We start from the raw sequence: 1120655 nt of genomic DNA, 5'->3' as shown, positions 1-1120655 counted from the left end.
TGTGTGTGTGTGTGTGTGTGTGTGTGTGTGTGTGTGTGTGTGTGTGTGTGTGTGTGTGTAGACCGCTACAGATGCTCAAGAATGAATCAAGTGCAAGTAAGAGTAATAATTATTTTTGCTGTCCGATAAACTGGAAGATATATACAGTAATGTATCAATAGCTTTTATACACAGTGATACATTACTGTATATATCTTCCAATTTATCGGACAGCAAAAATAATTATTTTGGAAATTGTCCGGGTATAATTGGAACAGATTTTTATAGAGCATGCAAAGTGTCCGCAGCTGCATGTGAGCTAGCTAAGTTTAATAGAACAGTGTGCGATTGAATAGTTGCACTAGCCATCTAAAACTAGCTACTCAAAGCTATCTAACTGCAGCACTCTAAGTCTTACTTGCCGTCTATGATTGTAACTCAACTTTTCAAGGTATTGTCCGGATATTTAGAACAAATGTAATATTAAAGTACCGTATTACTAGAATGTTTTGCGAGCATCAAAACATTTGCGAACTTTGCGATGGTTGATCAATTCGCAACAATTTAACCGCAAAACCTAATTATTACTAATAAATACACACGATCCTTGCCAAAACGCAATAGTTAGATCGCAAAGGGTCAAATTTTCTGCTGATTTGGCTCATTCACAAAGGTTTTTCACCAGCAAAAATATTCTAGTAATACCGTATTTACGGTATTAAAGCACTGGAGTGTCCGTTGTATTAGAACAACGAAAATTGCCCAAAAGAGTGTCCGGGGTAATTAGAAGTGTTCGATAAATTTGTAGATATATGGTATATCATGATGAACATTTTTAGCAGACTTGTCTCTCTAGGACATGTCTGTTCGCGAGACTATACATTTTGCTCCATGCAGGAAGAATCCAGAATCACAGAGAAACTCAAAGAGTGGGTAATGATCGACCATGATTGTTGTTAAAAACGAGTGTAAAATTAATGGCTGCATTAGCAGAGCCTTGCAGCTCTCTTCTCACTCTTGCAGCTACCAATAGCTAGTGCAGAGCTAACTACTAAGTAGAGTAGCAACACTCCGTGGACAAGTTTTTCTACGCACTCTTCTGAAAAGGCTGTAATGGCATTCCAAGTACTAGGCATAACTCGAAAACAAAGCATTATTTTGCAAATCCACGAATTAAAATCCAAGAAAACATGGCTAGAAGCCTATCGAAATTGCACTTCATTGATCCTTGTAGCAGTCTATACACACACACACACACACACACACACACACACACACACACTACAGTATACCTCGCTTGCGCATGCGCACCGAGGCATAAAAAGCACTTCTACATATAGATAGAGCTGAAAAGATTCAACCACCTCTTTGTAGAAATCCCTGGCACACTTTTCAACCACATAATAAACGAAGCTATAAAATTGACCAAATAACTTCAGTGACAAACTGAATGCATATAGATTTTACCATGTTTGTCGAAAATCACCTCTAGTGTTTCCTCAGATAGATTCAAAGCAAGCCCCAACTCAAACCATTTTGCACGAGCACCCCACAAGGCAGCTTCCATGCGTGCCCTTTGAAGCATAGAAGACCCTGGAAATGCAATGAAGACATAGACTCTTGAGGCCACAACTGGCTAGCTACACTACGCTCAGGCAAGACACACACACTCTTGAGAAATCATGGTTATTAGAGTATATAAAGACTAAGCACTGCACAGCAGGAATACTTTTCAAGAGCTTAATGTGCTATATCATAATTATACTAACTTGCTGTATTCTCCTTTTCCTGCACTGAGGAGACATCACTCTTGATGTACTTGTCCTCAATCCTAATAGCAACGATAGGACGGTGAACGGTTGGTGACCTCAGGGCTTTAACCAGATCAGACCAGGTGGAGTTGGATGAGATCATCAGCCATTCTCTAAGCATTGCAGTGAAACGATCTATTATGGTACGGTGGTCCATCTCAATCACCTGTTGAGTGAATATTGATTAACGTATGTTAACGCATGATGTTTTTGTGGCCAACTTTGAGTTTTAATTGGTTGTGCCCACACTGGTCGGTGGTTAATTATTACACCACTTCTAAACAAAACAAGCACCAGACCTATTATGTTTACTACAAAAAGAGGCAAGTTCGTGTGTTGAATTGAGGATTAAAAATAGCCATGCACCACTTTGAAAAGTCTGGGCACATCATTAATCTGAGAGTATTGGGAAACTGCATGCCCTTCAATCACCTGTATTGTGCTGTGTGGTATACCCAACGCAAGCCCCAGGTCGATCCATTCATAACGAGCACCCCACAAGGCAGCTCTCACCTCTCCTAGTGTGAGGGACCCTGGAAACACATGACAAGTCAACAAACTATTGGCACAATACAATGTGTACATTATGTCTGTTCTAAAGTCTAGCAAAAAAGTAACAGTGAAATATTTCATGTTATACCACACATACGTCACCACTAATTGATCTCATTGGTCAAGCTGTATTATATAGTATTATATATACAGCCCCAGGCATGCACCAGATCAGAGGAGGTAAGCCAAGGTCAACAATAGGGTCACTTTTAATGAAAACATTAATCATCTTGTCCTGGGTTTTAGACCTTTGCTTAGATACAACAGCTAGCGTTTCTGTTGCCCTTGATCGTTTATTTGCTATACCTATATCTATCCAGTGCAGCAAACCAGTACACCAAAATTTATGCCCTAGCTACAGAAGCTAATTTTCCATATCTAAGAACGCTATCAAAGGTCAAAGGATGCAATTAAATCTGGGATATCTTCTCTCAAGCTGGTTTGTCTGTGGCGCAATAGCTCAACTGATTTCTGTTGTGATTATAAAGAGGATGAAGCTAGTGGTGGTGTATAAACTCAGGGGCGCGAGGGTAAACTTAGTTTTACATGTAAAACATAAGCCCACGTAGTGTTTTAATTAGTGACCTTTTGACATTGGCGTACTTCCTCTGGGCATGCACAGTTTTCAAGTTGTTTTTGTTTGTTTTTTTTGTTCAAGTAAGAGCCATGCATGCTTGACGGTACTAAGACTCAAAGCGACGGCAGAAACACGAAAGCTGCTCTCCAACAAGATGGCTAAGTTTCCATGGGTCCATGGGTGTGGTTTAGATACAAAAAGAGCTTGCAACTCCAGTAAGAGACGTCGAATGGTCAACACTTGGACTCTTGAGCATCTGTAGGAGTCGACATGTTGCTCAACTAGCTCTTTAACGGCTGCAAAATCCGGCATAGTCTTGTGTTCTTTTTTGCAGTCGCACCGTGAATTGAATTGTTGCTAGGGGGAGGTCCTTTTATAGTACTGCGGTCACGTGGTATAAGTCAGATATGCCACACCTAAGAGGAGGATATGCACCCATATATCCTCCGCTACCGTGGTTACTCCCAAGGCGTACATAATAGTGCATGCAGACAACTCCAAACAACAAATCTTGTAATTATGGCCATGCTCTAAGTAATGCTATATAGTACCATCATGTATCTCCTTGGCAGGACTGCTAGGATCATCGTACTCCACTGTCACACTGACTGTAGACTGGAGGGGGGTAATACATGAGTGTTTGAGATCATGTAACTATATACATGATATACAATGCACTATACATGCGTATCAGGAGCGTATAAGAGCATAAAAATGTACTAAATTGTATATACCACCACCAGTGACCATAAATAATTAATCTGTGAGACAAAATGAATGAATCACCTCCTCCAGTGACTCGTTCTTTAAAGAGAGTGGTGGGGATTGGTATCTGTTATTTATGAGAAGACCAAGAGATATATCCAATGTACCGATAAACCTGTAGACACATAAAATCAAACATAATGTGGACACATATAAAATTGTAGTCATTACTACGACTCATAAGGAATATTAAACATTCGTATTTCAATCTCACATGTCTATTGCTCTAATGTCACGTTGGTACACGTCAAGCTTGAGTGATTGGGTACCGCTGGTCTGCAAGGATTCCTTCAGTGGAAACACTAACTCCTGTATTTAAAGTGAGATTATCGAAATACAGTAAGTATAGAGCAAAGAACAGAACATATATAGTGTCATGAATCGTTGACAGACAACAGACTAAACATGTGCACATGTAGGTAATCAAGCATAATTAACCCAAGGCGCGTAGGTTGCCTCTGTTACAGAAGCCTGTTAGTTTGTCTGTGTGTCCGTCGCTCAGTTTGGCTTACCTGATGATTTAGGCATCACAATTTGTACGTAGGGAAACTTGTAGCATTAAAACTAAGGCTTAAAATTTGGCAGATTTTGCAAAGAAGTCTTTGTTTCGCTGAAAAGGCGGTAAAAACCTAAGCTTTTTGAAACATAAACCAGCCCAGCTAGATGCGGCTATTATTCGAAACATAAGCCAATAATTACTGATTGTTTATGCAATAGAAAGCTAGAATTGTGTCTGGTTTGTCTCTGTTAGGTGACTCTGGGATCCTACTCCAGGAGCCATACTTCTCTGCAGGCTTCTTTGCTGTGATCCTAGTCCACAGTGCATGTAAAACCCGGTTCTCAAATGTTTCAGCATGCCTCCAGTCTGGTTTAGCTCCTGAGTTGCTGTGCTAATAAGTCATACATGACATTCATGTACTCCTGATGATATTCATCACTACATGCACTGCATTATATAACTCTTCTAGTTTCTTTATAATCATGTCACGTTACCATAGTTGGGCGGAGCCCGACCGTCCCGTGAGTTTCAAGCCTATCTGGGATTTGTCTTTGCTGCAACTATAGTTGCAGCCCAATCAGATTGCAGCATTTCTACTGTGGTCGATGTCACATCCGGTTGCACAACCTCAAGCAAGGTAAAATTGGTTACCACCCACTTCAGAATAATAATATTCATAGAATAAAATGATTATTCATAGCTGCTTATCAGCGTGTTATATAATTCAGCAAGACAAATCCTGACATAGGCTTGAAACCTGACCTCCCATCAGGGACGGTCGGGCTCCGCCTAACTAACGTCACCAGCCGAGGGTTTGCACTTTAGTGCTCTAGTTATATATAGGTATGCAGTCATGCACTGTATAGATGGCAATAATTATTATTGATGCTATTCATCTAGACTGGAAACCACTCCCTTTCTTTTGGGAAAAGAACTGGTCAGTTATCCCAGTGCGTGAAGAATCTCACGCTCTCACGCTCCCACACAAATGCAAATGTCACAAATACGCATGTGCTACCGTATTAGCAAGAAATTTTCGTGAGGTGCAACATTTCGCGTTTTTCGAGGGCAGAGCAGTTACGCGAAAATTAAAACTGGCCTTCTCACCTACACCAGCACCACCTTTACTCACTATATTGATGTATTGAAATGGCTGCATGCTTAGGAAACCACCACTCTCTTCAGGATAAACTCCAACGCGCAAGTATTTCACATGCAAAGCTATTGGTGGGTGTGGTTTCCTGGCATTGAAACGCGAATTAGAACTCGCGAACATTTCTGCTGAGGGCCCTAACCTGGGCCAAATAGCAAAATGTTCCTGCTATACGGTACTGCACTATAAGGCTCGAGTATATAAACACATTCACTGATAATGAGGCTAAAAGTAGTATATCACCCATGCATATCATACGTACGGTTTGCATTCCCGGGACAACTCCGTGGTTTCCCAGAGGAGGTACGACATCCGTGAGTTAAAGCATAGATAGAGTAGAGAGGGATTGGAAACGGAAGTGATTCACGTGATGTTTACAATGAAGTCTACGTAGTGGCTCTGGGACCATCCGTGTATCTCCTCATAACTCCCGCAAAAGCCCGGGAAACTTATTGTGTCCAATGCATAATACATCTCAGAGCTACCCCCATTACTGAATCACATGCCCCCTGATAGTGGGTATCAATTGGAAACGAAGAAAATATAATCTCGATTGTCGTGAAGTAGCTAGAGGTACACAGAGCGTTTTTCATGCTTGTGTTGCTTGTGTTCCTATAGAACCTATGATATTATAGCTAAGGCTGTGTCACTAAATAGAGTCCTGTGTTCCAAATGGCCTCGAGTATGAGATGAAAGTTGACGTTTAGCAGCAGAACTGCTCGTGGACTTCTTAAAAGAGCAAAACAATTCTCATGAATTATTCATGTTTAGCCCTCGTGTTAAAGTAAGCCTCGATTAAACCGCGGAGATACACGGATGGTACTTCGAGGGTACTTCCGTTTCCAATCCCTCTCTACTCTATCTATGGTCAAAAGAAGTGTTTCAGACTAACATTCCTTAGGTCAAAGTTCAATTGCGTGTTACCTGCCAACACAAGCACTGGGCTATTTTTAGTTGCCAAGAGTCTGATTCGTACTGTTTGATCTAGGTTATAGTTAGATCATGTTTGCCATAAATACTGCAATTTGATTGGCTAAAGGAAGTGTTCTATCCAACTTAGAAAATCATGTACTTATTTAGAAAATCATGTGCTTCACTTAGAAAATCATGTAGCAAAGATTAGATAAGAACATTCAAATCTGATTGGCTAAATACTCATGGTTGCTATGATCTAAAATGCTTAGACACTGTTTAGGAAGTTTCCACATGATTTAGAAGTCCTCAGGGCTAGTAGAACCCTCACTGCGTTCGGGATACTACAACTAGCCCTTTAGGCTTCTAAATCATGTAGAAACTTCCTAAACAGTGTCTAACTATTATTTAATCAACCATCGTTTCAGCTTCAGAATCTTCAGGAGGGATGCCTGGAGTTGCTATGAGTATTTTGTTTGATATGTGCTATTGAACTTTGACCAGGATATAATAAGGAATGTGGGTCTTAGATGTAGTACCTCCTCTGGTGGTTTCCAGTCGTTATTGTGAACAATTCCCTGAATTACTATTCACCCACACAACTGCTCACCTCATCGCAGTAATGCATCGGAGTTGACACTCTAGACCTGTTCATGGCTATCTGCCTCTCATCCCCTGTACGGGTTACACCAACACAAATCAATGTCAGCATTAGCCTCGTTCCCAGGCCATTATTGTACACATGTTTGCCCATCAGATAAAGGCTTTATAATTACTCAACAATCTAAGCATTACAATTTAATATTATTATGACGTCCGAGTATACGTATGAAAATTATAAAATATTATATCTAGCTACCTTCAAATAAAATTTTCACAAAGAATCTCTCTGAGGGGTCCTCAACACGGTGAACTGCTCCATTGTAGACTTGGACATCATGTATTAATACGTCCTTTACTGTCAGCGCCATCTCTGCATATGCGCACGAGGCAGCAGCTACATCCACTTAGTTTTTCAGGATGTAGCGCCCTTGATGTAGCACATGATCATGGCAGATAATACAAACCACACGCCCAGAGGAAGTGGTGCTGTTTTTAAAGCATCCATCATTGATACTACGTGATCTAGAAAAATGTGCATGTGCAGGAAGTATAGAGCATGTGCAGGAAGTATAGAGCATGTGCCTGATGTATGAATCAAGCTATAAGCTATCGCAGCTATAGCTCGTGTTGTACTTGCTTGTACAAGTACATGTTTTGAACAACAAATCCTGTACAAATTAGCTAGCTTATAGATGGGCGTGGCCCTTCCCCCCCATTACATTATTTTATGGAATGACAACACTAAATTTCTGAAATTTCTCCTCTTTTATCCACATGGTTTATACTATCGACACTACTCATACCATACACGCTGCATAGTTACAATGTACAGTTGCTTTTTGCTTAACACAATCAAGCTGGCACTGTGCTAATGCCTCTCGCCATGATTTGCTTTCGCTCAAAAGTATAGAAGAGGAAGTATAGAAGAGGAAAAAGTGTATAAAATAATCTGTCTAAAACTGACTTTGCATCTATTGTATAATTATGGTAACAAGCAGTCTAAAATCAATTACAGAAGAAAGCAGTCTAAAAAGAGTTATCAGAAAAGGTTGGTTTGTGGCTTACCTGGACCTCAACAAAGAGAAGAAAATTGATTCTGATTCTGCCAGGATCTGGGGTTCAAAATGGATTCTCTTACACGTGGTATTGAGCGTGCATGCGCATTAGATCTACATCCAGGAATAGGGGTGTGTCTGCAAGTTCATAATGGCTACTAAAATACCGTAGTACAGGGATTTGAGGAGTTCTTGCAACTGTAATGTCGAGAGCGGAAGTACCTGTCACGTGAACCTTGGTAACAAGATTGAATTTTGGCTCATTCCAAACCAATTTTTCTCCAATAGAGCCTATTCATTTTTGCTAAACTCGGAAAACATCGACTTACATCAGAAAGCTAAGAGCCTTTGGTAAAGGCTTTGCACCACAGCAGATTGTCAGCTGAAGCTATCCTTGAGATTCTAATCGTTTTGTGAGCTACTGCTTGCCCCAGCCTGCCTGTAAGCTGTTGAAACTCAAAGTGTATCACTAGTCTCAGTAAAATCTCTCTTAGGCTAGCTCCAGCTGGATACACAGTTTGTGTGACATGACTAATAGTAGTAGCTCACGATTGGGCTCAAGGATAGCTTTAGCTGTGGTGCAAAGGCTTGCATATGCAGAGCTAGTTGGGCGTGGCCCCACCCTGGACGCGAACGTAGGGTTGGGCACCACTGCAATGTCAGGTTTGTGTCTGCTGCAAAAAATTTGCAGCCCAATCAGATTGCAGAGTTCAAGTGTGAAGGCATGGCTCATTAATGAACGAGTCAGTAACTAGTAATTCTCTTTAGTCAAATCAAAATGCAACAATAGTAGACAAGCCAGCTTGATCCAGGAACACGCCAGGTCAGTTAGAGCTAGTGGTATGCAAAAATGACTCCTGCAGTACCATTCTAACTGAGCTTTGCGGTTACCGCCCACTTGGAATTAATCGTATTCATGCTTAGCCACACCCTAAAGCTAAGTGCCGGTGGAACAAACCTGACATTGCAGTGGTGCCCAACCCTACGTTCGCGTCCAGGGTGGGGCCACGCCCAACTAATGCAGAGCAAAGCCTCCTATAGGTCGATTTTTTCCCAAAAAAAAAAGGGCTAAAGGCTTTATTGGAGAAAAATTGGTTTGTAATGAGCCATAATTACGTAACTGTTCACGTGACAGTTACTTCCGCTCTCGCAAGAACTCCTCAAATCCCTGTATAGCGCGAAATTTTCGAGGGGCTTAATTTTCGCGGATTTTGTGGTTAGAATCCTCACGAAAATTATGTCCACGATAATTGAGCTAAAGGCGTGGTGGCTTCCGGTAAGCAGTCTAGGCGCGTTACGCCTAGGCTGCTAGCTAAGAACACTTATTATGCCTCGAGGCGTAGCCGCACGAGGGATACGACTGTGTTGTGTGTCTGTCTGTCTGTCTGTGTGTGTGTGTATTCCAGCTATAACTGCTCAACGGTTGCAATGTAACGAAAACTAACAGCTTCTATAGGCTTCTAGCCACGTTCTCTTGGATTTTGATTCGTGGATTAGCAAACTAAAGCTTCTTTCTCGAGTTATGGCTAGTTTGACTCACATTGAAGGCTGTTGCAGTCTCTTCAGAATCTTTCATAGCATCATCTGTCCGCACAAACTTTCTATTCAACATATGAGTTAGCCTTGCACTAAAGCGCTAGCTTTTTGTTAGCTACAATACTCAGAAAATATCTGTTAAAACAGCTAGCTAGCAGTAGCCATTTTGTGAAATTGATCTCTTTGGACACACCCTTGGATGTAATGCGCATGCGCGCTCATTCCCTGTGTGAGAAAATAATATCCCAAGATCCTCCTGGCAGAATCATCTTTGTCTTGAGGGCCTGGTATATAAGCCACAAAACACTACCATATAACAATATAGATAACAATATGCATGTACACAGGTCTTTTCTTCTTAGATATTATATACACTGAACTACAGATCCTGGAAGAATCAATTTTCTTCTTTCTTGAGATCCTGGTAAGCCACATAATACAACAATAGATGCATGTAAATAAGTCTTTTCTTCTCAGTGACTTTATATAGATAAGCTAACTTTAATACTAATATAACACTCTAATACTTTTAAGCGAAAGCAAAAACATGGCGAGAGGCATTAGCACAGCGCCAGCTTGAACACTAGTTTTCGTCTGTAATCACAAAAACAAGATCTCTGAGAGTACAAGAGATACGTGTAGCAATCCCTGGGGAAAGGCTCTATTATGAGTTAACTTGAGTCTATTTTAATTGTACATAGATTACTCCTACTCGGGAATCATTGTTATGTGGATGCAGATGACCTTCAACCAGACGGAAGAGACCTCACAAGTGTAGAATGGTATCCATAGCGGCAAGACGGACCTGTACAAGACTGCGATGAGAGATGCCACAAAGTTTGTAGTGGAAGACGTGACTCGCTTTATTCACGGTGAGTGTTACTATTGCTCATTTGGTCCCCCCAAAGACACCACCTTACAATGCTCATGCAGACAATGTACAGTATTAACCGGAGCCCTACAGACTACAGATGTGGCTCCCCTGCCAACTGGAGTCAGGTGCTCTGAGAACCCTGGGAGACCAAACCTCTTCCCCTACTCTGGCTTGCTTTCTATAAGGTGATTTTGGACTGGAGAATGCTCGCTCTCTCCCCTGGCTCATTGACAATGTTGCTAAGGAACGGTTTGATGCTATATACTGCATGCAGGAGACAACTTCAATGTGAGGATTTCTGAATACATGTATCATTTCTGAGGAGTTTAAAATGGTTGAATGTTTGCTAAATTACTGGACTCAGGTGGGTGTTGCTAATAGCATTATTAACACGGATTTTATAAGAATTTATGACATGCACGAGATGATTGTAAAATAGTGTGGTGTTTGTTGCGTAGACAGTGGGAGTGCTAAGTAAACTGTTGAATGTGCTTGTTTTGATATGAAAGAGTACTTTCATGTAACACTGTGATAGTGCATGATTGAAGTGACTGCACTGCTTATAATACAGTATTCACATTCAGTGCACCCTTCATGCTGATCAATAGTTGTGTTCTCACTTGTTGTATTTGATTGTCTATACAGGTGAGAGTTGGTGAGCCAACAGTGCACAAGTTTGGACTGGTTCTACAAATAAGTATGGTGTGTTCCGAGCGTGAACCTTGTGTGCTGCGTTCTGATTTAGTGAATCGTGAATGACTGTATCTCTTCTCTCTCTGCAGGAGTGGCCATTGAATTGTGGGGTCATGAGCACATCTACAAGCACTGGCCTCTCTACGACTTCACGGTGAGCTCCCTCTGACCTGCCAGTGCTAGTAGCTTCATCGTAACATGTCCACTTGAGCACCAAAACAGTAAACTATTTAAATACACACATCATGTAAATACGTAGCCAGTCAGAAGTCCTCGCATGTCATGTATACACAAATGACATGCATGCAGAGCACAGAATGGTGAAAAGACGGGAAATGATCGGCTATAATTATGATTGTTGCCATGTTGCTAAAGAGGATGTCAAAGTCCATAATTATTAATGGCTGCAATGAATAGTACCAAGAGTTCATTTGATAGTACGTGTTTGTAGCTCTTTTTCCTCACCTTAACTTTTCCTTTCTCATTTCTATATACAGGATGGCACATGTTATTGACAAGTACACCATCACCAATACCCCATAGCTACAATCTTAATGTACTCCTGCTACAATTAACTGTCTTAACACAACATTATATACATTATGATAACCATGACATGAACAGTAAACCATACAAAAAATGAAAACAAAACGGTTCATTAAAATACAGATAAAAATAATAAAATAATAATTATTGATTCGATTGAAGTTTGTGATTGAGTTGGACTGGACATTCATTCATCACTGAGTAACAGTCTGTACGGAAAAAGATAATTATAATGACTCGGATTGTATGCAGATTTATCAAGATGGTCCAAAAGAGATCTGCCCACTAGTCGGTACCATAGACACAAATAAAATTAAACGCATAATCAAAATCCCCATGCATGCACCGCTTGAATTGTAGATTGTCTACACTATACATAAAGCTGAGGGGCATGTATGGATGGTGTTAATGTTCTCAACTCACCACACTGGTCAGAGTGAAGTCGTAGCAGTTGGAGCTAGGGGGTGTGGTCAATGTGCCGGGGGAGTTGAATGGTTCAAGACACACTGTGCCATCGTAACTCTCCTTGATATTGAAGTCTGCTTCCAACCAGACCGGAACACCCTGGGGGGAAGTACATACATAATTATAGACATGTATGTTGAAATGCTATTCTGGGCAGACCAACAGTGCATGGCTTTAATAAAGAGGTGGCCTGCTAACACAGGTCCAAACACATGCTATGGAGACTTTGGGGCCCATTAACCTGGCTGTATTATAGAGGGTGGCCTGCTAACACAGGTCCAAACACATGCTATGGAGACTTTGGGGCCATTAACATGGCTGTATTATTATAGAGGGGTGGCCTACTTATAGGGTGACCACAATAATTATTAATAGACAGTTCAATATTCCACTCCAAACAAGTACGCACGTATCTAACCCCATCATAAAAAAAATCACTCATGGTACATTGCACATATTTACTGTAGTGAGAATGGGAGAGAACACCATAGCAGCAAAGCATCATACATAATATTTATACCCAGTACTTGCATGATCCTTGCCAGATTGCAACAAATTGCTAAGTACCATTGGCTTATTCGTGACGGTTTGTCCCTTGCAAAACATTATAGTGCGTAGTAATACGATAATCATGTGATACTGAGTGCACTCGTAACAATACCCTCAGGGCTTACATGACGCTAGGGTCATCACACCCACTCACTCTCACCTTTCCCATGAGCTCTCCATTGACCACCCTCAGCCAGTATCCAGGATGCTTCCAACTACGCAGTGAGACCACACCCATACCTCGGTCAAACACCATAAATAGAGCTGCACAAAAGTAAACAAAATCACCCACCCCTCTGAGAACAACCACATCAAAGCAACGACACAATCTATTAGTTCTATTATCAGTTATTATTGCAATGCCATACACAGCTGGCCACATTAATGTTACATGGTTACCGTGGGTATCAGTATTGTCCTGTAGCTCAGTGACTCTCCCCTTCTTGTCGATAGCCAGATACATCTTAGACACTTTGTTACACAACTGGACAGTACATTTGTCGGCAATTTGGTTCTGCAGAGAAACATTTTTGGTAATTAGTACGTATAGATTACAATAATTATATTGAGCACAGATAATTAACGAGGGTTTAAACACAACGATGCTAAACCATGCACATCATGCAGCTTTATCGCACCTCTTGTGGTTACGCCCTGAGACATACATTTGGACACATACATTTGGAATGTGGTACACAGACAGAGGTGAAGTGGCTTACCAATACTGATATCCTTCCATACGCTTTCAGTGGCATGTTCGCAGTGTACATATTTAGAATCCCCTGCACAAAGAAGGGCACATTCAAATAGCCTTCACACACAAACACGTACATGTACTGTAACAGTAGAACCTCGATTATTCGGCATATTCACTTATCCGGCCTGCTTCTGGAATCAAGGTGTCCGGATAAGTGAGGTTCTACTGTATACTTATACTAATCAAACATACCATGCTTAGTACATGTACATGTACGAGAAGCAACTGTCTCTTTTGTAACAAAAGTGTCTCTTATAATCAATGAAACGATACAGTAACATTTATCACCAACGAAAATTATCCGCTATATGGTACCTAACTATAACAAACTAGCCAGATACCAATAAACGTACGTGTGCTCTGACTCTGAACTGAGCTTCTTTGGAGGAGGGCACTAGAGTATTAGAGTTAATGGTGGACCCATTGGGCAGCATCCCCACAAACTTCCCGGGCTGAGCAACTGACTCCAGACACACCACCCTCGACTCTATGCTCCCCACAGGGCGAACGTGGAGCTCACACTTCTCATTGAATCCCTGAGGCAAGTACGTTTATTATTATTATTATAGACACAAAATCAAAATTGCATCATGATCGAGTGTAACATTTAGTTGGTCAATACAAGCACTTTGCATGTCTACAGTCAGGGAAATGTTACCATGGATACATGTATACAGTGAAGCCCCTCTTAATAGCAACTCCAGAAGAAAAGGCAACTGCAATTAACATAAAGGCCAGTCCCAAATAAACGATTAAACAATCCTTCAACAAAAGCCACTTCAGTGTATTAAGGCCAAAGCTTTAATTGTTTCCCAAATATGTCCATCACACAAAAAGGTTCCACAGCACAGGCACACAGAAACATAAAACATTACGATATATACCAACAAATAATATATGAGAGGTGCTTTCACTCACGTTTCTGGCCTTGACATCACCCTTAGCGCTCATGGCAATGTATCGACTACTGTTAGCCACATTCCTTAGAGAAATGACACCATCGTTGGGATTAGCCCTCGGCTCTTCCACCACAAACAGGGTGTCTTGGTTACTAAATGAGCCACCACCCACAACCTACAAGGGAGGATCGGTCAATTACAAATTGTGATGGGTGATTGGGCTTTGCAAGTACTGAGGCAAAAAGTACGTGCATAAGTGATCAAAATTATAAAGTCCTCACATGTATAATCAATCATAATTTATACTGACCTTTCCCCAGTCTGTTCTGATAGGTGATCTGTTGGAGCTGGTCTCTGGGATTAAGTGGAGAAGATTGCCCTTGTGAAACAGATCCTGTGTGGTGTGTGTGTGTGTGTGTGTGTGTGTGTGTGTGTGTGAGGGGTATGCATTGTGGAGTAAATAAAGAAGGGAAGAGTTATAACTGGTATGAAATTATTATGAGTGTTTAAGAAGCTGTTTGTTAATCTACAGACTTAGAGAGGTATGATCCAAGAATGGACTTTTGAGGATGGTAGATGAACACCCACCTAACAGTATTGGCTGCTTTGGTACTTCGACTACACCTGCTACCCTTCGTTATAAAAGACATAATCATACGGGAAGACCACTTACCATAATGTTGTAGCCATTCGGCCTGCAAGGAGAAACATAGCGTACAGAGGGAGCAGGTGCTTGACTCCTGTAAGCTGGATACCCTTGACCCCCATACACTGGCTGTGGTGGCACACCGTACGTAGACTGGGGTTGACCCCCGTGATACGCTTGCTGCTGGGGGTAACCCAGCGGCTGAGGGGTCGCAACCCCCCACGTCGATCCAGGGGGCATTTGCCTCGGTAGACTCATGTATGCTATTGATGTGTCCAGACAACTTGACCTTTGACCCCAAGGCCCAGTTTGTGGCCGAGGGAGTGTTGTGTACTGTTGTGTGGGTGAGTAAGGGGGTGGTTGCGAGTACAATTGCGACCTCCTGGGATCTGGGGGTTGGCCATAGCCGACGTTTGGTAGAGATACTTGTTGTTGTAGTGCTGCTCGCTTATCCATCGAGGGGTTGTAGGGTGGGGGTACCTCTATGGGGGGTGCAGGTTGGGGGGGCATGGAAGAAGGGGGCGGGGCTGAGGGGACAGGCTGTAGAGAGTGAGGTATTGTAATGATAGCGACTGGCATGCTCTATATGCACCGTCATGTAGCTACTGTGAATATGGTGATATTGTAATAGGATACCTTAATTATAAGGCTTTCATTTCCAAACAAATTGTTCGCTAATAACATCTATTCAGAACATAACACAAGAGATGATTATTTAGACTCCCTTGCATGACAGTATGCTCACAACATGTGCAGTGAAACCTGCCTATAGTGGTCACTCTTGGTAAGTCAACAGTGACTGTAATAAAGGTGGCCTGCTAACACAGGTCCACATGTATGGAGACTAAATTGGGCCTATTAGCCTGGCTGTATTATAGAGGGATGGCCTGCTTTATATGGGGTGACCACAATAGGCAGGCTGCACCTGAAAACACACACACGATTGTGCTATTGTGAGCATGTGTTTACTTTATTATGGAGCAGCTAGTGTCGGAAATATCGAACACACTTAGTCATGGAGTACCTACCTGATCTTGTATGTTCATTCCAGCCACTCCAGCCATCAATCCCTAATAGCGGAGTTACTATAGTGATCATGATGTGAGATATATCAGTAATGACATAGTACAGTAGATACGGTGCCGGTGACCTCACTCTCTCACTCGTCCAACACGAGCTACAACAACAATCTAGATACACACGAATCCTACCCACCTACAAGTAGTAATAGTTCAAAACTCACATTGCAGTCATCTTGGTAGGCCATACTAGTCCAGCCGTGCTGCTGTTGCTGTGCTAGCTTCGCTGCTGGCTGGTTGTTGTGTGTTCAATGCATTCTCTCTAGCTCTCTAAAAGGATCTTGGAATGCAAGAACAGAATGCAAGTGAACCAGCGTCGATCTTTACCAAACACACATGGCAGCTCCAACAGCTATATAAAGATACAAGAACCAGAAATCCATTCTACTAAAGGTTCCTGAACAGTTGAGGTCATGAAGAGAGGCAAGGTGAGATGATTGTTGCAGTGACAGACTTTCTCATCTTAATTTTGTACCTGCAGGCATCTAGATTATTTACTTACGATTCAATTTAAAATATAATTTTTCTTCTGTAGAGTATTTCACACTGGATGACCAGTGCTCTAACAAAGGGGGCTAGTAGTGCACCTGTCAGTAGCGTAACCAAGGAAACCAAGAGCAAAGCATCCACTGGCTCTCGTAAGAGGAAGGCTCCGAACAGACCACCAGTCAAGAAGGAGGTTCATAATGAAGTGGATACTTCAGGTATGCATACGTGTGTCAGGAACCATTGAGATCATGTCAGTTATAATAATCATGGGGAATATGACATTAGTAAAATTACTAGTGTATGTATAATTATGTATGTACGATAGTCAATATTAATTATACTGTTGTATTATTTTATTGGACGAATTAAATTAATGCTCTGCATAGACTGTGCTGGAGGGGATGAATTGCCCTGGGCAGCTAAGCACCAGCCCAAAACTGCTGTGAGTTGCTCAAATTCCACTGTACATTCTCTTGTAGTTTGCTTTCAATTGAATGCTGCAAAACGTTAGTACCGTTGATCCAATGTACTGTCAGACATTTTTTTTTAATGCTAAATCTTTCTGTGTTTAAAAGTCCACAGAGGCCGTAATTAATTTTGTCATTTTTCCCCTCGCCACCCCCTGAATGCAGCCCTGTGTAACCGTCTGCAGTTGTCAATATCATTCCCCCCCTCCCTTCAGGTCGACCTAGCCGTCCACAAGAAGAAGATAGAAGAGGTCCAACAATGGCTGGAGTTTGCCCTCTCACCTGTGAGTGTGTTTGTTACCATGGCGTCCCTTGATTCTTGATTTGTCACAGCTATATAAGTACGTAATTTTAACTCTACTCACAAATTGTAAATGCATGCTCTCTCTACTCAACAATTAATTACAGTAATACTGTTGACACAGTTAATTTGTATATTGCTCATTGTGCATGATTATGACTCTATGCATTACTTATGGAAATTCTCTGAGTCTCAATTTTCTCTCTAAAAGTGACTTCCCATTCCCAAATTAAGTTACCCACTTCTATCATAATCAATACGTCGATCTGTTACTGCATCGCCCTCTCTTCACCCCCCACAGACTGCCCACCACCCCATAGTGCTACTCACTGGCCCTCCAGGGTGTGGGAAGACGGCTACCCTCCAAGCCCTGTCATATGACCTCTCATTCTCTGTCGTTGAGTGGGTCAATCAAGTCAATAGTACAAAGATAGAAGGTCAGTGAGAAAATCTAACTTAATTATCAGGTTTTACACAAATACAGCAGCAAGTTAAAATAAGCAGTACTGAAAAACTAATAATTACGTAGAATATGCGTTCTTCCAGTTTTTCAACTTTTTCGTTTGTCCTGCTTGTTTTCCTCTCGTAACTTTGAATCTTGTCATAGCCGGTGTATTGGTTTTGTATGTCCCTATTGTATTGGTTTTGTATGTCCCTGTTGTATTGGTTTTGTATGTCCCTGTTGCACTGGTTCCTAACCTCCTGTAGTTGTATTTTGAACGAGTTTTTAATTTCATCAAGCAAGTTGTCCAACTCAGTTCTCGTGTACACCGTCCCCTTCAGTTCCACTGGGTGATGCTCCACTGGGTGGGATTGTGTTTCTAGCAAACTAAGCCTCTCGCTGTGTGTAGCAATGGTTTCCTTAATTGATAACAGCTGGTCAGTGTATATAGAGATATCCACTGGCTGGGAAGGTGTGGTAATGTCATATTTCATCTGCTCCTCGATTTCGTTTATTCTCTTGTTTATCAGTTTAAACTTATCACGGTGGGAACCTGTTTCTAGCGAACTAAGTCTCTTACTGATTGCAGTGATGTGTTTCATCAACTCATCAGTGGTCCTAGAGTAATCCACTGGCAGAGAAGGTGTGGTAATGTCATGCTTCAGCTGTTTCATTTCCTCTTTGATTTCGTTGAATCTCTTGTTTATCTGTTCAAACTCAACTTGGTGATCCTTAGGACTAAGTAGCCAGGTTAAAGATGATGTCAAAAGGACAACAATTAGGAAGTACCTAAATTCAATTTTGTCTTTGAACATAGTTGCTATAAAAGTCTATTTATTTGCTTTGAGAATGGCCCCTGGTCAATTATAGGTTACAACCAGTTACATGCTTGTGGGTAAAGATACTCCCACACACGTAGTAGTATCAACCATATCGTGTGATGTCACTGTCATAGGAATGTGCAGTATGGCTACTGCCTTTAAACACATAATTATTTCCCTTGAGGTTCAAACCTGTACAAACTACGACTCTACATCAAATTCTCACTTTTAGCTTATATATAGGAGATATCACTTCCACTATTACTGTATAGCGCGAACTTTTCGCTGATTTCGTGGGTTAGCAATCCTACATGAAAATTAAGTCCACAAAACTTATTCTTTAATTAGAATTATCTAGCTCCTATAACGTGCAAAGATTTAAAGGCATGGTTTCCGGTAAGCAGTTATCCCACGAACATTGTGCACCGAAATGCTTTTAGAGGCCATTCCACGAAATATAAGTGCCTCCAAAATTTCGCGCTATACGGTATGTAAGATTTAAAATTCAAATGTGAATGACACTGTACAAGCCTGATTGCGTTTCTAACTATACTTGCGAATTGCGTGCAAAGCATAGGAAAATTCATGTCAATGCATGCTCACTCTTTGCGTGTCTTTTGATTCGAAAACCTGCAATTTGCGCCCGAATACGGTAAATTAATTATGAAAATTATGAAAAAGTAATTATACTTTCACATAAATCACTAGCTAGGAATAAGTTGTTAAGTTTGGTAGACACAGCAGAGAATAAAATCTTATCTGTGGTGGAGTGGGTTATAGTACAAATCATGCAGCGAGAAAACCTAATTAGGCTGAATTTGCGTATACACAACAATGGCAACAGCTAAATATATGCAGCACTGAAAAGATTAGAATAACTATATACATGTAGTATATGATATTCTCCACTTTATTCTCGTTTGTGCTGCTTGTAATCGAGTTGTAGGTTCTCTTAAGTTCGTTAATCTTGTGTTCATAGTCGTTGTAGTGGTTTTGAATATTGTTCATACACTGGTCCCTAACGTCCTGTATTTGTTTGTTTAGTGAGTTCTTAATTTTGTTAAGCAAGTTGTCCAACTCAGTTCTCGTGTACACTGTCCCCTTCTGTTCCACTGGGTGATGCTCCACTGAGTGGGATTGTGTTTCTAGCAAACTAAGCCTCTCACTGTGTGTAGCAATACTTTCCTTAATTGACAGCAGCTGCTCGGTGTATGTAGAGATATCCACTGGCTGAGAGAGTGCTGTGATGTCATGCTCTAGCTGTTTCATATGTTCCTTGATTTCGTTGAATCTCTGGTTTATCTCAACTTGGTGATCCTCAGGACTAAATAGCCAGGTTAAACACAATGTCAAAATAAGAACAAGTAGGAAGTACACAAACTCTATTATTTTGTCTCTGAACAGCATGGTTGCTAATTATAAGCTTTGATACGTAGTTTAGATTGTATTTGCTCTTGCTAATAGATACGTGTACTGTTGCTATGAGAGTTATCTGTGAATATTATTGACATAATTATGAATAACAGTAAGAGAATATTTTTCACCTTCACAAAAATAATCACTAGCTATAAATAAAGGAATAAATTGGGTAGAAACAGCCATATTAGTATTCCCCCAAATACAACAGAGAATATCATATTCTCGTTAGTGAGCGTTGTGGAGTCTTGGTGGGTGTACACATACCACCACGTGCACACCAAGATTACGAGTGTGATAACAATCAACAACCCTCTAACCGAAAATGCACTAAAAGTTGCAAAATCAACAGCAGTTTTCAATTCCTTTAGTTGTTTTTCTGACTTCTTTTCTAACTTTTCAATCTTTTCCAAGTTCCCTTTTCGCAGTGTGTCTACTTCACCCCTGAGAGCTTGTATAGCTCCGTTAGCAACCCTCACATCGTTAGCCAGTTGCTGGGAGTGTTCGCTCAAATATCTAGCGTGATCCAATGCTCTGTTTTGTAGATGTGCCTCCATTAAGTTCTGACGAACCTTGGTCTTACAGCCAGCGTACTCGTAAATGCAGGGAACGTCCCTTTGTTGGCAAACATTTTTAATGTGACTTTGAAGACCTTTTCTCTGCACTTGCTGTTGGCATCTTGGGCATGGCACATCTTGAAACTGGCAAGAAGTAACCGAGTAAATATTCTGGTTGATCTTTTCGTCGAGATGTGTTCCGAGTTTCTTTAACTCTCCTTTCCACTTACACCCTCTTTGCTCGTTTGAACAAAATACCTTTCTGTCTTCAAGCTGTCTCTTTAGTTGCTTGTCCGCCATTGTTGTGAATTGGCGTGCTTGGCAATGAGGGCAGGGTCGATTTTGCACGACTATTGCATTGATACAAACTTGACAAAACTTAATTCCACAGCAGTTGACAATTTGTGGCTCCCGCAGTATACACAGACAGATGATGCACTCAGCTTGTAGCTCTTTAGGCTGCTCTACAAACCTGCAGTGGTAGCCACCATCTTGATTGGCAGCCATGGTTGAAGTTTGTGTTCTAGGATAGCAGTAGCTCTGGTATAGGTATGATGATGACATTTGTCTTGTCTTTGAGCACACTGCCTGTTAGCTAGCTCATGTGATACAATTAGCACATTATTATGGTCATATGTCATGAATATCAGTGTGTGAGAGCAGATAAGGTGTGTAGGGGAACTCCCTGGGAAATTCCAACTATTGTTAGTGTAACAGATATCTAGATAAAAGTAGAGTACTGATCGAAGTGCTAACCCTCGGCGGGCGTGCTAATTCGGTTTAGTGAAGTCTATACAGCCTCGAGTCAAAGCCGCGTGTACATCTAAGGCCAACGTGCAGGTTCAAGCTTTTTAGCTTTTGCTCGCTTTTACGAAGCTTTAACATCAAAATTTGCCAAATTTAAAACTAGTGTTGAGGCTATCCATAGTACAAACATAATTTCAGCTACGTAGGTGAGTAGACTCGATCAGAATACACATAGTGATTGCTTCCCTTCTGCATGGGTACAGCTTGTTGATTACATCATTGAATAGTTGCTGACATCAATGTGGGCCTAAATAAATACGTGGGTGGTTGACCAAAAACATGTTTCCACATAATTATTATGACATTCATGCATACACTATTAATATCCTTTTCCCACACACCCACACCCACACACTCACACACCACCCACACACCCCCATGCATGCAGTGAGTGACGATATGACACTGTTCCCAGAGTCTCAGTCCCGACAGTTTCTGATGTTCCTCACCCGAGCCAATCGCTACCCCACCCTCCACTTAGGGGGTGGGGATTCACCGTACACCACCAGGAAGGTCGTCCTAGTTGAGGTGAGTGAAGTATATATACATAAAAATTCTTTTGGTAAAAGGAACCATCCATCCAACACGTAACCTCAATAGAAACGTTGATCTGCTATATCCTGATCATATACTACAGTCTAGCTTTTTAACAGCTTTATCAACAAAGGTTGGTACCGTAGTGCTAGAATGATGCGTCATACTAACTAATGCTATTACATGTATGTGAGCCAGCGACTACCACGTTGCATATTAAAGATTGCAAAACGTTTTTCGAGTCTTAAAATTGGCCAAAACGCATACCGTACTCTACCGAGATTACGCCCACGTCCGAAATTACGCCCACCCCCACTTTTGAGTGAAAGTTCCTGCATAGGCTAATTTGCCTCGAAAATACGCCTACCAGGAAGTGATGCATTTGTCAGTGAGCAAGTTGTCAAGAAAAGGTTTAGCAGTTTATTGTGTGCCCTGGTTAGCTCTGAATAAATTATAGCTAGATCCTATTAGCAAGTATAAGAGACAAGGACAATCTTCTCTGAATCTCTGTTAAAGACTCTGACAGTGACAAGGAACAACCTTCTGATGCAGAATCTTAACTCTTTATACCTTAGCTACTTTACCCACGCATTTACCGTTGTTGTATGTTGATGTATTCATTGTATTTCAAGAGCTGGCAGGCCTCAGACGCAGACAGAGAACAATAGTTTCTTAATGAGTGGGCTTAATTTCGAGGCAAACACCTGGGTGGGCTTAATTTCGAGACAAAACTACTGTTTTCGAAATTAAGCCCATCCCACCTGTAGCTGCTTTGTAGCATGCAATTAGGGTGGGCGTAATCTCGGTAGAGTACGGTAATATAATTGTCCCTATACAAAATGTGAGAGGTATTTAAATTGAAACTGATTTTGTAGATGTAATAATACTATAATAGTATATTCATTTATGCTATATATTGAGAGATGCTTAAGTACATGTAAACACTGTATGTAAACACAGTGCCAGATCCAGGTGGTTTCAAGTGAAACCCCCTTTTTGGGTCATGTGAGAGATCTGATCAGCAACTTACATGTATAGTCAACTACATAAACAGTTTAGCTGCTACGTATTAAAACGCTAAGTTAGCCAAAAATATTATTTCAATATTATTTTATACACATGCAGTCAACAATTTCCTTAGCCAAGATTCTTGTCACTGTGCGTGGGCGTAACATTGACCTGAATCTGTCACTTTAAACAACAGGAAATGACATTATAGTTGCTCTATATAGCATGTTGGAATCTGCATAGTGCAGCACCCAGTTAGTTTGCATTCCAAACAAAACTAGCTGAGAGTTTTTTTGTGCAATGGCTGAAGAAGAAAACATTATGAGGCCTGAGGAGCAAAATGGTCATCAGCAGTTGATTGAGAAGAACGTTGAGAAAAAACTGCATGAATTTCAATTACAACAAGAAGAAAAACAACAGGTGGGCCTCTTAGCTACGTAATTATAGCTCACTGCATGCTGTAGTTACGTTTAGCAATATTAAATAGGTATTATAATAGTATATTGATACTAGCTAGTCTTAGGTAGATTTATTTTTTAGCAATACATCTCCTTTGCTGCAGTATTATTGGTTCTGGTTTGTGGGCCTTTTTGTAGTCATAATGGTTGCAGTTGGTGTTGGAATGGCTTACAATCGCGGCTATTTGAATATTTCGTCGCCTACTGAAGTACTACTGCAGAAAGCATTGAACGAAACAAAGGTAAAACTTGCCCAGTTTGAGAAGGAACGAGATCAAGATATTAAGGATTACAAGCAAAAGATTTCGAATTTGGATGAAATGTTGAGCAGTAAGACAGATATCAATGCAATGAATGTAGTTTGTAAAAAATTGAATGAAGAAAAGACTGTTTTCTTCCAAGAACAGCTCGATCGATGCGAGAATAAAGCAGGCAAGCTGGAAGCAAGAAATGAAGAGTTGCTGAATGATGTTGTTCAGTGTAAGGCGTTGATGAATCAAGTGAATTCTCAGCTTGCTTCACAGGATTCAAGCTGGGCTAGCGGACTTATCGATAACATTGCTAGCACTCTCAAGAGTTTCACCGCTTAGAGATCGGTGTACATGAACTATATGTAAATAACCCTTTTTTGTAAAATTATGTCCCTATATAGTCTCTATACTTTATACCAACTCTGTTATGATCATGTACATCGCATGTGTATGTAATATGAAGTGATTTACTAAAGAAGCTGCCTGGTGGTAATTATGTGTAGTATTTTGCAATCTATAAAGTACTGTACATAATTATGTGAGTTGAATTGCTCCTTCAGACTATAGTTCAGTTGTTTGCTTCCTGTTGCACAATAGGGGGTCGTAATTGCGTATATGAAATGGAAAGTTATCGATCATTCATGGCCATTAAATACCTCATTTTATACAGGAGTTTCCTAATGCCTTTCTCAGAGATCCCTGTGAATTTCATCGACTTATAAAGTGAGTCCTAATAATAACAAGATGCTCATAGACATTCACCCCGTGCGCTTCATTGCACAGCGGCAAAGCGAATACAATAACTTCTTACCGTCGATTAGAAAAAATGACTTTTGTCGCCTTCGAAGATCGCCTACAACTTTTAACTATATCTAGCCTATTATTTTTCAACTACTGCCTCGTTAGCAGTTAAAGCAGTCCATGAAAGTGTCTAGTTAGCTCAAGCAAACAGTTCATTTTTGTGTCCACACACACACATACACACACACACACACACACACATACACACACACACACACACACACACACACACACGCACGCACGCACACACACACACACACACACACACACACACACACGCACCAATTGCTCTACCCCTGCTGCACACTGCACGGGTAATTATGTTTGCAATTTGCTATATATTGCTTGCTTTCTTGAATTGTAGTACTCAAGAACTTCTATTATGTGGGTAAACAAAAGTATACAAATTATACCTGTAATCACATGCACACTTCACCCTCCCCCGTGAAGGTCCATATCACGCAGTCTCATCTACCCTCTGGTGCTTATCTCATCAGAGACTCACCATGGCAACTCCTCTAACAAACTATTCCCCACATCTCTCCTCGCTGAACTGAACATACACACCATCTCCTTCAACCCTGTGGCCCACACCAGCCTCGTCAAAACATTACAGAAAATCTCCACTTTAGAGTGTGCCGCTACTGGTCGAGGGGTCAGGGGGGCCGAGGGGGGTAAGTTTCACATGCCCCCCAGAGAGGTGATTGAGCGTCTGGCAGACAGCTCGGCTGGAGATGTGAGGAGTGCTGTCAATGCATTGCAGTTCACTTGCCTCAGAGGTAAGGGCCCCGGGATTGTGGTTATGGTTGGCCTTGCATAATTATGTTGAGAATTATAATTATGGTGTAGTGGTTTATAAAATCAGTGTTGGAAAAATTGTTGCCAAGCTATTATTATGTTTGACTTAGAACTTCATGTACTCTATCTGGCAAACTGTGAAGGGGTGGGATTTGTGACTTAGGGGTGGAATTGTTATGTAACAAGAATGTCAACCACTCCTGCATGTACCTGTATAATTATCAACAACAGCAGCTCATTAATGTTATTCACAGTGAATCATAATCTTCACTATTGTGCTTCCCTGTGAAGGTATTTACAAGTTAATTCACAGTGTGTGTACAGTGGATTCCATCCTAATGCTGGGTGTAGGAGTGGTTGTATCATGCAACCTTGAGGTTGATAATTGCATTATGGTTTGTATAATGAGACATCTGTGTGGGCTGTGAGAGTAACCCAGCATGCATCATATGCCATTATTATCTTCAACTTGTTTACAGCAGCATCCCATTAGATAATTATAGCTGTAATTATTGCCCAAGGTGCGTGGGCGGCCACGGGTGTAGTAGTCGTTTGGTTTCTCTGTCTGTCTGTTTGCGATTTCTGAGCCTGCTCACCTGGATGCCACAGCGGTACGTTTACAAGCATGGATAGCCTTCACACATAAAATTATTAGTTTAATAGTGGCAGATTTTTATGCCTCGGTTCTGCTGTGATCCAAATAACGGTCCAGGACTCCATGCAGGAGTGCATGTCAGGTACCTTTTTTTTGTATAACATTTTAGGTTTCTTTCTTCTGCTGTGATCCTATAGTCCTAGTGTATATATCTGACCATGCACCACTACCGTTTTCAAAGCCTTGTCATGATTATAGTGTTCAAATATTTCCTCTGTATAGTTTAGGTAGTTGCTGCTAGGCTCTTCCATGTTCATGTATGTCCCGTATCATTACCTGTATGGTTGTGAGACGTAAAACAGCCGAGGGTTAGCACTTTAGTGCTCTAGTATGGCATGTTGTAAAAAGGAGGCATGCCATATATATCGCGCTATAGTCAATTCGTGGATAACATTTTCGTGGTTGCTGGTTGCACTGTAGGTAAAGAGGCAAGGTCGCTTCATTCGTGGGTAAAATATTCGTGATCTGAGCTCCAACCACGAAATCCACAAATATTTGTCTCTCTGAAATAGTCCGCTAATAGTCTGCTAATACTGTAGCTTCATTGCTGTAAAGCTTTTGCTCCTCCACCAATTTAAGGCATCAGCACCTGCAGTGCTTTCATTTAGAACAGCATTTCCCATATGTATAGTGCATATATACTGTCAAGAGTAGATAAGAGTGCTTTTATCTACTCTTGATACTGTTCAATTGATAATTATAATGATACTAAATTTAGTTCTCTCTATCGTGCAGACTCCACTGATCTCTTGTCTGGAGGGCCACACCCACCCAGGACTGACAAGAGGTCTGTTAAACTCTTACGACAAAGGAGCAGCTCTTCAGGGAGACTAAAGCGACATGGCAGCACTGACTTCTCTAAACCGTTCTCTATTGGAGGGAGGGACTGCTCACTCTTCTTGTTCAGAGCACTGGGGAAGATACTCTACTGCAAGAGTGAGTGGAAGTACATGTGTATCATCAGCCTTGATTATTGTGCATTTCTTAGGCTAGTGTGATTGAATGATGTTATGTAAATATTTTTTGCATAGTGTGCTTAATTGGTAAAGGGTCATTACTTTTACTATTGAATATTCGTACACTGTATGCACTTAATCTAGTACCACATGCTTACACACAGGAGACACAGAGGCTGAGACCACACCCACTCTACCAGCCCGGCTGCAGCTATGTGAAAGGTTACCCTTGCTGGTGAACCCAGAGGTGCGTAGGGAGATGGTTGTGTACCCTATGTTTCTGCCCCCCCCCCCCTTGTTGTATCGTACCTTATTATTTCTATATAATTATCTGCCCCCTCCTTCCTTGTAGGAGGTACTGGAACATTGTCAGCTGAGCAGTGAGATGTTTGCACTCTACCTACAACAGAACTACCTCGCTTTCTTTGACTCTATGGACGACGCGGTGAGTGTGTGTGTGTGTGTGTGTGTGTGTGTGCATGCGTGTGTATGTGTGTGTGTGTGTGTGTGCGTGCGTGTGTGTGTGTGTGAGTGTGTGTGTGTGCATGCGTGTGTATGTGTGTGTGTGTGTGTGTGCGTGCGTGTGTGTGTGTGTTAGTGTGTGTGAGTGCGTGCGTGTGTGTGTGTGTGTGTGTATACAGTCGTGTATGTACGTGCATGTGTACGTGTAGTCTAATGATGGTGTGTTCTTTTTAACCCAATTTTATACACATTCAGACAGAAGGCATTGCGTACCTCAGTGATGCCGACCTACTCAGTAGATTCTGGTCAGACTCCAAGGTAAGAGCTAGCTACATGGACGTCCAACATTCCCTCCTGTGTTTAATAGCACATGTGGGTACATAACAGTGGTTGGGAAATGGGTACTGTGATATTACAAGTAGTCAAATAAAATCTTTATTCCGTGATAACTGATTACTGTAATACTTTGGCTAGTTAGTATCTATCGTCGAAAAGTAATATTATATCGCATGTACTTATACTTTCCATTTATACAACTTTCCGTACCAATAAGATAATAAAAGGTAATGATCACTTCTCAGGAGACTCGTGCAGTGCTGCAGAGCTATGCTGGTAGTGTGAGCTGCAGGGGGCTTATGTTCAGTAACAGGTCCACAGCCGGGGGCAAGTGGAGGCCATTGCACAAGCCTCAATGGAACAGTGTCAAGAAACAGGTGAGCTAGGTCTAAGAGTGTTCACTGGAAATGCAGGGAGGACAATTGTACGTGCATTAAAAATTAAACTATGCATGCATGTATGGCTACAAAGTACAAAGTACAATGTATCACTTTGTTTTTACGTGGCCTTAGTACTTACATCTCACAATTAAGGCATACATTTTGTTATATAAGATCTCAGGCTTACAGAGGCACATGTATAATAGAGCTCAAATTGTTTATTTTTCTTTTCAGTATTTTGAGAACTGCTCAACGGCCCGAGGCCTATTTCTACATTTGGGGGCTTCCCCTTTTGGTAAGCTTACTTAACACGTACTAATGAAATACCTGCTCTCCATTCCATTGAATGATACTATATTTAGACTATTTTGTCTCTATTCTTAGCTCATCTGTGGACCCCTATTGAGCTGCAGACGGAGATTCTTCCGTTCCTGTCTCTCGTCAACCCCCCGCTAAGAAACTCAGGTACGTCACACCGTGTGGGGGTGGGGGAGTGTGTGCTTGTCTCCAAATCTAGCGCTGACGGCTTGTTTATTTGTTATAATTATGTTAATTGTTTCGAACCATTGTGCTCAAAAGTCCATAGAGTCAATGATGATGAATTTTACAGTACCTTAATTAAAAGCATCCCTGCCACACTCATTAATGAGAATACCAAATTCCCAAAATGGGCTTGACTATACAATTGCGTCATGTCACGTCCATGTCAGTATATTGTAACATTCTTTTGGGTGAAAGATTGTCTGATTAGAGCAGGAATACACTGTGTACATTAGTGTATGTGTCGTTATATGGTCATGTGGTTTTGTACGTGTCGTTATATGGTCATGTGGTTTTGTACATAAAGGAATTGTTTACTATTATTGGTCTATAAACGATTGACAATGTGTGTGTGTTCTGAATTTGGGACTGTATAATTGTATGACCATGTGCATAAACTGTTGTACTAAGGTTTTGGCTACCAGAAAGGTGAACTACTCTCTTTGGTCATAGAACATTTTTAGAATTATGATAGCAATAATAATAATAGGCAGGTACATGCATCCCTATTTTTAGAATTCTGAGTAGCTCATTAAGAGACCATTAAGAGACACCCTGGTGTGTGTGAGGTCACCCACTGCCCACCTGATCATTGCCTTTCTTGAACGGTGTAGAGTTACATTGTTATTTTTATCATATAATTATGCTAACTATTGCCTTGGGCGGATACCTATAGCGGCTATAGGGCACCTAACCGTCTAGACTAACTTAAGCAACCAAGCATTAATATTTGCATATGCATGGTTACCATAATACCATAAATGCCAACATGTATATAAAGCAGACCACTCCATACAGCCAAGTTACTATAATACAGTATTGATAGACCACAATAAAGGCTTCACCACTTTTATTACAGTCACTGTTGACAGGTTTCACTGTGAGGTGCTAATAGCATCACTTGTCTATATTATATACCAACATTATTATGTGCAGCACACAGAATAAAACTACCTCGATCCTAATATTCATTCTGTCCTTTTTCGCTAAGCTACAAAAGGTGTAGGTGTGTGTTACTGGCATCACTACAGCCCACAACTAATTGTTCCTGCTGCATGGTTTGGCAGCTGCTCGTACCCACCCTGTGTGATTAGGGCCAGTACTGTAACTACATGTAGGTGTAGGATAGCTGACTGGCTATACACTGTGTATTTGACCTGTGTACTTTCCTTGTTTGAAATGTTTTCACATTTTACAGTTATAGGTGTACATACACTTCAAAGCTGATCACTAGGATTAAGATATCATACTCTCAGCCTCCACTTTGTGCACCACTTCCATTTAGAGCTTATTTCATACGTTTCTTTGGGTTTGCACGATCCCCTTCCTTTAAATGTTGCTTTTCTTGTACCAGATTTACTGTGCGTGTGTTGTGACGTCATGTACCTCGTACAGGGCAAGCGTCGTTCCTACAGACTCTCTCCCACTTCAAGTCAGCCTATCAAAGGTACTTTGACCTCTACAGTGATACACTTAGCCAGCTGCAGTTGCTGGTTTCAATATGTATAGTCAGCAGAAGTGACTTTTTGTCAGTGTTGTATAGGAAGTTTGCTGTGTTATGGAAACCTTTAAACAAAGCCTGTATAATACAGTCATCCGTGATTCTCTAGGGTATCCTAGGGCTTGTTGTAGGTAGCATATAATTATATTTAACACTGAAACAGACACACATACGATGATAGTGCATCAATAACATACATCTCACAGTTGAGATACATGTAGTAATGACGTTGGGCCTTATATAGTCACATGATGACTACATGTACGTACACAGTGTAGTTATACACAGCTCCAGTATAGAAGTCATGCAGGCAGGTATTGTATTGTACCTAACTTGTTGTTCCTTTCAATTAAGACGATACATATACACATGGCTGCTATGATTTGTCTCATCTCATTGTTTGCCTGTGATCTCGTGGGAGTTGGTAGTGCTGGACATGAGAGCACTGGCATTCCACTACCGGGTAGCCTAGCAACCTGACAGTACGTGCATGACCTCTGTAGAGCAGGAACAGTAGTTATAGACCCTAGTGCTAGTTGTTTGGGAAAGGGAGTTTGAGGGTTTGTGAAGGGATGGGGGGATACATAAATCTTAGATGACCAATTTTGTGAGTTTTCTTAATTGTGCTAGTGATGTATTAGCTCTCTATTATTGCGTTCCTATTATTGTGTTCCTATTCAATAAATACGTGCAAATTGAATGATGCCATTGTTGCTGTATTGAAGCAGTTTTTAGCTCAGTGTGTGTGTGTGGGAGGGGACCACTAATTTGGACCACAGCACCATAAAACTAATCAACCCTGCCAGATTGTCTAACCTCTTATAGTGTAATGATACACCCTAGCATGCTTGGAATAGTTCTGGCATTAGCCTCGACTGTGTACTCTGTGTGTGTGTGTACATGTGTGTGTGCATGTGTGTGTGTGTGTGTGTGTGTGTGTGTGTGTGTGTGTGTGTGTGTGTGTGTGTGTGTGTGTGTGTACATGTGTGTGTGTGTGTGTGTGTGTGTGTGTACATGTGTGTGTGTGTGTGTGTGTGTGTGTGTGTGTGTACATGTGTGTACATGTGTGTGTGTGTGTGTGTGTGTGTGTGTGTGTGTGTGTGTGTGTGTGTGTGTGTGTGTGTGTGTGTGTGTGTGTGTGTGTGTGTGTGTGTGTGTGTGTGTGTGTGTGTGTGTGTGTGTGTGTGTGTGCGTGCGTGCGTGCGTGTGTGTGTACTCTGTGTGTGTGTGTGTGTGTGTGTGTGTGTGTGTGTGTGTGTGTGTGTGTGTGTGTGTGTGTGTGTGTGTGTGTGTGTGTGTGTGTGTGTGTGTGTGTGTACATGTGTGTGTGTGTGTGTGTGTGTGTGTGTGTGTGTGTGTGTGTGTGTGTGTGTGTGTGTACAATTAATAGAATTTCTTGTCGATATCTGTTTGTTTGTAAACTTCAATTTGAGACAGTAGTATATCTTTCACACACACCACCTGAAGTATTTGTTAATAATGCTATTGAAGTTAGCTTGAATTCCATGCTTCTTTTTAACCCTTAGACACCACGCCGAGACACTGGGAGAGAGGGACACTGAAGGAGTTAACGATGAAACTCCCTCGAGCTTAGACTACAAGAGCAATGGCCGACAGAGCCGCACATCAGGTAAACACAGAACATTTTGGAAATTGTAATGTCATAGCAACTATTACACTGTCTAATAATTATGTCTGACCTAATCACTCTTTGTCTGGAGTGATTTTGCATTCCAAAAAACTGTTTATAGTACTAATTATTTATCACGTACTAATAACTTTATCCAGTGCCCTTTGCACCCACACTATAATAGGGGATGCTCTCTCATCTCAAGGCTCCTCCCACACACCCTCACAAGACCGGAGAGAGGACTCCGATATCGAGATCGGGGATTTTGATGACGATCTAGTTTGGTAGAGTGGTTTACTCTAGCTAATTGAGACTGCTTTCTCCGTGGTTTTCTGACTCTCCTGCCCACTCATTTCTGCATTATTGTTAGGTTCCTAAATTGTAATTATCATCTGCCTCTTTTCTGCGTACACAGTGACACTATCTGCACAGTTATCTTATTTAATCATCTGAACAATCATTGCTTATCATGTTACGAATTGTGAATATGAAAGAACCAATTTGTTGAGCAACCAAACGACTTTTTGAGTCGTGTTTTGTGTGGGAAAACGAGTAATAATGGCTTGTAACTTCCATGTTCCATGTTAGCAACAAGTACAGTGATCCATGGACTATATGGACTGTCTACACATGTATGACATTGTATGCAGCTATACACACAACATCCAGCAATTCCAGCCACACCCAAGTTGTGGAATGCAGCTAACTTACCCACAACTGATCATTGTGGTTTTAGCTCAATCTCAGATTTGTGTGCTCACAGTTTATAGCTATAGAAAGACTTAGAGTTAAAATTCTCTGGTAACTTAAAACTTGTGCAGTATCTATAATTATATATTTATATGCTAGCTATATTATTATAGAGCATCGAGTTCAGTAGTGAAATCTAATAAGAGAGAATGGGCAATATTTGTGTATCTGACAGCAGTGCTGCTGAAGAGCCCAAGCAGAAGGAGGAAGCAGCTCAATCTGCAGAAGGGGTGGAGGTGCAAATAAACGTTGTGGTCGATGCTCAAACTGAAGAAACAACTACAGAAGGGAAAACAGAAGACAAAAAAGAAGATGGTACTGAGAACAAAACTGATGAACAACCAGCAGCAGAATCTGATAAACCTCAATCTGAAGAGACTCCTGCCAAGGAAGATGAAAAAGCACCATCTGAATCAAGAGAGCAGAAATCTGAAGATACCGCAACACCAGAGACACAAAACAACACTGAAGAAGAAACCACCAAAGACTCCACTACAGAAGAATCAACACCTGTGGAAACTGTACAACCACCATCTGAACCCGTCGAAGAACCAGTGAAGGACCCGGAACCTGAAGTACAACCTGTCGCAGAACCGGAGCCTGAACCACAACCTATTGCCGGGCCGGAAGCACCTGTTTCTCAACCAGCAGAACCAGAGCCTGTCACAGAAACTGAATCCGAACCTGAAGCTATTACAAAAGAGCCCGAGCCAATCGTAGAACCAGAAGCCGAGCCACAACCTGCAGAAGAAGAAAAATCTGATCCTGTGGCCGAGCCAGAAACTGAGCAACAACCCACAGAGCCGGAACCAGAATCAGAGCCACAAACTGTCCCAGAAGAAAAATCAGACTCACAACCCACAGAACCAGAAGCAGAGCCTGAACCTCAACCCGAAGCAGAGCCTGAGTCTGAACCTCAACCAGAAGCAGAGCCTGAGCCTGAACCTCAACCAGAATCAGAGCCGGAGCCTGAGCCTCAACCAGAAGCAGAGCCTGAACCTCAACCAGAAGCAGAACCTGAGCCTGAACCTCAACCCGAAGCAGAGCCTGAGCCTGAACCTCAACCCGAAGCAGAGCCTGAGCCAGAACCCTCAACATCAGAACCAACAACAGAAGATGCTCCTGCTGAAACAAATGAGCTCACGGAAGAGGAGGCAGCCATTGTAGCAGCAGCCGTGAAGGTGGTGGAGCAAGAGGATAAGCCCACAGATGAACAGACTACACAAGACGGGGAAGACTAATTTGTGAGCTTTATTTATTTTAGATGTACAATTAAGTAGTTTTTCTTCCAATTGTCATGATTGTTGCTATGCAAATGTCATTACATTTTTTTGTGCAAGGCACTAAGCAACAGTATTGTGTAAATTAGATGATCATTGTCAAATTAATTATCAATTTTCACACTGAATAGTATAGTAGGTGTTGGGCTGTTTTAATTATTCAATATTCAATAGACAATCTTCCAATATAAAACTATGTTTGTTGAACTTGTTATCAATTTTATTCAACAATGAATGTAAAATTAACGAGTACCATGAGATGCAATTGCTACAAGTCTTTTAACTCTATCAACTCCAGTAGTCTTTAAGCTAAACTCTGAACTTCCATGACTGGTTCCCATACACACTTGCTCATTCCGATACACCATTCTCGATTCAACAGACACACGGGCAGAACAATGAAATTCGTTAACTCCAGTTTCAGTCAAAATTTGTTCCAAATTATCCTCAGTGATTCCACCACCTGGCATGATAGATATCTGACCGTTAGCCTGCTTAACGAGTGATTTAATTAGAGGGGCTCCCTTGAAAGCATTTTGCTCACATCCACTGGTAAGTAATCGATCCACACCTAGTTGTATCAATGTCTCCAGACAGTCACTTGGTTCTTTGATCATATCGAATGCTCGATGGAAAGTTACTGGTAATGGTCGAGATAATGAGATAAGTTCTTCAACTCTCTTTGCATCGATGCAACCTTCAGGTGTTAGAATCCCAAACACAAATCCATCAGAACCACCTTCTTTAAGAATTCGAATATCTTCTTTCATAATTCGAAATTCGTTATTCGAATAGAGGAAGTCTCCACCTCTTGGTCTAATCATTACGAATACGGGTAGCTTGGTGGACTTTTTGACAATACGGAGCATCCCTAAAGTGGGTGTGGTCCCACCCTCCCCCAGACATGCACACAGTTCCAGTCTGTTGGCTCCACCCATTTCAGCATTGACGGCTGATTCCACAGAGTCAATGCACACCTCCATTGTCGTACCTGTGTACAATAAAACACTACTTTGACTATACTAGACCACTAAATTATTATAAATTATATCACTTACTTGACATTGTAGCTATGTGTGTTAACGATCTTTACCCACTGAATACATAACTAGAACTAAAGTGCAAACCGTCGGCTGGTGACATGATAATAAAGAAACCAGAAGACTAGTCATATCAGAGTGATAATGCAATGCATGTAGCATGTATGACTAGCATGCGCTAGCACAGCAACTCAAGAGCAATAAAACTAAACTAACAACGTACATGCATGAGACATGCACTATGGACTGGGATCACAGCAAAGAAGCCTGGAGTCTTAGACTAAGAGAAGTATGGCTCCTTCTAGGCTGGAGTATAGGATCCAGAGGCAGTCAACAACCAGTGCAGTCACAATTCTACTTTCTTGACCCTATTCAATTGTTCTTGGTACGGGATAACTTCAGCTGAAAATACGTAACCAAGCCTTGACTACGTATTTTCAGCTGAAGTGATCCCGTACCTTGACTAGGCCTAGATAGTAGAGGAATATTCCATATTCCTCTACTATCTATGACAACACACACCTGTAGACAAGGGCCGGCAGTGTTGGTCCTACCTACTAGTTTGTAGTCCATCACAAAGGGCAGTGAGTGAATCGGCCTGGGACCGAGGCTAGAGACTAGACAACTTGCACTTTTATCTTCTACTAGCCTCGATTCAAGGCCGATTAAAATAAGTATTTTAATCGGCCTGGAATCGAGGCTAGGCGTGTACAATAATACATAATAATAAAAAAACGCGTAAAAAAATAGTGAAAAATTCCCCTGGGGATCCCCCCGGCCTAAAGCTTAATTTATATTATTGGCGCATGATCACTTGAGATAGAATCCTTACACTCTTCTTTGGGCTTCTAAATCACGTAGAAACTAGATACAGAATACTAGACACTAGCGATGACTTGACTAGGTCTTGACTAGGTCTTGTTAGATAATTATTATTATTTAAGAATGCCGGTGAATGATCATTTAGTTTCTGGAGACTTCAAGAATCCAGCTCTCTTCACTAAGTACCGCTGCCCTCAATGCACCCATATCCTGAAGAATACTGTTCAGCTTATTAACTGTGGCCATTGGCTATGCAAAAGTTGCGCTGAATTTCTTGATTCAGACAGGTAAAGAGCTGCGTGTCATATGCAAATTCATGTATATATATATTTGAATTGCCTCACTTTGACAGGCGATCATTAGTGATCATTGCATTCATTTTTAATTTTGCAGCTCAACAAAGTGTCCAACGTTGGGCTGCCATGCCCATGGAGATTTAAGGGTGTGTTTGAGTCTCTCACAACATTTGCAGAGCAATTAATGTATTATATTTGCCAACAGTACTCTCCAGATTGGTGTGCGAGAAAGGATATTGAGAAGCTAGAGGTCACTTGCCCTCGTCGTGAAAAGGGATGCACATGGGAAGGCAAATTATCAAATCTGGGATCTCATCAGAAGGATGTCTGCAAGCTTCAAAACCCATCCATTTGTGGGGAAACCATTATTCATGACGAAATAGACACACCACTTGCTGACTGTACAAAAATGGTACGGCAACAAAGCTATATAAAATTATTATGACTTATAACTTATTTTATGCCTTTCTATAGATGGAAATGAAAAATCAAAAAGAAAGTTCATTGTCCCGCCAACATGACTGTCATGGGGAATACATAAAATTTAATGCACTATTTAATGAGGTAGATTATACATTTGTCTAAAAAAGTAATGTGTATATCAGAAAGAGCCTTACTTGAAATGCAAAATTTATATTAAAATGTGTCAATCACTATACATGTATATATGCATGCATGTACATGCATGCAGTGTACGCAGTTGCATGGGATCACTATAATATAGACTCTGTATACAATTTTGCGTACTATATAATTATATACACATGCAGTCACGCATGCATGCACTAAGCTAATGAGGTCTGCTTTTTTGCTTTTAAATGTCTGATTGTGGTGAAATTCTTTTACAAAAATGGAAGATGAATTTAAGATCTCCCATTTTCGTTAGAGTAAAATTTCAAGCCAGCTTTTTTCACCAAGTCATTGTATATATTATATAGAGTGCAGAAACGCGAAGTGCTATTCATTTTGATGAAGATCTCCCAAACCCTCAACCTGCATCCACAAATCATTCCTTCAGGTATGGTGTTTCTTTATTATTATATGTATAATATCTTTATTATTATATGTATATATAATAATTATTACATATATATAGACATACAAAAACAGCTTTGTCAGTTGTTTTCGAAAGTGACATCCACATGGCGAGGGTTACTCAAAGTATCTCAACATCTAAACTTGAACAAATCTGCATTAAGAGAGACATGTTAAGGGACCAAGTGGTGAGCTTGCAGGAGTCACAGAGTGAGACGGTCAAACAAAATTATCAACGGTTGAGAAGCGAGAGTGGTAACTATGACGGGACCATATTATGGAAGATTAAGAACTTTAAAGTGAAACTGGCAGACGCACAATCAGGCAAATACACATCCATCTTCAGCCTTCCATTCTACTCTGGACAATATGGCTACAAAATGTGTCTTAAGTTGTACTTCATGGGAGACGGTATTGGAAAGAACACGCACATGTCGCTGTTCTTTGTTATCATGAAGGGAGAGTTTGACAGCATTCTCAAATGGCCTTTCACATCCAAGGTGACCTTCAAGCTGATCAACCAGACAGGGAATAGGGACATCATCGACACTTTCCAACCAGACCCCATGAGCAGCTCTTTCCAAAAACCAAAGTCCGATATGAACATTGTTTCGGGCTGTCCACAATTTGTTACCCATTCAGAATTAAATCTTGGTGGATTTATTGTCACCGATACCGTGTTTATCAAGTGTATTGTTGACAAATGTGCATGAAGACATATTTTAATTAATTATAGCTATATAAGTATAATTTATTATATATATGTATATACGATCTTCTTATAATGTTTTTTTTTATGCCTTGGATTTATGTCTGTGCAGTGCTAGCTTTGTAGCAATTAAGTTTGAGGCAAATGGTAATCACTATACGTGTAACAGTTTACAGCGGGTAATTATTTCGAGGGCCGGTATAAATGTTCGAAAATGTATATACCCACGAATTTAGTATCGCATGCATGAAAGGCTGCTATTCCGCGAAAATTAAATCTGCGAAAACCTTTCTAACGGTCAGTCCGCGAAGGTTTATACCCTCAAAATATACCCGCTATAACGGTATACAGTCCTATAGCTGCCATCTCAGCAGTTTTTTCCTAATTGAACCCATGCACAAGTGAGCTGCGAAGCTCAATACTCCGTCACGTGTCTGTGTGGTAAGAAGAGGAATATAGAACCCAATCGAATGATTTGTACTATACAGCAGAGTATAACTGGCATGCCACTATATAGACTTGACTACATTGTATTAATCCTTTCACCTCACGTGAACTAACATAAAGCGGAAATTAATACATTGTAGTTGTTTGTTTAGTACAAGGCAATGAGAAAATGAAGTACACTAAGATCCATGGCCAGTATATTACAATCCTTTTCACTTCACTTGAACCAAAGTGTGTAGACTATATATATATGTAGTCAGTGTGCATGTGTGCATTGTGTAATTATATACATGCATGTAGTTACAACTTGCTTATATAATGGACTCTGAGCTAATAATTAATCTGAGACCTGTAACAAACACAAAACTAATTAGCACTTAAACTACAACTGTGTTAAAGCAGAAAGTTAAACTGTGCCACAGCGTAATGTGTTCAATCGTCGAATTTTATATAGGGAGTTCCATTCTCTAAAGAGACCAAGGTATTTGTGGTGATTTTGTCTAATTTTGGTTGTTATTATCGTGGAGTGGAATAGCTGATTGCGAAACATTTTGAAAAACGACATAATTAAGATGCATGCAGCTAGCATTAGAGAGTTTAAGAGTCAATCCATAATGTATTTTCGGCATTGTGTACAATTTAATTAAGGAAAGTTTGTTTACAGACAAAGGACAGTAAGGTATTTTCCATGGGACTCTCCCTGGTACTCTCACAAAAATTCCCTGGGACTTTTGTCTGCATCACTTGTTATGGTTGCTCTAATTAGTCACCTGCATGTGCATGTGCATGACTAGCAATCTTGGTCTTTCCCCGGGACTGCCCCCTAATCCTGTTAGGACTTTCCCTGGGATGGCCCCTTACTGAAGTGAGTTGTAAGTTTGGAGTACATTGCTTGTGGGGGAGTTTATGTAAACAGGCTTTTGGAGCTGCACATAATACCGTATTATGCGTGGGAGTCCCCATTCATCCCTATAAAAGGAAACAACCTCGCAGTTACAGTGCAGTATAGATTCTGTGCAACAAGTTTAAATAGGGAACAGGCTGCAAGATTTGTCCAGGGACAAAGATGACGGAGGACAAGGTCTCCAAGACTGGTCAGAGTATTTCTGACCTCTGCAACTGCAAAACTCATGATCAAAGCATAGAGTGCAAGTGTTCAAATCGATTTTTTAAATGTTCTATCGCCAGTTATGGATGTCCCCAAGTACAATTGGTATGTTAATGCTTTCCTGAGCAATTAACAGTATACCAGTATGTATGTTTTATTCATGGCATAGATGACGCGGGACGAACACAATAAACACATGGCAAGCAATTATATGCAGCATTTGAGCATTCTCTTTACAGCTTGCCTGCATGAATACACGAGAACAAATTTAGCACGTGAGGGAACATCGATACGCACCATCCCTCGTGAAAAAGGCGCAACACTCAGGCGAAGCAACCATGATCGGAATGAAAGAGAATGTAAAAAGCTAACCAAATTGCCCCCCAGTACAGGTGAATTGTTTAAGATGGTAGTGATTACTCGAGAATTGGACAACAAGGCTAAAAGAGAACAAATGAAAGTTGCAGCTCTTAGTGAGAGACTTAGTAATTTACAAGAGCAAATAGGAGATTTGGATGCAATGGAACCAGAAGATGGCTCTGGATCAATCAAATTGACTATAGAACAGTTTAGTGGCCACCTACACACTAAAATGAAACTATTGTGCAGCCAACCGTTCTATCTTGAGAGGATTCCGTACAAGGTTCGCATTGAGGTACACTTTGATAATCCTGAGAATGGAATGATTTCCCATTTGTCTCTACTACTAGTGATCGTGAAAGGAGACTATGACAGTGTAATTCAGTGGCCGTTCTCACAGAAGGTCACCTTCAAGCTGACTAGCTTCAAGGGCAGTGATATTGCTCTAATAGGTACACCTGACTCAAGAAGTTATCATAAACCAAACTTAGACAGTAACATTAAATTTCGTTGTACGCCTTTATCCCTTACAGAACTGAAGACAGCGGGTGTTATCAAAGAAGACAATGTTATTGTTGAATGTCAGATTCATTGGTAAATACGCCATTATACTATATAAGTTATTATTATTATGCACTCAAACACTCGGTGTCTAATCAGAATTGAGAGTTGATTTTGTGACACACAAGCTCTGATAATGCTGATACCATATGATCACTGCTGCATGTGAGTGAGAGGGGGGTGGATTATAGTGGGTGTGGGTGTCTTGGGAGTATCTTATCTACTCTTCTTCAGTTTATTGACTTGACTTGAAGCAACCTGTTCCATGTGCACACCTCTGTACACAAAGCCCCCAGGCATGCAACTGACAGTGACATTCTCAGGAGAGCACCTCTGGTCTGAACACACCAGCGTTGCGTACCCCACCCTGCATGAAGAAGGTTGGAAATAGAATGGCCAGGAATATAGATGTGCACTGCCATTGTGTACATGTATATATAATTATACCCGTATGCACAGCAAGGGTATATATAGACAGTCAAGTGATTGGTGTGTCTGTTGTCATTACAAAATATTCTGAAAGGTCTATTTCTAGAAATAACAATGGTACTAAAGAAAGTTAGTTCAGTTGCATGCAGTCCCATGTTAGAGCTTGGCAAATTATGCTAGCATAATTTTTGAGAGACTTCTATAGCAGCATTGAACTATATATAGCATAATTGAGAATCAGTATTAAATATAGGCACTAATTTGACCCTCAGAGTCTGATAGACCTAATTTCATGCCTTATAATGTAGCTATAGATAGACATCTATTACTGTAAGCACTATAGCCACTACAGGCAGGCATGCATAGGTAAACCGATCCTATATCTATATCGACTTCATTGAGAGGACCGTAGCCATTGTCAGTTGAGACTTCTACAAGTTACAGATTTAAACTACCTATTATAACACTAAAAGAATTCTTACAGTATTTTAAAATCACTTGTTATTGGAAGTTTATAGTCCTAGCTGCATTGATACATCAAATACCGCAATATTTGACCTTTAAGGGTCATTAATTTCCACATGCTTAACTTCCACCCACTTGACACAATGTGTATGAATATGCACATATCGAGGTTAAGACAACAATCTTATTCACAGTTGAGGGTAGTGGTACTGGGCACAACATACAAATGTACGATAAAGCTTGAACAACTAAAAACTAAAGTGAAAAAGTAGAGATCAATGGAATAATTATAATACGTACTCATTTTAAGGATACAATAAAATTGTAGAAAGAGGTGCAATAACACCACACTGCCCTTGGGAGTCATGACTTATCGTTCTCAGTGTAAAGAGATGCCAGAAAACATTATAAAACACACAACGGTTAAAATTTCTTCTGCAGTATGGCGTCAAAACTAGACACATCATCTTGTTTCTAGTGACTAACTCTATTTCAATGAGCTGGTGGGTGTTGGACCAGTTATGAGAGAATTCAGTGGAGTGCTTCATAGTGCAAGCATCAAACTGATGAATGGGCGTGATAGGAATGTCACTGGGTTCACTCGAATCGATTGGTTTGGGGGATAGTGCATGCATGGTGGTGTCAATGTAGAATGATTTGAGGGCATAATACCAAGAGAGTTCATTGGAAAGTGCAACTCTAGCTAATAGATACACAGGAGAAATTTGGCCAGACCTATGTCACAAATGAGCATTTGTGACCACAATCACTTCAGGTACAATGTGCTAACAATTTAACAACACCAAAAAAAGGCAAGGAGGGATATCATCACTCATGCAAATTTATTACTATTAATAGCGTCATCATAATTGGTGGGAAAGTCCCGAGATGACGGGGGGGGGGGTCTGCAGCAGTGGGAGGTGGGGTGAGAGGTTAATTAATTATAGCCAATCGTTGTATGTAATCTATACTCCACTCATAATTATAGGCAAAACAATTATAGTTACCTTAAGGTGACATCTTTTCACAGGTAGAGCGTTTTTACAGTTTTGTACTGCCTGGTATAATTTGTTTGTGAAATGTCGATCTGAAGAGGGCGGCCAATTATTTGCGAGTACTAATTTTTGCGATTTTACTCTCATTCGCAGAAATAGCAGAAATTAATACACGCAAAAGTATGTCACCTTAAGGTACAGTTCACAAGTTTCATCATAATTTCTGATCATTAAAACATTGTATATTCAGGTGATGTAATTAATAACCACTTCCAAAATCTATTATACACATGCATTTTGTATTGGGTCAGATCTATTCTCATAGAGGGAGGGGAAGAGGAGAAAAGGTCTGGAGACTCTCTCTCGCAGCACTTCGGTGTGCTCCAGACCTAATCCTAGCTCTACTTGATTTTTCCCCCGAGCTATTATATAGGTATAGCCCCCAGACTACAGTACCAAAACATGACATAATATGAACATGATTGCTTCGTACATTTCAATGCAGTAAGCACAAACACAACTATAAAATGTCTACACATGATCACAAACTATTTTAATTTTAGTAAGAGTATATCTACACTCGTCAGTCTGAGAGTCTTTGATCTCACAAAATTGAACCCATGTCGTGTAGCTGCTTCATGAAGGGCGACATCGATGCCATGGTAATTAACAAACTGCACAATTTTCAGAGAGTTCTTTGACAGAATGGCATCAAAGTCTTCAGATCCATCCATCCTTGCTCCAGTTAAATTCAATGATTCAAGTTTAACACGAGGGTGACTGGCAAATTGTAAAGTATTTTGTTTGTTACCTTCATAAAAATCTTCGTTCGTGGACATTTGTTTCACTTTCAAAGAAGGAAGATTCAACAAACTATTCATAAAGGATGGTCTGAAAGAGCACTGAAAAAATTCCAGTGACTTGAGTTGCAGTATTGAGTCTTCAAAGACTTGTCTTTCGAGGGTGATGTCAGCTAGACTGTTGACTTGAGCGCTGTAATGAAAAGAAAAACCAGTATATCATAATTTGAATGAGAAGAGACCAGCAAAATAATTTGCAAATACTATATTCTTTACCTTGTACTCCCAATAACCATAGCACTGAAAGTAAGAGTCTGTTCTTGTGAGCGAGGAGTGGAGAGAAACATGGCCAGGATGTCCATCATAACATGGGTAGGCATTGGCGATAGAGAGAGCTTGAAATGATGCAAAGATGGCTTGATAAAGCATACTTTAAGCCAAGGCTTCATTAATTGCATTGACATGTTTAATTCAGCACAAGAAGGATAACGAAACTCGATCGAAACAGTGTGCAGTGAGCAATGGTGCTCAACTATCATAACCAGGCTATCGAGATTTGGGAACTGACTAGATTCAACCTTGATGCTGAGTTCCTTCAGTCCACTGTATGAAGAGGTAAGAACAGGAGCGACAGAGTTGAGGACATCTTCAAACTTGAGTGAGTGAGATTTCGAACAATTAACCGTTACTGAAGTAAGTTTAGGCTCCTCCTGCTGAACTATCAGTTGTGCAATCTTCGATGGAATTGTTACATATGCATTGCTACAATCACAACTAGTTATGATTTCGAGAGTTTCAACATCTTTCACAAGTTTTTCAAACCAAACAATGTCCTCTCCTTCTTTTAGAAAAGTTGGAACTACTAAAAACAAAGTAAGTAAGTCTATACATAATTGTTTTGGTCGAAAGTGACATTTTTCGGCAATCAGCTTCAGTGCAGTAGAATCTGGTAAGTAGGAGCTTCCTTCAGAGAAGTGCTTTGCATATCGAGGTGGGACAAGCTGTCTAGCCCGGCAAGCTTCATGGTAGGCCTTATCACTAGGCCGTAGACAGGGCAACAGACCGTCGTCTAATTGTCTGAGACGCCTAGATGCGTTTTTTAATTTAAAATTTTCTTTGCTGGATGAGGGCAGAAGATATTCGGCACCAGATGGTTTTCTAGCAGTTGAAACCTCGCACTTGATTGCCACCAAGTAGTTGATATAATCCACTGGATGAAATCCCATAACCTGATAGTTAAAGTATCCATAAGGACGTTTACCTCGTACAATGAAGTCAATAAAGGCACTAAAGAAATAACGTTTCCAAGAGCCTTTTATGGATGAATGGACTACACCACCGACGGTTACCTTATTGACATCATTAACATTAATGATATGTTGTCTTTGGACAAATTTCGAATCTACGACAATTTGCTTCCAAACCGACTCCGTATTGATCCCTGTGACAAATTCAGTATCTTCCAGTCGACAAATGTCAATAATTGGTATCTTGTGGAGTAGCTGTACTCTGAAACCTTTAGGCAGTAGTGACAGAGAGTCAGTCGAGTATTGCTCCAGTGTCATTGCTACGTGAGTGAGACAGAGCTCCTCCAGGGACTTCATTGAGAGGACGGTAGCCATTCTTGAAACTTCTACATAGTGTATATAAAGTGAGTACTTTACATACTATAACTAGAACTCCGTCTCAAAAATACACCAGGCAACAGATGTCTAGAACACACCACCTACATGCATATAAATTATGTGTGTTCTCTATATAATTATAAGCACTTACACAGGCAACAGTTATATATATTATGAAACTCATACATACAAGACGTTCATGCTATGACAACGTACATACCTAGTAAAATTTACTCCACTTTAATTGTTTGGTTCTAGATAGCTGACACAGCAAATACCAAATATGATTGTCCACACACTTCCACCCACACAATGAATATGCACTCCAAATATCATGTGACCTCAAATTAGAGGCACTAAACGAATAGAAAAAGATAAATTTGTATGGGTTTTTTTGGTCATGAAATAATTATGACTAAAATTAAATTATGCACTTCCCCTTATCCCTTTCCAGGTCAATCGCACACACAATCTGGAACAGTTTGCTGATCCCAACCCACCAAATTAGCTTGATGTTATCGCCGCCTCCAATGAAGTGGCTATGGCTTGTAGAGATGGGCGTGGGTCATCAATGGCTGTGCACAAACTAACCCCATCGATTTTATGCCTTGCTGCTGCCTCGATGGAAGTATGTGTGGCCTTTAAAAGCTGCACTCTGGTCAACTAAGCTGCTTAGCAAGCATGTAGACTATTGTAGTGCTTGTGTCCACTTGTGAAGTGCCTGTGTACACAAATGGCTTGCTGCTTCCTCTTCGAAAATATTCTATGGCTACCAAGATAGTCCAGAGGGTCTACCAATGGATACTACTCAGTTCTACATGCTGTATAGCTTGTTTTAAACCTTTTTTTAAGTGTCCTAATTGAACAACTCAGCAGAACTTCAAAGGATAATCGCATTCATGATACTATCCAATCTGCCACAGAATCCAATATCATGCAACATTCACAAGTTGATATCACGCTCCCTCCCAGATTGTTGTTGTAAAATTTACAACAATTTGACCACAGTAAAGGGTTATTGAGGAAGTTAGGGGTGTGTTTTTCAATTAAATTTCTATGAATATCATTATCATTCAATCCGCTTTGATGTTCAGATCATTAGAAACTTTAACTGTAACTGTATTATTACTTCATAAATTGAAAAGGGAGGGGATTGGAAACGACAAGACCTCCCTGTGTAAATGGTTGAAACACTCCGCGTATGACTTCGCGCTCGTTCGTTTTGACCGTACTCTGGTTGTATTTCAGCTCTCCTATCCACTAGCGATCACTCAGGGGCTGGGAGGTTACTTTAGAGAAGTAAGTTTACATCACTGACAATCTCTAAGTCCGTAAGTAATACACCGAGGTTTTGTGATTAAGATAACAGTCAAGACTCCCAAGGGCAGTGTGGTGTTCACTCTCACTCGCTCTTATAGAAATTGATTTATATTTCTAGGTAAATTGTTGCATTCTTATAATCCTTTGATCCACTCACACTCTTGTCTTTATGTTTAGTGCTTTTGATTGTTCCTGCAGGTATTCAGTATTCTGTATTTCTGTATTTTCTGCTCACTTTCAAAATCTACTCATGCATTCTATAGGGGCCATACCTTTTCTCAGAGGAGGAAGAGGAGAAAAAGTCTGGAAACTCTTGCAGTACTTTGGTGTGCTCTTGGAATCTAGTTAGACTTGTGATATTGGAGGTTATAAGGAAGGAGTAGATGTAGCAATTACTCTCGCTGTAATCCAAATTCCACATCATGCATCTTCATAATTATTACGTCATGTTTTGGTAATGTAGTCTGGGGGCCAGACCTAATAGCTTGGGGGCAAAATCAAGTAGAGCTAGGATTAGGTCTGTAGACTCTTGCAGAATTTCCATGAGCTCTAGCGGAATGTGGCCAGAGTCAATGAAATGCATGTCCCAATGAAATGCGAATATTATTGCTTTGTATATTTCAATGCAGTAAGCACAAACACAACTATAAAATGTCTACACATGATCACACACTATTTTCAATTTTAGTAAGAGTATATCTACACTCGTCAGAGTCTTTGATCTCACAACTTTGAACCCATGTCGTGTAGCTGATTCACGAAGGGCAACGATATCGATGCCATGGTAATTAACAAACTGCACAATTTTCAGAGAGTTCTTTGACAGAATGGCATCAAAGTCTTCAGATCCATCCATCCTTGCTCCAGTTAAATTCAATGATTCAAGTTTAACACGAGGGTGACTGGCAAATTGTAAAGTATTTTGTTTGTTACCTGCATAAAAATGTTCTTTCGTGGACATTTGTTTCACTTTCAAAGAAGGAAGATTCAACAAACTATTCATAAAGGATGGTCCGAAAGAGCACTGACAAAATTCCAGTGACTTGAGTTGCAGTATCGAGTCTTCAAAGACTTGTCTTTCGAGGGTGATGTCAGATAGGCTGGTGACTTGAGCGCTGTAATGAAAAGAAGTAACAGTATATCATAATTTGAATGTGCAGAGACCAATGCAAATACTATTCTTTAATACCTTGTACTCCCAATATCCATAGCACTGAAAGTAAGAGTCTGTTCTTGTGAGCGAGGGGTGGAGAGAAACATGGCCAGGATATCCATCATAATGTTGGTAGGCATTGGCGACAGAGAGAGCTTGAAATGACACAAAGATGGCTTGATAAAGCATACTTTAAGCCAAGGCTTCATTAATTGCATTGACATGTTTAATTCAGCACGAGAAGGATGACGACACTTGACAGAAACAGTGTGCAGTGAGCAATGGTGCTCAACTATCGCAACCAGACTATCGAGATTTGGGAACTGTCTAGCATCCACGTCGATATTGAGTTCCGTCAATCCACTGTATGAAGAGGTAAGAACAGGAGTGAGAGAGTTGAGGACATCTTCAAAATTTAGTGAACGAGAGTCCGAAAAATTCACCGTTACTGAAGTAAGTTTAGGCTCCTCCTGCTGAACTATTAGTTGTACAATCTTCGATGGAATTGTTACATATGTATTGCTACAATCACGACCAGTTATGATTTTCAGAGTTTCAACATCTTTCACAAGTTTTTTAAACCAAACAATGTCCTCTCCTTCCTCTAGAAAAGTTGGAACTACTAAAAACAAAGTAAGTAAGTCTATACACATTTCTTTTGGTCGAAAGTGACATTTCTCAGTGATCAGCTTCAGTGCAGTAGAATCTGGTAAGTAGCAGCTTCCTTCAGAGAAGAACTTTGTGTATCGAGGTGGGACAAGCTGTTTAGCCCGGCAAGCTTCATGGTAGGCCTTACCAGGAAGCTGTAGACAGGGCAACGAACCGTCGTCATGTCTGAGACGATGCCTAGCTAGATGTAATTGAAACTCTTCTTTGCTGGATGAGGGCAGAAGATATTCTGCACCAGATGGTTTTCTAGCAGTTGAATCTTCCCACTTAATTGCCACCAAGTAGTTGATATGATCCACTGGATGAAATCCCACAACCTGATCATCTTGACCAAATGAATAGTTAAAGTATCCATAAGGACGTTTACCTCGTACAATGAAGTCAATAAAGGCACTAAAGAAATAATGTTTCCAAGAGCCTTCTATGGATGAAGGGGCCACATCACCGATGGCTACCTTATTGACATCATCAACATCAATGATATGTTGTCTCCGGACATATTCCAAATCAACGACAATTTGCTTCCAAACAGACTCCATATCGATCTCTATGACAAATTTAGTATCTTCTAGTCGACAAATGTCAATAATTGGTATCTTGTGGAGTAGCTGTACTCTGAAACCTTTAGGCAGCAGTGACAGAGAGTCAGTCGAGTATTGCTCCAGTGTCATTGCTACGTGAGTGAGACAGAGCTCCTCCAGGGACTTTATTGAGATGGCCATAGCCATTGTTGAGACTTCTACATACACATCAATTATGTGTTGTGTGTTCTCTATATAATTATAAGCACTTACACAGGCAACAGTTATGCAAACTCATACATACAAGACATGCTAACATACCTAGTATAACTACCTACTTTAATTGTTTGTTTGGTCTCAGATAGCTGACACTGCAAATACGAATATGTTTGTTGACATACTTTCACCCACGCAATGAATATGCACATAGTCTACAAGGACAACCAATTTAATTCACGTTTGAGTGTATCGACATCATAGCAGAAAATATAGAAATACAGAATACTGAATACATGCATGCAGGAACAATCAAAAGCACTAAACATAAAGACAAGAGTGTGAGTGGATCAAAGGATTATAAGAGTGCAACAATTTACCTAGAAATAATAAAATCAATTTCTATAGAGAGAGTGAGAGTGAACACCACACAGTCACTACCCTTGGGAGTCTTGACTGTTATCTTAATCACAAAACCTCGGCGTATACAATTTCAATGTACTACACAATTTTAGTAAAAATATATGTGACTTCCTTTGTAGAAGTATTGAAGTTTGTTTTCATCTCAAAACCTCGACACAAAGCAACATCAGAGAGCACTGGAAAACTATCGTAAGAATAATACTTTATAGATGCAGATTTCAAACATTTTTTACGAAGCAAAGAGTCAAGGTCAGTCGTGCTTTGATGGTCACGCAACACAGAGGTAACTTCTAATAACTCCATTTCAATGAGTGGCTCCTGGGCAAGCTGGGAGAAGAATTCAGTGGCAATTAACGAGACTCCATTAAGACTTATATGCTTGAGCATCAAAGGGGCCAGTGTCAAGAAAGCTTTAGTGAAGGAAGCGTGGACCGAACAAAAATCAAAGGTCAGGCATTTGTATTTCAGATTGCAAGCATTGTCGAACTGATGAACACGTGAGGTGGGAACGTCACTAGGTATACTCAGGAGTGTTGTATTTTTTAAGGGTTTGTGAAGTGGTGCAGGAGGTTTAGGGGATGGTTCGATAGCTTTTGACGCATATTCTCCGAGGATTTGCAAGGTGAGAGTTTGCTGGTGTGAGCATGGTGTTGACAGAAAAACAATGACGGCTTGGAGAGGTAACTCTGGAGATGATGTGTTGAGCTTTAGTTTTAAGTCTTGCAACGATGGGTTTCTGAAACATGCTTGAAGCCAAGAAATGAAATGTGTCTTGGAACCCTTTCTGGGGGTATAAATAGAAACTGGATCAAAAAATAAACAGGTGACCGACAATGACACAGAGTGAAGTAAAGGTTGGTGTTCGGTCATCTCAGCAAGTTTCTGAAAATCAGGAGAAACATTAGTGTTGAGAGTTAGTTCCTTTAGGCCACCATTAGCAGTCAGAGCTGGTGTAATGATATCTATTATATTGTCGTCATTTATTGTAAGGCTCGTCAGCTTGGGGTTGGCTGCTAAAAGTTTCAGGTCAGGAGCACAGCTAATAACTTCCTCACTTTCAATTCTCGCACTTTCCCTTTGCCTAATAATGGTTAGAGACTCAACATCTTTGAAACAATCCCTCAAACAATCGACACTGCTTAATTCTTGCTTCAAATTGAGAACAAATGTATTGAACCTTTGTAAGACAAAAACGAGCTTTTTCGGTCGATAGTGACATTTCTCAGTAATCAGCTCCAGTGCAGTAGAGTCTGGTAAGTAGCAGCTTCCTTCAGAGAAAAACTTTGTGTATCGAGGTGGTACAAACTGTTTAGCCCGACAAGCTTAATGGTAAGCCTTACCAGGAGGTACTGGGCCTTTTACTAAAGTCACTTCGTGGCGGGTATTGTAGAATCAACTTTTCTATACAGACTTTGTGTAGTTACAACTGGAACTTCGCGTTTTACTGCCACCAAAAAGTTAACAACGTCCACTTTATACTCGCTAACAGGACAATCTTCGTTCATGTTGCTACCAATCCACGGAGTTTGCCTTGCCCTCCGACTTTGCACCTGACAATATCCGTATGGCCGCTCCCCTCTAATAATAACAATGAAAAGTTGCCTAAAAAATGATTCTCTCGAGTCTAAACGTGGATTGTAACGATTTATACCTATGTACTGTTGGTAAATCTCCACCCAAACAGACATCATATCAATCCCCGTGGTGAATTTGGTATCTTCCAGTCGACAAACGTCAATAATTGATATCTTGTGGAGTAGCTGTAATCTGAAACCTTTAGGCAGTAGTGACAGAGAGTCAGTCGAGTATTGCTCCATTGTCATTGCTACGTGAGTGAGACACAGCTCCTCCAGGGACTTCATTGAGAGGATGGTAGCCATTGTTGAGACTCCTACATAAATACATACACTACAATATATGTACACAAATGCGATACATAACTAGAACACCTCCATCCCCACTAAAAACCTGGCACTAGCTGCCTAGAACACATCTCACCATAAAGCTGTAATAATATAAGCACTTACACAAATAAAACGTAGCTATAATTATTCCAGCACACTAATACATAATTATTCAATGCCCTAACAAGTTACAACTGTATGCTAACTCCAATTTACAGCTATAGTAAATCACTTGCTAATGTTGGAAGTTAGTCCTAGAGATAGCAGACACAGCAAATACCGAATATGGTCGTCAATTCCCACATGATGCTTCCACCCACACAATATATGAATATGCACATACGAGGTTAAGATAACAATCTTAGTCATGGAGTCTGGTATGTACAAACTTTATCAAATTCCTTACAAACTTTATCAAATTCCTATACCTCTTTCCTTGGCAATCTGTTGTAGAAATTACAACAATGGGTAAGGAATCGTTATGATGAATTAGATGAAGTTGTATGTGAGCTCCTCCCTGACAAACAAACTGTAGTCTAGGTAACCGCCTTATCAGTCAAGTAGGCTAAAAATCTGTGTCCTTTGATGTAAGCTTTGATGTCTCTTTGTGCATATGTAGTTATAAAAAAAAAAAAAAAAAAAAGAAACCTTTGACTAGCTAGGAAGAGTAGCAGCAGTAGTAGTAGGAAGAGTAGCAGTAGCAGTAGTAGCAGTGCAAGCAGGACTAGACTAGATTAAAAAGTTGGTGGAAAGAATAACTGACCGTTTGGACGTCACCTGGCTGCCAGACTTTCATCTGGACTCTTCCCCCTGAGTAGCTGGCCTTTCTCTAAGCCACAAAACTGAGCAAGAAGCTGAAGAAGCAGCTAGACAGAGACATGTACCTAGCCTTGAGAATTGTGAGGCGTGGCTCAACTAGTTAGCCCAGCCCAGAGGAATTGTTACCGTGGGTACTGAACAACCGTAGAAGTAGGGCTACCCCTGGCTTTACTGAATTAACTAGCTGTGTCTGCTGTCTAGTTGGACCAGATTTAGCTAGATAATGGGGTAGAGAATAGTTGAGCGGTGCTGTGTGTAGCTTGAACTGTACTGGCTGGCAAGAATCTAGTAAGCACCCTATGCACTGATAACTCGTCAGAATGGAGGGTATGTTCTTTTTTTTTTTTTTTTTTTTATTTAAGAAATTTTTATGCAAAACCAAGGTATGCATAAGGGTAGGTCAGGTAGCTCAGATGGCTAGTGTGAAGACTTCCCCTGGACAACACAAAAACAGAGAAATAAAACAGGAGCTACGGCTAATTATAATAATTATTACACAAAAAGCTACTGAGGTTCGATTTAAATGATGAATCAGAGGAGCTGTTGATAACTTCTGGTGGTAAAGAATTCCATTTTGGTATTACATCCAGAAAAAAGGAATGTTTGTGGGATGAGGTGCCCACATGTGGTATAAAGAGTATTTGGCTGTGCGGATGACGGGGGGAAGGGGATGGGTGGGGTGAGAAGACAGAGGGAGGAATACAGGATTTGTTGTTGATGATTTTGAAGCATACTTTAAGTTTTTGGATATTCCTGCGGTCTTTAAGAGATTTGAGTTGGAGTTTGTTAAGTAGAGAAGTATAGTCAGATTTCCATTCTTTGGTTATGATTTTGCAGGCAAATGATTGGGTGTTCTCCAGTTTCTTGGTGAGTGTTGATTGATGGGGGTCCCATACTGCGGCGCAGTATTCAAGTTTGGGTAGTACAGTGCTCCTGTAAATTGTATGCTTTGATTGCTGTGATGCATCTTTTAACTTCCTGTGGAGCAATCCCAGTTGTTGTTTGGATGTCCTCACAGTGTTAGTAATGTGCTGAGACCAGGACAGATTCTTAGAGATGGTGACGCCGAGGTACTTGAAACATTCCACAATGGGGATTTGCTGGTTTGAAATAGAGAGGGTGAGTGGGATCGCATTCATAGATCTTGTGATGGGTAGAACATTGGTTTTTTTGTTGTTTAGAAGGAGACCATGTTGTATAGTCCAGTTGTGAACTGCATTAATATCCTGCTGGAGCTGAGTGAGATCGTTATCTGAAATTACTGGCCTGTAAAGGAGGATGTCATCAGCATATAGGATTAGCTTGGTTCCGGGGCAGAGCTTTATTTCATTCAGCGAGTCCATGAATATAATGAACAGTAGGGGTCCCAGAATAGAGCCTTGAGGGACTCCAGACGTTACACGGCACGGTGTTGAGGATGCACCTTCCAGGACGACTCTCTGACTTCTGTTTGATAGGTAGTCTGAGAGCCAAGTTAGCAGTGGACCCGAGATACCATGTTTTGAGAGTGACTTAATGATCTGATTGTGGGGGACAGAGTCGAATGCTTTACGAATATCAAAGAAAACTGCTCCTACTTGTCTGTTTTTTGATAGTAATTGGTGCCAGTCGTTTGTGACAGTCAGTAGTGCATCCTGAGTTGAAAATCCTGACCTGAAACCAAATTGGTTGTTGGAGAGAAGTTTGTTTGATGTTAAATGAAGTGATATTTGATTGTGAACAATTCTCTCGAGAACCTTCGATATTAAGGACAGTAATGAAATTGGTCTATAGTTAGAGACATCAGATTTATCACCAGCTTTGTGAATTGGGGTTACATTTGAGACTTTCCAGGCCGAGGGGACTTTTCCTTGACTGAGGGATAGGTTGAAGAGTGTAGACAGTTGGGGTGCTATGGAGCTGGCAGTGTTCCTTAACATAATGCTAGAGATTCCATCTGGTCCAGAAGCAGTCTTTTGTTTGTAGTGTAGTAGTTGTTGTTCTACCTCTAAAACAGAGCAGTGTATGGATAGAAGGGACACTGCTTGAGTGGTTGGTGATGGGATAGGCAGCGGCTGTGATGGTTTAGAGAAACAAGATGCAAAAAAATTGTTAAAAAGATTCGCCTTTTCAATAGGTTTTTCTGCTGAGTGGTGTTTGAGAGTTATCTGGGGTGGAATCCTCTGATGGTTTGGTGACAGTTTGTGATATGCAGACCAAAAGTCCTTTGGAGAGTGGATGTTTTTGGCGAGATTTGAGAAAAAGTCTTTTTTGGCCGATCGAAGGGCACTGGTCAAGTTGTAGGGATCTGGACAGCTGTACATCCAAAGGAGCCAGGGAGTGCCAATCATCTTCTCCCAGTCTCTGACACGCTAAACAAAAGGAGCTAGAACTGGGAGTCCCAGCTAGAATTGCTAGCCGGATCTAGACTAATAGAATGACATGGAGGCGTGGTGAGGCCGGATCCACACTAATTGATGGACCTAAAGACGCTCCTGTTCCAGATTTCACGAATGGCAAGGAAAGGGATACATGCAGATACAACACAGGTAGATATACAATAATCATAAACACCAGAAAGGTGAAACTAAAAAACTATAAAGTTACTTCTTATAAAGGGTGTGAATAGATCAATGGAACGAAAATCAATTTCTAGAAAGAGTGAACATGACTCTGTTTTTAGGAGTCTCAACTATCGTCTTAATCTTAAAACTTTGGCGTAAAGCAATGTCAGAAAACATGGTAAAACAGCGATCAGAACATGTAACAGTTACAAATTTCAACGACTTCTTTTGCAGTATGGAGTCAAAAGTAGACAACTCATTCTTGTCAAGCTCCAATTCTAGTGACTCCATTTCAATGAGCGGATGTTGGGCAAGCTGTGAGAGAAATTCAGAGGAGTATTGATTTTTTAGGCTTCCTTTAAGAATCGACATATTATTTTTAAGCTTCAAAGGGGCAAGTTCCATGAAAGCTTTAGCAAACAAATGGCCAATCCTACAATAATCAAAGGTCAAACATTTGTACTTCATAGTGCAAGCATCGTCAAACTGATGAATGGGCGTGGTGGGAACGTCACTGGATTCACTTGAATGGATTGGTTTAGGGGATAGTGGTGGTGTCCGCAATGTAGGATGATTTGGAGGGAGAGGCGGTCCTGATTTAAAAACACAAGGAGGTCTGGGGGGCAAAATTGGGGGCAACTCTTCGAGATCACATCGGATAGTGAGAGTTTGTTCGTGTGAGCATGGTGTCGAAAGAAAATCAGTAAGCACCCGGATAAGAAACTTCAAATATGCTGGTTCAAGTGAGAGCTTTAGGTCTTGCAACAATGGTTTCTTGAAACATGTTTGAAGCCAAGAAATGAAATGCTTTTCAGATAACGTTGGGGCACAAGAAACGATATTACTCTGAGGTCGCCTTACCATTCCTATACCAACCAATATTGACACAGTGTGAAGTGAAGGTTGGTGTTCAGTTATCGAACTTAGCTTTTGAAAATCCGGAGAAACATTACCGTAAGCTTGAAGAGTGAGTTCCGTTAAGCCACCATAAGCAGTCAGAGGTGGCGTTATTGTATCTATTACATTCTCAGTGGGACTGAGCCCAATTGTGAGACTGGTAAATTTTGGATTGGGTATCAAGTGAAGAGTACAGCGAGCAACGTCCTTACACTCTCCATACCTAGCTCCATGAATAATCGCGGTTGGTCTTTGGCTTTGTTCAATGTATCCTTGAATAGTTAAAGACTCGACCTTTTTGAAACAATTCCTCAAACAATTAACTTTTTGGGGCATCAAATTGAAAGCAAATGTACTGCTTACTACATCAACAGTGAACTCTTTTGGTCGATAGTGACAATTAATTCTCAGTGATCAGCTTCAGTGCAGTAGAGTCTGGTAAGTAGCGGCTTCCTTCAGAGAAGAACTTTGCGTGTCGAGGTGGGACAAACTGTTTAGCCCGACAAAGAACACTGTATGCCTTACCACGATATACTGGGCCATTGATCAAATTTACAACATCTTCCCCAGAAAATGTCACTGGAATTTCGCGCTTTACTACCACTAAAAAATTTACAAAGTCCACTTTAATATACTCGCCAACAATTTCCTCCAATCGACGGCCAAACGCTATAGTATGATTTTCCTTTCGATCTACATAAAAATGTCCGTATGGACGCTCCCCTCTAACAATGGCAGAGAAGAGTCTTCTAAAAAATGATTCTCTCCAGTCCAAACTTGAGTCGTAAACACTTGCACGTAAGTACTCTCTGTGAAGCTCCATCCAGATTGCTTGCATATCGATCCCCGAGATGAACTTGGTATCTTCCAGTCGACAAATATCAATAATTGGTATCTTGTGGAGTAGCTGTAATCTGAAACCTTTATGCAGTAGTGACAGAGAGTCAGTCGAGTATTGCTCCAGTGTCATTGCTACGTGAGTGAGACAGAGCTCCTCCAGGGACTTCATTGAGAGGACGGTAGCCATTGTTGAGATGCTGGTATATACCTACAGGGGTTAGGAGTGTATAGTGAGTTCTAGTCCAAGAGCACACAATCACGTGAACAAACAATGGAGTAACAAAGCCTCGTACACCAACGAATTAAATCGACATGGCATATTAAAATACGTAACACAGATACTTAAATACAGCCTGAAGATACCTACGCTAAGTACACTTATTTATATAACTGCATTGCAGGTACTTTTAGACTCACCTCCAGCTCAATTTACAGCTTGTGACAAGAGCGCTGAGAGACTGTGCATGGCAATGCTTTATAGACGAAACACACACACAGCATGCATGCCCAATAATAGCAAATATTAACAACACAGGCAGTGCAAGTGCATACATGTAGTAGCCCACATCCACCAACATCTGCTATATGCATCCTCTTATACAAAACAATCTATATAGAGATGTCCTTGAAGTGAGGATGTAGCCATTGTCCATCAAAGTGGTGTGGTGGGAATATTTACTACATGGTTTCGACCATATACACCAGTACACTGACCAGTGCATGCATGTGCATGCATGTGGGCATATCTACAACTGCTAATGAAAGCACCGCAGGTGCTGATGACTCGGTGGATGTGCCAAACCTACATGACATAAAGCTACAAGCTATTGCTATTAAATACACACAATTATATTATGATGAACATGTTTACTGGGAAATATACTATTACACACTGTATTCTTTTCCAGTGTACCTATAGCTCATCTCCAAGAAGATCTTCCTGATCTCAGTGCGGACCTTGAGCAGGGGTAGAGGTGACCAGTGGAGGGGGACACACCCAGGCCATCAAATTTGTACTCCTTGAAACTCTTGTCCTTCCACCTACCACTGCATAATCAGGCCAATTAGTAACTATTGGCACAATACACGTACTGGAGATAAATGCAGAGTGTTGTGATTACCTTTGGATCATTTCCTGTGTGAGGTTGACATCTTGTTTGGCTATTTGAGTGGCTTCCTTTCATCACTATGAGGCACATTATCACACCTAAATGTGTGTGTGTGTGTGTGGTGGTGAAGGGGGGTGAATAGGTGGTATAGTATGCACAACCTTTTGAAGGTGGCTAGCCCTTCATCCATATCAATTGCTCTCAACAAGCGGCCATTACGACTACCCCAGGGCCCTCACTCATTGTTTATGAGCTTCCTCTTCTTAAACTCCTTCAACTGATCACTCGCTACCTCTTCCTTCCCTATCTTCATTAACAGAGCTTGTACTGTGTCGTCTATTGTCTCTATACCTGACCTGAGGAGATTCACCAGGACAATGATGTCTTCATAGGCTATACACACTACACAACAAACAAGGCCGGCTCTCCACAAATTTATCCGATAACTATCTTATAGCCACACAAATCTTACTAGAATGCTTTGAAAACCGCTGTAGTACAAATTTAATAATTAAGTACCTCAGAAACAGCTACTAATTCGAAGCTTTGCCCACCCACCTCTCTAGAGAGAACCCCCAGGCAATGATGGTGATATCCTCGGGGGAGTCCCATGGGGAGGAGCATCTCTGGTCTGAACACACCGGAGTTACCCACTTCTTGAGCCCTGCATGCAGGAGGAAGGATGAGGGAAGGATGAGGGAATGACATGTTGTTTCATGCAGGAATACCTATGATATTTAATGCCAGCACAATGAAAGCACCGCGGGTGCTGATGCCTCAATGGAGGTGTCAAAGCTACATAACATAAAGCTACTAGCTATTAGCAATAGCTTTTACTAATACATTTTTGCATTTTTGCTGCATGCAGGCAGAATCTGGAATCACAGACAAACTTAAAGAGTGGGTAATGATCGGCCATGATTGTTGTCAAAAAGGATCGATGCTAAAAGTCCAAGTCTAAAATTAATGGCTACATCAGCTCTCTTCTCACTCTTGCAGCTACCATAGCTAGCGTTCTAGTGCAGAGCTAACTATTAAGTAGAGTAGCAATACTCCATGGACAAGTTTTTCTACACACTCTTCTGAAAAGGTTGCAATGGCATTCCAAGTATAATTATAAGCAAAACTAGGAATAAAACTCGAGAACAAAGCTTGCAAATCCACGAATTATATAGAAATTCTTACTTGCACTTCATTGATCCTTGATCAAATGCAACTTAATGCATGCACTCAGAAGAATTACCTCTATGTAGACAAACCACATAGATTGCATGAGCATATCTACGGGCATGCAGGCACCAATCCAACTCACATGCATCCATGGCCATTTTAACAAAAAGAATACCTTGCGTTAATCCATTAGTTGACCTTGTGCAGACTGAACAGCTTGACTTGAAAAATTACTGGCGGTTCTCACCAGTTTGTGTCTTGTCTAACCGTGCGCGGTTAATTGTGGCAACGAGCGATAGCATGCGATAGTCAGTATCAGGTGACCCTTCTCGGCCGGCCACCGTAGGTAAAAGCTGACAAGTCACAAACCCACAAGAGATGCGCTGTACAGAAATATTATAAACATACTGGAACTTCATAGAGAATCCAATCTTTCCACATGTTAGTCTGTACCTAACTACTGCAAGCCTCGATCCCAGGCCGCACACCTGCAAAGGAGGCTAGTAAATTATTTGGAAAGTATCGTTAAAGGGAACAAGTGCGAATGTTTAGCACTTGTTGGAGTTAATGATATTTACCTATTAATTTTACCTATTTACCCTAGCTAGCTAGCTCCTGCCGCGCCGGGCAGATACTCGCCACAGCATGTGCATATATTATATGCAGAGTCTCTGGATCTGGGTGCCAACCGCTGACATTAAGGAACCGGCACTGTTAACAGTCGGTGCCAGCTATAGAGCTATAGAGCCTACAGATTGTGAGTTTCACCATTGACTATAATTCATACTGTGACTATTTTATGTATCTATCCGTACAAAGCTCTGTATAAATTGTAACGCAGGTATAGATCCCAATGTATACAGGATCCCTTTTACCGTCTGCCGATAGTTGATACATAGCTATACTTAGTCGCTTTTATCATTGGGTGCGCATGTGTTAACGTCATAACAACAGTAGTCTGGGTGCTGGTGCCAGACCAAATCCCTTAGGGGGGGGGGGGGATCAAGGAGAGCTGAGAATAGGTCTGGATGCTCTTGCGTGCGATAACCCAATAAAACTGGAAACACGAGATTGCATATAATACGTCTACTCGTTCTTTAAGCCTCCAACGTCACAAGTCTCTAACTAATTAACATTCTAAGAGCAAACAGAAATGTTGTAAAAGCTCCAGACCTTCCCCCCCCCCCCCCCCCCAAGAAAATGTCTGGTTCCCTGAATATCTTTAGTAGTAACTGCTTTAATAAGGAGATGTACTTTGGATCAAGCTTTTGGCATCAGGTTACTTTAGGTGTCGATATCATTATTACTTAGAGTGCAATTAATCCTCCTACACCATTCCTTGCAGTCGAACACATGCATTGGCTAACATGTGAATGACCTGATTATTGGTGTCACTATCTAATACTCCCAGTTATGTTCATCACCATAGAGACCACAAATTTAATCACATGTTGTGTGCTATAGCCCCAGGGTCAGGGCCGTTACGTATAATACACATTTGATGTGCACTTGTAAATCAATCATAGTGATACTGATACTTAATTGTTAGCTGCTAATTACTTGAAAGTACTGTTATACCTGAAGCGGATATATAAAAGAGCTTAACAGAATCAAAAAGAAATACGGATTGCGTGTTAGTGTGCACTTATGGTTTGCAGTAAAGCTTACTGTAGGTTACTGTGTTTGTTTTAGAGTTCACGCTTAGGGACAAACTGATATGAGCATGGAATCCTAAACTTGTCAGTGTAATAGATAAACAACATTACTCTAGTACTAATTGACCCTAATTGTGTGTTAAAATTTAGCTGAATGAAAGCCAATGGCAATAGTTTTAATTTGTAGCCTGTAGCCGTAACTCCATATGATCATAATTATACATGTCCTCACAGAATATGGAACATGCTTTGTATAAGCATCGATGCTCGTATATCAGGTTCCTATGAATACACCTAGAAGCGGGTACGTGTTTTCCTCCGAGGCAATACTCACATGTTCACTTATACTGCATCTGTTTAATCAATACCTCCCACTGCTCTATTGTTGGCACTCATTATACGAGCCATGCACACAATGCTTGCATTCCTGACTACACACAAGTGTAATCGTTTATTGGCTTCGTAGTGTAGGTCATACCACAACCACATCACATGCATGACAGTGTATTGCTTGATATGTTTGATTGACTTTGTAGGTGTATGTTGCGGCATAAAAATATGCATTGCTATAATTATTATTCATGTAGACATCACCTAGTATAAAAATTGCTCTCTCGATCCTTATCTCTCTTGGTACCATAATACTTGCTAAATCAGATCCAGTACTATATGACACTATCATAATGGTATATCATATACTGCACACTCACTGGTTGCCTGTATATAGACTACAGGAACTAAACTTTTGTGTTAGCTTCCTACTCACTATACAAGCTATGTGCCTCGCCTAAGTGAAGTATTAAGTGTTGCTGTCAAACAAATTTATAGCTTGGAGAGATTAAGGGATACATAGAGACTTCCCTACTATACCCATGCTCCTTGTACCTGAAACCAACTGATGTCAGTGGATATTGTTTGCCTTAAGTCACAGTAGACATGTGGCACCTTAGCCATATTTGGGATGAGCTGCACATGTTTTATTTGTTAACCAAAGAGGGCCATGGAGGTATAACTATTATGTTGAAAAGTAATATTTTACTTCGTGTCCTTTGTTGACTGGTCACCTTTCTGTCCTCCCTTGGTTAACATAGTTTTAGCTGAATTAGCAATGTTTATATTAACTGTTTCTTTCACTGGGATTCCGCTTGTTCTTGTACGTGTTGTACTAAAACAACTCTAATTAATTGTGATAAGCTGGTAAGTAATACGATTTGCACAGCTTAGAGAGTAATCTAACACCCTTGGTATATATATGGGGTAAGTTCAGTTGCAATGTGCTACTAAAGTTAGTAACTATCTCACTTAATTATCTGTGCATTCTACCCGTACAGGATATGGAAGAGGATGAGAGTGTTCCTGAGATCAGGAAGGACCATTTTGAGGAGGCCATGAAGTTTGCCAGGAGGTCTGTCACTGACAACGACATCAGGAAGTACAAGATGTTTATTCAGAAGCTGCAGACCAGCCGAGGCTTTGGCAGAAACTTTAGGTATTCTAGAATGCTGTCTTGTACTGGACTACTTTATTTGCCACACGTGTATGTTAATTACTCCCTCAATTCAATTGCAACCCATTATTATAGTAGCTGATTCATAATCATTGTGGTGTATATATAGTTATTCATAGTTATTGTTTGCTCTACCGATAATTATGTGTAGTACAGTTTTACTGTATAGGGGACTGTCCCAGGGAATGCCCCTGTATAATTATACGCCTACCACATAATTTGAGCTAGCTACGTACTTGTTGGCCAGCGAGTACGCGAGTATCTTGCAAAATGTCAAATTGTGATGACAAATTGAATCAAGTGGACCATCCTAAATATCATCTCAGTCCTTGTCCGATTGCTGAATATGGCTGTACTCAGGAAATGGTAGAGATCATGTTCAATATAAACTTCAAGTTGTAGGGCCATATCTATATCTATGGTAGATCTATAACCTGTAGCTGGTAGGGCCTATGATCATTCAGAATGGTAGATACATGGAGTTAGCTATAATTAATTATACGCGTTAATTATATCCAGTGCAAATTTAATAATTCATCTGACAGTGACAAAAATCACACATGCAGTGGCCTCTACTGGGTAAGACTAATTTTGCTTTGTGTTGTGTAAACCTTTTCAAAGGAACCTTTCCCATTTGGGCAAACAATTAATTGGTGGTCCTGTTATTAATCTAGTCAATATCTTTATGGATAACAGATATACACGACTATTAATTTTGAATATACGTATCTACTTACTTTTTGCTGCAGATGACAACATCTGAGCTCAACGAACATATGAAATCAAAGTTGAATAACCATTTTGGTATACTGGCATCACCTTTACAATGTCCGAAGAAATTGGAAGGAGCATCACCTTTTCGAAAAGCATTTTCATCACAATGTGAGAAACAGCAACAGCTTTGTCTGTCCGTCAATAAAACACAACTCATGAAATTGGCCAAAGATCGAAACGAATTGGAAGAGAAAATACGAATAGAACGAGCAGTAAATGTTGCACTTTGTAAACAAAATCGAAGTTTGAAAAGTCAACTGGCTGGAGACTTTCATGCAAAAAAAGCAGACAATGGAAATATCCTGATTGAGATCTCACAAGTTAATCAGAAAATAGTTGAGTCTTTGACTGAAAAGGGCAAAACATTTTCCAGCCAGCCATTCTTTTTGGAGAGATGCCGCTACAAAGTACGTCTTAACGTGCGTTTTGATCTCATCAACAATGAACCTAGCATGTCACTCAACTTCATGATCATAAAAGGAGAATTCGATAGTAAGCTTCAATGGCCTTTCCCCAACCAGATAATGTTCAAAGTGATCAACAAGACTGGAGGCGGAGACATCATCAGATCTCTTGGATCACAAGACAGCCCCACATGTGCAAAACCCGATACAGATAAAAATATTGTGTATGGCTGCCCAAACATCGCATCTCAAGCGGAACTAATGAGTGGATATATCACACAAGATGATTCTGTATTCATTGAATGTGAAATAAACGTACACAATGTTTAAATAGCCAAGGAGTTTACAAAATGTCAAACAGCCAAGGATTAGAACTACATGCAGTAGTGGCGTATATATTTATACTAATTATAAGCGTTTTTCAGGATCAAAATTTGAGTATTGTTATACGTATGCATGGTCATGATCATGAGTCGATGTAATTGTAATAAGCTGATCAAATTGTGATAACAACCTTACAGTCTTTATAATATATTTTTATGGAAGCTGCATCAGTTGAATATCTAGTGATTATTAAGATCTAACACACAGTTATAACTATAAGCTCTAATTATAAGCGTAAAATTAAATTGGCACAGGGTTGTTGTGGACCATCTCCAGCTCCGAGGTTAATTGACCTTGCTGATAACATATTTGATCATCGTGGGCCTTTGCTGCTTCCAGGGGCGGATCTAGCAGGTATACCTGGCTGCAGCGCAGGGAAGAGGATGAAGCTGTGTAGTGTGTAGCACAATCAAAACAAGTACCACAACTATAATGGTTAAAAGTAAGCAAACAAATGCAAATCACAGAATGACTAAGGAAAAGGCAACACCTATATATATACACACTGAGATGCCATGCACTCTATATAATTATGAATACAACAGATGGTAAATACGCCCACCTCTCTAGAGAGAGACCCTGATAAATTATGCTCGGAATAATTTTAGCATAATACACGTGCATGTCTAAAACCGGAATCAATGTCCATTTTTGGTAAAGATCATTAGGCCTATATTAAGTTTGCATAACGACGTTTCATGGCAAATTAATTATGTTGTGCATGTTGCTGTGTTTATGTCTACGTCTTATTTAATGTTGTCTACATATCAGGCACATTTTTCAAGTAGAATGAAAGCAGAATTTATCAGGGCCTTAGGCCTATACCCCAGGAAAAATCATGTAATTCAGTGCATGCCAATTAACAGATCTAGTTTCAAAATGCAATCGTTGAAAAGTGATTGGCTCACGATTTAGACTTCCCCTTGGCAATACAATGATGTATATCAATTCACTGACCTTGGTGATAACTAAATACCTCCATGCTCGGTTCAGTGTAAGGGTTGTAGGCAGGCTTGAACCGGAGCTGAGTGATGCCTGTAACATGATTGTTAAAGAGAAGGATGCACCAACATTTTCAATGTAGATGTTTAAAAAGATTGTTGCGAGCTTTAACAATTATCTTCATACTCAGCTATGGATAGTAAAAATAGAGCACAATGAACATTAATTATGGAGGACATTAGACCTAGACAGACGTTCAAGACCACCATTAATGTATCCTCCTAATAGTAACACCAGTGCAATGATAGTGACCAGGTGTGTCGCAGGTAGGAATAGCTGCTCGAGCACAGTATAAAGTGAGTGGAACACTGACAGTACCATCGTTTAGTCTATGTGCACTGGGGTATAGCAGTAGTTAGGGGACATGCGTAATGGAGGAGGTAATGTGCATGCACTTTGATCCTCACAATACTGTAACAGAGCCATAATTATATATATAGCAACTTATCATTAGAGTTTTCTGAAAGGCAGCCTGGATTCAATGAACCACAACATTGTAGCCTATCGTCAAACCTGAAACCATGCCAATAACGCACCCGCACAATTAAATACTATCATATAAGGCTATTAACGTCAACTGATTTGAGCAATCACACCCCCCCTATACCTATACTAATACATGCACTTGTAAAGACACTCACACCCATAACATACATAATCGATCAGGTCTCACTGATTTTGCGGAAGAAAGCATTAAGCACTCCTATGAGGTCACCCAGTGTTAGGTTATAGTCGGCCACCACTCCCTCAATCTGATGAAACTCTGCCAGGTGAGTAGCATCCAGTGTCTCGTTGCGAAACACATGATCGATAGAGAAGTATTTGACGGGAGTAAACTTCTCCTGCTGTCCTATCTTGTAGAGCATGCGAGTACTAACGGCTGTGGTGTGTGTGCGGAGGATGTTCTTCTGTGCTTCCTCCCCCCAGCTTTCAATCACTGGTATCTATAGAGAGGAGGGTGCATGGGGGAGATATGAGGATGTGGACATTTCGTTACCGTATTATAGCTGGTATAATTTCCAGAGGGGGCAAAATATTCATTGTTTTCGATCATGGTTGAACACTGCATGGACCACGAATATTTACCCACGAATGAAACGACCTAAATATGCAGCTGATCGATGCAGTGCAAGCAGCAATCGCGAAAATAAGATCCACGAACTGGCGAAATACTATATTGCTCAACCACGAATACTTGGCCCCCCGAAACTACCCGCTAGATACGGTAGAACTATTAATGAATTCAAGTGGAATGGCAAATGCATAATTGCTGTATAAAAGGGTGTAGCTATGCCACAGATTTTGGTTGCTGAGTAGCTAGATACCATGATATCGCATGTTACCGCAAGTAACAACATCATGAAGGTCAACCTTAACACAAATTGACTTATAGTTTTCGTCGCATTGTAACAGTGAGCAATTACAGCTGGAATAGACAGACATTTATCGTATCCCTCGTGCGGCTACGCCTCGAGGCATATAATTAAGACATTTCTGGTAGTATACGGTTTCTTTCTTCAATAGAAATCCATCACTGCTAAGATACCAGAATCCAACAACGCCCACACACGCACAATTAACCAATAATGAAAATCCACATAAGAATGCATGCACACACAAAATTACCATCACTGCAGTTACCAGGAGCAGATTACAGAATGAGTGGAAATCGTATATATCGTGTAAGTTTGCGAATGACTTTTAATAGAAAAGCTTGAGCAGGTATACGGCACTGCCGCACAATAGAGCACCCAGTATGAGACCTCACTGTAATTGATAAGCACATAATGCAATGGGGGTGGGGTTAGAGGTTAATCTATTGCTCGCTCAGAGCATTATTGCATATACATTAGCTAATAATTATATATACATCATAATTCATGTATAAGACAGACATGCATGTACACTCACAACCCCTGCTATGGTGATCAGAACAAGCAGAATACTTAAACAAAATTGACTGCTTTGGTGATGTAACTATTACCATAATTATAGCACGAATTTTTCGAGAGGCTTAATTTGGTTAGCAATCCTATACACAAAAATTAAGTCCACGAAAATATTATTATCTGCTATAATTAAAAACAGGCCGAATTCCTACAATTTGGTTTCACCATGGCTTTTCTTAGCCTCGACTAGTTATTCGCCTAACCGTTATAAAAGCGAAAACTCGGCCTGGGATCGAGGCTAGGCTTTTCTCAGAGAATAGAACTTTCTTTATCTCTATACTGATTTAAACATACCATTAGATAGACATTACAAAGGGCTACATTATATTTGCACTGGTACTCTATCGAAACTCAAGTTATGACGACTCAAATTTGGTAATAAAACAGGACGATTTGGTTTCGCCATGGCTTTTCTCAGAGAATATAACTTTCTCTATCTCTACTGATTTAAATACACCATTAGATAGACATTACAGAGGGCTACAAACTACATTTATAATTGTGCTGGTACTCTATTGAAACTGAAGTTATGACGACTCAAAGTTAAGTAATAATTTATAATAACATTCAAACAAAACCATGGCTTCCAGTAAGCAATCAACCCCCATGAACAAAATGCTTTTAGAGGCCATTCCACGAAATATAAGTGACTCAAAAATATCGCGCTATACAGTAACCAAAATACATTTTGTATGTCACCTGATAAACATGATTGCCTGGTACATTTATTTAATGCAGTGAGCACAAAAAAAAATTATAATGACCAAACACATGATCACAGACTACATTCTACTAACGGTATATATCTACACATTCTAGATTCTTTGATCTCTTCAACATTGAACCCATGTCGGAAAGCTGCTTCACGAAGGGTAGTACAATCAATGCCATGGCAATTCATAAACTGTACAGTTTTCAGAGAGTTCTTTGACAGAATAATATCGACGTCTTCAGATCCATCCATTCTTACGTCAGTTATATCTAACGCTTCTAGTTTAACACGAGGGTGGCTGGCAAATTGTAGGGTATTAATTTTAATTGTTTGTTTCCCTCGATCATTGAGATTTTCTTCACATTAAAAGGAGGGAAGCTCAACAAACTATTCATAAAAGACGGTCCGAAAGAGCACTGACAGAATTCCAGTGACTTGAGTTGCAGTATCGAGTCTTCAAAAAGTTGTCTTTCATTAAATAGAGTGCCTTGGTTGCTATAAAAAATGTACCATACATTAAACAGACTGGCATACAATTCAAAGCGTATATGTGACATGTGCATGTATATAGAAACTATTATACCTTGAACTCTTAATATCCATAGCACTGAAGGTAAGAGTCTGTTCTTGTGGGGTAGAGAGAAACATGGCCAGGATGTCCATCATAACATGGGTAGGCATTGGCGATAGAGAGAGTTTGAAATGGCGCAGAGAAGGCTTGGTAAAGCATACTTGAAGCCAAGGCTTTATTAATCACATCGACATGTCTAATTTACCACAAATAGGATCACGACACCCGAGCGAAACAGTGTGCAGTGAGCAATGGTGTTCAAATATTACCATCAGGCTATCAGGATTTGGGAGCTGACTAGATTCAACCTTGATATGGAGTTCCTTCAGTCCACTGTATGAAGAGGTAAGAACAGGAGGGAGAGAGTTGAGAACATCTTCAAAATTTTATGAACGAGAGTACGAAAAATCTATCGTTACTGAAGTAAGTTTTGGCTTATCCTGCTGCACTATTAATTGTAAAATCTTCGATGGAATTGCTTCACACACATTGCTACAATTACGACCTGTTATGATACGAAGAGACTCGACATTCTTCATGAGTTTTCCCAACCATATAATGTCATTTCTTTCAGGCTTTAGAAAAAATGGAACCATCAAAACCAAATAAGAAACAACCACACACATCTCTTTTGGTTGAAAGTTACACTTTTCAGCAATCAGTTCCAGTGCAGTAGAGTCTGGCAAGTAGGAACTTCCTTCAGAGAAGAACTTTGTGTATCGAGGTGGGACAAACTGTTCAGCTCGGCAAGCTTCATGGTAAGCCTTTCCAGGAGGTGGTAGACAGTATTGTAGACAGGGCAAGGGGTCTGTACCAGGTCTGCGTCGAGGTGCTTTAAAATGCCTAGCTTGAAACTTATTTTTGTTACTATGCCAAGATTCACATTCCTCTTGGTAGGATAATATAGGCAGAAGATAATTGGCACCAGCTGTAACCAGTTTTTCTCTAGCAGTGGAATTCTTGCACTTCATTGCTACCAAGTAGTTGATATAATTCACTGAATGAAATTTCTTTGTTCCAGAGAGGCTTCATCATACGTATTAAAGTGACCGTAATGACGTTTACCATGTATAATAAAGTCAAGAAAAACACTAAAAAAATGATGTTTCCATTAGCCTTGGATAGATGAAGGGATCACATCACCGACAGTTACCTCATTGACAGCATCATCAGAAGTTATACATCGTCTCCTGACACATTCGAAATCAACAAAAATTTGCTTCCAAATAGGCTCCATATCGATCCCTGTGACAAATGCAGTATCTTCTAGTCGACAAATGTCAATAATTGGTATCTTGTGGAGTAGCTGTAATCTGAAACCTTTAGGTAGTAGTGACAGAGAGTCAGTCGAGTATTGCTCCAGTGTCATTGCTACGTGAGTGAGACAGAGCTCCTCCAGGGACTTGATTGAGAGGACGGCAGCCATTGTTAAGATGTTTTGGTGTGCCTAGAATTACAGAGGGTTAGGAGCATAAGAATAATTATAAGACCACAAATTTACACAACCAAAAACGGAGTAACTAAATACCAAAGAGAACATGTATACAACAGACTCCGAAACTGATTCATTCGTGATCATTACAGACTAAAAATGCGCAACACGCGAGTAAGCTCTGACAGTATACATTTACTATAAATGCCGGTTTCAGCTCACCTTCAACTATTACAGTTTATATCAGTAATGCAAAGCTGGTGGCTATAGAAGCTAAAGTACTTACAACAACACACGCGTAACATGCCCAAATATGGAAGCAAAAGTCATAACAAAGAATATACATTTCATTTTCATTATAAACACTTCTATACACAGTTATAAGCTCTAAGCGTCCAATCTGCATAGAGGGTTGTTGTGCCAGATTGACTTTCTGACCCACGAGCTCTGTGATGTTGCTGATCAATACTATATACGCACTTGATCATTGAAGGCCTGGAGAGGAGGAGCTAAGGGGGCTTGTATAGTGTCAGAGGAGGTGGGACATGTGTTATTGGTCACATGGCAATAGAATGTGTCGCACACAATATTTATATTAGACTTTCTTCGATGTTAGTGGTATAGTGTAGTATGGTGCCTGTGATAGATCTACTGCTGTGCTTTCTAGCATCACTTAACCCTTTCTCCGTTTTAATTAAAACAAGAAAATACAGAATAAATAACAATTTTCTTTAAAAATTTGTATGTCATGAACCATACATTGAAATGACTTGTAACTATTTCCTACAGGTAGCGCAGACCCCAGAGGTATCTTAACACCATCTTCGTTACCTAGCAACTGACCACCCCCACTAATTAGCAATTGTTTACAAACATTCACAACTATGTACACAAATAATATTGTATGAAGGCACAGAGTGGCTAAAGACACTAAATAAGTGTTCTCAATGTTCTCACAGTGACATGGTTCAATCAGGATCTGCAGAAAGTTCTCTGCGAGGTCGTATCAGCAGACGCCCTTTTCCCGGGAAATGTTTTCTTCACCTACACACAGGTTTACAAGTTCAATGGTGGCTCATGATGTCCACTGCTGTACTAACTAGCCTAAATACAGTTATACTGAAGCTATCAAGACTACAGATGCTACTCTAGACTTACCAGATCCAAGAAGTTGTTCCATCGCAAGAGCTTCTTCCTCAGGCCTTCAGGCTCTATATTTTCTAGCTTGAGGTAGCTTTTTATCTAGCTATGATCCCAGTCACAGTCCTCTCACTCAACAAGGCCATAAGCATCGATATTCTCACTGTCTAGCTACTTTAGAACCTCACTGAGATTGTACTACAAAGATCTTGAAACATTATCAAACGGTCACTTTTCTTTCGACATTACTGTACAAAGTGTACCTCGAGGCAGCATATTAAAGATACCATGTGAAAGAGCAGCTCAACACCACACATGTGCTGCTACCTACAGCGTGTGCATAGCTCCAACACAGTGGGCACAACGAATTTTTGAAAATGACCACTAGAGTGGCCGTCATATGACGGCTTCAACGGGGAAAGGGTTAAACTGGAGTAAGACGACTTAGTACCTCCCTAGACTGTTTAGCCTATGTATATATACAGTGAAAACCACTACATCATGTATACAGTTCGATATGAATTGCAACATTTCATAAGTGAATTCGTGAGATCACTGCCTTGCAGATCAATTTCTGGGAATCGAATGCAGGCCACCGATTACCTGGAATCACTGACTGGTTGCTGGGTCCATTCATCGGTGATGATGAATCAGTGCAGGCGACAACATTTGAGAACAGAAACTTATACCAACAATTATACGTTTAATTCTAAATAACTACGTAATGAGAATAACAAACATTACGAAACATATTTAGGCACTCAATGTAGACTATGAATAGTAAACATCATTGATTAGTTCTGATTAGTTCTTGTAAACTTCTATTCGTAGCCTATACTATTTTACCATAAAAGGCAATTTCATGAAACTTATAACCAAATTATGTGTTTAAAACATTACAAAACAGGTTAATCACATATTTAGGCCAAACAGTGTACTAGGCTATGAATAGTAAACATCATTGATTAGCTCTGATTAGTAAACTTCATATCAATGCATTTTTCACCATAGGTGCTTGTCAGTCAGTAATTTTAGCTTTAAATTTGACCTATCACAAAATAAGCGTTATACCTGGTAGTACCTTATGGTGACGGGTAGCAATTTTAGCTGTTGGCCAACCGCGATTATCATTGTGCTAGGTATGGGGAGTGTATATATAAGGACGTTGCATTTTCAGATTTTTCTCTGTTTAGGGTTTAGGATATATAGCTAGATGAAAAAAAGGGCTACCAAAAAAGTACATTTTCATTAATTTAGTGTTAATTACTAAAATTCACTACCCGTTAATTCATAATGTCAAGTATACTGATAACTAGAGCACTGAAGTGCACACTGAGTATGCGAAAAAACACAAGAATCTACCCCGGGGTAGATTCATCACCCTACGTAAACTTATCCTTCACCCCGGGGTATATATGCTTACCCCGGCGTAAGGGTGATCGTCACCCCGGGGTAACGGTTTGATAATTTTGTTACACTTGGCTTGCCATATGAGCGCGCATGTTTCATCCTACCTCATTATTTCCATTGTTGACCTTTGTACCCTTTTTATTCCCTTAATATGACATCACATCAAGCCACAAGGCCAGTACATTTCAATGGTATTTATAATGATATTGGATAATGGAGCTCGCCCTCGTCAAAATTCTGAGAATTCAGGACGGGAAACTAAGTTCTTTGTTGGAGTGGCCATATCTGCCAGTACTTAAACTAGTATAACTAGTTGTGTGAAGGCTATATCAACTATACTATATCCGTGGCCGCCCATGCGCCTCCAGTTACTTTGGAAACGATAGAATTGGTGGACAATAATAATTACTCTTTGACATTGCATGGCAGGCTACCGTTTTAACAGTCATGTGCTCGTGGTATACATAGGTGAGAATAATCTACCAAGGCCTATAAGCACAACTCGACTTGCCACTGACCGGACCATTTACAGCAGTTGGTATACACTACAAATTCCGGCTAATCACCGAAAGAGAGCCCATCATACTGCAATCAATAACGTCAAATGCTAATTTTCTACACAGTGCCACTGTTAATAAAATCATGTTTCTGGGTGCTGCTAAGTGACCGCACTTCCTGTAAAATTTATTTCCTGCATTAATTATATATAGTCACTTGTTGCTCTAGTTTCCATGCACCCGGCAAGCGCAGATCTAAAGCTTTTATTAGTTCGGATAGGTAGATATTTTTACACAATTAAAATAGATGTACGTATATTTTTAGAACAGAAGCAAATAAATTAAGTATAAAAATTATAGGTTTACTGCTATTGTTTGTCATTATCATACATATTCTAATTTGCAGTCATTTCTTTTGCTGTATCTTATAAGTTCCATCCCATCCTGAATTTGTACATCATTTTTTGCTTTCAAGATTTCGTACTTGTTAGAATCTTGAATATATTCAACAAAGCCACTGGACCATTTGTGGCAATTGCTACAGCAAAGATTCCAATTGCCAAAAGATGACCCAAAATTAATCAAGGCTGTTATCAGTAATGTCAGGTTCCAAGTGTCTGTGGTTCGAAAAAGAGGGAGATCTTCTGGACGCCACTGACAAGGAACTATATTTACTGCCCAGGAAGACTGTTTATCAATCAGGTTAAGATCCAATCTGGCAATATTATCGGTGTTGTCAAGTTGTCGGATGCAAAGACCCTTATGGCAGCCATGAGTTGCTTTGTAGATGTAGCCTTCGAGTTTCCCATTGTATGCTTTCCAATTATCCCAGCAATTCAGATCAAGAGATATCTTGTTTGCACATGGTACACTATACTTGGTTTTGATTCCGAATCCAGTAGCTATATTATATACATGGAATTAGGATCAACATGTGCAGAGACACATGCAGCCATGCATGCATACAGTTATGTATACACAACTTACAAATGTAGCTATATACATGTAAGCCACGAACTATGCTTATTATATAAGCAACTATAGAAAGAACGTACCCATTAATTGTTGAAATAGTTTAATTCAGCTTCGGTGCTTTTCAGATTTCAGATTACAGGCCTGGAGAAGTTATAAAGATAACACAAACATGCTAACATTTATAGTGATCACATGTGCCTGCATTAGTGTCGGTTTCCACGCACAGAGCCTATAAATAAGCTTAATTTCCCTCAGCAACTTATTGCACAACTTTGCAGGTTTCACCTTTATATTCATGAATACATAATATACAGCTTATATGTAGAGAGTATAATTACCACAAATTTGTGAGTAGCTGTACTTAAATGTAAATATCTTTCGATTGGAACAATTCTAAGAAATGGTGTTGATACCAATGTGGAGGTGAATGACCAAGCTACAACATACTCAAAATGTTTCCAAGGAAACATAAGGTGGTGGGTTTGTGGTGATTAATAGAACAACAGCAAATTGTTATATATAGTGGGTAATCGGTTAGAGTAATAAAACAGTAATCTTGTACAGCTAAAGTCCTAGACTGCATCACATAATTGTTCAATGGTTTAGGTATCCTGACCATCCCTTTATGGGTCTTACATATGTTCACAGTGTCTATAATAATTCATGATTTACTGGTTTTTAGGTACACTTTTGGTTAGAGTAATAACTTCTGAAAAATTAATAGCTTAGCTTTCAAATTTCTATAGTAAGTTAACAGATAAATGGACTACATGTTGATACCAAGAAAATCCTATATGCTTATTCCATTGCTGAGATGAGATAACACTGAAAAGCTACATAATTTACTGTTTTGATGACATCAGCAGCTGCAAACCACAAACCAATGCCGCTTTAATCAACCACAAGCTTAATTAAGAGTGGGCGTACAGTTATTGTACGCCCACTTTTACGTGGTTAATTAGAGTGTCATGAGCCCCGTTTACACGAGGCCTTTAATCCGGGTTGGAATCTGGATTAAACTTAACCACATTCGTGTAAACAGCCCTTATCCGGGTTCTAATCCGGATTAGCCAACCCACCTTTGGAGGTGGTTCAGATTGTGTCAGAAGCGGTTTAGCTGTAAGCGCAAAGGGCTAATTCTGAGGTGTTGTACATGTTCGTGGGTGTTTCTAGAGTAAGCCTGTAGCTTCCTATCAGTCCAATGTTTGCGCAAATGAAATTAGTGGTCATTTTACTATGCCCACTACTCAGAAAAATCTGACCCGGATTCAATCCAGATTCGACCCGGATTAGGTGTCGTGTAAACGGGGCTATGGTTAGCAGCTTGTGATGTCTCAAAACGGTAGTAGAATATGTACTGCCCTTTGAAGCTCACTTGGAAGTTTGGAGCAAATAGTAAATTGCAAAAAACCACTTGAGATAAGTGTAACAGTTTACACAAGTTAACCACAATACTATAGAACAAGGGACAAAGTATAAATTTTGGAACAGAAGATTCAGATCTTTATGTGGATTATAGTATATACCTTAGTACAGTTTTCAGCATAAACTACTATAGTTGGGTAATCATGAAAAACTAATCCTTATCAAGAGCAGTTAAGTGACGTACTATGTCATTGTGGCAGAGAATTGGAGACTGGTTCAGCAGCAGGCTGTTTCTCAGTCAACAAAAAATAGCTAGACAAACAGGCAGTTATGTCGTAATCAAGCTACTCCTACAGCCCAAACTTAGTACTTATAGATAGAGATTTGGCCAAGTTGTGGTTTAGCTGTAAACTGTTACACAGGGGTTTTTTGCATTTTACAGTAATACTATTTGCCAAAACTTCACGTAAGCTTACGTGAGCTACAACAAAATAATAGCGTGAAAAACTACAACAACAAAACATAAAGATCTGGTCTATTCCAAAATTTAAACTTGGTCCCCTCTTTCCTTGGCAATCTGTTGTAGAAATTACAACAACGGTAACGAATCGTTATGATGAATTAGATGAAGTTGTATGTGAGCTCCTCCCTGACAAACAAACTGTAGTCTAGGTAACGGCCTTATCAGTCAAGTAGGCTAAAAATCTGTGTCCTTTGATGTAAGCTTTGATGTCTCTTTGTGCATATGTAGTTATAAAATAAAAAAAATAAAAAAGAAACCTTTGACTAGCTAGGAAGAGTAGCAGTAGTATAGTAGTAGTAGGAAGAGTAGCAGTAGTAGTAGCAGTGCAAGCAGGACTAGACTAGATTAAAAAGTTGGTGGAAAGAATAACTGACCGTTTGGACGTCACCTGGCTGCCAGACTTTCATCTCGACTCTTCCCCCTGAGTAGCTGGCCTTTCTCTAAGCCACAAAACTGAGCAAGAAGCTGAAGAAGCAGCTAGACAGAGACATTAGTAAAACCAGTAGGTTTTACATAGGATTGGCAGTGGGTTTGCCCGTGTTTAGCAATATTTCAATTATTTTGACTCATGTTCAAACTGTTCTATCTCTGCAGGGAAAGGCCACATCAAGAAACTGGCTGAACAGATAGTTTATTTAGCCTTTTCTCTCTTTGTATCTCTCATTTCATAATCCATAAACATTTTAATGAATGAATATTTTCATTTTAAAAATTGCACTATTTCGACGTTTCACCGCTCTTTGTCTGACTGACTAAGTAAGTAAGTAAGTAAGTGAGTAAGTAAGTAAGTTTCTTGCCCAGCATTTACTCCAAGTACAGCCATCTCCAGGACATTCTGCACAGGGTTTCCAAACGACTACAACCTGGATTACAAAGCGCTTCTTCAGATTTGCGATTGCTTCCACGAGGCAAATGACCTCTCAGTCTCTATTTCTCTTACCTAGACAATTCCGCCATCTTTAATGACTCAGCAATTGCGTTGTGGCCAATAATAATAGATAGGCGTGGCTAATAAACCGTGCGCCTAAAATCAGTGCAGCAGTGCTTTTCCAGAGCCTGAGGTGTTCCTTTTCTTCACACTGTTCAGCTCTAGCTCCCTTTCTCTGACAGGCATGCTATATGCACTGGCTAGATATCATGCTCTTAAAATGGCTGTCATTTAATACTGATTCGCAAATTCAACATAATTATCAAGCAATAAATTATTACTCATTATACTATAATTATTAGTCCAGAGATATTCCAGAAGATATCTGATTAGTCCTGTCTTCTCTTCTTGTACTGCCTCTTGACGTTCCACTTTATGCATGTCATGATACGTAAACTGTACTGAAAAAGAAAGGGAATCCGACTAGAAAAACATTTGCAATGTGAAAAATTGCTAGGATTGGCCAGGGGAACCACAAAAAAGCGTGGGAACAAGAAATCAGACGAGAGCATAACTCCAATCCGTTACAACGTCATGAACATGTACAATACATAGTATATTAAATAATAGACTGTGTTCCAGATCCACCTATCAGCTTCCATCCACCACATCATTCCATGCAGTCACCAGTACGGTCCGTGCATGTTACTACGCATGGATGGACTGTGTGTACCTGTGCTCAACACTGCATGTATTAGGAACATCAATTCATCACAAATCATCATGATTATGTGCCCCACATTCTAAAATGGATGTATAATAAATATATATAGGGATTGGTCATCACTCCACCAGTAAAAATTGCGTGGCATATTGGCTGGGAAAACATGGGAAAACTACCAGTATACATGTGATTGACGTTGTAACGGATTGGAGTTATGCTCTCGTCTGATTTCTTGTTCCCACGCTTTTTTGTGGTTCCCCTGGCCAATCCTAGCAATTTTTCACATTGCAAATGTTTTTCTAGTCGGATGTACCTAGCCTTGAGAATTGGGAGGCGTGGCTCAACTAGTTAGCCCAGCCCAGATCGAGGAATTGTTACCGTGGGTACTGAACAACCGTAGAAGTAGGGCTACCCCTGGCTTTACTGAATTAACTAGCTGTGTCTGCTGTCTACATGTAGTTGGACCAGATTTAGCTAGATAATGGGGTAGAGAATAGTTGAGCGGTGCTGTGTGTAGCTTGAACTGTACTGGCTGGCAAGAATCTAGTAAGCACCCTATGCACTGATAACTCGTCAGAATGGAGGGTATGTTCTAGGGATCTGGACAGCTGTACATCCAAAGGAGCCAAGGAGTGCCAATCATCTTCTCCCAGTCTCTGACACGCTAAACAAAACGAGCTAGAACTGGGAGTCCCAGCTAGAATTGCTAGCCGGATCTAGACTAATAGAATGACATGGAGGCGTGGTGAGGCCGGATCCACACTAATTGATCGACCTAAAGACGCTCCTGTTCCAGATTTCACGAATGGCAAGGAAAGGGTTAGAGGGCTCTATAGTATTGTGGTTTACTTATGTAAACTGTTACACTTATCTCAAGTGGTTTTTTGCAATTTACTATTTTCCCTAAACTTCCTAGTGAGCTGCAAAGGGCAGTAGTCAATTCGGTATCTTCCAGTCGACAAACGTCAATAATTGGTATCTTGTGGAGTAGCTGTACTCTGAAACCTTTAGGCAGTAGTGACAGAGAGTCAGTCGAGTATTGATTGCTCCAGTGTCATTGCTACGTGAGTGAAACAGAGCTCCTCCAGGGACTTCATTGAGAGGACGGTAGCCATTGTTAAGATGTTTTGGTGTGCCTAGAATTACAGAGGGTTAGGAGCATAAGAATATAAGACCACAAATTTACACAACCAAAAACAGAGTAACCAAATACCCAAAGAGAACATGTATACAACAGACTCCGAAACTGATTCATGTGATCATTACAGACTAAAAATGCACAACACGCGAGTAAGCTCTGACAGTATACATTTACTATAAATGCATTGCAATCAGTTTTAGCTCACCTTCAACTATTACAGCTTTGATTCAGTAATGCAAAGCTGGTGGCTATAGAAGCTAAACTACTTACAACAACACAGGCGTAACATGCCCAAATATGGAAGCAAAAAGTCATAACAAAGGATATACAAAGCATTTCAGTTTCATTATAAACACTTTTATACACACACGTGAGACTAAAACTATGGTCCAAGGAATTTTTGATCTTTTGACTAGTCTATAGTGCAACTATAATTATTTGAAAATAATTATAGTTGAGGATGGTAGCCATTGTTGAGACTTCTATAATTATTACGTACTTTACCTGCATTCTACACTGTAATTATATACACAAACCCCTAAAATGCCTCCAACCCCACCCCACACAAAATTATACACCGCACCAGCTGTCTAGAACACACCCCCTAGCTCGATAGTGTGTGTCCTATAAACACTAATGCACGCAAAACTGACTTACTTAATTACCACGAAAATTAACAGTTGCATAACAACATGCCTATTGTGATATCTTGAGTATATTGATTCAACACGAATATAGAACTCTGAACACAAATCATAAGCACAGACTATATTTTATAAACAGAACAATTTTATTTATACAATGATTAAGACAACACCAAATAAGGGCATAAGCACCAAGCCAGGATGTAATCATACACAGCACAAGATAGTACATCATTGACCACTAATGAGGCTAAAGGTTGTTACACTTCCTACATATAATGATGCTCCATTATCAAATATTGTCAGTTACTGAAATCGTCACACCAGACTGTGACCTATGATATAACAGACTCCACTTGTTGAAGTTGACCCTAGAGAGCTGACACAGGAAATACCAAATAATGATGGTAATATTTTTTTCACGTGCTTCCCACCCACATAATAATGCACATACGAGGTTACAATTATGAGCACAAAGTACAGATAAGCAGGACTGATAAAAGAAAATATGTAACTATATAAAGCTGTGTGATTATTTGAGTAAGAGTGCATGTGAATAGATCAAATGAAAACTGAGTCTAAAGTTACAATAATATTCGACTAAAATCAATTTCTAGAAAGAGTGAACATGACTTTGTACCTGGGAGTCTCGACTATCGTTTTAATCTTGAAACCTCGGCATAAAGAGATGCCAGAGAGCTTGGTAAAACAACTGACAGAACACGTAACGATCACATATTTCAACTCTTTCTTTTGCAGTAAGGAGTCAAAATTAGATGCATCAATCTTTTCCAGCTCCCTTCTAGTGACTCCATTTCAATGAGCGGGTGTTGGGAAAGCTGTGAAAGCAATTCAGTGGAGTGTTTACAAAATATGTCTTTAAGAATTGACATATTTTTGAGCTTCAAAGGGGCCAGTTCCACGAAGGCTTTCACAAACAAAGGGTCAATTTTACAAGAATCAAAGGTCAAACATTTATACTTTATAGTGCAAGCATCGTCAAACTGATGAATGGGCATGGTGGAAATGTCTCTGGGTTTACTCGAATGGATCGGTTTGGGTGGTAGCGGTGGTGGCGTCAATTTAGGACATTTGGGCGGAAAAAGGCAGCTCTGATTTGACAACACGAGGAGGTTTGGGAGGCAACTTGCAATTGATAGCTGGTGGGTTAGGAGTTCTTCGAGATCACATCGGATGGTGAGAGTTTGTTCGTGTGAGCATGGTGTTGAGAGAAAATCAGTAACGACTTGGAAGATAAACTTCGAAGATAACGACTCAAAATTTAATGTGAGCTTTAGGTTTTGCAACAACGGTTTCTTGAAACATGTTTGAAGCCAAGAAATGAAATACACCTCAGATAACTTTAGATAATGAGTAACCCTATGAAACGTGTTGTAGGTATGAGTTTGTTTAGCGGTCAATATCGACACAGTGTGAAGTAAAGGTTGGTGTTCAGTTATCGAAATTAAATTCTGAAAATCTAGAGAAACATCACCATAAGCTTGAAGAGTGAGTTCCTTTAAGCCACCATAAGCATTCAGAGCTGGTGTAATCGAATGTATCACATTATCAGTGGTACTAAGCTTAATCGTGAGGCTTGTCAGTTTGGGATTGGGTGTCAACAGTATCAAGCCAAGAGCACAGCAAGCAATGTCACTACGTTTTTCACATTTAGCTTCCCGAATAATGGTTGCCATCTGGCATTGTTCCGTCTCACCTTGAATGGTTAGAGACTCAACATCTTTGAAGCAATCTCCCAAACAATCGACACTGCCTAATTCTTGCTCCATGTTGAGAACGAATGTACTGAAAGTTGGTACATGTACAATCACATCTTTTGGCTGAAAGTGACATTTTTCAGCAATCAGCTTCAGTGCAGTAGAGTCTGGTAAGTAGGAGCTTCCTTCAGAGAAGAACTTTGTGTATCGAGGTGGGACAAGCTGTTTAGCCCAACAGGCTTCATGGTAAGCCTTACCAGGAGGTACTGATCCCTTGACCAAAGTCACTTCGTGGCGGGTCATTGTAGCATCAACTGGTCCATACTGACGTCTAGCTCTATGATAATCATCCTTTTTGTCCTCGATCTAATCTGTTTTCACCTCAGCAGTTTCCACTGGAATTTGGCGTTTTACTGCTACCAAATAATTAACAAAGTCCACTTCATGCTCGCTAACAGGACGATCTTCATTTATATTGCTACCAATCCATGGTGTACGCGTATTCTTTCGACTCAGAACCTGATAATATCCATATGGCCGCTCCCCTTTAATAATGGCAACAGAAAGTCTCATTAAAATTGATTCTCTCCTGTCCAAACATGAACCGTAACAATCTGTATCTATGTATTCTTTGTCAAGAGCTGTCCAAACAGACTTAATATCAATGCCCGAGGTGAATGCAGTATCTTCCAGTCGACAAATGTCAATAATTGGTATCATGTGGAGTAGCTGTAATCTGAAACCTTTAGGCAGTAGTGACAGAGAGTCAGCCGAGTATTGCTCCAGTGTCATTGCTACGTAAGTGAGACAGAGCTCCTCCAGCGGCTTCATTGAGAGGACGGTAGCCATTGTTAAGATGTTTTGGTATGCCTAGAATTACAGAGGGTTAGGAGCATAAGAATATAAGGCCACAAATTTACACAACCAAAAACGGAGTAACCAAATACCCAGACAGAACATGTATACAACAGACTCCAAAACTGATTCATTCGTGATCATTACAGAATAAAAATGCACAACATGTGAGTAAGCTCTGACAGTATACATTTACTCGCATTGCAACTGCATGTTTTAGCTCACCTTACACCTTTGATCAGAGTACTGCGAAGCTGGTGGCAATAGAAGCTAAACTACTGACAACACACACGTAACACACACATAAAACACATGTAACATGCCCTAATATGGAAGAAAAAGTCATAACAAAGGCATTCATTTTCATTATAAACACACTTCTATACGCACACGTGAGACAATAGTCTAGTGCAACTAATGTAATCATCTGTAATGTAATTATTATTTGAAAATAGTTGACATGACGAATACTGAATTAGTGCATGATCCCTTTCAGACACACACAAACTTGCAAGCCGGCTTAGCATGCATGAACATTTACAAACAGAACTTTCTTTAAAAGGTAGCCCCTAGCTTGATAACATGCAATGCTCATACTTATACTTGATACTAACAGACACAACATCTTTTATATCAAGAATTCTTTGGCCTTCTTGCTTATACAAAAGCAGGAAAACACAATAATTTGAGAGTATTGCATGTTCTACTGTGTAAATGAGCAGGCATTATGTCTCTTGTCTCTTGTCTCTTGTCTTTTTCTCCACAATAATACAGATGTAAATAACATGCAGGAACAATAAAAGGAGAAAATAAAGACAAGAATTAACAGCTCTTGTTTCCCAGTGAAGTGAAAACAATCCAGTGGTCTGTATATGACATGTTGTATCACTACCATAGCAACCATATATTGCACCAGGATTATGTTATAGTTATAACACGGGCACAAGGGATGTATGGAATATATTGCACTGAAGCACGAGGGCGCCAGCCCCGAGGGCTGAGTGCAATATATGCCATGCAGCCCGAGTGCACGTGTTATAACTAGTTTATATCCCTAGGGCATAGCAACATAACACTGTCCTAGTAACACAATATAAACTGCACAAAAAAAGACAGAGACAACTCTAGACACAGCTCCATCTCTTCTCTCTTCTAGACGCCAGTATCTGCAGCGTGTAAGATTGGCATGACCGACGAATGGCTTGACACAAAATTGTTGGAGTTTTAACTGAAATCTGCAAAACAGCCCCACCCCACTTCTGGTGCTGCAAAATAGCCCCGCCCCACTTACTGCTGCAAAGAAACAGCCCCACCCCACCACTCAGTGAATACTAGCTGCTGGTCTACGCTCGGCCTCGTAACCAAGCCAAGAAAGCTCGCTTCTACACTGCTGCAAAACAGCTCATGCCCCCAGCAAAAAGAGCCACTTCTAGTGCTACGGTGAAGCAGAATTGACATGCATCACGATGTCGAGGACTAGGTCGATCTAGGAACACAGAATCTTCCACAAAATAAATCTTGGACAATTTTAAAACCTGCACGGTTGCAAGAAGAAACTCCAGCAGTGCTGAACATTCATTCCTGCATGGCTGGACATACTTTGATACTTGTTATTTCTCATGCGTATTAATTTAATTTTAATTTAATTGTCTGTCTAATTGCCAGAGGGGCGTTTTGCGGTCAGTGCAATATGAGTTTGCGGTCAGTGCAATATGGACTTTCAGCAGTGCAATATGCTTCATATTGCACTTGGCAACAACGTAGCAACGGGGTATAAATAATAGTTAGATACTGTTTAGGAGGTATCTATGGGAATTATAACAATATAAGCCCAAAGGCCTGCTGTAGTATCCCGAGCGAAGCGAGGGTACTACGAGTGCCTGCGGGCTTATAATTCCCATAGATACCGACTAAACAGTATCTAACGAGTTTAGTTGCTAGGTTCATTTCAAAAACTAACCGAAAGAATGGACGCTGACGAAGACCTAGGCCTAGACAAGCTCTTTTCTGAAGAAGTACTTGGCATAATAATGACCGAGCCCATAGACCCCGCCCTCTAAATGTGGAGGCGGAGCTGGCTACTCGAACAAAGAAAGGAGGAGGAGCTGGACAAGCCAACAGAACCTGCACAATCTTCTCTACCTAACTCAAAGCGAATGAAGCAAAGTGTCTGCAGGCCTCTTATCACGGCAGGTGCAGTGTACAGTTTGGATAGTGATATCTGCATAAGGTGAATAATTAGAATGGAAATCCCGGGATTGACCTGTTCAAGGATGCTTGTTTTGCTGACTTTCGAGTGTGCCTAGACTCCGAAATGAAGCGCTTGCAGAGAGCTGGACTAGGGTCACAAAAGAAGGCTGAACCTTTAATACATACTCCGTGCAACTGCTGCTACTAGACTCTACAACGCTGGAGTGGACGAACAAATAATAATGGAAACAACTGGACACCGAAGCTTGGAAGGAGTTCGCAGCTACAAGAGAACTTCTGAGTGTCAAAAGAAGTCAGTTTCAGACATCCTCAACGTAAAGCCAATTAACATACTGGCACACACTGATCACTCACAGATGGCAGTGCAACAAAACTCACAAACCAACTGCTGTCAATTTATGCCTCCAAACTTTAACTTTAGTGCCTGCAACGTATACCATCAATCTCTCTATATGCCTACATCCAACAACCAACGTATTAACAGCGACTGAACATTATAATTTTTTGTCATTACCAAAACAAAACAGTTACTTCTCATTGTTTTTTATAATACAATATACAAAAAACATGTTTGAAAAACACAAAAATTAATAATGAATGGTTGTTGTGAACATGAAAATTACAGGTTTATATGAGAATTTACAGGTTAATATGGGAAATATAAACCCTGTACTGACCAATCAGATTGCTGGATTCTGGGCTACTAGTAACTAAATGCACTTATTTACTGATTCAGTCCGTATCCTAGGTGATGTCCAGTAATTATATTATATAATTACTTCCCCCAGGCACTATTCTTATAATCTACTTCCTCAGCAGATTTGAATTGATATGATGCATCTTGACAAAATTTGGTACATTGCACACAATAAAATTCAAAAATGTTGTGTAAGCTTGACAGTATTGAACTGAACTAGCTGAAGCCTGTGGTCAAATTCTTGCTCTGTGCTTTCTCAGTAGTCAAGGCTGTGGCTCAGAAGTAGAGGATTACAAGTAGACTGTGGTGTTGTTGACAATAACAGACTAGTTCAGAGCTACAGTACAGTACAGGTAGCTAGCTACATGTACAAACCTCGCAGCTGCATTTAGTGGTGGGCGGGTCTGGTCAAAGTTTATGCATGGCTTCCAGCTAGCTGAACCTAGCTAGCTCATGTAGCTCCACAGTAGTACTGCTAGTTCTATGCCTGTAACTGTTCTAACTGCATAATTCTGAGGCTGTGAGAGCAAGTTTGACTGTCTCCACTGATGTTCAAATGACTGTTTTGCTGTTTTTGCAGTAAATAAATCAGTTGTTGACTGGTTGCCTAGTAATTATGGTTTATAAACAACCTCAGCCTCGGGCTGCGCCCTCGGCATTGGTTGTTTATAAGCCATAATTACTAGTCAACCAGTCAATAACTATAACTTGCACTGTAGTGTAAATGCAGTAGATTTTGAGAGATGCCCCACCAGCCCAGCCAATAACTCATTAATTGGTCCCTTAGGCTACGTCTACCTTTCCATTAGTTGTGGGAACAACAACCTAAGAATTTACTATATGAAACTCAACAAACTATTGAATTCACTAAAATTCCACTCAAAACACATGTCTTTTATTTATAGGGAAAAAAATTGACCAATCAGAAACATTTAACGTTATTGGGCAGTTATTGCAGGCGCCCTCGTGCAACATGCCATATATTGTACTAGATGATATAATTCCCTCGGGGCCTGTGGCCCTCGGGCATTATAATTATTGCTCCAGTGCAATAATATTATTATATGGCATGCTGCACTCGTGCTGGGCAATAATTAAGTGAATGGATCAACACAATATCTATATAACTAAGGGTATACACAATAACTTTCCTACATACAAATCAATTTCTAGAGAGAGTGAACACCACACTGTCCATGGGAGTCTTGACTATTGTCTTAATCTCAAAACCTCGGCGTAAAGAGATGTCAGAAAACTTGTTGAAATAACTGTCAGAACACGTAACGGTTACAAATTTCAACAATTTCTTTTGTAGTATGGAGTCAAAATTAGGCATGTCCTTCGTGTAAAGCTCCACTTCTAGTGATTCCATTTCAATGAGCGGGTGTTGGGCCAATTGAGAGAGAAATTCAGTGGAGAACATGTTAACGTTGTTTTTAAGAATTGACATATTTTTGAGCTTCAAAGGGGCAAGTTCCATGAAAGCTTTCACAAACAAAGGGTTACAGGAATCAAAGGTCAAACATTTATACTTCATAGTGCAAGCATTGTCAAACTGATGAATGGGCGTGGTGGGAACGTCACTGTGTTCACTCGAATGAATTGGTTTGGGTGGCGGTGGTGGTGTCCGCAATGTAGGACCTTTGGGCTGGAGAGGCGGCCCTGATTTTATAACACGAGGAGGTTTGGGGGGCGGTTTGGGAGGCAACTTGACTGCTTTGGTTGGGAGTTCTTTGAGATCACATCGGATGGTGAGAGTTTGTTCGTGTGAGCATGGTGTCGAGAGAAAATCAGTAATGACTTGGATAAGAAACTTTAAAGATACCGAGTCAAGCGTGAGCTTTAGGTTTTGCAACAACGGCTTCTTGAAACATGTTTGAAGCCAAGAAATGAAATGTACCTCAGATAACTTTGGAGTATGAGTAACCCTATGAAACGAGTTGTAGATATGAATGTCTTTAGCGGTCAATATCGACACAGTGTGAAGTAAAGGTTGGTGTTCAGTTATTGAAATTAGATTCTGAAAATCCGGAGAAACATCACCATAAGCTTGAAGAGTGAGTTCCTTTAAGCCACCATAAGCATTCAGAGCTGGTGTAATCGAATGTATCACATTATCAGTGGTACTAAGTTTAATTGTGAGGCTCATCAGTTTGGGATTGGGTGTCAAAAGCATCAAGCCAAGAGCACAGCGAGCAATGTTCTTACGTTTTCCACATGTAGCTTCACTAATAATGGTTGCCATTTGGCATGGTTCCGTCTCACCTTGAATGGTAAGAGACTCAACACCTTTGAAGCAATCTCCCAAACAATCGACACTGCCTAATTCTTGCTCCATGTTGAGAACAAATGTACTGAAAGTTGGTACATGTACAATCACATCTTTTGGCTGAAAGTGACATTTTTCAGCAATCAGCTTCAGTGCAGTAGAATCTGGTAAGTAGGAACTTCCTTCAGAGAAGAACTTTGTGTATCGAGGTGGGACAAGTTGTTTAGCCCGACAAGCTTCATGGTAAGCCTTACCAGGAGGTACTGGGCCTTTGACCAAAGTCACTTCGTGGCGGGTCATTGTGGAATCAACTGGTCCATACAGACTTCTATGACGTTCAGCCTCTTCGTCGGCTCTCCACAGGTAAAAATCGTTGAGAGACAGCAGGGGTGGATGCACACAGCACTTCATATCAATATACTGGCCAAAACGTTCTTCCCCAAATGTGTCCGTTATAGAGGGGTTCCACTGTATCTCAGCAGGAATTTCATGTTTTGCTGCCACCAAAAAATTAACAAAGTCTATTTTATGCTCGTTAACAGGACGATTTTCATTCATTTTGCTACCAATCCACGGTGTACGCCTATCTTCTCGACTCAGAACCTGATAATATCCATATGGCCGCTCCCCTTTAATAATGGCAACGGAAAGTCTCATTAAAATTGATTCTCTCCTGTCCAAACATGAACCGTAACAATATTTATCTATGTACTCGTTGTCAAGAGCTGTCCAAACAGACTTAATATCAATGCCCGAGGTGAATGCAGTATCTTCCAGTCGACAAACGTCAATAATTGGTATCATGTGGAGTAGCTGTAATCTGAAACCTTTAGGCAGTAGTGACAGAGAGTCAGTCGAGTATTGCTCCAGTGTCATGACTACGTGAGTGAAACAGAGCTCCTCCAGGGACTTTGCTGAGAAGGGACAGGTAGCCATTATTATCCAAGATGTTTTGGTATGCCTAGAATTACAGAGGGTTAGGAGCATAAGAATATTATTATTGACCACCAATCAAAGACCACACATTTACACAAACAAAGACAAAGTAACCAAGCCACGTATAGACAGAACGACAAACTGATTCATTTGTGATTATTACAGACTAAAAATGCACAACACGTGAGTAAGCTCTGACAGAACATTTACTATAAATGCATTGCAACCGGTTTTAGCTCACCTTCAACTATTACAGCTTTGATTCAGTAATGCAAAGCTGGTGGCTATAGAAGCTAAACTACTTACAACAACACAGGCGTAACATGCCCAAATATGGAAGCAAAAGTCATAACAAAGGATACAAAGCATTTCAGTTTCATTATAAACACACTTCTATACACACACGTGAGACTATAGTCTAATGTAATTATCTGTAATGTAATTATTATCTGACATGACATAATTATACTGAATTAGTGATCAGGATCGCCCCTTGACAACATGCAATGCTCATGCTTATTGATCAGACACAACATCTTTTATATCAAGAATTCTTTGGCCTCCTTGCTTACAAAAGCAGGAAAACACAATAATTTGCTAGTATCGTTCTACTGTGTAAATGAGGACAACGATACAGATGTAAGTAACATGCAGGAACAATAAAAAGGAGAAAATAATTATGAACAGCTCTCGAGTCATTAACTCTTTGATATGAATGGAAAATACTATATCTATAATTATACCTAAGGATACACAATAACTTTCCAATGCATATATAAATAAATTTCTAGAAAGAAAGAACACCACACTGCCCTATAAGAGTCTTGACTATCGTCTTAATCCAAAGCTTCGCGGTTACTTAGTAGTAAGAGTGTTACTTAGTAAAGTCTATCTTTATACCTACAAGGGTACAATAATATTTGACCACTAAAATCAATCTCTAGAAAGAGTGAACATGACTTTGTTTCTGGGAATCTCGACTATCGTCTTAATATCGAAACCTCGACGTAAAGAGATGCCAGAGAGCTCGGTAAAACAACTGACAGAACACGTAACGGTCACATATATCAACAATTTATTTTGTAGTATGGAGTCAAAATTAAACACGTCCTCCTTGCCAAGCTCCACTTCTAGTGACTCCATTTCAATGAGCGGCTGTTGGGCAAGCTGGGAGAGAAATTCAGTGGAGTATTGACTTAATATGCTTCCTTTAAGAATTGACATATTTTTAAGCTTCAAAGGGGCAAGTTTTACGAAAGCTTTCACAAACGAAGAGTCAATTCTACAAGAATCAAAGGTCAAACATTTGTACTTCACAGTGCAAGCATCGTCAAACTGATGAATGGGCGTGGTGGGAATGTCACTGGGTTCACTCGAATGGATTAGTTTAGGTGGTGATGGTGATGTCAATGTAGGACCTTTAGGCACAACACGAGAAGGTTTGGGGGGAAACTTAACTGCTTCGGCTAAGAGTTCTTCAAGATCACATAGGATAGTGAGAGTTTGTTCATGTGAGCATGGTGTCGAGAGAAAATCAGTAACGATTTGGAAGAGAAACTGCAAAGATACCAAATCAAGTGAGAGCTTTAGGTCTCGCAACAACGGCTTCTTGAAACATGTTTGAAGCCAAGAAATAAGTTGCACTTCAGATAACTCTGGACTAAAATGAAATGGGTCGTATCTTAGACTTCTTTTAGAAATCAATATTGACACAGTGTGAACTAAAGGTTGGTGTTCAGTTATCGAAGTTAGATTCTGCAAATCTGGAGAAATACCGTAAGCTTGAAGAATTAGTTCCGTTAAACCACCATAAGCAGTCAGAGCTGGCGCAATCCAATTTATCACATTGTCAGTGATACTAAGTCTAATTGTGAGGCTCGTCAGTTTGGGCTTGGGTGTCAACAGCATCAAGCCAAGAGCACAGCGAGCAATGTCCCTACGATTCCCATATCTAGCTCCACGAATAATGGTTTTCATTTGGAATTGTTCTATCTTTCCTTCAATGGTAAGAGACTCAACATCTTTGAAGTAATCTCTCAAACAATTGACACTGCCTAATTCTTGCTCCGTGTTGAGAACAAATGTACTGAAAGTTGGCACATGTACAAACACATCTTTTGGCTGAAAGTGACATTTTTCAGCAATCAGCTTCAGTGCAGTAGAATCTGATAAGTAGCAGCTTCCTTCAGAGAAGAACTTTGTGTATCGAGGTGGGACAAACTGTTTAGCCCGGCAAGCTTCATGGTAAGCCTTACCAGGAGGTACTGGGCCCTTGACCAAGGTCACTTCATGGTGGTTCATTGTAGCATTAACTGGTCCATATCGACGTTTAGCTCTGTAATACTCATCCTTTTTGTCCTCGATCGAATTTTTTTTCAACTCAGCAGTTTCCACTGGAATTTTGCGCTTTACTGCCACCAAATAATTAATAAAGTCCACTTTATGTTCGCTAACAGGACGATCTTCATTCATATCGCTACCAATCCACGGAGTACGCTTATCCCCTCGATTCATAACCTGATAATATCCGTATGGCCACTCCCCTTTAATAATGTTAGCGAAAAATGTCTTAAAAATGGATTCTCTCCAGTTCAAACCGTAACAATAATGTACTTATGTACTCTCTGTATGTACCTATGTACTCTTTGTGAAGTTCCATCCAAACAGACTTAATATCAATCCCCGAGGTGAACTTGGTATTTTCCAGTCGACAAATGTCAATAATTGGTATCTTGTGGAGTAGCTGTAATCTGAAACCTTTAGGCAGTAGTGACAGAGAGTCAGTCGAGTATTGCTCCAGTGTCATGACTACGTGAGTGAGACAGAGCTCCTACAGGGACTTTGCTGAGAAGGGACAGGTAGCCATTGTTATCCAAGATGTTTTGATGTGCCTAGAATTACAGAGGGTTAGGAGCATAAGAATATTATATTTACCACCAATCAGAGACCACACATTTACAAAGACAGGGTAACCAAGCCACGTATATATATACCCAGACAGAACATGTATACAACAGACTCCAAAACTGATTCATTCGTGATCATTACAGAATAAAAATGCACAACACGTGAGTAAGCTCTGACAATATACACATTTACTCACATTGCAACCGGTTTTAGCTCACCTTACACCTTTGATCAAAGTACTGCGAAGCTGGTGGCAATAGAAGCTAAACTACTGACAACACACACGTAACATGCCCTAATATGGAAGCAAAAAGTCATAACAAAGGCATTCATTTTCATTATATACACACACGTGAGACTATAGTCTAGTGCAACTAATGTAATCGTCTGTAATGTAATTAATAGTTGACTAGCCTCGATCCCAGGCCGATCCGTCTCTAATTGAACGCTAGGGCGACCTAGCGTTCAATTAGAGACGGATCGGCCTGGGATCGAGGCTAATAGTTGACATGACGAATACTGAATTAGTGCATGATCCCTTTCAGACACACACAAACTTGCAAGCCGGCTTAGCATGCATGAACATTTACAAACAGAACTTTCTTTAAAAGGTAGCCCCTAGCTTGATAACATGCAATGCTCATACTTATACTTGATAACAGACACAACATCTATTATATCAAGAATTCTTTGGCCTTCTTGCTTATACAAAAGCAGGAAAACACAATAATTTGAGAGTATTGTTCTACTGTGTAAATGAGCAGGCATTATGTCTCTTGTCTCTTGTCTTTTTCTCCACAATAATACAGATGTAAATAACATGCAGGAACAATAAAAGGAGAAAATAAAGACAAGAATTAACAGCTCTTGTTTCCCAGTGAAGTGAAAACAATCCAGTGGTCTGTATATGACATGTTGTATCACTACCATAGCAACCAAATATTGGTATAATGCACCAGGATTATATGCACTTGCACTGTGTGTAAATGCAGTAGATTTTGAGAAAGAAATCCTTATGCCCCACCAGCCCAGCCAATAACTCATTTGGTCCCTCAGGCTACGTCTACCTTTCCATTATTTGTGGGAACAACAACCTAAGAATTTACTATATGAAACTCAACAAACTATTGAATTCACTAAAATTCCACTCAAAACACTTATTTATAGGGAAAAAATTGACCAATCAGAAACATTTGACGTCATTGAGTTATTGCAGGCGCCCTCGTGCAACATGCCATATATTTAGCCTCGATCCCAGGCCGAGTTTTCGCTTTTACAACGGTTAGGCGAACAACTAGGCCTGGTACTAGTTGTCTGCGCATGTGTCAAATTTTCATTGTATTTGTGGTCGGCAAAAATATTTAATAAATCAATAATAGAAATTTGTACACAGAAAATGCACAGAGTGAGTACACAAAAGATGCACATAGGGAGCTGCTTCACAAGGGCCTGGGGAGTTGCCAGTTGTGCTGCAGCACGATTACAATGACCCAGGGAAACTTCAAGATGATTGAATGCCTTCAAATTACGTTTCAACGATTTAGCAGGCTGCTGGACTTCTCTGATTCTTGGCCCCAACTCGTAACTCAGTTAAACTTTACTTGAGAAAAAGTAGATTCTCTTGATGCCTCTGAGGTACCCAGCAACGCTCGAACGAGCAGGTTATACTCCAGTTCTGTAAGTATAGGACAATATTAAAGAAACCAAACACGGTTAAACCCTTACCTCAAACTGTCCAGTCTCGTCCGTTAGTATAGCCAAGAGGAACAATGTTGGGATAGCTGGATAGTAGCCATTGCTCCTGTACAGAGAAGTAGACATTCAAAATACGTGTAGATCTATACATATTAAATTTCTCGTATTAAACAGGTTATAGTGTCATTGTCGACGAGCTGATGATGGCAGCACCAAGTTCTCTAGCTCACACTCTTCACTTGATCCACCATATTAATGATGATACTATAGTCTACCTAGATCTTTAATACCAAACATGAACAAGACTTGATAGCATAGGGCCCACACAAAAATATCTGACCTTAACAAGCTTGACAAAATGTTTTCTAAGCTTCAGAGAAGAGAGAAGCTTCAGCTAAGAGCCATTCCAATAATGATAAAACGGGAACTGACTTCTAGTACACGATAGTACACGAATATAAATGTCACGAAAGTGAACGAGAATATCCATTCGTCAGAATCTGACGAACGACTGACGCATGCGCAGACAACTAGTACCAGGCCTAGTTGTTCGCCTAACCGTTATAAAAGCGAAAACTCGGCCTGGGATCGAGGCTATAGCCATATATTGTACTAATTCCCTTGGGGCCTGTGGCCCTCGGGCATTATATTGCTTCAGTGCAATATATATGGCATGCTGCACTCATGCTGGGCAATAATTAAGTGAATGGATCAACACAATATCTATATAGCTAAGGGTATACACAATAACTTTCCTACATACAAATCAATTTCTAGAGAGAGTGAACACCACACTGCCTTTGGGAGTCTTGACTATTGTCTTAATCTCAAAACCTCGGCGTAAAGAGATGTCAGAAAACTTATTGAAACAACTGTCAGAACACGTAACGGTTACAAATTTCAACAGTTTCTTTTGTAGTATGGAGTCAAAATTAGACATGTCCTTCGTGTCAAGCTCCAATTCTAGTGTCTCCATTTCAATGAGCGGGTGTTGGGCCAGTTGTGAGAGAAATTCAGTGGAGTAAAAATGTACTGCACTTCTTTTAAGAATCGACATACTTTTGAGTTTCAAAGGAGCCAGTTCCAAGAAAGCTTTAGCGAACAAAGGGCCAATCTTACAAGAATCAAAGGTCAAACATTTGTACTTCATAGTGCAAGCATCATCAAACTGATGAATGGGCGTATTGAGAACATCAATGGGTTCACTTGAAAATATTACTTCAGGGGATAGTGGTGGTGATGTAGGATCATTTGGGGGGCTAGGGTTAGGGTTTGAGGGGAGAGGCGGTTCTGATTTGACAATACGAGGAGGTCTGGGGGGCAACTTTGGGGAAAAGTCTTTGAGATCACATCGGATAGTGAGAGTTTGTTCGTGTGAGCATGGTGTCGAAAGAAAATCAGTAAGCACTTGGATAAGAAACATTAAATATGCTGGTTCAAGTGAGAGCTTTAAGTCTCGCAACAATGGTTTCTTGAAACATGTTTGAAGCCAAGAAATGAAATGCTTTTCAGATAACTTTGGGGCACAAGAAACGATATTACTCTGAGGTCGCCTTACCATTCCTATACCAACCAATACCGACACAGTGTGAAGTAAAGGTTGGTGTTCAGTTATCAAACTTAGCTTCTGAAAATCTGGAGAAACATCACCGTAAGCTTGAAGAGTGAGTTCCTTTAAGCCACCATAAGCAGCCAGAGCTGGCGTTATTGTATCTATTACATTCTCAGTGGGACTGAACCTAATTGTGAGACTGGTGAATTTGGGATTAGGTGCCGACAGTATTGAGTCTAGAGCACAGCGAGCAACGTCCTTACACTCCCCGTATTTAGCTCCACAAATAACTGTGGCCCTTTGGCTTTGCGCAATGTATCCTTGAATGTTTAAAGACTCGATATTTTTGAAACAATTCCTCAAACAATTAACACTGGTTTTTTTGGGTGTCAAATTGAAGGCGAGTGTACTGCTTACTATATCAACAGTGAACTCTTTCGGTCGATAGTGACATTTCTCAGTGATCAGATTCAGTGCAGTAGAGTCTGGTAAGTAGTAGCTTCCTTCAGAGAAGAACTTTGTGTATCGAGGTGGTACAAACTGTTTAGCCCGGCAAAGCCCATTGTACGCTTTACCACGAGATACTGGGCCTTTGAACAAAGTTACAATATTCATTTTCGAAAATTTAACAGTTACTGGAATTTCACGTTTTACTGCAACCAAAAAATTGACAAAATCTACTTCATGCTCGCTAACAGGACGACCTTCATTCCTTTGACGCCCAAACGTTGGAGTAGTCTGATTTTTTAATCGGCCTACATAATAATGTCCGTACGGACGCTCCCCTCTAACAATGGCAAAGAAGAATCTTCTAAAAAACGATTCTCTCCAGTCCAAACTTGAGTCGTAAAGACTTGCACGTAAGTACTCTCTGTGAAGCTCCATCCAGATGGCTTGCATATCGATCCCCGAGATGAACTTGGTATTTTCCAGTCGGCAAATGTCAATAATTGGTATCATGTGAAGTAGCTGTAATCTGAAACCTTTAGGCAGTAGTGACAGAGAGTCAGTCGAGTATTGCTCCAGTTTCATTGTTATGTGAGTGAGACAGAGCTCCTCCAAGGACTTCATTGAGAGGATGGTAGCCATTGTTGAGATGCTGGTACAACTGCAGGGGTTAAGAGTGTATAGTGAGCTGCAGTTAAAGAATCAACACAGTCTCTTACAGTCTCTTACAGCTCTATCAAGTATTCTTATGATGCAGTTTATATAACTGTATTGCAGGTACTTACAGACTCACCTCCAATTCTACAGCTGTGATTGAATTAAGCACTGAGAAACTGTCTGGAAGCTACTCTTACACAGACAAACAAACACACACGCCTATTATATGCGTGGGAAGTGAGTATCAACAGCACACGAATAACATGTTGTCGCATAGTAGCACACATCCTCCTACACAATGTATGATCAAATGCATGTGTAACCATACAATATCCACCAACATCCATGATAAGCTATAGTGTGCATGAGAAAGTAGCTGCCACAATGAATAACGAGTATGGCCGCCTATATATACAGACATGCATGCAGAGATAATTATCGTCATTATAATACATCACGTTTTTTGAACAGTGCAATAACTTCAACTGGGTAATCTTCATAACTATGTAATACGTAGAGATTTGCTTGAAGTGAGGATGTAGCCATTGTCTAAAGTGTCTCCTAAAGCTATAGCACAAAAGAATGAGGCGTACACATGTACAAACACTCATGGGAAACTCTCAAAGTTGATACAAACATGACATTAACATGGTTTCTAGAAGCCAACTATAAAGTATAATACTGTCTATACTAAGCCGGTATATGTTGGCCATATACTGGTGTCACGGGGAATTCACCAACTTCCTCTTGCACAACCGGTCACACAAAGAAACAATTGTTGCCCAGTGAGTGGGCAGATCAAAGCAATCCAGTGCTCAGTATATGGCATGTTGCATCACTGCCATGGCTACCATATATTGCACTGCATTATATGGCATAATGCACTCACTTGCACTGCGTGTAAATGCAGTAGATTTCTTTAAGAGATATCCATTTGGGACTTATGATTCACCCTCCCACCCAATACTTCATTTGGTGCCTTTTATAGGCTACTACGGTTCCAAATATCTGTGGGGACTATGGAATTCAGCAAAGAATACTGGGAGTTTTAGCCAACAATAATTTCATCATTGATGGTACAGTTTGTGCAATTTTTGAACATTTGAGGGCTGTGTGTTGAGGTGCTTGTAACAGGCTCAGTCTTCAAGGATGAATCGACAACTTCTGCATACTTCTGGACGGTCTGGGTACACATGGATACGGCCTTTTCTTGAGCCATTGACATTCTCTCATACTTTCGAAGCGCAGTTGTAGTACGATGACCGGTTCTTTCTTGAATCAACTTCTCAGGAACATTTGCCTCAAAAAGTCGTGTAGCACCAGTAGCTCTGAGACTGTGGTTAGTCTTACCAAGTATACCAACTTTATCAAACATTTTCTTTACCATTCCGCTTAGTTGATTTTGTTCAATTGGAGCTAAGTAAACCATGGGGCATCGACACGATCTTGAAAAGGCTTGTCTTGAAAGCGTGTCTTTGGCCTTCCAATAGAACACTGAGTCACTGTCTGCTTGAATTTTATGTGGAAGCTTTTGTATGTACAGCTTTAGAATTGAGACATAGCACCTATCGTTTAGCGATTGATCAGCATATTGCTTGATAATTTTATTGTCGTCAGCAGAATCCTTGTAACTTCCAGATCTATTCCTTGACCCGTTCTCCGTATACGTGACGTGTTCGACACCATAATCAAAGCCAAAGGAAAATTGATTGATCTTAAGGAGCTTGTGTTCTGTCCCACCACGCAAACAAAGAACCTTTCCATTCATGTAAAAAACATATTCAACAAGGCAGTTGGGTTGTCAACTCCTATAGAACACCTTCTGTCCACAAACTCTCTTCTTCGTCTTGAGTGATGACGGCAGTGTGCTTAACGGAAGCACCTACACCTTCTGTTCTGAGACCACGTGCAACTGTGTCTCTAGTTCCTCTGAGGCCAATAAACTGACTGTCCTCTTCATCTAGGAAATTAGGGACATCTGGGTTAAGGTCTTTCATATATCTTTTAATACCACACAAGAGAAGAGTGAGAGATGAATTAGGAAATCGAGAACCATCTTTTTTGCGCACTTCAATGATAAAAAGAGACAACCACTTGTTGATAGCAACAGAATCAGACAATGTAAAGAAGTCCTTAGGCACTGGATCATTATCATCTTTTCGCCACTCTGCCCAGTATAGAAATGATTTCACTGCCCAGTCAGTATTTGACCTAGTGTTAGAGGGAACGAATCCCTTGGAAACTTGCTGGAGAGATATGGAGCAAGTAACAGCAACTTTTGAATACTGCTCTGTCTTCTTATGGCGCTTACTTGCAGGGGGCATGTTCTCTTTTGCCATTTCTTGTAAGTAATCGTTTTGGAAGATTTGTTCAGCTTCAGGGGTTATCCAGTCCAAAATATCGTCACTTATAATTCGCTGGTCGTCAGGAATGGTCCACCAGTCGATCTCTAGCTCCTCCGTAGCTGCTGTAAATCTTTATTGACTGTTGTTATGGAAGCATAGTTTGACGTCATCCGTTGTTATGGAAGCACCAGTTTGACGTCATCTGTTGTTATGGAAGCACCAATCAGAAGAGTTGACGTCATAGCGTTTGGGCAACAAGTTAGTTATTGCCGGCACCCTCGTGCAACATGCCATATATTGCACTGGAGCTACGTAATGCCCGAGGGCCGCTCGTGCTGGGCAATAACTAATACAAGCATGCATAATACCAAAAGAGGAACAACTATAAAGAAAGACTGTTAATAGATTGCTATTAACAGTGCATCATCACAATTATACCCTATAGTATATAATTTCCGCAATTATTAATGAACACTAATTATTTGAAGAATCGAATAACGTGGAGTGTGCAAGCGCATCGCAGTCTCTTTATAATTATAGTAACCCACATCCTCCCATGTGACAGCAATCAAAGTGAACAGTAACCATGTACAATATGCATGCACATGCCCATCATACCATGCAGACATACATGTTTCCCATGCATGTACGTACTGTTTGTGCGAAAATGCAAAATGATATAGATATGATGCTCTGCCAATCCTCATCACAACCTACTGGTTGTAATAATATTACCATGCAGGGATATAATATGCCCAGTGGTGACTATCTTCAATGCTCAATCAACATATTTACACGCACCCTTAATGAAGAACATGTCGTGAGCGTCCCTGGCCGGGTGCTGTTGAGGTTGGAAGAGTGCATCAAAGTTCCAGAAAGAGCTCTCAATGAAGTTGTTGCATGGTTGGCATCTCGATCAGTAAATCTTCAGAGGCAGCTGCAATGAGGCATAGCATAAAGTGAATACAATGAGAGGGAATAGTATATATGTCACAGTCACAATTCAGATACATACTGGCATGGACATACAATGCATTAATTATATGAAGTTGTATACCAAACACCTACGAAACATCGACTATATAGTTAATTTACATGTATTCCATGAATGGCTGAATGTGCTTAAACTAAACAGTTAAACACGTATAATTATGGTAATATGGAATAAACTGAGGCACAGCACTATGCCTATATACCCCATCTCCAAGAAAATCTTCCTGATCTCAGTGTGGACCTTGAGCAGGATGAGGTAACCAGTGGAGGGGGCACACCCATTCATGCAGGGCATTAAAGTTTTAGAAACTCTTGTCCTTCCACCTGCCACTGCATAATCAGGCCAATTAGTAACTATTGGCACAAGACTGGTAGACTACTGCATGCAGGAGATAAATGCAGAGTGTTGCGATTACCTTTGTAATTTCTGGTGTTATAGGTTGACATTTTCAGTGTTTGGCTATTTATGTGGTGAAGTCTCTTCCTTTCTCCTCACTATGAGGCACTTGATAACACTCGCGTGTGTGGCAACAAATTATGAAATAGCTAGTATTTTACAGCAGTCAGATGCCTCAAGATACTAATTCAGTACTCTCAACAAGCGGCCATTACGACTACCCTGCACTCACTCATTATTGATGAGCTTCCTCTTCTTAAAACTCCTTCAACTGATCACTCGCTACCTCTTCCTTCCCTATCTTCATTAACAGAGCCGACCGTATCATCTTATAAGCTACACACAACGAAACTATCCTGTTAGCCACACATGCAGGCATGTATCCTTGATTTTAGCATTGTAACAAATTGAAATTATGATTATGCTAAAACAACATGATAACACTCAATAAACGTAGTACTCTGTGGTATAGAATTCAGGGAGTCATATAGAGACGTGGCACTTACCATACGATACAAGGTATGCTAATAACCTGTCTCTTGCTCCAGTTTTATGCAGAATCTCGGTCTACAAAACTGAACTCTTTTTTCCCAAAAACCATAGACTGAGACTTATGGAACAAGATTGTGGCAAAATGTAAATTTAGTGCTTGTACTTCCTTAGAATTATATTAGCCTATACTTAATAATCCTTCAGTACACTTATTATTTAGGGTACTACTTTATTAGCTCTTTGCTATTCTTGTATCCTGACAATGCCGAATTGTAAAAAAAAGGCTGATCGACTAATAGTAGATACAGCACATGCATGGGCTTGTGAGCTCATTGCGGCACAGTAATAGGACCCAGTATGAGGCCTCACTGCAATTAAGCATGTAATTTATCTAGCACACTGTGTCATTGGAAAAATGAGCACAACACATGCATCAGTCCTGCATGCATGCAGGGATCTTGAACAGCATTGTACAAAGCTTTAATTATTGTACAGAAACAAGTTTGGGTTTGTATGTACATGTTTGTTTATACATGATCTTGTACAATATTACAACTTTGGGACTGTACATTTAGCAATGACACTCTACTACATGTACGTGCATCACAATAATGTAATTACCAAAAGGTAAATTTGGACGACCCAACATGACGTTACGTCGTAGACTGTTAATGGTCCTTATTGAACTCTTGGGACAGGTCATAATTATGAGTCAACTGTTTCCTGCCTTTCAGAAGCTTTACGATCTCCTCTGCTGAGAGCTGTGTCTTTGCCAACAAGTGGTATATGGTCATTGGTGCAGTCTTCCCTATCTGTGCAGCCATGTGGCTTTGGCCATGGCATGGACTATCGCACATGGCAATTTAAACAGGAAGTAAAAAATTACTAATTGAAATGTAATACACAACTGTACTTCATTGTAGAAATCCAATGTAATTTTTATACAATAATTATGAGAGCTTGAGTTGTACAGACTAAAAAATAATGTCTAGTGACTAAAAATGTCTAGTGATTATTTTACACACATAGTTATAAGCTCTAAGCGTCCAATCGACAGAGAGGGTTGTTGTGCACCATCTCCAGGTTGACCTTGTGACCTACGAGCTCTCTGATGTTGCTGATACCATACTTGATCATCGTGGGCCTGCATGAGGAGGGGAAGGGATGAAACATGACTGTATAGTGTGTAGCATCATATAGCACAATCAAAACATGCACAGCTATTGAACTCTATACAAATAAGAAAACGGAATGAACAAAATCACTACATGAACAAAATCACTACACAAAGAAAAGGAAAAGGTAATTTTGAGACAGCAGCATTAATGTATCCTCCTAATAGTAACACCAGTGCAATGATGGTGACCAGGTGTGTCGCAGGTAGGAACAGCTGCTCTAGCACAGTATAAAGTGAGTGGAACACTGACAGTACCATCGCTTAGTCTATGTGCACTGGGGTATAGCAGTAGTTAGGGAACATTGCGTAATGGAAGGTATGGCATGCACTGTGTGTTAGGTAATGATCAAAATATGCACAGCTATGAACTCTATACAACGTAATGTAAGTAAGAAAACAGAATGAATAAAATCACTACACTATAAGGAAAAGGAAAAGGCAATTTTGAGATAGCAGACATGCAGGAATTATTTATGGCAATCCTATACACAGAGATGCCGTGCATGTGTAATAATGAATGCAGCACATCACAACATTTCATATGCCCACCTTTCTAGAGAGAGCCCCCAGGCAATGACTGTGACATCCTCGGGGAGTCCCATGGGGAGGAGCATCTCTGGTCTGAACACACCAGAGTTACCCACCTCCACCCACTTCTTGAGCCCTGCAGAAGGTTATGTAGTCAGTGACAATACTAGTAGACCGAGTACATTATACGTATCATTATGAATCGAGAGAGATTGGATACCTTATAAGAATTCCCTTACCTTTGTGATAGCTTGGCTCAGTGTAAGGGTTGTAGGCAGGCTTGAACCGGAGCTGAGTGATGCCTGTAATAGGTAGAGGATAGAATAAATACTAAAAAGAAGGATCGATGCACTACACTGTAACAGTTTTCAATGAAAATAATAGAGTTTAACAAATGCATGAATAGGGATAGTGGAAAAACAAAACATGACACATACATACATAAAAACCAGGTCTCTTGGAGGACATTAGACCTAGACAGACATTCAAGACCACCATTAATGTATCCTCCTAATAGTAACACCAGTGCAATGATAGTGACCAGGTGTGTCGCAGGTAGGAACAGCTGCTCTAGCACAGTATAAAGCGAGTGGAACACTGACAGTACCATCGCTTAGTCGATGTGCACTGGGGTATAGCGGGAACATTGCGTAATGGAAGGCATGGCATGCACTGTGTTAGGTGATGATCCACACTATACAACCAAGGGCGTATAAAAGAGAGGGCATGCAACTCCACTATCAGTACACGTAGCTAGCAGAGTTCAAACGTGGGCGGAGGAATGTGTGCATTTGCATGAAGTGCTAATAATAGATTTCATTTCATGCACAGTCATGCACATTCAACCGCCCACGTTTGAACTCTGCTCATATAGGAGTTGCATGCCCTCTCTTCTTTTATACGCCCTTGATACAACTTAGTAATAATTTATTATGGGAAATGGTTGAGTAGATACGGACACTCAAGCCATAACACACACACACACTAGGTCTCACCCATTTTGCGAAAGAAAGCATTAAGCACTCCTATGAGGTCACCCAGTGTCAGGTTATAGTCGGCCACCACTCCCTCAATCTGATGAAACTCTGCCAGGTGAGTAGCATCCAGTGTTTCGTTGCGAAACACACGATCGATAGAGAAGTATTTGACAGGGGTGAACTTCTCCTGCTGTCCTATCTTGTAGAGCATGCGAGCACTAACGGCCGTGGTGTGTGTGCGGAGGATGTTCTTCTGTGCTTCCTCCAGCTTCCAATCATACTGGTACCTATATAGAAGGGGCAGGGGAGATATGAAGATTAGACACCATGATGCATCGAATCGAATTGCCTCTCTTTATAATGCATCAACATTTTAACTGGGTAATGGTAGCTTTCGTGACATGTATACATGTGCGTTCACTCCGACACAGTGTGGCCAAATATCAAGGTATCCACAGGTTCGAAAACATTCCTGGTGCGAGCTGGAATCTCCAACACTCTCCCGGTACCCATCATACTTGGCCGAGATATCTCTGAAGTATTGTCTCTCATTATAATGATGAATCCGGCACTACACCCCAAAATACAGAGGACACCTTCCTCGTCACTACTTGTGCTCAGAAGAAGCAGCAGCAAGAGGCTGCTGTACGAATCATTTGTTGACCTTGACGATTCAAGTCAGAATCGACAGAAGAAACTGACTCATCCTCTCGAAGTTGCTGTAGCCGACTTACAGAGTGCCGACCCTACCCTTGAGACTGCTCGGAAGGTATCAAGTGGTGAGCCTGTCTTAGCAGGAAACAAATGTTCTGGAATATTGAACAGCCCTCCTGGAAACAAAGGAAAATTCGATACATGGGAACAATTGGTTTTGCCGACTCAATGTCGTCAAGAGGACATGCTCAAGAAAGGGGAAACGCCGAACTGTCGCAAGCTCACGACACAAACACGACAACTTTGTCGCCGGAGAAAGAAGGAGGAGTGTGAGGACATGGCCTCACAGGGCATTACTTGATATAGGAACTACTGTGGTAAACCACAACAGTACTGTACTATAGTAAACATCACTTCTAGACTATTCTATAGATGGGTTGCAGTAGTAGATCCAAGTGTTTTGCTAGTAGAACATCCTAGAAACAGGTGTTTAGTATTAAGTGTTGAGTTTTGTATTTGTTGAGTGCCATCCAATTGACTGTGAAAACTGAATCAATGTTATCTCAAATAGAGTCTACTCTAAATCCTTGATCCCTCACATGTAGCCACACCCTCGTAGCCCATGCATGCACTAGCAGCAACTGGAAGGACTTCAGCATAATTTTTAACCTCAACATTGGGCTTTGTATAGAGGCTTTAGCCTTAAAACAGTTGCATGTGCAGACATGATCGTTGGATGTGCAGACATTATCACTGCACACGCAGACTCAAATGGTTGGATGTGCAGACATTATCATTGGATGTGCAGAGACTAATGGTTGCATGTGCAGACATGATCGTTGGATGTATATACAGACATTATCACTGCATGTGCAGACATGATCTCTACATAAGGCGATCATTGCACGTGCATGCTATCTCGATATATATTCACACCAGGACCAGGGGCGTAGCCAGGGGGGGTGCTAGGGGTGCTCGAGCACCCCCAACCAGCCTGAGTCAAGTATACAAATCACAGAGAAATGTATCTGATTATCCAGCTGAGCACCCCTTCTCTTCCAGATCTTGCTGCAGTTAGGCTGTTAGCTAGCTAGTATATAGGCAAGGAAAACGATTCAGTCTCTAAACTGTGAGCTATTCTGGCTTAAATCTATAAACTAGTTCTCTTCTGTGATCGTGGCCAGCTTCTCTATCTCTTTCCTTGGCAATCTGTTGTAGAAATTACAACAACGGTAACGAATTATGATGAATTAGTATGTGAGCTCCTCCCTGACAAACAAACTGTAGTCTAGGTAACGGCCTTATCAGGCTAAAAATCTGTGTCCTTTGATGTAATCTTTGATGTCTCTTTGTGCATATGTAGTTAAAAAAAAAAAAAGAAACCTTTGACTAGCTAGGAAGAGTAGCAGTAGTAGTAGGAAGAGTAGCAGTAGTAGTAGCAGTGCAAGCAGGACTAGACTAGATTAAAAAGTTGGTGGAAAGAATAACTGACCGTTTGGACGTCACCTGGCTGCCAGACTTTCATCTCGACTCTTCCCCCTGAGTAGCTGGCCTTTCTCTAAGCCACAAAACTGAGCAAGAAGCTGAAGAAGCAGCTAGACAGAGACATGTACCTAGCCTTGAGAATTGGGAGGCGTGGCTCAACTAGTTAGCCCAGCCCAGAGGAATTGTTACCGTGGGTACTGAACAACCGTAGAAGTAGGGCTACCCAGGGGCGTACACAGGGTGGTGCTTAGGGTGCTCCAGCACCCCCATCCAGTCTCTGGTGCTCCAGCACCCTATCCAGACTCAGAGAAGCTCAAGTAGATAGTTCAACCATCACTGGCTGGCTAGAAGGAAGCTACACTTACTGCAGCTATCTACAGCTTAATAGTGATAGTTACAATAACTTTATACCAGTTAGATCTAGCTAGCTAGCTAAGCTGGCCTAAAAAACTTACTTTTCTTCGATCGTTACTGGGATATCCATTAAAGAGTGGGGGAGGGGCTCAATAATAAGGCTAGGCAGCAGGAAGTGGTTTGCTGTATCAAACACTTGAGCTTGCCTCACAACATGCAGCACAACAAGGTTCTTGTATCCAGGTACATGAGGTACATGAATGTATAGTATAATTATATAATTAAGCCTACATATATGTACAATAAATTAATAATAATCAATGTTTGCAATGTAAACTACAAAGTCTCTTTTCCTCAACATCAAGGTACACTAGGTACGTACTGGTGGTCATACTTTGTACGCTGCCTGTCACCTCCTGGTAAGCTGATCAATCTTTTAGTGGCCTGAAAAGAAAAGAATCAAGACTGTCGTCAGATCAAGCAAAGGAACAAACGTTTATCATCACTTACACTTCTACATTTACACAGAGACTAGACTAGACATGATTGCATTGACATTTGACATACCTTAAGAAGAGTTGGCTAGAGTTTGCCATCCCAGGCGAATTGAGCTTCTGGTCATAAACATTCTTGACTTGCTGATCGATGGCATGGCATGCACTGTACTGTTGTATATACTGTCAGTACTGTGCACCATCTAGAAAACAGTGGGCGTTGCCGAAAAAGGAGCGTGACACCGGAAGTGGGCGTGGTCTAAATTTTGCGCCGCGCTTTGCGCGCAATGAGCACCCCCATTGACTGAATCCTAGGATCGCCCCTGCTACCCCTGGCTTTACTGAATTAACTAGCTGTGTCTGCTGTCTAGTTGGACCAGATTTAGCTAGATAATGGGGTAGAGAATAGTTGAGCGGTGCTGTGTGTAGCTTGAACTGTACTGGCTGGCAAGAATCTAGTAAGCACCCTATGCACTGATAACTCCGTCAGAATGGAGGGTATGTTCTAGGGATCTGGACAGCTGTACATCCAAAGGAGCCAGGGAGTGCCAATCATCTTCTCCCAGTCTCTGACACGCTAAACAAAACGAGCTAGAACTGGGAGTCCCAGCTAGAATTGCTAGCCGGATCTAGACTAATAGAATGACATGGAGGCGTGGTGAGGCCGGATCCACACTAATTGATCAACCTAAAGACGCTCCTGTTCCAGATTTTCACAAATGGCAAGGAAAGGTTCAACCACGCCCAACTTGGCAGATAAGTTCATTATGACGTCATTAATAAGAGGCTTCAGGTCAACCAAATTTAGGTGCTGCGCGGCTAAAAATCGGACGTATGGCAAGCGGTTTGTAACATAAAGAAATGATGGCGTTATGACGTTTGAATGTTATAACATGACGTACGTGACCTTATAACGTGGCATACAGCATGACGTACGTGACCTTATAACGTGGCGTACATAACCTTATAGCATGACGTACGTGACCTTATAACCTTTTCATATGCGCATGCGCATAAGCAACCTTGCATGCCTTAGCTTTCATAACAAGCTAGCTAGCTAGAATGGCTGAGCAGGATGAATTGTTTGGAGCATGGAGTCAATACTTTATTGATGTCAGTAGATTCCTAGAGAACACAGAACATCAACATGAATAGCGAATCGAGAATTTTGTGACTATGTTTTGTCAAGACTAGAAGTTTGTCTGAGTACTTGCATGCAACTATCTGATCAAATGCTGCAAGGGGGTTCTGAAGTTGGAGAAGAAGATGAGCTAGTAATCAATCGAATTTGGCTCATCTACTAGAGTGCCTGAGAAGTGTACACAGACAGTGGGTGCAATATGAAGAGATGTTGGATGTAGAAACCAGCAAATTCCAGTATCAAGCTGCTAGAAGAATCTTGGGAAGAGGAAGACCTAAGTTTGAAATTGAAAAGGAACAACTAGTGTACCTATCATCACTAAATTTTAACTAGACTGAAATTGCGGCCCTGCTGGGTGTGTCTTGTATGATCATATATAATTAAGTTTTTGACTGATAAACATAAGTAATACATGTTTTACTAGTGTATACAGAAGACGAGTTGAGTTTGAATTGCTGGATGACTCTGCAACAACTTTATCAAATGATGAGCTCAATAGAATTGTCAAGGAAATTCATTCAGAATCCCCGACGTTAAGAGTCATTATGATGGTATGTGGAAGGCTGAGAAGAATGGGATTAATGTCAAGGGATAGAGTCCGATGTTCTCTAAGGTCATCTGACCCATTAAGTGCAGCTTCAAGATTGATGGGTGGTCTTAGTCGACGACAGCCTTACTCAGTTGCTGGTCCAAACTCCCTCTGGCATATTGGTGGGTATAATTATTATTTGTACAAGTTTTTGTAAATGCATATTGAAAACTGGAACCATATACATGTAGATATAATTATAGGAAAAATAGGAAAGAGGGATTAATCTTGTCCCCCGCAATAACTTTAAGGCCTTACAGGCCTTCTTTAAGTCTCCCAAAAGCTTGATGTTGATTGTTGGAAAATAGCTAAAGGTATCCATGTAAAGCAGCCCTCCAAATATGGGACATGCACGGCCCTCCATAATATGCAATTTTGTAACCTCTAAAAGTACTGTATAGCAGGTTATTTCGGGTTATTTAGTCAGCAGGGTGTCATTTACAGGACTTTGAAGTAGCGAGTGGAAATAAGGGGGGTCTAAAAGTCACCATAATTATTTTAACACCCTGTTTAATAATTAATAACAGAGACATGACTGGTGTTCATTCGAAGGTCGATCTAGGATAAATTCTAGTGGGTTTTGAGATTGCCTTTCCATATATTCCTGAATGCAGATGTTTAGGGGGGGAGCGGGAGGAAGTCCATTCGTGGATCTTATTTTCTGCTTGCACTGCAGGTAAAGGTAGTCAAGGTCGCTGGGTAAAATATTCGTGGTCCGGCTATACTGTAGCGACTGCTGTGTTGACAATATTTTTGTATGTCACATTCTAAATAGAGGTCAAACTATATAGCCTCTATAGAGAAACAACGATCAAATATGCAACACCAAGACTTCAACATAATTTTTCAACCTCCAAAATTAGGCTTTAAAAGTGTCACCTTAGATCGAATAAATATACGGTATCATCCTTTTGATATTCGTCAAAATCTGCCCTTGTATAAAGCCCACACTCAAATAGTAGTAGCCTCTAAAATTAATCCCCATCTTCAGTGCGATAAAAGCCGCTCTCAAATAGTAGCCTCAATAAACTTTAACCGTAATCACCTCTGAGTCATATTGATACTGGTATCTACAGTAGCTGCTAGCTAAGTAGCAGCTTTTTAGTGTAGACTTTCACATGGTAGACTTTGAGTTTGTGCAGGTGAAAAGAACTTACCTGCTAAACCACTTCCTGTTGAACTGGTATGCTACTTATCAAAGAGTTGTCCCAGCGTAGAACTAACCACAAATTACATAATGCGTGGATGGATGCCAAACATTTAGCCGCGACAAGCAGCCATAGATGTGTTTGTAATTGAGTCTGCATGGTAACATTAATAAATAAGCGCGAGTATTAATTTGTGACTTGTGTATTCTTATCAAAGAAGAGTTATTCCGTGCGTGAGATTCTTTACGCACGGTTAAAAGTAGCCCTTTCCAAAGGCAAAAAAGGAAGCGGTCTCATTTTACTGGAGCGTTAGTAGACGTAATGAACACCTTTCTGGTCTCTCGAATTCTAATTGCTAGCAAAATATCGTATATAGCTGCAGCCTCTGATCAAGTAGTACGAGTAACAAGCAATGGCAAGGCTTCTAATTGGCCCTTGCCTGTGTTTGTTATGAGTGTTCTTAATCCCTTATACGAGTAACCTAATCGTTTATGATGCCGTTCTCAGGAATTTTAATAATATTTTTAGCCGCAGCTGTTGTTTGAACCCTGTGCAATTACTGATCCGTATGTGATACGCTTTTAATTACCCTGGGCAGCCCCGTAAACCCAAACCAGTTAGACCATTATTATGCCTCGGTGCGCATGCGCAAGCGAGGTATACGTTTGTGTGTCTATGTGTGTGTAGACTGCAATCAAGTGCAAGTAAGAGTTTCTATAGGCTTCTATAGTCATGTTTACTTGGATTTTAATTCGTGGATTTGCAAAATAATGCTTCGTTCTCGAGTTACGCCTAGTTTTGCTTACTTGGAATGCCATTGCAGTCTTTTCAGAAGCCGGGCACGTAGCCAAACTTATTTACCGAGTGTTGCTACTCTACTTAGTAGTTAGCTCTGCACTAGAATGCTAGCTATTGGTAGCTGCATTACAAGAGTGAGAAGAGAGCTGCAAGGCTCTGCTGATGCAGCCATTAATTTTAGACTTGAACTTTTGGCATCGATTGTTTTATTGTTTAAATAATCATGGTCAATCATTACCCACTCTAAGTTTGCATGCAGCAAAATCAAAAATGTTTATCATGTGTATAAAAGCTATTAGTAGCTTTATGTTATGTAGCTTTGGCATCTCCATCGAGGCGTCAGCACCTGCGGTGCTTTCATTATAGTATTGACTAATTTTCATCACATTAAAATTAATTATGGTTGAATTATCTTGTTTCAGATTCACATCATAAGCTTATTAGATGGAGAATCGTCACTCGTGGCTGCATTGACGGCTGCAGTAGGCTGGTGACTTTCTTGAAGTGTTGTGGCAATAATAAATCGTCAACCGTGTACGAATTATTTTTGTGTGCAGTTCAAAAGCATCAGCTGCCATCTCGTATAATTATAAGAATGGACCAAGGTGGGGAAAATGTATTGGTCGCACGTCACATGTTAGGACATGATATGAGGAGTGTGATTGTAGGAGCCTCGGTCCATAATCAACGCATAGAGCGACTATATGGAGGGACATGCACCGCTGTGACTATTCTCTTTTACAAGCTGTTTTACTTTATGGAACAAGTGGATCTATTAGACTGTTTGAATGAGACGCATCTGTATTCCCTTCATTATAATGTGTTCATTCCACGTATTAATCAGGCACTTACACTGTTCATTGGTGGATGGAACCATCACTCAATCCGAACTGCACACCATAAGTCTCCACACCAGTTGTTTACAACAGGGGCACTACTTTTGCAGCACGACTCGCAGCTTTGGATTTTTTTGAGAATGTGGAGGAAGAATATGGAATTGATATGGAAGGCCCCATCCCGTCTCAGGGACGTTCTATAGTTGTGCCTGAGGTGCCAATAAGGCTAAGTTCAGAGAATTTTGCTCTCCTACAGCAAGCTGTTAATCCGTTAGCACCTTCTGATGAGTTTGGCATTGATTTGTATGAACAAGTTTTGCAGTTTATGTTAACGATTACGGTATAAAACATGACCATGATGACTCAATTTTGATGTTATTCTTACATAATTATTATTTTGATGCATGCCATTGTGATGCTAAGTAAACAAAGCTCATAATTATCAACATGAAAAATGATTAATGAGAGTATGCATGCAGTACATAGCACAAGCCAAAACAATACTACCTATATAATTAAAGGGAGTTATTGTTAGAATTGACGATAATCATATAATTATTATGAACATCCATGAAGGTGATTGATTGAAATGAAGGATGACACTGAGAGTAAGCTAGCTATAGCACAGCAAAAACACATATGTTATATGGGATGCATCATCGTATTTTAGTGTTAAAATGACAGAAATTTATGTCTTTCAATGAAGTAAAACATGTAGTAATAATTATCATGCATGTTACAACAATAATAACAATTAACACACCACCAGAGATAGGTGTACAAGTGTATAAATTATTACAAGTATATAGTGTAAAGATAAAAATTAATAGTTTAGTATTCGTGAGGAATAGTAAGTCCAACTTATAGTCAATGGCAGCAGATAGAGTTAATGATCATTGATGTTTCTTCCTGCGTGTTAAAGGAGATGCGGCCAATACAATTGTGTAGCTATAGATTAGACTCATGCATAAAAAAACTATTTTTGCATGCAATGTATGCGTGTGCATGTTCAAGACATGGCAAGGTACATTCCAAATTTAATCTACATCTGAATTGTCGTAGCTTTATATTATAGCTAGCCTCGATCCCAGGCCGAGTTTTCGCTTTTATAACGTTTAGGTGAACAACTATAGGCCTGCACTAGTTGTCTGCGCATGCATGCGCCAGTCATTCAAGTAGATTAAAAATTAGACTAATGGATATTTTTGTTCACATTTATATTCGTGTACTATCGTACTAGCAGTCAGTATCCCGTTTATCATTAATCGATTGGAATGGCTCTTAATTATTTAGAAAACATTATTCTGAAGACAGAAGAACAAGTGAGGAGGCTACAAATCTTGACAATTAAAGCTCGTCAAGGTCAGATTTGTTGTGTGGTTCTATCATATCAAGTCATTTTTGTTTGGAAAGATCTAGATCCATCATTGGTATAATTATCTTATGGTGGATGAAGTGAAGAGTGCATGTGAGCTAGAGGACTTGGTGGTGCCATCATCAGAGGGATTGACAATGACCTGTTTAATACGACACATTTAATTTACATCGCATGTACACATATATTATTATAGAATGTCTATACTTCTCTGCACAAGAGCAATGATAATATCCAGCTATCCCAACAGTGCTCCTCTTTTCTACTAAGGGAGGAGACTGGATAGTGTGAGGTAAGGTTGAAACCCTCTTTTTGTCTTTGGTAATCTTTCCTATACTCACAGGACTGGAGTGTATATGTATACCTGTTCATTCGAGTGTTGTTTCTGGCAGCTCAGAGCCATGAAGAGAATCTACCTTTCTCAAACATAAATTATGAGTTACAAATAGAGGTCTAGAATATCAGAGAGGTCCAGCAGCCTGCTAAACCTTCATAATTTGAGGCATTCAATCATCATCCATGAAGTTACATGCCCTAGCTGGGTCACTATAATCATGCTGCAGCACAACTGCATGGCAACTCTCCTTGTGAAGCAGCTCTCTATAATGTGTATACTATATGTACCATACGGGTGGAAAATTTTCAATATTTAGAACATTTCGCGGGTAGTAGGGTGTTGTGGCACCTATCTTGCATGCGCATATGAAGCCTTCCACGGGTTCTAATTTTCGTGTTCTGCATGCAGCCACCCACAAAAAACGCGAAATTAAAAAACACCTCGAAATTTTCCACCGGCATACGGTATCTGTGAATTTTCTATAATACAATGTATTATTGGTTAATTAGCCGACACAAATACAATGAAAATTTTAAGCATGCGCTGACAACTATATAGGACCATAGTTAGTTCTGAGACACCAGTGACAAATTAAATCTTATTTCAGAAAACACATGCATGGCATTAGCCTCGATCTCAGGCCGAGTTTTCGCTTTTATAACAGTTAGGCGAACAACGAGGCTAGCATGGCATAAACACAAAAATCACGTGAGGATAAAATATACATAATAATAATTTATAAGATTTATAAGTAAATAGGTTCAACGAGTTTAGAGTTCAGTTACTATATACAGTTTATTATTCCAGAGTGAACATTAATTTTATGAGCTAAAAATATATAACATTGCAGTCTTACCATGGCATTAGCCTCGATCCCAGGCCGAGTTTTCGCTTTTATAACAGTTAGGCAAACAACGAGGCTAGCATGGCATAAACACAAAAATCACGTGAGGATAAAATATACATAATAATAATTTATAAGATTTATAAGTAAATAGGTTCAACGAGTTTAGAGTTCAGTTACTATATACAGTTTATTATTCCAGAGTGAACATTAATTTTATGAGCTAAAAATATAGCATAACATTGCAGTCTTACCAGGATTTCTATATATAGCGGCTTTAGTAGTTGCCGATTATTATTATCCTTGTGTATATATATAATTGCATTAAACGACAGATTATCGTTTCTTGTTGGTAGTGTCCTATACACCAATTTCAACAGTATCATAATATCTGACAAACCACTTTAAAGAAACTCAGGTACTCAGATTTGCTTTGCTTTCTTTCTCTATCTTTATTACCTGGAATTCTTAAGAACCGTTAGTTCTAACACTTCCATTCATATTGGATACTTGTTGCATATTGGATAAGGAGTGAAGGCTATTGAGGGTGCATATGCATGGTATTGTAGCAGCTATAAGGTGAATCAACAAATCTTAGACCTGGTATACATAATTGCTGATGGATCAGTGGACCAAAGTGGCCAACTTCAATTTAGAATCTGGTGCGTATATGAAATTAGGTTCTGCTGCCATGGCTATGAGCTTTTACACAGTGCATGCGCAGTGGACCAAAATGGCCAAGTTAAATTTAGGACTGCCATCACAGAATCTGGTGCTATCAGCTCGTGTATGCATAGCTATCACTGGACCATGCAAAGTGAAGTGAGCTCTGACAGTCTGTGCATGAGGTTCCATTCAGCAAGCTTTTTTTAGGTGATCAATGCAGTTATACCAGGAACAGCTAATATAATTCTAGCTTCCTGTAAAAGGTATAAATAAATTATAGCAGATTAAATATAATTATTGTATCTATAGACCAATCGTTACTGCATGAGCTGGACTTGATCGAAGCATAATTATAATTATATATAAGCGTACAGATCTTAACACAACAATTTACCTATAGTGACCATGTCCACTCTATCAGGCAAGCTGCTATTTCAGAAAATAGCCAAGGCTTAAAAACTCACGCTGGATACAGCATTATTATTATAAATGGCCGCACATGCACTACCATGCATCTCAACAGCTTAATTCAATCATAGATTGAAGAGTTATAGGGATAGGAAACGGTTGGTATCTCGAGTAACATCTGCGCTATATACGCTGCAGTTTAATCGAGGCCACCACAACAATATCTATTTCTACACCCATGCAGTGCATAATAAACTACAAGTAACTGTGCTTAGTCCGTGCAACTCACTTATATTTCAAGGTCTATACCTATTGTAGTAGTCATAACCAGCACGCTTACACGTTACATGTTCCAATAGCTCTAAAACAGCCTTGGGAACATATATAACTTTATTGGAAAGTCTCTTTTTACTGGGTGTGGTCAGTCATTAGCAAGTACTACATGTGGCTCATGGACTAGGCGTGTTATAAGTTGCTGAAAGAGATGATTTCTCGAGGAAACACAGCTTTGGGAGTTACCCGGCAAAAATGTGCTTAATAGCCTCATTCATAGGGAGTAACGCGGATAATTTTCGAGGCTCCACTGCAGATTCAATGTAAAATCATCACGTGCACCACTCCGCTTCCTATCCCTCTAACTCTTCAATCTATGATTCAATCAACTCAAAAACCTGAATGGAAAACACAACGATAAAACACACTTTATTAATTTGCACACACACATGCATGCAATACCATGCACATACATTGTTAATCCAGCCACACTTAGACAGTGGAGCTTGGCAAGAATAGCGAGGTAGCCACATTTCAGAAAATAGCCGCGGCTAAAACGACCCTACCTCGAATCTAATGACTGCATGATTTTGCGGTGCAAAGATAATGCTCTTGTCTGCCAAACTACACCCAAAACGTCACATCCGGCCGTAATAAAAATAAAAACGTATATATCACATATAGTTAGGGGCAGCCAGAACTGGCAGGTATACATTTCAAGGCAAGTGTGTAGTATAAACAACTATAGCTAGCAATCCGTGCCAAACCAAATGGCGGGTATATTGAGGTGGCCGTACTTCAGAGAGCCAGAATAGCGAGAGTCGATGATACTGTACACACATAATATACTTTATACCCACCTCATGATAGTGTTCTCCTCTGTGGATCATTCAGATCACCACAGTCTTGTGTAGTCAGAGAGGGAGCCGATTTTAGAGGCTCTGCCTTCAGTTGAGAAAGCTACTGTAAAAGGTTTCTTCACAGGGCACTTGCATTTCCTCCACAAGGAGATTAATAACCAGCCAAATAGCACATTCACCAATGCTAGTATATACATCAGTGTTGTGATGATTGAGGGGAAAAATAAACTGCACTGCACTTGTGAAGAGTTGAGAGTAAGGCTTCCACTGTCTGTTTGTACATCAACCGTTATGATTTAAAGTTGAGCCGCTTACACCTTTTGCATCATCACAACACCATGACATCAGGAAAGAGAGTTAACAGTCTCTGATATAGAGGGACATCCAGCCACCATGTATAACTGCAGTAGCACTCGTGCTCCAAGGAGGTCCACATACCTTTTCCACTTTGCGCATGCGCGGTTCCTTGCACATCCTACATTACGTGACGTGCTTTACAGCATGACGTGAGGGCCGTAAGGCCCTCACGTCATGCTGTAAAGCATGTCAACGTCATAATAATACTTATGTTACAAACCGCTTGCCATACGGACGCTTCGCGCCCTCTTTCATCTATGATAGCACCCCTTTCTCTAAAATCCTGGCTACGCCCCTGAGGACACACCTATGTACATGTAGACATTGTTTTTGAAACACACGGCGCGCCATATGGCCACACAGAGACCTATACTGCTAAAAAAATGAACACTCTCTCGTTCTAGCTACCCCACACGCAGAGACTAATGGTTGCATGTGCATGCAGAGAGTCGGCCTAATGGCATACATAATCGTTGGATGTGCAGACATTATCACTGCATGTGCAGACATGATCTCTACATAAGGCGATCATTGCATGCACGTGCATGCTATCTCGGTATATTCACACCAGGACACACCTATGCACATGCAGACGTTGTTGTTGAAACACACGGCGCGCCATATGAGTGCGCATGCTTTTCAGCCTATCTCATTATTATTGACCTTTGTACCCTTTTACTCCATTATTTGGTAATTAATATGACATCATCCAAGCCATGCACAAGGCCATGTGGCTGCAAGATTTGTCGGGCAAAATAGATATTTCACATAATGATATTCATAATGATAATGGGTAATGGTAATGAAGAGCTCGCCCTCGTCAAAATTCTGATAATTCGGGGTGGGAAACTAACTTCTTTGTTGGAGTGGCCTAAAGTAATGTAAATAAGAAAACGGAATGCAAGTATAAATCACTACAGTAAGGAAAAGGAAAAATCTATTTTGATATACATGTAGCAGACAGCAATGTATATATGTGGCAATCCCTTGAGCCCTGCAGAAGGTTATGTATATAGCCAGTGTTAGTTTTGACTGACAATACTATAGTAGACCGAGGACGTATAATTATTATGAATCGAGAGAGAGATTGGATACTCAAATGAGTTAGACTTTATAAGAATTCCCTTACCTTTGAGTTATTAGTTGTAGGCAGGCTTGAACCGGAGCTGAGTGATGCAGGTGTAGAGGATACATTAATGGTGGTCTTGAATGTCTGTCTAGGTCTAATGTCCTCCAAGAGACCTGGTTCTTCATTTGGGACCTGGGTGTTACTGATAGTAACCGCACCAGTGCAACGATAGTGCAATGACCCGCATGTGTGTCGCAGGTAGGAACAGCCGCAGTAGGAACACTGACAGTATACCATCGCTTAGTCTGCTAAATGCCAATATTGGATCATGAATAACAGGATTACATCGCATTAATAAAATCACAGACACACCACAAAAATCAATTTAACTCAGAGGTAAATACTACAATTTAAGGAATTTTCATGAGGTACAGTAGCTAGCGCAGTGAGCATGACGGAGCTGGACGGGAAACTAACTCATAAGTTGGAGTGGCGTAATAGATCTACAGTAACCATTGCTCTTTTTTTACGATCTGATAAATTCAAGCTGAATAGTTACTCGTATATACAATTATGTAATGCACAAATATAGGCTCCAATAATAGATCCAATAAACTGTCAACTGTTCCTCAATTGGCTATATACAAAGATTTGGAAGAGCATCATGTCATCAGCAATAAAACCATCTAGTTCAGCGTGAGACACAAACCTTGGACAACCACTTGCAATGTTCATATCAGACTTTGGCTTTTGGAAAGAGCTGCTCATGGGGTCTGGTTGGAAAGTGTCGATGATGTCCCTATTCCCTGTCTGGTTGATCAGCTTGAAGGTCACCTTGGATGTGAAAGGCCATTGTAGAATGTTGTCAAACTCTCCCTTCATAATTATGAAGAACAGCGACATGTGAGTGTTCTTTCCAATACCGTCTCCCAGAATGTAGAGCCTCAGGCACATTTTGTAGCCGTATCGTCCTGTGAAGAATGGAAGGCTGAAGATCGAGGTGTATCTGCCACTCTGTGCATCTGCCATTCTCTGATTGAACTGTGGGATCTTCCAGATCATACTGCCATCATGGTTGCTGTTTTCAATCAGCGACAATCGGAAATCTCTATCCTCAAACTCTGCATGTTTAGATCGCATTGCTTTCTCAAGCTTTGTCACGTTGTTCCTCAGGGTACTGATCTCTTCGTCCTTTCGTTTCAATTCAGCATTAAATTTTGCCTCAAGAACGCTCGTAAATTGTTCTACACTCGACAATTGTATGGCCCTCGTTTCCAGTGCTACGATATCTTTTTTTTTATCGCAAGTATCTTCATTTGTTTGTCTTATCTCATACTCTAGGCGAGCTTTCTCAGCCTGTGTCTCAAAAATGTCTCGTTGAAGCATACCTTGTAATCTGTAAACATCAACAACATCAACATATTAATTCCCAAATAATAGGAAAGTGATGCTCACCTTGTGTCTGGCAGCACACAAGGTGTGGCACCTTTGGGAGATTGAAGCTCCAGCGAAAAACTTCCCATTTCAGGACTCTATAAAGAAGAGTGTATACTAATTATGTAATAATTATAACCTAGCCGATTACCTGTGATTTGAATTTCCACGACTGTGTTAGTGGATCCGGAGATATTTGTACGCCATCTGCTTTTGATTTCACCCTCTCTCCAGCATAATCTCTCTTTAGCCCATCAGTAGCTCGAAATTCCTTTGATTTCACTTTCCGTACCGCACAATCTCTCTCAATCCCATCAGACATTCGACCGAAATCTTTACCAGTTGCATTGCTGTCATCGTCAGCTTGTGGGATAATCGGTTTGATATGATGCTTGGTTTGCTTTTTAAGAAGCTGTACGGCATCAACCATCATTTCGGGATGTTCCAACGAATGAGTAGCAATATGGTTCCTCAGCCCCTCTCTGGTTATCTGTATGAAGAGAACTCATGTTAAGTACTATTGAATTGTAGTTAGTTAGTTTACCTGTTGAGTATGTTGGCATCCAAACTCTGCAAGTGGGCATTTTATTAACGCCTTTGGACAGGCCAGTCTGTGAGATTCCATTTGGTTTATTGGCAGGACTTTTCCGCAACACAGGCAATCAAGGATGGCAAATGAGCAGATATTTCGGTGATCATCAAGTTTCACCAGCCTGTCCTCCCACTGGCACCCCTCTGGTCGGTTGCTGCAGCTTACTATCAGCCCCTCGATCTCGCGCCGAACAAACCGATCCGGAAAGTACTGTATGTGAACGCTTCCTTAAATTAAAGATCTTTATGAAAAGAAAACATACCTCTGCTCCCTCATCTGCGTCTGCTCCCTCATCTGCGTCTGCTCTAAGATCTTCCTGACAGTCTGCCCGTGGACACTTTGGTGAACTAGCGTGTGTGGGGAAAATGTTATGCTTTCAATTGTAATACTTCGATTTAAGGATACCCAACAAATACGTGACACCCTCGAGCTTACCGTAAAAGGTCTAATAAAGGGGCCACGTACAAAATCAAATGATTGACTTTACATGGCACCTACATTAAAACTTCAGGACATTCCAATTTATAGTTACTTTTTACGGAAGGCAATTTACTGCTTCTAAAGAGTTACTGCTTCTACATTGTAAAGAGTAGCGACATGCAGCTAGCTACATTATTTAATTATGCTAGTAGAGTATAATTATAATTATACTATAGTAACTATACCGTTAGCAGCTTATTTTCGAAGCTCGTAGATTGAGGATTTAAGATAGAGGTTCAAATGACCGCGCTCGCGACACTATAAGGCCACTCCAAGTGATACTCTGGTTTCTGGTCCACCGCCCGCATCAGATTTTATTCTTGGATTTCTATCTCATTATTTCTACTACGCATGCGCAGAATGGTCCATATGGTACAAAATAATGTGATAATGATATTCATTTGCAAAAATATTAATAATGAGATTCATAAGGTGAAATTGATAATGACATAATGAGAAAAGCCGCCCGCCCGCATGCAATTAGAAAAACTTCAGGACCAGAAACCAGAGTGTCACTTGGAGTGGCCTAATAGTAATACCCTCGTCCCTACACCCACTTCCTCTACTCAGGAGGAGGCCTGTGAAAAAGGCTACTATAGTACTAGTAAATAGCGGTACAAGGCTGAAAACAGTAGGCTAGGTGCTCGGCATACTATTGACAAAACTTACACAGACTCAAGCAGTTCGTCAGCACAGCTTTCACATAGCCAGTGACCACAGAGGGTTTGGATGGCATCCTTCAGGAGGAGTTTACAGTGAGGGCACTGGTATTTGTCTCTACTGTCTACCTTATGTCCTGACATCGTGGATGAGAGCTAGTTAGGTAGATCAGTCTGTGTACGTGTATGAAGAAGTACAAGACAAAGACACAGTACGTACGTACACGTAGTACTGGCTCAATAATAGTCCTTGGGGTTTCCCAGGGACATTCCCCAGGACTATCCCTTACTGATGTAGACTAGAAAATGGGACCGTCCCGGGGAATGCCCCTCAAAGCAGCAAGCCAATCACTAGGTACTAGGTAAGTACAAGTAGGTACAACATACAAGTGTCTCCTGGGAAAACTTCCTTGATTCACTATATATACTAATTGATAGTTAAATTTGTCTAGTACCGAACTTAGCTACATGACATGCAGTCATTGTCATATAGATCTAGTATCTACAAAGCTTCACTCAAGAATACCGCTATTAAAAGAATGGACCAAAGAGATTTTCCAGTTACTGAATATGAGGGACAACAAATTCAAACAAGGGTAGTATTTGTGTGAATGATTGTTATGGTTGTACGGTGCTTCAAAACTAATTACCGTATACGCGGGTAACTTTTGTGGGGTAAAAAATTCGTTCTGTATAATTTTTTCGTTAGCTCTGTGGGAAAGCTGACCTCCACAAACGAACGCGTTAGCCTACCGGAACGCATGCAATGAAGTCAAACGAAATTTCTATTCACCGTTTTTGACTTCATGAACCCTAATAGACTTAATAGAGTTTTCCTCTGATTTCGATGTAACCCACTTTAATTAACGCAACTCGCAAAACACAACTCATTATTCCTCGAGGCGTAGCCGCACGAGGGATACGACTGTGTGTCTGTGTGTGTATTCTAGGTGTAACTGATCAACGGTTGCAATGCGACGAAAACTAACAGCTTCTATAGGCTTCTAGCTCTTGGATTTTGATTCGTGGATTAGCAAACTAAAGCTTTTTTCTTGATAGTTTGACTCACATTGAAGGCCTCTACACTAATTACTTTTACACTTGTCTTTAATTATAAATATATATATAATCATAATTTCTTTTTCTCTGCAGATGAAACCATATGAACACAGGATAAGTGAACAAGAAACTGAAGATATGAAAGCTGAAAATGTAGAAGGTTTTTCGCCATTTCAAGTGCTGATGAAATTAGTCCTAGACAAAAGAGAATTGGAAAAAGAACTTCAAAGAGCCCGAGCAGAAAATGCTGCTGTACATCATCGAAGACAAATTTTGAGAAGTCAACTGGCAGGAAATTTTCGTGCAGTAGAAGCAGATAGTGGCAACATCCTGACAGTGTTCTCACAAATCCATCAGAAAATAGTTGAATCGTTGGCAGAGGACAAAACATTTTCCAGTCAGCCATTCTTTTTGGAGAGATGCCGCTACAAAGTACGTCTTAGCATGCATTTTGATCTCATCAACAATGAACCTAGCATGTCACTCAACTTCATGATCATAAAGGGGGAATTTGACAGTGAGCTTGAATGGCCTTTCCCCCACCAAATCACATTTAAAGTGATCAACAAGACTGGCGGCAGAGACATTATCAGATCTCTTGGATCACAAGACAGTTCCACATGTGCAAAACCCGATACAGATAAAAATATTATCTATGGCTGCCCAAACATCGCATCTCAAACGGAACTAATGAGAGGATATATACAGGATGACTCTGTATTCCTTGAATGTGAAATACACTATGTTTAAACAGCGAAGGATTAGAACTACAGTCAGTGGTATAGATGTTTAAAGACTTCTATCACATAATAATTATATCTGTTCTTCAGAAGTTATGCCTCCGTGCGCATGCGCAAGCGAGGTATGCGGTAGTAGATCTACAGTGTGCGTGCATAGAATAAGTTAGCCACACCCTAAAGCTAAGTAGGATGCCCAACCCCACGCATTTGGTTGGACTCCGCCCAACTAGGCTCAGCAATCAATTTTAGACTTGAACTTTGGCATCAATCGTTTTTAACAACAATCATGGTCGATCATTACCCGCTCTTTTAGTTTGGAGTTATGCTTACCGTTAGTCTCGAATACCCTCCTCAACCTAAAAGGTTGAGGCGAGGTTGAGGCGGGTATTCTAGACTAGCCTACCGTTGCAGGAGAGTGCCTATAGAAAAACTTGTCCATGGAGCTAGTGTTGCTATACTCAGTGTGCCTGCAGCAAATTGTGTTCATCATGTAGGTGTATAAAAGTATCTTTATGTTATGTAGCTTTGGCACATCCACCGAGGCATCAGCACCTGCGGTGCTTTCATTATAATCAGTATCATTATATACTATATATATATAAGTATGATAATGACATTAAACCTTATAGTCATTATAAAAAATACAGGAGCTTCCTTTGCTGTGCCAGTATCTAGATATAGTGGCACAGTTCACCATCTGACCTGTGCCATATGGCAGATATTGGCACAGTGTTTCCTTTGATCTGCCCACTCAAAATGCAACAAATAATTATATACAGACTAAAAATGTCTAGTGATTATTTTACACACATAGTTATAAGCTCTAAGCGTCCAATCGACAGAGAGGGTTGTTGTGCACCATCTCCAGGTTGACCTTGTGACCCACGAGCTCTCTGATGTTGCTGATACCATACTTGATCATCGTGGGCCTGCAGGAGGAGGGAAGGGATGAAACACAGCTGTAGTGTGTGTAGCATCATTATAGCACTATCAAAACGTGCACAGCTATAAAACTCAATAAGAAATTACTGCAATCCTATACACACTGAGATGCCATGCATGCACTCTACAGTGCATCGAGAGTAGATTACCCACACATTTGTGAGTAGCTGTACTTAAGGTTACGGTAAACAGTTTGCTCATGAATATTCATGATTTTTCTTATGATTTTTGTGAAACTATAAATGCCATGAGAGAAATTTGAAGCACATACATAATAAATATATCGGTGTATCAATCTGTATGACAAGTATCAATCTTCAAAACATCTTCCAGTGGAAGCTCTGAGCGATCATCAAGTTACTAGAAACAACACAAAACTAGTAGTCCTTTTAAACTTCCAAAAACACTTCTAGCTCTGTGTTCTTGGTCTTATATGATGCTTCTTACCATTCTGGAGGGCGGGTCGAAGCGTTTTTTTCTTTCCAGGCCAACAAACTCTCCCAAAATAATAATATGTAGACTAACTCCACTGCCAAGGAAAACAGCCTCTTGTGAGCTTTCAGTAGCCTTTTTTCAAAATATCTCTTCGACCCGCCCTGCATATAGTGATCCTACAGTAGACTGTACCTAAGCTTTATAATAAAAATGTCTATTCGAGCCATGAAATGACTACTGCGTTTCAGCTGGACTTCCAGCTCATTCTAGCTGGAAAAGATCACTAGATCTAGCTCATGAATAATTAATGAGCAAACGGTTGACCACAACCTTAAATGTAAGTATCTTTCGATCGGAACATTTTTGAGAAATGGTGTTGATATCAATTTGTTGCTTGTTTGAGCAAAAGATCAAAGAAACCACAGTGCATATATATGGCATATTGCACAGTGAAGCCAGGCACATCAAAGCTAACAAGTCAGTGCAATATGCCATATATTTGCACCACTAATTACTACGTAGCCACCACTGCCCATCAGCAGCTGCAAACCACAAACCAATGCTGCTTTAATCAACCACACACTTAATTAAGAGTGGGCGTACAGTTATTGTACGCCCACTTACGTGGTTAATTAGAGTGTCATTGATTTGTGGTTAGCAGCTTGTGATGTCGTCAAAACGGTAGAAAATAGAGAATATTTTGTTTTTCAGTGATATCTCAACAATAGAATAAGCATAGAGGATGTTTCTTGGTATCAAAATGTAGCCCATTTATTTGTAAACTTACCAGAGAACTTTTAAAGCTAAGCTATAATTAGCCTCGATTCCAGGCCGCTCTTCCTCGAAGAGAGGGTCTGGTATCGACTGTTTGCGTATGCGCTAACCATTAGCCAGATACCGGCTAACGCAGGATTACAACGTGTATGCTCAGTAAAACAACGACGTCACAACGAACGGAAGTGGATTGAAGGAAGTAGATAGAAAGTGTTCGATTGAAGGTTTCTAAGAAAGAGCTGATAGCTACCCGTAGCCGGCTATGCTAACAAAAGACCCACAGCCTGCAACAGTGTGGATGACAATCGTCTAAAGGGAGTGAAAGCTGACAAAAGCCTAGTAGACAGGCCACGCCCATCTAATACCTGCTATACTACTGCTGCTGACTCTATCAGAAAGAAAATAGCTGTACATATATAGCTGCACAACAAAACTACAGCTCTGTCTGTAGCTAGCTAAATAGCTCTGTATATGACGTTCAATACTTTGTCAGGATATTTTCGTGATAAATTCAGTATTATAGGACATTCTACGGGAACAAATATCCAATAATGCTGCGCATGCGCAAGCAGTCAGTAGCAGGCCTATACTCTTCAGGGAGGCTATAAGCTATAACATTTTCAGAAGATATTACTCTAACCAAAAGTGTACCTAAAAACCAGTAAATCATGAATTATAGACACTGTGAACATTATGAACATATGTACAGTAGCCCTCATATAAAAGTTCCCGTTCCGTACCGTTCAATTTGCGTACAACGGTTTGCGTAGAAACGGAAGCCAGCTCATTAAAATTTAATACGGTACGGAAATACCCGTTTTAATTCTGAAATAACGTTCGCACGTGTAGCTGCATGATTCGCTCCGTAGCTAGCTGGCTAATGTTCCAAGAAATCAAGCTGGTGAACTGTTCTACTAAACAATGAATCCTCATCCTTCACAGACAGCTACGGAGCAAGTACAGAATCGAATCCCTAAGAAGCAAGGTCAAGGCGAGCTAGATCTAGTTAGAATAATTACTGACATTCAGTTTGAACATTTATATTTATACCACACTTACGTCACCACAAATTGATCTCATTGGTCAACAGCTGTAGGATATATAGAATATTAGCATACAGCCCCAGGCATGCACAGTTTTTCAAGTTGTTTTTTAGTTTTTTCATTTGTTCAAGAAAGTAAGCAAAGAGAAAAGAGCCATGCTTGACGGTACTAAGACTCAAAGCGACGGCAGAAACACGGAAGGTGCTCTCCAACAAGATGGCTAAGCTTCCATGGGTCCATGGGCGCGGTTTAGATACATTTTATCCAAGAAGAGCTTGCAACTCCAGTAAGGGACGTCGAATGGTCAACGCTTGGACCAAGGAAGCTCTTGAGCATCTGTAGGAGTCAACATGTTGCTCAGCTAGCTCTTTGACGGCTGCAAAATTCGGCATAGTCTCGTTCTTTTTTGCAGTCTGCATCGTGATTGAATTGTTGCTAGGGGGAGGTCCTTTTATAGTGCTGCGGTCACGTGGTATAAGTCAGATATGCACCCTATATATCCTCCGCTACATACCCCTCGGCTCTGCCTCGGAGTAACCACGGTAGTGGAGGATATATGGGTGCATATCCTCCTCTTAGGTGTGGTATATCCTATACTTATATTGCTTAGTACGTACAGAATAAATAAAAATTATTATTGCTAACTCAGCAAATTTCACCCGTTTTTTCTCCTATAACGGTGTACGTAATTACGGTACGGTGCGTTTATGAATAGTGCTCCACTGCACCTCAAAATTATGCTAGCATAATTGGGCAAGGCCTAGCCAGGATACCTAAACCATTGAACAATTATGTGATGAAGTCTAGGACGTTAGCTATACAAGTTTATTACTCTAACCGATTACACACTATAACAAGTATCTGTTGTTCTATTAATCACCACAACCCCATCACCTTATGTTTCCATGGAAACATTTTTAGGTATGTTGTAGCTTGGTCATTCCACCTACACACTGGTGTCAACACCATTTCTTAGAAATGTTCCATATTAAGTACAGCTACTCACAAATTTGTGGTAATCTACTCTCTAAGCTGGATGCACTGTATGTAATAATGAATGCAGCACAGGATATTTCATACGCCCACCTCTCTAGAGAGAGCCCCCAGGCAATGACGGTGACATCCTCGGGGAGTCCCATGGGGAGGAGCATCTCTGGTCTAAACACACCAGAGTTACCCACCTCCACCCACTTCTTGAGCCCTGCAGAAGGTTATGTAGTCAGTGTTAGTTTTGACCAAGGGCGTATACAGAGAAGAGGGCATGCAACTCACTATGTACCGTACATACTCATGCGACTTCGTATCAGAGACCGGATATGCTAAAAATAGAATCCAGTATACGGACGGACGCGAACAAGTGGGCAGTGTTATTTACGGAGTTATAATTATGGGCGTGTACATCAGAGCTGCCTTTGCTAGCTAGCTAACAGTGCAGTATTATTTTAGAGAAGTGTCATGACCAGTCCTAATCCAGCCAGGTCCAAGACGACCCCTTCGAGTGGGAAGTTAAGTGCTGGGCGCATTGTTAAGAAGTACCAGAGACTCAGGAAGACAGGTTTATTGTACCTAGGTTTCATCTTCTTGGAGTTGCAGCTGTTCAGTTGGATGGTTTGCCTTTGCCTTTAACACTGCTAGTACGAGCCATACTGCTGTTGAGAACTAGTTTTACTATGCTGCAATCGAGCTAGCTAGCTACCTAGTACCTGAAGATAATTATATACAAAAAAATACTTTGATGATTTACCTTGTGTGGTCAAAGGTTACGCGTGGGCGTTTTTGTGGGCAGTTCTAAAAATACCTCAATACGAAGTCAGATTATTCTGAGAATAGGGTGAGTTGCATACCCTCTTCTCTGTATATACCCTTGTTTTGACTGACAATACTAGTAGACCGAGTACATTATACGTATCATTATGAATCGAGAGAGATTGGATACCTTATAAGAATTCCCTTACCTTCGTGATAACTGAAGACCTCCATGCTTGGCTCAGTGTAAGGGTTGTAGGCAGGCTTGAACCGGAGCTGAGTGATGCCTGTAATAGGTAGAGGATAGAATAGATACGGGATCGATGCACTACACTGTAACAGTTTTCAATGAAAATAATAGAGTTTAACAAATGCGGGATAGTGGAAAAACAAAACATGACACATACATACATAAAAACCAGGTCTTATGGAGGACATTAGACCTAGACAGAGATTCAAGACCACCATTAATGTATCCTCCTAATAGTAACACCAGTGCAATGATAGTGACCAGGTGTGTCGCAGGTAGGAACAGCTGCTCTAGCACAGTATAAAGTGAGTGGAACACTGACAGTACCATCGCTTAGTCTATGTGCACTGGGGTATAGCAGTAGTTAGGGGACATTGCGTAATGGAAGGCACTGTGTTAGGTGATGATCCACACCATACAACTTAGTAATAATTTATTATGGGAAATGGTCGAGTAGATACGGACACTCAAGCCATAAGACACACACACACTAGGTCTCACCCATTTTGCGAAAGAAAGCATTAAGCACTCCTATGAGGTCACCCAGTGTCAGGTTATAGTCGGCCACTACTCCCTCAATCTGATGAAACTCTGCCAGGTGAGTAGCATCCAGTGTCTCGTTGCGAAACACACGATCGATAGAGAAGTATTTGACAGGGGTGAACTTCTCCTGCTGTCCTATCTTGTAGAGCATGCGAGCACTAACGGCCGTGGTGTGTGTGCGGAGGATGTTCTTCTGTGCTTCCTCCAGCTTCCAATCATATTGGTACCTATATAGAGGGGGCAGGGGAGATATGAAGATTAGACACCATGATGCATCGAATCGAATTGCCTCTCTTTATAACGCATTAAAATTTTAACTGGGTAATGGTAGCTTTCGTGACATGTACATGTGCGTTCACTCCGACACAGTGTGGCCACATAGAGAAGACCCACTGCTAAAAAATGAACACTCCCTCGATCTAGCTACTCCACACACACAGCACAGGACAGAGAGAGGTCCAGTGCTGCTCATACAGAGTGGAGAGCACTATACCAACTGTATACTATTATGACATATGTGACACCACCTGCATAGAACATGCATAGCTACACAAAACGGTCGAATCTATGCAATGGTTTAATAAAGCTGGCACAGAGTAGACTAAACAAGACCAACCAAAAACACATCCTGCATGCTATGATACAAACGCCAGTGAGAGGTTCTCTGTTTACTGAAAATACTTCTTCTGATTCTATGCAACAAAATAACACCCAACAGTCCCATGCTTGAATGCAACTAACACATGTGGACTCTAAGCCCCTCACCCGATGGAGCCGTATCCTCCACTCTCGTGAGTTTTCTTTACTCTCTCCAAATAGTCGGTGGGAAAGTCCCGGGATGATGGGGGATCTGCAGTGGGGGGTGGGGTGGAGTGAGAGGTTAATCTATTGGTCACAGCATTATTGCACCATAATTATTATGGGTGCGCTCAGTTAATGCAGGGCTCGAAATAACAGTCTGACACCTGACAAAATCCGGTCATTATGTGCACGTGACAGATCATTGCACGTGTTAGTCAGACATTTTGTTGGAGCGGGGCTCTAGTAGCTCAGAACAAGAAGTGTGGATAAATGGATCAGTGAAAATGACCAAGAATTACAAATTGCCTCATGGCTGTATATTGAATGTAGTTACATGTAGCTAGCAGAGAGCAAGCGAACTATCTGAAGTTCTTAGTTTGTTCTCTCACTTTGGTTGGTGGGTCTCTCTCTACAAAGTTTCATGATAAGCTATCAGGCCTAAGAAATTTGAACGAGTTTATGGATGGCTCAAGGAATACTCGAGCGTCCAACTTAATTTATCATTTTCGGGAAAAGACCATGGGCTATATATAGCCCAATATATTTTGTCAAAAACAAGCCCAAAATAGACTTCGAAGATCATGCTGCCAGCCTCATGCATAAGAACCAATTAATGACTGCAGGTGTGCCTGATTTTGAAATTATAAATTGTATGGCCAACTTTATGTTGATTGCATGTCAGAGCAAAATTACATTTTGTCGGATCAAAACATTAATTGGACTGACATTTCGACGGTCATACTAATATTTTTAGCGCGAGCCCTGTAATGGTGTACGGCAGAGCTAAAAACGGATCCGGGCAAAACTCCTTTAAGTAAACAAACAGACATGTATACTCACAAACCCCTGGCATTTCAAGTGCATTGAGCACCTACTAAATGTGGGACCTACTAGAGATGACCTATAAACACACACACCTTTAATGAAGAATGTGTCGTGAGCGTCCCTGGCCGGGTGCTGTTGAGGTTGGAAGAGTGCATCAAAGTTCCAGAAAGAGCTCTCAATGAAGTTATTGGTTGGCATTTCAGTGAATCTGCAGAGGGAGCAGAGATTAAAGTGCAGGGAATTGAGGCTAGTACACGTGTCACAGTTTATGTAGATACAGGACAAATAATACACTGTACATATATATCGTATAGTGCGAAATTTTCGAGACACTTAAATTTCGTGAATGGCCTCTAATAAAAGCATTTCGTTCAATAAATGTTGTGGATTGACTGCTTACTGGAAACGCTATTGCACACTATAGCAAATAATTCTAATTAAAGAACAATTTTCGAGGAATTAATTTTTGTTTACGATTGCTAACCAACGAAAGCAGCGCCATGTGTTTCACTCCTCTTAGACTTAGTTCTCTGTCTTGTATTGCTAGTTCTATAGTAATAAGAGCTCTAACACACTGTACCTACCCCATCTCTAAGAAGATCTTCCTGATCTCAGTGCGGACCTTGAGCAGGGGATGGAGGTGACCAGTGGAGGGGGGCACACCCAGGGCATCAAAGTTGTACTCCTTGAAACTCTTGTCTTTCCACGAGCCACTGCATAAGAAAGTGAGGCCTATAGTAACTATTGGCAAAAGACAGTTACTGGGGATAAATGCAGAGAATCTTGTGGATGATGTTTGGTTACCTTTGGATCATTTCCGGTGTGAGGTTGACATCTTGTTTGGCTATTTGAGTGGTAAAGTCTCTTCCTTTCCTCACTATGAGGCACTTGATAACACTGGTGTGTGTGTGTGTGTGTGTGGGAGGGGTGGTGGTGGTGATGGTTTAACACATGCATAACCTTTCTTTTTATTGGCTAGTATTCTTTCTATACAGCAAGATAATAAATTCAGTACTCTCAACAAGCGGCCATTATGACTACCCCACTCACTCATTGTTGATGAGCTTCCTCTTCTTAAACTCCTTCAACTGATCACTCGCTACCTCTTCCTTCCCTATCTTCATTAACAGAGCTTGTACTGTGTCTTCTATTGTTTTCACCTGAGGAAGACCATATCATCTTCATAGGCTACACACAACAAACAATGGCTATCTTCACAAATCTAACCCCACAGACATTATCTTGTAGCCATTCAAGTCATCCTTCATTTTAGCATTCTAAACTAAATTTATGACCCTCAAAACAACACTTTTACCATAGCAACCCACCTTCCTGTGTAGTCGTGGTCCGCCCTCGGCCTTCTTGTCAATACTCAGCCACCCACCGGACATGGCCTTGCTGAACCCAATCTTGGCATTAGGTACACTTTTCTGTAAGGTGAGAAACAAACAGGAAATGAATCTCTTTCTGAGAAACCACTACACTACTTTGTGGTATAGCATTTAGGACGCCCATAGATAGTCAACATACATGTATATATTTCTAGGAGATCTATACAGAACAAGACTGACAAGAGACTACAGTAGATACAGAACAAGACTGACAAGAGACTACAGTAGATACAGAACAAGACTGACAAGAGACTACAGTAGATACAGAACAAGACTGACAAGAGACTACAGTAGATACAGAACAAGACTGACAAGAGACTACAGTAGATACAGAACAAGACTGACAAGAGACTACAGTAGATACAAAACAAGACTGACAAGACTACAGTAGATACAAAACATGGGTTAATAGCAATTACAGCACATGGGCTTGTGAGCTCATTGCGGCACAGTAGGACCCAGTATGAGGCCTCACTGCAATTGATAAGCACGTAATTTTCTCTAGCTCCTCCACTCAAACAGCACAGAACGAGTACACTGTGCCATTAAAAAAATGGAGAGCAATAATAGAGAGCAATAATACATGCATCAGTCACTGCAGGGGACCTTGTACAGCATTGTACAGAAACATGTTTGTTTATACATTATCTTGTACTAGAACAAGTTTGGGCTTGTACACCTTGTACAGCTGTTTATACGACAATCAGTAGAGGCTACAAGCTACCTCATGCATGTACACACATCGTATGTACATGAAAGAGCGTTAATTGCTAGACAACCACAACCTCATACCATACTCACCATGATGTCGGCCTGCAGGCTGCCATGCTGAGGGTCCACCGCATGATACACTCTGGCCTCGTGACTACCACCCCTCACGACCTCTGACCCCTCGTCTGTCAGCACCCACTGCTCAAACTGCCTCTGCTCAGTCACTATAACCTACACACAATAGTGTAGGCAATGCATCACATTCCACAAATATATAATAATAATATAAAAATCCTCGGGTTTTTAGAGTGAATTTACGAAAAAAAAAAATTATTGTATATATCAATGTACATATTAAAAAGTAGCGATGTATTTTTCATTGTAGTATTTTTCATTGTAGAATGATGTTGTCTTATCAATCATGATATGACAGATACATTTCAATATTGATATCAGCTCACATCTCCAAGTGATGACAAGCTTTTGATGGCCCCTATGATCTGCTGGTGGTCCTTATTGAACTCTTGGGACAGGTCATAAGAGTCAACTGTTTCCCTGCCCTCCAGAAGCTTTACGATCTCCTCTGCTGAGAGTTCTGTCTTTGCCATCTTGGGTGTGGTGACAGCTTTATTGCTGCCACGAGGCTGCTTTGGACCACGTGGTTTCACACGCATGCGTGAAAAAACTCTCAAACAGGACGTGAGAAAATTAATTGGTTACAATGGTGATGTAATGATTATTTTCAGGTCACTAAATTAGAGCAATTTTTTTGTAATATTGAAATGTAGAAAATCATCGATTGCTTTATAGAGAACAACCACAGAATTTACTTTTCTTTACTTCTGCAAGGTGTTTCAAGAGATACTAACGGTTGGAGGTCACCCTGTTTTGTGTGCCGTGCTAACTTCAAAATTGTGTTGTGTGAGTCAGGGACAGGCTTGAGAGAGGATGTCAAATATGTTCAGTAACTATTTTGGTGGAGGTTCTGGTTCTGAAACTAGTCGATTTGTGGGGCAGGTGGTTGACCTGGGTGACGGCCACAAACTCAAGATCAAGAAAGTCATTGCCGAAGGTGATATGATAAACTGTTGCACAGAAACAATGTACACGTACACACAGTCAGTACGGGATGGACGGTATAATTTACACCAATAACATTAGCAATGAGCTAGTACTGTTTACCATCTGGTATACACATGTGACATGCGTACAAGTTCTGCACACTACCATTATTATTACAGGGTGTTGTAATTATTATTATTGCTGTGCTGTGCTAATTATTAAGCTCTGTATCGATGTATCATACAGGTGGCTATGGATACGTGTTCATTGCACAGGACATCAAAACGGGCGAGGACTTTGCCCTCAAGGTATGTTCTAATCACCCAGTATCACCACCCAGTATCAGGTTCACTGCACCCATTGTTGTCAGTTTTGGTTCAATCTCCATTGAAAAGGCAGTGCACATACATGTAGTTCAATTACGCAATCATGGTCTCTTTGAACCATCAACAACACAGCCTGCACGTTACAGATAGTGAATGTTGTATATACAGACTCCATTGTGTGTTTTGTAGAGAGATGGTTTGTGCTTGTCAGTCATTCCAGACTCTCGTTACTAATCGTACACTCCATGTTCTCTAGTGCTGTGGGGAAACACACAATTGGGGTTACATATGTATATCGATATTGACCCCACATTTGCACCCCCACCCCCCCTATTGCAGAGGCAAGTCGTGTCTAGAGAGAACGTGAAGGTCATAAAGAAGGAAATAGCTTTCCTGGTAAGCTACTCCCAAGAACCAACTAGTCCTTAATAATCATTCCCTAACATGAGACACCAGACACTTGAGCTGGATATCATTTCATGCACTGTCATTCACTTTCAATTGCCTAATGTGTGCCAGTATTAATTCTGTGTAGTGCATAATCATAGTGCACGTATGTACATGTATATAGCATGAATATTTGAAATAGGTAGTGTACTGTTACAGTGTTAGTTACAACATTGCCAAGTATGTGGTGCACTCTCTGGTGATCCATTTGTACACTGGCAAGAATATCTCTCTCTGCATACACACACATACACACCAACAGAAACAGCTGGGCCAACACCCTCACATCATCCAGTACGTAGCTTCAGCCGGGTGTCCGCCCACCCAGACCTCCCATGGCAACGCAGAGTTCCTCATTCAGACTGAGCTGTGTACAGGTGAGAGGGGGAGTAGCCAGTAGCTGCATGTATACATGTGCACGCTCTGTATATAATTATCGCACATTGTTAGTAGCTGTAGCTACGTACAGTAGTGTAGACTTTTGTGTATGTATTGATGACCTCTGAGTTAGATTGTACATTAATTGTTGATGGTCACAGCTTCGATGTTGAATGTGATATCGATTGTATATATATACGATGTTTGCTATGTTTATTGTGAAGCTGTTACATAATCGAACAGGATACACGGTCAGGCTAGTCATTTGTTCTGACATAACTTTGTGGGACATTGTGGCATTTACATAATACACCACACACATCTCCACAGGGGGTCCCCTCGAGGCCGTGTTGAAGTGCACAGTGCTGACCCCCCAGCAAGTACTGAGGGTGTTCTATGCCACCTGCTCTGCTGTGGCCGCCATGCACTCCCAGAGCCCACCCATCATTCACAGAGATGTCAAGGTGAGGGAGGAGACTCATACTAACCCTCTAAGATGTGCATGTGTACACAGCCCTAAAGTGCATTTAGACTACATGCATGTGTTTATAGAAATCGACCAAAGTATCTATAGATCCCGAATCTTATTGTTTAAGTACACACGTTTGTCTACATGTACTGTAGTTAATGGATTGCTCCTATAGTATGTACATATAATATTATTGTGCCACAGATTGAGAACCTCCTGCTGAGCGGAGAAGGTGTGATCAAGCTGTGTGACTTTGGGTCGGCCACCACCCAACAGGTGAACCCTGACCCCTCCTGGTCCGCCACTCAGAGGGGCCTAGCAGAGGATGAGGTGAGAGACATTGTGTGTATAGAGTATAGGAGGTACAGTGCTTACATTTACTGTGGAGATAACAATGCATATTATAGCCACGGATATGCCCACACTGGTCGGTGGTGTAGTCGGTCCTAACCACCTCTAGACACCTCTTAGGCCTGGTTTACTACATAATAGGCTATAAAAAATATGTGTGTGTTGAACTGAGATTGAGGATTGAAAATAGCTCTGTACTCTCTCTCTCTCATCCTCCGCCCACCTCCAGATCAACCGTAACACCACGCCCATGTACCGCTCCCCTGAGATGATAGACCTGTACAGCAACCACCCCATCAACCAGAAGGCGGACATCTGGGCACTGGGCTGTCTACTGTACATGCTCTGCTTTAGAACACACCCCTTTGAGGACTCGGCCAAACTGAGGATCATTAACGCCAACTACAAGATTCCCCCTGAGGACACAGTCTACATCATGTTCCATCACATCATCAGTGAGTTATATAGCGCATAGTTGCCAACTTGGACTGAGTTATGGATATTTACAATGTGCATAAAATCAAATAATCATAGCAACATGTACATCCTTCGTATGTAAATTGCCTTTGATGGTTGAAATGGCATAAGACCTACATGTACAATATCCATGTACAGTAGCTGTGCATATTCTACATGTAGTAGATAAGCTCAGTACACATTCATGTGGCAGTCATGTAACCCTATCCCCCTCCCCCTCCCCCTCCCCCCACAGAGTCGTGTCTGTCAGTGGACCCGTCTCGCCGTCCCTCTGTGGATGAGATCACGGCACAACTGTTCACAGTGTCGGACACTCTGAGGGAGGACCTGGAGAGACCTTGCTCTGACCTCCTGGAACGTGTGCAGCCGACACCAGGTGAGGCAAAGCAATTTACCCGGGTACTGCGTACTAGCTACCAATAGCCGTCCTGTGTGTTGGGTATGGGTAAAGCAATAACGACCCCTACTACATGTAACTACACGTTCTGTCTGCTACCAATAGCAGTTACATATGGCTTGACCATGTTGAGTGCATGGGCAAAGCAATAATTGAAGCGTCACATGTACTTAATTATAACCTCCCCCAACTACCTGTACATGTCCTGGCCATTACTTGACTCACTGTATTGAGTGACATAACAAACAATAATTATTTTGACTTACAAACTCTCAATTTTTGTCTTAATTTGATCCTAATGGAGACGTTGATTCTCTCTCTCTACTGATCTATTTGTGCTTGTGTACACTGCTACGTACTGTATGACCTCACACCCACACACCCACACACTCATCACCCACCCCCTCCCTCACACACACACACACACACACAGCTCCCATTGATGCTGCCGCCACGGCTGATGGGAAGCCCACATGGGCAACGTCAACAAGTCACCAGGCACACAAACTGTTTGGGTTCATGAAAGAGGGGGCAGGGTCTCTGTTCAAGAACATCAAAGACTCGTCCTCTAAGATTATGGAGAGCATGTCCAAGTGAGTGATGTCTACTCTTAGGCTATAAGAATAATGATCTAACTTAGCTATGGAGTAGCTGAGATTCTAGAAGATGTAGGTAGAACTCACATTTCAATCACTTAAAAAGTACGTACATGTATATAGCTAGCTAGATGTGACAAAGCTACAGCACGACCAGCACATTGACCATTACTGTGTGTACCCTCTGCAGTGCCTCCAAGCGACCTCTGGATGTCTCTTATATCACCTCAAGAATATTAGGTGGGTATACTGTAATTAAATATTAATTTTGTAATTTGTTTTCAAGTATTAGTGACGCATGGGCCTACAGCCATTACCAGTAATTAACGTGCCAATAAGCTGCTTAGGCACTTATAGCCATGTGATAACTACTTTGTTGCCTGGAAACCAGACATGTATAGTTTCCTTTGAACTTGGACCACACTTACGTACTCATGCAGCCAATGCCGTACATGTACATTGTACAGTGTATATCGAATACGTGGCATTCTAAAACTTTAATCTTAGGCAGCAAAGCAGCTACACCACTTGCCCACACATCATTTATTTTACTTTTAATAGAACCTGGATTACCAAAGTTTACTAAAAACTAAAACATACTCATCCTAGAAAGCTGTAGTAGGCCGCTAGAAGTCCCCTTTCAATTCTAGTTCATTGTATATTTGCAGTGTACATGTAGCTGCAATATCCAGTTCAATAGTAGTACTCCTGTGTTGCCCATTCTGGGTAGTCTCCAGTACCCGCATAGCTGACCTGCTTCCCAGCCTTGTACTCCTTCAGTAGCACGTGTCCTTGTCCATCACTTGCCCTCTCTTGGTAAACTAGCATCAGCCCGTTGTCTTTTGGAGATGAATGGCTAGTCCAGTTATTTCCAAACCAAGTTCGTAGCTCTTTAGCACGAATCGGGCGACCGCTTTTGCACACACAAAATCCATTTCTGATTCTTAAGTCTGCTCCTTCCCCTCCATTAATGGCTGAGTAGCCACCCAAGATGAGAGCATTCGATAGATAGTGGGCACAGTTGTTGCTGTAGTTCTCACCACATGCACAAGACTTGCTGAAGCTGTCCTTTGCTTTCTGAAGAGTCATACTGTTGTTGGCTTTTGTTATCTCAGTCGCTGTATGAGTGGTTTCTTAGATTGTGATTGAAAGCTAGTGTATTACAGTTATCTTATAATATGCTATCTAAAGCAGGAAGTACTATTTACTCTGCACACTTCCTCTCCTTAATCTAATCACTTCATAATTATAGTAAAGAGTTGTAACCAATGCAATCCTGTTGTCCCACATAGTGATGTCACGTCCCCATAACGACCAGCTGGATGAGGTGAAGGTGTGGCTTGATGAGAGACACCCGTCAGGTTACCTTGTGTTCAACCTGTCAGGGGACAGCTACGATCCTAACAAACTCGGAAATCAGGTTAGAGTTACTGAAATGAAATGCTGTGTCTTTCACACACTATCAATGTATGTACATGCATGTACTCGAGGAGGCCGATATTAGTACAAACTACATGCACTTCAACATGTACATAAATGATTGCAAACTGATTGTGCTGAATTGACCCTTTGTTTGAGTAGTGTCCTCTGCGACAAGCTACTAGTAACAGTATCGAGTACTGACGCAATGTGCGCATGTACATCATACGTTTAAGGTGTATATTTATGCATAACTTTGTACCACTAACTGTCAATACCACCACCACAGGTGTACGACTTTGCGTGGCCTCCCCGAGGTACCCCAGAGCTGGAGAAGCTGGTGGACCTGTGTCGCAGTATGGATGCATGGTTGAGGGCAGACAGGCAGAATGTCATTGTCATCCACTGTCATGTAAGACAATTTTTTCACTACACAAATTTCTGTATACATGTATGTACAAACTAATACAGTACTTAGAAGTATCGTGTGTCATAGTCATATAGCCCATCGCCCTGGAAATAACCAATCACTTTCAGTATACATCGTTACATCAGAGCGTTCATTATAGCAATTGTACGTACATGTACAGTCTGTACGTATATTCTAGATTTTAGTGGGCTAACCGGTTATTACAGTCATGTTAATCACTGTAGGATGGTATGATGGTAACCTCCATCATGGTCTCCTGCTACCTCCTGTTCCTGGGGCTGGTCAACAACCCGGCAGTGGCACTCAAACTGTTCTGGAAGAGAAGGAACCCAACCGCACCAAGTCTGGGCTCCCCCTCGCAGATGAGGTGTGTGTGTGTGTGTGTGTGTGTGTGTGTGTGTGTGTGTTGTCGTCATTCTACAGTTTTGGTCATTCTATAATAAAACCAGTTTAATAGACCCCAGAAATGTTCATATTAGCATATACAACCTGGGTTTCCCCTCACAGGTGAGGTGTGTGTCTATTGTCTGTTGTCTATTGTGGTCATCTACAGTTTCAGTATTTAATAGAGATCCCAGAATCTCGATTTATAATAAGCATTGCATGTATTTCAACCTGTGTTAGCAGAATACCTCTTTAATACAGCAACTGTTGTATTGGACAAGCTCCACTTTTGCCAATGCCTATTGCCTAGTTACCAAACGAGTAATTGATTGATATCCTGCAGGTATCTCCATCACATAGTGCAGTTGGTGGACAGGGACTTCCCCTACAAGCCACACCCCCACAAGCTCCAGCTCAGCGTGCTCAGACTGAGCTCTGTACCACTCTTCAATGCCATCAGGTGAGTGGGTGAGGGGAGGAGTCATAGTGCTCCTTGGAACTTCAGTGCTTGCATGGGCCAATTTACCATCAGTACATGTTCATAGGCCTAAAAAAAGCTAGCCCTATACACTGTGTACACATATCTTGGTTGATTGTGCATTATAAGATCTATCCAGCTTGCTATTGTAATCCAACTCTAACTAGTCTTCCTCCATCCTTTACAGAACTGGATGCAAACCATTCGTGGAGGTGTACCAAGATGGGGAGAGGGTTTACACGTCAGCCACTCATGATTCACTCGACAAGATACGCAGTTTCCATAACGATGACAGAGAGGTTGAGATCCCGCTAGGGGTCGGAGTTCGTGGTAACGTGGTGCTCGTAGTGCACCATGTACGTGCCATTCCAGTAGCCAGGAAAGCAGGACTGGTGAGTCGTTGGTTTGTGTATCCCATGGATACATTCATGTACAGTGAAGTTCTAAAAGCAAACACTTTGACACCTACTAGAAATATTGTCCTGCTTATTTCAAGAGTACACACTTAGGGGTTACTGTAAAGTCTTTCTATGTAGAATTAAATCTTGGAGAAAATGCCTTGGTGATTTTTCCGAAATGAGCTTGTGCTGAGTTTGAGTGTTCAAAACTTGAGGTAGGATTATGCATTTTCACCATTAAAAGATGCGTTTTTTTACCCCTTTAATCACTAGAGGTATGCAATAATAGTAACATATACGGTACATATACTGTAGTTTGTACTGTGCTTGACTGACACTTCCCCTCAGGGCATGACAGCGGTGCGTATGTTCCAGCTGCAGTTGCACACTGGGTTCCTGGACCCCTACACCAAGTCTTTCGTCATGGAGAGGTGGGCTGCTATACTGTGTGGGTGTGTGGGGGTGTGTGTGTGTGTGAGTGTACGTGTGGTTTGGTGTACGCTTTTCTCAGTGAGCTGCAATGGTCTCCAAGGGCGTGTACATGCCATTTACCAATACTGTCTTGACTATTATGTTAACCCTGTAAGCAGGTCACCCTCTATAATAAAGCCCAGCCCCATAGTATAATTTGTTTCGCAGGCCCCTCTTTATACAGTGCCAGTGGTCTGCTCAAGGGTGACCCCTATAAACAGGTTTAACTGTAGCTCGCAGTGATATGTGGCTAATACTTTATTATTCGTATAAATGTGTACATGAGAGTTGATTTGGTATTAATGTACTTGCCTCTCTCTGCAGACATGACATCGATGGTTCCAGTGTCAAGAAGGTAGACAAGTTTCCATCCCCATTCCGGGTCACACTGGAGGTGGAATGGGAACGTGAATCAGACACTGGTCACAGAGCAGCCTCGTGGCAAAACCTGCCCTACCCAAAGGCCACACCCCTCACCTGTTTCTCATCACGAAATGAAGAGCAAGAAGTGCTCAAACTGCTCGGTGAGCCATTTCTTCATTTATCGTGAAAGCTCTCTACATAATTAATGTCTGTGACCGTAGCTATCTTTGCTTTTCCATAGCACCGATCTAATATTTTTATTCTGGAGCTTTTAGAGAGTGCCAAAGATCAGAACAATCATTTCAAAGTGTGGCCTAAATTTGATATGTAATGTACGATACTGTATGTACTGTTTAGGACAGTGATAATACTTCCCTTTCTTTCTACAGTTGATACTGACAATGAAAAGACGTCATCTCCACGCCACACACAGCTCCACCCCTCCACACGCTCACAACAACCCACACACAAACCCGATGAAGAGAGTACGAGTGCAGGTGGCGGGAACCTCGTAAAGTTACAAAGTGATCGCGTCCCTTCGTCCGAAACCCCGGCAGCTGCTCACCAACAATTGCATCAAAAGGACGAATTTTTCTCACAGATACATTGGCAGAAACAAGAAGCAGAAATGGCTGGCTACACCGCATTCCGAGACCCGAACGAGGAATCGGATTCTGACTCGAGTTCCTCTGGGTCTGATTCCAGTTCTGATGACGACATTAATGCAATTAGACCACCTCCTTCAAACGTGCAAGGTAACGAAGGATTGATTGCGAACTTTGGAGCTTTTGATGACAGGCAGAACCCTCCCCAAAATACACCAACCGAAGGAAAATTACTTGATTTCTCTTTCTCAGATGACAATGTTCCAAGTGCTTCCAAAACTACCAACCCACCCCCTTCACAGGCGACCAATCAGTTTGATCCGTGGTCAGCCCAGTTTACTAGTAAACCAGACATAGAAGTGAGCAATCTCTTGGGACTAGATGATTTGAATGATAGCTCTAGAGTTTCAGACGTTCAATCAAAAGTGACTGCAGCTGGAGCGGAACAGTTTTCTAATCAGATTGAGAAAATGGGCAAAGAAAAGACTACCTCTGATTCAAATCAGTTTGACCCCTTTGGTATGATGTCATCAGAGAGTTCGTCAACTCAAAAAACGGCATTTGAATTGCTTATGGCGGACTTAGGACCATCACTCCCCACACCACCCTCACAACCTACGCCCACTACACCCTCACAAACGTTCGACCCTTTTGATCCCCTAGGCACATTCAACCAAACGCAAGATGCAACCAAAGTTGCTCGTAACACTTCCACTCCTGGCACCAGCTCAAACTTTCTACCCGTTAACCCACCAACTACCCAATTTTCCTCGAATGCATTCAGTCACTCCCAACCAAACCTTTCAGGGGGCAATGGGCAACAAACGACGACTAGTGGTTTTGGCAATCGAGGGTCTGCGTCCCATAACACCTCTCCGTTGAATACCTCGCCTCGTACCAGTCCGATTCCATTCGGCTCAACTGGAAATGTATCTCAAGATCCGTTTGGTCAGTTCAACCTCCAGCAGATGACAGGAAGTAGACCACCACCCTCCAGACAACCTGCACCTACACAGTCAGCAATGGCACAAAAACCACCTCATCCAACGTACACACCGTTTTATATGCAGAAAAACAACACATCCAATTCCCAATCTCAGAACCAAAATGGACAGAATCGAAGTTCGAATCCATCTCGGTCCAATTCCAAGTCCCCTAATGCCCAGCAGCCTGCTCCTGCTCAGCAGCGATCCACCTCTCCCAGGCAGCCAAATTACAATCCCACCTTCTCTGCACCCGCGTCAAAGACAGGTACAGTACATGTGTATCGTATTCATGTACATGTAGTTAGCTGTATAAGTATTGTGTGATGTTCTGATATGACAGTAGCTACACAACTGTAGGCCTCCTTTAAATAATTGCTGACACAGTACTTCTATGTACCATGCATGTGTAAATATATACATGTAGCTACAGTGTATTATTTTGTTGAAAGCATACTGTACAACCTGTTACTACGTATGCTCTATTAATTTGATTGCGGCTCACACATTATAATTGTACACAATGTATAGGGATGCCTCAGAAGCCTAAGAACAATGCTTTTGGAGACCTACTGGGGCCGGGGTTCAACCCTGGGAGCAGCAACGAACCCAGGACCCTCAAGGCCATGAAGAACACTGACAATGTGATACTGGACCCTGACAGGGCTAAGGTAAAAGTGATACCTAGACAATAGCTTCTTAAACCGGTAGAGGCTAGTTTTGTGGTACCTAGCTGTACTATTGTACATACTGTACGTATAGAATGTAAATAATAAACGTGTACAATCCAAATTTTTAAGGTTCGTTTGTAGACACTTTTAACTTAGTCCTATAGATCTAGATCCACTCTAAGATGTTTTTGTAGACTTGATGCTCATTACCCACTACCCAGGTGTCAGCGTGGGCAGATCGTAAAGAGAGGAACATACGAGCCCTCATCAGCTCACTACACGAGATCCTGTGGGAGGGGGAGACGAGATGGGCTCCAGTGGGCATGCACAAACTTGTTCAACCAGATCAGGTACATGTATAAGCACACACCGGCCATGCAACTCTTATTCATGCATATACAGTGTATTGTATCACACATAGACTACCATGCAGCATATTTTATTTCCTACACATATCCTATACTACCCAGAACACCTCTATACCCAGCAACAAGAAACCTCACAATTGTACAGTGTACGGTGTATGTATGCATATTGCATAAATCTAGGAGTGGCCTGTTACCGCTGGCTAAGTTGAGCTTATTATCCAGGCTAGTGAAGGGTCGCCTGGTGACTTACTTGTTTCCCTTTTACATGTCGTACTAACTTGTATGTCACTGAATGTTACACGGCTTTTATTATGGTCGAACTGTTGTCTGCTCAGGTGAAAAAGTTCTACAGGAAGGCCTGCCTCTCTGTTCATCCAGACAAGGTACGTGCATGTACAACACACACCTGTTTATGTAATTAGTATGGACCACTGATTGGTTGCGTAGTATAATAAGTGCGGAATATGATAGTTCGACTTTCATATACATGTGTAACGTACACTGTACATCTACTGTACTGTATCTCGTTGACAATTGAAAGCATGTCCATTTATAATTTTTGATAACCTAAAACATATGCAGTGGCTTTAATAAGGAAAGGGTGGAGACTTTGGGGCCACTATTATAGAGGGTGGCCTGTTTGTAGGATCTCTGGTGTCTACAATAGACTATTTAAGTTTCACTGTATGTATACATGTAAGTATACTCTATTCATTTCCCAACTCTCATTATAGTAATGTTTCCATTCAGGCTCAGGACACTGATCATGAGAACCTAGCTAGAGCCATATTTGATGAACTCAATGATGCTTACTCAAGATTCGAGGAGTCTGGATCGCAAGCCTTGTTCTAATTAAAGGTGCACGAACACACAGACTTATAATATTGAACAACACTTATTTATTAATTTTGCATTGCTGAATTTTCTAGACAGAAGGCTTCTATATTTTCATTCTCTCGTAGCTATGCACGTAGATCACATGATTGGTTGTATCACCCAGTGCATGCTTGTACAAATTGGTAATTAATAGAGTTCTGGTTTTGTATGTCATTTGTTGAAAGTTTGTCGTTATGTGGCTTTTGTTTGAATATCTACTCTAAATGTTTAACTTGTTGCCTAGCAAACAATGTGCATGGTATGTGGTTTCACTGCATTGGAATGTGCACAGATTCGATGGTTACTACGTTCAGTACATACGCAGGTGTTGAGGCAGACATTTAGATAAATTGATATAGTAATGGTACATTGTAACGGTTCAGTTCCATACGAAATAATTGTATCTATAATTATACACAAAATAAAGAATAAACAGTGCTAGCCAATGTACTGAAACAATAATTATATAGAGCATAAAAAAGCTTAATCAAAATGCTTGCAACCTTGAAAAATAACGCAGCAACAAACCAGAATAAATGTAGTTATGACAAGGAAAACGACCACTCCTATAACTGCTAAAATAAGAGAAGTTTGAGGTCCTAGCACGCCCCCTCCCGCACCTCCTGTACCACCATTGTCTCCGCCATTGTCTCCACCAGAGCTAGTCGGGGCAGTGTTATCAGGATTAGAACTGACTTGACCTGTAAGAGCACACTTTTGTTGTGTCGTTGATTCTCCACTGAATTGGGAGCATGATGAAAGGCGTTGACTGGTAAAAACGGTTCTTGTGAACAGATTCAGCCTTTGACTTTCATCTGTTCTAGACCCATTCGTAAATACTGCTTGACAGGAATAAGATCCCACGTCTACATCTGTCAGGGTGTTTATTTGTAGGGTACTTCTCGTTTGACCCGTCAAGACACTACCAGGGGTGACCCTATACTTGCTTGTGGTCTGTGAGATTCTCAACGGAGTTTGAGTGTTTGAGTTCGGATAGTGGATCCAGTTTAGAGTGACAGGCAGCTCGCTCCTGCTGTAGGTCACAGCGCAGCTCAATATTAACACATTAGCGGGATAGGGATTACATTGCAAGTCGAGTGGAGGCTGCTCCGTGTATAGGTAGCGACAGGGCCCTGTGACTGTGTGTATATGTGATCGTGAGAAATAGTGCTTACATTTTAGTGATATAACTCAGTAAGGCAAACTTCCACTAATTAATAGCATACCGGTATACTTTATAATTATGTTACAAAATTGTTATCGGCTAGTTAGCACAGTAAAAAAAAAAGAAGTCCTGCCTGCATGACTCTATTATGCATAATCACCAAGAAGTGAACCATACCTTGAGCTTGAGTTGATGGCCATAGCGAAGTTATCGAGTATACGAACCACAGTATAGCATATACAAGAGCCATTGGCAAATGAACTCTTTTGGCTCTGTGTGATTCACTGACTTCAATTTATCTGTTGTGCACTAGCTATATATGTTGAACATCCACCCATGCCTAAGCCTAACTACCTAGAGAGTATATGGTATGTGTACAATAATTATGAGCTGTTTACGTCAACATGTAATTAAAAACCTACTTTATGACATAACAAATAAGTGTTTGTTCAATTGTATAGGGTCCATGCACGGTATATAGTGTTTGGTGATGTTAACTTGTCAATAACAGTTGCCGTTCTGTAGAAACGAGAAAGGAAAATTAAGTGTGTGGGCAATACGCATCATTACTTGGTCTAGAATACTGCATTTTACGGTGGCTCTGAGTACGGTGGCCCTGAGTGCTACTCCTATATATATAGTTGATAGTTCATAATTGATAGTTCAAATGCGTAGTTGGTAGTTCGCAGTTGCTACTTGATAGTTCAAACGCATAGTTGGTAGTTGGGAGTTACTATTACTGTATAGTATGTTGCGATAATAATGCGTTCTCCTGTTCTCCGCGTTCTCATAGTTCTCCTGTTCTCAGGGTTCTCATGGTTCTCCGTGTTCTCATGGTTCTCCTGTTCTCTGCGTTCTCATGGTTCTCATGGTTCTCCGCATTTTCATGGTTCTCCACGTTCTCATAGTTCTCCGCGTTCTCCTGTTCTCATGGTTCTCCACGTTCTCATAATTCTCCGCGTGCTCATGGTTCTCCTGTTCTCTGCGTTCTCATGGTTCTCATGGTTCTCCACGTTCTCATAGTTCTCCGCGTTCTCCTGTTCTCAGGATTCTCATGGTTCTCCACATTCTCCGCGTTCTCATGGTTCTCAGGGTTCTCCGTGTTCTCATGGTTCTCCTGTTCCCCGTGTTCTCATGGTTATTCTGTTCCCTGGTTCTCCTGTTCTCAGGGTTCTCCACGTTCTCAAGGTTCTCCTCGTCTCATGGTTCTTCTGTTCTCAGTGTTCTCATGGTTCTCCACGTTCTCATGGTTGTTCTGTTGTCATATGGTTCTCCTGTTCTCTGCGTTCTCCTGTTCTTTTTTTTTTTCTTTAAACAATAATTATTTGATGCATTGCATACAGGGAAGGACAGAAAATAGCTTGTTATAGCTAATGGTAATGTCAACCTAAAAACAGAAAAACAAGACATAACAGCACAACGAGAAAAAGAAAAAAAAAACATAGAATACAACACAACAAAAACAAAACAAGCAAACAAAACAAGGACAACAATATTAAAATTAGTGTAGTTAGTGCTACGTACTAAAAGACAATGTAATTTCTTTTTAAAACTAAAAAAGATGTACTATCTACAATAAACCTAGGTAAAGTATTCCAGTGAGTAATAACTTCTATAAAAAAGGAAGACTTGTGTGCAATAGTGCTTACATATGGCTTAAAAAGTGGTTTGGAGTGCGGGAAACGGGGTGAGGGGTGAGGGTGAGGCGTGAAGAGGTTGGAGGGTATGCATGAATTATTATTAAGAATATTATAGCATACTTTTAGTTTTTGTATTTTTCTTCTGATGGTAAGCGGCAACCAGTTTAGTTCTTCTAGTAGGATATTGTACGGTTCCTTCCATTTGCCCGTGATCACCCTGCCAGCGAACTTCTGAACATTCTCTAGGGCCAAGTTATCAACTGAGCTCCTAGGGTCCCAGATCGCACAGCAGTACTCTAGTTTGGGGAGGGTAGTGGTCTTATAGATTTGGTGTCTTAATTTTGCCGGGGCATGTCGGAGGTGCCTATGCATCATGCCAAGTTGTCTTTTGGCCGATTTGCACACGGACCTGATGTGGTCAGACCAAGTAAGATTGCTGGAGATTGACACACCAAGGTACTTCACAGACTTGCTGGGGGAAATTGGGTGGCCATTAACAGTTACGTTGATGGCAGGTTGTCTTCTACATCTTGTGATTGGAAGGAGCTGGGTTTTGGAGTGATTGGGGCTGAGACCTTGCTCACTGATCCAGGTCACGATTCTATTGATATCCTGTTGGAGGTCTTTTACATCAGTTTGGTTACAATAGGTTTGAACAGGAGTATATCATCAGCGTACAGGGCGAGCTCTGTGTCTTGTGTTCTCATGGTTCTCGACGTTCTCATGGTTCTCCTGTTCTCAGGGTATTCCGTGTTCTCATGGTTCTTCTGTTCCTACGGTTCTCCTGTTCTCAGGGTTCTCCGTGTTCTCATGGTTCTCCTGTTCTCCGCATTCTCATGGTTTTTCGCGTTCTCATGGTTCTCCTGTTCTTAGGATTCTCCGCTTTCTCCTGGTTCTCCACGTTCTCTGCGTTCTCTTGTTCTCCTGTTCTCACATTATCATGGCTATCTGAGAACGAGGAGAACCCAGAGAACAAGAAAACCGTGAAATTGCGGAGAACGAGAGAACGTGGAGAACCCGAAAAACAGGAGAATGAGGAGAATGAGGAGGACCATGAGAACGCGGAGAACCATGAGAACGCGAAGAACAGGAGAACCATGAGAACACAGAGAACGTGGAGAACAAAAGAACTATGAGAACAAGAGAACACTGAGAACAAGAGAACGCGGGAAACAGGAGAACCATGAGAACATGGAGAACTGTGAGAACAGGAGAACCACGGGAACTCGGAGAACAAGACAACCATGAGAACGCAGAGAACCCTGAGAACACAGAGAACGTGGAGAGAATAAAAGAACTATGAGAACGCTGAGAACAAGAGAACCCTGAGAACAAGAGAACGCGGAGAACCATGAGAACGCGGAGAACGCTGAGAACAGGAGAACCATGAGAACAGGAGAACCATGAGAACAGGAGAATCATGAGAACACAGAGAACAGAAGAACCATGAGAACGTGGAGAACCATGAGAACGCTGAGAACAGAAGAACCATGAGAACGTGGAGAACTATGAGAACCCTGAGAACAGGAGAACGCTGAGAACGAGGAGAACCATGAGAACGTGGAGAACGCAGAGAACAGGAGAACCATGAGAACACGGAGAACTATGAGAACGTGGAGAACGCTGAGAACAAGAGAACCATGAGAACGCTGAGAACAGGAGAACCATGAGAACCATGAGAACGCTGAGAACAGGAGAACCACGAGAACCATGAGAACGCGGAGAACAGGAGAACGCATTATTATCGCAATATAGTATAATACATTAATATTATATGCATAGTCAGCATATTTCGTGACATTTACGCAAAGCCATAATTACATTAACCCATAATTATGTATAATATATATAGCTGATTAGAGTAGAAGGAAGGACATTAGTTGATAGATTCTAGAGTAGTTTGATGCATAATTATATCCAATAGCAGGTTAAGTCTGCATGATTGACATTTCTGCTGCATTCAGTACATGTTAGCTCCACCCACCCACCCACTCACCTGATCGGCACTGATCTGCTCCGCTGTGATCGACATGAGTTGCCTTCCTGTGGAAAACGGTGGAAACACTCGGCGTTATATTTTGCACTCACGAATATTTCCTCCGCAAAGTAATGCATGCGCAGACGTCTATATTATTATATATAGACGGTTTGAGTCTATAGTATAGCCCTGTTTACACGACATCTAATCGACCCAGATTGAATCCGGGTCAGATTTTTCTGAGCTGAGTAGTGGGCATCCACTAATTGCATTTGCGCAAACATTGTCTGACAGGCTTTCTTATAGAAATACTGATAGAATGAATGATATTCATGATACTATTGCGTAACAGGCCAGAACAATAGGCTTGATTCCCGACCGCTTGACTAGGTAGTACTTACTATATCCATGCAACTAGAAAAACATTTGCAATGTGAAAAATTGCTAGGATTGGCCAGGGGAACCACAAAAAAGCGTGGAAACAAGAAATCCAACGAGAGCATAACTCCAATCCGTTACAACGTCAATCACATGTACTGCTAGTTTTCCATGTTTTCCCAGCCAATATAATATAAATACGCAATTTTTACTGGTGGGTGATGACCAATCCTTTTATTACATCCATTTTGGAATGTGCGGGCATATAATCATGATGATTTGTGATGAATTAATTGATGTTCCTAATACATGCAGTGTTGAGCACAGGTACACACAGTCCATATCCATGCGTAGTAACATGCACGGACCGTACTGGTGACCTGCATGCATGAAATGATGTGGTGGATGGAAGCTGGTAGATGGATCTGGAACACAGTCTATATACTATGTATTGTACATGTTCATGACGTTGTAACGGATTGGAGTTATGCTCTCGTTGGATTTCTTGTTTCCACGCTTTTTTGTGGTTCCCCTGGCCAATCCTAGCAATTTTTCACATTGCAAATGTTTTTCTAGTTGGATTCCCTTTCTTTTTCAGTACAAGTGGAACGTCAAGAGATAGTACAGCAGTTCAAGAAGAGAAGAGAGGACTAATCAGATATCTTCTAGAATATCTCTGGACTAGTAATGAATAATATTGCTTGAAATGTTGAATTTGTGAATCAGTATTCAGTAATTAAATGACAGCCATTTTAAGAGCATGATATCTAGCCAGTGCATATAGCATGCTTGCCAGAGAAAGGGAGCTAGAGCTGAACAGTGTGAAGAAAAGCAACACCTCAGGCTCTGGAAAAGCCTGCACTCGAACTCATCACCCAGTGATTTTATTTAGGCGCACGGTTTCTTAACCACGCCTATCTATTATTAATTTTGGCCACAACACAATTGCTGAGTCATTAAAGATGGCGGAATTGTCTAGGTAAGAGAAATAGAGACTGAGAGGTCATCTGCCTCGTGGAAGCAATCGCAAATCTGAAGAAGCGCTTTGTAATCCAGGTTGTAGTCGTTTGGAAACCCTGTGCAGAATGTCCTGGAGAGGGCTGTACTTGGAGTAAATGCTGGGCAAGAAACTTACTTACTCACTCACTTACTTAGTCAGTCAGACAACGAGCAGTGAAACGTCGAAATAGTGCAATTTTTAAAATGACAGTATTCATACATTTAAAACGTTCATGGATTATGAAATGAGAGATACAAAGAGAGAAAAGGCTAAATAAACTATCTGTCTATTCAGTTTCTTGATGTGGCCTTTCCCTGCAGAGATAGAACAGTTTGAACACAAGTCAAAATAAGTGAAATATTGCTAAACACGGGCAAACCCACTGCCAATCCTATGTAAAACCTACTGGTTTTACTAATGCATGTAGATCTACTGACACCTATCCCTGTCTGTGTGTTAAAACGAAGCTACAGGCAACACCCACAAACATGCATAACACCTCAAATTTAGCCCTTTGTGTTTACTCACAGCTAACCGCAATCTGAACCACCCAGGTGGGTGGCTAATGGAACGTAATACATAGAGTCTAGTACAGTCTATGTACGTAGATACGTGCATGTGCGTGCATCCCAGGAGCCAGAGAATCAGATGGCTCTGAGAGTAAAGGAGATAAGTGCAGCAAAACTTCCCGGGAATGGACGTTTATTTGTGGTTATTTCCTTTGAAGGTACTCTATAGCTAGCTAGAAGTAGATATGTAATATACCTATGGTTGAAGCTGCCACGTACAAGCATAGATTGAAGAGTTAGAGGGATAGGAAACGGTTGGTATTCTCGAATACATCCGCGCTACGCTGCAGTTTAATCGAGGCCATCACAACAATACCTATTTCTACTACACCAGTGCATAATAAACTACAAGTAACTGTGCTTAGTCCGTGCAACTCACTTATATTTCAAGGTCTATACCTATTGTAGTAGTCATAACCAGCACGCTTACACGTTATACATGTTCCATTAGCTCTAAAACAGCCTTGGGAACATATAACTTTATTGGAAAGTCTCTTTTTACTGGATATGGTCAGTCATTAGCAAGTACTACACAAGGCTCATGGACTAGGCATGTTATAAATTGCTGAAAGAGATGATGTCTCGAGGAAACATATATAGCTTTGGGAGTTACCCGGCAAAAATGTGCTTAATAGCCTCGTTCATAGGGCGTAACGTGAATAGTTTTCGAGGCTCCACTGCAGATTCAATGTAAAATTATCACGTGCACCACTTCGTTTCCTATCCCTCTAACTCTTCAATCTATGGTACAAGTGATCCTGCATGTCATGCCATAAATGGTTCCCCGTATAAAATGAGTCCCCGACTGTGTATAGCAGAATGCCCTGACCGTCAAGTTGCCAATAGACTATCTATCCCCCAGGGCCGGGTTAGGGTATAGGTATCATATATAATTGGTCCAGGGGGGGATAATTTATAGCAGGGACCATTACGGTGTGACAATTATCCAATCTAAAATCTGTAGGAATTGCCTTTTCCCAGGCCGACATTTTGTGTTGAACAATATTGTCCACTAATTTGCATTGACTTGATGTTTGCACTCATAGGGAAGGAGAGACGGACTACCACAAGGAGACCGCTAATGAGCCTGCCGACTTCTACTGTCAACTGGCTTGAGGTGATAAATTATGTATGAATTCAGGACATTGTCATTGTCTAGCTTATAACCTCAAAACGGATGTATAATAGCATATAGAGCCATGCATGTTTTGCATATGTATATACATACATACGTAAACGTAAACGGATTACGTTACTGAATTTTGATATTTGCACTCTTTTGTTTAAAATGTAGGAGTTTGTGTTTCCACTGAAGGAACCCTTGCAGACCAGCAGTACCCAATCACTCAAGTTTGACTTATACCAAGAATTCAATGTTCGAAAATCCGCTACTATAAACAGTCACAAGTGAGATTGAATTAGTATAATATAGTACATATAATGCGCCTATCAATGTCAGTTCCTATGCACTACCCCCCTTCCCCTCCCATATACCCCCATGCACTTAATAACCCTGGAATTTAACTGATGACATGCACTAATTGAGTACACATATGCACGTGCTATATATATTTTTCCGGATATTATGAGAATTCAAAGTCGAATTCCTCACCCCAACCCACACTTTGGGATTACTTGAAACTCCACTACGCTCCACAGGGGGGGGGGGGTAATGGGGTCTGGTATTGATAGGCGCGTAAGTACTGCATAAGTCAAAATAACATCCATGACTACTGTACATGCAGGTTTATCGGTACATTGGATATCCCCCCTCTTGGTCTTCTCAGAAATGGCAGATACCAATCCCCTCCACTCTCTTTAAAGAATGATGAGGGAAAGTCACTGATGGTAATTATTATTAATTTTAGTATACAAAATGCCGATTGTAGTATGCTCCTGAGCTGTTCCCTCATCATCACCCGTTTTAACATCAAATATCCTGATATACGCATATATACATATATGATAATGCATGCAGTCCTCTTGTAGTTACATGATCTACATGCATTACCCCATCCATGCAGTCTACAGTCAGTGTGACAGTGGAGTACGATCCCCCTAGCAGTCCTGCCAAAGAGATAAATGATGGTAAATGATGGTACATGATGCATAGACTGCATGCATGCAAGTAAACAAAATATAAGCGCTATATATGTACAGTGATGGAAGCTTCATATACGACTACCTCCGAAGAGCAACCAAACGGTATAAAACTAAGTCTCACGGAAGCCAGACCCAAAATAGGGTCTGGCTAATTTTACTGCATATATAGAGTTGTGTTGACCGCGAATATATGGCGCTCTAAGTAGCTGATAAGTATTTGTAGGAGGCTGCACCGGCTAGCTTAAAATAGATTTGGCAAATTTAATTATGTGGTTTCACACATTGTTTTCTAACCACTATATATCCGCTTATCAATGCAAACACTGCACGTACATAGTGTTTCCAAATAGGCCCAGTATAGATAGTCGAAAGGTTTTTGCGGAATAGCAGCCTGGTATAAATGTTTGCGGTACATGCTTAATCAGCGAAAACCACGAACATAATTATATACCCTCGAAATATACACGCTATACGGTATTTCAAAAACCACGCCTTTTACATTGTCCTCTGTTTACATGTGTTTCCAGGGTCCCTTACACTAGGAGAGGCGAGTGCTGCCTTGTGTGATGTTCGTGCTAGATGGTTCGACCTGGGGCTTGAGTTGCATCTACCATTCAGAACACTAGAGGTGATTGAAGGGCATGTACAGTTTCCTAGCACTTTCTATGGTTTCATGTACTGTATTAAATGTGCAATAAAGTGCTCTGAAGATTCTAAGATTAGCTACCATGCAGTGTTGTAAAACTCTCTGCATGTGCCGTGTATATTAAACCAAAAATAATATTGGGCGAGGCTATATAAATTATGTACACGAATTTGCTACCAGTAAAATGTCCAAACGTCGCATCAATGAAGGCCGGGTTCCTATACCTGAAAAATTGTACTTTATAATTATAATTATAGACATGTTAATGTTAAGGAATTTCGCTCTACAGGATATTGTTGAGACCCACCATACCTCAGAAGATCGCCTCACTGCAATGCTTAGAAAACGTCTCCAGTCCTCACCCAACCCCACCTGGTCTGTTGTTGTTAAAGCCCTAAGGTCACGAGTTATTAACCGTCCTGACATTGCTGATGAAATTGAGGTCAAGTACATCAAGAGTGATGACTTCTCAATGCAGGAAACCATAGACACAGCAGGTGAGTACCGTGATACTAAAGTCTATTTGTGTTGAGCTCGCCCCGGAAGTTATGTGGTCAATTATGGCTTCAGTTATGGTTTATGTGGTAGACAAGTATGCCAGGGGACTTCTACATAGAAAATGCTAACTTTTAGCTGGTTGAAAAAACGAAGCTTATCAGCTCTACATCATATAGATAGAAGCGCTTAATTTTTAACAAGGAATCCGATGGTATATGGAACTTTGAATTTCAGTAAAGTATGACAAAGTTATGACAACATTATGAAGGTCAACCTCAACACAAATAGACTTTATGTATACACTGTTTAATGCGGTAGTAAAACAACTGGTAGACTCAGAGTGTTGTGACTTGTCGAGGTTCGGCTGCCTTACAAAGTATCGTATAGCGGGTTATTTTCATATGGTGGAAATGTTCGTATTTTTCGTATTGAAGAGCATCTTACGAATATTCTACCGCAGATAGGTTCAATGTTACTATCTATAGCCTCGGTTCAAGGCCAATTTTTCTTTAATAGAACGAAGTTGAAAAATACGGCCTGGTAGTGATTGTATCTGGGCGTGGCAGGGGCATAACTATAAATTTTACGGGAAGGAGGCAACGCCCCCGCAAAATGGCTGCCCAGAAACCACACCCACTAATTAAATGGCAGTATAACTGTTATTTACCTGCTCTTTTCTTCATCAACAAGACAGTGATAGAGCTCATTTTCTGCTTATTCTATATACCTAGTTGGCTAGTTATCCAGAAGTTACCTAGCCAGAACTAGTGACACATGACACTTGAATTAGGAGGCAAGGGCCTCCTTTGACTCATTGCTAGTTACGCCCCTGCGTGGTTAGGAACCGGAAACAAAAGCAGAGATTCTTCACATTTTGTTTCCTGTCATATTACCGTAATTTAGCTTCGTGTATGTGCTCTCTAGTATAAAATCTAACCATAGATTATCTAGCTAGTTAGCTATGGCAAGTTTCAGTTGTTCAAATCAACGTATACATTGTCTTACTGAAGCAAGAAGGCCGAGGCCCATGCAGGCTCCTGTCGGACACTGCCGACCCTTGTCGACAGGTATGTTGTTCTTGCAAATCTCTCTGCTTTTGTTTTTTGGTTCCTAACTACGCCCAGATACAATCAATACCAGGCTTAGTTGGCGACCTAGCGTTATTTTAGAGACAACTCGGCTGGGAACGAGGCTACGTTACTATCCTGAGCTGTACAAATATTTAAAATACAAAATATTGTTCATACGAACCAACGAAAATTACCCGCTGTACAGTATGCAAAATACTTGAAATTTATGGAGATCGAGGCTTCTGAAATGTGTACATAATCACTCCATCGTACAGATCCTATGGCAGATAACCATGTACAGTGTAGCCTAATGTATATATTATACCGTCAGGAGTGTATAAAGAGGAGTATCCAACTGTAGCAGTTGTAGTGTAAACCAGGTTCCGGTATGAGTATGTCATACTACATCACTATCAGACCGCATCTTTAAGTGGTGCGTAGGTGTAGTGGTTAATTTTTCACTTATGCATGTCATGATACGTAAACTGTACTGAAAAAGAAAGGGAATCCGACTAGAAAAACATTTGCAATGTGAAAAATTGCTAGGATTGGCCAGGGGAACCACAAAAAAGCGTGGGAACAAGAAATCAGACGAGAGCATAACTCCAATCCGTTACCATAAAGATTTTAATTAAGGTTTTACGTTGTACAAGTATTTGACAGACTACAATACACGACTAATTGATTTGATGCATGAATGGTTGTCACTTTATTGATCAACTTTAACCTTTAACTTTCCTTCATTTTCAGCCTCTATTAAAGAGCAGTTGAAGTACGTACACAAGCTGAATGAATTGCTGAGAGATAAAAAGAACACCATCAACCTCCGCTACCTCAAACTGTACCTAATCGGCCTATCAGGGCTCGGCAAAACTACCTTCCGAAAACGTCTGCTTGGTCACCTGTTTAACCTGGCATCTATCTCACCGCAAGACAGAAAACGCTGCAGTACTCTTCTTGCCGAGTGTACTCAAGTCCTGGCTGTGTCAAGTGACTCCAAATTGATTCTCAAAGCCTCTACAGATATATTGACAAGGAAGCACAACTGATTTTTGCTTACTTGATTGGCCTGCAAAAAGTTGTAAATACTGCCATTTCCAGAGTAGTCAAATCTGAAGAAGTCATTCCTAATCCAACAGATGATCTCATTGATGATTCAAAGCCAAAAAAAGATTTTGAAACAAAGGAAGTTTCACAGAATGTAGCAAAGGCTCCAGAAACCAAGGTCGACAAAATCATTGAAAACCTTCGAGATATTGTCAAGCGAGGCAATTACATGGAACAGTTGGTGGGCAAAGTTTTGCTCAACATCATTGACATAGGTGGACAGCCCGGCTTCATGGAGATGCTTCCATTTTTGAGCAAAGGCCCAGGGATGTTTCTCGCCTTCTTCCCTCTCGATAAAGATGTTGACGAGCTTTATGAAGTTTCTTACGAACGTGACCAAGACAAAATCACACCCTACCAAGCAAAGTATACAATTCGAGAGACCCTCTCCCAAATTCTTTCAGCCATCAGCCATCACATCACAATTGATTCCTATCTTGATTCTAAGATTGCTGATAAAGTTGAACATTTTCGAGACCTCCAGGCTGTCGTGAGTCTAGTGGGCACTTACCAAGACAAGTTGGAAATTCAAGCTAAGGCAGAAGTCGTTCAGGCAAAGCTCAAGGGGGACTACCCCGGTCTTGACAAAAATACCCTGAGAGCTGCAATACAACTGATTCTGGAGGTGCAGCAAGAAATCGAATCGGAGCAGAAGGTGGAGGAGATCTTTTCCGAATTAGAGGCAGAGGTTGGCAAGCAGCTTGAATTGGAAACCTTTTTAAAAGACCTGGTGGAACATGTAGAGCAAAAAGCAAAAGCAAAAGCTTCCACTAAAAAGCAGCAGACATCACAAGAGAATTCCAAATTGCAAAGCAAAGTGGAAATTCTCGAGGAAACGATACCTCCTGAAATTCAAAAAAATTTTAAACGGAACACAACCAAAGCTATTCAACTTTCCCTCCAGATGAAGCAATGTAACGAAACCCTCTCCGAGCTAGCAAGTGCAGTTGTTCAACAGTTGAGCACAGATTCTACCATTCAAGACGAAACTGAAAAGCGTTTGCAGGCAAAACTCCAAGAAAAGCACGAAGCCATATCCACCATTGCCTCCAATTTTGATGATGTCATCAGCCACCCAGATGATAAACAATTCTTCTCTGTGGACAACTTTAATGGCATAGATGCTGACATTGATCCGATTCGTGAACACCTTCAAACAGTGTTTGACTCATTTTTCCGAAAAGCCAATCTCCCGATTCGCCCAGCACAGCTCCTTTTTGGCGTCATTCTGAGAAAAGAGTTTGAAATTGCGACGATGGAAGAGTGTATTCAGATTGGCAAAGCATTGCAGATGGATGAAGAGGAGGTGAAGTTTACCATTTGGTATTTGCATCAGTGTGTGGGGGCCCTTCTCTACTACCCTGACATAGAGGACAAGGAGTCTTACTTCAAAAACCGTATCATCTGCAGCCCCAATGTTGTCTTCAACAGCATCAGTCTCCTGATCGTCGAATCTCTTCTATCTCTACACTCATCCAATAAGAAGTCTCGTTTCGCCACCGCTGAGATCAAGAAGTGGCAAGAACTGGGGCAATTCTCAATTTCTACGATTGAACGATGCCATTCTGAGTCAAACGAAACAAAAGTGAAGGAAGGTGAATTGATCCCGGTCGACAAGCTTGTAAAGTTGCTTGAGCATGTCAGTCTCCTTGCACCCATAGTTGGTAAAGGTCCCCAACCAGTCTACTTCATGCCAGCTGTCCTCGAGTGTGCCTCAAAGGAAGAGCTTTCAAATGCTCCAGCCATCAACTCCAACACACCCTCTCCTATCAAGATCACCTTCGAGTCTGGCTATGTGCCCATTGGTGTCTTCTGTGCCATGATCAGCAAGTTGGTTTCTGAGGGACAAAAAATGATTTTGGGGCTGAAATGGAATCTGCGAGAATCTCGTGTCATGAGAAATCTGGTCTCTTTTGAAGTTGATAGTGCCAAACACCACTTCACGCTGGTAGCCCATGCCGACTGTTACGAAATTCAAATCACCAGAAAATATGGTTGTGACATGCATGATCTCTGCTCCTATGTGCTGACTACTGTCCTGTATGTGATGAGCGGAATTATTAAGAAGATCGAGCCGATTATTGCGTTTGATTGTCAGTGCCCAAAGCATCAAAAATCTGAAAAAACGAGTTTATGCAAATTAATGGAGGGTCACAGTCCTTTCTTTCAGTGTGAGGGCGATCGTGTTTTTCTGCCGCCACATCAGGAATGCTGGTTTGCAAAGGTATAATTCAATGTTACATTACATAGGTCGTAAAAGTACACATAGAAACATGCATATGTATTTGTACTTCTCGTGTGTTATAGCAAATGCCTTTTACATTTTACATTGTACTGTTACTTGGTTAATGTGTTTAAGTTGTGAATCATCATTTTCCAGGAAGTTGAGTTGAATGAGGAAGCTGTTCTTGATGCCCTCCCCTTTGCTAACCCTGGTGTCACAAGTCTCTCCTTCGAGTGGACCAAGAATAGCAAGATGGTTGGAGATAAATCAGTGCTCACTGTGGACAAAGTGACGAGGGATCATTGCGATGGGTTCTACACTTGTGAAGTATTCAAGAACAAGCAGCTCTGCTTCAAAGTACACCACTGCTTGAGATGTATCAGTAAGTTATTAATGCTAAAGTATTTGCCAAATTGTGTGTTCATTATACCTACAGTTGCTTATAGTCCAAGGAGGCTACAAGATATATGTATGTAATTATACCCACATTTGTTTTGACAACAGTTGCACTTTAAGTATTATAATTAAGTTCTTGCTGTCGCAATATTTTGGCATCTTAACCCTTTTTTCTATAGGTGAGGCCACAGCTACAGGTGGTGACATAACTCTCAAGACTGTCAAAGATGCTACTTGGGATGCTCGTGCAAAGTGGTACCACCTGGCCATTAACTTGGATGTGGACTTTGGAACTATTGATGTAAGTATTGTCCAATTGACTATGTAGATTATATAGCTACTGCATGCTGGAACGCAAAGTCGCCCATTTGCAGGTGAAAGGACAGAAAGTTTACTTAAAAGTGTGTAGCTATGTGGCATGTATACCATATAGCGGGTAAGTTTCGTGGGGTAAAAATTCGTTCAATTCGAGAAACGTGAGCAAAAATTTCGTTTAGTCTCGTTGCCTGCACTGCATTCCTACGTTCCGGTAAGCCACGCCTACGTTAACATTTCGTGTAGGTCAGCTTGCCCACGAAAATAACGAATATTTTACCCCACGAAAATTACCCGCTATACGGTATACAACAGAGAGGCTTCACGCATACTCGATCTGTATATTGTAGCATTCTCTCATTTATTTACGTTTTAATCTTCAGAGTATACAAGTGTCTCACAACGATCGTGTGGACGAGTGTTTTGTTGCAATGCTGGAGGCGTGGTTCAAGAAAGGATCTCCGAGCTGGTCGGACATGGTGGAGGCTTTGAGAGGCCGTGGGGTGGAGGGAGGGGCCCTAGCCAACAATATCGAGAGGAACTTTATGAACACTTACTAGCTAGAGTTAGTGAACAAACTTCATGCAGCAATTGTTCAATAATTGGTGGCCGTTATTAGATATAATTTATAATCAGCTGGATCAATAAATTAATTATGACAGCATGCCGAATACAATGTATACATAAGATCTAGCTTCAGTTACGTATTATAGCTAGCCAATATCTGACCATTGTATATATGTCTTATAATTATTACCTGCATGTACTTTAATTTTTCACATGACAATTCAAGTTATTAAAATAATTATGAATTGTTAATGATGATGATTGAGTGCAGATTGAAGTAATGATGATGATGTTATGATTTAAAAATAAATATATACCAGCCAAGCCAAATAAAAAGTATATAAAAGCTCACTACCACAGAGCACTCAATGACAATGCAGCAACTAACGCTAATAATAAAATGGTATTCAGTTTTGTGCTAACCAATATAGAATTGGAACCTGACACAGACTGTTCCTGGTATTGGAATAAGTCCATAACTTCTTGAGACCACATGTCCCCATGTGTATTACTGGAATCGGGTGTTCCCTGTTCCTGTGTTGCGTCTGTGAGGAGAGGGGATTGTCTGGCTGTCCGGTGATCGCCTTGTTGTTCTGAGGGAGGTGCTACAGGGGGTCTGCACAGGGGAGGGAGTGGAGTTGTAAATGTTTGTGCATTCTAGTGTATTACATTCATGACCCTTTACCAGGATGCAAAGTCAGTATAATAGTGAGATATTAAGTTAATGATCATAACCCAGTCTACTACATCAACTGGTCTAAATCGTATTTTAGGGTACTAGTATTTTAGTGGATTCCTTTTTTATAATTAACGTAATTATAGATTTCACTTACTTAGATTTAATGTAGTTCCAGATGCGATCATTTGCCTCAGGTGAGAGAGTGGGGTAGTCTCTGCGGGGAGTCTCCTCTCCCTGGGTGGCATCCAGGTCTATGACTCGCTTGTTGGGGTCACCCAGTTGGACAGTGTTTGAGGGGAGAGTGGGACTGTAGGAAGTGGAGGCGGGTTAATAATTGATACATTGGTAATGTGCAGAGAACCTGGTATATAGTATTCATACGACAGTGAAAACCTAGCTGTTGTCTATTGTGATCTTCCTATAAGACCAGGTCAAGTTCTATAAGCACATTAATGGGTCCTCAAGTCTCCATAGCATGCTGTGTTAGCAGGACACCTCTTTATTAATGTCACCAAAAGGGTGATCCTATATACTGACATGAGAAATATCTACTGACAATAAACTGATTCTCTCTCTTACCCGTCAATTTCTTTTTGCACGGGAATGTGTTCCACCGTGTGTCCTTTCCTTCTCAGTCTCTGGATGACGTTGCTGTTACTGAGATAATGGCCTGTGTATGAGTGTGTGTGTGGGGTGGGGTATGTGTAAGGTGATGGTATAGTACTGAATCGTGTGCCTGTGTGTGGTCAAGCATTGATTGCCCATCCATCTGCAGGTGGGGTTACTAAAAAATTCCCCCAAAACACACACCTGTCTAATCGCACATACGCTTGATGCTTCCCATTCTCAACATAGTTCGATGTGTGAAAACTTAATGCATCCACCAGTGCATATCACATTCACATATCATTCCATTACCAAGCAACCAGGCATCTACATGTATAACCAATCACATTACGCCCATCAATTACCTAATTATTTAAATTATGCACTGAAGCACAATAACGGTTCACAATGGAGGCTTCATAAACAATTTCAAATTAGAGAAGCATTTTTGACATTCTGATCAAAAAAATGCACGTCTTTTAATTTCTCTTTATTTACAGGGATGCTTTCCCATGACAAGCCTTGTATACACAGACATACCGAAGATCTGTGCAATCCACAGTTGCTACAACAAATAGATTCCTTACATACACAAATATTGACCCAAAATTTTTAAGTTTAAAATCGACCGACTTACCGGCTCCCAAGGCGACAAAGTACGTTTTGTTTCTTGTGTTTGAAAGAAGGCTATGAATTGAGTTAGCCATTCTTCGATTTCTCCTCAATACCATCTGGTTCCAGAGGTAGTCCTCAACGGAGTGAAGTACAGCTGTCTCGTTAGGAGTCAGGGTCGGGGAGGTCACGGTGATGTTGTCCAAAGGGGGGAGGGGCAGGAAGGAGGTGCTCAATACCAGCTTCTTGAAATCACCACACCTAGAGGGAGAAACATAATAATTATGCTGAGGCTTCAATCTCATACGCACATGAAAGGAGCCCATGCTACGTAGGAAAAATATGTACTTTGAGCTCAGTTGTTTGATTTGATTTTTATATAAGCAAGCCATATTTGACATGAAAAATAATGATAGGAAAAACAGCCATTTTTTGCATAATACAATGTGTAGCGTGTCCGTACCTGTATGTGTAGATATTGCTCTCCTGGTCTTTGTCCGGGGAGATTGCCAGCTGTCCCTCCAAATAGTCCAGCTGTACTCTGAGAGCCAGCTCCACCTGAAGTGAGGAGCATGCCGCGTGAACATTGAGATGTACTAACATGGTAAGGAATGCAGTTAATGTCTTCAGCAAGTGTGAGAGTTTTAATTAATTATCGATTTGATATAAGAGCCAATTATCAAATAATAGCTATTTTGTTGTTAGTATTATCAGATTTACGACAAGTACCGCTGTCAAAACAAAGGGCATTGTTGATGCTCAACAACTCAATTAAGAGCCTATAATTCGACAATCACTATACAGTGTTGCGATTATCAAATCAGAGTGCTAATTTTTGAGAGCAAACAGACTGCATGAGTAGATATAGTGGCAAACGTCGATAGCTACAGGGTTGAATGTGACTGATACAGTTTTAAAAATGTGGATTGAAATTCTTTGAAGCTCCTCGCTTGCAAGTGCAACAGCCAACACACTTGTGATGTCAATTGAACCCAATTAAAGACTAAAAAACAACAATTTTCACAGCATATTAATCAGTAGCTCTTTGCAATTAAAAATAAGTGTTAACCATGTACCGAAAGCTTTGTTCTCAATGGGAAAAGGAAGACACAAAGGCTGTGTTTTCAAACTACATGTTAACCTCTAAATACTATGAATCTTGGAACTAATTAGTATTTACACACACTTGAACTTTTGAGTGTTCCAATAATTGAACATAAAATTAATTAAAGGTACCCACTTCTCAAGTGTTAATTCAATTCAGCCCCTACATGTTTTTTAGGGAGGTTAATTACATGTTTAAGTCGTCATAACGATGCTCTCATTGTACTACCCCATCCCCTCCTCACCTTCTCATCGCTGATCTTGTTGAGTGGCCGACACTGGTCTCGAGGGCTCTCCATTGCTTGCACCTCCTTCCCCAACTTCTCGGCGACATTATCCATGAAGAGATCCAATAGAGGAATATTTCTATTGATAATGTTCTCCTCGGTGAGGGAGCTGATGAGCATTAGGATCCACACGGGACGTTTATTCTTCCAGCCATTCGTCATTGTCTTGAACATAGTGTCACTATATGAGAGGGTAGGAGGAGTACACTTGATAAAAGTAATATTTAGTTACAATCGTTTGCTAGTGTATTTGCCATTAATACAGCAAAAAGACAAAAACATTAGCCCTAGGATAAATAGATGATGAACTGTAATTATGTTTGTAAGAAATGAATGTGGGATTCTTTTCTGTTACACGCACTAATCAGATTGACGGAAAGTGGTATTTGTATCACATCACATTCAAGATGCAAATGTACCTGTCTACTCCACCTAGTAGTGGAGATCCAGACTGAGGAAGCCATTTTGAGAATAGCTTTCTAATGGACTCAAGATATTGCTCGATCCTTTGCACCATATCTTTAGAGAGCACCTCCTCCACACTCTCCACACCACCTGACAACAGCTGGCAGTTGTATAATTCTTGTCTTGTTTCGTCGTCAGAGAGGCGCAGTTCTAGGCACACTTCATCGCATGAGCTGAAAGCAGTCTTCACATTTTCAGGTATAAAGTCCCACAGTTTGGTGTAGGGCACGTGCATGGTCCCAAAGAGGTACAGTGGAGGTTGTGTGTCTACTTTCCACAGGTACGAGTTCTGCAAGGATGATTGGTTATAATATAGTCCATACTAGCAGTTATATCAGTGCCATATTTTGCTCTTGAGACACTAAAGACATTCCTATTATTATTATAAACCATTTCTGGCACTCAACCAAGCACTGTAAAAGATGCAAGCATAACACTGCAATAACTAAAGCAAATTACTCCTGAGGCAATTCTTTCACGTGGGAAACAATAAAACACAACAATACATGCAAATTACACGTTTGAATGGAAACCTTTGTACCTGTTCAGAACAGTCATCAGAGGAGGAGATGAGTGTGAGGAGGGATAACAGGAACGGAATAATGTAGAGCACTTGATGGACAGACATTTTGTTAATAGATCTGCATGTGTAGATATGTAGAGAAAATATCGTAAATAGGATGAAAAACAAACTAAAAAGTATACGCAGTGCAGTGTATATAGTCTGCAGAATCGTACACATTTTCGTAACTAGACCTGAGATCTGCAGTGCATGAGATGCATGTAAAACCAAATAAGCATTGCAACATCCATGCATGCCCATGGTGCATGCTGCACTCACTGTAAAATTGATTTCCACGCCTTTTTATTGCAGAGTTGACACCTTGTTACAGTCTTCTGATTTAGCACTCCAAGTGATTTTCAGCTGTGAGTACAGAAGAGTTGATCTTCAATTTGCTGGTCAGCTTTGGAATTTCTTGACAGAGACTAAACCTTCAGGCATATTTATAGTAACAAACTAGCTTGATTATGCACAACAAGGTAACCGCAAGCGACATACCAACACGTGTACATACATGCGCATTATACGCGTGGGCGTTAGCGAGCAGCTCCCCTGCACAGCCTGGGGCATGCAGTTGACCTTGGTCAGTTTTGTAACACAACTCTAGTGTGGTGGCGACGGTTGCTGGTGTTGTATGTGAAATGCCAATGCTTCACTAATAAGCTGTCTTGACCACTAACTAGGATGGCCATTGTTGAGCTAATTCTGTAATAGGTTGGTATGCATATAATGCTTCTTGTGTTGGCAGCTTTCTCGCGGCCATCTGCAGCTGTTTGCAATATTAGTGAACCCTCAGGCGGTGCTCACATGGATGGTGTGAGAACGCTATAATAATTAGCTCTCACTGGCATGACAAGAGTTAAAATTCAGCCTCGAAAAGCATAAACTATAATTATAGCTAAATAGAGGACTGTGTAAACACTACAAAATCATGAAATTACAGATAACAAATAATGATTATTACATCATCATTACAGAACTGCAGAATAAGGAATTGCTATGTATAATGTACAGAGAAGAGAACAAAGATAATTATGTGTCCTAGCTAATCATGTGAATGTCATGTGATCTCGTTTTCATTGCCTCTTCCTCCCTGGACCTCCGCGACCTCTACCGCCACCTCCTAAATAGAGAGAACCAAATATTCAATATTCTACCAATGAAACACATATCATTATGATGATAACACTCGTATTTCAAAAACAAGAATCATGGCTGCATATCATAAAATCACCATGTGTACGTATCTTTTAAGGGATAAGAATGTACCAGGGATCATGAGCTAACAATTAAGTAAACATTTTTTAAGTCAGATTGTCTTACTTTAACAGTGGGAAGGAATACATCGATCAGGTTGCTTAATACCTTGGTCTGAATGACTCCAGTCGAGACGAAGCCAATTAATGTACACAGAGAATTAGCTCAAGGGCAAACACAAGCACGTGGAATGCTATATACATGTGCAATCATGTAAGTATGCCCCTCAGGCAATACCACCTCAAAAGGCACTGTTCTAATCAACAATAATTAGACGGGACTCACTTATCCTATTACAGAGTCAAGCACGCACATTTCAGCATGGCACAACGACAACATATAATAGCACCACTAGTCTAACACCACCACTCCCTAAACGAGTAAGCATTGCTCAATTGATGCTGTATATAAACTCCCACATTATTTAGCTATTGTTACTATCGAAAAGTGTTTATTGGAAACCTGTTGTTTACCTATTCATTATTGTCCATAGGCAGAGTTTATTTATAATAACAGACATACTTGACAAACATCAACAAAGAAATTGAGTGAGTCATTATTTCCAAGTGCCAAGTAACACACTTCTCATATTACAAGCTCATTAATAAATTGCTCAACGAGTGGCTATATCATATGACTTGTACATGCATGCAGTGATACCTATCTGTAATATGATCGTCATTAAGAACCGACATTGGCTGTCAACTTAGCTACAACCTTTTGTCTCAAGCTCAACTCTCTTAGCAATAAAGAAGTGGCCAGAAACACATGCTATGGAGGCCATTAATCTAGCTAGAAGGGTGACCTGCGTACAGAATGACCACAAGAGACAGGGTTTCACTGTCACAAGGATATAGTTGGAATGAAAACAACCTTTCAAGTGGTCCCTTAAAATAGACGAACAATTGACTGTTTTCATATTGGTTATAGTTCCTTAAACACATTCAAATGAGGTAATAGAATATCTTCGTGTCATAAACACCCCAACACACTTATTCAAATGCACTGTTGAGTCTTGAGTTTTCTAAATAACTGGCAGCCCCCAACCAGTGGGGTATTACAATGCAAACATCCTGCAAATACTATTCGCAATTATTCCTAGTAAGTACATGGAGAGACTGAGTATAGTAAATATTGCATCCCACATAATAACAGACGATTCATTACAAGAGTAATTACAAAGCAGTTAACTTCCAATAGAAACAAACTAAACAGCGACACTCGCTCAGTAAGTGGGTGGACAGACACTAGCTGATCAACAAACACATTCCAATTTTATAGACTTTCGTAACAAGCTTGTAAACTTTCACAGAGCATCAAAGCTACTCACGCAAGATGAGCCTTAAGTTATGGCTCCTAGCATAATTGAATTTTGATATCCAATGTTGTGTATCGACCAAAGTTTGCATTTCAAATATAGAGTAGAGGACAGTGAGAAATGGTAACAACCAACTACATGCTATTAATAACAAACTCTAATCAATAGAGTACGAACCTATAAATATTATAATTGTTAAAATGCATGCATGGGTAATCTAATTAAAATAAATGGGAATTTATTGTGGCTACAGATGTATAGAATTTGTTGACAGTAGCAAGTGCAGAGTGTGAGTACAGAGTACACAGGAACAGTACCCACGTATATACATGTGTATTACATCATACACTCACCTCCTCTTCCTCCTCGTCCCCTATGGCCTCCTAGTGTGTGTGTGTGCGTGTGGTAGTGATGTGTGTGAGGTGTGAGGAGTGTGTGTGCATGTGGCAGTGATGTGTGCGAGGTGTGAGGAGTGCGTGTGTATGTGGCAGTGATGTGTGTGATGAGGTGTGTGCAGAGTGTGTGTGGCAGTGATAATTAGTGTGAGGTGTGTGTGGCAATTTGTTTTTGCTATGAGAAAAAACTCGTTATGAGAAAAAACCCAGAAAAGTTTAGAAACATGAGCCATCAAAAGCATACCTAATGTTCAGGATTAACTCTCCCCACTGTTCCCGGCATGCAGTCATAATTAATGTGCATGCAAACAACGATTAGGTATACAGAGCTTCTATACAGATCAAATCATCAAAACATATTAGCGTAAATATGCAGGCAATAAAATTTCATTATAAGGCTAACTGATAATAATTACAGTGACCACAGTATAGGCACATACACATAGCATTAAATTATCTATTAATTTTTAGCAAATTGCACTTGAGCTCTGGACACTTCAAAAGGGACCACAGTTGATATTAGACCCAAACAGCAGTTAGAGGGGTTGGTTGGAGTATTAATATTGAATGTGTGCAGTGCAGATGGAGACACTTTTATGAGGTGTGAATGCTATGTCTGACCTATAACACAGCAAAGTTTAACTTGAGGTCGAATCAGAAATAGCTAGTAATACCAATGCAATTTTAAAACCTGTGACTTAATTTCCAGTGCACTTTTATAGGTAATGAGTAGCTGTAGAGTGGCCACATTGTCACAGCTGCAGCTACTGGTTGCTGGATACCAAGCATATGTGCAGGTTGAGAAGCTGTACAAGAAGTGCTTAAACAAACATGCCATGGGAAAATTCCAAGCTATAAAATAAACATCTTGGTATACTGAAGACTAGATAATTATAAACTAAAGAGTACACTTCCTTTTTCCGCACTCTCAGGAAAGGGGCAGCTACCGTGGTGAGAGCTAGTGTTACCATCTACGCCATTTACCTTACTGTACTGTTAGAGCTCTAGAGTAGGAACTGGGGGAGGCTCAACCATACCGCCCACGCATTACAGTGATGTGTTTTAATTGCATTCCAACGGGGCAGCTCTCAACACGTAGATGGTTCCTGGGGCAGAGTGGCAACTTGGTGCCTAGATCAACAGGTTAGCTCATTTTACACACACCACCTTAAGAAGAACCACTGCATGAATGGTCCTAAATTAGGTAGAGGAAAATGAGGTCTCCTGGAAAATTCCTTGTCTTAAATAAACAGCTGTAAATTATTATTGACGGCTAACCGGCTTACACCTATCTAGATCTATGGGCTAGCTATTTACTATTGTACGTTACATCGACTGTAGCTAGGAAGAAAATCGGCAGGGACTTTTTGGGTAGAGAAGCGTATCATAACTATGTTCATCGACATGCTGACTAGTTAACATGATCTCCTAGAATCTCATCAAGAATGCTAACATGAAACGTGAATTGTCAAATCGTCAGCTTGCTTTTCAAAAACAGGAAAATAGGTGTACACAGAGAATTGCGTGACCACATGCCAAACCAGTACCATGCACTGAGCTCATATTGTGCTAGGTACCACGTATGCGCAGTATGCAAAGCTTGCGGATAGGCTTTCATACTTGATTGATCAGCTTAGTTGCATAGTAACGCGAGTCACGTACATCCAGGGTGCAGTGTAAATGTTGACAATAATTAGAAGACTAATTATTGTGACCTACATTTTTATAGGCTTCATTCCATTCATTCTGCTCATTGTGTTACGTAATGACAAGCTTGCATGCACATGTCGACACTTAGCTGTTAGGGCCTGATACCGAATACAATCAACAATCTTTTGTTCTGCCACCCCCACCCCCCCTGGCCATATCTTTGTTCTGGGTCATGTGACTTACCAGCCCCACCCCTTCCAGACTTCCTTGGCATGAAGGTTTCTTCTTTCACCATATCGATCACCTGTGTGTGTGTGTGTGTGTGTGTGTGTGTGTGTGTGTGTGTGTGTGTGTGTGTGTGTGTGTGTGTGTGTGTGTATGGGAGGGGGGTTACTGCAGAGTCGGAGCAGTGTCCATGCAAGTCTCCAGGTATGCATACAAATACACGTGTATTTTAATTAGAAGTAGGTTTATACATGTATTGTTAGAGCTATTTGTCCTACACTTCCAGATGACATGCCGAACATTTGATTACACAAAACAAACAACATTGTGTAGCTACGTCATGTGTTCAAAACAGCGGATGGATATTAACTTACAAACGGTAAATCAGTAAACGGTGAAATTGCTTGCAAATGAGAGGCAGCAAATGAGAGGCAGCATGGTATTATGGGAATTTAACATTGCACCATCGATCCATGACGGACACACAACATTATTACTTGTAGAGAAACATCTCACGAAAACAGGTACTTTATTTATCCAAAGGGTAATCACTAACTCAATCTACGAGACATGTGAGAAGAGGGTGGTCCCTCAGCTGTTGACTCATGTGTGAACTAGAGGGCCACTTACAAGAATTCTGCTTAACTATAATTACCGTGTTGCTATGGATACAAACGTTGTTAACCAAACACACCCTAGCTAGAGGAATTTCACAAACAGTGCAAAACAGTACACACATAATAGAGATCATGTTTGTTTTGGTGTAAAAACGTAAAACAAACAGAGTTCCACTTAAGTCGATAACAAGCTATATATGGTTACATAATTATTATGTCTGAAAAACGGAGCTCCATCGACCTGCTTTCATCCAAGTGTTTTGTGTTGGCTGAAATGTTGAAATAGATATTGGCTGGTGAAGACCCTCAGTAATTACCCAACAATAGAGTGTAGGCCAACAGGCAATAACGGAGGACATACCTTCACACAGGGATGGTTCTGATGATGTAATGCATTACATCATCAGTATATGTAGCTAGCCAGGAAGTGAGGTAATGGAGTATCCTTAGCTACCAGGCCAATCAAGCTTCTCCTCATAAGGTGGATTTCATATAACACATCACATTATTACATAGCAACCTTTATCCGCTACAAAAAAATAGCTGTAGTCTAGAGTACATAGTGTTTTCTGAAATAAATTAAAACAAGTATGGTGGAATTAAACCTAGCTAGCTATCACACATGTGATGAATGGGGGGCTCCTAAAAGGCTACATAAAGTAATGTTAACAATGCCATCCAAACTATTAAGTATCGACCAAAGATATAGACACATGACATCATGTGATACGCTATGTACAAGACGTTGCTGTAACTACACGTATTAATAACCAAAATACTTGACCATGTTACAAGGATTTCTTCTCTAATGCTCAGATACTTTTATAGCCTAGGTTTAATGATACACATTTCGTATATGACTGTAGACTGTTCGTTACATAGTAAAGATGCAACAACAAAACTCTGTACACGGGATTTTCCCTACCATGCAGTACTAAACTATACAGCTTGGGACTCAGTCCCTCAAAGTTCAAAGTTCAAAGTTCATTCACATAATTTGTGAAAATGAAGTGTACTTTCTACATGTACTACATTATATTTATAGGCAACATAATAACGATGTATAGAACCAACTAGATCTATACATGTACAATGTTTCAGCCCAAATGCTACCCTTTATCAAGACCCCATGGTTCCTTCCTAACTAAATGGCTCGTGCAGTTCTAAAAACTTCTACACTGTACATGTACTAACCTCATCGGGTATTCTGAGGTACTTGATCGTGCTGCCTCTGATAAAGCATTCAGGCATCTTCCAAAACCTGTCGCCATCCTAGAGTGTGTGGGCGGGTGTGTGTGTGGTACGTAGTGTATAATAAAATGAAGAGCCTAACTAGACATAATGATGGTGTACATGGCCTGATATTTCTGTACACCTTAATTGCTAACTGTTAATGGGGGAGGGTGGGTGGGTGGGTGTGGGGGAGGGTGTGAGTGTGCAGGGCTGCATCCAGGATTTTGGATCAGGGGGGGGCAAATTGGGCGAATTGGGCAAATGAAAAATGTAGGGGGGGGCGAAGTCATCAGAATTATAGCAGTACAAATGCCAGTATAGCAGTACAATCTGCCAGATCCTAGGGGGGGGGCGAATTACCCCCCTCAATGCAGCCCTGGTGTGTGTGTGTGTGTGTGTGTGGGAGGGGGTGTGAACTCACTCGGGAGGTGCAGATGACTTCTCTTAGTTGAATGTTCATCCAGTTGTCACAGTTGACAAGATGGCCGTTGTATGTCTCTCCATTCTTCAGCTCCACAAGCTGCAGTGATAGTAATTATATGTACTTGTGAATGCTTCCAAAATTGTGTAGGCATCATTCTTGCAAATTTGTATCGTATTCTACTAAGCACGTAAATTTGTTTTAAAATTGACTTATTTGTGCAGCCGCCTTTACCAAGCTAACAGAAATGTCCCATATAGACATTCCACTTTAAATGACCGTTTCACATATGTCACGATACCTCTACCTGAATTGCACCACACATTTTAAAATTGGAAAACCCCATTTGTCTTTAATACAATCATATAAGCTAGTTACTAGGACCTATACCAGCCTGAAAAGTGCTTGATAGATGTGATATAAATGTAACGCACCATGGGATGGCCTTGAGCAGCCTTCAACAGCGACAAAGGTAACTAAATGTACGTACAGAGAAAGCAAATCAAATCAGTACAGTGTTGATCATCACCAACTTTAGAAATACAATAGATTAACATTACAAGAGCAATTAGATCTGGTTTAGAGTCTAGGAGGGAAGCAGTTTTACTTACCATTATTAGTCTGCGGTGCTATATGAACATTCAGTGCTAGCCTGTACTCTGGCTGTATTACCTGTACCCAGAGAAACACTGATGTGACCACTCCTCCTGCAAAGGCACCCACGTGGCAGAAAAAAGAGGGGGCGTATGTAGCTAAACGAGCGGTCATGCAGCACTTCAGTATCCTATTTACATGACATTGGATTGTACTGTTATTATTGCACTGACTGTGTAAGCGATCATGATCATGTACATAAAATTATAAGTGAGAGAATGGTATAAAAAAAAGAGGTTATTGCTATGCCTGGATAATAAGTTTGCAATCTATAACTACGTATAAATAAACAAGCTACGTTAGATACCTGTGATTTATATTTCTAGCTATAGATCTTAACTCTACATATATACAGCTTTGATTATTGGTTAGATTATTCCATCACACTGTTGACTCCGAATTATTTGTCAGCTTGACAGCTTGGACAATGTAGATTAACCATCTTCCTATTGCAGAACCCACACCTGATGCCCTGAGGCTCAATCTCCCTATCCACCCATATGTCGGGTGTGGACTTGATATCAGCTGCCACAGGGAACCCTTTCAAGTAGCACTCGATTTTCTTCAGTTCGTTTCGGAGGCCGAGAGAGAGGAGAACCGGGATAAAGTGTTCAAGGTCCTCAGTGCAGTCGATGGAAACTCCTTCGTATGAGTTAAGCTGCAGAGTGAGTGATTGTAATTGTGTGCATTCTGAGACAATGCTTGCTACCAATATGGTATAAGATATCTAAATTTAGATTTGATAAATCATTAACGGTCTATTTGCATGATGGCCGGCCATGCATGGTTTAGCTTCTGCATAATTGTAGCCTCTTATAATTATTAGCCTGATTACAGCCTGTAAGTGTGTGCATTTTCCTACCCATTCACAGGAGTCCTTTAGTATGGCATGCAGTAGCAATTTGTACAGCTCCAGCTCTGTGCTGTTTAGTCCGCTGTTTTGAAGAGTTGTGATCATGGTGACATATTGTTGCAGTGTTGCTAAGCTGGACATTACTTCTTGTGCTGGACGAGTCAGATTGTCCACATCGTAAACTATTTGTGGTATCTTCTGGACAATGGTACTTCCCTAGTAAAGAAATAATATATACACACAGTTTGAAATGCACTCCAGAGTTATTGGCGAAGTAATTTGTATTAAAATTGCAGCGAATATAATAAAGAATTACAGTAGTTACGTTTGCACTTACCACAAGTCTATTTGTAGCTTCAATCCCGCTAATCACATCAATGATGGCTACTGATGCATTGGTCGGGTTGACTGACATCACTGTCGCTCTTCTTGTGTGACACGGACAACTCTCTGCCAGCTGGGAGCCGAGCGTTAGCAAGAGTAGAGAGGAGATTGTTACTGATAGTGTAAACATGTTTCTCAGTAGATAGAGTTAAATTATTTCTCTGTTTGATGGTCGCTGTATTCTTCTTTTCTCTATATTATGAGTATGCATGGCTATCAATTTAATCTATGGCTTTTAAAGTAAATGAAATGCTATTTTTAGGTGAATCTTCCAGTATAGTACATTCCATGGAGTCCCCTCTAAAATGTCATTTTTACTTTCCCCCTATAATGTACGTTATTACATGAGAAGTGTCGCCAAACATCTATTATAGGCACTTCTGTAATACAATAATTGATTACGTTTCTATGGTTGTTTTTGTGAGCTAATGTAAACTCACTGTATATCAAATTTAAATGTCTATAACTTAGTTAATGTGCTTGTGGTAAACATGAGCGTGTGAAGTATTAAAATAGGAAGTGGGTGTTATTATCTCACAACCAAATGTTACCCTTTCAACATGTCTCCTCATGCAGAAGTGATCACTTTAATTGTATAGACTGTTATCAATGTAGATGTGTGTACAGATCGCTCGTATAGCTAGGCAGCACTAGCTTCATGCATTTTCTCACTTAGCCATTACAACTGTGCTCAATTGAGGTCAGGTAAGGTCTGTAAGTGTGCATGTCAGATAATTAAATATCTGTGCACTGTGTGCAATTTAAGTTATTGAAAGCTGCTTAGCCCCTGAGAATAACAGCTGAGATTTCCTCCTGCTACTGTACTTCGTATAATTTTATGTATTCAAAACAAGTGTATATTCCCTGCCCAATGTGAAAATGCTTTTGGTTGGGTGGTGGAAGTAGACAATGGTGCTCAAATAACAACCTATAGCTTGCGTAATACAAGTTTGCTAATGCTTGGGTATTTCTCTAGGCTAGCAGGAAATGGGAGATTTTTGCAGGTACAAATTTTCGCTATTTGGCTCCAAAACCATCAGCTCGTGGGTTTTAATATTTGAGTTTTAATACCAGGAAATCACACCCACCAATAGTTTTGCATGTGAAATACCGGTGCGTGTGAGTTTATCCAGTTTAATTTTCGTGTATTCTGTCTGCCTTCAAAAAAAGCAAAATTTTGCACCTACTTCACGAAAATTTCCCGCTGTATGCGGTTTTCATATGGTGGAAGTTTTCATTTTTTTCGTTTAAAACTACGTCTAGGTTCTACGTCACTATCCTGAGCGTATAATTTAATATTTTTTATACGAAAATTTGTACCAAAGAAAATTACCCGCTCTATATACAATCAGTATCATGTAGGAGTGAGTTTGGAAGCTATGAATTTAACATACCCTGCATTGTTAGACACGTGTGTACATGTAGTTGTTCATAGCTACTACTAGTGAGGAGCAAGATTCTTGATTGTATATAAATGTCAACTATGTCGTGTAAGCATTACTTAGAAATTACATACCGTTACGGTAGCCTCGAGACCAGCCGTTTGTTTTCTGAAAGAACGCCTGGTCAAGTTCCAATGTATACAACTTGTCTAATTGGTCCAGGAATTTCATGGACCGATAATTGCCTGCAGAAGGTGTATTACCCATGAATATCATTATGATGCTGTAAAACGCTGACTCAGCTCGACAAGTTGTACATTGGAACTTGACTAGGCGTTCTTTCAGATAATGAACGGCTGGTCTCGAGGCTACCGCCATGGTCACCTGTATTTTCTATGCGTTTGATTGTTTCTTTGCATGGTAACTGGCTTCACATAGTGTTTACTGAAAAGCTAATTCCATAGCAGTTTAGAAGTAGAAGCATGACACGATATGATAACTGTCACTCCTATAACATAACATCCTGTGTATATACTGTTTTTCATGATTATCCAATAACAAATTGTACCTGTTGTTTGAGAGACTATGACTGGTCAAGCTATTGCTGTCTTTGTGCTACTAGCTGCAAGTTTCCCAATATTCACTAGTGCAACCACTCAGTACAACAACGATGCACCACCTGAGGCTATTGCCTTTGGGCCGGCTGATACCAGTGGCGCTGGGACTAGAATCAGAGGCATGAGAGAGACTAGAAATGCTGATTTTATCCTCGGTGGGCTATTTCCTGTGCATTCCAGGGGGTACTGTGAACACTTCAATCGTATAAACATTGTAGAGGCCATGCTCTTTGCACTGGATACCATCAACTCTGACCCAAATCTTCTATTGAATGTTACGCTTGGTTATGATATTCGAGACACCTGTTTTATTGAGCAGATTGGTTTGGATGAAACTGCCGATTTGATTATCACACCTATGCAAGGCACGTGCTCAGCAACTGCTGGTGAATCAATAAATCAAACGGTCGCGAACACAACTACTCTAACCACCTTTGGTCTTGTGGGAGCAGCATCTAGCTCTGTATCAATTCCCGTAGCTGGCCTTACCCGTTTATTTACAGACCCTCAAGTCAGTTTTGCTTCTACCTCAGATATTCTTGGAGATAGGGAGCGATACCCATATTTTTTCGGACCGTACCTTCAGATTCATTGGAGGTACAAGCTATTATTGACGTGATTCAGCATTTCGGTTGGACTTACATTTCAACAATATTTTCTCGAAACACTTATGGCCGCTTTGGGATTGATAGTCTAGTAAGGATAGCTGGTGAAATAGGCATATGTATAGATCTAAACGAAGGCATTGATGAGACAGCTACTGTATCTGATTATCAAAAAATAGCAGATAAACTTTCAAGATCAACAGCAAATGTTGTGGTGTTTTACTCTACCCGACAGCATGTACAAGAACTATTCAAACACCTTGAAAATGTCACAACACGGCACTTCACCTGGATAGGTAGCAGTGGCTGGACGCAACTGGCCAACGAATTTCCTCCGAATATAGTGTCCGGTTTCTTTGGAGTTTTGCCCGTTTCAATCATGCTAATTCGTTCCATACCTACTATTCAAGTATCGTACAGGGGAAAAATTTACGAGATCCGTGGTTTCCCGAGTTCCACACATTTTTCAATTGCTCCGGTGAAGATTGTCCACTAGACGTAGTGACAGCTGGCAGTGATGATTTGTTTGTATCATTGGTGATCGATGCGGTGTACACATATGCTCATGCCCTCCAGAACTATTTGAATGACATCTGCGGGTCCCCTGTTGTCTGGAATAGAGAGACGAGTTCATGTAATGGCCAGAATGGAACGTTTGATCGATCGAATTTATTACAGTATGTAGCAAATGTGAATTTTACTAGTTTGACAGGCAATCGTGTATTTTTCAACGAAGAGGGAAGCGTAAAGTCTTTTACGTTTAGAGTAACGAATTATCAAGCCAATACCGAGCAAAGTGAAATTAGCTACAGCCTTGAGAACATTGGAATGTGGAGTGAGCTCAATGCTTTAGATATATATAAGTCAGGACACATCAGTACAATTTTTTGATTCTTCTAGAGAAATGATCCCTGAGGCTGTTAGCTCAGTGTGTAGTTCTTGTGCTCCCGGCCAGTACATTCGCAGAATCGATGGTGCGTGCTGTGGTTTTTGTGATAGTTGCCTGGGTGAGCTGTTTTCAAATAGTTCGCTAGCTTTAAATTGCAGTAATTGCTCTGTGTATGGTGAAATGTGGGGTAACACTCCAACTGTTGGAAGTAATAGTTGTGTCGAGATACCCAAAGTATTTTTGTCATTCAGTCAGCCTTTTGCTATTGTGGTTTCAGCTGGATCTGTCCTCGGTATAATCCTGTTGATCGTAGCCGTTGTATTGCTGGCAGTGTTTTGGAACTCACCTGTTATTAGGGCTTCCAGTCGAGAATCTGTTATACTAGTTCTAATTGGTGCAGCTAGCAGCTTCGTAAGTAGCTTTGTCTACTTATCTCCGCCATCTCTAACAATTTGTGTTCTGCAGCGAATCTTGTTGTGGTTTTGTTTCTCACTAATGAACGGATCTTTGCTAATCAAGGTGATTAGAATCACTCGAATCTTTGTCTTTGAGACATCACTAACAAAAAAGCGGAAATGTGTTCAGTGGTATCACCAAGTTCTCTCTTCTCTTTTGATTATGTGCAGTCAAATGGTTATTGTGTTACTTTCAGTCACTATTGTAAATCCCAATGTCTTGCGTGAAGTACAACTTAACACAATGAATCTCAACTCTCAACCAGAAATTATCATTACTTGTGAGGCTGAACCAATTCTGGGTTTCATTGTTTCAGTTTTGTTCGAGGCTGTCCTTATTCTAATCACTGTGGTGCTATAGGCACCATGACGTTTAAGAGTCCTGCCAACTTTAACGAGTCAAAAACTATCTGCGTCTCGGCGTATATCCTACTAATGATTTGTACCATGTTTTTCGTTTCTTATTTCTTCACTGGATCCGCTCAAAGCCTTCAAAATGCGTTCATCGCCCTGACAACCACTCTCGGAGCTTATACGATATTAGTCAGTGTTATTGGACCACGGCTGTTTACGGTAATCTTCAGAAAAGCTAAGGACTCTAAAAATAAACAAACGTATGACGTACCCCCTACAGTAACGATGAATAGTAACGCTGTAACAATTGATAGCAAATAGCCTAAATCGTATTTGTCTATAATTTAAACACGGTCTGTTCTTTTGTGTAGTTGACTAGCACACAATGTTGTTGCGTTGTACCTTTTTAATTAATTAATGTGTCTGTATATAGCGGTTGAAAAATAAGCGAGCATAAATTTCTGTTTGACTCACCTCGAAATTTATAGTACATGATATAGGAACACAATAATTATTGATAGGGTTTGGAAACCACAGTGCATATGTACGTAAGTGATTGTGTACGTAGAGTAAAGAATCTGTTTCTATAGGTATAGTTAACAGTATGCTATATAATTATAGTACTTGTTAATTCTTAATGGCCGGGAATCTTGTCAACTTATTTTTCTGTTGCTGTGTTCTGACTAATAGCTGGGGACAAGATGGTACATATACTGCTAATTTGTATTGCCCATGCCTATACTTCTGTCTAGTGACATACAGTGGTGTGCTTTACCTTGCTTGTATACTTATATAATTTTATGCTCTTCAATGGCACCAAAGCACATCATATATACAGTGGTGGTTCTGTCGACAATATACCATGCAGTAAGCAGGATAGCCACCACTCACTCGGGTAAGATTATAGATATACAGCCAGAAATACAGTGAAGGCAGGGGATGGCTTGGCAAATTGTGACTGACAGACAGGCGTCACTAATATAATGCCCCTGAGTACTTAATGGGGACAAATACATAACAGAGACAGACTGTTAACACTAGCTAGCTACACCACATGTTCACTCCTTTGCCAGACATGTTAATTCTCATTGTTCCACCTGCCGACACTATATAGCCGCCGTATATAACAGCTTTGAGTATAGTAACAGTTCCTTCAAGTCGATCTGCATGCATGGACTATATACAGTCAAGACTGTAACTGTGATTCCGCTACATGTATATACTGAGTACAGAGAGAGGTCTGAACAGATAGCTGTTTGAGTATTAACTTAATGCTAGACATTCAGTTTCAATAATCTCTATAATACCTTAATTGACAAGTTTTACATGACCCATGCATGCCAGTGCATGTCACTCCAGTCCCACAATTCCTTCCTTTGAGAGTTCATGTATCCAGCATCACAACAGCGAATGGCCACAGCGCACTAGTTTGCCATTATGAATGATAACTATAATGCACGTATATTAAAGGTTTCTCAGTGTATACAATGAGCAGATCCACTCCATGTTCCATTACTTTCACAAGCTTCTATCATCACCTCACACTGTGACTGTAAAGCTTGAATAATAATAATTGAGCTTGAATTGTTCGATTTCTAAAATAAAGGCTCCTTTCTGTATCGCTTCCACGGACCACATTCATACTCTCAGTGTGTGGGTAACTAAGTGTCGGCTATTCTGTTTGTTCAGTATATCCCCCCCCGCTAATTATAGACAACTCTTTTGTTCTTCTGTTCTTCTATAGAAAAATTGGCCTTGGACGATGTCTCTGATATACAATTGTGCATATTTATTATAATTACGATGTTGATTTATGCAATAATTATGTATGCTGTCACTACGATAATATTTCTACTTATAAATTCGATATACTATACAGCAGTCAATGGTGTAAGCTTGAGCCTGCATGTGAAAACAAGAATATATAATCAGCTCACACGCTCAAATGTTGGGATAAACTCACATTGTTGGTTGTTAGGGCTCACTGGGATCAATGATGGCGGAAGTGTCCACTCTGAACATCCACACTCCAGGCCTCCCCACATTGCTAGTGGTCATTATGTTCATGATACTTAGTGATAAGGAGCCAGGTACAGTCACAGAGCGGACACCATCACCACCATTGATTCCAGCCAGTGCACGACCACCGTTTGTCCCTTGTATGTCATCGTAGAGGAAAAGGACAAATGAACGTTGACCATCTGATGCCATGACGACTTGGAAAGTATTTACCTGAATAAAGATCCATGATTATTGCAGATAAGTATTATATCGACTCACCTCAGGATCATCAAAGGGAGGGACTTGAAGCCAAGTAGCAATGAACAGAGACATAGGAGTGAAGGTAGGCTGGCCAGGAAAGGCAGTGCTCACTTCATTAGCAGCTCGTGTGAGGAGCATGGAGTCTTGAGTCTCTGCATAAAGTACTAACCCACCAGCACTTGGATCTGAATCTGACCAAAATGGGGCTAATACCGGGGGGTTGGACGATACAAGTGGGAGCACTCTTGGGGAAAAAATTGTAAACGCAGCACTAAGAGACACATATCCATTGCTGCTGACCTAGTAAGTGTACTGTGAATTAGTGAAAACACAAACTGGGTAGACTTACAAAGATAGAAGTGTAATTTTGTTCCAGAAACCTGAAGGGACCATTCTGTAAATTAACTCCTACAAATCCATCGTCAGATGAGGCACCTCGTACAAATGAAGTGCAGTAGAGCACTGGCTCACCTGTAAGGAAGCAACAAAGTAACAGCTGATACATACACTCAACTACTCACTGTCATTAGTGAACAGGGCTACAGTGGCAGAGTTCATATTGAATTGAAATGAGCCCAGAGGTGTCACTGTTGCCATGGCCAAAAGAATCCGATTGGTGCCGTTGAGGGTAGTGATTAAATTGAGTGTTGTGTTACTGTTGGGGACAGACCCAGAAGGAAATGTCAGTGTGTTGAGCACATTATCCATTTCAATGGTGATGTCAATAGGGATAGCAAGTGTCGAAGACACAAGCTCAATGCCAAATACCATGGCAACACCCTCACTCTCACAAGCTGTAACCACACCTTGTGTAAACCTGAATACTGGCTCTGTAAATGAGGGAGGGTACCAAATTGCATACAACTATAATTCACCTACCATCACTATTAACGATAATAACGGTGATATTATTGATGACGTTGACATTAGGATCGAGGGATTGTGCTGTCACCAGGAACACTTCATCAAACTCTACCAAATCATCATCAGATACAATATCAATGTCTATGCACATCTCAGATCCTGGTCCGGTTCCACTAACAAACGTGACGGTGGCATTGACAGCAGTGTAGTCACCCGGCTCTATATGATGGAATGAGCAACATAACATCACTGACTAGCTGTATATCGTATAGCGTGCATATTTCGAGGGTATAAAATTAATGTTTCCCGTTTTCGCATGTATCGCGAACATTTATACCCAAGAATTAAATATTGCGTGCATGGCAGAAAGGCTGCTATTCCGTGTACATTAAATCCACAAAAAAAAAGCTTTTTCTAACGGTCATTCTGCAAAAATTTATACCCTCGAAATATTCTCGCTATACGGTAGTTACCAGTGGCATTTCCATCTTGTGTGAACACTCTTATTTCCACATTTATGGGCAGGAAGATATCAGTAACTATCTCCACACAAACGCGAACTGTTCCATTTTCTTCTGCTCCAGAGATCACCTCCTGACTGAACTGAACGTCAAGTGCTGTATGGATAGAGAACATTGTATTGTGCATACAAGTTGTACGAGTAGCAATAAACAACATCTACTACACGTATTTGTTGAGCTTGTGCATGTGCACACACGACACAGTTCACAAAATGGTACCTGTATATAATAGTTATAGGCTGAGTCCAAGGTCTCTATGGGGTTTTGTGACCCGAATCTCGAGCGTAGCGAGGGTGCTACTAAGGGCCTAAGGGTCTCAAAACTCCATAGTAACCGTTGGACGAGGCCTATAACTGATTTAGAATAGTGTTAAGCAAGCTAAGCTATTAAGAAGACTCTGTTTCTACAAACCTCAAGCAACATTAAAGCTTTGCTCTGGCTAGTCTACATAAAAAAACTCACATTGAAGGTTCCATCTCTTGCATAGCAAAAACAGTTAAGAAAGTTGCTATAGTCTACTTAGTAGTTAGCTCTGCACTAGAGCACTAGCTATTGGTAGCTGCAAGAGTGAGATAAAAGCTACAAAGCGGTACTGCAGAACACAAAGACTTTTAAAAATTAGTTTTTAATGATGCACTGCATCATCGTTACTACGACTTCAACATAAACTGTGTGTACTTGTGCATGTATTAAATAGATGTTGCTAAGCATTCGATGTATGCATGATTGTATGTATCATGTAAAAAATGTTAAATGCATGTAGGGTACCAAATTGCATACAATAAATATTATAATTCACCTACCATCACTATCTATAATAATAACAGTGGTATTATTGATGACGTTGACATTAGGATTGAGGGATTGTGCTGTCACCAGGAACACTTCATCAAACTCTACCAAATTATCCTCAGATACAATATCAATGTCTATGCACATCTCAGATCCTAATCCGGTTCCACTAAAAAACGTGACGGTGGCATTGACAGCAGTGTAGTCACCCGGCTCTATATATGAGGGAATGAGCAACATAACATCACTGACTAGCTGTATATCGTATAGCGTGCATATTTCGAGGGTATAAAATTAATGTTTCCCGTTTTCGCATGTATCGCGAACATTTATACCCAAGAATTAAATATTGCGTGCATTGCAGAAAGGCTGCTATTCCGTGTACATTAAATCCACAAAAAACTTTTTCTAGCGGTCATTCCGTGAAACTTTATACCCTCGAAATATTCTCGCTATATGGTAGTTACCAGTGGCATTTCCATCTTGTGTGAACACTCTTATTTCCACATTTCTGGGCAGGAAGATATCAGTAACTATCTCCACACAAACGCGAACTGTTCCATTTTCTTCTGCTCCAGAGATCACCTCCTGACTGAACTGAACGTCAAGTGCTGTATGGATAGAGAACATTGTATTGTGCATATACAAGTTGTACGAGTAGCAATAAACAACATCTATACTACACATATTTGTTTTGAGCTTGTGTGCACACACGACACAGTTCACAAAATGGTACCTGTATAATTATAATAGTTATAAAAATAGGCTGAGTCCAAGGTCTCTATGGGGTTTTGAGACCCGAGCCCGAGGCTGTAGCATCTCGAGCATAGCGAGGGTGCTACTAAGGGCCTAAGGGTCTCAAAACTCCATAGTGACCGTTGGACGAGGCCTATATAACTGATTTAGAATAGTGCTAAGCAAGCTAAGCTATTATTAACACAAAGAAGACTCTGTTTCTCAAACCTCAAGCAACATTAAAGCTTTGCTCTGGCTAGTCTAGATCTACATAAAAAAACTCACATTGAAGTCAGTTTCGTTCTCTTGCATAGCAAAAACAGTTAAGAAAGTTGCTATTCTACTTAGTAGTTAGCTCTGCACGTACTAGAGCACTAGCTATTGGTAGCTGCAAGAGTGAGATAAAAGCTACAAAGCGGCACTGCAGAACACAAAGACTTTTAAAAATTAGTTTTTAATGATGCACTGCATCATCGTTACTACGACTTCAACATAAACTGTGTGTACTTGTGCATGTATAAAATAGATGTTGCTAAGCATTCGATGTATATGATTGTATGTAAAAAATGTTAAATGCATGTAGGGTACCAAATTGCATACAATAAATATTATAATTCACCTACCATCACTATCTACAATAATAACGGTGGTATTATTGATGACGTTGACATTAGGATCGAGGGATTGTGCTGTCACCAGGAACACTTCATCAAAAAACTCTACCAAATTATCATCAGATACAATATCAATGTCTATGCACATCTCAGATCCTGGTCCGTCACAAACGGTTCCACTAATAAACGTGACGGTGGCATTGACAGCAGTGTAGTCACCCGGCTCTATATAAGGGAATGAGCAACATAACATCACTGACTAGCTGTATATCGTATAGCGTGCATATTTCGAGGGTATAAAATTAATGTTTCCCGTTTTCGCATGCATCGCGAACATTTATACCCAAGAATTAAATATTGCATGCATGGCAGAAAGGCTGCTATTCCGTGTACATTAAATCCACAAAAGCTTTTTCTAGCGGTCATTCCAAGAAACTTTATACCCTCGAAATATTCTCGCTATACGGTAGTTACCAGTGGCATTTCCATCTTGTGTGAACACTCTTATTTCCACATTTCTGGGCAGGAAGATATCAGTAACTATCTCCACACAAACGCAAACTGTTCCATTTTCTTCTGCTCCAGAGATCACCTCCTGACTGAACTGAAAGTCAAGTGCTGTATGGATAGAGAACATTGTATTGTGCATACAAGTTGTACGAGTAACAATAAACAACATCTACTACACGTATTTGTTGAACTTGTGTGCACACACGACACAGTTCACAAAATGGTACCGGTATATAGTGTTAGAAATAATATGCAAGCATAAAATATTGCGTTTTGGCCCATAATTATATAAGGCAAAGAAAAAAGTTATTTCCTCGATAAAGGGTGCGATTTCATGTACAGGCCTCGAATAAAAGCCAATAAAATTAATGTGCGATAAAAATGCATGTTAGTTTTAATTTCCATAGCACTACAGTATATATAGTAGGAAATACAATTGTAATTATTTGCAGCTTACGTATGCTTGCAGCAATTTGTTCAATTTTTCCTGGTTGTTCTCTGGATCATGTGAGTGCATGGTAATCCATAATAATTATGAACAAAGAATTATGAATCAACTCTAGTGTAAATAATTATGATTGAGTGCTACATATAAGTCTAAACTATTATGATCGAGTGTAACATCACAGGTCCATAGAAATAAGGGGTATAACTTGACTCTGTTACATAATGTACCTGTTAGTACAATTGAGTACCACATCGATCACTGTTTCCAGCACTGGGTTGACAATATGCCGGTTAAGAAGTGCAAGGAGAATCTTATTGTCAGTGTAATCTGCAAAAAATGTATTTAACCACATTTTCAATCGATATAACACTTTAACGTACTACACTCAATTTGACCGTTCGATGCCTGACTCACATGACCTGCCAGGAGACTAGCGGTGACATCAGCATCCTGACCACTGGGAATAACCAGCTGTAGAGAGTGGACGATAACATGGTTACACTATCAGGTATGGCTATACCTGTGGTGAAATGTTGCCTAGTTCGGGAATGGTCGTGACACTGGTGAAGAAGACAAACACTCCAGCTCGAGTCAAAGGGCCTGTGTGTACATGCGGACAGGCTCAGTGTGTATGCACGCATGTTAGAGCAAACTCAAACTCACCTGGGCCAGGAAAAATCATGACAGTACTATTGGTTAGGGGGGCCTCTCGATAAAACTCTTGTTGAGAGCCACTGTTATCCAATATTGTCAGTTTGTTAATTGGAGCTGGCAGCCTATGAAGTAATAATAATTATGAACACAGAATCCCACATGTGTATGCACGTAAGCATATACCTCCTAATCACATTCATTGTTGCCATGTCCACGATGCTGACGACTTTGTTGTTATACGTGATCCCAGCATCAAAGGGAATGTTGACATCATCCACACTGCATGCCAGACTCCTAGCCTGCTCTTCTGTGCTGCGTCTCACTCGATGCACATACTCCACTTGTCTCCTCACTCTGGAATTCTGTACGTATAGCATGCAGAAGAATATCACATCTATAGTTTATATAATAATGACATCGCCTTACAAATTGATCAAGTTTAGCAGACACCCCACTGCCGTCAATTCGTGGCAATGACGTCCCACCATCATCAAGTCCTTGCAAGAGGGCAGTGCTCACACACACAACAGCTGCGGAGAATCCAGGGAAGCGTCCGTCTTCACTTGTCCTCAGTATCACCTCAACCGTACCTGTAGTTTTAAGAGTCAGAGAGAGGGTAAAGTAAATCCAAAACTTGTTGAAATTTGCTTCTCCTTTATAGTAGAACTAGTGTTCAAGCTGGCGCTGTGCTAATGCCTCTCGCCATGTTTTTGCTTTCGCTCAAAAGTATTAGAGTGTTATCTATAATGAATTTTATATTAAAGTTAGCTTATCTATATAAAGTCACTGAGAAGAATAGACTTTTTTACATGCATCTATTGTTGTTATTTATTGTATTATGTGGCTTACCAGGACCTCAAGAAAGAAGAAAATTGATTCTTCCAGGATCTGTAGTTCAGTGTATATAATATCTAAGAAGAAAAGACCTGTGTACATGCATATTGTTATCTATATATTGTTATATGGTAGTGTTTTGTGGCTTACCAGGCCCTCAAGACAAAGATGATTCTGCCAGGAGAATCTGGATCTGGATCTTGGATATCACACGTCGGCTCCTCTACTCACTCCCACACATATATCAGCGAGGCTCATAACAGCGAGTCAACCATTGACCATATCCTATGCCACTCCCGCTTCTTAGATGCTTTCACCTCCGCTAAAGTTTTGGATGAGTGCCCCTTGAATACCTCTGACCACCTTCCAATCTCGGCTACCATCCAAATCACCCTTGCTGCAGCTCCCTCTCTCATGACCACTTCCTCCTCAACTCCCCGTGTGAATTGGTCGAAGCTCTCTAGTTCTGAAATAGAGGAGAGATACACTTCACCCCTTGAGACAGCAGTCAATAGTTGGTCATTCCCTCTTGCTCCGGGCTGCTCCTCTCACATTGACTCTTCGATCTCTAACCTGATTCACTTAATGAATAACACGGCATTAAAGGGCCTCCCCCTGAAGAAATACAAAAAACACATTATTCCAGGTTGGTCTATGTACCTCAAATCTGCCCACTCTGAGTCGAAATCAGCATTTCGTCACTGGAAATCTGCTGGTAAACCAATGGCCCCGGCAAATCCCCTCAAAGAAATCTATAAGTCAAAGAAATGCCACTTCAGGAAATTGCTCCGCCAGCATCGTCACTCGCTCAAAGAGCAATATTTACTAAACTTAGACCTGGCCAATAAAGATTCTAAGAAGCTTTTCAGAGAAATCAAAAGATTCTACGCTCCCTCCACCTCAACTTCCCCTGGCACCATTGTATATAATGATGTTTCGTATTCTGGTGACACCCTCTTAGAAGGCTGGGCCAATTACTTTGAAACACTTGGTACCCCCTGTCATAGCCCACTATTTGACTCCGACAACCTGCAAAGTGTAAACAATAGGTTTCGTGACCTCCTTGATTCCACCCAGGGTGGAGATATCTTACTCACCCAATCTGACATTGCCAACGCTATAGATACTCTCAAACGTGAGAAAGCACCTGGTCCTGATGGCATTGAAACAGAACACTTGTGCTTCTCTGGTCCGGCAGTTCAGCTTCAGTTGTGCAGAATCTTTAACGCTATGCTTGCTTCCTGCTACATCCCTGATCTGCTTACCCTTGGTCTAGTCATCGCTATTCCAAAAGGTGCTGACAAGGACCTCAAGAACCCCTCAAATTATAGAGGAATCTCTTTCCTATCTAATGTTGGGAAACTTTTTGAGAAACTTCTTTTAGAGAAGATACTGCACCAAGGAGTATCTCTCAGCCCTCTTCAGGGAGGTTTCAGACCTGGTTACAGCTCAATTCACACGTCCTTCATATTTCAAGAAACGGTTCAATCTCTCAGGGAGTGTGGCAAGAAAGCCTTTGTCGCATTTCTTGATGTGAAGAAGGCCTTTGACACGGTATGGCATAAAGGCCTTTTTGTGAAACTTCAAGAAAAGGGTATACACCCTAGAATTTGGCACATTCTGGTCCACTGGTACTCTCGTCTGTCGTCCTGCTTTCTTCTCAAAGGGTCTCGCTCAAGAATCTTCCCTATCTCCCAAGGAGTTCGTCAGGGTGCTATCCTGTCTCCGCTTCTCTACTCAGTTTTTGTTGATGATCTGCTTGCCCAACTACATGACTGTGGCCTAGGTGCAATGGTTGGCTCGGTCCACTGTCCCTCCCCAATGTATGCAGACGATCTTGCTCTCATTGCGGACTCACCAGAAGGGTTACAGAAGCTTCTTAATATCGTCTCTCATTATACGAGTACATGGCGCTATGAAATTAACTCCTCCAAGTCGGCAGTCATGGTATTTGGTGAATCAACAAGATCACGTACCTCTGGACGCCAGTCCCGTTCCTTCTCTGTTTGTTCGGAAATTATCCAGGAGGTAGATAGTTACAAACACCTTGGTGTCCTTCGCTTAGTGTCTTCTTCTGGCTCCCTCAGAATCTCGGGACGCTGCTCTGCGGGTAGGAGTGCCTTCTTTGCCCTGAATTCTGTGGGCGCGAGGTTCGGCTGCCTCCACCCAATCACCTCTCACAAGCTTTATTCCTCACTCTGCCTTCCAATTATGCTCTATGGATCAGAACTCTGGTCCCTAACAAAGAGCGATCTCAACATGTTGGAGAGAACTCACAGGAAACTACTTCGCACAATTCAAGGCCTGCCTACAAGATGTCCGTCACTCGCCCTCACCAGCCTTATTGGCTCGTTGGAGATCTCGGCATTGGTGGACTGCAGACAGCTCTGTTTTATTAACTCTATCGGATGCATGTCTTCAGAAGATCTCCCGAAAAAGATTATGGTAGAAAGACTTCTCGCCGACTCTCCATCAGGTCTCTTAAAAACATGGTCCACACTAGTCTTATCTCGTTGCTACCCTTCACTCTCGTCTATGATCTCAAACGGGAAAAACAAAGGGTCTTTTAAGACTGCTGCAAAGAAATCTGCATTAGTCACACAATACGTCAAGATGACGGACACATGCACAAATCTCCCTATCTCATCCCTCCCCGCCCTTCTAGGTCGCCCTTCGATGCTATGGTCATGCTGTCAGCTGGATCGTTCTATGCATGGCCCCTCAAATTTCAGAATCAGGCTCCTAGTGGGCTGTGACGGGCTCGAGCTGGATGCGTCCAGGTTTAGATATCGCAACAGAGGAAATATCTCTCCCGGTGATGGATCGTGCAAACTATGCAACACTGAAGAAGAATCACCTTCACACTTTTTAGTAAGTTGCCCTGCTCTCTCAATGCGCAGACTTGCTCTCCTGCAGGATGCCCCATCCTGCATCAGTGTTCACCTCCCCCACGACCCAAGGGCACTACATGACACCCTCTACAATCTCCTGCAAGGCCTTGTCTGGCTGAAAGCTGCCCATGCGCAAGAGTGGCTCTTGCTCTTCATCAAAGATCTAAGGCAAACCCGCGCTGATCTCCTTCTCACAAGCACATTGGTTTAAAGCTCCACCCTCTTACTGCGTGTTATAATAATACCCATTTTCAATATTCTTTTTCGTCTGCCCAATGGGCTACTCTTCATTATTTGGAGGCTACAAAGAAGAAGAAGAAGAAGAAGGGGAATGAGCGCGCATGCGCATTACATCCACAGGAATAATTAAAGGGTGTGTCCAATTTCACAAACTGCTAGCTAGCTGTTTTAACAACAAAAAGCTAGCGCTTTAGTGCAAGGCTAACTCATATGTTGAATAGAAAGTTTGTGAGGACAGATGATGCTATGAAAGATTCTGAAGAGACTGCAACAGCCTTCAATGTGAGTCAAACTAGCCATAACTCGAGAAAGAAGCTTTAGTTTGCTAATCCACGAATCAAAATCCAAGAGAACGTGGCTAGAAGCCTATAGAAGCTGTTAGTTTTCGTCGCATTGCAACCGTTGAGCAGTTATAGCTGGAATACACACACACACAGACAGACAGACATGTTGCTATGTGTGTGACTATCTCTCACCGCTGTCCAGCTGTGACCGGAGGGAGACAGGGGTGACGTTACCACACACTTCAAGGAACCCAAAGTCACCTCCTCCTCTGCTCACTTGAAGGTAGTCCACACACCTTGTAAAGAATTACGGCTCAGGATAATACAACGTCTATTATAATTATAATGATAGATTTCTCACTTTGTTTCTCCAGTGTTTGTGTTGTTGCAAGAAGGTGGTTCCAGGTCCAAAGACATGAGATTGAAGAAAGAAAAATGGTCGCGAGGACATTGCACTCTGTACCGTATTAGCTGCTGGTTATCGTAGCTGTATGCAAAAAAATTACAGTAGTTGAATGTGAAACATTGTGATTACTCTTGTTTTCCATATCCTGGAGAGAAAAGATAATAAATTCTGGGATCTCCATCGACAGTAGGGAGAGATTGTGGGCTGGTACCACGGCAACGAATCTCACACCTCAGGGGCCGTTCACGAATCCTTGTACTGTATACCGCATACTCACTGCATGCAACGTGGATATAAAAAAAGAGTGCAACTGATCTTATACTAGATAATTATAAGGGCACGCGCGCAAGAGCTATATATTGAACATACTTGTCTTGTGGAAGAAGAGTTGTGTGTGTATTGACAACTCTGCAGGGGAGGACATCCAAACGGTTGAGTAGACACAATGGTGGCGAGCCAAACTCCTGGCAACAGCTCCTGTATCATCAAAAGAGAGTATCTGGGAACCATTCAGCATAAGAGGAGGCTTACCTTTGCATAACTGCACTCAGAAATGCTGCAGTAATGATCAGCAGCTGCATGGTGTAGCAATTGTCTGCAGGTACTATATAATTATATGAGGACTGCAGGCAAAGCTGTACCAAAACTGCGAGGTCTTTTTCTTTTTTATAGTATACAATGCTGATGTTGTAACATGATGATGGTGGAATGTAACATCATTTGTGTCTATATATAGAAGATGGCACAAAATTATGTTCTCAATTTTCATGGTTACTTTGGAATGAGTTCTCTAATTCGTAGCCTCAATATCACATTCGTGTCTATATTGAATGGCACAAAGAATTAAAAATTATGTTCTCAATTTTCATGGTTACTTTGGAATGAGTTCTCTAATTCGTAGCCTCAATATCACATTCGTGTCTATATTGAATGGCACAAAGAATTAAAAATTATGTTCTCAATTTTCATGGTTACTTTGGAATGTAGCCTCAATATCATTCGTGTCTATATTGAATGGCACAAAAAATTAATAATTATGTTCTCAATTTTCATGGTTACTTCGGAATGAGCCTTTCATGAGTATAGCCTCAACAACAACCCCATCTATGAGCCCGTTTTGAACTGCCATCTTCAAATCATATGGTCGTTGGCACTGGCAGCTTCGGAAAACCTTTCATTTCCTCCCCTCCTCTGCCAAATGACGCCGGTCACAGCTGTATGCGGAGATTAGTTGAGGATAAGACTTAAACTTGCTACGTCTGTCTGTAGTGTGTGTCTGTGACCTCTCATGACCCTTCAGGCTCACTCCAAATCGGCCACATTGCCGTTAGTGGGAAGGGAATTATAGTAGACTGCATGTACACCTCATCACAAATCTTGCATAAATATAAATCTGGTAGTGGAAGATAATTATATATAAGTTTCCTATGAAGAGGAGAGGGTGGTGGGTAATACAAGAATCCTGTGTTGCATGTCCCGGGTATTAGATAATCCACCCTCATGTAAGCAAGCCTGTTGATGTGTTGTGTGGGTGGTTAAACAAGTTAGCTTAAATTAGGAACACATACTCTACGGATTCCATGTTGCCACGCTATATATGCAATTGTATTATCACCGTGACTGCTATAGTGAGGATGAAAGCACCGCAGGTGCTGATGCCTCGGTGGAGGTGCCAAACGGCAGCTATACTAATAGCACACATAATATAAATTATGATAAACGCATTGGCTTGCATTATAGATAAACAAAAAACAAAAGAAAGGGATAGGCAATGCCCAGCACGTCTGTTGGATGAGGTGAGTTGCTAAAAAGGGGTGTGTAATGAGCAAAAAGGGGTGTGTGCACTCAAAATGTCAGTAAAGATTTTATAGTGTTTGTAGTATTATAGCAAGCTGTGCTCTTGAGGAGACACCAAATACACTTAGACATAGGCTATTAATCTTTTAGAGCTGCTTATGCAAAGTGATGAGGAAGTGAGCTCCAAAGGGGGTGTCAGTACTCTCTACAAACCATAACAGGTCTGTTCCCAACTCCTTCAAATGCCATCTCTTCGATCACACAATACAGATAAAGATACTTGTGTTCCACTTTCTAATACCTAAACTGTGTCTTAGAGCACTTCAAACTAGATTACCATGTACAGTACGTAAGAGCAGGAGAGGTATGCAACTTTCTGGACTTCGGACAAACGTTTCATGGTGCTGCCACTACTTCACTGCATTGAGAGCTGGAAAATATGCTTTGAATTCCATAGTAAATTTTTAGGTTTTCTTTTCACTAAAAGTAGTAGCCTATAAAAGGGACCAAGTGAGTTATTGTTCCATGCAGTTATAAACATACTTGAATGTGAAACGTACATGTTATAAAATTATTTCATATTGGAGATAGAGGTACACAAACTGACAATTTGGTGTTTTTTTCACACAAATCAAGCTGAATAAAAGAAAACTTGGCACTAACATAGCAGCTGTAGCTATCAGTAGTGCTGGGTGTATGTTAGCCTCGATTCCAGGCCGCAAAGAGAAAGGCGGCCTGGTATACTTTGTATGCGCATGCGCGTACATTACCACAAAAAGGGGGTAATCCGTGTATTTGTGGATACTGTCAGTAAAATAAACCGTATACTATTTGTATTCTAAAGTTACAGTCCGTTACATAGAAGTATTGTGCAAAGATGACTGAGTTCTTACGCCCTTTATTGTATCAAGCCAAGTCTCTACTTAATGACACCCTACACTGTAAGGCTACAGATGTTGTAGGAGAGGCATGATGTGTTCCTGTGGGTCCCCTGATGAGGCTGTGGTAATATGGACCAGGCAAGTCTTCTGCTACTAAATCTTGCCTTTGTGTTCGACAGGAAGCCATTGCTGAAGATAAAGACGCTAATGATTACTCCTGAAAGCTTTTAATAAGCTTTAACTCGATACTCAGGAAGTTTAATATTCACTCAAGATCTACTGATGTATTAAAGAGTCAACCACTCTTCCTAGCTGGCGCTCTACTGTCTGGGAGGCCTTCTTGAACTGTCTCTTTAATATTGATAAACAGAGCTAGAAGAAGCAGCACTGCTGCAGCATAATTATTCTACTTTGATTAATAGTGTCTCTGAAAGCTACCATTGTGGTAACATTGTCATACGTATTCTTCCTTTTTGTAACTTTGTCCGTTTTTTACAATTTGTATGATGGAATTGTTGTCAATTATTTCGCGCATGCGCATACAAAGTATACCAGGCCGCCTTTCTCTTCGCGGCCTGAAATCGAGGCTAGGTGTATGTGTGCATGATGCCTTTGAATTTCTCTTTTAGGCCCCCTACGAGAAAATAAGCAGATATAGGGATCATTGTGTACTTTCTTGAGCGCAACTCGCCTCCAACCAGAGGGTGTGATGTCACACACTGTATTACCTAGCATCACGTGGGGCATTGCCTATCCGTTGATCTATGCTTGCATGAGAATCTACATGTAGTTGTGCGGAGTTCAGGCAGAATCCAGAATTACAAAAACTGGGTAATGATCGACCATGATTGTTGTTAAAAACGATCGATGCCAAAAGTTCAAGCCTGAGATTAGTAGTACACTTACAGAGACAAGCTCTTCTGAAAAGGCTGCAATAACATTCCAAGTAGGCATAACTCGGAAGCATTATTTTGCAAATCAACAAATTGAAGTCCAAGACAACATGACTAGACTAGCTATATATCCGGAAACTCTTACTTCGACTTCATTGATCCGCCTTGCCAAGCAGCTGTGCAGTGCAGTCTACACACACAGACACCCACAAACATGCACATGCACTACCGTATATTCTGCTTGCGCATGCGCATCGATGCTACACATTGTTGTGTTAATCCACTCCAGGTTCCATTACTGAGATAAAATCTGGTGCTGCACCAGAGGAAGTACGACACTTTTTCTATTGTGCATGATGACGTTTGCTGAGCTGGCAGTTTACCGCGACATTGCCACGACAAACTCTAGGCTTGTACATGTAGAAACTGACTGTCTAGCTAGCTCTGTGTGTTTCTCACTGGGGTTCAGCAACGGAAACAGTTTGATCTAGGTCTAATCTATACCATTAACTTCAGTCACAGAATGACAAAGTTATTATGAGGAATACACTACATTGAAAACCAATGTCAAAAAGATTGGAATGCAATTAAAAGAGCGACCACGAGATGTGTGTCGTACCTCCGCACCATATGGCTGCACCCCATCAAGAGTGTAGACAGTGTAACAGCTGTATATAGGATTTAAGGCTGCATGCAATTTTCGGGCCTTAAGCTCGCAGTTGTGAAATATTATGCGCAAAAACAAACAATCTATGACAAATCTAAAACTCGAAGCCTTGCAATACTTGCTGTCCCAGGTGTACATTGCCGCGGTATTGAAAGGTCTCTGACCCATTGCCATGGAAATGACTCCATTTGTAGCTCAAGGCAAGATATTACTGCAGGGATAATAAATCAGTAATGAATACAAACAGAGAACTGTTTAATGCACATAATAAAGGTTTCTCAGCGGAAAATACAAATTGGAGCATCTATATACTCACAAGCCCTCACTGTATCTCCATGCAGCCAGGCTGTATCCAATCTTACACAAGTCAAGTGCATGTATGAATGACTATAATTAAACTGCTTAATAGTCTATTGTGACAGAGTCACCATTGTATGATTATGGTGCCATTGTATGGAGTACATGCAAGGTCAGGGCACACCACTATAGATCTCAAAACACCTATTTTACATTAAGGTGGTATGCACATTCTCACCCTTCACCAACACAGCAAAACATTATTTTATAGGGACACCACCTCTCAATTATTGTGGTGCCTGAGGAGTAGGAGTACTCATTGCCATGTATTAACTATTACTTCCTTCCTAAACGGATTTTTGTACACATCGTTTACTACGTACACATTCACATATGGTTTACAAATGCTATCAATAAGAGTTTATGTTCCTATTATAATGTATTGTCAAGGCAAATCCATGCAACGTTCATGCTTTCTTATTCAACCACTTTTACTACAACAACAACAAATAAAACAATGGCTTAAAAGGCCTAGGTAAAACAGAACACGTTACTATAATAGTCAGCCACTCAAACTATACAATCTGTGTTTTAATGTGCAGCAGTAGATATAAGCAAATAGGACTTAGCTATATAAGTTGCTGCCAATTGTCACAGCATTACTAGTCATAGTGTTCATCGTTACAGCAGGGGATACATCATAAGTTTGTTTACTTTTAGAGTCCTCATCTTTCCTGATGATTACAGTAAACAACCGTGGTCCAACAACACTGACTAATATCGTATAAGCTCCGAGAGTGGTTGTCAGGGCGATAAACGCATTTTGAAGGCTCTGAGCAGATCCAGTGAAGAAATAAGAAACGAAAAACATGGTCCAAATCGTTAGTAGGATATACGCTGAAACACAGATGGTTTTTGACTCGTTAAAATTGGCAGGACTCTTAAACGTCATGGTGCCTAGCACCGCAGTGATTAAAATAAGACCAGCCTCGTACAAAACTGAAACAATGAAACCCAGAATTGGCTCAGCCTCACAGGTAACGATAATTTCTGGTTGAGAGTTGAGATTCATTGTGTTAAGTCGTACTTCACGCAAGACATTGGGATTTACAATAGTGACTGAGAGCAACACAATAACCATTTGACCGCACACAATCAAAAGAGAGAAGAGAACTTGGTGATACCACTGAACACATTTCAGCTGCTTTGTCCGCGATCTCTCAAAGACAAAGATTCGAGTGATTCTAATCACCTTGATCAGCAAAGATCCGTTCATTAGCGAGAAACAAAACCACAACAAAATTCGCTGCAGAACACAAATTGCTAGAGGGCGGAGATAAGTAGATGAAGCTACTTACGAAGCTGCTAGCTGCACCAATTAGAACTAGTATAACAGATTCTCGACTGGAAGCCCTAATGACAGGTGAGTTCCAAAACACTGCCAGCAATACAACGGCCACAATCAACAGGATTATACCGAGGACAGATCCAGCTGAAACCACAATAGCAAAAGGATGACTGAATGACAAAAATACTTTGGGTATCTCGACACAACCATTACTTCCAACAGTTGGAGTGTTACCCCACATTTCACCGTACACAGAGCAATTACTGCAATTGGAAGCTAGCGAACTATTTGAAAACAGCACACCCAGGCAACTATCACAAAGACCACAGCACGCACCGTCGATTCTGCGAATGTACTGGCCAGGAGCACAAGAACTACACGCTGAGCTAACAGCCTCAGGGATCATTGCTCCTGAAAAATCGAAAAATTGTACTGATGTGTCCTGACTTACATCTAAAGCGTTGAGCTCACTCCACATTCCAATGTTCTCAAGGCTGTAGCTAACTTCATTTTGCTCTGTCTTGGCTTGATAATTCGTTACTCTAAACGTAAATGACTTTACGCTTCCATTTTCGTTGAAAACTACACGATTGCCTGTCAAACTAGTAAAATTCACATTTGCTACATACTGTAATAAATTCGATCGATCAAACGTTCCATTTTGGCCATTACATGAGCTCGTCTCTCTATTCCAGACAACAGGGGACCCGCAAATGTCATTCAAATAGTTCTGGAGGGCATGGGCATGTGTGTACACAGCATCGATCACCAATGGTACAAAAAAATCATCACTGCCAGCTGTCACTCCGGCTAGCGGACAATCTTCACCAGAGCAATTGAAAAAATTGTGGAAGAACTCGGGAAACCACGGATCTCGTAAATTGTTCCCCAGTGTGAGATTTGAATAGTAGCTATGGAACAAATTAGCATGATTTGAAATAGGCAAAACTCCAAAGAAACCGGACACTATATTTGGAGGAAATTCGTTGGCCAGTTGCGTCCAGCCACTACTACCTATCCAGGTAAAGTGCCGTGTTGTGACATTTTCAAGGTGTTTGAATAGTTCTTGTACATGCTGTCGGGTAGAGTAAAACACCACAACATTTGCTGTTGATCTTGAAAGTTTATCTGCTATTTTTTGATAATCAGATACAGTAGCTGTCTCATCAATGCCTTTGTTTAGATCTATACATATGCCTATTTCACCAGCTATCCTTACTAGACTATCAATCCCAAAGCGGCCATAAGTGTTCAAGAGAATATTGTTGAAATGTAAGTACAACCGAAATGCTGAATCACGTCAATAATAGCTTGTACCTCAAATGAATCTGAAGGTACGGTCCGAAAAAAATACGGGTATCGCTCCCTATCTCCAAGAATATCTGAGGTAAAAGCAAAACTGACTTGAGGGACTGTAAATAAACGGGTAAGGCCAGCTACGGGAATTGATACAGAGCTAGATGCTGCTCCCACAAGACCAAAGGTGGTTAGAGTAGTTGTGTTCGCGACCGTTTGATTTATTGATTCACCAGCAGTTGCTGAGCACGTGCCTTGCATAGGTGTGATAATCAAATCGGCAGTTTCATCCAAACCAATCTGCTCAATAAAACAGGTGTCTCGAATATCATAACCAAGCGTAACATTCGGTAAAAGATTTGGGTCAGAGTTGATGGTATCCAGTGCAAAGAGCATGGCCTCTACAATGTTTATACGATTGAAGTGTTCACAGTACCCCCTGGAATGCACAGGGAATAGTCCACCGAGGATAAAATCAGCATTTCTAGTCTCTCTCATTCCTCTGATTCTACTAGTCCCAGCACCACCTATTATTCCAAACGTTATGCTAGCATAATTTGCCATGCCCTAACCGTTATGCCACCATATACAATTTTTCTCGAATATGCATGTAGGAGGAAATCTCAGCTGTTAATCTCAGGTCCAACTGGCAACATAACTTGCACGCATGCAGTATATGGTAATGCATTAGTAGAGGCTTAATATTATACACTTATATAGACCTTACCTCAATGAGCACCGTTGCATGTATATATTTACTGCATGGCTATAAGTGAGAAAATGTACGAAGCTGTCCTAGCAGTATATATATACGAGCGATCTGTAACACACATCTACGTTGATAGCTATAATTATAATTATACAAATAAAGTAAGGCCATGCAGAGACATGTTGAAAGAGTAACATTTGCTTGTGAGATTAAGATGCACTCACCTCATATTTTAATACTTCACACACTCATGTTTACCGCAAGCATATTATCTACATCGGACTTGCATATAGTGATCGAGCTCATACATGCATGCATGTGTTCACAATAAAACAACCTTTATCAATTTATAGGTTCTACAAAATTCTCGGACTAGCAAACACAACTTCATCTTCTCTTCGCAGTTTTAGCCGGTGCAAATGTATTTACACAAAACTGCATTCAAACTTCGTGCGCTCTTTAGTGAAGCACAATTAAATACAATGTGAACAATTTGACATGTCAAGCGCAAGAAGTAATGTCCAGCTTGGCAACACTGCAGCACCATGCACGACCACAAATCTTCAAAACAGCGTACTAACATGATGCAGGTTGTACACGGGTATATACTTACAGTAAGACTGGAACCTCTGATAACAACCACCTCCAAATAAAGGCCAGCTGCTATAATTATAACCGCCAGGCATCCAGGTCCCAAATACCTTAATGTTATTATAGACGGGTAGTAATTTTAGCGTTTTCAGATTTTTCTCTGTTTTTAAGGTACTTATTTTGGTGGATTTGTAGCAAATTCATTACATCAGTCAAAATATGTACAAGTATGAGTTTTTGAATCGAAAGTTTGTAGTCAGAAAAAAGGGCTAGCTTGCTTAGCATACTCTCAAAAGTACATTACATTATACCAAGAGTTCATTGATTTATACAAAAGTATACTTTAAAAAAAAAGTTATTTTTATTTTGAGATTCATAATTTTTAATTGCGTTTTATTATTAGCACATACTTAATTTAGTGTACAAATTCGCTAAAATTAGTACTCGTTTATAATAGTAACAATAAGGTAAACAGTTTGTGTACAAAACAACCCCTAACAAAGGCACCTCTGTAAAAGCCAAAACAATGTTCTCCAAAGGTGTCCACTGTACATGCATGCATGCACTGCATACAAGATGGGCTATGCGAACCATTACACCCATTGTCCGTCATGCAATAATTAGGTTCATATCTAGATTTATATCAGTCTCAGAATGCACACACTTCTCACTCTGCAGCTAAACTCATACGAAGGAGTTTCCATTTCTACTGCACTGAGGACCTTGAACACGTCATCCCGGTTCTCCTCTCCAAAGCAACTCGAGTGCTATACTTGAGAAGTTTTTCCCTGGTACAGCTGGTAACGGATCCTCACTCCGGCGACACATGGGATGGGTGGATAGGGAGATTGAGCTTCGTGGGGCTGGGCATCAAGTATGGGTTCTGCAGTATGAGTTTTAAATCTGAAATGTCCCAGCTGCATGCATGTCAACACTTAGAGTCTGTTGCCCATAATCAAGGCTGTGCAAATAATAATTATGGCCGGAGAGTTAGCTATAAAATCACAGGTATATATAGATCTAATATCACCTATATGTATGACACAGGAGTGCATGTCTATTGAATATTCATGACTCCTGATATGATCATTTTCACTTTTACACAGTCAGTGCCAGTAATTTTTATCTATGTGGATAAGGTAGGCCACGCCTTTTTCTGCGCCATGACATTAGAAATAGACTGAGGTGTAGCTAATTAAGTATACTATTGGTTAGTTAGTTTGCAATTGTATACACTACAGTGTATATACTAATTTGACCAATCATGCATAATTCCTCACTAGCACGATAATAATACATTTGCATATATAGCGTGGCAACATGAAACTCCGTGAGAATGTGTTCCTAATATAAGCTAACTTGTTTAGCCACCCACTAGCCTCGAATCCACGCCGATTAAAATTTTAATCGGCGTGGATTCGAGGCTAGCCACCCACCCACAACACATCAACAGGCTATGCTTACATGAGGGTGGATTTTCTAATACCCGAGACATGCAACACAGCATTCTTCTTACACTGAATTGTATTAGCCTGGCACCACCCTCACCCTGCACGGCTTCCCACCAAAGGCAATGTGCATGCATGGCCGAGTTGGAGCGAGCCTGAAGGGTCATGAGAGGTCACAGACACACACTACAGCCAGCTACTGAGGGTACAGCTGTGACCGGTGTCATTTGGTGAGAAGGGAAGATATACCAGTGAACGACCATGATTTGAAGATGGCAGGATTCAAGACGGACTCAGAGATGGGGTCGTTGTTGAGGCTGCTCAAAGTGCAATGGAAGGAGAACTATTTCACACTATTATATATATAGGCAAGGAAGAAACTGCTCAATGACATAACAACCAATATAAACCCTGAATCCTCTATAGCTAAAGACTTCATGCTTTTTTGTGCCAGTGTTTGTGTGCATGGTGTCAGATATCTTGTTGTGTACATCTACCTCTGCATGTGCTTTTTATGAATATAATGACCAATTAACTCTGCATGGCAATGAGTGCTGTGTACATGAATGTACGATGTACTATGCACATGGAGTGCACAGTATATATAGGGGGATCAAGGTTAGTTTTACCTCATGACTAGACACTAAAATCTAGAATAATTATATAATGGCAGATAAGAGATTATAGAGTTAACGTTGTAATTTACAGAATTATAAACTATATACATTCAAGTCGCATGGCTATATCTAAAATTGCTAAAAATCTACAAATCGGTTGCCAATCCCTATACTTATACAACTGGTTTTACAATGAGATGGACTCCTATTGCAAGTGACAGGTATGCAAATGATCTCACAATATTAACCAGTATACGTATGCTAAACCCTTTGCTACATACATATATAGTTATTCATTATAGATCAAAACATGTATCTACGCCTAATTTTTCTACAATGTTATATTTTTATGACACTCCTGATCAAAGTTGTTGAGTCATAAGTATATGCATATATAGTTATAAGTATAGCTAACCTCATAATTATTGTTATAAAGTATGCAGTATTATTAAGAAATTACAATCATTCAATGACAGACAAGTCATGATCATCATAGATACTATAGTATCTATGGATACATGCATGCATGCAGGTATACCCTTGCTATAATTTTATGATTCAGAACCTTCATGCTATAATTATAATTATAATAACCTATAAGTGCAGCTAATTAACCACACAATAATATTGTGAAGTGAGAATTCACACCTAATTCATCAAGTGATTCAGGTTCCTTCTCTTACAGACACGAATTAATGTCATTGTGTGCTGCATTCCACCCTCATCATGCTACGAGACTAGCGCTATACTATTTAAACTGGATCACAAAATAGGCTCGCAATCTCGCCACAGCTTTGCCTGCCTGAGAGTCCTCATATTATAGTACCTGCAGACAATTGCTACAACATGCAGCTATTACGGCTGTGGTTTGTTACCTAGTAACCTAGAAGTTTGGTGGGCAGGTAACGTACTTCACATATCTCCCCTACTCATGCAATGTAACATACAAGGTTAATTAACTTGAATGCATATTTAAATGAATATGGATTAATTTGGCTATCATTACGAATGCATGGGTGCATGTACTTTTGTTACTCTACACAGGATTCTATTCTATTATTAGCAAAATTAGATTTTTATGCATGAACAATTAACGGTGTACCATAATTATTATGGCCATACAGTCATGTGATGTGATGTTATAAAGATATATTATATACTGTAGTATAGCTCACTTCATTAGCAGCTCGTGTGAGGAGCATGGAGTCTTGAGTCTCTGCATAAAAACTCAAGTTATGAGCCCCCCAACTTTGGACTAATTAATTACATGACTTGCATGTGTATGTTGTTGTTCAGATACGGTAAGCTATTGTTAGGTTTCAATATGCTGATGACAGTGAGTAGTTCAGTGTATAAGAATATACTATTATTACTTTGTTGCCCCTTTACAGGTGAGCCAGTGCTCTACTGCACTTCATTTGTACGAGGCTCCTCATCTCTTGATGGAACCACATGCACAACTTGATTTACAGAATGGTCCCTTTAGGTTTTTGGAACAAAATTACACTTCTATCTTTGTAAGTCTACCCAGTTTGTGTTTTCATGAATTCACAGTACACATGCATTTTATTAGGTCAACACCAATGGTGATGTATCTCTTAATGCAAATTTTGCTCCGGAAGTGCTCCCACTTGACTCGATCTGAAGATCCCTGATATTAGCCCCCTTCTGGTCAGATACCGATTCAAGTGCTGGTGGGTTAGTACTTTATGCAGAGACACTAATATGATGCCCCTGAGTACTTAATGGGGACAAATACATAACAGAGACAGACTGTTAAGTCAGTTAACACTAGCTAGCTACACCACATGTTCACTCCTTTGCCAGACATGTTAATTCTCATTGTTCTGCACCTGCAGACACTATATAGCCGCCGTATATAACTGCTTTGAGTATAGTAACAGTTCTTTCAAGTCGATCTGCATGCATGGACTATATACAGTCAAGACTGTAACTGTGATTCCGCTATACATGTATACTAAGTACAGAGAGGTCTGAACAGATGGCTGTTTGAGTATTAACTTAATGCTAGACATTCAGTTTCAATAATCTCTATACCTTAATTGACAAGTTTTACATGACCCATGCATGCCAGTGCATGTCACTCCAGTCCCACAATTCCTTCCTTTGAGAGTTCATGTATCCAGCATCACAACAGTGAATGGTCACAGCGCACTAGTTTGCCATTGTGAATGAAATTTATAGATAACTATAATACGTATAATAAAGGTTTCTCAGCGTATACAATGAGCAGATCCACTCCATGTTCCATTACTTTCACAAGCTTCTATCATCACCTCACACTGTGACTGTAAAGCTTGAATAATAATAATTGAGCTTGAATTGTTCGATTTCTAAAATAAAGGCTCCTTTCTGTATCGCTTCCACGACCAAATTCATACTCTCAGTGTGTGGGTAACTAAGTGTCGGCTATTCTGTTTGTTCAGTATACCCTCCCCCCACTAATTATAGAAAACTCTTTTGTTCTTCTGTTCTTCTATAGAAAAATTGGCCTTGGACGATGTCTCTGATATACAATTGTGCATATTTATTTATAATTACGATGTTGATTTATGCAATAATTATGTATACTGTCACTACGATAATATTTCTACTTATAAATTCGATATACTATACAGCAGTCAATGGTGTAAGCTTGAACCTGCATGTAAAAACAAGAATATATAATCAGCTCACACGCTCAAATGTTGGGATAAACTCACATTGTTGGTTGTTAGGGCTCACTGGGATTAATAATGTCGGGAGTGTCCACTCTGTACATCCACACTCCAGGCCTCCCCACATTGCTAGTGGTCATTATGTTCATGATACTTAGTGATAAGGAGCCAGGTACAGTCACAGAGCGGACACCATCACCACCGTTGATTCCAGCCAGTGCACTACCACCGTTTATCCATTGTATGTCATCGTAGACGAAAATAACAAATGAACGCTGACCATCTGATGCCATGACGACTTGGAAAGTATTTACCTGAATAAAGATCCAGAATCATTGCAGATAAGTACGTGTTGTATCGACTCACCCCAGGGCCATTAAAGGGAGGGACTTGAAGCCAAGTAGCAATGAACAGAGACATAGGAGTAAAAGTAGGCTGGTTAGGAAAGGCAGTCATCACTTCATTGGCAGCTTGTGTGAGGAGCATGGAGTCTTGAGTCTCTGCATAAAGTACTAACCCACCATCACCTGCATCTGAATCTGACCAGAAGGGGGCTAATATCGGGGGGTTGAACGATGCAAGTGGGAGCACTCTTGGAGAAAAACTTGTAAACGCAGCACTAAGAGACACATCTCCATTGCTGTTGACCTAGTAAGTGTACTGTGAATTAGTGAAACACAAACTGGGTAGACTTACAAAGATAGAAGTGTAATTTTGTTCCAGAAACCTGAAGGGACCATTCTGTAAATTAACTTGTACAAATCCATCGGTTGATGAGGAACCTCGTACAAATGAAGTGCAGTAGAGCACAGGCTCACCTGTAAAGGGGCAACACTGAAACTATAACAGCTGATACATGCACTCAACTACTCACTGTCATTAGTGAACAGGGCTACGATGGCAGAGTTTATATAGCCCACAGGTGTCACTGTTGCCAATGCAACAAGTCTTCGGTTGTTGCTGATGAGGGTGGGCCTGAAACTCAGTGTAGTGTTGGGGACAGACCCAGAGGGAAAGGTCAGTGTGTTGAGCACATTGTCTATTTCAATGGTGATCTCAGTAGGGAAAGCCAGTGTCCCAGACACCAGTTCAATAATCACCTCATCACAAATTGTAACCACGCCTTGTTCATGTGTAAGCCTAAATACTGGTTCTGTATGTGTGGGGGATACCAAATTGCACACAACAATAATTCACCTACCATCAGTGTCCACTCTGTACATCCACACTCCAGGCCTCCCCACATTGCTAGTGGTCGTGATGTTCATAATAGCTTCTGACAAGGAGCCAGGTACAGTCACAGAGCGGACACCATCACCACCATTGATTCCAGCCAGTGCACGACCACCGTTTGTCCCTTGTATGTCATCGTAGAGGAAAAGGACAAATGAACGTTGACCATCTGATGCCATGACGACTTGGAAAGTATTTACCTGAATAAAGATCCATGATTATTGCAGATAAGTATTACATCGACTCACCTCAGGATCACCAAAGGGAGGGACTTGAAGCCAAGTAGCGATGAACAGAGACATAGGAGTGAAGGTAGGCTGGCCAGGAAAGGCAGTGCTCACTTCATTAGCAGCTCGTGTGAGGAGCATGGAGTCTTGAGTCTCGGCATAAAGTACTAACCCACCAGCATTTGGATTTAAATCTGATCAAAATGGGGCTAATACCGGGGGGTTGGACGATACAAGTGGGAGCACTCCTGGAGAAATACTTGTAAACGCAGCACTAAGAGACACATCTCCATTGCTGTTGACCTAGTAAGTGTACTGTGAATTTGTGAAAACACAAACTGGGTAGACTTACAAAGATAGAAGTGTAATTTTGTTCCAGAAACCTGAAGGGACCATTCTGTAAATCAACTTCTGTGGTTCCATCATCAGATGAGGAGCCTCGTACAAATGAAGTGCAGTAGAGCATTGGCTCACCTGTAAAGGGGCAACAAACTAACAGCTGATACATGCACTGACTCAACTACTCACTGTCATCAGTGAACAGGGCTACAGTGGTAGAGTTCATATTGAATTGAAATGAGCCCAGAGGTGTCACTGTTGCCATGGCCAAAAGAATCCGATTGGTGCCGTTGAGGGTAGTGATTAAATTGAGTGTTGTGTTACTGTTGGGGACAGACCCAGAAGGAAATGTCAGTGTGTTGGACACATTATCTATTTCAATGGTAATGTCAATAGGGATAGCAAGTGTCCCAGATACAAGCTCAATGCCGAATACCATGGCAACACCCTCACTCTCACAAGCTGTCACCACGTCTTGTGTAAACCTGAATACTGGCTCTGCATGTAAATGAGGGAGGGGGGTACCAAATTGCATACAATATAATTCACCTACCATCACTATTTACAATAATAACGGTGGTATTATTGATGACGTTGACATTAGGATTGAGGGATTGTGCTGTCACCAGGAACACTTCATCAAACTCTACCAAATTATCATCAGATACAATATCAATGTCTATGCACATCTCAGATCCTGGTCCGGTTCCACTAACAAACGTGACGGTGGCATTGACAGCAGTGTAGTCACCCGGCTCTATATGATGGAATGAGCAACATAACATCACTGACTAGCTGTATATCGTATAGCGTGCATATTTCGAGGGTATAAAATTAATGTTTCCGTTTTCGCATGTATCGCGAACATTTATACCCAAGAATTAAATATTGCGTGCATGGCAGAAAGGCTGCTATTCCGTGTACATTAAATCCACAAAAAAAAACTTTTTCTAGCGGTCATTCTGCAAAAATTTATACCCTCGAAATATTCTCGCTATACGGTAGTTACCAGTGGCATTTCCATCTTGTGTGAACACTCTTATTTCCACATTTCTGGGCAGGAAGATATCAGTAACTATCTCCACACAAACGCGAACTGTTCCATTTTCTTCTGCTCCAGAGATCACCTCCTGACTGAACTGAAAGTCAAGTGCTGTATGGATAGAGAACATTGTATTGTGCATACAAGTTGTACGAGTAACAATAAACAACATCTACTACACGTATTTGTTGAGCTTGTGTGCAAACACGACACAGTTCACAAAATGGTACCTGTATATAGTGCTAGAAATAATATGCGAGCATAAAGTATTGCGTTTTGGCCCATAATTATATAAGGCTACGAAAAAAAGTTATTTCCTTGATAAAGGGTGTGATTTCATGTACAGGCCTCGAATAAAAGCCAATAAAATTAATGTGCGATAAAAATGTTTGTTAGTTTTAATTTCCATAGCACTACAGTATATATAGTAGGAAATACAATTGTAATTATTTTCAGCTTACGTATGGTTGCAGCAATTTGTTCAATTCTTCCTGGTTGTTCCCTGGATCATGTGAGTGCATGGTAATCCATAATAATTATGAACAAAGAATTATGAATCAACTTTAGTGTAAATAATCATGATTGAGTGCTACATATATAAGTCTAAACTATTATGATCGAGTGTAACATCACAGGTCCATAGAAATAAGGGGTATAACTTGACTCTGTTACATGATGTACCTGTTAGTACAATTGAGTACCACATCGATCACCGTTTCCAGCACTGGGTTGACAATATGCCGGTTAAGAAGTGCAAGGAGAATCTCATTGTCAGTGTAATCTGCAAAAAATGTATTTAACCACATTTTCAAACGATATAACACTTTAACTTACTACACTCAATTTGACCATCCGATGCCTGACTCACATGACCTGCCAGGAGACTAGCGGTGACATCAGCATCCTGACCACTGGGAATAACCAGCTGTAGAGAGTGGACGATAACATGGTTGCACTATCAGGTATGGCTATACCTGTGGTGAAATGTTGCCTAGTTCAGGAATGGTCGTAAAGCTGGTGAAGAAGACAAACACTCCAGCTCGAGTCAAAGGGCCTGTGTGTACATGCGGACAGGCTCAGTGTGTATGCACGCATGTTAGAGCAAACTCAAACTCACCTGGGCCAGGAAAAATCGTGACAGTACTATTGGTTAGGGGGGCCTCTCGATAAAACTCTTGTTGAGAGCCACTGTTATCCAATATTGTCAGTTTGTTAATTGGAGCTGGCAGCCTATGAAGTAATAATAATTATGAACACAGAATCCCACATGTGTATGCACGTAAGCATATACCTCCTAATCACATTCATGGTTGCCATGTCCACAATGCTGACGACTTTGTTGTTGTACGTGATCCCAGCATCAAAGGGAATGTTGACATCATCCACACTGCATGCCAGACTCCTAGCCTGCTCTTCTGTGCTGCGTCTCACTCGATGCACATACTCCACTTGTCTCCTCACTCTGGAATTCTGTTACATAGCATGCAGAAGAATGTCATGTCTAGTTTATATAATAATTACATCGCCTTACAAATTGATCAAGTTTAGCAGACACCCCACTGCCGTCAATTCGTGGCAATGACGTCCCACCATCATCAAGCCCCTGCAAGAGGGCAGTGTTCACACACACAACAGCTGCGGAGAATTCAGGGAAGTGTTCATCTTCACTTGTCCTCAGTATCACCTCAACGGTACCTGTAGTTTTAGAGAGAGGATAAATGTTAAAACTTAGTGAAATTTTCTTCTCCTGTGTAGTATATAAAATGCTGTTGCTATGTGCATGTGTGATTAATCTCTCTCACCGCTGTCCAGTTGTGACCGGAGGGAGATGGGGGTGACGTTACCACACACTTCAAGGAACCCAAAGTCACCTCCTCCCCTGCTCACTTGAAGGTAGTCCACACACCTTGCAAATAATTACAGCTCAGGATAATACAATGTCTATTATAATTATAATGATAGATTTCTCACTTTGTTTCTCCAGTGTCTGTGTTGTTGCAAGAAGGTGGTTCCAGGTCCAAAGACATGAGGTCGAAGAAAGAAAAATGGTCACGAGGACATTGCACTCTGTACCGTATTAGCTGCCGGTTATCATAGCTGCAAAAATAAAATATTACAGTAGTTGAATGTTAAACATTGCAATTACTCTTGTCTTCCAAATCCTGGGGAGAAAAGATAATAAATTCTGGGATCTCCATCGACAGTAGGGAGAGATTGTGGGCTGGTACCACGGCAACGAATCTCACACCTCAGAGGACGTTCACGAATCCTTGTACTGTATACTGCATACTCACTGCATGCAACGTGTATATACAAAAAAGAGTGCAACTGATCTTATACTAGATAATCATAAGGGCACATGCGCAAAAGCTATTGAACATACTTGTCTTGTGGAAGAGGAGTTGTGTGTGTATTGACAACTCTGCAGGGGAGGACATCCAAACGATTGAGTAGACACAATGGTGGCGAGCCAAACTCCTGGCACCAGCTCCTGCACCGTCAAAAGAGAGTATCTGGGAACCATTCAGCATAAGAGGAGGCTTACCTTTGCATAAGTGCACTCAGCAATGCTGCAGTAATGATCAGCAGCTGCATGTTGTAGCAATTGTCTGCAGGTACTATAATACGAGGACTCTCAGGCAGGCAAAGCTGTGGCGAGATTGCAAGCCTGTTTTGTGATCCAGTTTAAATAGTATAGTGCTGGCCTCGTAGCATGATGATGGTGGAATGCAGCACACAATGCGTGTCTGTAAGAGAAAGGAACCTGAATCACTTGATGAATTAGGTGTGAATTTTTACTTCATAATTTTATTGTGAGGTTAGCTGCACTTATTATACTTCATGCATTAATTAGTCTATTCAACAAGATCGATCAGGAGTATAATAAAAACATATTGTGTAGAATGCATTCATGGGTTAGCTGCATGTATTGTGAGATCATTTGCATGCCAGTCAATTGCATCAGGAGTCCACCACATTCACTTCATTCAATTATAGTGTGAAATAGCTCTCCTTTCATTGCACTTTGATCAGCCTCAACAACGACCCCATCTCTGAATCTGTCTTGAATCCTGCCATCTTCACCATTCACTGGCAGCTTTGCATGTATCCTTCCATTTCTCCACCTTTTCCGACGCTGGTCACAGCTGTACCCTAGCTGGCTGTAGTGTGTGTCTGTGACCTCTCATGGTCCTTCAGGGTCGCTCCAACTCGGCCATGCATGCACATTGCCGTTGGTGGGAAGCCCTGCAGGATGAGGGTGTGGCTAATACAGTTCAGTGTAAGAAGAATGTTGTGTTGCATGTCTCGGGTATCAGATAATCCACCCTCATGTAAGCATAGCCTGTTGATGTGTTGTGGGTGGGTGGCTAAACAAATTAGCTTATATTAGGAACACATTCTCACAGAGTTTCATGTTGCCATGCACGCTATGCAATTGTATTATTATCGTGCTAGTGCATGAGAAATTATGATTGGTGAATTTAGTATACACTGTATAGTGTACAATTGCAAACTAACTAACCAATAGTATACTTAATTATAGCTACACCTCAGTGTATTCTAATGTCATGGCAGAAAAAGAGGGGGCGTGGCCTACCTTATCCACATAGATAAAAATGACTGGCACTGACTGTGTAAAAGTGAAAATGATCATATCAGGAGTCATGAATATTCAATAGACATGCACTCCTGTGTCATACATATAGGTGATATTAGATCTATATATACCTGTGATTTTATAGCTAACTCTCCGGCCATAATTATTAATTATTTGCACAGCCTTGATTATGGGCAACAGACTCTAAGTGTTGACATGCATGCAGCTGGGACATTTCAGATTTAAAACTTATACTGCAGAACCCATACTTGATGCCCAGCCCCACGAAGCTCAATCTCCCTATCCACCCATCCCATGTGTCGCCAGAGTGAGGATCCGTTACCAGCTGTGCCAGGGAAAAACTTCTCAAGTATAGCACTCGATTTGTTTTGGAGAGGAGAACCGGGATGACGTGTTCAAGGTCCTCAGTGCAGTAGAAATGGAAACTCCTTAGTATGAGTTTAGCTGCAGAGTGAGAAGTGTGTGCATTCTGAGATTGATATAAATCTAGATATGAACCTAATTATTGCATGACGGACAATGGGTGTAATGGTTCGCATAGCCCATCTTGTATGCAGTGCATGCATGTACAGTGGAACCCCTCTATAATGGACACCTTTGGAGAACATTGTTTTGGCCTTTACAGAGGTAGCCTTTGTTAGGGATTGTTTTGTACACAAACTGTTTACCTTATTGTTACTATTATAAACGAGTACTAATTTTAGCAAATTTTAGCAAATTTGTACGCTAAATTAAGTACGCGCTAATAATAAAACGCAATTAAAAAATTATGAATCTCAAAATAAAAATAACTTTTTTTAAAAGTATACTTTTATAAATCAAGAACTCTTGGTATAATGTAATGTACTTTTGAGAGTATGCTAAGCAAGCTAGCCCTTTTTCTGACTACAAACTTCGATTCAAAAACTCATATTTGTACATCTTTTGACTATTGTAATGAATTTCTACAAATCCGCCAAAATAAGTACCCTAAAAACAGAGGAAAATTTGAAAACGCTAAAATTACTACCCGTCTATAATAACATTAAGGTATTTGGGATCTGGATGCCTGGCGGTTATAATTATAGCAGCTGGCCTTTATTCGGAGGTGGTTGTTATCAGAGCTTCCACTGTAATTAAGTCTCTTACTGTAAGTATATACCCGTGTATACAACCTGCATTATGTTAGTACGCTGTTTTGAAGATTTGTGGTCGTGCATGGTGCTGCAGTGTTGCCAAGCTGGACATTACTTCTTGCGCTTGACATGTCAAATTGTCCACATCGTATTCAATTGTGCTTCACTAAAGAGCGCACGAAGTTTGAATGCAGTTTTGTATAAATACATTTGCACTGGCTAAAATAACTGCAAAGAGAAGATGAAGTTGTGTTTGCTAGTCCAAGAATTTTGTAGAATTTATAAATTGATAAAGGTTGTTTTATTGTGAACTCATGCATGCATGTTGAACTCGATCACTATATGCAAGTCCGATATAGATAATATGCTTGCGGTAAACATGAGTGTGTGAAGTATTAAAATATGAGGTGAGTGCATCTTAATCTCACAAGCAAATGTTACTCTTTCAACATGTCTCTGGCCTCATTTTATTTGTATAATTATAATTATAGCTATCAACATAGATGTGTGTACAGATCGCTTGTATATATATACTGCTAGGACAGCTTCGTACATTTTCTCACTTAGCCATGCAATATATATATATATATATATATACATGCAACGGTGCTCATTGAGGTAAGGTCTATAAGTGTATAATATTAAGCCTCTACTAATGCATTACCATATATACCGCATGCGTGCAAGTTATGTTGCCAGTTGGACCTGAGATTAACAGCTGAGATTTCCTCCTACATGCATATTCAAGAAAATTGTATATGGTGGCATAACGGTTAGGGCTTGGCAAATTATGCTAGCATAATGTTTGGAATAATAGGGAGACTTCTAGCAACGAGAATAATAGGGCACTAAATTAGCATAATTTGACCCTCAGAGTCTGGTAGACCTATAATTTCACATCTTATAATGTAGCTATAGATATAGACATCTGTTACTGTACTGTAAGCACTTATAGCCACTAGGCAGGCATGGAGGAGTATTTTCTCTTTCGACACTAGAGGTGCATGATTATATATTTCATGCACTTTCTGTATAAATGTTACCTCAAGTATAGCCGATCCCGGGGGCAAATATTTTCAAGTTGAGCTATAGAGACAACGAGGCTGGGAACGAGGCTACCTCAGGTAGTGCTATCAATACAACTACAAATAAATTAACTGGAATAATGGGTATACACTAAACTGGAATAATAGCCAAACTGGCTGACTTTTTAAGAATAGTCAAAAAGAATAATAGGCAAAAATTTGCCAAGCCCGGTATATTTAATATTATCTGCTTAATGTGAATGGTTGAGTGGTGGTGGCAGACCATTTTGGTAATGCTTGGGTATTCCTACTTTGTAGCAGAAAAGTTGAGAAAAATCCCGTATATAATTATAATACTGCAACCTGAAGAAAGCTAGCTGTTGTGTGATGAATATCTTCTCTCCAATGAAGTGAGTGAGTCCTATTCAATGACGTGCCTTTATATGATTTGCAGCTATAATTATTATCATGGGAACATAACAATTATTATCATTTTGCATATAATTATTGAAAAACGTGTCTTATAGGTGTGTAAAACTTGTTTCTGTTTAACACCTCTGAGAAGAAAAATGTCGCCTCCGATGGGGCAGAAAGGGGTACATCCTCTCCCGGACACACTCCCTGGCCGTCGCAAGCGCCGCCTTGCCCAGAAGCATCACCCATTTTTATTTTTTTCCCCCCACCATAAAAACATCTGTTATGGCCTGATGTGGTAATAAATTATATAATTACTGTGTCCTGTTGAGGGTTGCCTGGAAATTCCGTGGCAATTCTGTGGCTTATAGAGATTGAGTTTTGAAGCTATGAATATTGTAGCTATTTCATGACAGCATCACGATAATCATATGTTATTGTGGACTGCATGACACACCCAAACTCATTGCATTGTTATAGACATAGCTAATATGTACGTGTTGTATAACTATAGTTCAGTTCATAGCTACTATTAGGGAAGAGCAAGGTTGCTGACTGTACGTTATACTACATGTAGACCTGTCTATACACCTCTTATAGCAATCACTTATATACCAGTGTATTGTATATGTGCATGGGTAGATCTAACCGTTATAATTATGGTCACCTGTATTTTAGATTTTTATTTGTGTCTGACTTCAGGTAGTGTTTACACAAAAGCAAATTCCATTGCCCAGAAAGTAGTATACTATGCATGACATGTTATGATACTTTCACTTCTGTATTACATAACATCCTGTGTAGATCTATATCTACTGTTTTCATGTCACAGCATATACATTCAATAACAAAAGTTAAACTGAGAGACTATGACTGGTCAAGCTATTGCTGTCTTTGTGCTACTAGCTGCAAGTTTCCCAATATTCACTAGTGCAACCACTCAGTACAACAACGATGCACCACCTGAGGCTATTGTCTTTGGGCCGGCTGATACCAGTGGTGCTGGGACTAGTAGAATCAGAGGAATGAGAGAGACTAGAAATGCTGATTTTATCCTCGGTGGACTATTCCCTGTGCATTCCAGGGGGTACTGTGAACACTTCAATCGTATAAACATTGTAGAGGCCATGCTCTTTGCACTGGATACCATCAACTCTGACCCAAATCTTTTACCGAATGTTACGCTTGGTTATGATATTCGAGACACGTGTTTTATTGAGCAGATTGGTTTGGACGAAACTGCCGATTTGATTATCACACCTATGCAAGGCACGTGCTCAGCAACTGCTGGTGAATCAATAAATCAAACAGTCGCGAACACAACTACTCTAACCACCTTTGGTCTTGTGGGAGCAGCATCTAGCTCTGTATCAATTCCCGTAGCTGGCCTTACCCGTTTATTTACAGTCCCTCAAGTCAGTTTTGCTTCTACCTCAGATATTCTTGGAGATAGGGAGCGATACCCATATTTTTTTAGGACCGTACCTTCAGATTCATTGGAGGTACAAGCTATTATTGACGTGATTCAGCATTTCGGTTGGACTTACATTTCAACAATATTTTCTCGAAACACTTATGGCCGCTTTGGGATTGATAGTCTAGTAAGGATAGCTGGTGAAATAGGCATATGTATAGATCTAAACGAAGGCATTGATGAGACAGCTACTGTATCTGATTATCAAAAAATAGCAGATAAACTTTCAAGATCAACAGCAAATGTTGTGGTGTTTTACTCTACCCGACAGCATGTACAAGAACTATTCAAACACCTTGAAAATGTCACAACACGGCACTTCACCTGGATAGGTAGTAGTGGCTGGACGCAACTGGCCAACGAATTTCCTCCAAATATAGTGTCCGGTTTCTTTGGAGTTTTGCCTGTTTCAAATCATGCTAATTTGTTCCATAGCTACTATTCAAATCTCACACTGGGGAACAATTTACGAGATCCGTGGTTTCCCGAGTTCTTCCACAATTTTTTCAATTGCTCTGGTGAAGATTGTCCGCTAGCCGGAGTGACAGCTGGCAGTGATGATTTTTTTGTACCATTGGTGATCGATGCTGTGTACACACATGCCCATGCCCTCCAGAACTATTTGAATGACATTTGCGGGTCCCCTGTTGTCTGGAATAGAGAGACGAGCTCATGTAATGGCCAAAATGGAACGTTTGATCGATCGAATTTATTACAGTATGTAGCAAATGTGAATTTTACTAGTTTGACAGGCAATCGTGTAGTTTTTAACGAAAATGGAAGCGTAAAGTCATTTACGTTTAGAGTAACGAATTATCAAGCCAAGACAGAGCAAAATGAAGTTAGCTACAGCCTTGAGAACATTGGAATGTGGAGTGAGCTCAACGCTTTAGATGTAAGTCAGGACACATCAGTACAATTTTTCGATTTTTCAGGAGCAATGATCCCTGAGGCTGTTAGCTCAGCGTGTAGTTCTTGTGCTCCTGGCCAGTACATTCGCAGAATCGACGGTGCGTGCTGTGGTCTTTGTGATAGTTGCCTGGGTGTGCTGTTTTCAAATAGTTCGCTAGCTTCCAATTGCAGTAATTGCTCTGTGTACGGTGAAATGTGGGGTAACACTCCAACTGTTGGAAGTAATGGTTGTGTCAAGATACCCAAAGTATTTTTGTCATTCAGTCATCCTTTTGCTATTGTGGTTTCAGCTGGATCTGTCCTCGGTATAATCCTGTTGATTGTGGCCGTTGTATTGCTGGCAGTGTTTTGGAACTCACCTGTCATTAGGGCTTCCAGTCGAGAATCTGTTATACTAGTTCTAATTGGTGCAGCTAGCAGCTTCGTAAGTAGCTTCATCTACTTATCTCCGCCATCTCTAGCAATTTGTGTTCTGCAGCGAATCTTGTTGTGGTTTTGTTTCTCGCTAATGAACGGATCTTTGCTGATCAAGGTGATTAGAATCACTCGAATCTTTGTCTTTGAGAGATCGCGGACAAAGCAGCTAAAATGTGTTCAGTGGTATCACCAAGTTCTCTTCTCTCTTTTGATTGTGTGTGGTCAAATGGTTATTGTGTTGCTCTCAGTCACTATTGTAAATCCCAATGTCTTGCGTGAAGTACGACTTAACACAATGAATCTCAACTCTCAACCAGAAATTATCATTACCTGTGAGGCTGAGCCAATTCTGGGTTTCATTGTTTCAGTTTTGTACGAGGCTGGTCTTATTCTAATCACTGCGGTGCTAGGCACCATGACGTTTAAGAGTCCTGCCAATTTTAACGAGTCAAAAACCATCTGTGTTTCAGCGTATATCCTACTAACGATTTGGACCATGTTTTTCGTTTCTTATTTCTTCACTGGATCTGCTCAGAACCTTCAAAATGCGTTTATCGCCCTGACAACCACTCTCGGAGCTTATACGATATTAGTCAGTGTTGTTGGACCACGGTTGTTTACTGTAATCATCAGGAAAGATGAGGACTCTAAAAGTAAACAAACGTATGACGTATCCCCTGCTGTAACGATGAACACTATGACTAGTAATGCTGTGACAATTGGCAGCAACATTTAATGGCTTATATAGCTAAGTCCTATTTGCTTATATCTACTGCTGCACATTAAAACACAGATTGTATAGTTACACATTAAAACACAGATTGTATAGTTTGAGTGGCTGACTATTATAGTAACGTGTTCTGTTTTACCTAGCCATTTTAAGCCATTGTTTTATTTGTTGTTGTTGTAGTAAAAGTGGTTGAATAAGAAAGCATGAACGTTGCATGGATTCGCCTTGACAATACATTATAATAGGAACATAAACTCTTATTGATAGCATTTGTAAACCATATGTGAATGTGTACGTAGTAAACAATGTGTACAAAAATCCGTTTAGGAAGGAAGTAATAGTTAATACATGGCAATGAGTACTCCTACTCCTCCAGGCACCACAATAATTGAGAGGTGGTGTCCCTATAAAATAATGTTTTGCTGTGTTGGTGAAGGGTGAGACTGTGCATACCACCTTAATGTAAAATAGGTGTTTTGAGATCTATAGTGGTGTGCCCTGAGTCTACACTAAGACTACAAATTTGGCTTCAAATGATGTAATCGTGGTTTTGCATCATAGTGAGTAAATTTCCTGTTTGTGGCTTGTAAATACTACAGTAATTCTCCGTAAATTTAATTATGGCTTCTGTATGTCATTGTTTACTATCAGAATTGGATAAAGAAACAACTTTTTCAGTTTTTCCAGCATCAATACCCAGGTCCTGAAGTGCAAGCCAGGTTCCAGAGTCACAGTACTAGTAGATATAGTATTCATGAACTGGCCACAGGAAAATTAGGATCCAGAACTGGGGAGTACTAATTTGCCCAGAAATCAAAGTCAGTCCAAACAGGATATATCCAATAAACTGGCCAATGTTAGAACACAAGACCTGCTATAAAAAAATATTGGCAAAGCGGATGCTGTTTATTTCTTTGCAAAGACTAACTTCTAGCATTATATTAGCTATCTAGGCAGTTTCAAGAAACTCTGGACACTCAAGTGGAAAGTAGGCAAGAGCTAAACTTACTCATTTTTGTCAATGTTTACTTTGTTGTATCTTGGTCAAACCTGGGTCATTAGTGTTCTTATTTGGTCTACTTGTAGTTACCAGTGTTGTCTATAGTCTAGCCCATCTGTATCTCTCCAGCACCCCTATTACTAATTTGCCCGGAAATCAAAGTCACAGAAAATATAAATATCACCAGTTTTCTTTCATACAATGCAGCAATTCAGTACTTTTTTACCACTTAATTTTTATATCATTCAGTAGCTTATTTATTCAGCATTATTTGTATATCATTTAATAGTGGTAGGCACCTACTGGTGAAAAGTTATCCTTGACAAAAGGAGTGTTACTGTTTTTGATACTACCGCAAACTATGAATATCATTATCTCCCATAAGGGCCCATATAAATTGACAAATGAACTGTATAATACACACTTCCGGAGTCTTAGTGTAGACTGTGACCTTGCATGTACTCCATACAATGGCACCATAATTATACAATGGTGACTCTGTCACAATAGACTATTAAGCAGTTTAATTATAGTCATACATGCACTTGACTTGTGTAAGATTGGATACAGCCTGGCTGGCTGCATGGAGATACAGTGAGGGCTTGTGAGTATATAGATGCTCCAATTTGTATTTTCCGCTGAGAAACCTTTATTATACAGTTCTCTGTTCGTATTCATTATTTATTATCCCTGCAGTAATATCTTGCCTTGAGCTACAAATGGAGTCATTTCCATGGCAATGGGTCAGAGACCTTTCAATACCGCGGCAATGCACTGGGACAGCAAGTATTGCAAGGCTTCGAGTTTTAGATTTGTCATAGATTGTTTGTTTTTGCGCATAATATTTCACAACTGCGAGCTTAAGGCCCGAAAATTGCATGCAGCCTTAAATCCTATATACAGCTGTTACACTGTCTACACTCTTGATGGGGTGCAGCCATATGGTGCGGAGGTACGACACACATCTCGTGGTCGCTCTTTTAATTGCATTCCAATCTTTTTGACATTGGTTTTCAATGTAGTGTATTCCTCATAATAACTTTGTCATTCTGTGACTGAAGTTAATGGTATAGATTAGACCTAGATCAAACTGTTTCCGTTGCTGAACCCCAGTGAGAAACACACAGAGCTAGCTAGACAGTCAGTTTCTACATGTACAAGCCTAGAGTTTGTCGTGGCAATGTCGCGGTAAACTGCCAGCTCAGCAAACGTCATCATGCACAATAGAAAGAGTGTCGTACTTCCTCTGGTGCAGCACCAGATTTTATCTCAGTAATGAACCTGGAGTGGATTAACACAACAATGTGTAGCATCGATGCGCATGCGCAAGCAGAATATACGGTAGTGCATGTGCATGTTTGTGGGTGTCTGTGTGTGTAGACTGCACTGCACAGCTGCTCGGCAAGGCGGATCAATGAAGTCGAAGTAAGAGTTTCCGGATATATAGCTAGTCTAGTCATGTTGTCTTGGACTTCAATTTGTTGATTTGCAAAATAATGCTTCCGAGTTATGCCTACTTGGAATGTTATTGCAGCCTTTTCAGAAGAGCTTGTCTCTGTAAGTACGTGTACTAATCTTAGGCTTGAACTTTTGGCATCGATCGTTTTTAACAACAAACATGGTCAATCATTACCCAGTCTTTGTAATTCTGGATTCTGCCTGAACTCCGCACAACTACATGTAGATTCTCATGCAAGCATAGATAAACGGATAGGCAACGTCCCACGTGATGCTAGGTAATACAGTGTGTGACATCACACCCTCTGGTTGGAGGCGAGTTGCGCTCAAGAAAGTACACAATGATCCCTATATCTGCTTATTTTCTCGTAGGGGGCCTAAAAGAGAAATTCAAAGGCATCATGCACACATACACCTAGCCTCGATTTCAGGCCGCGAAGAGAAAGGCGGCCTGGTATACTTTGTATGCGCATGCACGAAATAATTGACAACAATTCCATCATACAAATTGTAAAAAACGGACAAAGTTACAAAAAGGAAGAATACGTATGACAATGTTACCACAATGGTAGCTTTCAGAGACACTATTAATCACAGTAGAATAATTATGCTGCAGCAGTGCTGCTTCTTCTAGCTCTGTTTATCAATATTAAAGAGACAGTTCAAGAAGGCCTCCCAGACAGTAGAGCGCCAGCTAGGAAGAGTGGTTGACTCTTTAATACATCAGTAGATCTTGAGTGAATATTAAACTTCCTGAGTATCGAGTTAAAGCTTATTAAAAGCTTTCAGGAGTAATCATTAGCGTCTTTATCTTCAGCAATGGCTTCCTGTCGAACACAAAGGCAAGATTTAGTAGCAGAAGACTTGCCTGGTCCATATTACCACAGCCTCATCAGGGGATCATGCCTCTCCTACAACATCTGTAGCCTTACAGTGTAGGGTGTCATTAAGTAGAGACTTGGCTTGATGCAATAAAGGGCGTAAGAACTCAGTCATCTTTGCACAATACTTCTATGTAACGGACTGTAACTTTAGAATACAAATAGTATACGGTTTATTTTACTGACAGTATCCATAAAATACACGGATTACCCCCTTTTTGTGGTAATGTACGCGCATGCGCATACAAAGTATACCAGGCCGCCTTTCTCTTTGCGGCCTGGAATCAAGGCTAACATACACCCAGCACTACTGATAGCTACAGCTGCTATGTTAGTGCCAAGTTTTCTTTTATTCAGCTTGATTTGTGTGAAAAAACACCAAATTGTCAGTTTGTGTACCTCTATCTCCAATATGAAATAATTTTATAACATGTACGTTTCACATTCAAGTGTGTTTATAACTGCATGGAACAATAACTCACTTGGTCCCTTTTATAGGCTACTACTTTTAGTGAGAAGAAAACCTAAAAATTTACTATGGAATTCAAAGCATATTTTCCAGCTCTCAATGCAGTGAAGTAGTGGCAGCACCATGAAACGTTTGTCCGAAGTCCAGAAAGTTTGCGTACCTCTCCTGCTCTTACGTACTGTACATGGTAATCTAGTTTGAAGTGCTCTAAGACACAGTTTAGGTATTAGAAAGTGGAACACAAGTATCTTTATCTGTATTGTGTGATCGAAGAGATGGCATTTGAAGGAGTTGGGAACAGACCTGTTATGGTTTGTAGAGAGTACTGACACCCCCCTTTGGAGCTCACTTCCTCATCACTTTGCATAAGCAGCTCTAAAAGATTAATAGCCTATGTCTAAGTGTATTTGGTGTCTCCTCAAGAGCACAGCTTGCTATAATACTACAAACACTATAAAATCTTTACTGACATTTTGAGTGCACACACCCCTTTTTAGCAACTCACCTCATCCAACAGACGTGCTGGGCGTTGCCTATCCCTTTCTTTTGTTTATCTATGATGCAAGCCAATGCGTTTATCATAATTTATATTATGTGTGCTATTAGTATAGCTGCCGTTTGGCACCTCCACCGAGGCATCAGCACCCGCGATGCTTTCATCCTCACTATAGCAGTCACGGTGATAATACAATTGCATATATAGCGTGGCAACATGGAATCCGTAGAGAATGTGTTCCTAATTTAAGCTAACTTGTTTAGCCACCCACACAACACATCAACAGGCTTGCTTACATGAGGGTGGATTATCTAATACCCGGGACATGCAACACAGCATTCTTGTATTACCCACCACCCTCTCCTCTTCATAGGAAACTTATATATCCACTACCAGATTTATATTTATGCAAGATTTGTGATGAGGTGTACATGCAGTTTACTATAATTCCCTTCCCACTAACGGCAATGTGGCCGATTTGGAGTGAGCCTGAAGGGTCATGAGAGGTCACAGACACACACTACAGACAGACGTAGCAAGTTTAAGTCTTATCCTCAACTAATCTCCGCGTACAGCTGCGACCGGCGTCATTTGGCAGAGGAGGGGAGGAAATGAAAGGTTTTCCGAAGCTGCCAGTGCCAACGACCATATGATTTGAAGATGGCAGTTCAAAACGGGCTCATAGATGGGGTTGTTGTTGAGGCTATACTCATGAAAGGCTCATTCCGAAGTAACCATGAAAATTGAGAACATAATTATTAATTTTTTGTGCCATTCAATATAGACACGAATGATATTGAGGCTACATTCCAAAGTAACCATGAAAATTGAGAACATAATTTTTAATTCTTTGTGCCATTCAATACTCATGAAAGGCTCATTCCAAAGTAACCATGAAAATTGAGAACATAATTATTAATTTTTTGTGCCATTCAATATAGACACGAATGATATTGAGGCTACATTCCAAAGTAACCATGAAAATTGAGAACATAATTTTTAATTCTTTGTGCCATTCAATATAGACACGAATGTGATATTGAGGCTACGAATTAGAGAACTCATTCCAAAGTAATCATGAAAATTGAGAACATAATTTTGTGCCATCTTCTATATATAGACACAAATGATGTTACATTCCACCATCATCATGTTACAACATCAGCATTGTATACTATAAAAAAGAAAAAGACCTCGCAGTTTCGGTACAGCTTTGCCTGCAGTCCTCATATAATTATATAGTACCTGCAGACAATTGCTACACCATGCAGCGCAGTGGGGTGCCTGCTAAACTTGATCAATTTGTAAGGCGATGTCATTATTATATAAACTATAGACGTAATATTCTTCTGCATGCTATATGTACAGAATTCCAGAGTGAGGAGACAAGTGGAGTATGTGCATCGAGTGAGACGCAGCACAGAAGAGCAGGCTAGGAGTCTGGCATGCAGTGTGGATGATGTCAACATTCCCTTTGATGCTGGGATCACGTATAAGAACAAAGTCGTCAGCATCGTGGACATGGCAACAATGAATGTGATTAGGAGGTATATGCTTACGTGCATACACATGTGGGATTCTGTGTTCATAATTATTATAATTCATAGGCTGCCAGCTCCAATTAACAAACTGACAATATTGGATAACAGTGGCTCTCAACAAGAGTTTTATCGAGAGGCCCCCCTAACCAATGGTTCTGTCACAGTCTTTCCTGGCCCAGGTGAGTTTGAGCTTGCTCTAACATGCACACTGAGTGTTATCCTCGTGTTCACATGTTACACACAGGCCCTTTAACTCGAGCTGAAGTGTTCGTCTTCTTCACCAGCGTCACGACCATCCCTAATCTGGGCAACATTTCACCACAGGTATATATAGCCATACCTGATAGTGTAACCATGTACCCACTCCCTACAGCTGGTTATCCCCAGTGGTCAGGATGCTGAGGTCACCGCTAATCTCCTGGCAGGTCTGTCATGTGGGTCAGGCATTGGACGGAAAAATTGAGTGTAGTATGTTGAAATGTTATATCGTTTGAAAATGTGGTTAATATTATTTGTAGATTACACTGACAATGAGATTCTCCTTGCACTTGTTAGCCGGCATATTGTCAACCCAGTGCTGGAAAAACGGTGATCGATGTGGTACTCAATTGTACTAACAGGTATATCTAATCATGCATGTAACATCTATATATAAGAGCTTTACTATAGTTTCATGTTTACATGCTCTAAAGAGCCACTCATTATTTCTATGGACCTGTATGCTAGACTTGTATTATGAGCCTTACCCTACATGTTCTCTTTGTTCATAACACGGATTACCCATGCACTCACATGATCCGTACAGGGAACAACCAGAAAGATTTGAACAATTGCAAATTGTTGCAACCACACGTAAGATGCCTACTACTCTAGTGCTATACATATTTGATAAAAACTGGCATTTATGCGAGCTAGTGCCTTTAACTGGTTATCGTATCGCATACATTGATTTTGTATCACATTGCACATTTATTCGAGGCTTGTACAATCCTCATTGAAATTGCGCCTCTTATATATCCTTTAAATATCGAGGAAATAAGATAAATCGCATGAATAATGTTTTCGTAGCCTTATAAACGGAATATTTTAGCTCGCATATCTTTCTAGCACTATACAGTACTATATTTTTATGAATTAGACACTGTGTGCCACACAATCTCAACAATTCATTTTTTGTTGCTACTTGAGTTGTACAAATTGTATGCACAATAAATTATAGGTTTTCTATCCGTACAGCACTTGACTTTCAGTTTAGTCAGGAGGTGATCTCTAGAGCAGAAGAGGATAGAACAATTCGCATCTGTGTGGAGATAGTTACTGACATCTTTCCGCCCAGAAATGTGGAAATAAGAGTGTTCACACAAGATGGAAGTGCCACTGGTAACTACCGTATAGCGGGTATATTTTGAGGGTATAAAGTTTTGCGCGGAATGACCATTAGAAAGGTTTTCGCTTTAATTTTCGCTGAATAGCAGCCTTTCTGCAGCATGCATGCACGCGATATTAAATTGTGATACACCCTTAATCAGCGAAAGCCGCAAACATTTATACCCTTGAAATGTATACACGCTATAATAATTATTATACGGTATATAGTCAGTGCATGACGTCATGTTGCTCATTCCCTCATATAGAGCCAGGTGACTACACTGCTGTCAATGCCAAAGTCACGTTTGTTAGTGGAACCGTTCGTGACGGACCAGGATCTGAGATGTGCATAGACATTAATATTGTATCTGATGATTTGGTAGAGTTTGCTGAAGTGTTCCTGGTGACAGCACAATCCCTCAATCCTAATGTCAACGTCATCAATAATGTCACCGTTATTATTGTAAATAGTGGTGGTAAGTGAATTATATTGTATGCAATTTGGTACCCTCCTCCCTCATTTACATGCAGAGCCAGTATTCAGGTTTACACAAGACGTGGTGACAGCTTGTGAGAGTGAGGGTGTTGCCATGGTATTTGGCATTGAGCTTGTGTCTGGGACACTTGCTATCCCTATTGACATCACCATTGAAATGGACAATGTATCCAACACATTGACCTTTCCTTCTGAGTCTGTCCCCAACAGTAACTCTTCACTCAATTTAACCAACACCTTCAATGGCACTAATCGGGTTCTTTTCGCCACGGCAACGGTGACACCTCTGGGCTCATTTCAATTCAATATGAACTCCGCCACTGTAGCCCTGTTCACTAATGACAGTGAGTAGTTGAGTGTATGTATCAGCTGTTACTTTGTTGCCTCCTTACAGGTGAGCCAGTGCTCTACTGCACTTCATTTGTACAAGGCGCCTCATCTATTGATGGAACCACACAAGTTGATTTACAGAATGGTCCCTTCAGGTTTCTGGAACAAAATTATACTTCTATCTTTGTAAGTCTTCCCTGTTGTGTTTTCAGTATACACATGCATTTTATTAGGTCAACAACACCAATGGTGATGTATTGCTTCGTTTACAAATTTTTCTCCGGAAGTGCTCCCACTTGAATCTGAAGATCCCCCGTTATTAGCCCCTTTCTGGTCAGATACCAATTCACGTGCTGGTGGGTTAGTACTTTATGCAGAGACTCAAGGCTCCATGCTCCTCACACAAGCTGCCAATGAAGTGAGCACTGCCTTTCCTAACCAGCCTACCTTCACTCCTACGTCCCTGTTCATTGCTACTTGGCTTCAAATCCCTCTCTTTAGTGCTGGTGCTGAGATGAGTCGATATAACACTTGAATATACAATACTGGTTCATGCATGTAACCACTTTCCATATCGTCATGGCAACAGATGGTCAACGTTCATTTGTCATTTTCCTCTACGATGACATACAAGGGACAAACGGTGGTGATGCACTGGCTGGAATCAACGGTGGTGATGGTGTCCGCTCTGTGACTGTACCTGGCTCCTTATCAGAAGCTATCATGAACATCACGACCACTAGCAATGTGGGGAGGCCTGGAGTGTGGATGTACAGAGTGGACACTGATGGTAGGTGAATTATTGTTGTGTGCAATTTGGTATCCCCCACACATACAGAACCAGTATTCAGGTTTACACAAGACGTGGTTGGTTACAATTTGTGATGAGGTGGTTATTGAACTTGTGTCTGGGACATTGGCTTTCCCTACTGAGATCACAATTGAAATAGACAATGTGCTCAACACACTGACCTTTCCCTCTGGGTCTGTCCCCAACACTAAACTGAGTTTCAGGCCCACCCTCATCGGCAACAACCGAAGACTTGTTGCATTGGCAACAGTGACACCTGTGGGCTATATAAACTCTGCCATCGTAGCCCTGTTCACTAATGACAGTGAGTAGTTGAGTGCATGTATCAGCTGTTAGTTTGTTGCCCCTTTACAGGTGAGCCTGTGCTCTACTGCACTTCATTTGTACGAGGCGCCTCATCTCTTGATGGAACCACAAAAGTTGATTTACAGAATGGTCCTTTCAGGTTTCTGGGACAAGATCACACTTCCATCTTTGTAAGTCTGCCCTGTTGTGTTTTTGTGAATTCACAGTACACATAATTTTATCAGGTCAACACAAATGGAGATGTGTCTCTCAGTGCTTCGTTTACAAATTCTTTTACAGAAGATTTCCCACTTGTATCGTCCAACCCCCCGGTATTAGCCCCATTCTGGTCAAATACCGATTCACGTTCTAGTGGGTTAGTACTTATGCAGAGACTCAAGACTCCATGCTCCTCACACGAGCTGCTAATGAAGTGAGCACTGCCTTTCCTAACCAGCCTACCTTCACTCCTACGTCCCTGTTCATTGCTACTTGGCTTCAACTCCATCAGGCCTTTAGTTTTAGTCCTGAGGTGAGTCGATATAACACTTGAATATATACAATACTGGATTATTATTGTGTTGGATTCAGGTAAATACTTTCCAAATCGTCATGGCAACAGATGGTCAACGTTCATTTGTCATCTTCCTCTACGATGACATACAATGGACAAACAGTGGTTATGCACTGGCTGGAATCAACGGTGGTGATGGTGTCCGCTCTGTGACTGTTACTGACTCCTTATCAGAAGCTATCATGAACATCGTGACCACTAACAATGTTGGGAGGCCTGGGGTGTGGATGTACAGAGTGGACACTTCCGCCATCATTGATCCCAGTGACCCCTAACAACCATATAGTTCATCCCATACAACATTTGAGTGTTAGGTGATTAGTTTATCAATATGTAGGCTCAAGCTATGGACAACACGCATTGACTGCTGATGATGTATTATTTTATTGTTAACTTATTGTATAGTGACAGACACTGTCATACATACATTGTATATTATATTTAACATGATAATTATGCCTTGATGCGTGAGCGTATGGGGTGCCGTTTGTGTCAAAATCCAAATGTTATGAAACGGAGTCAACGTTTTAAAAGAGTCGATTCGATCAGTTACACCTGCATGGGAATGAATATTTTTGACTGCATGTGTGGCTATATAAGTATAAATGATTTTCATTAGACCCTTGCAACATGCTATATTATAGCATGCAGTATACAACTTGTTACTGCAACATTTTGTTAAAACTTGGTGACAGGTGGATCACAAAATAAACAATCAATTGAGTATGTATATATACATAAACTAATAAACTAGTCACTATGAAGGTTCGTCAGTCTACAGCAAGTTTCTTGCTGGTATCGATCAGCTCGAGCGCCCAAGGTAGTAAAAACTCAGTGACAGCTAGGTGGATCACAAAATAAACAATCAATCGAGTATGTATACAAGGTAACTAATAAACTAATAAACTAGTCACTATGAAGGTTTGTCAGTCTACAGCAACTTTCTTGCTGGTATTGATCAGCTCGAGCGCCCAGGTAGTAAAACTGCCTAGTAAAAGAGCTGCTTCGGCTTCAGGAAGAAGTAGCACTTGGATAACTTGAGTAAAGATTTCAGTGTAGATTATCACACCCTCTTCAAGTTGTAAGAATTTGAATACCTTCCACAACAGTCCCTCCTTCCAGACAATATTCAAGAAGCAAATTGCTGAGCAAACAGCTTTCGTCACACTTGTTGTGGGTCGTAGTTCTTTCCTGAGTGTATGAAGAGCTTTCACGGAATTTTCATTGCCCTGGATTAGATGGAGTAGTCCAACGCTAGGTGAGGCTGTGCGTAAGAATGACTTGAAGCCTAGTACCAGAAAAAATCCCCTAGTCACTTCGCAAATAAATGAGAGCCGCAGTTTTTTGTGGCTGGAAAGGTTTCTCCATTCGGTGCTTGAAGGTTGTTGGCTATTGCCAGCACAATCCACTGCCAACTGAAAAGATGTGCTTGCAATAAGGTGCTCAGTAGTATCAGCTTTCAAAAAATTGTCATCAGTAAGTCGAACAAATTTGTTGTCAGTTGTAGCAAGCCGAACTTTGCCAGTTGTTGAGAGCATTAGCTTGAACAACGTTTTTCCCTCTTCGCTTTTCAAAGTGAGGTAGCCATCTATATTCACTGAACAAAATTTCCTCGACTGCTTTTCTTGGAGGTAATACATTCCAGGAGAATCTGGCTCGATTGTGAATTCGCAGCCAGAGTTTTTAGTGGTAGCTCCAAGCTTGTCATCGTTGGGTATGTATGCCACATAATTGTTGTTTACAGCACTGAGCAAAATCACATCTGCATCGTCCACCAAATTTGTTGAGTCGAGAAACCCTACATAAGTTGGTGGTAGCATCTTCGTGATTTCAACATTTTCCCTCCTGGGTGATGGACACAACTGGCGGGCTGCGTCCATACTGATAGATTACTACCAACGTCTTGTCATGAAATTTCAAACCATCGCATTTCATCGTCAAGTTGTTCACCATAGTAGACAATTCGATGTGTTGTAACGCCTTGACAATATCTTGTATGTTTTCTGTCACATTTATTAATCCATATGCTGCTCCAAGAATCAAAAGGTGGTCTAGGTCGACTTCTTTGTTGACTTCTTCTTGTTCGTGACGCTCATATAAGATGCTAACTTTCGTAGAGCTGTCGGAAATAAGCAACTGAGGTTTTTCAATACCATATTGGTAGACCATCACAAAGCTCTTGTAGTAGTGCCCCGGCCAGGTATTATCTGGGAGAATCAACTTTGGTGTCAAATGAAGTTGACGATTTTTGATGAGCTCTCGCACTTGCTGCGTCACTGGTTCAAGCCCGTATGCTGCACCAAGGATGAAAGAGGAGGTGATACTTCAAAATGCATTGTTTCCGTCTCCCTAGCAATACTCATCATTGAAATATCAGAGTACTGATAGATAACAACAAGGGTCTTCACCGCACCCGGCCAACCATCGATTCCTTTCCACACTTCTTTCGTTGCAGGCTTCATGAACTTGGTTCCACCTCCCATAACAAACTGTTGAGCAAGCTCCGTAACATCCTTGACTCCCCACACAGCTCCCAGAATGGTGATGGTTCCTTTAGGAGCAGGCTGGTGAGAAGATGTTGTGGAACTTTCCGAAGATATTGATGTTTCATTCTCCTGAGATTTGGCCTTTGAAAGACGGATTGAATCATGCTCTTTTACAGCAGTAATGAGAGGTTTTTGATCTGCATATTGGTAACACACAACAAGAAACTTATTATGCCCACGCATAGGGTCAAAACCAAAGGTTGAGTTCTCTGCTTCAACAACGAGACAATCTTTTTTCACCATGCTCCATACTTCAGCAGTGACATCAGCGGTTCCCCAGGCTGCTCCTAAGATTTTTAAATTGCAAGCCATCTGCTCAGCGAGATCGTACAAATCGACTCTCTAGAATCGAAAAACAAAGAAGGGTGTGTCACCTCTGCAGTCTGCGCTCATGCGCATGTCGATTATGTTGTTGTTTGTTGCCTCCAAACCACGTGGACACACCTTCTGGCTTAGCAAGATCAAGAAGATGAAAAGAGCTTCCACTTTTCAAAGTTCTGACCGTTCAGCACCACCAGCAAAGAAGCAGCTGCTAGAGCAGACCCACCCAAAAGTAGTATACTCTATAAATTCAGATTACAGAAGTGCAAACTTCCAGGAAAAGCTATCGTCAACTTGGAGGTAAATCACTATTAAAGCTTTATAGCTACTTGCTTGCTGCATATAGCTACAAGAGTAATAACAATTATTATTTCTATTAATTCAGAGAAAATGGATACTTCAATGATTGTAAGTTGCATTTGAATTTTAGCATAAATTATCACCAAATGCGTTTCTGCAGTGGCCACTGGTGCACAGTTACTATGTCGACCGTTTCAATGTTGCGTACTTCCCAAGTTCATTAAGACCCCTGTAGCCATGGAGACGAGTCGTGAGGGGCTCCTTGAGGGACTCACGAGGGAACTGCTTAGACTAAAGTTTTACGAGAAAAACAACGACCTTTATCAGTTTCATCAGGTGAGTATTGGATATCGTAAAGAGATCAATTCTGCGACCATGTTTAAAAATAGATATTTTACTTGTATGCATAAGTTTGACCTTCATAAAGTTGTCATAACTTTGTCATACTTCACTAAAATTCAAAGTTTCATATACCATTGGATTCCTTGTTAAAAAGCGCTTCTATCTATATGCTGTAGAGCTGGTAAGCTCCAACCAGCTACCAGGCAAACTTGTCCACCACATAAAGCATAAATGAAGCCATAGTTGACCACATAACTTCCGGGGTCAAACTCAATGCAAATAGACTTTAGGTAGTAGCTGAGCAGAAGTATATAGTTTATTATGTGTGACGTTACTCTCCCTGCAACTATAATTATGGGATTTATTCATTCAATACTTCTTGCTATATTTGTCACTGCACAGTCGAATGATCTGAAGAAGTTCACTGACTACCGATGTATATCAGCCCTAAGGTCAGTGTTTGTATACGGCTATACCCTCCTATAAAGTGATGCAGCGTGGACACTAACCACTCACTAGGTGTCTTCTGAGAGAGCAGTGTCTTCCTTGGTTGAGACAAGTGACGGGTCTGCAGCTAACTGACACCATTGACATCACATGCTCGAAGTATGAGTATACAGGTATACACAAAAATATTAATTTCGTGCCTGTCTTTAACAAAAATTTAGGATAGTACATGTATACTGTTCTCTTTCTGTGCAATCCATTGAAATCAAGAGCCTTAATTGATGTGATGCTTTTTCATAATGTGTTGACTTTTGTAGAATTTAGTATGATCTATGATCCTAATAAGAGGTAAAGAATGATTGTTACCCTGTTTCTATCACTTCAGATGTCCTGCTTTGCCATGACGATGAGTTGGAGGGACGGAGGATTGCGTTCATCCTCTACCTGGTCCCAGAGTGGAGCAAGGAGGACGGTGGTGAGTGCAGGGAGGAACAGGGCCGGTGGGTGTTCTTAGCTGAGCTTATGAACTTAAAAGTAACCTTTTCAGGTGATATTTTCCTTCTGCAGGTTCTTTAGACCTCTTTACTGTTGACGGTGAGTCCTGCAGTCTTGGGTAGTGAATCATGTCCTGGTTACATTCCAGTCTGCATGTGTTGGTTGTGGATAACGTCCTGGTCCCATTCCAGGCAAGGGCCAGCCCAGTTCCATTTGTCAGAGTCTGATTCCAGACTCTAACAACTTTATCTTCTTTGATGTTAACGCCGTCTCCTTTCATCAGGTATATTTAGACCTGTAAAGTATTTGATTATGTACACTTGATTTTGTAATTCATGAGAGTCGTTACGTTTTCATGTGTCCAGGTATCGGAGGTACTGAGCACAAAGACTCGACTCTCGGTCAGTGGTTGGTTTCACGGCCCACCCCCTGTCAGAGCACCTCCATATAAGGACATCGCGAGACCCCTTCATCCTCCACTACCTATGGGCGTGAGTGTTGGTGGTACTGTAACTACATGGCTATTATTATGGGGTAGCTAGCAAGCTTATAATTCTTGAGTGTAATGTCAGGAGTGAACTATTTCGGATGGAAAAATAGCATAATTATGATACATAATTTCAACTCTGCATGTTTGAATAATGTGTTGATAGTAGTATAGCGAGGCGATTTGCTATCGTGGCCTGGGTATAATTTATATCATCGTACATTAGAATATAGCGAGTACATGTAGCGAGTATCATCGTACATTAGGCTGCCATAACTGTGTTTTGTGTAGCTGGAAGTGCTGAGTGACTGGATCAACCCAGTGTACCTGGACATTGGAGTGTATGAGCAGATACAGGGACAGTTCGAAGAGGAGTCACAAGTAGAGCTACCAGACTTCTTACTGGTAAGAATAAAACATGTAAGTACTGTATCCTCCCGCTGTGTGTGGTTGTACACGAGCCTCGTTATACGTTTGACATTCAGTGCTTAGGCTTGTTAATTGGCATGGTTACTGAGGGTGATCTTGTCAGTGCTCTTAATATTTTGCAGCCACTCTCACAGTTTGTCAATCATGTGATGTTTACTGTGCGTATAATTATACAGGACAACAAGTATCAGCAGATCTGTGAAGATATGAAAGAATGTAAGGTGACTGTGGTTGGCCCTGCAAATAAAAGGTACCTCTCATCGAAAAGCCTTTAAATATAGAAGTGGAGTGCCACATGTAGGTGGAGCTTGAATGCTAGTGTTGCACAGGACTGAATTTATTGCTACTTTAATTGAAGTCTCTATTGTGCAGCATTAATTTTATACCCATTATATCTATATGTTCAATAATTAGCTATTAATGTTAGATACACGTACATGCCATCAACCGAGATGTTGTGCATGTGTCTATATACATGTACTCAATTGTTCCCCTGTAGACGTGTTCATCGGTTGAGCCCTGAGGACGCACTGGGCCAGCTGCTCCGAGTGCTCACCTCCCAGCCGTTCTGTCTCCTCCTCTCACACCTCACCGGGCTGGATCTGGCGGAGAATGTCATTAGAGACTCTGCTGACTCAGCTGTTGTTGATGGTACATTACGTTCCGAGGGATTATAATATCATAGACCATTGTTCAGAGTAATTGTGACCACCTGCAGTACTTCCACACCTAACTACGTAGACGTAGACACAGCAGAGTTTTGTGTCTCACACATCGAACGATAAAGCCCAAATAGTGCCTACATTAACTCATTGTAAAAATATTTGTAGTAGGATGCACACAGCACTGCATTAATTGTTTCACTGTGTGTCTGTCTCCGCAGATGAAGGATTATCAGCTTCACCCACCTCTCGGGACGGCTCAGTTGGTCCCTCCATGTTAGAGGTTAATAAAATAAATGGAGAACAAAGCTTTGAAAATGATGAAGATGGCGGGGTTAAAGACGTTGGTGAACCGAGTGTTAAGTGCACAACAACAAACTCTGTACAAAGTGAAAACTTAGTGCAAAATGCGGTTGCCCTGTGTCATTGTGATGTGTACCGCTGGTGTCATGGTGACTACACTCTGGCAGGGGATGAGGGGACCGGGAGATTTGTACTGGACGCACAACTACATTGTTGCTCAGACGGTGAGGCTACAAAATGACTGAGCCAGGTGCTCTAAGACTTGTGGGTAAAATGTTTGTTGAGGTCAGCTTGCCCACGAAAATAATGGATTTTTACCCCATGAAAATTACCCACTATACAGTATTTATGTAGTACTTATTGTTGAAATTTGGTGTACCTATATTTACCTTGTACAGATTGGTCACCTGACTATGGAGGTGTGGTCTCTTATATTGCTAAGGATGCTGACGAGGAGGTAATTAACAATGTCAAATTATAAAAGTTGTCCCATTAAAGCCATACAAGTAGATTGCATGGTTCTTAGACCCGCCCACTTCCTTTATTTACCATCGCTTGCTCCTTTTTATTGCTGTATAAAGATCGTCAAAACTACTGAACTACTGGTCTAAAATGAGGTTTTAGGCGTACATTTTTTTAACTTAGTGTGACATTTTTAGTGGCCTATAAAACAAAAAGAGAATAAAAAAAATTGCTTCCCCGCATCAGATTTTGGTAAAACGGAAGCTTAATTCTCTGGCTAGCATGCAATAATTCTCCTTTTTGCAGACAATGATTTATAGCTGAAATGATTTTAGGTTGATACTTCATATAATGATTTTGTGCCTTCCAATTGCAATGTATCATTTGTCATAGTACATACACGCAGTTTTGTTAACACGTCTGTCTGTTGAAATGTGTCCTAGAGCTCACTCTCGATTGCTACTCAGTAATGTTTAATTACAGTGTTCCTACCCCTCGCCCCCTCTCTGCAGCTGCTGTCAATAGTCCCTCGTCCCAATGCCCTCTCCCTGGTCTACAAAGAGCCAGACACTCTCTCATTCACAAAGTATGTCAACCACCGGGCCTCGGAGGGGGTGTGGCTTAACACCATACAAGCAACCTATGTAGAGAATACTGACTCTAACTCTTAAAGTGTTTCATAAATTAATTGAATATTTTGTTACTATACGAGAAAGTATTATGTGATCCAATTGTTAAGATTCTAGCCTCGTACCAAAGCCAAGTTGTCCTATAAATAACGCTAGGTCACTTGCCCTATAAAGTGAAAACCCGGGAGGCTATATAGCACATGTACAATGTGACGTGACTTGACTGCATGTATTGCATCTATAATTTAATAAAGCTAATTAATTATGGGTTATGGGCTTGCTGTGAGATTTGACACATGATCATGAGTTGATCGCCGCAAGCTCTCCTGCATGGGCTGTCAGCTGGTTTTAATCTTCGTCTCAGACTCTCAACTCTATATAGATAGCAGCATGCATGCTGGTGGATCAAATTATGTATACATGTAATAATTTTTATGACAAATTAAAATATCATGTAGAATCAGGTATAGTTACAACTTATAATTATTTAGTCGCATTTCAACAGTTTAATAGTTCTTATGATTTTTGCTTCCAGACCATGGCTGTCTTGTTGCCCACGGCAGCCGTCAGCTTCAAATCAAAACTGTGCACGAATGAAATGAATGGTTAACATAAAGGCAGCTGCATGAGTAACTATTATGCAAGCATAACTACCACCACACCAGGGCCGTAATTATCAGGGGGGCTGAGGGGCAACTGCCCCCCACTCTGAAAACCAAGGGGGCAGAGCCCCCTTGGTTCAGACAGTGAAATGGGGTGGGCTCCTCTGCAGAGTCCAGCAGATCATAGTCCTGATATTATATTTAGTGCCTTTTAATCTAACCACATTGGTTAAATGCACGTGGTTTGTTGCAACAACACTGTATATACTGTAACTAAAGCAAGTTGATCCACATTGCAGCTGAAATTTATATAGCTAGAGCTCACTATGGCACAATATTGAAATAAGACCTTCTTACGAATTAAGCTCGATGAATCCCCAGGGTCTATTCTTACTTTATATACATAAGTTGCTAACTGACTTTGAAGCAGTTGCTCGTGACTTTGCTTCCACTAACACACGTCGAATAAACTATTTAAAAAATAAACTCTCACATGCAGATTATTTCATTTATGTATCTTTCTCCTCTTTATCTCTGAGAACATACAAAATGAAAAGTTTGCCTCCGGCGGGGCAGGAGGAGGAATTTCCCCCTCCCGGACCCACCCCCTGCATCGCAAGGAGAGGCCAGGTCCATTCCTTTTTTTGCCCCCCCCCCACCTAAAAATCTTCTTACGGCCCTGCACACTATGGAAGGCCTCAGACACTGGCACTATTGACCTAGCCACCCAAGAAGGCGGGTGCTAGGCCATGCAAAGTCAATTTGTAGTTTCTCAAGCTATTATTTCCAAAATAGGAAGCGGATTGAGGCATTTGTTAACGATAATGATATTCATAGAATTTTAATTGAAAACACACCCCTAACTTCCTCAATAAGCGGAAGTGCATTAATTAATTTTAGTCATAATTATATACGTATACATGACCAAAAAACTATAAACAATATTATTTTTATCCTAGTGCCTTTAATTTGAGGTCACGTGATATTTAACTTTTTTGTAAAGCAGCCAATTTCCTAGCCTCGTTCCCAGGCCTTGCTGTTGTCACTGTTCATCCATATCATAAGAAAGACATAGTGAGGCAGCAAAGAAAGAAATGGGCGTACAGTTAAGAAAAGTAAGGCCCAGAGGAGGTACGACATCCGTGTGTCATCCGCGTGTCTTTAACACACACATTCCAAACTTTGGCATAAGGAATGTGTGTCTAAAACGTTTCCTTTGACACGCAGATGTGTAGGCCTGGTTTGGGAAATACTAGAGTTTGATTCCGATTGTTGATGGCAATTATCGATTTCCTTTCAAGTGATCAATCGTTGGAATCGATTTCCACCATATCGACTGTCATAGAGGAATCGATTGCAGGAATCAATTGCCACCATCGATTGTCATAGAGGAATCGATTGCAGGAATCGATTGCCACCATCGATTGTCATAGAGGAACTGGAATCGATTGCCACAACCGATTACGGGAATCGATTGTAGAGTAGTCGATTCCGATTGTCTATTGCCTTTCCAGCAATTGATGTTTGGAATCGATTGCTAGCCTCCTTCGCAGCCTCTCCTTTTTCTGTTCTTTGTCATAGTTCAATAAGATAAAATACGGGACTAATTGGAGGAACAAAGAAAGAAAGAAGGAAGAGACTAAGAAAAAGGAAAGCCTGCCTTGCTAAGTCGCGTGACGGTAGACGAGTGGTAGACGAGTGAAAATGAACGTGGGCAATCACTAGCTGGGCAGAGCCTGACAGAGCAAAAAGCTACAGCATGCTTACGCATTGCAAAGTCTAAATAAAAGCTGTTAGCATCGTAGATAGTAAGCCAGAATCAAGCGTGGAGACATCGTAGACGAGGGCTTACCTAGTAAAGACTAAAGAGACTAAATATCTAAATTTAGCTCAGTTTTTTTCCTGAGTTCAGAACAGACCCACTTGATTAGTAGATATAATTATTACAGCAGTATAGTCTACTCTACTCTACTCTAGTCTTTCATACTTACTGACTAAAGGTCTCACGAAGGCTGACTCTACTGCACTGCACTGTACATGTACTGTTCATAACAGATTATGTTCCTGGTAAATGTGCTCCAAGTACTGTGTGGGAGGACAGTTATTGAGGTTTTCTCTCGCCCACGCTCGTTAAAATTTGTCTACGTCAGTAGGGGATCACGCGACTTAGCAAGGCAGGCTCTCCTTTTTCTTAGTTGCTTCCTTCTTTCTTTCTTTGTTCCTCCAATTTTCTCTTCTGACAAAGAACAGAAAAAGGAGAGGCTGCGAAGGAGGCTAATCGATTGCCACCATCAATTGTAGAGGGATCGATCGTAGGATGCAGATCTATGTACGTATATACCTTCGGTTGATATGTATGGAACGCCACCTGGGTCAAAAATAGAGTATCAGCATCAAGGACCAGACTGTCAGCAATCAGTGATTCCAGGAAATCGATGTACTAGCAATCAGTGATTCTAGGAAATCGATGTACTAGCAATCAGTGATTCTAGGAAATCGATGTACTAGCAATCAGTGATTCTAGGAAATCGATACTAGCAATCAGTGATTCCAGGAAATCGATGTACTAGCAATCAGTGATTCCAGGAAATCGATCCAGCAATCAGTGATTCTAGGAAATCGATGTACTAGCAATCAGTGATTCTAGGAAATCGATGTACTAGCAATCAGTGATTCTAGGAAATCGATGTACTAGCAATCAGTGATTCTAGGAAATCGATGTACTAGCAATCAGTGATTCTAGGAAATCGATGTACTAGCAATCAGTGATTCCAGGAAATCGATGTACTAGCAATCAGTGATTCCAGGAAATCGATCCAGCAATCAGTGATTCTAGGAAATCGATGTACTAGCAATCAGTGATTCCAGGAAATCCATCCAGCAATCAGTCATTCTAGGAAATCCATGTACTAGCAATCAGTGATTCCAGGAAATCGATGTACTAGCAATCAGTGATTCCAGGAAATCGATGTACTAGCAATCAGTGATTCCAGGAAATCGATCCAGCAATCAGTGATTCTAGGAAATCGATGTACTAGCAATCAGTGATTCCAGGAAATCCATCCAGCAATCAGTCATTCTAGGAAATGGATGGGCCTGCAATTGATTACCAGTAAATCGATCCAGCAATCAGTCATTCTAGGAAATGGATGGGCCTGAAATTGATTACGAGTACAGTACTGTGATCCTGTAATCGATGCACACCTGCACCGGCAGTGGCTAGTGATGTCGCAATGCTTGCAGCTTTGCAGTCTTCTTCTTCTTCTTCTTTGTAGCCTCCAAATAATGAAGAGTAGCCCATTGGGCAGACAAAAAAGAATATTGAAAATGGGTATTATTATAACACGCAGTAAGAGGGTGGAGCTTTAAACCAATGTGCTTGTGAGAAGGAGATCAGCGCGGGTTTGCCTTAGATCTTTGATGAAGAGCAAGAGCCACTCTTGCGCATGGGCAGCTTTCAGCCAGACAAGGCCTTGCAGGAGATTGTAGAGGGTGTCATGTAGTGCCCTTGGGTCGTGGGGGAGGTGAACACTGATGCAGGATGGGGCATCCTGCAGGAGAGCAAGTCTGCGCATTGAGAGAGCAGGGCAACTTACTAAAAAGTGTGAAGGTGATTCTTCTTCAGTGTTGCATAGTTTGCACGATGCATCACCGGGAGAGATATTTCCTCTGTTGCGATATCTAAACCTGGACGCATCCAGCTCGAGCCTGTCACAGCCCACTAGGAGCCTGATTCTGAAATTTGAGGGGCCATGCATAGAACGATCCAGCTGACAGCATGACCATAGCATCGAAGGGCGACCTAGAAGGGCGGGGAGGGATGAGATAGGGAGATTTGTGCATGTGTCTGTCATCTTGACGTATTGTGTGACTAGTGCAGATTTCTTTGCAGCAGTCTTAAAAGACCCTTTGTTTTTCCCGTTTGAGATCATAGACGAGAGTGAAGGGTAGCAACGAGATAAGACTAGTGTGGACCATGTTTTTAAGAGACCTGATGGAGAGTCGGCGAGAAGTCTTTCTACCATAATCTTTTTCGGGAGATCTTCTGAAGACATGCATGCGATAGAGTTAATAAAACAGAGCAGTCACGTGACCCATTGCCAAAGTCAGAGGTCAGGTGTTGACAAGATACTTGTAGGATCTAGCAGTCTCTACTGGTCTTCTGTGAAGGACATTGTTGTTGACATTGTTGTTGAACCGAGCAACTGCCACGTGGCCTTGGCTTGTCTTGCAATAACTTTGTCATGTGACTAGACTAATCTGCCATGAGGCCCATGACTCGACTGGAGGAGCACCGATTACCTGAAATCACTGGTTTGCTGGGTGCATGCATCAGTTACCTGGAATCAGTTGCTGGCGCATCGATTCACTAGGTCTAGATGTTGCAGGCCCCACCCATTTCCTAGCATCACTGATTGCTAGTACATCGATTTCCTGGAATCACTGATTGCTAGTACATCGATTTCCTGGAATCACTGATTGCTGATAGTCTGGTCCTTGATGCTGATACTCTATTTTTGACCCAGGTGGCGTTCCATAGATATGACACTATTATTGTTGGTTAAATGATTACAAAGATAATATATATCAATGTAAATTGTACAGGTGAACAACTTTTGTAATCATAATTTTTTTAATGAGCCAAGAGGGGCAATCAACTCCAACAATCCATTCCTATGATCGATTACCACATCGATTCCTCTATATGACAATCTATTGTGGGAATCGATTCCTCTGACAATCGATGGTAGCAATCAATCCCTGTAATCAATTGTGGGAGGAATCGTTTCATTGATGACAATCGATGGTGACAATCGATTGAAGGAATCGATTCCTCTATGACAGCTGGGAAGGCAACCGACAATCGGAATCGAACTCTATTCCAACAATCGATGGTGGCAATCCATTCCTGCAATCAATTCCTCTATGGCAATCGATGGTGTGAATCGATTCCAATGATCGATCACTTGAAAGGAAATCAATAATCGCCATCAACAATCGGAATCAAACTTTAGTATTGTCCACTATGGCATTCCATAGTACCCTCACACGACTTCCCGATACAGGCTGCTCTCCTTTTTCCTAGCTCTACGTCTATTTCTTCTTTAATTAATACCGTATTTTATCTCATTGAACGATTAATATAGTATTTCATCTTATTTAACGATTGTGATAAAGAAGAGAAAAAGGAGAGCCTGTGTAGAGGCTACCAATTTCCAAGGCCTGTGCTACCAGATAGAAATTTTTCTGGTGCTAGATACAGGCTAGCCTCGATTCCAGGCCGCTTGAACAAGGCGGCCTGGTATACCTTGTATGCGCATGCGCGAAATAATTGACAACAATTTCATCATACAAATTGTGAAAAACCAGACAAAGTTACAAAAGGGAATAATACGTATGACAATGTGACCACAATGGCAGCTTTCAGAGACACTAATCAAAGTAGAATAATTATGCTGCAGCAGTGTTGCTTCTTCTAGCTCTGTTTATCAAAGAGACAGTTTAAGAAAGCCTCCCAGACAGCTAGAGCTGCCAGCTAGGAAGAGTGGTGGACTCTTTAATACATCAGTAGATCTTGAGTGAATAACTTCCTGAGTGTCGAGTTAAAGCTTATTAAAAGCTTTCAGGAGTAATCATTAGCTTCTTTATCTTCAGCAATGACTTCTTGTCGAACATAAAGGCAAGATTTAGTAGCAGAACACTTGCCTGGTCTATATTACCACAGCCTCATCATAGACTCGCAAGCCGTCACTGTTGCAGGCGAACAGTACTGTTCGCCTGCAACAGTGACGGCTTGTGAGTCTAGCCTCATCAGGGGACCCACAGGAACACATCATGCCTTTCCTATAACATCTGTAGCCTTACAGTGTAGGGTGTCGTTAAGTAGAGACTTGGCTTGATACAATAAAGGGCGTAAGAACTCAGTCATCTTTGCACAATACTTCTATGTAACGGACTGTAAAATCAGAATACAAATAGTATACGGTTTATTTTACTGACAGTATCCACAAATACACGGATTACCCCCTTTTTGGGGTAATGTACACGCATGCGCATACAAGGTATACCAGGCCGCCTTGTTCAAGCGGCCTGGAATCGAGGCTAGATACAGGCTCTCCTTTTCCTAACTCTACGTCTATTTCTTCTTTATTCCTCCAATTAATACCGTATTTTATCTTATTGAACGATTAATACAGTATTTTATCTTATTTAACGATGTGATAAAGAAGAGAAAAAGGAGAGCCTGTGTAGGGCTACCAATTTCCAAGGCCTGTGCTACCATAGATAGAAAATTTTCTGGTGCTACTGACTGTTGTGCATTGTTTGCGCATGCGCAAAATTATTGGATAATTTCCCCGTAATGTTTCCCATTAAACTTTTTTTAAAAGTAAATCTGTGTATACGAGTAAAACAAGTAGTAAAAATAATAATTGTAACGCTACTGTAACATTGTTGTACATGTACAATTAGAACTGAGTTGGGTTAATACCTGACTCAGCTCTCACTATTAATACAAGCAACTCAGGCAATTTCAGAGCGTGTCCGCATCTTGACCGCGTACCTCTGATGCATCTGATAGCTGATCTTAATAAAGAGAAGCAAAGTCTGCAACAAATCCATCCCATTAAACTGAATTTCACCCAAAAAATATCCTGAATAACATATACACACAAAGAATACTACATACACAGAGCTATATAGTAGTCTCGCACAGCCAGCCCCGGATGTTTTCTATTTGAACGCTAAGTCGATAACGGGGCTGGTGCGAGACTAGCCTTTCACCAATTAGGTTAGTGTCAGATGGGCGTTGCCTGTCCATGGCCATATAGGCTATTGTCAGCCTTCCCTCCGTTCAGACGATTGTTATCCACACTGTTGCAGGCTGTGAGTTCTTTGTTAACATAGCAGGCTAGAGGTAGCTATTAAAATGCTATCACAGGAGCTATAAACGTAACCTTCACAATCGCACTTCTATCCACTTTCTTCAATCCACTTCCGTTTGTTGTGACGTCATTGTTTTACTGAGCATTATAAGATAATATCCGGAGTCCCAGTCTGGGGATTATGTGGCGCATGCGCAAACAGTCGATACCAGGCCCTCTCTTTGAGGAAGAGCAATTTCTAAGCGCTCAGGGCCACCGTTAGACTCGCCAGCCAGCCAGCCCTTCCTCGGGGTAAGGGACTGGTGGATTGCCTATCTGAGAGTTGTGCCGCAGAGGAGGCTGGAACCACTTGACCTTAGCTAATTTTAAGGTCACTAATTGCAAACTTCTCTTGCAGATTATGTACTTCAAGCCTAGTTTTTAGTGTCTATCAGTTTAAAACGTTATTTTTCAGGGGAGGGGTTAAATTTTATTGTCGCCAATTTTGCTCAGAAGCAGAGATACAAGTCTCAAAGCCAGCTATGCAGTGACCTCGAAAACAAGCCGCTCATGATATCGAGGCTAGTATATACAAGAGCAAGACTTTTGATTGTATCTCTGCTTTTGAGTAAAATTGGCGAAAAAAAAATTTGACCCCCCCTGAAAAATAACGTTTTAAACTGATAGACACTAAAAACTAGGCTTGAAGTAGTCTGCAAGCAGAGGAGGTACGACATCCGCGTGTCAAAGGAAACGTTTTAGACACACATTCCTTAGGTCAAAGTTCGGAATGTGTGTGTTAAAGACATGCAGATGACACGCGGATGTCGTATCTCCTCTGGTCTGCAAGAGAAGTTTGATAAATCCAATTAGTGACCTTAATTAGCTAAGGTCAAGTGGTTCCAGCCTCCTTTGGTTGTGCCGTTACCTGAATCTGGTAATGACCAATCAGAGAGTGCAGTATCAATGTCATGTGACATTCTTACGCCCACGGTATTGCTTAGTTAGTTTTTTTGTGGTAGAATGCATGATACAGTAGAACCTCGATTATCCGGCCCTCCATTATCCGGAACCTCGATTATCCGGCTTGGCAGTTTTCTTGTTATCAGATCAGAAAATGGGCGTGTCCCTCAAACGCACATGCGCGTTGCAGATGTTACCATGGAGACATGCCTGCTTCTCTTCTGCGCATGCGCAGATAACCATGTGGCACTGCTGTTTATCAATAAAGTGGGTGGATCAAGGCGTGGTTTATCTATTCGATTGTCCGGCATGTTCACTTATCTGGCCTGCTTCTGGAACCAAGGTACAACCTTTTCACCTCACTACATTTTAAAAACAAAAAAGAAATGTACCACTAATTGACCTCAGGTATGTGTACATATAGTAATGGTCAGAGCTGGGCATGCTCACAGTAAATGAATGATTGCAAGTAATAATGGGGGAACCTGGCTGTACAAAATCCTATAATCATTTGTATCTGAGGTGGAGAATGGCATGGCAAAAGCTTGTCAATTGCTGTACCATCAGGAAGCAGCAGATAGATTGGTTGTTGCTGAAGCTACTACATGTTTGGCCCGAGGGTTATTGATAGCTTTCAATTCACTGGAGATGTGTCGCTGCTTATAAAGCCAGCCCAAGGGAGCACTGTCTAGATGATCTCACGATGAATTGAAATTATTTGTGAAAAGCCGACTACCTAAAATTCAGACCCAATTGCTTCAGAAGTTCAGATTACTGGTAGATCTAAAGTGCTGCCACATTATGCTGTCTACTTAAACGCCTAGGATTCACTCGAAAGAAGGCTAAACACATCAATACAACGCTCTAAAAATAGATGTAGGTCTTGCACAACCAATCATTCATTTACAATTTGAAACTGAGCATCCAGCTCTGACCATTGCTATATGTACACATACCTGAGGTCAATTAGTGGTATGTTTCTTTTTTTGTTTTTAAACTGATATTTCAAGTGAGGTGAAAAGGTTGTATCCGGATAATCGAGGTTCTACTGTAATAACAAAATAATGGATGGGCAAGACTTAGCCTCGATCCCAGGCCGAGTTTTCGCTTTTATAACGGTTAGGCGAACAACTGGGCCTGGTACTAGTTGTCTGCGCATGCGTCAAATTTTCATTGTATATTTGTGGTCGGCAAAAATATTTAATAAATCAATAATTGAAATTTGTACACAGAAAATGCACAGAGTGAGTACACAAAAGATGCACATAGGGAGCTGCTTCACAAAGGCCTGGGGAGTTGCCAGTTGTGCTGCAGCACAATTACAGTGACCCAGGGCAACTTCAGGATGATTGAATGCCTTCCAATTATGTTTCAAAAAGATTTAGCAGGCTGCTGGACTTCTGTGATTCTAGGCCCCAACTCGTAACTCAGTTAAATTTTTTGCTTGAGAAAACATAGATTCTCTTGATGTCTCTGAGCTACCCAGCAACGCTCGAATGAGCAGGTCATACTCCAGTCCTGTGAGTATAGGACAATATTAAAAGAAACCAAAGACGGTTAAACCCTTACCTCAAACTGTCCAGTCTCGTCTGTTAGTATAGCCAAGAGGAGCACTGTTGGGATAGCTGGATATTAGCCATTGCTCCTGTACAGAGAAGTAGACATTTTAAATACGTGTAGATCTATACATATTAAATTTCTCGGTTATAGTGTCATTGTGTCGACGAGCTGATGATGGCAGCACCAAGTTCTCCTAGCTCACACTCTTCACTTGATCCACCATATTAATGATGAAACTATAGTCTACCTACGTACCGGTAGATCTTGCCAAACATGAACAATACTTGATAGCATAGCCATAGGGCCCACACAAAAATATCTGACCTTTAATTAACAAGCTTGACAAAGCTTTATACCTCTTCCCTTGTTGTTCAGTCTTCAGAATAAGCTTCAGAGAAGAGAGAAGCTTCAGCTAAGAGCCATTCCAATCGATTCCAATAATGATAAAACGGGAACTGACTTCTAGTACACGATAGTACACGAATATAAATGTCACGAAAGTGAACGAGAATATCCATTCGTCAGAATCTGACGAACGACTGACGCATGCGCAGACAACTAGTACCAGGCCCAGTTGTTCGCCTAACCGTTATAAAAGCGAAAACTCGGCCTGGGATCGAGGCTAGGCAATGTGCTAGTGCAAGATTAAGCGACCAAGCAGAGCTTATCAATCAAGCTGCAATTGAGACAAATCCTCCAGTGACTTTAGTATGTAGATGATTCGCACCACTTGTCTTACATTGGAGAAAATCTTTCCAGTCTGAAAGTATGTGGGGATGGAAAGGGCTTGACAGTAGCCTTCTACCACCAGTTCCAGTGGGGTGTACAATGGGGGCTTTGGGGGCTTGAGCGCCCCCCTGTCCTCCCAGACAACCATGAAACTAATCCTATCACTCAGTAGCTAGCTAGCTAACTGTGCAGCTCCAGAGATACATGCAGCTCTATCTCACGGTTACAAGTAATGACCACGCCCAATTGAGCATGCGCAATCAGCATTGCCATTGCCATTCCAATGTTGTTATGTAATGCATAATAGCTGATCAAGATCCTCTGCACTCTCCCAGTCACCTCTTGCTCCACTGAGAGATACTGCGAAGCAATGACTAACACTAGAATGACTGGACATCCCCATTGCAGTGATTGACCAGTTTGCTAGGATGTACCCCTGGAGAATAGTGCATGGAGATCCTACAAGATAACTGACTCATAATTATGTCTTATTATCACACTATGCATGTATTAGATCCCATTTGAATGTATTTAGCAGGGAACTATGAGCTATAGTACCGGTACTATAGATTCTGGGCTACAAACCACAACATTATACATTTTGATACACATAAATTATTGTAGCTAGATGCTTTGTGTAGTAACATAGTAACAGAACTAGAATGGAAGAGAGAAGCTCTAGAGTATTTTTGGCTTTGTTCAAGAGTAGTAGGAGCCGCTCGTTTCTTGGGCAGTGTGCTGTACAGTTCATTTAGTCTAGAGAGTAGATTACCACAAATGTGTGAGTAGTTGTACTTAAATGTAAATATATTTTGATTGGAGCATTTCTAAGAAATGGTGTTGATACCCGTGTATAGATGATTGACTGAACTACAACATATCCAAAAATGTTTCCATGAAAACATAAGGTGGTGGGTTTGTGGTGATTAATAGAACAACAGCAAATTGTTATAGTGGGTAATCGGTTAGAGTAATAAAACACTAACCTTAAACAGCTAAGGTCTTAGACTTTTCTCACACAATAGTTCAATGGTTTAGGTATCCTGACCATCCCTTTATGGGTCTTACATATGCTCACAGTGTCTATAATTCATGATTTACCGGTTTTTAGGTACACTTTTGGTTAGAGTAATATCTTCTGAAAATGTTATAGCTTAGCTTTAAACGTTCTCTGGTAAGTTTACAAATAAATGGGCTACATTTTGATACCAAGAACATCCTCTATGCTTATTCCATTGTTGAGATATCACTGAAAAACTGCATATTCTACTATTTTCTACCGTTTTGATGACATCACAAGCTGCTAACCACAAATCGATCACGCTATAATTAACCACATAAGTGGGCGTACAATAACTGTACGCCCACTCTTAATTACGTTTGTGGTTGATTAAAGCATCATTGGTTTGTGGTTTGCAGCTGTTGATGTCATCAAAACAGTAGTAAATAGTAAATTATGTAGCTTTTCAGTGTTATCTCAGCAATGGAATAAGCATATAGGACTTTCTTGGTATTAAAATGTAGCCCATTTATCTGTAAACTTACTACAGAAATTTGAAAGCTAAGCTATTAATTTTTCAAAAGTTATTACTCTAACTAAAAGTGTACCTGAAAACCAGTAAATTATTAATTATAAACACTGTGAACATCTGTAACACCCATAAAGGGATGGCCAGGATACCTAAACCATTGAACAATTATGTGATGAAGTCTAGGACCTTAGCTGTACAAGATTACTGTTTTATTACTCTAACGGATTACACACTATAACAATTTACTGTTGTTCTATTAATCACCACAAACCCACCACCTTATGTTTTCATGGAAACATTTTTGGATATGTTGTAGTTCAGTCAATCATCTACACACGGATATCAACACCATTTCTTAGAAATGCTCCAATCAAAAGATATTTACATTTAAGTACAACTACTCACACATTTGTGGTAATCTACTCTCTAGACTAAATGAACTGTACTTTTTTGCTGCAAGGCTGCATGGGGGAGGAGCTGAATGTATGAAAGACGCGCTGCAATAAATGCGGGGGCATAAAATCGCGCGTGCTATGCACGCAGCCCCATTTTTTTCTGTGCTCTTGAGCACCCTCCTGCTTCAATCTCTAGAAACGCCCCTGAGTTCTCATGGTTTCTTGGTTTTTCTGCCACAAACTAAGCAAGGGGAGCTTATTTATAATTCATTTGCAACCCACGCATATCAGACATTACAAACCACATGATGATGTCATACATGATGTCATGCAACTCATTAAAATTCCACTCTCAGTTAGACTCGCAAGCCACTCCCTTTTCTCTGATTGGACGGGGGCGGGAGAAAAGGGACTGGTGACTCTGGGCTACAGCTTCAGAATTTGGGTAGAGGTTATTCATGGATTTTTCCACGTGATCCAAAAATTGCGTGAGGTTAAGTAGAATTGCGTAGCCTGCAAAAGTGATCGCGGGCTTCTTAGCTACAGTTTGAGAATGGATGCTAGTGTTAGAAAAGAGAAGATTGATGGAGTAATAACGACATCAGGCATTCAGCTAGGATATAGTCATCTAAGACACCAGCAGAGATTAGCTGTGTTTCAGTTTTACGTGATGAGAACTGGCAGCCGAAAGTCAGTGTGTTATTAGTTGCCTAAAGCTTTTAATAACCTGTACAATACAAGACAGATAATGGCAGAGGGCAGCAGTTGAATTGAGAGTAGTCAGACTTGTTCAAGCTGTCTTAAATCGCTGCCACTCCTCGGTTTAAAAGAAGAACTGCCGAGATTTCTACATTCATCAGCTTTTCCATGCTAATCCACAAGTTGTGACACAACAGACACTGTGGTACAAGGATCTATAGTATCAAAACGCTGGCTAGATAGATCTGTGTACTTGTCTTTAGCTTAGACCATAGATAGTGTAGTAAGAGGGATTGGAAACGGACCGCGATTGTCGGCCAGTCCAGGCTGCGCAGGAAGTTAATTCACTGCACCGGAAGCTAATAATAGTTTCTTCACATCACCTTGGGATGGCAGCACAGATTACAGAGCAGACAGACAGCACATGAGACCTTGATAAGAGCTAGAGCTAAAGCTAAGAGCAGTGATGAGCATCGAAGGTATAAGTCCAAAATACCAGTCTACATTTGTATAGCTAGCTTGCTTGTCCATTTTAATATTTGTCCCTTTTAATACAGAGAAACACTCTACTGAGATCGAGAGAAGCCACTAAGCCTCTGTTTGTGAAGACGAAGGATTCAAGATATTTAGCAGTGCCAGCATCATGTAACTGCACTGACTTTGAGCAACAAAGTTGTAGCTATGAATGGATGATTTACAAGGGAAATACAATTTAATAGCTATCACTTTAGCGTATTGTGTATTCACACTCTTATACTCTTAGTGTATATAGTTCATTCGATTCATAATTATAATTATGGTTGTTTGATCACACGTAAAAAAAATAATTATGTGCATCAAATAGAAATGTAGTTAAACACTTCGAGAGGGTTCTAGCCGATTTGCTCACTCAGAAAGGCACTTGCATCAGGGAGGATGAACAGGTCTCCTACCATGTCAATGAATGATTTGACTGCAAAGGGGCGAGGGGAGTTTTAGGTTTACAATACACATTGTATATATACGTACCTGACTGTGAACTTCAGTCCTTGTGGCATCACTACAGCATCTTGTTGCAGCCAGTGCACTTAGCTCCTTACGGCTAGAAACCGATTTTTCCCAGTGTCCCAGTCGTCCAGGTATTCATTCTCCAACCCTATAGTATATATCACCCATGGGCAAGTAAACAAGACGGTAGTAACATAATAACGTATGACCAGTATATACATGTACATACGTCAATTTGTAATTATACATGTAGACTAAACATCACAGCTACTGCCAAAATAAGGCTTTGTTCAGTCAAATGAAGGTGTCTATTGCACAATATACAGCACTCACTATAATATAAAGGCATTTAGAAATACTCACGACAAATTATATGCCAAAGAGAGGTACGGAAAAGTGGACATAAATTTAGGTCAATTTGTCATTTTATCACCATGTTGTGAACTTTTCTTAGTACTTAGCAGGGCCAACTCAACACCATTTCATTCCTTACCTAATTCTCTATCAACAACATCATCAATCTTTAATATTGCTTGTATAACAAAAAAGATATAGGTACAGAAAGTCATTCCAGTGTGAAAATGCCGCCAATTTCTGATATAGGACTGGTAAATAAGGTCCCAATAAATAATAAGTATCTACATGGTAAGAGAGGCTCTAATAAATACTGCTACTAGTTTTAGTGCTTTACCTTTGTCCTAGAACAGGAGAAAACCTTGTCTTTGTATCTCTGGACGGGCGTGATTTAGCGCTTATAGCTGCGTTACGCGCAGCCTGGATTGTCCACAAGGCCCCAAGTTCATTACATTGCATTGATAAGCCCACGTGATCCCGTTTCCAATCCCTCTTACTACACTATCTATGCTGCTTTGACACATCACAGAGGAGGTTGGTAACGCGTCATAACTCGTCACAAGTCATGTGTTAGTGCCTGCTGTTATAAATATTGGCGAGTTTGCGTCTAGCTGAGATCCAGCCAGCTAGGATACCGCACTGCAAGCATTGATTAATAGACCTCCCAGATGGACAAAGTAGTTGGCTGTAAGTGTAATGAATGTGGTGAAGAAATTGAGAGCAACCATATGCTGTTATATGTTGTTTCAGTCGGCAAAACAATTGATTACACAGTGCCCAGCTTTCCTGTATTTAAGACAAAACTAACTCCTATACAGTACACCATTGAAAATGATGAGAAACTGAATGGAATCGTGCTTGATGGGTTTATCCATGCAGATGATGCACAAACAGCAAGCGCCAATTCTACTTTGCGGTTGTGTGCTGGACATGAAAATGCTTTTTTCATACCCTTACAAGAGTTCAATAGATCTATAGACATTACTGGAGCTGAACTTAGTACGTTTTATAATGAGTTGTTTGTGTTGTGGAATTGGTTTGTAATGCCAGAGGTTGTATTTGTTCCCGAATCCCTACCTGTAGACGATTCTGAAATTCAGTATGTTAGTGATTCTGATTTAGAAGACAATGACGAGGATACTGAGGAAGATACTGATTCAGGTACCAGTAGCAATGATGTGTTACACTCCGTTGTTTTTAAATGTATTGGGTCAACCAAGGAACCCAAGTACCAAGAATTACTTGCTGAGATGGCATTGAAGAAGAGAAGGGGAGAAGTAGCTGACGTAAGAATTAACCCTGAACCCTTTAATCAATATGATTCCAGTGCCATTGCCATTGAGGGATTTGTTGATCATTCTTGGGAACGGGTTGGGTATCTTGTTCGCGAAGTATTGGAGAATGTACACACAGCACAGCAGGACAACAAAATAGTATCGGTGGAGCTATATACAGTGGGTAAAATTTATTACACACTGGACTAGATCACAGCCTGGGTGGTATTGTGGCATTAAAATAACACAAAAAGGTTCATGGGACAAAATAGTTATGCAATGTGCAAGCACTGTATGATTTCTTGGTTAAACTGTTCTCGACATCAATTAATAATATCCAATGACAACGTATAATTGTAGTATACGTTAATTTTGCTATAATCATATAATTATAGGTATAATGCATGGACTTAGCATGCATGTATATAATTATGATATAATTATATATAAATTATACAGCTAAGCAGTTTACTCATGAGCATATGAATGTTCAGCTGAAACTAGAGAAGATACACTCGCATTCGGTAGAGGAGGAAGATTCACGGGTCGATTATGAAATGTTGCCCGGATGGACAGGCTGCCTCTCACTGGAAGAGTTGCTCTACGAGACACCCCTGGAACTAGAAGCTCTCGTTGGGGAATCCGAACTGATTTAATCTTTTCTGCTGGTTGATCAAACCCTGGCAAATCTCCTTCATAAAATCTTTGGTGGGCAGTGGTGTAGTAGTAGAATGGTAGAGAAGGATCCATTCTTTTCTTGAATTCAAGAGTGATTTTTCTCCACCCATAATATACCTGAAAAGTGCATGTGTACATTTAGGTGCAAAAGCAAAGTAAACTCACTCTGACTGTCTAAATCATAATACTTGATGCATGTATCACCTGCTTTAGAGTAAAGTCTTTGCCAACACAATCCCTCAGCACGCTAAAGAAACATTCCACATCATCTGTTGTAGATGCTCTTGGATGTTCTGGAGGAATGCCATTTGCTTTATTGAAAGTGTGTCGCCACATTCTGGTCTCAATGTCAGCGGTGACACCAATTAAGGTTTCTCTGGTGAATCCTCTCACCTTGTCTAGTGGTCTGGGAAAAACAGTATGCTTATATCGCTGAATTTACACGATGGACAGAGTAAGTTACACACCTGTTAACTTCCAGCAGGCTGAAATCCTTGCTATGAGTATACCAAGGCATGAGGTCCGCACAAATGAAATCTTTGAATTCCTGGAGGAATTGCTGCCTAGTACTTTCACCCAAGCCTCTCTCATCTACAGCTCTTCGCCAATTACGCACAACTCTTAGATAGATGGCTTCAGGCATATATTGCTTTGCTTCCATAAATTTGATCACTCCTTCACCAAATAAGCGCTCAACATCTTGTACGGGCTGCTTACGCACTCCAGTCAAAGCAGGATATGTGAGACCAGTGCTTGGATCTTTGACAGCTTCTACAAAATATTCCATTCTGTTGTCGTCTACCCGTCCCTCACGAAGAGTGTTTCCCATCCTCTGTTCCATGTGCATATAAATTATAATACATGCATAATTGATTGATCAGAAGTGCTATAAGCAAAATGTATAATGCACATTGAATGTTAAATACAATGCCCTATACTTTTATACCTTAAATAGGTGTCCTTCATCTTCTCTATGGCAGAGGACTTCACCTGTGATTGTGTTAACCTCTGGAATGTGCAAATGCTTGTCAAAACTGATTCCTTGTTCACAATACTGGAGCACCCGAAAGGCGTACTCATACTGAGCCAGTATAGAACGCAACATGTGTTCTTTTTTTTCCTTCTTTCCTGATAATGAGATGGTCAATAGATATTATTATGTCACTAACATAACTGATCTATATGACATCATTATATATACTGACTGTATTATACACTGTACACTAGATTACCAGAAATCCATATGATAGTCATATCCCGAAGGAACGGTCCTCTGTCGTAGGCGCACTATCACATCTTCCATTGAGCATTCTTCTTCACTAAGACAAGTGTAAACTTTCTTCAATATGTCTTGACTAACAGCAGGGTTTGGATGCAAAGCTTGTATTAAGCCTCCTGATAACTCTGCGATGGAATCATAATACCATGACATAGTTTTATGACCATGCATGTATACCAGGTCCTACCTTTGGGCGTTAACATATCTGTCATAGTTTTGACAGAGAGTCTAGTATACTTTCGACGAACTTGAGCACGGATCTCAAAAATACTGAGTGGGCATTCTCTCCCCTTTGATCTTAATGAATTCCACTCCCCATCAGTAACAAATCCTGCATTATAGAGTAACAGTGTATACATGTACCGTACGCATGCAGTATACTTACCAGCTACTTTCATTCCTCTTGAAGTCATTTCTTTGATCATTGAGTTGACAAGAGACCGGACAGCTTCATCTTTTAAAGAATGATATGCCACACACTGAACCGGCAGAGCATAAGGTTTCTTATTCCGCTCTTCTGGGCTAATCATTACCACAAGCACATGAGTAGCCGGGGTACGTTTAAATTTCATTGATTTCTTTAAAAACTGGACAGCTTGTTCCCTGAATGAACTCAATTTCCTGGGAAAGTTTTCAGAAACTTTATCGTAAGCAGGATCACGCAGCTTGTCCGTCATAGCTCTACTTTCCACTACAAGCTGTCTTCCACTCTCATTGATGCGGCCCAGCTCTTCAACATCCCATGCCAATCCAAACATCTGCTTCTCGGAGGTTTTTCCTGCTGCTTGCTTCTCTTCATAATGCTTTGCTTTTACTGTAATACCTGGAATTGAAACATGTAACCACCATTTGATATAATTATGCAGAAAGTCTATACATATGCAGTGTTATCGAATGCAGCAGAGACCTTACAAGCTGAGATGTGTTTTAAATCTTCCACGACAAGCTGTTCCAACATCATGAGGTCCTTCAGAATGATGGAAGAATCTGACCTTGTTTCAACTCCTATCCTCTTGACAAACATTAACCTGGTTTGATGAGCATCGTACGCTTTTTTCAGTGAACCGTCAGCGAGATCTACATCTCCACTCCAAACACCTCTCACTGACTCTCCTAATCCACTCACCAAGTCAACACCATCAGCTTTAATCCACCACCAAGTGTCTGGATGAACACGGGCTGCTTCATCTAACACAGATATCTGTGAGGTGATAAAACGGGTACACACACTGCAAAAAATTTTTTTTGAAACTACATTGCATAGTCGTTTTAACACTATTCTTAAACAGTTGAATCAACTTAATATTTAGTAAAATAAAAAGACAACGTTAAAATAATCAGTATATGTGGTTTTAACTTAAAATATTGTAGAATCACACAATGTCTTTTACTTCTACAATAATTTATATAGAATCTATTATTGATATCTTAAATCAAACTAACAAACTCATTTTGATTAAATTATATTTGAAACTCTATCATGCAGCATGTTAGAATACAATATATAAATTTAGATTTAACAATAATAATATTTGTTCTAACACAGGCACACATATAATTATATACAATCAATATTTTTAACAATCCATTTATAATAGCATGAGTGATGTGAAATTATATACAGTCATGAACATTGTAAGGAAATGTACAAGTTTGCATAGAACCATAGATATTAGAGGACCTAGAAACTAAAATGAAATTGTGGGCGTGGCTATGCTAAGTCTAAGATTGCGCATGCTCAGTAGATCTAGAGCTGTGAAACCATGTGCTCCAAGAAAAGAGAAGACGATTACCCTTTCTATATGCTGGACATTTGCTGCTATAAATCTGACTGTGATGATACTTCTGTGAGAGGTGAGGGACAGACATGAAGTGTTCTCAACAGTATAATTATAAGACTTTAATAGGTATGACTGTGACTACACCAAGTGGATGATGATACTTCTGTGAGAGGTGAGGGACAAACATAAAGTGTCTAGTTTTCTGGTGAACACTGTCACTGTCAATATACCTCTAAGCATATACTTTTTCCTACAGAAATTCCTTAAACTGGCAAGCTTGACATGCGAGAACAAACGAAACAAACAGACGAATGGATAGAAGTGGCGTCATTGTTGGATATCCTCTCGGTGATTGATAATACACGGTAATAATTAATATCAATAACAATGATGTATTTACTATTATAGGTGGACTCTGCGTGGTCAAGAGTGATCGGTCTGCTATACTTGTGAGTCCAGTATGTTACACCAAGAAGAACTATTCCTTGGGCTAATTAATATAAAACTGTCCTTCTAATTTAACATTGTATACCATTGTCTCACTCAGTTGTCACGAACGTTTCCTATCACTATTTTTGTATTAACATGTTATTTATTGAATTGAATAATAATTGTTATACCGATTCATTTGTAAATCGTTGTTTTAGGAATTTATTTAGCTATAATGAGTCTTATTTATTATAATAAGTATTGTCTTAATGGTTGTTTTAATGTATGCATGGCTTAAGTAGATTTGACAATAAAACACAATAGTTTTAACCTAGCAATAATAACGTTAAAACTATATTTTATACATTAATACTTATAAGTATTTTTAAATAGTTGTTATAATTATTACATAAAAGTTGAATTGACGCTTTTTGTACTTCGTTAAAGCTACATTAATAAATGTCACCTCAGTTTCAATTGTTTTGACCATTAAAAAAATTGTTAAATTGATTAATTTTTTTTGTAGTGCATTGCCCAAATTCTATAGTGTACACATGCATGATACCTGAATACTGGCATCCAAAGAAATTCCACTATCAGCAATGTCACGACGGAGAGTACTCTCACTTACTGAAGGAATATTGGCTAACGCCTGAGAAACACTACTTACACATGAACTATAATTATATAAAGACACACTAATATACAGGCCCGGAGTTAATACAATCATGCAGCCACAACCCGTCTCCTCCTGCATGAGTATATATACCTGGACTGTGTTCTTTCTTTCTGGTGAGAGGTCCCATGCAATTCAGATACACTCCACATTGGCCCATGATGGAGTTTAGCCCACTTCTGACCAAACTGGCAGTACATAGTCTCCAACCACGATCGATAATCATGTGGACATGGTGGAACCTGGAATATAAAATGAGAGTTACATGCAGTAGCTGTAATTATAGATAAGATATTTCCCTACCGAGTTAATGTCTGTAGCTGAAAAGAAATTGGTGACATATTCTACAAGTCCTATTGGCATCCTACGAACAGGGAAACAGGAATCACTTTGGTCTGGTCGTTCGGTACCCACACCTTTGGCCAGATTATACATAACATTTGATCGACCGTGGTTCTGTAGGTGAGTCATTGCTGCTGCTGACAATTCCAGGAAATCTGCTGGTACACATAAATGCAAAGTTTCCTTACAATAGTCACAAAACATTTCAGACAAAGCCAGCAAATCAGGTGATACGACTGGGTGAGCACTTGTGATTGCAGGTTCATCTGTTTGCACCTCAACACTTACTGCCACAGGTACTGTTTCTTCCGTCTGAGTCTGAACACTAGCTGTTGTTAACATGCGTGCGGTCTGTACGCTGACATTGGCTGTATTGGACCTGGTCTGCACCTTAACACTAGCTTCTTCAGTTTGTATAGCAACAGAAGAATGTAAAGCAAAGTAGAAGTCCTCTGCATTTTGGGGCTGAGCAAATTTTTTCTTTAACCAACCAACAACTTTATACCGGCATGATGCACCTACACAAAAAACCAAGGGACATGTGACATTTATTACAATAATTATCTCAAGCCGTTATTTCAGTACAACTGAACTTCGACAGCATGTAATTATATACATGATGTATATTATAATACAGTCGACTCATGCTGTTGCATTTAGCAGCACCCCTAGAATATTGAGTACTGAAGGCTTTAGCGCCAGCAGAGACATCTACTTCTTACTTTACCTGATCGCTGAACTGTTGTTTTGGCTTGTGTTCTAACAAATGAAGCAGCTGCTTTCCAATATTTGTTGTTGTGATGAGTGGGCCAGTTGCTCTTATCGCAGTGAAAGTGAACAAACTCTACCAAAGCCTTGATCTCAGCCTCACTCCAAGCATCAGCATATTGTCTACAGTATACTTGTCGTTGAGGAGCTGTAACACTTGCATTAGCAGAATGAATAATATGGTGAGGAGAACCAAGCTCCAGCTGCCTAGGTTTACAGACTGGGAATCTACTATGGGGAGAGTTTTCTAACAGTCTTAGCCTTAGGGGTGCTCGTTTTCCTGGCCTGGTCGGTGTCAAGTAAGTTGGACTGCTCCTAGGTCGTTTTAGAAGAGAAGACATCAGTGCTAACACATTCGCAATACTTTGCACTACTGCGTTACGATCTAACGCTAGGTTGGAAAAGGTTGGAGAATAATGAGATTCATTGGAAATGGCAACAACAAAAAAAGAAAAGATTTTGCAGTCACATGAGCAAATTATGACGCGTGACCAACCTCCTCTGGACACATCAGAATCAGAGGAGGTACGACACGGTCACATGACCAGCCAAAAGGATTATGAATCTCATTAACTTGTGCATGATCAAGACTGTGTACTTTGATAGTGGATTTGGTTTGGCATGTATCTTTCAAGAAATACACTTGGATCAGGATGGTTCATTGCTGGGCTTATACTAATATGAAATAGCTTTTCAACCAGTTTTAATCACCACTTAGATTTTGAGATATTATTGTTTTTAGTATAATTCTGTTTTAGAGTGTTTAATAAGTATTCTGTGCCTGTATTCAGGATAGGATCACTGCCAACATCTGAGCCTTGGTTGTTACAACAAATCTAATCTCTACTTGTAAAACTCTAGCTACTATACTAGCCAGCAACAAATTCACTGAGTTTTATGCTCTAAACTTGTCTCTTTATGGCGCTTACTTCAAGTTACTTGCCACCAGTTGAATTGTGTCATTGGAATGCATTTTAACGACTTCTTTGTCTTTCTTGCCTTCAATCAAGAAATAGCAGCCACGTGAGCTTAACCGCGTGTAGGTTCCACCCCGTTTGTGCTATTCCCAGAGGAGGCAGGGTAGCCTCGACTCCAGCCCCTTGAATAGTGGGCCTGGTATTTACTGTTGGCGCGTGGGTGGACAATTAATTTATTATTTACCGTATTTTATCTCATTGAACGTTAAAACAGTATTTTATCTTATTGATAAAGAACAGAAAAAAGAAAAAGGAGAGGCTACCTCTCTGTATATACTGTAGACAGAGACAGCTAAGTAAAACATCAGCTCTGTAGATTTATTCATTAACTTGAGGCTCGGATCGGATACACACTCAGGCGACAAGTTAATCTCATAAGAAATTAGTTAAACCTGTGGGTAAAAAATAAATGTGGATAAGTACAGTGGCTGTGACGTAACATAATGTGAGGACTACTTATTGATTTACACAATAGATTTACCATTGAGCGCACTATCCATTAATACACACTCAAGCAACAAGTCCGGATACACACTCAAGCAACAAGTCCCTCGGATCAGATACACACAAGTCCCTCGGATTGTAAACACATTCAGGCCACACAGTTCTCGGATCAGATACCACGTACTTACTCTGTGACCAATTTTCGGCAAATGTCACAACAATACTTCCTTCCAGAGAGAATGGTACTGAACGTCGAACAGACACACTAACACTTTAAAGATGGCTTCACTCAGAGAAACAAGAGAAACAAGAGGAGAAATCACCATCACAACACTTCTTTCAGAGAGAGGTGCACTGGTCCTGTCAAGCTTCACATCAATCAAGAAAGGGAGTGTCTGGAAAGCAGATGGACTTGCTCTCTGGGACTTGCCATAGCCGGTCGGTAGGGTACCCACATAAACACCAGCGTACAGACACTTCAACGCCTCCAGCTGCTTGTCTTTCAAGACTAGACCTGGTTTTCCAACACAGGATAACGCGTACGCGAGAGCAGAAGAGAAGGTAGCAGCCATTACACAACTTGGACTAGATTTCTTTTTTCAATGACATCATTATAAATGAAACGGATATCAATGTTTTACAAACTAATGCGGAATAAGAATACTGATAAATATACTACAATTTACGATTACCCAGATTCTGGGTAATTCTGGCGCATGCGTAAACAGTGTATACCAGGCCGTCTTTCTCAGCGGCTTGGAATCGAGGCTAGAGGCAGGGGTGCGACATAGCAGGTTACTCCCGCATTGCATTCCTGCAGTATTCCAACTTTTGTATCGCGTTTGTTAGGACACTAAAAGACTAAAAGAGAAATACCGGAAGTGAAATTAAATAATGGGTGTGGCCTAGCGGGGTCCAATTTGCTGGCGGGTACCACATTAACACTAGTGTACCAGCATATAGATAGGCTAGCTTACATACATATACATGCATGCACGCCATGCATGCAGTCTCAAGAAGATCCTAGACAATCAGATGCTACTCTGTCCTGCCGGTTAAATTGTAGCTAATCCTTTCCAGTGCCCAAAGTTTTCTCTGGCATTGTCAGTAAAGTATGGATCAATCATGAGCTAGATCACTAGATGTAGATGTAGCTCAGCTAGGCTGCAAAAAAATGGGAGTGCATGGTGTCACTGGTTTTTCCATGAGCTTTATTATAATTATATATACTTAATATAGGAATTGTTTATGACATGTATGGGTCTATACATCACTACACTGTTTGAAAGTATACAGAGCTAACGTGCAAAACACCCTCAAGTGTAAATTTCTCTTTTAGTGTGAGGTCTGCAGGTTCACACTAAAAGAGAAATGTATCTGTATACAGATTGTTACTGATGCTGTTGGTCTCTGACCGTCTGTGGTATTTGAAAATGGTGTGGTAATTATGTAGATATGTGTAACACAGTGCCTGAACATGCAAAACACCTCTGGTGTAAACTTTCTCTTTTAGTGTGAGGTCCGCAAGTTCACACTAAAAGAGAAATGTAGCTGTACAAATTATTACTGGTGCTGTTGGTCTCTGACCGTCTGTGGTGCTTAAAAATGGTGTGGTAATGATGTAGATATAATTATGTGTAACACAGTGCCTGAACATGCAAAACACCTCTGGTGTAAAATTTCTCTTTTAGTGTGAGGTCCGCAAGTTCACACTAAAAGAGAATTGTAGCTGTACAAATTGTTACTGGTGCTGTTGGTCTCTGACTGTCTGTGGTACTTAAAAATGGTGCATGGTAATGATGTAGATATGTGTAACACAGTGCCTGAACATGCAAAACACCTCTGGTGTAAAATTTCTCTTTTAGTGTGAGGTCCGCAAGTTCACACTAAAAGAGAAATGTATCTGTACAGATTGTTACTGATGCTGTTGGTCTCTGACAGTCTGTGGTACTTGAAAATAGTGTGGTACAATGTGTGTAACACAGTGCCTGAACATGCAAAACACCTCTGGTGTAAAATAATCTTTTAGTGTGAGGTCCGCAAGTTCACACTAAAAGAGAAATGTAGCTGTACAAATTGTTACTGGTGCTGTTGGTCTCTGACTGTCTGTGGTACTTAAAATGGTGTGGTAATGATGTAGATATGTGTAACACAGTGCCTGAACATGCAAAACACCTCTGGTGTAAAATTTCTCTTTTAGTGTGAGGTCCGCAAGTTCACACTAAAAGAGAATTGTAGCTGTACAAATTGTTACTGGTGCTGTTGGTCTCTGACTGTCTGTGGTACTTAAAATGGTGTGGTAATGATGTAGATATGTGTAACACAGTGCCTGAACATGCAAAACACCTCTGGTGTAAAATTTCTCTTTTAGTGTGAGGTCCGCAAGTTTACACTAAAAGAGAAATGTATCTGTACAGATTGTTACTGATGCTGTTGGTCTCTGACAGTCTGTGGTACTTGAAAATAGTGTGGTATAATGTGTGTAACACAGTGCCTGAACATGCAAAACACCTCTGGTGTAAAATAATCTTTTAGTGTTAGGTCCAGCGGGTTCACACTAAAAGAGAAATTTAGCTTTACAGGTTTTTTACTGCCTTCGTGGTAAAATTAAACTATAATTATAGTTAGACACTAGTTGATAAGATCTACATGAGAAGTACATGGGAAAAGTGCCTCAGAGCAGGTATACTATGGGACTTAGTATACCTGCAAATTTACTTAGTATACCTAGTATTCCGTTGTCAAGTAATTGTATTGTAGTCAAGCGGTTTGCGCATGTGCACTAGTATCTAAATGACTGTTTTGTCGGTGTTCATGTGACTTAGAAGCCCTCAGCCACTTTAGTACCCTCGCTACGCTCGGGATACTAAATCAGTGCCTTTGGGCTTCTAAATCACAGAGACACCTCCAAAACAGTGTCTAACTATTATTTAATGTACAATTATAGACCCATGCATGCATGCATGTATATGCATGTCATACTGCTCTGCCAGGTAAAGTTCAACAGACAGTGCTTACTTCCAGTGTACAAATGTGTTTTGCTAGTATTATAATTATGTAAAGGAGATCAGTATATATACTTGTTGTGAGACTGCATGCATGTATATTATTGCATGTTAGTCTTAATAGTGACGCATGGAAGTGAAACAAAAGCCTATGATCCTGTGTATATAATTATAGGCTATAGCCATGCAGAATTTTGTTTGAATTTTATTGAACAATGTTATCCAAAAGGAATTGCACTTATAGGTAGTCACGTAGCTATAATCCTATAAATGTACATGTACTTCCCAATAATTATAGTAAAAGTATAAGAGTATTAAGCTAAAACGTGAGGTTGTGAGCTAGCTGTGTTTCACAATAATTATAATTATATATATGCATGGGAATTAAAACAGCACGTTTAAAAATGTAAATTTAAAGTTGTATACGATGCACTATATAGAGCATATACTGAGAGAAGCAGATTGTGTTCCACATGAAATTTAGGTGTTCTAATAAAAAAGAGTGCCTATATATAATTATATGAATGAGTTTATTCTAGAATTCTTGCACGGTGTTGCTATGGTTATTGTATCTACCATGCAGTCAGATTGTTTTGTGTTCTTTTTGCTTTTAGGTAAGCCCTGCAGGGTGCTTGCCCTTGTGTCTGATCATCATCATCACTCGTACCGTTTCTTGGGCTAACCCGGTATAGAGCGTTTCTTGTTTGTGAGAGTGAGCTTATAGGGATGCATTATATAGTCTGCTGACATCAGCAGCAGGTATTTGAACTTCATCCAGGCATCGCTCAGAAATGAACCATATATTTCATGAAATATAATCCTCAGCATTCCTTGGAATTTGACAAAGTCCCCTCTCGAAGTAAAACACATAGGAATGTTGGGTCTTGTGGATTTTAAGACAAGATACAGCTTCGTGATCACTCCCATGGATTCTTTCAGTTACCATAACTTGAAATGTTGCCGTTGAGCACTAAGTCGAGTATGTTTTTTTGTCTTGTCGGAGCTGTTACAATCAATTTGGTGGAGGGAGTAGAAATATGCACTGACCGGAGTTGTCATTCACTATACAGTGCATCCAATCTAAAGAGTTAGAATATACCACAAATTAATGTGTGAGTATATAGTGGTACTTAAGTATAAATATGGAATATTTCTGAGAAAGTCAACTGATCCCATTGTGTAGGTAAATGAATAAGCTGTGGTGATTAATAAAACAGTGTTATATATATAGTGGCCATGCATGGGTAATCGGTTAGGGGGAGAAAAGGCCTATAAGGTTTCCGGTTATAAGGCCGGTTTGGAACTTTGTCACAACATCTATAGATAGTTTGGCTATCTTGTGAAAGTGTTGCTTAAATATATCTACACATCCTCCGCAGTGCTCAAAATTGCTACTTTTTAGTGCCGTTTCGGTTAAGGAGAGATTTGAAGAAGATCTCACAGCTAAGGTCCAAAAATTACACCGAGTAAGCTTGAATAAAATTAATGTCTAACTTTTGATAAGAAAAGTTTGTCTAGAAATACTTTAATTCCGGAGATAATTGATGTTACACACCATCACCCCCATTTTTCACCTAAAATGATTTCCCACTATAACAACTTTTGGGGAAGTATTTTTGAATATACCGTATATATCTTCTAATTTATCGGACAGCAAAAAATAATTATTTTGGAAATTGTCCGGGTATATAATTGGAACAGATTTTTACAGAGTATGCGAAGTGTCCGGAATAATTAGAACAAGCAAGCAGCTGCATGCGAAGCTAGCTAAGTTTAATAGAACAGTGAGCAACTGAATAGTTGGACTATAGCTAATAATTATAGTATGTTATAGTTATAACACGGGCATGCACAAGGGATGTATGGAATATATTGCACTGAAGCACGAGGGCGTAAGCCCCGAGGGCTGCATGTTCCGAGAATGCATGCATGCATGGGTGTTCCGATTATGCTCCTATAATTATATGTATATAATTAATAGTATGGCTATAAGAGTGCAATAATTATGGGATTAATAGCATGAGTAACAAGCAATGGCAAGGATACTAATTGCACGAGGCGTAGCCCGCCGAGTGCTATTAACCTTGCCAGTGCTTGTTATGAGTGCTATTAATCCCTTATTGCACGAGTAGCCATACTATTGATTGTTAATCGTTTGTGATGCAGTTTTAAGGACATTTTTAGCTGCAGTTTCAGTAAAAAAATTAGCCGTGGCCGTAACTCAACTTTTCAAGGTATTGTCGGGAATATTAAAGCACTGCATGGAGTGTCCGTTGTATTAGAACAACGAAAATTGCCCAAAAGAGTGTCCGGGATAATTAGAAGTGTCCGATAAATTAGTAATTATTATGGTATAGCTTATTCATTCACCTATATACAATGCATGGTATGTTATAGTTATTGACTGGTTGACTAGTAATTATGGCTTATAACTAACCAATGCCGAGGGCGTAGCCCGAGGCTGAGGTTGGTTATAGACCATAATTACTAGGCAACCAGTCAACAACTGATTTATTTACTGCAAAAACAGCAAAACAGTCATTTGAACATCAATGGAGACAGTCAAGCTTGCATGCTCTCACAGTAACTTGTGCCTCAGAATATGCAGTTAGAACAGTTACAGCTGTCAAGTATGAGAGCTTGCCTAGCTAGAACCAAGCAGCTACATGTAGGTTCTACTGGAAGCCATAAACTTTGACCAGACCCGCCCACCAATATCAGCAGCTGCCGTTTTCAATTTGCAAAGTCTACCAACACTGCATGCACTGTACTCCTCTACCTCTGAGCCACAGCCTTGACTAGAAACACAGAGCAAGGATTGAACTGCAGTGTTTCAAGCCTCATGAACATGTAATAAGTAGCTTAGACTGCTAGCTAGCTCAGGTCAATATGACAATAGCACAAAACATAGTCTACAAAAACTTGTTGCGTGCTGTATTGCTATTTTACTGTGTACAAATTGTCAAGATGATTCAAAAGTTGAATAGTGCTTGTAGGAAGTAAAAATATGAGCCATATTCCATACTTCCCTGGGGGAAGTAAAATATGGCTCATATTCACTGGAAATCACCTAGGATACGGACTGAATCAGTAAATAAATATATATAATTATATCAGCACAATTTCTTAGAAGTGTTCCAATGTTGATCAGATATATTTAAGTACAACTATAATTATACTCACCTATTTTGGTATTCTATATACTCTTTATAGACTGGATGCACTGTATGTCACATAGATTTGATGCAAGTATATAGTCTCCAATTGATAGACGGGATGTTAAAGTCTTTGCCAATGATCACTGGGCATGATTCTGAATATGAAAAAATCGTTGATAGAGAGTTCCTGAGGAATGTTAGGTGGATGTTGGACGAGCTTGGAGGTCGATAGAAGACTCACTAGCATTTTTAGCTGATGGTGTAGGGTAACTTATTTCCACCCATATAGGAGTTCACTCTGACAGTCGGTTTCGAGGTCGTGGAGCCTTGTTGCAGGGATGTTGTTACGAACCAGAAACATATTATAATCCCTCCCCCTTACCAATTTCTGTCTCTCCTGAAGACAGAATGATTGGGGACCATTAGTTTTGTATCTGTGTGTTTCTGTGACAGCGATAATATCAATGTTTTCTCCTGCGTGAAGATCTCGTAGTTTGTTTGCAACACTCCTAGCATTAAACAATAATTATGCCTGACTTCGTGGAATGGAGTGAATAGTTGACGCTGTTTGAGGAGGAGTTGAGAGTTGTGGAGAGATGGTGGGTAGGTGATGTTGCATCCATTGATGTGCTCGGAGATAATGTGGTGGTAGTATCCCTATATAAGGTAGTGCATCCGAGTAGCATTCAGTTCAGTGATTACAGCACCATGCAGGCTCGGTCAGACTTTGAAAGACTGTCATATTTTTTGTCATCCATGTCTAGACACTTGGTGTGATATCAGCAGCAGCAGTGTTCACACTGAGGTTGGTTTACTTGCATAGACAAAGTACACAGTGACACACACTGCAGTGCTGTGGCTCTGGCTGTTGGTAGTCTCGTGGACCAGCCGATATATTATCGTCTGGCAAATTACACATGAGCTACTTGTGCAGCGGTCTAAGTGGCTGTTTACATTGATAATTGGTTAGTGGGTGGAGGACGGATGTGTGAAACCACATAATTAGATTTGCCAAATCTACTTTAGCTAGCGGTGCAGCTGTGCGGTTTCACAACTTACTACAAACACTTATCAGCCACTTAGAGCGCCACGATATTTGTGGCGCGGTCAACACAACTCTGTACGGTGAAATTGGCCAGACCCTTATTCAGGGTCTGGGTCCGCGAGACTAGGCTGTTGGCTGCATTTATTGGCCGGTACAGAACCCGCTAGCAAATTGGACCCCGCTGCTCCACTCCTATTACCACGCCCATTATTTAATTTCACTTCCGGTATTTCTCTTTTAGTGTGTTTCTCTTTTAGTGGCCTAACACGTGTTCGGTTGAGCAGATGGCTTGCAGTAGTTTGAAAATCTTAGGAGCATCCTGGGGAACCGCTGATGTCACTGCTAAAATATGGAGCATGGTGAAAAAAAATAGTCTCTTTGTGAAAGCAGAAAAGGCAACTTTTGGCCCTGACCCTATGCCTGGCCATCATAAGTCTCTTGTTGTGTGCTACTTAGATGGATCTCAAGAACCATGCCTTGCTATTGCAAAAGAGAATGAATCGATTAATGTTTCATTAAAGGCCAGATATCATAAAGATCAGCTCTCTTCCGATTGGCAAACGGAGGTTTCGGCAGCGTCTTCTCGCAATCCTGGTAAGAAAGAAACTATCACCATTCTGGGAGCTGTGTGGGGAGTCAAGGATGTTACGAAGCATGCTCGATTGCTTGTTCAAGGCAGTAAAAAGGAGTTTAAGCAGCTTGCAACGAATAAAGCATGGGAGGATGGTTGGCCTCGTGTGGTGAAGACCCTTGTCGTTTTCTATCAGTACTCTGAAATTCCGATGATGAGTGTTGTTAGGGAGACGGAAACAATGCATTTTGTAATTTCACCACCTCTCTTCATCCTTGGTGCAGCATACGGGCTGGAACCGGTGACGCAGCAAGTTCGAGATCTCGTCAAAAATCGTCAGCTTGACTTGATACCTAATATGATTCTCCCAGACAACTGGTTCAGGAACTACAAGAGCTTTGTGATGGTCTACCAATTTGGTGATGAAAAACCTCAGCTGTTTATTTCCGATGAATTCAAGAAGATCAGCATCCGCTATGAGCAAAAGGAGCAAGAAGAAGTGAAAATCAATCCCGACCAACTTTTGATTCTCGGAGCTGCTTATGGATTGAATGATGTGACGACCAAGGTAAAATCTTCTGTCTATGAAAACGAATTGGTCACTCTTGTCAATAATACGTTATTTGGCGATGCCAGTTGGAAATTGTCTTCAAAGACACTGGTTGTTGTCTATCAATACGGAAGCAGCCCACCAGTTGTCTCCATCACTCAGGAGCTCAAAAAAGTCGAAATAACGAAGATACTACCACCAACCTATGGAGGGCTTGTTGACGCAAGAAGCTTGGTGGATAACAATGATATCATTTTTCTCCTTGCTGTAAACAGCAAGTACGTGACATGCATGCCCAACAGTGACAAGCTTGGAGCTGTTGCCGAAAGTTCTAGCTGCATTGAATTCATAATCGTGCAGCCTGATTCTCTTGGACCGTTCTTCCTCAAAACCAAATCTTCGCAGGTCTGTGCAGTGGATAAAGATGGCTACCTTATCTTGAAGGACGAACAGGAAGCAGCACCTTTGAGTTTAATGCTAATGCTCTCAACAACCGGCAAAGTTCAACTTGCTACAACTGACAACAAATTCGTTCGACTTGCTGAAAACGATTTTTTGAAAGCAGATACTACTGAGCATTTTAGTGCCCTGACATCTTTTCAGCTGGCAATCGACTGTTGTGCAAATCTTCAGCGACTTCCAAGCAATGATCAGGAAAGTCCAGATCTGTGGCTCTCATTTGTGTGGCAAGTGACCGAGGGATTTTTTCTGGCACTTGGCCTCGAACCGTTCCTACATACTTCCTCACCTAGCATTGGACTGCTCCATCTGATCCAAGGCAATCAAAATGCCAACAAAGCCAGGCTGACCCTCAGGGAAGAGCTACGACTCACAACAAGTGTGACGAAAGCTGTTAGCTCAGCTATTCACTTTTTGAAGGTTCTCTGGAAGGAGGGAATCTTGTGGAAGGTGTTTAAATTCGTACGACTTCAAGAAGGTGTGATAATCTACACTGAAATCTTCGCTCGCGTAATCCAAGTCATACTTCTTCCTGAAGCTGAAGCAACTCTTTTACTTGCTGGCTTTACTACTTGGGCGTTACAGCTGATCGATACCAGCAAGAAACTTTAAGATCTGTAGACTGACGAAACTTATACCAATCATAGTGATTACTTTATGAACTTTTATACATACATACACGGTTTTATAAGGATTGATATAGCTATACAGTTACAGTTTTAGTTTTGTAATTAGTGATTAGTTTATACATACACGATTGATATGATGTGTATATATATAGCTAGAGTTTTAGCTTTTTTAGTTTTATGATCCAGAGTTTACAACAAAATGTTGGTTGTATACAAGAAGTAAAAAGCTGTAGTTTATAATATAGCTATTTAGCTACAAGCAAAAAGACAGTGATAACGATAATATTACATACATGCCATGCATGCTTACCCTGAAAATCATTACCCCCACACACGTTAATTGACATTCCACAGTCCATGCACATGATATTGAGGTATAAGATTTTTTTTTTTTTTTTAATAATGAAACATGTGATGATAAAGTAGTGAGTGAGGGCAAAGTGGGGGTAGAATAAATTAAAAATTAGATAAAAATAAATTAAGATAAAATAAATAAAAATAAATAAAAAATGACTAAGTGAGTCCATCTAGAGCAGGAGGCAGAGTGGGGGCTCTGTGAATCAGCATAGACGCACATGCGCATATGCTGCCCCGCCACAAAGCCAAGCTGACTCTGCCAAAAAGGTGTTTAGTTGTGTCCGTATCTCGGTCGGCACCTGATCGGAGACGAATCGATCGGCCGATGACTTGAATTGTCGAGATGAAATCCTTGGCCAGACCTCCAAGAGTTTCAGCAACAAGAGGGACACATGTCAGACCTGCATTGCGGCAGCTCTGAAGGTTAGAAGCCAGCTTGTGCTGGACTCCCACTTGGAGAGCGTGCCCCTGGGTATGCGCAGCTACTGACAGTGTGAGGGGCTGGAGAGGAGAGATGACGTGGATGTCGAGAGCGGCTGGATACGGTATACATTTTTCCAACGATTATCTCCAGAGAAATTATAATTAAACTTAGGTGACTCATTATACCAACATTTTTACCTTATCACTTATTTTTAGTTTTCCTAAGTCCTGCGAAGCTCTGTTTGTGCACTGAGAAAGGCTCTAAACCTCCAGCGCATGCTGACTGTCTCTAAAGAGTGCTGACCTTTTTTTAGGTACAATGCAGAGTCTGTCCCGCTTGAGTCCTGCCTTGCCACTAGAACCCCCCCTGACAAGAATACTAGATCCGCCACTGTTCCTATACAGCTGTTCGCATAGACCTTGCAAAATACTAACCGCATAGCCATTACCACAAAACCGCAAAACCACCATACAATGTACGTTGCTATGCAAACAACATGTAGCCTGATCAATGATAGCTTCTAGAACTGGGTACTTTTTGAGGGCTAATATTTTCACAAAAATGGCTAATCTGCGAGACCCCCTCGAAAATTTGCTACAAAGTGGTATCAATAATATGCTCTTTATCTACTCTTGGTGGTATGAAACTTACATACAAATTATGCGGGTGAGGATTTGAAGGCTAGGACTTGCATACCAACAAGATAAAGCTACTAATCTGACACATGATCATGAGTCGATTGTCACAAGCTCCTGCATGGGCTGTCAGCTAGTTTTAATCTTTGTCTCAGACTCTCAGCTCTGTATAGATAAGCAGCGTGCGTGCATGCTGGTGGGAGTGGTGCATCAAACTATATAGCCTCGAGACCAGGCCGATTAAACGGCCTGGTCTCTATTGCATGGGTGATAGTGCACATGCGCAAACTGAGTTCCCCAGAATCTGGGGAATTCGTTCACGTTAGTAAACCTTTGTAAAATTATACCGTAAACTAGTTTGTTTACTAGTTTCTTTCCGTATTATTTTTAACAAATACTTGTCTCCTGTGGCTTTACGCCCTCTATTGTGTTGTCAAGAAGGCTTACACACTTGTCTAAAGCCAAAAGAGGCTCTCTACGATGGTCCTATGGTTGCAGTTGGAAGCACAAAGTCAAAGACTTGCCATAGTCTGTCAGAAACCCTTTTAAGTCTTTAAACTCTGTCTCCTGTGAAGCTGTGGCTTATGTTCTCTATTGCGTTGTCGAGAAGATTTACACACTATTCTGAAACCAGAAAAGAGGCTCACATCTACCTCTACGATGACCCTATGGTTGCAGTTAGAAGCACAAAGTCAAAGACTTGCCATAGTCTGTCAGAAACCCAGTTCAAAACATGATGACCATACAACCATCATAGAGGTAGATGAGAGCCTCTTCTGGCTTTGTGTGCAAGCCTTCTCAACACAACACCATAGAGAAGGCCACAGCTAGTTAGCTAGCTAGGCTATAAAAAGCTTCATATAGTACATGGGCGTGGACGGCCACGCCTATAATTAATTACCCATGCAATAGGTACCAGGCCGTATTTTAATCGGCCTGGATTCGAGGCTACAAACTATATAACTATGTATAATAATTATTATACGTTTATGACAAATTAAAATATCATGTAGATCTAGATCAAACACAGTTACTAACGATTGATGACACTAAAAGAATTGAGTCTTATATAAAATTAAATTTAGTTGCATTTCAACAGTTTAATAGTTCTTATGATTTTCGCTTCCAGACCATGGCTGTCTTGTTGCCCACGGCAGCCGTCAGCTTCAAATCAAAACTGTACACGAATGAAATGAATGGTTAACACACACACACACACACACACACACACACACACACCACACACACACACACACATGCCCACTCCCCACACACTTGAGGTATCCCAAAGGCAGCTGCAGAACTACACTGGAACCCCTGTTAACACCAGTTGCTATATAACAGCCAGGCACCCAGGTCCCAATTTGTGTACAAAACAACCCCTTAACAAAGGCCACCTCTGTATAAAGACCAGAATATTTTTCCCCAAAGGTGTCCGTTATAGACAGAGGCGTAGGAAGCAATTTTGCATTGGTCAGGCATTATTGCGCAAACAGATAGTTATTACTATGAACTTTGAACTCAATCATAGATTGTGATGTCATCAGATTCTAAATAGTGCCAGTTTTTGTAGCCGGTAGCTAAGCAGAATTTAGCTAGACGACAAGAGACTACCGGTATACCGGTACCGTAGACTACATCTATAAAGACAAGCTATAAAGCTAGAAATATTGGTCAGGCATTTGCCTGGGCTGCCCCCCTGCTCCTACGCCACTGATAGAGGGGTTCCACTGTATTACGCAGGCATATTCAACTAGACACTTTTAAGTGCTAACTTTAATGCATGTCTGTAGCTAGTGTGTGCAATGTGCACATGCATTGAACGACAACATTTCGAGGCCGAGATCACATAATTATTTCTTGCCAGATCCTATGTACACATCCTTATACACATGTACACATACATCACACAGGTGGCTTATATAAGAGTATCCACTAAAACACACCTCTTCCCGATGACATCTCCAACCTTGGTTTCGTCCCACTTGCTATCTGGGTTTGTGAGGAATATGACCACACCCCCTGACACCACAGCCTCCCACAGTTTGAGTAGCCACCCCCTCGGCTCACTCAGACGATCAATGAACTCAAACACAGCCACATCGTAGCCCTCAATCTCATTGGGGATCCACGTCAGCTACAGGGGGAGGACGGAGTTGTTCATTAGTGTCTAAATTGTGATACCGTATACAGTAAGACTCTCGTTAATCCGGTCACCCGTTGGATTTTGTTAGCATAGCTAAGGGTAGCTATCAGTATGCTATCAGACAGGGCTAACCTTCAAACGAACTGTACGTACAACTGAGTTACTACAACTATACATTCCTTGTTCTATCTATTTAGCAGTCGATACCAGGCCCTCTTCTTTTTACAAGCCTGATTGTGTTGCGAACTCTCACATTTGCGAAAGAGTCTCGCATTGAGGTAACCAAACGACAATATGCAGTAACTCAACAAGAATGTGTAGTTACAATACACGTTTAAAGTGAACAATCACTAAACAAAAAACCGCAAATTAGAGTCCATTAACACAGAGATTGCTCGTGCATTACATTAATTTACTTCGCCATTATCACCAGACAACACTCACTTGAATGAAGGTCACATTCTCTGGCTTGGTTCCAGCTGGCACTGTAGCTGTCCTTCCCTCTCTGTACTGGACCAACCCTCCAGACTGTACCCTGAGGGCAGCATCGATAAACCTCCCACAATAGTCCACAGCCTTGAGCGTGTCAAAGACCTTGGTGAGGAGGAAGGAATTGAGACCAGTACCACAACCAAACTGAATAGCATTGGCCGTCCCACAGCCTTGCTCCTTCACTGTCTTGTCAATGAACTCTACTAGACTGGCCGAGTTGTCCTAGGAGGAATGTGTGCGGGAGGTGGGGAGAAGTTAGTATAGCAAAGAGTGATGTTAATATTCAAACCTACGTATACAAACAGATAGTATCAAGGTGGTCGCTGTACGAACACCTAGAACAGGCAACTCAAGCCAATAGACCACTTAAAAATGACCACAACCCAAAATTGAAAGGAATACTTTGAAAGTAGTGAAACATCAACACAAACACACCTGTCCTCCATACTCAAGTGCGAGTTGTTCCTGTAGTTTGTCCTCAGTCTCAAAGTGGTACTGTTTGTTAGTACTCTCCACTGAAGCCGTCTCCAGATCCACTCCGGGAGTGGTCACTGGGTTGTCTGCAATCATGAGGGTAGAACAGTGTCTACACGTGAACACCAACAATCGTGTCTGAGTATACAGAACAAGTAACAGCTGACGTGGAACTTCCAATGGGTTATAGGTTTAGGTTTAGCCCAACTACATGCAAATCCATGTTTTGTGGGGACAACTTCAGTTCTGCTTCCACAATCCCTCTATGGTATAAGATCTTCTTACCTGACACTCCAGCCCCGAGCACGAACACCTCCACATTGCACACCCTCACCGGAGTGGGCTCAGCCGAACGAACCAATCGGAATCCAGCGTGCTGAAAGAAATGACGACGGAAAGCAAACCTGGCGAATCGCGAGGCCTCGTGTCCAGTAGAGATCCAGGAGCCACCCTTGAGAGTTGAGGGATAATGGGGAAGGGGGGGGAGGGGGAGGTACCGGGATTGGGAGGGAATGAACATAAAAGCATGGAAATAGATGGATTTTAAGCTATGGAGAGATTCGGTTAACATGGCACATAATGAAAGGGTTTTCCCAGTTAAGGAATCTGTGTTTTAGATATACGCTCAAGGCTACGTAGCTAGGTTTGCCACGGTCGTCAGAACTTTGAAGCTGTTTTTGTGTGGGAGAACCCTTTCATTAATTCAACGAACCCTTCATATGACATACACCAAGTACAGTACTAAGTGTAATTCGATATGCTTACCCTCACCGCCAAAAGTAGACACGCCTCAACGGACATAAATTATACCACTAATAAGCAAATTCTAAGAGCTAGGAGTTGAGGGAAGAATGAGAGTTGCTCGAGTAGTTAATATCTACAAGTCAGTGTTTAGGGGTGGAAATGGGTGGATGTGCGAACGTCACAGTGTGAAATTGATGTATATATACACACAGCACACTATAAAATATAAGAGAATGCACTCAAGGCTACTAGCTAGGTTGCCATCGTTTACAGAATTTTGATTTACACGAAGCTGTTCTCGTGGGGGAGAACCCTTTCCATTAACTCACTACGAGGCCTTTAATTATGACATACACTGAATGCACTACAAACGTATTTTACATAGTGTACCAGTATTTTATATGCTTTCCCTCACCGTCAAAGGTAGACACCTCAACGAAAATCAAATATACCACTAATAAGCAAATTCTAAGAGCTAGGAGTTGAGGGAAGAATGAGAGTTGCTCGAGTAGTTAATATCTACAAGTCAGTGTTTAGGGGTGGAAATGGGTGGATGTGCAAATGTCACAGTGTGGAATTGATGTATATAGATGTAGTATACACACAGTACACTGTTACACTAAATACAAGAAAATGCACTCAAGGCTATGTGCTAGGTAGCCACCGTTAACAGAATTTTGATTTACATGAAGCTGTTTTCGTGGGGGCCGGAGAACCCTTTCTAACGAGGCCTTTAATTACGACATACACGGAATGCACTACAAAAATATTTTACATAGTGTACCAGTATTTTATATGCTTTCCCTCACCGTCAAAGGTAGACACCTCAACGAAAATCAAATATACCACTAATAAGCAAATTCTAAGAGCTAGGAGTTGAGGGAAGAATGAGAGTTGCTCGAGTAGTTAATATCTACAAGTCAGTGTTTAGGGTGGAAATGGGTGGATGTGCGAACGTCACAGTATGAAATGGTATATATGTAATAGTACACACAGCACATTGCTATGTAGGTATCGCATAGGTACAAAAACATCAATAATATAAAAGTAGGCTTAATTCTTCTACGAGGACTATACTGCACTGGGACTATAATGCACTGGGAATATAGTGCACTGCATGCAAAAGCCACTCTTGCAGGCATTTAAATTGAAAGCGCGGTTGATTGACTTTTTCAGCGTTACTTCATTTCCCAGAAAAATACCAGCAATTAATTGTCTCACCAAGATCATATTGTGTCTACCGTCGAAACAAGGGGAGGAAAAATCGTCATAAAGATAAGTGGTTTTGAATCCTGGAAGGCCGTTGAAATGGTCTTCTGTCCAGTGCCAGACGTTACCAAACACATCGTAAAATCCCATGGAATTAGCAGGGTACATGTTGACAGGCTGTGGGGGGTGGGTAGTGTGTGTGGGGGGATACAGGTAATATAAGTGACATGGCATGGAGTAAACGTGTGCTCAGTAAATCCAAATCTATTGTCAATGTATAGTGTATAGTGTATAGATGAACAGTGTCATGACAACACAACTCACAGTGGATGATCCGTACTTGAGATTGGAGTTGGAATGGTGTTCGCTGTTGAAGGCACTAGGGTCACATGACACATCACATGATGGATTCTACATGAACGGAAACAGAGGTCAAGCACACAAGCACACATAGAATATAGCCTATAATTTTGGACACCAAGATTTTTATTGACTGCATGGCTTAATTGAATGAATGACAACAGGAACTCCTGATAATACGTATAGATGGACTATATAAGTGCATTTGAAGGCAGTCTGGGTATGGTATAGGGGTAGACAGGAATCATGCTTATGTACCTCATATCCTCTCATTCGGTGGTGTTCCGCCTCAGTGGGTAGTCTGTACTCTGACCCCTTCCAGGTGCAGTAGGCCCTGGCCTCGTGATAGTTAACGTCCACTGGCCAGTACAAAGGCATCTCTAACACATCAAACATCGCACGGTACCTGTCGAGGCAACAAAGGGAAAGATAGAAGAGTAATACAACAAGATCTCACACAATGATAATATTCACTACGATACAAGTACATGCATGTTTGAGAGACGCGGCCTACTAACACCTCAGCAAATTCAACCATGTCTATATAGTGTTGCATTAAAAGTACTTGCAAAAACTGGAAATCTGTCATGAGAAAGTCTTTCTAAAGCACTATAACTACCGTATAGCGCGAAATTTTCGAGGGGCTTAATTTTCGCGGATTTCGTGGGTTAGAATTCTACACGAAAATTAAGTCCACAAAAAGTGTTCTTTAATTAGAATTACCTGCTATCATGCAAAGATTTAAAGGCGTGGCTTCCGGTAAGCAGCTATTCCGCGAACATTGTGCAACGAAATGGTTTTTAGAGGCCAATCCACGAAATATAAGTGCCTCGAAAATTTCGCGCTATACGGTATATAAGAGCGGCCTCTGATTCGCTAAAAATACTGTATAGTGCTTTATGAGAAATTTCCTGACACGATAGTAGTAATTATACACCTGTATGTACCGTGAAACTGCCACTTACATGTACTTGCACTTGGTTGGTTTCCCATTAGAAGTCCCGTTGCTTCCTTCCTGGTGTAGAGTGCTGTCTCCATTGACAACAGTACCGTTAGAAGTCCCGTTGCTTCCTTCTTTGTGTGGAGTGCTGTCTCCATTGACAACAGTGCCATTAGAAGTCCCGTTGCTTCCTTCCTTGTGTGGAGTGCTGTCTCCATTGGCAATAGTGCAGTGAGAGTACGAGGCTAGCTCCGCCCCACAGCCGGACTTGCACCCCTCCCCACACACCCAGAAGGCCGGGTGGTTAGCACCACGAAACTCTAGCCACTTCCAACCTTTCGAAGCAGAGGAAACAAGTAATAGAAGAAACTATACAATGTTATTACATGCACTACTATCAATTAGCGTGGGTGGCTTAATTTACATTCCAATAATTAATCGGTAAGGGCTGAAAAGGACTATGAAGACAATACTCCTTTCCATTTAAGAAGCAGCGCGACGTTGTACGTCATCAGCTCCAGAGTGTGAAATGAAGTATTTACATTGCGGTAAAAATGTAAAACATGCGTGATCATTGCATTACCTGCATGCCTACTGTATCCTGTTATCTATTTAGAGGCCTTATCTGTTGCTAGGATACTTTAGTGGTAACTTTGGAATTGTAGTTGCTTGCAAAACTTGCACATTGGAAAACAAGCTTTGTATACTTTAAAAGTTGATAACAGGATACAGGTAGGCGGTTATGCAATGCTCAAGATCACAGGATCATTGCAATGCAAAACACTCAGTTCACACTCTCAAATGTACTCTATAGCTGATGATCTCACGTTTAAGTATACAGGTAATTGGCTTCATAGAAAGGAGTATTGCAGATTGGTTGTTGTCCTGTTCAAGGTTACAGTGTTGAATTACACTATTATACTATCTGTGGTCAACTTTGATGAGCACATTGCAATAGCTATACAAACCCTGTAATTAACTACATGTATACTGGAGGCCTATATAACGCTTGTAACTATAGTGTAATTCAACACTCTACTGCATGGAATATAGGCAACCCGCCTACATAACAATATGGACTTAACAACTTGAAGCTAAGTACACACCAAGCACCTACCCTCCTCTGTCCACAACTCTGGTTTGCTGTAGCCTCCATCATTGACAAACTCCAGAAACTCCTCATTGCTCACCAGATACTGGGAACTCTCAAACTCTGGTACTCTGCAAGGGGATGTGCATGCATATCTCGCATTAGTTTTTGGCTCTGAATATCGCACAGTGGCACTAGATAATTATATGGTTTTAAGGCTCTGAGTTAATCATTGAAATGGTCTTTGAGTTGCTAAGTAAGTCTTACATTGATAGCACATACATACACACAGGTCCTAGAACCAAACGGTTCTGTGTACACTGCATGTATATACATCACACACTAGAACTATTGGGACATGTACATATAAGACTTACTCAGCCTGGTGTCGCCCGTACTCGTTGTCCCAGCCGAATGAGGGAAAGTCCTGGGGTTTTCCCACAACCACCCTCCCAGCCGGCACCTTGACGAACTTGTTGGGGCCAGGGGGAGTGCCTGGATATGTACATTCATGACAATAATTATACGGTAGAATTGACATAATGTGTGATGTGTACACACACACAGTGTCTCTAGCGTGCACAGTTATGCTATGGATAGTTATGTAACAACTTTAATTAACTGTGCATGCTGTATTAGGAAACTGCTAATGGTAATCATGGCAACATCCCACCATAGGATATGAGTACATGCATGCCGACTTGTGCAAGGGCTCTTAGCAACTACAATCATACCACACACACACTCACCAGCAGTGGGAGGGGCATAGGTCCAGTTATCTGGCTTCTTGAGGACGTCCACTGGCAGCTGGCGAATGAGCACCGAGGAGGTCTCAATATGAACCCTGCAAAAGGACATTAATATAATTATACAGTTCTGAAGTTCAGAATCTTTGGTCAGAGAAACTGTGTCTTAATTGTACATGCCATAAAGTGATGCAAATTCCTACAAAATTAAAAATGAAATTCATGTTGGTGGCTATCATTATTGACAAAACACAATGCAACAAGGCCACAAACACACAATGAATGCATGATGCCGGCCACTAAAATTCGATGCGGGCAGATCGCCCAAAACATGAATTTCATTAACTAGTACGAGACTGGCTATATAATTATATACAGTGTACTGAGTGATGAGTTTTATAAGTACTAGCAGCTCTAGCTCTCACCTCTCATGCTCCATCCCCATGAACACTGCCCACTGTAAGAGAGGGAGAGAGAGGAGGAGACCATTGTGAACAATAAACACTGAATCTGATTGAGGGTGATAAATTGCTAAGGTCCTGAGAAACATCCCATTGTTGAGGTCACTACACTATTAAGATACAACACCACAAATATATTTAATGTAGGAAATCACCATGGATATAGAGTATGTTACAAAGAGCACAACTGTTGATACACCTCTCAAGCCAACCAATGTACACTCTCAACAAGGCTACAGCCCTAGTAATAATCATGACTACAAAGATACACTAGATGTATACCGTATAGCGCGAAATTTTCGAGGGGCTTAATTTTCGCGGATTTCGTGGGTTAGAATTCTACACGAAAATTAAGTCCACAAAAAGTGTTCTTTAATTAGAATTACCTGCTATCATGCAAAGATTTAAAGGCGTGGCTTCCGGTAAGCTGTCATTCCGCGAACATTGTGCAACGAAATGGTTTTTAGAGGCCAATCCACGAAATATAAGTGCCTCGAAAATTTCGCGCTATACGGTATATAACTGCATGTATGTTTGGTGATCACTGACAAACTGCTCAAACAATCACACCCACTCCACCCACTCACCCAGGGGCTGTCATGAGTGACTGGTAGCTGGAGGGATGTGCTGTCAATGACATCATCAATCACGCCTCGTACTTTATCACGGTAACTCAATACATCGTGAACATTGGGCCATTGGAACGACCCACCCATGCGATAGTTCTCCTGTGTGAGAGAATACTTAGATACACCATGGAAGTCAACATCCTGTCTATACATACTGAGAATTGTAACAGGTGATCAAAATACAAATTATGAGCACATTAAAGGACCCCCAAGGGTATTTTGTTAGTACAGCAGCGGGTGATTATTGTAACACTGTCTGTGGTCTCATAGCAACCTCTCACCGTGTCATCCCATGACATTTCATCCACTCCGGTTTCAAACAGCTTCTCAAATTCAAAATCAACACGTTCCTGTAATGTATGAGTGAGGTGAATAAAGTGGCTTCACACTCACCACTCTTTAATAGAACACAGATGGCTTAAACATGTTGTTACACAATTAACACAGTTTGCAAGTGGTATTTATAGGTTAAGTGCTGTGTTACCGTATATTGGGTAAAAAATAGGTGGTCTCTTACAGTGACTAGTCCTGCCAACATGAGCTTGTTGATGTACACGCTCGACGGATGGGAGAGGTAGAAAACGAGGGGAAGACGAAGCCGATCAGGACATCTGTACAAGTACTTCTCATCTGTGCAAGAAAGTCATTATATTATGTAAAAAGAATAGCTAAAGGAATGCTATAAATCATATTGTGTACATGTAAATTATACACGTAAGAGTGGCAATTTTATACTAACACCTCAATGAATTTTGTTGCAAGAATCTGCATAAAGGATGGGTGTGGTGGTACTTGAGATGTTGGTATTGTCATATCTAGATTGTACAAACCAACGAACCTTGAATAGAAGAGAATAGTAACTCGTCCAAGTCATAGGTGTTCTTGAAATACTCTTTGATCTCTCTGTAGAAAGAGCTCAACAATAATAATTATATATATGGATGCTAGGTCACCTTTTGGTGCAATTGGAGAGGTCACATTGTTTGAGAGTCTTGAACTGGTAGTCAGCCCACTTCCCAGCTAGGGACAGCTGCTTAGCCTTTACAGGGTCGCTAGAGGGAGCTGGTTTCTCTACTTTCGGAACAGGCATCTTCAGATAAGCACTTAATATTCGCACAGAACAGAGAATAATAATTATGCAACTTTCTATTGCATTGTGCAGTTGTCTTTGTAATTAACACAAACACAGGAAGTGAATTTGTGATGAGAAGCGCATGCGCAGTGTATAACTATTAACATAACACGGGGTTAAAAAGAAACTCTATCATGCTATATATCAGTGTACATCGATATACATCAATACCTACCTATAGTTATAATAATTATAGCTTAGCCACTAGGTATATATAAAAGTACAATATGATCATAGTATATATACATGTACATGCAGACATAGTACACGAGTCGCACGCTATAGTTCTTCTATATGGGCTAAGCTGACTGGTTTAATTAACCATTATAAATATTAATTTGTCTCAACAGTATGGAGCATAGATCAACAAAAGCATTCATGCATGCAGTGGAGGATCAAACTATAATGGCTATGGGATTTATTTATCAGTTGACAAAAATAATTGTTCTTTTGGACTATTTAACGATGACAAATGCGCAAAAAGATCTGAGCATTTGAAAATAACTATTATCTATGCAGGATTCAGTTTATGGTTTTCGCTTCCAGACCATGGCCGTCTTGTTGCCCACGGCAGCCGTCAGCTTCAAATCAAACCTATGCACGAATGAAATTGAATGGTTTAACATAAAGCCAGCTGAGTTATATCAAGGGTGTTTATAGAGAAGTATACTGAGTATTTCTCTGTATACGCCCTTGGTTATATACAACTGTAACTATGAAAGTCATTCCTCTGGTAGTGGGGTCTTATAAAGAGAAGAGAGCATGCAACGTACTCATGTAAATGGAAAGTGGAATCCAGTATACACAGCAGTCAACGTTTGCGTGGGGCATAACATCTAAAATAACATTAATTTGTGCGTGGGCATGCAGGGTGTACAAAAAATAGCAACAGTAAAAATCTGAGCATAGTCTGAGTTACATGCCCTCCCTTGGGGTCGATTCACCCTTGCTATGGTATAGGTATATATAACTATCATCCTGCTATCAGGAACAAATTCTGAGCTGTCTGAGACACTGATGCAGTCTTTTATATGCTTGTGTGAAATAATAATTATGTATGGTAAAACACACACCTTTTCCTGATGACATCTCCAACCTTGGTCTTGTCCCACTTGCTATCTGTATTTGTGAGGAATATGACCACACCCCCTGACACTACGGCCTCCCACAGTTTGAGTAGCCACCCCCTCGGCTCACTCAGACGATCAATGAATTCAAACACGGCCACATCGTAGCCCTCAATCTCATTGGGGATCCACGTCAGCTGTAGGGGGAGGAAGGTGTTGTTATAGTTCATTATAAAAAATATTAGACTCTTTACATGCAGGTTTCGAATGTAAGTTGCAAATGACACTGTATAAACTTGCGAAATGCATGCAAAAGCATTCTGATTGCATGCTCTCATTTGTGAGTTTTTCCTTGCAAGTTGCCATCGAAATTGAAGAGTCTCGCATTCGAAACGCGGACATGACTGCTAGCAATTAAAGAACGACATAATTATGATACCAACAAGAATGTGCAGCTATACTACAGTACAAATGATAAGATAAAACAAAACTGCGATAGAGATTGCTCGTGCATTATATTGCCATTATCACCAGACAACACTCACTTGAATGAAGGTCACATTCTCTGGCTTGGTTCCAGCTGGCACTGTAGCTGTCTTTCCCTCCCTGTACTGGACCAACCCTCCAGACTGTATCCTGAGGGCAGCATCGATAAACCTCCCACAATAGTCCACAGCCTTGAGCATGTCAAAGACCTTGGTGAGGAGGAAGGAATTGATACCAGTACCACAACCAAACTGGATAGCATTGGCCGTCCCACAGCCTTGCTCTTTCACTGTCTTGTCAATGAACTCCACTAGACTGGTCGAGTTGTCCTAGGAGGAGTGTGTGCGGAAGATGGGGGGATTAGGGGAGAAGTTAGTAAAGTTATTAGCAAAAAGCAATGTTAATCAAGGTTAATCAAACTTATAAAAAGGTGTGTAAGAGAATCGATCACTTAATGATCTACTACAATCTAAAATTAAAAAGAATGATCGAAAAGCAGAACCGCATGACAAAAACACACCTGTGCTCCATACTCCAGTGCAAGTTGTTCCTGAAGTTTGTCCTCTGTCTCAAAGTGGTACTGTTTGTTGGTACTCTCCACTGAAGCCGTCTCCAGGTCCACTCCGGGAGTGGTCACTGGGTTGTCTGCAATCATGGGGGTAGAACAGTGTCTACACGTGCACACCAACAATCGTGTCTGAGTATACAGAACAAGTAACAGCTGACGTGGAACTTCCTATGGGTTATAGGGTTAGGGTTAGCCCAACTACATGCAAATCCATGTTTTGTGGGGACAACAACTTTAGTTCTGCCTCCACAGGATTGTGGTATAAGATTTTACCTGACACTCCAGCCCCGAGCACAAACACCTCCACATTGCACACCCTCACCGGAGTGGGCTCAGCCGAACGAACCAATCGAAATCCACTGTGTTGTAAGAAATGACGACGGAATGAGTACCTAACAAATCGTGAGGCCGCATGTCCGGTAGAGATCCAGGACCCACCCTTGAGAGTCAAGGGATTAAGGGGAGGGAGAGGGAATGAAAGTAAAACATGGAAATGGATAGATTTTGATAACAATAAAAGGGTTTTCCCTGTTTAAGAAGGTGTGTTAGAAACAGGCAAAGGTTAAGTTGCACACAGTTGAGGGAATTTTGATTTTACATGAGAAGCTGTTTTAGTGCATGCATATGCATGGGAGAACCCTTTCATCAATTCAATAACAAACCCTTCATATGACACACACCGAGCGCTACTACATGTAGTATTTGATATGCTTTCCCTCACCATCAAGGTGGAGACCTCAATGAAAGCAAATTCTAAAAAGCTAAGAGTTGAGGGAAGAGTGAGAGTTGCTCGAGCATACAGCACACTACAAAATACTTTTTTTTGCTGTGCACCTGCACAGAAAATAGGTAACTACATATAATTATATGTATGAGAGGCCAATATGCACTGTAAGACAATCTTATGGCAATTCAACTGAGAGCAAGCAATTGCAAACCTTTTGTGAGAGTGGATTTACATTTATCTCACCATCATTATGTTGTGTCTACCATCGAAAGACGGAGAAGAATAATCGTCATAGAGATACATAGATTTGAATCCTGGCAGGCCGTTAAAATGGTCTTCTGTCCAGTTCCAGACGTTACCAAACACATCATAAAACCCCATGGAGGTCGGAGGGTACATGTTGACAGGCTGTGTGTGTGTGTGCGTGCGTGCGTGCGTGTGTGTGGAGGGTAGAGAGACAGCCTGGTATACACTCTTTGCGCATGCATGCACCAGAATTACCAAGAATCTTGGTAATCGTAAATTGTTATCAGCATTCTTATTCTGCATTTGTTTTGATACCAGTTTCAATATAATGATGTCATTGCAAAAACAATAGTGTAATTTAGATCTAGCTACCGTGTTGTGAAGTTATTTGTTGTGCGCTGCCCTCTCTTCTGCTTTATGAAGAAACTAGCTAGACCATCAGCAAAGATTGCATATACGTATATATTATACTTCTTGAGCCAATTACCCTACAGTATACAGAGCTGGAGGAAGCAAATATGAAGTGGTCAGGCCAGACCCATAAAGGGGGATCCGGGGGTCCTCCCCCCGGAAATTTTTTTTGAATGGTGCTTGCTGGTGCATTCTGGTGCATTTTGAGTAATATTTAATGAATTTGACATTTTAATTGAGACAATCACAAAAATTAATATTGGTACAGGAGGTATAGAGATTGCACCTAAAACTTTCCTGAGACGGTGAATGATACCTTAGGGAAGGAGATGTTCTTCTGCTGGTTTGGAGAGGCACCAATATGAAGACATGCACTGAAAGGAACTCGATTGCAGTTTGGAGAGAGACATTTTCTTCTGGCTTGCAGCTAGATCTGACACTAAATAGTCTGATCCTGCAGTACTACTAGTCTATTACAGTATCTAGCTATTACCAGCACCGTTGTCAGTAACGATTATTACCAAACTGATTAATTTTTCATTTTTAATGTTAACGACCGTTACCAAATAAATAAGTGAACGCGAGAAAAGTGGTCAGGTTTTGGCCTGACCAACCTGAGCGGTTCCGCCGGCCCTGGTATACAGTCTGCAGAATAACACTTACAAATTAGTATTTGTCCACTTTTTATTGCACAGAGAACATATAATTTACCTATCTAGACATGCATCAAAGCCTCTCTCTGTGTCTCTCTGTCTATTCATAAGTAACATGTGGACTTTTGGTACACTCAAGCTTAATTTATGTTTACAGAGGGCTTTACCATTAAATTCACCCACGTGAATACCAGGCCTACTTTTCCAAGGGCCTGGACTCGAGGCTATAGTGTAGGGGATACATCATTGTTGACAGGCTGTGGGGAGTAGTATTATTATTATGGAAGTTACCGATAGTGTACGTGGCATGAATAAATCAGTGTAGCAGTAACTATTATACTCAGTAAATTATGCAATGTCAGTGTAATGTATAGATAGACGTACAGTGTCATGACAACACAACTCACAGTGGATGATCCGTACTTGAGATTGGAGTTGGAAGGGTGTTTGCTGTTGAAGGCACTAGGGTCACATGACACATCACATGATGGATCCTACATGAACGAAAACAGAGGTCAAGCACACACAAAACATGCATGTACTTCAAGTCTATGGCCATTAAAATGTTTTGTTAACTGGTTTGAATGAGTCAATATAAGTAAATGGATACATGACCAAAATTGAAATAAGGTACCGTCTCTATATCATATAGGCACACGGTTAATCTAATTAGCTATGTTACTTAGGTGTACCCAGTGCATGGGCAGCCTGGACGACAGGCCTCTCAGTCTGGGCACGGTATGTAGGGATGATGTACATGTACCTTGTCTCCCCTCATTCGGTGGTGTTCCGCCTCAGTGGGTAGTCTGTACTCTGACCCTTTCCAGGTGCAGTAGGCCCTGGCCTCGTGATAGTTGACGTCCACTGGCCAGTACAAAGGCATCTCTAACACATTAAACATCGCACGGTACCTGTCGAAGCAACAGAGGAAAGATAAACTGTGGTAACATGAAACAAAATAGTTTACCACAATATTGATCTTATACTTGCAATTCTTTTTTCAAGTCTTGTTGAAGTATAGTGCTCATGACAAACTTCCATCTGTACCATAAAACTTACATGTACTTGCACTTGGTGGGTTTCCAATTAGAAGTAGTCCCATTGCTTCTTTCCTTGTGTGGAGTGCTGTCTCCATTGGCAATGGTGCAGTGAGAGTACGAGGCTAGCTCCGCCCCACAGCCAGACTTGCACCCCTCCCCACACACCCAGAAGGCCGGGTGGTTAGCACCGCGAAATGTTCGCCACTTCCAACCTACAGGGAAACAAGTAATGGAAGAGACAACCATTCATGAACACGTACTATATACACCAATTAATGTGGGTGGCTCACATTACAAGGATTATAATTGTTAAGGACTAAAGGGCTACAACGCATGCACATACTAACTTAAATATTATAATATTATGCATATATACACAAGACATCAAAGCTTACTATACACCAGTCTAGATACATGCAGTGTATACAATTAATCCACCACCATGCACCTACCCTCCTCCGTCCACAGCTCTGGTTTGCTGTAGCCTCCATCACTGACAAACTCCAGAAACTCCTCATTGCTCACCAGATACTGGGAACCCTCAAACTCAGGTACTCTACATGCAGAGAGGATTAAAACTATGTGAGTGCATCTACATTGTATATATTACTTTATTACCCTATGCATTGCACATGTGAGCTGTATGGTTCCAAGGGCGTATACAGAGAAGAGGGCATGCAACTCGCACTATTCTCAGAATCATCCGACTTCGTATTGAGCTATTTTTAGAACTGCCCACAAAAACGCCCACGCATAACATTTAACCGCACAAGGTAAATCAAGATAATCTTTATATCTGCGGGTAGCTAGCTCGATTGCAGCATAGATAGAACTAGTTCTCAGTAGCAGTATGGCTCGTAGTAGCAGTGTCAAAGGCAATTAAGGCAAACCATCCCACAGTTGCAGTGCTAAGAAAATAAACCTATCTTCTTGAGTCTCTGGTACTTTTTAACAATACGCCCAGCGCTTAACTTCCCCTCGAAGGGGTTGTCTTGGACCTGGCTGAACTAGGACTGGTCCTGACACTTCTCTAAAATAATACTGCACTGTTAGCTAGCTAGCTAGCTAGCAAAGGCAGCTCTGATGTACACGCCCATAATCATAACTCCATAAATAACACCGCCCACTTGTTCACGAATTCTATTTTTAGTATATCCGGCCTCTGATACGAAGTTGGATGAGTACGTAGAGTACACATTGTGAGTTGCATGCCCTCTTCTCTGTATACGCCCTTGATGGTTCTAAGGCTATATTATATGCATGCATCATGAAATGTTTGAGGCTGATTAATGCAGTTCTTAAATGATACATGCATGTGCATACGTATACATACACTGACATTATTAAGGGTAGAGAACCAGAGGGTTCTACATTACATACATGATCATGACACTAAATGAATGACAATGACACAAGTTAGTCACAATTGTGTAAGACTCACTCAGCCTGGTGTCGTCCGTACTCGTTGTCCCAGCCGAATGAGGGAAAGTCCTGTGGTTTTCCCACAACCACCCTCCCAGCCGGCACCTTGATGAACTTGTTGGGGCCAGGGGGAGTGCCTGGATATGGAGCACATAACTGATTCTTAGTTGAATTGACACGATATATCTAGCGTGCACAGCTGTATACAGTCATAGTAGATAGTTATATAATAATGCTACAAGCTGTTAGCTCATGTTTTGAAATAATCCTGAGCACATCACAGCACATGCATACATGCATGCTGACTTGTGCCTATGAATAGGCTCTTTCCTATAACGATTGCCACATATTATATACACACACTCACCTGCAGTGGGAGGGGCATAGGTCCAGTTATCCGGCTTTCTGAGGGCTTCCACTGGCAGCTGGCGAATGAGCACCGAGGAGGTCTCAATATGAGCCCTGCAAAAGAAAACAAGACTGCCTGGTATTATTTAAAATTATTCAGAGAAAATGTGTACCGGTACATGCATGGTACACGTCATGACAATTTTTTGCAAGCTTTCAGAAAATCACAATATCACAGAAATTGGATCAACGGACTCAACTTTATACATCATAAAGTGATGTGTAAATTCCTCCACACAATTTATTGACATAAGTATATAATTATAATGTTTAGTACCAGCCCATGAGACTGGCTAATAGAGTAACTATACTTGTAGAGCTAGTTATAGTATACACTAGCTCTACTAGTATATCTAGCTCTCACCTCTCGTGTTCTATTCCCATGAACACTGCCCACTGCAAAGAGAGAGGGAGGGGATGACATCATCAAAGAGTACGTACTATACTGAGGTAGCTAAGTGACCACCAACAAATTAATACTGCACATCAACTTAATTTAATCGCTACACTATGGATATACATGCAAAAAACACAACTGCTATACACCTCAAGCCAACCAATGTACACACTCTAGCTAGTAACACGACTATAGATACACTAAGAAATCACACACTCCACCCACTCACCCAGGGGCTGTCATGAGTGACTGGTAGCTGGAGGAGTGTGTTGTCAATGACATCATCAATCACGCCTCGTACTTTATCACGGTAACTCAATACATCGTGAACACTGGGCCATTGGAACGCCCCACCCATGCGATAGTTCTCCTGTGCATGTGAGAGAATACTTAGGTACCACTACACTCTCTCCCCCTCTCTTCCCCATTACTATATCCCCCCCTCTTCCTCCATGCACTCACTATCCCACACTTTGTTCTCCTTTCTCCCCCCACTTTCACCCCTCAGGCTCTACCACTCCCCCGCCCCCGCCTTCTTCTTCCTTCTTCCCCACTATGAATTCAAGGCTATTCTTATACGAATTGCACAGTAGTATAGTTTGGTGATTATTTTTACACATACAAAATTATGAGCACATGCACGTACGACCTTTACATGTAGAATTTGCCTAAGGGTAATTTATTTGTCCAAGCAGTGGGTAATTATCTCAACACCATTTGTGGTACGTCTCATAGCAACCTCTCACCGTATCATCCCATGACATTTCATCCACTCCGGTTTCAAAGAGCTTCTCAAACTCAGAATTAACACGTTCCTGTAAGGGATATTTAATATTAGGTGGAACATAAGAAGTCTACAAGTGGCTACATATGAATTTCTCACTACTTTTTTTAATCATGCCACTAAACATGAATTGCTATCAGAGGAGGCTGGACGCCCGTCATCCATTGTCTGGTTTTATCACGTGCCACTCATAAGAATCCAATTAACCAAAAAGCACCAATATAGGCACCTCAATGCTCCATTGTTCTGCAAGCGACACAACAAGTTGCCAGAATCTGCCTAAGAGTACTCCCATCTTCCTTACCCTGCTAAAATGATTACAAAATAAATGCTAGACAGAGTATTAGGACTCTTCGACACTTTCAGGATTATGATCTATACGAGACAAGGCCGGAGGATGGACCACCATTAATCTGTTTCTCTTCTCTTCTCTTGCATGCCTACACTGATTCAGCTTACCAGAATTATAATGTCTATAATTGTCGCATGACGTACTGAACGCGTCATGATGACGCGCGTTCAACCTCCTTGAATCGCTACTGATACGGTATATGGTATCTAGATGTCATGTACTGTTTTCTCTCTTACAGTGAGGAGTCCTGCCAACATGAGCTTGTTGATGTACATACTCGACGGGTGGGGGAGGTAGAAAATGAGGGGAAGACGAAGCCGATCAGGACATCTGTACAAGTACTTCTCATCTGTGTAGGATGTCATGATGCAAGAGTACTGTAGCATACTTAGTTGATCGCTATGGCAATATAGCAATATGGCAATTATTATAGCAAAAATATACAATATAGCAGGAAATGTTCATGCAGTTCAAATTTTGGCATTTTTTGAGGGCAGAGCAGTTACAGCAAAACTGGAAATTTTCGCAGATATAAAAATACTCGCGCTATTTGGCTCGAGAGCCTTCAGAAGGGAATGTATAATATTTGCAATTCAAAGGCCAGGAAACCACACCCACCATCAAGTTTGCATGTGAAATACAGATGTGTTGGGATTTTCTCTCAGTTTTATAACTGCTCTGCCCACGAATATTTTGTACTGCACGAACATTTCCTGCTATACAGTCAAATGCATATTAAAGGATGTATGCTACTATTGAAACTAGTGTTCAAGCTGGCGCTATGCTAATGCCTCTCGCCATGTTTTGCTTTCGCTAAAAAGTATTAGAGTGTTATTAGTTTCTATAATGAATTTTATATTAAAGTTAACTTATCTATATAAAGTCACTGAGAAGAAAAGACTTATTTACATGCATCTATTGTTGTATTATGTGGCTTACTAGGACCTCAAGAAAGAAGAAAATTGATTCTTCCAGGATCTGTAGTTCAGTGTATATAATATGTATTAAAGAAGAAAAGACCTGTGTACATGCATATTGTTATCTATATTGTTATATGGTAGTGTTTTGTTGCTTACCAGGCCTTCAAGACAAAGATGATTCTGCCAGGAGAATCTGGATCTGGATCTTGGATATTATTTCTCACACATGGGGAATGAGCACGCATGCGCATTACATCCATAGGAATAATTAAAGGGTGTGTCCAAAGAGATCAATTTCACAAATGGCTACTGCTAGCTAGCTGTTTTAACAGATATTTTTTGAGTATTGTAGCTAACAAAAATCTAGCGCTTTAGTGCAAGGCTAACTTATATGTTGAATAGAAAGTTTGTGCGAACAGATGATGCTATGAAAGATTCTGAAGAGACTGCAACAGCCTTCAGTGTGAGTCAAACTAGCCATAACTCGAGAAAGAAGCTTTAGTTTGCTAATCCACGAATCAAAATCCAAGAGAACGTGGCTAGAAGCCTATAGAAGCTGTTAGCTTTCGTCGCATTTCAACCGTTGAGCAGTTACAGCTGGAACAGACACACAGACAGACACACACACACACACACACACACACACACACACACACACACACACACACACACACACACACACACACACACACACACAGTCAGCTTTACCGTATCCCTCGTGCAGCTACGCCTCGAGGCATAATGAGTGTTCAAGCTGGCGCTGTGCTAATGCCTCTCGCCATGTTATGCTTTCGCTCAAAAAGTATTAGTGTTATAGTAGTTTCTATAATGAATTTTATTAAAGTTAGCTTATCTATATAAAGTCACTGAGAAGAAAAGACTTATTTACATGCATCTATTGTTGTTATTTATTGTATTATGTGGCTTACCAGGATCTCAAGAAAGAAGAAAATTGATTCTTCCAGAATCTGCATGGAGTTCAGTGTATATAATATCTATCATAACTGAGAAGAAAAGACTTGTTTACATGCATATGGTTATCTATAATTATTAATATTGTTATATGGTAGTGTTTTGTGGCTTACCAGGCCCTGATCATCTTGGATATTATTTTCTCACACGTGGGGAATGAGTGCGCATGCGCATTACATCCACAGGAATAATTAAAGGGTGTGTCCGAGAAACGGCTACTAGCTAGCTAGCTAGCTTCTTTAGCAGCTCTTTCTGACTCTTGTAGCTAATAAAAAGCTAGCACTTTAGTGTAAGGCTAACTCATAAGTTGAATGGAAAGTTTGTGCGAACAAATGATGCTATGAAAGATTCTGAAGAGACTGCAACAGCTTTCAATGTAAGTCAAACTAGCCATAACTCAAGAAAGAAGCTTTAGTTTGCTAATCCATGAATCAAATCCAAGAGAACGTGGCTAGAAGCTTATAGAAACTGTTAGTTTTTGTCGCATTGCAACCGTTGAGCAGTTACAGCTGGAACACACACACACACACACAGTCAGCTTTACCGTATCCCTTGTGCAGCTACGCATCGAGGCATAAATATGGTGGGGAGGCTCAGGTGAGCAGGCAGTAGAGTGAGAGTAGATCTATCTTTGACCCTTGCATGCAAGATAACAATGAAAAATTAATAGCTGGCTCAGTGTGGCTCAAAAAGTGCAGTAGCTATAGCCGGCTGGTGCTATCGCTACGTTTCCTACACCTCTGTATTGTACAAATGAACGAACCTTGAATAGCCGAAAATAGGAATTCTTCCAAGTCATAGGTGTTCTTGAAATACTCTTTGATCTCTCTGTAGAAAGAGGTCACAACAATAGACATGAATAGATAATTAACATAGATCTATTTAATAGGATACCTTTTGGTGCAGTTGGAGAGGTCACATTGTTTGAGAGTCTTGAACTGGTAGTCAGCCCACTTCCCAGCTAGAGAAAGTGACTTAGCATTTGCAGCAGGGTCACTAGAGGGAGCTGGTTTCTTTATTATTTTTGGAACAGGCATCTCTTCAGCTCAGAGCATAATTAATATGCAAATTCCATTATAGGAAAAAAGACCTTCATTAGAAAGATGATCTTTACCTATGGCTATGCTATATTATAGGTAAAGATCATCTCACAGTACAATAATAACTCCTTATTGTGCTCTGACTCTAGTTGGGCGGAGGTCGGGTTTCAAGCCTATAATTATGTCTAGCCTCGATCCCAGGCCGATCCGTCTCTAATTGAACGCTAGGTCGTATGAAAAAAACACAATACACATAATAAACGCTTGCTAAGACAACACTAAGATCATCCTTTTTCCTACATTAGGTCCAACGAAGCTAGCCCATTCCTTGACTTTAGCATCGAATCTTCCTCCCACTATGGATGTCAGAACTTCATACGGGAACAGAGCCTTTTGGAATAGAACAATAATCGAGTTAAACCATTCGTTTGGTGTCTCTTCGGCAGTATCTTCATCACACAGTCGAGAGTACTTGCTTGCTTCAATCTTAGGGAGGCATGTTTCGATAGGTACAAATCTGTACGACTTGGGACAGAGTAAAAACGATGGTGTGTATTCGCCCTTGTACCGCATTTTTGGGCAACTATGGACATAATAGCCCATGTAGTAGTACTTGAATCGATCAGGGTCTTTCACATACAGTGAGCGAGTCATGGTAATCTCTTGCAGAGCTGAATACACTCCCAGCGATAGGAAATTGTACTCCACATCATAGTACACATACACAGACGACAGACAATTTGGTAGAATATCGATTACCCCCACAGCAACCAGTTTACCATCAATTAGATAGTGCTGATGGTATGATCCATATCCACAAGGCCAACCGGAAGGGCCAGCTCCAGGTGTAAGTGGCGAGTCGCATAAAAATCTCCGAAATCCCTTTTCATCACAATCCTCTTCTTTCTCTTGGTGGACGGCCATCTGGTACTTTTTGAAAAGTTGATAGCTGGTTGAAAATGTTGCTTTAAACTCAGAGGAAGGTGGGGATGACTGAATCAACTTTATCTCGAGCTTGTGGCTATGTGGCGTGGAGCCTTCAGGTATGTCCAGAAACATTTCTATAGGCTTTCTACCATCGGGACCAATCTTGAAAATGTCTGCTGTCTTGGAAGATCCAGTACAATCGGTAGAACTTGGCTTATCGTTTGTTGATGTGTCTCCAATCGAAGCTTGTTTAGCGGCTGCCTTTGCTTGTCTTTTCTCTTGACGGATCATTTTCGCCTTTCGACAGGGGGCTTTGGCTGGATCTGCCCCAGAACCAGGTTGCACAGCTTTTTTCTCCGATTTGGCAGGGCTGCTATCACTAGAAGGTTTAATTTGTTCGTCCGCTCCTTTACTTTTGACAAGATAGTTGCTCATTTTCTTCAAGACGGACTTGTGCGAGTGGGAGAGTTTAAAATCGGCGGCTTCGCATCGAATACAGTAGAGTGGGCAGCACGTCCTGTCCATGATTGGCTTGTAGCAGTACTTGCCCGACCTCCTCCAGCCTCTATCAATCATATCTTGGTAGTCCTCACAGGTCAGTTTGTGAGCCCACATTCCCTGAGATACACTCCCTTCTGGTGCCTTACAGTAACCGCATTTGTGGCCCTTGGATTCATCGGGGCTGTAGAAGTATTCACACAAGCTTTTATCCATGTCGTCTATACATGTACATGTAGATGGGTACAGGAGGTACGATACTAAGTTAAGTCAAGACTCGATCCACTGTCTTCTTCGATCAGTCAAGTGAGTCAAGTCACCACGCCCAATCTTTTACATGTCTGAATTAAACGCCGCACACCCAACGAAAACCTTTACAACAACACAAAAAATGAAAACATCTCAACAAAACTGCATGAACATAGAACTAAAATACACAAAGATGAAAAGCTAGTCATGTGCAAATAATGTTTCTGTTATTTTTCCAAAACCATTTTCAACTAATGCAAGTTTCAGTGCACTTCGAGTGGCCTCACTGCCTCTCGTCTGTTGCCAGAGGCCGAACATCTCCATGGCAGCACTAGTAGGGTCGGGGTGCCTACGATACAAGTCCTCCACTGCAGAGTAGGGAACACCCAGTCTTATTCCCAACATCTTCCAGTGAGTGGAAACAGTCTGAGCTATGATTAGGAGGTCACCTTCAGAGATGTACCTGCACGAAATTGTGTGACAATATTTATACTGACTCCTCACACTTACACACACATTTCTGACTAGAAGAATTATAGAGCATATGCTTTAAAAGTGTACAGATAAGTGGGTGAGCTCCAACAAACTATCTGATACATAAAGAAGCCTAGAGATGTAACCTGTGTACAAAGAGGATTGTTTATCATGGACGATTTAAATAAAAGTACAGATTGGGAGGAGGGGAAAAAGCTCAAAGCACACTTAGGTATCTGTATGTGCACTACAAAGAGCCATCCAGTAGTGTGTTAAGGTGCACGTCCCTTTAATCGAGGAAGATTTCACCGTACCTACCTTTCACGCGATACAGAAGGCTGATTTGGAGCACCTGCAGAGAATAAAAAGTGTGTTTCATAAAGCAACAATAACAAAGAAGCATCAGTTGGTAAATATAAACTCAAAAGCTTGTCTTATTAATACAAAGATTTAAGTATTATACCGTATAGCGGGTAATTTTCGGGGGACAAAATATTTGTGGTTTAGCAATATTGAGACATTTCGTGGGTAATATTTTCGTGGTTGCTGCTTGCACTGCAGGTAAAGGTAGGCAAGTCGCTTCATTCGTGGGTAAAATATTCGTGGTCAGACCTCCAACCACGAAAACCACGAATATTTTGCCCCACAAAAATTACACGCTATACGGTAATACAATGCATGTACCTGCAGTGTTTATTTGTTGTGAAGGAGGGGGCGGGGGAACCTCGTGGCTGGCTCCTCGGAGGTGTCGTACCAACCTATCCCACTCTTGAAACTGCTGCATCTGAAGAGCATCTAAAACCTCTTGATAGTACTCTGGGCTACCTGACTCTGAACGCAACAAGTCGGCAAATTTGTCAATGTCCAAAGTATATTTGGCCGCCGCTAGAAGAGCGTTAGGGACCCATCGGGTACGATCATCCACGCAATTGGACAAAAACACAGGGACGAATTTCTCAGGATGCACTTGAATCAAGTTGACAATACTATTGGTAAAGAATGAACCTCTCCCAGTATCGAGTTGTGCGTGTCTTTCAGGATATCTCAACGCAGTGCAGAGTCTAGGAGAGCACAAGAGGACAACGTATCGACTTTCCTTGATCTTTGTCTCCGTCCACGTACCCCAATTAGCGACGTCCTCCTGGTGAAATAAATCACATGATAGTTTAAATCCCCCCACACTGTTCAGAATACGAGCCACGTCGAGAACACAATCGACAAAGTCATCAGCCGAGATGTTGTGTGACTGTTGTAAGTCGGAATCCTTGTGATAGAGAATGAACACTTTGGGTGGGCCAGTAGGAGGAACAACTATGAAACAAAGAACATGTCAGTACAACCATTGGTAAATGTATGCCTACAACTGAAATGCTAGGTAGCTGTTCTAATGCACAGTGAGTCTGATACTACTTGCTTTACAGATAAAAGACAATCGTCATTGAAGATACGTGCATATTATAGCATGCAGGGAGGTGCCCACTGGTCAGAGCCCACTAGACAAAAAAGAATCACCTCTTAGGCCTAGCTAGTTAACTGTAGAATTGAGATCGAGGTTGAAAATAAAAATTTATAGACCCCACTTCGAAATTCTGGGTACATTACTGTATACGTACGCCCTTTTCTGCAAATCTATGCACGTACTGGTCTGTCTTGGTGGGTGTGGTTGTAGTTGTAGGGGGTGTGGCTGTGAGGGGTATGACCGTGGGGGGTTGGGTTGAGGTGGGAGTTGTGACCCCTGTACAGGCACTCGTGGGTGACTTGCCTGTCCAATAACACCCTAAGGGAAAAACGAGCATGAGCAAGAGCAATATTGCACATTTATAAATGGGCCTATTCAAAGTTAGTAGTAACTGTTGAGTAATAAATACTTTAATTGCATTATACCTGCTGTCTTCTGAGGTGGTCCATATATTCACGATCATTATGCACCACAAGAGGTGTGGTAACTTGAGGGTGGTGGGCGATAACTTGAGGGTGATGGGAGGCATAGGGAGCTGAGATCCCGGGAGGGAGACTTCCGCCTGAGAGGAGTATTCTTTACTACAGAGAGCTAGGATAATTATAGGCGAATAAAGAGGTAACTTAGTGGTACACGTTCTCAAATTGCCCATTTTAGTATTGGTATCAGGAAAACTCCTGTTGGCATATATACATGTACATGTAATTAACAGACCTGGAGTCATCAAACTAGAAATAGCGTGGAATTGGTCTTGAGGGACCACACCAGAGGAATGTCCTGCAAGTGTACCATTCAACATAAACAATTTATTTATCACAAATTATTATGAGTATATAAGGTACGTACATCACGGTGTGTGTGTGTGTGCGTATAGAGTGCTGTATTAAGGGTCACCTTTAATTGGGAGGTGGCCTGCTATTAACATACATGTAGCATGTCATAGAGACTTTGACTTTGGGGCCCATTAAAAATGTAACCTGACTGTATCATAATTATTATGTGGGGTGGCTAAATTGAACCAAAATAGATTTTCACAGTATATGTACATACTCACGTGGGTGGGGACAGCTGCGAACGGCACTCACGTCCACCCCAATATGCTTAGCCAGCCCAATCTGTCCCGACCATACAAGACAATTGCCAAAGTTCTCGAAGAAGTCGGAACCTTTCCGTGGCATCATGATGAGTAGCCTCTCCCTCCGTTGCTTGATAGGGATGAAACTGTTGCTAAGTGTTTCGTACTCCTCCGTAGTGACCATTCTCTCTGCTCTGAGGTAGGGCAGAATGTTCCCCACATTCAGCTCATTACAGAGCACCACAAAGTGTGTTTGAATGGGGTTGGTCGTCATTGGAGACTTCTCTTCAACTTGATTAGGCGAGCCTGGCTTTAGAGTGAGAGTTTGAGCAGAGGCTTGATCAAATACAAAGTAGATCAGAACTTAGCTAGCTAGCGAGCGAGGCGAGGGAGGAATTTAGGTCGTCAAGGTCATTAATTTTTACTCTTTAAACTGACATCACAAATTTGAGAAGGGGAAATTGATTCCCCCTAGAATGTTATGCTGACTGTGCTATAAATTTACCAGCGCAGCAAAGGAGACGCTGTGTCTATCATATCAGTCTCTGTGTATGTGTGTCTATGGCCATGGTGCAGTGAAGCTGACTGGGAAACAGGAAACGAGCTAGCTATAGAGGTAGCCGAGTGTTGAAGAAGAGTATACAGAATGGCTAGTAATGGCTCTACAGAAGTGGACCAGAATAGCTCGACAGAGGATCACTCCTTTGACTTGCACAGAGCAGCTTTCCATGGTGATGTAGACGAAGTGAGAGAGGTGTTGGAGACTGTCAAACTTGATGATCTAAAATCACAAGACAAACATGGCACGTTCATTTATAGTACCGTATTCACCCGAATTTAATACTGGGACACAAAAAAATAATTACGGCTTGCAGTGTCCCTTGGAATAGAGCAAGAAAAAGTCGAAGTGTCCCTTGTATTAGGGTGTCCCGTAGTAATTAGAACGAATATTTCCCCATTTAAGGTACGTACACGGCCTCGATTCCAGGCCGAGGCTAGCTCTGCAGCTTTCGTGCAGTTTAGAAGCTGTGTTCGCGGGTTCCATGTCTACAAAGGTGTCTTCAACCGTCAGTGACATATTACGGTGCCAGAGAGTAGAATCCAGAGAGTTTCTAAGAGTTTTGAGTCTTTATCGAGCTAACATGCTCTTTTTCGTTCTAATTAGATCGGGATGTCTAAAAATATTTACATTTCCTGTTGTTCCTTAATATAGAATGAAAAAAATTACGTAAGTCCGAAGTGTCCCTTAGAATAGAGTGTCCCGGTAATTCAGGTGAATACGGTAACATTTTTAGCAACAGTCATTCGACTCATACTCGTCTCGTCTAGTCTAGATCTGGTCATTATAACGTCACACCTTAACTTGTAACCATGTCTTTTTTCATGCTTTCAGGGAATACAGCTCTTCACATAGCTGTTATGCTCGGCTATAAGGGTAGGTTGTGTGTGTGTGTAAGCGTGTATGCATGTACTCAGTTACAGACTGCATGTCGTTTGTTTAGGACAAGAATGAAATAACTAAAACCTGAGCTAACAAATTGTTCTTGAGCTATGACTATGTGGCGTGCAGGTATGCACAGTTGGTATCTTTGATGGCGCAATACAGCATGCACATTCAACTTGTTGTGTGGGCACTTGAGTTTGTTGACATATAAATTATGTTTACTAAGCACAAAACTTGTCCTTGGCTATACACACAGTTTGTTTACTATTGATAAGGATACGATATTTCTTATGTATTGACAAGCTATTATTGTGTTGGCTGGCAGCTGTCTGTCACTGAGCAGCACTGTGTTAATTGTGTTGAAGCCACTGCTTGATGTGTATATACTTGATGTTAAGATTGCAGTAGGTAGCTGTTTAGTAGGAGCTGGTTGCTATGTGGTGTCACCCCCCCCCCCCTCCAGCTGTCATAGAGGAGCTGGTAAAACATGGCTCCCCTGTGAAGGAGAAGAACAACCTTGGCTGGACCCCTCTGGACGAGGCCATTAGCTATGGGGACAGGGACACAAGTGAGTCTTGTAGCTTAGGTTGGCATGGTAATGATTATAGCTTGAATGAAAAACTACTGAGTGGAGGATTCTTAAAAGCACAGAAGAATTGATACATGTATAGTATGTATATACAATGTAGCTTCGGTAGGTATCTCCCCAAATGACCACACATGAATGTACATGTTACCACTGACAGTGTCAGGGTTTCAGCACTGTTTGTTTACCTTGTGACAAGGCAATTTTGATCAGGGTGTACTTCAAGGTTAAGGGAGATGATGTTATTAATACGTTGCATTTATTGTCAAATCCATCCCTCAATAACAACTAGTATACCCTCACTAATTCCACTACCTCACACACACACACACACACGCCCACACACACATCACACGCCCACACACACAGTCACACTGCCCCCCCCCACACACACACACACAGTCATACTCTTAATTAAAACTCTGAGAGGTCAGATTGCCGCCGGCATTGTTGAGAGGAGACAAGAATTGATACGATCACTAGTAGCAGTAAGTCTCCAACATGACTTCACCCATGTAATGTTCTTGTAGCCTCGTGCTTAACTCTAAGTCCCTGCCAAGAATGATCTTTTGATGTTGGCTTGTAGAATTTGGAACGGTCGAATTTCACGTAAATCCAGTCAATTTATCATAGTGCTAGATTGATTATTCCCTTTGCTTCATACATTACTAGTAACGGATTCTGAATATGATAGTTGACTTATATACACACTGTGGAAGTTGAATATGTACATGTGGAAGTTGAATATGCAAGGTATCACTATGCAGTATACAGTGCCTGTGTGTACCGACCACCATGCTTGGCATACATGTATCTCAATTTTCCTTACAGCTGGAGGACTTCCACATCAACCTGAGGTGGGAGTTCCACACTTGGGGTGAGCTAGCAACTAGTAGCCTCCCTTAGGCATGGATCTGCTGCCCATTTTAGTCACCTCTAGAATGCATTAAATTCGATACCTAGCTATTATGTACACTGTACACTGCATGTAGCCATGTACCTTGTAATTGATAATAACGCTACCTGTAAGTTGATACTATTGTCATGGCTTTTTGTTATGTGTTCAGTTCCGTTCCTCTCTCGGATGCTCCCCTCTGACGTGTGCAGGATCTACAAGAAAGGGGCGTCTATCAGGTACGTAAGGACACATCAGATAAGGCAACTACACAATAATTTTATATGGTAATTATAATCAGACTACACGAGAAGCTCTTAATTCCTGCCCGTTTGAGAACGAAGAATGGAGAATAATGTCGGGATACTAAGCAAGGAAGTCTGCTTCTCTAGATATATATATAGCCTTTCAAAGAAATGTTTGTGTTTGTGATTTGCAAAAGTAGAGGACGGGCTGTTACATAACTATGAACTATGTACAGTCAATATTATAATTATGTAACTGTCACTATCCAATTTTTATTCGTTTTTTAGTCCATTTATATTGTGTGCAACTGTATTCACGATACTTACATGTGCAATGTAAGGCATTAATGTTAGACACCTCCAAACAGTTGGGATCTAACTATGACCTGATCCCTCTCTCTTTTTCAGAGTGGACTCGAGCATTGGCAATTTTCAGGAGATGAAGTGGAGTCGTGGAGACAAGTCGTTCATCTTCAACGGGGAGGACACCAATAGTTCCCTCACCATGGTCATCCTTGACAACGAGAAGAAGGAGTTCGAGCGAAAGAAGCTGCTTAGAAGTGTGAGTGGTTGTGTGTATACTGACTGCTAACCTTGGGTGTCTAGGGCACAGTAGTGTACTGCCTGTATTTACTGTGTGCACTGTACACATTCCACCCATCTGCATGTATAGTGTATAGTATATACATGATTGGCCTAACCCTAGTGCTCACCAAAACGTGTACCTTTAAGATTGCACCTCTGAACATAATGTGTTAAGTGGATGAGGTAGAGCAACTATGCATGCACTAACCCGCAAAGAAGGAAGAAAAGCGCTTACAACAGGGACTGGAATTCTAGGATGTACATACACACACGTAGGCTAGCTGCTTTGTAATGATATGACTGTCTCCCCCCACAGGACGACAATCATGGAGCCCTCCACGAGCGTGTCACTGACCTCATGTCCCATCCCATTGTCTATGCCAACATGTCCACCAAGCCCATCACTGTCTCCAGAGCATTGGCTGGGTGGTGGTTCTTCAAGGGACCCAGATCCGTGAGTGTTTGACAATGTGCGGGGGGCTGTATGTGTATGCGGGGAGAGGGGGGCGTACCAGTACTGTGCATTGGTTCCTATGTCTGGGTGTTGTGATCATACATGTACGTAGAGTTGAGAATATAATATTTGCATTGTCATGTTACGTGTTAAATGTCATCTGTTTGCGTACAAATATTACATGATTACCTAATAGAGCTTCAGCACTAGCTAGCACTACTATTTCCCTATAAATGTACATGTACTTCACAAAAATTCCATGTTACTGTTGCCAAGGGTTGTATTTCCTGGTCTCTCTGCCTCCCTGCCCATACTGCCCACCCCTCACCTCTCACTGCCAGTCATTAACTAGTCGACAATCTGTCTCACTGCAGGAACAAGTTGGAGAGTATAATACTGACGTTTATGACATCACTGATCTTATCCTGATATCAAGAAAGAGGTGATTGCAATGCAGCAAACTATTGTGGTCATTCTATCTTCAGGTCACCCTCCTCTATAATACAGACAGGTTGTAATGGACCACAAAGCCTCCATTGTGTGTTTCAACCTGTGTTAGCAGGCCACTTTTTCATTACTGGTCTGCCCAAGGGTGACCGTTATAAACAAACTTCATTGTAAAGCATACGAAATTGAGAGTGGATCTAGTTATAGATTTTACTACAATAGTAGTGTCATTCTGTACGCCTGTATGTGAAACGAGACTCATTTTTTGTTTGTTTGTCTCCTCAGACGTGATCACCTGACCCCAGAGCAGATCAAAGAGTTTGAACACTTACAGAAGAAGCTGGAGTCGGGACGTATAGAGGAGAAGGACTTTGTGAGTTGAGCACACACACACACACACACACACACACACACGTAAGGAGCTTTAGTGTACCACCCACTCACTCACTATTCATTCACTGCTCAGGAGGACGATAAAGAGGATCGTGACCTCATCCCCTCAATGCCCCCTCCTGAGAAGCCCACCATCACCTGGGACCAGTACTGCCACGCCCCCACTGACCAGTGAGAGAAACACTGCATGCCTGTAGACATACACACAGACAAGTGTACATGTACACAGTAGCCATTGCTGTGCTCTTCAATACTAATCCGTGATCATTTTCGTATACATGTACAGTGTTGTATTTTTAATAATTATGTTACATGTACAATAACAATAGTTACTTTTTGCATATTGCCGTGCAGTCCGGTTGCTAATAGTTCTCTTGCTCCCCCCCCCACCCCACCCTCCCAGAGACCCCCCTCACCTGGGCCGGCCAATGGACCTCAAGGTGGATAAGAAACACTTCAAAGCATCTGTTTGGATGGTGAGGATAAGTGGGTGTGTCTAGAGCCACACCCACAATCAGGGATTGATTCACTGGATGTGATGGCTGTGTATAATTATAGTCTGAGCTTAATTTCGTCAGTGGCCTGGCCAATTTTCTTTTAGAAAGTAATGTTAGGTAAAAAATACATTACGTTAAAGAAAATCTGCCTGGTAACGAGGCTACTCCATCAATTGACCCTATGGCGATGTGTAGCCATGAAGATGTAGCCATGACAATGTAGCCATGAAATGACTCATTCCCAACTATTCAACAAACTTCAGAGCCACAGTTTTTAGTTACTCAGTTTGTTCCTCTGATACATAAACACGAGATTATCCTTGACATGTAGTTTGTCTCCTCTACAGGCTGAAGAGTGTCCGATAAAGTTACAAAAGTACGTTTGTATTTGTTTATTGTGGCGCTGTGTGAATTGCATTCAATATAATGTTATTGTACACACACGACCGATGCACCTGTTCAACTATAAAATTATGGTGATTTGTATGATTCTGAGTTTGTACCCCCCCCCCCTCACATACCCTGTTTGTACCCCTCACAGACGGGTACAAGACTGTTTTTGTACCCCCATAGACGTCCCACCCCACCCCACCTTTCACATATTGTTTTTTTGTACCCCCCACAGACTACTGGACATTCTTGAGGTTATAGTTCCGTATAAGCACTTCCACAAGTTACGTCAGTTTGTCAAAAACAAGATACCAGAAGGCTTCCCTGTCAAGCTAGGTCAGTATGGTCAGACTGTGTGCTCTTACTATTCATGGATAGAAGATAACAGAGAACTTATGCTGGCTTCACCAGATCGGCTGTATCTAGAGGCATAAAATTGTTACCTCCATATTAGGCAAAGCTACACCTACACCTAACACATTCAGGGAATAATTTCACTCAAGAATGCAATCCATGTGTGATGCACTTTCATGTTGTTGTCATTTTTAACCTACCACATAATTACAGACCCTCATCATTAATAACAAACGCATACATTGGAATAAAATGTTGGCCTTTTTTTGATAGTATTTGTCTTGTACACACCAACTGTTTATATCTGGGACCAGGGTGCCTGGCTTGTATATCACTGTTGGCCTTTACTCAGGGTCAGGGGTGGTCGTCAAGAGGGACTCTACTGTACAGTGTGGTAGTAAAATCACAACTCGTATAACCTCACACAATAATCGTTGTATATCCGCACACACGCATCCCACAGAGATCCCAGTGTTCCCCACGGTGACGGCCATAGTGACCATGGAGGAGTACAAAACATGTGACACTCAGGACTCAAAGTTCCTCATACCAAGAGACTACACAAAGGTAAGATTGCCACCACGAAACAACTCAAAACAAGAAGTAATTCAAGAAGCAATTTTTAACAAAATGTAGCAATTAATAATAAATCTTATTACTGTATAGTTTCACAGTGTGACTCATTTTGTGTGAGCTTGCAAATTTGAATGCATGCATGTACATGCATAATTATTATAATGCCTCTACAGTTTGAGCCCAAAGAAAATGAAGACAATTGCAAGGCATCATCATAGCCATACGTGTAGTGTTCATCTTATATAATACTTATAAATATAGATCAAAACAGACTTGAGTTTGTTGTTTCAGTTATTATATAAAAGTTTATTTTTTGCAAGCACATGATTTATTATTAATGTGGTCATAATAATTATTATGGACGGGGCTTTAAAAAAAGTAATTGTTTAAAGGGGTGTGGTCAACTTGTTCTCGAGTCCGATCCCATCGCAGTGAATCAGGTGCACCTCTCTCTTCTCTCCTGACACACGCTCTGTCCAGAACTTGGCCTAAGGGGGGGGTAAGAGTACAATTATACATAGCTTTGGTAAGAAAATTAATATTCAACAATTAACTATAGGGATGAAAATTCGCGATATCACTTTCACGTTCTGGCAAAGATCATAGCTGATATACAAGGAGGGTTTTACGAAACGCTTATGTCAAAACATTTTAATAATACCGTACACATCACCTTGGTGAGTAGCTGTGCAATGTGTATGGCCGTCTGAGTGTGTAGAGTGAGAGGTCCTGTTCTTATGGTGGACCGCCCCCTGGCCAGAGCCATGAGGATGATCAGCTGCAGTGGAGGGAGGACGTTAGTCTCTGTACAGTCTTCTAAGCTTATAGGACAGTAAAACAGTACTCGCGACTAGTACAGTATCTCACAGATGTGTACAACACTAAGCACCCACACACACTGGCTGACACTGCACAAGGAACCAGGGTATTAGTAGTTATAGCTGAAATAATTACCTCTACATCTCCAGACTAATTAATTTTGATATAATTATATTTATAAGCACTGACCTGGTCCTGTAGATGTTCGTCTACACACCCTCCACTCCTCACACCTCTCACCAACTCGTCAGCAGCTGCCCTACCAGTCTTGTCCGCCGGGTCACCTGACAGGGGGTGGGTGAGTGAACACTATATACTTAGACGAAGGTGACTCACTTTTTCGTCCATTGGCAGACCCAGCTAGTAGACATCCAGTAGAGGTCTCAGCAACTATTCTGCATGGGAAATGTTACAATCAACATTCCTACATCATTTATATGATACAGTAGAGTCTCTTTGTTTTAACAGATAGCTTTAGGGAACAAAGTTTTGGCCGTTACACAGAGGGGGCATTATTTTGTTGAGGGGTTGTTTTGTACTCAAACTGAGCACTCATTGAGACTTGGGTGCCTGGCCTTTAATATAATTATGGCCTTTTTTCATGGTTGACCCGTAAGAGAATTCGTTCCCAGGCCGATTTTGTTCTAAAGAAAGGAAGGGAGAAAATAGAGGAGGAAAAACAGCCTGGGAACGAGAGGCTAGAGGGTTCCCTGCATTCGTGCATACATATGAGTACAGACTTGTCCCACGAGTAAACTAAATAATTAGCGGCTCACATGATCCCTGAGCTGTTCCCGAATGCTGAGTCCCTGGTCTCCTGTACCTCCTTCACCTCTAGCCCCACCCCTGGTAGCTGTCTCTCCAACGCCTTACGAGCACCCATCACCATCTTGTGACAAGCCTGAGGGGAGAGGGTACATAAATTATTATGGATCAAAACTGGCTCCCCTACATTTATGGGCACAGCTCCTGCCACGAATGCGTGTATAGTGATCCCCACTAGTGTGCCGGGGTCAGTCATTGTCACCGCTGTGAGGTGGGGCACTGGACCAGTGGGTGTGGCTATCTCCACCTCACCACACCCCTTTGGGTAGAACCCTCTGAGAGGAAGATCAACAGTTTCAGATGGTTTACCTACCAGGTCAACACAAATAAAGTGATAATAATAGTACGCATGCAGTGGTTATGGATGCTTCAAAGGAAGGTTCACCAACCTCCTGACTATCAGTGCAAGCACACATGTACCTATGTATCTGTGAATAAGCCTACCGTCTAACAACTCTGCAGTCAAACTGCACTCCAAACCTCGCTGCGATCGGCTGAAATACCTACAAGGAATAAGTTGAAACTCAGCTTGGCAGAAGAGCTTAAAAAGTACCTTTATAGCGTAATCAATTGGAGGGGCCATGTCAGCATTAGTACCGCCCTTTAGAGTGACCTTTGAACTCTTGGGAGCGAACAAAAGACAGGGTAGAGCAGCTTGTAACAGGAGACACACACTCCTAAAGGAGGCAACGGGAACAACATTTATAACGAGACACAAATGGCCTTTTCTTCCTTCTCAAGGATATTGAGCTGTCAAAGAAGAAGATAGAGAACTACTAATAATTATTATAAGAGAACTATAAACTAAGAAACCACACTGTAATGCAGTTGCATGCATAATATTATAGTTACAGGAAATCAAAACTACTAGAGCCCAGTGTGGGTTTTAGCACACTCACCCAGCTGTCCGGGTGTCCGCTGTGAAGTGGCCTCCCCGAATGGCCTGAGGACAGAGGGTGACCTCACTGGATCCAATCCCCTCCCCCTTCAGCCTCCCACCACACATCTGCGCTAGGAGCTCAATACCTGTAGGGGCATAATTAAAAGACATCATACAACTGCCAGAGCTACAGTTATGCATAGTGCAAGTGTTCCCACAATCAAGCTGAAGGAAACATTTATTTGTTACATCATTCAATCCTAATTTAGTTCTCCAGTCTGTACAATAGCCTCGTACCCAGGCTGAGTTGTCTCTAAATAAAAGAAAATCGGCCTGGGATAACGAGGCTATCTAGGCTATCTGTACAATAGCTAGGGTAACTGAGACGAGTGAAAACTCATTATTCTAGTTATCTCAACCTGTGAGGTGTTGTGGGCGGAGCCCTGGTTTGTCACGCCCTGCTCTGATGTTGGTGACGGTGATGGAACGGTTGAGGAGGCAATTCAGAGCCATGGAAATACGGAGGATTTGACCACCCTGTGTGTGTGTGTGTGTGTGTGTGGAGGGGGCTATGTAAATTCACGTCATGCATTATTATTACATCAGCTGATCGATACATTTACAATAATGATATCCTTACCCCCTCCATAACTGATCCGTCAATGATAAGAGGTGCCTCAGCTCCGCCCACAGTCACTGATGAGCCACCGTTCAAGCCCTCCTCCACACTAGACCGGTCCATTGACACACTGCCTATACTAGTAGGCTCAGGAGAAGACTGCTCAATGGTGCACACTGGCTCTGGTTTTAGCTCTGGCTTGATGATGCACACTGGCTCTGAGCTGCTCATAGGCTCTTTCAGAGTAGTCCTATTGATTCTCTTGGGTTTGAGGTGGTCTGACTCGGTAGATGCGGTCTCAATAGAGCTGCTAGAGTCTGGGTGGATGATTCCTGGTCCAATCTCCTCTCTTGGCTTTCTCCAGGCTCTCTTCCGACGCTGGCTGCCTTCACTGAAGGCCATTGCAGTTTCTTGCAATGGTGCAATGTCTAGTAGGTAAAGATCGTTAACTGTCTGTTCATGAAGGGGCTTCCTCTCTTCCCTTTGCACCCTAGGGGGTGGGGCTGCTGGTAACTGCAGCCTTTAAAAATAGAAAATGACAATAAAATTAATGTATGTTAGTGTTGCAATAATCCAATGTGTCAGTCAGAACTAAAGGCCAGGCACTCACAGACAGAGGAAACATCAGAATCCGTAGTGTACGTCCTGTTGTTCACCAGTATCTGTACTGTCATGTTTTGTTTTTTTGCGCAGAAATTAATACCTGCAAAAATATGTCATCGTAAGGTAAGCATAATTATAATTTTATCTTGAGCTTTGATCTTTCGATGGTTCAGTCAGTATATATAATAAAGTGAGTGTACAGTGTACATGCATGTTGTAGCGAATTTATTTATGACCATGCATGTTTCTATATAATTATGTGAACTCCATTGTGTATAGGCTAATACAGCAGTAATTGCATTCCTACACATAATATACAGACTGCATGTATATAGACTACATGTAGTGTACATGTATATGCTGTCATTTCCCCACCCACCTACACACAGTATTCGAAATTATTTGCACTTTTACGGATTTTGCCAACACAGCAGCCGAAGATGACTACGCCCTTGTCACATAACTATGAGGTGAGTAATTAGCCTCGTCCCCACGCCCACTTCACAGAGCTATATGCTTGTGTATAGGAGGCTAGTGAGTGATGTGCTTCTCTCACCCTCTCAGCAAACTAGTGCCCTTCCCCTAACCCTAACTAAGCCCTGGCACATAATGCACACAACATCTCCAAAATTGTTTGCTTAGAATCTTTCCTATCTAACCAGATATTTTTGGGAGAACACACGAGTCACATGACATGTATACATGATCACAACTATGGTATAGCATACATAATTATCCATTTGTGGGAATCGAATATAAGTACAAATAATATATATAAGCACAACTATTTTATCTCTACAAAAAAGCTCTCTCTAAACAAATGCCAACAACAATAACTGTTGGAACTAATCACAATGCCATTACCTCAGCTAATTAAGACAGTTCACACTTTATTGCATATGGGGCCGATTTCTGTGTATGTAACAGCAGGACGACGGTTGACTCTTGTAGAGGGAAGGGCTGGTCTTCTGTAGTCCTCTTTGGTGAGGGGGGTTAGTTCATCCAGGGCAGGCTCTCTTAGCTGGTCGGACCTCGTGGCTGGTCTGATGATAGGAGGAAGGATGTAACGATCAGGGTCAGTTTCTCTCACTGCTCCATTAATTAGTGTAAGGTAGTGGGTCTACAATGTGTATTTGCTCAGCTATAAGTCGTTCATTGTCATTGTCATCGTCATCAATTTCATTGGCTGCAAGCTGCATTGCCATGGCGTTGTTAGGTTGTCGGTTATTTTTATATGCAGCACCAGTTGTCAAGTTATTTGCGACTTCCTTTATCTTGGGCCATATTTGGGTCTTTTTTAGTATGAAGTGGTGGAAATGGTAGCAGATGATTGTCACAAAGAGGATGAAAGCTATAGACATTGGAATAATAGTCAGTGTTTCTTGTTGTTGGTGTGTTTCAACAACATAAGAGGTGCCAATAGATAGAATGCTGACATTAAGTAGAAACTAAATATTCATTAAGTTGCTTTTTGTACACTCAGTTGTTCAATGATATCAGTCTGACTGCAATGCACCCAGATGATAGTGCAGGGAGAGAAGTGTCTGGAGCCATGGGAGCTACTATATTATGAGCAATCAGAGCAAAGAGGAGCAGTCCCGCCCAGTAGCGATGCTTGGGAGTGAATGGAGCATGGTATGTATCCATAAAACCAATGTAATATGTGTTTTTGGTTCATATCATAACCTTAGAACACCGTGAAAACCATTGTCCAAAGAACAGTACTACAGTGAACAATCCACCAGCAATGAGGGTCATGACAGCAGCAACAAACTGAGGGATGTGTTTGGGAGTGAAGTATAGCACGTTGCCGTCAAACAACCAAACAGTCTTGGTTGAACCGTCGTAATATTCTAAGATCCTGTTTTGTAGTGCAGCAACGATAAGCTGTAAGAGTTTGGAATAAGAGAGTAGGACAAGTGTGCCTAGGGCAGCAACCGGGTTCCTGTTAGAGAGGAGCTTTGCAAATGAATCAAAGTACTTGCTCAAAATTATTATTAAGAACATTAAAAGAAACAAGTAAGCGGGAAAGACAAGTTGAAGAAGTACTTTTGCTTGAGAGTTCATTCCATCGTAAAAGCATATCTCGATTCCAAGTCAAGATTCACCCATGATACAAAAACTGTTAAAAAGTTATTTGCAATAGGAAAGAAAATTGCTTTATTAGCAGCTACTATGTTGGCGTAAAATATGAGGCCATGAATATTTCCAGTTGCTATGGTGATGTTGAGCACGAGAATTAAAGCAACTAGCAATATACCTGCCAACGCAAACGGTATTAGTAGAAGTACAAGTATTATTCAAGTACAAGTTAATAAAAGCCATTGAAGTTTTTAGTAGATTCTATACTGTGGTGATTCTTTGGATCTTTTTGAGGATGCCATTCAGCAACGTATCACATGCATGTACACATTAATTTTAAACAGTCATGTATACTGAACTATATAGGCTATCACTTGAGGAGAGTTTATACGCTTTAGTTCTGATTTTGAATGCAAATTCGTTCCAGTGTGCTATAGCCTCAGCATGATTTCGACAACCATAAAAATGAATTCTTCATTGTAAATGGAGATGATCTGAATCCATACAAAATTTAATGGTCGTAAGTAACATCGATTCGAAGTACCGTATTACTAGAATGTTTTGCGAGCATCAAACATTTGCGAACTTTGCGATGGTTGATCAATTCGCAACAATAAAATCTGCAAAACCTAAATTATTACTAGTAAAATACACACGATCCTTGCCAGAACGCAATAGTTAGATCGCAAAGGGTGAAAATTTCTGCTGATTTGGCTCATTTGCAAAAGTTTTTCACCCGCAAAATATTCTAGTAATACGGTATAAACACAGCATATTAAAATAGAACACTTGCATGGTTCTATGAATCTTGTTTTTTGCAGTCATGCAGTTACTTCCCCACCCACAGCCGACTCACACTCAGGAATTAAGTTATTTGCACTTTTTGACTAACTTTGCCAACACAACAGCAGAAGATGACTATACCCTTGTCATGTATGAGGTGAGTAATCAGCTTCTGCCACCCCCTCAGTGACTAGTGCCCCTCCCCCTACAGGCTGCTTATAACTTTATGATGTACTATAATTAATTATTATCACTGCAGGCATGTGTTTTGCTTATTTTTGTGTTTGAGTTTGTATAATTATTTGTGTGCGCTATCAATTTTATGAGTAAGAATAACCATAAAGGTGTGTAACTACAATGTTTATGTCTACATCTTAGTTTTGAATATGTCGCATTTTTTGACTTTTTACTTGACTTGTTATTATAGAATACATTTATTTTTCAAGAATTAAAGAATAGAATAATGGGTGAAAAAAAGCATAATCTAATACTGAGCTATGGTTAGTATAAGCTTGTACATAATTGTCTTAATTGTTAGCCAATGCATGGGAATCAAATATTCTTAATATACTTTTTTTGCCTCTACAAAACAGTTTCTTTATAAACTATAAACATAACACAAAAATTGCCTAACAACAGTTATGAATTATGCTATCAGTATGCCTATACATAATGTATAAGGCTAAATAAGTCAGCTCACACTTCATCGCGTATGGGGCCGATTTCTGTGTGTGTAACAACAGGACGATGATTGACTGTTGGAGAAGGGGTGGCTCGTCTTCTGTAGTCCTCTGTAGTGAGGGGAGCTAAATCATCCATGTAGGATAGTCTCAGCTTGTCCGGCCTCATGGCTGGTCTGATGATGGTAGGAGTGATGTACCGATCAGGGTCAGTTTCTTCCACGGTTTCATCAGTGTAAGGTTGGTCCATGGCGGCTCCATCAGTGTAAAGTTGGTCCACTGGGTCTCTTTGTTCATAGTCGTCTACTGCTTCAAGAAAATTATTGTCTTCTTCTTCATTGGCTACCTGCAGATATAAATCCCTGCCATTAGCTCGTCGTAGTCTCATGTCTGCAGCACCAGCTCTTAAGTTCCTTATGGTGTCCTCTATTCTCAGCCATGTATTGCTCTTCTTGAGTATGAATTGGTAAAAATGGTAGCAGAGGGTTGTCACAAATAAAGTGAATGATATAGCCATTGAAGTATTGGCTAGTGCTGACTGATCTTTTTTAATATCTTTGGCATAGAAGGTGCCAAATGCTAGAGTAGCAATATTGAGTAGATACAGAGTTTCGAGGGAACCACAGAATGTATTTTTATACAAACGATTATTCAACAGTTTCCATCCAATCAGTCCAAGAGATAGAATCCCAGAGGATAGCACAGGAAGAAATATGTCTGGAGCCATAGCAGTTACTAGATTGTGGATAATCAGAGCAAAGAGGAGCAGTCCCACCCAGTAGCGATGCTTGGGAGTGAATGGAGCATGGTATGCATCCATGAAACCAATGTACTTTGTGTTTTTAGTCCATTTCATAACCATTGAACAGTGCGAAAACCATTGTCCAAAAAAGAGTAGTATAGTAAACAATCCACCGGCAATGAGGATAATGGCAGCAACAACAAATTGAGGGATGTGATCGGGAGTGAAGTATTGTACGTTGCCATCGTACAGCCAAACTATATCATTCGTATCATCAGGATAATTTAAAACCCTGTATTGCAGTGCAGCAACGATAAACCGTAAGAGCTTGGAATAAGAGAGTATGGCTAATGTGCCTAGGGCAGCAAATAGGTTCCTGTTGGAGAGGAGCTTTGAAAATGAGTCATAGTACTTGTTCAAAATGATAATAAGAAACATTAGAAGAAACAAGTAAGCGAGAAAAACAAGTTGAAGGAGTACTTTTGCTTGTGAGTTCATTCCATCGTAAAAACATGTCTCAATTCCCAGGTCAAGATTAACCCATGATACGAAAACGGTTAAAAAGTTATCTAAATTAGGAAAGAAAATTGTTCTATTAGCAGCTACCATGTTGGCGTAAAATATGAGGCCATGAATATTTCCAGTTGCTATAGTGATGTTGAGCACGAGAACTAAAGCAACTAGCAATATACCTGCCAACGCAAACGGTATTAGTAGAAGAAGGTAAAGATTAGAGCATTCTCTACATTTTGATGTAGCCAACACAAGACTGAGTCCTGGTTCACATTCTCCACACAAGACACCACTTCGATTGTTGCCACACTGTTCGTCAGGGTTGCTTAAACTGATATTGACTGGTTTTTCTACACAATAGTCAAATGTACAGTTGCTAACAACATAACCTGTTCTATTGGTGGTATTTGCGACTCTTATCCATATGTTACTTTCCAGTTTTATGGTCCCATTTTTCTCAGAACAATTTGTTATCTGATATTGTTGCAGGACTGGATCACAGTCACACTTGCACTCAATATCAGACTTAATTGGTTTGAGTCCAAGAGGGCATGTGCAGGGTTGAAAAGAAATATTTATAGCGTCTTTTAAGATCAAGGAAGGCTGAAAACCGTAAATCACTCCATGGTCAACACTGTTGTCGTCAAGCGTACTACTGTTAAAGATGGACATTTTGCCTGAGTCAACATAAAATTTAATCACTCCTCTATGTCTAGCTCTGTTGTTTGTCAGCTCATTGTCGAAGATGAACACACTACCTGAGTAAACACTAATCGCTCCACCATAGTTAGAAGCTTCGTTATTTGTGAAATTACACCAAGTGATTACTACAGTACCAGATACCACTTGTACTGCTGCTCCTCCGCTCCAAGCACTATTGTAGCTGAACTCGGTGTTGTTGATCAGTGCATTGTTTGATTGAATGTCAATTGCACCTCCATCATTTCTAGTGAACACACTATTTGTTATGTACACATCATCAGCTTCAACGTGCAGTGCCCGACCAGTGTTGTTCATAAAGAGAGTGCTCTCAATTGTTGCAGTTTGAGTATTAGCAATCTTAACTATGTGAGTTTCCGCCTGATTGAGTAATTCAAAGTTTATAAAGTAGCAGTCTTTGATATAGACATCGTGGGCACTGTCAATGATAATAAAACTTTGATCAAAGTTTTGAGGTCCAACATTCGCTCTAACAAAACTCAAGTGTTCGATATTTAATTCAGTAATTCTACTAACGAAACGTATCGTACCATTGCTATGGAATCCAACTACAGTTGTATTTGTATTCTCGCTGGTGATTTGCACGTATGAGAAGTTACTAATCAATAACTGCTCAGTTAGCACATGATCTCCAGGTAGAAAGCTCAAGGTGAGATCTTCTCCACCAGATAACAGGTCCGTTTGAACAAGCTGCTCGAGAGTGAAACAAGTTCCATTTTTATATCCATTACACAAATCAGTTGAATCCACCGGCACAATGTGATAGTGCTCACTCCTGGTAACAGTAGCTAGGATCAGTAGCAGTACTAACCAGCTGAGAATACTTCTAGGCAGCATATCTGAGGTGAATGAGATTGATGATGATTATGAGATCTAGTGGATTTAACTCACTTGCTGTGACAGTACAGTATGGATGTTGACTCTTTTCTGATTCACTTTTATTGTAGATATAATTATAATTATACCTATATAACAATAATAATTAGTCTATGATCGATTGTAACCAGGATATTAATTAAAAACATTGCAGAGTAAACATTGTGTCCTACTAGACTAGTTGGGCGGAGTCCAACCAATGTGTGCTTGGACTCCGCCCAACTACATTGTGGTCAACCAAAAAGCAAAGCTATAAAAACTTTATATACAGGAGCATGATGATTAACACACGAGTCATACAAACATAATGTTCATGAAATAAGTAAATCAGCATAAAAAAAGCTAGCATGTGGTTCACTTGAAGTTGAATGTTCTAAAAAAACAGTTTGATTGACTAGCTACTCTGTCCTCGGTAGCGGGGGTTCTGGTATTTCGCATTGGGGTCCACAAACAACGGATTATCTCCAGTCTGTAAGAAAACACATTCATTCTATAGTAATTTATTGGACAGAATTTAATCTATAGCTCTGACAGCCACAACAATGTATAGCTGGTCAACTCACTATAGGATACAAGCGTCACTATTATTACATAGACAAATTCCCTCACCCTTGCAGATTGATCTTCGACACTCTTCATCCACTGTCGATATTCCAAATACTCTCCCAAATACGTGCAGCATCGCCATAGCACCACGGCCAGTATCCCCACCACCACTATACCGAGGATGATGCCCACGAATATCGGCCAGATGAGGGGAGCGGGGTTACAGTCAGCTGACCCACCAAGGAGCACACTCAAAGCTGATTGGCCCATGTCCAGCACAACGAAGATGTCACTCTCGTCACCTTCAATGGCTTCACTGATACGATAGCGTACCTCACAGCTGCCCTCCCGTACAGAGCATACCTTGAGATCTGTACAGGGCAGTTAATTATCAAATTGTTACACGCTTAGCTATTGGGAGCATACTAAAATCTACCAAGATCTCCAGGGACTGTGTATTGTATGGAGGGGGGGGGGGGCAGAGACTTTATACTCACTGAAGAGTACTGATAAACCGTGAAAATTTGTATTTTTGATTGCATGCACATTATTTTAACTACCATGCACTGAATGTGATGACAGTGTAATGATTGAAGGTAGTAGATGATGTGCATGCAGTTGTAACATCGTCAACAAGACTGTCTGCTCACCACTAGCCATGAGGGTGGTGTCGTTGATTAAGGTGACCCTCCCCTCACACTCATCAGAGCACTCCACCCCCGGTAGCAGCGAGCACCGCACACACGGCGACACTCGGGAACAAGACGTACGACAACGCTACAACAGAAAGAAAATGTTGACACATTTATCGTTAGTTAGCTGTTAAATTTTGTTATGCTCTATAGCTACTGTTGATAGTGACTGTTCACATGAGCTGTCTTTGTAGTCACATGACCTCCACTCACCACACACTCTTCACAATACCGTCCGAATGTGAGCGAGTAGTCATTACAGATACACAGACCACACTGACACTCCCCCTCCCCAGAGCAAAGGTCGTCGCCAGGGATACCGGCCGGGTCCATGCAGGTGCTGTTGTCCAGGGTACACTCACACGCCCCTCCAGTGAACTGCTCGTTGCATTGACACACTGAGTTTATGCATTCACCGTGACCTGGGTGTTGGGACATAATCATTGTAAGTGCATGGTACAGTGCATGCACTAGGTGAGTAGGGTTGGCACAATGCTGTTCGTAACTTAATGGAACTCTAAGTTCCAGATACAGTTAGGAATATTATATATGCCTTCGCAATTATAGCAGCTCAACTAGGCTATGTAACTAGCTATGTAAGTACAGACTTGGTATTTTCCTCACCAGCGCAAGGTTTAAACTGTCCGCTGTCGTCCCTGGCGATGGGGCAGTTGAGTGGGTTGTACTGACAGTATGATCCTTGGAAGACAAGCTCTGATTCTTGACTGATCTGGTCACACACACACTCCCCACACTCACACTGACCCACTCCATTGCACACACTGCCAGTCATATCCAGGGGGTCACTACATGGGGGGGAATGAGTGCATATCGAGGGGGTTACTATATACACAGGGAAGGTATGGGGAATGGGTCCATATATATACCTACTACGTACACTCATCATCATGATAATTATGAAAGTGTTGCAACTGGAGCTCTGTGTAACTATAGTTATATACATGACTGTACTAATACTAACACTACCAATTCAATCTTCTATGGAGCTCCTCTACTGGGCCTGATAAACTTAGGGAGCCGAGGCCTATTATTAGTCTGATAAGAGAGGTGAGCATGCATAATAGGCAGACTTGTACAGACATGCAAGAGAGTAAGCTGTTACATTGCATGATCACATGACACTCACATGCATCCCAGCTCAGCTCCTCCCACTGGACACGTACACTGCACTCCACCACTGTAAGCAAGAACAAGTAGTGAACAAACGTACCTCACATGTACAATACAGCCACGTACACACACACATATCAAGTGTACGCACATGTTATCATCACAGATGCATGTTGAGCACTCAAATGTCCCCTCTCCATTACACATGGCACTGTCGGGCTCCTGCAATAGAACAATACAATCAAAAAACCTCAGGGCATCTGCTAAAATACAGCAGTACGTAAAATGCAATTAGCTACTTCATTATTATTTAGCAGCTGTTAAATAGAACATACCGGATCACCACAGCCACAGTCACAGGCTAGCGAGATATCAATGTCAACATTCCCAAATCCAATGAACTGAATCTGGGCTGAGATTGACTGGTTGCCAAAGATACGACAGGCCTCGGGAGCAGCTGATACTGTCACGCGATAGTCAACAGTGTTAGGGAAGACAATGCTCTCACACACGTCAGCTGTGTCCACACGCAATGCACCTAGGCCACTGTGTGTGTATGCATACATTGGTCAGTTCATACGTCCCTCAAGTTGATACACAATCATACTGTAAAGCGGGTAATCGTGAACATTTACACAAAAATAACCAATTAGACCCATTGAAAATTATGGCAACATCTGACAAAATGCATGCCTCTGTAATAGTGTGATGAAAAAATCCCCTCACTGCTAAAAAATCAGAATAAGCATGTAATCTTCATGAGCATATATTTAACTCACCAGTCATTGAGGGGTAGAACAGTAACGCTGAGCATGTCTGGGGGTAGCTCTGGGGTGGTCGAGAGGAGGGGGACCACCGTGCTCGCCAGGATCTGGGGGGAGGGGGGGTGAATGTATAGTTAGGTGTGTGTGAGAACGTTGAAGGCTTATGGCATTTAAGAGAATCACAAATCAGCAAAGGCAGGATATAATTATACGTAATGTGAATAGCTACATGTACGTCTGCACTAAGATATGAGTGATGTACCCTGTACTGGTCCTCCACTAGAGTAATAATATCCGAGGCATCAGCTGCAAGAGTTCCGACAGACGCTGACCTGATGGCAGCTGCTAGACCATCGTACACGGACCGAACCTGCATTGAAGTGTTTTTTAGTACTGAATGCCTCCCTAGCTGTCATGACATCCAGTGCATGTGGTTTATACGTACCTGTAACAAATACGTATACATGTAGCTAGTAGCCATATATACAACACGTGTCGGCCGGCCTATACACTCAAAATTGCACTGCCACACTAACAATGTATGTAAGATTACATGTACTATACGCAAACAAATGTAACATGTCCAAATGTATGTAATATCAAACATTACTATAATTGGGTTTCGAATGCAACGTTCTTTCGATTGCAAATTGCAAATTTTCGATAATCAAAAGAAATTAACACAAGGGATGAGCATGCGCATGCAATATTCCATAAATGCAATCAGGCTTGTACAGTGTGTCATTCGCAATCGATTAACCTCACATTAGAAACCTGATATACGGTATACTGTTAACACAGTACAAGGTACCTGGGAAGGTACTGCAAAGATTGGAGTGATCCTGTTATCATTGAGGACATCAGAGATGAACGCTGATGAAGGGTAGTCATAGAGACGAGCATCTTCATACTCTCCAGTAGAGGAGAGTCGACACTGAGCATCCGGTTGAGCGACCAAGCCTCCTAACTGTATATGGGAGAGAGGGTGGTCTCATTCATATGCTCAGGAAATAGAAAAGTGGTTGTGCAAGTAAATTTGTAATTAATAGCTACTGGAGAAAGAACTATCGTTGTATGTTTTACCTTTCCATCCAAGGCGTAATGATAGTCTCCATCGGTTATCGCCAGTACAATACGTCTGGACTGACCCTTGACCCTCCATCCAACTTCACTCTGAAATTCAATTAATGTATTAAATTCGCTGTAGTGGTACATACAGCGTACAACTATATAATTATACAGCAATGTTTTGCAGAAGAGCATAGAGCAAATAAGCTATGAAATTTGCATCAAAAGATTTAATGCTCTGTCCTATCAAGGGCATACGCCCTTGGTCCTATGTATTAGCCTATATCCCTTCTTACCTCGCAGACGGCTACTTGTAGTAGAGCATCCAGGAGAGACTCCGGGTGATCGGGGCTGGCAGAGAGGAGGGCGTTGTCTAGCTGCTCCTGAAGGAGTGTGGCATTGTCGGTGAGGTCTAGACGATGTCTGAAGGCATAGACCGGGTCACACTGTTCTGCAGTGATGCGGCGAACCTCTGCATCCTCAGCACAGGGGAATTCAGTGCTGTGTGTGTGTGCGTGTGTGTGTGTGTGTGTGTGTGTGGTGTGTGTGGGGGGTGTGGGGTGTGTGTGTGTGTGTGTGTGTGTGTGTGTGGGTGTGTGTGTGTGTGTGTGTGTGTGTGTGTGTGTGTGTGTGCGTGTAGGGTGTGTGGGTGTGTGCAAAGTTGTTCACCCTGTACCGCATTCATAGGAAAGGGAAAGGAACGTATGAAATGCAACAAAACGAATGAGGCTATTATATCTATGTTGTAACTATGCATTGGGGAGTGTACTATCTTGATCAGTGCATTGTTAGTCTCACTTGATAGTATCTGCAAATGGAGCAACAGTTTTGTCAATGAACGATCCAAAACCAATCCTGAAGTCACTGCTCAGCACCTTCATCCTCGCAACTGAATAATAGAGAAAGAGTGTACTTCTTGATAAAAATGTCTCAGCATCAATCATCAATCATGCAATTCCACTCCTAGCTAATTCTACTCTTGATTCTACTGCTAGTTTCTACTCCTATGCATGATTACTGTATCAATATCAGCAAGAGTTCATTAGGACTCTTGATATATCAGCTCTATAATATTATAAGGACCAAAATAATGTCCCCCCCAAAAATGATGCGCACTTAAAAAATGGATTTTAATTATCACAGCAACAGAAGATCAAATCCCTTCAATCTCTCACTTACCCAGGTCGCCTGCAAATTGTCGTATGGACCTGAGGTCCTCCTGCATGGTGAGAGTGAGGTCCATGAGCAGGTACATGTCCACTGCCGAGGACTCAGCAGGACTTATCTCAATATCAAACTCACTCGGTTGGCCTATAATTAGAGAGAGAAATTGAACAAAGTACCCGTAGTTGCACTGCATGTATAATTATATAGAACAACACTAAGCCATACACTGAGAGAATGCAAGAAAATGGACTAAATGTGCTTATAATCATGCAAATGTAACTTCATCTATGCAGGCTGAACTCGATCAAGAATATTGTTTTTCCCTCCGCCCAGACCATTAAGGTACTGTACCTGGTCTGACTTACCTGGTCTGACTTCCACTTGTGCAGACAATACTGACAGGGTAGAAACAATCTCACCAGGTACCTGCAGAGTGGAGAGTCACAGACTTATAATTATACATCACACACATTCCACTTGACATAGCAAAAAATTATACTGGTAGTAATAGATCCCTTGACTTACATCCCATTATGTTTCTACTATAATTTTACATTCCACTTGACAAGCAATAAGTTATACCAGTAAAACTAACAATGAGGTAATTAAATGAACCGTAGGTATAGGTGACATCAAAAACTGGCAGTGTGCATACAATAATAATGTATATACAGCTGTGGCCATCAATACACTACTCACACTAGTGACAGAGTTGCTCTGAGGGTTGATGATAGTCTGACAGCCGAGAGCGACCAGCTCCTCCTCAGTCTGACAGAGAGGGGCCGGTGACAAACTGGTCGAGGTGTTGGCAAAACTGAGGAACACATTCTGTGTGTGTGTGTGTGTGCGGTAGAGATGTCAGTAATAGTGACAGTAGATCCCTATATAAAATAATAATATTCATATAGTACATTTGATGCCTGTTGTGGGTGGAAACACTATACCGTAACCTTAAGCCTATAGATGTTGCTAAAAAAATTGCACTCCCTGAGATCTCTTAGTAATGTATGCTCATACATGCAGTATAATTCTTACGGACTCACTGGGTCATTGCACCAAGCACAGCCTGGATTGAGAGTGATGCAGTCTCTACAGCGAGTGTACGTTAAACAATCTGAGCATGTGCGGAATGAAACACCAATGTCATGCCAATATACACACTGTGCATAACTTAACATTAGCCACAGACACCCACTGAAATTGTTGCTTGACTACAGTGCTGCATGAAAGGCATCTTAACCATATTAATGCCAGCTAGAAATATTGGCCAAAGATCAATCTAGTTCTTACAATAATTGGCCCCTTTTGAAGACGGCCCTCGTACTAATTTTATACATGCACAATATGCCACAACAAATTATATGTACTTGCAAACGTATAATTATATCTTACACAAGTGTTTTGGCATGCTCAACAATTAATAGTGCAAAATTGCTCAATTAGAATGTAATACGAGATGAAAACAATTATTTGGTTATGTGGATTCTTGGCTGCCAGTGGTGAGGCTGAGTCACCAGGCCGACCAGGGATGACCACTAGACTTAACAGTTGTGTGGTAGCACTGAGGTGTCGGTATTGGGAGGCCAAAACAAAGTCAGGAAATTGTACGAGCTCTTATATGGTTAACCACAATTGGAACAAGAAATTCGATACGGGTCACTTAATTGAGCTGATGTGTTCAATGCCACTGCATAGTATGTGTGCAGAATCACTATAAAATTAATGCAAAAAAAATTGGAAGAAGCAAGTATAGAACCGAGGCTATATGCTTTGCAGAGGAGGATTAATAAAGGAGGGGAATAGCATACCTCTCCTTGTTAAAACTAGGCTATGACTATGCCAAAGTAAATAGTCAGAACCCAATTATGAAGATCAAGTGGATCTAGAGGAGACCCCTCCTCGCTCTTAACTAAGTCCACCCTGCATTTGTTGCAACTCACCTTGTGCACTTGCATAGTGTGTCCCGGTCAACAGCAGTAGCCCTATCAACAGAAGGTGGAGACGTGTTGCCATAGTTCTGGTAGAATTCCTGCATAAAATAGAGCTCAAGTTAATGCCTAGGCTGCTATATATTGCAAATGTCACACATGCACAATAGAGGTATTATTTCTATTGCAGAATGCAAGGCAACAGTATGCGTTACAATGTGCGTGTGTTTCAAAGCACCTTGTACCATTGCTTGGTAACATGCACATTCCAATTGTCTTCCTTGGTCTCTCTACAGCAAGCTAGCTAGCTAGGGTGTGCCATGCATGCATAATTACAATGGCTGGTATACAGTGAACATGTAACAGTTAACACATGCAGAATTTGGTTGGCTGGGAGATTACAATAATGGAGCTATTATTTTGAGTAGACGTAGAATTTATCCAGAAAACACCTATTTTTGCTTGCTGGATACGTAGGAGAATGGACACTGTACATCATTCAAATCTAGCGCAATGCTGGATTGCAGCTAGCTAAACTGCAGTGCTTTTGTGCTTTTGTACATTGTTGCAGATGTATTGACAATGATAATTATAGATCTAGACAATGAACAAGTATTACTTACCAAGTCTTGGTTGAGTCCTAGGAGCTTCTAATAAAGTGTTCTTGAGTTTCTTTACAGGACACTCTTTTGACCATGTGTGCTCTGTAAATTGCTTGCAACAAGTTTACCACAAACCACAGTTGATGATATTCATGCTAATCCCAGATAAGGGATTTCCCCTGTTTTCAAGTGGGTGTGTGACATCATCATTCAAAAACTTTTCAAAAAGAAGCACATCGTAGGCGTGCAAGTGAAATTCCCATGGACAACTGTCTGACTCCACTGTGCAGATTCAAAGCTCTACAGGCTTTCAAATAAGAGGTGAGAGAAGTCAGATCTCTAGCTTTTATGTACCGCAGCTAGCAAGATATAGGCCATCATATGAACTGTGGAGTCATATGAAACTGATGCTGCTACCAAGCATTTGAGCATAGCCTTTTCGAATTGAGTATTCAAATTTCTTATTTCAAAACTTGCATTCCAAGCTTACACTACTTGTGTATTTGCACTAGGATCTGTGGTTAGACTGACTAAGAAGAGTCGTCATGTGTACCAATCCGTTCTCGAGTCAGGAGAGGCAACACTTCCCTGAGTTCAGCCCCATGTTCAATAAGACACCGTCAAGCTGTGAGGTGAGTGTACTCAGTGCATAAATAGAAGGACAGTAATGTGTAGTGTAGCACTATTCAGTCTGGAAGTAGAAACAAGGGGTATCATACATGTAGGTGATTTTTCTCGGAATGAACTTAATTGATAGCTAACTTTGATTGCCCATATTTTTTGTTTCTGTAGAAGAACAACACTTTCCGCTGGTCCATTGACAACATTGCTCGACTGGTGAGTAGCACAACACATTAACTACAGAGCACACATGATGATGATGTGTTTTTACAATCCTCATAGAAACCTACTGAGATTGCCACTGACCCAGCTACTCTGGTCAAGACAAATGGACACAGGTAACCAAGTGCAGTACGTGGTTACCTTATCACATACATACATACCACTGATGACGGATAGTCTATCCCTACTGATCTACTCTACCCCACACACACACACACACTCCCCCTCCCACCACACACACACACACACTCCCTCTCCCACCCCACACACACACACTTCCCCTCCCACCACACACACACACACTCCCCCTCCCACCATACGATACTATACATGTACATTGACAACCCCCCTACCCATTACACAGCCCCCGTGATGACTATGATGCTCAGAGAGCCGTGGACACGTTTTTCTCTCAGAAGATCATCCTCCCCTCTCCCTGGCCAGTGTCTCGCCACCAAGCCAAGCAGACCTACCCTCCAGGGGACTCCTCTTCACCTGGCCTGACCAGACCCTCCAGTCAGAAGAAGGTCACCTTCTCACCTCACCCTCCAGCCACTGCATGTGAGTGATGAGATCTGGTTCCACATTTACACAATCATGTATGCAGCTGTAATAGTAGACTCTCACTTTTGTCTGTAACAGTCCTGGTACAATGTTGCATATATTTTCCATAAATACATGTAGTTTACTTATCCACTAAGCTGTGCTCCATTTTGACAGCCTTAGTACGAAGAGTGGCCGATCACATGTACTGTTGTGTGTGTGTGTGTGTGTGTGTGTGCAGTATACTGTACATGTACACAGCATATATTGAACCTCCCCGACTGGCTCACTAAGCATGCTCCACCCCACCCCCTCTAGTTATCAGAGTGGAGAGTTTGGTTGAGTCTGACATGAGGGACTCTGGAACTGTAGACGGTGAGTCAACTGTACTTTTAAAATTGCCGCTTTCAATTAGTTCTCTTCTGAATATTGAGTGCACTGTTTGTTAACTTGAGTGCCCATTCTGCACATGCACATGTAACGTAAGCATGACCTATGCCGTGACTCTTAAGGCCACCATACACCTTTCAAGCAATTTGTTGCCTACAATGGTTGTAGGTAACAAATTGCCTGAAAGTTGCCTGGTGTTTGGTGGCCTTAAGGGATCTCTGTCATACCGCATGTACTGTATTACGATGTTACTGCCCCTCCACACAGCTGGTACGCAGACAATGCTGACTTTCCCGATTACATTTGACCTTGAGAAGCTAGTGATGGCAGCGTACCATGGTAAAGCCACACCCACTGAGTGTCTGGAGGAGGGGGAAGGAAGGGACGTGGGAAACTGCTCATTGAGGAGGAAGCTCTTTGGACAGCCAGAGAGACAGGTGTGTGTGTGTGTTTGAGAATGGTGTGTGCCTGTGTGTGTGTGTTTTTGAGAATGGTGTGTGTGTGTGTGTGCGTGTGTGCATGTGTGCGTGTGTGCATGTGTGCGTGTGTGCATGTGTGCATGTGTGCATGTGTGCGTGTGTGCATGTGTGCGTGCGTGCGTGCGTGTGCATGTGTGTGTGTGTGTGTGTGTGTGTGTGTGTGTGTGTGTGTGTGCGTGCGTGCGTGCGTGTGCATGTGCGTGCGTGGAGGGGGGGGGGGGGGGGGCAGATGATACATGTACATGTACAATCAGTGTAACAGTTTGACCTGTATTTATGACATGACTGCATGCATGTGTATGTAGGTCAGCTACATGTAAGAGTCGAATCTTTGTGTACAGTACATGTATATGCATGGTAGTCTAGGACCGAACATGTGATACCAATATGTAACATGCTCACATGAGTTATTTTTGGAGCAGGACTCGACCAGCCCTACACCAGAGCAGGAGAACATGCAGCTATCAGAGATATCACTGTGGACACCTAACATTTCAGAAAGGTAAGTAATTTTAGGCACATGTAAATATGTAATAATATTTTTCTATTTAGTTCCAATGACTCCCCGTTCATTTACATTACGGAGGCAACTGATGGAGGCGGCAACAAAGATGAACACAACCCAGCCTTCTCGTCACTCGTGTTGAAATCGCCTAGCGGAGATTTGCCAGACTTTTCCCCGATCTGTGACCAGACCTCGTCTTGTGGAGCTGTGAGACAGCTGCCTGTGTTCTCTCCCATTGGCACTGTGCCCGTCACTCCAAACAACAAGGCAAGTGCAGTATTGTATACATCTACACCGTTTCCACAACGATTCATACTATACATGTATGCATAAAAGTTCTCTTAGGATTAGACATGTAAATGAATGCACGCTACGTGTAGAAGATATTGCTTTGTGGTATCGATCCAAAAACGACCTTTACCTACTGTATAAATGAGTATAGAGTCCTGTAAATTATAATTTTTAGCTGTTACTTTGATGATGTTTACCTACTCCTTGCTCTGTGTGTATTGCAGGGTGCATTGCTGACACACGATCACAGTCCTCTCACTACAACTGTGTCCCCAATTGGAGTGCTCCCCAATTGTCCTTTGACCTGTAGGACTACGCCCACAGCGAGGGTGAAGGAGAGTGACCGAGGCTCCGCCTGTACATCCACCCCCAACACTGCAGGTGCCCCTCCCTCCCTAGTGTGTTTAGGGTAGTGCTTCTTATATTAATTATTTTATGCCAGCTAGCATAATGTATACATGTACATGCGTGTGCGATTGCAAAGTTTTTTTGAGGATCACACACGTTTGATTTAACTATTAGCCAGAAATTGCCTGAGCAGGCAATAATTATTGTTACGATTGTTTAGCCTCAGGCATTGTGCACATGGATGCACTACATGTACATTTCCTGCACATCTGTTCACTTATAATCATAATTATGCTAAACTGTATTTTCTCCTCCCTTGCAGTAACAAAGCGCCAGCTGATAGCCTCTCCCTTTGCCAGCCCTGTACTGAAACATCCGTGTACCTCTCGCTCCGATATTGACCCCGAGCCCCTGTCACATGACAACTATCACGCTGTAATCACTGGCGAACCAATCAGAACTGAGGAGCCTTCATCCGATCATGATTCATCACAAGAACTAGCAGAACCATTATCTCTCGATGATCTTCGAACTGAAACATTTGATTTGACAAACATTACGTCGACTTCATGTACCGGCTTCTTCACCAATCTTGGTCTCGATGATAACAGCCAAGCTGCTATGGAAACCCAAAGCCACACCCACACTCATAGGAGTAATTCGCCGATGCAACCCTGGGCCCCACACCACCCCAAGGCACACTCCACTATGGTCAATTCCCAAATCAAATTCAACGATCCAACTACTTCCAATGCCAGTGAACAGCCACAAGGAATCTCTCTAATACCCACCGTGTCTCGTTCCAATACCATAGGTGTTGATTCCGGTGTGACTGCTCCTATGTCTCATTCCAGTACTATGGGTGTTGATTCCGGTGTTGCTGGCTCTGTGGAATACAATCCAAGCATGAACTTATCGAACAGCAAGCTGTTGGGTCACAGTGAATTAGTTTCATTTTCAGATGGTAGCAGGAAAACAGAATCTATTGTCATGGCAAGTGTTGATAAAAATGGCGGATTAGACACCTTCAAAACTCCTACGCACGAACTAGGTACAATACGAGAACCTAACATCAATTCAAACATCAGAACAGCCTCTGATATCGTGGACAGTGGGCTGGTGTTTTCACCCGGTACACCACTTGGTGTGGATAGTTGGTCAAGAGGGGGAATGGTTCCCACTCCTCGTTCATACCACACCCCCTTCGCTGCATTGAGAGGGGCGCAAAACCACCTCACATCGCAATCTGTACTTCCTTCACGTCTACAAGTGCCGTCAGCCTCTTCTTCATCTTTGTTGCCTCTCATGAATCACTCACCCGGATGCTACACTCTACAGTCACCTGGTACCAGGTATAACAAAACGCCGAGGGGGCCCTCTCCGATTGGTCAGTTACTGCACAAGACTCCACCCAGTAGGTACACCAAGTTTGGGGGCATGGCTCCGTCTCATGTGACCTCTTCAAGTGTTCTACCTGACGAAGTATTGAGGAAGAAAAAAGCTCTGAAAGCTCGTCTCCAGTTTAGCTGTAAGTACATGTATACAATCAAGGGCGTATGAGAGAAGAGGGCATGCAACTCACTATTAGTCCAACGTGCGAGCAAAAACTTTATTCGATCACTATCTGCTACATGTACTTTACACAAAATCAGACATGCCTACAATCTATTACCGTACTTAATTCCACCTCCCACTTACAGTTTTTGCTCGCAAGCTGTTGCATGCCCTCTTCTCTCATACGCCCTTGATACAATATACAATGTATACTTCACGTCGTTACAGTGTATACATGCGTGTACAATGTGTGTGCATGTCACAGTTTGTGCTGATTCAGAGTGTTTGGCACACGCATGCATCTATGACAATGGAGGAGTTCAGTGCAAAAGCTTATTCATGGCACACCTACATACACAGTACATGTAATTATAATCAAATTTGTCTCATTAAAAACAATGTTTGGAAATCCCTGCATATATAGTAGCTTTGTTTAATGTTGGACTGTTTCCAAACCTCATACACTTCAATCAGTTGTTATTCTACTCTTACAGCTGGCTCCATCTGTCAGAAAGACCCACTCAAGGACATTACCTCTATGCAAACAAGGTAAAGCTAACACACACACACACACACACACACACACACACACACTACCGTGAATAATTGCCTTAATTATATACTGTACAATGTAATTCCATTTTCAGTTTGTGGGTGCATGTGTACATGTAGCTATATGTATTCTTATAGTGCTGTGCTTGCTTGTCTAAGTCATTGTACTGCACTGAACACTACAGGAATTTTTATGTACACATAATTTTATTGGTCCATAGATTTGTTTATCATTGCTAGGTGACTGTACTTGGTGGATGTTATGTAGGTCATAATGCACTGTGCACTACAGGACACTATGTACTAAGATAATTGTACGTGGTCCATAGATATTTGTTTATCTATGCCATAGTGGTACACTTTAGTATATTATTATAGTAACAGCTAACTGGATCATACTAATTACTACAAGAGGTTTTGGCATTTGCTGTCAACACTCTAAACAATGCATATACAATCTGGTTCACCACTCATTCCCCTTCCTCCTACAGGGTCCCTAACAGACCAGGGGGCGTGCCTCGGACCAGAACCCCCCCGACCAATAAGAACTACTCTCCATTCTCACACACTCTCATCTCTCCCATACGATCCTCGTTCCTAAGCAACATGACGTCGACCACTCCCAAATCACCGCTGCATCGATACAGTCCACTTCACAAGGAGAATATTGAAATCCCTTGGAGAACGCGTACTTAATCAGACATGTACACATAATTATAATAATATTAATATCTGCTATGTAGCAACTGCATGCCTCAGGCTCTTTGTGTACACATTCTTCTGTTGTTTTTATCATGTATTGCCAGGTGTACGTATTAATTTTCTCACGACCACTTTATGCTTGTTTAAATTTTTAAAACTGACTCTTTATTTGTTGTAAACTGTTGTGGTTTTGATCAATAGTCAACACTTCATGATCAATAAGTGCCATCAACAATAATCATTACAAATGATTTGGTTTATATGTACAAGCAGCGTTGAAATTGTCTTCGATGAGTAAAAAAATCACATGATCATACGATACATAAGGTGTGCAGTGTACATAGTCAGAAACTTGTGGTATAAAAGAATACAATGAAAACCATACACAGAAACTTAATAAGGGAGTATAAATATGTACAATCATTGCTAGAGAATGACTGTGTTGGTTGTGATGTTATAATTATAATACATCAACTCGGAGAATCACTTCCCACTTTTGATTTAAGTAGTTCTACCCAATTTTGACAGTCCTCGGCATTGTTGGCATAAAGGAAGTAAGTTCTCCTTGAAAATGTGATACTAAAACAAAAATCCTTTTGTTTCGAGTCATCATACTCCACCATTGATGCTTTAAAGAGATCTAAAGAGTCGATGGGTCTAGAGGATTGCTTTGTCTTGTAGTAGCTCAAGATATTGTTTCGTAACACAAACCATCTCACTCGCCATGTTCTAGGAAACTTCCCTTGCTTTGTGAGGTAACCCTCTTTCGCTGATATTGCTCTTCCTTTCATAACGTCTTGGTATTTACGGCTAGTGGCTACACTCTCGTTCAATGACTCGCTGTCCGAGTCGGAGCTGGAATCCATCATGTTAGTCACTGCATGATGAACAACATCGGTGTACATATGAGACTCGTCCACAAATCTCATGTACGGGAACTTCAAAACAACAGTGACTCCCGAATCTCCTCCAATCACCGGTTTTTCTAACTCGATGTGTTTTCGAAGTCCATTGACATCTTTAAAAGTACTGTTGCCGAACCGGTATCCATGACCACCAGGAATTATCATTACCTTGATGTGCTGTACTGAACAAGATAGCTTCACACATAGGACATAAGAGTTGTCTGAATCGTGGTTGCTTGAGGGCCGTAGAAGGTAGGAGCCCTCAGGGGCATTGTCAATGAGCATACAGTCTGCTGTGTGTCGACTGAGATTAGGGTGGTACCACTTCAAGGTCATCATGGGATCTCGAGAAAACTGATCTTCAGGAGAATGGGCCTCTTTGCTTGGTGTAGGGCTGGGTATAAAACTAGCCATTGTGAGCTCCAGCTAGCTACCGGTAGCTAACTATCTCTAGCTAGCTAGCTCTAGCTAGCTCACAAGTACTGTGCAAGTGTTGCAGCTACAAGCCCCACCCTGCTTTCCTATTGTGGTAAGTACAGTAGCCCCACCCCCTTAGCCGTCACATTGATGATGACTCATTACTCATCAGTTTAAGTCTAAGATGGCTGCCAGTTTTTCTGGTTGCTGTCTCTGACGATAGCACTTCACTGAGCCAATTTCTTGGCTATGATGTGACTTTTTATTTTTATAGAACTAGGAATGTAGATAATAGTAAATTTAAGGCAATTTTTAGCTTTATAATTTTAGGGGCTGAATGATTTGTCCATTTTCCTGATCTGATCATGCCTGTTTGGTGTGCCGAGATGACAAGGAAGAACTTGAAAGCTCATATTTATGTTCTAGTTTATTTTATGTTCTTTTTTATAATTATTTAGTTTTAAATTTAATAATAATTTGTTTGCCCATGATGACAACATTGCGCAACTGAATGTGCTTGTGATTGGTATCGCAGCACAGCTGTTGACCAAGTTTTCAGTCTGAGGCACGTAGCTAGCTAGGTTTATCTTTACTGTGTGTATGTGCTTATCTTTTTTTACTTTCTTATTATTTTTAACGCCTATGATGACATACACTGCGCAAATCTGAATGAGTTCACTTTCAATAGTGTTACTTGTAAACTGTGGAGCATATGGTTAATAGTCTGAGGCATCAATAATTCGTTCATATGAGGTTATTATTTTGTAATGGTCCATTATGAAAAATGACATGTGTTGACAGAACTTCAAATGTTTGTTTGCTGCTCCATACCATTTGTTTCATAATGTGTCAGCCAATGTCGTAAATGAGTCTCAATTTCATTCATTTTGAAAATGTCTTCGACATCAGATTCGCTTAGTTTTGATGTGGGTGGTAAAATTGGTTCGGACAATGTGGGGGGTGGAAACGTAGGTAGTGGAGGGGGTGGTGAGGATGGTGGAGTGGGTGGCTGTGAGGGTGGGAGAGATGTGGGGGGCGTTGGAGGGGGTGGTGAAGGTGGGAATGATTTTGAAAGAGTGAGAGAGTGTGAGGAGTGAGGCTGTGAAGGTGGGAACAGTATAGGAGAGTAAGAGATGGGTACAGTGGGAGAGTCTACTGATGAGGTACAATCAGACGATGAAACAGATGCTGGAGGTGTTAGAGGGTAAGGGAACAATGTGGGGGGTATACTGGAGAGAGATGATGTCATGAGAGATGGAGTTTGTTTGCCGAGCAAGACATCTGATTCATTGTCGGATGTTAAAATATCAAATGTAGATGGAAAGTCTAGAAGATCTTTCAGTGAATCAGTCAATTCATCAGAACATGATGAAGAGTCTTCACTGGTTGGTGAAGAATACTTGTCGGCCGGTTTGAATGATGGTAAGTTCACTAAAGTAGGAGAAGGTGGTGGTGAATCCAGCAGCTCTGGTACTGGAGACGTGGGAGGTGAGGGAGGAGGAGAGGACTCTGGGGAATCGGAAGATGTCATACTTGCTTCTTCAGGCATTGAGGAAATAATTGGCTCCGTTATTATTGCGGCATCGTCAGCTAATTTAGGAGTGCTTCTACTAGTTCTTGTGAGCTCTTTATCATCATCGTTAGTACTGTCTTGTGCTCGATTGAGTTCAGCTCGATCAATTTCTGGAGTGGATTTAATTTGTACTGAAATGTCATCATTGAGAATAGTGACTGTAGGAGGGATCTCTTGTGACACTGGGAGTCGATGTTTTGCAGAAAATGTTTGTAAGATTGCTTCAGAAGTAGGAAGTTTCACTGTAAGGCGTAGAATGTTTCTTTTCTTCTGAATGAGTGATACCACATCATTCAAAGGCATCTTTGTGATATTTACTCCATTCACTTTCACGATCTCCTCTCCAACGTGTAGCAAATCATTGACGTCCACCACGCTACCAAGATTCACTCTGGACACAAAGACTCCACCCTCTCGTTTCCAGCCATCACCTTGCCTTATATAGAAACCTATGCTTTCTCCGTGATTCCTCTTTATCTCAACTGTGCGGAGCTTGTAGACACCAGACGGATCGATCATCTCTTGAATTCCAACTCTTCTGTGAAACGATTCTCGTATAATGCTAGTAGGAACAGCTATAGCCCCTAGTCCTGGATGCCCTCTTTCAATTGTCACAACCTACAGCAACAAAACGTAATAATAGAAAATGCTGGAGAAAAAATTAGCTACCTTTCCAGGAAAGATAGGATCTTCAAATGCTGTCTCTTTTAGAGGTTTCTGCAAATGAGTGTGTTTATCTTGAGGCAAGTAAACTGACTGCCTTTTCTCATCATTGTTTGCAGGCTTTCTTCTCCTAGCACTTTGATACACGGACATCCTCAGTTCTGTACAGATGCAAGCAAGTTAGCTAGCTAGCTGAGCTAAGTTGCTGCAAGCTTGGTGCAGTGCAGCCCCACCCCCTACCTCTCACGTGTTGCTAATTATAAGCTGTGACAAGTAAATTGATACACTAATTTAATTCTGAAAGTCTATTAAAAAAGCTGTTTGTCGTTGTAAAGAGTACTACTACTTAACTAAGGTTTCTGCCGACCAGTCAATCATATCTAGTGTGATTTAAAGTGAAGGTTAGCTGTGTAGCAATCTATTACATACAAGAAACAAGAGGACTGCGCCGGTCACAACGGGGTCGCAAGTCTGAGCACTCTCCAAGGAGATGTCTACTTAGGTACAAGGGCAACCAACGTCTACGAACGACTAACAGACTACTCTACACGTACCTACCAATCACTTCGAAGCGCTACTACCTAGACCATAGACATTTCAATCTGCATCAACCTACAATCTGCATAGAAAGATGGCCACCGATTCTGTCTGTGAAGTTCTTGAAGGTACGTAAGTGTGTGTGAAACATGCACACTACATGTACCTACATGTGTGTGTGTGTGTGTGTGCTCTGGAAGTTTGATATCATATCCAAGGGGCATGTTTGAATACAAAATATTGGGCTTCTGTCTTCTGTGACAAGATTAGGATTAGGACTAGGGTGCTGGTGGGAACAAAGCCATAAAAGACGTTGTGTAAAATGCCTGTGTTAGCTGATGTAATTAAGGGAGAGTATTTTGGCTAACAGTAGAATATGTGTAGAATACATGTACTAGCTCTGTAATTATTCCTTGAGGCAAACTTTAGCTCGTTTAGTGCTTGTTTAGTGCTTGTAAATTTGATGTTTTTAGTGACAAAAAATAACAAGAGCGTGTACGTACGTGTAAAGAAAATTGATTATCCTCTCTTAATTTGCAGACCGACTGTACTTTGCCACCCTACGATCTAAACCCAAAAGCACCTCCAGTTGCTACTACTTCAGCATTGAAAACGATCCTGAGTTCTCCTACGAAAAGTAAGTTGTAGTCAACCATTAGATCCCGCTAACACTAGACCAAGTGTGAAAACTTATTAATTTTTAGGCTTCGTAAATTTATACTTCACTAATTTATGCGAATATCTTTGACAGCTTCTACAATGACTTCGGACCACTCAACCTTGCCATGCTCTATCGATTCTGTCAGAAAGTCAACAGAAAACTTAAGGTGAGGCATTTCCTCGTATAGCTTACAATAATAGTTGTAAGTACTTCGGTCTGTATTGAGCCTCCTATTAATATTGCTGTGTCTGTATTTGAATGGTCTTATAATAATTATGTTTAAATGTACACGGTTATAATGGTCTTATGTAATATACCAAGTGTGCTGCATGTCAACCGAGTGTTAGGCCAGCCGGCCGGCCGTGTAAATTGACACGCTTATAATTGTATATGTACACCTTTATACTTATGTAATACAACAAGCAGCCTGCATGTCAACGAGTGGTGCTGGGCCGTGTTTTGGACTGTGTGCATGGTTAATTTTCTTTGGCAGACAACGCTGATCATTTTTATCTTTCTGTAATTGACCCTCTGCAGTGCTGGCTTGTATCCAAACTGTGTAGGTGGTTAGAGACAGTAGTCTGACCAATAGCGTGCACTCACTCACTCTAATTATACAATTACACGCCTGCATGTCATCCTATGACTATTGTCTGTAGGGATATAATTAAGCAATTATGGTTATAATTTATACTGTAGTCCTATGGTACATGTAGCTAGTGTGTATGGGTGTGAGTGACCCACTGAACTGCTATCAGTATTATAATTATAATTATAATTATAGGCCAGGGAGTGATTGAAACATTTACCCATTGGTCCCCACAACAATATTATTGTTGTTGTGAATGATGTGCAGTATCTGTGGGAATTTTTGATATTATCATATAATTAGTGGCTTGGTTAAGTCTGGACTTTTAGTTTTTAGACCATAGATAATGGGGTACTCATAGTAAGTGCAGTAATTACAAAAAGTGCTTGATTTTTGGTCACTTGTTTACTCCACATATGCTGTGCTGGGTTCTCTGAGTAGTTGTTGCCATTAGTGCGTTATGTAAGGTTCATTCATAAGCCAGTAATTGCCTGACCACCTGCCAGCAATTAGTGCTGCGGAGTATGCAATCCATTAAGGCTGTGTTACGTTTCCAGTAAATTATGTTCAGGCCCCTGTAGTACAAATTACTGTTACATAACAAATTCTGTACTTTAACAAATGAGACTATATAATTATATATATATATGCACTTGACCCTGGCTGTGATACCATTTGAAGACCGGGAAGTTATAGATCACCTTCTTTAGTTTTTGGACGGTGGTATCTAGTGTACACCTTTGGCAAGCCTTAGTATCCTGATTGAACTCCTATGTAACGCTATTCAGTGTGCTGGCTCATGTTAAAATTAAGCCCTAGTAGGCAAAATTCATTTCCACCGTAATTATTGTGTACGTTAAAAAGCTTATAAGATAATTATGCACAATGTAGTAAATTAAGGTCCCCTGGTGTGTTGATCAAATTCACGGTTGTAGGAACAAATCGTGCGATGTGGTAAAGCCTGAAATGTTGATTGAATTCACGAAGTGTTAACTTTGAAAAACAAGCATGCCCCTTCATGTTCATTTTACTAACATTCGTAAGTCTTTGATGTCATGTAGACATTCCTTGCCGTGTTATGAGTAGTCATGCTTTTAATTGTTTGGCTTGTTAAGATGATGTGTGCCACTGCAAACTGCAATACGACAACAAACAATTTGTAGTGTCCTGCATATAGCCATGGGGCGATTGTACATGTATAACATGATGTCACCGTTATAGTAGCTAGGGCATTCTTTCAAGAAGATAATTTAAATTAGATCAGCTCCTGAAGTCTGAGTATCCCATTATAATTATAGTATACCGTGACACAATAGATAAGTGGCACATAATTAAGCATATGAAATGTGGTGGTTGGAGTTGTGGAGGTTCTTTCCTTAACCAGTTCCTGGTTTTTGTTGAGCTGTGGCTGTCTCTAAGAGGATTGAGCTTCTCTTGCTAGCACATGCTGTCACCTTGTCGTTAATGGCGGGCACACGCACTCACTTAGTTCTAACATAGTCACTCACACTTTGACACCTTGCACACAATGGTATTGGAATGGAGACAATGGAATGGAAATATGCACCTTGTTCTGAGGTTAGAGTGGTAGAAACTGACCCTTTATAGGACTGCAACCACTTTGATAACTATGGCATCTCATAGTGGTCTGTACAGCTGGCCGATGTGGTACAGAATGTAGGTAGGCAGCACTGGGCCAGTGTGGTGCAGAATGTAGGTAGGCAGCACTGGGCTAATCTGCCAAATTCTTGACTGCATTTCTCTCCACCCCAATGCCAAGCAACATAACATACTGTCTACACTGATGTATCTAATTTCTCTACTTAGCTATTGAGGACAAATCCCTATCCTGTTTACTTGTTCTATTACATGTACTTAGTACTTTGCATTTTGTGCTCTTCTTAGAAGACTTCTCCTAGTCAGTGACATGCACGAAACTCTCTGTGTGTGCACAATAATGTTAATTTGTCAGTTTCAGTCTATGTTGCTATGATAGTTGATACATGTGTATAATTAACATTCTCCCCCCTCTCTTCATACACTCAATATAGACCTCCAAGAAGCGCATCGTCTACTACACCAGCATTGACCCACACAAGCGTGCCAATGCGGCCTACCTCATTGGATGTTATGTGGTGAGCACTGACTTCCCCGACACTACCACTGCAGCCCAGTGTGTATGCACCTGCTGTATAGCAGTGTGACTTTAACCTTGTATATATGTTACTGTGACCTTGGTAGACCTCTTTCTGGTTTGTAGATTCTTACAATGTGGTTATAATTAGTCATTAGTTAATTATATTGTAGTCTTGTAAAGTTTTCAGGGAAATATGTGCCCCTAATTACTGGAGAATGCTGTTTACCCCATGCTGTTACTACTGTTACTGCTGCTACACTTACCAAACTACTGCATGGTGGTAGAAGATCAGATGTTTTATGTGTGGTCTGTGGTAACACTACTCTAGCATTTGCAACATGAGACAATGTGGAAACTCTCAGAAATCCACCCCTTCCTTTCTCCCCCCTCATTAGATCATCTACCACAAGTTCCAGCCTGATGTTGTGTGCAGACTCCTGCTCACCCCCAAGACTCCCTCTTACCTGCCCTTCAGGGATGCCTCCATGACTACCTGCACCTACAACCTCACCTTGGAGCATTGTTTCAGTGCTATACACAAGGTGCAGTATATGTGAATTTCATTTTGATTACATGAAAGGCTCATTTGTATACTTCAAAAGGCCTGTGAAGTGTGTGCTATCATCTTGATAAAGCAGCCCTGAAACCACAGCCTTTGACTGCATAGCAACAGTCAAGTGTGCTAGCATGTGGTGTGTGTGTGCCACAGCTTAGAAACCATACAAGTGGAGCCAATTTGATTATGAAAATGTGTTTCCTTTCTCATTTCTCAGGCTGTGCAGTTTCGGTTCTTTAATTTTGAAGAGTTCAGTGTTGAGGAGTATGAGCACTATGAGGTGAGGTCCTAGTAGACAGGTTGTCCCGGTGTGGGGGCGTTGCTATTGTTACCCGCATAATGAGTCCATAATCCGTGTACCTTCGCATGAATTGGGCCAATTTCTGCCAGACATAGACCGTATTTAATTAGATGGCACTGTTATGTAGACATTGCTCAAATATTTGCGTTGGGATTTAAATGGAAATGAACGAGTCTGAAATGTTCACATTAATTAAATTGTGGTGTTTTTTGTTTGCAGAAAGTGGAAAATGGAGACTTGAACTGGATACTCCCTGGTGAGTGTACCAGCTAGGCCATGCCCTGGGGGCGTATGTGAGTGGGTCAGGTTACACATGTCCACTAGCTGTAATGGCAATGGAATTTACGTGTGCAGTAAATCTAGACATAGCTGTTTTGCATGGCTTGAGTGTTGGTGCTGGTTTCTGGGATCTCGCTCAGCAACCATTGATAGGATATGCCCTTTGAAACCCCATAGGGCTATATCCAGATGTATGAATTATATGAAGTGCGAATGCTTAAATTTCCTGCACAGGAGAAGTGGTATACATTCCGTGTGTAACTTATAGGGATACAGTGCTTGTACCGTAATTCAAGAAATTTTAGTGACGTATACGAACTGTTTAGTTTATGGTATCTGTTTTATAACATTATTTTAATAAACTACATGTACCTGCTTGCAATGATTGCAGTTTGTCATAACTGTGTGTGTATGTCCATTTTAGGTAGAGAAATACGAAGTCAATAATAGCAAAAAGCTCTACCAATGCTACCTAAACTTAGATCATGCCCTGTCTCTCCTTTGGCCCTTGACCTGAGCTGTATGAATATCCTGTACATTATATTCGCTTGTATCACTAGTATAGCCTTTTCAGTGCATAAGACCTGCAGAACAACAGTGGTGCACTGTACTCCGGTGCAAAAGTATTAAGCTGTTGTGATGAGGATGTACCTAATCAGTATGATCTTACAGTACATGTCCAGTAACATTGTGTGTACATTATATCCCCTGCAGGCAAGTTCCTTGCATTTGCTGGCCCCCACAACAAGAGCATGATTCAGAATGGCTACCCCCTGCACGCACCCGAGTACTACTTCCCCTACTTCAGACAGTACGGTGTTAGCACGGTCGTGAGGTTCAACAAGAGGATGTACGATGGTTGGAGATTCACTGATGTCGGGTTTGACCACAAGGACCTATTCTTCATCGATGGCTCCACTCCTACCGATGGCATCATGAAGAGGTTTCTCGCCATCTCTGAGAGTGCTCCTGGGGCCATTGCTGTGCACTGCAAAGGTGGGTACTCACTGTGATACCTATATTTATAGCTACCAAATACGTGTTCCTACGTGGTATAATTATGTACTATGAAATCAGGGGCGTAGTGTGAAAAGTGCTTCTATAGTTGTAGGCCCTTCTACATATAGTGTCGGCTCTATATAATATATAGCTCGATCGCCCAAAGGTACTTAACCCTGTGAACCTTATTTGTGTCATAGCTTGTAAGATCCTATATACCACTGTATCATGCACTGACTGCCTTGTATGGGCTTGAGGGCATACAGTGCCTAATTCTAATCGGGAGACCTGACCTCACAGTTCTGGTAGCTGGGGTTACTATGAGTTACACAAGTAGGAAGCTATTCATGTTCCATACTTACCCACAGTAAAGACCTATGAATGCTATCATGTTGAAAACCAATTCACATGTGCTTGAACTATTATAGGTGTCACTAAAATTCCTTTTAGAGGACTGTATAGCTGATCTTATTGTTTGATTGGAAACACATTTTCCCAAGCAGTCAACCTTGAAATAGTTGAGGATGTCCAAGTAGCTGTGGCTTGCTTGGAGGTAATACAATGCTGACTAAAAGTAATTGACCCTTGTTAATTACTACAAGAAATACATATTTTACGAGGGTGTTGGCACTCTGTGAATGGACTTGCTGATGTGTTATGCAAACAGATGATTTAGGCTAATTTCTGACACGTTTATGGTTTTCTGTTGTAGTGAACGTGCATGTACGCTGTGTGTGTCGGGTGGGCAACTCGATGACAAATTTAGCCTTTGATTTTGTGCGTGTGTGTACATGGTACCCATGGTAATTTTAACTACTGATATAATTCTAGTGTACCGCTTGAAACTAGTCATGCAAGTCTACCTTACAGTATTACCCGCCATTACAATGTGGTTGGTAGCCCTTGGCTTTGAAGCCTTTGTGTGTATCCCAGTTTACGCTGTAGTGTGTGTGTGTGGGTGTAAGCATGTGCTGCCGATTGATTGCATAACATCACATGTCCGCTAAGTGTGGCAGCTGTCTGGATGCCACAAGTATTCAATTACAACTAATTTTCGAAAGTGGCTTTTAAGCATGTGTTCTTATCATAACCTGAGGCAGGCTTCATTACATTACCTATTGTTGCGTAATACTCCCCCCTGTCTGTGCATGCAGCTGGTCTGGGGCGTACAGGCACTCTGATTGGCTGCTACATCATGAAGCACTACAAGTTCACTGCGGCGGAGACCATTGCCTGGATACGGATCTGTCGACCTGGGTCAGTGATCGGACCTCAACAAAACTGGCTGGAGGAGTAAGTTGATTAAATAATTCAAAAGTGAAATTGGCTATAGTCTGGGTCAAAATTTATCCGATACTTTCGCCTGCACCTGTTCCTGCTTTGATCTGTGACGAGCGTGGGTGCTGTAGAAATTTGTCCATCTAAAACAGCCTTGGCAATCTTTTAGGAGATTAAATGTTGCCACATAATACAGGCTAATTTGTAGGAATTAATTTAATTGTCTGTTAATTACTAGGCCATTAGTATAGTTTGTTTGATACTGATACTATTAATGACACTCTTTGGTTGCTATTTTAGGAAGCAGTCCCTACTCTGGGCGCTAGGCGATGCGGAGAGAGCCAAGGCACTACCCAAACACCACCGCTCTGACAAACTCAGCAAACAGGACAAAATTGACAAACTGGAGAAGTTGGAAATGATGGAACGCTCTGAGAGGGTGGACCACCTGGACGCTCTCATGCTCAAGAAGATCAGTGGAATGGATCTGGACGAGGAGGTGAGACTACATAATTCTATAGTCACTTACAAATACCCTTGAAACTTTTTCGACTGGCCACTTTTAAAACTAGGGGTGGCTTCTATATATATCTCATGTATTATGTACATTGCCATTGTATCTCTCGAATTTATGGCAGCTCTTCAAAGATTATACATTCCTGTGATGATACAATAGACCAAAGATTACAGATAACACAATTGTAGGTAGTTAGTGGTGCTTTTGGCATGTGTTTTTGATCTTTGATCTTAGATTTTTGGTAGGCCCTATCAACTGAAAGGCTTGTTTTCTAAAAAGGGGTGATTATGTGTCATCAAAAGCTTTACATGTACTTGTGCTTTATCCTTATATGCATTTCCCTGGCAGGTTGGCCCCCCTGTGGATACTGGCCTGCCCCCCTACTCCCCACAACTAACCCAGGGCGTGGTCACCCAGGGAGACAGGCTCAACCAACTCAAGAGGGACAGGACTCAATACAAGACTGCCACTGCTGGAACTGCAAGGTCAGTAGGTCATTCATGGGTGCACCATTTACATTGAAAGTACATTGAAAGTAACTAGTTGTGTGGGATGGTTTTGACCTTTAATGTGTACCAGACTGCAGGCACAGAAATACAATTTCAATGAGTCATTGTAAGGGTTTAGTGTGGTAATGCAGTGGTATTGCATAACATTGGTTTTCTGTTTAGTGTAACCTCTCACTTGTGTTAATGAGACCAATAGCAAGATGTCTGGCTGTTAAATAATGCGATGCATTCAAACGATTCGGAGGGGTGTTTGAGTTTTCAAAAACAGTTGCCTTTCCTGTTTTGGCTAGTACAGATAATTTGTCATGTCTCTTGTATATAATTTGTCTCGTGTGGGAGGGTTGTCAATTTAGTGATTCCTATTTTACACTTTTAACAAATTCAATGCTGTTGGGGTGGTGATTTCATTTCATACTGTACATTCTTAAAATGTATAGTTCACCACCTCACCACCTCATCACCCCGGTTTGTTAATAAGATTATTTGAGCCCATCTAAAGGAATAGTTGTCTACTTCCAGTTATATTGCATCAAACTCTCTGAATGCAGAGAGTTAGGTCTGGCTTCTTATTCAGAGAATTTGGCGGTATGAGAGTACACACGCAAAACCTAAAAGTGGTCCTTGCATGGTCAAAAATTACCTCACTTTTGGTTGTAGTACTTGGGCCTGGGCCTGTTCTGCTATTTCCGGTCTCATTGCTCTCATTAATTGCCCACCCTTGTTCCCTCAGAGTGACGGATGCTCGTCTGCTGGGACGTACCCGCTCTCAGACTCACATGATGCGTCAGGGTCTTCACGTTCCCGTCACACCGGCACCAAAGGTGGTGGAAGCGTATCGAATGCCACCCCTCACATCGTCACCACCCTCACAACATCACATGCTACACAAGTCCACCATGCTGGAGGGAGTGCCTGCTCCTACACACACCAGGCCCGGGCCCGCCCATACGGCCAACAGGTGAGCTGATGTACATGTAGCTATACATAATTCTGAAATTATACATTTCGTAACTTAGTACTTTACGCTTTTGCACGGTATCTGCATTGGGTGTAATAGTAGAGTGGGCATGTCATGTTTTCTTAATTCTTACTTGCGCAACAATATTTGATGTAGTGCTTATGTTTGAACATACTAAATACTAAACTGTGTGCTTTTGATGCATGTCCTGATTGTACAGTTGGCCCATGCATCATCACTTATTCTAACATAACCCCGCCCCCTTATAGGCGCAATGCTCGGACTTCTGCTCGGACCACTGTCACTCCAATGTCCAAGTAATTTTCTTTTCTCAAATGTCAATCTCCTTATTTTTCTATCAATTCACAATCTTCCCCAAATTTTGTACTATAACATTCTTGAATAGACGCATGTCAGACGTGTACAATTAGAACTCTTAGTTGTTTATATAGCAGACCTTCAAGAACAGCACAAACGTGAGAAAATAACCCCCCAAAAAAGAAGAAAAACGAACGATCTTGTGCACACAAGCCGTTTGCTGGTTTCATTTATTCTTTAGATGTATCTTTTTCTATGTCAAGTGCTTATAGTGTGTATTTATTCAATCAGAACTTCATCAATTTCCCCTTTTTTCTACAAATGTCGACGTTTTCCCCCCACCCTATATTTTTGACAAGTTTTACAGTACACCTGTCACATTCTGAATTATGTGTAAACTCCTACTAGACTTACGTACACGGACTTGCTAGCTAGAGATAACTGACAATCATCATCCAATTCTAATAGCTACGTACCTACTGTGTGTATATGTTATATAACGATGGACGTTTTGTACCGATACTTGTACGTATGACTGTGTATTTTGAATGGCTATTTTTCTGTGATAATTATTGTCTTAATTGGATTTGGTGGGGTGGCATGTCTAATTCCTAAAGATGTTTGTTATAATTATAAAGGTTTCACATCACGTAATGAGTGAAGTATATACATGTACTTTCAATATGAACCAAGTATTACTTAATGCAGACTTAACAACGTTTGACATAAAAAACAAAACATAAAGCTGTTTAGGTGACATGATGGTAATAGTTGAATGCTTGTGCTCATGCAGTATAGCTACCAATAGTTATGAAGTTAAGAAACTAGTCCGAGGACCTTGAGTGAGGCGTGGGGGAGGGTGCCAGTACGGGGGCGTGTCTGCAAGTCCAGAGGGTCCACTTTCTTTAGGGCGTGAAACTTCCACGCTCCAGATATCAACGTCACCTGCAGTGGGCGAGTATATAAATTACCCATGAGATCACAAAATTAAATTGTTTGTACACAACATAATCATAGTTGGCTTGCAATAGCACCCTCCTCCTTACTACTGATATAGCCATTCCTAAAGCTTCCATAACATGATGTGTTTGGAGCTGTGTTTAGCAGGCAACCTCTTTATTACAGCCAATGTTAGTCTGCCTAAGGGTGACCGCTATAAGACGTATTCACTGGCAGCTATAAGACAGGCTCACTGTTGTACGGCTAAGTTTGAAGGGCACAAGGTACTCACAGGTATGTGGTTGCTTTTCTTGTTTTCCTTTTCTACCTCACTGAGCTTGTCTGGGTGGAGGAGTGGGAAGCGTACATGAGTGATGACCGTCTGAGCCACCTCTCCAAGATTGCTACCAGTCACAACCTGCAGTGAAAGAACACTCCGACTCTCAGTTTAAGGTAGATGTGGGATCACATGAGCCCCACCCCCAATTTTCGTATCAATCATGCACAGATTCAAACCACCTTCTTTTAAGCTGGAAATGACAATTGTCACTATTGTTTATTATGCTTACAGAGTTGACAGTTGCCCACTCGAGTACTTTCTCCAGTATTTCAGCCTCGCCCAGTCTCAGTTTGTCAGATCTCAGCACAAACGTGAGAGCATCGTCTGACATTTCATTGAACCCCCGACTCTTGAACACCACCTGCAAAATGTTGGGAGTGCAAGCACTATAATTTTATAGGCGGCACAGACATACATGCTAAACTACCACTAAGGCAGTACCACATACTAAGAATGCCTAGACCATCCCCATGCTTAATGGACACCCCCTGAAGGAGGTCAACTACAGCATAGCTACCAGAGACACTCAGATACCAAATGAACAGTAGAAACATCCCCATCAAACAGCCCAATATTTTTTGTCATAAATGTGTTTCACTGTGTTCTGAACCATGACGAATACTTAGTCTTACCTCCGTTTTCTCTTCGATAAATGATAGACATTCTTCTTGTAAAGTGATCTGCTGGTACGTCAGTGCAGCCTATGAAAGGAGGCGTCTTTAGTACATACAAGAACATATTTATGTAAGTGAAGCATTACCTGGATGAATTCACAGGCTGTGTCCACAGCAATGCACTCCCTCATGAAACGAACACACAACTGCAATAAGAACATTAGTGATTAAATTTTAACGAGCCAATACTCTAATACCTTTGACAAGCCCTCTAGTCCGTACTCAACCGAAGCAGCCAGAACATCAATAACCATATCCGTAGATAAACTAGAACAGTTTGTGTAAATGAATTCCAGCACTGCCAGAAATACTTGTGGTCTGATATCTGAGAGAACCAAAGGGGCTGAACTTTCTCCATCCTTGACTGCAAACATGGCCTTGAATACTTCACACCTAGCGGCCAGTAAACACTTGTGGGCGTAGATGGCTTGCCGCTCCTCTCCAACAATAAAACGAATGTCACTGAAGAATAATTAGCATACACTATTTAAAATTGCAGCTAGTGATACCTAGATACAGCTGCTCAGTACTGCATGTACATGTACGTACAGTAGACTCAGCTAGTCTGTACACAAACAAACAAACAAACAAACAAGCAAACCTGAATTCTTTATCATTGATCAATTTAATCATTTCTGATGCAAAAGCGTCTGGATCTCCAATGCACAGTGCAGCTCTAGGTGTTGTCTGGGTTTGTGGACTGTAGTTGGCCATTCTTGAGCTAGAAATCCTCCTTCTTGTTTGCTGCAGCCCCTCCTCTCAAATTTTGTATCCTGGCGATCAAACAAAGCTGCACCCACATAACAATCTGTTTCCAGGGTAACATCAAACAAAATGGCGTCTTAGCCTGCAGTACCTGAAAGACGAAAGACAAAGCTACTACTGTAGTACAGTGTCCAAAGGCAAAGCTAGCAGCATGCAGAAAACTCAACTTGCTCCTGTGGCACATGCTGGCTTTCCTGTCAGGAGTCTGACCAGAAAACTAAAGGGAGAAGGTAGTCTATCTGAACTACCTGCAGTAGAGCTAGCCATCGAAACGTGCATGCAGGCTAGAGATATAGATGCTAGTACACTGAGCAATGAAAGGTATACTGATGGTGTGATGTATGACTATTGTCTAGGTGGAGAATGGATCACAGCTTATCGTGTGGAGCAAAAGAAGCGATTCACAACGACCCTCTCCCATACTCGGCCGGACGGCTCTCTGTCTAGATTGATTCATCCTCCCACTAACACGAGAGAGGTCAGTGGGTCCCTCTCTTCCAGGGGACACGTACTGAACAAGGAGTTCCTGCTCCATCGCTGCTATGTCAGTAAACCGAGTGATCTCTCAGTGGTCAGCATCAGAGGATCAAATCTGGAGAGGGTGAGAGTGAACACTTAGACGAGAAAATCCCTAGCTCAAATTTGTAGTTTTACGAGCGCTTGACAGTTGTACAAGTACATGTATGACCCTGTAGCTCATGAGCTCTGGTACACTGTACTAGGAAATTCCTCAGGTCAGGCTTGCTGGTGGGGCTTACACATATCACAATCCTGGTTAATGTACTATTGACCGCCCATTACTATGTGTGTGACTATGTGTGTGTATCCCTTACTGCAGTGTGTGCCTGAAGAGCTTGCTGAGTTCCAGAATGTGATCCATGTGGACGCTGCTGACAACAAACTGGCATTGGGTAAGGATCATCATTGAAGTTAGCAGTTTTAGAGGACTCAGTACCTACACTAAGGATCTTTACCAAAAGAGCATTTGCCTGTGATGTGAATGGAAATGTGTAGGTGATCTCATGCATTGTGCTGTAGATACATGTATACTAATTATAGCCATGTCTACAAGGGGGATAAAGGCATGGTAAAAAGGATCGTTCGTTGACACAAGGTCCCAGTGTATCACTACAATCGCCAAGTACACTGTACATGTAGAAAGGCTATGTATTATGATAGGCCCGGTCCTTACTTAAGACTGCCGTTGGCTAATCATTCTCATTGCCCTTCAGAGTCGTTTTCTCACTTCCCGTGTCTGGAGGGTCTGGAGTTGCCCCTCAATGGAGTGGTGGATGCTCAACTAAGTCCAGGGGATTTCCCCCACCTAACCAACCTGGACCTCTCCTACAACACCCTCAGTGGACTGATCGTCATCGACCTGGGACTGCTGCCCGCACTGAGGGAGCTGCATCTCACAGGTAGCTACTTGGTTGTTGTGTGTGTACCATGGTAGTCGTTTTCTTGAGCTTATTATTCTGCACACACACACACACACACACACACACACACACACACACACACACACACACACACACACACACACACACAGAACATTCTGTACGAGTGATCTTTTTGTTAGGTTCAAAAATTGAAATTGTTGAAAATGTGTTGTTGTCTCACAGGTAATAATTTGGTGGCTCTCCCAGTGGAAATGACAAGACCATACAGTCACAGGTACTCATCAAATGCTGTGTACCTGCACTCTATTAACATTCAAACATAATCTCCCCGCATGCAGTGATAATGGGTACAGTATAAGGTTCCCTGCTCTGGAGAAGCTCTGGCTGGATGATAACAAACTGTCTGACCAGAGCTCATTTGCCACTCTCGCTGGACTGAGAAAGTAAGTTTTCCTACTTTGTGCATTTAGCTATCAATAGTATGACTAAGCCTTCTATACACAGTACTCATACAGCCTGCTGTTACTGTACACATTCTTCCCACTAGATTGAAGTATCTGAATCTGGACAACAATGAGTTCTACTCCATCCCTCAACTGAAACTGTTGGGGTCCAGCCAAATGAAACAACCACAGCCAGTCTACACACCACCTGAGACACCACCACCTGAAACACAACAGGACAGCTACGTCACTCCCACCATTTCAACCAGCAATCAACGCATGACTATGGATGCCAATAATGATAATACAAACCAGGAAATATCACCCGGGGTCTCGGACGAAGGGACTGATAAAGATAAGCCTAGTACTGATACTGAGACGGTGACTGGGGAACAAAAGTTACAGCCTGAGCTTATTTTGACGGACGGTCAGAGAACTGAAGATTTGAATAGCTCTGAAATTGTAATTGCTACCAACTCTCAAAATTTACAAAATGACACACATTCACCTATACCTATTATTGATGAATCGACTCAACAATCAAAACAAGAATTCACTAGTTCAAAGGACGATTCTTTATTACAAACTAATGATACAGTTTTGAACAATACTCCACAAGATGTAGGCCCACATCACCATCTAACTTTAAATCAAGTATCACCAGGCAGAGAGCACAGTCAACCTGACGCTATGTCCGTGGCCCCCTTCCCTGAGCTGGACACACTCAGCCTTGTCAACAATCTGGTAATTAAGCTAATCGAATAATTTCCATATCTACATTGCGTTGTTTTTATGCAGTTTGTGTGTGTGTGTGTGTGTGTGTGTGTGTGTGTGTGTGTGTGTGTGCGTGCGTGCGCGCGCGCGCACGTGCGTGTGTGTGCACTATTTGTACTCACACTGTATTGTTCTACAAGGCTGCACTACTGTTAATTACACCGTTCAGATATTGTCGGCTGAGGGAGTGCTGGCTTGTGAGTCGTGGCCCATGTTTAAGAAACTGCTAATCTATGAAAACCCCTTCACAGCAGCACACAAAGGTGAGGGTGATCTGTATACTACATGTGTACTGTTTATCTAATGTTGATGAATGTACCTCCTATACAGGCTTGCACCCACTGTTGCAGGGGAGGTTAGTAAATCAGTGTGGAATTAAAGTGGTGAGGTAAGACACGTCTCAAATGGAGTTGTTGCATTTTCTATTCATGACATTACACAGCGATACATTTTTTGCAGGAAAAAACCGTCATCGACACACAAGCATCACATTGGGAGCAAAGCCATGGAATTCAAGAAGGTACAATATTTTGTGTTACATACAAGTGCAAACATAACACACAAAAGCATCCCACATTATCTGCACAGTACACGGTGTACGCACACTAATGACCCCCTACCCACTGCAGGTGTCCTCCCTGCCCCCTCCACCCATCCCCAGGTGTCCCCTGCCTGCTATTGAACCACCTCCTCTAGACCTCAAGGCCATTGGCTACACCCCTTCAGTCAGCCAGACCCACTCCTCTATTCGTTCTTATTCGCCTGAATCCAGCAACTCACTGGGCTCATTGCTGGACAGCGAGGAGAGTGAACAACAAGGAGTCTTTATGACTCAGGTAATTGGTAATTCTACCAAAGCCTTGCTCAAACCAAAGCTGTTTTGAGAACTAACACTTAAGCTTCGATTGTATAATTTCATGCAAAAAGGAAACAGTTGATGCAAGTACTGTGTACTTAACTATAACTGTGTGTTGTGCTTACATCTATTTTACAAACTAACACATTTTCAGTCGCTTTCTAAAGTTCTACACGTGTCATTTCCTGCCCAGGTGGTTGGTGAAGAACCAGACCCCTCCTCCTCCCGACCCAATGAAGGCCTGGCAGCTCCCACTAACTCAGTGAAGGATGACTTCGAGGCCAGACTGAGGGAAGTTAAGGAGAAGTACAAAGACGTCCCTGATCGGTACAAGGGCTACGAGATCCTGTTGGATGTTTATGATGATCCTCACACCAAGATACCCAGTGGTGAGTATCAAGTGTCTGAGTTAACGTTGTGTACACTTAGTGTATGTGTACTATAATTACAGTACCGACAGTCAATTATTGCAACCTGAGCATATCCCATACTACAGTGGAACCTCCATTAACCACCACCTCCGAAGAGCAACCACACGCTATATAACGGCCAAGAGCTCAGGTCCGGATTGAAACTACAATGACTTCAATGTAAAGCAACCTCTTAGGAGCGACCACCTCTCTACTCCGTACAACGAGCAGCTTTCTAGTCCACCAGCTTTAGCAATGGAAAATAACCTCCCAGAACGAACAGCCACACCCAGAATTAGCAGAAAATTATTGCTGAGATAGCTACACAATCATGAAAACCTAGTAGTAGCTGTCTCTACAGCCTTTTCAAAGCTTGTATGAGCTAAAGAAGCAGTTAGCAAAGCTCCAAGATTCATTTGCAGCAAGAAATGACTCATAGAGCATACATAGCTGGCAATCGGAACCTCCCAAGGAAGACCACCTCTCTATAACGGCCAAAAGGCTGTTCCCCAATGGTGTCCGTTTTATGGAGGTTCCACTGTACTATACGTACAGTATCTTGCCTTAAATATTCATTACTCTCTCCCCTCCTCTAGACATCAATGGTTGTGTGCGTGCCCTGAGCTATGCCCTGAAGCACCCCCGAACTCTGAATAGCAAGCCACCAGCCCCCAGTAGTCTATCCTCCTCATCAACTGTCTCTCAGCTCACGGGGAACTACCTCAAGAAAAAGGTGTGTACGGACTATACCAATGGCGAAGCCATTTTTATATCATGTAGCATTTTTTCTTTTTAATACAGTCTGTCACATGCTTTATGTACAAATAATTATATGTCCTTGGGTTAGCAATAGCTAGCTCGTCGTATAGCGGGTAATTTTCGGAGGACAAACATTCGTGGTTGAGCAATATTTAGTCACTTCGCAGATAATATTTTCGTGCATGGTTGGAGCTTGCACTGCAGCTAAAGGTAGGCAAAGTCGCTTCATTCGTGGGTACAGTATTTGTGGTCTGAGCTCCAACCACAAAAACCACGAATATTCCCCCCTGGAAATTACCAGCTATACGGTACTTCTGTTAGCCGCTCGTTCCGTGCATGATTTTTAATGCTTCATTGGGCTAATCATAATTTGCTACTACCTACCCTCCCCCTCCCCCTACAGACACTCCCATTGGAGCCCCTCCCCCAATCCAAGACCCACGGCAAAGTGAGGGAGATCCGTGGGGTATTGGAGGATATTCGCAGTCAGGCCACCACAATAGAGACGAACCTCTCAGTGGCCCTCAAACCTTCTCCAAAGAAGAGGAGCATCTCTCAATTGCAGAGGGAGAGCAAGAAGTTACTGGCAGAGGTGAGGAGAGTAGTATATAGCTGGTCAAGGACGGTGAGGAGTGGTTGTGTGTGTGTTAGGGTGTAGAGATGTGCCTATAATTACAGCAGTACTGCTGGTGAAATTCATGAGCGTATTTTACGATCCCTTTCCTCCCCCAGTTGCAGACATGCTATGATCGAGTGAGGGCCTCCTCCCTGCGTACCACGGTCACAGTGGACCAAGAGGGGAGGGGACAGGGGCAGAGGTTGGGTACCCCCAGGAGGGTGCAGTTCAGTAGAGATGTACAAACACTCACTACTAGCTCTCCTAGAAACACTGCTAGAACCAGCTCTAGATCTATTGTGTAATTTTGAGATGTGGTTGTGTTGTTTATTTGGGCAGCCTGAGGGGGAATCCCAGCTGCATCATAGATCTAGTATTGCATTCGGAAATGAATCATGGCCTCAAAAGATGCTAGGATTGAAGTAATCAGGGATGAGATAGAAGGTTGGACCATTTATTTAGATTGACATGTAAATTGTATCTGTCTAGCTAAGTTAAACCATGAGAGTATAGTAGACTATAATTATAGCTAGCTCTAGACTATGTGGACTGGTTTTACCCTCACATGTCACACTACGTATGACCATAGATAAACGAAAGAAAGGGATAGGCAACGCCCCACGTGATGCTAGGTAAATGCAGTGTGTGGCGTCACACCCTCTGGTTGGAGGCGAGTTGCGCTCAAGAAAGTACACAATGATCCCTATATCTGCTTAGTTTTCTCGTAGGGGGCCTAAAAGAGAAATTTAAAGCAACCAGGCATCATGCACACATACACCCAGCACTACTGATAGCTACAGCTGCTATGTTAGTGCCGAGCTTTCTTTTATTCAGCTTGATTTGTGTGAAATAACACGTACCTTTTCCAATATGAAATAACATGTACGTTTCACAGAGTGTTTATAACTACATGGAACAAAGCATATTTGCCAGCTCATAATGTAGTGAAGTAGTGGCAGCACCATGAAACGTTTGTCCGAAGTGTCCAGAAAGTTTGCGTACCTAGCTCTCCTGCTCTTACTGTACATGGTAATCTAGTTTGAAGTGCTCTAAGACACAGCTTAGGTATTAGAAAGTGGAACACAAGCATCTTTATCTGTATTGTGTGATCGAAGAGATGGCATTTGAAGGACTTGGGAACATACCTGTTATGGTTTGTAGAGAGTACTGACACCCCCTTTGGAGCTCACTTCTTCATCACTTTGCTCTAAAAGATGAATAGCCTATGTCTAAGTGTATCTGGTCCTCAAGAGCACAGCTTGCTATAAAATCTTTACTGACATTTTGAGTGCACACACCCCTTTTTGCTCATTACACACCCCTTTTTACGCAACTAGCCTCATCCAACGGAAGTGCTGGGCGTTGCCTATCCCTTTCTTTCGTTTATCTATGGTATGACATAGTCTGTTTTTGTGTACAGGAACGAACCTAGGTTTAGGCACAAGTGATTTACAGCTTATATATGGAGCATTGTTTGAAGTGAGGGCTAAGTGGCGGCCGATAGGTCTGGAGCTGAGTTTGACTCCAGGTACCCTGGAGGCAATCGAACAGGAGAAAAGCAAAACGTCCAATCGATTAGAGGCGGTCCTGCTTGATTGGCTACGGGTGACAAGAGGAGCCTCATGGAAACAAGTGATTGATGCTCTACGGTCAGCTCTGGTCGGTGAAATTCAACTAGCAGAGAAGTTGGAGCTGAAGTACTGTCCTCCAGGTAATTTTTATATTTATATAATTATACCGATAGAGCTATTAATGTTAACTCCCCGATTGCTTCAATTGACTGTGGGGCATAGACCATTAAAACTGTTGCGAAATTTTCGCAAAGGTTTTGTACATTGTGTTTACCACTGGCACTTAATTAATCCTCCCCCTCATAGAAACTGGCCACAGGGAGAAAAGGAAGTATAGAAGCGATGATGAACAGCAACTGACAAATGATATCAAAACCATTGAGAAGAAGTTTACTAACCTGCAAACAGCAACGAGAGAATCTTTGAAGAAGAGTGACACTGTTGACTTGCTTTCCCTGGTAGCCCTCCTCACATCGTATCGATCGTCCCGTGCTGTGATTGAGAGTGAGAGTAACATGCTGCTTGCCCACCAGCAGGAAGAGCTCAGAAGGGCTGCTAGTGTTGACGAAGTCTTTGTCATCGTCTCTCCATTTTGGTCATTCCTTGACTTTGAGATTCTAGAAGACGTGATTAATAAGTTTGGAGCTGAAAGTGATCAAAGTGATTTGGCTACGTATTTCATTGAGCTCAGAGAATTTCTCAACACATGGAAAGTAGAGCCTTGCAAGAACAGCCGATTGGACGATGATAAAAAAAGAGTCAAATTTTGCTTCAAGCTTGACGCTGAATCTCTTGCAATTTATCGTGACCTAAAGGCTGCTATTGCTAGGATTCTTAAAGTGCCTGTCTACACTTTACACTTGCATTCAATCGAGGATGGTTCCATTCAGCTTATTTTTTTCTTTCTAGGGATAGTACAATTATCATTTCACCAGTGTGATCAAATTGCACAAATAATTCCTTCTGTGCTAAAGGTGTCATTAATTCATGGATCAACAAGTGAAATCATCTTTGAGGTATGTTGAGATTGTGACTCGTATATTATTTTCCCGCCTTTTTCCTTATTTATATATTTATATAGACTTTCATGCTATACATGTATTATATAGAACAAAATGGCTGAAAATGAGATTACAACTGAAATCAGAAAGAAAGTGCAGGCTGCTGTCGAAGCTGTAGCCAAAGAAAAGTTTAATGAGTCATCTCACATTGACAGAGTTGACTTGCAGACATTCCTCGATGCTATTAGTGTGACAAGAATTGAACCTGTCGCCCCATCATGTGTACTCGGGGGTCAACAACTCGTTGAGACCAATCGTACAGAACGAGAATACTTGTTTCCAGGCAACCCCTCTGCTAATGCAAGCGCACATTTAAACTTAGCTCAACAACCGCTAACTGGTGCAATCGAAGGTAGTGTCCATTTCACTGCAAATGAACAGCTTGATGAGCAACCAAGACCTATTCCACCTAACGCCCAAAGGAAACACAAGCAAAATATCTCGACTCACATTTTGTATCTAACTGTTCAAGCCGACTGTCTGGTTCGTGTATACGGTAGTAAACCACTTGTGATTGGTGCTTCAGCTGTTGGCACTGCCACAGGGATTGCTGGAGGCGCTGTTGCTGGCATTGCTGGAGGGACAACTTTGGCTGGTTCCCTTGCCCCTGTAGCTGGAGGTGGTGTTGTCGCTTTGGCTATCCCTTTGGCTGGCACTGCCTCAGGATTTGCTGGAGGAATAATTGGAGGGGCTTTGATTGGTTCCGTTGTCCCTGTAGCGGGTGCGATTGTGGGCGGAATTGTTGGCGCAATTCTAGGTGGTCTTGGTATGAGGGGCCGTGGTGCTGGAGTTGGAACAGGTGTTCGCATTGGAGCTGTCGATAGCAAGAGAACGTACAAGATGATTCAAGCTCACGAAGTTTTCAAAAAGTTACAGAATTTCTCAGTCGACAAAGCCAATGCTTGTCATTGTACTATTGTTGCTAACACTTTTAGCTCTTTAGATCACCGTATCCTATATGCAAATGATTGACTTTGTAGCATTGCATTCTCCTATTATAATTATACAAAAGTGTTGAACTCCTGTAGTATATGTGGAACCGCATTTGTCTTAAATTGCGTCATCACTATTCAATTAATGAGGCTGTGAGTCATAGGTAGTGGAGGGAGGGGGATGGAAACTCGATCACGTGGGCTTATGTTTTCTACATGTGCTGATGTCAGATGCATTGTATATTTCCTGGGAAATAAGCGCGCACACTTCTAGATCTAGTCTTCCCATTTTGAGATTAAATGCGATGTGAACGTGCATGCATGCTTGCTAATAATTATTATGGTTGTGTGTTATGGAGGGGCATCTGTGCCAGTATTGGCCGCGTTTCGGCTAGGCAATAGGGTACAATTTCGATTTGCGCAAGGGCATTTCTAGCTGGGACAAAATCCGAGCCGGGCAATACCTGAGCCAACTGCGCTGTGCTAATGCTGTTTTGCCAAAACTATTAGAAGAGGTGAAGAGGTATAGTTATGTATAATGTTCCGTTATTATTGTTGATTGCATTTGTTGACAGAATTGAATTCCGCACAGTCATTATAGGAGAGGAGCTGAATGGAAACAGAAGCCTATCTGATGGCTTGACTTGAAGCAACTGCATGTTATTTACATGGTCTGTAGCCAAACAGTCAGTGGGAGCAAAGCACAGAGTAACAGGGCCGTAAGAAGATGTTTTAGGTGAGGGGCAGAAAAATGAATGGGGGGCAAAGCCCCCACGCGGCGGAGGGTCCGGGAGATGGAAATTCGACATAATTTGGCTGAGTATGTCACTGAGCTCAATAAAGATTGCTATTGCTAAGTCCAAGTCTATGCTTTGCACTTGCATTCGATTGAGTCCGGTTGCATTCTGGTTGTCAATGTTTTGTTTACTTACATTGATAGAGCCGAAAATTGGGTTTTCCTTACATATGTAGTGGACTCACTTTTTCAATGTCTTCATGCGTGTCTTGTAATCACAGTACATGCACACTCCCTGCAGCTGAGATTCCTGATGGTTCGGTTGCGATCTTCCTGGCAGCCCCGGCCATTGCCCTGGCCAACAGCGCTAGCAAACCAATGGGTCACACTGCACCACCTCAGGGCCCCACGACCAAGAGGGATGTGGAATAGGCCATGAAAGAGGGTCAAAGAGGCAATGATGGCCATTGAGGCCAGTGTCGTGGTGCCAGAGCAAGTACCTGTAGTCACCATCAGAGGGCCACCAAAGACATGATGAAGGTACACCACATTGTACAGTATAGTGTGTGTGTGTGTGTGTGTGTGTGTGTGTGTGTGTGTGTGTGTGTGTGTGTGTGTGTGTGTGTGTGTGTGTGTGTGTGTGTGTGTGTGTGTGTGTGTGTGTGTGTGTGTGTGTGTGTGTGTGTGTGTGTGTGTGTGTGTGTGTGTGTGTGTGTGTGTGTGTGTGTGTGTGTGTGTGTGTGTGTGTGTGTGTGTGTGTGTGTGTGTGTGTGTGTGTGTGTGTGTGTGTGTGTGTGTGTGTGTGTGTGTGTGTGTGTGTGTGTGCATGGGTGCGTGCGTGCGTGCGTGCGTGCGTGCGTACACTATAGTGTAATGCATTTCTAGTCCACATCTCAGTGAGTCATATATATTTTTTACACATAAATTATGTACTTCTTTAATATTACTTAAATTACATTCATTTTCGATATGCAGTTTATCCCAAGTCCATGTAAATGTATTAAACCATGTTTTGTTGCATTTGTGGCCATATCCTCTCTCAGTTGCAGACATGCTATGATCGAGTGGGGGCCTCCTCCCTGCGTACCACGGTCACAGTGGAACAGGAGGGAAGGGGACAGGGGCGGACGTTGGGAACCCCCAAAAGAGTGCAGTTCAGTAAAGATGTCCAAACACTCACTACTAGCTCTCCTAGAAACACTGCTAGAACCAGCTCTAGATTTAGAGACAGTACTGTGTAATTTTGATGATGTGGTTGTGTGGTTAATTTGCCATCAATGTGTTAAGTAATGGGCTGGGCAGCCTTTGGAATTCCCGGTTGGCTAGCTTGCAGAAACGGAGCAACACAACATTCAATGGCCACAATAAATGATGATAGGATTGAAAAGATCAGGGATGAGATAGAAGGTTTGACCATCTCTTTATACCTTAATTAAGTTTTGAGATATCTACCTTCCCCCTGTTAGTCTTGGAAGTCCTGCTCAGTGAGTGCAGGGGCCGCACTTGCAAGACTATCCCCTAGCCCTGTATAGAGATCTAGATCTATATACATGTAATTATGTACACTTTGAGTTGGCACGCTTTTCCGTTCGTTGTGATGTCATTATTTTACTGAGCATATACGATGTTATCCAAAGTCCCCAGATACCGGGGGATATTTAGTGCATGCGCAAGCAATCGATACCAGGCCCACTTCCCTGAGTGAAGTGCGGCCTGCGATCGAGGCTAGCATAGCAAATGCATGCATTTTAATAATAGTGTTCAATCTGAGTTGGCGCTTAAATTTAAATTATACACCAGCTAATCTATGGTGGTAACATAATATGGTATATTTTGTTTACAGAAACAACCCTAGGCTTAGAGACAGGTGATTTAAAGCTTATATATGGAGCATTGTTTGAAGTGAGGGCCAAGTGGCGGCCGATAGGTCTGGAGCTGGGGTTGACTCCCGGTACACTCGATGCAATTGAACAGATGAAAATCAATCCATCTGATCGATTAGAGGCAGTCCTGCTCGATTGGCTACGGGGGGCAACAGCAGCCACATGGGAACAACTGATTGATGCTCTACGATCAGTTCTAGTTGGTGCAAATCAACTAGCAGAGAAGTTGGAGCTGGAACACAGTTTTCCAGGTAAGTATTATAAGTATAAAAAGACGATACATTAATTTTTCCCTATAGAAACTGTCCCCAGTGAAAAGAGGAAAAGAAAGCACAGTGGTGAGGATGACAAACAGCAACTGACAAGCGATATCAAAACCATTGAGAGAAAGTATATTCGTCTGCAAACAGCAACGAGAGAATCTCTAAAGAAGTGTAATGTTGAATTGATGTCCCTGGTAGCCCTCCTCACATCGTATCGAACGTCCCGTGCTGTGATTAAGAGTGAGAGTAATATGCTGCTACTTGACCAGCAGGAAAATCTCAAAAGGGCTGATAGTGTTGACGAAATTTTTGTCATTGTCTCTCCATTTTGGTCATTCCTTGATTTTGAGATTCTAGAAGACGTGATTGAATCTTATGGAGCTGACAGCGATCGACATAATTTAGCTACGTATGTCACTGAGCTCAAAGAATTTCTCAACACATGGAAAGCAAAGCCTTGTAAGATCAGCCGATTGGATGATGGTAAAACTCGAATGAAACTTTGCTTCAAGCTTGACACCGATTCTCTTGCAATTTATCGTGACCTAAAGGCTGCTATTGCTAGGATATTTGAAATCCAAGTCTATGCTTTACACTTGCATTCAATTGAGCCCGGTTGCATTCAGCTTATTTTCTTTTGTCTAGAGATTGTACCTATTATGGCTCTCAGAAGTGATCAAATTGCACAACTAAGTCAAATAATTCCTTCTGTGCTAAAGGTGTCATTAATTCATGGATCAACAAGTGAAGTCCTCTTTGAGGTATGTTGAGATTGTGACTCGTATATTACTTTCACTAGCTTTGCTCATTCAGAGAGAGGATAGAAGTCCATCTCCTGCTCATAGCAAGCCAGTACCACCACCTAAGATCAGACAAGAGTATACTGAAGAGAAAGGGGAAAAGACAATCCAAGAAAGCCACGAAAAAAAGTGGTATCAGCGATTATTTTCTTGGAGAACATCACAAAGAGCAGTGAGTGTAGATAATAGCACGAGTAAAAGAGTACCTGCACCTGGACATATCAGTGTATTTGTCGTTTTATTATGGTTAGTATGCCTTCTTAAATAGGGAGAAGAGGCTGAACCCAAGACTACACCATCACCAGGGGAAACAGTTGAGCCCACAGTGACAAGAGTAACTAAGGAGAGTAGTGAGTCATCTACACGGGGGAAAAGGTGGTACCAAAGATTGTTTTCAAGGCATTCATCAAGGCAGGAACAGATGAATATACCTGAAATGGTAAGTTGTATACGTACAGTAATCACTCATTATTGGAATAGGAAGAAACTACAACTATATAATTATAGTAAACATGAGTCAAAATATGTGAAATATTGCTAAACACGGGCAAACCCACTGCCAATCCTACTGATCTAGCTGCATGTCACCTCACATTGGTGAACACTGCAAAACTACAACTATAATAATATTTATAGTATTCTCTACTACATACTCGATAAACATTATATGAAACCAGAAGAGGAATGCCAGGGTCAATAGGGTCACGTTTAATGAAGGATTAAACATTCTTGTTCTAGGTTCTTGACCTTTGCTGCATATAGCAGCTAGCGCTTCTGTTCTTTATTAGCCCGCTTGGGAAGCTTACTAGCCACGAAAGGCTAATTTTCCAATGTTGTGGTTTCGAAGAATGTAATAAAAGGTCATTAAATCCTGGATCTCTTCTCTCAAGCTGATTCCTCTGGGGCGCGATAGCTCAACCGATTCCTCTTGTGATTATAAAGGATTAAGCTAGTGGTAGTGTATAAACCCAGGGGCGCGAGGGTATACTCAGTTTTACATGTAAAACACAGGGCCAGTTTTAATTAATGACTTTTTGACCCTGGCATTCCTCCTCTGATATGAAACAGAAGGGGTCGGTGAAACTCACTTGAGGCATTTGATACACTGCATGCGTCCTATCAGGATTCTGTTGGTAGAATGTAAATCAGAGATCAGTGTCCACCAATATTATGCTGTGAGGTGGGGTGGGGGTGGGGCTTGCTACAGATTCCCCCCTGGGATTAGGCCATAACACAATGCCTGTGACACACCATAGATAGAAGAGTAAGAGGGATTGGTAATGGAAGCAGTACACGTGATCATTTTACATTGAATCTGCAGTAAAACCTCGAAAACTATCCGCGTTACGCCCTATAAACGAGGCTATTTTGCCGGGTAACTCGCTCAATAAGAAAGTTGTGTTTTCTCGAGACAATCTTTTTCAGCAATATATAACACGCCCAGTCTGTGAGCCACGTGTTATACTTGCTAATGACTGACCACACCCAGTAAAAAGGGACATTCCAGTAAAGTTTTAGGCGAACAGCTGCTATTTATAGTCTTGTATTGCTAAAACGTGTAAGCGTGCTGGTTATAACTACTAAAATAGGCATAGACCTTTAAATATGAGTGAGTTGCACAGACTGAGCATATATGCTTGTGGTATATTATACACTGTGTGTAGAAATAGGCCATCAGCTTGGCCTAACCGGAACACGCCCATCTACAGCTTTAGCTTGTTGACACAGCCTCGATTGAACCGCGGGTAAAGCGGGTATTACACGAGGGTACTTTCGTTACCAATCCCTCTTCCTCTTCTATCTATAGACACACCAACTAAGCAAAGATCTTGTTATTATTCATAACAACCTCTCCACAATTCACTATCTGTAGTAAAGGGGGAGATTCCAGCGATTTTCATTAAGTTAGGTGTCGCTCAAGCTGCCGTGTTTTGATTAGCTTCGTCTGGGAATAGCTTTGCTCTATATACCGATGCAGTAGCCACATGAATAGGCACAGCTCTACTCTTAAGCACCTAGGCTTGAAAATTGTCACCGTTCACATTTCTACTGTGTTTTGCTATGTATATTTCATAAAAACCCTAACTCTAACACTGACACCTCAGAAAAAAGAGTACCACCTTGACATATCATTGTATTTGTCACAACTTTTTCTTTATTATGGTTAGTATGCCTTTTTATATAGGGAGAAGAGGAGGATGAACAATATGAACAATATGAACAATATGAAATTGAGGAGGTAAGCAAGTCGGGTATTCTTGTAAGATTTATGTATGGTACATGTAGTACGATCATACCTAGCGGGTATTTTGTTACGTAACTGTATATTGGTGATTGACCATGGATATCTGTTATGATGATCAATACAAAATTGGCTACCGTTTCGTGGGTAATTTCGTGGACAGGCTGACCTCTACAAAAATTTTACCCGCGGAAACATAGGCGTGGCTTGCCGAAACGCATGCAATACAGTGCATGTAATGAAGCAAATTTATCCCACAAAAATTACACGCTATATCGGTATTCTTGTAAAACTTTTCATGACGTATATGACACCAGTGGTCGTACCTAAGTCCATAAGGTCAAATCCCTGAAGGGTTTCATCTAGGATTAAATGTTTGGGGGGAAGGTTTGGGCACGCGGAAACACGACGTAAAATGTTTGATCACACCCTCTATTACATCACAGTAGATGAGTTACATATTGCACATCATAGACAGTACTAATGTGATGATATCAAGGGCGTATAAAAGAAGAGAGGGCATGCAACTCCACTATATCAGTACACGTAGCTAGTAGAGTTTAAACATGGGCGGAGGAATGTGTGCATTTGCATGAAGTGCTAAAAATAGAAATTTCTATTTTTAGCATTTCATGCACAGTCATGCACATTCATCCGCCCACGTTTGAACTCTGCTCATATGGAGTTGCATGCCCTCTCTTCTTTTATACGCCCTTGATGATATGTCATAATTCTACAAAATTTGGGAGGGGGGAAGGTTACCCCTGCCCCCCCCCATTAGATGAAACTCTGAAGGGATACACTATTACATACTGATGTATATGTAGCTGATTTTGTAATATGCCTCGAGGCGTAGCCGCACGAGGGATATTAAATTTGACTGTGTGTCTGTTTCAGCTGTAACTGCTCAACGGTTGCAATGCGACGAAAAATAACAGCTTCTCTAGGCTTCTAGCCACGTTCTCTTGGATTGTGATTCGTGGATTAGCAAACTACAGCTTCTTTCTCGAGTTATGGCTAGTTTTACTCACAGTGAAAGCTGTTGCAGTCTCTTCAGAATCTTTTGTAGCACTATCTGTTCGCACAAACTTTCTATTTGAGTTATTAGCCTTGCACTAAAGCGCTAGCTGTTTGTTAGCTACAAGAGTCGGAAAAGAGCTGCAAAGCTGCATGTATGTACACTGCCAGAAGCAACATTAATTTTGTGAACTCTGACCTCATTGCAGATTCACCCCCTTTTTTAATTACTGTATAGCAGGTTATTTTCGTATATTTCATATTGAAGTGCATCATACGAAAAGATAGATTCAACTTCACTATCCGAGCTGTACGAATATTAAAGTGTCGTTTGTACGAAAATTTGCACGAACGAAAATTACCCACCATACAGTATTCGTTGACAGGAAATTAATGCAAAATACTTATTAAAACTTCCACATTGTAGATCTACATGCTTCTATCCTGGAACATCATTGATTAATTAATGAAAACACCGCGAGTGCTGATGCCTCGGAGGTTTCATAACATAAAGCTACTTGCTAATAGCTTTTATACAAACATTATGATGATTGTTTGTTTTAAAGGAAAACATTTTGTCGTGCAGTCCATTAAGCCATATATAGACTTCTGTTTCATTAAGCTCCTCTTCTAATAACTGCATATGTGTGTGCGTTCATTGTCAACAATTGCACAACATTAATTTCGTATAGCGTGAAATTTTCGAGGGACTTAATTTTTGCTGATTTCGTGGGTTAGCAATCCTACACGAAAATTAAGTCCACGAAAATTGTTCTTAGAATAATCTGCTATAACGTGCAAATATTTAAAGGCGTGGCTTCCGGTAAGCAATCATTTCGCGAACATTGCTAAACACGGGCAAACCCACTGCCAATCCTATGTAAACCTACTGATACTAGCTGCATGTCACCTCACATTGGTGAACACTGCAAAACTACAACTATAATATTTATAGTATTCTCTACTACATACTCGATAAACATTATATGAAACCAGAAGAGGAACGCCAGGGTCAATAGGGTCACGTTTAATTGAAGGATTAAACATTCTTTGTTCTAGGTTCTTGACATTTGCTGCATATAGCAGCTTAGCGCTTCTGTTCTTTATTAGCCCGCTTGGGAAGCTTACTATACCTAGATCTATCCAGTGCAGTAAGCCAGTACATCAAAATTTATACCCTAGCCACGAAAGGCTAATTTTCCAATCTTGTGGTTTCGAAGAATGTAATAAAAGGTCTGGATCTCTTCTCTCAAGCTGATTCCTCTGGGGCGCGATAGCTCAACCGATTCCTCTTGTGATTATAAAGAGGATTAAGCTAGTGGTAGTGTATAAACCCAGGGGCGCGAGGGTATACTGTTTTAAGTTTTAATTAATGAGTTTTTGACCCTGGCATTCCTCCTCTGATATGAAACAGGGTCGGTGAAACTCACTTGAGGCAATTGATACACTGCATGTGTCCTATCAGGATTATGTTGGTAGAATGTAAATCAGAGATCAGTGTCCACCAATATGCTGTGAGGTGACAGCTAGCTATATAGTGTACTCTAGATACAGGGGGGGGGGGCTGGCTACAGATTCCCCCCTGGGATTAGGCCATAACACGATGCCTGTGACACATCAACTAAGCATATTATCAAGGGCGTATAAAAGAAGAGAGGGCATGCAACTCCTATACGAGCAGAGTTCAAACGTGGGCGGATGAATGTGCATGACTGTGCATGAAACGCAGTTTTTAGCACTTCATGCAAATGCACACATTCCTCCGCCCACGTTTGAACTCTGCTAGCTACGTGTACTGATAGTGGAGTTGCATGCCCTCTCTTCTTTTATACGCCCTTGATATTATTCATAACAACCTCTCCACAATTCACTATCTGTAGTAAAGGGGGATATTCCAGCTATTTTCATTAAGTTAGGTGTCGCTCAAGCTGCTGTGTTTTGATTAGCTTTGTCTGGGAATAGCTTTGCTCTATATACCGATGCAGTAGCCACAGGAATAGACACAGCTCTACTCATAGTACCATTAAGCACCTAGGCTTGAAAATTGTCGCCGTTCGCATTTTTACTGTGTTTTGCCATGTATATTTCATAAAAACCCTAACTCTAACACTGACACCTCAGTTCCTAAGAATGCACCATAAAACAAACATTTTGACCCCCTGTCAATTTTTTCTGTGTATGAAGGCCTGCTAGCTGAGTCATTGGTGAACACTAATCTCTGATTTACATTCTACCAACAGCATCCTGATTATGAATCACACCATCCTGATTATGAATCACCAGTACAGGTAATACGAGGTCATGGTTTTTATTATACGCACAGGAATCTAATGCTTGGCTTAATTTGGAGGAATCACTTTATCAAAGAAATGTTTCTTCAGCAATGGTGCCTAGTACATATTTTGAGGTGAGAAAGTAATTTGTGAAGACAATTATAGTGATTCCTCCAGCTTGTACATCGTGATTGACCACTATAATTATGATCTCTGACAACAATCATGACTTAAGGTCACCAGTTGACTCAAATAGACTACAAGTGTGTATGTAGTAGAATACTAGCTGGAGTACATTAATTGGTGATCTCTGATTTCTAATTTCTACCAACAGCCTCATTGGAGTTAGTAGAATACTAGCTGGAGTACATTAATTGGTGAACACTGATTTCTAATTTCTACCAACAGAGTTCGCCTTATTGGAGTTCGCCTCAACGGAATTCACCGACCTTTTCATTTTCATCAGAGGTATCTTTGTATAATACCAATGGTAATACAAGGGTCATGCTATTTGTTAATTGTACATCGTGATTGACCACTAATTAAGATCTCTGATGACGATCATGACTTAGATCACCAGTTGACACAAATAGACTACAAGTATATATGTAGTAGAATACTAGCTAGCTGTCTCCTCACAGCACATTGTATGGTGACCACTGATGACTGATGCATTCTACCACAGAACATTTGATGAATAGCTTAAACATTACCACACCACTAATTATACAGTAGACTCTCGCAATTCCGGCTCTCTGAATACGGACACCTCGATATAACCGGTCGTTTCTTTCGGCACAGATTGCTAGCTTGATCTTTACTGCACAAAACTCGCCCTGAAGTGCGGCTACTCGCTATTCCGTATATTGGTCAGTTCTGGATGCCCAAAACTAGGTTTTACTACGTTTATTACGGCCGTTTTGGGTATATAGTTTGGCAGAATTGTTAATAAATAGAGATCATAATGTTCATTATCCTCGAGATAGAACCGCAAAATTAGTCATTAGGGTCGCTTTTTAGCTGCAGCTATTTTCTAAAAGGGTTAGGGTATGTACAAGAAACTACAACTATAATATTAGTGTATGTACTAGCTGTCACCTCTCATTGGTGAACACTGATCTTTGATTTACATTCTACCAATTTACAGCATCTTAATATTACACCTCCAATGTCTTCTGTTTCGACATCTTCAATGGTATTACCAAGGGCGTATACAGAGAAGTATCTTCTCTGTATAAGCCCTTGGTAATACGAGGGTCATAGTTTTTATTATAATTATACGTACAGTAATCTATGCTTGGCTTTGCAAGAATCATTTATTCTTGATATCTAGTGAGGTGAGGTATTCTTAGTGAAGCTATAGTGATTCCTCCAGCTATCATCGTACCATGTACGGTTATAGTATTTTGTGTTGGTGATCGACTAACTGATTAAGAAATTGTAATTGATTTAGATTCACTAATCACCACGAATAGACTACGAGTATATATCTATATCTTAATAAGGTGACATATTTTCGCGTGTATTAATTTCTGCTATTTCGAGAGAGTAAAATCGCAAAAATTAGTACTCGCAAATAATTGGCCGCCCTCTTGTTTAATGTATCCTGCTATTTGTTAATTGTACATCGTGATTGACCACTAATTAAGATCTCTGACAACGATCATGACTTAAGGTCACCAGTTGACACAAATAGACTACAAGTATATATGTAGTAAAATACTAGCTGGAGTGCATTAATTGATAAACACTGATCTCTGATTACATTCTACCAACAGCAATCAAATCCACCAAATCCTGCTCAAGATACATGGTCATCGCCTCAACTGAGTTCATCGACCTTTTCTGTTTTACCACAGGTATTCTTTGTATGACACCAATGGTAATACGTGGGTCATGTTATTTGTTAATTGTACATCGTGATTGACCACTAATTAAGATCTCTGACAACGATCATGACACTATAAGTATATATGTAGTAGCATACTAGCTAGCTATCTCCTCACATAGTACATTGCATGGTGACCACTGATGACTGATGACTGATGCATTCTACCAACAGAACATTAAATTGTTATGAAAAGCTTAAACATTACCACGCCACTAAGTATATACAGTAGACTCTTGCAATTCTGGTTCTCTGAATACGGACACCTCGATATAACCGGTCGTTTCGTTAGCACAGATTGCTAGCTTGATCTTTACTACACAAAACTCGCCCTGAAGTGCGGCCACTCGCTATTCCGTATATACTGGTCAGTTCTGGCTGCCCAAAACTAGGTTTTATATACGTTTTTATTACGGCCGTTTTGGGTATATATAGTTTGGCAGTACACTTAAATAGAGAGCAGTAATGATTCATTATCCTCGAGACAGAACCGCAAAATTAGTCATTAGGGTAGCTTTTTAGCTGCAGCTATTTTCTAAAATGCAGTCACCTCGCTATTCCAGCCAAGCTGCACTGTTCCAAGGGTGACCAGATTAACGAGAGTCTACTGTATACCACCATGACCGTATTAAAGTGCCTGAAAATTTAGCACTCCAATTTAGCATTTAGCTTCTAATGTATGTACGTATGACACCAGTTTTGTAATTATACTTACTGTTAGCCTCGATTCCAGGCCGTTCTCAATTGATAGGGGCTGGGATCAAGGCTAACTTACTGTGTACATTGATGATCACTGATTGCTTTCTACTCACAGAGCATTGGTATCCCTGACGATATCGAGATCTATAGTGCATTAACACAAAGAGGTAATCTTGATGTATGACATCAGTAGTTGTACCTATGTCAGATCGATAGGGCAGACAGGGTGGTAAACCCACTGTGTTACCAGTACTCAGTTAAACATTAACATTGACTGGCTGCTATAATATTATATACATTCTTTACCCACAGACCAGCCCTGATTGCAGTTTCTCACCAAATAATTGTTAAACTTTAAGAGTCAGTCTAAAACGTTAATTGTGACCGGTTGGTTGTGTGTATGTGTGTGTGTGTGTCTTCTTGATACATGTAGGTATAGTGTAACTTAAACATTTCGTGTCTTTTTGAATGTTTATTTTTCTGTTATCTACATGTCAGTAGTCCTTCAGCCTCACATCTTGTAAATCAAACCTAACGCATTTTTATCTAGAAAGCCCATAATGTACATTTGTAGGTAGCTAGATCTACATGTAATGTCTGTATTGATGATTATTTTTGTCAACTGAAAGGGTTGTACAGAACTGTTTATGTAGGGTACTCCCCCTGTAAAAACAAACAAAGGTGTATTGGGTAAAGATCGAATCAGCCTCAGCACGTACATGCACATGGAATAGAACTGTACAGAGTGTCTAGTATAGTAGCTAGCCATGTCTACTACTCTGATCCAAGTGACCAATGTGTCACCCTCTGCTGGCCTCCAACAAATGAGGGAGCTGTTCAGTTACTTTGGAGACATTGAGGAACTGAGGCTCTTCCGTGAGGAGTAAGTGGAGAGAGAGAGAGAGAGGGGGTATCATTTGGAGAAAACAAAGCCTGTACCTAGTACCCAGCTAATGACTAGTAGGGATTATGCTAACCCTTCTGTTCCCATTATAATTTTATACATGTTTAAATCTGTTAATTGTAATTGTTTAAATCTGTTAATTGTGATTGTATAAATGGATGATAAGCTAAGTACAGCAATGTCTTTTATATCAATGTATGTACAATAAGCGTGTCCTCCAGTCACCTGTCAGAACGGTTGGCCTGGCCACGCCCAACTAGTGTGTAAGGGCCGTACATTTACGGTCTCAACTATATGGCATCCATTTTTCAATCTGTCACCCTCCATTTTGTCCCCCTCATCTCCATGCAGGGAGTTTGCTGCTCTGAGTGTCCCCTCCAAGGTGTGCTTCATCAACTTCATGGAGGAAGACAGTGCAGCTGCTTGTCTCCACCTTAGCAACACTGTGCTCATAGACAGAGCTCTCATCATAGCACGATCAAGACATGGTGAGCTAGGGCAGTTGCCTTGGTGATGCATTCATTCTTATCTCAACTTACTGTACATGTATACTGGGTTTTGAATATGTGTAGTTATTACGAATGACACTGTATAAGCCTTTCAAATATTGTGTTGCAAACAAACTTACAATGTGAAAGAAACCCTGGTGTACAGTAACAATTTTGTGGGAACATTCTGAACTAGTAAACAATGACTACTGTATAGCGGGTAATTTTCGTGAGGTAAACAATTAGTTTATCTGGAAAACGGTGATTTTCGTGAGTATAAATCTCGTTGCCTGCACTGAAGCCACGCCTACGTTAAAATTTCGTGGAGGTCAGCTTGACCACGAAAATAACGAATTTTTACCCCACGAAAATGACCCTTTGATAAGGTAGAATGAGTTTGTGTGAGTTTGTATGAGTTTGTGTAAGACCCTAATTACAGCAAGCTTACAGTGTACGTGTATTAACTGTCTTCATGCTTGTCTTAACACTCCCTGCAGCTGAGATTCCTGATAGTTCTGCTGCGATGTTCCTGGCAGCCCCGGCCATTGCCCTGGCCAACAGCGCTAGCAAACCAATGGGTCACACTGCACCTCTCCTCCCGACACCTCCCTCTATGGGGGCACCAGCACCCACTGGACCAGCCTCCATGGCTATGGGAGCTGCTATTAACCCTGCAGCTGTAAGTTACTATTCATGCAAGATTAGCTTTAGCGCTCGAAATCGCCATAAATTCCTCTCTTGCTTCCTGTGCATACTATAGAGTAGCTCGTGTTAATATGTGTATTCGCAAGCAATCTTTATCTAGCAGCTTGGTTGAATGAAAACGTTATGTTCATACAAACATTATTATAGATACCCTTTCTGTTGAGACAAGGCACTCTATGAATGTGTATACTACCCACACCTGCCCCCCCCCCCCCCCCCCCCAGCTCTCCCAGCTCACTGCCCCCCTCATAATGATACTACCCACACCTGCCCCCCAGCTATCCCAGCTCACCGCCCCCCTCTCACTGACCCCACCAAGATCGAGGAGATATGACGCACCATCTATGTCGGCAACCTGGCTAGCAACATGACGGCTGAACAAGTGCTCACTTTCTTCCAGCCTTGTGGTGAGATCAAGTACGTGAGGATGGCCGGAGACGAGACCGAACCCACCAGGTGAGGGGTTGCTAGTCAATTTAGTAAGTACATGCATGTACATGAATTCGACCAAACATTTTAATGTGTCATTTTGTTCAGAAACAGTTATCAGCAGTCAGCGAAAAAAGTCATGCTCTCAGTACTTTGTATAGGTGTAGAGGGGTAGTATAGAATAGAATGGCCAACTGATCCGCATTCTAAGAGGTGCAAACGTTTGGCATATCCAATTAAGTTATAGACGATAAGTTTGCAGGATTCATTTTCTTCAACTACACTTTTCTACTCTTCAGGTTTACGTTTGCAGTACCTGAGTCTGTGCCCATAGCCCTTCAATACAACGGAGCCATGTTTGGAGAGCGTCCAATCAAGTGAGTGCATCACTACACCTGCATCACATGCACACAGGAAGAGTGTAGGCACAGGGTTCTAGTGTGCTAGTATTGTACATACACATCCTCTCAAATTTAATAGTTTCTTTTCGGTTAGGTGAGTATCTCTAACCGCTAAGGTCCACATTCTCTATAGCTGAAGTATAATTTTGTCACAAAAGAATTTGCCCAGGAGCATTCAAACATAGAAATATCAACTGATTTTAATCAACTGATATATACCAATTTGTTGCATTTGTGGCGATAATTATTATATTTACACCGTCCTTCCTCCCCCAGTTGCAGGCATACTATGATCGAGTGAGGGCCTCCTCCCTGCGTACCACGGTCACAGTGGACCAGGAGGGGAGGGGACAGGGGCAGAGGTTGAGTACCCGAGTACCCCCAGGACCAGTTCAGTAAAGATGCCCAAACACTCACTCCTATAGCTCTCCTAGAAATACTGCTACTATAGATCTAGAGACAGCACTGTGTAATTTTGATGGTAATTTTGATGATAATTGTGGTTGTGTTGATGTCAATGTGGGCAGCCTGAGGGAGAGTCCCCCTCGCCTGGCTAGCTTGCATCATGGCCTCAAAAGATGCTAGTCTCATGAATCAGCCGCCGTTCTTTTGGAACCACTGTTGTGGTTCCAAAAGACAATGAAGAACGGCGGCTGATTCATGAGACTAAAAAGATGGTATATACTAACTTAATAATTGAAGTGATCAGGGATGAGATAGAAGGTTGGACCATTTATTTAGATTGACGTTGAGAAGAAGTTTGCTAATGTACCTGCAAACAGCAACAAGAGAATCTTTGAAGATGAAGAGGAAGAAGACTGTTAAATTGGTGTCCCTGGTAGCACTCCTCACTTACCTCAAAGTGACCTCATTGGAGTCTTGCTTTGTACTTTATTACTTAAATTACATTCGTTGTTCGATATGCAGTTTATCCCAAGTCCATGTTTTGTTGCATTTGTGGCCATATCCATCCCCTTCCTCCCCCAGTTAAGTTGCAGACATGCTATGATCGAGTGAGGGCCTCCTCCCTGCATACCAGTGGACCAGGAGGGGACAGGGGCGGACGTCGGATACCCCCAGGAGAGTGCAGTTCAGTAGAGATGTCCAAACACTCACTACTAGCTCTCCTAGAAACACTGCTAGAATGAAAGCACCACAGGTGCTGATGCCTCGGTGGAGGTGCCAAAGTTACATAACATAAAGCTACTATAGCTAGCTTTTATACACACATTGATTATATAATTATCATGATGAATTTTGCTGCATGCATGCAGAATCCAGAATCACAGGGAAACTCAAAGAGTGGGTAATTGAGTAGTTTGAGATTTGGGTTGTTTTGGTGTGCTGCAAAACTGAGGTTGCGGTGTTTTGGATATCATTTGGCTAAGAGATAGCGGTGGTGCCGGTAGCAATTTTTCATCCTGATCAATAAATGAGAATGATGGTTCATCTGACTGAAACAAGCCACTTGTACCATTGTGTGCTATTGGTGACAAACAATCTTGGGACTGATTAGTGGGACGGATAGAGTCATCATGATGGGGGTGTAATTGAGCAATGTTCAAATGAGCGAAATCATGATGAGAGTCCAGACAAGTATTGTCCAATTGAGCGAAGTCCACCTTAGGGGAGTCCTCATCATGAGGGGGGTGTAATTCAGCAAAGTCCAAACGAGCAGATTCCAGGTGAGCAGAGTCCTCAAGAGGGGATTCCAGGTGAGCAGAGTCCTCAAGAGGGGATTCCAGGTGAGCGGAGGTTGTGTGAGCGGAGTCTTCAAGAGGGGATTCCAGGTGAGCAGAGGTCATGTGAGCAGAGTCCTCAGGAGGAGAGTGAGCAGAGTCCATTGATCCAGAATCGCAAGTAGGTGGATCATTGTACGGCTTGAGATGGGGTCCTGACACTAGTACTGTCTTTGATCTATCGCTTATCTCATATGCACCTCGTGGTTTAACAGAGATGATTTTGTAAGGGCCAGTGTACCTCTTCTTCAGCTTCCCACCTTTTGTCTTTTTGCGAGTATGATTTAGTTTCAGGACTAATTGACCAACCATATATCTCTCAGGCTGTGCATGTTTCTTATCATACAGTTCCTTCTGTTTCTTTTGGGCGGCAAGAATATTGGTTTTTGCTTGGCTCAGTCGTACATGATTGTGTTCACGAGTACGTGTAACATCTAGATTGGGCATTTGCTGCTGATACTCGTGAGCAGCTTGGTCAGGAGAAATGCTTGAGACTTCTACATCAATGGGAAGAGTAGCTTGACGATTGAACATGAGTTCAAAAGGAGTAAACTTCGTTGAATTATGACGAGAGGTATTGTATGCGAAAACACATGTGTCCAGGTAGCTACTCCAGTCTTCACGCTTGTTGGACACAAACTTCACTAGCATGTTTTGCAACGTCTGATTGAAACGCTCGTCCAAGCCGTTAGTCTAGAAAATAATATTATAGTTGAAAATACATTTTAAGTATAGGATATACCAGGAGGATATGCACCTATATATCCTCCGCTATACCGTAATTACTTTGAGGCATAGCCAAGGGGTATATAACCACGGTATAGCGGAGAATATAATTATGGGTGCATATCCTCCGAGTACAAGTGTGATATAATTATAGTTTTAAAACTGTAGTGCATACCTGAGGGTGGTAAGGAGTTGTAAGGCGACGCTGGATCCCCAGGAGAGAACAGAGACTAGTGTCTAAATCATTGTTGAATTCACGTCCTTGATCTGAGAGAATTACCCGAGGCAGACCCATTCTCATAAATACATGAGAAGGAAAAGTGTGTGATCATTATTTATTGCCCATGCGTGCATGCAGTGGGTGCATTGTGCATGTGTGTGGCATTCATACATAATTTATACCTTGAACAATGATGTTGCTACTGATGATGCACTCTTGTCAGGTGTAGGAATAGCTTCTACCCACTTGATAAAGTAATCGCTCATGGTTAAGATGTAGCGGGAACCATCGTTAGCAGTTGGAGAGAGAGGACCAACAAAATCAATTCCTAGCATGTACCAAGGAAACTGCACACAGATGGGGTGAAGTTCGGGCCTGCCAGTAGTTAGCTTTCGATTAACTCGCTGGCAAATGTCACAAGTATAGACACCTATAAAATAAACACATAAATATTGAGGGAAGGTGTTCCTGTTTGAGACTTTGTATACATGTAGGTGTAAAAATAATACAGAACCAAGTTGACATCCCAATAATATTGAATTTGACTATTATGTGCACTAAAATACAAGGACAGATGAGCAAATCTACTAACCATTTCTTTCACGTCCTTTACCATGCCATGCCACATGTAACGCTCCTTAATTCGGGCAAGTGTGCGAGTCACCCCCATATGTCCAGATGTTTCATCAACATGGCAAGCGAACAGTATTTTCTTTCTCTCTCTTCGGTTGATAATGTATCGGATCAACACATCATCCTAAAATATCGAGAAGGCAATAATTATATAGGAGCTATAATACCAGAAGAATCGAACATAAATGACGCGTTATATATACCTAGAGATGGCCACTCCTGTAATGATTGTAATTTCAACTACATTACAGATACACCAACTCACTCTGTCCTTTCTCTTGTGTTTGTACATGAAGTCACCATTGTTCACTACAAACTGCTTGGCCTTTCTTCTGATGACCCTTTTTCTTCCCTCTTTACAGTCATCAGGGTACTCCTTGGTGGTGACATAGTGGAATACCTCTTCTATCAGCTCTTCCTCCCCTGTGTGTAGCTCAAGCTCCATAAGAATAACTGGAACAAACTTTTCAGCTGCATCAAAAGCTGTGCATGCATGCACAACTCATTGCGCAGCAACCAGGACTACTTTTTTCGAGGGCGGACCAACATTATCAGCTAAAATTGGTCCGGGGGACTGAAATTATCGGCGGACCAAAATTTTCGTGACAGAGCCTTGCAGCTTTCTTCTCACTCTTGCAGCTATCAATAGCTAGCGTTCTAGTGCAGAGCTAACTACTAAGTAGAGTAGCAACACTCGGTGAACAAGTTTTGCTACGGACTCTTCTGAAAAGGCTGCAATGGCATTCCAAGTAAGCAAAACTAGGCATAACTCGAGAACGAAGCTTTATTTTGCAAATCCACAAATACCAAGCCAAGAAAACATGACTAGAAGCCTATAGAAACTCTTACTTGCACTTCATTGATCCTTGAGCAGCTGAAACAGTCTACACACACACACACACACACACACACACACACACAGACACACAAACACACTACCGTATACCTTTTTTTTTTTTTGCAATGTCAAAACAATACAAATGTACAAAAGCAACAGACCAAAAGATAAGAGGGGGGGGCATACAGTTTAGCGGATACCATCCGCTGAAGGAGGTAAAGTTTGTTGGCGATGAAGCCACAGGCAGGCATTTCCTCTCCAAAGTAGTGCAATGGCCAGGCGATGAAACAGATGCTTCTTGGTGGAGGATGTGGAATGTGTCACGGTTACTCTCGGGTCGATGGCATTTCCGATGGCACCTATGATGCTACCGTCGTATACCTCGCTTGCGCATGCGCACCGAGGCATAACCAGCTCTGGAATCTAGAGACAGTACTGTGTAATTTTGATGATGTGGTTGAAGTTGCTATCAATGTGTTTGTGGGATGGGCACTGCCGCAGTCTGAGGGAAAGTCCAGCTTGCTAGCTTGCTAGCTTGATGGCCTCAAAAGATGCTACTAGCATTGAAGTAATCAGAGATGAGATAGAAGGTTGGACCATTTATTTATATTGATATGTATAGATCTATCTAGCTATTAGCTAGTTGAATCATGCATGTACATGTAGTATAGTATAATATGTGTGAGGGTATATACATAGATAGTAAAGGAAAGGGATTGGAAACGCATTACGTCATATGTCACAATCCTACTTACGGATTGTAGCCTCGATTACAGGCCCCTCCATTGCGGCGTAAATCGAAGCCACATGGTATAATTATGAGAGTATCTCAAGCTGGAGCCCTAAGCATGTCTAAGCTCATACTGTGGACAGTGTAGTTAAAGGATAAGGGCTTCATGATGGCATCCATATCAGTAAAAAAAGCTAGATCTATTTTAGTTACAAAATTATAAACACGACAACAATGTATTTATTATCTTACTAAACTCCCTTTGTGAGTCTTGACACTAATCATAAGCATGATAAGTGTCTTGTACTCTAAGAATGTCATAATTATAATTATAATATTAAAGTGGTTGCAGAGAGAATGAAAACAAAAACAGTGTATACACACACAAGCAAAAATAAACACGTACATGTATACTTAATATGAGGTGAGGTTACTACATGTCTTATGGATGACATTGTTGAATTCATGTCTTCCTAGATGCTTTTGTTTTGTTGAGAGAGAGTGGGATCTGGTTAACGGTTGAGGAGGACTTGCACCTTTTCTTACGAGCTTTTTGCTTCACATCCTAAAAAGACAATTAATTAATCACTTTAAAAAACATGATATAAAAGTTTCTGTAAATCACAAATAGATGCCCTGATCACTCCAAAATCAGTTGCATACTACATTCTAGCATGAGTACTACAATAATATAAAGCAATACAGCTAATCTGCAAAAGTCTACTTGAGAAATAGCTTCCACAAAATTGTCACTATAGTACAACATTTTTTACTTAAAGCAGATTGTAACTCGATCACTAATCCATGCAATATGAGGCTTATGCTACATATCATACTATAGCTCTATTATGTAAGAACAAGATTCTCTCATGTAAACAATCCATAATACCTTACATTGAGCAATAGAGCTTCTGTAAACAACTCACCCTAACTTTCAAGGTTTAAAAACACTTTTTGGGGTGCAATACACCATCCAAACTTTATGGGACCACTACCATTGGAAAGCTTATGTTTTTATGTACCCAAACAGCTTACTTGATTGGCTTGAACGCTGAAAGAATGATCTTGAAGTCCAAAAATATAGCTCAAAAAACAACAAATGACCTTTTGACTAACAATGAATAACATTAAAAATCGTAAGTATAGGATTGTACCATCCAACTTCTGTTGAAAACATTGGTGCACGTGATGCGTTTCCAATCCCTTTCCTTTACTATCTATGGTATATACAACCACATAGAGCTACATATGACATGGTCTGTTTTGTGTACAGGAACGAACCTAGGTTTAGGCACAAGTGATTTACAGCTTATAGATCTATATGGAGCATTGTTTGAAGCGAGGGCTAAGTGGCGGCCAATAGGTTTGGAGCTGAGGTTGACTCCAGGTACCCTGGATGCAATCGAACAGATGAAAATCAATCCATCTGATCGATTAGAGGCAGTCCTACTCCATTGGCTACGGGTGACAAGAGGAGCCTCATGGAAACAAGTGATTGATGCTCTACGGTCAGCTCTGGTCGGTGAAATTCAACTAGCAGAGAAGTTGGAGCTAAAGTACTGTCCTCCAGGTAATTTATAATTATACCGGTAGAGCTATGTAAACTCCCTGATTGCTTCAATTGACTGTGGGGCATAGACCATTAAAACTTTTGCGAAATTTTTGCAAAGGTTTTGTACATGGTGTTTACCACTGGCACTTAATTAATCCTCCCCCTCATAGAAACTGGCCACAGGGAGAAAAGGAAGTATAGAAGCGATGATGAACAGCAACTGACAAATGATATCAAAAGCATTGAGAAGAAGTTTACTAACCTGCAAACAGCAACGAGAGAATCTTTGAAGAAGAGTGACACTGTTGACTTGCTTTCCCTGGTAGCCCTCCTCACATCGTATCGATCGTCCCGTGCTGTGATTGAGAGTGAGAGTAACATGCTGCTTGCCCACCAGCAGGAAGAGCTCAGAAGGGCTGCTAGTATTGACGAAGTCTTTGTCATCGTCTCTCCATTTTGGTCATTCCTTGACTTTGAGATTCTAGAAGACGTGATTAATAAGTTTGGAGCTGAAAGTGATCAAAGTGATTTGGCTACGTATTTCATTGAGCTCAAAGATTTTCTCAACACATGGAAAATAGAGCCTTGCAAGATCAGCCGATTGGACGATGATAAAAAAAGAGTTAAATTTTGCTTCAAGCTTGACGCTGATTCTCTTGCAATTTATCGTGACCTAAAGGCTGCCATTGCTAGGATTCTTAAAGTGCCTGTCTACGCTTTACACTTGCATTCAATTGAGAATGGTTCCATTCAGCTTCTTTTTTTCTTTCTAGGGATAGTACAATTGTCATTTCACCAGTGTGATCAAATTGCACAAATAATTCCTTCTGTGCTAAAGGTGTCATTAATTCATGGATCAACAAGTGAAATCATCTTTGAGGTATGTTGAGATTGTGACTTGTATGTTATTTTTCCTAGCTTTGCTCATTAATTCAGAGAGAGGATCAGAATCCATCTCCTCCTCACAGCCAGTCACTACCCGTTGTCCCTGTAGTGAGTACAATTGTGGGAGTAAAAAAGTACCATCTTGCCATATCATTTTTTATTATGGTTACTTTTGCTTTTACTATGGTTATAGTATGCCTTCTTAAATAGGGAGAAGAGGATGAAGCTAAGACTACACCATCACCAGGGGAAACGGTTGAGCCCACAGGGCAACATACAAGTGTAACTGAGGAGAGTTGTGAGTCATCTACACAGGGGAACACACCGGTAGGTTTTTTTATTGCAGTAATCGCTCATTTATAGGAATAGGAACTATATAGTGTCACCTCACATTGGTGAACACTGCAAAACTATACATTCAACTACTAGTACACTATATAGCTAGCTGTCACCTCACAGCACGTTGGTGAAGAGTGATCTTTGATTTACATTCTACCAATAGAATCTTGGTAATACACCTCGAGTGTTTCAAATGGCTCAACTGAGTTCACCGATCCCTTCTGTTTCTTATGAAGAGATTACACAATCACCAACACAGGTTTGTATAACACCAATGGTAATACGAGGGTCATGGTTTTTATTATACGTATAGTAATCTATAAATAATTATGCTTGGCTTTGCCATAAAGGAAAAAGTCTTTCTGTGGCCGGTATACATTTTGAGGTGAAATTCTAGTGCAGCTATAGTGATTCCTCCTGCTATCATCGTACCATGTATATAGCTGGAGTACATTAATTGGTGAACACTGATCTCTGATTTACATTCTACCAACAGCATCCTGGTAGGGTCATTGTAATTTGTGTTGGTAATCGACCACTGATTAAGAAATTGTAGCAACTTAGGCTCACTTATCACCACGAATAGACTACTAGTATATGTAGTATACTAGCTGGAGTACATTAATTGGTGAACACTGATCTTTGTTTTATATTTTACCAACAGAATCCTGGTAAAACACTTGCAGTGTCTCAAGCGTCTCTAGTGTCTCAAATGGCTCAACTGAGTTCACCGATCCCTTCTGTTTCTTATGAAGAGCCTCTACAGACGTTGTCTTGCCAGATTGGTAGCTCACTTCCTGTCCACATCTTCCTTCCCCACGGTTCTCATATCACATCTGCTGAGTCAGCAGACCAAGATATGGCCTCAGGAGTCGCACAGGTCAGCCAGACGGCTGAAGAGCATCGTACAAATGATCGACAAGAGACGACACAATTTCCAACACAGGTTTGTATGACACCAATGGTAATACGAGGGTCATGGTTTTTATTATACGTACAGTAATCTATAAATAATTATGCTTGGCTTTGCAGGAATCACTTTATGGAAGCAGTCATCCTGGAGCAATGGTGGTCGGTATACATTTTGAGGTGAAATGCTAGTGCAGCTATAGTGATTCCTCCTGCTATCATCGTACCATGTAGGGTCATTGTAATTTGTGTTGGTAATCGACCACTGAGTAACAACTTAGGCTCACTTATCACCACGAATAGACTACGAGTATAATATTATGTAGAATACTAGCTGGAGTACATTAATTGGTGAACACTGATCTCTGATTTACATTCTACCAACAGCATCCTGGTACACCTCCAGAATATACCTCCTGATAATATACCTGCAGTGCCTCGACTGAGTTCATCAACCCCTTCTGTTTCACCACAGGTATTCTTTGCATGACGGTAATACGAGGGTCATGCTATTTGGTAATTGTACATCGGTGATTGAGCACCAACTCTGACAACGATCATGACTTAAGGTCATCAGTTGACACAAATAGACTACAAGTATTATATGTAGTAGCGTACTAGCTAGCTATCTCCTCACAGCACATTGTATGGTGATCACCGATGACTGGTACATTCTACCAACAGAAAATTTGTTATGAAAAGACCAAACTACTGAACAATATATACAGTACTATAGAATTACGCTATTCTGGCTCTCTGAATACGGTCACCTCGATCGTTGTTTCGTTAGCACAGATTGATCTTTATTGCACAAAACTCACCCTGAAGTACGGCCACTCGCTATTCCGTATACTGATCAGTTCTGGCTGTCCAAAACGAGGTTTTATATACGTTTTTTACGGCTGTTTTGGCATACGGTTTGGCAGAATTGATTGCACTTATATAGAGAGCATAATGATTCAAGACAGAACCGCAAAATTAGTCATTAGGGTCGCTTTTTAGCTGCAGCTATTTTCTAAAATGCAGTCACCTGGCCATTCCGGCTAAGCTGCACTGTTCCAAGGGTGACCAGATTAACGAGATACTTCTGCACCATTGTCCTAACAGATCTTTCATGTTTATCAGAGGTAATCTTGATGTATGACATCAGTGGTTGTACCTATGTACGTCAGATCGATAGGGCAGACAGGGTGGTAAACCCACTGTGTTAAATTCATTTACCAGTACTCAGTTAAACATTAACATTGACTGGCTGCTATATTATATACATTCTTTACCCACAGTACGCTACTACATATAATACTTGTAGTCTATTTGTGTCAACTGGTGACCTTAAGTCATGATCGTTGTCAGAGTTGGTGCTCAATCACCGATGTACAATTACCAAATAGCATGACCCTCGTATTACCGTCATGCAAAGAATACCTGTGGTGAAACAGAAGGGGTTGATGAACTCAGTCGAGGCACTGCAGGTATATTATCAGGAGGTATATTCTGGAGGTGTACCAGGATGCTGTTGGTAGAATGTAAATCAGAGATCAGTGTTCACCAATTAATGTACTCCAGCTAGTATACTACATATACTCGTAGTCTATTCGTGGTGATAAGTGAGCCTAAGTTGTTACATTAATCAGTGGTCGATTACCAACACAAATTACAATGACCCTACATGGTCTACTGTATACCACCATGACCGTATTAAAGTGTCTGAAAATTCAGCACTCCAATTTAGCATTTAGCTTCTCATGTATGTACATATGACACCAGTTTTGCAATTATACTTACTGTTAGCCTCGATTCCAGGCCGTTCTCAATTGAGAGGGGCTGAGATCGAGGTAACTCAACTGTGTACATTGATGATCACTGATTGCTTTCTACTCACAGAGCATTGATAGCCCTGACGATACTTCTGCACCATTGTCCTAACAGATCTTTCATGTTTATCAGAGGTAATCTTGATGTATGACATCAGTGGTTGTACCTATGTACGTCAGATCGATAGGGCAGACAGGGTGGTAAACCCACTGTGTTAAATTCATTTACCAGTACTCAGTTAAACATTAACATTGACTGGCTGCTATATTATATACATTCTTTACCCACAGACCAGCCCTGATTGCAGTTTCTCACCAAATAATAGTTAAACTTTAAGAGTCAGTCTAAAACGTTAATTGTGGCCGGTTGTGTGTGTGTGTGTGTGTGTGTGTCTACTTGATACATGTAGGCATAGTGTAACTTAAACATTTCGTGTCTTTTTGTATGTTTATTTTTCTGTTGATCTACATGTCAGTAGTCCTTCAGCCTCACATCTTGTAAATCAAACCTAACCCATTTTTATCTAGAAAGACCATAATGTACATTTGTAGGTAGCTAGATCTACATGTAATGTCTGTACTGAAAGGGTTGTACAGAACTGTTTATGAGGGTACTCCCCCTGTAAAAACAAACAAAAGTGTATTGGGTAAAGATCGAATTTAACCTCAGCACTCAGCACATGGAATAGAAACTGTACAGTGTGTCTAGTATAGTAGCTAGCCATGTCTACTACTCTGATCCAAGTGACCAATGTGTCGCCCTCTGCTGGCCTCCAACAAATGAGGGAGCTGTTCAGTTACTTTGGAGACATTGAGGAACTGAGGCTCTTCCCTGAGGAGTAAGTGGAGAGAGAGAGAGAGTGGGTATCATTTGGAGAAAACAAAGCCTGTACCTAGTACCAAGCTAATGACTAGTAGGGATTATGCTAACCCTTCTGTTCCCATTATAATTCTATACATGTTTAAATCTGTTAATTGTGATTGTATAAATGGACAATAAGTACAGCATGGTCTTTTATATCAATGTATGTACAATAAGCGTATCCTCCAATCATCCGTCAGAACGGTTGGCCTGGCCACGCCCAGCTAGTGTGTAAGGGCCGTACATTTACGGTCTCAACTATATGGCATCCATTTTTCAATCTGTCACCCTCCATTTTGTCCCCCTCATCTCCATGCAGGGAGTTTGCTGCTCTGAGTGTCCCCTCCAAGGTGTGCTTCATCAACTTCATGGAGGAAGACAGTGCAGCTGCTTGTCTCCACCTTAGCAACACTGTGCTCATAGACAGAGCTCTCATCATAGCACGATCAAGACATGGTGAGCTAGGGCAGTTGCCTTGGTGATGCAGTCAATCTTATCTCAACTTACTGTACATGTATACGGGTTTCGAATACGTGTAGTTATTACGAATGACACTGTACAAGCCTGATTGCGTTGCAAACAAACTCGCAATGCACAATGGAAATAAACCCGGTGTACAGTAATAATTAAGATCAATTGTGGGAACATTCTGAACTAGTAAACAATGACTAGTCACGTACAGTTTTGAGTAGTGTTAAGGACAACGTTTCACTTTCACATTGATACAAGGTAGAATAAAATGTGTGAGTTTGTGTAAGTGTTCGTGTATTAACTGTCTTCATGCTTGTCTCAACACTCCCTGCAGCTGAGATTCCTGATGGTTCGGCTGCGATGTTCCTGGCAGCCCCGGCCATTGCCCTGGCCAACAGCGCTAGCAAACCAATGGGTCACACTGCACCTATCCTCCCGACACCTCCCTCTATGGGGGCATCTACACCCACTGGACCGGCCTCCATGGCTATGGGAGCTGCTATTAACCCTGCAGCTGTAAGTTACTATTCATGCAAGATTAGCTTTAGCGCTCGAAATCGCCATAAATTCCTCTCTTGCATACTATAGAATGTAGCTCGTGTTAATATGTGTATTCGCAAGCAATCTTTATCTAGCAGCTTGGTTGAATTGAAACGTTATGTTCATACAAACATTATTATAGATACCCTTTCTGTTGAGATAAGGCACTCTATGCATGTGTATACTACACACACCTGCCCCCCTCATAATGATACTACCCACACCTCCCCCCCTCGCTCTCCCAGCTCACTGCTCCCCTCATAATGATACTACCCACACCTGCCCCCCTCTCACTGACCCCACCAAGATCGAGGAGATACGACGCACCATCTACGTCAGCAACCTGGCTAGCAACATGACGGCTGAACAAGTGCTCATTTTTTCCAGCCTTGTGGTGAGATCAAGTACGTGAGGATGGCCGGAGACGAGACCCAACCCACCAGATGAGGGGTTGCTAGTCAATTTAGTAAGTACATGCATGTACATGAATTCGGCCAAACATTTTAATGTGTCATTTTGTTCAGAAACAGTTATCAGTAGTCAGCGAAAAAAGTCATGCTCTCAGTACTTTGTATAGGTATAGAGGGGTAGTATAGAATAGAATGGCTAACTGATCCGCATTCTAAGAGGGCAAACATTTGGCATATCCAATTAAGTTATAGACGATAAGTTTGCAGGATTCAACTACACTTTTCTACTCTTCAGGTTTACGTTTGCAGTACCCGAGTCTGTGCCCATAGCCCTTCAATACAACGGAGCCATGTTTGGAGAGCGTCCAATCAAGTGAGTGCATCACTACACCTGCATCACATGCACACAGGAAGAGTGTAGGCACAGGGTTCTAGTGTGCTAGTATTGTACATACACATCCTCTCAAATTTAATAGTTTCTTTTCGGTAGGTGAGTATCTCTAACCGCTAACGTCCACATTCAATAAAGTGTCTATAGCTGAAGTATAATTTTGTCCAGAAACAAAAGAATTTGCCCAGGAGCATTCAAACATAGAAATATCAACTTAATCATTAATCAACTGATTTGTACCAATTTGTTGCATTTGTGGCGATAATTATTATAATTATTTACACTGTCCTTCCCCTCACAGTTGCAGACATGCTATGATCGAGTGAGGGTCTCCTCCCTGCGTACCACGGTCACAGTGGACCAAGAGGGGAGGGGACAGGGGCAGAGGTCGGGTACCCGAGTACCTCCAGGGCCAGTTCAGTAAAGATGCCCAAACACTCACTCCTATAGCTCTCCTAGAAACACTGCTACTATAGATCTAGAGACAGCACTGTGTAATTTTGATGGTAATTTTGATGATAGTGTTGTTATTAAAGTTGATGATGTCAATGTGGGCAGCCTGCAGAGGGAGAGTCCCCCTCGCCTGGCTAGCTTGCATTCATGGCCTCAAAAGATTCTACTAAGATTGAAGTGATCAGGGATGAGATAGAAGGTTGGACCATTTATTTAGATTGACATGTATAGATTAGCTATATATATAATAATGATAGTAAATATATAGCTCTATATAATAAATGTGCATGGTTGTACCCTTCACACACATATGTCACACAGCACTACGTATGACATGGTCTGTTTTTATGTACAGGTCTAGAGACAAGTGATTTACAGCTTATTATATGAAGCATTGTTTGAAGTGAGGGCTAAGTGGCGGCCGATAGGTTTGAAGCTGGGGTTAACTCCTGGTACCCTCGATGCAATCGAACAAGAGAAAAGCATAACGTCCATTCGATTAGAGGCAGTCCTGCTTGATTGGTTACGGGTGACAATAGGAGCCACATGGGAACAACTGATTGATGCTCTACGGTCAGCTCTGGTTCGTGAAATACGATTAGCAGAGAAGTTGGAGCTGAAATACTGTTCTCCAGGTAAATTTGTATGTTTATAATAGAGCTATTAATGTTAACCCCCCCCCCCAAAGAAACTGGCCACGGGGAGAAAAGGAACTATAGGAGCAATGATGAACAGCAACTGACAAATGATATCAAAACCATTGAGAAGAAGTTTGCTAACCTGCAAACAGCAACAAGAGAATCTTTGAAGAAGAAGAAGATTGTTAAGTTGATGTCCTTGGTAGCCCTCCTCACATCGTATCGATCGTCCCGTGCTGTGATTCATAAACAGAGTGACATGCTGCTTGCTGACCAGCAGGAAGACCTCAGAAAGGCTGCTAGTGTTGACGAAATCTTTGTCATTATCTCTCCATTTTGGTCGTTCCTTGATTTTGAGATTCTAGAAGATGTGATTAAAAAGTTTGGAACTAAAAGTGATCAACGTGATTTGGCTAAGTATTTCACTGAGCTCAGAAGATTTCTCAACGCATGGAAAGTAAAGCCTTGCAAGATCAGCCGATTGGATGATGATAAAAAAAAGCGTTAAACTTTGCTTCAAGCTTGACACTGATTCTCTTGCAATGTATCGCGACCTAAAGGCTGCTATTGCTAGGATATTTAAAGTCCAAGTCAATGCTTTACACTTGCATTCGATTCAGCCCGGTTGCATTCAGCTTATTTTCTTTTGTCTAGAGATTGTACCAGTAACCTATTATGGCTCTCAGAAGTGATCAAATTGCATAACTAAGTCAACTAACTCCTTCTGTGCTAAAGGTGTCATTAATTCATGGATCAACAAGTGAAGTCCTCTTTGAGGTATGTTGAGATTGTGACTCGTATATTACTTTCCCTAGCTTTGCTCATTCAGAGAGAGGATAGAAGTCCATCTCCTGCTCACAGCAAGCCAGCACCACCTAAGATCAGACAAGAGTATACTGAAGAGAAAGGGGAAAAGACAATCCAAGAAAGCCACAAAAAAAAGTGGTATCAGCGATTATTTTCTTGGAGAACATCACAAAGAGCAGTGAGTGTTGATAATAGCACGAGTAAAAGAGTACCTGCACCTGGTGTATTTGTCGCTTTATTATGGTTAGTATGCTTTCTTAAATAGGGAGAAGAGGCTGAACTCAAGACTACACCATCACCAGGGGATACATGCAGTTGACTCCACAGTGACAAGTGTAACTAAGGAGAGTAGTGAGTCATCTACACGGGGGAAAAGGTGGCACCAAAAATTGTTTGCAAGGCTTTCATCAAGAAGACATGCACGGGTAAGTTTTTTTATTGTACTGTAATCGCTCATTTATACGAATAAAGGAAGAAACTACAATTAATAGTGTACTATATAGCTGTTACCTCACATTGGTGAACACTGCAAAACTACAACTACTATAGTAGTACACTAGCTAACTGTCACTTCACAGTACATTTACATTCTATCAACAACCACGGCAACAGCAATCTCCGTAATCTCACAATCCACCTCAACAGGAACAGTCACCTCAACAGCAATCTCAACAGGCACCTCAACAGCTACCTCAAAGACAAGAGACACAATCACCACCACCTCAAAGACAAGAGACACCACAATCACCACCACTAATTATGGTATAATAGGGTTATGATTTTTATATAAGTACAGTAACTATACTTGTCTCAACAGTCACCTCAACAGCTACCTCAAAGACAAGAGACACAATCACCACCACCATCTATGGTATAATACTTTAGTCTTAGGGTTATGATTTTTATAAGTACAGTAACTATACTTGTCTTTGTAGGAACAATCATTTCAACAAATAAATCTTCCTTCAGCAATGGTGACTGGTCATTTTGAGGTAATGTATTCTTAAATGCTAATATAGTGAAGTTATAGTGATTCCTCCAGCTATCATCGTACCGTGTAGGGTCATGTGTTGGTGATCGACCACTGATTAATGACTATACGAGTATAATTATGTAGTAGAATACTGATCTCTGATTTACATTCTACCAACAGAATCCAAATCCAGGGACTCAACTGGGTTCACGATTGACCCCTTCTGTTTCAGATAGTCTACCACAGGTATCTTTGTATGACACCAATGGTAACACGAGGGTCATGGTATTTGTTAATTGTACATCGTGATTGATCACTAAATAAATTAACTATGACACCGGGTCATAGTATTCAGTGATCGACCGCTAATTAAGATATCTGACAATGGTAATGACTTGAAGTTCACATTAGACTCATATGCAAGTATGTAGTAGCGTGGTAGCTAGCTGTCTCCTCACACAGTACATTGCATGGTGACTACTGATGATTGATACATTCTACTAACAGAACATTTGTGAACGTTACCACACCACTGAACAATATAATAGACTCTCGCTATTCCGGCTCTCTCAAGTACAGCACCTCGATATACCAGTCGTTTAGTTTGGCACGGATTGCTAGCTAGATGTTTACTGCACAAAACTCGCCATGAAATGCGGGCCACTTGCTATTCCCTATACTGGCAATTACCTTTGGTTGGACTCCGCCCAACTAGTATAATACCACCATGATCGTATTGAAGTGTTTGAAAATTCAGCACTCCAATTTAGCTTCTCATAATTATTCATAACGTATGACACCAGTGGTCACAATAATTATTATGATGTGGCTGGTTTTGTAATTACTTACTGCGTACATTGATGATCACTGATTGCTTTCTACCCACAGTGGTGAAAGCTGCATTGAAAGCCGTGACGATATTTCTACACCAATCATCTAGTGATCGTACGAACTACCTATATCAGGTCAATAGGGCAGACAGGGTGATAAACCCACTGTAATTGACCAGTAATAAATTAAACATTTAACATTGACAGGCCGCTATTATATACATTCTTTACCCACAGACTGGCCCTGATTGCAGTTTCTCACCAAATAATAGTCAAACTTGAGTCAGTCTAAAACGTTAATTGTGGTTGTGTGTGTGTGTGCCTTCTTGATACATGTAGGTACGTATAGTGTCACTTAACATCTCGTGTCTTTTTGTATGTTTATTTTTCTGTTGATCTACATGTCAGTCAGTATAGCCCTTCAGCCTCACATCTTGTAAATCAATTCTAACGCATTTTTATCTAGAAAACCCATAATGTACATTTGTAGGTATAGCTAGATCTGTACATGCATGTAATGTCTGTACTGAATTGAACCTAGCCTCCTTCACCGACCTTCATAGAAAAGAAGCCTAAGTGAAGTGGGAAGTGTGGCCTGGTATCGAGGCTAAATTTAACCATGCAACTGTACAGAAGGTTTTCTATAAGGGTCTCCCCTGTAAAAACAAACAAAAGTGTATTGGGTAAAGATCGAATATTTAACCTCAGCCTCAGCACTCAGCACATGGAATAGAAACTGTACAGTATAGTAGATAGCCATGTCTACTACTCTGATCCAAGTGACCAATGTGTCGCCCTCTGCTGGCCTCCAACAAATGAGGGAGCTGTTCAGTTACTTTGGAGACATTGAGGAACTGAGGCTCTTCCCTGAGGAGTAAGTGGAGAGAGAGAGAGAGAGAGAGTGGGTATCATTTGGAGAAAACAAAGCCTGTACCTAGTACCCAGCTAATGACTAGTAGGGATTATGCTAACCCTTCTGTTCCCATTATAATTATATACATGTTTAAATCTGTTAATTGTGATTGTATAAATGGATAATAAGCTATAAGTACAGCAAGGTCTTTTATATCAATGTAAAGAGCTAGATCTACATGTACAATAAGTGTGTCCTCCGTCAGAACGGTTGGCCTGACCACACCCAGCTATTGTGTAAGGGCCGTACATTTACGGTATCAACTATCAAGCACAAACTGTTTATAATCTGCCACCCTCCATTTTGTCCCCCTCCTCTCCATGCAGGGAGTTTGCTGCTCTGAGTGTCCCCTCCAAGGTGTGCTTCATCAACTTCATGGAGGAAGACAGTGCAGCTGCTTGTCTCCACCTTAGCAACACTGTGCTCATAGACAGAGCTCTCATCATAGCACGATCAAGACACGGTGAGCTAGGGCAGTTGCCTTGGTGATGCATTCATTCTCAACTTACTGTACATCAACTTACTGTACATGTATACTGGGTTTCGAATACGTGTAGTTATTGCGAATAACACTGTACAAGCCTGATTGTGTTTCAAATATTGCGTTGTAAACAAACTCGCAATGCGCAATGGAAAGAAACTCGGTGTACAGTAATAATTAAGATCAATTGTGGGAACATTCTGAACTAGTAAACAATGACTAATCACGTACAGTTTTGAATAGTGTTAAGGACAGCGTTTCACTTTCACATTGATACAAGGTAGAATAAAATGTGTGAGTTTGTGTGAGTTTGTATGAGTTTGTGTAAGACCGTAATTACAGCAAGCTTACAGTGTACGTGTATTAACTGTCTTCATGCTTGTCTTAACACTCCTTGCAGCTGAGATTCCTGATGGTTCAGCTGCGATGTTCCTGGCAGCCCCGGCCATTGCCCTGGCCAACAGCGCTAGCAAACCAATGGGTCACACTGCACCTCTCCTCCCGACACCTCCCTCTATGGGGGCACCAGCACCCACTGGACCAGCCTCCATGGCTATGGGAGCTGCTATGAACCCTGCAGCTGTAAGTTACTATTCATGCAAGATTAGCTTTAGCGCTCGAAATATACTTAAATTCCTCTCTTGCTTCCAGATACAACAGACTTACATGTACAATGTAGTTGTATATGTCTGGTGACAGCGTTATGTTCTCATTAGATACCTTTGCTCTGTCAATATATGCATGTGTATATACGATATTACCTACCCCCCAGCTCACTGCCCCCCTCATATCCATGATGGGCACGGTGGTCCCCCAACCTCCCCCTCTCACTGGTAACGTAGACCCCACCAAGATCGAAGAGATACGACGCACCATCTACGTCGGCAACCTGGCTAGCAACATGACGGCTGAACAGGTGCTCACTTTCTTCCAGCCTTGTGGTGAGATCAAATACGTGAGGATGGCCGGAGACGAGACCCAACCCACCAGGTGAGGGAAATGAATGATAACTTATTAGGTTTGATTTCACATACATTTAAATGTAAACCATTCTGCTTAGCAGATTATTCATTTTTGCTGACTAATTTTGTTTCTGGAAAGATCCAAGAGACATAATACTCAATCATGTACACTGTACTGGCTGTAGTAACACTTTGTCTTACTCTTTAGGTTTGCGTTTGTTGAGTTTGCGATACCTGAGTCTGTGCCCATAGCCCTTCAATACAATGGAGCCATGTTTGGAGAGCGTCCAATCAAGTGAGTGCATCATCCCTCCCTTGTTCACGAGGAGAGTATTTAGGCACAGGGTTCTAGTGTGCTACCTTTTACTGTATGTGGATATTGAATGTGTTGGCACCCACCCACTCAAGCTGCATGTACAAGTCGTGTGTATGTAGTAGCCATAGCAATAATCAGCATATTTTGTCACAATGATGCACTTTTCAACTGCTGTCATCATTGGTTTTTCTTTTCTCTTTTTGGCACACATAAACACGCACACACCACACATATCATGCACACACTACCTACACATGTTGCCATGCATACGCCCCCTCCCTACTGTACAGTACATCTGACCTGGAGGCACCCTATTCTGGTACACATCTCGTGCACTAGCCTGTGTAACTCGTAACTTGTATGATAGACATACATGTACAGTGAAACCTGTTCATGTCATGTCATTACAGTGACCACTTTTGTACCCCCTAGTGTTATCAAGGAAATAGTCACAATTTATAAAGTACATTGTAGATATTTGTAGCGTAAATATTGTGCATTTTGTGCATAGTGAGTGTAATATTGTATTCTTTTGCTATATTATGATGTATCTGCCTTTACCGCACACCCTCCACCTTCCACACACACCACACCCCTCCCCACTGCACAGAGTGAACCACAGCAAGAATGCCATAGTGAAGCCTCAGGGCCCCACTGCCCAGGAAACCAAGAGGGACGTGGACGAGGCCATGAAGAAGGTGAAGTGTGAAAGAGGCAAGGATAGCCATTGATGCCAGTATCGTGGTGCCAGAGGTGGTACAAGTACCTGTAGCCGCCACCAGAGGCCACCAAAGACATGATGATGGTAACCACATTGTACAGTGTGTGTGTGTGTGTGTGTGTGTGTATGTGTAAGTCATGTACACTCCTTGCAGCTGAGATTCCTACTGCAATGTTCCTGGCAGCCCCAGCCATTGCTCTGGCCAACGGCGCTAGCAAACCAATGGGTCACACTGCACCACCTCAGGACCCCACTTCCCAGGAGACCAAGAAGGACGTGGACGAGGCCATGAAGAAGGTGAAAGAGGCAATGATGGCCATTGAGGCCCGTGTCCTGGTACCAGAGGTACAAGTACCTGTAGCCGCCATCAGAGCCCACCAAAGACATGATCAAGGTACACAGTGCGTGTGTGGTGTAATGCATCTCTAGCTATAGTTTAACACAATCCACCTCTCAGTGAGTTGTACATTATGTACTTCATGTTGTTGTTTTTGTCTGTCATGTACCTCAAAGTTAGAGGAGGTCGGACACCACTTCACTTTTCTGCTAATTATGACCTTTTAATAATTCTTTTCACTACCCACGCTCTGCTAAATTCATTCAACTAGTATAGTGCAATAGTGGCCGTGGCAACACTCAAAGCCACGTACACTATAGATCTATAGACTCGGAGGATCTTATAGTTCTGTCAGTTCCTCTAACCACCTGTTAACCTCACTATATCTATATCCTCACTAGTCTACATGTATAGTCAGAATACAGCTAGTACACAACAGACCATTGTTTGGAAACAGAGAAACAAACAGACTAGAAATAAACTCTTAGTTTGGAAAATACCGAGGAACAGAGACTCTGAGACTCTAAAGCCTAAAGATCGAGAGGCTATAGGTAGTCTTCAAAGTTTAGATTTAGTGTTGCCTCGGCCACTATTGTACTAGTTGGGCGGTATTAGAGAATTTAATTAAAAGGTCATAATTAGCAGAAAGGTCAAGTGGTGTCCAACCTCCTCTGCCTCAAAGTGACTCATTAGAGTCGTGCTCTGTACTCATTCAATACCAATGATACACAGTTTTTCCCAAGTCCATGTAAATGTACCGTATAGCGCAAACTTTTCGAGGGGCGAAATTTTCACTGATTTTGTGGGTTAGCAATCCTACATGAAAATTAAGTCCACGAAAATTATTCTTTAATTAGAATTATTTGCTATAAAGTGCAAAGATTAAACGTGTGGCTTCCGGTAAGCAGTAAATCCACAAACATTGTGCAACGAAATGCTTTTAGAGGCCATTCCACGAAATGTAAGTGCCTCGAAAAGTTCGCGCTATACGGTATTAAACCGTGTTTTGTGACAATATCCACCCCCTTCCTCCCCCAGTTGCAGATATGCTATGATCGAGTGAGGGCCTCCTCCCTGCGTACGCACAGTGGACCAGGAGGGGAGGGGACAGGGGCGGAGGTTGGGTACCCCCAGGAGGGTGCAGTTCAGTAGAGATGTAGACTCTACTAACACTCACTCCTAGCTCTCCTAGAACCAGCTCTACATGTATAGTATAGAGACAGTGTGTAATTTTGATCAATGATATTTTTGTGGATGTGTTGGGGGCGCAGCATTTAAGGGAAAGTCCCAGCTTCCTCCCCGAGGCAAGGAGCTTTGCCGTATCTTTATAAACCGGTGATGATGGGACTGGCCAGTGAGTCATATGGCTTTTAAAGGTGATCCTGAGATTCAGAAACAGAAAGGTTAGACATAATTATTCTGATTGTTAGATTGGACTCTGTATCAAAATGTTCATATTAACTGCTTGTTGTACACTCTGCCTAAAAAGCTGTAGCTAGATCTATAATTATGTAGGAGAACATAATTATATAGATTTGTGTTTGTGAACAGGAACAAACCTAGGCTTAGACACAAAGGATTTGGGTACTCTATGTGAAGAATTGGTTGAAGTGAGGGCTAAGTGGCGACCTATAGGTCTGAAGCTGAGGTTGACTCCTGATACCCTGGATGCAATCGAACAGGGGAAAATCAATCCATTAGAGGCAGTCCTGCTCCATTGGCTACGGGTGACAATAGGAGCCTCATGGGAACAATTGATTGATGCTCTACGGTCAGCTCTGGTTGGTGAAATACGATTAGCAGAGAAGTTGGAGCTGAAGTACTGTCTTCCAGGTAATTGTTTTAGACATAATTAATAGAGCTATTATTAAATGTCAACTCCTCCGCCGTCATAGAAAAAACTGGCCACAGGGAGAAAAGGAAGTATAGGAGTGACGATGAACAGCAACTGACAAACGACATCAAAAACATTAAGAAGAAGTTTGCTAACCTGCAAACAGCAACGAGAGAATCTCTAAAGAAGTGTAATGTTGAATTGATGTCCCTGGTAGCCCTCCTCACATCGTATCGAACATCTTGTGCTGTGATTGAGAGTGAGAGTAACATGCTGCTTGCCCACCAGCAGGAAGATCTCAGAAGGGCTGCTAGTGTTGATGAAATCTTTGTTATTATCTCTCCATTTTCATCATTCCTTGATTTTGAGATTCTAGAAGATGTGATAGAAAAGTTTGGAGCTGAAAGTGATCAAAGTGATTTGGCTACGTATTTCATTGAGCTCAGAGAATTTCTCAACGCATGGAAAGTAGAGCCTTGCAAGATCAGCCGATTGGATGATGATAAAAAAAAAGTTAAATTTTGCTTCAAGCTTGACACTTGTTCTCTTGCAATTTATCCGGATCTAAAGGCTGCTATTGCTAGGATTCTTAAAGTACCTGTCTACACTTTACACTTGCATTCAATCGAGGATGGTTCCATTCAGCTTATTTTCTTCTTCCTAGGGATAGTACAATTATCATTTCACCAGTGTGATCAAATTGCACAAATAATTCCTTCTGTGCTAAAGGTGTCGTTAATTCATGGATCAACAAGTGAAATTATCTTTGAGGTATGTTGAGATTGTGACTCCTATATTACTTTCCCTAGTTTTGCTCATTTCAGAGAGTCATCAACCCAGTACCATCACCTGAGATCAGACAAGAGTATACTGAAGAGAAAGGGGAAAAGACAATCCAAGAAAGCCACGAAAAAAAGTGGTATCAGCGATTATTTTCTTGGAGAACATCACAAAGAGCAGTGAGTGTCGATAATAGCACGAGTAAAAGAGTATCTGCACCTGGACATATCAGTGTATTTGTCGCTTTATTATGGTTAGTATGCCTTCTTAAATAGGGAGAAGAGGCTGAATCCAAGACTACACCATCACCAGGGGAAACAGTTGAGCCCACAGTGACAAGTGTAACAGAGGAGAGTAGTGAGTCACCTACACGGGGGAAAAGGTGGTACCAACGATTCTTTCCAAGGCATTCATCAAGAAGATATAGTCAGGAACGGATGGTTAGTTTTTTCTAAAAATGCACCATACAGTAATCGCTCATTATAGAAACTAGTATACTAGCTGTCACCTCACGGCATTGGTGAACACTGCAAAACTACAACTATAATATTAGTATTCTCTACTATATACATACTCGATAAACAACGTTATATGAAACCAGAGGAGGAAGGCCAGGGTCAATAGGGTCACGTTTAATGAAAGATTAAACATTCTTGTTCTGGGTTCTTGACCGAGCGATTTTTATTAAGTTAGGTGTCGCTCAAGCTGCCGTGTTTTTATTAGCTTCGTCTGGGAATAGCTTTGCTCTATATACCGATGCAGTAGCCACAGGAATAGGCACAGCTCTACTCATAGTACCATTAAGCACCTAGGCTTGAAAATTGTCGCCGTTCACATTTTTACTGTGTTTTGCAATGTATCATGCATAAAACCCTAACACTGACACCTCAGAAAAAAGAGTACCACCTGGACATATCATTGTATTTGTCACAACTTTTTCTTTATTATGGTTAGTATGCCTTCTTATATAGGATGAACCCAAGGCTACATCATCACCAGGGGAAACAGTTGAGCCCACAGTGACAAGAGTAACTAAGGAGAGTAGTGAGTCATCTACACGGGAGAAAAGGTGGTACCAAAGATTGTTTTCAAGGCATTCATCAAGGCATTTATCAAGGGAGGAACGGATGGCTAAATATTGGGTAAGTTGTATACGTACAGTAATCGCTCATTATTGGAATAGGAAGAAACTACAACTATATAATTATTAAACATGAGTCAAAATATGTGAAATATTGCTAAACACGGGCAAACCCACTGCCAATCCTATGTAAACCTACTGGTTTTACTAATACTAGCTGCATGTCACCTCACATTGGTGAACACTGCAAAACTACAACTATATAGTATTCTCTACTACATACTCGATAAACAACGTTATATGAAACCAGAAGAGGAATGCCAGGGTCAATAGGGTCACGTTTAATGTAGGATTAGTTCTAGGTTCTTGACCTTTGCTGCATATAGCAGCTTAGCGCTTCTGTTCTTTATTAGCCTGCTTGGGAAGCTTACTATACCTAGATCTATCCAGTGCAGTAAGCCAGTACATCAAAATTTATACCCTATAGCCACGAAAAGCTAATTTTCCAATCTTGTGGTTTCGAAGAATGTAATAAAAGGTCATTAAGTCTCTTCTCTCAAGCTGATTCCTCTGGGGCGCGATAGCTCAACCGATTCCTCTTGTGATTATAAAGAGGATTAAGCTAGTGGTAGTGTATAAACCCAGGGACGCGAGGGTATACTCAGTTTTACATGTAAAACACAGGGCCAGTTTTAATTAATGACTTTTTGACCCTGGCATTCCTCCTCTGATATGAAACAGAAGGGGTCGGTGAAACTCACTGGAGGCATTTGATACACTGCATGTGTCCTATCAGGAATCTGTTGGTAGAATGTAAATCAGAGATCAGTGTCCACCAATATGCTGTGAGGTGGGGTGGGGGTGGGGCTTGCTACAGATTCCCCCCTGGGATTAGGCCATAACACGATGCCTGTGACACACCATAGATAGAATAGTAAGAGGGATTGGTAATGGAAGCAGTACACGTGATCATTTTACATTGAATCTGCAGTAAAACCTCGAAAACTATCCGCGTTACGCCCTATAAACGGGGCTATTTTGCCGGGTAACTCGCTCAAAATAAGAAAGTTGTGTTTTCTCGAGACAATCTTTTTCAGCAATATATAACACGCCCAGTCTGTGAGCCACGTGTTATACTTGCTAATGACTGACCACACCCAGTAAAAAGGGACATTCCAGTAAAGTTTTAGGCGAACAGCTGCTATTTATAGTCTTGTATTACTAAAACGTGTAAGCGTGCTGGTTATAACTGCTAAAATAGGTATTGACCTTTAAATATGAGTGAGTTGCACAGACTGAGCATATATGCTTGTGGTATATTATACACTGTGTGTAGAAATAGGCCATCAGCTTGGCCTAACCGGAACACGCCCATCTACAGCTTTAGCTTGTTGACACAGCCTCGATTGAACCGCGGGTAAAGCGGGTATTACACGAGGGTACTTTCGTTACCAATCCCTCTTCCTCTTCTATCTATAGACACACCAACTAAGCAAAGATCTTGTTATTATTCATAACAACCTCTCCACAATTCACTATCTGTAGTAAAGGGGGAGATTCCAGCGATTTTCATTAAGTTAGGTGTCGCTCAAGCTGCCGTGTTTTGATTAGCTTCGTCTGGGAATAGCTTTGCTCTATATACCGATGCAGTAGCCACATGAATAGGCACAGCTCTACTCTTAAGCACCTAGGCTTGAAAATTGTCACCGTTCACATTTCTACTGTGTTTTGCTATGTATATTTCATAAAAACCCTAACTCTAACACTGACACCTCAGAAAAAAGAGTACCACCTGGACATATCATTGTATTTGTCACAACTTTTTCTTTATTATGGTTAGTATGCCTTCTTATATAGGGAGAAGAGGAGGAATTAACGAGTAAGGTAAGCGAGTCAGGTATTCTTGTAATATTTATGTATGGTACATGTAGTACGATCCTACCTAGCGGGTATTTTGTTACGTAACTGTATATTGGTGATTGACCATGGATATCTGTTATGATGATCAATACAAAATTGGCTACCATTTCGCGGGTAATTTCGTGGACAGGCTGACCTCTACAAAAATTTTACCCGCGGAAACATAGGCGTGGCTTGCCGAAACGCATGCAATACAGTGCATGTAATGAAGCAAATTTATCCCACAAAAATTACACGCTATATCGGTATTCTTGTAAAACTTTTCATGACGTATATGACACCAGTGGTCGTACCTAAGTCCATAAGGTCAAATCCCTGAAGGGTTTCATCTAGGATTAAATGTTTGGGGGGAAGGTTTGGGCACGCGGAAACACGACGTAAAATGTTTGATCACACTCCCTATTACATCACAGTAGATGAGTTACATATTGCACATCATAGACAGTACTAATGTGATGATATCAAGGGCGTATAAAAGAAGAGAGGGCATGCAACTCCACTATCAGTACACGTAGCTAGCAGAGTTCAAACGTGGGCGGAGGAATGTGTGCATTTGCATGAAGTGCTAAAAATAGAAATTTCTATTTTTAGCATTTCATGCACAGTCATGCACATTCATCCGCCCACGTTTGAACTTTGCTCATATGGAGTTGCATGCCCTCTCTTCTTTTATACGCCCTTGATGATATGTCATAATTCTACAAAATTTGGGAGGGGGGGAAGGTTACCCCTGCCCCCCCCCCCATTAGATGAAACTCTGAAGGGATACACTATTACATACTGATGTATATGTAGCTGATTTTGTAATATGCCTCAAGGCGTAGCCGCACGAGGGATATTAAATTTGACTGTGTGTCTGTTTCAGCTGTAACTGCTCAACGGTTGCAATGCGACGAAAAATAACAGCTTCTCTAGGCTTCTAGCCACGTTCTCTTGGATTGTGATTCGTGGATTAGCAAACTACAGCTTCTTTCTCGAGTTATGGCTAGTTTTACTCACAGTGAAAGCTGTTGCAGTCTCTTCAGAATCTTTTGTAGCACTATCTGTTCGCACAAACTTTCTATTCGAGTTATTAGCCTTGCACTAAAGCGCTAGCTGTTTGTTAGCTACAAGAGTCGGAAAAGAGCTGCAAAGCTGCATGTATGTACACTGCCAGAAGCAACATTAATTTTGCGAACTCCGACCTCATTGCAGATTCACCCCCTTTTTTAATTACTGTATAGCAGGTTATTTTCGTATGTTTCATATTGAAGTGCATCATACGAAAAGATAGATTCAACTTCACTATCCGAGCTGTACGAATATTAAAAATATTACAAAGGGTCGTTTGTACGAAAATTTGCACCAACGAAAATTACCCACCATACAGTATTCGTTGACAGGAAATTAATGCAAAATACTTATTAAAACTTCCACATTGTAGATCTACATGCTTCTATCCTGGAACATCATTGATTAATTAATGAAAGCACCGCAGGTGCTGATGCCTCGGAGGCTTCATAACATAAAGCTACTTGCTAATAGCTTTTATACAAACATTATAATGATTGTTTGTTTTAAAGGAAAACATTTTGTCGTGCAGTCCATTAAGCCATATATAGACTTCTGTTTCATTAAGCTCCTCTTTTAATAACTGCATGTGTGTGTGTGTTCATTGTCAACAATTGCACAACATTAATTTCGTATAACGCGAAATTTCGAGGGGCTTAATTTAATAAGTCTACGAAAATTGTTCTTTATAACGTGCAAAGATTAAAGGCGTGGCTTCTGGTAAGCAGTCATTCCGCGAACATTGTGCAATGAAATGCTTTTAGAGGCCATTCCACGAAATATAAGTGCCTCGAAAATTTCGCGCTACATGTATACGGTATACATTATACAAAGCAAACTTCTTCTATATATAATTAATATACCCGTTATACCTAATGCTTTTTGAGCAGCGAGAGGCATTAGCACAGCGTAGCTTACATCACTCATTGCTTTACGTCTCCAAACACAGTACATTGGTGATCACTGATTGCGTTCTACCCACAGATTGTTGCTCAACCTCTTCCTTACTCAAGGCAGTCAATATCACCACAGGTATGACACCGCACGATCGTACCTATAGGGTCAATTATGAACACAAGTGTACTACAATATAATTATACACACTGCTCACTGCCCTCCCACACGGTACATTGATCTTTGATTTACATTCTATCAACAGAGACTTCATATCTCAGCACACGACTCTTCTACATACTCTCGTACTCCTACACATTACTCAAAGATACTAGAGGTATATTCTTGTAACATTTTCATGTACCGTATAGCGCGTAATTTTCGTGGGGCAAAATATTCGTGGTTTTTGTGGTTGGAGGTCTGACCACGAATATTTTACCCACGAATGAAGCGACCTTGCCTACCTTTACCTGCAGTACAAGCTCTAAACCACGAAAATATTACCCACGAAATGTCTCATTGCTGAACCACGAATATTTTGTCCCCCGAAAATTACCCGCTATACGGTATGTATGTATGGCACCAGTGCTTGTACATGTACCTAGGGAGGGTCAATTAAAAGGCATATATAAGGAAAGCACCGCGGGTGCTGATACCTCGGTGGAAATGCCAAAGCTATACATAACATAAAGCTACTAATAGTTTTATATACACGATGAACATTTTTGCATTAATTAATTTTGCTGCATGCAAACTCAAAGAGTGGGTAATGATCGACCGTGATTGTTGTTAAAAACGATCGATGCCAAAAGTTCAAGTCTAAAATTAATGGCTGCATCAGCAGAGCCTTGCAGCTCTCTTCTCACTCTTGCAGCTACCAATAGCTAGCGTTCTAGTGCAGAGCTAACTACTAAGTAGACCACTAATTTTTCATAAAAATTCTGATTAAGACATTGTTAGGTTCACTTAACACCACGAATAGTATTAGATTACGAGTAGTAGAATACGTACAACAGAGTTTGTCTCGTTCGCCTCGACTGAATTCACCGACCTTTTCATCAATGGTAATACGAAGGTCATGCTATTTGTTAATTGTACATCGTGATTGACCACTAATTAAGATCTCTGACAACGATAATGACACTACAAGTATATATGTAGTAGCGTACTAGCTAGCTATCTCCTCTCAGTACATTGCATGGTGACCACTGATGACTGATGACTGACTAACAGAACATTAATTTGTTATGAAAAGCCTGAACATTACCACACCACTAATTATACAGTAGACTCTCGCTATTCTGGTTCTCTGAATACGGTCACCTCGATATACCGGTCGTTTCGTTTGGTACAGATTGCTAGCTTGCACAAAACTCGCCCTGAAGTGCGGCCACTCGCTATTCCATATCTGGTCAGTTCTGGCTGCCCAAAACTATAGGTTTTATACATGTATAACGGCCGTTTTGGGTATATAGTTTGGCAAAATTGATTGCACTTAAATAGAGAGCATAATGTTCATTATCCTCGAGACAGAACTGCAAAATTAGTCATTAGGGTCGCTTTTTAGCTGCAGCTATTTTCTAAAATGCAGTCACCTCGCTATTCCAGCCAAGCTGCACTGTTCCAAGGGTGACCAGATTAACGAGAGTCTACTGTATACCACCATGACCGTATTAAAGTGTCTGAAAATTTAGCACTCCAATTTAGCATATAGCTTCTCATGTATATACGTATGACACCAGTTTTGTACTTATACTTACTGTTAGCCTCGATTCCAGGCCGTTCTCAATTGAGAGGGGCTGGGATCGAGGCTAACTTACTGTGTACATTGATGATCACTGATTGCTTTCTACTCACACAGCACTCTCTGACATGACAATATCTGAACCATTATCCTAACAGATCTTTCCAGAGGTAATCTTGATGTATGACATCAGTGGTTGTACCTATATTAGGTCGATAGGGCAGATAGGGTGGTAAACCCACTGCATGTGTTAAATTCATTTACCAGTACTCAGTTAAACATTAACATTGACTGGCTGCTATATTATATACATTCTTTACCCACAGACCAGCCCTGATTGCAGTTTCTCACCAAATAATAGTTAAACTTTAAGAGTCAGTCTAAAACGTTAATTGTGGCCAGTTGTGTGTGTGTGTGTGTGTGTCTTCTTGATACATGTAGGTATAGTGTAACTTAAACATTTCGTGTCTTTTTGAATGTTTATTTTTCTGTTGGTCTACATGTCAGTAGTCCTTCAGCCTCACATCTTGTAAATCAAACCTAATGCATTTTTATCTAGAAAGCCCATAATGTACATTTGTAGGTAGCTAGATCTACATGTAATGTCTGTATTGATGATTTTGTCAACTGAAAGGGTTGTACAGAACTGTTTATGAGGGTACTCCCCCTGTAAAAACAAACAAAAGTGTATTGGGTAAAGATAGAATCAGCCTCAGCACGTACATGCACATGGAATAGAAACTGTACAGTACAGAGTGTCTAGTATATAGTAGCTAGCCATGTCTACTACTCTGATCCAAGTGACCAATGTGTCACCCTCTGCTGGCCTCCAACAAATGAGGGAGCTGTTCAGTTACTTTGGAGACATTGAGGAACTGAGGCTCTTCCCTGAGGAGTAAGTGGAGAGAGAGAGAGAGTGGGTATCATTTGGAGAAAATAAAGCCTGTACCTAGTACCCAGCTAATTTTAGTGGGATTATGCTTCCATTCCCCGTTATATTTATATACGGTTGTATTGTAAATCTTTTCAAGTCTACTTTTCTTTTAATAACTGATTGTATCAATGGACGATATAAAGTACAGCATGGTCTTTTATCAATGTTTAGAGATTTACAATAAGCGTGTCCTTCAGCCATCTGTCAGAACGGTTGACCTGGCCACGTCCAGCTAGTGTGTAAGGGCCGTACATTTACGGTCTCAACTATATGGCATCCATTTTTCAAGCACATAATCTGCCACCCCCCACTTTATCCCCTCCTCTCCATGCAGGGAGTTTGCTGCTCTGAGTGTCCCCTCCAAGGTGTGCTTCATCAACTTCATGGAGGAAGACAGTGCAGCTGCTTGTCTCCACCTTAGCAACACTGTGCTCATAGACAGAGCTCTCATCATAGCACGATCAAGACATGGTGAGCTAGGGCAGTTGCCTTGGTGATGCATTCATTCTTATCTCAACTTACTGTACATGTACGGGTTTCGAATACGTGTAGTTATTACGAATGATGACACTGTACAAGCCTGATTGCGTTGCAAACAAACTCGCAATGCGCAATGGAAATAAACCCGGTGTACAGTATAATTAAGATCAATTGTGGGAACATTCTAAACTAGTAAACAGTGACTAATCACGTACAGTTTTGACTAGTGTTAAGGACAATGTTTCACTTTCACATTGATACAAGGTAAAATAAAATGTGTGAGTTTGTGTAAGACCCTAATTACAGCAAGCTTACAGTGTACGTGTATTAACTGTCTTCATGCTTGTCTTAACACTCCCTGCAGCTGAGATTCCTGATGGTTCGGCTGCTATGTTCCTGGCAGCCCCGGCCATTGCCCTGGCCAACAGCGCTAGCAAACCAATGCGTCACACTGCGCCTTTCCTCCCGACACCTCCCTCTATGGGGGCACCCACACCCACTGGACCGGCCTCCATGGCTATGGGAGCTGCTCTCAACCCTGCAGCTGTAAGTTACTATTCATGCAAGATTAGCTTTAGCGCTCGAAATATACCGTATAGCGCGAAATTTTAAGTTTCGCGATTTCGTGCGTTAGCAAAAATTAAGTCCACGAAAATTGTTCTTTAATTCTGCTATAACGTGCAAAGATTTAAAGGCGTGGCTTCCAGTAAGCAGTCATTTCGCGAACATTGTGCAACGAAATGCTTTTAGAGGCCATTCCACGAAATATAAATGCCTCGAAAATTTCGCGCTATAAGGTACTTAAATTCCTCTCTTGCTTCCATGTACAACAGACTTACAATGTAGTTGTATGCTTTAATGACAGTGTTATGTTCATATAAACATCATTAGATACCCTTACTCCGTCAAGATAAGGCATTCTATGCATGTGTATTATGATATTATCCTATGGATACTGAAGATTATCACGAGTCTGTGCCAGTAACTGCACGAGTGCCTGCAAGGCACGAGTGACAGTTACTAGGCACGGACGAGTGATGATCATCAGTATCCATGGGATAATGCATTTATTGCTTGGCAACCAAAATGCAAGTTGAATCTGTGCATGCGCAACATGCGGTTGCTTTATCAACCAGAAGAATGCGTAGCAACAAAATTGATTTCTCCCAGTTGAAGACGAGTTTAAGAGAAAGAAAACAGCTAGAAAGACAAAGAAATAAGACTCTAGAACACCAAGAGAGCTTGCAGAAGGCTACTTAAAGATTTTGTAGAGAACAGACAAGAAAAAAGACAAGAAAAACGTTGACAACCAGCAACCCTTTTTGAAAATGGATAGTTCTGAAGGATAAACAGCATGTGCTTGCTTTCTATTATGCTCCAGTGTATCAGAAGAGGAAACATGCACTGCTATAACTGAAGAAAAGTGTGACAACCGTTTTTGAAGCCAAAACGACTTTATACAAGCCTGAACAGGCTTATATGGTGGTCCAGTACACTTCTACATGTACGTGCAATACTCCACTCAAAGCACCCACTTCCAACACTGATGCCTGTTTGATGCGTTAAATATGAACACTGACAACCTCCTGACCCTCAGCTTCACTGCAAAAATAGCACAGAAGTGATACAGAGCATCAGAAAACAAGAAAAGAGACTGATAAACATTGCAATGCATGATTATAAGTGTGTAAACTATGTTTTTTCTTGTTCTCTCACTGCTGAAAACGTTTTATTCCAAATAAGAATCACTTCCTAGTGTGCAATAACAAGTGTGCAATAATACTTCCGGGTGTGCAATATGGAAAAATATCTGCACAGTCGGTGATGAGTCGCTTCCTGTGCAATTTGAATGTAAAACGCTGATGTCAGCACTTATTAAAAAGCAATAAATAATTATATTTATGATATTACCTGCCCCCCTCATATCCATGGTGGGCACCATAGTCCCCAACCTCCCCCTCTCACTGGTAACGTAGATCCCACCAAGATCGAGGAGATACGACGCACCATCTACATCGGCAACCTGGCTAGCAACATGACGACTGAACAGGTGCTCACTTTCTTCCAGCCTTGTGGTGAGATCAAGTACGGGAGGATGGCCGGAGACAAGACCCAACCCACCAGATGAGGGGTTGCTAGTCAATTTAGTAAGTACATGCATGTACATGAATTCGGCCAAACATTTTAATGTGTCATTTTGTTCAGAAACAGTTATCAGTAGTCAGCGAAAAAAGTCATGCTCTCAGTACTTTGTATAGGTATAGAGGGGTAGTATAGAATAGAATGGCCAACGGATCCGCATTCTAAGAGGTGCAAACGTTTGGCATATCCAATTAAGTTATAGACGATAAGTTTGCAAGATTCATTTTATTCAACTACACTTTTCTACACTTCAGGTTTACATTTGCAGTACCCGAGTCTGTGCCCATAGCCCTTCAATACAACGGAGCCATGTTTGGAGAGCGTCCAATCAAGTGAGTGCATCACTACACCTGCATCACATGCACACAGGGAGAGTGTAGGCACAGGGTTCTAGTGTGCTAGTATTGTACATACACATCCTCTCAAATTTAATAGTTTCTTTTCAGTTAGGTGAGTATATCTAACGGCTAAGGTCCAGATTCAATAAATTGTCTATAACTGAAGTATAATTTTGTCCAGAAACAAAAGAATTTGCCCAGGAGCATTCAAACATACCATATTCACCCGAATTACCGGGACACAAAAAAATAATTACGGCTTGCAGTGTCCCTTGGAATAGAGCAAGAAAAATTACGTTAAAGTCGAAGTGTCCCTTGTATTAGGGTGTCCCGTAGTAATTAGAACGAATATTTCCCCATTTAAGGTATGTACACGGCCTCGATTCCAGGCCGAGGCTAGCTCTGCAGCTAAAATGTCTTTCGTGCAGTTTAGAAGCTGTGTACGCGGGTTCCATGTCTACAAAGGTGTCTTCAACCGTCAGTGACATATTACGGTGCCAGAGAGTAGAGTTTCTAAGAGTTTTGAGTCTCTATTGAGCTAACATGCTCTTTTTCGTTCTAATTAGATCGGGACGTCTAAAAATATTTACATTTCCTGTTGTTCCTTAATATAGAATGAACAAAATTACGTAAGTCCGAAGTGTCCCTTAGAATAGAGTGTCCCGGTAATTCGGGTGAATACGGTAGAAATATTCAACTGGTTTTTTAATCAACTGATATAATAATACCAATTTGTTGCATTTGTGGCGATAATTATTATATTTACACTGTCCTTCCCCTCACAGTTGCAGACATGTTATGATCGAGTGAGGGCCTCCTCCCTGCGTACCACGGTCACAGTGGACCAGGAGGGGAGGGGACAGGGGCAGAGGTTGAGTACCCGAGTACCTCCAGGACCAGTTCAGTAAAGATGCCCAAACACTCACTCCTATAGCTCTCCTAGAAACACTGCTACTATAGATCTAGAGACAGCACTGTGTAATTTTGATGGTAATTTTGATATTAATGTTATTAAAGTTGATGATGTCAATGTGGGTAGCCTGAGGGAGAGTCCTGGCTAGCTTGCATTCATGGCCTCAAAAGAGGCTACTAAGATTGAAGTGATCAGGGATGAGATAGAAGGTTGGACCATTTATTTATATTGACATGTATAGATTAGCTATATAATAATAATAGTATAGCTCTATATAATAATAAATGTGGTTGTACCCTTCACACATGTAACACTATGCATGACATGGTCTGTTTTGTGTACAGGAACGAACCTAGGTTTAGAGACAAGTGATTTACAGCTTATATATGAAGCATTGTTTGAAATGAGGGCTAAGTGGCGGCCGATAGATTTGAAGCTGGGGTTAACTCCTGGTACCCTCGATGCAATCGAACAAGAGAAAAGCAAAATGTCTAATCGATTAGAGGCAGTCCTACTTGATTGGCTACAGGTGACAATAGGAGCCACATGGGAACAACTGATTGATGCTCTACGGTCAGCTCTGGTTCGTGAAATACGATTAGCAGAGAAATTGGAGCTGAAATACTGTTCTCCTGGTAAATTTGTATGTTTATAATAGAGCTATAAATGTTAACCCCCCCCCCCTCATAGAAACTGGCCACAGAGAGAAAAGGAAGTATAGGAACGATGATGAACAGCAACTGACAAATGATATTAAAGCCATTGAGAAGAAGTTTGCTAACCTGCAAACAGCAACAAGAGAATCTTTGAAGATGAAGAGGAAGAAGAGGAAGAAGATTGTTAAATTGATGTCCCTGGTAGCCCTCCTCACATCGTATCGAACGTCCCGTGCTGTGATTGACAAGCAGAGTGACATGCTGCTTGCTGACCAGCAGGAAGATCTCAGAAAGGCTGCTAGTGTTGACGAAATCTTTGTCATTATCTCTCCATTTTGGTCGTTCCTTGATTTTGAGATTCTAGAAGGTGTGATTAAAAAGTTTGGAACTAAAAGTGATAAACGTGATTTGGCTAAGTATTTCACTGAGCTCAGAAAGTTTCTCAACGCATGGAAAGTAGAGCCTTGCAAGATTAGCCGATTGGATGATGATAAAAAAAGCGTTAAACTTTGCTTCAAGCTTGACACTGATTCTCTTGCAATGTATCGTGACCTAAAGGCTGCTATTGCTAGGATATTTAAAGTCCAAGTCTATGCTTTACACTTGCATTCGATTGAGCCCGGTTGCATTCGGCTTATTTTCTTTTGTCTAGAGAGTGTACCTATTATGGCTCTCAGAAGTGATCAAATTGCACAACTAAGTCAAATAATTCCTTCTGTGCTAAAGGTGTCATTAATTCATGCATGGATCAACAAATGAAGTCCTCTTTGAGGTATGTTGAGATCGATTGTGACTCGTGTATTACTTTCCCTAGCTTTGCTCATTCAGAGAGAGGATAGAAGTCCATCTCCTGCTCACATGCAGCAAGCCAGTACCACCACCTAAGATCTATACTGAAGAGAAAGGGGAAAAGACAATCCAAAAAAGCCACGGAAAAAAGTGGTATCAGCGATTATTTTCTTGGAAAACATCACAAAGAGCAGTGAGTGTCGATAATAGCACGAGTAAAAGAGTACCTGGACATATCAGTGTATTTGTCGCTTTATTATGGTTAATATGCCTTCTTAAATAGGGAGAAGAGGCTGAACCCAAGACTACACCATCACCAGGGGAAACAGTTGAGCCCACAGTGACAAGAGTAACTAAGGAGAGTAGTGAGTCATCTACACAGGGGAAAAGGTGGTACCAAAGATTGTTTTCAAGGCATTCATCAAGGCAGGAACGGATGGTTAAACATGCAACGGTAAGTTGTATACGTACAGTAATCGCTCATTATTGGAATAGGAAGAAACTACAACTATATAATTATAGTAAACATGAGTCAAAATATGTGAAATATTGCTAAACACGGGCAAACCCACTGCCAATCCTATGTAAACCTACTGATACTAGCTGCATGTCACCTCACATTGGTGAACACTGCAAAACTACAACTATAATAATATTTATAGTATTCTCTACTACATACTCGATAAACATTATATGAAACCAGAGGAGGAACGCCAGGGTCAATAAGGTCACGTTTAATGAAGGATTAAACATTCTTGTTCTAGGTTCTTGACCTTTGCTGCATATAGCAGCTTAGCGCTTCTGTTCTTTATTAGCCTGCTTGGGAAGCTTACTCTATCCAATGCAGTAAGCCAGTACATCAAAATTTATACCCTAGCCTAATTTTCCAATCTTGTGGTTTCGAAGAATGTAATAAAAGGTCATTAAATCCTGGATCTATTCTCTCAAGCTGATTCCTCTGGGGCGCGATAGCTCAACCGATTCCTCTTGTGATTATAAAGAGGATTAAGCTAGTGGTAGTGTATAAACCCAGGGGCGCGAGGGTATACTCAGTTTTACATGTAAAACACAGGGCCAGTTTTAATTAATGACTTTTTGACCCTGGCATTCCTCCTCTGATATGAAACAGAAGGGGTCGGTGAAACTCACTTGAGGCATTTGATACACTGCATGCGTCCTATCAAGATTCTGTTGGTAGAATGTAAATCAGAGATCAGTGTCCACCAATATGCTAGCTGTGAGGTGACAGCTAGCTATATATTATACTCTAGATACGGGGGGGTGGGGCTTGCTACAGATTCCCCCCTGGGATTAGGCCATAACACGATGCCTGTGACACACCATAGATAGAAGAGTAAGAGGGATTGGTAACGGAAGCAGTTCACGTGATCATTTTACATTGAATCTGCAGTAAAACCTCGAAAACTATCCGCGTTACGCCCTATAAACGAGGCTATTTTGCCGGGTAACTCGCTCAAAATAAATAAGATACGGGGGGGGTGGGGCTTGCTACAGATTCCCCCCTGGGATTAGGCCATAACACGATGCCTGTGACACACCATACGTAGAACCGCAAAGTTAGTCATTAGGGTCGCTTTTTAGCTGCAGCTATTTTCTAAAATGCAGTCACCTCGCTATTTCGGCTAAGCTGCACTGTTCCAAGGGTGACCAGATTAACGAGAGTCTACTGTATACCACCATGACCGTATTGAAGTGTCTGAAAATTCAGCACTCCAATTTAGCATTTAGCTTCTCATTCATGTACATATGACACCAGTGGTCACAATTACAATGTGGCTGATTTTGGAATTATATACTTACTACTTACTGTGTACATTGATGATCACTGATTGCTTTCTACTCACAGTTCATTGATAGCCCTGACGATAGCCCTGACGATATTTCTGACGATATTTCTGAACTATTATTATCCTAACAGATCTTTCCTGTTCATCAGAGGTAATCTTGACATCAGTGGTTGTACCTATGTCAGGTCGATAGGGCAGACAGGGTGGTAAACCCACTGCATGTGTTAAATTAATTTATTACCAGTAATAAAAAATTAAACATTAACATTGACTGGCTGCTATATTATGTACATTCTTTACCTACAGACCGGCCCTGCAGTTTCTCACCAAATAATAGTCAAACTTGAGCTAAAACGTTAATTGTAGTTGTACGTGTGTGTGTCTCCTTGATACATGTAGGTATAGGTAACTTAACATTTCATGTCTTTTTGTATGTTTATTTTTCTGTTGGTCTACAAGTATAGCCCTTCAGCCTCACATCTTGTAAATCAAACCTAACGCATTTTTATAGAAAGCCCATAATGTACATCTGTAGGTAGCTAGATCTGTACATGCATGTATAATGTCTGTATTGATGATTTTGTCAAACTGTACAGAACTATTTATAAGGCGGGTAGGGCCCGGTGTCATAGGAATGAATGACTCCCCTAAATAATGACTCCCGGTCACTCCTACCTAGGCACTAGTGACTCCCGGTGTCATAAAATTTTGGGCCCCCCCATGTTTAGGCCCCCCACTGTGAGATTAGGCCCCCCTCTTTTCTGCAGGAACAAAAAGCGCTTACGGATCTACTTACTATGACTTCTGGCTATTAGCTGACTTATCTATGCTGCATGATACTAATGGACAGAGCAAAGGGAGTGCTATGACACTATGACTTCTGGCTATTAGCTGACTTATCTATGCATGATACTAATGGACAAAGCAAAGGGAGTGCTATAACACTATGACTTCTAGCTATTAGTTATCTGTGAACCCTCACCTCAGATCCTGTCAGAGAGTGTATAAAAGTAGCAAATATGTTAGCAGGCATGTTACTAAATCTACCATGGAATCCAAAAGTGAAGGAAGATTTACCTTTGAAGTTATTCATGCTCTCATAAGCAGGAACGAGTACCCTTCATCCTTTAGTAAAGAAGACAAGCGTTCCCTGAGGCGGAGAGTTAAATGCTTTGATGCAGTGGATGGAGAATTGTACTATGTTGGATCTACCCGTAAGAGACAGTTGCCATAAATTACCTAGATATTATACATATAGTTATCGCTATATATTTGTGTCTACATACTGTTACATGCAGTATTACATTTTCAAAAAAGGTAATGAGAAGAGGCTTGTTGTGGAAGACAAGGAGCAGAGGAAAAGGATTATAGGAGCAATCCATGATCCAAGTCATATGGGAGTCAACAGAACATTGGACATGATCACAGCCAAGTATTACTGGCCTGGTCAAACAAATGAAGTCAAAGAATATGTAAGTGAAGCCGGACTTAGCCTCGATTCCAGGCCGATTAAAATACGTATTTTAATCGGCCTTGAATCGAGGCTAAGCCGGACTTTACTATAGTATTTCTTTTAGTGTATTTGCATGATCTACTTATTTCTTATAGGTGAAAACATGTACCAAGTGCCAGTGTACCAATCCTAGACTACTAAAACCAGCATCGACTCTCCACCCAATACCAGTGACACCAAAGGTTTGGCATACAGTTGGGATGGATTTGATTGGCCCTCTGACAGAGACACCCAGGGGCAACAAGTATGTCATAACGCTCACTGACTATTTCAGCAAGTGGGCGGAAGCAGCCCCACTACCAGACAAGACAGCACATGGAGTAGCTAAATTCCTTTATTCTGTAAGTGCACTATAGCAATAATTATTATGCACATCATTTACAGCAAATCAATCTCTCTTAATAGGTTATGTGCAGAATGGGCTGTGCAGAAGTCATCATCACTGACCAGGGTCGGGAATTCGTCAACTCACTCTCAGCCCAGTTGTACCAGAAAACCAACACCCAGCATAGAATCACTAGCGCTTACCACCCTCAGACAAATGGATTAACTGAGCGGTTTAACCAGACTCTTTCTAGGTGTTTGGCTAAGACTGTGAATGACAACCAAGATAACTGGGACGAGAAGATCAACACGATTCTCATGGGGTATAGGGCATCACGTCAGGCATCGATTAAGCATTCTCCTTACTTCATGCTCTTCCAAGCTGAGATGCGTTTGCCGATTGATAGTGAGCTACTGCCCGGTCAGCCTGAAGAAAGAACCCCAGAAGAAGTTATTGAGCATCTTTTGAAGAGCCGTGAAGAATGTTCACAACAGCTGAAGCCAACATCAAGTCAGCACAAGGCAAACAAAAAGAAACGTATGACAGAAAACACCAGCAAGTCAGCACACTTAGCGTGGGTATGAAGGTTTTGCTGGAGAATACTGCTCAAAAGCAGAGGAAGGGAGGAAAACTGGACTCAAGATGGCTAAGGCCATATTTCATCAACCGAGATTTAGGTAAGTTATTATTATTATTTTAGTGATAATAGTTATATCTATACAGCCTGTATGTTATACAGCTAAAATGAATTCACATGCACTATATATATAATTGTATATATATATTATATGTATGTATAGGTAAGGGCTTATATGAGCTAAAAAACCTTTCTGGTCAAATACTCAAGAAGAAGGCGAATGTCTGTCGGCTGAAGTTGTTTAATGAAAGGAGCTTGTCTAGAGACAATAAACAGCCACCAGAAGGCGATCGGCCACCAGAGAGAGACGACCAACAGCCACCAGAGAGAGACGACCAACAGCCACCAGAGAGAGACGACCAACAGCCACCAGAGAGAGACGACCAACAGCCACCAGAGAGAGACGACCCACAGCCACCAGAGAGAGACGACCCACAGCCACCAAAGGGAGACGACCCACAGCCACCAATGGGAGACGACCCACAGCCACCAGAGAGAGACGACCAACAGCCACCAAAGAAAGACGACCCAAAGAAAGAGGACCCACAGCCACCAAAGAGAGACCCTAAGTCAAACAAATGTAAGACTAAGGATGTTTTCAAGAAAGTGAGTGTTGTGTCTCAATCAATTATCTTTTGTCTGTTACTGTACCTTTACTGTACTATTCTTACCTTATCATAGACCGAAGTACAGTGGGTCAATGAGCTCTCTCTCACGGCACATGACAGAGAGATACTACTCGCCCCAACAGGCATGCTGTCTGACAAGCATGTGGATGCTGCAATGATGCTTTTAAGTGGCCAATTCTCCAAAACATCTGGGTTGCAATCGTCACTTAAAGTGCAGTTTCGTCTTGGTTTTCGCCCAATTGATTTGGACAAGCGCACGAGGGTTCAAGGTGAGTTATGTAACTGTCTCAAGATTATAAAACAATTCTTTTTATTATATATTAGGAGTGCAGATACTGTTTGTGCCAGAACGTCATCACTGGATCCTGACAAGTTGTATTGAAGGCAGTGTCTATGTGTATGACAGCCTGCAGACAGGCACTAAGGAATTTCCTAGATCTGTAGAAAATCAACTACTCCAGCTCTACCATCCAACACTTAGTCCACCACAACGTCAAGAAATTGGTTTACTGGCAGAGTGTCCGCCTGTCCAACAACAACAAGAGTCATATGACTGTGGCTTATTTGCTATTGCATGGGCGTACCACCTCTTAGTTGGAGACTCTTTAAACACGCTGACACTGGACCAGCAAAAACTCAGACGGCATTTGGTAAGGTGCTTTGAAAAGAAGAAACTATCAAGGTTCCCAAAATCAAGGCAGGAGACCCCTCGAAGTGAGATAGTGTGGGTATCTGTAGTAGCTTCGTGCTACCAGTGCATAAGGCCTGACTCGTGGAACGACATGGTGCAGTGTGATGGCTGCGACAGGTGGTACCACATGAAGTGTGCACGTATAAAGAAAGCTCCATTCAGTGACTGGCACTGTAAAGACTGCAAATAGACTGCAAATAGATAGCTAGTTTTTCTGTTGTTGTACTTGTTCAAGTTTTGAGATGTATCACAATAACCGCTGAGATACTTTTAATAGGGGGGCCTAAACTTTTAAGAGGGGGCCCAGAATTTTAAAATTCTAGGCCCGGGGGGGGGGGCCCAATCTCATGGGGGGCCTAAAATTTTATGACACCGGTAATGATCGAATTTAACCTCTCAGCACATGCAGAATAGAAACTCTGAAACTGTACAGTGTGTCTAGTCTGGTGTCTAGTATAGTAGCTAGCCATGTCTACTACTCTGATCCAAGTGACCAATGTGTCGCCCTCTGCTGGCCTCCAACAAATGAGGGAGCTGTTCAGTTACTTTGGAGACATTGAGGAACTGAGGCTCTTCCCTGAAGAGTAAGTGGAGAGAGAGAGAGAGAGAGAGTGGGTATCATTTGGAGAAAACAAAGCCTGTACCTAGTACCCAGCTAATGACTAGTAGGGATTATGCTAACCCTTCTGTTCCCATTATACTTATATACAGTTGTGTTTAAATCTGAATTGTGATTGTATAAATGGACAATAAGTACAGCATGGTCTTTTATATCAATGTATGTACAATAAGCGTGTCCTTCAGCCACCTGTCAGAACGGTTGGCCTGGCCACGCCCAGCTAGTGTGTAAGGGCCGTACATTACGGTCTCAACTATATGGCATCCATTTTTCAATCTGTCACCCTCCATTTTGTCCCCCTCCTCTCCATGCAGGGAGTTTGCTGCTCTGAGTGTCCCCTCCAAGGTGTGCTTTATCAACTTCATGGAGGAAGACAGTGCAGCTGCTTGTCTCCACCTTAGCAACACTGTGCTCATAGACAGAGCTCTCATCATAGCACGATCAAGACATGGTGAGCTAGGGCAGTTGCCTTGGTGATGCAGTCATTCTTGTCTCAACTTACTGTACATGTGTACGGGTTTCGAATACGTGTAGTTATTACGAATGACACTGTACAAGCCTTTCAAATATTGCGTTGCAAACAAACTTGCAATGTGAAAGAAACCCTGGAGTACAGTAACAATTTTGTGGGAACATTCTGAACTAGTGAACAATAACTACTGTATAGCGGGTAATTTTCGTGAGGTAAACAATCAGTTTATCTGGAAAACAGTGATTTTCGTGAGTATAAATCTCGTTGCCTGCACTGAAGCCACGCCTACGTTAAAATTTCGTGGAGGTCAGCTTGACCACGAAAATAACGAATTTTTTACCCCACGAAAATGACCCGCTATACGGTAATCACGTTGTTTGATACAAGGTAGAATGAGTTTATGTGAGTTTGTATGAGTTTGTGTAAGACCGTAATTATAGCAAGCTTACAGTGTACGTGTATTAACTGTCTTCATGTTTGTCTTAACACTCTTTGCAGCTGAGATTCCTGATGGTTCAACTGCCATGTTCCTGGCAGCCCCGGCCATTGCCCTGGCCAACAGCGCTAGCAAACCAATGGGTCACACTGCACCTCTCCTCCCGGCACCTCCCTCTATGGGGGCACCAGCACCCACTGGACCAGCCTCCATGGCTATGGGAGCTGCTATGAACCCTGCAGCTGTAAATTACTATTCATGCAAGATTAGCTTTAGCGCTCAAAATATGCTTAAATTCCTCTCTTGCTTCCAGATACAACAGACTTACATGTACAATGTAGTTGTATATGTCTGGTTTAATGACAGCGTTATGTTCTCATTAGATACCCTTGCTCCATCAAGATAAGGCATTCTATGCATGTGTTGTGTACATACGATATTACCTACCCCCCAGCTATCCCAGCTCACTGCCCCCCTCGATATTACCTACCCCCCAGCTCACTGCCCCCTCGATATTACCCACACCTGCCCCCCCCCCCCAGCTCTCCCAGCTCACTGCCCCCCTCATATCCATGATGGGCACGGTGGTCCCCCAACCTCCCCCTCTCACTGGTAACGTAGACCCCACCAAGATCGAGGAGATATGACGCACCATCTACATCGGCAACCTGGCTAGCAACATGACGGCTGAACAGGTGCTCACTTTCTTCCAGCCTTGTGGTGAGATCAAGTACGTGAGGATGGCCGGAGACGAGACCCAACCCACCAGATGAGGGGTTGCTAGTCAATTTAGTAAGTACATGCATGTACATGAATTCGGCCAAACATTTTAATGTGTCATTTTGTTCAGAAACAGTTATCAGTAGTCAGCGAAAAAAGTCATGCTCTCAGTATAATTGTATACAAACTTTGTATAGGTGTAGAGGGGTAGTATAGAATAGAATGGCCAACTGATCCGCATTCTAAGAGGTGCAAACGTTTGGCATATCCAATTAAGTTATAGACGATAAGTTTGCAGGATTCAACTACACTTTTCTACTCTTCAGGTTTACGTTTGCAGTACCTGAGTCTGTGCCCATAGCCCTTCAATACAACGGAGCCATGTTTGGAGAGCGTCCAATCAAGTGAGTGCATCACTACACCTGCATCACATGCACACAGGGAGAGTGTAGGCACAGGGTTCTAGTGTGCTAGTATTGTACATACATACACATCCTCTCAAATTTAATAGTTTCTTTTCGGTTAGGTGAGTATCTCTAACCGCTAACGTCCACATTCAATAAAGTGTCTATAGCTGAAGTATAATTTTGTCCAGAAACAAAAGAATTTGCCCAGGAGCATTCAAACATAGAAATATCAACTTAATCATTAATCAACTGATTTGTACCAATTTGTTGCATTTGTGGCGATAATTATTATAATTATTTACACCGTCCTTCTCCTCACAGTTGCAGACATGCTATGATCGAGTGAGGGCCTCCTCCCTGCGTACCACGGTCACAGTGGACCAAGAGGGGAGGGGACAGGGGCAGAGGTTGGGTACCCCCAGGAGAGTGCAGTTCAGTAGAGATGTCCAAACACTCACTACTAGCTCTCCTAGAAACACTGCTAGAACCAGCTCTAGATCTAGAGACAGTACTGTGTAATTTTGATGATGTGGTTGAAGTTGCTATCAATGTGTTTGTGGGATGGGCAGTCTGAGGGAAAGTCCAGCTTGCTAGCTTGATGGCCTCAAAAGATGCTACTAGCATTGAAGTAATCAGAGATGAGATAGAAGGTTGGACCATTTATTTATATTGATATGTATAGATCTATCTAGCTATTAGCTATAGTTGAACCATGTATAGTATATGTGTGAGGGTATATACAACCACATAGAGCTACATATGACATGGTCTGTTTTGTGTACAGGAACGAACCTAGGTTTAGGTACAAGTGATTTACAGCTTATATATGGAGCATTGTTTGAAGTGAGGGCTAAGTGGCGGCCAATAGGTCTGGAGCTGAGGTTGACTCCTGGTACCCTCGACGCAATCGAACAGGATGAAAGCAATACATCCAATCGATTAGAGGCAGTCCTACTCCATTGGCTACGGGTGACAAGAGGAGCCTCATGGAAACAAGTGATTGATGCTCTACAGTCAGCTCTGATTGGTGAAATTCAACTAGCAGAGAAGTTGGAGCTGAAATACTGTTCTCCAGGTAATTTTTTTATACAGAGCTACGTATTAATGTCAACTTCCCCCCCCCCCCTCATAGAAACTGGCCACAGGGAGAAAAGAAAGTATAGGAGCGATGATGAACAGCAACTGACAAATGATATTAAGGCCATTGAGAAGAAGTTTGCTAACCTGCAAACAGCAACAAGAGAATCTTTGAAGATGAAGAGGAAGAAGAGGAAGAAGATTGTTAAATTGATGTCCCTGGTAGCCCTCCTCACATCGTATCGAACGTCCCGTGCTGTGATTGACAAGCAGAGTGACATGCTGCTTGCTGACCAGCAGGAAGATCTCAGAAAGGCTGCTAGTGTTGACGAAATCTTTGTCATTATCTCTCCATTTTGGTCGTTCCTTGATTTTGAGATTCTAGAAGGTGTGATTAAAAAGTTTGGAACTAAAAGTGATAAACGTGATTTGGCTAAGTATTTCACTGAGCTCAGAAAGTTTCTCAACGCATGGAAAGTAGAGCCTTGCAAGATTAGCCGATTGGATGATGATAAAAAAAGCGTTAAACTTTGCTTCAAGCTTGACACTGATTCTCTTGCAATGTATCGTGACCTAAAGGCTGCTATTGCTAGGATATTTAAAGTCCAAGTCTATGCTTTACACTTGCATTCGATTGAGCCCGGTTGCATTCGGCTTATTTTCTTTTGTCTAGAGAGTGTACCTATTATGGCTCTCAGAAGTGATCAAATTGCACAACTAAGTCAAATAATTCCTTCTGTGCTAAAGGTGTCATTAATTCATGGATCAACAAATGAAGTCCTCTTTGAGGTATGTTGAGATCGATTGTGACTCGTATATTACTTTCCCTAGCTTTGCTCATTCAGAGAGAGGATAGAAGTCCATCTCCTGCTCACAGCAAGCCAGTACCACCACCTAAGATCTATACTGAAGAGAAAGGGGAAAAGACAATCCAAAAAAGCCACGGAAAAAAGTGGTATCAGCGATTATTTTCTTGGAAAACATCACAAAGAGCAGTGAGTGTCGATAATAGCACGAGTAAAAGAGTACCTGGACATATCAGTGTATTTGTCGCTTTATTATGGTTAATATGCCTTCTTAAATAGGGAGAAGAGGCTGAACCCAAGACTACACCATCACCAGGGGAAACAGTTGAGCCCACAGTGACAAGAGTAACTAAGGAGAGTAGTGAGTCATCTACACAGGGGAAAAGGTGGTACCAAAGATTGTTTTCAAGGCATTCATCAAGGCAGGAACGGATGGTTAAACATGCAACGGTAAGTTGTATACGTACAGTAATCGCTCATTATTGGAATAGGAAGAAACTACAACTATATAAACATGAGTCAAAATATGTGAAATATTGCTAAACACGGGCAAACCCACTGCCAATCCTATGTAAACCTACTGATCTAGCTGCATGTCACCTCACATTGGTGAACACTGCAAAACTACAACTATAATAATATTTAATAATATTTATAGTATTCTCTACTACATACTCGATAAACATTATATGAAACCAGAAGAGGAACGCCAGGGTCAATATAGGGTCACGTTTAATGAAGGATTAAACATTCTTGTTCTAGGTTCTTGACCTTTGCTGCATATAGCAGCTTAGCGCTTCTGTTCTTTATTAGCCTGCTTGGGAAGCTTACTCTATCCAATGCAGTAAGCCAGTACATCAAAATTTATACCCTAGCCTAATTTTCCAATCTTGTGGTTTCGAAGAATGTAATAAAAGGTCATTAAATCCTGGATCTATTCTCTCAAGCTGATTCATCTGGGGCGCGATAGCTCAACCGATTCCTCTTGTGATTATAAAGAGGATTAAGCTAGTGGTAGTGTATAAACCCAGGGGGCGCGAGGGTATACTCAGTTTTACATGTAAAACACAGGGCCAGTTTTAATTAATGACTTTTTGACCCTGGCATTCCTCCTCTGATATGAAACAGAAGGGGTCGGTGAAACTCACTTGAGGCATTTGATACACTGCATGCGTCCTATCAGGATTCTGTTGGTAGAATGTAAATCAGAGATCAGTGTCCACCAATATGCTAGCTGTGAGGTGACAGCTAGCTATATATTGTACTCTAGATACGGGGGGGGGTGGGGCTTGCTACAGATTCCCCCCTGGGATTAGGCCATAACACGATGCCTGTGACACACCATAGATAGAAGAGTAAGAGGGATTGGTAACGGAAGCAGTTCACGTGATCATTTTACATTGAATCTGCAGTAAAACCTCAAAAACTATCCGCGTTACGCCCTATAAACGAGGCTATTTTGCCGGGTAACTCGCTCAAAATAAGTAAGATACGGGGGGGGTGGGGCTTGCTACAGATTCCCCCCTGGGATTAGGCCATAACACGATGCCTGTGACACACCATAGATAGAAGAGTAAGAGGGATTGGTAACGGAAGCAGTTCACGTGATCATTTTACATTGAATCTGCAGTAAAACCTCGAAAACTATCCGCGTTACGCCCTATAAACGAGGCTATTTTGCCGGGTAACTCGCTCAAAATAAGAAAGTTGTGTTTTCTCGAGACAATCTTTTTCAGCAATATATAACACGCCCAGTCTGTGAGCCACGTGTTATACTTGCTAATGACTGACCACACCCAGTAAAAAGGGACATTCCAGTAAAGTTTTAGGCAAACAGCTGCTATTTATAGTCTTGTATTGCTAAAACGTGTAAGCGTGCTGGTTATAACTGCTAAAATAGGCATAGACCTTTAAATATGAGTGAGTTGCACAGACTGAGCATATATGCTTGTGGTATATTATACACTGTGTGTAGAAATAGGCCATCAGCTTGGCCTAACCGGACCACGCCCATCTACAGCTTTAGCTTGTTGACACAGCCTCGATTAAACCATGGGTAAAGCGGGTGTTACACGAGGGTACTTCCGTTACCAATCCCTCTTCCTCTTCTATCTATGGACACATCAACTAAGCAAAGATCTTGTTTTATTATTCATAACAACCTCTCCACAATTCACTATCTGTTGTAAAGGGGGAGATTCCAGCGATTTTCATTAAGTTAGGTGTCGCTCAAGCTGCCGTGTTTTGATTAGCTTCGGCATATAGTATGCAGTAGCCACAGGAATAGACACAGCTATACTCATAGTACCATTAAGCACCTAGGCTTGAAAATGGTCGCCGTTCACATTTCTACTGTGTTTTGCTATGTATATTTCATAAAAACCCTAACTCTAACACTGACACCTCAGAAAAAAGAGTACCACCTGGACATATCATTGTATTTGTCGCAACTTTTTCTATTATGGTTAGTATGCTCTTATATAGGGAGAGGAGGATGAATCCAAGACTACACTATCACCAGGGGAAACAGTGCCCACAGTGAAAATGAAAGTAAGCAAGTCAGGTATTCTTGTAAGATTTATGTATGGTACATGTAGTACAATCATACCTAGCGGGTCATGGTATTTTGTTACGTAACGGTATATTGGTGATTGACCATGGATATCTGATATGATGATCAATACAAAATTGACTACCGTTTAGCGGGTAATTTCGTGGGTAGGCTGACCTCTACAAAAATTTTACCCACGGAAACATAGGCGTGGCTTGCCAAAACAGTGCATGTATTGAAGCAAATTTACCCGACAAAAATTACCCGCTATACGGTATTCTTGTAAAACTTTTCATGACGTATATATGACACCAGTGGTCGTACCTAAGTCTATAGGGTCAAATCCCTGCAGGGTTTCATCTAGGATTAAATGTCTGGGGGAAGGTTTGGGCATGCGGAAACACGACGTAAAATGTTTGATCACACCCCCCTATATTACATCACAGTAGATGAGTTACATATTGCACATCATAGACAATACTAATGTGATGATATCAAGGGCGTATAAAAGAAGAGAGGGCAAGCAACTCCACTATCAGTACACGTAGCTAGCAGAGTTCATACGTGGGCGGATGAAGTCCTAAAATAGAAATTTCTATTTTTAGCATATAATGCACAATCATGCACATTCATCCGCCCACGTTTGAACTCTGCTCATATGGAGTTGCATGCCCTCTCTTCTTTTATACGCCCTTGATGATATGTCATTATTCTACAAAATTTGGGAGGGGGGGGAAGGTTCACCCCTGCCCCCCCCCCCATTAGATGAAACTCTGAAGGGATACACTATTACATACTGATGTATATGTAGCTGATTTTGTAATTATGCCTCGAGGCGTAGCCGCACGAGGGATACGGTAAATTTGACTGTGTGTCTGTTCCAGCTGTAACTGCTCAACGGTTGCAATGCGACGAAAAATAACAGCTTCTCTAGGCTTCTAGCCACGTTCTCTTGGATTTTGATTCGTGGATTAGCAAACTACAGCTTCTTTCTCGAGTTATGGCTAGTTTTACTCACAGTGAAAGCTGTTGCAGTCTCTTCAGAATCTTTTGTAGCACTATCTGTTCGCACAAACTTTCTATTCGAGTTATTAGCCTTGCACTAAAGCGCTAGCTGTTTGTTAGCTACAAGAGTCGGAAAAGAGCTGCAAAGCTGCATGTATGTACACTGCCAGAAGCAACATTAATTTTGCGAACTCCGACCTCATTGCAGATTCACCCCCTTTTTTAATTACTGTATAGCAGGTTATTTTCGTATGTTTCATATTGAAGTGCATCATACGAAAAGATAGATTCAACTTCACTATCCGAGCTGTACGAATATTAAAAATATTACAAAGGGTCGTTTGTACGAAAATTTGCACCAACGAAAATTACCCACCATACAGTATTTGTTGACAGGAAATTAATGCAAAATACTTATTAAAACTTCCACATTGTAGATCTACATACTTCTATCCTGGAACATCATTGATTAATTAATGAAAACACCGCGGGTACTGATGCCTCGGAGGTTTCATAACATAAAGCTACTTGCTAATAGCTTTTATGCAAACATTATGATGATTGAACATTTAACGAAATGCTTTTAGAGGCCATTCCACGAAATATAAATGGCTCGAAAATTTCGCGCTATACGGATACATTATACAAAGCAAACTTCTTCTATAATTAATACCCATTATACCTGATGCTTTTTTAGCAAAGGCGAGAGGCATTAGCACAGCGCAGCTTACATCACTCATTGCTTTACGTCTCCAAACAGTACATTGGTGATCACTGATTGCGTTCTACCCACAGATGGTTGCTCTCCGTTCTTACTCAAGGCTGTCATTATTAACACTGGCATGACACCATACGATCGTACCTATAGGGTCAATGAACACAAGTGTACTACAATATAATTTTACACACTGCTTACTGCCCTCCCACACGGTACATTGATCTTTGATTTACATTCTATCAACAGGGCAGCTTTGATATTGAAGTCTCACCTCCTACACACTACTCTCCTCCACGAGAAGTCTCACCTCCTATACACTACTCTCCTCCACGAGAAGTCTCACCTCCTATACACTACTCTCCTCCACGAGTAGAAGTCTCTCTTCCACAAGTAGAAGTCTCACTTCCTATACACCACTCTCCTACATACTCTTCTACACACAACTATCCTACATACTCTCGTATATACTCTTCTACAGACGACTCTCCTGCACACCACTCAATATTAGAGGTATATTCTTGTAACATTTTCATGTATGTACATGTATGGCACCAGTGCTTGTACCTAGGGTCAATTAAAAGGCATATATAAGGAAAGCACCGCGGGTGCTGATACCTCGGTGGAGATGCCAAAGCTACATAACATAAAGCTACTAATAGTTTTATATACACGCTGAACATTTTTGCATTAATTAATTTTGCTGCATGCAAACTCAAAGAGTGGGTAATGATCGACCGTGATTGTTGTTAAAAACGATCGATGCCAAAAGTTCAAGTCTAAAATTAATGGCTGCATCAGCAGAGCCTTGCAGCTCTCTTCTCACTCTTGCAGCTACCAATAGCTAGCGTTCTAGTGCAGAGCTAACTACTAAGTAGATCACTAATTTTTCATAAAAATTCTGATTAAGACATTGTTAGGTTCACTTAACACCACAAATAGTATTAGACTATAATTATACGAGTAGAAGAATACTAGCTAGAGTACAGATTTACACTCTACCAACAGAATCCAGATAATACACCTCCTCCAGTGCCTCCAGTGTCTCGAATGATATCACAATCGATCCCTTTTGTTTCACCACAGGTATCTTTGTATGACACCAATGGTAATACGAGGGTCATGCTATTTGTTAATTGTACATCGTGATTGACCACTAATTAAAATCTCTGACAACGATAATGACTTAGATCACCAGTTGACACGAATAGACTACAAGTATATATGTAGTAGCGTACTAGCTAGCTGTCTCCTCACATAGCACATTGCATAGTGACCACTGATGACTGATGACTGATGACTGATGACTGATGACTGATGCATTCTACCAACAGAACATTAATTTTTGATGAATAGCTTAAACATTACCACACCACTAATTATACAGTAGACTCTCGCTATTCCGGTTCTCTGAATACGGACACCTCGATATAACCGGTCGTTTCGTTCGGCACAGATTGCTAGCTTGATCTTTACTGCACAAAACTCGCCCTGAAGTGCGGCTACTCGCTATTCCGTATATTGGTCAGTTCTGGATGCTCAAAACTAGGTTTTACTACGTTTATTACGGCCGTTTTGGGTGTATGGGGTGGCAGAATTGATTGCACTAGAGATCATAATGTTCATTATCCTCGAGATAGAACCGTAAAATTAGTCATTAGGGTCGCTTTTTAGCTGCAGCTATTTTCTAAAATGCAGTCACCTCGCTATTTCGGCTAAGCTGCACTGTTCCAAGGGTGACCAGATTAACGAGAGTCTACTGTATACCACCATGACCGTATTAAAGTGTGTCTGAAAATTTAGCACTCCAATTTAGCATTTAGCTTCTCATGTATATACGTATGACACCAGTTTTGTAATTATACTTACTGTTAGCCTCGATTCCAGGCCGTTCTCAATTGAGAAGGGCTGGGATCGAGGCTAACTTACTGTGTACATTGATGATCACTGATTGCTTTCTACTCACAGCCGAGAAGCTGCATTGATAGCTCTGACGATATCGAGATCCATAGTGCATTAAAATGACAAAGAGGTAATCTTGATGTATGACATCAGTGGTTGTACCTATGTCAGATCGACAGGGCAGATAGGGTGGTAAACCCACTGTGTTACCAGTACTCAGTTAAACATTAACATTGACTGGCTGCTATTATATACATTCTTTACCCACAGACTGGCCCCGCAGTTTCCCACCAAATGATAGTTGATAGTTAAACTTCAGAGTCAGTCTAAAATGTTAATTGTGGTTGTGTGTGTGTGTGTCTGTGTGTGTCTTCTTGATACGTGTAGGTATAGTGTAACTTTAACATTTCGTGTATTTTTGTATGTTTATTTTTCTGTTGGTCTACATGTCAGTATAGCCCTTCAGCATCACATCTTGTAAATCAAACCTAACGCATTTTTATCTAGAAAGCTCTAATTACATTTGTAGGTAGCTAGATCTACATGTAATGTCTGTATTGATGATTTTGTCAACTGAAAGGGTTGTACAAAACTGTTTATGAGGGTACTCCCCCTGTAAAAACAAACAAAAGTGTATTGGGTAAAGATCGAATCAGCCTCAGCACGTACATGCACATGGAATAGAAACTGTACAGTGTGTCTAGTTATAGTAGCTAGCCATGTCTACTACTCTGATCCAAGTGACCAATGTGTCACCCTCTGCTGGCCTCCAACAAATGAGGGAGCTTTTCAGTTACTTTGGAGATATTGAGGAACTGAGGCTCTTTCCTGAGGAGTAAGTACGTGGAGAGTGAGTGGGTATCATTTGGAGAAAATAAAGCCTGTACCTAGTACCCAGCTAATTTTAGTGGGGATGTTCCTGGCAGCCCCGGCCATTGCCCTGGCCAACAGCGCTAGCAAACCAATGGGTCACACTGCACCTCTCCTCCCCACACCTCCCTCTATGGGGGCACCAGCACCCACTGGACCAGCTATGGGAGCTGCTATTAACCCTGCCGCTGTAAGTTACTATTCATGCAAGGTTAGCTTTAGTGCTCGAAATATACCGTATAGCGCGAAATTTTCGAGGGGCTTAAGTTTCACTGATTTCGTGGGTTAGCAATCCTGCACGAAAATTAAGTCCACGAAAATTTTTCTTTATAACGTGCAAAGATTAAAGGCGTGGCTTCCGGTAAGCAGTCATTCCACGTACATTGTGCAACGAAATGCTTTTAGAGGCCATTCCACGAAATATAAATGCCTCGAAATTTCGCGCTATACAGTACATGTACTTAAATTCCTCTCTTGCTTCCATGTACAACAGACTTACTGTGTAGCTGTATATACCTGCTTTAATGACAGCGTTATGTTCTCATTAGATACCCTTGCTCCGTCAAGATAAGGCATTCTATGCATGTGTTGTGTATATACAATATTACCTACCCCCCCAGCTCTCCCAGCTCACTGCCCCCCTCATTAATGCATGATACTACCCACACCTGCCCCCCCAGCTCTCCCAGCTCACTGCCCCCCTCATTAATGCACGATATTTCCCACACCTGCCCCCCAGCTCTCCCAGCTCACTGCCCCCCTCATTAATGTATGATACTACCCACACCTGCCCCCCCCAGCTCTCCCAGCTCACTGCTCCCCTCATTAATGCATGATATTACCCACACTGCCCCCCAGCTCTCCCAGCTCACTGGCCCCCTCATTAATGCATGATATTACCCACACCTGCCCCCCCAGCTCTCCCAGCTCACTGTCCCCCTCATTAATGTATGATACTACCCACACCTGCCCCCCCCCCCCCCCCCCACAGCTCTCCCAGTTCACTGCCCCCTTCATATCCATGATGGGCACGGTGGTCCCCCAACCTCCCCCTCTCACTGGTAACATAGACCCCACCAAGATCGAGGAGATATGACGCACCATCTACATCGGCAACCTGGCTAGCAACATGACGGCTGAACAGGTGCTCACTTTCTTCCAGCCTTGTGGTGAGATCAAGTACGTGAGGATGGCCGGAGACGAGACCCAACCCACCAGGTGAGAGGTTGCTAGTCAATTTAGTAAGTACATGCATGTACATGAATTCGACCAAACATTTTAATGTGTCATTTTGTTCAGAAACAGTTATCAGTAGTCAGCGAAAAAAGTCATGCTCTCAGTATAATTATATACAAACGTTGTATAGGTGTAGAGGGGTAGTAGATTGACCAACTGATTCGCATTCTAAGAGGTGCAAACGTTTGGCATACCGTACGGGTAGAACATATCGAGGTGTTTTTAATTTCGCATTTTTCGTAGGTGGCTGCAGAACACGAAAATTAAAACCCATGGAAGGCTTCGTATACGCATGCGAGATAGTGCCACACCCTAACTCCACGAAATTTACTACCCGCGAAATTTTCAAAATAAGACAGAATATTGAATTGCACGAAAATTTACACCCTCGAAATTTTCCACTCGTACGGTATCCAATTAAGTTATAGACGATAAGTTTGCAGGATTCAACTACACTTTTCTACTCTTCAGATTTACGTTTGTTGTACCGAGTCTGTGCCCATAGCCCTTCAATACAACGGAGCCAAGTTTGGAGAGCGTCCAATCAAGTGAGTGCATCACTACACCTGCATCACATGCACACAGGGAGAGTGTAGGCACAGGGTTCTAGGGTGCTAGTATTGTACATACACATCCTCTCAAATTTACTAGTTTCTTTTCGGTTAGGTGAGTATCTCTAACGGCTAAGGTCCAGATTCAATAAATTGTCTATAACTGAAGTATAATTTTGTCCAGAAACAAAAGAATTTGCCCACGAGCATTCAAACATAGAAATATTCAACTGATTTATACCAATTTGTTACATTTGTGGCGATAATTATTATATTTACACCGTCCTTCCCCTCACAGTTGCAGACATGCTATGATCGAGTGAGGGCCTCCTCCCTGCGTACCACGGTCACAGTGGACCAGGAGGGGAGGGACAGGGGCAGAGGTCGGGTACCCGAGTACCTCCAGGGCCAGTTCAGTAAAGATGCCCAAGCACTCACTCCTATAGCTCTCCTAGAAACACTGCTACTATAGATCTAGAGACAGCACTGTGTAATTTTGATGATAATGATAATTGTGGTTGTGTTGATGTCAATGTGGGCAGCCTGAGGGAGAGTCCCCCTCGCCTGGCTAGCTTGCATTCATGGCCTCAAAAGATGCTACTAAGATTGAAGTGATCCGGGATGAGATAGAAGGTTGGACCATTTATTTATATTGACATGTATAGATTAGATATATAATAATAATAGTATAGCTCTATATAATAATAAATGTGGTTGTACCCTTCGCACATGTAACACTGTGTATGACATGGTCTGTTTTGTGTACAGGAACGAACCTAGGTTTAGGTACAAGTGATTTACAGCTTATATATGAAGCATTGTTTGAAGTGAGGGCTAAGTGGCGGCCGATAGGTCTGGAGCTGCGGTTGACTCCAGGTACCCTGGATGCAATCGAACAGGGGAAAATCAATCCGTCTGATCGATTAGAGGCAGTCCTGCTTGATTGGCTACGGGTGACAATAGGAGCCACATGGGAACAACTGATTGATGCTCTACGGTCAGCTCTGGTTCGTGAAATACGATTAGCAGAGAAGTTGGAGCTGAAATACTGTTCTCCAGGTAAATTTGTATGTTTATAATAGAGCTATTAATGTTAACCCCCCCAAAGAAACTGGCCACGGGGAGAAAAGGAAGTATAGGAGCGATGATGAACAGCAACTGACAAATGATATCAAAACCATTGAGAAGAAGTTTGCTAACCTGCGCCGAGAATCTTTGAAGAAGAAGAAGAAGAAGAAGAAAAAGATTGTTAAATTAGTGTCCCTGGTAGCCCTCCTCACATCGTATCGAACGTCCCGTGCTGTGATTCACAAACAGAGTGACATGCTGCTTGCTGAACAGCAGGAAGATCTCAGAAAGGCTGCTAGTGTTGATGAAATCTTTGTCATTATCTCTCCATTTTGGTCGTTCCTTGATTTTGAGATTCTAGAAGACGTGATTAATAAGTTTGGAACTGAAAGTGATCAACGTGATTTGGCTACGTATTTCACTGAGCTCAGAAAGTTTCTCAACACATGGAAAGTAGAGCCTTGCAAGATCAGCCGATTGAATGATAATAAAAAAAGTGTTAAATTTTGCTTCAAGCTCGACACTGAATCTCTTGCAATTTATCGTGACCTAAAGGCTGCCATTGCTAGGATTCTTAAAGTGTCTGTCTATGCTGTACACTTGCATTCAATCGAGGATGGTTCCATTCAGCTTATTTTTTTCTTCCTAGGGATAGTACAATTATCATTTCACGAGTGTGATCAAATTGCACAAATAATTCCTTCTGTGCTAAAGGTGTCATCAATTCATGGATCAACAAATGAAGTCCTCTTTGAGGTATGTTGAGATTGTGACTCGTATATTATTATCTCTAGCTTTGCTCATTCAGAGAGAGGATCAGAATCCATCTCCTCCTCACAGCCAGTCACTACCCGTTGTCCCTGTAGTGGGTACAATTGTGGACAGAATTGTTGGTAGTATTATCGGTGCTGTGGCGGGTGGTTTTAATGTGGGCGGCAGTACAGGGGTTGCATCAGGTGATAGCGGAGCTATCCATAGCAACATACCACCACCTCAGATCAGACAAGAGTCTACTGGTCATGAAGAGTTAGAGGGAAAGACAATCCAAGAGCGCCAACAGAAAAAGTGGTATCAGCGATTATTTTCTTGGAGAACATCACAAAGAGCAGTGAGTATCTATAATTATAATAACACGAGTAAAAGAGTACCACCTTGCCATGTCATTGTTATTTGTCACAACTTTTTATTATGGTTATAGTTACATGTATGTCTTCTTAAATAGGGTGAAGAGGATGAACCCAAGACTACACCATCACCAGGGGAAACGGTTGAGCCCTCAGGGCAACATACAAGTGTAACTGAGAAGGACAGTGAGTCATCACCACAGGGGGAAAGGTGGTACCAAAGATTGTTTGCAAGGCTTTCATTAAGAAGATCAGATAGGCCGGTAAGTTTTTATAATAGTGTAACAGTAACCTCATAGGAAGAGAGCTAGCGTAAGACATGCACTGGTAGGTAATACTGACCAGTAATCTAGGTATACATATACTATATGGAAGAGACTACAAAATTAGTAGCTATAATTGTGTATAACTACTAGTTAGCTGCCTCTTCATTGATGACTCATTTAAATTCTGCCTCATAACGTACCTGAACTGAGCTCACTTGCTTACCATGCATGCACTCATATCGAAAGACACCATCACTATTAAGTCTACCATCATCACCATTGGAGGCACATTCAAGTTCAATTGCTCCCCCTCTTTACCCAAGGCTGTCATCATCAACAGAGGTATTTTTTGTGTGACACCATACGGTCGTACCTATAGGGTCAATGTACTATATAATACACACTGTTTACTGTCCTCCCACACAGTACGACTAGGGTGACACAAGGTGTCATGGGGCGAGCGTGTTAGCAGTACAGGTGTTTTGATGCATGTTGTTAGACCCTGTTTGAACTTAGCCTGACTTCTTTCTCTTCAGCTGTTTCTTGGGCTCTTGCTTGTCTCTCTCGATCCCTCCTTATTCGAAGTCTTTCTTGTTTGCGTTCGTTGTCAGGATTCATTTTATGCAACTTTTTCTTATGCCTCCAGTTGTGCAAAATACAATAGGAATACACGAAATTGGTAAGGACCGCGTGTGTAAAAACCAGCTATCAGGCCGTACCAACGTACCATTACATACATACAGAGAAATTTCCTACCGTCGTCACTAAGTTAAGGCTCGCTACGCTCGCCCCAATTATACTGATCTACATTTTATCAACAGAACCTTGATACTGAAGTCTCTGAAATTGTACATGTAATAGTTGTACCATGGATATCAAGGGTGTATTGGATTTGGATTGCAATAAAAAATACACACGCAGATATCCATGGTACAGGTAGCTTGCATTATGAACACCTAGCTATTGATTAGAAGCATTATAAGCAATTAACCCAGAGGAGGTCAGACACCACTTGATCTTTAGGTCACACTAAATTAATCATGGATTTTCCAGGTCATACTTTTGCAGAATGCCAAAAAAAAACCAATTAGTGGTCCAGGTCAGAGGTCAGAATAGCCACATGATCTAGCAAAACGTAGTAATGTTTTGCTAAAGTGACTTTTTATGTGCTCCTACATTAGGACCTTGATATTGAAGGACCTTTCTACCCTCTCAGGCTTCGGCACAGATTTTCAGAGGTAATATTTTCGTTATCACATCAGTTCTCATTACCTAGGGTATGCCAGGTATCTAGGTAGGCACCATACTGTATACCAGAAAATTTAGCGCTCCAATTTAGCATTTAGCTTTTCATGTATATACGTATGACACCAGTTTTGTAATTATACTTACTGTTAGCCTCGATTCCAGGCCGTTCTCAATTGAGAGGGGCTGGGATCGAGGCTAACTTACTGTGTACATTGATGATCACTGATTGCTTTCTACTCACAGAGCAGTGATAGCTCTGACGATATCTACCCACAGATTTATGATCCCCCTCTTCCTTACCCAATACCACCACAGGTATGACACCGCACGATCGTACCTATAGGGTCAATTATGAACACAAGTGAACACAAGTGTACTACAATATAATTATACACACTATAATACGAGGGTCATGCTATTTGTTAATTGTACATCGCGATTGACCACTAATTAAGATCTCTGACAACGATCATGACTTAAGGTCACCAGTTGACACAAATAGACTACAAGTATATATGTAGTAGAATACTAGCTAGCTATCTCCTCACATAGTACATTGTATGGTGACCACTGATGACTGATGACTGACTAACAGAACATTAATTTGTTATGAAAAGCCTGAACATTACCACACCACTAATTATACAGTAGACTCTCGCTATTCTGGTTCTCTGAATACGGTCACCTCGATATCCGGTCATTTCGTTCGGTACAGATTGCTAGCTTGCACAAAACTCGCCCTGAAGTGCGGCCACTCGCTATTCCGTATCTGGTCAGTTCTGGCTGCCCAAAACTACAGTTTGGCAAAATTGATTGCACTTAAATAAAGAGCATAATGTTCATTATCCTCGAGACAGAACTGCAAAATTAGTCATTAGGGTCGCTTTTTAGCTGCAGCTATTTTCTAAAATGCAGTCACCTCGCTATTTCGGCTAAGCTGCACTGTTCCAAGGGTGACCAGATTAACAAGGGTCTACTGTATACCACCATGACTGTATTAAAGTGTGTGAAAATTTAGCACTCCAATTTAGCATTTAGCTTCTCATGTATGTACATATGACACCAGTTTTGTAATTATACTTACTGTTAGCCTCGATTCCAGGCCGTTCTCAATTGAGAGGGGCTGGGATCGAGGCTAACTTACTGTGTACATTGATGATCACTGATTGCTTTCTACTCACAGAACGTAATTGATAGCTGCCCACAGATTGATGATTCCCCACAGGTATGACACCGCACGATCGTACCTATAGGGTCAATGAACACAAGTGTACTACAATATAATTATACACACTATAATCCTAAACAGAAGGGGTCGGTGAAACTCACTGGAGGCATTTGATACACTGCATGCGTCCTATCAGGAATCTGTTGGTAGAATGTAAATCAGAGATCAGTGTCCACCAATATGCTGTGAGGTGGGGTGGGGGTGGGGCTTGCTACAGATTCCCCCCTGGGATTAGGCCATAACACGATGCCTGTGACACACCATAGATAGAATAGTAAGAGGGATTGGTAATGGAAGCAGTACACGTGATCATTTTACATTGAATCTGCAGTAAAACCTCGAAAACTATCCGCGTTACGCCCTATAAACGAGGCTATTTTGCCGGGTAACTCGCTCAAAATAAGAAAGTTGTATTTTCTCGAGACAATCTTTTTCAGCAATATATAACACGCCCAGTCTGTGAGCCACGTGTTATACTTGCTAATGACTGACCACACCCAGTAAAAAGGGACATTCCAGTAAAGTTTTAGGAGAACAGCTGCTATTTATAGTCTTGTATTGCTAAAACGTGTAAGCGTGCTGGTTATAACTGCTAAAATAGGCATAGACCTTTAAATATGATTGAGTTGCACAGACTGAGCATATATGCTTGTGGTATATTATACACTGTGTGTAGAAATAGGCCATCAGCTTGGCCTAACCGGAACACGCCCATCTACAGCTTTAGCTTGTTGACACAGCCTCGATTAAACCGCGGGTAAAGCGGGTGTTACACGAGGGTACTTTCGTTACCAATCCCTCTTCCTCTTCTATCTATGGACACACCAACTAAGCAAAGATCTTGTTATTATTCATAACAACCTCTCCACAATTCACTATCTGTAGTAAAGGGGGAGATTCCAGCGATTTTCATTAAGTTAGGTGTCGCTCAAGCTGCCGTGTTTTGATTAGCTTCGTCTGGGAATAGCTTTGCTCTATATACCGATGCAGTAGCCACAGGAATAGACACAGCTCTACTCATATAGCACCATTAAGCACCTAGGCTTGAAAATTGTCGCCGTTTACATTTCTACTGTGTTTTGCTATGCATATTTCATAAAAACCCTAACTCTAACACTGACACCTCAGAAAAAAGAGTACCACCTTGACATATCATTGTATTTGTCACAACTTTTTCTTTATTATGGTTAGTATGCCTTCTTATATAGGGAGAAGAGGAGGAATTAACGAGTCAGGTATTCTTGTAAGATTTATGTATGGTACATGTAGTACGATCCTACCTAGCGGGTATTTTGTTACGTAACTGTATATTGGTGATTGACCATGGATATCTGTTATGATGATCAATACAAAATTGGCTACCATTTCGCGGGTAATTTCGTGGACAGGCTGACCTCTATAAAAATTTTACCCGCGGAAACATAGGCGTGGCTTGCCGAAACGCATGCAATACAGTGCATGTAATGAAGCAAATTTATCCCACAAAAATTACACGCTATATCGGTATTCTTGTAAAACTTTTCATGACGTATATGACACCAGTGGTCGTACCTAAGTCCATAAGGTCAAATCCCTGAAGGGTTTCATCTAGGATTAAATGTTTGGGGGGAAGGTTTGGGCATGCGGAAACACGACGTAAAATGTTTGATCACACCCTCTATTACATCACAGTAGATGAGTTACATATTGCACATCATAGACAGTACTAATGTGATGATATCAAGGGCGTATAAAAGAAGAGAGAGCATGCAACTCCACTATCAGTACACGTAGCTAGTAGAGTTTAAACATGGGCGGAGGAATGTGTGCATTTGCATGAAGTGCTAAAAATAGAAATTTCTATTTTTAGCATTTCATGCACAGTCATGCACATTCATCTGCCCACGTTTGAACTCTGCTCATATGGAGTTGCATGCCCTCTCTTCTTTTATACGCCCTTGATGATATGTCATAATTCTACAAAATTTGGGAGGGGGGAAGGTTACCCCTGCCCCCCCCCCCCCATTAGATGAAACTCTGAAGGGATACACTATTACATACTGATGTATATGTAGCTGATTTTGTAATATGCCTCAAGGCGTAGCCGCACGAGGGATATTAAATTTGACTGTGTGTCTGTTTCAGCTGTAACTGCTCAACGGTTGCAATGCGACGAAAAATAACAGCTTCTCTAGGCTTCTAGCCACGTTCTCTTGGATTGTGATTCGTGGATTAGCAAACTACAGCTTCTTTCTCGAGTTATGGCTAGTTTTACTCACAGTGAAAGCTGTTGCAGTCTCTTCAGAATCTTTTGTAGCACTATCTGTTCGCACAAACTTTCTATTTGAGTTATTAGCCTTGCACTAAAGCGCTAGCTGTTTGTTAGCTACAAGAGTCGGAAAAGAGCTGCAAAGCTGCATGTATGTACACTGCCAGAAGCAACATTAATTTTGCGAACTCCGACCTCATTGCAGATTCACCCCCTTTTTTAATTACTGTATAGCAGGTTATTTTCGTATGTTTCATATTGAAGTGCATCATACGAAAAGATAGATTCAACTTCACTATCCGAGCTGTACGAATATTAAAAATATTACAAAGGGTCGTTTGTACGAAAATTTGCACCAACGAAAATTACCCGCCATACAGTATTCGTTGACAGGAAATTAATGCAAAATACTTATTAAAACTTCCACATTGTAGATCTACATGCTTCTATCCTGGAACATCATTGATTAATTAATGAAAACACCGCGGGTGCTGATGCCTCGGAGGTTTCATAACATAAAGCTACTTGCTAATAGCTTTTATACAAACATTATGATGATTGTTTGTTTTAAAGGAAAACATTTTGTCGTGCAGTCCATTAAGCCATATATAGACTTCTGTTTCATTAAGCTCCTCTTTTAATAACTGCATGTGTGTGTGTGTGTGTGTTCATTGTCAACAATTGCACAACATTAATTTCGTATAACGCAAAATTTTCGAGGGGCTTAATTTAATAAGTCTACGAAAATTGTTCTTTATAACGTGCAAAGATTAAAGGCGTGGCTTCTGGTAAGCAGTCATTCCGCGAACATTGTACAATGAAATGCTTTTAGAGGCCATTCCACGAAATATAAGTGCCTCGAAAATTTCGCGCTACATGTATACGGTATACATTATACAAAGCAAACTTCTTCTATATATAATTAATATACCCGTTATACCTGATGCTTTTTGAGCAGCGAGAGGCATTAGCACAGCACAGCTTACATCACTCATTGCTTTACGTCTCCAAACACAGTACATTGGTGATCACTGATTGCGTTCTACCCACAGAGTGATGGTCCCCCATGTTTCATGTACCGTATAGCGCGTAATTTTCGTGGGGCAAAATATTCGTGGTTTTTGTGGTGGGAGGTCTGACCACGAATATTTTACCCACGATTGAAGCGACCTTGCCTACCTTTACCTGCAGTACAAGCTCTAAACCACGAAAATATTACCCACGAAATGTCTCAATATTGCTGAACCACGAATATTTTGTCCCCCGAAAATTACCCGCTATACGGTATGTATGTATGGCACCAGTGCTTGTACATGTACCTAGGGAGGGTCAATTAAAAGGCATATATAAGGAAAGCACCGCGGGTGCTGATACCTTGGTGGAAATGCCAAAGCTATACATAACATAAAGCTACTAATAGTTTTATATACACGATGAACATTTTTGCATTAATTAATTTTGCTGCATGCAAACTCAAAGAGTGGGTAATGATCGACCGTGATTGTTGTTAAAAACGATTGATGCCAAAAGTTCAAGTCTAAAATTAATGGCTGCATCAGCAGAGCCTTGCAGCTCTCTTCTCACTCTTGCAGCTACCAATAGCTAGCGTTCTAGTGCAGAGCTAACTACTAAGTAGACCACTAATTTTTCATAAAAATTCTGATTAAGACATTGTTAGGTTCACTTAACACCACGAATAGTATTAGACTACGAGTAGTAGAATACGTACAACAGAGTTTGTCTCGTTCGCCTCGACTGAATTCACCGACCTTTTCATCAATGTTAATACAAGGGTCATGGTATTTGTTAATTGTACATCGTGATTGACCACTAATTAAGATCTCTGACAACGATCATGACACTATAAGTATATATGTAGTAGCATACTAGCTAGCTATCTCCTCACAGTACATTGCATGGTGACCACTGATGACTGATGACTGACTAACAGAACATTAATTTGTTATGAAAAGCCTGAACATTACCACACCACTAATTATACAGTAGACTCTCGCTATTCTGGTTCTCTGAATACGGTCACCTCGATATACCGGTCGTTTCGTTTGGTACAGATTGCTAGCTTGCACAAAACTCGCCCTGAAGTGCGGCCACTCGCTATTCCATATCTGGTCAGTTCTGGCTGCCCAAAACTATAGGTTTTATACATGTATAACGGCCGTTTTGGGTATATAGTTTGGCAAAATTGATTGCACTTAAATAGACTCGAGACAGAACTGCAAAATTAGTCATTAGGGTCGCTTTTTAGCTGTAGCTATTTTCTAAAATGCAGTCACCTCGCTATTCCAGCCAAGCTGCACTGTTCCAAGGGTGACCAGATTAACGAGAGTCTACTGTATACCACCATGACCGTATTGAAGTGTCTGAAAATTTAGCACTCCAATTTAGCATATAGCTTCTCATGTATATACGTATGACACCAGTTTTGTAATTATACTTACTGTTAGCCTCGATTCCAGGCCGTTCTCAATTGAGAAAGACGGGCTGGGATCGAGGCTAACTTACTGTGTACATTGATGATCATTGATTGCTTTCTACTCACAGAGAATCAACATTGATAAGCTCTGACGATATCGATATCGATAATTCTGAACCAAATAATAACAAATATAGTCAAACTTCAGAGTCGGTCTAAAACGTTAATTGTGGTTGTGTGTGTGTGTGTCTTCTTGATACATGTAGGTGTAGTGTAACTTTAACATTTCGTGTCTTTTTGTATGTTTATTTTTCTGTTGGTCTACATGTCAGTATAGCCCTTCAGCATCACATCTTGTAAATCAAACCTAACGCATTTTTATCTAGAAAGCCCTAATTACATTTGTAGGTAGCTAGATCTACATGTAATGTCTGTATTGATGATTTTGTCAACTGAAAGGGTTGTACAAAACTGTTTATGAGGGTACTCCCCCTGTAAAACAAACAAAAGTGTATTGGGTAAAGATCGAATCAGCCTCAGCACGTACATGCACATGGAATAGAAACTGCACAGTGTGTCTAGTTATAGTAGCTAGCCATGTCTACTACTCTGATCCAAGTGACCAATGTGTCACCCTCTGCTGGCCTCCAACAAATGAGGGAGCTTTTCAGTTACTTTGGAGATATTGAGGAACTGAGGCTCTTTCCTGAGGAGTAAGTACGTGGAGAGTGAGTGGGTATCATTTGGAGAAAATAAAGCCTGTACCTAGTACCCAGGTAATTTTAGTGGGGATTATGCTTCCATTCCCCGTTATATTTATATACGGTTGTATTTTAAATCTTTTCAAGTCTGCTTTTCTTTTAATAACTGTGATTGTATCAATGGACGATATAAAGTACAGCATGGTCTTTTATCAATGTTTAGAGATTTACAATAAGCGTGTCCTTCAGCCATCTGTCAGAACGGTTGGCCTGGCCACGCCCAGCTAGTGTGTAAGGGCTGTACATTTACGGTCTCAACTATATGGCATCCATTTTTCAAGCACATAATCTGCCACCCCCCACTTTATCCCCTCCTCTCCATGCAGGGAGTTTGCTGCTCTGAGTGTCCTCTCCAAGGTGTGCTTCATCAACTTCATGGAGGAAGACAGTGCAGCTGCTTGTCTCCACCTTAGCAACACTGTGCTCATAGACAGAGCTCTCATCATAGCACGATCAAGACATGGTGAGCTGGGGCAGTTGCCTTGGTGATGCATTCAATCTTATCTCAACTTACTGTACATGTATACGGGTTTCAAATATGTGTAGTTATTACGAATGACACTGTACAAGCCTAATTGCGTTGCAAACAAACTCGCAATGCGCAATGGAAAGAAATCCGGTGTACAGAAGATCAATTGTGGGAACATTCTGAACTAGTAAAGAATGACTAATCAGGTACAGTTTTGAGTAACTAGTGTTAAGGGCAACGTTTCACTTTCACATTGATACAAGGTAGAATAAAAATGTGTGAGTTTGTATGAGTTTGTGTAAGACCCTAATTACAGCAAGCTTACAGTGTACGTGTATTAACTGTCTTCATGCTTGTCTTAACACTCCCTGCAGCTGAGATTCCTGATGGTTCAGCTGCCATGTTCCTGGCAGCCCCGGCCATTGCCCTGGCCAACAGCGCTAGCAAACCAATGGGTCACACTGCACCTCTCCTCCCGACACCTCCCTCTATGGGGGCACCAGCAACCACTGGACCAGCCTCCATGGCTATGGGAGCTGCTCTCAACCCTGCAGCTGTAAGTTACTATTCATGCAAGATTAGCTTTAGCGCTCGAAATATACCGTATAGCGCGAAATTTTAAGTTTCGCGATTTCGTGCATTAGCAAGTCCACAAACACTTTTCTTTAATTCTGCTATAACGTGCAAAGATTTAAAGGCGTGGTTTTCGGTAAGCAGTCATTTCGCGAACATTGTGCAACGAAATGCTTTTATAGGCCATTCCACGAAATATAAATGCCTCGAAAATTTCGCGCTATACAGTACTTAAATTCCTCTCTTGCTTCCATGTACAACAAACTTACAATGTAGTTGTATATGCCTGCTTTAATGACAGTGTTATGTTCATATAAACATCATTAGATACCCTTGCTCCGTCAAGATAAGGCATTCTATGCATGTGTATATAATTATATTTACGATATTACCTACCCCCCCAGCTCTCACTGCCCCCCTCGTTAATGCATGATACTACCCACTCCTGCCCCCCCCAGCTATCCCAGCTCATTGCCCCCTCGTATCCATGATGGGCACGGTGGTCCCCCAACCTCCCCCTCTCACTGGTAACGTAGACCCCACCAAGATCGAGGAGATATGACGCACCATCTACGTCGGCAACCTGGCTAGCAACATGACGGCTGAACAGGTGCTCACTTTCTTCCAGCCTTGTGGTGAGATCAAGTACGTGAGGATGGCCGGAGACGAGACCCAACCCACCAGATGAAGGGTTGCTAGTCAATTTAGTAAGTACATGCATGTACATGAATTCTACCAAACATTTTAATGTGTTATTTTGTTCAGAAACAGTTATCAGTAGTCAGCAAAAATTTTCTTTTCGGTTAGGTGAGTATCTCTAACGGCTAAGGTCCACATTCAATAAATTGTCTATAACTGAAGTATAATTTTGTCCAGAAACAAAAGAATTTACCCAGGAGCATTCAAACATAGAAATATCAACTGATTTTAATCAACTGATTTATACCAATTTGTTGCATTTGTGGCGATAATTATTATATTTACACCGTCCTTCCCCTCGCAGTTGCAGACATGTTATGGTCGAGTGAGGGCCTCCTCCCTGCGTACCACGGTCACAGTGGACCAGGAGGGGAGAGGACTGGGGCAGAGGTCGGGTACCCCCAGGAAAGTGCAGTTCAGTAGAGATGTCCAAACACTCACTACTAGCTCTCCTAGAACCAGCTCTACATGTATAGAGACAGTGTGTAATTTTAATCAATGACATTTTTGTGGATGTGTTGGGGGCGCAGCATTAAGGGAAAGTCACAGCTTCCCCAAGGCAAGGGGCGTTCCTGTCTCTTTACAAACCAAGAGATCCATATGGCTTCTAGTTCTAGAGGTGATCCTGAGATTCAGAAACAGAAAGGTCAGACATAATTATTCTGATCATTAGATTGGACTCTGTATCATATTAGCTGCTTGTTGTACACTCTGCCTTATATTAAAAGCTAGATCTATATATAGCTATAATTAATATGTAGGAGAACATAATTATATAGATTTGTGTTGCACTATCTTTGTGAACAGGAACAACCCTAGGCTTAGACACAGAGGATTTGGATACTCTATGTGAAGAATTGTTTGAAGTAAGGGCTAAGTGGCGGACTATAGGTCTGAAGCTGAGGTTGACTCCTGGTACCCTGGATGCAATCGAACAGGGGAAAATCAATCCATCTGATCGATTAGAGGCAGTCCTGCTCCATTGGCTACGGGTGACAAGAGGAGCCTCATGGAAACAAGTGATTGATGCTCTACGGTCAGCTCAGGTTGGTGAAATACAGTTAGCAGAGAAGTTGGAGCTGAAATACTGTCCTCCAGGTAATTTTATATATTTATATATACCGGTAGAGTTATTACTGTTAACTCCCCTCCCCCCTCTCATAGAAACTGGCCGCAGGGAGAAAAGGAAATATAGAAGCGATGATGAACAGCAACTGACAAATGATATCAAAACCATTGAGAAGAAGTTTGCTAACCTGCAAACAGCAACGAGAGAATCTTTGAAGAAGAGTGAGACTGTTGACTTGCTTTCCCTGGTAGCCCTCCTCACATCGTATCGATCGTCCCGTGCTGTGATTGATAAGGAGAGTAACATGCTGCTCGCTGACCAGCAGGGTGATCTCAGAAGGGCTGCTAGTGTTGACGAAATCTTCATCATTATCTCTCCATTTTTGTCATTCCTTGATTTTGAGATTCTAGAAGACGTGATTGCAGCTCATGGAGCTGACAGCGATCGACATAATTTGGCTACGTATTTCACTGAGCTCAAAGATTTTCTCAACACATGGAAAGTAGTGAAGCCTTGCAAGATCAGCCGATTGGATGATGGTAAAACTCGAATGAAACTTTGCTTCAAGCTTGACACTGATTCTCTTTCAATTTATCGTGACCTAAAGGCTGCTATTGCTAGGATTCTTAAAGTACCTGTCTACGCTTTACACTTGCATTCAATCGAGGATGGTTCCATTCAGCTTATTTTTTTCTTCCTAGGGATAGTACAATTATCATTTCACCAGTGTGATCAAATTGCACAAATAATTCCTTCTGTGCTAAAGGTGTCATTAATTCATGGATCAACAAGTGAAATCATCTTTGAGGTATGTTGAGATTGTGACTCCTATATTATTTCCCTAGCTTTGCTCATTCAGAGAGAGGATCAGAATCCATCTCCTCCTCATCGCGGTGTCTCTGTAGCGGGTACAACTGTTCAGAGCAAAATTGTTGTCGGTGCGGGTGGTTTTAATGTGGAAGAGTTAGGGGGAAAGACAATCCAAGAAAGCCACGACAAAAAGTGGTATCAGCGATTATTTTCTTGGAGAACATCACAAAGAGCAGTGAGTGTCGATAATAGCATGAGTAAAAAAGAGTACCTGCACCTGGACATATCAGAGTATTTATCGCTTTATTATGGTTAGTATGCCTTCTTAAATAGGGAGAAGAGGCTGAATCCAAGACTACACCATCACCAGGGGAAACAGTTGAGCCCACAGTGACAAGTGTAACAGAGGAGAGTAGTGAGTCACCTACACGGGGGAAAAGGTGGTACCAACGATTCTTTCCAAGGCATTCATCAAGAAGATATAGTCAGGAACGGATGGTTAGTTTTTTCTAAAAATGCACCGTACAGTAATCGCTCATTATAGAAACTAGTATACTAGCTGTCACCTCACGGCATTGGTGAACACTGCAAAACTACAACTATAATATTAGTATTCGTTATAGTTAAACAATGGCCTCGAGTGGTATATTTGATTTACACGCGAGAGTAATCTGATAAACCACGAGGCGCAGCCGAGTTGGTTTATCTGATTACTCGAGCGTGTAAAGCAAATATACCACGAGAGGCCATAGTTTAACTGGCTTGTACTATGTTTAGAACTGTACTACTATGTTTAGCTACTTCCTGTCATGCTTCTTCAATGAATATGCTTATAACTACTGTTTGACGTCACTGTTGCTATAGCTATGCAATGAATTTGCTATCTTTTTAAAAAGCGATGGCTGATTCAAGCAAGCGTCTATGATTCAAGCAAGCAATTGTGAAGGCTGTGTTTCTGCATCTTTATAGAAGGCGCTTCAAGAAAGTACACTGGTGCTACTTGTCTACAAAGAGTGCAAATGTACCCGAAAATATCATTCCACAAGCCTACTGTACTGGCCCAGTGCAGTGCAGTCTCTTTAGTCTGAGAAACACTTGGCAATCTGGACCCATGCTCCTGGTCCCATGCAGCAATGTAATAAGCAGGTTGTGACAACCAATGTTGAAAGTTGAAAAAAAGCAACACAAACAAACCAGTATCGTTCGGTTCACGGAGTTCTTCCAAATTTGCCTCCTTTTTGGAACTATTCATCGCTCGAACTCGGCTCTTTTTATGTTGACTAAAATCATTAGTAGTCTGTTTTGTATTGGAGTCTCTCTATATAGCTCTAATATTGCTAATATTGATTGAATTGAGTAGTGTGTCATTGTTTTAATTGAAACAGTGTGTCAATTTTGTTGCAAAGGTGGGATACTGTATTCAGTTCTAGCTGTACATGTAGTTTGACCACAAGCCATGGTATATGGCTGTTATACACTAGGGTATAACAGCCATATACCATGGCTGTGGTCAGACAGGTTGTATAAGTAGTATAAACTACAACTGAAGCCTTTGATCTTTGGTGCAACCATAGTACAATCTACTATATACATACTCGATAAACAATGTTATATGAAACCAGAGGAGGAACGCCAGGGTCAATAGGGTCACGTTTAATGAAAGATTAAACATTCTTGTTCTGGGTTCCTGACCGAGCGATTTTCATTAAGTTAGGTGTCGCTCAAGCTGCCGTGTTTTGATTAGCTTTGTCTGGGAATAGCTTTGCTCTATATACCGATGCAGTAGCCACAGGAATAGACACAGCTCTACTCATAGTACCATTAGCACCTAGGCTTGAAAATTGTCACCGTTCACATTTCTACTGTGTTTTGCAATGTATAATTATTTCATAAAAACCCTAACTCTAACACTGACACCTCAGAAAAAAGAGTACCACCTGGACATAATTATCATTGTAGTTGTCACAACTTTTTCTTTATTATGGTTAGTATGCCTTCTTATATAGGGAGAGGAGGATGAATCCAAGACTACACCATCACCAGGGAGAACGTTTGATCCCATAGTGAAAAGTGTAACTGAGGAGGTAAGCAAGTCGGGTATTCTTGTAAGATTTATGTATGGTACATGTAGTACGATCCTACCTAGCAGGTCATGGTATTTTGTTACGTAACTGTATATATTGAGTTCTTGGCCTGGAAAGGAAAAAACGCTTCAAATTGCCCTCTAGAATGTGTGTGTGTGTAGACTGCTACAGCTGACATAAACTGCATGCATAGGGAGAGGAGGATGAATCCAAGACTACACCATCACCAGGGAGAACGTTTGATTCCACAGTGACAAGTGTAACAGAGGAGAGTAGTGAGTCACCTCATGATCATGAGGAGGTAAGCGAGTCAGGTACTTGTAAGATTTATGTATGGCACATGTAGTACAATCCTACCTTTAGGGTAATTTGTTACGCAACTGTATATTGAAATTTTTGGCCAGGAAAGGAAAAACGCTTCGTGTCGCCCTCTAGAATGTGTGTGTGTGTGTGTGTAGACTGCTACAGCTGACATAAACTGCATGCATCAGTGGATCCTTGCAGCTCTCTTCTCACTCTTGAAGCTACTAATAGCTAGCGTTCTAGTGCAGAGCTAACTACTAAGTAGAATAACAACACTCGGTGAACAAGTTTTGCTACGCACTCTTCTGAAAAGGCTGCAATGGTATTCCAAGTAAGCAAATTAAACTAGGCATAACTCAAGAGCGAAGCATTATTTGCAAATCCACGAATTAAAATGGATACCATAGTTCAGACCATAAATGTACGGCTCTTACGCACCGAGGCATAATAAGTATGTATTAAAGTAGCGTACTAGCTATACAGTCTCCTCACAGTACATTTGTGACCACTAATGACCAACAGGTGAAGCTTGTTCGATATCATGAGCCAATACTACCACGTCTTGGACGGCTACCTACAATACTACTACCTACACTACCACCTACACTACCACCTACAATACCACTACCTAAAATACTACGACGACATACAAAATCACTACCTATAATATCACAGGTATATTCTTGTGTGATTCATGTATGTCACCATTGGTAATACAATTGTCCCTAGAGCCATGGTGTGTTTTATCACGCTAAAAAAGATATCTGATATGATAAAGATGATAACTTGAGTTCACCAATACAAAATTGACTACCGTATAGCGGATAATTTTCTTTGGAGAAAAATTCTGAGCAAGTTGACCTCTACGAACATTTTACCAATTGCAACATAGGCGTGGTTTACCGAAACGCATGCAATACAGTGCATGTAATGAAGCAAACGAATTTTTTACCCCACGAAAAATACCCGCTATACGGTACAAGTATGAAGTAACATACGAGCTACACGTACAGTACATATATTGGTAACTACTGATCACTGCATGATTTACATTCTATCAACAGAGCCTTGATATTGATTTTGAAGTGCCTGAAACTGTGCACTGCTCTCCTGACAGCTCATATTCAGGACATTCAGAGGTATTGTTGTAAAATTTTCATTTACGTATATATGACACCAGTGGTCGTACCTAGGTCCATAGGGTCAAATAAGGGGTACCACTATTAAAATATATTTGTGGTGAGTTTGACCTTCATAAAGTTGTCATAACTTTGTCATACTTCAAAGTTTCATATACCATTGGATTCCTTGTTAAAAAGCGCTTCTATCTAAAACTCCAACCAGCTAAAAGTTAGCATTTTCCATGCAGAAGTCCCAGGAATACTTGTCCACCACATAAAGCATAAATGAAGCCATAATTGACCACATAACTTCCGGGGTCGAACTCAACGCAAATAGACTTTACATACTGATGTATATATGTACCTGATTTTGTAATTATGCCTCGAGGCGTAGCCGCACAAGAGATACGGTAAAATTGACTGTGTGGCTTAACGGCGATTGCAATGTGACGAAAAATAACAGCTTCTATAGGCTTCTAGCCATGCACGTTCCCTTGGAGTTTGATTCGTGGATTAGCAAACTGGCTAGTTTTACTCAGCTGTTGCAGTCTCTTCAAAATCTTTTGTAGCACTATCTGTTCGCGCACACTTTCTATTCGAGTTAGCCTTGCACTAAAGGCTAGCTGTTTGTTAGCTACAAGAGTCAGAAAGAGCTGCAAAGCTGCATGTATGTACACTGCCGAACGAAGAAGCAACATTTATAAACTCTGACCTCATTGCAGATCCACCCCCTTTTTTAATTACTGTATAGCAGGTTATTTTTGTATATTTCATATTGAATTGCATCATACGAATTAAAATACAAAAGGTCGTTTGTACAAAAATTTGCACCAACGAAATTTACCCGGCATACAGTATTCGTTGACAGGAAATGCAAAATACTTATTAAAACTTCCACATTGTAGATACATGCCTGGAACATCATTGATTAATTAATGAAAGTACCGCGGGTGCTTATGCCTCGGAGGTTTCAAAGCTACATAACATAAAGCTACTTGCTAATAGCTTTTATACACACAACATTCTCCGCTTGGGGTCTGTATCATAGCAACTGGGTGGGGTTTAACTACCATAAACTCCCGCATTCCTCATAAACTCTCTTGCGCCGCCTTGAGGGCGCACTGATTTGTTACTAGATCTACACAGCGCTATAGACACTTGTTGACAAGGGCAAGACAGATGGTAGCTGCAAGAGAGCTGCAAGGCTCTGCTTGCAGCCATTAATTTTAGACTTGAACTTTTGGCATCGATCGTTTTTAACAACAATCATGGTGGATCATTACCCACTCTTTGAGTTTGCATTCAATCATCATATATAATGAGTGTATAAAAGCTTTTAGTAGCTTTATGTTATGTAGCTTTGGCATCTCCACCGAGGCATCAGCACCTGCGGTATTTTCATTAAGATCTGTGACAATGATAGTTACTAGTTCACCAATACAAACCAGGAATGTACACTCCTGATAAAACTAAATACAAGTACGTAAGTAGCGTACTAGCTATACAGTCTCCTCACAGTACATTTGTGATCACTAATGACCAACAGGTGAAGCCTGTTCCATATCAAGAGCCACGTATTAGAGGTCTAGCTATCTCTTCACACAGTACATTGCATGGTAACCACTGATGACTAGGCTTGAAAATTGTCGCCGTTCGCATTTTTACTGCATGTGTTTTTGCAATGTAATGTATATTTCATAAAAACCCTAACTCTAACACTGACACCTCAGAAAAAAGAGTACCACCTGGACATATCATTGTATTTGTCACAACTTTTTCTTTATTATGGTTAGTATCCCTTCTTATATAGGGAGAAGAGGATGAACCCAAGACTACACCATCACCAGGGGAAACAGTTGAGCCCACAGTGAAAAGGGAGGTAAGCAAGTCAGGTATTCTTGTAAGATTTATGTATGGTACATGTAGTATGATCCTACCTAGCAGGTCATGGTATTTTGTTACGTAACGGTATATTGGTGATTGACCACTAATTATGATATCTAATATGATGATCAATACAAAATTGACTACCGTTTAGCGGGTAATTTCGTGGACAGGCTGACCTCTACAAAAATTTTACCCGCGGAAACATAGGCGTGGCTTGCCGAAACGCATGCAATACAGTGCATGTAATGAAGCAAATTTATCCCACAAAAATTACACGCTATATCGGTATTCTTGTAAAACTTTTCATGACGTATATGACACCAGTGGTCGTACCTAAGTCCATAAGGTCAAATCCCTGAAGGGTTTCATCTAGGATTAAATGTTTGGGGGGAAGGTTTGGGCACGCGGAAACACGACGTAAAATGTTTGATCACACCCTCTATTACATCACAGTAGATGAGTTACATATTGCACATCATAGACAGTACTAATGTGATGATATCAAGGGCGTATAAAAGAAGAGAGGGCATGCAACTCCACTATATCAGTACACGTAGCTAGTAGAGTTTAAACATGGGCGGAGGAATGTGTGCATTTGCATGAAGTGCTAAAAATAGAAATTTCTATTTTTAGCATTTCATGCACAGTCATGCACATTCATCCGCCCACGTTTGAACTCTGCTCATATGGAGTTGCATGCCCTCTCTTCTTTTATACGCCCTTGATGATATGTCATAATTCTACAAAATTTGGGAGGGGGGAAGGTTACCCCTGCCCCCCCCCCCCATTAGATGAAACTCTGAAGGGATACACTATTACATACTGATGTATATGTAGCTGATTTTGTAATTATGCCTCGCGTAGCCGCACGAGAGATATTAAATTTGACTGTGTGTCTGTTTCAGTTGTAACTGCTCAACGGTTGCAATACGACGAAAAATAACAGCTTCTATAGGCTTCTAGCCACGTTCTCTTGGATTTTGATTCGTGGATTAGCAAACTAAAGCTTCTTTCTCGAGTTATGACTAGTTTTACTCACAGTGAAAGCTGTTGCAGTCTCTTCAGAATCTTTTGTAGCACTATCTGTTCGCACAAACTTTCTTATGAGTTAGCCTTGCACTAAAGCGCTAGCTGTTTGTTAGCTACAAGAGTCAGAAAAGAGCTGCAAAGCTGCATGTATGTACACTGCCAGAAGCAACATTAATTTTGTGAACTCTGACCTCATTGCAGATTCACCCCCTTTTTTAATTACTGTATAGCAGGTTATTTTCGTATATTTCATATTGAAGTGCATCATACGAAAAGAAATTATTTAGATTCAACTTCACTATCCGAGCTGTACGAATATACAAAGGGTCGTTCGTACGAAAATTTGCAGCAACCAAAATTACCCGCCATACAGTATTCGTTGACAGGAAATTAATGCAAAATACTTATTAAAGCTTCCACATTGTAGATCTACATGCTTCTATCCTGGAACATCGTTGATTAATTAATGAAAACACCGCAGGTACTGATGCCTCGGAGGTTTCATAACATAAAGCTACTTGCTAATAGCTTTTATACAAACATTATGATGATTGAGCATTTAATGAAATGCTTTTAGAGGCCATTCCACGAAATATAAATGCCTCGAAAATTTCGCGCTATACGGATACATTATACAAAGCAAACTTCTTCTATAATTAATACCCATTATACCTGATGCTTTTTTAGCAAAGGCGAGAGGCATTAGCACAGCGCAGCTTACATCACTCATTGCTTTACGTCTCCAAACAGTACATTGGTGATCACTGATTGCGTTCTACCCACAGATGATTGATCTCCCTCTTTATCATCCTTCTTACCCAAGGCGGCTGCCATTATCAACACAGGTATGACACCATACGATCGTACCTATAGGGTCAATGAAGACAAGTGTACTACAATATAATTATACACACTGCTTACTGCCCTCCCACACAGTACATTGATCTTTGATTTACATTATCAACAGAGCCTTGATATTGAAGTTTTACCTGGTACGTATAATACGTATACACGCTACTCTCCTACACAAGTAGACTACTGCCCTACTCATGTATATATAGGTTAAGGCTGTTTTTTTCTTGAAATTGAAGAAAACATGTACTATAAAAAACTACAATTTTTTGCAAAATGTATTGTAAACATGAATACCTTTTATCTGATAACATTATTACCATGGTTACTATCTTGGTATGTGCGTTAACTGTGACCAAACATGACTTACGTTAACAATAGTTTTGAATATGCTGCCTCCAATACCAAGTTGTAGAAAACTATGTTGGTATCAGAAGAAAGCTCTTATAATTAGTGAGATATACTAGAAACAATCCGGATATTTGGTATGAACTCATTCTAGCTCTGATTACAGCAAATTTATTGAAAAAAATGCTCAAAAAATGCTCAAATTTATGATTTGTATGCCTACTGTACAAAATACTAACGTGATAGCAGCCCTAAATATCCACTTGGTTTCTATTGTACTGTGGTAAGAGCTTTCTTTTGATACTAAGATTGTACCATGAAAGTGATTATTGGAGGCAGTGTTACCTCGGTGGAGATGCATAACATAAAGCTACAGTGCCTGTAACCTAGAGAGTAGAATACCACAAATTTGTGAGTAGTTGTACTTAAGTGTATCTTGAGATTGGAACATTTCTAAGAAATGATGCTGATGCCATTGTGTAGGTGAATGAATAAGCTACAAACATATTCAAAAATATTTCTCTAAAAAATTGTTATAGTGGTGAAAACGGGGATGATTGTAAAAAAATGTGTGTAATATCAATCTCTGGAAGTAAAGTGTTTCAAAAGATAAACAATTTATTATACAATACATGTGTAAAAAAATTAGACCTTAGCCGAAAACTTTACTTGAAATCTCTCCCTAAGCGAAAAGGCACCCAAAAACACACATAATGGAGTATGAAACAGCGTGTGTACTTATGTAAACGATTTTAATCCATGCATATGTTAGCTCAACTATCCACTGATGTTATGCCAGAGTTCCAGACCTTAGCCAACAACGGTTGGTGTTTTTTCTCCCTAAGCTTTTGTTCACTATAAGAATGTGTTGCTGTTGTAAAAGCAAGCCATGGAAATATTTTTGGATATGTTGAAGCTAGCATTCACCTACATTTTTAATGTCAAGATATTCACATTTATGGACCAAATTCACACATGTGTGGTACGTATGATATCTAGGTTACAGGCACTGTACTAATAGCTTTTATACACATAATAAACATTTTTGCATTAATTAGCTGCATGCAAACTCAAAGAGTAGGTAAGGATCGACCGTGATTGTTGTTAAAAACGATCGGTGCCAAAAGTTCAAGTCTAAAATTAATGGCTGCAAGGCTCTCTCTTCTCACTCTTGCAGCTACCAATAGCTAGCGTTCTAGTGCAGAGCTAACTACTAAGTAGAGTAGCAACACTCGGTAAACAAGTTTGACTACGTACTCTTCTGAAAAGGCTGCAATGGCATTCCAAGTAAGCAAACTAGGCATAACTCGAGAATGAAGCATTATTTTGCAAATCCACAAATTAAAATCCAAGAAAACATGACTAGAAACTCTTCTTGCACTTTATTGATCCTTGAGCAGCTGTAGCAGTCTACACACAGACACACAAACACACTACCGTATATCTCGCTTGCACCATGCAGGCATAACAAGTATGTATTGAAGTAGTCTTAGACGTCTACCTACAATACCACTACCTATATATATTCTTGTGTGATTCATGTACATGTATTTCACCAGTGGTAATACCTAGGGTCATGGTGTTTTATCAGTGATCGACCACTAATTAAGCTGTGACAATGATAGTTACATACTAGTTCACCAATACCAATTAGATACAAGAATGTAAGTAGCGTACTAGCTATACAGTCTCCTCACAGTACCTTGTGACCACCGATGATGTTACTGTATTTTGTTGGTAGAATGTAAATCAGATCATTTAAATGCTATAGTGAAGCTATATAGTGACATCGCGTAGGGTCATGCATGGTATTTTATGTTGGTGATGGACCACGATTAAGAAATTGTAATTACTAATTAGGTTCACAAAATTACGAGTATATGTAGTAAAATACTAGCTAGAGTACATTAATTGGTGAACACTGATCTCTGATTTACATTCTACCAACAGAATCTAGTGCCTCGACTGGGTTCACGATTGACACTCCTTCTGTTTCAGATAGTCTACCTTATTGTTACTATTATAAAACGGGTACTAATTTTAGCGAATTTGTAATTATATACGGTAACGCTAAATTAAGTACTCGCTATATAATAGCATTGAAAAAAATTCGAACAAATTTTTTTACTTTTTTTTCTTTTTTCTGTTGTGTACTTTTGAGAGTATGCTAAGCAAGCTAGCCCGCCAAAATTAGTACCTTGAAAACAGAGAAAAATCTAAAAACGCTAAAATTACTACACGTCTATAATAGTGACATTAATTAAGGTACCACAGGTATTCTTTGTATGACACCAATTATAATACGAGGGTCATGGTATTTGTTAACTGTACATCGGTGATTGAAGATGAGTTCACCAATACCAATTAATAGACTAATACACAAATACGTAGTAGCGTACTAGCTGTCTCCTCACAGTACATTGCATTGTAACTACTGATGACATTCTATACCCCTTATATTTTCTGTTGGTGATCTACCACTAATTTTTCATAAAAATGCTGATTAAGACATTGTTAGGTTCACTTAACACCACAAATATAGTATTAGACTACGAGTAGTAAAATACGTACTAGCTGGAGTACATTGATCTCTGATTTACATTCTACCAACAGGATCCAGATAATACACCTCCTCCAGTGCCTCCAGTGTCTCGAATGATATCACAATCGATCCCTTCTGTTTCACCACATGTACAGGTATCTACCTGTGGTGAAACAGAAGGGATCGATTGTGATATCATTCATGTCGTATTGTATGACACCAATGGTAATACAAGGGTCATGCTATTTGTTAATTGTACATCGTGATTGACCGCTAATTAAGATCTCTGACAACAATCATGACTTAAGGTCACCAGTTGACACAAATAGACTACAAGTGTATATGTAGTAGAATACTAGCTGGAGTACATTAATTGGTGATCTCTGATTTCTAATTTCTACCAACAGAGTTTGCGGCCTCGACTGAGTTCGTCTCATTGGAGTTTGCCTCGACGGAATTCACCGACCTTTTCATCACAGATAATACCAATGGTAATACGAGGGTCATGCTATTTGTTAATTGTACATCGTGATTGACCACTAATTAAGATATCTGACGACGATCATGACAATACAAGTATATATGTAGTAGCGTACTAGCTAGCTATCTCCTCACACAGTACATTGCATTTTTACTGCATGTGTTTTGCAATGTATATTTCATAAAAACCCTAACTCTAACACTGACACCTCAGAAAAAAGAGTACCACCTGGACATATCATTATATTTGTCACAACTTTTTCTTTGTTATGGTTAGTATGCCTTCTTATAAATAGGGAGAGGAGGATGAACCCAAGACTACACCATCACCAGGGGAAACAGTTGACTCCACAGTGACAAGTGTAACTGAGGAGAGTAGTGAGTCATCTACACAAGGTGGTACGAAAGAGGTATGTTGAGATTGTGACTCGTATATTATTTTTCCTAACTTTGCTCATTCAGAGAGAGTATCAGTATCCATCTCCTACTCACATCAAGTCAAAGTCATTTCCACCAGTTATGACCAGACAAGAGTATAGAAAAAGAAAGGGAAGTCAGAGAGCGTCACGCAGAGCAGTAAGTGATTACTATAATAGTATGCAGTATAAAATTCATTCAAGTAAATAAGTACTATCTGGCTCTTATATTGTTTTGTCACAAAAATATTTTATATGCCTTCAATACAAAATTGACTACCGTTTAGCGGGTAATTTCGTGGGCAGGCTGACCTCTACAAAAATTTTACCCGTGGAAACATGGCGTGGCTTGCCGAAACGCATGCAATACAGTGCATGTAATGAAGCAAATTTATCCCACAAAAATTACCCGCTATATCGGTATTCTTGTAAAACTTTCATGACGTATATATGACACCAGTGGTCGTACCTAAGTCCATAAGGTCAAATCCCTGAAGGGTTTCATCTAGGATTAAATGTTTGGGGGGAAGGTTTGGGCATGCGGAAACACGACGTGAAATGTTTGACCACACTCCCTATTACATCACAGTAGATGAGTTACATATTGCACATCATAGACAGTACTAATGTGATGATATCAAGGGCGTATAAAAGAAGAGAGGGCATGCAACTCCACTATATCAGTACACGTAGCTAGTAGAGTTTAAACATGGGCGGAGGAATGTGTGCATTTGCATGAAGTGCTAAAAATAGAAATTTCTATTTTTAGCATTTCATGCACAGTCATGCACATTCATCCGCCCACGTTTGAACTCTGCTCATATGGAGTTGCATGCCCTCTCTTCTTTTATACGCCCTTGATGATATGTCATAATTCTACAAAATTTGGGAGGGGGGAAGGTTACCCCTGCCCCCCCCCCCAATAGATGAAACTCTGAAGGGATACACTATTACATACTGATGTATATGTAGCTGATTTTGTAATATGCCTCAAGGCGTAGCCGCACGAGGGATATTAAATTTGACTGTGTGTCTGTTTCAGCTGTAACTGCTCAACGGTTGCAATGCGACGAAAAATAACAGCTTCTCTAGGCTTCTAGCCACGTTCTCTTGGATTGTGATTCGTGGATTAGCAAACTACAGCTTCTTTCTCGAGTTATGGCTAGTTTTACTCACAGTGAAAGCTGTTGCAGTCTCTTCAGAATCTTTTGTAGCACTATCTGTTCGCACAAACTTTCTATTTGAGTTATTAGCCTTGCACTAAAGCGCTAGCTGTTTGTTAGCTACAAGAGTCGGAAAAGAGCTGCAAAGCTGCATGTATGTACACTGCCAGAAGCAACATTAATTTTGTGAACTCCGACCTCATTGCAGATTCACCCCCTTTTTTAATTACTGTATAGCAGGTTATTTTCGTATATTTCATATTGAAGTGCATCATACGAAAAGATAGATTCAACTTCACTATCCGAGCTGTACGAATATTAAAGGGTCGTTTGTACGAAAATTTGCACGAACGAAAATTACCCACCATACAGTATTCGTTGACAGGAAATTAATGCAAAATACTTATTAAAACTTCTACATTGTAGATCTACATGCTTCTATCCTGGAACATCATTGATTAATTAATGAAAACACCGCGGGTACTGATGCCTCGGAGGTTTCATAACATAAAGCTATACTTGCTAATAGCTTTTATACAAACATTATGATGATTGTTTGTTTTAAAGGAAAACATTTTGTCGTGCAGTCCATTAAGCCATATATAGACTTCTGTTTCATTAAGCTCCTCTTCTAATAACTGCATATGTGTGTGCGTTCATTGTCAACAATTGCACAACATTAATTTCGTATAGCGTGAAATTTTCGAGGGACTTAATTTTTGCTGATTTCGTGGGTTAGCAATCCTACACGAAAATTAAGTCCACGAAAATTGTTCTTAGAATAATCTGCTATAATGTGCAAATATTTAAAGGCGTGGCTTCCGGTAAGCAATCATTTCGCGAACATTGCTAAACACGGGCAAACCCACTGCCAATCCTATGTAAACCCCCTGATACTAGCTGCATGTCACCTCACATTGGTGAACACTGCAAAACTACAACTATAATATTTATAGTATTCTCTACTACATACTCGATAAACATTATATGAAACCAGAAGAGGAACGCCAGGGTCAATAGGGTCACGTTTAATTGAAGGATTAAACATTCTTTGTTCTAGGTTCTTGACATTTGCTGCATATAGCAGCTTAGCGCTTCTGTTCTTTATTAGCCCGCTTGGGAAGCTTACTATACCTAGATCTATCCAGTGCAGTAAGCCAGTACATCAAAATTTATACCCTAGCCACGAAAGGCTAATTTTCCAATCTTGTGGTTTCGAAGAATGTAATAAAAGGTCTGGATCTCTTCTCTCAAGCTGATTCCTCTGGGGCGCGATAGCTCAACCGATTCCTCTTGTGATTATAAAGAGGATTAAGCTAGTGGTAGTGTATAAACCCAGGGGCGCGAGGGTATACTCAGTTTTAAGTTTTAATTAATGACTTTTTGACCCTGGCATTCCTCCTCTGATATGAAAGAAGGGGTCAGTGAAACTCACTTGGCATTTGATACACTGCATGTGTCCTATCAGGATTCGTTGGTGGAATGTAAATCAGAGATCAGTGTCCACCAATATGCTGTGAGGTGACAGCTAGCTATATATTGTACTCTAGATACAGGGGGGGGCTGGGGCTTGCTACCGATTCCCCCCTGGGATTAGGCCATAACACGATGCCTGTGACACACCATAGATAGAAGAGTAAGAGGGATTGGTAACGGAAGCAGTTCACGTGATCATTTTACATTGAATCTGCAGTAAAACCTCGAAAACTATCCGTGTTACGCCCTATAAACGAGGCTATTTTGCCGGGTAACTCGCTCAAAATAAGAAAGTTGTGTTTTCTCGAGACATAATCTTTTTCAGCAATATATAACACGCCCAGTCTGTGAGCCACGTGTTGTACTTGCTAATGACTGACCACACCCAGTAAAAAGGGACATTCCAGTAAAGTTTTAGGCGAACAGCTGCTATTTATAGTCTTGTATTGCTAAAACGTGTAAGCATGCTGGTTATAACTGCTAAAATAGGCATAGACCTTTAAATATGAGTGAGTTGCACAGACTGAGCATATATGCTTGTGGTATATTATACACTGTGTGTAGAAATAGGCCATCAGCTTGGCCTAACCGGAACACGCCCATCTACAGCTTTAGCTTGTTGACACAGCCTCGATTAAACCGCGGGTAAAGCGGGTGTTACACGAGGGTACTTTCGTTACCAATCCCTCTTCCTCTTCTATCTATGCACACCAACTAAGCAAAGATCTTGTTATTATTCATAACAACCTCTCCACAATTCACTATCTGTAGTAAAGGGGGAGATTCCAGCGATTTTCATTAAGTTAGGTGTCGCTCAAGCTGCCGTGTTTTGATTAGCTTCGTCTGGGAATAGCTTTGCTCTATATACCGATGCAGTAGCCACAGGAATAGACACAGCTCTACTCATATAGCACCATTAAGCACCTAGGCTTGAAAATTGTCGCCGTTTACATTTCTACTGTGTTTTGCTATGTATATTTCATAAAAACCCTAACTCTAACACTGACACCTCAGAAAAAAGAGTACCACCTTGACATATCATTGTATTTGTCACAACTTTTTCTTTATTATGGTTAGTATGCCTTCTTATATAGGGAGAAGAGGAGGAATTAACGAGTCAGGTATTCTTGTAATATTTATGTATGGTACATGTAGTACGATCCTACCTAGCGGGTATTTTGTTACGTAACTGTATATTGGTGATTGACCATGGATATCTGTTATGATGATCAATACAAAATTGGCTACCGTTTCGTGGGTAATTTCGTGGACAGGCTGACCTCTACAAAAATTTTACCCGCGGAAACATAGGCGTGGCTTGCCGAAACGCATGCAATACAGTGCATGTAATGAAGCAAATTTATCCCACAAAAATTACACGCTATATCGGTATTCTTGTAAAACTTTTCATGACGTATATGACACCAGTGGTCGTACCTAAGTCCATAAGGTCAAATCCCTGAAGGGTTTCATCTAGGATTAAATGTTTGGGGGGAAGGTTTGGGCACGCGGAAACACGACGTAAAATGTTTGATCACACCCTCTATTACATCACAGTAGATGAGTTACATATTGCACATCATAGACAGTACTAATGTGATGATATCAAGGGCGTATAAAAGAAGAGAGGGCAAGCAACTCCACTATATCAGTACACGTAGCTAGTAGAGTTTAAACGTGGGCGGAGGAATGTGTGCATTTGCATGAAGTGCTAAAAATAGAAATTTCTATTTTTAGCATTTCATGCACAGTCATGCACATTCATCCGCCCACGTTTGAACTCTGCTCATATGGAGTTGCATGCCCTCTCTTCTTTTATACCCCCTTGATGATATGTCATTATTCTACAAAATTTGGGAGGGGGGGAAGGTTACCCCCTGCCCCCCCCCCCCCCCTTAGAGGAAACTCTGAAGGGATACACTATTACATACTGATGTATATGTAGCTGATTTTGTAATTATGCCTCGAGGCGTAGCCGCACAAGGGATACGGTAAATTTGACTGTGTGTCTGTTCCAGCTGTAACTGCTCAACAGTTGCAATCCAACGAAAAATAACAGCTTCTATAGGCTTCTAGCCACGTTCTCTTGGATTTTGATTTGTGGATTAGCAAACTAAAGCTTCTTTCTCGAGTTATGGCTAGTTTTACTCACAGTGAAAGCTGTTGCAGTCTCTTTAGAATCTTTTGTAGCACTATCTGTTCACACAAACTTTCTTATGAGTTAGCCTTGCACTAAAGCGCTAGCTGTTTGTTAGCTACAAGAGTCAGAAAAGAGCTGCAAAGCTGCATGTATGTACACTGCCAGAAGCAACATTAATTTTGTGAACTCTGACCTCATTGCAAATTCACCCCCTTTTTTAATTACTGTATAGCAGGTTATTTTCGTATGTTTCATATTGAAGTGCATCATACGAAAAGATAGATTATTTTAGATTCAACTTCACTATCCGAGCTGTACGAATATACGAAGGGTCGCTCGTACGAAAATTTGCATCAACGAAAATTACCCGCCATACAGTATTCGTTGACAGGAAATTAATGCAAAATACTTATTAAAACTTCTACATTGTAGATCTACATGCTTCTATCCTGGAACATCATTGATTAATTAATGAAAACACCGCGGGTGCTGATGCCTCGGAGGCTTCATAACATAAAGCTACTTGCTATATATACACTTCTGTTTCATTAAGCTCCTCTTCTAATAACTGGATGTGTGTGTGTTCATTGTCAACAATTGCACAACATTAATTTCGTATAGCGCGAAATTTTCGAGGGGCTTAATTTAATAAGTCTACGAAAATTGTTCTTTATAACGTGCAAAGATTAAAGGCGTGGCTTCTGGTAAGCAGTCATTCCGCGAACATTGTGCAAAGAAATGCTTTTAGATGCCATTCTACGAAATATAAGTGCCTCGAAAATTTCGCGCTACATGTATACGGTATACATTATACAAAGCAAACTTCTTCTATAATTAATATACCCGTTATACCTGATGCTTTTTGAGCAGCGAGAGGCATTAGCACAGCACAGCTTACATCACTCATTGCTTTACGTCTCCAAACACAGTACATTGGTGATCACTGATTGCGTTCTACCCACAGATTTATGATGAACCAAGGCGTTTCTTTTCTGTTTTACCACAGGTATTCTTTTTATGACACCAATGGTAATACGAGGGTCATGCTATTTGTTAATTGTACATCGTGATTGACCACTAATTAAGATCTCTGACAACGATCATGACTTAAGGTCACCAGTTGACACAAATAGACTACAAGTATATATGTAGTAGCGTACTAGCTAGCTGTCTCCTCACAGCACATTGTATGGTGACCACTGATGACTGATGACTGACTAACAGAACATTAATTTGTTATGAAAAGCCTGAACATTACCACACCACTAATTATACAGTAGACTCTCGCTATTCTGGTTCTCTGAATACGGTCACCTCGATATCCGGTCATTTCGTTCGGTACAGATTGCTAGCTTGCACAAAACTCGCCCTGAAGTGCGGCCACTCGCTATTCCGTATCTGGTCAGTTCTGGCTGCCCAAAACTATAGGTTTTATACATGTATAACGGCCGTTTTGGGTATATAGTTTGGCAAAATTGATTGCACTTAAATAGAGACCATAATGATTCATTATCCTCGAGACAGAACTGTAAAATTAGTCATTAGGGTCGCTTTTTAGCTGCAGCTATTTTCTAAAATGCAGTCACCTCGCTATTCCAGCCAATTAATTAAGCTGCACTGTTCCAAGGGTGACCAGATTAACGAGAGTCTACTGTATACCACCATGACCGTATTGAAGTGTCTGAAGATTTAGCACTCCAATTTAGCATTTAGCTTCTCATGTATATACGTATGACACCAGTTTTGTAATTAAACTTATTGTTAGCCTCGATTCCAGGCCGTTCTCAATTGAGAGGGGCTGGGATCGAGGCTAACTTACTGTGTACATTGATGATCACTGATTGCTTTCTACTCACAGCCGAGAAGCTGCATTGATAGCTCTGACGATATCGAGATCCATAGTGCATTAAAATGACAAAGAGGTAATCTTGATGTATGACATCAGTGGTTGTACCTATGTCAGATCGATAGGGCAGATAGGGTGGTAAACCCACTGTGTTACCAGTACTCAGTTAAACATTAACATTGACTGGCTGCTATATTATATACATTCTTTACCCACAGACCAGCCCTGATTGCAGTTTCTCACCAAATAATAGTTAAACTGTAAGAGTCAGTCTAAAACGTTAATTGTGGCCGGTTGTGTGTGTGTGTGTGTGTGTCTTCTTGATACATGTAGGTATAGTGTAACTTAAACATTTCGTGTCTTTTTGAATGTTTATTTTTCTATTGATATACATGTCAGTAGCCCTTCAGCATCACATCTTGTAAATCAAACCTAACGCATTTTTATCTAGAAAGCCCATAATGTACATTTGTAGCTACATGTAATGTCTGTATTGATGATTTTATCAACTGAAAGGGTTGTACAGAACTGTTTATGAGGGTACTCCCCCTGTAAAACAAACAAAAGTGTATTGGGTAAAGATCGAATCAGCCTCAGCACGTACATGCACATGGAATAGAAACTGTACAGTACAGAGTGTCTAGTATAGTAGCTAGCCATGTCTACTACTCTGATCCAAGTGACCAATGTGTCGCCCTCTGCTGGCCTCCAACAAATGAGGGAGCTGTTCAGTTACTTTGGAGATATTGAGGAACTGAGGCTCTTCCCTGAGGAGTAAGTGGAGAGAGAGAGAGAGAGAGAGAGTGGGTATCATTTGGAGAAAATAAAGCCTATACCTAGTACCCAGCTAATTTTAGTGGGATTATGCTTCCATTCCCCGTTATATTTATATACGGTTGTATTGTAAATCTTTTCAAGTCTGCTTTTCTTTTAATAACTGTGATTGTATCAATGGACGATATAAAGTACAGCGGTCTTTTATATCAATGTTTAGAGATTTACAATAAGCGTGTCCTTCAGCCATCTGTCAGAACGGTTGGCCTGGCCACGTCCAGCTAGTGTGTAAGGGCCGTACATTTACGGTCTCAACTATATGGCATCCATTTTTCAAGAACATAATCTGCCACCCCCCACTTTATCCCCTCCTCTCCATGCAGGGAGTTTGCTGCTCTGAGTGTCCCCTCCAAGGTATGCTTCATCAACTTCATGGAGGAAGACAGTGCAGCTGCTTGTCTCCACCTTAGCAACACTGTGCTCATAGACAGAGCTCTCATCATAGCACGATCAAGACATGGTGAGCTAGGGCAGTTGCCTGGTGATGCATTCATTCTTATCTCAACTTACTGTACATGTGTACGGGTTTCGAATACGTGTAGTTATTACGAATGACACTGTACAAGCCTGATTGCATTGCAAACAAACTCGCAATGCACAATAGAAAGAAATCCGGTGTACAGAAGATCAATTGTGGGAACATTCTGAACTAGTAAACAGTGACTATAATCATGTACAGTTTTGACTAGTGTTAAGGACAACGTTTCACTTTCACATTGATACAAGGTAGAATAAAATGTGTGAGTTTGTGTAAGACCCTAATTACAGCAAGCTTACAGTGTACGTGTATTAACTGTCTTAACACTCCCTGCAGCTGAGATTCCTGATGGTTCTGCTGCGATGTTCCTGGCAGCCCCGGCCATTGCCCTGGCCAACAGCGCTAGCAAACCAATGGGTCACACTGCACCTCTCCTCCCGACACCTCCCTCTATGGGGGCACCAGCACCCACTGGACCAGCCTCCATGGCTATGGGAGCTGCTATGAACCCTGCAGCTGTAAGTTACTATTCATGCAAAATTAGCTTTAGCGCTCGAAATATACTTAAATTCCTCTCTTGCTTCCAGATACAACAGACTTACATGTACAATGTAGTTGTATATGTCTGGTGACAGCGTTATGTTATCATGTACATGTACTGGCTGTAGTAACACTTTGTCTTACTCTTTAGGTTTGCGTTTGTTGAGTTTGCGATACCTGAGTCTGTGCCCATAGCCCTTCAATACAACGGAGCCATGTTTGGAGAGCGTCCAATCAAGTGAGTGCATCATCCCTCCCTTGTTCACGAGGAGAGTATTTAGGCACAGGGTTCTAGTGTGCTACCTTTTACTGTATGTGGATATTGAATGTGTTGGCACCCACCCACTCAAGCTGCATGTACAAGTCATGTGTATGTAGTAGCCATAGCAATAATCAGCATATTTTGTCACAATGATGCACTTTTCAACTGCTGTCATTAATGGTTTTCTTTTCTCTTTTTGGCACACATAAACACGCACACACCACACATATCATGCACACACTACCTACACATGTTGCCATGCATACGCCCCTCCCTACTGTACAGTACATCTGACCTGGAGGCATCCTATTCTGGTACACATCTCGTGCACTAGCCTGTGTAACTCGTAACTTGTATGATAGACATACATGTACAGTGAAACTTGTTCATGTCGTGTCATTACAGTGACCACTTTTGTACCCCCTAGTGTTATCAAGGAAATAGTCACAATTTATAAAGTACATTGTTGATATTTGTAGAGAAATGTACGTAAATATTGTGTGTGCATAGTGTGTGTGATATTGTATTGTTTTGCTATATTATGATGTATCTGCCTTTACCGCACACCCTCCACCTTCCACACACACCACACCCCTCCCCACTGCACAGAGTGAACCACAGCAAGAATGCCATAGTGAAGCCTCAGGGCCCCACTGCCCAGGAGACCAAGAGGGACGTGGACGAGGCCATGAAGAAGGTGAAAGAGACAATGATGGCTATTGAGGCCAGTGTCGTGGTGCCAGAGGTAGAAGTACCTGTAGTCGCCACCAGAGGCCACCAAAGACATGATGATGGTAACCACATTGTACAGTGTGTGTGTGTGTGTGTATGTGTAAGTCATGTACACTCCTTGCAGCTGAGATTCCTACTGCAATGTTCCTGGCAGCCCCAGCCATTGCTCTGGCCAATGGCGCTAGCAAACCAATGGGTCACACTGCACCACCTCAGGACCCCACTTCCCAGGAGACCAAGAGGGACGTGGACGAGGCCATGAAGAAGGTGAAAGAGGCAATGATGGCCATTGAGGCCCGTGTCGTGGTGCCAGAGGTACAAGTACCTGTAGCCGCCATCAGGAGGCCACCAAGGACATGATCAAGGTACACAGTGTGCGTGTGTGGTGTGTGTGTGGTGTAATGCATCTCTAGCTATAGTTTAACACAATCCACCTCTCAGTGAGTTGTACATTATGTACTTCATGTTGTTAACCCGAGGCGCGTGGGCGGCCACAGGTTATAGTAGTCTGTCTGTTTGTTTGTTTGTGATGGGATTTTCTACTCACCTGGATGCCACAGCACTGCGTTTACAGCATGGATAGCCTTCACACAACAGTATCTTGTTTTAAATAGTGGCAGACTTTGATGTTAAAGCTCCTTTGTCGAATAAAAGCGAGCAAAAGCTAAACTTGCACATGGCCTTGAGTCAAGGTACGGGATCACTTCAGTTGCAAATACGTAGTCAAGGCTTCATTACCTATTTTCAGCTGAAGTGATCCCGTACCAGGAACAATTGAATAGGCCTACGGTCAAGAAAGTAAAATTATGACTGGTTTTTGACTGACTCTGGATCCTATACTCTCGCTTAGCAGGAGCCATACTTCTCTTAGACTAAGACTACAGGCTTCTTTGCTGTGATCCCAGTCCACAGTGCATGTCTCATGTAGTTGTACGTTGTTAGTTTAGTTTGAGTTGCTGTGCTAGTCATAGGCATGCTACATGCACTGCATTATAATTATACCATTCCTCCCTTTTCTTTAGTATATATAATGTCACCAGCCGAGGGTTTGCACTTCAGTGCTCTAGTTGTTTTTGTCTGTCATGTACCTCAAAGTTAGAGGAGGTCGGACACCACTTCACTTTTCTGCTAAGTATGACCTTTTAATTAATTCTTTTCACTACCCACGCTCTGCTAAATTCGTTCAACTAGTATAGTGCAATAGTGGCCGTGGCAACACTCAAAGCCACGTACACTATAGATCTATAGACTCGGAGGATCTTATAGTTCTGTCAGTTCCTCTAACCACCTGTTAACCTCACTATATCTATATCCTCACTAGTCTACATGTATAGTCAGAATACAGCTAGTACACAACAGGCCATTGTTTGGAAACAGAGAAACAAACAGACTGGAAATAAACTCTGGTTACTCTGGTTTGGAGAATACCGAGGAACAGAGACTCTGAGACTCTAAAGCCTGAAGATCGAGAGGCTATAGGTAGTCTCCAAAGTTTAGATTTAGTGTTGCCGAGGCCACTATTGTACTAGTTGGGCGGGATTAGAGAATTTAATTAAAAAGTCATAATTAGCAGAAAGGTCAAGTGGTGTTCGACCTCCTCTGCCTCAAAGTGACTCATTAGAGTCGTGCTCTGTTACTCATTCAATACCAATGATACACAGTTTTTTCCAAGTCCATGTAAATGTACCGTATAGCGCAAACTTTTCGAGGGGCGAAATTTTCACTGATTTTGTGGGTTAGCAATCCTACATGAAAATTAAGTCCATGAAAATTATTCTTTAATTAGAATTATTTGCTATAAAGTGCAAAGATTAAACGTGTGGCTTCCGGTAAGCAGTAAATCCACAAACATTGTGCAACGAAATGCTTTTAGAGGCCATTCCACGAAATGTAAGTGCCTCGAAAAGTTCGCGCTATACGGTATTAAACCGTGTTTTGTGACAATATCCACCCCCTTCCTCCCCCAGTTGCAGATATGCTATGATCGAGTGAGGGCCTCCTCCCTGCGTACACACAGTGGACCAGGAGGGGAGGGGACAGGGGCGGAGGTTGGGTACCCCCAGGAGGGTGCAGTTTAGTAGAGATGTAGACTCTACTAACACTCACTCCTAGCTCTCCTAGAACCAGCTCTACATGTATAGTATAGAGACAGTGTGTAATTTTGATCAATGATATTTTTGTGGATGTGTTGGGGGCGCAGCATTTAAGGGAAAGTCCCAGCTTCCTCCCCGAGGCAAGGAGCTTTGCCGTGTCTTTACAAACCGGTGATGATGGGACTGGCCAGTGAGTCATATGGCTTTTAAAGGTGATCCTGAGATTCAGGAACAGAAAGGTTAGACATAATTATTCTGATCATTAGATTGGACTCTGTATCAAAATGTTCATATTAACTGCTTGTTGTACACTCTGCCTAAAAAGCTGTAGCTAGATCTATAATTATGTAGGAGAACATAATTATATAGATTTGTGTTTGTGAACAGGAACAAACCTAGGCTTAGACACAAAGGATTTGGGTACTCTATGTGAAGAATTGGTTGAAGTGAGGGCTAAGTGGCGACCTATAGGTCTGAAGCTGAGGTTGACTCCTGATACCCTGGATGCAATCGAACAGGGGAAAATCAATCCATTAGAGGCAGTCCTGCTCCATTGGCTACGGGTGACAATAGGAGCCTCATGGGAACAATTGATTGATGCTCTACGGTCAGCTCTGGTTGGTGAAATACGATTAGCAGAGAAGTTGGAGCTGAAGTACTGTCTTCCAGGTAATTGTTTTAGACATAATTAATAGAGCTATTATTAAATGTCAACTCCTCCGCCGTCATAGAAAAAACTGGCCACAGGGAGAAAAGGAAGTATAGGAGTGACGATGAACAGCAACTGACAAACGACATCAAAAACATTAAGAAGAAGTTTGCTAACCTGCAAACAGCAACGAGAGAATCTCTAAAGAAGTGTAATGTTGAATTGATGTCCCTGGTAGCCCTCCTCACATCGTATCGAACATCTTGTGCTGTGATTGAGAGTGAGAGTAACATGCTGCTTGCCCACCAGCAGGAAGATCTCAGAAGGGCTGCTAGTGTTGATGAAATCTTTCTTATTATCTCTCCATTTTCATCATTCCTTGATTTTGAGATTCTAGAAGATGTGATAGAAAAGTTTGGAGCTGAAAGTGATCAAAGTGATTTGGCTACGTATTTCATTGAGCTCAGAGAATTTCTCAACGCATGGAAAGTAGAGCCTTGCAAGATCAGCCGATTGGATGATGATAAAAAAAAAGTTAAATTTTGCTTCAAGCTTGACACTTGTTCTCTTGCAATTTATCCGGATCTAAAGGCTGCTATTGCTAGGATTCTTAAAGTACCTGTCTACACTTTACACTTGCATTCAATCGAGGATGGTTCCATTCAGCTTATTTTCTTCTTCCTAGGGATAGTACAATTATCATTTCACCAGTGTGATCAAATTGCACAAATAATTCCTTCTGTGCTAAAGGTGTCGTTAATTCATGGATCAACAAGTGAAATTATCTTTGAGGTATGTTGAGATTGTGACTCCTATATTACTTTCCCTAGTTTTGCTCATTTCAGAGAGTCATCAACCCAGTACCATCACCTGAGATCAGACAAGAGTATACTGAAGAGAAAGGGGAAAAGACAATCCAAGAAAGCCACGAAAAAAAGTGGTATCAGCGATTATTTTCTTGGAGAACATCACAAAGAGCAGTGAGTGTCGATAATAGCACGAGTAAAAGAGTATCTGCACCTGGACATATCAGTGTATTTGTCGCTTTATTATGGTTAGTATGCCTTCTTAAATAGGGAGAAGAGGCTGAATCCAAGACTACACCATCACCAGGGGAAACAGTTGAGCCCACAGTGACAAGTGTAACAGAGGAGAGTAGTGAGTCACCTACACGGGGGAAAAGGTGGTACCAACGATTCTTTCCAAGGCATTCATCAAGAAGATATAGTCAGGAACGGATGGTTAGTTTTTTCTAAAAATGCACCATACAGTAATCGCTCATTATAGAAACTAGTATACTAGCTGTCACCTCACGGCATTGGTGAACACTGCAAAACTACAACTATAATATTAGTATTCTCTACTATATACATACTCGATAAACAACGTTATATGAAACCAGAGGAGGAAGGCCAGGGTCAATAGGGTCACGTTTAATGAAAGATTAAACATTCTTGTTCTGGGTTCTTGACCGAGCGATTTTTATTAAGTTAGGTGTCGCTCAAGCTGCCGTGTTTTTATTAGCTTCGTCTGGGAATAGCTTTGCTCTATATACCGATGCAGTAGCCACAGGAATAGGCACAGCTCTACTCATAGTACCATTAAGCACCTAGGCTTGAAAATTGTCGCCGTTCACATTTTTACTGTGTTTTGCAATGTATCATGCATAAAACCCTAACACTGACACCTCAGAAAAAAGAGTACCACCTGGACATATCATTGTATTTGTCACAACTTTTTCTTTATTATGGTTAGTATGCCTTCTTATATAGGATGAACCCAAGGCTACATCATCACCAGGGGAAACAGTTGAGCCCACAGTGACAAGAGTAACTAAGGAGAGTAGTGAGTCATCTACACGGGAGAAAAGGTGGTACCAAAGATTGTTTTCAAGGCATTCATCAAGGCATTTATCAAGGGAGGAACGGATAGCTAAATATTGGGTAAGTTGTATACGTACAGTAATCGCTCATTATTGGAATAGGAAGAAACTACAATTATATAATTATTAAACATGAGTCAAAATATGTGAAATATTGCTAAACACGGGCAAACCCACTGCCAATCCTATGTAAACCTACTGGTTTTACTAATACTAGCTGCATGTCACCTCACATTGGTGAACACTGCAAAACTACAACTATATAGTATTCTCTACTACATACTCGATAAACAACGTTATATGAAACCAGAAGAGGAATGCCAGGGTCAATAGGGTCACGTTTAATGTAGGATTAGTTCTAGGTTCTTGACCTTTGCTGCATATAGCAGCTTAGCGCTTCTGTTCTTTATTAGCCTGCTTGGGAAGCTTACTATACCTAGATCTATCCAGTGCAGTAAGCCAGTACATCAAAATTTATACCCTATAGCCACGAAAAGCTAATTTTCCAATCTTGTGGTTTCGAAGAATGTAATAAAAGGTCATTAAGTCTCTTCTCTCAAGCTGATTCCTCTGGGGCGCGATAGCTCAACCGATTCCTCTTGTGATTATAAAGAGGATTAAGCTAGTGGTGGTGTATAAACCCAGGGACGCGAGGGTATACTCAGTTTTACATGTAAAACACAGGGCCAGTTTTAATTAATGACTTTTTGACCCTGGCATTCCTCCTCTGATATGAAACAGAAGGGGTCGGTGAAACTCACTGGAGGCATTTGATACACTGCATGTGTCCTATCAGGAATCTGTTGGTAGAATGTAAATCAGAGATCAGTGTCCACCAATATGCTGTGAGGTGGGGTGGGGGTGGGGCTTGCTACAGATTCCCCCCTGGGATTAGGCCATAACACGATGCCTGTGACACACCATAGATAGAATAGTAAGAGGGATTGGTAACGGAAGCAGTACACGTGATCATTTTACATTGAATCTGCAGTAAAACCTTGAAAACTATCCGCGTTACGCCCTATAAACGAGGCTATTTTGCCGGGTAACTCGCTCAAAATAAGAAAGTTGTGTTTTCTCGAGACAATCTTTTTCAGCAATATATAACACGCCCAGTCTGTGAGCCACGTGTTATACTTGCTAATGACTGACCACACCCAGTAAAAAGGGACATTCCAGTAAAGTTTTAGGCGAACAGCTGCTATTTATAGTCTTGTATTGCTAAAACGTGTAAGCGTGCTGGTTATAACTGCTAAAATAGGCATAGACCTTTAAATACGAGTGAGTTGCACAGACTGAGCATATATGCTTGTGGTATATTATACACTGTGTGTAGAAATAGGCCATCAGCTTGGCCTAACCGGAACACGCCCATCTACAGCTTTAGCTTGTTGACACAGCCTCGATTGAACCGCGGGTAAAGCGGGTATTACACGAGGGTACTTTCGTTACCAATCCCTCTTCCTCTTCTATCTATGGACACACCAACTAAGCAAAGATCTTGTTATTATTCATAACAACCTTTCCACAATTCACTATCTGTAGTAAAGGGGGAGATTCCAGCGATTTTCAGTAAGTTAGGTGTCGCTCAAGCTGCCGTGTTTTGATTAGCTTCGTCTGGGAATAGCTTTGCTCTATATACCAATGCAGTAGCCACAGGAATAGACACAGCTCTACTCATATAGCACCATTAAGCACCTAGGCTTGAAAATTGTCGCCGTTTACATTTCTACTGTGTTTTGCTATGTATATTTCATAAAAACCCTAACTCTAACACTGACACCTCAGAAAAAAGAGTACCACCTGGACATATCATTGTATTTGTCACAAATTTTTCTTTATTATGGTTAGTATGCCTTCTTATATAGGGAAAAGAGGCTGAACCCAAGACTACACTATGGGTAATGGTTGAGGTTGAGCCCACAGTGACAATTGTAACTGAGGAGGTAAGTGAGTCGGGTACTTGTAAGATTTATGTATGGTACATGTAGTACAATCATACCTAGCTGGTCATGGTATTTTGTTACGCAACGGTATATTGGTGATTGACCATAGATATCTGATGTGATGATCAATACAAAATTGGCTACCGTTTCGCGGGTAATTTTGTGGGCAGGCTGACCTCTACAAAGATTTACCCACGGAAACATAGGCGTGGCTTGCCGAAACGCATGCAATACAGTGCATGTAATGAAGCAAATTTACCCCACAAAAATTACCCGCTATACAGTATTCTTGTAAAACTTTCATGACGTATATATGACACCAGTGGTCGTACCTAAGTCCATAGGGTTAAATCCCTGAAGGGTTTCATCTAGGATTAAATGTTTGGGGGGAAGGTTTGGGCACGCGGAAACACGACGTAAAATGTTTGACCACACCCCCTATTACATCACAGTAGATGAGTTACATATTGCACATCATAGTGTGATGATATCAAGAGCGTATAAAAGAAGAGAGGGCATGCAACTCCACTATCAGTACACGTAGCTAGCAGAGTTCAAACGTGAATGTGTGCATTTGCATGAAGTGCTAAAAATAGAAATTTCTATTTTTAGCATTTCATGCACAGTCATGCACATTCATCCGCTCCACGTTTGAACTCTGCTCATATGGAGTTGCATGCCCTCTCTTCTTTTATACGCCCTTGATGATATGTCATAATTCTACAAAATTTGGGAGGGGGGAAGGTTACCCCTGCCCCCCCCCCCATTAGATGAAACTCTGAAGGGATACACTATTACATACTGATGTATATGTAGCTGATTTTGTAATATGCCTCAAGGCGTAGCCGCACGAGGGATATTAAATTTGACTGTGTGTCTGTTTCAGCTGTAACTGCTCAACGGTTGCAATGCGACGAAAAATAACAGCTTCTCTAGGCTTCTAGCCACGTTCTCTTGGATTGTGATTCGTGGATTAGCAAACTACAGCTTCTTTCTCGAGTTATGGCTAGTTTTACTCACAGTGAAAGCTGTTGCAGTCTCTTCAGAATCTTTTGTAGCACTATCTGTTCGCACAAACTTTCTATTTGAGTTATTAGCCTTGCACTAAAGCGCTAGCTGTTTGTTAGCTACAAGAGTCGGAAAAGAGCTGCAAAGCTGCATGTATGTACACTGCCAGAAGCAACATTAATTTTGTGAACTCCGACCTCATTGCAGATTCACCCCCTTTTTTAATTACTGTATAGCAGGTTATTTTCGTATATTTCATATTGAAGTGCATCATACGAAAAGATAGATTCAACTTCACTATCCGAGCTGTACGAATATTAAAGGGTCGTTTGTACGAAAATTTGCACGAACGAAAATTACCCACCATACAGTATTCGTTGACAGGAAATTAATGCAAAATACTTATTAATACTTCCACATTGTAGATCTACATGCTTCTATCCTGGAACATCATTGATTAATTAATGAAAACACCGCGAGTGCTGATGCCTCGGAGGTTTCATAGCATAAAGCTACTTGCTAATAGCTTTTATACAAACATTATGATGATTGTTTGTTTTAAAGGAAAACATTTTGTCGTGCAGTCCATTAAGCCATATATAGACTTCTGTTTCATTAAGCTCCTCTTCTAATAACTGCATATGTGTGTGCGTTCATTGTCAACAATTGCACAACATTAATTTCGTATAGCGTGAAATTTTCGAGGGACTTAATTTTTGCTGATTTCGTGGGTTAGCAATCCTACACGAAAATTAAGTCCACGAAAATTGTTCTTAGAATAATCTGCTATAACGTGCAAATATTTAAAGGCGTGGCTTCCGGTAAGCAATCATTTCGCGAACATTGCTAAACACGGGCAAACCCACTGCCAATCCTATGTAAACCTACTGATACTAGCTGCATGTCACCTCACATTGGTGAACACTGCAAAACTACAACTATAATATTTATGGTATTCTCTACTACATACTCGATAAACATTATATGAAACCAGAAGAGGAACGCCAGGGTCAATAGGGTCACGTTTAATTGAAGGATTAAACATTCTTTGTTCTAGGTTCTTGACATTTGCTGCATATAGCAGCTTAGCGCTTCTGTTCTTTATTAGCCCGCTTGGGAAGCTTACTATACCTAGATCTATCCAGTGCAGTAAGCCAGTACATCAAAATTTATACCCTAGCCACGAAAGGCTAATTTTCCAATCTTGTGGTTTCGAAGAATGTAATAAAAGGTCTGGATCTCTTCTCTCAAGCTGATTCCTCTGGGGCGCGATAGCTCAACCGATTCCTCTTGTGATTATAAAGAGGATTAAGCTAGTGGTAGTGTATAAACCCAGGGGCGCGAGGGTATACTGTTTTAAGTTTTAATTAATGAGTTTTTGACCCTGGCATTCCTCCTCTGATATGAAACAGGGTCGGTGAAACTCACTTGAGGCATTTGATACACTGCATGTGTCCTATCAGGATTATGTTGGTAGAATGTAAATCAGAGATCAGTGTCCACCAATATGCTGTGAGGTGACAGCTAGCTATATAGTGTACTCTAGATACAGGGGGGGGGGGGCTGGCTACAGATTCCCCCCTGGGATTAGGCCATAACACGATGCCTGTGACACATCAACTAAGCATATTATCAAGGGCGTATAAAAGAAGAGAGGGCATGCAACTCCTATACGAGCAGAGTTCAAACGTGGGCGGATGAATGTGCATGACTGTGCATGAAACGCAGTTTTTAGCACTTCATGCAAATGCACACATTCCTCCGCCCATGTTTGAACTCTGCTAGCTACGTGTACTGATAGTGGAGTTGCATGCCCTCTCTTCTTTTATACGCCCTTGATATTATTCATAACAACCTCTCCACAATATATAAAAATGATGTACAAGAAACTACAACTATAATATTAGTGTATGTACTAGCTGTCACCTCTCATTGGTGAACACTGATCTTTGATTTACATTCTACCAATTAACAGCATCTTAATATTACACCTCCAATGTCTTCTGTTTCGACATCTTCAATGGTATTACCAAGGGCGTATACAGAGAAGTATCTTCTCTGTATAAGCCCTTGGTAATACGAGGGTCATAGTTTTTATTATAATTATACGTACAGTAATCTATGCTTGGCTTTGCAAGAATCATTTATTCTTGATATCTAGTGAGGTGAGGTATTCTTAGTGAAGCTATAGTGATTCCTCCAGCTATCATCGTACCATGTACGGTTATAGTATTTTGTGTTGGTGATCGACTAACTGATTAAGAAATTGTAATTGATTTAGATTCACTAATCACCACGAATAGACTACGAGTATATATCTATATCTTAATAAGGTGACATATTTTCGCGTGTATTAATTTCTGCTATTTCGAGAGAGTAAAATCGCAAAAATTAGTACTCGCAAATAATTGGCCGCCCTCTTGTTTAATGTATCCTGCTATTTGTTAATTGTATATCGCGATTGACCACTAATTAAGATCTCTGACAACGATCATGACTTAAGGTCACCAGTTGACACAAATAGACTACAAGTATATATGTAGTAGAATACTAGCTGGAGTGCATTAATTGATGAACACTGATCTCTGATTACATTCTACCAACAGCATCCAGATCATCCAGATACTCCAGATGCTCCAACTGTTGCTCCAGATACTGATGCTCCAGATACACTGGCTCGACTGAGTTCATCGACCTTTTTTGTTTCATCACAGGTATTCTTTGTATGACACTAATGGTAATACGAGGGTCATGCTATTTGTTAATTGTACATCGGTGATCCACCACTAATTAAGATCTCTGACAACGATCATGACTTAGATCACCAGTTGACACAAATAGACTACAAGTATATATGTAGTAGCGTACTAGCTAGCTATCTCCTCACATAGTACATTGCATGGTGACCACTGATGACTGATGACTGACTAACAGAACATTAATTTGTTATGAAAAGCCTGAACATTACCACACCACTAATTATACAGTAGACTCTCGCTATTCTGGTTCTCTGAATACGGTCACCTCGATATCCGGTCATTTCGTTCGGTACAGATTGCTAGCTTGCACAAAACTCGCCCTGAAGTGCGGCCACTCGCTATTCCGTATCTGGTCAGTTCTGGCTGCCCAAAACTATAGGTTTTATACATGTATAACGGCCGTTTTGGGTATATAGTTTGGCAAAATTGATTGCACTTAAATAGAGAGCATAATGTTCATTATCCTCGAGATAGAACTGCAAAATTAGTCATTAGGGTCGCTTTTTAGCTGCAGCTATTTTCTAAAATGCAGTCACCTCGCTATTCCAGCCAATTAATTAAGCTGCACTGTTCCAAGGGTGACCAGATTAACGAGAGTCTACTGTATACCACCATGACCGTATTGAAGTGTCTGAAGATTTAGCACTCCAATTTAGCATTTAGCTTCTCATGTATATACGTATGACACCAGTTTTGTAATTAAACTTACTGTTAGCCTCGATTCCAGGCCGTTCTCAATTGAGAGGGGCTGGGATTGAGGCTAACTTACTGTGTACATTGATGATCACTGATTGCTTTCTACTCACAGCCGAGAAGCGGCATTATAATTGATAGCTCTAAGGATATCGAGATCCTCGCTAGGGCATTAAAATGACAAAGAGGTAATCTTGATGTATGACATCAGTGGTTGTACCTATGTCAGATCGATAGGGCAGATAGGGTGGTAAACCCACTGTGTTACCAGTACTCAGTTAAACATTAACATTGACTGGCTGCTATATTATATACATTCTTTACCCACAGACCAGCCCTGATTGCAGTTTCTCACCAAATAATAGTTAAACTGTAAGAGTCAGTCTAAAACGTTAATTGTGGCCGGTTGTGTGTGTGTGTGTGTGTGTCTTCTTGATACATGTAGGTATAGTGTAACTTAAACATTTCGTGTCTTTTTGAATGTTTATTTTTCTATTGATATACATGTCAGTAGCCCTTCAGCATCACATCTTGTAAATCAAACCTAACGCATTTTTATCTAGAAAGCCCATAATGTACATTTGTAGCTACATGTAATGTCTGTATTGATGATTTTGTCAACTGAAAGGGTTGTACAGAACTGTTTATGAGGGTACTCCCCCTGTAAAACAAACAAAAGTGTATTAATTGGGTAAAGATCGAATCAGCCTCAGCACATGCACATGGAATAGAAACTGTACAGTACAGAGTGTCTAGTATAGTAGCTAGCCATGTCTACTACTCTGATCCAAGTGACCAATGTGTCGCCCTCTGCTGGCCTCCAACAAATGAGGGAGCTGTTCAGTTACTTTGGAGATATTGAGGAACTGAGGCTCTTCCCTGAGGAGTAAGTGGAGAGAGAGAGAGAGAGAGAGAGTGGGTATCATTTGGAGAAAATAAAGCCTATACCTAGTACCCAGCTAATTTTAGTGGGATTATGCTTCCATTCCCCGTTATATTTATATACGGTTGTATTGTAAATCTTTTCAAGTCTGCTTTTCTTTTAATAACTGTGATTGTATCAATGGACGATATAAAGTACAGCGGTCTTTTATATCAATGTTTAGAGATTTACAATAAGCGTGTCCTTCAGCCATCTGTCAGAACGGTTGGCCTGGCCACGTCCAGCTAGTGTGTAAGGGCCGTACATTTACGGTCTCAACTATATGGCATCCATTTTTCAAGAACATAATCTGCCACCCCCCACTTTATCCCCTCCTCTCCATGCAGGGAGTTTGCTGCTCTGAGTGTCCCCTCCAAGGTGTGCTTCATCAACTTCATGGAGGAAGACAGTGCAGCTGCTTGTCTCCACCTTAGCAACACTGTGCTCATAGACAGAGCTCTCATCATAGCACGATCAAGACATGGTGAGCTAGGGCAGTTGGTGATGCAGTCAATCTTATCTCAACTTACTGTACATGTATACGGGTTTCGAATACGTGTAATTATTACGAATGACACTGTACAAGCCTGATTGCGTTGCAAACAAACTCGCAATGCACAATAGAAAGAAATCCGGTGTACAGAAGATCAATTGTGGGAACATTCTGAACTAGTAAACAGTGACTATAATCACGTACAGTTTTGACTAGTGTTAAGGACAACGTTTCACTTTCACATTGATACAAGGTAGAATAAAATGTGTGAGTTTGTGTAAGACCCTAATTACAGCAAGCTTACAGTGTACGTGTATTAACTGTCTTAACACTCCCTGCAGCTGAGATTCCTGATGGTTCTGCTGCGATGTTCCTGGCAGCCCCGGCCATTGCCCTGGCCAACAGCGCTAGCAAACCAATGGGTCACACTGCACCTCTCCTCCCGACACCTCCCTCTATGGGGGCACCAGCACCCACTGGACCAGCCTCCATGGCTATGGGAGCTGCTATGAACCCTGCAGCTGTAAGTTACTATTCATGCAAGATTAGCTTTAGCGCTCGAAATATACTTAAATTCCTCTCTTGCTTCCAGATACAACAGACTTACATGTACAATGTAGTTGTATATGTCTGGTGACAGCGTTATGTTCTCATTAGATACCTTTGCTCTGTCAATATATGCATGTGTATATACGATATTACCTACCCCCCAGCTCACTGCCCCCCTCATATCCATGATGGGCACGGTGGTCCCCCAACCTCCCCCTCTCACTGGTAACGTAGACCCCACCAAGATCGAAGAGATACGACGCACCATCTACGTCGGCAACCTGGCTAGCAACATGACGGCTGAACAGGTGCTCACTTTCTTCCAGCCTTGTGGTGAGATCAAATACGTGAGGATGGCCGGAGACGAGACCCAACCCACCAGGTGAGGGAAATGAATGATAACTTATTAGGTTTGATTTCACATACATTTAAATGTAAACCATTCTGCTTAGCAGATTATTCATTTTTGCTGACTAATTTTGTTTCTGGAAAGATCCAAGAGACATAATACTCAATCATGTACATGTACTGGCTGTAGTAACACTTTGTCTTACTCTTTAGGTTTGCGTTTGTTGAGTTTGCAATACCTGAGTCTGTGCCCATAGCCCTTCAATACAACGGAGCCATGTTTGGAGAGCGTCCAATCAAGTGAGTGCATCATCCATCCCTTGTTCACGAGGAGAGTATTTAGGCACAGGGTTCTAGTGTGCTACCTTTTACTGTATGTGGATGCTAGATGTATTGAATGTGTTGGCACCCACCCACTCAAGCTGCATGTACAAGTCATGTGTATGTAGTAGCCATAGCATATTTTGTCACAATGATGCACTTTTGAAATAATGCTGTCATCATTGGTTTTTCTTTTCTCTTTTTGGCACACATAAACACGCACACACCACACATATCATGCACACACTACCTACACATGTTGCCATGCATACGCCCCTCCCTACTGTACAGTACATCTGACCTGGAGGCATCCTATTCTGGTACACATCTCGTGCACTAGCCTGTGTAACTCGTAACTTGTATGATAGACATACATGTACAGTGAAACCTGTTCATGTCGTTACAGTGACCACTTTTGTACCCCCTAGTGTTATCAAGGAAATAGTCAATTTATAAGTACATTGTAGATATTTGTAGAGAAATGTACGTAAATATTGTGCATTTTGTGCATAGTGTGTGTAATATTGTATTCTTTTGCTATATTATGATGTATCTGCCTTTACCGCACACCCTCCACCTTCCACACACACCACACCCCTCCCCACCGCACAGAGTGAACCACAGCAAGAATGCCATAGTGAAGCCTCAGGGCCCCACTGCCCAGGAGACCAAGAGGGACGTGGACGAGGCCATGAAGAGGGTCAAAGAGGCAATGATGGCCATTGAGGCCAGTGTCGTGGTGCCAGAGGTAGAAGTACCTGTAGTTGCCATCAGGAGGCCACCAAGGTCACGATCAAGGTACACCACATTGTACAGTGTGTGTGTGGGGAGGGGTGTGTGTGTGTGTGAATCGAAGTTTATGATGTTTCTCTGAAATCAAGAATTTGGCAGGCTTGTACAATTTACTGATGGTGTGTGTACATGTGTAACGCATCTCTACATGTATATAGCTTGTCAGTCCACCCTCTCACTTATACAGGTCTCGTGACAAGCGTCGACGATCCAGGTCCCGTTCCCGTGACAAGAGGCGTCGCTCAACGTCACGCTCCAGAGACCGATATCGTAGGAGGTCCCGTTCCAGATCCTCAGTCCGTGCACGAAGAAGGACACGTTCCAGGACTCCACCACGCATAAGGTCACGTTCTAGAACCCCACCACGTATAAGGATACGCTCTAGAACTCCACCACGTAAAAGAACCCGTTCCAGAACCCCACCACGGAGAAGGTCACGTTCCAGATCACCAAGAAGACGTTCTCGTTCCAGATCACCACGAAGACGTTCTCGTTCCAGATCACCAAGAAGACGTTCTCATTCCAGATCTCCAGTACGTAGACGGTCACGCTCCAGAACCCCACCACGTCGAGGCAGGTATCATCGCTCGAGGTCTCGTTCACGCTCACCCCCTCGTAGGCGCAGGGATAGTAGAAAGTCAAAGTCGAGGTCACCACGGAGACAAGAGCGGAGGAGGGAGGAGTTATCCGAGCGTCGTGAGAAGTCAGTCTCTCCCAGCCCTGAGAAGTCACCGCCTCCTAAGAAATCGAAGTGAGTAAAATCTTCAGTATACATAATTCTGTTGTTGTCTGTACATGTACTTCAAAGTGACCTCATTAGAGTCTTGCTCTGTCTGTACATGACCTCATTAGAGTCTTGCTCTGTACTAATGGTGTAGGCATTGTAGACAACTTCCTAGTAATGTGCAGTTACAGTGCGAAGCCTGTGTGTTGTGGTCACCCTATAAACAGTTTACTTTCTATTACCAGCCTGGTTATTCTGTTAATAGCATGTGTTTGAACCCTGATAGCAAGGCCACCTCTATAACTGGGCATTTTGGCAGGTATTGTATTTGGCGAATGAGCCATTTAAACCGAGTTAGCATATTTTTTTGGCGTCTCAAGCGTGGCTACTACAGCAATGACGTTGGTGTCCACTGGAAACTTTAATTTGATGGTTTTAAATTTGGCAATCTTCAGTAAAAATCTGCCAAATTGCCAAATTAAAACACCCACCAAATTTTCAAGTTATACGGAATTGTTGTATGTGTCACCTTTTACAACTAACCCCGTCCCCCTCCAGGAGCAAGAAGCATCGTCACAAGAGCCACAGCCGCAGCCCATCCCCCCAGAACAGCCCTAATGAGAGATCATCTTCTAGACGCAAGAAACACTCCAAGAAACATCGCCGCCATCATCACAAGTCTCGCACTCCCTCACCCGTAGAGGATGTTGGGAATAGGCGTGACCGTGAGGACTCAGGGGGTTCCCCTAAGACTAGTGGGCGTGGCAGTTCCGAGGGGGAGGGGAGTCCAGTGGTAGAGAAGGTGAAGAACGAAGATCCAGACACAGACTCTAGTTATGACTGAACTTGTGTTGAAATTTGAACACTTTAATTGCTTGATTAGTACATGTACACGCACACACCCAATCCACTTTTGTTAATGAGTTGATTTCAATCATTTATGGGATATAAAAGGCGTATACATACAGTACATACGTATACGTCAATACAATGGCAGTAATGGATATACAATTAAAGGGGAGGTTCACTTTAGGTAAAAGTTTACGACTTTACGACTAGACTTGTCCATTATTTTAATGTTTGAAACATTAAATTTTACTTTCCACTATAATCACTATAATTATACTTTTAAGTGCATCTGTACTTGTACGCAATCCAACTACTTAGGCTATGATCATGACAAACTGCATGTTCAATATTCGCCTCCGTACGTATCGATTGAGGTTACACACTACATTCACACAAAAATACTTATGCTCATCATCACAACACATACAAATGATTATACACACAGCAATAGAAAACAGCAAAGACTATAATAATAGCTAATGAGGTTGAGGTACATGTCCGTCAACATAAAAGTTTCTGGTGATCTTTGGTAGAACGATTTCAATTCCTTCAAGTTCTTTAGAGAGGACAATTTGACAGCCCAGCCTCGAGTTCTCTCTCAGTTGAGGGGCCATGTCCAGTAGGTCCTCTTCCCTACACATCAGTGTGTGTGTGTGGAGGTTTGGATAGTGTGTGTGTGTGTGTGTGTGTGTGTGTGTGTGTGTGACCAGTTATATGCCTTGAGCCTAGCTGTCGATAGCTACCATTTCCAGTTCTCAAGGCTATAGGTACCCTAATCAAAGGCTCCTGGCTCCTTAATTATTCTAAGTATTGCCTGAGCAGGCAAATAATTACAACAAGCTCACTCTTCACTGGCCTCCTCTAGTCTGTCAACGTGCTCACTGTTGATGTAGACGTGGCAGGTGGTACAGGCAAGGGAAGCCTCACAAGCACCTGAGGAGGGGGGGGGGGTTTGAGAAAGGAGCTACATACAAGCATGCACACTCCAGTGCCAGGGTTTCATCTAGTGGGAGGGGGGGACAGGGGTGCACCTCCCTCCCCCAAATGTTGTAGAATAATGACATCATCACAGTATAGTTCACTCTATGGTGTGCAATAAGCATCCAATAAGCATGTAATAGGGTGTGTGGTCAATACATGTGGGAGTGGCCAAATATTTTGTGGCGTGCTTACGATGAAACCCTGCTGTCTATAACAATATACACCCTAATCACATACAAAAGAACAGCACATATCAAAACAAACAGAAGGAATAGCCACTATAAAGGCAAGTTTAGAGTGGAGGAAAGAAGACAGTAACCACGCAACAGCTACCATTCCCAGTTATCAAGGCTGGGTACCCTAAGTTGTAGTTTTGTGGGAAATTGGGTGGAAAAATGCTTTTGGCAAAGCCACTACACACGACAATATAGTTCAAACCTTCCATCTCTATGTTGTGTCTGTGTGCCAGATACAGGGCGTTGTCCCCCACCTTGCCTTGGATCTCTAGTCTCTGCCCATCCCTGTCCACATACGTTATATTCACTCTGGGAGAGGGTGTGTATGGGTAAGCATTAGAGGACACACATGCACATCACATATACATCACATACATGTAAGTAGTGTGTCTTGCATCTTTTACATAATAATTTGTTACCAGCTTCAGGGTCTCATCTAGGACTAAATGTTTGGGGGGAAGGTTTGGGTGTGTGTAAACACGCCGTAAAATGTTTGACCACACCCCCTATTACATGCTAGTGCGATGTAGTTACATATTACACATCATAGAGAGTAGTAAGTACTAATGTGATGATGTTATTATTCTACACAATTTGGGGGGGAGCTGAGCATTTTGGAGGGGAAGGTTCACCCCTGTCCCCCCCCCCCCCATTAGATGAAACCCTGCCAGTGATGTTCAGCTCATGTACCAGCTAATCAGTACGTACGTACGCATAGATAAGATTTGTGATGAGCTTGCAACCACAGAAATTACACAGGTACATGTATTTCTTTGGCAGACATTATTACACAACAATTTATGGAGTACATTGTAAGCACTTTAGTTAGCAATGCGATGAATACGATCAGGAGTGCTGCAGCATGACAATCAGGTGGAAGGAAGCTAATGGCCCCTAGCCGATTACAAAGCAACCAATTACAAAGAGCACCGAGGTCATCCTACATCAAAGGAAGATGATGACTGAATGGCTTCTAGCAAACACCAGCTGTGTTTGTAGAGCCATATTAGCATAGGGAAGGTGAATAAACAGCTACAGCTACATGTACTTATACATAAACTGCTACGGGGTACATGTAATATTCATACATGCAGGCACACCACTCACTCACATGTCCTCAGGGGATTTGGGATCCTCCCACTCGTACTCCCCGTGTCCTACAGCTGAGAAAAGCCAGAGGTAAACGGTTAATCATAGGGAAACTATATTATGTGTACTGTACATACACCTCGGCTAAGAACTTGTAGAAACACAGCCAGCAAGGCATAATTATAAAAAAGATGTCAAAAGACATCACTGACAAGTACTAAACATTGCCACAAAGATAACGGTTTTGAGTGAGAGCACAGAAAACAACACGTACAAGCTTTTGAGGGTAGACTGCATTGTGTGCAAAATAATGCTAAGTTAATTAATCAATGGGTATTATGGCATTGACTGTGGTGTAACACAATAGGTGGGGGCGTACGTGTGTGTGTGTGTGTGTGTGCGTGTGAGGGATATCGGTGGGTGCATAGATTGAGCGGGTATTGTCACACAGATGAAGGACCTGGAGAACGTCTCCCCTCCCCCTTCTCGACCTCACTTACAAGAACTTGTATGTATTCTCCTATCCGAAGTGATGGGAGGACTGACAGGCAGTCTCCTCTCATCATAACCTCTGTGTTTAACTCTCAGAGACACTGAGCATCTAGCAGCTGTATTGACTAGTCTCCCTGAGGGTGATGTCTTCAGTAGCTTTGAGCCGTGACAAATAAGAGATTTGAAAACACTAAAATAGGGCATCTCTTCTCTCTGTTTCGCAACCACGTGGGCAGCAAATTTTGTGGGCTTTTCAAAATTTTTTTAGGGTCCCCAAGTTATTCATGAGATTGATAATTGGTGATCAAAGGAAGTGGCTCATCGCCAGGAAGCCGCGAGGTCAACCGCAACAAGCACTCTTGCAAAATTCCTTGTACTGTGGTCAATGGTGTCATTATTACAAGCTACTCCTAGAACAAAGTTCAGTAAAGATTAATTAGCTAAGCTGCAGTCTAGTACAGTGAGCCTAGTGTTTCCTAATGGCTGCAAGGTGTGTCTTTGTGGTGTTCTCCCTGCTGGTGATCAGTGTGACAGCTCAGCTGTCATCCGTGAATATCGGCCAAGTTGTGCAAGATCTGGCTCAGAGATTTCAGGACATCAGAAATGATGGACTGGGGATTGATCAGCTTGAGGTAAGCTCAGACTAGCTGAGAGAAATTTTTGTACTGAGCCTTGATTAAAATCATGAAGTGTCAACTACCACAGGTCTATGTTTTTTTAACTAGATCTACCCATTTTGTATACTGTATACGACTGTTGTGTATTTCAGTTGTTCGTATCTTATCGATTGTTTTGATAGCAGACCTAACTCGATCAAAGCAGGTCTCCCTTTGTAGCTTACCATCGCTGTAAGCACGGTATGTGTGTAATGTTTGCAGCTAATCAATGCCCCCAATTACATCCAATAGATGACATACTTTATCTGTGCATGCTGTACATATATACTGTCAGTGTCAGTACGAATCGTTGAGCACGTAATTTATGACTTGTAACTACGACTGGTAGTAGACGTGTAGTAATTAGTAGCGAGTCACTAGTCTACCAATACCCCGGCCTGGTAGTCTGAGTCGCACTGCATCTCCAATTCTACCATTAGTACAGTATAAGGTATAATAGTTGGCACTGTATTCTGGCTTTGCTCATGGTTATAGCTAGCTAGCTAACTAGGGCTGGGGCGCGCCTAGGGAAAGGCGGCCGGCTGATTCAAGTGTGCTTGCAGTGCATGTAGCGTTCAGTCACTGTATGTACGTGGTTATGTACCCCTCTGATGGTCGATGATACTGCCTGTACTTCCTGTACGATGCTCGTACTTGGTTATGTATGTTACCCCTCTGATGGTCGATGATAATGCTCATACGTGGTTATGTATGTTACCCCTCTGATGGTCGATGATTATGCTCGTACGTGGTTATGTATGTTACCCCTCTGATGGTCGATGATAATGCTCATATGTGGTTATGTATGTTACCCCTCTGATGGTCGATGATTATGCTCGTACGTGGTTATGTACCCCTCTGATGGTCGATGATACTGCCTGTACTTCCTGTACGATGCTCGTACTTGGTTATGTATGTTACCCCTCTGATGGTCGATGATAATGCTCATACGTGGTTATGTATGTTACCCCTCCGATGGTCGATGATTATGCTCGTACGTGGTTATGTATGTTACCCCTCCGATGGTCGATGATTATGCTCGTACGTGGTTATGTATGTTACCCCTCTGATGGTCGATGATTATGCTCGTATGTGGTTATGTATGTTACCCCTCTGATGGTCGATGATTATGCTCGTATGTGGTTATGTATGTTAGGTCGATGATATGTATGTACGTGGTTATGTACATTACCCCTCTGATGGTCGATGATTATGCCCTATTCTGGCAGAAACAGTTTGGCAAGCAGGTGTAATGAAATAACACGACCATTGTAGTTTGGATACCATGTCCAATTAGCCTGCTCTGCTAGTGTGCCAGCCACCTGCATTTTGTGTGGTCTTTGGTCGCCTACGAGGTTGCAGGTGCATTGTATACAGCTTATATATGATATATACATTGTACCTCAGTCATGTGATGTTTTCACTATTGATTGAACATTCAAAAAGTAACTTCATATTTCAGCCTGTGTTAAATATGAATTATCCCTTCGTTTTTTGATAGCTCTAGTAGAATATAAAGTGTATGTGTCATTCTGTGTGTAAGACTACTGCCTAGGTTAGCTGTGTAAGTAGCACTGTTATTGATGGGCTACTAAGCAACCTGTTGAAGTATGCAGAATTCATGGGGTGAAATAGTTAGTTTTGATGGTTCTTTCTAGTAGTATAGCTGTCTATTGTGTGTGTGTGTAGACAACTGCTTAGGTTAGCACTTTCCTCGGACATTAGCTGTGGAAGGCAGTACTGTTATTGATGGGCTACTATTGTACAAGTAACTTGTTGAGTGTGCAGAATTTATCCGGTGAAATAGTTAATGGAAAGTTGGTACACACGTGATTATCACATTTACGTTCTAACACCTGTTAACAACCATGATGCCCGCATGATTACATCATGGTATATAGTGTATTAAGATGATCTAACACTTTGCATGTCAGAAGTATACAGAGTGTGATAACCAAATATAATGGTTTTGTCTATAAACGAAATGCTTGTCTGGCACTATAGGAGAAACACCTTATACCACTACGATATAGCCACCCTGTAGCTAGCTGGTTTATGTGTAGCTGCTTGTTGTTAGTGCTAACCTCCTAAGGCAGTAATGCTATTAGTGAGAGCCCAAAATGGGGAAGGATTTGGATTAGCGTTGCAACTCTACACCACTTACAATTATTGGGTACCAAATGATGTTAGCTCTTTGTTTAGTTCTCTTGTAATGAATGTTGTAATGAATGGGATGTATCAGAGTATCAGAGAGACAGTGAAGACTATGGACTGCCTGAGCCAGCTGCACTGTTATGTACGTACCACACCCTAGTGATCAATTCTCTTACTACCTAGAGTTGTTTGCTCATGCAACTAAAACTAATTTCTTTGTGACTGTTGAGTGGTTTTGGTCACGGACTTGTGTGGCCACCAGGGGGGAGCACATGACCTATCATACCTTACATGTACTGTATATAGGGCTTGTGGTGAGTCGGCATGCTGGTAGTTTCACTGTACATGTAGGTATGGCTTACCACTGTTGTTATAGCAGGACTCTTCTGTGCTTTTGTTGGTTTATGGTCGTGTGTGTTGTATGTGTCATTTGATGTGTGAACACCCGTTAATTGTAAAAAGTGTTTGGCCATCTCTTAGAGTATGTGTTGTGGTTGTTGCCATATACTATAAAACGGAGCATAATTACAGGTACATGTATATAGCCTTAGGTGCTATATATCGCTTGGCTTGCTCAATCGGTTGTTTTGTTAATTTTGACTTTTAATACATTAACTTAGTCTCGCGGGCCATACCGTTAAAGGGGAAAGAACGCTAGTGACTTATTAATTTTAATAAAGATAACGAACTAAGCTCTGGAAATGTTTTTCCCATCAGAATTGTGTATCTATGGCAGAGGCAGCTAGTACAGATTGATTGTCTAGACCCTCGGTGTTCTATGCCAATACCATATAAGGCCTGTGTGTGTGTGTGTGTGTGTGTGTGTGTGTGTGTGTGGCGGTCAGTATGTGGTGTGTGGTGTGTGGGGGTGACAAGGAAACTTGGCAATGCTCAACTGTAAGAACAATCTTCTCATACTTAGCTACACACAGTTCCAGTTAACTGACTGCTTTCAAAAGACTGAAAGACTGGGCTATGTTGTACATAACATGGTTTCTGTACCCTAATTGTTGATTTCAATGGCTATTTGTGTATCTAACATCTGTAGTACCAGGTAACCCATAGTTACTACAGGTATGTTAATCAATGTTGGTGTTTACTGCCCCCCCCCCCACCCCCTACGATGCACAGAAAAAACACATATTTAGGTATGATGGTATTGCAATTAAAGAAGAACTGCGTGGTCTAATGATTATGTGTACATACGCAGCATAATAATTATACGTGTTAAAATTCCACAGTAATTATTTTGTGATTGGTTTACAATGATATTAGCACATGTATGTACACAGTGTGTATCAACTGGTACAGCTAGAGCACTAGTTGTTTTCATACTAGCCTATGGTATGTGGTAGCAATTAAGTGATACTTTCTGTCTGTCTGTTTTTACCCTCTCTCCTCCTCTGTATTGCAGGGTGCGTATCGCGGTGCTCAGTTCAACTACAACACTCTCTCACAGAGCCAGATTGAAGAGATGGTGAGCAGACACTAAATAAGAGGACACTCGATCATGATTGATACTGTGTAATAGTTAGACACTGTTTTGGAGGTGTCTATGGGATTTTATAGCCCAAAGGCACTGATTTAGTATCCCGAGCGTAGCGACGGCACTACAATGGCTTCGTTTTCATTCTTATTGTACTAATCTAATCAGAGTACATCGTTACATGTCTCATCCTTTAGGCAGTCGTAATAAGTAAACTAGTAAACTAGTAATGTACATCACAAAACCATTAATAATTATTTGCTAGTGATCAAAATAATTGTGCAACACATGCACATCGATCATTTCCTAGTAGAAAACACCAATTGTCAATACCTGAGCACGTGAGCACAGTCACTCACTCCCTCCCCTCACACAGTTGACAGACTCCACCCTAACTGGCCCTGTGAACTCTGTCCTCAGCCTGTTTGACGATATTGTTATGGAAACAGGCACGGCAACCCCCCTGTCTCCCCAGGAATGTTGTAGCAGCACTGAGTGAGTTTTTAAGCACAACTCCGCACAGAACAGCTAGGTGTAGTTGTGAAAGTAGCCATTTGTTTCTATATACATCTGTGCCTGGCCTGTGTGTGCTAGTGAAGTATCATATATCCTTCACCTAATCCTGGTACTATACATGTACAAGTGAAACTGTGTTTTGTGGTCAGTTTGGTAGGGTCAGGTTACCCTCAAGTCTCCATAGAAACCTGTGTAGTAGGCCACCACTCACCACTGTTGGTCTGCCCAAGGGGTGACCCCCAGTTCACTCTATGTGTTATGCGAACATGCACTGATGTGCTTGTATGATAACGCTACGGCTATTCTAATCACCCACAGTTCCAATGCTTGCTGTCACCAATGTGATGGTCTCTCTAATACTGAGTTAGCGGATAGAGTAGCCGCTCTGTTCACTCAGCACAGTGTTATTAACGGAGGTCAGCTGTACTTTGGTCTAAACGAGGGACCGCTAATTCAATATCCTCGTCCCTCATCCACCGACAACTGTGTCGTCAAGGATGCTCGATTACAGTGAGTGGACACACCCCCACAATAACACACCCCCACACACACATTACTCACTCTGACCCCTCCCCCAAACAATGCTCACATACTCGTTAACTTACGTAGTGTTAGTGTTTGCAAAGGCTTTAATGTACATCGTGTGTACAATTCATACTTGTAAAGAGGTTGATAATTATTCCTATCCACCAATTTCACATGCACCCACACCCACACACACCCACACCCACACCCACACACACACACCTCACACACACACACACCTCACACATACTCAGGCAGTGGCACAGAAGAGCGTTATCGAGACCTCTAGAGGTGGTGATAGTCTTGGACGCCTCTAATGCTAGTTCATTCGTTTCAAATACTGACATTGTCAATTTGAAGGAAGTTGCCACGAGCATCATCAGATCCCTGACTCAGCAGGACATGGTGAGCTGCCAATCCACTACTGCCACATATAATTATGCCTCAGGGCTTAGTTACATATGATATTATGATAGCATCTCAACTGGTTCCACGTGCATAAATTTATAGTTATATCGATTGATTAAAAGTTGCGTAGCAGATCTTCAGAGATCTTGTCCAGCTGTCGATATATAAGTCTTGACTGCATGAGGTTAATTGTTATGTTATGTACTGTGTTTCTTAGTTAGGGCCAAATCATTGAGACGTTGTTTTTCCATCCTGACAGGTTGCCGTGGTGAGACCTGATCGTTTAACAGATCTTCCCCTCATCATCACTCGATTGGCTAATAGTGTTAATCCCCGTGTTGTGCCCGTGTGTGATGACATCATTGTTGAGATGGAACAGTTCGCCACGTCCGTCTCAGAGATGAGCAATGCCAATATGACGACGGCATTCCAGACCGGTATCGGACTGTTCTCAAGCAATTCTGACACAGGTATTTGTGTATTTCTGTACGTGGCATGTATGAAAGTTCTCAGTAGTACATTGTAAGTACTACCAAGAGTATATGATAGAGAAGAGAGTATCGAACGTAGGCATACTGTGTATCAGATGTATGTAGAGAGTAACGTGACTTCCTGTATCTGTCATGGGCTTGGAATTTGCACACTGATCAATCCAAGCATGGGTGATGTAATCTATATCAATGTATGCCTACGTTCCATACTCTCTCTCTCTCTATTATAACTCTTGGTACCACATTATGTGTGTGAAGGTGTATAGTGTTAGAACCAAGAAACCTCTGTGCTAGCTGTCTATAATGTTCCCTATTCCAACGAGGTGTGAATTGCCTGAATGCAAGAGCTCACTTGACATAATGATTCTTATATCCCCAGACAAGGTTCTGGTCTCAATTGTTCCTGGAATCACTAATGGATTTTCTGAGGCGGTGTCCAGTCTCGAGGAAACTGTCAGCAGTATGCCACATTTAATGGAAGTGGTGGTGTCCTCGTATCGGGCTGTGAATGAAGGCAGCTTCACAGCATCGCGGTTCACTGAACTCTCGGAGGTATAGTACAGTTGTAGTACAGTGATCTACATGTACGAGCACATTCTCCTGTTAAACTTTTGTTTGAAGCATAGAACTAGTTTTCCTGCCATAATTACAAAACAAAAACTTCTAATATACCATTCTCTAGATCATACTACATATAGTTGCTTTACTTCACTTGTGAACTTACCGTTCTTCTGTTAAATGTTTTGTTGAAGCTTAGAACTAGGTTCTTAAACTTGTTGTGTGACTGCCATTATTATAAACAAAAACCTCTGAAGTGCCATTCTCTTACTAGTTGCTCTACTTCACTTGTGAACTTACCGTGGTTTGTCTCCATGGCCTACAGATTGGTCGTGGTGGAGGTGTCAATGTGATATTGAACGACAACACTCCGCTTGTTCTTCAACCCCTGGCCGGGAGATTCTACCCCCTCCCGTCAGACCCCCCACAGTCGTCCAGTCCAATCACTGGAAGAGCCACCAGCAGCATATCACAAGGTACGTATGATCATCCCTTAGGTCAATGTGTTGGCATGACATGTTTCATTTTCACTACACATTTGCTCGTCCATGAGTGAATGGGCTTACCGTAATTGATGTAATTACAGCGTCAGAAGAAAAAAAATTATTTTTGTGAGACTATAATTATGTATACAAAACAAATGAATTTATATGATGCTATACTTATGGCCGAAAATTTCGTGTTTAGAGTGGCGCTGTAATTACATCAATTACGGTATTATACTCTACATGACGTAGTTGGATGGTCTATTTAGCCACCTACAAAGTTATCTACTTATTCTTGTAGGCAGTAGCTGATATGTTTCTCTTCGGTACTTACTCATTTTTTACAGACCAGGCTTATATATTTTTAGTTGATGATCCTTACCAAATTCACGAATACTCTACTTTAATATTCTTGTTGTATTGTTTCTCTCTCAGAGGGGGTGTTGACTATTTCTCGTCCTGTGATCAATGGAACACAACTGATTGGTGTCCTTCATGCCGAGTTACCCTGGCAACACCTGTTCTCTGTCGCCCTCACTCGTCTTGCCGAGCGAAAGTCCTCGTACCCGTTTGCGTTCGATTACAACAATCAGCTTCTGTTTCATCCTTTGCTGCCCAGCAATGTTCTCGGGGACGTGCCTGTTACTGAGTCAGAGTCTGAAACAATGGGGAAGGTTGATGTGTCCGTGCTGAATGGCACTAGGTGAGGATAATACGTAGCTAAATAATACGGGCAAAATACTACAAAAGTGAAGTGGTGCCAATCCTTCAATCCGTCCGTCATATAATTATAATTATAGTTAAAGCCTTCAACAAGAATTTTTGAGTTACTACAATGTTTCGCGAGCATTAAATTATTATGCACACTTTGCGAGCAAAAGAAGATTGTAAAGATCGACCTACACTGATACTTGTATGACATCATTAGTCAATGTATATTATCTCAATGTGAACTCACTCACCCAACCCCCCTCCCCCCTCATAGCGTCGGCACCATCCTATCAGCAGCGGTCACTAAGACACTCCTTGTACAGTCAACTGCTGCTGAAACAGACTTTGCGTTTGTAGTGAGGCAAGTGCCTGCCCGGTATCACTGCACTGACAGTGGGGCCATGTACGTCTGTGTTATCGTTGCCGATGAGGATGTTACCGTGGCAACACTCCAAACGAGCGCCAATGTTCAAGGTACGCTTTGATTTGTTTTTTGAAATACAGTAGTTACAGAGTTTCACATGGCATTTATTTAATGATCACAGAATGTCCAGTAATGGTCACCCTCCATAATAAATTATATTGGACCTGTGTTTAGCAGGCCACCTCTTTATTACAGCCATTGCTAGTCTGCCCCCGAGGATGTCTGCTCTAAATTGAATCTAATGATGTGTTGCTTTCACAAATATAATGTATAGCCCTTTGAAGTACCTCTTATATCCAATTACAGTTTTCCCAGCTATACATGTATGTCCATCAGAATGCACCCCTCCCCTCCCCATAACCCCGCCCCCTACAGGAACCTACTCGTCCCGTCCATCTGGCCCACCCCTCTACCACAACCTGCCACTGTCAGCACCAACCTCGCCACGTTGTGACTACTTCTGTAAAGCTTCTCTCACAGGTGGGACAACTGTTTGATCAGTACTGGAGTGTTCTCAGATAGAACCTTTGGTGTGTGTACAAGCAAAGTGCATTTAAAAATGCCCTGGCAAAATTGTCATTGTGTAATCATGGTAGTGCTCGTGTTTTATCTGTCCATTCGTCTCATTTTTCCCACCCTCTATCATTTTCAGACCGCCTATCGTTCCAACTGACCTCCCCCAGCCAACCCCCCACAGCCGATGACCAGAACCTCGTACAGGAAGTGTCCGCCTACATACAAGGAACTGGGAGCCGTCCCTCTTGGGTGACAGCGGGCGTGGCGACAGAGATTGCCCTAGGCTCAGTCGTTGCCTCACAATGGGTCGACAGGAGCAATACACCCAGTGACTACATCTCTAGACGGTATGTGATATAAAGAATATTGTACTGGCCATTTCTCTTATAGACTGTCGTAAGGTGGCACTTAATATATTAATCGAACTGCAATGTCGAGTGCTTTATAGAGGAAGTAGGCGTGGGGACGAGGCTATATTTATGATGATGCTACAGTATCTTAGTCTAGAGTGTGAACAGTGGTAGGGTACATGCTTGAGCAAGCTCGTGTTGGTGTGAGGTGAACTTAACACTTTGTTTAACATTTCTATCCATCTCTGCAGTCACCTGGCCACACCCAGTGGAGCGTACCTCACCTACCCGCCCACACAGTTTGTGCCCGAGTATCGCCCCCGTAACAGCAACTGGTACACAGCGTCACAAGCACACCCCTCACTCCTCACACTCACACCCCCAACCGAGGGGCTTAGAGAAGGATCACGACTCTCAGTCTCTGTCGGCTATGCTGTTAGGACACCCTCTTCTGAAAGGTGCAGTATAATGATCAGTTAATGCTGTTGTGGGTGTGGTCTCATTGATTGTGCACCGTCTTTGTCATTGATGCATGTAGTTTTATTGTCGTGACTGTCAGTCAAGTGCTATTAGGATAAGGTTACATTGTTATCATGAGTCCTATCATGACATGCACTCTTGGTCGTATGCGTGATTGTTTCCTAAGCAATTTGCATAGCACACATGCTGATATTACCCCCACACCCACGCGCACACACACACACACACACACACACACACACACACACACACACACACAGTGACAACGCATTTAACGGCAGCAGTACCTTGGCTGTAGTAGCTGCTGAGCTCACTCTGGATTCACTACGAGGCTTTGTCCGCCAAGCCCTCCCACTCTGCGAAGGGAGCAGCCAAGTCAGCTGCTTCATTATCGACGATCTCGGTAGCATCATCTACGATGAGGTGGTGGTCCACAGCGGCATGTACAGGGGAGGGGCTTTGTTTCTGGAGCGACCATTTCAGAATAATCGACTCGATGCTATCCGGGTACTGTTTACTAGCCTGCAGGGGAACTTGGTTACCAAACGAGAGTGTGAGGATTACTTTGTGGTTGGCGTGGAAACGAGGAGGTTCTATAGCGTAAGTGATTGTCCGCTAGTGATTAACACACTTTATAGTTGTACGTACTGTCCTGGCACTGTATATGCATGTAGCTACATTTACGTATTGTTGTCAAGTTCTGTAGGTGTACATGCGTGTGTTAGTTGACTACATGTACACTGTCTTCCTTCCAGCTGGATATCACCAAAGATGATGAAGTGAGGGGAACGGGAGGAGGCTGTATCAATTATGTGGTGAGTGACTGCTAGTGTGATCAATTCAACATTGATTGTGTGATTAGGTGTGTCTTTATAGTCATACGTACATGTTGTATGTACTCTATAATTATAGCTTACTGTAAATAGTTGCAAGGACCTCCTAAATTTGTACATATGATATTTTTTATTTTAGGTCCGTCTACTGTTTTGACGTTGTACCTGTAGCTTGCCCCTCCCCCTCTGTTGATAATGTACCTGTTTGATTTTATTAACAATTAAGTGATGCGTTTTTGTTCTGTTTCAGATCCAGCGCATCCCTGGCACCAATGCATTTATGGTGGTCATGGAAGAGACAAGGCAGTGTGGCATCCTCTGCTTCTGTAGTGTAAGTGTCTTCTTAATAATCAATGTGCTGAACATGTACATTGTTGTGTGTATAAGCTCCAATCATGTGCACATTGGTAGAAGCATAGCTACAGAATAGCCTTTATTGGATTGCACATTATCGAGTGATAATTATTATTCCCTGAATGTAGCTTGGTCTAAAATTTGCAACAAATGTTGTTCTATAGTGTGCTGCCTATAGTGTGCTGCCTATAGTGTGCTGCCTATAGTGTGCTGCCTATAGTGTGGTACCTATAGTGTGCTGCCTATAGTGTGCTGCCTATAGTGTGGTACCTATAGTGTGGTACCTATAGAGTGTGGTGCCTATAGAGTGGTATACCTATAGTGTGGTGCCTATAGTGTGGTACCTATAGTGTGGTGCCTATAGTGTGGTACCTATAGTGTGGTACCTATAGTGTGCTGCCTATAGTGTGGTGCCTATAGTGTGGTGCCTATAGTGTGGTGCCTATAGTGTGCTGCCTATAGTATGGTGCCTATAGTATGCTGCCTATAGTATGGTGCCTATAGTATGCTGCCTATAGTATGGTGCCTATAGTGTGCTGCCTATAGTGTGCTGCTGCCTATAGTGTGCTGCCTATAGTGTGCTGCCTATAGTGTGCTACCTATAGTATGGTGCCTATAGTGTGGTGCTTATAGTGTGGTGCCTTATACATGTGCGTACTCAGTACAGTAACTGTAACTTCTCCATTCGCTGAAGACATTCTGCATACTACCTTAATTAATCTGTTCATACATGTACCAGCACAAATCAATGTAATTACTGTTTCTCCATAACACTTATTAGCGTGATGGATTGGTGTGTCAGGATTGCGAGACCTTCTCCCCCGGAGGCTGCGAGTGTCCGTGCTACTGCAGAGAAGAGTGCCTAGCTAGATCGTAAGTACAGTATGATAATGGTTGGAGAGAGTAGAAAAGGAAGGGGAAGGAGTGTGCGGAAGCGAGAGTAGATACTCTAGCAAGAATAGATAAGTGTATCTACTCTTAGCGGAAGAAATAGAAGAGTGGGTGATAGTGGGGAAGAGTGGGGTAGAGGGATAGTGAGGAAGAGTGGGTGATATTGGAAAAAGTATGTGTATGCCTGACACTGTACGGGATGGGATATGCATGTACCAGTGAGCAGCCTATATTCTTACACCACCAGAGGTCTGTATGATGAGTCTGTATTGCTGAACTACATTACAGTCCGTATGACTTGAACTAGCCACTTTATTCCTCCTCCTCTCATGTCTGTATCTCATGTCTGTATCTACCCCACCTTGCAGCATTCAGTTGGCGTGTCCGGCACCAAAGAGCTTGGAGCCAGTCAACTACGAGGTAGCAGTAGCCGCCGTTTCCAACCCAACACAAACAAACACCTGCTTCAACCAAAACTGCAACTGCAAAGCCACTCAAAAGTAAGTAGTCTGTGTTAATGCTAATAAAGGTGGTGGCTATGAAAGAGACTGTACGTTAAATGTTGAAGGGCTAAATTCAGTGATTCGCAGTACATGTACATACGTTATTTCGTGTCAGGTGAATCCCCTGAGAAGCTACTCAAAATTGAACGCGTGCTTGAAATTACAAAAACATATTGCCTGAATGGTGTCAGGAGCACATAAGCTAGTACATGAGTAGAGATGCATGGAGTGTCTTATACTATATGGGTCACATTAAGGTAACACTTTTGTGGAGAACGGCAGCCTCGATCCCCTTTGATATTGAGCACCCACACAAATAAACTTTGCGCTTGTTACAATCTGCGAAAAATGTGACAGTTTGTCCGTCCAATAAAATGAAAACTACAATAATTTGATTATAATGAAGACTTACAATAAGTATACTTTTTTCTTTGTTGCCTCCACAGCTCCTGTCTGGGTGTGCGAGAGTGTAGCTGGTGTGCTTCTCAGCAGAAGTGTGTCTATTATGCAGAGTGCTGTGACTCGAGCAGTGAGCTGGGAAGTTGCTGCGACACTTCACCACAACTGAACAGATTCACTGCCCTCCAGCCCACCTGCAACCTTCAGCCTGTCTGCACAGCAGGTGATTATCCTACATGTACCGTAACATCTCTTTTTAAGGCGACCTCATAGCACCATTTTGTTAAGTGTAGCAAAACGTAGTCTCGCTTTAAACGTAGAGGTCTTGCGCTAGATAAAACTAGTGTGATTGTCTCATGCCAACCTGACTGTAAGACAAACATAAAGATGCCCCGGGGCAGCTATTAAATTAAGTCTATAGGGGAATTAACTTTACTGAGTGAAGCTCTTAGTATTTTTCCAAAGATGTGCTTTTAAAAGTTCTAACTTCCGTATAGCTAGTAATTTTCATGAATAAAATGTTCGTTTGCTTTATTACATGCACTGCATTGGTAACATTTTCGTCAAGGTTAGTTTGTTCACAAAAATAACGAATTTTGTACCCCATGAAATTTACCTGCTATAAAGTATGGTATAAAGTGCTTGTAATAATTATGTCATGAAACTCTTCTGGTTTGTGCACAGGTCATGGTCTTACTTCTAGCTGTCCTCAGAGCAGCGGCAGCAACACTGCCGTTGTAGCTGGTGTGGTGGGAGGTCTCTTTGCTGTCGTCCTGTTAGCCCTCATCGTTGCCCTGGTTGTGTGGTATCAAGTGTGTCGTCGTGACGACCCTAAAGATGAAACAAGTAGAGAGAGTGCTTTCGACTTTTCTAGCAAGCGTACGGAAGCTACTAACCCAACAAGCAGTGATGTACAATCTCAAGATGGTCTAAATAAAAGCCCAGTATCTAAAGCACCTTCCGTAGTGATAGGAGGGAGCACTGAAAAAACTGATTCAACCACATTGTAGAAAGTTTATTAGCAATGAACTACTATCCTAGAGTATGCGTTATTAGCTTCAAAATGTTCTATTGTGCATAATTATAATTATTGTACATTCATATCCTAATTACATGTATGCATAGCATAGTATGTTTTGCAGTGTTGTGCATTGCTGTAAACTTTTCATCATTGTAATTTTGAGCACTTCCATTTATCAATGTACTAGTGTGTATTACAGTGCCAATAGAGTAAATAAACGCAATTTGGTACGTATTGGTACATAAATGTAAATATTTTGGGATTTGAACATTTCTAAGAAAATATGATGATACTATTGTGTTGGTGAACAAATTATCTAAAACTCATCTTCCATGGCAATCAAAGGTGGTGGGTATGTGGTGGTTTATATAACACCAACATTTTTCTATAGTGGACAATTGCTTAGCGATCGAAAAGACCAATTCTTTTCGGCTAAGGTATGGAACTTGGGGACAGCATTCCTGAATAGTTACCTAACATATGCATGGTTACGTATATATAGCTTACATAAGTACACGTACTAATTAATACTCAATTGTTATGGGGTATTTTGGGTGCGCATGCCTTTTCGCTTAGCGATGGAACTCAAGCAAATTTGTCGTCTAAGGTCTAATTGTTTTTGCACTTTAAATTTTCTATCTTTTGATACAAAAAATGTGTCCAAAAATACTTAAAGTTCCAGAGATATTTGATGTTACACATATTTTTTTACGATAACCCCCATTTTTTCACCTAAAATGATTTCCCACTACAAGTTTTGAATAATGTTGTAGCTTATTCAAGCACAATTTCTTACAATCTTGAGATACATTTAAGTACAACTACTCTCACTCTATTGGTATTTACTCGCTGAAGGCACTGTATACCCCATGTGTGCAGGTGAAGGATCAATTTCTGCACGCTCCCTGTGAAGGATCAATTTCTGTAATTTCCAATGCGCATGCTCGTACATAATTGTACAATGCAGTCGGGTAAAGTTGGATCACTTTTGGCGGCAAAACATTTCTACAAAAGGTGGCACTTGCAATGTTTTGTCATCTCATTTGTTTGAAGAAAGCTCTCAACTCGACTCAAAGCACAACGATAACTCATCATGTCTGGACGTGGCAAAGGAGGAAAAGGACTTGGAAAGGGAGGCGCCAAGCGCCATAGGAAGATTCTTCGTGACAACATCCAGGGAATCACTAAGCCTGCTATCAGACGTCTGGCTCGTCGTGGTGGTGTCAAGCGTATCTCTGGACTGATCTATGAAGAGACCCGCGGTGTCCTGAAGGTATTCCTTGAGAATGTCATCCGTGATGCTGTCACCTACACTGAACATGCCAAGAGAAAGACTGTGACTGCCATGGATGTTGTGTATGCACTGAAGAGGCAAGGACGTACTCTCTATGGATTCGGTGGTTAAATCTCATCTCCCATCTTCCATCAAACTGGCTCTTCTAAGAGCCACCACTTCCCTCAAAAGAAACATTTTTATCTCCATGGTGTTGTACATAAGTATAAATGTTATTATGGTGTTAAATTCAGTATCCTGATCAATTAATTGCCTTGTAATACATGATCTAGATCCAGCTGTAAAATGTTATGGGAAAGACGTGTACGGTAATTGCTCTACTTCTTAGTTGCTATATAGGATGTCATTATAACTTGTTTTTAGCTGGCCTTGATTATACTTCTCTGGCACTGTGGTGACCTTTGGTCCAGAAGACCCTCTCGTAAGAATCCTCTATAATGGCCTCCTATTAATTATTAATGCATGAATTAATTAATTAATTTTCAATATTTCGATGAAAAAATGTAATGAATCAAATCAAGACGGTCAGTCGCGATTGTACATCACAAATCAATTAATAAAATATGTAAAAAATATTATTGTTCTATGGTGGCTGTAATGGTGTCGATTCTTTTGGTAATCTCTCCTATGACATCGTGTAGTTTATTAGAGTCTATGAAGAAATGAACAAATAGTTTTCTCTCAGTGGTAAGGGAAGAATCTGAACTGATAGTCTTTCGGTGACTGTCGAACTGCTTCAATAGAGCTTTGATGTTCTTTTCCATTGTGGTCACCACAGACTTTAGGCGAATGTACTCAGCTTGGTATTCTTCAATGGTCAGCACAGGCTTCTCTGAGTTGTGGAATACACTGTAAACCAAGCTGTCATGATGCTGATGCCTGTGAATAATAAATGATGGGCATAGGGGCGGGCATTGAATGTAGTCATAATAATATTATTATTATCACTTACTGTTCTTCCATCAAATCCTCTTGTTCCATAAACATAGCTTGTAGTACATCCTCAGCTGTGGTTAGTCTTTGGGCCAGCTGCTTGAATGCAGCCTTAAGTGAGTCAATGGTGATGAATGGAGCCTCTGGAGTAGAGCTTAGACCAAGAAGAGCGCAGGCGGTTTGGGTGAAAGTATCACCAGAATCAACAGTCTGTCTAGGAGCACTAGAGTCCACTAATGTGGCACTTTTTATACGTAGCTTACAAACAAGTTAAGGAATTTCAAACTTGCAATGCGTAAACTAAAAGCTATGACAAAACGAACATACAGGAAGAGAGTGAAGTGCACTGAGGTGAGTTCTAAGCTGTAGATAGGTCATAAATTATGTCAAGGATACCAATCTTTGGTCTCGGCTGGACTTCCATTTGTCCAGCTGTTTCTTAGTGGCAGAGAGGAGGCGGTGAGTCTCCCTGTGTCTCCGTAGCTCCACCTCGTACAACATGGACAGCAGCTCATGACGGGCTCTTTGAGACTGGAGGCTCTCTATAACCTAACAATAAGTACATTTACTTACACGACAAAACTATGTATTTTAGAACACAACTAAGAAGCACTAACCACGGTACAAAACTACGTAAATTATATTCATTTTTGTACTCACTTTTGTCTGTTTGGAGTTGAAGTATTCCTGTCTGGCCAGTTTGAGGTCGTGGTCTCCGTGGAGGACAGTTGTCACTTTCAGGGTGGCCATGTCCTTGAGGAGGGCGGGCAACACAGTCAAGCACATCTCTTGAATCTGACACTCGAGTCCTGAGCGTTGAGTCTGCTTCACAGATATTTGTTCCCTGTTTATAAATCATGCATTAGGTGCTATATAATTATATACTGCATATATAAACAACCATGCTACGCGTACACACACTGTACAGTACATCACATAGCCAGAGTTACATTAGGAGCCCATTAATAGTTCCTGCATGGTTACACATGCATGCACGTTCTGAAGTATATGTTCTAACCTTAGTGCAGCTGGTTCCAACTGACTGCCAGGTTGCCTCAGGGTTGACAAATTCTCCGTTGCTATTGCAGCTGCTGATACAGAGTACTGCTCAGCCATCTTGGCATTCAAGTACTTCATCTCAGTGACTGGGTATCTGAAACAAAAAATAAGCATCAACCCTCACACAGAACGAATATCACTAACTCTACAACATACGTAAACAGCCTCGTGGTTAACCAATAATTGAACAGGGACTTAATTCGTAACTTCAAAAGCAATAAGGAAAAATTAATCGCACAGGCCCACTTACACAGCTTGTAATCGGGCCAATTCCTGACAGTGGGCGTGGTACTGTTCCTGAGAGAATCCCCTTAACAACAGTCCCTCCCTGTCCCCCAGGTCCAGGTCACCACCCTCAGAGTCACCAGACACCATGTTCACTATGCCCTGGGGAGGTTGTTTTTTTGTAAAACAAGTGTAGCGAACATACATGTATAATAATAAAGAATTAAAGCAACTAAAATAATGACGGAGGAAAAAATTCACATTATGAGTGAAATGTCCAAGTGGCGCTTATTTGGGTGCAGTGTGTATCTTCTGAGCTCACCTCAAAGAATTGTTTCTTAGAGTATGCAGTGAGTTCTGTGAGGTACTTTCTCTCCGAGGCAAAGTAGTCATCTTGAGATACCTGGCTCAGGAATCTGCCAGGGGGTGGTTTAGAGTCTTCACCGTGGAACTGACACACTGACTGGACTGATGAGTCCAATTCTTGGGCAGCGTTGTTAAGCTGTGTTTGTGGGGGCGGGGGCAAGGGAGCTGATTCATACAGTTGTACTATAGTGTCTATGACTAAAGACGTAGTACAGTACATGTGCACTTGTGTATCGTGAAAAAAGGCCTGAAAATGAGGCTATGTGTGTGCTGTATTATACAAGCTATAATAATAATTAGATACTCCTCACCTCAGCATTGTCTTGGTCTGCTTTCTCCATGGATGCTTGCAGTTGCCGCTGACAAGTGGTCTTTTGTGCCTCTAGATCATCTCGCTCGTGGGCCAGAGAAGCATAGTGCTCACTGCAACAAGCACATACAATAACAGCAGTCCTCATATAGCAAATAAACGTACAGCTACAAAACCCGATTGAAATGCTATTGATCGAGTCACTGTGTGTGTAGTACAATAAAGTGATTGACAAAATTATAACATACCTCAGTTTCCCCTTAACGGCGGTGAGAGTGGACAGATGACTCTTGGCACTAGCTACTTGTAACTTGAGCTCCTCTACCTCCTTGGAAACCGCCTCTGATGACCTTTGACCCCCTGATCCACTCAACCGAGACACAGCTTCCTGCAGCGCTTCTCCCTGCACATCACACGAGATAAAACTATGCACCCGATTTATGCAAATAGTTACCTTCAAGGTGGCTCCGGACTCTTTGAGCTTTTCATACTCCGCAGTCTCTGTTGAAGTGAGATGGTGTTTTCTGTTCAACCTTTCCGTGACAGCTTTGACAAAGCCAAATAACTTCTCATTTTGCCCTAAATTTGATGGCAATTGGCCCACATTTCCAGTGTACCCTAGCTCCAATAATGAGGCTTGAAATGATGACTGCAACTGGGCAACATCTACGGTCATTTTCAATTCTTGAGAAAAGTCTGTGAACTTTGAACTGTCCATTTGCTAGAAGATGACCTTTGACCCCTCTATTAATGAAGCAGTTAATATTCATAGCAATCTGATCGACACAACAAACATGAGATCAAGAGTAGAAGATTCTCTGCTAAATACTTCTGTCCAAGAATCATCAGTGCTGCAGGAGTGTTTGTCATGAGTGCTGGGCTATATAGAAGGGTGAGTCTACTGGATCCCAGCTAGCTGTATAAGCTTGCTGGTAGTGTACAGCTGAGCAATATCTGAACAATCATTCTGTACCACCATTGTGCACACAGAAGGATAACTTATTTTTCAATCTCACAGGGTCATCCCCGCTCCCGTGCTACTGAGGAGAGCCTCGCCTCCTCCCACCCCAGCCACACACCCTCTCCAGTCTCTGTACGCTTCACTTGGCACGGGCACAGCAACTCAGTACTGTACGAGCTCAACCAGCTCCGATCCTCTCACACCTTCTCCGATATTACCCTAGTCGTTAACGATGCCACCATCCCTGCTCACAAAGCCGTGCTTACTGCTTGTAGTCCCTATTTCAGCGCAATGTTCACTAGCTCGTACTCAGAAGGAAGCCAAAGCAGTGTAGAGATGCATGGAATCACAATGGAGGCGCTCGAATCGCTCGTAAACTATTTCTACACGTCAGAGATCACACTGACTACAAGTAACATTCAAGAGATATTTGCAGCTTCTTGTATGCTGCAAGTGATTCCAGTCACAAATGCTTGCTCTGAGTTTATGAGGCGTCATCTGGGTGTGTCCAATTGTCTCGGAGTTCGATCGTTTGCTGACATGCTCTCTTGTTTCGAGCTGAAAAAAATTGCAGACGAATTCACGAGAAAAAATTTCCCTGAAGTTGTTAGCTCTGAAGAATTTCTGAAACTACCTCTCGGGCAAGTTTTGGAGATTTTCTCAGCAAATGATTTGAATGTGTCGTCTGAGGAGAGTGTGTTTGATGCCGTGGTAACGTGGATCAAGTACGATCCTGCCAACAGGGACAAGTACCTGACACAGCTTTTGAAAAAGGTGTGAGATTTAGAACGAGGTAATCTGCACGTATATATATATAATTATATATGAAGTGTTAATAGAATGAGTATCCTGCTGTTACAGAGGTAAATATTGATCAATTCTGGTGAAGTTCATGCACAGTCGAATAGTTCACATGCTAGGTAATTATTTTTTGTATTGAATCAGATATTTGGACAAGGGATGACACCTTCCTACTCTAATTCTTTGCATAGCTGTGGAGGTCAAACTCATGTTTTAGTGATGTATTTCTTTGTTAACGTTATGTCCTTTGTTGTGTAGGCGTTTGAGTCAGTTCATTGCCTACGAGTGATCTGCTTATTATGTGGGTTGATAGCCAGTCGTCTTTGTCATGCATCACTCCATTGGCTCCTAAAGCAGCTTTGTCTGTTGCAGCTTTGTAGTGTGGGCCCTCAGGGCATAGTGGTTAGCATGTCTAAGTCTTCTGGCTTGTCTCTTTACTAACAACCAGTCACATCTACTGGTAGCATGCCCACTTGTTTTCCTGCCTTGGCTTTGTTGTCTCAATGGTCTAACTAGGCACTGACTGTAAACTGTAGGTACACGCAATCAAATATTTAACATGTCTACAACTAGCCTCGATTCCAGGCCGCATTTGGAATCGAGGCTAGTCCACACCATTCATGTACATTCCCTATCACGTCTGCTACTGGGACACATATTTATACAACCATTGACAGTATTACTACTGTTACTGTACAGTTGCGAGCGAAAAACCTTTGCAAATGAGCCAAATCAGCAGAAATGTTGACACTTTGTGATCAAACTTTACGGTCTGGCAAGGTGATGTAATTATAATACCAGTATCGGTATCTAGGTTTTTGTGATCTTTGCGATCTTATTTTTGCGAAGCCATTAGCACTCTCAAATTTCGCATAATAGTAATGCTTGCAAAACGTTAATAAGGTCATTTGTATATATATACTGCAATGCACTCATGCACTGTTTTTGCTTCAGGTTCGACTTCCTCTTCTCTCGCCCTCCTACATCTGTGACCATGCTCGTAAGGTGGGCATGATCGAACAAAGCTCAGTGGCTATGTCACTCCTGATGGATGCTCTGGAATGCCATCTGCTGCCCGAGAGGAAGGCGGAGTTTAGCAGTGAGCAGACACGCCCCAGAGCACCACTCAATAAGACTCAGGTGAGTATAGTTAATTTATGCTACTATGCAAATATTTTTACAGAGTCCACAAGTCTACATAGTTTTGACTATAGCCACAAATGTGTGAACTTTCTTTGATCTCTTGGTAGTACAGTCATGTATATGTATGTACAAATGTGTACACATTTTCCCAATACATGAGTTCGTGCCAAGGCGCAGGTGTTTTTCACTTCAATCGAATTCTTGTATCCCCTCAGGCTATTTTGGTGGTGGGTGGTATGGGCCGCAGAGAGTTTACTGGCACACCCTCCATAGAGCAGTACCTCCCCTCCTCCCGACAATGGCGTTTCCTCACTCAGATGGTCACCGGGAGCTGGGGGGCGGGGCTTGTTACCACGGACGCTGAGAAGGGTGACGAGGTATACTTGGTGGGGGGTAGCAATGAATCGTCACGCCTGAGCTCACTGGGACGTTACAGTGTGGGGAGTGATCAGTGGACGTCTCTAGCCGATATGTCTATTGCTAGGAATGGTGTGGGTGTGGTCTTTGCTAATGGTGAGTGAAGAGATCAGTCACTGTAACTTCTGCATCCCCCCCGTGTGTTGTTAAATAGTATATGCTCAGGCCGATTATAACTACGTAGGTTCATGATTATTTCTCAGCCTATTGTATCTTTAAAACAATTATATCGTTTGTCTAAAATATACATGCATACATACATATGTACGTAGTACAAGCGTCATGTATGTATTCCTTGTTATGTAGGATTGTTGTATGCTGTCGGAGGGTTTGATGGAGTGGCCCCCCTGAAGAGTGCCGAGTGTTATGACCCCCGTACTAACCAGTGGAGCCCCCTCCCTGACATGACTAGTAAGAGGTTCGGACTGGGAGCCTGTGTCTGTGATGGTGAGTGAAGTAATGTAGGTAAAGCACGTGATCGAATGTCTTTGTGCCAAACAAAGGTGGCTTTTTATTGGTCTCTTCAAAATTGGTTCTACAAGAGGTATTGAATGCATATTTTCTTTCGGAAATTGCACTTGCTCTTTTTGAGGTCTAGCGAAACTTCATTTGACTTTGTCCATGTAAATGTTACTCTTGTTACTCAAGCTGACTATCTCCTCCCCTCCCCTAGGCAAGATCTACGCTGTTGGTGGGTCAGACGGAACCAATCAGAGCTCTGCCGAGTGCTACAATATCTCCACCAAGACCTGGTCCCTCATCGCTCCAATGTCTGTCTCTCGAAAGTTCCCAGGTGTTGAGACTCTCTCTGGATGCGTGTACGTGATTGGAGGAGCTGACACAAGCCCGACTAAGAAACATTGTTCCGTCGAGAAATACATCCCCAATTTGAACCAATGGGTATCTGTGGCACCCCTGACCACGCCTCGTAGTGGACTGAGTACTGTCGTTCTCGAGGGGTGCATTTTCGCTATTGGGGGGCACGATGGAAAAGTCCCCCTGTCATCTGTGGAGAAGTACGACCCCCTGCTGAACGAGTGGACGACACAGCCGCACATGAGTGTGGGCAGGGACTGTGCGAGTGCATCGTTGGTGAGGGTGGAGGTGGGCGTGTCAGGGGGTGGTCCAAGAATGAGCAGCCCTGCCATTCTCGGGGGTTCCAGCAACAGAACTAGTCCAGAGAATGGAACTATATCACCCATCATAGCATGATTGTGTTCCGTTATTAAATTATTTCGACATCACTGTGTCTATAAATCTGTTTTCTTTCGAATTGAAACAGCAAAATAATGATTATTATTATGCCCAGATGTAACATTATAATAGCAGCCCTTCTAAATTGACATTATAATAGATAGTTATTGCCATCAAATTCATATGTGGTATAATTATATACAATGATAATAACGTATAATAATGTATGTATGAGAATACATGATTTTATAACCTAATCAGAAGTTAAGTACAAAGTAAAGAGATTGCATGATCATCGAGCACATATTATTATATATATATAAAATGAGTACAGTTTAACGGGTTATGGGTGCAGAAGTGGGTGTGGCTTTATCCTCATCGTCAGGGGGTGGAGACTTGCTGCCACCTGGAGTACACACATGTAATGACCAAGAGCATGTAATAATTATGTTGATACAGTGAACCTACATAACACTAAACTGAAAAATAGCCAATTAAAAGCAATTAATGTACATCAAAGGCCAGGCACCCAGATCCCAAATAAACAGTTTGTGTACAAAACAACTTCTCAATAAAGGTCACCAGTTACTGTACAATTGATTCCCAAACAAGTGAATTAATTTTATACTGTACTATGGCAAAATATTAACCTTCATCAGTAGATGGCTCTGAGCTCCTTGACCTTTGTGCCCTATCAACATTGGACACTGATATCACGGGCGGCCGCTCAATGGCCCGCACTCGTATAGCCTCAGGGGAGGAGTCTGGGCTGGACTGCCGAGAGATAGACTCGTCTTTGTCTTCCTCATCATCAGGCAATATGGTCGTTGTGTTGGAGGGTTCCAAGGGATCTGTGGCTTGCTCTGTGTTGTCGGAGAGTACGTTGCGTTTGAGAGCTTGTATTCGTCTGTCGATAGCTGTGAAGAGCGTCTGAATGTCCTTGGCCGCCCCCTACATGTATATGGTGTGGTGTGTGGGTGTGTAATTGAATTTACATAATATCAATTAGTCTATAGCTACTGCACGTACACGTACGAGTACAAATAAGTATTCATTACATTCCTGTAACTTAAATTTGAAAACTAGAGAAGTTATTGCTGGCGGAGGTCAGCAGCTACAGAGAGAGATTTCCAGCAGTGCACATGCAGCAGAGGGTAAATAGACCACTTAGTCATAGACAATGCAGTAACTGTACACCTTACTCACAAACTAAAGTCCGACATCTCAAAACATCCCATTATGCACAAAGCACCATTTAGACAGCTACTAACCGTGATAAGATAGACTCCAATGTCTTCAGTTGAGTTCAAGTGCTGTGCTGTGATTCGAAGGTTCTTCTGATTAGCCTTTTCACACGACATCTGAGACCAGAGGTGTGTGTTGAGTAGGACTCGGTGCGTGCCTGAGGCCCTCATCACTGTGGGGGTGGTGTGTGTGTGTGGGGGGTAATGTATGTGTGGTGTGTGGGAGTAGTGTGTAGAGTGTGTGTGTGTGGCGCTATGCGATTTAAAAACTGTGGAGTTAATGGAAGAACATTCATACGTAACGTGTGTGTGTGTGTCATGCATTGTGTACCCAGTCTTGATTGGAAAACTCCTTCATCTTTGGCCGAGTCGTTCAAGCGTATCTCACCCCGCCCCCTGTCCTTCCACGTCCGAGTGTCCCCCTCAAATATGTAGAGCTTGGCAGAGATGAGCACAATATTCTTCTCACTCTCTTCTCCTGCAAAGGGAGGGGGCACGTATAGCTCAAACATTTAATTTTGTAGCAAAGTACTTCAAGAGTGAGTGTGCCACAACCAGTGCTGGCAAAAACACTCCCAATTAAGCCAGTGCTGGCAAAAAATAAGAGAGTTCAAATGCATCGTCAAAGACACTGTTTTGTTGTTTTTAAGACACTGTTTTGCAAAACAACAACGAAATTGTTTGTTTTACTAGCTTTATCTATACATTATATGCACAACTGCAACAACACGTGTCCATGGATGGATAAGGTGTAAACACTTTCATTTTCATACTCGATACAACGACTTCAGTTCAAAAGAGCCTTAATGTTAAAAAAGGAACTGGACCAAGCCTGTGATGCAGCAAGACTAACATTTATGTAAGCTAACTCTCAATTACATTATACGAAAATTACAGTGTGCAGTTAGTAGCAGTAACTATGTACACTGCAAGTGTGATCATCAGTTTCCTAGCAGTCACGAGTATTGCTACCTCCACCCTCTACCATATTGTACCCGACGATCACATGTGTCAGCTGTACAGCACTGATAGGTGCATGTCATTAGCACAGTTTGGTAGTCTAAGCAACCCGAGTGTGGACGATGCTTTGACAATGGTCCTCTCCTCAGGAGTGCACCGACTAGACCGATACATCTCACTCGTGAATATCAGCAATGTTTCCATAGCTGGAGGCAATACAGTTGTCAACGTTACAGGATCTAGTGGTTTTATTGTGAGTAATGTGCACACACTGGATATTGCAGGGCTTGTAATGATCATACGCGGACAAACGGTATTGAAAATCAGTCAGACAAAGAGGGTCACAATTCAAGACTGCAATATACAGACGGGGATTGAAAATGAAGAAATTAGTGAACAAATACATGTAGCTATACAAGTGAGGCAAACAGAATCCATGCTTGTGCTGAGGAGTAGCTTCACAAATAATCGTATTCAACAGCAAAACATTACGTCATCGTATATTCGTGGAGGTGCACTGTCAGTCGTGGGTGCTCACGACTTCACTATAGCCAAGAGTAACTTTACTGACAACCAGGCAAGAGGGCTAACACAAATAAATGGTGGAGTGATACACTTGGAAGAAATTAAGAATGTTATGATATTGGACTCAATCCTGAAAGAAAATAAAGCCACCTGCACAAAATGTCAAGTAGATATAAGAGGGGGAGTACTATTCGTACGAAACGCACATCTATTTCAAATAATCAACACTACATTTGTGGGCAATAAAGCTTCAAACACGTTTCGTTACAGTTTGGGTGGGGCAGTCTATGCCGAGGTCGATTTTATAAGTATTTCAGGCTGTCAATTCACAAGCAACAAAGCAGACTACGGTGGTTCAATCTATGTACGACGCGGGACACTATCAAGCTCCAATAATGACTACACGAATAACCATGCAAAGATGGACGGAGGCGCAGTTGCCATGACAACGAATGTAGCTACATGTAGTTTTAAAAGCGATAATTATACCGGTAATAGAGCTGATGGTGATGGAGGTGGCATTTGGGTCAGTGTGACCAATATGACTATTTCTAATTGCTATTTTACGAATAACAAAGCTGAATTCAATGGAGGAGCATTTTCTGCATTTCTAACCACAGGTGGTCAGTTTCAAAGCACACAGAACGAATTTACACACAATACAGCCAAACACAAAGGAGGAGCTGGTCATGTGACACACGCGGACAAAGGGTATTACACAAGTACACAGAACACGTTCATCAACAACACATCTGAAGACCAAGCAGGGGCAAGCTATGTCACGATGGGAGAGCATGGTTTGTACAACTGTTCACAAAACCTCTACCTCAGCAACACTGCAAACATGGGTGGGGCGTTAGTTGAACAGCTCGACAACACAGGTTACTATTACAGCCAGAAAAATGAATTTATTCGCAACATAGCAAAGAATTTCGGCGGAGCAGTTAGCCTATTTCTTGGGAACCACGGTTACTATCACAGCATTGACAATTTGTTTAGCCAAAACAGTGCAGATGACATAAGAGGGGGCGGAGGGGGTGTACACACATACGTTACAGACAATGCGATTTATAACAGTTCACAAAACAGGCTTCGTCACAATTTTGCAGCGTATGTTGGAGGGGGGATGGACGTTATACTAAGAGATAATGGATCATACTACAGTGTACAAAACATGTTTCATAGCAACAGTGCGAAGTATACTGGGGGCGGAGTCAATGTGGAGTTCAACGACAATGGGAAAAATCAATATACGAGCTCACATGATCAATTTTTTTACAACACCGCTTGCGATGGTGGAGGAGCTGTGCACGTACTTTTTGAGAGAAATATTGGAAATGGAGTTTATCGAAGTTCACACAATATTTTTGTTAATAATTCAGCAGTGTACTACGGTGGAGCTGTAAAGGTTGTCCACGGCAGCTATTTCAGTGCAAAGGACATATACACAAACAATACTGGATACGTTGGTGGAGCTGTGGCCACATTTCAAGATTTTGCCAACATTGAACAAGCGATATTCACGAGCAATCAAGCTACGCTAGCTGGAGCTGCGTTACACGTTATAGATGGAGATGCAAAGATAAGCAATTGTGTTTTCGAGGATAATTCACAGAGAAATATAACAACAGTGTCTATAGTTGGTACCACACTGACAAGCCATAACAGTTCTTACATACACAACGAAGGTAATGCTCTCTACATGTTGGACAGCATTGTCGAGCTGAGTGGAGTTAATACATTCACGGGCAACAAGAACGGGGCAATAGTCAGCACACAGAGTTTTATCGTGTTCAGAAACTCAAGTGTAATCATCGCAAACAACGAAGCTAAACTTGGTGGTGGTCTATTCTTGGCTGAAAGTCAGCTGCTCATATACTGCAGAGTGACGTTACAAGGGAACACAGCCACTCATGCTGGAGGGGCAATATATGCCTATCAAAGCAAAATAATATTCAATAGCAAACAGGGCATGCAAATAAGCCAAAACACGGCCGTAACTAAGCAAGCAGGTGGTGTGTCACTAATTTCTTCCATCTTTAAAGTGTCGAGAGGGACAGTGGACATATCGAACAATACGGGCGTCCACGGTGGAGCTATGTTTCTGGAGCAGAACTCAAGAGTGTATGTGTACAACGTTTCCTTTACACCAGACGATATAGCAATTGGACGAGTGGCTTTCACCAGCAACAGAGCATATAATGGAGGAGCTCTATACGTTGTAGACAGTACTGCAGCTGGTACTGTGTGTGAGAAGAGAGACGAACAGGCAGAGCAATTACAGACTGAGTGTTTCATGCAAACACTAACACTGAACACGGCCATCAATCTTGATGCATCTTTAGATCATGCCGGTCACCATCACGACTACACATTCATATCATTCACAAACAACAGAGCCAAGTACAAAGGGAATGACATATACGGTGGACTCTTAGACAGATGTTCACCGAGCGTGGAAGCTTACTCGCAAAATGTCACAGGCTTAAACTATATAAGAGCTATGGCTTTCTTCAGACACGACCACAGAAACGGAATGAAATTATCTACAAATGAACTAAAAGAGCATTTTGCTTCTGATGCAGTTCAGGTATGCTTTTGTACAGCTGGTAATACGTACGACTGTACAGTTATGGAACAGAATGTATTTACAAGAAGGGGAGCTACATTTGGAGTTGAAGTGACAGCAGTCGACCACATTCAAACACAAATGGCCGCAACGGTACTTGCTGCATTCAGTTTGAACAGCAGTATTGGCAGATTCAAGGAGAAGCAAGTAAAGAGAGGCATTTCTAACAAGTGTACAAAGCTTCTATATAATGTGTATTCTGACAAACCTACCATTCAAATAGATCTCTATGCCGACGGTCCTTGTGGTAACAGAGGCATTTCTAAAAGAATTGTAAACGTGATCTTTCTACCTTGTGACTGCCCTATCGGATTTCAGCCGTCAAAATCAGCCACAGAATGCATTTGTGAGTGTGTCACAGAGCTAAGCACAGTAGCCACCTGCTCTGAAGATGAACTCATACAGCTGATACAAAACAAATGGGTTGGCTACGTTAATGAAAGTGAAAGCAACAATGGTCTCATTATTCATCATTGTCCATTCGATTACTGTCAACCACGACCGGTTAATATTACATTCGAGGTCAATGGTGGACCTGATATGCAGTGTGCTTATAATCGTACAAAACTATTATGTGGGCAATGCAAATATGGACTTAGTTTAGTTCTTGGCTCGTCAAAATGCAAGCCATGCACAAATCAGTACTTGTCTCTTATTGTGCCCTTTGCTGGCCTAGGAATTTTACTTGTTGCGTTTATTCTAATTCTAAATATGACAGTAGCCATAGGAACAATCCACGGACTCATATTCTACGCTAACATAATCGGTGCAGCTAAACCAGTATTCTTTTCGGGACAAGAAACACTTTTTATAAGAGTGTTCATATCATGGCTTAATCTAGACTTTGGAATCGAGACATGCTTCTACGATGGAATGGATTCCAATACAAAGGTTCTATTACAGCTGGCATTTCCGTCCTACCTAATTCTACTCACCATCATCATAATCGTATTATGTGAGTACTCAAAGCGATTTGCCACTCTTCTAGCACACAAAAACCCGGTGGCCACTTTGAGCACTCTCTTACTCCTCTCCTACTCAAAGCTACTAGGCACCATCATAGCAGGACTCCAGTATACACACCTTAAGCAACCAGATGGCTCTTACAAGATTGCGTGGCTGTTTGATGCTAACATGCCCTACTTTGGATCAAGTCACAGAATTGTGCTCTTTGTTTTCTCTCTCTTTATAATAGTCCTAGGAGCTATATACACCATACTGCTATTCTTTGGGCAATGGCTAACTCGATTTTCTGATAGGAAGCTTATGAAATGGACCAAACATCCCAAGTACAACGCATTCATTGATGCCTATCATGCCCCCTTTGACCCTAAGCATCGCTACTGGGTGGGGCTGCTCCTGTTCATTAGAATAGCTCAAAATATATTACAAACATTAATAGCCGAGCAGTCAGTCACAATACTGAGCATCACCTGCATAGCCATCTTTCTGGTAGCTCTGAAGATCCTAAACACAAGAATATACAAAAACTGGGCACTAGACACACTGGAAAGTTTCTTCTTAATCAACATCATCGTTTTATCGGCAGCTACGTATCACGTGAGAGAGTCTAATGGAAACCAATCAGCCGTCATCATCACATCTATCTCAATCGTTGCTATAACGTTTTTGGCTATCCTTGGCTACCATGTCTACGACTGCATGCTTAAAAATACCGAAACATGGAAAAAATTGAGACGCATTTTCACAAGACGACAGTACAGAGACTATGAGCTAGTGGCACTGATTCAGGACAGTAGCGATTCAGAGGACTCGGTGTTTGAAGATACACAATCTGTAGACAGTTATACTGGCCGCACAGTGAACACGCCCCCTCCTTGCATAGAGCCACACCTCCTGTATGACCCGCCTATCATTCAGTCTGCTGTGAGACTGGACCAGCTGAGAGAGCCAGCTCTGGACGTCATCGACCCAGTCACTGACGATCACTACAGGGAGGTGTGGAGAAGACCACACCCACCCCCTCCCCCCAGGAGAATCACTAGTCAGATTGTGGACATACAAACCTAACTAACTAACTAACAACACATTCTTATAATTATAGCAGAGCACATACATGTACATGTAGCTAGAGGAAATAACTTATGTACATGTAGCTAGAGGAAATAACTTATGTACATGTAGCTAGAGGAAATAACTTATGTACATGTAGCTAGAGGAAATAACTTTTGTACATGTAGCTAGAGGAAATAACTTATGTAGTACAATGGTACATATGATTTTACCATGCACGAAACGTTTAATTGAGAGAGTGATACATGTACATGTCATGAATGTATCAGGTTGTACATGTAAAATATACTCTGTATTAACCAAGATGCAAAAAACAGTGGAGGGTCCTATATAGATCAAAAAAGTATGCTTCGAGGTGCATGGTAACGATGGTGGTTTGTAAGTGATGCTCGCTAGAGTTCTACAAAACGAGGAATAAATTGCCACCTGGGTGAAAACCAAGACGTCCTATTATCACTGCTGCTGGAAGTAAAAGCAAGCCACATATGTACTCATGCAACGCTTCCTCGAACTATACACATCAACACCTGATACTTCCACACTGCTATAGGCTGTTGCTACATAATTATACCACTGTAACAGCTACTGTGCACAGTACTTATACACGTAAAAACTGTATTGTATCAAGTGATGACCACACACAGGGAATTGGCTTCTACTGTAACCAAAACTCATTCAGCTTCTACATAAATATGGGGAGGGGGGTTCTATAGGGGAGAACCTCACAACACATTATATTGAAATTGACAATCGCACGACTCTAAACACACCTGCCAAACAAGGCACACCCACTCAACCACATACAGGTACCGTACGTACACCGAGTTTCGAATTCGTAGTTAATAATTTGCAGTAAATGACACTGTACAAGCCCTATTGCATTTCTAACAATTGCAAATTGTATGCGAAGAGTATGCCCTCTCATTTGCGAGTCTTCGTTTGTTTGTAACCTATGCAAAACTCGAAATTTGCAATCAAAAGAGTTTCTTATTTGAAACTACTGTATTACGTAGTGCTTGGTACACCGACTCACCTGTGAATGCGTGAACCTCTGGCAGTATTGGTTGCCTAGACGATGCACCTCCAAACACCCCCTGCTCCACACTGTCACCACCTTTGTCCGACAGGGGTTTGGACTTTGAACTATCCAGAAACATCTATAAGTATGAAAAGTACATGTAACAACTAACAGCTAGAGTTAGGTAAGATTATAAAATCGTGTATAGTGTATATATAAGAGTATACATTGTAGTTAATGTTAACAAGTGCTTAGTTTTTGGCAGGCTCAACTAAATTGTATGAAAGAAAGAGACAATGTCACCAAAACGTGGCGTTACTGACAGTCAAGCAATGCAGTTTGATGATTAATTGACAGACGTGCATGGACTACACGGACACTGAAGGATGACGATTAACGTACACTTGTGTTTGGGGAATTCCCCTCCTCGGTTGCCTGATTGCCAGGGGTTTCCCCATTGTCGGAGGGCGTGGTCGCAGACTTAGTCTGACTGGCAGCTGAAAAGTAGTTCTCTGACGAACTGAAGAGGAGAAAATATTGTAACTATGATAAAAGTATGGACTCTAGCTATATACACATTTGAATACCAGTAGCACTGACGGGAAAGCACATGAGAAGGTCAATGCAGCAATTTCGATGCTGTACATGTTCATTGCTGCCTTATAGCAGCTACGTACATGTACCTGGCAAAACACATACAACTGATGTCACGTAAGATAACTGTTGCTACGTGTTGTCAGGTGTACTGGTACAGTACTAGGCACATGTTACTGTCGTTATAGTTATGTACATGTTATACAATGTATGGTTTAACAAAGCTCACCTGCCCACAGTTGATTTAAAACCACCTGTCCTGTAAGCAAGAGAAACAAGCTTAATCATAAATCATGGCTATATAGCAGCTGTCTAATAAGGACTGTTTGCTTACTCTGATTGAAGGAACGGACTTCGTGAGTGTGAGACAATGGCAGCAATACTAGTCCCACCGGTTGTCATGACGGGTTTCCCCTCACCGGCCATGATGCTGACACTGGACACACCCACCAGCTTGATGCTCTCCTGACTCATCTTCAAGAAGCCACTGGTAGCTACATGAACATGTACGTGTATAAAGAAGAAGAGAAGGCGGGGTAATAGTATACATCATAATGATAGTGAAACATGACATTGGGGAACACTTAAAAAATAAGGCTTTGACCTGACGACAACATTTCGAGGTACTACCAACTATCAAGTGGTCTAAAAGAATGCAAGCATTTGGAAATCGTTAAGTATTTGTGTACATGTAAGCATGTGAAGGTCTCAGGGTCAATTACTGTTGTTCAGTAGCCAATACTTTAGGTTACCAATACTAAACGTGGTCTTTAGTAGCCTACACCAGTATAACAGTGGATCCAACAACGTAGGTACTTCCAGTCTACTTGCACTGCATGTATACTGACCACTTACTATGGTCAGGCATTATATTTTATCGGAACCTAAGGCTAAAATTGAGGCAATAAGAGCAGAACATTCTTTACGTTGCCACAAGACTTAATATTCTTCAGTCACAGTGCAGTAAGCAATTTTTTGCGCGTGCAAACTTCTCCTGTAATTACATTTTTCCACTTCAATAGACTGTTCAGAAATGGACTCGGCACTGGCGGTCTTGGACGGGGTTGGCACGGCAACAGCTATCGGCGGTGCCTTTAATGAGCTCTGGCGAAGTGCAAATCCTTTGGTAGCTGATTGGAGGGGGGAAGGTCGGAAAGAAAAATTCGACAATCCTTTGGCAGGTCGTTTAGAAGGTGACGCTTGTATGAGGTCATCGTTCGCTATCGTATCCGTGCTAGTGTCAGCATCGATATCATGACTAGGCCTCTGCAGTGAATATATTAAAAGAAACATTATTAATTTTTATCATTTGTGTTTATATGCATAATTACAAGGCGAATTTTGAATGAAATTATGGCTCACCTTTTGCCCTATCTGTGCCATTGAGTTTCTTGGTCTGCAAGAGGGTTGACAACACAGAAAGAACGTTGCAAAAATTAAGCTAACTTCACTGCATGCAGCTATTGCTGGGGGGCTTTAATTAGGAATATAATGGGCATTATTTAGAAACGTGGCAAATCCTGCTAACAAGCTCGAAAGAAATGGATTTGAACATTCTCACTGTTGGTACCTCCGTCAACATAAAGAGGAGCAATGGTAATATAGTGTATGCAATTTTGTGTACACCGCATGCACACACCATGCACAATAATACAGTATAGAATAAATTTTTACGTACACACACACACACACACTAGTATAGTATAGTCACACTAGCCACACATGCACACACACACATATAATAATACAGGGAGAGTACACAGTGCTGCTGTGAGCAGTGTGGACAAAGAGACCAATTATGTGTCAGTCGAATGGTATGAGAATGACGAAACTAAAGGAAAAGAGGTTAGTATCAATCACTGTTCCCGTATCTTTTGTTTAACATGCTGTTTTTCCTTTTCTTCCTTCAGGTAGCCTTCCAGCAGATATACGAGCTTAACAAGGAGCTCTTTGTGAAGCCTAAGCAGGTACCCAACCTCAAGCCTGTCGAGGTCAAGGTTCAAAAGTCAGCAGCCGACAGGAGGACTATTGCCACACCTCAGGTGCAGTGTACACTATGCACGTGTACAGTATGTGTAAGGCCTCTGTTTTTTGCATGGGAAATTTAATAGTTTATGTTTACCAATACTACATGCACTAATAGTGACTGGTATTTACTACACATTAGATGGTGCAACGTCCTCAGAGAGCAGTGTCCGATAATGTCCGAGCTGGCACTCCTCCCAATGGCAAGAAACCCGGGAAAAGTAAGTCACACTTTTGTGCATGAACTATATTGTATATGTAATAGGTATAGCATGAGACCGAGTGTTTTATGAGGCACAAGCACAAGAGTGAGTTGCTTGTAGAGAATAATGTAACACGGAGGGGACTGTATAACTTTTATTACAACCTTGTAACCTTGACAACGTGGTATAAATATTATACAAGATGATGATGCATACACAGACTGCAATGTTATGGTTGCATGACACAATAATTATACACTCCCTCTAGATAACTCTGGGATACCGGTGAGATCTAACGAGACGGCCCCTCCCCCTTTACGAGGGAGGAGTGCAGACAGTATCGAGCAGCAGGTACCACGACAACCCATTGTCAAAGCACAGAGCAGACTGGCAGAGGTGCAACAAGAAGTGGCAGGTGAATCTTCCAAGGATAAACCTTCCGGTAAAGATACTACAGTCTACTCAGTACTATGTGTGTCACATGTACATGTTATGAGTAAGATGGTGAACCCAAAAATTCAGAGCCAATTAAGGGACAATAATTATTCGTAAAGAAAATAATGTTAATCTAGGATGTGTCTTAGTTAGTTTGTTATTCAGTTCTCCTGGTGGTCCTTGTAGGCACTACATTTATGTAGCTGGAATTAAGAATAGATGCATGCTTTTAGCCTTATGGGCATAGCATGTGGTTAATTATAATGTACTGTACGTATGAGCGATGTACAGTACTGTAGCTATTGTATCCTTGATTCCCTATAGTGGTGAAGTCCCGCAAGTCCAACTGTGTGAAGGAGGTAGAGAAACTCAAGAAGAACAGGGAAGTGAGAAGGTGAGTCAGTCGAGGCTGTCAGGCGTTCAGTTCTTACAACACTCTCCATGTCCCACTGCAGAGCTAAACAAGCTGAACAAGTGGCTATTAGAAATGAGGTAAGAGTTACATTACAACCTGAACTGGTTAAGGTATTGTACAATGTAAGATAGTAATTTTAACTATCTAGTCGAATTACATGTACAATGTTCCCCTACAGGACTATGACCCAACCAACCCCAACTGGGAGTTCTTGAAGAAGATACACGACTTCCAGTCCACCATTCAAATACAGCCACTCTCAGGAGAGGAAGCAGTGAGTACTAGCAGTTAATGATGTCTTGTGTATATATACGAACAAGTCTTGTGGGTGTGTCTGAAGATTGGTGACCATAGAAATTGAGCACTGTATTACAGATAAAAGACGTCATATTCACATTGCAGGTTGTGTCACAGAAGATCTGTGTGTGTGTCCGCAAGAGACCTCTGAACAAGAAAGGTGAGAACTAGAGCACTAAAGTGCAAACCCTCGGCTGGTGACATGACATGATTATAAAGAAACCAGAGGAGTGATATAATGCAGTGCATGTAGTATGCATGACTGAGCTGTCTAGCACAGCAACTCGGAGCAATAAAACTAAAGTGGACTCAGGAGGCGTGCTGAAACATTTAAGCACGGAGTTTTAGTGGTAGATGAGACATGATGCACTGTGGACTAGGATCACAGCAAAGAAGCCTGGAGTCTTAGAGAAGTATGGCTCCTTGAGTCCTGGAGCTAAGGAGCCTCCAAACCAGCCACAATTCTAGTTTTCTACTTTAGTGACCCTTTTCCATTGGTTCCTGGTACAGGATCACTACAGCTGCAAATAAGTGCCTTGAATAAAGGCCACATGTGTAGCTAGAAGTTTAAGCTTCTTAGCTCTGCTTGCTTTTATTCGACAACGAGGCTTACTAATAACTTGTTGTGTGAAGGCTATCCATGCTGTAAACACAGTGCTATGGTATCCAGGTGAGCAGACTCACAAATTACAAAGAAGCAAACCAAACGACTACAATACCCGTGGCCGCCCACGCACCTCCGGTAACTACATTCTACAGTAGCTAGCTTACTCTGTGTTCTTGTAGCCATGCATTTCTTTAGCCTCGTTCCCATGCCCACTTCTTTTCCTTGTTAATTGCATTCTTCTCTTGAGGCCCGTGGAGGAGGCTAGAACATTTACTCACGCTTCATTGCCATCGAGGGCTGTTAATTATATAAATTAGCATTTTTTCGTTCTCTTAACAGAGACAGGTCGGAAGGAGGTGGATGTGATCACAGTTCCAGACGTGTCCAGTACATACGTGCATGAGCCTAAGACCAAAGTTGACCTCACCAAGTACATTGACAACCAGAGATTTGTGTGAGTCGCATTATTAGCAAAAAAATGGTGTTCTAGAGACAATGTTAGAGTCACGTGTATGTACTCTCAGGGTAATTATAGTCACTGCGTCCATGCACTCAATGTACTTTTTATTTCAATCTCCAATTCTATTGACAGGTTTGACTACTCCTTTAACGAGAATGTGACAAATGAAACAGTCTACAAGTAAGTACATGTAGGTCAAGCACGCCATGTGCTTCGCTGTAATGCTACAATAGTACCCTACTAGCCTTGTCCCCACGCCCACTCCCTCTACTTGTTAATTGCTTGGTCGTGGAGGAGGCTGTTATAGTACCCTACAATATGTCCTTGGTTGTGGAGGAGGCTGTTATAGTACCCTACAATATGTGCTGTCCACGTAAGCTCTTTTGTTGGGCACCCTTTTGATTGAGTGTACACTGTACATAATGAAAATATACAATTCAATAAGGGAAAGCTATATAATGCAGTAATGTATATTTTCCCGGTTAGTGTAGCCCATGAAAAATAACACAATGCAAGTGTACTAACCTCATATACCGTATTACTGGAATATTTTGCGGGTGAACACCCTTTGCGAATGAGCCAAATCAGCAGAAAGTTTGACCCTTTGCGATCCAACTATTGCGTTCTCATCTGGTATTTACTAGTCATATTTTAGGGTTTGCGATTTTATTGTTGAGAATTGATCAACCCTCGTAAAGTTCGTATGTTTGCTTGCAAAACCTAGTAATACGCATTGCACTGACTGGTGTACTGTTCTCTCTGTACGTAGGTTCACTGCCCAGCCCTTGGTACACACGATATTTGATCGAGGAATGGCCACATGCTTTGCTTACGGACAGACAGGCAGTGGAAAAACACATGTAAAAATATATTGATGTGGTATGTACATGTGTGCAGTGGCTGCCTAACTTCTGTCGTTTTAGTTGGAGAGGAAAAACAGTTATAACATTTTACCTTTGTGTTTTGACAAATTTTCATTGAGTTGATAAAGCGTGTACATGTACTTGTACTTGAGGCCACTTAGAATATTTATATCGTTGAAATTGGACCATTCAAACTAACGTTATACATGTAGCTGTCCAAATCTCTTTTCTCCGTGAAGTGCCGGTATGCTACATGTATACACTTGTAGCCTTACCATATTTATGTAGGTCTCTTACATGTACTTTCCCCCTTCTCCCACCAGACAATGGGTGGAGCATTCGATGGCAAGGAGCAAGACGCCACCAGAGGAATATACGCACTAGCAGGTACTGTACATGAGAGCTTGTTGTGGTTGTGTACTGTTGGTGATGCTTGGGTGGATAAGAATCTACAAACACCGTATAGTACATGTACATGTACAATTACATACTGTACATACTGTAGTTGTACGTACAGTTGCAATGTACCGGTACAATTACATATTGTAGTTGTACGTACAGTTGCAATGTACCGGTACAATTACACTGTAGTTGTACGTACAGTTGCAATGTACCGGTACAATTACATATTGTAGTTGTACGTACAGTTGCAATGTACCGGTACAATTACACTGTAGTTGTACGTACAGTTGCAATGTACCGGTACAATTACATATTGTAGTTGTACGTACAGTTGCAATGTACCGGTACAATTACATATTGTAGTTGTACGTACAGTTGCAATGTACTGGTATTACATGTATATGTACATTGCGTATTGATTGCCCATACTCTCCCCTATAGCTGCTGATGTGTTTCTGCTCAACTCTCAGCCAGGCAATGCCAAGAAGGGCTTGTCAGTGAGTGCCAGCTTCTTTGAGATCTACAGTGGGAAGCTGTTTGATCTCCTCAACGTCAAGGCTAGACTCAGAATACTCGAGGACGCCAAACAACAAGTCCAGGTCAGTCCAGAAGGTTTTGTGAGCTCAGTGAGGCATACAGGTTCTTGGAGAGTGCACGAAATGGATAGCCACACAGGCAAATTAGATCACATAATTAATTATGATTGTGATAAAACAGGAGAAATCAATTGAGTAAACCCCGGAAAGTGATACGAATTTCCATCACGGCATCTTACACGTATATACTATCTTTTGATAAAACAGCGCCTGTATTGTGCTGCATGTACTGTAGCTGTTTGTATTCCACTGTGCAGGTGGTTGGACTGACTGAGGACAACGTGAAGAGTGTGGAGGATGTGCTGGCACTCATTCAAACAGGTAACAAGTGCAGGACCTCGGGTACCACATCAGCCAATCAGAACTCATCACGCTCTCATGCTGTCTTCCAGATCATCCTCAGGAAAAGGTGACCTCTTACATGTACCTACATTGTCTGTGCTTTATATAATACAGTGTCCATGCTACAGTACATAAAATTTCGTTTGGCTTCTATTATCACCACATATAATTATGTCCTTCAGATCGAATGGAAAGATGTTTGGCAAGTTCTCCCTGATAGACTTGGCTGGCAACGAGAGAGGAGCAGACACTGCCAGTGCTGACAGGAAGACAAGAATGGAAGGAGCTGAGATCAACAAGAGCTTGCTGGCACTCAAGGTAACAAACAAACCGCAGTAGTGAATATTGTTGCGTTTAGTAACAAATATTCATGCATTGGTACCCGTGAGCCCGGTTAGCTCAGTTGGTAGAGCATCAGACTTTTAATCTGAGGGTCAAGGGTTCAAGTCCCTTATCGGGCGCCACATATTTTTTTTCTTTCTACTTTTTTCTTTTTTCTTGCTGGTCTGTAACGTAACAGTCTCTCCATTCTTTTTTTTAGGAATGTATTCGGGCTCTTGGTCGTCAAGGTGCACATTTACCCTTTCGAGGAAGCAAACTGACACAAGTATTGAAGGATTCCTTTGTTGGAGATAAGTCTAGAACCTGTATGGTGAGTACCTCATTCGAGTGTACATCTGTTATGTTAGCCATTGCTTTCCTCAGATTGCCATGATATCTCCTGGTCTCAACAGCTGTGAGCATACTCTTAATACATTGCGGTATGCCGACAGGTGAGTGTGGTTCATGTCATGCGTTTCTTTCTGAGCTTATTTATATAGAGGTTTAAAAGGTGCATGCAAACTCACCTCACTCTTATTTATGTCCAGAGTGAAGGAGCTAAAGAGCAATGCCCTCCCTCTAGCCCTGCCCTCTGAGGAGGAGAGTCAGGCGGCGGCTGGTAGACAGGACCCTCAGGACGATGGGAGACCACCACCCATGGAGAATGACTTGCATTACCTGCACAGGAGCCTGCAGCATGTTAGTGTCTGCTTGAGTGTACACGTACACAATGTATATTGTCCCCTGAGGTATGGGATCAACATACAGAACAATGAGAATGCTGATTCCATTATCCAATTGTATTGACAAGAACAAATCAGTACATTTATTGTATTGTAGATCCCACTACTAGCACATCCTGTTTTGACAGTCCATTAAGTATGTAGCTTTTAGGTGTACCTACGCAGACATGCATCTGTATCGCATGGTGTCTCCACCTAGAATGTTTGAGTTGATGTCTTGAGAGGATATACCCCCCCCCCCCCACACACACACACACACACTAGGAGGATGGTTCTGTACTGGACATGGACCGCTCTAGTGACTTGCTCCTGTTCCACGAGGCCATCAATAACCTGGTGGAGAGTGAAGAGCAGCTAATCGAGGAGCACAAGAGCATCATCCAGGCGGACCAGTACCTATTGGAGGAGGAGGCACAGCTGCTGCAGTATGTGGGGGAGGTTGACCATGACATTGAAGGTGAGGGCACCCAGTTTATCTGTTAGGTCAACCCTTGTAAGAGGTCGTCACTGGTTCAGGTTGTGGGATGCTCCTGATGTTGCCCCCATTGTGAATATAACTAGTAGTTACAATTCTCTTTTACCATTCAAAGTGTAATATATGACTGTACATGCATGTATAATAATTATGTATGTGCGTGTACTGTACATGGCGCGTGTATTGATCACGGCCAGTATATTGGCAGGGTGTCATACAGGATTTTGAAGTAGAGGGGGGAAATAAGAAAAGTAACCAGAAAATGTTGCTAAAAAAAGGTCAACTGTTATTTCAATACCCTTATAGTATGTAAAATTGCCAGCTATGGACCCTCAGTCAGCAAAAAAGGGGGGGAAATTGGAGATAGGGGGGGATATCCCCCCTTTCCCCCCCCTGTATGACACCCTGATTGGTTACCATATCATTCACCCACTTCAGAGTACGTCACTCACATGGAGAGGATTGTCAGTGAGAAAGTTGAGCGCCTTTCAAGGTTCAAAGGTCAGTCATAACAGTTTAATTGGGTATCTACTGAACACTTTGGGGAACCCTTGTTGATGAATTGTTTTGTACACTAAGTAACTAATCAACTGGTCATTTAGAATCTGGGTAGCATGGCCTTGATATCACAGTTGACCTTTCTTTAAGGGGTGTCTGTTAAACTGCAGTACATCGAAAAGTTTTTACAACTCATATTTTCCCTAATGCAGTCTGTAACTTTACCCAGCCTCCTCTCTCCCCACAGCTCGCATACAGGATCTGAAACAGCGCCTCCAAGATGAAGAGAGTGCAAGCAGAAACGTCAAAGTTGTTCCAAAGAAAAAACTATAGAGCCGTGCCCAATCTAGATGTGTGTGTGTACTAGCCTTAGCACCTTATTATATTTATCTGCAGGTGCTATTATATAGACTCTGTGTTCACAAACAGTTTTACTCATGGTGTTCAGTCCCACCCACTTATATTATAGTCTGTCACATGTACAGTTCTTACTCCTGTTGTGAATTAAGGCATTGTCTTGTTAAATATATCATTCTGCAATTTAATACTCTTAGCACGCAGCAAGATGTTCGGACTTTGTATAGAAAAAGGCTGATAGGTTAAGAAAAAGAGGCCTCATTTCATTCATCATCGATATCATGACTTATAGCATGAATGCATTGCATTACACCCCCCCTGTGCTATAAATATTGCAATTGGACATGTACATATGCAAACAATGTAGCATATATATACTTAACTGGAGACAATATAATTATAATAATTATGTAGAAATGATAGAAATGGAGAGACTTAGTACGAAAATAAGAAAGTGAAAAATGGTGTAAATATACTGATAATTATAAACACACATACAAAACTAGCTAGACTGAAGTTTCCGTTTTAAGAGTAATATCTTTGAAACCGTTTAGCTCAGGACTTAACGATCTCGACCGAGGTCTTCCATCAGGGTTGTGAGCGCTGAGTCTGTTCATGGGCTGAGGTTGGATGGTTTCCATGCTTTCGTCCACTTGGTTGAGATCTATGATCACCAAGAGACGAACATTAGCCTCCGTGAAGGTAGGTCTTCCTTGTGGGGAGATCTAGAAACAATGAACATGAATGAGTTAGGAGCAAATTAATTGGGATAATTATTTTACCGTGTACAGTACAGAAGCCATTGAACACTAATTATGCGTAGTAACATACGTGTAGACTGCTGTTTAAATCATGCATCAAGACAAATTAAGACTCTTGTTCTTATACTGGAAGCACAATCTACTGTACAATTGGACACTTTGGGGGCAGCATAAACAAATAATGCGTGTACTAGGTTTGTAGTGAGGTTGCCCAGAAAAGTCAATTTGGGGACAGAAGTACTGGCTTGGTAAAAAGGCATTTATTTTTCCTATTATATCAGAGGTTAATTGTACTGACTGTACTAGTGTACGTGGGTACAAATTAACGAAGTAATAGATGACTTAGCATCATGTAATGATATCATCGCCAAGGTGTTCATCATACGACACCCTAAATGCACTCTACACTGTAAAAATGATGTGTAGTTTTGACGCAGAGTGGGTGACTATTGTGGCAAATGTGCGTTTTTTCCTGATATTTGCCACAATAGTTACTCATCTGCATTAAAACCACACATCATTTTTTACACTCTACCTCCCCACCTTGCAGCACTGGAAGGCCAGCCCCATGAGCTCCTCTGGACAGTCCTTGGCCTCAGCCAGAGACCTTATGTATTCCTCATCCATGCCATAATCCTGTAAAAGACGCAGATAAAAAACACGATCTTCACACTAGTACATGTATATTACCAACAATTTAATGTTCCAGCAACACAGATAAACTGCACTACTTGCACAGAACATTGTACAGTCCTTGCTAGTTCACGTACGTACATGTACTTAGAGCTGGTACTAAACCTTCAATGGCATAATAATAATAATAATGTAGAATTATGTCCTCTATGAAACACACTCACTCTTGTTCTCCTGAGGTTTTCAGGGTCAGCGTCGAGTCTAGAGATGACCTCACACAAGACAATACCATACGAGAACACATCAGCATTCTCATTGTAGGGTCGTCCACGCAGTACCTCTGGCGCCATCCAGTAGGGGTTGCCAACAATGGACTGCTGTCTACGCAAGTGCCTAGAGAATTAAAGGTTAAATCTTTTACATAAACACACTAAGGATTACTGTACAGACATATCGCACTTCCAATCATAAATGCATGTACATATAAGCAATGCACCTAACAAACTCCCAACAAAAATCAGATTGAATGATTATGAGCAACGTGTGAAGCCATTAGCTTAGACCAAGAGTATCTACTCTTGTTTAGACAAAACCAGCTCACTTCATGAGACTTGGTGTTTTAGCAGCTAGTCCGAAATCTGCCACAACTGCTGTATAATTCTTTCCCTGTTTCCGTAGTAACACATTCTTTGAGTTGAGATCTCGGTGAAACATGTCATTCTTGTGAAGGTACTCCATTCCTTTAGCAATGTCCAGACAGAGGGACAGTCGTAGCGGCCATAGCAACTCAATGTCCTTGTTTTGTATCAGCTGCTCAAGGGCTCCACCATTCATGTACTGTGTGTGTGTGTGTGTGTGTGTGTGTGTGTGTGTGTGTGTGTGTGTGGGGGGGGGGGGGTTGAAACAAAAAAATAAATTGAGGAACTGCCTTATCTGACGTGTGTGTGTGTGTGTGTGTGGGTGGGGTAACTATTAGGAGGGGGTAAAGGGTTGACTCACTCAATACATATTTAGTACAATACTGGTACATAAGGAGGTATTGAAAGAGGTACATAAGGGGGTATTGAAAGAGGTACATAAGGGGGTATTGGAAAGAGGTACATAAGGGGGTATTGGAAAGAGGTACATAAGGGGGTATTGAAAGAGGTACATAAGGGGGTATTGAAAGAGGTACATAAGGGGGTATTGGAAAGAGGTACATAAGGGGGTATTGGAAAGAGGTACATAAGGGGGTATTGAAAGAGGTACATAAGGGGGTATTGAAAAGAGGTACATAAGGGGGTATTGGAAAGAGGTGCATAAGGGGGTATTGAAAGAGGTACATAAGGGGGTATTGGAAGAGGTAGGGGTGACTGTATAAACATCTAGTATACACAAGGTACAAAGTATGCATGTACATGTATGATTGATATGATGATCACAGCTCTTAAATCGATCTAAATGTGATCTTAATGTATGCAGGATCATATTACGGGTTCACTGAAATGATACTAATGGAATAGGTTATGCTGAGGGATGACAATTAGGTTATGCTGAGGGATGACAATTGGTAACCATATAGAGCACAGGGCCTAAGGTGGTACATGCCTTACCTCTGTGAGTGGGTGTAACTGCCCTTCATGAACGCAAGCTCCAACATAGCTACAAGGAACCAATTACAGAAAAAATATATAATGTACATGTTGATGGCTGTCACTTGATTACAAAGGCATCATCCTATGTAGCTAACTTCGACAATGTTCAGTTATTAGGCAAGAAGTCGGTTGTAGTGTTACTGATGAAAGCTGCTAGAAAATCAATGCAAATTAAGAGCTGTGCCCAACTGTATTATACCACTTCCAAACTAGTTTGTAGTGTACTACAAATTACACTTTCTCACTGCACCCATCACCACTCACTGTAGTATGTTCGGGTGCTCTAGTTTCTTGAGCAGCTCCACTTCCTTCAGTTTCTTGATACCCGTCATCTTCTTGTTTAACTTTAGAACCATCTCTTGATCGGTGGGAATGTGTCGAACCTGAAGGGATGCAGAGCTTAGGACACATTGTATAGTAGTCAACAAATCATTATTACACAGTAATCAGACTTTTAAAATATAAAATGTTGAAAATCTGCAGAAAATTAATATCACTTTCAACTAAGATATGTACACTGCATTTCCTTGAAATCTACCCGCAAGGGTATAAGCAATTAAGCAACAACACGACACCATCGTAATGTACACACGTGTTACGTTATCATTTTGGAACTATATGTACAGGGAGACGTGGTGCCTCAATTTTTTACTAGGTGGTTGATACAAAAAATAATGAGCACCAACAAAACACTAGCCACTATTATAACAGCCAAAATCCACATTGGCAACCAACCATATAATCAACCATTAACCTTAAGTACACTAAACCAGCTAATTGCTGTGGGAGACAAAAGTGGGCACAACCAAACAAGACTCATGCGTGTACCTATAGTGGTCTAAGCATGATGAATGCCATTGGAAGCTATGGTAACCACATGGCAGCCTCAATGGTTAGTAAACACTGTTACATTGTAGTACAATGAAAGGTATACTGTGACAGCAGTGAGCACTACTACGAAGCCCACCAACAGCCAGGGAACGGTCCAATCAGATTCATCATCATGCACTCTCTTTCATCTGATTCTTTACTGAATGCATGAAGAAAGATAATCTACACGATTGTATAGTAGTGAAACCGAAGACCTACGTATATAATTACGTAAATACTGAACAATTTGCGAAACCAGTGTTTAAACGAACATCTACAAATGGGTTTATACCCACCCTTGCCATATTGGGCATAATTAGTTAATTAATGTTTATTTCTGTAAAAAACATTACTGTATCTACATGCACTCAATGTACAGGGTTGCCCCAGGCACTTGTCAATAAGCTGACAATAACATCAGAGTGTACATACCGTATAACGGGTATATTTCGAGGGTATAAATTTCCCGAAACCACGAACATTTATACCCTCGAAATATACCCGCTATACGGTAGACAGATAGCAAATACTTCCAAAGCAACTTTTAGGCTTGAGGGATTACTTCACCTTGTGTGTGGTGAACTTGAAATTAATACTCTGCACATTCATCATAACGCTAACAACAGTCATCATTAGGGAAATTCAAAACAAAGAGCTTTGAGTGAAACTCGTATGTGTCACAGTTAACAGCACCAGAACCAAAGCTTCCTATACATGATATGGCCGGTATATGAATGTACACACAATGGTGGGGAATGAAAAACAGAATTGAACTGCTCCACCATTATGCTAGCTAATTGAAACTTAGTGAATTTCAACCAATACACATGCTCACTTTCATAACAGTGTACATACATAAAGATGTGGATATATAACTATGACACGTAGTGCTACTACACAACACATTCAATCCATAAACAGCTTATTATACTCAAGAGGTGGAGACAATGAAAACTCTAGCACCATGTACATTCATCATACATGCACAATAGGACCACCTCACGCACAATAGGAGTACAATAAGGCAATTGTAGATAGTATACAAGTCTACTGTACGCCATTCTCTACAGACATACGTTAAGCTTTTCCAGACTATAACAAGCTGCATCTAATTATGGCGTAGCTGTAACACAACCAGTGTAATCATACTGACCCTGAACACTTCAGCAAAGAATCCAGCTCCAATTTTTTCCAAGATTTTGAAGTCTTCGTACTTGTTGAGTGAGTCTACAGCGTTTCTCATGGCAACCAGGAGCGGAGAGCTGGGAGTGTTGTGTAGCCTCGGGTCGTCCTGCAAGTGGGAGTGTTTTGGGGAGGCAGCGAGCGAATCTGATTGGTCGTCACTGTTGCTATAGTAGCAATGATTTCCAACACGCTTGGGGCTTTCTGATAATTGATTAACAGCACACGGGCTAGTAGAAGAGAGATGAGATTTATCGTCTTTCCAGTGATTTCTCGAGACGATGCTGCATTCTTCAATAGTGAGTGGTGGACTTTGAGGTTGCTTGCTAGTCACAGGGATAGCCACAGGCTCAGATACGAGGTCGAGGGGGTCTTGTGGGAGGTAGTGGTTGGGAAGGACAGACTTGTGAACCGCCATCATTCACTGTACTGTGTGCACAGAATAATTATGGTGATGATCATTAATAAAGGTATAGGTCAAGCATTAGCATGTATAGCAGCTAGACTGAGTAATCATAGCTACACACAACATCCAGTATAAATATAAAACAATAGGCATGCATGGCTGATGCAGAGCTAGCCTCCTTCACCGGCCACTTCCCTAAGTGAAGTGGGAAGTGCGGCCTGGGATCGAGGCTAATACAGAGCTAGCTAGCTACTTATTTGACTTACTAGGTGTACTAAATAACTTCCCTTACCTTGATTAATGTTGACTGCTAGACTGCACTGGCTTGCAAGATTAAGAGCATGCTTGATGAGAGGGTGAAACGTGAAATAAGTTAGCTCAGCAAAACAACAGCATTGTTTTCTTTTGTTGATTTGGAGGAGGGGCTTGTTGACCTTTCTAAAAATAGCAGCTGCTGCTGTAAGACGTCACAGGACCAGTCCAACATTGATTTAAAATGGCTGAGATACAGGTCTCATGAGGTCTTAGTAAGTTAAGAGCATGGTTAGAGAGACACACACACACACACACACACACATAATTATGCAAGAACACACAGTGTGATTACTCAGTAATTTACTGGCTCTAGAGACGAGTTGGCGACGTACTGCCATTTGCTACAAGGCCAAGCGCTTAAGCCCAATCGTCTCCTTGGGGAAGAGGCAGTAAATGACGACAATTCTGTAGTGCTGTCCCAGGAGAAAATGGACGAGCTCCAGCTATTCCGTGGAGACACTGTTCTCCTCAAGGGCAAAAGACGACGAGAGACTGTAAGCAATTACACAGGGAATATTCATTAATAATTAGTACTGTGATACACAGAGGTAAATTTTGTAGTATCCTTCTTGGTGCTGTACTCTTGTTGATTTACCCCTCCCCTATGCAGTGTACGGGAAGAGGGTCCATGATGTTCTGCCCATTGACAACACTGTAGAGGGGATCACTGGGTGAGCTCCTCAATAAAACACCATTAGAAGTACAATTTCTCAAGCTTTGTGGTGTGAATACATATTAGGAGACCAGTCATGGTGTCATTATTAAATCGCTGTAAGATTTTATACCGTAGAAACTGTATACGTACTCGATTTAAACGTATTCATGCAATGAGTGCTTTTCGACGGATAATTTAGAATTACTTGAGCTAGCTACATGTATGTTCATGCTGACGTGCATGGACTTAGACCTGAGCTAGCTACATGTATGTTCATGCTGACGTGCATGGACTTAGACCTGAGCTAGCTACATGTATGTTCATGCTGACGTGCATGGACTTAGACCTGAGCTAGCTACATGTATGTTCATGCTGACGTGCATGGACTTAGACCTGAGCTAGCTACATGTATGTTCATGCTGACGTGCATGGACTTAGACCTGAGCTAGCTACATGTATGTTCATGCTGACGTGCATGGACTTAGACCTGAGCTAGCTACATGTATGTTCATGCTGACGTGCATGGACTTAGACCTGAGCTAGCTACATGTATGTTCATGCTGACGTGCATGGACTTAGACCTGAGCTAGCTACATGTATGTTCATGCTGACGTGCATGGACTTAGACCTGAGCTAGCTACATGTATGTTCATGCTGACGTGCATGGACTTAGACCTGAGCTAGCTACATGTATGTTCATGCTGACGTGCATGGACTTAGACCTGAGCTAGCTACGTGTATGTTCATGCTGACGTGCATGGACTTAGACCTGAGCTAGCTACATGTATGTTCATGCTGACGTGCATGGACTTAGACCTGAGCTAGCTACGTGTATGTTCATGCTGACGTGCATGGACTTAGACCTGAGCTAGCTACATGTATGTTCATGCTGACGTGCATGGACTTAGACCTGAGCTAGCTACATGTATGTTCATGCTGACGTGCATGGACTTAGACCTGAGCTAGCTACATGTATGTTCATGCTGACGTGCATGGACTTAGACCTGAGCTAGCTACGTGTATGTTCATGCTGACGTGCATGGACTTAGACCTGAGCTAGCTACGTGTATGTTCATGCTGACGTGCATGGACTTAGACCTGAGCTAGCTACATGTATGTTCATGCTGACGTGCATGGACTTAGACCTGAGCTAGCTACATGTATGTTCATGCTGACATGCATGGACTTAGACCTGAGCTAGCTACATGTATGTTCATGCTGACGTGCATGGACTTAGACCCTTTTTGTTTCAGTTCCTGTTATTATGTGAATGGTTTAGCTACATACATAGGAGAGCCTTATGATAATAGTTCTGATTGTTTGCTTACTTAGCTAGCTCATTTGCTCACTTATCAAGATGTTAGCCATCTATAGCTACTCGAGTCATCTCTCATCACAGTTGACATCCGGTTACTGGGTGGGCCGGGCTCAAAATGACTCCATTATGATAGAGCTTGTGCTCTGCTTTGACCGCACTAATGATCCAGTTTCTATGGTATAGCAATTCAATTGTGGGAGTGTACAGTGTACATGTATAATTATGCTAGTTAGCATTTAAATTGCACAGGCAGCTACCCCATCTACATATTTTTTTCTATACATGTGTCCTGTTCATCCACAATTATAATTCATATACAGTTTCTTATCAATCACTTAGCTACCATATTATTCTGTTCCTATCTACATTGATCTCTTTAGTACTATTTCAGTTGTTCTTAATGGAACTAATCCTGTCGTTCCCTACCGGAGGTTGAGGGTAGTAGCCTACACCAATAGTCTGGTAAGAGCCATGATAGTTAGTGTGATCATACAAAGTCCAAGATCCTCCTGTCACAATCACCGAAGAGATGTGATCGTTGTAATCAAGGAAAGGCAAATTTTGTTGGGACGAGTAGAGGGCAACCATTCGTCCGGCGTAGTTGGTATGCTCAAAGAGAAGGATTGCATTTGTTCCTTGTGGAGGGAGGGCACGAGCCGATGAGATACTGTTGCCAAAGTTAGCCAGAGATGCATAGTAACCTGGAGTCTTGATGAAAACATTACCTAGAAAGTTTGTATGCTCGTAGAACAAGTAGGTGCATTTGCCATTTATTTTTAGCGATTCGACTCGATCGTTGAAAAAGTCGTTGCTAAATCGTGCATTTTGTTGACGGATGAGTAGCTCCCTGCCACTGTAGTTGGTCCATCATAGGCATAGACATCACAACCACAAGCTCTGTTGGGGGAAACAAAATTGCATGAGTTCACTCTAGCCAATCTTCCACTGAAGCACTTACCCAGCTTGTCTCTTTCCTCGAGTTGCTGTTACCTCGGTGAACACTTCCGTGCTCAGTGGACCAGCTCTCACGTATCCAGTCTCCACAAGGAGGACACAAATGAGAGTTGCAACGAAGAACTTGACTGCCATTGCTAATGAGATTCTTATCGAATAATCAAATACTTCTTCTATTTTTTGCAATTCCTTTTATGTACCAAAAATACATACATGTACATGTATAGGATGTACAAAGGCTACGTGGCCGTCATGTCTTGTAGGCCCTTGTTACTGCCTTTATAGTTATTGTCACTGTCATGTATTTCTGTGTAACCATTATGTCACTGACGGATACTTATACTTACAGTTACATGTACACCAAGAGTACCTTACTCTTACTGAGTATCATAGCTGTGTGCTGTGAGCTTGCTAACAAGTGTTAATGTGTACAGACCCTATATAGTGTGATAGTGTGGTCCCACTGTGTACACTGTAGCTAGCGTGTTTTCTCAAATACGGTTTTCATACGCTGTACCACAAGTGTTGCTTATCTTATAATCCCAGATAGTTGAGACTGACCCGAGCCCTCACTGCATTGTGGCCCCTGACGCTGTGATCCACTGCGAGGGAGAGACCATCAAGAGAGAGGATGAAGAGGAGTCTCTCAACGAGGTCGGATATGATGACATCGGTGGGTGCAGGAAGCAACTGGCTCAGAGCAAAGAGGTGTGTGTGTGCATGTTGTACCGACACTGTAGTAGCTAGTGTTGCATGGTGTACAGAAACCAGATCTGTTCTCAACTAGTCATGGCCACAGCGAGGTGGTAGAGGGATACCCTCCTATTCAACTCCGAGTGTTGGTATATAGTCTAATCACAAGTTATATTTTTCCATGGGATATAAACTTGCCCCCCCCCCCTTGACTCCACTTTTATCCATTCCTCCCATGCTGATAATTCTGTATGAAATCTCTTGACTTTTGTAAAAAGGGGTAGCCATTGTTTAGAAGGAACTTTGGGTAGGCAGGGGCGAATCTAAAATATACCAGCTAATGAGGGAATTGGTAAGGATCACCACATTTAAACCCTCTATATCCTGTTAATAGTGAGTGTTGTACTATGCTCTCCACTTTGTATGAGCAGCACTGGACCTCTCTCTGTCCTGTGCTGTGTGTGGAGTAGCTAGATCGAGGGAGTGTTCATTTTATAGCAGTGGGTCTCTGTGTGGCCACACTGTGTCGGAGTGAACACACATGCACATTCCTGGTTTCCGTTTGAGGGATCATTTTAGAGTACAGATAAATGCCTTTCTTGTGTTTTGTGTTTGGTGTTGCCAGGACAATAACTTATGAACATGTATGTACATTGCATTTCTTATCTTGTAGCAATCTGTTTGATGTGTTCCTGAAGCCCTACTTCCTGGAGGCCTATCGTCAGCACAAAGGAGACATCTTCCTCGTTCGTGGAGGCATGAGAGCTGTAGAGTTCAAGGTACAGTGTCGGCTATTAGATAACAAACCCCACTATTCCCCCCTCTCCCCCAAAGTACAGCTATTAATTTATACAAGGTTGTTGGAGACATGTCATCATCTTAAATTATTGTGGTATAATTATTCATGTTTCAGCTGCTTCATTGGTACAAGTATCCAATTTAATCTGTAGCCTTTTGAACTGTATTAGTTGGTAACTAAAAGCCAATGAGGCACCACAATATTAACAGTTATTGTATTTGGCGCCTGTTTTAACATGTTTTTCATTCACAATACTCTCTTGTACTGGTAGTCAGTTGCATGCCATTGCATATTTTTGGAATTAGAAACATGTAAAAAAACATTAAATTTTGTTCTCGAAGCGCTGTATTGTCACCGTTGTATACATGACGTATATTGTAGTGGTTTATGTTATAGTTATTGTCCACTACATCAGTATTTATGGCAGTAAACCTCCGATGACGAGGGTAAAGCCGCAGGCCATGCAAGGATGTTTTACGTTGCCATAAATTCGAATGTATATAGTGGACAATAATTGTTATAATTATGTTATAATTATATTGCCACTGGAATGAAAAATGCTTGCTATAATACCTAAGCTATACATGTAGCTCACCTTGGATACAACTAGCTAACAGTACTAGTCTCAAAAACTATTGAAAGCAAACGACAATCTTGTGCATATTGCTAAGATCAGACTGCTTGTAGCCAGTGCTATGCTTCTAGCTCCACGTACTAACTTGTCCAAGTAGTACAACAAGTACGTACGTACATGTATCTATAGCTTCTTTTTGGTTGTGTAGATCTAGTTTAAAATCAGTGTGCCCTCAGTTTAAGGAATGTGGAGTTTATGCCCCACCCAGTTGCTATGATACCAGACATCAAGTGGTATTTATAGTTATGTACAATATTAATTATCAATGTTTTTGTAATGTTACGTGTACATATACAGTACTAATAATTTTAATGTTCAGTCTCGACAGTAACTCAGTAATTAGTAATTTTTCCTGATTGAGCTGACCCGGTCCATTAAGGTGCTCCAAGGATAGGTTCCTGTATATCGAGTAACAGATACTCCAGTGAAGCTCGGATGATCAAACAAAGACCAACTTCCTCCTGTTACAATGACGGAAGAGATTTTGTCATTAAAATCAATGTGTGGCAAGTAGGTATGGGAATTGTACAGGACAGTCATGGCTCCACAGAAGTATGGGTGCTCAAAGATAGCAATGGCATTCGTTCCACGAGGTTGAAGAGCTCGTGCAGAAGAAATTGTATTTCTTGGTCCTCCCCACGTTTGAGGGGAAGAATAATCACCAGGCTGTAGGAGAAAACTCTTGGCACTGTCCCAGTCATGGTCATTGAATCCAGGATGCTCATAGAATATAAACGAACATGAGCCCATAATTTTGATGGACTCAACTCGATCATCGAAGAAACTGTATCGAAAGTTGGCATTTTGTTGTTTAATCAGCAGGCTGTGTCCACCGAAATTGCTGCTATCGTAGACAATGGCCTGACAGTCACATCCTCTACAGAGAATAATCACATGAACACGAATTAGAGTTGGTTGCATTCTATATGTCATTGGTACTATCATACCATGCATGCTCTCACCCAGCCTGTCGTTTTTCTCTATGTTGAACAATAGCGATGTCATTTTCTTCGTTGCTCTTTTCTGTCAGTGGACCTGCAGATGTTAGCAATGCTGCTCCCAGCAAAAAGAAGATCTTGATTAAAACTGTCATCACGACTTTTGTGACTTTAGGAAGAAATAGTCTCAGTGTGGTACCCAAACGTATGATACTACCGCTTTTTATATACCCTCCTGTTAGTGTAGGGCAGGCTGTGCTGTGTATGTGGTCATGCATGTATACATGTTACTGTTCATGTTGAGTACAACCAACTTACCGGAATGTCAAAATGCACTGATCTGTGACAGCAAGGGCGTATGAAGAGAAGAGGGCATGCAACTACAATCTATCCTATTACAAATGGGCGGGGGGTTATGTCTAAAAATAGTAAAGAATGTATTGCACGTGACTTTATACTCTTTATTTCCTAGTGGGCGGTGGCTAAATCATGGCTAAATATAGCATATCCTGCTGACTCATCAATAATACGACGCATACGCAGTATACATTGTGAGTTGCATACCCTCTTCTCTTCATACGCCCTTGGTGACAGTGTATATATAACCAGGATATAATATACAGCTGTGACCATGCAGTGAATAGAATGTTAGCAACAACAAAGTGACTGGAATGTCAGTGTTACCTTTCATAGCACACGGAATAATGTTGTAGCTGTCTTTCTCTTTCATTAAGCAACTGTCAGAAATATATTGTTCGTGTTCAGTCAGTAACTCAGTATCTAATTCCAAGTGTTATAGTAATATGCAAATGGTCCTATGATGATGACACATTTACAAAGTGATATCAATACAGTTTTGTGTCCATTATGGTGTATTTGCATGCATGTCCCCCCGTGCAGTTAGTTGAGACTGACCTGAGCCCTCACTGCATTGTGGCCCCTGACACTGTGATCCACTGCGAGGGAGAGCCCATCAAGAGAGAGGATGAAGAGGAGTCTCTCAACGAGGTCGGATATGATGACATCGGTGGGTGCAGGAAGCAACTGGCTCAGATCAAAGAGGTGTGTGTGTGCATAATGTACAGACACTGTAGTAGCTGTTGGTCATTATGTACAGATCTGTTCTCGAGTAGTCATGGCTACAGCAGAGTAGTTAAGGGGTATCCGGTTGGATAGTGAAATCATAAGTTATATTTTTACTTCCTTCTCCCCATGACCCCATGCTAATAATTCTGTATGAAACCTCTTGACTGACCAGAAATGTGTGTGTGTGTGTGTGTTTATAGTAGCTCTATTCACAATGTGGTTTCAGTTTTTGTCTAGCAAAAAATGCCTGTTTTACTGTGCCCTGAGCGTAATGGTAATGATCATCAATTTCTCTATAATTATCCTGTTAAGACTAAGTGTAGTACTTGATAGTGCTCTCCACTCTGTATGAGCAGCACTGGACCTCTCTCTGTCCTGTGCTGTGTGTGTGGAGTAGCTAGATCGAGGGAGTGTTCATTTTATAGCAGTGGGTCTTCTCTGTGTGGCCACACCGTGTCAGAGTGAACATTAGTAATAACACTGTACATGTACATGCACATTCCTTGAGGTGTCATGTTAGAGTACAGATGAATGGCCTTTCTCGTATCTTGTTGCCATTTCTTATCTTGTAGCAATCTGTTTGATGTTTTTTTTTCTACTTCCTGGAGGCCTACCGTCCAGTACACAAAGGAGACATCTTCCTCGTTCATGGAGGCATGAGAGCTGTAGAGTTCAAGGTACAAATGCCTGTACATGTATAATTATTATACACTCAGCTCATTGGAGGCTGTAATCTTCCGTGTGCATACAACTAGAGCTGTGTACATATTAAGAGATCAGAGTCATGGTGTCATTAATCGCTGTAAGATTATATATTGTAGAAACTGGCATACTTGATTTAGCGTATAATATATGCAACTGCTGGTTTTTCCAATAAGTGGTTTTTGACGATAATTTATGAGGTGTATGAGTGCTTTTCTGCACCTGCAATTCCTTTTATGTACCAAAATACATGTAATAGTTGTACCATGGATATCAAGGGTGTATTGGATTTGTACTACTGAGGGCAGTTTTACGTATTCCCCAAGGGCGCAGCCCGAGGAATACATACAACTGCACGAGGTAGTACAATAACAATACACACGCAGATATCCATGGTACAGGTATTGTTGTACTATATGTTTTAGGACATGTCTACTGTATATGTATTTGATGTTTAAAGGCTACGTACGTGGCTGTAATGTCTTGTAGGCCCTTGTTACTGCCTTCATAGTTATTGTCACTGTCATGTATTTCTGGTTAACCTTTATGTCACTGACGGATACTTATACTTACAGTTACATGTACACCAAGAGTACCTTGCTCTTACTGTGTATCATAACTGTGTGCTGTGAGTATGCTAACAAGTGTTAATGTGTACAGACCCTGTATAGTGTGATAGTGTGGTCCTATATACTGTGTACACTGTAGCAGTGTGTTTTCTAATAAGGTTTTCATATACTGTACCACAAGTTTTGCTTATCTTATATTCCCAGATAATTGAGACTGACCCGAGCCCTCACTGCATTGTGGCCACTGACACTGTGATCCACTGCGATTGAGAGCCCATCAAGAGAGATGATGAAGAGGAGTCTCTCAACGAGGTCGGATATGACGACATCGGTGGGTGCAGGAAGCAACTGGCTCAGATCAAAGAGGTGTGTGTGCATGGTGTACCGACACTATAGTAGCTGTTGGTCAGTATATAAATCTGTTCTCAAGTAGTCATGGTCACAGCAGGGTGGTAGGGGGATACCCCCTAGATCAGCCCCTGAGTATTGGATAGTGAAATCACAAGTTATATTTTCCTGGGCTGAACTTGCCCCCTGACCCCACTTATCCATGCTAATTATACATGTAGTAATTCTGTATGAACCTCTTGACTGGCCAGAAATGTGCGTGTGTTTGTTTTTAGTAGTTCTGTAACACAATGTAAAAAAATACCTGTTACTGAGCCCTGAGCGTAATGGTAAGGATCACCAATTTTAAATCCTCTATAATTATCCTTTCAAGAGTGGGTGTTGTACGCATGGTAGTGCTCTCCACTCTGTATGAGCAGCACTGGACCTCTCTCTGTCCTGTGCTGTGTGTGTGGAGTAGCTAGATCGAGGGAGCGTTCATTTTATAGCAGTGGGTCTCTGTGTGGCCACACCGTGTCGGAGTGAACACACATGTACATTCCTTGTTTCCGTTTGAGGGGTCATTTTAGAGTATAGATGAATGCCTTTCTCTAGGGAAGGGACATCAAAACTGTACATGTAGCTTTTAATTGTTATGCACGTGTTTTCCAGACAATAACCTATATACATTTGTACACACGCTTTCTAGGGAGGGGACAGTATGTTCGCGTATTTGCCAGGACAATAATCTATTTACGTCATTATTGCCATTCAGTACTGCCACATTTCTTATCTTACAGCGATCTGTTTGATGTGTTGCTAATACATGTACATGTAGATCTGTGGACAATGATTTTCCAATATTATTGTATGAACAGAAATTGATCACATTATCCTTTGAATAAAACACCGAACTTTGTGGTATAAACTAAGAGAATTATTACATCATGCATGCATGCAAAAGAGGATCCTCACAGAAATGGGATTTACATAGAGTGAATAAAACGCTAACTAACTGCACACACTTACAGGTGACTAACTAACCAGTTGGATGAGCAAGTTATAATGATCACTAGAAAAACTTCAATTTTCAGTTGAGTGTTCTATTTCTCGATGTACACAGCTGGAGCTAACTGTTTATATCTGACACAAAATTTCTTCGTAAACACTATAATTATATAGTGTAGGCAATGAGTTTGTTGTCTATATAGTGATGTTTAGAGGTGGTTAGTACCGACCACCACCGACTAGTGTGGGCACATTTCTGCATCATGTGGTTCTTTTAGTATGGTCACGTCGTCCTGCGCATTCTCAATGTTAGTTAGCTCGTTATCAGATGTAGAGTTTTTGCTATTATTATAAAGCCAGTATTAATACATGTAACACATAAAATATAGAATCTGATACAATGTCTCAACAGAAATATAATTCATGAGCTAAGCTGACCTACTTCTGCATGCATGTTCATAATCTACATGTACATATCTGTTTAGTACTTTATCACCAGCTCTTAGCGGATACGATTTTTGACATTCCTATCGCAGATAGAGTTGGATAGTAGCGATCATACAAACGTACGGCATATTCAGAATAGAACCAGCCTTTGTACACAGTCCAGGATCCTCCAATCACAATCACCGAAGATATAAAGCTGTAGTAATACAAATAGTCCTCGGACGAGTAGAGGACACCCATTCGTCCACCGTAGTTGCTATGCTCAAAGAAAACGATTGCATTTGTTCCTTCTGGAGGGAGAGCACGAGCCGATACGACATTACCAAAGTTCGTCAGAGATGGATAGTCGCCTGCAATCTTCAAGATATGTGCAGTACCTAGAAAGTTGGCTTCCTCGTAGAATATGAAGAAGCATTTGCCACGCATTTTAATCGATTCAGCTGTAAAGGGAAGAAAGTTTTTTTCAAACCATGCGTTCTGTTGAAAGATGTGTAGCTCGAACCTGCCATAGAAGTCTGGTCCACTGTAGACAATAGCTTCACAACCACAAACTCTGTTGAGGGAAACAAAAGTTGCAAGAGTTCTCTAGCCAATGTTACACTGAAGCACTTACCCAAATTCTTGAGTTTCTGCTACCTCGGTGAACACCTTAGTGCTCAGTGGATCAGCTCTCACGAATCCAGTCTCCACAAGGAGGACACCGATGAGAGTCGCAACAAAGAACTTGACCGCCATTGCTGATGAGATTCTTATCAAATATGTTATGCATTTCCTAGCTTTTATACAATACATGCATGCATGCATCTATGTTCCGGTCCGCGGCCACTATATATATACGCAGCCAATATCGTATGTTGCACCGAGTGATGATGCATAACTGATTTTTTGTGTGGGTCACCATGCATGCATGCTGATGCATGCAAATTGCGATGACAGATAATTATACTGACAGTCTTACACAACAGTCTTACACAACAGTCTTGCTCTTTTATATATATAGCAGTGTATTGCGAGTGTGCATACATGCATAGGTATTGCTAGCCTCGTTCCCAGCCTCGTTGTCTCTAAAATAACGCTATAGGTCGCCAACTAGTATTTTTCAACGTCATGAAAAAATCGGCCTGGGACTGCACGAGGCAGTGATGTTATTTGTCAAAATACACTGTACAGTACCACAAGTGTTGCCTGTTTTATTGTCTTATTCTCCCCCCTGTGCAGATAGTTGAGACTGACCCATGCATGCACTGCAAGTATACTGTATCATGTTTTGCGAGCATCGAACTTTGAGAGGGTTGATCAATTCGCAAAACCTACAGCATGGTAACATGTATGTATACAAACATCGTGGAACCTTTCATAAGATGATAGTTGGCTATGTATAGAGACGTTGTGACAAAGTTCCAGACCTTAGCCGAAAACCATTGGTCGTTTCTCCACCTAACCGGTTATCATGAATTTGCACAAATAAATTAACAACTACTACTCTCTAGACTGGATGCACTGTATATATGTGGTTTCCATGGTTATGCATGCGTGTATTCTTGTGTATACTGTATAGCGCAAACACATCGAATACATAGCACTGGAATGTTTCTCTTTGCAGTGGTCCGGGCAAAATGTTGTTGTTGCTGATATTTGTTCATGCTCTTAAACAAATACCTGAAATTTATTCCGTGACAGCTGTAGTTGTATACACTGGGACACAATTAATGGTTTTAGCACAATAACAGGTGATGATTATTAGCTCACAACACATTCTTACTGGCTAATGACTAGTTTAACCCTTTTCCCACAGACCCATGCTGAGGTAGAGCGTCGTATTGTGTCCCAACTGTTAGAGGACGGGCTCAAGCAACGTAGTCATGTGATCATCATGGCGGCCACCAACAGACCCAACAGTATCGACGGTGCTCTCAGGAGGTTCGGTCATTTTGATCGAGAGGTAGATATTGGAATCCCTGATGCTACTGGTGAGTGGATGGGTGGATATAGCTACTGGTGAGTGCGTGGGTGGATATAGCTACTGGTGAGTGCGTGGGTGGATATAGCTACTGGTGAGTGTGTGGGTGAATATGGCTACTGGTGAGTGAGTGGGCGGCTAATTATTAAAATTTCAGGGACATACCTATTCCAATACCTTATACATATTGGAAACCCTCGGTTAATAGGTTGATTAAACTAATGTGAATTGCTTTAAGGTACCTGGATAGTGCTAAGCCACAGGAGGAGGTTTACTTGTAGTGTACATGTGGCTTTCTTTATTGTCATTCAAGTATTGTTATTCGCTATTATGTTGCCTCATTTGACCAACAATCAGTCTTGTAATATGAGAATTTCCATTGTTACACAACTGCTCTGGCTGTTAACTCTATACATATTGTACGTATATATTGAACATTGTAATTGCATGGTAGTAAATCATGCTTGAGCCCTCCCCCTCCCCCCCCACATACACACGCAGAACATGAAGCTGGCTACTGATGTGTATCTGGAACAAGTGGCGGCTGAGACCCACGGCTATGTCGGCTCTGATGTTGCCTCTCTCTGTTCAGAGGCTGCCCTGTAACAAGTGAGTTGTGTGTACTGACATTGTGGGTGGGTGAACTCGTATAACATGGGACAAAACTTTGGTTGCTGCATATAATATACAGTGAGTGTTACTGCAGCTCTATTGCCTGTTTGATCCATCCTTTGACAATAATATCAGAAGCAAAAAAACTTATGTTGTAGATTCCCACATCATGTCCTATATTTGAGGCCTTTTAGTTTCAATAAGATTGAGCTACGAACATGCTGTTGATAATTTTGTGGCCTTTTGAATGTAATAACACAAAGGATGTCAGACATCTTTTGAGGGTTCACTAATTATAACCTTTTGACAATTTTGCTTTACGATTTTGCTGACTCAGCAGTAGTGTCTACTGTGATTCTGCTAGTCTCATAAATTAGCCGCCTTTACATACATTTATTGTTGTGTTTGGTGTCTGTGATGGTTACTGGACCTAACCCTATGAGCACATAATAGCCATACAAGATCTAGTCGTGTTCTACTGCTGAGTCAGCAGCAATTTGGCCTGGAATGTAACTAAAAGGAACCCTCAAGTGATGTCCGACCTCCTCTGGTAATAACATACTGTAACAGTGGAACCCGTTTATCCCTTTATAACGGTAACTTTTGGGGTTCAATCAAAGGTTGGGGTTGATTGTACACAAACTGATCATACATGTACATGCAAAGCAACCAAAGCATATGCATGCAGCCTATAAAAGCTGCAAAACATAAGTTTGCTCATGCATCGCAGTTGGCCTTTCTTTATGAGTGATCATTAAACACAGTCTGTAACTTTACCCAGCCTTCCCCCTCCCCACAGCTCGCATACAGGATCTGAAACAGCGCCTCCAAGATGAAGAGAGTACAAGCAGAAACGGCAACAAAGAACTAGTATGCACGAACAGCATTGCTCATTGCGTTCAGTTCCCATGCACCCACTCATATATTCTGTACAATTGTTACTCCTCTATATGAAGGTATTGTTATAATTATTATATGAAAATAATATTATTGTATGTATGGTATGTACACCCACATGCATGCTTGAGCTTAATCAGTTATAGACATTTTCTTAATACAATCTTTATTGCGTCATCGTGGATCCACCCCAAATACGTAATGTATCTGTAGCTTATTTCATTTCAAAAAATTGAACAAAAGTTGATAATACTCAGAATGGTAATAATAATTATGCTGACGAACACACTACAGTGATAATATAATTTATTATGACTACATGTACGTACGAGCAGACACTGGCTGGCCTCTAACACTACTAGTACTGAAGTTTAATTTCCTCTCTAAAAGTGTATCATGATCTAGCTAGATAACTGCTGTTCAGCTCAGCCTGGAAGTAAACAATATCGACCGAGGTCTTCCATCAGGGTTGTGATCACCGAGTCTGTCCATGGGTTGAAGTTGGATGGTGTCCATGCTTTTGTCCACTTGGTTGAGGTCTATGGTCACAAAGATACGCATCTTTAGCCTCTACTAAGGTATGTCTCTATAATGGGGATCTGGAAACAATGAGCATGAGTCAGTAGCATATTTTTAACAGCTACGTACTCTACATGCATGCATGTATATACTCACTACATACGTCACGGTATTCTATATACTGCAAGTACCAAACACTCGTAAAAAAGTGAGAAAGTATGGGTACGATTGACTAGCCTCATTCCCGACCCGACTTTTTTCTATTACAACTTTTTTCGCTAGGTCGAAAATACCTACCTCCTTCCGTTCGTTAAAATCGGCTTGGTATAACGAGGCTAGGTTGGCACCAACACCAAAAAGGACACTTTTTGTGATTGAATCTCTGAGCATGAATATTTTACTTGCAAATGAAGCGATCATTTATTTACCTGGCATGCACCTTTGCCTGTAGTGTAAAAACGATTGATTGGTGTTGGTTGATATTAATAATGAAATGATTTGAGTGAATAGGTACAGTACTATTTCTCCTGTCTCTTGTCTCAGCCTGCCCCCCTACCCCTATAATGCAGGGACGTAATAAAATGTTAGCACCCTTCTAGAAACACCCCTGTTATTAATGTGTTTTATATCTCTTACCAAATCATGCCTAGAACATTACACGCTTGTTATCTTGACAATGTTACCTCAGCACTGCCAGTTCTTGTGGGCTTTGAGATTGCTTGCTAGTCACAGGGATAGATACGAGGGGGCCTTGTGAGGTTGGGCGGGATAGAATTGTGAACCGCCATCATCATTGACAGTATGCATGTACCTGTATGGTGTGATCTCGGCCCAGACGTCGACGCGACCTGATGATATATATACGTAAGGACAGTGCAATATTAATAAAGGTTGGGCCAAGCATGTATAGACTATAGTAGCTAGAGTGAGTACCCATAGCTAGCTAGCTATACACACATGACATACCATCATCATGCATGTCCAGTGTAGCTAGCTATACACACATGACATACCATCATCATGCATGTCCAGTGTAGCTAGCTGCACACGATTTTCATAGCTGAATTTCATTTCTTCTGTCGATTTGGAGGAGGGGCTTATAGTCTAAAAATAGCAGTAATTTTTTGATGTCATGTTGCTAAGACCGCATGCTTACAGATGCAGAATTGTGGTTTATACAACACGTCACCTTTTATCCTGGCCTGACAACGCAAAGAGAAAACCTGTCTTCTTGTGCGTACGTCCACTGTCAGCTCTGTGTGAACTAAAAGAGTCACTACATTCACGTGAAGAGTACCCTCAACAGAATATTCAATCTTGGAAACTCCGTTGATTGAGGACATTCATACACAATGGCTGAGATAAAAGCACCAGACCCCCAGTAAGTTATTCACTAGACACACACACACACACACACACTACACCTATAAAACACGCAGCAAACAGGAACACATGTGCAATAAACAAATAATGTCTGTTAAAAATAATGTTACATTTCTGTAATTAAAATCTAGAGACGAGTTGGCGACTGCCATTCTTCGCTCCAAGGCCAAGCCCAATCGTCTCCTCGTGGAGGAGGCAGTAAATGACGACAATTCTGTAGTGGCGTTGTCCCAGGAAAAAATGGACGAGCTCCAGCTATTCCGTGGAGACACCGTTCTCCTCAAGGGCAAAAGACGACGAGAGACTGTAAGTATACAGTTGTTGTATTCAGCTAATGTTCGTTAATAAGAATAAGGAGAAGTATAGTGCTGTACCTCACTCGAATCATGCCAATATCACCAGTAAAACAACCAACACCAACCTATCTTGTTTGCGTCCTTTCTGGTGTTTGAGCCAACCTGACTTTCCCACATTTCACCTAAGTCTTGTATTTATTAGTATGTGAGTGATAACCAGAGGTGTAATAGCAGTGTATACGTCATAGGGTACTGCTGTGTGTTGATGCGTACAGTATGTGGTACAAACTTAATTGAAAATGAAAACCATACTCAAACATTAAATCTTGTGAAGATATACTAGCTGTATTCCTCCCATGCCCACCTTAGTTATAAGGGAAATCCCCTTCTCTACCTCTCTACCTAATCAATGACGTGTGACCTAATGTTATGGCAGTGTTTTAAGTCATTGATGAAGAATTCCTCTGTAATCGATAAAAACTTTAACTCTGTTACATGTTCATATATAATTATACCCTACCCTGCTGTATGCTGTTGATGTTGTATGAATTCTGTTAGCTAATATTCTTCTAAATTCCTCTAGCCATTCATTAGTCAATAAGGGATTTCCCCTTACCCTGCTGTACAGGTGTGCATAGTGCTCTCTGATGACACTGTCAACAATGAGAAAATGCGTATGAACCGAGTTGTGAGGCAGAACCTGAGGGTGCGCCTCGGAGACATTGTCAGGTACACTGTGTGTGTGTGTGTGTCTAGGTAACCCACAGCATTGTGTGTTTGGCATTGAGCAGTATGCTTATAAAGGGCAGGCCAATAATTACAATCATGTACATTACTGTGTCAATCTGTGTGTTTACGCCCGACTTCTACATCAACTTTGATGCAGTGGTAGATTAATTTTCTGTGTGTACCTGGTTGATTGATCTCTCCCCTATCCAGTGTGACTGCATTCCCTGATGTCAAGTACGGGAAGAGGGTCCATGTTCTGCCCATTGACGACACTGTGGAGGGGATCACTGGGTGAGCTCCTCAATAATACACACATTATGGCTCTTTCTAAGAGCTTTATGAATACTTTAAACTGTTGGTACTGTATAATAACCTGTTGGTACCGTATAATGGTGCTATACGATATAATAATTGTACACTAGGCATGTCAAATTCAGTATACATGTACTTTGCATGCTAACATGTAGTCAAAACTAGATAGATATTGATATTACAATTATAAATTCACACCTGATAATTGAGTCTAATGGTAAGGATCACTAAATTTAAATACTCCATTTCCTGTTAGAATGGGTGTTGTACTCATGGTAGTGCTCTCCAATGTGTATGAGCAGCACTGGACCTCTCTCTGTCCTGTGCTGTGTGTGTGGAGTAGCTAGATCGAGGGAGTGTTCATTTTATAGCAGTGGGTCTCAATGTGGCCACACCGTGTCGGAGTGAACATACATTTTTGGTTTCTATTTGAGGTGTCATTTTAGAGTACAGATAAATGCCTTTCGCGTTTCTCGTATCTTTCTAGGGAGGGGACATCAAAACTGTACACATTGCTCTTGTTATACATGTGTGTATGTTTGGTGTTGGCCAGGACAATAACTTATATACATGTGCGTTGCCATTTCTTATCTTGTAGAAATCTGTTTGATGTATTCCTAAAGCCCTACTTCCTGGAGGCCTACCGTCCAGTACACAAAGGAGACATCTTCCTCGTTCGTGGAGGCATGAGAGCTGTAGAGTTTAAGGTACAAATGCTTGACAGTTACTGTATAGCGCGACATTTTCGAGGCACTTACATTTCGTGGATTGGCCTCTAAAAGCATTTCGTTGCACAATGTTCGCGGAATGACTGCTTACCGGAAGCCACGCCTTTAAATCTTTACACGTTATAACAGATAATTCTAATTAAAGAACAATTTTTGTGGACTTAATTTTCGTGTAGGATTGCTAACCTACGAAATTCGTGAAAATTAAGCCCCTCGAAAATTTCGCGCTATACGGTATTATTGTGGCTCCAGGGATGTGTCCACACTGATCGTGGTGGTTGGTATACACTAACCACCTCTGAGACAAAAATAGCTACTTTAATTAATAGTGGCAGATTTTGATGTTGCAGGGCTTACAGCCAGAATATGGTCTGTATTCGAGGCACTTATTTGCAGCTGAGGTGATCCTGTACCAGGAACAATGGAAAAGGGTCACTAAAGTAGAAAACTAGTTGCTTTTGTGCTGATCCTAGCCCCCAGACTTATCAGGAGCCATTATTTCTAAGACTCCAGGCTTCTTTACTGACTTTGAACTCACACGTTGGCTAGCTAGCTACATGCGGCCTTTATTTGAAGTACGTATTTACAACTGAAGTGATCCCGTACCAGGAACAATAAAAAGGGCCATTAAATAATTTATTTATGATTGTTTTTGTTGCTTCCTTAGCCCCAGAACATACCAAGCAGGAGCCATATTTTTAAGACTCCAGGTTTCTTTACTGAATTTGCTGTGTTACTTCTAGAATAACACTCCTTTGGTTGCTATGTCAACAGCCAAGGGTTAGCACTTCAGTGCTCTAGTTCAGATAGTATTCTTATCTGCAGTATGCTAGTAAAGTATCCATGATAATTATAGCTCTCTATGGTCACCTACCAAATTCTGTTCATTATCTACACTATTTGTAATTATGTGTTTCTGTTCACTTGAGTACTAATTTAGTTCTTGGTAATGGAGCGGATCTTGAATTTTCCTAGATTCCATAGACTAATATAGTAGCCTTTACCAATAGTCTTGGATTGGCCGCCATAGTTAGCGAGCTCGTACAAAGTCCAACTTCCTTCAACCACAACCACCGAAGAGATAGGTTCGTTGTCAGGAATATTATCCTGGGACGAATAAAGGACCATCATTCGTCCACGGTGGACACTTTTTTCGAAGAGACAGATTGCATCTGTTCCTTTTGGAGGGAAGGCACGACCCGATAGAATATTTTCACTCAAAGGTTTATCGCTGCCATAGTTTCCTGCAGTATCAAATCGGAAAGAATTACCTTCAAAGTTTTCTTTGTCATAGAACATATATGCGCATTTGCCAGTTATTTTAACTGTTTCAACTTTATTGGTGAACAAGTCGTTTTGAAATCGTGCGTTTTGTTGATAGACAATTAGCTCCTTGCCACTGTACTTCAGTCCATCAAAGAGTTGAGCTTCACAATCACAAACTCTGTTGAGGGAAACAAAAGTTGCATGAGTTCACTAGCCATGTTCTACGATTCAAAGTACTTACCTAGTTTGTCTCTTTTCTCGAGTTGCTGCTACCCCGGTGAACACCTTAGTGCTCTTCTGCACCAGTGGATCAGCTCTCACGAATCCAGTCTCCACAAGGAGGACACCGATGAGAGTCGCAACAAAGAACTTGACCGCCATTGCTGATGAGATTATGATGTTTTTTATGATAATTACTCTATTCTTGCTTCTCCTTTTATACTATCCATGATCTAGGTTATACATGTTAGTAGCAAGAGCCAGATGTTCTAGTATGAGACCACTAATTACTCACTACCGTGAAAATAGTTCATATAGTATGTCACTGACAGGCACCTGATGCCTCGGTGGAGGCACCAAAACTATACGACATGAAGCTACAAATCAATTATCGACCATGACTGTTGCTAAAAAGGTTCAAAGTCCATACAAATGGGTGCATGAAACAATTGCAGCTAGCGTTCTAGTGCAGAGCTAACTACATGTAAGTAGAGTAGCAACGCTCCATGGACAAGTTTTGCTACGCACTGTTCTGCAATGGCATTCCAAGTAGCTATATCGAGAACAAAGCATTATTTTGCAAATCCATAGATTGCGATCCAAGAAAAAGACTAGAACCCTATAGAAACTCTTGCTTGCACTTTGAGCAGCTGTAGCAGTGTACACAGACAGACATACAAACACACTACCGTATACCTCGCTTGCGTGCGCATGTGCACACCAAGGAAAATATCTTTTTTATAAGTCAATATTATCCATCTTTTTCACGTTAATTTTATTCTATAATTGAAAATCATGACGTGTTACCGCCCACTAAAGACGTACTGATTGGTACTGCCAACATTGTGACAAGAGCCACGGAATTAGTGCAATAGTGACCAGATGTTCCCTCTCCCAAATGTTGGCGCTCGTGAGACTGCAACATGCCAGATATTCATTCAAGTATAGTTATCGTAGCAGCATGCGCGATACCCACTAATTACTACAACGCCAATATTCTGGAAGTTTGCAGAGTGACAAAATCAATAATGGACTTGCTGTGTGGGCCACTAAATACTACTCTGTTCTGAAATGTTGCAGAGTGATATAATAATTAATTTACTGCGTGGGGCCACTGTGAAATGTGTCACTGTCAATGTTGCTTGACCACTCTAATGATAAAAGGATTCCAGTGTTATGAACTACTACAGTTTACACAAGAACACATAACCATGGCAACCATATATTGCTAAGTAATAGCAGGAGTGCATATAGCATGACACCGAGTGTTGTGTGCAATATATACAGGCACAAGCCTGAAGGCGTGCTGACTGTGCATTGCATACATGTGCAATATAAATTTTGTGGTTTTTATCACAATGACCCTTACCAAATTATCATTTAAGGCTGTGTAACAAAAACAAAACAAAAAGGTGAATTTTGTTAGAGGCTTGTTACCTTACACGTGATATAAATCATACAATGTACTGTAATAATTATATAATTATGACACCATTAGTCACAGCTGGCACTGTGAGTGTGGGTATTGCATGCTAACCAAGTGTTAATACACAGTACTTCAAGTGCTGTGTGTGTCTTATAAATCCTCCTCCCCCTGCCCTGCAGATAGTTGAGACTGACCCGAGCCCTCACTGCATTGTGGCCCCTGACACTGTGATCCACTGCGAGGGAGAGCCCATCAAGAGAGAAGATGAAGAGGAGTCGCTCAACGAGGTCGGATATGACGACATCGGTGGGTGCAGGAAGCAACTGGCTCAGATCAAAGAGGTGTGTGTGCATGTTGTACCGACACTAGTAGCTGTTGGTTAGTATGTACATATATGTTCTGAGTAGTTTCTTGGTGTATTAGTGGGATTGGAAACGAAGGTACCCTCGAGTAATATCCGCTTTACTCCATGGTTCATTCAAGGCTGTGTAACAAACCAAAGTTGCAGATGGCCTATTTCTACACACTTTCATGCATGTGCTTATTTTGTGCAACTCGTACCTATTGTAGTAGTTATATTCAGCACGCTTACACATACAAGACTATACAACATTATTATAAGTAACTTACTGGAATGTCTCTTTTTACTGGGTGTGGTCAGTCATTAGCAAGTACTACAACAGAATAGGCGGTGCAGCTCAAGCCATTAGCCTCTGATTACACTCAGCAAAAACATACGACGTTGCGTTGTCGGATAATTATTACTAAAGCTGCACTGTTGTACCTCCTCTGGCATCACAGTAGATCTATAATAATAATTGCACATCATAGACTGTACCAATGTGATGATGTCATTATTCTCCAACATTTTAGGGGGAAGGTTCACCCCTGTCCCCCCTCCCCCCTAAATGAAACCCTACCCTGCTGTATGAAACGCTAAAAGTGATGGGAAATGTATGTGTGTTTACATACAATGTGGTTTCAGCAGTTGTGCCGGTCAAGCCATAAGGTTATTACTATCTATTCAGTTTGGTGGTTTCACCATTTGTGTTTGATGCCATTAACACCACAAATCAATTGTCTTGTATTGATTTCTAAGTGAACATAATTATGACCTTCCACTCTGCTTGTACAGATGGTAGAGCTCCCCCTACGTCACCCCCAGCTCTTCAAGGCCATCGGTGTGAAGCCCCCTCGAGGTATCCTCCTGTATGGACCCCCTGGTACGGGTAAGACCCTCATCGCTAGGGCAGTGGCCAATGAGACAGGAGCTTTCTTCTTCCTTATCAACGGGCCTGAGATTATGAGCAAGATGGCCGGAGAGTCAGAGAGTAACCTCAGGAAAGGTGGGCTTACTACTAGAAAGGTTTTTGGAGCCTGTTTAAGGTTACAGTAAAGTCATGAATATTCATGATAATTTTTATGAAACTATACGTACCTAGTGTGCAATGTTGAGATTTTGTCTGTGTGTCTGTCATGTCTGTCATGGAGCGGCACGGTATTCGGTTTTTTTACTCGTGACCCTTTACCCAACTTTTACGTGAATTAATGCGCCATAGGCACAACTGGCTAGCTATACACAAAACTCAGACAAGACACAGATTCTTGAGGCCACAGGCAAGACACAGACACAGACGAGGCTACAACTGGCTAGCTACACTAAGCTCATAGACTCTTGAGGCCACAGGCACGCCTGCAGTAATTGTGTTGTCTTGTGATAATAAACCTGCTTGGTCCACAATCACATAAACTAATAACACAAACAAGACAAATAGATCATAAGGGGGCATTTCCAAACTGCTTTTGCATTTCTTAACGACATTAATATTTTGACCAATCCATATCCATGGCCATGTAGCTTAGTCTCGGCTATGGTATCAGAGTCACTAGTAAATAGAGCGGTGGAGCTGACTGATCACATGAAGGAAGTGTATAAAACATGGTGATTTTAGACAAACCCTTATCATTTATGAACTCAAACGCTTACGTTCGCCCCCGTATGATAACTATATTGGTGTATTATTCTGGTTGACAAGTATTAATATCTTCCGGTGAAAGCTCTGAGCAATCATCCTAGAAAGAACATGAACTAGTAGTACTTTTAGCTCTGTGAGCTCTGTGTTTTTGCTCTTATATGATGCTTCTTATCATTCTGGACGGTAGCTCGAAGCATTTTTTCTTTCCAGGTCAAGAAACTTTCACAAAATGTACTTCCAGCTCATTCTAGCTGCTCACAATCACTAGATCTAGCTCATGAATAATTAATGAGCAAACGGTAATAACCTTAAATCTTAGTGAGTCCACTTAAGTATTATTTGTGCATGATGTGTACAATAGACACTCGCTATTCTGGCCAAGCTGCAAGATGGCCGGATTAAAAAGAGTCTACTGTACATGTAGTGTAGGCTTTACTATCGTGGCAGTAAACACTATTTGCTGACGTATGTAAACAAAGTAAGCTATCCAAAACAACTGTGTCCTAATCATAAACACTATTGTTCCGTTGCTGACATTGTTTACATTGTTCTGTTGCTGACATTGTGTTTACATGTATGTAAACAAAGTAAGCTAAGGTGTGCACTCACTACTTGTCTAGAGCAAGCCCTGATCACACAAAACACAGTTATAATAATTATTATGTGTGGGTGCACTATACATTTGAACCTCTTTATTACATGTACAGGGAATTGTTGATGCATGAAGACTGTAGCTGTATAGTTTGGCATCATTACTAGTCTTAAATGGGTTTCTCATTACAGCTTTTGAGGAGGCTGAGAAGAATTCTCCTGCCATTATCTTCATTGATGAGTTGGATGCCATTGCTCCCAAGAGAGACAAGGTTTGTGCCGTTTATAGCCACTGCTATTCATGTGTACATGTAACACACTGTGTATTGTTGTTGCTTTCCTGCCTAAAAACACCGGAACTACTTCCTGATAGCTGAATGTAATTTTATACAATAACCATAACCAAGGGAATTGAAGATACATTTCCCTCATTAAAAAAAAAAAAGGTGATGATTATCATTATGTTTAGCTGTCAAGCATGCAAGTACAGTACTGTAAATGTAGGACTAATTTAACCTTTTAACCTTTTAAGCTAACAATAACAATAACATAACCAAGGGACTTGTAGATACATTTCCTCAATGAACTCTTGATTTCCCTCATTAAAGAAAAACAAGTGATGATTATCATTATGTTTAGCTGTCTGTACGTATGACTAATTTAACCCTTTTCTCCCACAGACCCATGGTGAGGTGGAGCGTCGTATTGTGTCCCAACTGTTAACCCTTATGGACGGGCTCAAGCAGCGTAGTCATGTGATCATCATGGCGGCCACCAACAGACCCAACAGCATCGACGGTGCTCTCAGGAGGTTCGGTCGCTTTGATCGAGAGGTGGATATTGGAATCCCTGACGCTACTGGTGAGTGGGTGGGTGGCTATGACATGTCCATGTGAAGCGCTATACTATGGGAACAGTTAACGAGCTGACACAAATTGAATCATATATAATTAAGAGTAATTTTCCAGACATAATTATTATAGTAGTCACTTTTATGTGATTTTGCTGCACCTGCATACACAGAGTTGCATAAGGTCAAGGAGTAATAATCGTAGTCATTCATGGTCATTAATTGTTATCTCATTTGGTCCCATACATTGTTACACATCTTCTTTGTCTGTGTAACTAAACACCATGTAGGTGGAGATATTGTATGAACATTGTAGTACATTGTCAGCAAGCTTGAGTTACCCCCCCCCCCCCCCACACACACACACACACGCAGGTCGCCTTGAGATCCTTCGTATCCACACCAAGAACATGAAGCTGGCCACTGATGTAGATCTGGAACAAGTGGCGGCTGAGACCCACGGCTATGTCGGCTCTGATGTTGCCTCTCTCTGCTCAGAGGCTGCCCTGCAACAGGTTAGAATTTGATGGACTCCATTCTTTATGATGCCTAAATGATGGCCATAAGTTCAAAGTCTATAATTAATTCTGAACAGTACTAAGTAGTAACACTCAGTGTGCTATGTGAAAAGGCTGCAATGGCATTCCAAGTAAGCAAAACTAGGTATAATTTGAGAACAAAGCATTATTTTGCAAATCTACAATTGACTTATAGAAGCCTTACTTGCACTTTATTGATCCCTGAGCAGCTGTAGCAGTCTACACACATACACAGACAGACAGATACACAAACACACTACCGTATACCTCGCTTGCGCATGCGCACACTGAGGCATAACTATCTTTGGTATTGCAGTGTACACAGTCTTTGGGATGGTGTGTGTGTGTGTGTGTCGTTGTCAATGGTAGAGTCTCATGTTTACATTCCATACATAACATTATTAATTTACTGAAATGTATGCTGCATATTTCTGCGTGGGATACCTTTTGTCACGTTACATTGTTCTCATGGCATATCAGGCTTATATGCATATAATATTATTTTGTACTGTCTTGTAATGTTTTTGTTATGTCGCACTTTGTATAAGCAGATATTCCATTTGCAAACAATTGGGGATTTTTGGCCTTTCTTATAATAATAGTATTATTATGCTTTGTCTGTGTTCTATAATTATTTGAAATCACCAATCTACGGTGACCGATAGGGGTCACCCGCCTCCGCTTGCCGCCAACTAATACCGCGAGCGCTCAATCGTTTGCTCGCTCGCGGTGACACTATTACCACGAGCGGTAAAGGTCCGCCGCTTCATTTAGCCGGGAGCAGTAAATGAGTGACCGCCTTCTTTTACCGCCCGCGGCGAGGTCCAAAAGTATCTGGTAAAGGTACATGTTTCTAATAAGAGCACACCCATGCAATGCATGTATTAATTGTTTCTAATAATTAAGAGCGCACACAGATTTCATCTCTATGGCATAGTACTCCAGGGCTTACAGATGAAATCCCTGTGCATAGTCTATGCTTTGTGAAGGGAGTTTGATCCTCTGGGATGTGTAATAATTAAAAAGCTGTCCACCTAGATGCTGCTAACACAAGGTGCGCTCTCATTAGAATTTCGAGATCTCTTTCGATTGTTACCGCTGGCGGCGAGGTTTTTGACCGTGGCGGTTCATGAAGGCGGCCACTCATTACCGCTCGCGGATAAATGATGTGGTCGCTCTTTACCGCTCACAGTATTTTTTAGGCGGGTAAAGGAAGGTACAGTAGAACCTCCATTATCCGGCCCTCCATTATCCGGAACCTCCATTATCCGGCTTGGCAGTTTTTTTTTATCAGATTAAATAATTCAGAAAATGGGCGTGTCTCTCAAATGCGCATGCGCGTTACAGCTGTTACCATGGAGACATACCTGCTTATCTTCTGCGCATGCGCAGACAACCATGTGGCACTGCTGTTTATCAATAAAGTGGGTGATCAAGGCGTGGTTTATCTATTCAATTATCCGGCATATTCACTTATCCGGCCTGCTTCTGGAACCAAGGTGTCCGGATAATCGAGGTTCTACTGTAACATTCATTTACCGCTTGCAGGTAAAAAAGGCGGCTACCGTTTACCGCGCGTGGCAAGTGCAGGCGGGTGACCCCTATCGGCCATCATACCAATCATTACAGCCCTCACTGTCATAACACTGCCCTCCCCTCTCTCAGATCCGTGAAAAGATGGACCTGATTGACCTGGAGGATGACACCATTGACGCTGAGGTCATGGACTCCCTCGCTGTCTCCATGGACAACTTTAGGGTAACATCACTCTCTCTAATTGTTACATGTACACGCTTTTTTGTATGATTGTTTCAATCCTCTATACAGTAGACCACAGCCTATATTGTTTAATAATTTTACCCGTATAATTTTTATGTGGTACATGTACGTGCTAGGAGTGCCTTTGTGTGGACTCCATTCTGACATGATTTTATAGTCTGTTTGTGAAGTAGAGTGTCTTGTTTCACGCTCACACTTGTTGTCTGTTCAGTTTGCGATGAACTCGACCAATCCTTCAGCCCTGCGTGAGACGGTGGTTGAGATACCCAATGTAACCTGGAATGATATCGGTGGATTGGACGAGGTCAAGAGGGAGCTACAAGAGTTGGTGCAGGTGAGCCGTGTGTGTGGTCATGTACGTTGTCTGTACGTTGTCTGTACGTTGTCTAGGTACAACAGTGTTAGAGCTAGATTAAATGTGGTACATATTTCAGTTTCTGTCAAAAACTATGTGATTTTCTTACTGGTAGGCTCATGAAGAGAACAGGGGCCATTGTTACATGTACATGTAGTTGAAACTGAGACTAAGCATGCATTTTCAATGACCCCTTCCCCCCCCATCCCTGCAGTACCCTGTTGAGCACCCTGAGAAATTCCTCCAGTTTGGTATGACCCCCTCTAAGGGTGTTTTGTTCTATGGTCCCCCAGGGTGTGGAAAGACTCTGCTGGCCAAGGCCATTGCCAATGAATGTCAGGCCAACTTTATCTCTATCAAGGTACGTGCACGTGTACATGTATGGTGATATTTTGGAAGCATGACTTAATTTCCTTTGGTACTTAGTATGTTAGCCCCTTGTGAAGTAGTATTATATGCACAATGCACTGCTGATTGTAGTCATGGTTAAATTTCCCTGGTATTTTTAATATTCACAGTAGTACAAGTTTCATGTTTATTGTTACTAACTTTCAGTCTAGAATAGTACAGTGGATTGCAGTGCACTTGCAACAACAGCCAAACAGCAAAACCACAATCAGATAAATTATTATGAATATCATTATCAGTTTTCTGGAGTTTACTTGAACTTTTCCAAGAGTACTGTACTACTTTATTACAGGTAGAAAGCATAGAGCCAACTGAAAGTAACCAATTTTCAGCAGACCCTCATTGAACCTCTCTAGGCATGCCCCCTCCCCCCCAAAGAACGTAATTTACATGCATGACATTTGTACACTGTATAGTCAGTCAAGCATTCTTGAAATGTATTTCATGCATTTCTAGTCTACTTAAGCTTTTCAAGAGTGCTATCATAAAGTATCCATTCTGTAGGTATCTATTAATAGGAGTGCCCTGAGAATATCTATTAATCGCATGGAGGTGTATGACTGAGCACCTTTTTAGGATTTAATCCCCTGGGCCCAGCTTGTAGATTCAATTTGCTCATACCTGTATATGTTTAGGAATAAGCAGATGTTCAATGAGATTCTTTCTGCTAATTGTAATAAAAATGCAAGCTGAGCTTAGAATTACTATTGGTAATGAAATTCATATCTGGTGGTTTTGCTGTTTGGGCAATTTTCTGTTGCAAGTGCACAGCAATCCACTGTACTCAATGCCACTAACCCCCTCCCCCCCCCCCCAGGGACCTGAACTGCTGACTATGTGGTTTGGGGAGAGTGAGGCTAATGTGAGGGATGTGTTTGACAAGGCCAGGGCAGCTGCTCCCTGCGTCCTCTTCTTTGATGAGCTTGACTCTATCGCCAAGTCCAGGGGAGGGAACGTTGGGGACGGAGGTAAGAGAGGATGGCATTATAATTATGGTGTGCATGTGTATGTTGTCAGTGTAGTGGAGAGATAGATACATGTTAAGGGTCACACTGACTTTGTTAATTGTATGTATGTAGAGTCTACTTATAACTATGCAGTTTGTAGGTGGATTTTGCGAAAGCAAGTACGTGTACAATAATTACATGTACATGTATGTCTACTAATTGATGATGTCATTATTCCACAAATATTTGAGGGAAAATTCACTGCCTCCCACTAGATAAAACCCTGATGTTTGTTTATCGTTTATTAGGGTTATAAAAGCCATGCATTTAGCTGGTCAGCAGTGGGGAATAACTGAGTTGACATTGCAAATGGCTTTGAAATCATAACAGTGTCCCCACACCCGCAACATATACACCCACCCATACAGGTGGTGCTGCCGACAGAGTGATCAACCAGATCCTGACAGAGATGGATGGAATGAGTAGCAAGAAAAATGTGTTCATCATTGGCGCTACGAATCGTCCCGACATTATTGACCCTGCCATTCTGAGACCAGGTAGACTGGACCAGCTGATCTATATCCCTCTACCTGATGAGGCTGTAAGTGTAGTTCTCTAGACTACCATGTTTGTACCCATTATTAGTCATGTGGGAGGTTGAGCAGCTGATGTACTCACCTGTCACCTGTGCATGTGGCACCTGTGCATGTGGTGTGTGATGAATACTCATTGTTGCACTTCACACAATAAATAACCGCTGGCATTGCTCTTCTAATTATATTCAAATGCACATGACTGTGCTTTATGCATTCCTTGCAGTCCAGGCTCTCTATCCTCAAAGCGACCACACGTAAATCACCTGTGGCTGAGGTGAGTTTTAATGCCAGCACAGCTGTCACCAACGCTGTCCTGATTTCCCAGTATATGTCCCCTTTCCACTTTTAAATGCCCTTAGTATAGGGATAGGGTAATGCACCATACGTCTGTACTTAAAGGTGTAGCCCCTTACAGTTATCCTTGCACTAGTTACACATATTGTTGTCTTCTCCACAGGATGTCGATATGGCTTACCTTTCAAAGATTACCAAAGGATTCAGTGGTGCTGATCTGACTGAAGTGTGCCAGAGGGTAAGTAAGCAGAGTCCATATTATGCTTATACCTTGAAATGTGCTTGAACCCTCTGATATCATGTGAACGCTGTCTCATTCAGCACTGCTGGCATCACATGTCCTATACTGTTACATGTAGTCTGGCTCAAACGTTGACAGTGCTAGCAGTCTGACTCTCCACCCACATTAATCATGTACTGTATTATCCCCAGGCTTGCAAGATGGCTATCAGGGAGTCCATTGAGGCTGAGATACGCAAAGAGAAGGAGTTCAGAGAAAACCCAGACATTGTGAGAACATTATTGAACATATCAATGGAACTGAATTTTGATAACGGACACCTTTGGGGAACAATGTTTTGGCCTTTATACAGAGGTGGCCTTTGTTAAGAGGTTGTTTTGTACACAAACTGTTCATTTGGGACCTGGGTGCCTGGCTGTTATATAGCAACTGGCCTTTATTGGAGGTGGTTGTTAACAGAGGTTCCACTATAATCACTAACTTAGGTATATGTAATTATGTATAATTATTTGTACACAGGATATGGAGGAGGATGAGAGTGTGCCTGAGATCAGGAAGGACCATTTTGAGGAGGCCATGAAGTTTGCCAGGAGGTCTGTCACTGACAACGACATCAGGAAGTACGAGATGTTTGCTCAAAAGCTGCAGACTAGCCGAGGCTTTGGCGGAAACTTTAGGTATTTTAATTGTCCACTCAAAAATGCGGAGAGATCAGATAGGCCAGTTCTGTGTAAACAGAATATCCCTGGTTGATAAGATATGGGTAGACTGTTGTCTTATGGTACCCTCCCCTCACTGCAGGTTCCCCCAGGCTCAAGCACCCCAAGGTGGGGCTGGAGGAGGATCAGGAGGGGTTCCTCAGATGGATGATGGCGAGGATGACCTGTACAATGCTTAGCTGAAGAACTTGCTGTGACCATGTTAGGGAAACCATTTAGCTTATTGGCATTATTATTATTACAGCGTGATTGCAGTATCTGATTTGTGTCTTGTTAATGTTGGACATAAAGAGACACTAGCTTGCTTGCTAATTATCAAAACTATCTCATTACATCAAGAGTGCATGTACACCTATTAGCCTCGACTCCAACCTTTCTTCGAACTACACTAATAGACAAGCCTATGTATGGAGCATGCGCAGTGCAACATGGGGCAATCCCGGGGACAGACCCAGGGGAATTCCCCGGGACAACCCCGAATTCAACATTATAATTAATTTTAAAAAGGCTATGAATTTCATTAAGTGTTCATTCGCCTGTATGACTTTTGTGGTTTGAAAGTAAACTCTCTGCGCTCCCTCTTTGAAATGCCAGGACATGGTGTAGCTCGCAGCAATGTCAAGGACCCAGGTGTGTTCGAAAAGTACCAGTGCCCTCACTGCAAACTACTGTTGAAGGATGCCGTCCAACCTGTTTGCGGTCACTGGTTATGTGAAAGCTGTGCTGACGAACTGCTTGAGTCTTCGTAAGTTCTATTGTATAGATAATGCATAGAACTACCCCCTACAGCTCAAACTAGTTAACAGTTAATAGCTGGATAGTTTTGTAATCGTAGAGCACGTTCATATACACCCATACACCCATTTTTCACCCCTCACAACTATACTAGCTCACCAAAGTGTCCTCGGCCTGACTGCCTTGAAGATCTTAACGCAGACGCAAATGAGGGAGCAGAGGTAAGTTTTCATTTTGTAGTAAAATAGCTTTTAGAGAGGATATTCTATTGTCAGACCATGACAGGTCATGTACACGTGCACATTCACACATGTAACAAACACACACACACACACACACACACACACACACAAACAGTACTTTCCGGATCGGTTTGTTCGGCGTGAGATCGAGGGGCTGATAGTAAGCTGCAGCAACCGCCCGGAGGGGTGCCAGTGGGAGGACAGGCTGGTGAAACTTGATGATCACCGAAATATCTGCTCATTTGCCATCCTAGGTTGCCAGTGTTGCGGAAAAATCCTACCAGTAGACCAAATAGAATCTCACAAACTGGTCTGTCCAAAGGCATTAATGAAATGCCCACTTGCAGAGTTTGGATGCCAACATACTCAACAGGTAAAGGTACTAACTAACTACAATGTAATAGTAATTTAACACGGCTTATCTTCATGCAGATAACCAGAGAGGAGCTGAGGAAACATATTGCTACTCATTCGTTGGAACATTTCGAAATGCTGGTTGATACCTTACAGCTTTTTAAAAAGGAAACCATGCATCATATTAAACCGCTTATCCCCCAAGCTGACGACGACAGCAATGCAACCGGTCAAGATTTTGGTCGAATGTCAGATGGAATTGAGAGAGATTGTGCAGTACCGAAAGTGGTGAAATCGAAGGAATTTCGAGCAGTTCTCCCAAACGTTCGAAGAACAACTTATGATGGGCTAGAGAGAGATTATGCTGGAGAGAAAAAAGCTTATCAAGCAGTATTTGCAGATGGTCCAGGAGTAACTACGGACGGATCAACATATGGCGGCCTACCTGACAGGAATGCACTTGAAGTGCACGCTGCTACTACTTTCAGGAATTCTTCTGCTACTACTTTGAAAAATTCTACTTCAGTATTGGAGGCAAAATTTAATGCTGACCTAAAACGAAAAGATGAAGAAATAACTACCTTGCGAAACAACATGACAAAGCTTGAGAAAGCAATGCGATCCAAACATGCAGAGTTCGAAGATAGAGATTTCCGATTGTCGCTAATTGAAAACAGTAACCATGACGGCAATATGATCTGGAAAATCCCACAGTTCAGTCAGAGGATGGCCGATGCACAGAGTGGCAGATACACCTCGATTTTTAGCCTTCCGTTCTATACAGGACGATACGGCTACAAAATGTGCCTTCGATTGTACATTCTGGGAGACGGTATTGGAAAGAACACTCACATGTCGCTGTTCTTCGTGATCATGAAGGGAGAATTTGACAACATTCTACAATGGCCTTTCACATCCAAGGTGACCTTCAAGCTGATCAACCAGACAGGGAATAGGGACATCATCGACACTTTCCAACCAGACCCCATGAGCAGCTCTTTCCAAAAGCCAAAGTCTGATATGAACATTGCTTCAGGCTGTCCAAGGTTCGTGTCTCACACTGAACTAAAGAATGGCGGCTTTATTGTTGAGGACACTGTATTTGTCAAGTGCTCCATTGACTGTGCCACTGTTAAGCATCCCTAGCTGCCGTATCAGACTCTACTATATAGTTAGTAAGTTAGTATATATTTCGGAGTGTATATAAAGTTACCTGCACATTTATTGGGGGTTCAAAGGAGGCTAGACCAAGTAAAAATTGCAAACTTCTCATGCAGACTACCTCAAGGCTGGAACCACTTGACCTTAGCTAATTAAGGTCACTAATTGGATTTATTCAAACTTCTCTACTTTAAGCTTAGTTTTTACTTTATTTTCAGGGGGGGGGGGGGGTCAAATTTTATTTTTGCCAGAAGAAGAGAGATACAAGTCTCAAAGCCAGCTGTGCCAGGACCTCGAGAACAAGCCGCTCATGATATCGAGGCTAGTACAAGAGCTAGAGCAAGACTTTTGATTGTATCCTGCTTAAGCTTCTGAGCAAAATTGGCGAAAATAAAATTTGACCCCCCTGAAAAATAACGTTTTAAACTTACAGACACTAAAAACTAGGCTTGAAGTAAGGTTAGAGAAATCCAATTAGTGACCTTAATTAGCTAAGGTCAAGTGGTTCAAGCCTATAGCTGAAAACGTTATTTTTCAAATTTATTTTTGCCAATTTTGCTCAGAAGCGGAAATACAAGTCTCGAAGCCAGCTGTATGTTGAACTAAGCTTTCAGGCACAGGCTTGAGTTATAGTCTGTAAGAGAGATTAAACTAACCCAATTAGTCCCTTAATTAATTAGCTGGTGCAATATCTATAACCTAGAGTGCCCGAATCAGACTCTTGGCAGCTAAAAATAGCCAGTGCTTGTTGGCAGGTAACACGCAATTGAACTTTGACCTGTGCGGTTGGAAGTTTTGGGTAATTAAGGCATCCTCACTTGTTCTAGTACAAATCACGATTAAAAGCCACATGTGGTTTCAATCAATCTTTACCCAAATGGGAAAAACATATAAATTTTCTATACTTTCAGGATAGTGCAAAATTTCCTGTAGACTTTCCTTTATGAGTCTTACACATGTCCTGAACTTCTTCAGGTTTGGTAAAGGAAACTATACAGAACATTTTGCACTATCCTTTGTAAGTAGGTTGCAGAACAACTTACATTTTCAGGAAATGTGCAGATTTTAAGGCATGCACTGTAACAGGAAATTTAAATATTTTCCCTGTGAAAGGGTCACACAAATAGGCTTTACAGCCTCTCCAGGTGCTCCCCCGTTGCACAAAAAAAGACACAGAAATATATCGTTTGCATGAGGTGACGTCTAAGTGCTGATGCTGACTTAAAGAGGTATATAGTGCAGCTTACCTATATAGTGCAGCTTACAATGTTTGAGGGTAAAACGTTACACTGGAAACAGCTATTTACATTGTATGAGTATCTGTAGCAGTGCTTGCAGAGTAGTGATATAGGTGGTGTGACTCCTTGTTGACTGGTTATACATGCAATGGTTCTTGAAGCACACGCAGTCCATATTGTGGAATGTCTTGTACGTTTGGCAGTAGGAGAGGAGATTTCTTCTATTCTCAAGCGTCAACCATGACAGTGAGAGCCGGCATTCATCATAAGATTTGCTCCAGCTGTGATTCTCTTTGTTCCAATTGGCCTCAACCCATCATGCTGCTCTTTTTTGAAAGAAAATTAATATATAAGCATGTTTTCTATAAGCTTATTATATCTCTTCAAGTGGGGCAACCAGACTGGGGCTGATAACTCCATGCAGGTGTGCATGGGAGTACAAGGGCTGTGAAGGCTCTTGATTTGGCTAGCTCAGATGATTTATGCATGTTACGCCTCAGCAAGTTTAAAAATTTGGTTCGCTTGGTTACTTGGTCTCTATGTCAATTCAAGGTACTTGAAAGTTTGAACCTATATCAACAACTAATAACTACCACAATTCCAACCAAGGTTGGAATATTGTTGTGTATTTATAATTATAGTTGATAGTTGGTGATGGTTTTTTTTGGGAAGTACACATCATGGTCTTACATTAAACTTGAGCTGCCACCTGTTAGACCATTTAGTTAGTTTGTTACTTTATTAGCCGCCCCTTCTTGTGGAAGATAACCCGGAGTGAGGTGTGGCTCATTCAATCTTAATTATTATTGTGTGCCTTTGTGTTAAAATGCTCAAAATGCTCATATATATATCCACTTTTATGCATGCCCCCTGACTTGTACAAGTGCCCCGAGATTCATAATTATGCCTGCATGCAGTGCAGGCAGCAACCACGAAAATATTATCCCACAAAGTGACTATTGTTCATGAAAGTTTTGCCCCCCAAAAATTACCGGCTATACAGTATAATTTTTCGTGCATTGTGCGCAGCAGGGGTAGAGGGATTTGTGTGCGTTTTGGTTAGGCTCTGATGGAATAATAATGGTAAAGATCATTACATTAAGTTTTGCATAACAATGTTTTCATGGCAAAAAATGGCTGAAGGTGAATATTAATTCATGAATCAGCCGCCCTTCTTTTAAGTGAATATTATGGATCAGTTCAAGCCAGCGAACTGAGAATCATGATAATTATATATTAAATGTCTTGAGTCAGTTGTGTGTTGTGTTTATTTCTATGTCTTAACTTTAATTTGTCATATTAATTTTGTTGGGAATTAATCAGAGAATAATTTTATGAGAATTAGGCACACTTTTCAAGATTAAAGAAATAGTTATCAGGGCGGCCTATGTGTGTGTGGACACAAAAATGAGTTGTTTAAGCGAACTAGACACGTACTTCATTGACTGCTTTAACTGCTAATGAGACAGGATATTTGCGTTGAGTTTGCCCCCGGAAGTTTTGTAGTCAATTATGTCTTCATTTATGCTTTATGTGGTTGACAAGTATGCCAAGGACTTCTATAGAAAATGCTAAGTTGAAACTCTACAGCATATACTCGGAATCCAATGGTATATGAAACTTCGAAGCTAAGACAAAATCACAAAACCATTAAGTAAACCTTCGACTTTAGAAACTTGGCAATTTTCGAAGGTGAAGCACTGTTTTCTTAACGTTGCTTTCTATAGATTCTGAAATAATTATAATTAAGGTCATTACGGTAAAAAGTTTTTGCTGCTGTGCAAAGAGCTCACACTGTAATTTGTTATGATATGTATAATTATATGTGCCTATAGTTGCATGCTATTATTATCATTATAGACATGAATGCCAGCTTCAAATATAGCATTCGACACACTGTGTAGATAATTTAACGTAGGAACTTTCCAAGGTCGAGTTGCAAACCAATCTTGTATTTATTCTTTATCAGATTGCAGTATTTGGTTACATTCTAGTCTCTGGAATCGAGGCTAGTTACATTCTTGTTGTTAGCAACTGCAATGCAGTATACATGTATATTCATATATTCATATTATGTATATTCATTCACTATGCTGGGGTAGTATACCGTAGAAGGGGGTTTAGCCGTGTGTTTGTAACGTTGTAATGATTCCTTTTATCCTGGCTCAGCCATTCACAACTCCCATCCACGTAATCAGACAGCTAGCTGTCTCTACTATAGCTATTATGCAATTTTTTCTACACCTGTCTAATAGTATACTCATGCAATTTTTTTTTCTGCGTTATTCATTTCTATGTCCTTAAGGCATACACCAGGCAACATTCAGGCAATTCGTTGCCACTGTACACTGTATGCAATGGTTGTAAGCAACGAGCAAATTTGCAAACAACTGCAGGCAACTCATTGCATACAATACTTAATTTGTACTCATAATGTAGCAATAACCTAGACTGGCGGCGACAGCCGCCCGAGCGACTGGCAAACTGCCTATCAGTCACTCGTCTCAGCGGAAGTGTAATAGATCGTATGACACTACTAAACATGAATATCGTTATAGATAATGTGGTTAAATTTTGCTATGAGATTCAGCTACTATGGAATGCACTGAATCCCCTGAAGTGTACAATTACAGGGCTAATATGACGTTGAGCAATCTGATAGGCTGCAATGCTCGTTGCAGCTGAGACGAGTGACTGATAGACAGTTTGCCAGTCCCTCGCGCTACGCACGCCAGGGGCTGTCGCCACCAGTCTAGCAATAACCATGCATTAATTTTTTGCTCTTTCAGCTCGATACCTATATAGCCTCGGTCCCAGGTCAATTTTTATGAGACAACTTGGCTGGGAACGAGGCTACTCGATGTAGGTGGTATCTCTGTAGTAGTGTGGGGACATTAATCTGGACAACAATTTACAACACAAGTACAGTGAAATGGATATTCATGTACGTTAATTGAACATGCGTTTTTACACAGGTGTTTTAACACACACGGTACCCTATAGTATATCGAACCAGATGAAGGAGGTACGACAAAAAGTGATAAGAACATTCCATGCATGTATATTCTTTTTATATAGCCGATTCTAAGTTGCCCTTTAATTTAGGGTAGATATAAATCAGTCTGGTAGTATCAAAAAACAAGTTTCCAGTATGGACATTAGTGCATTTACACAAGTACCAAGTTTGAACTCTGTTGTGTTCGTGCACCGCGAGCAGCGTGCGGCAGGCAGTTCAAGATTAAATTATCAACCATAGATCAACTAACAGTATGCACAAAACATAGACAGTAAATACTAAGACAACAAAGACAGTGGAGCAGAGGTTCCCATGCATGATACTGTACAAAAGGCGCCGCTAAGAACAGGCCACCGGGAGAGCACAAAGCAATAAGAGAGACCTATATAAAATTAAAGAAGATATAAAGTACAGTATAAGAACTCATGCAAGTACCATTAATAGTATATGAACAGGCTAAGAGCGAGGCCATGCAGAGTTGAAATCTCCCTGGTATTTTCCCAGCCCTGGAGGGGGAGGAAGTGCATGCATGAATCATCATTCATTGTAGTAAATTTTGTACATGTATTCATAGATTATACTACTATTGACAATTCCTGGTACTCTCCCTGGTACTCTCCCTGGGTACTTTGACAATGTTTATAGGCTAGGTGCTGGGTATAAAAGCCAAGGCTTTAGCTGTTTTATATCGCTACCGTACCACGCAACATACAGATATAATTATATCCACCATGCCTGTGCCTAGACACATACACAACGTTTCTCGAGGCACATCCAAGGATCCAACACTGTTTGACAAGTACCAGTGCCCCTACTGCAACCATCTCCTGAAGGATGCTGTGCAGCCAATATGTGGTCACTGGCTGTGTGAATGCTGTGCTGATGAGCTGTTAGCAGAGAGGTAAGTAGATCTAGGCCAATGTATGTGTTTTAGAACTGTCATCATCACATTTTATCATGTTACAGTTTACCGAAATGCCCCAAAGTTGACTGTCAAGAATTTCTGAAGTCAGACGAAGAAGGAGCTGAGGTAGGTCCACGTACATGTACACTAAGAGCAACTGAATTTTAAGAACAAATTGGTCACTGAGCACTGAGCAGGAACTAGCAAATGTTTTAACTACTGATCTCTCCTCTGCTCTGCAGTGTTTTCCTGATCGATTTGTGAGAAGGGAGGTTGAGGGAATGATTGTCAGTTGCCCTCATCAACAGAAGGGATGCCAATGGGAGGACAGGCTGGCAAAATTGGAAACTCATCTCAAAGCGTGTGACTTTCTTTCAGAAGAATGCAATCTATGTGGTGTTGTCTTGACTGCTGACCAAATTGGATCGCATGGACGAGTTTGCCCTAAGGCATCGATGAAGTGCCCACTTGCTGAGTATGGATGTCGCCACACCCGCACAGTAAGTATAATAGCAAGAATAATCATAGGGCTATAAATTACGACATTGTATCTTTGATTTTCAGATGACAAGGCAAGAGCTAAAGCAACATGTTAATGATCATGGATTGGAGCATCTTCAGAGCGTTGCTGATGCATTAAAGCTTCTTATACCGAATTACCAAAGTGGTGATAGTCTTGATGATGCAACTTGTCAGAATGTGTCTCTCTCACGATGTGGCGATTTTGTCGAGAGGGATGGAGCTGGTGAAAACAGTCAATCCCTTTACAGCAAAGGAAGTAGCGAGAAAAAAGGACCTGTATTTCAAGCTGTTGTTGAGGACCCTGGTTATCACTCTATGCACGGCCTGACTGGAGGACGAGTTGAAGATCAGGAATTTTTACATGCAACTGCTCTTGCACAAATGGCTAAGAAGCTCAATATTGAGCTTGATACTAAAATAACAACTGTTTCGAGACGAAAAGACGAGGAAATAGCCACCCTTAAGAACAAAGTGATGAAAATGGAGAGATCAATGCAATCAAAACATGCAGACTTCGAAGATAGAGATTTTCGACTATCGCTAATTGAAAACAGTAACCATGATGGTAATATGATCTGGAAGATCCCACAGTTCAGCCAGAGGATGGCCGATGCACAATCAGGCAAATACACATCCATCTTCAGCCTTCCATTTTTTTCAGGACGATATGGTTACAAAATGTGCCTTCGATTGTACATTCTGGGAGACGGTATTGGAAAGAACACTCACATGTCGCTGTTCTTTGTGATCATGAAGGGAGAGTTTGACAACATTCTACAATGGCCTTTTACATCCAAGGTGACGTTCAAGCTGATCAACCAGATGGGGAATAGGGACATCATTGACACTTTCCAACCAGACCCCATGAGCAGCTCTTTCCAAAAGCCAAAATCGGATATGAACATTGCAAGTGGTTGCCCTCGATTTGCTTCTCACACTGAATTGAAAAACGGTGGTTTCATTGCTGATGACACCGTGTTTATCAAGTGCTCCATTGACTGCAGTTCCATCAAGCACCCATAGTCATTACCTGGTAGGTAATAAGAACTCCTATATACAGGCTAATATAATTGCCTGTGTGGAGGGTGCTTGGGAGGGAGTGTTGCTCGCCTGGTGCATGCCGTGCATGCCAAAGAGTGGTTGGACTCTATTGGGTCAAAATTAATATTTTTTTGTAGTGCAGCATTTTTATTTTACCTCTACCATGTGGAACAATTTAATCAATGATGTGCACCCTAGCCTGTCAGTTTGTGTTTGTCTTGTCAACAATTCTGCTACATTGCATCAGAAGTACCTGAAGGTACCATACTAAAAGCGCAATAAAAAAAAGTGGTCTTAGAACCACAAAAAAGAGTACGTGGTGCTAGCAGAAATTTCTTGGCGTGGGGGGGGGGAAGTGGCGCTAGCTACAGTTTCTGGGCACTGAAAATCATTTGTTCGTGCGGCCACAAACAAAAGAGTGGGGCTGGCTATGTAAAAAGAGTGGCGCTGAACTTCGTGTTTGTGCTGCAATGTGATAATTTGGGGTTAGTGTACTAGACATGATTGAAAACATACAATGCCATTCCGTATTCATACCGCATACCATAAGGAGATACCCACCCATGTACACAACCTAGGGGTGTCCCCTGGGAAACTCCCATAAAAATCTAAATCTAGATCAAGATCTAATCTAAATTTGGCTGCAGGTAAACAGAAGATGTAATGCCTTGAATAGTTCTAGATAAAGAACAAGATATGTCTAGAGAACTCTTTGATTATAATGAAGACTTTTTCTGTCAACGTGAAAATTGCAGCAACCTGTTGAAAGATGCTTTCAAGACAAGCTGTGGACATTATCTTTGTGCAGACTGTGTAGGAGAAACTGAATACACGGCTACAGCATTGAAAAGGTGAGCATGCAGCTCAGACAGCAACTGTCTGTTTTGTTTTGTTAAGTGCAGACCTTGTGTTGGTATAATCACCTACATATACCGTCTTATACAGTGAATGATTTTCCATTGGCGCACAAATTGGTACTGATATTGGAGTGGCACTTAGCAATAGAACGTAGAGTACTAGTATATAGCTGTTTCCACAAGGCTTTCATAGATCAGTTGTATGTAGAGCCTCAATTAAAGGCCGTGTTATAATCTATTTTCTAATTTGTGAACTTCTATTAGAGGGCGCTGTATAGAAGAAAGACGATAGAGCTATATCTAGATAATTATAGTGATTGTTTTATGTGCATTTTCATTTGTTCCTGTACAGACAAGCCCTATGCCCTATAAAAGACTGTGAGAAAAGGTTTCAGGTGGGTAGAATAATTTACAGGAAATTCGACTGACCTTAATTGATCGTTTCAACTCTTTTTATAGTATTCCAGTGATGAGCATTTGTGTGAACAGATACGCCAGTCGCATGTGTCGTGCTTAATTAATGGCTGCAACTGGAGTGGAACCTACACAGCTTACACTGTGAGTCAAACTTCAGTAGAATACAGATCATTGTTTTATTCATTGCAGGACCACATTGACGAGCACCCGCCTGAAATTTGTGAGGTAAGTGACAATAGTTTGTGTATACTTCATAGAGACTTACGAAACTCACTGTAGCATTGCAGGGTTCATTTCAGAATATTTCCAAGAGGGGGCAAAATGCTTAAACTCAAATTTTAAAGGGGGCACCATAATTTCTATGCTATGTACCTAAATTGATAGTTGGTGACCTTTAACTAAATCCAAATTGTCCATCGGGGGCCATAATTTGTCATTTTGCTTTTTGGACAATGATAATCCATAAGCGTATGATGTGCTATTAGTGTACAGCAATTATAACCCTGTATCACATCCAGTGCACGTCGTCAATGACGACGTATTGTGTTCAAATAACGGCCACGGCTGAAAATGTTAATAAAACTACAGAAATCTGGTTACTCGTGCGATAAGGGATTAGTAGCACTCTTAACAAGTACTAGCAATTAGCACTCGGCTAAGCCTTGCCATTGCTTGTTACTCGTGCTGTTAATCCCATATCAGTGGCGTTTCTAGGAAATGCAGTAGGAGGGTGCTGAGAGCACGCGAAAAATGTATACGCCCATGCACGTTTTTAAGGTGTGTCTCAATCATTAGATGTGCAAAGCTTTAGCTTTCAATCTGAAAAGCTAGTGCGAAAGGGCGGCAAATTAACCATCAAAAAGCATCAATACTGGGTTTTTAATCTTAAATAAAATTATATTATCTACAGCCAGTCTCAAAGAAGAAAGCATCGCACATTCTTGTGAAGATTAAAGACAAAGAAAGCCTGGATTCAACTGCCCAGCAGCTAAGACAGAATGCTAACAGTCTACTTCAGCGGGCCAATAGCATTGAACGAATTGCTGGTAGTGCTGGCTATGTTGAGCGCGTGAGTGCTGACTCATTAAAGAGGATCCAGGCTAATGGTGCAGCTTCCTCGAACAACAGCTTGAAGCGAGCAGGTATAGAAATGTTCTTGGATGAAAGGTCTCACACCCTGAATGCTCAGAGAGCAGATACTAAGGTGTGTCTGATTGAGTAAGAGGAAATGTAATCATTTTGTTTACCTTGTATATAGATACACTTTGGGATCAGGCCAGAGAGGGAAAATTTGCCAGTTCAACAAGCTGCCAATCGAGAGAGCACTCAAGATCAAATGGTCATTGGAAGCACTGCCTATACTGCTCCCCAGCCCCTTCTACCTATTGAATCAACTCAACTGACCTCCCAATTGAATTCACTTGGCAGCTTTACGGTTACCCCTCTCTTTTCACCTGTGAGGGAACGAGGACCAAAGTTCACCGATTCCGCTGCAGCAAGTCCGTCTAGTCCGACCAAACTAAAGCCTGTAAAGTGCCGTGGAAAACCCCCCATGGTTCCCGGGAACCCTTTTCAGACTCCATCGCCTCTGACACCAATCACTAACTCCTCTGCCATGTTCCCTGCCCCACCCCAAGCTACGCCAGACATACCTCCCTCTAAGGTACCACCATCTGCCCTTCTGAAAGCAGCGGCTAGAAAGATGTCGTTTGGTCCAGATGCCACACCAAAGAAGCGCATTCTGCCACCTGTAGTTGATGAATGTTCTGAGTGTAAGGATAATAAAGAGAGTATGAGAATCTTGACTGCTCAGAGTACAGAAATGTTCAAAGTTTTGACGACTCAGATTAAAATGAAGAAAACTTTCTTTGATTTGATTAAGAACTGTCATTGCAATCGCAGCAAGGAGAACGAGGAATCTTTTCGAGGCCGTCTCAAAACATTTTGATACTATTTTGCAAGGCCGGTAGCTTCACATTGAAGTCATCAGGTATGTATGTCTGTATCATAATACCTATAGAGCTATTTTTGTGTGATCTACACCGTTGTTTTGTGGCATATTTTTTCGCTGCCATTATTAATTTTATTGGCATAACTGTCATACATGTTGTAATCTACCCTTTAACTAATTCATCATTCTATCATCGTATGTTAAGTATTCATTCTCACTCATTGTTTGATCCTGCTTGATTCTTGATTTTTAAAAAATTCATGAAGTGAACATCACTCTTATGGAACAGATGTGAATGATGCACCTGCTGGCGAGCAAAAAGTTTGGGATATATACTCGATCTATAGTTAAAAGTTGCACTGTTGTTTTTCTGAGCTAGAATGTATTGTACAGAGGGTTCAGTATTCACAACCATAAATATGTATCTATGCTCAATAGGGGGAGGGGCTGGTAGTTTGTTGAGATTTCCCTGGGTTCTACCCCTAACCATAGATTGAAGAGTTTCAATCTATGCCCTAACCTATACCCACCGGCCTGATGAGTATAAATAATTATGTTTTTAATTCTGGAATAAAGTAGTTGCTTCATGACTTCCACTTTACAAAATCCAGCATTCTAGCAAGTCTGTATCATGCTAAGACACAAAGTATCTCGAGGTACATCCAAAAATCCAGCACTGTTTGACAAGTACCAGTGCCCCTCCTGCAACCATCTCCTGAAGGATGCTGTGCAGCCAATATGTGGACACTGGCTGTGTGAATGCTGTGCTGTTCAGCTGTTAGCAGAGAGGTAAGTAGCCCCCAATGTATGTGTTTTAGAACTGTCATATTATTTGTATTTACTTCTACAGTTTACCGAAATGCCCCAAACTTGACTGTCAAGAGTTTCTGAAATCAGACGAAGAAGGAGCTGAGGTAGGTCCACGCTATAAAACTAGAGCAACTGAATTTTGATAGTCTAAGAACAAGTTTGGTCACTGAGGCAGCAACTAGCTGAATGTTTTACCTACTGATCTCTCCTCTGCAGTATTTTCCTGATCGATTTGTGAGGAGGGAGGTTGAGGGGATGATTGTCGGTTGCCCTCATCAACTGAAGGGGTGCCACTGGGAGGACAGGCTGGCAAAATTGGCAGCTCACCTCAAAGCGTGCAACTTTCTTTCAGAAGAATGCAATCTATGTGGTGTTATCTTGTCCCCTGACCAAATTGGATCGCATGGACGAGTTTGCCCTAAGGCATTGATGAAATGTCCACTTGTTGAGTTTGGATGTCGTCACACTCGCACGGTAAGTAATAGCAAAAAAAATCAGTGCACTAATTATCTATTGTATCTTGATTTTCAGATGACACGGAAAGAGCTAAAGCAACACGTTAGTGATCATGGATTGGAGCATCTTCAGAGCGTTGCTGGTGCATTAAAGCTTGTTAGATCGAATCACCATAATCTCGATGAGGCGATTGGTCAGAATGTATTTCTCTCACAATGTGGTGATCTTGTCGAGAAAGATGGAGCTGGTGAAAAAGGATTAGCTGTAATTCATGCTGTTGTTTCTGGTAACAATCAAAGCGAGGACACAGGTCATTACTCTGGTCAGACTAGAGGAAGAGTTGAAGACCAAGAATTCTTAAATACAACTGCTCTTGCAAAAATTGCTAAGGAGCTCAATACTAAAATATCTACCCATTTTAGCCGAAAAGACGAGGAAATTACCACCCTTACGAATACGGTGGTGAAAATGGAGAGAGCAATGCGATCAAAACATGCGGAGTTCGAAGATAGAGATTTCCGATTGTCGCTAATTGAAAACAGTAACCATGATGGTAATATGATCTGGAAGATCCCACAATTCAGTCAGAGGATGGCTGATGCACAATCAGGGAAGTACACCTCGATCTTCAGCCTTCCATTTTTTTCAGGGCGATATGGCTATAAAATATGTTTGAAGCTCTACATTCTGGGAGACGGTATTGGAAAGAACACTCACATGTCGCTGTTCTTTGTGATCATGAAGGGAGATTTTGACAACATTCTAAAATGGCCTTTCACATCCAAGGTGACCTTCAAGCTGATCAACCAGACAGGGAATAGGGACATTATCGACACTTTCCAGCCAGACCCCATGAGCAGCTCTTTCCAAAAGCCAAAATCCGATATGAACATTGCAAGTGGTTGCCCTCGATTTGCATCTAACACTGAATTGAAAAACGGTGGTTTCATTGCTGATGACACAGTGTTTATCAAGTGCTCCATTGATTGCAGTTCCATCAAGCACCCATAGTCATTACCTGGTAGGTAATAAGAACTCCTACAGGCTATATAGTTGCCTGCATGGAGGGTGCTTGGGAGTGTTGCTCGCCTGGCTCGCCTGATGCACGCCGTGCATGCCAGCCAAATGGTTGGACTCTGGTGGGGTCAAAATAAATATGCTTTTTATCGTACAGAATTTTTATTTCACTTCTACCATGTATATAGAACAGTTTAATCATGATGTGCACCCTGTCAGTTAGTTTGTGTTTGTCTTGTCGAACATTGTGCTATAATTATTGCTATAATTATTGCATCAGGAGTAATGAAGGGAAGATACCATGCTATTTGTTTCAAAGTCTTAGAGCCACAAAAAGAATGGTGCTAGTTCATGTTGGGGGGGAAAGTGGCACTAGCAACAACGGCGATAAGCTAAAAGAGTGGCTCTATGTTTGTGCCACGGTGGCCACAAGCAAAAGAGTGGGGCTGGTTATGCAGTGGCGCTAAACTTTGTGTTGGGCCACTTTGTGTTTATGTGGCAAGGTACATTAACAATAGTAGGGCTACGTAGTGTACATTTGTAACATGATTGCATTCCTTATTCACATGCACCATTAGTCTCATGAATCAGCCGCCGTTCTTTTGGAACATGAATCAGCCGCCGTTCTTTTGGAACCACCGTTCCAAAAGAACGGCGGCTGATTCATGAGACTAATGCACCATAAGGAGATACCCACAACATGTACACAACCTAGGGGTGTCCCCCGGGAAACTCCCTCCTTCACAAGGCCATTCAGTGCGGCCTGGAATCGAGGCTACGCAACCATGCATAAACTGTGAAATCAAATTTGCAATGAATAACATAATTATAAGATCTATCTAAATTTGGCTGCACTAGGTAATGCCTTATCTTATGTCACGTCGATAAAAGGAAATTGACAGGGAGAATGTCTGTCGACCCTAGAGAACTGTTTGATAATGAAGGCTTTTTCTGTCAACGTGAAAATTGCAACAACCTGTTAAAAGATGCTTTCAAGACAAGCTGTGGACATCATCTTTGTGCAGACTGTGTAGACAAAACTGAATACACGGCTAGAGCATTGAAAAGGTGAGCATGCAGCTCAGATAGCTAGTTGCTTTCGTAAGAATAAGTGCCTTATCCTTTTTTTGGTATAATAATTATATATAAAAGCAAGCTAGCTACTCTATGTAGTCTATATGTAATATGTAGTGATTGTATGATGAATGGTCTGAACAACATGTGTTTGTTTTCCTGTACAGACAAGCACAATGCCCTATAAAAAACTGCGAGAAAAGGTTACAGGTAGGTAGAATGATTCACAGGAAATCTGGCTGACCTTAATTGATTGTTTCAACTCTTTTTATAGTATTCCAATGATGTCGATTTGCGTGAACAGATACGCCAGTCGCATGTGTCGTGCGTTATTAATGGCTGCACCTGGAATGGAACCTACACAGCATACACTGTGAGTTCTATTTATGTGATCCTTCTCAGTGAAGCTTTCAGTAGTGTACGTAATAGATACAGCACGAGGTTGAGTGTTGTATGCAATGTATGCAATAATAGTCACAAGTTTGAGGGCGAGCTGCCTGTATATTGCATATTTATTATGCCTCAGTGCGCGTGCGCAAGCGAGATATACGGTAGTGTGTTTGTCTGTGTGTCTGTGTCTGTGTGTGTAGGCTGTTTTCTTGGATTTTAATTCGTGGATTTGCAAAATAATGCTTCGTTCTCGAGTTATATCTAGTTTTGTTTACTTGGCCTGGAATGAAGAGTGCGTAGCAAAACTTGTTCACCGAGTGTTGCTACTTTACTTAGTAGTTAGCTCTGCACTAGAATGCTAGCTATTCCATGGTAGCTGCAAGAGTGAGAAGAAAGCTGCAAGGCTCTACTGATGCAGCCATTAATTTTAAACTTAAACTTTTGGCATCGAATGTTTTTAACAACAATCATGATCAAAAATGTTTATCATGATAACTATAAAATGTGTGTATAAAAGTTATTAAAGTATATTTGCGTTGAGTTCAGCCCTGGAAATTATGTGGTCAATTAAGGGTTTATTTTTATGCTTTATGTGGTGGACAAGTATGCCTGGGACTTCTACATGGAAATGCTAACTTATCAGCTCTACAGCATAATTATAGATAGAAGCGCTTTTAACAAGGAATGAAGGTTGAATTCAACACAAATAGACTTTAGTAGCTTTATGTTATGTAGCTTTGGCATCTCCACCGAGGCATCAGCACCCGCGGTGCTTTCATTATAATAATTATTATACAACATGAAAAATCAGCTATATCGTATAGCGGATAAACTGATTGAAAATGTTTTAGCTAATTGCCACTCGGTCCCAGTAGTGCCATGCAGCATGATCGTCAAATTAAAAATCAGTTCAATTGCCTCATTCACCAAATTTACTCACTATACGGTTATATCACAACAACCCCTTACCAAATTATGCTACGTGACCGTGTAATTTTAATGCGGAAGAAACGGATAACTTTTATTATATGGTTATTACTTTATGTACTTGTCAAACTAATGCCCCACCCCCCATACTGGAGATAGGTGAGGATTAGCACATGATCTAATCCCCTACCTTTGGGCATGTTATTTGGTCTAATCCCCAATAGCCTAGTAGCCCCTAGTACAACATGGGGGTTATGTGAGAATTAGCCAACTCTTAAGTCCCTTATAGTTAGGGAAGCAATTTCAAGTCATCCCCACCTATCCCTGGTAGGGGGGGATTACTTTGACAAGTACGTGATACAAAGCATGATCATGAGACTGAGTGTTTTATGAAATATACAGCCCGGGGGCACAGCCCCAAGGGTGAGTTGCCTGTATAATTATTGCATAAAACACAAGGATTCTTATGTTATTATATGCATGTTTTATCATATCGCGACAACCCCTTACGCGACCATGTAATAATGGTATAATGACTTTTATTACACGCTTGTAACCTTGACAACGATATAAAATCGAATATAATATATTATATGTTTATTGAATTCCAGGACCACATTGGAGAGCATCCACCTGAAATTTATGAGGTAAGTGTATACAACTTCATAGACTTATATGGGTTGAATTGCTCAAAAACGTCAATACTGAGTTTTAAATTGAGTCAAGTCTATTATGTTTTTTTTTTATCTACAAGCCCGTCTCAAAGAAAAAAGCATCGCACATTATTGTGGAGATTCAACACAAAGAAAGTCTGGATTCAACTGCCCAGCAGCTAAGACAGAGTCTACTTCAGCGGGCAGCTCTCATTGAACAAATTACTGGTAGTGCTAGCTATGTTAAGCGCGTGAGTGCTGACTCATTAAAGAGGATCCAGGCTAATGGTGCAGCTTCCTCGAACAACAAACTTGGATTAAAATGTTTCTTGGATGACAGGTCTCAGACTCTAAATGCTCACACTGCAGGTCCTAAGGTGTGTCTGATAGAGTAAAAGGAAATATTATGTTTACCTTGTATATACATGTAGATACGCTTTCAGATCACGCCTGAGAGTGAACATTTGCCAATCCAACAGGCTGCCAACCAAGAGAGGAATCCAGATCAAATGGTCATTGGAAATACTGCACTGCCACCTATTGAATCAACTCAGCTGACCCCTCAATTGAATTCACTCAGCCTTACACCACTCTCTTCGCCTGTGAAGGAACGAGACCTAAAGTTCACCGATTCCGTTGGAGCAAGTCCATCTAGTCCAAAGCCTGTAAAGCGTCGAGGAAAACTCTCTTCGTTTCCCCCTATGGCTCCAGCTAACCTTTTTCAGACCCCACTCTCTCCTAACTGCCAGCAGGCAATGTCCACTCTGACACCAATCACTAACTCCTCTCTCATGGTCCCTGCCTCAACCCAAGCTACACCATACGTACCTCCCTCTAAGGCACCACCAGCTAGAAAGATGTTATTCTGCCCATATGCTGCTGTGCCTCCTGTAGTTGATGAATGTTCTCAGTGCAAGGATAATAAAAAGATGATAAAAAGTTTGGCTACCCAGAACACAGAAGTTGTTGATGTTTTGATGGCTGAGAATAAGACTTTAAAGATTATTCTCGTTGATATGATTAAGAACTGTATTTGCAATCGCAACAAGGAGAACAAGGTACCGGTACCCTTTCGTGGCCGTCTCAAGACATTTTGATATTCTTTTGTAAGTACAGAGTTGAATGGGTATGCACCAAATTATGTTTCGCATGGCTTAATCCCAGCAGTCGATCAATTTGTATCTACACTGGACCTTTCTCGTATGTTTTTTTATTGCCATCATTGGCATACATTCATCTTCTGTTTCTATCACCATGCATTCATTTCTCACTCACACACATATACACTCACTATTTTCACATTCAACTGAAAAAAATGTATCAGGAGTACTTGTATGTATCAGGGGTGTATATATCTATAGCCTGGTCAAGATGAACTCTTGCTGGCCTGGTAGCTAGACAGCAACAACAAAAGTTTGTTTAGATGCATAATAATAAGTAATCTAATCTGATCTGGTGAATTCCCTGGTTCATTCCCCTCCCTCCGCCACATGCACAATTAAGAGCTAGCTAGACAAGTCGTATAAAAGCTATATACTTCTATAATTATCTGGTCTGTCATTGTCATTGTCAGATATCTTAAATGTGCTGATATATATCTCTACCATATCACACGTACACAACGTCCAGATCTGAATTTGATATGCCAGGACACAAAGTCTCTCTAGGCACATCCAAAACTCCAGCACTATTTGATAAGTACCAGTGCCCCTACTGCAACCATCTCCTGAAGGATGCTGTGCAGCCAATATGTGGACACTGGCTGTGTGAATGCTGTGCTGTTCAGCTGTTAGCAGAGAGGTAAGTAGCCTAGCCTGCCGCAACATATTTGCTTTAGAACTGTCATCACATTATTTGTATCGACTTTTACAGCTTACCGAAATGCCCCAAACTTGACTGTGAAGAGTTTCTGAAATCGGACGAAGAAGGAGCTGAGGTAGGTCCACACTAAGAGCAACTGATTGATAAGCCTCAGAGCAATTTTTGTCTGTGGGAAGCAACTACCGTAAAACCTCGATTTAAAGCAACACTTTTTTGTTTTGCAAAAGTAAAGTTTTAATGTACACCAAAAAAATGAATTTATATGGTGCTATAATTATGGGCGATATGTCCAAGTGTCGCTTATTTAGAGGGTCGCCTTAAATCAAGGTTTTACGATAATATTTTACATATCTACTGATCTCTCCTCTGCAGTGTTTTCCTGATCGATTTGTGAGAAGGGAGATTGAGGGGATGATTGTCGGTTGCCCTCACCAACAGAAGGGATGCCAATGGGAGGGCAGGCTGGCAAAATTGGAAACTCATCTCAAAGCGTGTGACTTTCTTTCAGAAGAATGCAATCTATGTGGTGTTGTCTTGACTCCTGACCAAATTGGATCGCATGGACGAGTTTGCCCTAAGGCATTGATGAAGTGTCCACTTGCTGAGTTTGGATGCAGTTACACCCGCACGGTAAGTAATAGCATAGGACTATAAATTAAAACATTGTATCTTTGATTTTCAGATGACACGGGAAGAGCTAAAGCAACACGTTAATGATCATGGATTGGAGCATCTTCAGAGCGTTGCTGATGTATTAAAGCTTGTTAGATCGAATCACCAAAGCGTTGATAATCTTGATGAGATGATTGGTCAGAATGTGCCCATCTCACGATGTGGCGATCTTGTCGAGAAAGATGGAGCTGGTAAAAAAGGACCTGTAATTCATGCTGTTGTTTCTGGTAGCAATCGTAGCGAGGACCTCGGTTATCACTCCTTGCATGGTCAGACTAGAGGAAGAGTTGAAGACCAAGAATTCTTAAATACAACTGCTCTTGCAAAAATTGCTAAGGAGCTCGATACTAAAATATCTACCCATTTTAGACGAAAAGATGAGGAAATTGCCACCCTTACAAATACAGTGGTGAAAATGGAGAAAGCAATGCGATCAAAACATGCAGAGTTCGAAGATAGAGATTTTCGACTATCCCTAATTGAAAATAGTAACCATGACGGCACTATGATCTGGAAAATTCCACAATTCAGCCAGAGGATGGCCGATGCACAATCAGGCAAATACACATCCATCTTTAGCCTTCCATTTTTTTCAGGACGATATGGCTATAAAATGTGTTTGAGGCTCTACATTCTGGGAGACGGTATTGGAAAAAACACGCACATGTCGCTGTTCTTTGTGATCATGAAGGGAGAGTTTGACAACATTCTCAAATGGCCTTTCACATCCAAGGTGACCTTCAAGCTGATCAATCAGAAAGGGAATAGGGACATCATCGACACTTTCCAACCAGACCCCATGAGCAGCTCATTTCAGAAACCGAAGTCTGATATGAACATTGCTTCAGGCTGTCCAAGGTTTGTGTCTCACACTGAACTGAAAAACCAAGGCTTTATTGTTGAGGACACTGTATTCATTAAGTGTTCTATTGCTCTGTGACTATACAACCTTAAAGTATGCCCTTTCAGTGCCAGTATTATGCATTTGGAGTTTGAGTTTGAGTTTGAGTTTGTGCTTGCTGTTTTGTTTACAAAATCTGTACACACACTTCCATGTTTGGAGTGCATTATCACTAAAGATACCCTGAACCTCAACAATGCCACTGAATGCACTTATGGGGTGTAAGTAATGTGATAATGCAATAGTATTAGGGGACTACCCGGGTAAAACCCCTATCAGCTGCCCCCCAGTTTACATGTACGTAATCTAGGTAAATATTAGGGGACTACCCGGGGAAGACCCCTGTCAACAGTAAATGTCAGTTATGTAATTCAGTATGTACGTGGGCGTGATGCAGCAGTACCAGTGTCCGGAATGCAACAAGATACTGAAAGAAGCAGTGCAGATTAGGAGCTGTGGGCACTCTCTTTGCCAGACATGCACTGAAAAATTGATATATTTTGCGCAGAAAAACAAAAAGTGAGGTTTTGTAAATGTTGTTTCATCATTAAAATCAATGTATGACTATAATAATTATCATCAATGCAGAGCGGCTATTTGTCCACAGAAGGACTGCGACAGAATTGTTGAAAAACGTAATTTATTATGCAATACAAATGCAAAATTAAAGTGTTATAGATTTAATATGTATCTGCAATTTAACAGCTGTTTTATCTCCGCCACAGTGTTTCTCCGAAAATGAGGACCTAAAAAGAGAAGTGAACAGGTTTCTCGTGACTGCGATGAATTGTCGCATCGGGGATTGTTTCTGGCGAGGTCACATCAGAGACTATCAAGTAAAATCCTGCTATACACATGTTAATTATGCTAGCTATAATAGCCATTACAATGTCCATATTATAGTGATAAATATTCATGACTGTCAGAAAATCGCCGCTAAAATAATGGTATAACTGTATTCATAGCCACATCTGTGCAGGGGAGAAGCTACTCGAGCAGACTTATGTGTTTGTGTGTTAGTCTAGTCCATAAATGATAACAATATTCAAAGAAATACTATTACTGTAACAGCAAAACGAGTATAACTAGAGCACTGAAGTGTGCAAACCCTCCGGCGTTAATTTGGGGTTTAGTGTACATAGTTTACAGCCTTGCGCCAAAGCCGCGTGTACATCTAGAGCATCATGCAGGTTCGAGCTTCTTAGTTTGCTCGCTTCATTTGACAACGAAGCTTTAACATCAAAATCTGCAACTACTATACATTGTTGTGTTGAGGCTATCCATGGCACAAACACATGCAGCGCTATCGCACCCAGGTGCAGAGCAGACTCAGAACAACAGACATGCAGACAGACAGACAGACACTCACAGACAGACAGACAGACAGATAGACAGACAGACAGACAAGCATACTGACTGACTACTATACTCTGTGGCATCCGTGCGCCTGGGTTAATTATGCGTGTGGTTGTCGAAAGGGTCACATATGCATATGGGCAACATTGCCTTACAAAGGTGGTGCTCCCCTTAAAACACGTAAAGAAATAAGTAAAACCATATACATGCAGTAGCAGGAAATGTTCGCAGGTACACATTTTTGCTATTGGCTCCAGAGCGCACTCAGCATAAAATTTCGTGGGTTCTAATATTCATGGTTCAATGCCAGGAAACCACACCCACTAATAGCTTTGCATGTGAAATACTGTATAGCTGGTAATTTCAGGGGGGGACAAAATATTCGTGGTTTTCGTGGTTGGAGCTCAGACCATGAATATTTTACCCACGAATGAAGCGACCTTGCCTACCTTTACCTGCAGTGCAAGCAGCAACCACGAAAATATTATCCACGAAGTGACTAAATATTGCTCACAACCACGAATGTTTTGCCCCCCGAAAATTACCGACTATACTGTACCATGCAGGAGCCCATATGGGCTCCTGACGGTACCAGCTAGTGCGTGGGAGTTTTTCCCGGTTTTAAATTTCGTGTTAATTGCTCTGCCCTCGAAAAACATTCAATTTTGCACCTCACAAAAATGTCTCACTGTACGGTAATCTGGTAATCTAGTGTTCCAAACTAAGGAAAAAACTATGTAAACGAGTATTGTCATGTTTACATAAATTATTCCTTTTTTCAGGACCATTACACAGAAATGCATTTGTTTCTGGTGCAGGTAAGTTGTGTGAGTATTTCATTCCATCCATCATATGGATGCCTTATCATGATTCAGGAGCTACCAGGGAAAGGTGTCACCTCAGTCTCACAACATCGTATCTCCCTAAAAGTGGCTGCCGACATTAAAAGTAGAGTAAGTTTCGACTCTGGAATTGAAAGCTTTTCATGCTTTGAACAAGTAACTCAACCTATGGTGGTTCTTCAAGACGTATCAGGCACTCAGATAGACTATTTTCAGAACGAGGTAAAACCCTTATATCATGCATGCTCATCTATACTGCAATTTTTTTAATAGCTTCATCTTGAGAGTATACCAGACCCTGAGAGCACCAACCGCATGGGCGAGGTTTCGCAGCTGGTATCTGGAAGTGCAGGCTTCTCCGATACATTTAGTATCTCTGCACAAGACTACCCCTTACTCAACACGAACTGCAACCATTAGCAAAGCAAATGGATTCTCTTCAAAAGATACCCGATCCACATCAACAACCACCCGTGAATAGAGTGTCATCAGGTAAGCGCCATCAACTGTCGGCAGTGAAACAAGGCCAAAAGTCTCACTCCAGATCTCTCAGTCTTCCACCTATACCTTTAAACCTTGTAAAGGGTAATCAACCTCTCATGGAAAGTGTCAAAACCACCAGTGCAGTACAGAAGTCTCACTGCCGTTCAAGACAAACTTCCCTCACAATGCCACTAGTGTCAGCTGATGTGTCTGCTCCACGGAAACGACCTACCTCGGCAAAGGCCACATGCTTTGCCATTGGACTTCCATCACCCACACGAAAAATATGTTTACCACCCTTGCAGAAAATTTCTTCGTCCATTCTCCAAAGCAAAAGCCTACCTCCGGTGAATGCGTGCACTGTAAGCATAAAGACTTTGAGATACAGCGGTTGAAAGCTGAAGCTGAACTAAGAGTCTAGTAATTTCGTGGCAACTCCATATTTGCTACAATGTCATAAATAATTGTGTATGCATTCATGCGTGCGAGAATTCTTCTCAATATTTGAGACAGTCACTATACAAATGCTTGCGAAATAAAAATTTACAGCAATTGTGGGTTAGCCTCGATTCCAGGGCGCTCTCAAGTACTTTCCCTAATAGGCCTAAGGGCTCTATAAAGGTACGTAGTCTACGTACGTAGTACAGTCACTTACAGGTACCTACGTAGCTAGATAGCTAGCTATAATATAGATGTCAGGTTGCTGGTCAGCCTGAAATGGCAGCTGGTCTGTACTAGACTCGCAAGCCGTCACTGTTGCAGGCGAACAGTAGACTGGTCAAACTCCGTGTAGAGACTTGTGTTGCACAGTCAGCATATCAGATAAGATTCTAAGTGGCTGCGGTTTTCGTGACGTCACTATACTGCTGTGCTACGTAGAACGTCACTATCAACTCTTGCGGTAAGTGGCAACTAACCGCATGCGGTTAGTTGCCACAAATATCGTGGCAAACCTTACACGAGTCTCTACACGGAGTTTGACCAGTCTACTGTGTTCGCCTGCAACAGTGACGGCTTGCGAGTCTAGGTCTGTACAGTAGATAATTTAGTTTAGATCTAGCTGTAGCTATCCTTGCACGTCTACTCTAAAATACTCTGATAGATCTACAATGTCTTCTAAAATGTATCTTGAAGATCTCTTTGGAGTTGGAGATACTGAAAAGTACCAGCACTATATTTGTCCAGGTTGTAATGACATTTTGAAGGATGCTGTGCAGACCAACTGTGGGCATTTTCTCTGCGAAGACTGTGCTGGACTGTTATTCTACACACACAAAGAGTAAGTATAGACTTATAAGCGCGCTAGCATGCTATAGTATTGATACCCTCCTCTCCGTACAGGGCAACACGGTGTCCACAGAATGGCTGCAGGCAAATATTGCTCGGAAGTGATGGAACTAAGGTATAGTTCAGTTGTAATGTTTTTAGCTATTAACAAACGATCTATAGTCACTATAATTATAGTGTTAATTATTAATTGTCTTGTCCCACAGTATTTTCCTGACAAACATTTGCGTAGAGAGATAGACGAACTGCAAGTGACATGCTGTATACATGGATGTGATTGGAATGGGTGCTACAAAGATTACACAGTATGTCTCCTTTCCTCTGATTAATTCACATGTTAGCTGCACACGAGTTGCACATAATTATGGGGTCTTACAGCGGTTTTCAGAGTTCTTGCATCTCCAATGTCTAGAGCGAAAATACCTGTCACGTGATATTCTTGTAAGCATTGAGGCTGGACAACATCACGCGAGCACTATTATTGCTGAGTCAGGCAAGTTTTTTACATCGAGTTTTCAATGTAAGCACAAAAAAAATTACTCGTTACTACACTGTTAAAAATGATGTGTTCTGGAACACACTTTTGGGATGTTGGTATGACACTTTAAATTTGACACCCCTAAAGGTGTTTTGTAACACATAGACTGTTGTGTGTCGCTGAACACATTGGCAAGTGTGTTATCTAGCACATGCATAAGTGCCTTCAAGCACACTAATAATGGTAAAGTGTTGTCTAGCACATAATTACATACAGTGCCTTCAAGCACACTAATAATGGTAAAGTGTTGTCTAGCACATGCATACAGTGCGTTCAAGCACACTAATAATGGTTGTCTAGCACATGCATACAGTGCATGTGCACCTCGTAACTTGGTTATTTTCAGGACGGTATAGTGTAGTTGCTCTATGTTAGTTAGCTTGGTGCTGTTGCAATTTCAACGAAATGTACAAGTCATTTAACACAAATTAAAAACACATCTATACAACGAATGACTATTTAAATGTTATACGGATCATTACAACACATTACTGTTAATGACAGCACATCACATGTTCCCTTTTTGACGAAAGAGCGCACAGCAGCAGTAGCACATTTTGATTGAAGTCATCTTGTCATCTTGTCATGTTGTGTGTCGCTGAACACATTGGCAAGTGTGTTATCTAGCACATGCATAAGTGCCTTCAAGCACACTAATAATGGTAAAGTGTTGTCTAGCACATAATTACATACAGTGCCTTCAAGCACACTAATAATGGTAAAGTGTTGTCTAGCACATGCATACAGTGCGTTCAAGCACACTAATAATGGTTGTCTAGCACATGCATACAGTGCATGTGCACCTCGTAACTTGGTTATTTTCAGGACGGTATAGTGTAGTTGCTCTATGTTAGTTAGCTTGGTGCTGTTGCAATTTCAACGAAATGTACAAGTCATTTAACACAATTTAAAAACACATCTATACAACGAATGACTATTTAAATGTTATACGGATCATTACAACACATTACTGTTAATGACAGCACATCACATGTTCCCTTTTTGACGAAAGAGCGCACAGCAGCAGTAGCACATTTTGATTGAAGTCATCTTGTCATCTTGTCATCTTGTCTTGTCCTAAATAATAAATATAATTATGTCTGGTAAGCATATCTATTACTCCACGTACCTGGATACTTTTCTGCACATTTATAGCAGTTAGTATGTCCCAGAGAATAGTCACTTCTGTACCCAAACCAGTGCTCAAGTCAAAAATGAGGTCAAGTTCTGGGCTGAGTTGTGAGAAAGGCTATATATAATTTATATGATCATATCACACATAGTATTGCACCAGCTTACCACATGAATGGCCTTTGGAAGCTCCATGAAGTGCTACAGTAGTGTATGTTCTTCAGGAAAGCTAAATACTCAGTGCAGTTAGTATAGAGCTAAATTGAGTTCTTCTCCAGTTCTTGAGTCTTTGTTGATTTTAATTAAAGCACACTACATGTGCTTCTAGCCTCAATGCGCATGCGCACACAGAAGGTCTGGACTTAGCCACTTAGCTCTATATAGCATGCATGTAGAGATTCTACATGCATTGCAGGCTTCTATATACTATAGCCATACTTTTAGGACCTGGATTTCTGGGTTTGCAAAGTATAAAGCTTCCTTTGAGAGTGATAGCAAGTTGTTTTCCGCATTTGCAGGGACTGCAGCATTTCAACTCTTATTTCACTTGCACATACTTAGCACTCTTGGTGATCTAACTTTACTAAGTGGAACATAAATATTAATTCTGGTATCTGAAAAGTAAAAAGACCTTCTTAATATCTTATATATCGTGTGCTACTTTACACCACTGTATGGATGTCAGTGTGTTCAGTAACACACCATTCTGTTGTGTCACCCAAGTGTGTTGTTGAGCACGACAAACACACGAGTGTGTTCATTAACACACCACTGACATTTACCTACTAAAATTAGTGTGCTACGTAACACCCCATTTTTAACAGTGTAGTTATTCAGAGTCTGAAATAGGCGTGTAGATTCCCAGAACTGCATGTTTGAAGTGGCTTGCCCAGCCCCTGGCCTGCCTATAATACTTATTTTGTGTTGCTGCAAGAGTCATATAGACAGTAGAATCTCTTTTAGACTTAGTTCTAGACTGAGACATCCAGTCCTGTGTAACTAATAGTAGCTCACAAAACTATTGGAACTGCTTACAATCTCAAGGATAGCTTCAGCGGTGGTGCAAAGGCTTTCAAAGGCTCTTTCCAAGGTTGATTTTCTCCCAGTTTATCGCATATCTAACGTATTGGAGAAAAATCGGTTTGAAATGAGTCTTTTGTTAGGTAATGTTCATGTGACAGGTACTTTCGCTCTAGATATTGCAAATGCAAGAACTCTGAAAACTGCTGTACTACAGATTTCCTATAACTTATTTCCTTGTAAATTTTCGAGAGGCACTTAAATTTCGTGGAATGGCCTCTAAATCGCATTTCGTGGACCAAGATTGCTAAACCATGAAAACAGCGAAATAAAGCCCCTCGAAAATTTCGCGCTATACGGTATAAGTTCTTGTGAGTCCTTACAATGCCACAGCTGTATAATCATGCTAATCAAATATGGATAGGGTGTATCTGAATAATGTGTTATGGTTTGGCTTTGTTATTGCAGTCTCATCATCCAAAGCATCCACCTGCAGTTTGGGAGGTAAGCACTGTACTGCAGGAATTTATAAGGTGAGGGTGTGGGGTGCAAAGATAATTCACAACCGAGACAGCCAGACATGTGGCCCCTGTATTGGGGTGTGGGGTGCAAAGAGAATTCACAACTGAGACAGCCAGACATGTGGCCCCTGTATAACATTAACATACATGTAGCCACAGTAGGTGTACACATGATGACCATGCATATTTACACCAATATTACTTGGTACCAATAATTATTACTTGTACTTACTATCGTACTGTAGTATTTTGCTAATGGTCATGACTAAATAAAATGTCTACACATGCAGTCGGTGTCCAAAAGGAGAGCCTCACATGTTCTGATCCCCATACAAGATAAGCAGCGAGCACTTAACGAAACTCCACAATCCCTCAGACAAACAGCACAACAACTGAAGCAAAGTTCTGATGATCTCATTCAGAAGGCAGAAAACATCGAAAAGCTCTCAGGCAAAGCTGAATATGTCGAGCGTTGGAGCGCTGACTCACTTCGAAAACTTCAGAAAGAAACTGGAGCAGAAGCTACTTCAAATCAGAGCTTGAAACGTGCTGGTGAGCTGTTGATGTTCCGAGAAGACAGATCAGGCACATTGGATGCTCCAACAGCAAGCAATCAGGCATGTGCATAAATTGAGTGTATAATTATAGACAATGCTAGCTTAGGATCCTCATAGCATATCTGTCCTTAGAGTCTAATTTATTTTACTTGTATCCCGTTTCAAATTATGTGTTGCTTGCTTAGCGTAAAAAAGTACTCCACACGTCATCAAAATTCATGTGTACGCACTTTAACAAATGTATCCCTCTTATATATAGATACATTTTGAGACCACTCCTGAAATGGAGCTAACACTACCACGTTCAGTTAAAGAGGCCTCGAAGCAAGAAAAACGTCAACTTGTACCAGGGTCATCGGGAAAGCCTACCACTCTACTTATTCGTGGTGCTTCTAATCCAATCACTCAAACTTCTCCTATCAATCTTCCTTCTCTACCATCATCAGTAGTGGAGCAAGGATGTATCCACTCGGCTAAAGCAAGCAACTGTACAAGCGATGGTGCCAGGGCCTCAAGTCCAAGGAAGGAATCTTCGAGAATTCGACGCCGAAACGTACCTTCTGCTCTTCAACAGGTCAATCCCGAACAGGTTACTCTTCCAACTCTTTCACCACCATCACATCTACCTCCCATTCCGATGCCTAGCAGTCGTAATCAACCACTCTCCCCTAGGGCTTATCCGCTACGCCCCCCATTTCCTGTCACACCACAACCTGAAATTCTAAGTGCGAAGAGAACACCGGTGCCAAAATTCTCGAATAAAAAGGCCAGCACTATGCCACAAGAGTCAAGTCAATGCCTCCATTGTAAAGTATACATGAAGAAAATAAAGGTTTTGACTTTTGCTGTGGAGGGATTTATTAAAGAATGCCCTACTCACAGTTGCAGCAAGAAAAGCGAAACACCCTACCGGAAGCGATTTATGTCAGTTTAAATTAAAAGTGTACCCTTTATTATTATAGTCTCACTCTTATAATAAAAACCCATTATTTTGTCCCTGCATGTTTACTCAAAAAAGACATTTTTGTATACATTAATTTTTTGCAGTAGTAGTCTATAATCTTTTTGTGGATCACTATGTTCCATGAATGTGTTGTCATGGTTTTCCTCAAAGTGTGAGTATATTTACATAAAAAAATTCGATCGTGTTTGGTAAAGGGGGACAAGAAACTGGTGAAATATCAACACACTATCGAGCACATTTCAGGTCCAGTGTGAACTAAAAGGTTTGGTGTAGTGCCTCGATACTTTGTAGAAATGATTCCTCTTGCATGCAGCATATCGGGAACGGCCATCTTTGTTTGCAGATAATATCGTACTTTCTATGGGGACAATTTAGAGCATTTCTCCAGAAGCAGTGCAATAGCTCCAGTGACATGAGGTCCAGCAAAAGAGGATCAGTGTTCGATTGAATATTTCATCTTCTCTTGTGGACCCTGCAACAGTAATGACACCGGGAATTGAACCTGGTATAGTCTTGCAAGAATTTCCAGAACTTTCAGTCCGGCTGTTTCCTGAGATTCCAACAATTGTTACTCCACTGTCAATTGCTCTTTTTATTGCTCGATTTTTGCTAGCTCCAGTAACAGATAGGTTCACTACTGCTGATCGGCTTTTGTACTTGTTAACTCTGTTGATAATGCATTCTAATCCAAGCAAAATTGAGTTCCACGATCCAGTTCTGTCACAGCCAAGTACTCGAACAGACAGAAGATGAACAGACAGAAGATGAGCTCCAGGGGCTACCTGGAGCTGCAGGTAGCTAAAAGGAGCTGCTAAAAGGAGCTGCTAAAAGGTGCACATAGCTAAGCATTTCGTAGACTAGGATTGCTAACACGAAAAAACAGCAAAAATAAAGCCCCCTCGAAAATGTTACGCTATCCGGTATAAGTCTTTCAATGCCACAGCTATATAACTAATCAAATATGGATAGGGTGTATCTGAATAATGTATTATGGTTTGGCTTCGTTATTGCAGTCTCACCATCCAAAGCACCCACCTGCAGTTTGGAAGGTAAGCACTGTACCATAGGAATTTATAAAGTGGGAGGTGGTGTAGCCAGACACATGTGGCCCCCATGTAGGCAGAGGAGGTACGACAGGCACGGTGCAGCTCAGGCAATTAGCCTTTGATTGAGCAATAATTATCCGCCCACGCCCCGCCCACGTCGTATGTTTTTGCTGAGAGTAATCAGTGGCTAATTGCTTGAGCTGCACCGCGCCTGTCGGACCTCCTCTGCTATGTAGGTGTGTGACTTGTGTACTTACTATGAGAGCATGACAAGCATGTAAAAAAAGGTGCACATAGTGCAAAACATATAACATTGCAAAAAAGCAACGATCTAAAATTTAGTAAATGTTACCTATAAGTACAAGTATATAAAATGAGCTTTTCTATGTAAATTTAATGCTTAAACACATGATACAATTCCATCTCATAGAGCTAGATTTAGTAGAAGCAAATTCATTCAATTAAACCGAGAATCAGCATCAATCACAGCCCCATGGGCTCATTGTGAACATACTGAACAAATCTCTGAAGCAGAGGCATGGAGAAGTCTGGTTGAGGGAGGTTGGTCTCTATCCAGCTAATCTCTCCGCTGATTGTGGGGTTATAAGCCTCCATTATGAGAATGGTCTCTTTGGCTTGGCTGAGGAAATTGAATTCGTCACAGATGTAGTCTATTTCCTCACAGGTGCATTGAAGGTGTAGCATTGATTGGGGGTATAGTTGAGATAGGATGTTCTTCGTCTGAAGAGAAAGGAAGGAGATATAATTATAGCTAGCTTTGTACAGGCAAACAAACTAAGATAGTTAATTAATTATGTGAAGCTGCAGTAATGTTTGGCAGTAGTATAATTATACAATGTTGTGGTCACCCTTAGCTATTACAATACTGTTGGTCTTTCTTATAATTTTTAAAGGGGTGTTTCACTAGCTGTTCAACAATAAAATTTAAGCAAGCATACTGCATACTTACCCATTCACACGAAGTGCGCACCAGTTTGTCAGCAACATATCGTAGCAACCTTACATCTGCATCAGGTTGCTCCCCAGTAATCGCTTCGAGAGACCAGAGATTAGCTTTAGCATCTCTTAAGGCACAAGTGATATTGAGGGCTTTTGATAGAAGGTCGAGAGAAAAAGTATTGCTCTGGATTGATCTGGATTCATCCTCTTCATCTCGAATAACTGAGAATAACTTCCCTTCCTGTAAATGTGAAGATTTACGAAATTAGACCTTTTGTTCAGCACATCCATACATAGTACAATTTTGAATGTGTATTTCACCTCAGATATATGGGTATTCAATTGCATACAGTGCACATGCATGTTACGAAGCAATTTGATTTAATTATGAAGGAACTCACATGAACTCGACGTAAGACCTCTATTCCATTTTTCATCTGTGTGAGAGCTTGTGTAGCATTGAGCTCTGCACAGTCGGAGGCTGAGGGTGCCGAGGTGGGAGCAGCTGTCACTAGTCCTGCTGTTAGAGACAAGAGAATCAGCTGTACTGCAATACTTGAGAGGTTGCCTCGACTGAGTGTGGCCATTTCTATGGTTGCTTGTAGGGAAAGATTTCTGATTAGGTCTCAATAAAAAGTTGCACTGGAGTTAGACAGCTGATTATTTGTCTTCGAACTAAGCACTATAATGAGTTGTGTTGTGGAGTGAGTACCCTTTTTTATAGTACCTATTTCTGAAACAACACTATCGTCACAGTGATCAAATTTCACACTGATGGGTTCCATCCTTCCAATAAAAGGCTTCTCATAATTACAATCTCCTTACCAACATAAATTAGCGACACTGTAACTAATTAACCACTGCAAGGTGCTTCCAAGTGTACATGCATGACAGGCGTTCAGTTGGTGCAATTATTACCTATAAAGCTTTAAACTTACCTGCAAGGGTGAGGAAAGATCGAGCTGCACTGCTCAGAGTCTCCAAGTAGAAACTTTTCTTTTCATTATTACATTTTTCCGTATGTAATCCGTATTTGGTGATGATTTTCAGTATAAACGATGTGAAAAGGAGTACAAAAGAGTTTAACGTGTTGAAACTTTACCTATACTTGCAATTGTAGCTGCATGATTATTGTGAACATTTTTACAACACTACATATATAAATTATAGTCATGTATGGTAGCGAACCAACCGGTGACACCAAAGATTAATTAATATGAGCCCATTAAGCTATAATTATGTATACATGCAGTCGATAGATAGTAATCAAGTCAGCTCTACTTCCATGCAATAATGTGTACATCCAACTAGAAAAACACTTGCAATGTGAAAAATTGTTAGGATTGGCCAGGGGAACCACAAAAAAGTGTGGAAACAAGAAATCAGACTAGAGCACAACTCCAATCCGTTACAACGTCAATCACATGTACTGGTAGCTAGTTTTCCATGTTTTCCCGTCCATGCGCCAATATACCACGCAATTTTTACTGGTGCATGGAGTGATGACCATGCAATCCCTATATATTTATATTTTGGAATGTGCGGGAATATAATCATGTGATTTGTACTGAATTGATGTTCCTAATACATGGAGTCTTGAGCACAGGTATACACAGTCCATCCATGTGTAGTAACATTCACGGACCGTACTGCATGGTGACCTGCATGGAATGATGTGGTGGATGGAAGCTGCATGCATGGTAGATGGATCTGGAACACAGTCTATATACTATGCATTGTACATGTTCATGACGTTGTAACGGATTGGAGTTATGCTCTCGTCTGATTTCTTGTTTCCACGCTTTTTTGTGGTTCCCCTGGCCAATCTTCACATTGCAAATGTTTTTCTCCCTTTCTTTTTCAGCACAGAAGTATAAATTTACGTATTATGACATGCATAAGTGGAACGTCAAGAGGCAGTACAGAAGTTGAAGAAGAGAAGACAGGACTAATCAGATATCTTCTCGAATGTCTTTGGACTAATAATTCAGTAATGAGTAATCAGTATTGCTTGATATGTTGAATTTGTGAATTAGTATTATAAATGCCGTCAGAGAAAGGGAGCTAGAGCTGAACAATGTGAAGAAAAGCAACAGGCTCTCAGTCTGGAAAAGCACTGCTGCTGCACTGATTTTAGGCACACGGTTTCTTAGCCACGCCTATCTATTATTATTGGCCACACCGCAATTGCTGAGTCATTAAAGATGGCGGAATTGTCTAGGTAAGAGAAATAGAGACTGAGAGGTCATCTGCCTCGTGGAAGCAATCGCAAATCTGAAGAAGCGCTTTGTAATCCAGGTTGTAGTCGTTTGGAAACCCTGTGCAGAATGTCCTGGAGATGGCTGTACTTGGAGTAAATGCTGGGCAAGAAACTTACTTACTTACTTACTCACTCACTCATTTACTTACTTACTTATGCACCTATTAATGTCAGTCCCCTCTACCCCCCCCCTGCGGGGCATAGTGGGGTTTTGTTGGGGTTTTGATTCAGCAAGTAACCCCGAGGTGCGGGATAGGGTGGGGAATTTGACTTCCTCAATATACAAACTTATAGCAGTAATATCCGGAAAAGTATAGCACATACACACGTGTAGTCAAATCCCGGGGTTGTTAAGTGGGTGTATGGGAGGAGAAGTGGGGATTTGATTTCAACCAGGCCCCCTGGGGTGGGGCAATTGATATTGATGTAAATCAAATCCCCACTAAACCCCGACCTAGCCCGCATGGGGGGTAGTGGGGACTGAAATTGATAGGTGCATTAGTCAGTCAGACAAAGAGCGGTGAAACGTCGAAATAGTGCCATTTTTAAAATGACATTATTCATTCATTAAAATGTTCATGAATTATGAAATGAGAGATACAAAGAGAGAAAAGGCTAAATAAACTATATCTGTTCAGCCAGTTTCTTGATGTGGCCTTTCCCTGCAGAGATAGAACAGTTTGAACATGAGTCAAATATTGCTAATCACGGGCAAACCCACTGCCAATCCTATGTAAAACCTACTGGTACATGGTTTTACTAATGACTATAACGCCCACATACTCTCAGTCACTCACACCCACACATGCACCCACCACAGGAGTAACCAATCGTTCACTATAAGAGATGTCAATGTACACGCAGAGGCCATATCTGAACATTTCGCAACATGACACGTACACAAAGGATGCACATACACAAAGGATGCACATACACAAAGGATGCACATACACAAAGGATGCACATACACACAGGATCCTTGCAACATGACATCGTATACAAATTAATAATTGTAGACAATAGTACAACATAATTATGCTCACATAAATCTTTGGTTATTCAGTATAATTACGCTCTACTATGAAGAAGGAAACATTTCATGATTCATGGCACAGTTTGTGTTCACTCAGTCTGTGGATTTGTCATTATGTACTTGTACAGTTCCATTAACTTTTTCTGTAGGACGGGATCTGATGTGTCGGTACTCTCGGCCACATCCTCTTCTGATTCTTCCACTATCTCCTCTAGCCCTTGCAAGGTCTTTAGTTCCTTCTTCAGTTCGTTTAACTTCAAACGGAGCCCGTCAATGCTCCTAAGAAGCTCATCGTGGGTGAGCTGATCATCTTTATCGGAATCCAACAGTGTGAAGATGTGCTGAGTCGGTATTTCTTCGTCGAACTCGCCAGCATCGATAGTTTTGGAATTGTAAAATGTACTCACATTGAAGCAACTCGATTGCATTTCTTGTTTTATTTATCTCCTTTGCCACAATACTAATGTCCCTCTCAATCTCCACCTCTTTCTCTATCAGTTCAACCTCCTTATCCATAAATTTTTTTGCAGTACAAATTTGTACACTATGTTTATGCCTCGAAGCGTAGCCGCACGAGGGATACGGTAAAGTGTGTGTGGTGTAACTGCTAAATGGTTACAGTGCAATACAAACTAAGATTCTAGCCACTTTCCCTTGGATTTTGATTCGTGCTAAAACCAACTCGAGTTATGGCTATAGTTTACTTACAGAGAAGGCTGTTGTAGCATCATCTGTTTGCACAAACTTTCTATATTTAACTTATGAGTTAGCATTGCAACTAAAGCGCTAGCAGGCTATTTGTTAGCTACAAGAGTAAAGCTGTACACAAGTCTCGAGGGCAAAATCAAGTAGAGCTAGGAGGTCTGGAGACTCTTGCAGCATTTCGGTGTGCTCTAGCGGAATGTGGTCAGAGTCGATGGCAATGAAACAGAAGAGGTCTGACATGCATGCACAAATCACTACAAGTTCAGTGCATTGCGGTCATGTGATACCATCCAGGAATACACAGCACTTATAGTTATTCATGCACCACACATCCTATGTCATGTGATTAGAAGCAAGTATTGCCTCTATGGAAGTTGGATTTTTTTGGTGGAATTTGGATAGTACCAATGAAATGCGAGTATTGCTACATCTACTCGTTCTTTAAGCCTCCAATGTCACAAAGTCTCTAAGTAATTGACATTCCCCAAGAGCACACAGAAATGTTTCAAGAGTCTCCAGACCTTTTCTCCCTTCTTTCCGGTATGGCCCCCAGACTAACAATGTACACAGTACTACAGCCCAGAAGCCAGCAGCCCAGAGGAGGCGAGACATGTCATCTAGTCACATTGCAATGGAATGTGTGGCATACAATGTTTACGTTAGGCTTTTGACCTTTAACCTTTCCTTACATTTTAGTGTAGCTATGGTGCCTGCGGTACATGCGGTAGATCTACTGTTGTGCTCTCCAGCAAGCTCACATCACCTTCTAGTAATCTCGAATATTGTAAACTGTTATGGAACGGCAACCTACCTGAGTTAACCTCCCTAAATTGTTAGTAATAACACGGATTACAAGCCACAAAACTATTTCTAGCCTAAGACTTCTCTTTCTTCACCATTTAACGACTGTGAACAGTGGGCCCTGAAAATGAATATTCTCCCTTCAACGCTTGACTACAGTTTTGACTTATGAGAACACCCACAATTTTAACACTTTTAGCACATGTGTAATAAATCAATGTCACTATATCAAGGGCGTATTTGTATGAAATTCAATGTAACTTAATTTTTGTGCTTAGCTATAGCTGCCCGCTCCAGGCGGCTCTTTGTGTATGGGAGCCTCCGCTCCACTGCCTTTTGTCTTGTGCATATACTTATATGTAATACTCACTATCAAGGGTGTATATATTTGTAGTAATGTGGGTATTGTTGTTCTTTGTCATAATTAATTTTTGTGGCTAGCTATATATAGACGGCTCTTTGTGTATATATGGGAGCTCGAGCCTCTACTACACTACTCACCCTCCACCCCTCAGTCACCCTCCACCCTCTCACCCTGTCTTTTGTCTTGTGCATACTTATATACATGTATACCTTAAAGGCTTTGTTCTTGTGCATTTATCAGAATACTTTGATGTAGGCCTATAAACAATGTGTTAGTGATTTTCAGCAAAATTAATTGAATTATAGTTTGTAATGGTATACTGGTTAACATGGTTAACAAAAATGGTTAACAAAAATGAGAAATCATACTGTAGTATTTTGCTGATGGTCATCACTAAATAAAATTTCTACACATGCAGTCGGTGTCCAATAGGAGAGCCTCACATGTTCTGACCCTCATACAAGATAAGCAGCGAGCACTTAACGAAACTCCACAGTCCCTCAGACAAACAGCACAACAACTGAGGGAAAGTTCTGATGATCTTTTTCAGAAGGCAGAAGACATCGAAAAGCTCTCAGGCAAAGCTGAATATGTCGAGCGTTGGAGCGCTGACTCACTTCGAAACTTCAGAAAGAAACTGGAGTAGAAGCTACTTCAAATCAGAGCTTGAAACGTGCTGGTGAGCTGTTGATGTTCCGAGAAGACAGATCAGGCACATTGGATGCTCCAACAGCAAGCAATCAGGCATGTACATAAATTTGAGTGTATAATTATAGACAATGCTAGCTTAGGATCCTCATAGCATATCTGTCCTTAGAGTCTAATTTGTTTTACTTGTATCCCGTTTCAAATTATGTGTTGCTTGCTTAGCATAAAAAGTGCTCCATGTCATCAAAATTCATGTGTATACATACATGTACGCACTTTGAAAAATGTATCCCTCTTAGATACATTTTGAGACCACTGCTGAAATGGAGCTAACACTACCACGTTCAGTTAAAGAGGCCTCGAAGCAAGAAAAATGTCAACTTGTACTAGGGTCATCGGGAAAGCCTACCACTCTACTTAGTCGTGGTGCTTCTAATCCAATCACTCAAACCTCTCCTATCAATCTCCCTTCTCTACCTTCATCAGTAGTGGAGCAAGGATGTATCCACTCGGCTAAATCAAGCAATTGTACAAGCGATGGTGCCAGGACCTCAATTCAAGGAAAGAATCTTCGAGACTTCGACGCGGAAACGTACCTTGTGCTCTTCAACAGGTCAATCCCGAACAGGTTACTCTTCCAACTCTTTCACCACCACGATCACATCTACCTCCCATTCCGATGCCTAGCAGTCGTAATCAACCACTCTCCCCTAGGACTTATCTGCTACGCCCCCCATTTCCTGTCATACCACAACCTGAAATTCTAAGTGCGAAGAGAACACCGGTGCCAAAATTCTCGAATAAAAAGGCCAGCACTATGCCACAAGAGTCAAGTCAATGCCTCCATTGTAAAGAATACATGAATAAAATGAAGATTTTGACTGCTGCTGTGGAGCGATTTTATTAAAGAATGCCCTGCTCAATGTTGCAGCAAGAAAAGCGAAACGATTTACCGGAAGCGAATTATGTCATTTTAAAGATACTCTTATAAAAGTGTACGTACCCTTTATAATATTATAGTCTCACTCTTTATTATTGTTAAAAACCCATTATTTTGTCTCTGTTTACTCAAAAAAGACATTTTTGCCCACATTAATTTTTGCAGTAGTATACTCTTTTTGTGAATCCCTGTGTTCCATGAATGTGTTGTCATGGTTTTCATCAAGTGCAGTTGTGAGTATAATTACATAAAAAAATTGGATCGTGTTTGGTAAAGGGGGACAAGAAACTGGTGAAATATCAACACACTATCGAGCACATTTCAGGTCCAGTGTGAACTAAAAGGTTTGGTGTAGTGCCTCGGTACTTTGTAGAAATGATTCCTTTTGCATGCAGCATATCGGGAACGGCCATCTTTGTTTGCAGATAATATCGTACTTTCCATGGGGACAATTTAGGGCATTTCTCCAGAAGCAACGCAATAGCTCCAGTGACATGAGGTCCAGCAAAGGAAGATCCATGTAACTTCGATTCAGTGCAATTAATTGAGTTTAAACAAATGCTTGTAATGTCCTTACCAGGAGCGAGAATATCCACACATCTTCCTAGCAGTGTTCGATTGAATATTTCGTCTTCTCTTGTGGACCCTGCGACAGTAATGACACCGGGAATTGAACCTGGCATAGTCTTGCAAGAATTTCCAGAATTTTCAGTCCGGCTGTTTCCTGAGATTCCAACAATTGTTACTCCACTGTCGATTAATTTATCAATTGCTCTTTTTATTGCTCGATTTTTGCTAGCTCCAGTAACAGATAGGTTCACTACTGCTGATCGGCTTTTGTACTTGTTAACTCTGTTGATAATGCATTCTAATCCAAGCAAAATTGAGTTCCACGATCCAGTTCTGTCACAGCCAAGTACTCGAACAGACAAAAGATGAGCTCCAGGGGCTACCCCTGCAGTTGTACTTCCAATAACTCCCGCTACAATAGTTCCATGTCCATTGCAATCTCTACCCATAGCTGACTCAGAGGTATTGGTCATCACATCGATTGAATCACAACCTGAGAATACTGCTCTCCCTCCAAACTGAATGTGCTCATAATATAAACCAGTGTCAACCACATAAACGTCTACACCTCGTCCAGTCAGCCCACATGGCGGTGTGTAATGGCCGTCGTATTGGATAGTCTTTGTGTCCATTCTATCAATACCCCAGTTTCCAGTGACTCTTGTATTTGTTGAGTTAAACTCTCCCAACTGGGCCCCTCGAATGTAGCTGTCTTCTTCTACAAAGTTTACTTTGTCGTGATCCACAACCTGCAATGTGCATGCATGTATAGTGTACACAATAATTATTATAGCTTGCATTTAATCCCACAGCTCAAACATTAGCCTGTGTACCTGTGCGCACATTTCTGAATGTACAAGTAAATTGATACTTAGCTTGCATATACAGTGGAACCTCTGTTAACAACCACCTCCAATAAAGGCCAGTTACTATATAACAGCCAGGCACCCAGGTCCCAAATGAACTGTTTGTGTACAAACAACCTCTCAACAAAGGCCACCCTCTGCATGTATAAAGGCCCAAAACATTGTTCCCCATAGATGTCCGTTATAGAGGGGTTCCACTATACCTTAAGGTGACATATTTTCGCGTGTATTAATTTCTGCTATTTCTGCGAATGAGAGTAAAATCACAAAAATTAGTACTCGCAAATAATTGGCCGCCCTCTTGTTTAATGTATCCAGATCAACTTTTCGCAAAAAATTATACCAACAAAATGTACAAAACTGTAAAAACGCAAACAAATCTACCTGTGAAAATATGTCACCTTAAGGTATACTATAGATCTGTAGCTACACAAAATTAAATTCTCGCTTGTTGTGCCAATAGATGCTAGGAAATTTATGAGCCGTTGTCTTTGTCTAGACTATCGTTGTTAGTTTAGCCAGACTGCTGACAAACATTGTTGTCACTAGTACACGTTCATCCATTCCAGTTAAAGGATAGTCCATGGCTAGTTAACTTTTAAGAATCTCAAGTACACTGGTCTAGAAGGATAAGCTTGTTTAACCTTATTTCCGGACTCAACTTAATTAGGTTATCATCTATAAAGCTCACAATAATTATACAGTATGATAACACAGGTAAGCATTCCATCATACAACCGCCTAGAGTGCAATACCATACACTGGTCAAATTTCAAATACAAGTAGGCTGGAATGCTATGTTGGACCATAACTAATTTATACTGACACGCTTGAATGCATAATCTACGAACTCACAAATTTCAAAGCTTCATCAGACATATTAGCTGCAAATCCGTGACCAGTTTTTGTGAGAATTCCTTGTATCGTTGCACTGAACTTGGGCATTGAAGAATTCCGATTAAATCTCTTCAAGTCGTCAATCAGTTGCTCCCCCTCCGTGATAGCTGTGTCCCGCTTGAAATGAACAAAATAGCAGTTAGGTACTCTGTCTGCTTTAGCTCTGTGTAGTCTTTTGCGAGCAATGCCACTGTTACAGCTGTGAATAATAGCACAAAGCAGCAGGAAAATTGTCAGCAGGTGATATCTGCTGTTCGATGAGCTTGGAAAGTGGGCGAGCTTCTTCTTCATGGCTGCTGTAAATAAAAGGTATACAGATGAAGTTTTAACTATGATTCTCTGCATTCTCTACAATTCAGCATAAGAACTTACTGTTGATCTTTATCTAAACAGTTGCTTCTGGCATAGTAGTGTGATTTCCAGGTGTCTGTTAATAATACCATGATACTCAAGCTGCTTGCTTTTTAGTCACCAGTTTGCACATGCGCAATGCAGTTCATGCACAGGAAGACATGCAATTTGACGTCATGCAGAATACTGGATCCTCATCCTGGCCTCCCTGATCTGAGTGCATGATGAGAAGGTGGAGAAGCTATAGACACCGCTTTGTCCCATGGCTGGCTCTCAATTGGAAGACTAGGTAACACTGTAGTTCCACAGGCCTTTAGCAACCTTCATGCATACTATTATTTAGTTATAACTCAGTCTCAGTAGCACTTGACAAGAAGTTGTGTTCAGTCATAGAATTAGGTTCAGAATGTATTTGCCACACCCACCTACCTAAATTTTACTGTTATTATTTCATTAGTGTTATTTCATTTTACCACCACACTAAGTATCCTCTTATGTCACCTAACAAATTGCAACCCACCACCTTGGTGTCAAACAGAGGTTGTCCTCAGTTGAAAGTGGGAAACTGTGTCTGTTTATCCATAATTAATTTGTACTAGAGTGGGCACACAGTGTTAGTTAATGTTCATCCATTTAATTAGCGAGGCCTATTATTGTTATTATTTACCCCATGCAATTGCTACGATCTCCCTAGGGTCATACAAAAATTGTAATGTTAGTACAGCAGTCTTGGTGCTGAATATCTTCACTTTCATACTTCATACAATTGTGGATTTGCTGAAATTCTCTGTTGCACGTGTACACTACTGCATGCATCTACTGTAATTATTAATGTTGGTTTTGTAAGTTCTAGCTGTTACTATGCAATAATTCCCGATTGTGGGGGTATACTCATCGGAATTGAGGGAATTGGGAGTGTGCGTTTCTAGTGTATACAGACTCACGTACACGTTAGCTGCAGTCCATCGACAATACCCCTAGGCAATTAATAGTAACTATACCATAAATCAAGTCTAAACAACCCTAATTGGTCCGTTAGACTGTTGCTACTTTAACAGCTTTGGGCGTTAACCAGTGGGGACAGAAGTTGAGACTTGTAGGTCAACTTTCACATCCGTAGATAATACAATAGAGATACATCTACATTTCCATAATTGTGAAATTGACGCATTTTTGTCTGAGCTTAACTCGATTATGATGAACAGTTTAGACAATTGTTAATTCTCAGGCTAGTATTGTTTTCGTTGTCACCGTAAGTGTGTGTTATGTCTACTGTTCTAACACGAGTTGAGACTATGCACCTACGTATGTCACACTTCAGTCGTCCTGTTTTAAGGTCACAAGGTCACATATTGGCTGCCAAGTCGCTACATTACGGGGAATATATTGACTAGCTCATTTTACTTGTATAGTAGTGTGTGGGCTGTGCAATAATCCTGTCTCCTTAACTGATAATAACGTGTGTGTCTAATGGACATGCATTGTCAAATCAATCTGTCAAATAGTTGAAACCTGTCTATTGTGGTCACCTCTATGAACATGAGTCAAAAAATATGTGAAATATTGCTAAACACAGGCAAACCCACTGCCAATCCTATGTGTAACCTACTAATAAGTAGGTCACCCTCTATAGAATACAGCCAAATATAAGCTCCATATATAGTGTGTGTTTTAACTTAGCAGGCTATGCCACTGTTTGTCTGGCTAAAAGGTGATAACTACGGACAGAATTATTGCAATGACCTGTGCTTTAGCTATTAGCTGTACAAGATAATTAATCATCAACTTCTTTGGAGGATTTATTTTCCTCTAGAACATGTTGCATGTTGTAGCTCTTGCTGTCACAGTCCATTGATCGATACTTTAAAAGGGCTGTGTTAATGAGGATCTAGCTTCAAAGCTTCTCATAATTAGTGAACATCTTTATTGATTTGTTGAGCAAATACCCTTGAGTTCCTAAAGATCACTCTGTCATAGCCTTGCTGGTATCCCATGCAGCTCAAATACTTGACCTACGTAGTACACCCCTCCTAATTCAATTAATTGTCTAAACTTTGTGCGAGTCAAGAAGTGTTGTTTGTTTGGCTTGCCATCAAGTTGTGAGCCGTGTACATAATAATTAATGGCATTGCTATAGTTACAGCATGCAAGTCGTGGGAGTCCTCAATCAATAAGTGAATTTTGTCTAATTGCCTTCTTTTCTCTAGTAACAAAATTCTACTGCCAAAAAACGTTTTGTTGTTCCATTCAATAAATCCACGGGATAGAGAAATCATTGTGTTTTAAACTGTAGTGGTATAAAGATATAGGCTTTAGACTATAGTGTTCACACAGGATGACCGATTTGGCTCGAGTCATTAATCACGTCACTTTGATCAAATGTCTTACATGTACACACTTCACCTTTCTAGTCTATAATTATGGTGCTCCATGTATTGTATACCAAAGGGTGCGGTTGGTGTAGTACAAATATTGCAGTGGCAGCTTATTTTCAACAATGTTCTGTTTGCAAATAATTTATATTAGTCCAGTATTCGTGTGTACTTTTAATTATAGTACTTCTATAGAAAGTTACCAGCCTCTTATGCACTACAGTTACAAGCATTGTAACACTTGACACATTTATTTTACATGTACGACCCCACCTCCCACTACTGTACAGATCAGTCAAGCAGACAAACCGTCTCTCTGACCTGGTCAAGGAAGAAGCTGGTCTAGCACAGTTGAACACCCTCCTCTCCTCCCTCGCACACACCACACCTCCACTTCCTGTGAGGGACGTCCAATGGCTGCTCAAGTCACCCTCGACATTAATACCCCTGGCAGATAAGGCAGCAAAAGAGGTGATGTTGTATTCATACGTTTAGGGCCCAAAATTTGTTATGTTAGAATGGCCGTAACTTGAGTTTGGATAGTCCAATTTCAAATTTTCTGAACCGGTACACTCAGATATCAAAGATTACTACCGGGGGTCAGCCAGTTGTGCAAACTAGGGAAAAGTGCAAAATTTGATCCGATTATAATTTGTGAGTTATAAGCTTAGCATATTTATACCATCTGAATGAGCTGTTTTCGAATTAAAAGCATGGCCCTGTATTGTACTGATAGTTACATGCACACATATATAAAATTTATTATGCATGGCGTTGAATAGTTGGCTTTGTAATTCTCTCTGGCCGTATTCTTAGATGCTGAAAGTGTTTGGATTTCGACTGGAGCTGAGAGACAGTAACATCCCAGGGGGAGGGAGGGGCGTGTTCCTATCGGAGGACTCGTGTACGATACCCCCGGGAAAGCTTGTAGCTCTCTATCCTGGTGAGATTATAAGTATACTGCATGGGGTATATGTCACTGTATGGACCAACTCTGTGCTTAGAAAGTGTGGCATTATATTATTTGTATGTAGAAAAAATCCTTTTGGTTTGGTGCACGTGTGCTTGTGTGTGTTATTATGATTTACAATATGATGATCCTTACCAATGTGCTGCATTGCTCATTTCTCACATACAACTTTGATGATCTTTACCTAATCTCAGGCACTGTATATCTTCCCTCCGAGCCTGTTCTCCTGCAGTCGCTAGGCAACCCGTTCTTGTTCCGGTGTGCAGATGGCTGGATGATTGATGGCCATTCTCGTGGATTGTCCAACTGGATCTACAATTAAGTACCATCATTGTTTATTTGTATACTGTTTAAATCCAAAACTTTGTCGGGGCCATAATTTGTCATTTTTCGGGCTTGGACCCATAGGCTATTATAATCCATGGTATAAACTTTGATGATATACCATTTGAGAGGTCTCTTTCTGAACTTTCAGAAAATCAGAAAATCAGAGGAGTCCCCGAAGCATTGATTAAACAGGGGAGGTTGTAGTTGAACGTCTGTAACTTTAGTACCTTTGATCCAATCCAGGAAATTTCTAATAGTAAATTTTAGGAAGGGTGAGGACAAAGTTGACACCATGCATTTCCGAGGGGGGTAAAAGCCTCTCTAATTTCCCCTGAAATTAACCCTGATGAATGTATCTAGTGTGTTTAATTATAATTATAATTATATAGGCCTTTGATTGAACTATATACTTTCAAGTTGATTGTACAGTTGAGCATCCGAACACTTGGTGTCCCCACCTCATTCGGATGGCTGAAATATTTGGATCCCAGAATGACTCTGCATGCAAAATCAGCAAACAATGTCCAGAGCTAGCTGTTACAAATGTACTAGTCTTGGGACATAATGCATCAAGACCGAACAAAGTAGCAAGCTATACTGTTAGGCTACGCTGAAGCGTTTAGCTGCTTCTGTTAATCAGCAACACAATTTTAAACCACGTGGACACTTTGCGCATCCGAATACGAGTAGGTGTTTGCTATGAATATCATTAACTATGGCCGAATATTTTACCCGAATAATCGAGATTTAAGATGATTGGGGTTTGAATAATCGAGGCTCAACTGTATATTGCTCTGTTAGGCAAAATTCAAGACAAAACTGGATTATTAGCGCATGCGCTCATGCATGGGGTCAACAGCAGAGATATATTAGAGCGTGCACCTATAATGCAGTCATTTTCAAGCCCGACTCAGTAACCGGATGTCTCTGTGATGAGAGCTGACTCGTAAGCTAGCAAAAAGTGAGCAAGTAGCTGGATCTATATATCAGTTACGTTACAGTTCCAGTTCATTTCGCAGTTCTTAATTCATATTGAGGAATGAGAACAAAAGGGTCCAAGTCCACCTCATCATGTCCTCACATTTTTTCAGCGTGATCAGACAAGGTAACAGCATGCCCAGAGAGTCCTTCCAGATGGATATCACCAGCTATATGGCTAGTCTCATGAATCAGCCGCCCTTCTCTTGGGACCCAAAAGAAGGGCGGCTGCATGATTCATGAAACTACTATATATAGCTACCATGCACTGTACAATTTAGCTAACTCATATATAGATAAACGAAATTAGCTGAATCAATTACCTTCTCATAATTGGAAAAGCGCTTCAATTTAAGTACAAAAAACCTGCAGTTGAGCATGCGCTTAAAATAAAGATAATAATATAATCAAGTATTAAAGCGCTAATAATCCAGTTTCTATATATTCGGTATACTGTAGTTATAAAGGGTGACCATGCATAATAAGATTGTGAGTGCTTAAGACTACTTAATGGCTATGCATGCCAAGACATTAATTAGCCTCGGAAATTAGCACTGACAATGTAAACATGCGTGCTATGTATCTAGGCAACCGTACCGTACTGTTTATAGAGAAGAATGCATATACAGACCACGGGAATGGCTTCCTCATTTATTGTTTATACATGCAGGTCTTGCGCGTATCGTGATGTGATAGGTCCGCATATGTCATGTGACCTGACGTGGCTGCTGCACACTCCACTCAACCCTCTCTCCATTGGACAGATGGTGAACAACCATTCACCAAGTACGAATCACTTCACCTACTTTACATGCATGTATAATTATACTCTCAAATGTTGGGGGTCTATAGAACACGCCATTTCGTGTAAGGAAATGTTGCATTCAATAGCTCTTTGGGAGCTTGCATGTTTCTGAGAATCCTGCATGATTGAGAATCCTGCATGATGTTTAATTTGAGGGCCCATTTGATTTGTAACAGAGAATCACAATATAGTTGCTAATAGTGCATTCTGTAGGAAGTCTATAATTTGATATGCCTCTATAATTATACATGTATCATTAATCTTCGTATAAGGATACAGTAGTTCGTTGCACTGCAATAGTTGAGTTTTAAGAAGTCCCAATTCAAACACAAGCTTTCAGTGTCTATGTTTGTTTGCTCCGAATCACACCTGCTGCACACGTTTTCTCAGGTTTCCGTCAGAACGTGGAGTATGTGGAGGTAAGCTTGCCCCAGGGGTTTCCATTGCAGCTGAGACAGTTTCTGCCCAATGTCTTTTATAGCAGCTGGACTGCGGACGCTAGGTGAAAGCTTTGTATATGCGCACCCAGCATAAAATGCGGAGGCATCATGAAGTGTGTACTATTGTGGTCAAGGGTTATTACTCTTAATTAATAATTAATACAGTGGAACCTCCTTTTCAACCACCTCTGAAGCTAAAGAGGATCGTCATGGTCAAAAGGTCTTAATCATACAACTTCTTCCAGAGGACTTTAATTAAATTCCACTCAGCAATAGCTCCACATAAATTGTAGATACTAAAGGAAAAGTAGATGAGTGGAATTCAATCAAAGTCCTCCGGAAGCGGCTTTATGATTAATACCTTTTGACCCTGACGATCTTCCTCTGCCTCTGAAGAGCAACCACCAGCTATAAAGCAGTAACTCAGGTCCGGATTGAGACTTTAATGTAAAGCAACCTCTCAGAAACGGCCACCTCTGTACTCTGTACAATGAGCAGTTTTTTTATAGTCCCTGGATCAACTTTAGCAATTGAAGAGTACTAAAGTGCTAACCCTCGGCTGTTGACATGGATAAATTATCTACCTCGAATAAGTTAGTTTTTTCTTGCTTTTATATGACAACGGAGCTTTATCGAAATCTGCCATTGTTAAAACTAATAAATTATTGTGTGAAGGCTATCCATGCTGTAAACGCAGTGCTATGGCATCCAGGTAAGCAGGCTCAGAAATTACAACAAACAAACCAAACGACTACTATACCCGTGGCTGCCCACGCACACCTCGGGTAATAACCTCCCAGAACAAACATGCAGCCACACTCTGAATCAGCAGAAAATTATTACTGAGATATGAATTATTCTGCACAATTGTGGCATGAAACTTAGCTTGCCCCAAATTTAAGCCTTTAAATAGAGAAAAATGAGTTAGAGAAGCTGTTAGCAAAGCTCCAAGATTCACTTGAGCAGGAATTGACTCATGACCATACATGTGGGAGGCAATCGAAACGTCTCAACTCTTAAGACCCCCCCAGCTCTCGAAAGGCAGTTTCCTATAATGTGTCTGTTTTACGGAGGTTCCACCATAAATGCATGCATTATTGTCGTGGTAATTGATTCCCTTAATAATTGGTAATAGATATAACATGTGTCTCAGACCTCTCGGCCTTCTATGTGCTTTGTTTCTATTGTCTCCATAAAGAAATTAATCAGTCAAAAGCAGTGGGTAGTAATTAATGACATATTGCATCAACATCATTATACTGGGGAAAATGATTTCAGAGATAATGGCTTTGCAATGTGAAGTGTCAGGGTTAGCTTGTCTGAATTGAATTTTAGGCCGTATAAGACTCTATGAATCCTCGTGCATGTATATATACAATGAGCAATTGTTGTGGAAGTTGGAAACCCTATAATGTGTACATGCATGTGTGTTATGCCGGTGGTGTTGCCCTCTACAGGATGCCGCTGCGACTTGTGGCATTGATGTCAACAAAAACTATTGTACCTGCTCAAGAACTGTTCTCATCCTATCTGACTGTTGTAACTGATCAATAGATAGAGCATTTCTTTACAGTGTTAATATTTAGTATTGTGTGTTCTTCTGTTGTGTTTCTGCATTACATGCACATGCTTGTAATAGGGTCAGAGGTTAACTTCCTAGCTAGTAGGTTGCTACTGACCTTTGAACCCTCTTTGTTTATGGACCTTTTGTGTAGTGTCAGCTTAATTCTTTGATCTCCTTGGCCTCCGTGCCGCCTCAAGCTCTGCTGTGTGTTCCAAGTGCCAAACAATAAGGAGGACCATTAGTTAGGACAATGACATCCACACGTAAATCAAAGAAGGGTTTTAAGAAGCTGGAGAACCATGAACTTGCAGAGTTTACTTCTCTGGGAAATGGTACCCTTGGAGACAGTGGAAGTGAGACCGATCTATTGGACCTGACTGCAGTTGAGGAGGGGGAGTCTCGTGGCCGGTGGAACAGGTGAAACCATACCGTATTAGGGGTATCGTAAAGTGAACACACCTCCTACACATAGTAATACATTAGGCGTTACATTGTACAGTTGTTATGCTGGGATGGTGGTGGGGATTAGTGGAATAGGCGCACACGCATACACGAACACGAACACTATGTTAGACCGTCTACTGTGACCACATACTAGTGTGACCATCGTACAGCTACTGCAAAAGGCGTAATTATAGGTACATATATGGGATAGCAACCTAATTTCCTTCCAGGCATATCAGAGCCTACATGTCATAGTCACAATGGAATGTTCTAGGAGGAAGTCAGTGCATGTAACGACCTAGGTTTCAGTCTGGTGCACATGGAATTGATATGATTTCAGTGTATTGTATTTATTATGGCGACAGTTTGAAGCACATGAATATATTAATTCGTAAACAATGTATGATACAATTATGTGCATGCTCATTTCACAAGATATTCTTATACGGTTTTGTGATGAGTGAGAAGTGGAAGTTAAATCATTCATATTATCAGAAAACTCTCAGATTCGGAGAGGAAGTGTCAACAGTGACACGTGTGTCTGACTCTATTTGGCCATGCATAAATAAGGAAATCAAACAAATTAACATGTCTCATATTTTTTCCCTCGGGCCTATTGTTAGGAATAACGTCTATGAAGAAACATTGCCAAAGTATTGCAAAATGATGTAGTTGGGCCCTCCTCCTGTCTAACCGTCAGCTGTATTGTACACAATATACTACACACACAAGTCAAATTCCCAGAAGACGCGGCTAGAAGTCTATAGAAGCTTTTAGTTGTTCTCGTATTGCAATCGTTAAGCAGTTACATCTGAATACAATACACACACACACACACACACACACACACACACAGCTGTTACTGTAAAGGCGTAAACTGCGCAAATAAATATATACATTGCATATCGTTCTTACTCCACTCTATTCGTACTTATCGCCCACATCCCATTATTCATCGCCCCCCCCCCCCACACACACACACACACAGTTGCTGCTGCTGGTGTAGTGCTCTCTACTTTGGCTTCCTCACGTGTCTGCTTGTTCTCCTGGGTCTCTACTGCAGCTACTTGACCTTTAACCTCTGGCAGATGACGGACACAACCGCCAACACACATATTGATCTAAACTCGAGACTAGCCAACATAGAGGGAGGTCAGTACTCATTTATTTGTATGTTCGATTTTGTCTGCAGTTTGTAATGTAGTCAGTATGGGCTAAAATAAGTGGGTTTGCAAGAACGTATTGTATAAACAGAACTATTAAATTTGCGAGAACACGTGAGTGTTCAGTATAGCAATGGTAGTGCTGCTGCTCTTCATAAAATTATTTTGCAACAATTGAGAATTTTATTGTATATAAAATCATATGCACAGGAGCACATGAGGAGATGGAGCGTCTTACAACACATATTTAATATTGTCCTGCTATGTACAAACATTGTCTGTCAAACCGCTAAGTGCTGCTAACATTATTCTTTGTATTCACTGTCATTATCAAACGCGTTATCAGCCGCACATGTACAAGGAGCACTTAGCACATTGCAAATAAGGAAATGTGGCATAGACGATAGTGAGTCCGCAATACTAGTAAGACACTCCATCTCCTCGTGTGCTCCTGACATGCACAAAGCGATATTTTTTGCATAAATTGGTCCTCCTCCCCTTTAGACATGAACCGCTACAAGACTGAGATGAATAACAAATACTCTGCACTGCAACAGGAGCTGTGGTCACTGAGGAATACTCTCAATCAAACAAAGAACTCGCTACAGTCGGTGCATGGAAGCATGGGGAATTCCCTTAAAGACGCCAGGTCAGAGGTCAAAGTTTTGGACGAGAGGCTGAAGGTTTTGGAGAGCAAGCCACAAGAGATGCTCATCAAACAAGTGGATACCATCAATAAAGATGTGAGGATTGATTATTGCATTCCTATGTACAGTAACTGTTTACCTGTACGGAATGCAATTCAATTATCGGGAAATACTAATTGGAACTAATAAAAATTGTAATTCCAAGACGCCGGAAAAGACTTTAGGCCACTGCAACTTTGACTTTAGTTTCCCACCAGGAAATGCAAATTTTCTGAAATTTCACAAATAAACGTTTAATTTAAAATGTTCAGTCAGCATCAGCAAGAAGGCCCGTTTTGGCATTACATAATGCAACGTAATGCAATAAAGGAATAATAGACAAATCCATGAGGTGAGCTACTGAGCATGAGGGAGCTGGACGGGAAACTGAAGTCAAAGTTGCAGTGGCCTTACGTACATGTAGCAGTAAATCCTAGGAGTTTTTATTATTTTCTTGTCTCTGTCTCCCTCTCTCTCTCCCTCTCTCCCTCTCTCTCTCTCTCCCTCTCTCCCTCTCTCTCTCTCTCCCTCTTCCCTCCCCCCTCCCTCCCTCTCTCTCTCTCTTCCTCCCTCTCCCCCCCTCCCCCCCCCTCTCTCTCTCTAGATAGGTGTTATGAACGCCAGCATGCGACAGCTCAACAAGTCCCTGGCAGACATCAAAGCAGTCAAGACTCAGATGGCAGGCTTGGAATCCATCACTAATTCCTATGACGACCAGCTCCGAATAATTAAGGAGAGCATAGGGGGCGTTCGCCAGGAGAACAAGGAGATGAAAGACTCTGTGGACGCTGCAGTCAATACTGCTGCTGGGTTCAAGGTTCGTGGTATGATACGGCTACATGTACATGTGTTTTGGTGGTTGTTGTACTGGAATGCCTAGGGCATAAAAGCTGGCACAATTTTTATTAGCTAGAGAGAACGTTCTTGAAAGTGTACGTTTTGTAATGCGTTGAGACCACCACTATTATAATACATGTACTTGTTAGCTACTGTTGTGCATACATGTACGGTTCATTTGATCTCTGGTGATTGTTTCAGTGCACCCATGTTTATATACTATTTGGAATTTCCTGTTCTCATGCATCCTTCCCATTGCAGACCAGAATAGACTCTATTGACTCGGCCCACACCTCCTCCACCTCCCAGATGCAACAGACCACAGACCTACTTACAGCGGTGGGTGACACACACATTTAGCTTTGCACTTAAGTTGAAGTAGCTGCTGTCAGAGAGGAGTTGAGAGCAAATAGTAGTACACTGTATATACATGTATGTCTGGACTGCAAGTGTTTTGACCAAGTTGCAGCATGTATGTACTTGTAGCTATCGTAAGGCTTTACTCTCTTCTTCCCAAAAAACCGGTTTACTAACTACAGTATGACCATTAGTGTTTATTTTTGTTTCCCTTCCATTTTAAGACTATATTCAATTAATACGGCATTCTCTATCTAGCCGTGCTAACTGCTATGTCCATCATACATCCAGCCATATCTTGTGTCTTAATGGCTTCTGTCAGGCCTCATTATAATTGTGAAATACATGTAACGTTTGTAGCCATTTTAGCTGCCAAGAGTCATAATTATTTCCAAGTATTGTGTGCACCACAGTTTTATTGAGTATGGAGTTACCGTGTGTGTGTGTGTGTGTGTGTGTGTGTGTTGTGTGGCTGCAGCAAGTGACCAGTGTGAAGTCGAGTGTGACTGCTCTCAATGAGTCTCTAAGTCACGAAGTGGACAGCCTCTGGGCCAACGTTACCATGGTGAGTCAACTCGTTATATAGTGTAGTGACTGTGCATGTATATGAATTATCGACTGTTTTATGAGACCAGACCCTCATTAACAACTGCATGTTGTGTTGTATTGTGTTGCCCACAAAATGTAAATACAGTAGAACCTCGATTATCCGGACACCTTGGTTCCTGAAGCAGGCCGGATAAGTGAATATGCCGGATAATCGAATAGATAAACCACGCCTTGATCCACCCACTTTATTCATAAACAGTGCCACATGGTTGTCTGCGCATGCGCAGAAGATAAGCAGGCATGTCTCCATGGTAACAGCTGCAACGTGCATGCGCGTTTTAGGGACACGCCCATTTTCTGATCTGATAACAAGAAAACTGCCAAGCCGGATAATCGAGGGCCGGATAATCGAGGTTCTACTGTACAGGGTTTTGCAGAATCTTTGAAATTGAGGGTGTAGAGCGTTCCTTATATGGACATCTAATCTTTACACACTGTGGTCTCATAAACACATTGTGGTGAAATGCCAAGTCTGATTTAGGAAGCAAAATTCAAAAACAAAATGGCTTTTTCTTGTGAAAAAAGCTGACCAAGGCATTATTTGGGATATAAGATGGAGAATAGTGCATCAGACAGAGCTGCTTGGACTGTCTTATCAAAGTTTCGCTGAGAATCTTCAATCAACTGTTTGCAGAATAGTGCATTGTTGACATGCTGACTTATACAATGTATCTACAACTTTATGATTGACCACAGATAACCTTATAAGGAACGCTCAACACAAAACGCTTTTTTGTGTGCAAAGATTCTGCAAAACCCAATTATTTCACAACATTCACTGGTTGCCATGTAGTACGCCTTGCACTGTGAAGAGGTAATTTTGTCGTTAAAAGGCACTAAAAAATGCAATTCTAAGGAAACTCATTAATTTAAGTACATATGATCCTATTCTCAATCAGTCTCCATGATTCCAATTGCATAGCTGACCTACAGAGAGCCTACAGTTCAACTCTGGAATGTGCGGTTGCATTTCATAACATGTATCAGTTTTGATTAATTTTCTTGTGGTATTCCCCTCGAACAATGTACAGTGCAGTGTGATATTATGGAGGGTTGTTGGATCTCTTTTCACCCTTTACACTTTAAAGGAAGCCACAGCTGAATAGCTTAGGTCTGTAATTAATACCAGGCATGCTGCTTGTTACATGAATGTTGCAAGCTGCGCTGTGCTAATGCCTCTCGCCACGTTTTACTGGCTGAAAAATATCAGAGTGTTATAGAAGAGGTACATGTATTAATAATGTTTGCAAATTTGTAATTGGTGGCAATGAACGAATTGAATTACATACATTAATCAAGGGTATGTTGTCCCACTAAAAACGAAAACGGTAGTGGGTATTAAGCAAGGAATTTTGAGTCAGTATTCACTGCTCCTCACACAGAGGCGTTAATAATTTATTTTGCTGAGGGGTCAAGTGCTGGCGCTAAGAAAATATCTTCATTGAAGAATAAAAACTATTCTTGTTAGAATTGGTTATTGTGCTGAAGCACTTACATCATGCCACGAAAGCCAGCCACGTGTTAAACTGTATAGCACGAGGCTCACTTCGTGAATATTAACTACATGTATAGTGCTCATTGACAACAGAAGCCCCTCCAGACTAAGAATCCGTACCTTAGGCTTACTACCGTAATTCATGACCAGAACTAAGTTTCAGCTTTCCTGCTCTCTTAAGAGTGCGTTTATTTGCCAGCCTTTCTGTTTTGTATGTACATGTATGAGCGTGTGGCGAAGCAATGTATTTTTCAATAATTATGTTAGTTTTTGTTAATTTAGTATCGTTCGAATCCATATAATATCGTCTGAGGTTAATTTTCCACTTTAATTTTTCCTAGATGAACACTTCATTGGAAAGATTTGCCCACGGTCTCTCTGGCCTGCAGGAAAAACTTGTGCTGCTTCAAAACCAAACTCCTGGTAAGTTGCACTCGGAAATAGCTAATATGAAGACTTTTCCTTAAAATGTGTGGGTTGATGATGTATATGTTTTGTCTGGTTGAGAACTAGCACAGTCATTGTAAGTCCCTAGCATTCCTCGTGGCCATACTTTTCCGACAGTATGTCTTAATCCCTGGTTCCAGTAAACATCAAATTAACTCCGGATGTCATTGGGAGTGCGCGTTTTCTGATAATTTTCTGTGCCCCCTAGCAACAGAGTAGGAAACTGCTCTATAGGACCTCATTATACATTCTATAGTTTAACTGTGTAAGGTACAGGTACATGTAGGGTTGGACTAACACCAGACAAGTTGTACAGTGTATGTGCTTAGAGAGTTGCTTTTTGAAGACCAGTTGTTGGCAGAGAACTGTGCAGAAAACCATGCGCCTTCTATCCAGGCTTGCTAACCAGTATGCGCCTATTAGTTGATGTGCGCTTATTAACCAAAAGTTCCTATTTGGCGAAGTTATCTTTGAACTTCCTCACCTTTAGAGTCATTTCTAGCACTATAGATCGATTATAATTTGATGGCAGTTGCAGTTATCTAATTCATGTTTACATTCTTTTTCCTTTAATGTCCTATAGCCGTGCGTAGCTTTGCCATCGTGACTACATGTGTACGTTAGTGTTTGTGTATGTAATTTAACCTGCTGCTTAACATACATAGAATGGCTTCTGTTAAACATTGGCCATGCATGCACCTCCAGTTTCTTCCACTGTAGTATCTTGACTCTTCCCAAGTTAGTCCCATGCAGTTACTCAGTCACAAGACATTGTTTCTACTTCAAAGAATAGATACATGCATGTACATGTACGAAGTATGTACAAATAACTTTTGAATCAGACAATTCTCTAACTTTCCCTAGAGGGTTTTTAAGCTACCGTATAGCGGGAAATTTTCGTGGGGTGCAAAATTTCGCGTTCTTCGAGGTTAACGCGAGAGAAACTCCCGTGTATCTGTATTTCACAATGGTTTTCAGGTATTGAAACGCAAATATTACAACTGCGAACAATTTCTTCTGAGGGCTCTCGAGCCAAATAGTGAAATTTGTACAAACGAAAATTTCCGGCTAATACGGCATTTGCTTGACTGTGTATATGTTACAATGTACCTGCATTTTATGCGTATATATGCCCATTCATTTTGTTTGTCTTCACTCCACAGACTCTTCTTCTGCTGAAACGATGGACCACACTCCTACTGCTCCTCCACCCACCCTAACACCCTCCAGTGAGAGTGAACTGCCAGGTGAGCTTATCTGTATCTTACATGTAACACATGTACATTGTATATGCTCACATGTAACCTAACACATGTACATTGTATATGCTCACATGTATGTAACACATGTACATTGTACATGCTCACACGTAACATAACACATGTACATTGTATATGCTCACATGTAACACATGTACATTGTACATGCTTGTATATACATGCATGTGCAAAGAATCAGTTATGCTGCATGGTCAGACAACACAAATGTAGATTGTGTTTTCACTCCCTACAGTTTCTGTAAAGGAGGAAACAGAGCCGAGTAGCAAGCCTACTACCCCACCCCTTACTACCGCACCCCTTACTACCCCACCCCCTACTACCCCACCTCCTACTACCACACCCCCTGATTCCACTGAGTCCACGGGGGCGACAGAGGACAGTGTTCCTATTGATAGCGAAGTAGAGGACGAAGGGACCCCGTCATCATTGATAGATAAGGAGGTTAAACTGATAGAGAAAGAGGTAGAGATTGAGAGGAACATTAATATTGTGGGAGTGGAGATAAATAAAACAAGAAATGCAATCGAGTTGCTTCAATGTGAGTACATTTTACGTGACCATATAGATTATTATTATAATTATGCTGTACATGTATGTGTATGTGTATGTACAGTTTGGTGCAGTCAAGAACGCTTTTTCTTTCTATCACAGCTTTTTCTTTCAAATTCAATTCCCTGGACCTGGACGATACCAAAAGTATCGATGCTGACGAGTTCTACAAAGAAATACCGACTCGGCGCATCTTCAATATGTTGGATTCCAATAAAGATGACCAGCTCACCCACAATGAGCTTCTTAGGAGCATTGACGGGCTCCGTTTGAAGTTAAACGAACTGAAGAAGGAACTAAAGACCTTGCAAGGGCTAGAGGAGATAGTGGAAGAATCAGAAGAAGATGTGGCCGAGAGTACCGACACATCAGATCCCGTCCTACAGAAAAAGTTAATGGAACTGTACAAGTACATAATGACAAATCCACAGACTGAGTGAACACAAACTGTGCCATGAATCATGAAATGTTTCCTTCTTCATAGTAGAGCGTAATTATACTGAATTTATTAACCAAAGATTTGTGTGAGCATAATTATGTTGTACTATTGTCTACAATTATTAATTTGTATACAATGTCATGTTGCAAGGATCCTGTGTGTATGTGCATGTACACATTTCACATTACATTGGTATGCAGCCAATAATTTTCTGCCTTTTTAATATCCAATTCCCAAATGAAGATCTTACGAAATGTTCAGATAATTATGGCCTCTGCTTGTACATTGACATCTCTTATAGTGAACAATTGGTTACTCCTGCATGTGGTGGGTGCATGGTGTGAGTGACTAAGAGTATGTGGGCGTTATAGTCATGTACACATTATTGCATGGAACATTACAGCAAGTACAGCTGACTTGATTACTATCTATCAACTGCATGTATACATAATTATAGCTTAATGGCTCATATTAATTAATCTTTGGTGTCACCGGTTAATTGGTTCGCTACCATACATTACTATAATTTATTATTATATGTAGTGTTGTAAAAACGTTCACAATAATCATGCAGCTACAATTGCAAGTATATATTACTTAATTATTAAAGTTTCAGCAAATTATCATTTGTTAAAGCTTCATAGGATCTTGTGTAATAATTATACCAACTGAACGCCTGTCATATACACTTGGAAGCACCTTGCAGTGGTTAATTAGTTACAGTGTCGCTAATTTATGTTGGCAAGGAGATTGTTTACTATAAATTATGAGAAGCCTTTTATTGGAAGGATGGAACCCATCAGTGTGGAATTTGATCACTGTGACGATAGTGTTGTCATTCAGAAATAGGTACTATAAAAAAGGGTACTCACTCCACAACACAACTCATTATAGTGCTTAGTTTGAAGACAAACAATCAGCTGTCTAACTCCAGTGCAACTTTTTATTGAGACCTAATCAGAAATCTTTCCCTACAAGCAACCATAGAAATGGCCACACTCAGTCGAGGCAACCTCTCAAGTATTGCAGTACAGCTGATTCTCTTGTCTCTAACAGCAGGACTAGTGACAGCTGCTCCCACCTCGGCACCCTCAGCCTCTGACTGTGCAGAGCTCAATGCTACACAAGCTCTCACACAGATGAAAAATGGAATAGAGGTCTTACGTCGAGTTCATGTGAGTTCCTTTATAATTAAATCAAATTGCTTCGTAACATTCATGTGCACTCTATGCAATTGAATACCCATATATCTGAGGTGAAATACACAGTTATTGATTCAAAATCGTACTATGTATGAATGTGCTGAACAAAAGGTCTAATTTCGTGAATCTTCACATTTACAGGAAGGGAAGTTATTCTCAGTTATTCGAGATGAAGAGGATGAATCCAGATCAATCCAGAGCAATACTTTTTCTCTCGACCTTCTATCAAAAGCCCTCAATATCACTTGTGCCTTAAGAGATGCTAAAGCTAATCTCTGGTCTCTCGAAGCGATTACTGGGGAGCAACCTGATACAGATGTAAGGTTGCTACGATATGTTGCTGACAAACTGGTGCGCACTTCGTGTGAATGGGTAAGTATGCAGTATGCTTGCTTAAATTTTATTGTTAAACAGCTAGTGAAACACCCCTTTAAAAATTATAAGGAAGACCAACAGTATTGTAATAGCTAAGGGTGACCACAACATTGTATATACTACTGCCAAACATTACTGCAGCTTCACATAATTAATGAACTATCTTAGTTTGTTTGCCTGTACAAAGCTAGCTATAATTATATCTCCTTCCTTTCTCTTCAGACGAAGAACATCCTATCTCAATTATACCCCCAATCAATGCTACACCTTCAATGCACCTGTGAGGAGATAGACTACATCTGTGATGAATTCAATTTCCTCAGCCAAGCCAAAGAGACCATTCTCATAATGGAGGCTTATAAACCCACAATCAGCGGAGAGATTAGCTGGATAGAGACCAACCTCCCTCAACCAGACTCCTCCATGCCTCTGCTTCAGAGATTTGTTCAGTATGTTCACAATGAGCCCATGGGGCTGTGATTGATGCTGATTCTCGGTTTAATTGAATGAATTGCTGCTTCTACTAAATCTAGCTCTATGAGATGGAATTGTATCATGTGTTTAAGCATTAAAAATTTACATAGAAAAGCTCATTTTAAAATTGTGCTTATAGGTAACATTTACTAAATTTTAGATCGTTGCTTTTTTGCAATGTTATGTTTTGCACTATGTGCACCTTTTTTTACATGCTTGTCATGCTCTCATTTTTGTTAACCATGTTAACCAGTATACCATTACAAACTATAAATTAATTTTGCTGAAAATCACTAACACATTGTTTATAGGCCTACATCAAAGTATTCTGATAAATGCATGCACAAGAACAAATCCTTACATGTATAAGTATGCATGCACAAGACAAAAGACAGGGTGAGAGGGTGGAGGGTGACTGAGGGGTGGAGGGTGAGTAGTGTAGCAGAGGCTCGAGCTCCCATATATACACAAAGAGCCGCCTATAGCTAGCCACAAAAATTAATTATGGAACAAAGAGCAACAATACCTACATTACTACAAATATATACAACACCCTTGATACATATAAGTATATGCACAAGACAAAAGGCAGTGGAGCAGAGGCTCCCATACACAAAGAGCCGCCTGGAGCGGGCCCCTATAGCTAGGCACAAAAATTAAGTTACATTGAATTTCACAAATACGCCCTTGATAGTGACATTGAATTATTACACATGTGCTAAAAGTGTTAAAATTTTGGGTGTTCTCATAAGTCAAAACTGTAGTCAAGCGTTGAAGGGAGAATATTCATTTTCAGGGCCCACTGTTCACAGTCGTTAAATGGCGAAGAAAGAGAAGTCTTAGGCTCCTAAATAGTTTTGTGGCTTGTAATCCGTGTAAATCTCGACGCAAAACAAAATACACTTGAAGCTTTTTTAAATTCAATGCAGTTCTGACTGTCCAGGCCATTCTTCCTCAAAGGATGGGTTTTGTTCATAGTCATTTGAAATGCATAACTATTGGTTCCATCCACATATATAGAGTCGACTGCCTCAAAATTAGAGTTCTTGGGTATTAGGTATGTTGGTTCAGTTACGTTGGACAAATGCTGCGAGGTTGTCTTTCTCAAAATAAACGACCTTACGTTTACCTAGTTACAAATCCATTTCAGATTTTCCTTTCAATGTTCGGACTGAAAATGTTTCACAATTTTTAAGATGTCCGTGTGCGAATATTTCCAATATGGGGACCTGTTACGTAGGTGTTGAGCGTATGGATAAAACGTGTATACTGACTCGAGTGCAATTTCTTAATAACACACTTCAATATGAAACTCGAGCCATAAATTATTGAGCAGTATAATCGGTGTAATCGGCGGTGACTATCATAATATTATGATATATTTTGTGGCTAAGAGTTACACGTGTTAGGTGATCAGAATGAGCAGATTTGATTCTTGGGCTACTATAGTAGATCCATTGGCAGCACGTCTAATTTAATGGGGTGGCCTTGAGACGATCTTGCACCCCTAATGCACATAATTGAGGAACGTAGTAGGGAGAAAGAGAGCCTGCATCTTAACCAACTCATGGTTGTGTTGTAGTGTTGGCCACGTTTTACTGAGAGTAGTGATGCCAGTTTTTTGTAGCATGTGGTGGCAGCATTGCCCAGGCCTCCAGTGAGTGACAGAACGATTGGGGTAAAGGAGCTGTGCTCCACTTCTCTTACTCTTTGTTTATGCTCTTTTCTTGATATTTTCGTGCTTTCTATAGGTGGTAGATAGTGAGGACATTCAATTTGAAGGGGCATGTAGATTAAACACTCGAACATCCAAAGTACGTTTTCTCAAAGCGGCTTCCCAAAAACCGTTCGCAGCAATGTCACCAGAAGATGATTCACCAGTAATGGGTTGTGTCGGGTTCGATCGAGACATTGTGGCACACTTCTGACATCAGTTGGGCAGACACATTCCGAATCTCATTATGTCGAATTGAGGGGAATCCGCCTTTTGGGCACGATAATCACTGTAATACTGCACCCACGGCCACAGCAGTGTGTGTGCCGTGGCTTTGTCTATGCGATTGCCTGGCTATACTAATAGCCTATATAGGAGGATCATAGGCTTTTGTTTCACTTCCAGTGCAGTGCCAGTGGGTTTACCTGTGTTTACACCGCTGGCATATTTTAACTCATGTTCAAAGTGTTCTATCTCTGCAGGGAAAGGCCACATCTAGCCGGGAACTGGCTGGACAGATAGTTTATTGAGAAAAGGCTAAATAAACGATCTGTCCAGCCAGTTCCTAGATATATGTGACCTTTCCCTGTAGATATAGAACAGTTTGAACATGAGTCAAAATAATATTATGTGAAATATTGGTATATAAACACATGCAGGTGCCGGCAAACCCATAGCCTCGACCCAGGCCGAGTTTTGAGCGAATACCTGAGCAAAGTGGAGCAAATACAGCACATGCCCATGCAGATACACGCCTAGATACAATCAATGCCAGGCTGAGGAGGCGACCTAGTGTTAAATTGGAGACATACCAGCCTGGGGTCGAGGCTAGCAAATCACTGCCAATCCTATGTAAAACCTATACTGCATGGTTTGCTAATTTAGCCTTTTCTGTTTTGACACCGCACTTTGTCTGACTTATTAAAACGCCACGTTTTCAACTTCCCAACGTGTCGTTACACTCAATTACACAATTTTTGATCTTTGAGATTGATTTAATGGGTTAACATTCTTTACCATAAAATAGCTGGAAAGGGTCACTAATATAGAAAGTGATAATCATTTTCCAGGAGATACGACAGCTATATAGGAGGTTAATTCTGCAAACTTGATGTACTGGGTTATGTCGAAGTTGTCAGCTGGCTGTGCATTTCACAATTAAAGAACACAATGTCTTTGTAATTCAAGCCAGCACATTAATTTGAGCATTATAAGTCCATATCTTTGTAGTATATCCCAGTTTTGCAATATAATTATATTTGGTGGCTTTATGTCGAGTTATGTCTTGTAGTATAGGTTTGGATGCCACACTTGAGAACAGATATGTGAAGTAAGAACCAACGTTATAAATGACAGCCATCTTATACTGTAAATCTTTAAAGTGCAGTCTTTCAAGAGCATGGAAGCCTATGCCTAGCCAGTGCATGCATATCTATATAGCATACCTGAGAATGGAGAGCTGAAGAAAAGAAGCCGGCACTGTACTCACGGTTTCTCAGCTACGCCTATCTTAAAGATAGCGGAATTGTCTAGGTAAGATAAGTACAGAGCCTGAGAGGTCATCTGCCTCGTGGAAGCAATCGAACGTCTGAAGAAGCACTTTGTAATCCAGGTTGTAGTCATTTGGAAACCTTGTGCAGAATTTCATGGAGATAGCTGTACTTGGAGAAAATGCTGCATGGGCAAGAAACCGACTTACTTATACGTACTTACTTACTTATCTACCATGAATGCATGTGCATGGAATATGTTTTCGTAGCCTCGTTCCCAGGCCTTATACTTTTTCTTGCTGTTGTCACTGTTTGTCCATAAATAGAAGGTAGCAAAAAAGAATAGACAAAATGAGGCAGCAAAGAAAGAAATGGGCGTACCTTTTTACTAACTCTACGTCTATTTCTTTCTTTATTCCTCCAATTAATATCGTATTTTATCTCATTGAACAATTAATACAGTATTTTATCTTATTGAACGATTGTTAAAAACTGAAAACAGAAAAAAGAAAAAGGAGAGCCTGTGTAGAGGCTAATGTTTTCGTAGACTACAGTAGAATAGGCAAGAATAATGGGATGAATTGGTGTACAGGCTGCATGGGCCCTTGCATGTGTGATGCAACTCCATTGATAGGAACAATGCACTCCAAAGAGTCTATAGAGACTAGCCAGAGATGTCGCAATCTGTTGACCAATTCCGAACTTGCTTAATAATTGTGCTCACAGATCGAAAGCAAATACGAGGTGTTAATTAAAGCAATGACAGCTATATAGGGAGTCGCACACAATATGAATGCTAAGACACAGTGCTGTTGATTTATTAATAATTCACATACGCTCCAGAGCCTGCATTGCATTGGCAATGGCAGTGTCCATGATCTATGTTGGTTCTATAGACAGACAGTGGACAGTCTATATGACCGTGTTAGTACATTGTATATAACGTCTGTATTTTGCACTATTAGAAAACTGTTTTTAGCTGCAGGGATGTTGCTCTTTCGTACCTAAGCCTATTATATAATTATACAGATTTCTGTAATTGTGTGGGACTGTGACATAAGCGACGTATACTGTTTAAACAGTAAATGAGTGTTATAGCGCTAAGCAGAATTGAGTCAACGATTTGACGGCTTACACAAAATTCCGAGATGGTAGGTATACAGACACATAATTATAAATTATTTAACAACATGCATAAAACAATCGATCACAAAAATTCATGACAAAATTGTTTTCAGTTAGAAAGATAAGTTTGAGATAGCTATATAGGTATTTAAGTGCATGCATGAGCCTCTGCATACGTACACTTACTATAATTATATATACTGTTGTATTATAGCTCTTGTACTCAATCATTGTTTTGCTGCATTCTCACCTGTCACTGTCCGACAGTCCAGAACCTGCATGCGGAACAAAGTATGTATATGATTCCAAGAAAAATGTCATGAGTCAAGAGTTTTATGTATACATACAATGTGCTCACCATTAGTCACAGGTTAGTTTGTACAAGAAGGAAGTGAGCAGTTTCCTACACATTTCATTATTGACATCCTGATATGAGATAGGAAGTGAGTTCTGCTGCTGATAACTTCCATAGTAACCCCCTGCAGAATGCCATTAGGATGATTGTTGGAATGTAAGCTTCTCAAGTTACACACACTGGTGGTTAAACATGTGTAGTAACAGTATTAAACCTATATTAAATATGATTTCAACAGGCTGACCTACCATGTGTGAGCAAGTATAACAGGTCACACACTTGCAATTTACTCACCTGATCTAAGGTGTATAAAAGAAGTAGATACTGAGCAAAAGACACACAACTCAAGAAGATCTTTCAGAATACATCTACATTGAGACTACTTTCATTTCCTGATATCTACCCGATCACTCTCCAAAATGGTTTCCTCGACCCGAAAAGTTCTACTGCTCTTTGCAGTAGCTGTACTGCTCTTGACCACCAGCAGGGCAGCTCCCTTTAAGAGACAAGCAATTGATGACTCGACTGCACTGAAAAACTATGCTCTTGGGTTGTTTGTTGGATCTAAAAGTGCTGTGAGTTCAATTAATCCTATAATTATGTTAACATTTGATTACATAAACATTCTCTATTGCAGAACGCTTCTCTTTCCAGATTCCTAGGAAACACACTTTCGGAATCTACTGCTAATGGAGTCAGAATCGCTTGCCTTTACAACTCGGGAAAAAAGAATTTTGATGCTCTTTCGACAAGTGATTTCGACAATCTAATGCGAACAACTGCTGTTCAAGTTGAGCAGGAAATTTGTCAGTGGCTAAGAGAAGGGGTACCAAATCCTTCCACCTTCCCTCTAAGTTGCAGCGAAAGTGTTGAAGATATCAAGACTACTATTGATAGAGTCTGTACAGTTTGGGACTACTCAGTAATGGCAGCATCCGTTGCTTACGATTCCTTTAGCAGTACTGAATTGATGAGTGAAGTAGACAGATGGGTTTGTAATCATGGTCTACAAAGCAACTCTGCAGTGATGCTTGCCGGTTTCCCAATAAACTCATGTCCAACTGCACCCCCCACCAAGTTTACTCCTCCACCAACAACAGAGAGACCAACGAGATCAACGCCTCCTCCTACAACCCAACCACGAAAAAGGACTGGACGTGCGACCACAAACCTTTTTCCTGAAAGTCAAGTTATTGAAAGCTAAACCTGTTGATCGAGAGAACTGTACATTAATTTAGCAGAAGTATCACTAGAACATTCCTCTGTTTCGCTTGGACTATATACTACAGTATAATTATACCAATCATTATGCAGGTAGATCATATATAGCCATTGAAATGCTTATTTATGAACTGTATATCAATAACCTTCTCATGTTTCGCTGTTACCTTATACAGGCATCACAAACTATCACGCTGGCACTAATAGTTATGATATACACTACAGTTATGCATGTTTATACAATTCTCGGAAGAAACAAAACAGGATAAAATTAATGTTGCAAGCTTGCGCTGTGCTAATGCCTCTTGGCATGTTTCAAAAGTATTAGAGTATTATGGAAGAGTACTTTGCTTTGTATACGTTACGTTGCAAAATAATTTGCACTAAGTCTAGTCTTGCAATTGTTGACAATGAACGAATTGAATTCCATAAATTGTCATATAGAAGAGGAGCTCTGGAAACAGAAGTTTATATCTGATGGCTTGATGAATGATCTTCAAGGATAGAACATGTATACATGTGCATGTATAGTTCGCATTTCCTGTCAATGAATAAAAAAGGCATGGATCTGAGGTGGAGTTCACAAGGGCTGCTGACAGAGGAGGTAGGACACGCATCACATGCGCCTCAGGAATTAACCATCCAGGTTTAACTGCAATGATTTAGACAAGGTGAAAAGTGCGGATCTTCAAGCAGCCAAAACAGTAGTGATCCCACGGTCATAGTACTGACTTGTTGATCACTCAGCGATCCCAGTGGGATTCTGGCTCAGTATCTTGAAATCACCATCAAACCTAGTGGTTTTTACTGTACATAAGCTACTATAATTATGGAAAGCAATTTAGGGAGGTTAACTCAGATAGGTTGCCGTTCCATAACAGTTTACAATATTTGAGATTACTAGAAGGTGATATGAGCTTGCTGGAGAGCACAGCAGTAGATCTACCGCATGTACCGCAGGCACCATAGCTACACTAAAATGCAAGGAAAGGTTAAAGGTCAAAAGCCTAACGTAAACATTGTATGCCACACATTCCATTGCAATGTGACTAGATGACACATGTCCCGCCTCCTCTGGGCTGCTGGCTTCTGGGCTGTAGTACTGTGTACATTGTTAGTCTGGGGGCCATACCGGAAAGAAGGGAGAAAAGGTCTGGAGACTCTTGAAACATTTCTGTGTGCTCTTGGGGAATGTCAATTACTTAGAGACTTTGTGACATTGGAGGCTTAAAGAACGAGTAGATGTAGCAATACTCACATTTCATTGGTACTATCCAAATTCCACCAAAAAAATCCAACTTCCATAGAGGCAATACTCGCTTCTAATCACATGACATAGGATGCGTCGTGCATGAATAACTATAAGTGCTAGTGTATTCCTGGATGGTATCACGTGACCGCAATGCACTGAACTTGTAGTGATTTGTGCATGCATGTCAGACCTCTTCTGTTTCATTGCCATCTACTCTGACCACATTCCGCTAGAGCACACCGAAATGCTGGAAGAGTCTCCAGACCTCCTAGCTCTACTTGATTTTACCCCCGAGACTTGTGTACAGCTTTACTCTTGTAGCTAAAAAATAGCCTGCTAGCGCTTTAGTTGCAATGCTAACTCATAAGTTGAATATAGAAAGTTTGGCAAACAGATGATGCTACAACAGCCTTCTCTGTAAGTAAAACTATAGCCATAACTCGAGTTGGTTTTAGCACGAATCAAAATCCAAGGGAAAGTGGCTAGAATCTTAGTTTGTGTTGCACTGCAACCGTTTAGCAGTTACAGCTGGAATACACACACACTTTACCGTATATCCTTCGTGCAGCTACGCTTCGAGGCATAAACATAGTGTACAAACTTGTACTGCAAATTCAGAGTAGGATTTGAGTACTCTAAGGGTACAAACTTGTACAGTTATATATATATATATATAGGAGTACAAATGTGTAAAACTGGCTTTTTGTGTGATGTTGTACAATTCAATACAATTTTTACACTAGAGAAATTAATTTTTGGTTTAAAATTTGTGAAGCTTGGACAAGGTATGCTAAAATTTGCACTCTTTAATCATAAACGAACGTTTCAGCTCAAAATGTGTTTGATGCATTTTTATAGGATATTTTAGGAACCTTGCAGTATTCAAGGGAAAATCCCTATAACTATATCCACAACATACACAGGGAGACTTGACCATGCATATCCTGTCACTTAAATTGTATATTAATTTTGTTGTTCGACCATATTATGCCTGTAACGTGATACAAAAACAAAGTAATGTTGTGACAAAGGCTGGCTGACAGACTGTGCCGTATTGTGCAACACAGCTAGATATATACGTACATATAACTTTTGAATATCTGTTGCATGTGCACATTAAGTGGTAAGCACCTTGTGCTACCACTCCCATGCATGCAGCCACATGCATCTGCATGAATCATGAAAGTGCTCTTTGTGACAGACGAGTTACCGTATTACCAGAATATTTTGCTGGTGAAAAACCTTTGCGAATGAGCCAAATCAGCAGAAATTTGACCCTGTGCGATCTAACTATTGCGCTCTGGCAAGGATTGCGTGTATTAATTTAGATTTTGCGAATTTTATTATTGCGAATTGATCAACCATCGCAAAGTTCGCAAATGTTTGATGCTCGCAAAACATTCTAGTACAGTACAAGCTATATACTTCCCCTGGGTGGATTGCATTGAAGACCTTCTCTTCAGCACTGCAGAGAGTTTGTTCTGTGAGTTAGTTCAAAGAGCAAATGCATGAGAACACAAACAAACAACCTGAATGATGAATTGGATACAAAATAAGTATTAGTTAATGTACAGTGTAGAGGGGTTTATGACAGTAAACCTCCCGACTACGAGGGTGTAAGCCCGAGGGGGAGGTGTGGTTTACTGTCATAAACCCCGAGGCACTGTGCATTAATTGATATATGTCCCATCTGATTGGCTGACTGGTTGCTATGCATCAAGCTGCATGACTACCACATAGCAACACTATTCAAACAAGAAGACAACTAGGAAAAGATAGCTCGTTCACACCAGGGCTGCTGTCCACACTCAAATCCTTGCGCAGCCTGGACAGAATATGAGCAGCCAGCCCCTCCCTCAAAGCGAACGGTACAGAGCCACTCCCCCTCTCTGTTCAATTAGTCAGCCCCTCCCTCCACTTACTGCGCAGCAAACAGCCAGAAGAAACAACACAACAGCTAGCTCTAGACGGTGTCTAGACCAGCTCTCTTCAGCTATGCCAGGCTAGTATAGTAGGCAAGCAAAGGTAAGCTTAAAATAGCCACTCCTATATTATTACTAAACTGGCTTCTTTTTATTTAAATACAGAAGCTGAACAGGCCTAGTGCAGTGCGTGCAGTACTAGTGCTAGTGAGCAAGGCTCAGCCTGAGCCCTAGCCCTCTCCCAGAGTGTCTCTAAAGCAGCTCCTTCTGCAAGCACACAGCAGAATTTTTGATGAACTAGTCTACAGACTACACCCTCTGTCTCTATGTTTTCATTTATGACATTTTGTTTCTCATGCAAGACATTTTCATTCATTTATTTTTACTGCATATGCTTGAGGTGCCAATTTATGAGCCATATTTTCCCTTGTAGCCCTGAGGTGCCAATTTATGACAGTTAAACCCCACTAGACTACATGGCAAAAGTGTAGTAGGTGGGAAATATTACACATTACACTCACAACACTCATTTTTAGTATTCTTTGCTACATTTTATGTGCTTAAAGTTTACAAACACAACATTATAATCTTGTAAATCATACTTACGTACTGTATACCATGCAGGCAAAACAAGACGCAGCATATTATAACAATGCATATACATGTTAGCATATAATTATGGGAGGCTATAGCTTTTCTCAGTATTATAGCTTAGCCACTCGAACCATTCTACAGGCTATGCATATCACATACAGGTCAGTGGCGTAGGAAGCAATTTCGCAATGGGAGGGGCTCTGCTGCAACTGCAGGTGGTCGTATGATGAGTCAGCTAGCATATGGTCTGTCAACTATATCAAATCACTGTTATTGCCATTAGTTGCTAAGTGACTGAATATGAGAGCATTTAAGCAATGAGTAATTTAATACGCAATGCTTCTATATTGCTTGGTGCTGAGTTTATTTGACACCCACTTGTTGAGATTTGTCTCCTACGCAGTTGGCAAAACAAACCATATATTGTCTGTGGTATAGCACTTGCCAAATGTAATCACTCGCAAATTATCTCAACTACAAAAAGTAACCTGGACCCATAATACAAGATAGCTATAAGTGTGAGTATGACAATTATTTTGCAAACCACTGTACCCCACACACACTATGACACATGCAGTACACCTGTCCATGCAAAACAAACTTATGCAGATAAAACTAAGTTCAGCCACCATTAATGACATTCTGATAACAATTCCATAACACAGAAATATTAATCATTGTGAATCTCTAACAACAGAGAAAATATAATCGATCGGCACAATCCTGTTGATTGCAGTAATTTGATCAGTGATGAAAAGTTATACTGTGGCTTCTGGACACTCTTCAGGAGTGAGGCTAGCCCTCATAATAGAATTGTTGTCTTGAAGATTATGATTGCAAATCCATTCGTCACATTTTACCTTCATAGACTCATCGGAATCACATCGAGTTCCCGTGACAACCTCTAAATTGTCAGCATTTGACTGAGCCATGACCGAGTAGTCCCAGAGAGCACAGATGTCGTCCAAATCACTAAACACACTCTCACTCCCACAATCCAGACTAAAAACAGAGGGACCAACTTCTTCCTTGAGCAATTCACAAGCGTCTTCTTGGATCTTCTCAGAAATGAGTATAATCAAGGCATCAGCAGAGTCGTTGGGTGAGAGAGCGTCAATGTTCTTGTAGCCAGAGTGGAGAGTACAAGCAATCCGGACTGCACCAAAGGCGGACTCTGAGATGTTTGCCGAGTGATTTGTGAGGCGATCAACAAGTGAGGCATTCTAATGAAGAAATTGATTTTGGTCATAATACTATTTGTAGTAACTTACTGCAATATGAGCTCCAATAATCACTCCCAGAGCATAGTTTGTGAGTGCGTCCGACTCATTAGTTGATTGTCTCTTAACGATGGGGGCTGCTTTGCAGGTGGTGAATAGCAGTACAGCTGCTGCAAAGAGCATTACGATTTGTGGGGTTGAAGAAGCCATTTCGGAGAGTGTAGACAGTGCAAGGAAGTGTTTTATTGGAGGTCTTTTGGTCTGACTGCATGAGCCTTTCTTTTTATAGTTACTCTGCATGTACTTGTAAGATTAGGTAATGCAAGAATCCAGGTTTTGCTCTCCACCAGCCTACTATTTGAGGAGCTTACATTCTTTACTCATGCTGATGGAATTTTATCTTCACAGTGGTAACCATGGAAAATTTGATGAAAAATCTGTAACTCAACCTTTAAACAGGATATTACTAATAAAAAAAGCTTCTTCTATTTTTATATAGCTTCTTTTTCAGAGATCCCTATAGTTCTTGCTATTACAAATGCCAATGCAAGATAAAATCGCAGACATTCAGTGGCGGATCCAGAGGGGGTTCTTTGGGTTCAATTAAACCCCCCTTTGAAAAAGAAGTGAGTGGGAGGCTCAAGCAACTAATTAGCAAGTTGTTCCTTTTTTACTAGCTTTCACATGCACTTCTCACTTATCTTTAGTCCTTGTTAGTCCTGCGAAGCTTTGTCTGTGCAGTTTCAGTGACTATGAAGGCTAAAAACTCTCCAGCTTAGTGCATGCAGACTGCCTATGAAAGTGACGACCTTTTTTTAGGAAAAATATACAGTCCTTGACCCGCTCAGAGCCCTGGAACCCCCCTTTCAAGAATCCTAGATATCCGCCACTGATATTATAGCTAGGGTCGAGACAACGATAGAAAATGGCTATTTCTATAGAATAAGACAGCTGCATGCGCATGCTGAGGTACACAAGTAATACACGGTCACCTCACGGCCTTCCTTACCCTGCCTGCATGATTGGTGTCCAGTTTCAAAACAGCTGCTGTTAGCTTCATAAAGGCTCCCATACAGTTTTCCACGTGCATGCTACACACATGAGCCGGAATGTAAGCAAAACCCATGAAAACTAGAGCACTTAAGTGTAAATCCTCGGCTGGTGACGTGACATGATTATAAAGAAACCAGAAAAGTGATATAATGCAGTGCATGTAGATATCATGTATGACTTAACTGTCTAGTACAGCAACTCAGGAGCTAAACCGGACTGGAGGCATGTTGAAACATTTGAGAACAAGGTTTTAGTGGTACATAGATAGATATATGCACTGTGGACTAGGATCACAGGAAAGAAGCCTGGAGTCTCATGCAGAGAAGTATGGCTCCTGGAGTAGGATCCCAGAGTCAGCTAACAGAGACAACAGACACAATTCTAGCTTTCTATTGTATCGACCCTGTTCCACAAACACACAAAGCATTATTGGCTTATGTTTCGAATAATAGCCGTATAATATAGCTGGCTGGCTTGTGTTTCAAATAATAGCCGCGTTTAGAATTACACAAAAAGCTTCTTAGGTTTAGCTCGCCTTTTCTGCGAAACAAAGACTTCTTTGCAAAATCTGCCAAATTTTAAGTCTTAGTTTTAATGCTACAAGTTTCCCTACACGTAAAAATTGTGATGCCTAAATCACCAGGTAAGCCAAACTGAGCAGTGACAGACACCGGCACACACACGGACACACAGACAGACTGACAGACTACTGTCACCGAGGCCGCCTACGCGCCTTGGGTTAATGAGTTAATTATACCATTGACCTTGAGAGTTTCTAGTTTCCCTATATCGTTATAAGTTTAGGTGGCCAGCCTGCAGCCGGAAACTCTTACACTCCAATTAGAATTTTGATACATCCTATGTTTAGGTTTTCTACCTAATTGCGCATTAGCTTTGCATGGCTAAACTAAGCTTATGTGTTCATTTTGCACATAATTATACAATCTATTGATACAGTGACGTATGTATATGCATCATTTTATAGATCTACTTTACTATATGTATTCCTTTTGTGACGGCATAATACACTCTGTTTATATGAGCCTTTGCAACAAGATCGTTCCTAACACTTAGAATTGCAATGTGAGGTGTATGGCTTCATCATAGTAGAGTTAGGCACGATTCGGTACAATTTGTTTACATTGTTAAAATTGTCCCCGGCAGTCAGCCTGTATAGCATAATTAGTAGTTGTATGCACACATTCATAAACATACAATGATATAGGGTAAACATTTGCAATTGGGTGTAGTGTATCCATTCTAATCAACTCCAGCAAAGTGGCATAAATGGGTAAACAATTTCCATAGTATTGTGTCTAAGTCAAAGATCAAACAAAGCAACATGATCATAATATAGTAAGTGCAAGAATCACAAAAAACAACCTCGATCATTTTGTATACTAACATTTTGGAATTCCACAACTGTATAGGAGAATCTATACCACCATTGGTCGTGTGTACTGGGTCAGCCCTTTTTGTGTACAATAATTATGTCTAGGTATTCGTCAACTACTTACACATTAATTTTCTTAAACTATACGTATCATGATCACACTGTTGCGGTCAAAAATTTTTTGACAAAGTAGAAGGATAAATCAGCTAAGGAAGGCTTATGAAAGTCATCTATTGCCTCACAAGCTTTACTAGAGGGTGTTTTAATGCATTAACAATGTAGAATTATAATTATTATGCAAGCCTTTGATGTATGAATAACGCTAGTATTGTAACAATTCCTTCCTGGCTCCAAATTTTAACACAGTTCTCATCCACATAAGACTCTCTCTATACCTAAGTCTGTCAGTTAGTGTATCCTAAACGTGAGCCTTGACGTGCATGAGTGTGCACGCATTTTTAACGATTCCTTCCATCCTGGCTAAATCTATTTCTAGGGAAATGGCTACACCCTCAACTTTGATGAGGCCATTTTTAGGCCATTTTTAGCAGGTGCTCTCTAGGAATGCAGCATTGTTCAAAGATAATGTATAATGCACAGGATATGATATGATACGCATAATATACACAGTAATTTTATCACGTCTCACATCAAAGCCATAACAGATATATGGCTGTTTCATGTACTTTGCTGAACACAAACAAAGAGGTCACTAAAAACAAAATGGAGTGGGTATAGTCAGTTTGCATAACTATACTGTTATAGCTGTGAGAAATTGTGAACAAAAATGTCTGCAAGTGTATTTGATGTTATGAGGTCGTTTAACAAGGAATGCATGGCAGAAAAACAAGCCACTCAGAGAGTACATTACTATACACTGCACCCTCCCGTATCCAACTGGTATCTAGGACTAAGGTTATCGGCCCCTGCTGATTACAGCTTTGCAAATGATCTATTCTATTGATGGGCCAGCTAGCATATGTCTGTCAACTATATCAAATCACTATAATCATTTCAACCATGTTGTTGCCATTAGTTGCTAAGTGACCGAATATGAGAGCATTTATGAAGATGCATTGCTGGGTTTGAAACGCCCACTTGTTGAGGATTTAGGATTTGTCTCCCAAGCAGTTGGCAAAACAAACCATAAATTACTTGTTATAATTGCATTTGTGGCTTCCAAATCACATGGCTATCATTATGCATGAGTGCCACAAGCTGTTTATTGGCCCAGTAGTAAAACCAGCATAGAGAAACCACTTACTGCATATAAAAGCCAATAGGCTTTAACTAGGATTGGCACTACTTTTATATAGCTTTTTTTATAGCACTTTTCACGTATTTTCTCCTATGATTAAATTGTTATATCTCTGCAGGGAAGGATCACATCTGAAAACGAACTGCACAGATAGTTTCTAGAGCTATTCTTTTGTATGATTGTGAGAATCAAAAAACGTTTACATGGACATTTCTAAAAGTGTACACTTTACCGCATCAATATTATGAGTGACTGACTAAGTTGGTAAGTTTCTTGAGAAGCTTTTCCTCCGTGTACAAGAATCATTGCAACAATGCATTTTCCAAACAGCTACAACCTGGAACATGGGCATTTTTCTCAGCTTTGCAATTGGTTTCAAGAGGCACACGACATCTCAGACTCAACTTCTGTTACGTGCCATCTTTATGTGACTTGCGAGAGGTTTTTGGCCTCGAATTATCACTGTCAATGAGAGCGGCCAATATTCACTTACAGCTTGGACAAAATGCACGTTCCAAATGTTACGATTGACCGGGAAAACCACCAAAATTAATAGGGTTGAAAAACTATACCTGAAAGTGTATGTGTGAGTGACGTTGTAACAGATTGGAGTTATGCTCTCACCGGATTTCTTGTTTCTACACTCTTTGGTGTTTCCCCCGGCCAATCCTAGCAACTTTTCACATTGCAAATGTTTTGTCGTACTTGTGAAAATAGTTTGTTCTGTTCTGTTTTTGGTGGCTGGAATTAATATTGTTGCATCAAAACCCTGCATACAAATATAAAATAGCAAAAATGGAACCACACGTGTCTTATAGTGAGCTAGTGTGTCCCTACAAAAGCCATGATTTGAAGCACTAGTTGGAGGGTCACTTTGCAACAGTGCAATATACGCCATAATTATAATAAATTATTGGCCCTATACATTATGCTATATATACTGGCACTGCTATTCCTTTGATCTCACAGAGGTCAGAAGGCAACAAGGTATTACTACACTGAATTAGTTAAGCCCCATATAGCAATGTGTGTACGAAAGATGAAATTGATGACGCCTGTACTATCACTGTAGTAAGCCTTAATTTCAAACCTGACTTTGATTTGAAATTACAGAAAGCACAACCTGCATGCATGGACGCACAACATTGCAGATAACTATACCGTTAAAATAGCTGTTTGCCATTTGGGTTATAGAAACTGCTCTATGCACGATTATACATATCAACTGAGAATCTATACACCTCAGCACCTAGGTCGGTGTGTTGCTAAGTGTGAGAGAGTACCACATAATTATTGTCCATGCAGACAAAATAAGTTCAGATAAGCTCATTCAAAATGTTCTGATACTATTCTATAGCACAGAAATAATCACAATTTAATTGTTAGCACAGCGGAGAAAACATGCACAATCCTGCTGATTGAATAAATAATATAATTTGATAAGTGATGAAAAGTTATACTGTGGCTTCTGGACACTCTTCAGGGGTGAGGCTAGCCCTCATAATAGAATCGTTGTCTTGAAGATTATGATTGCAAATCCATTCGTTACATTTTACCTTCATAGACTCATCGGAATCACATCGAGTTCCCGTGACAACCTCTAAATTGTCGGCATTTGACTGAGCCATGACCGAGTAGTCCCAGAGAGCACAGATGTCGTCCAAATCACTAAACACACTCTCACTCCCACAATCCAGACTAAAAACAGAGGGACCAACTTCTTCCTTGAGCAATTCACAAGCGTCTTCTTGGATCTTCTCAGAAATGAGTATAATCAAGGCGTCAGCAGAGTCGTTGGGTGAGAGAGCGTTAATGTTCTTGTAGCCAGAGTGGAGAGTACAAGCGATCCGGACTGCACTAAAGGCAGACTCTGAGATGTTTGCCGAGTGATTTGTGAGGCGATCAACAAGTGAGGCATTCTAAAGAAGAAATGAAGATGTTGGTCATAATACTGTGCCATCAGTAGAAACCTCTCAAAAAATTATTTGTAGTAACTTACTGCAATATGAGCTCCAATAATCATTCCCAGAGCATAGTTTGTGAGTGCGTCCGACTCATTAGTTGATTGTCTCTTAACGATGGGGGCTGCCTTGCAGGTGGTGAATAGCAGTACAGCTGCTGCAAAGAGCATTACAATATGTCGGGTTGAAGAAGCCATTTCGGAGAGTGGTGAGCTTTATAGGCTGTGCGATTGAAGAAGTTGTTTTCTTGGAGGTCTTTTGGTCTGACTGAGTCTAAGAACTTCTTTTTATATACTCTATTTGTAGCATTAGGTAATACAAGAATGCAAGTTTTGCTCTCCATGCACCCTAGCTTGTAGCATTAGGTAATAGAAGAATGCAAGTTTTGCTCTCCATGCACCAGGCCAGAGACTATACCTGTATATTGTATTACATTCTTTGTACTCATGCTAATGGAATTCCATTTTCACAGTGGTAACCATGGAACATTTTGATGAAAAATCTGTACTCAACCTTTAAACAGGATATTACTATGAGAGCTTCTTTTAAAGCTTCTGTTTCAGATATCCTATAGTTCTTGCTATTACAAATACCAATGCAAGATAAAATTGCAGACATTATAGTTAGGGTAGAGACAGGTTGAGACACTAAACAGCAGCTGTAATGATAGAAATTGGCTACTTCTATAAATTATGCCAATAAGACAGGTGCATGCGCACGCTGATGTACACAAATAATACACCTGATAGCCTATAATACTCTGCCTGCATGAATAGTGTCCCTCGTTCGATGTTGTCCAGTTTAAAAACAGCTGCTGAATAGGTATATTCAGTTTAGCTTATAAAGCACCCACATGCATGCACGGTTTGCCACATGCATGCAACACAAATGATCATGCATGCTCCAGAATGTAAGCAAAACCCATAAAAATGAGTTAGTATATGCAATTATACCATTCACAAGATAACCCATTGACCGTGGGAGTTTCTAGTTTCCCTACCATTATAACTTATAGCCTGCAGTCAAAAACTCACGTACATTCCATTTGCAATGCATCCTATAGAAAGTATCTTTAGAGGTTGTGCATTAGCTGCATGTGAGCTGTGAGCGGCATCTGGCTAAACTAAGCTTGATATGTGTTATGTATATATATTAAGGAATAATCCGTTGATACAATGACGTATAGCTAATTATAATTATACTATAATATGTTGTTGAAGTATTATTTGCACATAAATTACTATTGAATCATAGTACAATTGACGTATATTATACATACTTCTATTTGCGACGACATAATATGTATACTCTGTGTACATTTGCCTTTGTAACAAGATCATTTCTAAAACTTGAAGATTGCAATATGAGGTATAGTTAGGCATGATTAATTTTGTTTTCAGCCTGTAGCATAATTAGTAGTTGCATGCACACATTCATAAACATACAATGATATAGGGTAAACATTGAAACGTATCCATTTCCAGCAAACCATTCCTTTAACGTGTTCAAGTCAATGATCAAACAAACAACATGATGGATAGGTACAAGAATCACCAAAAACAATGATCATACAAAATATTGGGAATTCCACCAACTGTATAGGAATCTATACCAACCATTGTTCGTGTGTGCAGGGACAGCCCTCTTTGTCTACAAACATGTGTATAATTATTATGATAGAGGGCATTAAAATCGTTGAATATCAATCGTCAACTACTTACACGTTCCTGCCACTTAACTATGTATCATGATCACACTGTTGCATCATCAATATAGAACTATGCAAGCCTTGATGTATGAATAACACCAGTATTGTACCGATTCTTTCTCCGCATTTTGACACAGTTCGTAATGAGATTCTCTCTATAATATGCAATTGTTCTAGGTCTGTCAGCTACTAAATGTGAGCCTTGACGTGCATGAGTGTGCACGCATGCATGGCAGCATTTTTAACGATTCTTTACATCCTGGCTAAGTCTATTTCTAGGGAAGTGCATACACCCTCAACTTTGATGTGAGGAAGTTTAGCAGGTGCTCTCTAAGAATGCAGCATTGTTCAAAGATAGTGTATATTGCACAGGATATGATCTGATACGCATAATAATTATACACTTTATAACATCTCACATCAAAGCCATGCTTTAACAGATGGCTGTTTCACATACTTTGCTGAACACAAACAAAAGAGGTCACTAAAAACAAAATGGAGTGGGTATAGTCAGTTTGCATAACTATACATGTACAGTTTATAGTGCTGTGAGAAATAAACAAAAATGTCTGCAAGTGTATTTGATGTTACGAGGTCGTTTAATGGGGAATGTATGGGAGAAAAACAAACCACTTAATTTGCTCATGGAGAGTTAATAAGAATCAAGGACTCACTATACTATACACTGCACCCTTCCGTATACCCAACTGGTATCTAGGACTAAGGGTATCGGCCCCCATGCTGATTTACAGCATTGCAAATGAAATTGTTAATTTCATTACCCTTCTTCTTGGGAAGAGTTATCAGCTTTAGGATAAAATCGACTGCGGCAGTAATGCATGGTAGTCTACAGGAAGCCTAACAACAGTCAATAGCGAACCCTTCAGATTTGAAAACATAATTAATTTTATAGTGACCCTTGCTAGAAATAGTGCATTGCAATTAATATACAACATCAAGGAGCTATGGGGTACAACTTTACATTTCATAAATTATAGGCTATTGCATGGCCATGCATGCATGATTATATGGGTTATATCTCCCTAATAGATACTATAATACTCATATAGATACTATATAATATATATATAATCTGCTCAACACAGAGGCATACAGCAAATTCTAAACCTGCATGTATTGTGATTCGGTTTGTAATCATCAGACTGTAATGCGTCACTTGAATGGGAGAGGCCCAAGGCTCCCCTTCCATATTTCATGGAGCAATAGCATCTGTCATGCAGTGACCTCAGTGACCTTAATGCAGTACCCTTGTCTATACAGGTTCCATACTGCTCGAAAGGATAAACTAGGTTGAGATGAAGATGAACATGACGCCATTTACCTAATAACAAGAACGCCTATATATAATGATAATGGTAATCTTTTCATCTTATAATTTGACCAATTCATGCAATTGCCATGTTATGATATCATAATAAGCTGTGATCTCGATTGGAGAGTCAAACACTTAAGAAGGCCCAAGGTCGCATAATTATATTATTAAGGCATAAATACAACTCGCGAAACACAGAAACAATTAATCCATACACACATTCAACGTTGAGCTACATTTAGGGTCAGTATAGCAAATTGCTATCAGCCATGCAGGCTAAACACACATTACAAAGCTATATCTCTAGCACAAGCCGGCTCCATTGCTAATTACAGTGTTGCAAGTGAAACTATTATTGACTACAACTGAGTGTGGCAGTAATACATGGCAGTTAACAGAGCGAAATCTTTCAGATTCAAAGCACATGTCTATAAAGCTATCCCTTCTTTATTTTAGAACAGTGCATTTCGGCCTACCGAGTGCAACTGTTAAATTTTCGTAACTGAGGCTATAATTTTTATGGCTAACCTAAGGTATAATACTGAGCATTTACCATGCATTTAATTTTGTACGGTGGTTGTAGGCAGGTGCCTTGATAGTGAAATCGAAAACACGTGTTCATGTAAAGATATTCAAGTTATCGGAGACGGCCTCAACACATTGATGGCTGTCCGCCGTTTGTGCGCATACACAACAGGAGTGGGAAATCCCATTCAAGCCTATAAAATGCATGACAGAGTACAACCACTTCGCCATGTTTAGGAGCGCCCCCGTCGCTATAATGGGCATGGGGGTTCTTAAAGAAGGCGCAAAATCCCCCTTTAACTGGAGTTCGAAAGGTGGGCCCCTCGCCTGTTTTCGTCAGTTTTAAAATTTGAGGGCCCCCCCGAGATGTTATGTGGCGGGTAGGCGGGTAGCCAGCGTGCATGTACGCTGCAGTTTGCTACTAACCTTGTCATGCTTGATATACTTATAGGTGTTATCCTGCAGTTACAAGTCTTGAGTAATTTGACGCAGTTTTTATCTAGTGTCACTTTTCCACAGCAGTAAGCATGCGCATCAGATAGCCCTGCCCACATTTCAATTGCATGACATCATTCTAGTAACTATGCATGCAGTACAGTGCAGAAAAGATTGACAGATCATAGTGATTGAGTTAAGTTGGAGTTGATGGAACACAAAAGGGAGGGGGGGGGGCTCTAGCCCCGTCAGCCCCCCTCTGCCTACGCAATTGCATGTTGCACAAATCTGCACGTGAATCCGGCGATTTAGCTGAGATTGAACAAGATAGTTATAGTTATAGAGGCCTATCAAGAACCAATATTCAGGGAAAATCACAAACCCTAACCACATCCACAACAGAGTCTATCATTATGCGTATACATATTCTCAACCACTTCCACACACACAAAAAGGCCCACAGCCAATTACAACCACTTCCTTCTATCACTCACCTCACAAACTTAGTATAATGACAACTATACTTCAGCCGCATTCATGCATGGTAGGTAGATGAATAGTTTAAAGGGAAACTCTCTTTGTGAGTTACAAGCTACTTCCTCTGGGTAGATTGAAGAGTTCCTCTGCAGCACTGCAGACAGTTTGTTCTATGAGTTAGTTAGCCTCAAATGAGCACAAACGACCTGAGTGATGAATTGGATACAAGACATACACATTACACTCACAACACTCATATTTAATTCTCTTCTTAGCTATGCACTAAATTTACAAACACAACCATTATCTAATCACGCCACATTTGCTGTACCAGGCAAAGACGCAGCAGAGTAGAACACAGTATACAAATATATATTTGTGCCATGATGTGCTCTGACACTAAGGAATATCCATTCAAACTCTCAGGATACTCCAGGTACAAATCCCATGTACATTGGCTTGCTTGTAGTGAGCCTAAAGCCCACCCTCCACCCTTAAAGGGCTCTCTCTTTTATACAAAACTACTATATAATAGTTAGACACTGTTTAGGAAGTTTCTACATGATTTAGAAGCCCAAAGGGCTGGTTGTAGTATCCCGAACGCAGTGAGGGTTCTACTAGCCCTGAGGACTTCTAAATCATGTGGAAACTTCCTAAACAGTGTCTAAGCATTTTAGATCATAGCAACCATGAGTATTTAGCCAATCAGATTTGAATGTTCTTATCTAATCTTTGCTACATGATTTTCTAAGTGAAGTACATGATTTTCTATTGAAGTACATGATTTTCTATTGAAGTATATGATTTTCTAAATTGGATAGAACATTTCCTCTAACCAATCAGATTGCAGTATTTATGACAAACATGATCTAAGAAACACTTGGATCAAATTGTGACAATCAATTGTTCAGTATCCAATCACATTCAATAAAACTACCGGATCCTATTGGAAGTGGGTTGTCTGAAGACTGAAGTTGTAAATGTGGTTTGTCAAGTGCAAGCACACACACACACACACAAAATGTGCACAGTGCATGCACGGCAGAGATCAAAGAGTGTTTACTACTACTTAGTTGTTGGGTTGGATAACAGCTTCTAATTGCAATATGTGTTCATAGTACAAGCTACCTGTACCATGGATATCAAGGGTGTATTGTTATTGTACAACCTCGTGCAGTACAAATCCAATACACCCTTGATATCCATGGTACAACTATTACATATACCAGTACAATGCATAGGATGCATGGTTAACTATACATGTATGCATATAGCTAGGCCACTTCAAACTTCGAAGACAGATCTATAGTACAGCCATTGCATATCACATAATCATTAATTATAGGTGCATGGTCGTATGAAGCCAGCTATAGCATATTTCTGTCAACTATATCAAATCACTCACTATTATTATAATTATCTCAACCATGTTGTTGCCAATAATTATTATAGTTGCTAAAGTGACTGAATATGAGAGCATTAAACAATGAGAAATTTGAATATGCAATGGCTATTGCTTGGTTTAATGTAACGCACACTATAGTTTGTATCCCAAGCAGTTGGCAAAACAAACCATACATGATACTGCTTGTTATAATTGCAATAGCTCTTACAATAGCTTCCAAATCATAACACAGTTGGCAAACAAATCATAATACTGCAGCTTGTTATTATAATTGAAATATCATCCTTTTGTGTATACATGCTTGAGTGTTTGTGGCCCCTACACTAACTTCCAAATCATGTTATTTTATAACTACACTGTAATGCACCTTCAGTGCCTATAACGTTATAGTAAACGCATTGCAGTGAGAAGTTTTTTCAAACATCTGTGAGGTGCATGCATGCATGGTATAAGCACTTGCAAAGTTGCCAAATGTAACTCGCTCATAAATGGTCAGTGCTACACTGAATTCTTTAATTAAGTCCTTATAGTGTATACGAAAGATGAAGTGATGACACCTGTGCTATCACTGTAGTAAATTTGATCGATTTGGAGATATACAGAAAGCAACCTGCATGCATGGACCCACAACATTTCAAGATAACTATACCATTGAAATATCAAATATAGCTGGGTTATAGAAACTGCTCTATGCACGATTACTAGACCTGTGCCAAATATTCCGGAATAATATTTTGAATAATAGGCAGTCTTTTTTATAATTTAAATAATAGGTACCACTGTGAAAATAGTTTAATTGAGTTGCACATGCGCAGTAGCTCAGAACACGCCCACATTTTACATGGCAGTAACAATCAATGTTGAAACCACATTTTGTGTGCTAAATAAAGTTTGTTATTTCGCTGCTGAAATTAATGACTTAATCCCACTTTTTGGTGCCATATAATTTATAGGTGTTTTATTTCGCTGCTGCGTATGTTGAATGATTTGAGTAATAGGTGTCATCAATTTGAATAATAGGCGGATCCAGTGCGAATAAAAATTTGAATAATAGGTGAATATTTGCACAGGCCTAACAATTACACAATTAATGTACATATCAACTGACCACGTTATAAGGCAGGGGGAGTCTGACCTATCCACTAATACATGTACATGTAGCAAGTGCAGATAATCTACACCGCAGCAACTAGGTCAGTGTGTTGCTAAGTGTGAGAGCTTACTGTAAACACTGTGACACACCTATCCATGCAAAACACAATCATGCAGACCAGAGGAGGTACGACACGGTCACATGACCTGTCAAAAAGACTCATTAACTTGTATAAATATCATTCAAGACTGTGTATACTTCGATAGTGGATATATAATTTTAATTTTTGGCGTGTATCTTTCAAGAAATACACTTGACGTTCTACGATCAGGCTGGTTGATTGTTGGGCTTATGCTGATGTGAAATAGCTTTTCAACCAATTTCAACCACCACTAAGATTTTGAAATATTAGTGTAATTCTGTTTTAATGAAAGCACCGCGGGTGCTGATGCCTCGGTGGAGGTGCCAAAGCTACATAACATAAAACTACTAATAGCTAGCTTTTATACACACATTGATTATAATTATCATGATGGACATCTTTGCATGAAAATGGTGGGTAATGATCAACCATGATTGTTGTTAAAAGCGATCGATGCCAAAAGTTCAAGTCTAAAATTATGGCTGCAAGTCAGCAGAGCCTTGCAGCTCTCTAGCTCTGCTCACTCTTGCAGCTACCAATAGCTAGCTTTCTAATGTACAGCTAACTACTAAGTAGAGTAGTAACACTCGGTGAACAAGTTTTGCTACGGACTCTTCTGAAAAGGCTGCAATAGCATTCCAAGTAAGCAAAACTAGGCATAACTCGAGAACAAAGCATTATTTTGCAAATCCACGAATTAAAATCCAAGTAAACATGACTAGAAGCCTATAGAAACTCTTACTTGCACTTGATTCATCCTTGAGCAGCTGTAGCGGTCTACACACACACACAGACACACAAACACGTAAACAACTGTATACCTCGCTTGCGCATGCGCACCGAGGCATATCAACATCTAAGTTTTGGTTCTTACAACAAATCTAATCCTCTACTTGTAAAACTCTAGCTATACTAGCCTACAACAGATTCACTGAAGGCAAGCAAAGAAGTCGTTAAATCCAATGACGACATTCAGCTGGTGGCAAGTAAGCGCCATAAAGAGACAAGTTTAGAGCATAAAACTCAATCAAGAAATAGCAGCCAGGTGAGCTTAACCGAGTGTCGTACCTCCTCTGCATGCAGACAAGCTAAATTCAGATAAGCTACAATGTCATTCAATGAAATTCTGATAACTATTCCATAGCACAGAAATAAAAATTAATTATACACACTTTAATTGTTCTAACAACAGGGAAAACATATCGGTTGGCACAGTCCTGCTGATTAAATTATTGCAATTTTGATCACTGATGACAATTTATACTGTGGCTTCTGGACACTCTTCAGGGGTGAGGCTAGCCCTCATAATAGAATTGTTGCCTTGAAGATTATGATTGCAAATCCATTCGTCACATTTTATCTTCATAGACTCATCGGAATCGCATCGAGTTCCCGTGACAACCTCTAAGTTGTCAGCATTTGACTGAGCCATGACCGAGTAGTCCCAGAGAGCACAGATGTCATCCAAATCACTAAACACACTCTCACTCCCACAATCCAGACTAAAAACAGAGGGACTAACTTCTTCTTTGAGCAATTCACAAGCGTCTTCTTGGACGTTCTCAGAAATGAGTCTCATCAAGGCATCAGCAGAGTCGTTGGGTAAGAGAGCGTCAATGTTCTTGTAGCCAGAGTGAAGAGTACAAGCGATCCGGACTGCACCAAAGGCGGACTCTGAGAGGTTTGCCGAGTGATTTGTGAGGCGGTCAACAAGTGAGGCATTCTAAAGAAGAAAATAATGAAGTCATATACATGCATTGATAAACTACTGTGCCAATAGAAACCTCTGAACACAAGAAGTGACTTACTGCAATATGAGCTCCAATAATGAGTCCCAGAGCATAGTTTGTGAGTGCATCCGACTCATTAGTTGATTGTCTCTTAACGATGGGGGCTGCCTTGCAGGTGGTGAATAGCAGTACAGCTACTGCAAAGAGCATTACGATTTGTCGGGTTGAAGAAGCCATTTCGGAGAGTGGTGAGCTTTATATAGGTTGTGTAATCGAAGAAGTTGTCTTGGAGGTCTTTTGATCTGACTGAGTCTAAGAAACTTTCTTTTTATAGACTTTAATTGAAACATTAGGTAATACAAGAATGCAAGTTTTGCTCTCCATGCATCAGGCCAGAGACTATCTGCTCATGCAAATTGTAATTTGAGGAGCTTACATTCTTTGTGTATACTTATGCTCATGGAATTTCGATAGCTAGGAAAAATCTGTACTCACCTTTAAACAGGATGTTACTAGTTAAAAGAGTTAGTTACAGTTTAAATGCCAAATTGCAAACATTTAGGGACTCGCTTCTGTTCACCAGGCATATGATTCTAAGTCTGGTCTGTAATGGGAAATTAACAGCTAGCAGGTAGCTTGAGCCTCACGGCCTTCCGTATCGTATAATATAGCATCATTATAAAGATCTACATTTTTGTGACGATATAATACTATTATTCAATTTACAGTCACTGTGTAAGGTGAAAAGAAACATAATTATATTTATTATTGCATTCAACCATTCAATGATGTAAGGTAAAAATTTGGATATTACATCCATTTAATTGACATTGGTCGTGTGTACAAGGACAGACTGTTTGTCTACACACATGTGCAGCTGAATCTCAATCACCTTAGCTACGTATCATGATCACACTGTTGCATAATCATTCCACGATGTATATATGCAAGCCGTGATGTATGAATAACAACATGCAGTATTGTAACGATTCCTTCCATCCTGGCCCAGCATTTTGAGACAACTCCCATCCACGTAATGAGATTTCAATTTTCTCAGGCCTGTAATTGTATTCTAAATGTAAGCCTTGACGTAACTGTGCATGTACGACGGTATTTTTAATGATTCCTTGGCTAAGTTAAGTGTACGTATCTCTAGGAATTCTCCTCCCCTCTACTTCGATGAGACATTTTGGCAGTTGCTCTCTAGGAATGTAGCGCTGTTCATATCAGGATATGACCTGTTTCACTTGATGCTGTAAAGCTCACGTACATGCATGCACACATCAGTCACGTTTCACATCAAAGACATATTGATACAGATGCATGTATGGCTGTTTAAAATAGTTTGCTGAACACAAAAAAAGGTCACTACAAACAAGATTAAGTGGGTATAGTTAGTTTACATTAAAGTGTACATGCCTTGCCAGGCTGCTCCAGTGGAGGCTGGAATGATGTTCTGAAAGGCACCATGGCCATCACGCCATTTCTACAACCACAAAAAGAAAAATGTCACTAAACATACGTATATATACATACATGTACAGTCAACACATGGCCGTGTGTTAACTACTATATACACCTATATAACTGAACATTACCATGTACTAATTCCATGAGCTTGGCACAGACCTATATAAAACTATATACAATCTCGCTATACACCGTCATTTCAATGCATGGAATGCATGCATGAATGCATTACAATTCAAGGTTAAGAGGGACAAGCTTGAAATCTGAGAGTATTGTGATTCGATGTAATCATCAGTTAATACGTCAATTGCATAGGAGAGACCCAAGGCTCCCCTTTCAAGTATTTCATGGAGCAATAACATCTGTCAAGCAGTGAGTCTATACTAGTATCCTGTTTCTATCAGGTTCCTTTGATTACTTGTTGCCCAGTGAGTGGGCAGATCAAAGCAATCCAGTGCTCAGTATATGGCATGTTGCTATTGCACTGCATTATATGGCATAATGCACTGGATTATATGCACTTGCACTGTGTGTAAATGCAGTAGATTTCTTTAAGAGATATCCATGTCTTTTATTACGATTTATATGACCAGTCAGACGAGTTTAACGTCATTGGGCAACAAGTTAGTTATTGCAGGCGCCCTCGTGCAATATATGGCATGTTGCACTCTGGCTGGGCAATAACTAATACATGTGCTCCCCCTATTATTATAGATGCCAAGGCATGTAAACTGAGTTGAGGTGCATGAAGCCATTTACCTCAACTTTAAACAGCATGAATTCAACTAGAAACATGTGTCGGTAAGCAAATTGCTATCAGCAGGCTAAACATACACTTATATGGAATACCCTACGTATAGCTATAATTTTGTGCTTAATGTTTTTTTATAAGTATCGTAGGGATAACATTTTCACAGAGAGCGGAAGTTATTGAACTATCTAGGGAAAGTGGCTACTCCCTCTCCTTACTTTGATGATACATTCTGGCAGGTTCTCTCTATGAATGCAGCATTGTGTACATTGCACAGGATATTATGACCTGTTTAAGATGACAGTAATTCTTCACGTTTCACATCAAAGCCATGCATGTACTATGCTTTCACATAGTTTACTAAACACAAAGAAAGGAGGTCACCAAAAACAAGATTAAGTCGAGTACCATATAGCGGGTAATTTTCGTGGGGTAAAAAATTCGTTTATCTGAAAAACAGTGTTAGAAATCAGTTATTGACTGAATGGTGAGAGTTTCTTGCTTCTGGGTTAGGTGATTTCTAAGAAAGTGAGAATAAAAGATTTGAATAATAGGCAAAATTGATTGAATAATTAGCTCAGGCCTACTCTTCTCTAACAGTTACAGTGTTGGAATGTTGGAATTGGAATTGCTAAAAGTGTTATTACAGTAAGCAAGGTTGTTTTGGGGATTTTTGAATGGCAGTATTACCCATCATGTTGCTTTGTTTGAGTGTGTTTAATCGTTGACTCGGTACAAAACTATGACTGATACACATACTTAAGGACAAATTTGCTAATTAAATGAATACGCTACACCCAAATGTTTACATACAATAATTATTGTACTATATATACTATAGTACAATATTGCAGTCAGTGACTGCCGGGGACAATTGTACAAAATAATGTTTACATTGTGTGTTTACATGCAATATTGTACTACACTGACTGCCGGGGATAATTTTAAAGGAATGTAAACAAAATTGTACCAAATCGTACCTAACTCTACTATGGTGAAGCCAAAGAGCTATTAACTGTATCAACACACATCATAAACCTCAAATGATATTGTTTACAAAGGTCCTTGTTGCCCAGTGAGTGGGAAGATCAAAGCAATCCAGTGCTCTGTATAAATTATGGCATGTTGCATCACTACCTACCATAATTATATTGCAGTGCAATATATGCATGGCATGCTGCACTGTGTGTAAATGCAGTGGATGAAATTAATGGATGTTACACCCAAGTGTTTACCACATATCATTGGATGTTTGTTTGCATGCAATATTATGCTATACACTGACTGCCGGGGACAATTTTAAAGTTTCAGAATGTAAACAAAACAAAATTGTATACCAATGAAATCGTGCCTATGGTGAAGCCATATATCTTCTGCTGCAGTATCAATGCACATTACATTTGAGGATTGTTTACTTGTTGGCCAGTGAGTGGGCAGATCTCAAAGCAATCCAGTAATCTGTATATAGCATGTTGCACTGTGTGTAAATGCAGTGGAAGAAATCTGCTTTTTACCCGAGGCCGTACCTCGGCCAGTGGGTATAGTATAGTCATTTGGTGCATGTCTGTTTATAATATGTGAGTCTGCTTACCTGTATATAATTATATCATATGGATGCCTAGTGGCGGATTAGGATTCTTGAAAGAGGGGTTCCAGTAAGCACAGTTAGTTGAGCAGGACAAAGACTCTGAATTTTACCTAAAAAAGGTCGTCACTTCTACTAAACAGTCAGCATGTGCATTCATCATTTAAAAAAGGTCAGTAATTCTAACAGTCAGCATGCGCTGGAGAGTTTTTAGCCTTTTAGTCACTAAAACTGCACAAACAAACCTTCGCAGAACATGCAAGAACTAAATTTGCAAACTTTGTAGAAATGCTTAATATATACCATGCATCTCATGCACAGATATTTGATTAAACTTCAAAGTTGGCAAAGCAAGACACAGAACAGTGTATACAGTACCATATAAGATGCTAGTAGTTACTCTATATATAGCTTAACCACTTCAAAACTCCCAAAAACAAATCTACAGCCATTTTTAGACATGCATGCATATCACATAAATGGATGATCTATATCAAATCACTCAAACCATGTTGTTGCCAAGAGACTGAATATGACAGCATTTAAAAACAATGAGCAATTTAATACGCAATGCTTCAATTGCTTGGTGCTGAGTTTATGTGACGGCCACTTGTTGAGGATTTGTCTCCCACGCAGTTGGCAAAACAAACAATCTAATATTAGCCACTGCTTATACTGTAATTGCATCACCAATGCACCTTCAGTACCAAAATAAAGATTGCAGAGAAGTTTAATCAAATATCTGTGAGGTGCATGGTATAAGCACTTGCAACGTTCGCAAATGTAAATCCTTCACAATACAGTACTACACTGAATTAAGTCCATGCATATAGTGTGTACGAAAGATGAAAACGATGACGCCAGTACTATCACTGTAGTATGCCAAAAAACTGATGGATTTGGAGCTATGAAAAGCAATCTGGGCCCACACAGTTAAAAGATAACTACTGTGGAAACATCCATCCAGCTGTTTAATCCCATTGGCTTATAGAATTGCTCAATACATAATTTCATTATAGTACGTACCAACTGAGAATCTACACCGGAGCACCAAGGTCGGTGTGTTGCTAAGTGTGCACGAGCTTACCATAATTATTGAAACTCACAAACACTGTGACACCTGTCCATGCAATACACAATCATGCAGACAAAATAAGTTCAGATATAAGCCACAATGTCATTCAATGAAATTCTGATAACTATTCCATAGCAAAGAAATAATAATAATTTTAATTGTGTGAATCTCTAACAACAGAGAAAATATGATCAATTGGTAATAATTATTATTGTAATTTGATAAGGGATGAAATTTATACTGTGGTTTATGGACACTCTTCAGGGGTGAGGCTAGCCCTCATAATAGAATCGTTGTCTTGAAGATTATGATTGCAAATCCATTCGTCACATTTTATCTTCATAGACTCATCGGAATCGCATCGAGTTCCCGTGACAACCTTCAAGTTGTCGGCATTTGACTGAGCCATGACCGAGTAGTCCCAGAGAGCACAGATGTTGTCCAAATCACTAAACACACTCTCACTCCCACAATCCAGACTAAAAACAGAGGGACCAACTTCTTCCTTGAGCAATTCACAAGCGTCTTCTTGGATCTTCTCAGAAATGAGTATAATCAAGGCGTCAGCAGAGTCGTTGGGTGAGAGAGCGTCAATGTTCTTGTAGCCAGAGTGGAGAGTACAAGCGATCCGGACTGCACCAAAGGCGGACTCTGAGAGGTTCGCCGAGTGATTTGTGAGGCGGTCAACAAGTGAGGCATTCTAAAGAAGAAAACAAGGATTAATATTTTTCCATATGCATTAAATAAAATAGTGTTCCATAGAAATCTTCTATTGTATAGTAACTTACTGCAATATGAGTTCCAATAATCAGTCCTAGAGCATAATTTGTTAGTGCATCCGACTCATTAGTTGATTGTCTCCTAACGATGGGGGCTGCCTTGCAGGTGGTGAATAGCAGTACAGCTGCTGCAAAGAGCATACGGATTGAAGAAGCCATTTCGGAGAGTGGTGAGCTTTATATAGGCTGTGCAATCGAAGAAGTTGTTTTCTTGGAGGTGTTTTGGTCTGACTGACTGAACCAAAGAAATGTTCTTTTTATATACTCCACTATAGCTAGCTTGTATGGAGCAATAATTAGGTAATACAAGAATGCAAGTTTGCTCTCCACCATGCAGCCAGAGATTATCTGCATGCTCATTGTAATTTGAGGAGCTTGTACTCATGCTACTCATGCTAGTGGAATTCTTTTAAAAGTGGTAACCATGGACAATTTGAATGGGGAAAATTTGTACTCAGCCTTTGAACAGGATATTACTAAAGAGATTCTTGCTATTACAAATGCCAATGCAATATCTTCAGCTGGCATGAAAGAGTATAGGCCTATCTAATGTACGAGACAAGCAGTATGATAGAAATCGGTTCTATGGCATTGATCCACCCCGTGCATGGCTGGCAATCGAAACCTCCCAAGGAAGACCACCTCTCTATAACAGCTAAAAGGCTGTTCCCCAATGGTGTCTGTTCTATGGAGGTTCCACTGTACAAATAAAATTATACCCTACATGCATGGTGTCCATCGTTAATTCATTGTAGTCCAGTTTCAAAACAGCTGCTATAGCTATATTCAGTTTAGGTCATAAAGGCCCCACACGGTTTTCACATGTCCACGTGCATGCTACACACATGCATTCATCACCTGAGCTGGAGTGCAAGCAAAACTGAGTACCATGCACAGATTAACCCATTGACCTTCGCTACGTATCATTATCACACTGTTGCAAGCCGTGGTGTAAGACTGAGTGTTGTAACAATTCCTTCCATTGATTGGCTCAGCCATTCAAGAAAACTCTTATTCACGTAAGGAGACTTCTGTTAATATTTATGCAATTTTTATACGTCTGTAATCCTTGACGTAAATGTGTATGAATGACAGCATTCTTAACGATCCCATCCTGGCTAAGTGTACTTCTATAGGGAAAGTGGCTACTCCCTCCATTTTGATGATACATTTTTTTAGCGGTGCTCTCTAGGAATGCAGCATTGTTCAAAGATTATTGCACAGGATATGATATTACCTGTTTAACCTGATACTCTTAAGCTCACGTAAACACAGTAATTCTATCACCCTCTTATCAAAGCCATATGTAACAAGCTTCATTGCACAATGGCCTTATTATCATTGTCATTTTGGGTGAATGGGGAATGATTGTGAATCTATAAAGCAACGATTAGATCGATTAGAAAACAGTGTTTTTTTGTGGATTCGTTTGAACATTATCTCATTAGCAGTTTAAGCAGTCCATGAAAGTGTCTAGTTTGCTCAAACAACTCATTTTTGTGTCCATGGCCATACGCACGCACGCACGCACGCACGCACGCACGCACGCACGCACGCACGCACGCACACACACACACACACACACACACACACACACACACACACACACACACACACACACACACACACACACATAAATAAACCGACACACATCACTCTATCCCTGCTGCACACTCACAGGGTAATTATAATTATACTTGCATGTATATATGGCTGTTTCAAATAGTTAAGCTAAAAACACAAACATAAGAGGCCACTAAAACAAGATATTGAATGGGAATGGGTAGACACAACTATTATAGCTTTACATTGTGAGCTTTACATTGTGTGTAAACAAAAATGTCTGTATGTTTTGGACATAAAATATTAATGGTGCTGCATTGGGCCATTATAAATGTCACAGACAGTGCACAAAATTAATAAAATCGAGGCATGTCGTAAAGTGCCACTTCTTTCTTGTGTTTCGGCGTTGCCCCATTGCTAAAATATGCATGGGAGGTTCTTAACTACCGAAATGTATTGTGGTGGGTGGCTGAGGGTGTACGCTGCAGTTTGGTACCAACCTCGTCATGTCTTGGTGTCATCCTACAATTCCAAGAGTATTTTAATAACTCATTCCATGCAGTACTTACTTCCTGTCCACATTATTGTGGAAGTAAGACCAGATCCCATCTATCTCACAGCACTCTATACCCACCCAACTTCCCATGCTGTGTCTCCACAAGCCAACCAAGCCGTGGATATACACTATTAAAACAGTGTTCTCGCACGTGAACAATCAACTAGAGAAGAAAGTATGGACCTATCTCGTCAGTAGACAGGTTCTACTGCACATCTTACTGCAATTACGGATATTATTTTCTGCAATTCTATATATAGTGCTACAATAAAAGTTATAAAATCTGGTCAGGCCACCTCTAAAGAGGTTAAATTAAACCGAACTAGACAAATAGTCAATCAATTCGCCATTTGTATAATTATGTGAGGGAACACTTTTTGATCGCATGTCTGATCGATGAATTGAACCAGCTGGTTTCATGCACTACACCATTTCAATGCATGGAGTGCATGTATGCTGCAATTAATTTAATGGAAGAGGGACAGACTCGAAACCTGCATGTATTGTGATTCAGTTTGTAATCATCAGTAATATGTCAGTTGCATGGGAGAGACCCAACCCCTTTCAAGAATTTACATATTTCATAGAGCAATAGCATAAATAATGTCAAGCAGTAGTCTATACTAAAGTCTATTTGTGGGTTGAGGTTAACCTTGATAATGTTATCATAACTTTGTCATACTTTACTGAAATTCACAATTTCATATACCATTGGATTCTTTGTTAAAAAATACTTCTATCGATATGCTGTAGAGCTGATAAGCTTCAACCAGCTAAAAGTTAGCATTTTCTATGTAGAAGACCACTTGTCCACCACATAAACCATAAATGAAGCCATAATTGACCACATAACTTCTGGGGCCGACCTCAACGCAAATATACCTTGTCTCTATCAGGTTTTCCTTTGATTATGTATACTGCTCGGAAAGATGTAATAAAAATGCAACTTATATCTATGAGCTGTACTTTCCCTACATGTATAGACGCCAAGGTATGTAAATGGGTTGAGGTGAAGCCATTTACCTAATACATTGTAGCAAAAATGTAGTAGCTATACAGGATAGTCCTTTTATTCCTACAATTATGCCACTTAGTTGGATCATAATAAACTGTCATGTGATCTCGATTGGAGAGTCAATTACTTATGAAGGCCCAAGGTCCGTAATTGCAGTATAAATTCAACTCACGAACACAGAAACAAGTGCATGAATGAAGTCTATACACGCATTCAAGTTGTGCTACATTTAGGGTCAGTATAGGAAATTGCTATCAGGCTAAATGCTATACAATTATAGGCTATATTTATCTCGAAACAGTTTTCGAGGATCTAAATTTTGAGCCTCAGGCTGTATTTGTAAATATTGTGGAAATTAACATGTTCACAGAGAACATGCAAAAGTTATATTAAACTCCCACACATTTCGGAATTGGTGACCTTTGAGCACAAGCCGGCCCCGTTGCTGCAACATTGCAAGTTAAACCACTATTCCCTTCAAGAGTATATTAAGCTAACTCTATACGATACGACCGAGTGGTAGTAATGCATGGCAGTGTATACATGCAAGAAGCCTAACAACTATCAAGAGTGAAACCATTCAGATTCAAAACACATGCATGCAAGTCTATAATAGCTAGCTTTTGCTTGAAGTTAAAAATTGCTTGGTAGATTGTAGTGCACACTCTTCAGTATAACAAAGTCATTTTAAATTTAACACTCTATATAGCTCAAGGCGAACTCAAAGGATCAAAAAATACAATATGCATTAACAGTACAGTTCCATGATTACATAGAGTTCTTGATCTATGCATACATTGTATACAACTAACGAAGCTCTATAATTATGATAAAGCACTTAAGAACTTGGGCACAGAAGAGGCCTTCCGAAAGCACTGTTGATTACTCTCATTAGGGACATATCAGTAATGTTGCAAACCAATTCCTCCGTCCATCTGTCGGGTTCATTTTTCAACCTCAACTCCTGTTGCTGCATATCAAGAATGTCGAGAATGTTGCTGACTTTTCTGCCAACAAACAGTATTTCCAGTTTAGCTTTCGTCTTCATCAACTCAGAGTAAGTGCAACTGAAGTTGTCCACACCAAGTTTTGAGATTAGCTGTGAAAATAGAGGAAGCACATAATTATACTAATAGACATGATGCAATTATAATCATAGAAGAAACTAGTGCAGCACTTTCCGCCTCATTCTCATGCCGAATTTTATTAAGTATATACAGCAAGCTTACCAGGGCACACGCTTGGTTGCTGAGTCTGTTCAAGATAATGCTCAACAGTTCTATCTGCTTGTCGTCGGCATTCTGTTCTCGAACAGCCTGCAACTTCTGGTGCTCCTCGTGGATCTCAGTGATGGAGTGAAGAAGACGATAGAAAGTATTACAGGGAATTAGACAATCGTTATTGCCGCCACACTGTGAGCATCCAAGGGCCTCCTCGACTGGGATGAGTGATTTGTTCATGTATCTTCCATTTATCTGCGATACAAAATTAAATAATCATAATCATGGCTAATACAAGTTCTTCTGCATGTGTTCCATGAACTTGGTGTATATATATCTCTAGCTATTGCCTTTACATGAATCTATAATTATGTGTGTGTGCTTCTACATTGCTTACCAATATCGTCTCCTGAGCTTTTATTCCACTGTAGAGATCCATGACATTTTTGTTGCTCGGTGGGACTTGAGCAACACAAGCTAGGCTAAACATCAACAAGAGGGATGCAGTGAGGAAACAGATGAAGTTGGCCATTGTGATTGTTGAAGTGGAGTGAATTTGAAGTTTGAATCTTTTAGCTGGTCACTCCTGTTCTTCTGTCTGATGAAAGCTCATCATAACACTTGTGCTTATATATACTCGTCTTGGGCTACTAGAATCAGCTGTTGCAATCAGGATAACTATTGCATAGTTTCCATTTTACTGTCCCAAAACTTACGTATATAGTGGTACAGTTCTTGTTCACATGGATATTGTAATAGTATTCTCAGTAAGAAAACACCTAGAAATAAACATAATATCAGTTGCATAAGCATACCGAGAATGGCATCCAGATTCTATAGGCAAACCGCTACAGTCACCTAGCAACAAGCTGTAGTATGCCTTCTTACTAGCAATTGTATGAGGCTTCATTCATATGAATGTAATGCCATAGCAGTGTTAATTACATCATGCTAATTCAAAACAAGTTAATCATTATGGCTATTGTCAGACATACTTCCTCGGATGCCTAGCAACTTATATTTATTAGTTTATTTGTATAGGCTGTGTCGACATCACGGGTATTTCCCTAGTTAGAGCCTTATTATGTGCAAGCGGATATAGGTGTAGACACGCATCTATATCTGTACATTATAGGCTATAACTATAGGAAAATACCATGCAAGTGATGTGCCATGTAGTATTACGCAATTGCTCTTTTGAGTGCTGTATTACATCTGTACTTTTCCACGTAGTCTTGTGAATTAAACATAAGGCTATGTAAGTATTGTATTAGACTGCCTCATCTCGTACAAACCCCTGTACCATATAATGCGAGTGCATGCATGCATGCCTCTTGGCAACAACTAGATCTACATGCACTGCTAAATCCGCATGCATGCAACGTATACATGCAGTGATAGAACTAGATTGTGGAATAAACGATGACAGATTGCTGAAGATGCTCTCAATTGGCCTTAACTACCGTATAGCTGGTAATTTCCGGGGGACAAAATATTCGTGGTTTTCGTGGTTGGAGCTCAGACCACGAATATTTACCTACGAATGAAGCGACCTTGTTTACCTTTACCTGCAGTCCAAACAGCAAGTATCTTCGAAGTGACTAAATGTTGCTCAACCACGAATGTTTTGTCTGCCGAAAATTACTGGCTATATGGTATACATTTACTTTTTCCGTTGAATAGATGGGAGGGGCCGGGGCATCAACATACATTCAGACTTACATATAACATGCATGGGAGTGTGTACTTGTATATAGCATGGGGAATTGGAATGGATTCTGCACTTAGTCTGTGAACAGGAGAATAATTATGAGGCCTATACACGGAGGTATATGGCAGTGGGTTTGCCCGTGTTTAGCAATTATTTTGACTCATGTTCAAACTGTATGGTGTGTAATCAGTGCCAAAATAGGAATGCAAAAATTAGAAGCAGAAGTTCACAAAATTATGACCACAACCCACAGAACTGCAACCACAACTGACAAAACTGTAACCACAACTCAAAAAATGGGTGCATCAATGAAACTGGATGCACGGGCAGTGATAGCTGTGGGCTTGAAATGGGAAAGTACATAGGAAATGATTGGAATTGATTCAGTTACATGGAATGGAGACTTCGGGCACATCAGAGGATGTAAGACACACTTAACCTTTGGTGACCTTTTAAAAGGAGGCTATAAAAAGAAAAGAGAAGATGGATGTTTCATGCATCATACAATAATGAAAGCACTGCGGGTGCTGATGCCACGGTGTAGGTGCCAAAGCTAATAACATAATACACACATTATAATTATTATGATGACTGCATGCAAACTCAGAGAGTGGGTAATGATCGACCATTACTGTTGTTAAAAACGATCTATGCAAAAGTTCAAGTATGGCTGCATCAACATTACACAATCATTTGATACACAAAATTCTAAAGCTTTACAATAAAGATCTACACCCTTTAGACAAGAATCAGTACCAAAACCATCTAGAGGGTCAACAGAATTAGCTAACTGTTGGAATAGTTCATCGGAAAGCGGGCAGCAAACTGGGGGAACAGTGACTATTATGATTATGGTTGTATACCAAATGTAAATTTAATAGCTAGCATGAGGCATCAGCACCCGCTGTGCTTACATTGTTATAGTTATCAATTAATATCATTGTAGGTGGTGATGGTAATGATGCTACAGTAGAGGACATACTGCAATTTTGCACTGGACATCACTGCCTGCCTCCATGGGATTGTCTACCAATTAAAGTGGAGCTCCTCCAAGAAAATCGTTTTCTACCAACTGCTGCTGCGTGCTTCAACGTTATTTCACTACCGATTATACACAAAAATATTGTAGACTTTTCAAATTTTATGAATAAAGGTATATAGCTAGTATTCGCTGAATCATTACGGACTAATGTGAAAGAAATTGGACCTTCCTTAATTTTGTATTTATATTTCTACATAATTTGTCTATGACTGTTTATTTTTATAATAACGTAGTTGTAGTACAAGTGACATTCATAATTATGACATACTTGTAGTACAATCATGCGACTTAACTTGTTAAGGCTGAATGGCAACACGTTTGAAAACAGATGATGCCCACCATATACACATTATGAGCATAAATTAAAGGTATAATTGGATTTGAAAGAGAGGTCCTAGCGGCTCTGTTACGTACACTAGGTGAACAAGAGCTTTCCCCCTGATGGATAAAATGTTTATCTTCTCTTTTTTATAGCCTCTGTATAATTATTGACAACTGTAATGTTAATTGAAAGGTCACCAAAGGTTAAGTGTGTCCTACATCCTCTGACGTGTGCCCAAAGTCTCCATTCCATGTAACTACATCAATTCCAATCATTTCCTTTCTCATTTCAAGCCCACAGCTATCACTGCCCAGAGGAGGTACGACATCCGCATGTCTTTAACACACACATTCCTTAGGTCAAAGTTCGGAATGTGTGTGTTAAAGACATGCAGATGACACGCGGATGTTGCACCTCCTCTGATCACTGCCCTTGCATCCAATTGATGTTGAACCCATTTTTGAGTTGTGGTTACAGTTTTGTCAGTTGTGGTTGCAGTTCTGTGGGTTGTGGTCAAAATTTTGTGAACTTTTGCTTCTAATTTTTGCATTCCTATTTTGGCACTGATTACACACCATACAAACTGTTCTATATCTGTGCAGGGAAAGGCCACATCAAGGAACTGGCTAGACAGATAGTTTATTTAGCCTTTTCTCTCTTTGTATCTCTCATTTCATAATCCATGAACATTTGAATATTGTCATTTTAAAAATTGTACTATTTCGACGTTTCACCGCTCTTTGTCTGACTGACTAAGTAAGTAAGTAAGTGAGTAAGTAAGTTTCTTGCCCAGCATTTGCTCCAAGTACAGCCATCAGGCAGATGACCTCTCAGTCTCTATTTCTCTTACCTAGACAATTCCGCCATCTTTAATGACTCAGCAATTGCGTTGTGGCCAATTAATAAATAGGCGTGGCTAATAAACCGGAGAGAGATATTCGAGAAGATATCTGATTAGTCCTGTCTTCTCTTCTTGAACTTCTGTACTGCCTCTTGACGTTCCACTTATGCATGTCATGATACGTAAACTGTACTGAAAAAGAAAGGGAACCCGACTAGAAAAACATTTGCAATGTGAAAAATTGCTAGGATTGGCCAGGGGAACCACAAAAAAGCGTGGAAACAAGAAATCAGACGAGAGCATAACTCCAATCCGTTACAACGTCATGAATTTGTACAATACATAGTATATTAAATAATAGACAGTGTTCCAGATCTATATATCTACCAGCTTCCACATCCACCACATCATTCCATGCAGGTCACCAGTACAGTCCGTGCATGTTACTACGCATGGATGGACTGTGTGTATACCTGTGCTCAACACTGCATGTATTAGGAACATCAATTCATCACAAATCATCATGATTATGTGCCCGCACATTCCAAAATGGATGTATAATAAATATATAGGGATTGGTCATTACTCCACCAGTAAAAATTGCGTGGCATATTGGCTGGGAAAACATGGGAAAACTACCAGTACATGTGATTGACGTTGTAACGGATTGGAGTTATGCTCTCGTCTGATTTCTTGTTTCCACGCTTTTTTGTGGTTCCCTTGGCCAATCCTAGCAATTTTTCACATTGCAAATGTTTTTCTAGTCGGATTAATTTAGGATTGGATTCGAGGTAGGGACCGCGAATTAGCCACGGCCACTTTCTGAAATCCAGCCACCTCACTATTGCGGCCAAACTGCTCTGTCCCAAGGGTAACCGGATTAACGAGAGTCTTACTGTATCTATGATCATGAGGAATATACTTCCGAGCACAATCTCGGAGGAATGATTATTTTATGAGCATAATCACAGAAGCTGCCATGCACATGCATGTACACAACTCTCTCTTATTAGCGAACAGATACAATATTTTCCTCATGCATAACGATTGGCATGCACACTGCTAAAGACAATCATCCCCCTATTTAACAATTTAACTATATACACAGTAAAAACGTACGGTAGACTCTCGCTAATCCGATCACCCTTAGGACCATGCTTGGCCAGAATAGCGAGGTGGCTGTATTTCAGGAAATAGCCGCGGCTGTTAAAAACGACCTTACCTTGAATCTAATGGCTAATTTTGCAGTTCTTGTCTCAAGGATAATGAAGGACAATGAATTATTCTGTTCTCTATTAAGTGTAATCCAGCCAAACTACACCTAAAACGTCATATCCAGCCCGTAATATACGTTGGGTAGCCAGCACTGGCCCGTATACGGAATAGCGAGTGGCCGTACTTCAGAGTGAACTTTGTGCAGCAAACATAATTATATCTATATAGTAATCCGTGCCGAACCAAATGGCCGGTATATCGAGGTGGCCGTACTTCAGAGAGCCGAAATAGCGAGAGTCTACTGTATTCGTTACAACATGTTAACATAATCTTTTAGAAATAACAGACATTTCTGTTAAAATTACACTAAAATACGATGATGCATCGTAAGTGCTTTTGCTGTCAAGAATCGAGGGTATTATTCTATATTGTGTTATTACAGAAGATTGTCATTGTAGTAACTAGCCCTATTTATAAGCTAGTCGGCCGCACGCTAGACTGTCACAAGTAGGCATAATAAACTCTGATTGATTGCAACCGTGGGCGAGGATATCACCCCATACAGTGGGCACGCAGGGCCCCAACATAGAATAAGTATACGCATGCGTAATTGATAATCACATAAAGAACATAAGAGTAAATGATACATAAGAGACAAATGATGACTACATAAATAACATAAGAGTAAATACTGTCCATTACTACAGTCATAATCTCATGCAACTTGGGTTGCCTCATCAAAGCCACACAATATAACCACTAGCTTCCAACCACCACTCACGGTCGCTGCAATCAAATGCTTAACAACCGCTCCCACTAGTGACTGTTGCCAAACCGGCGAATGAAGTATAAACACAACATATAATTATTATAAGCTGGCTTCATTAATCACACAACCTGGACTGTGCAGATAACCCCAACTGCTTTTAAATAATAGTTAGACACTAGGTGTCTATGGGATTTAGAAGCCCAAAGGCACTGATTTAGTATCCCGAGCGTACATAGCGAGGACACTACATTCAAGTGGTTGAGGGCTTCTAAATCACATGGACACTAATCTAACTATACTAGTGCGCATGCATAAACCTATAGACTTGACTTTAATTTGCTTGGATAATGGGATACTAAGTAAGTTGCACATGTTTAAAAATAAATATACTATAGTCCCATAGTATTACCTCCTCTGAGGCACTTTTCCCATATGTACTTCCCATGTAGATATTATCAACTATACATATACAGTGCCTATAAGAATAGTTAGCAGATGCAGGTGTGATCATTTAACTATAATTATGGAAGCAGTTATTCGGGCACAGGATGAAAGAAAACATTGAGCAGCATGAGGTTCAGTTATTGCACTCTCTTCAGCTATATTCTGTAAGAGAATGTGATTTTTGCTATAGTTGTTGCAGTTAATTAGTTTACATAAACTGTAGATTCTATATGCACAACAATCACCTAGCAACATTGCAGGATGTTGTGCATGCACCAAACATGACCATCAGATCTTAATGCACTCAGATGGGATTCAACATAATTATGCAGTCACACATCAACCTATTGTACGTAGTACGGGCTCAGGATTAAAAGTTTGTGGGGGAGGTTTGGGTGCGCGTAAGTACACCGCAAAATGTTAGGTCATTCCCTTGGCCCACACCCCCTATTATGCTAGTGCATAACGGTAGATGTAGTTACATATTGCACATCATAGACAGTAATGTGATGATCTCATACATTTTGGGGTGAAAGGTCACTCCCTTAGCCTCGAGACCAATCGTTCGTTATCTGAAAGAACGCCTGGTCATGCAAGTTTCAATGTAGAACTTGTTTAGTTGAGTCAGCGAATGGTTAGGCTTGAGTAGTTGTGAACACGATTGCGGTAACCATAAACACAACAATACTATAGCCAGTATGGTTGTTGCGGGCAATTATCGGTCCAAGAAATTCCTGTACCAATTAGACGAGTTCTACATTGGAACTTGACCAGGCGTTCTTTCAGATAACGAACGGCTGGTTTCGAGGCTAGATGAAACCCTGGTGAACACATGCAGAACAAAGCTCCATTTAGGTGAGTGGAAAGTCTGTATAGCAATTACAAGCACAGGAATGTACCATATTATGCACACACACTCAGTTGAGAAAAAGTATATTGTAATCCATGCACCCACTCACACCATTCGGGCATACTAGACCAAACAAACTTTATAAGAACCGTTAAGCCCTGCATGTTTGCACGACACCAAATCTGGGTCGAATCCAGCAAACATTAGCTACAGGCTTACTTCAGGAACAACACCCACAAACATGCACAACACCTCTGAATTAGCTCTTTGTGTTTACTCACAGCTAAACCGCTTCTGACACACTTCCAGAGGTGCTAATCTGAACTAGAACCCGGATTAGGCCCGTTACACGAAGTTCAACGCGGATATAGGTTTATTCCGGATTCCAACCAGGATTAGTAAAACGGGAAGCCTGTTATCAACTGGGCATTCATGGCAACCTTACAGTGCAGTGATTTCACGCATGGGAACACGTATACAAATACGTAGTATTTTCTAACTAATCTGAGGACGAAGAATTTGAGTATCCAGGGAAACACCTAACACATATTTAAATACGTAGCAAATATCTGAACTGAAACTCCGAGGTGGTAATGAGATGGAAACATTATACTTGTACTTTAGCTTCCTATGAAAACCAAAAAGTGATCATGACCAATTTTATGCCTATTATAGGTAAAGCCATGCATGTACACCATATCCTGTTGCTATATTGAGGTGCTTTATGCTAGCTGTAATACATAATGCGAAGGAGTGGGTATAAAAACAGGAGAAGTTGGGCAAATTCATCAACTACAGCTTATAAGCAGTGCAAAGCATCACATGCAGCTATCAAAATGTCTTCTACATCTTTTATTGCTACAACTTTGGTGATGCTTGTGAGTTATGGGATGGCACAACCTACAGACTCGGCATTATTCAATCTCTATAGCGGAGTGCTCGTGCAGAGCCGAGTATTGGTAAGTTCAGTCTGCATGCATGCAAAGTTAATACTGTACTTGAGTATAGTCCTGCTTATAATGTATTGCATGTTCTATAATAAGTGACAAATGTAATTCGAACTAACTTGAAAGGCAATGATACAAATGATGATTGATCACTATAACTTGCAGCTTCGTGGACAAGACAATGTGAACAACAAGTCCATCATTCCATTCAAAGATGCACCGCACTGTACAGTTTGTGGCAGCAAAGCTTTTTACAACCAAATGCTCACTGTTGCACTGATACACAACAAGTACCAGACAGCTAAAGCAAGGAACTCAGATAGTCAACTACTACCAGGATTGGCAGCTGTACTGAACAAACTTTCATCACAAACATGCCATTTGGTAAGCACAGAAGTACAAATACTTTGTTCTGTACAATCAGCTCATTGTACAGATTTCTACATTATTGGTTTAGCATTCCAAAGGACTATTATCGCACTAACCTGTCATACTTTCTGCAGCTGAAAATTGATCTTGGAGATGAATTTGACTGCGACATTACCGCCATCCTGAGATTGAAAGCAATACTTGAGATTCATTTCGCTACGGAAACAACACAGGATTTGATGGATGTTTATGCAGAATCAAAGATGAATAACCGGCTTCAAGATCGTTCAGAAGATTGGATTAACTGCAATACATGTAACAGTTCAACACTTCCAATACTCAGAAAGCTTTATTATTATAAATCCCTTACATGCAGATGCTAGATATCTAGATATAGGTCAGACACCATTATACTTTTAAATTGTAATTGCTGCTTTTACAGGCTATATGCATATTTAATTGGATGACAATTTAATACACTTATTAATAATGAGTGGCAGTACTCACTATCTAACTGTCTCTGCATAGCCATAGGTACAAGGTCAACCCAGCTCATGACAAGTTCTGATCAAAGGCAGCCACTGCCCAAATGATGATTGCTTAAGTTACTAAGCAGGTATTCTGATCCTTACTGCACGAGACTCCGAGATGAGACTCGGATTTGGTTTTTAAACGGTAAAGAGCATGCACACACTAGATGGAATGTTGCGTTTTCCGAGGCCCATTAAACCTGGTCTCGAGGCTAAGCCCTGCACGATGGCTGGTATCTAGCCTCGATCCCAACCCTCTATTCGTTTGTGTCTTGTGTCATTAACGATCTTTAAATTTGGACGGATCCTCCAGATTATAATAGTACTGCTTGTGGGGCCAGACAAGCAAGGATCTCAAACAAGAGCTGATTAAGACTAGCTAGTCTCCTGCTCACAGCAAGCCACTATTTTGAGTGAGGGGATTCCTGATTTGTTTTATTTTACTGGTTGACTACTTCTAATTCTGTGAGTATAGTACACATGCAGTCACCAATATCACGATACTGAGTGTGCATGCGTGCGCACATGGTAGACGTCTGTGATCACGCATTATTTTATCTACACATTGCAAGGGATCAATTTAGTGGATTGTTTTGATAATCTCTCTCCAGATGGTGTTTAACCTCCATTACATCTATTTCTCATCCACGTGTACGTCTGCAGTGTTTTAGGACAAAGTATTTGCGCGAGCTATGGTGCTACTTACTTCAGAGCATCACACACCAGACAACTTAGCTCGTTGGTATTGTTCAGAGCAACCCTCAGAGAAAAGACAGCAAAGTCTGCCATCTACATGCATGCACTTGTACTTGTAAGAGCAAGTTAAGTAGCTAGACCACTTTCAGCGTAAATAGTATTATGTTGATCCAGTCATGTAGCACAATTGATTGTCAGATTACTCAGGAATGCAGATCTACTATTGTCTTCGAACCGTCTGTGCTCAACTTGTACATGTGACAGCAAGTTAAGGAGCTATAGACCACTCGACTCATCCCTATAGTTAAGACGAGTTGAGAGTTGTCCACTGTATCAAACCAGAGTAATTTTGTTTAGAAACTGTTCTGCCTCTTCTTCATGTGAGTCTTTGGTGTATGCTTGCTTACCAAAGCCATAATCAGTACTTTTTCTCTTTGCTTCTGCAACTGGAATCTGATTCTATTTTCTGCTAGAAATCATTTTCTTTAAGGCATCAGTTGTGCGTGAGAAAACAGCATCAAATGAACTGCATCATTCCTAGTAGCCCACACAACATTCTGCATAAGATGAAGCAATGGCCAGCTGCTGCCTTGTAACTTGTCTGAGCATAACGAACGATACCCTAATGCACGATCAGCTCTCACTAATGGACTGTACTGAATCATGAATAGTAGAGAAGAGATTTCTCTTTCTACTATCCATGACTGAACAGAGCAAGAAACATCCTCGTAGCACAGAGCATTCACCCTACGCGTTGAGCTTCATTGCATGCGCACAACAGCAAAACGGACACAATAACTTTTTACCATAATGACCTTATTACATTATCATCATGGGGAATGATCGTGACTCTATAAGGCAACGATTATAGATTGATTAGAAAACTTATCGCCTTCGAAGATCGCCTATGTAACTATATACTAGCCAATTATTTTTCAAAGTGTGTCAGCGTAAGTAGAAAATTTAAAAATTATTTGTTGAATGCATGTTCTATTTCAGGAGCTTGTTCTGATTTACCACCACTAATGAATGGAGTCATTGCCTACACTGATGGACTTGTTAGAGAAAAGCATAAAAGTATCCACTTCATCGGAGGTCCAACACATTATACGTATATGCGTATACAATAATTATAGTAACAATTATCTTTCTTCTATAGCCATTGAGTGTCCTCCTCTACTGGCCATTATCAATGGCATGATCTCCTACTCTCCTGTATACTGTCTCATTAGCAGTTAAAGCAGTCCATGGAAGTGTCTAGTTCGCTCAAAAAGCTCATTTTTGTGTCCACACACACACACACACATATACACACATGTTGTCTGCGATTTTACTTTTCAGCCCATTTTGCTGGTATTAAAATTCTGCTAAGTTGTGTTATTCATAGCGTTTGAAAGTAGGTTTTAATGAGTTCACCCAATTATCTGCGAGTATACAAATTTTTGGTGATTTTGCTCTCATTCGCAGAAATTAATACACGCAAAAGTATTTATTTTTTTGATTCATTGGCGGCAAATGGCCTGCTGCATATATATATCTTTAATGACACAAGACACAAACCAATAATATAGGAGGCAGATGCCACTCAGATTAAGTTCATGCATGGTTTAAGTACCACATAGATCTAGTTATCGCTGAAGCATTTTTACTTGCTTATGCAACTGTAATTGTTAAACAGTTGCTACGCTTGAGCGTAATTTGTCATGAGGTCGGGTTGACCTGTATATATACGTACCCATGCTAGATCTATAGTGAGTACAGAACTCATTAATTTGTCATCCATGTATTTATAAATCATATAATTATATAGCCTGTGAAAGTGAGTTTACAGCACATAAAAGTAATTATCGGTCTTTTGACCTATAATATCTAGCATCTGCATGTAAGGGATTCAGGAAAATAAAGTTTTTTGAGTATTGGAAGTGTTGAACTGTTACATGTATTGCAGTTAATCCAGTCTTCTGAATGATCTTGAAGCCGGTTATTCATCTTTGATTTTGCATAAACGTCCATCATCTCCTGTGCTATTTCCGTAGCAAAGTGAATCTCAAGTATTGCTTTCAATCTCAGGATGGCGGTAATGTTGCAGTCAAATTCATCTCCAAGGTCAATTTTCAGCTGCAGAAAGTATAATGACAGGTTAGTGCGATAACTATATTATCGGTCTTTTGGATTAGATATGCATGCAGTAATGTGTAGATACTTTTTACAATGAGCTGATTGTACTTACTGTGCTTACCAAATAGCATGTTTGTGATGAAAGTTTGTTCAGTACAGCTGCCAATCCTGGTAGTAGTTGACTATCTGAGTTCCTTGCTTTAGCTGTCTGGTACTTGTTGTGTATCAGTGCAACAGTGAGCATTTGGTTGTAAAAAGCTTTGCTGCCACAAACTGTACATGCATCTTTGAAGGGAATGATGGACTTGTTCACATTGTCTTGTGCACGAAGCTGCAAGTTATAGTGATCAATCATCATTTGTATCATTGCCTTTCAAGTTAGTTCGAATTACATTTGTCACTTATTATAGAACATGCAATACATTATAAGCAGGACTATACTCAAGTACAGTATTAACTTTGCATGCATGCAGACTGAACTTACCAATACTTGGCTCTGCACAAGCACTCCGCTATAGAGATTGAATAATGCCGAGTCTGTAGGTTGTGCCATCCCATAACTGACAAGCATCACCAAAGTTGTAGCAATAAAAGATGTAGAAGACATTTTGGGTGAGCCTAAACTGCAATGCTTTGCACTGTTTCTATCTCCTTGAAGCTGTATAGTTATAAATTTGCCTAACTTCTCTCATTTTATACTGCCCCATGCACTCCTTCGCATTATCTGTGTGTGACGAAATATTAATATAGACGGTGAAAGGCGGGAATCGTATTACAGCTAACATAAATCACCTAGCAACAGGATATGGTGTATGGCTGCGTATGTACATACCTATAATTATAGGCAAAATATTAGTTGGATAGTTTCCATATATAGGAAGCTTAATATTTCCGTCTATCACCTCGATCAGAATTTCAGTACAGATATTTTCGTGGAAGCTTTTTAGGTGTTTTCCCTGGATACTCCAAATTTTCCGGCATCGTCTTCAGATTATAGAACGCATTATTATACGTGATCCCGTGCGTGGAATCACTGCACTGTAAGGTTGCCACATGCCGCCCTGTTGGCAACAGAGATTCTTTTTAGTTATGTTTGGTTCCTAGTATATGCTCACTATCACTAATGCACTCAGATGCAATTTAACATGCATGCACAGTCACGCATCACACCCCCATTTTTAGTACGGGCTTAGTGGGATCACCGTTTAGGTGAGTGGAAAGTCTGTTATAGCAATTACAAGCACAGTCATGTATCATTACAACGCATGCACACCCACTCAGAATGAGAATAGTATTGTAGTGACAGCATTATTGCATAAAGTGTAGATTCTATGCATATCACCAAAACAATCACCTAGCAACAATGCAGGATCTCTTGCATACACCAGACATGACCCTCATAACTACTGTTTACGACAATCTATAATAATAAAATAATTGCATTTCTCTTACATAATAATTATAGCAAAAGAGAGTGCAATGTTTTATTCTGAACTTGCATTCTTCAATTTCTCACACAATGTAAAGCTGTATAGACTAGTTAGTTATGCATGCAAACTGACTACTCACTTAATCTTGTTTTTGGTGATCCTTTGTTTATGTGCTAATGAATTTTGAAACAGGTATACATTACATGGCTTTGATGTGAAATGTGATAGAATTACGGTGTGTACATGAGCTTTAGTTACAAGGTCATATAATTATCCTATATGCAATATGCATCTCTTTGAACAATGCTGCATTCCTAGAGAGCACAGCATGAAGTATGTAGCTACTTTCCCCTATAAAAAAAATGAAAGCATCGCGGGTGCTGATGCCTCGGTGGAGGTGCCAAAGCTACATAACATAAAACTACTAATAGCTAGCTTTATACACACATTGATTATAATTATCATGATGAATTTTGCTGCACAGACACACACATCAATACACACACATCAATCACTCTATCCCTGCTGCGCGCTGCACACGCACGGGGTAATAATTCAAATCAGAGTCAGCTAACGTAGTCCATATCCCTATATAAACATTTTAAATGAGGTGTGAAATTAGTATAAACAGTTTCATTGGTGCTATGCTATTTATGTACTTCCTCCGAGTAGTTCTGGGAACTGGTCGTTATCTCTCTGTTTAATTGAAACTAATTTGTTAAACAAATTATGTACAACAATTTAGAATACTTTGTAATTGTAGGCTTGTTCTAAATATTGCATGTGTGTTGGGGAGGGGAGCATGCAGTCGCCCAGATTGCTGTCTCATAGTTCATTTACAGTTCGTATAATTATACAGTGTCTGTTGTAGTGACTGCTTTATATGACAGGTGCCTTCGTACGTGTGTGCGTGTAGCTTTTACCTTGTATGTATACATTCTTGTTTCCTACTCCACGTCAGCCTCTCAATACACAATAACGTCTGTTGTTCAATGTAGTAGTGTTTGCGTGAAATTTCACTTAGTTAAAATCGATGGTGTACTTAACATGTACTAGGCTGCATGTTCGTATTAAATGAGGTGTGAAATTAGTATAAACAGTTTCATTGGTGTATGCTATTTATGTACTTCCTCCGAGTAGTTCTGGGAACTGGTCGTTATCTCTCTGTTTAATTGAAACTAATTTGTTAAACAAATTATGTTCAACAATTTAGAATACATGAGTATAATTATGAATGTATAATTATGAATGTATATACCGTTAAAGTATTTCTATGGTACTTGATCACCAATCTTGGATGTGGAAACAAGTCGGAGAGCTAGGTTTTACAACAACTAATAAAAGTAAAATTACTCCATTTCACTAACTATATATAGTGACTCCTTTTGTTGGAATTTTTGTGGTGATGAAGTCCTACAATGAACTCATTTTGATCCTATAGCCATAATTATACTTAATGATCTGTAGTTAGATCTATATACCTAATGCACTATGTTCATGCATTGTTGGCGTCCTTGTAGTCATGTACGTCTTTCGTCATCTATTCCGACGTCATATACATCTGTACATAAGATGTATGGTGGTGCATTTAACATGTACTAGGCTGCATGTTCGTATTAAATGAGGTGTGAAATTAGTATAAACAGTTTCATTGGTGCTATGCTATTTATGTACTTCCTCCGAGTAGTTCTGGGAACTGGTCGTTATCTCTCTGTTTAATTGAAACTAATTTGTTAAACAAATTATGTACAACAATTTAGAATACATGAGTATAATTATGAATGACCGTTATATTTCTATGGTACTTGATCACCAATTTTGGATGTGGAAACTAGTCAGAGAGCTAGGTTACAACAACTAATAAAAGTAAAATTACTCCATTTCACTAGCTATAGTGACTCCTTTTGTTGGAATTTTTTGTGTTGATGTGAAGTCCTACAATGAACTCATTTTAATCCTTATTTATAGCCAGAATTATACTTAATGATCTGTAGCTAGATCTATATACCTTATGCACTCTGTTTATGATTGTGAATTGGCGTCCTTGTAGTCATGTACGTCTTTCTTCATCTATTCTGACGTCGTATACATCTGTACATAAGGCTAGGCCGTACTTTGTGAGTTCCTCCAGTTCCAACCCCCTAACCCACCCACTGACCTCAATTTTAGTAGCTACACCCAATACCGTAGTGAAACCTTCCCATTTTTCACGGTCTTGATGTTTTCGGCGACCTCAAAGTACTCTTAGAACTGCAAAACGACTATGACGACAATTCTTCTCCAACAACACTATTAAAGTTGTATACATCCTCTGTGAGACCACATCTTGAATACGCTTCCTCTGTGTGGAACCCATTTCAGAAGTCGGAAATCAACAATCTAGAAAAGTCCAGAGATTCGCTATGAGAGTCTGTTTGAAGAAATGGAATTTGAGAAGTGAAGAATTGCTCACCTTGACCAGGCTTCCTTCTCTGCAGCTGAGGCGCCTTGCTGCTGTGCTCTGCCACCTGTTCAAAATACTTCACAATCTGACTGACTTCCCAAACAATCCAACAACTAAAAGAAATATGATGTACAGCAGCAGAACAGTTAACTGTTTCTCTCTGGTCCCCTACAAATGTAGAACATCGTTGTACAAATTCTCCTTTTTTCCTCATGCAATCGCAGTATGGAATAAGCTGGTTAGCCACAAGGAATTTGCTCTAGTAGACTGTGCTAGTATAATTATGTTCATTTAAGTCATATTTGTATTCTCACTTAGTTGACATGTTGTAGCTATTAAAACGTATGGGTTTTAAGTTTTAATTATAGGACACACTTCACCCTAGCTTTATAGCTATTTGTTGTATCCTTGCATTAATTGCTAAACCTTTAATAATAAAATAAACAAATGTCATGACATATGTATGATAAGGTTGGGACGAAACTATATATATAGCATACACTCTCTCAGCTACTCGAGAGTGCTTAAACCTTAAAAATGCCGAATCAAAGTGAGGAGCACGGGCCCCTTCGAACCCCGATGAATAGGGGCTTTTGCCGTTTCTTAAGATCCCCAATACACACTTGGGCGAGGGGCGTGCCAAAACATGGGTAAAAAATTACGCTGCATCAATTTAGCAACTTTTTTGCGCTGTCTGTGACATTTCTGATGGACACAGTGCATGCATTTATGTCTCAATTATTGAGTCATCAGAAGGTAAGGGTTAACCAATATGCCTTGGTGACTAGGCCCTGATAAATTACTTTATTCTCATAAAAAATCTGCCAAAAAATGTGACATAACATAATTAAGACGATAGACATAAACACAGCACAGACATAAACACAGCACACAGCACTGACACATTTAATATCATGATCAGTTCTCAGTGTTATCTAGATGACTTGAACTGATCCATAATCTTCACCTTCAGCCATTTTTTGGCCCTGAAAATAGTGTTATGCAAAACTCAATGTAAGGATCTTTACCAAAAATGGACATTGATGCCTCTATAATTATTTCTCTTTAGACACAAAATTATTCAAAGCATAAGGCTTATTATTGGTGACTTTAATTTCAGAGTCTGCATTACCCATACCATTGACTCTCTCTAATAATAAATGACCCCTAACGATTAGGGTCGTTTCTAAAAGAGGCTAATTGATGTTACAAATTGTTATGCCTTAAGTGTGCGCATGTGTAAGCTTCATGTTTGTGTATGTGTATGTCACTGTGTGTACCGTAGATGGTTACACAGTGACTCAAAGATCAATGAAGTGTAAACAAGATTTCTATAGGCTGTTTTCTTGGATTGCATTTGCAAAATAATCTTTGTGTTTCCCCTGCATGCAGCCTTCTCTCCCCATCTCTCCCCACACCTTCACTTCGGAGGTTTTGGTTGAGCATGCAGCAAATATCATGTTTGTACCGTATAGCGGGTATAATTCGAGGGTATAAGTGATTGGTTTTTGCTAATTTAGGCATGTATACCGTGAACATTTATACACACGAATTTAATATTGCAATGCAATGCTGTAAAAAGCCGCGAAAATTAAATCCGTGAAAACCTTTCTAACGGTCATTCCGCGAAAGTGAATTATACCTGCTATACGGTATTAAATAGATGTAGCTTTGACATATCCATCGAGGCATCAGCATCCGCGGTGTTTTCATTACAGAACTACTTTTGTCACAGCCATCCTGCCTTATTCGATACTATCCTTCTTGTTCGAACAACTGATGGTTTCCTGGGAAATTGTTAGATCATGCGTGATCAGAGCCTGACATTTTAATTTTTCCCAACTGCTCGTTCAATTGCCTTCATTACTAACTTCCACCAACCCTTTCTCCACTCAGTTTTTATGCCTCGGTGCGCATGCGCAAGCGAGGTATACGGTAGTGTGTTTGTGTCTGTGTGTGTGTGTGTGTGTGTGTGTAGACTGCTACAGCTGCTCAAGGATGAATCAAGTGCAAGTAAGAGTTTCTATAGGCTTCTAGTCATGTTTACTTGGATTTTAATTCGTGGCTGATTTGCGAAATAATGCTTCGTTCTCGAGTTATGCCTAGTTTTGCTTACTTGGAATGCCATTGCAGCCTTTTCAGAAGAGCACGTAGCCAAACTTGTTTACGGTGTTGCTACTCTACTTAGTAGTTAGCTCTGCACTAGAACGCTAGCTATTGGTAGCTGCAAGAGTGAGAAGAGAGCTGCAAGGCTCTGCTATTATGCAGCCGGCCACATTAATTTTAGACTTGAACTTTTGGCATCGATCGTTTTTAACAACAATCATGGTCGATCATTACCCACTCTCAGAGTTTTTGCATGCAGCAAAATTAATCATGTGGCTATTAGTAGCTTTATGTTATGTAGCTTTGGCATCTCCACGGAGGCATCAACACCTTTGGTGCTTTCATTCAGTCTGTTTCAGTATTCGTTTCAGTATTAAATCTAGCTCCTTGTTCCAATTAATTTATAAATAACTGCTTGCTTAATATTGTACAGCTTCCAAATCTTAGCATCTACTCCTTGCTCCCTGCTTTACAGTATCAATGAGATCGTCATGCCGCCCTTCGAGTACATTGTGTGTGGTGGTTCTTGTTAATATTTCCTGCTTTGGTCGCTAAGCTGTACAAGTGGCAAATGTGTCAATGTCTTAATTGTGCGTTAGTAATAGTTATTGCATTGCATGCACGAGTGCAATGCCCTGAGGACATTACATTGCTCTAGTGCCAATAAATTATTTGTGGTGGTCAGGCAACACAATGCTCATGACATGAGATCAATCTATGATAGCCAATGTATAAACACCTGTTAATATTGTAAGCACACATATTGAGTCGGGTGTAAGTTACTGTAGTACATGTAGTGTTTTTAAAAAAATAAGCAGACATTGATCACCCTAGTCTATATCCCAACTTGCTTAAGATTATTGTACGTATGTGTTTGTTGGTTTTTTCTTTCTTTTCATGCAAGGATTTAAACACAGCCAGGCATTTAATATTTATAAGTGAGCAATGTTGAACCTTAATACCAGATTGGAACAATTCTATGACTGCACGAAAAAACCCTAACTGCGATATTACACTACATAGTGGAAGGTATGTGGATTGCAGCACTCATTCAACAATGTTTTCCTACTACATTCCTGCTTTCCCCCCAGCTGTACACGTGGTGACTATTCCTTGAGGGGGGATCATGTCGTATGATATCAAGTTACGCACTGTGATGCACTGTGGGTGGAAGTTTGAGATTCAGTGTTGTACGTTTATTGTATATAACTCACGCTATTTGTTTAATTGTATATCAAGGCTGCATGGTTTACTACACAACACCGCACTTTTTACGAGCTTTTTTAGCCATACTTTGGTGCTATAAATTATGAAAGCTATTAGCTATAATTATACTTTTTAGGCTTATCATCAAAATGATTTCCTACCCCAGGAAAGATGGGTAAGTAAAACAATTAATGCATGTATAGACATGTTGCAGTACAAGTTAGTTAATGGGGACCCACCCAATTGACCATTTAATTGTTAACATGGATATCTTGGTGTTTAAAGATATGGAGTGTTATGATGTTTGTTGACATCAAACGGCTTCTTCCTCTTTACGGTAATCCAACTACTTAAACACAAGTGACTTTGGTATGCACGTAATTGCTATGCTGAAACTAAAATTTGCCATATCACTTCGTACTTTTTGGGAATAAAAATTAATGACAAACACTGCGCATGTGCATACTGATTGAAAACTAGCAGAATGTTTTTAATTTTGTTGTCATACCTAGTTGCCGATGGTATTGTCCTGTGTACATGCATGGTAATGAATTCATTTAGAGTCGTGAGTATCGATATCAGCTGACATGATCAGTGCATGGTGCTTTCACAGTATTATTTCGTCACGATTAAATTAATTCCTAGTCTCCTATATGTAGAGACTATAGATGTATTGTAGGCACATGGTACACCTATAGACACTCTGTTGCAAGGTTTAGCTAATTGTTTGTGTACACTCATGCTGTGTTTTTGTTTACCTTTTGAAGCAGATAGTTTTCACTGTTTTAAGCTACATAATCTGTACAAGTATTTCCATGGTAGGTGTAATCAGATCAACTTGTGTCCATAGGATATTTACATTCCTTTTGTTAGTAGGAGCAGTGCAGCTCTGTTCAAGGGAGTTTCAACACTTTCCTCCATTTTCAAAATACCCTAGTTATTACAACAAAATGTACTCAATTGTTAGACGCTCATAAACGGCATGGCGTAACAAAATATTTCCCGAAAACAGCTAAGTTGGCCATTACATCATGTGAACCATGTACGAGCACCTCGGGGCCTGCTTACTGACTGGGCACTCGTTGTCTAGTGTTCCGATGTTTTACCTAGAAATGGTGACAGACGTTATTAGAACGAGGAAGCCGTGAATATAGTTTAGAGCGTATGCGTAGTGTTGTTTCTACCGTTTAAGTGGGTTTGTCACTCTGGCTGGATTATATAGTGTAGACGTATTTCATAAGCTGGCCTAGTTGAATTGTATGACCTACCTGGTGTGTGTGTCATAGTTTAGTACAGACAGTTAATTCATGTGCACGTATAAATTTAGCGGGCAAATTAAAACGGCCATACTAATTATGATATTCATTGAACTGTACTTGAAATGTGCTCGTTGACATTGTCCAGATGCGTATAGCGAACAGAAGATTGCAGTTGTTAACTCTGGGTCAAGAAGAGTGGTCTTATACCCCCTTTGTGCTGGGTCGAGTAAGACGTACACAATTGTGTCTTGTTGATAGACAGTTATTAATAGATATAACAGAAGTGAGTTGTGCGTGTTTGTACACATACACTAAAATAGAACCGTGTTGTAAACGAAACTGAAGCTAGCTCACCCCATTCTATACGGCATGAGGTGATTTGTATGCTGTGTGAGCAGAAGTGTTTGTCTCCTGATTATGTGATTTGTTTACGTGGTTCATGCTTTTTGTTCAGTTTCTATGTTTAACTTCTATTTTTGTACTCGTGAATGTATTGATAAAGTAACAGTATCCATACATATTTTGTGTATAATGTAATTGAATATCTATCCATCCGGCTAGTTTAATTGAGCAATCTGAAGTGCGTGGAATGTAAGTATTGATTGGTAATTACGTAATACGTACACCTGAAAGATGGATCGTAAGCGAACCTTCTCACATTTCTGACTATGCTTGATCTGAACTATTTGACATTCAGCATTTACTACAAATGTGTACTAGCTTACGTATGTTAGTTCTATATTCAAGAAATAAACATGTATAATTATATGTACACGTTGGTACTAAAATAACCATCTCCTTTAATAACTGTATCCCTTTTTGGGACATATATACACATATACCCATGACCTGATCTCACCGAGGCGATCTACCTTGCAACATGAACTAACAGTATGTTTTTCATTCCAGGGAATAGCGAGTATTGTTTTTGTGAGTGAAAATGCATTGGGTCCAGTTTTAGCCGAATTTGTTTGGCTTTTGTATGTTCCATGATTGTGGTTAAGTATGTATGCATTAAAGATGTGCATGCTCTCTCTCTCTCTCTCTCTCTCTCTCTCTCTCTCTCTCTCTCTCTCTCTCTCTCTCTCTCTCTCTCTCTCTCTCTCTCTCTCTCTCTCTCTCTCTCTCTCTCTCTCTCTCTTCTCTCTCTTTCCCAATGTATAATTATACCGTATAGCGGGTATATTTCGAGTGTATAAATTTTCGCGGATAGATCTCTACAAGGGATTTCGCGGATTTTAATTTCGTGGTCTGCCTTTTGGCGCATACGCACATCAACATGCAGCTGTACGTCCACACTGTTAGCCTCGAATCCAGGCCTATAGCCTGTATAGAATCGGTGAGGCACTATGTCCTCCACCTCTAGCAGAACGTTTGCTGTGCACACCATGGTCAGGGAATACCATGCACCAGCACAAAACAATCTGAGCTATACCGGCGTCCTTGTCTTTTGATTGTTGTCGATAGGTGTGGTCAATAATACTGAACACGATGACTACTATTCAATAAGATATAAATTTTCGTGGGCATAAATTTTCACGGTACAGGCTCAATCCGCGAAAACCGCAAACATTTATACCCTCGAAATATACCCGCTATATGGTACTTATTTGTTCAAGACAATAATTGTGTATGTGTTATTACAGTTATTTTGCATTATATGTTAGTGTCACTGAAATGTTGTTTCTTGTTTCTTTATAAATCATCATTTTATGGGGAAATACATGGAAATAAATAAATAACCAAATGAATAGCCTATAATGTTCACAGAACACAATGAAAAATCTATACAAGGACAACATTATCTACTTTTGTAGTTCACTTGACTAATAGTCATGCAGATGATTTCGATGGCTTGATCAATTTTAATTCCTAATCTCACTAAAATTAATTTGCTATATAGACTACTATATATAATTTTATTCCATTTTCGAATTAACCTATGTTTTCAATTCTACATGCAATTTTTGTCTAATTTTAATATAGAATGGTGAGGCCTATTTTTTCTTCTTTATTACTGAAAGTAAGTGTAAGCGGGGGAATCGATGCCTAGGCGAGTGTTAACCCACTGGCTTGTAGTGATCGTGTTCGTTGTTGGGAGGTTTAGTCCTTTTGTTATGTTTTGGGCCTTGAGGACATCTGTATAGAGGTTTCGTGCAACGTAGGGGTAATATTTGCACCCGGGGCGTAGTATAGAGGGGGTTAGGACCACACGGTGACAGGGGGCGGAGGAGTTACATTCACAATGCTGCTGGGCCAACTGTGGATGGGAACAAGCAATTAATGATAATGATGCTATTTTATTTTCTCACTTAGTATAGTAAATAATATTGATTTGCTAAGAGTATGGTTTCTCACCACTGTTTTGTAATCGTGTAGCACAGCTAAGATGAGATCGTCAACTCCTTGCATTGGATCTCGTGGCTTGTCTTGAAGCTGATTGGCTGATCGCAAAGCCAGTCGGGCCAGATCAGCATATTCCTGAAGCGCGGCCATCAAATTCCAAATGTCGTTGTTGTTGTTATTTGTGATCTCTCGTGTGCTGCACTGGTACTCTCGATCAATCTGCAACAAGGAAGAGCCTGGTTAATTAACTAGTTCTATACATCATGCATAATTATATACATCATGCATAATTATATAGTGTTCTTCATATTATTATTATAACCTGGAATAATTAGCCACTTACGAAATTTCTGTAGCATCTTTGTACAATTTTGCTGTAATCATCGAGCAGAAATAATCCTTCACGCAGACCGCCAGCAGCCACTGCAAACTCGGGACCTTCGCCAGGTGTACTGCAGTTGAACCCTGAGGCTGAGAACTGAGATTGAGCGATAGCAGCAGGTTCTTGTGTAGGTGTTGAGTTGGTGGGGCTCGTAGTGTTGTAGCTTTCAGCTATGCTTTCAGTTGTGTTTGTGATCAGCTCTCCTGCACTTTCTGTGTTTGGTAGTGGTGCTGCAATGGCTCCACATAGTGCAGACAGCACAAAAGCAAAGCATAGCATAACGTTGGCATTCATGATGGGATCGGGGATGTTGATTTCTGTTTCTGTTTTTTCTCTTCTTCACAAGTTAGTTTGCAAGGTTGTTAAGTTTTCATGCTCTTCCACGATAAAGAAACTCTTATTTATACTAAAATGTCATGCGGACTTTTATGACATGTATTCAACATCTTGAAACCAAAACCAAAACATTCATTTCCTTAGCTCTACTGGAAAGGCTTCTTCAACATAATTCGGCAGTTAGATGCAGGAGCAGATGAATACATCACTCCGCAGGCTCTTCTTACAGGGTGTCAACCAGCACCAACATGCGTAAGCTTCGTGTTTGTGTATGTGTGTGTCACTGTGTGGACCGTAGATGGTTGGTTACACAGTGACTCAAAGATTTGTTGTGTAAACAAGATTTCTATAGGCCGCCTCCTGGATTGCAATTGCAAAATAATTTTTGTGTTTCCTCTGCATGCATACTTCTCCCCACACCTTCACTTCAAGAGGAGATTTTGATTGAGCAGCAGCAAATATCATGTTTGTACCATATTGCGGGTATATTTCGAGGGTATATAAGTGATTGGTTTTTGCTGATTTAGGCATGTATACCGTGAACATTTATACCCACGCATTTAATATTGCAATGCTGTAAAAAGCCGCAAAATTAAATCCGTGAAAACCTTTTTAACGGTCATTCCGCGAAAGTGAAGTATACCTGCTATACAGTACGTAGCTTTGACATATCCACCGAGGCATCAGTATATCCGCAGTGTTTTCATTACAGAACTACTTTTGTCACAGTCATCCTGCCTTATTCGATAGTATCCTTCTTAATTGATAGTTGCCTGGGAAATTGTTAGATCATGCGTGATCAGAGCCTGACATTTTAATTTTTCCCAATGCTCATTCAATTGCCTAACTTCCACCAACCCTTTCTCCACTCAGTTTTTCAGTCCATTCCATGCAGTATTCGTTTCAGTATTAAATCTCCTTGTTCCAATTAATAACTGCTGGTTTAATATTGTACACAGCTTCCATCTACTCCTTGCTCCCTGCTTTACAGTACCGGTGTAGAAGTGATATGGCCTCTCCCTTATTTTGGGGCCCCCGGCCCTAAAACGCTAGCGATTTGGGGTGTTATGGGGGGGGCCTATTGCGCTAGTGATATATAGGCCCCCCTCCCATAGTGATTTAGGGCCCCCCTCGAGATAGCAGCGCAATGTTCTACCAGGAGAACGAGTGTTGCAAGCGTGCGCTTGCTAATGCCTCTCGTCATGTTTTTGCTTTCGCTCAAAAGTATTAGAGTGTTATAATAAATAAATTGCAATGTGCTTTAATTGTTTCACAAGAAAAGGGTGTCCACAGTTAATAGTGTATACTGATCGTCTTAAATGGCCTGTAGCCAAACAGTGGGAGCAAACCTTTGTCAAAGGCATATAGTCAGTAGTCTGTGAGATAAGTATAATCAACGATACTGAAGCAACTGCATGTTATTTAAATGGCCTGTAGCCAAACAGTGGGAGCAAACCTTTTTCAAAGGCACAGAGTAAGAGAGAATTTAAGCACTGACAGTAGTATAGCACAGACAGTATAGTATAAATTAGAAAGTGTGTATCTATCTATAATTAATGAGAATTAAGAAAAGACTTGTGTACATGTATCTATTGTTACCAGACTTGCATGTGTACATGAATCTATTGTTATGCATGTCTAGTCTATATGATATCATTTGTTTTGTGGCTTACCAGTATACCAGGAGTACGAGTGAGGACCTCAAGAAAAGATGATTCTGCCACCATACAGTGCAACAACCAAAGAGAGTAGATTTTTTTTGGTACACATTTTTACTAAAGTAAAAGTGATATGATCTATTTGAGTGCAGGTACTGAAAGTTCAACTATTGGCGCTTCCATTGGAGGATTAGAAATAATTATTACTATAATTTATAGTATCCCACTGTTTATTCTTGAATGTGCAGATGAGTTGATCACTGGTATTTTAATTTGCACAACACATTTTCAGTTTGAATGCCACACAAATAAGTATACGAAATTTGTTGTTATTATTAGATTCGATAGCAAAAAATCTGTATAATAACCACATGACTGTATAGTTGGTTCTAAGATCCACAGTTCGTCCCAAATTTCACCGATATATAATTATATTACTTTTTAAGCCAGATTCTCGTAAGGCCTATATGGATGTACAAATAGATCACGCTTGCAAGTTTGTCGCCCTAACAAACCCTTTGGTTTACGATTTGTTAACCATTGCTGCAAAATTGGCTCAACTGATTTTCGATACTCTTCTGGTGTTTCTGATCGAATGTCAGAGACAATTTGATTAATGACATCCTGCATGAACAACCTATATTTCCGTGAGTAATCGCGGTGCTTTGGGTTTGTTACTCTAATGCGAGAATCGATAACTGCTTCATCCTTAAATAGGATGTTACACTTGATGATAATATACATTTGTGAGAACCACCAGCTCACTGAATCGTACTTCGTTGTGTATGGAAGTATGTGGTCGATCGCTTGATAATGAAAGGCGCTAAAGATTGCATCCATGTCGTATACTTGTATGTATCCTGTGAGCTCACAATTCAATAGCGTGGGAAGAGTTTCACTCTGGATCCTTTTTTCGCCCCCAAAAATTGAGAAAACTACAGCAGGTTGGAAGATATTGAGAGACTCCTCGGACATTCTCCACGGATTCTGTGTACTTTTGTTATCCGCCTTTATCAGTTGAACATCGTCGTCCATGAAAATGTAGTATAGGTACTTTTTTTCCCTTTTCATGGCTGCTTTGTAAAGCAAGTTTCTTCCAACGGTCCAGGTCAGACTGGAGTTAAATATGTATTGGACATGAGGCAATGATGTGTCAGCGCACTTATGTTTGTAACTGAGGATAATGACATCACACTGACATGCTTCAGAGTCTCCGATCACTTCAGGAGACTTTAGATAAGTTGGAATGCAGTTTTCTGTTTGCGTTAGATAGACAAATTGAACTCGAGAATCATTGAATTGCTTAATCGGAATCCTGGTATACATTAATAGTAGTATAACACTGCCAAGCAAAAACAACAATAGTAGCCTCATTTTCTTACTTATTAGAGCTAAAAATAATCGAGCACTGAAGAAGCTAGTATATAGTATTGGCCATTGTTTAGTAGTCTACTACGTACCTATACCGAGAGCCCAGGACGCGACGTGTGTCACATGGCAATGGAATGTGTGGCATACAATGTTTACGTTAGGCTCTTGACCTTTAACCTTTCCTTACATTTATATTTCAGTGTAGCTAGCTAGCTATGGTGCCTGTGGTAGATCTACTGCTGTGCTCTCTAGCAAGCTCACATCACCTTCTAGCAATCTCAAATATTGTAACTGTTATGGATGATGGCAACCAACCTTAGTTAACCTCCCTATAGACAGCTCTCTGTAGTAGCTTATGTTTTTTTTGTGTGGTAATAATAAATTATTATAATAATAGGAAAAAGAGCATGTATACATGTACATAATAATTTATTGGAAACAGTTACAGTTGAGGGATCAGGCCCTCTTCCGTTGCAAGAGTAATGTCTGCGTCACGTAGGGGTCGATGAGTTGATGATCTTGTCCCTCGGATGCACAGTAAAAATGTACAGTAAAAACCACTAGGTTTGATGGTGAATTTCAAGCTATTGAGCCGGGATCCCACTGGGATCGCTGATCCATAAGTTAGTACTATATCCTTTCACTACATGATAGCTAAAATTTTAGAGGAAATTACCGTGGAATCGCTGCTGTTTACTTTTCATACACAAATCCTTTCTAAATCGCACGTGATGCGTGTCCTACCTCCTCTGCCCGAGCCCAGAGCCTAAACTAAAGACCATTAACTTTGACCTTATAATTAATTTTGTCTCTGATGTGGGGGTGGCTCCAGAGGATTATGCGCAAAGCACATGAGACTTTACATGCATGCATTTAGATCCATGCAGGGTATTAAAATTAATGTGCTCATCCCAACATGTTGTAAGACTAAAGATTAATACAGCAAACATTTGATTGCACAAAAAAATCATAAAGTTATGAAAGAACATTCTGCCATATATATATATATATCTGTGTTCGCCTCTTCACTGTATACAAGCAGTCTGATTTGTCCTATAGCATCGGTCCCAAGAACAATGCTTGGTCTGTCCCAATAGCCCCAGTAGAACTCCACTGAAGATAAAAAAAAATATGTACTGTAGCAAGCCACACAGTAATGATGCACTGGAACATGGGTAAAGAATCCAGAAATGAGAAGTGAACGACAACAGATAACAGACTCTTTGTAGACGAGACGTTGCAGATCTCGATTGTTTTCAGTTGTACAGTACAGCCTGGGAAAATAATAGTGAAAAAACAGTGAGATAGTAAAACGTATGGAGTAAATGGACATAGTGGAAAAGAAGAAACAAGAGTGGAGGTGGTGCAAAGGGTCTGTCTTTACAAAAATTACTGATACTAGATCTACATCAGCCATGTATCTATACCAGCTAGCTCAGTATTGTGTACATATAGGCCTAGAGTCTAAGACTATTTTAATACTTGTACCATATAGATAGTAGATGATACATAGTTCACCACAAGGGGGCCAGCACTGCAGCGACTGCAGTTTGCTCCCCCTGGCTCCAGGCCCTAGCTAGCGCTATAGCTAGCTAGCTCTCATCTCAAACTGCTCTGAAGAAAAATTAATGGTGATTTGACAGTTTGTTAAAACGTGATTTTATTTGCAAGGTTCAAAGGTCGACGTTTGGACATATTTGTCTAGCCTCGATTCAAGGCCGATTAAATACGTATTTTAATATAAATGAACATTTATACCATGCAATGCTGTAAAAAGCCGTGAAAACCTTTCTAACGGTCATTCCGCGAAAGTGAATTATACCTGCTATACGGTATTAAATAGATGTAGCTTTGACATATCCATCGAGGCATCAGCATCCGCGGTGTTTTCATTACAGAACTACTTTTGTCACAGTCATCCTGCCTTATTCGATAGTATCCTTCTTGTTCGAACACTGATAGTTGCCTGGGAAATTGTTAGATCATGCGTGATCAGAGCCTAATTTTCCCCAACTGCTCGTTCATTACTAACTTCCACCAACCCTTTCTCCACTCAGTTTTTCAGTCTTTTTCAGTATTCGTTTCAGTATTAAATCTAGCTCCTTGTTCCAATTAATAAATAACTGCTTGCTTAATATTGTACAGCTTCCAAATCTTAGCATCTACTCCTTGCTCCCTGCTTTACAGTATCAATGAGATCATCATGCCGCCCTTCGAGTTCATTGTGTGCAGTGGTAGTTCTTATCAATATTTCCTGCTTTGGTCGCTAAGCTGTACAAGTGGCAAATGTGTCAATGTCTTAATTGTGCGTTAGTATTAGTTATTGCATTGCACGAGTGCAATGCCCTGAGGACATTACATTGCTCTAGTGCCAATAAATTATTTGTGGTGGTCAGGCAACACAATGCTCATGACACCGGATCTGAGATCAATCTATGATAGCCAATGCATGTATAAACACCTGTTAATATTGTAAGCACACATATTGAGTCGGGTGTAAGTTACATGTAGTGTTTGAAAAAAAATGAGCAGACATCGATCACCCTAGTCTATATATCCCAACTTGCCAAGATTATTGTACGTACATGTTTGTTGGTTTTTTCTTTCTTTTCATGCAATGATTTAAACACAGCCAGGCATTTAATACTTATAAATGAGCAATGTTGAACCTTAATACCAGATGGGAACAATTCTATGATTGCATGAAAAAACCCTAACTGCGATATTTACACTACATAGTGGAAGGTATGTGGATTGCAGCACTCATCATCAACAATGTTTTCCTACTACATTCCTGTCGTTCCCCCAGCTGCACTTGTGTGGATGCGTCCTCGCATGGTGACTATTCCATGAGGGGGGATCATGTCGTATGATATCAAGTTACGCACTGTGATGCACTGTGGGTGGAAGTTTGAGATTCAGTGTTGTACGTTTATTGTAACTCATGCTATTTGTTTAAAGGCTGCATATTTTACTAAACAACACCGCACTTTTTACGAGCTTTTTTAGCCATACTTTGGTGCTATAATTATGAAAGCTATTAGCTATAATTATATGCCTTTTAGGCTTATCATCAAAATGATTTCCTACCCCAGGAAAGATGTGTAAGTAAAACAATTAATGCATGTATAGACATGTTGCAGTACAAGTTAGTTAATGGGGACCCACCCAATCGACCATTTAATTGTTAACATGGATATCTTGGTGTTTAAAGATATGGAGTGTTATGATGTTTGTTGACATCGAACGGCTTCTTCCTCTTTACGGTAATCCAACTACTTAAACACAAGTGACTTTGGTATGCACTTAATTGCTATGCTGAAACTAAAATTTGCCATATCACTTCGTACTTTTTGGGAATAAAAATTAATGACAAACACTGCGCATGTGTATACTGATTGGAAAACTAGCAGAATGTTTTTAATTTTGTTGTCATACCTAGTTGCCGATGGTATTGTCCTGTGTACGTGCATGGTAATGAATTCATTTAGAGTCGTGAGTATCGATATCAGCTGACATGATCAGTACATGGTGCTTTCACATTATTATTTTGTCACGATTAATATTTAGTAAATTAATTCCTAGTCTCCTAGATGTAGAGACTAGATGTATTGTAGGCGCATGGTACACCTATAGACACTCTGTTGCAAGGTTTAGCTAATTGTTTGTGTACATGCACTCACGCTGTGTTTTTGTTTACCTTTTGAAGCAGATAGTTTTCACTGTTTTAAGCTACATAATCTGTACAAGTATTTCCATGGTAGGTGTAATCAGACTTGTGTCCATAGGATATTTACATTCCCTTTGTTAGTAGGAGCAGTGCAGCTCTGTTCAAGGGAGTTTCAACACTTTCCTCCATTTTCTAAATACCCTAGTTATTACAACAAAATAATTTTAAACCATTACATGTACTCTCAATTGTTAGACGCTCATAAACGGCATGGCTTAAACGAAAACAGCTATTTTGGCCATTACATCATGTGAACCATGTATGAGCACCTTTGTATGCTGTGTGAGCAGAAGTGTTTGTCTCCTGATTATGTGATTTGTTTACGTTGTTCCTGCTTTTTGTTAAGTTTCTATGTTTAACTTCTATTTTTAGACTCATGAATGTATTGATGAAGTAACAGTATCCATACATATTCTGTGTATAATGTAATTGAATATCTATCCATCCGGCTAGTTTAATTGAGCAATCTGAAGTGCATGGAATGTAAGTATTGATTGTTTACGTAATACGTACCTGAAAGAATGGATCGTAAGCGAACCTTCTCACATTTCTGACTATGCTTGATCTGAACTATTTGACATTCAGCATTTACTACAAATGTGTACTAGCTTATGTCAGGGCCGTAAGAAGATGTTTTAGGTGGGGGGGGGGGCAGAAAAAAAGTGACGCAGGGGGTAGGCTGGGAGGGGGAAATTGTCCCTCTCGCCGTGCTGGAGGCGAAATTTTTGACATTTGTATGTTCTCAGATATCAAAGTTTAGAAATGAAATAATCTGCATGTGAGAGCTATTAGAAATGTCCAAAATAGTTTATTCAACATGTTTTAGTGGAAGCAAAGTCACAAGCAACTGCTTCAAGCTTATTCGACATATGTTATATATAGTGGTCACGAGTAACTGCTTCAAGGTCAAGCGAATTAGTTAGCTACTTGTGTATATAAAGTAAGCCGAATAGACGCTGGGAAGTCATCGTTCGTAAGAATTGAAGAAGGTCTTAATTCGCCTATACCTTCTTCATCATGGGCGAAAAAATAATAAATACTTTAAATTATGCCATATAGTGAGCTCTAGCTAAACATTTCAGCTGCATGTGGATCAACTTACATTAGTTACTGTACAGTGTTGTTGCAACAAACCACAATGTATAATATCTGTGATCTACTGGACCAGACTCTCTGCTGCTGGGCTCTGAGCCCCACCCCATTTCACAGTCTAAAAACCAGGGGGGCTCTGCCCCCCTAGTCTTCAGAGTGGGGGGGGCAGTTGCCCCCCCCAGCCCCCCTGGTTCTTACGGCCCTGTATATTAGTTCTATATTCAAGAAATAAACATGTATAATTATATGTACACGTTGGTACTAAAATAACCATCTCCTAATAACTGTAGCCCTTTTTGGGACGTATATAATCACATACCCTTGACCTGATCTCACCGAGACAATCTACCTTGCAACTGAACTAACAGTATGTTTTTCATTCCAGGAAATGGGTGAGTATATGTGTTAGTGTGTTTTGTGAGTAGGGAAAATGCGTTGGGTCCAGTTTTAGATCAACTGTTTATGTATAGTTGGTGTCTGAGCAGACAATAACATAGCTGTACAATAAGTCATTTCCTGGCCAGGAAATTGAAATCCTTGTCCTGCTATAGCCGAATTTGTTTGGCTTCTGTATGTTCAATGATTGTTAATAAGTATGTTTGAATTAAAGATGTGCATGCTCTTGCTCGCTCGCTCTCTCTCTCTCGCTCGCGCTCTCTCTCTCTCTCTCTCTCTCTCTCTCTCTCTCTCTCTCTCTCTCTCTCTCTCTCCCTCCCTCCCTCCCTCCCTCCCTCGCTCGCTCTCTCTCTCTCTCTCTCTCTCTCTCTCTCTCTCTCTCTCTCTCTCTCTCTCTCTCTCTCTCTCTCTCTCTCTCTCTCTCTCTCTCTCTCTCTCTCTCTCTCTCTCTCTCTCTCTCTCTCTCTCTCTCTCCCTCTCCCTCCTCTTTCTCTCTCCCTCTCCCTCCCCCTCTCTCTCTCTCAGTTAATAGTTGATTCATATAATAGTTGATTCATATTATAATAGCAGCTTGTTGGATTTTTAACAGAAATTGTTTTCTTTTTCCCAATGTATATACTTATTTGTTCAAGACAATAATTGTGTATGTGTTATTGCAGTTATTTTGCTTATTATAATTATGTTAGTGTCACTGAAATGTTGTTTCTTGTTTCTTTATAAATCATAATTTCATGGGGAAATACATGGAAATAAATAATAAATATAACCAGCTATAGCTATAATGTTCACAGAACACAATGAAAAATCTATATACAAATTAGACAACATCATCTACTTTTGTAGTTCATTTGGACTAATAGTCATGCAGGTGATTTCGATGGCTTGATCAATTTTGAAGCCTATAATCTCACTAAAATTAATTTGCTATAATTATACTATAATTCCATTTTCGAATTAACCTATGTTTTCAATTCTACATGCAATTTTTGTCTAATTTTAATATAGAATGGTGAGGCCTATTTTTTCTTCTTTATTAATGAAAGTAAATGTAAGCGGGGGAATCGATGCCTAGACGAGTGTTAACCCACTGGCTTGTAGTGATCATGTTCGTTGTCGTCGGGAGGTTTAGTTCTTCTATTATGTTTTGGGCCTTAAGGACATCTGTATAGAGGTTTCGTGCAACGTAGGGGTAATGTTTGCACCCGGGGCGTAGTATAATAGATGGAGTTAGGACCACACGGTTACAGGGGGCGGAGGAGTTACATTCACAATGCTGCTGGGCCAACTGTGGATGGGAACAAGCAATTAATTATGATAATGATGCTATTTTATATTCTCACTTAGTATAGTAAATAATTGATTTGCTAAGAGTATGGTTTCTCACCACTGTTTTGTAATCGTGTAGCACAGCTGAGATGAGATCGTCAACTCCTTGCATTTGATCTCGTGGCTTGTCTTGAAGCTGATTGGCTGATCGCAGAGCCAGTCGGGCCAGATCAGCATATTCCTGAAGCGCGGCCATCAAATTCCAAATGTCGTTGTTGTTGTTGTTTGTGATCTCTGGTGTGCTGCACTGGTGCTCTTGATCAATCTGCAATAAGGAAGAGCCTGGTTAATTAGCAAGCTCTATATATATACATGCATGCATAATTATAGTGTTCTAATAACCTGAAATAAATATTATTATTAGCCACTTACAAATTTTCTGTAGCTTCTTTGCACAAATTTGCTGTAATCATTGAGCAGAAATAATCCTTCACGCAGATAGCCAGCAACCACTGCAAAGTCATGACCTTCGCCAGGTGCACTGCAGTTGAACCCTGAGGCTGAGAGCTGAGATTGAGCGATAGCAGCAGCAGTTGTGGGCGTTGAATTGGTGGGGCTCGTAGTGTTGTAGCTTTCAGCTATGCTTTCAGTTGTGTTTGTGATCAGCTCTCCTGCACTTTCTGTGTTTGGTAGCGGTGCTGCAATGGCTCCACATAATGCAGACAGCACAAAAGCAAAGCATAAGATAAGATTGGCATTCATGATAGGATTGGGGTTGTTGATTTTTTTGAAGAACTTTCTGTTTTTTCACTTCTTCACAAGTAGTTTGCAAGATTGCAAAGTGTTCATGCTCTTCCATGATAAAGAAACTCTTATTTATACTAAAAATTAATGTGTTTTTTATGACAGACTTGATATCCTATAGAGTTGTAATCTACTCTGCATGTAATCTAAATCTAGATATCAACATCTAGAAACCAAAACCAAAACCAAAACATGCATTTCCTTAGCTCTATTACAGGCTTCTTCAACATAACTCAGCAGTTAGATGCATGCAGGAGTAGATGAAAACGTCACTCAGCAGGCTCCTCTCACATGCAGAGTTTCAACCAGCAACATTGCATATAATTATGCATGCATATATAGCAGTTGATACTACCAGAAGAGCCTCTAATTTTGTTGCATGATCAGACTATAATTGTATGACTCACCTATGGTGTGAAGAGATACTATTTTTTGGAGCAGGTATATGAGTATCAATGCCTCAATCCATTTGCAAGATAGTATCAAGACTATAGATTTATAATTAATGTGTGATAGTCCTGTATATCATAGTATGACAGTGGACGTAGATCAAGGTGCTTGAGAGGTCATAACAATCATTTACTGTCCCGTTTGCAAACATGCACTATGCATGTTTATCTCTTTGTGTGATCGTTTTCACTGCATGTATTGCATAACCGACATTACTTGTGGATTATCGCACCATAAGGTTATTCATAGCAGTTTTGTCCTCTTCAATACAAGGCAGCTGGCCATTGCTTCATCTTCAGAGTGTTGTTGCGGGCTGCTAGGTCAAGAACACTATCCCGACACATCTGGCAAAAGACAATTAATGTCGAATCAGTCCAACAAACAAACAGATTAATAGCTGACTTCATGTATATAAGGCTCGACTTATTCAAACCGGACTCTTTCTCTGGGTTGAGTTACATGCATGGCCTAATATATATAGCCAAATATATTCACCATGCAGACGTACATGTAGAGCTGCATGAGTGCCCACTTGCAGGTGACCTAGCTCCTCTATCACTAGAGCTGCATGGTTGTATACATGCAGGGGGGAAAAACGAGCAGAACCTCACAGCCCAATTTTCTTACTATCAATCTACATCGATCTACAGTGGAACCTCCATAAAACGGACACCATGCATGCGTTGGGGAACAGCCATTTGGCCGTTATAGAGAGGTTGTCTTCCTTGGGAGGTTTTAATTGCCAGCTATGTATTTTCTATGAGTCATTTCTTGCTGCAAATGAATCTTGGGGCTTTGCTAACTGCTTCTTTAGCTTATACAAGCTTTAAAAAGGCTGTAGAGACAAGCTACAGCAAGGTTTTCAAGATTGTGCAAAATTGATGTGATATTGTTAGGCCCTGATAAAGTATTTCATCCATTATTCTATTCTTGAAAAATGCGCCTATTATTCTCATAAAAAATCCGATTTTTCCCAAAAAATGCGACATAATAATTATAAGACATAGACATAAACAAACACAGCACACAACTGACACATGCACGACATAATTAATGATTCTCAGTGTTATCTAATTTTAACTTGCTGACTTGAACTATCATAATTATTAATCCTTGAAAATGTCCTTATGCAAAACTTAATGTAATGATCTTTACCAAAATTGGACATTGCTGCCCTATATGCTAAAAATTATTCTGAGCATAATTTATCAGGACCTAGTTATTGTGCACTATAATAGGTATCTAATAGAGACATTACAAATAGAAGAACACATAAAAAAATTGGGTAGTAAAAATGAATAACGCTATCTAATCAATCATTGCCGCATTAAATGTTAACAGTGTCCTGAAGTCATTGTTCATAGTTTCCATGGTGAAGTCCATGTCAGCTGGCTTTAGACGCAGCCAGTATCTCTCGCTCTGTTCAGTACTGTCCAATGGTGACGGAGCTGATCGTGCATTAGGGCCTCGTACGTTATACTCAGACGAGTTACAAGGCAGCTGGCCATTACTTCATCTTCAGAGTGTTCTTGCGGGCTGCTAGGAATGGTGATACTCAGTTCATTCAATGCTGTTTTCTCACGCACAACTGGTGCCTGAAAGATCAAAATGAGCATGATTTCCAGCACCAAAATTGTTAAGTGCGGAAGAAAACAGTATTTTACACGAAAGACTCACCACTACATCATGAAGAAGAGGCAAAACAGTTGAGTTCAGTTGCTGAACAAGGTCACTCTGGTTTGATACAGTGGACAGCTCTCGACTCGTCTCAACCAGGGATGAGTACAAGTTGAGCACCGACGGTTCAAATACAATAGCAGGTCGGCATTCCACATCATTGTGAGTAATCTAATAAATAAATAAATTAATGATCAATTGTGCTCCATGACTGTTAGTGTACTGCAATTTATGCTGCAAAGTGGTCTCCTTTATAATTACTTGTTCTATATACTTACAAGTGAAGATGGCAGACTTTGTTGTCTTTCTCTGAGGGTTGCTCTGAATGATTCCAACCAGGCTGTCTGGTCGTGTGATGCTCTGAAGCAAGTAGCACCATGGCTTGCACAAATACTTTGTCCTGAAACTGCCGAACTAGATGAGAAATAGACGTGATGGAGCAGGTTAAGAGCTATCTGGAGAGAGTTAAGGAGATTATCAAAACACTCCTCATCAAATTGATCCCTTGTGTAGTTAAATGTCGGATTGGGGATGAAATCAATGTTGTTGCAGACGTAACGAACTGTTCCACACTCAGTCTTGTTGTACTCACAGAAATAGTCAACCTGCATGTCAAATAATTAAAAGAGTAATTTCCAAACAACCTTGCAAGATACACAAATCTATATATAGCTGAGGTAACTCTCTTTAGGCTTAGCACTATGTATAATTATGATACATGCACTATACCGTTTCTCCCAGATATGAGTTGATGTGCCTGATTTGACACTGAGTATCGGCAAAGTTTGGAAATGAAAAGTCCTGTCCCACTTGCATGAAAATAGAGGAGAGGGTCTTGAAGTCATCGTACAAATGTCTTATGTTGTTGGTACGAGTGAAATCAACTCTTGCACAGGAATCCACTGATTGCATGGAGGCTGGTTGGCTCTGAAAATGGACATACTTTTATTACAATACGTATACACACATTTGTACATGTACTATACAACAAAGAACACTAATTTACAGAACTGAACATACCGGCCTCTTGTTGTACTCTTGCTGAAATTTCTCTGCTGCACATAGCATATCTTGAATCTTTCCACAATCTCCGTCACCATATATTGGACAGTTTTCATCAGATGAGTCTGAAGCCTCCATCACCGAGGCAATCCTAGGTATTCTTAAGGTCTGTCTTTGAGGTCTACCATCTTCGACACTATTCTGTGATCGAGACACAGGTGCTGTTAGAGTAATAGTTGAGTAAGTAAGACTGAATAGTAGAATGATGATGACTCTAGGCGCCATTATCAGCTGATATAGATAGATTCTGAAGTGATCGGTTAGTTCTCTGAAGTGATTTGTTTGTTGAGAAGAAGTAAACTGAGACAGGTATATATAATGAGCATTTTTATAGTCATTTTAAAGCTATTTTCTTCCATTCCCCCATGCATGTATGACCAATATATTCTGCAATCAGAAAATCCCATGCAGCGAATACTTATTTCCTTATCAAAGCTGCTATGAATAACCTTATGGTGCGATGATGCATGAGTAATTTCAGTTATGCAATACATGCAGTGAAAATGATAGACACAGTGTAGTTTGCAAACGGGACAGTAAGCGATTTATTATGACCTCTACCACCTTGATCTACACAGTAATACTAGATATATTCTACAAGAAACGGGGCTTAAGAACTATAGTATCGGTAACCTAATCCACAAACAATTTCGACACCATAGAGAACTGCATTTCCTTAGAGTTAGCTCTACTGGAAAGGTTTCGCAGTGAGATTTGGCTGGAATTTTGGTATAAATAAGAGTTTCTTTTCATGAAAGAGCATGAAAACTTGCAAACTACTTTTGAAGAAGTCTGCAAAATCAACACCACCAATCCCATCATGAATGCCAACCTTATCCTATGCTTTGCTTTTGTGCTGTCTGCACTATATGGAACCATTGCAGCACCGCTACCAAACACAGAAAGTGCAGGAGAGCTGATCACAAACACAACTGAAAGCTACAACACTACGACCACCACTAATTCAACGCGTACGCCCACACAAGAGCCTGCTGCTATCGCTCAATCTCAGCTCTCAGCCTCAGGGTTCAACTGCAGTGCACCTGGCGAAGGTCCCGAGTTTGAAGTGGCTGCTGGCTATCTGCTTGAAGGATTATTTCTGCTCGATGATTACAGCAAAATTGTGCAAAGAAGCTATACAGAAATTTCGTAAGTGGCTATAATGATTAGTTTATTGTTTCATGTTTATAGTGAAAGAGTAAACATAATAACAACCACATGTAGAGCTAGTTAATTAACCAGGCTCTACCTTGTTGCAGATTGATCTAGAGCACCAGTGCAGCACACCAGAGATCACAAAAGCATACGGCATTGATAGCAGCAACAACAACATTTGGAATTCGATGGCCGCGCTCCAAGGATAGGCTGATCTGGCCATACTGGCTTCACAATCAGCCAATCAGCTTCAAGACGAGCCACGAGATCAAATGCAAGGAGTTGATGATCTCATCTCAGCTGTGCTTAGCAATTACAAAACAGTGGTGAGAAATTAGACCCTAAAAAATACTCATAGAAAGTGCATTTAATCCTAAACAATAATTATACAGCTTTCTTCACTAAACTAAGTGAAGAAAAAAACCCCCTCTATCATACTACGCCCCGGGTGCAAACATTACCCCTACGTTGCACGAACACTCGCCTAGGCATCGATTCCCCCGCTTACACTTACTTTCAGTAATAAAGAGGAAGAAAAATAGACCCTCGCCATTCTATATTAGAAAATTAGACGAATTTAACAAATTACACACAGGTAAGTAAATTCAAAAATGAAATAGTAGCAAATTAGGTTTTAAAAATTGATCAAGCCATCGAAATCACTTGACTATATATATTAGTCCGAATGAACTACAAGAGTACAATGATGTATGTTGTCGTTGTATAGATGTATGTTGTCGTTGTATAGATTTTTCTGTACTATTCGTTGTGTTCTGTGAACATAATTATTATAATAGACTACTTGGTTATATTTATTTCCATGCATGTACATGTACTTATTATATGAAAATTATGATTTTATAAACAAACAATAATTATTTCTATGACATTTACGAGCAAAATAATTATTACTGCAATAACACGTACACAAGTATTGTCTTGAACAAAGTACATTAGGCAAAGTGAATAGATGTTAAAAATTTCCAACAGCTGCAAATCATGAATCAACTATTACCATACCGAAAGAGTCCACATCCAAGCACCTTGGTCTCAGTTCTGTTCTATCACTATCTCCAAGAATCTTGAGCGTGAGATTTGCCTTCGGGACCATCTAAAGACAGAGAGCAAGAGTATGCACAACCATATCTTTAAAGGATGCATGCTTAACGGAAGTCACCACTTATAAATAATTATCCAAACAGAAGTAATTTAGCTAGCATGCACATGTGCTAGGACAAAGAATTTCTATTTCTTCCCTAAAAATGACTTATTGTATACAGCTATGTTATTGTTAGCTCAGACACTAACTACACTAAAACTTAACCCATTGCATTTTCACCCACAAAAACACACTATAGCTGACACATTATACTCACCCATTCCCTGGAATGAAAAACATACTGTTAGTTCAGTTGCAAGGTAGATAGTCTCGATGAGATCAGGTCAAGAGTATATGACTAACAAATACCCTTCCCAAATTATGAGCAAACTAGACACACACAAATTAATGAAAGCCCCTGTTAGTAACATACGCATGGGTTCCCATAAAATTATGCTTAACAACCATGCATGGTAACCAAACAACATAATTATGACAATGTTACATGCATGCACATTATTTTACATAGGGAGCGTTTTGTAAGTAGTGCGAACACATGTACATAGCACTGGAATGCTTTGATATTTGCTATGGTCAGAAAACAACGGGTTGACGAAGCTTATACCGTATCTGTTTAACGGTTAGCGACTGGTATATTCTGTAGTTTTTCTCAAGTAGCTCACGAACACCTTTTTAGTCCCGCAAAAAAGGACTAAAAGGAGACAGTATTTAGCAACATACAATATCGAAACATAAGTACACCATTGATTGTAGTAAAATAATACTGACTGTCATTCTGATCAAGTATATAGTCACAAACGTGAGAAGGTTTTATTCCTACAAATAACAAGTACCTTATACTGTGAAATGCAAATATAATTGTTGAGTACACGTCCGTGTCTACTAAGCCTGTGCCAAATATTCACCTATTATTCAAATTATTTCTTCGTACTTGATCAGCCTATTATTCAACTTCATCAGCCTATTATTCAAATTGAGGACACCTATTATTCAAATTATTCAGCAGCAAATTTTAGCACAAAAAAATGTGGTTTCAACATTTATTGGACCTAACAATCAGATTTACTGCCATGTAAAATGTGGGCGTGTTCTGAGCTACTGCGCATGTGCAACTCAATGAATATCTATTTTCTATTATTCAAATTGTAAAAAAGGCTGATAAAAAATTATTCCGGAATATTTGGCACAGGCGTAGTGTCTACTGTACTTGTCGGTAGTAACAGAATGGTATGTGCGTTGTGACATGCATGATCAAATGCAAACTCGGAATGGTCACTTTACGATCCATTCTATAATACATTTTAACACACAGGTGTAAACAATTATAATACTTCAGATTGCTCAATTAAACTAGCCGGATGGATAGATATTCAATTACATTTATTACAAACATTAAGTATGGATACTGTTACTTCATCAAGAAAAAAGTATACATTCATGAGTCTAAAAATAGAAACAAAAAGCATGCACAAAGAACCACGTAAACAAATCACATAATCAGGAGACACCCACTTCTATACAAATCATCTCATGGTGTAGAATGGGGTAAGCTAGCTTCAGTATTCGCTGAAGGCATCCTTTTGTTTACAACATGGTTCCAACTGCATTCAGTGTATGTGTACAATATATAGGCTATAATTATTGTACACATACATGTGCTATATTATAGCACACACACAACTGTTTTACAGTCCTGTCTATAAATCCAACAAGGCATAGTTTTGTATGTCTTACTCGACCCAGCACAAAGGGGATGTATACCACCCTTCTTGACCCAGAGTTAACTACTGTAATCTTAACTGTTTACTATATGCATCTAGACAATGTCAACGAGCACCTTTCAAGTGGTTCAATGAATATCATAATTATTATGTACGGCCGTGAATATGTTTAATTTACCAGCTAAATTTATACGTGCACATGAATTAACCGTCTGTACTAAACTATGACACACACAACAGATAGGTCATACAATTCAACTAGCCCAGCTTATGAAACACGTATACACTATAATCCAGCCAGAGTGACAAACCCACTTAAACGATAGAAACAACACTACGCACACGCTCTAAACTATATTCACGGTTTCCTTGTTCTGATGATGTCTGTCACCATTTCTAGGGAAAACACCCAAACACTAGACAACGAGTGCCCAGTCAGTAAGCAGGCTCCGAGGGGCTCATACATGGTTCACATGATCAATGTAATGTTAGAAAGTTTGTTTAAAAGTAATAACTAGGGTATTTAGAAAATTAAGAGAAGTATGAAACTCCCTTGAACAGAGCTGCATTGCTCCTACTAAATATCCTATGGAACTGAAAACTGAAATAGATCATTAGGGTGGTTTCATAGGATTAATACATGTATGAGCACCAATATCAAATGATACAACACTAAATCAGTTTCAAAATGATTATAGCGACAGGAGCTGATGTGACACATGTAAACGTACTTCCGGATGGGGACAATGTCACAGGGTAGTTTACCCCGGAAACAAATTGGTAAGGAAATCTATTCTATATCGAAAAATGGGAAGTGTAACTAGCTTGCTTAAGGCTAATAACGATCATGGATATACATGTAGCGAGTTAGTATTAGTGCTGGTACACAAAGTTGCTGGTATTAAAACAGGAAAGGAATGCACATTGATTATGATTACATCTACCATAGAAATATTTGTACGGTTTCTGTAGCTTAAAACAGTGAAAATGCCATCTGCTTCAAAAGGTAAACAAAACACAGCGTGAATGTACACAAACAATTAGCTAATAAACCTTGCAACAGGGAGGGTGTCTATCGGTTATAGTTTCCTCATCTATCCAGTTGACGTTTATAGATTACAATCCGGTGGTGATTGAAATTGCACACTTTACAGCTGCATGCAAGTCTTCTAGTCTCCTAGACATTATGCGTAGTTACGTATACTTAATGAGGTGAAAACTAGTTCATTAACTTAATATCCAGGTCCCACTATACACTGGTACAGAAGTTGTTTACTAGCTGCGAAATATGTGAAAGCACCATATGCACAGATAATGCCAGCTGTATATTGTACTAAATGCATGTATACACAAGACAAAAGTTCTGACCAACTAACAATACCATTGGTAACTATACACATGACAACAAAATTAACGCTAGTATATTAAAATATTCCACAATAAGGCAAAAATGTAATGACAACATTGTTGGTTGTCATTAGATTTTTATTTCCAATATTAATGTACAAAGTAAGATGGCAAATTTTAGTTTCAGCATAGCAATTAAGTGCATTCGAAGTCACATGTGTTTAAGTAGTTGGATTAGCGGCAACGTATGTGAGTTGTGCATATATATACATGCATGAGCACGCAAAATAAGATGAAACATCAGAATAGCTGATGATATCCAATAAATGGTCGAGAGACAACCCAAAAACTTCGTACGGGACAATTCAGAACTTCATGAAGATTAATCGTACTTACTATAACTAACGCTTAAAATGTTAACTAGATTCGCTTAAGCACGAAATTACGTATTGATAGTAAAGATATCTATTACCATATACCATGCTCCCATTAAACAAACAAGTAAACAAAAAGTTTGCATGCAAAAAGGGAGGAAACTGTCGACACTTCTTTTCCTTGTTCCAGAGAGCTATGATGAAACGCCAACAGCAAAACCAACCAATCACAATTACATCCCCTGTAGGGTGAGTCATTAACTAACTAGCTTCCTTCATATGGCAACAAATTGTTTGTTTACTACAATAAAGTAATGAATATCGTTAATGTTGCATCTTTCCTGGTATGAAATCATTTGATAGAACAATGATAAGTAAGCATATCCCCCTCCCCAGTAGACCACCGGCAAGTTGCATAATACAGTCAGCCCTAGAGTTCCATGAAGAGACAATATTGTAGTATCCATACACAGCATGCAAAACAAATCATAATAATGATTCTATTTGCACTGAACACGCGCACTATAATAATGTAAACAAAATAAAATGTACTCTTTCTAACGCTCTAGGAATAAACTTAAAAGCAATGGCTTCCAAAAATTCCTCCACTATATTGTACGTAGGTAACTTAATAATGCAAGTTATTACAGGTACTGGAGGGGGTGCATGGCTCATCTTCCCTGAAATGGAAATCAGGAAAATTAAACAACTTGATATAACATCCCAAAATTAATGTTTGTTTTTCAGAGAGTTAATTAACCCGAGGCGCGCCGCGGCGCCACGGGTTATAGTAGTCAGTCAGTCTGTCTTAGGGGGAGGTCACTACTATGCACACTACACTACCGTTCGCTACCGCGGTCAAGATTCTTGACCCCCCAATTTTCTTCTTGACCGCTTGACCAGCCTAAGATATTATGCTTGACCCCTTGACTGCAAAAAATTAAGCTCTTGACCCCTTGACCATTCAATTATCGCCGCAACAGACTGAACTATTCATGTCTATCGCAAGGGTGTACATGCTCATAAACTGGTCCAGTGGATCCACTACATGTACAGGTATTTATATTATACATGTAACAGTGATAGCTCTAGCTAGCTAGATATAGGATTATAGCTCTAGAAAAGAGATTTTCATTGACACAAATTGTACAACATGTCATTTATCTAAGACTATTCATGCACAGACCTGTCATATTAATCACTGGCCACATATGAATTGGTCAGGAGTAGTGGTCAGGAGTAGTGGTTATGGATGGAGCATGCACATGCACTAGCTAGGACCTCTTATATTACTTTTATGACTTCATGATCTTGCTCCAAGAGTATCACTATGGGAAGCTGTCTGTCTGTGCACATCGCTGAAAATTCGCCACATATGAGCATGCTCAATAAACAAGCTGTGATTCTGATGAATGAGAAACAATTGGAAATTAGAGAAGGACCTACTGCTACGAAGTATTTAATACGTGATATGTGGATGGTGGGACATGATGAGAAGCAATTGTACTTTTCTATCGATCAGGATCCTAAGAAAAAGATCTCCTATACGTTCAGGACCGAACATGAAGCCAGGTTCTTCGTAGACATAATTTTGTTTATGCAGGCTGACAATTGTCTAAATCCGGCAACTTTGTCAGAGGTTGCTACACCAGACTATACTCTCTTTCAATCCATATTGCATAGGAATGCTAAGGATCACTGACTATTAGAGTTCATTTGCTGGCACTGTGTAGCTACAGGATAGTAATTATGTGTGTGTTGTAAAATTCCTGTCTGTGGCTTGTTGTGTTGTGGGTTGTGGGTTGTGGGTTGTGGTTGTGGTTATTGAGCTAGTGTGCGCATTGGATTTTGAATTTCCCGGTTAGCTTAATGAGTTCAAAGTCCACTAAAAGAGTGCTTTGTTGTCTTGACTTTTGACCTTTTGGTGGTGTATTTACCTTGTTGACCCCTTGACCATCATTAAAATACCCCCTTGACCCTTTGACCACATCTTGACCGCGGTAGCGAACGGTAGTGTAGTGTGCATAGTAGTGACCTCCCCCTGTGTCTGTCTGTCTGTGTATTCTGAGTCTACTCACCTGGAGGCTGGATGCGATAGCACTGTGTTTGTGCTATGGATAGCCTCAACACAACAAGGTAGTAAAGCTTCGTTGTCGAATAAAAGCGAGCAAAAGCTAAAAATCTTGAACTTACACGCTTACACGTTGTTGGCAGCTAGCTAACTACACACGGCCTTTATTCGAGGCACCCTACCTATTCTACAGCTTTTTATTTTTTGCATGCACAATGATAGAAGGTTCAAAGTAAGTGAGTAAGTGAAAACCTATTTACAGCTGAAGTGATCCCGTACCAAGAACAATGGAAAAGGGTCGCTAAAATAGAAAGCTATAATTGTGTCTGACTTGCTGTCTCTGTAGCAGACTGCTACACTACAGGAGCCATACTTCTCTGAGACTCCAAACTTCTTTGCTGTGATCCACAGTGCATATGTACCACTAAAATCAGCATCTGTACCACTAAAATCAGCATCTGTTTTATTGCTCCTGGGTTGCTGTGCATGCTAGACGTACAGCTCAGTCATACATCACTACATGTAGACTACATGCACTGCATTTATATATGGTTTCTTAATCATGTCACTAGCTGGCCGAGAGTTTGCACTTTAGTGCTCTAGTTAAGTATGTGTATCGAAAGTATTAATTATCTAATACACACGTCAGTTCATATCTTAATTCCATGGGTCCCAGTGCACAGCTAGATGACCATCCATGGAGAATACTTTTGACTCGTGAATCCCTATTACTAGTATAGTAGGGGACACTTTTGAGCTCTTGTGAAATACTACACATGTGTGTTCATCTCAAGGGAAATTCCCCTTTAGACACAAGCCAGGCACCTCAAGGGATTCACATTACATGCATCTACATCATATGAAAGTACGTTGGGGTTTTCCCCTAGTACAAAAAGTGGCAATCAATTAAACAAACACATATTCACGATCGAATGGGTCACATGATGGAACCCTGAAGGGGAAAGTTGTAACAGAGCAATGAAGGCACGCCAACTAAGCAGGTGCCAAAACAAAACAGCAATTGATCTACCGGAAACAGGTGGTGTACGTGATACTGAGCTATAGGATATGGGATTTCCAATTACGCTAAGGGAGTAAATTTTTATACTCAGTGAAATAGCATGCACCTTGTGGTGTGTGTGTGTGTGTGTGTGTGTGCAACCTGAATCATGCCCTAGGCATTCATTTGTATGGTTGTACAAAACCACCAAAATCAGCTGATGGTAGTTTAAGTGATTAAGCTGTTTGCAAACAGAATCCTTGATATTAAATGTGAAGCCTCTAAGTTCTCAATATCAGCTTTCTCTAAGCTATAGTCCATGTGAGGACAGAATCAAGTATAGTTTCCTCTTCAAACAGCACGCAAGGTAAAGTCGTTTTCCCCTCATGCACATGACCATAATATACTTCCTCGTTCACAATCCTCCCTGTCCCATCCGTCTCCATCATTGCATAACAGTTTATGTATACATTGTACGTAGAGCTTCATTGTTTAGGTCCTCGAGTCGTGCAATTACAAGTATTTGCATCCTTAGCTGCATGGTATAGATTGAGCAGTTAATTGCTAGTAAGTGCCTCATCTACAACCTGTATTCTCTTGGTGCCCCCCTACCAAATTATCCCAATATTGGCTAAAAAATGATTGAAAAAACGTTGGTGTAAATAGCCTTAATTAAAAGTGGTAATGGACACAACTAACTATAATGAGTGTACAATAAACGTAAAGCATTGAGCTATATCTGATCTCAAACTTCTACCCACAGTGCATCACAGTGCGTAACTTGATATCATACGACATGATCTCCCTTCAAGGAATAGTCACCATGTGAGGATGCATCCACACAAGTGCAGCTGGGGGAACGGCAGGAATGTAGTAGGAAAACATTGTTGATGATGAGTGCTGCAATCCACATATCTTCCACTACGTAATGTAAATATCGCAGGGGGTTTTTCATGCTATGCATGCAGTCATACTCCAATTAGCCCAGATAAAATATTGTATAAAGGTTCAACATTGCCCACTCAATTAATTGTCCTGGCTGTGTTCTCTACGAAACATAAACACCCTCAATACATACTGGGCTTTACATAAAAAATAACAACGAAGCAAAACACGTAAACGTACAATTATAGTTATACGGCGTCTTAATGATAGACCATGACATTCTGCTTATTTTTTGGCTGCTTCCTAATGGTGGACATATATGGCTTCTGATATTGCCTAATTAACACAGGAAACGTAATTACCCCTTACACCAGACTCGATATAATTATGCTAATCATTAAACGTATCTATACATTGGCTATCATGCAGTGAGCTCAGATCGTAATGAGAATTGTTGCCTGACCACCAATTATAGCACTGGAGCAATGTAATGCGGATTGCCCTCAGGGCCTGCGGACCTGACGTCACTCCAATGGCATTATTTGATACATTGCACTCGTGCATTTCAATATCCAATTCTAATGCACAAGACAATGACACATTTTCCACTTGTATAGCTTAGCTTAGCGACCAAAGCAGGAAATACGTATTGACAAGCAAAATGTACTCAAGGGGGATCTCATGCAGAAACGAACTTAATTATCATACTGTAGGAAGTAGGGAGCAAAGAGGAGATGCTAAGACTGCATGGAAGTCGTAATTGAAAAGCAGTACGTTATTGGAACAAGGAGACTAAATACTAAAACGGGAAAACTTAGAAAGGGTTAAGTGGAGAAAGGGTTGGTGGAAGTTAGTAAGGAAGACAATTGAAAGACGAGCATCAATTATTTAACATGTGGGCTCTGATCACGTATGACCTAACAATTTCCCAGGCAACTATCAGCTATTCGAACAAGGAGGATATACTATTGAACCGTGACAAATGGTACATAAGGAAAAGCCTTGGTAACAATCGTTTCTTGGAAAAGAGTCAATAGTAATTGAAATTGAAGGACATTGAAGCATGCACATGCATATATACACACACAAACCATTATCAAACTAAAAATGACATAGTCTATATACTATACAATAAATCCCCAACAGGTTGCTATTTAGGTCCGGAGGAATATGAAAGTGTGCGACTACATGCAGTCATTCATGTAGCCACAGGATACACTGCACCACACATTTACACGCACATTTAGGGCCTACAGTTAATATATCGATCGCAGTGGCCTAATAGGGTTAGGGTTAGCGTATAGTGTTAGAGTTGGAACTGGAGGAACTCCCTCCCAAAGTACGACCTTACAGATAGATGTATACGATAACGTCTGACTAGATTACGATGAACGTATATGACTACAAGGACGCCAACGATGCATAAATAGAGTGCATGCACCACATACAATTCATAATACCAGGAGCACATGAGGAGATGGAGCGTCTTACTATGCATAGTATACTATGCGGACTCACTATCGTCTATGCCACACACTCCTTGTTTATAATATGCTAAGTGCTCTGTAGATGTCTGGTTGATAACGCGCTTGGATCTAATAATCGTAAACAATGAAAAATGTCAGCAGCACTTAGCGGTTTTACATATATGGCATGATTTGTACATAGCTAGACGATACAGAATCCGCATAATAAGACGCTCATCCCCTCATATGCTCCTACGCATCGTCAAGTATGGCTATAGGATTAACAAAAATCATTGTAGGACGACATCACCACAAACGATTAAAGTGAAACGTTGCTTAAGAGCAAAGCTACGGTGCCTTAGTTATTGTAACCTCTCTAGACTTGTTTCCACATCCAAATTTGGTGACCAAGTACCATAGAAATACTTCAACGGTATATCACTCACGTATATCCAAATTGTTGACATAATTATTTAACAACATGATTTCAAACAGTTCATGTTCTGTGTTCATGCATGTATAAGAACTACTCGGAAGAAACAAAAATGGCATAGCACCATCAAAGCTGTTAATATTAATGACCTTCACACCTCATTTAATATGAATGCAGCCTATAGTTAAAAATAGACTGCATCTATCTCTCAAAGATTTCAGGGAGGTAGACTTTAAAACTAAGTGAAATTTCACACGAACACTAGAGATTTCCCAACAACAGACGTTATTGTTTATTGAGAAGCTGACGTGGAGTAGGAAACAAGAATGTATACACAAAGTAAAGCTACACGCACACACGTACGGAGACACCTGTCATATCAGCATAAGTGCCAACTTCCCCAGCCAAATTTCGGGGACAACACGGGGGCGTTAGCCTCGAGTGGCTGGCCGCTATAGGAGGCAAATTTTGAGGAATTCACAATAATTTAAGCACATAATCAACAATTCATATTTTCCATACTTTCCTAACAGAAGATATAATTGTTGCTCAGCTCTCAATGATTGTGGCTTCACTATAGTCTCACTGCACATGCTCAAATAATAATGATGTAATTCTTAATTGTGCAGGCAAATGAGCCCCGCCACTTATTAGAGCTCTGTATCTGGTAAGGAGCTAAGTTATGTTTTTGTTCATTGTTTTCAATGGTTCCAAGTCCAAGCTTTTCCAGGCATGATAAACTTTATTGGAGCTTAGTAGCCCAGCTCAGAGAAGCAACCTTGAAAATCCGGGATATCTGAGGTTAATGGCAGTTTCCTTTGGGGACAAGGGACTGGGTGCTAAATCTGGGACACCCTATGCATAGGAGGTGAGTCTGGTCTGACTATGCAGCAAAGTTGGAGACTCTTCAACTGCCATGGTTGTTTGAAGAGGACTCTCTGTAAGAGGAGCTTGGGCTGATGTTTTCATGTGCTCCTGTATGTCTATAACTGTCCAATTATGACCTCCTATATAGTTATTATCATCGGCAACCTAATCCATAAACAATTGCGAAACATCCAAGAAACCCAAGAAGAACCGCATTTCATTTCCACTAGTACCTCTACTGGAAAGGTTTCTCTAGATCTGTATAAATACGAGTTTCTTTATCATGGAAGAGCATGAAAACTTTACAATCTTGTAAACTACTTGTGACGAAGTGAAAAAACAGAAATTTCTTTAAAAAATTCAACACCCCCAATCTCATCATGAATGCCAACCTTATCCTATGCTTTGCTGTTGTGCTGTCTGCATTATGTGGAGCCATTGCAGCACCACTACCAAACACAGAAAGTGCAGGAGAGCTGATCACAAACACAACGGAAAGCATAGCTGAAAGCTACAACACTACGAGCCCCACCAATTCAACACCCACACAAGAACCTGCTGCTATCGCTGAATCTCAGCTCTCAGCCTCAGGGTTTAACTGCAGTGCACCTGGCGAAGGTCCCGAGTTTGCAGTGGCTGCTGGCTATCTGCTTAAAGGATTATTTCTGCTCGATGATTACAGTAAAATTGTGCAAAGAAGCTACAGAAATTTCGTAAGTGGCTAATAATAATTAGTCTATTGTTCCAGTATAAAAAGAGTAAACATTTAAATTTATTAACTACAACCAAAATAATGTAGAGCTAGTTAATTAACCTTCATCTTCCTTGTTGCAGATTGATCTAGAGCACCAGTGCAGCACACCAGAGATCACAAAAGCATACGGCATTGATAGCAGCAACAACAACATTTGGAATTCGATGGCTGCGCTCCAGGGATATACTGATCTGGCCAGACTGGCTTCACAATCACCCAATCAGCTTCAAGACGAGCCACGAGATCAAATGCAAGGAGTTGACGATCTCATCACAGCTGTGCTTAGCGATTACAAAACAGTGGTGAGAAATTAGACCCTCATAGAAAGTGCATTTAATCCTAAACAATAATTATACAGCTTTCTTTAATGTACTAAGTGAAGAAAAGAGATAACATGATTATATAATTGCTTGTTCCCATCCACAGTTGGCCCAACAGCATTGTGAATGTAACTCCTCCGCCCCCTGTAACCGTGTGGTCCTAACCCCCTCTATCATACTACGCCCCGAGTGCAAACATTACCCCTACGTTGCACTAAACCTCTATACAGATGTCCTCAACGCCGCTAGCTTAACTGAAGGATTAAACCTCCCAACAACGAACATGATCACTACAAGCCAGTGGGTTAACACTCGTTTAGGCATCGATTCCCCCGCTTACACTTACTTTCAGTAGTAAAGAGGAACAGAAAAAGACCCTCGCCATTCTATATTAGATAAAGTTGAAATTTAGACGAATTAAACAGACAGGTAAATTCAAAAATGGAATCTGAGTAACAAATTTAGAAATTTAGATTAAAATGATCAAGGCATCGAAATCACTTGACTATATTAGTCTGAATGAACTACAAGAGTACAATGATGTATGTTGTCGTTGTATAGATTTTTCTGTACTATTCGTTGTGTTCTGTGAACATAATTATTATAATAGACTACTTGGTTATATTTATTTATTTATTTTTATGTACATGTACTTCACTGCTTTATTTATGAAAATGTTGATTTTATAAACAAACAATGTTTCTATGACATTTACGAGTAAAATTACTGCAATAACACGTATACACAGTACAATTATTGTCTCTTGAACAAAGTACATCAGGCAAAGTGAATAGAGTTTTTGTTAAAAATCTCCAACAAGCTGAATCAACTGTTAACTACTGCATTACACCAGATTTACAATAATACCCTATACATTAAGAAAGAGTCCACATCCAAGCACCTTGGTCTCAGTTCTATTTTCTCACTCTCTCCAAGAATCTTGAGCACGTGAGATTTTGATGTTAAAGTCTTCGGGGACCATCTAGAGAGAGCAAGAGAGAGAGAGGGAGAGAGAGAGAGAGAGCATGCACAATCACATACATATACTTAACCACAATAATGGAAGTAACCACTTAATATTGTCCATACAGAAACCGAACAAATTCAGCTAGCACATGTGTACTAAGAATTTCTATTTCCTGGCCCAGAAATTACTACAGCTATGTTATTGTCAGCTCAGACACCAACTACATAAACAGTTGATTTAAAACTAGACCTCAGTGGCGAATCCAGGAAAAATGAAAGGGGGGGTCCAAACTAACGAGCGCGCAGCGCGAATTTTTTAAGGATTACGCCCACTTTCGGTCACACGTGACTAGGGAAAATCCCATACTCAGCCAGGGGAAGTCCCATAATAGACTTGCGTAGAGCTAGCTAGCCGCTACGATCGAACAGTCAACTAGCTAGCCTAGGCTAACCTGAACACTCCTTTGGCAGTTGATACATAAAAACAACAGGTACAATCATTGAATCAAATTACAATAGCTATAAAAACTGATAAATAGCTAGCTGGAGTCATTAAGGCCACAATAAGAGGTAGTTCTGTTTCTGGTCCATCCGCCGCTCAATATTTCACTGGGCTGTTTTTTCAGCAACACACCTAATGCGCATGCGCAAACCACACCCACTCACTTTAGATTGAGTGGGTGTTGCAATAATTACATGTACAGCACCTACAACACTTCAATATTCAGTAAGCTAGTGCTTGTATCTTGTATTAATGTATATACTATCTTGTATTTTGCAATGAAAGATGTTATTATGCTAACACAATAATTATGTGGTCTCATTTTGCTTTTTTGCTTTGATACAGAGCGAGCATGTACAATGGCTCAAGCTAGTGCAATGACATAATTATATAGGTGTTTGATATAGAGACAATTCTTAGTTCAATGTTCTGGTTGCCAAAGCCTAAAATACCTCTTCCTGTATGTTATTTAGATGTTATTATTGTGTTGTAAACCGTTTTTAAAGACAAACTGTGAAAAATAAAAAAGTGATGACACTGCAAATATGTGTGGCTCAGTTGCTGTTGTCCCTCCTGGCCTCACCTATTCAGGGAAGCAACCTGATCAGAAACAGAACTACCTCTTGTTGTGGCCTAAGCCTTCTAAAGTTAACTTCAAAAGGGGGGGTCAAGGGACCCCATGGACCCCCCGGCCCTCTGGATCCGCCACTGGACCTAATGCATTTTCACTCACAAAAACACACTACTCGCCCATTCCCTGGAATGAAAAACATACTGTAAGGTGCAAGGTAAGATTCTGTGGGCTAAAAGGAGACAGTATTTACAATATTGAAACATAAGTACACCATTGATTGTAGTAAAATAATACTGACTGTCATTCTGATCAAGTATATAATCACAAACGTGAGAAGGTTTTATTCCTAAAATAACACGTACCTTATACTGATATACCTGTTGAGTACACGTTCGTGTCTAGTGTCTACTGTACTTGTCGATAGTAACAGAATGGTATGTGCATTGTGACATGCATGATCAAGTGCAAAACCTATACTCGGAATGGTCACTTTACGCTCCATTCTATAATAACATTTTAACACACAGGTACGTAAACAATTATAATACTTCAGATTGCTCAATTAAACTAGCCGGATGGATAGATTCAATTACATTTATTACAAACATTAAGTATGGGATACTGTTACTTCATCAAAACATGTATACATTCATGAGTCTAAATAGAAACAAAAAGCATGCACAAAGAACCACGTAAACAAATCACATAATCAGTACAGGTACTGGAGGGGGTGGCTCATCTTTCGAAATGACAATCAGGAAAATTAAACAACTTTATTGATAACATCCCTATGTAATGTTTGTTTTTTCAGAGAGTTAATTAAGTATGTGTATCGAAAGTATTAATTATCAATAACTAATACACTGTACACACGTCAGTTCATATCTTAATTCCATGGGTTCCGGTGCACAGTTAGATGATCATGCATACTTTTTAGTCGTGAATCCCTATTACTAGTCTAGTAGGGGGCACTCTGAGCTCTTGTGAAACACTACACATGTGCATGTGTTCATCTCAAGGGAAATCTCCGATCCCCTTCAAGAGAAATATAACAGCGAGCAAGGTAAAGTCGTTTTCCCCTCATGGACATGACCATAATTATACTTCCTCGTTAACAATCCTCCCCTATCCCATCCGTCTCCGTCATTGCATAACAGTTTGTTATACATTGTACTTATATAGAGCTTCATTGTTTAGGTCCTCGTGCAGTTACACGTATTTGCATGCTTAGCTGTATGGTAGAGTTATGTATCATTGAGCAGTTAATTGCTAGTGAATGCCTCAACTACAACCTGTATTCTCTTGGTGCCCCATGCACCAAAGTATCCTAATAATATTGGCTAAAATGCTTGAAAAAACGTTGGTGTAAAATACCATAAAGTGTTATAATACAACTAAGTACACGAGTGTACAATAAACGTAAAGCATTGAGCTATGTCTGATCTCAAACTTCCATCCACAGTGCATCACAGTGCGTAACTTGATATCATACGACATGATTCCCCCTCAAGGAATAGTCAACGTGTGAGGATGCATCCACACAAGTGCAGCTGGGGGAACGACAGGAATGTAGTAGGAAAACGTTGTTGATGATGAGTGTTGCAATCCACATACCTTCCACTACGAAGTGTAAATATCACAGTTAGAGGTTTTAATGCAGTCATACAATTGTTATCAAATAGCCTGTGTGAAGGTTCAACATTGCTCACTCAATTAATCGTATTGGCTCTGTTCTCTACGAAACATAAACACCCTCAATACGTACAGGGCTTTACAATCACGCAGCAAAACATGTAAAAATGCATGTACAATAAGTTGTACAACTGTGCATTGCAATATCTAATTCTAATCAAGACACTGACACATTTGCTACTTGTACAGCTTAGCGACCAAAGCAGGAAATAACGACAAGCAATGTACTCAAGGGGGGATCTCATGCAGAAATGAAACTTTATTTATCATACTGTAGGAAGTAGGGAGCAAAGAGGATATGCTAAGATTGTGGGAGCCGTAATTGAAAAGCAGTACGTTATTATAATAATTGGAACAAGGAGATTAAATACTGAAACGGGAAAACTTAGAAAGGGTTAAGTGAAGAAAGGGTTGGTGAAAGTTAGTAAGGAAAACAATTGAAAGTTGAAAGACGAGCATTTGGGAAAAATAAGTATTTAAAATGTACACGTGGGGCTCTGATCACGCATGATCTAACAATTCCCAGGCAACTTTGAACAAGGAGGATACTATTGACCGTGACAAAAGGTACGTAAGGAAAGGCCTTGGTATTATCAAACATAGTCTATACTATACATACAGAAAATGAATCCCAATCTGTTTCAAATAGGTTGCTGTTTAGGAGGAATATGAAAGTGTGTGGCTACATGCAGTCATACATGATAAGGTTGGCATTCATGATTGGATTGGGGTCGAGTGGCTGGCCGCTAAAGGAGGCACATTTTGGGAAATTCACAATAATTTAATCACATGATTCTGATCAACAATTCATTTTCCTAAGAGAAGATATGCTCTGCTCTCAATGATGTGGAGGGCTTCACTAGCTAGCTCACTGCGCATGCTCAAATAATAATGATGTCATTATTAATTGTAGGCAAATGAGCCCGCCCACTTATTAGACAGATCGTGTATCGCTTCTGTAAACCTGTTTTTGTGGCGATTCTAGCATAGATACTAGCTCATAGAAGAATCGCATTTCATTTCCAGGTTCTAGCAGCTCTACTGGAAAGGTTTCTCTAGATCTGTATAAATAAGAGTTTCTTTGTCATGGAAGAGCATGAAAACTTTACAATCTTGCAAATTACTTGTGAAGAAGTGAAAAAACAGAAAGTTCTTCAACAACCCCAATCCAATCATGAATGCCAACCTTATCATATGCTTTGCTTTTGTGCTGTCTGCATTATGTGGAGCCATTGCAGCACCGCTACCAAACACAGAAAGTGCAGGAGAGCTGATCACAAACACAACTGAAAGCATAGCTGAAAGCTACAACACTACGAGCCCCACCAATTCAACGCCCACACAAGAACCTGCTGCTATCGCTCAATCTCAGCTCTCAGCCTCAGGGTTCAACTGCAGTGCACCTGGCGAAGGTCCCGAGTTTGCAGTGGCTGCTGGCTATCTGCTTGAAGGATTATTTCTGCTCGATGATTACAGCAAAATTGTGCAAAGAAGCTACAGAAATTTCGTAAGTGGCTATAGTAAGTCTAGGTTAAAATAAACATTAAACAACCACATGTAGAGCTAGTTAATTAACCTTCATCTTCCTTGTTACAGATTGATCCAGAACACCAGTGCAGCACACCAGAGATCACAGATAGCAACAGCAACAACATTTGGAATTCGATGGCCGCGCTCCAAGGATATGCTGATCTGGCCAGACTGGCTTCGCAATCAGCCAATCAGCTTCAAGACGAGCCACGAGATCAAATGCAAGGAGTTGATGATCTCATCTCAGCTGTGCTTAGCGATTACAAAACAGTGGTGAAAAATAATACCCTAAAAAATACTCATAGAAAGTGCATTAATCCTAAACAATAATTATACAGCTTTCTTTACTATACTAAGTAAAGAAAAGAAACTAACATGATTATAAAATTGCTTGTTCCCATCCACAGTTGGCCCAGCAGCATTGTGAATGTAACTCCTCCGCCCCCTGTAACCGTGTGGTCCTAACCCCCTCTATCATACTACGCCCCGGGTGCAAACATTACCCCTACGTTGCACGAAACCTCTATACAGATGTCCTCAACACCGCTAGCTTAACAGAAGAATTGAACCTCCCAACAACAAACATGATCACTACAATCCAGTGGGTTAACACTCGCCTAGGCATCGATTCCCCCGCTTACACTTACTTTCAGTAGTACAAGAGGAACAAAAAAAGACCCTCGCCATTCTATATTAGATAAAGTTGAAATTTAGACGAATTAAACACACAGGTAAATTCCATTTTTGAATAGTAACAAATTTAGTGAGATTAAAAAATTTAGGTTTTAAAATGATCAAGCCATCGAAATCACTTGACTATATTAGTCTGAATGAACGACAAGAGTATAATGATGTATATTGTCGTTGTATAGATTTTCTGTACTATTTGTTGTGTTCTGTGAACATAATTAGACTACTTGGTTATATTTTTTTATGTACTTGTACTTCACCGCTTTATTTATGAAAATGTTGACTTTATAAACAAACAATATGTTTCTATGACATTTACGAGTAAACTTACTGCAATAACACGTACACAGTTCTCTTGAACAAAGTACATCAGGCAAAGTGAAAAGAGTTTTTGTTAAAAATCTCCAACAAACTGAATCGGCTGTTAACTACTGCATTACACCAGATTTACAATAATACCCTATACCTGAAAGAGTCCACATCCAAGCACCTTGGTCTCAGTTATATTTTCTCACTCTCTCCAAGAATCTTGAGCACGTAAGATTTTGATGTTAAATTTTAAAATAAAAGAATTTCTATTTCCTGGCCCAGAAATTACTACAGAAATTACTACAGCTATGTTATTGTCAGCTCAGACACCAACTACATAAACTACATAAACAACTACATAAACAGTTGATTTAAAACTAGACCTAATGCATTTTCACTCACAAAAACACACTACTCGCCCATTCCCTGGAATGAAAAACATACTGTAAGGGGTAAGGTGGATTCTGTAGTTTTTCTAAAGTAGCTCTTTTTAGTCCTGCAAAAAAGGGCTAAAAGGAGACAGTATTTACAATATTGAAACACAAGTACACCATTGATTGTAGTAAAATAATACTGACTGTCATTCTGATCAAGTATATAGTCACAAACGTGAGAAGGTTTTATTCCTACAAATAACACGTACCTTATACTGTGAAATGCAAATATATTTGTTGAGTACACGTTCGTGTCTAGTGTCTATACTGTACTTGTCAATAGTAACAAAATGGTATGTGCGTTGTGACATGCATGATCAAGTGCAAAACCTATACTCGGAATGGTCATTTTACGGTACATTCTATAATAACATTTTAACACACAGGTATTATACGTAAACAATTATAATACTTCAGATTGCTCAATTAAACTAGCCGGATGGATAGATATTCAATTACATTTATTACAAACATTAAGTATGGATACTGTTACTTCATCAAAACATGTATACATTCATGAGTTTAAAAATAGAAACAAAAAGCATGCACAAAGAACCACGTAAACAAATCACATAATCAGTACAGGTACTGAAGGGGTGGCTCATCTTTCGAAATGACAATCAGGAAAATTATTGATAACATCCCTATGTAATGTTTGTTTTTTCAGAGAGTTAATTAAGTATGTGTATCGAAAGTATTAACTAATACACTGTATACACACGTCAGTTCATATCTTAATTCCATGGGTTCCGGTGCACAGTTAGATGATCATGCGGCATACTTTTGAGTCGTGAATCCCTATTACTAGTCTAGTAGGGGGCATGTTTAAGTAGTTGGATTAGTTTAAATAGGAAGAAGCCATTTGATGTCAACAAAATAACATCATCACACTCCATACGTTGTTGAGGTGACCACGGAAAATGACCATGCATGCAACCATAATTTTATACTGCAATGGAGTTGGGAATGAAATCTTAAGCAACGTATGTGAGTTGTGCGCGCATACATGCATGAGCACGCAAAATAAAGATGAAACATTAAAATAGCTTATGTACATAGTTGTAAGATTCATCTTTTTTTTTTTACCAATTCATACAGACAATTCAGAACTTTATGAATTAAATATACTTACTATATAGGCAAAATAACAATTGACTCATTAAATGTTAACTAGATTCACTCAAGCATGTAATTACGTATTGATAGCAAAGATACCTATTACCATACCATGCATTTAACAAACAAGTAAACAAAAAGTTTGCATCAAAAAGGGAGGAAACTGTCGATACTTCTTTTCCTTGTTCCAGAAAGCTGTGATGAAACGCCAACAGCAAAAACAACCAATCACAATCACATCCCCTGTAGGGTGAGTCATTAACTAATTAACTTCCTTCATACGGCACAAATTGTTTATTTACTCTATATACAATAAAGTATTGAATATCGTTAATGTTGCATCTTTCCTGGTATGAAATTATTTGATGTAGAACAATGATAAGTAAGCATATCCCCCTCCCCCCAGTAGACCACCGGCATGCAAGTTGCATAATACAGTCAGCCCTATAGAGGTCCATAAAGAGACAATATTGTATAGTATCCATATACAGCATGCAAAACAAGTCATAATAATGATTCTATTTGCACTGAACACGCGCACTATAATAATGTAAACAAAAGGTACTTATTAAATGTATTCTTAGAAGCGCTCTAGGAATAAACTTAAAAGCAATGGCTTCCAAATAATTAATGGGAATTCCTCCAATTAGACAACTAAGCCGGATCGATATGTAGGTAACTTAATAATCCGAGTTAGTACAGGTACTGGAGGGGGTGGCTCATCTTCCCTTAAATGGCAACCAGGAAAATTGAACAACTTGATATAACATCCCTATTTAATGTTTGTTTTTACAGAGAGTTAATTAAGCATGTGTATCGAAAGGATTAATTATCAACACACGTCATTAATTCCATGGGTTCCGGTGCACAGCTAAATGACCATCCATGGAGCATACTTTTGAGTCGTGAATCCCTATTACTAGTCTAGAGTAGGGGGCACTTTGAGGTTTTGTGAAACACTACACATGTCTGTTCATCTCAAGGGACCGGAAATTCTCCTTTAGAAACACAAGCCAGGCAGCTCAGGGGATTCACATTACATGCATGTACGTACACAATATGAAAGTTGGGGTTTTTCCCTAGTACAAAAGTGGCAATCAATTAAATGAACACATATTCACGGTCGAATAGGTCACATGATGGATCAAGGTGAAAGTTGTAACATGAGCAATGAAGCATGCCTACTAAACAGATGCCAAAACAGCAATTGATCTACTATTTCGGGGTCCGGAACAGGTGGTGTACGTGATACTATGAGCTAGGATATGGGATTTCCAATTTACGCTAATTACTTTCAGGGAGTAAATTTATTCAGCGAAATAGCATGCACCTTGTGGTGTGTGTGTGCACCTGAATCATGCCCTTCATTTGTATGGTTGTACAAAATCAGCTGATGGGTGCATGGTGGTTTAAGTGATTAAGCTGTATACAAACAGAATCCTTGATATTAAATTTTAAGCCTCTAAGTTCTTCTCAATATCATGCGGTTCTCTAAGCCATAGTCCCCATATCAAAGGATAAATGTATAATTTCACCTTCAAGAGAAATAAAATAGTGAACAAGGTAAAGTCGCTTTCCCCTCATGCACATGACCATAATAAATACTTCCTCGTTAACAATCCTCCCTATATCCTATCCGTCTCCATCATCGCATAACAGTTTGTTTGTACATTGTATGTATAGAGCTTCGTCCTCGTGCAATTGCATCCTTTAGCTGCATGCATGGTAGAGTTACAGTGGAACCACCTCCGAATAATTAAAGGCCAGTTGCTATATAATGGCCAGGCACCCAGTCCCAAATGAACTGTTTGTGTACAAAACAACCTCTACAAATCTGTATAAAGGCCAAAACATTGTTCCCCAAAGTTGTCTGTTATAGAGGGGTTCCACTGTATATAATTGAGCAATTAATAATAATAAAAAAATTTGAGTGAGTGCTGCCTCAACTACAACCTGTACATGTATTCTCTTGGTGCCCCACCAAAGTAACTATATATCCTAACATTGGCTTAAAATTGCTTGAAAAACATTGGTGTAAAATAGCCTTGATTAAAAGTGTTAGGATATAACGAGGTACAATAAGCGTAAAACATTGAGCTATATCTGATCTCAAATTTCCACCCACAGTGCATCACAGTGCGTAACTTGATATCATACGACATGATCCCCCCTCAAGGAATAGTCACCATGCGAGGACGCATCCACACAAGTGCAACTGGGGGAACGACAAGAATGTAGTAGGAAAACATTGTTGATGATGAGTGCTGCAATCCACATACCTTCCACTATACGTAATGTAAATATCGCAGTTAGGGCTTTTCATGCAGTCATACAATTATTATCGAACAGATTGAAGGTTCAACATTGCACTCAAATAAATTGTCCTGGCTGTGTTCTCTACAAACATAAACACCCTCAATACGTACGGGGCTTTACATAAAAAAAATAATCACGCAGCAAAACATGTAAATGTATGTACAATAAGTTATGGCGTCTTAATGATAGACCACAACATTCTGCTCATTTTTTGGCTGCTTCCTAATGGTGGACGTATATGGCTTCTGATATTGACACTTCATTATAATACCTAGATCTACGTAGCTACTTCACAGAAGCGTAATTTATCAAACACCATTTACACCAGACTCGATATGACACAATGCTTATAACTTGTCTATTGGCTATCATTGAGCTCAGATCGTAATGAAAATTGTTGCCTGACCACCAAATACTATAGCACTGGAGCAATGTAATGCAGATTGCCCTCAGGGCCTGCGGACCTCACGTCACTCCAATGGCATTATTTGATACATTGCTCTCGTGCATTGCAAAATCTAATTCTAATGCACAAGACACTGACACATTTGCCACTTGTATAGCTTAGCTTAGCGACCAAAGCAGGAAATATTGACAAGCAATGTACTCAAGGGGGATCTCATGCAGAAATGATACTGTAGGAAGTAAGGAGCAAAGAGGACTGCATGGAAGCCGTAATTGAAAATTAAGGAGTACAACATGTGGGCTCTGATCATGTATGACCTAACAATTTCCCAGGCAACTATCAGCTGTTTGAACAAGGAGGATGTACTATTGAACCGTGACAAATGGTACATAAGGAAAATCCTTGGTAACAACCGTTTCTTGGAAAAGAGTCAATAATAATTGAAATTGAAGGCCGTTGAAGCATAATGCATATACACACACAAACCATTATCAAACTAAAAATGACCTAGTCTATATACTATACATACAGAAAATAAATCCCAAACAAGTTGCAGTTTAGGTCCGGAGGAATATGAAAGTGTGTGACTACATGCAGTCATACATGTAGCCACAGGATACACTAGGGACTACACATGCAGTTAGTATATCACAGTGGCCTAATAGGGTTAGGGTTAGCGTATAGTGTTAGAGTTGGAACTGGAGGAACTCCCAAAGTACGACCTTACATATAGTGAGCAAAAGCTTAGGGAGGAAAAACACCAACCGTTGTCGGCTAAGGTCTGGAACTCTGGCATAACATCAGTGGATAGTTGAGCTAACATAATTATGCATGGATTAAAATCGTTTGCATAAGTACACACGCTGTTTCATACTCCAGTGTGTTTTTGGGTGCCTTTTCGCTTAGGGAGAGATTTCAAGTAAAGTGTTTGGCTAAGGTCTAATTTTTTTACACATGTATTGTTAATAAATTGTCTATCTTTTGGTAGAAGCAATTTTTCCGCAGAAACACTTTACTTCCAGAGATGCAGTTCATTTAGTTTAGAGAGTAGATTACCACAAATGTGTGAGTAGTTGTACTTAAATGTTTTGATTGGAGCATTTCTAAGAAATGGTGTTGATACCCGTGTGTAGATGAATGACTAAACTACAACTTATCCAAAAATGTTTCCATAGAAACATAAGGTGGTGGGTTTGTGGTGATTAATAGAATAAAACACTAACCTTAAACAGCTAAGGTCTTAGACTTTTATCACACAATTGTTGGTTTAGGTTTCCTGACCATCCCTTTATGGGTCTTACATATGTTCACAGTGTCTATAATTCATGATTTATATACTGGTTTTCAGGTACACTTTTGGTTAGAGTTAGTTCTAAAAATCGGCCTGGCTAACATAGACGCTGCTACGAAGCATAAGCAAGCCAAGCAGGGGTCCTTGGGCACAGAGTTAGCACCACAGGCAAAACACATACATTAATAGATTGAAGCACCTTCTTCAGAGAGAGAGAGATACCTACGCTTGACGCTTTGTACAAGTAACAAATACGCGGGGGCGTAAGGTCAGGAAATGATTACATTCCATTGGTCTGGAACATTCCATTGTGAAATGACCACAAGACAAGAGTGCTCGGACCCCTTCTTAGGAGGGGGCTAATCCACCAGATTTACAATAATACCCTATACCTTAAGAAAGAGTCCACATCCAAGCACCTTGGTCTCAGTTCTATTTTCTCACTCTCTCCAAGAATCTTGAGCACATGAGATTTTGATGTTAAAGTCTTCGGGGACCATCTAGAGAGAACAAGAGAGAGAGAGAGAGAGAGAGAGAGAGAGAGAGAGAGAGAGAGAGAGAGAGAGAGAGAGAGAGAGAGAGAGAGAGAGAGAGAGAGAGAGAGAGAGAGAGAGAGAGCACGCACAATCACATACATATACTTAACCACAATAATGGAAGTAACCACTTAATATTATCCATACAGAGATCGAACAAATTTGTGTGCTAAGAATTTCTATTTCCTGGCCCAGAAATTACTACAGCTATGTTATTGTCAGCTCAGACACCAACTACATAAACAGTTGATTTAAAACTAGACCTAATGCATTTTCACTCACAAAAACACACTACTGGCCCATTCCCTGGAATGAAAAACATACTGTAAGGTGCAATTAAGGTAGATTCTGTGGGCTAAAAGGAGACAGTATACAATATTGAAACATAAGTACACCATTGATTGTAGTAAAATAATACTGACTGTCATTCTGATCAAGTATATAGTCACAAACGTGAGAAGGTTTTATTCCTAAAATAACACGTACCTTATACTGATATACTTGTTGAGTACACGTTCGTGTCTAGTGTCTACTGTACTTGTCGATAGTAACAGAATGGTATGTGCGTTGTGACATGCATGATCAAGTGCAAAACCTATACTCGGAATGGTCACTTTACGCTCCATTCTATAATAACATTTTAACACACACAGTGGCGTAGCCAGGATTTTGGGAAGGGCAGGGCTCAAATTATTTGAGCAGGGCCAGAGCGTAACACCTAAAAAAAAGATCATCACTTTTCCTCAGCAGTCAGCATGCATTAGATGGCCCTGCCCACATTTCCATTCAATGACATCATTCTAGTAACTATGCATGCAGAATACATGGACAGATCGCGGTAATTCAAGTGTTGATAAAGCACAAAAGTGGGGGGGCTCTAGCCATAGTACATGAGTGTACAATAAACGTAAAGCATTGAGCTATGTCTGATCTCAAACTTCCATCCACAGTGCATCACAGTGCGTAACTTGATATCATACGACATGATTCCCCCTCAAGGAATAGTCACCGTGTGAGGATGCATCCACACAAGTACAGCTGGGGGAACGACAGGAATGCATGTAGTAGGAAAACGTTGTTGATGATGCAGAGTGCTGCAATCCACATACCTTCCACTACAAAGTGTAAATATCGCAGTTAGGGTTTTTTCATGCAGTCATAGAATTGTTATCAAATAGCCCAGATTGAAACTGTATGAAGGTTCAACATTGCTCACTCAATTAATCCTATTGGCTGTGTTCTCTACGAACATAAACACCCTCAATACGTACGGGGCGGCTTTACATAAAAAATAATCATGCAGCAAAACATGTAAATGCATGTACAATAAGTTGTACAACTCGTGCATTGCAATATCTAATTCTAATACAAGACTCTGACATATTTGCTACTTGTACAGCTTAGCGACCAAAGCAGGAAGTATTGACAAGCAATGTACTAGGGGGGATCTCATGCAGAAACGAAACTTTAATTATCATACTGTAGGAAGTAGGGAGCAAAGAGGAATGCTTATAAGACTGCATAGAAGCCGTAATTGAAAAGCGTTACTATAATAATTGGAAAAGGAGATTAAATACTGAAACGGGAAAACTTAGAAAGGGTTGGTGGAAGTTAGTAGCTCTGATCACGCATGATCTAACAATTCCCAGGCAACTTTGAACAAGGAGGATACTATTGACCGTGACAAAAGGTACGTAAGGAAAGGCCTTGATATTCAAAGATAGTCTATACTATCATTCAGAAAATGAATCCAATCTGTTTCAAATAGGTTTCTGTTTAGGAGGAATATGAAAGTGTGTGGTTACATGCAGTCATGCATGACCCTCACATAATAGGTGCTGGCACAGGATACACTCCACACATCAGCTACACGCACATTTATATAGGGACTACAGTTAATATATCGCAGCTGCTTAAGGGTTAGGGTTAGGGTTAGCATAATAGTGTTAGGGTTGGAACTGGAGGAACTCACAAAGTACGACCTATATACATGTAGATGTATACGATAACGTCTGACTAGATTATTAATATTAATGACCTTCACACCTCATTCATACGAACATGCAGCCTATAGTAAACATGTTAAAAATAGACTGCATCTATCTCTCTAAAAGATTCTAGGGAGGTATTAGACTTTAAAACTAAGAAATTTCACACGAACATGCACTATAGATTTCCCAACAACAGACGTTATTGTTTATTGAGAGGCTAATGTGGAGTAGGAAACAAGAATGTATACACAAAGTAAAAGCTGCACGCACACACGTACGGAGACACCTGTCATATCAGCATAATTGCCAACTTCGATCCCCAGCCAAACTTCAGGGACAACACGGGGCGTTAGTCGAGCGGCTGGCCGCTAAAGGATGCAAATTTTGGGGAATTCACAAACATGATTCTGATTATATTTCCCTATAATTATAGCAAATTGTTGCTCAGCTCTCAACGATCGTACATGGTGCAAGTAACCTAGAGAGAGTAGAATCCACACTAGAATCCACACATTTGTGAATTTTGGTACATAAATGTGAATATCTTGACATTAAAACATTTCTAAGAAATGTTGATGATACCAAAGTGTAGGTGAATGCTTGAGCTTCAACATATCCAAAAATGTTTCCATGGCAACCTAAGGTGGTGGGTATGTGGTTGCTTTTACAACAGCAACAAATTGTTATAGTGAGCAAAAGCTTAGGGAGGAAAAACACCAACCGTTGTCGGCTAAGGTCTGGAACTCTGGCATAACATCAGTGGATAGTTGAGCTAACATATGCATGAATTAAAATCGTTTGCATAAGTACACACGCTGTTTCATACTCTATTATGTGTGTTTTTGGGTGCCTTTTCGTTTAGGGAGAGATTTCAAGTAAAGTGTTTGGCTAAGGTCTACACATATAATATTGTTAATAAATTGTCTATCTTTTGGTAGAAGCAATTTTTCCAGAAACACTTTACTTCCAGAGATAATTGATGTTACATACAGTTTTTTACAATCATCCCCGTTTTCACCTAAATGATTTTCCACTATATATAACAATTTTTTAGAGAAATATTTTTGAAATTTGTGGTATTCTACTCTCTAGGTTGTAGCTTCACTATAGTCTCACTGCGCATGCTCAAATAATAATGATGTCATTATCAGTCAAATGAGCCCCGCCCACTTATTAGCGTTTCGTTCAGTCCAAGATTTCCAGGCTTGGTACCGTAAGACCTCGATTTAAGGCGACCCTCCAAATATGCGACACCCAGGAGCTTCAGCAATTTTCTGACCTCTAAAAGTAGCGACAGCTGCGTTGACAATTATTTTTTAATGTCGCGTTCTAAATAGAGGTAAATGTAGCCACTCCCTAGCCTTGATTGTAGCCCACTGGAAATCAGTGTTTTTAAGCGGCCTGAAATCGAGGCAAGTAGACTCTGTAAAGTTACCTCCAATTAGATGCGACCCTTTAAATATGCGACACCAGGGGTGCTAAATCTGGGTTAGAATTTAGACACCCTTAGTCTCATGGATCAGCCGGACCAGAAGGGGGGGGGGGCTGATCCATGAGACTAGGACACCCTATGCATAGGAGGTGAGTTTGGTTTGACTATGCAGCAAAGTTGGAGACTCTTCTGGTAGAATCAACTGCCATGGTTGATTGAAGAGGACTCTCTGCAAGAAGAGCTTGGGCTGATTTGTTCATGTGCTCCTGTATGTCTACTGAACTGTCCAGTTATGACCTACTATATAGTTCTTATCATCGGTAACCTAAATCCATAAACAATTTCGACACATCCAATTAAGAAACCCATAGAAATCATATCCAGGTTTAGCCTTAGTCTCGAATACCCGCCTCAACCTAAAAGCTTGGCAAGCTTTTAGGTTGAGGAGGGTATTCGAGACTAGTTTAGCCTCGATACCAGGCCGAGTTTTCGCTTTTATAACGGTTAGGCAAACAACTATTAGGAAAGGTTTCTCTAGATCTGTATAAATACGAGTTTCTTTATCATGGAAGAACATGAAAACTTTACAATCTTGCAAACTACTTGTGAAGAAGTGAAAAAACAGAAAAATCAGCAACCCCAATCCTATCATGAATGCCAACCTTATCTTATGCTTTGCTTTTGTGCTGTCTGCACTATGTGGAGCCATTGCAGCACCGCTACCAAACACAGAAAGTGCAGGAGAGCTGATCACAAACACAACTGAAAGCATAGCTGAAAGCTACAACACTACAAGCCCCACCAACTCAACACCCACACAAGAACCTCCTGCTATCGCTCAATCTCAGCTCTCAGCCTCAGGGTTCAACTGCAGTGCATCTGGCGAAGGTCCCGAGTTTGCAGTGGCTGCTGGCTATCTGCTTGAAGGATTATTTCTGCTCAATGATTACAGCAAAATTGTGCAAAGAAGCTACAGAAATTTCGTAAGTGGATAATAATTAGTCTATTGTTCCAGTATAAAAAGAGTAAACATTAACTTAATTATTAACCACAACCAAACTAATGTAGAGCTAGTTAATTAACCTTCATCTTCCTTGTTGCAGATTGATCTAGAGCACCAGTGCAGCACACCAGAGATCACAAAAGCATACGGCATTGATAGCAGCAGCAACAACATTTGGAATTTGATGGCTGCGCTCCAGGGATATGCTGATCTGGCCAGACTGGCTTCGCAATCAGCCAATCAGCTTCAAGACAAGCCACGAGATCAAATGCAAGGAGTTGACGATCTCATCACAGCTGTGCTTAGCGATTACAAAACAGTGGTGAGAAATTAGATCGTAAAATACTCCTGGCAAAGTGCATTAATCTACCTATACCGTATAGCGGGTAATTTTCGTGGGGTAAAAAATTCGTTAAACTCAAGAAACGGTGGTTTTCGTGAGTAAAATTTCGTTTAGTCTTGTTGCCTGCCTGCATTCCTACGTTCTGGTAGGCCACGCCTACGTTAAAATTTCGTGGAAGTCAGCTTGCCCACGAAAATAACGAATATTTTACCCCACGAAAATTACCCACTATACGGTATACAGCTTTCTTTACTGTACTAAGTGAAGATAATAAAATAACATGATTATTTTTTATATAATTGCTTGTTCCCATCCACAGTTGGCCCAGCAGCATTGTGAATGTAACTCCTCCGCCCCCTGTAACCATGTGGTTCTAACCCCCTCTATCATACTACGCCCTGGGTGCAAACATTACCCCTACGTTGCACGAAACCTCTATACAGATGTCCTCAACGCCGCTAGCTTAACTGAAGGATTAAACCTCCCAACAACGAACATGATCACTACAAGCCAGTGGGTTAACACTAATCTAGGCATCGATTCCCCCGCTTACACTTACTTTCAGTAGTACAAGAGGAACAAAAAAAGACCCTTGCCATTCTATATTAGAAAATTATACGAATTTTACAAATTAAACACACAGGTAAATTAAAAATGAAATAGTAGTAAATTATTTTAGTGAGATTAAAAATTTAGGTTTTAAAATTAACTAAGCCATCGAAATCACTTAATTGACTTTAACTATTAGTCCGAATGAACTACATGTATGTTGTCGTTGTATAGATTTTTCTGTACTATTCGTTGTGTTCTGTGAACATTTATTATATAGTCTATAATAGACTACTTATTTATTATTTCCATGCACATGTACTTCACCGCTTTATATATGAAAATGTTGATGAACTACATGTATGGTGTCGTTGTATAGATTTTTCTGTACTATTCGTTGTGTTCTGTGAACATTCTTTATTTAATTATTTCCATGTACATGTACTTCAGTTCACCGCTTTATATATGAAAATGTTGACTTTACAAACGACATTTACGAGCAAAATTACTGCAATAACACATACACAATTATTGTCTTGAACAAAGTACATCAGGCAAAGTGAATAGAGTTTCTGTTAAAAATCTCCAACAGCTGCAAATGATATATATATAAGCTAATACTGCGTTACACCAGATTTTATACAGAAAGAGTCCACATCCAAGCACCGGCCTTGGTCTCAGTTCTGTTTTCTCACTCTCTCCAAGAATCTTGAGCACATGAGATTTGTCGAAGTACTTCGGGAACCATATAGAGAGTAATGCATCTAGAAGTAACCATTATATTGCAGTGCATAATTATGACAACATAAATGTGGTTTTCAATTTTACATGCATGCACATTCTTTTGCATAGGGAGCTGTTACGTTCTTGTATAGTATATAGTGCAAACACATGTACATAGCGCTGGAATGTTTTGAAAGATCTTCGTCAACAACTGGTTGACAAAAGCTTACCGTATCCATTTAACGGTTATAGCGACTGGTGTATTCTATAGTTTTGTCAAGTAGCTCAAGAATACTTTTAGTCCTGCAAAAAACGGCTAATTTAAATAAATATGAATGTGTCTATACACTAGTTGTCATGTAAGTGATTCCCTTATATTTTTTAGGAAGTTAACTTGTTTTTGGGAACTGTATTTACGGTGTACAGAACTAACATAAGTACACATTGTAGTACTGGATGTCATTCTTGATCAAATAGTCACAAACGTAAGAAGTTTCACTTTACGATCCATTCTGTTAACACACAGGTACGTAAACAATTAATAACTTCAGATTACTCAATTAAACTAGCCGGATGCACGGATATTCAATTACATTATTACACACATTATGTATGGATACTCAAAACATGTATACATTCATGAGTCTAAAAATAGAAACAAAAGCATGCACAAAGAACCATGTAAACAAATCATCTCATGGTGTAGAATGGGGTAAGCTAGCTTCAGTATTCGCCGAAGGCATCCTTTTGTTTACAACACAGTTCCAATTGCAATAGCACACAAATAACTGTTTTACAGCCCTGTCTATATATCCAATCCAACAAGACACAGTTTTGTACGTCTTACTCGACCCAGCACAAAGGGGATGTAAAACCACTCTTCTTGACCCAGAGTTAACACCCGAACACTAGACAACGAGTGTCCAGTCAGTAAGCAGGCCCCGGGAGGCTCATACATGTTTCACATGATGTAATGGTCAACTGGGTTGTCTTCATTTAAAGGTCAAGAATTTGTTACGCCATGCATGCCGTTTATGAGCGTCTAAATATACAATTGATTCAAAGTAAATGCAATGGATTAGTTGTAATAACTAGGGTATTTAGAAAATGGAGGAAAGTGTTAAGAAGTATGAAACCCCCTTGAACAGAGCTGCACTGCTCCTACTAAATATCCTATGGAACTGAAAACTAAAATAGATCATTAGGTGGTCTCAGAGGATTAATAAATGTATGAGCACAAATATCAATTCAAATGATACAACACTAAATCTAAAGGAACCAGTTTCAAATGATTATAGCGACAGGAGCTGACGTGACATATGTCAACGTACTTCCGGACGGGGACGATGTCACAGGGTAGTTTACCCTAGATACAAATCGGAGGAAATCACACTATTCGATTGAAAAATGGGAAGTGTAACTATTGTCTAAGGCTTTATAACAATCATGAACATAGCGAGTTAATTAGTATTCTAGTTAGTTGGTGCTGGTACACACAGCAGCGGGTATTAAAACAGGAAAGGAATGTACAGGAAATATTTGTACGGTTTCTGTGGCTTAAAACAGTGAAAATGTTATCTGCTTCAAAAGGTAAACAAAAACATAGCGTGAACGACAAATAATTAGCTAAACGTTGCAACAGTTTCTATCGGTGTACCTGCCATGCTCCTACATCTAGGAGACTAGGAGACTTGTGTGCAGCTGTAAAGTGTGCAATTTCAATCACCATTAATACTAGTAAATCATCTATCGATTGGGAAATAGATAGAGCATCACAAAGGCAGTAACTTATCGATCGATGAGCGCTATATAGCTTACATAGATCTCCCGGGTGGTTGCCTCGGGTAACGAGGCTTGACCAATCAGATACAATTTATTTTCAGAATGATTTGGGAGGTGTGGGTGGGGGGATCTGATAACGTGCTAACCTAAACATAGCACTCAGTGTTTTGTTCTTGCGAGTGAAGAGGATTCCACTCTTGAGGGTTAAAGGTCAAAGGTCAAAGGATAATTTCCGTACCAGATTGTACTGTACAGGTGTTTTAAATTAATACAGTATAGGAACACAACTATATACTACACGAGGTCTGTTTACCACTAAATACGACAATAAATCAACAAGACCCGAGGTATCACCTCATTTTACAGGTATTTTTCGTAGCAATTAAGTGAACGTAAATTAACGACATTGACAAACTGGACGTAAGCATGCAGTGAACCCCAGCAATATTGAAGCAATGACCTGTTAGAAAACGGGGGATTTTAGAACAGAAGACATTGATTGTTGTTTGCACATTTCATAATTATGTTTATGTAATCCGATATACTATCATGATCAGATAATACAGGAAGTTAGTACACCACAGGCGTCTGTGGGGAGAGTAAGGTTTCCCTTTATAACAGAAGCCATCCGCACATATAGAACAGTCACCCTTAATGGTACAGAAGTTGTTTACTAGCTGCGAAATATGTGAAAGCACCATATGCACAGATAATGCCATGCAGCTGATATTGATACTCACGGCTAAATGTATTTATTATCACATACACATGCAAGACAAAGGTTTTGACCAAAAATACCATTGGTAACTATACACAATTAACGCTAGTATTCAATGTACACAATACGGCAAAAATGTACATTTTTGTCTTGTCATTAAACTTTTATTCCCAAATGTATATACAGTGTGAGATGGCAAATTTTTGTTTCAGCATAGCAATTAAGTGCATTCGAAGTCACTTGTGTTTAAGTAGTTGAATTAGCTTAAACAGGAAGAAGCCATTCGATGTCAACAAAATAATATCATCACACTCCATACGTTGTTGATCGAGGTGACCACAGAAAGTGACCATGCATGCAACTATAATTTTATGTATACTGCAATGGAGTTGGGAATGAAATCTTAAGCAACGTATGTGAGTTGTGCGCACATACATGCATGAGCACGCAAAATAAAGATGAAACATCAAAATAGCAGTTGTAATGTGTATTTTTAACGAATTCATACAGACAATTCAGAACTTCATGAATTAATCATACTTACTATAGGCAAATGACTCATATAATGTTGACTAGATTCACTCAAGCACGTAATTACGTATTGATAGCAAAGATACCTATATCTATACCATTCACCAATTAAACAAAGAAGTAAACAAAAAGTTTGCATCAAAAGGGAGGAAACTGTCGATACTTCTTTTCCTTGTTCCAGAAAGCTGTGATGAAACGCTAACAGCAAAAACAACCAATCACAATCACATTCCCTGTAGGGTGAGTCATTAACTAATTAATTTCCTTCATACGGCACAAATTGTTTGTTTGCTCTACAATAAAGTAATGAATATCGTTAATTTTGCATCTTTCCTGGTATGAAATCATTTGATGTAGAACAATGATAAGTAAGCATATCCCCCTCCCCCATGTAGACCACCGGTAAGTTGCATAATACAGTCAGCCCTAGAGTTCCATAAAGAGGCAATATTGTAGTATCCATACACAGCATGCAAAACAAGTCATAATAATGATTCTATTTGCACTGAACACGCGCACTATAATAATGTAAACAAAAGGTACTTATTAAATGTATTCTTAGAAGCGCTCTAGGAATAAACTTAAAAGCAATGGCTTCCAAATAATTAATGGGAATTCCTCCAATTAGACAACTAAGCCGGATATGTAGGTAACTTAATAATCCGAGTTAGTACAGGTACTGGAGGGGATGGCTCATCTTCCTTGAAATGGCAACCAAGAAAATTGAACAACTTGATATAACATCCCTATATTTAATTTAATGTTTGTTTTTACAGAGAGTTAATTAAGCATGTGTATCGAAAGTATTAATTATCAACACACGTCATTAATTCCATGGTCTCCGGTGCACAGCTAGATGACCATCATACTTTGAGTCGTGAATCCCTATTACTAATCTAGTAGGGGGAACTTTAAGCTAGATGACCATCCATGGAGCATACTTTTAAGTCGTGAATCCCTATTAGGGGGCACTTTGAGCTCTTGTGAAACACTACACATGTCTGTTCATCTCAAGGGAAATCCCCCTTTAGACACACAAGCCTGGCACCTCAGGGGATTCACATTACATGCATGTACAAAATATGAAAGTTGGGGTTTTCCCCTAGTACAAAAAGTGGCAATCAATTAAATGAACACATATATTCACGGTCGAATAGGTCACATGATGGATCAAGGTGAAAGTTGTAACATGAGCAATGAAGCATGCCTACTAAGCAGGTGCCAAAACAGCAATTGATTTACTATTTCGAGGTCCGGACACAGGTGTGTACGTGATACTATGAGCTAGGATATGGGATTTCCAATTTACGCTAATTACTTTCAGGGAGTATTTTTATTCAGCAAAATAGCATGCACCTTGTGGTGTGTGTGTGTGCACCTTAATCATGCCCTTCATTTGTACTTGTATGGGTGATTAAGCTGTGTACAAACAGAATCCTTGATATTAAGTTTGAAGCCTCTCAATATCATGCGCTTCTCTAAGCCATAGTCCATATCAAAGGATAAATGTATAGTTTCCCCTTCAAGAAAAATAAAATAGCGAACAAGGTAAAGTCGCTTTCCCCTCATGCACATGACCATAATAAATACTTTCTCGTTAGCAATCCTCCCTATCCCATCCGTCTCCATCATTGCATAACAGTTTGTTTGTACATTGTATGTATAGAGCTTTGTCCTCGTGCAATTGCATCCTTTAGCTGCATGCATGGTAGAGTTACAGTGGAACCACCTCCGAATACTTAAAGGCCAGTTGCTATATAACGGCCAGGCACCCAGTCCCAAATGAACTGTTTGTGTACAAAACAACCTCTCAACAAATCTGTATAAAGGCCAAAACATTGTTCCTCAAAGGTGTCCGTTATAGAGGGGTTACACTTACTTATATAATTACTTATATAGTTACTGTATATAATTGAGCAATTAATAATAATAAAAAAATTAGAGTGAGTGCCTCAACTACAACCTGTACATGTATTCTCTTGGTGCCCCACCAAAGTAACTGTATCCTAACATTGGCTAAAAAATGCTTGAAAAACGTTGGTGTAAAATAGCCTTAATTAAAAGTGGTAATGGACACAACTAACTATAATGAGTGTACAATAAACGTAAAACATTGAGATATATCTGATCTCAAACTTCCACCCACAGTGCATCACAGTGCGTAACTTGATATCATACGACATGATCCCCCCTCAAGGAATAGTCACGTGACCATGCGAGGACGCATCCACATAAGTGCAGCTGGGGGAACGACAAGAATGTAGTAGGAAAACATTGTTGATGATGAGTGCTGCAATCCACATACCTTCCACTATACGTAATGTAAATATCGCAGTTAGGGTTTTTAATTTCATGCAGTCATACAATTGTTATCGAACAGATTGAAGGTTCAACATTGCACTCAAATAAATTGTCCTGGCTGTGTTCTCTACAAACATAAACACCCTCAATACGTACGGGGCTTTACGTAAAAAAAATAATCATGCAGCAAAACATGTAAATGCATGTACAATAAGTTATGGCGTCTTAATGATAGACCACAACATTCTGCTCATTTTTTGGCTGCTTCCTAATGGTGGACGTATATGGCTTCTGATATTGACACTTTATTATAATACCTACGTAGCTACTTCACAGAAGCGTAATTTATCAAACACCATTTGCACCAGACTCGATATGACACAATGCTTATAACTTGTCTATTGGCTATCATTGAGCTCAGATCGTAATGAGAATTGTTGCCTGACCACCAAATACTATAGCACTGGAGCAATGTAATGCAGATTGCCCTCAGGGCCTGCGGACCTCACGTCACTCCAATGGCATTATTTGATACATTGCTCTCGTGCATTGCAATATCTAATTCTAATGCACAAGACACTGACACATTTGCCACTTGTATAGCTTAGCTTAGCGACCAAAGCAGGAAATATTGACAAGCAATGTACTCAAGGGATCTCATGCAAAAATGATACTGTAGGAAGTAAGGAGCAAAGAGAAATGCTTATAAGACTGCATGGAAGCCGTAATTGAAAAGCAGTACGTTATTATAATAATTGGAACAATTTAGGAAATTGAATACTGAAACGGGAAAACTTAAGTGAAGAAAGGGTTGGTGGAAGTTAGTAAGGAAGACAATTGAAAGACGAGCATCAATTATTTAACATGTGGGCTCTGATCACGTATGACCTAACAATTTCCCAGGCAACTATCAGCTGTTCGAACAAGGAGGATATACTATTGAACCGTGACAAATGGTACATAAGGAAAATCCTTGGTAACAACCGTTTCTTGGAAAAGAGTCAATAATAATTGAAATTGAAGGACATTGAAGCATATGCATATACACACACAAACCATTATCAAACTAAAAATGACCTAGTCTACATACAGAAAATAAATCCCAAACAAGTTGCAGTTTGGTCCAGAGGAATATGAAAGTGTGTGACTACATGCAGTCATGCATGTAGCCACAGGATACACTGCACCACACATTTACACGCACATTTAGGGACTATACACATGCAGTTAGTATATCACAGTGGCCTAATAGGGTTAGGGTTAGCGTATAGTGTTATTAGAGTTGGAACTGGAGGAACTCCCAAAGTACGACCTTATACATATAGATATATAATCTTGGTACATAAATGTGAATATCTTGACATTAAAATATTTCTAAGAAATATTGATGATACCAAAGTGTAAGTGAATGCTTGTGCTTCAACATATCCAAAAACGTTTCCATGGCAACCTAAGGTGGTGGGTATGTGGTTGCTTTTACAACAGCAACAAATTGTTATAGTGAGCAAAAGCTTAGGGAGGAAAAACACCAACCGTTGTCGGCTAAGGTCTGGAACTCTGGCATAACATCAGTGGATAGTTGAGCTAACATAATTATGCATGGATTAGATCCCACTTGTGTGTGTTTAGCAGGGAATTATGAGCCATAATCTCATAGTTTCCCAGGGAATTATAAGCTTGAGGGTATAAAGTACAAGTATAATTTTTTTGAATGCACACAAATGATAATAAAGCTGTAGCTAGCTGCATGATAATTAGCTATGGCTGGCTGTTTAGTTTTTTCACCACCAGTTTCTATAGCGTTTGCTGGGTTGATGGTAGGGTTCACCAGTATCTTTTCTTGTCTCTACGAGGAACACTAAGAGCCAATGATTATAACAGTTCTGGGTCCATTGTCACAAGCATGAACGCATGTCTTCAACTTGTAGCATTTGTCAACTTCGTCCTCCTGACTTCTGTTTCTATCCTGCAGCCATGTTTCAAACAGTAGACTCCTGTGTCTTTTTGGGAACGATAGTGCACTGTAGCATTTCTGCAAGCTGTTCCTTGCTAGCTAGCCGTACATATCAGAACAGTTTACTGAGAAGCTTGAGCTGGGGGTGGGGCTTGAGTGCAGAGAAAAGAGGAGGCTGGGCTCATTTGTTGCAGAGTGCTTCCTGCACAAGGTGGAGTCACAAGTTGTCCATTCCAATGTTGAAGCAAGGCCAATGCAAAGGTTTTTTAGCAGAGAAGCAGAAATCATCTAGCTTGTCAAAACAGGACATTTTCAAAAATAAAGCTGTTGCTAAGGCTTGCTGCTTTTATAAATACACTTCTTGCCTGAGGCAGCCAATGAAAAGTGGGATCTAAATCAGTTAGCACATGTGCATTCGGTATCTATGGTTATAGTGTCCCTCATCCCTCGGGCAAAGCCCTCGTGATATGGGACACTATAACACATAGATACCTCATGCCCATGTACTATCTATAACTTAAAATCGTTTGCATAAGTACACACACTGTTTCATACTCCAGTGTGTTTTTGGGTGCCTTTTCGCTTAGGGAGAGATTTCAAGTAAAGTGTTTGGCTAAGGTCTAATTTTTTTACACATGTATTAAAAATTGTCTATCTTTTGGTAGAAGCAATTTTTCCACAAACACTTTACTTCCAGAGATACAGTTCATTTAGTTTAGAGAGTACATTACCACAAATGTGTGAGTATAGTTGTACTTAAATGTAAATATCTTTTGATTGGAGCATTTCTAAGAAATGGTGTTGATACCCGTGTGTAGATAAATGACTGAACTACAACTTATCCAAACATGTTTCCGTAGAAACATAAGGTGGTGGGTTTGTGGTGATTAATAGAACAACAGCAAATGGGTAATCGGTTAGAGTAATAAAACACTAACCTTAAACAGCTAAGGTCTTAGACTACTTTTATCACACAATTATTGGTTTAGGTTTCTTTACCATCCCTTTATGGGTCTTACATATGCTCACAGTGTCTATAATTCATGATTTACTGGTTTTCAGGTACACTTTTGGTTAGAGTTAGTTCTAAAAATCGGCCTGGCTAACATAGACGCTGCTATGAAGCATAAGCAAGCCAAGCAGGGGTCCTTGGGCACAGAGTTAGCACCAGAGGCAAAACACATACATTAATAGATTGAAGCACCTTCTTCAGAGAGAGAGAGAGATACCTACACTTGACGCTTTGTACAATTAACAAATACGCGGGGGCGTAAGGTCAGGAATTGATTACATTCCATTGGTCTGGAACATTCCATTGTGAAATGACCACAAGACAAGAGTGCTCAGACCCCTTCTTAGGAGGGGGCTAATCCATGAGACTAGGACACCCTATGCATAGGAGGTGAGTCTGGTCTGACTATGCAGCAAAGTTGGAGATTCTTCTGGCAGAATCAACTGCCATGGTTGTGTGCTCCTGTATGTCTACTGAACTGTCCAGTTATGATCTACTATATAGTTCTTATCATCGGTAACCTAAATCCATAAACAATTTCGACACATCCAATTAAGAAACCCATAGAAGATCATATCCAGGTTAGGCTTAATGGAAAGGTTTCTCTAGATCTGTATAAATACGAGTTTCTTTATCATGGAAGAACATGACAACTTTACAATCTTGCAAACTACTTGTGAAGAAGTGAAAAAAGAGAAAGTTCTTCAAAAAAATCAACAACCCCAATCCTATCATGAATGCCAACCTTATCTTATGCTTTGCTTTTGTGCTGTCTGCACTATGTGGAGCCATTGCAGCACCGCTACCAAACACAGAAAGTGCAGGAGAGCTGATCACAAACACAACTGAAAGCATAGCTGAAAGCTACAACACTACGAGCCCCACCAACTCAACACCCACACAAGAACCTCCTGCTATCGCTCAATCTCAGCTCTCAGCCTCAGCGTTCAACTGCAGTGTATCTGGCGAAGGTCCCGAGTTTGCAGTGGCTGCTGGCTATCTGCTTGAAGGATTATTTCTGCTCGATGATTACAGCAAAATTGTGCAAAGAAGCTACAGAAATTTCGTAAGTAGATAATAATTAGTCTATTGTTCCAGTATAAAAAGAGTAAATATTAAATTTATTAACCACAACCAAAATAATGTAGAGCTAGTTAATTAACCTTCATCTTCCTTGTTGCAGATTGATCTAGAGCACCAGTGCAGCACACCAGAGATCACAAAAGCATACGGCATTGATAGCAGTAACAACAACATTTGGAATTCGATGGCTGCGCTCCAGGGATATGCTGATCTGGCCAGACTGGCTTTGCAATCAGCCAATCAGCTTCAAGACAAGCCACGAGATCAAATGCAAGGAGTTGATGATCTCATCACAGCTGTGCTTAGCGATTACAAAACAGTGGTGAGAAATCAGATCGTAAAATACTCTTGGCAAAGTGCATTAATCTACCTATACCGTATAGCGGGTAATTTTCGTGGGGTAAAAAATTCGTTAAACTCAAGAAACGGTTGTTTTCGTGAGTAAAAATTTCGTTTAGTCTTGTTGCCTGCCTGCATTTCTACGTTCCGGTAGGCCACGCCTACGTTAAAATTTCGTGGAGGTCAGCTTGCCCACGAAAATAACGAATATTTTACCCCACGAAAATTACCCGCTATACGGTATACAGCTTTCTTTACTGTACTAAGTGAAGATAATAAAATAACATGATTATTTTTTATAATTTCTTGTTCCCATCCACAGTTGGCCCAGCAGCATTGTGAATGTAACTCCTCCGCCCCCTGTAACCGTGTGGTCCTAACCCCCTCTATCATACTACGCCCCGGGTGCAAACATTACCCCTACGTTGCACGAAACCTCTATACAGATGTCCTCAACGCCGCTAGCTTAACAGAAGGATTAAACCTCCCAACAACGAACATGATCACTACAAGCCAGTGGGTTAACACTCGTCTAGGCATGGATTCCCCCGCTTACACTTACTTTCAGTAGTACAAGAGGAACAAAAAAAGACCTTTGCCATTCTATATTAGAAAATTATACGAATTTTACAAATTAAACACACAGGTAAATTAAAAATGAAATAGTAGCAAATTATTTTAGTGAGATTAAAAAGTTAGGTTTTAAAATTGACTAAGCCATCAAAATCACTTAATTGACTATAACTATTAGTCCGAGAATGAACTACATGTATGTTGTCGTTGTATAGATTTTTCTGTACTATTCGTTGTGTTCTGTGAACATTTTATATCTATATTATAGTCTATAATAGACTACTTATTTAATTATTTCCATGTACATGTACTTCACCACTTTATATATGAAAATGTTGACTTTATAAACGACATTTACGAGCAAAATTACTGCAATAATACATACACAATTATTGTCTTGAACAAAGTACATCAGGCAAAGTGAATAGAGTTTCTGTTAAAAATCTCCAACAGCTGCAAATGATAAGCTAATACTGCGTTACACCAGATTTTATACAGAAAGAGTCCACATCCAAGCACCGGCCTTGGTCTCAGTTCTGTTTTCTCACTCTCTCCAAGAATCTTGAGCACATGAGATTTGTCAAAGTCTTCGGGGACCATATAGAGAGTAATGCATCTAGAAGTAACCATTATATTGCAGTGCATAATTATGACAACATAAATGTGGTTGTCAGTGTTACATGCAGGCACATGCATTCTTTTGCATAGGGAGCTGTTACATTCTTGTATAGTATATATAGTGCGTACATTGCACTGGAATGTTTTTAAAGATCTTCGTCAACAACTGCATGGTTGACAAAGCTTATCGTATCTGTTTAACGGTTATAGCGACTGGTGTATTCTGTAGTTTTGTCAAGTAGCTCAAGAATACTTTTAGTCCTGCAAAAAAGGCTAATTTAAATAAGTATGAATGTGTCTATACACTAGTTGTCATGTGAGTGATTCCCTTATATTTTTCAGGAAGTTAACTTGTTTTCGGGAACTGTATTTACGGTGTACAGAACTAACATAAGTACACATTGTAGTACTGGATGTCATTCTTGATCAAATAGTCACAAACGTGAGAAGTTTCACTTTACGATCCATTCTGTTAACACACAGGTACGTAAACAATTAATTATAATAACTTCAGATTACTCAATTAAACTAGCCGGATGCACGGATATTCAATTACATTATTACACACATTATGTATGGATACTCAAAACATGTATACATTCATGAGTCTAAACATAGAAACAAAAAGCATGCACAAAGAACCATGTAAACAAATCACATAATCTACAAATCACCTCATGGTGTAGAATGGGGTAAGCTAGCTTCAGTATTCGCCGAAGGCATCCTTTTGTTTACAACATAGTTCCAATTGCAATAGCACACAAATAACTGTTTTACAGCCCTGTCTATAATTACATCCAATCCAACAAGACACAGTTTTGTATGTCTTACTCGACCCAGCACAAAGGGGATGTAAAACCACTCTTCTTGACCCAGAGTTAACTACTGTAATGCGCATCTGAACAATGTCAATGAGCACATTTCATTGGTTCAATGAATACCATGTACGACCGTGAATATGTTTACTTTATACGCTAAATTTATAAGCGCACATGAATTAACTGTCTGTTAAAACTATGACATACAACAGCTATAGGCCATACTAGCCCACCTTAACACGTATATACTATAATCCTACCATGCAGAGTGACAAACCCATTTAAACGGTAGAAAGAACAGTACGCAAGCTCTAAACTATATTCACGTTTCCTCGTTCTGATAACGTCTGTCACCATTTCTAGGGAAAACACCCGAACACTAGACAACGAGTGTCCAGTCAGTAAGTAGGACCCGGGAGGCTCATAATGTTTCACATGATGTAACAGTCAACTGGGCTGTCTTCGTTTAAGGTCAAGAATTTGTTACGTCATGCATGCCGTTTATGAGCATCTAAATATACAATTGATTCGAAGTACATGCAATGGTATTTTATTGTAATAACTAGGGTATTTAGAAAATGGAGGAAAGTGTTAAGAAGTATGAAACTCCATTAAACAGAGCTGTACTGCTCCTACTAACAAAGGGAATGTAAAGCACTAGGAACTGAAAACTGAAATAGGTGGTCTCAGAGGATTAATACATGTATGAGCACAAATATCAATTCAAATGATACAACACTAAATCTAAAGGAACCAGTTTCAAAATGATTATAGCGACAGGAGCTGACGTGACACATGTCAACGTACTTCTGGACAGGGACGATGTCACAGGGTAGTTTACCCTAGATACAAATCGAAGGAAATCACACCATTCGATTGAAAAATGGGAAGTGTAACTAGCTTGTCTAAGGCTTTATAACAATCGTGAACATAGCGAGTTAATTAGTATTCTAGTTAGTTGGTTCTGGTACACACAGCTGCGGGTATTAAAACAGGAAAGGAATGTACAGGAATTAATAATACCATGGAAATATTTGCACGGTTTCTGTGGCTTAAAACAGTGAAAATGTTAGGCGCATGGTACACCGATAGACACCCTGTTGCAAGGTTTAGCTAATTGTTTGTGTACATGCATGCTGCTTTTGAAGCAGATAAAAAATATATACATCTAGGAGACTAGGAGACTTGCGTGCAGCCGTAAGTGTGCAATTTCAATCACCACTAATACTAGTAAATTTAAATAAATCATCTATAGATTGGGAAATAGATAGAGGATCACATGCACACTTGGAAGGCAGTAACTTATCGATCGATGAGCGCTATATAGCTTACATAGATCTCCCGGGTGGTTGCCTCGAGTAACGAGGCTTGACCAATCAGATACAATTTATTTTCAGAATGATTTGGGAAGTGTGAGTGGGGGGATCTGATAACGTGCTAACCTAAACATAGCACTCAGTGTTTTGTTCTTGCGAGTGAAGAGGATTCCACTCTTGAGGGTTAAAGGTCAAAGGTCAAAGAACAATTTCCGTTCCAGATTGTACTGTACAGGTGTTTTAAATTAATACAGTATAGGAACACAACTATATACTACACGAGGTCTGTTTACCACTAAATACGACAGTAAATCAACAAGACCGAGGGATCACCTCATTTTACAGGTATTTTTCGTAGCAATTAAGTGAACGTAAATTAACGACATTGACAAACTGGACGTAAGCATGCAGTGAACCCCAGCAATATTGAAGCAATGACCTGTTAGAAAACGGGGGATTTTAGAACAGAAGACATTGATTGTTGTTTGCACATTTCATAATTATGTTTATGTAATCCGATATACTATCATGATCAGATAATACAGGAAGTTAGTACACCACAGGCGTCTGTGGGGAGAGTAAGGTTTCCCTTTATAACAGAAGCCATCCGCACATATAGAACAGTCACCCTTAATGGTACAGAAGTTGTTTACTAGCTGCGAAATATGTGAAAGCACCATATGCACAGATAATGCCATGCAGCTGATATTGATACTCACGGCTAAATGTATTTATTATCACATACACATGCAAGACAAAGGTTTTGACCAAAAATACCATTGGTAACTATACACAAATTAACGCTAGTATTCAATGTACACAATACGGCAAAAATGTACATTTTTGTCTTGTCATTAAACTTTTATTCCCAAATGTATATACAGTGTGAGATGGCAAATTTTAGTTTCAGCATAGCAATTAAGTGCATTCGAAGTCACTTGTGTTTAAGTAGTTGAATTAGCTTAAACAGGAAGAAGCCATTCGATGTCAACAAAATAATATCATCACACTCCATACGTTGTTGATCGAGGTGACCACAGAAAGTGACCATGCATGCAACTATAATTTTATGTATACTGCAATGGAGTTGGGAATGAAATCTTAAGCAACGTATGTGAGTTGTGCGCGCATACATGCATGAGCACGCAAAATAAAGATAAAACATCAAAATAGCAGTTGTAATGTGTATTTTTAAGGAATTCATACAGACAATTCAGAACTTCATGAATTAATCATACTTACTATAGGCAAATGACTCATAAAATGTTAACTAGATTCACTCAAGCACGTAATTACGTATTGATAGCAAAGATACCTATATTTATACCATTCACCAATTAAACAAAAAAGTAAACAAAAAGTTTGCATCAAAAGGGAGGAAACTGTCGATACTTGTTCCAGAAAGCTGTGATGAAACACTAACAGCAAAAACAACCAATCACAATCACATCTCCTGTAGGGTGAGCCATTAACTAATTAATTTCCTTCATACGGCACAAATTGTTTGTTTACTCTACAATAAAGTATTGAATATCGTTGATGTTGCATCTTTCCTGGTATGAAATCATTAAATTTTGACAATGATAAGTAAGCATATCCCCCTCCCCCCAGTAGACCACCGGCATGCAAGTTGCATAATACAGTCAGCCCTATAGAGTTCCATAAAGAGAAAATATTGTAGTATCCATACACAGCATGCAAAACAAGTCCGATAATAATGATTCTATTTGCACTGAACACGCGCACTATAATAATGTAAACAAAAGGTACTTATTAAATGTATTCTTAGAAGCGCTCTATATATAGGAATAAACTTAAAAGCAATGGCTTCCAAATAATTAATGGGAATTCCTTCAATTAGACAACTATAAGCCGGATATGTAGGTAACTTAATAATCCGAGTTAGTAGTGGTACTGGAGGGGATGGCTCATCTTCCCTGAAATGGCAACCAGGAAAATTGAACAACTTGATATAACATCCCTATTTAATGTTTGTTTTTACAGAGAGTTAATTAAGCATGTGTATCGAAAGTATTAATTATCAACACACGTCATTAATTCCATGGGTTCCGGTGCACAGCTAAATGACCATCCATGGAGCATACTTTTAAGTCGTGAATCCCTATTACTAGTCTAGTAGGGGGCACTTTGAGCTCTTGTGAAACACTACACATGTCTGTTCATCTCAAGGGAAATCCCCTTTTAGACACACAAGCCAGGCACCTCAGGGGATTCACATTACATGCATGTACACATTATGAAAGTTGGGGTTTTCCCCTAGTACAAAAAGTGGCAATCAACACATATTCACGGTCAAATAGGTCACATGATGCCATGGATCAAGGTGAAAGTTGTAACATGAGCAATGAAGCATGCCTACTAAGCAGGTGCCAAAACAGCAATTGATCTACTATTTCGGGGTCCGGAAACAGGTGGTGTACGTGATACTATGAGCTAGGATATGGGATTTCCAATTTACGCTAATTACTTTCAGGGAGTAAATTTATTCAGCGAAATAGCATGCACCTTGTGGTGTGTGTGTGCACCTGAATCATGCCCTTCATTTGTATGGTTGTACAAAATCAGCTGATGGGTGGTGGTTTAAGTGATTAAGATGTATACAAACAGAATCCTTGATATTAAATTTGAAGCCTCTAAGTTTTTCTCAATATCATGCGCTTCTCTAAGCCATAGTCCATATCAAAGGATAAATGTATAGTTTCCCCTTTAAGAGAAATAAAATACCGAACAAGGTAAAGTCGCTTTCCCCTCATGCACATGACCATAATAAATACTTCCTCATTAACAATCTTCCCTATCCCATCCGTCTCCATCATTGCATAAACAGTTTATTTGTACATTGTATGTATAGAGCTTCGTCCTCGTGCAATTGCATCCTTTAGCTGCATGCATGGTAGAGTTACAGTGGAACCACCTTCGAATACTTAAAGGCCAGTTGCTATATAACGGCCAGGCACCCAGTCCCAAATGAACTGTTTGTGTACAAAACAACCTCTCAACAAATCTGTATAAAGGCCAAAACATTGTTCCTCAAAGTTGTCTGTTATAGAGGGGTTCCACTGTATATAATTGAGCAATTAATAATAATAAAAAAATTAGAGTGAGTGCCTCAACTACAACCTGTACATGTATTCTCTTGGTGCCCCACCAAAGTAACTGTATCCTAACATTGGCTAAAAAATGCTTGAAAAACGTTGGTGTAAAATAGCCTTCATTAAAAGTGGTAATGGATACAACTAACTATAATGAGTGTACAATAAACGTAAAACATTGAGATATATCTGATCTCAAACTTCCACCCACAGTGCATCACAGTGCGTAACTTGATATCATACGACATGATCCCCCCTCAAGGAATAGTCACGTGACCATGCGAGGACGCATCCACATAAGTGCAGCTGGGGGAACGACAAGAATGTAGTAGGAAAACATTGTTGATGATGAGTGCTGCAATCCACATACCTTCCACTATACGTAATGTAAATATCGCAGTTAGGGTTTTTAATTTCATGCAGTCATACAATTGTTATCGAACAGATTGAAGGTTCAACATTGCACTCAAATAAATTGTCCTGGCTGTGTTCTCTACAAACATAAACACCCTCAATACGTACGGGGCTTTACGTAAAAAAAATAATCATGCAGCAAAACATGTAAATGCATGTACAATAAGTTATGGCGTCTTAATGATAGACCACAACATTCTGCTCATTTTTTGGCTGCTTCCTAATGGTGGACGTATATGGCTTCTGATATTGACACTTTATTATAATACCTACGTAGCTACTTCACAGAAGCGTAATTTATCAAACACCATTTACACCAGACTCGATATGACACAATGCTTATAACTTGTCTATTGGCTATCATTGAGCTCAGATCGTAATGAGAATTGTTGCCTGACCACCAAATACTATAGCACTGGAGCAATGTAATGCAGATTGCCCTCAGGGCCTGCGGACCTCACGTCACTCCAATGGCATTATTTGATACATTGCTCTGGTGCATTGCAACATCTAATTCTAATGCACAAGACACTGACACATTTGCCACTTGTATAGCTTAGCTTAGCGACCAAAGCAGGAAATATTGACAAGCAATGTACTCAAGGGATCTCATGCAGAAATGATACTGTAGGAAGTAAGGAGCAAAGAGAAATGCTTATAAGACTGCATGGAAGCCGTAATTGAAAAGCAGTACGTTATTATAATAATTGGAACAATTTAGGAAATTGAATACTGAAACGGGAAAACTTAAGTGAAGAAAGGGTTGGTGGAAGTTAGTAAGGAAGACAATTGAAAGACGAGCATCAATTATTTAACATGTGGGCTCTGATCACGTATGACCTAACAATTTCCCAGGCAACTATCAGCTATTCGAACAAGGAGGATATACTATTGAACCGTGACAAATGGTACATAAGGAAAAGCCTTGGTAACAATCGTTTCTTGGAAAAGAGTCAATAGTAATTGAAATTGAAGGACATTGAAGCATGCACATGCATATATACACACACAAACCATTATCAAACTAAAAATGACATAGTCTATATACTATACAATAAATCCCCAACAGGTTGCTATTTAGGTCCGGAGGAATATGAAAGTGTGTGACTACATGCAGTCATTCATGTAGCCACAGGATACACTGCACCACACATTTACACGCACATTTAGGGCCTACAGTTAATATATCGATCGCAGTGGCCTAATAGGGTTAGGGTTAGCGTATAGTGTTAGAGTTGGAACTGGAGGAACTCCCTCCCAAAGTACGACCTTACAGATAGATGTATACGATAACGTCTGACTAGATTACGATGAACGTATATGACTACAAGGACGCCAACGATGCATAAATAGAGTGCATGCACCACATACAATTCATAATACCAGGAGCACATGAGGAGATGGAGCGTCTTACTATGCATAGTATACTATGCGGACTCACTATCGTCTATGCCACACACTCCTTGTTTGTAATATGCTAAGTGCTCTGTAGATGTCTGGTTGATAACGCGCTTGGATCTAATAATCGTAAACAATGAAAAATGTCAGCAGCACTTAGCGGTTTTACATATATGGCATGATTTGTACATAGCTAGACGATACAGAATCCGCATAATAAGACGCTCATCCCCTCATATGCTCCTACGCATCGTCAAGTATGGCTATAGGATTAACAAAAATCATTGTAGGACGACATCACCACAAACGATTAAAGTGAAACGTTGCTTAAGAGCAAAGCTACGGTGCCTTAGTTATTGTAACCTCTCTAGACTTGTTTCCACATCTAAATTTGGTGACCAAGTACCATAGAAATACTTCAACGGTATATAACTCACGTATATCCAAATTGTTGACATAATTATTTAACAACATGATTTCAAACAGTTCATGTTCTGTGTTCATGCATGTATAAGAACTACTCGGAAGAAACAAAAATGGCATAGCACCATCAAAGCTGTTAATATTAATGACCTTCACACCTCATTTAATATGAATGCAGCCTATAGTTAAAAATAGACTGCATCTATCTCTCAAAGATTTCAGGGAGGTAGACTTTAAAACTAAGTGAAATTTCACACGAACACTAGAGATTTCCCAACAACAGACGTTATTGTTTATTGAGAAGCTGACGTGGAGTAGGAAACAAGAATGTATACACAAAGTAAAGCTACACGCATACACGTACGGAGACACCTGTCATATCAGCATAAGTGCCAACTTCCCCAGCCAAATTTCGGGGACAACACGGGGGCGTTAGCCTCGAGTGGCTGGCCGCTATAGGAGGCAAATTTTGAGGAATTCACAATAATTTAAGCACATAATCAACAATTCATATTTTCCATACTTTCCTAACAGAAGATATAATTGTTGCTCAGCTCTCAATGATTGTGGCTTCACTATAGTCTCACTGCACATGCTCAAATAATAATGATGTAATTCTTAATTGTGCAGGCAAATGAGCCCCGCCACTTATTAGAGCTCTGTATCTGGTAAGGAGCTAAGTTATGTTTTTGTTCATTGTTTTCAATGGTTCCAAGTCCAAGCTTTTCCAGGCATGATAAGCTTTATTGGAGCTTAGTAGCCCAGCTCAGAGAAGCAACCTTGAAAATCCGGGATATCTGAGGTGAATGGCAGTTTCCTTTGGGGACAAGGGACTGGGTGCTAAATCTGGGACACCCTATGCATAGGAGGTGAGTCTGGTCTGACTATGCAGCAAAGTTGGAGACTCTTCAACTGCCATGGTTGTTTGAAGAGGACTCTCTGTAAGAGGAGCTTGGGCTGATGTTTTCATGTGCTCCTGTATGTCTATAACTGTCCAATTATGACCTCCTATATAGTTATTATCATCGGCAACCTAATCCATAAACAATTGCGAAACATCCAAGAAACCCAAGAAGAACCGCATTTCATTTCCACTAGTACCTCTACTGGAAAGGTTTCTCTAGATCTGTATAAATACGAGTTTCTTTATTATGGAAGAGCATGAAAACTTTACAATCTTGTAAACTACTTGTGACGAAGTGAAAAAACAGAAATTTCTTTAAAAAATTCAACACCCCCAATCTCATCATGAATGCCAACCTTATCCTATGCTTTGCTTTTGTGCTGTCTGCATTATGTGGAGCCATTGCAGCACCACTACCAAACACAGAAAGTGCAGGAGAGCTGATCACAAACACAACTGAAAGCATAGCTGAAAGCTACAACACTACGAGCCCCACCAATTCAACACCCACACAAGAACCTGCTGCTATCGCTGAATCTCAGCTCTCAGCCTCAGGGTTTAACTGCAGTGCACCTGGCGAAGGTCCCAAGTTTGCAGTGGCTGCTGGCTATCTGCTTAAAGGATTATTTCTGCTCGATGATTACAGTAAAATTGTGCAAAGAAGCTACAGAAATTTCGTAAGTGGCTAATAATAATTAGTCTATTGTTCCAGTATAAAAAGAGTAAACATTTAAATTTATTAACCACAACCAAAATAATGTAGAGCTAGTTAATTAACCTTCATCTTCCTTGTTGCAGATTGATCTAGAGCACCAGTGCAGCACACCAGAGATCACAAAAGCATACGGCATTGATAGCAGCAACAACAACATTTGGAATTCGATGGCTGCGCTCCAGGGATATACTGATCTGGCCAGACTGGCTTCACAATCAACCAATCAGCTTCAAGACGAGCCACGAGATCAAATGCAAGGAGTTGACGATCTCATCACAGCTGTTGCTTAGCGATTACAAAACAGTGGTGAGAAATTAGACCCTCATAGAAAGTGCATTTAATCCTAAACAATAATTATACAGCTTTCTTTAATGTACTAAGTGAAGAAAAGAGATAACATGATTATATAATTGCTTGTTCCCATCCACAGTTGGCCCAGCAGCATTGTGAATGTAACTCCTCCGCCCCCTGTAACCGTGTGGTCCTAACCCCCTCTATCATACTACACCCCGAGTGCAAACATTACCCCTACGTTGCACTAAATCTCTATACAGATGTCCTCAACGCCGCTAGCTTAACTGAAGGATTAAACCTCCCAACAACGAACATGATCACTACAAGCCAGTGGGTTAACACTCGTCTAGGCATCGATTCCCCCGCTTACACTTACTTTTAGTAGTAAAGAGGAACAGAAAAAGACCCTCGCCATTCTATATTAGATAAAGTTGAAATTTAGACGAATTAAACAGACAGGTAAATTCAAAAATGGAATCTGAGTAACAAATTTAGAAATTTAGATTAAAATGATCAAGGCATCGAAATCACTTGACTATATTAGTCTGAATGAACTACAAGAGTACAATGATGTATGTTGTCGTTGTATAGATTTTTCTGTACTATTCGTTGTGTTCTGTGAACATAATTATTATAATAGACTACTTGGTTATATTTATTTATTTATTTTTATGTACATGTACTTCACTGCTTTATTTATGAAAATGTTGACTTTATAAACAAACAATGTTTCTATGACATTTACGAGTAAAATTACTGCAATAACACGTATACACAGTACAATTATTGTCTCTTGAACAAAGTACATCAGGCAAAGTGAATAGAGTTTTTGTTAAAAATCTCCAACAAGCTGAATCAACTGTTAACTACTGCATTACACCAGATTTACAATAATACCCTATACATTAAGAAAGAGTCCACATCCAAGCACCTTGGTCTCAGTTCTATTTTCTCACTCTCTCCAAGAATCTTGAGCACGTGAGATTTTGATGTTAAAGTCTTCGGAGACCATCTAGAGAGAGCAAGAGAGAGAGAGGGAGAGAGAGAGAGAGAGCATGCACAATCACATACATACTTAACCACAATAATGGAAGTAACCACTTAATATTGTCCATACAGAAACCGAACAAATTCAGCTAGCACATGTGTGCTAAGAATTTCTATTTCCTGGCCCAGAAATTACTACAGCTATGTTATTGTCAGCTCAGACACCAACTACATAAACAGTTGATTTAAAACTAGACCTCAGTGGCGAATCCAGGAAAAATGAAAGGGGGGGTCCAAACTAACGAGCGCGCAGCGAGAATTTTTTAAGGGTTACGCCCACTTTCGGTCACACGTGACTAGGGAAAATCCCATACTCAGCCAGGGGAAGTCCCATAATAGACTTGCGTAGAGCTAGCTAGCTGCTACGATCGAACAGTCAACTAGCTAGCCTAGGCTAACCTGAACACTCCTTTGGCAGTTGATACATAAAAACAACAGGTACAATCATTGAATCAAATTACAATAGCTACAAAAACTGATAAATAGCTAGCTGGAGTCATTAAGCCTTCTAAAGTTAACTTCAAAAGGGGGGGGGTCAAGGGACCCCATGGACCCCCCGGCCCTCTGGATCCGCCACTGGACCTAATGCATTTTCACTCACAAAAACACACTACTCGCCCATTCCCTGGAATGAAAAACATACTGTAAGGTGCAAGGTAAGATTCTGTGGGCTAAAAGGAGACAGTATTTACAATATTGAAACATAAGTACACCATTGATTGTAGTAAAATAATACTGACTGTCATTCTGATCAAGTATATAATCACAAACGTGAGAAGGTTTTATTCCTAAAATAACACGTACCTTATACTGATATACCTGTTGAGTACACGTTCGTGTCTAGTGTCTACTGTACTTGTCGATAGTAACAGAATGGTATGTGCATTGTGACATGCATGATCAAGTGCAAAACCTATACTCGGAATGGTCACTTTACGCTCCATTCTATAATAACATTTTAACACACAGGTACGTAAACATTTATAATACTTCAGATTGCTCAATTAAACTAGCCGGATGGATAGATTCAATTACATTTATTACAAACATTAAGTATGGGATACTGTTACTTCATCAAAACATGTATACATTCATGAGTCTAAATAGAAACAAAAAGCATGCACAAAGAACCACGTAAACAAATCACATAATCAGTACAGGTACTGGAGGGGTGGCTCATCTTTCGAAATGACAATCAGGAAAATTAAACAACTTTATTGATAACATCCCTATGTAATGTTTGTTTTTTCAGAGAGTTAATTAAGTATGTGTATCGAAAGTATTAATTATCAATAACTAATACACTGTACACACGTCAATTCATATCTTAATTCCATGGGTTCCGGTGCACAGTTAGATGATCATGCATACTTTTTAGTCGTGAATCCCTATTACTAGTCTAGTAGGGGGCACTCTGAGCTCTTGTGAAACACTACACATGTGCATGTGTTCATCTCAAGGGAAATCTCCGATCCCCTTCAAGAGAAATATAACAGCGAGCAAGGTAAAGTCGTTTTCCCCTCATGCACATGACCATAATTATACTTCCTCGTTAACAATCCTCCCCTATCCCATCCGTATCCGTCATTGCATAACAGTTTGTTATACATTGTAGAGCTTCATTGTTTAGGTCCTCGTGCAGTTACAACTATTTGCATGCTTAGCTAGCTGATGGGTTATGTATCATTGAGCAGTTAATTGCTAGCGAATGCCTCAACTACAACCTGTATTCTCTTGGTGCCCCATGCACCAAAGTATCCTAATAATATTGGCTAAAATGCTTGAAAAAACGTTGGTGTAAAATACCATAAAGTGTTATAATACAACTAAGTACACGAGTGTACAATAAACGTAAAGCATTGAGCTATGTCTGATCTCAAACTTCCATCCACAGTGCATCACAGTGCGTAACTTGATATCATACGACATGATTCCCCCTCAAGGAATAGTCAACGTGTGAGGATGCATCCACACAAGTACAGCTGGGGGAACGACAGGAATGTAGTAGGAAAACGTTGTTGATGATGAGTGTTGCAATCCACATACCTTCCACTACGAAGTGTAAATATCACAGTTAGAGGTTTTAATGCAGTCATACAATTGTTATCAAATAGCCTGTGTGAAGGTTCAACATTGCTCACTCAATTAATCGTATTGGCTCTGTTCTCTACGAAACATAAACACCCTCAATACGTACAGGGCTTTACAATCACGCAGCAAAACATGTAAAAATGCATGTACAATAAGTTGTACAACTGTGCATTGCAATATCTAATTCTAATCAAGACACTGACACATTTGCTACTTGTACAGCTTAGCGACCAAAGCAGGAAATAACGACAAGCAATGTACTCAAGGGGGGATCTCATGCAGAAATGAAACTTTATTTATCATACTGTAGGAAGTAGGGAGCAAAGAGGATATGCTAAGATTGTGGGAGCCGTAATTGAAAAGCAGTACGTTATTATAATAATTGGAACAAGGAGATTAAATACTGAAACGGGAAAACTTAGAAAGGGTTAAGTGAAGAAAGGGTTGGTGAAAGTTAGTAAGGAAAACAATTGAAAGTTGAAAGACGAGCATTTGGGAAAAATAAGTATTTAAAATGTACACGTGGGGCTCTGATCACGCATGATCTAACAATTCCCAGGCAACTTTGAACAAGGAGGATACTATTGACCGTGACAAAAGGTACGTAAGGAAAGGCCTTGGTATTATCAAACATAGTCTATACTATACATACAGAAAATGAATCCCAATCTGTTTCAAATAGGTTGCTGTTTAGGAGGAATATGAAAGTGTGTGGCTACATGCAGTCATACATGATAAGGTTGGCATTCATGATTGGATTGGGGTCGAGTGGCTGGCCGCTAAAGGAGGCACATTTTGGGAAATTCACAATAATTTAATCACATGATTCTGATCAACAATTCATTTTCCTAAGAGAAGATATGCTCTGCTCTCAATGATGTGGAGGGCTTCACTAGCTAGCTCACTGCGCATGCTCAAATAATAATGATGTCATTATTAATTGTAGGCAAATGAGCCCGCCCACTTATTAGACAGATCGTGTATCGCTTCTGTAAACCTGTTTTTGTGGCGATTCTAGCATAGATACTAGCTCATAGAAGAATCGCATTTCATTTCCAGGTTCTAGCAGCTCTACTGGAAAGGTTTCTCTAGATCTGTATAAATAAGAGTTTCTTTGTCATGGAAGAGCATGAAAACTTTACAATCTTGCAAATTACTTGTGAAGAAGTGAAAAAACAGAAAGTTCTTCAACAACCCCAATCCAATCATGAATGCCAACCTTATCATATGCTTTGCTTTTGTGCTGTCTGCATTATGTGGAGCCATTGCAGCACCGCTACCAAACACAGAAAGTGCAGGAGAGCTGATCACAAACACAACTGAAAGCATAGCTGAAAGCTACAACACTACGAGCCCCACCAATTCAACGCCCACACAAGAACCTGCTGCTATCGCTCAATCTCAGTTCTCAGCCTCAGGGTTCAACTACAGTGCACCTGGCGAAGGTCCCGAGTTTGCAGTGGCTGCTGGCTATCTGCTTGAAGGATTATTTCTGCTCGATGATTACAGCAAAATTGTGCAAAGAAGCTACAGAAATTTCGTAAGTGGCTATAGTAAGTCTAGGTTAAAATAAACATTAAACAACCACATGTAGAGCTAGTTAATTAACCTTCATCTTCCTTGTTACAGATTGATCCAGAACACCAGTGCAGCACACCAGAGATCACAGATAGCAACAGCAACAACATTTGGAATTCGATGGCCGCGCTCCAAGGATATGCTGATCTGGCCAGACTGGCTTCGCAATCAGCCAATCAGCTTCAAGACGAGCCACGAGATCAAATGCAAGGAGTTGATGATCTCATCTCAGCTGTGCTTAGCGATTACAAAACAGTGGTGAAAAATAATACCCTAAAAAATACTCATAGAAAGTGCATTAATCCTAAACAATAATTATACAGCTTTCTTTACTATACTAAGTAAAGAAAAGAAACTAAAATGATTATAAAATTGCTTGTTCCCATCCACAGTTGGCCCAGCAGCATTGTGAATGTAACTCCTCCGCCCCCTGTAACCGTGTGGTCCTAACCCCCTCTATCATACTACGCCCCGGGTGCAAACATTACCCCTACGTTGCACGAAACCTCTATACAGATGTCCTCAACGCCGCTAGCTTAACAGAAGAATTGAACCTCCCAACAACGAACATGATCACTACAATCCAGTGGGTTAACACTCGCCTAGGCATCGATTCCCCCGCTTACACTTACTTTCAGTAGTACAAGAGGAACAAAAAAAGACCCTCGCCATTCTATAATTATTAGATAAAGTTGAAATTTAGACGAATTAAACACACAGGTAAATTCCATTTTTGAATAGTAACAAATTTAGTGAGATTAAAAAATTTAAGGTTTTAAAATGATCAAGCCATCGAAATCACTTGACTATATTAGTCTGAATGAACGACAAGAGTATAATGATGTATATTGTCGTTGTATAGATTTTTCTGTACTATTCGTTGTGTTCTGTGAACATAATTAGACTACTTGGTTATATTTATTTATTTATTTTTATGTACTTGTACTTCACCGCTTTATTTATGAAAATGTTGACTTTATAAACAAACAATATGTTTCTATGACATTTACGAGTAAACTTACTGCAATAACACGTACACAGTTCTCTTGAACAAAGTACATCAGGCAAAGTGAAAAGAGTTTTTGTTAAAAATCTCCAACAAACTGAATTGGCTGTTAACTACTGCATTACACCAGATTTACAATAATACCCTATACCTGAAAGAGTCCACATCCAAGCACCTTGGTCTCAGTTATATTTTCTCACTCTCTCCAAGAATCTTGAGCACGTAAGATTTTGATGTTAAATTTTAAAATAAAAGAATTTCTATTTCCTGGCCCAGAAATTACTACAGAAATTACTACAGCTATGTTATTGTCAGCTCAGACACCAACTACATAAACTACATAAACAACTACATAAACAGTTGATTTAAAACTAGACCTAATGCATTTTCACTCACAAAAACACACTACTTGCCCATTCCCTGGAATGAAAAACATACTGTAAGGGGTAAGGTGGATTCTGTAGTTTTTCTAAAGTAGCTCTTTTTAGTCCTGCAAAAAAGGGCTAAAAGGAGACAGTATTTACAATATTGAAACATAAGTACACCATTGATTGTAGTAAAATAATACTGACTGTCATTCTGATCAAGTATATAGTCACAAACGTGAGAAGGTTTTATTCCTACAAATAACACGTACCTTATACTGTGAAATGCAAATATATTTGTTGAGTACACGTTCGTGTCTAGTGTCTATACTGTACTTGTCGATAGTAACAAAATGGTATGTGCGTTGTGACATGCATGATCAAGTGCAAAACCTATACTCGGAATGGTCATTTTACGGTACATTCTATAATAACATTTTAACACACAGGTATTATACGTAAACAATTATAATACTTCAGATTGCTCAATTAAACTAGCCGGATGGATAGATATTCAATTACATTTATTACAAACATTAAGTATGGATACTGTTACTTCATCAAAACATGTATACATTCATGAGTTTAAAAATAGAAACAAAAAGCATGCACAAAGAACCACGTAAACAAATCACATAATCAGTACAGGTACTGAAGGGGTGGCTCATCTTTCGAAATGACAATCAGGAAAATTATTGATAACATCCCTATGTAATGTTTGTTTTTTCAGAGAGTTAATTAAGTATGTGTATCGAAAGTATTAACTAATACACTGTACACACGTCAGTTCATATCTTAATTCCATGGGTTCCGGTGCACAGTTAGATGATCATGCGGCATGCTTTTGAGTCGTGAATCCCTATTACTAGTCTAGTAGGGGGCATGTTTAAGTAGTTGGATTAGCTTAAATAGGAAGAAGCCATTTGATGTCAACAAAATAACATCATCACACTCCATACGTTGTTGAGGTGACCACAGAAAGTGACCATGCATGCAACCATAATTTTATACTGCAATGGAGTTGGGAGTGAAATCTTAAGCAACGTATGTGAGTTGTGCGCGCGCATATATACATGCATGAGCACGCGAAATAAAGATGAAACATTAAAATAGCTTATGTACATAGTTGTAAGATTCATCTTTTTTTTTTACCAATTCATACAGACAATTCAGAACTTCATGAATTAAATATACTTACTATATAGGCAAAATAACAATTGACTCATTAAATGTTAACTAGATTCACTCAAGCATGTAATTACGTATTGATAGCAAAGATACCTATTACCATACCATGCATTTAACAAACAAGTAAACAAAAAGTTTGCATCAAAAAGGGAGGAAACTGTCGATACTTCTTTTCCTTGTTCCAGAGAGCTGTGATGAAACGCCAACAGCAAAACCAACCAATCACAATCACATCCTCCCGTGGGGCGGGTCCATTAACTAACTAACTTCCTTCATACGGCACAAATTGTTTGTTTACTACAATAAAGTAATGAATATCGTTGATGTTGCATCTTTCCTGGTATGAAATCATTTGATGAAGAACAATGATAAGTAAGCATATCCCCCTCCCCCAGTAGACCACCGGCAAGTTGCATAATACAGTCAGCCCTAGAGTTCCATAAAGAGACAATACTGTAGTATCCATACTACACAGCATGCAAAACAAGTCATAATAATGATTCTATTTGCACTGAACACGCGCACTATAATAATGTAAACAAAAGGAACTTATTAAATGTATTGTTAGAAGCGCTCTAGGAATAAACTTAAAAGCAATGGCTTCCAAATAATTAATGGGAATTCCTCCAATCAGACAACTAAGCCAGATATGTAGGTAACTTAATAATCCGAGTTAGTACAAGTACTGGAGAGGGTGGCTCATCTTCCCTGAAATGGCAACCAGGAAAATTGAACAACTTGATATAACATCCCTATTTAATGTTTGTTTTTTCAGAGAGTTAATTAAGCATGTGTATCGAAAGTATTAATTATCAACACACTTCATTAATTCCATGGGCTCCGGTGCACAGCTAGATGACCATCCATGGAGCATACTTTTAAGTCGTGAATCCCTATTACTAGTCTAGTAGGGGGCACTTTGAGCTCTTGCGAAACACTACACATGTCTGTTCATCTCAAGGGAAATCCCCTTTTAGACACACGCCAGGCACCTCAGGGGATTCACATTACATGCATGTAGACAATATGAAAGTTGGGGTTTTTCCCTAGTACAAAAAGTGGCAATCAACACATATTCACGGTCGAATAGGTCACATGATGGATCAAGGTGAAAGTTGTAGCATGAGCAATGAAGCATGCCTACTAAGCAGGTGCCAAAACAGCAATTGATCTACTATTTCGGGGGTCCAGAAACACGTGGTGTACGTGATACTATGAGCTAGGATATGGGATTTCCAATTTACGCTAATTACTTTCAGGGAGTAAAGTTATTCAGCGAAATAGCATGCACCTTGTGGTGTGTGTGTGCACCTGAATCATGCCCTTCATTTGTATGGTTGTACAAAATCAGCTGATGGGTGGTGGTTTAAGTGATTAAGATGTATACAAACAGAATCCTTGATATTAAATTTGAAGCCTCTAAGTTTTTCTCAATATCATGCGCTTCTCCAAGCCATAGTCCATATCAAAAGATAAATGTATAGTTTCCCCTTCAAGAGAAAGCGAACAAGGTAAAGTCGCTTTCCCCTCATGCACATGACCATAATAAATACTTCCTCGTTAACAATCCTCCCTATATCCCATCCGTCTCCATCATTGCATAACAGTTTGTTTGTACATTGTATGTATAGAGCTTCGTCCTCGTGCAATTGCATCCTTTAGCTGCATGCATGGTAGAGTTACAGTGGAACTACCTCCGAATAATTAAAGGCCAGTTGCTATATAACGGCCAGGCACCCAGTCCCAAATAAACTGTTTGTGTACAAAACAACCTCTCAACAAATCTGTATAAAGGCCAAAACATTGTTTCCCAAAGGTGTCCGTTATAGAGGGGTTCCACTGTATATAATTGAGCAATTAATAATAATAAAAAAATTAGAGTGAGTGCCTCAACTACAACCTGTACATGTATTCTCTTGGTGCCCCACCAAAGTAACTGTATCCTAACATTGGCTAAAAAATGCTTGAAAAACGTTGGTGTAAAATAGCCTTAATTAAAAGTGGTAATGGACACAACTAACTATATGAGTGTACAATAAACGTAAAACATTGAGATATATCTGATCTCAAACTTCCACCCAGAGTGCATCACAGTGCGAAACTTGATATCATACGACATGATCCCCCCTCAGGGAATAGTCACCATGCGAGGACGCATCCACACAAGTGCAGCTGGGGGAACGACAGGAATGTAGTAGGAAAACATTGTTGATGATGAGTGCTGCAATCCACATACCTTCCACTATACGTAATGTAAATATCGCAGTCAGGGTTTTTCATGCAGTCATACAATTATTATCGAACAGATTGAAGGTTCAACATTGCATTCAAATAAATTGTCCTGGCTGTGTTCTCTACGAACATAAACACCCTCAATACGTACGGTGCTTTACGTAAAAAAAATAATCACGCAGCAAAACATGTAAATGCATGCACGATAAGTTATGGCGTCTTAATGATAGACCACAACATTCTGCTCATTTTTTGGCTGCTTCCTAATGGTGGACGTATATGGCTTCTGATATTGACACTTTATTATAATACCTACGTAGCTACTTCACAGAAGCGTAATTTATCAAACACCACTTACACCAGACTCGATATGACACAATGCTTATAACTTGTCTATACATTGGCTATCATTGAGCTCAGATCGTAATGAGAATTGTTGTCTGACCACTAAATACTAGAGCATTGGAGCAATGTAATGCAGATTGCCCTCAGGGCCTGCAGACCTCATGTCACTCCAATGGCATTATTTAATACATTGCACTCGTGCATTGCAATACAAGACACTGACACATTTGCCACTTGTACAGCTTAGCGACCAAAACAGGAAATATTGACAAGCAATGTACTCAAGGGGGGATCTCATGCAGAAACGAAACTTTAATTATCATACTGTAGGAAGTAAGGAGCAAAGAGAAATGCTTATAAGACTGCATGGAAGCCGTAATTGAAAAGGAGTACGTTATTATAATAATTGGAACAAGGAGATTAAATACTGAAACGGGAAAACTTAGAAAGGGTTAAGTGGAGAAAGGGTTGGTGGAAGTTAGTAAGGAAGACAATTGAAAGACGAGCATTTGGGAAAAATAAGTATTCAAAATGTAGGGCTCTGATCATGCATGATCTAACAATTCCCAAGCAACTTTAAACAAGGAGGATACTATTGACCGTGACAAAAGGTACGTAAGGAAAGGCCTTTGTAACAATCGTTTCTTGGAAAAGAGTCAATAGTAATTGACATTGAAGCACATGCACACACAAACCATTATCAAACATTGTCTATACTATATACATACAGAAAATGAATCCCAATTAATCTGTTTCAAATAGGTTGCTGTTTAGGAGGAATATGAAAGTGTGTGGCTACATGCAGTCATCCATGACCCTCTCATAATAGGTGCTGGCACAGGATACACTCCACACAGCTACATGCACATTTAGGGACTACAGTTAGTATATCGCAGTGGCCTAATAGGGTTAGGGTTAGGGTTAGCGTATAGTGTTAGAGTTGGAACTGGAGGAACTCCCAAAGTACGACCTATATACATGTAGATGTATACGATAACGTCTGACTAGATTACGATGAATGTACATAACTACAAGGACGCCAACAATGCATAAACAGAGTGCATGCACCACATACAATTCATAATACCAGGAGCACATGAGGAGATGGAGCGTCTTACTATGTATAGTATGCGGACTCACTATCGTCTATGCCACATTTCCTTGCCAGCCAAATTTCAGGGACAACACGGGGGCGTTAGCCTTGAGCGGCTGGCCGCTAAAGGAGGCAAATTTTGGAATTTACAATAATTTGGAATTTACAATAATCACATGATTCTGATCAACAGAAGATATGCTCCGCTCTCAATGATTGTGGCATCACTAGCTAGCTCACTGCGCATGCTCAAATAATAATGATGTCAGTATTAATTATGCAGGAAAATGAGCCCGCCCACTTAATTATTAGACAGACCGTGTATCGCTCTGATCAATGATTCTAGCATAGAGACTATAAACAATTTCCAAACATCCAAGAAACCCATAGCATGCATGCAGAACCGCATTTCATTTCCACTAGTACCTCTACTGGAAAAGTTTCTCTAGACTTGTATAAATATGAGTTTCTTTATCATGGAAGAGCATGAAAACTTTACAATCTTGCAAACTACTTGTGAAGAAGTGAAAAAACAGAAAGTTCTTCAACAACCCCAATCCAATCATGAATGCCAACCTTATCATATGCTTTGCTTTTGTGCTGTCTGCATTATGTGGAGCCATTGCAGCACCGCTACCAAACACAGAAAGTGCAGGAGAGCTGATCACAAACACAACTGAAAGCATAGCTGAAAGCTACAACACTACGAGCCCCACCAATTCAACGCCCACACAAGAACCTGCTGCTATCGCTCAATCTCAGCTCTCAGCCTCAGGGTTCAACTGCAGTGCACCTGGCGAAGGTCCCGAGTTTGCAGTGGCTGCTGGCTATCTGCTTAAAGGATTATTTTTGCTCGATGATTACAGCAAAATTGTGCAAAGAAGCTACAGAAATTTTGTAAGTGGCTATAGTAAGTCTATTATTCCAGGTGTAAAATAAACATTAAATTTATTAATAACAACCACATGTAGAGCTAGTTAATTAATCAGACTATTCCTTGTTGCAGATTGATCAAGAGCACCAGTGCAGCACACCAGATATCACAAAAGCATACGGCATTGATAGCAGCAACAACAACATTTGGAATTCAATGGCCGCGCTCCAAGGATATACTGATCTGGCCAGACTGGCTTCGCAATCAGCCAATCAGCTTCAAGACGAGCCACGAGATCAAATGCAAGGAGTTGATGATCTCATCTCAGCTGTGCTTAGCGATTACAAAACAGTGGTGAGAAATTAGACCCTAAAAAATACTCATAGAAAGTGCATTTAATCCTAAACAATAATTATACAGCTTTCTTCACTAAACTAAGTGAAGAAAAGAAAAGAACATGATTTTAAAATTGCTTATTCCCATCCACAGTTGGCGCAGCAGCATTGTGAATGTAACTCCTCCGCCCCCTGTAACCGTGTGGTCCTAACCCCTTCTATTATACTACACCCCGGGTGCAAACATTACCCCTACATTGCACGAAACCTCTATACAGATGTCCTCAACGCCGCTAGCTTAACAGAAGAATTAAACCTCCCGACGACAACGAACATGATCACTACAAGCCAGTGGGTTAACACTCGCCTAGGCATCGATTCTCCCGCTTACACTTACTTTCAGTAGTACAAGAGGAACAAAAAAGACCCTCGCCATTCTATATTAGAAAATTATACAAATTTTACAAATTAAACACACAGGTAAATTAAAAATGAAATAGTAGCAAACTTTTGTGAGATAACAAATTTAGGTTTTAAAATTGACTAAGCCATCGAAATCACTTAATTGACTATAATTATTAGTCCGAATGAACTACATGTTGTCGTTATATAGATTTTTCTGTACTATTCGTTGTGTTCTATGAACATTCTTTATTTAATTATTTCCATGTACATGTACTTCACCGCTTTATATATGAAAATGTTGACTTTATAAACGATATTTACGAGCAAAATTACTGCAATAATACATACACAATTATTGTCTTGAACAAAGTACATCAGGCAAAGTGAATAGAGTTTCTGTTAAAAATCTCCAACAGCTGCAAATGATAAGCTAATACTGCGTTACACCAGATTTTATACAGAAAGAGTCCACATCCAAGCACCTTGGCTCAATTCTGTTTTCTCACTCTCTCCAACAATCTTGAGCACATGAGATTTGTCGAAGTCTTCGGGGACCATATGCATCTAGAAGTAACCATTATATTGCAGTGCATAATTATGACAACATAAATAAATGTTACATGCATACACGTTCTTTTGCATAGGGAGCTGTTACGTTCTTGTATAGTATATATAGTGCAAACACATGTACATAGCACTGGAATGCTTTGAAAGATCTTCGTCAAAAACTGGTTGACAAAGCTTACCGTATCCGTTTAATGGTTAGCGACTCGACAGGTGTATTCTGTAGTTTTGTCAAGTAGCTCAAGAATACTTTTAGTCCTGCAAAAAAGGGCTAAAGGAGACAGTATGAATGTGTCTATACACTAGTTGTCCTGTGAGTGATTCCCTTTCAGGAAGTTAACTTGGGAACTGTATTTACGATGTACAGAGCTAACATAAGTACACATTGTAGTACTGGATGTCATTCTTGATCAATAGTCACAAACGTGAGAAGTTTCACTTTACAATCCATTCTGTTAACACACAGGTACATAAACAATTAATAACTTCAGATTACTCGATTAAACTAGCCGGATGCACGGATATTCAATTACATTATTACACACATTATGTATGGATACTCAAAACATGTATACATTCATGAGTCTAAACATAGAAACAAAAAGCATGCACAAAGAACCATGTAAACAAATCACATAATCTACAAATCATCTCATGGTGTAGAATGGGGTAAGCTAGCTTCAGTATTCGCCGAAGGCATCCTTTTGTTTACAACATGGTTCTAATTGCAATAGCACACAAATAACTGTTTTACAGCCCTGTCTATATATCCAATCCAACAAGACACAGTTTTGTATGTCTTACTCGACCCAGCACAAAGGGGATGTAAAACCACTCTTCTTGACCCAGAGTTACCTACTGTAATGCGCATCTGGACAATGTCAATGAGCACATTTCATTGGTTCAATGAATACCATGTACGACCGTGAATATGTTTACTTTATACGCTAAATTTATAAGCGCACATGAATTAACTGTCTGTTAAAACTATGACATACAACAGCTATAGGCCATACTAGCCCACCTTAACACATCTATAATCCTACCAGAGTGACAAACCCATTTAAACGGTAGAAACAACAGTACGCAAGCTCTAAACTATATTCACGTTTCCTCGTTCTGATGTCTGTCACTATTTCTAGAGAAAACACCCGAACACTAGACAACGAGTGTCCAGTCAGTAAGTAGGCCCCGGGAGGCTCATACATGTTTCACATGATGTAATGGTCAACTGGGTTGTCTTCATTGAAAGGTCAAGATTTTGTTACACCATGCATGCCGTTTATGAGCGTCTAAATATACAATTGATTCAAAGTACATGCAATGGATTAGTTGTAATAACTAAGGTATTTAGAAAATGGAGGAAAATGTTAAGAAGTATGAAACTCCCTTGAACAGAGCTGCACTGCTCCTACTAAATATCCTATGGAACTGAAAACTGAAATAGATCATTAGGTGGTCTCAGAGGATTAATACATGTATGAGCACAAATATCAATTCAAATGATACAACACTAAATCTAAAGGAACCAGTTCAAATGATTATAGCGACAGGAGCTGACGTGACACATGTCAACGTACTTCCGGACGGGGACGATGTCACAGGGTAGTTTACCCCAAATACAAATCGGAGGAAATCACACCATTCGATTGAAAAATGGGAAGTGTAACTATTGTCTAAGGCTTTATAACAATCATGAACATAGCGAGTTAATTAGTATTCTAGTTAGTTGGTGCTGGTATACACACAGATATACATGATGTCTGTTTACCACTAAATACGACAATAAATCAACAAGACCCGAGGGATCACCTCATTTTACAGGTATTTTTTTATAGCAATTACGTGAACGTAAATTAACGACATTGACAAACTGGACGTGAGCATGCAGTGAACCCCAGCAATTAATGAATTGAAGCAATGACCTGTTAGAAAATGGGGGATTTTAGAACAGAAGACATTGATTGTTGTTTGCACATTTCATAATATGTTTATGTAATCCGATATACTATCATGATCAGTTATACAGATAATACAGGAAGTTAGTACACCACAGGCGTCTGTGGGGAGAGTAAGGTTTCCCTTTATAACAGAAGCCATCCACACATATACGTATAACAGTCACTGACCCTTGAAGGCCTTATTGTGATTGCAACATTATGCGTATAGTTAATGAGGTAAACTACTTAATACCTAGGTCCCACTATACACTGGTATATACAGAAGTTGTTTACTAGCTGCGAAATAGTTGAAACCACAGATAATGCATGCAGCTGATATTAAATCAATCAAAATTTAATACTCACGGCTTTAAATGTATTTATTATCACGTACACATGCAAGACAAAGGTTTTGACCAAAAATACCATTGGTAACTATACACATGACAACAAAATTAACGCTAGTATTAAAATGTTCCAATGTACACAATACGGCAAAATGTACATTGTCTTGTCATTAAACCTTTTTTCCAAATGTATATACAAAGTGAGATGCATGGCAAATTTTAGTTTCAGCATAGCAATTAAGTGCATTCAAAGTCACTTGTGTTTAGAAGCCATTTGCTGTCAACAAACATCATCACACTGACTCCATACGTTGTTGAGGTGACTACAGAAAGTGACCATGCATGCAACCATAATTTTATGCATACTGCAATGGAGTTGGGAATGAAATCTTAAGTAACGTACATGAGCACGCAAAATAAAGATGAAACAGCAAAATAGCAGTTGTAATGTGTATTTTTAACGAATTCATACAGATGTGATGAAACGCCAACAGCAAAAACAACCAATCACAATCACATCCCCTGTAGGGTGAGTTATTAACTAATTAACTTCCTTCATACGGTACAAATTGCTTGTTTACTCTACAATAAAGTAATGATGTTGCATCTTTCCTGGTATGAAATCCTTTGATGTAGAACAATGATAAGTAAGCATACCCCCCCCCCCCCCCCAGTAGACCACCGGCAAGTTGCATAATACAGTCAGCCCTAGAGTTCCATAAAGAGACAATATTGTATAGTATCCATATACAGCATGCAAAACAAGTCATAATAATGATTCTATTTGCACTGAACACACGCACTATAATACAAAAGGTACTTCCTAATGGGAATTCCTCCAATTAGACACTAAGCTGGATATGTATAGGTAACTTAATAATCCGAGTTAGTACAGGTACTGGATGGAGGAGGTGCATGGCTCATCTTCCCTGAAATGGTAATCAAAAATTAAACAACTTGATATAACATCCCTATTTAATGTTTGTTTTTTCAGAGAGTTAATTAAGTATGTGTATCGAAAGTATTAATTATCAACACACGTCATTAATTCCATGGGCTCCGGTGCACAGCTAGATGACCATCCATGGAGCATACTTTTAAGTCGTGAATCCCTGTTACTAGTCTAGTAGGGGGCACTTTGAGCTCTTGTGAAACACTACACATGTCTGTTCATCTCAAGGGAAATCCCCTTTGACACACAAGCCAGGCACCTCAGGGGATTCACATTACATACATACGTATGACAGTCACTGACCCTTAAAGGCCTTATTGTGATTGCAACATGTGAAATATGTGAAACCACAGATAATGCCATGCAGCTGATATTAAATCAATCAAAATTTAATACTCACGGCTTTAAATGTATTTATTATCACGTACACATGCAAGACAAAGGTTTTGACCAAAAATACCATTGGTACTATACACATGACAACAAAATTAACGCTAGTATTAAAATGTTCCAATGTACACAATACGGCAAAAATGTACATTGTCTTGTCATTAAACCTCTTTCCCAAATGTATATACAAATTAAGTGAGATGCTATGGCAAATTTTAGTTTCACCATAGCAATTAAGTGCATTCAAAGTCACTTGTGTTTAAATAAAAAGAAGCCATTCGCTGTCAACAAACATCATCACACTCCATACGTTGTTGAGGTGACCACAGAAAGTGACCATGCATGCAACCATAATTTTTTGCATACTGCAATTGAGTTGGGAATGAAATCTTAAGTAACGTACATGAGCACGCAAAATAAAGATGAAACATCAAAATAGCAGTTGTAATGTGTATTTTTAACCGAATTTATACAGATGTGATGAAACGCCAACAGCAAAAACAACCAATCACAATCACATCCCCTGTAGGGTGAGTCATTAACTAATTAACTTCCTTCACACGGCACAAATTGTTTGTTTACTGTGATGTTGCATCTTTCCTGGTATGAAATCATTTGATGTAGAACAATGAAAGGTAAGCATATCCCCCTCCCCCCAGTAGACCACCGGCAAGTTGCATAATACAGTCAGCCCTAGAGTTCCATAAAGAGACAATATTGTATAGTATCCATATACAGCATGCAAAACAAGTCATAATAATGATTCTATTTGCACTGAACACACGCACTATAATACAAAAGGTACTTCCTAATGGGAATTCCTCCAATTAGACACTAAGCTGGATATGTATAGGTAACTTAATAATCTGAGTTAGTACAGGTACTGGAGGGGGTGCATGGCTCATCTTCCCTGAAATGGTAATCAAGAAATTAAACAACTTGATATAACATCCCTATTTAATGTTTGTTTTTTCAGAGAGTTAATTAAGTATGTGTATCGAAAGTATTAATTATCAACACACGTCATTAATTCCATGGTTTTCGGTGCACAGCTAGATGACCATCATACTTTGAGTCGTGGAATCCCTATTACTAGTCTAGTAGGGGGCACTTTGAGCTCTTGTGAAACACTACACATGTCTCCTTTAGACACACAAGCCAGGCACCTCAGGGGATTCACATTACATGCATCTACATAACATGAAAGTTGGGGTTTTCCCCTAGTACAAAAAGTGGCAATCAATTAAACGAACACATATTCACGGTCGAATAGGTCACATGATGGATCAAGGTGAAAGTTGAAACATGAGCAATGAAGCATGCCTACTAAGCAGGTGCCAAAACAGCAATTGATCTCACTATTTCGGGGTCCAGAAACAGGTGGTGTACGTGATACTGTGAGCTAGGATATGGGATTTCCAATTACACTAATTACTTTCAGGGAGTAAATTTACTCAGCGAAATAGCATGCACCTTGTGGTGTGTGCATGTGTGTGCCTTCATTTGTATGGTTATTATACAAAACCAGCTGATGGTGGTTTAAGTGATTAAGCTGTATACAAACAGAATCCTTGATATTAAATTTGAAGCCTCTAAGTTCTCACTTCTCTAAGCTATAGTCCATTTGAGGACAGAATCAAAGGATAAATGTATAGTTTCCCCTTCAAGAGAAATAAAATAGCAAACAAGGTAGAGTCGTTTTCCCCTCATGCACATGACCATAATAAATACTTCCTCGTTAACAATCTTCCCTATCCCATGCATCCGTCTCCATCATTTGGCTGTGTTCTCTACGAACATAAACACCCTCAATACGTACGGGCTTTACAAATAATCACGCAGCAAAACATGTAAATGCATGTACAATAAGTTATGGCGTCTTAATGATAGACCACAATATTCTGCTCATTTTTTGGCTGCTTCCTAATAATGGACGTATAATTATGGCTTCTGATATTGACACTTCATTGTACTTCACAGAAGCGTAATTTATCAAACACTATGCATGCACTTTTACACCAGACTCGATATGACACAATGCTTATAATCATTAAATCTTCTCTATACATTGGCTATCATTGAGCTCAGATCGTAATGAGAATTGTTGCCTGACCACCAAATATACTGGAACAATGTAATGCAGATTGCCCTCAGGGCCTGCAGACCTCATGTCACTCCAATGGCATTATTTTACATTGCTCTCGTGCATTGCAATGCCTAACTAATACTAACGCACAAGACACTGACACATTTGCCACGTGTACAGCTTAGCAACCAAAAGGCAGGAAATATTGACAAGCAATGTACTCAAGGGGGATCTCATGCAGAAACGAAACTTTAATTATCATACTGTAGGAAGTAGGGAGCAAAGAGGAATGCTTATAAGACTGCATGGAAGCCGTAATTGAAAAGCGTTACTATAATAATTGGAACAAGGAGATTAAATACTGAAACAGGAAAACATAGAAACTGGTTAAGTGGAGAAAAGGTTGGTGAAAGTTAGTGAGTTGAAAGACGAGCATTTGGGAAAAATAAGTATTTAAAATGTGAAACTCTGATCATGCATGATCTAACAATTTCCCAGGCAACTATCAGTTGTTCGAACAAGGAGGATACTATTGGACCGTGACAAAAGGTACGTAAGGAAAGGCCTTGGTAACAATCGTTTCTTGGAAAAGAGTCATGAAAAATTAAAGGACATTGAAGCACATGCATGCATGCAAACACAAATCAAACTAAAAATGACCTAGTCTATAGTATACACATATAGAAAATGAATCCCAATGGTTTCAAATAGGTTGCTGTTTAGGAGGAATATGAAAGTGTGTGGCTACATGCAGTCATGCATGACCCTCCCATAATAGGTGCTGGCACACTGACAGGATACACTCCACACAGCTATACACGCACATTTAGGGACTACACAGTTAATATGATTACGATGAACGTACATGACTACACGCGTACATTTAGGGACTACACAGTTAATATGATTACGATGAACGTACATGACTACACGCACATTTAGGGACTACACAGTTAATATGATTACGAGGAACGTACATGACTACTACACGCACATTTAGGGACTACACAGTTAATATAGATTACGATGAACGTACATGACTACAAGGACGCCAACAGCGCATAAACAGAGTGCATGCACCACATAACAATTCAAACTTAATAAGGTATACATAATACCAGGAGCACATGAGGAGATGGAGCGTATAGTATTGCGGACTCACTATCGTCTATGCCACCTTAAGTGCTCTGTGCATGTGTGGCTGATAACGCGCTAGCCTCGACCCCAGGCCGAGGCTAATAACGCGCTTGATCTAATAATCGTGATAATTATACAATGAATAATGCAGCAGCACTTATAGCGGTAAATATACATAATTATAATAATGGCATGATTTGTAGGTAGCTAGACGATACAGAATCCGCGTAGTAATTAAGACGCTCCATCCCCTCATGTGCTCCTATAGCCTCGATTCCAGGCCGCTCTTCGAGAAGAGCGGCCTGGAATCGAGGCTCTTCAGGGTAGGTTAGTGAAGGAGGCTAGTGCTCCTACAGATCGTCAAGTATGGCTATAGGGTTAATAATAACCTGAGTTCATTGTAGGACGTCATCACCACAAACGATTAAGGAAACATTGCTAGCTATAATTATTATAAAATTAAGAGTAAAGCTACGGTGCCTTAGTTAGTAACCTCTCCAGACATACGTTTTCACATCCAAAATTTGATGACGAAGTACCATAGAAACCATAATTATACGTACACTCACGTATCCTAACAAAATCAAATGTTATGTTACAACATGATTCCAACAGTTAGTTTCGAACAGAGAGTTCATGATCCGTGCCCATGACAAGAACTGCTCGGAAGAAACAAAAATAGTATAATTATATAGCACCATCAAAACCGTTAATAGATTAATGACCTTCACACCTCATTTAATATATTAATATACGAACATGCAGCCTATAGTATACATGTTAAAAATAGTAAAAATCTAGGCAGGTAGATTTTAACTAAGTGAAATTTCACACAAACACTACTAGACTTCCCAACAACAGACGTTATTGTTTATTGAGAGGCTGACGTGGAGTAGGAAACAAGAATGTATACATACAAGGTAAAGCTAACGCACACACGCGTACGGAGACACGTGTCCTATGAAAGCAGTCACTACTGTATATTTATATGACAACTGTAAATGAAAGTGATCAAACTATGAGACAGTAATCTGGGCGACTGCATGCTCCCTTCCCCAACACACATGCAATATTTTGAACAAGCATAAAATTACAAAGCTCATATCATAATTGATTTGAGCACTATACCATAGTGTTGTTTGTAGCACATGTATATTAGGATCGGTATTCGAGACCAGCTTTTTGGAGAAACACAAACTGATGTGCTTGTAATGGTAAATAAAGTCTGTACATTACATAGTTAGTAACAACAGTACGTGGTGTGGTCAACGTTAAAACTAACAAACCCAGCACTGTGGGGGTATATATATATACGACCAAAAGCTGCAGATTAATGCTCCTGGTACTACCCACAATAACGTATAATTATGACTATTCGTACATGCAGACAATTTACACAATTTATATCAGCATGAATGCTCTGTTTACCTAACCCAAAAAGCTAATAAGTAGTGCCCTACTGTGAGGACCTGTCCTCACAGGACACTGCATGAACACGACTGTGGCTAACACTTTATCAGGTGGTAAACTATAACAGCAGTACTATAACAAAGACAACAATGACAAGAGGAACTAGCTGCCGAGACAAAGACGACAACGAGATAGGAGCAGAGAGAAGAACAAGGACTACAATAACAAGAAGAGCTATAGCTTCCGAAGAACAAAGACGACAACGACAAGAGGAGCTTACTGCCGAGAGGGAGCAGAGAGAAACGAAGACTACAATGACAAAAGGAGCTAGCTGCCGAGAGGGAGCAAAGCGAGGAACAAAGACGACCAACGACAAGAGGAAGTAGCTGCATGCCAAGAGGGGAGAGAGATGACAACAAGAGGAGAAAGTAGCTGCTGAGAGAAAACAAAGAAAAGTGCAACGACAAGAGGAGCAGAGAGACGAAAAAAACAACAACGGCAATTAATTATAAGAGGAACTATAGCTGCCGAGAGAGAGAGCAAAGAGAGGAACAAAGACGATAAGAACTAGCTGCTGAGAGGGAGCAGAGAGAGGAACAAATACCACAGCGACAAGAGGAACTTGCTAGAGACAGACAAATGCGGGAGGAGCAGTTTGCATGCAGAGGAACAGATAGCACTACTTCAGAGCTTGTGACGGACAAGACAGCAAACCGACTAACCTGGTGAAAGCAGGCCCTCACTGAAGTTGAGTAGTCTCCTATAGACACAGATGACATTGAGGCCTATCTCATTACTTTTGAATTAATGCAGCATGGGATCATACGAGTACGTGAACAAGTCAAGGTGCATGTACATGGCTATACAGTAGGCATGTACATGCATGCACCTTGACTTGTCCACCTTGTATGCTCCCATGCTACATTCGAAGCACAGCAGGCATAATTATGTATAGCTATGGCAGCCTATGACTATGACTAGTTGAAGACCTCGATACTTAGAAGATAAAATATCTCAACGAGGAGACATGTCGGCAATGATTCAAATCACACAAGCTGAAGACCAGAGAATCACCCAGGGAGTTGTTCTCACAGACTTAGCAACCAGATGGACAAGAGACTGTACTGACATTGCCCAAGTGATTGACCTCATGGTTAGTGAGCAATTTTTGGGAGGTTTACCCACATGATGACAGATGTACGCCTTCATGTAAACGAATGAAAGTCAAAACCAGTGGGACCAGTTTGCAGAGGACTACTCACTGCACCACAGGACAAATGTCTACTAGGGAAATGCCCTAGATGCATATGGACTACTAGGTCACTGGGCCTTGAGACCAAGACAGGGGAATACGTCTGTGACAAAACTACCCCCAGATGAGAACCAACCCGTTTCAACTGCCGGAAAACTTTCAATTGCCAACGAGTGCCCCAGCAACCCCTGTGACGAACGGGAAATGTGGAATACTAGGTCACTGGGAGCGACAAAAGAGCATGCTTAATAATGGAATATTGTATCGCAAATACAGCCTCCTGGAAACAAAGAAGAATCCAATACAATAAACCCCCGAACCAAACAATTAAGTTACAGTTTTTCTCGGACTCACAGATTATTACAGAAATTTCATCCCCAATTTCGCAACACCCATGATAGATCTCACTTAAAAGAACGCCCCCAACAATATCATTTTGACACATGAATGCTCAGGCGCATTTCAAACTCTCAATTGCTGTGCGCACTCGTCTCCTATATTCAAGAATCCTGACTTTGAATGTCCGTTTATCGTGCAAACTGCTGCATGTGATTGTGATATTGGAGCCGTTCTCAGCCAGCTGTCTAATGAGAGCCGGGATTAGAGCACCCTGTTCCCACATGCAGCTGTCTAATGAGAGCCAGGATTAGAGCACCCTGTTCCCACATGCAGCTGTCTAATGAGAGCCGGGATTAGAGCACCCTGTTCCCACATGCAGCTGTCTAATGAGAGCCGGGATTAGAGCACCCTGTTCCCACATGCAGTAACAAACTTGCATGTTAGTACACATGATAATTTTATACAAGATAAAAATTATTAATAATTGTCAGTGTGTTTAATGTTTCTGTACACAGTTCTCTTTCAGGATGCACTTTACCTGATGAAAAAGGTAAACCATAGCAGTATAAACATCACTTCTAGGATCGCAGTAGAACATTATAGACAATCCATTTTGCTTAGAGAGCTAAGTAGATTAAGTACTGAGTTTTGTAACTACTGAAGGACACGAAACTGTAGCGTACATCCCGACCAAATGACGTGCTGAAACCTTAAAATTGCTGGGATGTTTTCGCCCCCCCCCCTTAAGATCCCGCAATCCGCCATGCAGGCGAAAAATTACGGTTTACTTACAGATTTTAGCAACTTTGTGCGCTCTCTGTGACATTTCGAATGGACACAGTGTGCAGGCGTTATGACTCATTGTATCGAGTCAATGGCAGGTAAAGGGTCAATGGCGGTAAAGGCTTCATGTCAGTTAGGTTTTTGAATGGGTAAAGAACATGCATGCACTTGATGAGTCTCGGTTTGTGGCATCTTATTCTTTATGTGCAGCAGGCACATGAATCAAAGGTGGACAGCTTCCTTTCCTTTTTACCAGTCGTATCTGGTGTTCCATAAAAGGCAGGCCTTTTCATTTGGCCCTGATAAAATTAATTATACTTTTTTCTCCCATTATTCTATTCTTTAAATGTGACTACCCAAAAATGTGACATAAATGACAATAACACAGCACACAAGACATAATTATCATGATTCTCAGTCAGTTATATCTAGCTGACTTGAACTGACCACCACCTTCAGCCATTTTTGCCCTGAAAATGTTGTTATGCAAAACTAATGATCTTTACCAAAAATAGACATTAAAATTATTCTGAGCATAATTTTACTTATATCTGGTCTATATCAACGATATTCCGCTACGTCATCGACTCTTTCATCTTTTGTAGCCTCCATTTATAGCTAAAAGTAAAAAACATCCATCAAGATAGTGATTTCAATCCGTGCCATAGCTAGTGTCCTTATAGAGGTTGTCCTCTGATGGGAGGGGTCCATTATGAGAGAACGTAAAATTATAGCAGTGACCAATACAAGATATCAAGAACGCCATGGCACGTCTGGCAAAAATCTCGAGTTAGTACAACCATAGATACTATCTATGGTACAACTTGCGAGAGCAATCAAGTTGATATACTTGGAGATGTCTTGGTGCGCATGCGCAATCCAATAACTGTATGCCCCCCCCCCCTCTTATCTTTTGGTCTGTTTGCTTTTGTACATTTGTATTGTTTTGATATTACACGGAAAAAAAAAGAAAAAAAAATCGAGGTAATACGGTATAGCAGAGCTCTGATATGGTAGTGTGTGTATAGACTGTTACATGTATGTACAGCTAGCTGCTCAAGGATCAATAAAGTGCAAGTAAGAGTTTCTATAGGCTTTTAGTCATGTTTTCTTGGATTCGTGTTCGTGGATTTGCAAAATAAAGCTTCGTCTCGAGTTATGCCTAGTTTTGCTTAATATTTGGAATGCCATTGCAGCCTTTTCAAAAGAATCCGTAGGAAAACTTATTCACCAAGTGTTGCTACTCTACTTAATAGTTAGCTCTGCACTAGAACGCTATAGCTATTAGTAGCTGCAAGAGTGAGAAGAGAGCTGCAAGGCTCTGCTATTAAACTTGCATGCTGCAATGAACTTTTGACATCAATCGTTTTTAACAACAATCATCGTCGATCATTACCCACTCTTTGAGTTTCCCTGGATTCTGCAAAATTAAAAATGTTCATCATGAATCAATGTGTGTATAAAAGCTAGCTTTATGTAGCTTTGGCACCTCCACTGAGGCATTAACACCCACGGTGCTTTCATTCTGTTTAGAGGTCCTTTTTTTGAAAGTAATAGTAATAATTATTAATAGAGACCTAGCTATACACAAACTCAAATAAAAAGTGAGAAAAAAATGAAGTTAAGTGATTCTATCAAAAGAATTGGGTAGTAAATGCTATCTAAAATCTTTGCCGCATTAAATGTTAACAGTGTCCTGAAGTCATTGTTCATAGTTTCCATGGTGAAGTCCGTGTCACTGGTTTTAGACGCAGCCAGTATCTCTTGCTCTGTTCAGTACTGTCCAATGGTGACGAAGCTGATCGTGCATTAGGGCCTCGTACGTTATGCTCAGACGAGTTACAAGGCAGCTGGCCATTGCTTCATCTTCAGAGTGTTCTTGCAGGCTGCTAGGAATGGTGATACTCAGTCCATTCAATGCACTTTCATCATGCACAACTGGTGTCTGAAAGAATAAAGGAGAAATGAGCATTATTTCCAGCAGCAAAATTAAGTGCGAAAGAAAACAGTATTTAGCAAACATCACGAAAGACTCACCACTACATCATGAAGAAGAGGCAAAACAGTTAAGTTCAGTTGCTGAACAAGGTCACTCTGGTTTGATACAGTGGACAGCTCTCGACTCGTCTCAACCAAGGATGAGTACAAGTTGAGCACAGACGGTTCAAATACAATAGCAGGTCTGCATTCCACATCATTGTGAGTAATCTGAAAAAAGAATAAACCATTAATTGTGCTCCATGACTGTTTAGCGTACTGTGCAAGTGGTCTCCTATAATTACTTGCTCTATACTTACAAGTGAAGATGGCAGACTTTGTTGTCTTTCTCTGAGGATTGCTCTGAATGATTCCAACGAGGCTGTCTGGTCGTGCGATGCTCTGAAGCAAGTAGCACCAGGACGCGCACAAATACTTTGTCCTGAAACTGCCGAGAAATATTGGTGATGGAGCAGGTTAAGAGCCATCTGGAGTGAGTTAAGGAGATTATCGAAACACTCCTCATCAAATTGATCCCTTGTGTAGTTAAATGTCGGATTGGGGATGAAATCAGTGTTGCAGACATAACGAACTGTTCCACACTCAGTCTTGTTGTACTCACAGAAATAGTCAACCTGTAAAATAATTAAAAGAGTAATTCCCAAAGAACCTAGCAAGCTACACAAGTTTAATTAGCTGAGGTAACTCTCTTTTGGGTTAGCACTATAATTATGATACATGCACTATACCGTTTCTCCCAGATATGAGTTAATGTGCCTGATTTGACACTGAGTATCGGCAAAGTTTGGAAATGAAAAGTCCTGTCCCACTTGCATGAAAATAGAGGAGAGAGTCTTGAAGTCATCGTACAAATGTCTTATGTTGTTGGTACGAGCGAAAGCAACTCTTGCACAGGAATCCACTGATTGCATGGAGGCTGGTTGGCTCTGAAAAAATTAATGGAGATAAAGAATACCATTATAAAAAATTACAATACGTACATGCAGTCACACATTTGTACATGTACCATACAACGAAGAACAGAACTGAACATACCAGCCTCCTGACGTACTCTTGCTGAAATGTTTGTGCTGCACACAGCATATCTTGAACCTTTCCACAATCTCTGTCACCATATATTGGGCAGTTTTCATCAGATGAGTCTGAAGCCACCATAATCGAGACAATGCTAGGTGTTCCTAAGGTCTGTCTTCGAGGTCTGCCATCTTCGACACTATTCTGTGATCGAGGCACAGGTGCTGTTAGAGTAATAGTTGAGTAAGTAAGACTGAACAGTAGAATGATGATGACTCTAGGCGCCATTATCAGCTGATATAGATAGAAGTGATCGGTTAAGTTGTCTGAAGTGATATTGTTTTGAGAAGAAGTTAACTGAAGACAGGTATCACTTTGAGCATTTTTATAGTCATTTTGAAAGCTATTTTCTTCCATTCCCCCATGCATGACCTGCAATATTCTGCAATGAAGAAAAATCCCATGCAGAGTATACTCATTTCCTTATACAAAGCTGCTATGAATAAACCTTATGGTTAGATGATGCATGAGTAATGTCAGTTATGCAATACGAAAAAACGATCACACGATCACACAAAGAGATAGACACAGTGTACGTAGTTAGCGAACAGGACAGTAAACGATTATTATGACCTCTCAAGCACCTTGATCTATACACAGTGGACTATCAACTCTTACAATTGTGATAATATCTTGCAAATGGATTGAGGCATTGTGATTAATACTTACCTGTTCTCAAAAATGTCTTCCTCTAGTATCTCTTTACACCATAGGAAGTGAGTCTGGTCTGACTATGCAGCAAAGTTATATCTCTTCTGGTAGAATCAACTGCCATGGTTGCTTGTAGAGGACTCTCTGTAAGAGGAGCTTGGGCTGATGTTTTCATGTGCTCCTGTCTAACTGTCCAGTTATCGGTAACCTAATCTTTAAACAATTTCGTAACTGACATCCAAGAAACCCATCAAGCTCTTCATTTCCAGCTCTACTGGGGTTTCTCTCCAGATAGAGGTCTGGGATTTAGGCATGGTAGACTATAAATATGAGTTTCTTTGTCATGGAAGAGCATGAACACTTTACAATCTTGCAAACTACTTGTGAAGAAGTGAAAAAAACAGAAAGTTCTTCAAAAAAATCAACACCCCAAATCCCATCATGAATGCCAACCTTATGCTATGCTTTGCTTTTTTTGTGCTGTCTGCACTATGTGGAGCCATTGCAGCACCGCTACCAAACACAGAAAGTGCAGGAGAGCTGATCACAAACACAACTGAAAGCATAGCTGAAAGCTACAACACCACGAGCCCCACCAATTCAACGCCCACAACTGCTGCTGCTATCGCTCAATCTCAGCTCTCAGCCTCAGGGTTCAACTGCAGTGCACCTGGTGAAGGTCACGACTTTGCAGTGGCTGCTGGCTATCTGCTTGAAGGATTATATCTGCTCGATGATTACAGCAAAATTGTGCAAAGAAGCTACAGAAATTTCGTAAGTGGCTATAATCATTAGTCTATTGTTCCATGCATAGGAAAGAGTAAACATAACCACAACCACATGTAGAGCTAGTTAATTAACCAGGCTCTACCTTGTTGCAGATTGATCAAGAGCACCAGTGCAGCACACCAGAGATCACAAAAGCATACGACATTGATAGCAGCAACAACAACATTTGGAATTCATTGGCCGCGCTCCAGGGATATGCTGATCTGGCCAGACTGGCTTCGCAATCAGCCAATCAGCTTCAAGACGAGCCACGAAATCAAATGCAAGGAGTTGATGATCTCATCTCAGCTGTGCTTAGCGATTACAAAACAGTGGTGAGAAATCAGATCGTAAAATACTCTCGGCAAAGTGCATTAATCTACCTATATACAGCTTTCTTTACTGCATGTACTAAGTGAAGATAATAAAATAATATGATTATAATATTGCTTGTTCCCATCCACAGTTGGCCCAGCAGCATTGTGAATGTAATCCCTCTGCCCCCTGTAACCGTGTGGTCCTAACCCCCTCTATCATACTACGCCCTGGGTGCAAACACTACCCCTACGTTGCACGAAACCTCTATACAGATGTCCTCAACGCCGAAAACATAACAGATGGACTAAACCTCCCAACAACGAACACGATCACTACAAACCAGTGGGTTAACACTCGCCTAGGCATCGATTCCCCCGCTTACACTTACTTTCAGTAATAAAGAGGAACAGAAAAAGACCCTCGCCATTCTATATTAAACAATTAGAGAAAGTTGAAAATTAGACGAATTTAACAAATTAAACACACAGGTAAATTCAAAAATGGAATAGTAGCAAATATTTAGGTTTTAAAATTGATCAAGCCATCGAAATCACTTGACTATATTATATATTAGTCCGAATGAACTACAAGAGTACAATGATGTATGTTCATGTTGTATAGATTTTTCTGTACTATTCGTTGTGTTCTGTGAACATAATTATTATAATAGACTACTTGGTTATATTTATTTATTTATTTCCATGTACATGTACTTCACCACTTGGAAAAATTAATGATGAATAAACAAACAATATTTCTATGACATTTACGAGCAAAATTACTGCAATAACACGTACACAATTATTGTCTTGAACAAAGTACATCAGGCAAAGTGAATAGAGTTTCGGTTAAAAATCTCCAACAAGCTGCAAATGATGAATCAACTGTTAACTACTGCATTACACCAGATTTTATACAAAACCTATACCTTAAGAAAGAGTCCACATCCAAACACCTCGGTCTCAGTTCCGTTTTCTCACTCTCTCCAAGAATCTTGAGCACGTGAGATTTGATATCAAAGTCTTCGGGGACCATCTAGAGAGAGAGAGAGAGAGAGAGAGAGAGAGAGAGAGAGAGAGAGAGAGAGAGAGAGAGAGAGAGAGAGGGAGAGAGAGAGAGAGAGAGAGCATGCACAACCACACATACATACTTTACCACAATAATGGAAGTAACCACTTAATTATCTACACAGAAACCAAACAAATCAGCTAGCACATGTGTGCTAAGAATTTGTATTTCCTGGCCCAAAAATGTACAGCTAGCTATGTTATGTCAGCTCAGACACCAACAAAAACTGGGCCCAACACATTTCACAAAAACACCATGGCATGAAAAACATACTGTTAGTTCAGTTGCAAGGTAGATAGTCTCGGTGAGATCAGGTCAAGGGTATGTGACTAACGAATATCCCTCCCAAATTAGGAGCAAACTAGACACACACAAAATTAATGAAAGCCCCTGTTAGTATTATACATAGATATTGCACGGGGTCTCGTAAAATATGTGCCATGGCCATACAATTATGACAAGATAATGGTTGCTTTTGTTATGTGTTTGTACACTGTTACGTTCTTGTAGTAGTGCAAACGCGTGTACATATAGCACTGGAATGCTTTGATCTTTCCCGTGGCCAAGCAACAATGGGTGGATGGAGCTTACCGTATCCGTTAGCGACTGGTGTATTCTGTAGTTCTTCTCAAGCAGCTCAAGAACATCTTTAGTTCTGCAAAAAAAAAATGGGCTCTTATTATTTAAGGATATGGTTATTTTTAGTAGCAACGTACATATGTTACTTCCTGAACAATAATTATAGGAACTAACATAAGTACACATTGTAGTAAATAAAGAATGTCATAGTCAAGATCAAGCATAGAATAACATCATCATTCAGACCTAAACACTCAACAGAAGATGTGCTGCTTGAAATTTAAGAAGAGAAGTAGACCAGGGAAAGGCAGTTGCTGCTGTTTTCATTGACTTCAGTAAAGCTTTTGACTCAATTGCAAACACACCCCCCATACTGAAGAAACTATCAACAAGGCACATCACTAGTTCTAGAGTGTCTTATTAGACAGATACAGCAGAGAGCCGTAGTTGATGACATAACATCAAGCGGGGCTAACATTCGACAGGTTCTCTGTTGGGACCACTTCTATTCTCTATCTATACTAATGACATGCCAACAATAAAAACATGTGCCATCAATATAATTATCTAACAGCTTTATACATAATAATTATTATACCTCCAATATCGATACAATCAAGACAGCAAAGTGTGTAACTGATGACCTTTTGGCTATCAACAACTGACAATTGCTTAGAACAGAATAAGCAATAACAACAATCAATACTCTTCATCTACGCATCACATGCACAGCTCAGTATAATATTGAGATAGTATTAAGGGTTAGGGTTAGGGTTAAGGTTAGGTTAATATTCAATATAGAACAAGATTACTGCCCCCACAATAATTATGGGACCCAAGTTCTATCTGAACGGGTGCAATGAGAACAATACTTAACACACCAAATGGCTTTAACCCTATACAAATCTATGCAACTCATTAGACACTAGGACTATCTAGGAAAGGCTAGCTCTATCAAAAACTTATGACAATAATATAATTGTTACACTTGTTATGTTAGTCTAATCTCTATGATTTTGTTCATGTTTATCTTTCAAGGCTCTCAGGAAGACCAGCAATATAGCTGATGAGACTCTCCTGTTTATTACTACTGCTACTAGCACAAACGTGAGAAGGTTCACTTTACGATACATTCTATAACACACAGTTTTAACACACAGGTACGTAAACAATTAATACTTCAAATTGCTCAATTAAACTAGCCGGACGGATATAATATTCACTTACATAAACAATAATGTATGGATACTGTTACTTCATCAAGCCATGTATACATTCACGAGTCCAAAAATAGAAGTTAAACATAGAAACTTAAGAACCACGTAAACAAATCACGTAGTCAGGAGACAAACACTTCTGCTCACACAGCATACAAATCACCTCATGCCGTATAGAATGGGGTGAGCTAGCTTCAGTTTTTGTTGAAGGCATCCTTTTGTTTACAACACGGTTCTAATTGCATTCATTTTAGTGTATGTATGTACACAAGCATAATAATTATTATACACACAACTCAATTCTGTGTTATTTACAGTCCTGTGTATATATCCAATCCAACAAGACATAGTTTTGTATGTCTTACTCGACCCAGCACAAAGGAGGTGTAAGACCACCCTTCTTGACCCACTGTAATCTTAACTGTTTACTATGCGCATCTGGACAATGTCAACGAGCACATTTCAGTGGTTCAATGAATATCATAATTATTATGTATGGCCATGAATGTGTTTTTTACCCGCTAAATTTATACGTGCACATGAATTAACCGTCTGTACTAAACTATGACACACACACCAGGTAGGTCATACAATTCAACTAGCCCAGCTTATGAAACACGTCTACACTATAATCCAGCCAGAGTGACAAACCCATTTAAACGGTAGAAACAACACTACGCACACGCTCTAAACTATATTCACGGTTTCCTCGTTCTATTAACGTCTGTCACCATTTCTAGGGAAAACACCCGAACACTAGACAACGAGTGCCCAGTCAGTAAGCAGGCCCCGAGGGGCTCATGGTTCACATGATGTAATGGCCAACTTAGCTGTTTTCGTTTAAACTTTAAGAAAAAATATTTTGTTACCCCATGCTGTTTATGAGCGTCTAAGTAAACAATTTTAATGTACATCTGTAATGGCAAGTTTGTTTAAAATTATTTGTTGTAATAACTAGGGTATTTAGAAAATTAAGGAAAGTGTTAAGAAGTATAAAACTCCCTTGAACAGAGCTGTACTGCTCCTACTAACAAAGGGAATGTAAATATCCTATGGACACAAGCACTAGGAACTGAAAATTGAAATAGATCATTAGGTGGTCTCAGAGGATTAATACATGTACGTATGAGCACAAATATCGAATGATACAACACTAAATCTAAAGGAAACTGTTTCAAAATGATTATAGCGACAGGAGCTGATGTGACACATGTCAACGTACTTCTGGGCGGGGACAATGTCACAGGGTAGTTTACCCCGGAAACAAATTGGTAAGGAAATCCATTCTAATGGAAAAATGGAAAGTTAAAACTTTAATACGATCATGCAGGACATACAGTTATAGTGCTGGTACAGCCGCTGGTATTAAAACAGGAAAGGAATGCACATTGATTACACCTATATACTTGCACGGTTTCTGTAGCTTAAAACAGTGAAAATGCTATCTGCTTCAAAAGGTAAACAAAAACACAGCATGCATGTACACAAACAATTAGCTAAACCTTGCAACAGAGTTTCTATCGGTGTACCATGCCCCTACATCTAGGAGACTAGGAGACTTGCGTGCAGCCGTAAGTATGCAATTTCAATCACCACCGGATTGTAATCTAACGTCAACTGGATAGATGAGGATCACACAATTGGAAACTATAACCTATCGATCAATGAGCGCTAGTTTACATAGATCTCCCGGGTGGTTGCCTCGGGTAACGAGGCTTGACCAATCAGAATTTATTTTCAGAATGATTTGGGAAATGTGGGTCCGATAACATACTCACCTAAATATAGCACTCAGTGTTTTGTTCTTGCGAGTGAAGAGGATTCTCAGCATGCCGTCCCACTCCTGAGGGTCAAAGGGCAAATTACATACCAGATGGTACTGTACAGGTGTTATAACATTAATGATTACTGCTACAGTCTACAACTATAAATGTACTGTACACGAGGTCTGTTGACAACTTAATACGACAATATAATAATTAACAAGACCAGAGTGATTCTCAGCTCCACCCAGTTTACAGGTACACATACCGTATAGCGCGAAATTTTCGAGGCACTTATATTTCGTGGATTGGCCTCTAAAAGCCATTTCGTTGCACAATGTTCGCGGAATGACTGCTACCGGAAGCCACTCCTTTAAATCTTGCACGTTATAGCAGGTAAAGAACGATTTTCGTGGACTTAATTTTCGTGTAGGATTGCTAACCCACGAAATCCACGAAAATTAAGCCCCTCGAAAATTTCGCGCTATACGGTAGTAGCATAAACATGACTGACAAACTGGACGTGAGCATGCAGTGAACCCCAGCAATTAATGAAGCAATGACCTGTTTAGAAAATGGGGGATTTTAGAACAGAAGACATCGATTTGTTGTTTGCATATTTCACAATAATTTATGTGTTTATGTAATCTGATATACAAAACATCTATCAGCCATGCACAAGGGAGAGTAAGGTTTCCCTTTGTGACGGAGAGCCAGCCTTTAACATCCACAAATATAGAACAGTCACTTACCCTTATCGTGATTGCAACATTATGCGTAGTTACGTATACCTAATGAGGTGAAACTAGTTCATTAACTTAATATCCAGGTCCCACTATACACTGGTACAGAAGTTGTTTACTAGCTGCGAAATATGTGAAAGCACCATATGCACAGATAATGCCATGCAGCTGATATTCAATCAATCAATACTCAAGACAGGCTCTGACCAACAATACCATTGGTAACTAAACATGACAACAAAATTCCTATTCCGCAAGTTTCAAAATGTTCCAATCAGTCGGCAGTATTTGGTCATTAATTTTTATTCCCAAAATGTACAAAGTGAGATGGCAATTAAGTGCATACCGAAGTCACTTGTGTTTAAGTAGTTGCATGGATTAGCGTAACTAGGAAGAAGCCATTCGATGTCAACAAACATCATCACATCTATCTTTGAAATGCACATGCAGGAAGTGACTACTTATTACTGCAAGCAATGGAGTTGGGAAATACAGAAAGTGAAAGCTTAAGCAACGTTTGTGAGTTGTACATGTACATGCATGAGCACGCAAAATAAAACCAAAAACTAGAATGGTGTATCTAGTGAATGCAAGCAAGTATACTGATGAAAACCAGTGACCGTGGGATGGAGAAAATCTATTTGCATTGGTATAGGCCCCACACAGAGGAGCAGGATGTGATTAAGTGCCCGTCATTGAGCATTGAGTACATCTTAATCTATATTTAGCGAACGTTGTTTTTCTGGTCTAGGTCTAAAGTAATAATGACAGTAATTAACTAAACTAGGGGGTGGAGTGTGGTGGGGTGGGGGGGGGAGCAGGAGCATAACGGATCATTTGACACCAACATGATAAATACAGTTAGGTGACAAATGCACTTGAAAGATAAAATGTATTGAACATCGTCAGAGTACATGTAACACAGCTGGTTGAAATGTGATTCATCTTTTTTTTAACAAATTCATACGGACAAATCACAATTTCCTGAAGATTAATCATAGTTTAGTAACTATAGGCAACATAACAAATGACTCATAAAGTTAACTAGATTCACTTGAGCAAGTACCTGGTATTACCGACCAATTCAACGATAGAAGTTTCAGCGAATCAAAACTGGCCCACCGCCTCAACTGTATATAGCTCGCTTAAAGTTCATGGGGAATTTTCATTGCAACATACTACTAAGTAACAAGAGGCTGTCTTTGAAAAAGGAGCATTGGGTGATGTTCCACCAATCCTACAATAAGTAATGAATAATATTATCGTTAATGTTGCATCTTTCCTGGTATGATATCATTTGATGTACAGTAGAACCTCGATTATCCGGACACCTTGGTTCCAGAAGCAGGCCGGATAAGTGAATACGCCGGATAATCGAATAGATAAACCACGCCTTGATCCACCCACTTTATTGATAAACAACAGTGCCACATGGTTGTCTGCGCATGCGCAAAAGATAAGCAGGCATGTCTCCATGGTAACAGCTGCAACGCGCATGCGCGTTTGAGGGACACCCCCATTTTCTGATCTGATAACAAGAAAACTGCCAAGCCGGATAATCGAGGTTCCGGATAATGGAGGGCCGGATAATCGAGGTTCTACTGTAGAACAATGATAAGTAAGCATATCCCCCTTCCCCCAGTAGACCACCGGCAAGTTTCATAATACAGTCAGCCTTAGAGTTCCATAAAGAGACAATATTGTAGTATCCATATACAGCATGCAAAACAAGTCATAATAATGATTCTATTTGCACTGAACACGCGCACTATAATAATGTAAATAATTATTAAATGTATTCTTAGAAGCGCTCTAGAAATAAACTTTAAAAAACAATGGCTTCAAAATTAAATGGGAATTCCTCCAATCAGATGACTAAGCCGGATATGCAGGTACTTAACTTGTTTTCACAGAGTTGTGAAACACTACACATGTGTGGGTTCATATCAAGGGAATCCCCCCTAGACACAAGCCCGGCACGTACCTCAGGGGATTCATACATCTACTAATTATACACAAATTGGGGTTTTCCCCCAGGTACAGTGTAGAATTTACAGGCCTGTTATTGAAAGCACAATTATACGACATAACAGTTGACTTAATAACACATTACACACGCTAAATTTACACACGCTAAATTTGGTACATGGGGTTCATAATTAAAATTAAATTGTAACTCTAGACACTCAATCAATTAAACGAACACACATTCACGGTCGAATAGGTTGCATGATGGAACTCCAAAGGTGAAAGTTGTAACATGAGCAATAAAGCATGCCAACTAAGCAGGTGCCAAAACAGCAATTGATAACTATTTCGCAGGTGTTGTACGTGATACTGTGAGCTAGGTCACTTAATGTGAAATATACCCCAATTGAGAGGATATGGGATTTCCAATTACGCTAATTACTTCAGGGAGTAAATTTACTCAGCGAAATAGCATGCACCTTGTGGTGTGTGTGTGCACCCTGAATCATGCCCCAGGCATTCATTTGTATGGTTGTTGTACAAATTTGAAAACCACAAAAATCAGCTGATCGTGGTTTAGAGTGTACAAACAGAATCCTTGTGTGATAATAAATTTGAAGCCTCTAAGTTCTCAATCTAATGCGTAGAACTTCTCAAGCATTGCTCCACACTAAGCTATGAGATCATTATAGTCTATAGTCCATGAGGACATAATTAATATATAAATACATAGTTTCCCTTTTAAGAGAAATGAAATAGCGAGCTAGGTAAAGTTGTTTTCCCCTCATGCACATGACCATAATATATACTTCCTCGTTAACAATCCTCCCTATCCTATCCGTCTCCATCATTGCATAATAGTTTGTTTATACATTGTACGTAGAGCTTCATTGTTTAGGTCCTCGTGCAGTTGTATCTCGATCCCCTAGCTGGTAGATTTCATTGAGCTGCAGAATACATGTTGTATAGTGAATGCTCCAACAACAGCCATAAATACATCTGCATACTCTCTTGGTGGCCTATTATTATAGCTTTTATAATTATAGTACCATACTATAGCCAAAAAAAGCTCGTAAAAAAGTTCAGTGTTGTTTGTAAAACAGCGTTAGCGTACAATAAATGCCACAACACTGCAATCTCAAACTTCCATCCACAGTGCATCACATGTACAGTGCGTAACTTGATATCATGCGAAATGATCCCCCCTCAAGGAATAGTCACCATGTGAGGATACATCCACACAAGTGCAGCTGGGGGAAAGGCAGGAATGTAGTAGGAAACATTTGATGAGTGCTGGCAATCCACATACCATGTAAATATCGTGGTTAGGGGTTTTCATGCAGTCATACAAAATAGCCCAGATTAAATATCATGTATCTTCGAAGGTTCAACATTACTAATCTTGTATTAAATGTCTGGTTGTGTTCTCTACAAACGTAAATACTCACATCTCACCTCAATACAGGGCCATGCATGAAAATAACAACCAGTAAACACCTATTTACAATAATCTTGAGCAAGTTATAGTGTCTTAATGATAGACTCAGAGGAGATCCGACATGCGTGCATGAATCACTACAACTTCCTACATGCGTGCACGAATCACTACAAGTTCAGTGCATCGTCGCCTGAACGTTATCACATGACTGCAATGACATCAATGCACTGAACTTGTAGTGATTCGTGCACGCATGTCGGACCTCCTCTGTGATAGACTAGAACACTAGGGATGTTCTGTTTTCATTTTTTTGATTGCTTCCTTAATGGTGGACGTATGGCTTCTGATATTGACTTCATTGTATACTTTTACAGCATGCGTAATTTTGTTCAAACACCACTTACACCAGACTCAATATAATTAGCACAATAGGCTTACAAAGTTGGTGTTGAGGTCAGATCGTAATGAGCATTGTTGCCTGATCACTGCAAATATCGGCACTGGAGCAATGTAATGCCGGAGAAATGTAATGCCCTCAGGGCCTGTGGACCTACGTCACTCCAATGACTATTGAACTCATGCATGCAATGCCTAACTAATACTAACGCACAAGACACTGATACATTTGCCACTTGTACAGCTTAGCGACCAAAGCAGGAAATAACGACAAGCAATGTACTCGAAGAAATCTTAAAAATGCAACTATAATTATCATAATTATCATACTGTAGGATGCTAAGACTGGAAGCCGTAATTTAAAAGCGTTATTATAATAATTGGAACAAGGAGATTGAATACTGAAACGGGAAAACTTAGAAAGGGTTAAGTGGAGAAAGGGTTGGTGGAAGTTAGTAAGGAAGACAATTGAAAGACGAGCATTTGGGAAAAATAAGTATTCAAAATGTGGGGCTCTGATCACGCATGATCTAACAATTCCCAGGCAACTTTGAACAAGGAGGATACTATTGACCGTGACAAAAGGTACGTAAGGAAAGACCTTGGTAACAATTAGAATGGTTTCTTGGAAAAGAGTCAATAGTAATTGAAAGTCACCAATGGTGAGTATAGAAGAACTTTGAATCCTAATTTAGTAGAGGAAAGTGGACAGGCAATTGAAGCACACACACAAACCATTATCAAACTAAAAATGACCTAGTCTATAGTATACATACAGAAAATGAATCTCAATCTGCTAGGAGGAATATGAAAGTGTGTGGCTACATGCAGTCATGCATGACCCTCCCATAATAGGTGCTGGCACAGGATACACTCCACACAGCTACACGCACATTTATGGACTACAGTTAATATATTATCGCAGTGGCCTAATAGGGTTAGGGTTAGCGTATAGTGTTAGAGTTGGAACTGGAGGAACTCACAAAGTACGACCTTACATGTAGATGTATACGATAACGTCTTGACTAGATTACGATTAACGTACATGACTACAAGGACGCCAACAATGCATAAACAGAGTGCATGCACCACATACAATTCAAACTTAATAAGGTATACAACTACGGATCATTAAGTATGGCTATAGAATTAATAGTAACATTCAAAATGAGTTCATTGTAAGCCAACGAGAGGAAAGAGAAACTAGCTAGTGAAACACGGTTGCTATATTAAAAGTTGTTTTGGAAACTAAGCAACGCTACGGTGCCTTAGTTGTTGTAACCTCTCCAGGCTTGTTTCCACATCCAAAATTGGTGACCAAGTACCATAGAAATACTTCAACCGTATATCCTTAAGTATATACTTACGTATCCTAAAATCAAGATTTTGAAACTGTTGACATAATTATGTAACAACATGATCTGTTTAACAATTAGTTTCAAACAGAGAGTTTATGATCCGTGCCCACATAATTATACAACAACTACTCGGAAGAAGTACATAAATAATGGTAGAGTATTCGAAACTGTTTACAGTAATTTTAGCGACCTTCACACCTCATTTACTACCATGCAGCTTAGTACGTGTTAAAACAAACTGCATCCGATCTTTCTAAAAAAAAAATCTAGGGGAGGTAGATTTTAACTAAGTGAAATTTCACACAAACACTACTAGACTTCCCAACAACAGACGTTATTGTTTATTGAGAGGCTGACGTGGAGTAGGAAACAAGAATGTATACATACAAGGTAAAAGCTACACACACACACACACACACACGTACGGAGACACCTGTCATATGAAAGCAGTCACTACAATAGACACTGTATAATTATACGACAACTGTAAATGAAAGTGATCAAACTATGAGCATGCAATCTGAGCGATTGCATGCTCCCCTCCCTCCCCAACACACATGCAATATTTTGAGAATAAGCCTACAATAATATTAAAAAACTCATATCATATATACAATCGATTTGAGCACTATACATAACGTGGTTTGTGGCGTACATCGTCATGTCCGACTAGAAAAACATTTGCAATGTGAAAAATTGCTAGGATTGGCCAGGGGAACCACAAAAAAGCGTGGAAACAAGAAATCAGACGAGAGCATAACTCCAATCCGTTACAACGTCAATCACATGTACTGGTAGTTTTCCATGTTTTCCCGGCCAATATACCACGCAATTTTTACTGGTGGGGTGATGACCAATCCCTATATATTTATTATACATCCATTTTGTGCGGGTATAATTATGATTTGTGATGAATTACTACATGCAGTGTTGAGCACAGGTACACACAGTCCATCCATGCGTAGTAACATGCACGGACATACTGGTGACTTGCTGTGGTGGATGGAAGCTGGTAGATGGATCTGGAACACAGTCTATATACAACGGCAATTAATTATAAGAGGAACTATAGCTGCCGAGAGAGAGAGCAAAGAGAGGAACAAAGACGATAAGAACTAGCTGCCGAGAGGGAGTAGAGAGAGGAACAAATACCACAGCGACAAGAGGAACTTGCTAGAGACAGTCAAATGCGGGAGAAGCAGTTTGCAGAGGAACAGATAGCACTACTTCAGAAGCTTGTGACGGACAAGACAGCAAACTGACTAACCTGGCAAAAGCAGGCCCTCATGCACTGAAGTTGAGTAGTCTTCTAGACACAGATGACATCGAGGCCTATCTCATCACTTTCGAATTAATGCAGCATGGGATCATACGAGTACGTGAACAAGTCAAGGTGCATGTACATGCCTATACAGTAGGCATGTACATGCATGCACCTTGACTTGTCCACCTTGTATGCTCCCATGTTACATTCGAAGGTGATGTGCTTTGCCAGTTAGTTGAGATGCAAGTAGTACTTGCACCTCAACTAACTGGCAAAGCACAGCAGGCATAATTATGTATAGCTATGGCAGCCTATGACTATGACTAGTTGAAGACCTCGATACTTAGAAGATAAAATATCTCAACGAGGAGACATGTCGGCACTGATTCAGATCACACAAGCAGAAGACCAGAGAGTCACTCAGGGAGTTGTTCTCACAGACTTAGCAACCAGATGGACAAGAGACTGTACTGACATTGCATGCCCAAGTGATTGACCTCATGGTTGGTTAGTGAGCAATTTTTGGGAGGTTTACCCACAGCTCAGATGTATGCCTTCATGTAAGCAAACGAAAGTCAAAAACCAGTGGGGCCAGTTTGCAGAGGACTACTCACTGCACCACAGGACAAAAGTCTATACTACCTAGATGCATATGGACTACTAGGTCACTGGGCTTGAGACCAAAACAGGAGAATATGTTTGTGACAAAACTATACCCCCAGATGAGAACCAACCCGTTTCAACTGCCGGAAAACCTTGCCAACAAGTGCCCCAGTAACCCCTGTGACGAACAGAAAATGTGGAATACTAGATCACTGGGAGCGACAAAAGAGCACGCTCAATATTGTATCGCAAATACAGCCCCCTGAAAACAAAGAAGAATAAACCCCCAAACCAAACAATTAAGTTAGAGCTTTTCTCGGACTCACAAATTATTACAGAAATGTCATCCCCAATTTCGCAGCATCCCTGATAGATCTCACTCAAAAGAACGCCCCTAACAAGATCATTTTGATACCTGAATACTCAGGTGCATTTCAGACTCTCAATTGCTGTGCTCCAAAACAGGAGAATACGTTTGTGACAAAACTATACCCCCAGATGAGAACCAACCCGTTTCAACTGCCGGAAAACCTTGCCACAGATCTCTTTCAGGATGCACTTTACCTCCATACCTACTAGCTATTATTAACTATAGCTAATTGTGTATTATCAAGTCCTATGCTGTTATATGCTGAAAAAGGTAAACCATAGCAGTATAAACATTGCTTCTAAGATCGCAGTAGAACATTATAGACAATCCATTTGCTTAGAGAGCTAAGTAGATTAAGTACTGAGTTTTGTAACTACTGAAGGACACGAAACTGTAGCGTACATCCCGACCAAATGACGTGCTGAAACCTTAAAATTGCTGGGATGTTTTCGCCCCCCCCTTAAGATCCTGCGATCCGCCATGCAGGCGAAAAATTATGGTTTACTTACAGATTTTAGCAACTTTGTGCGCTCTCTGTGACATTTCGGATGGACACAGTGCGCAGGCATTATGACTCGTTGTATCGAGTCAATGGCGGGTAAAGGGTCAATGGCGGTAAAGCTCATGTCAGTTAGGTTTTTGAACGGGTAAAGACCATGCATGCACTTGATGAGTCTCGGTTTGTGGCATCTTATTCTTTATGTACAGCAGGCACATGAATCAAAGGTGGACAGCTTCATCCTTTCCTTTTTACCAGTTGTATCTGGTGTTCCAGAAAAGGCAGGCCTTTTCATTTGGCCCTGATAAAATTAATTATACTTTTTTCTCCCATTATTCTATTCTTTAAATGTGACTACCCAAAAATGTGACATAAAAGACAATAACACAGCACACAAGACATAATTATCATGATTCTCAGTCAGTTATATCTAGCTGACTTGAACTGACAACCACCTTCAGCCATTTTTTGCCCTGAAAATGTTGTTATGCAAAACTAATGATCTTTACCAAAAATAGACATTAAGAGCATAATTTATCAGGCCCTACTTATATCTGGTCTATATCAACGATATACCCATACACTTTTACCTGTTTACATGGTGCCAAATTGATCGCGCCCCAATACAGTGGAACTTCCAAATAAAGGACAGTTTAGGAGCAGAGCTTTTGTCCTCTTTTCGGAGGCAGTTCTCTGGTGCAGAGATAAAGGAAGAAAAGGATTGAATGGTCGAATATCCGTATCCGTGATACGCTATGTCATCGACTCTTTTCATCTTTTGTAGCCTCCATTTAAAGCTAAAAGTAAAAAACATGCATCAAGATAGTGATTTCAATCCGTGCCATAGCTAGTGTCCTTATAGAGGTTGTCCTCTGATGGGAGGGGTCCATTATGAGAGAACGTAAAATTATAGCAGTGACCAATACAAGATATCAAGAACGCCATGGCACGTCTGGCAAAAATCTCGAGTTAGTACAACCATAGATACTATCTATGGTACAACTTGCGAGAGCAATCAAGTTGATATACTTGGAGATGTCTTGGTGCGCATGCGCAATCCAATCGAGGTAATACGGTATAGCAGAGCTCTGATATGGTAGTGTGTGTAGACTGTCACATGTATGTACAGCTAGCTGCTCAAGGATCAATGAAGTGCAAGTAAGAGTTTCTATAGGCTTCTAGTCATGTTTTCTTGGATTTGTGTTCGTGGATTTGCAAAATAAAGCTTTGTCTCGAGTTATGCCTAGTTTGCTTAATATTTGGAATGCCATTGCAGCTTTTTCAAAAGAATCCATAGGAAAACTTGTTCACCAAGTGTTGCTACTCTACTTAATAGTTAGCTCTGCACTAGAACGCTATAGCTATTAGTAGCTGCAAGAGTGAGAAGAGAACTGCAAGGCTCTGCTATTAAACTTGCAGCATCGATCGTTTTTAACAACAATCATTGTCGATCATTACCCACTCTTTGAGTTTCCCTGGATTCTGCAAATTAAAAATGTTCATCATGAATCCATGTGTGTATAAAAGCTAGCTTTATGTAGCTTTGGCACCTCCACTGAGGCATCAACACCCGTGGTGCTTTCATTCTGTTTAGAGGTCCTTTTTTTGAAAGTAATAGTAATAATTATTAATAGAGACCTAGCTATACACAAACTCAAATAAAAAGTGAGAAAAAAATGAAGTTAAGTGATTCTATCAAAAGAATTGGGTAGTAAATGCTATCTAATCATTGCCGCATTAAATGTTAACAGTGTCCTGATGTCATTGTTCATAGTTTCCATGGTGAAGTCCGTGTCACTGGTTTTAGACGCAGCCAGTATCTCTTGCTCTGTTCAGTACTGTCCAATGGTGACGGAGCTGATCGTGCATTAGGGCCTCGTACGTTATGCTCAGATGAGTTACAAGGCAGCTGGCCATTGCTTCATCTTCAGAGTGTTCTTGCGGGCTGCTAGGAATGGTGATACTCAGTCCATTCAATGCTGTCCTCTCACTCTCATCATGCACAACTGGTGCCTGAAAGAATAAAGAAAAAATGAGCATTATTTCCAGCAGCAAAATTAAGTGCGGAAGAAAACAGTATTTAGCAAACATCACGAAAGACTCACCACTACATCATGAAGAAGAGGCAAAACAGTTGAGTTCAGTTGCTGAACAAGGTCACTCTGGTTTGATACAGTGGACAGCTCTCGACTTGTCTCAATCAGGGATGAGTACAAGTTGAGCACAGACGGTTCAAATACAATAGCAGGTCTGCATTCCACATCATTGTGAGTAATCTGAAAAAAGAATAAACCATTAATTGTGCTCCATGACTGTTTAGCGTACTGTGCAAGTGGTCTCCTTTATAATTACTTGTTCTATACTTACAAGTGAAGATGGCAGACTTTGTTGTCTTTCTCTGAGGGTTGCTCTGAATGATTCCAACGAGGCTGTCTGGTCGTGCGATGCTCTGAAGCAAGTAGCACCACTACGCGCACAAATACTTTGTCCTGAAACTGCCGAACTAGATGAGAAATAGACGTGATGGAGCAGGTTAAGAGTCATCTGGAGTGAGTTAAGGAGATTATCGAAACACTCCTCATCAAATTGATGCCTTGTGTAGTTAAATGTCGGATTGGGGGTGAAATCAGTGTTGCAGACGTAACGAACTGTTCCACACTCAGTCTTGTTGTACTCACAGAAATAGTCAACCTGTCAAATAATTAAAAGAGTAATTCCCGAAGAACCTAGCAAGCTACACAAGTTTAATTAGCTGAGGTAACTCTCTTTTGGGTTAGCACTATAATTATGATACATGCACTATACCGTTTCTCCCAGATATGAGTTAATGTGCCTGATTTGACACTGAGTATCGGCAAAGTTTGGAAATGAAAATTCCTGTCCCACTTGCATGAAGATAGAGGAGAGGGTTTTGAAGTCATCATACAAATGTCTTATGTTGTTGGTAGGAGTGAAATCAACTCTTGCACAGGAATCCACTGATTGCATGGAGGCTGGTTGGCTCTGAAAAAATTAATGGAGATAAAGAATACATTATAAAAAATAACAATACGTACATGCAGTCACACATTTGTACATGTACCATACAACAAAGAACAGAACTGAACATACCAGCCTCCTCCTGTTGTACTCTTGCTGAAATGTTTGTGCTGCACACAGCATATCTTGAACCTTTCCACAATCTCTGTCACCATATATTGGGCAGTTTTCATCAGATGAGTCTGAAGCCACCATTATCGAGACAACGCTAGGTGTTCCTAAGGTCTGTCTTCGAGGTCTGCCATCTTCGACACTATTCTGTGATCGAGGCACAGGTGCTGTTAGAGTAATAGTTGAGTAAGTGAGACTGAACAGTAGAATGATGATGATTCTAGGCGCCATTATCAGCTGATATAGATAGAAGTGATCGGTTAAGTTATCTGAAGTGATATTGTTTTGAGAAGAAGTTAACTGAAGACAGGTATCACTTTGAGCATTTTTATAGTCATTTTGAAAGCTATTTTCTTCCATTCCCCCATGCATGACCTGCAATATTCTGCAATGAAGAAAAATCCCATGCAGAGTATACTCATTTCCTTATACAAAGCTGCTATGAATAAACCTTATGGTTAGATGATGCATGAGTAATGTCAGTTATGCAATACGAAAAAACGATCATACGATCACACAAAGAGATAGACACAGTGTACGTAGTTAGCGAACAGGACAGTAAACGATTATTATGACCTCTCAAGCACCTTGATCTATACACAGTGGGCTATCAACTCTTACAATTGTGATAATATCTTGCAAATGGATTGAGGCATTGTGATTAATACTTACCTGTTCTCAAAAATGTCTTCCTCTAGTATCTCTTTACACCATAGGAAGTGAGTCTGGTCTGACTATGCAGCAAAGTTATATCTCTTCTGGTAGAATCAACTGCCATGGTTGCTTGTAGAGGACTCTCTGTAAGAGGAGCTTGGGCTGATGTTTTCATGTGCTCCTGTCTAACTGTCCAGTTATCGGTAACCTAATCTTTAAACAATTTCGTAACTGACATCCAAGAAACCCATCAAGCTCTTCATTTCCAGCTCTACTGGCTATGGAGGGTTTCTCTCCAGATAGAGGTCTGGCATTTAGGCATGGTAGACTATAAATATGAGTTTCTTTGTCATGGAAGAGCATGAAAACTTTACAATCTTGCAAACTACTTGTGAAGAAGTGAAAAAAAACAGAAAGTTCTTCAAAAAAATCAACACCCCCAATCCCATCATGAATGCCAACCTTATGCTATGCTTTGCTTTTTTTGTGCTGTCTGCACTATGTGGAGCCATTGCAGCACCGCTACCAAACACAGAAAGTGCAGGAGAGCTGATCACAAACACAACTGAAAGCATAGCAAGCTACAACACTACGAGCCCCACCAACTCAACACCCACACAAGAACCTCCTGCTATCGCTCAATCTCAGCTCTCAGCCTCAGGGTTCAACTGCAGTGCACCTGGTGAAGGTCCCGAGTTTGCAGTGGCTGCTGGCTATCTGCTTGAAGGATTATATCTGCTCGATGATTACAGCAAAATTGTGCAAAGAAGCTACAGAAATTTCGTAAGTGGCTATAATCATTAGTCTATTGTTCCATGCATAGTGAAAGAGTAAACATAACCACAACCACATGTAGAGCTAGTTAATTAACCAGGCTCTACCTTGTTGCAGATTGATCAAGAGCACCAGTGCAGCACACCAGAGATCACAAAAGCATACGGCATTGATAGCAGCAACAACAACATTTGGAATTCATTGGCCGCGCTCCAGGGATATGCTGATCTGGCCAGACTGGCTTCGCAATCAGCCAATCAGCTTCAAGACGAGCCACGAGATCAAATGCAAGGAGTTGATGATCTCATCTCAGCTGTGCTTAGCGATTACAAAACAGTGGTGAGAAATCAGATCGTAAAATACTCTCGGCAAAGTGCACTATATACAGCTTTCTTTACTGCATGTACTAAGTGAAGATAATAAAATAACATGATTATAAAATTGCTTGTTCCCATCCACAGTTGGCCCAGCAGCATTGTGAATGTAATCCCTCTGCCCCCTGTAACCGTGTGGTCCTAACCCCCTCTATCATACTACGCCCTGGGTGCAAACACTACCCCTACGTTGCACGAAACCTCTATACAGATGTCCTCAATGCCGAAAACATAACAGATGGACTAAACCTCCCAACAACGAACACGATCACTACAAACCAGTGGGTTAACACTCGCCTAGGCATCGATTCCCCCGCTTACACTTACTTTCAGTAATAAAGAGGAACAGAAAAAGACCCTCGCCATTCTATATTAAACAATTAGAGAAAGTTGAAAATTAGACGAATTTAACAAATTAAACACACTCAAAAATGGAATAGTAGCAAATATTTAAAATTGATCAAGCCATCGAAATCACTTGACTATATTATATATTAGTCCGAATGAACTACAAGAGTACAATGATGTATGTTCATGTTGTATAGATTTTTCTGTACTATTCGTTGTGTTCTGTGAACATAATTATTATAATAGACTACTTGGTTATATTTATTTATTTATTTCCATGTACATGTACTTCACCACTTGGAAAAATTAATGATGAATAAACAAACAATATTTCTATGACATTTACGAGCAAAATTACTGCAATAACACGTACACAATTATTGTCTTGAACAAAGTACATCAGGCAAAGTGAATAGAGTTTCGGTTAAAAATCTCCAACAAGCTGCAAATGATGAATGAACTGTTAACTACTGCATTACACCAGATTTTATACAAAACCTATACCTTAAGAAAGAGTCCACATCCAAACACCTCGGTCTCAGTTCCGTTTTCTCACTCTCTCCAAGAATCTTGAGCACGTGAGATTTGATGTCAAAGTCTTCGGGGACCATCTAGAGAGAGCAAGAGAGAGAGAGAGAGAGAGAGAGAGAGAGAGAGAGAGAGAGAGAGAGAGAGAGCATGCACAACCACACATACATACTTTACCACAATAATGGAAGTAACCACTTAATTATCCACACAGAAACCAAACAAATCAGCTAGCACATGTGTGCTAAGAATTTGTATTTCCTGGCCCAAAAATGTACAGCTAGCTATGTTATGTCAGCTCAGACACCAACAAAAACTGGACCCAACGCATTTCCCTTACTCACAAAAACACACTAACACATTATACTCACCCATTCCCTGGAATGAAAAACATACTGTTAGTTCAGTTGCAAGGTAGATCGTCTCGGTGAGATCAGGTTAAGGGTATGTGACTGACGAATACCCCTCCCAAATTAGGAGCAAACTAGACACACACAAAATTAATGAAAGCCCCTGTTAGTATTATACATAGATATTGCACGGGGTCTCGTAAAATATGTGCCATGGCCATACAATTATGACAAGATATGGTTGCTTTTGTTATGTGTTTGTACACTGTACATTCTTGTAGTAGTGCAAACGCGTGTACATAGCACTGGAATGCTTTGATCTTTCCCGTGGCCAGGCAACAACGGGTGGACGGAGCTTACCGTATCCGTTAGCGACTGGTGTATTCTGTAGTTCTTCTCAAGCAGCTCAAGAACACCTTTAGTTCTGCAAAAAAAAATGGGCTCTTATTATTTAAGAATATTGTTATTTTTAGTAGCAACGTACATATTTTACTTCCTGAACAATATAGGAACTAACATAAGTACACATTGTAGTAAATAAAGAATGCCATAGTCAAGATCAAGCATAGAATAACATCATTACGAAATTTCAATCATGATTCAGACCTAAACACTCAACAGAAGATGTGCTGCTTGAAATTTGAGAAGAGAAGTAGACCAGGGAAAGGCAGTTGCTGCTGTTTTCATTGGCTTCAGTAAAGCTTTTGACTCAATTGCAAACACACCCCCCCATACTGAAGAAACTACAAGCAATTATCAATAAGGCACATCACTGGTTCTAGAGTTTCTTATTAGACAGACACAGCAGAGAGCCGTAGTTGATGGCATAACATCAAGCGGGGCTAACATTTGACAGGTTCTGTGTTGGGACCACTGCTATTCTCTATACTAATGACATGCCAACAATAAAAACATGTGCCATCAATATAATTATCTATGCAAACGATACAGCTTTATACATAATATTATACCTCCAATATCGATACAATCAAGACAGCAAAGTGTGTAACTGATGACCTTTCGGCTATCAACAACTGACAATTGCTTAGAACAGAATAAGCAATAACACAACAATCAATACTCTTCATCTACGCATCACATGCACAGTTCAGTATAATATTGAGATAGTATTAAGGGTTAGGGTTAGGGTTAAGGTTAGGTTAATATTCAATATAGAACAAGATTACTGCCCCCACAATAATTATGGGACCCAAGTTCTATCTGAACGGGTGCAGTGAGAACAATACAAATGGAACAAGACTTTAACCCTATACAAATCTATGCAACTCATTAGACACTAGGACTATCTAGAAGAGGCTAGCTCTATCAAAAACTTATTGTTACACTTGTTATGTTAGTCTAATCTCTATGATTTTGTTCATGTTTATCTTTCAAGGCTCTTAGGAAGACCAGCAATATAGCTGATGAGAGGTTCACTTTACGATACATTCTATAATACATTTTAACACACATGTATTATACGTAAACAATTATAATACTTCAGATTGCTCAATTAAACTAGCCGGATGGATAGATATTCAATTACATTCTTGTTACAAACATTAAGTATGGATACTGTTACTTCATCAAGCCATGTATACATTTATGAGTCCAAAAATAGAAGTTAAACATAGAAACTTAACAAAAAGCAGGAACCACGTAAACAAATCACATAATCAAGAGACAAACACTTCTGCTCACACAGCATACAAATCACCTCATGCCGTATAGAATGGGGTGAGCTAGCTTCAGTTTTTGTCGAAGGCATCCTTTTGTTTACAACACGGTTCTAATTGCATTCATTTTAGTGTATGTATGTACACAAGCATAATAATTATTATACACACAACTCAATTCTGTGTTATTTACAGTCCTGTGTATATATGCAATCCAACAAGACACAGTTTTGTATGTCTTACTCGACTCAGCACAAAGGACCCAGAGTTAACTACTGTAATCTTAACTGTTTACTATGCGCATCTGGACAATGTCAACGAGCACATTTCAGTGGTTCAATGATAACCGGCTGTACTACTATGACGCAGTACACACAACAAATAGGTCATACAATTCAACTAGCCCAGCTTATGAAATACGTCTACACTATAATCCAGCCAGAGTGACAAACCCACTTAAAAGGTAGAAACAACACTACGCACACGCTCTAAACTATATTCACGGTTTCCTCGTTCTAATAACGTCTGTCACCATTTCTAGGGAAAACACCCGAACACTAGACAACGAGTGCCCAGTCAGTAAGCAGGCCCCGAGGGGCTCATATGGTTCACATGATGTAATGGCCAACTTAGCTGTTTTTGTTTAAACTTTAAGAAAAATATTTTGTTACCCCATGCTGTTTATGAGCGTCTAAGTAAACAATTTTAATGTACATCTGTAATGGCAAGTTTGTTTAAAATTATTTTGTTGTAATAACTAGGGTATTTAGAAAATAGAGGAAAGTGTTGAAACTCCCTTAAACAGAGCTGCACTGCTCCTACTAACAAAGGGAATGTAAAGCACTAGGAACTGAAAACTGAAATAGATCATTAGGAGGTCTCAGAGGATTAATACATGTATGAGCATAAATATCAATTCAAATGATACAACACTAAATCTAAAGGAAACAGTTTCAAAATGATTATAGCGACAGGAACTGATGTGACACATGTCAACGTACTTCTGGGCGGGGACAATGTCACAGGGTAGTATACCCCGGAAACAAATTGGTAAGGAAATCCATTCTAATCGAAAAATGGAAAGTTAAAACTTTAATACGATCATGCAGGACATACATTCTAGTTAGTTATAGTGCTGGTACACAGCCGCTGGTATACAGCCGCTGGTATTAAAACAGGAAAGGAATGCACATTGATAATTATGATTACACCTATACTTGCACGGTTTCTGTAGCTTAAAACAGTGAAAATGCTATCTGCTTCAAAAGGTAAACAAAAACACAGCGTGCATGTACACAAACAATTAGCTAAACCTTGCAACAGAGTTTCTATCGGTGTACCATGCACCTACATCTAGGAGACTAGGAGACTTGCGTGCAGCCGTAAGTGTGCAATTTCAATCACCACCGGATTGTAATCTAACGTCAACTGGATAGGTGAGGATCACACAATTAGAAACTATAACCTATCGATCGATGAGCGCTAGTTTACATAGATCTCCCGGGTGGTTGCCTCGGGTAACGAGGCTTGACCAATCAGAATTTATTTTCAGAATGATTTGGGAAATGTGGGTCCGATAACATAATTATACTCACCTAAATATAGCACTCAGTGTTTTGTTCTTGCGAGTGAAGAGGATTCTCAGCATGCCGTCCCACTCCTGAGGGTCAAAGGGCAAATTACATACCAGATGGTACTGTACAGGTGTTATAACATTAAGGATTACTGCTACAGTCTACAACTATAAATGTACTGTACACGAGGTCTGTTGACAATTTAATACGACAATATAATAATTAACAAGACCAGAGTGATTCTCAGCTCCACCCAGTTTACAGGTACACATAGTAGCATAAACATGACTGACAAACTGGACGTGAGCATGCAGTGAACCTCAGCAATTAATGAAGCAATGACCTGTTTAGAAAATGGGGGATTTTAGAACAGAAGACATCGATGGGTGTTTGCATATTTCACAATAATTTGTGTTTATGTAATCTGATATACAAAACATCTATCAGCCATGCACAAGGGAGAGTAAGGTTTCCCTTTGTGACGGAGAGCCAGCTTTAACATCCACAAATATAGAATAGTCACTTACCCTTATCGTGATTGTAACATTATGCGTAGTTACGTATACCTAATGAGGTGAAACTAGTTCATTAACTTACTATCCAAGTCCCACTATGCAATGCACTGGTACAGAAGTTGTTTACTAGCTGCGAAATATGTGAAAGCACATGCAGATAATGCCATGCAGCTGATATTGAATCAATCAATACTCAAGACAGGCTCTGACCAACAATACCATTGGTAACTATAAGCATGACAACAAAATTCCTATTCCGCAAGTTTTAAAATGTTCCAATCAGTCGGCAGTATTTGGTCATTAATTTTTTCCCCAAAATGTACAAAGTGAGATGGCAATTAAGTGCATACCGAAGTCACTTGTGTTTAAGTAGTTGGATTAGTGTAACGAGGAAGAAGCCATTCGATGTCAACAAACATCATCACATCTATCTTTGATTTGGCCATGCACATGCAGGAAGTGACTACTTATTACTGCAAGCAATGGAGTTGGGAATACAGAAAGTGAAAGCTTAAGCAACGTTTGTGAGTTGTACATGTACATGCATGAGCACGCAAAATAAAACCAAAAACTAGATTGGTGTGTCTAGTGAATGCAAGCAAGTATACTGATGAAAACCAGTGACCGTGGGATGGAGAAAATCTATTTGCATTGGTATAGGCCCCACACAGAGGAGCAGGATGTGATTAAGTGCCTATAATAGCCGTCATTGAGCATTGAGTACATCTTAATCTATATTTAGCGAACGTTGTTTTTCTGGTCTAGGTCTAAAGTAATAATGACAGTCTTAACTAAACTAGGGGGTGGAGTGTGGTGGGGGTGGGGGGGGGGGAGCAGGAGCATAACGGATCATTTGACACCAACACGATAAATACAGTTAGGTGACAAATGCACTTGAAGGATAAAATGTATTGAACATCGTCAGAGTACATGTAACACAGCGGGTTGAAATGTGATTCATCTTTTTTTAACAAATTCATACGGACAAATCACAACTTCCTGAAGATTAATCATAGTTCAGTAACTATAGGCAACATAACAAATGACTCATAAAATTAACTAAATTCACTTGAGCGAGTAATATGTATTGATAGCAAAGATACCTATTACCATGCATTTAACAAACAAGTAAACAAAAAGAAACTGTCGACACTTCTTTTCCTTGTTCCAGAGAGCTATGATTAAATGCCAACAGTAAAAACAACCAATCACAATCACACCCTCCCGTGGGGTGGGGCGGGTCCATTAAGTAACTTCATACAAACATGCATGCATGCATTGTTGCAAAATGCAATTCTTTGTATAATTATACTGTATTATAGCAGGAAATTTCCGGGGGTCAAATAATCCGTGGGGTTGAGTACTATTTTAGTCTGTTTGTTGAAAAAAGTGGTCAACAACAAATATTCGTGCTAAAGATTTAACAGCAAATTCCCCCCCCCCCCCGCAAATTACACGCTATGGGGTACATACGTATAGCACCTGGTATTACCGACCAATTCAACGATAGAAGTTTCAGCGAATCAAAACTGGCCCACAGCCTCAACTGTATATAGCTCGCTTAAAGTTCATGGGGAATTTTCATTGCAACATACTACTAAGTGACAAGTGACAAGTCTTTGAAAAAGGAGCATTGGGTAAAATTCTTTGTTTCCTACAATAAGTATTGAAAATATCGTTAATGTTGCATCTTTCCTGGTATGAAATCATTTGATGAAGACAATGATAAGTAAGCATATCCCCCTCCCCCCAGTAGACCACCGGCAAGTTGCATAATACAGTCAGCCCTAGAGTTCCATAAAGAGACAATACTGTAGTATCCATACACAGCATGCAAAACAAGTCATAATAATAATTTGCACTGAACACGCGCACTATAATAATGTAAACAAAAGGAACTTATTAAATGTATTCTTAGAAGCGCTCTAGAAATAGATTTTAAAAAACAATGGCTTCAAAATTAATGGGAATTCCTCCAATCAGACGACTAAGCCGGATATGTAGGTACTTAAATTGTTTTTCACAGAGTTGTGAAACATTACACATGTGTGGGTTCATATCAAGGGAATCCCCCTAGACACAAACCCGGCACATACCTCAGGGGATTCATACATCTACTAATTATACACAAATTGGGGTTTTCCCCCAGGTACAGTGTAGAATTAATTTACAGGCCTGTTATTGAAAGCACAATTATACGACATAACAGTTGACTTAATAACACCTTACACACGCTAAATTTGGTACAGGGTTCATAATTAAAATTGAATTGTAACTCTAGACACTCAATCAATTAAACGAACACACATTCACGGTCGAATAGGTTGCATGATGGAACTCCGAAGGTGAAAGTTGTAACATGAGCAATAAAGCATGCCAACTAAGCAGGTGCCAAAACAGCAATTGATAACTATTTCGCAGGTGGTGTACGTGATACTGTGAGCTAGGATATGGGATTTCCAATTACGCTAATTACTTTCAGGGAGTAAATTTACTCAGCGAAATAGCATGCACCTTGTGGTGTGTGTGTGCACCCTGAATCATGCCCCAGACATTCATTTGTATGGTTGTTGTACAAATTTGAAAACCACAAAAATCAGCTGATCGTGGTTTAGAGTGTACAAACAGAATCCTTGTGTGATAATAAATTTGAAGCCTCTAAGTTCTCAATCTAATGCGTAGAACTTCTCAAGCATTGCTCCACACTAAACTATGAGATAATTATAGTCTATAGTCCATGAGGACATAATTAATATATAAATACATAGTTTCCCTTTTAAGAGAAATGAAATAGCGAGCTAGGTAAAGTTGTTTTCCCCTCATGCACAAGACCATAATATATACTTCCTCGTTAACAATCCTCCCTATCCCATCCGTCTCCATCATTGCATAATAGTTTGTTTATACATTGTACGTAGAGCTTCATTGTTTAGGTCCTCGTGCAGTTGTATCTCGATCCCCTAGCTGGTAGATTTCATTGAGCTGCAGAATACATGTTGTATAGTGAACGCTCCAACAACAGCCATAAATACATCTGCATACTCTCTTGGTGGCCTATTATTATAGCTTTTATAATTATAGCACCATACTATGGCTAAAAAAAGCTCGTAAAAAAGTTCAGTGTTGTTTGTAAAACAGCGTTAGCGTACAATAAATGCCACAACACTGCAATCTCAAACTTCCATCCACAGTGCATCACATGTACAGTGCGTAACTTGATATCATGCGAAATGATCCCCCCTCAAGGAATAGTCACCATGTGAGGATACATCCACACAAGTGCAGCTGGGGGAAAGGCAGGAATGTAGTAGGAAACATTTGATGAGTGCTGGCAATCCACATACCATGTAAATATCGAGGTTAGGGGTTTTCATGCAGTCATACAAAATAGCCCAGATTAAATATCATGTATCTTCGAAGGTTCAACATTACTAATCTTGTATTAAATGTCTGGTTGTGTTCTCTACAAACGTAAATACTCACATCTCACCTCAATACAGGGCCATGCATGAAAATAACAACCAGTAAACACCTATTTACAATAATCTTGAGCAAGTTATAGTGTCTTAATGATAGACTCAGAGGAGATCCGACATGCGTGCATGAATCACTACAACTTCCTACATGCGTGCACGAATCACTACAAGTTCAGTGCATCGTCGCCTGAACGTTATCACGTGACTGCAATGACATCAATGCACTGAACTTGTAGTGATTCGTGCACGCATGTCGGACCTCCTCTGTGATAGACTAGAACACTAGGGATGTTCTGTTTTCATTTTTTTGATTGCTTCCTTAATGGTGGACGTATGGCTTCTGATATTGACTTCATTGTATACTTTTACAGCATGCGTAATTTTGTTCAAACACCACTTACACCAGACTCAATATAATTAGCACAATAGGCTTACAAAGTTGGTGTTGAGGTCAGATCGTAATGAGCATTGTTGCCTGATCACTGCAAATATCGGCACTGGAGCAATGTAATGCCGGAGAAATGTAATGGCCTCAGGGCCTGTGGACCTACGTCACTCCAATGACTATTGAACTCATGCATGCAATAACTAATACTAACGCACAAGACACTGATACATTTGCCACTTGTACAGCTTAGCGACCAAAGCAGGAAATAACGACAAGCAATGTACTCGAAGAAATCTTAAAAATGCAACTATAATTATCATAATTATCATACTGTAGGATGCTAAGACTGGAAGCCGTAATTTAAAAGCGTTATTATAACAATTGGAACAAGGAGATTGAATACTGAAACGGGAAAACTTAGAAAGGGTTAAGTGGAGAAAGGGTTGGTGGAAGTTAGTAAGGAAGACAATTGAAAGACGAGCATTTGGGAAAAATAAGTATTCAAAATGTGGGGCTCTGATCACGCATGATCTAACAATTCCCAGGCAACTTTGAACAAGGAGGATACTATTGACCGTGACAAAAGGTACGTAAGGAAAGACCTTGGTAACAATTAGAATGGTTTCTTGGAAAAGAGTCAATAGTAATTGAAAGTCACCAATGGTGAGTATAGAAGAACTTTGAATCCTAATTTAGTAGAGGAAAGTGGAAAGGCAATTGAAGCACACACACAAACCATTATCGAACTAAAAATGACCTAGTCTATAGTATACATACAGAAAATGAATCTCAATCTGCTAGGAGGAATATGAAAGTGTGTGGCTACATGCAGTCATGCATGACCCTCCCATAATAGGTGCTGGCACAGGATACACTCCACACAGCTACACGCACATTTAGGGACTACAGTTAATATATTATCGCAGTGGCCTAATAGGGTTAGGGTTAGCGTATAGTGTTAGAGTTGGAACTGGAGGAACTCACAAAGTACGACCTTACATGTAGATGTATACGATAACGTCTTGACTAGATTACGATTAACGTACATGACTACAAGGACGCCAACAATGCATAAACAGAGTGCATGCACCACATACAATTCAAACTTAATAAGGTATACAACTACGGATCATTAAGTATGGCTATAGAATTAATAGTAACATTCAAAATGAGTTCATTGTAAGCCAACGAGAGGAAAGAGAAACTAGCTAGTGAAACACGGTTGCTATATTAAGAGTTGTTTTGGAAACTAAGCAACGCTACGGTGCCTTAGTTGTTGTAACCTCTCCAGGCTTGTTTCCACATCCAAAATTGGTGACCAAGTACCATAGAAATACTTCAACCCTATATCCTTAAGTATATACTTACGTATCCTAAAATCAAGATTTTGAAATTGTTGACATAATTATATATGTAACAACATGATCTGTTTAACAATTAGTTTCAAACAGAGAGTTTATGATCCGTGCCCACATAATTATACAACAACTACTCGGAAGAAGTACATAAAATAATGGTAGAGTATTCGAAACTGTTTACAGTAATTTTAGCGACCTTCACACCTCATTTACTACCATGCAGCTTAGTACGTGTTAGAACAAACTGCATCCGATCTTTCTAAAAAAAAAATCTAGGGGAGGTAGATTTTAACTAAGTGAAATTTCACACAAACACTACTAGACTTCCCAACAACAGACGTTATTGTTTATTGAGAGGCTGACGTGGAGTAGGAAACAAGAATGTATATACATACAAGGTAAAAGCTACACACACACACACACACACGTACGGAGACACCTGTCATATGAAAGCAGTCACTACAACAGACACTGTATAATTATACGACAACTGTAAATGAAAGTGATCAAACTATGAGCATGCAATCTGAGCGATTGCATGCTCCCCTCCCTCCCCAACACACATGCAATATTTTGAGAATAAGCCTACAATAATATTAAAAAACTCATATCATATATACAATCGATTTGAGCACTATACATAACGTGGTTTGTGGCGTACATCGTCATGTCCGACTAGAAAACATTTGCAATGTGAAAAATTGCTAGGATTGGCCAGGGGAACCACAAAAAAGCGTGGAAACAAGAAATCAGACGAGAGCATAACTCCAATCCGTTACAACGTCAATCACATGTACTGGTAGTTTTCCATGTTTTCCCGGCCAATATACCACGCAATTTTTACTGGTGGGGTGATGACCAATCCCTATATATTTATTTTACATCCATTTTGTGCGGGTATAATTATGATTTGTGATGAATTAATACATGCAGTGTTGAGCACAGGTACACACAGTCCATCCATGCGTAGTAACATGCACGGACATACTGGTGACCTGCTGTGGTGGATGGAAGCTGGTAGATGGATCTGGAACACAGTCTATATACAACGGCAATTAATTATAAGAGGAACTATAGCTGCCGAGAGAGAGAGCAAAGAGAGGAACAAAGACGATAAGAACTAGCTGCCGAGAGGGAGTAGAGAGAGGAACAAATACCACAGCGACAAGAGGAACTTGCTAGAGACAGACAAATGCGGGAGAAGCAGTTTGCAGAGGAACAGATAGCACTACTTCAGAAGCTTGTGACGGACAAGACAGCAAACCGACTAACCTGGCAAAAGCAGGCCCTCACTGAAGTTGAGTAGTCTCCTAGACACAGATGACATCGAGGCCTATCTCATCACTTTCGAATTAATGCAGCATGGGATCATACGAGTACGTGAACAAGTCAAGGTGCATGTACATGCCTATACAGTAGGCATGTACATGCATGCACCTTGACTTGTCCACCTTGTATGCTCCCATGCTACATTCGAAGGTGATGTGCTTTGCCAGTTAGTTGAGATGCAAGTAGTACTTGCACCTCAACTAACTGGCAAAGCACAGCAGGCATAATTATGTATAGCTATGGCAGCCTATGACTATGACTAGTTGAAGACCTCGATACTTAGAAGATAAAATATCTCAACGAGGAGACATGTCGGCAATGATTCAGATCACACAAGCAGAAGACCAGAGAATCACTCAGGGAGTTGTTCTCACAGACTTAGCAACCAGATGGACAAGAGACTGTACTGACATTGCATGCCCAAGTGATTGACCTCATGGTTGGTTAGTGAGCAATTTTTGGGAGGTTTACCCACAGCTCAGATGTATGCCTTCATGTAAGCGAACGAAAGTCAAAAACCAGTGGGGCCAGTTTGCAGAGGACTACTCACTGCACCACAGGACAAAAGTCTATACTACCTAGATGCATATGGACTACTAGGTCACTGGGCTTGAGACCAAAACAGGAGAATATGTTTGTGACAAAACTATACCCCCAGATGAGAACCAACCCGTTTCAACTGCCGGAAAACCTTGCCAACAAGTGCCCCAGTAACCCCTGTGACGAACAGAAAATGTGGAATACTAGATCACTGGGAGCGACAAAAGAGCACGCTCAATATTGTATCGCAAATACAGCCCCCTGAAAACAAAGAAGAATAAACCCTCGAACCAAACAATTAAGTTAGAGCTTTTCTCGGACTCACAGATTATTACAGAAATGTCATCCCCAATTTCGCAGCATCCCTGATAGATCTCACTCAAAAGAACGCCCCTAACAAGATCATTTTGATACCTGAATACTCAGGCGCATTTCAGACTCTCAATTGCTGTGCTCCAAAACAGGAGAATACGTTTGTGACAAAACTATACCCCCAGATGAGAACCAACCCGTTTCAACTGCCGGAAAACCTTGCCACAGATCTCTTTCAGGATGCACTTTACCTCCATACCTACTAGCTATTATTAACTATAGCTAATTGTGTATTATCAAGTCCTATGCTGTTATATGCTGAAAAAGGTAAACCATAGCAGTATAAACATCGCTTCTAAGATCGCAGTAGAACATTATAGACAATCCATTTGCTTAGAGAGCTAAGTAGATTAAGTACTGAGTTTTGTAACTACTGAAGGACACGAAACTGTAGCGTACATCCCGACCAAATGACGTGCTGAAACCTTAAAATTGCTGGGATGTTTTCGCCCCCCCCCCTTAAGATCCTGCGATCCGCCATGCAGGCGAAAAATTACGGTTTACTTACAGATTTTAGCAACTTTGTGCGCTCTTTGTGACATTTCGGATGGACACAGTGCGCAGGCATTATGACTCGTTGTATCGAGTCAATGGCGGGTAAAGGGTCAATGGCGGTAAAGCTCATGTCAGTTAGGTTTTTGAACGGGTAAAGACCATGCATGCACTTGATGAGTCTCGGTTTGTGGCATCTTATTCTTTATGTACAGCAGGCACATGAATCAAAGGTGGACAGCTTCATCCTTTCCTTTTTACCAGTTGTATCTGGTGTTCCAGAAAAGGCAGGCCTTTTCATTTGGCCCTGATAAAATTAATTATACTTTTTTCTCCCATTATTCTATTCTTTAAATGTGACTACCCAAAAATGTGACATAAAAGACAATATAACACAGCACACAAGACATAATTATCATGATTCTCAGTCAGTTATATCTAGCTGACTTGAACTGACCACCACCTTCAGCCATTTTTTGCCCTGAAATGTTGTTATGCAAAACTAATGATCTTTACCAAAAATAGACATTAAGAGCATAATTTATCAGGCCCTACTTATATCTGGTCTATATCAACGATATACCCATACACTTTTACCTGTTTACATGGTGCCAAATTGATCGCGCCCCAATACAGTGGAACTTTCAAATAAAGGACAGTTTAGGAGCAGAGCTTTTGTCCTCTTTTCGGAGGCAGTTCTCTGGTGAAGAGATAAAGGAAGGAAAGGATTGAATGGTCGAATATCCGTATCCGTGATGCGCTACGTCATCGACTCTTTTCATCTTTTGTAGCCTCCATTTTTATAGCTAAAAGTAAAAAACATGCATCAAGATAGTGATTTCAATCCGTGCCATAGCTAGTATCCTTATAGAGGTTGTCCTCTGATGGGAGGGGTCCATTATGAGAGAACGTAAAATTATAGCAGTGACCAATACAAGATATCAAGAACGCCATGGCACGTCTGGCAAAAATCTCAAGTTAGTACAACCATAGATACTATCTATGGTACAACTTGCGAGAGCAATCAAGTTGATATACTTGGAGATGTCTTGGTGCGCATGCGCAATCCAATCGAGGTAATACGGTATAGCAGAGCTCTGATACGATAGTGTGTGTAGACTGTTACATCATAGATACTGTACACTCCGTGGATGTGAAACGTAGGTAGTATACGGGTAGATTACGGAGTATTCGTGTTCACTCACTGCAACGGCACCCAGCTGCAGAAATGGACACTTTTAGTGTTGTTTTTCTTGCACAGCTGCGCACTTGTGGCTTCAGTTGAGGAGAAGGCTTGCTGTACTCGTAGGTGGGAGGTAAGTCTATCATAGAGCATGTATATTGAGCCTACATTATTAGTGGATAGCCTTTTGGAGCTCATTTTTGTCTGTAACTTACTAGGTGACAAGTTTGTGGTTAGGCGATCTTTGGTTGGGTTTATGGTTGGAACATTTCGCTTTGCTTTCCTGTTAGTCTATGAAGTGAAGTACTGGGAGAATGTGTTCAGCACTTAAGGAAATGTATAAGGCTAGCAGCAAACTGAATGATAGGTCAAAAATAGGTGTTCAACAGTACCTATCTTGTGGTTAGGCGATCTTGCCAACAAAAAGCTCCATCACTTAAATGATGTGGTCATTCAATAATATAGATGTCCTTATACCAGGAGAATCTATTTTGACCCTCAGTAAATGTTTTGTTATTTCAGGAAAGCGTGTCTTTTTGTGGTGAACATGTTTACTCATAAAAATGTACTGTATGATGATAATGCATACATGATCGTACAACAGCGGCCTGAGTAAATTATTATTACTAACATACTTTTTTAATTTAGGTAATGCTCTATCACCAAAGGAAGCGGAAAGGAGCATAATTATTCCCTGATGCAAGACTAACAAACAAGTGTACGAGCACAAGTAGCGATAAGACGAAGAAGAATCCTCCTTCAACTTTAAATCAGTTTTAGTTGTCCATTTAGTTGTCTATTACTAAGTCTATCTCCGTGCATGGATGCCTGCCTATATAATATTCTGTGTGCATACATGCTGTGCTATATATACAATGTCATCACAAAAATTAAGTCAGCAGTGTACATGTAGCTAGATCAGGTTCCAATATGATTTCTGCATTTCCACTTTCATTCATGAACATCTCTCTTGGCTTTCCCTGCGCAGAGAATCAGTTAGCACTGGAAGAACTTGGACTGGGAGCTTCAGTTATCCTATCACTCACACGTAGTTACTGTTATTATTGTATCCATGCAGTAGATTCCGTATACTATACGGAATTCCGGATACTGGGTCCGTGTCATCCGTTGCAATGAGTGTTTCAGGACTTTTGGTAGTGGGCGGAAGTGTTTCACATCCACGGAGTGTACAGTATCTATGGTTACATGTATGTACGTACAGCTAGCTGCTCAAGGATCAATGAAGTGCAAGTAAGAGTTTCTATAGGCTTCTAGTCATGTTTTCTTGGATTCGTGTTCGTGGATATGCAAAATAAAGCTTCGTCTCGAGTTATGCCTAGTTTTGCTTAATATTTGGAATGCCATTGCAGCCTTTTCAAAAGAATCTGTAGGAAAACTTGTTCACCAAGTGTTGCTACTCTACTTAATAGTTAGCTCTGCACTAGAACGCTATAGCTATTAGTAGCTGCAAGAGTGAGAAGAGAGCTGCAAGGCTCTGCTATTAAACTTGCTGCAATGAACTTTTGACATCAATCGTTTTTAACAACAATCATCGTCGATCATTACCCACTCTTTGAGTTTCCCTGGATTCTGCAAAATTAAAAATGTTCATCATGAATCAATGTGTGTATAAAAGCTAGCTTTATGTAGCTTTGGCACTTCCACTGAGGCATTAACACCCACGGTGCTTTCATTCTGTTTAGAGGTCCTTTTTTTGAAAGTAATAGTAATAATTATTAATAGAGACCTAGCTATACACAAACTCAAATAAAAAGTGAGAAAAAATGAAGTTAAGTGATTCTATCAAAAGAATTGGGTAGTAAATGCTATCTAAAATCTTTGCCGCATTAAATGTTAACAGTGTCCTGAAGTCATTGTTCATAGCTTCCATGGTGAAGTCCGTGTCACTGGTTTTAGACGCAGCCAGTATCTCTTGCTCTGTTCAGTACTGTCCAATGGTGACGAAGCTGATCGTGCATTAGGGCCTCGTACGTTATGCTCAGACGAGTTACAAGGCAGCTGGCCATTGCTTCATCTTCAGAGTGTTCTTGCGGGCTGCTAGGAATGGTGATACTCAGTCCATTCAATGCACTCTCATCAACAACTGGTGTCTGAAAGAATAAAGGAGAAATGAGCATTATTTCCAGCAGCAAAATTAAGTGCAGAAGAAAACAGTATTTAGCAAACATCACGAAAGACTCACCACTACATCATGAAGAAGAGGCAAAACAGTTAAGTTCAGTTGCTGAACAAGGTCACTCTGGTTTGATACAGTGGACAGCTCTCGACTCGTCTCAACCAAGGATGAGTACAAGTTGAGCACAGACGGTTCAAATACAATAGCAGGTCTGCATTCCACATCATTGTGAGTAATCTGAAAAAAGAATAAACCATTAATTGTGCTCCATGACTGTTTAGCGTACTGTGCAAGTGGTCTCCTATAATTACTTGCTCTATACTTACAAGTGAAGATGGCAGGCTTTGTTGTCTTTCTCTGAGGATTGCTCTGAATGATTCCAACGAGGCTGTCTGGTCGTGCGATGCTCTGAAGCAAGTAGCACCAGGACGCGCACAAATACTTTGTCCTGAAACTGCCGAGAAATATTGGTGATGGAGCAGGTTAAGAGCCATCTGGAGTGAGTTAAGGAGATTATCGAAACACTCCTCATCAAATTGATCCCTTGTGTAGTTAAATGTCGGATTGGGGATGAAATCAGTGTTGCAAACATAACGAACTGTTCCACACTCAGTCTTGTTGTACTCACAGAAATAGTCAACCTGTAAAATAATTAAAAGAGTAATTCCCAAAGAACCTAGCAAGCTACACAAGTTTAATTAGCTGAGGTAACTCTCTTTTGGGTTAGCACTATAATATATGATACATGCACTATACCGTTTCTCCCAGATATGAGTTAATGTGCCTGATTTGACACTGAGTATCGGCAAAGTTTGGAAATGAAAAGTCCTGTCCCACTTGCATGAAAATAGAGGAGAGAGTCTTGAAGTCATCGTACAAATGTCTTATGTTGTTGGTACGAGCGAAAGCAACTCTTGCACAGGAATCCACTGATTGCATGGAGGCTGGTTGGCTCTGAAAAAATTAATGGAGATAAAGAATACATTATAAAAAATTACAATACGTACATGCAGTCACACATTTGTACATGTATCATACAACGAAGAACAGAACTGAACATACCAGCCTCCTGATGTACTCTTGCTGAAATGTTTGTGCTGCACACAGCATATCTTGAACCTTTCCACAATCTCTGTCACCATATATTGGGCAGTTTTCATCAGATGAGTCTGAAGCCACCATAATCGAGACAATGCTAGGTGTTCCTAAGGTCTGTCTTCGAGGTCTGCCATCTTCGACACTATTCTGTGATCGAGGCACAGGTGCTGTTAGAGTAATAGTTGAGTAAGTAAGACTGAACAGTAGAATGATGATGACTCTAGGCGCCATTATCAGCTGATATAGATAGAAGTGATCGGTTAAGTTGTCTGAAGTGATATTGTTTTGAGAAGAAGTTAACTGAAGACAGGTATCACTTTGAGCATTTTTATAGTCATTTTGAAAGCTATTTTCTTCCATTCCCCCATGCATGACCTGCAATATTCTGCAATGAAGAAAAATCCCATGCAGAGTATACTCATTTCCTTATACAAAGCTGCTATGAATAAACCTTATGGTTAGATGATGCATGAGTAATGTCAGTTATGCAATACGAAAAAACGATCACACGATCACACAAAGAGATAGACACAGTGTACGTAGTTAGCGAACAGGACAGTAAACGATTATTATGACCTCTCAAGCACCTTGATCTATACACAGTGGACTATCAACTCTTACAATTGTGATAATATCTTGCAAATGGATTGAGGCATTGTGATTAATACTTACCTGTTCTCAAAAATGTCTTCCTCTAGTATCTCTTTACACCATAGGAAGTGAGTCTGGTCTGACTATGCAGCAAAGTTATATCTCTTCTGGTAGAATCAACTGCCATGGTTGCTTGTAGAGGGCTCTCTGTAAGAGGAGCTTGGGCTGATGTTTTCATGTGCTCCTGTCTAACTGTCCAGTTATCGGTAACCTAATCTTTAAACAATTTCGTAACTGACATCCAAGAAACCCATCAAGCTCTTCATTTCCAGCTCTACTGGGGTTTCTCTCCAGATAGAGGTCTGGGATTTAGGCATGGTAGACTATAAATATGAGTTTCTTTGTCATGGAAGAGCATGAACACTTTACAATCTTGCAAACTACTTGTGAAGAAGTGAAAAAAACAGAAAGTTCTTCAAAAAAATCAACACCCCAAATCCCATCATGAATGCCAACCTTATGCTATGCTTTGCTTTTTTTGTGCTGTCTGCACTATGTGGAGCCATTGCAGCACCGCTACCAAACACAGAAAGTGCAGGAGAGCTGATCACAAACACAACTGAAAGCATAGCTGAAAGCTACAACACCACGAGCCCCACCAATTCAACGCCCACAACTGCTGCTGCTATCGCTCAATCTCAGCTCTCAGCCTCAGGGTTCAACTGCAGTGCACCTGGTGAAGGTCACGACTTTGCAGTGGCTGCTGGCTATCTGCTTGAAGGATTATATCTGCTCGATGATTACAGCAAAATTGTGCAAAGAAGCTACAGAAATTTCGTAAGTGGCTATAATCATTAGTCTATTGTTCCATGCATAGGAAAGAGTAAACATAACCACAACCACATGTAGAGCTAGTTAATTAACCAGGCTCTACCTTGTTGCAGATTGATCAAGAGCACCAGTGCAGCACACCAGAGATCACAAAAGCATACGACATTGATAGCAGCAACAACAACATTTGGAATTCATTGGCCGCGCTCCAGGGATATGCTGATCTGGCCAGACTGGCTTCGCAATCAGCCAATCAGCTTCAAGACGAGCCACGAAATCAAATGCAAGGAGTTGATGATCTCATCTCAGCTGTGCTTAGCGATTACAAAACAGTGGTGAGAAATCAGATCGTAAAATACTCTCGGCAAAGTGCATTAATCTACCTATATACAGCTTTCTTTACTGCATGTACTAAGTGAAGATAATAAAATAATATGATTATAATATTGCTTGTTCCCATCCACAGTTGGCCCAGCAGCATTGTGAATGTAATCCCTCTGCCCCCTGTAACCGTGTGGTCCTAACCCCCTCTATCATACTACGCCCTGGGTGCAAACACTACCCCTACGTTGCACGAAACCTCTATACAGATGTCCTCAACGCCGAAAACATAACAGATGGACTAAACCTCCCAACAACGAACACGATCACTACAAACCAGTGGGTTAACACTCGCCTAGGCATCGATTCCCCCGCTTACACTTACTTTCAGTAATAAAGAGGAACAGAAAAAGACCCTCGCCATTCTATATTAAACAATTAGAGAAAGTTGAAAATTAGACGAATTTAACAAATTAAACACACAGGTAAATTCAAAAATGGAATAGTAGCAAATATTTAGGTTTTAAAATTGATCAAGCCATCGAAATCACTTGACTATATTATATATTAGTCCGAATGAACTACAAGAGTACAATGATGTATGTTCATGTTGTATAGATTTTTCTGTACTATTCGTTGTGTTCTGTGAACATAATTATTATAATAGACTACTTGGTTATATTTATTTATTTATTTCCATGTACATGTACTTCACCACTTGGAAAAATTAATGATGAATAAACAAACAATATTTCTATGACATTTACGAGCAAAATTACTGCAATAACACGTACACAATTATTGTCTTGAACAAAGTACATCAGGCAAAGTGAATAGAGTTTCGGTTAAAAATCTCCAACAAGCTGCAAATGATGAATGAACTGTTAACTACTGCATTACACCAGATTTTATACAAAACCTATACCTTAAGAAAGAGTCCACATCCAAACACCTCGGTCTCAGTTCCGTTTTCTCACTCTCTCCAAGAATCTTGAGCACGTGAGATTTGATATCAAAGTCTTCGGGGACCATCTAGAGAGAGAGAGAGAGAGAGAGAGAGAGAGAGAGAGAGAGAGAGAGAGAGAGAGAGAGAGAGAGAGAGAGAGAGGGAGAGAGAGAGAGAGAGCATGCACAACCACACATACATACTTTACCACAATAATGGAAGTAACCACTTAATTATCTACACAGAAACCAAACAAATCAGCTAGCACATGTGTGCTAAGAATTTGTATTTCCTGGCCCAAAAATGTACAGCTAGCTATGTTATGTCAGCTCAGACACCAACAAAAACTGGGCCCAACACATTTCACAAAAACACCATGGCATGAAAAACATACTGTTAGTTCAGTTGCAAGGTAGATAGTCTCGGTGAGATCAGGTCAAGGGTATGTGACTAACGAATATCCCTCCCAAATTAGGAGCAAACTAGACACACACAAAATTAATGAAAGCCCCTGTTAGTATTATACATAGATATTGCACGGGGTCTCGTAAAATATGTGCCATGGCCATACAATTATGACAAGATAATGGTTGCTTTTGTTATGTGTTTGTACACTGTTACGTTCTTGTAGTAGTGCAAACGCGTGTACATATAGCACTGGAATGCTTTGATCTTTCCCGTGGCCAAGCAACAACGGGTGGATGGAGCTTACCGTATCCGTTAGCGACTGGTGTATTCTGTAGTTCTTCTCAAGCAGCTCAAGAACACCTTTAGTTCTGCAAAAAAAAAATGGGCTCTTATTATTTAAGGATATGGTTATTTTTAGTAGCAACGTACATATGTTACTTCCTGAACAATAATTATAGGAACTAACATAAGTACACATTGTAGTAAATAAAGAATGTCATAGTCAAGATCAAGCATAGAATAACATCATCATTCAGACCTAAACACTCAACAGAAGATGTGCTGCTTGAAATTTGAGAAGAGAAGTAGACCAGGGAAAGGCAGTTGCTGCTGTTTTCATTGACTTCAGTAAAGCTTTTGACTCAATTGCAAACACACCCCCCATACTGAAGAAACTATCAACAAGGCACATCACTAGTTCTAGAGTGTCTTATTAGACAGATACAGCAGAGAGCCGTAGTTGATGACATAACATCAAGCGGGGCTAACATTCGACAGGTTCTCTGTTGGGACCACTTCTATTCTCTATCTATACTAATGACATGCCAACAATAAAAACATGCGCCATCAATATAATTATCTAACAGCTTTATACATAATAATTATTATACCTCCAATATCGATACAATCAAGACAGCAAAGTGTGTAACTGATGACCTTTTGGCTATCAACAACTGACAATTGCTTAGAACAGAATAAGCAATAACAACAATCAATACTCTTCATCTACGCATCACATGCACAGCTCAGTATAATATTGAGATAGTATTAAGGGTTAGGGTTAGGGTTAAGGTTAGGTTAATATTCAATATAGAACAAGATTACTGCCCCCACAATAATTATGGGACCCAAGTTCTATCTGAACGGGTGCAATGAGAACAATACTTAACACACCAAATGGCTTTAACCCTATACAAATCTATGCAACTCATTAGACACTAGGACTATCTAGGAAAGGCTAGCTCTATCAAAAACTTATGACAATAATATAATTGTTACACTTGTTATGTTAGTCTAATCTCTATGATTTTGTTCATGTTTATCTTTCAAGGCTCTCAGGAAGACCAGCAATATAGCTGATGAGACTCTCCTGTTTATTACTACTGCTACTAGCACAAACGTGAGAAGGTTCACTTTACGATACATTCTATAACACACAGTTTTAACACACAGGTACGTAAACAATTAATACTTCAAATTGCTCAATTAAACTAGCCGGACGGATATAATATTCACTTACATAAACAATAATGTATGGATACTGTTACTTCATCAAGCCATGTATACATTCACGAGTCCAAAAATAGAAGTTAAACATAGAAACTTAAGAACCACGTAAACAAATCACGTAGTCAGGAGACAAACACTTCTGCTCACACAGCATACAAATCACCTCATGCCGTATAGAATGGGGTGAGCTAGCTTCAGTTTTTGTTGAAGGCATCCTTTTGTTTACAACACGGTTCTAATTGCATTCATTTTAGTGTATGTATGTACACAAGCATAATAATTATTATACACACAACTCAATTCTGTGTTATTTACAGTCCTGTGTATATATCCAATCCAACAAGACATAGTTTTGTATGTCTTACTCGACCCAGCACAAAGGAGGTGTAAGACCACCCTTCTTGACCCACTGTAATCTTAACTGTTTACTATGTGCATCTGGACAATGTCAACGAGCACATTTCAGTGGTTCAATGAATATCATAATTATTATGTATGGCCATGAATGTGTTTTTTACCCGCTAAATTTATACGTGCACATGAATTAACCGTCTGTACTAAACTATGACACACACACCAGGTAGGTCATACAATTCAACTAGCCCAGCTTATGAAACACGTCTACACTATAATCCAGCCAGAGTGACAAACCCATTTAAACGGTAGAAACAACACTACGCACACGCTCTAAACTATATTCACGGTTTCCTCGTTCTAATAACGTCTGTCACCATTTCTAGGGAAAACACCCGAACACTAGACAACGAGTGCCCAGTCAGTAAGCAGGCCCCGAGGGGCTCATATGGTTCACATGATGTAATGGCCAACTTAGCTGTTTTCGTTTAAACTTTAAGAAAAAATATTTTGTTACCCCATGCTGTTTATGAGCGTCTAAGTAAACAATTTTAATGTACATCTGTAATGGCAAGTTTGTTTAAAATTATTTTGTTGTAATAACTAGGGTATTTAGAAAATTAAGGAAAGTGTTAAGAAGTATAAAACTCCCTTGAACAGAGCTGTACTGCTCCTACTAACAAAGGGAATGTAAATATCCTATGGACACAAGCACTAGGAACTGAAAATTGAAATAGATCATTAGGTGGTCTCAGAGGATTAATACATGTATGAGCACAAATATCGAATGATACAACACTAAATCTAAAGGAACCAGTTTCAAAATGATTATAGCGACAGGAGCTGACGTGACATATGTCAACGTACTTCTGAGCGGGGACAATGTCACAGGGTAGTTTACCCTAGATACAAATCGGTAAGGAATCCATTCTAATCGAAAAATGGAAACTTTAATACGATCATGCAGGACATACATTCTAGTTAGTTATAGTACATACATTCTAGTTAGTTATAGTGCTGGTATACAGCCGCTGGTATTAAAACAGGAAAGGAATGCACATTGATAATTATGATTACACCTACATACTTGCACGGTTTCTGTAGCTTAAAACAGTGAAAATGCTATCTGCTTCAAAAGGTAAACAAAAACACAGCGTGCATGTACATACCATGCGCCTACATCTAGGAGACGTGCATGCAGCCGTAAGTACGCAATTTCAATCACCACCGGATTGTAATCTAACGTCAACTGGATAGATGAGGATCACACAATTGGAAACTATAACCTATCGATCGATGAGCACTAGTTTACATAGATCTCCCGGGTGGTTGCCTCGGGTAACGAGGCTTGACCAATCAGAATTTATTTTCAGAATGATTTGGGAAATGTCCGATAACATACTCACCTAAATATAGCACTCAGTGTTTTGTTCTTGCGAGTGAAGAGGATTCTCAGCATGCCGTCCCACTCCTGAGGGTCAAGGGGCAAATTATATACCAGATGGTACTGTACAGGTGTTATAACATTAATGATTACTGCTACAGTCTACAACTATAAATGTACTGTACACGAGGTCTGTTGACAACTTAATACGACAATATAATAATTAACAAGACCAGAGTGATTCTCAGCTCCACCCAGTTTACAGGTACACATAGTAGCATAAACATGACTGACAAACTGGACGTGAGCATGCAGTGAACCCCAGCAATTAATGAAGCAATGACCTGTTTAGAAAATAGGGGATTTTAGAACAGAAGACATCGATTTGTTGTTTGCATATTTCACAATAATTTGTGTTTATGTAATCTGATATACAAAACATCTATCAGCCATGCACAAGGGAGAGTAAGGTTTCCCTTTGTGACGGAGAGCCAGCCTTTAACATCCACAAATATAGAACAGTCACTTACCCTTATCGTGATTGCAACATTATGCGTAGTTACGTATACCTAATGAGGTGAAAACTAGTTCATTAACTTAATATCCAGGTCCCACTATACACTGGTACAGAAGTTGTTTACTAGCTGCGAAATATGTGAAAGCACCATATGCACAGATAATGCCATGCCGCTGATATTCAATCAATCAATACTCAAGACAGGCTCTGATCAACAATACCATTGGTAACTAAGCATGACAACAAAATTCCTATTCCGCAAGTTTCAAAATGTTCCAATCAGTCGGCAGTATTTGGTCATTAATTTTTTTCCCAAAATGTACAAAGTGAGATGGCAATTAAGTGCATACCAAAGTCACTTGTGTTTAAGTACATGTAGTTGGATTAGTGTAACGAGGAAGAAGCCATTCGATGTCAACAAACATCATCACATCTATCTTTGATTTGGCCATGCACATGCAGGAAGTGACTACTTATTACTGCAAGCAATGGAGTTGGGAAATACAGAAAGTGAAAGCTTAAGCAACGTTTGTGAGTTGTACATGTACATGCATGAGCACGCAAAATAAAGATAAAAACCAAAACCAAAAACTAGATTGGTGTGTCTAGTGAATGCAAGCAAGTATACTGATGAAAACCAGTGACCGTGGGATGGAGAAAATCTATTTGCATTGGTATAGGCCCCACACAGAGGAGCAGGATGTGATTAAGTGCCTATGTAGCCGTCATTGAGCAGTGAGTACATCTTAATCTATATTTAGCGAACGTTGTTTTTCTGGTCTAGGTCTAAAGTAATAATGACAGTACTTAACTAAACTAGGGGGTGGAGTGTGGTGGGGGGTGGGGGGGGGGGGGAGCAGGAGCATAACGGATCATTTGACACCAACATGATAAATACAGTTAGGTGACAAATGCACTTGAAGGTATTGAACATCGTCAGAGTACATGTAACACAGCGGGTTGAAATGTGATTCATCTTTTTTTAACAAATTCATACGGACAAATCACAACTTCCTGAAGATTAATCATAGTTCAGTAACTATAGGCAACATAACAAATGACTCATAAAGTTAACTAGATTCACTTGAGCGAGTAATATGTATTCATAGCAAAGATACCTATTACCATGCATTTAACAAACAAGTAAACAAAAAGTGTGTGTCGAAACTGTCGACACTTCTTTTCCTTGTTCCAAAGAGCTATGATTAAATGCCAACAGTAAAAACAACCAATCACAATCACACCCTCTCGTGGGGTGGGGCGGGTCCATTAAGTAACTTCATACAAACATGCATGCACGCATTATCGCAAAATGCAATTCTTTGTATAATTATACTGTATTATAGCAGGAAATTTCCGGGGGTCAAATACTCCGTGGGGTTGAGCACTATTTTAGTCAGTTCGTTGAAAAAAGTGGTCAACAATCGCTTAATTCGTGGGTAAAATATTCGTGCTCAAAGATTTAACAGCAAATTCCCCCCCCCCCCGCAAATTACACGCTATGGGGTACATACGTATAGCACCTGGTATTACCGACCAATTCAACGATAGAAGTTTCAGCGAATCAAAACTGGCCCACAGCCTCAACTGTATATAGCTCGCTTAAAGTTCATGGGGAATTTTCATTGCAACATACTACTAAGTGACAAGTGACAAGTCTTTGAAAAAGGAGCATTGGGTAAAATTCTTTGTTTCCTACAATAAGTATTGAAAATATCGTTAATGTTGCATCTTTCCTGGTATGAAATCATTTGATGAAGACAATGATAAGTAAGCATATCCCCCTCCCCCCAGTAGACCACCGGCAAGTTACATAATACAGTCAGCCCTAGAGTTCCATAAAGAGACAATATTGTAGTATCCATACACAGCATGCAAAACAAGTCATAATAATAATTTGCACTGAACACGCGCACTATAATAATGTAAACAAAAGGAACTTATTAAATGTATTCTTAGAAGCGCTCTAGAAATAGATTTTAAAAAACAATGGCTTCAAAATTAATGGGAATTCCTCCAATCAGACGACTAAGCCGGATATGTAGGTACTTAAATTGTTTTTCACAGAGTTGTGAAACATTACACATGTGTGGGGTCATATCAAGGGAATCCCCCCTAGACACAAACCTGGCACGTACCTCAGGGGATTCATACATCTACTAATTATACACAAATTGGGGTTTTCCCCCAGGTACAGTGTAGAATTAATTTACAGGCCTGTTATTGAAAGCACAATTAATACGACATAACAGTTGACTTAATAACACATTACACACGCTAAATTTGGTACAGGGTTCATAATTAAAATTGAATTGTAACTCTAGACACTCAATCAATTAAACAAACACACATTCACGGTCGAATAGGTTGCATGATGGAACTCCAAAGGTTAAAGTTGTAACATGAGCAATAAAGCATGCCAACTAAGCAGGTGCCAAAACAGCAATTGATAACTATTTCGCAGGTGTTGTACGTGATACTGTGAGCTAGGTCACTTAATGTGAAATATACCCCAATTGAGAGGATATGGGATTTCCAAATACGCTAATTACTTTAGGGAGTAAATTTACTCAGCGAAATAGCATGCACCTTGTGGTGTGTGTGTGCACCCTGAATCATGCCCCAGGCATTCATTTGTATATATGGTTGTTGTACAAATTTGAAAACCACAAAAATCAGCTGATCGTAGAGTGTACAAACAGAATCCTTGTGTGATAATAAATTTGAAGCCTCTAAGTTCTCAATCTAATGCGTAGAACTTCTCAAGCATTGCTCCACACTAAGCTATGAGATCATTATAGTCTATAGTCCATGAGGACATAATTAATATATAAATACATAGTTTCCCTTTTAAGAGAAATGAAATAGCGAGCTAGGTAAAGTTGTTTTCCCCTCATGCACAAGACCATAATATATACTTCCTCGTTAACAATCCTCCCTATCCCATCCGTCTCCATCATTGCATAACAGTTTGTTTATACATTGTACGTATTGTTTAGGCCCACGTGCAGTTGTATCTCGATCCCCTAGCTGGTAGATTTCATTGAGCTGCAGAATACATGTTGTATAGTGAATGCTCCAACAACAGCCATAAATACATCTGCATACTCTCTTGGTGGCCTATTATTATAGCTTTTATAATTATAGCACCATACTATGGCTAAAAAAAGCTCGTAAAAAAGTTCAGTGTTGTTTGTAAAACAGCGTTAGCGTACAATAAATGCCACAACACTGCAATCTCAAACTTCCATCCACAGTGCATCACATGTACAGTGCGTAACTTGATATCATGCGAAATGATCCCCCCTCAAGGAATAGTCACCATGTGAGGATACATCCACACAAGTGCAGCTGGGGGAAAGGCAGGAATGTAGTAGGAAAACATTGTTGATGATGAGTGCTGCAATCCACATACCTCCACTACGAATTGTAAATATCGTGGTTAGGGGTTTTCATGCAGTCATACAAAATAGCCCAGATTAAATATCAATGAAACTGTATGAAGGTTCAACATTGCTAATCTTGTATTAATTAATGTCTGACTGTGTTCTCTACAAACGTAAATACTCTCACCTCAATACAGGGCCATGCATGAAAATAACAACCAGTAAACACCTATTTACAATAATCTTGAGCAAGTTATAGTGTCTTAATGATAGACTCAGAGGAGATCCGACATGCGTGCACGAATCACTACAAGTTCAGTGCATCGTCGCCTGGACGTTATCACGTGACCGCAATGACATCAATGCACTGAACTTGTAGTGATTTGTGCACGCATGTCGGACCTCCTCTGTGATAGACTAGAACACTAGGGATGTTCTGTTTTCATTTTTTTGTTGCTTCCTTAATGGTGGACGTATGGCTTCTGATATTGACTTCATTGTATACTTTTACAGCATGCGTAATTTTGTTCAAACACCACTTACACCAGACTCAATATAATTAGCACAATAGGCTTACAAAGTTGGTGTTGAGGTCAGATCGTAATGAGCATTGTTGCCTGATCACTGCAAATATCGGCACTGGAGCAATGTAATGCCGGAGAAATGTAATGCCCTCAGGGCCTGTGGACCTACGTCACTCCAATGACTATTGAACTCATGCATGCAATGCCTAACTAATACTAACGCACAAGACACTGACACATTTGCCACTTGTACAGCTTAGCGACCAAAGCAGGAAATAACGACAAGCAATGTACTCGAAGAAATCTTAAAAATGCAACTATAATTATCATAATTATCATACTGTAGGATGCTAAGACTGGAAGCCGTAATTTAAAAGCGTTATTATAACAATTGGAACAAGGAGATTGAATACTGAAACGGGAAAACTTAGAAAGGGTTAAGTGGAGAAAGGGTTGGTGGAAGTTAGTAAGGAAGACAATTGAAAGACGAGCATTTGGGAAAAATAAGTATTTAAAATGTACACGTGGGGCTCTGATCACGCATGATCTAACACTTCCCAGGCAACTTTGAACAAGGAGGATACTATTGACCGTGACAAAAGGTACGTAAGGAAAGGCCTTGGTAACAATTAGAATGGTTTCTTGGAAAAGAGTCAATTGAAAGTCACCAATGGTGAGTATAGAAGAATTTTGAATCCTAATTTAGTGGAGGAAAGTGGACTGGCAATCGAAGCACACACACAAACCATTCTCAAACTAAAAATGACCTAGTCTATAGTATACATACAGAAAATGAATCTCAATCTGTTAGGAGGAATATGAAAGTGTGTGGCTACATGCAGTCATGCATGACCCTCCCATAATAGGTGCTGGCACAGGATACACTCCACACAGCTATACACGCACATTTAGGGACTACAGTTAATATATATCGCAGTGGCCTAATAGGGTTAGGGTTGGAACTGGAGGAACTCACAAAGTACGACCTTACATGTAGATGTATACGATAACGTCTGACTAGATTACGATGAACGTACATGACTACAAGGACGCCAAGAATGCATAAACAGAGTGCATGCACCACATACAATTCAAACTTAATAAGGTATACAACTACGGATCATTAAGTATGGCTATAGAATTAATAGTAACATTCAAAATGAGTTCGCGAACGAGAGGAAAGAGAAACTAGCTAGTAAAACACGGTTGCTATATTAAGAGTTGTTTTGGGAACTAAGCAACGCTACGGTGCCTTAGTTGTTGTAACCTCTCCAGGCTTGTTTCCACATCCAAAATTGGTGACCAAGTACCATAGAAATACTTCAACTGTATATCCTTAACTTACGTATCCTAAAATCAAGATTTTGAAATTGTTGACATAATTATGTACTGTAACAACATGATCTGTTTAACAATTAGTTTCAAACAGAGAGTTTATGATCCGTGCCCACTTGTAACAACAACTACTCGGAAGAAGTACATAAATAATGGTAGAGCATTCGAAACTGTTTACAGTAATTTTAGCGACCTTCACACCTCATTTACTACCATGCAGCTTAGTACGTGTTAAAACAAACTGCATCCGATCTTTCTAAAAAAAAATCTAGGGGAGGTAGATTTTAACTAAGTGAAATTTCACACAAACACTACTAGACTTCCCAACAACAGACGTTATTGTTTATTGAGAGGCTGACGTGGAGTGTGTGGGAGGTGATATGATCTCAGCGCTGACAGGTAGCGTGGATGTAATGTAGGAAATTCAATTAATTAAATGGTCTCACAATACGAACACTGTGAGTGTTTGGCTCGGAACAAACCACTCAATACCATATTAAGTATCACGTAGAAAATTGGCAATTAGCCTAATTACGTGGAGTAGGAAACAAGAATGTATACATACAAGGTAAAAGCTACACACACACACACACACACACACGTACGGAGACACCTGTCATATGAAAGCAGTCACTACAGCAGACACTGTATAATTATACGACAACTGTACATGAAAGTAATCAAACTATGATACAGCAATCTGAGCGATTGCATACTCCCCTCCCTCCCCAACACACATGCAATATTTTGAGAACAAGCCTACAATAATATCATATCATATATACAATTGATTTGAGCACTATACATAGCGTAGTTTGTGGCGTACATCGTCATGTATATTAGGGTCGGTATTCGGTGCGTCAAGACCAGCTGTCTGGAGAAACACAAACTGACGTGCTTGTAATGATAAATAAAGTCTGTGCTAGCAACAACAGTGATGTGGTCAACGTTTAAACTAACAAACCCAGCACTGTGTGGGTACGACCCACAATGATACGTATGTATGATTTCGTATTTCGTATGTGGATAAAAAATAAACAATCCACACAAAAAACTTGGCATGTGAATATGCTCTGTTATTTGCTACCGCACACTGTGCATACATATACTATGTCAGCTGTGGTTTGAATATTTTTGGAGAAGGAGAAGGGGGTGGGCAGTATATGCCACATAAGCAAAAACACACGTACGTGTACATGAAAACCAAAGGTCTTAGCTGGTACCAAAAGTATTGCCCTTGGTGAGGTGATAGCTTATATAGGGTAATCACTATAAGGTCAGTGTACTGTGGGCCTGCATGTTATCACGTACGTGACTGGGAATGAAAAGTTGCATGACCAATTAATATGAACTTGTAGTGATTTGTACTGCATGCTCTGGGTTTCAGTAGAGGGCATTAACGTACACTCACTACACCACATATTACAATGGCCGGTGGACTATGGCAAGATCTCTCGGGGAAGAAGCACTAGTAATGGTTGTGAGAGGGAGTGAAAGATACACGCGTACGTCAGCCATTCTCTACATTTCTTGGCTTTCTGTTGTGAAGGAAAGAAACCTAAAAACAATCTCTAATCTATTCACAATTCTATTTCACACGCTGACAACAGGAAAGCAATAACAACTCCTCCAGGATCCCCGAGCAACCACAAACAGCCTTACTCACTGTGGACAAATGCGAAAACAAAAAGCCCGATCACATGATGATCATGAACTCATACTTATCAAAAGGAAAAAGGAAAACAGGGGATTTATACGATAAATCAGTAACGGGGGATTTATAGGATAAATCATTAAAAAAGTAAACAACATGCAGCTGCATCCTGAGGAGAGCGCACTTAGAGGGATTGAATGTGTGCCCTCTAAGGACTCTCGTTGCTAAGGCAATTATCCCACAACAAGACTGACAACACACGTCGTGGTCTGTGGGTATTGCCGATATCATATTGCATATCCACGAATACAGGAAAAAATTAAGTGGACAAACAGGGCCAGGGATTATAATTGTGTGTGTTGCATCACGAGGAAATGTCCAAATACAGAACTGCTCCCCCTACAGGGGGTAATGCAGAGTGCCTGTGGGCTTACACATGTACTCCTACACATGCAGGGATCGATCGAGGATGTGAATTATGCAACAGCGGCCGCTAATTTGATCCAACCAAAATTGCACATGTACGTAGCTATACTAAACAATATGTAGGCTGTCTTGCTCCATGCAACCTCTTACAAGGTATGTGTCGTATCATGCATCCCCCCCAGTAGCAGGTAGTTCACACAAGCACACACAACCACCTCTACACACTGTTAAAACCTAGACACAAAGATATAGGGCCAGCTGCATGTACAGTGTATAGGGGCAGCTGCATGTACAGTGTATAGGGGAGTTGCAGGTTATAGGGACGTCTATATACATGTATACACATGCAGCGAGACCCCCACACTGGTTGACTGGTCGGTTAGTGGTGGTTCGTACCAACCACCACCTAAGGCTTAGTTTACTAAAAAAATTCTAGTCACATCCCTGTAGGTGGGTGGGAATTTGAACCCACATTAGTTTGATAAACCTCCGGTTCAAAGCTGTAGAATGAAAGCTGAACAATGATCTGATTCGAGCATCGGCTGTCAGTTAATTTGGACGACTCAATAATGACAAAAATCACGTTGTATGCGGCTAAAACAGTTACAACTTCAATTCCAGTGGTACCATGTACGAAGAATAGAGCAACAGTATTGACTATTAATACATGGAAGGCCAGCTGCATGGTCATTATCGTAAATATGAACATTTATTATGATAGCTTTCATTTTCTGTTTTGATCAGGTTCCCATGCAATGACTCAATATGCCATACACTCAATCAATCACAAATACAGGTACACATCAGGTGATACACGTATAATACATGTACACATCAGGTGATACACGTATAATACATGTACACATCAGGTGATATAATACATGTACATATAATTATGATTTTTATGAATTAACTCTCTAAGAGCTCGGAGCCACTCCCTTCCTTCCAATCACTTAATCTACACACAATTTATGGCACTAATAGTTCATGTACATGTAATTACAATCCTATGGAAAACCCTTTCACATGACATCCACGTACAATTAAGGAATTTTTTAATTACTGTCATTCCTTAAGCACCCACACGGACCACAACTGTCCCTGTTACCGTGGAAACATGCAAACAGAAAACCCTCATCTACGTCAGCAGGATTCCATGAGAAAAATAGTTACTGGAAAAAACCCAGAGCTGCAAGCTAACATCTCAAGGCTATGAATACCATTAGACTCATTAGACTCAATAGGACCCGCTTTATGCTGCTACAGTAGGAGCTAGGGTAGCCATGAATATTGCTACCTAGTAGACATAGAATCGCTGCAATCAGCAGTAACAGCAAAAAATGCACGCACGGTCAATTGATTACTGTCTGCAATATGAGGTATTTTTTAACAGCTGGTACATTACGCTAGCGCAGACACTACATTCGAATAAAGTGAAACCTGTCTATTGTGGCAACAGTGAAAGAGGTGGGCTGCTAACACAGGTCCAAACACATGCTATGGAGGTGGGCTGCTAACACAGGTCCAAACACATGCTATGGAGGTGGGCTGCTAACACAGGTCCAATCACATGCTATGGAGGCTTTGGGGCTTATTCATCTGGCTGTATTATAGAGGGTGACTGCATGCTACATGTATAGACAGGTTTCACTGTACTGATATGACTGCGTACGTACATACCTGGAAGTTGATGGGAGGGGGTGGGTTGCGAGGCTCTATCCGGACCACACTGGACTCGACCTTGGGGGGTGGTCTGAAGTTGTTCTTACCAACCTATGGGAGGGAGGGGGGGTTGGTTACAATCACAAAACTATGGTCAGTCGACAGATAAAGCTAGCACTAAAGGACAAGAGTTTGCATGGTTTTGTTGATACCAATGAACAGTGGATATTATCAGAAAACTTAGCCCCTGTTACCATAGTAATTCAGCTCTGTACATACATGATTATTTAGTGACAGTCCTATAAGTATTATTGTACCTTCATGAGATGGTCGACCCTGGCTAGTAGTTGAGTGTTGACGGAGAGACGACAATAGAGCTTCTCCCCAGGCTTGGCCACCAGTCGCTGGGCAAACTCCTGCTGAAACATCAACACCGCACACCTGAGAAGTTACTAGTCCAGCTTATCGGAAGAACTGAATTACACAGTGCTAGGAGAGGTACCGTATTACTAGAATGTTTTGCGAGCATCAAACATTTGCGAATTTTGCGAGGGTTGTTCAATTTGCAACAATAAAATCCGCAAAACCTAAATTATACACACGAAGAGGGTCAAATTTTCTGCTGATTTGGCTCATTCGCAAAGGTTTTTCACCAGCAAAATATTCTAGTAATACTACAATTGTTCAATATAATTATGACTGACCAATACTTGAACTATAATATGCTTTGGAGGTGTCCTAAAATTGCTAATAGTGACATGTACGTATAAGTACAATAAAATGTTCCAGGCTTACATGTTTGTAACGTGTACGAACAATCTGCATGCACGGGGGGGGTAATAGGGGATTTCCCTCAATTACACGAAGCACTCGGGAGATAGAAACAGAGATCGAGCTTGAATGGTGACAATTAATTTGCTCACCTGAAGAATGGCCGATGAAGGAGTAGCTTGAATACGAAGGGAGAAGATATTTTGTACGGGAGGTTAGCCACACACACATCGAAGAAGGGCAGGTCCGTCTTAAGCACATCACCTACTATCACCTCCAACTTTCTCGCTGCCGGACTGTGCATGCGGGGGTGGGGTCACTATTGATACGTGTGTGCATGCGGGGGGGTCACTATTGATAGGTGTGTGCATGCGGGGGGGTCACTATTGATACGTGTGTGCATGCGGGGGGGGTCACTATTGATACGTGTGTACATGCGGGGGGGGTCACTATTGATAGGTGTGCATGCGGGGTGGTCACTATCGATACGTGTGTGCATGCGGGGGAGGGGTCACTATTAAACTAGAAGGACTGATGTGTACAGGTGTACCCTCGTTATCATCGTGGTAGCAGTGTATAGAGCTTCAAACCGTACACCATCAGTGCGTTGTGTATTGTACTAATGTACATACATGTATAGTTGTCACTAGCTTATAACAATTAAGGAACCAACTGTTTGTAAGTTTCAGAGTAGTTTCATCTGTATACAGCAGATGTATAATATAATAATTATAATGGAAGCAGAGTACGTAGCGATAGGCATTGGACAAAATTGCAGGAACAGACCAATTTAAAACTGAGCTCCGTAGCAATAGGAGGTAGAACAGCCGTCACCGCAGTAATACACTTGTTGCTATGAATCCATGCATATACATGTACAACGCATAAGTATAAGGGTCATGTTTACAACTGGATAAGGATGCTGCGATGCAAACAAAGAAAGAGCTCCCAAAAATGTACGTTTTAATCCATCCATTAGCTTACTCATCAACTTTCAGTCAGTGTATAAGGAACCCAGTGAAAGCATGATATTATTTCCCTACGTACAACATGCAATTGCTGCTTCTGTGGTTCTTGCTCAACCTCTTGTATGGATATTGAAAGGTGCATGTACAATGTTAGGGAAGGTGCACAGGGCTGCATCCAGGATTTTGGATCAGGGGGGGCGAATTGGGCTAATTAAAAATGTAGGAGGGGCGAAGTCATCAGAAGTATAGCAGTACAATGAATCTACCATATCCTAGGGGGGGTGAAACTGTGCCCAGTGGGGGCGAATTACCCCCCTCACCCCCCCCCCCCTCAATGCAGCCCTGGTGCGTGTACAATGTTAGGGAAAGGTGCACGTAGGCCACACACATTCGCTATGTAAGAGTTTAAGTAAAGGACATGAACCAATTGTTCTTTAATTAACAAGAAAGATTGAAATGTCATTGCAGCGATCAATCGATCAAGGTAAAATTATTATTATTATCATGATGCCAGCTATATGAGTGAGAAAAAAGTTAACAGTGACAACTTTAATGTATACTGTAACGAAAAAATTAATTGCCATTTAAACATGTCCTTATAATCAGCTGGGGGTATGTATATAAACTACACGAGAGCTTAGTCTTAATTCAGAGACGTTTACCCTTTTGGAATCACTTCCAACTATTGTACACCAGAGAGAGGTCTTAACACTCTCGAGGATACCGGTAGAAGTCATTTGATTGACTGTGACTTGGCCAAAAAAGAAAGTACTCGTTACACTGAAAACTACATGTACATGTATTATTATAGCCGACTTTCCTGAAAGACATCGGAATACCCTCGCTGTATCACAAATGAAGAAATAGGAAAGTCACGGCTGTTTGTTGCTTCAGGCTTCAGTATACGTGTAGCTTCAGGCTTCAGTATATGTGTAGGAATATTTATTGCTGACATTCGATGTACATGTATGGTTATATTACCATACTGAAACTATTGTAGATTGAAACTGACGCATAATACATGCTCCTATTTAAGGAGGTGCAAAGCCTGACAGAAATATTATAGGAAACGTATGCAATAGCCACGAACCATAACAAAGAACAATGAGCATTGTCTAACAGCATTGTTTAAGTGGTTAGGATAATATTGTTATAAGAACTAACACAAACAGAGCACTGTAAGTTTCTTGTCTTGCATGCACAGAAATAATGATGATAATGATGAAAAAGCACCCTCAGTGGAGGCGCCAAAGCTTTACAGCAATGAAGCTACAGTACTAGCAGACTAGTCACTATTATTAAATGTTCCATTGAATAACATGGCAGGAATGATGGAAAAGATTGAGAAACGACCACGATTGTAGCTAAAAAGGATGCCGAAAGTTCATAATTATTAAACTGGCTGCATTCTCATGAAACGGTGTGGCTTTGCAGCTCTTTTCTCGCTCCAATAGCTAGCGTTGTAGTGCAGAGCTAATATCCAACAGATTTTGCTACACATGAGTCTGAAGAGCCTTCAAAGTAAGCAAACATAACCATAACTCGAGAACGAAGCATTATTTTCACTAATTGCAATCCATGACTAGAGGTGTATAGAAATTACTTATTGACCATTGAACAGCTGTAGCAGCCTACACACACACACACACACACACACACACACACACACACACACACACACACACAGACACACTACCGTATACTTCGCTGCGCATGCGCACCTGAGGCATAATTACTAGTATAATGCATAAGTGGCACCTCAGAATAAGAGACAAATATATTAGAACAGTACAGTACTCAATATGTATAAGACTAAAGTACTTTCTTCTTACACAAGCAGCATAGCCTATGAGTATACAACCTCTGTACAAGGTAATACTATAATAGGCTGCAAAGTGTCAGAGGGTCTCATTGTACAAACGAAAAAATGTACAATTACAAAGCAAACAGTATCACAAACAAGAGTGCTGACATAGGGGGTGATAAAATAGGCACTCCCACTTAATACATAAGCTAAACAGTTTCCTAATAGAGAGTGTATCTACTAGCAACAAGCTGATGTGTCATACTGACAGGTATTTAACAAGGAACCACTTCCTCATAGCTGAGTAAAGGGGCTGAGAGGGATGGTCTCTATCAGTAGCTAGGGGGCCATGGTGATTTCCATATACAGATTCTGAGTCATAGGTAACACATTTAATTGTCCTCCCACACACTGTAAACGATAATTATGTCCTCATAATAATATTATTATTGTTAATTAATGTCAGTATGCGCCTACAATGTATCAAAGCCTGTCAAGTACAATGTAGGTGCTACCTAGAATTTAACTAAGAGACGTAATTAAGGGACTGACAAACTTTTGTGAGTATGATATGACATAACGATTCTTGCCAGACAGCAAAATTTAAAATTTAAATCACATACCGTATAGCGGGTAATTTTCGTGGGGTAAAAATTTGTTTATCTGGAAAACGGTGATTTTCGTGAGTATACATTTGTTTAGTCTCGTTGCTTGCATTGCATTCATACGTTACGGTAAGCCACGCCTACGTTACAATTTCGTGGAGGTCAGCTTGCCCACAAAAACAAAAAATTTTTTACCCCGCGAAAATTACCCGCTATACGGTAGTACCAAATTGTTTGCTGATTTGGCCCATTACAAAGGTTTTTTACTTACAAAACATTGTAGTAATAATTATGGTAGGTCAAAGAAACCGTGCCAATTATGATCTTAATTAACAGCCAGTGTACTTTTAACTTTCATGTACACATTGCCACAGATACATCAGAGGGAAGTTTATGTAATGGGTAAAGACTGTTACATTAAAAAGCCAGACATGGAGTTGAAAAGGTAATGGGTAAAGATCCTCAAATGAATAAGCTCCAGGTAACCATAGTGATACAGTACATGCGAGTCTAAAACTCACACACGCATACAAACACTACTCACGTTCCTTGCACTCTCTTCTGTAGCTCAGCTACTAGTCTAGTGTCAATCTCACATGCCACCACCTGCAAAAAAATAATAAGCCCATTTAATTACATAGCCTCGAATCCAGGCCGATTAAAATACGGCCTGGTATCTATTGCATGTGTAATTAATCATAGGCGTGGTCCATACACGCCCATGTACTATCTACTATGTGCTTTATAGCCTAGCTAGCTAGCTGTGGCCCTCTATATGGTGTTGTCGAGAAGGCTTGCACACTAGTCTGAAACCAGAAGAGGCTCTTATCTACCTCTATGATGGTTGGATGGTCGTGATGTTTTGAACTTGGTTTCTGTACAAATGAGAGCTTCTTCTGGCTTCAGACTAGCTAGCAAGCCTTCTCAACAACGCAATAGAGAGCATAAGCCACAGCTTCACAGGAGACAAGTATTTGTTTTAAACGGAAAGAAACTAGTAAACAAACTAGTTTACGGTATAATTTTACAAAGGTTTACTAAGTATACGAGTCACCCAGATTCTGGGTAACTCAGTTCGCGCATGTGCACTATCACCCATGCAATAGGGACCAGGCCGTATTTTAATCGGCCTGGTCTCGAGGCTAATAATTACAATAATATTGATGATGCATCATCAGGGTCAGGACACTATTATAATGCACTACATGTGTATGATCATACATCACTAAATTTAGCTATTCAATGATGACAGAGGTCTTACTTTTTTGCACTGATCGATCAGTTTGACTGTCATATTTCCGGTACCAGGACCAACCTCCAACACCACGTCAGTTGGGCGAAGGGCGGACTAAGTATGGAGATAAACAATAGTAATTTTCATTTATGTTATAGTTATACTACTAAAAAACTATGGTTCTAGGGAGTTATGGCAGTAAACTCACCACCCACCAGGCCTAGGGGTGCAGCCCGAGGACGAGGTGGTTTACGTTGCCATAAATCCCTAGTAACCATCGAGAAGCGAGACCCTGTTGAGATTTTGGCTGTCTGTCTATCCGTCACGGACCGACATGATATTTGTTTTTTGTACTCATGACCCTTTACCAACTTTTATGTGAATTGCTGCGCATGGACACAACTAGCTAGCTAAACTGCAATGAAGCTCAGACAAGACATAGAGACTCTTGAGGCCACAGGCACGCCTGCAGCAGGTCAGAGCAGATTCGGTGGGGACTTTCTGAACCTGATATCACACCTGCAGGCACGTCACAGCAGCTTACTTGCTAAAAACTTGTGTTTCATCAAGGATAGTCACAGTATTACTTGAGTCCAGCAAAAACATAATTTATGGTCTTGAGATACTAAACCTTGCTCTTTACCTCGATCTTTCTGTTGGATTGTACAGCCAGTTCTTTCCCCATGTAGTTACATGCAGCCTGAGCAGTTCCAATACAGTCACTAACAGGAGAGGCTGCTCTACCATTGCATACCACCAACGTAAAACAGGCATAACAGCCTAAAGTCAGAGCAACTGCATGGGCCGCCTAACTAGCACCACAACAATTATGGAACGCTTACGCTTGCCCCATGATACCTTGTGTCACCCTACTGTGATTGGCAGATGCAACAATAATAATATGCTACACTGTGCATCGACTCCCTACTATGGTACCGTATAATTATGTTCTAATTTATCGGACAGCATGGAGGTATAATTGGAACATCTTTACAGAGTACACGAAGTGTCCGGAAAAATTAGAACAAGCATGCAGCTGCATCTAAGTTTAATAGAACAGTGTGCGACTGAATAGTTGCACTAGTTAGCTAGCTAATTCTCAAAGCTATCTAACTTGCAGCACTCTCGCTGGCTATAAAGCTACGTTGCTTGGAATGTATCTCAACTTTTCAAGGTATTGTTCGGATATTTAGTAAAATTAAAGCACCACAGTGCTGTATTAGAACAACGAAAATTACCCAGAAAAAGTGTCCAGGATAATCATGATAAATAATCTGGTTAATAAGGGTACATCAACTAATAGGCGCATACTGGTTAGCAGACCAAGAGCCTTGATAGAAGGCGCATGGTTATCTGACCAACAACTGGTCTCCACACTTCTTTATAGATGAGAAGTCTCCTTCACTAGTTGTGTTACTGCTGATGTAACTATAGACCTCTTGCAGACAACAATCGAGCCAGCTAATAGAGAAGTGCATATGCATGAGTCATTGAAACGTCATGGGCGTGGTTAATCTCTATAAGCGCATCCGGATAATAGGCACATTTCCTCTACAGGCGCATGCGCTTATTAACCAGATAATACAGTAGAAGATATTACGGTAGCTCACTTTCAAACTACCGTACTTCTTCTAAAAGAGGCGCCCTTCTAATTATGCACCCACCCTAGACTGAAAAGTAATTTTGAGGTCTCGATATAGAGCTCCACGTGGCTACAGAGATTAATTATTGGTGGCGCCTTGCTAAATAGAGGTCAGTATCACTTCTTTATTCAGGAAGCTTGAGTATGTGTGAGACACGTCCTCCACTTAAGAAGCATCGTCCTCCACCGTACCTGTAGCTGCCACAAAAAGGCCAGTTGGAAGGCCAAGGATACACTTCAGGATCATTTTAAAGACCTGTATCTCGAGTTCCATAATGTTTTAGGGCGGCCTGAAATCGAGGATACCACTTGCTCAAATAACCTCTATTTATAAGGTGCCCTTCTAATTATGCGCTTCTTTGGACCAAATCTATCTCTAATTATAGCCCTAGCTAATATCGTAATTATTAAAAAGCGGCACCTCTTTTAGAAGTACGGTAGTTGGTTAAATTATCAACAAGATCTTGTACCAAATAATTATGTCAGGGGAATTATCAGAGGGGCATATCCTAGCAACTGCTGAACGTAGGATATATCAATTATTCTAGCATTGAACAAACTATTAGAAAGTTGGAGAATTGAATACGAAATAACGTCTCGCCTTTTCAATCATGCTGTTTATGATGAGAGGATTCTTCAGTATGTGTTGGCCTTTATCTTTCTCAAACATGATACCTGATTTGGAGACAATATAATTAAGTCAACGTATTACTGTAAGCTAGCTTCCTCTACCTTGCTGACATCTTTGGGTATGCTGTCTTGTCTGTCTGGCTGCTCTTACTTTAGGCATAATTATTGTTTGAGATAAGGTGCTAGGTACGTACGTACAGGTGACTTTGTTTTTGTGACCACGTGGTTAAAACTACTGAAGTGAAGCGTTCGAGCCCCGCCCCAATTTGTTCATTTTCAGTGTTGCAGAAGATCAAGTACGTGGATCGACTGCAGTCTGACAGTGGCAATTGTTGCTAAGTGATGTACTGAGTACTGTGGGACAGCTCTCCAAAAGCATAATTATTAGAGAAGTGTGATCTGTAGAGTGGCTGTAAACATGTTCATGATAATTTGAGGGATCATAATGTATTCCTGTAAAGAAGACCCAGGCAATCATGATCATGCAGACAAGGTATGTACATAAACTCGCAAGCCGTCACTGTTGCACGGGGAACAGTAGATTGGTCAAATCCCGTGTAAAAACTCGTGCAACGTTTGCCACGATATATGTGGCAACTCAGTGGCTAGACCGCATCGCATGCAGTACCACAAGATCTGCATTGATATAGTGACGTATATATTGAAAACTCTAAGTATCACGTGCAGTAGACTGACGTCACAAAAACCGCAGCCATTTACAATCTTTATGTGATATGCTGACTGAGCAACACGAGTCTCTACACGGAGTTTGACCATGCAGTCTACTGTTTGCCGTGCAACAGTGATGGCTTGCAAGTCTATAGTATGTACAAGGTAGCTAGCTAACTACAAACTAACTACAAGCGCTCTAAACTACCAGCTATCTACAAGCCAAAATAAACAATGATCTTTGGTTTGTTCTTTGGTTTGCGTGAGGGTGCAAATATGACTATAAGTACTTCATATGCAATGATTATGTACTCCTTGCAGAAGATCGATGTGAACATCCTTGTAGTTCCTCAGTCACAGTGGAAGACTGACCTCAGGCACGCTAATTTGAGTACGTGCACAACGTCAATATCAGCGGGGTTTGTGAGGTAATGTTCACATAACAACAGTATCCATGCAGTTACACAGCTGCTGGATTGGTAGCACTAACTTCAATTTCCTCAGGGTATGCCCTGATGTCACACTTGTTGACTTAAAGGACGAAGTATCCCAGCAACTCGACAGCAATTTTCTGCCAGAAAGTTACATCTTCTTGCGTAATGTTGGCCATCGTCTTACATTAGTAAGTGCATGTATATAGTCACAGTATGCATTTGTATTTCTCTGCACAATTATATATAGGTTGGTCCAAAACAAGAGTCAGTGCTAAAAGTGAGGCTCTTTCTTCCTCCAATTGTGAGTTTTTATTATGTTTGTCAATGCTTTTTAGCTTCATGAAATGGCATCTGTCAGTGGAGTGTTTCATGTTATAATAGCCATTATTATCATGCACTCTACAATCAACATCTTATATATAGGCTCCATGCCCGGAGATTTACATTCTGAATTCAAGCTATCTACATAGCAACCAGGAGCTGCTGCCACCAGTCAAAAATGTGAACGGAAAAAAAAGTTCAATCGAGAATTGCAACTGCAATAAAAACAACTATTGTGCAGGTGAGAGTGCAGATAGCTAAAGAAATTAGTGTTATTTACATTTCTGTAGGCCACTGTTCTAATCCACCCTACCACCATGACCACCATCTCTGCTCTCGCACGACACCCAATCTCTGGTGGGAAGAACGTTACCGTGGCACCGGCTGCAGCTTTCCCGTGCACAATGACGCTCACAGCTGCTGCCATAATCCCACCGATTACATCGCTACATCGGAGTTCTCACAACCTGGAAAGAGTACTAACAAACGTTTTCACAGCGATACATGTACTCCTGCTTCATCGAGTCACGACCACTCTAAGCCGTTAAAAGAAGGTGCATTCGCTAAGTTCAGAGGTACTTCAAAAACCTACCCTCAGGGTAATGGCTCATCACAACAAGTGATTGATCACCCCAATGGAACACACACCAGTAGCAACTCCAGATCTTCATCTGACACTAATGGCTTGTCGAATTTAGGTTTGAAGATGCATGTAACAGGCTCTGCCACTCAGAGGTCAAAAACAGACAATAGTGGAAATTTGGAGCAGAATGATTTTACATCCACAGTTTTGAGTCAAGGAATGGCAATTCAGAACTTTCACCAATCAGCACCTACACTTACAAACCAAGAGGAACGATGCTCAGACAGCAAGAATGCTGGACCAACAGTGAGCAAGCAGAACAGCAAAGTTGGTTCTAGCAATACTACCAAAACGAATACCACAGAAGCTGAACTGTCTACAACACACAACCACTCTCAATCTGGCAACTCACATGAGTCTGAAAACAATCAGGGTGGGAAACAAAGTGAGCATTGTCAAGTCAACTCACAGAGCGACCCTGGTATCTCCATTGAAAGAAAAATGGCTGAGCAAAGGGAACGCAAGAACACGTATCCAATTATTACTTTAAATCAGAAAGCTGAAGAGCCGGTTGGGAAACAAGGAATCAAGCATGGTCAAGTTAACTCACCGAGTGACCCGGCTGTCTCCACTGAAAGAAAAATGGCTGAGCAAAGGGAACACAAGAATACGTATCCAACTATTACTTTAAATCAGAAAGCTGAGGAGCAGGGCGGGAAACAAGGAATCAAGCATGGTCAAATCAACTCACTGAGTGATCCGGCTTTCTCCACTGAAAAAAGAATGGCTGAGCAAAGGGAACGCAAGAACACGTATCCAACTATTACTTTAAACCAGACTGAAGCTGGAGAGCCGGTTGGGAAACAAGGAATCAAGCAAGGTCAAATCAACTCACCGAGTGATCCGGCTATCTCCACTGAAAGAAAAATGGCTGAGCAAAGGGAACGCAAGAACACGTATCCAACTATTACTTTAAACCAGACTGAAGCTGGAGAGCCGGTTGGGAAACAAGGAATCAAGCAAGGTCAAATCAACTCACCGAGTGATCCGGCTATCTCCACTGAAAGAAAAATGGCTGAGCAAAGGGAACGCAAGAACACGTATCCAACTATTACTTTAAATCAGAAAGCTGGGGAGCAGGTTGGGAAACAAGGAATCAAGCATGGTCAAATCAACTCACCGAGTGATCCAGCTTTCTCCACTGAAAAAAGAATGGCTGAGCAAAGGGAACGCAAGAACACGTATCCAACTATTACTTTAAACCAGACTGAAGCTGGAGAGCCGGTTGGGAAACAAGGAATCAAGCAAGGTCAAATCAACTCACCGAGTGATCCGGCTATCTCCACTGAAAGAAAAATGGCTGAGCAAAGGGAACGCAAGAACACGTATCCAACTATAACTTTAAATCAGAAAGCTGGGGAGCAGGTCGGGAAACAAGGAATCAATGGTCAAATCAACTCACCGAGTGATCCGGCTATCTCCACTGAAAGAAAAATGGCTGAGCAAAGGGAACGCAAGAACACGTATCCAACTATTACTTTAAATCAGAAAGCTGGGGAGCAGGTCGGGAAACAAGGAATCAAGCATGGTCAATTTAACTCACCGAGTGATCCGGCTATCACCACTGAAAGAAAAATGGCTGAGCAAAGGGAACGCAAGAATACGTATCCAACTATTACTTTAAATCAGAAAGCTGAGGAGCAGGGCGGGAAAAAAGGAATCAAGCATGGTCAAATCAACTCACCGAGTGACCCGGCTGTCTCCACTGAAAAAAGAATGGCTGAGCAAAGCAAGGACACGTATCCAACTATTGCTTTAGAACACAAGCAGCCAGAAGTAGCAACTCAACAAACCATCAACGAGCCTAATAAGACTAATAATTCCAGACAAATACTCTCACAGGAGAAAAACACTAATTTCAAACCGAAGTTTGATTTCAAACTCGCCAATGTTCCACCCCTACCACCAGCGATTACAGTAACAGAGAGTAACAAAATTGGAAAGAAGGATCTGTTGTCCCTGACTAAGCACAAATCACCCACTGGAGTGACTGAGCAGCCAAAAAACAAAGAGCCAAAAGTAGCAACTCATCAAACCATTGATGAATCTAATTCGACTAAGAATTCCAGAAGAATATTCTCACGAGAGAAAAAGTCAGAAAATACTACAATCAAACCAAAATTTGATACTGCAGATCTCAAACTCGCCAGTGTTCCACCTCCTCTACCGGCAATCACAGTAACAGAGCATAAGAAAATTGGGAATAATATAGATCTGTTGTTCTTGACGAAGTACAAAGGTTCGACTGAGGCTGGCTCTGCTACTGCTGCCTCTGAATCAATTGTGAACAAGCCTAGACCTTCAACTGCTGAAAGTGAGTATAATAATAATTCTGACAACGGGTTTTACAATGAGTCGCTATAATTATACATACATAATTATTATAAGTCTTTCATAATTTTATAGTGCTCCTTCTTTCAAGGGTATATACCGTATAGCGTGTAATTTTCGTGGGGCAAAATATTCGTGGTTTTCGTGGTTGGAGGTCTGATCACGAATATTTTACCCACGAATGAAGCGACCTTGCCTACCTTTACCTACAATCCAAGCAGCAACCACGAAAATATTACCCACGAAATGTCTCAATATTGCTGAACCACGAATATTTTGTCCCCCGAAAATTACCCGCTATACGGTATACACATCTGCATTTAGCTATAATTATATATACACATTCGCATATACAGTTGGAGCTAGTTTAATTGTCGAATCGATCTGCATGAGTAGCAATTTACAATACTGTGCATGTGCATTTATAATGCCACCACTCTCAGTCCCATAAAGTTATGTGATTGTGGATTGACAATTTCGTATGCCAAAATATTAACTGTTCATACCATCTCCATACGGTTAGAGCATAGATTGAGTATCTATGGTTAGAGCATGTGTTTGTGGTTAATCTGCTTTACCTGTATGACAGCCAATGATATCTTGGGTGAGATTAGAAGAATGAAAGAAGAAAGGTAAGAAAACAAACTTGCCGTTGCTTGTTACCTGTTATATTAATGTTAATGCAGTGAAGAATTGCTTTCATTGAAGGCAAAACTAAGTTCTGCTCTGAGAAGTATACAGATTGTCGTAAGAACGCATAGAGAAAAACGTGAGTTGCTGCTTGTGTATAGCTCGTGTATACAATTTACCTGCACATAGATGGCAATGAATGGAAAATCAAATATTTTCAAGAAAAGAAGATGTCCACTATCCTGGAAGAGAAGATACACAGGACAAGAAATGGCAACGAGAAAATCAAGAATGGGTTGGACAAGATAAAAGCCAAGAAGTACACAAGTACGTACTAAACAAAATAATGTATAACCTTATAATAATAATTATTATATAATTATTGTTAATTTTACTAGGGGCTATGCAGAAATTAACCCACAACCCTAAAGTAGAACCACCATCTGAATTGGTAAGTTTCATAGCAGTACGAGTAAACTAGCTATTAATTGTTACTACTGTATAGCTGGTTAATATTTTAGAGGCCCTACATTCCCGCGGTTTTCGGAAGGACCTCAAACCCTAAAAAATGAAGTGCCTTGAAAATTGACGGTATTGAAGCCTTGAAGCTGCTCCTCCATAAGGGTGTGGTCATTTGAGCCTCTATACCCTCGAAATGTTTAGTTTATTATAATAAGCAATCCGTGAAAATTTAGTGCCGAAAAAATAACCCATTGTACGGCCGGTAACTATGTGCATGTGTTTTCACTATAATCAAAACTTGAGTAATTCCTACAGTTCATTATTCATGTGACAACAGTACAGCTTTATTATTGTCACATGCATGCAGTCCAATGTAAAGATTCGGTGTAAAAGACGCAAGCGTGATATTGAGCGTTTGAGGTCAAAACTGGAGAGTGTGAAGCTTCAATTGTCAGCAGAGAGAAAGGTAAAAAAATAAAAGCACTCAATCGCTCCAACAATAACTTTATAAGCCTCACTTGGGCACTATAATTTTTTTCTCCACACCATTCCTTTTGTTGTGTAACACTTACTGTGACATAATTATGTACATGTACTCTCCTGGTTATTGTTACAATTGAACGCATGCAATCAATTCACTAGCTTTTTGTTCTACCTAGATTCGTGAGTCAACTGTCGATGAGTGCAAGACACTCCGAAGTGAACTAATGAAGGAGAAGATAACTCACTCACGTAAAAAAACCAAGCATCAAATTGCTGTAGCTAGCTAAAATTCAATACAGGCTGCTATACTTGTGTTGTATCAAGTATAGTCACTTTATGCATTGACTACTCATGATTACTCCATACTATAACAATCACATCACATGATGAATACCGCAAGAATAATAATACAATAGCACATTGTTGCTTATAATTAATTATTTTGCAATCAGATAACAGACAATAATAATTACAGTACAGTATTAAACATAACACACACGGAATATTTGAAAAATCAGTGCTCATAGACTTGCAATTGTGATCTGAGTGCCCAGGATTGCTTGATAGCTGGAACTTATATCACACTAGCTTTCTCTGTGTAGAAAAATTCATGGTGATAACAAGAACTGAACTTAAATCAACAATGTAACAACAATGTACATTCATTAGTATGCTTTCAAGATAAACAGGTAACAATACACGCTTAATGCCTAATGGAAGTGAGATAAGTTTTTATGAAATAGAGGCACACCCTAGCACACGTACACGTACGTTACTATTATTAGCACACCGTGGTACATAAAAGGGCACACTAAACACTCTCAGATTAAGCACACCACTCTACAGTCAAATCAAGTAATGCTGTCTATTGAATGCGAATGCTCAGGAAAAGAGTATTTTGGCAATAACTCTTCTGTTCCTGGGATTTGTAACTCAGTAGAATTGTTCACTTTAGGATTGAAATAAAATATAGACCCACCAGTGGCTGCAAAGGTTTTGTTGTGACGTCTAGTCTGTTCAGATTGAGCGACCGCAGTGTTCATTACATGAGAGTGGGTTGCCGAATGACCTCTTTTCACATTCTCCTCGCTTGAAACTATACATTTTCCGGCCCTATACGCAGCGATCGTCGCGTGGTCCAATTTCCCAGGGAGGGTTCTCACAACTCGACCAATTTTTCGATCATTTGCCCTCTTTTCAGAAAGAGTCATCTCGCAGTTTTCTTGCTCTTGCCAGCACTGCTCCAAATATTTTCTCTTCTCTTCCGTACTTTCAATAGCCGATGTGATTACAGCGTCTTTAACACCCGTAGCCGTCAAGTTGAAATTACAGGCTACATTTCTATCTCTGAGCATGTTTGACAGTTTACTGAGCACATGTGCTTGTCTTTGCTCCGGTGTTAAAATAGGTAGCTGCGACAGTTGTGTACTATCTTGGAGTCCTGCGTTGGGAGTTGGGTCGGCAGGGAGTGGAAAAGGGGGGATCGTTTCGAACGAGGGGGTGGAAGTTGGGGTGGGCGTGGCATCACTCGCAGCTTCTTTGAGGAGAACCGGATCCATGTTATCGGAAATTCCATCAGAAACAGCAAAAACAATATCACCATCCGCAATTGGCACATAGCAACAGAGGAGATTGCTGAGATCTGGTTGGTCACCTAAATCGCATCCAAGACACCCTCCAGAATCTCGTGGGTTCCGCTCCTTCCCCAAGTGAGTCGCTGACGTCACCTCGTGCACCTGCTGTGTCTCCTTCCGCCAAACGTAACAGAGAGTGTCCCCCACACACACCACACAAAGACCCCACTTGGAGCTCCCCCCAGCCTTACCCTGCTGGAGCTCAACAATAACAGCAACACACAGAGTGGTAGTAGTACCACCTTTTTGAATGATCAGCTTCTGAGCAGAGTGAAACGAACGGAGGATGTCATGGAAAACGTCTTGAGTGGTGCAGGGCGATTTGGGGCATTCAAAGAGCTTTGAGTTTAGATAGTCCACACATCCGTGCACTGCACATCTAGCGGCAAGTCGCGGTTTTATACCCCAGTTTACTCCATCAGCTACGGCCATTATACAGTTGTTAGGACGGGCAACGATTGCAAACACGTCAGCTATCGGGTCGCCATGGTGTTGGGTGCTCCCGGCTTTGTGCTCGTAGAGGGAAATGGATTCACCGTCAACATGGGGTTGAGGTCTGAACCAGTGTGTTATTCCAGCAACTTCTGTACCTACAGTGTGTGTTTTGGCATTGTGTGTTACATGAATGGGTAAAAAAACTTTACACTGTAAAATAACTACACTTGTATCAGCTCAGGTGATTATGTACTACAGGGGTTCTGAACACTGACACATAACTTGTAGGGAATTTGACACACACACACACACACACACACACACAAACACGTATTAAATTAAAACACCTAGCTTATGCTTATGTTTGGATTTTTTTACATCCCCTGCCATTAATCTTGGCTGCACGAACGAACCTGACTCGTGTGTGGGTGTGTCCAGTTCCGCCTGCAACTGACAGAGTCCAGCACACGGCCCAGTGGTAGACGCTATCACTGGCGCCTGTAGAGGTGCCAAAGAATGAGACGGCATCTCCAGTGCAGTGCGACCTGTACGCACCTGGCTCTCGAATGAACCATTGACAAGCTTCTTCACTCCGCTGTGTGTGTGGATGGGGAGGGGGGGGGGGGGGGTGAATGGATGCTAAGATACTCTGTGACACTCCTGTGCATGTGCAGGCTTGTGAATAATAATTTATATTGATGAAATTATTGTACAGTGAACATGCATTTCCATCCTAGCTACATAGTACACACAGCTACATAGACACACGTTTCTAGTTCTATAATTAGCGCTGCCGCTAGTAGTACCAGCTAGCAACATGTGCCTCTAGCTCTACATGTGCTTACTGAACGAGCCTAGATAAGAACCCGTCGTTTGGTTTGTCTGGTGTCCGGGCAGTGGCCATTGTATCCTCTCTCGCTGTGAAATATTCTGCTCTCTTAGCTACACAGGTATCATAACCCAGTCACAAAGCCATAGCGCTACTATAAGCTAGATACTGTTAGCAGCCATCTTTGCTTACTAGGCAAGGGGGTGGGGCTCCTTTGAAATCATTGCCGTAATAGAGTTGTCAGAAGGTTAACTTTCTATACTACACGTGAGGCTCTGCTCTAGCTTTTGGCCTGAACTGAAGCTGAAAGTACTGTAGGTGAGATAAGCTGTACTCTAGATAATAGCGCCTATAATTAATTATAAATACGTGTGAGCTCCTTGATTGTAGATGTACACTTAGTTTTTTTCATGTACATGTAGATCTATATCTCTGGTTCAAAGGTGGATATGGAAAATCAAGGTGACAAAAATCATTAATTTTGTGTGTTCTGTTGTGAGTGGGAGGGGCTGATCCAACCACAAAAAACTGAAGTTCAAACATAGACCCCCAAGACTTCAATATTGACACACGTGCCGCCATCATAATTATTAGGTGATGGTGATTTTGAAGTGACGGCTGAGATGCTGATCCATGGTGATCTTGACGATGAGAGCACCCTCTCTGACGAGGAGGACGTTGACGAGGGAGAGAGTGACGAGCTGGATGAGCTGCAGAATGTGAGTATACCTGGTGTGCCTTGTGTGCCTGCTCAGTGTATGATGCTGTTCCCCCATTAGACTAGGCAATTATTAGTGTAACCCCATGTACGCGAGATCTGCCCAGAATTTTAATTTCTGTGAAAGTGGTGGGTGGCTATAGTGTCTTTAATCCTGAAACACAAAATAGCTTGATTTCTATAACATGTGGCAAACTATGCCAGAAATAGAAGTGCCTTTAGAGGTGGTTTGTACTGACCACAAGCAGCCCCAGTATGGGCAGATCCCTGCATACACATGTATAGCTTGAGATGTCATCTAAAATAGTACGCCATTACTATATATGGTGTGTCTAGCCAGAATATCGTAGAAACTGGATTATTAGCGTATGCGCTAATGGGATCAATAGCAGAGAGCTCTATACGCTGATATTCGAGGGTGCGCCTATAATGCAGTCATTTTCTAGCCCCACCCAATAACCGGATGTCTCTGTGACGAGGCACGACTCGATAGCGAGCTAGAAAGTGAGCAAGCAGCAACTCTAACTGCATCTACCGTATATGCTTGTTCAGAGGCCACTCTTGTATGAAGGCCGCTCTCAAATAGTAGCCTCCTTTGGTAGCAAAATGAAACATTTAGTAGGCGCTCTCAAATAGTAGCCTCAGTGAACTTAATTTAACTCTAGCATTTCTGCATTTGGCAGACATAGTAATTAATAGCAGCTAGCTACAAGGTGCTGCGGCCTCTGATCAAGCAACGGTTTATCATACTACATCATACAAACACTAGGGTGACGCAATGTGTCATGGGGTGATTGAGTCTAACAAGGCAGCCTTTCTTGAACTGCTCTAACCCCGAAGTTGCATCCAACGATGAGATAGCTTATGTTTCTTGCTGGACCCAATTAAGTTACAAGGCTAACGAGCAATTATGCTGTAAACAATCCTTGGCAAGTAAGCTGTTGTAAGCGTGCCTGTGTGACCTCAGAAGTCTCCATCTGAGCTGCTTTGACCTGCCGAAGTGTCTGGTCTCTGTGTTGTCCTGTTGAACTAGCAGGTTTGTATCAAGACCATGCGGAACTCAAGTAGACAAGCATTATTTTAGTGATTTACTGTGGCCTAGCAAGCTGCTCTGACCTGCTGCAGGTGTGTCTGTGGCCTCAAGAGTGTCTGTGTCTTGTCTGTGAGCCTTGTTGCTGAGTGTAGCTAGCTATTGTGCCCATACGCAGCGATTCACTTACAAGTGGGTAAAGGGTCATGAGTACAAAAAACAAATATTGTGCCGGTCTATGACAGACAGACAGACACACACACACACACACACACACACACACACACACGCAATATTGAGCACTATAGGTAGGGACTTGCTTCGCTCGCCCCCAAAAACATCATATTGACCAGGAACTGAATAAAAAGGCCCCCTCATCCATGTCTCACATTCTCTCAGTGTGATCAGACAGAGTAACAAGCATGCCCAGAGAGTCCTTTCAGATGAATATCACCCAGCTATATAGCTACCATGCACAGTACAAGCTAGCTAGCTCTTAGATAAACGATTTAGCAGCTAATATCCTTCGCATAATTGGAAAAGTGCTTCAATTTGAAAAACACCCCGCAGTTGAGCATGCACTTAAAATAAAGATACGCTTATAATCGACTAAGTGCTAATAATTCAGTTTCTACAGTGTAACCTATAGCTCGATCAGATCCTTAATTGCTTGTGGGTCCTACAATTAATGTACAGTCTAGTCATGTAGCCCGTTGTTTTGAATGTTCAATTTCGATAATTAGCGAGGTCTATCTGATGTACATGTTCTTAAAGATAAGTATCAGCTAGATGATGTGATTGGATCCATAATTGCTTGTGGGGCCCTATCATCATGAATAATCCAAAGTGTTTCAATTCGATAATCAGTGGTCTATTATTTCTATCGCATTTTATTATTGCATACATTATAGTGTGTTACTCCTTGCTCCCACCACATAATCAGTATGTAATCATAGTAATATTGCGTGCAGGAAGGGGAGCTGCCGTTGGAGATGTTGCTGGCTCGTTACGGATACGGGGGTGGTCCGTCTGGTGTAAAAAGTGTACTTAGTGACTCTAGTGACTCTGGTGATGAAGTGGGGGGTGGTCCTCGCAAGGCTGTGGTGGGTGGAGCTAGTGATGGTGCAGGACCCAGTACTAGCCGTGTGTCTGATAAGACCAATGACTTACCGGATGTTAAATTGGAAACGGCCTCAGGTCAAGATGTACATGTAGATAACGATACCCCTCAAGCGAACGCTAACTCATCACCCAAGAAAGATGAAATTTCAAACAATCATTCGTTGCACCAGAAAGACAAAACTCAGGAAAACAAAACTAATTCCGTGGAATCGCACCCACTACCAGTGAATTCTGACCCTGAGCTGAAGGCAGGAAAGGTTGAAAGGTCGTCGCTGGGGAAGAGACGAGGGGACCCTGTAATTAAAGACGTGATGCTCACCAGTAAACGCCGTGCTCTATTGACAGACACTAACGAAGGTAGCTAGGAACAGTGTACAGTGTACAGTGTATGCATGCAATGAATGTGTGCATACATGTATGTTGTGCAGTATCCCTAACTGTACTCTAATTCTGCTTAATGTGAATAACTTGCTGTTTTGTTGCATATAATATAATACATGTAGCTATGGATTGTGTGTGCAATGAATGCTAGCTCACATACGTTTATGTGTCAGCTTATTACAAAACCTTTCTCACACAAACCTTGTGTAGTAATGGCAATGTAAACTTTGGCCTGTAGTTACATTTTAAATAGATGATCTTTACCTATTTTATACTTTCATGTTGTGTATTTAAAACCCTGTTGCACCTTTTACCTTTATAATTGCCATAGCAACAAGCTCCTCCCACTGGATACGCAGTGGTCGCCTGCGGAGGGACCTCCCTGAGCGACGAGCAGCCCGTCATGTGACCGAGGGCAGCATGGTGGAAGCGTACTTCTCCACTCTCATGGAGGACTCTGGCGGGAGTGACGATGAATTTAGGCCTCTGCTCAGGGAAGATTGGAAACAGGTGAAGGCTAAGGCGTGCTTATGTGATTAGTAACCGTTGCATGATCTAGTACAAATTAGGAGATTTGATTGACCGTAATTATAATTATAGACAAGTTTAATTGTAATCTTATGTATGTGTGCACGGTGCAGTGCATGTGGCTGCAGTTTCCTATCGGTATGTACACATGAGCAGTTAGCTTCGTCCCTACCTCTCTTTTCTGCTCGTGTCAGATGTCAGAGGCCGATGTATTCATCCATCCATTTATGTTTGGTCTAAAATGTGTGTTCTAAAAACTTCGCATTTTATTAGGACATCAAGGTGGGAGCTCAGTATCAAGCCAATGTGCCCGAATGTCGTCAAAGTGTAGCCCCGCCTACTCCCTATAAGGCCACACCCACTGGAGTACTCAAATGGCGACCCAGGGAATCAAGTGATCAGACAGGTTAGAGCAATGAACACAGTAATACTATATCCAGGGTTTCATCTAGTGGGGAGGCTGGGGTGAACCTTCCCCCCCAAAATGTGTGTATAATAATGACATCACATGAGTACTGTCTATGATGTGCAATAAATATGTAACTAGATCTACTGTGATGCACCAGCATGTAATAGGGGGTGTGGTCAACAAATGTGGGAGTGGCCAAACATTTCGCGGCGTGCGTAAACCTTCCCCCCCAAACTTTTAATCCTACCTGATATCAAGCTGGTACGTAATGGTGCTGGTGCTGCGTGTAATACTGATTAGACTATACCTCCATGTAGCCGTTATTTCTCATCAGATTTCTTGTGTATAGCACAATTTTGGGAAATAATAATTATGTTCAAATGCTGGGAAGATCAAATCGAAACTTTCACTGTGCTTGAAAGCAGACAGTGTGTGTATTACACAGTACAATTATGACTAAATCCTTATCTGCACATCTACGTACGACATACATATAATTATTGCAGGTTGCTCTAATGTAAAGTGGTCATGCACTAGAAACATTGATGAATATGATAGTTTTAAGTACCCATAATTATTATCTCTTGTGTGGAGATGGCTACATGGTGGAAACCTACAGCTAATTGCTCGCGGTCTTTTATTAGTGACCCATTTCATTTGACGTAAGATCTGCTATAAGAAAGTATCCATGGACTATTTTGCCTGACCACTTTTGTATTTACATGCGTGAAATGTCATGTAATCGCTATGTCCTAGCTGGCTTCCCCCTAGAGTGGATCAATATCTAAGTCATTGTTGCTGTAACGTACGGCTTCATATCTGTTAGATGGTCATCACTGTTATTGTCATTTGTATGTCTGCAATCCTCGCAGTGACCAAGTTTCTGACTGGCTTATCCCAGATTGAGTCCACTGCTCACTATGACTCAGAGAGGGACAACGAAGAGGTGTGTGCTTGCTGTGTGTGGGTGTGTCTGTGTGAGAGATGTGTGTGGGTGTTCTTGTGTGTGCCTGCTGTGTGTGGGTGTGTTTGTGTGAGAGATGTGTGTGGGTGTTCTTGTGTGTGCCTGCTGTGTGTGGGTGTGTTTGTGTGAGAGATGTGTGTGGGTGTTCTTGTGTGTGCCTGCTGTGTGTGGGTGTGTTTGTGTGAGAGACGTGTTAGAGTGTGAGGTGTATGCCTACGTTTGCCTGTGAAAGAGGTGTGTGTGTGATGTGTGTGTGTGTGTGTATACGTACATGTATTAGTGTGAGCGTGTGGGTGTGTGTGTACCTGTATGATGTGTGTACCTGTATGAGGTGGTGTGCGACTCCTAACCTATCCTTTTTGCAATAATTATGTCACCATTTCAGTACATGTCCTATACGTGTTGTTGCAGTACATCAATATGTGTATCACATCAGCTTTAATGCTATTGGTCGATCGCTGTTTCGCAATAACCATTCAAATGTTAACGGTCATGACAATTATGCAATATAGTATCATAGTTCTACATGGTAGTGGCTCAGTCATTTCATTGGTCGTAATATTCACAGCTCTCAATGAATTAAATTGCATGTAGTGTGTGTACCAGTACCAGTTTTGTGTCATGCTGGTACTGGCATATTTTAATGGATTGTAATTGGCTAAAACTAGGTCTGCACTATTAGACAGGCTGTATCTGAATGGATAGCTTAGTTCCCACTCCTTTGTTATTTGAGTGTTACATGATGACATCATTGTTTTTGTAAGGTGACCTGTATGACTGGGGGAATTCCCTAGGATTTCCCCATTCTTAGAGATTGGAATGTGTTTGAAATCCCCTTCGTAAAATCCCTTTGTCCCTAATTTGCTCTCCTGGACAGTTCATGACCCCCTGGGGGTTTTAGGGTACCACATTGAAGTTTATTCATGCGATTAACTGTACCAAAGTGTACACTAAAGGAAATGCATAACTAGCTGTAAAACAATGATGTGTGTGTGTGTGCGCGTGTATATCACTTTGCACTGTATTGCTTGACCGGTGGTTTTTGCTTATTATACTTGTACAATGGGTTTGCTTGGATCTATAGGTAAAGAGAGCATTGTCATTCATGCTGGTTTCTTCCTGCTGTGTGTCTGTGTCACTGTGTCATTCTATGGTGAAATGATCTCGCTCTACATACACACAAAAGCATCCATTCGGGGCTCAGAATTTAGTTACACTGTATATAGGTAGATTGCAATGAGAAGCTCTCACGTTATAGAAGTAGGTGATTCAGAATATCTAGTGCTATGCAGTCCAGTTAGAGAAATGAAACTGCACAATACAATCATCGTGATGACTATGAGATCTCCATAAGTGCAGCCGTGTTCTACTGTCAGTACTGTAGTTGTAGTGTTTGTGTATCGATCGTGGTTATAACCTAGTGTGTTATATTCCTGCATGACACAGGCTCTGGAGGTGCTTGAGAAGTGCAACCATGACGTGCCCACTGCAATGGAGAAGGTCTTCAGTCAAGGGTTGCCCAAAAGTGAGTTTCGCTGTGCTGCATGTAACAGAGGATTTCAGGTTGGTTGGCAGAAGTTAAAAGTTGAAGTGCACTCAACCATGACCACACACGTATGTTTCTTCATACTAATGCAATTAGTGATCATGGTTGACTGCACTTTAACTTTTAACTTCTGCCAACCAACCTGAAATCCTCTGTATAGCTTGTTTACAATTACAATGAGGTAGCAGCTAGTGGGACCACAGTGATTTTAGTTTGTCTGCCCTTTCTGTTGACTTAGCCGATAGACCACGGAGAGAGAAGGTTCAAAGAGTGTGATCGCTATCAAATGGACTCTACTGTATCACCTTGAATTATGTAACGCCTAGTCTGCGGCACTCAACTATTGCAAAGTCATGCAGGACAGAGCTGCAACATTGCTCTCTGTAGTGCAGTAAAAAACAAAAACTAAAGTCTATTTGCGTTGAGTTCAACTCCGGAAGTTCTGTTGTTAATTATGGCTTCATTTATGCTTTATGTGGTGGGGACAAGTATGCCTGGGACTTTTACATGGAAAATGCTAACTTTTAGCTGGTTGGAGCTTACTAGCTCTACAGCATATAGATAGAAGCGCTTTTTAACGAGGAATCCAATGGTATATGAAACTTGAATTTTAGTGAAGTATGACAACTTTATGAAGGTCAAACTCAACACAAATAGACCTTAGTTGTTGTTTTGCATAGGTGTGTGGGTGTATTTGTATTGATTCGCACATCTCTTGCCTTACCTTGTACTATAGAGGTGCCACTTTGTGTAGTATTGTGTGTTCGTGCAGTATGAATGAATCTTGATGCTGGCTTACCAGAGACAACGTTCCCTTCCCTGTAGGAGTAATGGAGCCATGGTCTGAAACCGAATGTCAGAGTTTTGAAGAAGGTACGTTGAGTCAATTACACAATCATTGTGTTCTTTTGATATCTGACCTCTGACCTTCCCACACTGACTTAGTGTCAGGCTATTTATTATATATTACCGACTTTCCTTATAATTAGCCTACATGTATGTCTCTAATGGTGACGTTATTGTAGTTCTATGCCACTGTTTCGCTTTATTGTTTGTCATTTTCATTCAATAATTTTATACGTGTTTTATACGTGTTTACACATCCAATTTTTCTGAGTAATGTGTCATTGCATGAAAGCTCCATTTTAAATGCCCTCGTTTTTGATTGACACTAGATAAGGTTAATGTGTTTTGCATTCCACGGTAAAAACTTTCGAATTACGTTTCACATTTCAGTAACGGTAATAACTAGGGAAATGTACACATGCATGTCTTGATGTTTACATGTACATCTACTGATACAGTAATTATTGATCCAGCTAAAAATTGATTTCGTGGGCTTGCCTGTCCCCTAGCTCTTCCTGTCGTAATACTGAAAATGCTGAAAGTGCGAACTAAATTCCATTGGTAACAAGCAACAGTTTTTCAGTTAGCAATGCGTATAGGATCCTTCCCCCTTTCGGTCATCATGCACCTCAGGGCATTCTGTAAGTCAGAAACAACATTTAACATTCCATCTACCAACCAACAGCTCCAGTTTACAATATAGGTGTTTTGTGTACGTGTAGAAAATTGAACTTTTGTTGATCGACTGTTAACTTTCTTTGCTGAGTAGACTATCCAGTAGCATGACGACGTTTTCGAGTCTATATGCAGTCTCTAGAACTAAGATACATTGGTGGAAGCAGTACAAGACGTACCTGTTATCCCAAAAGTTGGTAGAGTTGAACCTCTACTGCCCACAGTTAGCATATGCATGTAGGTCCAATTATTGATTTTTTCTCTAGTCATTCCAAGTCTCACTATTAGGTTACAGTGTCGAGTAGGCCCAGGGAGTTTGGAAGCCTTTGAACTAATTATATTCATGGCCTTAATGAGGATAAACACAGGAAATGAAGAATCATTTTACCTGTATATACAGTATTGTGGGCTTTTTCTCATCAACATGTAAACAAGATTTACATCCCATTGTTTTATTGGGACACAGGAAGCTTGTTCATAGTGGAGTAGTTCCTAGTCATTGTGAGTGGGCGAGTTCCTTGAAATATGTGGGCGTTAGTTACAGTACGATTGTGGGATTTGAAAAATTATGACATCGTTGAAATCTGTTATAGTCATGTACGACTCGTTCTATTTCTACACACGTATAATTCGTATTTCTTACAGCTTTGGGTGTAATGATATTCATTATTATTTTATACTTCGTACGATACTAAGAGTATATAATAAACTCTTGACGATACGTATGCATTAATTTACAGGCCTACGGACATACGGCAAGAACTTTTATCGAATACAAAAGCAGGTAAGTATAGTCATTGTTCACACCGATTTTGAGGGGGGAATTCCCCTGCCCTGGGGGGCACTTGGGGGCACAATGTAATCCCTTCCCTTCTAGTGCAAAAAAACAACTCCTTTTGTTCAAGTGCACTAAGCTGTGCAAAATAAGGCTGTGAATCTGTGTATGGATGGTGCTACCGCAACCCTGGTTGATTCCCTTTGCTGTACTGAAGTACAGATTTTATACATATCAGGGAATTTTGAAAGTGTGCAGGGGGTAGTCCCTGGATTTCCTGTAGTGTATGTAATAGTTGTAGTGCTAAACTGATCAAAAAGTTGGTAGGTCAAATCCGTTGTCTCAGTGCTGCAAAATTAATCATGCAGTTATAAGTTTACCTATACCTGTGTGTTGTGTTGCTATGCAGGTTCCCACTCGACCGGTGAAAGAGCTAATTGAGTTTTACTACATTTGGAAAAAGAGTGAAAGAAACGATCTATTTGTACAGCAGTACGGAAAGATCGGAAAGAAAAAAGTCAATGTGCCAGCAGGACACATGTAAGCTAGCATTGTCCATTTTTGAAGTTAGCCCATTAATTATTTCTAATTTCTGAAAAGATATAACCCACCAATGTACATAATTATTACGTCAGTGCATGTAACATAATTTAGTTTTGCTTTATAGCTGGTTATATAGGGCTGTTGGTAGGAATGTTATTATTATAGCAACATTTTAACTGCTTGATATATTCGATTTTTTGATCAATTTCTGCATGCATACTTTGTAGGAAACGATCTTTATTATTCTATTATTCTATTCTTGCATGCTACAGCTCTGACTTTATGAACAAGTGTCTGGATGTGTACAACTCCGATTCTCCAGACGTGCATTATGCTGCTACCACTATAAGTGCCGAGTCAAAACGGGACAACACATGAATCCACAGACTCGTCAGTTTTTTTTTTGTTTTTATCTTTCCATTCACCAATATAGCATTACAAAATCTCTAGTTTTATTATATAATTATGATTGAATATTTATCATTCTACTGTCATAATTATATATAACAAAAGAGTAAAATTAATGATTCATGAATCTAATTAATGGATGTACTTTTAAAAGGGGGAACCCTTAGCTGCTGGGGAGGAGCTCAACGATATTTGCTGCATAATATGCAATTGGATCTATATGTGCTTAGAGTCAGTGTACATGTCTAGCCTATATAAACAAGATGCCTCTGTTTACAATAACAAAAATAAAGTCTTCAATCTACTGTCAAAGTGAACTCTCTACTTATCATTCAAGATTTAGCCATGAAGTACCTATCAACTCTCCTCAGCCTTGTGTGCATCATGCAGTGCATGTTTGCAGCAATGCAAGCTGCATGTGTCCCTGCAAGACTTCCTGAAGAAGAAAATATGCAAGAGAAATCTAGAAGCAGGTCATCTGGCTCTGCACAATGCAGCCCATCTAGCTCACTCAGTGAGACTGAACTGACTGCTCTGACCACAATGGCACAGAAGTACTTAACAACCCTCTCAGACAGAATGAGAGAAGCTAAAACTGCCATTCATATGAGACTGTCTATGAGCAACGTCAGCCTACCAGTAAGTATGAAACGGGTCTTCTATGCATTTAACTGAAAGGACATTAAATATATAATATGCGAGATATAATTGCGTTAGCATTATACACTGAGTCCCAAATGTATATAATTATACGCTCAATATTTTCCTACAGAATGGCTTTTATCTTGGAGAAGAAGTAGACAATGATTATCAGGGACAAATTGCATCTGCAGTCGGCTATCTATGCTGCTCTGTACCTTACGTATTAGATGTTATGAAGCAAGAGGCAGTCAATGAAATATTAGGTGTGTCTTCCTACTTTCATGCCGTCTATGATATACTGGACCCCGGAAGTGATTCCAACCTGTCAAAGACTCTAGAAAAAATTGTAAGCAACCTCTCTTTTCATGTGTTTCTTTAACTATATACAATAAAGTGTGGCTTATAACATACAATTCACAACTGCATGATGCTTAATTATCTATACATGTAGTGTCATGCGAGAGCACGAGATTATTTAGTGGTGTATTGCTTGATATTTTGACTATCAGACCCAAAATTTAATGCCCTCAACAAAATTCTATAACATTTTACCCTATAAAAACCGAAAATTTATTACTCAAAAAGCCTCTTTCAACCGTAGAAAATGATGCAAATATAGCTACCAAGGTAGTACAGATTTTGTAGCATGTTTATAGTTGCTCATTATTTTTATTTTACAGGTAATAGGTGCTCAATTTAACAGCTGCCACGTACCAGAGCCAGCGTGCCGGCCACTTTCAGCTGTAAGTTGCAATAATAAGTTTAAACATACAAGGACCCATGTAAAATGCGTCTACTCCTCTCTCTTCGCAGCAAAACCATAGTGCAGCTGTATTTGCGGCAATCGTGGCTCAGGACCTCATCAACCTCTCTAGTGACACTCTACTCGCCCTGAACACAGCCCTAACAGAATAAAAACTGCCCTCCAAGCTTTATTACATAACTGTGAGATGTAGAACATTATTTATTATTATTTATTTTCATTATGTATACATGTATAGTGGTATCGTAAACCTGCACGGTACCATCTTAATATTTTTAAATCATATTTCATGGAATCTTTGATTTCTTGACCGGATCAAGCTATTAATATAATATTATTTCGTCAATGTTTTCATGTTTTAAATAACTTTAGACTGATACTTTATCTTTATATCATGTGAAGATGTTTTTCAATAATAATATTTCATTGGAACTTAATGTGAAAGTGTACAGGTTAGGTTAGGGGACAAATCATCCACGCATGCGCATTGGGATCGATAAACAACCGATCGCGAGCCCCTCCCATTTTTAACCATAAAGGTCAAAGTGGAGCAAAAAAAGATGGCTGGAAAACACAGAGACTTTGATCTCGACTCAGACTTCGAGTACTCCGCCGAAAAGAAACAAAAGACTTGGAGAGATGATCCTATAGCTACACAAAAGGCTCCCGGAATCTCCCGTGTCCCCACTCATTCCGTGGCTGTCCCCTCCAAGCAGTTTCTGTCTCAAGAAAGAGACAAAGAAGAATGGAAAGCCAGAAGATTCCACTTTCTAGCTATGGATGCCTACTCTCGACACAAAACTCTTGTGAACCAGTACTTACTCACTAGCGGTAGGGGGATTGAGTCTTTCAAACGGTCCACAGCAGGTGATCGAAACGATTATTCTGTACTGCAAGAGGAGCACAAGTTTCTATGGGATACGAGTGATAAACCTGACACATGGGAGAAAAAAATGGCCAAAGCTTATTACGATAAACTTTTCAAAGAGTATGCTATTGTTGATCTGAGTCGATACAAGGAGAACGAGGTTGCACTGAGATGGAGGATTGAAAAAGAAGTAGTCGAAGGCAAAGGACAGTTTTCCTGTGGAAACAAAACATGCCTTCAAAGAGAAGATCTTGAAAGTTGGGAGGTGAATTTCCGTTACATGGAGCAGGGTGAAAAGAAAAATGCTCTAGTTAAGTTACGACTGTGCCCAAATTGCTCAAGAAAATTAAACTATCACCACAAACGAAGAAAATGGAAGAGCAAAGATAAGAAATCCGACAAATCTAAAAGAACACACTCCTCAAAGCACAAGACCAAGAAACATTCGCACAAGCATAAAGCCTCAAAGCATCATGGAGAATCAAACTCGAGTAGTGAGGAGAGCTCAGAAGTTGAAGGAGATAAAGACAGGAGTTTAGAGGGTGCTGGTGACCAAGGAACCTCATCTGGTGGTGGGGGTGAGAGCATCTGGAAGAAGACTGCTGAAGCTTTCCTCGAGAAATCTCAAGAGGACGAGTTTGATGATTATTTCAAAGACATGTTAATGTAGACATGTTCATGTAATTTTTTTCATGTTTTAACCGTCATTTGTTCTTAATTACCATGCATGCAGGAATACCTGAAGCTCATGATTAGCAAAAGGGGGGGGGGAGGCTGTGCTGTATATAACTATATGAACATGCAGTAAGCTATACGTCATACTCAGAGCTAGGCCATTCAAGCAACAGACAAATGTCAATATTGCATACATCAATTTGAAAGAAGTCAAATACACAAGTAACATGCGTTACATCAACAATGTGTTAAAATTACCCATAATCAGAGACATTGTCTACAATACAGTCTAGTTCTTAGGAAAGTATGATGAAGCTGGGGGCACTTGTTTGGGGAGTACTCTAGGTGTGACGTTTGTCCTTAGCTCACTAGGAGGGAGGTCTTGTGCCAAATATTTAGGATCCAACCACGGCCCAGAGGGTCGACCAGGGGAAGACTTGGACAAGGCATCTGTGCGTGTGCATGTGTGGGCGGGGTGTCAGGGTTTCATCTAGGATTAAAAGTTTGGGGGGGGGAGGGTTTACGCAGGCCGCAAAATGTTTGGCCACTCCCACATTTGTTGACCACACCACCTATTACATGCTAGTGCATCACAGTAGATCTAGTTACATATTGCACATCATAGATAGTACTAATGTGATGACGTCATTATCATACAAACATTTTTGGGGGGAAGATGAGCATTTGGGGGGGAAGGTTCACCCCAGCCCCCCCCCACTAGATAAAACCCTGGGTGTGTGTGTGCTGCATGTTACAATTGAATGAATGCAGAGAAAAAATGATGCAGTGTATAGCCGTTCCAAAAATTAAAGACTCTAGTTTTCCCACCAGGCATTATGCACACATCAAAAACTTCGGCACGTACAATACGTACATGTACAGTACAATAAATACATGTGTATGTACACACCTTTTGACCTCAGACCAGCAGTGGGTGGAGTCAATTGACCTCTGATTGCTGAGTGTGCACTTAGTGAATGAGCCGACAGAGGAGAGGGTGCAAGACCTCCTTTAGAAGCCCCCGGGCCTTTAAACAAGACTTGTTGTCGTACGTTCTCTTGGCTAGCGATAGAGCCCAGTGCTTGTCGAGGGGGACCAGTGGTAGCGTGGGAGGAGGTGGGGCCAGAGGGAGTGCTACTAAACTGCGGCTACAGGGGAGAGAAAGACGTAGGTACTGTATAGTGGGAGAATAAATTTTCACGGAAATGCCTTTAGAAAGGTTTTCGCGGATAGCAGCCTTTTTGCAGCATGCATACATGTGATATTAAAGTCACGGTTATAAATTTTTGCGGTACATGCTTAATCCGCGAAAACTACGAACATTTATATTCTCGAAATATACCTGCTATTCGGTATTAATGTAAGTAAACCAAAACTTACTGTACTCATGTTTACAGAATGTGTTCTTCACAACATAATTATCCCGTTACATAATAATAGTCAATTCCGGTACGAGCTTTAATCTTACTGTAAGCATGAAATAATGTCCAACACAGTCAGTGTTACAAACCCATCTGTACAATCCATGCAAGAATAAGGAACATAAAGATATGGAAAAAGTGGGGATAGTGTGGGAAGAAAGGAAAGAGTGGGGGATAAAGGGAAAGAACAGGGGAAAAAGGATTTGGTGTCTAACATGTACTTGTTAGGAGGACTCACTCTCTGTTGCATCTGGTGAGTGTAGAGGGCACCGATGTCGCTGAGCTGCCCGCCCACGGTGTAAGGTTGTGAGGGTGGGGAGGAGCGGATTGTGGAGAGCGAGGGGAGAGGTGGGCGGGGAATGCCACGCCCACTTCCCATCATCTGATCATTCATTTGCTTGTTGAGCCAACTGATCACTGTAGGGAACAGACAGTACTAAATTGTGGCAGACATAATATTTAAGAGTGCATGCATACAGATCACTTACTCATGGCTACCTGGTATGTCTACAATGTTGAGGTTAATTGAACTAACCATTTTCGTTGGTCTTCAACTCGTTTTTACTTTCCTCCAGTTTCTCAAGTGCTTCTTTAAGGGATGTCCCTACTTTGGCCAACTGAGGAATCACGTACATGTACCATTAATTCCCCATTAACAGACAACACTAGCCCTAACAATACATGTACATCTAGATAGTCTAAGATAACACCGCACACCTCCTCATCTTTCCTGGCCATAGTGACTTTGACAGCCTCCGACTCCAGTCTCAGTTTGTCCAGAGCACCCTCCCTCTCACCAATCACCCTCTCCTGCTGAGTTGTCACCATGTTGCGTAACTTCAGCTGAAGGGGATGTAGCAAGGTAAAAAGTAACCCACAACAACCGAGTACAAATGCAAGCCACACGTATAATCACGTGCAGCACACATGTACATTGTACATGTAGTACTGTACACGACGCACACTGTACCTTTGATTTAATGTTCCGTAGGTCTATTTGAAGCTTCTGAATGATCTCATTCCCCTGAAGAGCAAAATAGTGAATGAAAAGAGTGGTAATCTATTCCAGTAGGTTGTAGAGGGAGATGGGTGTGGTCAGTGATTGTGTGTGGGTTATATCAGGAGCACCTGGTTCTATTCCAGTAGATTACAAAAATACTTTTTAGCAGACAAGTGACAAGTGTGAACACGTAAACGCACCTTAATCACTTCCTGTGATGCTGACTTGAAAGCAGTTTCTAGTTTGGTGATTTGCCTTTGTTTCTGCTCCAGTGTGACCTCATGGCTTCTCTTCTGCTCAGACGAGGCATCCAGCAATTCAGAGCTCCTACTGATCACCTGGTTGTAGAGGGAGATGAGTGTGCTCAGTGATTGTGTGTGGGTTATATCAGGAGCGCCCTGGTTCTATACACACGCACATACAGTGTGTACTGTATTGACTACAGTAGCATCAGCAATCACATGTGATACACACATACAAATATATACTGCTATTGTAGCTGTATTGCACATGTACATGTATAGTGTAGGACTACAGTTCAAGTGTTGACTACGCTGTTGCCAAATCATTATTACACGACTACAACAAACAACTCTTTACTACACCTACTAGTTGACTACACTAGTCTAGTTAAAAAACCATAAGTGCATGTACATGTAAGTAAGCGCAGTAAGTGTAGCACTAGCCTTGTCACCTGAAATTTTCAATGGGCCTAGTGCTACATGTACAATAGAGAAGAATTAGCCTGGAGACGAGGGCAGTACTGTACATAGTACCACACCCACACCCACACCCACACCCACACATACTGTACCTGTTCTTTATCTTGCAGCTCCTGCTCGAGAACAGCCACCCTCATCCTGAGTTGAGAGACAGTCTTCTCCAGCTCGTGATTGGTGCTGTCCAGAGAGGAGTTGTCTCTCCTCAACCTAGCCAGCTCCTCACGAGCACCAGAGCACTCCTACGACAAGAACACGTGGTTTACTAATTATTGGGGATATCAAGTGGACAGAAGTGAGGTTTATGTAAAGAGAGAACACATCCGGCAGAGAAATACAAGAGCAGTCATACAAATACCCTCGCCTGTCGGTAGTGAAAGCCTAGTTTTGAGGAGTGTTGAGCCTTGGTCTTTTTTGACAGTCATAGTAAGTATACGTATAAAGCTCTGTGCAAAATGGGATACCGTATAGCGGGTAATTTTCGTAGGGTAAAAAATTCGTTCAACTCGAAAACGGTGGTTTTCGTGAGTAAAAATTTTGTTTAGTCTCGTTGCCTGCACTGCATTCATACGTTCTGGTAAGCCACGCCTACGTTACAATTTCGTAGAGGTCAGCTTGCCCACGAAAATAACGAATATTTTACCCCACGAAAATTACCCGCTATACGGTACTATAACTTATGGCATCACAAAAATTCCTATTGTAGTCAACACAAACCTACAATGTATAGTGTGGCCCTAAAAATGGAACCACAATATTATGGTTACGGCAACTCTGGAAATAACCCTCCTTAAAGTGTGTAGCCATGATAGACCCACTGTACCTCCTCTGATGCTCTGAGTTTGGTCTTGAGTTCTCTGATGGCTGCCTCTGAACGGTACTTGTGGTCAGTGAGCTCCTTGTTAGCCTTGTCCAGTTCAGCCACCCTCTCCTCACTGCCACGCAGCTGTTGTGTGTTGTGGGAGGGGGAAGAAGGCACACAGAGCTAACACGAAATGTACAATCTTAAGTTAGAAGCCTGAAGGCTACGTGTACATATACATTATACACTGTACATGTATGGGCAAGGAGTATTGCAGAAAGATTGTTAACAACAACAGGCTGAAACTGAACAGACTAAAGCATGCACTGTAACTTAGTTACACTTAACAGCACACTGTATACTTTTTGTTGTGTGTAGATGTTGAGGAATATTAGAACATGCTTGAGACTTTAGAATGTGTGTATATGTATAAGTGTATGCAGCATTAGCTATAAATACATGTATAGAGCTCCTCCTCACCCTGGAAGTGTGCAGTTCCTCCATCTCTCTCTTCTCCCTCGCAAACCTGTCAGCCATCTCAGACTGAGTTTGTAGGGCTTTCTCTCTCTCAGATGACAGGCTCACTGAGTGTTCACTGCTCAGAGTGGTGGCATGGGCATTCCACTGAGCCTTCAATGATTCAAGCTCACTGCTGCGTCTTGAAAGAGTCTGCAATGGGAGATACAATTCATGTACACATAGTTAGTGTACATGTACAGGGCCTAGGGGTGGTGTACAGAACATATTAGACTCTCATACTGTACGCCTAGCCTAAAGGTAGGATATTTCAGACACTTAAGTTTTATGTATTAAACATAAGAAAGGAGAACCCAGCGTCACATAAAAGTGAAAAATCGTCTGCACAAAGTCATACGTACTGCAGCGTATGTTTGTCATTCTAAGACATGTGTGTTTGACTCACCTCTTCACACTGAGCCAGCTGGGCAGAGAGGTCGGTCCGTGTCGTAGTGAGGCTCTCACTCAAATAACAGTTCTCTTCCTGACCAAGTGTGCGTGCGTGTGTGTGTGTGTGTGTGTGTGTGTGTGCGCGCGCGCGCGTGTGTGTGTGTGTGTGTGTGTGGGAGGGGTTACATTGAGATGTTGAATGGGGGCATACACAGTACAAACGAACAATTACATGTACAACCTACATTGTGTACATGTACATGTACTGCACATAATACAGTTAGTGACTTGATACATTTCAGCCTCAATAGCTGCCTCACAAAACAATCATGAAGAGGTGAGACTTCAAGCGCTTTCCTACATGTACTTGAACAACAGAGTTCATTGAGGACAAAGGAGCCCCGCCCACACACATGCACGCTGTGTGCAAACACTTAAACTTCACACAACCGCCCAAAGCAAGCAAATCATTGACAAAGCAAACAAAACCTCTCTGTTGTCATGACATTTTAGGCTCTGAGTGATATTTACTGGAGCTAGACAACACTTCCCATGACACGTTTGCACCTATAGAACTCATTACAGCATACAATGTGGCTACCTATTGCCTAATTGCAGTGGGTGTACGAAAGAGGGGCCAATAAAGCGTTGAGTGTACACTGGCGAGAAGTGTCTCATTGTTGGACAGGCTAGTTGTGGCTAGAGGGATACTCTTAGTGGCAGTACGTCTAATCCAATAGAGACAGTCACATGTCGTTGAATGCAACACCTGTCTGTAGTACTTATGTAACTGCAAGTAATAGCTTGTCATTACTCGGGATACACACACTAAATTACGGGATTTAAGGGCAAAAGAGCCACTAACACTTCAAAACAGAACCCCCCCCCACCCCCATACACACACCCTCCTAGGACACAACTAATATACAACATGTAAGTCATGTATTTATCAAGCTTAGCTACATAATAGTATATGCACGTGCAAGCAAAACTGTCTCAAACAAAAGCCTGGCCTCTACACGTATATATGTATGCTAACTCATACTCCACTCCAACCAACCACACACCTTGAGTCCTAGTAGGCACTCGGCGAGGTATTTCTTGAGGTAGGTGTCGCTAGCAGGCACAAACTTGAGAGAGAGGTGGTTGAGATGTCTGAACGGGTTGGTCTCCACAACATTCAGGACGGCCATTCCACCCTCAGTGGCACCAAGAGACAACTGCAGCAGGAACCTACACACACACACACACAAATCATTACAAAAGCATTATTAATACAGCCATACATGTGTATGTACGTGCATGTACCGGTATGTACATTGATTTAACTGTGCATACCACATAGTGATACACTACTGCGCCAATAAATCGAACGAGTTCCATAACTGTATACATGTGAAACGGCAGATTCAAGGCTGAATTTATTTTGCACTAGAACATGCACTGGGTACAAAGGGTAAGAGCTGTGAGCATTGTCCAGTACTGACATGAGTGCCCCTCCCATACAGTGCAGGTGTACTTGACTCACTTTGGACTCAGTTTTCCAGTTTCTGCTATGCACAGCTCCAACAGGTCAATAAACTTCTGAGGGAAGGCACTGAAGTCCACCAGCAGACCTTGCTGGCTCTTCAGCCTGCAGTCAGGTGGACAGACACAAACGTACAAGTAGCTATATGTAATAATTATATAGTGTGTATCGTACATGTTATTGGTGATTCACGAGGCATTTGTTTGTTAAATAATAACAAAAAGGGGAGTGTACAGTACCTTATGTAAAACATAACAAAGATCTTACTGCCAATAAGCACCTAGCAACCATACATGTCATTATCTAAAAACACTGTGCTATATTCTTAAATAGTCGACAATGCATGTAAAACTTCTACCCTGCTACCAGGAGTTCTCCTACTGCTACCAATAGTAACTTACCCCTGAAAGTCTCCCTCCCCCAGAGCCAGAGTGAAGAGGAAGAAAGGATCACTGTCATCAGTCAGACGAATCAACAACTCCTGCACGGGAGGGAGGGGACAAAACACATGACACTTGCTCCTACACACTTCCAGGAAATCAAGCACTACCCCCACTCTGTAGGCTTCTGTTATTTGAAGAGATAAAAGTTGTCAAAATCTTATATCAGTACTCGACATTATATTAAACTAATACCTAGGGCATAAAATGAATGAGCATTACACAAGTGGAAAACAAATCATTAAGCTGACCTTCTTGTGAATGGGTGTTGTCACGGTGTTCAGTAAGACAGTGATGCCAATCGTCGTCTGCCTGTGTGGGTGTGGAATGAACTATCAAATGTATTACACACCAGATACAATACCAGAACAATTAATTTTGTCCATGGGTATACGTTTACATACAGTAAAAGCTCCTAATGAAACAGGGACTAAATTAATGCAACAGCTAAAGTAGATACAATAATAAACTCATATCCTATAAACGTGGTAAAATCACTCAATTAAACTCTATATGCTACCAGGAGATAAGAATTTGTGACGCACCGATCATCTCTGTCAGACGACTGTATTCCAACACTGACAGTTTTATCAAAGAGCTGCTCCATTCTTCCAAAGCATGTAGGCACCAGTGTTATTGCTCTGAGAGGCTTGGCCCTATTAGTTTTTCTCTTTCCAATGAATTAGTACAGCACACCTGACTCAGTAGACATTCATAGACACACACTCTTGTTCTCACGGTCTCTTCAACTTCGAGCTTGGTCAAAGGCAGCCATTTTCCCGCTAGTATTACGTTAGGTGCAAAGGTCATATTTGGGTTACAATAGGCATTGTGCTGTGGTTTTATGTTTGTGTTTTATGTGGCTTCACGGCATGTCAACAAAAGTGCTCATGCACATCAAATTGCTCACTTTATTCTTTATACTGCAGTTGAAGGTGAGTGGCAAGCTGTACTACTAAAAAGCTAATGCATGTATAGATTGTCGTTTGCAGTAGACAATAGAGTTTTACGCAAATTAAACCTCAACTTTTTCTGCAGATTAGCCAGTGTAGAGCAACTTAGACAAGAGGAGCTCAGCATGGCTAGTTGTTTCACTGCACTCTTTCCGCTATTGCTGGTCTCTCTATCGCAAGCAATGCAGAATGGAGACGTCCGACTGGTCAACGGTCACTCGGCAAATATAGGTCGTGTGGAGGTGTACTATGACGGTGTGTGGGGAACAATTTGTGATGATAGCTGGAATTTGCAGGACGGGGATACTATTTGCAGGCAACTGGGTTATGAAGGTGCTGAAACAGTGCGATATCGAGCCACTTTTGGTGAGGGAACAGGACCGATATGGATTGATCAAACTCATTGTGAGAAGACTCACCAGTCGATACTTGATTGCAGCCACAATGGCTGGGGTGTGCATGATTGCGCACATCGTGAGGATGCTGGTGTGGAATGCAAAAGAAAGGTCCCTCAGAAACCGAAAGAGCTTCCGATAAGATTGTCTTGTCCGGATTCCAGTAGCTGTGGTAGTTGCAAGGTTTGTGCTGATAAGAAATTTCCAGATCCGAAAGACTGTCTACCTCAGCGCTCAGTTGAGGGTATTGTCGAGGCTTTTTACAATGGTGAGTGGCGTCCTGTCTCCAATGATGGCTGGGACATGAGCAGTGCTAATGTCGTGTGTGGAGAACTTGGTTTTCCACTGGCTATGAGTATTCCAACAATGGATCAACTGTGGTGCAATTGGAACGACGATTGTTTTGGATCTGGGCAAGGGAGTGGGTCGTTAAGTAATAGAGAGTGCACTGCAAATGAAGAGTTTCGAAATAGATTGAAGCTGTCGTGGCTCAAAGGATTGGAGTGTGTAGGAACTGAGAATAAATTGCTGAGTTGTTTCTTTGAGAGTTTTGGACCGTTAAGTACCACCTCCATTGCTAACGTGGCTACAGTAAGGTGTGGTTACGTACCTCATCCAGATTGCAGCAATAGTGTTCTTAGATATGAGGTAAGTGCCCAAAATAATAATATTTCAATGTTGAGTCTTAGTATTCGATTGGTGCACTTCTCGTACTTAAACATGTTGCTGTACTTCTTGTCAATATTTTCATGCGTTTTGTCTTGTACAAATCTTGCTTGGATTACAGAAATAGAACGTGACACCTTACCACACTATTCCTCGATCCATGGATACACATACAGATTTACCGCACACGGGGGAGCGCTGTTCCCTGGCAGGGAAGGGTGGAGGCCCGTGTCAGAGGAGAGTGGGGGACGATTAGCGACCTTCGCTGGGACGTGACTGATGCTAGTGTTGTATGTAGAAGTCTCGGCTTTGGATCGGCTAAAACTGCCACCTATTTCAGTAGTTTTGGGAGAGGAGTTGGAAAAATTCACTTCTCTGATCTGAAGTAAGTCCATGCAGATAATGAATGTGTTTTAGAATAATTTAGTTGAGTTGAAAATTGAACGTAACAAGTAACAAGTTGGTGTAATTATCGAAGTGTGATTCTGTAGGTGTGCTGGGACCGAGAGATTACTGAGTCAGTGCAGCAAATTCACAGGGACAGCTACTGCAATATACGGACATGAAAGAGATGCTGGTGTCGTTTGCAATGTACCACAGAGAGATAATTGTGATATACCTGTAAGTATGCATGTACAATTTGTATTATTAAACGTACATGCACACGTTTATGGAATTGAGTCATGCACTCCTTATACAACAGCTATTATTACATGCCTTCTCAGAGTTCAAGAATTGTCAAACAACCAGAGACAAATGGTTACATGAGTACCTTTGTTCAAATTCATGACGACACAAACGGATGGGGCTACCTCTGTTTTGAATCCATTGACATAAACATGGCTAGTGTAATTTGCCGTGAAACAACACAGACATTTGCGTTTCGTATGAGAAAGGCTAGCCATCCTGACTTCACTCACATAAGATACACGTCATCTTTGAATTGCACTGGAGAAGAATCAAGCCTTCGAGAATGCAAGAGAAACTTAGTTGCAACAAGAAAATGTAAAGACGAGGAAACAATTCTTGAATGTCGACCAGGTAATATCAATTTTTCATGCCCTAAAAATGACATATATAGGATGATATATATATATGTGCATAAATCTCAACTATATTCTTCCAATGCGCATTAGATTTGCCAGACCTAGTACCTGATCTTGGACCATTTGAGTCTTCGCTACAGTACTATCCCTATGTGGACCCATTACCACTGTACTATTTGAGGTGTGCACATGAGGAGAACTGCCTCTCAAGCTCTGCTGACGGTAAACCATTGGACAGTAGAAGGTACATATAGCTATAATTATAGCATACTATATAATTATATATCTACTGCATATTTTTTACGAGGCTTTTTAATTTTACTCTGCACAGGACCTTACTACGATTCTCCAGTCAAACGATGAATTTTGGCACGGCAGACTTTATACCAGTACTGGACAGAAGTAAATGGATTTGGCATTCTTGTCACAACCACTTTCACTCGTTCGAGGCATTCATCCATTATGATCTCATCAACCCAAATACGGGGAAAAAAGTCGCTGAAGGCCATAAAGCTAGCTTCTGTCTGGAGGACAGCTTCTGTACAACTGGTGGAGCACCGAGGTAAGGAAACAGCTGCCATCCAAACTTACTACCCTGTCTGCATGATTGATTGCTGGAAATTATTCAGCAATTGCACTATATATTCATTATATAGCTAGCTGCACTCTAAAAGAACGAAGTTTGGTTCTATATATAAATAGTATATATACTGGATCAGTAAAAGAAAGTATTTGTCTTTGCAGATTCCGTTGCAGTAGTGGTATCCAGGGCATTTCCGTCAACTGTGGAGACTTGTACTCCCGTCACCTCGACTGTCAGTGGATTGATATCACAGATGTACCTACGGGAACGTACATACTACGTCAAACAGTTAATCCGGATGGACTAGCATTGGAGAGTGATTATCGCAACAATGTTGAAGAGTGCACAGTCACATACTTCCCAGGAGGATATCTTTACCTTAATCCAGGCTCCTGTCATTTATCAGGTGTGTATATACAGTATATGGCCCATAAACCATTTGTTGCACATAGTCTTGCTATACATTTACTATAGATGGGCGTACCTGTCCCCAGCCATAAAATGGGGGCACACTTGTGTAAAGAATGATGTAATTGTTTATTTATTTGTTGTACTGCAGACCATTGAACAGAAACAAGAACAAAACCCAAAGACATGGACTATAAAGACTTGCGTATATTATATACATGCTCATGCATCAAGTAACAGTTTAGCTGTATTGTCACTGCATGTATATTGTAGCTTATATAAAAATAGCTTTTACCAATGCACTTTTCTTTGACCTAATTTTTATGACTTTCATCATTATCAGCAGCCATGCATGCATGCACATGGCAGACCAAACAAAGGGTATTGTCACAATAATGAAGCCATGCAAATTTATTACAATATTAGCTCGAAAAAGCAGACGAGTGTATAGAGTCTAGACAGAGCAGAGCAGAGTATCAGGAAACAACTAACATCAGGTTCTGCTAGTATGTAGAGATTGTTATATACTATTTAAAACACCCACTGTAACTACAACCTGTTACATAGATCTAGATCTAAAGTTTTCGAGTCTTAGATTTGTTAGTCCAGCTCGAGGGCTGGCAACAGGTGATTTTTGGTGTACGAGATTACTATACAAGTTGGCATAGACACACGTTCATAATTAATAGCATGCTAGATCACTTAATGAGCTGAGGTAGACTTAACTAGTCTAGACTTAGTGTATCAAGTTTCACATATTTAATCATAATTATATAGACTCTATACCCTATGGCAGATCTGTCACTGATCTTATAATGGCTGGATATGCAACGTCTCTTGGTCTGCTCGCCTTTATTTCTCTGTCAGGTGCACTTCAGAATGGAGATGTCCGATTAATCAACGGTCCTGCGAAAAATAAAGGCCGTGTGGAGGTGTACTATAATGGAGAATGGGGAACAGTTTGTGACGATAGCTGGAATAATCAAGATGGAGACGTCATTTGCAAACAGCTTGGTTATGAGTATGCCGAGAGACTGTATTATCGTGCCTATTATGGCCAGGGGTCTGGGCCTATTTGGGTGGATCAGATAGGGTGCGATGTAGGTGCACAATCTATCTTGGAGTGTAGGCACAATGGTTGGAACATTACCGATTGCCATCATGGAGAAGATGCTGCTCTTGACTGCAAAAGGAAAGTTCCAATAAAGCCGAGAGAGCTGCCTTTGAGACTCTCCTGCCCAGAGTTAAGTACTTGTGGTAGCTGCCATGTTTGTCCAGCTAAAAAATTTCCTGATCGAGAGGATTGCATGGTTAAAAGTGCAGTTGAGGGTATCGTTGAAGTGTATTATAACAAGGAATGGCATCCCGTCTCCAATGATGGCTGGGACATGAACAGTGCTAATGTCGTGTGTGGGGAGCTTGGTTATCCTCTGGCTATGAGTATTCCGACTATGGACGATCTATGGTGCAATTGGAACGGAGTAGATTGCAGCATTGGATCTGGAATGAACCTAAACGCAGATGATTGCAGCACGGTCAATGTGGATTTTCGCACCAGAATGAAGACAGCTTTCATCAAAGAACTGGAATGCACTGGAATGGAGAATCGGTTATTGGATTGCTATTTTAAAGAGTTCGGTCCAACTACCAGCTATTCCATGGAAGTGGCTACTGTAAGATGTGGCTACAATCCTCATCCTGAATGCAACAAAGATGCTGAGGTGAGTAGTGTATTTCCTGTGGGCAGATTGATAATCAATTCCATGGCAACATCTTCTGTCAGTGGTTATCACATCATGTATTTCTCGTTATCACAATCACCTTTTAAATGACATCAAAGACACTTTTCACAGTATCACCAATCACAATCACACACACCACAGATGTACCGGACTCGAGGGAGTGCTATTTCCACGCAGGGGAGGTTGGAGGTTCGTATCGGAGGGGAGTGGGGGACGATCACTGACACTCGCTGGGACATAGCTGATGCTAGTGTTGCTTGTAGGGCTCTGGGTTATGGCTCTGCTGTTAAACCTACTCACAGGAGCTCGTTCGGCAGAGGAGTGGGGAAGGTCCACTTCTCCCATTTGAAGTAAGTTTCTATACTGGGTTCTATTATTTCTTCATTTAATAGTTATCCTGCATGAGCGTATGGGATGTTGTACTTTATAACGATGCATTCATGTATACTTTCACAATTATTTATGAATAGCGAGATTAGTTAGCTTTTTCTGGGGACCCCAAATATACGTATTGATATAATTATATTGTAAGCAATCCTTCCCTCCTCAATTTCAGCTGTATTGGGTCAGAGAAGCTCCTCTCAGACTGCCCTGGGGGACAAGTGTATAATCAGAATCATGGGGCAGACGCTGGGGTGGTGTGTAGGGCACCACAGATAGGAGAAATGTGTGGAAAGACACAAGTGAGGGAATAAGTTGTAGCTATTAAGATTAAACTAACAAAGCTATACAGTGTACTTGTTAGTAATTCTGTAATATCACTTTTAATATTTTACACTTTAACTCTACCTCAATTCTACGTACATGTACGTACTTGTTACTGACAGTTCAACTAAACTACACATCTCATTGCATATGCATGCAGGGATCTAAGATTGCACCTGCAAGGGACACCATTGGCTACATTGCCACAAACTTTGTAGAGGTGCATGGAAGTAAAGGATGGGGTTTAATGTGCTTCGATTCTATCAAACCCAAGGTAGCCTCTGTTATTTGTCGAGAGAGTTCAGAGATGTTTGTCCTCCGTATGCGAAAAGCCAGCCATAGCGATCGAAGCAAAACCAAGTACTGGTGTGCGCTGAACTGTAGTGGTAATGAAGACAGTTTTAATGAGTGTTTGGGACTCTGCCTGCCTGTTAAGGAATGCATCAATCAGGAGGCTGTGTTGGACTGTTCGCCAGGTGAGTGTGCTTATACAGTGAATGATGTAGAACCACATCTTGCTCGTCCGCGGGGAAATTGGTCCCAAGAAGTTTAGTGTGTGCAGAACATTCATAGAATTTCAATCTCATAGCTTGTCCACAATTTCTATCTAATCAAGGTGAAGCAACACATTTTTACCTGGAGCACGTTACATATAGAGGTCACCTCATCCATGCTGGCATACATGAGTGGCGTAATTTCGAGGCAAACACCTGGATAGGAGACAAAACTACCGTTTTCGAAATTAAGCCCATCCCACCTGTAGCTTTGTAGCACGCAATTAGGGTGGGTGTAATCTCGGTATAGTACGCTACATGCAATACAATATTCTATAGTCAATGTACTGAACTGTTTCGATGTTTCCCTGCAGGTGTACCTGACCTTGTACCCCACATGGAGGTGTTCCGCCACTCTCTGAACTACTACCTCCATGAGATACCTATCTACTACCTCACCTGTGCTAGGGAGGAGAACTGTCTGTCTAGCTCAGCAAGGGGGAAACCCAATCATCATACTAGGTACGCTCGTTTGAAGGTGCAATGGAGCTAGAGGGAGCATGTGTATTGGTTTGATTAGGTGTTGATTGACAGGCATAGAGAGCCTGCTCATCTGTTTTTTGATATACGCAATGTAAGTTGTCACCCTTGCTCATTGACAAATAAAGGACAATACATACCGAATAACTGGAAAATTTGGTGCGTATTTTTTATTTGGCGATTTGAATTACCTCGTCAAATTAAAGTTTTCCAGTGGACACTACGTCATTGCTGTAGTATCCATGCTTGAGACGCCATATAAAAAAAATACCAACTCGGTTCAAATGGCTCATTTGCCAAATGTAATTTTTAGTTATACTCCCAATCTCCCCCTCACACACACACACATACGTACGTAGGATGCTACTACGCTTCTCCAGTCAGACTATGAACTATGGTACAGCCTCGTTTGAGCCCATCCTAAATCGAGGGGAGTGGCTTTGGCATTCCTGTCACAACCACTTTCACTCGTTTGAGGCATTCATCCATTACGACCTCATTGACCCAAATACGGGTGATAAAGTCGCCGAAGGCCATAAAGCTAGCTTTTGTCTGGAGGACAGTACTTGTGAGGGAGGAAGCTATCCTCGGTAAGCTGGTCTAAGGATAGATAGTGTCGTCTGTTTTGTGAAACGGGTACCAGCATATAGAGAAAGAATAGGTACACTGATCCATTATTGTGATAAAGATAATAATTGGCTTGCATGTGCATAACTAGTGGAAACACGTTGCCATTCTTCTTCCGCTCTATTCCACTGTTAATACAAACATCAATATGCAAAACAGTACATGCAGTACCCGTACATTTACAATTCTATATCTATTTGAGACTGCTATACTTCTGTATTGCGGTCTGTTCGATGTGTCAGAAGTAAAATTAACCACAGCCCATGATTATGATCTAATAAATTATGTGTGCATGATTGTTGCTTTTTACCTTTTGCAACTACCATTCTTTATGATTTTCTATTCTGTAGCTATCGCTGTGGTACTGGTACTCAGGGCATATCCATGAACTGTGGTGACCGATATGGCAGCCATCTTGACTGTCAGTGGATTGATGTGACAGGTGTGCCTTCGGGCAGGTACATCCTTCGACAGACAGTGAATCCGGACCGGCTAGCACTAGAATCGGATTACGAAAATAACATTGCAGAGTGCACAGTGGATATGGTACCTTGGTATTCCAGCACACTCATTCAAGTGGTCAAGGACAGCTGTCGATTATCAGGTAACTCATTAAGTACATGCAGTCATGCATGTAGTTACTTCATGATAGTGTTATCGGTATAATAACTTTGTGCAGACCCTTACAGTTACGGTTGTTTATCAACCTGTCTGGGATTCCTCTGCCCTTTCTACGTTCATTAATTTCCAGTGAGCCTGCTTTGTATAATCACTGCTCACTGTTCTCCCCTTTCAGATCACTAAAAGCGTACGTGTGAAGCTATGAAAAATAAATTTATATAAATTTTGTTAGTGCATTTTCAGTAAGCATATATGTCACACTATTTTCTGAGCTGAAAGATGTTTCCTACAATTATTTGTCAAGTCTTACTAATACATAATTATGTATAGCTGTATACCTCTTTTTTGTGTGGTAATGGTGAGACATGTTTATGGAATAATCTTGTGTGTTTGAAGTTAAATTCGGTCAACCCCTTGTCAATAATTCTGCATGGTTTTAAATGTAATTTGCTAATGAATATGGACAGTTAATAGTATTCACGAAAGCAGGGAATAATTTCTGAGAAGAAGGCATGGGCTATAATTAATTATTTAGTCGCTTGTGCAATAATTATCACACACAAATAAACAAACTATAATTATATTGTTCAAGAGCTAGAGAGTGAAAACAAATTTGGAATGAGTGTAAGTAACATTATTTTTCTCATAATTTTTACCACTCAAGCATAGTGAATGCTGATGGTGTTTATATTATAGATATGTAAAAACAGTTTTTTAGATATACTTTGAACATATTAAAGTCTAGTTAGGTCTGCTGCATGATATTGTGTACCCATGCTTGTTTACAGGACCTACCAGAATCCCGTGGTGCACTAGTGTGCCTTCTGTTGGTTGGTATGTTCCACACTATCATACAGGAGCTCATTGTCATCGCTAATGGATCGACAGTTTGCGCATTTGTGCTGTTCGGGATACTTGGTGGTGTATTGGTCTTTGGCTTGATAGGAGTAACTTTTAACACTGTCAAGATTGGCGATTGGCATTGCTACACACTATTTTCGCTGCCAGCTGAATCCTTAGGGGCAATACTTTATTTCATTGGTGATAACTTGAGTCTTTTGGTGAATCGATATGAGAATGATGTCTCAAGTGAGCTTGTTGCAACAAATATTGCCAGCACAGTGTGCACTAGGTTAGCTTGTGTTATTTTTCTTTTGGCGCCTCAGATAAGCCATGTTTAAATGAGGAAATCGACAAGAATGACAATGAGCGTGACAAAAAGTTTTGGTTTACAGCTATTGACATGATTACGGTGATATTGAAAGTTGATGTACTCTACTCATCAATATTGGCTTTGAGCAATACATCTGACAAGTGCAGCGATACTAGTTTTGGACTGAGTATCTCGTTCTTACTTCTGTGTATTTTACTAGGCTGGTTGTACATGTTCATTAGAATTGGTGTATCATACAAAGACAAGAACCCAGCAATTAAATACAAAAGGTTGACCGAAGTGTTTTTCTTCTGTGTAGTTTGCATGTGCTATCCCATCCATATCATCATGAACAACAGCCTCCCTATCGATTGTGGTTTTGGTTGCTCTGAGGTTGTGGAAAACATGCGAGTTAGTACACCAAATTGCAATGCGACCACAGTCAATATTAACATGCCTTGCTGTGACCAATTGACTAAGAGCATAGTTAGATTTGTAGTTACTTTTCTCAACTTTACAGCCTTATCCATCGCTTCAATCGTCTTTACTGCTGCTTACCTCGAGAAATGGGTTGATGAATCTCCTTTACGAGAAAATCGGACTGCTCCAGAATGCGGCCAAGGTGGTTACCGTAGTAGACGAGAAAAACTGCAACTGTACAAACCTTTATTTTGGCTTGGCAAAATAGTTACTTAGCTATTAGTATATTATAATTATATGAATCCTATAGAGAAGACAGATAATTATTAAAGGAATAATTTTGACATACGTACACGTAACTATAACAGTCATTCAAAGTCACGTTCAGGGTTTGTCAGTTTTGGGTGTACCTCACTGATTTCTTGACACACGTTCATCCCCTGATAACCCAGCCGAAAAATCGGTGTTTGTTGTCTATGGCTGTGTGTGTGTGTTGTGGGTGGGTGTGTGTGCATGTGCAAGTCTGCAACTCGCTAATCCTATTGACCATGCATGCATTCAAGTGAAAGATTTCGAGTGGCATGCCTAACCAGAGTCAGTGAATAGTCTATTTTACATACAGATGGATTTGTATTGAATCCCTGTAACATGTTCCCAAAAATAAGAATGTAACGCTAAGGAAGCTACCCCCATTTTTGCAAAACGTGGTCACTTTTTGGCTCAAAATGGACTTGACTCATGAAGAGCCCGATTCATGTATCCAGTGTTTCAATGTCAGTTTCGTACTGTCTGTTCAATTTTTCAAATTAGTTTTAGCAGTTTCACTAGTATAATTTATTAGTGTTAGATATTATCCGGAAAACACACATAAATCACCAAAGTGTTATGGTGAATGAATTAACAATTAAGCTATCCCCTTTTTTGATTAAGGAATTTGGATATATAGATCTACCAAGTAATTTGAGCCCAGTTGTGCAACTTGTTGCTGCATGGGGAATGAATGTGTTGCTACTTAAAAGCTCATGATGCAGTAGACAGGTCTGCAGTTGCAGTAGTGTGGACTTTAAACATTGTTGATCATGCTCCTGTAGATTATCCCATTGTCATTTCTTAGCAAGAGGACTGCTGTGACTATTAGATATTGACCTAAGTATAATTATTAGTTAACAGATTCAGTCTGCTGCAGTTCACCATTATGTGACGACAGTTCACTTGGCAGTGGTACTTGCTAACTATAAAAATATAATGTCGATTTGTGCATGGTTGTTAATCTGTTCCCAAACGGACCGGACCATAATTATACTGATCCATAATTATTATTTGTGTATTTGAATTCATTATGAATTGTCTTTACATACCTTATTAAACACATTTGGCTAGAGTGCAATGAAGGGGAGTAGTTTCCAGTCTATAATTTGTAGTAACATAACCTCATAATAGTATAATCCCCAAATAAAGGACACTTCCAAATAATAGACAAAACCTCCTGCACTAACTTGTCCATTATTCAGAGGTTGCACTGTAGCTAATTTACGTTCTAATTTGTCTGTCCTTAAATTAATTTGTATCAGAGAGACGCATTACTATAACACCGAAAAGTGTTTTGTTGTAATGCTCAATGGAGGCCTGGTTCAGGAAGGGGTATCCGAGCTGACCAGACATGGTAGAGGTTTTAAGAGACCGTGGGGCTGGTGGAGAGAGGGGCCCTAGCCAACAATTTATTGAGAGGAAATTTATGAACACTTACTACTTATATAATTGTCACTGTAGTGAACCTTTTTTTTTACTTAATTGTTGCAAGATATCGAATAAGTTTGATGTGTTGATAACTTCAAGTAATGAGTAATTTATTTGTCGTTCATTTCTTGAAACAAGTTAATTGTAGGGTCCATGCCATTAAAACTACTAACTTGTTGCATGTGTGAAGGCTATATAAACGCAGCGCTGTGGCACCCAGGTGAGTAGACTCAAGTGTCACAAACAAACAAACAAACAAACCAATGGGCTACTATACCCGTGACCGCCCACGCGCGCCTTGGGTAGCAAACACAATGTTTCAGGCCTCAAATGTCCCTCTCTTGGATTGACAATAATATATATACCGTATATCTTCTAATTTATCGGACAGCAAAAAATAATTATTTTGGAAATTGTCCGGGTATAATTGGAACAGAGCATGCGAAGTGTCCGGAATAATTAGAACAAGCAAGCAGCTGCATGCGAGCTAGCTAAGTTTAATAGAACAAGGTACGACTGAATAGTTGCACTAACTATCTAAAACTAGCTACTCAAAGCTATCTAACTGCAGCACTCCAAGTCTTACTTGCCGTCTGGTAACTCAACTTTTCAAGATATTATTGTCCGGATATTTAGAACAAATGTAATATTAAAGTACTGGAGTGTCCGTTGTATTAGAACAACGAAAATTGCCCAAAAGAGTGTCCGGGGTAATTAGAAGTGTCCGATAAATTAGAAGATATACGGTAATACATTGACAATAATTATGTAGCCTTTGAAATCCCATCTGATGAATTTGTTCAAGTGTTGCATGATATAGCCACAGTCACTGGCTGACAGTGAGTCAGCACTATATTGGGGCAAAAGAAGAAAATTAATGTAATTTTTGTGCATGACAGTATTGATCGGCACATGCATCAAGAAACAGACGAAATGTTTACTCACGTCCAAGGAAAATTACCCGCTGCATGGGTAGTCTCATGGATCAGCCCCCTCCTTAGCCTCGAGACCAGGCCGATTAAAATACGGCCTGGTCTCTATTACATGGGTTGATAGTGCACATGCGCGAACTGAGTTACCCAGAATCTGGGTAACTCGTTATACTTTAGTAAACCTTTGTAAAATTATACCGTAAACTAGTTTGTTTACTGGTTTCTTTCCGTATTAATTTTCAAATATTTGTCTCCTGTGAAGCTGTGGCTTATGCTCTCTATTACGTTGTCGATTTGTTCTAGCGCTATCAGATTAAAGCATTTTTCACGTGCTTGGTTACACTTCTGTTTGCATCTAGTTGTGAAACCGCATGCAGTGTATGCTGTGGTCTACACGTCATCAAGTCGGTTAACACCCACTTGAGAATAACAATAATTCATAGCAGTGTTATATAATGCAGCAGGACAAATCCCGGATAGGCTTGCAACGGGACGGTCGGGCCACGCCCAACTAGAGACTACCCGCGCCGCTGGGCTAGCCCATAGCTGTGAGATTCATGTTGACTCAGTCAGTCAGCTAGCTAGACTCCCTATAAGGCTAAGGTAAGGCACTTACCAGTGCAGTTGCAGCAACTCAGAGTCAGCCAATAGTCTTTTCATTTGTCTTTCAGAGCAGTACTAAAAATACCGCAGACTGACAGAAAGTTCACAAGTGTTGAGTTAGGGGGCGGCTGATGTTTGAGACTAATTGACGCCCACCTAGCCAACCTAGCCCACAGGAAGTGTCCAGACACATGGCACTACTAATTACATGTACTATAGGCTCTCCTTTTCTGTTCTTTATCACAGTCGTTCAATAAGATAAAATACTGTATTATTCGTTCAATGAGATAAAATACGGTATTAATTGGAGGAATAAAGAAAGAAATAGACGTAGAGTTAGAAGGGCGGTAGAAGGGTGAAAATGAGCGTGGGCATACTGAGCTAGAGATGTTGGACTGCCCACACAGAGGTCTACGAATAAAACTTTGCCTGCAGCAAGCTGGACATGGACTTGGAACTGGAAGTTTGCAAGCACTATAGAGCTAGCTATACCTTAGGCTTAGCTAGATGATCTACTAGTCTAGATTGTGTGTTTAGATTCTATCACTATTACCTTTTCTTGTGTCTTTCTACATGCTATAGTAGAATAGCTTAGTCATCATTATCATATAGCAGGTAGCTACTGCCACCAGAGCTGGCCACGCTGGTTCTCTGATCTGACTTGCAGCACAGCTTGGTGGTTGTCTCAGTGCAGTACAGTACAGTACAGTCTTACTCTGAATGCGTGGGAGAATACCTTACGTCACCATTGTGGGCTACATATCGCCCACGTTCATAAAAATCCTTGTGGATCACGCGATTTCCCAAACCAGGCCTTACTTTTCTTAACTGTACGCCCATTTCTTTCTTTGCTGCCTCACTATGTCTTTCTTGGATGAACAGTGACAACAGTAAGAAAAAGTAAGGCCTGGGAACGAGGCTATTTTACATGTATGCGTTGGAGATGGCGTTGAGAGTGAAGGAAATTAGTGCAAATATTCGCGATGTCTACGACCAAGGAGATCGAGAGGCCCTCTCTGAGAATTGTTTCTTTGTGAAAGTTTCCTTTGAAGGTAGGCCTAGCTAAATATAATTATAATCTACGTATTTGCATGTGCATGTATGTGTATGTATGTACTATGTATAAATTGTTTGCTGCGCTAATGATGGAATCAATCAGGTAAAGCTTGCTTATTGTTTATTGCAGTAATGTTGCGAGACTATGAAGAAATGCCGTAATTTACAGGGCCAGAAAAATTTATTCTACTTTTGAGTAGCGCATCTTTTAGAACATTAAAAATTTGCGTTCAGTCCAGCTGGCGTCTAAATTATGGTGGCGCTTATGTTTTGCAGCTAATACAGTATGGACATCTTAGAGAAAATGGGCGCGGTCTAGCTTCGTTTCACTTGCTAGCTAGCTGACTTGTGAACAACATTCATTAACTGCATGCATGCATATCGCATGTATACAGAAGTGTGGTAGAGATGCAGGATGATTGTCTTGATGACTCAAACAGAAGTGCCAGAAAAAATAATTACAGCAACAGCATAGGCACTTCTTTTAGGGCCTCAAAAATTATACTGATGCTGACGTGGCACTTAAATCATAGTGGCGCTGTAATTACATTAATTACGGTAGTCTATTTAATCAACAAAATCATTTAAATGTTCAAGTGGCACCATGCAATGGCGTATAAAAGAGAAGAAGACATACAACTCACTATTAACGAGGTTAGCGAGCCCCACCCATCTGTCCTGCCGTTGCCAACAAGTGTCTAGCTTCTCTTTGGCCGTGTAGAAAATTTGTTTACTTATACCGCATAATATAGCGGGTAATTTTTGTACAAACTGCCAATTAAATATTTCGTATTCATATTCGTACAACTCATCAATCTATTGCGGTAGAATAGCAGTTTTAATTTTCATGATGCTCTACAATACGAAAAATACGAAAATTTTCACTGTACGAGAATAACCCGTTTCCTATATAATATTATGTGGGTTAAATTTTTGTATTAGCTATACCTGGAGTATACATTAAGAGGAGTATCCAAATGTACCAGTTGTAGTAGTGTAAACCGCATAATTATACACAGGGGAAGAGAGACAGACGGCCGTAATATCGTCTACCCTACCTACATGTAAGTGGAATGAGGTGAGCGGTTATGTATGAATTATCAGTATAATCTTAGGAATTCGAACTTTAACTAGATAAGATAGATTTGATAACCTCGAAACTGAAACTGTTTCTATAAGATTGCTTAGATCCCACTTGTGTGTGTTTAGCAGGGAATTTATGAGCCATAATCTCATAGTTTCCCAGGGAATTATAAGCACATATAACACATAGATACCTCATGCCCATGTACTATCTATAACATAAACTAATAGAACGTTTAACAAATGCAATGTATATGCATTATATATACCTGCAATAATTATACACATTTATTTTTTCATGAGACTATGAGGGAGTGTCCATTTTTTGCTACAATACAGTTTGACTTCCTTTTGTAATGCAGGAATTAGTATTTCCACTGAAGGAACCCTTGCAGACCAGCGGTGCCCAATCACTCAAGCTTGACTTGTATCGTCAATTTAGTGTGGGAGCAAAGAAGAGTCCGTGAGTGTTGTGATTAAGAATGTTTGGTATTGCTCAGTACATTGTGTATATACGTGCATGTATATAGTATACAATTTATGTGTAATGGGTATCCACGTATAGGACATACCACACTTTCGAGGAGGATATACGGAGTGTAGTATATCCGGATACACTGTAAAAATGAAGTGTGCTGGCTGAGTACACTTTATTTTTTACAGTGTATATATCATGTGACAGCAGCACTAGAGGACCTCCCCCATAATGCAAGAAGATGCATATACTGCAAAAAAAAGCGAGACTATGCCATTGACCTATTGAGGCTTAGCCATTTTGTTGGAGAGCAGAGCAGCTTCTGTGATTTGGCCATCGCTTTGGGGTCTTATGGCTTCTTTCTGTTTGCTGACTTTCTTGGACAAATGAAAAACACCTTGAAACCTGTATCTTAATGCTCTATGCATGTATATTCTACAGCTCTTGACACCAATTAATGAGATTAATTTGTAAGTATTATTTTTGACTACAATTTCTACAGGTTTTTAGGCACATTGGATGTATCTCTTGGTCGTCTCAGAAATGGCAGGTACCGATCCCCACCATATATGCGCTTAAAGAACAAGAAGGGAAGGTCACTGAAGGTATACAATTGTCTCACAGTGCATGCTTATATAGGGTGTTGGTACTATAATTATTGGAGCTAATGCTCATGCAGCTAAGTGAGTATAAAGTGTTCCCTAGCTGATCATCATAATTATAACACATTAAAAAAATTTGCTGATAAAAATAATAATTTACTTCGGACAATCTGTATTTTAGTCACATGTTCTCAACACTCACTCATGCATTTCATACCCCCTCCTACCCCATGCAGTCTTCAGCCAGCGTAACAGTAGAGTACGATCCCCCTCCCAGTGTTGCCAAGGAGATATATGATGGTATACAGTATAATTATGCATTTACACAAAGAGTCCTGCAATAATTATTATTTACTTTGAACTTTACCCTGGAGTATAACAAGGTTGTATACAATTTGTAGATACATGCACTACCGTATAGCGCAAAATTTTCGAGGCACTTATATTTCGTGGAATGCATGGCCTCTAAAAACATTTTGTTGCACAATGTTCGCGGAATGACTGCTTACCGGAAGCCACGCCTTTAATCTTTGCACGTTATAGCTAATTTATTTTTCGTGGACTTTATTTTCGTGTATAGGATTGCTAACTCACGAAATTAGCGAAAATTAAGCCCCTCAAAAATGTCACACTATACGGTATGTGCATGTGCACATATACCGTACTTATAAGCGGGTAATTTTCGTGGGGTAAAAATTTCGTTCAACTCGAAACCGGTGATTTTCATGAGTAAGAATTGTGTTTGATTTCACTGCTTGCACTGCATTGCATGTGTTCCGGTAAGCCACGCCTACATTTTTGTGGGGAGAACAATATTTTTCCCCACAAAATTACCTGCTATAGGGTACATAAATTTACTTTTTATAACACTTTGCATTGTCCGCCATGCATTTATAGGGTCCCTCACACTAAGAGAGATGAAAACTGCCTTGTGGGATGCTCGTGCTAAATGGATGAGTCTGGGGAATGTGTTGAGTTTACCAATCGAAACACTACAGGTGATTGAAGGGCATGCATGCAGACTCCCATCAGCACTCTCTATAATTATGGCTGCATACATGTACTCTGTAAGTATATATACCGTAGAGCGGGTAATTTTCGTGGGGTAAAAAATTCGTTCAACTCAAAAACAGTGATTTTTATGAGTAAAATTCATTGCCTGCTGCATTGCATTACATGCTTTCCGGTAAGCCACGCCTACATTTTCGTAGGGGAAAATTTCGTGGAGGTTAGCTTGCCAACGAAAATAACGAATTTACTCCACGAAAATTACCCGCTACATAATAAGCAGGAGTGCATGCATGAAGGGGAGTAACAACTTCAATACTATATACACCATTATACATTGTTGTCTGATCATGCAATCACAACATTTGTGTAGTAATGTAATTAACTGTGTGGGTTGACATGACCATAATATGTATGGCTAGACAGGCAGGCTACAATGAGACCTCATGTGCTTGCGCAATCTATATGTAATGAACCGCACTGTTTTGAGCCACTTGAGATGTGGGAGTTTTACACATAAAATTATAGTGTAATTATATGGACGGCAATCAATGGGTTTAAATGGGCTGCTGCTTATTCCACTTTATGCACTCTTGATAGTGATAAAGATCGAGTTAGCATGATACCGAAAATATACAGGCACAAGCATACGGGCAAAGCTCCGAGGGCAAGTTACCTGTATTATACCGTATTTACTTGATTAAACGCTCTCCTTGGATTAAACGCCCATGGTAAAAGCTGCATGTCTTTGTCAATAAATGCCCATCTTAAATAATAAATATGGGGTGCATAGATGCCAACTGCTAACTTTTTAGGGTACTAACTTATTAGCTTCTGCTATTTTATTGTATCCTGGCTTTGCCGAATTGTTAAAAAAAAAAAGAAAAAAAAAACTGTCCCGGAACTCCTGAGACAGTCCCAGATTTAGAGGGTCTGTCCTGTGTTCCGTCCGGAAATTGCTATATATTTACCTGAAATGTCCCGGATTTTCAAGATTGCTGCTCCTGAGCTGGGATAATACAGTCCAAAGAAGCTCAAAAACACTGAAGCTATGGCTTGAAAGCTTAAATCATGAACAGAATTCAGTTTCTGCACTATGGCTGTCTGTCTACCACTACGATCAAACAATGTTTTGCAGTTTTGTGGGTGGGGCTCTCCAGCATGATTAACTGAGCATGCATGGCAGAAATAATAAATCTCCACAAGTGTTTTTACAAAATGGGGCTAAACCCCCTCCATTTTTTTGTCCCGGAAATTTTTCTTTGCATGGAGGTTGGCACCTATGTGGGTGGTTAGAGTTGAAGTAGCACGTGGAACCATGCAGTTGCAAGCATGCATGGCAACATAGAATATAGATACTATTTATGATGGCCAAGAGCACAGAGGGAGAAACACTACTTAAGATTTAAGCTAAGAGCTGTGGCAGCAGCCAAGAATAGCATAATAACTGCTGCTGTGCAAGAGTTTGAAGTAGACATAACAATAAACGCCTGTTTCGAATAAGCACCCATCTCGTTTAAACGCCCCCTCTACAGATCTTGCTAGGAGATACACGCCCGGGCGTTTAATCAAGTAAATACAGTATAGCATAAAACACAATCAAAAAAATGCTATATGTGTTTTATATCACGACGGTCCTTTACCATAATCATGCCTCGAAGCTACGCGACCGTGTGTAACACGGAAGGGACTGTATGACTTAATTTCACCATTGTAACCTTTAGTATGAGTATAATTATGCTGAAAAAGGGAAGACTTTCTAAAGCACACATTTTCTCATGCAGGTCTTTCCATTATCATTTATTATACACTGCCATTTATATTCTATTGGTACCCTCTGAGCTTCTTTAAGTTTTTTTTGCCTTCTCTCATGCAGTATTCTTTTCTCTCCCATGCTCTTTCGGTTTAATCCGTATACGCTGTGAATATAACTGCGCAGTTTTATTTTACTTGTATCTTGTAAAGCTGCCTGTTTTTTCACTATAATTATGTATATGTACGTGCTCAATTCACTGAATATACCATGCATGCAGTTGCTTATAATTATGCCAGCTAATGAATGTTGCAAGACTTACAATTCTCTGTGCATGTCTATAGTATATACTTGGCCACTAATAAAACGCCAACCACATATACACATAATAGTATTATTTTAACGTATTTCCTTCTATATGCAGGTTATTAAGAAGGACCACCGCACTGTAGCAGACCGCTTCACTGCAATGCTTAGAGAATGGCTGATGAGTTCATCCAACCCCACCTGGTCTCAGCTGGTTCAAGCCCTGAGGTTACCGTCCCTAAACCATTCTGATATTGCTGCTGAGATCGAGGACAACTACATCAAGAGTGATGACTCCTCAGTGCAAGAAAGCAAGGACACAGAAAGCTCTAGTGAGTATGATAACACATGCATGCATGAATATTCTGAAAGTCCTGAAACCTGCCTTATTAATACTGTCGATGCACTGCAATATCACGACTTTACTGCACCTCCAGGGTTTTCTACACTTCAAGGGGCACGCATGGAAGCTGCCTTGTGGGATGCTCGTGCTAAGTGGTTTGAGCTGGGGCTTGCTTTGAATCTATCTGAGAAAACACTAGAGGTGATTGATCAATGCATGCTTGCATAGAGCTACGTACAGTTACCTATATGTATAGTAATAATTATGCTCTATTACCATCAGAACCAGACCACAAACCTATACATTCAGTTATTAATAATGTGTTTACCTTGCAGGCTATTCGTAAGAACCACACTGTCCTGGCAGATTACTTTACTGCAATGCTTGAAGAATGGTTCAAGTCATCACCCAACCCTACCTGGTCTGTTCTAGTTGACGCCCTGAGGTCATCGCTTGTTGGCTGTTCTGGCATTGCTTATGAAATTGAAGACAAATACATCAAAAGTTATGATTCGTCATTGCAAGAAAACAAGGATCCAATAAGTGAGTGATAGCAATCTGACAATTGTAATCGAGTATCTCTCCTTCTACTTTATCCTTTATTTGCGTGTGTTTCCAGGGTCCCTCACGCTAGTAATGATGAGAACTGCCTTGTGGGATTCTCGTTCTAAATGGTTTGACGTAGGGCTTGAGTTGGACTTACCATACAGAACACTACAGGTGATTGAAGGGCATACAGTTTCCCAGCACTATCTATATGGATACGTACTATATACTTGCATGTGTAATTACCCGAGGCCGTGCTGCGGCCAGCAGGTATAGTAGTCCGTTGGTTTGTTTGTTTGTGACATGTGAATCTACTCACCTGGGTGCCATGGCGCTGCGTTTACAACATGGATAGCCTTCACACAACAAGTTATTAGTTTTAAAAGTTGCAGCTTCGTTAACGCGTTGTCGAATAAAAGCTAAGAAGCTTGAAATTCCACGCTGGCTACATGGCCTCTAGCTAAAGGCGTCCTTTATTCGGGGCACGTATTTTACACCTGAAGTGATCCTGTACCAGGAACAATGGAAAAGGGTTTGTAGAATTTCACTGCTCATGTTACTTGCTACGTACAGCTTCCATGCTTTTAACTGCATTGAGGGTTAGCACTTTAGTGTTCTAGTTATAATTATGCGCAATGTATAATTATATTTATTTTCCTACCACAATATGCAATGTAAACAATTTTTAGAAATGGCTGGGCCAAAAAATGTGTAAACAAAAAAGAGGGTCATTATGCCTCGGTGCGCATGCGCAAGCGAGGTATACGGTAGTGTGTGTGTGTCTGTATCTGTGTAGACTGCTACAGCTGCTCAAGGATCAATAAAATGCAAGTAAGAGTTTCTATAGGCTTCTAGTCATGTTTACTTGGATTTTAATTCAAAATAATGCTTTGTTCTCGAGTTGATTGACGTTGTAACGGATTGGAGTTATGCTCTCGTCTCATTTCTTGTTTCCACGCTTTTTGGAGGTTTCCCTGGCCAATCCTATAGCAATTTTTCACATTGCAAATGTTTTTCTAGTCGGATACGTATAGACTTCAATGTAAAACATCACGTGAATCACTTCCATTTCCAATCCCTCTTCCTCTTTTATCTATGGTGAAACATTGCTAAAAAAAGCTACAAACAATCCTAATTACAAAACCAATATACCCACCCTCGCGAAAATAAGCCCATCTTGAATAAACGCCCATCCCCTCTTTTGCTTCGAAGTTCTTGCACAAGGGTTTAGTGAAGAAAGGAAGTTTTAGGTAGTAGCTAGTAAGACTATACTTCTTGCTGGACCAAGATCAGACATTATAACTTTTCCTGTATGGATCTGTTTGCCCCCTGAAGATGTATATGCAGGGAACAAGTAGTCCTATATGCTGAGAAAGGAAAACACAAGTCCAAGAAAGTTATCACACAGGCTAATTTTGCAGGTTACCTTGCCTTGGTTTTCTGAAACAAAGTACCTGATAGCTCTGCTCTGTAAGAGTATGACCTACCATCCTTTGAGAAGTTTCTGCTACATATACATCTAACATCAACAAATAGAGTCAGAGTCCACTTCTTCATGTTTATTCTCTTGTCATGCTTTAATCATGCATACTCATGCATTAGTTTATAACATTGTTGTTGTCAATAAAATATTCATACTATGTATTAAAATGAAAATACTAATAAAGAATTGTCATAGAGCAAAGTGTAAACCTCGATTTGAGGCCGCAGGTGGGCATATGTTCGAATGAAAACTCGCCGTTCGCGATTAAACGCCCAGTCCCCTAATAAGTCTAGATTTCTTGCAGAAAAGGGTGGGCGTATTTTCGCGAGGGTACTGTACTAGTTGTGTAAAAGCTAAAGTTACAAACGCTCTTGTCAATCCTATTGGTTGTGTAATAAATTGTGTTATGTGATGTATATAGCACAAAGATCCTACAAATTGTGAATGATTATTGTCAAGTTGTTTTTGTATTACCAGACATTTCATCATCTGCATCAGTGATATTATAATAGTTGCACATCTATTTTTCACTCTATATAAACATGCAGGCTATTAAGAAGGACCATCGTACCGTAGCAGATCGCTTCACTGCAATGCTTGGAAAATGGCGCACGTCCTCACCCAATCCCACCTGGTCTGATCTGGTTGAAGCCCTGGAGTCACCCGGCATTGAGCGCCATGACATTGCTGCTGAGATTAAGGACAAGTACATCAAGAGTGAAGACTCCTCAGTGCATGAAAGCAAGGACACAGCAGGTGAGAAGCTATAGTATTGCACACAATGTTTAATACGGCAATAAAACAACTGTTACATTCATGACTTACCGGATTATTAGCGCTTATTCGATTATAAGCTTATCTTTATTTTAAGCGCATGCTCAACTGCAAGCTTTTTATACTCGAATTGAAGCGCTTTCCAATTATGCGAAGGTTATTAGTGAATTGATTCAGCTAATTTTGTTTATCTATGAGCTATATAGTTAGCTTGTACAGTGCATAATAGCTATATAGCTGGTGATATCCATCTGTAAGGACTGTTACCTTGTCTGATCATGCTGAGAGAATGTGAGACATGGATGAGGTCCTTTTATTCCAAGTTCCTGGTCAATATGAATTAAATGATGTAAATGAACTGTAAAATGAATTGTAACATTATAGATCCAGTTAGGGTTGCCTGCTTGCCTTGCTTGCTCGCTTTCTAGCCAGCTTGCGAGTCAGCTCTCATCGCAAAGACATCCGGTTGCTGGGTGGGGCTCAAAATGACTGCATTATAGGCGCATTCTCGAATATAAGCGTATAGAGCTCTGCTATTGACCCTAAAAGCGCATGCGCTAATAATCCAGTTTCTACAGTATTGAGTTTGGCTGTCTTTAAGATGTAAATAATTTATGATGGCATATAACTTTAAATGTTGTATGCACTTTACATATGTCATCAACGAAGTTCATTCAGAAGTTTAATTATACCTCATATATAGCTATAATTATCTCTGCAGTTTTTTAAATGTATGTACGTATATTGTTGTCAAAAAAAGTTGTTCAACTCTTTTTACTTTCAGCCTCTGTTCAGGAGCAGTTGAAATACCTACACAAGCTGAACGAGTTGCTGAGAGATAAAAAGAACACCATCAACCTTCGCTACCTCAAACTGTACCTAATCGGCCTTTCAGGACTCGGTAAAACCACCTTCCGAAAACGTCTGCTGGGTCTCCTACCCAACCTGGCATCAATCCCACCACAAGACAGAAAACGCTGCAGCACTCTTCTTGCCGAGTGTAATCAAGTCCTGGCTGTGTCAAGTGACTCCAAATTGATTCTCAAAGCCTCCACAGATATTGACAAGGAAGCACAACTGATTTTTGCTTACTTGATTGGCTTTCAGCAAGTTCTAAATACTGCTGTTTCCAAAACTGTAGTTGAATCTGCTGATCCAACGAATGATCCCATTGATGATTCAAAGCCAAAAGAAGATTCTGAAACAAAACAAGTTTCCCAGGAAGGAACAAGCAAGCCAGCCAAACCAAAGGCTCCAGAAACCAAGGTCGACAAGATCGTTGAAAACCTTCGAGATATTGTCAAGCGAGGCAATTACATTGAACAGTTGGTAGGCAACGTTTTGCTCAACATCATTGACATAGGTGGACAGCCCGGCTTCATGGAGATGCTTCCATTTTTGAGCAAAGGCCCAGGGATGTTTCTCGCCTTTTTTCCGCTCGATAAAGACCTTGACGAACTCTATGAAGTTTCCTACGAACGTGACCAAGACAAAATCACTCCCTACGAAGCAAAGTACACAATTCGAGAGACGCTCTCCCAAATTCTTTCAGCCATCAGCCATCACGTCACAGTTGATTCGGATCTTGATTCCGTGGTTACCGATAAAGTTAAACAATTCCGAGATCTTCAGGCTGTCGTGAGTCTAGTGGGCACTTACCAAGACAAGTTGGAAGTTCAAGCCAATGCAGAAGTCGTTCAGGCAAAGCTCAAGGGGGATTACCCCGGTCTTGACGCAATCACCTTGGGAGCTGCGATACAGCTGATTCTGAAGGTGCAACAAGAAGTTGAATCTGAGCAGAAGAAGGTGGAGGATGTATTTTCTGTATTAGAGGCAGAGATTGGCAAGCAGCTTGAATTGGATTCCTTTTTAAAAGACATGGAGAAGCATATGGAGCAAAAAGCAAAAGTGAAGGCTGCTACTAAACCACAGCAGAAAACACAAGACAATACCAAAGAGCAAAACATAGTTGAATTTCTCGAAAAAACTCTACCCCCTGAAATTGAAAACAGATTGAAACAGAGCACACCCAAAGCTATTCAACTTTCCCTTCAGATGAAGCAATGTAACGAAACCCTCTCCAAGCTAGCAAGTGCAGTTGTTCATCAATTGAGCACAGATTCTACCATTCAAGCCGATACTGAGAAGCGTTTGCAGGAAAAACTCCAAGATAAGCACGAAGCCTTGTCCATCATCACCTCAAATTTTGGTGACGTCATCAACCACCCAGATAACAAGCACTTTTTCTCTGTGGACAACTTCAATGGCACAGATGCTGACATTGGTCCAATTCGTGAGCACCTTCAAACAGTGTTTGACTCATTTTTCGAAGATGCCGAACTCCCGATTCGCCCTGTACAGCTCCTTTTTGGGGTAATTCTGAGAAAAGAGTTTGAAATTGCGACGATGGAAGAGTGTATTCAGATTGGCAAAGCATTGAATATGGATGAAGCTGAAGTGAAATTCACCATTTGGTATTTGCACCATTGTGTGGGGGCTCTTCTCTACTACCCTGACATCGACGCTTACTTCAAAAACTGTGTCATCTGCTGCCCCAACGTTGTCTTCAACAGCATCAGTCTCTTGATTGTCGAATCTCTTCTATCTCTACACTCATCCGATAGGAAGTCTCGCTTCACCACCGCCGAGATCAAGAAATGGCAAGAATTTGGGCAATTTTCTAGTGCTACGATTAAACGCTGCTGTTCCAAGTCAAACAAGGCAAAAGTGAAGGAAGGTGATTTGATCCCGGTCGACAAGCTTGTGAAGTTGCTTGAGCATGTCAGTCTCCTTGCACCTATATTTGGTAAAGGTCCCCGGCCACTCTACTTCATGCCAGCTATCCTCGAGTGTGCCTCAAAGGAAGAGCTCTCAAATAGTCCAACCATCGACTCCAACACACCTTCTCCAATCAAGATCACCTTCAAGTCTGGCTATGTGCCCATTGGTGTCTTCTGTGCCATGATCAGCAAGTTGGTTTCCGAAGGACAAAAAGGAATTTTGGGGCTGAAATGGGATCTGCGAGAATCTCGAGTGATGAGAAATCTGGTCTCTTTTGAAGTCGATAGTGCCAAACACCACATCACGCTGGTAGCTCACGCCAACTGTTACGAGATTCGAATCAAAAGACATGAAGATTGTGACATGCATGATCTCTGCTCCTATGTGCTGACTACTGTTCTGTATGTGATGAGCGGAATTAGCAAGAAGATCGAGCCGATTACTGCATTCGATTGTCAGTGCCCAAAGCATCAAAAAGCTGAGGACGTGTGTCTGTGCAAGCTGGAAGGACGCAACCCCTTGTTTCGATGTGAGCACGGCCGTGTTGACAGTCTACCACCCCATCAGGAGTGCTGGTTTGCAATGGTATGAATAATTATAGCTTCTGATCAGTGTATGTACATGTGCATATTATACTGTATGCTAATTTAACGCTATAGTCCAGCAAAGGCATGTGTTAGGAGCATTTAATTGTTTGTCATGCCCCATGCATGCATGTACTGTGTTTTACATGTGTACATGTATGTACATGTTATTAAAATATGTGTGTTCTTTTTCTAGGAAGTTGAGCTGGATGAGGAAGCTGTTCTTTATGCCCTGCCATTTGCTGACCCTGATTCAAACCTCTCCTTTAGGTGGACCTGGAAAGGTAAAAAAGTGGCGTGTGGATCATTGGATAGCGAACTCACTATGGACAAAGTGACGAGGGATCATTGCGATGGGTTCTACACATGTGAAGTATCCAAGAACAAGCAGCTCTGCTTCAAAGTACACCACTGCTTGAGAAGTATCAGTAAGTATTGACAATTCTGTGTGAAGCATGCATGTTTTTTAATGTCCATTGCTTAATTATATGCATCGAGGCATAGCCGCACGAGGGATACGGTAAAGCTGACTGTGTGTGTGTGTGTGTGTGTGTGCACGCGTGCGTGCGTGCGTGTGTGTGTTGCGTGCGTGCGTGCGTGCGTGCGTGCGTGCGTGTGTGCTTGCGTGCATGCGTGTCTGTTCCAGCTGTAACTGCTCAACGGTTGCAATGCGACGAAAATCAACAGTTAATTGTATAATTATTATGCATCAGTGTACCTCTTATTTTGTTCTCGACATGTTTTTTTACAATAACTATTTGCAATTGGTTTGTATCCTTGATTTAAAGCAAACCATGCATTTTAATTCAGGTAAGGCCACAGCTACAGGTGGTGAAATAACTCTCAAGACTGTCAAAGATGCTACTTGGACTGTTCGTGCAAAGTGGGACCACCTGGCCATTAACTTGGATGTGGACGACGGAACTATTGAAGTGAGTATTGAACTAACTGTGTTACATATACGTATATCAGTGGTGGATCCAGGAAAAATGAAAGGGAGATTCAAACTAACGAGCGCGCAGCACCTATTTTTGGGGGGATTACGCCCACTTTCGGTCACACATTGTGCAGTAAGACTAGGGAAAGTCCCATTCTCAGCCAGGGGAAGTCCTATGATAGGCTTGCGTAGAGCTAGCTAGCTGCCACGAACAGTCAACTAGCTAGCCTATATATAGGCTAACCATTGATTTTGAACACTTCTTTGGCAGTTGTGATACATCAAAACAACAGGTACAATCATTGAATCAAAGTACAATAGCTACAAAAACTGATAAATAGCTATAGCTGGTAGCTGTAGTAAAGCCATAATAGCTAGACTGAAAGGGGGGATCTGTGGCACCCTGGGATCTCCCCCTGGATCCGCCACTGTATATGCAAGAGGAAGAGTACCCAACTCCATTAGACTGTACATAAACGACATTCTGTCTGACCTATGTCACTGATACTCACTATTGTAACTGCAACTAGTAGGAAAGGTAATGAATAAAATTAGTAACTACCGTATAAACGCCCGGCATTTATCTCCTGTTTAAACGAGATGGGCGCTTATTCGAAACGGATGTTTATTGTTATGTCTACTTCAAACTCTTGCACAGCAGCAGTTATTATACTATTCTTGGCTGCTGCCACAGCTCTCAGCTTATATCTTAAGTCGTAGGAGTGGTGTTTAATTCTCCCTCTGTGTCATCTCTCTTTTTAAATCTCTCTTTTTAATTGGCCATCATAACCTATTATTCTATGTTGCCACGCTTGCAACTGGTTCCACGTACTACTTCAGCTCCACCCACAGTGCCACGCCCCATACATGGGCGATTATTTAAGATGGGAATTTATTGACAAAGACAGCTTTTACCATGGGCGTTTAAACGAGATGGGTGTTTAATAAAGGAGGGCGTTTAATCGGTTCATTGCCTAAATGAATAACTAATCATTGCAAATTTGATTTCACAGCCGGTTATACAACAGCATGTGGTTATGACGTAGGTTGGATGCCTACTACGGTTTTAATTGGAGTTGCGTACTCTTCCTAATGAACTCTTGGTATTTGTAAATCAATAGGTTATAGCCTGCATTAGCCTGCATTGGTGCAAGCTTAACTAGCTTTGTAAAGTGTCAGTCTCCACTACACAATTCTATAATAATATGCATTCTTTTTCTGTCTATTATTATAGTTTTTTTTTATGTGCAGAGTGTACAAAGGTCCCACAATGGTCGTGTGGATGAGTGCTTTGTTGCAATGCTGAATGCCTGGTTCAGGAAGGGATCTCCGAGCTGGTTGGACATGGTGGAGGCTTTGAGAGGTCCCGGGGTGGAGAGGGGGGACCTAGCTGACGATATCGAGAAAGAATTTTTAGCTTGAACACGTTTAAAACTTTTTTAGTCAACCTTTGACAATTCATTCATTAGCCCCGGCCTCTATAATTATTTTTATTTTTGGACATGGTTATGCATCATTAGGTATTTTGTTCCAAGATGTCAAGTTGATATTATAGACGAGCTCAATCAGGTAGATAAATATTCATGTCATGCATGGCTGCAGATGCACATATTAAAATGGTATTGGGATAAAATTGTGATATATCCTACAGCTGTTGACCAATGAGATCAATTAGTGGTGACGTAAGTGCATGTGGTATTAACTGCGTCAGGTGAATTGATTGAGGGGATCATAATTGGTTAATTTACATTCTAATCTTTCTGCACTTAATTTGTTTTTTATGCAGAGTATCGATCAGAGAGACGAATCACTGTAATACCGAGAAGAGTTTTTGTTGCAATGCTGGAGGCGTGGCTCAAGAAGGCCAGGGATCTCCGAGCTGGCCAGGGGTGGAGGGAGGGGCCCTAGCAAACAATATTATGAACACTTGGTGAACTAGTTATAATTACGTATAATTGTTTAGTAGTAGTGAACGAACTTCTATATAGCTCCATTAATTCGACTTAATTATTGCAAGATATTGAAAACAAGTTTGATGAGTAGACAACTTCAATAATAATAATTATTAATGAATAATTTATTTGCCGTTCATTTCTTCGAACAACTTAATCAATTGTAGGGTCCATGGTAGTGTTTGATGATGGTGAACTTGTCAATAACAGTGCCATCCTGTAGAAACGAGAAAGTTAGTGTGTAGGTAAAAATAGTCGTACTACTATTAATTGGTTTACATTGCTTAGCTTAATTAATATAATTATAACGTGTGTTTAGTAACATAATTATGAATTTATGATACACATAAAAATTATTAGAAGTAAACATGCTGCCAGTGTTCCCCCAAAGAAAAGTATATAAGTAGAGGGACTGGGAAAAAGATGAGGGCCTAAGCGGTATAGAGCGGCTCAGGGGTTGGTACGGCATCAGTTCTAAAAGCCACATACACACCTATTTTGTGGTAAAGGGGGGGCGCATTGCCCTGCTTTCCTGCTTTATGGGAAACACTGGACTACAGCACATTGCTGATTTTTTATAGATAGAGCGCATGCATGTGGAGAAGGACATTGATAGATTCTACAACGCCACACGGTACTACATGTATAACTCAACTAACTCAGTTTCTGGCTGAAAGTTAATACTTAGGTGGATCGAACTTTCCACCCAGTGCCCTCAGTACATGTTAGCTCCACCCACCCACCTACCTGATCGGCACTGATCTGTTCCACTGTGACATGAGTGTGGTTATATACTTTAATCCTACTATAGCCATAGTCTTCGCTTCTGAATGCCATCCAATCAGGTTGCTCCTTTTGGAACCCAGCGTGTTTTTCACGGCAACCCTGAGTGGATGAATAACATTCGGGGGGAAAAGTTAGCACACAGTTATTTGTGGTGAAACATTAACTTGAGTTAGTCACAACAGTCGAGATTATTTACTTAAACATGGATTTGTAATTGAATGCCTATAAAATACGCCACTATTTGCTGGACAACTACATAGGAGCTGGACTCTACGGTCAACTCACGGCTGATCCTGACACAATGTGAATGGGTGCCTTTGGGTCAGTGTAGGGAGCGTCCAGGGAGCCATTGTACACCTGTGGTAAAGAGCGCAGTGGGTACAGTGGGTTCAGAGACTTCCGCAACAATTAATTGTGTATGTGAATGGGCGATAAATATTTTGGTCTCAATTGTGCACATAATTATTATGAATGAAGCTGGCAGGTTAAGGTTAAGAGGGAGCTCACTGTGAAGTCGTAGAGAGGCCAAAATCGTTCGTAGATGTGCTCATGACCCCACAACTCAATGTCCACTCCTGCAGAAAGGGAAGAATAAATACAGTCATTCCCGAATCATGATTCACAAGTAGATCAGCATATGCACAAACACACGCTCGGAACACACCATATTTGTAGAATAGATTTTCCAGTCCAAACTTGTGCACTGTTGGCTCGCCAACTCTCACCTGCATGTAGGCAGTCAAATACAATAAGGAAGCATACAACTATTGATCAATATGGGCACTGAATGTGAACACTGCATGTATCATTATGCCTCAGAGGGCATCTGCACAGCGAGGTATACGGTAGTGTGTGTGTGTGTGTGTGTGTGTTTGTTATACTGATGTAACTGTTCTATATATACCGTTGCAATGCAAATGCAAGTCATATAGCGGCTTCTAGCCACTTTTTCTTGGATATTGACTCGTGGATTTGCAAACTAAATCTTGTTCTCTAGTTTTGCTTACTTGGAAGTTTCTACTTATTACGCGCATGCAGCTATTTTTTGTGGCCAGAGTGATAAAAGAGCTTCAAAAATTCCATTGTCAATATTCATTGTGTCTAGCTACAAGTATGTACGTTGATCTAGTTATAGGTTGATACTGCACATGTTCCAACTCTAGGGCTGTTCAGTTGGTGGACTTTTATTCTGGGTACAGTTTGATTGAATTCTACCCAACATCCCTAGAGTAGAACATGCACGAATTATTGTATTAAAAGTATATAATAGATCTAGCGTACATGAACTCTCTACTAGCGAAGCTCAATCGCCCACTAGCGAAGGAGAACTCTCCACTAGCGAAGGTCAACCCTCTATTAGCGAAGGTCATTTGTACTGTCCTTTAGTGAATGTAAACCCTGTGAACTCTCTGGACTGCCGTAATTATTTATTTCCAGAGTGATAAAAGAACGTGCATAAAATAAGCACCAATTATTGCAAACTGTTGCACATTCCTAATACTTTATCGAGTGACCGCTTTAATCATGCACTATCACAGCGTTATGTGAAAGTACGCTTTCATATCATAACAATTAATTATCACACTCCCACTGTCCATAGATACACCACACACATACCACACTGTTGTAATGGTCACAATCATCTTCGTCAATAGTGGTGCAGTACATGGGATGATGAGCGATAGTAATTATCCAGGGATGTTTGTTCCTCTCCTCGGGTGTGTTGGCCATTGCCAGCTGCTCCTCTAGCCACTGGTACTGCCACTTTATAAGGTCTACGCCATACCACAGGAAAAAGTAAAACTCCGTGTTGAAGCTGATAACTCGTACTGGACCTACCGTCCAACTGAGTAGAGGGGGGGGGCAAGGGGTGTGGTTGTGAGAGACTACTTTACATAGAGTGTAGATCGTGCATCACTTTAGTTCTATATAAATTATGAGTACACTACACAGCATTGCAAATCATTAATTCTGGAGAAAACGTATACTGTTTGTAGTTTACTAACAAAAGAATGCCGTCAATAATTATGTCAATTATAGCCACACCCACCTGTACATGAGTCCCTCCTTGTTCCCGGGCATACTGAACCGATGAATGTAGTGAGTGAAGTTACTGCAAGGTGAGGGGGCAGGGTTAACGAGTTATCACACTCAAGGGAACGACTTACTCGAGCCACTCGTGGTTGCCAGGGGCAACCATGTACGGTACCCGTGAAGCCACATCTTGTATCTGGTTCATGAAATCATCCCCCACTCTACCTTCATCCTGCACAAATACCAGAGAAATACTAGATGTATGAAGTGAATTCTTTTACAATTGCTCAATTGAAGAATATAATTATTGGTTGACGTAATCCGCCAGTACTTATAGCTAAGACTATGTCAATCAAGAAGAGAGGCAGTTGTACATGCTACAGCTTTACAAGACATTTTAACTTTAAAACTTGCAATATTCTGAATTGGCTGTAACCACGGTAACGATATGATTATAAATATCATTAAGCATGCTCACTACAGTTTTGAAAGTTACACTGTACACCACTGTAATGACTTTAGCACAGCCCTCAAACTACAGCTCCATATATTCAATGGAGAATGGTGTGTATTATTCGTTGACTTTGACCCAGTTTATGTACATAATTTTATGAGTTTCGCTATATAAATTATTATAATTAGATGCTCTATTGCTTAGTAACAGTGTCAGTGTGGTATCCCAGGGGAAGAGAAGCAACATTACTGCATGTGACTACTGATTAATGATATTCATAATCGTTACAACTGTGGTTACAGCCAATTTACCCAGAAGATTGCATATTGCACCACATAGGTAAACCACAATGTAAACATGCAGGACTACTCAAACAGTTTCTTGGAATCGGCAAATTTGCAAATCAAATTGGCCAGTGTTGTTGTGTACTATAGATCTCTAGCAGCTATAAGGTTGCAGAAAGGCCTACTCCACAGACATGCGATGGAGAATGGTGTACCAGAGGTGTGCACTTGGTCTATAATACAGGCTAATAGCTAGCAATTTGAATGTGAACAAGTCGACAGCATGGTGGCATAGAAAGAGGTTAGAGGGAGATCTGATACGCCTGTGGGCACATATGGAAGTACCCTGACCCAAGACAAGTTCTATTTTGCATGCTCTGGGATTGATTCTTAGGCAGGTATTGTTATTTGCGTGTTTCCTGGACAACTAAAGCTTGATTCTTTGATTCCATTGAGCTTGACTAAAAATAGCAGGCATGTAGCGTTGCAGTGCATGCACCAAAACTGAAGGGGGGCTGCAGCCCCTGGTTCCTATATACACCACTGGACATGCAGCTAGGATACCACTGATAAAGGTACTGCAGTGTACAGTGCAAAGTATACAAGGGTCCACATTTCAGTAACCACAGCTTATACATTGTGGTTTCATGTTTCACGTTCGTGTATGTGTTGCAAGGTACATGAAACTGAACGTCTGCTGTAAGTCAACAGTGTATGTAACTTCAAGGTAGGCAGTCGTTCTATCAAACATTCAACCATCAATTTTTGTTACTCAACAATCCTCACATTGAATAAGTTGTATGCCATGTCCCCTGCATGCAGTACAGCATCAAACCGTTCTCTATTAACATCGTCAATGAGCCAGGGGAGGGAGCGAGCATTCTCCAGTCCAAAGTCACCATAGAATGCCAGCGTAGGGGACGAGGTATGGTCTCCCAGGGTTCTCAGAGTGAGCACCTGACTCCAGTTGGCAGGGGAGCCACATCTGTAGTCTGTAGTATACAATGTCATTGAATGTGTCCATATCTACTGAGCATTGTAGGATGTACAGTTACAAATTTAGTTATCAGGAGGAGGGGGGGTGCCCTGGGATTCGATTCCCCTAGAAATTAAATTATGTCATGACAAAATGTATGATTTTTTTTTCGAACTATATAAATGTAATGGTTTATACAAAACCCAAGTTGCACCAAAGATAACCGTTCCTCAACAAAAATTCTGGGGTCCTCCGAATCCTCAATTAAACATTTCCCCCTCCCAGCTAAAAATCCTGCATGCAAGAAACCCTATTGTAAATGTTGGCTTGTGAGGAAGGTATAACTTTACATATGACCAGAGTGTAAGGAATATTTCCTGTAGGAACGTTGTTGAGTGGTCTCTGTCATAATAGAACACACACCACGATAATGATAGTACATCACTAGAGGTGGTGTCTTTGGGGGGACCAAAATGAACAATTAATAGTGCAACACTCACCGTACTTCGCTAGTGGAACCAGATTTCTGAGAGTGGTCCTGTGAATGAAGCGATTCACGTCTCCCACTACAAACTTTGTGGTATCTCCCTTTGCAGTCTTGGACAGGTCCGTCTTGTCGCTATGGATACCATACTGCACTTCTGAGGTCTCTGTCCGGTTAAAGGTCACCCATGTAACCACGATTCCCGAGTAGGAGTCTGTACAATTTCCATATTTACATTCTATAGCGATGGAGGTATACATCGTAGTCTACCTCATACAGATGCACAGATGCTAGCTGGACAGAATTACCTATAAGCCTTGCTTACATTCTCATGACACCATCATTGCATTATCCCTAGCCCTATATATAAACAGCGACTATAGAGATCTAGCTAAAAAGACACTTACCAGTTGCAGCAATGGCTATTTGCTCAGGATCTGTGAACTCACTTTGACCCAGCCTTAGAGCAGTGCTCAAGACAAGCGCTAACAAGAGGACACTCCAAGTGGCCATTGATTTATAAATACTGAAAAGTTATAATTGCCCAACTTAGCCCACAGGCATGCACTTTATGGTTTTATAGCCCATCTTCTAGTGCGGCCTGGAATCGAGGCTAGCATGCACTGGTTACCTTCAGTCAGAGTATATAATCTATGGTGAGATCCAGACTGAGAGCTAGAGGGGGGCTTTTTGCTGTTTTCGACCCAACCCTACTATTTAATAGCACTAGGCGGCCCTCTAAAGACACGCCATCCAGCTTCAACTAATTTTCCATCTCTGAATACAGCCACCTTACCAGCGTAACTGTGGAGCCTTAAATAGACGTAATTATAATTATTGTATCATCGTAGAAAATGACATTGTGTACATGTATATACTGAGCTTGTTATAGAAATGATACTTATACATGTATAACTGTATACTGTCATTTCAAAGTCACGTTCATAATTTTGACATCTTCATAGGGTTTGTCAGTTTTTGGGTGTACCTTCACCTCACTGATTTCCTGGCACACGTTCATCCCCTTGATAACCCGGCCGAAAACGGTGTGTTTGTTGTCCAGCCATGGCTGTTTGTGGGTGTGTGTGGGTGTGCATGTGTGAGTATTGAGTATTTAAAAAAACAACTCGTAATTGTTCCTGTTAGAATATCCACTACATGTATATATGTACAGCATGCAATAATTGTAGCAATTATCAGGTTTTATAGTGCTATAAACACTAACAGTTGGCATCACGGTAATCGTATTGAAGTCTATGCATGGAGGCTATTTCACACACATGCATTCCGAACTCAGTAGATAGCAACATACAAAAGCAAATTTGCCTAATATTTATTCCTCGGTGAGCGCATGTGCAAGCGAGGTATACATGTACATGTACAGGTAGTGTGTGTGTCTAGACTGCTACTGTAACAGTTTCACTCAGAGATCACGGAAGTGCAAGTAAGAGCTTCTATGTAATAGGCTTCTGGTCCGGTTGTCTTGATATCAATTTGTGGCTCGAGTTATGTGCCATAATCGTTTCAAAACAGTGTGTAGCAAAGCTTGTCCATGGAGTGTTGCTACTCTAATAATTAGCTCTGCACTAGAACGCTAGCTATTTGGTACATGTAGCTGCGAGAGTGAGAAAAGAGCTGCAAAGCTGCATGCACTTAGTTGTTTCTACTCACTACTGTAGCATACAAAAAGAGTACAAGTATAATTTAAATACATGTTCTGACTTACAGTGGGTACAACAATGATGAAAAATTGGGAGCCGTTGGTGTTGGGGCCAGCGTTTGCCATAGAAACAGTGTAAGGTCGGTCATGTTTCAGTGTGGGGTGGAGCTCATCCTCAAACTCGTCACCCCATATTGACTCTCCACCCGTCCCTGTACCTGTGTTAGGGTGAGCGGGTGTGACTTATTGAAGATAAAAAATGACGTCATGGTACTTTATGTGTACCAAGAGACAGAAATTATACAGTGTGTACTTTTTTTTAGTACGGATACTGTGTGTAGTGTGTCCTATTATCTATTTTAGCATTAACGCTAAATTATGTCCGCATTAAAATAAAATATAAATATACTTTTGAGAGTATACTAAGCAAGCTAGCCCTTTTTTATCTATATCCGACTCCAAACTCAAACCTTCTATTCAACCGCCCTTGGATTCGTCGGGGCTGTAGAAGTATTCACACAAGCTTTTATTATACTCTTACTAATATATATGTGCTAATGAATTTGCTGCAAATCCCGCCAAAATTAGTACTCTCAACAGATAAAAATTTGAAAACACAGCTGTATTCGTTTTAATACTGTGGCAACCTTAGGTATTCCTATATGTAGGGACCCATATCTAACACTTCAGTGTATTTATAACAAAATCAAAGGCTATAATTATGGATTTAATGTTCTGTTGCTATCCATAAACTCTAGATGTACATGTATAATTATGGCAGCGGGTTCTAGGGAGGCCTATCACATGATATTATGCTTTAATCAACTACAATCTCTGGCATTACGTACATACAGTTATACACATGATCAACAGCGAGGATAGTTATAGCCAATAAACACCAACAACGCATCCAACTTCACCTGTGGGGTCCCCTGTCTGAATCATAAACTGCTTGATGACTCTGTGAAAGATGTGGCCATTGTAGTAGCCGTTGCCGCTGTGGACGCAGAAGTTCTCTACTGTCTTAGGACAACTGCGAGAGAGAGAGAGAGAGAGAGGGAGAGAGGGAGAGAGGGAGAGAGGGAGAGAGTGAGAGAGGGGGAGAGAGGGAGAGAGGGAGAGGGAGAGGGAGAGGGAGAGAGAGAGAGAGAGAGAAAGAGAGAGAGAGAGAGAGAGAGAGTGTGTGTGTGTGTGTCAATCATGCCCAACTAGTTGCGGGGGGGGGGGTTCTATTCAGATTGGACTCATGCAGGAGACTAGGCTCTAAACATGTGTACGTACATCTTTATTACTTTACTAACCAGGTGTTCAAGACAATACGCCTCAATTCGAGACAGGTCACAATTTGAGCTACAGTGTATACATGCAGTACAACTCACTATTCAGGGAAGAGCTTGATTTGAATGTCCCCTAGTGTGGTGTGCAGTGTAGCCAGATTGCTCACTCTGGACCCTCCTCCCTGCAGCAGCAGAGAGCCTTGTCACATAATTATAATATATAGCAATTGCATAATGGGTAAAGGTTGCACTTTTGAAAATACATGTATGTACGTATGTAGTCGTGGGCAAAGTGTAAAGCATAATCTGATTATAATTATCTCCTCTGCTAGTGACTGAATAAATCAGACCACCCCCACACTCACACCCACTCACCTGAGTGGCGGCCATCTGCTCTTCTTTGGAGGGTTTCTCATTGAACACATCTCTGTCACTCTCACCACTGCAAGGGGTACAAATAGCGCAATTACTACATGTGCATGTGCATGTGCATGTACATGTGCATGTGCATGTGCATGTGCATGTACATGTACATGTCAGAGGAAGTACAGTGACACATGTCTATAGCAGTCATCCTTGCCCAACAATGGCTGAGGTGGTCTACTAACACAGGTTGAAACAGGGAGACATTAAGGCCCAATAACCTGGCTGTATTACAGAGAGTGACCTGCTTATAAGCCAAGGGTGACCACTTGTTACTCAGGATGTACGTACACTTGCTAAACTTATATCTATAGACAATGTAAAAAGATCACAACTAGCACTGTAATAGTTGCACTATCTCAGTGTTCATGTGAAGTGACAAATTGAGCTAAGTACATGTACATGACTGTACTGTATACGTACATACATGACACACACACAGGCACTCACTGTACCGTACCTCTTGACATCAGCCGGCTCCTTTCTGGTGAAGAGGTAGAACCTGTTCTTTTTGTAGGCCGTACAGAAGAGGGTGGGGTCAGACGTGTCCTTACAGAGACCAGGGTTTTCCGACACCTCCATTTCCTATGAGAGTATAGGGTAGCATAATCAGTTAGAACATAATTATGTTTTGCAGTGAATACAAATCTGTAGAGGGACCAGTATAGTGATACACTAGTACCAATTTATATGGTACTTTTAAAAGAGAAAGTACAAAGACATAATTGGTTGCAGTTTCTGTTACATGTAGGAGCATAGTAACTAGAGCACTGAAGTGCCAACCCTCGGCTGTTGACATGAATAATAAAGATCTATAGCAATCAAAAAAGTAAAATGCTGGCTAAGCAGCAAGTAACAGCTAGGAGCTAGAGGTATGCTGAAACTTTTAAGAACTGAAAACGAAGTTTTGTATGAGACATTCATTGTGGACTAGGATCACAGAAAAGTTATGAAAGAAGCCTGGAGTCTTAGAAACATGGCTCTTGTGGTATGTTCTGGGGCTAGGATCAGGATAAGCAAAAGCAAAGAAGCACCAACAGTCATAATTTTAGCTTTCTACTTTAGTGACCCTGTTCCATTGTTTTTGGGTACGGGATCACTTCAGCTGTAAATACGTAGGACCTACCTCGAATAAAGGCCGGGTGTAGAGCTATCTAGCCAATGTGTGTAAGTTCAAGCTTCTTAGCTTTTATTCGACAACGAAGCTTTAACATCAAAATCTGCCTAATAACTTTTTGTGTGAAGGCAATCCATGCTGTAAACGCAGCGCTATGGAATCCAGGTAAGCAGACTCATGTTTCACAAACAGACGACTACTATACCCGCTGGCTGCGGCACAGCCTGGGGTAATTACACATAGATGCTTCCACATTAAACGGCTCTATTAATTCACAGATAACAATACCCACCATGTTAGCTGTGACCTTCTTGCCCACTTGCCCTTGATGAACCGCCAACTGGAGAAACCGAACATTCTCCTCCTGCGATAAGTAAATGCATGTGACTACAAAATATTTGACTATAGGTGTCTAGTCGAGACAAAGTGGTTAGGATGAGACCATTTATTTGGGACAGGCCTCGATTCAAATTAATACACACCTTTCCAATCATCCTGACACACTTGTTGGTGACCAAGTTGATCACTGTAAACATAGAGACAAGGATTGTCAATACTGCATGTTGATTGATTTCTATGCAATCAGAACTTCCCTCCTAGCTCCCCCGACACACACACACACACACACACACAGACTGACCTTTGATCCCTACCATGCTGGCGAACATCAGGAAGTTGCCAGTCTCATCAAACACTGCAATATGACACAAAAATACACATTGATAATCTACACTCGTTGGTGCATAGACACTGGTACACTACATAATCTAGTACCCACAATGGGGGAAGATAATAGATAGTTAGATGTTATAGCATTATCTGGTGGGACTTTCCTGGGGAAATACAATGGGGGAAGATAATCTGCCCTGTATTTTGTAAGGCATTTCCCCAGGAAAGTCCCACCAGATAATGCCATTATGATAACAACTAACTATATACATGTACTGTACATGCACAGGGAAAACATCTACATACGAACGAACACGCCCTTTCAGAGTGTGTCCACTTACTTGTATTGGAGAGAGAGAAAGCTGGTGATTTGTCTAGCTCTCTCTCTGTAGCCAGGCGACGACCAAACTCCATATTGGGCAGCTGTGGTGTTTTCTATATTGTGTGTGCAGTGTGTAAGATTATACATGTACATTAGTGAATAATGTCAAGTCAACAAATAACTATGGTGTGTACAATTAATGGCTAGGACAATGAATCTCATCAGTACTGTGTATTTGCTGACAATTGCACTTTGGTATTTATATAAACAAGCAGAATTACATGTAACAGTTAAGCCAGATCAACAGCTAAGCCAGATCAAGTTTACACAGAGACTACTACTACACCTCGTACAAGTGCAAGTTTTGCAATGGCAGTAAGTCAGTCAATTATCAGAATGTTATAGAAACAATTAATTGTACTACTGCAATATTTTCTGGCAATCTTGCTAGCAAAAACAATATGGCCCTTATTACTTGCAGTTCAAAAAGTTGACAATTAAATATTCAGAGTACATATCCTCTCCCCTCTCACAGGACCTCCCAGAGTGCCGAGGAGTGCTCGTGTCCCTACTGCTAGTCAACATGCTCCACACTATCATACAAGAGAGCATCATGCTAAGCAGTCAAAGTGTTGGTGCAGCATACGCCATGTTCGCATTGATGATTGTACTGTTCCTGGCTCTATCGATTGTCATAACAATCTTTCATCTGAAGCTAACTAAAGAATGGTATACGTACCGTATATTCTCACTAATACTGCAACATATTGGGGCCATCTTATATTTTGTTGGTGACAATATCACGCAGTTGGTTGTTTTCTATGGAGGAGATCTGGAAGCTGCTCAAATTGTGGGCACTGTATTCATTGGAATAGCTCTAGTGATTTTCCTATTGGGGCCTCAAATAAGCCATGTACTAAGGGAGAAAATTGATTCGGCTATAGCCTCTAGGAAGAACAAAGAATTGGATGAAAAGCACTGGTGTACTGCTATCGATGCACTCACTGTGATCCTTAAAATTGACATACTATACTCGGCAATTATCGCAATGATTGAGAGCTCAGAAGACTTATGCTCTGGTACAAGTGTCACACTAAGCACTGTCTTTCTCGTTCTATGCATGATTCTAGGCTTGTTGTATATGGGAGTTATATGCTACGTTTTAGCAGCTGACAAAAATCCAGCAATTAAATTAGACTGGCGGCGACAGCCCCTCGTGTACCGCGAGGGACTGGCAAACTGTCTATCAGTCACTCGTCTCAGCTGCAACGAGCATTGCAGCCTATCAGATTGCTCAACGTCATATTAGCCCTGTAATTGTAACCGCACTTACACTTCAGGGGATTCAGTGCATTCCATAGTAGCTGAATCTCATAGCAAAATTTAACCACATTATCTATAACGATATTCATGTTTAGTAGTGTCATACGATCTATTACACTTCCGCTGAGACGAGTGACTGATAGGCAGTTTGCCAGTCGCTCGCGCTACACGCTCGGGCGGCTGTCACCGCCAGTCTACAATTAAATACCGACTCTTTGTACTCATCGGATTAATAGCAATTGTAGGTGTCTGCTTTTGTTTGCATATTCTTATGGATAACGAGCTACCTCTTGATTGTGGCTTTGGCTGTGGCGGTTTTAAAAGAGTTGGAAATACTACCGTCCCTACAATGACTTGTGATGGAACAAACGTTGGACCTTGCTGTGACCAGCACTTTAACAGCAGTGTGAGGCTAGCCTTCACGCTAGTCAATTTTCTCATTCTAACGGTTATTTCACTACTATTCGGTTCTGCATATTTAACGACGAGGTTTGAGAATCTTCCGGATTGCTCCTGTGTATTGGAAGTGTCGAAGGAAAGCCAAGAAGTTCATGCCGCCTCTGCACAGAGTCAGAGTTATGGCCTACATCATGCTCTTTCTAAATTCAGCAGACTGATTGTGGACTCTTGATGCAATGACACCATATAACAGTAAATACATGTAGTTACCTGTTGTTGTTCCGTGAATATGTCCAGAGCCTCATCAAATACTCTGTGCAGCTTCCCCGTGAGTGTGTGGAAGACTCTCACCTTTCGATCACGTGATATCACCGCAAACAGTCGACCATTAGGTGAAAATGTGAGCGACAGGGGAGTGGTCTTGTGCTGGGAGGAGGGGGACAATTATAAAATGAGCGAGCCCAACATGCAAAACAGTATGTATCATTGTATCATTAATTGGTGTTTATGATGGGGAGAAGAGGTCAATGGGATCGAGGTAACCTAAATCTTTGTTTGTAGGTTTGCATGCACTTACCGACCCCTTTTCAATAACTTATAGTCTTAGTTCTGATAGGTTTGCCCTTTAGGAATCACCGGATTTAACAGAGAGACTCTAATTAAAGGTCAGAAAGGGTTAACCATCACCGAACTACTATATACTGTTATACAGATGGAACTCTGCTTACAATACATGTAAGTCACCGAACCTTATTCAAAACTGAAATCAGGGGCATCTCTAAATTAATATCTTCTAGAAACTTGCATACACCAAAATCACAATCCATGAAAAAATGGTTAGTTATAGTGAACACATCAAATGAAGTACATGCGTACATGATGTAATCGGCTGGATTGAAATGAACAAACTACTTATTGTAAGAACATTAGACTGTATACACTTTACACACGTGTACCTTGGCAAACTCGTAGAGGTCAGTGTCTATCTTGTGTTGGAACTTGGCGGCTCTGGGGAAGCCATACTCCTGTGCAGGGCCACTCCAGTACTCAACCATACCCGATTGGTCCCCTGACACGACAATGTCATGTTGACTGTCATACTGTAAAGGGGAAGGGGGTTGGTCTTGAATGATGGGGTACACCATACGCATAAAATTATGTACATGTGTGTGATACAACGAGTCTGGGCTACAGAAAGCATTCTGAAATGGCTCACCCCAAGCATTCTGTAAATTGCATCATTGATAACTTTGTCTAATTGATGGTTATAGAGCCTACAAATAAATGTCACGTACAGCCTCTCAAAGCTAACTAGAAAAGTACCTTAATTAACTGTTTACAGTGATATTCAATGCAGTGATATTCAATGCACAGTGACTAGTGATGTCTGTATGTACCTCCATGAAAGTGATAGGTGAGGAGTGGAGGTTATCCAAAATGGCTATTTCCTTGTTTTCACCCCGCCCATCGTACACATGGATCACCGGACGATCCTGCTCACAACTGGAGGGAGGGGGGCAGACGTTAGATGAAAAGTACAGTGTACGAAACTTATGTATAGTTGTTACAGCTCAGTTTCTCAGGGCTAGTAGTATCTATAATCTCACCTTTTCTACATGTCATTGAGCACACATAATGATAAATTACTGATCACACCTTCAAGACCTGCCATAAACCGTATATATTCAGCCCTTGTAACTCAATTAACTGACCATGCCACTGCAGGTGTAGCAGCTCCCCCAGTGAACAACCAGACACAGTGGGTGGGCACAAACTTCAGTCGAAACATGTTGATCATATCTGCATTTATTAGGACAAGTAAATAATAGAGATGTACTAGATCAGCATGCATAAGACGCATTCCCCAAAAGCTGAATTATAAGACCGATGTATTATTGACTGTCAAAATTAGCCGTTAAGAAAGCCTACAAATATCACCACATGCACATTCTAGTCTAAGATACTGTATAGCGGGTTATTTTTGTATATCGAGTGGACATTTTCGTATTAATTTTTGTTTTGCATTTAGTAACCCGAAAATAGTATTACAGTACAGATATTATTCTGTGAAATAGGCTCTACACCACTATCCTAAGCTGTATGAATAATTATTATGCCTCGGTGCGCATGCGCAAGCGAGGTATACGGTAGTGTGTTTGTCTGTGTGTGTGTCTCTGTGTGTGTAGACTGTTTCAGCTGCTCAAGGATCAATGAAGTGCAAGTAAGAGTTTCTATAGGCTTCTAGTCATGTTTTCTTGGCTTGGTATTTGTGGATTTGCAAAATAAAGCTTCGTTCTCGAGTTATGCCTAGTTTTGCTTACTTGGAATGCCATTGCAGCCTTTTCAGAAGAGTCAGTCCGTAGCAAAACTTGTTCACCGAGTGTTGCTACTCTACTTAGTAGTTAGCTCTGCATTAGAACGCTACCAATAGCTATTGGTAGCTGCAAGAGTGAGAAGAGAGCTGCAAGGCTCTGCTGCGCTGACTTGCAGCCATTACTTGAACTTTTGGCATCAATCGTTTTTAACAACAATCATGGTCGATCATTACCCACTCTTTGAGTTTTCCCTGTGATTCTATATTCTGCATGCAGCAAAATTCATTATAATTAATGTGTGTATAAAAGCTAGTTATTAGTAGCTTTATGTTATGTAGCTTTGGCACCTCCACCGAGGCATCAGCACCCGCGGTGCTTTCATTTAGAATACTAATTGGGTGTAGTTCATATAAAAATTTGCACCAACGAAAAATTACCAGCTACAATACAATATAATTATGGGTGAAGATCAGCTAGTACACGTTGTGTATATTTTACACACCCAGCTACATGTATTTTAACAGATTGTGTATGAAGATAATTGTGCTCACCAAAGTTGATAACATCGAATATCTTGAGAGCCTTGTCATCAGACGTAGTACAGAGGAGCAGTCCGTCCGCACTCACTGACATGCCGTTGATCCTGCCTGTGGGGGTGAGGGTGGAGCTAGTGTGAGAGTGTCACATTTTCTGTAGCCAAAAAACCATAGAAATTATAACCATAATTATTATACATGTAACTGTGACACAAGCTCCTGACTCTAATCGATAGCTTCTAGGATTGGTGTTCGGAGTGGTAATCCATTTCCACATACATGTAGGCTTTGGTTTCCTAATGTGAACATGGATAATAACTATAGTGGGTTTTACGGGCAAATTAACGTTGACCTATACATATGACAGTACCGTATAGCGTGAAATTTTCGATATTTTCATGGGCAAGCTGACCTCCACGAAAACGTTACTGGAACGCATGCAATGCTTATTTATATATTCGAATTGAACTAAATTTTACCCCACGAAAATTCCCCGATATACGGTAGTGTACATTCAAGCACAGTACTGGCTAGCTAATACACGTGACTAACAAAACAATTTACCAAGGTGAGCTCTGAAATGTTTGACAAACTCTATCCCCTCCTCTTGCTTCTTCCAGAACTTAACGTGGCCATCCTGACTGCCTGTCACCAGGAAGTCAGTCCTGTGGCAAATGTACAGTCAGTAATAATTTACCTTATTTAAAATACATGTCATTGCAAGAGTAAGCACCCTATTCAATATGTAACAAGAAGTACTGTCATTGCAAGAGTAAGCACCCTATTCAATATGTAACAAGAAATACTGTCAAGTAACAAACAATTACAGCCAAGGAACATTAATTGGTCAACTATACTTAAAGGAGGTGTTACAAGTACAATATGCTATGTAGCACTGTACTGATGACTAACTAGTCATGGGCCTGCACTGACTTGGTGGAGATGAGGTGTGTGATGACGTCGCGATGCATGTAGCTGGTTTGGTACATCTCAGCACACGGCAGGTTGTCAAGGTACATCTTCTCATAGGGGAGAACTGTGTGTACATGAGTGCATTGACGAAAAAACTTAACAGTTGCTGAGGTGACGAAAATGTTTGTCAGAAAGTATCTGGTGAATGGATAAAGATTATTCACTAAGATAATCTATAGTCAGTGGTCTCAATGTTGTTGTTACAATAGACTACTCATGCTCAATGAATCCAATTCCGCCACTGGCAAACAATTTTTACTTCCATTGCAGCAGCTAGGTCACCTTTCTTCCTCTTCTTGGCTGCATTCTCAGGAGCCACTGGCATAGGTCCAATTACCTCTTCTTCTGCAGGTGGAGGAGACCCAGCGCTAATCTTTCGCTTTCTACCGTCCCTCTCATTCTCAAGCTCAGTAGCCATGCTTTCCGATGCACAGCCCCGCCCTGGCACACACCTCTTTGACAAAACTTACTGCACACGCCCACTTCTACAAAACTGGGCGTATTTATCACAGCATACATCTATCTGTACTGTGATCACAGAAACTTAACCATGACTGAAGGTAAGTCTGTAATAGCTATTCTTTCTCTTACTAATTTGTTCCTTTAGCAGCTACAGCCGAAGCTACAGATCTTTCAGCAGTGGATAACAAAACACTTGGTAAGTGAAGATGAACATGATGATTTAATAATAATGAATGGTTTCCTTAATATTGTTTGGTGTCGCTGATAATGTACTGACTGCTCCGTGGCTCTATGCACAGGGGAGGAGGACATGTTTGACGTAATTGAAGCTCTCTCTCCTGTTGCCGCAAAATGGAAGGCTATTGGAACAGCTCTCAGGATAAGGCGTAACAAGTTGGATGAGTTCGAGAGCACACACAAGGGAGATGTTCAGGATTGTTTAGCTGACACAGTAGCAGAGTATGTGCGTATGGGCTATGACACCAAAAAGCACGGAGAGCCAACATGGCTGAAGATAATCAAAGCAGTAGAGCATTCTGCTGGTGGAAACAACAAAGCACATGCTATTGCCATAGCGAAGGATCACATTTTAAATCGTAAGCTGACATTAAACGTTGAAGTGCAGTCAACCATGACCACTAATTACATTAGTAGGGAGAAACACACAGTATGTGGACATGGTTGCGTGCACTTCAACTTTTAACTTCTGCCAACCAACCTGAAATCCTCTGTATCAATTATTGTGTTCTTCTTTTAGATGAATCAAGTGCCAAAGATGTATTGCTGGCAGAGGAAGGTATATCACCACCCCCTGTTGCACAAAGTAATCTATATGTGTTGGTTTCATCCTTTGCAGGCAATTCTCACCTCCTTGAGGCTCTTTCACAGAAACTGCGAAAACAGTTGGAATCAATTAAGACACTTCTAATAGATTCTGAAGAGGATGAGCAACAGAATGTACGGTGTGTAAAAAGAGCCTTGCTCGGCTTTATAAAGGACACGTTGAAATCTGGAATTGGGCCCGACAGTGTCAGGAAAGTCCTTGCTAAGATGTATAGCTGTGACCTGCTTGTAGACAACAGCATTTACGAATGGGCTTTGAGAGAAATTGGTTTATTAGATAAAGAGGCAAGCCAGCCTCTAGAGGAGCAAAAACTCCCCATTAAAGAAGAGGTTTTACCACTCTTCAGTAAAGATATTGTCTACCATGCTTGCTTGTGTAGTCTAGCCACTAGCACTTGCACTGTTGCCGACTACAAAGATTTCTTCAACAAGAGGTTTCCTGAGCACTCCCTCGAAGAAGCGTCACTCTCTCGATCACAAGACAGAGAAGATGTCGATCGCTACCTCATCGCTAGACAGGAAAAAGTGTTCTATGTTGCTTTCCGGAGTGAGCCATTCCTCTCAGACTGGATGAAGAAATTCACTTCTTTTGAACAAGGTACGTACATTCTGATGGGCTATAACACTAAATTTTACAAAATTTGTATACACAGGAATTCAGATACAAAGTGATAGGATTCCACTGCGATTCTTTGTTCGTCAATTGCACGACGGATATCGAATTGTATTCACAGGTATGCATGGTAATAGCAGTGGTAAACCTGTTTCACTTGTTGTAAAATCTTCTACTGTCTGACACGCCACATATTTTCAGAGGCATTGTTCAACATTACAACAAATCATGTACTTCCTATAGGTTTCTCATTTGGGGGTCTACTGGCCAAAGCAGTGGCTGCTAGGATGTGGAGAGAGCCACTCCTCAGTGTGGAATCTTTGCAAGAGAATGTTGCCTGCATCACACTAGGTGCCCCAATGATCACCCTCCCTGTGGTTACCATGGCAATGGAAGAGACCCCTCAGTTTGGGAGCACTGTCCATTCAATTATGTTGGACTCTGACCCCATCCCCAAATTGTGCATGTTTTTGGACCCCCGTTGTGAGGAGGTGGGTTCTGAGGTGCTGCTCCCCAGTCTTCGGAAATCACTGGAGGTAATAAAGTTATACTGCATAGCACAAATAGATACCTTTTTGCAGAATTTCCAAGGAAGTTTCACCTCAGATTTAACATGCAACTTTGGTATTTTCCAGGACAGTGGTAACTCTAAGGTTTGCTAAGCCCTTAACGCAATGCTGTGAATGATGCACTTTACAGGGTACCGATTTGGATGCACCGAATGCACTTGCTTCCATTAAGTCTGTACTGGGCAAAGCTCTTCCACAGTTTCTGGCCCGCCTACCTAAGCTGACAACTATAGGAGATGTATACTCAGTTTTGATGGATCCTTCTAAAGGTCTGGTGTTCAAGAATCTTGAAAGTCAAGAATTGACTGCATTCTACGAGTTTGCTTCTCTTCCTTCTATCGATCAACTTTCTTTTGAGATGTTTATAAAGGTAAAAAAACAACTAGTGCATAAGTGCATGCATATAATTGTGCCTAATTGTGCCTCGGTGTGCACCGATATTCGTGCAAAAGAGTTTCTATATACAATTGTAATTATATAGGCTTCTAGCCACGTTTTATTGAATTTATGCAATCTATAGAATGCCATTTGCAGAATAGTGCATAGCAAAATTTTTCCATGAAGTGTTGCTACGTATACTCTATACTTATAGTTAGTTATAGCTCAGCACTAGAATAATTTATTATATTCAAGCTTTACAGTAGGTGATGACATAATAAGTTGTGGCTGACAGACAGGCATCACTGATGCCACCGAATATAAAATACATTATCGTATATTGGGACAAACACATAATAGAGACAAGCCAATTGGTAACCCTAGCTCGTTCTGGTAAGTTCGTATACAGTTTCCGTATCTTTATTTTAAGCGCATACTCAACTGCAGATTTTTGTCTCGAATTGAAGCACTTTTTTCCAATTATGCGAAGTGATAATATCACTTCGTTATCATAATTATTATAGTGAACATTTAGAATTGATTCAGCTAATTTCGTTTATTGCTATAGCTATAGCTTGTACTATACAGTGCATGGTAGCTATAATTATAGCTGCATGGTGATATATCCATCTGAAAAGACAGGTACCTTAATTGTTTGATCATGCTGAGAGGTGAACTTGGACCCTTTTGTTCCATTTCCTGCAATATGAATGTTAATATGAAGTTGTATTTTGCATAATAGATCCAGTTAGGGTTGCCTGCTTACCTTGTTTGTTGCTCACGTTCTAGCTAGCTTACGAGTCAGCTCTCATCACAGAGACATCCGAAAATGACATCTTGAATAAACGCCCTTCCCCTCTTTTGCTTTGAGTTAATTCTTGCATCATGCAGGGTATTTTGACTCGACTTTACCATAGATATAAGAATGGAGAGGGATGGGAAATGCTACGTAAATAACATTGAGGATCCGCGTTTCGGTCAATGTTTTCTTCTTTATTTCCTCCAGCCCATGCTTCTAGCTAGTACTAGGCTATAAACTAGGTACTGAGCTCCATGTATTAGCAATGGCTAGTGGAACAGTCACAACAAGGTATCAACAGTTAGTGAGACCCCTCCAAGCAGTAAAAAGCAGTTTGGACAGGCAAATTCTTGAGAGGAGCTCTGTCTGTACCGTTGAGTATTCCAATACAGTCACGGACATGATAGAGAATTATGAAAATGTAGCAAAGTTCTATCGTAAATTACTGTGCCGATACGATGAACCAACTATCAATGAATACAAAGAGACATTTACCTACATTCAATCATTGATATAAATTTCTAAATGGGTACACAAAAAGTCTGCTTTTCAAAACCAGCTTACTATGACAAAAATTCGGTGGCCCTGAAGGTCACTCAGCAGTTGTGTTCTCAACTTGGTGTTCTGCACTTGAGCTTTGCTAGTTGAGCCTCCGCTAGTTGAGTGATCGCTAGTTGAGCCTTCTCTATAGTTGAGTCTTCGCTAGTTGAGTCTTCGCTAGTTGAGCCTTCGCTAGTTGAGTTTTCACTAGTTGAGTGATTGCTAGTTGAGTGATCGCTAGTTGAGTGATCGCTACAACTAGCGATCGCTAGTTGAGCCTTTGCTAGTTGAGTCTTCGCTAGTTGAGTCTTCGCTAGTTGAGCCTTCGCTAGTTGAGTGATCGCTAGTTGAGTGATCGCTAGTTGAGCCTTCGCTATAGTTGAGTCTTCGATAGTTTACGACCTTTGACCTATGGGTGTGGTTTGTTGGTAACTGCAGCTACCTAGCAAGCGAGACCATATTAATGAGAAATAGCTTGCAAGATCAAGAATAGCTAGCTGGCTAGCCACTGAAGTGAAGTAAGAAGAGTTTAACTATAGTGAACCTGTAGATCTATCTCATCTGGTATTCATTGTGCAACCTGATACACATCTTCATCAGTCAAATCATTTGCTCTTTTGTTTATTGAATATTTATTGAGTTGCCCTCACGTACATTGTCATGAGTACTTCTTTGAGTAATATTCTTCTTTGAGTAATAATTATTCTTTCACTAACTTCACAAAACAGAACATGTAATATTAATATGCCCAGGCCATAATTTCTGGCCTGTATTTCTGTACAACTTGTCTTGTAGCTCTAGTTGTTGTCTATATCTATATCTCTTGATAAATATACTGTAGTGCTGTATACTGTCATTGTAAAGCTTGGATCTTGCCACTTGCCTGCATGTACGTACGTACGTACCTTTAGTGCATCAAACCACACCCATAGGTCAAAGGTCGTCAACTATCGAAGACTCAACTAGCGAAGTCTCAACTAGCGAAGGCTCAACTAGCGAAGCTCAACTAGCGATCACTCAACTAGCGCAAGGCTCAACTAGCGAAGCTCAAGTGCAGAACACCAAGTTGAGAACACAACTGCTGAGTGACCTTCAGGGCCACCGTACAAAAATGAACATTACTTACCAACCTAAGCTAAGTGGCTTTGATTTTACTTGTATACAATGCCCAGTTACTTAAGAAAGAGAGGATCATTAATATTTTGGGCTGTATAGTCACAGCCTCTCCTTGTAGAAGGTACACAAAGCCACTAGATAGAGCCGAAACGATAATACAACACTCAAAAAACTGCCTTTGAAAGCTTTCAAGCTCTTGGTGAGATACACAACACTTCTATATAATGCACAGTAGGCGTGGATGCTCAGCACAGGACTAAGAGTCCCAATGGGGAACTGTGAATGATATAGTAATAACATTTCCCGCTGGGTTGGCGGGGTGTCTAGAGGCGAAACACGGATCAACTTCTGGCATTACACAGAAGTGATTGTGCGCACGTGCTCCGTTTCCCATCCCTCTCCCTTCTTATATCTATGATTATATGCACACCCAGAATGAAGCGTTTGAACATGTGCAGTAACTAAATGCCACATGACTTGTTGACTATTTTAGTGAAGAAAGTAACTTTTAGGTAGTAGCTAACTAGCTACTACTTAAACTACCTACCGTAAACTACTACCTTACCTACCTTACCTACCGTAAGACCTCGATTTAAGGCAACCCTCCAAGTATATGCGACATCCTCGAGCTCAGGCAATTTTCTGACCTCTAAAAGTAGCGACAGCTGCGTTGACAATTATTTTTTAATGTCGCATCCTAAATAGAGGTAAATGTAGCCACTCCCTAGCCTCGATTGTAGCCTACTGGAAAATCATATTAGAGTGTATAATGTTATGCATGCAATTATTGTTGACACTGAACCACACAGTCATTATAGAAGTCTATCTGATGGCCTGATGATTGAGATCTTCAAGGATATATAGAAGCCAGAGGATAGAAAAGCATGTATAGATCTATATTGCATTTCTTGTCAATAAAAAAGGGGTGGGATAAAGGGCTGTTGCCAGGCCGATTTGTCTCTAAAATAACGATATAGGTTGAAGGCTAGCAGTGTACGTTGCAGCTTTTGCAGCTCTTTTCTGACTATCAGCCTCGAGGCATAATAATAACGTAACATTATATACAAAGTAAACTATAATTACGTCTTCTAAAACTCTTAACAATTTTTGAGCGAAAGCAAAACATGGCGAGAGGCATTAGCACAGCGCAGCTTCCAGCACTCGTTATTATGGCTTTGATATACAGCTATCAGCTATAGCAGTTTTTGTATTAATACAGTGGAACCTCCATAAAAGGACACATTGCATGGGGAACAGCCTTTTGGCCGTTACAGAGAGGTGGTCTTCCTTGGGGGTTTCGATTGCCAGCTATGTATGCTCTGAGCCATTTCTTGCTGTTTCTTGCTGCAAATGAATCTTGGAGCTTTGCTAACTGCTTCTTTAGCACATACAAGCTTTGAAAAAGCTGTATAGGGACAAGCTATACAGCTAGGTTTTCACGATTGTGCAAAAGAATGTTATCTCAGCAATAATTTTCTGTTAATTCTGGGTGTGGCTGTCCGTTCTGGTTCCATTGCTAAAGCTGATTGGGGGACTAGAAAGCTGCTCGTTATACAAAGTAGAGAGGTAGTCGCTCCTGAGAGGTTGCTTTACATTGAAGTCATTGTAGTTTCAATCCGGACCTAAGCTCTTGGCCGTTGTATAGCATGTGGTTGCTCTTTGGAGGTGGAGGTTCCACTGTAGTTCCTTCCCCCTGGCCACTGTTTTGGTATCCTCTTTTAAATTAGCAATAATCATTGTCGATCATTTCCCATATGCACTCCATCCTCTTTTAAATTAGCAGTAATCATGGTCGATCATTTCCCATATGCACTCTTTTGCACCATTCTCTGATGCATAATTAAAATTATGTAATTATCAAAGTACAGGTACAGTGTGTACATAAGTATGTTTAATTCATGACATAAAGCTTTGCGCCTCCACTGTGCTTTCATTAATTACATGTGCTTATTTTTCGAATTCACTTCAGCATAATGCCGAATCTTACCAACAAGCTGTCTTCAGGAGCTACATCAAGCAACCACCTAAACCTGGCTCACCACTACAAAATCTAAATGTCGTAACACCATCAATCACATCTGTCGATTTCCGTCGCCATGGTAGAGAGGTTTCGGTGACAGTGAATGGCAACAACCTGTGGTTCTGTTACCATATTCAAGTTGCTCAATACAAGACGAAGGTCTGTGCCAAAGACACCAGTCAGCACTCACTGCAGTTTAACTATGATGCTGAAAATGATACGAGGATCGTCATGGATGCTGATCATGTTAAAGCAGCACTTTCTAGTCAGTTCTCCAATCCAGTGAAAGACGGTCAAGTACAAGTCTCACGAAAGGTTTGTTGTATAGAATACAGTTTAGGGTTATACACGCTGTAATCTATAGAGTCTAAGATTGTTAGTTATAGGGGGAAAGAGTACCGTATTACTAGAATATTTTGCGGGTGAAAAACCTTTGCGAATGAGCTAAATCAGCAGAAAATTTGACCCTTTGCGATCTAACTATTGCGTTCTGGAAAGGATCATGTGTATTTTACTAGTAATAATTTAGGTTTTGCGGATTTAATTGTTGCGAATTGATCAACCCTCGCAAAGTTCGCAAATGTTTGATGCTCGCAAAACATTCTAGTAATACAGTATTTGAAATTTGAATGCAATTTTTAAACTGTATAGTAGTATGGTAGACCCTCTCTAGACAAGTTTTAATTGCAAACTGGTGTGAAGGGGATCGAGTTACGAGAGAATTTTCCTCCTAACCCATAAAACCCTGGCTGCATGCATGTATAATCAGTATATCATGCATGTTTCTTATCAGCACTATATAGATTAGGCTACTGTTAGTTGCATACTTGTTTCAGATGAGAATACTAGCTCAACCCAGAGGAGGGTGGACAGGGTCAAAAGGTCACTAATGAATCATCACGTGAGCTTATGTTTTGTGCAGTAAATTTGCAAGTTTGACTGCACATCGCGCCCTGATTCTTGTGATAAAGTAGCCCCTTCATGTTACTGCTGCTGCAAATTAGTTAACTTTTAGCTACTGCGCCCCTCCAGAGAAATCGTGCAGTGCCTAAAAGGGGTGACCTCTCACAAAGGTCGTAGTTCTGTCATGTCAAACTGACCTCTGACCTTTATAAAGTAGGAGCTACCGTGCTGTAGAGTGAATGTATAGCTCAGCTATATCATCATCTAAGTATGCTCTTGTTTCCAGAATGAAAAGGTGGCCTGCTGGCTAGAAAAGAGCTTGATAAAAGTAGGTTCAAGGTTCAAGAATGTTAATATTTTAATAAAGACTACGTCATTATTAACTTTTTGGCTTCGTGTCCAACCTCCTCTGAGCTCAACCCGATGAGGGAGGGAGGTCTTCATTACCCATTATACCATTATTTGATGACGTCATATCCTGTTTTTTTAAGTGACAAAAAGACGGAGTCTGAACATAAAAATAGAAAACAATTTTTTTACGCACTGGATTTTTGGTGCACAATGCAACTTGCACATGGTAAAATAATGCAATGTCAGCAAACAAAAAGACTTTGACCTCAAATAATGGCTGACATCAGCAATAATGACTTAATTGAGGAGGTGAGCAAAACCGAGGAGGGAGGTTGATCTGAAACAAGTATGTAACTAACAGTGGCCTTAGCTGTATCAACACAGTTTTCAAAAGACAATGTTTTCGTTTATAATTTTAAATCCTGTACAGTGCAACAACCAAAGAGAGTAGATTTTTTTGGGGGTGAACATTTTTATATTTTGTGGCTTATCTTCTAAAGTAAAAGTGATATGATCTATTTGAGTGCAGGTACTGAAAGTTCAACTATTGGCGCTAAATGGCTGTCTGAAGATGTGTACCTCTGAAAATCCGTTAGGAACAGAAGTAGCTTGAGTTAAGATCTGAAATTTGTTGTGTATGAACTTGTCTATATATTGTTTAACTTTTAAGCTTCAACGGAAATCTGGGCTACTAGTAAGTTCCGAGAAATACTGCATTTTGTTGCTTCTTTGGAAAGTATGTTAGGAATACAACTTTTGAGTTTATGTTAGTTAAGGTCTGATTTTTGAGCCGCATGTACTACAATAGTGTACTTTTCATCTGTACTAACTTACAGGAGTTAGGCTAGTCTCTTTTTTGCTAGAGCGGCCCATCTTGTCAAAAACAGTGATTTTCATTGATGATTTGGCTACGTAGTAAGCTCAATTGCCACGCCTCTGTGATACAGAATGACCAACACCAACTGGGTAGTTGCAGGTAGACATCACATGAGCTTGGATGTAGCAAATATCAGTAAAACGGAGCAAAATCACCATTTTTGACAAGAAGGGCTGCTCTAGCAAAGAAAAGACTAGTCTTGTCTAGCTCCTGTAAGTAAGTTAGTACAAATGAAAGTATACTATTGTAGTACATGCTTCTCAAAAATCAGACCTTAATTAACTACCGTAAAACCTCTATTTAAGGCGACCCTCTAAATATGCGACACTTGGACATTTCGCCCATATTATAGCACCATATAAATTCATTTTTTTTGTGTACATTAAAACTCTACTTTCGCAAAACGTAATTATTTAAAAGTGTCGCCTTAAATCGAGGTCTTACGGTAGCATAAAATCGAACGTTGTATTCCTAACATAATTATTTGCCACCAAAAAATAACAAAATGCAGTATTTCTCAGAACTTACTAGTAGCCCAGACTTCCGTTGAAGCTCAAAAGATGAGCAATATCCTCAAGTTCATACACAACACATTTCAGATCTTAACTCAAAGAAATAAGCTACTTCTATTCCTAACATATTTTCAGAAGTACACATCTTCAGACAGCCATTTTATATTGATGATGTCATATGATGTAACAGGTGGTGGTCCAATGGAAGCGCCAATAGTTGAACTTTCAGTACCTGCACTCATATCACCTAAACTTCAAAAGATATGCAACAAACTATGTAAAAAAAAAATCTACTGTCTTTGGTTGTTGCACGTATCTAACCAACCAGTTGAGAGTCGTTTATTTTTGCATTCCTTATGTTTTTGACAACCGTTGACTTACTTAATCTTCTCATAAATAGGTATTTCATTTCACCTTTCGACAAGAGCAGCTTGCTAAACTCACTCCCTCGGAGCTGATCGAGACAGCATATCTAAGTACTCTGCTGGAACAGCACCCTCACACAACCAAGTTGAAGGTGTTCTCTCATCGATTCAACACAGTTAAACATTTCTTGGAGCAGATAGTTTCTGTTGTTCCTATTGAGAGCATTTTTCATACAATTGCCATATCTGATGATCTAGAGATTATGACCAGATGTTGTAGCCTTTTGGAGTCTTCTCAGCTCGATCTTCCTCCTTCCCTTCTGTTGTTAACAGGTGGTGAAAGTGCTTTTTGGGTTGCTCAAACTCTTACCACAGGTCAGCCTAAAAAACTTAATTCAAATGAAGATCAGTATCTTAACTGGAAGCAGTTCGTATCAGGTAAAACTGTGACGAGAGAAACAGCTCGTGCACACTACCAGAAGTATGCTAAGCAAACCTCTCGAGCTACTGGTGCCACTACTGTCAATAAAATTATTGACAGGGAAGCTTTCTACGCAAAACAGTCCCATCAAGCGCACTACTATCAGGGTGGGACAAAATTTACCCAAAGTGATGCACATGAATATTTGCAAACCATTTTACCAAGTCACCCTAATCTCCAGCTATTGTCTCGCATACTATTATTGTCTGGCAGAGTATCAAGGAATACCCAAAATTATGAACAGATAAATGCTATCAATGATTTAAAGCTCGGTATGATCTACCCAACTCTGGATTCTCAAGAAAGATCACCATTAGAAATTCTTGTTGTTAGTCGAAAGAAGCTATCACAGCTATCACAGCAATCAATCAGTGATTCAAGTGATACAAGTTTGAAAGAAGACCAACGACAGAGGCTCTCCCAACTGTACAACTCAAAGATGTTAGACTTAGTTAACTACATTCGCTCTAAGGATCTTAAAATGTGCACATACCTTTTGGGGGCGTTCATGGAAAATCAAATCAAAGTTCCTTTAGTCAAGTCTGAGTTCAACACAGCTAAGGCACTAGGTGCTCTTGTGAATGCTGCCGCTGTTGGTGTATGGGCAATGTTCAGTCTCTCCTTAGGTGACATGAATGCAGTCATTCACTCAATTCCTTCCGGATCTCTTCTGGTGCAAGTCAAGGAGTACATTAGAGGCATCTTTGCTGAGAAGACAACCACTGCTGATCACAACTATGCTGGCAAGCTCCAGTTTTTGATTCAGGGAATGGACAAGACAGTCAGTTGCAACACTCACTACATCAGCTACTCACTCGAACGCCAACTTATTGAGCTCTGCAAGAAGCTAAACATCAGCGAATCGACCCCTCTCGAAGTATTTGTACGAGACTGGGACAAGCTCTTCAAAGAAGACGTCCTTTCTCTGGTTGTTCCCACACATCGCTCTCTGATAGCCTGCTGGATTAAGTGGGCTCTCATGATACACAATCTGAGGGAGGAGCTGGCCAAGTACACAACTGTGGGCGTGGTGGGGCTCGTCAACTCGAGGAAGTCCCTCCTCGTTAGCACCCTCTTCAACATTGAGGTATATATCATGTAGATGTGTTTTATGCTAACTTAACTGTGGCCAATTTTTTGCTTGTATGCGCACACGTCATGCATTACTGCTTTTGCTTCTCATGTAGGTCCCAGTTGGTACCACAGCTGTCAAGCGTACCACAATCCCGTTCCTATACAATCTTGAGGGTGTGATTGATGGAATGGACGTGATCGACTTCCCTGGTGTGGATGACAGAGATGACACTATTCCTGACCTATGTGAGCTCCTCCTGGCCCTCGCACAAGTGGTCATCTTCGTAGTGGACTACAGGTTAATTTAATTATTATCTGCCACACATAATTATACTGAGATCAATGTAAGCGTTCCATCTTCTTTGACTTTTGTCTTACCAGTGCGTCCAGATATATTTTTAGGCGGGTGTTTACTACTGCATGTGCTTCATTTTTGACTGATTGCTCTATAAATACTCATTTTACTACGTAACAGAACTATTACAACTGCAATTGGCCAGGCATGCTGAATTAAAGTTGATCCCACCACAGTGTCATTACATTTTGCTAATTAGACTACATGTAGTCTAGTAGAAACAGTGACAAATTAATATATCGTTATAATTTACAACGTTGTCACCCTCCAGGAAAGCACACACCCAGTCAGCCAAGAAATGGCTTGAGATGCTGGAGGACAAATCAGTTCCTGTACTGGTGTGCCTCACCTATGCTGACAAGCTCTACGCTGAGCACATGGGCAAAGATGGCTCCCACCCCGACGCCAGCTACATCAAACAAAGAATCACTGAGGAATGCTCAGTGAGTTCAGACGAATTAGCTAGATATTACAGTATACCATAACATGTTCAACAGCTTGAGTATGCTTAATGAGTCTTCATTGCTATCTTCATCCCAGCACTATTAATATAGAGCATGCAGTTATTGTAGTATAGCGCTGGCTTTTGCTTTTGCTAATTAAGCTAGCTAGATCTATAGATTTAGAGCAAGCAACATGATAAAGGGCACTCAGAAGGTGGGGTTTTCCCTCGGACTATAATTTTGAGGTTTTAGATTTGTTTTTTCATGTGCTTCCGACAAATCCCACCCCTTGTTCACAGATGATCAGGGAGCAGCTTGGTGATGTGCCGTCTCATGAAGTGCAGCTCTTCTCATTCAGCCAAGACCGTGATTCTGTCTTGAACACTCCCGAGGGACGAGAGAGGTTAAAGGATGCCGGGATCGCCCCACCCCAAGCGGTGGGTGACTGGCTGGCCGGTGTGTTTGAGAGCCAACTGGAACAGGACGAAGTGGCCAAGCAACTCAGACTCTATGTACACTCGAAGTAGTATGTACACTCAAGTAGTTAAATGTCTATTTTTGTAGTTTTGTATTTTTGTAGTTTTGTGTAACTATGCTTAATGAGTCTTCATTGCTATCTTCATCCCAGCACTATTAATATAATTATGTAGAGCATGCAGTTATTGTAGTATAGCGCTGGATTTTGCTTTTGCTAATTAAGCTAGCTAGATCTATAGATTTAGAGCAAGCAACATGATAAAGGGCACATAGAAGGTGGGGTTTTCCCTCGGACTATAATTTTTATAAAATATCAAGTACCAACCGAAATACGTGAACAGTGAAGCTGTAATAATTATAGGAAGAAGTGCATGAGCTATATCATTGGAGCATAATTATAATTATACAGTGGATTAGACTGCATGCAATCTCAATCAGCACTCACATTCAACTTTTTATAGTGTAAACATAATTGGGTGTCCAGTGTATTATGGTAATGTGTTTACACACTAAGTACTATAGGGGTCCTTGTATACTAGTGAATGCCCGAAGTCTATAAACATTTAGGTTCGTAAACTGTAGTATTTAATCCTTTATCCCTTTACTGGTCAAATTGTTGTAAATTTTACAACAACAATCTGGGAGGGAGCGTGCTATCAACTTGTGAATGTTGCATGATATTGGATTCTGTGGCAGATTGGATAGTATCATGAATGCAATTATCCTTTGAAGTTCTGCTGAGCTGTTCAATTAAAAAAGGTTTAAAACAAGCTCTACAGCATGTAGGACTGAGTAGTATCCATTGGTAGACCCTCTGGACTATCTTTGTAGCCATAGAATATTTTCGAAGAGGAAGCAGCAAGCCATTTGTGTACACAGGCACTTCACAAGTAGACACAAGCTCTACAATAGTCTACATGCTTGCTAAGCAGCTTAGAGTTGACCAGAGTGCAGCTTTTAAAGGCCACACATACTTCCATCGAGGCAGCAGCAAGGCATAAAATCGATGTTAGTTTGTGGCACAGCCATTGACCCACGCCCATCTCTACAAGCCATAGCCACTTCATTGGGGGCGGCGTAACATCAAGCTAATTTGGTGGGTTGGGCTCAGATGCAAACTAAAGTGATGGAACTGTTCCAGGTTGTTCCAGATTGTGTGCGGCTGACCTGGAAAGGGTTATCATTATCTGTGACAGTCATTTTTCAGTAAGGTGTAATCACTAGTATTGTTGTCGTCTGTTGAATTTTCAATGTTCCTTTCATCCAAAAAATCTTCAAAATAATATCGGAATCGTCCTCTGTATTTTGTTGAGCAGACCTACAACATCTGAGTGTGCATAGTGGTTTTGTTTTCACCACTATTGAATATATAGTAAAGGCAATCAAGTAGACTAATGGGAGAAGTATTAGTACGGATTGCAAACTGATCATCCCTGTTACTAGAATAGAGGAGCTAACTTTTAGAAAAGAGAAACTGTAGTTGTAATATGCGTTATCGTGTTGATGATAATTAGGTTGCAAAACAATATATATAGCATCCAAAATATTAATTGTGCCACCTCTTTTTGTATGGACAAAATGTAGCGTGGATAGTGAGCATGAAAACCAGCAGCGCTCCAGTTAGTGTGTAGTGTGTAGTAAGTGTATTTGATAGTGTGAAGGATAGTAGAGCACACAATCTATAGAGAAAGTAGAGACTAGCAAAAAAGCGATAGCGATCTTTGAAAGCTCCTTGTATAGAATCGAAAAGTGGATTGGTTTTTTCTAGAGGGACGATCTCGCAGGTGATGTGCACACACTTCGATTCCTCTATCCTCAACAGAGCAAACAGCTTGTAACACAAGGGGTAGGTGAGTAGCAACAGAGGAGGTATTGCTACCATGGTTTGAAGGAAGATAATTGCTGGAATGGCATATTTCAAATGCTCAGGTCCCATGTACGAATAATCTCCATTGTAGAAAGCAACATAGTCAACCTTTTCAGGTCCAATACTGAGTTTTGATCTTGTCAGTATCATAAGAGAAACTTTTGTGCATTCTGAGTAGCTCATTACTAGAAAACCAGACAGACCATGGATAATGGAACCTTTGAGGCTAGGCGGAGATTTCCCACAGAGCTTGAAGTTACACATTTTTAGTAAAAGGACTGTTCCGATAACGAGTAAGAGGCTGTATATAATGGTGATGTACTTGAGGGCTAGCACATCCATAGCTGAAGCATTTTGTAGGAGACAAAAAGACAAATCTCAGTTTGAGAAAAAATTTAAACTAAACATCCGAAAAACAAATTGATAAACTTGAGCTAGGGTATACAATGGGCGGTCAAACCAAATAATATTCTCTGCATTTATCTTTAGTGTGTCAATCATTTGGATGAAAAAGATGACTCCATTTAGCGGCCTTGATGTGAATGAAATGTTAAATACGATTACTACCAGAAACAGTGTCGTAACGGGGATAATCTCGGACAGAATATAAAACAGCCAACCCAGATGGCATAGATCGTTACTACCACAATAGAAAGACGTTGAATGATAGTAGGCTGAATGGTACTCCTTGCATAATCCACAAATCATACCAGTCCTGTTAGCGTTGCAAATGTACAGGCTTATATCCTCACTAATTAATGTTTGCTGGTAGTAAATGCTCTTTTGGTGGGGCTGTATTATTTGAGCAGAATCCTCTTGGGCACAGAGCACTAGCTAAACTCAACTCATTAGGATCTTCAACATACCCTACCCAATATCCATGCTTTACGTAAGCTCTAAATTCACTCTCATTACACCTCTCAATCCCACGATAGTTCATTCTGTTGATACTAGAGCACCGACATGCCTTTAATCCATTATCGCTGTGTCGTATATAACCGGGAGGACACTGGTCGATTTTTACTTTGATTGTTACGCTGATAGCTCGGACTCCAAAAGTTGTAAGTTATATGTGTCCTGTGTCATTTTCTTCTCTGTAAAGAGTTAAAGAATTGTCTGTGACTACCGAATGAGCGGCGTGAATAATTAGTGAGTCCATTTCTGATGACACTACTTTTACTTGTACAATAAAGAAAACCACACCGCATAAATCGTCTATTAGCCGCAGTGGTATCTTCGTTGATTTTCCAGGGATTAGATGAAGTGGTCCCTCAAATGGATTGAATCTTTCTGGTTGATAGTTGGGATTCCTCTTTATCCAATTGTTTGTGATATTGACAATTACTGAGCACATATTATCGTATTCAAAGCTACTGGTAGTTTCTGTGGCTGCAAAATGGTGTGGAGATGTGGATATTTGTCTTCGTTTAGTGTCAAGTTCATCAAACGAAAACTGTCCAATACATTTGAGAGTATCAGTTATAGGCAATGATACATCAGTTTGCAATGATTGAATGCATTTTTCAAAGCAAGGTATAACAGAAGTAGCAAATATCGAATCACCTCGATGTCTAACATTTTCTTTGTTTAACTGAGAATGTGGTCTCGAAGAATCTACCCCCGCAAAGTTCTTCTTAAATACAAATGTGACATTTTTAGGCTCTTCCCCACCAACATACCTAAAGAAGCATCTTTTTGAAGTAAAAAATGAATGTTTATCTGAAAATTCTACATATATAGCGCCTCCACTGTAAGTGGCATTGTTGTTTTAACAAAAAGAATGAGTTGTCACGAATGAATACCTCTGTTGATGCTTTCAAATTCATTGCAGCGCCATGAAGGCCATTGTTTTCAATAAATTTCACATTTGAATTGGATTGAAAGTTCAATGTTGCTGATGTAGCTTCAATAGCAGAGCCTAAATTTTGACAAAAAACTATCCGATTTTTAAACTCCAGTCTGAATTTGGTTACGACTAAGATACCTCTGTCTTTGTTAAGAATGAATGGTGATTTTTGGTGGATAGGTCAGCGTTTCCATAGAAAACACAGTCGATAAATACGGGGGAGGGGAGGTGTCGCCGTGACACGAAAGTTTCCCAAGGTGCTACAGAAATGTCCATTGCCAGTCCAAGAATCGCTGAATTATTTGTCCAATTGCAAGAAGTGAAAGTCAAAACATCATTTTGTGAGAATACGAGAGAACCAAATGTAGAAAAAACTGCTGTACCTCCTCCATACCTGGCTGTATTTTGAGAAAAATCACATTCTTTAAAAAAAACACTGTTGTTTGTGATTGTGTCGTTATTTTCGTCCTCTTGTACATACCCAATTTGCACTCCTCCACCGCCACCGCCATAGTAACAATGATTATTCTGGAAAACTGTTTTCTCAATTGTTATGTTATTTTGTGTAGCTGCTTCGTGAATAACTAAGAATAGGCCACCTCCATGAGAGGCAAAGTTGTTTGAGAAGTAACACTCCCTCATGGTAAAGAAACCATTTGCTTGACCATCGCCTATCATTACTTGCATACCTCCTCCTCTCTCGTGAAAGTCATTGTAAGTGCTGTTCATTAGTTGCTGTGTTAAGTTGCTTTGGTGCCTGCCATTATTCAAGAAATTGCTGTACTCAATTAGTACGTTGCCTCTAACGTTAATCATTATCAAACCAGTTCTCCAGCTGTTCTCAATTGTAACTCCATTTAGTGTGACATTTGTACAGTTGGTTATTTTTAATCCTCCATTATGCGTTTCATTCCAACCACAGTTTTGTATGTGAAAATTTTCCAAGTGGAGGTTCGTGACATCTGTAAATATAATTGCTGTGTTGTTCGTGCAATGTATTCTAGAGAGATTCGATTGTCTTCCATGGATGCGAAGTTTGTCTATCGATGAAATTCTGAAGTTAGAAGATACAACAAAGTTTTTCTTTCCACAATCTGCTAAAATTACTCGTGTCTCGTTCTTGATATTTTCAAGAAGAAATTCAACGAATTCAACCTCTTGGCACAGTACTGTTACCTCTTTCCAATTTTCAGTTTCGTTAGCAAAGTCTCCATCAGTAGCTGTTAAAACAACAACAGCTACGAGCAATAATAATTGCTTGTACATTGTCATAATACTTACAACAAGTAACCATTCAAGTATATTCTGGCTAATGATTATTGACTGCATATGAGTGTTATTTGGGATAGTTGTGATATCTATCACCTTATTTAGAAATTGCTTTTAGTTTGGATGCTCTAGTTGTAGTTTCAAAGTTGTTACTTTAGAAGAACACTTATCGAAATAAATTTTCTGTTGTTTAGCTGTTAATTTAGTTGCATGCATGTGTTGTTGCAACATACAATGAGTATAGTAAACTTAAGTGTTGTGATAATTATTGTCCTGTGTAATACATGTTTAGTATTTTTTTCAACCAAAGCAAATGTACATGCATGCCCCATGCTTAAAGTTGATCACTACAACTATACCTTGGTGTGTGTATGGCTCTCTCACGACCTCTTACGGATAAAACAAAATTAAATGATGCGATAGTGCAGAAATGCCTGCAAACAGGTTGGCATATTTTACAGACAGTTCAGTCATTCCTCACTAGAATGCTTGCTTGTGAGATCAAAACTGGAATATGAAAATGCACGTTCAAAAAGTTTGCCCTTAACTGCACAAAATCTGACTATTAAATATAATATTATATCGTGGACTTACTGTCCTTTTCATCAGAGGATTGTACCTGAGACTCTCCTACGTTTATCAGGTCTCTAAAAGCTAAAGTTTTGAAAAGTTAATGATATTGAATGCACAGTGATTAGTGATGTCTGTATCTCCATGAACGTGATAGGTGAGGAGTGGAGGTTATCCAAAACGGCTATTTCCTTGTTTTCACCCGCCCATCGTACAACATGGATCACCGGATGACCCTGCTCACAGCTGGAGGGAGGGGGGCAGACGTTAGATGAAAAGTACAGTGTACAAAACTTACATAAATGTATAGTTGTTACAGCTAATACATTATCTATAACCCCACCTTTTGTACATGTCATTGAGCACACATTCTACAGCACACAAAATCATTACAGACACACCTTCAAGACCTGTCACACACCGTATATATTAAACTAACTCAATTAACTGACCATGCCACTGCAGGTGTAGCAGCTCCCCCAGTGAACAACCAGACACAGTGGGTGGGCACATACTTCAGTCGAAACATGTTGATCATCTGCATTTATTAGGACAAGTAAATAATAGAGATGTACTAGATCAGCATGCATAAGACGCATTTCCGAATTATAAGAAGTATAAGACCAATGTATTAAGATTGGATGCTTTAGAAAATCAATTGACCCTCCAAGTGAGCCGTTAAGAATACCTTCGACTATCACCACATACAAATTCTAGTCTAAGATATATACTGGTTATTTGTGGAAATGTTCGTATTGTATTTAGTAACCAGAAAATTAGAACTGCGAAATTCTTCTGGGCAATAGGTTCTACGTCACTATCCTGAGCTGTACTACAAATAATTATTTAGAATACTAGTTCATGCACCAACGAAAATTACTCGCTATATGATGGTATATAATTCTGGGTGAAGATCAGCTAGTACATGCACTTTGTATATTTTACACACCCAGCTATATACATGTATTGTAACAGCTGTGTATGAAGATGATTGCGCTTATTACCAAAATTAATAACATCGAATATCTTGAGAGCCTTGTCATCAGACGTGGTACAGAGGAGCAGTCCGTCTGCCTGTGGAGGTTAGGGTGGAGCTAGTACGAGAGTGTCACATTTTCTGTAGCCAGAAAACCATAGAAATTATAACCATAATTATTATACATACACATGCATGTAACTGTACGTAGCTTCTAGGATTGGTGTTCGGAGTGATAATTCCACATACATGCATGTAGGCTTTGGTATAATTATGTAAGCATGGATAATTCCGAGCGAAGCGAGGGGTCACGTTGAGATTTTAGAGAAAAAAGGATAACAGCGGACACTGCTCAATCGAACTAGTGGCTCTTGCAGCTTGATTTAAGGAGACACATTTAAAGCCAGAGGTCGCTTCTATAGAGGTTGACAAATTATGTTTTCAAGCTGCTACCGTACAACTGGGAAACTTTGGCAAATGTAGCGATTTGGTAAATTTTACCGAACCAAATTAAAACCGCCAAATGAAAGTATTCCGGTGGACACAAAGTCATTGCATATACCGTATAGCGTGTAATTTTCGTGGGGCAAAATATTCGTGGTTTTCGTGGTTGGAGGTCTGACCACGAATATTTTACCCACGAATAAGCGACCTTGCCTACCTTTACCTGCAGTGCAAGCAGCAACCAAAAAAATATTACCAACGAAATGTCTCAATATTGCTGAACCACGAATATTTTGTCCCCCGAAAATTACCCGCTATACGGTAGTAGCCACACTTGAGACGCCAAATAAAAAAACCGCTAAGTCGGTTCAAAAGACACATGTATTTGACAAATACAATACCCCGCCCAGTAATGGCTATAATCGAGGCTAGGGTATGGCTCTGATTTACCTCCATTTATTATAATAACTATCATGGCATACGGTCAGACTCTAAAAGTAGCGACCTTTGATAACAATTATCTTTTTGACCCATTAGAGGTCCGAAAAAAAATTGCCTGAGCTCGAGGTGTTGATCACATACTTTAAGTGTTGCCTTAAAGCGAGGTATTACGGTATTGATAGAGCAAAATAAATACCTGCACGAAGCTGTAGAAGGTAGGCTATCATTGGAGCATACAGTGATCATGATGTAGCTATAATTATAAAATTATGCTTCATGCAATCTCCCAGCGGCTATAGCGCTCACATTATTGACTTGTTTGTAGTGCAAATATTATATCAAACATTTTGGGTGCGGTGTATTAAATTGTTTTAATTATGTAATGGTAGTTAAAATTGTTCACACACTAAGTACGGCTCTTTGTATACTTGTGAATATCCAAAGTGTAAAAATTTAGCAAGGTTCGTAAACTGTGTTCCCAAAACTCTATTTTCAATAGCAGATCTCTTTTCCTTGACATTTTCTTCTTATAAGGTGTAATCACTAGGTTCTAATGTATTGTCATAGCTGTATAGTCACTGCCTTCCGTTGAATTTTCCCTCTCATCCAAATTATTCAAAATAATATCGGAATCGTCCTCTGTGTTTCGTTGAGCAAAGCTGTGACATCTGAGTGTGCATAGTGGCTTTGTTTTCACCACTATTGAATATATAGTAAAGGCAATCAAGTAGACTAATGGGAGAAATATTAGTACGCATTGCAAACTGATCATCACTGTTACTAGAGTAGTAGAGTCAAATTTGAGAAACAAGAGGCTGTAGTTGTAATGCGTTATCGTGTTGATGATAATTAGGTTGCAAAACAATATGGCATCCAAAATATTGTGCCACCTTTTTTTGTATGGACAAAATGTAGCGTGAAGAGTAAGCATAGAAACCAGCAGCGCTCCAGTTACTGTGTAGTGCGTAGTAAGTGTATTTGATAGTGTGAAAGATAGTAGCACACACAATCTATAGAGAAAGTATAGACCAGCAAAAAACCGATAGCGATCTTTGAAAGCACCCTGTATCGAATCGAAAAGTGGTTTGGTTTTTTCTAGAGGGATGATCTTGCAGGTGATCTGCACACACTTTGATTCCTCTATCCTCAACAGAGCAAACAACTTGTAACACAAAGGGTAGGTGAGTAGCAACAGAGGAGGTATTGCTACCAAGGTTTGAAGGAAGATAATTGCAGGAATGGCATATTTCAAATGCTCAAGTCCCATGTACGAATAATCTCCATTGTAGAAAGGAACAACATCATATTTATCAGACCCAATAACATTAACATATGATTTGGTGAGGATCATAAGAGAAACTCTTGTGCATTCTGAGTAGCTCATCACTAGAAAACCAGACAGACCATGGATAATGGAGCCTTTGAGGCTAGGCAGAGATTTTCCATGGAGCTTGAAGTTACATATCTTTAGTAAAAAAACGGTTCCAAGAACGAGTAACAGGCTGTAAATAATGGTGAAGTACTTAAAAGCTAACATATCCATTGCCGAAGCATCTCTTATGAGACAAAATGACAAATCTTGATGATATGAGAAGAAATTTAAAGTGAACATCCGAAAAATGCTTTTATATAGGTAGGTTATGTTATGCAACGAGGGGTCAAACCAAATAAAGTTCTCTGCTTTTATTTTTAGTGCGTCAATCATTTGAATGAAAAATATGACTCCATTTAGTGGCCCTGATGTGAAAGAAATGTTAAATACGATTACTACCAGAAACAGTATCGTAACGGGGATAATCTCGGACAGGGTATAAAACAGCCAACCCAGATGGCATAGATCGTTACTACCACAATAGAAGGACGTTGAATGATAGTAGGCTGAATGGTACTCCTTGCATGATCCACAAATCCTACCTGTCCTGTTAGCGTTGCAAATGTACAGGCTTATATCCTCATTTCTGTTTGCTGGCAGTAAATGCTCTGTAGGTGGGGTTGTATTTGTATTATTAATACAAAATCCTTTTGGACACAGAGCACTAGCTAAACTTGATTCGCTGCGATTCTTAACATACCCTACCCAATATCCATGCTTTACGTAAGCTCTAAATTCACTCTCATTACACCTCTCAATCCCACGATAGTTCATTCTGTTGATATTGCTTAAGCATCGGCATGCCCTTAATCCATCGTAATTGTCATGTATGTAACCGGGAGGACACTGGTCCATTGTTACTTTGATTGTTACGCTGATAGCTCGGACTCCAAAAGTTGTAAGTTGTATGTGTCCTGTGTCATTTTCTTCTCCGTAAAGAGTTAAAGAATTGTCTGTGAGTACTGAATGAGCGGCGTGAATAATTAGCGATTTCATTTCAGATGACACTACTCGTACTTGTACAACGAAGAAAACTTCAGCACATAAATCATCTACTAGCCGCAGTGGTATCTTTGTTGATTTTCCAGGGATTATATGAAGTGGCCCCTCAAATGGATTGTATCTTTTTGGTTGATAGTTGGGATTCCTCTTTATCGAATTGTTTGTGATATTGACATAAACTAAGCACATATTATCGTATTCAAAACTAGTTTCCGTAGCTGCAAAATGATGTGGAGATGTGGATATTTGTCTTCGTTTAGTGTCAAGCTCATCAAACGAAAACTGTCCAATACATTTGAGAGTATCAGTTATAGGCAATGATACATCAGTTTGTAATGATTGAATGCATTTTTCAAAGCAAGGTACAATAGAAGTAGCAAATATCGAATCACCATGATGTCTAATATTTTCTTCGTTTAACTGAGAGTGTGGCCTCATAGAATCTACTGCAGCAAAGTTATTCTCGAACCTAAGAGTGACATTTTTAGGCTCTTCCCCACCAACATACCTAAGGAAACAACGTTTTGAAGTGAAGAAAGAATGCTTATCTGAATATTCTACATATATAGCACCTCCACTGTAAGTGGCGGTGTTGTTTTTAAACAAAAGGAACGAGTTTTCACGAATGATTACATCTGTTGATGCTTTCAAATTCATTGCAGCACCTTGAAGGCCTTTGTTTTCAATGAAATGCACATTTGAATTGGGTTGAAAGTCCAATGTTGCTGATGTAGCTTCAATAGCAGAGCCTATATTTTGACAAAAAACTGTTAGATGTCTAAACTTCAATCTGAATTTGGTTACGACCAAGATACCTCTGGGTGTATTAAGAATGAATGGTGATTTTTCAGTAGATGTGTTGGCGTTTCCATGGAAAATACAGTTGATAAATACAGGGGAAGGGAGGTGTCGCCGTGACGAGAGGGTTTGCCAAGGTGCTACAGAAATGTCCATTGCCAGTCCAAGAATCGCTGAATTATTTGTCCAATTGCAAGAACTGAAAGTCAAAATATTTTGTGAGAATTCAAGTAAACCAAATGTAGAAAAAACTGCTGTACCTCCTCCATACCTGGCTGTATTTTGGGAAAAATCACATTCTTTAAAAAAAACACTGTTGTTTGTGATTGTGTCGTTATTTTCGTCCTCTTGTACATACCCAATTTGCACTCCTCCACCGCCACCACCATAGTAACAATGATTGTTCTGGAAAAATGTTTTCTCAATTGTTATGTTATTTTGTGTAGCTGCTTCGTGAATAACTAAGAATAGGCCACCTCCATGAGAGGCAAAGTTGTTTGAGAAGTAACACTCCCTCATGGTAAAGAAACCATTTGCTTGACCATCGCCTATCATTACTTGCATACCTCCTCCTCTCTCGTGAAAGTCATTGTAAGTGCTGTTCATTAGTTGCTGTGTTAAGTTGCTTTGGTGCCTGCCATTATTCAAGAAATTGCTGTACTCAATTAGTACGTTGCCTCTAACGTTAATCATTATCAAACCAGTTCTCCAGCTGTTCTCAATTGTAACTCCACTTAGTGTGACATTTGTACAGTTGGTTATTTTTAATCCTCCATTATGCGTTTCATTCCAACCACAGTTTTGTATGTGAACATTTTCCAAGTGGAGGTTCGTGACATCTGTAAATATAATTGCTGTGTTGTTCGTGCAATGTATTCTAGAGAGACTCAATTGTCTTCCACAGATGCAAAGTTTGTCAATCGATGAAATGCTGAAGTTAGAAGATACAACAAAGTTTTTCTTTCCACAATCTGCTAAAACTACTCGTGTCTCGTTCTTGATATTTTCGAGAAGAAATTCAACGAATTCAACCTCTTGGCACCGTACTGTTACCTCTTTCCAATTTTCAGTTTCGTTAGCAAAGCCTCCATCAGTAGCTGTTAAAACAACAGCAGCTACGAGCAATAATAATTGCTTGTACATTGTCATAATACTTAGAATTACTTTTGATATCTTATACAAGTGGCCGGCCGGGTCAGTTTTATTTGGGATAGTGCTGTGATATCTATCACCTTATTTAGACATGTAAGCTGAAGTTGATGCCAAATTGTTTTAGTTGGATGCTACGTTAACAGTTTCAAAGTTATTACTAAGTAGAGAACACACTGTGTAAGTTTATCGAAATAGATATGTTGTTGTTCCGCTGTTATAATAGTTGCATGCATGTGTTGTTGCAACATACAATGAGTATAGTAAATTCAAGTGTATTGTGCTATTGTCCTGTGTAATACATGTTTAGTATTCGTTTTAGTGTTTTGGTTTTCTGAATTTTGCAGATGCATGCACACTTTGTATCCCTATGTACGATCATAGAATGATTGAGGCATGCATATACTCTCATTATACTTTCTACACTTTGGGCCTACACCACACTAATAACTAAATAATTATAGCTATAATTATAGCTAAGCCATACATATCACTTTATCTTTACCATCGTATCCGATTAAAGTTGCCAGCAAGGAGCTATATAGATATAGAAAAATGGTCTGATGCAATCCTTTTCAAAAAAGCAAATGTAAATACATGACTATATCAAGAGAATTAGGTGGATACCCTCTGCTTAAAGTTGCATGACCACTACAAATACCTTAGTGTGTGCATGGCTCTCTTTCATGACCTCTCATGGAAAAAACAAATCGATTCAATGTGCAGAAATGCCTGCAAACAAGTTGGCATACTTTACAATGGTCATTTCTCACTAGAATGCTTAAGTGAGATTGAAACCGGAATATGCTGTCCCTGTTTGGGATCCAATAGGCATAATTATGGTCACCAGAAAACAGATTTTACTAAACTAAGTTACCCAGTCTGCACGAACCTTGTGGACCTATACCGTCTTTTTCACAAGAACATTTTACCTGAAACTATCATACCTTTATCAGGTAATAAATTTACAGATCCACTTTTGGAGTGAAGATGAAGAGTAATAATTATGTACGCCCTCTGAGCACAAAATTAATAACATACATGCACCAATTTGCAGAACACATGTAAGTGGAATGAACTACCACTTGGGATGCAAGACATGATTAATTTTGCCATTTAAGTGTACTGTTACTTTAGCATAATTAAGTTATTAATGGTGTGTACACTTACAATAGTAACTTTGCATTATTATCGGTGAACTGTCATTCTCATAGAAGAATTAACATATCATAATTCATATCAATGCTGTTACAAAACGATAAACTTCAGTAGCATAAATATGTACTGAGAGCCATGCCAAACGATCCTCTTCTCTGTGTGTGTGAGATGTAATAAATGAAAAGTTGCTTCCATATGAGATCTAGAGTTGGTCTATACTGACAGTTGACCTCATGCAAAGTTGCTTTTGTAAGAATTGATCTCGTGGGAATTGATCTCATGAAAGTTGATCTCATGTGAGGCAAATCGCATTAATTTTAGAAAAAGCCTCGAGGCAGGATGTTTCCCGTTAGCAAAGTCTCTGTCAGAGACTGTTAAAACAAGAGCTGCACCCATGCATGCAATAATAAACTTACTCTGTGTGTTCTTTTACTTAGAAACAACTTTGAAACTATACAATTTAAACCTATTATGCTTCATGAGCCAAGCTGCCTTAGTTGGATTGAAATGTTTACTCTGTTCGAATGTTTATAGTTTCACGGTTGTTTCTAAGTAAAAGAACACACAGAGTAAGTTTATCCAAGTAGATTTTCTGTTGTTCAGCTGTTATAATAGTTGTATGCATGTGTTGTTGCAACGTGCAATGAGTTTATGTGTATTCACTGATAATTATTGTCAAGTGTATTACATGTTTAGTATTTGTTTTAGTGTTTAATCTCGGTTTCCTGAATCTTCAGGTGCATCTGCACACACTTTGATATCCCCATGCATGTACAATCATGCAAAAAAGATTTAGGTATGCTCTCATGGCAGTAATCAATAACATATCTAGCTTGAAGTACCATTGTGACAATAATTATAAAGAAAAAAGAGCAATAATAATTTATTACAAAGCATCAGATGAATCAATTAGCCCCGTTTACACGACACCTATCTAGTTATAATCCGGATTGAATCTGAGTCAGATTATTTGGGTAGTGCATGGACATAGTAAAATAACCACTGATCATTTGCGCAAACATTGCCTAATAGGAAGCTACAGGGAACACCCACAAACATGTACAACACCTCAGAATTAGCTCTTTGTGTTTACTCACAGCTAAACCGCTTCTGACACAATTTGAACCACCTCCAGAGTGGGTTGGCTAATCCGGATTAGAACCAGGATAAGCCGTTTACACGAACGTGGTTAGGTTTAATCCGGGGTTGAAACCCGGATTAAAGGCCTGGTCACGGTCAACAGGGCTATAATTATAATTATATAATTATATCTCAGCATCTAGTTTGCATGCATGAAGTATATATATAATTATATGCACCGTCTGGCTGAGGGAGGCTGGGGAGCTATAGGGTATACTTGAGAGGATGTGTACGCCTCTAGGAAGAAATATCATAGGTGCTCCTATCATCATACACTCCCGGTGGTCTCTATGGCAATGGAGGAAACTTCCCCAAGTTTGGGAGCACTTCTCATTCAGACTCTAATCCAATCCCCCTAAATTGTGTCACCAGTTCTCATGGCGCACATGCAATGTGAAAATTATGAAAAATTTTACAGCATTTCCAAGGACTTTATCAAGCATCCATCCAGGACAGTGGTAACTTCAGAATGATATATAATACTGTTATAGCAGGTATATTTTGAGTGTATAAATGTTCGTGTTTTCGCTGATCAAGCATCTATACCACGAACATTTATCGCATGCATGCAGAAAGGTTGCTATTCCGCGAAAATTGAATCTGTGAAAACCTTTCTAACGGTTATTCTGCAAAAGTTTATACCCTCGAAATATACCTACTATATACGGTACATGCATGATTGTATGCTTCACAGGGCACCGATTTGAATGCACTGTATGCACTAGCTTAATTTCTTCCATCAAGTATGTACTTGGCAAAGGTCCTTCCATAATTTCTGGCCCTTCTTTAACTTACCATTTTCGATCGATCATTCTATATGTGTTTGAGAATTGACCGTAACTTCCTCGAGTTTTCTTTTCTTCCATCTTTCAATTGTGCATACCCAATCTGCACTCCTCTAGACTCCCCCCGCCAAAACAACTGGAAAACACATTCATGCATGCATGAATGTGTTTTCGTTGCGCTGTTTCCTTTAGTTGGTTTGTATAACCCTCCTTTGCGGAAGTTATAGCTAGTTATATTATACCTATTATTATTCGCCAGACCAAAAGAAACATATATCTACCATGCATATCGCACACAGGTGACAGTGCATGCTTGATATTGACAGTGAACCTAAACCCAACCCACAATTATAAGGATTCGAGGTCTCCACTAGTTGCGGTATTTGTGGTATGGCATTCCTCAGCGCACCATTGCCATGTGAAATGTGTGCGTTAAATCATAGATAGAATTCCTTCTTCTATCTATGGTTAAATGTGCAACTCAATGAATATATGCTATATATAGCTATACTATATATAATTATGTGGATTAAGTTATGTATAAGATCTGTATAGCTAGCTCAACATTTTCGAGGCACTTAGAATTTCTAAATAAATATCGTCGAATACATGGTTTGTGAATAACCCTCCTTTCCTATACGGTATATATTATGTCTATGCAAGTTGCATCTGCTATCAGCTGTGTATATATGTGATTGCATATATCCTCAACAAAAACAGCAAAAAGTAAGCACTCGAAAATTTCGCGCTATAATTATGGTACCTCTATAATTATATAATTATGCATAATTAAGTTTACCCAATGAACAGGTCTTTGTTAATCAGTTATGTACATGTCCTACTGCTTTCATGATCCTGCAATTCAGTCCTTAAATAGTTGTATGCATGCATGTATAAATCTATATAACTATAGAGTTTTTGCTTACTAGAATTTGGGCTAGATGTTGTGCATGATACATATATATATAGTCACTGCATTCATTCACTCAGACTGCATGCATAAATCTGGTGCTATAATTATATCTAATCTTGCATTCACCATAGAATATCAACCTGCAGAGAGAATGGTAAGAGAATGAGCTGGCTGCATATAGGCCTGGGTGACTGAGGTACATGATTTTATATATCACTGACATGTATTATATAATAAGAAGGAAAATAATATTATTGTCTCACATTGTTTGAGTGGTGTTTGTTGTTAACTGCATATAAAATTAGCACATCTACATCTATCTATATAGGCTTATTAAGTAAACATTTAGCAAGGTTTGTAAACTGTGTTCCCAATAACTTTCAATTTGAATTCTTAATCAATATCAGATCTCTTTTCCTTGACATCTTCCATTAGGGTGTAATCACTAGGTTCTAATGTATTGTCATAGTTGTAGCCACTGCCTTCTGTTGAATTTTCAATGTTCCTCTCATCCAAAATCTTCAGAATAATATCGGAATCGTCTTCTGTATTTCGTTGAGCAGAACTGTGACATCTGAGTGTGCATAGTGGTTTTGTTTTCACCACTATTGAATATATAGTAAAGGCAATCAAGTAGACTAATGGGAGAAGTATTAGTACGCATTGCAAACTGATCATCACTGTTACTAGAGTAGTAGAGTCAAATTTGAGAAAAGAGAGGCTGTAGTTGTAATGCGTTATCGTGTTGATGATAATTAGGTTGCAAAACAATATGGCATCCAAAATATTGTGCCACCTCTTTTTGTATGGACAAAATGTAGCGTGAAGAGTAAGCATAGAAACCAGCAGCGCTCCAGTTAGTGTGTAGTGTGTAGTAAGTGTATTTGATAGTGTGAAGGATAGTAGCGCACACAATCTATAGAGAAAGTAGAGACCAGCAAAAAACCGATAGCGATCTTTGAAAGCACCCTGTATTGAATCGAAAAGTGGTTTGGTTTTTTCTAGAGGGATGATCATCTTGCAGGTCATCTGCACACACTTTGATTCCTCTATCCTCAACAGAGCAAACAACTTGTAACACAAAGGGTAGGTGAGTAGCAACAGAGGAGGTATTGCTACCATAGTTTGAATGAAAATGATAGCAGGAATGGCATATTTCAAATGCTCAGGTCCCATGTACGAATAATCTCCATTGTAGAAAGTAACAAAGTCAACATTTTCTGAATTAGATCCAACATAGACATGTGATTTAGTGAGTATCATAAGAGAAACTCTTGTACATTCTGAGTAGCTCATCACTAGGAAACCAGACAGACCATGGATAATGGAACCTTTGAGGCTAGGCGGAGATCTTCCACAGAGCTTAAAGTTACAAATTTTCAGTAAAAAAACAGTTCCAAAAACAAGTAGCAGGCTGTAAATAATGGTGATGTACTTAAAGGCTAGCACATCCATAGCTGAAGCATGACGTATGAGACAAAACGACAAGTGTTGATGTGAAAAGAAATTTAAAGTGAACATCCGAAAAACAGATTGATAAAGTTGAGCTATGGTATGCAATGGGGTATCAAACCAAATAAAATTCTCTGCTTTTATCTTTAGGGTGTCAATCATTTGAATGAAAAATATGACTCCATTTAGTGGCCCTGATGTGAAAGAAATGTTAAATACGATTACTACCAGAAACAGTATCGTAACGGGGATAAGCTCAGACAGGATATAAAACAACCAACCCAGATGGCACAGATCGCTACTTCCACAGTAGAAAGACAGTGAATGATAGTAGGCTGAATGGTTCTCCTTACATGATCCACAAATCATACCAGTCCTGTTAGCATTGCAAATATACAGGCTTATATCCTCACTAATGTTTGCTGGCAGTAAATGCTCTTTTGGTGGGGCTGTATTATTAATACAAAATCCTTTTGGACACAGAGCACTAGCTAAACTTGATTCGCTGCGATTCTTAACATATCCTACCCAATATCCATGCTTTACGTAAGCTCTAAATTCACTTACATTACATCTCTCAATCCCATGATAGTTCATTCCGTCAATACTAGAGCACTGGCATGCCTTTAATCCATCGTAATTGTCATGTATGTAACCGGGAGGGCACTGGTCCATTGTTACTTTGATTGTGACGCTGATAGCTCGGATTCCAAACGTTGTAAGTTGTATGTGTCCTGTGTCATTTTCTTCTCCGTAAAGAGTTAAAGAATTGTCTGTGAGTACTGAATGAGCGGTGTGGATAATTAGTGAGTTCATTTCAGATGACACTACTCGTACTTGTACAACGAAGAAAACTTCAGCACATAAATCGTCTACTAGCCGCAGTGGTATCTTCGTTGATTTCCAGGGATTAGATGAAGTGGTCCCTCAAATGGATTGAATCTTTCTGGTTGATAGTTGGGATTCCTCCTCATTGTATTGTTTGTGATATTGACAATTACTGAGCACATATTATCGTATTCAAAGCTACTGGTAGTTTCTGTGGCTGCAAAATGGTGTGGAGATGTGGATATTTGTCTTCGTCTAGTGTCAAGTTCATCAAACGAAAACTGTCCAATACATTTGAGAGTATCAGTTATAGGCAGTGATACGTCAGTTCGTAATGATTGAATGCATTTTTCAAAGCAAGGTATAACAGAAGTAGCAAATATCGAATCACCATGATGTCTGATATTTTCGTCTTTTAACTGACATTGTTGGCTCAAAGAATCTACTGCAGCAAAGTTATTCTCAAATGTAAGTGTGACATTTTTAGGCTCTTCCCCACCAACATACCTAAGGAAACAACGTTTTGAAGTGAAGAAAGAATGTTTATCTGAAAATTCTACATATATAGCACCTCCACTGTAAGTGGTGGTGTTGTTTTTAAACAAAAAGAACGAGTTGTCACGAATGATTACCTCTGTTGATGCTTTCAAATTCATTGCAGCACCTTGAAGGCCTTTGTTTTCAATGAAATGCACATTTGAATTGGGTTGAAAGTCCAATGTTGCTGATGTAGCTTCAATAGCAGAGCCTAAGTTTTGTATAAAAAGTGTAAAATTTCTAAACTCCAATCTGAATTTGGTTACGACCAAAATACCTCTGGGTTTGTTGAGAATGAATGGTGATCTGATGACAGATGTATCTCTGTTCCCACTAAAAACACAGTCGATAAATACGGGGGAAGGGAGGTGTCGCCGTGACGTGAGAGTTTCCCAAGGTGCGACAGAAATGTCCATTGCCAGTCCAAGAATCGCTGAATTGTTTGTCCAATTGCAGGAACTGAAAGTCAAAACGTTTTTTGAGAATTCGAGTGAACCTAGCGTAGAAAAAACTGTTGTACCTCCTCCATATTTAGCTGTATTTTGATAAAAATTACATTGTTTAAAGAGAATACTGTTGTTTGTGATTGTGTTTCTATTTGGATCCTCTTGTACATACCCAATTTGCACTCCTCCGCCACCATATTGGCAATCATTGTGCTCGAAAACTGTATTGTCAATTGTGATTTTGTTTCCTGTAGCCTCTTCGTGAAGTACTAGAAATAGACCTCCTCCGTGAGAGGCAGAATTGCGTGAGAAGTTGCAGTTCCTTATCATAAAGGAACCATTTGCTTGACCATCGCCTATCATTACTTGCATACCTCCTCCTCTCTCGTGAAAGTCATTGTAAGTGCTGTTAAGGAGTTGCTGTGTTAAGTTGCTTTGGTGCCTGCTATTATTCAAGAAATTGCTGTACTCCATTAGTACGTTGCCTCTAACGTTGATCATTGTCAAACCAGTTCTCCAGCTGTTCTCAATTGTAACTCCATTTAGTGTGACATTTGTACAGTTGGTTATTTTTAATCCTCCGTTTTGCCTTTCATTCCCACAGTTTAATATGTAAAGATTTTCCAAGTAGAGGTTCGTGACATTCGTAAAGCTAATTACCGTGTTCGATGTGCAATATATTCTGGAGAAATTCGGCTGGCTTCTATGGATGAGAAGTTTGTCAATAAATGAAATGTTTAGATTTGAATTTACAACATAGTTTTGATTTTGGCAATCTGCTAAAACTACTCGTGTCTTGTTCTCAATGCTTTTTAGAATAAAGTCAACAAATTCAATCCCTTGACATGGTACTGCTACCTTTTTCCAATTTTCTGTTTGATTAGCAAGTTTTCCGTCGTCAGAGACTGTTAGGGCAACAACAGCTGCGAGCAATAATAGTAGCTGGTACAATGTCATAATAACTACGGTACTTTCGACACTCGTCAAAATTCTGGCTATAGCTCCGAATAGGCTGTGACAGTCTTGTGAATGATCAAAATAGGAGGTTGATAACGCTATGTATAATACACTTTGCTGAGAAATTAGAATGCTTTGTTTACTCTATTTGTATTTACTCTATTTGTGTGTTTATAGTTTCAGAATTATTTCTAGGTAGAAGAATACATTGTGAAAGTTTATATTTTCTGTAGTTCAGCTATTGTTGCAACATATAGTGATACAATGATGTGAGCATGCTGTGCATGGGTACTGTTTACACGTTCTATGTGTTACCATATTGAATGTTTTGTGAGTAGCAAACATAATTAGATCTATTTGAATTTGCAAAAATATAGTCACAATTACTACTATCTCAGTAACTATACTGATATACACATCATTCTATTGGAGGTGTCTATGGGAATTAAAAGCCCAAATGCACTGATTTAGTATCCCGAGCGTAGCGAGGGTACTTCAATCAATTAACTGAGGGGAGGGCCTTTTAAATCAAACACGGTAATTTATATATAACTAATCTAGCTACATGTACTAGTGCGCAAACGCAAACCTTGCCTCAAGTCATGACAACATAGCCCCCGAAACAGTTGGAGAATTCACAATTTATGACTCAGTGCAAAGACAACAACCGTTTTACGCTCTCGTGATCTATGGATATTATTGGCCTCGCGGAAGTTCTGAAAGCATCATGTTTTTCATGATAGCACTCGGCTTCACCTGGAGCTACTGGAGCTTCTCGAACTGTGCACTAACTGTATATATATTCCATGTTCCCTATGTGTGAATTGTTGCATGTACATTAAATCAAAAGCAGCTGCAGCCTGTAAAATTTCTGCTTACCGTTCTAAATTGATTGATCACTAAATGTCACAGCTACCAGGGGCAGATCCAGGAAAAATGAAAGGGGGGGCTAGTAGAAAGGGGCGAAGCCCCGTACGAGGGTGGGTATGGGAGGGGGAGCATCCCTCTCCCGCCTTGCCGGAGGCGAAATTTTTTGATTTTTACAATTTGCTCACACTTTTTCCTTTGAACTGTCATATTAATAAGTGAATACTGAATATGAAAAAGTTAATTCGTTCTAATCAACAAAAGGATGTATACTGTAGATGTTACATCTACATTCATGCACTCTTGGTACATGAAAGAATCACAATGCCTACCAAGACTGCACTGAGAGTGAGAGAAGGTAAGGCTGCTTCCTTGCAACTAGCTGAAAAAGTCTGAGATCTGCTCCGTGTTGCAGCTCAACAGCAGCCTAGGAAGAGAGGCCTGGGATATGATCGAGGCTACAAAACATTGCACAAGGAGCTGACTCAGCAACAGCAATAGTTGACCTATGCACTTTATTAGTAGCTAGCTAGCTAGCTAGCACAGTATGCCCATAGCTAGCCTACATCCTTTATACTCTTAGTAGCTAGACTTGGCTGTTGTCTAGCATCTCTTAATTAAGTCAGTGAGTCTATATGCAGATGCATAAATAACAAGGTTGGTGGCAAAATTGTTGTAACCTCAGACTAGAAATACATAGGTATAGTTTTTTCAAAAGGGGGGGGGGCTTCAGCTCCTCAAAACCACCCCCTGGATCCGCCCCTGGCCACTCTCATTCGCCTCTAGTCTTGTTTGATGCATATTAATATTCATGGTAAATCTCGACGAATCCTATTAATACATGTATACTCACAATAAAAAGTGGAATACAGTACTAGACCCTTGTTAATCCGGTCACCCTTGGGACAGTGCAGCCTGGCCGGAATAGCGAGGTGGCTGTATTTCAGAAAATAGCCGCGGCTATATAAAACAACCTTACTCCGAATCTTATGACAGTTCTGTCTCAAGGATAATGACTCATTCTGATCTCTGTTTAAGTGTAATCCAGCCAAACCAAATCCAAAATGTCATATCCGGTCATACTGTACATTGAAAACCTAGTTTGGGACAGCCAGCACTTTTCGTTGGTTTGTTACTAAACTGATGGACTTCGGTGTATACCATGCACATATACATGTAGTGCCTACTTTTACATATTAAGACACACAATGTAATACTGTATAAAACATAATGAAAATTTGGCGAATGAGCCATTTGGTGTTTAATTTGGCAGTTTCAAATTTGGTAAAATTCGCCAAATTAAAACGCTTGCCAAATTTCCCCGTTATAAGGTAGCTATAAATTACATCACAAGTGTAGAAAGTATGCATTGCTGCCACTTGAAGTTACATTGATCAGTGAGACCGCTCTTCTATACAGTATATCTTGTATAAATTTTAGAAACTTTTCTTGAATGTGTGCACATGAGAATGAGTTTTGTGAGCTACTATTAGACTAATAATTAGTCACACAGGACTGGATGTGTCTGGAGCTAAGACAGATTCTACTGTCCATATGACTCTCATTAAAACAAAATGAGCGGGCAGGCCGGGAAAAACCACTTCATCTTTAATAAGTCTATTGAGAAGCTATACACTCCTCAGACTAATAATTATACACTACACACTATATAAATGATACATCCCATACAAAAAATTAAGGTTGCATGGTTACTGTATTTCAGCAGTTCTGTATTCAGCAAATTCTAACCTATAATTATAAGCTATATAATTATTCTTCTATTATTATTGTACAGTCCATTAATCAAATTGTGTGACTTAATTAGTCCACCAGCTTTCCCATGAATGTAGCAGCAAGCTCTGTCTCTTCAACACCAAAATAAAAATCTTTAGCAGCTGCCAAGAATTCCTCTCGACTGATTTTCCCGTTCTTGTCAGTATCGATGAAATCAAAAGCATGCTTGGCTTGATCCTGTCAGGTTCGGGGCCACCACCTTCAAGTAAACTTTGAACTTCTTCACTGAAATGTGGCCATCACCATTAGTGTCAATGCCATCGAACACGTTACTGTGAGAATCATAAAAAAACCTCGTTTTTTCATCATTCTGTCTCTTCAAGAATAGCTTGACTAATCTTTATAGCAAATTCTTTAACTGGAAACTTTGTATCACCAGTGAGCTTTATGTTGTCAGCTACGACTAGAATAAAATCATGGATTCTTTTAGCTTGCTCTTCAGTGACATTGCTATATTCTGTCAATCTCTTGCTCATGATTTCATAGTCTTCACGTGAAATGAAACCATCTTTGTTGATATCCAGTCTTGCAGCTCTGGTCCTCATCTTCCTAAAATGGTATGCTTTCTGTTGCTCTGTGTAAGACATCTTTCTCTCTTGTGATGTAGGTTCAAGCTTTCTCAGTTTAATATGCTCAGTCTTGAAGTTATATAGCTATAGGTAGCTGTTGCTGGTGTATGTTGTTGCTGCCTCTGTTCTGTTCCTATAATTGTATTAGAAATGATTGATATATCAGAAAACCGTTTTAACTAGAAAACAAATGTATTGAGAAACCCAAGAAAACAGTGCACACACAATATAATATTCTTATTACATGTGACATACTATATACTGTGCTTTGCAGCTCTCTTGGATATTTGGGGCACATAGTAAAATGCTGTGAGATATTAAGTGCATTTGGAGGCGCCTGCGTATATAGTATACGTATAGTGGAGACCTCGAATCCCGGTACTTCATTATTAATGCATATAAAATTTAATGGTCACCTTTATAATGGAGGTGTTTCCTTTGATAATTAAGATTTTTAGTTATCACCTCCAATGAGCAGGTCTTAATTATGTCCTTTTGCTTTCATTATCCTGCAATTCAGTCTTAAATATAGTGTTGGTTTGTTGTATTAGATCTATATATAATTATACAGCTAGTTATTACTAGAATTTGGGCTAGATGTTGTAATGCATAGTCAATGTATGCATGTAAATCTGTTGCTATATCTATACTTGCATTCACCATAGAACCTGCAGAGAGAAATGGTGAGAAAATGAGCTAGCTGAAGAACAAACTAAAGCCCTGGGTGACTGAGGTACATAATTTTATATATCACTGTATTAATTAACTATAGCAGGAAAATATTGTCTCACATTGATTACATGTTTGAGTGGTGTTCGTTGTTAACTGCATGACATCGGCAATAACATCATAGAGCTAAATATGTGCTACCGTAGTACAAATTAGTGCTATTTATGCAAGCATCTATCACATCGCATAAATTTGTATTGCACAATTATGAGGCCTGTACAACCCCCATTGAAATCGTGGCATTTAAGGAAATAGATTAATCGCATAAATAAAAATCACATAATGTTTTCGTAGCCTTAAAATTGACCAAAACGCATATTAACTATACTTTTGAGAGTATGCTAAGCAAGCTGTCCCTTTTTTCATCTGTATTTGACTCCAAACTTCCTAAAACACTTACAGTTTTTTGTGTTGTGCTAATAAATTTGCTACAACCGCCAAAAAATGGCTAAAAACATAGAAAAATCTGAAAAAGCTAAAATCACTACCCGTCTATAAAATAGGTAATATAAACGATGACTTGTCTTTGTTGCGTGCTGTGTTTACATGTATGTCTATATACGACTTAATATTGTGTGGAGAATAATGCACTGACGTCTCCAGAAACCTGTTACACGAATGTCTGTCTTGCATTGTCATGTCGCTAGCGCTCTACGTTCTCGCCCGTGCCACTGCGTGAGGGTTAGTAGCGGTGGCTCTCTCTCAACTGTATATCTATTTTAATATGTAATTTTGGATTAGTCATGTAGTAATTTTTATCGTGTGTATAATTATACTAATCTTTATTTTTTAGGGTTAGGGTTAGGGTAGGAGTTGACTCCTGAGTCCTAAACCAAGATTGGGTGTACCGTTCCACTAGGAAATAGTTTAAACTGCATTAAATGCCTCTTTTATACCGGCAAACATCAGGTATAAGGAATAGCTGTGATATACTTTTGCCTATAGTAAGATACACAAGCAGTTGATTTGTGAATCAGAGTATATAGATGCATGACCAAATGATCAGTTCTATAACTCAGAAAGGGAATGAGCAAACAAATTCTGGATAACAACATTTCCAACACACAATGTTTTTTATACACAAACACAATTACATCATCCATGAGAGTGCATGGCATTTTCCTAGAGAGTATAATTATAGCATAATAATTATTATCAATCGACATGTTCTAATTATTCAATTTGCTGTATTCAATGTCTGTGTTGTCCGTAGTTCTTGGTCCCAGTTTTGGGTAGAGTGCAATAATCTCAAGGATAAACGGAATGTGTGCTAGAGCAAAAAGTATGGTTAGCAAAAACACTCTTTTCTTCATCTCTTCGTACACAGCATCGACTGCAATGAAATGTGATGCATAATTATAGTCAGTTCGTCTTTGGTGGCATAGCAATAAATTAATGTATTAATTAAGTTCTTGCATGGCACAAGTGCCTCAATATTAATATTGACACTGGAATGCTCGAGGGCCACAGGCACGTCATGCAATAATTGCCATTCTTGTGCATGTAGTAGTGCAAACACATCAAATACATGTACAGCACTGTAATGCTTTACAGTGCATCCAGTCTAGAGAGTAGAATACAAAATAGGTGAGCAGTTGTATACTTAAATGTATTCTCAAGATTGGAACATTTCTAAGAAATTGTGCTGATTTTATGGCTGATACCATTGTATAGGTGAATGAATAAGCAACAATACTATATTTCCCTAAAAAAAAGCTGTTGTAGTAGGTGGGAAACACTTTTAGATGAAAATGGGGGTGATCGTAAAAAAATGTATGTATATAACATCAATTATCTCTGAAACTAAAGTATTTCTGGACAAATTGTTCTTATCAAAAGTTAGACAATTTATTCAAGCTAACTCCTCCGTGTAATTTTTGGACCTTAGCCGTAACATCTTCAAATCTGTCCCTATATAACCGAAACGACACTAAAAACTGAGCACGAACCTTTCATAAGATAGCCAAACTATCTATAGATGTAGTGACAAATTCCAAACCTTAGCCAGAGACCGTTGGCCTCTTTCTCTCCCTAACCGATTACCCACTATTACAATTGTTTACTGTTTTACTAATCACCACAAACCCATGCACCACCTTATGTTGTCATGGAAAATTTTTGGATATGTCGTAACTTATTCATTCACCTAAACAATGGTATCAGCATACTTTGTTCCAATCATAAGCATTTAAGTACAACTACTCACATATTTGTGCATGGTATTCTACTCTCTAGACTGGATGCACTGTATGGGTATAGGCTAAACACCAATCCTGAAACGACTTTAATATGTGCACTGACTGTATGTTAGTCTATAGGTCCAGCAAACTTTCTCTTTACAAAGTAATTGGATATGCTCCTCTTTCCGCAGAATTTTAGAATTTTCTGTACGTCACCAATGACAGTCTGATGTATACCAATATCCATCAAAGACCTATAGCTATCTTTTTTTAGCTCTTTCTGGCTCAACCTAGCTCTCCTGCTGCTGCACTATACGTAACAAAATCCGTTCACAGTCAGGCTGACCACTCTGTAATTTATGCACTTTTCTTATAAGGCAATGCAGCATTTAATTAGGAAAACACACGAGACGTAATTCTCACACCCATGTAGAGTTAGAAGCTCCTTCTGTAATCTGCTCCTGATAAAATTATGTCTACTATTCGAGCCGACAAAACATGAGAATTATATCTCATGTTTGTCGGCTCACAATGAAACAGAGTGGCATGTATACAGTCATGTATTACATGTATTATGTCAAAGGTATTATTTTGTCTTGCAGTTGACATGCATGCACGCACCTAAGCATTGATAACTTACTCAGTAGAGGAAACACACTTGATGATACACCGCCCAAAGCTGTCATGGATCCAATCACAATTCCCTGCATCATTAATGTGTGGTAACTGAAAGTTGCAAGTTAACATAATTCGTATTCAAAAGACATGTATAATGCCGTTGTTAGTGAAGAATTAACAGAGCGGCATAGCCTGCATGTATAAAACCATGCATGCATGAAATTAAAAGATTGGTCAAATAGTGCGGGTACCTTGGCTATTATAGGCTGATAAAAAGAAAAAGGCAAGCCGTGCAACTCAGACTATTCAGGAATTCAGTGCGTGCATGCATGCGTGTAATATATCCACATTCATTACCTGCAGGCTATAATATTATACATATTTGTCTATAGACCATGCACCAAAATGACATAATTACTATACCTAATTAACAGCACCTGGATTTGTTTTTTGGTGTTTGGTTCATGAGTAATGATATGATCGGAGCATACTGGAGTGCACTGGTGTAAACCAACAGTCCATTGCCAACCAGAAACTGAGCAAAAGTGAGTGTCTGGCTCACGCTCCTACAGATGGGCTGACAGTCTTTACACTCCTTCTTGGTGATTGTGGACGAGGGTATCCAGTGACACTGGTGACCAGTCACATTCGCCTCAATGCAAGTGTTTCGGGCTATGAAGTATACTCTTTTTGGCAGTACAGTGATACTTTCAATTTCAGATTCATGTTCATCTACAGATGTCGTTGCTTTATTACCTGCCAGTACTGTTTGATGTCTTGATAGAGTAATACATGCTGTGATTGGTGATCTCAGGTTGAAGTCAGAACTACAGTCGTAATAATATAGATCCTCGGTGTTTAGATTTTCATTTATTTTGAAATACAAACAAGTAGGATTCTTTAGAGCACACGTACAATTGTAAACATGACTACAACTGAGATTAATCCTTAAGTCCGCCTCAAAAGATGCACCATCAGCAAATATGAGGTTAATGTTGGGCAAAAGCTTGACTCTTCAGCTTGGGCAAAGTGAAATCAACATGTGATTCAATATTCTTTTGAAACTTGCCTACAATGATTGTGTTATTTTCATAATATTGGACAATTTCAGGATGATGAAAGGGACTGTACTCTGTGCACGGATCGTAGGGAATCGTCTGCCAATCAGTCACAATTAAATATCCACACATTGTAGTAATGATGCCTGTCAGGACAATCATCTGGCTAGACATCTTTAGTCTTTGGAAAACAAGTCTGCAGAAAAATTGAAAGGAAATGGGATGATGGGGATTAAAGACATGCAGTGAACAGACATGCAGAAATACACTGACTCACAATGAAACTGATCCTCCCAGTTGAGGAATACACAGAGCGAAGACGAAGTACGAGGCACTATTCTCATCAATTCCAAACGAATCACTGGCAATGGGATTGAATACAGTTACAATAAAGGCCATTCGGATCCTTTCCATTAGAAACAAGAAAATAAATGAAATTATTATGTATAGACGTAGTTAAGGCATATAATGAGGTATACAATCATGCTCTTTAAGATAATAATGTATTCGAAAGGATATGAAAAGTGACAGTAGACTCATATTCCGCATTCGACAGTTAGAATCCTTTTTCTTAACTTGACAATAACTCAATCTGTCAGTTTTGAAACTCATTTCTCCCCGAAACAATATCACAAATACACACAAAACAACTACACCGTAGGCAACGTTGAACCATCCAATTGCCCTGAACTGATCCACTGACTCAAACTGTGCCACAATTACTGTCAAACCTGCACAAAAATTATGGATTTTAAACCCAGCTAACACGAATCGCTTACCTGGTCCTAAAATGAATCCCAAGTTCATTGAAACACTAAAAGTAGCAAACAGATAGTTTCTAACTCGCTCTGATTCTGTTTTGGCACCAGTTCTCATTCTGTTTAGTTCTTCAACATACAAAACACTGGTGTCAGTGAAGTAGCTGAAGCCGAGTGTAAGAGTAGCACCTGCGAAATACCCAGCAAGAAGCCTGGAAATCATCATCAGCCAACCTTGATGTACAACACAGTACATAACATAGCTAATTGTGTGTGCCACTAGTGATACTGCCCACAAATACCAGTAGGGAACGATCCTCATAAGAAATCCACACACTAGCCCACCAATGATAGTACCAACATTGGTACCTGAAATTAACAAGGAGTAAAATAATTCAGATTCTCCGAGGCCTGGCTCAATCTGCATTGAGATGCATACAGTGTATTATTCAAGCGGTATTATATAATACAACACAATTTAAAGTTTCACTCGAAGCTGCTTTACGATGGATTCCTTCATTCGAGACTAGCTAGACAATACCTTCTGTTTAGTGTTGTTTTGTGACAGAATTTCAACTTCAGTTGGGTTGGTTACAAACTGATGAAAGGATGAAGTAATACCATACAGACTGGTTGAATACATGGGAGCCATGAAGATAATGAATGCCCAGTTTAGCCGTAACCTCCATAGCTCTTGCTCTTTGTTCTTTGAGTCACACATAATTATGCAGCCTGGTAAACACAGGTGCTGACTGTAAGTACTATAGATCTATTACATTCCACTGCAGTTAGCATTTCATGCATGCAAAATTCCAAGGAGGTAATACCATCAGCACTTCCATCACATGCACGACCATCAGGCCTACAAATATTTATACTATAATTCGTATTGGCTTGTACTTCTAGCCTATTATGCCAGCATAATGGATACCTGTTAACTTTTGGTATTGCTCATTATAGGACACTCCTTCTCACACAACTCCTTTCAAGATTATAACTGGTTGCCTTATAACTTTATCTAAGGATTGTACTACTGCATGTGTTGTAAATACAGTACATGCCTGCATGCCTGCATGGGGTGAGTGGGTGATATCACTTATCATCTGTCTCTTTAAGAATAGCTTGACTAATAGCAAATTCGGAAACTTTGTATCACCAGTGAGTTTTATGTTGTCAGCTACGACTAGAATAAAATCATGCATGGATTCTTTTTAGCTTGCTCTTCAGTTACATTGCTGTATTCTGTCAATCTTTTGCTCATGATTTCGTAGTCTTCACGTGAAATGAAACCATTTTTGTTGATATCCAGTCTATAACTCTTGCAGCTCTGGTCCTCTGAGTCATCTTCCTAAGATGGTATATAATTATGCTTCTGTTGCTCTAGCTGTGTAAGACATCTTTCTCTTGTGACGTATATAGTAGGTAGTCAAGCTTTCTCAGTTTAATATGCTCAGTTGTGAAGTTATATACAGTGGAACCTCTGTTAATTAACAACCACGTGCACCTCCGAATAAAGTCCAATTGCTATAAAACGGCCAGGCATCCATGCAGGTCCCAAATGAACAGTTTGTGTACAAAACAACCCCTCAACAAAAGCCACCTCCGCATGTATAAAGGCCAAAACATTCACGGTTCCCCAAAGGTGTCTGTTATAGATGGGTTCCACTGTAGCTATAGGTAGCTGTTGATGGTATGTTGTTGCTGCCTCTGTTCTGTTTGTTTTGGACAATTGATATATCTGAAAACCGTTTCAACTGGAAAACGAGAAACCTAAGAAAACAGTGCACACACAGTATATTCTATTACATGTATACTGTGCTTTGCAGCTCTCTTGGAGATTTGGGGCACATAGTAAAATGCTGAAACCCAAGAAAACAGTGCACACACAATATATTTTATTACATGTGACTTTACTATTGTAAATAATACAACAACAAAGGAGCATGCTATCAACTTGTCAATATTGATCAATGGATATTGGATTGTGTGGTATAGAGTGGAGAGTGTCATGAATGCTTTTATCCTTTGAAGTTTAATTGCTGAGCTGTTGAATTAGCTGACACTTACAACCGAGGATTGGCTCTGGCAGCACTATTGATTTTGTACTCTTTTTTTTCTGGTGATATTAACTGCTTATTCTCCTGTTCTGTGACTAGCTACTGCTCCCATCTAGATCTACACCACCTTTAATTTAAAGATGCTAAGTTATACTTTCTCCAGACACAACTCATCTTTTGTGTGTCCTATACTGTGTCCCTTTACCTGTCAAATTGAAGGTTTAGGCCAGCTACAGCTTTTAAAGGCGACACATACTTCAATCAAGGCAGCAGCAGGGCATAATCAACTGGTTAGTGTGTGTGTGTGTGTGCACAACCATTGATCCACGCCACATCTCAAGTGTTCGTTGGGGGGCGGCGATTAAATCAAGCTAAGTTGGTGGGTTGGGCTATACGTTGGGCCGGCTGACCACAAATTCAAACTAAAGTGATGACCCTTTTCCCCACGGTTGCGAATGATCTGGAAAGGGATACTCTGGAAAGGGATAATACTGTGGAAAGGGATACTGTGCATGCTTTTGCAGCTCTCTTGGATATTTGGGGCACATAGTAAAATGCTGAAACCCAAGAAAACAGTGCACACACAATGTATTCTTTAGCTATTACATGTGACATACTAAAAACACATGCGTATTAAATTATAGATGCATTATATATATAGCTATACCATTCCTTTCTTAACTCTTTCCATCCAGCTAATCTTGAAGTTAGTTTGTGAGAGAAAGGAGAGTTTTTTGAGCAATATCACTTACCAAAACTTAACATGCATCCATCTACATATACTATATAGTAAGACGTAGAGTCTGGTTATGAAGCACTACAACATTTACAACTGTGGGTATTTAATTAATGAAAGCACCGTGGGTGCTGTATGCATGATGCCTCGGCGCGGTGCATGGAGGTGCATAAATCTAGCTATATACACATACGTATATCATGATCAATCTCTAACTCTAGATATAAATTCAAAGCTAGCTGTCTAGCTAGGATTTATAGAAAGGGGGGGGGCAACTTGCTCCTAAAAAAATTTTGGGTGGAGGCCACACCCTTTTAATTAGTTGTGGTTGATTTTCACTTCCTGTTATCAGCAAAATAATTTTAGGAAGGCTAGATTGTAGAAGTTATTGTCGAAAAAGTTTACTTGATACTATATATACCGTACACGAAATTTTCGAGGCACTTATATTTCGTGAAATGGCCTCTAAAAGCATTTTGTTTCACAATGTTCACGGAATGACTGCTTACCGGAAGCCACGCCTTTAAATCTTTGCACGTTATAGCAGATAATTCTAACAATTTTCGTGGACTTAATTTTCGTGTAGGATTGCTAACCCACGAAATCTGCGAAAATTAAGCCCCTCGAACATTTCGCGCTATACGGTATACTTGATACTTGATATTGATTGAGAGTCTCTGTGGCTTAAATTATCCAGAGTTTGAGCAGAGATTAAGAGCAATCTCTTGTTTGCGACATTGTGAATGTGATTCTTGGTCGTGCCACATGGACCCAATATTCCAATATTGCATACTTGTGGCCAAATGTAAGCATGCAATCACACCCACCCATTCTCAGACTCTGCAATGCCCCACCCATATTTGTTTGCAAGCAACAATCACGGAAATAAGATCCACGAACTGAATAAACAATGAATATTTCCCCCCCCCCAAAAAAATTACCCGCTATATACGGTATGTACAACCAAACACCGGTATCCCATAAATGAGATCAATGAAAACATGACTAATCAGATCAAGGATTGAAATGAGAAGAAGCGTATGCGTTCTATGCAGTGGGACGCATTTATAGCTACCCTAACTTGGCTATGGCTATTGTTAGTTATCAGTCAGTCAAGGACCTCCTGTTTATAGTATAAGTCGAGTTGATGCACTGGGCCTGTGCAACACTTTTCTTGTTCCGTTAGCAACATTCTTGGAACAAGCCAAACAAAATTCATAACTGCTAATCAAGCGTTCGCATAAGCGGTTGAGCTTTGCATGCGTTGCACAATAGTTTATGACAGTACGTAATCACAATTAACATTTCATTGTAATGACTTCAGACTAAAGTGCTCAGACGGTCTCTTCACTAGGAAGGGCGGCTGATTCATAAGACTACTTACTGACACAAATTGTTCACTTTCTAATATTGAACATCTGAAGCGAGTTGACAGGGTTACAATTAGTATCATATGAAATAAAGTAATTTTGATGGAATGTTACCCTATGGCAACTGATAGAGCTTAGTAATTGATAGGCTAAGAGATGAAAAGTTTCCAATTAACATCAATTAGGAAACATAATTATCTGTGTTATGGCAGTCACATTTCATGTTGAACAGTTAAGAAATCCCCCCATTTACATACATACCTTCCTGTCCCTCTCTGACCCATCAGTGAGCAATATACCCTTCTTCAGCATGTGTCCGTACATTTGTCTCTGTAGAGCCGACATGTCACACTTAATGACGTACTCCACTTTGTCAGGCAGCTGAGACTCCACCTCCTTCTTGAGTCATATCTCAGGAGAAACGGACGCATCACTTTGTGCAGGAATAAGAATGGTCTCCTCTTCGTTCAGTTCCATCTGTGTGTGTGTTTGTGTGTGTGTGTGTGTGTGTGTGTGTGTGCCTATGCGGGTGGGAGGGGGGTAAGTACTGGCATGTACATGTATAACACTCACTAAATATAGAATACCAAGAGACAAGGAACGTGGTACATTAATGCTTTTAAAATCTCAGAGGGAAAAAGTTAATTTTCTCGCTCAGATTTCAGCTACATGTACATATAATGAGCAAGGTTGCAGCCACTAGTTTGAATATTGAATACTAAATGCACCGCAAATCTAGTCCTTTTCTCTATTCCAGCTAGTAAGTTGCCCGTGCATTCCTTCAAACTGAGATGAGATTGGCTGAGAGTGACGGATTTCATGAGACAGAAATAACCAAAACAAGTAGCTATGTGGTAAATGCTTTCCAAGAGCCTGCTTAGTGACCATGGCATGTTAAATTAAATTTGTATGGTACGTGTCCTATACAGTAGACGTATACACTGTATATACGTATGAGCAGATTGTGCACAGTTAAAGGCTAATCGAAATCTATAACCAACCGCATAAAGAATGAAGCTGACCCTTCTCATCCTCACTCTGGCTGTGTCCATGGTAAGAGCAAAATATAATGATAAAGAAACTGAAATAAACTCCTTCATTGAGTCACTGCTACAGACAGCCAAACAGCAGCAAACAGGTAGTATTCTAAAACAGATTTTTTATTGTTTATATCCCGTTGCTATGCAGCAGTCAGCATGCATATACTCATAGCTCCACTATACATGTTTTCTAACAGGTACATCTCCATACTGTAATGTATACCATTTCTCTACACATGCAGGGGGATGAAGCAATTGTTTGACTGAATTCGACATCTTTGTTCAGACGTCAAGTGTTGATAATGCTCAGACGGCAGGATCACATGATGTTGAAATCTCCTTTGTAGGCGGAGAAAAACAAAAGTTTAGCCTCACCAATATTCCGAAAAAAAGTCAAGCAAAACTTTACAGCTTCGCTCTTACAGATTGTTTCACCATTTTCGATCCTACCAACATAACAGTGATTGCAGTAAACACTGATGGGTGGAATATCGAAACAATCGTTACAACTTTCGCTGATGACAAGGGCCGCACCTACTCAGGCTCTATCAATAGGAAGGTCAATCGCTGGGTCATTCATAAGAATAGGCCAGAACAGGAGAGATTTGTCCTGGCTTTGAAAAACCACAGCTAAGCAGATTGTATATAGAGTGAAGATTGTAAAAAGCGGAGGACGTGCTAGCTAGAACTTATAATTATACACTTGTTTTAGTAAAACTACAGCAAAAAGTAACTTGATTAATTAATGTGTATGAAAAATGTATAATTATGTACATCACATCGCAAATTACACTACAAGCAAAAAGAATGATTATAATGCTCATATCGTATAGAGTTTTGAGTAATAGTAAACAACCGACAGTATACAAGCTCCATGCATGCACTGTCAAATTTAACGTGACAGTAGATCTACATCTTCTCATAGGGGAAACTGTATGTGAAGTGTATTACAAAATAATAAATGTTGTATCCAGCCAGGTCCCTTACCTTTCTTCCTCTTCTTGGCTGCTTTACTCTTCGCAAGTGCAGTGCAGTGGAGGAGACTTCACATTTGCTGCACAGCCCCGCCCAGCACACACACCTCTTTGACAAGTTTGCTTCCTTTGATCTGAACACGCCCACTTCTACACAAGTGTTATGTTTTTTTTGCGTTTTTTTTAAAGCTAAATACATGTACATGATCATCATCATCTTGGCCTTACCTAATTAACCATGACCGAAGGTAACTTAACTTTACTCTGTAGCAAAAAGTTCCTAGATCTAGATCTATTCTTTGAGTCTAAAATTATATTAAAATTCAAGTTTATAAAAAAAAAATAATAATAATTTTGTCTACTTTTATGTTTGGCAGCTACAGAAGCTACAGATCTTTCAGCATTACTACCTCAAGTGGATAAAAAAACACTTGGTAAGTGAATCACAATTAATACCTGATGTGTTATCAACTTCTAACACAAACACAGGAGAGGATGACATGTTTGACGTAATTGAGGCTCTCTCTCCTGTTGCCGCAAAATGGAAGGCTATTGGAACAGCTCTCAGGATAAGGCGTAACAAGTTGGATGAGTTCGAGAGCACGCACAAGGGAGATGTTCAGGATTGTTTAGCTGACACAGTAGCGGAGTATGTGCGCATGGGCTATGACACCAAGAAGCACGGAAAGCCAACATGGCTGAAGATAATTAAAGCAGTAGAGCATTCTGCTGGTGGAAACAACAGAGCACATGCTATTGCCATAGCAAAAGATCACGTTATAAAACGTAAGATTGTAAATCAGTAAACTAATTATTATTATGTAGTTTAATTGTTCTTCTTTAGATGAATCAAGTGCCAAAGATGTATTGCTGGCAGAGGAAGGTATATCACCACTCCCCTATTGCACAAAGTAATCTATATGGGTTGGTTTCATCCTTTGCAGGCAATTCTCACCTCCTTGAAGTTTCTTCACAGGAACTGCGAAAACAGTTAGAATTAATCAAGAAACTACCAATAGATTCTGAAGAGGATGAGCAACTAAACGTACGGTATATAAAGAGAGCTATGCTTGGCTTTCTAAGAGACACAATGAAGTCAAGAATCGGAACCGACAGCATTAGGAAAGTTTTTGCTAAATTATATAGTGGTGATCTACTTGTAGACAACAGCATTTACGAATGGGGTTTGAAAGAAATCGCCGTAATGGAAAATGCATCAACCAGGGCTTTAGAAGAGCAAGAACTTTCCACTACGGAAGAGATTCCACCACTTTTCAGTAAAGACGCTGTCTACCATGCTTGCCTATGTAGTCTAGCCACTAGCACTTGTACTGTTGCCGACTACAAAGATTTCTTCAATAAGAAGTTTCCTGAGCACTCCCTCGAAGAAGCGTCTCTCTCTCGATCACAAGACAGAGAAGAAGTCGATCGCTACCTCATTGCTAGGCAGGGGAAGGTGTTCTATGTTGCTTTCCGGAGTGAACCATTCCTCTCAGACTGGAGGAAAAAATTCAAATCTTTTGAGCAAGGTATCTGAGTTCTAATGACCTATTACTGATTTGACATTGAGCTTTTATACACATCAGGAATTCAGATACAAAGTGATAGGATTCCACTGCGATTCTTTGTCCGTCAACTGCACGATGGATATCGAATTGTATTCACAGGTATTATAGCATTTGTATTCATGTGTACCTTGTATGTGCTTTATTGTTTTTCACAATACCACTTTTGCGGGGTGGGGTATTCAGCCATTGCATGTATAATCAGCCCCTCATTCAATTCCGTTATAGGATTCTCATTTGGGGGTCTACTGGCCAAAGCAGTGGCTGCTAGGATGTGGAGAGAGCCACTCCTCAGTGTGGAATCCTTGCAAGAGAATGTTGCCTGCATCACACTAGGTGCTCCAATGATCACCCTCCCTGTGGTTACCATGGCAATGGAAGAGGCCCCTCAGTTTGGGAGCACTGTCCATTCAATTATGTTGGACTCTGACCCTATCCCCAAATTTTGCATGTTTTTAGATCCCCGTTGTGAGGAGGTGGGTTCTGAGGTACTGCTTCCCAGTCTTCGGAATTCACTGGAGGTAACTAAGTTACTGGTACACAATAATAATTATTATGGCGCCTTCTTGCAGAATTTCCAAGGAAGTTTCACCTCAGATTTAATATGCAACTTTGGTATCTTCCAGGAGAGTGATAACTCTAAGGTTTGCTAATTTTTGCTAAGCAGTCTGCCCTAAGACCCCCAGGTTTTCAGTATTTGCAAGACAAGACAGGAAATACATACCACAAGTATTTTAATGGTTTCATAAGGATGACATCACAAAAAAACATTGTTTTATCGTAATTATATAATGAGATTCATAATGATGACACCCTACAACTCTGTCAGATGTAGTGAAGGGTGATTTTTCTGAATTTCCAAAGCTCATAACACAGACCATTTACTGAACTAGAATCGGTTACTAGGAGATAAATTAGTTCAATATGGAATGTATTGACTCAGCAAGTTTGGACTGGATTGAGATAGTGTGAACAGCTTGCGCAAAAACTCAAAGTTAGCTCATTCTGAATAATGTCTGTGGTTGGTGGAACTCATGGCTGCATATCTCCAGATGTGAATGGAACCAGAGACTGCCTAACGGTATCAACTAGTGCATCTGATGCATGTGCATGCTTAGCAGCAAGCTACGTACATGTAGAAGGCTTGAAGTCATTCATGATGTGTTCTATGCTATTACCAAGTTGTGTATTTATTTCAAAGTTTGTGTAACTGCTTTGCAAACACACCATTCATTTGTATGGCATTTACCTTGAATATGTTGTAATTTAGATTGATCAACCAATTTTTAGCTTGCTACGTTGATGGTGAACAGCTTGCTCAAAAACTCGAACTTTCTGCAATCGTTTCACACAACTTAATGCCAGTTTGACCCAAATTCATATTTTAAAGTGTTTATCGTATGTTAAACTGTCTTCTTATTTCAACTTAGATTGCTCCAGAAACAAAGAAAAACTGTTCTCATTAATATATTCATGAGGCAACTTGTAGCACTTCCTGTCTTACAACATTTGGAGTCTTAGGGCAGACTGAAGCTCTTAACGCAATTAATGCAGTAACTATGCATTTTTAAATTACAGGATACTGATTTGGATGCACTGAATGCACTTGAGTCCATTAAGTCTGTACTGGGAAAAGCTCTTCCACAGTTACTGGCCCGTCTACCCAAGCTGACAACTATAGAAGATGTGTACTCAGTTTCGATGGACCCTTCTAAAGGTCTGGTGTTCAAGAATCTTGAAAGTCAAGAATTGGCTGCATTCTACGAGTTTGCTTCTCTTCCTTCTATCGATCAACTTTCATTTAAGATGTTCATAAAGGTAAAAAAACGAGTGCATGAATAACGTACATGCATTATATTTATGCCTCGGTGTGCACATCGCAGGGATGTACATGTATATACAGTAGTGTGTCTGCGTATGGAGACTAGCTGCTACAGCAGTGCACTTCTATATAGGTTTCTATAGTCACGTTTAATTGGATTTGTGGATTTGCAAAAAGTACTGCTTCATTCTCGAGTTATATGCAGGGGTGGATCTAGCAGGTATAGCAGAGGGTGCTCAAGCACCCCCCTGACCTTGGAAAATAATTATCTTTGTGTCTCACTCATTGGCTGTGGAAGTCACTCTCAGACTTGGTACTAGCTAGCTGAATAGCTGTAGACATCTCTCACTATCTATTACAGTACTGTCTTGTAAAAGCAAGAGTCATTAGGAAGAGTACGTACGCAACTCCAATAGACTGTACACAAAAGGCATTCCTCCAGACCTACGTCACAGATACTAGCTGTTGTAACCGCAACTAGCAGGAAAGGCAATGAGTAACTATGTTATTCATTGCCTTTCCTACTGGCAGTTGTAAATGAATAATCATCACTATGTTATTCATTGCAAATTTGATTTCACACAACAGCATGTGGTTGGCGACGTAGGTTGGAAGAAACGCCCACTACGGTTTTAAGGGGAGTTGCGTACTATTCCTAATGAAAAGCTATGATAAAAGCTTGACTATAGCTGCCTGCAGTGCAGACTATATAGACTCGACAAGTAAATCAGTGACAGAGTGCAAGAAACGTCTGCAATGCAAACCACATCTAGTACAAAAACATTGATACCACACCCACCGGAAATGACGTTAAAAAGGGGCGTGACCCTCAATTTTTATAGCGCGCGGGATACTCCTTACCTTTCTTGCTCAACACCTACCTACTACTTTTTCTAGATCGGCCACTGTTATGCCAGCTAGTTATGTTTTTACTTAGAATGCCATTGCATCTTTTTCAGAATAGTACGTAGCAAAAATTTAACCATGGAGTGTTTGCTACTCTATGCTTAGTAGTTATACCTTGAGGCGTAGCCGCACGAGGGATACGATAAAGCTGACTGTGTGTTTGGAAAGGGTACAAGGCTAACTGGGTTGGATGGATTCTTGCCTGCTGAAGCATAAAATTGACTCAAACGGAATGCACATTTGATTGAATGATTGACAGTTTTTTTTCTGGTCTTCAGATGAGCACCAATCCCGTCATTGCCAGTCCACAAGTTCTGGTCCCTTTAATTTTCTGACTTGTGGATAGCTCGAGGAAAGGCGGGACCACTCCCATACAATGTCATGTGAAATCCGGGTGTGACTGTCGGTTAAATACCACAAAATCTGCTTGTTTTTTACTTACTATTTTTGCAACTTTAATTATTTACACGTAGTAGTCGTAAGCCGTGTGTGCATGTGTGTGTCTGTTCCAGCTCTTACTGTCTAACGGTTGCAATGCGACGAAAACTAACAGTTTCTATAGGCTTCTAGCCACATTCTCTTGGATTTTGATTCGTGGATTTGCAAACTAAATCTTTTCGAGTTATGGCTAGTTTGACTCACAGTGAAGGCTGTTGCAGCCTTGTGCTGATTGTGCAATTGACTGTAAGATGGGACTTTCCCTGGCTGACAATAGAATTTTCCCTAGTCGTACTGCACAACGTGTGACCATGGAATTGGGCATAACCACAAAAATGTCTTTCACTACTTGCTCATTTGTTTGGAACCCCCTTCCTTTTTCTGCCCACCATTGTTTTGGCATCCTCTTTAGCAATAATCGTGGTCTATCATTTCCCATAGTTATGCACTCTCTTAATTCCTGCATGCATATATATATAATTTGTATATTCATGACATAAAGCTATGCACCGCCGCTTTCATGTGCTTATATTTTTTACTTCAGCATAATGCCCAATCTTACCAACAAGCTATCTTCAGGAGCTACATCAAGCAACCACCTAAACCTGGCTTACCACTCCAGGATCTAAATGTCGTAAAACCATCAATCACATCTGTCGATTTCCGTCGCCATGGTAGAGAGGTTTCGGTGACAGTGAATGGCAAAGACCTGTGGTTCTGTTACCGTATTAAAGTTGCTCAATACAAAACGGAGGTCTGTGCCAAAGACACCAATCAGCACTCACTACAGTTTAACTATGATGCTGAAAATGATACGAGGATCGTCATGGATGCTGATCGCGTGACAGTAGCCGTCTCTAGCCAGTTCTCTAATCCAGTGAAAGAAGGGCAAGTACCAGTCTCACGAAAGGTTTGTTGTATAGAGTACATTTTAGAGTACACATTTTTTTTATATACGCTGTCAGCTATATAGATTCTATTGGTTAAGGCGAATTAGTGGGGTCCGGAAGTTCCTCTTTGAGACATTTTTTCTTTCAAAATTTAAAGCTATTAATTTTAGTATGGTATATATAGACCCAGACTCCCTAGACTGTAAGTAGTAGTTTGGTATAGGGGGGAAGTTTACCTTGCCCCCCCCCCAGGATAGAACTAGTCTCGGGCCAGACCACTCCCTTGCATGTGATCTGAAATGTGCCAGGGAGAGGGTCTGGCATTTAGAGTCACTTTTCTTGGTTCAGATGTCAATCAGATTCGCAAGAATGCAATTAAACTCACATAATTCCACCTCACAGAGGAGGTTGATTGTACTTGACCTTTGTCGTTTTTAAAACTATACCAGTAGCAATGGCTAACTTAAATTCCGATGTACATCAACTATTTCAAATACAGAACATCTTTCAAATCTCACTAAAGCTTCCACGTCATCATCCATGCAAGTTACTACGCATAGATGGACTGTGCCTGTGCTCAACATATTATAGAGAACATCAAATCATGCCCGCATGCACATTCTAAAATGCATGACTGCGTGTAATGTATATAATGATGTATATATGTATGGATCGGTACGTCATCACCCCATGGCACCAGTGAAAAATTGCTGGTATTGGCTGGGGAAAACTACCAGCGAAGAAGTATAATTATGTTCATGACGTAACAGATTGGAGCTATGCTCTCATCTGATATCTTGTTTCCACGCTTTTTGGTGTTTTCCCTGGCCAATCCTACACGTTGCAAATGTTTTTTAGTCGGTATGTGAATAGGTTAATGTATTAACACATCAGCATTTTCAGAAGAAGGAAGTTTTCGGTTCTAAGACTATAATTTTGAATTTCTTGTATCTATAATCATACCAACCAGTGAGAGTTGTTTATTTGTAACCTTTGACTGACTTAATCTTCTCGTATATAGGTATTTCATTTCACCTTTCGACAAGAGCAGTTGGCTAAACTCACTCCCTCGGAGCTTATCGAGACAGCATATCTAAGTACTCTGCTGGAACAGCACCCTCACACAACCAAGTTGAAGATGTTCTCACATCGATTCAACACAGTTAAACATTTCTTGGAGCAGATAGTTTCTGTTGTTCCTATTGAGAGCATTTTTCATACAATTGCCATATCTGATGATCTAGAGATTATGACCAGATGTTGTAGCCTGTTGGAGTCTTCTCAGCTCGATCTGCCTCCTTCCCTTCTTTTGTTTTCAAGTGTTGATAATGCGTTATATGCTGCCCATTCACTTACTGGAGTAGGTCAGTTTAAAAGATTTCATTCAAATGAAAATAAGTATCTTGAATGGAAGCAGGTCGTATCAGGTAAAACTGTGACAAAAGAAACAGCTCGTGCACACTACCAGAAGTATGCTAAGCAAAGCTCTCGAGCTACTGGTGCCCCTACTGTCAATAAAATCATTGACAGGGAAGCATTCTATGCAACAAAGTACCATCAAATGTATCTGCAAATGTCCCCAAAATATACTCAAAGTGATGCACATAAATATTTTCAAACCGTTTTACCAAATCACCCTAATCCCCAGCTATTGTCTCGCATAATAACATTGTCTGACAATTCATTAATGAGTGTCAAAAATTTTAAACAGGTAAATGCTATCAATGATTTAAAACTCGGTATGATTTACCCTTCTCAAGAAAAATCACCATTAGAAATTCTTGTTGTTAGTCGAAAGAAGTTATCACAGCTATCACAACAATCAATCAGTCGTTCAAGTGATACAAGTTTGAAAGAAGACCAACAGCTCTCCCAACTGTACAACTCAAAGATGCTGGAGTTAGTGAATGATATTCGCTCTAAAGATCTTAAAATGTGCACGCACCTTTTGGGGGCGTTCATGGAAAATCAAATCAAAGTCCCTCTAGTCCAATCCAAGTTCAACACAGCTAAGGCACTAGGTGCTCTGGTGAATGCTGCCGCTGTTGGTGTATGGGCAATGTTCAGTCTCTCCTTAGGTGACATGAATGCAGTCATTCAATCAATTCCTTCAGGATCTCTTCTTGTGCAAGTCAAAGAGTACATTAAAGGCATTTTTGCTGAGAAGACAACCACTGCTGATCACAATTATGCTGGTAAGCTCCAGTTCTTGATTCAGGGAATGGACAAGACGGTCAGTTGCAACACTCACTACATTAGCTACTCCCTCGAACGTCAACTTATTGAGCTCTGCAAAAAGCTAAACATCAGCGAATCGACCCCCCTCGAAGTCCTTGTACAAGATTGGGACAAGCTGTTTAAAGAAGACGTCCTTTCTCTGGTTGTTCCCACACATCGCTCTCTGATAGCCTGCTGGATAAAGTGGGCTCTCATGATACACAATCTGAGGGAGGAGCTGGCCAAGTACACTACAGTGGGAGTAGTGGGGCTCGTCAACTCGGGGAAATCCCTCCTCGTTAGCACCCTCTTCAACATTGAGGTACTGGAGATTGCAGAATCTTTGCAACACATGAATAGAAGTGTGTAGCTCTGTGGTTCCTTATATGGGGAATGCTTATACATTTAAGTAGTAAACAGACCACAGTGTGTACACAAAATCCATATAAGGAATGCGTAACGGTCTACGCTTTTACTGGGGTGTTGCAAAGATTCTGCAAACTTCAGTATATATATAATGAATTGACATTATTCATGTAGTGTGTTTTGCTAACTTAATTAACTGGCGTATATGTAGTATATGCATGTCAGTGTGGCCAATTTTTTGCTTGTACGCGCACATGTCATGCATTACTGCTTTTGCTTCTCATGTAGGTCCCAGTTGGTACTACAGCTGTCAAACGTACCACAATCCCGTTCCTGTACAATCTTGAGGGGGTGATCAATGGAATGGACGTGATCGACTTCCCTGGTGTGGATGACAGAGATGACACTATTCCTGACCTATGTGAGCTCCTCCTGGCCCTCGCACAAGTGGTCATCTTCGTAGTGGACTACAGGTAAATTTTAAAATTATTATCTGCCACACATAATTATACTGAGATCAATGTAAGCGTTCCATCTTCCTTGACTTTTGTCGTACCAGTGCCACCAGATATATTTATAGGTGGGTGTTTACTACTGTGCTTCATTTTTGACTGATTGTGCTATAAATACTCATTTTACTACGTAACAGAACTCTTATAACTGCAATTGGCCAGGCGTGCTGAATTAAAGTTGATCCCACCACAGTGTCATTACATTTTGCTAATGAGACTACGTGTAGTCTAGTAGAAACAGTGACAAATTAATATATCGCTATTACTTACAATGTTGTCGCCCTCCAGGAAAGCACACACCCAGTCAGCCAAGAAGTGGCTTGAGATGCTGGAGGACAAGTCAGTTCCTGTACTGGTGTGCCTCACCTATGCTGACAAGCTGTATGCTGAGCACATGGGCAAAGATGGCTCCCACCCCGACGCCAGCCACATTAAACAAAGAATCACTGACGAATGCTCAGTGAGTTCAAACGAATTATTTATATAATTAGCTAGCGATTACCATAACATGTTCAACAGACTGAGTCTAGCTAGATTTAGAGCAAGCAATGTGATAAATGGAACTTAGAAGGTGGGGTTTTCCCTGCATTGGGACTATAATTTTGAGATTTTTGGTAAGATTTCGCAAATATTAATTTGTTTTTTTCATGTGCTTCCGACAAATCCCACCCCTTGTTCACAGATGATCAAAGAGCAGCTCTGTGATGTGCCGTCTCATGAAGTGCAGCTGTTCTCATTCAGCCAAGACCGTGATTCGGTCTTGAACACTCCCGAGGGACGAGAGAGGTTGAAGGATGCCGGGATTGCCCCACCCCAAGCGGTGGGTGACTGGTTGGCCGGTGTGTTTGAGAGCCAACTGGAACAGGACGAAGTGGCCAAGCAACTCAGAGACTATGTACACTCAAAGTAGTGTCATTAGTATGTACACTCAAAATAGTTATAATTTGTATGCATAATTATCTCGGATGAATTAATTTAATATATATTTTGGATGAATTATCTTGTTTCTCTCTGGGGATAGGACTCAGACTGCTATTTAATGGGCATCCACCATAATTATTAGTGCTGGTGTGAATGTATGATTGTATTTACCATGAAAACGGTTAGTGAAAAGAGTACTGACTGAAATACGGGTTGGTACTTGATATAAGACTCACACATTTATAGCTGAATCAACAATACACTACAATAATTATAGTGTTATAATAGTTACATAAAATTATACCAAGTACTAACTGAAATACATGCATGAATGAACAGTGAAGCTGTAATAATTATAGCATGGGCATAATTATACAGTATAATTATACAGTGGAAGTACGCATACTATACGTAGCTAGCATGGATAGTTGTATTTCATGCGTGCAATCTCAATCAGCACTCACATTCAACTTTTTATATATAGTGTAAACATAAAGATTAATTTTGGGTGTCCAGTGTATATTATTATGGTAATGTGTTCACACACTATATAAGTACTATAGGGTCCATGTATACTAGTGAATGCCCGAAGTCTATAAACATTTAGCGAGGTTCGTAAACTGTAGTATTTAATCCTTTATCATTATCTGTGACAGTCATCTTTCAGTATAAGGTGTAATCACTAGTATTGTTGTCGTCTGTTGAATTTTCAATGTTCCTTTCATCCAAAATCTTCAAAATAATATCGGAATCGTCCTCTGTATTTTGTTGAGCAGACCTACAACATCTGAGTGTGCATAGGGGTTTGGTTTTCACCACTATTGAATATATAGTAAAGGCAATCAAGTAGACTAATGGGAGAAGTATTAGTGCAGATTGCAAACTGATCATCACTGTTGCTAGAATAGAGGAGCTAACTTTGAGAAAAGAGAAACTGTAGTTGTAATGTGTTATCGTGTTGATGATAATTAGGTTGCAAAACAATATAGCATCCAAAATATTGTGCCACCTCTTTTTGTATGGACAAAATGTAGCGTGGATAGTGAGCATGAAAACCAGCAGCGCTCCAGTTAGTGTGTAGTGTGTAGTAAGTGTATTTGATAGTGTGAAGGATAGTAGCGCACACAATCTATAGAGAAAGTAAAGACCAGCAAAAAAGCGATAGCGATCTTTGAAAGCTCCTTGTATAGAATCGAAAAGTGGCTTGGTTTTTTCTAGAGGGACAATTTTGCAGGTGATCTGCGCACACTTTGATTCCTCTATCTTCAACAGAGCAAACAGCTTGTAACACAAAGGGTAGGTGAGTAACAACAGAGGAGGTATTGCTACCATAGTTTGAAGGAAGATAATTGCATCAAATGCTCAAGTCCCATGTACGAATAATCTCCATTGTAGAAAGCAACATAGTCAACCTTTTCAGGTCCAATACTGAGTTTTGATCTTGTCAGTATCATAAGAGAAACTTTTGTACATTCTGAGTAGCTCATCACTAGAAAACCAGACAGACCATGGATAACGGAACCTTTGAGGCTAGGCAGAGATTTCCCACAGAGCTTGAAGTTACACATCTTCAGTAAAAGGACTGTTCCGATAACGAGTAAGAGGCTGTATATAATGGTGTTGTACTTGAGGGCTAGCACATCCATAGCTGAAGCATTTTGTAGGAGACAAAAAGACAAATCTCGGTTTGAGAAAAAATTTAAACTAAACATCCGAAAAACAAATTGATAAACTTGAGCTAGGGTATGCAATGGGCGGTCAAACCAAATAATATTCTCTGCATTTATCTTTAGTGTGTCAATCATTTGGATGAAAAAGATGACTCCATTTAGCGGCCCTGATGTGAAAGAAATGTTAAATACGATTACTACCAGAAACAGTATCGTAACGGGGATAATCTCGGACAGGATATAAAACAACCAACCTAGATGGCACAGATCATTACTACCACAATAGAAAGACGTTGAATGATAGTAGGCAGAATGGTTCTCCTTGCATGATCCACAAATCATACCAGTCCTGTTAGCGTTGCAAATGTACAGGCTTATATCCTCACTAATGTTTGCTGGCAGTAAATGCTCTTTTGGTGGGGCTGTATTATTTGAGCAGAATCCTCTTGGGCACAGAGCACTAGCTAAACTCAACTCATTAGGATCTTCAACATACCCTACCCAATATCCATGCTTTACGTAAGCTCTAAATTCACTCTCATTACACCTCTCAATCCCACGATAGTTCATTATTCTGTTGATACTAGAGCACCGGCATGCCTTTAATCCATTATCGCTGCGTCGTATATAACCGGGAGGACACTGGTCCATTATTACTTTAATTGTCACGCTGATAGCTCTGATTCCAATAGTCGTAAGTTGTATGTGTCCTGTGTCATTTTCTTCTCCGTAAAGAGTTAAAGCATTGTCTGTGAGTACTGAATGAGCGGCGTGAATAATTATTGATTTCATTTCAGATGACACTACCCGTACCTTTACAACGAAGAAAACTTCAGCACATAAATCGTCTACTAGCCGCAGTGGTATCTTCGTTGATTTGCCAGGGATTAGATGGAGTGGTCCCTCAAATGGATTGTATCTTTTTGGTTGATAGTTGGGATTCCTATTTATCGAATTGTTTGTGATATTGACATAAACTAAGCACATATTATCGTATTCAAAACTAGTTTCCGTAGCTGCAAAATGATGTGGAGATGTGGATATTTGTCTTCGTTTAGTGTCATTGACAAGCTCATCAAACGAAAACTGTCCAATACATTTGAGAGTATCAGTTATAGATGATACGTCAGTTCGTAATGATTGAATGCATTTTTCAAAGCAAGGTACAACAGAAGTAGCAAATATCGAATCACCATGATGTCTAATATTTTCTTCGTTTAACTGAGAGTGTGGCCTCATAGAATCTACTGCAGCAAAGTTATTCTCGAACCTAAGTGTGACATTTTTAGGCTCTTCCCCACCAAAATACCTAAAGAAACAACGTTTTGAAGTGAAGAAAGAATGCTTATCTGAAAATTCTACATATATAGCGCCTCCACTGTAAGTGGCGGTGTTGTTTTTAAACAAAAAGAACGAGTTTTCACGAATGATTACCTCTGTTGATGCTTTCAAATTCATTGCAGCACCTTGAAGGCCTTTGTTTTCAATGAAATGCACATTTGAATTGGATTGAAAATCCAATGTTGCTGATGTAGCTTCAATAGCAGAGCCTAAATTTTGACAAAAATCTGTTTGATGTCTAAACTCCAATCTGAATTTGGTTACGACCAAGATACCTCTGGGTGTATTAAGAATGAATGGTGATGTTTCAGTAGATGTGTTGGCGTTTCCAGAGAAAATACAGTTGATAAATACAGGGGAGGGGAGGTGTCGCCGTGACGAAAGGGTTTGCCAAGGTGCTACAGAAATGTCCATTGCCAGTCCAAGAATCGCCGAATTGTTTCTCCAATTGCAAGAACTGAAAGTCAAAACATTTTGAGAGAATACAAGTGAACCAAATGTAGAAAAAACTGCTGTACCTCCTCCATACCTGGCTGTATTTTGGGAAAAATCACATTCTTTAAAAAAAACACTGTTGTTTGTGATTGTCATTATTGTGTCGCTATTTTTGTCCTCCTGCACATACCCAATCTGCACTCCTCCACCGCCACCGCCATAGTGACAATGATTGTTCTGGAAAACTGTTTTCTCAATTGTTATGGTATTTTGTGCAGCTGCTTCGTGAATAACTAAGAATAGACCTCCTCCGTGAGAGGCAAAGTTGTTTGAGAAGCAACACTTCCTCATGGTAAAGCAACCATTTGCTTGACCATCGCCTATCATTACTTGCATACCTCCTCCTCTCTCGTGAAAGTCATTGTGTGTGCTGTTAAGGAGTTGCTGTGTTAAGTTGCTTTGGTGCCTGCCATTATTCAAGAAATCGCTGTACTCAATTAGTACATTGCCTCTAACGTTAATCATTATCAAACCAGTTCTCCAGCTGTTCTCAATTGTAACTCCATTTAGTGTGACATTTGTACAGTTGATTATTTTTAATCCTCCATTTTGCGTTTCATTCCAACCACAGTTTTGTATGTGAAAATTTTCCAAGTGGAGGTTCGTCACATCTGTAAATATAATTGCTGTATTGTTTGTGCAATGTATTCTAGAGAGATTCGATTGTCTTCCATGGATGCGAAGTTTGTCTATCGATGAAATTCTGAAGTTAGAAGATACAACAAAGTTTTTCTTTCCACAATCTGCTAAAACTACTTGTGTCTCGTTCTTGATATTTTCGAGGAGAAATTCAACGAATTCAACATCTTGGCACGGTACTGGTACCTTTTTCCAATTTTTAGTTTCGTTAGCAAAGCCTCCATCAGAAACTGTTAAAACAGCAGCAGCTACGAGCAATAATAATTGCTTGTACATTGTCATAATACTTATACAATGATATCTTAAAGAAGTGGCCGGCCGGGTCAGTTTTATTTGGATAGTGCTGTGATATCTATCACCTTATTTAGACATGTAAGCTGAAGTTGATACCAAATGCTTCAGTTGGATGCTAGTTAACAGTTTCAAAGTTGTTACTAAATAGAAGAACACACTGTGTAATTTTATCGAAATAAGTGTGTTATTCCTCTGTTATAATAGTTGCATGCATGTGTTGTTGCAACATACAATGAGTACAGTAAATTCAAGTGTATTGTGCTATTGTCCAGTGTAATACATGTTTAGTATTCGTTTTAGTGTTTTGGTTTTCTGAATTTTGCAGATGCATGCACACTTTGTATCCCTATGTACGATCATAGAATGATTGAGGCATGCATATACTCTCATTATACTTTCTACACTTTGGGCCAACACCACACTAATAACTAAATAATTATAGCTATAATTATAGAGCCATACATATCACTTTGTCTTTACCATCGTATCCGTTAAAGTTGCCAGCAAGGAGCTATATAGATATAGAAAAATAGTCTGATGCAATCCTTTTCAAAAAAGCAAATGTAAATACATGACTATATCAAGAGAATCTCAATATATTAGGTGGATACCCTCTGCTTAAAGTTGCATGACTACTACAAATACCTTAGTGTGTGCATGCTCTCTTTCATGACCTCTCATGGACAAAACAAATCGATGCAATGTGCAGAAATGCCTGATGCAAACAAGTTGGCATACTTTACAATGGTCATTTCTCACTAGAATGCTTAAGTGAGATTGAAACTAGAATATGCTGTCCCTGTTTGGGATCCATACGGTCACCAGAAAACAAATTTTCATAAACTAAAAAAAAGTATGAAGAAGTTACCCCAGTCTGCACGAACTCTGTGGACTTACCGTCTTTTTCCACAAGAACTATCATACCTTTATCAGGTAATAAATTTACAGATCCACTTTTTGAGTGAAGATGAAGAGTAATAATTATGTGCGCCCTCTGAGCACAAAATTAATAACATACACCAATTTGCAGAACACATGTAAGTGGAACGAACTACCACTTGGGATGCAAGACATGATTAATTTTTCCATTTAAGAGTTACTTTTATTATAATTATTTAGCATAATTAAGTTATTAATGGCATGGTGTGTACACTTACAATAGTAACTTCGTATTATTATCGGTGAACTGTCATTCTCATAGAAGAATTAACATCTCATAATTCATATAATCATCTCATGAAAGTTGATCTCATGTGAGGCAAATCACATTAATTTTAGAAAAAGCCTCGAGGCAGGATGTTTCACGTTAGCAAAGTCTCTGTCAGAGACTGTTAAAACAAGAGCTGCACCCATGCGTGCAATAATAAACTTACTCTGTGTGTTCTTTTACTTGGAAACAACTTTGAAACTAGACCTATTATGCTTCATGAGCCAAACTGCCTTTTAGTTGGATTGAAATGTTTACTCTGTTAGAATGTTTATAGTTTCAAGGTTGTTTCTAAGTAAAAGAACACACAGAGTAAGTAGATTTTCTGTTGTTCAGCTGTTATAATAGTTGTATGCATGTGTTGTTGCAACGTGCAATGATGTATTCACTGATAATTATTGTCAAGTGTATTACATGTTTAGTGTTTGTTTTAGTGTTTAATCTCGGTTTCCTGAATCTGCACACTTTGATATCCCCATGCATGTACAATCATGCAAAAAAGATTTAGGTATGCTCTCATGGCAGTAATCAATAACATATCTAACTTGAAGTACCATTGTGACAATAATTATAAAGAAAAAAGAGCAATAATAATTTATTACAAAGCATCAGATGAATCAATTAGCCCCGTTTACACGACACCTATCTAGTTATAATCCGGATTGAATCTGAGTCAGATTATTTGGGTAGTGCATGGACATAGTAAAATAACCACTGATCATTTGCGCAAACATTGGCTAATAGGAAGCTACAGGGAACACCCACAAACATGTACAACACCTCAGAATTAGCTCTTTGTGTTTACTCACAGCTAAACCGCTTCTGACACAATTTGAACCACCTCCAGAGTGGGTTGGCTAATCCGGATTAGAACCAGGATAAGCCGTTTACAAGAACGTGGTTAGGTTTAATCCGGGGTTGAAACCCGGATTAAAGGCCTGGTCACGGTCAACAGGGCTATAATTATAATTATATAATTATATCTCAGCATCTAGTTTGCATGCATGAAGTATATATATAATTATATGCACCGTCTGGCTGAGGGAGGCTGGGGAGCTATAGGGTATACTTGAGAGAATGTGTACGCCTCTAGGAAGAAATATCATAGGTGCTCCTATCATCATACACTCCCAGTGGTCTCTATGGCAATGGAGGAAACTCCCCCAAGTTTGGGAGCACTTATCATTCAGACTCTAATCCAATCCCCCTAAATTGTGTCACCAGTTCTCATGGCGCACATGCAATGTGAAAATTATGAAAAATTTTACAGCATTTCCAAGGACTTTATCAAGCATCCATCCAGGACAGTGGTAACTTCAGAATGATATATAATACTGTTATAGCAGGTATATTTTGAGTGTATAAATGTTCGTGTTTTCGCTGATCAAGCATCTATACCACGAACATTTATCGCATGCATGCAGAAAGGCTGCTATTCCGCGAAAATTGAATCTGTGAAAACCTTTCTAACGGTTATTCTGCAAAAGTTTATACCCTCGAAATATACCTACTATATATACGGTACATGCATGATTGTATGCTTCACAGGGCACCGATTTGAATGCACTGTATGCACTAGCTTAATTTCTTCCATCAAGTATGTACTTGGCAAAGGTCCTTCCATAATTTCTGGCCCTTCTTTAACTTACCATTTTCGATCGATCCTTCTATATGTGTTTGAGAATTGACCGTAACTTCCTCGAGTTTTCTTTTCTTCCATCTTTCAATTGTGCATACCCAATCTGCACTCCTCTAGACTCCCCCCGCCAAAACAACTGGAAAACACATTCATGCATGCATGAATGTGTTTTCGTTGCGCTGTTTCCTTTAGTTGGTTTGTATAACCCTCCTTTGCGGAAGTTATAGCTAGTTATATTATACCTATTATTATTCGCCAGACCAAAAGAAACATATATCTACCATGCATATCGCACACAGGTGACAGTGCATGCTTGATATTGACAGTGAACCTAAACCCAACCCACAATTATAAGGATTCGAGGTATCCACTAGTTGCGGTATTTGTGGTATGGCATTCCTCAGCGCACCATTGCCATGTGAAATGTGTGCGTTAAATCATAGATAGAATTCCTTCTTCTATCTATGGTTAAATGTGCAACTCAATGAATATATGCTATATATAGCTATACTATATATAATTATGTGGATTAAGTTATGTATAAGATCTGTATAGCTAGCTCAACATTTTCGAGGCACTTAGAATTTCTAAATAAATATCGTCGAATACATGGTTTGTGAATAACCCTCCTTTCCTATACGGTATATATTATGTCTATGCAAGTTGCATCTGCTATCAGCTGTGTATATATGTGATTGCATATATCCTCAAAAAAAACAGCAAAAAGTAAGCACTCGAAAATTTCGCGCTATAATTATGGTACCTCTATAATTATATAATTATGCATAATTAAGTTTAATTTTTCCCAATGAACAGGTCTTTGTTAATCAGTTATGTACATGTCCTACTGCTTTCATGATTCTGCAATTCAGTCCTTAAATAGTTGTATGCATGTATAAATCTATATAACTATAGAGTTTTTGCTTACTAGAATTTGGGCTAGATGTTGTGCATGATACATATATATATAGTCACTGCATTCATTCACTCAGACTGCATGCATAAATCTGGTGCTATAATTATATCTAATCTTGCATTCACAATAGAATATCAACCTGCAGAGAGAATGGTAAGAGAATGAGCTGGCTGCATATAGGCCTGGGTGACTGAGGTACATGATTTTATATATCACTGACATGTATTATATAATAAGAAGGAAAATAATATTATTGTCTCACATTGTTTGAGTGGTGTTTGTTGTTAACTGCATATAAAATTAGCACATCTACATCTATCTATATAGGCTTATTAAGTAAACATTTAGCAAGGTTTGTAAACTGTGTTCCCAATAACTTTCAATTTGAATTCTTAATCAATATCAGATCTCTTTTCCTTGACATCTTCCATTAGGGTGTAATCACTAGGTTCTAATGTATTGTCATAGTTGTAGCCACTGCCTTCTGTTGAATTTTCAATGTTCCTCTCATCCAAAATCTTCAGAATAATATCGGAATCGTCTTCTGTATTTCGTTGAGCAGAACTGTGACATCTGAGTGTGCATAGTGGTTTTGTTTTCACCACTATTGAATATATAGTAAAGGCAATCAAGTAGACTAATGGGAGAAGTATTAGTACGCATTGCAAACTGATCATCACTGTTACTAGAGTAGTAGAGTCAAATTTGAGAAAAGAGAGGCTGTAGTTGTAATGCGTTATCGTGTTGATGATAATTAGGTTGCAAAACAATATGGCATCCAAAATATTGTGCCACCTCTTTTTGTATGGACAAAATGTAGCGTGAAGAGTAAGCATAGAAACCAGCAGCGCTCCAGTTAGTGTGTAGTGTGTAGTAAGTGTATTTGATAGTGTGAAGGATAGTAGCGCACACAATCTATAGAGAAAGTAGAGACCAGCAAAAAACCGATAGCGATCTTTGAAAGCACCCTGTATTGAATCGAAAAGTGGTTTGGTTTTTTCTAGAGGGATGATCATCTTGCAGGTCATCTGCACACACTTTGATTCCTCTATCCTCAACAGAGCAAACAACTTGTAACACAAAGGGTAGGTGAGTAGCAACAGAGGAGGTATTGCTACCATAGTTTGAATGAAAATGATAGCAGGAATGGCATATTTCAAATGCTCAGGTCCCATGTACGAATAATCTCCATTGTAGAAAGTAACAAAGTCAACATTTTCTGAATTAGATCCAACATAGACATGTGATTTAGTGAGTATCATAAGAGAAACTCTTGTACATTCTGAGTAGCTCATCACTAGGAAACCAGACAGACCATGGATAATGGAACCTTTGAGGCTAGGCGGAGATCTTCCACAGAGCTTAAAGTTACAAATTTTCAGTAAAAAAACAGTTCCAAAAACAAGTAGCAGGCTGTAAATAATGGTGATGTACTTAAAGGCTAGCACATCCATAGCTGAAGCATGACGTATGAGACAAAACGACAAGTGTTGATGTGAAAAGAAATTTAAAGTGAACATCCGAAAAACAGATTGATAAAGTTGAGCTATGGTATGCAATGGGGTATCAAACCAAATAAAATTCTCTGCTTTTATCTTTAGGGTGTCAATCATTTGAATGAAAAATATGACTCCATTTAGTGGTCCTGATGTGAAAGAAATGTTAAATACGATTACTACCAGAAACAGTATCGTAACGGGGATAAGCTCAGACAGGATATAAAACAACCAACCCAGATGGCACAGATCGCTACTTCCACAGTAGAAAGACATTGAATGATAGTAGGCTGAATGGTTCTCCTTACATGATCCACAAATCCTACCAGTCCTGTTAGCATTGCAAATATACAGGCTTATATCCTCACTAATGTTTGCTGGCAGTAAATGCTCTTTTGGTGGGGCTGTATTATTAATACAAAATCCTTTTGGACACAGAGCACTAGCTAAACTTGATTCGCTGCGATTCTTAACATATCCTACCCAATATCCATGCTTTACGTAAGCTCTAAATTCACTTACATGACATCTCTCAATCCCACGATAGTTCATTCTGTCGATACTAGAGCACCGGCATGCCCTTAATCCATCGTAATTGTTATGTATGTAACCAGGAGGGCACTGGTCCATTGTTACTTTGATTGTCACGCTGATAGCTCGGATTCCAAAAGTTGTAAGTTGTATGTGTCCTGTGTCATTTTCTTCTCCGTAAAGAGTTAAAGAATTGTCTGTGACTACTGAATGAGCGGCGTGAATAATTAGTGAGTCCATTTCAGATGACACTACTCGTACTTGTACAACGAAGAAAACTTCAGCACATAAATCGTCTACTAGCCGCAGTGGTATCTTCGTTGATTTTCCAGGGATTAGATGGAGTGGTCCCTCAAATGGATTGTATCTTTCTGGTTGATAGTTGGGATTCCTCCTCATTGTATTGTTTGTGATATTGACAATTACTGAGCACATATTATCGTATTCAAAGCTACTGGTAGTTTCTGTGGCTGCAAAATGGTGTGGAGATGTGGATATTTGTCTTCGTCTAGTGTCGAGTTCAGGGTTAAACGAAAACTGTCCAATACATTTGAGAGTATCAGTTATAGGCAGTGATACGTCAGTTCGTAATGATTGAATGCATTTTTCAAAGCAAGGTATAACAGAAGTAGCAAATATCGAATCACCATGATGTCTAATATTTTCATCTTTTAACTGACATTGTTGGCTCAAAGAATCTACTGCAGCAAAGTTATTCTCGAATGTAAGTGTGACATTTTTAGGCTCTTCCCCACCAACATACCTAAAGAAGCATCTTTTTGAAGTAAAAAATGAATGTTTATCTGAAAATTCTACATATATAGCACCTCCACTGTAAGTGGCGTTGTTGTTTTTGAACAAAAAGAACGAGTTGTCACGAATGATTACCTCTGTTGATGCTTTCAAATTCATTGCAGCACCTTGAAGGCCTTTGTTTTCAATGAAACGCACATTTGAATTGGGTTGAAAGTCCAATGTTGCTGATGTAGCTTCAATAGCAGAGCCTAAGTTTTGTATAAAAAGTGTAAAATTTCTAAACTCCAATCTGAATTTGGTTACGACCAAAATACCTCTGGGTTTGTTGAGAATGAATGGTGATCTGATGACAGATGTATCTCTGTTCCCACTAAAAACACAGTCGATAAATACGGGGGAAGGTAGGTGTCGCCGTGACGTTAGAGTTTCCCAAGGTGCAACAGAAATGTCCATTGCCAGTCCAAGAATCGCTGAATTGTTTGTCCAATTGCAAGAGCTGAAAGTCAAAACGTTTTTTGAGAATTCGAGTGAACCTAGCGTAGAAAAAACTGTTGTACCTCCTCCATATTTAGCTGTATTTTGATAAAAATTACATTGTTTAAAGAGAATACTGTTGTTTGTGATTGTGTTTCTATTTGGATCCTCTTGTACATACCCAATTTGCACTCCTCCGCCACCATATTGGCAATCATTGTGCTCGAAAACTGTATTGTCAATTGTGATTCTGTTTCCTGTAGCCTCTTCGTGAAGTACTAGAAATAGACCTCCTCCGTGAGAGGCAGAATTGCGTAAGAAGTTGCAGTTCCTTATCATAAAGGAACCATTTGCTTGACCATCGCCTATCATTACTTGCATACCTCCTCCTCTCTCGTGAAAGTCATTGTAAGTGCTGTTAAGGAGTTGCTGTGTTAAGTTGCTTTGGTGCCTGCCATTATTCAAGAAATTGCTGTACTCCATTAGTACGTTGCCTCTAATGTTGATCATTGTCAAACCAGTTCTCCAGCTGTTCTCAATTGTAACTCCATTTAGTGTGACATTTGTACAGTTGGTTATTTTTAATCCTCCGTTTTGCCTTTCATTCCCACAGTTTAATATGTAAAGATTTTCCAAGTAGAGGTTCGTGACATTCGTAAAGCTAATTACCGTGTTCGATGTGCAATATATTCTGGAGAAATTCGGCTGGCTTCTATGGATGAGAAGTTTGTCAATAAATGAAATGTTTAGATTTGAATTTACAACATAGTTTTGATTTTGGCAATCTGCTAAAACTACTCGTGTCTTGTTCTCAATGCTTTTTAGAATAAAGTCAACAAATTCAATCCCTTGACATGGTACTGCTACCTTTTTCCAATTTTCTGTTTGATTAGCAAGTTTTCCGTCGTCAGAGACTGTTAGGGCAACAACAGCTGCGAGCAATAATAGTAGCTGGTACAATGTCATAATAACTACGGTACTTTCGACACTCGTAAAAATTCTGGCTATAGCTCCGAATAGGCTGTGACAGTCTTGTGAATGATCAAAATAGGAGGTTGATAACGCTATGTATAATACACTTTGCTGAGAAATTAGAATGCTTTGTTTACTCAATTTGTGTTTACTCTATTTGTGTGTTATAGTTTCAGAATTATTTCTAGGTAGAAGAATACACTGTGAAAGTTTATATTTTCTGTAGTTCAGCTATTGTTGCAACATAGTGATACAATGATGCGAGCATGCAGTGCATGGGTACTGTTTGCACGTTCTGTGCATGTGTTACCATATTGAATGTTTTGTGAGTAGCAAACATAATTAGATCTATTTGAATTTGCAAAAATATAGTCACAATTACTACTATCTCAGTAACTATACTGATACACATTATTCTATTGGAAGTGTCTATGGGAATTAAAAGCCCAAATGCACTGATTTAGTATCCCGAGCGTAGCGAGGGTACTTTAATCAATTAACTGAGGGGAGGAGGGCCTTTTAAATCAAACATGGACACCGACAAAACAGTGTCTAATTTATATATAACTAATCTAGATACATGTACTAGTGCACAAACGCAAACCTTGCCTCAAGTCATGACAACATAGCCCCCGAAACAGTTGGAGAATTCACAATTTATGACTCAGTGCAAAGACAACAACCGTTTTACGCTCTCGTGATCTATGGATATTATTGGCCTCACGGAAGTTCTGGAAGCATCATGTTTTTCATGATAGCACTCGGCTTCACCTGAAGCTACTGGAGCTTCTTGAACTGTGCACTAACTGTATATATATTCCATGTTCCCTATGTGTGAATTGTTGCATGCACATTAAATCAGAAGTAGCTGCAGCCTGTAAAATTTCTGCTTACCGTTCTAAATTGATTGATCACTAAATGTCACAGCCACCAGGGGCGGATCCAGGAAAAATGAAAGGGGGGGCTAGTAGAAAGGGGTGAAGCCCCGTACGAGGGTGGCGGAGCCACCCAGGGGGTGGGTATGGTGCTCCCCCTCCCGCCTCGCCGGAGGCGAAATTTTTTGATTTTTACAATTTGCTCACACTTTTTCCTTTGAACTGTCATATTAATAAGTGAATACTGAATATGAAAAAGTTAATACAAAAAACTCGTTCTAATCAACAAAAGGATGTATACTGTAGATGTTACATCTACATTCATGCACTCTTGGTACATGAAAGAATCACAATGCCTACCAAGACTGCACTGAGAGTGAGAGAAGGTAAGGCTGCTTCCTTGCAACTAGCTGAAAAGTCTGAGATCTGCTCCGTGTTGCAGCTCAACAGCAGCCTAGGAAGAGGCCTGGGATATGATCGAGGCTACAAACATTGCACAAGGAGCTGACTCAGCAACAGCAATAGTTGACCTATGCACTTTATTAGTAGCTAGCTAGCTAGCACAGTATGTCCATAGCTAGCCTACATCTTAGTAGCTAGACTTGGCTGTTGTCTAGCATCTCTTAAGTCAGTGAGTCTACATGCAGATGCATAAATAACAAGGTTGGTGGCAAAATTGTTGTAACCTCAGACTAGAAATACATAGGTATAGTTCAGTTTTTCAAAAGGGGGGGGCTTCAGCTCCTCAAAACCACCCCCTGGATCCGCCCCTGGCCACTCTCATTCGCCTCTAGTCGTCTTGTTTGATGCATATTAATATTCATGGTAAATCTCGACGAATCCTATTAATACATGTATACTCACAATAAAAAGTGGAATACAGTACTAGACCCTTGTTAATCCGGTCACCCTTGGGACAGTGCAGCCCGGCCGGAATAGCGAGGTGGCTGTATTTCAGAAAATAGCCGCGGCTATATAAAACAATCTTACTCCGAATCTTATGACAGTTCTGTCTCAAGGATAATGACTCATTCTGATCTGTTTAAGTGTAATCCAGCCAAACCAAATCCAAAATGTCATATCCGGTCATACTGTACATTGAAAACCTAGTTTGGGACAGCCAGCACTTTTCGTTGGTTTGTTACTAAACTGATGGACTTCGGTGTATACCATGCACATAATATACATGTAGTGCCTACTTTTACATAAGACACACAATGTAATACTGTATAAAACATAATGAAAATTTGGCGAATGAGCCATTTGGTGTTTAATTTGGCAGTTTCAAATTTGGTAAAATTCGCCAAATTAAAACGCTTGCCAAATTTCCCCGTTATAAGGTAGCTATAAATTACATCACAAGTGTAGAAAGTATGCATTGCTGCCACTTGAAGTTACATTGATCAGTGAGACCGCTCTTCTATACAGTATATCTTGTATACATTTTAGAAACTTTTCTTGAATGTATGCACATGAGAATGAGTTTTGTGAGCTACTATTAGACTAATAATTAGTCACACAGGACTGGATGTGTCTGGAGCTAAGACAGATTCTACTGTCCATATGACTCTCATTAAACAAAATGAGCGGGCAGGCCGGGGAAAACCACTTCATCTTTAATAAATTTATTGGGAAGCTATACACTCCTCAGACTAATAATTATACACTACACACTATATAAATGATACATCCCATACAAAAATTAAGGTTGCATGGTTACTGTATTTCAGCAGTTCTGTATTCAGCAAATTCTAACCTATAATTATAAGCTATATAATTATTCTTCTATTATATTGTACAGTCCATTAATCAAATTGTGTGACTTAATTAGTCCACTAGCTTTCCCATGAATGCAGCAGCAAGCTCTGTCTCTTCAACACCAAAATAAAAATCTATAGCAGCTGCCAAGAATTCCTCTCGACTGATTTCCCCGTTCTTGTCAGTATCGATGAAATCAAAAGCATGCTTGGCTTGATCCTGTCAGGTTCGGGGCCACCACCTTCAAGTAAACTTTGAACTCCTTCACTGAAATGTGGCCATCACCATTAGTGTCAATGCCATCGAACACGTTACTGTGAGAATCATAAAAAAAACCTCGTTTTTTCATCATTCTGTCTCTTCAAGAATAGCTTGACTAATCTTTATAGCAAATTCTTTAACTGGAAACTTTGTATCATTGTATCACCAGTGAGCTTTATGGTGTCAGCTACGACTAGAATAAAATCATGGATTCTTTTAGCTTGCTCTTCAGTGACATTGCAATATTCTGTCAATCTCTTGCTCATGATTTCGTAGTCTTCACGTGAAATGAAACCATCTTTGTTGATATCCATGCAGTCTTGCAGCTCTGGTCCTCATCTTCCTAAAATGGTATGCTTTCTGTTGCTCTGTGTAAGACATCTTTCTCTCTTGTGATGTAGGTTCAAGCTTTCTCAGTTTAATATGCTCAGTCTTGAAGTTATATAGCTATAGGTAGCTGTTGCTGGTGTATGTTGTTGCTGACTCTGTTCTGTTCCTATAATTGTATTAGAGATGATTGATATATCAGAAAACCGTTTTAACTAGAAAACAAATGTATTGAGAAACCCAAGAAAACAGTGCACACACAATATAATATTCTTATTACATGTGACATACTATACTGTGCTTTGCAGCTCTCTTGGATATTTGGGGCACATAGTAAAATGCTGTGAGATATTAAGTGCATTTGGAGGCGCCTGCGTATATAGTATACGTATAGTGGAGACCTCGAATCCCGGTACTTCATTATTAATGGTCACCTTTATAATGGAGGTGTTTCCTTTGATAATTAAGATTTTTAGTTATCACCTCCAATGAGCAGGTCTTAATTATGTCCTCTTGCTTTCATAATCCTGCAATTCAGTCTTAAATATAGTGTTGGTTTGTTGTATTAGATCTATATAGATCTATAATTATACAGCTAGTTATTACTAGAATTTGGGCTAGATGTTGTAGAATGCATAGTCAATGTATGCATGTAAATCTGTTGCTATATCTATACTTGCATTCACCATAGAACCTGCAGAGAGAAATGGTAAGAAAATGAGCTGGCTGAAGAACAAACTAAAGGCCTGGGTGACTGAGGTACATAATTTTATATCTCACTGTATTAATTAACTATAGCAGAAAAAAATTGTCTCACATTGATTACATGTTTGAGTGGTGTTCGTTGTTAACTGCATGACATCGGCAATAACATCATAGAGCTAAATATGCTACCGTAGTACAAATTAGTGCTATTTATGCAAGCATCTATCACATCGCATAAATTTGTATTGCACAATTATGAGGCCTGTACAACCCCCATTGAAATCGTGGCGTTTAAGGAAATAGATAAATAAAATCACATAATGTTTTCGTAGCCTTAAAATTGGCCAAAACGCATATTGAAAAAATTAACCATACTTTTGAGAGTATGCTAAGCAAGCTGTCCCTTTTTTCATCTGTATTTGACTCCAAACTTCCTAAAACACTTACAGTTTTTTGTGTTGTGCTAATGAATTTGCTACAACCGCCAAAAAACGGCTAAAAACATAGAAAAATCTGAAAAAGCTAAAATCACTACCCGTCTATAAAATAGGTAATATAAAGGATGACTTGTCTTTGTTGCGTGCTGTGTTTACATGTATGTCTATATACGACTTAATATTGTGTGGAGAATAATGCACTGATGTCTCCAGAAACCTGTTACACGAATGTCTGTTCTTGCATCGTCAGCGCTCTACGTTCTCGCCCGTGCCACTGCATGAGGGTTAGTAGCGGTGGCTCTCTCTCAAGTGTATATTTATTTTAATATGTAATTTTGGATTAGTCATGTAGTAATTTTTATCGTGTGTATAATTATACTAATCTTTATTTTTTAGGGTTAGGGTAGGAGTTGACTCCTGAGTCCTAAACCAAGAATGGGTGTGCCGTTCCACTAGGAAATAGTTTAAACTGCATTAAATGCCTCTTTTATACCGGCAAACATCAGGTATAAGGAATAGCTGTGATATACTTTTGCCTAGTAACATACACAAGCAGTTGATTTGTGAATCAGAGTATATAGATGACCAAATGATCAGTTCTATAACTCAGAAAGGGAATGAGCAAACAAATTCTGGATAACAACATTTCCAACACACAATGTTTTTATACACAAACACAATTACATCATCCATGCGAGTGGCATTTTCCTAGAGAGTATAATTATAGCATAATAATTATTATCAATCGACATGTTCTAATTCATTCAATTTGCTGTATTCAATGTCTGTGTTGTCCGTAGTTCTTGGTCCCAGTTTTGGGTAGAGTGCAATAATCTCAAGGATAAACGGAATGTGTGCTAGAGCAAAAAGTATGGTTAGCAAAAACACTCTTTTCTTCATCTCTTCGTACACAGCATCGACTGCAATGAAATGTGATGCATAATTATAGTCAGTTCGTCTTTGGTGGCATAGCAATAAATTAATGTATTAATTAAGTTCTTGCATGGCACAAGTGCCTCAATATTAATATTGACACTGGAATGCTCGAGGGCCACAGACACGTCATGCAATAATTACCATTCTTGTGCATGTATAGTAGTGCAAACACATCAAATACATGTACAGCACTGTAATGCTTTACAGTGCATCCAGTCTAGAGAGTAGAATACAAAATAGGTGAGCAGTTGTATACTTAAATGTATTCTCAAGATTGGAACATTTCTAAGAAATTGTGCTGATTTTATGGCTGATACCATTGTATAGGTGAATGAATAAGCAACAATACTATATTTCCCTAAAAAAAAGCTGTTGTAGTAGGTGGGAAATAATTTTAGATGAAAATGGGGGTGATCGTAAAAAAATGTATGTATATAACATCAATTATCTCTGAAACTAAAGTATTTCTGGACAAATTGTTCTTATCAAAAGTTAGACAATTTATTCAAGCTAACTCCTCCGTGTAATTTTTGGACCTTAGCCGTAACATCTTCAAATCTGTCCCTATATAACCGAAACGACACTAAAAACTGAGCACGAACCTTTCATAAGATAGCCAAACTATCTATAGATGTAGTGACAAATTCCAAACCTTAGCCAGAGACCGTTGGCCTCTTTCTCTCCCTAACCGATTACCCACTATTACAATTGTTTACTGTTTTACTAATCACCACAAACCCATGCACCACCTTATGTTGTCATGGAAAATTTTTGGATATGTCGTAACTTATTCATTCACCTAAACAATGGTATCAGCATACTTTGTTCCAATCATAAGCATTTAAGTACAACTACTCACATATTTGTGCATGGTATTCTACTCTCTAGACTGGATGCACTGTATGGGTATAGGCTAAACACCAATCCTGAAACGACTTTAATATGTGCACTGACTGTATGTTAGTCTATAGGTCCAGCAAACTTTCTCTTTACAAAGTAATTGGATATGCTCCTCTTTCCGCAGAATTTTAGAATTTTCTGTACGTCACCAATGACAGTCTGATGTATACCAATATCCATCAAAGACCTATAGCTATCTTTTTTTAGCTCTTTCTGGCTCAACCTAGCTCTCCTGCTGCTGCACTATACGTAACAAAATCCGTTCACAGTCAGGCTGACCACTGTCTGTAATTTATGCACTTTTCTTATAAGGCAATGCAGCATTTAATTAGGAAAACACACGAGACGTAATTCTCACACCCATGTAGAGTTAGAAGCTCCTTCTGTAATCTGCTCCTGATAAAATTATGTCTACTATTCGAGCCGACAAAACATGAGAATTATATCTCATGTTTGTCGGCTCACAATGAAACAGAGTGGCATGTATACAGTCATGTATTACATGTATTATGTCAAAGGTATTATTTTGTCTTGCAGTTGACATGCATGCACGCACCTAAGCATTGATAACTTACTCAGTAGAGGAAACACACTTGATGATACACCGCCCAAAGCTGTCATGGATCCAATCACAATTCCCTGCATCATTAATGTGTGGTAACTGAAAGTTGCAAGTTAACATAATTCGTATTCAAAAGACATGTATAATGCCGTTGTTAGTGAAGAATTAACAGAGCGGCATAGCCTGCATGTATAAAACCATGCATGCATGAAATTAAAAGATTGGTCAAATAGTGCGGGTACCTTGGCTATTATAGGCTGATAAAAAGAAAAAGGCAAGCCGTGCAACTCAGACTATTCAGGAATTCAGTGCGTGCATGCATGCGTGTAATATATCCACATTCATTACCTGCAGGCTATAATATTATACATATTTGTCTATAGACCATGCACCAAAATGACATAATTACTATACCTACTTAACAGCACCTGGATTTGTTTTGGTGTTTGGTTCATGAGTAATGATACGATTGGAGAATACTGGAGTGCACTGGTGTAAACCAACAGTCCATTGCCAACCAGAAACTGAGCAAAAGTGAGTGTCTGGCTCACGCTCCTACAGATGGGCTGACAGTCTTTACACTCCTTCTTGGTGATTGTGGACGAGGGTATCCAGTGACACTGGTGACCAGTCACATTCGCCTCAATGCAAGTGTTTCGGGCTATGAAGTATACTCTTTTTGGCAGTACAGTGATACTTTCAATTTCAGATTCATGTTCATCTACAGATGTCGTTGCTTTATTACCTGCCAGTACTGTTTGATGTCTTGATAGAGTAATACATGCTGTGATTGGTGATCTCAGGTTGAAGTCAGAACTACAGTCGTAATAATATAGATCCTCGGTGTTTAGATTTTCATTTATTTTGAAATACAAACAAGTAGGATTCTTTAGAGCACACGTACAATTGTAAACATGACTACAACTGAGATTAATCCTTAAGTCCGCCTCAAAAGATGCACCATCAGCAAATATGAGGTTAATGTTGGGCAAAAGCTTGACTCTTTTTAGCTTGGGCAAAGTGAAATCAACATGTGATTCAATATTCTTTTGAAACTTGCCTACAATGATTGTGTTATTTTCATAATATTGGACAATTTCAGGATGATGAAAGGGACTGTACTCTGTGCACGGATCGTAGGGAATCGTCTGCCAATCAGTCACAATTAAATATCCACAAATTGTAGTAATGATGCCTGTCAGGACAATCATCTGGCTTGACATCTTTAGTCTTTGAAAAACAAGTCTGCAGAAAAATTGAAAGGAAATGGGACGATGGGATCAAAGACATGTGGTGAACGGACATGCAAAAATACACTGACTCACAATGAAATTGATCCTCCCAGTTGAGGAATACACAGAGCTAAGACAAAGTACGAGGCACCACTCTCATCAATTCCAAACGAATCACTGGCAATGGGGTTGAATATAGTTCCAATAAAGGCCATTCGGATCCTTTCCATTATAAACAAGAAGAGAACTGAAATTATTATGTATAGACATAGTTAAGGAACTTCATAATGAGGTACATGCTCTTAAAGATAATTATATTTACGTATTCGAAAGGATATGAAAAGTGACAGTAGACTCATATTCTGCATTCGACAGTTAGAATTCTTTTTCTTAACTTGACAATAACTCAATCTGTCAGTTTTGAAACTCATTTCTCCCCGAAACAATATCACCAATACACACAAAACAACTACACCGTAGGCAAAGTTGAACCATCCAATCGCCCTGAACTGATCCACTGACTCAAACTGTGCCACAACTACTGCAAAACCTGGACAAAATTATGGATTTTAAAACCAGCTAACACGAATCGCTTACCTGGTCCTAAAATGAATCCCAGGTTGACTGAAAAACTGAAAGTAGCAAACAGATAGTTTCTAACTCGCTCCGATTCTGTTTTGGCACCCATTCTCATTCTGTTTAGTTCTTCAACGTACAAAACACTGGTGTCAGTGAAGTAGCTGAAGCCGAGTGTAAAAATAGCACCTGCAAAATACCCAGCAAGAAGCCTGGAAATCATCATCAGCCAACCTTGATGTACAACACAGTACATAACATAGCTAATTGTGTGTGCCACTAGTGACACTGCCCACAAATACCAATAGGGAACAATCCTCACAAGAAATCCACACACTAGCCCACCAATGATAGCACCAACATTGGTAGCTGAAATTAACAAGGAGTAAAATAATTCAGATTCTCCGAGGCCTGGCTCAATCTGCATTGAGATACAGGGTTATTAATCTATTAATCAAGCGGTATTACACACTAATTGAGAAAAATGTACAAAGCTGCTTTACGAGCATCACATTGTGATTCATTTCATTCATGAAACTATAGTTAATCGATACCTTCTGTTTAGTGTTGTTTTGTGACAGAATCTCAACTTCAGTTGGGTTGGTTACAAACTGATGAAAGGATGAAGTAATACCATACAGGCTGATTGAATACATGGGAGCCATGAAGATAATGAATGCCCAGTTTAACCGTAGCCTCCATAGCTCTTGCTCTTTGTTCTTTGAGTCACACATAATTATGCAGCCTGGTAAACACAGGTGCTGACTGTAAGCACTATACATTCCACTGTAGTTAGCATTCCATGTATGGAAAATTCCAAGGAGGTAATACCATCAGCACTTCCATCACATGCACGACCATCAGGCCTACAAATATTTATACTATGATTTGTATTGGCTTGTACTTTTAATTATTAGCCTATTATGCCAGTATAATGGATACCTGTTAACTTTGGTATTGCTCATTATAGGACTCTCCTTCTCACACAACTCCTTTCAAGATTATAACTGGTTGCCTTATAACTTTATCTAAGTATTGTACTAATGCATGTGTTGTAAATACAGTACATGCATGCCTGCATGGGGTGAGTGGGTGATATCACTTATCATCTGTCTCTTCAAGAATAGCTTGACTAATCATAGCAAATTCGGAAACTTTGTATCACCAGTGAGTTTTATGTTGTCAGCTATGACTAGAATAAAATCATGCATGGATTCTTTTTAGCTTGCTCTTCAGTTACGTTGCTGTATTTTGTCAATTTTTTTGCTCATGATTTCGTAGTCTTCACGTGAAATGAAACCATTTTTGTTGATATCCAGTCTATAACTCTTGCAGCTCTGATCCTCTTGAGTCATCTTCCTATATAAGATGGTATATATAATTATGCTTTCTGTTGCTCTAGCTGTGTAAGACATCTTTCTCTTGTGACGTATAGTAGGTAGTCAAGCTTTCTCAGTTTAATATGCTCAGTTGTGAAGTTAATTATATACAGTGGAACCTCAGTTAATTAAACAACCACCTCCGAATAAAGTCCAATTGCTTTAAAACGGCCAGGCATCCATGCAGGTCCCAAATGAACAGTTTGTTGTAAAAAAAAAACCCTCAACAAAAGCCACCTCTGCATGTATAAAGGCCAAAACATTGTTCCCCAAAGGTGTCTGTTATAGATGGGTTCCACTGCAGCTATAGGTAGCTGTTGCTGGTATGTTGTTGCTGCCTCTGTTCTGTTTGTATTGGACAATTGATATATCTGAAAATCGTTTCAACTGGAAAACGAGAAACCCAAGAAAACAGTGCACACACAATAATTATATTCTATTACATGTATACTGTGCTTTGCAGCTCTCTTGGAGATTTGGGGCACATAGTAAAATGCTGAAACCCAAGAAAACAGTGCACACACAATATATTTTATTACATGTGACTTTACTATTGTAAATAATACAACAACAAAGGAGTATGCTATCAACTTGTCAATATTGATCAATGGATATTGGATTGTGTGGTATAGAGTGGAGAGTGTCATGAATGCTTTTATCCTTTGAAGTTTAATTGCTGAGCTGTTGAATTAGCTGACACTTGCAACCGAGGATTGGCTCTGGCAGCACTATTGATTTTGTACTCTTTTTTTTCTGGTGATATTAACTGCTTATTCTCCTGTTCTGTGACTAGCTACTGCTCCCATCTAGATCTACACCACCTTTAATTTAAAGATGCTAAGTTATACTTTCTCCAGACACAACTCATCTTTTGTGTGTCCTATACTGTGTCCCTTTACCTGTCAAATTGAAGGTTTAGGCCAGCTACAGCTTTTAAAGGCGACACATACTTCAATCAAGGCAGCAGCAGGGCATAATCAACTGGTTAGTGTGTGTGTGTGTGTGCACAACCATTGATCCACGCCACATCTTCTAAACCAAGTGTTCGTTGGGGGGCGGCGATCAAATCAAGCTAAGTTGGTGGGTTGGGCCATACGTTGGGCCGGCTGACCACAAATTCAAACTAAAGTGATGACCCTTTTCCCCACGGTTGCGAATGATCTGGAAAGGGATACTCTGGAAAGGGATAATACTGTGGAAAGGGATACTGTGCATGCTTTTGCAGCTCTCTTGGATATTTGGGGCACATAGTAAAATGCTGAAACCCAAGAAAACAGTGCACACACAATGTATTCCTTAGCTATTACATGTGACATACTAAAAACACATGCGTATTAAATTATAGATGCATTATATATATAGCTATACCATTCCTTTCTTAACTCTTTCCATCCAGCTAATCTTGAAGTTAGTTTGTGAGAGAAAGGAGAGTTTTTTGAGCAATATCACTTACCAAAACTTAACATGCATCCATCTACATATACTATATAGTAAGACGTAGAGTCTGGTTATCAAGCACTACAACATTTACAACTGTGGGTATTTAATTAATGAAAGCACCGTGGGTGCTGTATGCATGATGCCTCGGCGCGGTGCATGGAGGTGCATAAATCTAGCTATATACACATACGTATATCATGATCAATCTCTAACTCTAGATATAAATTCAAAGCTAGCTGTCTAGCTAGGATTTATAGAAAGGGGGGGGGCAACTTAGCTCCCAAAAAAATTTTGGGTGGAGGCCACACCCTTTTAATTAGTTGTGGTTGATTTTTACTTCCTGTTATCAGCAAAATAATTTTAGGAAGGCTAGATTGTAGAAGTTATTGTCGAAAAAGTTTACTTGATACTATATATACCGTACACGAAATTTTCGAGGCACTTATATTTCGTGAAATGGCCTCTAAAAGCATTTTGTTTCACAATGTTCACGGAATGACTGCTTACCGGAAGCCACGCCTTTAAATCTTTGCACGTTATAGCAGATAATTCTAACAATTTTCGTGTAGGATTGCTAACCCACAAAATCTGCGAAAATTAAGCCCCTCGAACATTTCGCGCTATACGGTATACTTGATACTTGATATTGATTGAGAGTCTCTGTGGCTTAAATTATCCAGAGTTTGAGCAGAGATTAAGAGCAATCTCTTGTTTGCGACATTGTGAATGTGATTCTTGGTCGTGCCACATGGACCCAATATTCCAATATTGCATACTTGTGGCCAAATGTAAGCATGCAATCACACCCACCCATTCTCAGACTCTGCAATGCCCCACCCATATTTGTTTGCAAGCAACAATCACGGAAATAAGATCCACGAACTGAATAAACAATGAATATTTCCCCCCCCCCCCCAAAAAATTACCCGCTATATACGGTATGTACAACCAAACACCGGTATCCCATAAATGAGATCAATGAAAACATGACTAATCAGATCAAGGATTGAAATGAGAAGAAGCGTATGCGTTCTATGCAGTGGGACGCATTTATAGCTACCCTAACTTGGCTATGGCTATTGTTAGTTATCAGTCAGTCAAGGACCTCCTGTTTATAGTATAAGTCGAGTTGATGCACTGGGCCTGTGCAACACTTTTCTTGTTCCGTTAGCAACATTCTTGGAACAAGCCAAACAAAATTCATAACTGCTAATCAAGCGTTCGCATAAGCGGTTGAGCTTTGCATGCGTTGCACAATAGTTTATGACAGTATGTAATCACAATTAACATTTCATTGTAATGACTTCAGACTAAAGTGCTCAGACGGTCTCTTCACTAGGAAGGGCGGCTGATTCATAAGACTACTTACTGACACAAATTGTTCACTTTCTAATATTGAACATCTGAAGCGAGTTGACAGGGTTACAATTAGTATCATATGAAAGAAACTAATTTTGATGGAATGTTACCCTATATGGCAACTGATAGAGCTTAGTAATTGATAGGCTAAGAGATGAAAAGTTTCCAATTAACATCAATTAGGAAACATAATTATCTGTGTTATGGCAGTCACGTTTCATGTAGCCTCGACTCCAGCCCCTTGAATAGTGGGCCTGGTATTTACTGTTGGGCGTGGGTGGACAATTAATTTATTATTTACCGTATTTTATCTCATTGAACGTTAAAACAGTATTTTATCTTATTGCCATAAAGAACAGAAAAAAGAAAAAGGAGAGGCTACCTCTCTGTATATACTGTAGACAGAGACAGCTAAGTAAAACATCAGCTCTGTAGATTTATTCATTAACTTGAGGCTCGGATCGGATACACACTCAGGCGACAAGTTAATCTCATAAGAAATTAGTTAAACCTGTGGGTAAAAAATAAATGTGGATAAGTACAGTGGCTGTGACGTAACATAATGTGAGGACTAACTTATTGATTTACACAATAGATTTACCATTGAAAGCACTATCCATTAATACACACTCAAGCAACAAGTCCCTCGGATCGGATACACACAAGTCCCTCGGATTGTAAACACATTCAGGCCACACAGTTCTCGGATCAGATACCACGTACTTACTCTGTGACCAATTTTCGGCAAATGTCACAACAATACTTCCTTCCAGAGAGAATGGCACTGAACGTCGAACAGACACACCAACACTTTGAAGATGGCTTCACTCAGAGAAACAAGAGGAGAAATCACCATCACAACACTTCTTTCAGAGAGAGTTGCACTGGTCCTGTCAAGCTTCACATCAATCAAGAAAGGGAGTGTCTGGAAAGCAGATGGACTTGCTCTGGGACTTGCCATAGCCGGTCGGTACGGTACCCACATAAACACCAGCGTACAGACACTTTAACGCCTCCAGCTGCTTGTCTTTCAAGACTAGACCTGGTTTTCCAACACAGGATAACGCGTACGTGAGAGCAGAAGAGAAGGTAGCAGCCATTACACAACTTGGACTAGATTTCTTTTTTCAATGACATCATTATAAATGAAACGGATATCAATGTTTTACAAACTAATGCGGAATAAGAATACTGATAAATATACTGCAATTTACGATTACCCAGATTCTGGGTAATTCTGGCGCATGCGTAAACAGTGTATACCAGGCCGTCTTTCTCAGCGGCTTGGAATCGAGGCTACGTTTCATGTTGAACAGTTAAGAAATCCCCCCATTTACGTACATACCTTCCTGTCCCTCTCTGACCCATCCGTAAGCAATATACCCTTCTTCAGCATGTGTCCGTACATTTGTCTCTGTAGAGCCGACATGTCACACTTAATGACGTACTCCACTTTGTCAGGCAGCTGAGACTCCACCTCCTTCTTGAGTCATATCTCAGGAGAAACGGACGCATCACTTTGTGCAGGAATAAGAATGGTCTCCTCTTCGTTCAGTTCCATCTGTGTGTGTGTGTGTGTGTGTGTGTGTGTGTGTGTGTGTGTGTGTGTGTGTGTGTGTGTGTGTGTGTGTGCCTATGTGGGTGGGAGGGGGGTAAGTACTGGCATGTACATGTATAACACTCACTAAATATAGAATACCAAGAGACAAGGAACGTGGTACATTAATGCTTTTAAAATCTCAGAGGGAAAAAGTTAATTTTCTCGCTCAGATTTCAGCTACATGTACATATAATGAGCAAGGTTGCAGCCACTAGTTTGAATATTGAATACTAAATGCACCGCAAATCTAGTCCTTTTCTCTATTCCAGCTAGTAAGTTGCCCGTGCATTCCTTCAAACTGAGATGAGATTGGCTGAGAGTGACGGATTTCATGAGACAGAAATAACCAAAACAAGTAGCTATGTGGTAAATGCTTTCCAAGAGCCTGCTTAGTGACCATGGCATGTTAAATTAATTTTGTATGGTACGTGTCCTATACAGTAGACGTATACACTGTATATACGTATGAGCAGATTTGTGCACAGTTAAAGGCTAATCGAAATCTATAACCAATCGCATAAAGAATGAAGTGGACCCTTCTCATCCTCACTCTGGCTGTGTCCATGGTAAGAGCAAAATATAATGATGAAGAAACTGAAATAAACTCCTTCATTGAGTCACTGCTACAGACAGCCAAACAGCAAGCAGGTATAGTATTCTAAAACAGATTTTTTATTGTATATATGCACATGCAGCAGTCAGCATGCATATACTCATAGCTCCACTATACATGTTTCTAACAGGTATCTCTCCCTACCATAATGTATACCATTTCTCTACACATGCAGGGGGATGCAGCAATTGTTTGACTGAAATTGACATCTTTGTTCAGACGTCAAGTGTTGATAATGCTCAGACGGCAGGATCACATGATGTTGAAATCTCATTTGTAGGCGGAGAAAAACAAAAGTTTAGCCTGACCAATATTCCGAAAAAAAGTCAAGCAAAACTTTACAACTTCGCTCTTACAGATTGTTTCACCATTTTCGATCCTACTAACATAACAGTGATTGCAGTAAACACTGATGGGTGGAATATCGAAACAATCGTTACAACTTTCGCTGATGACAAAGGCCGCACCTACTCAGGCTCTATCAATAGGAAGGTCAATCGCTGGGTCGATCATGAGAATAGGCCAGAACAGGAGAGATTTGTCCTGGCTTTGAAAAACCACGGCTAAGCAGATTGTAGAGTGAAGATTGTAAAAAGCGGAGGACGTGCTAGCTAGAACTTATAATTATATACTTGTTAGTAAAAACTACAGCAAAAAGTAACTTGATTAATTAATGTGTATGATTATACCTATTTTGTTATGGCTGATGGTGCATGCATATGTTTGACCAACCTGTATACCAACAGCATCTAAGTCACAAGTGGACTTCTCTAAAGACGCATTACGCAATAAGTAAACAATTATAGCAAGACACACCATGCGTGAATGGGTAAGGAGTGCCCTAGCTTTAAAGTATAATTTGACCAGCAACTTCCGCATAAAATTTATAATTATGTACATCACATCGCAAATTACACTACAAGCAAAAAGAATGATTATAATGCTCATATCGAATAGAGTTTTGAGTAATAGTAAACAACCGACAGTATACAAGCTCCATGCATGCACTGTCAAATTTAACGTGACAGTAGATATACATCTTCTCATAGGGGAAACTGTATGTGAAGTGTATTACAAAAAATGTTGTATCCAGCCAGGTCCCTTACCTTTCTTCCTCTTCTTGGCTGCTTTACTCTTCGCAAGTGCAAGTATGCAGTGGAGGAGACTTCACAGTTGCTGCACTGCACAGCCCCGCCCAGCACACACACCTCTTTGACAAGTTTGCTTCTTTTGATCTGCACACGTGCTTCTACACAAGTGGACAGTTTTATGTTTTTTTTAAGCTAAATACATGATCATCATCTTGGCCTTACCTAACCATGACAGAAGGTAACTTAACTCTACTCTGTAGCAAGAAGTTCCTAGATCTAGATCTATTCTTTGAGTCTAAAATAAATAAATTATATTAAATTCAATATAAAAAAATTATTATTATTATTTTGTCTACTTTTATGTTTGGCAGCTACAGAAGCTACAGATCTTTCAGCATTACTACCTCAAGTGGATGAAAGAACACTTGGTAAGTGAATCACAATTAATACCTCATCTGTTATCAACTTCTAACACAAACACAGGGGAGGATGACATGTTTGACGTAATTGAGGCTCTCTCTCCTGTTGCCGCAAAATGGAAGGCTATTGGAACAGCTCTCAGGATAAGGCGTAACAAGTTGGATGAGTTTGAGAGCACACACAAGGGAGATGTTCAGGATTGTTTAGCTGACACAGTAGCGGAGTATGTACGCATGGGCTATGACACCAAGAAGCACGGAGAGCCGAAATGGCTCAATATAATCAAAGCAGTAGAGCATTCTGCTGGTGGAAACAACAAAGCACATGCTATTGCCATAGCGAAGGATCACCTTATACGTAAGATATAGAATTATTCGATTCAACGCGATCATAACTGTTTTTTCCAATTCAGCTGACCCAGCAAGGCAAAACATAAACCTAGAAGATGAGAGTGAGTATATTATTATGTCATTAATTTCTTATTGAGCACTACTAATCTCTTGACTATCGCAGACAATCCTCGTCTTCTCGAGGCTTTTTCACAAAAATTGCGAGCACAACTTGAGGTGATCAAATCATTCTCCATCAATTCTAAAGAGGACGAGGAACACAAATTATGGGATATCAGGAAGGCTTTGTCTGACTTTGTAAAAGACACAACAAGATCTAAAATCAGCTCTGAAAGTATTCGTAAGGTGCTAGCTGGATTGTACAGCAGTGATCTGCTTGTAGATAACAGCGTTTACGAATGGGCTTCAAAAGAAATTGATTCAATGGAGGAAGTGTCTGTGAAGCCTCTAGAAGAGCAAGAACCTCCCACTAAAGAAGAGATACCACCACTTTTCAGTAAAGACATTGTCTACCATGCTTGCTTGTGTAGTCTAGCCACTAGCACTTGCACTGTTGCCGGCTACAAAGATTTCTTCAACAAGAAGTTTCCTGAGCACTCCCTCGAAGAAGCGTCACTTTCTCGATCACAAGACAGAGAAGATGTCGATCGCTACCTCATCGCTAGACAAGGGAAGGTGTTTTATGTCGCTTTTCAGAGTGAGCCTTTACTCTCAGACTGGATGAAGAAATTCATATCTTTTGAAGAAGGTGTGTACATTCTAATAACCTTATTTGTATATACATCGAATTTTGTGCACAGGGGTTCAAACACAAAGTGACAGGATTCCTCTTCGATTCTTTGTCCGTCAACTACATGATGGATATCGAATTGTATTCACAGGTACTGTGATAGCAGTGGTACAAGCTAATTGTCTGACTAAGTCACTTTGTCATTATAGGATTCTCATTTGGGGGTCTACTGGCCAAAGCAGTGGCTGCTAGGATGTGGAGAGAGCCACTCCTCAGTGTGGAATCCTTGCAAGAAAATGTTGCCTGCATCACACTAGGTGCTCCGATGATCACCAGCCCTGTGGTTACCATGGCAATGGAAGAGACCCCTCAATTTGGTAGCACTGTCCATTCAATTATGTTGGACTCTGACCCCATCCCCAAATTGTGCATGTTTTTGGACCCTCGTTGTGAGGAGGTGGGTTCTGAGGTGCTGCTCCCCAGTCTTCGGAAATCAATGGAGGTACCTATAATGACATTCAAAAAAATTAATGTGTTCGCCTTTTTACAGAATTTTCAAGGACTATTCACCTCTGTTTTAACATGCAACTTTGGTATCATCCAAGACAGTGGTAACTCTAAGGTTCGTTTGAAAGTTAACGCAATGCAGTGAATGATGCACTTTACAGGGTACCGATTTGGATACACCGAATGCACTTGAGTCCATCAAGTCTGTACTGGGCAAAGCTCTTCCACAGTTACTGGCCCGTCTACCCAAGCTGACAACTATAGGAGATGTGTACTCAGTTTCGATCGATCCTTCTAAAGGCCTGGTGTTCAAGAATCTTGAAAGTCAAGAATTGACTGCATTCCTCGAGTTTTATTCTCTTTCATCCATTGATCAGCTTTCATTTGAGATGTTTGTAAAGGTGAAAAGCTGTAGTACATGAGCATACGTATAATTATTACATCTGCTTATTTTTCACTTCAGCATGATGCCAAAGTTTACCAGCAAGCTGTTTTCAAAAGTTACATCAAGCGTTCACTTAAGTCTGGCTTCCCACTTAAGGATCTGAATGTCGTAAAACCATCCATCACATCTGTTGATTTCCGTCGCCATGGTAGGGAGGTTTCCGTAACAGTGAATGGCGACAACCTGTGGTTCTGTTACAACATTCAAGTTGCTCAATATAAGACGAAGGTCTGTGCCAAAGACACCAGTCAGCACTCATTACAGTTTAACTACGATGCTGAAAATGATACGAGAATCATCATGGATGCTGATAATGTGAAAGTATACCTTTCTAGCCATTTCTCAAATCCAGTGAAGAACGTACATGTAAAAGTTTCAAGAAAGGTTTGTTGTATTTGTAACTGTTGGTAATCGGCATGCCAAGAACTAGCATAGTGTTATGCTTTGAGGCCAGCTAGGGGTGTATTTATTGTCACAGTTACTTAAAACTTCTCTTCTAATATACTATCCATAAATTATACTCTTCATGTTTTTCTTGGTTTCTACATGTAGGTATTTCGCTTCACCTTTCGACAAGAGCAGCTGGCTAAACTAACTCCCTCGGAGCTGATTGAGACAGCATATCTAAGTACTCTGCTGGAACAACACCCTCACACAACCAAGCTGAAGATGTTCTCTCATCGATTCAACACTGTTCGAGATTTCTTGGAGCAGATAGTTTCTGTTGTTCCTATTGAGAGCGTTTTTCACACAATTGTCATATCTAATGATCTAGAGATTATGGCCAGATGTTGTAGCCTTTTGGAGTCTTCTCAGCTCAATCTGCCTCCTTCCCTTCTGTTGTTTTCAAGTGCTGAAAATGCAATAGGTGCTTTCCATGTACTTAGTGGAGTAGCTCAGCCTGAACTATTTAATTCAACTGAAGATCGGTATCTTTACTGGAAGCAGTCCATATCAGGTAAAACTGTGACAAAAGAAACAGCTCGTGCACACTACCAGAAGTATGCTAAGCAAACCTCTCGAGCTACTGGTGCCACTACTGTCAATAAAATCATTGACAGGGAAACTTTCTACGCAAAAGAGTTCCATCAAGTGTATCAGGAAAATGCTGCGACAAAAATGACCCAAAGTAATACACGTGAATATTTGCAAACCGTTGTACCAAATCACCCTAATCTCCAGCTATTGTCTCGCATACTAACATTGTCTGACAATGCATTAATGAATTCCCACAATTGTGAACGGATAAATGCTATCAATGATTTAAAACTTGGTATGATCTACCCGACTCTGGCTTCTCAAGAAAAATCACCGTTAGACATTCTTAGTATTAGTCGTAAGAAGCTATCACAGCTATCACAGCAATCAATCAGTTATTCAAGTGATACAAGTTTGAAAGAAGACCAACGACAGAGGCTCTCCCAGCTATACAACTCAAAGATGTTGAAGTTAGTGAATGACATTCGGTCTAAAGATCTCAAAATGTGTACTCTCCTCTTGGGAGCATTCATGGAAAATCAAATCAAAGTCCCTCTGGTCAAGTCTGAGTTCAACACAGCTAAGGCGCTAGGTGCTCTTGTGAATGCTGCTGCTGTTGGTGTATGGGCAATGTTCAGTCTCTCCTTAGGTGACATGAATGAAGTCATTCGCTCGATTCCTTCAGGATCTCTTCTCGTGCAAGTCAAGGAGTACATTAGGGGCATGTTTGCTGAGAAGACAACCACTGCCGATCACAACTATGCTGGCAAGCTCCAGTTCTTGATTCAGGGAATGGACAAGACAGTCAGTTGCAACACTCACTACATCAGCTACTCACTCGAACGTCAACTTATCGAACTCTGCAAGAAGCTAAACATCAGCGAATCGACCCCCCTAGAAGTCCTTGTACGAGACTGGGACAAGCTCTTCAAAGAAGACGTCCTTTCTCTGGTTGTTCCCACACATCGCTCTTTGATAGCCTGCTGGATGAAGTGGGCTCTCATGATACACAATCTGAGGGAGGAGCTGGCCAAGTACACGACCGTGGGTGTAGTAGGGCTCGTCAACTCGGGGAAGTCCCTCCTCGTTAGTACCCTCTTCAACATTGAGGTATAATAATTATTATGACATAATAATGTTTCATGGTATTATTATTATGCCTCAGTGCGCATGCGCAAGCGAGGTATACGGTGTGTGTTTGTGTGTGTGTGTGTGTCTGTCTGTCTGTCTTTGTGTGTAGACTGCTACAGCTGCTCAAGGATCAATGAAGTGCAAGTAAGAGTTTCTATAGGCTTCTAGTCATGTTTTCTTGGATTTTAATTCGTGGATTTGCAAAATAATGCTTCGTTCTCGAGTTATGCCTAGTTTTGCTTACTTGGAATACCATTGCAGCCTTTTCGGAAGAGCACGTAGCCAAACTTGTTTACTGAGTGTTGCTACTCTACTTAGTAGTTAGCTCTGCACTAGAACGTTAGCTATTGGTAGCTGCAGAAGTGAGAAGAGAGCTGCAAGGCTCTGCTGATGGCAGCCATTAATTTTAGACTTGAACTTTGGCATCGATCGTTTTTAACAACAACCATGGTTGATCATTACCCACTCTTTGAGTTGCATGCAGCATGCAAATTAAAAAATGTTCATCATGTGTATAAAATTCAGCTTTATGTTATGTAGTTTTGGCATCTCCACCGAGGCATCAGCACCTGCGGTGCTTTCATTATAGATATGAATCATGTGATTCATGCTAACTTAACCACACATGTGTGGGTAGTATGCATGCAATGGTGTGGACGATTTTTTGCTTGTACGCGCACACGTGCATTACTGCTTTTGCTTCTCATGTAGGTCCCAGTTGGTACCACAGCTGTCAAGCGTACCACAATCCCGTTTCTGTACAATCTTGAGGGGGTGATTGATGGAATGGACGTGATCGACTTCCCTGGTGTGGATGACAGAGATGACACTATTCCTGACCTGTGTGAGCTCCTCCTGGCCCTCGCACAAGTCGTCATCTTCGTAGTGGACTACAGGTATATACCATATTTACTTGATTAAACGCCCGGGTGTTTATCTCCTAGCAACATCTGTAGAGGGGGCGTTTAAACGAGATGGGTGCTTATATTTGAAACGTGGGTTTATTGTTTTGTCTACTTCAAACTCTTGCGCAGCAGCAGTTATTATGCTATTCTTGGCTGCTGCCACAGCTCTCAGCTTATATCTTAAGTCGTATAGGAGTGGTGTTTCTCACTCTGTGTCGGTATATCTCTCTTAGCCATCATAAAATTATTCTATGCTGCCATGCTTGCAACTGGTTCCACGTGCTACTTCAGCTCCACCCACAGTGCCACGCCCCATACATGGGCTATTATTTTAAGATGGGCGTTTATTAGCCTCGATTCCATAAAATCGGCCTGGAATCGAAGCTACATGTAGGTGTTTATTGACAATGACAGAGCTTTTACCATGGGCGTTTAATCATGCAAGTAAATATGGTATGCACATACCGTATAGCATGCATGTAATTTTCATGGGGTAAAATATTCGTTATTTTTGTGGGCAAGCTGACCTCCACGAAAACGTAGGCATGGCTTACCGGAACGCAGGCAATGAATTCAAAACAAAATTTTTTACTCACGAAAATCACCGTTTTCGAGTTGAACGAATTTTTTTACCCCACGAAAATTACCCGCTACATGTATACGGAGGTAAAATTTTTATCTGCCGTACATACTGCACTGATCAGTCAATGGTAGATATTAAATTAACTCCAACTGTTAATTAACATGGAGATACCGTATATAGCGCGTAATTTCCAGGGATCAAAACATTCGTGGGTTATATGTTCGTGGTTGCTACATGTACTTGCAGGTAAACGTAGTGAAGCGAGAGTCAAGTCTCGCTTCACTATACTTGTGCTCCGGGATTTAACGGGATTCAATCACACAAAAAACGAAGTGTTTGCCCCACCCCCCTGAAAATTACCCACTATACGATGTAGGTTTGACTGGAACATGCATTTTTGGTTTAAATCCTTGAAATATTGGTCCTGGAAAGGTATAGTATAATTAATTTGTTTATAATTATACCCGCTATTACGGTATAGGCCGTATATACGTACTTGCACTTGTACATGTACTCAATGTTTTCGTTTATATTAATTGTGGTAACAACAGAACTCTTACAACTGTAACAAACACATAGTAATATCAATGTTGTCACGGGCACCCTCCAGGAAAGCACACACCCAGTCAGCCAAGCAGTGGCTTGAGATGTTGGAGGACAAGTCAGTTCCTGTACTGGTGTGCCTCACCTATGCTGACAAGCTGTACGCTGAGCACATGGGCAAAGATGGCTCCCACCCCGACGCCAGCCACATTAAACAAAGAATCGCTGAGGAATGCTCAGTGAGTTCAGGCGAATCATTTAGAATTTAGCTAGCTATAAATACCATAACATGCTCAACAGCTAGTATGCGCAATGAGTAATTCTGTAAACGCGTGTTGTATATTATTATAGCTATACAATTGATGTGCACAAAATTAATAATGGTTAATTAATACATGTTTATAGTCATGTTATTATGTGACGGTGACTATAATAATTATTGTATATTGCAACAAGTTACAAAAGTTCTAAAAGGCTACGGAAGTATATACATGACTGTGTTGCCAATCCTATAGTAAAGCCTATATTGGGTTAACAATGATAAATTATCATGACGTTGGTGGAGATGCAAGTAATGGATATATATTTTCATTTGCATGCATGCACCCCATGTTCACATGCAGATGATCAAGGAGCAGCTTGGTGATGTGCCGTCTCATGAAGTGCAACTGTTTTCATTCAGCCAAGACCGTGATTCTGTCTTGAACACTCCCGAGGGGCGAGAGAGGTTAAAGGATGCCGGGATTGCCCCACCCCAAGCGGTGGGTGACTGGTTGGCCGGTGTGTTTGAGAGCCAACTGGAACAGGACGAAGTGGCCAAGCAACTCAGAGACTATGTACACTCAAAGTAGTAGTTTTGTATCCGTACTTCATGTTCTTGTTGGGTGCACTCCAGATATCTTATTTCTCTGCATGGCATTTTTAAATGTGTGCATTATTTTTAATATACAGTTGGTGTTCGTTTTGCTTTTCATTCCCACAGTTTATATAATAGAGAGGTTTGTGACATCATCCGTAAAGCTAATTAATTAATTCCTGCATGTGCTGTACGTGTTCGATGTGCAGTGAGAAATTTGGCTGGCTTCTATAGACACGAATCGAAGTTTGTCAATAATGCTTAAAATTTGCAACAGAGTTTTGATTTCGGCAATCTGCTAAAACGTTTTGAGAAGAAAGTCAACAAATTCAGTACCCCTTGGCACGGTACTGCTATAATAATACCTTTTCTGAAAAATTAATGTCCATTGTCCGAGACTGTTAGAGCAACAACAGCTGCGAGTAATAATAGTTAATTATTGCTGGTACAATGTCATAATTATAAGTTCTTTCAACACTCGTTAAGGCTAACGATATTCGACAAGCCAGCTCCGAATAAACTGACAGTCTTAATTAGCTTGTGTGAATTAAAATTGGTGTTGTGATAACACTGTATAATGCGTAACTGCTGAGAAATTAATATTAGGATGCTTTGTTTCTCTAGTATCGCCGTATATATATAGACTATGGCAGGAAATTTTCACGGGTGCACATTTTCGATTCACTATTTGGCTTCAGATCCCTCAGCAGAAATGTTCGTAGGTTCTAAAATTTGCGGTTGATCAATGCCTGGAAACCACACCCACCAATAGCTTTGCATGTGAAATACCAGTGCGTGGGAGTTTATCTGGGTTTTAATTTTCGCGCGAAAAATGCGAAATTTTGCACCTTACAGTACTGTTTACACATTTTGTGTGTTACCATAGAGCGATCACCATTAAGTAACTTATATAGACTTTTGATCGCTTTGCAAAACACTAACACCTATATACATGTAAGACATTGCATAGCTTGAATCAAGAAGAGCAACAAACAATTTTCAAGTTATTATGATACAAAGCATGATGAATCAAATGATTTCTAACAAGTCCTATATATATAATTATATCTCAGTATCTATGACAATGTAAGTTGTATTCTATGGTCTGACTGTCCCTTTCCTTGAAGAAAGGGAGGCTGGTGAGGGCACTTGAGAGGATGTGTACGAGGAGGAAGGGGAGCCGGGAAACTCCGTGGGGGTGGACTGTGCATGTATGCGTGATGGATTTGGTATTCGTAGGTCAAGTGTGTATGTGTGTGTCAGTGAGAGGGTGTGCACATGCAAGTTAACATGTTCACTTAGGGTGATATACTTTACGATACACCACGTAGATAAAATGCACATAATCTATGCCTTGAATGCAGGAAAAGGTTCGCAATTTGCATGTGTACACGTACAATCATACATATTGGGCCATAAATTGCATTAACTTACAAAATCATCTTCATTGTCTGAGTCCAACAGCACAGCTCTCCTGGGTCTTCCAGGCTTACGCTTTCTCTGATATAGAAAACAATTAGCATTAGTTGTGATTGCTATACTTAATAGTGAAGCACAAATTAACACATATATGTATACACATGCAGAGGCGGCTTTACATTGCGTTTTTTGGATGTGCAAAACAATGTACACACACACACATTCAAAGGGTGCACCTTTGACCCTTTGTCAGATCTTCCCGATCCCTTTAGTTTGGGAGTAGAGCGTGGGGTGGAGACTGGAGTCGACACTATAACAAAACAAGATGGGCAATAACTTTTACTGCAATGACCTTGTAGTTAACATTATGGGGAATGATCGTGAATCTATAAAGCAACGATTATATCGATTTGAAAACAGTGTACAAGTTTCAACTATAAAAGTTTTTTCAACCACTGTCGTATTAGCATTTAAAACAGTCCTTATTTTAGTGTCCACACACACACACACCAATCACCCTACCCCTGCAACGCCACAATAAACGGTATACAAGCACACACTTAACACATTTATTTTATGGTACAGAGAAATTCTGTGTATCATTTTCACAGAATCAGAATCAAGACTTACTGTCTGAATTGTCCGACATGTAGTCGACCTCTACTACTGTTGATCCGTCCTCGCCGGGGTCATCTGCACCCTCCCCTTCTTCCATCTCCATGGAAATGGCCTCAAGCTCTGACCTTGCCAGTAGGAATCCGTTCTCCAGCTCAATTGAGTCGCTATATATGATTGATCCCTCTTCATTGTAGGTACGAGCGTTGGAGCAAAGTAGCATAATGTCCTCTTCCATGTCTGCCAGACTCCGGTACTTGTGCTTGATAATACGCTCCTGGTGAAATAAAGCACGACAAAATGTAGTGTAAGGCAATACTCCATAGTGTAGGGTATCTGACATACATGATTGTTAGTATACTGTACATGTAAGTGTATAATTATGTATGTACATGTACAACCAACCATACCATTATAGTAATTATCGGAGTACCGAGTGTAAAATATCCCTGGAAGCATCGCAATCTTTTGAGATATAATTATAAGCAATACTGCACGTGTGCATAAACTACCTGACCACATTTTGTAAGTACACACCCACATACACACAATGGTAGTACTACCCCTCTTACCCCTCTCACCTTGATTTTCTTCAGGTCAATGGGTTTCTTGATAAGCTGGTAGTAGTTGGGAAGCTCCTTCCGTGTGGGTAGAACCATGAAGATTCCACTGACCTCACGACCGTTGGCATCCTTGTGCTCAACGATCATCTCCCATAGTTTAATCATCATCCTAGTCAGTTTAGGAGAGTTGGGGGCTTGGCCAGACCGAGCCTTCTTCTTACGCGGAGTCTATGGGGGACAAAGTGCTAGGAAACAAGCAAACAAATGCACCAGCTACGATTATCACACTTTTCCCCCGATCACTAGTAAAACAATTTAAGGGACTCTAACAAGCAAGCAAGCATGAGAAAACATACACGTATACTGTACTTGGGATCACAATAAAATTAGACGCTATCAAAACTCATAACCACTTCATGTAAACAAAACGCAGCTACATGTACATCATTATTACACAAGCATTTCCTACTTTTACCAAGCCAGATATGGACAAAATTAATTTTGAAAGACATGAAAGACATGCTAGATTGTTAATTAAAGAATGTCAACTACATTGTACATGTACATGTACACAGTGGCTATTACACACTATCTCACCTTTATACCGTCATCCTCTCCATAAATAGGATCTGTCTTTCTCTTCTTCCTTTTTTTCTTTCTTTCCTCCTTCTCATCAAGGGTTCCGTCCTCAACGGCTTTAAGCCACTCCCTCTCAGTGAGAGCCTCGGAGTAGTCCACCTCCTTCTTAAGACGTCGGGCCCCACGACCAAACATACGCTCTTCATTTTCTTCAAACGTCATCTGCTCCACCTGAGAGGGGGGAGCAAATACCATTAAGAACAGGTGATCAACACAACCTTGAAATAGGTACAAACTTTTGTTGTTTTAAAAATTGATGGATTTTGGCGTACCACATGTCAGTTATGCAGTGCTTACATGTACGTACCTATATGCAGTGCCTACCTGTATATATCTAAAACAGAAAATTTGGTGAGTATGCGAATGAGCCATTTGAACTGAAATTGATTTGGTGTCCCGGGTGTGGCTACTATACTGCATCCACCGGTCAATTTGGTGATAATTGATAAAATTTGCCAAATCGCCAAATTAAAAATGCTCAACAAATGTTCTTAAATCACAAGTGACTTAGTGTTATGTACAGAAGGTATGCATTGCTGAAGTTATGGCCCCTTGAGGTTTACATTGTAGATATTGCACTTTCTATACCATAATTATACATGTAGCGGGTAATTTCCGTGGGGTAAAAAATTCGTTCAACTCGAAAACGGTGATTTTCGTGAGTAAACATTTAGCATTGCATGTGTTCCAGTAAGCCACACCTACGTTTTCGTGGGGAAAAATTTCGTGAAGGTCAGTTTGCCCACGAAAATAATACCCCTCGAAATTACACGCTATACGGTATGTATATATCTTAGAAACTATACATAAAATTTAATGTATGCACATGGGAATGAGTGTACACTGTACCTCATCCTCATCCTTGATCAACCATCCAGGTAGCTCCTGCACTGTAATCAGTCGCCCTTTGAACCTTGGGTCCTGCCTCTCTTGTTCGTCTCGCTCCCTGTCTATCTTCTGTAAGTGAGAGAATGAATAGAGAGTTCGTGATTGCATCCAATTAATGAACTAATGGTGTGTACATGTACAGAGAATGATGTCTACAGTGCAACAACCAAAGAGAGTAGATTTTTTTTTTATTTATTTTTTTCACATTTTGTGGCATATCTTCTGAAGTAAAAGTGATATGATCTATTTGAGTGCAGGTACTGAAAGTTCAATTATTGGCGCTTCCATTGGACCACCACCTGTTACATCACATGACATCATCACTATGAAATGGCTGTCTGAAGATGTGTACCTCCGAAAATATGTTAGGAGTAGAAGTAGCTTATTTGTTTGAGTTAAGATCTGAAATTTATTGTGTATGTACCTGACTATATTGCTCATCTTTTGAGCTTCAACGGAAGTCTGGGCTGCTAGTAAGTTCTGAGAAATACTGAATTTTGTTGTTTTTTGGTGGCAAATATGTTAGGAATACAACTTTCGATTTTATGCTAGTTAAGGTCTGATTTTTGAGGAGCATGTACTACAATAGCATAGAATTCATCTGTACTAACTTACAGGAGCTAGACCAGTCTTATCTTTGCTAGAGCGGCCCTTCTTGTCAAAAATGGTGATTTTGCTCCGTTTTGCTACTTTTGCTGACGTATGCAATGATATTCATTGATTTGTGACATCACAAATCATCTTGTTGTTATTTGCTACATCCAAAGGTCATGTGATGTCTACCTGCAAATACACAGTTGGTGTTGGTCATTCTGTGTCACAGGGGCGTGGTAATTGAGCTTACTACGTAGCCAAATCGCCCCAAAAGTCATAAAAAGCAATGTTTTTGACAAGATGGGCCGCTCTAGCAAAGAAGAGGCTAGCCTAACTCCTGTAAGTTAGTACAGATGAAAAGTACACTATTGTAGTACATGCTGCTCAAAAATCAGACCTTAACTAATATAAAATCGAAAGTTGTATTCCTAACATATTTGCCACCAAAAAACAACAAAATGCAGTATTTCTCAGAACTTACTAGTAGCCCAGACTTCTGTTGAAGCTCAAAAGATGAGCAATATACTCAGATACATGCACAACAAATTTCAGATATTAACTCAAACAAATAAGCTACTTCTATTCCTAACATATTTTCGGAAGTACACATCTTCAGACAGCCATTTTATACTGATGATGTCATGTGATGTAACAGGTGGTGGTCCAATGGAAGCGCCAATAGTTGAACTTTCAGTACCTGCACTCAAATAGATCATATCACTTTTACTTTAGAAGATATGCCACAAAATGTAAAAAATGTGTACCAAAAAAAAATCTACTCTCTTTGGTTGTTGCACTGTATACTACAGTTGCTGTATATACTGGTGCTTTACATTGAGAAGAGATCTGTAGAAAAGCTGAACTATATTATTATAATAGGTGCATGTACAGGCTAGCCTATCAGTAATGTAACACACTAATTGGGAGAATGCAAAAAATATATATTTGCTTTGACGGTATATACATGTACAAATATACACACACAAAGAGACCACCAACAGACATTGCATGTATGCGTACACACTATTCTTCCCTATGCACACTGACATTAAAGAGCTCCAGTTCTTCCTCGTTCCTGGCGATCATGAGGTTAAGGGACTCGTCATCAGGTACTTCCTCTTCCTCTTCCTCCTGTACTGCCTCTGCCTCTAAGATGGTCTCCAGGAAAGCCCGACGCTCACTGCCTACAAGGACAAGGGTACAGGTGTACTGAATGTGTATGGATAGTACTGTGCGTGTTGTGGTAACACATAATTGTAGTATGCATGGTATAGGGCAGTAGATAGACAATCATACATGTACATGCACTTGCACATGCATGCATTACCAATATTGAAATAGGCTGTACCTACATGTACGTACATTGGGGTTTTTCACTATAGTGCATTAAGATTTGAATGAGCTTAGCAGAATTGCTGACACAACTACAGTGCTAACCCTCGACTTTTACATGAATACAATAAATGCAAGTACATATATCTACATGTATGAAGCATGGAAGCTATATAGCAAGTAACATGAGCAATGAAATTCAATATACTCTATAGAAGTATGCTGAAACTTATGAGAATGGATGGATATAGAGACCAGGATCACAGCAAAGTTAGTCAGCAAGCCTAGAGCCTTAAATATAGCTCCTGGTATGTTCTGGGGCTAGGGAGCAACAACCCTAATCATAATTCTGCCACTAATACTAATGAAAGCACCACGGGTGCTGATGACTCGGTGGAGGTGCCAAAGCTACATAACATATAAAACTTATAATAGCTAGCTTTTATACGATTATAATTATCATGATGAACATCTTTAATTTTGATGCATGCAAATAGTGGGTAATATCAACCATTATTGTTGTTAAAAACGATTGATCCCAAAAGTTCAAGTCTAACATTAATTGCAGCTCTCTGCTCACTCTTGCAGCTACCAATAGCTAGCGTTCTAGTGCAGAGCTATAACTACTAAGTAGAGTAGTAACACTCGGTGAACAAGTTTTGCTACGGACTCTTCTGAAAAGGCTGCAATGGCATTCCAAGTAAGCAAAACTAGGCATAACTCGAGAACGAAGCATTATTTTGCAAATCCATCCTTGAGCAGCTGTAGCGGTCTACACACACACACACACACACACACACACACACGCGTGAGCAGGCTCAGAAATTACAAACAAACCAAACCAAACGGCTACCACATACTCGTGGGCGCCTCGAGTAATAGTTATGCTAAGGACATGACTAATTCGATCGGCACTCCATTTGAGTAACTCTAATAGTCTAGCTGTCACCTGTTGACTGTTGGTTGAACATGCCAGCCTGGATGACCTTCTCATCCATGTTTAGCTTGTACCTGGCAGCTGCCAATATCTTCTCCTCCACACTGTTGACAGTACACAGACGCAGTACTCTCACCTCACGAGTCTGTCCGATACGATGAGCCCGGTCCTGAGCTTGGATGTCCTGAGGGGGTGCAGTTACCATAAATTGATGTTCAATATAAACGCATAGGGGCGTGAGGTGAAATTAATGTTCTATATAGCGGTACAACTTGCGGAGACCAACATAATAATGAAGTGGCCCGCCCACATTAATTATGCTATGGAAACGGTTGGGCTTATTCATTAACCATGCAAGCTATATCCCAGAGGGTGACCTACACATGTACATGTACTCACAGTGTGACTGGTCACAATACAGGTTTAACTGTACATGTACATGTACACATGCATGTATCATAATTTCTATACACAACCAAACGGTACTACTCGGCCATTCTAAATGTACACATGTACATTGTAAGACTACTAAGCCACCCAGTCATACAACATAGAATTACTTGATGAGGGTTCCAATCCGAGTCAAAGATGATAACAGTGTCGGCAGCCTGCAGGTTGAGACCCAGCCCACCCGCCCTCGTACTGAGGATGAACACAAAGTAGGGGGAGCCTGGAGCGTTGAATTGTTTCAGTTGCTCCTCTCTGTCGTCTGCCTTGGTGGAACCGTCTAGACGGAGGTACTTGTAACCTGAGGGAAGGGGGTGTACTTATACACGTGCATGTAACTACAAGAGTGCTGAAAGATTATTCATGTACGGTAACTCTGCTACTGTAAATATTACACCTCGGATGGGCATGCACAGCGAGGTCATTAACATGTATACTGTACACTAACAATAGTGTGTTTGTGTGTCTGTGTATATACTGTTACAGATGCTCAATGATAAATAAAGTGCAAGTACTATAGGCTTCTAGTCATGTTTTCTAGGATTGCAATTAGTGGATTTACAAAATAATTCTTCATTCTCGGGTTATGGCTAGTTTTGCTTATTTTGAAGGCTTGTGTGTAGCAACATCTGTTGACATAAACTTAGCTATTCTACTTAGTAGTTAATAGTCTCCCATAGTACTGTAGCTTCCTTGAAAAAGCTTTCAAATTGGTTTCTCCATCGAGGCATTTGCACCCGGTGCTTTCATTATGATATCGCCAATTAGACAGACTACTACAGTAACTATAATTATAGCCACGGCAGAAAAAAAAACAGTCAATATTGTGTGAGTATGAACTATAAGGATCACGTTAACGCAAATATTAAAACTGGGATAAACTCCCATGCACCGGTATTTTACTAAAGCTCTTGGTAGGTGTGGTTTCGAAATGCGAATATTACAACCCACAAACATTTTATTTTGAGGGCTCTCTAGCGAAACTTTGCACCTGCGAACACTTCCTGCTATACGGTATAGGTTATAGCCACTGTACACGGCTAATGCACTGTACACAACGTACATTCACCATTCACCAAGGGAGAGGCCATCGTGATGGTCATAGATTTACACAGTTAGTTTAATGCAACATTACTTGCAAGAGCAGCCACTCACCTCTCCAGCAGAAGAACTCTTCCATGATGGTCATGAGGGTGGTCATCTGACAGAAGATGAGTATCCGATGGCCCATGGCCTTGAACTTGATCAGCATGCGATCCAGCACCTCAAACTTCCCTGACCCACGAATTAACTCAATTCTGTAACGGGGAGATTACACGATATCAACAAACACTATAGTAAGAATAGTACTACACAGCAAGTACACAAATGTGTCAGCACTAGATATTAGTTATTGCATGGCACGAGTGCGGCCCTCAGGCATTATGTCACTGTACATGGGCCTTGCTGTATGGCAATTTGAACCTACGCAATGCAATGAAATATATGGTTGCAAATATTACGTGTGTGCTTAGTAGCGCAAGCACATAAAATACATACAGCATGCTTTGATCTTTGCAGTGGCCAGACAACAAGTGTGGTTGGTTGTACAACATTCATGTTCATGTAGCTACGTAAAACAAACCGAGTTGTGAATGGAATATACCACAAGCCTGAGGGCGAGCTGCCAAGCTTATATTGCATACAACACTCGCTATATTTGTTTTATCTCACGACGACCTTGCCAAATTATGCCTCGAGGTTACGTGACCGTATAAGAAAATAAATAACACGTACGGTACGAACTGTATGCTTTTAGTACACACTTGTTACATGTACGCGATATAAAGAGTACATACAGTGTAAGATGAGCTGTACAGTACTGCTTAGAAACATAAACAGTCTGTTCCTATTAGTTTAGAATCCTCAAACGCCCACAATTGATCTCAAAATTAACTTCCAGGTTTCTCAAAGCCTTTTTAGGAGTGCATTATGACCTTCAATTATCACACAGAGGTCACATGACTCACCCTGTGGCGAAGGAGGTGGGTAGTCCGATGTGCTCACAGTAAGACTCCTCTATTTCAGTGAAGATGAAGGGATGATTGCAGATCTTCCTCAGCTGGATGATGGTGTTCATCAGGGCCCTAGATCCACCACGACCCTGAGGGTTTATACATTATAGAACTTTTCAGTGGTGCGCTGAACAAAAATATTTGGTAAACTAACCACACTGGCAGTCTTGGACTTCTTAAAAGTCTAGCTATACTTAATGGGTTTAATTTATGATTTATATGATACAGTTTGAATACAATTAAGACACGATTGGTACACAGTCTATGTCTTGGTTATCCCATGAACAAGAGTATCTCAATTCTATGAAGTTACATGTACGTTGCGTGCAAATGTTCAGGTGCCTCTACTGAGGCATCACTATACCTGCGGCAGAGCAAGCCAAACAAAAATTCATAAGCTGCTAGTCAAGGGTTGACCTTTGCATGCTTCTGGTTTATGACACTGACGTCATGACAATCAACATTCCATTTTACATTGTGAAATGACCTTCAGACTAACGTGCTCAGACGGTCTCTCCCCTACTTCTATGACACAAATTAGCTTAAATTTCACATTCCAATATTGCACATTTGAAGCGAGTTGACATGGTTACAATTACATCATGAGAGAAGTAATGTTGATGGAATATTACCCTATGGCAACTGATAGAGCGTGGTAACTGATAGGCTAAGAGATGAAAAGTTTCCAATTAACATCAATAAGGAAACATAATTATCTGTGTTATAGCAGTCACGTTTTATGTTGAACAGTTAAGAAATCACCCGTACATACCTTCTTGTCCCTCTCTGACCCATCCGTAAGCAATATGCCCTTTTTCTGCATGTGACCGTACATCTGTCTCTGTAGAGCCGACATGTCACACTTAATGACATACTCCACTTTGTCTGGCAGCTGAGACTCCACCTCCTTCTTAAGCCGTCTCAGGAGAAACGGACGAATCACTTTGTGCAAACGACGGATGATGAGAATGGTCTCCTCTTCGTTCAGTTCCATCTGTGTGCATGTGTGTGTGGGAGGGGGGATAAATATATACTGGCATGTACATTAATTAGTGCTTTTAAAATCTGAGAGGGAAAAAGTTTATAACTTTCTCTCTCAGATTTCATGAGTAATAAACGTGCGCATACAGTGTATGTAATTGTGCAGTTACGTACACCACACGTAAGAAAACAATAGACCATAATTATAGAGCCCACACAACCACTACCTCCTAGCCATTGTGAGGTGTGATAACAGCGACAGCGGTGACCCCCAGCCTGGCTAGGATATAATTATGTATTAGAATCAAAGCAGCTGTTACGGAAATTACTTCACATAGTGAATAGGCCTTCCATTTGACAGCATAAAATATCATATAGCAAATTGCAGCACCTTTCTCTTCGCGGCCTGGAATCGAGGCTAGGGGGGCAGTAAGTTGTAACAAGATTTCACCACCGTCCCCCACAAAGGACCTGGATACCAAAGCTGGCATTGTAAGTGCATGGGACTATTTCAAAAACAGTAAACAAAGGCCAAACACCACACACACACTAAATGTAGCAGCAAATCTGATGACAGTAATACAAATGTGTCTATTCCAGCTAGTAAGTAAGTAGCCCATTCCTGCAAACTGAGACGAGATTGGCTGAGAGTGACGAATTAACCAAAACAAGTATGTAGTAATTAATGCTTTCCAGGCGCATGCTTAGTGACCATGGCATGCATGTTAAATTTGTATGGTGTCCTACGTACTAGTACGTACACTGTATACAAAAGCAGCTAAACGTAAAGGCCAATAGCAATCCAACAGGGATCTAACTTGGACTTTTCGATTGCATCCAGTTCTTCATAAACAAAGAATGAAGCTAACCCTCCTCATCTTCACTCTGGCTGTGTCCATGGCAACAGCATTTGTAGAGACCGATATTGATGACGAAACTGAAATAAACTCCTTCATTGAGTTGCTGCTACAGTCAGCCAAACAGCAAGCAGGTAATATACAATTATATCTAAAAACTACTTTTATTACACAGCAGTCAGCATACTCAAAGGTCCATTACATGTTGTTTAATCTAAGACAAACACGTACATTTCCCTGCCATTCATTTCTCTACACAGGGGACTGCAGAAATTGTTTGACTGGCTTCGACATGTTTGTCCAGACATCAGGTGCTGTTAAAGCTCTGGCGATAGGATCATATGATGTTGAAATCTCGTTCGTAGGCGGAGAAAGACAAAGGGTTCACCTGCCCGATATTCCGTTACAAAATCAAGCAAAACTTTACAGCTTCGCTCTTAAAGATTGTTTCACAATTTTTGATGTTACCAACATAACATTGATTGCAGTAAGCACTGACGGATGGAATATCCAATCAATCGTCACATACTTTGTTGATGACAAGGGCCGTTACTTCTCCGGCTCCATCGATCGCAATGTTTATAGCTGGGTAGATCATAAGGATAAGCCAGAGCACAAGAGTTTTGTTCTGAATTTGAGCAGTCACGGCTAAGCAGTCATTGGGTGAAAACAAACAAAAACTGAGGACATAATTATTAGATGTAGTTGTAATTCTCTAGAGAACAACATTTAATTAAAGTTATATACATGCATGTTTAGAGTAAAAACTGTGCACACACACACATGCAATGTTTTGACTAAAGTCTAATTGGGGGAAAAATGACCTTCTTATCCATAACTGTATAAGAACTGATGGGAAGCAATCGTTATATACTTCGTGATGACAAGGGCCGTTACTTCTCAGGCACATTCAATTGCAATGTCAATCGCTGGGTCGATAATAAGGATAGGCCAGAGCACAAGAGATTTGTCTTGGCTTTGCAAAACCACGGCTATAAGCAGATTGTGTAGTGAACATTATAAAAAGCTGAGGACATGTTAGGACAGATTTCTAGAACTACATGCAGATTAGATTTTAGGAAGTTACTTGTTATAGTAGAAACTGCAACATGTGTGATTGCATATATTGCTATGACATTAGTTAGGGATTACAGTGCTTATGGCCCCTCATTTTCTAGAACAACTCAGCTGGAACAAGGATAGGAAACTAGAGCACTGAAGTGCTAAACCCTCGGCTGTTGACATGGACATTTACTTGGATCACTTATCAAAGTCAGCAAAGAAGCCTGGAGTACTTAAAATATGGATGTCCTGGGGCAATGATCAGCAAACAGCAACAAGCACAATCATATAATTATAGCTTTCTACTTTAGTGACCCTTTTCCATTGTTCTTGGTACAGGATCACTTCAGCTGCAAATAAGTGTCTCAAATAAAGGCCGGGTATAGCTAGCCCCCGCTGCAAGTTCAGATTTTGCTCGCTTTTACTTCACAACGAAGCTTTAACACCAATAATAACAGCAAGCACTGACGTATAGAATATCTAAACAATCGTTACAACCTTCGCTGATGACAAAGGTCGCACCTACTCAGGCTCTATCGATAGGAAGGTCAATCGCTGGGTCAATCATAAGGATAAGCCAGAGTTTGATCTGAATTTGATGAATCAAGTAGTGATTGATAGTCAACAAACTGAGGACAATAGAAAACCTAATAAAACAATATACTGCTGCATTATTTGTAGATTTCAAGAAGAGCATTTGAGGTCCTCGAATGTTATACATGTGCATGTATAGTACAAACTAAACAAGCAAACATAATTGGGGCATAATAGGGTTAAAATTTTGATTTGGTCAGTTTGGTGCAAATGCAACGTTCCTCTGCTGCTGCTGAACGTCTTTTTTCTCTTTTAAATGCCTCTTTTACATCTAGAAGATTATATTGAATCTTCAGTCTTTAATTATGGGACCTTGTTGTATTGAAATGTACAATACAACAAGAGTTGTTACTACTGCTGAAAAAAGATTATTTATGACGTCAATATGGGGCATAATGGGTTCTTTCGACGAGCATAATACGCTGAATTTGGGGGGCTGCTCAAAAGCATAATAGGAAGAAAAGGAGCATAAGTTGCCAGGGCCTAACATTGCGAATGCCAGTTAACCACATACAACAAATTCCAATGACATCACAAGAAAGCAACTTAACATGTGCATGGGAATACCTTTACCCACAAGCATGCGTACGACAGGCAGGGTGCACCTCGAGTTATTCATTTCTGATAGAAAACTGGAGAACACCATACGAGCAAATGCCTTAGTTTTGTGTACATGTAATTTAGCCCGTAGGCAGTTAGGAAATCATTGTCCATATCAAATTGCACTAAGTAACAAGAATCAATGCTCATCCTACGTTGTAGTTCTAACATTGCCGGTCCACGGCAACACAAACCCATTTATTTACTTGCTAGGACCGATGAATTCTAATTTTTGCCGGAAATACTGGAAGGTGATACACATACATAGCAGGTGGCTAGGTACACGTATACAGCATGTAATTCAATGCTAATGACTACCATAGATAACAGAGGAAGCTGGAAGCTTCCTCTATTATCTACATGTAGTTATTAGTAGCCATAGCAACACTCCCACAAATGCACGCTATAACCACACTCCCACAAAGTAGGAAGCAACTACCATAGATAACAGAGGAAGCTGGAAGCTTCCTCTATTATCTACATGTAGTTATTAGTAGCCATAGCAACACTCCCACAAATGCACCTATAACCACACTCACACAAAGTAGGAAGCAAGATATGTACCCAATGCTAATTGACACACACACACACCATGTGTAGCTGCTATGGTAAGCTACACATTTAAATTTAATGCCACTTTGCAGGGCATGCAAACACTCAGTCTCTACACTTTGAATGAGTAACCCAACACCTTTGTAGGAAATATGCTATACTCACAATGTACGAAACAGACATAACTATGTGTGCATACAGTGTGACATTATACATGTAGGGGGATAAATATTTAAGCCCCCCTATCGTATTTGGGGGGGAGGGAGTAATTCATATTTTCCCAACACAGCGAATGACAAGGAGCTCTACCCTGATTGAATGTGCAATCTGTGCAAGTGTAACTGTTGCGTGCACAGTGTTTGATAAGCTATTAGTTGAATTTTAGGAAAGTATTCCTGGGGCTGAACAGATGAGTTATATGTAGTCATGAATGCATTGTGCCAGTGTTGTGCTAGAGGACATTGAGATTGAGAATTGAGAAGCTGTGTGCAAAATATTGTCAAGAAACATTAGTAGGTATTATACAAATACTGCACCCCGCCCCCCGGCCATAGACCGTTCGGCCACCTGTTTGAACTTTACTTTTTCCCCCTCTTGGTATTCTACATAATTATAAGTTGATAGCAAATTGCGAGGTTTTGCCACACTATCTATGGTTTTGCATTGCAAACAAACTTGTACATACCATGCATTGTTGTTTGCACTTAATTAACCATAATACGTATTCGAAACCCGGGTATACGGTGTTCACTACTAAAGACACCCCTGTGCCATTAGTTAATGGATGGGGAGGGGGGGTACCTTACACACAAAGTACTGTAAATACGTTTCTAAGAAAACACATAACTCGGGTGCACCACAGTATGCAGTATCACAACACCATTAGCAATGCATGGAGTAATGGTACACAGCAGTAAAACAAGTCTGCATGTATAGAGTGCTAGAAACATTTGTGATCTTGCCAATTTTAAGGCTCCCAAAAATAATTAGTAAGTCATAATTATTTCCTTGATTAAATGCCACGATTTCGATCGGGATTTGTACAGGCCTAGATGAAAAGCCGATTGTGTTATAAAAAAATATGCAACATGATAGGTGCTAGCTCATATAAATAACAGTACGCATTGATTTCTAGCAGTATGCTGCAAAACTAAAGCAATGTTGCGTGTGTGCCAAACACATAATTATACAATGCACTGTACAATATCCCAACCCTGACCAGATAGCATGCACATTTATACATGTATATAATATAGACAGAATCTATGTTGTGAAAGTTTACATGTAATATCCATATACAGTATGTGATTGCCCATGCATGGATGACTGACCACCTGTACTGACAATAAATATACCTGTAAATTTATTTCCCTGTCCAATCAGAGAAAAAGGAGTGGCTTGCGAGTCTAGGTGCAGGTATGCAGTATCATAACATAATGTCTATAGCTAATGGATGAATTACTTAAAATAACGGAGTGAGGGATGTTCCAAGAAAACACATAATTGGGATGCACATTTCATTGACTGCACATACGTGGGGTGCACGATATGCAGTACCACAACAACTATATTAGCGATGATTCTGGGAACATGCACATGTACTGTATATAAGAACTGATTATGCACAAAGGATCATTGCATTCTAACTTGTCGTATCCAGTCCTCCAATAAACGAAGAATGAAGCTGACCATTCTCATCCTCACTCTGGTCGTGTCCTGCATGGCAACAGCACATGTAGACTATGATGAAGAAACTGAACTACACTCCTTCATTGAGTCACTACTACAGTCAGCCAAACAGCAGCAAACAGGTATACATATATACCTTCTTGAACCTATAATCACCATACATGACTGACTTTTGTTGTAAGATATAATTATGATACAGTTGGATATGCATGCATGCATCTCCTTGCCATCATGCATTCATTTTTCCACCCATGCAGGAGACTCCAGTTGCAGTTGTTTGACTGGCTTCGACATATTTGCCCAGACATCTGGCGTTACATATGCTGAATCACCAGGAGGAACACATGATGTTGAAATTTTGCTCGCAAATGGAGAGAAAAAAACACTTGAGCTGACTGAATTTCCCCCCAAAAATGCTGCAAAACTATTCAGCTTTGATATTCCAGATAATACCCAATGCGTCAGCATTTTTGATATTGCCAAAATAACAGTGGTTGCAAAGAGCACTGAAGGATGGAATATTGAAACAATCGTTACAACCTTCGCTGATAATAAGGGCCGTACCTACTCAGGCTCTATCGATAGGAAGGTCAATCGCTGGGTCGACCACAATGATAAGCCAGAATACGAGAGTTTTGTCCTGAATTTGAGTAGCCACGGCTAAGCATGCCGTCTGAACATTTACAACAACTGAGAATGTATATAGTATAGAGAAGAGTGAGAACTGCAGATTTTAGCTAGGAAATTATTACGTATAATGTAGTGCTAGAAATATAATTAGTATTATGCTAGCATGAACTTTGGCGAATTTGGACTATGATCAAGTTCTTTCTGCATGTGCAAGATTGCAATGGGGATTTAACAGGGCTCCAACTAAAGTCGCCGATTATTTATGCGACATAAAAATATGTGTGATTATAGCCAGCATTAGTATCACACATAATTACGCTATAGGCATGCATACTCAATCTACTAACACAATTTTATTGATCTATAACTAGAGAAGAAAAGACTTGGTATATGCATACTATGAAGAAAATTGATTATGCCATGCAGGATCTGGGATTTAAAAAGGATTCTCTCACACATAGGGATGAGCGCATCCTCCCACTGCAGAAATCCATCACAATAAATAACCCTGTGTCTAACACATACATACATATACGTATACCATATAGCGGGTTACTTTCGAGGTACGAAATTTTCGAGGAATGACCTCGTACCTCAAAAATTGTTTTCCTTCCGGTATATATTTAAACCTCTCTACTATATATAGGGGTGTTTTTCAACCTCAATCCTCAAAAACATTATGATTAGTTTGTCCTGTGGACCTACAGTTCTCTATAGATTACCTCACTGAAGAGACTGAGAAAATATGAAATGATGTTGTGTTTGGTTTTGCTGTTCTTATAACTTTTTCATACAATGTTCAATTCAGTCTATATTTCACACAACCATCACAAATGCGCAAACATCACAAATGATACATGTCCAACAGATATAAACTCATGTCTTGTGTCTTGGGTGAGATCCAGAGGGGGCTTTCGACCCAACCCTAATTATAGCACTGCCGTGCTAAGGATAATGGCCATCTTATTGTGGCACATGCGCAATAATTAACGTAAAAGTTGGTAAAGGACCACGAGTCCAAACAGCAAACGTACATTACATGTACCGTACTCTACCAAGATTATCCCACGTCCGAAATTACGCCCATCCCCATTTTGAGTGAAACTTCCTGCATTTGTCAGTGAGCAGTTGTCAAGAAAGACAGTTTCTTGTGTAAGCTGCATGGTTAGATCCGATAATTATTGCTCCTATTTGCAAGCATAAGAGACGAGGTCATTCTTCTCTGAATCTCTGTTGGAAGACTCGACAGTGACAAGGAACAACCTTCTGATGCAGACTTTAGCTTGACTTGAATACTTTTCTTTATACCTAGCTACTTTACCATTACCATCATTGTGTTTCCAAGAGCTGGCAGGCCTCAGACGCAGACATAAAATACTTAGTTTCTTAATGAGTGGGTGTGATTTCGAGACAAAACTAGAATTAAGCCCATCCTGTAGCTGCTTTGTAGCAAGTAATTAGGGTGGGCGTAATCTCGGAAGAAAGTTCAAGCTTCTTAGCTTTTAATCTGTCACTAACAAAACTAACAACTATAGTTGTGTGAAGGCTATCATCATGCTGTAAAGCAGTGCTATGACATCCAGGTGAGTAGACTCAGAATACACAAACAGACTATACTATATACCCGTGGCCGCCCACGTGCGCCTCGGGTAATAACTAAAGTAGTCTATAGAAGTATGCTGAGCACAGCAACATTAGCAAAGAAGAAAGAAGCCAGGGTCTTAGAAATGTGGCCTATAACTACAATCATAATTTTAGCTTTCTACTCTAGTGACCTTTTTCCATTGTTTCTGGTACGGGATCACTTCAGTGACAAATATGTACCTCGAATAAAGGCCATGCATAGCTAGCCAGCCAACGTGCAAGTTTAGCTTTTACTCTTTATTCGGTAACAAAGCTTTAACATCGAAATCCGCCACTATTAAAATGAAAACACCGTGGGTGCTGATGCCTCAGTGGAAGCTATATTACTAGCTGACTGTTATTATAATACACATGTACAGTTATCAATTGAACATACACATTTGCATGCAGAGAATGGTGAGAAATAATTGACAATGATTGTTGCTAAAAGGATCTTGAAAGTTCAAAGTCCATTAATTATATGACTGCAAGCTAATAAACAGAGTGATCTTTCTCACTTTAACTATACCCGTCAAGTAGCCAGTGGGAAGGTACTATGCTAATGAACAGCATGTAGTTCCTAATTAAACTCTGTACACTTCAATTCTTCACATTTTTGAATGCGTAACCTTACACCTTAGGGAATGATTAAGAAAACGGACTGCTAAACACGAACACCTTTAATAGGGTGCACAAGATGGTTACTTTTATTAGGAGCACACAATTATAACTGTATTTGCTAAATTGATAGATGTGATAGAATTTGTTATACGAATTATAATCAGTACTCTATGCCATTCTACAATCCACACTATCCCAAAGGAGTACGTCTAAAACTTACTTTCAAGATAGGAGACAAATTATATACTGTATAGAGCAAAATTGGCATGCATGTACTACTAGCCTCGTTTCATGCAAGGCCGATTTTTCTTTCATGGAGAAAAATACGACCGGGTATCGATTGTATCTGGGCATAGTTAGAAAACAGAAACCAAAGCAGAATTGTTGACACTTCGTTTCCTGTTTTTTTCTACGAAACACTAAAAGCGCACGTATACACACAGACATTGTAAGCCGTAAAAGGTACTGTAATGTAGCTCCGTGTACATACATTTATGTTCTCAAAATCTAGCCATCGATAATGTAGCTATAAACGTACTGTTTAGAACGGCAAATTTTATTTTTACATAGCGCATGCCATCAAGAGTTCGTTACAAAGAGTACGCAACTCCACTTAAAACCATAATAGGCATTCTGTCCAACCACATGCTATTGTATAAACTGTGAAATCTTAAATGAATAACATTGGTGGTTGATGTTGTCCTTTCCTATAGCGTTGTTATTGTTAGCGATTTGTACTTGAAGTGGTTAAAATACGTAAGACCTCTAGGTAAGACAGAACAGAATCAGAGGAAGTACGACATAGGTTGACCTTTTGTTAATCGGTCGCTAATGAGTTACTCCCGTATTACATTCCTGCAGCATGATAAGATATCACGCCCACATTATTTTTGTGTTGACTTAGCAGGTATTTTATGCACCGTCAGCGTTATTTTACTGTTCTTAGTGTTTATCTCTTCTGGAGTCTCTCCAAGAGGCATCTTCCGCTAGTCTATCAATCTTAGTACCCCTCTAAAACTTAAACAAGTGCCCCCTGATGGTGAGTATCATTTGGAACTGAAGAAAATATAATCCTGATTGTCGTGAAGTAGCTAGTCTAACACAGCGATTTTCATGCTTGTGTTAGTTTAGCTACTATGATATAGCTAAAATTCTGTAACTAAGTATAGTATGCTGTGTCCCAAATGGTCACAAATAGTTGATGTTTAGCAGCAAAACTGGCTCGTGGACTTTTTACAAACAGCAAAAACAATTCTCATAAATTATTTATGTTTAGACCCCCACGTTGGAAGTAAGCCTCGATTAAAACCGCGGGGAAACACGGATGGTACTTCAAGGGTACATCGTTTCCAATCCCTCTCTCCTCTATCTATGCTGCAGGAATGCAATACGGGAGTAACTCATTAGCGACCGATTAGCAAAAGGTCAACCTATGTCGTACCTCCTCTGGAACAGAATGCCTCAGTCAAGAGTATATAAGAGTACTCCTCTACTCTTGGCACAGTTAATTGGAATTGCGTACTCTTCCTTGATGCCATGCATATTATTATCAATTACACAATTACACACATTTCTTACGGCTACATGTATAATTATAAGTATATGACTAAAGTCACCCACATCCCTTCAGTTGGTTGGGGACTACTTCATTTAATTACGCACACTTAACTAAAATAACACACTGCTCAGTACTATAGGCACGATTCTAAAACAACACATATTTGGAGTATACACGATATGCAGTACTGTAACAACCACTATAATTATAGCATGAGTATGGTACATTATAGGTAAGTAAACACACTCCTACATGAACATGCATGTGCTACATAGTTTAGGATGCCCCATACAAGAACTGGTTAAGCACAAGGGATTATTGCAATCTAACCAATCGCATCCAGACCTCCAAGAAACGAAGAATGAAGCTGACCCTCCTCATCCTCACTCTGGCCGTGTCCATGGCAGCAGCAAAAGAAGAGATGGAGGACATCGATGAAGAAATTGAAATAAACTCGTTTATTGAGTCACTGCTACAGTCAGCCAAAGTCCAGAAGCAAACAGGTAATATACTGTAGTTATACATGCATGTACCCGAAACAAGCAAAAGAGCCTGCTTCTGTTAAGATATAATACAGCTGGATACATGTGTCTGCCTGCCATCATGCATTATTCTCCACACATGCAGGCTGCCCCACTTTCAGTTGTTTGACTGGCTTTGACGTGTTTGCCCAGACATCTGGCATTAAATACGCTGAATCAGCAGGAACACATGATGTTGAAATCATGTTCACAAATGGAGAGAAAAAAACATTTAAGCTGACTGGATTGCCCCCTAAAAATGCCGCAAAACTATTCAGCTTTGACCTTCCAGAGATAACCCAATGCTTCAGCATATTTGATGTTGCCAACATAACAGTGGTTGCAAAAACCACTAAGGGATGGAATATCGAAACAATTGTTACAATCTTCGCTGATAATAAGGGCCGCACCTACTCAGGCTCTATCGATAGGAAGGTCAATCGCTGGATCGATCATAAGGATGAGCCAAAGAGCGAGAGCTTTGTTCTGAATTTGAGCAGACACGGCTAAGCAGTCATCGGGTGAAGATAGACCAAAGCTGAGAACATAATAGAGAAGAGTTAGAACTGTAGATTTTAATTAGCTAGGAAATCAGATTTTATGTATACTGTACCGATGCAAATTTTAGACTTATTGACTTATTTCCTCCGCATTTTTTCAAGCATGCCTCGAATCAGTAAAAGCCAAATAATTGTGCAATACAAAATTATTCAAAATGATATAGCCACTCGCATAAAATAGCAATATAGTTTACATCTCGCATTTCTAGAAATGGGCAATGTAGTAAACTGCGTATTATACATGTATGCAGTGTACCGATTGCAGTGAGATATGTCCCGAGCTAGAGCAAGGGAGGAACAAAGAAAATAAAATCTACTAACATGTACACAGAATAAACACAATTACATAAATTTATGACACCAGTCTATTCACGCAAAGACAGCACTTCAAAAATTACTTATGGGGCAAGTACAGTAGCCCTTATATAAAATTTCCCATTCCATACCGTTCAATTGGTAAAACTGTTTGCGTAGAAACGGAACGAAAACAGAAGTCCAGCTCATTAAAATTTAATACGGTATGGAAATACCTGTTTTAATTCTGAAATAATGTTCGCACGTGTAGCTGCATGATTCGCTCGGTAGCTAGCTGGCTAGTGTTTCAAGAAATCAAGCTGGTGAACTGTTCTACTAAACAAAGAATCCTCATCCTTCACAGACAGCTATGGAGCAAGTACAGAACCCTTAAGAAGCAAGGTCAAGGTGAGCTAGATCTAGTTAGAGTACTGACGTTCAGTTTGAACATTTATATTATTAGCACTGTACATGAATTTGTTATTCTTCATTTGACATGATGTTTTAATGATACAGGACATTGTATACGATTGTGTATAATTTATATTTATAACGAAGTGTTCAACAAAGTAATAATACAATCAGATCATATAAATGAAAGCACCACAGGTGCTGATGCCTCGCCTCGGTGGAGATGCCAAAGCTACATAACATAAAGCTACTAATAGCTTAATTTTATACACATGATGAACATTTTCTCAATTTGCTGCATGCAAACTCAAAGAGTGGGTAATGATCGACCATGATTGTTGTTAAAAACGATCGATGCCAAACTTCAAGTCTAATGGCTGCCATCAGCAGAGCCTTGCAGCTCTCTTCCTCACTCTTGCAGCTACCAATAGCTAGCGTTCTAGTGCAGAGCTAACTACTAAGAAGTGTAGCAACACTCGGTAAACAAGTTTGGCTACGTGCTCTTCTGAAAAGGCTGCAATGGCATTCCAAGTAAGCAAAACTAGGCATAACTCGAGAACGAAGCATTATTTTGCAAAATCACAATAACATCCAAGAAAACATGACTAGAAGCCTATAGAAACTCTTACTTGCGCTTCATTGATCCTTGAGCAGCTGTAGCAGTCTACACACACAAACACACTACCGTATACCTCGCTTGCGCATGCGCACTGAGGCATAAATATAATGTAGCTGTATCTAAGATTCCAGAGGTCCGGTTGACTTGCTACTGCCAACTTTCTTATCTTCTTCCAGCCTTGCATGTAAGTTCTGCAGTATTTCCAGTGCTATTTGTATGCCCCTGGATTACACTAGAGAAGTTAGTACATTTGTAGCTTGCTTAGTACGTACAGAATAAATAAAATTATTATTGCTAACTCAGCAAATTCCACCAGTTTTTTCTTCGTAGAACGGTATACGTAATTACGATGCGTTTATGAATAATACGCTACCGTTTAGTTAGCGTTTTTCTGGCTCCGTAAAAACGGAACGTTAGGTGCAATGAAACGCAACGGAAACTTTTGTACGAGGGCTACTGTACGTGTAGGTATATACTGCAGCAATTTGTTTCATAGCACACGACACAGCAAAGCATTGCCTATAATATACGCAATGATGTGCTTAGTGTGCACATACATACCTCTTGCCTGCCCGAGTTATATTGCATGTGTGTTGGAAACTCGCAAATTATGTAAAATTATAGCTGCTGAGAATATGCTCTTTATTAAAGAAAGATTGCTCAGCTATGAAGAGCTTCGGAGGAAGAATTGGATCAGATTTTAGTATATAGTACAAGGACTGTATTGATACCTATGTTAAGCCAACATTTGACATTTGACACTGCAGCCCATAAATTACTAACATTTGTGCTCCAAATGCCATATTTTTCCTGTCACATAATACATGTAGCAGGTGGGAAGGTAATCGATGTAATTGATGTAATTGAATTACATCAATGGGATGGTAATTGTCAATGTATTGCAGAATATGTAGTTTCCTTAAACTCCCAAGACAACTTAAATGCATAGCTGGGGGGGGGGGGGGGAGAGAGACTTCTATAGAAAGTAAATTACATCACCCACGCTTGGATTGGTCAGTGTGCAAATTCCAAGCTTGTGATAGATACAGGAAGTCACGTTACTCTCCACATACATCTGATGTACAGTATGCCTTCGTTCGATACTCTCTCTCTCTCTCTCTATCATAATTATACTCTTGATTAATATATAATTATCAGTCTGCCCTAAGATCCCTAAGAAGTTTTCATATCAAGGGCGCGGACTTCCAGTACACTACTATAATTTGGAGCCTCACAACTCGCAAGACTGTCATTCACCAGAAATGGCTGGCTTTGAGAGGTTTCCTTTGTGTGCAACAACCTCTTCAAGAGATTCCTAACAACCTGATACATACATATCCACGGGCTGTGGTCAGACAGCTGTATTGACCTATGGGCTTAAGTGCTGCAGTGTACATTTATCTGTAAGAAATCTGATCGCTTAACCCACAGTCGCCACAACATGTATGGCTGTTTATACCACACCACGGTGGTCATGTAGAAACCGTGAAATGCAGCATGGCTTCTCGTGTAATATTATACCACTGGAGGCCAGTAGACCACCAAACACATAATTATGTTTCTAGGAACGCTGGCTACCATTACCAATAAGCCATGAAAATACTGACATACTGGGAATATGGTACATTATGAATACCGTATATAAGAACTGATTGTGCACAGAGAATCATTTTGGACTATTCGATTGCATCCAAATTTCCAATAGACAAAGAATGAAGCTGACCCTTCTTATCTTCACTCTGGCTGTGTCCATGGCAACAGCATTTGTAGAGACTGAAGACGAAAAGGAACTAAACTCAATCATCGAGTTGCTGCTACAGGCCAAACAGCAGCAAGCAGGTACTTAAAACGGCTTTCTAGATTCTAAAGCGGTCAGCATACCCGTAGCGTGTTTCCCAATCAAAATAGTCTGAGTTCTGTTGTCATGAAAGCACCGTGGGTGCTGATGCCTCGCCTCGGTGGAGGTGTCAACGCTATATAACATAAAGCTATACTAATACACACTCTTAAGTTTATACATAGCAGAATCCAAAATCGCAAGGAAAACTCAAAGAGTGGGTAATGATCGACCATTATTGTTGTTAAAAACGATCGATGCCAAAAGTCCAAGTCTAAATTAATAGCTGCATCAGCAGAGCCTTGCAGCTCTTTTCTCACACTTGCAGCTACCAATAGCTAGCGTTCTAGTGCAGAGCTAATTACTAAGTAGAGTAGCACCACTCCGTGGACAAGTTATTCTACACACTCTTCTGAAAACGCTATATGGCATTCCAAGTAAGCAAAACTAGGCATAACTCAAGAACCAAGCATTATTTTACAAATCCACGAATTAAAATCCCAAAAAACTATAGAAACTCTTCATTGATCCTTGAGCAGCTGTAGCAGTGTACACAGACATACAGACACACACTACTCACTTGCGCATGCGTACTGAGGCATAATAATTATAATACATGTATACACAATTCTAACAAGACACATCTCCCTGCCATCATACACTAATCTATTGCAAATCATTTCTCCAAACACAGGGGTCTCCAATACCAATACGTCTTGCAGTTGTTTGACTGGCTTCGACATCTTTGCCCAGACCTCTGGCATTTCATATGCTCAATCAACAGGACCACATGACATTCAAGTTTCGTTAGCAAGCCCAGAAAATGTAGCGACAGAAAAGTTTACTATAACTGACATTCCAAATAAAGTAAACCAAGCCGTACTTTACACCTTCGCTCTTAAAGAATGTTTCACAATTTTTGATGTGACCAACATAACATTGATTGCAGTAAGCACTGATGGATGGAATATCGAAACAATTGTTACAACCTTCGTTGATAACGGGGGCCGCACCTACTCAGGCTCTATTGACAGGAAGGTCAATCGCTGGGTCGATCATGGGGATAAACCAGAGTACGAGAGCTTCGTCCTACATTTGAGTAACCACGGCTAAAAAGTCATCAGGTGAAGACTGACAGAAATGGAGAACTTTGATTATATAAGTACAAATAATTGATTATACAATGAACCCTTGATACAATGAAAGCACGGCGGGTGCTGATGCCTCAGTGTAGGCGCCAAGCGTTATGGCAACGAAGCTACAGTACTAGCAGACTATAATGACTACACACATTAATTTACAGTACAATTCCATTTGTACGTTTGCTAAAAAGATGCCAAACAGTTCAAAGTCTATAATTATTAAGCTGCAAGCTATGAAGCAGCTAGCATTCTAGTGCAGAGCTAACTACTAAGTAGAATAGCTAAGTTAAGTTATATCAACAGAATGTAAAGAATTGAAATGATTGAGCACGATAGTGCTAATAGTAGGGTTGGATAGAAAACAGCAAACAGCCCCCCTCTGGATCTCACCCAAGAACATTATTACATACACGGGCCAGCTACTTGTAGCTTGTAAGCTGCATATACTCTATAATGTAGGAACACTCAATCTACTAGCCCTAGCACTCGTGCAATGGGATATAGCTAACATCAACAATCACAGCACTCACAACACTAAACCGATAGGACCACAGCATGTACACTATACTCAAAAACACAGTCCTTTTAGTTATCATATACGCACAGTAGACAGATTATTCAACATACAGATGAAGAATTGCATGTACAGACAACACTGACACAAATCCTAAGCCAGTCCAGTACATATGTACCTCACTCCTACATGTATAACGAAGCCTAGAACGAATTCTAAGGGATTCATAATTGCCGAATCTGAATGAGCCACTCCCTCGATTAATAAAAAGCGCTGTTTCAATCAAACGCCTGCATGGCCATTAGCAGAGGTATAATAACAGTCGGTCATCGGTCAATTTCCGAGCAATTAGCCTATTTTGACCGGCCATTTAGCTACTTGCTCGGTCATAGCATGCAAAGATTGAAGGCCAAAGGTCATAGTTATGATGTGCATGCGCACTAAAATAATGATCTCATAACAGCCATGTGTTTTTGTTTATTGCACAAGACGAGGCCTATAGCTATGTAGCAGAGTGACAAAACGACTAGGTAAGCTTCTGCTAAGCATTACCTTACCCTCATTAAAGCTTCTAAGAGATTACTAAGGACATTGTATGGGTGATTTAGTGTCTGACCAATATCACCTGATGGCAGAACAAAATGTGTATTATTAGGACAACTTATCAGGACAATCAAGATGTGTTATAAATACCTTTGCTGTGGAACCTAAGTAATAAACACCCAGACGATTAATCAAAGATATACGGTCAAACAGTAAGTCGATGACTCACCCTCTCTCCAGTGAGTGCAAAGGGAGCATTAAACCATTGCTCGAAGGTGGTCACACACTTGAAGATGGTTGGGAGGAGGAAATTCAGCAGAGCCCACATTTCAGGGAGGTTGTTTTGGAGGGGGGTACCCGTGAGCAGGAGACGCTGGGGTGCGATGTAATACTGGTTGAGGACCTGCGTCAGCTTGCAATGATGGTTCTTCATTCGGTGACCCTCATCAATTATCATGTACTTCCAGCGAACCTACAGGATATAATTATTACACGCACTAATGTACAGTGTGTATACAGTTTGTTGTAGACGTTATTTCTTGGAATGCTACTGTAGCAAGTACATGCACATGTACAATCAATGTAGCTAGCTACACGTACATGTATGACAGAAAATGCATGGGGTAACTACATACATGTACAAATACTTAACCACGTTAGGTAATTAATACAACTTTCCGTTTTGAAACAGAATCTGATTGTTGTGCAGTTCAAATACATGTACAATCAGCAACAATACCGTTGCAATGGGGCCCTGTACAGTTAGAGTATTAGCATACAGGCAAATGCATGTACACATTATTTTATAGTTATACATGTTATGTGTAAGGTCCACCTCTCCCCTACCAAACCCAAGGCCTCTACACCGGCCATTGTTCACTGACCTTGGCGAGAGTGGCTTTGTCCCTTATGACGTACTCGTAGGTTGTGAGCAACACATTAAACCTCCCCTGGCGTATCTGGCTGCCCAGTCCTCGTCTCACCGCTGGAGAGCCCTTGTACGATATCTTGATGACTGTCGGGGCCCAGCGGTCGAACTCCATCACCCAGTTGGACAATGTGCTGTAAAGGAAGTGGTTATATAGGTAAGTACCGCAACACCGATTATTCATGTACAAAGATACAATTTAATATGTGCACAGTGCAACACGTCTTATACTGTTACTGTAGTACAGATACATCCACACTGAAGCTCAAAAACTATATACCGTATAGCGGGTAATTTTCGCTGGTGCAAATTTTCATGCAGACTACCCCATACAGCTCAGAATAGTGACGTTGAACCTATTGTGCCGAAAAACTTCGCAGTTTTAGAAGCTCTACTGATACGAAAAATACGAAAATAACCCGATATACGATAGCATGTATACAGTCACACAGTCATAGTTACGCACACACCGTCACACACAACAGTCACAGTAACAGGTGCCCAACTCACGAGAGAGGCACAATGATGAGGAAGGGGCCATTGTTTCCCTTCCTCTCCATGAGGTAGGTTACCAGGGCAATGGTCTGAATGGTCTTGCCCAGCCCCATCTCATCAGCCAGGATACCGTTCAAGTTGTTATTGTATAGCGAGACCAGCCACTCAAGACCTTTCACCTGTGAGGTGTGTGTGGTGTGGGGGGTGTGTGAGTTGTGTGTGGTGTGTGGGGGGGGAGGGTACAGATGTTGCTGTGTGAATTACACACTATTATAACTATAGAGAACTGAAGTGCCAACCCTCGGCTGTTGACATGAATAATAAAGTCTATAGCAACCAAATGCTGGCTAAGCAGCAAGTAACAGGAGCTAGAGACATGCTTAAACTTTTGAGAACTTGAGAAGGAAGTTTGAGTAGCGTATGAGACATTCATTGTGGACTAGGATCACAGGAAAGTTATGAAAGAAGCCTGGAGTCTTAGAAATATGGCTCTTATGGTATGTTCTGGGGCTAGGATCAGGATAAGCAAAGAAGCACCAACAAGCACACCACCACAATCATAATCCTAGCTTTCTACTTTAGCGACCCTGTTCCATTGTTCATGATACGGGATCACTTACAGCTGTAAATACATACCTCGAATAAAGGCCGGGTGTGTAGCTAGCTACAATGTACTGTAAGTTCAAGCTTCTTAGTTTTTATTTGACAACGAAGCTTCAACCTCAAAATCTGCCACTATTAAACTATTAACTTGTTGTGCAAGACTATCGATGCTGTAAACAAAGCGCAGTGGAATCCAGGTAAGCAGCACTAAAGCATACATGGTACATGTACAATGCATACAATGCATGTACATGTACATGTACGTGTTGTGCAATTTCTACATAATAAATCACCTCTGAATCCAAGAACAAACTCAACTATTATAGTCTAATGCTTACATCTACATCTACACGTATTGGTTACTGAACAGGAAATAAGCTCACCTGGTACTCCTTAAGCTGCCCAAAAGCGATCATCTTTGGTTGCTCGTAGACAGGCTCCCTCAGTGTGTGAGCAATGGAGTAATAGGTTGCCTCAGAGCCTGCTTTGCCCTTTCCGTACTCGTCGTCGACGGCAGCTGCCTTTAAGAGAGCCTTGGGGTCGTCAGGGTCCACTTCCGTGACCTTGTCTGCCTCGATCACCTCGTCCTACGAGGGGTGGGAGGTTTTGAATAATGAGGAAGAACATCAACAGGATATCGTAACAAAAGCAATACATAGTGAGACTAGTGTACAATTGTAGTGTACAGTGCATACTAAAGTGTACAACACAAAAGTGGAAAAAACAGCAATTTAAGGTTGCATCGATTGTACTATAGATAATGTGAACACATTTCAGGCTCCACATTAAAAGACGCATCACATTGTGTGTTCACCCTAATGCTACACACTGCCCACACAGGACCAACAGTATACATACAGTACTGTTGTAAGACACACACACTAAACCTTGACTACACACCCACCTCTGGTTCACCACTGTCCGATCCCTCGTCACTGTCCAGAGCTTCGTGCCTGTGTACACAAGTAATAATTAATGCTTGTTAATATGTAAGCATCTGTTCTCGTGAGAGGGTACGTCTACATGTACAAGGATAGATAAACAAGTGATTGTTTCAGCAACACATGCACTAAAACATGCGTGTGAGAGTTGTGAGCACATTATGACTGTCTCTTTGGCCACAGAACTATTTTCAAAACCTGTACAAGCTGACATTTACATTTTTACATAACTGACTAGCTACAATGTAGTCAAAGGCCAAAACCAAAACCATGTGAGACCACTTTATGCTACATGCATGTACATGCGTGTACAAGGTTCACTACAGACCCTGTGTTGTATATACCGTATATTTCGAGGGCATAAATGTTCGCGGTTTTCGCTGATCAAGCATGTACCGCAACCATTTATACCCACAAATTTAATATCGCATGCATGCAGAAAGGCTGCTATTCCGCAAAAATTAAATCCGCGAAAACCTTTCTAACGGTCAATCTGCGAAGGTTTATACTCTCGAAATATACCCACTACACGGTACATACATGTACTGCAGTACTGCAATTCCAGATACATGTACATGTAGATGCAAGTAAGCTCTAAATTCCATAACCCTCCAAAACAGTGTGCAATGGCTTCACAGAGCAATTCCAGTTGCATTACATGTACACTGTATCTGACCACTCACCCAGGATGCTCCTGCAGCCATTGCTCCAGATCTTTCTTCATGGGAGCCTCCTCCCCAGTGAGCTTGTTCCCAGTCGACGTTTCAATCACACTCACTCTCTTATCTGCATCGTCGTCATCAGCCTCGCCTTCCTGCACGGGGGGGGGGGTGGCAATATTATGTAAGAGATGTCTTGTGCCAGTATAATACATGTATTTGTAGGGGGAAGGGGAAAAACGGGGAGAATACACATCTATATAATGATAAACTAAAACTGATGCATAACTTTAGGTGACCACAAAGAAAACTTCTAGAACGTAAATTACCATTGGCACACAGCCTATAATGATACAATACAATGATCACGTGAACAACATAGACTACTGTAACAATATTGTACGTGTACATCAACAGAATGCTGCTCACAGTGACACGTCTTTTCTTGGAGCTCTTCCTCCGTTTCTTGAGTTTCATGAGTTGCTCCTTGTGCTGCTTGACCATCTCAGTCAGACTGCCAATGTACTCATCTGTCTGCTCCAGGAGGTAGATCAGGCGCTTGTCCTTCTGCTGATCAATCAGCTTACGATAGCCCTCCTCGTCCTCGGCCTGCACGGCGAGGGGTTACGACAACTCTCAGGCACACTATAATATACTTGTTTGGCATACCATGTGCATATTTAATCATTGCACCTGTACCTCTTGGCACTAGCTGCAGCTGCTATATCTTCCTTGTACTGAAGGTACATGTACATACTGAAACTTTTTGTGAGAGGATTGTACAATCCTCATCAGACGAGAGCCTCCACCTACATGTATGTACACACCACTCCCCCCCACTCACCATGAGCCTCCTGATTCTCTCTTTCTCTAGCAGATCTTGTTTCTTTCTTTGCTCCCTCTCGATGGTGGCATGGTAATTGAGGACAGCCTTACTGAGTCGGGAGATCTTGGACTGGTTGCTGCGGTGGAACTCCTTGAAGTCTCGGGCATGCTGCATAATGCTGTTTAGGTACTCCTAGAGAGAGAGAGAGAGAGAGGGGGGGGGGGGGGAAGACAGCATTAAATGGTACTGTACTCTTACACAGCACTATCAAATACTGAAGGGGCTGTAATAAACTGTAGAATATTGTACGTATAGTGTATTATTATGAAAGCACCACAGGTGGAGGTGCCTCGGTGGAGGTGCCAAAGCTACATAACATAACGCTAATAAGCTAGCTTTTATACACACATTGATCATAATTATCATGATGAACATTTTAATTTTACTGCATGCAAAATCCAGGGAAACTCAAAGAGTGGGTAATGATCGACGATGATTGTTGTTAAAAACGATCAATGCCAAAAATTCAAGTCTAAAATTAATGGCTGCAAAGTCAGCAGAGCCTTGCAGCTCTCTTCTCACTCTTGCAGCTACCAATAGCTAGCGTTCTAGTGCAGAGCTAACTACTAAGTAGAGTAGCAACACTCGGTAAACAAGTTTGGCTACGTGCTACTGCTCTTCTGAAAAGGCTGCAATGGCATTCCAAGTAAGCAAAACTAGGCATAACTCGAGAACGAAGCTTTATTTTGCAAATCCACGAATTAAAATCCAAAACATGACTAGAAGCCTATAGAAACTCTTAGTTACACTTCATTGATCCTTGTGCAGCTGTAGCAGTATACACAGACAGACACACACACACACACACACACACACACACACACACAAACACACTACCGTATACCTCGCTTGCGCATGCGCACCGAGGCATAATAAAAAGGGGCCAAGGAACTAATACACATGTGTACTACATGTATAACAACATTGTATGTACATTGTATACCAGTACTAACAGTTCAACAATCACCTGATGTTTCTGTCTCTTCCTCCTCTCTTGCTCTAGCTTCTGCTGCTTCTCCAGCTTCTCTGTGATACGTGCCTCTCTCATGCTCTGCCTCTTGGGTCTCTTATACGCCTTTAGGTTCAGTGCCGTCTCAAGGGTGGTGGACCGACGAGCACACTGAATGATCTCCGAACGTAGCTGCTTCTGGAAGTCGAGTAGACGGAGAGCACGTAACTCGATCATGGCGTTGGTACGAAGGTTGCCCGGGATTGAGCCGGGAAGGTGCTCCAGTTCGTTGATACGATGGGCCACTCGAGAATGGATCCTGTGGTGTGTGTGGGCAGATACGTTAGGTGTAAATGTCCTACTAACTTATTGAACACAAAACTAATCACTTATTATGCTGACTTTGACATACGTACTACACACATTTTTGAGGCCTACATGGTGACACACAACACACTACATTGATATTATATTTTGTATCCCACACGTATGTACATGTAGCACACATTTTGCATGTAAATCTAAATAAAAATATTAATGCACAGTACACTCTCACCTGTTCTCCCTCTCCTTGATCATGGTGCCTGGGTCTAGGCCCTGAGGTGCTCCAGAGGGGGCCACCTTCACCTGCTTCACCTGGCTTTTCTGTTTAGCACCTGGCTCACTTTTCACTACAGCCTCTGTGGTTGTATTGGAGTCCTTACTGGGTGTTTGAGAGGACGACTGCGCTGCGAGAGCTTGTCTAACCGGTAAGGGTAGTTCGCCACTTGACGAGATGGTCACGTTAGGCACAGGTCCAGTGTTGGAGTGGCTTTGTGTTAATTGAGAATGGGGGTTGGATGGTTGTGATAGGGGTTTCGGGGATTCTGTTTGGCTTCGAGCACTCGGTGAAGGGGGGTACAGGTTAATATTTGCAGGCTGCCCCCCAGAGCCGTCTGTTGCCGATATACTGCCTGGGCTTGGTACTGACCCCATCATGGAACGCTGTTGTTGTTGTTGTTGAGGGGACATGGGAGGACGGTTGATTTTACCGGCTGCTAACATAGCTTGGGTCGGTCTGCGTCCACTGACGATACTCAATAGGGCTTCCGGTGGAGGAACGTTTCGAGAGAGGAGCTTGTACGCCTTGATCTGTGCACTGAGTTGTTGTAGTTGAGTGGTGTTAAGATTATTCAACTTTGGAGGGGCGGACGAGTGATGCATTCCCCCAGTGGAGCTCGGATACATTGGGGCAACCCCTGAGGGTTGCGATCCTAACGAGCCAGCAGACAAGCCGACAGGAGGTGGGCCTGACGGACCGTATGGGTTTGATCCTGCCATCATCGGAGGACCACTCTGCATTGCCATATTGGGTGGACCCATGGTAGACAGTAGCATCAGTGGAAAGAATAAGTTATGTACACTATAGTGCTAGTGTTAGGTATTTAATAGGTATATATATTTTACAGCATGGCAGGCAATTTTATATGGTACACAATCAATATGATGTGCGTTAATTAGAACCCCACCTTGTTTCCTTGCCCCATCATTGAGGGATAGCCCATGGACGCGCCACTAAAGTATGGGTCACCAGGAGGTGGTAGATTCGCCATATTTTCTTCAATAGGTCAATGGGGCTTTATGAAGGCTGTACTGTACTGTATAAACAGTAGCTAATGTACTGTCGACGTCATTGGCTCTTTGGCCGTGGCATTTATCACGTGCGCAAGTGCGCATGCGTACCCAGATTTTTTTTGAAGGTGGAGAGAAAACATGAGTAGTGGCAGAGGCTGAGATAAAAATGAGGCAAAGTTAATTATAATAATAAAGGCTATAAATTATAATTATAATTATGTACACACACAATAATAATTATATTGATGCGTTCAGACAGAGAGTTCGCAATGGTGAATTGGAAGATCAACATAATCTATGGCGCGGCCTCTCAGACACATGCTAGAAGATCTGAGTAGTGAGAATGATATTCTACATCTTAGCCAGCCAATGGTGGTACTGTAGGGTTGTCTCCATTTATCGGAGAGCATGCTGGCCAGGCGTTTGTAGAAAGCTGCAGCTGCTGGGCCAAGGCCACCTGTGGTAGCGAAGATGAGAGGAGTAAATGATAAGTGCTCGACTTCTCGTATACGCTGCTCTTAGTGCCTCTTTTTTTAGGTTCTCGTGATGGCGATAAGATGCAGATATAGTGAGGGGCGTTTATTCAAGGGAGCAAACTGGTTAAAAACCCCATCAAAAAACGCTCTCTCGAATGAACTTCCCCAAATGCCATTGGCCACGTCATTATACATCTAGACGGGCGCCATTTCTGTCGGTTTGCGGTGGTTTTGTTGAATGTTTCGCGTTGTAGAGACGGTTCAGTAGCAACTCAGTGCATGCAAGCTTAATAGGGATGCTTTGCTATCTCATAGCTCATTGTGGTATAGTTCTTGAGGGATATATATTATAACACTTACTTGAAAGGCCATGAGTTATTGCTGCATATGATTTGCTGTCGGCGATTTCCGACAGCTTTTTCAATTTCTGCTATATCCAATGTGTTACTTTTCCTGTGACAAAATCAGATATGAACTCCGGTTTCCCAATAATTGGGAAACCATTGAGGTGAAAAACCCTTAATACATCAAAAAATGTGCATTGCTGACGTCTGGGTCCTACAAATTATGCTGGTTTAGGGTATCTAAAGAATAATAGGGATCAGTGTCCATTTTCTATAGTTTTATAATGGGGGGACCAGGGAAGAATAATTTATCAGGGCCTGCATGCCGTCTCCAGAAACCTGTTGCACGAATATCTGCTCTTGCATCGTCACATCTGTTTGCTGAGCAGGGCTCTATGTTCTCGCCTGTGGCAAAAGCACAGCCGAGAGGAGTATAGTAGCAGTGGATTTCTCTCTCTCAACTGCATGCATGCATGCAACAAAAATAATAGGCCTTATTCGGTACATTTTGGATTCGTCATGCATGTATATAGCTATCATGTACTGATCTTTATTTTTAGGGTTAGGGTTAGGGTATAAGTTCTAACCAAGAATGGGTGTGATGTGATGTGTATAGATGTTGTTCTACTAGGAAATAAACTGCTCTTCATATACAAACGACAGGGTGCATGTAGGATGTTCCTTATAAGGAATGGCTGTGATAATATTACGTTTGTCTATTAAGACACACAAGCAGTTGAATCTGTGATACAGATTGAGTAGATCAAAATCTCAGAAAGTGAATAAGCAAATAGATTCTGGATAATTATATTATAACAACATTTCCACACGATTTTAATACACTATAACATCCATGCAAGTGGCATTTTCCTACATACAGAGTAATATGTATCAATCATTTTCCTACGTACAGAGTAATATATCAATCATGATCATGTTCTAATTCATTCAGTTTGCTGTATTCAATGTCTGTGTTGTCCGTAGTTCTTGGTCCCAGTTTTGGGTAGAGTGCAATAATCTCAAGGATAAAGGGAAAGTGTACTAGAGCAAACAGTATAGTTAGCAAAAACACTCTTTTCTTCATCTCTTCGTACACAGCATCGACTGCAATGAAATTGATGCATATACAGTGAAGTTCGTCTTTGGTGACATAGCAACAATTAATTTATTAAGTTCTTGCATGGCACAATTAAGTGCATCTATTAATATTGACACTGGAATGCCCAAGGGCTACAGGCAGTAACTATTGTCACCATGGTTATGTAAACTGTTAATTGTTCTTGTGCAAACATGTACATCAAATACATGTACGTATAGCACTAGCTGTATAGCCTCGATCCCAAGCCAAGTTTTTTTATAATGGGTATAGTAGTTGTCTGCGCATGCGTCAATCGCGTTTGTCAGATTTTGACGAATGTATAATTTTATTCTCATTCACTTTCATGACATTTATATTCGTGTACTGTTGTGTATAGTATTATACTAGCAGTCAGTATCCCGTTTATGGAATCAATTGAAATGGCTTTTATAGCTGAAGCTTAGAAAGCATTGTTCTGAAGACAGAACAACAAGTGCATGAAGAAGCTGCTATAAAGCTCAGATATGTTGTGTGTATGTATGCTATCAAGTCTTTTTTGTTTGGCAAGCTACGTGGTTTCACCATCAATGGTGTGAGCTAGAAAACTTGCGGTACTGCCATCATCAGCTTGAACAGAGGGATCGACAATCGACACTACAACCTGTTTAATACGAGAAATTATAGAATGTCTACTTCTCCGTACATGAGCAATGGCTAGTATCCAGCTATCCAACAGTGCTCCTCTTGGCTATACTGAGACTGCATGGACAGTGTGAGGTAAGGGTTAAACCCTCGTTTTGTCTTTAGTTTCTTTTTAATCTTGTCCTACTCACAGAACTGACAAGACTGAATTAAGTATATGTTTGTTCGAGATCGAGTTGTTTTAAGACTTAGAGAGTCTACGTTTCTCAAGCAAGGTTTACCTGAGACAAATTAATATATGGGCCTAGAATCAGAGAGGTCCAGCAGCCTGCTATAACGTGCTGCAGCACAACGGGCAACTCCCCTTAAGTGTGAAGCAGCTTCCCATCTTCTGTATGCTCACTCCAGTGAATTTTCTATGTATAAAATTGGTTTATTAAGTATTTTTATCGACCACAAATACAATGCGCATGCATGCGCAGACAACTGGTACCATGCCTAATTGTTCGCCTATCTGTTATAAAAGCGAAAATTCGGCCTGGAATCAAGGCTATAAGCATCGCATGTAATGCTTCATGGTTAGGCATTAAAACTCCCATGCGACAATAATCATAGCGCATGTTGCACTGTGTGCATGTAAATGCAGTGGAAGAAATCTGCTTTTTGACTTATTATAATTATGCCCCATGCACTATTTCAAATGGTCCTTTTCATAGGCCCTTAATTGTTACCGTATTACTAGAATATTTCGCGGGTGAAAAACCTTTGCAAATGAGCCAAATCAGCAGAAAAGTTGACGCTTTGCAATCTAATTATTGCGTTCTGGCAAGGATCGTGTGTATTTACTAGTAATAATTTAGGTTTTGCGGATTTTATTGTTGCGAAGTGATCAACCCTCGCAAAATTCGCAAATGTTTGATGCTCGCAAAACATTCTAGTAATACGATATACAGTATCATATAACCAATAATTATAATAATTGTTATCTGCTACACCTATAATTATATATTATTATTTACTGATTCAGTCCGTATCCTAGGTGATGTCCAGTAATTATATTATTTATATCCCGTTGCTACGTTGTTGCCAAGTGCAATATGAAGCATATTGCACTGCTGAAAGTCATATTGCACTGACCGCAAAGTCATATTGCACTGACCGCAAAACGCCCCTCTGGCAATTAGACAGACAATTAAATTAAAATTAAATTAATACCCATGAGAAATAACAAGTATTAAAGTATGTCCAGCCATGCAGGAATGAATGTTCAGCACTGCTGGAGTTTCTTCTTGCAACCATGCAGGTTTTAAAGTTGTCCAAGATTCATTTTGTGGAAGATTCTGTGTTCCTAGATCGACCTAGTCCTCGACATTGTGATGCATGTCAATTCTGCTTCACCGTAGCACTAGAAGTGGCTCTTTTTGCTGGGGGTATGAGCTGTTTTGCAGCAGTGTAGAAGCGAGCTTTCTTGGCTTGGTTATGAGGCCGAGCGTAGACCAGCAGCTAATACCATGTATTCACTGAGTAGTGGGGTGGGGCTGTTTCTTTGCAGCAGTAAGTGGGGTGGGGCTGTTTTGCAGCACCAGAAGTGGGGTGGGGCTGTTTTGCAGATTTCAGTTGAAACTCCAACAATTTTGTGTCAAGCCATTTGTCGGTCATGCCAATCTTATACGCTGCAGATACTGGCGTCTAGAAGAGAGAAGAGATAGAGCTGTGTCTAGAGTTGTCTCTGTCTTTTTTTATGCTGTTTATATTGTGTTACTAGGACAGTGTTATGTTGCTATGCCCTCGGGATATAAACTAGTTATAACACGTGCACTCGGGCTGCATGGCATATATTGCACTCAGCCCTCGGGGCTGGCGCCCTCGTGCTTCAGTGCAATATATTCCATACATCCCTCGTGCCCGTGTTATAACTATAACATAATTACTTCCCCCAGGCACTATTCTTATAATCTACTTCCTCAGCAGATTTGAATTGATATGATGCATCTTGACAAAATTTGGTAACTAGCTGAAGCCTGTAGTCAAATTCTTGCTCTGTGCTTTCTCAGTAGTCAAGGCTGTGGCTCAGAAGTAGAGGATTACAAGTAGACTGTGGTGTTGTTGACAATAACAGACTAGTTCAGAGCTACAGTACAGTAACAGCTACAGTACAGGTAGCTAGCTAGCTAGCTACATGTACAAACCTCGCAGCTGCATTTAGTGGTGGGCGGGTCTGGTCAAAGTTTATGCATGGCTTCCAGCTAGCTGAACCTATAGCTAGCTCATGTAGCTCCACAGTAGTACTGCTAGTTCTATGCCTGTAACTGTTCTCTAACTGCATAATTCTGAGGCTGTGAGAGCAAGTTTGACTGTCTCCACTGATGTTCAAATGACTGTTTTGCTGTTTTTGCAGTAAATAAATCAGTTGTTGACTGGTTGCCTAGTAATTATGGTTTATAAACAACCTCAGCCTCGGGCTGCGCCCTTGGCATTGGTTGTTTATAAGCCATAATTACTAGTCAACCAGTCAATAACTATAACTTATATCAATAACATGCATCCATTTCTTCTGATAAAAATTAATACACATGCATGCTGTATACGTACATACTTATTATCACATAATGGATCTATACTACATAGAATTCGGCAACAAATTAATAAGGAATTCACGGGACCCCAAACACATAATAATATAGAACCCTGTATAATAATTATGTCTACAATCTACTATTCTATGTCTCCTATTTGGTCGGCTCACAGTGTACATGTAATTTGTCTTGGTGCAGTTGCATGCATGTATACCTTAAGTCTTCATAACTTACTCAGTAGAGGAGATATACTTGATGATACACCGCCCACAGCCGTCATAGTTCCAATCACTATTCCCTGCATCATAATTTGTGGTAACTAAAAGTTTGCAAGTTAATGTAATTCGTATGTAGCTATAATTATTATAATTTTTGTTGCCATTGTTAGTGAAGAACCGACCGAGTGCAGTATTATACAACCATGCATTACAAACATGCATGCATGAAATTAGATTGGTCAAATAGTGCGGGTATATACTTTGGCTATTATAGTAATTCATAATAGCCGCTATGGGCTGATACTGAAAGAGAAAAGGAAAGCCATGCAAGTGTGTGCATACATGCGTGTAATATCCACATTCATTATACCTGCAGGCTACACATATTCATTATATATAAACTATGGTTGTACAGATTGTGGTATATAGCAAAGGCATCATATTTGGCGCGAGGATATTATGTCATATTTTGGCAGTACCGGGTCTAAGCGTAGGTCAGGTGCCCCCACGTCTCTGTTGCGCTATATAGAGGTTGGAGGTCACGTGACTGTGGTTAGTTTTGGGGGGAGTACTGAGAGAGGGGCCCCCGCGATTAGCCTTCAGCCCCCTAAACCGGTAAATCAACATCGTCAGATGGAAAAGGTGGTTATATAGGGCTAGCTCTAACCGATATAGAGTATTAAATGGGAGGGTGGGAGGCAAAGAGTTTGACGAGTCTTTTGCAAAACTCTGGCCACTGACACGTGTGTGACAGACACTGTGCACACATGGTAAGGCCAGAGGGCCACGCCTTTGTTATCATAGTGTGTACTCGAGGTAACACCGCGGTTAGGGTACTTTCTCGTTAACTACATACATTAAAATACATTAGAACCATATATAATTCAGATACGCACCATTAACACAAGTATTATAGCTAATTATAACAGTATACCTGGATTTGTTTTGGTGTTTGGTTCATGAGTAATGATACGATTGGAGCATACTGGAGTGCACTGGTGTAAACCAACAGTCCATTGCCAACCAGAAACTGAGTGAAAGTGAGTGTCTGGCTCATGCTCCTACAGATGGGCTGACAGTCTTTACACTCCTTCTTGATGATTGTGGACGAGGGTATCCAGTGACACCGGTGACCAGTCACATTCGCCTCAATGCAAGTGTTTCGGGCTATGAAGTATACTCTTTTTGGTAGTACATTGATACTTTCAATTTCAGATTCATGTTCATCTACAGGAGTTGTTGCTTTATTACCTGCCAGTACTGTTTGACGTCTTAATAAAGTGATACATGCTGTGATTGGTAATCTCAGGTTGAAGTCAGAATTACATTCGTAATAATATAGATTCTCGGGGCTTGTAGCCAGTAGAATGCTTAGATTTTCAGCCATTTTGTAATGCAAACAGGTAGGATTCTTTAGAGCACACGTACAATTGTCAACATGACTGCAATGGAAGTTAATCCTTAAGTCCGACTCAAAAGATGTACCATTCGCAAATATGAGGTTAATTTTGTGCAAAAGCTTGACTCCTTTCAGTTTGGGCAAAGTGAAGTCAACATGTGATTCAATATTTTTTTCTTGAAACCTGCCTACAATGATCGTATTATTTTCATAATATTGGACAATTTCAGGATGATGAAAGGGACTGTACTCTGTGCACGGATCGTAGGGAATCGTCTGCCAATCAGTCACAATTAAATATCCACACATTGTAGTAATGATGCCTGTCAGGACAATCATCTGGCTCGACATCTTTAGTCTTTGAAAAACAAGTCTGCAGAAAAATTGAAAGGAAATGGAACGATGGGATCAAAGACATGTGGTGAATGGACATGCAGAAATACACTGACTCACAATGAAATTGATCCTCCCAGTTGAGGAATACACAGAGCTAAGACAAAGTACGAGGCACCACTCTCATCAATTCCAAACGAATCACTGGCAATGGGGTTGAATACAGTTCCAATAAAGGCCATTCGGATCCTTTCCATTATAAACAAGAAGAGAAATGAAATTATTATGTATAGACATAGTTAAGGAACTTCATAATGAGATACATGCTCTTAAAGATAATTATATTTACGTATTCGAAAGGATATGAAAAGTGACAGTAGACTCATATTCTGCATTCGACAGCTAGAATTCTTTTTCTTAACTTGACAATAACTCAATCTGTCAGTTTTGAAACTCATTTCTCCCTGAAACAATATCACCAATACACACAAAACAACTACACCGTAGGCAAAGTTGAACCATCCCATCGCCCTGAACTGATCCACTGACTCAAACTGTGCCACAATTACTGCAAAACCTGCACAGACATTATGGATATTAAAACCAGCTAACACAAATCGCTTACCTGGTCCTAAAATGAATCCTAGGTTGATTGAAAAACTGAAAGTAGCAAACAGATAGTTTCTAACTCGCTCTGATTCTGTTTTGCAGGGGCGGATCCAGGAAAAATGAAAGGGGGGGGCTAGTAGAAAGGGGCGAAGCCCCGTACGAGGGTGACAGAGCCACCCAGGGGGTGGGTATGGGAGGGGGAGCATCCCCCTCCCGCCTCGCCGGAGGCGAAATTTTTTGCTTTTTACAATTTGCTCACACTTTTACCTTTGAACTGTCATATTAATAAGTGAATACTGAATATGAAAAAGTTAATACAAAAAACTCGTTCTGATCAACAAAAGGATGTATATACTGTAGATGTTACATCTACATTCATGCACTCTTGGTACATGAAAGAATCACAATGCCTACCCAGACTGCACTGAGAGTGAGAGGAGATAAGGCTGCTTCCTTGCAACTAGCTGAAAAAGTCTGAGATCTGCTCCATGTTGCAGCTCAACAGCATGCACAATAGCCTCCTTCACAAGGCCTAGGAAAAGAGGCCTGGGATATGATCGAGGCTACAAAACATTGCACAAGGAGCTGACTCAGCAACAGCAATAGTTGACGTTCTAGCTAGCTAGCTAGCTAGCTACTAGCTAGTACAGTATAGTATGCATGTCCAGCTAGCTAGCCTACATCCTTTATACTCTTAGTAGCTAGACTTGGCTATTGTCTAGCATCTCTTAAGTCAGTGAGTCTACATGCAGATGCATAAGTAACAAGGTTGGTGGCAAAATTGTTGTAACCTCAGACTAGCAATACATGGGTAGTTTTTTCAAAAGGGGGGGGCTTCAGCCCCTCAAAATCACCCCTGGATCCGCCCCTGTTTTGGCACCCATTCTCATTCTGTTTAGTTCTTCAACGTACAAAACACTGGTGTCAGTGAAGTAGCTGAAGCCGAGTGTAAGAATAGCACCTGCAAAATACCCAGCAAGAAGCCTGGAAATCATCATCAGCCAACCTTGATGTACAACACAGTACATCACATAGCTAATTGTGTGTGCCACTAGTGACACTGCCCACAAATACCAATAGGGAACAATCCTCACAAGAAATCCACACACTAGCCCACCAATGATAGTACCAACATTGGTAGCTGAAATTAACAAGGAGTAAAATAATTCAGATTCCCCAAGGCCTGGCTCAATCTGCATTGAGATACAGTGTATTATTCAAGCGGTATTAAAATTATAATACAACACAATTTAAAGTTTCACTCGAAGCTGCTTTACGATGGATTCCTTCATTCGAGACTAGATCTAGCTACACAATACCTTCTGTTTAGTGTTGTTTTGTGACAGAATTTCAACTTCAGTTGGGTTGGTTACAAACTGATGAAAGGATGAAGTAATACCATACAGGCTGATTGAATACATGGGAGCCATGAAGATAATGAATGCCCAGTTTAGCCGTAGTCTCCACAGATCTTGCTCTTTGGTCTTTGAATCACACTCACACATAATTATGCAGCTTGGTAAACACTTAGTGAGTGAGCTGGGACATGGAGTAAGCATTATAGATCTTCTGAAGTTTTAATAGCATTCCATGCATGCACGGAGTTAACCATTCAGTAATTAATGGTGCTAAGTGCTATCAGGTAATTTCTTGTGCATGAAAATTGTTTCTGCTGTCTAGCCTCAGTCCTAGGCCGATTTTTCAACAAAATGTATTGTAGACATAAATACCGATAACACTATTACCATAGGTACTATGTTGTTGTGTGCGCTAGCTGTGACCAATTAACCAACATTTCAGCCTCCAATAATTATACCGTATAGCGGGTATATTTCAAGGGTATAAATTTTTTTCGGAATAACGCCTTTTTGCAGTATGCATGCTAGCTGGGCGTAGTTCGGCACCCATTCCCAACGGGTCACTTATGTAGAATTTGTACTGCTGTGTAATATGCAATACTGCTCTGTAAGGGTCATGAATACAATTATTAACCACAGAATGCTGCTCTCTCTGTTTGCTTACGATAAACCACATGTCCGGTTATGAATATCGTTATGTTAGAAAATACTGCAATCTGATTGGGCTGCACTCCTCGCAGTACAAATCCTATATAAGCATGTCCCCCGGCCACCCGTTGGAAACGGGTGCCGGCTACGCCCAGCTACATGCATGCATGCAGTGGCGTAGCCAGAGGGGGGCAGAGGGTGCTCCAGCACCCCCCTCTGGCCTCAGACTCTGGTCCACAAGTTCCTTTTACTAGCTAGCTGATATGAGAGAACTAGAGCTCTAGGTTGCACGATCAACTCAAAACCCCACCTCCAACTAGCTAGCTCCACCTCCAAGTATTCATTCCAGTCAGTGCATCCAGTGCACATGCGCAAAGCCACGTGGGCTGAGCAGACCAAGGCCCCCCACAGAGTTGCAGACTGTTCAGCAGCTATCACTGCACCATCCATCATCGTGTCGAGTATTTTTCAGTTGAGCCCAGTTCATAGAGCAGCACTGCAACTGCAAGTTCTTGCCACCCTGTTCTGCTAATTCACAAGCAGAACCAACCTGGTTAGTAGCTTGATTTAATTAATAACAAAATTTAAATTAATTGTCACAACTCAAAACAATGCATTTTATAGGACATCTTCAGATGAAGATGTGGCTTAACCACCAGTACCCTTAAAGCAGCAGTACCCTCATTTCTTTAGCCAGATTGCGTTAGAATCAATCTCAGAGCATGTAACAACAAACATTTTCTGGGGGAGTGCCCCCAGACCCCCCCGTTGGAGCATATTTTGCACCACCAGTGCACTCCGCACACCGGCAATTCGAACAAACCATTCATCCCAAGCACCCCCCTCTCTCAAATCCTGGCTACGCCCCTGTGCATGCATGCGATATTAAGTTCGTGGTTATAAATGTTCGCGGTATACATGCCTAATCCGCGAAAACTACGAACACTAAATATACCATACTGTTTAATCTTAATTGCCTTAACCACCCTGAGTATATATAAAGGTGCCTATTATGCCAGCTTCTCACCCCAAAAATATGCCTATTATAATTATGCTCAAAATTATGCCAGCACTGTGTAGTGGGGACATAGTCGGGTTTTGTTGGGGTTTTGATTCAGCAAGTAACCATGCAAGTAACTCCGAGGTGTAATTCTATTATAATAGTTCTATCATCTATCTTTTATGGGCCGTCTTGACGAGCCTCATGCAGGGGCTTGCCCTAATTATGTTTTGTAGATATGCATGTAGCACATGGCCTTGTGGCACTTGATGATGTCATATTAATTAACAAATAATGGAGAGTAAAACTGGTGCAAGGGTCAATAAAATATGGAAAAATAATGAGGTATAGGCTGAAAAGCATGAGCATTCAGGACAGGAAACTAAGTTCTTTGTTGGAGTGGCCTAATGTAAAAAAATTTTGCAACGACTAATACCTATAGGGTGCCCTATAGCTATAATCATAGGCATGCATGGGCCTTGGCCTTGGTTGCATGCTCAAGCTCAACTAAGCCATGAATACTCTCGCTAAACTATACTTATGCGACTACCTCAATGACAAATGTAATTTAACTGCACCACCTTCAGTCGAAGTTAATGGATAATCCGACTATTGTGCGATAAAAAGACACTAGCTGCATGCAAGCTTCCTAATTTGTAGGTGTGGGACCACCACAATGTTATGGTAGATCAATTAGAGGGCTGCATTGGTGAGAGTCTAAGAGAACAACCAGCTTATGGGGCAAGTCGTTATTTGCTCGTTTGTGACCGGTTCTTTTTTAGACATCCTGTATAGCCAATCAGCAATTTTAGAATAAGATCTACATTTTTGTGGTTATAGACTGTGATGAGATTTTGAGTTGCTAACATAGGTACATTTTCACATACTTACAGGACACATTTTATAGCATGAGTGATCATTCTATGGTGATCCAATCTGGTGCATGTGAAAGCACTAGATATGCAGTATTGATAGGACTAAGGTGATCAATGTAATTATATGATATCCATAGTATTTCTCACAGGCATGTATTGACTGCTTCTGAAACAAGTATGTATACTCATGCAATTGAGAGGGGTGTACATATACAACTCAAGCCCAAGGGGCGTATCCCCAAGGACAAGAGTTGTATTAGCAGTACAGGGCATTACGTTATAACCTACTTATTGCGCTGATTGTGTAAAAATTCAAGGATAGACCAATCTAATTGCAGGATTCTACCCTATATATACTGCATTGGGATTCGCCATCCACACAATACATGCATAGTGATGGGTGGTGCTTTAGACTGCATCCTGGGTAATATCAATATCATCCATACTGATTTACCACATCCTGGGTGATATTGATATTCCAGGCCAGGCACAACAGCAGTACAATCCTTTGATGTCTAATCACCTACGAGCTATGTATCATAATAATAACTATTGATTCAATTTTATAACAAACACTACAGAGCCTAGAAACAGATATAGGTATACCGTAATATTATAGCTTATAGTTTCAGATATTAATTTGGGTATTAAATTTTGACAATTTCTTGTATTCCTGTATTTCCTGTAATTTTAGTACTTCAGTAACAGCTGTACTTGAAAATTGATCGTGATCATAAGGTGTATCGAGTGTCCGGCCCACATGGAAAGAATGACTACATTAACAAGTTTGTATGTGTTAAAAATTAGTGCTGACCCTCATTAAAAACTTTGCGGCATGTTTTGGAGCGATAATTTCAAGCATATGCAGTCAAATAATGATATTCCATGCAAGGGTTTGTATGGATTACATATATAGGGTGCAGAACATAATTATAATTATTGAGCGCTATAATCAGTACCATACTGCACTCCACAATAGAATTTTGTATAGTAGTAAACTTAATTGGCACGCACATGCATGTACATTTTTGCTAAAAACAGTATGAAAGTTGCAGCAGTACGTTGTTCCGTAAATAATAGACTAGTTCTGTATTGTATATAGAGTCAGTAACTCGTCATGGTTGTTATATAGTTATCTCACTAATTTCCACGTATCTCTCTCTCTTCTCATCAACATATTTTGAAGTATTTTCACTTGGATGCTCTCTCTTAGGAGTTCCATAAATAGGCCTTGCCTCACCTTGAAATCGATATCTTAAGTGTTGATACCATTCCCTCAGGGCACTCCGTACATCTCTGTTGCGCATAATAGCAATTGGATCTAGGACAACAAGAAAATTGAACAGTGATCGAAAGATTGTGATGAAAATGACAAAAACTTCAGGTGGTCGGATGCCTTGTGCACTGAAAGCAGATGTACCAATAACAAAGAAGAAGGTTGAAGGGAATGACACACCAATGAGTGTTAGGAACAGAAGAGCAAATGTTATGTTTGCTGTTTCATCTCTTTTTCGTTTTTTTTCAGAACAGCTGCTGCTTCCACTAAACTGGTCACTGGTTGATGAGCTCGAAATAACAGATTGCTTTCTATCATCAGGAGTTTTGCTGGACGTCGAACCACTTTTTTGTAACGAATTATGCACCATTACTTTGCCGAGTACAATTGTCGGATATTTTTTCTTTAATTGTTTTGCTTTACAGTATAGCACTATATACATCACCAAAGGTATCAGACCGCCTATCACATTGGACAACACGACACTTGCATTTTTGTATGCGTCACAGATTTCTGGATACTTACAGCCTTTTGAGACAGTACACCCCCATGCAATTCTTCCATACTCGTGACAATCCAGGCCGAAGGGCATTGGGATAAGCCCATATAGTATGGCAAGAAACCATGCTGCGACACTCAAAGGAACCACCACAAGATTCCTGTGGTTTAGCTTGTAGTACCAAAATGGTGCAAATACAGTCAAAAAGCGATCAGTAACAAATACAAACATAAGAAAGTTCCTCATATTGCGAAGTGTGAACAAAAAGAAGCCAATACTGGGACACCCAATTGCTCCAAAAACCCATCCGTCTGCTATAATGTTCGCAGTGGTAGTTGGGAACTGAATGAGAGTAATTAGCAAGTCAACCACAACCACTTGAAGTGCCAGATAAAACGACGTTTGCTGGAGCTTCTTCACTTTGGCAACAAGCACTATGACAAGGGTGTTTAAAAACAGACCAAGAGGGAATCCAATGATGAAAATGGTGATTTGAACATAGCGAAAAACTTCATATACAGTTCTGCTGAACAGCAATGGTCCACTCATCAATCTCAACTCTTCACAAGTGCCGGTTACGTTTCCCACAGTATCATTCATATCTGCAGGCCAATATATGCAAGTAAAAAACTTTGCGACTCTGAGCTATTATATACATTATCGGTTAGGCTACTTTTCAGATTGAGATATAATAATTATGCATGTGAACATGCATTATTTTGCTTTTGTAGTCAGAATATAACTTGTAGATATATCTTACTTACCTCAAACAGTAAACTCGTAGGCTCTGATCAGGTAGGAACGGTTCTTTAATCTCCTAGATGATGATCCTAGATCCTTGTCTGCTTTACAGGCTTCGAAGATCGGTTTTTTATATTACGCCACTGACACCATACACGCCCTCCTACGGCTATGCGTTTGTGCGCATGCGCCACATTTGTAAAGCTTTTGTATGCAGCACATACATGACTGACAACTGTCTCTGATCACATGTAACACTTTTATCTATGCTCTGATGTACCGACTACTCAAGGCTAGCTATGTACATGATATTGTACCAGCTAGGAGCACACCCTGATGTATCCATGAACACCTATACAGGTGAATCGTAGATGTCACGTCTAAGTCTTAGACGTGACAGGCACCTATTATATAGACTAAGAGTACACTGTAATCATATCTATAGTCCATATAATTATGTCTGTTATTCAACTTCAACAGATTACTTATCACAATAAAGCCTACCCTATATATACTGCATTGTGAACATTTCTAGGATTGACCGGGTGGAAGCATCAAAAAGAATCGAAAAAAGCGACAGGGGAGAGCCATACCGGCCGGTACGTCAATCTGTAACAAAAGTTCCTGCTACGGCAAATACCGAGCCAAGGCAAGGGCAATGAGTGAAGCAAAAAAGAGTTCGTAGCTGATATAAATTATGTCCAACAAGCCCTGTCTCGCAAGCCATACATAAACCTCCCGGATGAAACGCTTGGCTTGCGAGAACTGTGTCCTGGTTGTTCACCTAGCCTTATTCCAGAGACAACTTGACACCATCTCTTCACGAATCAGTGTGGATGTGCCTGTATATGTATAATCATGATGTAGAGGACATTAGGTTGCCCTACAATAATTATGATGGTGCTTTCCCAGTCAATCCTCACTGCAAAAATGTTTTGTGGTCTTGTTTATTGTATGCATGCATACAATGCGCATAAACTTGTGCATTAAACATAAACTTGGGCAACCGTAAACTTAGTACATGTACATGCATTACATTAATCATTTCATGTTGCAATTTGTTGCTTTTGTTTTATGAAATGCACAATTAGCTTACATGCTTAGAGCATGTGCCAAACACTAGTTGCGGCAAAATAAATTCATGTTAACTAGCTATTCAGTTTAATGGTTTCAGTAGAATGACGTGAGAATATCGTTCGAAGACATTGCTGCTGGTATATGCACACAAAATTGAACACTATAATTGGAACACTAAATTATGATGGTGTACAGCAGTCTGGCTGTATAGCTAACTATCCGTGTGTACATGTACATGTATTGATTATGTATAGCTAATAGCATAATTAAATAGGCTTTTTTTAGTGGGGCTTACAACCTCAATTGTTGCAGTAAAACACAACGTTTTTGAAGCCTTAAACTTGGCCAAATGCATAATTTTATACTTGCATTATTATAATTATTTCTAGCATTATACGGTAATTGTACCTCAGAAATTAATCAGCTACAATTATTGCAACTGTGTCAAAACAGAAACGTTTTAAACAGTGTTTGTCCTGCTGTAATACTTTCTGTGTGTTTCGTACATTGTGTCTGAACTTATGAAGTGTATACCATAGGGCTAGATCAAAATGAATATAATTAAGAGGCTTTTTCTCAGATTTAACTGATACATGTATAATTCAATTATAGCTTTACATGACTGTATACATTATAATTATTTGCTCACTGTAAAACACATTATTTGCTCACTGTAAAACACCACAATTTGGTATGACATTATTATTTCCAGGGTAAATCCCAGGGCTCCCACCCCTCTGTATGAAACCCTGATATATACGTCCTGCGTTAATACACCCCGAGACATAATAAGAAAGGAGGAACATTATATAATAATTATGACAGCCAAGTCCAAATCAAACTTTATGTCTAAGCTGTGTGTTTGTCTGCCTGTCTGCATGCTTGTTTTTGATTCTGAGCCTGCTCGTGTACCTGCATTGAATGCCAAAGTGCATGGTGTTTACAGCATCGATATAGCCTCACCACAACTATAGTTATTATAGTTTTAATCTATTTGTTGCCTGGCTAGGAATTCCTTCCCTGCCTATTAAGTTTACACTTGAACTATCAACATCCCTTCACACAATCCAGCGGAAACATCTGTATGTTTGTTCCTATAATTTTATGTTAACTGTCTATGTACTGTATAGGTCAGCCAAATGAATGCTTCAATGGAAAATTAACTATAGAGTGGTTTGTTTTATTGCGCCCGCGGTTATTCCTGAATCCTAGGAGCTAGCAGCTAGTGCATGCATGCTGTACATAGTCCTTTTCAAGTAGGTTCAAAGTTGAATGTTGAAATGAGCACTATACTCACACCACTAAATCACAAAACTGAGTCTAAAACTCTACGCACATGCATGCATGCAGCTTTGAATGATAATTATGTTAATCTACTTGAAAAGCACTCATGCAGTCTACATGATTTAACCGTATCCACCTTTTTGAAGTATTGTGCGGTACACTGCATGCGGGAGATCATGTAGTGCATACACAGCAAAAACACATAATTATGTTATATGAGATGCATCATCGTATTATAGTGTTAAAATGACAGAAATATAATTAATATGTGATTGTAATTTCTTCAAAAGATGCGTTTCATGTTTCTGTAACGAATGTGTTTTTACTGTGTATTATCAAGTTTCCTTAAATAAATTCGTATATGTGCGTGTAATTATGTGCATGTGCATGCAGTTCCACAAGTTTTAGTGGATCAATTAGAAGGCTACATTGTGCCTCGTTAGGAGAGAATAACCAGCCATCTTACAGGGCAGAGTCGTCATAGCAACCTCGAGCTGCCAGGTACAATCACCTTTGCTCATTATTATGAGGTCAACTTGTAATATACACTAGATACCCTATAGCAGGAAATTTTCATGAGGAGCAAATTTGAGGGCAAAGCAGCTAACGGGAAAATTAAAATCAAGATAAATTCCCACGTACTGGTATTTCACATGCAAAGCTATTGGTGTGTATGGTTTCTTGACATTGAACCGCGAATATTAAAACCCACAAAAATGTCTGAATAGAGAAAATTTGAACCTGCGAAAATTTCCCGCTATACATGCAGTATCCCTTATAACCACATTTACATCACCACTAATTGATCTCATTGGTCAACAGCTGTAGGATATAATCATACAGCATCAGGCATGCACGTTTTTTCAAGTTGTTTTTTAGATTTTTCATTTGTTCATGAGAAAAGAGCCATGCTTGACGGTATATACTAAGATGCAAAGCAACGGCAGAAACACGGAAGGTGCTCTCCAACAAGATGGCTAAGCTTCCATGGGTCGGCGTGGTTTCGATACAAGAAGAGCTTGCAACTCCAGTAAGGGATGTCGAATGGTCAACGCTTGGACCAAGGAAGCTCTTGAGCATTTGTAGGAGTCGACGTGTTAATTGTTCAACTATAGGTCTTTGACGGCTGCAAAATCCGGCATAGTCTTGTTCTTTTTGCAGTCTGCATCGTGGATTGAATTGTTGCTATAGTGGGAAGTCCTTTTATAGTGCTGCGGTCACGTGGATATGCCACACCTACTCGGAGGATATGCACCGTAGTTACATACCCCTCGGCTACGCCTCGGAGTAACTACAGTAGCGGAGGATATATGGGTGCATATCCTCCTCTTATATAAATAGGTGTGGTATATCCTATACTTAGATCGGAAGTACGTAGTTAATGTCATACATATCGTATATGCATGATAACATATATATTTGAGTCAAATTGCCAACATTATAGGTATGCTTGGTTTTGTGAGTAGCCAGTTTATCAGCAACTAAACATTATTACTATAGGCATGCAGGACACAATAGTTGTGTAGTGTAGAGTCATCGTTTTCGAACCAAACAAACTATAGTTGGGTGTATGCACATTTCATAACTGATTTTGTGTAATCAATCGTTTGATCTTTGTACACACCTCCTGTTGCTTACGGCATGTAAGTGTCAAGAATCATAAACATGTCATAATTATAACCTCCCTATACCAAGTGGACCATAGGTATAGCGAGGTTGTGACATGTTTACTATCCCAGATTCATTTCAAACATTTGAAATGAATCAGGTATTAGATAGCTATACAGATTGAGTGTCTATGCAAACATGTGCTGCATGTATATCACATGCAATCTGTGCATGTGCATAGACTTCATGCACATGTGGCTGTACTAGATCTAGTCACATATGGCCATACTATAGCTAGTGACAATTCAACTAGCTATACATTATCACTATCGCTAATGGACATAGCAGCTCTAAAAAGAACATGCATGAGTCAGAACTGCATACACATTTCACATAATGAGAGCTATACGTACGTAGGTAGATGCATGCATGACATTGTCTGACTATAATAATCTGCTCTTTGTGAGCATGCTGCTATATTACATGCATGCATGTAATCGAGGCTAGCATGCATGGTTCATGCACTAAACCACAAATTGCTCTTCCAATTGTATTATTATAGCCATCATAGTTGCCATAAATTAATTTTACAAACAGTAGATATGTACAAGATATGCTACATTGCGAAAAAAAATTAATATGTGACATCAATTAGACCACTTGCATACACATGTAGTTATTGCTGTTGCGGTCTCTTCAGAATCTTGCCTATCATGATCTGTTTGCACAAAGTTCAGTTAGCCTCCCACTTTAACCTCAAGCACTAGCTATCTTGCAGCACAATTAATTAATACTTATTTAGTAATAGTTACAACGTTCTTACAGCCATTTAGCGTAATTCTATTGTGATCCAATCTGGTGCTTGAAAGCGCTAACAGTTATTGATTAGGGTGATCAATTATTTGTCACAGGAATTTTTATTAGCTGACATGCAATGAACAAATATGTTACTACAGCAGTTTTAAGCACCTTTGCACACACACACACAAATAGGTAAACCACAATGTAAACCCACAATGTAAACATGGACTACATGCAGGACTATACTTGAGCGGTTTCTTTACTAATTGCAGTATCAAATCAAAATTGGCCAATGTACTAACACAACAACTATAGATCTATAGCTATACAAGGTTGCAGTTATAAGGCCTACTCCACAGATCGACGTGAGATGGAGAATGGTGTACCAGAGGTGTGTACTTGGTCTATTTCATATCACACAGAAAAAATAGCTAGCAATTTGAAATGTGAACATAACTATTGACAGCAGTGATAGCATGAGAGCAGTGGCGTAGGCCGGAAGAGAGTTATAAAAAGTTTGGAAGGGGAGCTGATACGCATGTGCACACATATTAAAGTGCGCCTGCAAGGGGGATTTGGGGTATATAGTCCCCTGAAAAATTATTTAATTTATTAATTTTGTATGCTCTGGGATTGATTGGTATAAATGTGCATACAATTAAAAGTTTGATTCTTTGATTTGGGCAAAAAGCAAGCATGCAGTGTTAGGGGCGTGGTCTCCCATGCACCAAAAGTGAGTAACCACAATTTACTACAATAGTACATTGTGGTTTCATGCTTGCACGTGTTCATATATGTTGCAAAGGTGCTTAAAACTGCTGTATCATAATTACTATTGGCATTGGCTACAAATACTATACTTAGAGGTGTATAGGCATAATTATACGTATTGTCCATGCACTGTCCACTATAACTACATCAGAAAGAGTAAACCTCCGAGGCCAAGGATGGTTTACCATAATACTATTATGCACATCCTGGGGATTAATTTGGGTTAGTCAGTTTCTTGTATTCTTGTGTTTCCTGCATGTAATTTTAGTACTTCAGTAACAGTTGTTTAATGTGATAATGAGGTGTATCGAGTGTCCGGCCCACATGCGAAGAATCACTATAAGCAAGTATGAGTGGAAAATTAGTGCTGACTCTCATGGGGCATGTTTTGGAGCAGTCAAAAATTCTCTAGATGATGGGTTTGACGGACGAATGTATTGATATAAAAGGTACTGAACATATTGAGTGCTAAAATTTCAAACTTCGGTCCATGGAGTTGACAACCAGTATACCACAATAGCCAATTATTTGTTTATAATAGTACATAATAAAACATGATTGTAATACCCTACATCAAAAATAATGAAAAATGGAAGCAGTTGTTCCAAGCAAAGTAGCTACTAGGTATCTATTAAATGATTGACGTAGTTCTGTATTGTATAGTCAATTCCTCATGCATTACTATTATTCTTTTCAAATCGCCTATTATTCCTCCAAGCACAACATATAAATATAGACCCCATGTCGTTGCACAAGTATAACATCAAACTATAAATAATTGCCTCATGACTATCTATATACACTATGATATAGGAGATAATTAACCATGCACCATGCAACAGTACTTCCAAATGTATATACTATTATGACTCGATCGTACTGACCTGTATTTCTGTAAAACCTGCCTATTATTCTCAAAAGTGTGCCAGCATAATTCTCACCAAAAAATGTACCTATTATGCTCAAAATTATGCTAGCATGATCTACCAACCCCTACTCCCCGGCCACCATTTGAAATATCTTCACTTGGAAAATCACCATGCTCTCCTAGGAATCTAACAGTGACGAAATACATTATTTTTGTGCCATAGACTTCATGTAAAGAGTACTCCTTGCTGACTTATGATCCATAGTATGCGTTTTCAGGCTGCGGCCCCTGAAAATATTGTTGTGTATAAAGATCTTTACCAAAAACGAACATAATGAGATTGCTATTATTCCCAATTAACACAGGTCTATTATTATTATGATAAATTATTCCGAGCATAATTATCAGGGCCTAGAATATAGCTGTTACTTCAACAACAAAAAGCATGCCCACACAATAATATTTGCATTATGGAAATTGCTATGATTGGCCATGCAGGGAAAGCAACATCAAAGTATCAAAACAAACAACAGGGGAGCTAGAGCTACACCGGCCTGTATACGTCAATCTGTAACAACGATTCTTGCTACGGAGAATATTGAGCGAGGGCAAGGACAGTAAATAAGGCAACACTTGTATATAATTATAGGCATCTAGCCATGTTCTTGATTCGTGTGGTAACCGCCCTTGCATGGAGTCTGGGCATGTCCACATGCATGTGTTACTGGGTGTCTTCTGCACATCATGTTATGTAAAATAACACCCTTTGTGTGCTAGCCTAGGTGCATGTGCAATTATAATAATAATAATAATAATAGTGTCTTCACAGATATATTATTGCACTGTTACTCATGCATGCATGCAAGCAGCTAATGAGAAGGCACAGGCAAAAGACTCAGAGAGTTGGAACTAGGCCCTGATAAATTATGCTGGGAATAATTTTAGCATAACAGGTGTCTAAAGAAATTAGGAATATTAGGCATCAATGTCCATTTTTGGTAAAGATCATTACATTAAGTTTTGCATAACGATGTTTTCATGGCAAAAAATGGCTGAAGGTGATTAATGAATCAACCGTCTTTTTAGGAAAACCTAATTATGGATCAGTTCAATTCAGCCAGATAACACGATATATTTATTATGTCTTGAGTCAGTTGTGTGTTGTGTTTATTTCTACGTCTTAATTTTGTATGTCACATTTTTGGGGAATAATCAGGGAATAATCGGATTTTTATGAGAATAATAGGTACATTTTTCAAGAATAAATAATTGGTGAGAAAAAAAGCATAATTTATCAGGGCCTAGTCGGAACAGAAACTCAACTACGTGATCATTAAAATACGGTACTCAAAAGAAATTTTAAAATCAACCTATTCATCTACATTATCCAGTTTCGATTCCTCTTGCTCTAACTTGGAATACTTCGTTTCATTATCATCAAGATCGGTTCTTGGTCCCAGTTTTGAGTAAAGCACGATAATCTCGATGACAAAGGGAATGTGTACAAGGACCATTATCAGTGTGAAGATAAACGTCCGCTTCTGCACTTTCTCGTACAAAGCATCCACTGTAGGTAGGAATAGAACAGACATCAAAACTTCAATTTTGCAATGTTAAAGTAGTAAAATTGAAGGCTGCATGAGTGCATTCCCTTTAGGCTTACTTATTAGTGGTGAGACAGTTCGCATAATGGAGTTGGTAGCTGACATACATCCAATGACAAAGCCCTGCATGTGTATAATCATTTATGAGTACACTGCATGTGTATAGAACATAGGAAAATCATTTGTGAGTACACATGCAGTAATCAAATCATTTATTGCATTAAATCAAGGAACTGATCGTGCACTGTGTATATACATGACAACATGGACAGTATATATAGCTAGATGATGAATTACTACGTCACAAAACACATGCAATGCATAAAGTGTTATCTAAACTACTGGACATGCCAGGACAAAATTAATAGCGATTCCAAAGTGTATAATGTAATAATAAGGTGCGTACTTGTATGTGCTTGGGACTTTGGTTCGTTAGTAATGCCACTATCGGTGGTAGTTGGAGTGCACTGGAGTAGATGAGCAATCCCATGCCTATAGAGAACTGAGTGAAAGTGAGTGTCTGGCTCACGCTCCTACAGATTGGCTGACAGTCTTCACACTCCTTCTTGGTGATTGTGGACGAGGGTGTCCAGTGACACTGGTGACCAGTCACATTCGCCTCAATGCAGCTGTTTCGAGCTATAAAGTACAACGTTTTTGGTAGTACAGTGATGCTTTCGGTATCAGCAAATTCTGGAGTTGAAATTTCATGAGAGTTTTGTGGAATTTGATCGTGCGATAAATGTACACAAACTATCGTATGACTTTCGTTAGAAGTGCACTTATACGAATCTTCAGAATTCAACTTCGCAGAAAACAATGGATAGTGTATACAAGGAGTTGAAAGATCACATAAGCAATCTTGTACCTGATGACAAAGAAATTTACTCGTCATTCCAAAGTTAGTATGAAACAATGGGCCATCACCAAATTTAACATCAAGATTAGACGAGAATTGTATGTCTTTCAGTTTTGGCAAAGACGTACTCATTGATTGTGATGTCATAAATGTGGTATTCCTGAGATTTTCGTTAGGTGACGAAAACTTGTAGTGATCAATAATACCAGGATGATGGAATGGACTGTACTCTGTGCATTGATCGTAGGGTATAGCTTGAAAATCAGTCAACAAAAGATAACCAGTTACGGTGGTCAGAATTCCTACTAGTGTAATTCCCTGGTTGGAGAGCCGTGCACACTGGAAAATCAGCCTATATTTAGAGAGCATAAAATAATAATAATCTGTCCCAATTACAATTTAAGAGGAGTATCCAACTCCCACGCCCATTCCATTCTACATCTAGGACTGAATACCTTAGTAACACTTGAGTTGTGTAAACTGTTAGCCATGAATAAATTAAATGTGGGCTGGAGGTACAAACCACACGTGTGTATCAGAGGAGGTACGATAGGCGCGGTGCAGCTCAAAGTAATTAGCCTTTGATTGAGCAATAATTATCCGCCCACGTCATATGTTTTTGCTGAGAGTAATCAACAGGCGCGGTGCAGCTCAAGTAATTAGCCTTTGATTGAGCAATAATTATCCGCCCACGTCATATGTTTTTGCTGAGAGTAATCAACAGGCGCGGTGCAGCTCAAGTATAATTAGCCTTTGATTGAGCAATAATTGTCCGCCCACGTCATATGTTTTTGCTGAGAGTAATCAAGGCTAATTGCTTGAGCTGCACCGCGCCTGTCGGACCTCCTCTGCGTGTGTATGCTGATATACCATTTTTAACTAATTAACCACTACACCTACGCACCCACTTAAGATGCGGTCTGATAGTGACGTGGTATGACATACTCGTACCGTAACGCGGTTTACACTACAACTGCTACACTCCTCTTAATGTACTCCTGTTACCATGCATATATAGCGCGAAATTTTCGAGGCACTTATATTTCGTGGAATGGCCTCTAAAAGCCTTTTCGTTGCACAATGTTCGTGTAATGACTGCTTACGGAAGCCACGCCTTTAATCTTTTTAATCTTTGCACACTAAAAAACAATTTTGTGGACAATTAATTTTCGTGTAGGATTGCTAACCCACGAAATCAGTGAAAATTAAGCCCCTCAAAAATTTCGTGCTATACGGTAATTAAATTAGGATTAAAGTTGTATTAAAATCCCACATACATGCATGCAGCAAACAGTATTCTCAAAATGTTGTCATAAATACACTGTGCTCACAATGATATTGCTCCACCAAACTGTGGTAGTCCAAGTAAAAGGAAAATGTACGAGGCATATCTCTCATTTATTCCAAAGGAGTCACTTGCTATGGGATTAACAAGTGTTTGAATAACAGCAAATCTAATTCGTTCAGTGAATGAGAGCACGAGCAGACTAAGGATAATGTGATAAAGGTTAAGGAAAGTTTACACCTGTATATATATAGAAGGTATACGTAAGGTGCATGCCATGCACACAAACAAGCTATACTAACAAGATGCTCTGGAGAGCACTCACCACGTGCGTATTGGCGTGATTACGTACAGAGTAAGCCTCATGGCACAGTGAGACATTAAGCACTTCTATCTGTATAATTATGAGATTCTGCATTATTGTTGGCATATTGGCATGACAGGCCACTTATTACCGCGGCCTAACATAATTATGTCTAAAAGGAATATCGCATATACGAATGATCGTGACTTTAGAAGGCACGACGATCAGATTGACAGGTTTTGTCGTCTTTCGAGGATCGCTAAATTTATATAGGTAGTTCAACCACTGTTTTATGTAATAGTTGTGACACATGGCTATGCACGAGTGCCACATGGGATTATATTGGCTCAGTAGTGACGTGGATACTGGCACAGTTCACTATCTGAACTGTGCCATATGGCAGATATTGGCACACTGATCTCAGAGATCAAAATGCAACAACAACAGATAAAGCAGTTCATAAAAATGTCTAGTTTGCTCAAACTTACAAAGCTTATTTTGTTGTCCTATACCACACACACACACACATACAGCCACCAACCTACAGACACACCAATCACTCTACATGGTCCCCTGCATGCTGCGCATGCGGACACGCACGGGTTATAAGCTAGCCTATTATAACCTTTCATTGTGATACCATTAGCTCAGCCTAAGCTATATACATTTACCATGAGATGCACATTCTATAGTTATTAACACAGACTGAGTAGAGGATATAAATAGTGGTAGCAGACCAACTCCGCCACAAGCTTTGGTCGTTGACCCTTGTTTTTCTTTGGGACAACGCATACATTGATCCACTCTGACTCTCTTCCATTTGATTTCACCACGAAACATTACCACAAGAAGAAGCAAGGCTCCTACTCCGTAGGCAACGTTAAACCATCCAATGGCTTTGAACTGGCTTATGTACTCAAACTGAGCAAATATTACGGCAGCACCTGCATGTAAAAATTATGTCTCAGAATAAATGTTGACAATAATATACGGTGCATGTGTATAAATATGCAGCCACTGTATATGAAAATTATAAGCAATCACCTGGTCCAATGATGAATCCAGAGCTGTACCCAAAAGCAAAAGTCACAAATCGCATATTCCTAGCTTTTTCGACAGATCTTTCATCAGTTTTTATTCCTAACTTCTTCTGTGTCTCAACATATTCTTCACTACTACTTGAGAAATAGGCAAAACATAGCGTTACTATGGCTCCTAGGACATATCCGGCCAACAGTCTTGATATCATGATCAGCCACCCTTTATCAGTAACACAATAAATGATGTAGCCCAATATATGAGTCACCAAAGCGATCGCCCACAAGTACCAGTAGGGAACGTATCCCACAAGAACACCCGACAGAAACCCTCCAACCATTCCTCCAAACTCGAATCCTGCAATCAGGAGGGAGTAAAACGTTTCTGTCTCCCCAAGTCCTGGCTCAAGCTGAAAAATGAGAACAAATCATGGTTGAAAAAACAGTGTAACAGGTGTATGCATGCAGGTGATTGAAGCTAGCTGCTTAAGTGGCATGTACTAATTTTACACAAATATTTTAATTGTTTGACACTTGGCAGCCAGCTTAATGGAATTAAGGTTAAGTGCACGGTGGTCTTATAGCCTCATTCCCAGGCCAATTTTTCGCTTTTATGTCGGATGGGCGAACAACTAGGCCTGGGATAGAGTGTATCTGGGCGTGTCCATACATGCAAGTACTGTATATATGTCTATATTTACACTGAAAATACAGCTAGAAAAGCGACCAGTAAAAAAGATAATAATAATTATGTCCAGGTAGATTGAGCTAAATGGATTCCAAGTTCATTGTCTGCATGCAGTAATGGTAGCACAATGCAGTATATACAGGGAACTGGAGTTGACAGCTTGGACTTAATGTTCATTGAGGGAGGCTTTCTTGTTTGACAACTTAATAGCTACCACCTATATACAGCTATAAGTAGCTAGCATATACTATAATATTATTACGTGATTAGGGAAGCTTTTACGGAGAAAAAATATCCAAACGTATAATTATATGTTACAAACTATAGTCATCATTGGAATTCGCCAAAAAAAGAGCAAATTTCAACCACGCCCAGATACAATTCTCTAGGCCTATAGTGAGGACGAGGCTATAGGGTATTAAATAGGTACACATGCATTTAAATGCACTACAAAATTCAGGGTATCAAAATAACTACATGTATATATGTGGTTGCATGTTGTTATTGTATTTGTGTGCGTAAATGAGTTAAAGTTAATTACTGTCTGGAAACTATAGTTATAAAGCATGGGCGTTGGAATGTTATAGTATAGAGAGCGGCGCATGGCTTTTACGCATTGATCTATTTGATTTACGTCTTATAGAAGTGCATGAGTGACACAATAATAATATTTAAATGCACTACAAAATTCAGGGTATCAAAATAACTACATGTATATATGTGGTTGCATGTTGTTATTGTATTTGTGTGCGTAATGAGTTAAAGTTAATTACTGTCTGGAAACTATAGTTATAAAGCATGGGCGTTGGAATGTTATAGTATAGAGAGCGGCGCATGGCTTTTACGCATTGATCTATTTGATTTACGTCTTATAGAAGTGCATGAGTGACACAATAATAATAGGATAGCTGCAATAGATTTGTCATCTACATTCCTGGAATCTCTCTAGGAATCAACAGTTGCAATTCCATGGCAACAATATCGCACCCACATAAGTTTACAGTTTACATTGTAAATTGATACCACCCTGCATGGCTACACACACACTTTTCACAGGGACACTCATGCATACCAGTATGTCAGTGACTGCTCTTAATACAGAGTTTCATTCTATGCTACATTGCACGATGTCGAGTCATACATCCCAGAATCTACTCGTGCCATAGAAATATCAAATATTCACGTACATGCAGACAACTCAGATTCTAGTTTATACCTTTTTATATGTCTCATTTTTCATCTGTTCCACGTTTGGATTAGTGACAAACTGATGAAAAGAAGAAGAAATGCCAATTTGACTAATGGAGTACAGTGGGACCATCAGGACAGTGAACAGCCAGTTAAACCTGAGTCTCCACAGCTCCTTCTTTAGTGGGTCCATATCCATCTGGTTATGCAGCTTGAGAAGAATTATAGAAATTAAATCTCGTTCGAGAGCTTGTTAGAAACTAGCTAGCTGTAACATAGACTTTATCTATGGCTGCACTGTGCAAAGTGCATGCCAGAGGTGGTACATGGTGGTGGTGCCAGATCATGGATAGCCTCGATTCCAGCCCGAGTTGTTTCTAGCTAGGCCGACAACTAGGCCTGGTGTTGATTGTATCTGGGCGTGTATCTGGGCGTGGTTAGGAACCAAAAAACAAGAAGCAGAGAGATTTGCAAGAACAACACACCTATCTACATGGGCCGGCAGTGTTGGTCCTACCTACTAGTTTGTAGTCCATCACAAAGGGCAGTGAGTGAAAGCAAGAGACTTGCCATATCATGTTGAAAACCATGGCAAAGACGTTTCTTCCTTCTGACAAGAGCTGGGCCTGTTCTGCAATGAGAGTGGGGCCTTCTTGTGAAGCAGACAATGTATACGTTAATCTGAACAACTTAAACTTGCAGTAGCTAGCTAGCTAGATAATCTATGGCTAGATTTCAGTTACTTCAGAGCATACACGGAGCTAAATTACGGTATTAAATTTATACGGTGAAATATGACAGGAAACAAAGTGTGAAGAATCTCTGCTTTGGTTTCCGGTTCCTGCCACGCCCAGATACAATCAATACCAGGCCGTATTAATTTTTTCAACTTCGTTCTATTAAAAAAAATCGGCCTGGGACCGAGGCTAGATCATGGAGTGCGGCGAATTCATGAGGTTGATCATGCGCAGTGAGGAAGACGCTGTTGCGCGTGACAATGTCATAGCCTAGCATCTAAGTAGATCTTTCTCTAGATTGTATTCGACAAGTTTTTGATGATGATTCGAGGTGGTGTTGGTGATCGGCGAGATCAAACCAAATTGAAGATTCTGCTCTCCAAAGTGTTTTTTCCTTGCTGTCCTGGATTTTCCAGTGGTGATCCAGCGTCAGAAAGAAACACCAGAACAGTCCCTGACTCTCTGGGGTGAGCTTCTTAGTATAGATAATAATTATTATGATAGCTATTGTAGTCGAAATCCAGCTATAATTATAGAGGGAATAATAATAATTATTACAATAAAAGAATGTACCGAAGACTCATAAACACGGCAAACAATTATCCCTGCTTGTCTTATTGTGTTTTTAGTGCATCATTACACTTTCATCTTTCTGTATAGCTATGATGACGGAGATGACATTCAGAGTATTATCAGTCTTGGAGAAGACTCCGCAAGATGGGCAACACCACGCCCAAGCATGCCTAGTGAGTTGAAGCGAACTGTTATGTCTGTTAATTAAGCCTCCTATATAATTATATAGCTGTATTATAGCAAGTGCTCGTTAAGTGTCTCGCAAAACTTAGGTGCCATTTCTGATGTCATGATCTCCCTTCCATATATTATATGAATGCCTTATAATATATATTCATGCACATGCAGGTGTGCCAAATCACTTGGCCTCCATGTCCTCAAACAGGACAATGCTACCACCTCTAGTTCCACTTTCAGGAGCTATCGTGAATATGATGGCTGCCAGGAAGGCAGAAACAGACGATAATGATTCTGGCTTTAAGAGAAACAGGTGCAAGTCAAAATCAATGAACAAAAAGGTGGAACGTCAAGAGGAGAAGCTGCTTGCCGTCCTGGTTAAGCAAAACAAGAACATGAGAGAAAAGAGGCAGCAATTAAAGAAAAAGCTGGCCTGTAAAAAATTGCAGGTAAAGGAAGATCTGAATAAGGTTAAGTGCGCCAAGAAGAGGGTGCAGCTGGAAGAGGCACTTCAGGTAAAGTGGAGTGAGATCGATCACGTGAGCCAAGAGGAAAAGGCTATGGCCAGAATTGAGAGGAACAACGCAATTATCCGAACCCTAGAAAGAGAAGTTGAGATCCTAAAGGAAAAACAAACCTGCAAAAGGATGGAGCGAAATCTTGTATGTACAAAAGAGTGCGAAGGAGTTCTTTCAGAAACAATAAAGCAGTGCAAGTCAACAATAATCATGCACAAACATTCTGCTCTGGACAAGAAGATCAACAACATTCTCACTGAGGTAAACTTCCTTAGGGATGGGGTAAGCCCAGAGGTAACCAGCTCGACCAACACGAAAGACATCACACTGCAAAGTGTTGCTCAACAAAAGTCTGGTCCTATCACCAGTGGAGCCCTCATTTCATCGTTTTTGGGGCACAGTTCCAGATGTCAAGCACAAACTGAAAAGGATCTCATCAGTCAGGAAGCCACTACTTCGAAAGAAGTCCCACCACAGATAATTAAACTAGAGTCTGGGTTTCCTACATCCAATACTGTAACAGCCTGCCTTGCATTGTCCTTAGGAGACAGTTCCACACCGCAAGTACAAACTGAACAGGAAATCATGAATTTGGAAGAACTTGTGCCAGAGAGTTGTGTGATCTCTGAACACACCTGTGGTGAAGAGGAAACTTGCCAAGATTTGATCGACAGTAAGTCCACCTACTCCTTTACCTTTGAAGAAGACGTTGATAGCCAAGACGAGGACGCAACCGATGACCAGATGGCAAAAATTAACGTTCATTCACAACCCCCACTGTACTCTTGCACAAGGCTGGTTTCCTTACACAAGTTGCTTCCAAGACTTTTGGAGATTATCGAAGAAGAGACGCAGAAGGACTTAGAGGACTATGACATTCACATGCAACTTCAAGTTCTACCCAAGCTGTATTGAGGGGGATATTAGAGACATTTCTGACACATCCATGCACATTGTCATGTCATAAACACTATACATATACGTACCTGGACACCTCAGAAAATGTATGCATAGTAATTATGATTATAGCTGTATAGTGTATTTTTAGCATGTTTCTTGGTGTTAATTATAAGAGCAATGTTAATTGTTGACGAAGTATACATGTAAACTTTTTAGGTCTACACATGACCGATAGTCGATCGGAAGTCAACACCAGGTTGATTGCAGCTATTTAACTCCCGTAGCTTTATAACGAGCACCTTTGAGAAACTCTCTATGTTTAATTTGTACGTCTTTTGTTGAGTAACTGTACCGTTTAGTTTAGCTAAAATTTCAATCTCTACTACATGTACTAACCTCGCCTGATTCACGTGCAGATTTCTGCAACAAGCTCTCACTAGACATAATAATTATTATTTATAGGCCCTAATAAAAATATGCCGGCATAATAATAAGTTAAAGGGTATTAAATAGGCATTTTTTGAGCTTTGCATAATGACAAAATGACAACGACCGTCCTCATGGCCAAAAAATTGTGAAGTGTCAGTTGAAGTCAGCAATGCAATGCTGACTTAAACTGATCCAGAATATTCACCTTCACAATTTTTCTGCAACATAATAATACTGAAAGTTATATTTCTTGTGTCAGTTGTGTGCTGCATGTGTTTATGTCTACGTTTACGTCTTAATTTTGTCTATAATAATCTATTACATGGTTTTTTGAGAATAGCTCTCACACACTGTAACTAAAGATGCACTCACTGACCTCAATTTGGTCCCCTTTCCCATTGGTAACCCAATCCAATTACCCATCCATGTGCACATCTAATTAATACCCTCGTCAAACCTCTCCCCTTTTGCAAATAATGATGGGAATGTGTGCTGAGAATCCTTTATGTTTTTGGCAGCCTCAAAGTACTCTTGGAAATGCAGGACGACACCTATAAATTATATCAAGATATGAGGTTGGATCAAACTGTAGTGTAACTCTCGGCTTTCTGCCAAACGACATCTGGAGATGCTGAAACCTATAAAAAGTACCAAACATCTCCCCCCCCCTTTAAGAAAACTCCCATACACGTTTGAGTGAGGGAGCACGCCAAAACACAGGCGAAAAATTATACATATACGCTTTATATTGGATAGACATGCCTCGATTTTAGCAACTTTGTACATGCAGTATGCCATTGGGTAAATTTGGGACCCGAGTGTCTGGCCTTTGTGTGCAACCAATATATTATTCCATAGAGCTATAGTAGACAGTATAATTATATAACATGAAATCATAATAAGCATGCATAATTATAGACAACTTAAAAATCAAGGAAATTACGTTATGTGCTACATTGTTTCGAACAGCCTACAACTATTAACTATGCATGTGCAGCAAAAAAATAAAAGTTTCAACGCACACTATAGAAAGTTACTATTGAAAGTTAGAGTACGAATTAAATGACTCGACATATTCTCGGATTGCCACATAGCAGAATGCATATTGCTCCTGCAGAGGGAAAAGACAGTAATTACACGGGAGAGCTACGACGCTACTATCCTTATAGTTTAACTAACAGCGAGTATAAATTCTCAACAAAAGACAATGCATATTTATTGCATGGAAAGTATAATCCCAAGGAACAGCCTCCCGAAAGATTTAATTAATACTTAAGTGAAGAAAAATACTCCGGAACCCTATGAAATCCGTTCGGTTCCCGTACCGTTAGTATATATAATTAGTGAAATTACTGCTCTTACTAAGCACTAACGGGCATAGTAGCAGTAACACTGCTTATAATACCCGATTTAATTATGCAATGCATGTATACAGTACGTAGCAGCATCACTGGACTTACCACTGACTGGACCATGTGTGGTCGCTGTGTCCTCAAGTGCTTGACACAGTGGAACACGTCCACCAACCCCTCCGTCTTCACACGATCAATGGATGTGCTCAGAGCACAGAATGCACCAGTACGACCAATCCCAGCACTGCAGCAGGGAAATCACATGTTATTCTTTGAATGTGTAACCAAAGTTTCGTAAATGCATTTTATTTATACACAGGTCTTGCTTTTTTAGTTTCTTAGTCTATAGTAATGCGTATATGTACAATTCTGTAGTATAGCCCAAATACAAGTATCGACACCTTATAATTATGATCGAAGCTGAAATTGTGTGTAAATCTACCTAATAGAGTATATACATGTAGCTGTACTCAGGAACACTCACCTGCAGTGAACGAGGATGGGCTTGTTCCCAGTGTGTGACTGGGTACGGTTCACCTGATCGATGAGGTCGATCATCCCTGCCCCTGACATAGGAGCACCCTCTGCCGGCCATGCAATGAAGTGATACTGCTTCAAAGTGCGGGACTTGCCGTCAGTCGCCTGAAAGAGTATAATGGTAATAAACAATACAGTTTCATAGCTGCAAAGAAGAATATTGTGCTCAATTTTGGCAAATAGAAAGCTCTCAATTTAAAACCTAGCTCTTGATTCTATAATAACGGCCGTACGCGTGTTACACTGAAAACTTTATTTAGTAGGCTACGTATATAAATTATCATTACATCAATTTACTCAGTTGCACTCACAGTGACGTCTGAGACCTTGAGCTCTCTGAGAACGTAGTCTTCATACTGGTTGCTATTGACCAGCTCTACGGTCAGACTGCCCATCTTCTCAGTAGAATTGACCGCCTCGGGCCAGTACTGGGCACATTGCTCCTATACACAGAGTAATAAGGCACATTGTTATCAAGGCAACAAGATGTTCACTCATTGACAATTAAGTGATGAAGAGAAGACCGCATTTCTTACTATTGCGTTATCGTGGATGCATGCAATGATCATGGTCATAGAAATTTACAATTCCACTTGAAATTTCAGTTATGGACACATTTTTTATAACGTAAAATAATGACAAAACTTCAATTCCATCAGTGACACCAGTATATACATGCAGTTCTGGTTATTACCTTCCCCTTCTCCTCTAGCTGAGTGAGCATGACAATGACGTGGACCTCTTTCTCCCACACCAACCTCCAGAAGTCGTTCAGCGTATTGAGTAGAGGACCTTGAGTGGCTATGTATGTGGCCTTGTTGGAGTAGCCCTGCACGTAAACGACAATGAAGTAATAAACAATCACATCACTACCTCCCAGCGTAACAAAAATTGACATTAATAATCAAATCTACATGTAGAGGTAATGCGAATGTGGACTGCGTAATACAGCCCTCAGCATTAACGCAAATAACCTTACTGCTATATACGTAACTACAAAACCGTATCTTAGATGCATGAGCTCTCTCTTACAGTACTCTCGATAACAAACTCACATCAATATAGCTTGCATTGATGTAGTCGGAGCCACCCACTCCAGGGGACATTTGCAAGTGCACTCGGTTGTAGTTGTCTGTAAAACGTAATGGCACATACCACTTTCGTCATTGGTAGACAATAATTATAAGTGTATACACATTGGGAGCTTATAACTATACCTATAGCTAGAGCAAAGCAGAGGGATAAGATTTGCTGCCTTACATTTTAAATTCTAGTATGGATACACGAGACTTCCCTAAGGACTAATAGCTTACATGGGAGAGCATTGGAAATCCTGTTCTTGAACTTGTTGGCGTCATCGTTTGCATCAGTGAACTCTTTCACATCCACCTTGAACTGTCTCAAACGCTGCAGGTGGGGATAAGACGCACTTAGTCATGCAGTAGCACAGAAACAGTGAATTCACACCATACATAAGAGTTGTCGATGATTAATACAACACGTACGTAATACGCAGATACATTAAGATAATAATATTATTATAGACAGTGGTTAATCGTATAGCTAGTCACAAAACCATTCATCCGTTCAACACTAGCTGCCTTCGGATGCCTATACTAACTATTCGCTGTATAAAGTTCCTCACCCCATACTCCTTCTGAAATCCAGTTTCCCCTTCTGCATCAGCCTGCTCCAGCTCAGCATACTTTTGCACCAGCTTCTCCACTCGTATCTCGGTAGCCCCACTGGTTATTCCCTCCATGATAGCATCATGCAGGAACACGTACTGAGCCTGAGTGTATAGTGTGAGAAAATAGGCAGCTTTCTTGTTTGCTACATGTACTATAGGTTGAATTTATACAGTAGTAGGTAGACACATTGTTAATTATGTGTAGTAAAACTGAAGAGGGTATATACCTCTGTTTGAACCATGTGGTTTCTCTGGTCCCTGAGCTTGGTAACGTAGTTGAACGGGTCGACCACCCCTTCCTGCATGGCTCTTTGTAGCTCCACGTCAATCGTAACCATAGTACCAGTACGACCAACTCCAGCACTGCAGAAAATAGGAAGGAGAGGTACGGGTAGTGTTAAAGATTGAGGTTCTATAGAGAGGGAGGCTTATAGCACACACATAATAATTATAAATGATTGCACTTCTATATTAATTTTTGGGCGTGTACATATTATACTTGGCCAAATAGAATGGAGTCTATTTGCAACATGAGTGCAGAGTCAATGGTAATTACATGTACGTGCACGTCTCATATGCATATAGTACTCGGTAAGGAGTGAGTCTCCTATGATTTACCTGCAGTGAATGAGGAGTGGTCTCTCGTTGCTATAGGAGTGCATGTTCCGTACCCGACGCAGGAAGTGTAGGAGGGGGGTAGGATGACGAGGGACACCAAAGTCAGGCCATGATACAAAATGGAACTGACGCACCTCCTTTACCTCTTCAGAGTTTATCTAGAAGTTTTAACGTATGTAGTTACACGTGACAGTAGCAATAATTATAGTCACACGTTGGGGGTTTGTCAAGACTTTGACGGTTTTACTTGCATTTTCTCGCCCCAATTTGAGCACTCAAACGAACTAGCAAGATGCCTAATGTACACCATTTCTTTGACTCACCTGCTTAATGTGGAAGTGGCGAATAACAAAGTCCGACTGAGTGACTGTGTTGACCAGAGACACATCAATGCTGGCATACTGCTGGTGTCCTGCATTGGGCCAGTACTGGGAGCACTTGATCTTCATCTTCTCCACCAGGTTAGTGAGCATCACAATGGTCGGTATGTCATAATCCCATACCATCCTCCAGAAATCTCCAAGTGTGTCCGGCAGGGGACCCTGTGCTGCAATATACTCCCTGGGCCGGTTGTAACCCTGGAAATCAAGAGGAGGGTCCGGTCATACCATTGTATGATCTGCTCAAGTTATAAATTGGAACACATAATTATTGTAAGTAAAAGTGTCAGTAGTGCAGCAGAATAACTGAAATTCAGTTTTTACTAATGTGATTTTTACCCATTATAGTGATTCAACATAATGATCTTTACCCGATACAATATGCACTTACAGCAATGAAGTTAGCATTGATGTAGTCGTGCTCGGCACCCTCAATGGAAGTGAGGACCACTCTGGTCTCGTCAACTATGCAGGGGGGAGGAGATCGGTCATGCAACACCAATTAATCAGTTGCTTTGTGAATACATACGTGAATCAATACTTACAGCACTGGATGTTGGCATAGCGATTCCTGGGTTTGTTATCTGGGGTAGTGCAGATGTCCACAGCTTTTTTAGGGGACTTCTCTTGGATGATCTGTAAGCATAAACAGGTGCACCATAATACAACCATGTACATGTACATTGCAACTTACGATTACAATGGAGCATTTACTTAAACAACCAACACGTGTATACTAAACCTCACTCTACACAATATTTGGTGTTTGTATATACATATTTCCCATTGATTATGAAACAACTTAGACCTACAGTACTAGTACATATATGTATGCATCCGTGCTGAGAAATGACTCTTAGCTATGGGATACTATTTGTTAGGACACCACATCAATTAAAGCTTGCAATAGCAATGTAACAAAAACTTAACTAGCCTATACTGCATTAATACTCAACAAGTTCACTATTTATAGTGTCTGGACATCACAAAGACTGATTGATCGAATAATGTACGTATAGCTGCTGTTACAAATATAAAAATCTTTCTTACGACCAACAAGTTTTAACTTATAGTTGCTTAATTGTCTAAATCGCACATGACACTCTATTACACACACTCACACCCACACACCACACACACTCACCCTGTACTCCTCTCCGAAGCCGCAGTTCTCGTTGGTATGCATCCTCTCACAGTGGGAGGAAAGCACGGAGAGAGGGATGGGATGACGCACAACAGAACCTTTCATGGGGGAGGGGTATTGAGTATACTGGTTTGTGATGGATTCACTGGCTCCATAATCAATTATCAGAATGATTGCATAAATGCACTGGGCAGCAAAACAGTACTAATTTAGTTACACCCAATGAGTTTTCAGCGATCAAGTGTGGAAAGTATTTTGGACGGTGGTTCTCACACAAATGTACTGTGAAATTTGATCACATGTGGGCTGTGGTTGCTATCATAGGTGATACATACCTAATGGCTACTCAGTGAAATTAAATACACATGCATGTAATTAATGCTCGCAGACACTTGTGTGAGCTAAGAACACAACATGTTATTGTACATTGTACCTCAGCATTCAAACACAACCAGTGCACTGAGCTAAGAACACAACATGTTATTGTCATTGTACCTCAGCATTCAAACACAGCCAGTGCACTACATACCTTCATCTGGTGGTCTGTAGTCCGTTAGCTTGAGTGTCTCCACACCAATTCCATTGTCAGTCTGGAATGGAGTACAGCATATTAACGGCTAACAAAACCATGCAGCACTATTACAATGCATACCTCGTTGTTTGTCTTGTATTCGTACTTTCGACCACGCCTCCTAATAACAGCAAAAAAAAATAGCATACACATGTATAACTAGCAACTGGAGACAAATAAGCTTGAAGCATTGTATCATTAGTTAAAAGTATAAATCAATTATAAATACCATTAAATTTTGGAGGCCTTTGGATATAACAGTGGTTCTTGGATCATTAACCACCAAATGAGCCTATATACGTACATCTAAACACCAAATCACAATGCAACTGGAGCCTATAATTATGAGATTGTGTACCGAGGTAACTTACACGAAAATGACAATCACCACTACAACGACCACAACCACAATGATCACCAGAAGAACCACAATGATGGCTACAATGATTGCAGTGGAGTTTGTTGGAGCAGGGGCTGTAAAGGGGGTGAGGGGGGGTGTTTGTGCATTAGTGTCTGTTAGTTTGTGGGTGTGTCTTGTCCGTGGGCGTGTGGGGTGCAGGTGGCTAAGTGTATGCTGGAAGAGCACAAGTTATCGCTCTGTCCAAAGAGACCTTGGTACGCCTGCTTTAAAGATGCTGACTAGGTTGTTCATGCTGTTGATTTAATGTTAATGGTATGTGACTATACTAGTATTAGTATAAACGCAAAGTGGAATTTGTTTATACATGTACTGTATGCAGGTAAAACAAACGAGTGAAATGGCACATCAACATCCAGTACATGTACTTTATGTGTACTTACGAATTTCAGCAGTAGATTGGACATATCCACTGGATGCAAAGTCATCATACTGTCTGTTATCTGGATCAGCCTGTCTCACTGCTCTGCGTCCCATCTAAGGCAACACACCATACATTTAATGAAATACAAAAAAGGCATTCATATACGTATAACAATCCGTCATTATAGCACAATCTTTCTAACATGTGCACTCAAACTCAAAATTTGGGAGGGTCCATCCACTAATTTCAACTACATTTTGTTAGTCATTATATCCACGCACAATCTTGTTAAGCTCACCTGATTTGAGCCAGATGCTGAGAATGCACGTACAAAGAAAGTGTAGCTTGTAGCGAAACACAGCAGTCCATTGGTGTAACGATCAGGACGGTCATTCGGAGAATTCACATCATCGTCATTATCCTGTCCAACCACAAACTTGTCTCCTGTGAGGCCCTTATAGAGGTCACCACTCATCTCAGCAGTGATATAAGCATATGGGGAAGAAGGTTTGCTATTGCAAGAAAGGTCAGCATAGGTTCCAATATCTTGCTGGGGAAATTGAACCTTTGAGTCTGAGTTTAGATCGCTTATTGCTGTTCCTTCAGGAAGGAAGACCACAATGACTTGATAGTGAGTTATGACAACATTGTCTTCTGAGAACGAGGCAACACCAATAGTGACTGTTTGTGGGTCGCTGTTAATGACCTCCTCTCCAGAAACTGACGACGGCTCAACAACAGCAGGAGGTGGGGGAGCTGGGGACAGAATAAATAGCAGCTGAACAAATACTTGGGGAAAGAATAAATATTCTAGGAGGTAAATATGCAGAAAAAATGTGGAACTCTAAGCAAACAGAAAGTGAATGTAACTCACCATTCAGTGTGTTCACAGTACTGGTAGCTGGCATTCCATTGCCAGCTCCGTTGACTGGAAACACTGACACTGTGTACTGAGTGTTAGGGAAAAGGTCGATCAGAGTTGTTCCAAAATTGTTATTGGCTGGAGAATAAACGTCTCCTAAAGAAAACAGAGTGGTATCTGGGTGACTGAAGCTTGGAGCGTATTCTCTGATCCCGACAAATGAAACCTGGATAAGTAGACGTCAATAAATCAGGGTTGACATTCAACACACACTAACATACCTCATAGTGAGTGATGACTCCATTTGGCACGTCTGGTTCTGTCCAGGTCAGTGTGATATTTGTCTCAGTGGGCTCAGCCGTCAATCCAGTGGGCAGGGAAGAGGCTGTTGAGAGAGCAATAAGTATACTTAGGTACTGCATGTAATATAGTTATGTTTACAAGTCCGGCGAGACAATAATTTTAGTATACCTGTATGTAACGGCAGGATGTTACGGCACATACAGATAATTATGTGAATGTAGACTTGAAGAATTAAATGTGTGCTACTACTGACATGTACGTATGCTACATTAAGTGCTGCCTTACCGTCCTGATCAGTCGTAACTATAGGAGACGGGTCACTCTGATTGCTGCAGCCGATGTTATTGCAGGCGTCTATAGTGAAGGAGTAGTTGGTGTAGGGGAGAATGACCCCCTGCATTGAAACATTGTACAAAAGCTCCCCTGCAGAGCTCATCAAGTCACTAGGATTGAGGGTACTGATCAGAGGGGAACTGTCTGAGACATCCACAGAGCGTATGTACAAGGAAAAATTGGTCACTGGTCTGTTGCCGTCAAAAGAGGGTATCCAACTAAGAACCACCCAGCGAGCACCAACATCACGAGTGCTCACATTAGCAGGGGAGTCTGGATGCTCTGTAGGTTAAAATGACACACTCAGTCACTCACCCGATGATTTTTAAACACGTTGCTAGTGTTACACAATCATGCCATTCTGAGAGTACGGAAAGCACTTACCTAAGATAAACAGAGGTATATTGTTGGATACTTCACTCAATGTGGTTGTCTCAAGAAGCATGTTGGTTCCAGTGCACGTGTAGTTCCCAGTGTCCTCCCTCACCGTCTTTTCAAACGACAGCAACCCGACAACTCCAAGCTCTCCCAACTGACGTACTTGATCCACAGTGACATCAGTGTACATCATGAGCAGGCCCATTATGCTGCCACTGCCTGTGTATCCACTGCTCTGAAACTCAGCACTACTGTTCGTGTCCATGGACACCGCGGCAAATTCTACGACGTCCAGTCTTGCTAAGAGTGAGGAATCACTGTAAATGTTGACAATCTCTCCGTCCTTCCTCCAGGAGATGGATGGAATGGGGAAGCCAGTGACCAGACACACAAGGACAGTAGGTACGCCCAGTCGCACTTCAGTAAGAGCAGATGTATCGACTATCACAGGGGTCACTACATGTGCATAACAAAGCAGTAGATACACGTATATGAGTACACACAATTCATGCAAAATGCATGAATTGTGTATAATAATTATTGTTAAAAAGTATATGTAGTTGAGAACTGACAGTCTACGCTCGAGCTGGCTATAATTATATTACTTAGTGGAAAAAATGTTGAAGTATTATAATTACTAACCATGGACAGTAAGGTTTGCAGAAGCGGTATCAGTTCCAATGGTATTAGCAGCCGAGCAGGTGTACACTCCTCTGTCCTCATAGGTCACATTCGTTACTGTCAGCTCTCCAAACGTACTTTCATTACGATCACCTACAATGGTGTACTTAATGTTGCTGACAATATTCATCATTATTTGGTTGAAATCAGTGAACGTCCACGAGACATTATGATCAGGAGATGCCAAAGCATCACAAGAAAACACAGCACTCGATCCATTGTTAATTATGACCTGATCCATTGGAGGATTGATTATCACTGGTGGTCCTATAATTATTAGGGCAAATAGAAAAAGAATGCAACATTAAATTTATTTGCGAATGTAGGTATAATAATTATACAGACTTACCATTCACAACAATATCAATGTATGAGTTGTCACTCCCAGCTTCATTAGTGGCTTGCAGAAAGTATCGTCCTGCATCAGTTTCCTCACCAGGAATGCGAGCTTGAACAATATTGCCAATGGTCAGGGTGAGACGATCACTGGAGAAGGTGAGGTTAGATTTTAATGTACGATTTGTCAGACTTGTAATCTCTTGAAACTCAAAACCACTAGCCAACAATGGCAAGGAAAAGTTAGCCGAGTAGTACCAGCGAATATTAGACACCATGACAACAGGGGAGGCCTTCTCAATACTGAAACTAAGAGTAGCTGATTCTGACTCATTAGCTGTTATTCTCCGATTAACAGCCAAGGAAGTGACTTCAGGTGGAACTGTAGTGAGATACAACACCGTTTGATCCAATGCAATAATGAAATAATTACATTACCTTGAACAAAGAGAGTAACGTCTTGTTGATCTCTTCCGTCCTCCATCACACCATTGTTAATTAGAGCATTACTGGCCACACAAGAGTATGTGTCTGAATCACCACCAATTGTGTCAGTGATAGTGATCATACTTATCACTGTGCTAATCTGCCCTAGTGACCCGTACATAATCGTGTTATTCAGTTCCACTCGTGAGTTAATGTCCATTCCAGTTCCATTGAGGAGGAGGTCACCTCGATACCACTGCACTAGTGGAGTGGGTAGTCCAGTGGCTGTGCAGACAAAGGTCGCTGAGTTAGTCTGGTTTACCACCAACATATCTCCAGGCTCCAGGGAGGTGATCATTGGACGAACTGCAAGGAGTACATGGCACTTTTCAATCACCCTGCTTATAGCAAAAGAATATACATGTACTTGCAAAGAAATCTTGGGCGAAATGTTGAATCACACACACATAACTATATCCTGATTAAGTAGATATCTGTTAACTCACCATGTACAGAAAGACTTGCAGTTGCGCTGACCATTCCCACCACATTAATAGCTGTACACCTGTACTCTCCGAAATCAGACACATTAGTGGACAGTACTGTAAAAGTGCTCGTCAAAATTCTGTCATCATCCATTGCTTCAGTAATCTCATAATCAGCACCATCCATGACACGAGAGGTGGAGTTTGAGACTGGATCGTAATAGTCCCAGTTGACAGCTGGTTTGGGACGAGCACTGGCCTGACAAACAAACACAGTTTTGTTGCCTTTAATGATGGTGACATCCACTGGGCTTTGAGTGATAGTTGGAGACACTGCATTGGATTGAAGGTACATGTATGTACAGTGTATATATAGTGTAGTTATCACAACAATGCAAAACAAGATAGTGAACCAACATACCTATACTTCAATTACAAATGTGTACTATAATTTACTTAAAATTTGTATCTGACTCCAAACTTTCTATTCAACCTCATACTTATACATCTTTGACAAAATAATATTGTGCTAATCAATTTGCTACATATATCAGTCAAAATTAGTAACCTAAAAACAGAGAAAAATCTGAAAACACCCGTTTATAATAAGCCACGGTAAATAAATCATCAATTACACAGTCAGTACTTAATTACGGCATTATACCTTGTATAGTGAGTTGAAATGATTCCTGGTCCATTCCATACTCATTATTCACCACACACATGTACACTCCAGAGTCGGAGTCCATTGTTCTGTTAATCATGGCAGTTTTTGTAACTTGGTACACGGTTTCTCCATCTTGGTTTCTTGTTACTTCAACAGGTACAGAGCTCTCCTTAACGTCAACTCTAGCCGTGATGTTACCAAAGTTAAAGTCTATCACAGGAGCAGGGATACCAGTGGCTGTACACTCGAAAATAATAGAGTCTGTTTCATTCACAGTGTAGTTTGTTAGTCCGACTTCAGGATGCACACTAGTCACCACTGGCAACACTGTAACAGAATAAAACATAAATGTGATCGATTTGTCCTGAATTTTAGGGTGCAGATAACTACAGAAGACGACTCACCATTGACTGTTAGGGTTGCATTACGCATGTCACTGTCTACATCATTCTCAGCAATACAGCGATACACATTACTGTCAGAGGGGAGGACATCGTTTATAGTCAAGTTACTAATTAGCTGTCTTTCTGCCATCGCAGTCTCAGTCACAATAACTCTTGGATCAGACACATTCACAGGCAGGAGTGAGTCGTTGGTGCCATCCCTGTACCAGGTGATGCTAGGAAGTGGCCGGCCAGTGGCTGCACACAGGAATGGGGCTGACATTCCCTCAGTGACATCAACATCATCAGGGTCCATGGTGATATCAGTAGCAACTGGGCAGTCACAATATGTAAAGTACATTGTATTCTTAAATGCACATCACACGACATGCAAGTGATATAGTGTACAAATAATTATACTACCATAACTGATTACTTACTTTGCACAACCAACTCAAACTCTCTTGTTGTATTCCCGACATCATTCTCAGCCCGGCACTGATACTGTCCGGAGTCCTCGTCTCGTGTGGCTGAGATTGTAAGCTGTGAGGTAACTAGGAAACCAGTGCCCCTGTTGTCAGATAGCTCATAGTTATCATCAACTTGAGATTGAGATATGGAAAATCGAGTATTGTTAATACTGGTAGCTGATCCATTCCTGAACCAGCTGATCCTTGGTGCTGGAATACCACTAGCAGAGCAGTTGAATGTGACTGATTCGCCTTCATTCACAGTGTAATTGAAATTGATCACAGGAGTGAGGATCCGAGGTAGATCTGTATAAAATTTATAGTGTATTTTAGCCCATTAAAAGACATGCACACCTACCATTAACAGTTAGCTGTGCCATCTCTGTAGCTGATCCAAGCAAGTTAGAGGCAACACAGATGTACACTCCCGACCTGACTGGCTGAGCCTCGTTGAATGTGAGATTGCTCACGATAGTACGATTAATAGGAGCGTTATTAATCTGTACATTGGAGTCTGTAGTGACATCGACTTCAGTCCCATTGTCTCTCCTGAGCCAGGAGATGGTTGGTCTGGGAACACCGTCAGCAGTGCAGGAGAACAAGGCAGGATTAGGAGCGACCACACTGACGTCCACAGGAGGAACCGTGATGGATGGAGCAACTGGAGTGGGGGGTGGTTACATACTAACTCACAATCAAATGTGCAAACAAAGCATATAATACCGGTATGTGAGATAACACACGTTGTGAGACTATAGGCACAACGTACACATTAGAGTGTGAGTACTTGTACCACACAAACATACTGTACATGAACGAACACACTACATATAAACAATGTTTGTATACATGCTTGAGTAGCCGTGTAGAAAAAAGATAATTGCATAGACATTAAAATAACAGCACTCAATAACCACTTACCATTTTAGTACTTAATTACTAACAAACAATACAATCACAGATGCTTTGTTTGATTTATTTAATGTATGTGCAAGTTAGCATAATTATACCAATATTAATATTAACGCACACTAGTTCATTATAACATGTACACGTGTTTGGGTATTTGTACATGTATGAACCTGCATATAAGCACATGACATTCTGTAAGATTGTTCGTATTAATGGCCTTGCTGATCTAGTCAACTCGGCATCTTTATAATACTCTATGTAATTATAACCGCTCACCATTCACCACCACCTCAATGCTAACTTCATCCAATCTCGTTTCGTTCAGTTCTTCCACAGTATTCATGGCTCGACATATTCCCTCATCACCACTGTCCCCATCCATAGCATTGATAAGAGTAAGTGAAGCAGTCACTAGAAACGTTGTATTGGGTAACAGCTCAGCTGGTTGGGTCTCTACGATAAATCGAGGCAGTCTGAGTAGTTGGTCTCCATTGAAGAAGGAGATGGTGGGAGGAGGTAGTCCAATGGCCACACATGTAAAGGTGATGTTTTCTGTCTCATTGACTCGGAAAATTTCTCCACTCATTGGAGATACAATTTGAGCTCCAACTGTATCAAAGGGAGAAAACGCAAAAAGACGTTTGCAATTAAGATATTGTGTACAATGAAGACTATACAATGTCATATATGGACAAATTGCATGTACATACATGTACATTTCCAATTACATAAACTTACAATATATCACGACTTCAGCTGGACGACTGACAGCCTCTCCAAAGTTGTTGTTTGCTCTACAGCTCCAGTTTCCAGTGTTCAGTTCATCAGTTACTAGGATGGTCAGATTACTGGTTACATTGAGTCCATTAGCTGTCTCTGTGAGGTCAATATTGTCCTGCATGGGTAGGGAAAACTCAGTCTCTTCTCCCGTGGGAGACGTCCTTGTCCAGACTATGGTTGGCCGAGGGTAGCCTTCAGCTGTGCAGGTCAGTGTGAGTGGGATGGGGGCAAATACAGACACTGGAGCTGGGTCCTCAAGAATTGTGGGGGAAACTGTACAGGAGGGTTAGGGTTAGGGTTAGCGAGAATACATACTGTGTGTATGTCTAACTAATAGCTATACGAGCAACAGACACCATTCATTTAGTAACTTACAATTTACAGTCAGGTTGTAGCTCTGAGTGTCGTTGGATGGTGCACCCAGTATGGTGTTAGAGGCCTCACATCTGAACATACCAAAGTCAGTTCTGTTGACTTGTGTGATGTTGAGCAGAGAAGTTACGTAAATAAAACCAGTTGTCACATTCGATATTTCCATTGTAGAAATTTGAAGCCTGGCATCAGCAATGTCAACAACATCACTTCCCCTATACCACACAAACACAGGTGCTGGGGGTCCACGAGCAGTACATGTCAGGGTGGTTTGATTTCCCTCGGACACGAGTAGGTCAACCAAATCAGCGGGGAATGTGATGTTAGCAGGGGCTGTAGTAAACAGTGGTAATCATACATGCACTTTGTGTACCCAAACAAGTCTATGCCTTTATTTGAAACAAGCCTAGAATACTTGCACATTGAATGAATTAATGTTTCTAGACAGAAATAAAAAGAACGGGAATGGTACAATACTTCTTCACTCACCAGTGACAGTAACATTAAAGGTAGTGGTGTCCATCCCAGCAGGATTGACGGCTGTCACAGAATACAGGCCACTCTCACTGGGTAGCTGAACAGGGTCTAGAGTGAGTGTGATGGTGGCTGGTGGAGTGGTGGTGCTGGTGTTTGTGATGATGAGGGCTCCAGTTCTCCCAGTGACGGCTGTAGCTGGAACACCATCAATGAACCAGGTGATCTCAGTCAGTGGAAGGTTGAAGTCAGTGATGGTCACAGTCAAGGTGAGAGTGGAACCAACTACAAATTCGATGTCAGCACCATCAGCAAGAAAGGTGGGACCAACTGTGCAGAAAGAGAATATACATTCATTACTACATTTATTATACTGATCATGACAATAACACAAACTAACCAGCTTGAATGATGAAAATGGAAGAAGAGTCCATTCCAAAACGACTAGTTGCATTACATCGGTACATCCCATACTTGTCTACAGTTGCTATTAAACTGAAGTTTCCACCAGTTGTGTCATTCCCAGTGTAAACAACTTCTACAGTACTGGCTACATCAAACCGCTCCCAAACAATTTCTATAGGAGTGTCTCCAGTTACAACACAAACCAGGTCCACAGTGGTGTTCAGTATCACAGGGTCCGGCTGAATGGTGGTCACAACAGGAGGGTCTGCATAGTTGAGAGATATGAGTGCAGTTAGGTATACGTAGTTAGATTTCATACCTCCCAGCTCTATTGTCACAGTATTACTGGTCCCAGTTCCAGCATCATTGGTGACATCACAACGATAGGTACCAACATCGGTCATCTGAATGTCAGTCAAAATACGTGTTGGTCCAGTTGTTGTATTGCCAGTATCAGTGTTAGTAATGGTGAACATGTAATTGGAGGGATTTCCCCTAAGTACGGAGCAGGTGATGATGACGTCATTTCCGATGCCGACAAGAGTATCAGTAGTATTGATCTCTACTTCAGGAATAACTGCATTGTGAATGATGGAGCATAATATCGATTTTGTGTAAATAATATACAATAATCGATTTTGTGTAACTCACCATTAACTTGTACGGTGATGAAGGCACTGCTGCTGGCGACAGTGAGGTCATCAGAGTTGGTTCCAATACAAGTGTACACTCCATCATGATCAGGGTATGTGGCACTCACAATATGGAGGGACGACTCAATGTTACCAGGAGTTACGTCAACACCTCTGTTTCCAATAGTTCCAGTCAGTGTAGTTGCAAATGGTGTCTCTGTGTCTGTCTGCTCAAAGTCAGTGGTCTGGTTGTTGAACTCCCATGTGATACTAGGAACGGGAGCTCCCACTGATCTGCAGGAGATGTCTACACTCTCTCCCTCGGGGATCACAACAGTAGAGTTGCTGAGAGATGTTGTGTTAGCATCGACTGTGAAATTAGAAATACATTAATGAGTTGGTTCATACAATATCAATGCTATACCTGGCGCAATAACCCCAAAATCAACACCACCAGTTGGTGTGACGACATGAGTTTGAATTGTTGAAGCTTTACGTTGAGGCTGAACAATATAGAACCCCTCATCATCAGCAGTGGTGTTGTCTCGTACAAATGTCTCAAAATAGTTGGGAAGCTCTTGAGGACGCAATAGACCAGGTATTAAAGTGCTTGCAGTGCCTACACCCCAAAACATCAATTCATACTCTCCTGACACTCTCACTTCAATGACCAGCTTCTCAGGAGGACGTAAAATGATGACCTCAGGAGAGACTCTCTCAATAAGAATGGTATTACCTGAAATTACACAACGTCTCATGTTTGTTGTATATTCAATTCACGGCACATTTCATACCTGTATCCAATTGATAAGGTATTGATGTGATGACCTCCCCACCATCACTGTCATCAGTGAAGACACACTGGTACACTCCTGCATCAGACAGTCCAAAGTTAATGATAGTCAGAGAACTGGTCACTTGTCCGTTAGTCATTGTGGTCGAGGCGATGGTGATTCGTGAGTCAGTGTCATTCACAACTTGTCCGCTCCTCACCCACACCACAGAGGGGGCGGGATAGTCCACCACTCCATCACCTTGGTGTCCAGCAGTGCATGTCAGTAGAGAACTATCGACAGTGCCACCAAGAGCTATCCCAGTACGGTTGTCATTGAAGGAAGCAAAGAGGTCAACAGGTTCATTGAGAGAGGGCTGATTAGTCAACATCAATGTCCCATCAGCAGTAGAGGACACTGTTATATATAGCAGAGAAACAAACGTCTACTTTGAAAGGTTTGTTTACACACATTCGTACCTGTTAGTGTGACAGCAGTTCCATTGCCAGAAGTAGCTCCACTAGTAACAGTGCACTGGTAGACTCCATCATCAGAGGCTCTGACGTTGTCCACAGTGAGCACAGATGTGGAGTCATCAGTGAGCAATGATGCTGAACGCTCAGGGAGATTGTCTTCCCTGATACGAATGTGAGGTGGATCATTCAACAGAGAGTTCCCATTGAGAATCCATGTGAAGGTGGCAGTGGTGTCACCCTCTACAGTACAGTAGATCTGGATCACTGTTCCCTCAACCACACTGCCACTGGAAGAGACGAGGGCTTCAGGTCTAGTGAGGACTGTCAACTGGGAGTGGGAAGCTGAAAAAGTAGAAACGTGTATTTCTGTGAGCTATGCAAAATTAGTTTGACATCATCCTTAAGACATTCCTTAATCGGTATCATTGCCCAATTGACCAAGTGTACACTACAATACATTAATAGCGGCTCATTAACAACCACATTTGCACACAAACAACCATAGTTTTCATAGGCACTTATTTATACTACATGCCAATTAGGATAACTACATACATGCACAGTACAGTCGAAAAAGGAGACTGCCTTATCAGCAATGAATATCTCGTCACAACAATAAATCTATGTAAGAAAGAGATGACCAAACAAACTTGGGCAACGTGAATACTATAGGAACTCTATGTAAGGACAGTGTATGGCAACTGATTTAGTTGTACAGTGTGACTTTCATTGATCTTGAGCATCAAGCATCAGCACAGTAGTGTAGACTAAAATGCACACCAAAAACAGTACACATAAACGTAGATTTTGCTTTTATAGTCGAATTTCTAATAAATACAACAATTACGAGGTTATCGACAGCTGAGGTGGATTGAAACTAATCAGTAAGTTGAAAATACACATCACAGACAGAATACCCCTCAACTATTTACAACTTTTCAGTTGGTTTGAGTGGTCCACCAGATGCTTATATCAACACCTGGTCTATCCTATATAGTGCCTATTCTTAAAAACACGTTGTTACAACAACAAACGTCCTGGTAAGAACATAAAATAACTGGCCGAGGCATGCACAAACATCAACTGTTCCCTCCGCAACACAGCAGCAAACACAGTACACTCACCACTAACAAAAGCAACATGTATAGTGTATTAGTGGAATTCTCATTCGCTCTACAGCATTGCAAATGCATAATAATTATACTGTTTCAGTTCCTGTAAAAACTGTTTATCTAATACCAAGTGGGTATGCAGTGAATATATGGAGTGTGGGAGATTCCTAGACTTGAACTGAAGGGCACGAGAGTATTATAGTCATGCCAATACAAATTATTCCACTCTCGATAATTACAGGAAACTCATATATGTATCTCTGGCTTGATTGTATTGGGCCACCAGTGTAATTCTGTGGATCTGTGCATATCTCACAATGCAGCCATAGGGCTAGGGCAATTAGATACAGGTCAATTGAACAGAGAACAGAGTCTTACAGCACGTTTAGATTCATTCTGGGCAGTAGCTACTGAAACAACGACTTTCACACATAGAATCTAGCTAACCACGTTCATCAAGTTGTGCTCAGCTGATATCACCAGAGTCAACTCAGTAGGCTTTTGTTACCTATATAACATGCCTAGGGCAAGGCATCAAAGAGTACAATTATGTTTGCAGACACTTGTAGCTACAACAACAGTACAAGCCTCACATGTAATGCAGCCATATAACAGCACAACAGTCAACAGCAGCTTAGGACAGCAAACGGTAGCTGCCATGTCCAGTTGTCTTGTGTAGAGCTTCTTGGACACAGAGCGCAGTCTTTGGATCACTATTGGATCGCTATTAGCTAATTCTTAGAGGCTAATTAGCAGCTTTAGTGCAGACAACTGACAGGAAAGGGTGGAAAAACTTGCTGTGCAAACCAGCCACGCCCTCAGTTGGATGGTTAAGGTCGCCTACAAGAAAAAGCAATATTCATAGACAGGTAGAGGGGAATAAGGTTGTGCATCTTTACCTAATTGTTAAGAATGGAAAGGTATGAACAGATCAGAGTGATTGGACAAGGAGCCTTTGGGTAAGTTGCACACTACCCTAAAACTATATTATATGCTGACCTCTCAATGATAGGAAAGTGTACCTGGTGACTAGGAAGAGTGATGGTAAGCACGTGGTCACCAAAGAGATCCCGATCGATGACCTTCCTAAAGTCGAGAGGCAGTCAGCATTGAATGAGGTTTGTAATGACTAACTAACCGTAGAATTTGTTCTTGCCTAACGTCTAACTACAACTAAATGCCAGTAATTTAATATCCCCGTGTCAATTCTATCTTTACTTTGTACGGTGGAGAATCCGTACTACTTTAAACATAGTATTATATGACAGCACTCTATAACATTTGATACAGATAACCTTACATAAGGCCCTAAGTGCTACACTGCCTCCACAATGACATAGTCTATCGCACCCCACCACTTACAAATTATTGCCCTCTCTCTCCTCAGGTAAAGGTCCTGAAGCTGTTGAAGCACCCCAACATAGTGGCTCACTATGACAACTTTGTGGCTGACAAGAGCCTGGTGATAGTGATGGAGTATGCCCCCGGGGGCACGCTGCATGAGTTTATTCAGGATAGGAATGGAACTCTCATGGAAGAAGATGTGAGGAGACTCTACTGACTGATTATACCTCCTCCGTACAATATGAATTCTTCTTTCTTATGTGCACAGTGGTCACCTTATTATAAATTCCGTACCATGGTCACAATAATTTATACATTAATTTACTCTCCGAAAAATAATATTCAGTCCTTATAATCTCTTCCTATTTCTATGCCATGGCCATGACAATTATTACTCCCGACACAGTCCTTACTTACATGTAATCTCTTCCCCCTTCCTCTCTCACACAGCATGTCCTCCAGTTCTTTGCCCAGCTGTTGGTTGCCATTGACCACGTCCACTCATTAAACATTCTCCATCGTGACCTCAAGACTCAGAACGTCATGATGAACAGATCCAGGAGTGTCCTCAAGATTGGAGACTTTGGGATCTCTAAAGTTCTCTCCAGCAAAATCACCTCTGCACAAACTGTAAGTCTTTTGATAATCAATTGTCCACCTAAGAAAAGTTGCTGCCTAAAACAGCACTGTCATTGTAGACTCTTTGACCGTCTTGGTACCGTACTAAAGTAAAGTGTGAAGGTTACAGTAAATCGTTTGCTCATTAATTATTCATGAGCTAGATCTAGTGATCGTGAGCAGCTAGAATGAGCTGGACTGCTGAAACGCAGTAGTCATTTCATGGCTCGAATAGACATTTTTACTAGATAGCTTAGGTACAGTCTACTGTAGCTTCACTATATGCAGGGCGGCTCGAAGAGATATTTCAAAAAAAGGCTGCTGAAAGCTCACAAGAGGCTGTTTTCCTTAGCTCTGACCGCCATTTTAAGTAGAGTTAGTCTACATAATTATTATTGTTTTGTGAAAGTGTCTTGGCCTGGAAAAAATGCTTTGACACGCCCTCCAGAATGGTAAGAAGCATTATAATTATAAGAGCTAGCAAGAACACAGAGCTAAAAGTGTTTTGGAGTTTAAAAATTAATCGACTACTAAGTTTGTGTTGTTTCTAGTAACTTGATGATCGCTCCGAGCTTCCACTGGATTTGAAGACTGATACTTGTCATAGGGTGATACACTAATAATTATATTTACATGTATATGTGCTTCAACTATCATGGCATTTATAGTTTCACAAAAATGATTAAAGAATATCATGAATATCATGAGCAAACTGTTTACCGTAACCTACACCTCGTGCAATTAGTAGCCTTGCCTTTGCTTGTTACTTGTGCTATTTTGCACTCTTATTCGTCGTACGTATGATAACAGTTTTTATTAACATTTTCGGTCGCCGCCGTTATTCGAAAACAATACGTTGCCATTGACAGAGTGCAATTACTTGACAGGTAATTGCACGCTGTCAATATGACGTGCAGTTACTGGTGATAACAGGCTGTACACTCTCCAGGCGCACTAATAGCACATCATCCCATTATGATGATTGATGAGGTTATGATAGTAGTAGCAATATTGGTTAATTTGGTTAGTGAACTGAAACAGTTGCTACCCAACCATGATACTAATGAAAGCATCACTTAAATCTCAATTTGTGCAGACTAGTAATTAGGTATAATTATACTCCCTTCTTTAGGTTGTGGGTACTCCGTGCTACATATCCCCGGAGATTTGTGAGGGTAAGATGTACGCTAAGAAATCAGACATTTGGGCTCTTGGCTGTATCCTCTACGAGATGACCACCCTCAAAAAAGCCTTCGAGGGACCAGTGAGTGTGGTGATAAAATAGTTACTTGTAATATCCTTATCACCATCATCCATTTTATGAGTACGCTTTTAATGTAATGGTGAATGTGTGCTATGATTATTTTAGAGCGCATTATCTACAAAACTGTATCATTTTGTACTAATACCTCCACATAATACACTGCACTAGCTGCGGAGTACGAACACTAATGTCTACAGTGTTGAATTTCATACTTAAGCACTCATCTAGACTCCACCCTCACCCCACCCCACACCAGAACCTTCCTGTGTTGGTCCTGAAGATCATGCAGGCATCAGCTGCATTGGTTCCCATCGATAGCTCCTACAGTCAAAGATTGGATAAACTCATCCATCATCTGTTACAGAAGAAACCTGAGAACAGACCCAGCATTCACAGCGTCATGGCAACACCAGTGGTCGTCAATGCACTCTTGAATCTTTGCACTGATGTTGGGAGACTACCTTGTGCAAGGTACATGTACGTACTGTTACCAGTCAAGACTATTTCTGAATACTTAAAAATAAGTTGGATATTGTCTGCATTCATTCAATTTTGCTTCATAATAATTATCATTCTACGTATGATACTTATTATCCACAGACACAGCCAGACGTCGGTGGAGATAGTTCGAGAGGCTAGTGGGGAGGGAGGTCCTCCACACCAAGTCTACCGGATGGGCTCACTGGGGAAATATCGACAGAGATCGTTCTTTCAGGACGACTCCCAAACACAAGGACAAGATGTGAGTGTGCTCTATAGCAGTGCTCAGTGATACACTCCTGCAGATACTTACATCTGTAGCAATTGATTAAGATTCATTGTTTTAGTTCACTTACTGTCACATCTGTTTTACAGTAGTATAACTATTTACAGTACATACCTGTCATATGCCCAATTCTCAGACATAGTTGCTAGTGTCTATTGCATGGAATTTAGTTTTTTAGTAAACTTTCCTTCTCACACAGACCCAGACGAAGGCTGTAGCCAAGTCGGTGGTCTATTTGTGGGGAGGAGGCTCCACTGTACCAATGAAGCTCAGTGTGCCCAACATGCTGACTGATTCCGGCATTGTGAGCGTGGCTTGTGGGCGGAGCCAGCGAGCAGGGGCTACAGAGGATGGCAAACTCATATTTTGGGAGGTAAATAGTATACCCTATGAACTTTCGTTTCAAATTTTAGGTACAACCCAGTAGCAGAGTGATTGATTACATGTACCTTGTCGTATCTACCATCAGTCGCATCTATATCTTAGTCAAATTTGTAGTCTGACATATATGTTGCCATTGGTTTTGTCCTCTCTCAGTTGGTATCTGGCTCGTTGGCAACAACAAGGTTCAGTATGACCCAGAGCAGAGGGCCGAGGGGGGCGGGGCGTGGTCCTCTGGTGTTTGAGCCACGACTGATTGGGGGACTCAAGACCACCGTTATCAAGAAAGTGGCCTGTGGTGACATGTTCACTGCCTGTCTCACAGGTGTGTAGAGCATGGCTGAGTACTATTATACCACGGGTAACCATGGTAATGTGTGAATTGTTACATAATAATTATGATGATATTCTTAATGCTACCTACTATCATATTGTGCTTGTAAAAATCTAAATTGATGTCCCCTCTCCCTTCTCGTACAGACAAGGGTATTCTGATGACATTTGGCAGTGGGATCAATGGTTGTTTGGGTCATGGGGACACTAACGATGTCTCAGAGGTGTGTATCTACGTACTTACTGTGTACTATGTACGGTGCTGTGCAATGCCTTTCAATTACATTGTTTGCTCATGCGTTGCAAAGTATGCCATTAGCATGCATGTTGTACAAACAGTGTGGTTTCATTAACTGCTGCCAAAATAGTTTTTGGGAAATGATCAGAGTTTGTATTTTTTTCTATGCAGCCTCGACTGGTCCATGAGATGCTAGCTCACGAGACCGTGGAGATAGCATGTGGAGCTAATCACATGCTGGCCATCACATGTGAGTGAGAGTATAAACATAGCAAGCTCAGAAAAAGTGTTAACCTTTTGAGTAATGACCTTTTGAGTAATTATGCTGTGTTTGAGTTTACATTTTCCATGTACGTGTTCACTATGTGTATTTCCCGCACCCTTCCTCAGCTGAGGGTGGTCTCTACTCGTGGGGAAAGGGAGATAAAGGTATAACATTCTTAATCTGGATATGCCTATAGACATTGTATAGTCTGCATAATTATGTGTATCCTTTTACGTGTCAACCTTGCACTGTTATAAAAGTTATGTACAATATTTATTTGTACGTACTACATAATTCCTCTTTAGGTCAATTGGGTCTAGGCGCTGATTGTGACCAGCACTCCCCCAGGAAGGTACAGGTGCCAGTGGAGTCACCACCGGCCAGGGCTTGTTGTGGGGTGGACTGCTCTCTGGTCATCACTGAAAGTGGACAGCTGCTCGCTGCCGGAAACAACAGGTGGGGGTTGTTTAACATTACATGGAGGTTTTGCAACGTTAGTTTGTGTAAACAACAGGTTAGTTCATATTCGGTGTGTGTGTGTATAGCTGCTGTAACTGATACCAACTATATAGATGCAACAAGTGTATACTTGTCTGCATTCATTTACAATTCTTTCAAAATATAAAGTAAAAGTACAAACTGTTTTTGGTAGTAATAATATAGTTATTATATTCAAAGGTAACCATTACACGTACGCACACAACCCCATATAGACACAACAAGCTAACATTGGATCACATTGATATCTCTTCGGAGGAAGACTCCAAGACGCTCACTAACCCACCCTCACCCCCTCATACCTCCACATCCACACTCACCTCACAACCTCCTACAACTGTCGACCTTCCCAGTGATCCTGTGACACACAGGCCTGATCACATGACCAGTCAAGGGAGTGGCAACGTCCCTGTGATTTTGAACCTGATTAAGGATCGTCCTGGTGCTATGGCGGGGTCGTTCTACCTGTCCAATCTGAGAGCCATGAAAGGAAATAACAAAGAAGGTAAAGTTATTGCCGTGCTTAATAACTGCCAGAAATTCTATTCAGTGAAAAGTGATGCGGTGTTAGAGTGAAATTTTGCAAACCGGCCACTCCTACACACGCACGCACGCACACACACACACACACACACACACACACACACACACACACACACACACACACACACACACACATACACACAGATACCAGCTCTCCACCAGCCCTGCCAGTTGCGAGTGCTCCTGGTAGTGTGAGGAGCAGCTCCGTCTTCACTCTCTCTGGCTCAGAGCTTATTAACTCTGAGAGCATTGTCTCAGTAGCCATGGGAACCAACCACATCGCCATAATCACAGGTATACATCTACCTCTTCCCTCTGAATTGGTCACTCTATCCTGACAAGTACATGTATAATTATGTTATTGTACAGTTGTAGCTAGTTGACAAAGATTGTGAATGAATAAGCCATGGATGTGATTTGACAAATGACAATGCTGTATCTCTGTGCTGTATATGTCTCTTTTCTGTAGCTGGTACTGAGTGTCTGACATGTGGGGACAACAGTTACGGCCAGCTGGGTTACCATAGAGACAAAGAGCTTGTGACCAGTGGAGGTAACAAACCATCAGCTGTTGAAGTCCTAACTGGAAAACAAATGGAACTGGTGTCTTGTGGAGACTTTTACACTATTGTATCATGCAGAGGTGTGTGCACCAAGTAGAATAATTGTAATGACATACATATCTTGCAGTTACCAAACAAGGCAGTTGTAACCTATAGGCAGGTATACCGTATTTCTTCTAAAATACACCCCCTTCTAATAATGTGCTACCTAGAGATTTCTCCTATAATGATTGACTATTTCTTGTTTTGCATACACTAGCCTCAAAAACGTAATCATTAAAAAACGGTGGCTTATTTAGAAGAAGTACGGTAGTTTAGGTGTTTACCAATCATGTGATAATTTTTTTCTCTGCAGGTGGGGAGGTATACAGCTGGGGGAGTGGTCGCAGGGGGCGACTAGGAAGAGACGCGAGTGAGGATGTGTTTCAGCCACAGCTGATCCCGTTTGAGCACCTCTCCCACTCAGTACAGGCAGTGAACTCCGCCCACAGTGTCACTCTGCTCGTCACCAGGCCAGATAGTTAGCTAAGATAACTGTTTCTGAATCACATTTTTCCACTCGAACTTTAATATAAACTTAGCGTCTATTCTTCATTTTTGTGTGTTTCATGTAGATCATGTGCATAATTTTTTTAATTTTGACTGTTGAAAGTTTCATACTAGTATTGCAAACTATAGTACATAGAATTTTGTTATTAACTATTTTGTCACCTGAGCATATTAAAGCCATTAGGAAAAGTGATAGCGATTTCCAGTGGGGGAGTGTGCAATAAATTATCACGATATTCATGCGTACACTGCTAGATCTAGTACTGTGATAATTATTATAAAACTGACGTTCCCTTAACCCTTCTTCTTCGCACAGTTTGTTGTCCAGTTGCCATTAATTATGAGATATGCTTTATGGCGACTTCAAACTCAAAACTGTGGTGATGAACCAATTAAGCCAGTAGTAGGGCTTGGCAAATTATGCTAGCATAATTTTTGGAATATAATAGGGAGACTTCTAGCAACTAGCATAATTGAGAATAATAGTGCACTAAACTTATAGCATAATTTGACCCTTAGCAGAATAATGGGTACACCAAACTGGAATATTAATAGGCTGACTTTTTGAAATAGTCAAAAAGAATAATAGGCAAAATAAAAAGTATACTTTGCCAAGGCCTATATATATATAATTATATCGATAGCCAGAAGTGTCTTCAAGATTATGAAAATTGGAAGCTGCGCAAGGAAAGTTTGAATCTCCAAACTGACTCTCATCTCCTGACAAATTGTAACTTGTGGCCTAATGTATATTTTGAAATCCGCAGTTGTCACAACTTATTAAAGCATAAAAAGCATCACTGCATGAACTATATCACGCTGTGTAGACTGACATTTTGAACTAAACAACAACAAGCACAAAATCACCTAAGTTCTGCAACAGCAGGGTAGCTGATTATAGCTGCTGTATATAATACTGCTGTCAGGCTGTGGGTGCAACAGTTTGCTCCAAATGGTATGAGTGTATGTTTATCCTATAGTTAACATTTCCAAACGAAGATATAAAGTAGATGACCTGTTGTTGTTGTTGTACAATAGTGCAGCGTGTTTATTGTGAAAGATAAACACATTGACTCTATCAAAACAGACGTGCACAATTGTATCGACACAACAAGCTTAATTACACTGGATCACAGCAGTTGTTGCGATTGGTTTTGTTCCTTCTCAGTTGGTTTCTGGCTCCTTGGTAACACAAGGTTCTGTATGACCCAGATCAGTGGGCCGAGGGGAGCGGGGCGTGTTCCTCTGGTGTTTGATGATCGAGGGGGGGGAGACTCAAGACCACCAATATCAAGAAAGAATAGTCTGTGGTGACATGCAATAGGTGTGTACAGCATGGCTGAAAACTAGTACCACGAGTAACCCTGGTAATGTGAGTTGATACCTTGGTAAAGTGATGGGGAGCCTTGGTGCACGTACCTTAATTAATTTTGAATTGTCGTGTATGATGAAATGTAAATAATGATGTTCTTAATGCTAAATTTTGTACAGACCAGGTCAAAGAGGTGGTTTGGCAGTGGGCCCGGGATCAATGGATGTTCGTGTCATTAGGACACCAACGATATCTCAGAGATGTGTGCCTATACGTACGGTGTTACGGTACGTGTTGTAAAGTCGTTCTAAAGTATGTATCTTAACCATTAGCATGCATGTTGTACAAACAGTGTGTGTTTGAAATAATCAGAATATGCATGGTATAGTTGCATGAGATGCTCGCCCACGAGACCATGGAGATAGTCTGTGCTGCATGGCCTTCACATGAGTAAGAGTATAAACACAGTGTAACCGTTTGAGCAATAGCGATCTTGATTGCTTTTTTACGCTTTCCATGTCTGTGTTTTCCGCACTTCTTCAGCCGAGGGTGGTCTCTACTACTTGTGGGGAAAGGTATATCTGAAGATGTTTATATACATTGTATATTCATCAAAACAAGTTTCACATACCTATCGGCACATGTGTAAACCTTGTACTGTATAGAACATTATGTGCAATGTATTCGTACTATAAAAGTATATAGAGAGGCCATAATTATTATATACAATGTCATGTACACATTATACACATTTGTCAAGTTAACTTCCTTAGGTCAATCGGGTCTATAAGCGTTGATTGTGACCAGCACTCCCCAGGAAGGTACATGTGCCAGTGGACTCACCCCCGGCCAGGGCTTGTTGTGGTGTAGATTGCTCTCTGGTCATCACTGAAAGTGGACAGCTGCTCGCTGCCAGAAACACAGGTGGGAGTTGTTTATAGGAGGCTTTGCAATGTTAGTTTGTGCAAACAACAGGGTAGTTCATATATGTGATGCAATCTACGTACTGTGCGTGTACATGTGCTGTGCTGACTATATGTAGATGCAACAAGTGTATGGATTGTCTGCATTCGATTATTTCAAAGTAGAAAGTAAAAGTACAATGGCATGTTTTTGTTCAAAGGTAAACACACACACACACACACACACACAACCCCATGCATAGACACAACAAGCTAACATTGGTCTCTCTTCGAAGGAGACTCCAAGACGCTCACTATCCCACCCTCACCCTCTCACACCTCCACCTCCACACTCACCTCACAACCTACAACCCGTCGACCTTCCGTGATCATGTGACTCGCAGGCCTGATCATATGACCTAGTAAAGGTAGTGGCAACATCCCTAGTCTGTGATCTTGAACCTAATTATGGATCGTCCTGGTCCTATGGTGGGGTCGTTCTATCTTGTGAGCCATGAAAGGAATATACAAAGAAGATGAATTAAAAATGATTGCCGTAAACTTAATAACCGCCAAAAATTCTATTCAGTGGAAGTCATGAGGTGATAGAGTGAAATGTTGCAAACCGACCACCCCCTACACAAACACACACACACACACACACACACACGCGCACACACACACACACACACACACACACACGCACATGCACACACAGATACCAGCTCTCCACCAGCCCTCCCAGTTCCGTTGTGTGGCTGATTTATGTACGTACCGGGGTACATTGTTTTTGAGCATCAATCGATTTAGCAGTTACCAAACACCTGTTTTTATAATTAGAGACAGAAGCTAGTACCTGGCGGTAGCAACTCAGGCTGCTGTTGCCAATCATGTGATAAAGTTTCTTATAGCATTTTATCAGGAACACATTCTGTAATGTGCTCGGGCCTCATGCGTTTCACGTATCTGTGCATGCGACTGTATTGGAAGGCATTACTGTGTGTGTGGTCATCTATAAGAAAACTTAATGCATGTGGGTGTTGTCTTTATAAAAATAGAATCATAATGCTATTCATAATTATACCATGTCTAGAAAAAGTAGATCTAGAGTCTACCAACTTTGATGCTCACAAACTTGAAAGATTCCTCAAGCTGTGCCATAATTATGTCTATTTTGAATATTAGTCTATTCATACAAGGATACTTCATAGGTGTATTGGTAGCTAGCTGCATGGATAGTCTGTGCTTTTACAAAGATAATCTAATTGGGATGCAGTGTATCTTACTGGCAATATTGTGGTTAATGGTTTTTCACCTCGCAGCTATTATCTCGGCTCAGTTGACAGTTCTCACTGGACTTGAAGCCCTCGTCTCTTCCAGTGGCAGTGTGGTTGAGGGATCAGTGATCCAGATCTACTGTGCTGTAGAGGATGACACCACTGTCACCTTCACATGGACTCTCAATGGAAGCTCTCTGTTGAACGATCCATCTCACATTCGTATCAGGGAAGACAATCTCCCTGAGCGTTCAGCATCATTGCTCACTGATGATTCCACATCTCTGCTCACTGTCGACAACTTCAGAGCATCTGACAATGGAGTATACCAGTGCACTGCTACTAGTGGAGCTACTTCTGGCAATGGAACTGCTGTCAAACTAACAGGTACGAATGTGTGTAAAGATATGTAAATAAACCTACATTTGTTTCTAAGCTGTGCCCTCTACTGCTGATGGGACACTGATGTTGACTGATCAGCCCTCTCTGAATGAACCTGTTGACCTCAGTGCTTCCCTCAATGACAACCGCACTGGGATAGCTCTTGGTGACACTGTCGATGGTTCTCTACTGATATGCACTGTTGGACACCAAGGTGATGGAGTGATGGACTATTCCACCCCGTCTGTGGTGTGGGTGAGGAGCGGACAAGTTGTGGATGACTCTGACTCACGAATCACCATCACCTTGACCACAATGGTCAATGGACAAGTAACCAGTTTTCTGACTATCAATAACTTTGGACTACCTGATGCAGGAGTGTACCAGTGTGTCATCACTGATGACAGTGATGGTGGGGAGGTCATCACCTCAATACCTTATCAATTGGATACAGGTATGAAATGTGCTGTGATAAAAAAATTGCTGTATAAAACGTAAATCTGGCGTTGTGTATTTTCAGGTAACACCATTCGTATTGAGAGAGTCTCTCCTGAGGTCATTATTTTACGTCCTCCCGAGAAGCTGGTCATTGAAGTGAGGGTGTCAGGAGATTATGAAGTGATGTTCTGGCGCAAAACGACTATAAGCGCTTTCATACCTGGTCAAATGCGTCCTCAAGAGTTTCCCAACTATTCTGAGACATTTGTACGAGACAACACCACTGCTGGTAATGAGGGGTTCTATATTGTTCAGCCTCAATTCAAGTCTGGAACAACTCAAACTCATACCCTCACACCAAGTGGTGGTGTTGATTTTGGCGTTATTGCGCCAGGTATGGCATTGATATTGTCATGAACCAACTCATTAATGCATTTCTAATTTCACAGTCGACGCAATCACAACATCTCTCAACACCTTTACTGTTGTGATCCTCGAGGGAGGCAGTGCAGACATCTCCTGTAGATCAGTGGGAGCTCCCGTTCCTAGTATTACTTGGGAGTTCAGCAACCAGACTACTGAGTTTAAGCAAACAGATACAGAGACACCATTTGTAGCTACACGGACTGGAACTATTGGAAACATAGATGTTGTCGTAACTCCTGGTAACATTGAGTCATCCCTCCATATTGTGAGTGCTACATACCCTGATCATGATGGAGTGTACACTTGTATTGGAACCAATTCTGATGACCATACTGTCGCCAGCAGCAGTGCCTTCATCACTGTACAAATAAATGGTGGGTTACATAAAATCAATTATCTATGATTCACGAACATGCATGTCTTGCAGTTGTTCCTGAGGTGGAGATCATAGCTACTGATACTGTTGTCGGTATTGGAAATAATGTCACCATCACTTGCTTCGTACTAAGGGGAAATCCCTTTAATTACATGTACACCAATACTAAGACTGAGACTGGCAATACAACAACTGGACCAACCCGTATTTTGACTGACATTCAGATGACTGATGTTGGTACCTATCGCTGTGATGTCGCCAATGATGCTGGAACTGGGACCAGTAATACTGTGACAATTGAGCTGGGAGGTATAACATCTATAACTACGTATGCCTAACTGCACTCGTATCTCTCAACCATGCAGACCCCCCTATTGTGACCACCATTCAGCTGGACCCTGTGATACTGAACAACAACGTGGACCTGGTCTGTGTTGTAACTGGAGACACTCCTATACAAATTGTTTGGAAGCGGTTTGTAGCCAATACTGTAGAAATTGTTTACACTGGGAATGACACAACTGGTGGAAACTTCAGTTTAATAGCCACTACCGATAACTATGGCGTGTACCAATGTAATGCAGCTAGTCGTTTTGGAATCGACTCTTCTTTCATTATCATCGTTCAAGCTTGTTAGTTTTGTGTTATTGTCAGTAATCACTGTAGTAACGAATGTCTCTTTTTGCACAGTTGGTCCCACCCTTCTTGCTGATGCTGACGTTGAAGTTGTAGCTGGTTCTACTCTCACCTTGAACGTGACCATCACTGACTTCAACCTTCCACTGACTGAGATCACCTGGTTCATAGATGATGTTCCTGCTACAGCCATCACTGGGAGAACAGGAGTCATCACCATCACAAACACCAGCACCACCTATCCACCAGCCACCACCACACTCACTCTAGACCCTGTTCAGCTACCCAGTGAGAGTGGCCTGTATTCTGTAACAATCGTCAATCCTGCTGGGATGGACACCATCACCTTTAATATCACTGTTACTGGTGAGTAAAAAAATTTTTTTTTAGAAAAATGACTGTGTGTGCTCAGTTCAGGAGGACATGCAGCATGGTTATGATAAAAGCTGAATTACGGAGTATTTATTCATTGCACTCCCTGTTTACTACAGTCCCTGCTAACATCATATTCCCCGCTGGTTTGGTTGACCTACTCGTGCCCGAGGGACATCAAACCACCCTGACATGTACTGCTCGTGGATCCCCAGCACCTGTGTTTGTTTGGTTTAGGAAAAGTGAAGTTGTTGACACTGGTGATGCCAGGCTTCAAATTTCTACATTGGAAATGTCTACTGGTTTTATTGACATAACTTCTCTGCTCATTATCACACTAGTAGACAGAACTGACTTTGGTATGTTCAGATGTGAGGCTCGTAACACCATACTGGGTGCACCATCTAACAACTTTCAGAGCTACAACCTAACTGTAAATTGTAAATGAATGAAGTTAGTTGCTCTTTCTTAGTATATAGCACTTCTTTCTTACATGTACATGGACACGTGCAGTATTTCTCTCTCCGTACAGTTCCCCCTACAATTCTTGAGGACCCTGTTCCAGTGTCTGTGTTTTCCCCCAGCCCACTCACACTGACCTGCACAGCTGAAGGCTACCCTCGGCCAACCATAGCCTGGACAAGGACGTCTCCCACTAGAGAAGTGACTGAGTTTTCCCTACCCATGGACAATGTTGACCTCACAGAGACAGCTAAAGGACTCAATGTAACCAGTAATCTGACAATCCTAGTAACTGGTGAACTGGACACTGGAAACTGGAGCTGCAGAGCAAACAACAACTTTAGAGAGATTGTCAGTCGTCCAGCTGAAGTCGTGATATGTTGTAAGTGTTTATTAATACATGTTCTATATATATGATACTTTAGTCCTCATTGTAATGATTGCGTTTCTCTTGATACAGTTGGTGCTCAAATTGTTTTTCCAATGAGTAGAGAAATTTTCCGAGTCAATGAGACAGAAAACATCACCTTTACATTTGTAGCCATTGGACTACCTCCACCCTCCATCTCCTTCTTCAATGGAGACCAAAAAGTTGGACTGCCTCGATTTATTGTAGAGACCCAACCAGCTGAGCTGTTACCCAATACAACGTTTCTAGTGACTGCTTCACTCACTCTTATCAATGCTACGGATGGGGACAGTGGTGACAAGGGGATCTGTCGAGCCATGAATACTGTGGAAGAACTTAACAAGACAAGAATGGATGAAGTTGCTATTGAGGTGGTGGTGAATGGTGAGTGGCTAGTAGTACTAGATTGTACCGGTTGACTGTTCTATCTATAGCCTTTCATAGAATCTCGTGTCATGGTGCATATGCACATACGTATGTACAAATATTCCCCACTTGGGGTCTGTATCATAGCAACTGGGTGGGGTTTAACTACCATAAACCCCAGCCCTGGAGCACATTCCTCATAAACTCCTTGCGTTGAAGGCGCACTGATTTTAGTACTAGATCTACACAGCCAAAAAGAAGCTAGACACTTGTCGACAAGGGCAGGACAGATGGGTGGGGCTCGCTAAACATCAGGAAAGCTGGAGGAAGGGTGGGGCTCACTGCTTGGACATTGACAAGTTAGTGCGTAGAGCTAGAAGCTTAGCACTGGCTTCAAGCTATACGCACAAGCTTTTTGTTCATTTTCAATAGTTTTTGAGACTGTTTGCTAGTTGTATCCAAGGTGAGGTAGCTTAGGTAGCAAGTACTTTTCATTCAAGTGGGTAATAACACTTATTGTCCACTACATTCGAATTTATGGCAATCTTAAACCATCCTTGGCCTCGGGGCTTCGCCCTCGTCCTCGGAGGTTTACTGCCATAAATTCTGATGTAGTGGACAATAAGTATAACTTACATTTTATTTTTATACACATTAACTCTTAAACCAACCATTAGTTGAAGTACAATACCTTCACTGTGTACAGAACTCCCACTCCCGTGCCAGTTGCTCCGTCCATTACAGTCCCTCCTATGGACATCAGTGTCGTACACACGTTATTGTGAATGTTCTTGCATTGTTGTGATTAACTACGTACGTGTGCCTTTAATCCAATGCAGTGTCTCCAACTATCACTCGAAACCCAATAGATGTCACCATCATTGAGGGCAACAATGCTGTGTTTGTTTGTCAGGCCAGTGCTTTTCCCAGACCAGCCATCATCTGGGACTATTACGACCTAGTCTCAAACTCCACCTCTCGTGTCATGGGTGGTGCTGATTATGACATCATGGAAGCAGTGGATGGTGACAGAATTTTGACGAGCAATCTTACAGTACTGTCCACTGATGTGTCTGATTTTGGACAGTACAGGTGTACAGCTATTAATATGGTGGGGGTGGTCAGCACAACTGCAAGTCTTTCTATACACAGTGAGTTAGGGATCCATGCACCGGTCATCTGAATTATTCGCCTTAATTTTTGGATTACTTCAGCACATAAAAATATAAGCATGGCTAAATTGAAAAGTACAAATCTCTGCCCTATACTCCCTGCAGTCCTTCCACTAATCACCTCCTTGGAGCCCGGAGATATGTTGGTGATCAACCAGACAGACTCAGTGACTTTTGTGTGCATAGCCACTGGACTACCCACTCCACTAGTGCAGTGGTATCGAGGTGACCTCTTCCTCAATGGAACTGGAATGGACATTAATTCAAGAGTGGAACTGAATAACACGATGATGGACGGTTCACTAGGGCAGATTAGCACTGTGATAAGTATGATAACTATCACTGACACAATTGGTGGTGATTCAGATACATACTCATGTGCGGCCAGCAATGCTCTGATTAACAATGGTGTGATGGAGAACGGAATAGATCAACAAAATGCTACTCTCTTTGTTCAAGGTACTGTTCTGTAATTAAGTGTCGAACGATGTTGTATTACAGAGTATCCCACTACAGTTCCATCTAATGTGATTTCCTTGGATACTAATCAGAGGATACCGGCTAATGAGTCAGAATCAGCTACTCTCAGCTTCAGTATTGAGAACGCCTCCCCTGTGGTCACGGTGTCTAACATTCGCTGGTACTACTCGGCTGATTTTGCCTCGTCATTGTTTGCTAGTGGTTCTGAGTTTCAAGATATTACAAGTCTCCCCAGTCGTACATCAAAGTCTACCCTCACCTTCTCCAGTGATCGTCTCAGCCTGAACATTGACAACATTGTTCAAGCTCGCATGGCTGGTGAGGAAACTGATGCAGGACGATACTTTGTGCAAGCCACTAATGAAGCTGGGAGTGACAACTCCTACATTGATATTATTGTGAATGGTAAGTATGAATTATTCTACACATACAAAATTGTAGATGTTCAAAACAGAATCATCTTTTTCAATGCTTTCCTCATAGGACCACCAGTAATAATTGATCCTCCATTGGATCAGGTCATAATTAACAATGGATCCAGTGCTGTGTTCTCTTGTGATGCACTGGCATCTCCTGATCATGCTGTCTCATGGAAATTCACTGATTTCAACCAAACAGTGATGGACATTGTCAGCAACATTAAGTACACCATTGTAGGTGATCGTAATGGAAGTAGGTTCGGAGAGCTGACAGTATTGAATGTGACTTATGAGGACAGAGGAGTGTATACTTGCTCAGCTGCTAATAGCATTGGAACTGTTACCGCTTCTGCAAACCTTACTGTTCACGGTAAGACTGAAGTTGAAAAAAAACTGAAAAATTGGGGACATCTATCATATAATTATATAACTAGCCAAAGGCAAATATGATTGTTAGTCTACATAAATTCACTATAATTGTATATATAGTGACCCCTGTGATAGTCGATACATCTGCTCTTACTGAAGTGCGACTGGGTGTACCTGCTGTCCTTGTGTGTCTGGTCACTGGCTTCCCCATTCCATCCATCTCCTGGAGGAAGAATGGAGAGATTGTCAACATTTACAGTGATTCCTCACTCTTAGCAAGACTGGACGTTGTAGAATTTGCCGCGGTGTCCATGGACACGAACAGTAGTGCTGAGTTTAAGAGCAGTGGGTACACAGGCAGTGGCAGTATAATGGGCCTGCTCATGATGTACACTGATGTCACTGTGGATCAAGTACGTCAGTTGGGAGAGCTTGGAGTTGTCGGGATGCTGTCGTTTAAAAAGACGATGAGGGAGGACACTGGCGACTACACGTGCACTGGAACCAACATGCTTCCTGAGACAACCACATTGAGTGAAGTGTCCAACAACATACCACTGTTTATCTTAGGTGAGTGCTTTCCGTACTATCGGAATGGCATGATTGTGTAACACTAGCAATGTGATGTGTTTAAAAATAACTGGATGAGTGACTGAGTGTGTAATTTTAAACTACAGAGCGTCCAGATTCTCCTGTGAATGTGAGCACTCGTGATGTTGGTGCTCGCTGGGTGGTTCTTAGTTGGACACCCTCTTTTGACGGCAACAGACCAGTGACCAATTTCTCCTTGTACGTACGCTCTGTGGATGTCTCGGACGGTTTCACTCTGATCAGTACCATCATTCATAGTAATCTGATGAGCTCTGCAGGGGAGCTCATGTACAATGTATCAATGCAGGGGGTCATTCTCCCCTACACCAACTACTCCTTCACTGTAGACGCCTGCAATGACATTGGCTGTAGCAATCAGAGTGACCCGTCTCCTATAGTTACAACTGATCAAGACGGTAAGGCATCACTTAATGTAGCATACTTACATGTCAGTATAGTAACACACATTTAAGTCTACATTCACATAATTATCTGTATGTGAGTATATCCGTAACATCCTGCCATTACATACAGGTATACTAAAACTAGGGTGACACAAGGTGTCATGGGGCGAGCGTGTTAGCAGTACAGGTGGTTCACATCTATGTGTTGTGAATACCTATGCCTGTCTTGTTCCAAGCGTGCCTGTCTGGCCTCAGGAGTCTCTGTAGAAAAAAAACACTGGCTTATCATCATGAACGCCACTTGTCAGTGGCACTTACCCGAGGCTCTGCTGGTTTGAGTTGAAGCAGCCATTTGCTGTAGGCGTGGCTGTCTGGCCTCAGGAGTATATATCTGTAATGAAAATTACACTGGCTTATATCATGTACGCTGCCTGAACTTACCTGAAGCTCTGCTGGTTTGGGTGGAAGCAGCCATTTGCTGTAGGCGTGCCTGCCTGGCCTCAGGAGTCTCTGTGTCCCGTCTCAGTTGCTGGGATGCTCTATTGGCATCCAGTGCAATGGTTACCTTGAATCTTGAGTGCCCTGTGCTTTTCTCTGCGTTTGGCTAGCCTGACTTCTTTCTCTTCAGCTGTTTCTTGGGCTCTTGCTTGTCTCTCTCGATCCCTCCTTATTCGAAGCCTTCTTGTTTGTGTTCGTTGTCAGTATTCATTTTATGCTTATGCCTCCAGTACAGTTGTGCAAAATACACGAGGAATACACGAAATTGGTAAGGACCGCGTGTGTAAAAACCGGCTATCAGGCCGCACGTACCATGACATACATACATACATACATACATACATACATACATACAGAGAAATTTTCTACCGAGGTCACTAAGATAGGGCTCGCTACGCTCGCCCCAATTATTGTCTCGTCGGACTTGTAAACATAACTATATTACATGCAGTACCTATAAGTATACTTATGTGCTCTCTCAACAGCCTCTTCCCCGCCCACTGGATTGACGGCTGAGCCCACTCAGACAACTATCACACTCACTTGGACAGAACCAGACATGCCAAATGGAGTTATCACTCAGTATGAGGTATGTTAGTGTGTGTTGAATGACAACCCTGACGTCCACTTATCCAGGTTTCATTTGTCGGGATCAGAGACTACGCTCCAAGTTTCAGTCACACAGTTACCATTATTCTGTTTTCTTTAGGAGATATTTATTCTCCAGCCAATAACAATTTTGGAACAACTCTGATCGACCTTTTCCCTAACACTCAGTACACAGTGTCAGTGTTTCCAGTCAACGGAGATGGCAATGGAATGCCAGCTACCAGTACTGTGAACACACTGAATGGTGAGTTACATTCACTTTCTGTTTGCTTAGAGTTACACATGTTTTCTGCATATTTACCTTCTAGAATATTTATTCTTTCCCCAAGTATTTGTTCAGCTGCTATTTATTCTGTCCCCAGCTTCCCCACCTCCTGCTGTTGTTGAGCCGTCGTCAGTTTCTGAAGAGGAGGTCATTAACAACGACCCACAAACAGTCACTATTGGTGTTGCCTCGTTCTCAGAAGACAATGTTCTGATAACTCACTATCAAGTTATTGTGGTCTTCCTTCCTGAAGGAACAGCAATAAGCGATCTAAACTCAGACTCAAAGGTTCAATTTCCCCAGCAAGATATTGGAACCTATGCTGACCTTTCTTGCAATAGCAAGCCCTCTTCCCCATATGCTTACGTCACTGCTGAGATGAGTGGTGACCTCTATAAGGGCCTCACAGGAGACAAGTTTGTGGTTGGACAGGATAAGGATGATGACGTGAATTCTCCGAATGACCGTCCTAATCGTTACACCAATGGACCGTTGTGTTTCGCTACAAGCTACACTTTCTTTGTACGTGCATTCTCAGCATCTGACTCAAATCAGGTGAGCTATCAAGATTGGGTTTACAGTATATGAGTATGATTATCTATGCTATAATTATGTTTGAATGGCTGTCTATATTATAATTACGTCCCGTAGATATAATTGGGCAATTTAGTAATCAGTCATGTACATTTAGTGTTCTCTTCCTAGATGGGACGCAGAGGTGTGAGACAGACTGATCCAGATAAAAGACAGTACGTCCATTTTGCATCTAGTGGTTATGTCCAATCTACTTCTGAAATTCGTAAGTACATTTCTTTATCTTAGACATCTGCTTTCAATACTTTTATTGCACAGCTACATCGATATTGCTGATTCAGCTTCGTCTTGTTGGGGTGGACAGGTGTCAGCAATGGGTGGTAAGCCATAAATTGCAAAATTGTATTCCAATAGTGAACTATAGTAATAGCTAGGATGTGTACATTATACAGAAACTCGTGTTTATTTAATAGGCTGAGGATAGTCAACAAAAGTTGAACGCTTTAAACAACACCCTCTCTACAAGTGTCAACGAAAGATGCCACTGTGGATTTTCTGTGCTTAACATTTTGAATCCCAAATTTCGCTGCTTTCCCGAATCTGAAGATGCTGTAACGTACCGAGCTGAGGTTAGTGGTACTCAAGCAGCTTCGGCGGTTGAGATTGCAAACTATATTGAAGGCTGGCTGGCTGATGGAGCAATCGTGGCTTTTGAATTCCTCTTGATTCCTGTGGATAGTACTTGTCAAGTTATTCTAACTTCAATTGCTGATCCAGAATGCATGAACCCCACACCCATATCTCCCACGTCAGCACAGTTTCCAGTAGCTGCTGTTGGAGGTGCAATCGGTGCAGTGATATTTCTGATCGTTATTTTCATAATCACGATTGTCATGATTTACATCGGCATTCACAAAAAACGGGCAAGAAGCTTTAATCTTTCCAAAAACAGGTTTGAAATGTTGATTTATGTGTACTTTTATTGGGAAATGTGCACTTACACAGGCCAACAATTGAGATGAGTACGGTAAATGCTGATGTTGACACACAAGACAAAGAATATGAAACTCTGGACACTTTCCAAGATGAGTCTACTCAGCAAGCATCCTCTACTCCACATGTTTACGACGTTGTTGAGTTTCCAGCTAGAAATGTAGTTAATGATGATATTAAAGATTTTGAGATCACAGACTGTGCTGCTTATAGTGTGACTGGTAGACATTAATAATTTTTACAGTTGTGTAGCTATTAACAATGAAAGACTTCATGTTAGAATTATATTTATGTGTTGTGTTGTGTTGTGTTGTGCTGTGAGTTTATGATTGCTGCTGAGTAATTTGACGATTTCAAGTATACCTCCCTGTGTTTTCTGTTTCTGATCTGTGTCCCAAAACAGTAGCTACATCAATCGTAGCCGTTCCTTTGTAGAGAGTTGACATACGGCCCCTTTAATCACACATTAATTTGACCGTAATGTTAATAGCTACACTATTAACATCTATTTGTGATGTCATAAGCCATAACCCCTCTCTTGCACAGTATGTCATTCAATATTATGTCCACTTAATGAGACATCCTTTATGCATGTGGCGATTTCAGACTCAAAACGAAATGAACCGAGCCAGAAGTGTCCTCAAGATTGAGAAGGATGGGAGGCTGGAAACTTTGGCATCTCATCTCCGGACAATATGAACGATTATAACTTGGTAAGACTAACCATCCAGTCTCACACGGTGGCTTACACATGCAGTTGTCACAATTCATTAAAGCATCAGTTCCCTCGCATACATGAACTCGATCTACACGACTGTGATGATATTATACTATACTATTAACCTTTCACTGGACAATGCATACACTGCTGTAGAGCGCATGCAGGTACCATTGTCGACAGTTGCTCTCCAGGAAATAACCGGTGAGTATAAATTATAATTGGCTATACCGAAATTTTGGTGTACAGTGTGTTTGTTTATTACTGCATGCATGCGTAGCAAAACTCTTACCCTAGTTTTGCAACAGCAGGGTAGCTGATCATAAAAGCTGCTGTATACTGCTGTCAGTTTTGCAACAGCTGTCAGGCTGTGGGTGCAACAGTTCGCTCCAAATGGTATATATATAAGTGTATGACATTGTATGTTTATCTACTGTCAATGTTAGTTCACATTTCTGTTCAAATGAAGATAAAGTAGATGACCTGTTTTTGTTGTTCACAATGGTGTTTATTGTGAAAGATAAACATTAACCATCAACACACAATTAATCATGTGCACAATTGTGTAGACCAACAAGCTATAACACTGGATCATCTTAAGCTCAACAGTTGTTGTGATTGGTTTGTTTCCTCTCAGTTGGTTTTTGACTCCTTGGCAACAGCAAGGTTCAGTTCTCACCCAGAGCAGTGAGGAAAGGGGGGGGGCGTGGTCCTCTGGTGTTTGAGCCATAACTGCGGGGGACTCAAGACCACTGTTATAAAGAATTGGCCTGTGGTGTACATGTTCACTGCCTGTCTCACAACTGTGTAGATATAGAATACATGAGTGCTAGTACCATGCATGGGTAGCCTTGCATGGTGAAGTGGTAAAGGGAAGCCTTGTTGCAACCATGCATGTGTGAATTGTCGTGTATGAAAGAATGCCCAAAATTTACCTACGTATGAATTATAATATGTGCCTGTAAAATCGAAATTGAATACGTACTTAATGTCCCTAGCTCCCTTCTCGTACATGCAGACAAGGGTAATTGTGATGACGTTTGGCAGTGCATGGGATCAATGGTTGTTTAGGTCATGAGGACATGCACTAATGATGTCTCAGAGGTGTGTACCTACGTACTTACTGTGTGTATATAGTATTGTGAAATTACATTGTTTGCTCATGCTATGCAAAGTATATCTTAAACTGTTAGCATGTATGTTGTACAAACAGTGTGGTTTCATTAACTGCATGGTGCCAACAAAAATGTTTGGGCAATAATAGGAGTATAGTGTTTTTTCTGTACAGCCTCGACTGGTTCACGAGATGCTAGCTCACCAGACCGTGGAGATAGCATATAATAGAGCCAACCACATATTAACCATCACATGTGTGTGTGAGTGAGAGTATAAACATGACAAGCTCACAGAGAAAGTGTTAACCTTTTATGCAATGGTATGCTCTTGTTGTTTGAGTTAACTTTTTCCATGTACGTGTTCACTACGTGTTTTTTCTGTACCCTTCCTCAGCTGAGGGTGGTGGGGAAAGGGACAAATGTATAACATTCTTAATCTGAAAATGTCTGTGTTTATGTTAATGACCAAAATAGGCTGCATTATTTACGTATCCTTTTACTTGTCAATCTTGCGCTGTTATGCAATGTATTCGTACTTTAAGTCAATTGGGTCTCGGCGTTTATTGTGACCAGCACTCCCCCAGGAAGGTACAGGTGCCAGTGGAGTCACCCCCGGCCAGGGCTTGTTGTGGGGTGGACTGCTCTCTGGTCATCACTGAAAGCGGACAGCTGCTTGCTGCCGGAAACAACAGGTGATGGTGGTTGTTTAGGAGGTTTTGCAACGTTAGTCTGTGGTAAACAACAGATATTACAGTGTGTGTATAGCTGTTGTAACTGATACCGACTATATGGATGCAACAAGTGTATACTTGTCTACATTTCTATTTAAATAGAAAGTAAAATTACTTCAACTGTTTCTGTTAACTTATTGTTTATTCAAAGGTAAACCAACACACACACACACACACACAACCCCTATAGACACAACAAGCTAACATTGAATCACATTGATCTCTCTTCAGAGAAAGACTCCAAGACGCTCACTAACCCACCCTCACCCCCTCACACCTCCACATGCATCCACATTCACTTCACAACCTCCTACAACTGTCGACCTTCGCAGTGATCCCATGACACGCAGTCCTGACATTATGACCAGTCAAGTGAGTGGCAACGTCCCTGTGATTTTGAACCTGATTAAGGATTGTCCTGGTGCTACACACACACACACACACGTACACACAGATAGCTTTCCGCCAGCCCTACCAGTTCCGAGTGCTCCTGGTAGTGCTCCGTCTTCACTCTCTCTGGCTCAGAGCTTATTAACTCTGAGAACATTGTCTCAGCAGCCATGGGAACCAACCACATTGCCATAATCACAGGTATATATCTACCTCTTCCCTCTGAATTGGTCACTCTATTGTGTTAACCCTGACAAGTACATGTACATGTGCAGTACTAGCTAGTTGACATTGTAAGCCATGAATGTGATTTAAAGACAAATGACAATGCTGTATCTCTGTGCATGTGTCTCTTTCTGTAGCTGGTACTGAGTGTCTGACATGTGGGGACAACAGTTACAGCCAGCTGGGTTACCATAGAGACAAAGAGCTTGTGACCAGTGGAGGTAATTAACAAACCATCATCTGTTGAAGTCCTAACTGGAGACTTTTACACTATTGTATATCATGCAGAGGTGTGTGCACCAAGTAGAATAATTGTAATGACATAGATCTTGCAGTTACCAAACAAGGCAGTCGTAACATACCGTATTTCTTCCAAAATACGCCCCCTTCTAATAATGCGCCACCTGAAGATTTCTCCCATAAGGCACCATATAAATTCATTGGCTATTTCTTGTTTTGCATACTACACTAGCCTCGAAAACGTAATTATTAAAAAGTGGCGCCTTATTTAGAAGAAGTACGATAGTTTAGCTATTTGCCAATCATGTGATAATTTATATTAATTTTTTTCTCCTGCAAGTGGTGAAATGTACAGCTGGGGGAGTGGTCGCAGGGGGCGACTAGGAAGAGACACGAGTGAGGATGTGTTTCAGCCACAGCTGATCCCGTTTGAGCACCTCTCCCACTCAGTACAGACAGTGAACTCCGCCCACAGTGTCATTCTGCTCGTCACCAGGCCAGATAGTTAGCTAATATAACTGTTTCTGAATCACATTTTTCCACTCAAACTTTAATATAAGCTTAACATCTATTCTTCATTTTAGTGTGTTTCATGTAGATCATGTGCATAATTTTTAATTTTGACTGTTGAAAGTTTCATACCCGTATTGCAGACTACAGTATAGCTACAGTCTACTAGAATTTGGTTATTAACTATTTTGTCACCTGATCATAAGCCATTAGGAAAAGTGTTAGCAATTTCCAGTGTGAGTGTGGAATAGAAAATCTCATGAATGCATGTTTAGGCTATTAGATTCTAGTGCACATAATGCACCTATCAATGCAAAGCCCCACTACCCCCCTCCTGGGACATGGGGGGGATTTGAAGGAGCTTTCTTAGTAAAACCTAGCCCTGGGGGTGGGAACTTTGTAAAGTCATATATCATAGCTGTTTGTCTGTATACTAAAGTATTGCAATTATTATTGTGTTCAACTGTCATGCCCCGGGGTTTTTCCAGGGGTTTATCAAATAAAATAGCCCCAGGGGAGAGTCCTTTGCACCTCATAATTGACAAATCCCCCCCTGTCCCGGGAAGGGGGTAGTGGGGCTTTGCATTGATAGATGCATAAATGATAATTATGATGACACTAGCTACTATAAGTCTGGTCTTGTCTATAGTCGTAAAGCAAACAAGTACTCCTCAAGGTGCCATGTCTATTTGGAATATTACTCTATTCATACAAGGATGCTTTATAGGTATACTTTATAAATAGAGTGAATTATAGCTGATGCAGTAGTTCTATACAGGTATACGTTGTCATGAGCCCCCGGCTGCGCCAAGGCTCGCAGTTGACTTAAACAGAACACGATCCAAGTAAATAGGAGTCTTCTATAACTTTAACATGAGAACAGAACTGAACATAACTCCTTCTCTAGCTATTTTATACAGACACATGCACCAAAGATCTAGATTGTTCTACAACACCCACAAAGTTCTAGAATACTGAACCTCTGGAAGGTTCTTAACACATAAAGTTCTGGTCCTTTACCACGGAATGTTCTAGTTCTTAATTAACCCAGTCACAGAATGTTCTAGTTCACCACATTCCTCTCCCCTTCTCCTGCGACATTCATGTCGGGGTGAGAAATAGGCAATCGGGAGAGGGCGTCTGCGTTTTGGTTGTCTTTGCCCTTCCGATAGCGGACAGAAAAGTTGAATGGTTGCAAGGCCAGGCTCCATCGGATGAGACGATTGTTGTTCTCTTTCATTCGCTCCATCCATTCCAGGGAGTGATGGTCCGTCTGGATTACAAAGGGTCATCCTAGGAGGTAGACTCGGAAAGCTTCAACAGCGAGTTTAATTGCCAGGCACTCCTTCTCCACGGTCGAGTAGTGTTCTTCTCGGTTAAGGAGTTTTCGGCTAAAATATCCTACTGGGTGTTCAGCGCCATCCCCATCAGTTTGGCTGAGGACTGCCCCTACACCTCGCTGGGATGCATCGGTTTGGAGGACAAAGGCTCTCGAAAAGTCTGGATTGTGCAATATCGGCTGTGACAACATCTGCTTCTTCAGGGTCTGGAATGCTGTCTCACAAGCTGGTGTCCATATTACTGTTGAGGGTAAATTCTTTCGGGTGAGGTCGGACAGGGGGGCGGCAATGGAGGCGAAATCCGGGATAAACCTCCTGTAATATCCAGTTAATCCAAGGAAACAACGCACTTCTTTTTTCGTTTTTGGTCTTGGAAATTCCATCATTGCCTCTAGTTTTGTTTCCTCTGGTTTCACCACTCCACTCCCAACGACATGGCCTAGGTATATACAGTGGGCCATCCCAAACTGACATTTGCTGAGCTTCATGGTTAGGCCGGCATCTTGGATCCGCTCCAGCACCTGACGTAAATGGTAGAGGTGGTCCTTCCAATTGGAGCTGTAGATTACAACATCATCTAGGTATGCTGCAGCATATTCTTCCAGTCCTTGCAGTACCCGGTCCATTAGCCTCTGGAAAGTTGCCGGTGCGCCTTGCAAGCCAAATGGCATAACATTGAAGTGATAAAGACCAAAAGGGGTTACAAATGCCGTCTTCGTCTGGGCTTTCTTGGTGAGGGGTACCTGCCAGTATCCTTTTGTCAGATCCAAAGTGGTGATGTACTTAGCTTGGCCTAGTCTGTCGATCATCTCGTCAATGCGGGGCATTGGGTATGCATCTGCCTCAGAAACTCCATTTAGACGTCGATAGTCAACGCAGAATCGCATAGTACCATCTTTCTTCTTCACCAATACAATAGGGGCTGACCATTCACTTGTCGAAGGCTCGATCACTCCATGTTCTAGCATTTCCGCAATTTCTTTCTTCACTGTCTCTCGATAGGCATGAGGTAAGCGGTAAGGAGGCAACCTGATTGGGCGTGCCGTTCCGGTTTCAATGTCGTGCTCAATGATTGCTGTCCGTCCTGGGGTGTCTCGCATAGCTTCTACGAATTCGTTGGTTAGCTGACGGAGGTCATACTGTTGGGTCTCTTCCAGTCGCTTGTCCATGACAATCTTCTTTGTGATACCGTCACTTTCTTTCCACAACGGGAGTTCATCCGTTAATTCTCCTCTCTCTTCCTCCGCCAAGAGGTTTGGGATCGTGGGGGTATTCCACTTTCGCAACATGTTGATGTGGAAGACTCTTCTCCGCTTCTTGTGATCGAACATGTCCACTTCATATGTCACCGGTGAAATCACTTTCTTCACGGGGTAGGGACCTTGCCACTTCGCTAGGAGTTTGTTGGTCGAGGAAGGTAGAAGGACTAGTACGTTGTCCTCTACCTGCAGCTGCCTCTCTCGTGCATTTCGATCATACCACTTCTTTTGGGTTGTTTGGGCCTTCTTCAGATTCTCACAAGCTAGCTCCGACATCTTGGCGAGTTTTTCTTGAATCATCAGGACATAAGAAACGACACTCTCTGTAGATTTCTTGCTAGATTCCCACGATTCTTTGAGCACATCAAGAGGTCCTCGCACCTGCCTTCCATACATTAGTTCGAAGGGAGAAAATCCGGTTGATGACTGGGGTACTTCACGGTAGGCAAACAGCAAATACGGAATTAGTTGGTCCCAGTCTTTTCCTTCTTCATTGGCGGTTTTGCGAAGCATGGACTTCAAGGTTTGATTGAAACGTTCTACTAATCCGTCCGTTTGAGGGTGGTAAGGGCTGGTCTGGATCGGCTGTATCTTCAACAAGCGGTAGAGCTCTGCTAGCAATCCAGATGTGAAATTAGCTCCTTGATCAGTCAGGATCTCTCGGGGTATGCCTACTCTTGAGAAAAACATTATCAGCTCCTTGGCTACGTGCTCAGCATCTATGGTTCGTAGGGGGACAGCTTCTGGGTACCTTGTACTATAGTCGCAAATCACCAGGATGTAGCGGTTTCCCGTGCGGCTACGAGGAAGAGGACCCACGATATCCATAGCACGAATGATGGGTAGGGGAATCATTGGTACACGCTGCTTTTTCCCCTTTGATGTCCTCTGACACTCTTCGCACGATTGGCATAGCTTCTTCACATCTTCGAATACTGTCGGCCAATAGAACCGCTGGAGAATCCGTTCTACGGTCTTTCGCTGCCCCATGTGGCCAGCCATTGGAATATGGTGAGCAAGGGACATCACTAGGCTACGGCACGACTCTGGTAGCACCAACTGCTGTATCGGGCTGCTGTCTTCGCCATGGGGTGAGATCCATTGACGGTAAATCAGTCCATTTTCTTCGTGAAAGACCATCTTGCTGGCTCCAGTAGCACCGTTCATTGCTTCTCGAATACCTTTAAGCGTGACATCTTCTTGCTGCATTCGTCGCAACTCAATGGGGGACAGGTCCAAGGGGTGTGTCTGCTTGTTTTGAGCCACTTCACGCCTCTGCTGCCTCTTCTCTCTCCTAGTTAGTTGCTGGTGTTTCTTTACTTCGAGAAAAAGATCTGGGTCCATCTCTGCGCCAATTGGCATCTCAGCAATTTGGTCATCGGTTACGTCCAAGTCCGTTAGCATCTCGGCTTGTTGGTCATCAGGAGTGTTGGGAGTGTTTGGAACCATCTTGGCCACTTGGTCATCAGGCATCTCATCAGTGGATGTGTCGGACGTGGTAGTAGGCTGTTTGATTCCCTCCTGTTGTTGTATCTTCTCCAGTTCCACTCTTTCTTCTTCGTTTTTCTTGGCCTGGGCTCTGGTCATTACGGCAAGGGCTTCTTCAGTCCGAACTGTCCCTTCCTTATTCTGTAACATTTCGAGTAGGCCTGCCACATCTCGTCCGAGTAGCACTGGTACTGGGAGGGTCTTTGAAATTGCTGCTTCGATTTGGTGTCTTCCTTCTCCGAGGCCAATTTCTACACTTACGAGTGGATATTCTCGAACGTCTCCGTGAGCACATCGGATGCGAACTCGTCCTAGTTGCTTCTTCTGTGGTAGCAGATCACTTCTCACCATCGAACGGGCACAACCGGTGTCAAGGACAATCTTGTCTACTGCTTTTCCCTCCACTGTGCCGGATCGTGTAATCTGGGGGTTGATTTTCTTCTCCAACTTGTCCTCATTCATGTACACCAATTCAGTTTCTTCTGTGAATAGATTTGACTTGCTAGGGCAATTTGCGGCAATATGTCCGGTCTCTTGGCAGTTGTAGCATTTGATTTTGTTCCATTCCATCTTTGTTTTGTTGGCCTCCCTCCGTCCTTTCTCTGTCCTTCGATCAGCCATAGCCTTCCTACAGTCTTTGGCAATATGGCCCTTTATCTTGCAGTAGTGGCACGTTTTGGTTGCTCCGCTCTCACTGCTGGGCCGACGAGTCTCTCGTGGCGGTAACTCCTTAGGATCAAGTTGACGGGAATGAACATAGCTGTCGGCCAGTCTTCCCGCTTCTTCTCCGGTAGTGGGCTTTCGGTCGCCCAACCAAATTCTCAGGTCTCTAGGCATCCCCTCCATCAGTTGCTCCACTACAATTTTCTCCTTGAGTGCTTCCATCGTGGTGCAGCCTGCTGTCCATTTCTCCAGGAGGTCTCTCAGTTTTGTTGCGAGCTCCAGGTACGCCTCCCCTTCGGCCTTCTTCGTAGTTCGGAAGCGTTTGCGGTACGTTTCTTCGCTAATATCATAGCGTTGCAGTATAGCTCTTTTCACGTCCTCATAGTTCTTAGCTTTCTCTACATCCATTGCAGCAAAGGCCTGCTGGGCTCTCCCCATAAGTTGTGGCGCTAACTTATGGGCCCAGTGCTCTTCTTTCACTTCAAAGGCTGTCATCAGTCGCTCAAACGTAGTCAAGTATGCCTCAATGTCTTCTTTTTCCGTGAGTTTGGCTAGGTTCAAATGTCGTAGATCTTCCGCTCGTTTCGCCTTGATCTCCTCTCGACTCTGATTTAGGTCCATCCAGTTTCTCATCATCTCCACCTGACTTTGCATCATTTGCATTCTTTGTTCACTTTCTCTCTCTCTACGTTCCTGTTCTTCTGTTCGTTCTCGCTCTCGTTGTCTGTTCTCTTCTTCTCTTGCTCTGGCCCTTTCCGTTTCTGCCTCGTCACGGCTCCGGCGATCTTCCAGCAGCATCTGTAGAAGTTCAGTCACTCCAGTTCCTGTCTCTGCCATCGTTATTACAGCTTGGTCACTCTCCACGTCTTGTTCTGTTTCGTTCGCCGATTCTCCTAGGTTGTAGATTCTGCCAGTCCTTGTCACCGACATACAGATCTACCATTCGCTTCTCAAATTTGTGGGTCTCGAAAAACCACTGTCTTCGACTATCCCACCGCTGCCACCAATTGTCATGAGCCCGCGGCTGCGCCAAGGCTCGCAGTTGACTTAAACAGAACACGATCCAAGTAAATAGGAGTCTTCTATAACTTTAACATGAGAACAGAACTGAACATAACTCCTTCTCTAGCTATTTTATACAGACACATGCACCAAAGATCTAGATTGTTCTACAACACCCACAAAGTTCTAGAATACTGAACCTCTGGAAGGTTCTTAACACATAAAGTTCTGGTCCTTTACCACGGAATGTTCTAGTTCTTAATTAACCCAGTCACAGAATGTTCTAGTTCACCACATACGTATATAGCTGCATGCATGGCGGGGTAGTCTGTGCTTTATACATAATTTGCATGCATGCAGTGTATCATAATATTGTGGTTCTAATGGTTTTCACCACACAGTTATTATCACGGCTCAGTTGACAGTCCTTACTAGACCTGAAACCCTCGTCTCCTCCAGTGGCAGTGTGGTTGAGGGATCAGTGATCCAGATCTACTGTACTGTAGAGGATAATACTACTGTCACCTTCACATGGACTCTCAATGGAAGCTCTCTGTTGAACGATCCACCTCACATTCGTATCAGGGAAGACAATCTCCCTGAGCGCTCGGCATCATTGCTCAATGATGACTCCACGTCTGTGCTCACTGTAGACAATCTCAGAGCCTCTGATGATGGGGTCTATCAGTGCACTGCTACTAGTGGAGCTACTTCTGGCAATGGAACTGCTGTCACACTAACAGGTACAAATGTGTGCAAACAAATATTAGTAACCTGTTCAAAGTAGACGTTTATTTTCTATAGCAATGTCATCTACTACTGCTGGAACATTGGTGTTGACTAATCAGCCCTCTCTCAATGAACCTGTTGACTACTTCTTCAGCCTCAATGACAACCGGACTGGGATAGCTCTTGGTGGCACTGTCGATGGTTCTCTACTGATATGCACTGCTGAACACCAAGGTGATAGAGTGATGGACTTCCCCGCCTCGTCTGTGGTGTGGGTGAGGAGCGGACAAGTTGTGGATGATACTGACTCACGAATCACCATCACCTCGACCACAATCAGTGGACGAGTGACCAGTTTTCTGACTATCACTAACTTTGGACTGCCTGATGCAGGAGTGTACCAGTGTGTCTTCACTGATAACAATGATGGTGGGGAGGTCATCACATCAATACCTTATCAATTGGATGCAGGTGTGAAATTAGTCTCATGAATCAACTATCCTTCCTAGGGGAGAGACTGTCTGAGCACTCTGGTTACACTTTTGTTGCGCACACGCTGGAATTCCAGCTATTCAATCAGGTGATATTATTGGAGGCAATAAATAACTGCACATGCATTGCTCAACACATTTGAAGAATTCTTACATATGCATTGCACATGATAAATTCATACGTAAAAGCTGCTGCGAAGTATAGCATGAGTCCTTGGGCACAGAGTTAGCAGGCAAAACACAAATTGATTGAAACAGGTTCTTGCGCTTGACGCTAGTACAATTAACAACTACGCGGAGGCGTAAGGTCAGAAAATTTCCATTGTGCTCATGTTTCAGACTTTTCCACAAGGAGGGTGGTTGATTAGACTACCTGTGAATTAAATATGCAACATAAAAGTGTGTTTTGTGAGGGCACTAAACAGTGAGTGGTTAATGACAGCAGAATGGCTGGGAGATGCATGCATATGCGCGGTACGGTTGTTGGTAGAAAATTATATGAAACGTTGTGTAATTTTAGGTACAACCATTCGTGTTGAGAGAGTCTCTTCTGAGGTCATTATTTTACGTCCTCCTGAAAAGCTGGTCATTGAAGTGAGAGTGTCAGGAGAGTATAAAGTGATTTTCTGGCGCAAAGGGTTAATAAGCAGTTTCATACCTGGTCAAATGCGTCCTCAAGAGTTTCCCAACTATTCTGAGACATTTGTACGAGGCAACACCACTGCTGATGATGAGGGGTTCTACATTGTTCAACCTCAACTCAAGTCTGGAACAAGTCAAACTCATCCCATCATACCAACTGGTGGTGTTGATTTTGGAGTAATTGCGCCAGGTAACATAGGGGGAAGAGAGGGATTACGCTTACCTGTTTTCGTTGCCTACAACATAATACTGTACGTCAATATAGCATTTAATTTAGTAATATATGGATTTTGGAGGGGAGACTCAGAGGGATTAATTAAGCTTACCTGTGTTTTCTTTTGCCTACAACTAATACTAGTGCATTATAGTGGATATATTTTCAGATGATGCCACCACGACATCTCTCAGTACCTCTACTATTGTAATCCCCGAGGGAGGCAGTGCAGACATCTCTTGTAGATCAGTGGGAGCCCCCGTTCCCAGTATCACATGGGAGTTCAACAACCAAACCACTGATTTTGAGCAGACAGACACAGAGACACCATTTGTAACTACACTGACTGGAACTATTGGAAACAGAGGTGTTGACGTAACTCCTGGTAACATTGAGTCATCCCTCCATATTGTGAGTGCCATATACCCTGATCATAATGGAGTGTACACTTGTATTGGTACCAACTCTGATGAACTCACTGTCGCTAGCAGCAGTGCCTTCATCACTGTACAAGTTAATGGTGAGTTATACAAAATCGACTATTTCATACATCGTTCACGAAAATATTATTGCAGTTGTTCCTGAGGTAGAGATCAATACTACTGATACTGTTGTCGGCATTGGAAACAATGTCATCATCACCTGCTTTGTACTAAGGGGAAACCCCTCTAATTACATGTACAACATTACTAACATTGCAACGGGCAGTACAACAACTGGATCAACCCGTATATTGACTGATATTCAGATGACCGATGTTGGTACCTATCGTTGTGATGTCACCAATGATGCTGGAACTGGGACCAGTAATACTGTGACAATACAGCTGGGGGGTATGGAATCTAATTTTATTACCTAACTGCACTCGTATCTCTCAACCATGCAGACCCTCCTGTTGTGACCACCATTCAGCCAGACCCTGTGATACTGAACAACAATGTGGACCTGGTCTGTGTTGTAACAGGAGACACTCCTATAGAAATTGTTTGGGAGCGGTTTGACGTAGCCAATACTGTAGAAGTTTTTTACACTGGGAATGACACAACTGGTGGAAACTTCAGTTTAATAGCAAGTGCCAATAACTATGGGATGTACCGCTGTAATGCAACAAGTCGTTTTGGAATGGACTCTTCATCCATTATTATCGTTAAAGCTGGTTAGGGAATTATAATAATTATTGTCTAAAGTAACGTAATGTGCATTTTTCGCATGGTTTACATACTTGGCACTTACGGCAATCTGATTGGTCAGAGGAAGTGTTCTATCTAACTTAGAAATCATGTACTTACTTAGACAATCATGTAGTTTACTTAGACAACACTATAGGCAATCATGTACACAGCCAAAAATCCACGGGGCGTGTCAGGTCCATTACATGTCCGTTATATCCCTGATACGGGACCGTTGGGTAAACACTACTAAACCAGCGTGTGGCCACCAAGTATATACTACAAAACTGGGATATAAACTACAAAGATACACTTACCATCCTCAAATTGCTACCCTTAATGTACTGGCTCGAATTACTAGACATTATATATGTTCTTTGTGAAATGCATACAACAGCCAGCTGACAACTTTGACATAACCCAGTACATCAAGTCTGCCACCAACAATGCTTCAAGCAGATTAACTTTCTCGATAACTTCCAACAAGCTTGTACACAATGTACCTCACTACAATACAATACCACCCGTCAATTCTATAGTAAGGCTTTGGAATGCGCTGCCCACTATTAACCTAGACTCACCTATTTCGTCTATCAAAATATTTATATCTAACTAGTCACTTCACAGAACGCTTTGAAAAACATTTCGATTCTGACAATCCACGTACCTTTCACTACATATGTTCCTATAACAGATGTATCGGGAACTGCATAAGAACCTATATAGCTAGTGTTAATAAGATTATGTATTTTATACTCAGGGGTACCATATTAGTGATGCCTGTTGTCAGTCACAATTTTCCAAGCCACATTTCTTTTTTATATCATCACCTCACACTGCAGTGACTGTAAATTGAAAATTATTGTAATTGGATCGAACAGTTTTGTATCCCACTACAGTTCCACCTGGTGTTATTTCCATGAATAACAATCGGAGGATAATGGCTAATGAGTCAGAATCAGCTACTCTCAGTTTCAGCATCGAGAACGCCTCCCCTGTTGTCATGGTGTCAAACATTCGCTGGTACTACTCGGCTAACTTTGCCTCGTCATTGTTTGCTAGTGGCTCTGAGTTTCAAGAGATCACAAGTCTGACTAGTCGTACATCAAAGTCTACCCTCACCTTCTCCAGTGATCGTCTCAGCCTGACCATTGACAACATTGTTCAAGCTCGCATGGCTGGTGAGGAAACTGATGCAGGACGATACTTTGTGCAAGCCACTAATGAAGCTGGGAGTGACAACTCATACATTGATATTGTTGTGAATGGTAAGTCTGAATTATAATTATACCTACATGTACAAATAATTGTAGATGTTTCAACAAAATATATTTATCTTCCAATTTTCAATGCTTCCCTCATATAATATATAGGACCACCAGTGATAATTTATCCTCCAATGGATCAGTTTATAATTAACAATGGATCCAGTGCTGTGTTCTCTTGTGATGCTCTGGCATCTCCTGATCATACAGTCTCATGGACGTTTACTGATTTCAACCAAACAGTGATGGACATTGTCAGCAACATTAAGCACACCATTGTAGGTGATCGTATTGACAGTAGGTTTGGAGAGCTGACAGTAGTGAATGTGACCTATGAGGACAGAGGAGTGTATACTTGCTTAGCTGCTAATAGCATTGGAACTGTTACCACTTCTGCAAACCTTACTGTTCACGGTGAGACTGAAGTTGAAAAAAAACTGAAAAATTGGGGACATCTATCATAATTATATAGCTAGCCAAAATTAAGGCAAATATGTATGTTTGTCTCATAAACTCACTGTAATTGTACATGTAGTGACCCCTGTGATAGTCGATACATCTGCTCTTACTGAAGTGTGCATGGGCGTACCTACTGTTCTTGTGTGTCTGGTCACTGGCTTCCCCATTCCATCAATCTCCTGGAGGAAGGATGAAGAAATAGTCAATATTTACAGTGATTCCTCACTCTCAACAAGATTGAACTTTGTCACCTTTGCAGCTGTGGCCTTAGACGCGAATAGTAGCACTGAGTTTGAGAGCAGTGTGTACACAGGTTTGCTCATGATGTACACTGATGTCACTGTGGATCAAGTACGTCAGTTGGGAGAGCTTGGAGTTGTCGGGATGCTGTCGTTTGAAAAGACGGTGAGGGGGGACACTGGCGACTACACGTGCACTGGAACCAACATGCTTCCTGAGACAACCACATTGATTGAAGTGTCCACAAACATACCTCTGTTTGTTTTAGGTGAGTGTTTTGCAGTATATATAGTATATATACCCATGTGTAATAAAAGCAATACCGTATAGTGAGTTATTTTCGTATGGTGGAAATTTTGTATTTGATTTACAGCCATAGTTAGAAAATTATACGCAATAGGTTCTACGTAACCAATCTGAGCTATACGAATAGAATACGAAATATTGAACTGCACCAAACGAAATTAACCCACTCTACGGTATAGTTATAATAATCACATAATGACTTTGATGAGTGTCTCATTTTTCTCCCATATAAAGAGCTTCCGGATTCCCCTATTAATGTGAGCACTCTTGATGTTGGTGCTCGCTGGGTGGTTCTTAGTTGGACACCCTCTTTTGACGGTAACAGACCAGTGACTAATTTCTCCTTGTACATACGCTCTGTGGATGTCTCGGACAGTTTCACTCAGATCAGTACTCTCATTCCTAGTGACTTGATGAGCTCTGCAGGGGAGCTCTTGTACAATATATCAATGCAGGGGGTCATTCTCCCCTACACCAACTACTCCTTCACTGTGGACGCCTGCAATGACATTGGCTGCAGCAATCAGAGTGACCCGTCTCCAGTAGTTACGTCTGATCAGGACGGTAAGACAGGACTATACCAGATAGATTAGCTAATTTCATAAAATTTACTGTAGATAACCCTACAATTAGTTTTATAGGTATAATAATTATTATACTATCTTACTAAGTAATCTATTTCTCTCTTTTGTCCAAGTGTGTTGTTGTGGCACATTATTTATCTTGTATTATAGAAGTGGTCCTATCTATATACGTATGTAAAAAATGTACCATGCATGTAGTCATTGCTAGCGAAAATAGTAAAGAATTCTGCTCTTCCAAATAAACAGCCTCTTCCCCATCTACTGGATTGACGGCTCAGCCCACTGAGACAACTATCACACTGATCTGGACAGAACCAGACATGCCAAATGGAGTCATCACTCACTATGGGGTATATATTGCTTGTAATCTGGCATCCCTAATTTATTGTCATCCATGCATGCAGGTTTCATTTGTCGGAATGAGAGATTACGATGCAAGCTTCAGTGATCACACAGATACTGTGCAATTACCTGTAGGAGATATTTACTCTCCAGCTGCTAACAATTTTGAAACAACTCTAACGGGTCTCTTTCCTAACACTATGTACAAAGTGTCAGTGTATCCAGTCAACGGAGCTGGCAATGGAATGCCAAATATCAGTACTGTGAACACACTAAATGGTAACTTACATTCATATTCTGTTTGGCTTATAGTTTTAAACATAATTATTTGTCTAAAGCTACTGGTAGATATTTATTCTTCTAAAGTATTTGTTCAGCTGCTATTTCTTCTGTCCCCAGTTTCCCCGCCTCCTGCTGTTGTTGAGCCGTCGTCAGTTTCTGAAGCGGAAATCATTAAAAACGACCCACAAACAGTCACCATTGGTGTTGCCTTGTTCTCAGAAAACAAGGTTCTCATAACTCACTATCAAGTCATCGTTGTCTTCCTTCCTGAAGGAACAGCAATAAACGATCTAAACTCAGACTCACAGCTTCAATTCCCCCAGCAAAATCTTGGAACCTATGCTGAGCTTTCTTGCAATAGCAAACCCTCTTCCCCATATGCTTACGTCACTGCTGAGATGAGTGGTGACCTCTATAAGGGCCTCACAGGAGATAAGTTTGTGGTTGGACAGGAAAAGGACGATGACGTGAATTCTCCGAATGACCGTCCTAATCGTTACACTAATGGACCGCTGTGTTTCGATACAAGCTACACTTTCTTTGTACGTGCATTCTCAGCATCTGGCTCAAATCAGGTGAGCTATCAAGATTGTGTTTACAGTATAAGTAATGAGTATGATTATCTACGCTATAGTTATGTTTGAATGGCTGTCTATTATAATTATGGCCCGTAGATATAACTGGGCAATTTAGCAATCAGTCATGTACATTTAGTGTTCTCGTCCTAGATGGGACGCAGAGGTGTGAGACAGACTGATCCAGACAACAGACAGTACGTCCATTTTGCATCTAGTGGATATGTCCAATCTACTTCCGAAATTCGTAAGTATATTTCTTTATCCTAGACATCTGCTTTCAATACTTTTTTTTATTGTACAGCTACATCGATATTGCTGATTCAGCTTCGTCTTGTTGGGGTGGACAGGTGTCAGCAATGGGTGGTAAGCCATAAATTGTCAAATTTTATTCCAATAGTGAACTATAGTAATAGCTAGGATGTGTACATTATACAGAAACTCGTTATTATTTAATAGGCTGAGGATAGTCAACAAAAGCTGAACGCTTTGAACAACACCCTCTCTATAAGTGTCAACGAAAGATGCCACTGTGGATTTTCTGTGCTTAACATTTTGAATCCCAAATTTCGCTGCTTTCCCGAATCTGAAGATGCTGTAACGTACCGAGCTGAGGTTATTGGAACTCAAGCAGCTTCGGCGGTTGAGATTGCAAACTATATTGAAGACTGGCTGGCTGATGGAGCAATCGTGGCTTTTGAATTCGTCTTGATTCCTGTGGATAGTACTTGTCAAGTTATTCTAACTTCAATTGCTGATCCAGAATGCATAAACCCCACACCTATATCTCCCACGTCAACACAGTTTCCAGTAGCTGCTGTTGGAGGTGCAATTGGTGCAGTGATATTTCTGATCGTTATTTGCACAATCATGATTGTCATGATCTACATCAGGATTCACAAAAAACGGGCAAGAAGCTTTAATCTTTTCAAAAACAGGTTTGAAATGTTGATTTATGTGTACTTTTATTGGGAAATGTGCACTTACACAGGCCAACAATTGAGATGAGTACGGTAAATGCCGATGTTGACACACAAGACAAAGAATATGAAACTCTGGACACTTTCCAAGATGAATCTACTCAGCAAGCATCCTCTACTCCACATGTTTACGATGTTGTTGAGTTTCCAGCTAGAAATGTAGTTAATGGTGATATTAAAGATTTTGAGATCACAGACTGTGCTGCTTATAGTGTGACTGGTAGACGTTAATAATTTTTACAGTTGTGTAGCTATTAACAATGAAAGACTTCATGTTAGAATTATATGATAATGTGTTGTGTTGTGCTGTTGAGTTTATGATTGCTGCCAAGTAATTTGACGATTTCAAATATACCTCCCTGTGTTTTCTGTTTCTGATCTGTGTCCCAAAACAGTAGCTATACATCAATCGTAGCCATTCCTTTGTAGAGAGTTAACATATGGCCCCTTTAATCACACATTTTACTGTAATGTTATTAGCTATACTATTAACATATATTTGTGATTATCATATATAACCCTTAACCCCTCTCTCGCACTGTATGCATGTCATTCAGTTTCAATTATGTCCACTTAATGAGACATCCTTTATGCATGGCGGTTTCAGACTTAAAACATCGTGATGAACCGGTTCAGCCAGGACTGTCCTCAAGATTGAAGGATGGAAACGTTGGCATCTCCATTGTTCTAATCTCCGGACAATGAACAATTATAACTTGGTAAGACTAACTATTCAGCCTCACACAGTGGCTTACACATGCAGTTGTCACAATTCATTAAAGCATCACTCACATACATGAACTCGATCTACATGACTGTGATGATATTATACTATACTATACTTTCAACCTTTCACTGGACAATGTATACACTGCTATAGAGCGCATGCAGGTACCATTGTCGACAGTTGCTCTCCTGGAAACAACCGGTGAGCATATAATTTAGTGTACATTGCGTGTGTGTAATATGTTTATTACTGCATGCATGGTAGCAACCTATAGAATCTTATATAGTTTTGCAACAGCAGGGTAGCTGATTATAGCTGCTGTATATACTGCTGTCAGCTGTGGGTGCAACAGTTTGCTCCATGAATGGTATATATAAGTGTATGACATTGTATGTTTATCTACCGTCAATGTTAGTTCACATTTCTATTCAAACGAAGTTAATTTGTTCATGTTCAATTGCTGATTGTTATTTGCACAATCATGATTGTCATGATCTACATCAGAATTCACAAAAAACGGGCAAGAAACTTTAATTTTTCCAAAAACAGGTTTGAAAAATTTCGATTTATGTCTGCTTTTATTTGGAAATGTGCACTTACACAGGCCAACAATTGAGATGAGTACGGTAAATGCCGATGTTGACACACAAGACAAAGAATATGAAACTCTGGACACCTTTCAAGATGAATCTACTCAGCAAGCATTCTCTACTCCACATGTTTACGACGTTGTTGAGTTTCCAGCTAGAAATGTAGTTAATGCTGATATTAAAGATTTTGAGATCACAGACTGTGCTGCTTATAGTGTGACTGGTAGACGAATGTGCATGACTGTGCATGAAATGCTAAAAATATAAATTTCTATTTTTAGCACTTTATGCAAATGCACACATTCCTCCGCCCACGTTTGAACTCTGCTAGCTACATGTACTGATAGTGGAGTTGCATCCCTCTCTTCTTTTATAAGCCCTTGATTATACGATAATGTGTTATGTTGTGCTGTTAAGTTTATGATTGCTGCCGCGTAATTTGACGATTTCAAGTATACATCTCTTTGTTTTCTGTTTCTGATCTGTGCCCCTAAACAGTAGCTACATCGATCGTAGCCGTTCCTTTGTGCAGTAGAACCTCGATTATCCGGCCCTCGATTATCCGGAACCTCGATTATCCGGCTTGGCAGTTTTTTTTTTAATAATTCAGAAAATGGGTGTGTCCCTAAAATGCGCATGCGCGTTACAGCTGTTACCATAGAGACATACCTGCTTATCTTATGCACATGCGCAGACAACCATGCGGCACTGCTGTTTATCAATAAAGTGGGTGGATCAAGGCGTGGTTTATCTATTCAATTATCCGGCATATTCACTTATCCGGCCTGCTTCTGGAACCAAGGTGTCCGGATAATCGAGGTTCTACTGTAGAGAGTTAACATACGGCCCCTTTAATCACACATTTGACCGTAATCTTATTAGCTATACTATTAACATAATATTTATGATATCATAAGCCATAACCCCTCTCTCACATAGTATGTCATGCATTCAATTCCCATTAATTATAATTATGTCCACTTAATAGACATCCTTTATGCATGTGGCGATTTCAGACCCAAAACGATGATGAACCGAGCCAGGAGTGTCCTCAAGATTGAGAAGGATGGGAAATTGTAAGGCTGGAAACTTTGGTATCTCATCTCCGGACAATAAACGATCATAACTTGGTAAGACTAACCATCCAGCCTCACACGGTCTTACACATGCAGTTGTCACAATTCATTAAAGCATCACTCGCATGCATGAACTCAATCTACACGACTGTGATGATATTATACTATACTATCAACCTTTACTGCACAATGCATTAGTTTACACTGCTGTAGAGCGCATGCAGGTACCATTAATATTGTCGATAGTTGCTCTCCCGGAAATAACTGGTGAGCATATACTAGAATTTTGGTGTACAGTGTGTATTATGTTTATTACTGCATGCGTAGCAAAACCTTTCCCTATCTTATTATAATTTTGCAACAGCAGGGTAGCTGATCATATACATTGTATATATAGCTGCGGTATACTGCTGTCAGAGGTGCAACAGTTTGTTCCAGTGCATATATGACATTGTATGTTTATTTACTGTCAATGTTAGTTCACATTTCTGTTCAAACGAAGATAAAGTAGTTGACCTGTTTTTGTTGCTCACAATAATGGTGTTTATTGTGAAAGATAAACATTATAACCATGCATCAACACACATGTGCACAATTGTATAGACCAACAAGCTAACACACTGGATCATCTTAAGCTCAACAGTTGTTGTGATTGGGTGTTCCCTCTCAGTTGGTGTTTGGCTCGTTGGCAACAACAAGGTTCAGTATGACCCAGAGCAAAGGGCCGAGGGGGGCGGGGTGTGGTCCTCTGGTGTTTCAGCCACGACTGATTGGGGAACCCAAGACCACCGTTATAAAGAAAGTGGCCTGTGGTGACATGTTCACTGCTTGTCTCATAAGTGTGTATAGCGAGTACTATAGTATATACCACGGGTAGCTTTGGTAAAGTGGTAGGGAGCCTATAGTATCATAAATTGTCAAGCATGATAAAATGCTTAATGCTAAAAAGAGGTGTGTATCTATGCACTGTGTACGGTGTTGTGAAATTACATTGTTTGCTCATGCTATGCAAAGTACATCTTAAACCATTAGCATGCATGTTGTACAAACAGTGTGGTTTCATAACTGCTGCAAAAAAAGCAGGGGGCGACTAGAAAGAGACACGAGTGAGGATGTGTTTCAGCCGCAGCTGATCCCGTTTGAGCACCCCTCCCACTCAGCACAGGCAGTGAACTCCGCCCACAGTGTCACTATGCTCGTCCCCAGGCCAGTATAGTTAGCTTATAAATCATATTTTTGTTATTCAAATTTTTCCACTCAAACTTATAAGTTTAGCGTCTATTGTTCAGTGATCTCATGTTTGTGTGTTTCCTTTAGATTTTTATGTGGCATACTTTTTGTGAATTGTGACTGTTGAAAATTCATGTTGACTAGATCTATAATTATATCGCTACTATTATTTTACTATTTATTATTTGGTATAAACAAGTTAATGTGTCACCACCTCAGACACACATAATTTTGAAAAGGGGGGCAGTTTGAAGAAAATTGTACTAAAAAAAAGGTCAACAGTTTTTTTTTAAGCCCAGCCAGTGTAGCTTTCCTGATCATGGATTGATTGATGACAGTATGACATACATAGTATTAAGAATTTCCTGTGGGAGTGTGCAATATAAAATTATATTCATAGGCTATTAATTACGATGACATGACATGACTTGTGCATATACTGTCAGGAATTCATGCACTCTTGGTACTGTCTATAGTCATAAAGCAAAAGGTTTTACTCAAGGCTGTGCCATGTCTATATGGAATATTGGTATATTCATACAAGGATGCTTCATAGGTATTATAATATAGCATGCATGCAGTGTAGTCCTATAATTATAAAATTAATTCTAGTTGCATGCATGGATAGTCTATGCTTTTTACAATACACAATCTTATTTGCATACAGTGTATCTTACTGGTGATAATAATTAATTGCCGTTAATGGTTCACCTCACAGCTATTATCTCGGCTCAGTTGACAGTCCTCACTGGACCTGAAGCCCTCGTCTCCTCTAGTGGCAGAGTAGTTGAAAGATCAGTGATCCAGATCTACTGTACTGTAGAGGATGACACCGCTGTCACCTTCACATGGACTCTCAATAGAAGCTCTCTGTTGAACGATCCACCTCACATTCGTATCAGGGAAGATAATCACCCTGAGCGTTCAGCATCATTACTTACTGATGACTCCACATCTCTGCTCACTGTTGACAACTTCAGAGAATCTGATAATGGAGTCTACCAATGCACTGCTATTAGTGGAGCTACTTCTGGCAATGGAACGGCTATCACGCTAACAGGTGTGCATGAACTATTAGAGTCTACTATATATATATACAACCTGTTATTTGTTTTCCTTCTACAGCTGTGCCCTCCACTGCTGATGGGACATTAATGTTGACTGATCAGCCCTATTTCAATGAACCTGTTGACCTCAGCGCCAGCCTCAATGACAACCGCACTGGGATAGCTCTTGGTGGCACTGTCGATGGTTCTCTACTGACATGCACTGCTGGACATCAAGGTGATGGAGTGATGGACTACCCCGCCCCGTCTGTGGTGTGGGTGAGGAGCGGACAAGTTGTGGATGACACTCACTCACGGATCACCATCACCTCGACCACAGTGGTCAATGGAAAAATGACCAGTTCTCTGACTATCACTAACTTTGGACTGTCTGATGCAGGAGTGTACCAGTGTGTCTTCACTGACGGCAGTGATGGTGGGGAGGTCATCACATCAATACCTTATCAATTGGATACAGGTATGAAATGTGCTGTAAATTGAATATAAAACAAACATGAGATGTTGAGTAATTTCAGGTACTACCATTCGTATTGAGAGAGTCTCTCCTGAGGTCATTATTTTACGGCCTCCCGAGAAGCTGGTCATTGAAGTGAGGATGTCAGGAGAGTATGAAGTGATGTTCTGGCGCAAAGTGGCTATAAACACTTTCATACCTGGTGAAATGCGTCCTCAAGAGTTTCCCAACTATTTTGAGACATTTGTACGAGACAACACCACTGCTGAGGATGAGGGGTTCTATATTGTTCAGCCTCAATTCAAGTCTGGAACAACTCAAACTCATACCTTTATACCAACTGGTGGTGTTGATTTTGGAGTCATTGCACCAGGTATAGCATTAATACCACCATGAACGAACTCATTAATGCATTTCTTATTTAACAGTCGATGCAATCACAACATCTCTCAATATCTCTACTGCTATGATCCCCGAGGGAGGCAGTGCAGACATCTCTTGTGGATCAGTGGGAGCTCCCGTTCCTAGTATCACATGGGAGTTCAACAACCAGACCACTGACTTTGAGCAGACAGATACAGAGGCACCATTTGTAGCTACACTGACTGGAACTATTGGAAACAGAGGTGTTGACCTAACTCCTGGTAACATTGAGTCATCCCTCCATATTGTGAGTGCCACATACCCTGATCATGATGGAGTGTACGCTTGTATTGGAACCAACTCTGATGACCTCACTGTCGCCAGCAGCAGTGCCTTCATCAATGTACAAGTTAATGGTGGGTTACACCATTGTATTATAATTATTCTCCACCATTCGTGAAAATATTGTTGCAGTTATTCCCGAAGTAGAGATCAATACTACTGATACTCTTGTTAACATTGGAAACGATGTCATCATCACCTGCTTCGTACTTAGGGGAAATCCCTCTAATTACATGTACAACATTACTAACACTGGCACGGGCAGTACAACAACTGGACTAATCCGTATTTTGACTGATATTCAGATGACCGATGTTGGTACCTATCGCTGTGATGTCACCAATGATGCTGGAACTGGGACCAGTAATACTGTGACAATAGAGCTGGGAGGTATGAAATCTAACTACGTATACCTAACTGCACTCATATCTCTCAACCATGCAGATCCCCCTGTTGTGACCACCATTCAGCTGGACCCTGTGATACTAAACACCACTGTGGAACTTCTTTGTGTTGTAACTGGAGACACTCCTATAGAAATTGTTTGGGAGCGGTTTGATGTAGCCAGTACTGTAGAAGTAGTTTACACTGGGAATGACACAACTGGTGGAAACTTCAGTTTAATAGCAAGTACTGATAACTATGGGATGTACCGATGTAATGCAACTAGTCGTTTTGGAATGAACTCTTCTTCCATTATTATCATTCAAGCTGGTTAGTTCTGTGTTATTGTTAGTAATCACTGTAGTAACGACCTCTTTCTGCACAGTTGGTCCCACCTTTCTTGCTGATAATGCTGACATCGAATTTGTAGCTGGTTCTACTCTCACCTTGACTGTAACCATCACTGACTTCAACCTTCCACTGACTGAGATCATCTGGTTCATTGATGGTGTTCCAGCTACAGCCGTCACTGGGAGAACAGGAGTCTTCACCATCACAAACACCAGCACTACCTCTCCACCAGCCACCACTGCACTCACTCTAGACCCTGTTCAGCTACCCAGTGAGAGTGGCCTGTATTCTGTGACAGCCGTCAATCCTGCTGGGATGGACACCGTCACCTTTAATGTCACTGTCACTGGTGAGTGAAGATAGTATTGTACTTTTCCTATTGTGATGTCTTTTGTCTAGAAACACCATAATTATGCATGTTTCAAATAATAATTTATAGGCTCAATCTGAGTTTAGTACATAGGGTATGATTGCATTAATTACCACTTTTACTACAGCCCCTGCTAACAACATATTCCCCACTGATTTGGTTGACCTAATCGTGTCCGAGGGAAATCAAACGACCCTGACATGTACTGCTCGTGGATCCCCAGCACCTGTGTTTATATGGTATAGGGGAAGTGAAGTTGTTGACATTGCTGATGGCAGGCTTCAAATTTCTTCAACTGAAATGTCGAATGTGACTACTGGTTTTATTGACGTAACTTCTCTGCTCAATATCACACAAGTAGACAGAACTGACTTTGGTGTGTTCAGATGTGAGGCCTCTAACACTATACTGGGTGTACCATCCAACGACTCTCAGAGCTACAATCTGACTGTGAATTGTAAGTTACCATTTATGAATGATGTCTGTTGCTCGTATAGCAATTTTTTATTAGTTGGATGGACACACAGTACATGCATTCTCTCTCCTGTACAGTTTCCCCCACAATTCTTGAGGACCCTGTTCCAGTGTCTGTATTTGCCCCCATCCCACTCACACTGACCTGCACAGCTGAAGGCTACCCTCGGCCAACCATTGTCTGGACAAGGACGTCTCCCACGGGAGAAGAGACTGAGTTTTCCCTACCCATGGACAATATTGACCTCACAGAGACAGCTAATGGACTCAATGTAACCAGTAATCTAACAATCCTAGTAACTGATGAACTGGACACTGGAAAATGGAGCTGTAGGGCAAACAACAACTTTGGAGAGGCTGTCAGTCGTCCAGCTGAAGTTGTGATATTTTGTAAGCTTATGTAATTGGAAATGTATATGTACATGCAATTTGTCCATACGACACTGTAGTCCTCATTGTATATGATATTTTAATTGCAAACGTATTTTTGCGTTTTCTCCCCTTGATACAGTTGGAGCTCAAATTGTCTCTCCAATGAGTGGAGAAATTTTCCGAGTCAATGAGACAGAAAACATCACCTTTACATGTGTGGCCATTGGGCTACCTCCTCCCTCCATCTCCTTCTTCAATGGAGACCAACTACTTGGACCACCTCGATTTATCGTAGAGACCCAACCAGCTGAGCTGTTACCCAATACAACGTTTCTAGTGACTGCTTCACTCACTCTTATCAATGCTATGGATGGGGACAGTAGTGACGAGCAGATCTGCCGAGCCGTGAATACTGTGGAAGAACTGAACGAGACAAGATTGGATGAAGTTCCTATTGAGGTCGTGGTGAATGGTGAGTGGTATATAAAGAGTATCGTATAGCAGGTAATTTTCGTGATGTCGTTCAACCTGAGAAACGATGGTTTCGTGAATAAAATTTTCGTTTAGTCTTGTTGCCTGTACTGCATTCCTATGTTCCGGTAAGCAACGCCTACGTTAAAAAATCGTTGAGGTCAGCTTGCCCACGAAAACAACGAAAATTACCCGCTATACGGTATTTATTGATGCTGAGTTAACTGTTGTTTTTTTTATCAGCACGGCCATTAATACGAACATTCTTACAGAATGTCATGTGCTTATATGCAGGTTCATGCATGTGTACAAATGCCCAAACACGTGTACATGTTATAATGAACTAGTGTGCGTTAATATTAATATTGGTATAATTATGCTAACTTGCACATACATTAAAACAAAAGCAGCTGTGATTGTATTTTAGTAAGTATTAAAATGGTAAGTGGTTATAATTATTGAGTGTTTAATGTCTATGCAATTATCATTTTTCTACACGGTTACTCATGCATGTATACAAACATTGTTTATATGTAGTGTGTTCGTGTGGTGTACAAGTACTCACACTCCATCGTGTACGTTGTGCCTATACGTAGTCTCACAACGTGTATTATCTCACATACCGGTATATGCATTTGATTGTGAGTTAGTATGTAATCACTCCTCACTCCAGTTGCTCCATCCATCACGGTCTCTCCTATGGATGTCAGTGTGGTCTCTCCTGATCCTGCCCTGTTCTCCTGCACTGCTGACGGTGTTCCCAGACCAACTATCTCCTGGCTCAGGGTGGACAATGGGACTGAGGTCGATGTCACTACAGACTCCAATGCACAGATTAGTAACGCTCCTATAAATCGTACTATCGTGAGCAATCTCACATTCAACGAGACTCTGCCAGTCAGGTCGGGAGTGTACATCTGTGTTGCCTCTAACTTGCTTGGATCAGCTACAGAGATGGCACAGCTAACTGTTAATGGTAGGTGTGCATGTCTTTTAATGGGCTAAAATACACTGCTAAATTTTATACAGATCTACCTCGGATCCTCACTCCTGTGATCAATTTCACTTACATTGTGAATGAAAGCGATTCAGTCACATTTAACTGCTCTGCTAGTGGTATTCCAGCACCAACTATCAGTTGGCTCAGAGTTGGTCAGAATGGATCAGCTACCAATATTGACGATACTCGCTTTTCCATCTCTCAATCTCAAGTTGATGATAACTATGAGCTACCTGATGGCAGGGGTACTGGTTTCCTAGTTACCTCACAGCTAGCAATCTCAATCACACAAGACGAGGACTCTGGTCAGTATCAGTGCTTGGCTGAGAATGATGTCGGGAATACAACAAGAGAGTTTGAGCTAGTTGTGCAAAGTAAGTATAGTCCATTAATGGCAGTATACTTAACATTGTACATGCACTGTAATAAAACTTGTATGTATGTGCATTTAAGTTTACATCGTCATTGTTTTGTGACTTCCCAGTTGTTCCTGAGTTCACAATGGATCCTGATGATGTTGATGTCACTGAGAGAATGTCAGCTCCATTCCTGTGTGCAGCCACTGGCCGGCCACGTCCTAGCATCACGTGGTACAGGGATGACACCAACGACTCACTCCTGGCTGTGAATGTGTCTGATCCAAGAGTTATTGTGACTGAGACTGAGATGGGAGAAAGAGAGCTAATTAGTAACTTGACTATAAACGATGTCCTCCCCTCTGACAGTAATGTGTATCGCTGTATTGCTGAGAATGATGTGGACAGTGACATGCGTAATGCAACCCTAACAGTCAATGGTGAGTCATTTTCTGTTACCTGCACACTAAAATTCAAACTGATTGTCAATTACATGTTGTTTTATTCTGTCACAGTGTTGCCAGTGGTAACTATTGTCTATCCTGAAGTTGAACTAACAAACTACACTGTGAATGAGACGGACTCTATTATTTTCGAGTGTACAGCCACTGGTATCCCTGCTCCTGAGATAGACTTTGACTTTGGTGTCATCACGGCTAGAGTTGACGTTAGGGAGAGCTCTTCACCTGTTGAAGAAACAAGAATCCAGGATGGAGAAACTGTCTACCAAGTCACAAGAACTGCCATGATTAACAGAACAATGGACTCTGACTCCGGAGTGTACATGTGTGTGGCGAATAATGAGTATGGAATGGACCAGGAATCATTTGAACTTATTGTACAAGGTAATGTCATATTTAAGTGCTCTTCACTTGAATGTGTATAATTCTTTACTGTGGTTTCTAAATTGCTGTTATGTTGTTCATCAATCAATATACTACTATTATGAATATACACTGTATAATTATACACTGTACATACATGTATACCTTCAATCAAATGCAGTGTCTCCAACTATCACTCAAAGCCCAGTGGGTGTCACAGTCATTGAGGGCAACACTGCTGTGTTTGTTTGTCAGGCCAGTGCTCTTCCCATACCAGCCGTTAACTGGGACTATTACGACCCAGTCTCAAACTCCACCTCTCGTGTCATGGATAATGCTGATTATGAGATTATTGCACTGGATGGTGACAGAAATTTGACGAGCACTCTTACAGTACTGTCTACGAATGTGTCTGATTTCGAAGAGTACAGGTGTACAGCTATTAATGTGGTGGGGATGGTCAGCGCAACTGCAAGTCTTTCTGTACACGGTGAGTTAACGGATATCTACTTAATCAGGATATAGTTATGTGTGTGTGATTCAACATTTCGCCCAAGATTTCTTTGCAAGTACATGTATATTCTTTTGCTATAAGCAGGGTGATTGAAAAGTGCCCTGTACTCCTTAATTGCAGTTCGTCCAATGATCACCTCCTTGGAGCCTGAAGATATGCTGGTGGTCAACCAGACTAACTCAGTGACCTTTGTCTGCACAGCCACTGGACTACCCACTCCATTGGTGCAGTGGTATCGAGGTGACCTTCTCCTCAATGGAACTGGAATGGGCATTAACTCACGAGTGGAACTGAATAACACGATGATGGATGGGTCACTAGGGCAGATTAGCACTGTGATAAGTATGATCACTATCATTGACACAATTGGTGGTGATTCAGACACATACTCCTGTGTGGCCAGTAATACTCTGATTAACAATGGTGTAATGGAGGACGGAAGAAATCAACAAGACGTTACTCTCTTTGTTCAAGGTATAGTATACTAATTACATAATTAGATTAAACGGTGTTGTATCCCACTACAGTTCCATCTGATGTGATTTCCTTGCCTGTTAATCAGAGGATAATAGCTAATGAGTCAGAATCAGCTACTCTCAGCTTCATTATTGAGAACGCCTCCCCTGTTGTCATAGTGTCTAACATTCGCTGGTACTACTCGGCTGATTTTGCCTTGTCATTGTCTGCTAGTGGTTCTGAGTTTCAAGAGATTACAAGTCTCCCCAGTCGTACATCAAAGTCTACCCTCACCTTCTCCAGTGATCGTCTCAGCCTGACCATTGACAATATTGTTCAAGCTCGTATGACTGGTGAGGAAACTGATGCAGGACGATACTTTCTGCAAGCCACTAATGAAGCTGGGAGTGACAACTCATACATTGATATTGTTGTGAATGGTAAGCCTGTATAATTATTACCTATATTCGCAAATAATTTATTGTTTCTATTTGCCCTAATAATTATAGGACCACCAGTGATAATCAATCCTCCAATGGATCAGTTCATAATTAACAATGGATCCAATGCTGTGTTCTCTTGTGATGCTCTGGCATCTCCTGATCATACTGTCTCGTGGACGTTCACTGATTTCAACGAAACGGTGACGGACATTGTCAGCAACATTAAGTACACCATTGTAGGTGATCGTAATGAAAGTAGATTCGGAGAGCTGACAGTAACGAATGTGACCTATGAGGACAGAGGAGTGTACACCTGCTCGGCTGCTAATACCATTGGAACTGATACTGCTTCTGCAAACCTTACTGTTCATGGTTAGTGTAACTATACTGCATGGCTTCTGATTATGCAAAATCTTGTCCACTAAGTAATGAACATATAGCCAGTGCGACATAATTATATTCTGTCAATTGTCAACTACATATAAATGTGCTAACACGGGCTTTCCTACTCAGCAATATACAGTCCAAATTTTGCAAGAATTGTTTGTACTTGTATAATTGTGTATATATACTTGCATGTATCTACATTGTTCTTGCTTTGTTGTGCACATGTAGTGACCCCTGTGATTGTCGACATATTTGCTCTGGCTGAAGTACGACTGGGTGTACCTGCTGTTCTTGTGTGTCTGGTCACTGGCTTCCCCATTCCGTCCATCTCCTGGAGGAAGGACGGGGAAATAGTCAACATTTACAGTGATTCCTCACTCTCAGCAAGACTGGACGTTATCAAATTTGCCGCAGTGTCCATGGACACGAACAATAGTGCTGAGTTTGAGAGCAGTGGGTACACAGGCAGTGGCAGTATAATGGGCCTGCTCATGATGTACACTGATGTCACTGTGGATCAAGTACGTCAGTTGGGAGAGCTTGGAGTTGTCGGGTTGCTGTCGTTTAAAAAGACGGTGAGGGGTGACACTGGCGACTACACATGCACTGGAACAAACATGCTTCCTGAGACAATCACCTTGAGTGACGTGTCCAACAATATACCACTATTTATCTTAGGTAAGTGCTTTGTTTACTAACGAGAGTGCTGAGTGCTCTGCTAAGCAACGTGTAAACAATCACTGAGAGAGTGACTGAGTGTGTCCGATCGACGCTATCATACACGTTGCAATAGTGCATTTGAGCGTGGAAAGACTAGGCTGTTTTTTCTTTTACAGAACATCCGGACTCCCCTGCTAATGTAAACACTCGTGATGTTGGTACTCGCTGGGTGGTTCTTAGTTGGACACTCTCTTTTGACGGCAACAGACCAGTGACCAATTTCTCTTTGTACATACGCTCTGTGGATGTCTCGGACAGTTTCACTCTGATCAGTACCCTCATTCCTAGTGACCTGATGAGCTCTGCAGGGGAGCTCATGTACAATGTATCAATGCAGGGGGTGATTCTCCCCTACACCAACTACTCTTTCACTGTAGACGCCTGCAATGACATTGGCTGTAGCAATCGGAGTGACCCATCTCCTATAGTATCGTCTGATCAGGACGGTAAGGCAGCACTTAATGTATACCATAGGTAACTCTTGTAACACACATCTAATTTACCTTTATATATCCATAACATCCTGCCCATACAATTACTTACTTGTTTGAATGACTTTTTTCTCGTCGGACCTGTAAACATATACTATTATAAGTATGTGCTCTCTCAACAGCCTCTTCCCCGTCTACTGGATTGACAGCTGAGCCCACTGAGACAACTATCACACTGACCTGGACAGGACCAGACATGCCAAATGGAGTCATCACTCAGTATGAGGTATGTTAGTGTGTGTTGAATGACAACCCTGACGTCCACTTCTCCAGGTTTCATTTGTCGGGACTCGAGACTACGCTCCAAGCTTCAGTCACACAAGTACCATGCTATTATCTTTAGGAGACGTTTATTCTCCGGCCAATAACAATTTTGGAAAAACTCTAATTGACCTCTTCCCTAACACTCAGTACACAGTGTCAGTGTTTCCAGTCAACGAAGCTGGCAATGGAATGCCAAATACCAGGACTGTGAACACACTGAATGGTGACTTACATTCTGTTTGGTATTTTGGCTTAGAGTTCCACATTTTTTCTGTTAATATTTACCTCCCTAGAATATTAATTCGTTCCCTAAGTATTTGTTCAGCTGCTATTTCTTCTGTCCCCAGCTTCCCCACCTCCTGCTGTTGTTGAGCCGTCGTCAGTTTCTGAAGAGGAGGTCATTAACAGCGACCCACAAACAGTCACCATTGGTGTTGCCTCATTCTCAGAAGACAGTGTTGTCATAACTCACTATCAAGTTATTGTGGTCTTCCTTCCTGAAGGAACAGCAATAAGCGATCTAAACCCAGACTCACAGGTTCAATTCCCCCAGCAAGATCTTGGAACCTATGCTGACCTTTCTTGCAATAGCAAACCCTCTTTCCCGTATGCTTATGTTACTGCTGAGATGAGTGGTGACCTCTATAACGGCCTCACAGGAAACAAGTTTGTGGTTGGACAGGATAAGGACGATGACGTTAATTCTCCGAATGACCGTCCTAATCGTTACACCAATGGACCGCTGTGTTTCGCTACAAGATACACTTTCTTTGTACGTGCATTCTCAGCATCTGGCTCAAATCAGGTATATAAGCTTAAAAATATTTTGCGTACATAATTTAGCAAAATGTAGATGGTCCTTCTCAAATTTAGTTTGAGTTCCAGGTATAAGATTGTGCTATTGTTATGAAGGCCTTTCTTGTTTATTCATTGTGCATGGTGTCTTAATTGCCTTAGATGGGACGCAGAGCAGTAAGACAGACTGATCCAGATAACAGACAGTATGTAAACTTTGCATCTAGTGGCTATGTCCAATCTACGGCTGAAATTCGTAAGTACTTTAATTTTCTTAAACTTCTGTATACTTTTATAATAATTATGCAGTCACTTCAATATTGCTGATTCAGCTTCGACTTGTTGGTGTGAACAGGTGTCAACAATGGGTGGTGAGTCATTCTTGTATACGTGCATATACATGTAGAAACTCAATTATTAGGCTGAGGATATTCAACAAAAGTTGAACACTTTAAACAATACCCTCTCTACAAACGTCAACGAAAGATGCCACTGTGGATTTTCTGTTCTTAATATTATGAATCCCAAGTTTCGCTGCTTCGCGGAATCTGAAGATGCTGTAACATACCGAGCTGAAGTTAGTGGAACTCAAACAGCTTCGGCGGTTGAGATTGCAAACTATATTGAAGACTGGCTGGCTGATGGAGCAATCGTGGCTTTTGAATTCCTCTTGATTCCTGTGGATAGTACTTGTCAAGTTATTCTAACTTCAATTGCTGATCCAGAATGCATGAACCCCACACCCATATCTCCCACGTCAGCACAGTTTCCAGTAGCTGCTGTTGGTGGGGCAATCGGTGCAGTGATATTTCTGTTCTTTTTTTGCATAATTCTGATTGCCATGATCTACATCAAGATCCGCATAAAACGGACAAGAAGCTTTCATCTTGCCAAAAACAGGTTTGAAATTTTGCTCATCAAAAAAGAATATGGTTTGTATGTGCAAAATTTAATGCGTATATTTACATAGGCCAGCAATTGAGATGAGTGCAGCAGAAGGTAATGTAGACACACAAGAAGGGGAATATGAAATTCTGGACATTTTCCAAGATGAATCTACTCAGCAAGCATCCTCTACTCCACATGTTTACGATGTTGTTGAGCTTCCAACTAT

The 1120655-nt window shown here is 40.6% G+C and overlaps 135 protein-coding genes, 23 long non-coding RNA genes, 1 other non-coding gene and 2 pseudogenes across 236 annotated transcripts in view; 82 read left to right on the top strand and 79 right to left on the bottom strand.

Annotated features, from left to right (window-relative positions):
• The window catches only part of LOC135334611 (uncharacterized), a 36549-nt gene extending 29169 nt beyond the window's left edge, over positions 1-7380 (bottom strand). For 2 of the 4 annotated variants that reach the window (XM_064529866.1, XM_064529868.1), the window contains exons 1-8: positions 7108-7380; positions 6859-6923; positions 3899-3993; positions 3706-3799; positions 3471-3534; positions 2223-2323; positions 1749-1956; positions 1466-1572 (exon numbers count right to left, since the gene is read on the bottom strand). In XM_064529866.1, coding sequence (XP_064385936.1) covers positions 1466-1572; positions 1749-1956; positions 2223-2323; positions 3471-3534; positions 3706-3799; positions 3899-3993; positions 6859-6923; positions 7108-7219 — 846 coding nt within the window. In that variant the 5' untranslated portion in view covers positions 7220-7380. Of the gene's footprint in view, positions 1-1465; positions 1573-1748; positions 1957-2222; positions 2324-3470; positions 3535-3705; positions 3800-3898; positions 3994-5598; positions 5704-6858; positions 6924-7107 lie in introns of those variants that run through there. The other 2 variants (XM_064529870.1, XM_064529867.1) reach the window with 2 other exon arrangements.
• A 2278-nt stretch (positions 7381-9658) lies between these two features.
• LOC135334640 (uncharacterized) lies at positions 9659-11643 on the top strand. 5 transcript variants are annotated; one of them, XR_010394344.1, is made up of 6 exons: positions 9659-9866; positions 10144-10314; positions 10376-10604; positions 10962-11018; positions 11099-11446; positions 11507-11643. It is a non-coding gene; the product is annotated as an uncharacterized LOC135334640 (long non-coding RNA). The 5 variants fall into 5 exon arrangements; XR_010394346.1 differs by lacking the exon at positions 11507-11643 and having other exon boundaries at positions 9660-9866; positions 11099-11230; positions 11319-11455; XR_010394345.1 differs by lacking the exon at positions 11507-11643 and having other exon boundaries at positions 9660-9866; positions 10182-10314; positions 11099-11455.
• On the bottom strand, positions 11585-16237 carry LOC135334621 (uncharacterized). The gene is made up of 11 exons (XM_064529886.1): positions 16115-16237; positions 15900-15941; positions 14899-15411; positions 14536-14619; positions 14245-14400; positions 13680-13862; positions 13289-13351; positions 12969-13083; positions 12730-12833; positions 11979-12119; positions 11585-11764 (listed from the first exon to the last, which is right to left on the bottom strand). Exons 1-11 carry the CDS (start codon positions 16136-16138, stop codon positions 11750-11752), a joined length of 1440 nt encoding a protein of 479 aa, XP_064385956.1. The 5' UTR covers positions 16139-16237; the 3' UTR covers positions 11585-11749.
• Positions 16238-16245: 8 nt separating this feature from the next.
• Positions 16246-32090, top strand: LOC135334615 (cell cycle checkpoint protein RAD17-like). Of its 4 annotated transcripts, none has more exons than XM_064529875.1 (18): positions 16246-16378; positions 16486-16654; positions 16826-16881; positions 17122-17190; positions 17509-17644; positions 21639-21778; positions 24172-24224; positions 24753-25081; positions 26491-26691; positions 26876-26958; positions 27064-27156; positions 27429-27491; positions 27755-27886; positions 28124-28184; positions 28274-28354; positions 29784-29876; positions 31457-31560; positions 31745-32090. In XM_064529875.1, exons 1-17 carry the CDS (start codon positions 16364-16366, stop codon positions 31522-31524), a joined length of 1842 nt encoding a protein of 613 aa, XP_064385945.1. In that variant the 5' UTR covers positions 16246-16363; the 3' UTR covers positions 31525-31560; positions 31745-32090. The 4 variants fall into 4 exon arrangements, with proteins under 4 accessions (XP_064385945.1, XP_064385944.1, XP_064385946.1 ...); XM_064529874.1 differs by having other exon boundaries at positions 29825-29876; positions 31745-32089; XM_064529876.1 differs by lacking the exon at positions 29784-29876 and having other exon boundaries at positions 31745-32089.
• LOC135334630 (TNF receptor-associated factor 3-like) lies at positions 19984-21056 on the bottom strand. The gene has a single exon (XM_064529898.1). The coding sequence runs from the start codon at positions 21005-21007 to the stop codon at positions 20036-20038; it is 972 nt and encodes a 323-aa protein (XP_064385968.1). The 5' UTR covers positions 21008-21056; the 3' UTR covers positions 19984-20035.
• Positions 21800-23994, top strand: LOC135334638 (uncharacterized). The gene is made up of 2 exons (XR_010394340.1): positions 21800-23212; positions 23355-23994. It is a non-coding gene; the product is annotated as an uncharacterized LOC135334638 (long non-coding RNA).
• A 201-nt stretch (positions 32091-32291) lies between the features above and the next one.
• LOC135334628 (protein TsetseEP-like) lies at positions 32292-33705 on the top strand. Its single transcript, XM_064529896.1, has one exon. The coding sequence runs from the start codon at positions 32460-32462 to the stop codon at positions 33549-33551; it is 1092 nt and encodes a 363-aa protein (XP_064385966.1). The 5' UTR covers positions 32292-32459; the 3' UTR covers positions 33552-33705.
• A 79-nt stretch (positions 33706-33784) lies between these two features.
• On the bottom strand, positions 33785-35299 carry LOC135334633 (copper homeostasis protein cutC homolog). 6 transcript variants are annotated; one of them, XM_064529905.1, is made up of 2 exons: positions 35153-35299; positions 33785-34581 (listed from the first exon to the last, which is right to left on the bottom strand). In XM_064529905.1, the coding sequence occupies exon 2, from the start codon at positions 34571-34573 to the stop codon at positions 33833-33835; it is 741 nt and encodes a 246-aa protein (XP_064385975.1). In that variant the 5' UTR covers positions 34574-34581; positions 35153-35299; the 3' UTR covers positions 33785-33832. The 6 variants fall into 6 exon arrangements, with proteins under 6 accessions (XP_064385975.1, XP_064385972.1, XP_064385973.1 ...); XM_064529902.1 differs by having other exon boundaries at positions 35185-35297; XM_064529903.1 differs by lacking the exon at positions 35153-35299 and adding an exon at positions 34854-35057.
• A 20-nt stretch (positions 35300-35319) lies between these two features.
• On the top strand, positions 35320-37589 carry LOC135334624 (TNF receptor-associated factor 3-like). The gene is made up of 6 exons (XM_064529888.1): positions 35320-35739; positions 35846-35894; positions 35954-36160; positions 36223-36312; positions 36687-36766; positions 36845-37589. The coding sequence occupies exons 1-6, from the start codon at positions 35576-35578 to the stop codon at positions 37494-37496; spliced, it is 1242 nt and encodes a 413-aa protein (XP_064385958.1). The 5' UTR covers positions 35320-35575; the 3' UTR covers positions 37497-37589.
• A 1333-nt stretch (positions 37590-38922) lies between these two features.
• LOC135335675 (TNF receptor-associated factor 2-like) lies at positions 38923-40080 on the top strand. Its single transcript, XM_064531235.1, has 3 exons — positions 38923-39152; positions 39217-39859; positions 39941-40080. Exons 1-3 carry the CDS (start codon positions 39006-39008, stop codon positions 40003-40005), a joined length of 855 nt encoding a protein of 284 aa, XP_064387305.1. The 5' UTR covers positions 38923-39005; the 3' UTR covers positions 40006-40080.
• Positions 40081-42310: 2230 nt separating this feature from the next.
• Positions 42311-45143, bottom strand: LOC135334618 (uncharacterized). 3 transcript variants are annotated; one of them, XM_064529881.1, is made up of 3 exons: positions 44783-45143; positions 42934-44290; positions 42311-42850 (listed from the first exon to the last, which is right to left on the bottom strand). In XM_064529881.1, exons 2-3 carry the CDS (start codon positions 44277-44279, stop codon positions 42406-42408), a joined length of 1791 nt encoding a protein of 596 aa, XP_064385951.1. In that variant the 5' UTR covers positions 44280-44290; positions 44783-45143; the 3' UTR covers positions 42311-42405. The 3 variants fall into 3 exon arrangements, with proteins under 3 accessions (XP_064385951.1, XP_064385949.1, XP_064385950.1); XM_064529879.1 differs by lacking the exon at positions 44783-45143 and adding an exon at positions 44503-44683; XM_064529880.1 differs by lacking the exon at positions 44783-45143 and having other exon boundaries at positions 42934-44495.
• Positions 45144-46192: 1049 nt separating this feature from the next.
• Positions 46193-48319, bottom strand: LOC135334616 (uncharacterized). Its single transcript, XM_064529878.1, has 2 exons — positions 46792-48319; positions 46193-46717 (listed from the first exon to the last, which is right to left on the bottom strand). Exons 1-2 carry the CDS (start codon positions 48150-48152, stop codon positions 46258-46260), a joined length of 1821 nt encoding a protein of 606 aa, XP_064385948.1. The 5' UTR covers positions 48153-48319; the 3' UTR covers positions 46193-46257.
• An 8429-nt stretch (positions 48320-56748) lies between these two features.
• Positions 56749-64507, bottom strand: LOC135335223 (phenylalanine--tRNA ligase alpha subunit-like). Its single transcript, XM_064530643.1, is given in 7 exon segments — positions 56749-56794; positions 56936-57052; positions 57255-57298; positions 57300-57360; positions 61766-61771; positions 63544-63625; positions 64266-64507. Coding segments are annotated over 7 exon segments (549 nt in total). The 5' UTR covers positions 64459-64507.
• A 10781-nt stretch (positions 64508-75288) lies between these two features.
• On the bottom strand, positions 75289-83720 carry LOC135335291 (uncharacterized). 3 transcript variants are annotated; one of them, XR_010394477.1, is made up of 3 exons: positions 80342-81393; positions 77105-80131; positions 75289-76894 (listed from the first exon to the last, which is right to left on the bottom strand). XR_010394477.1 is itself a non-coding variant. In XM_064530742.1 (3 exons), the coding sequence occupies exon 3, from the start codon at positions 79562-79564 to the stop codon at positions 78284-78286; it is 1281 nt and encodes a 426-aa protein (XP_064386812.1). In that variant the 5' UTR covers positions 79565-80131; positions 80342-81282; positions 82077-83720; the 3' UTR covers positions 75289-78283. The 3 variants fall into 3 exon arrangements, 2 of the variants coding, with proteins under 2 accessions (XP_064386812.1, XP_064386811.1); XM_064530742.1 differs by adding an exon at positions 82077-83720 and having other exon boundaries at positions 75289-80131; positions 80342-81282; XM_064530741.1 differs by having other exon boundaries at positions 75289-80131.
• Positions 83721-84123: 403 nt separating this feature from the next.
• On the bottom strand, positions 84124-86637 carry LOC135335289 (uncharacterized). The gene is made up of 2 exons (XM_064530738.1): positions 86471-86637; positions 84124-86254 (listed from the first exon to the last, which is right to left on the bottom strand). Exon 2 carries the CDS (start codon positions 86227-86229, stop codon positions 84187-84189), a length of 2043 nt encoding a protein of 680 aa, XP_064386808.1. The 5' UTR covers positions 86230-86254; positions 86471-86637; the 3' UTR covers positions 84124-84186.
• A 136-nt stretch (positions 86638-86773) lies between these two features.
• Positions 86774-89433, bottom strand: LOC135335290 (uncharacterized). The gene is made up of 2 exons (XM_064530740.1): positions 89355-89433; positions 86774-89120 (listed from the first exon to the last, which is right to left on the bottom strand). The coding sequence occupies exon 2, from the start codon at positions 88741-88743 to the stop codon at positions 87163-87165; it is 1581 nt and encodes a 526-aa protein (XP_064386810.1). The 5' UTR covers positions 88744-89120; positions 89355-89433; the 3' UTR covers positions 86774-87162.
• Positions 89434-91538: 2105 nt separating this feature from the next.
• LOC135335288 (uncharacterized) lies at positions 91539-93770 on the bottom strand. Its single transcript, XM_064530737.1, has 2 exons — positions 93624-93770; positions 91539-93491 (listed from the first exon to the last, which is right to left on the bottom strand). The coding sequence occupies exon 2, from the start codon at positions 93470-93472 to the stop codon at positions 91598-91600; it is 1875 nt and encodes a 624-aa protein (XP_064386807.1). The 5' UTR covers positions 93473-93491; positions 93624-93770; the 3' UTR covers positions 91539-91597.
• A 1525-nt stretch (positions 93771-95295) lies between these two features.
• LOC135335222 (uncharacterized) lies at positions 95296-95826 on the bottom strand. Its single transcript, XM_064530642.1, has one exon. It carries the CDS (start codon positions 95824-95826, stop codon positions 95296-95298), a length of 531 nt encoding a protein of 176 aa, XP_064386712.1.
• A 2770-nt stretch (positions 95827-98596) lies between these two features.
• Positions 98597-129198, bottom strand: LOC135334619 (phenylalanine--tRNA ligase alpha subunit A-like). 2 transcript variants are annotated; one of them, XM_064529884.1, is made up of 12 exons: positions 128971-129198; positions 128600-128740; positions 127736-127837; positions 127458-127567; positions 127212-127304; positions 126992-127120; positions 126500-126615; positions 125547-125631; positions 124740-125008; positions 124198-124275; positions 99441-99555; positions 98597-98858 (listed from the first exon to the last, which is right to left on the bottom strand). In XM_064529884.1, the coding sequence occupies exons 1-12, from the start codon at positions 129181-129183 to the stop codon at positions 98753-98755; spliced, it is 1557 nt and encodes a 518-aa protein (XP_064385954.1). In that variant the 5' UTR covers positions 129184-129198; the 3' UTR covers positions 98597-98752. The 2 variants fall into 2 exon arrangements, with proteins under 2 accessions (XP_064385954.1, XP_064385952.1); XM_064529882.1 differs by lacking the exons at positions 98597-98858; positions 99441-99555 and adding exons at positions 119800-119977; positions 123329-123443.
• On the bottom strand, positions 103153-103537 carry LOC135335563 (uncharacterized). Its single transcript, XR_010394535.1, has 2 exons — positions 103457-103537; positions 103153-103333 (listed from the first exon to the last, which is right to left on the bottom strand). It is a non-coding gene; the product is annotated as an uncharacterized LOC135335563 (long non-coding RNA).
• On the bottom strand, positions 114622-117497 carry LOC135334555 (TNF receptor-associated factor 2-like). Its single transcript, XM_064529781.1, has 6 exons — positions 117260-117497; positions 116373-116457; positions 116063-116320; positions 115670-116008; positions 115540-115616; positions 114622-115480 (listed from the first exon to the last, which is right to left on the bottom strand). Exons 1-6 carry the CDS (start codon positions 117391-117393, stop codon positions 114703-114705), a joined length of 1671 nt encoding a protein of 556 aa, XP_064385851.1. The 5' UTR covers positions 117394-117497; the 3' UTR covers positions 114622-114702.
• Positions 116505-119140, top strand: LOC135334556 (uncharacterized). Its single transcript, XR_010394321.1, has 2 exons — positions 116505-117845; positions 118402-119140. It is a non-coding gene; the product is annotated as an uncharacterized LOC135334556 (long non-coding RNA).
• Positions 129199-129273: 75 nt separating the features above from the next.
• LOC135334612 (cyclin-G-associated kinase-like) lies at positions 129274-140683 on the top strand. Its single transcript, XM_064529871.1, has 22 exons — positions 129274-129581; positions 129818-129879; positions 130237-130293; positions 130607-130721; positions 131053-131186; positions 131396-131521; positions 131772-131997; positions 132255-132395; positions 132850-133009; positions 133203-133252; positions 134305-134432; positions 134721-134843; positions 135086-135228; positions 135589-135705; positions 135911-136115; positions 136470-136552; positions 136917-137116; positions 137345-138811; positions 139075-139214; positions 139436-139564; positions 139918-139965; positions 140333-140683. The coding sequence occupies exons 1-22, from the start codon at positions 129458-129460 to the stop codon at positions 140432-140434; spliced, it is 4080 nt and encodes a 1359-aa protein (XP_064385941.1). The 5' UTR covers positions 129274-129457; the 3' UTR covers positions 140435-140683.
• A 103-nt stretch (positions 140684-140786) lies between these two features.
• On the bottom strand, positions 140787-141954 carry LOC135334639 (uncharacterized). The gene is made up of 2 exons (XR_010394341.1): positions 141801-141954; positions 140787-141597 (listed from the first exon to the last, which is right to left on the bottom strand). It is a non-coding gene; the product is annotated as an uncharacterized LOC135334639 (long non-coding RNA).
• A 5263-nt stretch (positions 141955-147217) lies between these two features.
• On the top strand, positions 147218-152555 carry LOC135334629 (uncharacterized). Its single transcript, XM_064529897.1, has 8 exons — positions 147218-147346; positions 148235-148305; positions 148483-148595; positions 148934-149036; positions 149213-149276; positions 149819-149919; positions 150227-150434; positions 152256-152555. Exons 1-8 carry the CDS (start codon positions 147268-147270, stop codon positions 152552-152554), a joined length of 1038 nt encoding a protein of 345 aa, XP_064385967.1. The 5' UTR covers positions 147218-147267; the 3' UTR covers position 152555.
• On the top strand, positions 152555-156242 carry LOC135334613 (uncharacterized). Its single transcript, XM_064529872.1, has 4 exons — positions 152555-154836; positions 154993-155218; positions 155412-155533; positions 155931-156242. Exons 1-4 carry the CDS (start codon positions 152782-152784, stop codon positions 156105-156107), a joined length of 2580 nt encoding a protein of 859 aa, XP_064385942.1. The 5' UTR covers positions 152555-152781; the 3' UTR covers positions 156108-156242.
• A 92-nt stretch (positions 156243-156334) lies between these two features.
• On the bottom strand, positions 156335-160881 carry LOC135334620 (metalloprotease TIKI homolog). Its single transcript, XM_064529885.1, has 9 exons — positions 160709-160881; positions 160409-160508; positions 159822-160156; positions 159361-159583; positions 158475-158569; positions 158037-158272; positions 157373-157463; positions 156948-157100; positions 156335-156730 (listed from the first exon to the last, which is right to left on the bottom strand). Exons 2-9 carry the CDS (start codon positions 160493-160495, stop codon positions 156466-156468), a joined length of 1485 nt encoding a protein of 494 aa, XP_064385955.1. The 5' UTR covers positions 160496-160508; positions 160709-160881; the 3' UTR covers positions 156335-156465.
• A 413-nt stretch (positions 160882-161294) lies between these two features.
• On the bottom strand, positions 161295-168291 carry LOC135334637 (U6 snRNA-associated Sm-like protein LSm4). Its single transcript, XM_064529910.1, has 7 exons — positions 168157-168291; positions 167980-168021; positions 167546-167644; positions 167086-167163; positions 165293-165353; positions 163358-163387; positions 161295-161552 (listed from the first exon to the last, which is right to left on the bottom strand). The coding sequence occupies exons 1-7, from the start codon at positions 168157-168159 to the stop codon at positions 161506-161508; spliced, it is 360 nt and encodes a 119-aa protein (XP_064385980.1). The 5' UTR covers positions 168160-168291; the 3' UTR covers positions 161295-161505.
• A 65-nt stretch (positions 168292-168356) lies between these two features.
• On the bottom strand, positions 168357-169767 carry LOC135334634 (uncharacterized). Its single transcript, XM_064529908.1, has 3 exons — positions 169390-169767; positions 169062-169268; positions 168357-168857 (listed from the first exon to the last, which is right to left on the bottom strand). The coding sequence occupies exons 1-3, from the start codon at positions 169564-169566 to the stop codon at positions 168600-168602; spliced, it is 642 nt and encodes a 213-aa protein (XP_064385978.1). The 5' UTR covers positions 169567-169767; the 3' UTR covers positions 168357-168599.
• Positions 169768-171368: 1601 nt separating this feature from the next.
• Positions 171369-172946, top strand: LOC135334558 (metabotropic glutamate receptor 8-like; annotated as a pseudogene).
• Positions 172947-175503: 2557 nt separating this feature from the next.
• LOC135335283 (uncharacterized) lies at positions 175504-204592 on the bottom strand. Of its 4 annotated transcripts, none has more exons than XM_064530733.1 (23): positions 204402-204592; positions 204240-204347; positions 204003-204149; positions 203828-203953; positions 203659-203762; positions 181565-181728; positions 181322-181500; positions 181148-181260; positions 181005-181084; positions 180865-180955; positions 180712-180811; positions 180494-180534; positions 180001-180144; positions 179536-179751; positions 178645-178788; positions 178189-178392; positions 177338-177481; positions 176880-177083; positions 176522-176830; positions 176350-176471; positions 176019-176300; positions 175702-175970; positions 175504-175640 (listed from the first exon to the last, which is right to left on the bottom strand). In XM_064530733.1, exons 1-22 carry the CDS (start codon positions 204449-204451, stop codon positions 175713-175715), a joined length of 3330 nt encoding a protein of 1109 aa, XP_064386803.1. In that variant the 5' UTR covers positions 204452-204592; the 3' UTR covers positions 175504-175640; positions 175702-175712. The 4 variants fall into 4 exon arrangements, with proteins under 4 accessions (XP_064386803.1, XP_064386802.1, XP_064386801.1 ...); XM_064530732.1 differs by lacking the exons at positions 203659-203762; positions 203828-203953; positions 204003-204149; positions 204240-204347 and adding exons at positions 185580-185683; positions 185749-185874; positions 185923-186069; positions 186163-186270; XM_064530731.1 differs by lacking the exons at positions 203659-203762; positions 203828-203953; positions 204003-204149; positions 204240-204347; positions 204402-204592 and adding exons at positions 185580-185683; positions 185749-185874; positions 185923-186069; positions 186163-186270; positions 186325-186484.
• LOC135335284 (uncharacterized) lies at positions 183625-185185 on the top strand. Its single transcript, XM_064530735.1, has one exon. It carries the CDS (start codon positions 183764-183766, stop codon positions 185072-185074), a length of 1311 nt encoding a protein of 436 aa, XP_064386805.1. The 5' UTR covers positions 183625-183763; the 3' UTR covers positions 185075-185185.
• On the top strand, positions 185206-185894 carry LOC135335287 (uncharacterized). The gene is made up of 3 exons (XR_010394476.1): positions 185206-185385; positions 185541-185670; positions 185762-185894. It is a non-coding gene; the product is annotated as an uncharacterized LOC135335287 (long non-coding RNA).
• Positions 198860-200754, bottom strand: LOC135335285 (mucin-4-like). The gene is made up of 7 exons (XM_064530736.1): positions 200497-200754; positions 200217-200448; positions 199890-200168; positions 199712-199833; positions 199382-199663; positions 199061-199329; positions 198860-198999 (listed from the first exon to the last, which is right to left on the bottom strand). Exons 1-6 carry the CDS (start codon positions 200614-200616, stop codon positions 199072-199074), a joined length of 1293 nt encoding a protein of 430 aa, XP_064386806.1. The 5' UTR covers positions 200617-200754; the 3' UTR covers positions 198860-198999; positions 199061-199071.
• A 3846-nt stretch (positions 204593-208438) lies between the features above and the next one.
• LOC135335571 (metabotropic glutamate receptor-like) lies at positions 208439-211763 on the top strand. The gene is made up of 2 exons (XM_064531104.1): positions 208439-208586; positions 208862-211763. The coding sequence occupies exon 2, from the start codon at positions 208899-208901 to the stop codon at positions 211566-211568; it is 2670 nt and encodes an 889-aa protein (XP_064387174.1). The 5' UTR covers positions 208439-208586; positions 208862-208898; the 3' UTR covers positions 211569-211763.
• Positions 211764-217065: 5302 nt separating this feature from the next.
• On the top strand, positions 217066-220331 carry LOC135334643 (uncharacterized). Of its 3 annotated transcripts, XM_064529913.1 has the most exons (12): positions 217066-217170; positions 217235-217413; positions 217474-217586; positions 217652-217731; positions 217781-217875; positions 217926-218027; positions 218213-218259; positions 218644-218787; positions 219042-219251; positions 219307-219615; positions 219666-219787; positions 219835-220331. In XM_064529913.1, exons 9-12 carry the CDS (start codon positions 219119-219121, stop codon positions 219922-219924), a joined length of 654 nt encoding a protein of 217 aa, XP_064385983.1. In that variant the 5' UTR covers positions 217066-217170; positions 217235-217413; positions 217474-217586; positions 217652-217731; positions 217781-217875; positions 217926-218027; positions 218213-218259; positions 218644-218787; positions 219042-219118; the 3' UTR covers positions 219925-220331. The 3 variants fall into 3 exon arrangements, with proteins under 3 accessions (XP_064385983.1, XP_064385982.1, XP_064385984.1); XM_064529912.1 differs by having other exon boundaries at positions 219666-220331; XM_064529914.1 differs by lacking the exons at positions 219042-219251; positions 219307-219615; positions 219666-219787; positions 219835-220331 and having other exon boundaries at positions 217072-217170; positions 218644-218781.
• LOC135335221 (uncharacterized) lies at positions 220181-221776 on the top strand. Its single transcript, XM_064530641.1, has 5 exons — positions 220181-220348; positions 220440-220716; positions 220767-220888; positions 220943-221229; positions 221289-221776. Exons 1-4 carry the CDS (start codon positions 220181-220183, stop codon positions 221132-221134), a joined length of 759 nt encoding a protein of 252 aa, XP_064386711.1. The 3' UTR covers positions 221135-221229; positions 221289-221776.
• Positions 221777-222117: 341 nt separating this feature from the next.
• Positions 222118-224196, bottom strand: LOC135335677 (uncharacterized). The gene has a single exon (XM_064531237.1). The coding sequence runs from the start codon at positions 223149-223151 to the stop codon at positions 222198-222200; it is 954 nt and encodes a 317-aa protein (XP_064387307.1). The 5' UTR covers positions 223152-224196; the 3' UTR covers positions 222118-222197.
• A 12-nt stretch (positions 224197-224208) lies between these two features.
• On the top strand, positions 224209-228795 carry LOC135335676 (prolyl 3-hydroxylase OGFOD1-like). The gene is made up of 15 exons (XM_064531236.1): positions 224209-224438; positions 224524-224546; positions 224599-224774; positions 225183-225232; positions 225300-225400; positions 225613-225702; positions 225795-225821; positions 225914-226005; positions 226088-226213; positions 226501-226614; positions 226815-226888; positions 227138-227289; positions 227522-227827; positions 228002-228060; positions 228578-228795. Exons 1-15 carry the CDS (start codon positions 224209-224211, stop codon positions 228734-228736), a joined length of 1779 nt encoding a protein of 592 aa, XP_064387306.1. The 3' UTR covers positions 228737-228795.
• Positions 228796-238302: 9507 nt separating this feature from the next.
• Positions 238303-239310, bottom strand: LOC135335491 (uncharacterized). The gene is made up of 2 exons (XR_010394521.1): positions 238692-239310; positions 238303-238640 (listed from the first exon to the last, which is right to left on the bottom strand). It is a non-coding gene; the product is annotated as an uncharacterized LOC135335491 (long non-coding RNA).
• A 2478-nt stretch (positions 239311-241788) lies between these two features.
• On the top strand, positions 241789-242864 carry LOC135335632 (uncharacterized). The gene is made up of 2 exons (XR_010394572.1): positions 241789-242516; positions 242595-242864. It is a non-coding gene; the product is annotated as an uncharacterized LOC135335632 (long non-coding RNA).
• LOC135335631 (uncharacterized) lies at positions 242814-243875 on the bottom strand. Its single transcript, XR_010394571.1, has 3 exons — positions 243716-243875; positions 243046-243172; positions 242814-242989 (listed from the first exon to the last, which is right to left on the bottom strand). It is a non-coding gene; the product is annotated as an uncharacterized LOC135335631 (long non-coding RNA).
• A 1101-nt stretch (positions 243876-244976) lies between these two features.
• On the bottom strand, positions 244977-246456 carry LOC135335629 (uncharacterized). The gene is made up of 4 exons (XM_064531188.1): positions 246277-246456; positions 245798-246162; positions 245535-245736; positions 244977-245447 (listed from the first exon to the last, which is right to left on the bottom strand). Exons 1-4 carry the CDS (start codon positions 246433-246435, stop codon positions 245121-245123), a joined length of 1053 nt encoding a protein of 350 aa, XP_064387258.1. The 5' UTR covers positions 246436-246456; the 3' UTR covers positions 244977-245120.
• Positions 246457-246459: 3 nt separating this feature from the next.
• Positions 246460-251465, bottom strand: LOC135335628 (uncharacterized). The gene is made up of 7 exons (XM_064531187.1): positions 250565-251465; positions 249799-250355; positions 249385-249737; positions 247522-247810; positions 246995-247432; positions 246797-246940; positions 246460-246734 (listed from the first exon to the last, which is right to left on the bottom strand). Exons 3-7 carry the CDS (start codon positions 249574-249576, stop codon positions 246559-246561), a joined length of 1239 nt encoding a protein of 412 aa, XP_064387257.1. The 5' UTR covers positions 249577-249737; positions 249799-250355; positions 250565-251465; the 3' UTR covers positions 246460-246558.
• LOC135335630 (uncharacterized) lies at positions 248056-249013 on the top strand. The gene is made up of 3 exons (XR_010394570.1): positions 248056-248463; positions 248517-248562; positions 248647-249013. It is a non-coding gene; the product is annotated as an uncharacterized LOC135335630 (long non-coding RNA).
• Positions 251466-251780: 315 nt separating the features above from the next.
• Positions 251781-252785, bottom strand: LOC135335489 (uncharacterized). The gene is made up of 2 exons (XR_010394518.1): positions 252064-252785; positions 251781-251974 (listed from the first exon to the last, which is right to left on the bottom strand). It is a non-coding gene; the product is annotated as an uncharacterized LOC135335489 (long non-coding RNA).
• A 6687-nt stretch (positions 252786-259472) lies between these two features.
• Positions 259473-261651, top strand: LOC135334446 (uncharacterized). The gene has a single exon (XM_064529599.1). The coding sequence runs from the start codon at positions 259519-259521 to the stop codon at positions 261424-261426; it is 1908 nt and encodes a 635-aa protein (XP_064385669.1). The 5' UTR covers positions 259473-259518; the 3' UTR covers positions 261427-261651.
• A 2194-nt stretch (positions 261652-263845) lies between these two features.
• On the bottom strand, positions 263846-273334 carry LOC135334567 (uncharacterized). Its single transcript, XM_064529791.1, has 18 exons — positions 273104-273334; positions 272989-273053; positions 272668-272780; positions 272432-272500; positions 272109-272249; positions 271486-271517; positions 271064-271158; positions 270692-270809; positions 270342-270445; positions 269250-269559; positions 268543-268690; positions 268249-268335; positions 267937-268101; positions 266257-266422; positions 265933-266057; positions 265450-265719; positions 264806-264996; positions 263846-264036 (listed from the first exon to the last, which is right to left on the bottom strand). The coding sequence occupies exons 1-18, from the start codon at positions 273238-273240 to the stop codon at positions 263970-263972; spliced, it is 2403 nt and encodes an 800-aa protein (XP_064385861.1). The 5' UTR covers positions 273241-273334; the 3' UTR covers positions 263846-263969.
• A 260-nt stretch (positions 273335-273594) lies between these two features.
• Positions 273595-284840, bottom strand: LOC135334568 (uncharacterized). Its single transcript, XM_064529792.1, has 18 exons — positions 284630-284840; positions 284499-284563; positions 282080-282192; positions 281454-281522; positions 280937-281077; positions 280675-280706; positions 280270-280364; positions 279922-280039; positions 278933-279036; positions 278500-278692; positions 278204-278351; positions 277848-277934; positions 276374-276538; positions 275677-275842; positions 275356-275480; positions 274895-275164; positions 274356-274546; positions 273595-273876 (listed from the first exon to the last, which is right to left on the bottom strand). Exons 1-18 carry the CDS (start codon positions 284770-284772, stop codon positions 273810-273812), a joined length of 2292 nt encoding a protein of 763 aa, XP_064385862.1. The 5' UTR covers positions 284773-284840; the 3' UTR covers positions 273595-273809.
• Positions 284841-285004: 164 nt separating this feature from the next.
• Positions 285005-286531, bottom strand: LOC135334582 (arginyl-tRNA--protein transferase 1-like). The gene has a single exon (XM_064529819.1). The coding sequence runs from the start codon at positions 286414-286416 to the stop codon at positions 285043-285045; it is 1374 nt and encodes a 457-aa protein (XP_064385889.1). The 5' UTR covers positions 286417-286531; the 3' UTR covers positions 285005-285042.
• A 54-nt stretch (positions 286532-286585) lies between these two features.
• On the bottom strand, positions 286586-289891 carry LOC135334576 (uncharacterized). The gene is made up of 7 exons (XM_064529812.1): positions 289437-289891; positions 289097-289159; positions 288808-288944; positions 288565-288700; positions 287608-288234; positions 287242-287275; positions 286586-286912 (listed from the first exon to the last, which is right to left on the bottom strand). Exons 1-7 carry the CDS (start codon positions 289729-289731, stop codon positions 286651-286653), a joined length of 1554 nt encoding a protein of 517 aa, XP_064385882.1. The 5' UTR covers positions 289732-289891; the 3' UTR covers positions 286586-286650.
• Positions 289892-289934: 43 nt separating this feature from the next.
• On the top strand, positions 289935-296666 carry LOC135334581 (ankyrin repeat domain-containing protein 13C-B-like). The gene is made up of 16 exons (XM_064529818.1): positions 289935-290260; positions 290851-290892; positions 291365-291469; positions 291890-291975; positions 292319-292364; positions 292555-292621; positions 293036-293189; positions 293529-293666; positions 294041-294108; positions 294399-294486; positions 294580-294677; positions 294910-294982; positions 295351-295379; positions 295629-295729; positions 296211-296314; positions 296497-296666. Exons 1-16 carry the CDS (start codon positions 290104-290106, stop codon positions 296539-296541), a joined length of 1401 nt encoding a protein of 466 aa, XP_064385888.1. The 5' UTR covers positions 289935-290103; the 3' UTR covers positions 296542-296666.
• On the bottom strand, positions 296562-299875 carry LOC135334579 (RNA 3'-terminal phosphate cyclase-like). 2 transcript variants are annotated; one of them, XM_064529815.1, is made up of 12 exons: positions 299683-299875; positions 299488-299652; positions 299267-299384; positions 298867-298993; positions 298521-298644; positions 298412-298470; positions 298095-298242; positions 297919-298043; positions 297479-297537; positions 297332-297426; positions 296997-297101; positions 296562-296811 (listed from the first exon to the last, which is right to left on the bottom strand). In XM_064529815.1, exons 1-12 carry the CDS (start codon positions 299866-299868, stop codon positions 296710-296712), a joined length of 1413 nt encoding a protein of 470 aa, XP_064385885.1. In that variant the 5' UTR covers positions 299869-299875; the 3' UTR covers positions 296562-296709. The 2 variants fall into 2 exon arrangements, with proteins under 2 accessions (XP_064385885.1, XP_064385884.1); XM_064529814.1 differs by having other exon boundaries at positions 299488-299875.
• Positions 299876-303367: 3492 nt separating this feature from the next.
• LOC135334562 (uncharacterized) lies at positions 303368-306620 on the bottom strand. The gene is made up of 2 exons (XM_064529784.1): positions 306481-306620; positions 303368-306428 (listed from the first exon to the last, which is right to left on the bottom strand). The coding sequence occupies exon 2, from the start codon at positions 306424-306426 to the stop codon at positions 303631-303633; it is 2796 nt and encodes a 931-aa protein (XP_064385854.1). The 5' UTR covers positions 306427-306428; positions 306481-306620; the 3' UTR covers positions 303368-303630.
• An 89-nt stretch (positions 306621-306709) lies between these two features.
• LOC135334566 (integrin beta-1-like) lies at positions 306710-314517 on the bottom strand. Of its 2 annotated transcripts, XM_064529789.1 has the most exons (20): positions 314385-314517; positions 313774-313862; positions 312877-312947; positions 312533-312661; positions 312199-312259; positions 311846-311977; positions 311465-311555; positions 310963-311167; positions 310682-310771; positions 310410-310565; positions 309861-309968; positions 309614-309705; positions 309170-309380; positions 308986-309056; positions 308851-308901; positions 308328-308509; positions 307917-308125; positions 307662-307788; positions 307075-307382; positions 306710-306934 (listed from the first exon to the last, which is right to left on the bottom strand). In XM_064529789.1, exons 2-20 carry the CDS (start codon positions 313844-313846, stop codon positions 306860-306862), a joined length of 2442 nt encoding a protein of 813 aa, XP_064385859.1. In that variant the 5' UTR covers positions 313847-313862; positions 314385-314517; the 3' UTR covers positions 306710-306859. The 2 variants fall into 2 exon arrangements, with proteins under 2 accessions (XP_064385859.1, XP_064385860.1); XM_064529790.1 differs by lacking the exons at positions 312199-312259; positions 312533-312661; positions 312877-312947; positions 313774-313862; positions 314385-314517 and adding an exon at positions 312185-312192.
• A 68-nt stretch (positions 314518-314585) lies between these two features.
• Positions 314586-320706, top strand: LOC135334563 (mucin-2-like). Its single transcript, XM_064529785.1, has 13 exons — positions 314586-314684; positions 314876-314995; positions 315156-315200; positions 315267-315322; positions 315571-315767; positions 316068-316124; positions 316407-316576; positions 317041-317120; positions 317171-317390; positions 317639-317795; positions 318085-319290; positions 319811-319865; positions 320360-320706. The coding sequence occupies exons 2-13, from the start codon at positions 314909-314911 to the stop codon at positions 320562-320564; spliced, it is 2535 nt and encodes an 844-aa protein (XP_064385855.1). The 5' UTR covers positions 314586-314684; positions 314876-314908; the 3' UTR covers positions 320565-320706.
• A 155-nt stretch (positions 320707-320861) lies between these two features.
• On the bottom strand, positions 320862-321998 carry LOC135334586 (dual adapter for phosphotyrosine and 3-phosphotyrosine and 3-phosphoinositide-like). The gene has a single exon (XM_064529827.1). The coding sequence runs from the start codon at positions 321887-321889 to the stop codon at positions 321041-321043; it is 849 nt and encodes a 282-aa protein (XP_064385897.1). The 5' UTR covers positions 321890-321998; the 3' UTR covers positions 320862-321040.
• A 587-nt stretch (positions 321999-322585) lies between these two features.
• LOC135334577 (uncharacterized) lies at positions 322586-324363 on the bottom strand. Its single transcript, XM_064529813.1, has 2 exons — positions 324135-324363; positions 322586-324083 (listed from the first exon to the last, which is right to left on the bottom strand). The coding sequence occupies exons 1-2, from the start codon at positions 324279-324281 to the stop codon at positions 322698-322700; spliced, it is 1533 nt and encodes a 510-aa protein (XP_064385883.1). The 5' UTR covers positions 324282-324363; the 3' UTR covers positions 322586-322697.
• Positions 324364-324406: 43 nt separating this feature from the next.
• Positions 324407-334336, top strand: LOC135334575 (dual specificity protein phosphatase CDC14AB-like). Its single transcript, XM_064529811.1, has 13 exons — positions 324407-324793; positions 325206-325302; positions 325417-325492; positions 327967-328050; positions 328448-328594; positions 328826-328888; positions 329129-329165; positions 329903-330184; positions 331342-331480; positions 331766-331964; positions 332331-332467; positions 333222-333449; positions 333719-334336. Exons 1-13 carry the CDS (start codon positions 324760-324762, stop codon positions 333768-333770), a joined length of 1575 nt encoding a protein of 524 aa, XP_064385881.1. The 5' UTR covers positions 324407-324759; the 3' UTR covers positions 333771-334336.
• Positions 334337-334443: 107 nt separating this feature from the next.
• On the bottom strand, positions 334444-336458 carry LOC135334585 (BTB/POZ domain-containing protein 19-like). Its single transcript, XM_064529826.1, has 7 exons — positions 336322-336458; positions 335918-336182; positions 335807-335866; positions 335679-335747; positions 335276-335407; positions 334999-335124; positions 334444-334712 (listed from the first exon to the last, which is right to left on the bottom strand). The coding sequence occupies exons 1-7, from the start codon at positions 336432-336434 to the stop codon at positions 334584-334586; spliced, it is 894 nt and encodes a 297-aa protein (XP_064385896.1). The 5' UTR covers positions 336435-336458; the 3' UTR covers positions 334444-334583.
• A 122-nt stretch (positions 336459-336580) lies between these two features.
• Positions 336581-342048, top strand: LOC135334564 (uncharacterized). Its single transcript, XM_064529786.1, has 15 exons — positions 336581-336715; positions 336842-337086; positions 337324-337396; positions 337718-337903; positions 338108-338159; positions 338224-338328; positions 338433-339072; positions 339272-339365; positions 339433-339490; positions 339562-339622; positions 339732-339938; positions 340152-340347; positions 340965-341101; positions 341531-341719; positions 341860-342048. The coding sequence occupies exons 1-15, from the start codon at positions 336637-336639 to the stop codon at positions 342046-342048; spliced, it is 2511 nt and encodes an 836-aa protein (XP_064385856.1). The 5' UTR covers positions 336581-336636.
• Positions 342049-347321, top strand: LOC135334569 (uncharacterized). 3 transcript variants are annotated; one of them, XM_064529795.1, is made up of 6 exons: positions 342049-342187; positions 343164-343454; positions 343621-344330; positions 344424-346043; positions 346345-346583; positions 347087-347321. In XM_064529795.1, the coding sequence occupies exons 1-4, from the start codon at positions 342139-342141 to the stop codon at positions 345345-345347; spliced, it is 1974 nt and encodes a 657-aa protein (XP_064385865.1). In that variant the 5' UTR covers positions 342049-342138; the 3' UTR covers positions 345348-346043; positions 346345-346583; positions 347087-347321. The 3 variants fall into 3 exon arrangements, with proteins under 3 accessions (XP_064385865.1, XP_064385864.1, XP_064385863.1); XM_064529794.1 differs by having other exon boundaries at positions 344424-346127; XM_064529793.1 differs by having other exon boundaries at positions 344424-346583.
• LOC135334587 (serine/arginine-rich splicing factor 11-like) lies at positions 346595-360453 on the top strand. 4 transcript variants are annotated; one of them, XM_064529829.1, is made up of 7 exons: positions 346595-346605; positions 357862-357991; positions 358364-358500; positions 358998-359179; positions 359430-359661; positions 359934-360011; positions 360312-360453. In XM_064529829.1, the coding sequence occupies exons 2-5, from the start codon at positions 357876-357878 to the stop codon at positions 359574-359576; spliced, it is 582 nt and encodes a 193-aa protein (XP_064385899.1). In that variant the 5' UTR covers positions 346595-346605; positions 357862-357875; the 3' UTR covers positions 359577-359661; positions 359934-360011; positions 360312-360453. The 4 variants fall into 4 exon arrangements, with proteins under 4 accessions (XP_064385899.1, XP_064385901.1, XP_064385900.1 ...); XM_064529831.1 differs by lacking the exon at positions 346595-346605 and having other exon boundaries at positions 357758-357991; positions 359484-359661; XM_064529830.1 differs by lacking the exon at positions 346595-346605 and having other exon boundaries at positions 357758-357991; positions 359439-359661.
• Positions 347360-357736, top strand: LOC135334572 (uncharacterized). Of its 7 annotated transcripts, none has more exons than XR_010394325.1 (11): positions 347360-347450; positions 347887-348177; positions 348226-348950; positions 349003-349161; positions 349258-349428; positions 351175-351228; positions 354489-354655; positions 354930-354989; positions 356300-356380; positions 357224-357275; positions 357421-357736. XR_010394325.1 is itself a non-coding variant. In XM_064529802.1 (11 exons), the coding sequence occupies exons 1-11, from the start codon at positions 347399-347401 to the stop codon at positions 357429-357431; spliced, it is 1740 nt and encodes a 579-aa protein (XP_064385872.1). In that variant the 5' UTR covers positions 347360-347398; the 3' UTR covers positions 357432-357736. The 7 variants fall into 7 exon arrangements, 5 of the variants coding, with proteins under 5 accessions (XP_064385872.1, XP_064385873.1, XP_064385875.1 ...); XM_064529802.1 differs by having other exon boundaries at positions 354572-354655; XM_064529803.1 differs by having other exon boundaries at positions 354489-354536.
• A 4171-nt stretch (positions 360454-364624) lies between the features above and the next one.
• Positions 364625-370906, top strand: LOC135334573 (uncharacterized). Of its 2 annotated transcripts, XM_064529807.1 has the most exons (10): positions 364625-364781; positions 366195-366491; positions 366644-367353; positions 367410-367466; positions 367569-367685; positions 367861-367956; positions 368362-368643; positions 368730-368786; positions 370491-370555; positions 370712-370906. In XM_064529807.1, the coding sequence occupies exons 1-9, from the start codon at positions 364730-364732 to the stop codon at positions 370530-370532; spliced, it is 1710 nt and encodes a 569-aa protein (XP_064385877.1). In that variant the 5' UTR covers positions 364625-364729; the 3' UTR covers positions 370533-370555; positions 370712-370906. The 2 variants fall into 2 exon arrangements, with proteins under 2 accessions (XP_064385877.1, XP_064385878.1); XM_064529808.1 differs by lacking the exon at positions 367410-367466.
• Positions 365424-366141, bottom strand: LOC135334590 (uncharacterized). Its single transcript, XR_010394329.1, has 2 exons — positions 365957-366141; positions 365424-365486 (listed from the first exon to the last, which is right to left on the bottom strand). It is a non-coding gene; the product is annotated as an uncharacterized LOC135334590 (long non-coding RNA).
• Positions 370907-370971: 65 nt separating the features above from the next.
• Positions 370972-381929, top strand: LOC135334584 (splicing regulatory glutamine/lysine-rich protein 1-like). 6 transcript variants are annotated; one of them, XM_064529822.1, is made up of 8 exons: positions 370972-371259; positions 371602-371738; positions 378590-378771; positions 378962-379179; positions 379360-379446; positions 380078-380165; positions 380486-380582; positions 381564-381929. In XM_064529822.1, the coding sequence occupies exons 1-8, from the start codon at positions 371144-371146 to the stop codon at positions 381578-381580; spliced, it is 942 nt and encodes a 313-aa protein (XP_064385892.1). In that variant the 5' UTR covers positions 370972-371143; the 3' UTR covers positions 381581-381929. The 6 variants fall into 6 exon arrangements, 4 of the variants coding, with proteins under 4 accessions (XP_064385892.1, XP_064385891.1, XP_064385894.1 ...); XM_064529821.1 differs by lacking the exons at positions 370972-371259; positions 371602-371738 and adding exons at positions 377488-377669; positions 378035-378171; XR_010394327.1 differs by lacking the exons at positions 370972-371259; positions 371602-371738 and adding exons at positions 377489-377669; positions 378035-378171 and having other exon boundaries at positions 380078-380272; positions 380343-380582.
• LOC135334574 (uncharacterized) lies at positions 381787-390390 on the top strand. The gene is made up of 11 exons (XM_064529810.1): positions 381787-381928; positions 382077-382358; positions 382421-383130; positions 383169-383318; positions 383415-383579; positions 384111-384281; positions 386078-386104; positions 388175-388222; positions 388350-388421; positions 389946-389998; positions 390155-390390. The coding sequence occupies exons 1-10, from the start codon at positions 381889-381891 to the stop codon at positions 389958-389960; spliced, it is 1680 nt and encodes a 559-aa protein (XP_064385880.1). The 5' UTR covers positions 381787-381888; the 3' UTR covers positions 389961-389998; positions 390155-390390.
• A 141-nt stretch (positions 390391-390531) lies between these two features.
• Positions 390532-414359, top strand: LOC135335220 (serine/arginine-rich splicing factor 11-like). Its single transcript, XM_064530640.1, has 6 exons — positions 390532-390723; positions 391097-391233; positions 391607-391788; positions 414003-414032; positions 414182-414211; positions 414255-414359. The coding sequence occupies exons 1-6, from the start codon at positions 390608-390610 to the stop codon at positions 414357-414359; spliced, it is 600 nt and encodes a 199-aa protein (XP_064386710.1). The 5' UTR covers positions 390532-390607.
• LOC135334583 (uncharacterized) lies at positions 391795-396503 on the top strand. Its single transcript, XM_064529820.1, has 7 exons — positions 391795-393389; positions 393639-393716; positions 394508-394844; positions 394980-395270; positions 395326-396063; positions 396120-396273; positions 396364-396503. The coding sequence occupies exons 3-5, from the start codon at positions 394793-394795 to the stop codon at positions 396048-396050; spliced, it is 1068 nt and encodes a 355-aa protein (XP_064385890.1). The 5' UTR covers positions 391795-393389; positions 393639-393716; positions 394508-394792; the 3' UTR covers positions 396051-396063; positions 396120-396273; positions 396364-396503.
• Positions 396548-398477, top strand: LOC135334591 (uncharacterized). Its single transcript, XR_010394330.1, has 2 exons — positions 396548-398039; positions 398195-398477. It is a non-coding gene; the product is annotated as an uncharacterized LOC135334591 (long non-coding RNA).
• LOC135334580 (uncharacterized) lies at positions 398670-401951 on the top strand. The gene is made up of 7 exons (XM_064529816.1): positions 398670-399102; positions 399206-399360; positions 399497-399742; positions 399807-400403; positions 400527-400969; positions 401045-401261; positions 401317-401951. The coding sequence occupies exons 4-7, from the start codon at positions 400208-400210 to the stop codon at positions 401871-401873; spliced, it is 1413 nt and encodes a 470-aa protein (XP_064385886.1). The 5' UTR covers positions 398670-399102; positions 399206-399360; positions 399497-399742; positions 399807-400207; the 3' UTR covers positions 401874-401951.
• LOC135334565 (uncharacterized) lies at positions 403858-447234 on the top strand. Its single transcript, XM_064529788.1, has 19 exons — positions 403858-404002; positions 404257-404334; positions 427473-427814; positions 427976-428266; positions 428333-429045; positions 429097-429282; positions 429381-429545; positions 431054-431131; positions 431325-431432; positions 431957-432109; positions 432499-432573; positions 434366-434434; positions 436257-436316; positions 439621-439704; positions 439990-440103; positions 440156-440269; positions 445853-445894; positions 446747-446810; positions 446953-447234. Exons 3-18 carry the CDS (start codon positions 427667-427669, stop codon positions 446801-446803), a joined length of 2457 nt encoding a protein of 818 aa, XP_064385858.1. The 5' UTR covers positions 403858-404002; positions 404257-404334; positions 427473-427666; the 3' UTR covers positions 446804-446810; positions 446953-447234.
• On the top strand, positions 413052-425016 carry LOC135334570 (uncharacterized). 5 transcript variants are annotated; one of them, XM_064529799.1, is made up of 13 exons: positions 413052-413453; positions 414255-414481; positions 414971-415047; positions 415349-415683; positions 415819-416109; positions 416159-416874; positions 417116-417226; positions 417341-417505; positions 417755-417850; positions 418690-418746; positions 419000-419071; positions 419940-419981; positions 424795-425016. In XM_064529799.1, the coding sequence occupies exons 4-13, from the start codon at positions 415632-415634 to the stop codon at positions 424816-424818; spliced, it is 1626 nt and encodes a 541-aa protein (XP_064385869.1). In that variant the 5' UTR covers positions 413052-413453; positions 414255-414481; positions 414971-415047; positions 415349-415631; the 3' UTR covers positions 424819-425016. The 5 variants fall into 5 exon arrangements, 3 of the variants coding, with proteins under 3 accessions (XP_064385869.1, XP_064385868.1, XP_064385867.1); XM_064529798.1 differs by having other exon boundaries at positions 416927-417226; positions 417794-417850; XM_064529797.1 differs by having other exon boundaries at positions 416927-417226.
• Positions 425264-427031, top strand: LOC135335219 (serine/arginine-rich splicing factor 11-like). Its single transcript, XM_064530638.1, has 4 exons — positions 425264-425379; positions 425754-425890; positions 426271-426456; positions 426928-427031. The coding sequence occupies exons 1-4, from the start codon at positions 425264-425266 to the stop codon at positions 427029-427031; spliced, it is 543 nt and encodes a 180-aa protein (XP_064386708.1).
• Positions 445903-449600, top strand: LOC135334589 (serine/arginine-rich splicing factor 11-like). Of its 2 annotated transcripts, XM_064529833.1 has the most exons (6): positions 445903-447508; positions 447892-448028; positions 448383-448564; positions 448738-448824; positions 449134-449162; positions 449458-449600. In XM_064529833.1, exons 1-4 carry the CDS (start codon positions 447393-447395, stop codon positions 448750-448752), a joined length of 450 nt encoding a protein of 149 aa, XP_064385903.1. In that variant the 5' UTR covers positions 445903-447392; the 3' UTR covers positions 448753-448824; positions 449134-449162; positions 449458-449600. The 2 variants fall into 2 exon arrangements, with proteins under 2 accessions (XP_064385903.1, XP_064385905.1); XM_064529835.1 differs by lacking the exon at positions 449134-449162 and having other exon boundaries at positions 449458-449598.
• LOC135334588 (uncharacterized) lies at positions 448831-451913 on the top strand. The gene is made up of 3 exons (XM_064529832.1): positions 448831-449642; positions 449705-449945; positions 451548-451913. The coding sequence occupies exons 1-2, from the start codon at positions 449390-449392 to the stop codon at positions 449938-449940; spliced, it is 489 nt and encodes a 162-aa protein (XP_064385902.1). The 5' UTR covers positions 448831-449389; the 3' UTR covers positions 449941-449945; positions 451548-451913.
• Positions 451914-459941: 8028 nt separating this feature from the next.
• On the top strand, positions 459942-465697 carry LOC135334571 (splicing regulatory glutamine/lysine-rich protein 1-like). Its single transcript, XM_064529800.1, has 9 exons — positions 459942-460798; positions 460941-461496; positions 461880-462016; positions 462367-462548; positions 462739-462956; positions 463136-463222; positions 463856-464041; positions 464223-464786; positions 465318-465697. Exons 2-9 carry the CDS (start codon positions 461381-461383, stop codon positions 465601-465603), a joined length of 1776 nt encoding a protein of 591 aa, XP_064385870.1. The 5' UTR covers positions 459942-460798; positions 460941-461380; the 3' UTR covers positions 465604-465697.
• A 298-nt stretch (positions 465698-465995) lies between these two features.
• LOC135334560 (adrenodoxin-like protein 1, mitochondrial) lies at positions 465996-468672 on the bottom strand. Its single transcript, XM_064529783.1, has 5 exons — positions 468415-468672; positions 467937-467988; positions 467028-467134; positions 466454-466541; positions 465996-466241 (listed from the first exon to the last, which is right to left on the bottom strand). Exons 1-5 carry the CDS (start codon positions 468608-468610, stop codon positions 466085-466087), a joined length of 600 nt encoding a protein of 199 aa, XP_064385853.1. The 5' UTR covers positions 468611-468672; the 3' UTR covers positions 465996-466084.
• A 90-nt stretch (positions 468673-468762) lies between these two features.
• On the top strand, positions 468763-482338 carry LOC135334559 (VWFA and cache domain-containing protein 1-like). Its single transcript, XM_064529782.1, has 20 exons — positions 468763-469038; positions 472631-472693; positions 473079-473197; positions 473537-473728; positions 473998-474148; positions 474411-474621; positions 475022-475194; positions 475526-475676; positions 476121-476388; positions 476671-476870; positions 477196-477300; positions 477473-477683; positions 477938-478144; positions 478427-478766; positions 478922-478981; positions 479250-479330; positions 480135-480226; positions 480613-480744; positions 481194-481369; positions 481831-482338. Exons 1-20 carry the CDS (start codon positions 468886-468888, stop codon positions 482154-482156), a joined length of 3411 nt encoding a protein of 1136 aa, XP_064385852.1. The 5' UTR covers positions 468763-468885; the 3' UTR covers positions 482157-482338.
• Positions 482339-483177: 839 nt separating this feature from the next.
• Positions 483178-483759, top strand: LOC135334677 (histone H4). Its single transcript, XM_064529953.1, has one exon. The coding sequence runs from the start codon at positions 483261-483263 to the stop codon at positions 483570-483572; it is 312 nt and encodes a 103-aa protein (XP_064386023.1). The 5' UTR covers positions 483178-483260; the 3' UTR covers positions 483573-483759.
• A 171-nt stretch (positions 483760-483930) lies between these two features.
• On the bottom strand, positions 483931-487074 carry LOC135334675 (HAUS augmin-like complex subunit 3). Its single transcript, XM_064529952.1, has 10 exons — positions 486809-487074; positions 486603-486757; positions 486356-486467; positions 486001-486180; positions 485704-485840; positions 485413-485547; positions 485055-485238; positions 484791-484943; positions 484414-484652; positions 483931-484340 (listed from the first exon to the last, which is right to left on the bottom strand). The coding sequence occupies exons 1-10, from the start codon at positions 487070-487072 to the stop codon at positions 484037-484039; spliced, it is 1863 nt and encodes a 620-aa protein (XP_064386022.1). The 5' UTR covers positions 487073-487074; the 3' UTR covers positions 483931-484036.
• Positions 487075-487102: 28 nt separating this feature from the next.
• On the top strand, positions 487103-490986 carry LOC135334673 (kelch-like protein 12). The gene is made up of 6 exons (XM_064529950.1): positions 487103-487246; positions 487373-488089; positions 489071-489256; positions 489475-489772; positions 489983-490123; positions 490350-490986. Exons 1-6 carry the CDS (start codon positions 487223-487225, stop codon positions 490886-490888), a joined length of 1905 nt encoding a protein of 634 aa, XP_064386020.1. The 5' UTR covers positions 487103-487222; the 3' UTR covers positions 490889-490986.
• Positions 490987-491019: 33 nt separating this feature from the next.
• On the bottom strand, positions 491020-501367 carry LOC135334674 (ran-binding protein 3-like). Its single transcript, XM_064529951.1, has 10 exons — positions 501237-501367; positions 500879-501140; positions 500209-500368; positions 500104-500133; positions 499683-499800; positions 499296-499419; positions 492446-492592; positions 492142-492287; positions 491521-491821; positions 491020-491276 (listed from the first exon to the last, which is right to left on the bottom strand). Exons 1-10 carry the CDS (start codon positions 501255-501257, stop codon positions 491206-491208), a joined length of 1380 nt encoding a protein of 459 aa, XP_064386021.1. The 5' UTR covers positions 501258-501367; the 3' UTR covers positions 491020-491205.
• Positions 492884-498545, top strand: LOC135334671 (uncharacterized). Its single transcript, XM_064529948.1, has one exon. It carries the CDS (start codon positions 493034-493036, stop codon positions 498257-498259), a length of 5226 nt encoding a protein of 1741 aa, XP_064386018.1. The 5' UTR covers positions 492884-493033; the 3' UTR covers positions 498260-498545.
• LOC135334672 (kinesin-like protein KIF2A) lies at positions 501348-509101 on the top strand. Its single transcript, XM_064529949.1, has 22 exons — positions 501348-501470; positions 501625-501719; positions 501785-501916; positions 502042-502120; positions 502371-502544; positions 502862-502931; positions 502993-503029; positions 503131-503226; positions 503355-503409; positions 504196-504310; positions 504449-504496; positions 505086-505176; positions 505503-505566; positions 506023-506180; positions 506435-506586; positions 506702-506837; positions 507061-507171; positions 507225-507292; positions 507389-507539; positions 507848-508040; positions 508497-508559; positions 508804-509101. The coding sequence occupies exons 1-22, from the start codon at positions 501416-501418 to the stop codon at positions 508887-508889; spliced, it is 2229 nt and encodes a 742-aa protein (XP_064386019.1). The 5' UTR covers positions 501348-501415; the 3' UTR covers positions 508890-509101.
• Trnak-uuu (transfer RNA lysine (anticodon UUU)) lies at positions 506908-506980 on the top strand. The gene has a single exon. It is a non-coding gene; the product is annotated as a tRNA-Lys (tRNA).
• Positions 509102-509256: 155 nt separating the features above from the next.
• LOC135334658 (dual specificity testis-specific protein kinase 1-like) lies at positions 509257-514829 on the bottom strand. 2 transcript variants are annotated; one of them, XM_064529932.1, is made up of 8 exons: positions 514692-514829; positions 513965-514422; positions 512206-512324; positions 511900-511948; positions 510909-511144; positions 510532-510700; positions 510218-510310; positions 509257-509638 (listed from the first exon to the last, which is right to left on the bottom strand). In XM_064529932.1, exons 2-8 carry the CDS (start codon positions 514412-514414, stop codon positions 509420-509422), a joined length of 1335 nt encoding a protein of 444 aa, XP_064386002.1. In that variant the 5' UTR covers positions 514415-514422; positions 514692-514829; the 3' UTR covers positions 509257-509419. The 2 variants fall into 2 exon arrangements, with proteins under 2 accessions (XP_064386002.1, XP_064386003.1); XM_064529933.1 differs by having other exon boundaries at positions 513965-514417; positions 514692-514807.
• On the top strand, positions 514776-528387 carry LOC135334665 (transitional endoplasmic reticulum ATPase-like). 6 transcript variants are annotated; one of them, XM_064529943.1, is made up of 14 exons: positions 514776-514926; positions 515028-515208; positions 515325-515385; positions 518188-518349; positions 519008-519113; positions 521606-521767; positions 522400-522468; positions 523267-523428; positions 524421-524482; positions 526063-526171; positions 526448-526574; positions 526640-526814; positions 527306-527413; positions 528216-528387. In XM_064529943.1, exons 4-8 carry the CDS (start codon positions 518273-518275, stop codon positions 523330-523332), a joined length of 480 nt encoding a protein of 159 aa, XP_064386013.1. In that variant the 5' UTR covers positions 514776-514926; positions 515028-515208; positions 515325-515385; positions 518188-518272; the 3' UTR covers positions 523333-523428; positions 524421-524482; positions 526063-526171; positions 526448-526574; positions 526640-526814; positions 527306-527413; positions 528216-528387. The 6 variants fall into 6 exon arrangements, with proteins under 6 accessions (XP_064386013.1, XP_064386011.1, XP_064386012.1 ...); XM_064529941.1 differs by having other exon boundaries at positions 526063-526574; XM_064529942.1 differs by lacking the exon at positions 524421-524482 and having other exon boundaries at positions 526063-526574.
• LOC135334667 (uncharacterized) lies at positions 516997-518192 on the bottom strand. The gene is made up of 2 exons (XR_010394351.1): positions 517646-518192; positions 516997-517584 (listed from the first exon to the last, which is right to left on the bottom strand). It is a non-coding gene; the product is annotated as an uncharacterized LOC135334667 (long non-coding RNA).
• Positions 520023-521038, bottom strand: LOC135334668 (uncharacterized). Its single transcript, XR_010394352.1, has 3 exons — positions 521024-521038; positions 520730-520963; positions 520023-520644 (listed from the first exon to the last, which is right to left on the bottom strand). It is a non-coding gene; the product is annotated as an uncharacterized LOC135334668 (long non-coding RNA).
• On the bottom strand, positions 524729-525620 carry LOC135334662 (uncharacterized). Its single transcript, XM_064529936.1, has 2 exons — positions 525458-525620; positions 524729-525397 (listed from the first exon to the last, which is right to left on the bottom strand). Exons 1-2 carry the CDS (start codon positions 525577-525579, stop codon positions 524890-524892), a joined length of 630 nt encoding a protein of 209 aa, XP_064386006.1. The 5' UTR covers positions 525580-525620; the 3' UTR covers positions 524729-524889.
• A 132-nt stretch (positions 528388-528519) lies between the features above and the next one.
• LOC135334669 (uncharacterized) lies at positions 528520-529993 on the bottom strand. 2 transcript variants are annotated; one of them, XR_010394354.1, is made up of 3 exons: positions 529846-529974; positions 529130-529680; positions 528520-528912 (listed from the first exon to the last, which is right to left on the bottom strand). It is a non-coding gene; the product is annotated as an uncharacterized LOC135334669 (long non-coding RNA). The 2 variants fall into 2 exon arrangements; XR_010394353.1 differs by having other exon boundaries at positions 528520-529680; positions 529846-529993.
• A 28-nt stretch (positions 529994-530021) lies between these two features.
• LOC135334650 (transitional endoplasmic reticulum ATPase) lies at positions 530022-544807 on the top strand. Its single transcript, XM_064529921.1, has 20 exons — positions 530022-530213; positions 530347-530521; positions 531140-531240; positions 531451-531531; positions 532151-532259; positions 535371-535532; positions 536327-536537; positions 537951-538030; positions 538439-538619; positions 538984-539123; positions 540813-540905; positions 541138-541260; positions 541496-541642; positions 542507-542657; positions 543065-543237; positions 543456-543506; positions 543690-543764; positions 543959-544036; positions 544287-544444; positions 544569-544807. The coding sequence occupies exons 1-20, from the start codon at positions 530185-530187 to the stop codon at positions 544663-544665; spliced, it is 2415 nt and encodes an 804-aa protein (XP_064385991.1). The 5' UTR covers positions 530022-530184; the 3' UTR covers positions 544666-544807.
• On the bottom strand, positions 533106-534007 carry LOC135334664 (gamma-crystallin D-like). Its single transcript, XM_064529938.1, has 2 exons — positions 533788-534007; positions 533106-533724 (listed from the first exon to the last, which is right to left on the bottom strand). The coding sequence occupies exons 1-2, from the start codon at positions 533925-533927 to the stop codon at positions 533217-533219; spliced, it is 648 nt and encodes a 215-aa protein (XP_064386008.1). The 5' UTR covers positions 533928-534007; the 3' UTR covers positions 533106-533216.
• Positions 544808-544999: 192 nt separating the features above from the next.
• On the top strand, positions 545000-547033 carry LOC135334652 (TNF receptor-associated factor 3-like). Its single transcript, XM_064529923.1, has 4 exons — positions 545000-545231; positions 545376-545442; positions 545579-545836; positions 545896-547033. The coding sequence occupies exons 1-4, from the start codon at positions 545074-545076 to the stop codon at positions 546961-546963; spliced, it is 1551 nt and encodes a 516-aa protein (XP_064385993.1). The 5' UTR covers positions 545000-545073; the 3' UTR covers positions 546964-547033.
• Positions 547034-551889: 4856 nt separating this feature from the next.
• Positions 551890-553927, top strand: LOC135334653 (TNF receptor-associated factor 2-like). The gene is made up of 4 exons (XM_064529924.1): positions 551890-552133; positions 552199-552262; positions 552379-552636; positions 552701-553927. The coding sequence occupies exons 1-4, from the start codon at positions 551964-551966 to the stop codon at positions 553679-553681; spliced, it is 1473 nt and encodes a 490-aa protein (XP_064385994.1). The 5' UTR covers positions 551890-551963; the 3' UTR covers positions 553682-553927.
• LOC135334659 (uncharacterized) lies at positions 553553-557214 on the top strand. The gene is made up of 7 exons (XM_064529934.1): positions 553553-553691; positions 554347-554550; positions 554909-554951; positions 555016-555114; positions 555163-555198; positions 555884-556177; positions 556232-557214. Exons 2-7 carry the CDS (start codon positions 554396-554398, stop codon positions 556919-556921), a joined length of 1317 nt encoding a protein of 438 aa, XP_064386004.1. The 5' UTR covers positions 553553-553691; positions 554347-554395; the 3' UTR covers positions 556922-557214.
• Positions 556829-559489, top strand: LOC135334654 (TNF receptor-associated factor 2-like). Of its 2 annotated transcripts, XM_064529926.1 has the most exons (5): positions 556829-556963; positions 557536-557713; positions 557775-557838; positions 557951-558208; positions 558266-559489. In XM_064529926.1, exons 2-5 carry the CDS (start codon positions 557556-557558, stop codon positions 559199-559201), a joined length of 1416 nt encoding a protein of 471 aa, XP_064385996.1. In that variant the 5' UTR covers positions 556829-556963; positions 557536-557555; the 3' UTR covers positions 559202-559489. The 2 variants fall into 2 exon arrangements, with proteins under 2 accessions (XP_064385996.1, XP_064385995.1); XM_064529925.1 differs by lacking the exon at positions 556829-556963 and having other exon boundaries at positions 557348-557713.
• A 503-nt stretch (positions 559490-559992) lies between these two features.
• LOC135334660 (uncharacterized) lies at positions 559993-563584 on the top strand. Its single transcript, XM_064529935.1, has 6 exons — positions 559993-560275; positions 560449-560491; positions 560556-560654; positions 562210-562245; positions 562353-562628; positions 562683-563584. Exons 1-6 carry the CDS (start codon positions 560115-560117, stop codon positions 563346-563348), a joined length of 1281 nt encoding a protein of 426 aa, XP_064386005.1. The 5' UTR covers positions 559993-560114; the 3' UTR covers positions 563349-563584.
• Positions 563585-563733: 149 nt separating this feature from the next.
• On the top strand, positions 563734-565842 carry LOC135334655 (TNF receptor-associated factor 5-like). The gene is made up of 4 exons (XM_064529928.1): positions 563734-564051; positions 564124-564187; positions 564445-564702; positions 564755-565842. The coding sequence occupies exons 1-4, from the start codon at positions 563894-563896 to the stop codon at positions 565682-565684; spliced, it is 1410 nt and encodes a 469-aa protein (XP_064385998.1). The 5' UTR covers positions 563734-563893; the 3' UTR covers positions 565685-565842.
• Positions 565843-568901: 3059 nt separating this feature from the next.
• LOC135334656 (uncharacterized) lies at positions 568902-574499 on the top strand. The gene is made up of 7 exons (XM_064529929.1): positions 568902-569053; positions 569354-569605; positions 569668-569728; positions 569820-569918; positions 572771-572806; positions 573114-573440; positions 573640-574499. Exons 2-7 carry the CDS (start codon positions 569436-569438, stop codon positions 574312-574314), a joined length of 1368 nt encoding a protein of 455 aa, XP_064385999.1. The 5' UTR covers positions 568902-569053; positions 569354-569435; the 3' UTR covers positions 574315-574499.
• LOC135334670 (uncharacterized) lies at positions 570885-571992 on the bottom strand. The gene is made up of 3 exons (XR_010394355.1): positions 571451-571992; positions 571281-571383; positions 570885-571228 (listed from the first exon to the last, which is right to left on the bottom strand). It is a non-coding gene; the product is annotated as an uncharacterized LOC135334670 (long non-coding RNA).
• A 969-nt stretch (positions 574500-575468) lies between the features above and the next one.
• LOC135334663 (uncharacterized) lies at positions 575469-577088 on the bottom strand. The gene is made up of 3 exons (XM_064529937.1): positions 576752-577088; positions 576361-576591; positions 575469-576131 (listed from the first exon to the last, which is right to left on the bottom strand). The coding sequence occupies exons 1-3, from the start codon at positions 576935-576937 to the stop codon at positions 575874-575876; spliced, it is 675 nt and encodes a 224-aa protein (XP_064386007.1). The 5' UTR covers positions 576938-577088; the 3' UTR covers positions 575469-575873.
• A 6215-nt stretch (positions 577089-583303) lies between these two features.
• Positions 583304-585954, bottom strand: LOC135334657 (extracellular serine proteinase-like). Of its 2 annotated transcripts, none has more exons than XM_064529930.1 (3): positions 585807-585954; positions 585393-585730; positions 583304-584420 (listed from the first exon to the last, which is right to left on the bottom strand). In XM_064529930.1, the coding sequence occupies exons 2-3, from the start codon at positions 585723-585725 to the stop codon at positions 583401-583403; spliced, it is 1353 nt and encodes a 450-aa protein (XP_064386000.1). In that variant the 5' UTR covers positions 585726-585730; positions 585807-585954; the 3' UTR covers positions 583304-583400. The 2 variants fall into 2 exon arrangements, with proteins under 2 accessions (XP_064386000.1, XP_064386001.1); XM_064529931.1 differs by having other exon boundaries at positions 585393-585727; positions 585807-585927.
• On the top strand, positions 585943-593394 carry LOC135334666 (SET domain-containing protein 9-like). Its single transcript, XM_064529946.1, has 7 exons — positions 585943-586074; positions 588448-588628; positions 588974-589100; positions 589322-589445; positions 591103-591218; positions 591628-591739; positions 593135-593394. Exons 1-7 carry the CDS (start codon positions 586007-586009, stop codon positions 593229-593231), a joined length of 825 nt encoding a protein of 274 aa, XP_064386016.1. The 5' UTR covers positions 585943-586006; the 3' UTR covers positions 593232-593394.
• Positions 593395-593490: 96 nt separating this feature from the next.
• On the top strand, positions 593491-601822 carry LOC135334651 (arp2/3 complex-activating protein rickA-like). Its single transcript, XM_064529922.1, has 10 exons — positions 593491-593658; positions 594674-594837; positions 595353-595591; positions 596139-596351; positions 596633-596710; positions 597207-597293; positions 599174-599255; positions 600443-600526; positions 600792-601097; positions 601211-601822. Exons 1-10 carry the CDS (start codon positions 593492-593494, stop codon positions 601546-601548), a joined length of 1758 nt encoding a protein of 585 aa, XP_064385992.1. The 5' UTR covers position 593491; the 3' UTR covers positions 601549-601822.
• Positions 601823-602373: 551 nt separating this feature from the next.
• Positions 602374-603852, top strand: LOC135334649 (uncharacterized). The gene is made up of 3 exons (XM_064529920.1): positions 602374-602722; positions 602891-603121; positions 603347-603852. The coding sequence occupies exons 1-3, from the start codon at positions 602537-602539 to the stop codon at positions 603602-603604; spliced, it is 675 nt and encodes a 224-aa protein (XP_064385990.1). The 5' UTR covers positions 602374-602536; the 3' UTR covers positions 603605-603852.
• Positions 603853-612313: 8461 nt separating this feature from the next.
• On the top strand, positions 612314-613111 carry LOC135334648 (uncharacterized). The gene is made up of 2 exons (XR_010394349.1): positions 612314-612780; positions 612843-613111. It is a non-coding gene; the product is annotated as an uncharacterized LOC135334648 (long non-coding RNA).
• Positions 613112-613988: 877 nt separating this feature from the next.
• On the bottom strand, positions 613989-614846 carry LOC135334647 (uncharacterized). The gene is made up of 2 exons (XM_064529918.1): positions 614543-614846; positions 613989-614494 (listed from the first exon to the last, which is right to left on the bottom strand). The coding sequence occupies exons 1-2, from the start codon at positions 614789-614791 to the stop codon at positions 614030-614032; spliced, it is 714 nt and encodes a 237-aa protein (XP_064385988.1). The 5' UTR covers positions 614792-614846; the 3' UTR covers positions 613989-614029.
• A 4712-nt stretch (positions 614847-619558) lies between these two features.
• Positions 619559-620427, bottom strand: LOC135334646 (uncharacterized). Its single transcript, XM_064529917.1, has 2 exons — positions 620195-620427; positions 619559-620114 (listed from the first exon to the last, which is right to left on the bottom strand). Exons 1-2 carry the CDS (start codon positions 620351-620353, stop codon positions 619650-619652), a joined length of 624 nt encoding a protein of 207 aa, XP_064385987.1. The 5' UTR covers positions 620354-620427; the 3' UTR covers positions 619559-619649.
• Positions 620428-628415: 7988 nt separating this feature from the next.
• LOC135334645 (uncharacterized) lies at positions 628416-629290 on the bottom strand. Its single transcript, XM_064529916.1, has 2 exons — positions 629083-629290; positions 628416-628997 (listed from the first exon to the last, which is right to left on the bottom strand). Exons 1-2 carry the CDS (start codon positions 629239-629241, stop codon positions 628533-628535), a joined length of 624 nt encoding a protein of 207 aa, XP_064385986.1. The 5' UTR covers positions 629242-629290; the 3' UTR covers positions 628416-628532.
• A 3392-nt stretch (positions 629291-632682) lies between these two features.
• Positions 632683-636094, bottom strand: LOC135335572 (uncharacterized). Its single transcript, XM_064531105.1, has 2 exons — positions 634674-636094; positions 632683-634585 (listed from the first exon to the last, which is right to left on the bottom strand). The coding sequence occupies exons 1-2, from the start codon at positions 634821-634823 to the stop codon at positions 634133-634135; spliced, it is 603 nt and encodes a 200-aa protein (XP_064387175.1). The 5' UTR covers positions 634824-636094; the 3' UTR covers positions 632683-634132.
• Positions 636095-637417: 1323 nt separating this feature from the next.
• On the bottom strand, positions 637418-639787 carry LOC135335637 (uncharacterized). The gene is made up of 3 exons (XM_064531193.1): positions 639416-639787; positions 639028-639273; positions 637418-638897 (listed from the first exon to the last, which is right to left on the bottom strand). The coding sequence occupies exons 1-3, from the start codon at positions 639548-639550 to the stop codon at positions 638637-638639; spliced, it is 642 nt and encodes a 213-aa protein (XP_064387263.1). The 5' UTR covers positions 639551-639787; the 3' UTR covers positions 637418-638636.
• Positions 639788-646979: 7192 nt separating this feature from the next.
• LOC135334444 (uncharacterized) lies at positions 646980-647986 on the top strand. Its single transcript, XR_010394290.1, has 3 exons — positions 646980-647171; positions 647325-647543; positions 647663-647986. It is a non-coding gene; the product is annotated as an uncharacterized LOC135334444 (long non-coding RNA).
• Positions 647987-661077: 13091 nt separating this feature from the next.
• LOC135334436 (uncharacterized) lies at positions 661078-662543 on the bottom strand. Its single transcript, XM_064529585.1, has 3 exons — positions 662006-662543; positions 661675-661881; positions 661078-661576 (listed from the first exon to the last, which is right to left on the bottom strand). The coding sequence occupies exons 1-3, from the start codon at positions 662336-662338 to the stop codon at positions 661331-661333; spliced, it is 786 nt and encodes a 261-aa protein (XP_064385655.1). The 5' UTR covers positions 662339-662543; the 3' UTR covers positions 661078-661330.
• Positions 662544-691507: 28964 nt separating this feature from the next.
• Positions 691508-695630, top strand: LOC135334592 (uncharacterized). 3 transcript variants are annotated; one of them, XR_010394331.1, is made up of 5 exons: positions 691508-692504; positions 692904-693700; positions 694372-694640; positions 694730-694936; positions 695071-695630. XR_010394331.1 is itself a non-coding variant. In XM_064529836.1 (5 exons), the coding sequence occupies exons 3-5, from the start codon at positions 694308-694310 to the stop codon at positions 695317-695319; spliced, it is 789 nt and encodes a 262-aa protein (XP_064385906.1). In that variant the 5' UTR covers positions 691508-691655; positions 692399-692504; positions 692904-694307; the 3' UTR covers positions 695320-695630. The 3 variants fall into 3 exon arrangements, 2 of the variants coding, with proteins under 2 accessions (XP_064385906.1, XP_064385907.1); XM_064529836.1 differs by having other exon boundaries at positions 691508-691655; positions 692399-692504; positions 692904-694640; XM_064529837.1 differs by having other exon boundaries at positions 692904-693465; positions 693660-694640.
• A 33822-nt stretch (positions 695631-729452) lies between these two features.
• Positions 729453-733747, top strand: LOC135335597 (uncharacterized). Of its 4 annotated transcripts, XR_010394545.1 has the most exons (6): positions 729453-730659; positions 731050-731611; positions 731806-731846; positions 732518-732786; positions 732876-733082; positions 733217-733747. XR_010394545.1 is itself a non-coding variant. In XM_064531130.1 (5 exons), exons 3-5 carry the CDS (start codon positions 732454-732456, stop codon positions 733463-733465), a joined length of 789 nt encoding a protein of 262 aa, XP_064387200.1. In that variant the 5' UTR covers positions 729453-729811; positions 730554-730659; positions 731050-732453; the 3' UTR covers positions 733466-733747. The 4 variants fall into 4 exon arrangements, 2 of the variants coding, with proteins under 2 accessions (XP_064387200.1, XP_064387199.1); XR_010394544.1 differs by having other exon boundaries at positions 731050-731846; XM_064531130.1 differs by having other exon boundaries at positions 729453-729811; positions 730554-730659; positions 731050-732786.
• Positions 733748-753449: 19702 nt separating this feature from the next.
• LOC135335589 (uncharacterized) lies at positions 753450-755767 on the bottom strand. Its single transcript, XM_064531117.1, has 6 exons — positions 755609-755767; positions 754901-755321; positions 754594-754791; positions 754165-754479; positions 753905-754075; positions 753450-753812 (listed from the first exon to the last, which is right to left on the bottom strand). Exons 2-6 carry the CDS (start codon positions 755306-755308, stop codon positions 753612-753614), a joined length of 1293 nt encoding a protein of 430 aa, XP_064387187.1. The 5' UTR covers positions 755309-755321; positions 755609-755767; the 3' UTR covers positions 753450-753611.
• A 106-nt stretch (positions 755768-755873) lies between these two features.
• Positions 755874-757402, top strand: LOC135335595 (uncharacterized). The gene is made up of 3 exons (XM_064531126.1): positions 755874-756364; positions 756472-756693; positions 756825-757402. The coding sequence occupies exons 1-3, from the start codon at positions 756032-756034 to the stop codon at positions 757071-757073; spliced, it is 804 nt and encodes a 267-aa protein (XP_064387196.1). The 5' UTR covers positions 755874-756031; the 3' UTR covers positions 757074-757402.
• LOC135335592 (probable dimethyladenosine transferase) lies at positions 757394-815996 on the bottom strand. 3 transcript variants are annotated; one of them, XM_064531122.1, is made up of 11 exons: positions 815863-815996; positions 815732-815805; positions 813516-813602; positions 812799-812860; positions 809030-809173; positions 808424-808547; positions 808125-808217; positions 779392-779456; positions 758336-758399; positions 757605-757711; positions 757394-757542 (listed from the first exon to the last, which is right to left on the bottom strand). In XM_064531122.1, exons 1-11 carry the CDS (start codon positions 815918-815920, stop codon positions 757500-757502), a joined length of 921 nt encoding a protein of 306 aa, XP_064387192.1. In that variant the 5' UTR covers positions 815921-815996; the 3' UTR covers positions 757394-757499. The 3 variants fall into 3 exon arrangements, with proteins under 3 accessions (XP_064387192.1, XP_064387193.1, XP_064387191.1); XM_064531121.1 differs by lacking the exons at positions 757394-757542; positions 757605-757711; positions 758336-758399; positions 779392-779456 and adding exons at positions 794716-794864; positions 794927-795033; positions 795660-795723; positions 798625-798689; XM_064531123.1 differs by lacking the exons at positions 757394-757542; positions 757605-757711; positions 758336-758399 and adding an exon at positions 778801-778861.
• LOC135335591 (uncharacterized) lies at positions 771589-773374 on the bottom strand. Its single transcript, XM_064531120.1, has 5 exons — positions 773054-773374; positions 772748-772945; positions 772310-772633; positions 772048-772218; positions 771589-771955 (listed from the first exon to the last, which is right to left on the bottom strand). The coding sequence occupies exons 1-5, from the start codon at positions 773321-773323 to the stop codon at positions 771746-771748; spliced, it is 1173 nt and encodes a 390-aa protein (XP_064387190.1). The 5' UTR covers positions 773324-773374; the 3' UTR covers positions 771589-771745.
• On the top strand, positions 774083-775344 carry LOC135335593 (uncharacterized). Its single transcript, XM_064531124.1, has 3 exons — positions 774083-774529; positions 774638-774859; positions 774982-775344. The coding sequence occupies exons 1-3, from the start codon at positions 774083-774085 to the stop codon at positions 775228-775230; spliced, it is 918 nt and encodes a 305-aa protein (XP_064387194.1). The 3' UTR covers positions 775231-775344.
• Positions 790776-793101, bottom strand: LOC135335590 (uncharacterized). The gene is made up of 6 exons (XM_064531118.1): positions 792931-793101; positions 792223-792643; positions 791917-792114; positions 791487-791801; positions 791227-791397; positions 790776-791134 (listed from the first exon to the last, which is right to left on the bottom strand). Exons 2-6 carry the CDS (start codon positions 792628-792630, stop codon positions 790937-790939), a joined length of 1290 nt encoding a protein of 429 aa, XP_064387188.1. The 5' UTR covers positions 792631-792643; positions 792931-793101; the 3' UTR covers positions 790776-790936.
• Positions 793202-794685, top strand: LOC135335594 (uncharacterized). The gene is made up of 3 exons (XM_064531125.1): positions 793202-793686; positions 793794-794015; positions 794147-794685. The coding sequence occupies exons 1-3, from the start codon at positions 793354-793356 to the stop codon at positions 794393-794395; spliced, it is 804 nt and encodes a 267-aa protein (XP_064387195.1). The 5' UTR covers positions 793202-793353; the 3' UTR covers positions 794396-794685.
• A 14-nt stretch (positions 815997-816010) lies between the features above and the next one.
• Positions 816011-822150, top strand: LOC135335585 (uncharacterized). Its single transcript, XM_064531114.1, has 12 exons — positions 816011-816253; positions 816751-816857; positions 816934-817051; positions 817111-817164; positions 817287-817425; positions 817475-820141; positions 820748-820790; positions 820845-820927; positions 820978-821115; positions 821187-821239; positions 821618-821716; positions 821910-822150. Exons 1-12 carry the CDS (start codon positions 816206-816208, stop codon positions 822018-822020), a joined length of 3660 nt encoding a protein of 1219 aa, XP_064387184.1. The 5' UTR covers positions 816011-816205; the 3' UTR covers positions 822021-822150.
• On the bottom strand, positions 822121-824855 carry LOC135335586 (PP2C-like domain-containing protein CG9801). The gene is made up of 4 exons (XM_064531115.1): positions 824648-824855; positions 824216-824397; positions 822713-823957; positions 822121-822327 (listed from the first exon to the last, which is right to left on the bottom strand). The coding sequence occupies exons 1-4, from the start codon at positions 824704-824706 to the stop codon at positions 822308-822310; spliced, it is 1506 nt and encodes a 501-aa protein (XP_064387185.1). The 5' UTR covers positions 824707-824855; the 3' UTR covers positions 822121-822307.
• Positions 824839-834654, top strand: LOC135335588 (mesoderm induction early response protein 1-like). Its single transcript, XM_064531116.1, has 12 exons — positions 824839-824949; positions 825054-825093; positions 825226-825350; positions 827351-827858; positions 828214-828392; positions 828684-828816; positions 829692-829765; positions 831230-831308; positions 832155-832202; positions 833591-833634; positions 834035-834165; positions 834441-834654. The coding sequence occupies exons 2-12, from the start codon at positions 825081-825083 to the stop codon at positions 834544-834546; spliced, it is 1440 nt and encodes a 479-aa protein (XP_064387186.1). The 5' UTR covers positions 824839-824949; positions 825054-825080; the 3' UTR covers positions 834547-834654.
• Positions 834655-834727: 73 nt separating this feature from the next.
• Positions 834728-836327, top strand: LOC135335596 (uncharacterized). The gene is made up of 4 exons (XM_064531127.1): positions 834728-835215; positions 835349-835564; positions 835899-835961; positions 836032-836327. Exons 1-4 carry the CDS (start codon positions 834922-834924, stop codon positions 836131-836133), a joined length of 675 nt encoding a protein of 224 aa, XP_064387197.1. The 5' UTR covers positions 834728-834921; the 3' UTR covers positions 836134-836327.
• Positions 836328-836522: 195 nt separating this feature from the next.
• Positions 836523-837556, top strand: LOC135335584 (protein FRA10AC1 homolog). Its single transcript, XM_064531113.1, has one exon. It carries the CDS (start codon positions 836542-836544, stop codon positions 837517-837519), a length of 978 nt encoding a protein of 325 aa, XP_064387183.1. The 5' UTR covers positions 836523-836541; the 3' UTR covers positions 837520-837556.
• A 163-nt stretch (positions 837557-837719) lies between these two features.
• LOC135335583 (spindle assembly abnormal protein 6 homolog) lies at positions 837720-845161 on the bottom strand. Its single transcript, XM_064531112.1, has 16 exons — positions 844886-845161; positions 844592-844652; positions 844302-844381; positions 843901-844005; positions 843440-843605; positions 842389-842466; positions 841947-842135; positions 841488-841610; positions 840760-840906; positions 840146-840283; positions 839916-839969; positions 839663-839788; positions 839481-839562; positions 839184-839362; positions 838435-838672; positions 837720-837974 (listed from the first exon to the last, which is right to left on the bottom strand). The coding sequence occupies exons 1-16, from the start codon at positions 844945-844947 to the stop codon at positions 837814-837816; spliced, it is 1989 nt and encodes a 662-aa protein (XP_064387182.1). The 5' UTR covers positions 844948-845161; the 3' UTR covers positions 837720-837813.
• A 16-nt stretch (positions 845162-845177) lies between these two features.
• Positions 845178-853521, top strand: LOC135335218 (uncharacterized). The gene is made up of 16 exons (XM_064530637.1): positions 845178-845275; positions 845379-846336; positions 846531-846739; positions 846846-846975; positions 847080-847395; positions 847491-847644; positions 847732-847962; positions 848145-848389; positions 849169-850112; positions 850275-850483; positions 850690-850816; positions 850999-851314; positions 851707-851854; positions 852232-852462; positions 852850-853103; positions 853296-853521. The coding sequence occupies exons 2-16, from the start codon at positions 845419-845421 to the stop codon at positions 853301-853303; spliced, it is 4440 nt and encodes a 1479-aa protein (XP_064386707.1). The 5' UTR covers positions 845178-845275; positions 845379-845418; the 3' UTR covers positions 853304-853521.
• A 927-nt stretch (positions 853522-854448) lies between these two features.
• Positions 854449-858169, bottom strand: LOC135335582 (uncharacterized). Its single transcript, XR_010394543.1, has 3 exons — positions 857979-858169; positions 854832-855173; positions 854449-854661 (listed from the first exon to the last, which is right to left on the bottom strand). It is a non-coding gene; the product is annotated as an uncharacterized LOC135335582 (long non-coding RNA).
• On the top strand, positions 858164-873232 carry LOC135335580 (uncharacterized). Of its 2 annotated transcripts, XM_064531108.1 has the most exons (16): positions 858164-858178; positions 858899-859017; positions 860041-860099; positions 860467-860567; positions 861082-861184; positions 861418-861481; positions 862079-862179; positions 864367-864580; positions 864686-864792; positions 864927-865134; positions 865211-865311; positions 867169-867376; positions 868179-870760; positions 870956-871187; positions 871570-871691; positions 872948-873232. In XM_064531108.1, the coding sequence occupies exons 1-16, from the start codon at positions 858174-858176 to the stop codon at positions 873116-873118; spliced, it is 4497 nt and encodes a 1498-aa protein (XP_064387178.1). In that variant the 5' UTR covers positions 858164-858173; the 3' UTR covers positions 873119-873232. The 2 variants fall into 2 exon arrangements, with proteins under 2 accessions (XP_064387178.1, XP_064387177.1); XM_064531107.1 differs by lacking the exon at positions 858164-858178 and having other exon boundaries at positions 858764-859017.
• Positions 873233-873685: 453 nt separating this feature from the next.
• LOC135335581 (acid phosphatase type 7-like) lies at positions 873686-879235 on the bottom strand. Of its 2 annotated transcripts, none has more exons than XM_064531111.1 (11): positions 879074-879235; positions 878683-878880; positions 877993-878198; positions 876603-876700; positions 876485-876547; positions 876052-876280; positions 875099-875159; positions 874942-875009; positions 874720-874791; positions 874396-874533; positions 873686-873865 (listed from the first exon to the last, which is right to left on the bottom strand). In XM_064531111.1, the coding sequence occupies exons 1-11, from the start codon at positions 879177-879179 to the stop codon at positions 873806-873808; spliced, it is 1299 nt and encodes a 432-aa protein (XP_064387181.1). In that variant the 5' UTR covers positions 879180-879235; the 3' UTR covers positions 873686-873805. The 2 variants fall into 2 exon arrangements, with proteins under 2 accessions (XP_064387181.1, XP_064387180.1); XM_064531110.1 differs by having other exon boundaries at positions 878683-878904; positions 879074-879218.
• A 250-nt stretch (positions 879236-879485) lies between these two features.
• LOC135334546 (peptidylprolyl isomerase domain and WD repeat-containing protein 1-like) lies at positions 879486-890099 on the bottom strand. Its single transcript, XM_064529772.1, has 18 exons — positions 889962-890099; positions 889641-889743; positions 889272-889372; positions 888723-888818; positions 887569-887656; positions 887254-887359; positions 886813-886956; positions 886127-886282; positions 884154-884247; positions 883784-883837; positions 883626-883669; positions 883436-883507; positions 882487-882611; positions 881979-882045; positions 881706-881785; positions 881247-881359; positions 880393-880544; positions 879486-879735 (listed from the first exon to the last, which is right to left on the bottom strand). The coding sequence occupies exons 1-18, from the start codon at positions 890095-890097 to the stop codon at positions 879592-879594; spliced, it is 1875 nt and encodes a 624-aa protein (XP_064385842.1). The 5' UTR covers positions 890098-890099; the 3' UTR covers positions 879486-879591.
• Positions 884361-886127, top strand: LOC135334548 (uncharacterized). The gene is made up of 3 exons (XM_064529773.1): positions 884361-884509; positions 884670-885327; positions 885664-886127. Exons 1-3 carry the CDS (start codon positions 884504-884506, stop codon positions 886086-886088), a joined length of 1089 nt encoding a protein of 362 aa, XP_064385843.1. The 5' UTR covers positions 884361-884503; the 3' UTR covers positions 886089-886127.
• Positions 890100-890120: 21 nt separating the features above from the next.
• Positions 890121-903002, top strand: LOC135334543 (uncharacterized). Of its 2 annotated transcripts, none has more exons than XM_064529766.1 (14): positions 890121-890239; positions 890290-890337; positions 890441-890737; positions 890899-890937; positions 890998-891582; positions 891638-891718; positions 891841-892133; positions 892179-892250; positions 892297-892536; positions 896969-897334; positions 900063-901595; positions 901696-901880; positions 902209-902380; positions 902680-903002. In XM_064529766.1, exons 1-14 carry the CDS (start codon positions 890230-890232, stop codon positions 902905-902907), a joined length of 4149 nt encoding a protein of 1382 aa, XP_064385836.1. In that variant the 5' UTR covers positions 890121-890229; the 3' UTR covers positions 902908-903002. The 2 variants fall into 2 exon arrangements, with proteins under 2 accessions (XP_064385836.1, XP_064385835.1); XM_064529765.1 differs by having other exon boundaries at positions 890287-890337.
• A 336-nt stretch (positions 903003-903338) lies between these two features.
• Positions 903339-907956, bottom strand: LOC135334595 (uncharacterized). Its single transcript, XM_064529839.1, has one exon. The coding sequence runs from the start codon at positions 905064-905066 to the stop codon at positions 904404-904406; it is 663 nt and encodes a 220-aa protein (XP_064385909.1). The 5' UTR covers positions 905067-907956; the 3' UTR covers positions 903339-904403.
• Positions 907957-910585: 2629 nt separating this feature from the next.
• Positions 910586-914758, bottom strand: LOC135334553 (uncharacterized). The gene has a single exon (XM_064529780.1). The coding sequence runs from the start codon at positions 914589-914591 to the stop codon at positions 910821-910823; it is 3771 nt and encodes a 1256-aa protein (XP_064385850.1). The 5' UTR covers positions 914592-914758; the 3' UTR covers positions 910586-910820.
• A 3929-nt stretch (positions 914759-918687) lies between these two features.
• On the bottom strand, positions 918688-922938 carry LOC135334593 (uncharacterized). Its single transcript, XM_064529838.1, is given in 2 exon segments — positions 918688-920910; positions 920913-922938. Coding segments are annotated over 2 exon segments (3825 nt in total). The 5' UTR covers positions 922808-922938; the 3' UTR covers positions 918688-918980.
• A 4954-nt stretch (positions 922939-927892) lies between these two features.
• Positions 927893-932742, bottom strand: LOC135334549 (uncharacterized). Of its 2 annotated transcripts, XR_010394319.1 has the most exons (6): positions 931922-932742; positions 931402-931801; positions 930900-931353; positions 930002-930818; positions 929587-929650; positions 927893-928099 (listed from the first exon to the last, which is right to left on the bottom strand). It is a non-coding gene; the product is annotated as an uncharacterized LOC135334549 (long non-coding RNA). The 2 variants fall into 2 exon arrangements; XR_010394318.1 differs by having other exon boundaries at positions 931402-932738.
• Positions 932743-937699: 4957 nt separating this feature from the next.
• LOC135334544 (uncharacterized) lies at positions 937700-947289 on the top strand. Of its 2 annotated transcripts, none has more exons than XM_064529767.1 (14): positions 937700-937805; positions 937935-937991; positions 938047-938343; positions 938402-938440; positions 938502-939086; positions 939144-939224; positions 939351-939643; positions 939695-939766; positions 940701-940940; positions 942833-943198; positions 944200-945717; positions 946050-946234; positions 946562-946733; positions 946956-947289. In XM_064529767.1, the coding sequence occupies exons 1-14, from the start codon at positions 937796-937798 to the stop codon at positions 947181-947183; spliced, it is 4143 nt and encodes a 1380-aa protein (XP_064385837.1). In that variant the 5' UTR covers positions 937700-937795; the 3' UTR covers positions 947184-947289. The 2 variants fall into 2 exon arrangements, with proteins under 2 accessions (XP_064385837.1, XP_064385839.1); XM_064529769.1 differs by having other exon boundaries at positions 937710-937805; positions 937941-937991.
• Positions 947290-947712: 423 nt separating this feature from the next.
• Positions 947713-950873, bottom strand: LOC135335217 (uncharacterized; annotated as a pseudogene).
• Positions 950874-955582: 4709 nt separating this feature from the next.
• Positions 955583-959582, bottom strand: LOC135334450 (uncharacterized). Its single transcript, XM_064529602.1, has 2 exons — positions 959520-959582; positions 955583-959364 (listed from the first exon to the last, which is right to left on the bottom strand). The coding sequence occupies exon 2, from the start codon at positions 959160-959162 to the stop codon at positions 955788-955790; it is 3375 nt and encodes a 1124-aa protein (XP_064385672.1). The 5' UTR covers positions 959163-959364; positions 959520-959582; the 3' UTR covers positions 955583-955787.
• Positions 959583-964526: 4944 nt separating this feature from the next.
• Positions 964527-971554, bottom strand: LOC135334545 (uncharacterized). Of its 2 annotated transcripts, XM_064529771.1 has the most exons (8): positions 969136-971554; positions 968748-969059; positions 968215-968614; positions 967957-968167; positions 967711-967878; positions 966814-967630; positions 966399-966462; positions 964527-964907 (listed from the first exon to the last, which is right to left on the bottom strand). In XM_064529771.1, exons 2-8 carry the CDS (start codon positions 968973-968975, stop codon positions 964729-964731), a joined length of 2067 nt encoding a protein of 688 aa, XP_064385841.1. In that variant the 5' UTR covers positions 968976-969059; positions 969136-971554; the 3' UTR covers positions 964527-964728. The 2 variants fall into 2 exon arrangements, with proteins under 2 accessions (XP_064385841.1, XP_064385840.1); XM_064529770.1 differs by having other exon boundaries at positions 968748-971554.
• A 1112-nt stretch (positions 971555-972666) lies between these two features.
• LOC135334542 (uncharacterized) lies at positions 972667-975815 on the bottom strand. The gene is made up of 3 exons (XR_010394317.1): positions 975691-975815; positions 972973-973932; positions 972667-972882 (listed from the first exon to the last, which is right to left on the bottom strand). It is a non-coding gene; the product is annotated as an uncharacterized LOC135334542 (long non-coding RNA).
• On the top strand, positions 974228-975286 carry LOC135334541 (uncharacterized). Its single transcript, XR_010394316.1, has 2 exons — positions 974228-974619; positions 974760-975286. It is a non-coding gene; the product is annotated as an uncharacterized LOC135334541 (long non-coding RNA).
• On the top strand, positions 975809-983295 carry LOC135334540 (uncharacterized). 2 transcript variants are annotated; one of them, XM_064529763.1, is made up of 14 exons: positions 975809-975913; positions 976047-976103; positions 976159-976452; positions 976508-976546; positions 976609-977193; positions 977246-977326; positions 977385-977677; positions 977726-977797; positions 977844-978083; positions 978146-978511; positions 978680-980215; positions 980948-981132; positions 982335-982506; positions 982891-983295. In XM_064529763.1, exons 1-14 carry the CDS (start codon positions 975904-975906, stop codon positions 983116-983118), a joined length of 4158 nt encoding a protein of 1385 aa, XP_064385833.1. In that variant the 5' UTR covers positions 975809-975903; the 3' UTR covers positions 983119-983295. The 2 variants fall into 2 exon arrangements, with proteins under 2 accessions (XP_064385833.1, XP_064385834.1); XM_064529764.1 differs by having other exon boundaries at positions 975830-975913; positions 976053-976103.
• Positions 983296-984099: 804 nt separating this feature from the next.
• Positions 984100-1016980, bottom strand: LOC135334529 (transcription activator BRG1-like). Its single transcript, XM_064529751.1, has 24 exons — positions 1016789-1016980; positions 1015837-1016615; positions 1015299-1015599; positions 1014290-1014463; positions 1013875-1014054; positions 1013470-1013600; positions 1012750-1012798; positions 1012229-1012432; positions 1011258-1011421; positions 1010704-1010881; positions 1010049-1010291; positions 993384-993605; positions 992567-992700; positions 991713-991855; positions 990671-990858; positions 990123-990294; positions 988889-989025; positions 987209-987316; positions 986318-986530; positions 985739-985948; positions 985173-985434; positions 984779-984852; positions 984558-984623; positions 984100-984326 (listed from the first exon to the last, which is right to left on the bottom strand). The coding sequence occupies exons 1-24, from the start codon at positions 1016870-1016872 to the stop codon at positions 984222-984224; spliced, it is 4521 nt and encodes a 1506-aa protein (XP_064385821.1). The 5' UTR covers positions 1016873-1016980; the 3' UTR covers positions 984100-984221.
• LOC135334531 (serine/threonine-protein kinase Nek8-like) lies at positions 991539-1073536 on the top strand. Of its 2 annotated transcripts, XM_064529756.1 has the most exons (18): positions 991539-991544; positions 1066916-1066967; positions 1067021-1067126; positions 1067396-1067551; positions 1067803-1067982; positions 1069103-1069234; positions 1069491-1069705; positions 1069835-1069976; positions 1070200-1070373; positions 1070538-1070706; positions 1070862-1070938; positions 1071124-1071202; positions 1071343-1071381; positions 1071523-1071673; positions 1071931-1072220; positions 1072403-1072552; positions 1072728-1072901; positions 1073177-1073536. In XM_064529756.1, exons 2-18 carry the CDS (start codon positions 1066921-1066923, stop codon positions 1073344-1073346), a joined length of 2451 nt encoding a protein of 816 aa, XP_064385826.1. In that variant the 5' UTR covers positions 991539-991544; positions 1066916-1066920; the 3' UTR covers positions 1073347-1073536. The 2 variants fall into 2 exon arrangements, with proteins under 2 accessions (XP_064385826.1, XP_064385824.1); XM_064529754.1 differs by lacking the exon at positions 991539-991544 and having other exon boundaries at positions 1066900-1066967.
• LOC135334536 (uncharacterized) lies at positions 1003651-1004551 on the top strand. Its single transcript, XM_064529761.1, has 2 exons — positions 1003651-1003881; positions 1004006-1004551. The coding sequence occupies exons 1-2, from the start codon at positions 1003740-1003742 to the stop codon at positions 1004407-1004409; spliced, it is 546 nt and encodes a 181-aa protein (XP_064385831.1). The 5' UTR covers positions 1003651-1003739; the 3' UTR covers positions 1004410-1004551.
• Positions 1018393-1024674, bottom strand: LOC135334534 (uncharacterized). The gene is made up of 5 exons (XM_064529759.1): positions 1024586-1024674; positions 1024081-1024537; positions 1023163-1024000; positions 1022245-1022308; positions 1018393-1018818 (listed from the first exon to the last, which is right to left on the bottom strand). The coding sequence occupies exons 2-5, from the start codon at positions 1024215-1024217 to the stop codon at positions 1018637-1018639; spliced, it is 1221 nt and encodes a 406-aa protein (XP_064385829.1). The 5' UTR covers positions 1024218-1024537; positions 1024586-1024674; the 3' UTR covers positions 1018393-1018636.
• Positions 1029464-1031116, bottom strand: LOC135335309 (octopamine receptor beta-1R-like). The gene is made up of 2 exons (XM_064530763.1): positions 1030990-1031116; positions 1029464-1030827 (listed from the first exon to the last, which is right to left on the bottom strand). The coding sequence occupies exon 2, from the start codon at positions 1030823-1030825 to the stop codon at positions 1029575-1029577; it is 1251 nt and encodes a 416-aa protein (XP_064386833.1). The 5' UTR covers positions 1030826-1030827; positions 1030990-1031116; the 3' UTR covers positions 1029464-1029574.
• On the bottom strand, positions 1038488-1045112 carry LOC135334532 (uncharacterized). The gene is made up of 7 exons (XM_064529757.1): positions 1044369-1045112; positions 1042472-1042874; positions 1042148-1042371; positions 1041170-1041336; positions 1039386-1040190; positions 1039039-1039102; positions 1038488-1038942 (listed from the first exon to the last, which is right to left on the bottom strand). Exons 1-7 carry the CDS (start codon positions 1044537-1044539, stop codon positions 1038746-1038748), a joined length of 2031 nt encoding a protein of 676 aa, XP_064385827.1. The 5' UTR covers positions 1044540-1045112; the 3' UTR covers positions 1038488-1038745.
• LOC135334533 (uncharacterized) lies at positions 1045346-1047386 on the top strand. Its single transcript, XM_064529758.1, has 3 exons — positions 1045346-1045544; positions 1045738-1045823; positions 1045999-1047386. The coding sequence occupies exons 1-3, from the start codon at positions 1045396-1045398 to the stop codon at positions 1047258-1047260; spliced, it is 1497 nt and encodes a 498-aa protein (XP_064385828.1). The 5' UTR covers positions 1045346-1045395; the 3' UTR covers positions 1047261-1047386.
• LOC135334526 (hemicentin-1-like) lies at positions 1048520-1066796 on the bottom strand. The gene is made up of 42 exons (XM_064529745.1): positions 1066602-1066796; positions 1064900-1065238; positions 1064442-1064837; positions 1064072-1064383; positions 1063667-1064017; positions 1063335-1063592; positions 1063011-1063280; positions 1062626-1062940; positions 1062140-1062469; positions 1061723-1062037; positions 1061261-1061593; positions 1060431-1060733; positions 1060043-1060378; positions 1059624-1059935; positions 1059217-1059546; positions 1058574-1058885; positions 1058080-1058433; positions 1057655-1058023; positions 1057267-1057572; positions 1056631-1057080; positions 1056199-1056528; positions 1055892-1055995; positions 1055623-1055836; positions 1055047-1055504; positions 1054768-1054861; positions 1054338-1054440; positions 1054048-1054087; positions 1053925-1053985; positions 1053396-1053493; positions 1052797-1052887; positions 1052643-1052716; positions 1052195-1052449; positions 1051872-1052029; positions 1051481-1051616; positions 1051209-1051355; positions 1050877-1050970; positions 1050619-1050695; positions 1050258-1050392; positions 1049875-1050006; positions 1049511-1049668; positions 1049135-1049270; positions 1048520-1048785 (listed from the first exon to the last, which is right to left on the bottom strand). The coding sequence occupies exons 1-42, from the start codon at positions 1066666-1066668 to the stop codon at positions 1048711-1048713; spliced, it is 9528 nt and encodes a 3175-aa protein (XP_064385815.1). The 5' UTR covers positions 1066669-1066796; the 3' UTR covers positions 1048520-1048710.
• A 3164-nt stretch (positions 1073537-1076700) lies between the features above and the next one.
• LOC135334527 (hemicentin-1-like) overlaps positions 1076701-1120655 on the top strand; it is a 44162-nt gene continuing 207 nt past the window's right edge. Inside the window, exons 1-28 of one of the 5 annotated variants that reach the window (XM_064529747.1) lie at positions 1076701-1076795; positions 1076907-1077248; positions 1077298-1077696; positions 1077763-1078074; positions 1078130-1078480; positions 1078534-1078791; positions 1078848-1079114; positions 1079173-1079484; positions 1079610-1079930; positions 1080023-1080334; positions 1080413-1080745; positions 1113965-1114267; positions 1114321-1114665; positions 1114776-1115087; positions 1115163-1115492; positions 1115653-1115961; positions 1116106-1116459; positions 1116513-1116881; positions 1116951-1117256; positions 1117500-1117949; positions 1118108-1118437; positions 1118605-1118708; positions 1118756-1118969; positions 1119094-1119551; positions 1119704-1119797; positions 1119851-1119912; positions 1119963-1120441; positions 1120512-1120655. The exon at positions 1120512-1120655 is cut by the window's right edge and continues 207 nt beyond it. In XM_064529747.1, coding sequence (XP_064385817.1) covers positions 1076708-1076795; positions 1076907-1077248; positions 1077298-1077696; positions 1077763-1078074; positions 1078130-1078480; positions 1078534-1078791; positions 1078848-1079114; positions 1079173-1079484; positions 1079610-1079930; positions 1080023-1080334; positions 1080413-1080745; positions 1113965-1114267; positions 1114321-1114665; positions 1114776-1115087; positions 1115163-1115492; positions 1115653-1115961; positions 1116106-1116459; positions 1116513-1116881; positions 1116951-1117256; positions 1117500-1117949; positions 1118108-1118437; positions 1118605-1118708; positions 1118756-1118969; positions 1119094-1119551; positions 1119704-1119797; positions 1119851-1119912; positions 1119963-1120441; positions 1120512-1120655 — 8258 coding nt within the window. In that variant the 5' untranslated portion in view covers positions 1076701-1076707. Of the gene's footprint in view, positions 1077249-1077297; positions 1077697-1077762; positions 1078075-1078129; positions 1078481-1078533; positions 1078792-1078847; positions 1079115-1079172; positions 1079485-1079609; positions 1079931-1080022; positions 1080335-1080412; positions 1080746-1081566; positions 1081879-1082004; positions 1082359-1082415; positions 1082785-1082862; positions 1083169-1083287; positions 1083738-1083844; positions 1084175-1085145; positions 1085250-1085296; positions 1085514-1085631; positions 1086090-1086239; positions 1086334-1086386; positions 1086449-1086541; positions 1087021-1087073; positions 1087405-1105031; positions 1105418-1110602; positions 1110944-1111001; positions 1111260-1111313; positions 1111584-1111638; positions 1111954-1112101; positions 1112432-1112526; positions 1112839-1112959; positions 1113293-1113964; positions 1114268-1114320; positions 1114666-1114775; positions 1115088-1115162; positions 1115493-1115652; positions 1115962-1116105; positions 1116460-1116512; positions 1116882-1116950; positions 1117257-1117499; positions 1117950-1118107; positions 1118438-1118604; positions 1118709-1118755; positions 1118970-1119093; positions 1119552-1119703; positions 1119798-1119850; positions 1119913-1119962; positions 1120442-1120511 lie in introns of those variants that run through there. The other 4 variants (XM_064529746.1, XM_064529748.1, XM_064529750.1 and 1 more) reach the window with 4 other exon arrangements.
• LOC135334714 (MAM domain-containing glycosylphosphatidylinositol anchor protein 1-like) lies at positions 1091603-1100271 on the top strand. Its single transcript, XM_064529991.1, has 7 exons — positions 1091603-1091717; positions 1097144-1097485; positions 1097547-1097942; positions 1098483-1098794; positions 1098988-1099338; positions 1099394-1099651; positions 1099705-1100271. Exons 1-7 carry the CDS (start codon positions 1091603-1091605, stop codon positions 1099977-1099979), a joined length of 2049 nt encoding a protein of 682 aa, XP_064386061.1. The 3' UTR covers positions 1099980-1100271.
• LOC135334715 (uncharacterized) lies at positions 1091833-1097031 on the bottom strand. Its single transcript, XM_064529992.1, has one exon. It carries the CDS (start codon positions 1096668-1096670, stop codon positions 1092279-1092281), a length of 4392 nt encoding a protein of 1463 aa, XP_064386062.1. The 5' UTR covers positions 1096671-1097031; the 3' UTR covers positions 1091833-1092278.
• Positions 1109096-1110560, top strand: LOC135334712 (uncharacterized). The gene is made up of 4 exons (XM_064529990.1): positions 1109096-1109199; positions 1109362-1109703; positions 1109769-1110167; positions 1110226-1110560. The coding sequence occupies exons 1-4, from the start codon at positions 1109154-1109156 to the stop codon at positions 1110558-1110560; spliced, it is 1122 nt and encodes a 373-aa protein (XP_064386060.1). The 5' UTR covers positions 1109096-1109153.

Source organism: Halichondria panicea, chromosome 4 (genome assembly GCF_963675165.1).
Source record: "Halichondria panicea chromosome 4, odHalPani1.1, whole genome shotgun sequence".
Lineage (NCBI taxonomy): Eukaryota > Metazoa > Porifera > Demospongiae > Suberitida > Halichondriidae > Halichondria > Halichondria panicea.
The sequence above is the reverse complement of the archived record's forward strand: the minus strand, read 5'-3'. Positions and strand labels throughout refer to the sequence as shown.

What these genes read in the sequence shown, in the direction of transcription:
- LOC135334572 (XM_064529801.1), top strand. Translation starts at nt 347,399, where the DNA reads ATGGCCACAATAAATGATGATAGGATTGAAAAGATCAGGGATGAGATA. An exon ending in GATCAGGGATGAGATAGAAG is followed by an intron (nt 347,451 to 347,886) that starts GTTTGACCATCT and finishes TTTTGTTTACAG; the next exon opens with AAACAACCCTAGGCTTAGAG. An exon ending in CAAGTGAAGTCCTCTTTGAG is followed by an intron (nt 348,951 to 349,002) that starts GTATGTTGAGAT and finishes TTGCTCATTCAG; the next exon opens with AGAGAGGATAGAAGTCCATC.
- LOC135335595 (XM_064531126.1), top strand. Translation starts at nt 756,032, where the DNA reads ATGAATGCCAACCTTATGCTATGCTTTGCTTTTTTTGTGCTGTCTGCA. An exon ending in AAAGAAGCTACAGAAATTTC is followed by an intron (nt 756,365 to 756,471) that starts GTAAGTGGCTAT and finishes ACCTTGTTGCAG; the next exon opens with ATTGATCAAGAGCACCAGTG. An exon ending in TTAGCGATTACAAAACAGTG is followed by an intron (nt 756,694 to 756,824) that starts GTGAGAAATCAG and finishes TCCCATCCACAG; the next exon opens with TTGGCCCAGCAGCATTGTGA.
- LOC135334576 (XM_064529812.1), bottom strand. Translation starts at nt 289,731, where the DNA reads ATGACGACCAACCCCATTCAAACACACTTTGTGGTGCTCTGTAATGAG. An exon ending in TCGCAGCTGTCCCCACCCAC is followed by an intron (nt 289,160 to 289,436) that starts GTGAGTATGTAC and finishes GTACACTTGCAG; the next exon opens with GACATTCCTCTGGTGTGGTC. An exon ending in ACACCCACCAAGACAGACCA is followed by an intron (nt 288,235 to 288,564) that starts GTACGTGCATAG and finishes TTTGTTTCATAG; the next exon opens with TTGTTCCTCCTACTGGCCCA.
- LOC135334450 (XM_064529602.1), bottom strand. Translation starts at nt 959,162, where the DNA reads ATGATCAACATTAGAGGCAACGTACTAATGGAGTACAGCAATTTCTTG.
- LOC135334651 (XM_064529922.1), top strand. Translation starts at nt 593,492, where the DNA reads ATGACATCCACACGTAAATCAAAGAAGGGTTTTAAGAAGCTGGAGAAC. An exon ending in GCTTCAAAACCAAACTCCTG is followed by an intron (nt 599,256 to 600,442) that starts GTAAGTTGCACT and finishes TTCACTCCACAG; the next exon opens with ACTCTTCTTCTGCTGAAACG. An exon ending in TGCAATCGAGTTGCTTCAAT is followed by an intron (nt 601,098 to 601,210) that starts GTGAGTACATTT and finishes TTTCTATCACAG; the next exon opens with CTTTTTCTTTCAAATTCAAT.
- LOC135335290 (XM_064530740.1), bottom strand. Translation starts at nt 88,743, where the DNA reads ATGAATCGAGGGGATAAGCGTACTCCGTGGATTGGTAGCGATATGAAT.
- LOC135334628 (XM_064529896.1), top strand. Translation starts at nt 32,460, where the DNA reads ATGGGCAATATTTGTGTATCTGACAGCAGTGCTGCTGAAGAGCCCAAG.
- LOC135334664 (XM_064529938.1), bottom strand. Translation starts at nt 533,927, where the DNA reads ATGGCGGTCAAGTTCTTTGTTGCGACTCTCATCGGTGTCCTCCTTGTG. An exon ending in CGAGAAAAGAGACAAACTAG is followed by an intron (nt 533,725 to 533,787) that starts GTAAGTACTTTG and finishes TTCCCTCAACAG; the next exon opens with AGTTTGTGATTGTGAAGCTC.
- LOC135335597 (XM_064531130.1), top strand. Translation starts at nt 732,454, where the DNA reads ATGAATGCCAACCTTATCATATGCTTTGCTTTTGTGCTGTCTGCATTA. An exon ending in AAAGAAGCTACAGAAATTTC is followed by an intron (nt 732,787 to 732,875) that starts GTAAGTGGCTAT and finishes TCCTTGTTACAG; the next exon opens with ATTGATCCAGAACACCAGTG. An exon ending in TTAGCGATTACAAAACAGTG is followed by an intron (nt 733,083 to 733,216) that starts GTGAAAAATAAT and finishes TCCCATCCACAG; the next exon opens with TTGGCCCAGCAGCATTGTGA.
- LOC135335571 (XM_064531104.1), top strand. Translation starts at nt 208,899, where the DNA reads ATGACTGGTCAAGCTATTGCTGTCTTTGTGCTACTAGCTGCAAGTTTC.
- LOC135334630 (XM_064529898.1), bottom strand. Translation starts at nt 21,007, where the DNA reads ATGTCATCATCATACCTATACCAGAGCTACTGCTATCCTAGAACACAA.
- LOC135334560 (XM_064529783.1), bottom strand. Translation starts at nt 468,610, where the DNA reads ATGCCCTATTTTAGTGTTTTCAAATCTCTTATTTGTCACGGCTCAAAG. An exon ending in GAGAATACATACAAGTTCTT is followed by an intron (nt 467,989 to 468,414) that starts GTAAGTGAGGTC and finishes GGCTTTTCTCAG; the next exon opens with CTGTAGGACACGGGGAGTAC. An exon ending in CCCAAATCCCCTGAGGACAT is followed by an intron (nt 467,135 to 467,936) that starts GTGAGTGAGTGG and finishes ACCCTCTCCCAG; the next exon opens with AGTGAATATAACGTATGTGG.
- LOC135335677 (XM_064531237.1), bottom strand. Translation starts at nt 223,151, where the DNA reads ATGGACGCAGCCCGCCAGTTGTGTCCATCACCCAGGAGGGAAAATGTT.
- LOC135334618 (XM_064529881.1), bottom strand. Translation starts at nt 44,279, where the DNA reads ATGGCTACCGTCCTCTCAATGAAGTCCCTGGAGGAGCTCTGTCTCACT. An exon ending in ATGGTTATTGGGAGTACAAG is followed by an intron (nt 42,851 to 42,933) that starts GTAAAGAATATA and finishes TTTTCATTACAG; the next exon opens with CGCTCAAGTCAACAGTCTAG.
- LOC135334657 (XM_064529930.1), bottom strand. Translation starts at nt 585,725, where the DNA reads ATGAAGAAGAAGCTCGCCCACTTTCCAAGCTCATCGAACAGCAGATAT. An exon ending in CTGATGAAGCTTTGAAATTT is followed by an intron (nt 584,421 to 585,392) that starts GTGAGTTCGTAG and finishes TGCACATTGCAG; the next exon opens with GTTGTGGATCACGACAAAGT.
- LOC135335218 (XM_064530637.1), top strand. Translation starts at nt 845,419, where the DNA reads ATGGCTAGTTGTTTCACTGCACTCTTTCCGCTATTGCTGGTCTCTCTA. An exon ending in AATTCTTGAATGTCGACCAG is followed by an intron (nt 847,396 to 847,490) that starts GTAATATCAATT and finishes AATGCGCATTAG; the next exon opens with ATTTGCCAGACCTAGTACCT. An exon ending in ACAACTGGTGGAGCACCGAG is followed by an intron (nt 847,963 to 848,144) that starts GTAAGGAAACAG and finishes TTGTCTTTGCAG; the next exon opens with ATTCCGTTGCAGTAGTGGTA.
- LOC135335591 (XM_064531120.1), bottom strand. Translation starts at nt 773,323, where the DNA reads ATGGCGCCTAGAATCATCATCATTCTACTGTTCAGTCTCACTTACTCA. An exon ending in AAAGTCTGCCATCTTCACTT is followed by an intron (nt 772,219 to 772,309) that starts GTAAGTATAGAA and finishes TTCTTTTTTCAG; the next exon opens with ATTACTCACAATGATGTGGA. An exon ending in CTCTTCTTCATGATGTAGTG is followed by an intron (nt 771,956 to 772,047) that starts GTGAGTCTTTCG and finishes TTATTCTTTCAG; the next exon opens with GCACCAGTTGTGCATGATGA.
- LOC135334583 (XM_064529820.1), top strand. Translation starts at nt 394,793, where the DNA reads ATGGCCTCAAAAGAGGCTACTAAGATTGAAGTGATCAGGGATGAGATA. An exon ending in GATCAGGGATGAGATAGAAG is followed by an intron (nt 394,845 to 394,979) that starts GTTGGACCATTT and finishes TTTTGTGTACAG; the next exon opens with GAACGAACCTAGGTTTAGAG. An exon ending in GCTGAAATACTGTTCTCCTG is followed by an intron (nt 395,271 to 395,325) that starts GTAAATTTGTAT and finishes CCCCCCTCATAG; the next exon opens with AAACTGGCCACAGAGAGAAA.
- LOC135334580 (XM_064529816.1), top strand. Translation starts at nt 400,208, where the DNA reads ATGTTCACAACAGCTGAAGCCAACATCAAGTCAGCACAAGGCAAACAA. An exon ending in CTAAGGATGTTTTCAAGAAA is followed by an intron (nt 400,970 to 401,044) that starts GTGAGTGTTGTG and finishes ACCTTATCATAG; the next exon opens with ACCGAAGTACAGTGGGTCAA. An exon ending in CAAGCGCACGAGGGTTCAAG is followed by an intron (nt 401,262 to 401,316) that starts GTGAGTTATGTA and finishes ATTATATATTAG; the next exon opens with GAGTGCAGATACTGTTTGTG.
- LOC135334712 (XM_064529990.1), top strand. Translation starts at nt 1,109,154, where the DNA reads ATGTCTATATGGAATATTGGTATATTCATACAAGGATGCTTCATAG. An exon ending in AACGGCTATCACGCTAACAG is followed by an intron (nt 1,109,704 to 1,109,768) that starts GTGTGCATGAAC and finishes TTCCTTCTACAG; the next exon opens with CTGTGCCCTCCACTGCTGAT. An exon ending in ACCTTATCAATTGGATACAG is followed by an intron (nt 1,110,168 to 1,110,225) that starts GTATGAAATGTG and finishes GAGTAATTTCAG; the next exon opens with GTACTACCATTCGTATTGAG.
- LOC135334612 (XM_064529871.1), top strand. Translation starts at nt 129,458, where the DNA reads ATGTCAAATATGTTCAGTAACTATTTTGGTGGAGGTTCTGGTTCTGAA. An exon ending in AGAAGTGCTCAAACTGCTCG is followed by an intron (nt 137,117 to 137,344) that starts GTGAGCCATTTC and finishes TTCTTTCTACAG; the next exon opens with TTGATACTGACAATGAAAAG. An exon ending in AACTTGTTCAACCAGATCAG is followed by an intron (nt 139,565 to 139,917) that starts GTACATGTATAA and finishes TTGTCTGCTCAG; the next exon opens with GTGAAAAAGTTCTACAGGAA.
- LOC135334563 (XM_064529785.1), top strand. Translation starts at nt 314,909, where the DNA reads ATGTGTACCAATCCGTTCTCGAGTCAGGAGAGGCAACACTTCCCTGAG. An exon ending in ATCCACCCCCAACACTGCAG is followed by an intron (nt 317,796 to 318,084) that starts GTGCCCCTCCCT and finishes CCTCCCTTGCAG; the next exon opens with TAACAAAGCGCCAGCTGATA. An exon ending in ATTACCTCTATGCAAACAAG is followed by an intron (nt 319,866 to 320,359) that starts GTAAAGCTAACA and finishes TTCCTCCTACAG; the next exon opens with GGTCCCTAACAGACCAGGGG.
- LOC135334579 (XM_064529814.1), bottom strand. Translation starts at nt 299,868, where the DNA reads ATGGCCTTCAGTGAAGGCAGCCAGCGTCGGAAGAGAGCCTGGAGAAAG. An exon ending in GACTGCAGAGTTGTTAGACG is followed by an intron (nt 298,243 to 298,411) that starts GTAGGCTTATTC and finishes TCTTCCTCTCAG; the next exon opens with AGGGTTCTACCCAAAGGGGT. An exon ending in GGGAACAGCTCAGGGATCAT is followed by an intron (nt 297,538 to 297,918) that starts GTGAGCCGCTAA and finishes TTTCCCATGCAG; the next exon opens with AATAGTTGCTGAGACCTCTA.
- LOC135335288 (XM_064530737.1), bottom strand. Translation starts at nt 93,472, where the DNA reads ATGGCTACCATCCTCTCAATGAAGTCCTTGGAGGAGCTCTGTCTCACT.
- LOC135335572 (XM_064531105.1), bottom strand. Translation starts at nt 634,823, where the DNA reads ATGGCTTCTTCAATCCGTATGCTCTTTGCAGCAGCTGTACTGCTATTC. An exon ending in TTATTGGAACTCATATTGCA is followed by an intron (nt 634,586 to 634,673) that starts GTAAGTTACTAT and finishes TTTCTTCTTTAG; the next exon opens with AATGCCTCACTTGTTGACCG.
- LOC135335586 (XM_064531115.1), bottom strand. Translation starts at nt 824,706, where the DNA reads ATGGCCACTGCCCGGACACCAGACAAACCAAACGACGGGTTCTTATCT. An exon ending in TTCTTATCTAGGCTCGTTCA is followed by an intron (nt 824,398 to 824,647) that starts GTAAGCACATGT and finishes CCACACACACAG; the next exon opens with CGGAGTGAAGAAGCTTGTCA. An exon ending in CACACCCACACACGAGTCAG is followed by an intron (nt 823,958 to 824,215) that starts GTTCGTTCGTGC and finishes CACACACTGTAG; the next exon opens with GTACAGAAGTTGCTGGAATA.
- LOC135334555 (XM_064529781.1), bottom strand. Translation starts at nt 117,393, where the DNA reads ATGTCAGGACATAAGGTAGACAGTAGAGACAAATACCAGTGCCCTCAC. An exon ending in GACGAACTGCTTGAGTCTGT is followed by an intron (nt 116,458 to 117,259) that starts GTAAGTTTTGTC and finishes CACACACGCTAG; the next exon opens with TTCACCAAAGTGTCCACGGG. An exon ending in GATGCCAACATACTCAACAG is followed by an intron (nt 116,009 to 116,062) that starts GTAAACTAACTA and finishes CTCTTCATACAG; the next exon opens with ATAACCAGAGAGGGGCTGAG.
- LOC135335584 (XM_064531113.1), top strand. Translation starts at nt 836,542, where the DNA reads ATGGCTGGAAAACACAGAGACTTTGATCTCGACTCAGACTTCGAGTAC.
- LOC135334674 (XM_064529951.1), bottom strand. Translation starts at nt 501,257, where the DNA reads ATGGCACAGATAGGGCAAAAG. An exon ending in TGGCACAGATAGGGCAAAAG is followed by an intron (nt 501,141 to 501,236) that starts GTGAGCCATAAT and finishes TATTCACTGCAG; the next exon opens with AGGCCTAGTCATGATATCGA. An exon ending in GTCTATTGAAGTGGAAAAAT is followed by an intron (nt 500,369 to 500,878) that starts GTAATTACAGGA and finishes ATGTTCATGTAG; the next exon opens with CTACCAGTGGCTTCTTGAAG.
- LOC135334584 (XM_064529822.1), top strand. Translation starts at nt 371,144, where the DNA reads ATGTCTACTACTCTGATCCAAGTGACCAATGTGTCGCCCTCTGCTGGC. An exon ending in TTTGGAGAGCGTCCAATCAA is followed by an intron (nt 379,447 to 380,077) that starts GTGAGTGCATCA and finishes CCCACTGCACAG; the next exon opens with AGTGAACCACAGCAAGAATG. An exon ending in TGGACGAGGCCATGAAGAAG is followed by an intron (nt 380,166 to 380,485) that starts GTGAAGTGTGAA and finishes GCCATGAAGAAG; the next exon opens with GTGAAAGAGGCAATGATGGC.
- LOC135334666 (XM_064529946.1), top strand. Translation starts at nt 586,007, where the DNA reads ATGATGAGAAGGTGGAGAAGCTATAGACACCGCTTTGTCCCATGGCTG. An exon ending in GCTTGTAGCTCTCTATCCTG is followed by an intron (nt 589,101 to 589,321) that starts GTGAGATTATAA and finishes ACCTAATCTCAG; the next exon opens with GCACTGTATATCTTCCCTCC. An exon ending in TTGTCCAACTGGATCTACAA is followed by an intron (nt 589,446 to 591,102) that starts TTAAGTACCATC and finishes TTATACATGCAG; the next exon opens with GTCTTGCGCGTATCGTGATG.
- LOC135334573 (XM_064529807.1), top strand. Translation starts at nt 364,730, where the DNA reads ATGGCCTCAAAAGATGCTACTAGCATTGAAGTAATCAGAGATGAGATA. An exon ending in CAAGTGAAATCATCTTTGAG is followed by an intron (nt 367,354 to 367,409) that starts GTATGTTGAGAT and finishes TCATTAATTCAG; the next exon opens with AGAGAGGATCAGAATCCATC. An exon ending in CGACACAATTTCCAACACAG is followed by an intron (nt 368,644 to 368,729) that starts GTTTGTATGACA and finishes TTGGCTTTGCAG; the next exon opens with GAATCACTTTATGGAAGCAG.
- LOC135334567 (XM_064529791.1), bottom strand. Translation starts at nt 273,240, where the DNA reads ATGCCTGTTCCGAAAGTAGAGAAACCAGCTCCCTCTAGCGACCCTGTA. An exon ending in CTCTCCAATTGCACCAAAAG is followed by an intron (nt 273,054 to 273,103) that starts GTGACCTAGCAT and finishes CTCTTTCTACAG; the next exon opens with AGAGATCAAAGAGTATTTCA. An exon ending in TACGGGCGACACCAGGCTGA is followed by an intron (nt 270,446 to 270,691) that starts GTAAGTCTTATA and finishes ATCCCCTTGCAG; the next exon opens with AGTACCAGAGTTTGAGAGTT.
- LOC135334621 (XM_064529886.1), bottom strand. Translation starts at nt 16,138, where the DNA reads ATGGCCTACCAAGATGACTGCAAT. An exon ending in GTGATGTCAAGGCCAGAAAC is followed by an intron (nt 13,863 to 14,244) that starts GTGAGTGAAAGC and finishes TACTTGCCTCAG; the next exon opens with GGATTCAATGAGAAGTGTGA. An exon ending in GGACAATACTGATACCCACG is followed by an intron (nt 12,834 to 12,968) that starts GTAACCATGTAA and finishes ACTTTTGTGCAG; the next exon opens with CTCTATTTATGGTGTTTGAC.
- LOC135334436 (XM_064529585.1), bottom strand. Translation starts at nt 662,338, where the DNA reads ATGAATGCCAACGTTATGCTATGCTTTGCTTTTGTGCTGTCTGCACTA. An exon ending in AAAGATGCTACAGAAATTTC is followed by an intron (nt 661,882 to 662,005) that starts GTAAGTGGCTAA and finishes TCCTTGTTGCAG; the next exon opens with ATTGATCGAGAGTACCAGTG. An exon ending in TACACGATTACAAAACAGTG is followed by an intron (nt 661,577 to 661,674) that starts GTGAGAAACCAT and finishes TCCCATCCACAG; the next exon opens with TTGGCCCAGCAGCATTGTGA.
- LOC135335592 (XM_064531122.1), bottom strand. Translation starts at nt 815,920, where the DNA reads ATGCCTAAAGTAAGAGCAGCCAGACAGACAAGACAGCATACCCAAAGA. An exon ending in GGGTCGACCATCTCATGAAG is followed by an intron (nt 808,218 to 808,423) that starts GTACAATAATAC and finishes TCCCTCCCATAG; the next exon opens with GTTGGTAAGAACAACTTCAG. An exon ending in ACCAGTCGCTAACGGATACG is followed by an intron (nt 757,712 to 758,335) that starts GTAAGCTCCATC and finishes CTCTCTCTCTAG; the next exon opens with ATGGTCCCCGAAGACTTTGA.
- LOC135335594 (XM_064531125.1), top strand. Translation starts at nt 793,354, where the DNA reads ATGAATGCCAACCTTATGCTATGCTTTGCTTTTTTTGTGCTGTCTGCA. An exon ending in AAAGAAGCTACAGAAATTTC is followed by an intron (nt 793,687 to 793,793) that starts GTAAGTGGCTAT and finishes ACCTTGTTGCAG; the next exon opens with ATTGATCAAGAGCACCAGTG. An exon ending in TTAGCGATTACAAAACAGTG is followed by an intron (nt 794,016 to 794,146) that starts GTGAGAAATCAG and finishes TCCCATCCACAG; the next exon opens with TTGGCCCAGCAGCATTGTGA.
- LOC135334613 (XM_064529872.1), top strand. Translation starts at nt 152,782, where the DNA reads ATGGAACAGTTGGTGGGCAAAGTTTTGCTCAACATCATTGACATAGGT. An exon ending in CCACTGCTTGAGATGTATCA is followed by an intron (nt 155,219 to 155,411) that starts GTAAGTTATTAA and finishes TTTTTTCTATAG; the next exon opens with GTGAGGCCACAGCTACAGGT. An exon ending in TGGACTTTGGAACTATTGAT is followed by an intron (nt 155,534 to 155,930) that starts GTAAGTATTGTC and finishes TTTAATCTTCAG; the next exon opens with AGTATACAAGTGTCTCACAA.
- LOC135335285 (XM_064530736.1), bottom strand. Translation starts at nt 200,616, where the DNA reads ATGCTCCTCACACGAGCTGCTAATGAAGTGAGCACTGCCTTTCCTGGC. An exon ending in CTCCCTTTGGTGATCCTGAG is followed by an intron (nt 200,449 to 200,496) that starts GTGAGTCGATGT and finishes ATCTTTATTCAG; the next exon opens with GTAAATACTTTCCAAGTCGT. An exon ending in AAAATTACACTTCTATCTTT is followed by an intron (nt 199,664 to 199,711) that starts GTAAGTCTACCC and finishes TACACTTACTAG; the next exon opens with GTCAACAGCAATGGAGATGT.
- LOC135335583 (XM_064531112.1), bottom strand. Translation starts at nt 844,947, where the DNA reads ATGGAGCAGCTCTTTGATAAAACTGTCAGTGTTGGAATACAGTCGTCT. An exon ending in AGCTGCAAGATAAAGAACAG is followed by an intron (nt 840,284 to 840,759) that starts GTACAGTATGTG and finishes CTCTACAACCAG; the next exon opens with GTGATCAGTAGGAGCTCTGA. An exon ending in TGGCCAGGAAAGATGAGGAG is followed by an intron (nt 839,563 to 839,662) that starts GTGTGCGGTGTT and finishes GTGATTCCTCAG; the next exon opens with TTGGCCAAAGTAGGGACATC.
- LOC135335675 (XM_064531235.1), top strand. Translation starts at nt 39,006, where the DNA reads ATGACGGAGGACAAGGTCTCCAAGACTGGTCAGAGTATTTCTGACCTC. An exon ending in GATGTCCCCAAGTACAATTG is followed by an intron (nt 39,153 to 39,216) that starts GTATGTTAATGC and finishes TTCATGGCATAG; the next exon opens with ATGACGCGGGACGAACACAA. An exon ending in CAGTGATATTGCTCTAATAG is followed by an intron (nt 39,860 to 39,940) that starts GTACACCTGACT and finishes TATCCCTTACAG; the next exon opens with AACTGAAGACAGCGGGTGTT.
- LOC135334531 (XM_064529756.1), top strand. Translation starts at nt 1,066,921, where the DNA reads ATGGAAAGGTATGAACAGATCAGAGTGATTGGACAAGGAGCCTTTGG. An exon ending in ATTGGACAAGGAGCCTTTGG is followed by an intron (nt 1,066,968 to 1,067,020) that starts GTAAGTTGCACA and finishes TCTCAATGATAG; the next exon opens with GAAAGTGTACCTGGTGACTA. An exon ending in AAATCACCTCTGCACAAACT is followed by an intron (nt 1,067,983 to 1,069,102) that starts GTAAGTCTTTTG and finishes TCCCTTCTTTAG; the next exon opens with GTTGTGGGTACTCCGTGCTA.
- LOC135334543 (XM_064529765.1), top strand. An exon ending in AGTGGATAACAAAACACTTG is followed by an intron (nt 890,338 to 890,440) that starts GTAAGTGAAGAT and finishes CTCTATGCACAG; the next exon opens with GGGAGGAGGACATGTTTGAC. An exon ending in CTTTTGAGATGTTTATAAAG is followed by an intron (nt 892,537 to 896,968) that starts GTAAAAAAACAA and finishes AATTCACTTCAG; the next exon opens with CATAATGCCGAATCTTACCA.
- LOC135334653 (XM_064529924.1), top strand. Translation starts at nt 551,964, where the DNA reads ATGCCTGTGCCTAGACACATACACAACGTTTCTCGAGGCACATCCAAG. An exon ending in GATGAGCTGTTAGCAGAGAG is followed by an intron (nt 552,134 to 552,198) that starts GTAAGTAGATCT and finishes ATCATGTTACAG; the next exon opens with TTTACCGAAATGCCCCAAAG. An exon ending in CAGACGAAGAAGGAGCTGAG is followed by an intron (nt 552,263 to 552,378) that starts GTAGGTCCACGT and finishes TCTGCTCTGCAG; the next exon opens with TGTTTTCCTGATCGATTTGT.
- LOC135335289 (XM_064530738.1), bottom strand. Translation starts at nt 86,229, where the DNA reads ATGGCTACCTGTCCCTTCTCAGCAAAGTCCCTGGAGGAGCTCTGTTTC.
- LOC135334629 (XM_064529897.1), top strand. Translation starts at nt 147,268, where the DNA reads ATGGCTCTGAGAGTAAAGGAGATAAGTGCAGCAAAACTTCCCGGGAAT. An exon ending in TACCATTCAGAACACTAGAG is followed by an intron (nt 149,920 to 150,226) that starts GTGATTGAAGGG and finishes TTCGCTCTACAG; the next exon opens with GATATTGTTGAGACCCACCA. An exon ending in GGAAACCATAGACACAGCAG is followed by an intron (nt 150,435 to 152,255) that starts GTGAGTACCGTG and finishes CTTCATTTTCAG; the next exon opens with CCTCTATTAAAGAGCAGTTG.
- LOC135334536 (XM_064529761.1), top strand. Translation starts at nt 1,003,740, where the DNA reads ATGAAGCTGACCCTCCTCATCCTCACTCTGGCCGTGTCCATGGCAGCA. An exon ending in CAAAGTCCAGAAGCAAACAG is followed by an intron (nt 1,003,882 to 1,004,005) that starts GTAATATACTGT and finishes CCACACATGCAG; the next exon opens with GCTGCCCCACTTTCAGTTGT.
- LOC135334595 (XM_064529839.1), bottom strand. Translation starts at nt 905,066, where the DNA reads ATGGATGTGCTAGCCCTCAAGTACATCACCATTATATACAGCCTCTTA.
- LOC135334660 (XM_064529935.1), top strand. Translation starts at nt 560,115, where the DNA reads ATGTCTGTCGACCCTAGAGAACTGTTTGATAATGAAGGCTTTTTCTGT. An exon ending in ACGGCTAGAGCATTGAAAAG is followed by an intron (nt 560,276 to 560,448) that starts GTGAGCATGCAG and finishes TTTCCTGTACAG; the next exon opens with ACAAGCACAATGCCCTATAA. An exon ending in CTCACACTGCAGGTCCTAAG is followed by an intron (nt 562,629 to 562,682) that starts GTGTGTCTGATA and finishes ATATACATGTAG; the next exon opens with ATACGCTTTCAGATCACGCC.
- LOC135334645 (XM_064529916.1), bottom strand. Translation starts at nt 629,241, where the DNA reads ATGGCTTCTTCAACCCGACAAATCGTAATGCTCTTTGCAGTAGCTGTA. An exon ending in TTATTGGAGCTCATATTGCA is followed by an intron (nt 628,998 to 629,082) that starts GTAAGTCACTTC and finishes TTTCTTCTTTAG; the next exon opens with AATGCCTCACTTGTTGACCG.
- LOC135335283 (XM_064530733.1), bottom strand. Translation starts at nt 204,451, where the DNA reads ATGCAGCTGCTGATCATTACTGCAGCATTGCTGAGTGCACTTATGCAA. An exon ending in CTGAGTGCACTTATGCAAAG is followed by an intron (nt 204,348 to 204,401) that starts GTAAGCCTCCTC and finishes TTGACGGTGCAG; the next exon opens with GAGCTGGTGCCAGGAGTTTG. An exon ending in ACAATGAATGTGATTAGGAG is followed by an intron (nt 181,261 to 181,321) that starts GTATATGCTTAC and finishes ATTACTTCATAG; the next exon opens with GCTGCCAGCTCCAATTAACA.
- LOC135334529 (XM_064529751.1), bottom strand. Translation starts at nt 1,016,872, where the DNA reads ATGGCGAATCTACCACCTCCTGGTGACCCATACTTTAGTGGCGCGTCC. An exon ending in AGAGAATCAGGAGGCTCATG is followed by an intron (nt 1,014,055 to 1,014,289) that starts GTGAGTGGGGGG and finishes CTCGCCGTGCAG; the next exon opens with GCCGAGGACGAGGAGGGCTA. An exon ending in CAGACAATGAAGATGATTTT is followed by an intron (nt 984,327 to 984,557) that starts GTAAGTTAATGC and finishes ATACATGCACAG; the next exon opens with TCCACCCCCACGGAGTTTCC.
- LOC135334650 (XM_064529921.1), top strand. Translation starts at nt 530,185, where the DNA reads ATGGCTGAGATAAAAGCACCAGACCCCCA. An exon ending in ACTGTGGAGGGGATCACTGG is followed by an intron (nt 531,532 to 532,150) that starts GTGAGCTCCTCA and finishes CTTATCTTGTAG; the next exon opens with AAATCTGTTTGATGTATTCC. An exon ending in GTAAATCACCTGTGGCTGAG is followed by an intron (nt 543,507 to 543,689) that starts GTGAGTTTTAAT and finishes TCTTCTCCACAG; the next exon opens with GATGTCGATATGGCTTACCT.
- LOC135335596 (XM_064531127.1), top strand. Translation starts at nt 834,922, where the DNA reads ATGAAGTACCTATCAACTCTCCTCAGCCTTGTGTGCATCATGCAGTGC. An exon ending in TGAGCAACGTCAGCCTACCA is followed by an intron (nt 835,216 to 835,348) that starts GTAAGTATGAAA and finishes ATTTTCCTACAG; the next exon opens with AATGGCTTTTATCTTGGAGA. An exon ending in CGTGCCGGCCACTTTCAGCT is followed by an intron (nt 835,962 to 836,031) that starts GTAAGTTGCAAT and finishes CTCTCTTCGCAG; the next exon opens with CAAAACCATAGTGCAGCTGT.
- LOC135334634 (XM_064529908.1), bottom strand. Translation starts at nt 169,566, where the DNA reads ATGTTTACACTATCAGTAACAATCTCCTCTCTACTCTTGCTAACGCTC. An exon ending in AAGCTACAAATAGACTTGTG is followed by an intron (nt 169,269 to 169,389) that starts GTAAGTGCAAAC and finishes TTTCTTTACTAG; the next exon opens with GGAAGTACCATTGTCCAGAA. An exon ending in TAAAGGACTCCTGTGAATGG is followed by an intron (nt 168,858 to 169,061) that starts GTAGGAAAATGC and finishes CTCACTCTGCAG; the next exon opens with CTTAACTCATACGAAGGAGT.
- LOC135334566 (XM_064529789.1), bottom strand. Translation starts at nt 313,846, where the DNA reads ATGGCAACACGTCTCCACCTTCTGTTGATAGGGCTACTGCTGTTGACC. An exon ending in ACACTATGCAAGTGCACAAG is followed by an intron (nt 312,948 to 313,773) that starts GTGAGTTGCAAC and finishes GCACATGCTCAG; the next exon opens with ATTGTTTAACGTACACTCGC. An exon ending in ACAGTTTAAACCTTGCGCTG is followed by an intron (nt 308,126 to 308,327) that starts GTGAGGAAAATA and finishes CCCAACACCCAG; the next exon opens with GTCACGGTGAATGCATAAAC.
- LOC135334619 (XM_064529884.1), bottom strand. Translation starts at nt 129,183, where the DNA reads ATGCGTGTGAAACCACGTGGTCCAAAGCAGCCTCGTGGCAGCAATAAA. An exon ending in AGGAAGCTCATCAACAATGA is followed by an intron (nt 127,305 to 127,457) that starts GTGAGTGGGGTA and finishes CACACACACCAG; the next exon opens with TGTTATCAAGTGCCTCATAG. An exon ending in ACACCGGAAATGATCCAAAG is followed by an intron (nt 127,121 to 127,211) that starts GTAACCAAACAT and finishes TTTCTTATGCAG; the next exon opens with TGGCTCGTGGAAAGACAAGA.
- LOC135335588 (XM_064531116.1), top strand. An exon ending in GGAATCAAGTGATCAGACAG is followed by an intron (nt 828,817 to 829,691) that starts GTTAGAGCAATG and finishes CAATCCTCGCAG; the next exon opens with TGACCAAGTTTCTGACTGGC. An exon ending in CAGTCAAGGGTTGCCCAAAA is followed by an intron (nt 831,309 to 832,154) that starts GTGAGTTTCGCT and finishes CCTTCCCTGTAG; the next exon opens with GAGTAATGGAGCCATGGTCT.
- LOC135334662 (XM_064529936.1), bottom strand. Translation starts at nt 525,579, where the DNA reads ATGGCGGTCAAGTTCTTTGTTGCGACTCTCATCGGTGTCCTCCTTGTG. An exon ending in GCAGAAACTCAAGAATTTGG is followed by an intron (nt 525,398 to 525,457) that starts GTAAGTGCTTCA and finishes TTCCCTCAACAG; the next exon opens with AGTTTGTGGTTGTGAAGCTA.
- LOC135335593 (XM_064531124.1), top strand. Translation starts at nt 774,083, where the DNA reads ATGAGTTTCTTTGTCATGGAAGAGCATGAAAACTTTACAATCTTGCAA. An exon ending in AAAGAAGCTACAGAAATTTC is followed by an intron (nt 774,530 to 774,637) that starts GTAAGTGGCTAT and finishes ACCTTGTTGCAG; the next exon opens with ATTGATCAAGAGCACCAGTG. An exon ending in TTAGCGATTACAAAACAGTG is followed by an intron (nt 774,860 to 774,981) that starts GTGAGAAATCAG and finishes TCCCATCCACAG; the next exon opens with TTGGCCCAGCAGCATTGTGA.
- LOC135334656 (XM_064529929.1), top strand. Translation starts at nt 569,436, where the DNA reads ATGTCTTCTAAAATGTATCTTGAAGATCTCTTTGGAGTTGGAGATACT. An exon ending in TTATTCTACACACACAAAGA is followed by an intron (nt 569,606 to 569,667) that starts GTAAGTATAGAC and finishes CTCTCCGTACAG; the next exon opens with GGCAACACGGTGTCCACAGA. An exon ending in TCGGAAGTGATGGAACTAAG is followed by an intron (nt 569,729 to 569,819) that starts GTATAGTTCAGT and finishes CTTGTCCCACAG; the next exon opens with TATTTTCCTGACAAACATTT.
- LOC135334663 (XM_064529937.1), bottom strand. Translation starts at nt 576,937, where the DNA reads ATGGCCACACTCAGTCGAGGCAACCTCTCAAGTATTGCAGTACAGCTG. An exon ending in AGGTCTTACGTCGAGTTCAT is followed by an intron (nt 576,592 to 576,751) that starts GTGAGTTCCTTC and finishes TCACATTTACAG; the next exon opens with GAAGGGAAGTTATTCTCAGT. An exon ending in TGCGCACTTCGTGTGAATGG is followed by an intron (nt 576,132 to 576,360) that starts GTAAGTATGCAG and finishes CTTTCTCTTCAG; the next exon opens with ACGAAGAACATCCTATCTCA.
- LOC135334616 (XM_064529878.1), bottom strand. Translation starts at nt 48,152, where the DNA reads ATGGCTATGGCCATCTCAATAAAGTCCCTGGAGGAGCTCTGTCTCACT. An exon ending in ATGGATATTGGGAGTACAAG is followed by an intron (nt 46,718 to 46,791) that starts GTATTAAAGAAT and finishes TTTTCATTACAG; the next exon opens with CGCTCAAGTCACCAGCCTAT.
- LOC135334570 (XM_064529797.1), top strand. Translation starts at nt 415,632, where the DNA reads ATGGCCTCAAAAGATGCTACTAAGATTGAAGTGATCCGGGATGAGATA. An exon ending in GATCCGGGATGAGATAGAAG is followed by an intron (nt 415,684 to 415,818) that starts GTTGGACCATTT and finishes TTTTGTGTACAG; the next exon opens with GAACGAACCTAGGTTTAGGT. An exon ending in GGCTGTCATCATCAACAGAG is followed by an intron (nt 417,851 to 418,689) that starts GTATTTTTTGTG and finishes CTCCTACATTAG; the next exon opens with GACCTTGATATTGAAGGACC.
- LOC135334545 (XM_064529770.1), bottom strand. Translation starts at nt 968,975, where the DNA reads ATGTATAGTGCTTACAGTCAGCACCTGTGTTTACCAGGCTGCATAATT. An exon ending in ATGAGTCTACTGTCACTTTT is followed by an intron (nt 967,879 to 967,956) that starts CATATCCTTTCG and finishes ACTATGTCTATA; the next exon opens with CATAATAATTTCAGTTCTCT. An exon ending in AAGTGTGTTTCCTCTACTGA is followed by an intron (nt 964,908 to 966,398) that starts GTAAGTTATCAA and finishes ATTTCATTGCAG; the next exon opens with TCGATGCTGTGTACGAAGAG.
- LOC135335589 (XM_064531117.1), bottom strand. Translation starts at nt 755,308, where the DNA reads ATGCATGGGGGAATGGAAGAAAATAGCTTTCAAAATGACTATAAAAAT. An exon ending in AAAGTCTGCCATCTTCACTT is followed by an intron (nt 754,076 to 754,164) that starts GTAAGTATAGAG and finishes TTCTTTTTTCAG; the next exon opens with ATTACTCACAATGATGTGGA. An exon ending in CTCTTCTTCATGATGTAGTG is followed by an intron (nt 753,813 to 753,904) that starts GTGAGTCTTTCG and finishes TTATTCTTTCAG; the next exon opens with ACACCAGTTGTGCATGATGA.
- LOC135334643 (XM_064529912.1), top strand. Translation starts at nt 219,119, where the DNA reads ATGTGCATAGACATTAATATTGTATCTGATGATTTGGTAGAGTTTGCT. An exon ending in TATTATTGTAAATAGTGGTG is followed by an intron (nt 219,252 to 219,306) that starts GTAAGTGAATTA and finishes ATTTACATGCAG; the next exon opens with AGCCAGTATTCAGGTTTACA. An exon ending in AGCCCTGTTCACTAATGACA is followed by an intron (nt 219,616 to 219,665) that starts GTGAGTAGTTGA and finishes GCCTCCTTACAG; the next exon opens with GTGAGCCAGTGCTCTACTGC.
- LOC135334589 (XM_064529833.1), top strand. Translation starts at nt 447,393, where the DNA reads ATGTCTACTACTCTGATCCAAGTGACCAATGTGTCGCCCTCTGCTGGC. An exon ending in CTGAGGCTCTTCCCTGAGGA is followed by an intron (nt 447,509 to 447,891) that starts GTAAGTGGAGAG and finishes CTCTCCATGCAG; the next exon opens with GGAGTTTGCTGCTCTGAGTG. An exon ending in CATAGCACGATCAAGACATG is followed by an intron (nt 448,029 to 448,382) that starts GTGAGCTAGGGC and finishes CACTCCCTGCAG; the next exon opens with CTGAGATTCCTGATGGTTCT.
- LOC135334671 (XM_064529948.1), top strand. Translation starts at nt 493,034, where the DNA reads ATGTACACTGCAAGTGTGATCATCAGTTTCCTAGCAGTCACGAGTATT.
- LOC135334649 (XM_064529920.1), top strand. Translation starts at nt 602,537, where the DNA reads ATGGCCACACTCAGTCGAGGCAACCTCTCAAGTATTGCAGTACAGCTG. An exon ending in AGGTCTTACGTCGAGTTCAT is followed by an intron (nt 602,723 to 602,890) that starts GTGAGTTCCTTT and finishes TCACATTTACAG; the next exon opens with GAAGGGAAGTTATTCTCAGT. An exon ending in TGCGCACTTCGTGTGAATGG is followed by an intron (nt 603,122 to 603,346) that starts GTAAGTATGCAG and finishes CTTTCTCTTCAG; the next exon opens with ACGAAGAACATCCTATCTCA.
- LOC135334559 (XM_064529782.1), top strand. Translation starts at nt 468,886, where the DNA reads ATGGCTGCAAGGTGTGTCTTTGTGGTGTTCTCCCTGCTGGTGATCAGT. An exon ending in GGTTCACTGAACTCTCGGAG is followed by an intron (nt 475,195 to 475,525) that starts GTATAGTACAGT and finishes CATGGCCTACAG; the next exon opens with ATTGGTCGTGGTGGAGGTGT. An exon ending in CTGTAAAGCTTCTCTCACAG is followed by an intron (nt 477,301 to 477,472) that starts GTGGGACAACTG and finishes TATCATTTTCAG; the next exon opens with ACCGCCTATCGTTCCAACTG.
- LOC135334553 (XM_064529780.1), bottom strand. Translation starts at nt 914,591, where the DNA reads ATGACAATGTACAAGCAATTATTATTGCTCGTAGCTGCTGTTGTTTTA.
- LOC135334540 (XM_064529763.1), top strand. An exon ending in AGTGGATGAAAGAACACTTG is followed by an intron (nt 976,104 to 976,158) that starts GTAAGTGAATCA and finishes ACACAAACACAG; the next exon opens with GGGAGGATGACATGTTTGAC. An exon ending in GTCTTCGGAAATCAATGGAG is followed by an intron (nt 977,678 to 977,725) that starts GTACCTATAATG and finishes GCCTTTTTACAG; the next exon opens with AATTTTCAAGGACTATTCAC.
- LOC135334672 (XM_064529949.1), top strand. Translation starts at nt 501,416, where the DNA reads ATGGATTTGAACATTCTCACTGTTGGTACCTCCGTCAACATAAAGAGG. An exon ending in TTCCAAGGATAAACCTTCCG is followed by an intron (nt 502,545 to 502,861) that starts GTAAAGATACTA and finishes GATTCCCTATAG; the next exon opens with TGGTGAAGTCCCGCAAGTCC. An exon ending in ATAAGTCTAGAACCTGTATG is followed by an intron (nt 507,172 to 507,224) that starts GTGAGTACCTCA and finishes TGCTTTCCTCAG; the next exon opens with ATTGCCATGATATCTCCTGG.
- LOC135335628 (XM_064531187.1), bottom strand. Translation starts at nt 249,576, where the DNA reads ATGCAGGAGGAGACGGGTTGTGGCTGCATGATTGTATTAACTCCGGGC. An exon ending in AAGAGGAATGAAAGTAGCTG is followed by an intron (nt 246,941 to 246,994) that starts GTAAGTATACTG and finishes TCTATAATGCAG; the next exon opens with GATTTGTTACTGATGGGGAG. An exon ending in AGATATGTTAACGCCCAAAG is followed by an intron (nt 246,735 to 246,796) that starts GTAGGACCTGGT and finishes ATTCCATCGCAG; the next exon opens with AGTTATCAGGAGGCTTAATA.
- LOC135334655 (XM_064529928.1), top strand. Translation starts at nt 563,894, where the DNA reads ATGCCAGGACACAAAGTCTCTCTAGGCACATCCAAAACTCCAGCACTA. An exon ending in CGGACGAAGAAGGAGCTGAG is followed by an intron (nt 564,188 to 564,444) that starts GTAGGTCCACAC and finishes TCTCCTCTGCAG; the next exon opens with TGTTTTCCTGATCGATTTGT. An exon ending in GATGCAGTTACACCCGCACG is followed by an intron (nt 564,703 to 564,754) that starts GTAAGTAATAGC and finishes TTTGATTTTCAG; the next exon opens with ATGACACGGGAAGAGCTAAA.
- LOC135335284 (XM_064530735.1), top strand. Translation starts at nt 183,764, where the DNA reads ATGGTTGGCTCGGTCCACTGTCCCTCCCCAATGTATGCAGACGATCTT.
- LOC135335676 (XM_064531236.1), top strand. Translation starts at nt 224,209, where the DNA reads ATGCGCATGTCGATTATGTTGTTGTTTGTTGCCTCCAAACCACGTGGA. An exon ending in ACCTTTATCAGTTTCATCAG is followed by an intron (nt 224,775 to 225,182) that starts GTGAGTATTGGA and finishes GTCACTGCACAG; the next exon opens with TCGAATGATCTGAAGAAGTT. An exon ending in ACTACATTGTTGCTCAGACG is followed by an intron (nt 227,828 to 228,001) that starts GTGAGGCTACAA and finishes TACCTTGTACAG; the next exon opens with ATTGGTCACCTGACTATGGA.
- LOC135334659 (XM_064529934.1), top strand. Translation starts at nt 554,396, where the DNA reads ATGTCTAGAGAACTCTTTGATTATAATGAAGACTTTTTCTGTCAACGT. An exon ending in ACGGCTACAGCATTGAAAAG is followed by an intron (nt 554,551 to 554,908) that starts GTGAGCATGCAG and finishes GTTCCTGTACAG; the next exon opens with ACAAGCCCTATGCCCTATAA. An exon ending in ACCCGCCTGAAATTTGTGAG is followed by an intron (nt 555,199 to 555,883) that starts GTAAGTGACAAT and finishes TATTATCTACAG; the next exon opens with CCAGTCTCAAAGAAGAAAGC.
- LOC135334646 (XM_064529917.1), bottom strand. Translation starts at nt 620,353, where the DNA reads ATGGCTTCTTCAACCCGACATATTGTAATGCTCTTTGCAGCAGCTGTA. An exon ending in TTATTGGAGCTCATATTGCA is followed by an intron (nt 620,115 to 620,194) that starts GTAAGTTACTAC and finishes TTTCTTCTTTAG; the next exon opens with AATGCCTCACTTGTTGATCG.
- LOC135334569 (XM_064529795.1), top strand. Translation starts at nt 342,139, where the DNA reads ATGGCCTCAAAAGATGCTAGGATTGAAGTAATCAGGGATGAGATAGAA. An exon ending in AATCAGGGATGAGATAGAAG is followed by an intron (nt 342,188 to 343,163) that starts GTTGGACCATTT and finishes TTTTGTGTACAG; the next exon opens with GAACGAACCTAGGTTTAGGC. An exon ending in CAAGTGAAATCATCTTTGAG is followed by an intron (nt 344,331 to 344,423) that starts GTATGTTGAGAT and finishes TGTATTATATAG; the next exon opens with AACAAAATGGCTGAAAATGA.
- LOC135334532 (XM_064529757.1), bottom strand. Translation starts at nt 1,044,539, where the DNA reads ATGGATATGGACCCACTAAAGAAGGAGCTGTGGAGACTCAGGTTTAAC. An exon ending in AAAATGAGACATATAAAAAG is followed by an intron (nt 1,042,875 to 1,044,368) that starts GTATAAACTAGA and finishes CTCATTTTTCAG; the next exon opens with CTTGAGCCAGGACTTGGGGA. An exon ending in TGGATTCATCATTGGACCAG is followed by an intron (nt 1,042,372 to 1,042,471) that starts GTGATTGCTTAT and finishes TTTTACATGCAG; the next exon opens with GTGCTGCCGTAATATTTGCT.
- LOC135334615 (XM_064529874.1), top strand. An exon ending in GGAAGGTCGTCCTAGTTGAG is followed by an intron (nt 21,779 to 24,171) that starts GTGAGTGAAGTA and finishes CATTTTATACAG; the next exon opens with GAGTTTCCTAATGCCTTTCT. An exon ending in GAAGATACTCTACTGCAAGA is followed by an intron (nt 26,692 to 26,875) that starts GTGAGTGGAAGT and finishes GCTTACACACAG; the next exon opens with GAGACACAGAGGCTGAGACC.
- LOC135334588 (XM_064529832.1), top strand. Translation starts at nt 449,390, where the DNA reads ATGATGTATCTGCCTTTACCGCACACCCTCCACCTTCCACACACACCA. An exon ending in CCACCAAAGACATGATGATG is followed by an intron (nt 449,643 to 449,704) that starts GTAACCACATTG and finishes CACTCCTTGCAG; the next exon opens with CTGAGATTCCTACTGCAATG.
- LOC135335309 (XM_064530763.1), bottom strand. Translation starts at nt 1,030,825, where the DNA reads ATGAATGATACTGTGGGAAACGTAACCGGCACTTGTGAAGAGTTGAGA.
- LOC135334715 (XM_064529992.1), bottom strand. Translation starts at nt 1,096,670, where the DNA reads ATGTCGGTGACAAGGACTGGCAGAATCTACAACCTAGGAGAATCGGCG.
- LOC135334673 (XM_064529950.1), top strand. Translation starts at nt 487,223, where the DNA reads ATGAGTGCTGGGCTATATAGAAGG. An exon ending in TGACACAGCTTTTGAAAAAG is followed by an intron (nt 488,090 to 489,070) that starts GTGTGAGATTTA and finishes TTTTTGCTTCAG; the next exon opens with GTTCGACTTCCTCTTCTCTC. An exon ending in GGGTGTGGTCTTTGCTAATG is followed by an intron (nt 489,773 to 489,982) that starts GTGAGTGAAGAG and finishes CTTGTTATGTAG; the next exon opens with GATTGTTGTATGCTGTCGGA.
- LOC135334654 (XM_064529926.1), top strand. Translation starts at nt 557,556, where the DNA reads ATGCTAAGACACAAAGTATCTCGAGGTACATCCAAAAATCCAGCACTG. An exon ending in GTTCAGCTGTTAGCAGAGAG is followed by an intron (nt 557,714 to 557,774) that starts GTAAGTAGCCCC and finishes TTACTTCTACAG; the next exon opens with TTTACCGAAATGCCCCAAAC. An exon ending in CAGACGAAGAAGGAGCTGAG is followed by an intron (nt 557,839 to 557,950) that starts GTAGGTCCACGC and finishes TCTCCTCTGCAG; the next exon opens with TATTTTCCTGATCGATTTGT.
- LOC135334586 (XM_064529827.1), bottom strand. Translation starts at nt 321,889, where the DNA reads ATGGCTAGTTTTATACCCAGCCCTACACCAAGCAAAGAGGCCCATTCT.
- LOC135334548 (XM_064529773.1), top strand. An exon ending in CAAAAATCCAGCAATTAAAT is followed by an intron (nt 885,328 to 885,663) that starts TAGACTGGCGGC and finishes CTACAATTAAAT; the next exon opens with ACCGACTCTTTGTACTCATC.
- LOC135334677 (XM_064529953.1), top strand. Translation starts at nt 483,261, where the DNA reads ATGTCTGGACGTGGCAAAGGAGGAAAAGGACTTGGAAAGGGAGGCGCC.
- LOC135334620 (XM_064529885.1), bottom strand. Translation starts at nt 160,495, where the DNA reads ATGTCTGTCCATCAAGTGCTCTACATTATTCCGTTCCTGTTATCCCTC. An exon ending in ACAAGATCAGCGATGAGAAG is followed by an intron (nt 158,570 to 159,360) that starts GTGAGGAGGGGA and finishes TCCTCACTTCAG; the next exon opens with GTGGAGCTGGCTCTCAGAGT. An exon ending in TGGAACTACATTAAATCTAA is followed by an intron (nt 156,731 to 156,947) that starts GTAAGTGAAATC and finishes TCCCCTGTGCAG; the next exon opens with ACCCCCTGTAGCACCTCCCT.
- LOC135334582 (XM_064529819.1), bottom strand. Translation starts at nt 286,416, where the DNA reads ATGGATAAAAGCTTGTGTGAATACTTCTACAGCCCCGATGAATCCAAG.
- LOC135334526 (XM_064529745.1), bottom strand. Translation starts at nt 1,066,668, where the DNA reads ATGGCAGCTACCGTTTGCTGTCCTAAGCTGCTGTTGACTGTTGTGCTG. An exon ending in TATACCTCTGTTTATCTTAG is followed by an intron (nt 1,056,529 to 1,056,630) that starts GTAAGTGCTTTC and finishes TTTAACCTACAG; the next exon opens with AGCATCCAGACTCCCCTGCT. An exon ending in GAGTCATCACTCACTATGAG is followed by an intron (nt 1,055,837 to 1,055,891) that starts GTATGTTAGTGT and finishes CTACTTATCCAG; the next exon opens with GTTTCATTTGTCGGGATCAG.
- LOC135334665 (XM_064529942.1), top strand. Translation starts at nt 518,273, where the DNA reads ATGAAGAGGAGTCTCTCAACGAGGTCGGATATGATGACATCGGTGGGT. An exon ending in TGAGAGCTGTAGAGTTCAAG is followed by an intron (nt 519,114 to 521,605) that starts GTACAGTGTCGG and finishes CCCCCCGTGCAG; the next exon opens with TTAGTTGAGACTGACCTGAG. An exon ending in AACTGGCTCAGATCAAAGAG is followed by an intron (nt 521,768 to 522,399) that starts GTGTGTGTGTGC and finishes TACTTCCTGGAG; the next exon opens with GCCTACCGTCCAGTACACAA.
- LOC135334637 (XM_064529910.1), bottom strand. An exon ending in CTGCTCAAGGCCATCCCATG is followed by an intron (nt 167,645 to 167,979) that starts GTGCGTTACATT and finishes CTATCACTGCAG; the next exon opens with CTTGTGGAGCTGAAGAATGG. An exon ending in GTCTGGAAGGGGTGGGGCTG is followed by an intron (nt 163,388 to 165,292) that starts GTAAGTCACATG and finishes CACACACACTAG; the next exon opens with GAGGCCATAGGGGACGAGGA.
- LOC135334585 (XM_064529826.1), bottom strand. Translation starts at nt 336,434, where the DNA reads ATGGCCAACTACAGTCCACAAACCCAGACAACACCTAGAGCTGCACTG. An exon ending in GACTAGAGGGCTTGTCAAAG is followed by an intron (nt 335,867 to 335,917) that starts GTATTAGAGTAT and finishes TTCTTATTGCAG; the next exon opens with TTGTGTGTTCGTTTCATGAG. An exon ending in TTATCGAAGAGAAAACGGAG is followed by an intron (nt 335,408 to 335,678) that starts GTAAGACTAAGT and finishes AACATTTTGCAG; the next exon opens with GTGGTGTTCAAGAGTCGGGG.
- LOC135334546 (XM_064529772.1), bottom strand. Translation starts at nt 890,097, where the DNA reads ATGGCTACTGAGCTTGAGAATGAGAGGGACGGTAGAAAGCGAAAGATT. An exon ending in CACCTATCACTTTCATGGAG is followed by an intron (nt 886,957 to 887,253) that starts GTACATACAGAC and finishes TCCCCTTTACAG; the next exon opens with TATGACAGTCAACATGACAT. An exon ending in TTTCTCTCTCTCCAATACAA is followed by an intron (nt 883,838 to 884,153) that starts GTAAGTGGACAC and finishes GTCATATTGCAG; the next exon opens with TGTTTGATGAGACTGGCAAC.
- LOC135334577 (XM_064529813.1), bottom strand. Translation starts at nt 324,281, where the DNA reads ATGTCCGTGTATCAAAGTGCTAGGAGAAGAAAGCCTGCAAACAATGAT. An exon ending in ATCCTATCTTTCCTGGAAAG is followed by an intron (nt 324,084 to 324,134) that starts GTAGCTAATTTT and finishes TTGTTGCTGTAG; the next exon opens with GTTGTGACAATTGAAAGAGG.
- LOC135335221 (XM_064530641.1), top strand. Translation starts at nt 220,181, where the DNA reads ATGGCAACAGATGGTCAACGTTCATTTGTCATTTTCCTCTACGATGAC. An exon ending in ACATCACGACCACTAGCAAT is followed by an intron (nt 220,349 to 220,439) that starts GTGGGGAGGCCT and finishes CCACACATACAG; the next exon opens with AACCAGTATTCAGGTTTACA. An exon ending in AAGATCACACTTCCATCTTT is followed by an intron (nt 220,889 to 220,942) that starts GTAAGTCTGCCC and finishes TAATTTTATCAG; the next exon opens with GTCAACACAAATGGAGATGT.
- LOC135334647 (XM_064529918.1), bottom strand. Translation starts at nt 614,791, where the DNA reads ATGCAGAGTAACTATAAAAAGAAAGGCTCATGCAGTCAGACCAAAAGA. An exon ending in TTATTGGAGCTCATATTGCA is followed by an intron (nt 614,495 to 614,542) that starts GTAAGTTACTAC and finishes TTTCTTCATTAG; the next exon opens with AATGCCTCACTTGTTGATCG.
- LOC135334562 (XM_064529784.1), bottom strand. Translation starts at nt 306,426, where the DNA reads ATGCTGCCTAGAAGTATTCTCAGCTGGTTAGTACTGCTACTGATCCTA.
- LOC135334574 (XM_064529810.1), top strand. Translation starts at nt 381,889, where the DNA reads ATGGCTTTTAAAGGTGATCCTGAGATTCAGAAACAGAAAG. An exon ending in TGAGATTCAGAAACAGAAAG is followed by an intron (nt 381,929 to 382,076) that starts GTTAGACATAAT and finishes GTTTGTGAACAG; the next exon opens with GAACAAACCTAGGCTTAGAC. An exon ending in AACGGATGGCTAAATATTGG is followed by an intron (nt 384,282 to 386,077) that starts GTAAGTTGTATA and finishes CTTCTTATATAG; the next exon opens with GGAGAAGAGGAGGAATTAAC.
- LOC135334675 (XM_064529952.1), bottom strand. Translation starts at nt 487,072, where the DNA reads ATGGACAGTTCAAAGTTCACAGACTTTTCTCAAGAATTGAAAATGACC. An exon ending in GCCGTTAAGGGGAAACTGAG is followed by an intron (nt 486,468 to 486,602) that starts GTATGTTATAAT and finishes TGCTTGTTGCAG; the next exon opens with TGAGCACTATGCTTCTCTGG. An exon ending in TCAACTCCAAACAGACAAAA is followed by an intron (nt 484,944 to 485,054) that starts GTGAGTACAAAA and finishes ACTTATTGTTAG; the next exon opens with GTTATAGAGAGCCTCCAGTC.
- LOC135335580 (XM_064531108.1), top strand. An exon ending in AGAAGGGAAGGTCACTGAAG is followed by an intron (nt 861,185 to 861,417) that starts GTATACAATTGT and finishes TACCCCATGCAG; the next exon opens with TCTTCAGCCAGCGTAACAGT. An exon ending in AGGAGTGCTGGTTTGCAATG is followed by an intron (nt 870,761 to 870,955) that starts GTATGAATAATT and finishes TTCTTTTTCTAG; the next exon opens with GAAGTTGAGCTGGATGAGGA.
- LOC135334652 (XM_064529923.1), top strand. Translation starts at nt 545,074, where the DNA reads ATGCCAGGACATGGTGTAGCTCGCAGCAATGTCAAGGACCCAGGTGTG. An exon ending in ACGCAAATGAGGGAGCAGAG is followed by an intron (nt 545,443 to 545,578) that starts GTAAGTTTTCAT and finishes ACACACAAACAG; the next exon opens with TACTTTCCGGATCGGTTTGT. An exon ending in GATGCCAACATACTCAACAG is followed by an intron (nt 545,837 to 545,895) that starts GTAAAGGTACTA and finishes ATCTTCATGCAG; the next exon opens with ATAACCAGAGAGGAGCTGAG.
- LOC135334446 (XM_064529599.1), top strand. Translation starts at nt 259,519, where the DNA reads ATGGCTTGCAGTAGTTTGAAAATCTTAGGAGCATCCTGGGGAACCGCT.
- LOC135334544 (XM_064529767.1), top strand. An exon ending in TGTATTGCTGGCAGAGGAAG is followed by an intron (nt 938,441 to 938,501) that starts GTATATCACCAC and finishes CATCCTTTGCAG; the next exon opens with GCAATTCTCACCTCCTTGAA. An exon ending in ATATCGAATTGTATTCACAG is followed by an intron (nt 939,225 to 939,350) that starts GTATTATAGCAT and finishes ATTCCGTTATAG; the next exon opens with GATTCTCATTTGGGGGTCTA.
- LOC135334624 (XM_064529888.1), top strand. Translation starts at nt 35,576, where the DNA reads ATGCCGGTGAATGATCATTTAGTTTCTGGAGACTTCAAGAATCCAGCT. An exon ending in TTGCTGACTGTACAAAAATG is followed by an intron (nt 36,161 to 36,222) that starts GTACGGCAACAA and finishes GCCTTTCTATAG; the next exon opens with ATGGAAATGAAAAATCAAAA. An exon ending in TTAATGCACTATTTAATGAG is followed by an intron (nt 36,313 to 36,686) that starts GTAGATTATACA and finishes TATATTATATAG; the next exon opens with AGTGCAGAAACGCGAAGTGC.
- LOC135335222 (XM_064530642.1), bottom strand. Translation starts at nt 95,826, where the DNA reads ATGGCAAAAGAGAACATGCCCCCTGCAAGTAAGCGCCATAAGAAGACA.
- LOC135334575 (XM_064529811.1), top strand. Translation starts at nt 324,760, where the DNA reads ATGGCCACCGATTCTGTCTGTGAAGTTCTTGAAG. An exon ending in GTTTCAGTGCTATACACAAG is followed by an intron (nt 328,595 to 328,825) that starts GTGCAGTATATG and finishes CTCATTTCTCAG; the next exon opens with GCTGTGCAGTTTCGGTTCTT. An exon ending in AGGAGTATGAGCACTATGAG is followed by an intron (nt 328,889 to 329,128) that starts GTGAGGTCCTAG and finishes TTTTGTTTGCAG; the next exon opens with AAAGTGGAAAATGGAGACTT.
- LOC135334592 (XM_064529836.1), top strand. Translation starts at nt 694,308, where the DNA reads ATGAATGCCAACCTTATCATATGCTTTGCTTTTGTGCTGTCTGCATTA. An exon ending in AAAGAAGCTACAGAAATTTC is followed by an intron (nt 694,641 to 694,729) that starts GTAAGTGGCTAT and finishes TCCTTGTTACAG; the next exon opens with ATTGATCCAGAACACCAGTG. An exon ending in TTAGCGATTACAAAACAGTG is followed by an intron (nt 694,937 to 695,070) that starts GTGAAAAATAAT and finishes TCCCATCCACAG; the next exon opens with TTGGCCCAGCAGCATTGTGA.
- LOC135334564 (XM_064529786.1), top strand. Translation starts at nt 336,637, where the DNA reads ATGCAGAAAACTCAACTTGCTCCTGTGGCACATGCTGGCTTTCCTGTC. An exon ending in AAGGAGTCTTTATGACTCAG is followed by an intron (nt 339,939 to 340,151) that starts GTAATTGGTAAT and finishes TTTCCTGCCCAG; the next exon opens with GTGGTTGGTGAAGAACCAGA. An exon ending in GGAACTACCTCAAGAAAAAG is followed by an intron (nt 341,102 to 341,530) that starts GTGTGTACGGAC and finishes CTCCCCCTACAG; the next exon opens with ACACTCCCATTGGAGCCCCT.
- LOC135334571 (XM_064529800.1), top strand. Translation starts at nt 461,381, where the DNA reads ATGTCTACTACTCTGATCCAAGTGACCAATGTGTCGCCCTCTGCTGGC. An exon ending in GACGAGACCCAACCCACCAG is followed by an intron (nt 462,957 to 463,135) that starts GTGAGGGAAATG and finishes CTTACTCTTTAG; the next exon opens with GTTTGCGTTTGTTGAGTTTG. An exon ending in CCACCAAGGTCACGATCAAG is followed by an intron (nt 464,042 to 464,222) that starts GTACACCACATT and finishes TCACTTATACAG; the next exon opens with GTCTCGTGACAAGCGTCGAC.
- LOC135334714 (XM_064529991.1), top strand. Translation starts at nt 1,091,603, where the DNA reads ATGACACTAGCTACTATAAGTCTGGTCTTGTCTATAGTCGTAAAGCAA. An exon ending in TTTTGGAGTAATTGCGCCAG is followed by an intron (nt 1,098,795 to 1,098,987) that starts GTAACATAGGGG and finishes ATATATTTTCAG; the next exon opens with ATGATGCCACCACGACATCT. An exon ending in TGTGACAATACAGCTGGGGG is followed by an intron (nt 1,099,652 to 1,099,704) that starts GTATGGAATCTA and finishes TCAACCATGCAG; the next exon opens with ACCCTCCTGTTGTGACCACC.
- LOC135335590 (XM_064531118.1), bottom strand. Translation starts at nt 792,630, where the DNA reads ATGCATGGGGGAATGGAAGAAAATAGCTTTCAAAATGACTATAAAAAT. An exon ending in ACTCATATCTGGGAGAAACG is followed by an intron (nt 791,802 to 791,916) that starts GTATAGTGCATG and finishes ATTATTTTACAG; the next exon opens with GTTGACTATTTCTGTGAGTA. An exon ending in CTCTTCTTCATGATGTAGTG is followed by an intron (nt 791,135 to 791,226) that starts GTGAGTCTTTCG and finishes TTATTCTTTCAG; the next exon opens with ACACCAGTTGTTGATGAGAG.
- LOC135334568 (XM_064529792.1), bottom strand. Translation starts at nt 284,772, where the DNA reads ATGCCTGTTCCAAAAATAATAAAGAAACCAGCTCCCTCTAGTGACCCT. An exon ending in TCACTCATGACAGCCCCTGG is followed by an intron (nt 280,707 to 280,936) that starts GTGAGTGGGTGG and finishes CTCTCTTTGCAG; the next exon opens with TGGGCAGTGTTCATGGGAAT. An exon ending in CACTGGAGTATGGAGCACAG is followed by an intron (nt 275,165 to 275,355) that starts GTGTGTTTTTGT and finishes CACTCCTCCTAG; the next exon opens with GACAACTCGACCAGTCTAGT.
- LOC135335585 (XM_064531114.1), top strand. Translation starts at nt 816,206, where the DNA reads ATGTATTCCTGTAAAGAAGACCCAGGCAATCATGATCATGCAGACAAG. An exon ending in TAAAAACAACTATTGTGCAG is followed by an intron (nt 817,426 to 817,474) that starts GTGAGAGTGCAG and finishes ACATTTCTGTAG; the next exon opens with GCCACTGTTCTAATCCACCC. An exon ending in AAAAGCCAAGAAGTACACAA is followed by an intron (nt 821,116 to 821,186) that starts GTACGTACTAAA and finishes TAATTTTACTAG; the next exon opens with GGGCTATGCAGAAATTAACC.
- LOC135334581 (XM_064529818.1), top strand. Translation starts at nt 290,104, where the DNA reads ATGGCTAGTAATGGCTCTACAGAAGTGGACCAGAATAGCTCGACAGAG. An exon ending in AAAATCACAAGACAAACATG is followed by an intron (nt 290,261 to 290,850) that starts GCACGTTCATTT and finishes TCATGCTTTCAG; the next exon opens with GGAATACAGCTCTTCACATA. An exon ending in TCTTCAAGGGACCCAGATCC is followed by an intron (nt 293,667 to 294,040) that starts GTGAGTGTTTGA and finishes GTCTCACTGCAG; the next exon opens with GAACAAGTTGGAGAGTATAA.
- LOC135335220 (XM_064530640.1), top strand. Translation starts at nt 390,608, where the DNA reads ATGTCTACTACTCTGATCCAAGTGACCAATGTGTCACCCTCTGCTGGC. An exon ending in TCACTGCCCCCCTCATTAAT is followed by an intron (nt 414,033 to 414,181) that starts GTATGATACTAC and finishes CTGCCCCCCCAG; the next exon opens with CTCTCCCAGCTCACTGTCCC. An exon ending in TCACTGTCCCCCTCATTAAT is followed by an intron (nt 414,212 to 414,254) that starts GTATGATACTAC and finishes CCCCCCCCACAG; the next exon opens with CTCTCCCAGTTCACTGCCCC.
- LOC135334658 (XM_064529932.1), bottom strand. Translation starts at nt 514,414, where the DNA reads ATGATGGCGGTTCACAAGTCTGTCCTTCCCAACCACTACCTCCCACAA. An exon ending in TCTTTGCTGAAGTGTTCAGG is followed by an intron (nt 512,325 to 513,964) that starts GTCAGTATGATT and finishes GCATCCCTTCAG; the next exon opens with GTTCGACACATTCCCACCGA. An exon ending in AAAACCTCAGGAGAACAAGA is followed by an intron (nt 510,311 to 510,531) that starts GTGAGTGTGTTT and finishes CGTCTTTTACAG; the next exon opens with GATTATGGCATGGATGAGGA.
- LOC135335581 (XM_064531110.1), bottom strand. Translation starts at nt 879,179, where the DNA reads ATGGCCACTTGGAGTGTCCTCTTGTTAGCGCTTGTCTTGAGCACTGCT. An exon ending in TGGCATACAACTTATTCAAT is followed by an intron (nt 876,701 to 877,992) that starts GTGAGGATTGTT and finishes GTATTTGTGCAG; the next exon opens with GATGAAGGTAGAGTGGGGGA. An exon ending in GGCAACCACGAGTGGCTCGA is followed by an intron (nt 876,548 to 876,602) that starts GTAAGTCGTTCC and finishes CTCACCTTGCAG; the next exon opens with TAACTTCACTCACTACATTC.
- LOC135335291 (XM_064530742.1), bottom strand. Translation starts at nt 79,564, where the DNA reads ATGACCCGCCACGAAGTGACTTTGGTCAAGGGATCAGTACCTCCTGGT.
- LOC135335637 (XM_064531193.1), bottom strand. Translation starts at nt 639,550, where the DNA reads ATGGCCAACTTCATCTGTTTCCTCACTGCATCCCTCTTGTTGATGTTT. An exon ending in AAGCTCAGGAGACGATATTG is followed by an intron (nt 639,274 to 639,415) that starts GTAAGCAATGTA and finishes TTTGTATCGCAG; the next exon opens with ATAAATGGAAGATACATGAA. An exon ending in GCAACCAAGCGTGTGCCCTG is followed by an intron (nt 638,898 to 639,027) that starts GTAAGCTTGCTG and finishes CTATTTTCACAG; the next exon opens with CTAATCTCAAAACTTGGTGT.
- LOC135334534 (XM_064529759.1), bottom strand. Translation starts at nt 1,024,217, where the DNA reads ATGGAAAGGATCCGAATGGCCTTTATTGGAACTGTATTCAACCCCATT. An exon ending in AAACACCAAAACAAATCCAG is followed by an intron (nt 1,022,309 to 1,023,162) that starts GTATACTGTTAT and finishes ATTATGATGCAG; the next exon opens with GGAATAGTGATTGGAACTAT. An exon ending in AAGTATATCTCCTCTACTGA is followed by an intron (nt 1,018,819 to 1,022,244) that starts GTAAGTTATGAA and finishes ATTTCATTGCAG; the next exon opens with TCGATGCTGTGTACGAAGAG.
- LOC135334587 (XM_064529829.1), top strand. Translation starts at nt 357,876, where the DNA reads ATGTCTACTACTCTGATCCAAGTGACCAATGTGTCACCCTCTGCTGGC. An exon ending in CTGAGGCTCTTCCGTGAGGA is followed by an intron (nt 357,992 to 358,363) that starts GTAAGTGGAGAG and finishes ATCTCCATGCAG; the next exon opens with GGAGTTTGCTGCTCTGAGTG. An exon ending in CTGCTATTAACCCTGCAGCT is followed by an intron (nt 359,180 to 359,429) that starts GTAAGTTACTAT and finishes CCCCCCCCCCAG; the next exon opens with CTCTCCCAGCTCACTGCCCC.
- LOC135335629 (XM_064531188.1), bottom strand. Translation starts at nt 246,435, where the DNA reads ATGTTGCGTTCTATACTGGCTCAGTATGAGTACGCCTTTCGGGTGCTC. An exon ending in ATGAAGGACACCTATTTAAG is followed by an intron (nt 246,163 to 246,276) that starts GTATAAAAGTAT and finishes CACATGGAACAG; the next exon opens with AGGATGGGAAACACTCTTCG. An exon ending in AGCCTGCTGGAAGTTAACAG is followed by an intron (nt 245,737 to 245,797) that starts GTGTGTAACTTA and finishes TGTTTTTCCCAG; the next exon opens with ACCACTAGACAAGGTGAGAG.
- LOC135334533 (XM_064529758.1), top strand. Translation starts at nt 1,045,396, where the DNA reads ATGATGATTCGAGGTGGTGTTGGTGATCGGCGAGATCAAACCAAATTG. An exon ending in ACAGTCCCTGACTCTCTGGG is followed by an intron (nt 1,045,545 to 1,045,737) that starts GTGAGCTTCTTA and finishes CTTTCTGTATAG; the next exon opens with CTATGATGACGGAGATGACA. An exon ending in ACCACGCCCAAGCATGCCTA is followed by an intron (nt 1,045,824 to 1,045,998) that starts GTGAGTTGAAGC and finishes ATGCACATGCAG; the next exon opens with GTGTGCCAAATCACTTGGCC.
- LOC135334565 (XM_064529788.1), top strand. Translation starts at nt 427,667, where the DNA reads ATGACATTTTTGTGGATGTGTTGGGGGCGCAGCATTAAGGGAAAGTCA. An exon ending in TGAGATTCAGAAACAGAAAG is followed by an intron (nt 427,815 to 427,975) that starts GTCAGACATAAT and finishes CTTTGTGAACAG; the next exon opens with GAACAACCCTAGGCTTAGAC. An exon ending in AGCCCACAGTGAAAAGGGAG is followed by an intron (nt 434,435 to 436,256) that starts GTAAGCAAGTCA and finishes TTCTACCCACAG; the next exon opens with ATGATTGATCTCCCTCTTTA.
- LOC135335219 (XM_064530638.1), top strand. Translation starts at nt 425,264, where the DNA reads ATGTCTACTACTCTGATCCAAGTGACCAATGTGTCACCCTCTGCTGGC. An exon ending in CTGAGGCTCTTTCCTGAGGA is followed by an intron (nt 425,380 to 425,753) that starts GTAAGTACGTGG and finishes CTCTCCATGCAG; the next exon opens with GGAGTTTGCTGCTCTGAGTG. An exon ending in TCTCAACCCTGCAGCTGTAA is followed by an intron (nt 426,457 to 426,927) that starts GTTACTATTCAT and finishes TGCCCCCCCCAG; the next exon opens with CTATCCCAGCTCATTGCCCC.